Source organism: Castor canadensis, chromosome 7 (genome assembly GCF_047511655.1).
Source record: "Castor canadensis chromosome 7, mCasCan1.hap1v2, whole genome shotgun sequence".
In the NCBI taxonomy this organism is placed as follows: domain Eukaryota; kingdom Metazoa; phylum Chordata; class Mammalia; order Rodentia; family Castoridae; genus Castor; species Castor canadensis.
In genome coordinates, this window is record NC_133392.1 from 66,158,157 (window position 1) to 67,221,073 (window position 1,062,917).

Consider the following 1,062,917-nt stretch of genomic DNA (forward strand, 5'->3'; position numbering starts at 1 on the left):
GATTACTGCAATGTTCTCATTTTTAAGTTGGTTAGAGTTCATAGATGTTTATTTTACCATTAAGGTTCATAACCATGTATGCCATATATTCTTTTTTACATCAAATTGTACCTACTTTTAAACATAATTTTAAGAGGAAATAAACTTAAAAAAAAAAACCTTTCAACTGAGAATTTCCCAAACATATTTGAGGACATTTTTTTCTCCAATAACTTTATTAACCAGCAGAACTAGCACCTTTGGAAGCTGAAGGGTGGGACTGAGAAGTAAGGTGAGCTTCATTCATATGGGTTTCCCAAAGTGAAGGCGGAGATGATGTGTGATCCTCTGTCTTTTCATTTCAACAGCAATGCCACCCAGGAGGAAAGCACATTTAACCATTCACTTCTCTAAAAAGGGGAGCATCTGAGAATATTTGGGACCATGATAAATAATAATCCAAGCCTGACTGTCCTCAATAGTTTATGGCCTTGCTTTACCTTCTTGGTGGGTACACGTTATTTTATGTTCAGAGGAAGTTTAGCTCCTTCTGAAACAACACCCACATTTTAGTGGCTGTCTGCCTAAATAAAATCCATCATTTCCTTGTCCGCAGCCCATCTCATCTCTCAAAGACTAAACTGTGAGTGAGAAATTATGTGTAAATTGCCCACCATGGCTTTATAGTGATCAACGCTGGCATTTGAAGACCCAGCGATGTCAACCCAATGCTGGATAAGGAGCTGCTATGGCTCTTTGATCAAAATTGTAACTTAAGAAACTAAAAGTTCTGCATGATCATACTTGCCCACACATGCAGGAAGAAGACCTCCAGAGATTGTGGCAGTCATGTTCTCTTGGCTGAAAAACTCTGGAATTTGGATCTTGGCTGGGTAACCAATGCTTACTCACTCCCAATTCAAGTCAACAAATGTTTATGGAGATTTATTGAGTGTCAGTTGCAATTCTGGGACTGTGTGGTTAAAGACACAAAAGAGGAATCTAAAATTACTCCCTATCCCCAAGGAAGTTGAATGAGAGACAATATTGAAAAGAAAGAGGCCCAGGCTCCCATCTCAGCCCTGCTGTTAACTTGCTGGGTGGGCCCGGCAAGTTTCTTTGTTTAAGACTCTGTTTTCTCTTTTGTAAGTGTTGGACTTAGATAGGTTTGAATGTGTCTTCCAAAATTAAAAATTGATGTTTCTGTGAATCTGGATGAGCAGATAAGACTTCTTAGAGAATTTGTGACTGTAAGTCATAAAAGCCACCAATGATCTAGTTCCTTAGTAATGAAAAATTAGAAACTGAAGCCACAAAAATGATGAGACTTAACTCAGGTCATAAAGACACAATACAGGCTAGTACTGGGAACTGGGAATCATTGCGGAGAAGGCATACGTGAGTGTTTTGGGTACAATAATGTCTTTTGTTTACATAGGACTGAAGATGTTGTCTATATAATAAGGCCCGTAGACAATGGGAAACTGACCTGATCCATCTCATGCAAGTATTTCTGCAAAAGTGAGGTAATACTTACCCTATGGTGAAGGAATTATTTAATGAAATGTATCCCAAGGAGACTTTGCTTTTAATATAATGTAAGGTATTAAGAAGAATTGAAAGAGGAAATTGATAGATATCAAAGCAACTACTTACCCATTAATGAAAGCTGGGTTCTTGTTTCTATTTTTGGCCTTAGTAACTCGGTAGCACTTGTGCTCTATTACTGGCTCACTTTTATTCTGTAATGCCCTCTCCCAAGTTAATAGAAAGCTTTATGTTGCATGAGTTCTGTTTATAATAATTTATGAAAAGTAGTTGCTGCATGCATGAAAAGTATGTATGGTGAGTTCACCAGAGGATACTGACCATAAATTCTGGAGGATTTGTTGCATTATCCTCAACATTTGAACACAGGGGACAAACAGAGAGAAAAGTTATCAAAGATTGAACTAGAAGATATGTCTACACTGATAGAAATACCAGATCCTAAGGAATTTCCAGGAATCTTACCTCACATGTTGGAAGTTGGGTTAATTAACTATTGCTGTGTAATGAATTATTCCAAATTCAATGGTTTAAGATAACCATCATTTTATTATCCTGCCTCACATATCTGTGGGTCACCTGGGTGTTCCTGATCCATACCAGGCTTGTTTCACCTCAATAAGGCTTGCTTCTGCCTGGGGGTTGTATTGGGATTGGGTTCATCAGTGGCAGCTCAGGATTCTTGCATCCTCTTCTTAGGATCATCAGGCTAGGTCAGGGACATTGTCCTCTGATGTCTATAGAAGAAACTGTAGAAACCAAGCAGGAACATGTCTCTTGAGGCCTATACTTAGAACTGATGTACCAAGTTCTTCATTTGGTTGGTCAAAATCACAGAGCCCAATCCCAAATTGGTGGAGTAGAAACAGACTCTTGCTTCTTTCTCTGCAAAATCACACAATGGCAGTGTGGACAAAAGGAAAAATGATTAATTTAACCATCGATGTAATGTATCACAGGCTTCTAGAAGGAGCAATGTTTTGAAATATTTTTTTCAAAAATCAAGTGATTGCTTTGAGAGACAAGTAAAAAAAGAATACAAAGTCTTCCAAGACAAATCTTTGATTTTCAAATACTATATTTATGTTTTTGTAGTTTATTAATCCTTTGAAGTTTATTCATGAAACTCAAATTAAAAATTTTTGGTCAAGAGGGTGAAGTTGGCAGACAACAGGGTGGCACTCTATTTCCACAGAGAGAGAAACACACCTCCCTGCTATTGAGTCAGACAGGTCTTCCAAGCTTCAGATGTGGTAGAACCTTGGGAGCAAGGTTCTATCATAGGTTTAAAAGAATCAAGACTAAAAAGTATAAGATCCAGGGCCAAAGTATATGCAGAAAGAAGAACTCTCTGTGGGTGGATTTTCTAGAATGAACCACACTTAAATCCTTTCTTGGCAGTATTTTCATTAAATACAATACTTCATGAATTCTAACTTTATTGCCTCATTAGCATAGTGACAGGAAATTATCTTTCACTTTTTAAAATAAGATTATTTGTTTCTTCTTTAATGGCCCACTGCTTCAGGAGAGGACCTAACAGTGAGGAGCCTGCTGCATAGATGGCAGAAACTGGTTCATAAGAAACAGAATTTATATAGAGCAGAAGTCACCCATTTTCCTACTCCTCCAGATTCTCCTTTTATCCCTCCCACCCCAGTTAGCCAAGGAAAAGATGGGCAGCCCAGTGACCTGCCAAACATGACTGTTTGGTACAACTGATTAAGGAAGTCTGATCAAGATGAATAAACTTGTAAGAACACCTAATGAATGACTAGTTATCCCAAATCACACATTGAGTGGTCTGTTTTTAGTACCATGACCTGCTAAGTCAAGTAAGTAAAATAATACTCATTGAATTTAGTCATCTTAGTTAATTAAGCCAAAGTGGATGGATCATTATGGAAATTATTCTTAAAATGCAGGGGACCTCAATAAACACACTAAAAAAACAAAGTAAGGAAAGTTAAGTGACAACATTCAGTAATTTACCATCTGATATGGTAAATGTTTATCTGTTAAAACAGAGCTCAGGGTAGGAACATTTGCTGCTTTTGGTATTCATTATGTTTACAATTCTTGACACTGTCCATACCCTTCCCTAGGTGGTGGACGCCACAGAGGGTTGGAACACCCAAGCAGTTTTTAATCCCTGTTGTATCTGGTATCTAGCACAGTGTGCAGCACCTAATGGGCCCTCCACAAGATTTGTCAGACAAACAAAAAGGATTCTTCCAAAGTGCTTAAGATAGTCTGTCCTGTCTCCATATTAGGCACCTTTTTGCATATTAGCCATTTAAAACACTAACGAACCTACACTGATAACTAAGATCACTCTGGATTTTGCTGTATTTCAGAATTCCTTAGGGAGGAACAGAAATTTTAAAATGTTAGTATTATAATGATATAATTCATTCTATGTCAAAATTTTTATAATGAAACTGAATCCAACCAAGGATTTAAAATGAGAAATTTGAAGGCTGTTTTCCCACAGAGGCTTTATATGACAAAAATATTTTTAAGGAACTTTTTTCTTTTGACTTGGTATTTAACCAGGAAATTTTAACATATTCTATTTTACATGAAAAGTTGAGCTTATTCATAACAATAGGAATATTAATTGATCATCATTGTGAACTATCATCCTGTCTAGCTTTTGGGAATGTACAATTAATTATTATCACTTTTTGTTTTTATTTTAATTAAGCACTTACTGAAACACTTTACAAATTTGATGCATTTCATAACCATTAATTACAGAATTAATGCACAAATGCAGCTTATACATATTTAGAAAAAAAAAGAATTAGCTGTAAGTTACCAAACAAAGCAGCTACTAAGTTTGTGTATTTTTCTCTTTGGGGAGAAAATTCTGTGCATATGTACTAGGAGGTTCAGAAAGCACTTCCCTATTAAGAATGGCAGTACAAGTAAATGTTAACCAATAGTCTATAAAAAGATTTGCCATAGATATTAAAGAATAGGTATGGTATGACTTTTAAAAATGGTCCACTGCTTTAAGGAGCACGCATTTTCAAGAGCTCAATGGTTCATACGGATGCCCAAATCCCCTTGTTATGCTGTAGTATTGCAAGATTAATATTTTTCACTTTCCTTTTGTTTTTTTGGTAGTAATAAAATTTGAACTCAGCACAGGCACTCTACCACTTGAGCCATGTCCACAGCCCTTTTTTCTCTTCAGTTATTTTTTTAAGCATGGTCTTGTAGTTTTTCCCAGGACCAGCCTGGATCATGGTCATTCTGTCTCTAGCCTCCCACGTGGCTGGGACCACATGTGTGTGCCACTAGGCACAGATTATTGACTGAAGTGGACTCTTTCTTAGTTTTTGCCTTGATTGGTCTTGAACCATGATTCTCTAGATCTCCTCCTTGTGAGAATCTAGGATTACAGACATGAGCCACAACATCTGGCTGTGTTTTTTCTTCTAAATAGAGAATTTGGGAGAGGAATGGAGACATCCTTTTAGAAAAGAAGCACTGTGCTTTCAGAAACAGAAAAACACAGATGGCTTTTGGAAGGGCTTTGAGTTGCTGAGCTGGGAAGTATAGGATCTCCAGGAAGTAGTTGGTTCAGGATGCCCTACAAATATTAGAATTATTCAGGCTCACATCCTTTATATACAATGGTGTAGTATTTGCACATAACCCATGCATATCCTGTTGTTCACTTTATTTTTTATTGTTTGATTTTTTTTTTTGGTGGTACTGGGGTTTGAACTCAGGGTCTTATACTTGCTAGACTGGTGCTCTACCATTTGAGCCACTCCACCAGGTTCCTACTGTACACTTTTATCATCTCTACTATAAGTTTGTAAATAGTTGTCACATAGTATGCTTGAAGAATAATTCCAAGAAGAAAAAGTGTACATGTTCAGTGTGGGCATGATTCTTTTCCTTCATATTTTCAATCTCAGGTTGATTGAATCTATCACTGCAGACCTCATAGACACAGAGGGCCAACTGTGTGTCTTGACCCTTGGAAAGTGGCCTCTGAAAGAAAAATCATGTTGCCAGAGGTCCTGTTCTGAGGCAGGACTGGCTGTGGCAGACTGACAGTAGTTCTTGGAACTACCTTTTCTGAGCTTAAAAAAAAAAAAACCTACTGTGAGAGATAAAATGTGGCCTCTGGAAAGAGATTGCCTGCATTCGGTTCTGTGAATGACAGGGCAAGTTCTTTGACTTCTTAGAAGCTCAGTTTTCTAACCTTGAATTGGTAACAGTAATTGTCTATAAGGTTGGTATGAAGATGCAATGCATTGATTTATATGAAGCACTTAAGAAAGTAATTGGTACGTAGCAAATTATAAAAGATATTCTTATTCATTACTATTTCTTGCCAAACTAGGACATCACTTGGAAATTATAAAAGATATTCTTATTCATTACTATTTCTTGCCAAACTAGGACATCACTTGGAAATGATTACACCAGAGGCCCCTGTCATTAGAACACCACCTTGCAGAAGATAAGACTTTGCTAAGTTGGTATGCTGAGAAAAATGTAGCATACATGGAAGGGAGGAATCCATAAGAGGAAAGTGCTAAGAACTATCCTAACTGAGGAACTTGGAAGGAATTGGAGAGATTTTGATTGAAGAAACGGTTCCAAGAGTTCACCCACACTACCTCCAGATAGCTGAAGGAAATAGAGGTGCCATATGACCACAGGCATCAGATCTGGAAGACCTCTGTGTGTGGAATCATCCAACCCAGTACTTGGTACAGTGTCACCAATATATTTTTGTTGAATGGAGGAATGAATATTTGAATAAATAAATTTGGGTTCAAAGAACTTTCTCACAGTCTGCAACATTGAAAGAGAGTGAACCCTGTCATTGAGATGGGTACAAAATAAATAAATAAATAAAAGTAATGTAGGAGAGACAAACATGGTGGCATAAGCCTGTAATTCCAACACTGGGAAGGCTGAGGCAGCAGAATTGCAAATTCCAAGTCAGTAGGCGAGAATAGGAACTAAAATGTGAACTCAGTGGAGTCAGGTAGACCTGAGTTAAAACTTTTTTTTTTTGTAGTGCTGGAGGTAGAACTCAGGGCCTCATGCATGCTAGGTAAGTGTTCTACCTACTGACCTGCATCCCTAGCCCTTTTGGAGCTGGATTAAAACTTAGCCACTTCCACATAAAAGCCATATGACTTTGGGAACTTCACCTAACCTTTCTTAACTACAGCTTCTTTATGTCTAAAATGTTTACATTACCTGTGTCAATTTCCTAGGACGGTTATAAAGATTAAATGCAATAATGCATGTATACGAGTCAATAAATCATAATTGCAAGAGCGTGAGAGTCATGATTGCTATCATCAGGCTGAGTAAACACAGGTCAAAGACATTATAGATGGGCTGCAGGAATCCTACAGGAGATGGAATTGGAAGGACTTCTAGGGCTTCCTTCCAAAAGTAAAATCTTATGCTTCTATTCATGACAGCTCTATACTTTTTCTAAGAAACTTTTGCGAGGGGTGTGTGCGTGTGTGTGTGTGTGTGGGTGGGTGTTAAAGATGGGGGATATTTTTGGTAATAGTAATTGATGAGCCCCTGACTAGGTAAAGGAATGACAATAAAAGGTGCACTGAAGGAGGGATTACATCTGAGCTCTTGGTTTTATTGGCCCTGTACTCTAATTACCCACCTAACCAAACACAGGCCCAGACACTAGAGACCGGAGGTACAAAGATGTGAACTAAGAATGTGTTCCCAGCAACAAGGAACTTACCCAGCAAGCTCTGAGATTCTCTGATTCTGGTCATTCTCTGGAGTTTCTCTATTTCTAGCATAGGTTCAATTAGAAGCTTCTTCATTCTCTTATTGATTTGCTCCCTCATTTCTTACTATGCTAGGTTCATAGTACTTCTACAATGAACCTTCTACTAGGAAGAATACCTTCACAGAAATATCCAATTTATTCTAGGTTGTTCCAAAAGGCAGAGGAGAGGTCCAGATTGTCAGGATACAGTGAGGTGATGAAAGGAAGAACTTTCTTATAGTTATAACTGGGCCACTACATTACATAACTCCAGATCGTGTCATCAACATTGGTTATGGGTTGCAGCATCCCACCCAGAAATAATGTCTCCCAAGTTTCTATGTGTCTTGTCACCAGAAATGGCCCAGGAAAAGCCAGGAGACCAGGCCTTATTATTCATCCCACTCAGCTATGATGATTAGATGGAATGTTGGCTCTCTTAAATCCAGAGAGGTTTGGATGCTAAACCATTTAAGACATAACTCTTCCCCTTCTGAGAACTTACAATCTCTTTAGGAAGAAGAATCAGTTAAGACACAGTCATATTATGATCCAGTGTCATTACAGTCATGTAGGGAGTAAATGTCACTTCACTAACCTGTCCAAGCCAGGAAAGAGGGAGTTTACCAAAGATACTGCAGCTCATTTGCAGAGAGAGACTCATTAACAAAATCCTCTCCAAAAAGAGAGAATTCATTTTTCCACACTTAATTTATGCCTTTTAACACAAATATTAATAAGACTTGAGCAAGTACCAGCTGGTCCACACAATCTCCTCTCAGAATCCAAAGTGACAAAGATGAGAAGGCAGACAAGATGGCCATTGTCCATTTTGGGCTGCTTTAGCTCAGAGTGGCAGATTTAGGAGCAAAGTCCAATATTCAAGAGCTAAGTTAGTTCTAACACAGTAGAGCCCTTTAACGATCTCAGTAAATTGTGGATTCTTCTGCGCAGAAAAAGGTGTGTGTGTGTGTGTGTGTGTGTGTGTGTGTGTGTGTGTTTCTACACAAGTAAAAATCTCATATGTATATTGTACATACAAGCTGTATTACACAGACTCCTGTAGATTGAACTTGCAACCACAAGGATTTAACAAGAAGAACTCATGTGTAGAGTATCCTTCACTGTTTGGAAATTATATTTTCCTGCTGCTTTTGGGAAATATTTTGCATCTGCAACTTGTCTGGAAGCTCCCCAAGAATAGGAAATTTATCTTGCTTCCTAGCACATTGGTATCTTGTGCAATGCCAAATGTGGGGTAAGTATTTAATAACTTCAAGTCAAATGAATAAATATTGAAATACTGATTCCCAAGTCAGATGCAGAGCTAGTACAAAGAAGAATCATGTTTTGATATGCTTTTCTCCTCTCATAGGACATACACACTGTATGAGCCAGACCTTTCAGCAACTAGAATGGCAGAAATTTCTTCACTCAAAAACAACACATAAAGTCTGGCTTCAAAAGGACTTTTCAACCCAGGGAGGGATCGTCTCAAACATGCAGACAGACATCACATAACATCCAGATAGTATGACTTTTAAGGCTACAAATGCCAGGAATGCTAAGAAGTCAGGGGGAGCCACCTTGAGAAGGCCTTGAAGAGAGGCCTCACACTGAGGTCCCTTGCAGTGCCTGTGACGTGGACTGCACATGAGAAATATGTCTGCCTCCTTGTTCTTCGACAACCATTCCCTCAGTCAAAACTAATTAAGACAGAGGAATGTGTTCTGAGGGAGTCTGAGTGTTACAACCTGTCCCTTTATGAGCCTTCCTGGAAGCACAGGAGTGCTCCAGCTCCACTGCTGGGATACACAGGTTGGGACAAGACTTGGACATGAACCTGGAGGCTCTTCCACGCCATACCTCATGTCCAGGAAAGTGGAAAATGCCACTGAGGTAGTTGCGAGCAGTTCAGAGGACACAGGGTGGGGTTGTTGCTATGTGGCAAACCTCTTATGAGGAAAGACAAATACAGAGCCAGGGTAAGAGAAAACATGCCTAGTACCCAGTTTAACCAAACAAAACCAGGTTTCTTGTGGAAAAGAAAAATGAAAAGTATCCAAATTCTAGGATGCCCAGATCTGCCCTTTTGGAGATGTCCTGAGTAGGCCTCAACCACCCAGGCAGAGGAGCCAACTGAATTGACAACATTTCTGCCAATGCTAGACTCTCCATCAACCCCTTGCTAAGCATATTCGTGATTATTTGACTTCTCCAAGACTGAAAGACCAGGTTTTTGTTGCTCATCATAAGTGTAAGGCCTTGGGCAAAGAAATAATTTTAGCAATATGGTTTATTCCCCATTTGTGGATTCAATCATCATTTATTGAACATTGGCTTTGAACAAAAATGAATAAAATTCAATTCTCTCCTTTTATGCATGTGCAGTCTGGAAGAGGCATCTGGATATAGAGCCAAGCAAGTGCAATGCCAGAACACGATGATACACTCGGAAGTCATTCTGGAAGACACAGAGGAAAAGGTGAGGATTGCAATTACAAAAATCAAGAAGTCTTCATGAAAGCAGAGGTATCAAACAAAAGTGCAAACACAAAAATGGCAGAAGATAATAGATAGCCCATGTTCCACCAATCTCCAAAGGCTCTAAGAATGATTATGTATGTGATTATCTAGCTATAGCACTTGGAAAAAAATGTGTACATTTAAGACCCTTGTCTTGGATAATCATCAAATGTGAAAGCAACACACTAGCTAATATCATTGTCTCACACATCTCAATAGTCCTGTGCTGGCTACACAACGAACCAAATGAGACCTGACAAACACTTGTTCTCTAGAAAGGAAGATATGAAGGGGAGAATAAGGTGGTGAAGTTTCTCAGATAGAAAGCTTCTGCAGTTTTGAATCAAATCAAAGCTTTTCATGTCATCAAGGCATGGTAAGTATTTCATAGTGACTGACTTGAGTTTGACTCCTGCTTCTGCTACGTGGGTGATCTGGGGCAGACTACTTAAATTCTCTGGATCTGAATTTGCTCGGGTGGGAAATGGTAGCAATTGTACAACACAGGGCTACTGCAAAGAGTAAGAACAATGATGCTGATGGAACCCATAGACCCTGTCAGGTTCTCGGTACAGGTCAGCTCCCCTCCTAATGTGTTCCAGGACCAGGCCTGTTGACAGTCCTAATTCAAACTACTCTTCTCTACCTCTAATCTCCAGTGATGCTCTACTTCCTGTCTCAAATTCCATCTGTCTGGAGTACAACTAAACTTTATGGGCTTGTGTAAGTTTCACACGCACCACAGATTTTCAGTTAAGTAAGATACAAATGGTCATGTGAAGGTTAGAAACACTGGAGCCACCAGCTTACAACCCCTTTCTTGTTTAGCCTGCCAGTTTCCCACTAGGGTCTCTCTCAGTTCTTCTCTCCTAAAAAGGCTCACTCTACTCAATATTATACATTTCTTTTTATAACTTCTATTCAGAGAGACGGTGGTAGCCAAAGCTCCTGATTTTTGTAGGCCTAGATCCAGGTATGGGAAAGACCAGAATGTTTATGGTAACTGAGAAAGTTTCTTCTCAGAGAGCAGATCTGAGATCAGAAATGGCTGCATTTACCCACATCACCTGTCATAAGCTTGTTATTACAGACACTGCTGCCAAGGGACAGGGACCTGCTAATGATGACCTTATAAGAGATAACCTTGATCCTTTACGTGTGCACCATGAACTTTCTATCAAGCATGAAGAATCCCTCATGTTTTTTCATATAAAGCAGATTCATTGGAGTTCATGTGGATCTAATGGATAAGTGGTGAGTAGACATAGTTGGAGTGTTTTCCAGACTATGCTGACTCCTACCATGCTTTGGTATTTACCATTTAAAGCTGACCATCAGATCACATGAAAGCCATCAATAAGGCTCATACATTTCCAGAATGAAGAAATGGCTGAGAGAACTTGGCTAGAGGGGAAGGTGAGGTCATGTATAAGGTGGAGCCAGGCTTCTGGAAGAGGTAAGCAGTCTGGAAAGTATTACATTTAGAATGGAAGCAATGGTAAGTGGCTAAGGTCAAAACAAGACAAAATATCAATATCATGTTGAGTAGACACAGCAAGTAAACAGAGGGCCTGAGAAAGCAGTGGAAAGAAGGTAGGTAGACAGACAGAAGGAAGAAGCTACTCAGATTCTCAAGAGAACTTGCCGTGGCTATTAGAGGAGAGGACAGTGAGATATAAGATGCATAGTCAGAGAGGAGAGGAATAAGACCAACCTTAGTTAGCACTTGTTTACAAAACTCTCCAATCAGTCCTGAATCCTACTGTCCTGTTTCTGTCTGTTACTTAGCTCTGATCATGGCATGTTAAACTCCAGGCACCCATCACAAGGGTGCAAGAGGCAGAGCCATGCATCAGACAGAGTGTCCTGCACATTTTGGATATTAATCCTGACAGAAAAGTCTTTAGCGTGGTATGGATTAGTCAATGTAAATTCATTAACTACTTGTCATGACTGTAATATAATCTGCCCTGACCGTAAAGACTCGACAGCACAGTGTTAATCAAATCTACAGAGAAAACAACACATTTCTGTTTAGATTCAACAGACTTGCCAGATTAGAGGCTGGGGCTTTAAGGGGGAAAAAATAAGTGTTCCTTTGAGCATCCCTGGGAGGGGCCATCCTGTCTGCAGAAGAGCGTCACATCTCCAGCAGTGACAATTTGAAAGTATCTTCCATTTCCGGCAAGACACACACCCTCCACATAATGGAAGTCCGTCAATCTCCAGTCTCCATCAGCAAGAAGTTCACAGATAATAAAGCAGAATGTATTCTGCAGGATTGAACACTTTCTCCCAGGATGAGTCATTACCAGGCTTTAATCATGCTCATTAGCCAGCCATTAGACTCCTGTCCAGCTTTCCACCGCCAGAGACAAGACCAGAGAATGACTGTAGTGAGGGGCTGCACCCGACCTCGTTTAAGACTCAGCCATCTGTTCCAAGTTGTCACCCCTTGTATGGAGTACTTTGGTTTATGGCTATAGCAGTCTTAGACCCTGAGCATTGAATCTACCTATTTTTATTTAGGTTTATCCATGCCTGAGCCCTCCAGAACCTGAAACAGGAAGCACTCAGCAGTCACTAAAACCAGAGGTAAGCCTGACCAACTTAGGGGTCACGAGGTCCCCATTGCCTTGGTAAGGTGCATTCTAATTTCCATACCTTGGTGCATTAAGGGGCCAGTAAAAATGTGACTTTGAAGCAAAGAGTAAAATGGGAATGACTCTGAGTCACTCCCATTTCTTTCTTTTCCGTTCTCAAAGCAGCTACTGCTAAGTAAAGCTACACAGGCCTTACAAATGCAGAAAGGCTGGATGTTTCCTATTCCTTACATCTTGCTGTTGGTTACCATTTTCTAGCTCTTCCAAAGCTGTACTTTGGCTGTCTCCAATGGGGCTGTTCTGTGATCTTTAATTTTATACAAATCTATATTATTTGGGTATAGTACCTGACTGAGGGCTTCATATACAGTTTTATGAGGGTTTGCTGGATAATGGAATGCTACACATGTGGTTTCTTGGGTAAGAATGAAATAAGAAGCAAAGTGATTTCATTTATTTCCAACTTTTAAGGTGTGTGTGTGTTTGTGTGTATCACACATGTGCTTATGTCTAATACCTCAAAACATTTTGCCTCTAAGAAACTTTACCTTAGCCTCTTCATTTATAATGTGCCCATATAGAATTTTGTGTGTCCTGCAGAATAGTTAAATAAATAAATAAATAAAAAAGCTTTCTTTCTTTGTTGTAGTAGATATAAAGTCTCTCATCCCTCTTTTTTCTCCTCCCTAGACCCAGGTTCTAGTTCATTCCCTTTCAATGGTAAATTTTTCTACTGTTCTTTCTACTTAAAGAGTCCCATGGAATGCCCCATGCAGCAGGATGGGGCAGTTGGTTAAGCTGTTGACCTCTAATTTGATGCCTCCCCTTCCAGAGTGAGAAGTCCAACAGGAAGAGAGCATCACAAATTCCACAGTGCCATCAGCAGGAGTGGTCCAGGGGAAGGTTTGTGTAGTGTGCTATTGGAAAGTAAAGAGAGAGCTAAATAATGAGCAAGGAAAATCAACAACCATAGTGCACAGTAGCCACAAGAATCAGCATCCTACATTCATCCCAAGAAAATTTAGGATATAGCCATTGCTATGGTCTTAGTTGTGGCCCCCAAATTTATACATTGAAGTCCTGATACTCCCACGTGACTGTATTTTTAGAGATGGAGCTTTTAGGAAATAATTAAGGTTAATGGGGTTATTAGGGTGGGGACACAATCTGATAGAATTGATGGCCCTATAAGAGGAGGAAGAAAGGTGATTCTCCCCTACCCTCGACTCCTTCCCAAGCATACCTAGGCCATTGAGAACACAATGAGAAGGTGCTGTCTTCAAGCCAAGAAGGAAGCCTTCACCAGCACCAGACCAAACTGGCAAATCCACTTCTGCTGTTTAAGCTAAGCCCATGATATATATATATATATCTCAGCATGAACTGACTAATTTAGCTCTACTACAGTTCCAAAAGTGCACCATATTAAGGCAACACCCAGTCATTGGAACTAAACATGTGGTGTCAGGACAGAAGCAACTAGAATCAAAGCCCACACACATAGCCAGCATGTTCTCTGACCATATCATCTGAGCAGTCACCTCCTGACCTAGGATAGGAGAGGGCTTGAGAGCTCAAAGAGATCATAGGCAAGTGACTCACTTGAAAGTACCTGTGCCTAAGGAGGTTATTCTGTAGAGACAAATAGCACACAGGTCAGGATGGCCCTGGCTGGTCAGGACACACTAACTGACTTACAGTGAATTCAAAGGGAAGAGCCAGGAGGTTTACCAGTCCCTGTAAATGTGGGCTGCCTGGCTCTGGTTTGACACTTCCCCAGAGAATCATGTCAGTGTTAAGATTAGAAATTAGATTGCAAACAGCACTGGATTGTGAGAGAAAAGCAATAACATGTTATAAATCACCATTTAACTTCTATCCTTCAAGGAAATGTCAATTATGAAGGACATTAAATGTGATTTACTTGAAGAATGCTGTTGGCTAACTGTGAGTCCCATGTGATTTAAGTATTTCTCACCGAGGCCATCCCTGCTAATAGAGGACTCAGATAGAAGAAAGATGATGATGGGACCTTCTACTAGAACCACCCTGCCCCACCCATCTATCAGCCAATATGCTCTTTCTGCCCATTCCTACCCTCCTACCTCTTACCCCCACTGATGATTGCTGGATGTCTGCAAGAAGACCAGAGGAGGAGGCATGGTCTGTATGGAGCTATAATGTTTCCATTAGCACTTACCAACCCTGAGTTATCACCAAGGCATGAACGTGGACTGAATCCTTTGCATTTCTCACAATCCTTCAGTCCTGCCAGCTGTGGTTCCTTTGGCCTCTATATTTGATCTTAATGTTTAGTACAGGGCCAGGAAAGCACAGGAAAGGCACCAATGAGGAGATTCTACTCTGTGCTAGAGAATTTATACCATCCTCAACATTTCATTTTCTCATAAATCCTATGATGTTTTATTAAGCACAATCTAGAAACTAGAAGACTGAGGCTTTCGGATGTTACACCTGCTGTGACATGTTTGATAAATGGTTAATATGGAATTTGAACTGAGCCCTCTGTGGCTCCAAAACAAATTTTATTCATTTTTAGAACAAGCTGCATTCCAAAAACAATATGCCAGGATGTAAATATTGCAAGACAGGTTGTACTGATACCCCATACAGCTGTGATTGCTGAATTCAGCGGGGTCACTTATTATTGGCACAGAAGTGCCCCAGTCCTATTCTTAACCTTGGTTAAAAAATATTATTATCATTAAAATATGTTCTTACCAAGAGCAAAGTTCTTCCATATCTACTCTCTTTCTAATGATTAAGGACTTGTAGAATTTTTTAAGTGGCAAAATGTTTTGCTTTGCATGAAAGATGGTGCCATCTTTAATTTCCTTGAGAGCATTGAGTTCTCCATGAGAACAAAGGACAAATAATTCTTTAAACAAGAGAAGGAAGAGTCAAACTCTTCATCCCTACTTTTACTCTCTCTTTGACTCAGATTCCAGTATGATTAAGGGAGAGAAGCAAGAGCTGGGTAAGGAGTTTTCAAACCACTGGGCATGGTGGGCAAAGTATAAGACAGGATGTTCTAGCAGCTCCACATGACACCTCTAAAAGGTAGGGTTTGGAGAACTCTCAAGTCAGACTGTGATGGATTGAAATCTCACCTTTTTACTCACTGAGAGCATAGCCTTGACAGCTTCATCCACTGTTGTAGATCTCAGTTTTCTTTTCTCTTAAATGGGGACAGTAAAGGTAGTGTTCTTATGAGGATTAATTAATGAATGAATATAATTCATTCTGCACAAAACCAGAACACAGTTAGCTCTTGATCATTGTTGGTTCTCTTTATGATTATTACTGCAGTTTCTCATGAAAATCATTTAATCATTTACTTCATTGTTTCTTTGGTGGCAGGGAAGAATATGATATGACATATATGATATGAAGTCTCTACAGTTGGAATTCCCCCTTGTGTCCTCATCCCCACACCAGCCCCTGCTGCTCAGGGCCCCTCCTCATCTCAGCAATGTGGCTTCCATTAAAGAAAAATCCTTGCTGCTGGAACAGACCTGGCTTCCTTTGGGGGTGACTGCTTTCCTGTAAGCTTGCCATCTACCCTTCACTTGCTTCTCGTGGATAGACAGGATCAGGTGGTGGCTAAGAGCTTGGGCTTCAGAATTAAGCTGACCTAGATTCAAATTCCATGTTGCAACTCTGAGAACACAAGCAAGTTATGACACTTCATGTGGCTTTGATTTCTTCATCTGTAAAAGGTGACAATCATAACTATGTGTTCATGGGGACTGACAGATGAAGTATTAGATTAGATTGGATTAACTAATGCATGAGGAGCATCTGGCTGATAGTAAGTGCTGAAAATTCAGCTATAGTTTTCAAGTGTATCTATGTCGTAGATGGAGATGGTAGCTGGCAGGATTCAGTGCTAAGATGCTGTATTTTAAGACTTCTCTTCCTATTTCCTGATACCTCATCTTTCATATTTTCTATCATGTATTCTCAGATCATCTTGAGCTCAGAGATGGAAACTCAGTACTATTTTTCATTAAATATGCTTTTATTGAGCACCTGTGGTGTCTGTCAAGCTGACAGAAAGTGGATACCCTGCCTTCAGTCCTGTGTCCATTGCAAAGCTGCCTTTGCTGAATTGAGGGTCATCCACTGACTCTGTGGCCTGAGGATTTTAGGGGTGAGATGTGATATTTGTCAATTGTATGTATGTAAGTGCAGCCTTCAGGGAGGGACTGCATATACAGGCCTGACCCCAACTGACCTCTTAGGGGAATCTCAGTCCAAACAGGGAAGTAGTTGTACTTCTTCAGATATAAAGACCCTGTGCTTTTATCAGGGGTGAAGGAGAGGGATTTTTCTGTGGCAAAAAGAGGAAAGCTTTCCAGCTGCTCATGCTGTGTTGCCATGGCAACATCCCTGCCCTCACCATTGGTCATGCCCTAACCCCTTAAAAGTCATGCCCATTTTCTGGTTAGGCCCTGGGCTGGGGCCTCTGCCTGCTGAGAAGCCAGGTGACCATGTGCCCTAATCAAAATAGTGAAGAAGCATCAACTGGAAGATAACCCCACAGGAAACAAACCCACTTCAAATAATGGTGGCTTTTGCTCTGTCTGTAATTGTGCATTTTCACTAGAGCTCTCCAAAAACAAGAATCACCTCTGCCTCTTTGCATTTGTATCCACAGAGAATATTTTACCATTGCCTAGATGTGATCTTCCAAAAATAAAGATCTTACTATATGCAAGGTACTGCATAATCTCCTACGCCTCCATTTCTTCACCTGTGAAATGGACATCAATAGAAATAAATGTTTTGAGTGAAGTAAATTGTCCAAAGTCACATAGCTAACAAGTGATGAAGACAAGGTTTGATTCAGACAGTCTGGATCTTAAGTCTAGGATCTCAGTTTAGGTTGTAGAGCCATCTTCATGATGCTTGACACCTACTGTCCCATTGGTGCTCAAGTCTTCCAACTACTATACAGTGCGATCAGATAAAGTCACATTAAAGCGATTATTTTTGGTAGCCTGATGGGAAGAAAATGCATACCAAATTGCAAGTTTAGGGGAAGGAGTTAATACTAAACTATGCCATGTGCTTGTCCTGTTGAAAATTCTGCATTTAAAGCACTCCAGGCTCTTTTCTCCATCCCCCACCACCCCCCATGAGTCCCCTGCACAGCAGATACAAGGTATAAGCCAGACTGTGAGTTCTCTGCAGACAGAGCTAAGTATGTCCCATTCATCGGGTATCCTCATTGCCTAAGCACAGAGCCTGACAATGGCAAGTGCTAAAATCCAAGTTCCTGAGCAAATGAAATAAGAAATTACTATGTGATGAGTGTAACTGTTCAAGATTCTGGAAGAAACAGTCAATAGACATAGTTTTCTTTTTTGGAGAGTCAAGTTTTAAATTAAATCCCAGAACTCAGACTCCAGAACAGATGACAAGAACAATTATATTTAAAATTCATTTTGTGTGATGTGGCTTTTCTTTGGAAAATTTCAGAACTTGATTTTGAGGATACCAGTGAGGAAGAAGATTTTTTTTTCTAACAAAACAGTACAGACCACTTCAATTATCCCTGGGAAAGGATATTTGCTTGTCTCTTTTCCCATCTTTCTGAACTCTGACTGCCTTGTGAAGAACTATGGGAAACAATGGGTTGCACCTGCTTCTTTCTTCTTCTCTAAGACAGTTTGTCATCTACTGACAACAGAGATACTGTCCTCTTCCCTGCAAGATTAATACCTGGCCAGCCTCTCCAAAGTTTGAGCCCCTGATGATTTTAACTTCTTGTCTTCCCACCCATGGGGCTGACCATACACAGCACTTGTGCAATCAGTCACACACAATGCACATATATACAGATGCTCACATGTACACATATGCACACACACCAATCTGCACTAGGTTTATGTCAGCCTAGCCTAACATGCTTAGCTAAGGGATGAGGGTTTTCATTTATTTGCCTCTTAAAGGACCTTTGAGTGGTTTTCTTGCTCTCTGCAGATAGCAACAGCTGAGATCAAAGAACCTTTCTCTTCTTTGAGGAATCTAGTGAAATATAGACATCAGAGCCAGCTGTCTTAGCTGAAGGGGCATCATGACACAAAAAGATTGTTGCTCCATCTCCTTACTGAAACATGGGCTGTATCTCTGGTGTGATAATGAGCACATAGTTTCCACAAGGACAGGCAACATTTATGGGCCCTAAATCCCTACAAGTGTGTCTGGTATACATTATGTGTTCAATAATATATTTTGAAAGAATGAATAACTCTGCCTGGAAAGGAACCATCTTTCCTTACATACACTGCCTGTAATATCTTTCCTTCTCTTATCCCTTCCCAAGGAGAAAGTCTCGTTTGTATTTCAAAGACTGGCCCAGCAGTATCACCTCCTCTTTGGTGCTTTGCTGTAGTCTCCACTGCAGGCACGGGTAATCACTCCCTATCCACAGCCCTCATAGCACCGATGAGTTCTACTCTTCTTAGAGGAATGCACACATTGAATTACATTTATTTGGTTGCAAATTAATCTGTTTCATGAGTTAAGAAGGTTTTGCTAAGGCAGATCACCATGTATTCATTTCTGGGTCCCTCACATTTACTAAAATGGTTAGAAAGAAGATTCTAGCAGTTGCTATAACTGTTGTGAAAATTTAACACAGGCTAAAATGTTGCTTCTGGAGCTGGCCTGCTGTGGTTTGAATCCGAGCTCTGATACTTGCTTGGTCCATCTATGTAACTTCTGTATCTTCCTTTTCCTTTTCTCTAAAATGAAACTATCAATAGTCTCTACCCCATAGCAGCTGTGGAGGAGGGGTTAATGGATTAATTCATATAAAACAAGTAGAACTCTGCTTAATACAAATTAAGCACTCACTACATATGCATTTTTATGTTTTTATTTATAATGAATAGACATTTGTTTTCTTTTTAATTTCTCTGTATTATTTTCTTTTTTAATTTAATTTTATTTTTATTATCATGTTATTGTTGTACTGGGGGTACATTGTGACATTTCCAAAAGTGCTTACAATATATCTTAGTTAAATCACCCCCTCCATCATTCTCTTTTATATCCCCTCACCCCTTTCCTTTTAAAAAATTTTTATTTTATCGTTTTTACCTTTACTTACATGTATATACATTATTTGTGCCACCTCTCCTTTCCCCTCCTCCTCCTGGCAGAACCTGTCCCACCCTCTTCTTCTCTGAAATAAAAACATAGAGTTTTTGTTAGTTTGAGATGAAGATAGCTATACAGGCAGATTCCTTGTGGGGCATCTTGACTATTTCCATAGTTGGCTATTATGAATAGTGCTGCAGTAAACATGGGTGGGCAGGTGCCTTTGGAGTAACCTTACTCACATTCCTTCAGGTATATCCCTAGGAGTGGGATTGCTGGATCATATGGCAGATCTATTTTTGGTTTCTTTAGAAGCCTCCATGTTGTTTTCCAGAATGGTCATGCTAGCTTACATTTCTACCAGCAGTTTGTGAGGGTTCCTTTTTCTATGCATCCTTGCCAACATTTGTTGTTGTTAGTATTGTTGATGGTAGCAGTTCTAACAGGAGTGATGAGGAATCTTAGTGTGGTTTTGATTTGAATTTCCTTTATGGCCAGGGATGGTGAGCATTTTTCATGTGTTTTTTGAATTAACATTCAGTTGCCCACTTCATTTTGGGGGAGTTTAGTTTTTTGAGTTCCCTATACATTTTTGTTATCAGTCCTTTGCTGATGTATAGGTAGCAAAGATTGTCTCACATTCTATGGGTGGTCTCTTCAATTTAGAGACCATTTCTTTTGTTGTGCAGAAGCTTTTTAATTTCACATAGTCCCATTTATCCATCCTTTCTCTTAGTTCCTGAGCTGCTTGAGTTCTACTGAAGAAGTCCTTGCCTATATCTATTGCTTCCAGGGAAGTCCCTACTCTTTCCTACATTAACTTTAAGGTTTAAGGTCCTTAATCCACTTTGAGTTGATACTAGTATGGGATGACAGGTATGGATCTAGTTTCAGTTTTCTGAAGACAGATAACCACTTTTTCCACCATTTATTGAAGAGGCTGTCTTTTCTCCATCTTATATTTTGGGCACTTTTGTCAAAAATTAGGTGGGCATATCCATGTGGATTCATATCCAGGTCTATTCTGTTCCACTGGTCTTCATATCTGGTTTTTGTGCCAGTACCATGCTGTTTTTATTGCTATAGCTCTGTAGAATAGTTAGAAGTCAGGTATTGTGATACCTCCAGCATTGCTCTTTTTGCTTAGTATTTCCTTGGCTATTAGCAGTCTTTTGTGTTTCCAAATAAACTTTAGGGTAGATTTTTCAATCTCTTTGATGAATATCATTGGGATTTTGAGTGGAATTATGTTGAACATGTAGATTGCTTTTGGTAGTATAGCCATTTTTACTATATTGATTGTGCCAATCTATGAGCATGGGAGATCTTTCCACCTTTTGTAGTCTATTTTGATCTCTTTCTTCAATAGTTTGTTCCTTATAGAGGTCATTTACATCCTTGTTGAGTTTATTCCTAGGTATTTGATTTTATTTTTGAGGCTATTGTAAATGGAATTGTTTTCCTATAGTCTTTTTCAATCTGCTCATTGTTGGTGTAAAACTACTTCTTTACTTATTTGTATTCCTTTTATTTCTTCTTCTTGCCTTATTGCTCTGGCAAGGAATTCCAGGACTATGTTGAATAGGAGTGAGGAGAGTGGGCACCCATGTCTCCTTCCTGACTTTAGGGGAAATGGTTTCATTTTTTCCCCATTAAATATGTGTTGGCTATAGATTTGTCATATACAACCTTTATAAAGTTGAGGTACATTCCTTCTGTTCCTAGTTTTCTGAGAGCTTTTATCATGAATGTTATCAAAGGCTTTTTCTGCATCTATTGAGATGATCGAATGGTTTTTGTCTTTGTTTCTATTAATATGCTGTATTGCATTTATTGATTTGTGTATGTTGAACCATCCCTCCAACGCTGGGATGAAACCAACTTGGTCACAGTGAGTGATCTTTCTGATATGTTGTTGGATTCAGTTTGCGTTATTTTATTGAGGAATTTTGCATCAATGTTCATTAAGGAGATTGGCCTGTAGTTCTTTTTGATGTGTCCTTGTCTGCTTTTAAGATGAGTTTAATACTGGCTTCATAAAATGAGTTTGGCAGTGTTCCTTCCCTTTCTATTTCATGGAAAAGTTTAAGGAGTGTTTGTATTAGTTCTTTAAAGGTCTGGTGGAATTCAGCATAGTATATATCAGGTCCTGGACTTTACTTTTTTTGGAGACTTTTTATTGCTGTTTCAATTTCATTGTATTTTATAGATCTGTTTAAGTGATTAATATCCTCTTGTTTCAATTTTGGATAGTCATAAGTATCCAAGAAGAAATTTGTCCATTTCTTCAAGACTTTCCAATTTATTTTAATATAGGTTCTCAAAGTAGTCCATGATAGCCTCTGGACTTCCTTAGTGTTTGCTGTTATCTCCCAATTTTGTTTCTGATTTTACTAGTTTGGGTCCTTTCCCTCCTCATTTCAGTCAGATTTGCCAGGAGCTTGTCAATCTTGTTTATTTTTTCAAATAACCTGCTTTTTGTTTCATTGATTCTTTATATATATTATGCTCTATTTCATTGATTTGGGCCCTTATTTTTATTATTTCTCTCCTTCTGCTTGTTTTGGGTTTTGCTTGTTTTTGTTTTTCTAGAAGTTTGTGATGTAGCATTAGGTCATTTATTTGAGATCTTTCTGCCCTTTTAATATATGCACTCATGGCTATAAACTTTCCATTTAGGACCGCCTTTGCTGTATTGCATAGGTTCTGATAGATTGTATTTTCATTTTCATTGAATTCCAGGAATTTTTTGATTTCCTCTCTAATTTCTTCTATGACCCACTGATTATTGAGCAATGTGTAGTTCAACCTCTGATTGCATATTTTCTGCTGCTGCTTTTGTTGTTGACTTCTAGTTTTAATGCATTGTGATCAGATAGAATGCAGGGGATTATTTCTATTTTCTTATATTTCTCTTATTTTAATTTTAATTTTATTCATATGTGTATACAATGTTTGGGTCCTTTCTTCCCCCTTCCCCCTCAGTCCCCCCCGCTCCCTCCCTTACTCCCCTTACCCTTCGCTACCAGGCAGAAATTATTCTGCCCTTATCTCTAGTTTTGTTGAAGAGAGAGTACAAGCAATAATAGGAAGGACTAAGGGTTTTTGCTAGTTGAGATAAGGATAGCTATACAGGGAGTTGACTCACATTGATTTCCTGTACATGTGTGTTACCTTCTAAGTTAATTCTTCTTGAACTAACCTTTTCTCTAGTTCCTGGTCCCCTTCTCCTATTGCCTCAGTTACTTTAAAGTATCTGCTATAGTTTCTCTGCATTGAGGGCAACAAATGCTATCTAGTTTTTTGGGTGTCTTACTTATCCTTATACCTTCCTTGTGTGTTCTCACTTTATCACGTGATCAAAGTCCAGTCCCCTTGTTGTGTTTGCCCTTGATCTAATGTCCGCATATGAAGGAGAACATATGATTTTTGGTCTTTGGGCCAGGCTAACCTCTCTCAGAATGATGTTCTCCAGTTCCATCCATTTACCTGCGAATGATAACATTTCATTCTTCTTCGTGGTTGCATAAAATTCCATTGTGTATAAATACCACATTTTCTTAATCCATTCATCAGTAGTGGGCATCTTGGCTGTTTCCATAACTTGGCTATTGTGAATAGTGCTGCAATAAACATGGGTGTGCAGGTGCCTCTGGAGTAACCTGTGTCATATTCTTTTGGGTATATCCCCAAGAGTGGTGTTGCTGGATCATATGGTAGATCAATGTTTATATTTTTAAGGAGCCTCCAAGTATTTTTTCAGAGTGGTTGTACTAGTTTACATTCCCACCAGCAGTGTAAGAGGGGTCCTTTTTCCCCACATCCTCACCAACACCTGTTGTTAGTGGTGTTGCTAATGATGGCTATTCTAACAGGGGTGAGGTGGAATCTTAGAGTGGTTTTAATTTGCATTTCCTTTATTGCTAGAGATGGTGAGCATTTTTTCATGCTCCTTTTTGGCCATTTGAATTTCTTCTTTTGAGAAAGTTCTGTTTAGTTCACTTGCCCATTTCTTTATCAGTTCATTAATTTTGGAAGAATTTAGTTTTTTGAGTTCCCTATATATTCTGGTTAACAGTCCTTTGTCTGATGTGTAGCTGGCAAATATTTTCTCCCACTCTGTGGGTGTTCTCTTCAGTTTAGAGACCATTTCTTTTGTTGCACAGAAGCTTTTTAGTTTTATGAAGTCCCATTTATCTCTGCTATCTCTTAGTTGCTGAGCTGCTGGGGTTCCACTGAGAAAGTTCTTGCCTATACCTATTAATTCCAGAATATTTCCTACTCTTGCCTGTACCAGCTTTAGAGTTTGGGGTCTGATATTAAGATCCTTGATCCATTTTCAGTTAATACTGGTATAGGGTGATAAACATGGATCTAGTTTCAGTTTTTTACAGACTGCTAACCAGTTTTCCCAGCAGTTTTTGTTGAAGAGGCTGTCTTTTCTCCATCGCGTATTTTTAGCGCTTTTGTCAAAGATAAGTTGGTTACAGTTGTGTGGCTTCATATCCGGGTCCTCTATTCTGTTCCACTGGTCTTCATGTCTGTTTTTGTGCCAGTACCATGCTGTTTTTATTGTTATTGTTCTGTAATATAGTTTGAAGTCTGGTATCATGATACCTTCAGCATTGTTCTTTTGACTGAGTATTGCCTTGGCTATTCATGTCCTCTTGTGTTTCCATGTAAATTTAATGGTAGATTTTTTGATCTCTTTGATGAATGTTATTGGGATTTTGGTGGGAATTGCATTAAACATGTAGATTACTTTTGGGAGTTTAGACATTTTTACTATGTTAATTCTACCAATCCATGAGCATGGGCGCTCTCTTCACTTTCTATAGTCTTCCTCAATCTCTTTCTTCATAAGTGTATAGTTTTCCTTGTAGAGGTCATTCACATCCTTTGTTAAGTTTACACCTAGGTATTTAATTTTTTTTGAGGCTATTGTAAATGGAATTGTTTCCATATATTCTTTCTCTATTTGTTCATTATTAGTGTATAGAAATGCTAATGATTTTTCTATATTGATTTTATATCCTGCTACCTTGCTATAGCTATTGATGGTATCTACGAGCTTTTGAGTAGAGTTTTTTGGGTCTTTAAGTTATAGGATCATATCATCTGCAAATAGGGATATTTTGACTGTCTTTACCTATTTGTATTCCTTTTATTCCTTCTTGTTGCCTAATTGCTCTGGCTAAGAATTCCAGTACTATGTTGAATAGGAGTGGAGATAGTGGGTATCCTTGTCTAGTTCCTGATTTTAGAGGGAATAGTTTCAGTTTTTCACCATTAAGTATAATGCTGGCTGTAGGTTTGTCATACATAGCTTTTATGATGTTGTGGTACTTTCCTTCTATTCCTAGTTTTCTTAGAGCTTTCATCATGGTGTTGGATCTTATCAAAGGCTTTTTCTTTGTGCCCTAGGATATGATCTATTTTGGAGAAGGTTCAGTGGGCTGCTGAGAAGAATGTATATTGTGTAGAAGTTGGATGAAATGTTCTGTAGACATCAAGTAGGTCCATTTGAACTATGGTATATTTTAGATCTAGGATTTCTTTATTGATTTTTTGTTTGGATGACCTATCTATTGATGATAATGGGGTTTATATATACTTTTAGGTCCTTCAGGGTATGTTTGATGAAATTGGGTGTGTTGATATTGGGTGCATATAGGTTGATAATTGTTATTTCCTTTTGGTCTATTTACCCTTTTATTAGTATGGAATGTCCTTCTTTATCTCATTTGATCAATGTAGGTTTGAAGTCTACTTTGTCAGAGATAAGTATTGCTATTCCTGCCTGTTTTCAGGGGCCATTGGCTTGGTAAATCTTCTTCCAGCCTTTCATCCTAAGACTATGCTTATTTCTGTGGATGAGATGGGTCTCTTATAAGCAACAAATTGTTGGACTTCCTTTTTAATCCAGTTTATTCAATGGTGCCTTTTGATGGGGGATTAAGTCCATTAACATTAAGTGTTAGTACTGATAGGTATATGGTGATTCCTGTCATTTAGTTGTCTTAGTTGTTTGAAGCCTTGATTGCATGTATCTAAATCGATGTTACTCTCTACTTTCTTGCTTTTTCTTTTCTTGTAGTTTGGTACTGCCTGCCTTTTCATGGTTATGTTGGGTTTCACTTTCTGTGTGCAGAATCCCTTGAAGAATACCACAAAGTGGTAGCTTTGTGGTCACATATTGTTTTAGTTTCTGCTTATCATGGAAGACTTTTATTGCTCCATCTATTTTGAATGATAGTTTTGCTGAAGGGTTGAAGATATTTTCATTCAGTGCCCGGAAGATCTCATCCCATGCTCTTCTTGCTTTTAATGTTTCTGTTGAGAAGTCTGCTGTGATTTTGATGGGTTTACCTTTGTATGTTATTTGTTTTTCTCTCTTACAGCCTTCAATATTCTTTTTCAAGTCTCTGTATTTGTTGTTTTAATGATAATATGATGTGGGGTAGTTCTATTTTGATCTGGTCTGTTTGGTGTTCTGGAGGCCTCTTGCATCTATATGGGCATTGATTTATCTAGATTTGGGAAATTTTCTGTAATTATTTTGTTGAATATATTATGCATTCCCTCTGCTTGCACCTCTTCTTCTTCTTCAATGCCTATGATTCTCAGGTTTGGTCTTTTGATGGAGTCAGTGAGTTCTTGCATTTTCTTTTCACAAGTCTTGAGTTGTTTAACTAATAGTTCTTCAGTTTTTCCTTTAATTACCATTTCATCTTGGAGTTCTGAGATTCTGTCTTCTGCTTGTTCTATTCTTCTGGATTGACCTTCTGTTTTGTTTTGCATTTCTGTTTCATTCTTTTTTCTGAGATTTTCCATATCTTGAGTTTTTTCCTCTTTAATGGTGTTTATTTTCACCCTGAGTTCATTTATCTCTTTATTAATCATGTACTTTGCTTCACTTTGGTGTTTATACAGTGTTTCTATGGTTTCTTTTATTTCTTCTTGTGCTTTCTCAAATTCTCTATTTTTGTTGTCTTGGAATTTCTTGAGTGTCTCTTGTACATTTTGGTTGACCATATTCAGTATCATCTCTATAAAATTCTCATTGTTTACTTGCAGCATTTCATCTTTCAGATTATTCTTGTGGGCTTCTTTCTGTTCTTTGGCATAGTTTATCTTCGTTTTGTTGGAGACTTGATCTGAGTATCTGTTTTCCTCATTTCCCTCTGGTTCCTGTACTAATTTTTTGCTGTGGGGAAACCAGTTTCCCTGTTTTTTCTGTCTTCCCATCATTGCCCTTGGTGTTGTTACTGTCCCTGTACTGTGTGCAATGAAGTATTTTCTAGCTTGTAATAATAACAATGGTGATATTTAGAATGGAAGAGTGAGAGGAGAGGGAAAGCAAAGAAAAAGGGAAAAACAAATAAACAAACAAGTAAAAGAAAAACAAAACAAAAAAACCGTGTCAAAGATATAAACAGGGAGAGATAGTGTACTAATCAACAGTAAGCTAAGCAGACATTGGAGAGACAGAGAGAGGATAAAAGAAAGAATAAAATAAATAAATAAAATAAAAATTAAAAATAAATAAATAAAAATAAAAAATAATACAATAAAGTAAAATAATTTTTAAAAATCTCCAAGTTCAAATACAATAAGGTTTCAGTCTTAATAATTTTGGTGTTAGTCCCTCAGCCTCCAATCCTGGAGATGGTGTCTTAGAAGTAGTTCTGGCATTGTCTCATCAAAAGGAAAAAAAGCAAAAAAAAGAACAAAACACAACAAAGTGTCCCAAGTGCAATACAATACAGTTTCAGTAAGTTTTTCAGCATGCAGGTGTAGTTTAGTTGTTTTCTCATCAAAGGTAGGGAGAGTGAAAAAAAAGAGTCTGGAGACAGGTCTGTGAATGGTTATCTGTGGCTGTGGCTTGCCTGCCTGCTGCTGTCAGCCTGCTGTTTCTGGAGGTGTTATTTATGCAGATCTCAGGAGTGAGCTTAACACTCACCTGGCCCCACAGGCTTTGTTTACTCAGAGTTCTCCTGTGTGCAAGCTGCTGCTACAGGCTTTCCCCTTTCCAAGCACTAGGAAAGGTGACACTGCACCTGCTTTCTCAGGCCTGTGTGATTATTTACAGTTCACGTGGGAAGTGGGTCTTCCCCCCTTCTCCTGTGGAGTTTTCCTCTCACTGCTGCTTTTACAAGCTTTCCCACTCCTGATTGCTGGGCATGTGCTGATGTGTGTTTGTTTATAGCTCACATGGGAGGTGGGTCTTCCCCCCTCTCCTGTGGAGGTTTCCTCCCTCCACCACTCTCACAAGCTTTCCTGCTCCTGGTTGCAGGGCACGGTGCCCCCGCTCCTGCCGGAGCCTCTCCAGCCAGGCCTGGCTTGTTTATTCTGGGAAGGATTCCCCTCCCCCCCTCTTCGGAGCTCAGGGCACCCCACCCTCTTTGCCACGTGTCTTTATTGTTCTTATTGCTTATTACTCAGTTTCTCTTTTTTCCCCACTTGGGGGTTGGTCTGTCCAGGGGGCTATGCTGATCTGGCCCAGGGTTGTCTGTGGAAGTACCATGTACCACTTAGCTCACCTGGTCCACATCTTCCCAAGCCGTCTGGGCACGGGCGACTGGCGACCCGGGGGCCCTCCTGATTTCTCCGTTTAATGTGAAGTGGAGATGCTCTGCACCGGCTGGAGGTGTGGAGGGGTCAAAGTTTTGCCTCTTCTCAGTGGCCTTGCCTGTAAAGTGTGTCTCCAGCGTCTCTCCAAGATTTCACTGTAGGAGGCTCGCTTTCTGCTTCCTCCCTCTAGCTGCCATCTTGGAATCCTCTGAACTACACTTCAATAGAATATTTTTATGAACAGGTATTTTTGTTTCTGAATTTTGTTTCTTCTGTTTTAAAGATTTAAAGATTGAATGTCTCTGGGAGGGTCAAGAGTCAAATTTGCAAAAATTAAGGAATTCAGAACTTATACTTAATGAAGCCTTAACTCTCCACAATGACCCAGGATTCACACAACTCAAGATGACAGGTGTATAATTGAGTGTTCCAGGTCAGCAGGAAGCTCTCCCTTCATCCAGGTACCTTCTTTCTTGTGGCTCTGCCAACCTCAGGGGCTTGTCATCTGCATAATCAAAGCAGAGGCTGCATGTCCAGGGTCCATCATGGTCTCTCCAGCTGGCCCGACCTCCATGCCTTTCTTGCTTTTAATGTTTCTGTTGAGAAATCTGCTGTTATTTTGATAGGTTTACTTTTATATGTCATTTATTTTTTCTGTTGTACTGCCTTCAATATTCTTTCTCTGTTCTCTGTGCTAGTTGTTTTAATGACAATATGCCATGGAGAGGCTCTATTTTGGTCATGTCTGTTTGATGTCCTGGAAGTTTCCTGTACCTGAAGGGGCAAATCTTTCTCAAGGTTTGGGAATTTTTCTGTTATTATTTTATTGAATATATTATGTATCCCTTTGGCTTGAACCTCTTTTCCTTCTTCAGTGACCATGATTCTCAGGTTTAGTCTTTTGATGGAGTTGCTGAGTTCTTACATATTCCTTTCACAGTTCTTGAGTTGTGTGATTAAGAGTTCTTCTGTTTTTTCTTTAATTTCTATTTTATCTTTGAGCTCTGAGACTCTGTCTTCCCCTTTTTCTGCTGGAGTGAACTTCCACTTTGCTTGACTAAAGGGACTTTTTATTTCCCGGATTTCTGTTTGAGGACTTTTTTCTGAGGTTTTCCATGTCTTTGTTCAACACCTCTTTTATATTTTGTGTTCTTTATTTCATATGTCTCTCTTTTTACAGTGTCCTTTGTTTTAGTTTGGTGTTTGTTGAAGTCCTCTCTGAGTTCATTTAGTTGTTTCTGTGTATTCTCAAGTTCTTTATTTGTGGTATCTTAAAATTTCTTGAGTGCATTTTGTACTTTCTGGTTAACCATGGCTAGTATCTTCTCCTTGAGTTTCTCAGGGATCTCTTCCATGATTTCTCTTTAAGGGATTTTTTTTTTTTTGTGGGTGTCATTGGGCTCATTAGTGACATTTATCATTGTTATGTTGGAGCCAGGAACTGATAATCCTCTATTAAATTGTTTTTTTTTTTTTTTGAGGAGTATAGTTTCCTTCCATTCCTCTCCCTATCGCTCAAATTGGTGCTGTGCAACTATGCTCTTGATTGGCTAGTTGGTGGCTTTAATTGTCTGTTTTCTTTTCCTTGATTTAATATTCATGTTGTTATTGACTTAGTTGTTAAATAGGTTGATGTGCTATTTTTGTTCCTGATTTGGAGCTGTATATTAGCAATACCAAATTCACAGGTTTAATGCCAGACCAGTTGTTTACCTATTATATATAAAACCTGTTGATGATAATATCTATATACAGTGGGAGTTGGGGGGGGTAATGGTTCTTTGGCTAGAGATAGAAACTTGGGTAATTGGTAAAGATGGCACTAAAAAGGAGGCCAAAAGGAGGATTGAGTGGGGCAAGAGAAATGGGGGCTGCTGAGTTTTGTGGTCATTGTGTGTGTTGGGTGTCTTTCTGCTGTTGTAGTGGAGGGTGCTTGTGTCAGGGACTGCAGGGTGCTGGGGGTATGTATCATTGGTACATTAGGCTAGTCAGTGGTGGTGAGTGTGTAGGAGCGAAGGGTAGTATGGTGACAGATTGGGGAAGGATAATAGGGGAGATGAAAACAGGGAGAAAGTGGATGAGAAGGGGCAGAAAGAATAGTTGGGAGGGAGAACAATGGATTGTAGCACAAGAAAAGGAGGGAAAGTGAAGGGGATAAGAATAGGGATAAGAAAATAGTGATGGTAAAGTTAATAATACAGAAAAAAAAACAGGTACAGAAACAACAAAAAGTTCAGTTGTTCAGTGAAAGTTCTGGGCTTATTCCTTTGGCATGCAATCCTTGTATTAGTGTTTGGTATTCTGGGCTTTATGGGGAAGGGTGCTGCCCCTCTTTTTGAACAGCTTGGAGTAGAGACAGTTGGAGGGTTTTTTCCATTCCTTGGTCTTATTTGCCATCAGATGAAAGCAGGAGCCCTGAAGTGGTCTCACCAAGTGACTTGTAAGCAGTATTTGGTTCCTTCTGTCCACAAGGCAGGTTGCAATTGGGACATGGGGTAACTCACTGCTAGTTCATGCAAGGTGGTCAGATCTTTTGTGTTCACCAGAAGGCAGTGGCATTGCCCTACAACTACAAAACGGTCTGGTCAGCTCCTCCCTTAGCAAGGTACAGCAATTCAGTTTTGAATACAGCCCTCAGTCCCACAGGACTAGCTCAGTGATCCACCACAGCCCCACTTTGGGAGGTTGGCTTGTCCCTCTCCCTCCTAGCCTTTGTTACTTCATTCACTGAGAATTTGTCTCCTTGCTCCACCCCCATTCCCCAGTTAGGTTCAGCATTCCATCCCACCCCTGCTGTGGGTGTTAGATTACAATTTGCTGTTTATGCTTTTCAGTTTTGTTGGAGGGGGATTCAATCTGTGCAGGGGCTGTACTGGATTATGTTCCTGGGGGGAGGGGTGTAGAGGAGTTGCATGTTGTTTGTGTTGCTCACTTGTTGGGTCTGCAGGTTTACACAGGCAGCTTTGAAACTAGCCAGCAGGGAGAAATGGTGTGCCACTTTTCTCAAGGCAGACACTTCCTGGGACTAGGTTCAGCATGGTGGGGCAGAGGGAGGCTTTCCACGGGTTAGGAGTCCAGAATAATGCAGAGTTCAGTTCTCAGCAGGTCAGGTCTCATTTTTCCATTTTCATAGATGAGTACATTAATATTTCTACCATAGTCATAGTCACCCTATTTTACCCTTTCCTCATATCCTCCCTTGTTTTCTTTCTTTCTTTCTTTCCTTTTTTTACTGTTGGTATTCAAACTCTTCCACCCATTGTAACCCCTGATTTTTGTTTGAGGACTCAGCTTACCCTAAATCTCAGTTTCTATGGTTTCCCCAGAGCTACCATTCTTCTATCCCATTTCTAGAGGGCTTGAGAATCAGGCTTGATCAATTAACATTATGAATTTTTCTGGTCCTATGATTGGGTCAGAGATGAATTTATGACCTTGCCATATCCTGCAAAAAAGTAAGAATCTCTTGTGGGGAGTCCTGGGACAGAAGAGGATGTACTTCATAGGAGAGACTGCATCAGTACTCTCATGGTATCTCCTCCCCAACATGGAGGATCTCTCCTGACATAGTCTGAGACCCTAGTCAGTGTACCCCAGGAACCAGCAATGTGTCTAGATCTTCCTCTTCTGAGTCCTGTTCTAGTGATGATACCTGCATGACCATTACTCCAAAATTTAGTGGCTTAAGACATGTACATTGCTCATGAATCTGCAACTTAGGCAGTGTTCAGCAGGAATAGCTTGTATCTACTAGGTGTCTATGACACTGGTCCAAGGCTGGATGTTGGGGTAATCTGAAGGCTTGGTGGTTTATGCTGGCAGTCAGCTAGAAGCTGCACTTCTTGTCCACATGGACCTATTTATGTACTTTTTCTTCATGGGCCAGTCTGGGCTTCTTCACCTCAAGGGGTTAGGTCTTCCTCTAAAGAGCATTCCACCCCACACCCCCACAAAACAGACACCCAGGTGGAAAACAGGTCCCTTTTATGACCCAGCTTAGAAAGTCACAGCACCCATTCTGCCAGCCTCCATTGGTTGGAACAGAGATAAAATCAAGGGATGCGGACAAAGCTCAAGTGGTAGGGAATTTCTCTAGCAAGCATGAGGTCATGATTTCAAACCCCAGTACCACCAAAACAAAAAGTTACAAATAAAATAACTATATGCCCATATAAATATGAGGAAAGTTGGAGTAGACTAAAACAATTTTGTTTTTTGTTTTTCGTTTTTTTTTACATTCTAGGGCTTTCAAAGACCTTAACTTTCCAGTGGGAATGTAAAGCACAGATTATTCTGAACTGATTTTGAGCTAACAGTTTCTTCTAAGACCTTCTTGCTCAGTTCTGGTGTTCTAAGGAATGTGGTTTGAGAAATAATGGCATTCCTAAGAGAGATCATAGAGGCAACTATAAACCTGTTGTACTTTTTTTCATACTTGCCCTTTTAAAACATTTTTGTTTGCTTTATTATTTCCTCCAGCCTATTAAGTTAAATTTCATAGTTTTCATATAAACCCTCTGCAAATGGTGTCCATATGAGTTTGCCCTTCTCTAATTCATGTGGGGGAGTAAGTAGTATCTTCCTGGGTGGGATAATGACTTTCATCTGTAGAATGTGAGACTCTGTGGTGTGTGGTCACACTGACATGGTATTGAGCAAGATAAGTGCCTGCCACTTAGAGAAGTGCCTTTTCCTGACTCAGAGGACCTTTAATTCTTTCTGACAGCCTAACGGGCATGCTGTGTCTGGCACATATTTCCTAGCTCCTTCAGACCAGGACCTCCTTTTAAAGGCAACCAATCCCACGGGCCCCAAAATAAATGGTGGATATTGCCTGTTCTTTGGTAATGACATTGCTTCGCTAATAATCACTTGTTTTATTTCTTTAGTTATAGTATGCTTGGAACTTGGCCATTTTGTGATGGGCTATTCTAAGCAGAAAGTATAGTGAACCAACTCTACAAGTGCTAGATTTCTCTCATCTTTATTCACTTTCCTTTTAATTGTCCTTGGACTTGTGCCCCCTAAGCATTCTTACCAAAAAGTTCTTCTATAGTTTCATAGGGTTTTTGGTACCAGTTATTGTAGAATACTTTCTTCCAGCATTCAATATATGACCCAGAGCAGGCCCACACTGGCCTGAGAGCCCAGCAACTTACAGAATTTTTTTCTTTTTTGATGATAGGTTTCTGGTATACACAATATTGCAAACAGTAACAGGAAACTTTATCTATGAAAGGGTTAGCACACAAGGGTCACTCTCTTCTAAATCTCTCTATTTTCAAGAGAAAATTCTGCCCAATCATGCACAGCCATTGCAAAAAGACTGGGATTCTTTCTTAGAGCATATAGGCAATGTTAAGAGAAGAGGCCAAGAAAGTAGGCAGGGGCGTGGAGCAGGTTGATGTTTGGAGTCCAGCATTCCTCAAAGTATTTCTACAATTGAAGATTGTATTTCTACAATTGAAGATATTAATAGTTATTCATTGAAAAAATGTAGATTGTTTGGTCAAATGAATTTAGAAAACCTGTGGTTAAGAACTTTTTTTTATTTTAAAACTTACTAGAGGTTTAAATATACACATTTTTTGTACATCTTCAAAATGGCATGGAGTTTGCCAGATAGTTTGACCATGTATTGCTCTTTCCAAGAAGATCTTAGGACTATTAATTCAAATAGTAAATGTGAAATTCCTGAAGAACATTTCTCAAAGTGCTTTCTGAGATCTTGGTTGTGAACCTGAAGAATATCATATGAAAAGAAGTGCAAGAAGATAGCTTGGCAAGGCTGTCAGGTCATCATGAGAAGGTCATATATACTGATTCCTAATGACATTTGGGCAACAGAAAGAGTTCAATGGCATGTTCCAGGTAATGTGATAAACACTTAATATCAGATTATTTATTTGATCATTACGACTTCATGAAGAAGTTCCATATTACCCCCATTTTACAAATGACAAAGTCAAGGCAAAGGACAAGTCCAGGATCACTGAGCAAGTAAATGGTAGAGTCAGAAATAAACTAAGGTCATGTGACTGCAGGCCTTTCCTCTTAGCAACTCTTATTTACTATACTGACTTCATAAATATTATGAAAAATGTGAATATGCAATGGAATTAATTTCAGGGAAGTAGAATGACATTGTCCATGAAGTGGTTTTACAGCACATTTACCATAGAGAATCTCCAATGGAAAGATTTCAGTGCCACTTCATATCATAATCTTGTTCTTGATTCTTTCAAGTGACACTAGCTTCCCTCATTTGTATCACCCACATAGCCATGCAGTGAATGGCACAATGGACGGGCACTGGGAGTCATGGAGATGTGTCTGATGGCCGCCCCTTGAGCTTGGAAATATGTATATCAGAAGGAAAAAGATCAAGATAAAAAGAAGAGCAAGTTAAATCTAAAGTAATCACAAGAAAATGAAAATTGCAGCAGAAATTAATGAAATTAGTAGGGGGAAAAAAAGTCAATGAAAACCAAAGCTGTTTCTCTTGAAAGGTCAACAAAATAAAAAGATATTCTTCTAACCAGGCTTAATAAAAAGGGATACAAAAAGAGATGAACCAAATTACTAATAGAAATGAAAGAAGGTCCATCACTACTGATCCCAGGGCCATTAAAAGGGCAAAATAGATTATTAACAATTCTATGACCATGTGTGGAATAAACTAGATGAAGTGGACCAACTTTTCAAATGACACAAATCTACCAAAACTCACACAAGTTAAAATGTATAACACTATATGCCTAAATCTACTGAAGAAATTAAATAATAATAATAAATATCCTTCTAAACCAGAAAGCTCCTGGCCCCCATGGTCTTACAGGTGACCATAACAAACATTTCAAGAAAGAAATAATGCCAATTATACACACTGTTGTCCAGAAAATAGAATCACAGAGAAAAGTTCCTGTCATATCCTATAAAGCCAATGTTACTCTACTACAAAAACCAGACAAAGATAATACAAGAAAGAAACATGAAAGAAAAATCTTTTTTCATGAATATAAATACAAAACCTTCAGTAAAACATTAGTAAACTGAATCCAATCTATAAATAGAATTATATACCATGAGCAGGTGATATTTATCCCAAGTATTCTGCAAGGATGGTTCAGTATTTCTAAATCAAGTAATGAAACTCATCATATGAGCAAGCTGAAGAAGAAAGTTGTATAAGCATATCAATAGACTCAGGAAAAGTATTTGATAAAACCTAATACCTATTCATGATAGTTCAAAACACTTGTACATTTCTCTTAAGATTTATCATTTGATTCATGTGCTATTTGGAAATGTGATATTTAATTTTCAGGTAGTTTAGAATTTCTCCGTATTAGTAAGTAAGCTTCTCTTCACTACTGGCAATTTTTCTTGCTGCAAAGTCTTCTTTGTCTGAAATTAGTATAGCCTCTCCAGCTTTCTTTTAATTAGTGTTAGTTAGCATGGTATATCTTTCTCCATCCTGTTACTTCTAATCTTTTCTCATCTTTATATTTAAAGTGCATTTCTTATAGGCAAAATATAGTTAGATATTTTTCCCTAATACATTCTAACAATCTCTTTCTTTTAATTGCTATATTTAGACAATTCAAGTTAAGGTGATTATTGATGATTTGCTTAATATCTACTTTGTAACTATTTTTGATTAATTTATCTTGTTCTTTGTTACTGTCTTCTGCTTTTTTTGCCTTCTGTGCTTTTAACTGTACATTTTATTATCACATTTTCTCTCCTCTCTTAGCAGGTCAATCACATTTCTTCTTAAATAATTTAGTGTTTTCATTATGATTGAATATACATTTATAACTAATCTAGCAACACTATGTCATTTTAGTGTTATATAGTTCCAAATAATACTATATAATTTCTCAGGTAGAAAGGTACCTTATAAATAAATCTTTCCTTTTCCTTCCTGTCATTCTTTATAACATTGTTATTTATTTCAATTATTCATAAATAATAATTACTAAATATATTGAACCTATTATTATGTGGAACCTTTTTCAACATGTTATATCAGTTACAATAAGAAAAATGAAATATTGTATTAGTTACTTCTGTGTAGCTTTGACCAAAGTACCCTAGAGAACAACTTAAAGGAGGAGAGATTTGTTTTTGGCTCACAGTTACAGAGGGTTCAGTTCATGGTTGTTTGACCCCAACCACTTGGGCAGAACATTATGGCAGCATGAGTGTGTGGCAGAGGAGTTTCCTTACCTTATGGTGGACAGGAAGCAGAACCAGAGCCTTCAAAGGCACACCCCCTGCCACAGTTACCAACTTCCTCCAGCTCTTTCTCTACCTCCTAAAGTCTCCACAATCTCCCCAGTATAATGCCACCAGCTTGGAAACATGTGTTCAACACATGAGCCTGTGGGGGACATTTTGTATTCAAGCTACAACAAACATTTAATTTTACCATCACTTATTCCTTCCTAATGCTCTTCTTTTCTTCAATGTATCTTTTAGTTTCTGATTTATATCATTACATTTTTAAACATTTCTTTCAAAGCAGATTTACTGAAGAGAAGTTCCCTAAATTTCTGTTTGTCTGAGGAAATCTTTATGTCTCCTTCACTTTGAAGGATAATTTTACAGGATGCAGAATTTTAGAGTGGTGGGATTTTTTTTCCAGCACTTTAAATATTTCACTCCACTCCTTTCTTATTTATATGGTACCTGAAGAAAAGTGTCAGGTAACTCTTAATATTGATCCTCTATACATAGGGTATTCTTCTAATCCCCAACTTTTTTTAAAATTTTCCTTTTGTCTTTTATTATCTGCAATTTGAATATGAGATGCCTAGATCTAGGTTTCTTAGAACTTATCCTACTTGCTTTTCTCTGGGCTTTCTGGATCGAAGGATTGTTGTCATTAATTTTGGAAATTTTCTTGGTCATTGTTACTTAATTAAAATATTTCAGCAGCTTCTTTTTCACTTACTTCTCTAATATGCATATTATATGCATGCTTACAACTTTTGTAATTGTTCCATGGTTCTTAATTATTTTCATTTGTTTTCTTTTAATTCTTTTTTCTCTTTGCTTTTCAGTTTGGTAAATTTCAATGGACATATGTTCAAGTTCACTAATTTCTTCCTCAGCTGTGTCCAGCAAACTACTGACTTTAAAGTGTTGATGGAGTAATCTGTACTTAAACCAATTAAAATTTGTATAGAGAAAGAGATGTTAGTCCAAAGAAAATGGAGAAGCTATAACCTAAAGGGGGAATGAATGCAAGGCAGATAACAAGAAAAGGAAACAATTGCAGGTGACTTAAAAAATCATGCAGAGGACAGCTTACAAGGTAGACATCAGAAAACCACAGCTAGAATTTGGTGGAAACAATTTAAAGACAACGTGGAGAAGCCCAGGCCAGACAGGAGGGCACAGGAGACTTTGAGGCATGGAGTTAGGCAGCCCTTCCAGCAAGGTGGGCCCAGCACCAAACCTCTGAGAGAATGACAAATTCAGTGGATGTGGCTTTATCTTATGTGCTGCTCGCCGTGATTTCCAGCCATAGTGATTCATTTATATTAAATTAAGAACTCCGTTCTAGCCACAGGTCAAGTGCTCAATATCCTCATGTGGCTAGTGGTTACATTATTGCATAGTACAGAACAGGACATTTTCTCACTGTAGAAGTTTACATCTCAGGTGGCGCTGTATTAAACCATTGATTCAATCCTTCAGTTATTTTTCCCAAGAAACATGTGTTTGGAATTACACTTCTCTTTTTCTGGCCAATTTAAAACATTGAGAAAAACAGCACAGAAGTATTCTTCTAATGATAGATCCAATAGAGAATTTCCAGTAAGTGGCTTAAGCTCAAACCTGAAGTTCAATTTAAAATGTTGATTATCCATTGCTACACCTGTCCCCCTGTGTGCTCCCTTTCTCCTGTTCCTGTCAAATTGGAAAATAAGTTGTGATTATTGGAAGCTGGTCAGGTTGATTAACAGACACCAATTAAGTATCAACTAAAAGAAGATGACGCTGGCTCATTCTTGCTGTTGATCTCCACGCCCCCCCACCTGGCATAACCTAGACCTCTAGCAGGGATTTAGGAAACTTCTCTCCAGTTGCTCTGGCAGCCACCCACTGGGCTCCCTGGATAGTCCTGAGAGCATCAGAGAAGCCTGGAGTTTCAGGACTGCATCCTCTTGTAACTGATGAAAAATATTTACAACTGTCACATCCCCAAATTGTAGTAGATATTTCCCATATTTGGGGAAATGTCATGCTACACTGAAGATGTCCTGTGGTTTTAAAATGTAGTAGAGATGAATTTGGAGTGTGTTCAAACATCAGTCATCAGAAAAAAAGAGCAGAAAGGGATGGCAACCAATAGTCTCTGAGCCTCTGCTATAGCCAGACTGTATACCATGAAATGACAACAAAGGCATTTTGTGTTCATATCACAAAAACTCCATGGGATGCGGGGATTATGCCCACTCTTGGTGATGAGAAAACTGAGACTGAGTGAGATCAGGCCAGTTTCTGATCACTTCAAACACTGCTGGGAAGTAGCAAAACGGGATATAAATCCAGCTTCTCTGGTACCCATTTTAAGTTCTTTCCCACCTTGCACTGCTGCAATATTTGCTGAAAAACAAGGAAATACTTTTGAATTGGGACTATCTCATCTACTTCCCTGGAGTTTGCACAGACTCTAGTTGAGAGTCCTGAGACTTTGGGCAGTTTCAAAGTTGAGGTTTTGTACCTTCGCCAGGGGTATTTATGTAGGCATCTTACCAAGTTCTTAGATGCACATATTCATTGAAACATTCTTTCAGCAAAAAATTCTGAGAATCTATTGTGCGTGCAGTATTAGGGCTAAAGAGATAAATCAATAAAGCATCATCTCTGCTTTCAAATAGATCACAATATTCTAGAAGAAACAGATGTATCAGTGAACTATTATAAAGCAGGAGGTTAGACATAATGAGAGAAGGGTGCTTGGGATACCATGCAGAGGGGGCCCATAAGTAGGCAGGTAGGAAAAGCAACCAGGTGCTAGGAAAGAGAGGGCATATTGTGGAGAAATTAAGAATAATAAAGGAATCAACTAAAAGGCAGAGTTTGTTTTATTATCACCATGTGAAGCAGTTCTTAATAATGTCAGTGATAAATTCTCCTTCCTCCTAAAATTATTTGTTGGTCTAAGTTCTAAATAATTGCAGTGGTTATCACTGATTTTGAGCAGTATACACATAAGGAGAAAATTAACACACTTTCATTGGTCACTCCTTAAAAAATACTGTTTTCTGCATAGGTTAATTCAGAGAATGCCCAGTTAAAAATCAGCCCCCTCCTTCCTGTTCCCCACCATAGGACAAAGGACAGGACAAGAGTTGCTGCACACTTGGACCACAGGAATTGTGATCCAAGGCCTGCACAGGTAAAAACACAGGACTCTATCTGAAAAATAACTAAAGCAAAAAGGGTTGGAGGCATGGCTTATATGGTAGGGTGCTTGCCTAGAAAGTGTGGGGCCTTGAGTTCAGCTCAAACCCCAGTACAAGAAAGAAGAGGAGGAGGACGAGGAGGAGGACAAAGAGGAGGAGAGGAGGAGGACGAGGAGGAGAGGAAGAGGACGAAGAGGAGGAGGAGGAGGAAGGAGAAGGGAGAAGGAGACAAATAAAAGGAGGAGATGAAGGTCTTCTGCTGCTCTGAATGTACAATAAACTAGACCAACACTGGTGCCATGGATGCAAAGAAAGGGCTTCTGAACCCATGAGTTTAAGAGCTGAGGGCATGAGGCATTCAAAGAGCTCAGGATGTCAGGGATGTAGGGCAGATATTACTAAGCAGAAGACTTGAGTCTCATAAGGTGGTAAGGAAGGCAGGGACTTAGAGGATTTTAAACAGTGGAAACATGTCTATTTACTGGAACTACATTGGCAAGAAATATGATCACGGCAGCAGACTATTGTACTAGGTCACATTTTTAAACAACTTATTACTAACATAATTTCAGGCTTACAAAAATAGTGCAAACATAGTACAAAGATTTTTCTATGCCTTTCAGATTTCCCAGGAGTTAAATCTTAGCATAATCGAGCCAATACTATTGATATGATACAATACTATTTTATTAACATATTATTGTTGTACTGAGAGTACATTGTGACATTTATAAAAGTGTTTATAATATATCTTAGTTAGATTCATACCTTCAATACAATACTATTATGTAATCTACCTAATTGTATTCAAATTTCACCAGCTGTCTACTAATGCACCATCTTTGGTTCAGGATTCAACACAAGATATCATGATGCTGCATTTAGTTACTATGAATTTAATTAGTATCTCTTCCAGTATGGGTGAGTCCCTTAGAATTTTTCTGTTTTTCATGACCTCAGCATTTGTGAAAAGCACCAGATATTTATTTAGTAGACTGACTCTCATTTTGAGTTCATTTGATGTTCCCCAATGATTAAATTCTGATATAAATTCTTAGTAATAAAAGCGTAAAATTATTGCATGTCCCTCTCAGAGTACATATCAATAGACACATGTTTAATTGTGCTATTGCTGATGATATCAAAATCACTGGATTAAGGGATATATGCTCAGCATCTTCATTGTGGTTATTATTTTTTGACTTATAATTAAGGAATATATTCGAGATATTTTGAAACCATATATACACATTTTATGTATGTATTTATATACTTATGTATATATATATATATATATAAACCTCCACTCACTAATTTTAGCATCCACTAATCATTCTCCTCTGAAACAGTCATTACTGGGATTTTCCTCAAATGGTGATTTTTCTACTTCCACTATTTCTTCTCTATGCATTAATTGGAGTTCTGCTGAAAGGAAAGGCTGTCTTCTTCACTCATTCATTCATTTATGTCAGTATTTTTAATCTATGAAATATAATTAATTTTTCCTAAGTTTTCCAAGTTTTCTTTCAGTCAATTGAACACTTCCCTCAAATAGATTTCAGAAGAGTGGTAATGGTTGCAGAATTCACTAAATTCTGGTATGTTTAAAATTTTTTCCTTGGAGTCATTTACCTGAAGGAAAGCTTGATTAGAAACAAAAATACTTACTTCATACTTCCTTTCATTGAATTCTTTTAAAAATGTACATCCATTATTGCATTACTTCATATGTTGTTTTGACAAGTCTGAGTCCAGTCAATAATTTTACCATTATAAGTTATTCAATTTGTTTTGCACAGAAGCCTAGAGGATTTTTCTTTTATCTTTGATCTCTAATCATTTTATGATATATGTCACAATATTGATCATCTGTATATGGCCCTTTCAATATATGGATTTAAGTTTCCTTTCATTTATGGAAAATAGTATTGAATTACAGTTTGAAATATTAGATATATTCCATTATTTTACTTTCCTTGGTCAAGGTCCCCAATTATATGTATGCTATTTATTCTTTGCCTATCTTCATTACTAACACTTTTTCTCTGACTTTTTCCTTCTTTACTTCATTTTGATTCTCTTTGTTTTTTAAACCTTTACTCAATGCACCTTATGAAATTTTTTAGATTCTACTTTCCTCTGAGCACCTCATAATTTTGTCTTCATTTTTAGAGATAATTTTGATTTTCCCCTTTTCTTTTCCAGGCTCCATCAACTCCCTTGATTTCTTTTATGCCTTTTTTCTATTTCTTTTTTTCAAATTCTTTGAATTCCAGATTCAAGTTCATTTTTTCATATTCCCAAATGCTTACTGAAATATTGTGCCAAGTTATTATTTTCTTGAGGGGGAATTTCCATGATCTAGAAAGCATTGACTCTTGTTTCTTGGCTTAAATGACTTCCATTCATTTTTAAAGATTTATTGATATTTAGACTTTTCTAATTTACTGCTGCCTCTGCCAATGTACAAAGTCCAATTTCTTTAGTGATTTTAAGTATGTGTCTGTGTGCACATGTGATATGAGAATGTTTCATGCATTTTTAGTTTTTCTTTTTCATTTCTTTGTTTTGTTATGTCTTGAAAGACCCTAAATATTCCCTTTTCACTTTTTTCCCCTTCATCACTCAATTGTCAAAGAGCTCTTCTCTGCTTCCTGAGAAGTCATGCCTTTCCAAGATCACCATTTCAAATCAAGTGTACTTTTAAGAACCTTTCTTGTAGTCAGTATTTTCACACTTGCAGTATACTTTCTCTTTCTGGCTATGGATTTGGACAAATTTGTCTCCATCTTTAGCTTCTATCTTTTTTTTTTTCAGGTAGTCTTTTTCAAAATGCCTATCATCTGAAAAAGCTTTCTATGGGATCCTAAGTGACAACTCACTGATATTTGGCATTTTTTTCTTTTTATAAACCATTATTTTGAAGTTTGGTAACTCTCTGTTATGTGAAAATGGGGGTTTTATGTAGCTTCATTAGGTCTTCTTGCTGTTCTCTGTTATTTTTACAGGGTATTTGAGGAGATAGAGACCTATGTTGCTGCTAAGTTCCCATGTATCATTTTAGAATAACACTCTCCTGTTGTATAAGCAAAGATAAAATATTTGAGACTATATGAGTACTATACCTCATATTGGGTAGTCAGTCATCAAGAGATGCTGAGAACAATATGATTAAGAGCCCACACTATAGGGCAAAATAAATCTGGCTTCAAATATTGACTTTGTAGCTGTGTGGTCATGATGGCTTTCCTGACTAAACTAACTCCTCATTATCTTCATGCAACAAAAAGGGATTATAATACTCCATTAATCTGTAGTAAAAATTAAATGCGAAAACTATCAAAAGTCTATAGTGTATCTGCTAAAATGCTTATCCCAATCAACATAAGTGAGAGCCCCTCTTCTCCAAAAATGTCTCTTCACAAACTTTTCCCAGAGTTCTTCCCATAATGTCCTGCTACCTATGAAGTCAAAAAGAACTTCAACCCACCCAATTTTGACTTACTATAATGAAGAGGTAAGTTTATACTGGCATGTGAGTATTATATGCAGCCCTAATTTTTCAAAACATCAAAAGTAGAGTCAGAGTCAGAAAAAAACTCAAGTCTAATATCCCATTGGGTGTTTTAAACTCCTTTACACATTTCCTAGCAATTGACCATTCATCTTATCTAGTGGGTCTTCAATTATAAACAAGAAATCTATTTTTCTTTGCTATCTGTGGCTGTACAAGTGCCTTTCTTGTGTTGACCTGGCATCTCCCTCCTTTCAACTTTCATCCACTAGGTCCAGTCCTGCCCACTAAAAGCAACAATAGTAACCCTATGTCTGATGGCCTTACTGCAGTTATTTATCAACAAGTGTTCCACAAAGACTGTCTTGGAAGACTATGCAGCCTTCATTGTTTTGGAAGTTGTTTCTGCTTGAGTGTCCCAAAGACAGGGATTAAGATGCTTTTCCCTGATTGCTCAGTATAGCAAACCTCTCTCAGCAATGCTCTGCTCTGGATCTTATCTAGAATCCAGCCCTTCTATAGAGCAGAATATCTGTGACAGTGATCTCTCTTTCTGGATGTTTAAGTCCATTATGTAATTATTTATAAGACATGGATGTGTGCCCATCAGGGCTCTGAGCCAGTAATGAAAGTTATAATTTTGATTTTCTCTCATCCTTTCTCTTATTCAGTCTTTTTGGAATGGATTCTCTCACACTTCTTCTTCCCACCCCCATACCTGCCAGCAATTTCTTCTATTTGATTGAGTAGGTCAGTAATACAAACTGATATGCTTCGTAGAAACAGGATGTAGATGTAAAGGCTTTCATCAAGCAAGTTTAGAATGGCCCCAAGTTACAAAAATACATATAAATAAACTTGTCATGGACCTCCATTTTATCAGCAAGCCTGATAACAAAATACTCAGAGCATTGTTAGCTTGTCTACATGACTACTATATCCATCATGCCCTGATTTTAAATATAGTACTCATCTCCATTTCAGGCCAATACTATAGATTTTTCATTTTTTGACACCATCACCTCTTCCTTAAATTAAAATCTTCTTTTGCCAAACCAATACTTATCTTTACGAAATTGTGATATATATATATATATATTTTTTTTGTGGTACTGGGTGTGAATTCAGGGCCTATACCTTGAGTCACTCCACCAGCCACCACCCCCCTTTCATGATGAGGTTTTTTTGGAGATAGGGTCTCACAAACTATTTGCCCAGGCTGGCTTTGAACCATAATTCTCCTAATCTCTGCCTCTTGAGTAGCTAGGATTACAGGCGTGAACTACTGGCACCCGGCTCGTGATATTATTAATAGTGGTACTACTAGTATTAATATTCCTTCTACTACCACTAATAATAATAAAAATAAATAGATGGCTTTTATTGGGTACTAATGTGCCCACCAGGATGAATGAGTTACGCATATTATTTAACTTAGTCATCATAACAATTCTGTATCCCTCCATGGGCAATACACTTGCCTAAATTTACCATATAACATCTCTTTCTATTCACTAAACTTGTTGGGAAAGTCTCTTCTTTATAACAATTTTCCTTTATAGTGCATTGGCACTTGGCTCCTGCCTTTACTGTTATATTTATACCTATCACACCAATAGTCATCTTATTGACCAACTTAAAAGCCTCTTTTTATTGCTTAGCCTGATGGATCTTTTCTCAAGCCTTTGACATTGTTGACTATTCACTTATTCATAAAGTTTTCTAATAGCAGTTATGATTCCTATTTTATAAATGAGAAGTTGAGGCTTCAATGGGTTGAGTAACATCCCCAAAGTTACACAGCTAGTAAGTAAAAGAGCCAGGTTTAATAAATCTAGATTTCAAATGCTTTACCCCATAAAAGGACTCTTACACAAAAAATAGTGAAAGGACTCACAAATAATTTACCCCACTAAGCAATCCTACATCCTAAACTCAACTCTAGTTCAAAAATATTCACCCCCCACTCCACTGAGCAAGCTGTCCCTGAGGCCATAGTTTGGAACTTGAGGTTCCACGATCATAAACTCAATTATGACTTACTAATCACACAGCTCCCCTGTAGCCATGTCTGCTTTCCATTATTTACTTTTATTACATGCATTTAAGAGATACAACATGATGCCTGGATATTCTTACAGGTAGTGAGATGATTACTACACTTACCATCTTACAGTTATGTCTTTTTAGTTTTTATGGTAAGAGCATCTATAATCTACTCTCAGCAAATTTCCAATATATAATACCATATTATACACTACAGTTTCAATGTTCTACATCATATCTCTAGACTTATTCATTCTACCTAATTATAAGTTTATCCCCTTTGGCATACACCACCCTATTCTGCCCCCTGTGTCCCATTTCTGATAACCACCACTCTAGGCATTAGCTTCTTTTTGGAGTCTACATATGAGATCATGCTGTGTTTTTCTTTCTTGTCTGTCTTATTTTATTTGGCATGATGTCCTCCAGGTTCATTTATATTACCATGAATGGCAGAATTTCCTTCTTTTTTTAGGTTCAATATTACTCCATTGTGTATTTATGCCAATTTTTCTTTTATCAATTTAGCCATTGGTGAACACTTAGATTGTTATCATATCTTGGCTATTGTGAATAATGCCGCCATGCCACCATGAACACAGGAGTGCAGATATCTCTGTGAGGTGATAACTTCATGTCTTTTGGATATGTACCTAGAAGAGGTATTGCTCGATCACATGGTAGTTCTGTTAAATTTTTGAGGAAACTCCACACTGTCTTCATACCAGTTTACATTCCCACCAGGTATTCTTATTAAAGGATGTTAATACAACTCCCATTTCTACAATTCCCTTTTCAAAAATCCTGCGTTTACTCTGCCAACCCTAGCACCAGATCCACTCAGCTGCTCTGTTTCTAAATAGTTGGTTCTGCTGAAAAAGGATATTACTCCAATGGCCTCACATTCCTGTCTACTCCTTTTGTCCTCTTCCCTACACACGTGCCCCTCACTCTCCAATGTAACAGAGGCCATGGAAGCATGAAACCACCAAGTTTCCTTCCTCCTTCCCTTAAACTGATATTCACTCATCCTCATCTTCCCTTATCTATGCCTCAAATTTGGCTGTACCTTACAATCCTATGAGGAAAAAGTTAAGATCCCTGACACTCAGGCATAACCCCAGACCAACTAAATCAGCATCTGTTGGAATGTGATCTGGGCATTGATTTTTAAACTTCTCAGTTTATTTCAATAAGAGGTTAAGTTTGTAGATCACTGTTCAAATCTCAAGTCCTATACAATATTCCAAGAGCAATCTTCCAATCCAGCCTGATATAAAGACTCACCTGGGATGGTTACCAACTGCTCAGTTCCCCATTCCCCTCTGGTGGAAACACTAATTTAGACAGTCTGGATTGGAGCCCAGAGCTGTAGTTCACAAGTATTCGCAGGAAATTGTTGCTTACGGGCTAATTTAGGAAACACTACTCTAGACTTTTTATACCTCCTCTCTAATATTTTCACACTGTGCTATCCTCTCTTCTGACTTAATATATTTTTAAATATATGAAGATGATTCTTAAATCATCCTCTCTGTGCTATAAATCTTCCTAAAGTTACCACAGTATCTCTCTTCTTTTTGTCATAAAGAATCTTGACTGAGCCTGTCATTCATTCCTTGACCCAGAATAGTCCAAGTTTTATCCACATTACTTTTGTAACCCAGGGATGCCAAAAATTACCCCAAAGTCTTTTCTGTTCTTTTTGTTTTCATTCTGAATTCAATTCCTTATAGCATTTGACCTTAGCCATCCATCCTCTCTGGACACTTACGCTCCGTTTCCTCCTCCTTCTCTGACCAGCCTTCCTCTCTTTCTTTTAGTGAGTTAGCTCTGTCTACCACATTCTCCTCAAGTGTTATTCAGAGATTTCTATTTTTTCTCTCTGTTTTCAGAAACATTTTTTTTGTGTGTTTTCCTCCATTCTCATGACTTTTAATATAGCTACATATTGACTACTCTCAAAATAATATCTCCAGTTCTAAGCTGTACATCATTATACTCAACAAGTCACCTGTTTACCTATAGGTGTTTCCAATTCATCATGCCTAATAGTAATTTTAATATTGTTCAACTTATATAATCTTTTGTCCTTGCTACCTCTGTTAGGATCACCCAGCTTTGAATTGTCCAACTAGAAATATTGGAATAATTATTGGTGCTATCAATATTTTCTGAGTTTTTATGGGTCTATATTGTATATCATCAGATCTCTCCACACCAGCATCAAATCAGAGACTATCGCTTGCTCAGGTTAGTACTGAATAATCTGCTCCAACTATGCTTCCTGCTGTTCTGACCTCCTCTAAATCTCATGAGTTTCTCACCTCAGTGATCTGTGACCTCACTTTTACCTTTGGATCATCTTCCATCCTTGGCTCTTAGAAATTGTTTCCATGGCGATATTCTTGGCTATCCTCTAAGACTACATTTCTCCCTTGGCTGTGTTGCCTTGGTTTGCATTGTGCAAATCCTTCTCAAGGTCCTACATTCCCCTAAGACTAGATTTCTTGAAACAGATGCCATGGCAACCCTCCAGCCATATTTGCCCTGTACCTAAGAGCAGGCACTTGACAGATTCTATTTATAAAACACTACTTATATCTTTGTCCTTCTCCTTATTCCCTGACCAGTACTAATTCATAATTTTATTTTATTTTATTGCCTGGAACTATTATAATAGTCTCTGCCTACTCTTTCTTTGTCTCCATACAGCCAAATGATTGTATTATTCCCCTTCTTAAAGCCCTGTGTTTAATTGCTCTTTATTGTCAATGTACCAACATATCTAAAATTATTGCCTTGCCATACAAATCCCTTCATCTGGCTATAATGTACTTTTCTAGTCTCTCTAGTCTTTTCTTCAATCACTTTTTCCCCCATAATCTTTCACCCTTCTCTTTACCTATTTAATTTCACCTGTCTTGTCTGGTTTTTTCCCTTCTGTGTTTCTCTTCTCTTCTCTTCACTTTTTTCTTCCCTTCCCTTCTCTCTCTCCCACTCTCTTTCTAAAATCTGGCTAATCAACTCTCTAATGTCCTTAATTACCTAGAAATTCTTGAATACGTAGTTCCCAGGTGTCCTGCTTTCTGGCATATTCTCTGGCCTCTCTCTTTGCCCTAGATGGAAAGTAATACTTTCTTACAGCACCTAATGCATTATGCATACTATGCATTACAATTACGTGCATTACTATAGTCATACACCACAAATTTGTCTTCTCCATTACACTGAAAGTTCTTCACGTGCAGGGACAGCTAGTCCCAAGCCTGGCAAACAAAAAGCACTCCATGACTGTTGGTTGGCTGCCTGGAATTGCTCTATGCTTTTTAATCATGGATCTACAAACTGCAGTCCACAGCCCAAACCCAGACCACCTCCTGTTTTTGAAATAAAAGTTTTCCTAAAACATAATCACTCCCATTCATTTTCATACTAGCTGTTGTCTTTCTTCATGCTAGAATGTCAGAGTAGTTGCAACAGAGTTTGATAAGGTCCACAAAACCTAAAATTTTTACTATCTGGCCCTTCACAAAAACAGTTTTGAAGACCCCTACTTTGGATCTGAAATGTTCTCAGTAAATGTTTAAATGTAATTCTTTATATAAAAGTAAAATTTTCATCCTTGATATCATTGCTCTAAATTTGTTCTAATTGAAAAAGACACGCTGATTCCCATGCCTTTAATGGCATCAAGAATCGAAAGTTCCAGTAAATAAGGGAAAAAAAAAATCACCATTTCGGTCCAAGAAGCTCTCAAACTTCTCATTTCCTTTCCAGGAGCTCTGTTCTCTGCCATGAGGCACATTTTTTTATTTTTTTTTCATCCAAGCCATTGGATGGTTTGGATGAAAAAAAAAAAAAAAAAAACCTAGTGTGGAATCATGGGTTTAGAAGATTTAAAATAAGGCAAGATATTTCTCCAGGGAAATATATTAAAAGCCTTGTGTTTTTATGACTTTCCCCAGCCCAGATTCATAAGTCTAAAATAATCAGCCTTTGCCACTGGAAAAAGCAGACTTCCGGGCTTGTACAGGAAGAGATAAGTTCAGTAAGAGCCTTGCGTCCTTCCATGTTGCTTTGGCAGGGTGTTAATGGAATTACCCACGCTTCATTTGGGGAAGGCTTGGCCCAGAATATATATCTGGATGGTACCTGAGTGCCCAAAGAGTGTTTCCTACATCATAAATATCCCTGAGCCCTTGCATAGATATTAAAACCTTGGGTGCCTTTGTTGTGGTCCTTAATTCTGTTAATAGCCCTAGGTAAAGATTAGCTGCTCCTGTCAATTTAATTCAGCTTCAAACAAAGCAAGAAGGTCACTATTTTTCCCCCTTCTCTCTGTCTCTCCCTCTCCCTCTTTGCCAGCAAGCAGGATTGAGTTGTCATGTAGCTCTAATAGGCAGCACGGGGAATCGTTAGTCCACCTCAACGCCCTGACTGATGGGCACTTCACTTCAATCATCTGCCTGAGCAGTGGTGGCCCAGTACTATTGACACTGTGTCAGCTGCGACAGAAGATGCCTTAATCGGCCCCGACACCCTCTGCATTGATTTGACAAGTTGCTGTAATGACCTTCTTGTTTTTCTGAAGGATTACTGTTTACTCTGGAGGTGCTGCTGACTAAATGTACGGCATTGTCATGGAAACACTGCCTCCCCACCAGGCCTGGTGGCGGATGACATTGATAGGAGATCCTGAATATTTCAATGAACTGATCTGTCCCAATAGTCCTAATTCCAGCACATTAATCAGACCCACTCTGAAGAGCCAACCAGAATTAGAGACCAGCCTTGTCAAGTCCCTAGTAAAAGATATCCTAGCTATCAAACTCATTGTTTCCAAATTTCATGTTTGGGTTTTCCTTATGTTTAAAAGAGCTGTTCCTTGTGGCCATCACATGGAACTCATGGCATTTGTTATTGAAAGAGGCTGCCTCTTGGGGTTGCACAACACACACCTTGGGCTCTAGCATTAGAAGAAGACAGGGCCATCTACTTGGGAGGCAAAGGTTAGAGGATCCCTGTCTGAGACCAGCCAGCTGGGCAAAATCAAAAGACCTTATCTAAAAACTAAACAAAAAGCAAAAGAGCCAGAATGTGGCTCAAGTGGTAGAGCTCTGAAAAGTGGAAGGAAAGAACACCACACGTGGAGCACCTGGCAATGTGATAGGCCCTGTTACATATATGGAAAGAATTGCTCCACGAATATGAGCTGCTATTATAATCCTGGTTCATGGATTCTACAAAAAACACTCTTCCCATTCTAACATCTCAGAAATTGGGTACCATTTGTTGTCAGCCAGGTGGCACTTGTGACTGCTAGGAGAAAATCTTCCATTGACATCTTCTATGAACAAAACAGCACCAACGTGTGTTATTAAGTTCAGTGCCACAGATTTTGCATTGAGTGATTTATATGGATCACTTTTTTGCATCGTTGCTAAATCTTACATAATTACATTTTTCATTATTTGCCCACATAACAAAAAGTCCAGAAGCCACAGTTTGCTGGCATTTTGTCAGCAGCTGAAGGATATCAGAGCCAAAAATCTCAGTCATTTTCTTTGTCTTTTCTTCATGGACCCAAGATTGCTGCTGAGGCTCAAGGTGTCATATCCTAGTTACAAACAGAAAAAGGAATAAAGGCAAATAGTATGGTTCTCAGTTGCATTAGTCCCTGCTGCGATTTGGGTATGGTTTGAGTATGTCTAGAAGGATTCATGTATTGACATTTTTAATCCCCATTGTGAAATATTAAGAGGGTAAAACTTGAATCCAACTATGGTGTTTGGAGGAGGCACCTTTGGGAGGTGATAGGATTAGATTAAGGTCATTTGGGCAGAGCCTGCATCATTGAAACCTGGTGGCTTTATATGAAAAGAGAGATGAGAAGAGACACACAGGTGTGCTCGGGTCCTGTCTTGGGACTCTGTCAGCAAGAAGCCCATCACTAGATGCAGGGCCTTGAACATCCAGAACCATGAGCTAAACAACTTTTTTTATTTTATAAGTACTTTTGTTATAGTTACACCAACTCGAGTACCTTTTTAAAAGATTCCTTTAGTTTATTCTTAACAATTTCCACTTAAAACTCATTAAGCACAACTATCTTCAAGGAAGGCTGGGTCTTTAAAAATTTACGGGATACCCCTACTAAAACTAGGATTATCTTAATAAAGAAAAAAGAGCATGGTAGGTATTGAGAGACTCCAAGCTCCCCCTATCATCATACATGCTCAGAAATCTGCATTTAAGGAGGTTAAACATTTGATCCTCACAACTGTCCACAAAACAAATATGGGCATGGGAATGACCATATCACAGAAAAAGGATAACTCACCTTACAGAGATTGGGTAACTTGCCCTCATTGTCACAGTCTTTCTTACCAAGAATTCAAGTACCCTGCATTCTGCCACATACCACTTTAGGAAAGGCTTATATTCAGTGGCTGTGGATGAGATAATTTAGGGCTGAAAGCAGGAACTGGGTTAGGAAACACTACTGAGGGTCTGTTTCTCTTCTCCCAGGAATCCAGTCAGTGGTCATGAGCAGAACCAGTCTTTGTGGTTGACTGTTACTTGTCTGATGTTGACTAAGCGTGCGCAGGATGTCTGGCTGCTTTTTGAAGACTCTTGGATGAGACCATCTGTCTATCTTTATTGCTTATTTTAAGGTTTATTGGCCATGCAAGTGTTTTATCTCTTGGGGCCTTTATTGACTCATGATTTCCATGGGAAAGTCCTGAACAACTTCAGCTATGATTTAAGAAATACATAGAGAAAAATGTAGTGAGGCCTGAGTAAGGGATGGGGGTGGTAAAATCGGGAGAGATGATTACCTGAGTTAAGTCATCTGGATAGGTAAGTTGAAATAGTGCTGATATCTACTACTAGGCTCTGCCTTCTGCGGGAGATTCTCTGCTTCTCAGTACATATGCATGTACACACACGTACACACATGTACACACATGCAGGCCATTCCATATGTTTTTGATGGGGCTGTTAGTTATGAAGCCCCATTTAATCCCCTTGCCCTAAACTGGGGTCAAGCCACCATGGTAGGCCTAAAGTATCAAAAGGTCCAGTGCAGACTCAGCTATGGAGAGTTTGACCCAAGCAGGGCCCATCAGAAAACCTCCCGTGAGATTCCACACTATGGACACTGAAAGAAGGAATAATTCTCTTTCTTTTAGGTCATGAGCCATTAGGATGAAACCTGGGGATGCCAGAAGCCATCTTCCCCACCCAGAGAGAACAGATACATTAGACACAGATGGGGAAGGAGAATCCCAAGACTACAAGCTAGCCAGAGCCCCCAGCCCATCCTTTTGAATACCTGGATCCAGAACTGTTTTCAGCCTAACTTAAACCAACAACAAAGAAAAAATGTCTGATACAACGTCATTACTTTTGATAAAAACGACCTTATGATGGACCTTCATTAAATAAAGCCCAAACGCAGCCAATTAAAAAGCTTTCAGGAATGTAAACAAGGCTATTATTTAAGACTGTTTAAGGGCAAGGAGGAAATGAGTTGAAAAGAGTAGTTTAAAAATAAGGCTGATTACATGCCTGTAATCCCAGCTACACAGGAGATGGTGATGATTTGGAAGATTGCAGTTTGAGGCTAGCCAGGGAGAAAAGTTAGTGAGATTCCACCTCAACAAACAGCCAGGTGTGGTGGCATGCACCTGTAATCCCAGCTACACAGGAAACATTGGTAGGAAGAAGTAATCCCAGGTCAGACCAGGCAAAAAGTGAACCTTATCTGAAAAACAACCTAAAAGCAAAAAGTGCTGGAAACTAGCCATGGTTCAGGGGTAGCATGCCTGCCTAGGAAGTTTGAGGTCCTGAGTTCAAATCCCAGTACTGCCCAAAATAAATAAATACATAGTTGAGAACATGTAGGGTGAGATCTATCTTTCTTTCACATCTATCTATCTAGAATTGACAGTATGTATAGATGGTCTTAGGAGGGTATAGATAACAATCTTGGAGATACATAGCTTTTTCCACATGAATGTGTGAGCATGTGTATGTGTCATTTTGGAAGTATGTAAATGCTATTGTGATTGAATTCCTAGTGCTTTTAGACAAATTTCAATTTTCTCAAGGGTCCTTTTTGTCATTTAGTCAAATGCCAAATTAACAGGAAAGATACCACCACTATTAATCACAGAAGGTCAATGAGGCTTTTCTTTGTTATGGTTTGGTGTACAACTGCAGGCCAACTCTCTCCCAGACACACCTTCAGAACCACAAAGGCAATGCACTGTTCTTGCTCTTAATTTCACTCCTCCAGGCTGTGTCTTGTAATGGGTTTAACATGTCCTAACTAAGCACATCAGAGCAGAATCATTTGGGTCACCCTTGCTTAATTTTTCAACTATGAACATCACACATTTATAAATATTTTCATGCCTATGCCATGCTAGATGTGCTTGCTACACACAGTGTCAGCAAGCCAAGTCCAGGTACACAGGCACTGTTCAACTAGACCACTGGAGACTCCAATAAAGAAATGCTAAGCTGTCAGGCTCTAACAGTGATTTACTGGAAAATGCTAAGAGATTATGCATTGTCTGTTATTCCTATACGGCATTACCACTGAGCCAAATTAAAGGATGACAAAAGTTAGATTTGTGTGTCACTTTAAATTGAAACATGCTTCAACGTGCTACTTGAGTATAATAGAAGAATACCGATATACCATCATTTGTTGGCACAGTGATGTATTAAGCCAAGATAAATGGGGCAGTCAGCCGAAGCAGGGACTAATGATGGCCAAATCAGCAGTTAACAAGCTGGGGGCCTGTCATATACATCAGGTAGAGGGGCGAGGAGGAGGAGGAGGAGAGAGGGAGAGAAAGAGAGAGAAAGAGAGAGAGAGAGAGAGAGACTTTGTCCTGTCAACATCTGACGAGGTTAAGAAGGGCACTGGGTTCTGCTAACCCAAACTTTCATGAGGAGACCCGTTTTATACCAGCAATGGTTGCAGTGGTCAGTAGCATGAGGATGCTTTGTCCCATCCCTCCTCAAGTTCCAGGTCCACTACCATCTCAGATTAATTGCAGGATATCTTAACACATGCTTCTGGGCAGAAGAAAAGTCAAGTGGTTATTCATGTTTCAGAGCTTTAAAAATTTATTTCCTTTCTTCTTGTTTGCTCTGGTTTGAACATGGTTTGTTCCCTCTAAAAGGCTTGTTGAGGTTTGTCATTATGGAGTTGTTGGGAGGTGGGACCTAATGATGGTAGATCATTAGGAGGGTTAATGCCTTTCTCCAAGGGTGAGCTCCTCTTGCACATGACGACCTGCTCTTCTGCTTCCTGCTGTGATTTGAAAGCAGCATCAGAAGCCAAGCAGAGACTAGCACATGGTGTTAGCCTTCTCAGCCTTCAGAATTATGAATCAAAGCAACCTTCTTTTATTTATAAATCACCCAGTTTGGGGCATTCTGTTATAGCAAAAGAAATGGACTAAGAACATGTCTAAAAGTTACTTTTGTTTCTTTTTGCCTAGATGAAAGATTTTTGCTACATTATCATTCCAGAATAGAATACTAGCTCATTTAGAAAGCAGAATAGTAATATTAACCTCTGCCAGGCCTCCAGTGAAGCTTGCTGATTGATGCAAATCCAGCTCTCTACTTCCCTAACAGAATTTTTACCAATGAACCTCACAGGAACAAATTTTGCATTTGCTACCCTGTGACTGCCCTGTCATCCTGTGCTCTGTTCCTTTCTCTTCCATTATACTTTGAGGATACTTCACTCCTCTCTTTTTCCTCATTCTTTCCATATTTTTACTGACCATTCACTTAGATATCAACTCTCACATTTTATACCTGATATGGTTCCCAAAAATTTATGCTCTACACATGATTGGAGTCATCAAACAATTATGGAGAGAATGTGACCCCAGACAACTATCACAAGGACTAAAATGGTCAGTGAATATCAAATCAGAAGTGTGTATAGATGACCTTGGACACAGCTATGTATCTATGTCTGTCATAGTCTAGTGACCAAAAAAGCCAGTGGTCTCCATGTGAATGGAACCATCCATCAGAACATACTGAGACAGACCCTTCTATTCCCTGACTCCCCAGCCCAGACCCTGAATCCTCCCTAAAACCATAATGTGAGGATTTCAGAAGTAATAAATGACCTATCCTCTATATACATTTGCATATTAATAGGAGTCCTATAGCTTCACATAAATGAATGCTATCAAAATTGGAATCTCTTGGGTAGACAGGGAAGCCTTCCAATTCCTTTCAAAATACTCTGCTAAAACAGAAACCTCTCTAGTCTCCAAAAGGAGCTAACTTTATCATAGACAAGCCACATCATCAACTTGTTTGTATTTATTAGTCTCAATTTAGAATCATGTAGCAAGAGAAACTCAAAGTCAGGCTAGTCTAGAGCCTGACTTCCAAGAGAAGATGGGGGACGGAGATAATAATTTGAAATCTGACTCGACTTTCAGATCAGAAGATGACTCTACTTTTTAGAAACACTGAACCTTGCTTAGTACTCCAGTGGGAATTTGACAAGAGTGACCATCTCCAAGACCAGAGGAAATTCTGGGAGGTTTGTCCCTGAATTGCCTCTCTTCTGCACCACCCCTTTTCACTCACTAGTTTTAAACTTCATGCCCAAGCCACTCAACTCAGCATTAGTTAAATTTCCCAGCTTCACATCTGCCTTTTAACTACAGACCTGGAGACATTCTCTCCTCCTGTCTCTTTACCAGGAAACCTTTGGTTCATATTATAAATCTTCCTTGCTGCTCTTTTAGAACAAAACCCCAATGTATGGCCCTCAGACCAAGAATATGGAGCTTCTTAGAAAGGTAAATCCTTGTGCCTCTGTCTTGCTTACCCCTTTCAGATCTGGAAACCACTGGGAAAGCCATGACCATTCACTGTGAGGTGTCACCCACCAGAACAGTTGTCCTTCAAATCAGACAGTGTACCTGTTCTCAGTTGTGTCCTTTGTGGCAGATGATGGCACTGGGGGAAACCCTGATTCACAGCTAGTAGGTGCTTAGTGAGAATCTGTTGGATGAATGAATGGTTGCAAAGGAATAAGAAGCAGACTAATATGGAAAAGGACTTTAATTCTGACATGGAAGTTTCACTGGATTTCCCCAGAGGATACATGGAATCAGAATCTGGATGTGTGTGTGTGTGTGTGTGTGTGTGTGTGTGTGTCCTGATTCTGATTTTTGGCATTTTTCAACACACTGTCTAAAGAAGAGCTTTTGATGATGTTGTTTTCCATGCAATTACCAGTGTTTATAAATTTGAAACACAACTGAGGTGAGAGCAGGGATTTTCTGAACAGTCTCTCACTCCTCCCCCTTCCACCTTCTGTACTTTTCTTTCTCTGATCTTTCTCTCTCTCTCTCTCTTTCTCCTTCATCTTTCCTATTTGTCTTTCTATCTTCTCTCCCTCTCTCTCTCTGTCCACCATTATTCCATTATTCTCTACTCCTACCCTAATGACTTTCTTGCTTCTCTTCCCCTCTCTTTCCAAATGCCTCTTGGAACTATTGCAGTTGGGTTCTGCCCTAACTTTTAAATGCCACAAAGACTCTGAGATATACAAAAGTTATAAATCACTCTCAACCACCCATGGCTTTTAGCCCAAACACACTAGTAAAATGTCAGAGAAAAAGTAAAATTAATGCAAATGAAGCCCTCAAAGTTATTCTGTTCACAAAACTTAGAACTGAGTTTCTTTCCTGGGATTTCATCTGAAGCTTGTTACATAGCTGTCCACAAAGCAAAGTCACACGGGGCTGCCTTGGTACTGTGGATGTCTCAGTGTCACAGAGCATGTCATGTAGAGACAGACTGCAGCTAGCAGGGTTCCTGCCTTGTCCCACCTGCTTCAGCCACACAGGCAGCCTCGAGGGGCCTCTAACAGGAAGAGCTGCTCCTGGAAGTAGTGAAGTCTCTGTGCCTGGAGGCAGGGGGACCTTTTATCCACCTGCTACAGAGACGCATGTTCTCCTCAGAGAATTCTTTAAAGTGGAAATTCTGTGACTGTACTACTTCTGGACTGCAAACTCTTGTTGGAGTAGCAAGAATTCTGTTATGCTCTAGATCATTTACCATCCCCCATCCTCTTAACCTCTGTGACTTGGAGGTTTTTCTTAACAGTCAGTGTCTTCTCAGCCATCTAGCAAACAAACATACCTCCTTTGGGTTCCAGCTGAACTCTGGACACTTCTTAACATATAAATGATAAGCAATTATCTTCCTCTAAGTGACCAAGAAGATGAGGGCATTGCCCACCTGGGCCCAGGGGCAGCTTATAGGCTCAGATGGGGGTGTTGCTATCTAAAGGAGGGAAGTTTTGGTGACAAAGGATTATCCTTTCTTTGTCTCTTCTTTCAACAGAGGACCTCTCTTCTTGGGATGTATCCTCCTCCTACCTTAAAAGCCAAATGAAATTTATGCCTCCATTTCTTGCCAGCCAAACAGGTGACTCTGCCAGGGCAGGAAGAGTAAAAGGGGTGTTAGCTGCTTCTGCTTCTGCCTCTGGCTCCCCTTCATTTCACTGAGCACACGCTTTCCTTCTTCATGTCAATGAAATGTTATTTATCGATCCTGCTGACAGCAGCAGTAAATAGAGCCAGGGCTGTTTTACATCGCTGATGAGAAGGCAGGCTCCATAACTCATCGGGCCCAATCAGTCTTCTTCTTCTTTTTCTCTCCTGTATCTCATTACTGAAACAGGAATTAGTATACATGGACAGAAGAGAAATGAGTTCAGCTGCTCTTAGGACTTTTGTGGGGGAGCAAGCATCTTCAATGGCTCCTTAAGAAAAATTGACGGATGGGTCAGTGAGTTACCATCTAGCACACTCTGTCTCAGGCCAATTTGTTGTGCCATGTGTTAATAGACCAGGTTGATCATCATACACTTGGACTTGATGTGAAATTTGGAGACTCGTGTAGGAAAAGAGAACCCTCCAACCATTCTTCCCAGTCTAAGTTGTATAACCGTGGGCTATGGTTATCCTGAACTGTAGGATAAACTGGATACATTTTTGGAAGGTCTATTTTACTATCATTTAAGAGGTAAGTATGTATTAAATAAATATGTATGTACCTGCAAGTTGACTGTAAATGGATGTAACTTTTAACGGAAAATGTCAAAGAAGTTTCATTCTTTCTCAGTGTGAGCTTTTTTGGCTCTGCTTCACAGCCTCAGTTACAGGCAATTGCTTTACTCCTGCTTTGGGGCCTTCCCAAATGAAATACTCAGAAACTAGCTACCCTAGTCAGCCTGCTACTCTGAAAGCACCATCCTCACTGGAGTTCAACCCAAAACAATGAGCAGTGAGTCTATTTGGGAGGAAAGGGGCTACATGGAATATCTGCTAGAAAGATCTAGGATGGGTACTTGAGATTCCTTCTAGATCCAATCCTCATTAGCTGGATTTCAGGCCCATCACTCCATTCCCCCAAATGTTCCTCTTCTATTAAATGTGAGCAGCAACTAAATAAAGAAGGGAACTTAGCTTGTCAATACATCATCATCAGTAAGGGGGCATGTGGAAAGAATGTATGTTATTAATGGTTCCATTGTGGAAAACCATAATTTATACCACTACTGAGCACCTACTGGTTGAATTAGGGTTGGGAAATATAACATAGAACTAAAGGTTGACTCTGATCTATGGAACTCAGAGTTTAATGAGTAAAGGTTAGCCAAATGTCTCCTATGTACAGCAACTAGCAAGCAATAAGAAGAATATCCAGGTGGGGTGTGTGTTCACACTATATAATAAAAAACTACATAATCACAGCAAATTTTTATGGAGGTCTAGTGTATGCCAGGCACTGTTCTAAGATAACCTGAAGTTATTTCTTCTAAACCTTGTAACAAAAGTATAAGGTTTGCTTTCATTTTATAATTTAAAAAATAAATTATTTTCATATTTTAATTGAAGAATTAAGGCTTAACAAGATGAAGAAAGTTGCTCATGATCCTATAATGTTTGGACTCAGATTTGTTTGACTTCAAAGTCAGTGGCTACAAGATTTTCCCCCTGATCCCTGGCCATGTAGTCAGGGAAGAAAATGAACATTTTCTCACCTTGCCCGGTGTTCTCTGTCTCCCATTCACTGACACACTAGGGATTCCATACTCTTCCTTGTGCCTCAGTTTCCTTACTTCCAAAATAAGGGACTGATTTAGATCATCTCCGTTCAGCATTTATGAGAAGGGAAACAAGGTGTGATTCAACCTAAAGTCTACAAAAGATCTTGGTAGGTTTGAAGCTACCGTAAGGTCCTAAACAAGGTGCCCTTACCTCCCAGACAGGAATGGCTTTTATTTTGGAAAAATTGGGGGTAGGATGAAAAATATCACAACTCAGTTCATCAAAATAAATTTTGAGGAGCAATATATTTATTTATAAAATATATAATCACATATATAATCTACATTCTTATGTAATATATTCTCATATAGTATGAGAAGTATATACAAGTATATATATTCATATAAATGCATATCATTATTATTATTAATCTGTTTGAATTTTAGTATGACTCTCTTATACTCAGGACTTGGAAATCTCTCTTTTTTCTCCTTTCTTCTTCTTTAAAGTTGCTGCTTCTTGTTTCCCTGCTATTTCATAGTTCCTAACTTTTCTTAAAAGCATTTCTAATTTCTCACATTGAAACGTGGATTGCAAATGAAGTTTAATATGGAATGTTTTGTACCAAGAAAACTAATGCCCCGGTTTTCCCCCCTAATGAATGCCAAAATCATCACAGACTCAAGGCTCATGAATAATGTATATCATCCAATTAAGTGCAAATGCTGTTCAGTTCTTGCAACTGGTATGTGATGCCAGTTCTGGCCTTAGCATGGGCACCGAAGCTGGGGATAGATGGAGGACTTGGGGAGGCTTGTGTGGTTGGGCAATATGTGTGTGTGTGTGTGTGTGTGTGTGTGTGTGTCTGACAGCTAAACCCCACAACTTGTAGCCTACTCGTTATGTCCTGGGAGTTAAACTTCCCACACTTGTATTCACAGAGAGATGTAAGAATTTTTCTAACCATAAATAGAATAGAACTCATTTTAAATTTCTAAGTCCCCAAACCTGTTCTTTAATAGCCTAGAAGCTCTTGTCGATTGGTCACCCAGTCCTGCGCTTGCCAAACAGTCAAGTCTAATTGGCCAGCAGACACCCCATTCCCCTCATCTCCCTGCCCTACCCAAAGCTGGATTGCTTCAGATGGGCAGTCTCTGGGGGCCTCCAACTCTAAGGATGGGTGACTTTGTGGGTAGTTCATTTTCTTCTTTTGCCTCCTGATTAGGGGTGCCCTTTTTAACCATAAGACCCTAGCAGGACTTTTGAGGCTGCTCAATGTAGTGCATTCTTGATCTTCCACTATCAAAACCATAAAGCCAAGGGAGATCCAAGAGACAGCTTCTATGTACTCAGGGGAGAGGGTCGGGGGTCATGTCACATGACCTCATCAGAAATAAAAGATGGAAAACAATTGTTGAACCCAGCATCATTTCATAACTAAAAAGAATATTTTCCATATGTGGTGAAACCCCATGCAAATATTGGTAATTACCCTCTTTTCTCTGAGTATATAGACATCCTAACTTACAGCTTCATGACTGGACAAGACAAATTCCCAGGGCTTGGTCAGGCCCGATCCTGATTAACGTTATTCATAAAAATATTCATCCATCAGGGTTTCCATTTGCAGCATTTAGTGTGCCAAATAACAGAGTGAGCCAGTGGTTTCTTAAAATTATGCCATCTAATAATGAATGCTGGAGACAGAATATTTTTTTCAGGCTGAAATCTCTTCTTATAACTCAAGGCTGATGAGTGCTGCCCTACATTTCTCGATGGATCCAATTTAACACCAGACGAAGCAGTGACTCAGACTAACTTAAATATCTCAAGACGAGTTTCACCTTTTCCTCTGAGGCCGTATCAGTTCAATTGCATAAGTGCAAATTTATTGAAAGTGGTTTGGTGCTTAGCTTTTCTCTATTGGCAGTAATGGAGTTTAAATTTATAGCAGGCTGATGAATTTCAGATAAGAGAACCATTACCTTACAACAACATTAAGGAAAAATATATAACTCCGATTGCTGAACCTCGAATGCATATTGTTTGAATGAGGGGAGATGGATGAGGTAGGCTGACATTTGCAAATGCAATTCCTTTCCATCCTCACCGTGCTAGCCCAGGAATTTGAAAGCATGGCATATTCCAGAAAGGGCTTGGGATAGCGATGCATTACAAGTGCTTGATAACAAAATAGCAGGGGTAGGATATGATCTACAGGAGAGGGATTTTTCTTTCTCTTTAGTAATATAATTGGAGGTGTCTTTTGGCAATGCACCAAGGCTGTTACAGGCCTTAGGTCATTCATTTGGTACTTGTAATGTACCTCTCCCATACGTTATTTTCCTTTTACTACAAGGCTTTGTCTTCCTACAGGGCGGGACGCTGGCACTGTAGAGATTAAAATAAAGGATGCACAGTATAAATGTGCAAGGCCTCAGAGAGGTCCAGAGAGGCCTGGGCTTCTCCATTATCTTGAGGCTATATAAAAATCAAAAAGAAGAAATAGGGAAACAGGGTTATGAAAGTCCTGTTAGGTTTTCAAATGGTTACACTGAACAAATGAACTCTTTATGTTAAAAAACACAATATCATTTTGCCATGCATAAGATAATTGCAGAATTGCTACAATAGGGGGATTCCATATTCCATAATGGAACACAAGTTTCTGACTATGAGATGAACTTTATTTTTCTTCCCCAATTCTTCCATGCATTATGGGAATAATCTCATTTGGAGATAAAGTATAAATGTGAGGACCTTTGTGAGTCTGTGTGTCTAGTACCCTTTTGGCTTTCCCATTTCTACTCTGTCCCCTAATGGGCCAAAACTATGTAGATAAGTTTTTTTTTATTCTTAAAAATGCTAAGTATGTGAAGTGATGGATATGTTATTTAGTTTGATTTAATCATTCCATATATATCAAAACATCACACCCACCCCACAAATATATGCAATTATTTTTTGTCAATTAAAATATTTTTAAAAAAAGAATAAGAATTTTAAAAAGAGTTTTGTTCTTAGGCAAGTTACCTTCTCCTGCATCTTATTCTCTTTGTCTATGCAATGCCTATGTATGGTAGCTGGCACAGAGGTGTGGGATTCTCTGAGCTGCAGTTGTTCAAGGTGAGGCCCCCAAAGGTCAGAGTGTTTCCTTAGCACAAGAGGGGTCCTTCTTTCTACTTCCTAACAGAAGAGTAGCTACAAACAGGCTTCCCAAGAAACTGCTTTGGGGGTGGTTTTTCTGTACTCCTCTCTCAATCTAAGCAGTATCTTTTCTCTGTGGAGTGTGCTGTGCAGGCTAAACCAGCCACAGCCTTCCCTGAGGATGAGAAGAAATGGGACCAAGGAACAGTTCATTTCTATCTGCTTCCCTGAGTCCCCTGAGAAGGAACTGACTGAGGGAACGAAGCCATGACACTTTCTCTCCCATTTTCCACCCTGGTATTTTGGGTACTTCCCCAACACTGCAGGCAGTGGGTAGAAGATGAAGATTGACTCCACATGTGAGGTCACTTCTGTGTGGCTCAAACTCTTTGTTCTAGGACACCAGAGGAAACCCAGCACTTAAAATGCAGTTAACTTTAAGAGAGAAACCTCAGTTTGCCGTAAATAACAAAAAAGGAATTTGCATTGAATGAGACATTCATTTTGCGGTTATACATGCAGCAATTTTCAAGGAAAAGGGCTGAATGTGGTTGGCTAACCATTTATTTGGAAAAGAACTAGCTATTAATTGAGCTCAGCAAAAATCTGAGTGAAATTAAATAAGCAAATGACTTGATGTTTTGCCAGCTGTTTTCTCAGCTAACAAATGGTTTTCAGTGTGGCCCAAACTTGGAAAGGTTGATACAGTCATTCTGGGCTGAAGCAATCAACTGCAGGCCCTTGTTATAATAGCTCAGTAGAAGAGACCCAGACAACATGCCCTTTAATGGAAAATGGTATTTCAAAGCCAAATTGCAGAACAGTGGTCAATGTGGCTCCAAGGACGTCAGTTACAATTGTAATTTGGAGTTGTGAAGCCCTATCAATGAGTTTGCTTGTTTTTTAATATAAAGACAATGAGCACACACTAACCTAAATAAAAATTAAAGTAACAATTTCACGGACTATCATAATTTTCAAGGTGAGAGAAAAGTGAGAGATTATTTCATTCAATTATTAATTCAATTTCCTTATTTTACAGATAAAGAAACAGAGAAATAACTGTACTGTTATCCCTGGGTTTCGAAATTCCAGTCCCATGTCTTTTCTGTGTCTTGACTTCCAGACACCAGCATCATGGAGTATCTGAGTTAGGAAGACAGGTTACTTTTTCTGGTTCCATTTTAATTTTTCTCAAAACTCATAAAATATCATTAGAGGGCTTTTTAATTTTTTCTGAAAAGCAGGAAATCGTAAGATTGATAAATAGTTTAATGTGAACCTGATGGCTTGATTAATTAATCACCAAGCTGAGGAACCACTACAATTCATATGTCAATTCAGACTATTTTCGGGAAATGATTTGAATCAATTGCTAATGAAATTGAGAAATTTAGGAGCTGCTTTCTGACTTCCAAATGACAGGGCTCATATTTAACTCAAGAGATGTGACAGTTAATGGCAACATAAAAGTGCCATGAATTATTTTCCAGATCATGAGGAAATTACAGCATCTCCCCATTGAAACAGCTCTCAGCTCATCAGCATGAAAATAAACAGCCTTAATCACATGCTAAGAAATCTATGATGCTGTTTAAAACCTCAGTTCTTTTTGAAATAAACAAAGACCATAATCCTTGTAATTGTAATATTTCATAACCGCTTCCTTACTATACTGTGATAAATGAACATAGTGTGACTGATTATACAACTGAAAGCCTATTGGGAAAATTATTGTGGATTGTCATTCTTCTATCTAGTTACTTTAAACCTTTAAAATAGGTAGCATTTAATTTTTCTTCTCTGCTTTAATTTATAGGCTGAGTTTTCCAGTTCTTATGTTCAAAAGGGGTTGCTTTGTATATGTATCCATAACTTTTCATTTCAAGCCAGAATTTTAAGTTAATTTAAAGTTACATCTAGATATAACAAGACAGTTATTGTGTGTTAGTGAAGTATCAATACAAAGTGCACTGATCAATATTTAATCTAATTAAGGTGTATACAAGGCAATATTACTGTGTAATTAACTCAAAACAGCATAAGTGATCCATGCATGTTTAAATTTTTATTAATATATTTGTTAAGAATTTTTAGATCATGCTGTTTTATGGGCCTACTTGAGAGATATAAAATTAAAATGTTTGTCAAGATGCTCCTGGAGCAACTATTAAATGTGGCTCTTAATCATCTTAACAGTTTCTGTGCAGTTCTAATCGTCTCACTAAGGATGAAAAATGCTTTTGCCACAGATAGGAGTCCACAAGTAAAACCTTCCTAGAATGGTCTTTGGGTTTTTTTTCAAGTTCCCATGCTGCACTATAAGAATGATGCATGGCAGGACTGATACATGCAAGAAAATGTGAATTCTCTTCAATATTTGTTAAGAATAGTCTTTAAAGAGCTGCATGTGCCTGTAGGAAAAATATTGAACAGTAAATACCACTGGATCTCTCTAACGTGCATGGCATAGCATTTTAATATATAGCTTCACAATTCCTGTGAATTACAACTTTGGGTATGAACTTTGGTAGAATAGTTCTTACCTTAATTAAGGACCACATTTGATTGTTATGATTCTCGGAGCCCCAAATATGCAAATTATGGGGTATAAGCTCAAACCTAGGAAGAGACAATATTCCTGGATTGCATAGACAATAACATGGATGGTGCTACAGAACGTAAGTGAAGGTGAATGAATAACAAGCTCATATTTACAAAGTCAAAACTCTTGTAGAGTTGTTATCTAGAAAGTTTGCAACGTCTAACAGTTCCCTAAATTCTCTCAAGTAAATCCAACCCTTGAACCACACTACTTACAGCTGCCCATCCCAAATGCAAATAGATATAAAAAGAGACTCTCTGTGGTCCCTGTATGTATTGGAACACCCAAACAATGGGAGAATTTTTATAATTAAAATAATTATGAAGACTGAACTTGGTGAAATAGTGATTTTATTCCAAAGACTCCCTCCATCCTACCACTTTACTGTGGCAAGAATATAGGAGTTACTAGGATAACTTATTGCTCTCTGCCATGCTTAGTATGTATATCTTACCTAAATGTTGGGATGGCATTTCTGTTTTTATCTCTGTGAATGAGGAGGTGAGGGATAACTCATATTCTGATACCCCATCTTGCCTGTGAATTATGACAACAGAGTTCAGTCATCATAGATTATATACACCACAAATTTTTCCCTCTCTCTTAAGAAAAGCTGAAAATGCTGAAGATGACAGTTATGGAAGATGAAAAAGCTATAAAAGATGTGAAATAAAGATGCTCCAAATAGAAGTAAACTTTTAAATACTTCTGTGTGGCTGTGCTGGTAATGAAGCCAATGAAACCACTATGTGAGCAAGCTAACAAGGATAGCTTCACTTCTGCTTTGCCATTGCAACACTCTGATAGTTAGAAATATCTCGAGTCCACAATTTCTCTGTGTTACAAATCCTTTATAGCTAGACAGCTTTTAGGCCCAAGGAGCTGTTAAGGCAAGTAAGGGGAAGATTCAGGAAGCCTTTTGTTCATTAAGCTCTTGTCTGAACTCAGTGTGACCGCCAGGGGGATGGTCAGGGCAATCAGTGTCAGCCATCATGCAGCATGCACCTGAGGAGTAGGAGAGGGCACTCGCCAGCTTAACCCCAAACCCCCTACCCTGCCCACTCATACACATGGGAAAATAGATAGCACTGGGATTTGCTTATCCTTTCCATATTAAGCTGGAACACTAAAGCTCCTTTGCCAATAAATGAAAAATTAATTTTTAACCTTAAGAAAAAGAGAAAATATGAGAAGTTTGGTCTGGAGCAAAGACCATAGGTAGAGATATTTAGAAGAGTCTTCTAAGAGAGTGACTTCTGATTGCGTTATAATAAAACTATTCTAATTGGTCTGTTATCTTACTCTCAGTTTCTTCCTTCAAAAGAAAAGTGACTTTTCTCTATTATTTCTGAGCCTTTCATTTTTATTACCAGCTTTATTGAGGCATATTTTATGTACAAAACATTAATTTTAAATTATAATTTTAAGATCTTGGCATATACATGTGTGGAGAGAATGGGTGGGGGTGAGAGAGAGAGAGAAAGAAAGAGCCCTATAACAACAACAATCAGGATGTAGCACAATTCTATTAACCCCCAAATGTCCTTCTTGCTCCTCTGCTATCAATCCCTTTCTTCTGTTCTCCCAGACAAAGGTAGCTATGGAAGTAACTGCTGTCATTGTAGTTTCACCTTTTCTGGAATTTACAACAATGGAATACTACAATAAGTAGACTTTTGTATGGGGCTTCTTTTACCTTGCATAATGCTTTTAAGATTTATCATGCTATTGTTTGTTTCAATAAACTTGCACTTTCATACTTTTAATTAGGATTCCTTAAGTTGATAATGAATATCCAGTGTACATTATACACTAACAAGTCCATATGCTTTGGGTTTTCCAGGTTTTAGCTATTATAATAAAGTGGATATGAATATTTGAGTATATATTTTCATGTTCCTTCAATAAATACTCAGATATAGGAGTGCTGGGTTGAATGTTAACAGTGTGTTTAATTGTATCAAAAACTGCCAAGTTATCTAAAATGGTTGTATAATTTTGTGTTCACACCAGCAATGTGTGAGAGGTCTGCACACTTCACATGCTTGCCAATACAGATTGTTGGTCTTTTTAATTTAGCTTGTTCCACTGGATGTATGATACCTTATTCTGGTTTTAATTTCTATTTTCATTTTGTAGAGATGTTTACTATCTCTTCATGTGCTTATCTAGCTAAATACCCTTAAGTGAAGAATCTGTTCAAAGCATTTGCCATTCCCCACCCGCATTTTTTTTAAAAAGCAAGTTTACTTAGTATTTCATAGTAAGAGTTCTTTATTCTAAATACATGAGTTTATTCTATTGTTTTTACAATACAATGACAATACTTGTCTTTTCCTTTTCAAAATTTTGTTATTCTTGTTTCTTATTAAGTCTATTTTACCATGTTTTCATTTTATAATTCATGCTTTTGTGTCTTATCAAAAACAAGTCATAAGGATTTCTCCATTACCTTTTTCTAGAAATTATATAATTTTAGTTCTTCATTTTCTTCTTTTTCCTTGGTTTGTTTTTTTTCTTTTTCTTTCAATGGGCTCTTCTTAGGTGGCTCAGGCTGGCCCCAAACTCATGATTCTCCTGTCTCAGCCTCTTGAATGCTAAGATTACAGCTGTGCACCACTACACCTAGCTTCTGTGATCCATGATAATTTATGTATTATATACAGTGTGAGATGGGGATTGAGGTCATTTTTTATTATATGTAGGTTCAGTTGTTTCAATACCTTTTTTTGAAAGGAATTTTCTCTCCCTGCCCCTTGAATTATCTTGGAAAACAATTAACAATAAGGGTGTAAGACTATTTCTGGACTATTCCATTCCACTAAACAATATGCCTTTCCTACTACTTTAATTACAGTAGTTTAATAGTAGGTCTTTCTAGCATGTTATGTACTTCTATCATATTCAACTAGAACTAGTCTTGACTGTTCTACCATTTTCCTTTCCATAAAATTTAGAGTCAATTTGTCAATTTAAAAAAACTCCTGCTGTGGTTTTGATTGGGAAAGAGACTTCATTGAATCTATAGATTTGTTTTTGAAAAGTTGACACAACACTATTCAGTCTGCAGATGTGTGGACACTGAACAATTGTCTCAGAGCATTTGTAGTTTTCAATATATACCTCTTGTACTGCTTGCCTTTTATTTATCTGTAAATGGTTCCTATTGATGATATTGCAAATGGTATTATTTTTACTTACAATTTCCATTTTTTGAGTGTGAGTATAAAGAAATACAACTGATTTTTTATGTCCACAATGTATTCTCCCATCTTGCCAAAAATCACTAATTAGTTCACTTAGCTCTTTATAGATTACTTGGATTTTCTGCTTAGTTGATTATGTTGTCTGCAAATAAATACTATTTCCTGTTCCTTTTAAACCTATGCACTTTTGCTTCTCCTTTCTGACCATGTATATTGCTAAGCTCTCCCATGCAATATTAAATAAAAATGGTTAGGGCAGGCATTCCTGTTTGTTTCTGACCTTAAGGAGAAAGCATCTAGTCTTTCTTCATTATAGATGATGTCAACAGTAGGGTTTTTATCATGTTGAGGTATTTTTCTTCCTATAGCTAAGAGACAAGCAGAGACATAAGTAACTGGAAAGATATACTATATTCATAGAACTGAAGACTCAGTGTTATCTGGCTGTCAGTTCTCCCCAGGTTAAAGTACAGATTCAGTGCAATTCTAGAAGAATTTTCTAGAAGAATTCTTGGTAGAAATTAGAACGGTTTCTCTAAAATTCCTATGGACATGCAAAGCTCCTAGAATTGCTAAAAAAAACTCTGAAGAATTACAAAGTTATAGGAACTATATTACCTGTCTTGAAAATAAATTATAAAGCAGTAGAAACTTTAAAAAGATTGACATTAGAGTCAAGATACATGAACAATGAGATAGGGCAGAGAAACAAGAAATACACTACCAGGTATAAAATTAGTTGACTTTCTGAGATAAGCCTAGCTCACAAAGACAAATATACAGCATGTTTTCACTGATATGTGAAATCTAGACCTAAAAAAGATATTATTACATGACTGGAAAAGTGGAGACTCTTTTTTTTTTGGTGGGGGTATGGGGAATCAGCAGGTGGGAAGGGAAAAGAAGAGTGTGATAGGGTATGAATATTATAGAAGTCCATTTTATATATATTTATGAAAATCACACAATGAAATTTACCAAAAAGTGTTTAAAAGGAGTGGGAAGGAGGACTGGTGGTTAACAAAGAGTAACAGAGATAGGTAAATGCAATCAAAGTTCATTATATGCATGTTGTAAATATCACAGTGAAACCCCTTTATACAATTAATTTATGCTAATAAAAAACTTTTTAAAAAGAATTCATTGGCTTTCAGAAAAGGGAAGAACTATTTAGTGCAGAAGAAATGGTAATTTCAATTAATGGTACAGGAAAACTTTGATATCAATATGTTAAAAAATAAACTTTAACTTATATCTTTCAATACTTATAAAAATTAATTAAAAGTGAATTATATACCTAAATACAATAACCCCAAAACTTTAAAATTTCCAGAAGAAAATATAAGAAAAAGGTTTCTTAGATTTGCTACTAAAAGAAGAAACCTTTTAAAAGTTGCTAATCTGAATTTCATAAAAATGAAAAACTTCTGCACTTTGAATAATCTAATCTCTAAAGAGAATAAAGAGACAAGCCACATACTGGCAGGTTATATTTATAAAGAACATATCTAATAAACTACTTGTGTCTGGAATATATTAAGACCGCCACATTAAGAAAACAAGAAACCCAATTTTGAGCAAGCTATTATAAGGATATTTATAATAAAAGTTTTGGATAAAGAGGCAATGAAGGGACACCAAAAAAAAAAAAAGATGGATAATGACTAAGAACTGAAAAATGTCATGCATCTTTAAATTGCAAGAACAGGAATAAAATACACACACCACCACCAATCCTACATTGATATAGTATAGACACATGTCAGGGCACTGACAGCAAAGAGAAAATTAGAACACCTACTAAGAAGAAAAGGAGCTCCCTGCTTTCTTTTGTAGTCTTAAATACTATTAAAACAAGAATTAATTCCTCACAAAAGGCAACCCCAAACCAGTGGTTAGATTTACTTGGGCTCTCTTACCTTTAGAATGAGATAATTCTGAGATGACATTCTATCCTGTTTCCCCAACCTATTCAGGGGAATTAAGACCCATTTGCCCACAGTAGTGACCAGCTTCATAATTCATACTTTTAGGTGTCTCATTCCCTTGCCTGTCTCACTTATCACCAGTATTTCCTGGAGTCGACTCCCAAAGAAACTATTTCTTTTTGCATCTTTGCCTCAAACCTCCTTCAAGAATTGAGATACCACTAGATTTTCTTCAGTGTCACTGGATACAATGAGATAATGGATTAATGTCTTGAAAGTACTGAAGACAGTACTTTGACTCTAGAATTCTATACCCACATGTATTATATTTAAAGGTGACACTGGACTCAGAGGTCTACAAATTATAGATTGTGTCTATAACACAATCTATAACTACTTATTACAGGGTAAACTACATCAGGAAAAAAAGAAATGAATCCAGAAAGAAGCAGGAATATGTGTGAAGAAATAGTAAAGACGTGAAAATCAGTTGTGGTTAGGTCTAAATAAGTATTTATTATGAAAAGGCAAAAGTTTTAAGAATAATGTGAACCAAAACTCCAGGCAGTTCCACATGGGCATTGGTGGAGGCTAGGGGCAAAGTGGAAAAAAATTAAAGTGTGCTATGACTTTAACATTCCTCTGTGGGAAATATTGTAACTAATTAACTGGTTCAAGACTTTAAAGAAATCAAAACTGTAACTAATGACAGAATTACTTTACAGAGGGATTGCTTAGTTAATGATATTTTGCCATAATTGCTCTTGAAAAATATGCCATTTTCTGGACATAACTCTTTTCCTTTTTGTATAATGACTTTTTCACCAAAAAAAGACCACATTAAGTAAATACGCTCTAAGATGTGGTATTGCAACATAGCAGTCTCAAGCGAAAAACATATTTGCCAATTTACTAGACACACTTTCTAGTCCACAACTATCATATGGAACAAATTGAAACTGCAGGTTATAATTCAGTGAACCAAAACATTTTATTTGTGAATATTTGCCAAGGATTCAGAAGAGCTGTGGCTTCAACTCAACATCCCACTGAGTTTGGGTGCTGGTTCTAATGTCATTCAATGAGCCTTTATTCCCTTAAATAGATGTGTTACTATTATTTGATTTGATTTGATTTATAAGAGTTTGAATTAAAAATGTTACCTAAATGCATTATTATGAATACAACTTCTTAAGAATTACATTTTTCTCCACCAGCTCCACTCTCATATCTTCTTTTCATCCCTTGGCTAGTAAAACAAACTTATATTATGTTATGTGTTTATTATTTTTTAAACTATTGCTTGTGTGTTATGTAAAGTTGCTCATTTGCTCAATTAATTCAACTTTCTATTTGTGCCACATGTGTGGGTCTCTAGGGTTGAAATAAACATCATCTAATTTTTCCCATTAAAATTGACAGACTGACATTCCCCATTCTAGATCTAACATATAAGGATCTCATAAATCATCACTCCGGTTATTACAAGAAAAATTTTGGAAAACTGAAAATCAACAGCCCTTCTTGAGCTTATCTGAGAACTGAGCCACAGGATAAATTGACACCCCAAAATCCAGAGAGATGGATGCAACCCAGAGACACAGAACTAGAGATTTGCTTACCTGGAGCAAAAGCCAATGGAAGCCATAAGTAATTTTGACACATTTCTGAAGGCTGCAGGCTAAGGAGCTTGATCATGACACATTCCTGGGTACTGCTATGAGAGGAGACAGACTCAAAACTCGCTTTGATCCTCTAATCCTACCAGGTGCATATAGAGAGGATGCAGGAAAAGCTCCTGAGGCTCTGATAAGAGGAAAAGAAAAGCACCAAGTATAAGTGTGCCCTATCTTCACCCTCTATCTCAAAGACTAATTGTCCAAGGAGAAACCCTTATACCTTATAGCAATACTGAAAGCTTATTGAAACTAGAGAAAGGGAGTTCCTCCTCATGTAGCTAAATTTCTGGCCCTGTATTTTACCTAAGTGAAAAAGCAAACAAACAACAAGAAGGAAATCAAGTTAACATCAAACAGAACTTCAGAGAACTTGGTGATAAGGGATTCTGGGAGAAAAACATTTGTGAAGACCATACCCTGACAGAGGTCCCCGAGAAGACAGAATTTCTCTCTTCTTCACACTCACCACCATGCCAACAAACCTTCAATACAGCAATAGAAGATAAGAAAAAAAGAAAAAGATGTTAATCTTTTGTTGTAAGGTCAACAACACAGTGGCAGAAATAAAGGATACCTTGTGTGAACTCATTAGTTCACACAACATAATAGAAGGGAAAAAAGATCAGTGAACTTTCCAAAATAAAACACAACAGAAAAAAATAACAGAACTTAATATTTAAATACTGTAGAGAGATATGATAGAACACCAGAAAGAGAAGAAGAGACAATGGGGCAAAAGAAGAAATGTTTGAAGTAACATTGGCTAAGATGTTGACAGTTACCAACACACAGGTACCAAAAGTTCAGAGAAGCTGAGCTTTCCGCAAACAAAAGAAAAACAAAAAATGAACTAACAAAAACCCTTAGACATACCATATTCAACTGCAGGAAAACAAAGATAGAGAAGAATTTTGAAACAAACAGAAGAGGGAGAAAAACTTCACTATATAAGAACAGAGATGAGAACACAACAGACTGCTCATCAGAATCCATGCATACAAGAAGAGGAGGCGCAAAAAGCTTAACATGCTGGAGGGAATTCTATACCCACTAAAAATTATCCTTTAAAAGTAAAGGACAGCTGGGAGTTGGTGCCTCACACCTGTAATCCTAGCTACTCAGGAGGCAGAGATCAGGAGGAATGCAGCTTGCAGCCTGGGCAAGTAGCCCGTGAGACCCTATCTTGAAAATACCTAACACAAAAAGGGCTGGTGGAGTAGCTCAAGGTGTATGCCCTGAGTTCAAGCCCCAGTAAAGAAAAAAAAAAAAAAAGTAAGGGAGAAATAGACTTTCCCAGTCAACAAGAAGTGAGGAAATATGTTGTCAGCAGAATAGCCTCACACAAATTGCATAAATATTAGAAGTTTTTCGAGAAGATTATACATATATATAAATATATATATATATATTCTAAATAACAACTGGATCAAAAGAGAAGCTTAAAAGAAATTTTAAAATACTTTAAGCTAATATATATATATATTATAGGTCAAAATATGAATCTTTTATTATTCTTAATTCATTACAAGTAAACTGTTTTTGAAATAATATGAACAATGCATTGTATAATTATATCATACAAATAAATGAAATATATTACTATAATTTTAAAAAGAATGGGTAGAGGAATTAGGAATACTTTGTTATAAAGTTCCTGTACTACACAGTAAATAGTATAGGGTTATTTTAAAGTGGACTTAGATTATTGGGAAATGTATATTGTGAATCTCAAGATAGTCACTAAGGAAATTTTAAGGGAATTATGAACAATGTGTTAAGAAAAACAATAAAGGAGAATTATGTGAAGTGCTTACAAAAAGCCAGAGAACACTGAGAGATGGGGTATGAAAAAGAAAAAACATGTAATGATTAGAAAACATTATGAAGATAGCATATTTTAATCTAAATACACCAACAATCACTTTAAATGTAAACGGTCTAAATACATCAATTAAAAATCAGAGATTGTCACATTGTCAGTATAAAAACAATTATATGCCAAATCTACTTTGTTTTTTATTAGCATATAATAGTTGTACAGGGGGATACATTGTGATTTTACATAAGTGCTTACAACATGTCTTAGCTAGATTTACCCACTCTGTTGTTCTCCCTCTTCTCTCTTTCCCCTTTCTTAGAACAATTTCAACAGGTTTCATTCTTTTTTTTTCATATAGGCACACAAAATACAGCCAACCACATTCATCCTCATTCACCCTTTCTTTATGCCTACCCCCTCCCACTGGTATCCACCCCCAGAAAAGACCTGCTCTACCCTCCTGTCCTTCATTTGTCAAATGTACTTTAAATATAAAGATTTACTTAAAAGTAAAGAGAAGATAAAGTATTTAATATACTAACAGTAATCAAAATAAAGTTGAAATTTCTGTATTAATTTTAGATAAAGCAGGATGCAAAATAGGAATGATTACCAAAAATAAAGAGAGACTGTACATAATATTAAAGGGAGGTCAGTTCTCTAAGAAGACATATACCCATAGTCAAGGAAGTACCTAAGAGTTCCAGACTACATGAGGCAGTAGTCATGGAACAGAAAGAAAATCTAGGCAAACCTACCATTATAAATGGAGACTGTGACACACCTCTGTCAGTAATTGACAGATGAAGAAGAATGAAAATCAGTAAAGCATCCTGAACAGAAAAACAATCAATTTGTTCAAATTGGTATTATATAGACTACTACATCAAAAGATAATATAACAAACATTCTTCTCAAATATACACGGAACATGCCCAACACAAATGATTAGTTGGGTATGAAAGTATTCCTTACATTTTTAGAAATCACCTAAGTATACTCTCAGACTACCACAGATTTAACAATGAATCAATAACAAAAAGGTAGCTGAAAAATGCCCAAACATTTAGAGATGAAACAACATACTTCTAAATAACAACTGGATCAAAAGAGAAGCTTCAAAAGAAAGTTTAAAATACTTTGCACTAAATGACAATATAAATTTGCTAATGTGAGGTATAACAAAAGCAGTGATTAGAGGAAAATTTATGGCATAAAATAGAAAAGAAAATAGATTTAAAGTCAATAACTTGAATATCCATGTAAGAAAATATGAGGAAGAACAAACTACAAGCTAGGTGTGGTAGTACATGCCTGTACTCCCAGTGACTTCAGAGGTAGAGACAGGAGAATCTTAAGTTGGAGGCCAGCCCAGGCAAAGTTTAGCAAGACCCTAAAAGTTTAACTAATTTAATTTAATAAAAAGGGTTAGAGGAATCACTCAAGTAGAAGAGCACTTGCCTAGCAAGCGTGAGGCCCTGAGTTCAATTCCCAGCTCTAAAAAAGAGAGAGGAAGGAAGGAAGGAAGGAAGATGAAAATTAAATATAAAGAAAATTCTGCATCCATTAAAGAATATCTTCCCATTTCTCCTTTCCTCTAGCTCTTGACAACCGCAATTCTATTTTCTGTCTCTATGAATGTCTAGGTACCTCATATAAGTGGAATTATATATTATTTTTCCGTTTGTGACTGGCTTATTCACCTAGCACAATATCTTCAAGTTTCATTCATATGGAGGCATGTTTTAGAATATTCTTTTTTAATGCTAGATAATATTCTATTGAATGCATATGGCACACTTTGTTTATTCATCTGTTGATGGACATTTGAGTTGCTTCAGCTTTTTGGCTATTGTGAATAATTCTACTATGAATATTGGTATACAAATTTCTGTTCAAGTCCTTACTGTCAGTTTTGTCTCTTTTGCTTTTTTTTCACATAGCTAATCATAGTCTTACTCTAAAATTCATCAATTGTTCTCCTAGGTATTTACCCAAATGATCTGAAAATTTACATCCACACAAAACCCAGCACATATCCTCATAGCAATTTTACTTTTAATTACTAAAAACTGGAAATAACCAGGATATCTTTCAAAAACTGAATGGATAAGGAAACTGAGGAATACATATACAATGGAACACTACTTGGCAATAAAAGGGAATGAGTTGTGAGTTCACACATCTACAGGATGAATCTTAAATACATATCACTAAATGAAAGAACCAAACTAAAACACCACACACTACATGATTCCGTTTATATGACATACTGGAAAAGGCAAGAATAGATAAATACCATCCTGCATTAAAGAAACCAGGGCTCCTGGGAGAAATAGCAGATTATAGGATTGAGATAAAGAATATACAGGATGATTCTGGAGCATACTGTAATTGTGCTGAAAAGAAAGCAAAATGATGGGGTTATGTCAACAAAATATAGGAGCCAACTGAAAGAATTCCCACTGGCCAAAGCTAAGGAATTTTGAGAAGCAAAGTAAATAGCACTATTAGAATATGACCCAATGTATGAAGTAAATGCTTGTGTCAATTTTGATATAAGTGATTGATTAGATACATAAATAAATGGGATCAATTCTACCATAAAGAATACTTCCATTTTATGTAGTTACTTCCTCCTCAAGGAGCGTAACTCCTTGCTCCCTTAAGTGTGTGCCCATAATGCTTTCCTTCCACATAGTACAGAAAGTGGGCAATGGAAAAGGTAGAAGAAAGGCAGTCTTACCGTGGAGGAACTTGACAGACACTATCTCAGTCATGTGATCAAGTTCAACATCATCAGTGATAACTCACGGTGATAACCTGTATAATTAACATGATAAAAAATGGCACCTCACAAAATCTGTGGTCTTCCAAGGCTCCACAGTTACAGTCTAATTATAAGAAAAAAATACTGGAAAAACCCAATTAAGAAACATGTTACTTAATTCCACTAATCTTCTAAAGTGTCAAGGTCATCATAAAATAAGGAATATCTAAGAAATTATCACAGTCAAGAGAGCTCTGAGAAAGTATGATGACCAAATGTAGTACTCTATTATAGATGAAATTCTGGAACAGAAAAAAGATATTAGGTTAAAAAATAAGTAAATTTGAATGAAGTTTGGACTTTAGTTAGTAATAATGAATCAATATTGGTTAAGTAGTCTTAATAAATACATCATACTATTATAAGATAGCTTTGTTTTTCTCTTTTCTAGAACAAACATTGCTTATTAAGGTATATAAAATCTATTAACATAGGGCCCATGTAATTAGTCCCTGATGTTTAATAAATACAGTGAGCTATCAAAAATATATGTGATCTTGTCATTCTTTCAGAGTCCCTTCCCTCATTTCTTTAAGAACATTTAAGAACAGTCCAAACCCCTGGTCATTTATTTTGTGACCCAGTTTTCTGATTAAGCAGAACTATTAGTTTTCAGAAAAATTTTCCTTCTGTAGCTCTTCGTAAAAGCTTGCACATGCTTTGTGATATATCTCTGATCCTTCACTATCTCTATACACTGCTCAATGAAGGAGGTGAAGTCTAGGAGGGAACAGAAAGGAAGAACAACTCTAAGCAAAATTTCTTCTGAATTTCTCAAAGCAAACACCCTGAAGAGGGGAAGAAAAGCATATACCTAGAGTATGTTTTTATCAAAAGAAGGAATCATAAGTTATTGGAGTTTAGGAAGCCATGGACAAGATCCTTGGGCAAGATGACTTTACCACCATCATAGTTTGTTAGAATCTGAGAGGAAATAATACATCTTCCAAAAAGAGATTGCGTCTCACATTTTAGTTCTCTACCTCCTTAGCAAATTTAACTTTTTTCATACAGCTGTTGAGATAACCTACTGATCATATAAGCTAAATCAACAGCAGGAACATATCTCCGGAAATGCTCCCAAACTGCCTCCCTTTTCATTATTGAAAACCACAGGATGAAAGTCTTTCATAACTCACAGCACAAGAGGACCATTACTGTCAGCATATACCACTCAGCCATATATTACAGCTTTTTACTTCTCTACACAAAATTGCTTTGAAATTTACATTTGCTATAAAGGATTCAAGTCCATCACTATTAATTTTCTTCTATAAATTATGTTTAATTATTACCTCTTTCCATCTTGGAAGAACCCCCTCTTGTACACCTGTCTCTGTAGAGCTCTCAGGAAGAGTTTCCTCAGCATGAATCTTAGACATGATTTTATATCCCTTACTTGTTCTTCCTTGTCAAACTCACAGAGTCTACTTAGAGACATGGAAATGAACAGTTTGCTTGGTTCCACATTTCCTGCACACATATGAAATTGGGCCTCTCTAAGCAAGTGTGGGAAGGAACACTTTCTAGTGTTAGCCTATGGACAATTTGGCTAACACATTCCATTTTCAGATTCCAAGCCACTTTCAAATGTTATGTGGTATGTCTAGGAAAAAATCTTCCTGGAGATTCAACTGTCATGATGCTTCAAGAATCATCTTTATGCTCTCCATCAGTTTTGGAACCCTGGGCAAAATAATTGAAAATCTGAAAATTATATCCATTATTTTAAAATTTAGTTTGTATACTTCCTGGTATACTATAAATAACATGGTTTTGGAGTCCGACACATCAATGGCCAAATAATAACTCTACCAAAAACAACTTCAGGCTAGTCACTTCTCTGAGCCTCAGTTCTCTGACTTGAAGCATAAAGTAATTTTAAGGAAGACTGACATACATGTGCTATGCTTGGCACCTTCAAGGAATTCAAATGTTAATGTTTTGTTCTTCCAGATTCAATGAAACAATTCTTTTGTCTATAATCTTTTGTTTCCAACTAATCAAAACCAATTCAAACTAGCTTAAACAAACAGGGAGTTTATTGACTCTCATAACTGAAAGATCAGACATGACTCTTTTTTTAGACACAGTTACATTAAACTTCTTAAGCAATGCCATCCCAGCTCTTGACTCTGATTATCACTGGTTGGAGTTGCTCTGAACATAAGTACTGTCCAAAAGCCTGGCAGAATAGCTAATGTAGATTGTTTATCCTTAACTTTGTAAGTGTTTTAACACATATTAAAGAGTACCAGCATTCACTAGACACTAGCTGCAAAAGGCTTCTTTGGTTCCTACTATTCACCATGCTCAGTGTTACTTTAGGACTTTTCCTTTCTTCCTTCTACCTGTGTTATCCTGTACCTAACTGATTTAGCCTGATGATTCAGGGATCAATCCAGAGTTCATCTCTTCATTGGGCCACCAAAATAAAAGTATTCCCTTACTGCCACCACCTCATCTCTCTCCCACACATCACTCTGCTTTATTACACTTATTGAATCTATTGTTCCCCTGTATTTTCTTTATTTTAGGTATCATTTCTTCACTATATCTCTGGTACCTAGAAGAATGTTGGCCCTAGAGAAAATATATAAATACTTGCTAAATAAGTAATTATAAATAATATTTCCCATATTTTTGGAGAATTTTGTGGTACTAAAAGTTACACCAAATGCATTATGAGACTTGTTCTATTTATAAATACAAAGTAACTGATACCCATAGCCTTATTATCTATGAGTTATCATTGACTTATTGATCTTCTTAACATGGTCCAGGTGGTGGTTGGAGTGATATGATATACTAAGTGAATGACTCTTTTCATGAGATGCAACAATATAGTATTCATACCTTTCTTTTTTCAGACTTTGACTAATTGTTTAGTAATTAGCTCTAGTTCATCTACTTCCTTCAGTTACTAAGAGTTCTTTGACCTTGAACCTTGATTTTCCACTGGTTGAAGTTAGTAATCACTGGCTAATGTAGATTTGACACTGATACTAGGAGAATAAGAAACTCTACAATCTGTTTAAATAACTCAGTGTAGCCATATATTTTGACTTAGGAGCAGTTAAATTCAGGTAACATAGACAAAAATAACCTTATTATCATCAAAACATCAAATCTCAGGAATTTTGAAAAGATTGTGAGATAGGAGACACTTATTTTTATTTTTCTGTTGCAGAAAATACAAAGTTTAAATTGGTCCTGAACATAAGCTTGGTCCATTGCAGTGTTGCCATTACGTGACATAAGCCTTTATTCCACTATGCCTGACCCTTGTTAGTTCAGACTCATTTTAAATATGCATATGTAGAAATTTTACGCAGAAGCTAATCTATTAATCCACACCTTCAAGTCTAATCCTTCAATCACATACTAGACACTTTACTATTCCTACTCCATATTTATCCACAGTTATTTTGAAGACTGGTCAAATGCCATAGGAAAACCTACACTCAATATCTACACATACTTGATCTACAAATAATATAAAAATGTTTTTGTCTATCATAATTTCTTCTAAATTACCTTATCTTGGATCCTGATGGGAACTGATTTTTATCTATATTACTCAAAAACAAGCTTGTATTATTCCATAGTATAATACGAATCCCAAAAAACACAACTGATGTATGTCAGATATATAGAGAGAATGCTACTTCTCTCTATTATCCAGCATTTTTAATACTAGGAATTGTATTTGAATGCAGTTTTCACATCTTAGGATATTAGACTGGACATTAAGGATGCACTCAGAATCACAACTCACCCTCTTACAACTTGTTCAACATATGGTCTTACTGCCACACCCTCAATGTAGAGATTTTGGTACAAAAAATATTACCTTTCATAAACAAGACCAAAAGCAATGAGTTGAACCTACACATTCCATGCATAGTTATATGATAAGAAGAGTTACAGCCCATGAGCTCTTGATATTCAAAAAAACCTAAATCATGTCAACACGTGGAATTTATAGTACTTCTTGCACTAGGATGTCTCATCAGTGATTGCTAGTCTGACAGAAACTGAGATCTACATGTCTACAAGTCACTGAATGATAGGACTTCATGGAGCTTGAGTCATCTGTATATGTTTCTTAGAAACAAGTGACCAGCTTTGGACAGAGAAGAGGAGAATCTCTCAACAGATATTGAACATGGTTTCCATAAATCAATCAAGAGCCACATTGAGATCTCTATGGAAGTTTTTCCAACTCATTGCTACTTCTCCCTCATTAAGGTCTAGGTCTTCTTTTCTCCCAAACATTGGATCATCTCGCCTCTTAATATTTGCCCCAATTTCCCAAGAGACAATTCCAAAGCCTGTACATAAAACTTTGTATGTCTTATTTTTTTAATATAGAGTCTTAAAGAACCATTATGAAATATAAAAACATTTTAAGGACTTTAATGCATATTGCCAAAGTGAAATTCCATCTATTCAACCTGCATCAACATTGCTGAACTCCCAGGACTGAGAAGTGAGACAAGCTTTGTCAATATGTATTTATTCTTTCTACTAGGAAATTTTGCACCATTAATATAAGGCTATAAACCAACAAGTAAGTTCACTGGCTACTTCAGAAAGTTTCTGAAAGCTAAGTTGTATGAATTAGTAGCTTGCACATCTAGACAAACTGACCCCTTCTCAGAACAGTAGATTGCTTCTGGATAGAAATAACTTAAGCATTTTACTACTTTTACTTGCCAAGGCTTGTTTAAAGATGCCTATGTCTCTGCTTTATTTATTATTGTCACCTATCTTAAACTATTACATCACCAACTTTTGCCATTGTAGTAGTTAGACTTTTCATTGCTGTGACAAAATGCCTGGCATAAAGAAGTCAAGGGAGGAAGGATTTATTCTGGCTCATAACTTCAGAGTTCAGCTCTTTTGATTCTGGGTCCAGAATAAGGAAGAACATCATGGCAATGAGAGCATGTAGCAGAGGCTACTCACCTCACAATGAATAGAAAGGAGAAAGATTGACAGAGGAAAGATTGAGAACTAGGTGTAGCCATCAAAGGCACACTCAGTGACTGACTTCCTCAAGCTAGGCCTCATCTCCCAAAATAGGGCTACTAGCTGGGGACATGAGCCTATAGGGGATGTTTCATATTCAAACCATAACAATCAGTCCCAATGAAATCCTCACATTGAAAGTCCTGCTTTAGAGCACTTGAACCCAAATCTCCAAATCCCACATATTTCTACTCATGACCATCCTTTTCCGAGACATGACTAGGACTTTGTAAAGTGGATGTTTTCTGTCACTACAGTTGGTTTAACAAACTTAGCTTTGTTCTGACAATAGGTTGTTCTAGTGGCCTTTTGGGAAGTCAGTGGTCAAGACATCCAATAAAACGTGTCTACTGTCTTACTTTCTGGCAACTTGCTAGACGATAAGTATTGTATAGTGATTAAAAGGTGACATAATCCATGTAATCCTATGATCAAGAAAGATATTAATCAAATAATATAAACATATAAGTTCTAATTATGATCAGTGTTATCATGAAAAGTTAAAAACCATGAGAACAAATGGGCAAGATAATGTGGTTCTTTGGGGGAGAATAAGGGAGTTATATCAAGTTCATATTGTTTGGTCTGAGAATTCAAGGGTGAATGAGTCTCAACTAGGTGGCAGGGAGAGGATGAAGATGGAGGGCTTTAAGAGGAAGAAGAATGGAGGGGAGAAGCTATATAAACATGGAAGAAGGGAAGGGACAAGAAAAATGGAGGAGGAAGATAAAGAAGGGAACAATTAGGATCTGAAAAAGAGGAGGAACAGGAAGTGAAAGAGGTGAAGTCAGGGAGTCTTCTAGGTATATGGAAAATGTATGTAATTGCACACACACAAAAAAATCCCTATACATGCAACACAGAACAAGGAAGGAAGCAATTTGAGATAAGCCTGGAGAAATCACTAGAGGCAACAAGACATGTAGGGCCAGAAAATTATACAATTTAACCTTCATCTACAATGAGCTTCTATTTTATCAGATCATTTCTAACGCTAAGTATTATTGTATTTATATCTTTGCTAATTTGATAGATGAAAAATTTCATCCTAGTATCTCAATCTTTAATTATTTGTTTACTGGTGAACTTACACAGAAGGTAATTTACCATTTTTATTTCCTCTATTATAAATAACTTAATTTTCCATATCCTTAGCCTCAATTTATCTATAAGGTTCCTATTTTTCTTATCTATTTGAATAAGATTTTATATAATAAGTGATACTAAACAGTCATTGCTGTAAATATCCTTTCCAGTTGGTTGTTGACTTTTAATCTTTGTACTATTTTTGTCAGAACAATAAAAATATAAAACAATAAAAATGGTGTTTTTATACACTAAGTTCATTGATATTTTCATTTGTATTTTTTCTTTACCTTTATGCTTAAAGAGGATTTCCTAATTCAAAGACACAATTACATAAATGTTTTAAAGATTTATCATATGGATTTATACACTGAAATATTGAAAAATTTGACATTTATTTTAGAACAACATTGCACTGTGAAGGATCTACATATACTTTTCTTAATTACTGTACAATTGCTCCAGAGACATTTGTTCTATAATCTTTTCCATCTCTTTTCTATAAATTTTTTGCTGCCTCCTTTATCATGTTTTGCTTTTTCAAATACTATATAGTTGGCAACAAAGCCACGCTTTTTACTTCATTCATCTCAGAGATAAGCATCTCTTGAAATCATACTGGCTTAATCATTGTAGCTTAACACTAAGTTTTAATACCTGGATATAGCCTATCCTATCGCTCACCTGCTTATTCCTTCAAAAGCACTTTAGATTAATAGTAGCAAATTCCAAAGAAATAAATCCATTCAGAGTGTAACAGATTCACCTTCTAATACTGAAATGCCATCTCAGATAAGTGATAGAATATACCTATCACTTGGATGACTCTGGACAGTCTTCCAGAGCTGTCCTTGGAGATGCTAAAATCCTAAGACCAGCATTTGAGGTCCTATCTTATCACTTTCAGAATCTACTTGGCTGTGTCATTTAATTTCTACTTTCTAACATATTAAATGGCTGTCTCATGCAACTCACTGAGCGATGGTAAGGACAATCAAAGTAATTGTGGATTAGGAAGTAATCAGTCAATACAATCGGCCAGGATTTGTTCTGGAGTCCACCGCCTGGTTGTGACTAGGCCATGGCCACATCAACCCCTTCTTTTCTCCACATTTTACCTGGCCATTTTAGTCACAGCCTTATAATTTTCAAGACAATTTTGAATTTAATATTATAAAACCAAAGACTTAAATGGATGGAATTGGAGAACATCATTCTGAGTGAGGTTAGCCTGGCCCAAAAGACCAAAAATCGTATGTTCTCCCTCATATGTGGACATTAGATCAAGGGCAAACACAACAATGGGATTAGGCTATGAGCACATGATAAAAGCGAGAGCACACAAGGGAGGGGTGAGGATAGGTAAGACACCTAAAAAATTAGCTAGCATTTGTTGCCCTTAACGCAGAGAAACTAAAGCAGATACCTTAAATGCAACTGAGGCCAATAGGAAAAGGGGAACAGGTACTAGAGAAAAGGTTAGATCAAAAAGAATTAACCTAGAAGGTAACACCCACTCACAGGAAATCAATGTGAGTCAATACCCTGTATAGCTATCCTTATCTCAACCAGCAAAAACCCTTGTCCCTTCCTGTTATTGCTTATACTCTCTCTACAACAAAATTAGAAATAAGGGCAAAATAGTTTCTGCTGGGTATTGAGGGGGTGGGGGGGAGAGGGAGGGGGTGGAGTGGGTGGTAAGGGAGGGGGTGGGGGCAGGGGGGAGAAATGAACCAAGCCTTGTATGCACATATGAATAATAAAAGAAAAATAAATAAATAAATAAAACCGAAGACTTGCATGCTGATAAGAGTATCACAATTTAATCCTACTATAAAGAGAAGTCATTTAAAAAAGAACAAAACAAACTAATAATAACCCTCTTCATATCAATGGCTTTTGGATATGGAGGTATTGAATTTTCTTCAAAAGCAGAGGTTGGCTTCCTCTGTGTTCATCCTGTGTAGAGAAAGGAAGAGGAGGGGAAGAGAGATGGGCTTGCAACAGGTCAAAGACATAGAAGTAAAAAGAAGAGAGGAACAGAGGAGTAAACCTTTTAAAATCCAGCTGGCCCCATCACTTACGGGGAGGGATTTCAAGAGGAAAAAATCCATGTCTTCCATGGTGAGATCTTTTTATTCCATACAGAGTGCTGTGTGCCCAAGTGCAGTTTTATGGGAAAGACAGATCTCAAGGAGGCCTCCATGAAGCCACAACTGCCTTGCCTTCCCCTCCTCTGGAGGTCAGTCCAAGTTGTCACACACTCCAGCACACCCGAACAAGTTAATTTGTAATCTTAGGGGGAAAATGATGGTCGCGCCTGTCACTGAGCGTTCTCCCTGCCAGTTTAAACAGCTGATTAGTTAGCGCCCCTGGAATCGATCCGCATCAGTTCCACCTGCATGCACCCACCAGGAACCACTTTATTGTAAATCAATCATCCTGAAAACATCTCACAAAGGGGCCAGGCTTTACTAACAAGCCGTCAATTCCTGCTGCCTGTTGGCAGCGCCCAGCAAATGAGGAGTGCAACCAACATTTATTCAAAAATTATCTCTTCGGGTTCTCCTGAGACTGGACAGGAGGTGAAGATGCGGGGGTAAATGGGGCCTCCATATGCGTGCACTTGAGCATCTGAATTGTGAAGCTGTCTCCCTAGGAAGTAAGCCAAAGTTGTTCCAGGCCCTTACTTAGGAAAAAATAAATTAGCAAAGGATTTGAATAAATACGTCACTAAAGAAGATATTTGGATGGACATGAGCACAGGAAAAAGTGCTCAACTCTATTAGCCTGCTTGGAAATGTAAATGAACACCTCAGGAAGGTACCTAGACCACCATCAAAAATGACTAAAACTGAAAAGATCAAAAAAATTGACAATATCCAATGATGGTAAGGAGAGAAAACAAACTGAACTTTCATACATTGCTAGCAAGAACGAAAAGTGTTATCACCATGTTGTATAGGAGGCCTAACAATTTTTTATAATAAACCTATAGCTACCCTACCACTGGTAATTCTGCTTTTATGTATTTATCTAAGGGAAATGAGAACATAGGCCCCACGAAGACTTGTATACAGATATTTGTAGCACCTTTACTCATGATAGTCAAAATCTGGAACCAGCCCAGGTGTTCATCAATTGCGTAAACAAATTGTGATACATCTGTAAAAAGGGATACCACTGAGCAATGAAAAGGATGGATTATGGCCTTGTAAAACAACACAAATGGATCTCAAAAACATTATACTGGGGAAGAAACCTTACACTATGATTCCATTTATATGACACTCTAGCAAACAAAACTTATCTACGGCGGGGGAAAATCAGACCAGCGATTGCCTCTAGGGAGGTGGTGCTCGGGATTGAGTAGGCTGAGGCATGAGGCAACTTTCTGGAATGGAGGTCATGTTCTGTATCGTAGCAGGGTTTTGGTTACACAGATGTATGCATATATCAAAACCCAGTGAAAGGCCCATTTGAGATTCCTACATTATATTGTATGTAAATTTTACCTCAAAACTAAAAAGTGAAACAGAAGCATCAGTTAATATTGAATTTAGTTAATGATAGGTGTTTCTGGTCTGCAACTTTAAAGTGCATTTAAAAATGAGATGGATTGATAGTCAGACATAGGGATGGCCGATGGATGGATATGGCAGAAAGTGAATTCATAATAAAACCTAAGTGGGGACAAGGGGTAGAATACAAATGCTCATTGTAAAATCCATTCAACGTTTATATATGTTGGATTTTTTTTTCCTAATATGATGTAGGGGAAATTTTTTTATCATACAATCAGATGGAGTCTTCCTTAATCAGCAGTAATAGCACATAGGGGCTCTGTCCCCTGTCTGAGTATCCCAGTGGTCTCTAAGTCAATCTTTTTCCTTATCCCTTGACTACATAAAATGACAAGTTTTTGGCTATCGGAAGACAAACATGCCAGATAACACTAGGAGCACACTCCTCAGGAGAAAGATGTGCAGAGACTATTATAATTGGTTTCCAAGAGCCTTCTGCAAACATGTTCAACTCTTTTTAGCTAAAGATATGGAACAAAGGCATTTTGTCTTGAGCTCCTTCCCCCATCCTTTGCAGCTTCCATTTGAATCTCAGTATGTGGGCAGGAAAGTCAGAATTCTGGGTAACACAGAGTGCTATTGTTCTTCTTTGGTTAGAAGGCATCCTGGTAACAACCTGGTTTTGCTGTGGAGTCCAGACAGCCCCATGCAGGAGCTGCTTAGGTCATTTGCTGACAGCTGATTGCATTGTCAGCGCTGCATGGTTGAGGGTAATTGTGTGATATGGCTCCCTTGTAAACCTTGTATCAGAAGGCAAAACTCCAGGAGTAGTTTGAGCAGTGGGGAGGAGTAAAATTGGACTGCAAGGGAGAGCAGCTGAATGCCTGTGGCCCATCAGCTTCAGTGGGGGTTTGTGGAGGCACAGATGGGAAAGCCAGCTTAGAGCCACTTGGGAGACAGTTACGGTAATGAAACAACACAAGGTAATGGTTACAGCACATAACATGGTTAGAAGAAACGCGATTTATTGACACTTGGCAACTGTAGAAAGGCAGGATTTAAGGAGACAGTAGGTGTGTTGAAACCACTGGTACCCATGGAGGAGTTATGAACTCAGCTGCTGAATCTGGTTTTGACTCGGGTCAAGTCCCCCAACTGGCCACTTCCTAATTCTTTGACCTTGGGCAAATTCCTTCCATTTGCTCTCTGGTCCTGTTTTACCTTATCTGTAAAATGACTTAAATAACTGCAGTCCTCACGTGGATGCTGTGAGGACTGATTGAGAGAATTACAAGCTGACAATAATACTGGGCATATGATCAGCATCGCGGAAATGTTCGTCGTGACTTTAGGCAAACTGCCCTTCTGGGCCTTGGCTGGTTTCAAGTTATAGCAATACGGTGTTAGGCTCCAAGTATTACCCTCTGTTGCTTGGCTGCTATCTGCCTTCCCTTCAGGTTGGATATCCTTGTTCTGGGCATCAGCCATGGCTCATCACAGAAAGCAACATAAACACAAGGTATAAGCAAGTTTGTTCTAAGCAGAGCAATCTTGAAACTGAAAGAATCTTGAAGAATTAAAGGTTCAGGGTCTCTAGACTTCTAGGTGGTGATTTAACATCTCTCTGGCCTTAGTTTCTTCTTTTTAGAATGGAGATAATAAAGCCAGTTTTGCAGGACTAGTGTAAGGGTGAAAATACCATATGGATGAGCCAGTCACCATACTTGGTCCACAGTAGCTGTTCAATAAATGATACACGCTCTTACTATATGTGTGAATGCACACATATACACATGTGTACACAATAAACATATTTATCATATAAGTTATATTAAGAAAAAATATAATTCCAAAAACTATAACCAGATGAATGAAGCTTGCAGGTGAGTGCTTGGAAATATAGATACCTTTTTCTCAGATTGATGCAACTTAGAAAACAAGGATTCAGCAAATGAGTTACTCATATTCACCTGTATTTTCTCTTATTTGACATTAGAAGTATATGTGATATAATAATAAAACCTAGGAGCTATATAATACTCCTTTTATAGCAAAGGTTAAAAGAAATAATTTTCCATGAACAACTTGTTAATTTGATAACAACAGAATGATAGTGATTGTAGTGATATTGATGGTAACACAAACTATATCAAGTATTTTTCAGTTCAACATTTTATGTTCATTCAAATACTTATCAATACTTTAAAGCTACCAATCAAAATGATATGCAATATCAGCAAGGTATGTGTGCATCCTACATGGAAAATCTTTAATAGAAGGGGGTGGGTAGGCAATCACAGTGTGGGCCTGTGATCAGGGCTGAGATAACCTGGAAGCAAAAAGGGCAAAACAGTCTAAAATGCCTCTGCATTAACCAAGGGGAGAATAAGATTTACCAACTATAAGCCAAAGACATGTAGCCAAAGGGTAGAAGAACTGGGATCATCCCACAGCACCTTGAGCTAGACCTCAGTGCTTCTAATAAGAAAAGACAGACTACATGTTTACTTTTCCCACCCAGTAGAGGTGCTCCAAGAAGTGTAATATCTTTATGGTTTTGTTCTCTTCGGGATGTTTGGAATTGGTTTCTCAAACCATAAAACAAAGATGCTGAACTTGGTCATTTCTAACTGCTTACTGATGAAACATGATTCTTAATTCTAAACATAGAGTCTGCATGGCTCAGTTAAGGACCAGTGAGCCCTTACACAGTTCAGCAAAATAGCATGCCTATTGGGTCCCCAGTCCAAATGCAAAGCCCAAAGTCTGCATCCTAGTTGATGCTAGAAGAAAGAAGTTTCTAGGTTAGATTTGTTTGGAACACAGAAAAACATAGAAAAGTTGTTATGAAACCTCCACTCTTGACATAATGGGCTTCCTTAGACCATCAATTACTCCAGATTCTCTGTCCAACAGAAAAACAAAAAGAGCTGATGTGTGAACGAGTACCTTGTAGCCCCACTTCTATAAGCAATGATTGTGTTCTTAGTGATTAAAAGCCTACTTAGGAGATCACATTACTCAAATTAAGGACCCAAGGGTCTGAATATGTATATTCACATATTTGAAAAGAGAAATTTTATTGTGGGAAAATTTAGATAAATCAAAATTTACCATTTTAATTGTGCTTAAATGTAGGATTCAGTAGCATTAAGTACTCACATTGTTGTTTAGCCATCACCACCCTCCATCTCCACAACTTTCTTATGTCACCTACCCGAAACTCCATATCCACTGAATAGCTCCTCATCCTTCTTCCTCCCCAGCCCCAGAAACCACCATTCTTCTTTTTCTTTCTGTAATTCCATCTACTCTAGGTACCTCATATGAGTGGAATCATACAATATTTTTTGTAACTGGCTTACTTCACTTTGCATGATGTTCTCAAGATTTATCCATATTGTACTAGAGAGCAAATTTTTTAACATTCTCATATATATATATATATATATATATATGTGTGTGTGTGTGTGTGTGTGAATATATATTCACACACATGCACATAAACACATACATATGTGTATATGTATGTATATGAGTACACATATGTATGTATGTGTATATATATAAACCACTGACTTTCAGGTCATATAAAGCTTTCTGTTTAGGATAATTTCAGGAAGCTGAAGAGAAAATGTATCATAGTATACCTGTGGACTGAAGGTTTTGTAGTCATTGAAAAGAAAATAAAGCTGTAAGAGTTATCACCAAAACCTGTTACCTTACATGATGAAATGACTTCACAGGTATGATCTTAGCTACAGACCTTGCAATAGAGAGATTATCCTGGATCTATCACAGTACACCCAATCTGATCATATGAGTTCTGAAGAGCTCAGAATCACTGGCGATGGTCAGCAAGAAAACAAGGGTGAGGACACAATGTGAGAAGGACTCAACTCAGTGTTGCTGACTTTGAAGCTGGAGAGGTGGAGCCATAATCTAAGGATCAGGAACCATCTCTAGGAAGTAGGGTAGGCAAGGAAACGGATTCTTCCAGGCCTTGGTGCCATCTTGATTTTAGCTCAGCGAGATCCATGTCAGACTTACAGCCTAACAGAACTATAAGAGGATAAATCTGTGCTGTTTGAAGCTACTAAATTTGTGGTAATTTGAAACAGCAGTCATAAGAAAAGAATACAATATGTCAAAAGCAAAGGAACTGGCAACAAATGCTGTGTTCACTTTTCAAGATGTATTACCTTGACCCTGTCTTCATATGGACCAACTTGAAGTACATTTTGGAGTTAATGTAGTCATAAATATATGAGGAAGAATTCTTCTGATCTGAATCCCATCAATAATGGATTTAGATTAAACATTTATTCCTCAAATACTTTTAAGTGTCTACCATGTGTCACATAGCATGCTGAGTACTCATACATATTAGACCTGATGCCTGCCCTCAGGTAGCTGACACTCTTGCATAAGTGATAAGAAATAAATAAGCAAATAAATAAATATGTCAATGATTGTGAGTTGTGACAAATGCTATGAAAGAAATAGACAATATAGAAAGACAGAGGTCATAAATGAGCTTAGGAGGGAGGAACAAGATTATTAGAGTGCTCTTCAAGTCTTCACTGATACTGGTACGGCTAGGAGTACTGTGTAAGGAGGATGGCTTCAAGAGAGGTGGGAAAGATGGGACATTCCCAATAAGGCTGGGCCCTTTAGGGGTGTGTGTGTGTGTGTGTGTGTGTGTGTGTGTGTTTAAACAATTCTGTTGATATTCAATCATATACCACACAATTCACAAATCCAAAATGTACAATTCAAAGATTCTTAGTGTGTTCACAGAGTTGTACAGCCATCATCACAATCAATTGTAAAGTTTACTTTAACTTTTGTAAGAAAAAACTTGAGATTGGGTGTAGTGACTCATGCATATAATTGCCGCTAGGCAGAAGGTGTAGGTAGAAGGATAGTAGTCTAAGCTGGCCCGGACATAAACATGAGAACTATCTGAAAAGAAACTAAAGCAAAAAGGGCAGAAAGCACAGCTCACATGGCTGCCAACTAAACACAAGGCTCTGAGTTCAAGCCTGGTACCTGCAGGGAGGGAAGTGAGGCCTGGAATTTGGAACCAAGCAAGTGAAGAGAGAATAGTTAGCAGGCTGAGCAGAAATCCAGAGAAAAGTAGATGGTTGCTTGACCTTGAGGGACAAAGCAGTTAAAACAACAGTAGAATCAGAAAATATTTCAAAGGCAAACTTGTTAGGATTAGTTCAATTCAAGGATGGAAATAAAGAGGTTGAAATTACAAATGGTCCCCAGATTTCTGACTTGAGAAATTTGATGATTTAAAGGATATTTTCATGCAGTTCTCACTAATAATATAAGGATGATATTAGCTTTAATTAAAATTGGCATTCCAGATCACTCGCTCACTAGGGGAAGTGCTGAGAAAGAATGAGATCTGATTGCTCTGAATTAGCAAAATCTTGAATGTATTGAGAGCATTCTGAAAAGCTACCTGATACACACAGACTTCTGTGTTAGTAGTATTAAAGTGAGAGATACAGAAGCAAATTCAAGGTAGGACTAGGTCTGAGACTAAATATTTATATAATTAATGACAGTTCTGACTTAGTTTCAACAAAAACAGTATTATTTATCACATTGAGTTAACATAAATTCTCCAGTTATTTTGCTTTATAGCTAAGTATATTTTAAATTGACTTTTATCATTGAATAAGACTTTTTTCATTGTTTTATGTTTATACATTCATAGAAAATTTTAAACAAATACAGCACCCACTGTAGATCAGAACCCATTTTACATACTTTGCAAATATTGACTTAACTAGTAATATCCATAATAATATACAAATACAATTATTATTATTTTTTCCCCATTTCACAGTTGAGGAGACTGAGATAAAGTGAGATTTAGCAATTTGGCCAAGGTCACAAAACCAATTAGTGGCAAATCTGAGATTCTAACCCAGGTTGTGTGGCTCCTAAACCTATGCTATTAAATAACATTAATTAATAATTAAAGCTAACATGGAGAAGACCTGTGAAGTTTTTTTCCTTTGAGAATATTAATATTAAACTCAAGAAAACTATCATAGTCTGTTTGATCCTTGAGCTGAACTTACAGATTTAGTCTAACATTCTTCTGTTTATCCAGGAGCAAACATGACTGGAAGGCGAAGAATTTAGTATTTTTTGGAACTATCCATTTGAGGCTTTGTAATGTAATGCCAGTTATTTCAAGTGTGTCTGACCTTCCTATCAACAGACCCTATGAGGAGACGGGATCAGTGGTATCATGAAAAGTGATGCACTGGCCTAAAACAGGCCACTGGGTTGACCTAACTATGCCTTTCCATATCCTTATCCTTTTCCTTTACATACTCAGTCTTTCCCTAGAAAACTCCTGCACAGACTGCAAGACTTAGGGGAAAAAAAAATGTCCTCTTACTGATACTTTCTATGATGATGTTAAGTTGACTTGCTGATTTTGCTGAAGGCCCTCACTGTACTCAGTATCGGCCTGTATGGCTATACTTCTTACACTGAAGTATCATTAACTTTATTTCTATCTCATTACATGGACCCTTCAGGGGCAGTGACTATTCTACATTTAATATGTAGCCCTAGAACTCTGCAGTATGAGCCAAGTTGTTTTCCCTCTAAATTCATATGATAAGTTCTAGCCCCCAGTAGTTCAGAATATAACTGTATTTAGAGATAAGTTCTTCAAAGAGATGATTAAGTAAAAACAAGGTCCTTATAAGAAGATATACACTTGCCACATGTACATAGAGAAAAGACACGTGAGAACACAGTGAGAAGGTGGCCACTGACAAGCCAAAGAGGAAGGTCTCAGAAGTCAAAGCCACAGACAACTTGATCTTGGACTTCTATTCTCTAGAACTGTAAGGAAATAAGTTTCTGTTATTTAAGCAACCCACTTTGTGTCATTTTGTTATGGCATCTTTAGCAAACTAATACATTCAAGATGAAGCATAAATACTTTGATAGCAAAATTAGGGATAAATACATGTTTGTATTTACAATTTTATTTGTGTTTATATCTGTCTATATTCACAATCATATACATTATACACACACACGCACACACCCACACTCACATATATATACATACTGCAGCTCTAACTCTGAACCTTAAGCATACTAGCCAAGTGCCCCACCACTGAGCAGTATCCCCAGCTATGTCTATGTTTTAAAGGAAAACTGATTATTCCCAAGCCACAGGGAAAATTAGTGAAAGACAGAATAGAAAAACAGGCCTCTACTTCTGAAGCCCTCAATGCTGCTCTCAACCTTAAATTTCTGTGCTTCAATTTTCAGTTTATATGATGACTGCCCCCTCATCCCACACAGAAGTTCTTATCCTTTAGATGACGGTGCTGATGGCTTTGATTGCATTGGGATCAAGCGAAGTAATGAATGAAACAACAGGAGTGGAATATCAGTGTGTGAGAATACATGCAGATACACAATCACATGATTTTTTTAGGAACAATGATCTCATCCATTCTTTAAGCACACTCAGACTACTTACTTTACTGCCAATTCTCTCAGCAGCAATTGTAGGTAGAAGGCTGGGAACAACATAGTAATCCTTTCAGGATGGAATGAGAGATGGAGAGAAAGAAAATCAGCAAAGACAGGTGTCTGGATTCCTGGCTGGAGGCTAAAATGAGGCAAACCAAACAACTGAGACTGGACTCCTCTGGCAAACAGGAAGAAAAGGGTTCAAAGAGTGATGGTGGGAGTCAAAGCATGTTTAGGAATATTTTCCTGTAAGCTCCTGTGGATAAGTTGTATGTGGCCCTTTCTCAGACTTTGAATGCATTCAAAGTCCTACTCTGCAAATAGTTGAGGCTCAATGAGTATTTGTTGAATGGATGAATGAATCAAAGGAGTTGATTTAACTGGGAACACACTTGAATGTTGAACACAGAAAAGGGAGGTAAGTTCACATACCAGCTCACAGGAGAGAAAGCAATTCAATTACCAACAGTAAGAGACAATAAACTCAGACTAAAACATAGCAATTTTGTAAGACACTTGGCTGTGGAACTTTGCCTCTCTTTTCTTGGTTTCTCCTTTTCCTTTCCACCCCCTGTTGACTATCTGTAAGCATCACAGCATGATATCCCAGCTTTTTATATCTCCTTATCACTATGTGGGTTATGGGAACCCCAAGTTGACTGTTTATTCATTTGTTTTTCCCTTTTTCTTCCCATGCAGTTGAATAACTCATATGCTTTAAAGGCTGAAGAATTTGGCATGTGCAAACACCACACACACACATACACACACACACACACACTGAATAGGAAACTTATTTGTTTCAAACTGGGAAATAGAGTTAGGAAGAGGCTTAAAATACTGAAAGGACCAGAATTTTGCCCTAATTCCCTGGTGGTTAACTAGGTCTGAGAATAAACATAACCTTGAGATTTCTGGGTCCCTGCAAACAGGGAAAGGTATTCAGACCAGGGGATTAACTAGTCTGTGAGTTAACACATGAAAATGCCTTCACAATTTTCCCTGCAGGAGGTTGCACATGGGGTAAGCAAGAGGGATTAGTTGGGAAGAAAAAGAATCATGAGGAAGCATGACAGATGATGATTTTTAAGAAGCAGAGAAGACAAAGTCAGACTCCGTTGCAAGCTATTTCTCGGGTGACTGAGGGTAATGTGGGGCTCTGTTAGGTAGTTCCCAATATTCCTAGCAACACACCCACCTTTGTTAGTTGGACACCAGAGCAAGGGCAATAGAGGACAGTGGGGCAGAAGAGGAGTGAGGGCATGCAGGAGGTGTGCTGTTGGGGGAAGGGCAGCACCTCTTCCCCTCCTTTGTGAACATACAGGCAAGTCCATCAAACCCGTGGCAGGCTGTGGTGATGAGAAAGATACATAATATGATAAAGCTTGGTAGCAGGCATGTGTGATGGAACAGACCAATGAAGAGATAACATTTGAAAGCTTTACTGCTTGGAAAGCTGTTAGCAAGCTGCTGTCCTCTTCATCATGTTTAATTTTACTTTTACTACCCTTCATTTGCTTTGACGGGTTGATGTTGCCATGGTGCAGTTGGAATTCTCATAAAAGTGCTGTTACCCTTTCAAGATGGCCATTTTTTTCTAGGGTTTATACCACATTTTATAGTTATGTCAGAAGGTTTACTTGGTTTATGAATTCTCCAAGCTCTAAGATTGCTCTCAAAAAACTCCAAGTTGCCTTTGATTCTTGGTGTTTAATTTGTGATCTTTTAACAATAGTCAGATCATTGGGTGATAGCCTGACATAATCAGAAATGCATCTTTTGGTTCATGTAAGTAAACAAAGGGCATGAAGAGAAATTGAGCTAATTTTTTCTAAGTTATAAGCCTCTGACTATGTGTGACTATCTGTATGGCCCTGAATATTGTACTTTATGCATGAAATGATAATAAATAAAATAACTATAATCAACTATGAAATCTAGTGATTAATATACAACCATGTAATTTGATGACTCCTTTATTTTCTCTCTAACATTTCAAGGCTTGTAGGCTGGTAAACTATGCAGTCTTTACTGAGAATGTCTGGGCTGTAGGTTACTAACAAGCATTTAAATAGGTCTTCAATTTTATCAATTACTACAATCTGTTCTGTTGACCTAAAAATTTAATGAATTCTTTGCATAAGGTTTTTTAAGAAGCCAGAGGAACTCAAGACACTATGTACCTCTGCATTTGAGAGGGTACCCAAACTTAGCCAGCTAAAGCAGAACACAGTTGCAAAATAATGTGGTTATATCATATCATAACATTTAAATGGATTGAAATATGTTTTTTCATTAATAGTTGAGATGAGAAAGTCCATCTTTCAGGTTTATTTTTATCAATAAATGCTTAGTCTGCTATTCCACATTGCTTGGCAAGTTCTAGAATACAAAGGCCATATTGGGAAGTGGAGAGCCTCTTATCTGTATTAGTTTCCTGTGGATCCTCTAGCAAATTTCCAGAAATTTAGTGGCTTGATGTAAATTTATCATCTTACAGTTCTGGAGGACAGAAGTCCAAAATGAGTCTCATGATGCTAAAATCACATGTTAACTATGTTCATCTGAAAGCTCTGAGGGAGAGTCTTGTTTCCTCACTTTCTCCGACCTCTATAGAGTACCTGCATTCCTTGGCTCATGGCCTCCTTTCCTCCATCTTCAAAGGCAGCATTGTTGCATGTCTCTAATCGTTGTCCCGTAATCGTCACATCTCTCTCTGAACTTCTGCTTTCCTCTTTCACTGTTTTGGTTTGGCTTTTGGTTTTGGTTTTGGTTTTTCTTTCTTTTTTTTTTGAAAGTCTCACTATTTAATCCAGGCTGGCCTAACTCATAATCCTCCCAAGCGCTGAGATTGCAAGTGTGTCCCACTACTCCTGACACCCTCTTTCACTTTTAAGGACCCTTGTAATTATATTGAGTCCATCAGAGAATTCAGGAAAAGCTCCTTACTTTAAGGTCAGCTGATCAGCAACCTTTATCCTATCTACAAACTTAATTCGTCTTTCTCATTTAAAGCAACATATTTATAGCCACCTAGGACTAGAATGTGGATTTTGGGGAATTCCATTATTCTGTATATACCATACAGTGGAGGTAGAAAACATGGAGGGCCACTTGGAGCACTAGGAAGAAGGCTCTTCCATAAATCAGAGTTGCATTAAATGACCAGAGGTCAATTTTCTAGTTTAAAGATTGTGAAGCCTTACCGTTGTACACGGAACTGAATTCCACTGCTGTTAGTTTCCTCACCAATGAAATGGGAATGACAACATTTTATTACCAGTCAGCTTAAAACAAAAACATCTGCACACCCATGTTTATTGCAGCACTACTCACAATAGCTAAGCTACGGACATAGTCAAGATGCCCCACTACTGAAGAATGGGTTAAGAAAATGTGGTATTTATACACAATGGAATTTTACTCAGTCACAAAGAAGAATGAAATTTTGTCATTCACAGGTAAATGGATGAAACTGGAGAAAATCATTTTAAGTGAAGTTAGCCAGTCTCAGAAGGCCAAAAGCCTCATGTTCCCCCTTAGATGTAGAATATAGACCCAAAACAAATGCAGCAATGTTATGAAACATTGATCATGGTAAGGGGAGGTCATGTAGGGAAACTAAGAACTTGAATTGGGTTGATATACCCTCTAAAGAAGAATGAATACAGAAATCTTAAACCAACAGAAACTACCATAAGAAAGTGTCTAAGGCAGAATGAATAAAATTAGAGGAGGTAAACCAAGTGGGGTTATCATACATATATACATGGAAATATCACAAGGAAACTCCCTGTGTAGCTACCTTTATCTCAAACAAACTAAAATGTCATATTTTTTATTCTATGTTTTCTCTTTTTTTCTTCTACAAAATCACAGCACAGGAGGGTGGAACAAGTCCTGGCCAGGAGGAAGGGCTGAGACCAGTGTAAGGAGAGGAGGTGTTGGGGAAAGGGGGTAGGAGGGTAAATATGGTGCAAAAAATGTGTACATATGTATGCAAATTAAAAAATGATATCTGTTGAAACTACTCCAGGAATCAGGGGTGTGGGGGTGGGGGGAATGAAGGAGAATGGTAGGGGAAGAGAATTCATGTATGATATATTTGATACATTGTAAGAACTTGTGTAAATGCTACAATTTACCCCCATGCATCACAATAAAAAAGGAAAAAAATAATAAAGCTGCAGGGCATTAATTATATACATGCAATTTATATGTACACATAAAATTAATAATATATATACATGTATTTAATTATAATGTATGGTACTTACTTAATCTCCAATTATTTTACATTTTAACTGCTTTGAATTTTGCTTAAAAATAACACAGCAATGTACATTCCCGAATCTCTGGTTATTTTTAATGATAATTTGCAAGTGGCAAGTTGTTCCACATATCTAAGGATCTTGATATTTTCCAAAAAGTTAGCAGCTTGGACCTGAGTGTGAATCTGTTCATGCCCATTCTTTCATAGCTCCTGGGGCCCCTCATGAAATGATACATACTTTCATACACTTTAACAACTAAATGCAAGTGAAACACATTTTATGGTGCTCAACCAAAGAAACTTTAGAAAGAGCCCTGTTGGAATCACTATAAACAAAATGGTCTGAAATGGCAGATTTCAGGATGGCTTACAAATTCCCCATGATTTCATGGGTTGATTTTTGCAACACACAGCTCCTTCCTACAAATTAACTTTAGAGATATTTGACCAAAATATGGTTCACTGGTGCTGATGTACATTTGTATGACCAACGTACATTTGCTGTAATCATTCGACCAATATTTATCGAGTTAACTACGTGCCAGGCCCTATGCTAGCACTTGTGATGCATCAATAAATCAGAGATTCCTACCCTCAGGGGGCTTATGCCTCAATGGAATTGCTGTGGCTATTAAGTACTACTAATTGATGAAGGTATTTTTAGAATAAAGCTAATTTGGCTAAAACTTAATGTTTTCTGTGGCTTCACTTGACCCATAAATAAGGCTAGAGAACCTTAGTGAATATTATATTCCTAAATTATCCTTCAAAAATGCCCACTGTCCTTGCCTTCTTTTTACTGAAAGTTGTAATGCTCATTGTTTTAGTCTACTGGCTCTTCCCTATCATATGTGATTCTGCTGGACCTTCATATGACTTTCTTCTTGAGTAGAGACTAGAATGATAATCTAACTGAAGTGAATCAGAATCTCTTTCCTATGAATTTAAACACTGATATAGCCAGAACAGAAATACAGGACTGTAAGGTACTTTGAGATGAACATCAATGTGGAGGGACCCAAGAGAAGAGATCCCACAGTTGCAAGCCCTGAAAAGACCTTGCTTCCTTCCCTTATTGAGTGGCCTAGTCATTCATTCCTCTCTTCTTTTTAGTCTATGAGCTTCTTTCAGCAAATTCTTTTTTCCTTCAAACTATCACTTTGTGCTTGGGCTAGTCAGAGTCATTCTCTGTAGCTTAGAACAGAAAACCCTGACAGACACTGGATACTGACCATATTCACCATCAGAAATCTAGCCAGCTTTTCAATAATATTAATTTTTCAAAAATAAAGCAAAAATAATGGCAAATCCATAAGAACCTTAGTCACTATAAGGAAATTTAAGTACAAGTAGGGAAGTGTTTTACCCAAGTTGCCACAGGGCTTTATTGATAGACTTAGAACAGTTTTATATACTGAGTCTCAACTGAATCTCAATAGTAACTAAACTAAAAGAGATAATATCATAAATCCTGGAAGGAATAATACCATAGCATAATTTTAGTTACTATAAAGGAAAAATCTATTTTAAGTAGTAGCTATGACTATCACACGTGTAGACAGTAATGACAGTGGGGAGGTACCTATGATTGTAATTATTCCTAGAATGATAATTTTGCATGAATAACTGGGAAAGCAGCTAATTGATTAGACTCTAGTGTCTAATTATCATCTGGGAATGGTCAAGAATTAGAAACACATTTGTTCTTGTGGTAGATGTATCCTAACATGATTCCAAATGATTTCCAATGATTCCCCTCCTCCTGGTACTCACATTTTTGAGTAATCTTCTCCCTTGGAGGATGGACTGACTGTGAAAAATCACTAGTGAGTGATTTTTTTAACCAGAGAACATGGCAAAATAATGTAACATCAATCATATGATTAGGTTACAGAAGATTGCCAGTAGACTCTCTCTTTTGCTGGCCTTCATAAAACAAGCTTCCATGTTGGAGAGGACCTCTGGCAAAGAAGAATTATGACCACCAACCAACAGCCAGCCAGGATCTGAGGCCCACTCAAGGAACTGAAATCTGACAATAGCCACTAAGTGAGCTTGAAAGCAAATCTACTTCAATTAAAACTTCATTGCAGCCTTGTAAGAGCGGGACCACCTAAGCCTGGCCCTGATTTCTGATCCCAAGAAACTGTGAGATAATAATACTGTATTTTTAATCCAAGTTTTGTGGTACATGCAACAATAGACTGGCAGTATAGGTTTTGGTAGAGTATAATGTTTTGCTGTCTTGGGAAGCTAAAGATTTCTTACCATGGTTATAGAAGAATGAAAGTTGGGCTATGAGTTTTGGATACTGTCAGACTAAAGTCTCCTGCACAAAGCAACAAGAAGTGCATTATAGCCTTCAAGGCTAACTAGCTCTCACACTGCAGGTCATAAAATGGGGACTTGAGATATGCCACGTTTACATTGCCCATATGCAGTTTGCTACAGCTTAGCAGAAATTTCTGCAAGAATCAAGTGGCACTAGGAGTAGAGAATGTTTCTTGAGATATAGTTGCTCTTAACCTGCATCACTTAATTACACATTTTTATTTATTTTTAGCCAACTGGCAGTTAAACACCATTTCAATTATGTTAAAAGTAGAAAAAGAAGAGTATTTAGTTTGAGTTTCTTGTTCCAGTTCCTTTCTTAATTGCCTTTTCATTCAAGCTGAAAACTTATTGTGGCAGCCATAGCCCTGGTGAAAAAACAATTCGTTGCATCTGTGGCTGGACCTCATAACAGAGCACCTTAATAAGACCAAGTTCTGTACCTCATGACTCTCCTGGATGGATTAGATTCATAGTCCATTATTTGAACAAGGGTATCTGACTTATGGCAAATCTATCTGAAACAGCATTGTAGAACTGTATCTTATCTTTAAGAAATATATTTTTATAAGAGTAAGATATTTACTTCTGTTTCAGGAAAGAATTTAAACAGAAAAATTTCTCTGTAATGTTTGTTGAATCATACAAGAATGGTGAGGCAGAACAGGGCAATACATCAGCCAACTAACTTGAAAAACTCAGTTGTATTTTTATTTCATGAAGAAGGCCTGAGCTAAAGGTGCTCTATGATATTGCATGAAATACTCTTCTTCCTTTTCCAAGACATGCATATCACCCCAGAATTCACAAGGGTCACATCTCTGTTCTCTACGACTTAAATTTATACAAGCATGTGATCAATTCTTCTTTCCTTTCCTTCCTCTATAGGGCTGCTGAAAGGTGTTGAAATTTATAGTTTTGAAGATGATAATCCTTGCTTGGAATAATAGACTATAAGAATCAGAAAGGACCACTGAGATTATCTAGCCCAACCCTCTCATTTTACAAGTGAAGGAACAGAGGCCCTTCAGTGAAAGATCTGGTCTATGATCCATGCTTTCAATGATACCTGGAGGCCCAAACCAGAAAAGGCCAGGTTCAGGATTCACAGGGAGTAAGAAAATCATGCATACACATTTTTGTTTATTTTCTTCTTAACTGAAGTTATGCATAAAGACTGGCATGGGCCAAAGTTACACAGCCTATGGTGGCTGAATAGTGTTTTCTCAGCATACCTCACTCTCTAACTCTATGAATTAGTCAGTTCTATTGATGCTCTAACAGAGTTCAGGAAGTAAACAATGTGAAGGAGGAGTAATTTGGTTATTGTTTCAGAGATTTTAGTTTATAGTTAATGATTCTGGGCCCATGGTGAAGCAGAAAATCATAGTGCTGGAAGCATGTTGACAAGAAGACTGCTAACACCATGGTGGATAAGAAGCTGAGTGGAACAGTAAAAGGAAGAGAACAGGGCAAGATCAATCCCCCCAAGGATAAGCTGCCAGTTACCTACTTCCTATACCCAGACCCCACCTTCCATTGTTATACCAAAATATAGTCTTCAAATTTTGAATTCATTAATACATGAGACCATTCATTAGGTCAGAGTTCTCGCAGACACACCCAGAGGTATGCTTCACTAATCTAAATGATCCTCTAACCAATTAAGTTGACAATCAAGATAAACTATTACACTCTGAACCTGGAAAAGCTACTTGATATCTTAATTTCCATATTTATAAGCCAGGAGAAAATAATTGGACAAACTTCTCGTGCTGTGGTGAAGATGCCATAAGAGATGGCACATAAAGTTCTAAGTACAGACCTGACTCTAGACAAGCACCCATGTAATATTTATGATCATTCTCGCCAACTCCAAATAGTATCACACCTTCCTGATAGCTGATCCTCACCAAAGGAGAATTATTTCACCTTTTGAGCCTCAAAGTGAAGGATTTCAGCATTAGGATTCTCTTGACCTTGGGTCCTACTCTTCTGCTGACCTCAGTTTGGAAGGTGTCTCTTCATTCTTGAATGGCTCCTTCTATCAGCTCCATTTTCATTGTATCTGCACTGCTGGAGCAGAAATGCCTTGCCAGTGAAGCTCACAGTTGACCCTTTCTGATTTTCTGTAGGACCTAGGGCAGCCTCTTTGACTAGTAGGTCCCCGTGTTAAGTCAACACTTTTTCATTGAGTTTCTGTTGCTTCTAGAGACAAGCTTGATGGGTTCATGAGAAGGTAGAAGACAAGATCCTAGCTAAGTAACAGCTGAAGACAATATATGATAAAGCTCTCCATAGAGCTTCAGATTAGTGCTCAGGGGATGATGGACTTTCAGTGTACTTGAGACACTGGGAAATTTAAAGCAAGAATTGACCAAACATCAGTTTAAGAGTTGGACTCAGATAGGGAGATCAGTTTTAATGGAAGGGTAGTCTAAAGTGGAAGGTAAAAGTCAGGGTCTAGCTGTGGAGAGGGGTCCACAAATATTTATGCGTTATTTTTAGTCATTTATCCCTGAGGCAAATAGAAGTAGAACTTTAGCTGATTTTTTTAAAGTACTTGAATGTCAGTTTTTAACTGAAAACTCTTTCGTTACCAAGCATAGCATGCTCTGGGGAGTGGCACTCGTGTTATTTTTCACCCCTCTTTTTTGCCTTCCACAGAGCTTCTATGACAGGCAATGGCTTCGGAGAAAACAAAGTGCAGTGTTGTGCTCTCTCAAATGGATTGTCCCCTGTTGTCAGGGCTTAAATTTTAAACTACTCTGGCCATTCAATGTGGATCACAGCAAAGAACTTTTGTCACAGAAAGGTCATGTGCAGTTATTAACACAGAGTGACAACTGTACTTCAGAAAACAATTGCCCTTTCCCGTCCCTGCCACCTTCACAGAGGTCTTTGCTGACAATCTCTTCATTTCCATTCATTGTCAGCAAGATATTTTAACAGCACCCTGTCGTCTATCTTGGCTCTCTCAGAAGTGTGGGCTGAGGGAGTGTAGTGTAACTTGGGAGAACAAAGGACAGAAAGAACATTTTAATCTCTGGCCAGGTCTATTGAATGCCACTTCAGTGAACATTTAACGTATAATGACTGGCTAGATTGAGACAATTTTGAGCCACAGTCACAGAGTTTTAGAGCTGGGAAGAGCTCCCTCCACTCCCCAGGAGCTTCACAGAACTCTGGGATTCCTCAACCCTGTGGAATGATCTCCAAAGGGGGCCCATTATCATTTGATCCGCCTAAGGTCTCCATCACCTGTCGCTGTTTCACCCTACCTGTAAGAATCTAGAAATAAGAGAGTGGTAATAATGCAAAATCTTGTAGCCTTCTATGATTATGATCTACATATCTTGACCTAGCTAAGCAGGGATTTCCAAATCAGGGTGGCAAACTGTATTGACGATTGCCTTCTATGTGAATGCTGTATCCATTTCATGTGTATATGCATGTGTGCACACTCATGCTTCCTAGGCCTGTCATAACTGCACATGTGGAAGGATGAAGCAGACAGCTAACACTATGAGGAGTAATGACATAGGGACAGTTGGAAGCCAGTATTGTTTTGCTTAAGTACTCAAGACAATCAACATAAATTGCCAATTGCTGGTCTACATGCTGGCATGAGTCAAAACCCCTGCTTCTGAGAGCCTCTGTATCTCTGTTGTCTTCATGCGCTGCTACCATGGCCCCTGTGCCAGGATAACCCTATACTTGGAAGATTTTATTAGAGAGTGCTCTCCCCAGAATGGCAGTGCCTGTGGATGGAAGGAGAGCTGACCTGGAGAGCATGTTGATGCAGAGAAGCTGTGACATGTGATAGAATGATGGGCTCCCTGGGGAAATCTCCACAGGCTTGGCACTGCTCTATGATTAGTCTTGTCCTCATTGGGGGATGCATGTCACCTTTTTTCCAGCCTCTTGGAACGAATAATATATGATTTGGATATTACTCTACTATTGACATGCTGGCATTTTTGCTTTAACAATTTTTAAAGAAACAAGTAGGAGTTTACAGGGCTGGGTACTTAATAATCTTGGAAGACAGCTGAGGGTGGTTGCATGAATACATATTACATCTCCCCTGGTCTTCCTTAGCTCTTTAAATATACCCCATTCACCCTCTCTATGCTCAGAAAATGGTTGCCAGTGATGTGACTCTTCAGTAGGCAGGGTCAAGAATTTCAAAATTCCTAAAGGCCTTCCTCTCCTGATTTTTCCCAAAGGTTAATTTTTTTTTTTATTTCTTCAGTGTTGTACACAGTGATTTGGTGTTAGGAACCATAATTTGATCTGGGTTTTCTCCAGATCTGTACAATATTAAGTCTTGGCAAAAGTGAGTCCCCATTTGCTTTCTCCATTTGAGTGTAGACACAGATACTAGAAGCAAAACAGATGGTTTTATAACCACGTTTTAGAGATGGTCTTAATCATTACCTCTAATAAAGTGCTCTGTCCCTAAAAGAGTTTGTACCACTTTAGGTCACATGTAAAGAAACAGATTATTATTTTTTGTTTGTTTTTGTTTTTTCCCAATAAGTGGGAGGAGGATTGCTCAATGAAAAAGCACTAAATTGAGGTAAAATAGGAAAATTTGAAGCCAGACAGAAATATTTTTTATTTAAATCATTTTGGTGTAGTGGAGTCATTTTTATTTTGACTTCTTTAAAAAATAAACTTGTTTAGCTGGGCACAATGGCTTACACCTGTAATCCCAGCTACTGAAGAGACAGAAATAGGGAGGATTGTGGTTGAAGGCAAGCCCAAGCAAAAAGTTGGTGACCCAATCTCAACAAAAAATGCTGTATGTGGTGGCATGTGCCTGTCATCCAGTGAGGCAGGAAGCCTAAGTAGAAGGAACATGGTCCAGACTGCCTTGGGTAAAAATATGAGACACTGTCTCAAAAATCACCAGAGCAAAAAGGGTGGAAGGCATGGCTCAAGTGGTAGAGTGCCTATTTAGCAGGTGTGAGGGCCTGAGTTCAAATCCCATTACTGCCAGTATGTAGTAGTAGTAATAGTAATAATAATAAAACATCTTCATATTCATGTTTATAAACCTGAGCCTCTTATTTTCTGTTTGCTTTTGTTAGGTGGAAACACTGTGACAACAAGCAAAACAAAACCTTTAAGAAGAACCACACAAGATAGAAAATATGGAGAAAACAGCACTGGGATCACTGTATGTAGCTGTTTTTCTAGAGTTCAATTTGAGGTTTCGTTAATTGATGTCTCAAGGAAAGAAACAAGGGTTCTCAAACTGCTCATAAGTACTGACTCAGGGATGGAGGGTGCAAGGTAGCTTCGGTGGGGAAAGAAATGTGGTTCTCTCAGAGGGTGCTCATGGCATATGATTTGACTTTCTAGGAGAAAGAGGCCGGACCAGCTTGAGCTGAACATTAACCTGTACAAGAGAAGAGCAGATGAGAAGATGGAAAAGTATTTTGTTTTGGAGCTGAATTGTGTCTTCCCCAAAATTTATATCCCCTGCCGAATTTAACATGACTATTAGGAGATATGACTTTAAGAGGTAATTAAGGTTAAATAAAGTCATTAGGGTGGACTCTAACCTATTGTTATGGTTTTCTTATCAAATTAAGAGATTAGGACACAGACATGCACAGGGGGAAGACAAATGAGGACACAGGGAGACCACTGACATCTATAAGCCAAGGAAAGCAGTCTCAGAAGAGGCAACTCTGCCAAAACTCTGATCTCAGTCTTCCAGCTTCAAGAACTGCAAGAAAATAAATTCCTGTCATTGAAGCCACACAATGTTTCATTTGTTGTGGAAGTAGTCACAAATTAACGCACACTACACATACTTATATCATTGTTTTATTATCATAAACAAAGTGGGTCAGAGTATAAAGTTTTGCAGTTAACTTTCATTTCCATATTTTTATTATGATGAATTTTTCCATATTTTTTAAACACACAAAAAACTAGAAAAAATAATATAATGATCTTTGTGTAGCTGCTAATAAAGTTTGGCAAATTTTAACATTTTTCTGTTTTTTTGCTTTATACCTTTTATAAAGGAATAAAAATATATATAAGTACAATTTAAACCCAACTGGAATCTGACCTGATCCCTTGACTCTCTCATTCCCTTCCTGGAGCTTACACTATCAGAAAGTTTTACATATATATGACTTATACATATTTTTGAAATTGTAATGCATTTACATACCCATAAAATTCATACTATTGTTTTATGTATTATAAAATTCTGTATTAAGGATTTCCTATTGTATGGAAAATGCTGTAACCTGCACTAGCTTTTACAATTTACCTACCTTGATACATTTGGCTGTTGATTCATTTTTTCTCCTGTGTAATGTTCTACTATAGGAATGCATAAAGTTCATCCTTACTTAGAATTTATAGGACATTTTTAAGTTGTTATTATAAACAATCCTTCAGTGATTATTGCTGGACATGTCTCCATGCATGCATTTGTAAGGGTATTTAATGAACATATATACAAGTAAATTTGTCAAAAATACTTTGCAAAGTCATTAAACTAATTTGACTCTCTCAGTGTGCATAACTTCCTTTACTTCGTGACAGTGTTACTTCTTGTCACACTTCTGCTGATGATTGTGAAATGTCTTGTTTTTAAACTTTGCACTTTCCTGATTGTTAACAGGATTACATAACTTTTCATATACATTGGTCACTTTGTTTCCTCCTTTTTAAATTGCCTATCTTTGTTCGACTGAGAGTTTTAATCATTTATTTTTCTCTCTTTTTCAGCTTTATTGAAGTGTAAATGACAGATATATTCAATGTATATAATGTGATGTTTGATACACATAAGACATAATTACTATAATCATGCTAAGTGATCAACATAGCCATCACCTTACATCTTCTTTCTTGTTTTTGTTGTTTTGGTGGAATGGATAAAGAAAATGTGGTGCATACATACACAACGGAATTATTTTTACACCTTGAATAAGAAGGAAATCCTGCCATTTGTGACATGAACAAAACTGGAGACATTTTACTACATGAAATTAGCCAGGCACAGAAAGATGACCACCACCATATAACCTCAGCTATATGTGGAATCTTGAAATGCTAACTCAGGATAGAAGGAAGAATACCAGGAGCTGGGGGCTGGGGGAATGGGAAGTTGTTAGTCGAAAGGTCAAAAAGTAAGAACTTGCAGTGGTACGAAAAGTGATTTCTGGAGGCCTAATGGGCAACACTGTGGCTATCATCAATACTACTGTGCTGTGTACTGGAACTTTGGGAAAAGTAGATATTCAGCTTTTTCTTATTAACTTACAGGAATCTTTATATTTGCAAGAATCTTCTTCCTGTTTGGTGCTTGCCTTTTTTCTTTATATGGAGAGTTTGGTTAAACAAAAGATTTTAATGAGTCAAATGTGTCAGTCTTTTTCTTTACGATTTGTGGTTTCAGTGTCTTACTTTTTGACTTTTATCTTTTTCATCCTCTGAAAAAAATTTTCAAAGTGTGATGTGAGCACTGAATTCCATTTGTTTCCAAGTGGCTAACCAGTTCCCTTAACTCGGTATGGCTGGTAGCGAGTCCTTTCCCCACTGGTTTATACGAGCACAATTGCGTACACTGAGCTCTTACATTTATGTGTGGGTCTGTTGCTAGCTACTCTGACTTACTGGTGAATTTGCTATCCATGTCCCTATGCTATAGTGTATTCACAACAGTCACCTTTAATATGTCAATACTTGATAAGTAACTTCCTCCTCCTTTAATAATTGACCGTTATTTCTGATTTGTTTGTTGTGTTTTCTCATGTGAATTTAGGAATTGTCTTAATTCCATGAAGGTCATTGTTATGGCTTTACACTATGTCAGATTGGTTACAGATTAAAGAAGGAAGTCTGCCCCCAGAATCTGTTAATTTCAGATTTGTTTACACAAACCTATTGAAATTGAATAGAAGTCAGGTAGCTACCAGAGTGTCACCAATGTGACTACCTGAGATAGTGCGCAGTGTGCTTGCATTGCCATTCCTTTTTACTTGAGAATGTCATCCCGTGTCATGAAAACTCAATGCTTCTATTCAGGGAAATATTTGTAGACAATGGTCTGCTTAGAATTTGAGAGCAGATTCTTAACAAGCACTCTACATCATTGGACTTGCTATCTACTTTCCAGTATTAATTGAAGTTGCTTTTTCTCACACATTTTGATGGAAATTGTATGTAATTTATGCAAATTTATAAATAAATTTAGAGAAAATGAACAATTTAGGTATATTCAATCTCACCAATGAACGTATTATGTATCTCCACTTATGCATTTAGCATGCCCATCACTAAAATTCACTTATTTCATTCTTTTTTTTGGAGGACTGGGGTTTGAACTCAGGTTTTGTTCTTGCAAACAGGTGCTCCTCCACTTCATTTTACTCTGACTATTTTGGAGAATGGGGTCTCATGAACTGCTTCCCTAGATGGCCTTGAACTGCAATCTTCCCAATCTCAGCTTCCCAAGTACACAAGCATGAACCAACAGTACCTAGATTCCATTTTGTTTGAAAACCTTTATATTTTCATGTAAGAAATTGTATTTTTAAGTTACATGATAATATAATTGCTATATTATAATAAAAATAGTTATAATCTACCTATTTTTTATGTATAGCTAGCATATAGAACCATCACAAATTTTTCTATACTGATCTACCAATCTTCTTATCTCCAATATTTTGAAGAGGTTTTTTTGAAATTTTTTGATGTAGAAATAATATTCTTGCAAAAAATGCTCATTTCTTTCTTATATGCATACTTTTTCTTATCTTATTACATTGGTTAAGAATCCCAACAAAATATTTAATAGAAACAATGATAGCAGAAATACTTGATTTGCATCTATGTTTAAAAGCTGTAATGATTTTATAAGTCTTACCCCATTATGTTATTTTCAGTAGGCTTTGAGAAATAATATTTTCTCTAATTAAGGAAGGGTTGGTTCCTTCATTTTGCATGTTGATAAGAGACTTTTGTAAACTCCACAGTGAGTATTATATTTCATTAAATTCCTTCTACACTCTTTAAAATGATATTCCCCTCTCTCTACTCTTTTAATCTCATGGTTTTTGAAGATAGATTTTCATATATTGAATCATCCTTGCTTATTTTAATACACATATTAATGTAGATAAAAATTAATCTAAATATGTAATAACTTATTTATAAATGTTATTGGTTATATATATAAATACATATCAGATATCTAATATCTAACTATAGTACTTATTTATTTATTTATTTTTAATTTTATTCATATGTGCATACAATGTTTGGGTCATTTCTCCTCCCCTTCCCCCCACCCCCTCCCTTACCTCCCCACCACCTCTCTTACTCCTCCTAATCCCTCACTACCAGGCACAAACTATTTCACCCTTATCTCGTTTGATCAATGTAGGTTTGAAGTCTACTTTGTCAGAGATAAGTGTTGCTACTCCTGCTTATTTTCAAGGGCCATTGGCTTGGTAAATCTTCTTCCAGCCTTTAATCCTAAGCCTATGCTTATTTCTATCAATGAGATGGGTCTCCTATAAGCAACAAATTGCTGGGTCTTCCTTTTTAATTCAGTTTGTCAAATAGTGCCTTTTGATGGAATTCAGTCCATTAACGTTAAGTGTTAGTACTGATAGATGTGTGTTGATTCCTGTCATTTAGTTGTCTTAGTTGTTTGAAGGTTTGATTGTGTGTACCTAAATCGATGTTACTCTCTACTTTCTTGCTTTTCCTTTTCCTGTAGTTTGGTAGTGCCTGCCCTTTCATGGTTATGTTGGATTTCACTTTCAGTGTGCAGAATCCCTTGAAGAATCTTTTGTAGTGGTGGCTTTGTGGTCATATATTGTTTTAGTTTCTGCTTATCATGGAAGACTTTTATTGTTCCATCTATTTTGAATGATAGTTTTGCTGGGTAGAGTATCTTAAGGTTGAAGTTAATTTCATTCAGTGCCCAGAGGACCTCACCCAAGCTCTTCTTGCTTTTAATATTTCTGTTGAGAAGTCTGTTGTGATTTTGATGGGTTTACCTTTGTATGTTATTTGTTTTTTCCCTCTTACAGCCTTCAATATTCTTCCTTGAGTCTCTGTACTTGTTGTTTTAATGATAATATGCCATGGGGTAGTTCTATTTTGGTCAGGTCTGTTTGGTGTACTGGAGGCCTCTTGCACCTGTATGGGCATAGATTTCTCTAGATTTGGGAAATTTTCTGTAATTATTTTGTTGAATATATTACGCATTCCCTTTGCTTGCACCTCTTCTTCTTCTTCAATGCCCATGATACTCAGGTTAGGTCTTTTGATGGAGTCAGTAAGTTCCTGCATTTTCTTTTCACAGGTCTTGAGTTATTTAACTAATAGTTCTTTGGTTTTTCCTTTAATTACCATTTCATCTTCAAGTTCTGAGATTCTGTCTTCTGCTTATTCTATTCTGCTGGATTGGCCTTCCATTTTGTTTTGCAATTCTGTTTCATTCTTTTTTCTGAGGTTTTCCATATCCTGAGTCTCTTCCTCTTTAATATTGTCTATTTTTGTCCTGAGTTCATTTATCTCTTTATTTAGTGTGTTCTTTGTTTCACTTTGGTGTTTATACAGTGCTTCTATAATTTCTTTTATTTGTTCTTGTGCCTTCTCAAATTCTCTATTTTTTGTCTAGGAATTTCTTGAGTGTCTCCTGTACATTTTGGTTGACCATATCCAGTATCATCTCTATAAAATTCTCATTGATTACTTGCAAGATTTCTTCTTTCAGATGGTTCTTATGGGCTTCATTCGGTTCTTTGGCATACTTTATCTTCGTTTTGGTGAAGTCTGGATCTGGGTATCTGTTTTTTTCATTTCCCTCTGGTTCCTGTACTAATTTATTACTGGGGGGAAACTGGTTTCCCTCTTTTTTCCATCTTCCCATCATTGCCCTTGCTATTGTAAAAATAGCATTGTAATAATAACAATGGTGATATCTAGAATGGAAGGGTGAGAGGAATGGGAAAGAAAAAGGGAAAAACAAACAAACAATGACAAAAAAAACCAGTGCCAAAGAAATAAACAGGGAGAGATACTGTACTAAGGAATAGTAAGCTAGACAGGCATTAGAGAAACACAGAGAGGAAAAAAAAATCCCCAAGTTCAAATGCAATAAAGTTTTAGTCTTTTTTTTTTTTATATCTGGCAAATATTTATTTGGAAAGTTTTTTTTTCTCTTTCAGACTGGGTTTTCTTTTTTTTTTTTCTTTTATTATTCATATGTGCATACAAGGCTTGGGTCATTTCTCCCCCCTGCCCCCACCCCCTCCCTTACCACCCACTCCGCTCCCTCCCTCTCCCCCCAACCCCCTCAATACCCAGCAGGAACAAGGGTTTTTGCTGGTTGAGATGAGGATAGCTATACAGGGCATTGACTCACATTGATTTCCTGTGCGTGGGTGTTACCTTCTAGGTTAATTCTTTTTGATCTAACCTTTTCTCTAGTTCCTGGTCCCCTTCTCCTATTGGCCTCAGTTGCTTTTAAGGTATCTGCTTTAGTTTCTCTGCTTTAAGGGCAACAAATGCTAGCTAATTTTTTAGGTGTCTTACCTATTCTCACCCCTTCCTTGTGTGCTCTCGCTTTTATCATGTGCTCAAAGTCCAATCCCATTGTTGTGTTTGCCCTTGATCTAATGTCCACATATGAGGGAGAACATACGATTTTTGGTCTTTTGGGCCAGGCTAACCTCACTCAGAATGATGTTCTCCAATTCCATCCATTTACCAGTGAATGAAAGTTTTAGTCTTAATAATTTTGGTGTTAGTACCTCAGCCTCCAGTCCTGGCAATGGTTTCTCAGAAGTAGTTCTGTCATTGTCTCATCAAAGGAGAAAAAAACAAAAAACAAAACAAACAAAAAAACAAAGACAAAACAAAACAAAATATCCCAAGTTCAAATGCAATACAGTTTCAGTTAGTCCTTCAGCATGCAGTTCCAGTTCAGTCATTGTCTCATCAAAGGAAGAGTAAGAAAAAAAAAGGGGCCTGGAGACAGTTCTGTTAATGTCTATCTGAGGCTGGGGCTCACCTGCCCACTACTGTCAGACAGCTGTTGGAGGCTTTATTGATTGCAGATCTCAGGAATGAGCTTAACCTTCACCTAGCCCCACAGGCTTTGTTTATTTACAGTTCTTCTGAGTGAGACAGCCACTGTTACAAGCTTTCCCCTCTCCAAGCACACTGGGTGATGTGGCGCTACACCCGCCTTCTCCGGCCGGCTTGCTTATTTACACTACATGTGGGAAGTGCCCCTTACCCACTTTCCAGTGGAGCTTTCCTCACGACAGCCACTTTTACAAACTTTCCCACTCCAAGGTTGTTGGGCAGGAGCCGCCACTCATACCTTCTCTGGCCAGCTTGTTTATTTAGAGTTCTGTGTGGGATTGCCCCTCTCCCCTACTTTGGTGCTCAGGGCGCCCCACCCTCTTTGCTATGTGTGTGGGGTTTTTTTTTGTTGTTGTTTATTCAGTTTGGTTTTTCACTCTTTTTTTCCCTGGGTGGGAGTCAGTCTGTCCAGGGGGCTATGTTGATCTGGCCCAGGGTTGTTTGTGGGAGTATCACGTGCCACTTAGCTCGCCTGGTGGCCTGCTTCTTTCCAGCCAGTAGGAGCTGGTGTCTGGCAGCACAGGAACCCTCCTGGTTTCTCTGTTTACTGTGGAGTGGGGATGCTACGCGTGGGCTGGGGGTGTGGAAGTGTCGGAGTTTTGCCTCTTCTTGGTGGTTTTTCCTGCAAGATGTTTCTCCAGCGTCTCTCCAAGATTTTACTTAAGGAAGCATGCTTTCTGCTTCCTCCCTCTAGTCGAATCTCTCCTATAGTACTTATTTAATATATTCAAAAAGAATATGGTAGAATGCACAGTATTTATCAATAATGAACTATACTAGCATAGTTTTCATAAATCAATAAGCATATAAATTACATAATATACATACATAGATTTTATATAGTCATATTACTAAATTTAAGATAAAAATTATATACTATATGTATTTAATATAGTACTGACCTATAATTAATAGTATTCTAAGTAGGTTTCTTATGTCTATATTCATAAGTAGAAACTGGTCTGAAATCTTATTTTCTTATCCATGTCTGAATATATCAAAGTTGTACTAATTTAAGATGTTGAGCTCGACAGTTTTCCATTTTCTTTCCTCTGAAACAATTTATAATGTATATTTCTTAAAGGTTAATAAACATTCTCATAAAACTATGTTTTTGTTGTTTAGCAGAGGCTTTAAAAATTGATTTTTTTTTGGTTTCTTTAATTTTATTTTATTTATTTATTTATTTATCTTATTCATATATTCATATGTGCATACATTATTAGGCTCATTTCTCCCTCCACCCCCACTTACCCCCCCCACCATCCCCCTCACTTTCAGGCAGAACCTGTTCTGCCCTTTTCTCCAATTTTGTTGAAGAGAAGACATAAGCATTAATAAGAAAGACAAAGCATTTTTGCTAGTTGAAATAAGGATAGCTATACAGAGACATTCCTAGCATTTCTTCCATGCACAAGTGTGTTACGACTAGAATTGATTCATCTGTACTTGACCCCTTTACTACTTCCTGGTCACCTTCCCATATTGACCTCTGTTGCTTTAAGGTTACTGTATTAGCTCCTCTGCAGGGGGGACATCAAACACTTTCAAGTTCTGGCTTTCCTACCTATCCCTATACCTCCCATATGTGCTCTCCCCTTAGCATTTCACCCAAGTCCAACCACATTGCTGTATTTGCCCCAGAGCTAATGTCCACATATGAGGGAGAACATACAGTTTTTGGTCTTCTGAGCCTGGCTAACCTCACTCAGAATGATGTTCTTCAGTTCCATCCATTTACTTGCAAATGATAAGATTTCATTCTTCTTCATGGCTGAATAAAATTCCATTGTGTATAAATACCACATTTTCTTAATCCATTCATCAGTAGTGGGGCCTCTTGGCTGTTTCCATAACTTGGCTATTGTGGATAGTGCTGCAATAAACATGGGTGTGCAGTTGCCTCTGGAGTAATCTGAGTCACATACCTTAGGGTATATCCGTAGGGGTGGGATTACTGGTTCATATGGCACATCTATGTTTAGTTTTTAAAAAAGCCTCCATAGTGTTTTCCAGAGTAGTTGCACTAGCTTACATTCCTGCCGGCAGTGTACAAGGGTTCCTTTTTCTCCACATCCTCACCAACACCTGTTGTTGGTGGTATTTTTGATGATAGCTATTCTAACAGAGGTGAGATTGAACCTTAGTGTGGTTTTGATTTGCATTTCCTTTATGGCCAGCTATGGTGAACATTTTTTCATGTGTTTTTTTTTTTTCTGGCTATTTGAATTTCATCTTTTGAAAAGTTCTGTTTAGTTCATTTTTCCACTTCTTTATTGATTCATTGATTTTGGGAGAGTGTAGTTTATTGAGCTCCCAGTATATTTGGGTTATTAGTCCTTTGTCTGATGTACAGCTGGCAAATGTTTTCTCCCACTCTGTGGGTGGTCTCTTCAGTTTAGAGACCATTTCTTTTGTTGTGCAGAAGCTTTTTAATTTTATGAAGTCCCATTTGTCCATCCTTTCTCTTAGTTGCTAAGCTGCTACAGTTCTATTGACGAAGTTCTTGCCTATACCTATGCTTCCAGAGTATTCCCTGCTCTTTCCTGTACTAACTTCAGAGTTTTGGGTCTGATATTAAGGTCCTTGATTCATTTTTAGTTGATACTAATACAGGGTGACAAACATAGATTGAGTTTCATTTTTTTGCAAAAGATAACTACTTTTTCCAGCAATATTTGTTGAAGAGGCTATCTTTTCTCCATTGTATGTCTTTGGTGCCTTTGACAAAAATAAGGTAGGCATAACTATGTGGATTCATATCCAGGTCCTATATTTTGTTCCCTTGGTTTTCTTATCTATTTTTGTGCCAGTACCATGCTGTTTTTATTGCTATTGCTTTGTAATATAGTTTGAAGTCAGTTATTGTGATACCTCCAGCATTGCTCTTTTTGCTGAGTATTGCCTTGGCTATTTGCAGTCTCTTGTGTTTCCAAATGAACTTTAGGGTAGATTTTTCAATCTCTGTGATGAATGTCATTGGGATTTTGATGGGAATTGCATTAAGAATGTAGATTGCTTTTGGTATTATAGCCATTTTTACTATGTTGATTCTACCAATCCATGAACATGGGAGTTGTTTCCATCTTCTGTAGTCATCCTCTATCTCTTTCTTCAGGGGTTTGTAGTGCTCCTTGTAGAGCTCATTCACATCATTTGTTAAGTTTACTCCCAGGTATTTGATTTTTTTGAGGCTATTGTAAATGGAATTGTTTCCATATATTCTTTCTCAGTTTCTTCATTGTTGGTGTATAGAAAAGTTAATGATTTTTTAAAGTTGATTTTGTATCCTGCCACCTTGCTGTAGCTGTTTATGGTGTCTAGAAATTTTTTGGTAGAGTTTTTTGGGACTTTAAGATATAGGATCATATTGTCTGCAAATAGGGATATTTTGTCAGTTTCTTTACCTATTTGTATTCCTTTTATTTCTTCTTCTTGCCTAATTGCCCTGGCTAGGAATTCAAGGACTATGTTGAGTAGGCGTGAGGATATTGGGCACCCTTGTCTCATTCTTGATTTTAGGGGAAATGCTTTCAGTTTTTCACCATTAAGTATGCTGTTGGCTATAGGTTTGTCATATATAGCCTTTACAATGTTGAGGTACGCTCCTTCTATTCCTAGTTTTCTTAGAGCTTTTATCATGAGGTGGTATTAGATCTTATCAAAGGCTTTTTCTGCATCTATTGAGATGATCGAGTTGTTTTTTTCTTTGCTTCTATTAATGTGCTGTATTACATTTATAGATTTGCATATGTTGAACCACCCCTGCATCCCTGGGATGAAGCCAACTTGGTCATGGTGAATGATCTTTCTGGTATGTGTTGGATTCAGATTGCCATTATTTTATTGAGGATTTTTGCATTGGTATTCATTAAGGAGATTTGCCTATAGTTCTTCTTTTTGGAGGTGTCCTTGTCTGTTTTGGGGATGAGTGCAATAATAGCTTCATAAAATGAGTTGGCAGTGTTCCTTCCTTTTCTATTTCATGGAAAAATTTAAAGAGAGTTGGCATTAGTTCTTCTCTAAAGGTCTGATAGAATTCAGCAGAGAATCCATCAGGTCCTGGACTTTTCTTTTTTGGGAGTCTTTTTATTGCTGCTTCAATTTCATTTTTTGTTATAGATTTATTCAGGTGATTAATATCCTCTTGGCTCAATTTTGAGTGGTCATATATGTAGAAATTTCTCCATTTCTTCTGTAAACAACAGATTGTTGGATCTTCCTTTTTAATGCAATTTGCCAGATGGTGTCTTTTGATGGGGGAGTTAAGTTTTTAACATTCAGTGTTAGTATTGATAGATATGTGGTGATTCCTGCCATTTAGTTGTTTTAGTTGTTTAAGCGTTTGATTGTGTACAGCTGAATCAATGTTACTCTCTACTTTCTTGTCTTTTCTTTTCCTGTGGTTTGGTTTGCTTTCATTTTCTGTGTGCAGAATTCCCTGAAGAATCTTTTGTGGTGGTGGCTTGGTGATCATATATTGTTTTAGTTTCTGTTTATTGTAGAAGACTTTTATTGCTCCATCTATTTTGAATGATAGTTTTGCTGGTTAGAGTAGCCTAGGGTTCAAGTTGTTTTCATTCAGTGCCCAGAATACCTCAATCCATGCCCTTCTTGATTTTAAGGTTTCTGTTGAGAAATCTGCTGTGATTTTGATGCATTTACCTTTGTATGTTATTTCAATATTACTTCAATATTCTTTCTCTTTTCTCTGTACTTGTTATTTTAATGATAATATGTCATGAGGTAGTTCTATTTTGGTCAAGTCTGTTTGGTGTCCTGGAGGCTTTCTGTACCTGAATGGGCATAGCTTTCTCTAGGTTTGGGAAATTGTCTGTTATTATTTTGTTGAATATATTATGAATTCTTTTTGCTTTCACCGCTTCTTCAATGCCCATGAATCTCTGCTTTGGTCTTTGATGGAGTTGGTGAGTTCTTGCATATTTCTTTCACAGATGTTGAGTTGTCAGTCGCTCTTATTTTTTTTCCCTTAATTTCCATTTTATCTTCAACTTCTGATATTCTGTCTTCTACTTGCTCTAGTCTGCTGGAGCAGCCTTCCATTGTGTTTTGTATTTCTGTTTCATTCTTTTTTCTGAGGTTTTCCATATCATGGATCACCTCCCTTTAATATTATCAATTTTCATCTTTTATTCATCTCTCTGTTTATAGTGTTCTCTGTTTCACTTTGGCATTTATTTAGGGCACCTATGAATTCATTTATTTGTTTCTGTGTCTTCTTGTATTCCTTATTTTTGGTGTCTTGAAATTTCTTGAGTGCCTCTTGTATATTTTGGTTAACCATGTTTAGTAACATCTCCATGAAATTCTCAGTGATTACTTGCAGGATTTCTTCTTTGTGGATGTTCTTGTGGGCCTCGTGGGGTTCCTTGGCATCATTTGTCTTTGTGTTTTTGGAGTCTGGAACTGGATATCCATTCCCCTCTGAATCCTGTATTAAATTATTTTGGGAGGGGAGAATGGTTTCCATCCATTTTTCATCTTCCCATCACTCCACTTTGTACTGTGCAACTATGTTCTTGATAGGCTAGTTGGTGGTTTCAGTCACCTGTTTTCTTTCCCTTGGTTTAATTTTGTTTTGTGGCTGTATTGGGTTTGTAGCTAAGTGTGTGTGTGTTATTTCTGTCCCTGGTCTGGGTGTAATTTAGTATTTGCTAATTTGCAATAGTAAAACTAACAACAACTAAAAAATAAAAAACCTAAAGTAATCAATGTGGAGAGATGAACAAACAAACACAAACAAACAAGAAACAGAATAAACAAACAAACAAAAATTCCAGGTTCAGGAACAATAGAATTTCAGTCTTATTTTAAGTTCTGGTGTTACGCCTCTGGCAACCAGTTCTGGTGTTGGTATTTAAGCAGAACCTCTGTGGTAGTCTTGCCAGGTGGTTGGGTAGTATTTGTTTGTTTGTTTGTTTTTTCTTCTGTCTTTCAATGGCAGCTGCTTGGTCAGCTACTCCCTCAGTGGGATGTGGCAGTTTAAGTTTGTATGTTGTCCTCAGGTTCCGTAATCAGCTCTGTAGGTCACCAGCTGTCCTGCTTTGCAGTTGGGTTTTCACTGTGCTTGTTTACTGGGGGCTTGTTTCTTTGCTTCACCCCCTTTCTCTGGGGCAAGGTCAGTGATCCATCAGCTGGCCCCCTGCTGTCAGTGTGTTCCAATGGTTTGCTGATTGTTTTTCAATTTTGCACTGTCATTTGAGTTTGGATGCTGCTCCTGCCTGCTGTTGGCCCTTCTGCCTTTCCAGCCTTTGTTTACTGAAAGTTTGTATGGAGATCAGCTTCTCGCTTCTCCCCTTCTCTCAGGTGTGCTTCCAGCAACTCCACCCCTCTGCTGTGTGTTAGCTTTCAGTTCCTTGTTTATTGTTCAGGTTTTTTGTTTGTTTGTTTTGGAGGGAGTGTCAGTCTGCCAGGGTGTATGCTGGTTTATCCTAGGGGTGGCTGGGGAATACCACATGACACTTGGTGCTTACCTGTTTGTCTGCCAGATATCTCCCAGGCAGGTTTGGAGCCAGCATCTGGTGGCGCAGCAGCCCTCCTGTTTTCTCAGTGTAACATGGCATGGAGAAACTTTCCATGGGGTTCAGGGTGTCGAAGTTTTGATTCTCCTTGCTGCTTTATTTCCGCCATTTGTGGCTCCAGTGTCTCAGTGGGTTTTGGAGTCATGGAGCTCATGCTGTCTGCTTCTGTGCCCTAGTCACCATCTTGGATCTGGTCCCCATTTGTTGAGGGATGCAGTCAGGTCAGGCTTCAGCCAGGGGTGTGGAGAGCCACAGGGTCTGAGCAGTTGGACGATCCCTGCACCAGCACAGCTGCTGCAGTGGATGAGCAGGAAAGTTTTTCCACACCTATGAGACCTGGACTCAGGACCCTCAGGCTCTGCTCCCCTCCCTCTTGTGCTGCCTGCTCCCTCCCTCCCTCCTCTTCCTAATCAGCTGAAGTCAGAACTCAATTGCTTTTTAATAGTTACTTATCGAGATCTTAAGTTTTCTTTAGACCTTTGTAGAAATTAGTAACTTTCTACACTGTTATCCACTTTATCTACTTTCATCAAATTGATTATCATAGCTATTCATAACATTTTAAATAATTTCCACTTCCTAAGTATCTATATTTCAGCTTGCTTTTTCATTGTAAATATTGTTTATTTTACTTTTGTCAGCCTGACCTATGTAGCCTAATTTTCAAATCTATTTTATTGCTTTTTTTTTTTTAAAAAAAAGCTTTTCAGTTTATTGTCACTCCTCTTTTTTCTGCTCTATCTTTACTTTGCCCTTCTAACTTCATTTTACTTTGTTATACACTTCTATTTGTTTTGCTTTTACATTGTTGGATGGTTAACTATTATTTTCAGTTATCCTTTTATTTTAAAATATCTATATAAAAGGTAAATTAGACATTAATTTATTTCAAGGTAACACTTTTGCCATATAACATAAGCTTTTACTATATTCTCATTAGAATCAGCTAGGATTCAGCTCTAAATGTGTCATAAATTTCATTGGAGTTTCTTCTCTAATCAAAATATTGAAAGCATGAATGTTCATTTTCAACCTTATGTTTGTTCTCTTTTTTTTTAGTTTCTAATTTTAATTATTGTGGCTAATAAAGTTAGTCTATGTAGTAGAAATAAATTAAATGTGTTGAATGTTGAGTTTTTCTTTTCTTTTTTTTCTTACTTTTTTTTGAGACAGGGTCTTGCTATGTATCCCAGGATGGCCTTGAACTCACTATGTAGTTCATGCTGGCCTTGAACTATCAACCCTCCTGCCTTAACCTCTGAGCACTGGGATTACATATGTGTACCACCACACCTGGCTGAGGTGTTCTTTTGTGTTGGGAGTTCTGTTAGATCAAACTTAGAGTCTAAGAGGGGGAGGGTAGGTGGACATACTAATAGGTAGTGAAAACATAGTCATTTGTTTCCATATTGAGGAGATAGGCATAAAAGTAATTTTCTATCTGTAACTCAACTAGCAAAAATGCTTTGTCTTCCTTATTATTCTTATGTCTTCTCTTCAACAAAATTAGAGATAAGGGCAGACCAGATTCTGCCTGGAAGTGAGGGGGGAGGGGGGAAAGGGTGGGGAAAGGGGAGAAGGGGAAGAAATGAGCCAAACAATGTACACACATGTGAATAAATGAATAATAAAAAAACTTTTTAAAGTAATTTTAGCATTATATTTCCATTCTTCAAATAGTAACAACAAATCCATTCAAGCAGAATTTTCAATACACACAGGTGTGGAAAATATGTCCAGTACCTAAAATATTAATATGTTACCTTCCATGGTGTGGTAGTTAATCTTCATTATCAACTTGAGTGGATTGAGAGATGCCTAGAAGATGAGGCTGGTGGCATTTCCAGAGACGATTATGTCATAAAAGCTTTGACCTAATGAATGGTCTAATGCATGATGGCATTATTGGGAGGTGGAGAAAAATGGGAGATGGGGCCTACTTGGAGGAAGTAGGTCCTTGACGGGGTATCCTTGTGGGCTATATCTTGTCTTAGCCTTTCCTCTAGTCTTCTTTCTCTGCTTCCTGGATGCATGATACAAACTTCTCTGTTCCCACCAACCCTCCCCACCATGAGCCAATAAATAAATGTTTCCTTTAAGTTGTTTCTTAACAACTTAAGGTATTTGGTCACAGCTATGAGAAAAGTTACTAATACACATTGTAAGAGGGTCTTGACTAACATGATTAAATTAAGGACTTGAAATGGGAAGGCTATCCTGGACCTTAACAAAAAAGAGGGAAGAGTGTCAGAGTCAGTAGTAGCAGATGTGACAACAGAAACAAGAAATTGGAGAGACATCAGGAAGTGACCATGAGCCAAGGAATGCCAGTGACCTGTAGAAACTGAAAATTGCAAGCAAACAGGTTTTCCCTGTTTCCTCTGGGCCTCCAGAGGAGTCAACCTGCCAACACTGTTAACACAGTAGGCGGAATTCAGACCTCTGATCTTCAGAACTGTATGATAATAAATTTGTGTTGTTTGTAGCAATTTGTTACCATAATGATAGGAAACTGATATAGGCATCATGGTGAGTCAGGCAAAATTTCCAATTTTATATCTAGGATCTGGCACAAACTGCCCTGCGATGTCTGAGTTATTTGAATAGTTGAATTTATAGCACAGAATGTTCCTAACTACAGGATAGATTTGAAATAGCTAGCAGGGTTACAAAGATCCAAGCTCTGTTTGCTTGTGGGTTGTGGTGAGCAAACACCACACATAATATAATATTATGCAATAATATATATTGCATAATGATTGGCAATCAAATTCATATTAGATATAGTTGCAATGTCTGGTTTTCTGCTTTATATTAACTAAGTGACTTCAGGGAAGTAGCTCTAGCTATCCTTATTTCTTTAAAAGAAGGGATAAACATCTACCTTTCCAAATTTTTCTGAAATTAAAATTTTGAAACCTTTTAGTACCTGTCATATACCTAGTGATTTTAAAAGTACAGCTACAAAGAACTTAAATAACATTTAGATTCATGGTGTAGTTGGTTTACAAATGTTCATTGAGCATTTATTTACTAGGTGTTCAGGACAATTTTAGGTGCTGTCATGCATTAAAAGCATTTGCCCTTGAAAAGGTCACAGAGGAGCTGCTTTGAAGCTCCAGTGGATCAGTATTGGGCTGGTAAGTTTCAACCTAGTCAGGTGAGATGTGTTCCTGATTCCAGAGGAAGAGTGCCTTGATGGAAGGTAGTTAGCTTTGAAATGGCAGTTTCTCTGCCTCATAAAAATAAGTGCTTGCAGCATATAGAACATATTTAGGAATGCTATTGATGGCTAAATCATGAAAGATGCACACTTGAAAGGTTAATATCGACATCCTGTAAGACATAACTTTATATGCAGCACAACTATTGATCCAACTGTGGTGACGGGCTGGAAGTGCTAGTGTGGATCATTTTCAGAAGGAGCAAAGTGAATGCTCCAAAGGGCTCAGGCATTGTACAAGGAGGAGATTTTCTTTAAAAGTATTTTGGAATTTCTAGTTCAGCAATGAGTTGATATCGGTTTGTCCCTTGCAACAATAGCAGCAACACTTGGCATCCAAGAGGAAACATTTGCTGACCATTTACATTTAGTTAATTATGACCTAATTTTGCTATTTACCCAGATATCAGAGCCCACAGGAAGCTCCCACGTGCCTGAAATGCTTTTGTAGGGAAATGTGCATTTGCATTGTTCAACTCACAAAAAATGGAGAAAAGATTTTTGGCGATGTCTTCAGGCCTTACTTTTTTCTGGCTAATGGGCAACAATTGGTTTTCTACTAAAAGAAAATTCTCCAATTAAGAAAAATGTTTATTTCATTATTACAGTGGGAGAAATTTTAGCCAATGGCCAGGAATTATCCTGGATAAAGGGTAAGATGAATATAGTCAGCTCAGAAACTGAATGTCCAAATGGTAACTTTCACTTATTTTTCCTAAATGCTACACATTTAGAATATACTGCAGAAACCAGAGATGAGATGTGGCAGTTTCTTGCATAATTACATAGAGAAAAAGAAAGAAAGATCTATTGTGTACATACTTCAGCTTGTATTATTAAACATAAGAGAAAATTTGGACTCTTAGATTTGTCTGGTTCTTTAATTATACATTGTGAAGTAGTTTCAAACTTAATAAGAATTTGCAAAAGTATACAAAGAATTCCTGTGTGGACTTCATTCAGATTCCACTAATATCAACAGTGTAATTATCAAATTCAGTAAATTAGTATTGATTCAAAAGAATTAAGAAAATTTCATCAAATTGTCCACTAATGTCCATTTCCTGGACTGGGGTCTATCCAGTATAGCACATTACACTAAATTGTTTGGTCACCTGAGTAGCCATTAAAATCTGAAACCAGCTATCAGTCTATATCTTTCCTGGCTTGATATGTTTAATGCAAACTGACCAATTATTTTATAGAACATCCCTCAATTAAAATTATCTGATATTTGTTCAACATTAAATTGAAATTATACATTTTAACAAGAATATAACAAAAGAGATGTTGTATCCTCAGTGCCTAACTCAGTAGTTTTTTAATTTTTAACTTTATTTTTTATTTAGTATGTATTAACTGAACAAAGGAGTTTCATCATGATATTTCCATACAAGCATATAAGGCACATTGATTACATTCACCTTCTCTATTACTTTCTTATTCTCCCTCTACCCTCCCACAGCTTATTTTTTACAAATTTTGATGAGTTTCCTATGCTATTTTTATACATGCATATGATGTACTTTGATCCCATTCATCCCCATCACCCTCAGAAGCTTTAAATCTTTACAAGTTCTTACTGGTGAGAATGACTGGGAATGCTAACTTTGATTATTATGTTAAAGTGATGGTACCGTTACCTTAGTTTTTTCCCTTTACATCTTATGAGAAGTTACTTTGAGGCTAAATGAAAATCCTGCTTGTCATCACTCTTTTGTCCCAATTCCCAGTTCTAGCATTCTCTGATGACACTTACCGAAAATGATTGTTACAGTGGTGTTTTCCTATTTCTGTCCTTTGTCAATTTTTATTTCTTGGAATGTAACTATAAGACATAGCATTCTTTTCTCCCCCATTTTAATGTATTCAATTAATTATATAAAATTGTATGATTTAGTGAATTCTTATGTCATTCTCTAAGTTATAAACCAGTTTCTGGTCTATCCTGAGACTACTGTGCTTTTATTTTTCTCTTATGCAAAAGATAGCATAAAATCAAAACTCTTTGGATACAAAGTTTTGATATAAATAAACTCTTTAGAGTTGATTCTTCTGATCTAGAGTGATTTGTTTTGAATTGGCTACTCAGTTGTCCCAGAACCATTTATTAAGAAGTCTACCTTGGGCTGGAGGCATGACTTAAATGGTAGAGTACTTCCCTAGCAAGAGTGAAGCACTGAGTTCAATCCCCAGTATTGCCAAAAAGAAGAAAAGAAAGAAAGATCATTTTGATTTGAGATACAGTGCATCAATTTACTTTTACCAGATTTCATATAGTCTTGGGTCTATTTTTGGATTTCTTTTTTTTTTTTTTCATTTTTCTTTTATTATTCATATGTGCATACAAGGCTTGGTTTATTTCTCCCCCCTGCCCCCACCCCCTCCCTTACCACCCACTCCACCCCCTCCCGCTCCCCCCCTCAATACCCAGCAGAAACTATTTTGCCCTTATCTCTAATTTTGTTGTAGAGAGAGTATAAGCAATAATAGGAAGGAACAAGGGGTTTTGCTGGTTGAGATAAGGATAGCTATACAGGGCATTGACTCACATTGATTTCCTGTGCATGGGTGTTCCCTTCTAGGTTAATTCTTTTTAATCTAACCTTTTCTCTAGTTCCTGGTCCCCTTTTCCTATTGGCCTCAGTTGCTTAAAGGTATCTGCTTTAGTTTCTCTGCATTAAGGGCAACAAATGCTAGCTAGTTTTTTAGGTGTCTTACCTATCCTCACCCCTCCCTGTGTGCTCTCGCTTTTATCATGTGCTCATAGTCCAATCCCCTTGTTGTGTTTGCCCTTGATCTAATGTCCACATATGAGGGAGAACATACGATTTTTGGTCTTTTGAGCCAGGCTAACCTCACTCAGAATGATGTTCTCCAATTCCATCCATTTACCAGCGAATGATAACATTTCGTTCTTCTTCATGGCTGCATAAAATTCCATTGTGTATAGATACCACATTTTCTTAATCCATTCGTCAGTGCTGGGGCATCTTGGCTGTTTCCATAACTTGGCTATTGTGAATAGTGCCGCAATAAACATGGATGTGCAGGTGCCTCTGGAGTAACAGTCTTTTGGGTATATCCCCAAGAGTGGTATTGCTGGATCAAATGGTAGATTGATGTCCAGCTTTTTAAGTAGCCTCCAAATTTTTTTCCAGAGTGATTGTACTAGTTTACATTCCCACCAACAGTGTAAGAGGGTTCCTTTTTCCCCGCATCCTCGCCAACACCTGTTGTTGGTGGTGTTGCTGATGATGGCTATTCTAACAGGGGTGAGGTGGAATCTTAGTGTGGTTTTAATTTGCATTTCCTTTATTGCTAGAGATGGTGAGCATTTTTTCATGTGTTTTCTGGCCATTTGAATTTCTTCTTTTGAGAAAGTTCTGTTTAGTTCACATGCCCATTTCTTTATTGGTTCATTAGTTTTGGGAGAATTTAGTTTTTTAAGTTCCCTGTATATTCTGGTTATCAGTCCTTTGTCTGATGTATAATTGGCAAATATTTTCTCCCACTCTGTGGGTGTTCTCTTCAGTTTAGAGACCATTTCTTTTGATGAACAGAAGCTTTTTAGTTTTATGAGGTCCCATTTATCTATGCTATCTCTTAGTTGCTGTGCTGCTGGGGTTTCATTGAGAAAGTTCTTACCTATACCTACTAACTCCAGAGTATTTCCTACTCTTTCTTGTATCAACTTAAGAGTTTGGGGTCTGATATTAAGATCCTTGATCCATTTTGAGTTAATCTTGGTATAGGGTGATATACATGGATCTAGTTTCAGTTTTTTGCAGACTGCTAACCAGTTTTCCCAGCAGTTTTTGTTGAAGAGGCTGCTATTTCTCCATCGTATATTTTTAGCTCCTTTGTCAAAGATAAGTTGCTTATAGTTGTGTGGCTTCATATCTGGATCCTCTATTCTGTTCCACTGGTCTTCATGTCTGTTTTTGTGCCAGTACCATGCTGTTTTTATTATTATTGCTTTGTAATATAGTTTGAAGTCAGGTATTGTGATACCTCCTGCATTGTTCTTTTGACTGAGTATTGCCTTGGCTATTCGTGGCCTCTTGTGTTTCCATATAAATTTAACAGTAGATTTTTCAATCTCTTTGATGAATGTCATTGGAATTTTGATGGGAATTGCATTAAACATGTAGATTACTTTTGGGAGTATCGACATTTTTACTATGTTGATTCTACCAATCCATGAGCATGGGAGATCTCTCCACTTTCTATAGTCTTCCTCAATCTCTTTCTTCAGAAGTGTATAGTTTTCCTTGTAGAGGTCTTTCACATCTTTTGTTAGGTTTACACCTAGGTATTTGATTTTTTTTGAGGCTATTGTAAATGGAATTGTTTTCATACATTCTTTTTCCGTTTGCTCATTGTTAGTGTATAGAAATGCTAATGATTTTTCTATGTTGATTTTATATCCTGCTACCTTGCTATAGCTATTGATGATGTCTAGAAGCTTCTGAGTAGAGTTTTTTGGGTCTTTAAGGTATAGGATCATGTCGTCTGCAAATAGGGATATTTTGACAGTTTCTTTACCTATTTGTATTCCTTTTATTCCTTCTTCTTGCCTAATTGCTCTGGCTAGGAATTCCAGTACTATGTTGAATAGGAGTGGAGATAGTGGGCATCCTTGTCTGGTTCCTGATTTTAGAGGGAATGGTTTTAATTTTTCTCCGTTAAGTATAATGCTGGCTGTAGGTTTGTCATATATAGCTTTTATAATGTTGAGGAACTTTCCTTCTATTCCTAGTTTTCTTAGAGCTTTTATCATGAAATGATGTTGGATCTTATCAAAGGCTTTTTCTGCATCTATTGAGATGATCAAGTGGTTTTTGTCTTTGCTTCTGTTAATGTGGTTTATTACGTTTATTGATTTTCATATGTTGAACCACCCCTGCATCCCTGGGATGAAGCCTACCTGGTCGTGGTGAATAATCTTTTTGATGTGTTGCTGAATTCGGTTTGCCATTATTTTGTTGAGGATTTTTGCATCAATGTTCATTAAGGAGATTGGCCTATAGTTCTCCTTTTTGGAGGTGTCTTTGCCTGGTTTTGGGATAAGTGTAATACTGGCTTCATAAAATGTGTTTGGCAGTTTTCCTTCCCTTTCTATTTCATGGAACAGTTTAAGGAGGGTTGGTATCAGTTCTTCTTTAAAGGTCTGATAGAATTCAGCAGAGAATCCATCAGGTCCTGGACTTTTCTTTTTGGGGAGACTCTTGATTGCTGCTTCAATTTCATTTTGTGTTATAGGTCTATTCAGGTGATTAATTTCCTCTTGGTTCAGTTTTGGATGATCATATGTATCTAGAAATCTGTCCATTTCTTTTAGATTTTCAAATTTATTTGAATATAGGTTCTCAAAGTAGTCTCTGATGATTTCCTGGACTTCCATGGTGTTTGTTGTTATCTCCCCTTTTGCATTCCTGATTCTACTAATTTGGGTTTTTTCTCTCCTCATTTTAGTCAGGTTTGCCAGGGGTCTATCGATCTTGTTTATTTTTTCAAAGAACCAACTTTTTGTTTCATTAATTCTTTGTATGGTTTTTTTGGTTTCTATTTCGTTGATTTCAGCTCTTATTTTTATTATTTCTCTCCTTCTATTTGTTTTGGGATTTGCTTGTTCTTGTTTTTCTAGGAGTTTGAGATGTATCATTAGGTCATTGATTTGGGATCTTTCAATCTTTTTAATATATGCACTCATGGCTATAAACTTTCCTCTCAAGACTGCCTTAGCTGTGTCCCATAGGTTCCGGTAGGTTGTGTTTTCATTTTCATTGACTTCTAGGAACTTTTTAATTTCCTCTTTTATTGCATCGATGATCCATTCTTCATTAAGTAATGAGTTATTTAGTTTCCAGCTGTTTGCATGTTTTTTGTCTTTACTTTTGTTGTTGAGTTCTACTTTTACTGCATTGTGGTCAGATAGTATGCATGGTATTATTTCTATTTTCTTATATTTGCTGAGGCTTGCTTTGTGCCCTAGGATATGATCTATTTTGGAGAAGGTTCCATGGGCTGCTGAGAAGAATGTATATTGTGTAGAGGTTGGATGAAATGTTCTGTAGACATCTACTAGGTCCACTTGATCTATTGCATATTTTAGATCTTGGATTTCTTTATTGAGTTTTTGTTTGGATGACCTATCTATTGATGCTAATGGAGTGTTAAAGTCTCCCACAACCACTGTGTTGGCGTTTATATATGCTTTTAGGTCTTTCAGGGTATGTTTGATGAAATTGGGTGCGTTGACATTGGGTGCGTACAGATTGATGATTATTATTTCCTTTTGGTCTATTTCCCCTTTTATTAGTATGGACTGTCCTTCTTTATCTCGTTTGATCAATGTAGGTTTGAAGTCTACTTTGTCAGAGATAAGTATTGCTACTCCTGCTTGTTTTCGGGGGCCATTGGCTTGGTAAATCTTCTTCCAGCCTTTCATCGTAAGCATATGCTTATTTCTGTCGGTGAGATGAGTCTCCTGTAAGCAACAAATTGTTGGATCTTCTTTTTTAATCCATTTTGTCAAACGGTGTCTTTTGATGGGTGAATTAAGTCCATTAACATTAAGTGTTAGTACTGATAGGTATGTGGTGATTCCTGCCATTTAGTTATCTTAGTTGTTTGAAGGTTTGATTGTGTGTACCTAACTTGATGTTACTCTCTACTGTCTTGCTTTTTCTTATCCTGTGGTTTGGTGCTGCCTGCCTTTTCATGGTTAAGTTGGGTGTCACTTTCTGTGTGCAGGATCCCTTGCAGAATCTTTTGTAATGGTGGCTTTGTGGTCACATATTGTTTTAGTTTCTGCTTATCATGGAAGACTTTTATTGCTCCATCTATTTTGAATGATAGCTTTGCTGGGTAGAGTATCCTGGGGTTGAAGTTATTTTCATTCAGTGCCCGGAAGATCTCACCCCACGCTCTTCTTGCTTTTAATGTTTCTGTTGAGAAGTCTGCTGTGATTTTGATGGGTTTACCTTTGTATGTTACTTGTTTTTTCTCTCTTGCAGCCTTCAATATTCTTTCCTTAGTTTCTGAACTTGTTGTTTTAATGATGATATGTCGTGGAGTAGTTCTATTTTGATCTGGTCTGTTTGGTGTCCTGGAGGCCTCTTGCATTTGTATGGGAATATCTTTCTCTAGATTTGGGAAATTTTCCGTTATTATTTTGTTGAATATATTACGCATTCCCTTCGCTTGCACCTCTTCTCCTTCTTCGATGCCCATGATTCTCAAGTTTGGTCTTTTGATGGAGTCAGTGAGTTCTTGCATTTTCTTTTCACAGGTCTTGAGTTGTTTAATTAGTAGTTCTTCAGTTTTTCCTTTAATTACCATTTCATCTTCAAGTTCTGAGATTCTGTCTTCTGTTTGTTCTATTCTGCTGGATTGGCCTTCCGTTTTGTTTTGCAGTTCTGTTTCGTTCTTTTTTCTGAGGTTTTCCATATCCTGGCTGTTTTCTTCTTTATTGTTGTCTATTTTTGTCCTGAGTTCATTTATCCATTTATTCATTGTGTTCTCTCTTTCACTTTGGTGTTTATACAGTGCTTCTATGGTTTCCTTTATTTCTTCTTTTGCTTTTTCAAATTCTCTATTTTTATTGTCTTGGAATTTCTTGAGTGTCTCCTGTACATTTTGGTTGACCCTATCCAGTATCATCTCTATAAAATTCTCATTGAGTACTTGTAGTATGTCTTCTTTTAAATTATTCTTGTAGGCTTCATTGGGTCCTTTGGCATAGTTTATCTTCATTTTGTTGGAGTCTGGCTCTGAGTTTCTGTTCTCTTCATTCCCCTCTGGTTCCTGTACTAATTTTTTGCTGTGGGGAAACTGGTTTCCTTGTTTTTTCTGTCTTCCTGTCATTGTCCTTGGTGTTGTTACTGTCCCTGTACTGTGTGTAATTAAGTATTTTCTAGCTTGTAATAATAACAATGGTAATATTGAGAATGGAAGAGTGAGCTGAGATGGAAAGCAAGAAGTTAAAGAAAAGGGGAAAACAAATATACAGACAAGAGGGAGAAAGCAGAACAAGGTATGAGACAAGAGAGTTTCAAAGGTATAAACAGGGAGTGTTAGTGTACTAATCGACAGTAAGCTGAACAGACAATAGAGTGACAGAGAGAGGATTGAAAATCAAAGATAAAAAAAATAAAAAATAAGTATATGAAAGTAATATCTATTTATAAAATGAATTAAAATAAAATGGAAAATAGAAAATTAAAAAAAACAAAAAAAACCAAAAAACCAAAAAACTTCCAAGTTTATATGCAATGCAATTTCAGTCTTAATAATTTGGATGTCCGTCTCAATCTCCAGTCCTGGAGTTGGTGCCTCAGATGTTGTTCTGTAGTTGTCTCATCAAAGGGGATGCATAAAGTAGAACAAAACTACACTCACACACACACAGAAGAAAAAAAAAAAAAAAAAAAAGCCCCACCAAGTGTCCCCAGTTCAAATGCAATACAGTTTCAGTAAGTTTTTCGGCTTGCAGGTGTAATTCGGTTGTTCTCTCATCAAAGGTAGGGAGAAAAAGAAAAAAAAGCGTCTGGAGGCAGTTCTGAGAGTGGTATCTGCAACTGTGGCTTGCCTGCCTGCTGCTCTCCGCCTGTAGCTGGCGGCGTTATTTATGCAGATCTCTGGGGTGAGCTTAGCACTCACCTGGTCCCACAGGCTTTGTTTGCTCAGAGTTCTCCTGTGCGGGGGAGGGGGGCCTCTGCTACAGGCTTTTCCCTTTCCAAGCACTGGGAAAGGTGACACTGCCCCGCGTTGTCAGGCCTGCGTGTTTATTTACAGTTCACGTGGGAAGTGGGTCTTCCCTCCTCTCACAGGCTTCCCCGCTCCTGGTTGCTGGCGCGCCCCGCTCCCGCCAGAGCCTCTCCGGCCCGCCCAGCTCGTTTATTTACAGTCCCGGGAAGGATTCCCTTCCCCCAATCTTCAGCGCTCAGGGCGCCCCACCCTCTTTCCAGCGTGTCTTAACTGTTCTTATTGCTTAGTACTCAGTTTCTCTTTTTTTCCCGGGTGGAGGTCAGTCTGTCCAGGGGGCTATGCTGCTCTGGCCAGGCTTGTCTGTGGGGCTACCGCGGTACCGCGAAGCTCACCTGGTCCGCGTCTTCCCAAGCCGTATGGGCGCCGGCCACTGGCGGCCCGGGGGCCTCCTCGGTTCTCCGTTTAACGTGAAGTGGAGATTCTCTGCGCCGGCTGGAGATGTGGAGGAGTCAAAGTTATGCCTTTTCTCGGTGATTATGCCTGCAAAGTGTGTCTCCAGCGTCTCTCCAAGATTTCACTATAGTAGGGTCGCTTTCTGCTTCCTACCTCTAGCCGCCATCTTGGAATTCACTATATTTTTGGATTTCTATGCTAGTCTACTGGTCTGATTGCCTATTTATGAGACTGCCTGGCACTAATTATAAAGGCTTTACAGTAGTTTTTAATGTTTAGTACAGTGATTTACCTCTTTTACCCCCACCCCATATCTTTTCTTTATGTTTGTTTTCCTGACTATTCTATCATGTCTGGCTTTCAACATAACTTTAAGAAGAACATGTAAACTTGTGCTATTTTAATTGCAGTTGTTAGAAATGTATAAATTACTCATATAAATTTAGGGTTACTTGCATCTATATAAAACTCAATCTTTTTATCCAAGAACAAGGGATGTCTTTCCATTTGTTCAAGTGTGCTTTTTGTTTTTCACAAGTTTTTTAACCTTTCCTCATAAAGCAATTCGTGTTTCAGTTTATCTTAGCTATTTAATTTTCTTTGTTGCTATTATAAATGGAATTTCTGTACCCTTATGTCTTTTATCTGGTTACTGTTTGTATATATAAGGGTTATCGATTTCTGTATATTAATTTTATATCCTGGTACTGTGATGATTTTTTTTATTGTGTAAGTTTTAGCATTGATTCCCTGGGGATTTCCTCATATATTATCACACCATCAGCAAGCTGAGAATTTTTATTCCTTCTTTACCATTATTATACCTCTAATTGATTTTTCTTATTGTACTGGCTGATACCAATGTTGTAGTGATGCTACAGGGATTCCTTGCTTTATTCCTGATACTATAAATGCCCCTAGTGTTTTCCCAAGAAAGATGCTGGCTTTATGATGAGTTTACATATTTTTGTTATATGTTGTATTTCTACATTCTAAGATTATTTAATCAAGAATAACTGATGTGTTTTGTCAAAGGATTCTTCAGCATCTGTGAAGATATATTTTTTTTCTCTGACTTCTCAATATAGGAAGGTAATTTAATGGGTTTTCTAATATTGAGTCAACTTTGCATTCCTGGAATAAATGTCATTCAGCCATGATGGGTTTTGTTTCATCTCTTTTGTTTGGTTTTGGGGGGGGATGCATGATATTTTATTTACACAATATAATAAAGTATTGAAAGGGTCTTGGTAATATTTAGTTCCTTTACATTAATATTTTAAGTGGTGTTGATCATTAATATTTTAAGTGGTATTACTTGTAGGTTTTTATTGTGTTTAAGAATGAATGTTACATAGTATAATAAAAATAAGTTTTCCTTCATTTTCCATGCTCTGGAACAATATATGGAACATTGGAATTATCTGGTGTTTGAAGGTTTTGAGAATTTGCCCATGATACTGTCATACCATCTATGGTATGACATCAGACCCTCTGGGTCTAATTCTTTTTTGTGGGATAATTTTTGAGAAACTTCTTCTATTTCTTCTATAGAAATAATTCTTTACAAGGGCTTCATTGCTAATGGTGTTAATTTTATTAGCTCTATTTCCCTGATAAATTTTTCATTTTATCTAATCTTTGAATTTGTTTACAGATTGATCTTTCTTCCTTTTCCCTCTTAAGAAGTAGGTTGTACACTTGTCAATTTTTTAGAAAAAAAGATTTTGATCAATTAATTAGATCTACTATATTTTGATTCTCAACCACTTGACAGAATGCTTGCCTAGGAAGCACAAGGCTTGAATTCAATCCCTAGTATCACACACACACACACACACACACACACACACACACACACACACACACACACACAAAATAGATCAAGGACTCACCCTATTGTGGTAGTACCTAATCTGAACTAATAATTGTTAGAATGAAAGAGGCACAGAATGGATAGGCAGGGAGATGACTCAAATGCCAGCACAGTGTTTATTGTGGAGATGTGGACCTGTGAAGGGGCCCAGCAAGAGAGCTAGTGTCCACAGGCACTTACAGACTAGGGGTAGATAAAAGGAGGTGGGTGGGATAATCCCCAATGTCCCTCTGACCCTCCTGAGATAATGCTTTAAGGGCAGGTCATTCCTTCTATACCAGGTGGGGAGTTTCTAGTAAATAGCTAAAGATGGATTTTTTTTTTTTTTAGGGCAAGATAGAGTGTTTTCAGTAGGTCACCTTCAAGGGGGAGAGGGTCCAGTTCTAACATGGCTTCCTTTTGTTCACCCTAACATTCTTGTCTTTTGAGATTTTATATATATATGGGAATGCAGCACCAAAGTTCCTCTGTCTACTTCCTGCTGAATGGAAGGGGAGGTCTCTTAAGGGGAGGAGGTGTCAGCAGGGTCTTACTGCTTTAGGCAACTCTAAAGGGCCTGTTAGGGGAACCAAACTGAGTTGATCTATCTTGGAGGAATGCCTAGAGCCTCTGGGAAACAAAGTGAGAAAGGGTTTGAAAGGCAAGGTCACAATGAGGAAAAAACAAGTGGTCCCAGCAGAGGGAGGACCCATGGCATCCACTTAGCCCAGAAGGACCACTATTCCCAACTGTCTGTTGTTCATTGTTGGAGATTGGCAGGATGTTCCTGAAGCATGTTCCCGGAGTCTCACAATGGCATCAGGAATGATACTGGATGGTTGACATAAAAGCAGCATTGACATAAAAACAGCATTTTTTGCACAGGGTTTTGAGTGGTAACAAGTGTGAAGGAAAGTAGGCTTAGGGAGATAAAATAAGACATGCTGTTCAGCATAAGAAGGAAAACCAAGGGTTCTTGGGGTATAGACATTGGCTATAGGTTTAAGTAGACTAAAGAACCCAGGGCAGGGGACAAAGGTATGTAAACAGTCCCAACCACAGGTGTGGCCTGGTTGGTCATTATCTCAGTTTTTGTTTGGGGAAAGGTTCCAGAGTTGTTATCTGGAGGGCAGTTCATCCATCCTTCAGCAAAAGCAGTGTAAGTCTAAGTCAAAAGTGCTTGTTACTTACATCCAAAAATAGAAATACCTTTAAAAAGTAGAATACAGAGTAAGTAAAAGTCAGATGGTCTATTTTACCAGTTAAATAGACTGCGTAGGGGAAAATGACTCCATGAGTATGGATTACTGAAAAGGTAAGTTTGTAGCCAGCAAAAATAATTTGTCTTTATTTAAATAGAATGCCTTGGACAAAAATATGAGTTTGCCTTCTGTAAGAGGTACCTGCAAGGGCTTGGATGTTTAGTAGCCATGCATAAGATCACTTCTTTAAAACCTATTGGCTTTAGTAACTTTTGTGTGTCTGGCACAGGTGACTCTACCTGGATTGTAACAGCTTTTCCCTCTTGTCTCTAAACTGTCTCTAAATGGCCACCTCTGAAGATTTTGCTAATTAACCATTCTGGTTAATGAAAGTCCCTCACCGAGCTTTTCTAAGATGTCCCATAATGGAGGGGAAGCATAAGGAAGGTCAGGTGGGAGTCAGTGGCAATTAGGACCTGTTTGGCCAAATTAAAAGCAACAAAAGAGGTTTAGAAGAAGTAGGCTTACCTAGCATCCAGTTTTAGTTCTGTCTGGATGATAGATGATATCCTGACAACTAAAAATGCAGCACAATGTCAACAGACAACAGGCAAAACTAATAATAACCTCTACAGCTCTCCTATTTACAAGTAAGGTCACATTCTAAGGTACAAGGCATTAAGGCTATTTAGCATGGCTTTTGAGGAGACACAATTTAGCCCATACCAGGGTGTAAAATTCAATATACATGATTAAAATCTACGTTATTTATGTATTTTTAGTTCTTTATATTCTTACGCATTTCCACTTGATAGTTCCTGTACTGAAATTGGTATGTTAAAATGTACTGTTATTGGAATATAAACTTGTACCTCCTATAGATTTTGTTTCCTGAAGGTGTTTGCTATATTATTTGGATCATACATATCTATAGCATATCTTTACTGTGAATTGCAATTTGTAGCCTTTAAAACTTCCTATTATTTAAAGTGTTTTTTGGGTTTTTTTTATTTGAAATCTTTTTCTGCTATATGGACGCTTACCTTTTCCTTACTTTCTTTCTAATTCCAATTACCTTGAATTGCCCAGTGTACCTTTGCTTATCAATATCTTTTAAAAATTCATTTAAAATAATTTTAATTTAAATATTCCTCTTGTATACAACATATACTTGGGTCTTATTTTATGCAAATTTAAAATATTTTTACTTTATTAAGTAAAAATATTTTATTTTTATTTATTTAACATTACTACATGTTTACTTCCAACTCTGTCTTAATATATACTTGTTCACACTTTTTTTCATATTCCTTTATTTGATGTTTATTTTTAGATGTTTTTATTTTGTTTCTTTCTCATCATTTTTTCTCAATCTTAAGTAATACATATATTATTGTTCTGATAAATTTCTTTTGTACTTTTACCTTTTCAAATATCATTCATTCATGTTTTCCCATTTTAGCTTTTACAATCAACTTGTCAATTTTTTTACTCTTTAACCTCTAACAATTGTCTATACCTAAGGTTATTTGTTCCTTCAGGTTTTTTAGACTGCTGTACTGATGGCAAATGCTGGTAGAAATCTGGAAAGATTGCTCACTAAGATTTGATATTTTGTCTTTTTAAAACTTTAATTGCTTTGAAATTTGGCCATTCTCTGTGTTCTATTTATGCTGAGGAGATAGCTTTTAAATAAATATAAATGTATAAAATATAAAAGAGAATTGTTTCATGACCTAGAAGAGTTCCTTATTTACTAGCCTAGTCTTGCCCTTGACTGCTTTTTGACTCTTTCCTAATGACTCTTTGGATCACATATCTAGAAAATCTTTTACAAGTGCATTTTATTGTATGAATGAATCTTCTTAAATTTGAGTGCCAGATAGCTTCTTCAAGTCACTCCCAATGTGTGTGTTTGTGTGTGTGTATACATGTGCTTAAGCTTTTATATCTGTTCATATATATGTTATACACATTGTATTTCATACATAGATACAGTTAGATATAAGTAAAACATTTAGTTTTACTTACCCTACCTCAGCTACCCACATCCAGAGTTACTCTGCTACCAAAGGTTGAACCTTCAAAATCTTGACTTCTAATATTCTATTGTGAAGAAACCTTGCTGTCATTTCCAGGTCTTGCTTTAATAGCTCCTTAATCCTCATCTGACCCCATCAAAATTTTAGCTCAATTAATCCCACCACCATCATAATCATTGATTTCTGTCTGTTCTCTCCTCACTCAGACAAAAAATCATCCTCCATTACAACTCAAAGTTTGCTATATCTGAAAAGCTCACAGAGTCAGGCAGGAAACATAAATGAGTAAGATGGACAAGGTAAAACACAAATAGAAATTGGTCGGATGATAAGAACCAAATTGCACCATCTAAAGGCATCAAAATGAATAGTTTCAATGCAACTAGTGAGCCAAACTAAATCCATCCCCAGAATAATATGTTTTTATACCTCTCACCTTATTCTGTTTGTTGTTATCTTTAAAAGTCAACTTTTGATGAGCTCACTTTCCAGTTTCCTTGTGTCTACATCCAAGTTTCCTCACATTGCAGAAGAAAGCAATCATTCAATCAGGCTGACCAGCTTTACCTTCACCTCACATGTGAGCATTCTCAATGACTGCTGTTCCTCTACACTTCCTAGCATGCTTTCTACTCCTGTCTCACAGAAGATGATTTCAGATGTTCTCTCCACATGCCTCCTGATCAGAATGGTTTTAGCTGCAATGATAGAATTTCCAACTCAAATGGCTTCTATTTATATGAAATCCACTCTTTACCCTCAGCTGCTTGTAATCTTATTTATTTATTTCAAAGCCATCATTACAATTTATAATCATTCTAGGCTTACTATTTCCTTCACTGAGAAAAGACTGTATGTCTCTTATTCACCGAGTAGCAGTTCAGACTATGACTGGTTTACATTAGATACACAATAAACACATGTGTTTCATTAGTATGTAGTAACTGTACCAAGGGGTTTCATTGTGGTATTTCTATACATAAATACAATGTACTTTGACCAAATTCACACCCTATATTACTTTTTGTCCCCTGCCCCCTTTAAATAATTTTAATGAATTTCATTATTCTATTTTCAAGCACCCCCATTTTCATCCTCTCCTTTCATCTTCTTGCTGGTTCCCACCCCCAAACAGACATCCAGGTTTATCAACTTCTAATTTTTTTTAGGTCTACATTCCTCATATGAGAGAGAAAATACAATATTTGCCTTTCTCATTCTGGCTTATTTCACTTAACATGATGATTTCCAATTCCATCCATTTTCTTGCAAATGACATAATTTCATTCTTATTTTTCGATCCATTGTTAAGTATACCATATGTTCTTTATACATTCATTTGTCAATGTCTACCTGGGTGATTCCATGGTTTGGCTATTTTTTAAAAATTTTTTTATTCATTTATTCACATGTGCATACATTGTTTGGGCCATTATTCCCCCATACCCTCGCCCCCTCTCTCTCCCCACCACCCCTCTCACTTCCAAGCAGAACCTGTTCTGCCCTTATCTCTAATTTAGTTGAAGAGAAGACATAAGCAATAATAAGAAAGATAAAACATTTTTGCTAGTTGAGGTAAGCATAGCTATACAGAGAGATTCCTAGCATTGCTTCCATGCACAAGTGTGTTACAATCCAAATTGATTCATGTCTACCTGACCTTTTCACTAGTTCCTCATCCCCTTCCCATATTGACCTCTGTCACGTTAAGGTTTCTGTAATTAGCTCCTCTGCAGGGGGGACATCAAACACTTTCAAGTTCTGGGTTTCCTACCTATCCTTATACCTCCCATATGTGCTCTCCTCTTAGCATGTGACCCAGGTCCAACCACATTGCTGTATTTGCCCTAGAACTAATGTCCACATATGAGGGAGAACATACAATTTTTGGTCTTCTGAGCCTGGCTAACCTTGCTCAGGATGATGTTCTCCAGTTCCATCCATTTACTTGCAAATAATAAGATTTCATTCTTCTTCATGGCTGAGTAAAATTCCATTGTGTATAGATACCACATTTTCTTAATCCATTCATCAATAGTGGGGCATCTTGGCTGTTTCCATAACTTGGCTATTGTGAATAGTGCTGCAATAAACATGGGTGTGTGGGTGCCTCTGGAGTAACCTGTGCTGCATCCCTTTGGGTATATCTGCAGGAGTGGGATTACTGGATCATATGGCAGATCTATGTTTAGATTTTTAAGAAGCCTCCATATTTTTTTCCAGAGTGGTTGCACTGTCTTGCATTCCTACCAGCAGTGTATGAGGGTTCCTTTTTCTCCACATCCTCACCAACACCTGTTGTTGCTGGTGTTTTTGATGATGGCTGTTCTAACAGTGGTGAGGTAGAATTTTAGTAGGGTTTTGATTTGCATTTCCTTATGGTTAGAGATGGTAAACATTTTTTCAAGTGTTTTTTAGCCATTTGAATTTTGTCTTTTGAGAAAGTTCTGTTTAGTTCAGTTGCCCATTTCTTTATTGGTTCATTGATTTTGGGAGAGTTTAGTTTTTTAAGTTCCCTATATATTCTGATTATCAGTCCATTGTCTGAAGTATAGCTGGCAAATATTTTCTCCCACTCTGTGAGTGGTCTCTTCAGTTTAGAGACCATTTCTTTTGTTGTGCAGAAGCTTTTTAATTTTATGAAGTCTTATTTGTCCATCCTTTCTCTTAGTTGCTGAGCTGCTAGGGTTCTATTGAGGAAGTCCTTGCCTAAACCTATTATTTCCAGAGTATTCCATGCTTTTTCCTGTACTAACTTCAGAGTTTCAGGTCTGATATTAAAGTATTTGATCCATTTTGAGTTGAAACTAATACAGGGTGATAAACATGGATCGAATTTCAGTTTTTTGCAAAAGATAACCACTTTTCCCAGCAGCATTTGTTGAAGAGGCTATCTTTTCTCCATTGTACATTTTTGGTGCTTTTGTCAAAAATAAGGCGGGTATAGCTATGTGGATTCATATCTGGGTCCTCTATTCTGTTCCACTGGTCTTCATGTCTGTTCTTGTGCCAGTACCATGCTGTTTTAATTGCTATTGCTTTGTACTATAACTTAAAGTCAGGTATTGTGATACCTCCAGCGTTGCTCTTTTTGCTGAGTATTGCCTTGGCTATTTGTAGTCTCTTGTGTTTCCAAATGAACTTTAGGGTAGATTTTTCAATCTCTGTGATGAATGTCATTGGGGTTTTGATGGGAATTGCATTAAACATGTAGACTGCTTTTGGAAGTATGCCATTTTTACTACGTTATTCTACCAATCCATGAGCACAGGAGATCTTTCCATCTTCTGTAGTCTTCCTTGATCTCTTTCTTCAGGGGTTTGTAGTTCTTGTAGAGATCATTCACATCCTTTGTTAAGTTTACTCCTAGGTATTTGATTTTTTTTTTTTGATGCTACTGTAAATGGAATTGTTTCCATATACTTTTTCTCAGTTTGTTCATTACCGGTATATAGAAAAGCTAATGATTTTTGTAAGTTGATTTTGTATCCTGCCACCTTGCTATACCTGTTTATGGTGTCTAAGAGTTTTTGGGTAGAGTTTTTTGGATCATATTGTATTAAATAGGGATATTTTGACCATTTCTTTATCTATTTGTATTCCTTTCTCTATTCTCTGTGCTTGTTGTTTTAATGATAATATGTCATGGGATAGTTCTATTTTGGTCAAGTCTGTTTGGTGTCCTGGATGCTTCCTGTACCTGAATGGGTGTAGTTTTCTCTGTATTTGGGAAATTTTCTCTTATTGTTTTATTGAATATATTACAAATTCCTTTTGCTTGCACCTCTTCTCCTTCTTCAATGCCCATGATTCTCTGGTTTGGTCTTTTGATGGAGTTGGTGAGTTCTTGCATATTTCTTTCACAGGTCTTGAGTTGTTTGACTAATAGCTCTTCAGTTATTCCTTGAATTTCCATTTTATCTTCAAGTTCTGAGATTCTGTCTTCCACTTGTTGTAGTCTACTGGAGTGGGCTTCCATTGTGTTTTATGTTTCTGTTTTGTTCTTTTTTCTGAGGTTTTCCTTGTCATGGGTCACTTCTTCTTTAATATTGTCTGTTTTTGTCTTTAATTCATTTATCTCCCTAGTTATAGTGATCTCTATTTTACTTTGGTGTTTATTTAGGGCTCCCATGCTTTCATTTATTTGTTCCTGTGTCTTCTCGTATTCTTTATTTTTGGTGTCTTGAAATTTCTTGAGTGCCTCTTGTACATTTTGGTTAAGATGTCTAGTAACATCTCTATGAAATTCTCAGTGATTACTTGCAGGATATCTTCTTTAAGATTGTTCTTGTGGACATCGTTGGGTTCCTTGGTGTCATTTTTCTTTGTTTTGTTGGAGTCTGGAACTGGGTATCCATTTTCTTCATTTCCCTCTGAATCCTGTTTGGTCTGCCAAAGGTCTCCCAAGCACATTCAGAGCCAGTGGGGGTGGTGGTGTGGGGGTGGCGGCCTGACTATTCTCAGTGTATCATGGCATGTTTCAACTCTCCCTGGTGGTTCACCTCTGCCAAGCATGGCTCCAGTGTGTCAGCAAGGTCCCTGATTCACGGAGCTCACACTGTCTGCGTCTGTCCCAGTCACCATTTTTGATCTCACTCATGGTTTGGCTATTGCGAACAGTGCAGGAATCTCTACTATCATGATGACTTACATTCCTTTGGCTATATGCTCAAGAGTAGTACAGCAGGATCATATGGTAGTTCTAGTTTTACTTTTTTGAGGACCTTCCACAATGACTTTCATAATGACTGCACGAATTTACATTCCCACCAACAGTGTATAAGGATTTCTTTGTCTCTCCCTCCTCAACAATATTTGTTGTCTTTTGTTTTCTTGATGATTGTTCTTCTGGTTGGGGTGAGCTAGAAACTCAGTGTGGTTTAGAGTCACATTTCTTTTGTGACTAAGGATATAGAACATTTCTTCATGTATTTATTAGCCATTTTTATTTCTTTTGAGAACTGTGTGTTAAATTCATTTGTCCATTTATTAATTTGGTTGTTCTTTTGGTATTTAATGTGGGGAGCTGATTAAATGCTCTAGATATTAATATTTCATCCAGTGAATGGCTGGTAAAGATTTTCTTCCCATTTTGCATGTTCTGTCTTGATTCTGCTAATTGCTTCCTTTGCTATGCAGAAGCTTTTTAATTTGGTGCAATCCCATTTGTAAATTCTTTCTCTTATTTCCTGAACAAATTGGACTCTTACTCAGAAAGATATTGCTTTTGCTTATATCTCCAATGATTTTCCCTGTTTTCCACTATTAGTTCAAAGTTTCAGATCTTACTTACAGATCTTTGATCCATTTTGAATTAATTTTTGTGCTGGGTGAAATACAGGGGCCTAGTTTCAGCCTTCTATATGTAGATATCCAGTTTTCCCCAACACCATTTGAGGAAAAGATTATCTTTATTCTAATGTAAGTTTTTAATGTCTTTGTCAAAATTCAGATGGCTGAAGCTGTATGGGCTAATTTATGGATCTGCAATTCTATTACATGGTTTATGTGTCTGTTTTTTCAAGTATCATACTGTTTTCCTTAATATGACTGTGTATTATAATTTGAAGTCAAGTATTGTTATACATCCAGAATTGCTTTTTTTACTCAGGATTGCTTTGAATATTGTCAAATGAATTTTAGAACTGATTTTTCTCTTTAGGAAAAGAATGGCATTGGGATTTTTGTAGGGATTGCATTGAATCTGTAGACTTCTTTTGATAGTATAGCCATTTTCACAATGTTAATTCTACTGATCCATGAACATGGGAGTTCTTTCCATCTTCTAGGGTCTTCCTCATTTTCTTTCTTCATGGTTTTACAGTTTAATTCTAGAAATCTCTCATCTCCTTTATTAGTTTTTCTCTTAGGCATTTAATTTTTGAGGATATTGTGAATAGCATTGGTTTCCTGACTTCTTTCTAGCCTCTTCCTTATTGAGAAATAGAAAAGCTACTGATTTTTGTAGTTAATTTTGTACCCTCATTTATTTCTGAAAGCGTTTATCAGATATAAGAATTTTTGTGGAGTCTCCAGGGTCTTTTAAGTATAGGATTGTATCATCTACAAATAGGGATAATTTGAATTTTTCCTTCCCTATTTCTATTCCTTTTCTTTTTTTTTTTTTTTTTGCCTTATTGCTCTAACTAAGAATTTGAACACTATTTGAATAATGTAGTAGAAAGAGTGGATTCCTTTGTCTTATTCTTGACTTTAGAGGAAATGGTTTCATTTTTTCACCTTTTAGTATGATGTTGGCTATAAGATTGTTTTATATATCATTTATTATGTAGAAATAAATTCCTCGTTTCTTCAGAATTTTTATAATTGAGGGATTTTTCAAAGGCTTTTTCTACATCTGTTGAGATGATAATATGATTTTTTCCCTTTATTCTGTCAGTGTGCTCTGTTACATTGACTGAATTTTCTTATGTTGAACCATCCTTGTATCCCTGGAATGAAACCAAGTTGATCATGGTGTATGACATTTTTAATGTGTTACTGAATTTTTGCAAATATTTTATTGAAAACTTTTGCATCAATGTTAATCAATGAAATTGCTCTTTAATTTTCTTTTTTGTTGTTGTGTCCTTACCCGGTTCTTCCATCAGGGTAATGTTAGCTTCATAGAAGGAGTTTGGTACTGATCCTTCAATTTCTATTTTATAGAATAGATTGAGGAACTTTGGTGTTAGATGTTCTTTAAAAGTCTGGTAGACATCTCTAGCAATAAAGGAAATGCAAATTAAAACCACACTAAGATTCCACATCACCCCTGTTAGAATTGCCATCATTAGCAACACCACCAACAGCAGGTGTTGGCAAGGATACAGGGAAAAAGGAACCCTCTTACACTGTTGGTGGGAATGTAAACTAATTCAACCACTCTGGAAAAAAATTTGGAGGCTACTTAAAAAGCTAAACATTGATCTACCATTTGATCCAGCAATACCACTCTTGGGGGTATACTCAAAAGACTGTGACACAGGTTACTCCAGAGGCACCTGCACATCCATGTTTATTGCGGCACTATTCACAATAGCCAAGTTATGGAAACAGCCAAGATGCCCCACCACTGACGAATGGATTAAGAAAATGTGGTATCTATACACAATGGAATTTTATGCAGCCATGAAAAAGAATGAAATGTTATCATTCGCTGGTAAATGGATGGAATTGGAGAATATCATTCTGAGTGAGGTTAGTCTGGCCCAAAAGACCAAAAATCGTATGTTCTGTCTCATATGTGGACATTAGATCAAGGGCAAACACAACAAGGGGATTGGACTTTGAGCACATGATAAAAGCAAGAGCACACAAGGGAGGGGTGAGGATAGGTAAGACACCTAAAAAATTAGCTAGCTTTTGTTGCCCTTATCACAGAGAAACTAAAACAGATACCTTAAAAGCAACTGAGGCCAATAGGAAAAGGGGACCAGGAACTAGAGAAAAGGTTAGATCAAAAAGAATTAACCTAGAAGGTAACACACATGCACAGGAAATTAATGTGAGTCAACTCCCTGTATAGCTATCCTTATCTCAACCAGCAAAAACACTTGTTCCTTCCTATTATTGCTTATACTCTGTCTTCAAAAAAATTAGAGATAAGGGCAAAATAGTTTCTGCCGGGTATTGAGGGGATGAGGGGGAGAGGGAGGGGGCAGAATGGGTGGTAAGAGAGGAGGTGGGGGCAGGGAGGAGAAATTACCCAAGCCTTGTTTGCACATATGAATAATAAAACTATAAAAAAAAATCTGGTAGAGTTCAACAGTAATCTATGCAATCCTGGACTTTTCTATGTTGGGAGATTCATTTAAATTTTTCTTTAAATTATCATTGTTGTACTGCAGATATATTATGACATTTGTAAAGTGCTTACAATGTATCTTAGTTAAATTCTTCCCTCCATCATTCTCCCTTGTCCCTCCCTAACCCTTCCCCTATTCTTAGATAGTTTCCAAATGTCTCATTTTTTCATGTTTTTTAAAATATTAGGGTTTGAATTCAGGACGTTCACCTTGAGCCACCCCACCACCTCTATTTTTTATGATGGGTTTTTCAAGATAGGTTCTCACAAACTATTTGCCTGGGCCTGGCTTCAAACTGCAATCCTCCTGATCTGTGCCTACTGAGTAGCTAGGATTATGGGCATGAGCCACCAATGCCTGGCTCATTTTTTCATTTTCATACATGGATACATAATATTTCTACCATATTCACCCTCTTACATACTTTCCTTATATCCTCCCCCTTTCACTGGTACCAGTCCTCAGACAGGAACTGTTTTACCTTCCTGTCTTCTATTTTTGAAAATAAAAAGACATTTTTATTTATTTATGATATCTATACAGAGAATTTCATTATGACATTTCCATGGATGTATGTATTGTATTCCAAATTGGTTCATTCCCTCCATTTTTCTCCTTTTTACCTTAGTTCTCTTATGGTGATTTAAAAATATTTTAAAATTAAATATTCATTCTTGTATAGAAAACATATCACCCATATCCACATTCTTTACTTCTTTTTTTTATCTTCTTCCTCCCATTAGAGCTCTCCCCCTAGCATAACCTATTTCATTTTTGTCCTTCGTTGTTTAGGTGTATGCTTGTTGGTCAGTGGGATTTTTGCCTTGGTATTATACTTGTACATCCATTGTGCTTATGTCAGTGAAAGCCCCCGGAACAGTACTTCCTTGCCCATTTCCCCCATTCTGTATTATTTAACAGTTTTCACCATGTTTCTTTGTGTCTTGTTCCTATACAGTTGTGATGTATTTCATTATTATTTACTGTACTTCCTTCCTTCTTTTCCTCTTCCCTTGTTCTCCTCTACCAGCCAAACTTTGGATACATGCTCAGTGTATATTGCTTTGTATATGTGATATTGTTTGCATTTGTTTGGGACTATATTCCACATATGAGAGAAAACATGTGACCTTCAACTTTCTGCACCTGGCTAACTTCACTTAAGATGATGTTCTCCAGTATCATCCATTTACCTGCAAACAACAAAATTTCATTCTTTATGTCTGAATAAAATTCCATTGTATATAAATACCTCATTTTCTTAATCCATTCATCAGTTGTGGGACATCTTGGCTGTTTCCATAGTTTGGCTATTTTGAATAATTCTGCAATAAACATGGGAGTGCAGGTGTTTTTATTGTAACCTAAGATTCCTCTGGGTATATCCCTAGAAATGGTATTGCTGGATCACCTGTAGTTTTAATTTTAATTTTTTGAGGAGCCTCCTTATAGTTTTTCATAGTGGTTGTACTAATTTACATTCCCACCATTCTTGATGATAACCTTTCCAACAGAAGAGAGCAGGAATCCTAATGTGGTTTTGATTTGCATTTCCTTTATGGCCAGGGATGTTGAACATTTTTTCATGTGTTTTTTTTTTTTTTTGACTATTTTGGACTTCTTCCCTTGAAAAAACTCTGTTCATTTCATTTGCCCATTTCTTCACTAGGTCATTGAATTTTGGGGAGTTTAGATTTTTGAGTATATTCTGGTTGTTAATTCCTTGTCAGATGTATAGCTGGAAAAGTTTTTCTCCCGTTCCATGAGTTTCTCCTTCAATCTGGTGACCATTTTTTTTTTTTGCTGAGCAGATGCTGTTTAGTTTCATGTAGTCTCAGTTGTCAATCCTTTCTCATAGTTGCTGAGCTATTGGAGTTCTATTTAATGGAGATTATTATTAGTGCTTCAATTTTATTATTTGTGATAGATCTGTTTAGGTGGTTTATATTCTGTTGGTTAATTTTGTTAGGTCACATGCATCTAGAAATTTACCTATTTCTTCTAGATTTTCCAATCTATTGGAGCATACGTTTTTAAAGTATTCACTAAGATGCTCTGAATTTCATTGTGATTGATGTGATACTTCCTTTCTCATGCTTAATTTTTTAAAATTTGGGTCTTCTCCCTCTTTCTTTTAGTTAGCTTGGTTAAGAGTTTGTCAATCTTATTTATCTTTTCACAGACCTAACTTTTTGTTTCATTCATTCTCTGTATTATTCTTTTAGTCTCCATTTCTGTATTTTCTTCCCTGATTCTTATTATTTCTTTCTGTCTACTGCTTTGGGTTTGACTTGTTATTTTTCTAAGAGTCTGAGTTACATTGTTAGGGTATTTTAAGGGGATGTGTCTGGTTTTGTATTGATGGCAATTATAACTATAAATTGTTCTTTTAGTGCTGTCTTTTCTGTCCCAAAAGTTCTAGTAAGTTGTGTTCTCAATTTCATTTGATTTTAGGAATTTTTTTCCCCTTCCTCATTTCTCCAATAATCTATTGATAATTCAAGAATGAATAGTTTGGTCTCCATTTGTGTGTGTATTTTCTATTACTGTTGATTCCATTGAGGTCTGATAAAACATAGGAAATTATTTTAATTATCTTGTGTTGGTGAAAACTTATTTATTTCTTAAGTTGTGATCTATTTTGGAGAAAGTTCCATGGGATTCTGAGAAGAATGGGTATTCTGCAGCTGTTGGATAGAATATTATGTAAATGTCTGTTATGCCTATTTAATCTATAGTGTTGTATAATTCTGAAGTTTCTTAGTTGATTTTTTTTTTGTCAGTATGACTTGTCTATTGGTGAGAGTAGTGTTGAAGTCAACCACTATTATTGGGTTAGGGTTTATCTGTGCTTTAATGTTCAGTAGTGTTTGCTTTATGTAATTGTGCACAACACATTTCAGTGAGTATATGTTTACAATTGTTACATCCTCCTACTGGATTTATCTCTTTGTCAAAATGAAGTGACCTTTGTCTCTTCTGATTGCTTTGTCAGATATGAATGTAACTACTCCTGCTTGCTTTCCTGCTCCATTTGCTTAGAAAAATCTCTTTTCATACTTTCATTCTAAGCCTATGTTTGCCTTTTCCAATGAGGTACATTTATTGTAGGCAGCAAATGGTCTTGTTGGATTTTATTTTATTATTATTTTTTTTTTGTATTTTGTGTGTGGGGGTGGGTTTGGTGAGATTGGGGTTTGAATTCAAGACTTTGTGTTTGCAAACAGGTACTTGCAAAGCAGGCAATGCACTGCTTGAGCCATACCTCCAGTCCATTTTTCTCTGTTTATTTTGGAGATGGGATCTCATAAACTATTTGCCTGGACTGGCCTCAAACCAGTGATCCTCCTGATCACAGCCTCCCAAGAAGCTAGGATTATGGGACTGAGCCATCAGTCCCTGATGGGTCTCATTTATTTAATCTAATCTGAAAGTCTGTGTCTTTTATTTGCAAATTGAGATTGTTAGCATCCAGAATTATTAGAAGAAATATATTAATTCTTGTCATTTTATTGGTTTTGTAGTGCTTGATGCTTCCTTTTCCTTCATTTGCTTATCTACTCATGTAGTGAGACTTATTCTTTCCATATTTTCCTGTTTGCATTTATATTTTTCTTTTGTGTACGATTTCTTCAACTTCTGCTGTGGTGATTTAGTGGTCATGACTTACTTTAGTTTTGGTTTATTGTGGAAGGTTTTTTTTCTCTTTCAGTTATAAAGGATAGCTTTGCTGGCTACAGTGATCTAGGTTGGCAGTGATTTCCTTTCAGGACTTGATTATATAATTTCATGTCTTCCTTGCTTTTAAAGTTTCTGCTGAGAAATCTGCTGTTGTTTTGATGTATTTGCCTTTATGAGTGACTTAGCATTTCTTTCTTTCAGCTTTAAATATTCTTTTCTTGTTCTGTATGCCTAATGCTTTTATTATAATGTGACATGGGGGCGGGATTCTTTCCTGGTGTTGTCTGTTTGGAGTCTTAAAATTCTTCCACACCTGAATGACAATCTCTCAATATTAGGAAATTTTTCTGCTATTATTTTATTGAATATGTTTTCTGTGGCTGCAACTTGCACCTCTTCTTCATCTATATCCATGATTCATACATTTATTCTTTTAATGGTGTCCCAGAGGTCTTGCATGCTCCATTTGTACTTATTTTGGGTTTTTTTTTTCTGTATTTTCATCTGTATGCTCGAATACATCTAACTTGTCTTCAAGCATTGACAGTCTTTCTTCAATTTGATCCAGTCTATGGAAGAGACTTTCCAATGAGGTTTTTATTTGATTTATTGAGCTTTTCCAGAATTTCAATTTTATTTTTTTCAGAATTTCTATATCTTATTGTATTCCTCTTTCATGTCCTGCTTTGTTTTGTTTATTTCATTCAGCTATTTATTTCAGTTTTCTTAGAATTCATTCAAATGTTTATTTGTGTTCTTTTTAATTTCATTGATCATTTTCTCATTTTCATTCTTTGAGATTTTATTCACTTGACTATCCTGTTTGTTATTATGAAGTTGAGTTTTGGAGATATCATGTTGACTTTTTTTTCTCAATTTCATTATGTTTCTGTATTGGGATTTGCATGTCTGAACATAAGTCGTTGGTTTTAAGTTTTAATAACCTTGAGTATTTCTGTTGAAATACTCTGTTTTTAGGCTAGACAATCTAATGGCTTGGTTGAGGTGCTATATTATTTTGCCACTGCTCTGAGAGTATGGCTCAGTAGCCAACCATTTACCCATAAATTCATGGTACCAGGTCTGATCCCCAGCACTACTCAGATTAAGGAAAACCAGTTGGAGCCTCTTATAGAAAGGTTGGCTATTGGCTTCTGGTCTCCTTTCACTTATAGAAGCTTCTATAGTGCTCTGGGATCTGATTCTTGTCACTGGGAATTTTATAGTGGTCTAGGCAGGTTCCCAATTGATCCATGAGACTCCCAGTTTATGTCCCCAGAAGCAGCCTCAGGGTAATCCCCAAATGCAGTAGCAAGTATGGGGTGCAAATAGAGCAGAGTTCTGCCCTGACTATTGGAAAACTGAGGGACTTAGGTGTTCTACCTATGATATAAAAGCATTTAGAGATTTGAAAAGAAAGTATACAACATTTCTTCTAACCAATATCAATAAAAAATAAGGTAACCATCATTGACAGCCTCTGCACTGATTTCAAAACATGGCTGAAAATTCTTTGACATTAATCCCATTAAGAGGAGTCCCCTTCTCTTGAATCAAGTGGATTTTAAACTGCTTCAAACATTACAGTATGATGAAGGAGACACTATGTGACTTCCAAGACTAGACCATAAAGTTTCACTCAGCTTTTTCCTTGCTTACTGGAATATGTTCTCTTAGAATTCAGTGCCATCATATAAAAAGTCCAGTTATCCTGAGGTTGTCATGCTGTAAGGAATCCTAAGTCACATAGAGAGGTCAGGCCTTTGGGTTTTAGGCAATGAGCCCGTCTGAACCAAGTCTTGCCCAGGACCCAGGCATGTGAATGGAAGTATTCAGATGATTCTAACCCTAACCATGGAGGAACCACAGCCATTTAACTCTCCCCAGATGAGGCCTAGACATTATGGGAAACAGACAAACCATAATCCTCACTGTGCTCTAAGATCCTGAACCACAGGCTCCATGAGCCTGATAAAATAGCTGATGTTTTAAACAACTAAATTTTTGGATGATTCTTTTCACCAATGAACAGAACAGAGCTTCTTTCCAGATCTTCCTGCTCTGCAATTACAACTAAGCTCACCAATGCTGGCCTTCTTGCATTTTTCAGTGCTCTTGCTTTGTTGTTCCTTGGAAGTCTTTTGAATCATCCAGCATTAGAACAGCTTCAATTTGAACCCAGAAAGTGCTGCTAACCCCCACTTTCTACTAGATCATTTTAAACAATCATTTCATTTCTTTGGGTCAGTTTCCTCTTCTAAACTAGTGAACAAATCCTTCTCTGCAGGATTTCTATGAGAATCAAATGATGCCACAGGCAAAAATTAATGGAATTTAGACTGCAGCCCTTTGCCAAGAAATTCAGGGCAGAGAGCGCTTTTAATCTCCCTTGAGTTCCAGTCTTGTAAAGAAGTGTATTTGCCCAAACAAATCAATAGAGTTGATGCTGCAGCCATCAGATATGCAAGCATGTATCTCACCATACACTGGGGGCTTCTAAAGGGTCTGTGTGTTTGTGTGTGTGTGCACCTGTATGTAATTTAATAGTGGGCCAGCTTGGTGATTTTGAAACAACTGAAGTGTCTGACATGAAAGCAAGTGACAGTACTTGGAACGAGGGCCATGAAAAGCAAGTACATTGCAAATCACTCAGTCCTGCTGTGAAGGGAATCACAGTCACTGTATATTTTCTTAAATGTAGTTTCCCAGCAAACCTTTCATAAAATTCATGACTGTGGCTGACCTTTGCTATATCCTTGCTTCCATAGCTTCTCCCTCCTCCTTAAATATCAGCAGGGTTGCAAGGCACTTGTGGCAAACATTTTTGATTGGCTGTTGGATAGCCATTCAGAACCCCTTCTACCTTTCTACCTCCTTCTATAGAGCCCAGAAAAACAATTCTCACCACTCCAGCTTCCCATACAGCTACAGGTAGTCAGTGTCCATGAAGAATAAGCAGACGCCCCTGAGGGTCTTTTGTAAAATCTCTCTCTCCTAATGTAAGGAAACATAACAGTGGCACAGCCTTGCCCACTTGTGCCTTCCACTGCCTTGAATGCATAGTTGGTATGTCCACACGCAGCAATCTTGTGACAATAATGAGGGAACTTCAGGGTGGCATCCACTCTGATGTTGCTGACATAATTTCCTGGGTTTTTTTTGTGGGGATAGGTAAGTCTCTGTTGGTGTATGTCCCTGAAGGTGCATTTTCTCCTGCAGGTGAGGAAAATCCTAACTGATATCTCATTGCAGGAAATGGTGTGCACTACAGGCAAGGGAACTTTTCTTCTAAGAGAACATTTGAGTTTTACTTCCTTGACTCTTCTGAGGATGGCAGAAGCAAAAATCCTTGAGTACAAAGTCACTTAGAACACATCCATCTCTCCCTGGAGATGAATTGTCTGTGACTTCATAGACATTACCTCCACTTCTCTCCACAGCCTTGCCCTTTTGTCAGTTCAAGGCAGATATTCTTCTGCCTAGACCTCTGCCACAGACTCCTAATTATCTTCCTTTCCATTGCACTGACCTCTCACCCATTCTTACTGACACCAGAGAGAGTCAAACATCCACCCATGTTTTCCTGCCAGAAGCAGAACACCAGTACTGGTTGATGAAACTCTGACCTTCCTCACTCTGGTGAGAAGGCTTTACATAACTGGGCCTCTGCATCCTTCCCCAGGATCTCTCCAGCCAGTTCTTTTTTTTTGACACCTCTCTACAGTTTTTCTCAAGATCTGAAAACCCTCAGGTTCAGCCCACAATGGATTTTAATCCTCTGATCTCTCTTTCCCTTCCACTTAGTTCAGACTTCTATGATATATGTACCACATACCTATACCATTCCAGGTTTGTTGCTTCTGACTTGTGTTGGCCAACAGCACTCTATCCCAGTACTGGAAGAAGCAAACTCACAATGGATGGTAAGCCAGCAGACAGCAAGGCCTGAGTGTGTGTTGTTCACTATTGTAATGTCAGGGCCTAGAGAAGTGCTTGGCATGGAGTATTAGATGGAAGGAAGAGCAGATGGGGCTGGGGTGTGGCTCAGTGATGGCAAACTTGTCTAGCATGGTGAGGCCCTGAGTTCAACCTCCACCAGTACAGCTTTATAAATAAATAGGAAGAAGGGAAGACAGGAAAATATTCTTATCTCCTATTCACTGCATTGTTGTGGAAGAGAGGGAGGGAGCCTCTGCCTCAAACAGTATGAGATGTCAGAATGCACAATACCTGGCCCCAGACAGAAGCAATAAAGGTTAGTTGGTTAGTCCTATAAACTCACAGTCCAGAGATCAATACCACAGGCCATGCAGGATCACACAAGGCTCACTTGGGAGCAGAGAGAGTGAGAAGGGACAGTGGGAGGCAGATGACGCAGTGATATGCTGGTGAGGTGGCCCTTAGCTCACCTGGGAGGTTGTGTTTCACTCAAATAATATTTTGAACAATTTGCAATATGGCAGAGAGGCGAAATCTTTCAGGTTGAAGACCAGACAGGGTGCAACTGGTAAGTCTTCTAAAGGATATATCCAGGTGGAGAGACTTTCCCATCGGGTAGGGAACATATCTGGCAAATACAGGACCCTTTGAGGTTCAGAGATGTTGAGGCAGATTTTGAAAGGAGGGAGAAAAGGAGGAAGGAAAGTGAAGTGAAGAGGTAGGGAGGGAGGAAGGAAGAAAGGGAAGGAGGGAAAGAGGAAAGAAGGAAGGAAGGGAGGGAGGAAGGGAGGAAGAGGAAAGAAGGAAGGGAGGGAGGAAGGAAAGGAGGGAGGGAGGGAGGGATGAAGGGAGGAAGAAGGGGAGGAAAAAAGGGAGGAAAAAAAGGAAGGAAGGAAGGGAGGGAGGAAGGAAGAAAGGAAGGAAGGAAAGATATTTCTCTTTTTGTTCTGGCCTATTCATTGATTACCATGGGAGACTGGCTCAAGTTCAGAAGTTAAGTGAATTTTCAATTATCATCTGGGGTACACACTGTTGATTGGCTGACCCAATCTCACTTCCAATCTCCTTTTCCTTATCTACTTTCCAGCTAGGCCTGCTAATGTGTCATAAGTTGATCAATGGGCATAAGCAGAACTGATTTGGGTGGAAGCTTCTGCTTTCTGCATTTAGTTAATTGTCCACATTGCCTTGAATATATATACCATATTTGACCATTTTCCTATTGTTGTGTATATTTGTTTTTCATCTGCATTTTCAAATTGATGTTGTTGTGAATTAGAAATAGCTTTGCCCTACAATGGGCTGCAATTAGAGGCTGGTGTTTATATGGACACTAATTTGACTGCCTTCTTAGTTTCAAAAGACATGATGGATGGGTGTGGAGGTTGAATTCTTATGTCTGTGCTGCAGTCACGTTTTCTAAAGCATGGTAGCTACCCAAGTCTTGCTTATAGGACCAAGGGGCCCGATTGAGTTCAGTGGGCAGTTTATCTATATGAAAGGACTCATGCCTAGAGAAAGATCAGAGCTCAACTGAAATGGAAAAGTGGTACTTAAAGAGATCTTGGGCATCAAAACTAGGGCCAAGAAACAGAATCACCCTTGAAGAGTAAGGTGACTGTCAGAAATTAATGAAATTAAATAGTCATGATAAGAACAGCGAGAGAAAAATGAGAAATAGATTTATTACTTGGAAATCAAGAAAATATGAAATATGTCATGTGGTTGCAGTCCAAAGCTGAGGCCATGGACACCAAGTGGACACCAGACACCATGTCAGATGCCTAGCTACTATGGTAGAGGTGGATAAAAGAGCTAATGGACCCACACTGACAGATAATTCCAGCTTTATATGTTCTCAATTATTTCCCCAAATTTTAATAGAAAATGTGTCTTAAAAGAATTTCTATTGACTGAAGTAGATGGAAGCCCTACTCCTATATTCTCTGTCCCTCTCTTCTACTGTCCCTGTGGATACCCCTGAGAATGTTCAGTGGAGCTCAAGCAAAGAAAGAGCATCAGACGTCATTCCTTTAAACAAATTAGGACAGCAACAGCTCCAGTATCTTAGGAATATTATGAAATCTACGGGTAGCCATTTTGTTTGATTGTTTCTGAAGCACATTTTATTTATTTTATGTTTTTCTTTTGTTTATTTATTAGCATATTATAGTTATAGTGGGATACATTATGAAATTTACAAAAGGCTCATATCTTTGTTAAATTCACTTTCTCCATCTTTATTCTTTATCCCCCCTCCCTTCTTAGAACAGTTTCAACAGGTTTCATTGTCCCATTTTCATACATGAATACATGTATGTATGTACTTCCTCCATATTTACCTTCCTTCTCCCTTTCTTATGTCCTCCCTCCTCCCACTGGTACCAGCCCCTGGGCAGGACTTGTTATATCTTCCTGTCCTTAATTTTTGTTTTAAAAAAGACATTTTTGTTTGTTTATGATGGTTATACAGGGAGTTTCACTGCAATATTTCCATATATATAATATATGTATTATATCCCGAGTTGGTTCATCCCCTCCATTCATCTCCTTTCTAGCTTAGTCCTCTTACAGTGATTTCAACACATACCATACACACACATTCATAAAACTTAGCTTACAATTTCAGATTGTTAGCCTCATTTTATAAACAGAAATACTGAAATTCTGGGAGCCATAACTGCCTCTTTCTCACCTCTGTGCTTCTCATCAATCCATTCTTCAGAACCATGTTTTGGATCCCCATCTGGGGCTATACATGCAGATGTGCCAAGGACTCAGGAATTGCAGAGGGAAAATCACCTTGGTACATTCTTTTCTGTGGGACCAAAGTTACTTTTGGTCAATAAGAGTTAAAGATTAGAGAAGAAGATGTAGGGTAAACATAATTGCTGGTGGCTCCCATCTCATGTTGAGTGCCTGGTGAGTCACATGGGCAACTTTCTGTATCTCAGACCATGTGTTGTGATATAATGTCCTCAAGTCAACCCCTCACTGAATCCCTGTGCTCTAGGAGGCTTTTATACTGCAGAATTTTCCTCATTCTGTTTAGGATAACCATCAGTTACTGTCTAGTTCTAGTTTTCCCTATGATTCTATTCAACTTCCTTCAAGTCTCACTCTACTGTTATGAAGATGGGTTTTTTCCTACATTGGTCCTCATCTGAACTCAATCTCCAGTTCACACTTTGCTCCTAACTTGGGTTTCTTTACAATTCTTCAAGGACAAACCAAAGGTGGGGATTTGAAGAATAACAGGCATGGGAAGAAAGCCTATCAAGCAAATTTTAAAAGCTAAGAAAAAAATTTAAAAACATATAATAGATATCACTTGAGCTCAAGGGAAGACAAAATTCACAAGGGCTGTGATACCTGAATTGAGGCTGAACCTTGAGGATACCACATTTATGGAGTGCACAGCTCTGTGCTAAATATATCACTGGGTAAATTCTCTTAATCCTCACAGTAACCCAAAGTAGGCATTATTACTATCCTCATTTTGCAGAATAGAAACTGAAGCTTAGAGACCTTATGGAACTTACTCAAAATCAGAATTTGAACCCAGATCCATTTGATGCCAAAGCTTTTTACCAGACTCCAGACCACTGATTTGCAGCATCTGGCACATAGTGACTTCCCAGTCAGTATTTGTTAAATAACTGAATGAAGCGGTGCTGGGAGAATGAAAAAATTCAGGTATCTTGGAATGTGGATTATACACTCAGGATGGAGGAGAGAAAGTTAAATGGTGGAGATGATAGTGCAATTACTGAATTACTGATACTTGTTGAATACCTACTCATGCTAGACTATGTGTTATGTAACACTTTAAGACAAGGTTTTTGAAGTTGATAGAAACACACTGAGCACTAGACATTCTGGCTGGCCCTGTATTGGGCCCTCAGGAAGGCAAATTATCCTTAAGCATTCATGGCTCAAATGCAGGAGAAAGGCCCAGAATGTACTTCACATCTTGGACAAGGCTATCTGGGGGTTTGATTTACTTACTCTCCACTCGCCTCTACAGCTATGAGCCATCCATCAACAGTTAGATTTCTCTGGCTCTGAGGAGTTTGGAATGATCAATGGACTCTGGATATGGTAGGAATTCACACTCCTCCCCCCTTCCCAGTTCTCACAAACTCCCCATAATAGACTCCCATATTGTGTGAACAATTTATAGTATAATGAATTTGTTTTATTCTGGTTCAGTCTGGGCACTGCAGCCCTTGCCTGCCTTCCTGTTCTTTTATTTACTCCTAAGCCATTCTCATTTTTGTAGCCATTCCCTTTAGCTCTCCTTTTCTATAAGGTCATTCTAAGGACAGGATGTTGCTGTGGCTGAGATGAGTTGTGAACACGTGCAAGCCAGGTGTGTGTTGGTGATTCTCTCTCTTCTTTTCAGCTCTCTGAAATCCGGCCCATAAAGGAAAAAGTCACACACTCAAGATTTAGAGTCCAAATTCTGATTTTGAGGTTGGTGTCATTCAGATGAATGCCCCTGAGCCAGGCACAACGGAGCAGTTACTGGGCAGGATAAGGTGATACAGTGTCAGACCTCCATGAACTGTAACTCACCAGGAGTCAGGGGGTGGGGAGACATTTCTGTAACCAGTAAAATGTGTAAGGCAAGTCTCAGCCCTATATATTGCTGTTCTCCACAACGCCTATTTCTTGGAAAATTCATCTCCTTCACTATGCGGTACTTAGGGGCATTGAAAATTAGTCAGTTTGCTATACTAGTCTTGTTAACACTTGTGGCAGAACATTAATACAGGATCATAGTAATCACATTGGTGTTAAATATTTGCAGTGTTAGGGCAATAGCTTTGAATCTCAACCTACTATATTTGATTAATAGTGATGCTAATGGTGGCATAAGGGAAGATGGACTCTCCAGCCTTCTTCTCCAGATAGTACAAACACTCCAGTGCTAAGTGCTTCATTTATATGTGAATACAATTAAGATTAGCTTCTAATTATTTCTGACACATGCTCTTTAATATCAGAGACTTCAAGTCACAGTGGTCAAAGGGTAATGCATCATAACAGGTTACAACATCCCCAAGGATTTCCTGATGGACATAAAAATGGTTTTTTCCTCCAATTGACTGACAGTATGGCAGGTGCAAAGTGATTGCCAGGTTTCTAGCTGTCCATTAAAAAATCTTAAATTGGGAGGACATGGCTTTTGCAATTAGCTTCCACATTAGGAGGTTGTGACCAGCTGGACTGTGGTTATTGTTCTTCTGGGGCTAATGTACCTTGGGGATGATGCAACAACTTTTCAGCTGAGTCCTTCAAGACAAATATCTTGATTTCCAAAATTTAGAGCGTATTTTCCCCCAGAAGGACATAATGGAAAATAAAGGTTTACAGTGAAGCAACAGGATAAACACTAGCTAGAATGTGGAAATTTGCCAGTGAGAAGTGTTTATTTTTGTCTTTGTAGAAGACAGGTGAGAAAATTTATTTACCTTCAAAAACTGGACTATATAGTTCAACCTTTAATTGGAAAAGGAAGCAGGTGGTGTGCACCATGAACTATAACATACTTCCAAAGCTCTGTGTTTAGGAGGACAAGATTTCCTTGACCTTCTATGACTAATCTCCCATACTCCTGCTACTATCTCTATGCACAGCTTGTTTGGACAGAGGTTCTTCAAAAGAATGTTTTCTTGAGTGTTGAAAGTTTGGGAAACAGCAAACCCATTGCATTCTGCTGTCTGCAGAGAAACTCCTGGAAGAAAGGACCTGGGTTCTCCCTGAGTCTAGGATAGAGGAACAAAGAGGAGAAAGTATCTACAGGTCAAGATGATTCTACCATCCTGGAAGTGCCAACAATCATATTTTTATTAAAATTAAAACTCAAGCATATCTATGCACTGTGTGTGATTGGGTTAGCAACTCTTAGGGTTCTTAACCTTTAACTTCCCCACCCAATTAAAGCAAACAAATATTTGCTATGACTGCTGTAAAAAAAAGGACAGGACAAATTTTTCAAGGAGCTCACTTTATATTGGAAGAAAAAGATTCAATACATGTAACAATTAACAAACCCATAACAACAACACTTCTGGAAACAGCATTCATGAAGTGATGTGAAAAAGCAAACAATATTTTGGGGAAGGAAAAATGACCTACAGTGTCAATGAAGGCTTAACAGAGGAGTTGATGATTCATCTGGGTCTGAAACAATTAATATGATCATAGTAGGCAGAAAACATAAAGGACTGGGTGACAAAAGCTATTCCCAATAGCAGTGTGCCCAAGAGAGTGGGATATGCTATTGTCACTCAATGGAAGTATCCCAGCAAATTGGAAAGGACACAGCAGCAAAGCCTCTGAGTATACGTCGTTTAGTCAAAGAACTTTTTTTTTGACATTCCTATTTTCTAAGCACTGAGCCATGCAATAGACTGACTCCATAATGATGTGACTAGGATATTAACATTTTAACTTTTGTTTTCCCTTCTTTTTCTTTCTTTTTCTCTTCTATGAATGTGATATTACTTAAGGAGCTCACTCTCTCTTTATATTCCATTGAGCTACACCAGCGGTTGTGAGAATAGACAGGAGGAGTCAGATAGAGAAAGACTGATAACTGAGAACTGACTTTTGTGGAAGGAAAATACCAGGATTGGTGCTTAGGTCTTAAGCAAAGTTGTGAATGTTGTGCTTTTACTGACATAGGAAATTCAGGAGGAGGGATAAATTTGGGGAATAATATGAGTGTGATTTTTGACATGAGAGTGTTAGATATCTGAGGAGTGTTCAGGAGAATCGTTAAAATGTTTCAGAGATGAACATATCTAATGGTAAGGAACCATTAGATTTAAAGAAAAGAGAAGGAAAGAAAAGTTAGGAGGAAAAGAAAAGTAGGAGAAACTAAGGGAAAGGGACTTATATTCATCTAATTTCTATTTTAAACTAAACACTGCTAGGAACTTAACCCGTCTTACGGCATTCAGTCCTTGGTGTATGACTAAAAATAATTTTATCCCAATATGCATTTGATTGTGAGGTTTTGAAATAACAAGTGGTATTTCCCAGCAATTTCCTTGTACCCACTGACCTATTCCCAAGTAGCATCCATTGACTCATAGAACAGACACTGTAAGAAAAAGTAGGAGAAACAGCTTTTGATTTTACAGTACTTAGACTTTCAATTTTATTTTTTATATTATTTTACTTATTTCTTTTTCTTTATTATTATTGTTGTACTGGGGGTACATTGTGGCATTTGCAAAAGTTCTTATATCATATTTGAATTCATACCCTAATCATTCTCCTTTATCCCTCATCCCCCCATTCCTGGAATAGTTTCAACAATCTCATTTTTCTATTTGAATGTATGTGTACATAGTATTTGTACATATTCACCCTCCTACACCTTCTCCCCACATCCTCCCCACCTCCTACTGGTACCAAGCCCCCAGACAGGACATTTTCTGCCCTCCTGTTCTCTGTTTTTGTAAAAAAATAAAAAAGACATTTGTGTTTGTTCAAGATAGCTATTAGACTTTTAATTTTAAAAAATAAATGCCTTTAATAAATTTGAAAGTAGTTTGTGTTTCTGGTCCTTAGAAATCTGAGAGGCAGGAAGAACTGGGATAGAAATGGCATCATTGTGTGTCCTACGTGATGAGACACAGACAGTTCAAGAGCCCTTCCTGTCCCAGCAAAGTGCAAGAGAAGAAGGGTATAAGTGGAGAGTGTATGGAAGTCAGGAAATTCTTAAAGATCCACACCAAGCTTCTTATAGCCCTATACAGTCAGGGAATAGCAGATTGGCTCTTGTTTACTCAAAAAAGGCATGGGCCTAGCTTAGATAGGGGAAAGTTGAGGAAGCCTTGGTTTCAAGAACAAGGGGTGGCTCAGAAGCACTTAAAGGAAATGACAACAAAAGACAAGAGGGAATGTGCCTCTCAGCAGGTATCGATCGCTATGGATGGATCAGAGATCCTCAACTGAAACCTTAGAGCTGTAAGAGTGCCTCAGAACAAAGGAACAGCCTTGGGACAACAGAAAGGAACCCTTGAAAAGGTCAACATATTTGCCTGCCTATAGAATGCAAGCTTTTAACATTTGAAGAAAATAAAGGAGGTTATATGTCTTGCATTGCTAAATTTGTAGTCAAAGAGTTGTACCTATAATAATAAGTAAAACTTCATGTAGCTGAAGGAGTTGAAGTACTTTATACACATATATGAAAACAGAACAATGAAACATATTGAAATTGTTTTTAAAAGGGGGTGTTAAAGGGATGAATGAGAGTGAGAGAGGGAGTGAATCTGATCTGGGGCATTGTACACATATATGCAGACATCACAATGAAACCTCTTTGTACAACGAATATGTGCTAATAAAAATGGAAGAAAACAAAAATAAATAAAAATAATTATTGGATAAAATTTTATTGTGTTTCTGGAACTCAATATTCATACCACTGAAAGTGTGACTCATTGTCCAAAATCATTATTGTCATCTGAGAGCTCATTACAAATTCTTGTCTACAAATTTGTAGATTCTACCTCATACCAATCTCTTGAAATGGAGCCCTGAGAGAAATATGGGTTTTAGTACACTGTTCAATTGACTATTATACATACTAAATTCAATGAAGTGATGGTGTAGAAATATGAAAAGCAATTGACCAGAGCAAGGAAATGGATTATGGAGAAATGTGTATCCAAGTGGAGTTGGAAGGAAATCATAGCATATAAGGTAGCTCATCATAGATATGAGGTTCTCAATGCAGACTCTTGGTAGTGATCTTGGAAAGGCAATCAAACAGGAGAGGTGTATTGACCATTGACCTAGGAGGATGCATGAAATTAGTAGAACAAATGAGCAAAAGGTCAAAAAGAAGATATAGCTTAGGAGTTTAAGAGAGTGTTGGTGATTGGATTAAACCACATTAGCCTTACAGATAGGGTGGAAATGATCACAGGACAGAGCAGATTGATAAGTTCCATGGTTGGAGGACTTAAGGATGCAGTGTCAACTAAGTTCAGTTTCTCATTATGAATGACAGAAAAGGCGGAAATCTGGATAATCGGATAAAGGTGTGATGATACAAGCATGTTTCTAAAGTGGAACAAAGGCAAAATCAGCTCTCTTATTCACAACTGAGTCTATGATTTACCTAATTTCACAAAGAGACCTGGCTATTCCCATTATGGGGAAAAATTACTGAGAAACTGGAGAAATAATCCCCTTTCTGTAACCTTTTAATTAATTTTATTCCTCCATGTCCCACCTGAGATTCTTCTCTTCCAGCAGGTGACTAAATCTGCAATCTAGTTCCTTTTCCCCACTTGTGAATTAAAATGGAATGCTAGGATATGCATTTAAACCTCACTTCTGCATGATTTTTTTCCTTTGCTTATCTAGAAAAATCATTTAGCTTCTATGTGTTGCATTAGGCCACTGTAATTAACAGTGGTGGTATCATTTTGATGTGCTCTGTGAGGCAGTGAGCACATTAAAGTTGAAAGCTACAATGGATGAATAGTGTTCTAAGCAGGCTGCTATTGCACCATTATTGCCAGCAATTATTTCTCAGATTGACACATCTAGTAAAAAGTCAGCCACCTTCCTCTAGGCATCATCTCAGTAGATACAACTAGGAACTTCTGTTTGATTCCTTCTTTTTTAAATGGATGGATGTTTGTTATTTCTCTGGAAACTTCTCCTTCTCCTATGTGGCTGTGTCTCCAATTTTTTGAGTGGCGACATGGTTTCAGATTCGGGCTTTATGGTAGCACTATGGACTTCTTCCTGGGATGAATTATGGAACCGCCATTTTACTGGTCCTTTCCAGGTTTCTGTTTTGCTCAATTCCTCCTCACCTTGTCATCATCTTTAGCATTCTTATTCTGGTTTGGGGGATGGAGATGTAAAGTCTTAGAAACTGAACAGCTACATCTAAAAGAGACTTAGCATTTACCACACACAACGCTGTGTGTAAGGCATTGTCTTAAGCAAAGCAACCAGTACTAACTCACTCAATCTTCATCATAATGATTGTACACCCACTATTGTCATTATTTTCAAGCAGGAAAATTAGGATACAGGTGAAGCAGAAGCTGCATAGCTAGTGGTTAGCACAGTAGGATTTAAATCCAGGCAGTTTGTCTTTTTAGCTGTGTGGTGTTATAGAGAGAAATATGACTAGGCATCAGTCATGGAAGCCAGGACTGGACCATTAGCTTCTGCTTAGAAAATTGCAAAAAGGAAGAGCTAGATGCAAACATTGATGGGAATGACAGGATACTAACCTACATCGAAATGAGATGCTCTGGATATGGGAACCCATGGAGTGAGAAGTGGGATAGAGTGAAGTGAGTTAGGGACCCAAGGTCCTGTATCAGAAGCTGGACAGAATTAATGGCAGGTAGTTTTGCTGGGAAAACTGGTTAGCAGTCTGCAAAAAACTGAAACTAGATCCATGTTTATCACCCTATACCAATATTAACTTAAAATGGATCAAAGATCTTAATATCAGACCCCAAACTCTAAAGTTGGTACAGGAAAGAGTAGGAAATACCTTGGAATTAATAGATATAGGCAAAAACTTTCTCAGTGGAACCCCAGCAGCTCAGCAACTAAGAGATAGCATAGATAAACGGGACTTCATGAAACTGAAAAGCTTCTGCTCAACAAAAGAAATGGTCTCTAAACTGAAGAGACCACCCACAGGGTGGGAGAAAATATTTGCCAGCTACACATCAGACAAAGGACTGATAACCAGAATATATAGGGAACTTAAAAAACTAAATTCTCCCAAAATTAATGAACCAATAAAGAAATGGGCAAGTGAACTAAACAGAACTTACTCAAAAGAAGAAATTCAAATGGCCAAAAAACACATGAAAAAATGCTCACCATCTCCAGCAATAAAGGAAATGCTAATTAAAACCACACTAAGATTCCACCTCACCCCTGATAGAATAGCCATCATTAGCAATACCACTAACAACAGGTGTTGGCGAGGATGTGGGGAAAAAGGAACCCTCTTACACTGCTGGTGGGAATGTAAACTAGTACAACCACTCTGGAAAAAAATTTGGAGGCTCCTTAAAAATGTAAACATTGATCTACCATACGATCCAGCAATACCACTCTTGGGGATATACCCAAAAGACTGTGACACAGGTTACTCCAGAGGCACCTGCACACCCATGTTTATTGCAGCACTATTCACAATAGCCAAGTTATGGAAACAGCCAAGATGCCCCACCACTGATGAATGGATTAAGAAAATGTGGTATCTATACACAATGGAATTTTATGCAGCCATGAAGAAGAATGAAATGTTATCATTCGCTGGTAAATGGATGGAATTGGAGAACATCACTCTGAGTGAGGTTAGCCTGGCACAAAAGACCAAAAATAGTATGTTCTTCCTCATATGTGGACATTAGATCAAGGGCAAACACAACAATGGGATTGGACTATGAGCACATGATAAAAGCGAGAGCACACAAGGGAGGGGTGAGGATAGGTAAGACACCTAAAAAACTAGCTAGCATTTGTTGCCCTTAACGCAGAGAAACTAAAGCAGATACCTTAAAAGCAACTGAGGCCAATAGGAAAAGGGGAACAGGAACTAGAGAAAAGGTTAGATCAAAAAGAATTAACCTAGAAGGTAACACCCACGCACAGGAAATCAATGTGAGTCAATGCCCTGTATAACTATCCTTATCTCAACCAGCAAAAACCCTTGTTCCTTCCTATTATTGCTTATACTCTCTCTTCAACAAAATTAGAAATAAGGGCAAAATAGTTTCTGCTGGGTATTGAGGGGTTGGGGGGGAGTGGGAGGGGGCGGAGTGGGTGGTAAGAGAGGGGGTGGGGGCAGGGGGGAGAAATGACCCAAGCCTTGTATGCAGGTATGAATAATAAAAGAAAAAAAAAGAAAATGTGGTATTTATACACAATAGAATTTTATGCAGCCATGAAGAAGAATGAAATGTTATCATTCGCAGGTAAATGGATGGAACTGGAGAGCATAATTCTGAGTGAGGTTAGCCTGGCCCAAAAGACCAAAAATCGTATGTTCTCCCTCATATGCCGACATTAGATCAAGGGCAAACACAACAAGGGGATTGGACTTTGATCACATGATAAAGCGAGAACACACAAGGAAGGTATGAGTATAGGTAAAACACCCAAAAAACTGGATAGCATTTGTTGTCCTCAACACAGAGAAACTAAAGCAGATACTTTAAAGCAGCTGAGGCCAATAGGAGAAGGGGACCAGGAACTAGAGAAAAGATTAGCTCGAGAAGAATTAACTTAGAAGGTAACACACATGTACAGGAAAGCAATGTGAGTCAACTCCCTGTATAGCTATCCTTATCTCAACTAGCAAAAGCCCTTGGTCCTTCCTATTATTGCTTATACTCTCTCTTCAACAAAATTAAAGATAAGGGCAAAATAGTTTCTGCCTGGTAGCGAGGAGTTGGGGGAGTAAGGGAGGGGTGGGGGGAGTGGGGGAAAGAGGGGAGAAATGACCCAAACATTGTATGCATATATGAATATAAATAAAAAAGAAAAAATTGGCAGGTAGTTTTTGGACTTGGCTGCCAAATGGATGCTCATGTTGCCATAACATAAGACTGGCTAAGTCTACAGGGGAACATTTTTCTGAAATCCATACATCTTTGTCTCCAAAGATGATGTCATGAGAACTACTTGTCTGGGTAGCCCATACCTGTGTGCATTTTCTTTGTTTGTTTGTGCCTATTAAAAATAGTGCCTTAGGTAGACTTCTTGTTAGCAGCAGGGGACTGGGCTTGAGAACTTTGCTCTTGCGTGGTATGGTATTCTATTACAATTTAGGGACTATGGTTTAATTGGATGATGGTGACCCCAGCTGAGGCTGGAAATTCTGAATATGGCTATCTACACCATTTCCTGTCCTTTCCCAATTCCCTCTAGTGGTTGGGAATTGTGCTTTGGTAAAACTGACTAAAGAGATAGATTACCAAGCAAAGACAGTTTCATTGTTTTGAAAATATGATAAGGCAATATGTTTGTCTTGTGGGTGTTTCAAATGCCTAATTGTTGGATTTCTGCATCCCACTAAACTGTTTTTTTTTACTTCTAAGATTTTTAAGGTGAAAGTATATGGAAATAGTGTTCTAATAATTCTCATGTAACATTAAATTTTAGATTCTTCTTTGGAGCAAAAGATTCTCTTCAGTGTTTGCAAAATTCTTTCTTTCTTTTTTTTTGGCAGTACTAGGGATTGAAACTCAGCCTCACCTTTACTGCCTGAATTCAGCCTGCCAGCCACACCACAAGGTGCTGTATCTTACTTTGAACTTTCTATTTATATTAGAAGAAAATATTCTCATTTTTATCTTGTAAGAATCAGCCCAAATTTCTGCTTACCATGGAGATCCTTATAACTGCTTAGGCTGGCCTTGATCCTTCTTTTGACTTGTTAGTATGCCTGCTTATAACCTTCACATTGTTCCTTCACTCCAACGTTTTAAAAACATGAAACTTCATGCATATAAAATGTTAAAACAAATACTTGTATAGTATGTGTGTAATGGAACTTAGCAATTAATGTATTATTGATCCTTTTGAAGCCCTTCCCAAACACATTTCCTCTCAGCCAGGTATGCACTACCTATGATTTGGTACCTGTCATTCCCTTGCATATCATTAGAATTTTACAGCATCTGCAATGATTCATACATGTGCAAGTATAACATTGTTAAATATGTTTAAAGCATTATATAAAATATATGGATCCCTCTTAAATTTCTTTTTTTCCCACCTCATACTTGTGCTGTGAGAATCATCAAAGTTGATTTATGTAGCTATAGTTCATTAACTTTTACTGCTCTATTGAAATGCATTTGATGAATAGAACACAATCTGTCTATTCTCCTGCTGATGGACATCAAAGTTGCTTCCAGTTTTTGGGACACATAAATATATGCTTCTCTGAAAATGTTTCACCTGCTTTCTGGGCACGTCTGTGTGAGTGCCTCTGTAGACATCATATATGCAGAAGCAGAATAGCCTGGTTATAGATTATGTACATTTTCAAATATACTACAAATTGCTATTTCTACCCCCAAAGTGAATCCATTTCTCTTCTTCCCAAAAGTCAACATGTACTAGTTGCTCCAAATCCTTACTATTAGTTAGTACTCCCAAAAACCTTTAACCTTTTTAATAGAAAATTTCAAAGATAAAAATAGATAGAGGTAGCATGGACCCTCTGTGTCCATCACCCAACTACAAGATTGATCTCAGAGTCAATATTGCTTCATTTGCACTTCTATACACTTCCCCCAGCATGTATCATTTTAATCAATCCTCAGCATAGTTATCATTATCATTTAATCTGCAAATATTTTATTGTATTAAGCTGGGAAGTGTCTTTTAAAATAACCATCATATCATCACCACACTTAAAAAGTAATTTTTTAATAAACATCTAATATTGTCATTATCATCACAGACATTTTAGTAGTGTATTCTAACCAGTATCAAGATGTACATATGCCTTTTTTAGTGTACGCATGCTCCTTCCATTTTTCTTCCCTTCCTTTACTTGCTATAAAATTAGATGTTTTGTCCTGTAGAATTCACCACAGACTGGGTTTTGCTAATTGCATCTCCATGATATTATTTTATATGTTCCTATAAATTGCTGCTTAGGTCTGTAGACTACGGGGTTGATATTGTGTTTTTTCATCATAATGTCTCCTTGTGACTGACTCCTTGTGATTTTAGCAGTTGGTGCTCAATCTTTAAATTCACAATTCAAATGGTGCTACAAAATGCTACATTCTAATTCTCTCATTCCTCCTTGATTAAGTAACTGGAATGTTCTGTAATGATAAACTTTTCTTCCTCTATTATTGGATAACTTAGTTGTAGCATACACATAGCAAAGACGAGATAATTCCACTTATTTTTCAGTTTTTGATCTTTCAATTATGACTAATAAACTTATTGTTTATATTATTTTGAATTCATGATGATAAAATATTTATAAAAACTCATAAATTTAGATGTAGTAGGTGAGTTTCAATTCATCTCAGTTCTTGCTCTTTCTGATGCTCAGGTTTCTCAGTTTTGGCTGATGGAACTTTCTAAAGTTGGACCTTGAGTCCCTTTGTGAGCTGTGACAGTCTTTGATATCTACTATGACTGAAAATTTCCTGTTTGTCGCATATTTCTCCTGCCCAGACCTGAGGTTATCATCTTCAAGAAATCCTGCATCCTTTCAGTGAGGAATGGCATGTACCGTTTACAGTCTGGGAACAGAGGGTTATTTGAAAAATACTTCAATTTTTGGTAACCTGATGGGTGCACATATCACTGGAACTTCAGATTGCCTCCCCTAGATAATTACTTAGGCTGAGTGTTTGTAGAACTGTCTTGCGTATAATCAGTTTCTGCCCCCAAAATTGTCTATTCACATATATTATTAATTTTACACATTGAATTCTTGTTTTTATTTTTTATTTTGGAGAATTCTACATATCTATTCTTTGGTGACTATGTTTGTTTCAAAAAAGTTCTTCCAATCTGTGATTTATCTTTTTACTATTGCTATATTTTTAAGCAAGTGAATTTCTTAATTTTAAGGCAGCTAAGTGTGTTTTTCTTTTTATTTATGGCTTGTACTTTTTTCCATTAGAAAAGATGAAGCAAGAATATAAGTCTATATCAATAATATATCTATAGTTCATTGGAGCCAAAAGACAACCAACTAAGAAAACAACACAAAACTACAATGAAAAATACCAAATAAGAGATTAAGGTGACGGTATATGGCAGATGGGCTTCATATACCTATATGAAACAGAACTAAGAAACCACTTGCAATTGCTTTAAGTGGTGTGGGGAAAGGGTTGAGGGGGAGAGACAATGGGGTCGATGTAAGTAATGTGCAATATAAGTCTAATTAGAATTGTCACTATGAATCCCCCCTGTATAATGGATATATCCAAATAAAAATTTATTATAAAAAAAGAAAAATACTAAATTATGGTCAAGCCTCTAATTCCAACTACTTGGGAGGCAGAGATCAGGAGGATCACAGTTTAAGGCCGGCACTGGCACAAAGTTAGCAAGACCCCCATCTCAACCAATAAGCTGGATATGGTGGCATGTCTCTTTCATCCCAGCTACACGGGAGGTATAAATAACAGCATCATGGTCCAGTACAGCTCAGGCAAAAACGCAAGACCCTATTTGAAAAATACAGCCAAAAGAGCTGGAGGCATGCCTTGAGTGCTAGAGTGCCTACCTCGAAAGCACAAGGCCCCAAGTTCAAACCCCAGGTTTTGTCCTCCACCAAAACCACCAAAATTAAATAACTAAATTGTCATAATAAAAGTAATCAGTTAATACAAAGGAGAGCAGTAAAGGAGATATAAAGGAATAAAAAGGATGTGAGGAGAACAAAAAGTAAAAAGTAGAAAATGAAATATATCAAGACAAACTCAAATAGACTAAGGACCCAAATGTAAGCACTAAAACTATAAAGCTCTTAGAAGAAATTAAGGGATAAGTCCTCATTAGTCAAATTCTTGGGAATGATATCAAAAAACCAAGCAACCAAAGATAGAACAGATAAGCTGACTTTGTCAACATTGGAAACTTTTGTATTGTAGAACACTATGAAGAGAATGAAAAGACAGCCATGGTGTGGGATAAACATGTTTGCAATTCATACATTTGGCAATGCATTTGTATCTATAATATAGAGAATCATTATAATTTAAGAAATAAAAATCCAATTTAAATGAACAAAAACCCTAAATATATATTTCCACAATGTAGATGAACAAATGGCCAATAAGTATATGAAAAAACATTCCACATCAAAAATGTAAATAAAAACCAGAAGGTGAGATCACTTCACATCTATTAACATGGCTATAATTAGAAACAAATAAAAACAAGTATTAGCAGTATATGGAGAATTTAGAACCTTCATACATGGAAGGTCCAGTAGCGCAACTCCTAGGGGAAACAGCCTGGCAGTTCCTCAACAGGGTGAAAACAGAATTGCCATATGACCTAGCAAGTCCACTCCTAGGCATTTACCCAAAAGTAATGAAGATAACTGTCCACACAGAAACTTGTGCATAAATGTTCACAATGACATGACTCATAATGGCTAAAAAGTGTGAACAACCAAAACTGGTGCTTGTAAGTAAGATGTAGTTTATCTGTGTAATGGAATACTATTCAACCATAGAAAGGAATGATGTACTAATTTCTACTACAACATAGGAGAACCTCTAAAAACATGGCATAAGCAACAGAGTGAAAAGACACCCTGTGGAACAGGAGAAAATATTTGAAAATCATACATCCGATAAGAGATTAGTATTCTCTCAGCTTCCCTCCGTCCTTCCCCACCTCCCTCCTTTCTTTCCTGTACTGCTGAAGACTTTCAGAATAATACTAAATATTAGTAGAAGTGCAAATTCTTCTCTTATTCTGATCTTAAAGTAGATAATTTCAAATTTCTACCATGAAGAGACATGTTTACATCTAAAAAAGAATATTTAGATGCCCTTAGTCCGTTTATATTTCTATTGGCCCTAGTTTGTGAACTCTTTTTTAAAACATAAGCAAATAGTGACTTTTTCAAAGATTTTGTTTACATCTTTTTTCTCTTTTTAAAAAAATTTTATTTTATCATTTTTATATGCTTTTTTGGTTTATTTGTTTGCAGTTAAGGGGTTTGAACTCAGCACCTCGTGCTTGCTAGAGAGGTGCTCTACCATTTGAGCCACTCCACCAGCTCCCCCCCCCCACTTTTTTGGTGATGGGTTTTTCTGAGCTAGGGTCTCTCAAACATTTTTTTCAGGGCTGGCTTCGAACCGTGATTCTCCTGATCTCTGCCTCCTGAGTAACTAGGATGACAGGTGTGAGCCACCAAGTACACCTGGCTGCATTTTCTTTTCTTAAAAAATAATGCATTAAATTTTGCGATAGATTTTCCACAAAGATGAAACCAAATGTGCGTGCTTGTATCAAATCCAACTTGGATTTTACACATCATCCTTTTTATAACGCATTATTAAATTGAGCCTGTATTGTTCTATATAGGACATTTGCATTATAAATTAATGTTACCCCTATGTAATTTTCTTCTTTGATTTTGGAAAACTGTTCTTTTCTATAGTCTGAAATAAGTTGCAATATAGTGAAATAATTTATTCCTCAAATGTATACCCTCCCACAAAAAAATCTCTAAGACCTGATTGACTCACTAGAGAGTCTACCAATTTTTAACTGTGTTATATTTATTTAATTTTTCTCTTGTTTCTTAAAACAACTTTGAAAAGTTTTAGTTTTTATTAAAATTTTAAACTACACTTAAAAAAATTTAATTATATGGTTTATACTGTTCAGATATTTTTTCAATTTTATATATATTTCTAGCTGTGATTTAGTATTATTTATTTTAGATATGTTTCTACCTTATCAAAGAAATCAAATTTTTAAAAATCCAATTGATTAAATATTTGCACTGGCTTTTACTCTCTAAGACTTGTTTTGATAATATTTTTATGCAGTATAATTTTGGGTTTTAATTTTCTGCCACAGGTTTTTTAAAATAAAGTGAGCTTTATGCTTCCATGCTGGGGGTGTTGAACCTAGGGCCTAGGTTCACAAGCAAGCACTCTGCTACTGAGCTATAGCCCCAGTCTCAGAGCAGGCAATATGTTTGCTTTCATATTCTCCAGCATATGTTCTGTCCTTTCTATTTTTATGGCCTCTTTTGATTGCTACTCTTTTACTATATGGCTATGTTTTCTTTGTTTTGTATAGTTCTGAAATTTCCGAATATAGATATTCCTTTACCAGTGCCACTAGCCCCTCTCCCCCTAATAGGGGTTTTCCTTCTGATAAGAGTGGTTTGGGGTTTGGTCCTTAAAGCTCTTAGTTTGGCCTTACTCTCAAATCTACCCACCTGTCACTTATGTGTTCTCAGGGGAGCAGTGGCCTTGTCTACCAGAAAGAAAGTAAACTCCAGAAGGTGGGAAAGAATGGGAAACAACCTGAATGTCATGAAGTGTGGTGGTTTTTTAGATTTGGTATATATACATATGTATGTATGTTCATATATGTATGTTTATATATGTATAAATGTACATATGGATATTAATTACTTGTCTTCTATCATTGTAATTTGTTTTCAAGAAGTACGTTAATTAAAATGCTAAGTTAAACTTGTATCTGCTAATTTGGAGGAAATACACCTACATATTTTTAATTAAGAAAAGCAAGTTGCAAATTCATATTTCTAGTATGAGCTTTTTTTTGGCCAAAAATGTTGTTAAAATTACCCCCTCACAATTTTACATATTTGTTAATATTAGTTTCAAAATTTATAGGGTGGGGAATATTGATGATGTAGAGGTTACTTCTTTATCTTGCCAGGTACTGAGTGAAGGACAGTGGAATTCTGATCGAAGGCATCCTCTTTGGGGAATAATTTGGCAATGTCAAATATACTTGAAATACACTTGAAATATTTTAAAAGTAACAACAACTTCAATTCTTGGAATTAATCCTGTTGCCCACATCTGCACACAAAGGTATGTGTATAGGATGTTCATTGAAGCTGTGGGTAAAATAGAAGGTTGAAAGTGACTAATTTGGGGCAGTAGGGGAAAGTTAAAAAGTTAATTTTATAGGGAATTCTATGAATTCCTAGAGAGATCGATGGATAGACAATAATAATCTGTATATTATATGGTTTTTAACTGCTACATAGGTTGCATATAAAGTATGCAGCCTGCTATACTTGGGTTTTGCTTATATGCGAATATAGATAGATTGATAGGTAGATAGATTAAAGAGATAGATGAAGAAATAATTAACTATGGTTGTCTCTAAGGAAGGGAGGTGAATATGTATCTAAGAAATTAAAGATGAGATTTGCTTTTCCTGTTTACTTATTTAAAAATGTAGGCTACTAGAATTCATGATCTATTGTAATGAACCAATTAATTATTGTTTTAATTGGTAGGTAAAAGGTCTTGGGAGTGCATATCCTTTCTTGGGAACATGACTTGATTTTTAAAAGATCATGCAAAATAGAATGAGGCCAGGCCTTACACTGAGGAGAGAATCAGAGACTAGAGCTCAGCCCTGCAGTATCCATGTGTAGATGTTCTTATAGTGGTGTGGTAGTGTTGGGGATGCCAGTACAAGACGGACAATCTACTGTACAATGAGACATATGCCTACCAGCCTGGCAGGTCCAGACCTCAATGATTGTGGCAAACTCAGAGTCATAGAGAAACTGTCACTGTGTCTCACATTTACCTACTGCAGCTATGAAATGCAAAGCCCTATAATGGTCTGTGGAGTCAGAAAAACTGGGTTTCCATCATGGCAAAGTCACTTATTAAAAGTGAAGCATTAGAATGTTATTAATTTTTCCTAAAACGAAATATCTTTAGCATTTTTCCCAATGATAAAAATTATCATGATACTAAACAAAGCAAACAAAAAAATGAAAAGCAAAAGTCCCTTATATGTTTCTTAATTTCTCCCCTCTGCTTCCTCCCTACCCTGATAACTACTGTTTATGACTTAATATTATTTCCTTCCAAATTTTAGTGAAGACATAAATATACATAACAGTAACACAAATGGGAACTTACTATATACTTTATTTTCTCTCCATATGCAATATAGACCAGGAGTCAGCAAACTGTCTTTGGTAAAATATAAAATAGTAAATATTTTAGGCCTTATAGGTCATGAAATCTCTGTCAATTCAATTCTGCTATTGCAGCAAGAAGTCAGCCTTAAGGAGAAGTAAATGAATGGGCATAGCTGGGTTTCAATAAAACATTATTTAGAAAACAGGTTTCATTTGGCCTTTGAGACAAAGTTTGTCAACCCCTAACATGCTTAAGTCTACCTCATCTTTTTTTACTGGCCGCCCAGAACAGATAAAAAAAAAATTAATTTCACTAATTCCCCACCCATAAATATTGAAAGTCATTTCCATTAGGGTCTCTGTTTACCAAACACTACTGGTCAATTAGCTGGATTAGCTGGTGTCTTTCTTCTTCCCCCTGTGTGTAAAAACTCACTGCTGCTTGTGGTCCACTGAAGTCATGTATCATGCAGTCCATGTCACTTGCTCTGCCCTAACTTGTGCTTCCACCAGCTGAGCTAACCAGCCAACCCAAGCTGGTCTAAACATTTATACTTGGATTATACTATCCGGTTGAATTATATAGTATCTTAACCAAGAAAGAGAAGTACAAAGAAGAGATTGGTGATTCTACAAAAACTGAATTGATTTGGAAAAGACTTTATTAAGGTAATTTTTTTTAAGGCTGTCAAACTAGGTATGGGTTAGAAACTTTTGGTGGGCAGTTGGGGTGAAGCCACACAGCTCTCTGGAAAGAGCCATACATGAAACCCAGCTAGGTCTGGGCTCAGGCCCTGCCCTGTTTCCTCTGTGATAATTCTGAAGCTGGGCTGGGCTGGGGAACTGGCTTCTACCCTATGCCCCATGCTCCCGCCTTTCTGAAACATTTTTTGTAGGTCTTGGGTTCCTTTTATTTTTTATGTTTTAGCTTACATATTCAGAATGTGAAAGATTAGTAAGGAGGCTATCCTGTTTCTCATCACAAAGGTGCAGTTCCTGTAACATTTAAAATAATTCTAAATTCATATTTACATTTTAATCTCATTCTTGCTTTATTCTTTTAGCAAACTGTCTTTTCTGTTCATCCCATGTTTTACTCCTAGGCAGAATCTATCTTACCTGGCATTCTGAAGCAGTTGACATTGATTTTGGTAAATAGTCTACTTTGATTTTTGCTACAGAGAGATTTTAGTACAAATTCTCATATTGTTTTTCTCAACAAATAGAAAAATATGTTCCACAGTCATTGTACTGGGTTTGCCCAGCCTGCTAGTTTGTAACTCACTGTCTCATCTCTTTTATTTACCTTCTGTGTCACTGTTGATCTTTTCCTAATACTTCATCTCTTATTCAGATTCCATCTTTGAAGCTGAATTTGGCAGTGGAGTTTGCCTAACTAATGGAGACCATATGCTGCACAATTACCTTCCCCAACAACATCCAGATTTGTTAGCAAATACTGGAGAAGGCAAGTTGGGAATTTGGAGCTGAAAGGACTGTCAGGAATTGGCAGGTGAGCTGCATCTCTTGACCCCTGTGAATGAGTTCTGGTTCAGGCTGTTACTGTCTTAGGGAGAAGGAGAATTTTTTTTTAAACTATCAATCAACTGGTGAATTGTTCTTCAAATAGTTAAGCACCCCTCTTATGTCTTCCCAATGGCATACTGTACTTACTCTTGTAAATGAATTTTAATAAGTGACCATTATCTGCTTATCAGTTGGTCCCATCCCTCCCTAGACTGGAGAACTGAAATCAAGTCATAATCATGTTATATTATATATATATATATATGCATATATGCATATATATATGCATATATATATATATACATGTGAGTATGTATATACATATATAATATATTTACATAAATATATATATACATGTGAGTATGTATATACATATATAATATATTTACATAAATATATATATATACATGTGAGTATGTATATACATATATAATATATTTACATAAATATATATATATATATATATATATATATATATATATATACATAAAATCTAGATGACTTTTCCTACTCTCCAGCTTCTTCCCTAACATGAAGCCAGATCAACCTCAGTCTAAGAAATCTAGTGTTCTGAAAAGAATTCAAATTCACAGCTTTTGAAGATCTGACACACTGACCTAAACCTCAACATTTTTAAAGAGGTATTTTTTGCTTAGAGATGATGTTACGTCCCTGGACCTATTGGAATAAAATGGCTCACACCTTTAGTTGGCTACCCTGGATTTTGATAAGCTAAAGTCAGGGGAAACACACATTGCTTCTCCGTGCATATGGCAAGAAAGAGTAACAAGTTTGAGGCAGGTAGCTGAAATTAGGCCATTTTTGCTTCTCAGAGGTTTGTCGAGTGCCTCCCATTTCTTTGGAGCCTTCTGTTGTAGCATGTGATCCTGACACAGCGTGGCCCTGTGGGGCTCTCAGGCATCACTTCCTTCCCTGCTGCTTATTGCAGTCTTGGGCAGCACCCAGACTTTGAGGAGATACAGGGTCTGTTTGCACTTGCAGCTGAAAAAGGCAAGTTCATGGGTGCTACCAGTCTACAACTTTGCCCTGATCAGAGAGAGGGAGAGAGAGAGAAACAGAGAGCGAGAGACCAAAAGGCATCTAAGGACTTTGCTCCCACCATTGCCCCCCACAGCCAGGTGATTGCTATAAAGACACAAGAAACACTCCTTGTTTTAGAACACAAATACATAAATTTTTAATCTGCGAAAAATACAAAATGAAACCATGTACAAGTTATGTACAAACCCTTTTTACAAGACAAGAGAGTTATCACTGGTTGTTATAGATGACAGAGTTGGATAGGTCATTTCAAAGCACCAGCATTTATTCTCTTCTCCAGTTCCTGTCCAATCATATAATCCATCATAACCACGATCGCCGTACTAACAATCAAAGTGAAAGGTGAACAAACCACGCTCTTTTTCCTTAATGAACATGTAGACTGACTTTCTGCATAAGTGTATTTTGTTGTTTTTTTCCTTTGTCCCCTGAAGCAATCCCAAGTGCAGGTGTTGGTGTTAAGAAGGGAAGTTTCTTTTTCAGCATCTGGGTGGTGGGCTAAGGGCCAAAAGTTTTAGGCAGGATGTGACTGTACCACCTGGGAATAGAGCGTTTTTAATTAGGATTTCCAGGTAGATCTTGGTTTATGTTTGAAATGTTGCAGTTCTGGTCAAATGTGTTTTCAGCGGAAGGAAGGGAAGGGGAAGAAGCCACTCTAGGGCAAGCAGGGCTCTGGTTTAGTGAAGAAGTGGGATTTGGCTCACCTTGTTGGCGGAGCTCCCTTCCCTGCTGATTTCCTTCTCACATTGATCCTGAATCCCAAGGAGGGAAGCTCTGGGTTACTCTGGCAGGCAGATGTGATGTGTGTGTACATTTTCCATCAAAGACTCTAAACAGTGGGGTCTACAAGTGCTTCCTAAGGCAGGCCCTGGAGAGTCTTGGTGTCACATTCATGCCTGTTCTGCTGAACAGCAAGGTGGAGGAGAAGAAGAAACACAGAAGTCCTCAAGAGGATAAAGAGACCAGGATGAAGCTTTATTTAATTTAAAATTATACTTAGAAATAAGGTCATTTTTCATCTGGCCAAAGCAGCTCTCCTCACACTGCTGGTTCAGAGAAGCCGTTAAAGCAAGGTGATTGTGGCATTTGTTTTGAGAATCTTAAAACCAAAACCTTCAGTGTGTGCTGTAGAGTGAGGGATAAGGAACAATGCAGTGATGTGAGCAGATGAAAGGAGAGGCCACTCAAGATGCCGCTCATTGGGATCCCCCAGAAAGTGTGCTAATGACCTCTAATGATTGTCCATCCAGGCCAGGCCTCCTGGCAAGCTCAGGAGATAAAGAGAAAGAATCAAATCCCTGCCCTTATAAGTGAGTGCTTTTCCTTCTGAGTCACCATCTCCAACTTCATACATGACCCATACTCCTTTTCTTAGAACTCCTTTCTCTTGTTTCCTATTTTCCTAGGTATTAGAGTACCTTAAATTTCCTATCCCAAGAGTATCTATTTAGTTTTATCCTTTTAGCCCCTAAAAACATAGTCGTAGCCCCAAGTTACAGATCTGCTAAATGATCTTCTAAGTCTAGACTTTGTCCTTTGGAGAATTCATCCAGGTCTTTCACACTAGGAGCACCTATGTGAGTCTGGCTTCCACATCTCAGGGCCTGGCCTAACCTCTCCCAACTCCACTGTCACTCTTCAGCCTGGGCCACCTTCCCTTTTGGATAGTTCTCTGCTTCTGCCACTCAGAATGGACACAGCACATTTCTCAGCTGCATCAGAATTCGCTGCCTCCTGTCCCTGTCTTTTCCCTATTCCCCTGCATGGTCCTGCCCTTGAGGTCTGGGTAAGCATTCCCTTCCCAAAGAACCTTTTCCAGACCCACAACCATTGCACCAAGACCCAGACCTACAACCCCAGTCAAGTTTCTGTAACTATTATGATCCATAATGCTTTTTTTGCTATGCACTGTTCCCATGTGTTCAAGAATAATCGATTGAGCACCTGTTTTGTGCAATATGCTCTTTCTAAATAATGTGTATCTTGTGTTCCCCATTAGGTAGGTGAGCTATCTTCCTTTAAAAGTGTTAACCAGGGATGAGCGCACAATGGTTACTCAATAAATAACCATTGGTCATTACTGATTCATATCGCCTGCCCTGCCACATACCAGATGATCCTACCATCAGACCTAAGATGCTGTCCCTTCTATTTACCTAACTAGTAAATCCCCTTTTCTGTAGCAAGGCTGTCTTGCAGAACCACTTCAAACCATAGCATTGCTCCCTTGTTTTAAACCCTGCCACATTGGAAGGTGATACTATGTCATGAGTACTTACTGGTTTCCTAATGACTCTGTGGGTGTGTTGCTCTTTACAGTTGAATTTTAAACTTACTGATACCAAACTATATCATGTTCATTCCTTTGCCCCATTCCATTTCCCTTACAGATATTTACTAAGTGCTAACTGGTTATAAAGCCCTGCTACCCAGTAGCTTGGCAGGAGTTTTAACAATGGTAATTCATATTTGGCAGTTCTGGACATTGATTATACTCTATAATTTGCTGACAGACTGCCTGGTGGTTTTATTATATTAATGGTCAGAAAATGGTATAATTGGTGGGTTCTTTAATAAAAGTCAGAAAAATCTATTCCTTCCCTGTAATCTACTTGGTGAAACTGTGCCTGACATCCTAGTAATTAAGTCATAGAGGGATGTCCTATGTCTGGCAGGGAACAAACCATGTGAAGAAGGCAGGTGCTGCACATGGTGAATTTTTAACATGAAGTGCACACCTCTAGACTTCATGATGCTGAGAAAATGTTCAGCTACAAAGTCTAACTTTCATGACTTCCAGGAAGAACTGATACCTCTAACTTTCATCCTAAAAAATGCATTGGCATTGTTGCCTATCACTCTTTGTTTAAAACTTTGAGTGGCTCCCTATGACTTTCAAAATCAGCTCTTAACTTCTTAACTTGGCCTTCAGACTATCTGATTTTCTAGCCTCTTCTATGAAGTCTCAACTTAGTTTTCTTCAGCTTCTCTACATAAAATTATCACCAAAGACAAAATGGTCTTTCTATAGAAATCACATTCCTATCAATGTATCCATAGACCATTAAGATGCCTCTCCTTAGAAAACCCTCAAAGTTCACATCTCTCCAGCCTACCTACTTATTTCCTATGGAAATGCCTCCAAAGCACACAAGTGTTGTATTCCTCTACATTCTTCCCAAGCTATGGTTCAATATAACATCTTCCTCCTTCTAACCCCAAGCACTAGGTCTTGGCAGAACACATGTGCCTCTGGCTCATGGTATTTTTAAATGCTGCTCATATCTTTCTTTTTGTTCTTTCTTCTCAGTTCCATGATGTATGTCATGAGTTTCTCTTTTAGATAAAGAGTCTCAGGCTCATTGTATACTAAAACAAAAACAAAAAACACAGTAAAAGGACAAATTCTGGTACGGGTAGTCTAATTCAGAATTTTTTCTCCCAGCTAGTGATGTAGGGCTATACTAAAGGAACTTGATAATTCCATGGGCTAAGAGGGCTGCTGCCTTTGAGCACAGAAGCTCCTGAATATGTGTTAAGTAATCTTACCAAAGCAATGACCAATTAGACTCTGTAATCTCTTAAGAAATAAAATTAAAAATATGTTCTGTATTGTCTTATTTTTATGGCAATATGGAAATTATTAACAGTTATTATTGGAGCAATAACCAATCAGGAAAGACCTCACTTAAACAATCAATCTGGCCACACTAGTACAAATTGGCAGGAAATCGTTTCTAACTACTTCTCTCTCATAAATAAATTCAAAGAGCCTCATGACTTCCTCAAATGATCATGGGATTTAAATGTTAAGTTATCTCTGCTAGATAGAAGAAAAGTGCCCTTTGGGAGCATGGGGTAAATAGAAGAGAGACAGAAAGGTAATTTACCAGGAAAGTTGAAAGTGAATTTTTAGTTCCTTTGGCTTTTTAAGAGGGTGGGTCCTTCCAAGGCCACAGAGCTTGGCAATTTTACCACCATTCCAAAAGCAGCAAAAAGGAACAGAAAAAAAAATGGACTGGTTCTGCAGTGAAACTCAATGTCCAAGGTTGGACTACTGAGAGTCCAAGTGGCTTATGGTTAATTTTATTTACATTTTTTTCTCTATTCCTTTATCCCTTTCTTTCTTCATTTTGAGCTTCCTTCATTCTTACAAGGTTCTTTGTGCTGATAAAAATAATCAATCAAAATTGAATGAATGTAACTAGCAGAGATAGTGCATTAATGAGAGTAAAAAATCAAGTAAACAGGAAATAAAGTGAGAAGAGTTAGACTGATTACTGATCCCCAGGTCAATGGGGATAATGTCAGAAATTTTGAAGTATCTAGATCCTTGCTACATACTAGGAATTAGAGATGTGGGCTGACATGAGTGTTGAACCAAGAGAAAGGGAAGACAGGGATGAGATTGAGAAGGCAAACCTAGAAAAATGCAGAAATATCTGATCCATGTGATTTGCATACATTTGAATTTAGGAATTTGCATCTTGAATCTAAGGCGCTTCCAATGTGAAAAGCAAAGGAATGACCCTGGCTACTCTATGTCCAGAGCAGCAAATGTACACTACGTTGAAGTCAATGTGTGGGTGATGCAACCGGGTGGACTCCTGTCACAATCTTGGACATAATTGTTTCCTAGGGCTTGGCCAAGGAGAGGCAGCCACGCCCATATTCACACCCCAAATTTAGATCATGAAAGGAACCTTAGAGCCATCTCATTTTAAGGTCAATGAGACTTGGTGAATTTAAAGAACATCTTCAAAGTTCTTAACTAGTTGTTTGCAAATGTTCTCAAGCCCTTGTATTAGGGCATAGTCAGGCACTTTCTGCTTTCTGTATGAAAATAGCCCTAATTTTATATGTTTTATCATCCTCTTCTTCCAACCTAAACCAAACAGTTCTGATTTCTTGTTTATTTAACGTCTTAAATCTTTTTCTTTAACTAAGGATATCAAAGATGCCACAACTCCTAGAAGGAAGGAGCTTCTGAGTATTTCCAACATGCTTTAGTCACAATCACTTTCTAAATATAAAATGTCTTACATGTGTGTTTTATACTGGTTTGAAGTGATATACTAAAATATAAAATTGCTTGGACAGAAGTAAGTTTTCTCAATGAGAAAGTTGGTGAATGTGCTGATACACTTTTATAAGTAGGTACTTTCAACTTCGACACTTTTCAAAAAAATTCCTTTGTTAGTACTGGGGTTTGAACTCAGGACCTCATGCTTGCTAGGCAGTTGTTCTATCATTCGAGCCACACTCCAGCCCCTAGTACTTTCTTCTTTGTAAACAACCTGTTGGTGAGTCTGAATCCCAAAACACCCAAGAACCATTAGTTTGGGAAACTGACTTTTCTGAAACTCTAAAACTAGAATCAGAAATCAGAACTTTATAATCTTCAATATGCCAAAAATGACCACCACTTGTCTAAGGTGGATACAGGTTGAAAGATAATCTTTCACAACAGATGGGTGAGGACTCAAGATTCAATAAATAAAACAAATAAGAAAGCTCTGGCACCCCCTTGAAACTTCCAGTGGTCCACAAATCTTGTTTCTGTTTGCATTTCTCTTTCAACTTATCAGGCCAAAGGGATCACCACCTAGTATTTTGTGTTCCTCCTAAATAATGCCTGATTTTGTTTTCTGGCTCTGAACAAGGCATTATTACAAAGGCAAAACAGCATGAGCTTACTGCTCTTCCTTAGAAGAAAATTTCTACCATGTTGGTTTTTGTAAGATGATTGGTGAACTGAGGAGCCCTTGGCTATAGAAAACTATCTTAGCCATTATGCTTTTTTTAAGTTTAGATTAAGATCTGTAGCCACAAATGCACTTGGAATGGGGATGGAGTTTGAAATTTACATGCTGTTTGCACTCTGCCTTGTATGGAAGGATAGGGGGAAGAGGGTTGCATGAGGAAATGTGCCCTGCATTATTATAATGGAAGATTCTTTATGTGGTCACCATTGCCTGCCGTAAGAGACCAAAGAGTTACAACAAATTCAGAGGTGGTTAACGGGAACAAGAGTGAAGAAGAGCCCACTGTGGTTCATGAAGGATAGAGAGTGTGGATTGATGTGAATATAATTAGGTGACCCCAATGCAAAATCACTATGTAAATAAAAAGGCCTAACTTTTAGAAAAACTGTCAATATTCTAATAGGGGCTTCTCCCCACAAGCACATTTGACTTCTGTTGGAAACCAAGAAATGTTTATAAGCCTGAATAGAGACTGTTGACGTCATTTCAGTCTGCTGAGTAGACTAGTGATTGATTATAAGTATTTTTTTAACAATCCAATTGGATGTACATTGTATTTCACAATACTTTTATAGAACTAATTCTACAAAATGTGACAACAGAATAACCACAGTCCGACAAGTCACTGCAGGACAATGCCTACGAGGTGGAAGCACAACTACATTGGCTCTGCAGGGAGTGGACAGAGGTGGAAGCTCGTTTGGTCTACATTGGTAATTGGAGCACTTCGTGGACACATGTTTTCATGGTGATCTCATTGCTTTGCTCTGATCTGATTTGCACTATTGTTACTAGGTATCACAGGGTTATGGCCTGAGGAGTTAATGGAATAGATAGCATGAAATTTTGGGGAATATTTTGTTTGGTTTGGGTAAGTGTCCACAGTTTACATTTTTAAGAAAATAAAAAATCACTATCACATCCATGCTTCTCCAGAGACCCTGATGATCAGAGTTTAAGATTGACAATTTTGTAGTTGAAAGACTTGTTAAGTTGTTGGAACAAAACAGTTGTTGGGGTGACTGTACACTGAGCATGCAAGCAACAGCAGAGCACTAAGACATCTCAATTGTATCTGATGGCTAGAAAAATCTATTGGCCACACTTGGAAGTGTCTGATACATTTTATTTCATTGCTGGTAATTTTCAAAGGCCTTTTCTAACAGTCTATATTAAGTGCATTTGTTGCTTTTCTTTTTGTTATTATTATTTTTAAATTTTTTTCAGCAAGTTTGTGTGTTTTGTCCCAGCAACTGGATCAAGGAAAGCCAGCAAATTAAAATCTGGGCAAAAGTCATCTCCTTGATCTTGGACATTCCCCGACTTTTAAACAAAAACTCAGTGAAATGAGTGCAACTCAGATCCTAAGTAAAACTGTTCATTGGTGTTCATAAACTTTCAGGCTAAAAGTTCTGAGACTTAGGGAAAGGGGTGAGAGGAGAGTTCATCATATTTTCTCAAAGTTGAGATTACTTGGTTAGGTGGTTTGGAAATATGAAATGAGAGTCGTAACAGCATTTAGGAGTCACCACCATTATAACAACAAACAGAGCCATGTCTTGTGTGTATCTGGTCCTCAACTTCCACATCCCAGGTGTGCCTACAACCTTCCTGGTATCATTAGTTGGCTGGGTAAAACTGATCTGGCAGTTGTAGAAAAGCTGCAAGCAAGTCTTCCATTTAAATATATGAACAAAGGAATGTGCAATATAGAATGAAAATTAAATTACAAAAATCTGACTTTCAACTGTGAAAATAAATAAGTTTCCATTTATTAAGAGCTGGTATCAACGCAGACCAAAATAGACACCCATCCAAGGAGGAGCAGGTACTCACCTGCCTCCTTTGTCTTCTTTTTTTGGATTTACTAAAATATATGTATACATTGTTAACCACTTTAAAATTGTTTTACTATTCCATTTCCCTTAATTACAATTGTGGTGGTGACCATCATTCTCCTCAAAAAAAAGAAAAAAAAAGGAGAGAGAAATGAGAAAGAGGAGAAATATGCATTAAGGAGTCTGGCCACTTATTCATGTTGATTTTGCCTTGTTTAGATATAGGGAAGATATTTGACAATGAAAAAAAGAAAAATATATTTCTTTCTAATAAATAAAAATAATTTAAAATGCTAGAGGCTATACATGACTATTTTAGTATGTTCATTTATAAATGAAATCATTTTCTTTTCCAAAATTCATGGAAGCAATTTTCAAGGCAGACAAAGAGAAAGATCTGTCTATTTTATTTTCTTGTAATTCTTGCTTATCCTAATGTCCCCACCACTGATTCAGCATGTAAGAGGAAGAAAAGTCACATCACCATTTATGAAGTTTGTCAGACTTTAAAAAAATAGTTCTGGTCTCCTGGGAGTCAACATTCATCTTCAACTTCTCGGATTGGAGAAATCAAGCTGCTTGTGGATTTATACTGGTTGATCTGGTTAGCCATGTGGGTACTCATCGGCTTGATGTGAATGTTTCTGGGACAGGCATTATCCGGTTCATCTGTAAACCATTTCTTTTCTGCTAAAGGGCAAAATGGATAGAGAACAAGAAGGAGAAATGAGAAGCTCAATTAGTCCTAGGGTAAAGCTTTTGGAAAAGTTCATCGAAAAATGCAAAAAAGATAATCGATAGAAGCTGACAGTGAGTAATTGCTAAGAGAAACAGTGCAGTGTAGGGAGGACCCCCAGAACCTGAAACACATACCTCTACTTCATGTAGCAAGTGAGGAACAAAATGTGTGCCACTGGGATTTGGAGGCACTAGGGGTAGACCGCAGAAAGTAAGGAAGGATTGATTGGAAGATGAACTCTGGCAATGTTCTCTGGAGGGACTTTCCTGGCCTGAAAAGTGTTGGTGGGAGGAAGAACTACATATATCAGATATTGCCTCATCTGAGGAAAGATTTGGGCATCCATCAGTTGGAATGGAGGGACACCATCCCTGTTGCAGAGCAAGCAATCTAGAATCTTCTGTACATCTCCTCTTCCCAGCCTTTACCAGCTTTGCTTATATCAAGCCAACTTAAAGGCTTATGTCTATTCATACACTTCTACTTCTTTTGCAGCCAGCACTGGGGGTCTTAAATAAAACCCAGAGAATTTTCTGGCCAACTGAGAGTAAAAATCAGAATAGCAACCAATGTTTTAAAAGAGAACTTTGAGATGGCTTTTATTTTAAGAAGAATTCGTATTGGTATAAAGTCATGAAGAGTTCCAAGTGGCAATATCTTAGCTCACTATAATAACCCAAGCTGTCTACAGGGAGCTTGATGGAGTCTTGGCATTTAGTTTCCACCCTACATACAGAAATGGCTGAGAAAGACTACAGAATCAGGCACTTCAGAGCTGGGGGTGGAGGAGGGGAGCAGGTGAGAATGGGGGTAAGTGAAAATGAACTGCATCCTCTCAGAAGTGCAGTGCTATTTTACAAAATCTATCCTCATCATCATCTCTTTCTAGAATTGAAATTTTCTGGGAAATTGGTCATGGGTATAGATCTGAAAGGACTGAGAATATAGGACAATCTAACTTGGGAATCACCCATTTCATTTTAGTGGCTTAGGGGACAAAAATAAAAAGGAGAAAAGCTTTCAAGCACAATTCCAGCTATAGAAACAATGGTCTCTCCAGGTTCCTTTTCTGCCTACAAGAGCAATTCACAACTGCCTTGTTGGCAATCCTAGAGTAATATGTTAGTTAAGATGGCTCACCTGGCTGATGCATGCTTGTGTGCATGTGTGTGAGTGTGTGTGTGTGTGTGTGTGTGTGTGTGTGTTTAGTTAATGGTTTATAAATTAAGCATTTATGATCAGCTTCTGACCACCCTGCTTGTTTCTTCTTGGTACATATTGCTGTTTCTGGTACTTGCATCCGTCCTCCATGTTGCTGTTAAGGGTTGGTCACTGGAGCTAGAGTGTGCCTGGGAAAAAGCCTCACTGCTCTTTGTCAATAGCTCAGTTTAGCCCTCAGGACACTTGCTACCCCTTGCCTCATTCTCCCCACTCCCCTCCTACTCTGGCTCTCTCACCTATTATAATTAAGTTCACTTTGATTTGAACAGATTGGACGATAGGAATTCATAATGCTACATCCTCACAGTGAAGCTAACTGATTAAGTGCTTTAAATTATTCCCCCTGACAGAATGATAAAGTTACAATCTGTTCTGAGACGATCTACAGCTTGCCAGACTCCTACAGCTTCTTTCTACGTTCATTTATCTTTTTGTCAAGCAGAGGTTTTTTTTTTTCCCTAAGCTTCAATTCCATAGATCTTTTAAAGTCATCAGCACATCTGAATTATTAATGAGGCTTTAGAGGCAAGACTCCTGATGGGCTGGTTAAAAAAGGTTGTATAGAAATCCGGGACTGTGTACACATCAAAATAATTTCAGCTCCATTTAAAAAACCATTTAGTTCAAGTGTGACATAGATGAACCATTATGCATTTGTGGAAACCAATTTTTTGTGATCTACGATTAAACTAACCTTTCAGAGAAGAATAAAGTGTGATGTTATCATGTTTTAAAAGCATTGCCAGGCCTCCAAAACAATTTCAAACTATGACTTTTTCAAACGGTTTATGTGTAAAGATGATGTTCCAAGTCAAGCCTGATGTTTGTGCTCTGTTTGCCTGAGCTGCCCTTAGCTTTGGCCGTGCTGTTATGTGGAATGATTTTGCAAAGGGATTTAGTGCTAGGTTGGACATGCCAGGTTGGAAGAGTAACTCTGCTGATGGAAGTGAGGAAGCCTTTTGGGTGAAAGACCTAACAGCTGCAATTTGCTGAAATTTTTACAACTGCTGCAGAGAATAATTGTTCAGAATTTAGTCTTTACAGTTCAATTCAAAGCTGGCATTTTGACCTTTCACCACAGAGAGAATATCAATTTCCTTCCTCTGTCTGTAAGAAAGAGAGTATTTCCCCATTTAAGCTTCTCTCTTTTGCTTTAAATTTCTTGCCTAAAAATAAAATAAAATCTAAGCAGAGTAATCCCTGTGTTTTGGGCCAGGTAGGTTCAGTACAAGAAAGGGGTTGTATGAAAGCCCCTTCCATTCAGGAGCTGAGGTTCTCCTGATAGCTGAGAAACAGTTGTTCAATTCTGGTGGCTCCTAAGATACCAATGTGTATATGGGTTGTTGGAGACTTGGTTAGGTAAGATGCTGAGGAAATGGAAATATATGAATGCTCTGGACATTTTACTAAAATATCTGATGGCAAAGGCATTTTATGAAGCTCCCCCAAAAAGCTTCAGAGAAACACGTTTTAATGGTCTCCAGCTGCTGGGTTTCCATGAAGAGTGCTTCAGGTATGACATTGACAATTTGGCTTATTAAATCTTGCCTTTCAAAGAAGAACCTGTGCCAGTATGTGGCTAGAAAATTGGCCACAAGGAAGAGGACTCAGATAAGTGCTTATATGGTTGAGGATAAATCCAACCCTCTGAATTTTTCTCCACTTTCTACCTTGTTTCCCAGGCCAGAAAGATTTCTAGGTACTTCATTTTCATCCCTAAGATGAGGACAATTGATCTTGCTGTGAGGGTCTCCTTACAATGAGAGTAAAATAGCCCCACTTCCTCATAAGCTTCTTGAGGAAGCAATGCATGAAGCCATCGCTCCCAATACAGCATGGAACCTGCCAGGAGTTTCTGTCACAACACAGCTAGTGGAGAAAGGGAGGGAATGAAATGTCTTAGTCTGTGGCAATTGGGCTAGTGGAACAAAATAAAATTGAGGAAATAACTGCTGGAAAAGAAACTGACACTACCATAGGGCATATGTGACCTCTCAAGACCAGCTATGTCACAAGCGGACACCCCATGAGGAGCTGGCCAAGGAAATGGTGCCAGGTAATAGATTAAAGTCAAATGGACATGGCTCTCTCACATAATAACTGCATGGCTCTGAGCAAGTTATTACATCATTTATCTTAATGTCATTTATTTTCTGTAGAATAGGGCTGGGGATGTGACTTTCCTAATATTGTCTTTTAGATCAATGGAGCTTTTGCCCACAAAGCACTTACCACAGATCCAACCACATGGTAAGCAAATGTGAGTTAAGATTATTAATATTACTAAAAATGTTACAGTCATTATGTCACAGTGGCTAACTACATGACTGTAGTGTGTCTCAGATTCCACAACTACCACATGGATTCTGACAGCACCTATATTTAGGATGATCATGAGGATTGAAGGTGGTAATATATGCAATGTACTGAGAAGAATGTTTGGTCCATGGTGATTGGTGAGGTGTTAGCTTTTAGTGTAAGATTAGAATTGATTTGAGTACTGTTAGTACTGAAGGATGATATAAGGATGGGTAGTACCTTGTGGATATGGTTACAAATGAAGCTTTTCAACAGAAAAGTTGGGGGATAGAGAACTAGGGTGTCTAAATTAGGGGCTGGTTTGAAGAATGTAGATTGCAGCTGTAGAGATGACACAAGAGGTTATGATGGTTGGTTTTCACTTGGAAGATGAAGGAGAAGGGATGATGTGGGGGCTCAGGACTGTGACCCTCCTGGAGTGCCTCTCCGTCTCTGAAGTACCAGGTTTCACTAGTACCAGATTTCTCCAAGAGCCATCTGTTCCTTCCATTGCTAGTGCTCATACCAAGGGTTCAGAATCAGGGTCAGGGCTGCCTCCAGCCACGTGGCTGCAGGTCGTGGGGTTGCTGGAGGACAGCACTCTGGTGAGGAAGAGTGAAACTACATGGGGTGTGACAAGTGGAGAAGAGCCAGGCTGCACTGTGAACATGGAGCTTTTGCTGGCTCTGTAGGTTATCAGTGCTGAGGGAATTTGCCTTTTCACATATCTACTCCCCAGAGAAGACTGCAGAAAAGAGGAGACAATGACACAGCAAAGGCATTTGGAATGACTGGCCATCTTCTCACTGTACAAGCTGAGGTTTAGAGCAAAAGGCTTGGAAGAAAAAGATTCCATTTGGATACAGAGGACAGTGAAGGCTAACAAGGAACTCCAACCTTTGGGGGCAATGCTGTGTGCTTTCCAAGTTCACATTTCTGATAGGCAGTTTAGCATTCTTCCTCTGCCCACCAAACCTCACCCACATGCACACCTGCCTCCTCTCCTCTCCCTGGGCAGAATATGGCTATTCAATAGGGATGAAAATTGTTTATACCAGAACCAGAGAGGTTTCTGCTGATCTTCCTTCTCTGCAGTTTACCATCATGACTCTGAATTTTTTTTAACTTATCCGCTGAGCAGAGCAAACTGTCCCTCTCTACCCTCTTCTGTGGCCCTCTGTCCAGTCAAAACCCTGAGAGCAGACTTTTCACTCTTCTCTCCCTGGTGGCAAGGAATGATCCCTCTCACCTCTGATGGTTGCAGTGAATGTGCAACCTCTACGGTCAACCAGTTTAGTGACAGGTGCCCACAGCTACTTCTTTATCATGTTATGACAAAGTAGGGATGGGCTGAAAGAAGCTGATGGAGAAATTGATTTTTACCCTGTCTTGACTTCCATAGCTCCTGAAGTTTCTGCACTCTCCTGTTTCTCCTCCAGGAGCCTGTTGCTATAGGGACCTGGCAGGTTGATTTAATTGTCTCTTTTGGGATACAGACACCTTCAGGCTTTTCCCATGATGAAGAAGAACCAGTCAAAAGGTTTTTCTGGTCATCTGGGATCTTGACAGTTCTGCTAACAGGTACAGTCTCCCTCCTCACTGAGCCACACCCAGCTCCTGAAACTGATACCAGTAAACAGCATCGTGGAGCTCCTAGAGGTATTCATTGTAATTTTATTCAAAATAAGCCAAGAGAATGAGGATAATCATAAAATAGAATTATAAAATGCTTAAGGTCCAATTATTTTCAAATACTTATTGAGCATCTATTATAAGGTTCTGGGTCATAACCCTTAATATTCAGAAAGGAATCTGAAACCTTTCCCAATTGTGACAGAAATTTGTAAGTATAGGATTGGTTTGAACTAGCTTTGGGAAGGACCTCAGGAGCAGTCCTTAGGGACACTGATGCTACCATGATCATCAGATTGTTGAGGGTGAGAAGGTGTCCCTGTAACCTCCTGGTCTACCTACTCACTTATGTTTACCCTGTTCAATGCCTGAGTAAATTGGACTGAATGGCTTACAAACTGCTTCTCTTCTAGAATTGGGCAGATCACCGAATTCCTAGCTGTTCTTCTTTTTAAGTGCAGTTACTTTCTTCTCAAAACAGTCTCTTACTTTCTACCCCTACCTATTTTCTTCTGCTTTTGGTGAGGAGGGAGTAGGGAAGGGACATAATATCAGAAACTTCATGCCCTCTTTCTAAGAGAACTGATGTTCTCTTGAAAGAGAAAGGGAAGTTTGGAGTAGAGATGGAAAACAGTAGAGGAGAGTAGTCAATCTTGCAAGTATAATATAGAAGTGTCAGCTAGTAAAATAGAAGCAATCATCAACTATGTCACTACCCAGCTACGATCACCTCTCCATTATCTGCCAGTGGAGACTGTGTGCTCAAAGTCCATGGAAAACCCCCAAATTGCATCTCATGTAATAGTGTGTTCCCATTCCAGTCCCATCACAATATCATTACAGCTGCTAAACAACCTTGGATTTACTTCCATCTGCCCAATCTCTAGTGGGGATTTAACAAATATCCAAAAAGCAGGAGACACTTGGGTAATGTTGAGTGAGTCATCAGCCCCCAGATCACTAGGCATGAGCTCTCAAGTGATCCATACAGATGAATAATTTTAACTTTGCATCATACTGATCAAACATAGAGGAGACCAATGCTTTTGCCATTAATAACTCTCCTGATTTAAATAAAAGGAGGACAAAATATTAATTGAGAAGCAGGATTGCCAAATGGAAAGCTGCAAATGTCTTTTCAGAAAAGTTTATCAGCTAGCATTATCATTTGCTTTGATAGGTCTTGCCAAGATAAACACAGAGATGTGAACAGACCAATGGAGGCTAGGTTAGGGGGGTGGTAATGGGGCAAGGTGGGGGGAGTGGAGGAAGCTGGGTTTCTCAATGGGAAAATGCTTTTGGACTTGGAGCAAGGTACCAAGGTGGGCAGGGAGGCCACGTGCAGATTGAAGGCAAGCCAGATGGAGAGAAGTTCCACCCAAATTACCCAACCCCAAACCCAAGAACACCAAAACAAACTCTAAGGAATCTAGCCATAGCAGCAGCACAGCCTCATTGCGCTGAGCAATTGAGAAAGTGGAGGAAGAAAGAGAAGGAAGGGAAAAAGAGATGGAAAGGGGAAGGGGGGGAAAAAGCAAAACAAAATAAAACCACAAACAGAACAATATAAATAAAAATAAACAAACCAATAACAGAATAAAATTTGTAACTCCTTTTTTTTAATGTCACAAAAGTTTTCACAAGGACAATGTTATAGAAGAAAACCCCCAGCAGTGGCTAGGTCATGCAGAACCATTAATTGTCATACCTTGGCCCATTCTATTCATCCTTGTTGCACTTTAGAGAGAGAAGTAAGCTATGTGAGTTTTACAATGCTTTTAAACTGTCATATTTCCTGTTGAGCACTTTAACTGGCACATTCTTATAGTTATAAATGTTCTGAGGGCATAACTTTCTAACCTCCTTTGCAAAGAATGCATAAAGAGCTTCATGATCCAAAATGAGGGGATACGTATATATAGTTTTATATATATATATATATATATGGTTTTATATATATAGTTATATATAAAGAGACAGATAGTTATACATAATACATAAATCAAAATATATAGGGACAAAAATAATTTGAAAAAAATTCTTCCACTCATAGGGCTTTTTAATATGCAAGTATATAGTTATTCCCCACCCCATTACTGGTTAGAAAACTGCACTACCTTTGTCTTTGGTTTGGGGGAGGTGGAGGTTCTGACTGAGCCTCATTTTGTCAGTAAAAGTGCTTGTCAATTCACACAGCAAGCAAATCTCCAAAACTATCATGCTGGAGGGAACAGGGGATCCAAAATCTAAATCCAAAACATTCACCATAAAAACACCTTTTTAGAGATGGTACAGCTGTGACACTTTTTTTTCCTCCTCCTTTCCACTCCTAATCTATTCAATGACTTTTTAAAAAGTAAACATCTCAAATAGGTTTAAACCCTGGTTTAAACCAGGTTTAGCCCAGGGCTAGTTCACCCATACAAGAATTTGATTATGATAGAATTGGCCAATTTTTAAGTACTATTGTATCCCTAAAGCTGTTTTGCATGCATAAAATATCTGACAACTGTATGCTGAAAAAAAGGGGTATTTTCTAACTTCCCTCCCATGCTTACTTACTGTTTACAAAAAAAGAAAGAAAACAAAAGAAAAAATAACTATACCAAAATGTGTTTGGCTCACTGTTGTACCCTTCTTATTCCTTATCATGTAATGACAAGGAGCAGTTCTCTATTTCTGTCATTCACCTGCCTAAGTGAATTGGCTATGGCAAAGAAATGGAGGATGAAGAACTTTTCCCTACCAGCTTTCTGCTTTGGGACAGAGCATCATGCAGCAATGCCAACCATTTTTAAGGTGGTCACTGGTTTTTGTCTTTATGAGTCAACTGTAGATTGATCCTCCTGTATCCTGATTTATTTAGCATGTCATCTCCTACAAAAAAACATATCTATTGCTGGGTTTATCTCCCTCTCACTCCACCATCACCCCAGCCCTTGCTTCTGCCTGGCATTGGGGCCTTTGCTAATCAAACAAAGGGGAGTAAAATGTTCCCCTGAGAGTACATGAAAAAATACTTGCTCTTTCCTGAGCATTATTTATTCTGTACATAAGATAAGTAATTCACCTTTTAAAAGATGTAAAAGTCCCAGGAAGGCAGTTTTTAATGACTTACATCTGATATTTATGATACATATGGCTTTTTATCCCAAATGTCAAAAGTGAAAGAAAAAAATAGCTATTCATATGGCAGCATAAGAGACAGAATAACAACTTAATATGCAATCAAACCTCTTTTAACTTAAAATAAATGACTAGAATTTGATACATTCACAAATGGAAAATTGTATTAAGGTTAGAAATGTTCATATGAACTCCCAAAGGAAGCTAGCTCTGGGACAAAAGGCCTTGGTGAGTCACTGAAAAAAAAGTCTTTGATGCTCTCTTGCAACAAGTAGGTACTTAATAATCATCCCCACAAACTGTGAAAGCTTTTCAAATGCTTTGTGATACTTCAGCCCAGAGTGGAAACGATCAATACGTTTTCATTGCTTTTTGGTTGCTTGTTTCAAATAAATGTGTGCTAACTTATGGTGTGTGTATTTTAAAAAGAGAGAGAGAGAGAGAGAGAGAATGAAAAACAAACAAAAAATCAAAACCCAAAGCACCCTGATAATCCTTATAACTCAGAATCCACTTTTCTTGTACATTAAATAAACTTGCTTTTCCTAACTGACATAGATCATGAGTGCTCCTTTCTAATCTGTGAACTCATTCCTGCAGTGAGCTATTCATGTCTGCAACATGCCTTTGGGTTATTTTTCCCCTAGAATCATAAATAACTTTTGGTCCGTCTGCTTATTTGCTGTTGTGCTCAAGGGTTTTATGGTGGTGAAATAAAAATGACAACCACATGCACACTATCATACATATGCAAATATGTGTAAAAAAAAGAGGGGAGGACTACAGGGAAAACAGGGAAAGTTACTTTGTTGGAAACACCAACTGGGGAAATGAGTGGCAGATACAGTTTCACACACGGTGGCGGTGGATACACATATCAAAGCCGCTCTTCCTGCACGTACTTCTGTTTGTCCCGGGATTCCCTGGATTTGGGCCGGTTCTGCCGGTTTGCTGTAGATGGGATGGAGTGGACAGAGGAGCTCTTCTTGCTGGAGGACTGCGATGAGTGGGAGGAATGGGACAGGCTGGCCCGGGACTGGCCTGCATTGTGGTCAAATTGCATTAGGCAGAAGATCAGGTCCGTCGGCACAAGTTCAAACTCGTAGGGGGGGTTGGTGATGACATACCTAAGCAGGAAAAGCAAAGAAGTAATAGCCTGAGGTGACCAGGTGGAAAACTCAAATCTCCTTGAATCAAAAGAAACTGGTTGCTCAAGTCAACCAGAGGATTTGAAAGTTGTACTTCTAGCTAGTCCAATGCCCTCCAATTCTCTTTCAAGTTCAATGAATCGTCTCCTCTGTAACTCAACAGAAGCAGCTGAATTATTGCTGGTAACAGCAGAACTAAACTGTACTTTCCATGGTCTACGTGCATCTTTCTGCACAAGGTCAAATTAACTTCCAATCCTGAGTAACCAGTTGGGTTATTCAATGTAACTTTCATTCTAGAACATCTTGACGATCCCAGGCACACTCAGTGGAACTTTATCATTAACCAAGCTCCTCCTCAGTTCAGGTTTCTCTGGTTAGCACCAGACAAGACTGCAAAAATCACCACGTTCCTCTAAAACAATGGGTCTCCAAGCATAGTCCCAGGCCAGACGGATCAGCACCATCTGGGAACCTCAGAAAAATGCAAATTTTTAGGCATGCCAGCCCAATACATTGAATCCAAAGCCCAAAGGAAGTTTTCAGCAATTTGTTCTTTTATTTTCTTTCGTGGGCACTACAGGGATTGAGCTTAGGGCCTTGCACTTGCTAGGCAAGCCCTCTACAACTTAAGTCATGTCCCCAGACCTTTTGTTTTAGTTTGTTTTTAATAGTATTTCATGCTGTGGTCTCCCAAAGTTTAGCAAGCATGACAATCATCTACTTTTAAACAATTTAGGGCAAATTACTAGTGCATGTCTATAATCCCCAGCTAACCTGGAGACAGGGGTAGGAGGATCAAGATCCAAAGTCTGGGCACTAAATATATAACAATTTATATATTTTTAAATATGTATGTATATATATATATTTTTTTCCTTACATACCAGTTAAATCAGAATAATGAGGTTTTTTTTGTTTGTTTTTTTTTTTAAAAAGCTCCCCAGTTGATTCTAACATACAGACCAGAGAAACACACACCTTTATAGCATTGCTTCCTGGGGCAAATTATGCAAACTCATTGATTTGGGTAATTTGACAATGAACTCTTAATTTTTGCCTGCTATGAATTTATTTTAATACACATTAGAAAAAAATATAACTAGCACATTTACAGTGTTATTTTTTGGTTAAGATGAGAATACACAATTTTCTTTAAAATAAATGTGTAAAAGTTAAAAAGTGAGTCAATTAAAACACATATGAAATAAAAATATAGGATTCTAAGATATGACAAATGAACCATATATCTTGAGTAGCAGCAATGTAAAATATCACCATAATAGGTACCAGTGACATGAGTCCAGTAATAGGAGTATGGGGTTCTGACTTTTGTAATTAGGCAATGGTACTATTTTACAAAACTTGTATTCCTCCCACTGTCTTCACATCCAGACATTTTCCATTAACTTCCAAGATCAGTGTCAGGTTTAATGCAAGCAAAATAATTTTTGTGTTGAGAGCATGTATGTAGTCCATTGTCTGTAGGAGAGAGGAGAGGGTCTCGTGTTGGAGTGGAAAGAGACACTCACCGCTTTGTGCATTGGCTGGGGGTGCTGAGGTGGGCATCTCTCAGCCGGTAAATTCCAAAACAAAGCATATTATATGTTTTCAGAGCTTTGCAGAACAGATCACCATAACAACCACCATCCTGGGAGATAACAAAAGAGCAGAAAGAAACATTTTTATTTGCCTGGAAGTCAAGGTCCATGGGGAAAGGAGCCTTTTCATAAAAGTCTGTTTTGTTGTCTCCTGAATTACAGGGTCTGTGCCATGGGGCTGCAGCTAAAGGAGTCAACATGGTTAACAGCCTATACCGAGTACAGGCGATTTTTAGGGATCTGATGACAATGGGGGTCTCCTTGTGTCCCTCCAGTTTTTTACCTGTAGCAATAAGAGCTCGAGGGAGAGTATGCCTTTTCCTCACGTGAAGTGAAAATGTAACACTTGGTGGTCTCAGCTGTGTGTTCAGCTGAGAAGCATCTGGCTCACAACAGCGATTATGTTTCACCCTAGCTCAGGTGTGGCCACTACGGTCAGTCGTGCTGTCAAAACTGCCCAAGTGATAATGAAAATCATGGCAAGGAGAAAAGACCCCACCAGGTCTAATGGTGACAGACTCTTTTAGGCAAGGACTGTGTGAAAAGCACAATTTGCAAAGCTCAGAGACAGGAAGGGGGAAGAGAATATGTTTTCCCAGGAGGTCTGGGTCTGCAGGCAGAACTGCGTTCACAGTTCTAATCAGTTCACAACTACTTTCCCAGACATTGGAGCCTGACTAGAAGGTAAAAGCAAATGAATTCACTTGGAGATACACTCACTTAGCTTTAGGTAGCAAGGTGGCTCCAGGTGGGTGTTATCATAAGAGAGACACTGCAGAATGACTTCACTGGGAATAAAGGGACTGTATGTGTCCTTTCTATCACTGGAATTTCCAAACGGGTGTCATACTAGAAAACCCAGATGGGGCCAGATCACTTAAAGTATTTATCCTATTTGAGTGCATCAGTAAGTAAATGATAGCTAAAGAGCGATTGGTTATGGAAGTTGCCTTTGGAAAAGCCCAGTCTAATGCAGGTCTCAGCCCACAAACAAACTGGAATATGGAGTAGGTAGGCATCAGCATGTTAGAAAACACAGAGAAAGACTTTCCTACTATTAGACTTTCTGGATAACACTATTGTTTGTGTAACAGGTTTATAGGTTCCTAAGACCCATGGCTCCACTTATTGACCACATCCAGGATGGGTTTGGAATAAACATCAAGACTGAATGCAAATGACTGTCAAAGTGCCTGATCTAGGCTAGTATACAGAGCTCAAAAGGAGGTGTTGGTCACCTCTGTCACAAAGAGTGCAGGAGGAATGTGACAGGGTTTAGCCTCAGATAATAAGACCTAGGTTTTGAATTGAGGCATTCAATGATCCACTTGAGCCCATCTGTTTGACCAGTGGCTCTGGATGCACACACCTGCCTTAGTACTTTGAAAGTCACTCGTGCCTATGTTGTACTCAGATGCAAAAACTCAGATCCTCAGGTACCAAAGCTGAGCATCCCATGTGCTATTAATTACAATCAGAGATGAGCATCTCTGAGCTACACTCCTTCCCTCTGGAGATGTTTCCCAGCCTTAGCTGCCTGTTGGCATCACTTGCTCCTTTCATCTCAGGAAAAAGATCCCTGAGAAAGGCAAGAAATAAGAAGGCCCACAGCTCTAAAGCAAGGGGGCCTTGGCACAAATTCCTGGAAGCTCCAGCTTGCTCCTTTCATCTCAGGAAAAAGATCCCTGAGAAGGGCAAGAAATAAGAAGGCCCACAGCTCTAAAGCAAGGGGGCCTTGGTGCAAATTCCTGGAAGCTCCAGTCCTTACCCTTTCTGTGCCTAAGTTCCTTCAGAGCATGTGGTATAGAACCTACATCAAAGGATTTCCATGAGGAGCCAAATGAATCACTGTTCATAAAGTACAGTGTCCAGTACACAGTAAATCATAACACCCACCTCTTTATGTCTAGCTTGTCATCATCTGACCCCAGGTTCATTTGGATCAAGTTTTGCCTGTACCCCGGGCTCAGGCAGCCTAAGGGCTGTGGACTCACCCCTAAATCTGCAAAGGGCCCATCCAGCAGAGCTAACTGGGCCACGCGACAGCGGTCCCTATTGGCTAGTGTCTGGGGAGTGCTATAGCCCCCTCGAAGTGCATTCTCCTCAGCAATCAGAGCCTCGAGCTCCGGTGTGGCTCCTCCAGTCACCAGGGTCCGAATCAGGGTGAGGATGTTGTCATTAAAATATGTCTGGAGAGAGAGGGGGAGAAACATCTTTAAGCAAACATCCTAAAGTCATGACAGCCAACATCCAAATTACAAGTCTTCTTAGTATCTCCAGTACAAAGTTCTGCCCTGTCTCTTCAAATAATTTTATGTGGGAAGTGAAAAGACAGAAACCTCCAATTATTCCATTCTTTTCTCTCCTGCTTGGCTCTACCACAAGAGCCTGACTTTAAAAAACCAATTCAGAGGATTTTTATTAAAGGGCTAAAGTCTGAACAATTGGTGTTTGTCATAATTGGTATTGGTAGGGATGCAAATCTTGCCTTGTTTCTACAAGTCTCCATGTCAACCCTGGGACTTTGGACACAAGTAATACAATGCAGACTCCCTAGTCTGCTACCTCAACCACGACTGCCTTTGAGGACCTGTCACCTATGTGCCAGGAGGTTGCCTTCCTACAAATTGGTGAAACCTCTTTCTGTGTAGGAATGAGATGCCAAGAGAATCACTAATGACACACACTCAACAATTTATCATATGCTTTGATCAGTCTAACCGAGCCTCTCCATCAATAAATAAGCCAGATAAATTTATGATGAGGTTAGTGTCCTGGGGTGTATACTTTGGTTTGTGATTTTAAAATAACCTCAGTAGTCTGAAGCAAATAGAGCTTATTAAAGAACTTTCCCTCTAAGTGTACATTTGTCTCACATTTGAAACATAACAGGTCTGTTGGGAAGAAAACAATGAGAGTATTAAAAAATTAATAGGATGTCATATGAAAGATCTTAAAAAGACACTTGTCACACAGCCTAATTTGAGAAAATCTCAGTTAAAGGTGTCTGTTCCATTTTCCTGGATAAGGAGAAATCAAACAAGCTTTTAAAAAAATTCAAACCAAATCTTGCCTGTGGCTTCTGAGGATCTATGCACCTCTGGGAGAAGGTTATAAAAGATAAGTGCATTTTTACTTCATCAGCTTGTTTGAGAGTCTACCTGGTAAAGTGTAGTAGGGCACAAGCCAGGTAAGAATGAGGTGTCTTCCCTGCCTTGCCATTACTAGCTGTGTTTCAGGGAAGGTTCCCAATTGTCCTGGGCTTCAGTGTTCTCAGCCAATACAATCAACATGGTCATTAAGGCCAAATTTATAAACAGAGTTTTCTGAGTTAAGATGATATTGCTAGTGGGGTTGCATTTTACTTTCCTCATTGAAACACCAAAATTCCAGCTACAAAGGAAACAAGGAGAGGCCCTGACGGAATTTATGCTCACAGTTCATTTGTGCCTTGGGATGAACAAGTAGAATAGAATATCTAGAAAGAAGACACGCAGCTGCAGTGGTTAAGGGATTTGGGGTTGGACTGTGGGTTTCATGTTGACTTCTCCTCTCAGAAGCTGTGGTGCCTTGGAAAGACATTTAATACTTGTGTGCTTTAATGTCATGATCTGTAATGTAGTATGCTAGATAAACTATGGAGAGTATATGATTTAATGCCTGGGACACAGGAAACACTGGAAAATATTTCTGTCCTAAAATCATAGACATGGAGCACTTGCTGAGAAGGACAGTCACCCTCATTCCCAACCTTCCCTTGATTGTCCAGTCTCTTCTCTTTTGGTTTTCATTCCAAGGGGCTTGGGAGACAAACCAAGGCCATTTTGTTTTACCCTTGAGCCTGTACTTCTCAGTCTGCTTCTCCTTTCAGAGTCCCTCTATACTCAGGAACAGCTCAGTGACACTCTGGGAGCTGGGAATCTTGTCCTGGATGAGGTACCAATAGAAGGTGTCACCAGAGTGACATTTGAGTCTACCTATATAGATATGTTCTGAAATAGTCTATATCTACTTATATAGATTAGTTCCAGGGGAAAACAACCTTCCCTGCAATCAGATAAGCCATCATTACAAATAGGATACCATTCTTCCCCCTATACCACATTATATAATTGAGAGTTGGACACAGAATTTTGATGAAGGCCTTTACTACAATTACCATCCTTAGATCAAGACTGAGGGGAGAATTCTAACAGCATATAATGAATGGCAGAACACTCACAACCTGTATATTAAAAAAACTGACCACCCCTTGCTCAACATAAAGAGAGATAAAAATGAACCCAAATATGTATTTTTTAAAAGAAAGCCATAGGCCGGGCACCAGTGGCTATAATTCTAGCTACTCAGGGGGCAGAGGTCAGGAAGAGTGCATTTCAAAGCCAGCCCTGGAATATTATTCATGAGACCCTATCTTGAAAAAAACCCATCACAACAAAAAGGAGGCTGGTGAAGTGGCTCAAGGTGTAGGCTGAATTCAAACCCCAGTACCACAAAAAAAAAGTCAGAGTGTTCAAGATACAAAGGTAATAGATCCTTTTAACTAACTAAACAGCTACTGGAAGAAAAAAAAGGCAAACTTAGGAAGCATTTACATTGAAATCAAAATGGAAACTTGAAAAAATATAGAGGACATACAACAAAAATTAAAAGATAAAATGATAAGAGAGCTGACTTTATACATTTTATCCAGTTCTTTTTAATATAAGAAGCTGAAATTAAAATGGATGTAAGAAGTAATTATAAAATAATCCAGTACCTTTTCATGATAAACACACTCAACATACTGGAAACAGAAGGGAATTTCTTCAACCTCATAAAGGGCATGAGTGAAAAACCCACAGTTAACACATCACATTTAACGATGAAAGACTTGATACTTCCCTGAAAGGATCAGAAACAAGACAAGGATCTGTTCTTAAGGGTTCAATTCAATATTATGGAAGAGGTGCTAACCAGGACTTGAAAGAACTAAAATATATTCATATTGAAAAATAAGAAGTAAAACTATCTCCATTCATAGATGACATGATATTGTATGCAAAAAATTCCTAAGAAATCCACTAAAAGTTATAGGTAATAAAAGAGTTTAGCAAGATTTCTGGATACAAAACCAATATCCAAAGATCAATTTCATTTCAATACATTCACAATGAATAATGTGGGAATGACATTAAGAAAACAATTCAACTTAAAACAGCATCAAAAAGAACAAGGTATTTAGGAATAAATTTACCCAAGGAGATACAACACTGGTACTGAAAACTATAAAATATTGCTGAAAGAAATTAGAGGAGATCTAAATGGATGAAAAGATAGCCCATATTTATGGATTGGAAGGCAATACTATTAAGATGGTAATAATCTCACAATGTACAGATTCAATGTAATCTCTGTCAAAATCCCAGAAATACTTTTTTTTGGCAGAAATGGAAGAGCTGATTCTATACTTCTTATGGAATTGCAAGGGATTTTAAAAAAATCCCAGCAACTTATAATAAACAAACAAAAAATAAAATTAGGGGACTCACACTTCCTGATTTCAAAATATACTACAAAACAATAGTAATCAAGATAGCATAGCACCAATATGAGCACAGATCTACATATGAATGTAATCAAATTGAAAGTCCATAAACAAACTCATACAGTTATAGTCAACTGATCTTTAATGAGAATGCCAAGACCCTTTAACAAAGAAAGAGTATACTCTCTTAAACAAGGAGTGTTACAATAACTGAGTATTGACATGCAGATGAAGTTGAGTCTATAACTCACACCATATGCAAAACTAATATTAAGATGGATCAAATACCTAAATGTAACAGCTGAAACTATCAGATGCTTTGAAGAAATCATAATGGTAAATCTTCATAATCTCTGATTTGATAAGTTTCTTAGATAATGATAGCAACATCATAATCTACAAAAGAACAATAGATAAAGCTACTGTCTAGAAAGGGACAATTCTCTACAGAACAGAAGAAAAACTTGCAAGTAATATATCTAATGAGTATATCGTACTTAAAATCTTCTCATAACTCAACAACAAAAAGACAACTTAATTTTAAAAATGGGAAAGACCTCAATAAGTATTTCTCAAAAAAAGATACATGGAAGGTTCAACAAATATAAGAGGTTCAACATTGCTAGTTATGAGGGAAATGTAAATCAAGACCAAAAGAGAGGAAGGCTGTAATAAAAAGACAAATAATAGCAAGATTTGATGAGAATGCAAAGAAACTGGAACCCTCATACATTGCCGGTAAGAATATAAAATGGTGCAACAGTTGGAAAACAGCTTGGCAGTTTCTTCTATTGTGAAACATTGAGTTATGATGTTACCCAGCAATTCCATTCCTATGCATATACCCAAGAGAAATAAAAATAAATGTTCACACAAAAGCTTCTGTAAGGATGTTTTAGAAGCATTATTCATGATAAACAAAAGGTGAAAATAAACAAAATGTCTGTCTGCCAAGGAATACATAAAATGTGTTTTATCCCTGCAATGTACATTATTGGGCCTTAAAAAGAAATGAAGTAATACATGTTACAACTCAGATGAACCTTGAAAACATATTAAGTGAGATTCCATTTATGTGAAATGTCCAGAAGAAACAAATCAATAGAGATAGGTAGTAGTTCACTGGCTGTTTAGGATTAAGTAGGTGGAGTAAAGTGGAAGGGCAGGGAAGAGTAGGTTTCTTTTTGAATTTATTTATGAACATGTTTTAAAATTTATATGGCTATATATATTTGTGAATACACTAAAAATCATTGAGTCATATAAAATCTTTGGGTCAATTGCATGGTCTGATAATATCTCAGTAAGGATGTTTTTTAAAAAGAAATGGTTAAAAGGTAACTAAATTTGCAATGGCTAAATTTTTATCTATGAAGTAGCAAAAAATTGTAGATCTGAAAAGTACACACACACACACACACACACACACACACACTCAATCAGTGATGTGAAAATAAACTAAAAAGTTCCAAATTATATAAAGAAAAGCACAGGATTTTCATTTCTTTTTTTATCTTTAAAGAAAATCTTGTAGGTATTGAAGAACAACAATAGAGGTTGACCTAGTAAATAGTAAGTGTTCACAATTTAAAGGTTGTAAGCAAAATTTAAGAAAGTAAAACAAGCAAACAAAAACAATCTTTCCTGCAGTAGAAAATAAGCCTAGAAAACAGATCAAAAGAATGCCCCAGGCAAATGTGATGGACACCAAGTCCTGTACCAGATGAATATTTGAATCTAAAATATTAAAAGAAGAAAAGTGACCTAAATAAATGCTGTGAGAGAAAAAAAGTACCTGAGGCTGCTATAGAAAACACAAGAGGAATATCAACTGAATTTGAAAGGATGCCTTCATTCTAAGAATTCTATAAGAAGCAAGATTACCAGTCATTTATAAAAGCAACAGACAATTTTTTTGAGTCTTTGAGTATTTAAGAATTTATTTAATGTATATACTTAATATATACATCATTAAAAATATTCAGAAACAAATCTAGCTTCTTTATGCATAACTTAATTATTAAATTAAAAATGAGCTCACTTGGCTTAAAAATACTGGTGAAATATATTAAAATGTATAATTTGAAAAGTGTTCTATATATCATTAAAAATTGAATGCAATGGACTAGAGGTGTAGCTCAAGTGGTAGACCATGGGCTTTGCAGGGGCAAAGACCTGAGTTCAAACCCAAATCCTACCAAAAAAAAAAAAAGAATGCCAGCATCACAATTAATCCTTGAAAGAAAAAAATGTATAATAAAATTATTTATTAGTATAGTATTATTCAAATTATATTTTGAAGTCATAAAAATTATATAGGAGGGAGAAGAATGGAAATAAAGGCATGAAAACTGCATGATCTCATATGGGACGAATAAAGAGCTTCCTTATTTTTCTAAATAACAACACTTGGAAAATATGGTCTTGAGTATATTTATAGGAGGACTGATAACCACCAACTAGAGTTAAAAATAGAATGGAAAGTTTAAACATCACTAGAGAAAACAAGCATACATAATATAATCAATATGCTGATAGATAGACAATAAAAAAAATATTATAGAAGCAAGTGAAAAGTGTAATCATGATGTAAGGTTATAGATAGTATTATATATAATATAACTAAACATAAATGAGCCAAATAATTCTTTAAAATGCCAAAGACTCACAGATGTACCCCCAAACCAAAATCAAAACAAAACTCTGATATCTTTGTATGAGACAGAGAAAAAGCATAGCAAAATATATTTCAAGCAAAAATGTAAAATACTTTTTAAGTGAGTTAACTTTAAACTGATTACAACTAACATTTACAATAAAGCTACAACATTTTATGAATAAAATATAGTAGAAAAATAGTAAATATCCAATATTTCAATGTTTCATAAAAAGTATCCTAAATATCTAGAAAGTTGAGATGGAAATCAGTTAGAATAGAGACTATTTAAAAATTAAAGAATATTTGAATATGACGCATAAAATGTCATGGACTGAGACTAAAACTATAGAGACAGATATAGTACTGTTACTACTAAATATAAAAGAATTATAATAAGTAAACCTAAGGATTAAAGTTGTCTTCTACGTTCATTTTTCTTAAGAAAAGCAGGAAAGTAAAATATGAAAGCGTCAATTAATAAAATAGCAAGAGGATATATTTAATGATGACAAAAGTAAGGAGAATATAGTGTCAGATGTGTAAGACAATACCACTATTCTGGAAACTTTAATTCCATAGTCACTGGAAATGAATAAGAAGAATGGGCTTTGTTTTAAAGCATAAACCAAAGTAATAATCATCTACAAAGAGACAGAAGATGATTAGAAAGAGTGAGATTCTGTTTCTTATAATATGTAAACTATATATTATAATGTTATTTTTTTCTAGGAAACTTTTAAAGCTTGATCTATATCTAATTACAGGTTCAAAGGGATTTTTTAAAACTGAACATAGCTATATTAAATGTCTTTTTTTTAAAGTGCCTTATGGTATTTTCCTCTTAGGTATTATGGCAAAATGTGAAGACTTCCTACAAGAAAATAGAGCAATCCACATGAATGGATTTTCAAGAACCATAGACTAGTACGAAGCCTAACCATAGTCTGTGTTAAGATAAAGGACTAGAAAAATGTGGCTGTTAGGCCAGATTAGGTCCTGCCACTTTTTTAAAAAATAAAGCTTTACTGGTATCTAGACATGTCTATTCATGTACATCTATGCCTTTGGCTGCTTTGGTGCTTTGGTGAGTAATTGTGAAAGAGACACTGTGGCTCTCAAGAGCCAAAAATGTTTGCTCTTTGGTCCTTTACAGAAAGAATTACTGTTTCATTCAATATGATAAAGAAAGCATAACAAAGTATGCAACTGAGGGAAACTGGCTATTTGGAAAAAAATTTCAGCAACATGGTAATGATTAAACAAATAATGATGTACTCATATGACTTACATTGTACAGACATTAACATAATATTTCCAGGGAATAATAGCATGGTAACAATTACATAATTTTAAAATATTAAAAAAAGAATAGAATCCAAAAAACACCATGATTCAAAATTCATGTTAAAATGCATAACTGAACTGATATATTTATATTTACATAAAGTTAAATGTAAGTAGTATTCAAATACTCTACTTAGTATTTAACTCTTGGTGTCAGAATTTTGATGGATTTTTACTTTTTCCTATGATTTTATTTATTTTAGATATTTTCTCCTGTGAAACTGTATATTTCAAATTTTTTAAAAAAGGAAGGAAGTATTATAAAATAGTTAGAGATAAAAAAAAATGTGGCCACATACAACCTCATGAAAATACAGATAAATGTTTATAGTTCTCTTGTGTAGCAAGTAGCCTTTAAGGATAAAAACTGTAGAAGAATTTGAAAAAGAAAATATACATTCATAATTACATGTAGTACATGATTACATACAAAATGAAGATACATATTTATATATAATGTATATAAGCATGCATATATGCATATATATACAGTTTACAACTGTCATAAACACATTTAAAGGTCCTCCCAAGGAAAATGACAATCAGCACTATTGGAGTACATAAGATGACGTTTGCACACTAGTGGTGCGAGTGAATGGATGAAATTGTTTCTGGGAGATAATAGGGCAACATGAATACGGACATTTTATGGATATTTTTTAAATGTCCATATTTGCTAAAACCCACTATGTGTACCTTAAAGTAATAAGTTGTTACTTGTTCAAAACTGTAAATACAATATTATTAATCTCAGGGTGTTATAGTTTGGACATGAAATGTCTCCCAAAGGCTCATGTGTGAAAGGCATGGTCCCCAGCTTGAGGCTATTGACAGGTGGTGGAGTCTTTAGGAGGTAGGACTTAGCAGGAGGTCTTTAGGTATGTCCTTGAAAGTGTGCTGCCTCAACAAAGCCCAAAACAACCAGGTCAACCAATCATGACTGAAAGCTCTAAAAATATGAGTCAAAATACACCTTTTCTCTTTACAAGCTGATTATTTCAGATATTTGTTATAGTTGACAAGGAGCCAAGGCATAGGGTTAATTATTATTATAACAAAAATGGTTTAAAAAACACATACTCAATAGAGTAATAGATTCTGGTATATCCATAAAATGGAGTCTCATAGAGTCCTATAGAGGCTCTGCATCTAAGAATATGACATGATAAAAAGTTCTGGACAAAATTTTAGCTGGAAAGGAAAAAAATGACTAACATATAAAAGTAGAAGATTTCACGTTTATCCACTTGGAAGGAAATATACCAAAAAATCAGGCTTTGGTGCTGGAAATATGGATCACTTAAATTTTTTCTTTTAATGTTCTCATGCTTCCCAAATTTTTCAAAAGGAGTATGAGTAACTTTTCTAATAAGAGTGAAGTCCATGATTTTAAACAAAGAACACTGGAGTCTCTATTGACAGAAGTCTAAAAGGTCAACCTGGAAGGTTGTGTTTTATCAAATCTTTAGGATTTGACCTCAACATGTTTCCTTTTCTGTGTTGATATGAGTTATACTGAAATGTTATAATCTTTTTGATCAATTGATCATTGGCATTTATTGAGCACCTACTAATCCCAGGGCCTTGGTTTGACCTGAAATTGTGGACAACTAAAAGGGTGCATCACTTTCAAAATTGCGCACCAACAAATACAGTTTGAAAATTGGTCACTGAGTTTCTGGGACTATACATAACAGCCCAATTATCTGCCAGATGGCTCTCATTGTTTTTTTCATGTGGGCATCAAGGAGCAGGGCTATGGGCAACACAATCTTTGATTTTAGGGAATAATGATGTATTTCTGTTGGAAAAATCCTCTTGCTTCTGCTTTGATGCCCTAACTTTCAGATGCAGAATTCTTTGAGCATTGACGTGGTTGTTTTCTGATATGTATCAAGGTCTCTGTGTGATCTGAATAATTTGGTGGAAAGACAATGCCTTTCTGAAAAAGAGTATTGAGTTGGTCACATGCAGGACACAAATGTTTTAATGTAACCAGGGGTGGGGAGGACACTACAAGGCATTCAGCAATCTGTGGTTAAGTAACGCTCCAGGGGTTTCTACATAGGAGGTGGCTGTTTCAGTATCATGGGCCAATGAGGTGTTAGGACTTCACGTGCTAATTGTCAGAGACTATCTCTGTGGAAGGTGTGCCAGCCAGCACAAACCTCTTTAGAACTCAGCTGAGTCTGAATGCATAATTCTTTGCTAGATTGGAGCAAATACCAAATTCTAGAGGGAGGACTGTAATGCGTAGGTGTGCTCCTTTGTCTCCTCGGTTTTGGTACCTCTGGACTTTCCCATGTCAGATGTGGACCATCCCATGACAGATGTGCTAAAAGCCTTATGAGGGAGTCTGGCCTAGAACCTCCAAGATTAGTCTTCAGAGATTCTTCCCAATGGAAGAATATTCCTGTATCATATAGATGGTGGGAAGCAAAAGGGACCTGAGTTAGAATCCTATGCAGTGCCTACAATCAGGAACACCCATGCAGCCTAAGGAATATAGGAGTCCCTCTTCCTACCACTGAGGTCAGGGTTACACACCTGACCAGGAAAGGCTTTCTTGGAATAGGCCAATATGGTACCTTGGTTATGAACACAGATTTCAGAATCCATCTGGCATGGTGTTTAACCTCTCCTTTGCCACTCAAAAGCTATGACAATGGAAAAGCTGCTTAACTTTTCTGTGCTTCAGATTCTTCTTCCCTATAACAAGGATAAAAAAAAATCCCATAACAATAGCTTACAGATTAGTGTTAAGTGGAAGAATTTGTGTAGCATCTTATACACAACTAGTGCTCAATGAATGGTTGCTAAGAAAAGACCAATCAACTAGCAATGCAACCAGTTTAGAAAATGCCCTCTCGTGTGCCTCTGTGCTCTCATCTCTAACACGGAAAGCTGGTTCAGATCATATGTGGCCCCCTTGATCTCTAAAGTTGGGCCATTCTCAGGTTCTATAAGGAAACACTGGAAACCAGGAAGGCCTGGACAAGGACCAAGGAAATGCCACAGGGAAACTTGAGCCCACAGCGCCATCTAGCCTGCCCTATGCCATCCTTCTGCATGTGTATTTCCACCACACTTGAGCATCTTCCTCTTTATATTTTTTTTAAAGTATAATTACTGGAGCTTATGTTTCACAGTTAATGCTGTCAAGCCTTTTAAACTAATTGGTCTTTTATAGAAAATTTAACTGAAAATTAACACATCTTTTAATAACATTGCCTTAACTTTAATGGCACTCTGCCTTTCGTTTATAATTGCTCTAAAATTGTCATTTTCCATGTCATAGCTGCCATTTTTTATATTTGCTACTTTTCGTGGTGTGGATTTTTTATTTTTAGTATTTTTCTTTCGTGAGGGATGAGAACTATTGGATTTTTTTTTCTTATCCTGGGTCTGCCTAGCCTGATGTGACAACAGGGGTATGTTTTTGGGTCCAGAAAAATATTCCACTGTTTGCCGCTGGGATACAACACTGTTGCCAGCTCATCTGCCTTGGCTCAACCCATGGTCTGTCTGTCTCCCTGTGAGCAGAAGAAAAGGAATGTACCATGGAGCAGTAATTCACTTATGTCTCTGAAATCACATAGTCCTGGGTTAGCTTGGGATAGCAGAGAACTCAGTGTTCTCCATAACACCCATCCAGGATTTGGCCCTTGAGGAAAGTACAATGAAGATAGTAAGGCATGCAGACTTACTGTCCAGATGGCCACATCCCCTAGTCTTACTAACATAAATTCAGTTTCTTCTGACAGAGGTCAAATCTGTGACATTAGAGATGAGAACATAGAAATATTTCTTCATCAGATTCCTTAATCATTTACATGCATCACTCCCAAGTCTTATCACTCAAAGTGAGTGTGTGTATGTGCACGTATGTGTGTGTATGTGTGGGGGGAACAGAAAGGATATGCATGCATATATATATGCACATCCATGTAAATAACAAACCTGCATCTTTGTACTTCCATCTATCTTCTCACTGAGATACTTTTATATACTTTGTGCTTACCTGATTGCCCTAAAGTCATAAGGGGTTGTAAAGTTAATACTTGGACCCAACTGAGTCCCAGATAATGGAAAAGACAGAACAAAGCCTAACTCATGACCCAGTGTCACACTGTTCTAACTATTTCATGTTCTTCAAATCTATTTTCCTTACGTGACATTATTCACTTATTCCTTACATAGTTACTATCTCTTGCTTTACCCACTAGAAGGGAAGTTAAAACAGGAGGGAAGGGTCTGTGTCCTTCTTTATGTTGCATTGCCAGCATGGGGAACAATGCCTGACATTCACTAAGTGCCCAATAGAGCCTGTGTGTTCTAAATATTGCACTAATCACTTTACAACCTTAACCACTGACTCATCTGGACAGCCCACGGGATAGACACCATTGTTATCCCCATTATAAAGATGAGAAAACTGAAGCATAGCGAGCTTCAGGTCGCATAGTTATAAACATAGTGCAGGGTTCTGCATCCAAGTATTTTGTCTTTTGAGGTCATGTCTGATCTTCTCTTTCCAGGGTGTCCCGGTGGAATTTAAATTAGGATTGAGTATAGGAGGAAGTGGTCTTTAAGGGCAAAAAATATCTGAATACTCATATGCCACACACACACCTCTGTGTGTGTGTGTGTGTGTACATGTGAGAAAGAGAGAGACAGAGACAGACAAAGAGACTGAAAAAAGAGGGAAGGGAAGGTAGACGGAGCGGCAAATTGAGATCATTCTGAAAAATGCATTTCCAAGTTGTGTTCTTCCTCTCAGAGGCATATACTCATAAGAACAATTATTCCCTCTCATCCTGAGTTTCTGCCATTGGTTTGTAGGACAAAGCAACAAGGCCACATCTGTGACATACCTATATGTTCCAGGAATGACTGTGATGAATCAAAACGTTATTCTTTTAACAAACGGAGTAGCAAGCAGCAGGAGTTGAGTTATGAAGGACAATAATCAGGGAATGTTTAGACGCATGATTAAATGGCAATTTAGGGAGGAGTGCAAGAAAAAGGAGAGCACAGACATCTGAAGAGATCTGTGCAGCTGTTGCAAAGGTGCTTGTGAGGGAATGCCTGAGATGGAAGCTTGCCTCTGGCTCCTGCTGTTTGGAGGAGTCTCACTTTCTCAATTTATATTAATTCCTGCCAAGCCTTTTAATTATTTCTAGTTACTGCCTTGGTATTTGACTGATCTACTTTTTCATAAGTTAGGGTTGGGATACACTGCAAAGAAGTCACAGGTAATACCTTACCAAAGGATCTAGATCCTGTTGAACTAGGCCCAATTCAAGACCTCAACCTGGATTTTGTTTATCCTAGATAATGAAAACAAGGTGTGGAATAATTTATAAGAATTTTGATTGATGATTTGAAAAGTCATTATCAGTGGGCCAGTTAATATGTCTTGCTTCAAAATTTAAGCCTGGTTTATTCACATTACTGTCCAAAAGATCAGACCATGTAACTAAAATACTTCACACAGTTCATCTCAATAAATGATGCTGATGAAATATACAACAGCTACTAGATTCCTGAAATTCCTCTTCCCAGGCTGGAATGCAAAAGAATTGCTGCTCTCAAATTATTACATCCATACATACCCAAGCCACCCTCTCCCAAACATTTTAATTTGCATTTCAAAGGAGATTGGAGATGGCTTTTTAAAACTGTTATTTCAAACCAATTCACTTTGATTTTTCATCTGAGTTTCTAGGAATTAACTCCCTAGTGATGCTATAGAGAGATAGCTATGCAACTCAAATCCAGATATGCCCCTTTGGTTGTGTACAAGTTCAATGCTGCTTAAACCAATGGTATTTCTTGGAACGAGGGTTGACTTCATGGGTGTTCAGCCAGTGCAGTTGCACAGGGTCCATGCTCAGAAGGCGCCCCAGTTTGGTTTAATATTCTGTTGTCATCATTTTGAAATGCTTAATCATTTATGAAAAACTAGCTTTGCCAATTATGTAGCTGGTCCTACTTGGAATACATTGAATGTCTGATATGTACAAACATACCCCATTTTGTAAATTTGGATTTTTAAAAATTCTAACAGTATTTTGTTCTGAAAGAAGAAAGATCACTACAAACCACTTAGTCATCTCTTTTTGAGAAGACTCTTCTGAAATCTCTCTAATCAGTACCAGAATTAAGCTCACATTTCTAAAGAGATGAATTAAAGCCTGATTTGGAGACAATAAGGCCTATTACAGAGACTCTGGTGCTCTATTGAATGCATTGTGTAGCTTCTATTGTTCCTTCCAGCCTGCACAAGGACTTTGTCCAAACCAAGCCCAACATCACTAGCAGGTAGAAACGTCAGTCTCAGTGACATCAGGCTGGATCCTGAGCCCCAGAAAACCAGAAGTGCCCCTCCCTAGGGCCCATTGTTTTCTCCTTGTTGGCTTGGAAAACAAGAGCATGGCATGAAGCCCAGTCAACCTTAATGTCATTTCATAATTATTTTTAAATCTATAATTCTGATTTTTAACTAAGATATGTTTGCCGTTGGACCACATTCAGGAATATAGAATAACTTAAATTAGTCTTAAAGAGCAGTATGTTTTTTCTTTCCTCAGATAGAGGTCCTTTTGGGATTAACTTTAATGAATAGATGAGAATAATGCATAATTAGCCTATCAGTTGTTTAACACATTCAAGAGAATAACCTTCTTAAGCAGTTTAAGAAATGTATGTGTGTAAAAAAATCTCTGAGTTATGTTTATAGTTTTAATGTGTTCAATAAAACTCTGTTTCATAGATTCTCCAAAAGGTCAGTTCTTAATCCAGCCTGTGTATGCATTTTCACAAATTGTGAATTTGAGAACTCCAAAATATAGAGGATTTTCTGTATAGTAAATAAAGATACTGATTGGGAACGCTTCACAATACTCAGGCTATGACCCATTCTAAATGTCTGCTTTTGCCTTTTGCAGTGAAAGATGGCTCCATTAAGCTAGAATCCATTCCTTTAATTGTTGTTTGTTTTAGGTTGCAAAAATGAGAAAACAAATGCCTTGATCATTTGATACACATCAAGCTATTTAAAACAGAAAGAGAGCTGTTTTTGATCTCTCAGCCAGCCTGCCCCCTTTTCTTTGCTATCACTCTGTCCCTTCTCTGTACCAGAAAATTGGCCAGGCCTTGCTGTGTGCTTGTTCCTTACTCAGGGACTGCTCCTTCAATGACAGGGACTAAGAAGTCCCCCTTGACACACTGTCCTGTCTACTTTCTGTTCATGTTCAATCTATTCCCAGATAGTCTCAATTTTATCAACAAATATTATTCAAATCTACCCTTCCTCTTCTATCTTTACCAGCTCTCCCACAGTTCAAGCAACAACAGCCACTTAGACTTGTTGCTGCCTTCTTGCCCTTTCAAGCATTCGCTACACAACAACCAAAATGATTCCCTAAACCCATGGCCTCATTACGTCATTCTCCAACTTTAAACCTTTCAGTGACTCCTATTGCGCTGGAGAAAAACACCAAAACTATGAAAATGGATTTCTAGATCCTACAGTTCTAACCTCAGTTCCTCTTCCCTGTTTGTTCTCACTGTGGCCAGTCTTTGCCTTTTTTGAGAGAGCCTGTTGTCCCCTCCCTCTGCTCCCCTCCCCAGCCAGATCTTTCTGTTTATTTCCCTTCTCCTTTGAGGAATACTTTCGCTCACAAAAATCTCCCTTTTATGGCTCAGATCTTAATATTTCATATATATGTATTTCCTTGAGGAATCTTTCTAATCCCCAAGACCAGTTCATAGTCTTCCTTGCACTTTGAGGAATTTATAACCACTTGTTTACTTGTGTGATTATTTGACTAATGTTGGTATTCCATCCTAGATTGAAACCTCATTAAGTTTTGTTTTCTGCAAATCATCGCCTCCTATATTGGAGATGGTCCTTGGGTACATCCTCTACCCACCGAGTAGGGAGGAAGTAGCTGGACAACTCACCGCACTCATGAGCGAGTCTAGGACGCTGACAGCAAATGCTGTCCCACATGCAAAGGGCTGTGTGAGGTACAGTTCTGTGTCAGGGTCATCGTCATCATCTTGGTCCAAAAACTGAACATTAGTATCATTCACTAGAAAAAGCATAAAATAAGAATTAGCACCTAAGACAATGCACAGGCGACAAAACCAGAGATTGACCAGGTGACTGGTTTAGATACACTGAAGTCACTGCCAAGGAAACAAAAGCATGGGGAAGCCACTGATGGAACTTTTGGTTGGGGGCAGTGCTCCTATGGGACTGCTTAAATTTTTAAGACCTCCAGAGTAATGAGGTCAAGCTGACTTGTTCTATGGCAAGCTGGTAGAGTGCTAGTAGACAGTGCTGGCCAGTCCTTTGGTATAGTTTTAGAATTATGACCGAAAAACACCTGGAGTGTTTTTTGGTAGCCAAGTCCTTTAAGAGATGGATCTATTTCAATGGTGAGTAGCCATGCTAGGATGGTAAGACACAGAGAAAAGAAAGCAACTTATTCAGAAGAAAGAGCAATGGACTAGGAGCACAACAAAGGCAAATAGCGAGAAATTTGCCCTCAGGCATGAGCCACAGCCTGCCCTGGGGATTGGCCTGGGTCGTGCCTGGTGTCACCAGCCCCAGAATTCAGGTGTACACCCAACAGGTACTGTTGAATACTCAGGAACCCCCAGGCAGCTGGATCCTGGCTGCCTCCTGCTGCTTCCTAACAAGGATTGTCTCTGCATTCTGAATTGTAAGGCTTCACCTACGTTCTCCCTTTCCCCTTCTAACCAGCTCAGTCTTTTCTGTGCTTCTTCAGCAGATATAGAACTGGATGCTGTATTTCATTTCCATCTGAGGATCCCTCAAGGACTCCTCCTGCACACAGTGCAGACTGATTAGTTGTGTCACTCAGATGTCTTTAACTCATTAAAAATTAAATGACAAATTAATTTCCATTCTCATCTTGGCTTCAGAAATTATCACTTTTGCAGAGCACGTAATAGGAGGAAGTGTGGGGAGGCGGGGAGAGGGGCACTCATGATTTCTGGAATAATTATGGTGCTTTTAGGAAGAGAACAGACAAGATTTCCTTCCTCTGATTCCTTCTTTTATGTATCAGCAGCTAATTCTCTTTCCCAGAGTTATTGTTTTAATTTTTAAAGTAACTTTCCTGATAACTTTTCTTTAAAAATGAAAGTTTTGCTTGTTCATTGCATGAAGCAGAATAAATAACAATAGCATAAAGTTAGGCATGCAATTATTTTTAAATGACACCATCTTTTTTCCCTAAGTGGGGGGAAATCTTTGCTCTGTTTTTCCAAAGTTGGTCACATTTGGACCCCCATTGCTTCAGCAGCAGCATGTGGACTGCTGGCTAGTGGGTAAAAGTCCAAAATTCAGGTTCTGACAGCTGGACCTTTGTCCAGTTTACCCAACTTTCTGGGGTAAAGCATTTCATGACCATATAACTTAGTTGTTCTCTCTGTAAAATGGGAAATTATGAGGTTGTCAAAAGGCTGGATGAGACCATGTCTTGTGAGCCTGACCCAGCACCTGGCTCATGCCATGCGCTAGATAAACAGAGGGTATAATCATGATTGTCCTTCTGATTTCAAACGTCTATCAATCCTTTAAATTGTGAAAATGCCAAGCTTCCCTCTGCCTCTCTCAGAAACATTAATAGTCTGCTTATGGATCCTTCAAATGCTAGCTTTTCCTCACCTTCTTCCTATAAAACTGAATTAATTCTGGCTGCCTCCATTCATATTTAAGTTTGGCTTAAAAGTGTCTCTGGATATAATGAGCTGAAACCTAACTTTACATGTGAACAGACTGTAACCTACTCTTGTAACAAGTAGCTGAGTCTCAGCCAATCATAAGCAGCCCATAAGCAGCTCTAACTACGTCCAGATACAACCTATAACCAATCAGGCTATCTCTGTACCTCACTTCCCTTTTTCTCTATGTCACTGCTTTTTCTCTGGCTATCAGTATATACACATGGTAGGCCAAGCATTCTGAACCATTTTGGCTTGGGCTACTGCCCCATTCTAGAATTTCAAGTAAAGTCAATTCAGACTTCAAAACTATATTTGTTGTAATTTTGTCTTCTAACAGTCAAAAAATTGGGTCAAAGTTTAGTGTTTCTGCTTTGGATATCAGAAAATGTAAGCTAGAGCCTACATGCAGAAGAGTGTGGTTTTAGTTACTCATAATAGCTGCTGCTGGCATGTACATCAGTACCCTGAAAGGGGTAGCATATGTTACCTCTTTTCAATGGGATGGGGAAAGGGAAAGTACCATATGGGAGGTGAAGTAGCTCAAAGTAGGACAGAAGACTGCAGATTTTCAGTCATCTAGGGATATAGTCATTGGGAAAGAACTCTGAAGCACTACACAGGGTTCAGTGAAGGTCTTGAACATTGTTCTGGGATGCCCAGTCTCTGGAGAATTGCCAGCACCACCCAAAGTTGATTTCCCAGAATAGTAATTAAGTAGACATTAAGAAATGACAAAAACATCACCCTAAAATACATGTGGCCAAATACAATTGGGAAACAGTGGGTTAAACAACTTCAAAAAAGGTTTTTTCTTATGGATCTTTTAGGAAGCTTTGCCATGCTACTACCACTGATTGAGATTCCAGGTGGATGAAGACTACAACATCTTGCAGTTATAAAACTTCTTCCTTGGTTACTCCCATGTTTTTTAAAGGGCAATTTCCTAGCCCAGTGTAATGCAGCACAAATCTCAGAACATGTAGTTAAATGGTAAATATTTGTGTGGGTGATATAGGAGGAGAAGAGGTCAGAGGACAGTGGTGTGGCTACCACAGAAACGGGGCTTACAGAAGAAGGAAAGGGTAGTGTGATCACATGGAAGCCTCTTTGAAAGCCAATAGGAAATTCAGTGAGGAAGAGCTTCAGGAGAGTTAATTATGTTATCAAATAACCAAATTGTTGCCTCACATCTGGGCATGTAGGTTTTTTTTTTTTTCTTTTTTCTTTTTCCACTAATCACAAGTCAAGGTATCCTAGTCAGTTCATGGCACATGAAATCCAAATAGAGAAAGAAACTCCTGGCACCTATGCTTTTAAAATACTGCCGTATGTTTCTAAGATGGAGCTGTTTGGATGAATTTTCCAACCACAAGTCTAGGCTCTATAAGCTCCCTGGGTCTCTTATTGCTCTATAGTTCTGAGTCAAGCAATCTAGAAACCTAGGCTTTTAGCCAGCTACACTAAACATGAAAAAGATACCTCTTCTATGGTTGGAAACAGAAAATATACTGTGTGATACTCTTGACCTGAGTGAATTTGTCCTGATAAATAGTTACGTCTACAATAATGCAGTGCTGAATGGTGGACAATTTATTTCTTAGCTTCTAGACACATCACAAGTAAGATTACTGTGTTAAAAGCCTGCTCTTTCTATTTTGAAATATATTTTGGGGCCAAGAAAATGGAGTGCTCATTTCATTTATGAGTTATTTGAAGGCAGGTGCTCCCCACCTCTCCATCTACTTCTCTGCCCAGAGCCCTTTAAGCAGTCTATATTTAGATCATTCTGCAGTTCTGAGGCCTGCTGCTGAGGGGTGTCCTTCATGGAGTTATTAACTAAGTCATAGGGAACTGTAGAAGAGTCTGATGGATGCAGTTATGACTAGAGGCCTTTATCTTCCAGACAAATCTACTATGAACCTCCTAGAGAGGGCTCTGGGCCAGAGGGGTGGAGGAGTCAGAGTGCAGGGCTGCTAACCTCATCGGCACCCTTCTTGACCTCTGGCTTTAGTAAGAAAGGGTCCCCTAGGAACCAGCTGCTTTTATGGCTTCAGAACCAGAGCTTCTGAGAAAGGGCCTTACTAGGAAAAAAAAGGCAAATAAAGTCAGAATAAAGGCAAATAAACAGCTGGAGGGAAAGCACCATCTTAGGTTTCTTATCTTAAAATTTTTATATTTCTCCTTTGACTTCCTCTGAGAGCTGTGAAGACGTGTCAGTCAAACTGACAGTGTGTTGGAAGAGGAATGCAGGGAGAAGGTGGGAGAGCGAGACACACGTGGAAAAAGAAGGCTCAGGCCACAGAAAATGAATTAGAAGCAAAGATGCTTTGGAAACAACTGCCAGGTCAGATGGGTGTGATCAAAGGTTTACTGATGCTGTGTGGGAAAAAAAAATCATTAAGAAAGGCCGGAACAAGACAGTCGATTCCAACCAGAGCCACAAATAAAACACATTCAAAGCAGTGCCATGGGGTAGTGCTTTCTGTTACAGCCCAGTGAAATAAAAAAACAAGCCAATGATAGTTGGAAACACCAAGAACAGAACAAAAGGAGATACTGATGTCAAGGAAAACAGTGCTTCTTACCCAGTTCAGTTATCATTAGAATGTGTGTTCCACTGTTTTTTTCCTGATTGACTGATACCAAAGGCAACTTGCCTGGTTTAGCTAATTGGATAGGGCATTTAAGGGTTAGGGAAAGGGAGTGGAGGAAAGTACAGAAAAAAAGAGAGTGAGGGAACAACAAAGGAAACATTCTAAAGGAAAGGGACCCAAGCCTATAAGCAGTTTGTACTTGTCTTGGGGGAAGAGCCACTCAGCTGTTTTGCAAATTTATACACGTTAGCTGGAAGTGCCATAAGTAGGGTAGAAGTTGAATTCCATTGGCCAAAATTCCATTGTTTTTTGCACCAGAGTGGCTATTTGTTGAAAATCCTTTTGGCTGAGAAGTTCAACTAGGATATATTAAATGTAGAGTTGAAATACATCAGCCCAGTGCTCTACCTAGGTCTGGCTTAGACCTGAGGTTTTGTATAACAGCGGAGGGTTCAATTGTTGGAGTTATCCAGACAGAATGCTTCAGAAAGTAACCATGGAATAAGCATTTCCTCCTTTCTTCCCCCTTCCCAAATATATGCCCTGATTTCAAAGCTTTGTCTCATGCTCCTTTGAAAACAGTGGCCAGAATGAAGGAAACTGTCTATTCATCTCAGAGGAAAGATAGAACAGTTTTTCTTCAGATAATCTGCCATGTTTCTGCCATACCTCTCTTCAATCTCCCCCCAAACAAACCCCACTGTAGCAGATGAAGCTGAAAGGGCTAAGAAACGGGCCAACTTCCTCATATCCTGCATGGTCTGAAAGAGAGGACAAAAGAAATCACCTCAGAGTTAACAATGACCCCTACCTAGTTCAGTGATGATGGGGATGTTAACCCCAGTTGTGATGGATGGCTGGCGTAACATCCCATGCACGGGGCTGTTATCTGGAGAGGATCTGTCCATTCCAGGAGGTGTGAATCCTAGTGGGAAGGAAAAAAAGGAAGGAGAAAATCAGAGAAGTAGAAAATTTGGAAATAATGTGAATGTGGTATATATATTCAACCCCAAAAATGTAGCTTCTACATTATTTAGAGGTCAACAATTGGCATTCTCAGGAGAAACTTTGAGTTATTTTTTTAGAAGAACAAGGTAGAAAACCACTGTAAATAATTTTAAATCACTATAATGATTTCCTAAAAATCTACACTACACCAATTATTTATTCTGCATAAAAATTTTGGTTCCCTCCCCTTCCCTGGCACATAGGAAGATAAGATTTACCTCTGTGTCCCCTTGGAGTCAGATAGAACCATGTGACACATGAAATGTTCTGGTCCTTGAAAACTAAGCAGAACAATGTAAATCATTTCTGAAACAAGTATTTGACTTGCTGTCTTTCTCTTCCCAAAGCATGACAATTGTCAGGACACAGGTAATTTTGGAGATGAAGGCTGGACAGCAGCCTTGGAGAGTTTCCCAGACCCACAAAACATTTTATCTGAGTGAAAAAGAAAGCCATGTTGCCTTGAACCACTGATATTTGTTTGTTGTTGTCATTACCATAGCAAAACCTAACCCATCCTGACTGTTATCTTAAACCAATTGATTGCTTATCCTCCTGCCTAAGAGTGACTTATGCCTGGGGCTTGACACAGTTCTGGCTGATGGGATGAGGTGGAAAATCTGAAAGCAACACTTAGGAAGAGATTCTCTTTGACCTAATGGATATTGTTTTTTGTTTCAGACGAGTGGCTGCCATCTTGCTATGAAGATGAACACCAGTCAGTAGAGTACAAAAATAACTGAATGATACTGGCCGAATTGAGTATTAGAATTGTCTTTGAATTCCTGATGTAACCACCCTAGAACCACATTTGTTGGGATTTCTTTTATGTGAGATTTTATACAGATTGATGATTTTAGTGAGAGTGAGAAACTTTCCCAGCCATACCCAGTGATGGCGTCTTTAAGGATAAACACAGAGACACATAAACATGAAAAATGTATCTGCCTCATACATTCATTGGGTGGAAATTAATTTTTCCAACCAAGGCATATGGCAAGTGGAGCCGTCAGCTCCATGTTTGTTGCAAGGCTAAATTTACCCTCCTCTCCCCAGAGGAGAGGCAGGTGTTCACATTCACGTTGGTTTCTCTTCTTTGCCCTTGGTGGATTGCTACATGGGTTTATCAATGAATTAGGAATTTATAGGTATAAAGTCACTTGCTAAGTTTCTAGGGAAGAAACTCCGAATAGATTTTGTGACCAGATTTCTGATTTACTCCCCAGTAATGTGACAAGATTGGGTTGAATCTGGCATTTTGGGTATGGGTGAATTGGGAAAGAAATGGCAGGGGCTTAATAATTGCTTGTTGTTTGGGAGGCACATAATGCAAAAAAAAATGCCAGAAAAACATGAAAGGGCTTTGTCATTTTCTGCTCTCCTATGTATAAATTTCATATCAAGTGCCATAGTTTCAGGAAGGAAAAAAGTTTTACTTAGTATACCTTTCCTGATTGCACTTAACTTTTTTCTTTATGTTAATACATTCTGAACAAGGTAAGTTAATGTGAATGACATTACAGTGTCCATCTATCTTCCTCAACTTTGGAATGTGTGTGTTTTCAAGCCAACCACATAACCATAAACATGCATTTTAAATGCTAGATGTTTCCTTCCCCTAGAATAGTGAAGGGGAAAACTAAACTGTTTTCATCAGAAGTTTCATTCAAAGGCATGAAAAACTGCAAGTGACAGCTGTGCAGATTCAGTGGATGTGACGTTTTTGAATTTCTTCAACTTGACAAGTAAACACCTTAAGTCGGTAATGCTATATGCATAATACATGGACTGTATTTTGACATCCATCATCAAATGCTGACTTGAGAAAATACGGGTTTGTACGTCAAGTCATAGCACCCATAAAGCAGGGAGAAATGCAGGTCATACAGTATTAGGAAAACTGTATTTCATTATAGAACCAAGAACAAGCCAAAGCATTCTTTTATTTTATCTTATTTAAAGATTCCATTTTCAGCTGTGAAAAGACTCAATTCCTTTGCATGAAACCTTCATTTAGAAATGACATGCTTGCTTCATAGGCCTCTTTCATTTTGCTTTCATATCCCATTTTCCCCTTCAGTCACCAAGCCTGGTTCCATTAGCATTTGCAACTGACAAACTATGGTGGGTGTCCAAAGACGTTCTTCCCTTGAAAGTGTCTCTCCCTCACGTGTGACCCCCACAGTGTGCTTGTGTTGGCAAGAAAACTTCAGCAATGATACTGCCTCTTCTTATTTTGCTACTTTTCTGGTCAAACATTTTAAAACACAAAAGGCAGCATCACAAAAATAAAGAGTTCCTTTTGTCCCTCCTATAGAGTTCTGTTAAAAATGAACAGAACTGATTAGTGTTGTTGTTTTCTTAGGGGTCCTAACATGGGAAAATTATGGTGTGAAATGTCAGGCTGACCAGGGTTCCCTAAATGGCCTTGGAGAGATGAGAAACTCAGGTACCTTCTATCTAAACAGATGCATCAATCTGGCCTTTGATGATGAGTGATGGTGTCTTTGCCATTCATCAGAGGTATGGTTGATGAGGGGGAGGTCTCAGTTGTGCCCAGGTCTTACTCTCCTCCCCTTTGTTGTTGGCAGCACTCTGAGGCTCTACATAAAGCAAAGCTCAAGTTCTGTATGTAGGAGCATCAGCACATAGAAGGTGCTGCATGTATCTGCAGCTAGTGAACAAGGAAACTTGAAAACACTGCCTTCAGTAATTAAGCTAGCAAGAGGGAAATTAATTTTAGAAACAACCCCTTATTTCACCAAAGGAAGTGACTAAGAGTATCAGAATTAAAGACCAAGAACAAGAAGTCTTCAGTTAGCTCAAGCTCTCATTGAGATGGACTCCTCATTCTTTAGATGTATCCCCATTGCTCTCCATTGAACATGGTCATGGAAGGCAAGTTTTGTGCCAAAAATGAATTTCAAAGACCACCTTCTCTCCTTCAAGTAAATCCCTTCCCCACCTCAATCTTCAGTGGCAGTGTGACAAGCATTTATTCAATGGCATCATGCACGATACTTGTCTGGCACTCTCTCATGACAAGCATTCTTATTCCATATGCTGTGTAAGAACTTTAGGCCAAAGGCTTGGTTTCCTGTTATTTGAAATTCCAAACTGAGTACAAAATACCTGACATGTAGAAAGGAAATAGAATGGAATGGTTAAGAGTACGAGCTTGAAGTCAGATGTCTCAGGTTCAAATTCTGGCCCATCCACTTCTTAGCCATGTAATTATAAGCACTTCACAGACTCTCTCCAAGCCTCTGGTTTTTCATCTATAAACCACAAGCATATCCTACGTAGGGAAGTTGTAAGGCTAAATTGAAATGTATAATGCCAGTATGAAGCAAGAATTCAGGGGGACTTGCAATTCTTTAAGGTATACAGAGCACTGGTGGCCAGTGTTCACATAGAAAAGGTTCTTAATTCTTTATAGCAACTACAGAGTCACTCTAGAGCCTTCTAGACTTAACCCCCTCTCCTTTAATTATCACATGGAACTAAACAAAACCTTCACTGTCACATGCTCTTTTCATGATATTGGTCATTCCATAGACTGGGCCAGGAAGGTTAGGGGAAGGGACAAAAAGTTCAGACAATGGTGCTTCGGTTAGGATGGCTTTGAACTAAAGAATTTAACACAAACATTTGACCTATTCCTGAGAAATACCAAGAGAAAAGACATGGGAATAACAAGGAGATGACCAAGGCTTTGTTTTTTTATAAGCAGTTGTTTTGCATTCCTGCTATATGCATGCACACATGCACATGGGGAATCCAAGACACACCGTATAGTCATAAGTGAAGGAGGGCTATGGCTCAGCCAAGCTCTACCAGAGACAATGACTGGAAAAGGGTTCCTAGGCAATGCAGACAGGAGTGTGTTAGAAAATGAGGACAGCTCAATGTCATAGTGCTTATGGAACTCAAAGCAAAGTCAGTAATCATGTAGAGCTAGACTGATTAAGATAATCAATAATGAAGAATTAGGAGCTCACATAGACCCTCAATGGCAAAAACAACAGTCAACATTTATTAAGTGCTTGCTATGTCCTAAATTCTGCTCATATAATAACTTCTGCTTGCAAAACAGATACTACTTTTTTGCTGATGAGAAAACTGATGCACAGATAAGCAACTTGCCCACAGGTATACATCTAGTTAGCAGATCTCAACTTTGAACCCTGCCAATCCAGCAGAAGTCTCCTCTAAACTACAATGCCATGTTGCTTCTTATTCTGTGCCAATCTGAGCTAAAGGTTTTGTTCATGGGTCACCTCATTTGTTCCTCAGCCATTTCATAGAGAAGGAAGATACGACTCAGAACTGTTAGGTAACTTGATAAATCTCACCCAGTTGGTAGGAGACAGATCTGGAAGCAGCAGCCAGGCAATCAGGCTGGTGAATCCACTGCACACAACACTTTACCACCTACTTGGGTGATGGTCTTTCCTTCCCAGGTACAAAGCCGGGCAGGCCAGTTTGAGTCCTGTACCAGTCTTACTTTTTTATTGTTTTCACTTTTAAACAATAGAAGACAACAACCAGACCCACTGTAGTTAGGCTTAACTTCCTTTGGTACGGCCCTATGCACAACTCAGAATGTATTATAGATGCTTTATTACAGTACTTTTCCATGGGGGAAATGCAAAGTACTTTCTAAATCTTCCCTAGTTAAATCCCCAAGCCTTTCTAGGGAGGGAGGAGATGAAAATCCTTATCCATCACCTCCCCTAGAATAGATAGAGAAATGAAGGTAAGTGCTTCCTCTACCCCCCAGATTTAACATAAAGGAATTGGTTCAAATGGCGAGCCAAATTATCTTTTATTGTGTGCATAGAAATGATGGTTAGAAATCCATATGCTACGTTAAACTAGGGAAATAAATTAGGCCCAGTCATCTAGGTTTGCTGAGACAGGTATTCAATATGAAGTTGTAAAAGGGAAAGATCACCGTTAAAAATGATCTATAAAGACATGTTAAAGTCAAGAGAAACATCTCATATTACATCATCTAGGAAATGAATTAAATTTCCTGTTAATGCCAGGAAAAAAATTCCCAAAGCCAAATGTCAGATGAAGTGAAGATCAATAAAAATATTTTGATAAGTAAATGCAACAATGCTATTTAACACATGATTGGCAACTGCTGAAACATAAATTATCCAAATTTTCCATTGCTGCTTATGGGAAAATTATGCAGATTAGAACTTGATTAGGCTTATATCATGAGACTCAATTTGGACTTTTAATCTATTAAGCTCCAATAAATGAGGCATCTGAATAGCTCCCCTGAGCAACTACAGTAATAGCCACAGCAGTCATTTTTGCACTATGTATTCCAACAAATTCTTCAGCAGCTCAAGTAAAGAAAATTCCATGTATAGAAGCACGGTTGCTTTCTGACTTGGAGGGGGAGAGAACTACGTACACAGGGATGATCTGGTAGAGAGATTTTTAGAAAAGACTCTAAGAAAATTTCTAGTCAAGGGAGAGCATCTCAGGTTAACCCTGTATTTTTTCACAGTAGTGTTCAGTGGCTTCCACAATGTTAGAGTCCAAGTTAGGAAAGCCAGGTAGCTGGCCATATTTATTCAATAAAAAATGACCATTTGCAATGGTACTTTAACTGACTAACTTCTACTTTGAAGCTTGATTTGGCTACAGCCCCCAACAGAATGCTAGAGGCCAATGTCAAGGAGGGAAGTGGGGAACTCCCTGCCAAGTTTGACTATGTGGTTATCTGACTTAAACCAGATAACCCGTTACAGAGGCTGGAGGTGGTAACTTGTCCTCTTCCCAGAGAATAAGGATAGAGCTTGCAAACCATATAATAGACAATTTGTGAAACCTAAGCCACACATTACCCAATGGTGACACTTTGTCAGTCATTGTGTGTTAGAGATACAGAGCTTTGGAAATCCTCTAATCAATCCACATTTCACAGATAAAGAAACTGAGGCTCAGAACAGAGCAGTTAGTATTTCTAAGATCAAAAAAGCAGTCAATGGCAGAAATAGGGTAGTTGGTATCTGTTGTTTTCTGCTCTCCTTTAACTTTTTCTCCATATGAGGAACCCATTCTTCTGAGATTGGTGTGGGTGGATGGGGCCTTGTCCCCACTGTGGACACAGAAGTCTGACTTCACAGAGCCAGAAGGATGGGCTTCCTTTTTGGCCTCATTGTTGATGGGCCTGTCCTCCTCAAACTTGGGCCATCAAGCTTCCCCAGGACCTTACATAAAAGATGTCAGATATGCTGTGGTTGCAAGGTCAGTCCATTTAGTCCACCCTGGGGCAAATGAATTAAGAGGTGAAAAAAACGAGGCAGAATTCTGACATCCTAAACCAGCGATGTGTATTACTATTTAAGCCTTTTTGAGTTGTGTTTGTTACCTGCGACCAAAGCTCCCAACTAGTACAGTCACTGGAAAAAACAAACAAAACCTGTTCTTTTTGTGGTCAAATGGTTCATGTGTGTCTAATTTTCTATTGAAACTCATACGGCTACTTCATTCAAAGTTTGCCACATGTGATTAATGGCCAGTGATAAGATCTGGGTTAATACTGGTTGTATTTGATAAGCACCTTGGAGAGTTGGCCACACTCATGGCATATAATGCCTCATCATTTTTAGAGTTTGCATTTTGAGACTGACCCAAACCAAAGCAAATGAAACCAATTAACCAAACAAAAATTCTCTATAGTTATTTGTCCATTAAGTTTTGTAAGGTATATTAAGCATTTAGACAAGTCTCACCTACATGAAACAAATGTATTTTCAAGAATCAACTTTTCAAGCAGTCTCTTAAAATCAATTAAAAAAATTTATGGTCTAAGGCTGGGGGTTATGGCTCAAGCAAGGCATGAGGCCCTGAGTTCAAAGCCTAGTACCACCAGTAAATAGAGAGAGAGAGAGAGAGAGAGAGAGAGAGAGAGAGAGAGAGAGAGAGAAGGAAGGACAGAAGGAATGAAAGAAAGAAACTTGTCATCTATCTAATATTTGTCTCTCAGAGGGATTGGTTAATGGAAAGAAGGAATAAAAGAAGGGGAAAAGCCAGACACCAGAGGCTCACATCTGTAATCCTAGCTATTTGGAGGCAGAGATCAGGAATATCGAAGTTCAAAGTCAGCCTAGGCAAAAAGTTCATGAGACCCTATCTCAACCAATAGCTGGGGTTGTGGCCCACACCTGTCATCCCAACTATGGCAGGAAATATAAAATAGGAGGATTTTGGTTCAGGCTGGCCAGGGCAAAAAGCAAGACCCTATCTCAAAAACTAGAGCGAAAAGGTTTAGAGGCATGGTTAAAGTAGCAGAGCACCTGCCTAGCAAGTGCGAATCCCTGAATTCAAACCCCAGTTTGAAAAAAACAAAAAAAAGCTAGTCCCAACTCAAACACTACTAAGACCACAGGTTTGGAAAGAAACCTAATATTCATGGGAGTTTAGTGTCTTCATTTGCCAAACTCATGGCATCATAGTACATTTTCCACAATTTCTCAATTGAGTTTTATTTCCTCCTAATTCATCTTAAAACTTAAAAATATAACATACTTTGTCAATATGAATCAAATGACTTAAAATTTTACCTACCCTTTGGCTTAAGATATTTCATGTCTAAAACTATGTACATAGTCCCAATTTCCTTATATTAATGATTTGGCTACAATATTTTTCATTCATAGTTATTAAGTGACAATATTCAATTGAAAACAACATGAATGTTCAACTTTAGAAAATCAATTATGTTAAGTATGCATTCACTAAAAACAATGCAGAGTAATATTTAATGACATAGAAAAATGATGGATGACCCATTTTCAAAGGTAAAACTATTTATATCTATGGAAACAAGACTAATGTCATTTCTTTGTCTGAGTAAAATATAAAGAATATGTATTTTCTTCTTTTTGCCTACATGAGCTCCACTTTTCTAAACTGAGTATTCTCTGTGCAACAAGAAACAATTTAAAATTATAAATTAATAGAAGAAAAAAATCCTGAAATATGAAAGCCTTGTGTGGTCTCTTTGGGCAGACTGTAGCTGGCTGACATGGTAAGAGGTTGGCCTTGTTGATCTGTAGGAGTTGAAAGATTATTTTGAGGGACTGAGTCTCTAGGAAGGAACTGTCCAGTCCAAGGTTACAGAGTAAAGGGGCTTTAGATGAAACATGGCTCCCAAGCCTCCACTGCTTCAATCTCCCATCATTTTATAAGAACCACTCAATCTCAGAGCAGAGATCACAAGTACTTACATCAAGACTTTCGTGGCTGTAAGGAGCCCCTGTGAAAAGCCACATGCCCCATGCGTACTGTTGAAGGGGGGAGGGAGGAGCAGCCAGAGCTAGTTTCCAACACAGATGAAGAGTAGCACCTATTCATTCTCATCCCTGCTCCCACCCAGTCTACCCCCTTCAGACATGCTTTTGTCCCTCCATTACCCTCTCCAGGAAGCCTGCCTTGCCTACCTTCTCTCCTGCATTTAGTTACTTGAAAAGACTGTCTTCCTCTACACACTTCCATTCCCTTTATTCACTAGGTTAAAATGCATGAGTTACTACTAATTACTACATGCTAATGTTTAAATATTTTTAAGCATCTTTCATTTTCTGTTCTTGATTTTCATAGACCTATTAAATTCCTTATTTCAATACAGTATATACTATGTCAGATTTTTATTATTATTTATTCTTAATTCCCATTCCAGGATCCTCCCTCTTGCTGCCACCACAAAAGGACAAAGGACATTTGGTCACTAACATAGAATCTCCTCTTTCATGTTGGATCACATTGCCAGTAAACTAGAAGTTTGCTATGCCAGGGAATGTGCAGACATATACACTGCAAGACGGGGATATGATGGACACTAATAAAACACACAGAAACCCCCTCGTACTGCCAAGTCCATACACCATTCTGTTTCCATTACATCAATTTTTACTTCCCGTTTTATGAACATTAATCACAGAATGCAAAGAGCTCATTAAAGTGATAGATTGACTGAAAATGTAACCACCTTTTCATTATAAACAATTCCTTTATATCCTCAATGCCATGGCTTTGTTTTTTAGCATTTGTCATGTAGTTCAAATGTCCTTTTACATTTAAAACACCAAATACCAAATGGGTCCCAGTTGTTTGGCTTCATATGAGCCAATGGCCAACTTAGCAAAACCCAGAGCCACAAAATCATGAGGAAAGCAAAACATCCATATCTTAAGCTACAGAAAATTAAGTAGCTGCGAAAGATAGATTTGCCAAGTGACCCAAGGCGTTGCTGTGCAATTCAAGAAAGCAGAATCCTATCCCTGACAACTTTTCTGCAGCTGTCTTGGGACTGCCAAGGTTCCAAGAATTTGATTTGAAAAGAAAGCATTTAATTTTTATTTTTTGCACTGTTAAAGAATTTTATGCATATACATTTAAGCTAGTGGATGTATATATAATTGGGACATTGAATTTTGGGATCAGACACACACACATACACCACCCCCACCATCATCAGTAAAGGAGGGTATGGTTGGTGCTGGTTTGATTTTGTGAAACCCTGTTCATACTATACTCACTAAATACCCTTTGACCATAACCTGCAATGAGTCATAACATCTTGGTCAAGAGCTCAGACTCTAGATCTAAACTTACTAAGTCAGTCCTCTTGAGCCCTGTCTCTTTTAGCTTCTAGTTTTATGATGGACAATTTACTTAAACACTGTATCTCAGTTTCTTTATCTGTAAAATGGAAGAGTAATGTCATGAAGATTAAATGAGTTAATAATACAAGCAATCTGCTTTTAGCAATGCTGGGCACACCTTGTAAGTATTCACTTCTTAATATTCATCAACAATAGGGATGTAGAGCTGACAGAAAACCAAAGACATGGGTTTTAGCCCCATGCCAACCCTAACTTTCTTTGAGCATACATGGGGTATTCAACCTGCAATCCATGCTTGGTTTTCCCATCATCCATATAATTTGAGTCAAGGCAATGGCCCAAATCCTTCCTGATTATTTGTGTCATACATAATATCGGAACCATAATAATTCTGGGTTTGGTGGTTCAATATTTAGGAATGACGGCACAGTCCTTCATGAGGTTGTTCTTTAAAGGAAGTATCCATCATTCTATCAATGAACACACTAATATATGCATACAAAAGACACACATTAAATACAATGTACCATGACAGATGGGTAGTATGCACATCACAACTCTGGGCATGACATCACCCTCTCTCTGGATTAGACCTTAAGGCCTGATCCTCTCTCCCTCCACAAGGTCTCTATCCACTCTATGAATGGACAAATTGTGTTCATTTGCAGCTATGGAATTGTAGTCATGGCAACTGCTCTGGTCCTCAGTTTCCTCATCTGTGAAATGGGGATGACTCTAATGCCCCTTTAAGCACTGAAGTGTATGTCTCTTTCTATACCTCACACATGAAAAGTTAGCTCCCACAGAATAAGCTAGGCAAGGTGAATCAAAAGTCTCCATTTAGATCCTTCGCAAGCTCCAATGCAGAGCCTGCCATTCAAGTCAGTTTTCTCCCTTTGCCTGGAGAATGCAACTTCAGTGCCCAAATCAATGAGAAGAATTCACTCTCTCTGAAGTTGCAATAATGGCCAAAAAGGCCATAAATAACCATTTATTAAACAAACAGTACAGGCTAAAGGAAGAGAAACCACTACAATTAGGCCCCCGAGGCTTGCAAGCACAGGGCATAACAGTAGAACTCTCGTAATCCTGGTCATGTATTACCAGTTGTTTTCATTTTTGTGAAGTTATCTTCATAATCAAGATGCTAGCCCAGCCATTGTGGGCTTTAGAACTATTTTTAATTTTAATTTAAAGAGCAATTAAAGAAAGACAATGGATCCGCAGGATAATAAAGTAAGTGATTAGCAGCATGCAAATGACAGAGGCTTAATGACAATATGGTTCTAGTCTCCAAAGGCCTTGTTGAGAGAAAGCCCTTTCTACGTGTGGTTGTTCAGCTAATGTGTCTCAACCCACAATTACAACATTGCTGACACCATTAACCAGTGAAACAACATCACTTTGCGAAATCCTTGTTGTCTCATTAAAATGAAAAGGGTCAGGTAATTTACCAGCATTGTATGTCTAGTTTTGTTGTTGGTAATTAGCAAACATTACCCAGCATGGACTCCCACTGGGAGCTGGAGAAACTTTGTGAAATATTAAAGAGGAAAGTCTTTATATTTCACTGGAAAATTGAAAAGAGGTGCAGTAATATTAGTAATATAGGAAAAGGAAAATGCAACTTAGAACTCTTTCATTTAGGGAGAATCATTCAGAATGTGCTGGGAAGCCATGTCCAAATCAAGACCCTGCTCATCATGGTATGCTGCTGATAGTGCCCTCATCCCTGTTTACAAAAGGGAGATGGAGGATGGAAGACAGGAAAATTGCAAACTTCATTTTTATTGTTCTTACATACTTTTTTTTTAATTTATCTCTTGGAAATAGAGGAAAAGGGCTGTAAAAAGTTTCTGTTTGCAATGCTATAAGCACAAGGATTGCTTATTGAAAAAATTTCTTGAATGAATATTTTTAAGCCTATAGAAGGAGGAAACTGATCCAAGGGACCTGACTTCCAGCCTCCCTGCTTCCTAATAAGAGGATGCTGGAACTAAGACCCTCCCTGCAAGACCAGTCAAGGCTTGGTGGTTGTCAGAGAAGAGAATGGTATCTTATTCTTTAAATGGAACTTTCAGAACATAAAACACATTCCAATAAATGTGAACAGAAAATTATGAATTCATTAAACTACTTTGGTATCTTGTGCTATATATAATATTTATATTCTGACTACTGTAAAATATGCTTTAATATCTTTAGGCAACTATAAGGACTTAAATATTTATAAAATGGCTAAAGATAAAGTATGGCCCTCTTATTCCTACATACAGATGATGTAAGGCATGCAATCAGAGACAATAACACTCTCTGCCCATTTGTCATCTTAAAGGAGCCGATCAACTCGCCATCCCTCGTGTGCCATCTACATAAGAGTTGTTGTCGACACAGGCGACTCCAGAGGAGTTTGTGCCTTAAAAACTACCTAGAGTGCTATACTTCACAGAAAACAGGGCTTTCTGAAAATGGAGACAAAACAATAAATTTGCAGGCAAAACAGCTCCAAGAGGGGCTTCAAAATACTGCTGTATTTCTCTCTGGGACATGTGGGAACAGGACGCATTTTGATTTAATATTTCATAACATAAAGTCAATTGCTGCCTTGCATGGTATATAATTAATGCTCATTGAAAACTGTCTCTTCTTTAAATTCCTGAGTATCCTAAATATACAAATAAATAAATAAATGAGACATACCTGCATAATAGTAAAGGCTTCACTTAGAAATGTGGAATAGCCCCTCTGTAATCCCAATAAAAAGAAAGCCACCATGAATTTATAATCACCTGGGGGCCTATTAAAAGAAGGTTTATAGATTAAGTGTGAAACCTCAACCCTGACATTCTCATTATTTACCTTTCTTGTTTGCCTTTAGACCTATGGTATCACTGATTTTCAGAATACTTCCATTTCCTATGCCAATTAAGTATTCAAAGAACTACTTGTGCCCACCTGACTTGGTATCTCAAGTGGACAATGCCCTAGCTGATTTTCCCTGCTTTCTTTGAATCAGGATGGGAACCATGTGGCAATTTGTGAATCAATGTTTATTTCTCATTATACCTACATTTTCATGATGTCTATTATATGCCATCCAAACATCCCAGAAATCACCCTGACAAGGCTGGCAGTTCTATGGAGGGGTAAACTTTAGTGAAACAGCAGCCCTAAGACAAGGATTAGAGATGGTTACCTTGAGAATAGAAGACCCCAGACCTGTACTCCACTTGGGCTGTATGTTGGAATTACTGATGTTTGAATCCTACCCCATGGTCTGATTTAGTTGTTCTGGGGTATGGTCCTAGCATCTTGAAAATTTAAAAAATTTCTCAATGAGATTACAATGCTCAGCTAGGGTTGAATACCAGTGGGTTAATTCTGAAAGAAATCCATCCATTTATGGCCAACTAATCTTTGACAAGAGCACCAGGAACATACAGTGGAGGAAAGGATAGTCTCTTCAATAAATGGTTTTGAAAAAAATGGATGTCCACTTACAAAAGAATGAAATTGGACCTTCTCATATACCATATACGAAAATCACCTCAAAATGGATTAAACACTTGACTATGACACTAAACCATAAAACTTCTAGAAGAACACATAAGGAGAAAAACTCTTTGACATTGGTCTTGGCAATGATGATGATGGTAATGATGACTGGCTATGACACCAAAAGCATAAGTAACAAAGCATAAATAAACAAGTGAAAATATTTCAAACTTAAGCTTCACCACAGCAAGGAAAACAATCAACAAAATAAGAAGGACCTTTAAAATGAGAGAAAATACTTGTTAACCATATAGCTGGCAATGGATCCAAAATATATAAGGAACTTATTACAGCTCAATAGCAAAAATAAAGTTACCTGGTTAAAAAGTGGCCAGAGGACCTAAGTAGACCTTTTTTCCAAAGAATTCACACAAGTGGTTGACAATATGAGAAAAGATGTTGAACATAAATAATCAGAGAAATGCAAATCAAAAAACCACAATGAGATATCACCTCACATCTGTTAGAACAGCTGTTATCAAAAAGACAAGAGATAAAAAGATAAACAAAAGGATGTGGACAAAGGGGAATGTAAGTTGGGATTATAAAAAACAGTATGGAGGGTTCTCAAAAAAAATTGAAGAATAGAACTACCATAGAATTCAGCAATATAATATATCTAAAGGCAATGAAATCAGTATTTCAAAGAGGTGGCTGCATTTCCATGTTCTTTGTGACGTTATTCATAATAACCAAGATATGGAAACAACTTAAGTGTCCAGTGATAGATGAATGAATAGAAAAATATCATTTGGCCATAAAAAATAAAAGAAATCCTGCTATTTGCAACATGGATGGACCTGGAAGAAGTCATGCCAAGTGAAATACACCAGTTATAGGTTGAAAAATACTGTATGATCTCACTTAAATGTGGAATCTAAAAAAGTCAAATTCTTAGAAGCAGAGAGCAGAACAGTGGTTGCCAGGGGCTGAGGGGGGATAGGGAGATGTAGATTCAAGGATACAAACTTTCAGTTATAAGATGAATAAATTCTGGGATCTAATGTATAGCATGGTGACTATAATTAATATTACTGTGTAGGATACTTGAAATTTGCTAAGACAATAGATCTTAAGTGCATTTATTCCCACCCCATCCCACAACACACACACTAGTAACTAAGTGTGGTAATGGATATGTTAATTAATCATATGTTTGTAATCATTTTACAAAGTTTATGTATATCACATCATTGTGTTGTATACCTTAAATATTTACAATTTTTATTTGTCCATTATACCTCAATAGAGCTGAAGGTGAGGAGAGGTAAACATCTTGAATTGCACACATTTCTTCATATGTCTATGAGGAGGTAGGGAAAGGGGCAGAGAGAAAATTCATTATTTATTTGAGGGGTTCAAGATTTTTTCCCCAATTAAATACTAATATGCTCTACTGAAGGGACAAATTTCTATTTGAGAACAAAAAGAGCTAAGAAAGGGAACTTGTCTGGCTGGAGTAGTATGGGTCCTACCCTGACAGTAGCAACTCAGAATAGTATAACTCAGAACATTAGGGCTCCTACCATAACCTATCATCTAAGAATGGCGGTGTTTGCCATCTTTTGTCACTGAGCTACCACAGGCCTCACCTCTGCTTCATGGAGAAGCTCCACTGTGTGGTGCCATCCTAACCTGTCTATTAAAAGAAAATCCCAGAGGTCAAAGTCAGTGTTTACCATTCTTCATCAACTCTAAAGGCCTTTGTAGGTCTGCTTTACTTGAACTACTCACCTCCCAAAGATATGTTGCTTTCTTCCATCATTTATTTTCTATGAATATTCACAATGATATTGAGTGGCAGTAATTCTTGTTGCTAGGTACAAATGGTTAGCCCTAGCTTAGTAACTGTTTTGGAGAGACAAATGAAATAAAATGGTAACATTTTCCATTAATAATTATAACAAACATGACTGACATCACTTGACCTTTAAGTACACCCTAAATACTAAGTGTTTCATATCTATTCACTCAGAGTTGCCATGTATGGTATAAAGATTGAACACTGCACAATGACTAGTCAACATGAGCATCACTCATAAAACAAATATCATATATTTGCTTACTTATTGCAGTATTTTTCCTAGTAGATGGCTTTAAAGTATATTGTTCAAACAATCAGTACATGACAATTTTTCTTCAACAATGGAAATAAAGTGTTTTGATTTTGTTTTACAGTACTGTGGACTACACTTTGGGCCTTGTGCATACTAGGCAAAGACCCTACCTCTTGAGCCATGCCCCTAGCCCTTTTGCTTTTATTTTATTTTTGAGATAGGCTCTTGGCTGTTACCTTTGTCTAGGCTGGCCTTGAACTCATAGCTCTCCTACCTCCACTTCCCAAGTAGTGGAGATTATAGATATGTTCCACCATACTGACTTATAAAGTATCTTAATTAAGGAGCAACTTTTTTTGGACTTAAAGGTACCACATGGACAGTAGAAATCCCTGTACCTCATTTAATTCTGACAGCAACTCAATGATCCAAGTCCAACTAGTATTCTCAGTTAGAAAAAAGGAGACACAGGTTACATAGTTTGTTCAGGCCTAGTAAGTGTCAGGGCTAGGATTCAAGTAAACCCTATTTATCCAAAGACTACACATGCCATGATTAAATTTGAATGCAAATAACTGTTTTCATAATCCTTGGTTGTTTTAGGTTTTTTTTTTAATTTTAATACAAAACTTTCTCTAGTTATCAGCTTTTTTTAATTCACACGATAATACTTCAGGATTGTTGGGTGGGGCCACTTTAACAAACCATATGTATGGATGAAGAAATGAAATCATATAGTGTTTATCCAAAGTCAGATGACACATGATTGACAGAAGAAGGATATAAAGCTTGGTTCCTTGACCCTGTATCACTGTGAACTATGACAGTATTGCAGTCATCTTTGTGATTTGCCATCAGAAACCAGAACAGCCAGAAAATCAAGATGGCAGATTGCTGGCAGACCCTGGGACCTTGATCTGCATGATTTCAAACAATTACTCCAGATTTTCGTGGCAGCAAGGATTGGGTAATACTGCTTTTTCTGCCAACCAAGATTCTGCCAACACAGGGGGCACATAATATTCAGTGACCAGACCCTTAAACTAGCTTTTTACAGTGTATAACAGCCCGGGGCAGGGTCAGGCAGTTGTTGCTGGCCTGCCTGGCTCTTTGCTGGCTGGGAACAGCTGGGAGCAGGGTCAGACAGCCTGGGCCTATCTGTTTTGTTTTGTTTTTCCTTTTCTTTTTCTCTCTCTTAACTCCCTCCTGCCTGGATTGGTTAAGCAAAAACACAATGCAGAGAACGGCAGAGATCTGCAAACATTTGCGAGTACCTGGACCCTCTATAAAACATGCAGACACAGAAACTCAGACTGCTACCACCCTTCTGCACAGCTCTCTCTCAGCCTTAGTATGTCTGCAATCTTGCCAACAATAACACAACACAAGAGAACTGCAGAAAGAGAGCTGCTGCAAGCATCTGGAAAGACCAGGACTGCCAAACACAACGGACACAAAACTTCTGTCTTCTGCCTGCCTGCCCTACTCTGTAGCTGATCTGTTTTTAACCAAGCAAATCTGCTAACCCACCAGGTGAGCAAAACACACTTTTTGGGAGGGAACCACATATTCTAGCACAGCTGGGGAGCTGATTACACCCCCTCTGAACAAAACTAGTGGCCAAATACACAGAGGAACTATTTCCCCTCTGCCTGGGGGGTGGGGGTGCAGAATATGGAGCTGAAAAAGCCTGTATGGGGGTGGAGCAACTCAGCAACCCCTGTGGGAAAAGCCAGGCACTGCACTGCTTTGCAGAAACTGGGGGCAAGCTGAAACTGACAGTCTCACCATGAGAAAAGCTCATTTCTAACTCATAGGCTTCCCCTGTGAATAGAAGGGGCTGGTGACTGTTCATTCACTAACCCCTCACAGGACCACTTCCGAGAACCTGCCTGCTCCAGAGACCACACTCCAGTAAGGAAATCCAGGCTCAGACACCCAAAGCTGAGCCCTCCCACCCTGCCCACCAAAACTGTCTGATAGGGAAGAGCAACACTCATTGCCACACAATCCAACCTGAAATCAGAGGAAAGAGTCCAGAATATTCTGTCCTAACACTAACTTGCCTGGCCCTCCATTGCCCCACTTCCCTTTCTCTATACCAATTTTTTTCCTTCTCATCTCTTTCCATCTTTCCCCTCTCCTCCCTTTCTTTTCCCCCCTCTTCCTCCCCCCCACTACCCTGACCTCCTCAAAATGCACCACACACTGAATGTCTATTATATCAACTATTATACCAACACATTATCCTATCCTTCCTATCCCTTGGCAATCCCTGACAATAGCACCCTCTCCCACAACAACTGAACTACACTTCAACACACACTAGGGACTTAGTACCCTAAAACCCCTCACTTCACACCCCTACCCCCTTCCTGTCCCTTCCTTCAGCACCAGCACTTTCACTACATACATATCCACCTCTACCCAAATCATCATTATCCTCCCAATCTCCATGGCTTACAGATAATATCACCAAGGGGCTCACTACATATTTTGTAAATAACTGGTCCAACACTGAATCAGTGAATGTGTTATTGCTAATTTATACCTCCTAGTCAGGGAACAGAAATAGCACAAAAACCTAGCTAACAACTTAAGTCAGTCATAGCACAGTAATTGAGTCAAGGGGGAGATAACAGGTGATTAAAATCCCCAATTAGCCACTCAGCAACATAGAAGCACACCACATCATAGAAGCATGGGGAGAAGGAGGTCAGGAAATCCTACCCCCAAAAAGACCAACCATTCAGTAAAGGATTTAGTGGGAAATAAATAAAATGAGTACCCAGTTCCTGACACCAACACAACAATGATAAATATCACCAATGAGCTCAGTGACACCCACAAAAATATCTCTTAAAAAGGAAATTATGGACAAGATCACTGAAAAGCTCATGGAGAAGCTATAAGACATGATTAACCAGAAAGTACAAGATGCAGTCAAGAAATATAAAGATGCCACAAATAAAAACTTGAGAAGACATAGAAACAACTAAATGAACTCAGAGAAGATTTCAACAATCTCCAAAGTAAAACAAAGGAGATTATAAAAAAGAGAGATATGAAATAAGGAAGACAACACAAGATATGAAAAAGGAATTTAACAAAGATGTGGAAAACCTCAGAAAAAAGAATCAAACAGAAACCCTGGAAATAAAATTTCCTTAAATCAAATTAAAAATACAGGGGAAAGACACTCCAGCAGACCAGAACAAGTGGAAGACAGAATCCCAGGATTGAAGACAAAATAGATACTAAAGAAAAAACAGAAGCACTCTTAGACAAAAGACTCAAAAGCTAAAGAAGGAATACGCAAGAACTCAACAACTCCATCAAAAGACCAAACCTGCGAATCATGGGCATCAAAGAAGGAGAAGAGGTGCAAGCCAAGGAAATACATAAACAAAATATGTATCTAAGAGCAGAAAATTTCCCAAATCTTGAGAAAGAATTGTCCATTCAGTTACAGGGAGCCTCCAGGATACCAAACAGGCTTGACCAAAATAGAACCTCTCCATGGCATATTATCATTAAAACAGCTAGCACAGAGAACAGAGAAAGAATACTGAAGGCTGTAAGAGAGAAAAAAATATATAAAGTATAAAGGTAAACCCAACAAAATAACAGCATACTTCTCAAATGAAACCTTAAAAATAAGAGGGGCATGAAAAGCAAGGAATTTTGAGCACTGAAAGAAAACAATTTCAGTCCTAGGATGCTTTATCCAGTAAAAGTATCATTCAAAATTGATGGAGGAATGAAAATCTTCTATGATAAACAGAAACTAAAACAATATATGGCCATCAAGACACCACTACACAAGATTCTGAAAGGAATCCCACACACAGAAGATGAAAACAAAGATAACCACGAGAGTACAGGAGTATTAAACTTCATGAGAACAGACAGTCAGAGAGTAGCACTGAATGGGTGCACACACTCAAATCTTTAAACAACAAAAAACAACTAAATGGCAGGAATCACCACATATATCTCACTATTGACACTGAATGTTACTGGACTCAACTCCCCAAACAAAATACACCAGATGGCAAACTGGATTAAAAAGGAAGACCTGACAATCTATTGTTTACAAGAGACCCACCTCATTGACAGAAACAAACACTGGCTTAGGGTTAAAGGCTGGAAGACAATCTACCAAGCTAATGGCCCCTGAAAACAGGCAGGAATAGCAATACTTACATGAGATGAAGTAGACATCAAACTTGAATTACTCAAAAGAGATAAAGAAGGTCACTTCATACTAATAAAAGGAGCAATACATCAAGAGGAAATAACAATTATCAATTTATATGTGCCCAATGTCAGTGCATCCAACTTTATTAAACATATACCAAATGACTTAAAACCAAATATAGACTCCAACACAGTGTTAGTGGGAGAATTTAATACTCCTCTATCAATAATAGATAGAAAAAAATCTATTTAATTTAGACAAAAAAATCAACAAAGAAATCCTAGACCTAAATGACACCATAGATCTAATGGATCTGACAGATGGCTACAGAGTATTCCATCCTGCAACTGCACAATATACATTCTTCTCAGCAGCCTATGGAACTTTCTCCAAAATAGATCATATCTTAGGGCATAAAGCAAGTCTCAACAAATATAAGAAAATTGAAATAATCCCCTGCATACTATCTGATCACAATGCAATAAAACTAGAACTCAACAACAAAAGCAGCTACAGAAAAGACTCAAACAATTGGTGGCTAAATGACACATTGCTGCTCAATGTGTCATAATGAAAATGAAAACACAAACTATCAGAAACTATGGGATACAGCAAACGCAGTCCTATGGGGAAAGTTTATAGCCATGAGTGCATATATTAAAAATATAGAAAGATCTCAAATAAACAACCTAATGCTTATATCTCAAACTCCTAGAAAACAAGAACAAGCAAAACCTAAAACAAATAGAAGGAGAAAAATAATAAAAATAAGGGCCAAAATCAACAAAATAGAGGCCAAATAATAAACCAAAATAAGCAATGAAAGAAAAAGCTGGTTCTTTGAAAAAATAAAGAAGATTGACAAACCCCTGGCAAATCTGACTAAAATGGGGAGGGAAAAGACCCTAGTAAAATTAGAAATGAAAAAGGGGAGATAACAACAAACAATAAGGAAATCCAAGGAATCATTAGGGACTACTTTGAGATGCTATATTCAAATACATTGGAAAATCCAAAAGAAATGGACAAATTTCTAGATATATATAACCATCCAAAACTGAACCAAAAGGGTATTAGTCACCTAAATGGATCTACAAAATGCAATGAAATTGAAGCAGAAATAGAGTCTCCCCAAAAAGAAAAATCCAGAACCTGATGAATTCTCCACTGAATTTTGCTAGACCTTTAAAGAAGAACTAATACAAATACTCCTCACACTTCTCCATGAAATAGAAAGGGATGGAACACTACCTAACTCAGTCTATGAAGCCAGTATTACACTCATCCCAAAACTGGACAAGGACACATCCAAAAAAGAGAACTACAGGCCAATCTCCTTCATGAACATTGATGCAAAAATCCTCAATAAAATAATGGCAAAACAAATCCAACAACATATCAAAAAGATCATTTGCTATGACAAAGTTGGCTTCATCCCAGGGATGCAGGGATGGTTCAACACATGCAAATCATTAAATGTAAAACAGCACATTAACAGAAGCAAAGACAAAAACCACCCGATCATCTCAATAGATGCAGAAAAACTCAACACCATTTCATGATAAAAGCTCTAATGAAACCAGGAATAGAAGCAACGTACTTCAATATAATAAAGGCTATAGATGACAAACCTACAGCTAACATCTTACTTAATAGGGAAAAACTGAAACCATTTCCCCTAAAATCAGGAACGAGACAAGGGTGCCCACTCTCTCCACTCTTATTCAAGTCCTATTGAAGTCCTATGCATTCATTCATTCATTCATTCACTCCCTCTACAAACATTTGCTAAGTTTGTCTCCTAGATGTGAGACCCTGCTCTAAGCATTTAAATATATTTCTGAGAGTTGGGGGGTGGGAAGATCAGGAAAACAGACCATTCTTTGAAAATCTATTCACATTACTGTTGGACTCATCTACGACTTTTTCTTTTGACATGATAAGCTCTATACATCTCTTAGTAACACCATTAGTAGACACATAGCCAAGCTACCTTGTATGAAGTACACTTGGCCTTTCCTGCTTATGTGCTTTCTCTCACTCAGCTATAGATCTTTTCAAATGCCTGTCAGTTCCTTTAGTTATGATAATCAAACCTATCTGTGAGTTCAAGTCCAGTGACTGTGGAGACTCCTTTGACTACTATAGCCCAAGGCAACTTCTGCTGTCTTTTGACACACCTCATGGCATAATCCATGTGGTACCTAAAATATCTGGTAAAAAATCTTCACTAGAGATATGTAACAAGATGCTCAATGACTAATATACTGCTCTTCTAGAATTTGAGGAATAAGAACATTCCATAAAATATAATTGAAGTATTTAGGGATCATTTATATCTTCCAATACTCTATAAATCTAGAACTAGTCATTTATAAATCAGTTGTCTTCTTTGCATGGCCACTTAGAAAGAACCAAATAAGGGTCTGAGGACTTTGCACAAGTTTTTGCCTATAATGGGTAGAGGCAAAAATGCATTGGATGGTTATTCAGGATCATTTGCTAATGTGAGGCATGCATGCTATGTGGATTAAATCTATGTCTCATAAAACTGCAAATGGCTCACATTGTGAACTTTATGAAGCGCTCTGGAATCTACCAAACCCTATATTATTAAAGATTTGCATTCAAATTTTATCATACAACTTATTTTATATGCCTTTGTCACTTCTGCCTATAGATCCCATTACCTCCATGCATCAGAGACATTAGCCTTAGCCATCAAGTATAAACCAAACTGATGCCTAGTAAAAAAATTGTTTCTTGATCCATCCTTACCCAGAATGTCAGGAACTACAGAGAGTCCATGGGATGATAGGACTTCCTTCACCTTCCTTTGATTATACAACTGTGCATGAATCCCTCTAGATCATTCTCTAAGCCTGATATATTGCCTGAAATCCTAGGTGTTGGGGGAAAGGTGTTCAGGAGTCTGTTCACTTTCACCTTCTGCTTTTGACAGAAACTCACTTGGAGAGTAGACAAACCTGGAAATATTTTGTATGTCTCTTGACAAAAATAAAGCGATGGCTGGACCTCAAATGTTGCACCCTTTTCCTGACATCTCCAATCCATATTAACAGCATAAAGAAAGAACTCAAACAATTATACTGTTCACAGGTACAGACTGAGGATAACGCTTTGTATTTCCCCCAACTCTACTTCTGGCTGCATAGTCATTGTATAAGAAAGACTTAACCCCAAAGAATCCTTGTCTGTCATTGTTGGGAGGGACAGGGCTAGGGACCCCCCCCTGCAAAATGCAGATTCCTGAAGGCAAGAAGGATTCAAAACAAACTTCAGCTGCTAAGGAGCAACGACTGTTGAGGGGTGAGGCAGATACATCATGAGTGTTTTCCTTCCCTTGAATGCGTCCCCAGAGATACTTCCACAAAAAGCAGATATATACAGGCAGAATACAGTAACATTTGTCTTTCCTGGAGAAGGATGATGTGGTGAGAAAAACATAGGTTTGGAATCAGCATTTGGGGATAAACTCTATGTGCTCTTGAGTAGCTATGAGACTTTGAAAAAGAAGCTTAACTTTGAGTAAATGAGCTGGAGATAGTACCTTTGCATTAGCAGGTTGTTGGGGAGAGTCAGTGGGATCTTATGTATGAATGTGCCTGGTGTATGGCTCTCCTAAAATAACAAAACAAAATTATATATATATATATTTTAAAGGGATGAACCAGGCACACACCTTTCTAGGAGAAAACCAACATGAGAGAGCCTGACGTTAAGGTGATGAGCTTGGTCCATCCCAACATTTACTCCACTTCTGTTTTTTTGTCTCTGAGGCTATGTTTTCTCTCCCTGTAGTTGTCTCAAGCTGGACACAGACTAAATGGTCAAATGAATCTGCTCTATATGCAGTTGGAAGGAAAAGATGATCCCATCCACGATTAGTTTCCCCACTTTTACTCCCCAGGAAGGAACTTCACGTATGCAGGCACAAAGCCCACTGAGAATTCTCAGCCTCTTGTTACAGCGGCTGTTGTTGTTCCTTGCTTCTTTCACTAGGAGTATGTTACCAGAATGGTAGATGGCAGTGCTAGGAGGATCTCTCATGTGACAAAATTTGCTGTGCTAGGAAAAATTCTCCTAAGTTGAAGTCATTTAGAAAACAGCTACAAGTGCTGTGTGCTGAAATACATCTGCACTAGTGTGCTGAGATTCATCTTGGGATGTCCACACAAGAAATTTAACAGGGCAGGCCCCTTTCTATACTTGAGACCCACTCAGAGCCCTAAGCCAGATTTTCTTTATTGTTTAGTAAGCTCTTTTAATGAAATGTACTACTCTTATTATAGAGGACTCAAAATAAGAGCTAAATCACAAACCAATAAAAGAAAATTATTGGGCTGGGTATCTGAAGTTACTACCTAGAGGCTACTCCAGTGTGGTATTTATAAATCTCTGAACAGTTAAGTATAATTGTCTTTCTGGTTTTTGGGATGAAAGCCAACAGCTGTTTCAGTTACAATGGAAGGAAAATATTTTAGCTCTGAGCTTTGTTCATTCAGTGGGCATAAAGAGAAATGTCTTCTCCCCCACTGCCATTTCAGAATTGAGAGAGAATATTGTGGTAATGAAATGTTATATGGAAGCAGTTGAAAAATGCTTCTCCAATTTCAGGGAGGGGGATTGTGTGGGAGGAGATGTGTATGGGTGTGTTTGCAAGGGAGAAGGGCAGTCTGGCAGTGTGGGAAGCTAGGACTGGAGAAATGGAAAAGGGGAGAAAAGTGGGAAGGGCAGGTGTTGAAGAATGGTGTGGGAATTAGGGATGTGGTAGTCTGTCACTTTAATGGAAAAGCCAGATGTACAGTTGCTCATACAGCACTGGCCACTCTGCATCTTTAGACATAAAGACAGTACCATTCAGGAAGGATGTGAATGCTTCCACTAAAAGACCCCATGGCCCCCATCCTGCCAAACACCAGAGCACTCCCTCTGGAGAAAGAATGCAAATTTTAAAGTGATAAAAATCACGGAACTAGTGGAAGCCTCCATGATAAAGGACCACAGAGCTCATCTCCTCCAATCTCCCTCCCATTATACAGATCCTGACAGTAACTTTCCTTTGAAAAATTGACATGTGGTGATAGGACATGTCAATTCACTAGATTTTTAGGCAGTCCATTTTCTTCTGCAAATGTCTTCCTTATGCTAGGCTAAAACCTGGTTCTCTTTCATCAGTAGCCACGGTCCTGTTTTTGTCCACAGAGCAGAAGATAAAATCTGTTCATCTTAACCATTTGGTAAGTGACCCATTGTTCAGGCACTGCCCCATTATGGCTGCCTCCTTTCACTACATTCTTTGGTCAATTTTTTTCTTCAAATCTTCATAGCATTTGATATACTACTTTTCACACTGACCAGGATGAGATGATGATCAAGATTTGTGCAGTCTGACTTTTGTGATTATTTGAAAATTAGCACCCAAGAGGCCCTCACTATATCCCATCCTGGTTGAGGAAAGTCCAATAATTTAGAGATTTTAATCTACATTGTCTCACTCAAAGATAAAACAGAAGTCACATTTTCTTCTCTGGAACAGTAAAAGATATCTCAGACTTTAGGATGGGGAGGGTGTACCCTATGCCCCCAATTAATGCTATCTCTCCAAAAATTGCTGCCATACTTCTAAAGAAAAATGTCATTCCCTGCTGGAGGCTTTTAACCTGCAATGAAATGCAGGCAAAGCATAGCACCTGCTTATTTCTGGACATTCATTTAGTGTAACTATGGCTTCAGGTAATGGAGGGCTGGAGAAACCACACTGTGTGTATGTGTGTGTGTGTTTCTGTATGTGAGCATGTGTGTAAGTAGCTGTAATTATTTTAAGTTGGTGGCTATAAAGAGGAATAGAATATAGAAAAATTAACTTAGAGGAGGCAAGGGAAACCAGACAGTAGACAGGTATCCTGGGTTTGATGTCTCTGTTCCTGTCCCGGGATGTTGGGGACCTGGCCTCAGCTGCAGTTTCTAACCTCTACCAGCAGTCTCCTCTGCTTCTTCATTCTAAAATGGTTCTCAGACTCTGCCCTTGTCTGTTCTCACTAACTCTCTATCCTTTCTATACACGACCATGAGCATGTATCTCTGGCTGTGACCTCCTGGATTTGAGGCTTTATCTCCACCCCCCTGCTTTCAGGCCCTGGGGAGTCCACCAATCCCCATGGAAATGAACACTTAAAACCCAACCCTCCCAACAGTGAGGGGTCCTCCCCACTGCCTCCCTCTCCACTCCTTGCAGGTGGCACTGCTATCCTCACTAGGAAGGAAGCTCATGTCCTCATGGTGTGTTTTACCCCTACAGTGTCTCCTGCAACAACCTCTCCGTTTTTTTGAATCAAGGTTCCTGTCTTCCTTCTGGATAACCACAGATGTCCCTGCATCCTCTCCTTTTTTATTCCATACAATGATACCCGGGCTGCCAGATCAATCGCCCTAAAGTGCATGCCCAATGCCTTCGTTCTCTTATTCAAACCTTCTGTAGCAACCCAGTGCTTACTGAATTATCTACAGCTTCCTAACTTGTAAACTCACAATAATTATTTAGTTTCCTAACTCAAAAGAGAAAAAAACTTCCTTAATGCCTGACCCACATTTCACCCTCATCTCTTCCTGCTGTCATGCATAACCTGTATTGAGTCAAACTGTACCTGTTCCCATCCCTCTAACACATCCCTGCTTACCTCCTCCTCCTCACTTCTATTCTTCTGACTCCAGTCAGATCTCTTTGTCTCCATCTGCTGAAATCCCATGCACTGTTTTTCAAAATGTTCCCTCAAATTCATCATCTTCTTTCTACCCTTGTTACCCGCCCCCCCTTATCAGCTACAATTCTCTTGGAGAAATAATGCAACATTGTGGAGCAGAATTACACATTTATAGAGGAGGTTTGCAGGACCAGGATTTATGCTCTCTGTCTCCCCAGCAATGACTACAATGCATGTCTGGGCATACAGTAGGTGCTTGATAAATGTTTGTGGAGTTGGGTTAGCACCTATGGGACAGGTAGCACAAATTAGATGAATGCAGAGAATGGAACAGGAAAGGGAAAAGAGGAACCTTAAGACCAACATTCATATTTAGCCCAGACATTGAGACACCCAGGAAATACTGGATCTTAAAGAAATCCAGGATTCCTTAAGGGGAGCACCCTGCTGACTTTGAGGTGAGCAACACTGCTGCTGGATAGCAGAATCTCAGCTATGTGACCTCCCAAAAGTTGTAGTCAGGAAGAAGATCTGTCTACAGGGAAACTAACATCCTCTTTGTGTCACCTTGAGACATGATACAAAGAAGGTTAACAAATACAGCTAGCTAGGCAGAAAACATGGACTGATACTTCCATTCAATCATCTCCCTCCCTTTTTCCCATTTAAGGCTTTTCAATTCATGGGAAAGCTGATAATAACCCTAAAAATATGGAAACAGAATTGAATCAAGTTGAGCTAATAGAATTGTCCTAAAGAAGAAAAAAATGGATTAATGATAAGGACCCCCAGTTGCTGAGGCTAGGAGAGTCCTGTTAAAATCATGCCTCAGTTTCCTTATCTTAACAATGGAAATAGTAACCTCACGCCTTCTCTCAGGACCACCTGGGACAGCCATCGCAACTCAACCTGCATGTGAGAATCACCTGGGAGCTACAAAACTCTGGATGCCAGGTGTACCCCAGATTAACTAAATCACAACTGCTCAGGTGCAACCCAGGCATCAATGGTTTTGAAAGTATCTCAAATGAGCACTAAGTACAGCCAGAGATAAAAGCCATGATTGAGGAGATGCATATTCCTTGGTTGGCAAATGCATACCACATAGTCTTGTGAACGCTGACATTATTATTACAAGGGGTATTGTTCTTGATGATGGTGGTGGATGGTGCTTATGGAGAAGAACTGTTTCAGAGTACTACCATGGAGCTCTGGCTGACTGGGAGTATTTCTTTCTCTGATACCATCACATAGCCCTCTTTCTGATCACACCTCCCACCTTTTGACTCTCTTCTACACTAATCCATAACCCAACTCTTGGCCCTGACAGGGATTTACTTGTTGCTTCTTCTCCTAGGTCTACAAGTTGCACTTTGTAGTGCAACTTCTCCACTTCTCCACTTGCCAACTCTGACCCAGTGACAACCCATTTTAATACAAATGGATGGTCCCTGACTTAACAATGGTTCAACTTTATGATGGTGCAAAGTGATACGCATTTAGTAGAGTCACACTTTGTGTTTGGATCTTTTCTTGTGCTAGTAATCTACAGTATGATTTTCTTCCTTGATGATGGGCAGCAGCAGTGAGCCACAGCTCCCAAGTCATCCAGGTGATCATGACGAGACACAACTGACACTCTACAATGAGCTGTGTTGCTGAGCTGTGATGTTCAGCAGGTTAGGTGTATTAAGTGCATGTTTGACTTCCGATATTTTCAATTTATGATGGGTTTAAGGAGATAGAATCCCATCAAAGGTTGAGGAGAATCTGTATTCTGTCAGCAGCACCACTTTGCCTCTTATGAATCCCTACCCACAAGCTAAAGCCACATTGCTTCTGTCCTCCCTGTCAAGTACTGCAAGGAAAACTGCAAGGCTGGCCTGACCCGCTACCTAGCTCCAACTTCAGGTGGGCTTCACAAGCTCAAAGGTACCAGGCCTGAATTCTTTACCTCCTTCCCAATCCTCTTTTCCCTCTTTGGTCCTCTGATGACATAACTGCTTCTACATCCACTCAGTAGACAATCTCAAAAGTCATTTGCAACTCCTTCCACATCAACAACTCATTCATACCTCCTTTCTAAGCACTTAGATTTTGATACCTATTTTGTCTGTATTTCAAATGCATCTCTATTTCTGTTTCACTTTTCCTACTGACATTACAGAGACTGCATAGTCATTCCCCATCCTGCCCCCTTCGTTCCACTGAGTTAGTCTTTTACAAAGTTTATGCTTCCCACCTTTAGCTGTGCTCATATTTTTTGCTTCTTGTCTTTTTCAAAGATGGATTTAATCACCTTCTTCCTAGAAATCTTTGATGACTCTCCCAGATGCAAAACCTTAACAAGGCATCAAGTCTAGGCTCTAGGCCTAAGCTGTCCAGTATGGTAGCTACTAGCCACATGTAACTATTTAGATTTGTAGCTGTTTTAAACATAAATAAAAGGAAACATGAGTTCCTCAGTCACATCAAAGACACTTGACATTCACATGCTCAACAGCCACATGCATTCAACTCATCCGCAGCTGTTATCTCTCCTTGGAAGCCTTCTAAAGGCCTCAAAAGATTAAAATGAGGACCCCTCTGTGCTCCTCTATGCTAGCCTGGTCCTTACCTTCTCGCCCTGTGATTGTTTATGGGGATGCCTCCGCCCCTCTATGATAGTGAGAAGCTTTAATGCAAGTTGTTTTTGAGTCCTGGGCTTTGATAGTGACTGATGCATGGGGTACATCCATTTATACCTTTCTTTTGCTTAAGAGTTACCCTTACTGGGAAGAGGCAGGAGTAAGCTGTAAGATGGTCATTTTACATTTTGATATAAGAATAAGAGACTCCATCATAAGCTCTCTCTTTTCAGGTACTGACCCCTGTGGCTCTCTGACATGGGTCCTTCCTCTGCTCACTCTTCCATCCAAGATCAGACTCATTTCTGGTCTTTTAGAACCACAGGGAAACAGTCTGGCAGGAGCCACTGTTGTACCAGCTGATTTAAATTGAAATGTTTTCCCCAGATAAATGCGTGCTAAATAATACACCAGCTCTCCAGCCAAAGGGAAGTGACAGGTACTCTGTAAATAAAGGCACTTAGTTGCTGGTAAAGAGCTGTAAAGTGGTTCTGAGCTGATGTTTGCTGACCAGCAAGAACCAGCGTCACCTGCTTTATATAATTGTCACTGCAGTTCTGCCTGCTGTATATTAAAACTGCATCTCATAGACCCAAATGTCACAGTGTATATACTATCCAGCATGGGGCACGCCACTTTTTTCTATAATTGTTTTTAACAACCAGCCATCACATCTCCTATCTTTTCAGAAAGTGTCTGATCCAGAATCCCAAAGCTGGGTCAGTTTGACACCATGTGGGCTGGAAAAGTGACACCAGAAGGAGATGTGAACAGAGAAGTGAAAAGAGAAGACCCAATAAAATACAGAGGCAAGTGCCTGGACAGAAATCCCAATGGAAGCCTTACTGTCTTGATGTTAATAAATGTTTTTCATGTTTAATTACATCACGTTAGAAAAACTTTCCATAGGGTTGCATGAATACTCGGGACCAAGAGCACAACATTTTTCCTGAGTCCATATTTCTATCCAGCCGGGTTCTGAAGAAATGATAACATAGTTCTCTGGACAAAGTAGAGGATGGGGCTTCAAACAGCAATATTATGAAACATGGGTCACACTAAGGGGAGATCACATACAAGAAAGTGAGGGTAAAGAAGGAAGTTCAGAAGGTGAATATGCCTATTGTGCTCTCTGTACAAGAATGCATTTAGGATTTTAAATCTATTGAACTCACCATAAGAAGGGGGACTAAGGTAGAAAGAAGAAAAATAGAGGGGATGAACCAATTTGGGTTATAATACCTATATACATGAAAATGTCACAAGGAAACTATGCATAACTGTCTTTTTAAATTTTATTTTATCGTTTTTACATTTACATACATGTATCTACATTATTTGGGCCTCCTCCCCCCCCACCTCACCACGTCCAGGCAGAACCTGTTCCACCTTCTATTCTCCGATTTTGTTGAAGAGAAAACATAAAAGATAATAAGAAAAACACAGCGTTTTTGCTAGCTTGAGATAAAGATAGCTATCCAGAGAGATTCCTAGTGTTGCTACCATGCACATGTGTATTACAACCCACACTGGTTCATCTCTACCAGACCTCTTATCCTCTTATCTTAAACAAAAAATGATATTTTTTTTCTTTTTTTTTTTTACAAAATCGGAGGAGGACTGAACAGGTCCTGCCTGGGTGGAGGGGAAGGGGGGGTGGCTGGTATCAGTGGGAGTGGGAGGAGTGGGGAAAGAGGGTGGGAGGGTGAATATAGTGCAAATACTGTATATACAAGTATATAAATGGAAAAATGGTATCTATTGAAACTATTCCAGGATTGGAGGGAAGGGGATAAAGGAGAATGATGGAGGGAGTGAATTCAAGTATGATGTATTTGTTATATTGTAAGAACTTTTTTGAGTACCACAATGTGCCACCACTCAGCACAACAATTTTTTTAAAAAGAAGCACAGAATATATAATAATGAAGGCTGGGATGGTAGCTCCAAGAAATCTATGTGGTATCACTCAGAGAAGTTATATTTGTTTCTCAAAATGAAAATAAGTAACATGAAACTCTGTTTGTTCCCTATAATTTGAGTCCCTGTGGAACTCTGACATGCTGAATAGTCACATGAACAACCAAGTATCTGAAGCCACTGGGCCCTTCAGTTGGCCAAAAGGGTCTCAGAAAGGGAGAGCAGGAGAGACACTCAACTTATTCATCTGGCTGAAAGGGACACACAGAGCCAGATGCAGGGTGAGCTCTAGACATGAGCACTGTTGAGGTGTTGACTTCTCAGTGTTGATGGCCATCACAGAACCCACTGCCTTTGGAAGGTCAGAGTGTCACCAGAGGACGGTGTAGAAACCAAGGACATCCTAGGAACAGACTCGGTGAGAAAGCAAGGGGAATTATGGGCTTGGCTGCTGACAGCTTCAGCATTCTGTCATTAAGAGCAGATCAGACTGCCAGCTCCTGGGGAACATACACTCCACTCCTCTGCTGACCAAGAGACCAGAAGAACTGCTACTAGGCATGGGTACCCAACCCTCTGCCTTCTTTGGCTATGTGTGTTTCTTAGTCCAGAAATTTACTTCTCATGGTTCTGGAAGCTGAGAAGGCCAAGACCAACGCACCAGCGGATGTGGTGACTGGTGAGAGCCCGCTTTCTGGTTCATAAATGGTATCTTTTGGTTTTGTTCTCACATGGCAGAGGATCTCTTGGGCCTCTTTTATAAGTGCTCTAATTCTATTCATGAGGGCTCCATCCTTGTGACCTAACCACCTCCCAACCTTCCCTTCCTCCTAATACCGTCACATTGAGGATTAGGATTTCAATGAACCAATTAATTTTGAGGCACATGCCCATACAAAAGAAAGAAGGCCCTTGCTTTCTTTCTGAGGAAATAGGAGCCCTCTCTTTTCTCTTTCCTTAATATCTCTTGCCAAAAACCTATCTTGTTCCTGTGCTAAAAAGAATAAGCAAGCCTTTATAAGCATAAGGAAGGGGAAGCATTTTGTGGTTTTTTTTTTTTTTTGCCAGTTTGGCCATTATACTGGACTTGAGAAGCAGGATAAGGTTCAAGAGAGCAGGAAAGAGCACCTATATTGGATGCATATGCAATTAAATTATATATTGAGATATTCATCTGTGGACCTTGAAAATCGAGGAGAATTCAGGAATACTATGGAAAGGGGGTGCTTTCCTGCCCCTCCTGCTTCTTCCATCTCTACTCAAAGGGAGAACTGCTGTTCCACTTCTTTCCATCCCCACTGCTGGTCCCTCTCCAGGAATGGAGACACTTCTGACCATGTTGGTTAACCTGTTCATTGCACTGGGTTTGGATATTTGTTGTGCCTTAGACCAACACATCCAAGTCACCTGGGGATCTTGTTAGAATGCAGATCTGACAGGTTGGTCTGGGTGGTCCATGAGACTATAGATCTCCAACAATCTCCCCCAGGTGATGCTTGTGCTAGGGTGAGAGTGGGGAGGACACACTGAAGAGCATGGGCTTAAAGGCAGGGACCAAATGCTTTCCTCTGTCACCTCCTGGAAGGTCAGCTTCCTCTATTCTCACATCCTTTCTCCCTGGTTTTGCTTCCATACAGGAGCACATTCTCCCTACTCCATGTGAAGACCATCAGAGCTCAGAGCCTCTCTTAGGGCCATGGTATGTTGCTGTCTTGCAAAGCTGAGCAAGTGGACACTAAGATTTAGATTGGGAGATAGTAGGAGGATGATTGATTGAAGAAGTCAAAATCAGTTAGCCAGGGTAATGTCAGAAGAATGGAAACCACATGATTTCAAGTACAAGGAAAACTAGAGGTTGATACAACCCCATTAGAAGGGCTGGAGAAGTCAAAATCAAAGAGGCCACCACTCTCCATTTCACAGGCAGCACCAAACTGCAAGTTTCTTAGCTTGACCAGAAAGGCTATGAATCTCAGACCCTCAGAGGAACCCTGACCTTCTCAATCAGTCCCCAGCATCAAAGCCATTGAATCTCAGGAAATCCCCAAGAACTGCTTTGAACCTTGCTCAGGGTCTGTCTGCAACTATCCAAAGAACAAGGCCTCTCTTTCACCTCCAGTTTCCCAATCTCACCCCATGCTCTCCTTTCACTAGCCAGCTCTCCTCACCCAGAACCAGTGCAAGGGAGGGAATTTGTAAAAAAGAGGTTTCCAGGAACTACTGGTCCTGGCTTCACTGCAATTCTGAGTGGATGTGAGAAGGAGGCAGTGATGCTGAGATGTAAAAAGATAATGGAGCACACAGATCTGGGTGGCATGATCTGCTTGAGTTTCCAAAAGCCTTGAATGAGGAGTTTTACCCAGTAGCCATTGATAAGGTGCTTCCTACTCCAGCAGCTACAGTTCTCATGGGGTGCGTTCCTCCTATTTTCCTTCCAGGATTATGGGATTCAGGTCCCTGTCAGGCAACCAATGACACCCCTCTAGTAGGCCACATATGACAACCATTCTATAGTTCATGGCAGGCCAACACAGTGGTGTCACTCAGAGGGAATGCTTTGCATCCTATCCTTCCAAATCCTGATTTCTGAGGTCGTTTGTCATGGCTGTTTTGCTGTGCTGCCTCTGAGACTCAGATGACATCTTTACTGGTAACCACCTGCCCAGGATCCCAAAGCAAATGACAGGGAAGATTGGGGCCAGAGCAGAAGGCAGCTATGTGTCATTTAATGCAGTTGTGTCTCCTATAGGAAATGCGTGGGCTGACAAGTGTCACCTCTTGCTAAATGACTTTTCATGTCTGTATAGTCCCCACTCTCCTGAGATCACCATACCTTGGTCAGCAGAACCTTATATACAGCCCTAACAATGGCAAAGCTTGACACTCCTATCCTCAGCTCAATGGCAAAAACATACACTGGGAGGAAACACAGGGAACTGTGCATCCAGCATCTTTTCACTGCTCTGACACTAAGCCTGTGACCCTGGCCATAAAGCCACTGTTTAGAGAGGCTGAGGGGGTGACCATTTAAAGACTGGTTTATTGTCTGGGAAGGCAACTTAGTGTGTGGGAGAGAGGCATGGACCAGGGCTTAGGCTTGCATTCTGGGATGGTAAGGAGAGGAGCAGATGCTCCTCTGAAAGCCATCATGGCCACCACCGGTTTCACTGGCAGGCAGGCTGATGTGAGCCTCTTTGAATTACTGAGTGAAGGATATCCCTCTTGCCAGCCCCTGTCCCCCATAGGCACAGCAGAGAAGTATTACAGGCTGTCCTTACCTTGGGAATTAGCCTGCAAGACCCCAATGCTGTCATCAAACTGCATAGATTTGATGTTGAGTGACGCCAAGATGCATTCCTTGTCCTGCAGCGAAGTATCATCAATATTATTCTGATTGGCTGACAGGATAACGCACATGTCACAGAGGTTGATGTTGACAGCCCTTAAATCAGCCCGACTTAATGGCGTACCCTTTGGCATAGAGGAAAGAAAAAAAGGGAGGGAGAGACAGAGAGAGAAACAAAAGTGAGTCAGAGGGAGAAGAGGGAAGGAGCAAAAAAATAAAAACAAATTAAAAATGGAGCTGGTGCTTTGGGAAATTATTTAACAAGTGTCTTTTTTATGCCTTGACATTAAGCTGGCCTAACTACATTTCAGGGAATAGGGGCTGCGTGCTAATCTAAAGGGTAGTCAGTGCTGATGGCAGCATTTCAGGCTGGCTCTCAATACTCAATCAAGCTATTACTAACAAACAGGAGAGGAATAATTCCAGGGTCTACATCTTCTTCTTGCCTGGAAATTGTCTTGATTTAAGTAACTGTCCTGTGGCAACCTCTGCCTTTCAGAATGTAACAAGGGGGTGGGCTTCCAATGCCTGTTTATCTAATAGCAGGTTACTTCTGTCTCAGGCAAAACACAGCAGTGCCAACTAGAATTCCCAGTGCTGCCAAGGGGATATCAGGGAGCAGGGTGTAATGAGGTGGGGCTCAGAGAGCCCCAATTTGGAGGTTGTGGGAGTGAGTGGAATTAGTGTATGTCCTGCAAAGGGGTGTAAGGAGTAAGCTTCTGGTTATACAATGCTATTGCTTATTTTCAGTAAGAAATAAAGACAAGGTAGTCATATAATTACCCAACAACATAGAAATGGTTAAATACTATTGGTCGTGAATATAATGGAAGAGTATAAAGCAGGTAAACAGAGTTAGCTCTCATTGACTTGGAAAAATCTGTAAAACAGAGAAGTAAGTGAAAAAAAGAAAGTTCTAGCATAACTTGAAGAGTATAGCTTCGCTTATGTAAAAATCAAAGTAAAATTATATATTTATAAACGTATTTATAAATATATGTAATTTCAAAGAGAAAAACTCAAGAAAAATACACACTAAACTAATAATGGTAATTACCTCTGGGGAGGGGAAAAGGATGGAGGGGATAAAGGGGAAAGTTTGCTTCTGACTTTATATACTTATATATTGTTTGAATATTTTATAACAAGAACATATTTGTATATTACTAGTGTAATTAAAAATATATAAGCCAGTAAACAGATTTTTTAAACAACCCAATAACAACATAAAACAGTGGGAAAAACTCAGATCCAGGGGTAATGACAGCATCTGGGACTGCAACTGTAGGTATAATGGAAGGATAAGGTCGTGGTCCTCACGTGCTCTGTATCCTCAGGAGGGGTACCAGCAAAACTAACAGATCCATCCCATGTCAGACTTGCCCACTGCCACATAGCATCATTTGGTGGTTCTCATCCAGCACTAGCCTCCTTAGTCCTCAGCCTAAACTTAACTTCTCCAGGCCTGTGTACAGACCCCAGCTGCCTTCAACTCACACCCTGTGAAGGGAAAGGGCTTGCTAACTGCTGACTGTATTTTCTGGATGTTACTTTCCTGGAAAAGTGACTGAAAAGGTCGGATCTGGCTGAGGATATATATGTACATATATATACATATAGATATCTATATATATCTATATATATACATATATATGATATATATCTATATCTATATCTATATATATCACCCTTTATGACTCAGTGGCAGTCATGATTTTACCCTAAAATTTCCCAAATATTGCTTCAAAGTGGAACCATGAAGGAAAGGCATCTAGCGCTGTGGGTGCTGAGAAGGTACTGGCTCGGGGTTCTGGAGCAGTACCTCTTGGGAGAAAGAGAAAAAAAATATCTTTGCTAAGATGTGTTGATACAAAGTAACTCTGACCAACTCCCTGCATCCTATTGCCAGTGCTTCAATTGCCTCCATCCATATTCTTTTAATTTTCACTTTATAAGGAATCTAGCTATAATTGTGATATAAGACAAACCCTGTACAGCTGGAGACACACAATTTCAAACGCATTGTGTTTCTCTGAGCTGGCCGTATGTGTAGGGTACTGTGTAGGTATGTGAAGACATAGCCAAGGCCCATTTTGTGCAAGTCTGTTGTGCTTGAGAATGCTAAGTTTTGGAGGGTTTGTAAAGGATCTAAAGCAATGAGAGCTCATTTACATCTTTGGAGGCAGGTGGGTGAATGTGTACAGGGGCACACAGAAGGAAACACACACACACAACATGCCCACACAAATACCAAATGTCACACACCCACCCTCTACACACTCACATAGACTCATGTCTCAACAAATAATTAACTTTTTACAAAGGTAATTTTAGAGATCAAGGAACTTTGTGGTATAGCAAATACAGGAAAATAATCATAAAAATATAAAATCAAATCTATTATATTTCTGAAATTAGCAAAGTAAACACAGCATATGTTGGGGCTAATCCAACTATCTGATATTTTTCATTTGTCTGTAAGTGACTATCATTAACTACATGTGTTCACTAAGGCATTTGTTTTTTGGCTGTACATCCCAAAGAATGAATACCTAAATGTGAGAATCTATTGTGCTAGGCAGTAAGAAAGACAAATGGTAGCTATTTATTTGTACTGCTGTGGATAATAATTTTAATTGAATAAAATTATTTGGTTTCTCTTTTTCCATTTCTATGATTTTCAAATAGAAATAATGGCTTTTGCTTCATGAGTAGAGGAAAACACAGACCTCTTGATAGGTAGAGAAATACACAATCCTCTATTTTAGGGATATGAACTTAAATGAAAAATGTTTGTGTAATAAGTAATAATTGCATGAATCTGTGACAAATGTTGCAAAGCACAATACTCTATCACTGTTTGAAAGTACATGGATAATACATTGATTATGATTAGGCAGTAGTTACCCGACTCTTAAGTCATGTATCCTATACCCTCACACTAAATTTTCAGGCACCAAATTGTTCCTTACAGATTGAGGTCCTATCATTTTGTAATCAAGAATATCACAGGCATACATGTGCATGCATGTGTACACAGAGATAGACAGACATACACACACACAACCATGAAAACATTGCTGGGCTTCTAAATAAATGGTGGATGGGCCCACAGAAGGGGTTGGCCTTGTGTACAGGAGAATTTTTTTTAAAAACCTGTTATTTACATTTATTTAGAAAAAACAGAAGGTGGTATAGATTAAGGTTCCTTTAAGTATTATTGTCATAAGTAAAATACCATCAGGAGTCCTATAAGTAAATTCTTAGTGTAAGCATCATGATATTGCAATACTAAATTTTGGGTAGGAGAGAGAGAGAGAGAAAGGGAGAGAGAGAGAGAATAAGGATGCTGATATGGTTAATACATGTGATACCAGCTCAACTTTGTCCCCAATGAGACTGCACTTGGCTGCAAATGCCTTTTAATAAGGTCTCCAAGGGTTTGGATTTTCCTAGACAGAGCATAGGGGAAGGGCTGCATCCTCAGGCCCATACCCAGATGAAGAAACAGACGTGATCAAAGCTTCGGCGATTCCATCCATCTGGGATTTTCTTTTGTGAATGAAAAGAACAAGAGGAAAAGCATCAATAATGTGACCTTGGACTTACAGGCAATATGGACACCTTGGGGAAGTTGTGAAGAGTTTCCCATTCCCGTTTGAGGTACTCAATGGAGCCCACGAACACAATGTGCTTGAGCTCGTGGTAGTGGAAGTTGCTGGCACGGAGTGGCATCACCAGGTTCCGGAGGCCAATCAGGGCTGAACTGACATCCCCAAAGATGCAGACCACAACGTGGCCACTCAAGACGGTCATGGCTGCTTCGCTTCGAGTCTGCAATAGGGAGAGATGCAGGAGTATTGGAGAGGAGAACTCAGCGCTGTTGCAAGGAGAAAAAACATCATTTGTGCAAATAATCAAGTAAACACTAGCTAAGTACTTAATGTGATATTGCTATGGTTTAGGGGTTGTCCAAGGGACCGTTAAGGGTTATTCTGATTAAAGGTTTACTACCCAGGATGCACTGTTCTGCAGTGGAATTTTTAGCTGTTGGGGCCCAGTGGGAGATACTTAGGTCACTGGAGGTGTGAAGTCATTCATGCGTGACCTCTTGAGTTCCCCCAAGAGGATCAGCCTTGACCTTCACGTTCTTTTTCTCTCTGCTTTTGTTCCAAATGTGATTGTTTGCTTCTACAAACTCCTGCCAAAATATGGTACCACCCACTGCCCAAACAAATGGAGCTGCCTAATCTTGGACTTTGAACCTCTAAAGCTATGAGCTAACCTTTTCTCTTTATAAGTTAGCGGCCTCAGCTATTTCATTGTAGTGCCACAAAACTGCCTAATGAAACAAAAATTTTTATCGGTGTTATACACAGGCCGTATGTATTTATAATTTGAGTATGTGTGTATATCTTGTATTTGTGTAACAAGTATGTTACATATATATGAACATTATGTTTATATGTACCATACCATTACCTTCTTGGACAATGAATTTAAGATATGCCATACATATATGTGAGCAGGAGATTATACCATAATGATATTTGGGGGGAGAAAAGAGGGAAGATGAATATTTATGTCATTTGGAAAAGGAACTCTTCGTTTCCATGAAATTATTGATAAAATAGATGAATTTTCAGGCCCTTTTGCTAAGATGTTGATAAAATGGTCAGTTCCTTTTGTCGGTTCCAGCTTAAGAAATCTAAGTTTTTAGTTTTAGATTTATTGTAAGGTATATAGTAAATGACTACATCGGTGGGCATGATACCCAAAGCCCTGGCTGGCCACTGTGGCGTTCAGATTTGGCCTGATAAACCACATGCTTTTGCATATCCACTAAGCTAAAAATGTCTTTTTGTACTTCAAAATGGTAGAAAAGATCAAATCCAGAATATGTCATCATATGTGAGGATAATATGAAATTCAAACTCCTGTAAACTCAGCCAAGCTCATACATTTAAGTATTTTCTATGGTCGCTTCAATGGCAGAGTTAATCAGTGGTATCAGAGATCATATGGCCTTTAAGACTTAAATCATTCATTATATATAAAGTTTTACAGAAAAAGGATGCTGACCCCTGTCCAATGCTGTCTTGACCCTTCCAAGGTCATTCCTGGATGGGAATCATCTTATATAAGAAAGAACCCCCAAATAATCATCCAAAGGGCCTAAAGACAGATCAGTAAGCCCAAAAGGCCAGTCTTCCCTGGCCTATTTCCATGAAGGACACAAATTAAGGAAAACCCTCAAGTAGAGGAGAACCCCAGCTTACCAGGAAATGCAAATGTTAGCAAATGGCAACCTTTTTGTTTGCCGTGTTTATGAATACGAGGCCAGTTATGAGCCTTTCTCTGTGCTCCTTCTAGCTCAATACCTCCCATATTGCTTGACTTCCTCCCTGTCCACCCACTGCATGCCTGGATGGTCCCATGTGGCTTGCAATGCTTTGGGGGAGGCATATTAATGTCCACTGCACATATCAAACTCTGCTTGATTTAATCCCTAGCATTGACTAGTGTATTGATTGTTTAAATGCCAATATTGCAATTCATGACAATGTCAGGGTTATTATAGTAACCTCTAAGGAGAGGAGGAAGCTAGCTTTCATTCCCTGATCGTTAGAATAAAGCAGGAGCTGTCACCATTATGGGTTTCCCTCTGCAACAGTGCAGGGAAATCTGAGACACAGGCTGTAAGAAATGCCTATAAATTGTGACCAAGGAAGACCATCTGGGGAGCTCATCACCCATCTTTGCTTCATGGAGAAGACTTGGAGTTAGTGATAAAGGCTCCATGGAAGTGCCGGTATCTGGCACCACAGGCAGAGAGTCAACCAGTCTGTGATGTGCTATGATGGGGCTCCTAATTACTTTTAATTGGCCTGATCACCTGGAAGGCTAGCTCTCTTCAATAAGCCAGAGGGATACAGATGGGTCCAGGATAGAAGCTGGGAATCTAGTATGCAGATGTGGAATAGGCACCAGTTAGGACAGTGGCCCAGGCACAGATGTTGGCCCTAAGAGTTTAGATCTGGGATAAAAATATTAGTTCTCAAAGGTGCCATGGCAACATCACCTGGAGAACTCTGTAAAAATTCACATTACTACTTCTTGGTCCCGGAGAGTGATTCTGCCAGGTTTAAGACCCACTAGAGAAACCATTTATGTGCTTCTCTGTTCATTTCATGTTCACTACACAACCTTCATGGCCTAGCCCAAGTTGGACCTTCGTGGCCTTAAAAGCATTCCAACCACAACCTGTTAGCAATCACAACCTGTTTGTATTTGATGGGACTTCCTTGGCCACTTAAACACATACTAGCATTTCTCACTGAGATTTGAATAGCACTTTGTGCCTCATATCACTTACCTCATATCACTTACATGTTATATCTTCTCTCCAATTAAATGATCATTTCCTCAAGACTTAAACCATCTCCTTTATATACTAATACCCAAAGTCATTAGTGTCCTGAATAGAGTGAGTAAATACAATCTAAATTATCTTCACACAGCTGGCCCTTCCTGTCATTCTTACCTACTCCAGTGTTACTGTAGATGGGTCTTCTTGGATCACAATGCCTAAACAGCACCATCCAGTCCCTTCCTAACCCAAGATCTGCTTTCTTTTCTTCTTTCTTAATAGCACTTTAGTAATATCTGAACTATTCTCCTGTACTCATTTGCCTACATGGAGGTCTTCTCTTTGCCCCACAAGAATACAAGCTCTGTGTATTAGGCCTCCGGAACAAGAACAGTGCCTAATACATAGTAAGCTTGTTACAAACATTTTCTTAAGTGATGTCATTTTCAGATGAACTTATCTCCCTCAATTCTTTCTTCCCAAGTGGGGATGCTGTTAGGATTTCAGTTAGCATGCACTCCCAGGAATATCTAGGCAAGATATTAAAACCCTGGATCCCAGATCTAGTACCTAGTCTATTACCTGTCTCAGGTTAGTAACATGAGGTTAAGTTTAAACCAGTAAGGTGGGGAAGGGGCAACATCAGAGAACAAATGCACAGAGCAACTTTTTTACTCCTGGTAAGTTACACAATGGCTGTTGGCTAAGAATTTTGACTTCTTGTGCTTTTGTCTGAAATATTCACACCTCTAAGACAGCCTCCAGCATGATGCTCTGCCAGTTTGCAATGCTCGTTTATAATTAAGTACAGAAAACACACACTAGACAAAACACAGTGAAAAATCTACTGGATCAGAGTACAAGGCCATTCTGAGGACCTGGAAAATTCCTTATTGGGGAAGGGTGACCCTATCAGAAATGATAGGATTTTCCTGGCTGACAAAGAAGCAGGCCCACAGCAATCTGAGGCTTAGAGGCACAAGGGAGAAAGAGCCCTTCTGTCTGAATGTCCTGATTATTAATCTATTTTTCATGGATTAGCAAGACAATAAACTTGGGAAAACCGATATAAGCATTAAAACCTAAATCTGTTAATAGGGCAAACACAGAGAGTAGAATGGATTGTTATCTAAGCTGACATTCTTGAAACAGAAGAAATCCACTGCTGCTGTGGAGATGTTTCATGGGCCACCCATGAAATAAGGCTCAGAGTGCCATCCTCCCAACGGTGGGCCACAGTTATGCAGTGTCATCGACAGCCAATGGTACTCATCTGTCTACACTGTGTGCTAAGAAGGATCACAAATACACAATACTATTATCTATAAGGATTAAAAAACATAAACAAGTAACAATACAGGCAGCATTCAGATTTCTTCAAGATGTTTAAGAATAATAGTGATAACAATAGCAATAGGTAAAATAACAGGCAATTCTATGGAGTTATATTTTGGGTTTTAATTTCACTATAATTCTATGAGTTAGAGTCCTTCCTATCTCATCTTCTTACACATTGAAGAGTTGAACTGCAGAGTCAAGACACTTGCCTAAGATCATGTAGCTACTAGATAGCACAGGTAGGCACTGCCCTCAGAGCCAGGTGAAAAGAGATGACACATAGTCTGTCTTCCACGATGCCTTACCCACAGCACCTGATCACCACTGTTGCAAATGAGCTGATAAATATTCAGAGGTTGAAAATTCTGCTCGTGGCTCATGTTCTGATCAGAGTTATAGCTGCTTCAATCTCTGTTCAGAATTTCAATCATCAAAAATAATTAGGGCTGGGGACTATATTCTCTACTATTCGATCAGGCAAACCTCACTCTTAGTAAATGTCGTGCTGGGCAGAAGTGGATGACATTAGTTCTGCAGTCCTTCACTCACCAGGATGACTTTCTCGATCTCCTTGGGTGCACACCAGTGAAACATCCCAGTAGAATCATACTTCTTCACGTTAGAATCCATGTTGTCAATCTGATCATTGCCAGGAATTAACAAGGGGTCATGCCTGGGGAGAAAAGGACAGGCAAACATAAGTGGAAAATGTGATAAATTATAAATGGAAAGTGCCTCCTGAGATACATCTCAGAGAAGATGAAAGATGCAGAGGAAGGGTTGTCAGTGATGGCCATCTCTGGCTTGCAGAACCCACCCCTTGAAAGACAACTGCCCCAAGCCACTGCCACCCATTTGAAAGTGCACTTGACCTTTGCCAGGTAATAATTCTGCCTTTCTCTTCCTCCCTTTTTCTGAAATGGACTTCATGCCATTTTGTGGGTTCAGCTTTCCTTTTTACAGCTATCACACTCTGTGTTCTGTCATTTTACCAGCTATCCAATTTCCCTAGCACACACACACCCCACACATACCCCAAAGGGTTGCTATTAGCATCAGCAATGAAGAGGAAGGAATAGGAATAGAGCCTCATGCTGGCTGACTGGCATCAGGATGGAAAGCCAATTACTCGTTCTTTCTGACTACAACTTCTGACGTGATGCTCTTCGCAGTAAAAGCTTTAACAGGCTGCACTTTAAATATTTTAGCAATTTGCCCAATCAGATTTTGCTCTCCCTGGCTGAAGCCCTTTAAAGATTCAGCAGCATGTCACTTCAGAACAGATTGACTACCAAATGCCCACATCTGGAATACATGATTTCAATACTAAACAACACCCTCGCTCCTCGCCTTGACAACTGTGTTTGCACTAACCATCCAATGATGGTCCCCCCTCTCCCTCCCCCACCTTCACTTCCCAATGCAACATTCCTTGGATGAGAGCCTCAAGCTCAGAGGCACCTTAATAAACTTGTCTTGAATTCTCAGTGCTACATTCATCCCCCTCTTGCCTTGTTTGCAGGTAGAAAAGAAAATGGTTCTTAGAAGCCTCCCCTCCAGTGAGCTGGCAGAGCCTTGTGGACAACCGCAAGAATTACTATAAAATCAGGCAGATCTAACACACCTGCAGCATAATACATACCTCCCTGTATCTTGGGTCATATTCACTATCCATGATTCTCTCTCTAATAGTGGTATGGGCTCAGTTTTGGGGGAAACCAATGTTGATTCTACAATATTGATCATGTATAATTAAGACACTGTCCCAGGCAGACCTAACTATCCTTGCAATGAAGTTATCGTCCCTGAATAATGGTGTCAACTCTAGATAAAAAACAATAGGTTCAAATTTCAAAAAACATCATTTTACCTTTAAGGCAACCTATTTAAAGTATCAAAGCCTAACTTTTATTTAAGTTTCAGTACTTCTCCCCTGTGAATATATCCATGATAAAAAGGTGGAACAATAATCTCTTTTATCTGGTTCAAAAGCCTAGAAATAAGCTCTCAGATATCAATGATGACTCTTCTATTATGCCTCTCACCCCCACATAAGATAGGAAAACTCTCTCATTGCATGTATTTATTCCTGAGAATTTGCTTTTAGGCTATACTAAATGACAAATACTATGTAAGGCAATTCTGCAGCTACCTTCGGGCTAAATAGCAACTGTCATAACTGATCCTAAAAAGAGCAGAAAAGCCCAACTCAGAGTATGTCTCAGAAGCCATGTTTTTGGAAGGTCTTAAGGTGTTATAAACCACTAGGCCACCTTTCAAATACTGAGCTGAGTCAAGAATGATAAAATAAAAAGGCAGTTGCTGGTAAGAACTGGCCACAGATCATGGCAAGATCAAATTTTAAGGATTTTCCTTTTGTCCCTGAAGAATCTTTCATAGCATCTGTGATAAGTACGCAGACAAAAGCTGCCATAGAGAAGAGGTTTGAGAAAGTGAACAAAAAGAACTCTTTTCAGATCTTGAAGAACAGATTTTGATTGCAAGAAGATCTTAATAAACTTGTCCTAAAGATAAATAGCTAAGTTCAAATTCTCTTGTCCTTGTTTATTGGTGGGAGAGAAAGTGTTATCTTAGGAAGGTCTGAGACCTACCCCGCAGTGCATTAGGGGCTTAAAACATATCCAAGATCAACTCCAAATAATATTAACAAGCAAAAAAACAGCACAGCAAGATGGCAAAAATTCCCTTTAGAAAAATATATGTCTTGGGAGAGAGAAGATGTGTTTTGGTTTGGTACATTTGGTTCTTCCTGAGAAGGATTCATTCCTTGGTAACTGACCTGTAACCTTCATCCTAGAAAAGTAAAGAAGAATGCCTGATAATCAATATTCCTTCAATAAGAATGAAAAGACAGTGAGTGTTAAGCTCCCTTAACTGGGGTGTGGGCTTGGAGAAACCAGATATAATTTGACACTGGGACTACAAACCATGATTTGTGCTGGAACACCTAGAAGCATCCAGAAAGTCTTGGAGGTATAGCATATGCTACACCCTCTCTTCCCCCACGAATCTCTTAGGCTGGCTTGGATAATTTAAATAAACATCATCCAGTATTTCTCCCAAAGGATTTAGCCTGAGAAATATAACAAAGTCTCCCTCAATAGAGGGAGATATCTGAACACAGATATTTCTCTTTCAGACCCACCATGAATTCTAATTTTGGCTTTTTTAATCAGCACGGCAATCAACAAACACGAGTCTCCTATTCTGAGGCAGAAAAGGAGGATTTTAGCAATGATTAAAACAGAGTCTCTAGGCAAAGGAAGATTCACAGGGTAGCAGGCAAAGGAAAATATACATCACTGTGGTATTTGTTATAGAAAGTACCATATAAGGTGACATGAAGGCACAAAGAAAGAAGCTGCCTGGCATTTGAGTAGTATCAAGGAAGGCTGTGCAAAGACAGCAGCATCCAATCTGAACCATGAAAGGTGAGGAAGGAGCTCCACATACTTTTAGCATTGATCTACCAGTAGGTATTAGAAACTACTCAGAGAAGTGAGGCCCAAATTAAGGTGGCAAAAAGAAAAAAAAGGTACCCAAGCCATGGCTAGAGACGTTGGACGTACCTAACCTAAGGCATAGAAGACTCAGGCTGGTTGTATCTGAGGTCTTCAGATGTGTACTGGTGGTAAAACAGAAGATGAGGTCAACTGATAGAGAACATGACTGATTGAGAGCTGACAAGGACCAATGCATCAAACGTAGATAGAACAAAGATCATGCTTCCAAAAAAGAAGAATGGTATAAAAATTAGAAACCTTTCAAAACTGAGATGAGTTGCTTCCCAAGACACTGGGTTTCCTATCATTTGAGAGATTCCAGATGATCTAGAGATACCGGAGGAATTAATTGCAAATGTTGGGTGAACCTAGAATAACTTCAACGTTTGAAGCAGTGTGCTTTCCTTGGGGAGAGAAGTAGCTAAAAGGATTTTGGAAGGATTGGACCACTGTTGAGATAGTAAAAGGTCAAAAGGCACTAAGGAGGTTGAGAAAGGTTGCTGAAGGAAAGATGGGAAACAAGAATCATTGAGGACTGGTTGTTTTATAGTTCCATGAAAGGCCACTGTTTCACATTCATTGGATTCCTCTGTCTGGGAGGGTGCTCAGAATGTGACTCATTCCAGCAACACGAGGATCTGTGATTACTTTTAGTCAGATTTAGTGGATAAATTTCTTTACCACATCTGTCCCTGTAGTAATTTTAAGTGTATTAGATTGCCTTATGTTGTCAAGAGATCCCTGGTTTAGGTGGACAGTGAAGAGTCAACTGTCCCTGAGGACTCGTGGTTCTAAATCAAGAATTTGGGGAGTTTGCGTCACTAGAAGATGGTCTGAGCATTTACCATTATGCACACCAACTAACATTGCTGTGGTGTGGGGAGACCAGAAGGAATTGGGCAGGTGGCTACAAGAATGAGGGAGGACTATGAGAACTTTCTCTCACCAAAGCACCCCAACATCTGTAGTTTGCAGGGTGATGAGAAGGACCACTTCCAAAGGCTCCCGCTCGACTCCTTAAAGAACTGAGGACCTCACTAGATACTGCCCTTCACATTGCAATGATTGTATGTATTTCTTCCACTCACAGAGTGATTCCCAACTCTGCTATGATGCATCATAATTAATTCAATGCTCATTTGTCACTTATGACTTAGCTGAAGTACATGCCTTATTTTAGAGTAATAGAAATTCTGAGTGAGTTATAGCTGCTTTATCATTGTTATGGGCTTAGTTGTATTTTGAGGTCCTATTCCTCAGTCCTGGGGAATGTGGATATATTTTGAGATGCAGTCTTTAAAAGGGTAAGGTTTTGGGGGCTAGCCTTAGCCCAATACAAGTGGTAGCCTTACAAAAACTGGAAATCTACATATAGACATGTACAGAGGGAAGATCATATAAAGTCAGAGGGAGAAGACAGAGATATAGCAAGGCATGGTGGCATATTCCTATAATCCTAGCTACTTGGAAGGTGGAGGCAGGAAGATTTTGAGTTTGAGGTCAGCCAGGCAAAGTTAATAAGATTTTAAACAAACAAATAAGCAAATAAACAAACAAAAGGGCTGTAGGAATGGCTCTAGTGGGAGAACACTGTCTCAAGGGTGAGACACTGGGTTCAATCCTCAGTGGAAAGAAGTAGAAGTTATAGAAATGACCTGATCTATTATTGGCCTTCTCTTCTTTGCTGGTCCCCTTTCACCATAACTAGAGCTATGAATGGAACCTAAGCCAAGTATACAGAATGACAATGAAGATGGCTCTGTCAAGTCTGATTCTGCATGTGAGACATGTATTTACTCAGATAATTCCCAAATGAACTCAATGAGTAATGATGAAATTGACTTTCCCATTTTACAGATAAGAAACTGAGAAAGGACACAACTTGGCAAGTCGTGAATGAACCAAGACTCTAAGATGGGCATATTGGATCTGAAGCCATCATTCTTAACCACTATACTATATTGTCAATAAGAAAAATAGGTGCTTTCCTGACCTTGATGGATCAACTCCCAAACACACCTCCTTTGGAGAGCAACCATCTTAGTTCAGCTCACCATCTAGGCTAGTGTTTAGATTTCCTCTAGCACTGATTGTCAAATATAGGTGTATGTTTAAGACATGGCAAAGGTCTGGGAAGGGCAGGAACACTCCCTGAGGAAGACATTATGTACTTTTAGTATATTTCCATGCATGCCTAAAATGATAGTACTAAGTGTCTCTCTAATACATGAACAGGTAAGAGGAGAGGGTTCAAGGACAACCAGAGAAGTCAGCTGAGGACTATCTGGCATACAGTGACTGTTTGTCTTCAAGGTAGACTTTTGTATTAATTTTCTAGGTATGCTGTAACAAAGTATCACAAACCTGGTATCATAGACAAGGAATTTACTTTCTCACAGTTCTGGAAGGTAGAAGTCCAAGATCAAGGCCTTAGCAGGGTTGATGAAAGGATCTGCTCCAGGCCTCTTTTGTTCTCTCTCTCTCCCCACTGTAGCTGCTCTGATGTACAACTACCATGAGTTTAACCCTGATAAAAGTTGCTGGCTGAAACTTTTTCCTGTATTTTATGATTTGCCCATCATAATAAACTTGGTAATTTTGGTTATTAGCAACCCATGTGAACAGATGGGAAACAGTAGGGGTGTAGCCTGGCTCAGGTGGCACAGCAAGTGAGGGACAGACTTTGAAGAGAAAGTTCTGACTGATAGGAAGTCAGTGCTGCTAGGCCATACCTGCCACCCTCCTATTTTCAGGAGAGGGCTATATTTATTCCTTCTCAGTTGCAGCCCAAGGTTTGGGTCTCTAAGCTGTAAAGAGAGGGCAACCAGCATTGCTGAAGTACATGGCTTGTGTGAATACTCAGGAGAAAATTACACCAAGTCCTTGTCAGGACAATGTGCTAAGGAGAGGATCAAAAGTCATTTAAGGCTGGGCGAGTGTTTGCCATGATCCTGAAGGCTGCTTCAGGAATGCCAACCTTTTTATAACAACAGAGACACCCCCAGTGAGTTACATTTTTTAATATCTGTGTTCCTTGCTTCTCAGCTCATTCCCCCAATGTCCACAGCTAGAAATTAAGCATGCTTGAGTTCAAGTAAAGAATAGAAAGATATTTGTTTTGAGGTCTGCAGAGCAAGGAATGCCACTTGCCATCAATTAATCTCAGGAAGTGAACTAAATGCCCTGCTACAGCAGAAACACAAAAAGCTTACCTTGAATACAACAGCTTAAAGTTAGCCCACAAATGCCTTTTCTAGCAAACCTGTTGTGAGGAAGCCAGTTTTATATTTCAAAGAGCACAGTTCCCTTTACAGGCAAATACAACAAATCCCAGTTCTTTGTGTGGCACTAAGTTCAACCTTGGACTTCAGAAATTTACATTAAAATATATGTAACTAAACAAACAAAGTTAGGAAAGAAGGAAGTTACAAAATGATTTCAGAATTGCATCCTTTGGTGTTCTCAAATTTCTTCACTTGAGGTGCCTTTTCTGTCTTTGGAAACATCCCACCCAGATGGAGGCTGACCCTGTGATGGTCTCCCTGGGAAATGGAAAGCTTCATAAAATGTAGGCAAAATTCTTCATCCTTCTACAAACCCGTCGTCTAAGTAGCAAACACTGATTCTCCTGAACATCTCTCATATTAGGTATAATGGTGGAGATATCAGGATGTCTCTTAGACCTTACAGTTTGGCTCAAATGGTCCTCATGAAGCTATCATCCTCAATGAACACAGAGACAAGTTGATTCTTTCCCATGAGCTCCTTTAGATAAGTGATGCCCTTCTGGATAAAATGATTGGTGTGTGTCTGTCTCATCCATTAGATGGAGTTTTTTAGGGCAAAAAAACTCCTGTTTTTCTTCCCTATTGATCTCCAAAATCATGTATCTCCACTGGAGATATAACCAAACTAACAAAAGGAGCTGTTCAAAGATCCTAGTCTCTGAATACTCTTGAGTCAGTCAACAGAGGCCCATCAGATCTATTATGTAGTCTAGAATATGTACCCAGTGGGAGCCCATTTACTTTTGATAGGTTATGATAATTTATTTTGGGTTCTTGCACTATTTTTCATACTACAGCGACTGTATTTGAGTTAGGCTACAGAGTATTCACCATAAAAAGGGGTATCATGACAGGAAGAGAGACTGTAAAATATGTCTCTAACCAGTCAAGACTGCCTGGAGTTTGCCTGGAGCCAACTGCCCTAACTAATCAACAGGGAGGAATCATGTGTGATGGCACAATGGTCCAGACAGATGTTCTTAATGAAGCAACTGCTTAGTTCTCCACTTAAAAGACTGGATACTTCTGAGAGGTGGACCCCATTATTTCAAACCTGTCTCACTGCTGTGATTCCTAAAAAATGTAACCACAGACCAGTGGTCTCTGAGAGGCTAATAGAAATGCAAACTCTGGAGCCTCAGGCCAGCCCAGACCTACAAAATCAGTCTCCGTGGAAAAGGGGCAGGAGACAGCAAGCAGTGTTATAACAAAGCCCTCCAGGTGATCCTGACACCTGCTAAAGTTTGAAAGCAACCACCTCTACAAAGTTGTGCCCAGAGCAAGCATCTAGTGGCTTGTAAATCCTAGCAAAGTTAGCAACTGTCAGCAGCACCCAGACTGGAAGGGTATAGTTCCATTCAGCAAAGTGAGGACTGGAGTGATGCAAGTTAGGTGCCTAGAATGCAAAATTTAAGGGGTGCTCACATGCCTCACCATAGTCTGCCCCTACTATTCAAATGGAGAGCTACAGAGCTGGTGACAAAGACATATTCAAGTCACCTGTTTAGACTCTAGGTGAGTTTTTGGACATTGAGGGGTTGTGTCAACACTTGACCTGGGATCTTAACCTGAATCTGCACTAATGACTCTTGCTGACCTGGATTTCAATAAGCAAAACAGCAAAAAAGCATAAGTAAGCAAATGAAATATTAGTTCTTGCACAGTGCAGCACTTGCAGTCATAATGCAATGCTCTACACCTTTTTTGCCACCTCTCCTTCCAGTCCATATGAGAGAACCTGGCAGCTGGCCCCTACATCCCTGAGTACAATGTTCAAGAGTGTCAGGCCACCCAGGCAGCACTCTGCCTATTTCAGACACAGGAGACTGGATTAGGTCTCACATAGTCTCCTCAGAAGGACTCATATTTGGGTGCTCAGCATCATAAATGGCTCCAGTAGCTCCAACTGGATCTGCCTCATTCTTGGCTGCTTTTTAGTTCTGGGAAAATACTATTTCCTACTACTCTGCAAGGATCTTGCCTGACTTTTGGATTCAGCCTCCTGTCTTAACCCATCCTTCAAAAGTGCATCCACCTAGGAATCTCCCTGTACAGCTATCCTTACCTCAACCAGCAAAAACCCCTGGTCCTCCTTATAAATGCTTATACTCTCTCTTCAACAAAATTAGAGATAAGGGCAAAACAGTTTCTGCTTGGAAGCGAGGGGGTGGGGGAGAGAGGGAGGAGGTGGGGATAAAGGGATGGGGTGGGGGGAAGGGGAGAGTAATGACCCAATCATTGTATGCACATATGAATACAGGAAATTTTTTTTAAAATGCATCCGCCCAACTGATAACAATCATTGCCCCTGAGACAGGACTGCTCACCATGCTGTCCTCATCTCCCAAAAGCTGGGCATCCTTGGAGCTACTCTGGCAAAACTTTCAGGCCAGGCTCTAGCTGCCCTGCAAAACCTGGGTCCTCTTCAGCTTCTCTGGGTCTAATTGTATTTCTGTTTCCTACTACTTTTAGGTTGGGGAGACAGGCTGGGAGAACTGACAAGATGCTCAGTCCTAGAAAAAAATTGTGCAAGATGCTTTTGAAGCAAGAGTAGAGGATAAGGATAAGGATGCTCTGCTGGGAATGAACTTGTCTGAGGACCTGTGTCAAGTCCACCCAAACCTTGGTATCATGATACTCATGATTTCTTTCTTCTCTGGTCCCACAGGAGACTGTCATATACTATTAGTTTGTGCATTAGGAGGTGAATTTACTTAGCTAAGCTGTCCCTGCCTTCCTCCTTTTTCTGCCCTGTAGAAGGAATTATAAGGGTGGCACTCTGTCCCTAACTCTGAGTTGGCTCCAAGCCATTTTGCCATTTTCTATTACTATAATCTGTCACACAGGCAGCCTCTGATGTGGGAAGTCCTAACAAAAAGTCTCCGTGAAAGGTATTGAGTCAAAAGAGAGGGAATGAGACTTAACAAACAGATGGGTTTATTTTACCTAATGACCAGTCACTGCCCAAGAGGATAATATATTTTCCTCAAATCATATTTCCCCTCCCATCCAGGAAACTAAGTCTAATATTTCCTGGGTCCTAAGACATGAAACTCTTTTCAAAGTGCTCAATTTCTCTGTTTTAGGCATCGTCAATCATCCTTGCTGGCCTGACTGTGGGTTATCTCTTTGTATAAATTGTCTACCTGACACATCCTACATAAATTCTCATGGTCTATGTTTCTGTACCATACTCCAAGTCTCAAGACTAATATAAGAAATGCTATGCTATGTGTCCTTCCTGGGAAAACTGTCTAGCCCAGGCCTGGCCCACACACCTACAACAAACCCCGAGTGGTTTCGTACCCTTTAAAGGGCTTTGGGAGAGGCTGTGGTTGAGTGGACCCCCTCTTTCCTGTGTGTTTATGGTCTCAGGAATACCCTGGTTGGGGTGGGGCTTCTAAACCCATCCTTATACTACCATCAATGATCCTGCTCAGTTAGGGTACCATGTTCTCAAAAACCTGCAAGGGTTACCCAATGCCTATGACAGGGGAGAGGCTCAATGATTGGGGGCTAGAATACTCTCACATTTTCAATTCCAGTGATGTCACTCCAAGGACCCCTTACTTCAACCACATTAAGCCATTTACTGTGATCTGAGCACTTTTGTTATTTCTTCCATCTTCCTAATTAAGTATGACTTGAGTAGATTTACTGGAATTTACCTTCCTATGCTTCAACTTCCTCATCTGTAAAATGGAGAAGAAAGAAATACCTACCCACAGAGTTGTAGTGAGGCTTCAGCGAGCTCACAGGCATAGCACTCTGAATGATGCTTGCCACTTGGTAAACCATTTGTCAGAGAGGATACTAGTATTAGTAGAGAATTCTCCCCCTCGTATCTCGTAAGGAGGTCTCTAGAGTAGCTGAGACCTCCTTCACAAACCAGGCTCAGCTATACAGAGGTAATGCCAACTCCTTCTATTCTCACAGTACATACTAATAAAATCTCCAAGTCACTCTTACTTTATTTTGCTGTATGCTTTCATTTTGAAGACAGGGTTCTCTTCTAATCCATCTTTAAATTCCTAAAAGACCTTCCACAACCCCTTGAACACAGCAGGCTCTTGCAAACCATTTTCTGGAATTAGTCTGAGTAAAGAAACAGAAGCAGGAAGCTGAGATTCACAGCCTTTTGGGGTCCCATTTGAGGACAAAGCGTGAGGGCCCAGGCATGTACTCTATACCATGTATGCTCTGAAGAAATAATCTCATCAACCAAGAAGAACTTGTGAATACAACTGCTTGAAGGTGGCTGTGAGATGAACTGAGTGTGATTGTGGTCAGGGATCCTGAATGAGGATTTCAGAAACCTAAAGGTTTGCTTTATCTGTAGTCCAAATGGTTTTCGGTGTACTTTTTTCTTTTCCCCTAAAGAGATTTTCTAGACAACTTTCATTAAATGGGATCTGTGAGGCTCCAAGTTAAGAACCTTGAGTTAGCTATTTAGAGACAAAGTTCTTACCCTATTGGCCTTTACAACTGAGAAAAGACATGGCTGTTCTTGCAAAGTACCAATTTGGGCAATGGGTATTTGGGGATTTGGGTGGAAAACCAGGAGAAGCTTCTCAAAGATTCCATGCTAAGTAACCACCAAAGAAGGGAGATAACAGGCAGAACTCCATGATCACTCCTGGGTGTGTAAACCCAAGGTTATTCATTATTACACATGTCCTGGGTCTGACACACAAACACTTGCCATTAGGCTCTATGGCAGGAAGGGCTGTTTTCTGCCATCATGTACTGCTGAAAAACACTACCTCCAGATTCAGACACAAAGGTTGTTCACCTAATGACCATGCAGAGAATTAAGTGACACTAAAACAAAAGGAAGACAAGGACTATTGTTGAAAAGCCCCTTAGCATTTCCTGTTGGCAGAGTGAGCAGGAGTGAGCAGCGTGATTTGGAAGGAACCCTAACATCAGAGCATGTTTTATTTGTGGAAGCCACAGTGGTAAATTAAAGCCCATGTTGGACTATTCTGGGCTTTCTGGTTTCTCTTGGAGCTGTTCCTATCACTGCCCATAGGCCACTAAAACCTGCCCACACTCAAAATGATTGATTCTTCTCAAACAGTAAGCTGCAAACTCATGTTGAAAACCTCACCTCAAATAAGTCATTAGCTTCCTTTATGGATTTTTTAGGTCATAAGGAATAGGGCCTATGAGTCCTATCTTTTGAAGAGTAGAAAGGAGTATTGGGGGGGATGAAAAAGAAGAATCTGGGTGTGCCCCTCTGTTTTCTGCCAATCAGTAGGAGGGATCTAGCAAAAATATCTGTTCCCCCAACCACCACCTCACACACACAACCTGATGGCCAGTGCTAGATATCAAAGGCAAGTGAAAAGGCCCTTAAGTTCCATTCTTTATAGGCTGGAAGTGAAAGAAAATGGAGAGGGCTCAGCAGAGGCCCTCTTCTTTCTCCTCTGACATTAGAGAATGTAGAGTGCCTCAGAGAGAGAAAGTTCAGGTCTGAAGAGTGTCTAAGACTTCTGAATGTCATGGGATAGCCCCATCCAGCTGAGCTGTGATGGAGACTATTGTGGGCAGGTGGCATAAAGCATCCCAGTGACTGTGGCTGTGGTGGTAGCAGCAGCCTACAGGCACCAACATGAGAAGCCTGAGTTCTGTAGCTTGGTAAGTTTCAGCTCACCACCTGACCCCCGTTTAGCAATTCTGATGTACCACGGAGCAGACAGCTCTGGCCTGGGATGACTGCCTCCCTCAGCCCCTCTCCGGCAGGCAATGAAAGCAAGATCTACTTTGAAAATTCTCCCCCATCATGCAAACTGACATAGGCATGCTTTTCAAAAACCCACAGCCAATCTGTTGATCATTACTTATTTACAAAGGCCTTCGGGCAGAAAGTCCTGTAAAAACCATACTTGATACGGTATACACTTGCTTTTTCTGCTTGTGGAAAAAAAAGTCCCCCCAAGGCTATCTCAAACCATCACTTTCTATTGCACATAAAATGTAGCGTGTAACACTAAAGTATTTAATATATATGGTATAATGTATCTACAGGAAAGGCATTTGTATAGAAGTAAGTTACCCTGGATTTGGTAATTTGATGTTTTGCTGAAGGCTACGACTTAAAAAAGCCTCCACCTCATACAGGAGACCTGTCATCTTGGTACCCAAGAGCCAACAGAATAAAGAAGTACCCTTAAGCAGCAAAACTTTGACACAGCTTTGAAGCATATGAAAACAGTATAACTCCTCAGAATTATTATTACTCAAGATCAAAGCAATGAGCCATACTTTACATAGCAAACAGGGACAGGGAATTTGGATCCAAAGGTTTCAGATTTTTCAGACTTCTCTTTATTTATTTATTTGCTTCTCTAAATTTAGGCAAAAGAAAGCATCTGGGCTTTTCTCTCCTTTAATGGAGAAAACTATTAGCATTAGATAGGCTGATTACCTACAGGTGAGTAAATAGGAAACTAATGCTAGCATGACAACTGTCGTAATAAAAATGAGCAGCTTGGCAGTTGGTGCATTTTATTTTATTCCTCCTCGTAAACTGTAAACAAGCATGTAAATCAGCAGTGTCCCAGCCATGCTGAGTAAGGGGAAGGCAGAGAACTCTTAGGGAGACATTAAACAGGAGTAATAAGACGGTCATAATGGCAAAGGACATAGGGCTGGGATCTGCCACCAAGAACACTTGTCCCCCACTGCTGAAGAAGAATAGCCTTCACCTATGTCCCAAAAAAGGTGGACATGGAGGGCTCGGGAGATGCAAATGCCTTGGAGAACTGGGGAATGGAGACCACCATTATTGCATTTCGATAATCAAACGGAGGGGAGGGCGCAATGGCAATGAAAATAACGTCAAGGTGGCAGGTATTTGTTGGTAGGGACCACTGAGGGAGAGTAGTGCAAATCTGAAATCACTCCTATTTCACTGCGGTTAAAGGGTTAGGAGGTCAGAAGAAATAAATCTGGGATTAGTAGATGAATCAAAGACACAAAGAGGAGATGAGAGAGGAATAGGTGGAGATAGGTACTTGCAGAACTCTATTGAAATTTGGTTTCACTTGTTATTTCTTAAGAGGAAGTCACAGTCCAGAAAAAAGGGAGAAAAGAAGGAAAAAGGAAGGGAGAAGGGGTGGAGGGATGGAAGGAAGAACAACGAAGAAAGGGGGGAAGGAAGGGAGGAAGGAAGGAAGGAGTAAACACGCTATATTTCATAATTCATATTGCTTTTAGCCTGAGCAGAACTGACTACTTTTGAACTTTGCTTTGGCAAGTCCACAGAATATTAGACTTTTTTTATCAGTCAAAATCAATTAACAGAAATTTGATTTCAATCGACAGGATAAAAGAAAGGTAATCTTCAGGTTCGTTTTTGATTGTGATGATACATCTCACATATGGCCTTAAGTACAGAAAACAGTCCTCAGAGGGACTCCAGCAGAAAGAGACTTGCCGCAGGCAAACTAACCACAGCGTTCCTCTGATTGGTTCCCAGCGTCATTAGTGCCACTGCTGTTTAGGAACTACACACAGACAGGACATGGTGACAGCTAAGACTTTAAAGCCTATGTATTTTTCAAACAGCTTTTCAAACTGTTTTTCATGACAGAATTTTTTCAGCTCTATCATTAACTGCTGACAAGCTGACAGAATAAATACTCCAGCCTTTAAGAAGCCATCTAACGATCTCACTCCCCTCCCCCGGGCTTGCTCAGGGTGGGGGTTGCTGGGGCCTGGGCAGGCTGGGAGGGGGCCAGGCCAGGAAAGAGGGAGATGTAGAGGGGAAGTTGTGGAGGGCCTTGCTTACCTCATCAGCTTCGGGGAGGAGTTGGGTGAGTTCCTCATGCCCCCGTTGCGTTGTTTTTTTTTTGGTGACAGCGTTGACGGCTGCTCATCTTCAACTAGAAATACAGGCAGCTCATGAGATTATGAACAGTTTGAGGGCAGACTGTGAAATACAGGCAAGATATCAAAGGACACACACTCAAGGCTCAGTCACTCACTAGGAATTCAGGACTGTCCTTTAAGGCCCAATGACAAAGACCAAATGCGTTAGTCAAAGAGGCCAGCTAAAGAAGGTTGAAGCAACAGATCTTTAGGCTCCAGCCTGAGAGCATGCACTTTAAATAGACTAAAACAGCTTACAAATGCCCTGCACTAAGGAAAAAAAAAAGTCAGGATTTATCTGCATACAAAAATACATGTAAACAACAATCGTTACCCGTAGAATTAATTTTGGTAACTTTGCTTTGCTGGGTAATTGAATGAATTTCCTCGCAACCAAAATCAGAAATAAAGTTGTATTTCCAATAGAGGCTTAACTGCCAGCCTGCTGCTTCTCCAGATGAACCAACTTAACTGGTTCCTAATCCCCGCACGCCACAGAGTGAGCCTTGAAGGGAGGCAAGGATTCAAGGCCTTAACTGTCAATGTTTCAATCAGTCAGGACTGGGAACATTGGTGCATATGGGCTCAAGAATCCCCAGCCCAACTCAGCTTTCATCCCTCTATCTGCCAAGAGGGAGGGCACTTGGGGCCGTGCAAATGGGGTCTAACTTGTTAAGACAGGAAGACTGAGGCTGGAGAGCCGGCTGAAGAGCACTGTGATGGAGGAGAAGGCTGGCACTGAATGATCCCTCTCGATGATGTGGTGGTGGGGAGGAATGGAGAGCAGCAGAGGGGATTGGAAACCAAAGGTTGTTTTCCAAATGTCTAAACCACAGATAGCTAAGCAATGTGAAGCTTCACTCACAAACACAGCACGCTCTATTGCTCTTGCCCAAAGACACCCACTAATAAGCTTTGTAGATGGCACCATCCATGCTTCTTTTTTTTTTTTTAAGAGAGCTGCTGGATAATTAGCAGATGCATACCAGCGTGTCACCCAAGGGCATCAGCAGCAAAATTCTAGTCCTGTTCTCCCAACCCCCCACAATCCAGGCTAAAGCTGTAATGTCAAGAAGGAAAAATAGGATCCTCAGATTCTTATAGTTGACTGCCACACAGACTAGGAGGAAGCACCCCTGAAACTTAGAATACACGTAGATCACCATAATAAGAAGAGAAATATTAGCAGTGACAACGTCAAAAGAGCTTGATATATGTTAATAGTGTATGAGTCTTAGATGGGGGACAAAATACCATCTCAGCTACTTGGTATTATCCAGGAAGACCCACACCAGAGCGTGCATTACATGGTACTTCCCTGGACACCCTAAATAAATTTAATAGCTTATGAGACATTGTTTTGAAGGGATTATAATAATCCAACAACCCACCAAGCTTGCTTCAGACTATCACACTTTTTCATATACCCTTATTCTACTGTCCAACTGGGGTTGCCTCAATCTGGCTAACACAGGGAAAGGAAACAAGAATGTGGTGGGAGGAGAAAGGGACACCAGAAGAAATAAAGATAAGAAAGTACCTGCAAATGCCCACAGCCCCTTTCCTCCACCACCTGCTCCCCCCCTTCCCCAGAGGTCCCAATCAAGCTGCAACCATATCAGTCACTTAGTGCTCCAGGCAGGGACGATGTGGCTGGGAGGATAGCACATCTTATCAGAAATGAGTATCCACAGAAAATCACACAGAGACTAAACAGCACTTAAAAGATTAAAGGATATAAATAAATACAAGCCACATAAATGGTATTGAAAAAAATCACTTAAAGTTGATATGCATCTCTCAGCAAGCAAACAGGCACTCTGAGCTTGACCTAAATTCATCTTCCTTTCACAAGATAGGCTGGGCATCAGAGGCAATAATGGGGTAGAAGTGGGAGCGTGCATGGGAGCATGCGTGCATGTGCGTGCATATGTGTGTGTGTGTGTGTGTGTGTGTACTTTTACACTTTCCTGTCTTAGGATGAAGTAGAAAGAATTATACTTACTCTACCTATGCACATATGAATAAAAAAAAAAAAGAATGGAGTAGATGTGTAGACTGGAACTAATCCACAACTGACTTACAACTTACCTATAACAAAGGAAAAATAAATGTTTAATCTTATAAAAAAATAATAAAAAAATAAAATGGGCTACTTGTATTCATATTATGTTCAGTTGTATCTTGCTAGACTACACATATGTAATTGTGTGAATCTAATGAGGGTGCAAGTTCTGTTCTTCTCTTCCACAAAAATCTTCTTAAGATTACAATGCAATATCTAAATAGGTCTTTTATCCAATCTAGTGTTACTTGTGACCACTTGGCATTACTAAGGTTGTGTCTGGGGAGAAGTCACCTTCACTGGCATCTCTGTTGGATTCATTTGCTTAAATTTTGCTTTCCCATTTGCACTGGGTCTACAATAGATCAGCCACTTTGGTTAAGTGCCCATTATCCTTAAACCTTGTTGCTGGCTGTTTGCTGGCATGGATCTTCAGATGGGAGACCTACAAGTTAATATGCGTCAGCCGGCTCCAGGGAGACACCTCATTTTGTTAGTAAAGTTATGCTCCTTCTATGCGAAGGAAACTATTTATTTTCATTACAACTCAGAGAGATCATTCATCATAATCATACTGCATTTAAACTGGGGTTTGTTCTTGTCAATGAAACTGTTCAAAGCTTTCCTCCTGCACTCAGGGCCTGGAAGTCTGTTCCCTGAAGAGAAGAGGAAAATGTCTTCAGCTTAAATACATGAATGCTGCGTAATGGAGAACATTACATATGACTTAGGTCTCAGAAAAGAGGCAAGGATAACTTCTTTTTCATAAGTAGGATATCAGCCATATTTAATTATTACCCTTTATATGGATTCTACCAACTTCTGCATATTTAAAGAAAGCAGATCTAGGAAAACTTTTAGTTAAGCTATAAAATATAATTTTCATTTCATAGCTTCTGTGCCTACATGAGAGGAATAGAAATGGAATTAAAAGGAAGACTTAAATTTACTCAGTTTCATGAAAGACAAATGTGTTGAAGTAATGGACCACTGGCTCATGACAACGTACATTTACAGGATCATATTTAACCTACTTTGGGGCTAATTGCAGTGCACCTCTGTTTCTAGCATTTTTACCTCCTCTGTGCAGAGGGAGTCACATGAAGAAACCTGACTTACCAGCTTCTTTAACACACAAACAAGTTCAGGAATCTAATGCGGAATTTTTATAGGAGCTGAACTCCATGCAGTCTCCAAGTACTCATAAAATTCAAGGGCTTGTTTTTGCACATCCCTAAGTATAACACTTAATGTTCTGTTGTAACTTCCCTGCGCTCCCTTGTCTAATAGGCACTGAATCTAACAGTTTTACAGTTTGGGAAGACTCGACGCTAGAAAAATGTCAGGCAAGCCTAATGAGGCTTCAGATCCCCCGGTTTGCGCTGGAGTTTAATTTAAAGTTACAATGATGTTTTAACATGTTTGCTTATACTTGACTAAAGAGGATTCATTATTTCAATGACATAACCTCCAGACAATGTTCTGGGAATTGATTTAAGATGTGGTGGTAATTCCAACAGCCTTAATGCAGAGTTGAACATCTGTAACAACATTTCACTTGACTTTTCATCAGCATTCTGTTTTCAAGCAAGAGCAAGGCAACGAACGTCTTCCAGAAACATTGGCCAGAGTTCTAGGCTTACTTCAAAATGATCACATATTTTACTAGATTTTTTAAAAAAGAAATATCTTCCTTTGTCTGCCTCGCCAAGTTACAAACACTGTGCCAGGGCTCAGCAATGCCTCTTTATGGGTCCTTGAAGTGGAATGGGACCACAATGGCAACTTTCAGCTTTCCCAAATGCCTGCATGGGACAGAGCACTCAGTCCTACCCCGGGCACATTCCCTCTACACTGTTTCCCCCATGAGATTAAGGGGAGGATGAAGCCCTTTGGGACTTAAAGGTGAGTTTGTTGGCTGGACTTAAAAAACAGTTCAAAGCAAATAAACTCAGAAAAGCAATAAAAGGCAAACAACCCATAAACATGAGTCAACCAGCTATCTCCATTACGTTATTAATCACCACATCTGGAGAAACCTACATCTGTACACACTTAGCAGATCATTAGTAATGTCATATCCACACTGGAATCACTCAAAGTAAGACCCATGCAAAGTGGTTTGAACACAAGGCATCTAGCTAACAGGGCTTCCGACTGAAGTCTGGAGCAAGCTGCTAGTTTGAGAGCGGGGTCATTTTAGTGATTATTTATTGGGTTTTATGGTTTTTCTGTTGGGCATTTTGCTGCCCAACAAGCTAAATGCATGCCGACATCCACAGTAGTACAGCTCGCTTCTTCACTGAGCTTAGCAGGTTAAAATGAAACACTGAGGGGTGCAGGCAATTATTAAACAGTGGCATGGGCCCAGCACTCCTTCACCTGGCTTGGTCACAAGCTGAGAATGGGGAGTGGCCTTCTTGGACTCAAATGGACCTTTGTGATAGCGTGATCTAGCTTCAGCCTTGACTGCCAAACAAAAGAAAATGGAAATTAATCTTTAGTGAAATTTTTCATTACAGAAGTTTCAACCCAGTTTTAACATTGAAGAAAATCACTGCTTTGGATTAAAATGGAGGTTTCTCCCTCACAGCTGAATTTCAGGGTTTTCTTTTTTTAATCCTGATGATTTCCTGAAATACTTTTGTGCTGTGTCATTACCATTGATATCAGGAGGCATAATATCTGTGAAAACTGAGAAGACACTCTGCTTCATGTTAAAAATTTCCCAAAATAAGCAGTTTTTCTTCTCCCCCACAATATACACAGACACAGAAAACTCAAGTTTAGCAGCAAGATCAGACCTATGATTTTCTGAAAACTGCTCAAAGGAATTCTACTGAATAGTTATTATCTTTCAAGTTGTTATCCCTCAGTGTTAAACTATTGCTTTTCATCTCAGACAACTGGCCTGGTCGGCCCCCTTTGTTGTGATATTCCTGCTTAGCTTTCATTAAATACCATGAGTTTGCCACTCCTCAAAGAGTAGAGTTGGGGGTGTGGCTCAGCAGTAGACCACTTGTTTAGCATGGTATGAAGCTCTGGGTTCCATTCCTAGAACCCAGCAGAGAAAAATAAAAAAGGAAAGAGTGATGTATAGTGTCTCGTTGCATCATCATTGACATTGGTAGAAAGGTGAGGGGTTCAGGCTATGAATGTTGTTTTACTAAAAGTGAGGAGGGAGCAAGGGTATAACTGCTGGAAGAGCTAACTGTGCTTCCTGTCTTCTGTGACTTTGTTGAGCTCTTCTCCAAGAAAAAACATGGAAGTCATAGTAACATGGTCATTTTGCAATATGTAACTCACCATAGACAAAGTTCCCTGACTGACCTAACTTCTCACTAACAAGACTGTATAACTTCCAGCAAAATGTCAAGGCTAGTTGACGCTCAAGGTTTCACAATGAGGCCACAAGAGGCTGGTCCTTGGGACATGGAATGGTGCCCACTTTCTTTAGAGGGATGTTACCTGGGCTGTAATTATAGACTATCAGGACCTAGGCTGCCTGAACTGGTGAGAGGGTAAGGATTTTTCCTTAAGCATTTATGGAAAAAACAGTAATAACAAATACCAGGTAAATAACACCTTCTGTGAGTTGGGTGCCATAATTGTCCTAAAGGAACTTGTGACTATGTTTTCAGAATAAATCCCTTAATTGGAAATGCCATGTGCCCATCAGTGATGTTGAGCTGCTAAGCATGGCCAGGATAAGGCAAGCAGAGTCGAGTTCTATTCTGAGAGGGGCAGTGGGTAACTCAGTATCAGAGAACAGGGAACTTAAAGCGGGTGATATATTTGCAATGAGAGTTTCCGATCTGACAATCTTGGGAAATTATATGTTAGGAAGAACATTTGGCAAATATCCTTAACAAATTCAATCTACAAATGCATTTTTGAAAGATCATGGCAAATAGTGATGCCCAGGTAATGAAAGATGAATGCTGCCCCTCAAATGGAACCACAACAATCATAGCATCTCAAACATAGAAGACTCTCCAAAATTATACAGTTGCATCTTCATATACATTATCTGGTAAGATAATTTCAAAACCCATACCTAAAAATAGGAAACATATTTATCTGGAAAATCCAGAGGGTGCAGATTTTAAAAAGAATCTGTCATTATATAAAATGAGAATGGAAAAAGACTTGAAATGGCCCTTCTTGAGTTATCAGGGGCACAGGGAGCACCCGCCCCATGGTGTGCTGATGGGGCAGGGAAGGGGGGCTTGTTGCTGCTTTTCCATCTCTGGCTTTTGTGGAGCTAATAGGAGAATGGGAAGGGAGACTTTAAGGAACAATAGGTTATGAAGAAGTTAATCACAGGGTATGTTTCTGGCTCTATTCACTGCTTAGGAAACCTGAATTGTGTAAGTTTCAGTCCATCAACACAGAGTATTGAAAGAATTCAGCTCCTACATGGGAGAGAAAGAAAAATACTATATAAATATATTAACAGAATCCAGCCTGGGGTGCAATGTTCTCGACATAAATATGGTGTGCCTAATGCGTCCTCTGGAAGAAAAGCAGACAAATTGGAAGAACCTATAGTACTCACCCCAATCTTGAACTACAGCCTTATGCTTCATACAGATCCTGGTAAGAGTCCAGCAACCATCAAAGGGCCCTGTGAGTGGAATCTCAGCTCGTACATCTTCACTAAAAACTGGACCTGCTATGATCACTTGCCCAACATGCTGTCCTGCTTAGTATTCTGTAGATAATTCCTTTTGGAGAGCTGGTTTCCTTGACCCTTTTCTTTCTTTCTTTTTACCCTTTGGAACAGACTATCTCTATTCCCTCACGGGCAAAGAAAAGTCTCAAGCAAAGATCACTAGGTATTAGCTTACTGGGGAGGAGATGCAGATGGAACTCTAAGAGCAAAGACACAATTTAAATGAGAAATGCAAGAATGTCTCCAGAGTTTGGAGACTGGGAAGACAGTAGGAGATGAAGCTAATTTTCACTTACTTGAGTGTGGCATGCACAGAATCCAATAAAAATTGCCTATCCAATCTTTCTTTCCCTCCCTCCTTGTTTCTCATTCCCTACACTAACCAGCTGATAAAAGCTCTCAGGAGGAAGTGGACTTGATCCTACTTTCAGCCCCAGTATGTGCAGTACATGTTTATGGGAGACAGTGAAGTAGGGATGAAACCTATCACATCCTTGGTACTAACAGCCACCTTCTTCTTGCCTTTCTTATGGTCAGAGGACAATAAACTGTAACCTAGCAGGTTTCTGTACAGCTCACAATCTGCATTACATTTTTAAATAGTTGGGAGTTGAGAATCTAAGAAGGATAATATTTTCTAACACATTAAAATGATATGAGAGCCAGGCATGGTGGTGCATGCCTGTAATCCCAGCACTGGGAAGCTAAAACAAGTGAATCGGGAGTTAGAGGTTAGCCTGGGTTAAATAGTGAGACTCTGTCTCAAGCAAACAAATAAAAAAGAAATTCAAATTTCAATGGCTATGAATAAAGCGGTATCTGACCACATCCACAATCAATTGCTTATGTATTGTCCATAGCTGTTCTCGCTCTATGACAACAGGGAGAAGCTGCCACAAAACCTCTCAGATTAACTGCCTGGCCCTTGACCGAGAAACAGTGCTGACCCCTTCAATAGTGTCTCTGCATGTTTCCCTAGCTTTCCAGTTTTCCAAAAGAACAGCGTCCTTCCCCACCTGCCAGGGCAGGCAAACACTAAAAGAGATGCAGAGTCCACTTGAAGTGCAGAGATCTGTGGAAGTGAGAACCAACAGAAGTGATTGAGTGATGCTAATGTCCCTACCACCCAACCTGCTTTGAACCCTTCCTGTCCCCTTGTTTTTGAGGACTTGCGTCAGGTGAGTTTCACATTTTCCAACTTCAGCTAAGTGAGATCCATCCACCCGGTACTTTGAAAGTCAACATGAACCACATCTACTGTGAGCAATTTCTCGAAGCTGTCAGTGTGTGCTGCCGGTCCACCCTGTGAGAGCCCCGTACAAGACAACAGATTAACCATTAGACTAGATATGCTGAAAATATACAGCTTCAACCTTTCCCCGGCTAGCTCAGAGCGATATATAGATGATTATTTCAACCGTCAGCTGCCGCACAGACTTAAACCCCTGCACAATAACTCCTGGATTCATCTGCCCCTTGTCAAACTAGCACGGCTTTAGTTGGAGGATACGTGGTGTGGCAGTTTCACTGTGAATCCAGAATGATCCAGACGGCTGCTGTCTCTTTGTTAACAGGAAGCCAAACTGATGAGTTTGTAATGCATTTCTTATCAAAGGTAGTTTCAGAAAAGAAAATGTGCCCATCAGTTGGGCTAGAATTTCATATAGACTAGATTATAAGCTTAATCAGAACATCTCTGTTATTTTCTTGAGGAAGCAGACAATTCTGCATCCATCCCATTAAAATCATTTTATGCCAATGAATTATATATTTATCAGTTTATAATAACCTTTGATTTCTCCCTCCTGCAGTATACTTAATAAAAGCATCGGCTGGAGCATACAAAGCAATGCTACTTAATGGATACAAGCATGCTAATAATTTTTTTAACTTAATGTTGATCTTTTTGAGTCTTGTGCCTAACACAATCATTGATAATAAAGAGATTGCAATTTTTAACCAACGTCTTTAACAAAGACAAAATGAACTGTAATGAGATATGTGGAGACCTGGAAAAGAATTTTTTTGAATACAGTTTAGTATTACATAGATTCTTGGGAAAAATCAGGTTCCTCTGATAGGTATCAAGAGTAAATAACCTATAAGATGCAAACATTGGTCCTGGTATACTGGGAGGGCTCCTATCAAGCTCCACGGCTGCTAGTTTTCACCCCTACTGAACTCAGTGTTTAAATACTATTAAAGATTCTATTTACTCTGTCGCCATTTAGAATTATGACATTTTCTTCATCATGGATGTTTTCCCATTTTGATATTTTAAAGATATTACATGAGACTCTTAGGTATCTTTACTCCTGAGGCTTGAGGTATCCTCTTAAATTTGATACCCAAAGTGAGTGTCTCTGTGCCTTGCCCTAGATACATCATAGCACTGTCCATATCCCAGAGGCATCTGGGGTTCTGGTTTTACAACCCCACAGAACTGGACAAGGTGAATATGAAACACAAATTATTTGTCTGGATTGCTTCATGCTGTTTGCATGAGATTGTTAAGGACAGCCCTTGCAACAAATGCTTCCTCCTGGATTTACAAATTGTCAGATATCCAAAGGAGTGGAGAAAAGATCTTGCTGTCTCGGAAATCTGAGATTTGCCACCTGCCCAGGGTGAGAAACAGAAAAGAGAGATGAGGTCAGGTCTCTCATAGACTTTATATCAAGTCCATATCAAATTCTTCTGGTTAACACAATACTGGTTTAATTTTCACTTTGGGTGAAAGTTTTTATTTGCTTACATATTTTTAGTCTTACCTTTTTTCTCTGTTTTTTTTTTTGTCTTTACCCCAAAGAGCTTCAAATAAAAATGACTGACAGATGACGTCAATCATATTTTCATTTTCACTTTGCTATTTACATTTTTAAAATTAATGCTTGCCCCATTGAAGACTAGTCTAGAATCCAATCGTGTGCATGTGGAATTGTTTTCCATGCGGTAAGATGTGGTATGGATAAGAACCATTACTGTCAACGTCATGACCATCATCAGCTCATCCATAAACACTGTAGCTGCCATTGAGCCCAATGTGTCAGGAGCCCCCTGGAATTCTAATATGCGTTCCAGAGGATTGCACTGATACTTTCTCTGAAACTAAGATAAAGGTAAAATGCATGGATTTTTAGTGCAACTCAGGTGCCTGATGAAGAATGTTCTGCCAGAACACTTTAGAAATACAGTATGTTTTTAACCTTGGGAGCTAAGGACCAGTCTGGATTGTGATTTTACACTAAATACAGCATTTAGTGTATTTCTTAAGGGCATAGTCACTTCCTAAAGATGCTCTTGAACTATAAAATCATTATCTATTTCTACCATAATTTATCATTGGACACATCGTGTGCGGCATGCTCGTGTGTGGTGGGTCCCTTCCTGGTCAATGTACTAGAGAACAAGGCTGAAAGGGGGTCTGACCTCACCTTCCTTGGGCTTGAGGTTACCCTAATATGCAAACCCAGAATAAGAGCCCAGGGATGCTGGCTTTAATCTAGATCATTTGCCACCAGAATTCCACCCATGATAACGGCATGAGGATATGAGCTTCTGGAACCAGGCCACCTGCCCAACCCCAGCTCTGACCCTCTGTTCTCAGACAAGTTGCTCAAGATCCCCATGTTGAAAAGATCCATCTATCCTGGCTGGACAGATGAGGACAACAGGTTTCACAGATTCCAAGATTAAATGAGACAATCAGAGGCCACAGGAGAACAGCGTAAGGACCAAATACTGTCACTGGTGTGCTCTGCTGGCCTAACCCTGCTGGTCTACAGAGTTCTGTGCGGGGAATGATTTTCAAGTCCGAAGTTTGTCCATAAAAACAAGGATTTCTTCAGATGCCAGTGGCACATGCCTGAATTCCTAGATACTCAGGAAACAGTGAATCAGTAGGATCACGGTTTGAAGCCAGGGTAAAAAGTTTGGGAGACCCTATCTCGAAAAAAATCCTTCAAAAAAAAGGGCTGGTGGAGCATCTCAAGGTGTAGGCCCTGAGTTCAAACACCAGTACTGGGTAGAAAAAAGGGATTTCTAACTTCTCTTTTAAAATCTTACAGAAAACTGGATCCCCATTCTAAGAAGGTACCTGTTTAATGGGGTACAGGCTGCCCACCTAGCTGGGTAAGTACCCCATTGCCTAGTGTATCCCAGGCGTGTGACAGGCACTCTTCGTTGACATTTCTGTAAGTGTACATCCCTTAAGCATGGGACATCCCTTTTAAAAATGTGAGAGGAAAGAAGGGTAGGAGTTAAGCACAAAGGCCTTGAAGTCACGCTTCTGAGTCAAAATGTAGGTATTTGGCAAATTATCAAGCTTCAGTTTTCTCACCTATAAAATTGGAATGACTGAAGTATCTAGCACGTAGGGTTTACCATGAAAACAGACAGAAAACATGAAAAGTGCTTAGAAGAGTTCCCATAAGTGCTGACTAAACACCACCCATTATTATTTTCTTGGCCTGGAAGATTCCAAGCCCTTGGAACTTTGTGCTGTAGGGTCCTTCTCCACAATGCCAGCCTGCTACCTTTCAATAGTGTTCTATTTAAATGGTTCACATTCTCTCCCTGTCCACAGCAACTGATCCCCTAGCTAGGCATGAGAAAAGTCTATCAAAAAATGCCTAGTTCAGCCCACTTTCTTTCAAGCTGTTTAAAAGTTACAAGGGTCCAACATAAGACACATATGTGAGCAAACAGAACTAAAACAAGGAGATCCCCTGCAATGGTCCAGTTCCACAATGGAGGGTTCATTTGTATCCTGGAGAGTGGATTTGACAGGAGAAAAAAAAGTTATTTAATGCCTTGGAAAATGGTCCTGTGAAATTCAGAAGGCTGACTCCTTAGAGACCAGCCAGGTAGACCTAACCTTGACTCCAGGATAGTTATTTCCTGTCTTCAACTATGAGTTGATCCCTTTCTCTAAACAGAGAACTGGAAGAAAGGTCATCAGGGTGATGACCTACATGAAAACTGACTGCAATCCTTATTTTTAGAAAGCATTGTCAACAAAACCGGTGTTTGAAAGTGGATTGACCAAGAAGGAATGTTTCCCCAACTCTCTGCAGTTTGGCTTTGTCTGCTCAGTAACATTTCAGGATGTTCTCAGTCACAGGAGCAGCAAATAAGAATGTATACTAGATTATGCAGATCTTTCACTGGTACCCCATATGCTCAAGAAAAAAGATTTTTAAAAAGCTCAAAATACAAAACTCCCAATGGATTTCTCAAAATTAATGCTTCAAATGATTAAATTACAAAAAGAATAAACTATATACATTCAAGGTTCCGTATGGCCTGATAGGTTGTATTTAATAATTAAGAAAATAAATGAATGTATCATCCTGGGATCTGTTGAATTCTCCCCATCCATAACCTCAATAAACCCACTGTCTCCTATATAGGTCAGTGTTTACACCCAAACATCCTATACAAAAGGTCTGCTGTACATTTTTTAAAGTGTTTTTTTTAAAAAGTTGAAAAATAGATTATGTATGGACAAAGAATGGAAAAAGTTATTGCTTGTGTGCTTGAGTTTTTAGCTCACTGATGATGCCCAAATCAATGAGTTGATCAGGTTTTTTTTTTTTTTAAAAAAACATTAAAAAACAAAACAAAACAAAACACAAAAACTCTTAACCTGTTTGTCAGAATTTAGTTCTGGCTCCAGAAAGAAAAATAACATTCTTTGGTGAACTTGGATTCTAAATTAGTAATTCCTGATGGAAGAGCACCATGCTCAAATTATTTTTATGTAGATCACTGTCCTGTTGTGGACTGATGCCCTGGGAATCCATTTGTATAAATAGATAAAAACAGAAACTTGCCACACCACAATAATCAGACAAAGGAGGTAAGCCAATGTTAGGGTAAGAATCTTGTTTTGTGTAGTTACCTTTTAAAAACATGCTAATATTTATTTAACTAGGACTTGTTCCAAGTGTGTTTTACACTATACAAGTTGGACTTAAAAGAAATATTGGAAATTGAGAGATGTTGTTTTAAGGAAGTATATTTCTTAAAAAAAAAAAACCCAAAAAACAATAAACCAGTTTTAGATATTCATTTTAGAGAAGAGAGAAAAAAGGGAGAAAAGTGAGGGGGGATAGATAGTAAGAGTGCTCATTCTAGGCAGAGGGTTTCATTTATAGAGAATCAGCACCACCTGCTGGTCTACTTGCATTTCAAACCTCTTGGCAATTTAAGACCATCTATCTTGCAATCTATGCATAAATATACAGCAGTATTTCTTAGCTGTTGTTATACATAAGAATTTTATTACCAGTCGGCAGATTTCTAACACACTGGTTGCAGTTTAATAATCCTCTATTACCTGAAGTATGGGTTATATAAAAACCTAGAATGTTAATTGTTGACAAACCAATTCTAATATGTAAAGCACTGTAAGTCACCCAGTAAATATTCAAATAAATCAAAAGGGATAGTTCCTTTTGTTCTAACAACGTGTTATTAAACACTGCAACTTGATCACTTACATAAAAATAATGCTCATGTATTTCGATGTACTAAGAAATCGGGGAAAGGCATTATAATCTTATTAACTGAAAGCTTTTCCTTCATTTACAATTGAGAGAAAATATTTTGCAAAGAATATTTTTCCTTTTCTTTAAAAAAATGTACCTAGACTATGGTGTCATTTAGGAAATTTGCTCATATAACAAAGCTTGAGTTATAAATAACTAAGATTACATCTATAAAATGTTATATTTTAAAAATGGCAATAGGAAGTTGTAGAGAATACAAGTCACTGGTACAGTGAGCAGAGAAACACTACCTGTCATTTTTCAGAAAAAGATCACACAAATGCGATAGTAGAGGAACACAATAAAAAGAAGAAACAGAAATGTGATAGTGTCTCTGGTTATATCTGCAAAGGAAACTGAAATAAATTAACACCCAAGTAAGCCACAAAAAGCATATTGTAGCTTTGTTGCAAGTGTTCTGTATGCGACAGAGGAGGCTGATGATTTTTTTAAGAATAGAACTTAAGCGTAGGCTATGAAATCTGGTGTTTATACCTAATGACCACACTTAGACTCCAATTTTATTGTTAATAGAAAAAAAAGAATAAAAGAACCCTTAGAGGATAGACTAATGCAATGGGGCTCATATTTTTCACTTGGAACAAATAAACCCCAAATGGGATCAAAGAGCCCCAGGAAATAAAAGATGACAGTTCCTATGTTGCCCTGATTTGATCTTAAGCAAAACTACCATGCTGCTAACACTGCAGGGATTAGAAGGATGGTGGAGGGGTTTTGGGGTCGCTCTGGAAGGAGGGAATGGCATGGCCCATTCAGCTTATGGAGAGCACACTCTAATTTCCAAGAGTTATTGAGATTTAATCTCTAACAACAACAAAAATAGCTCCTGCAGCAACAAGAGTATCCCCTAAGACATACAGATACAACTATGTTATTTCCAACTGGAAATGTGCAATCCCTTTACATTCGGCTCCTTCATTTGTCTGAGCTGCGAAGGCACACGTGTGAAGAGAATCAGACCACAGAATGCTGTCTGTCTTCCAGTCCAAGCCTCCCCAATAGTTACACTGACAGCTTGAGCAGGAGGGTCTTCTCTCCCATCTCAACTGGCTACCATTTGCTATGGTGATCAGGCAGTGTGAAAGATGTGGGGAATCTGGTGGGGTTCAGGTCTGTCAAAATTTAAGCTGGGGTTTTTCTCTGCTTAGGCAGTATACTAGGTCAGCAAGGTAAAACTGAGGTAACTATCTTTGGGCTTGAGTGATTAGAAGTGCAAGGTTTGCCCTCAGAGAACTTGGGATGAGTCCAAATCCATGAGGAATCATAGGCAGAGAAAAAGAGTTGGGTGGTTAGATTGGAAATGTGTATTATGCATTCAAAGGGTACAGCGAGGTCACCGAGGGAGTAGTGAAACCATGAGTGTGCTTTGCCTTTCTGACATACATCGTTACCCACCGCGACTCAAATATTCAATGATGTATGGAAGAGAATACATCAGTGTCCCCAGATCCCCTAAGGAGTCCAAACACCATGTGCCTGTCAGCAGAAGCAGTGGAAGAAATGTGTCACCTTGAGAAGAAGCAGTCATCAGTTCTAGACCAATCTATTCAGGAGTTGCCCAGCAGTCAAAGGAGTTGTATATGTAGAATCAAATATTTTGTTCAAGATGACATAAGGAAACAAGAAGGAAGATTTTTAGCCTCAAGATCCTCTTCTCTCTTGAGACACAAGCCAAAAAAGCTATGAAAACTCATTCCTGACAGAGTCAACATATTGTTCAGCAGGTATCTGTTGAAATTCCACTCTGTCCTACTGCATACAATATGCTGAGAATTCAAAGATCAATGAGATGTCTGGGTTGTTGTTATTGTTTACTTCTTTAAAAACAACATGAAAGCTGCAGGTCTGTGCTTTAAAATAATAAATGTGGCAGTTGGGGCTATAGCTCAGAGGTAGAGCACTTGCTTAGTATGGCAGGGCCTTGTCTTCAATCTCCAGCACTACAAATAGCAACAACAGCAAAAATAGTAAACTCAGTAGTGGATTAGTGGCAAGGAAGTCTAATTGGAAGAAAAAAGAGTAGGTCAGGCAAGAAAAATTTAGCCTCTGATGTTGGCAGAGCCCCTGGCAATAGTGAAAGAGACTTTAAATGTGGTCTGGAGGCCAAACCAATCATTGCAAGAATGGGTGAGAGAACAGCACAGTTGAATGCTCAGAACTTCAAATTGTGTATGGGTACTCACACAATCCCTAGCCTTGTCCTCACATCAGGTCTGCTCAATGAAAGGGGCAGTGGCAAGACAGAAGTGAAGGATACTCTTAGCACTAATCTCTTTAAGGACAAAATAAACAAGAAGCAAAGTTCACATACTCAGAAAACTGATAAAAAGTAAAGGTGTGAAGTCTTTACACCAACCAGATCTCAAAAATGAATGGACATCCAGACTGACAAGAAAATTAATTTTGATAGAATTTCAAAGAACTGCTCCCCTCCCAGTTCCCCTCTTGTTTGTTCTCCAATCTTCCCTCCATCTTCTAAAATCACATTAAATTCGCTCACCCTCTCCAAGTCCAGTTTAGAGATAGACATGTCATGAAGGTACAATTTCAATAGGATGAGAGATGAGTCACAGTCTTATAAAGATAGTGGTGCCTAAGAAGACCCTAGCAAGATTTGGCAGCAGGGCCAAGATGTACATTTTTCATCCATCAAATTGTACTATGTACTTTAGGAAGACCCTTGGCCTAGAGATGAGTATCTCTGTTTTGTCCTCTACCCTTCCACAGGTTATTTCCCCATCTACCTGTCAATAACAAAATGAGGCAGAACAAGCATAGCTAGGGAAGCTCTTTGGAGCACTTGAGGGTACAATGATTACCTGAGAGTTGGGGGACATTTTAGAGAAACCAAAAATGAACTGGTCTTTGATATCTTCAATGGATGACAGTGTTCAGTTCACAGAATCGTGGAGATAGAGGATACTTTTTTCTGTCAACCTCCCCTGGCCCTACTTCAAGGAAAAACAGAGAGAGATGTTAAAAGAAAATAATCTGATAATATAGACAACCTGTAAGGATCTTTTGGACTCTATATCTCCAGCCCCTGACCTAGAAGCTGAGAATTCATAAGCAGACAACTAACACTGATATACTATAAGATTTCTGCACTCAAAGAAGAATTTCATTATATTTTCCTCACAGGACTTACTAGAATGTCAGTAAGTAGATGTCAGCATTTTGGAAGGATTTATACGAGCTAGGGTTGAAAAAAATAAAGGAATTTAAGATTTTGTTTCAATCAGAAAAATGAAGAGAATTTGAATCTCAGAGTTTAAAGAACTTAGAGATACCATCTTTCAATTCTCTTATTTCACACACAAATATTGCAAAGCTTTCTGGGTAGTCAAGATGGAAACCAACATCCCAGAGAGATATTAACCAATCTCTTGGCATTTTTGTTGGCTTTTCTGTTGTTGTTGTTGTTGAGGTTGTGATTCCCTGATCTAGAAATTAAGTAAATTGATTAGATTTAAATTTTGTAGTCTGTTATACTAAACTGTTCAATTGTCGGCCACCTTCCATGGGTTTCTCTCTTGTAATTGCTATGGCCTTTTATGAAGCTAGCTGGACAAGACTCCATCATTTGAAAAAAATGCATTAGCTCTAAACTGGTTATTCATTAGGATTCCCATCAATATCATGGGAGACCACAGTCCTCTGATCTAGTGGCCACTATGTGGGCCAAGATCACTCTGTGATCTTGGTCAAGTTCATCTCTTTCTATTATTTCATATGTAGGTGAAGGATGATAATAACAATAAATCATAGCATTCAACATGTGCCTGGCAGTTTTGTAACACCTTTAAATATTTTTTCACTCATTTAATCTTATGACTTCTGTGAAAGAGACCCCATTATTATCTGCATTTTATAGATGGGGAAGCTAAGGAATAGCTAAGAATAGCTGGGGTTGCTCAGCGCAGAAATGAGATGATGTCAATGCCCTGAGAAGCGCAGAATCTCGACATATGTAAGACATTACTTTAACACAGAAGCCAGCATCCACTGAGCATCCACCATGAACACATCGAAACATGACCATAGCAGGACTTATTTCAAAGTCCCCAGAAAACGCACAAGTCTCTCTCTTTCCCTCCTCTGAGGCCCTCTAGAATTTCAGGGTTTAATTGCCAGTAAGATCACTTCAGCTCATGGCACAGTGAAGGGAATGGCTTGGGAAGCCCCAGATTTAGACAGAGAAAAAAGACAAAATATGTCTGCTTAACTGATTCCCATCTTCATATCATTAGCAGAAATCTGTGAAGGAGCAAGCTTCCAGCAACAAGCTCCTTGAAAATTTCATATTTATGTCCCAAGACTTCCAGAGCCTGGTGACTTGAACTCCTTTGTCCCTGTCTGCACTCCTAGCATATTTCACGCTTTCATTTTCACCTCCTGTCTTTTCTCTGCAGGTTACTGAACCTCCTTTTTTCAGTAACACCTACTCAGAGCTTTGGCTTTGACACATCCCTACTGGATGTGTGCTCTCAGCTGGATGTGTTAGAGGCCATAGATAAAAATGTACACATCTGCACTGACAGAAAAGCCAGCTCAACCTTGGCCAAGTGCAGAGAGCTACTCAGAGACATTTGAAGGTGAGGGGGTGTTTGGTGAGGGCTGAGACAGATCTAAGAACTGTCAAGAAAGTGCATGACCTCTTCCTTGTCTTAGCAGAATAAACAGAATGACACAGAAAATAGCTGTGAGATTTCAGCCTTTAGATATCCCGAGGTGGGAAGAAGTGTCACCTGGGTGCTGCTGTTGGATTCAATCTACATACCTCAAGACAAAGTCAATGGTCCTAATGGTCATGGGGGACATTGAACCCTTCTCCCTTTTGGGCAAGCTGATGCAGCAATCTGGGCCTCACATGGGCCCTAGCCAATGCATTATTTTTGTGCCACCCGAACTTACAGGAAAATCACTAGGTTCTCTTAAATAAAACTAAATGCAAACATAACAAGTCCTTAATTTTCTAGAACAAATGGTTTACAAGTGGTAGAATCCCTACCTCTCCTGATTCGAAAACTCAGTGGATCTTTGTCTGTGTGACTTTTTCTGTGCATTATTTGTTTACCTTCTTTCCTATTATTTGTTATTTTCAAACAATACTGACTGTACCGACTACTTGATGATTTTCAAGTTATGACCTTGTTTCTTAGCATGTCTCCCCTATTAATCTTCTAGTGTATCTTGGTTCATTATGTTTACATATGTGTGCTCTATTGTAAGCTACTTGGAAAACTTCAGGAAACTTCGTGGATCTGCAGCCAGCCTGCTTTCTGGCATGTTACCTACTCCTTTAATGGTTGAGAATCCCTTCATTTATTCAATTTTCTACTTATCAAATATTTACTGAACTGGAAACCTTCAGGCCATTTCCTATGCAAGTATTTTTGCCAATACATGGAACCCAGCCAAGGATGCCAACATGCCATATTTCTGACCTTGGAAAAAAGGAAGTCCCTAGGTCCATTCTTGACTCAGTACAGTTCAGTGGGTTCCAGTCCAGAAAGTTGATGTTGATCAAAATGGAGGTCTTGTGAGCAGGTAGCTCCACTTTCAGAAGAAAGCCTATGTGCTATGGCCCACCCATCTGGTACAACTCTAACTCTGAAGCTGGAGTCTTCTAGCTTCATATAATAGTGCAGCTAATAATCCTTGAGGCAGATCTGCCTCAAAGAATTCTACTTTGTGTTTGCCTAAGGTCTCCTCTACAGACCTAGGCATGGTTGGTGGTACCCACTTTGCCCTGGTGAAGGGAACAGGACAGGGGCTCCCTACTTGGCTAGAAGAATCCAAAGAAGTTTTTTCTTGCTATTTCTCTTGAATATAGAGGATAGCTCCTCCTTAGGATGTACAAATGAGATGGTCATAGAAGAAAGGAAACTTTTGTTAGCCCAATCTGGGTAGGACATCAGAAATATGTCTGTTAAGAAAAAGTATATATGGGCACATCTAACAATGTCCATCTAAACCAGGCACTATCTAGCTACTTTCAGAAAGATATTTTCAATCCTTCTAAGATTTCTAATATGTGAGTCTGGTCTGACAGTGCTGGATTTGGCTTTGTCTAATTCCATTCCCTGTAGGGGAAAGGTCAGTTGAGTGAGAACTCTTATAAGCAAATGTGAGGATGGAGGATTCCTTGGTTAGCTAAGTAAATCAACATGTTGGCTGAAGAGAAAGCCCTCAAGAGAGGGGGACAATGCACAGCTGATTGGTTGGTTGCATTTTGTCACATTTCACTTTTAGAAGTTGGCATTCTCAGCATGCACAGCCTACCACTATGGGGAAATACAGGACTCAAGCACTTTTCCATGCTGTTTTAGTGACTCTTTGAGGTTGATGGTGAGCACAAACGCCACAATCATGGATGCCGACATAGAGACACAATGAACAGAGACAAAGGTCTTATGCACAAAGAAACAGAACGGAAAAGAAAATTGTTCCTTGGTACTTAGAAATGCCACATGACTTCCTAAGGTTTTGTGTGGCAGTACTTCACAGGAAATGTGTTTTGTATTTCCACTGGAGTAGGATAAGTGGTTGAAAAGTGAATTTTCAGTGGACTTTCAGTGAATGGGATGTGAAGCACTTATTATTTTTTTCCCTCCATAGATATAAAGAGACATGCTGTCTCCCTGAGAAAGATGGGAGGAGAAAAGTCTCATTGCCATACACAGGGATTTAAAAAAAAATTCCCATGAGTTGTAACTGAAGCTACCACATTCAGCAGGAGCCAAGACACTCAGGGTTGGTCACATATCCCAACTGGTGGCTGCATTTTTTTGTCTGCTGCTCAGTCTAGGCCAATACTATCACAGGCAGTGGTTGAAGTTGCCTGTCTCTGTCACTCAAGAGGCAAGGCTTGTTTAACTAGAGAGGATATTGTAAGAGGAAAAAGAAACACTGGGGAGGAAAAGAAAATAGGTGGAGTAAATTCTCAAGACAAGTAGTAATGGATGCAGTTAGGGAGGTGTCCAGTTCTGATCCAGAGATAAGTAAATCTTCCTTCAATAAGAAGAATATTCTACTGAGCCCAAGTAGGAGCCACAATGGCTACTGGTCAGTTGGATAGAATTAGGTTCGTGAAATTTAACTAATGGAATTCAACTGCTTCAGCACCATGAATTAAACTTTTAAAGAAGACTGTAACTTCTTGGACTTGGGTTTGAATAATGCACTTCAGTTATATGAATCCTGTAGGCCCTTCTCAAGGTTCCTCTGAGCAAATCAGTCTTGCCTCTCCCTGTCACAGCCTCACACTTCTTTGTCTTCTCCTTCCTTAGAGGGAGTCTTCCAAGAGACTCCTCATTGCTGGTCCCTTCTTTATGGCCTCCACTGTCAGTGTTCCCAAAACAAGCCTCTGTTGGCTCATTTCCCTGATCTAATATCTTAAATGCTTTCTATTGTACTACAGATTAAGAATAAAACCCTTGATCTAACTTCTGCCAAGGATGGGTCCCTGTTTTACCCTTTGGGGGCTCCTTTCCTTCTCCTGAATGAGTCCTAAGCTTCAGCCTCACTGGGTGACCAGCTACTCTATGGGGGACTCTAACACACCCGAGATTACTTCCAGTTTTCATCACAAGAATTCTCTTTTTTTCCTCCTTTCATGGAGACTAGCTTACCTATCAATTTTATTCAACCATACAAGTAACTAAGTGCTTCAACTTACCCTTCAGAAGGTAGAGCTACACTGCCTGGTTTCAAATCTTTAGCTCCACCACTTATGCCTTGGCAAGTCGTTCAACCTCTTGGGCCTTAGTTGCCTCAACTGGAAATAATAGGCACCACCTCATCATAGGTGATTGAATTAATTAGGATCTTTCAGAGACGCAGAGTAGCATCTGCAAAGTAGCAAACACTATAAATGTGTTAAATTTAACAACACAACAGGAGCACATGTAGCCTTGCTGTGCTGGCAGAATGCCTTGAACATAGCAAAGTAGAATCAACTCTAAGTCTAATCTTAACATAGACCCAGGTTAACCCACTGGCCACTTCCTAGTACCACCATATTAGTAAACCTCCATTCTTCAATAATGGAGTACATATGTGATAATTAAGAGATCTGTTTTGGCTGTGGCCCTGTGCTTAGACAAATTAAAAACATCACCCTTGCCTCAAAAAGAGAAAGAAATTTTTTGGCAAATCTGAGTATGCCTCCCTCTTTGTCATCCTCATCAATGAGCATGATCTGTTTAGAATTTCTGCATCTACTCTATCTCAAAAATGCTATCCATTTGACTGCCTGTGCTTCTAGGCTTAAGTGGGACTCAAAGATCCCAAATGTGAAGATCTTTTCTATGAGTATACCGGCAAATGTCCCAAATTTACTGGGCCAGATGACAAGGGTCCACCTCAGATAAAGGAAGTTTCCAAGTGAAATGATGGGTACCATATGAGGAGGGAGAGTCCCAAGGCGTGATAGAGACCAGAGGTGCCACACATGGACTGCTGGTTCCCATCTGGATGGGATTTGAAGGCAAGGTGCAGCAAAGCCTGTTCTGAAGCCACACCAGCCTCTCCCCAGTGGCTTTACACCATTATTGGTCTGATACTAATTTGAGACAATGCCCAATCACATCACAACAAATTAGCCACAGACACGCAATAGCAATCAACTCAGGGGGCTATCCTGAATGGGGGCTGGGGGATTCCCTGCTCCATGAGCTGCATGCTCCCACAGATGTTTTTAAAAGCCTCTTCCCAGAGGCCCATTTAGAGAGAAATTAAATGCAACTTTGACTTAATTAACGTTTTAAATGATAATGAATACAATGTAGATTCATAGGAGGCATTTACATTGTGTTGTAAAATTGATAAAAATTTAATAACTCTTTGTTAATAAGTTATGTCTCCCTAGACCCATAAAGCCTAAGGCACTACAACTCCAGACTGGGTCTAATCCAGGCTTCTGGTGCAGGTGGAGGAGGGAGGCAGAGATGGACTTGACATTTGCTCCAAGCCTGCTCTAATTCAAACCTCTGCTTGTTCATCAGTGCTTTATTTCATACAGTAAAGGTCAGGATTTGGGCTCAAGGCAGAGCCTTGACAAGCAAGCTCAAGTGGAAGGCAGGCTGGCCCTGGCATATGTCACCTGAGATAGTGGAGGAGGAGGGGAGATGGAGTGCTAACTGGTCATATCTGTCCTCCACCATGGAGGTAAGAGGAAGAATCCACTGCCTGGTGGTAGGAGCTGTCAGAGTGAGTATCCTGACAACTGGCCAATGTCCTGAAATAAAAATGCAAACATAATTTCTATGTCACCTTGCATAAAGACATCTGCTTGGTGTGCATGTGGCATGCCAACGTCTTTTCTAGTTCATCTTTGAAGAACCAAGTCATTTGTTACAGCATTGTGCCCCTGGAAAGGTGTCTAAGTGACTGCATACACACAAAGCACCCTTTTTTCTTCCTCATTTTGACCTCTGTACTTCTTGTCTCTCAATTCTGTTTCAAAGAATTTCTTCTGAAAACTTGGCTGCCTTTCACCTCCTGTTCCTTTCATCTTTTATCTATATGTGGTATATTGTTGTAGTGTATTATGTGGTACATTGTTATAATATATTTATCTTAAGGGATTCAACAATACTTTTTGGGGAGGGAGGGATGGTACAACAAGGTCCCCAGATGCAAACCAAATATTTCTCCTGACACTAAACTGCAGAAAACAGCTCTTTGTTCTGAATGAAAATTGGGTTTGTTTGGAGTTCTTTAGGGACCATCAATTTAAGGGATTCTTCTCAAAAGAAATTTTGCCTAAGCACAATTTTTTGCCTGGAACAATGCTGGTTTAGGAAGCTAACCATTGCATAGGTAGGGGCCCACTGCCCATAGGAAGGCATATTTCCAGCCAACCCATTGCTCAGTGTTCCTACCAGAAATCAAATGAGAGGCATCAGTTCTGTAGCCTTGCCCGTGATCTTGCCTTAAGAGGTTCCTCCTGAGAATATTATTAGTCTTAGTCACATGCTGTAGCTAAATGGTAGCCAGGCCCATCTGCCTTCCTACTTTTACTTCCTGCAATGGAATAAAAATGGGTAAATCAGGATGCGTGGGCCAAAGTTGGCTAAAGATCCAAAGGAGAGTCTAAAGTTACCTTTAATGTTTGATGCAAACTTATGTGAAGGGTATTGAGAGAGACAGACAGAAAGACAGAAAGAGACAGACAGAGATGCAGAGAGAGAGAGAGAGAGAGAGAGAGAGAGAGAGAGAGAATCATATTAACATGGCTAGAATGAGAATATGGGAAAAGCTGGAAAGCCAAATGCATGGGCTTAAAAAAAAACACATGGAGAGTGGAAGAGGTTTGACAATGGATTCAAAGTTTCAGTTAGATAGAAGGAATAAATTCTGATGTTCTATTGCATAGTAGAATGACTACAGTTGAAAGTAATGTAATGTATATTTCAAAATAACTATAAGAGAGGATTTTGAACATTTCACCACAAAGAAATGATTAATGTTTGAGGCAATGCCTATGCTAATTAGCCTGATTTGATCATTACACAATGTATCCATGTATGGAAAACTCACATCAAACCCCATATATTTGTGATATTATTTTATGTCAATTTCAAAAATACATGGAAAAATAAGATTAAATTGATCTCTGCTGAGTATCCTTTCTCTCCTTTTCCTATCTTTCTCTCCATGGTTGTGGTAGTGGAAAGACAGAGTCATTGGTTTTCAGGACTCAGAAGTAAAATAAACAAAATTTAGAATTGGGGAGTTTAAGGATGTTCTCAAAACTATATATAAAAGAAATGAGATAATTATAGGCTGTTGATCTTTAAGTGCAGCTTATGAAATCTCATCTCCCCTTCACAGGCACTGGGGATTGTCAGCATAGGTGGGTCCTGTGATGGAGTTTTTTCTAAAGCCGTTTCTACCCCCTGCCCTAGTATCTGATTTTACGTTCTTCAAAATGCCATTAGTTCACTGCAGTGACTTTAGTTCTATTGGCAATGTTAATTCTTTGGCCTGTACAAACCAAAGGACACTGCGGATAAGCTGATTTTTGTTTATTATCTGACAAGACTCAAGATTACTCTAAACCGATTTTGGTATGTCTCCCTTCAACCTAATCGTATTGGACTTCTCTCAGCTTAACCATCTGAGTTGAATGCCTCCATGTGTTATACTTAAACCTGATTTAAAAGTCATGTACAATTTAAAATTAGCTACAGTAGTTTGCAAAAGTGTGTATGTAATCATGCAGATTTAAACTATTAGTAAACTGACAGGTTGGTGTGAGTGATCACATGTGTACTTGAGCTAAAAGTTCCAAGTGCAAGTGCAAAGGCCTGTATCCTTTCCACCCCATCACTAATTTGTTCATGCCAACATTACTGACAACCTGTGACTAGAATCACATCAGGCAGGTCTCAGCAGGTCTGAATCAATACAGTCCTAAGTTGTCACTGAATCATAATTTTAATTGTCCCTTTTTATTACACTTAACACTTAGATATCAGGCAAGAGCAAAATCACAAGAATAAACTTCCAAAGAGAAGGTTCATTTCACAAAATGATACTGGGAAGATGGAAGTGAAGAGAATCTACCTCTATACTGATGTATTGATGTGCGCTTATGTTGCTAGCCATGTATCTTACATCGGGTAGTACTTGAATACAGCTACTCAAGAAAAAGCTACTACTTGTGGAAAATCTGAGATGCACACCATTGTGGTGTCTTTTAAGAGAGCTGGCACTCTTGCCTGAGGCCTTCTGAAGTGGAAATAAAACCAAGATGGGCAGAAAATGATATTATGTACACTGATTCTGACCTCTAATATTGAACAATTCAGTCCTGCTCAAATTAAGTCTTGCAGTTCATCCTGATTGGTCACTACCTGCCTTACTTTTCTGACATTTTTTTGTGTGTGTTTTCTAAATTAGTCCTTCCTCTCTGAAGGTCTTTATGTCCACACAGTGTGGCCTTCCATGTCCTCATGAGTTCAATAGAAGGAGACAAGGAGTCCCCTAGCATGGGACTTAACAAGGTCTAGTCTTAGGTTATGGACCACACCTCCAAAGCGAGGTATGTGGAGAAGGGGTGGAGCAGCCCCTGCTGTTAAAAGGCAGGTTTTTTAAATTGTGTAAACACTTTTAATATATTACCACTCCTCTGGGAACCAGCTACTTCTCTTCCTACTAGTAATGGGACTTTGTGTTTCAATTTAATGTCCATTAAAAACAGAAATTCTTCCCCTTATATGAAAAAAAAAAGTAGTAGAGAGGGAGAGGAAAAGCAAGAGAGAAACGAATTAGGCTGCCTCCAAAGCTCACTGGCTCAACTGGGAACCAGGGACTAAAGCAAGCTCTGTAATAGTATAATGACCTTTAATGAGTGTCTTGGGAAACAATACAGCCCTGGCATAAAAGACAAAGGGCAAAACCCATCATGGCTCCGCTGACACTAATTCAAAATGATTTTCAGAACAACTAAAGAATGTAAGAGAAGTAATCTGATCCACCCATCTGACCTCACTTTGATTCCAGGGCCCTTCTCCTGCCATTTCTAATTGTCAAACCCTCTATGTTTCACATCTGCTCATATTTAATGAAAAGCCCACTCTCACCACTGTTCTTTGAGTCAACTCACTCTGTCAAATGGGTACCACCCAACCCCACCACCAGCGAGAGACGCCCAGGGATTTCTATGGCGCTCTGCCAGTGGGATTCGGCAAAGAGAGAGGCATTTTTTAATTGGAGAAGAAGGGCTTATGTGGGCGCATGAAGGGGTCAAATTGAAATGGATTTTTCTAACTTATTATTAGTGGTCAAAGGTGAGTGGTCTCACACAGAGATGCATGAAATCTGCTTTTGTTTGATGGAGTGACGACGGCTGCAAGAGGATGAAACAGAGAAGGCAAACCACTCCCTGAGCTGTCAATACCATTTAAGGCTTCACACACAGCCTGAAACCCATGTTTGCCAAGGTGGGGGATGATGACAGAGGTACAGGAAGTACAACAATATCATGCACAGAATGTTTCTGAGAGGACTGGGCAATCCTACCTCAAGTTTTTCTTCTCCTGGCCCCCATCGATGCTTGGATTTCAATTGCAGAGCTAAGAAATCCCTCTAATTATGATTTCTCTTGGATAAAATGGAAATTACACATACTGGGTATCATGGGCCTCGAACGGGGACACAGACCTTGTAGTGATTGGCATGGTTGGCCAGTGCCAAGACATGACCATGGAGCCCTAGCTCAGAGCCAGAGTGGATCCTTTCTTTTTTCCATTAAATCTGGGGCTAAGGTTTGGGAGAACAGAGGAAGTTGTGCCTTAGGCAAAGGAGGCTAGCAGTTACATCCACTACTGCCAATCAAAGAGATGTGGCCCAATGCTGCCAACGTAGCTCACCTCATTGTCTTCCTCTCCAGCTCCTGTCTTTGAACCTGATGCCTTGCCATGCATTTGTGCAGCTGTGACCTGGGTCATTTGCTTAGTGGCATATGAAAGAATTATTGCAGGAAAAATAAAAGGATAAGGATTCATACTGTTGCATCTGTAAGAAAGATTTTAAAGGAAGTTTCCTTTCCAATATTTTAGGCCAATGTGGTTGGCTCAGTACATAATCCCTCTCAGTGCAACCTCAATTTGATATCACTTTTAAGTCCATCTTGTCCCTTGGCACTGTTCTGGAAAAACAGTGAATCACAAATCAGAGGATGGTTCTCTAGTCCTAGATCAAATTTTCCCAAATGCCTCCAATATAGGTCAACACACAGATCACGACTCAGACTCGAACTGCAGGTTTGAACATCAGCATGTGACACAGCCCACCACTCTGGTTATACAGGGATGTTAGGGCTCCCTGGCCCTACAAATCCCTAAGGATTGCCATTATATAAGCACACTGTGATGGGCACAGGTGAGTCAAGCATGTTCATTTTCGTGGTAATCAATGCTAAAGAGCTGAGTGTTCTTCTTCCTCCTTGTGGTGGGTATGAACTAACCCTCCACTAGCAAAGCTTAGTTCAGCCAACTCTGGGCACTTAGGTAGAGAGAGAATGAATGGCAATATGGTCAGCAATAAATGTGTTGGGTCCTCACATGAGGAAGGGATGAAGCACAGAAAGAAGAATTATCTCCTACATCTTATGCTATCAAAAATGTGAAATCAAGTCACGGTCATACTTTAAGTGCATCCAAGTCCTCAAGCAGAACACAACCTATTTATTCTGCATGTGGATGAGGCTACACGTCCCTGTATATCAAACTGGAGCCTAGCAGTTCAAACTATGAGCTGTGTCAGCAAAACAGTAAAAGCTATGATGAATATAGGGATGGGGACCATCTAAGGACCTTGACTCATCTCAGTCTCACCAGCTACCAGCTGCATGACTATGCCAGGTTTGGTTTCTTAACATCTCTGAGTTTGTGGGCAGCAAAGGTCTGTGCTATCAACTCAAGGAAATCACGGAGACTCATGACTTACATTTTTTTGCTATTTAGACTCAGGATTGCTACAAGATACCTTAAATGTTGAAAGACCCTCTATCTATATTGTTGGAAAAATAAGCCATATTAATGGAACAATCCTTTGAATTAGTTATCTTTCTAAGGGAAAGCCCTAGAATCTTCTAGCCTGTGGAGGTTGTTGGATTGAAAGTATTCTTTTCTAGAACATAAGACAAAATCTGGCACTGGAAGAATGAGATTTAGGTTAGAGAGAGACACAGAAAAGTATATATAGGTATATACTTTATACACACACACATCTGCATCTGATCTCTGTTATACTTTGGAATGCTAGAGCTGGTGTTTTCTGTATTCCCTTTTCCTTTTTCCCTTCAATCCAATCCAATTTATAGCATTTCCAAAATATGAAGATATACATTTTCACATACCTCTGTGTTAACATTGTATTTTCTATGCTGTTGCTTTAATTTCCATTTATACATATTTAAGCAAGAAAGTGGAAGAATATCAGCAGACCGTTCTATCCCAGTTTGTCCACTATTGCAGGAAGCACAGTAATTCAACAAAATCAGAAGGGAGGCCCTCCTCAGCACGTACACAGAGACACAGGCAGCCGGGGCAACATGTCACCACACAAGAGATCACATGGGGAAGGGAACATCAGCCCGACCAACTCACAGAACCACATGACACAACACAAGACAGGGCTGAGACTACAGACAGCACAGACATGGAACTGCAGGTGTCAAGGTTAAACTTACAGGCACGGAAAGTGGTGGAGCAATCATTAACAGAGACAGAAGAAAGTGGGAAGGCTCTCTCAAGGGTGTCCACGTTACCACGCACACGGCCTGACATGCACGAGCAGTCACGCTCAGAACGTCCGCAATCAAAACAACATGCCCGTCTCATTCTCTTGTAGATGGACATCTTGGCTATAACCATGTGGTTGGATGGGAGGAGAGGAAGAGCGGCAGTTAATGGCAAGGTCACACACAGCAAGGCAGCTGGAAGGGTGCTGAAGGGATTTAACACAGGTCTTAGTTCACATTAACAGTCTTGACCCAGAAGAAAATGCAGAGTGATTGTTGGTAACAGTTTGGTTGTACATCAAAAAAAGCAGTGAAAATATAAATTGCCTTTATCATCCCCCCAAGGCTATTGCATATTATTTTTCTCCCCTCGGTGGAGCAGTGACCACAGGAAGAGGGCATGGCTGAATACATTCGGGTTCTTGGGTGAGAAGAAGAACAAATTATACACAGCAAAAAAAGTAACCAACATTTCCCCCCGGCACAATTAATGCAGGAGGACAAAGAAGACACACGGCTAATCAATTAAATTTATTGCTTATTTGTTTTTTGCAAGATGCAAACATATCTAATATGTAGATTTTCTGATTTCTATCCATTTCTGGGCGTTAGGCAGAGCCTGGGACAAGCTTCCATCAAATTAAATGTGAAACGATTACGTGTTAACATAGAATCTGAGGATGTCTTTGCCAAACTTCCCGGGAGTGAGTTTACATGATAGCTACAGGAATTTAAATTTACTCTTGACAGAACAAATATCCAAATCTGTCCATATAATAAATGCAGCTACTCAAGGCTAACGCTGCGTATTTGACATTAAAGGAAGTTCACGAATAAGAAATCACCACAGCATATGAGATGTTGGTCTACTGCAATGCATTTAGCTACTCATGGGTGTATTTTCTGCTTAAAGCTGAATCTGAAAATCGCATCTGCTTTTCTCTCCCCACCCACCAGATATTCAGAAAGTAATTGGTCTCTTGGTTAGTCATATTTTTTTTCTTTATCTACAAAATGTTGGTCAAAATAGATTAAAAAAGACAAAACATGAAATAAGAAAATATGTCCCATGTGAAGTATCTGATTGACATTTGCATGTTCCCTTGATTGTTCTCTAAAGTTAGCATGGTACAAAGGTTCTGTACTGCCTGGGGATCTACCCCAAGTGCTGGCCTGCAAAAGGAGCCGCGTGTCACCGTAGTAGTTTCCAATGTCCTTCACTTTTACCCTTCAAGCCAATTTATATTTCAGTACAAGAGAAGCTTTTTGTACCTCATTTTGATGCTACAACAGGCAAACATGTTTGCTTATCACTTAGCATGAACCGGCCTGCTTCTTTCATAGGGTAGGGGAAGAATTTGTACTCATTCCAAGCATCACGGTCAAACAGTGAACTTGAACCTGAGAAGTGTTATTGCCTGCACCCACACCTACCATTTGGAAACTCATGTCTCCCCTCCCCCCTTTCTTTTTCTTTGTAGAGAATACTTGCTCTCTTATTTTAAAATATGGCTTGTGGTTTTGCCCTCTTTGAATGTTACAGTCACCAGGAAAGGGGCTTAAATCTCTCAAACGGGTCAAGTCCTGTTCTAAGACCTTTATGACTTGCCATACAGTATATGTGTCAAGCCAGGGTAGCGCTATGACTGTGAAGAGCAGGCACTGGGGGAGATGAATGAGAGATCTCTTCAGCAGCATCTCCATTCCTGGACACTTAGCTCACATTTTAAGGGCCATGTTCTTTTACATCCTAGCTAGTCTATTGTCCAGATCATCATGCAGCCCCAGCCCTGTGCAATGCACAGTATATCATTCCTTTGAGCTTAGCTGTTACCAAAGAAAACAAGAAGAAGAAGAAGAGGAAGAAATCCACTATAGCATTTGAACCAGAGGAATTTGGGATTTAGATGACCTCAACTGAAGACATAAAAATAAAATCATTTTAAACGCATCTGGATATCTGTATCTCCTGTACAACTTGGAGAACCAATCTCTTGTTTTTCTTTTCTTACATCTTTTACTGGAAACACTGATTTCTTATTTATACAGAGAAGAATGAGGATGATTTTTTATTTCACTTTAGATAAATTGTTTTGAAAAAAATTTTAATCAAATGCTGTAGCAGAGGAGAAGCCCATCAAACTCAGAAACGCTATGCTTCTCATTAGCAACAGTCCCTGGTTTTCATTTCCATACTGCCATTTTGGGTTCATGCACAATAATAGAATCTGACACATTAATGGGGAAAGAAAGTTCATATATATACATATATATATGCATATATATATACACATACTGTCTTTAAGAACAAGGCTGGGATGATGGGAATGGAGTAACTTTTGAAACTATTGTCAGAGGTAAGCCCATCACAATGAGTGATTTAAAACTGTTCCTTCATAAGAGTTCAGGAGAAAACATAACAACAAGCCAGTGGCTCTCAGGGACTGTTTGCAACTGTCATCATTTGCTGTTCTGGAAACCATGCATTGTTCTAAAATTTCATATTGTTAGCATGCAGGAACAGGCTGGAACTGGTAATCGAAGCAGCAAAATACTATTTGCTATAAGAAGATTAACTGTTAATTATAAGCAGTCACATTCCAAAGCAGCATATGCATAAAAAGGAAAACATGCTATTACTCGTCATTCCTTCCCAGTCATTTTTACACTCACATCAAATGCAAAATAGAAATCTCAAAAGACAAACAAGTACACACACATACATACACACACAAATAAAATCAGCAAGGATGATCAATGAGAGGCTCAAAGACAAGACAGAAACAGTTAAAAATGATTGAGCCCCACATGTTAACAAATCTTCATGAATCATAATGGTTATACCAAGGGCCACCAGCTGGGTATAGCCACTTTCAATGTGCCTATCTTCCCTGCCCCTGCTGTCACCTCTGTATTTCTGGGTCCACTTTCTAAAAAGGGGAGGCCAATTCTGACCTAACATCTATGGAGTGATCCATCAGGCTTGAAAGACAAGCATACCAGCCAGAAAGAGATTTCCTCTGGGCCATTATTCAAGTCATGGACAAGCTGTTTAACTAAAAACCGATGAGCATTTGCCTCCTTGGTGGTAGATATTTCAGAAGATTTGGATACTCAGTGTGTAAAATTATACTCTCAAATTGTAAAGTGAAATTTATCACCATTATGTGACAGATCGCCTAATTTAGAGATTGTCATGATTTCCCTCAACTCTCTCTAGCTTTCTGCTCCTTCAGGAAGTGAACCGTGGATATTCAGAACGATGCTATTTCCATTTCTTGGTGATTGTTTCCTTTTCTAGAACTGACTTAGGTTAGAAGATTGATCTAAGGTATCAGAGAGCTACTTAAAAATTCCAAAGTTAGGTTCCAAAGAGCCACTTGGAAAGTTTCAGTAAGTATTTACTTAAAACGTAAGTTTCTCATCTACTCCCTGGTCAGACAAGGTATCCTCTTTCCATTGATGTTTGCTGAATTTCTTTCTTGGTAGTCATTTATCACTCTCTTCCCAAATCCCAATCCTTAGAGAAAAGATTTTCCAGGTCTCAGTGGCAATACAAAGTAGATCGATGAGGACATCTAGTGGATAGGTGTGGAAGAGCAGATGTTAACAGAGTGTTAACCTGACTTGCTGTCTTTTCTCAAAAGGAGCAGATAGTGGACCCTGTTGTCTCTAAGAATTGACATGTGTCGTGTCATTTCAATTCCATGGGTGCTGTGACCTACAGCAGATGTTTAGGAGCAGTGGGGACAAAGGGATGAAGGGTCCCAGGAGATGATCCTAGGGTGGTCAAGAGTGGCAATTTGTAAGCACATGGGTTCTGCTGCACCAGCTGAGTTTCCACAAGGCCCTGCTGCAGCTTCCTGAGACAGGGAGCAGACAAGAGTGTGTCTCTGCAAGTGTAAATACTGTAGCTACTTGTCATTCCATCTTAGGGCTCTTGGAGCTTTATGCTCAGTTGATTGCCCCATAGGCCAATTTAACTCTGGGAAAGCAGAAATATAAGCCTCTAGGGACTGTACTTTCTCTTTAGCCCACATCTTAAGGTTCTAGTTCTTGGATCAGTGCCACAGATTCAAAGAGGTTATCTGGTTTGCCAAGAATTTGATTCTGGGTCTCACCTTTCTCCAAAAAACTATGCTTGAGTGGTTTCTCAATTTGAGAATAAGATTTCATGTGCTTTTCTTCACCACAATAAAGTGAATATTCATCCAATATTTCCATTATGACTTCCTCATAGTATTTATAGAGACAAAATAGAAGTATATCCCTAATGAGCACCATCAAATATATCTGTTTACTCTTGAGTGTTTAAAATGGAAAGATTTCTCAGTCATGAGCTTGGACAACTTTTTTTCTATTTTCAAAGGTCCTGATCATGAAAAATGAAACCTGCTGCAGATGTAACATAGTTATTGCTCTTTCCTTGGGACAAACTGACAGTCAGCTGTCAAGCTTAGGTTCTGTGCTGGTTAGCCCTTCTGAGCCAAGCCTGGAATGGAAGGGAGTTGGAAGCCATCCTGTCCTCAGCACCATCTGCCTCCTGCAAGCAGCAACCAAATGGCCAGCCAATTTGCAATTGCAGAATCTTAATTTCCTGGGTGGATAAGAGGGGGCAGGAAAAGCAGTCCTTGACAGAGTGGCCGAGGTGGAGTTTTCCAGCTGCTGGGGGTGGGATAATATTTTAGGTTTCAAATAGAGCAAATTCAAAGGAAGACTGGTGCGGAAGAAAAAAAAATCTGTCGTTCAATTAATATAGACACTTTACAGATCACAACCTCTCTTTTAAAATCAATCTAATGAGGGAAGTATTATTTCTAAGCATGAAACCTAAAGCTACTCTTCATGTGCTTGGCAGCAACCAAAATTATAAACAAAAATCTCCATAGGATAAAAAAAAAAACCCACTGAGGTTTAAGTTTGAGGTGGTACTGGAATCGGAGAACCTTCTTTCAAGTCCTATCAATGAGGAATGATATCTTCACTTAGCAAAATTCCTCTTATTATCTTCTGGAGAAGGAACAAAAGTCTTCCAGGTCATTTTCCAAGAACAGGAAAAAAGAAAAGCTAATGCTAGTTGCTAAAGGGATAAGGAGCATGCCAAGCTAGTAGAATTAGCCTTCAACAATCACTCTGTAGCTGGGAAAGGTGGGAGAATTTGGCACTAGAGTTATTTGTTAATTGACATCGTATTTCCCTGTAATTCTGAAGAAGTGTTAGAGAATGCAAACTGTGGGTCTGGAGTGGCTCATGCCCTTCAGCCATCCTTAAAAGTATTGTGGGATGGAGGGAGCCACAGTCAGTTTGGGCAGGCTTCTCTGGGTTGGGTTGAAGAAGATCGTTGTTTTGGTTTGGTTTTACATGGGGCATTCTGTACCCTCCAAACACTGAAGAGTGGCCAAAATCAGATAGCTAACTTTCTTCTGCTGCTGCAAGGATATATAAGAGGACTGGGTACCGGAGCATCTTCTTCAAGTTCCAAGCCATCGGACTAAATGAGTGATGGTTTGGGTCTCATTTTGGCTTCAGTGGAGTCCTATGTTCATGAGCAAAGACCCAGTGCTGATGGCTGGTGCCACTGAGAGCAACATTGATGAGTCCCACATGGAAATGCTGGCCTTAAAAGCTCCTCTTCACCTGCCACATCTGGGTGTGTGAGAGAGGGTGTTTTGCCGCAAATAAGTTAGAGACCTGGGGATCTGTAGTAACTTGTTCAGATTCCTACATAGCTTGTTAACAAAACGGAACACTCTCCTTGAGTCAGCTTTTCTTTCTGCTATAAGAACATGGATCCTCCAAAATGTCTGACTAACACTCATAAAGAAATGGGGTAGGTCCTACTAGGCACTGATTAAAAGAGAAACTTTACTTTAAAATAGTGGAACTTCATAGACTGTAAGAAATAATTACCACTGTGGAAATACTTGTCTCCAAGAAGGCAATTCAGATACTTACAGTCCCAGAGGCAGGTATCCAATTAATTTTCTAGCAAGCACTTTCTTGTATAGAGAGGTACATACACTGTAATAAATGCATCCCTCTCTCAATGGAATATCTCTATGCTTATATATAAAAATATACATTTTTACATATAAAGTACCGGTGCATGTCATATATATATCACAATGCAGGAATATATATGTAGCCTGTGTGTTTCCTTTCAGAGCAGAAATACAAGCTCCATAGCAGGGGAGACCAAGTATAACTTATCAAGGGCAAGCATGACAATGGCTCTCAATGGATGAGACATTTAGTGCTAGAGTGGTAATTACCACAGCCTAATCAGTGTCCCTTAAAAATCCTGAGACAAGGCCTTCAAGAGAAACACACTGTTGTCAAGGTCTTATTTTCAAATGGAAAAATAAGACAGCATCAGAAGCTGGTCAGAGGCTGGAGGTGGGTGGATGTGTGGAGGGTGAGATCAGGGAAATCTCCAGCTCTAGGCTACTCTGCACACTGTGTTAGGGCATGAGCAAGTTGGGGCATGATGTCACTGCTACATGCAACATGAATACCAAAAGTAAAATGAAACTGAAACTGTACAGAAAATAAAAGAAGTATCTCATCTAGAGAAAGACAGGGGGAACTAGACTCCGGGCTGCTGGGAACCCGTTTTACTCACAATAGATCACTACCAGTGTGCAGTAAAAATAGAGTAGGGGCCGTATTCCGAGGCAGCAAAGAGAAAAAAATAAATCAAAGATATGTCAACGATTAGAAGTTAAAGAAAATTCCTTCAAACACATCAATCTAGACATGACTTGTCCCTTTGGAGTCTACCTTTGGCAAATTCTCACAGGCTGGGAGAGAAAATGTAAATCATTAGACCAAATTTGTTATACAGAAAAGAGAATGGGTAAATGGTAGACTCTGAGAGTTTGCTCCTTGGCCAGACAGCTGAATTGGACTCACATCCTGGATGGAGAGCTATGAAAAAATGGAAAGAAATGCAAAAGTTAAACTATACTACCATAGGATTTCCAGAAATGGAATGTCCACACTCCATATTTCTCTTGGATAACATGACACAAAACACTGAAGGTTACTGAATGAAAGGGAAGAGGGAGGGTAGGATGGGGATGAAAGGGGAGGAACTGGGTTGGGGGAGGAGGGCTAAGAAACTGAGGATAAAGATCAGGGTCTGTCCTCATGGAAACATACCATTTTAGGATTAATTTTTAATACCTGGGATAACAGATTTAGGTAAATGAATAGGTAGGTCATCATCCTCTCTAACTTAGAACACCAGGCCATGCCCACCCAATGGCATGGGGTCCTCCTATTGTGCTATTAATAATCTTAGCTATTTCTAATGAAAGTTTCTTTGCAACCAAAGCATATCATCTACTTCCTCACTTTCTTGGCTATGGAGGGATGTTTACATTCAATAATTCATTTTATTCTACCCATCCCCCATACACATCTGCATCCTGCCCTCTGGGCTATGGCTTTTTAATTAGGAAGAACATTTGGACTGGTCTGGTTGCTATCAAATATAAGCCTCACAGCTGAGGTCTCTGTCACACTGGCATGACTTGATGGAGGCAATACTTTTGTAGCAACTGTGCTGTGCACAATGGGACTTAATAATTTCACTAGCTCGACCAGCTTTAAGGGAAATGAAGACTATAAAGTTGTTTTAAATAATTATGTGCCTCTCTCCTCAGAAAGATGTTAAAGTTCACTACTGTTTGCTTGCCTGGAACCAAGACAGAAAAATACCCTGGAGGTCAAATCCTTACTTGTAAGGACTTTAAAAAGGGTTTGCCATGACACGCTGTGGTGTTCTATGAGAGATATTCTAGTTTCAAAGTGAGTCAGAGAAGCTCTCTCTTCATCTTTTCTCTTCTACTCTTGTTTCCTAGTCTTTCCTCTATTCAAACAAAAAGGAGATCTTTTATACTGCGAACTGATGATGTCATTTCCTTGCTTAAAATCTTCTAATGACTTCCTAGGATAGGGCTGAATCCTGGTTTTTTTTCTTTCTTTCTTTTTTGTGGGTCTGGGATTTGAGTTCAGGTCTTTGCACTTGCAAAGCAGGCACTCTACCGCTTGAGCCATACCTCCAGTTCCCTTTGTTCTGGTAATTTTGGAGATGGTGTCTCTTGAACTACTTGCCTGGGCTGGCCTCAAACTGTAAACCTTCTGATCTCTGTCTCACAAGTAGCTAGAGTTACAGGCAGGACCCACTGGTGCCCAGAGAAATCCCAGCTTCTTGCCACTTCCCCTGCCTTCCTCTCCAATCTAATTTCATCCCACTGTTCCCCAATGCTGTCCACCTCAGCAGCCTTCTGTCCATTCTTCAAAAAGTATGGACTGATTTCTGTCATTGGGCCTATTCTTTGCCTATGTGGATTGGGTCTCAGCTTCAATGTCACCTCCCAATGGAGGCCTTGCTGACTTTTCACTCTATGAAGTAGTAGTATTCCTACAAGATTCCCCACATCCCCACGTAGTCATATCTTTCTTTTTTGCACTTTCCTGCCTTTGAATTTTTCAGTTGTTTACACAATGAAATTCTATCTCTCTGTTCACTGGAATAAAGGTTTAATAGGGCAGGGACTTCCTTGTCACTTATCACTCCAACTCTGGTACCAAGAGTAGGCCTTGTATAAAGAGGGTACTCAAAAATATGTCAGCAAATCATAGTCTTGCTGCTCACCAATGTCCCTGTGTGATGAGGTTCTCTGAAAATATATCCTATCATGGATTATTGGCCTCAACACTCTCCTACCTTTTGCAATCCATCACTACAGGAACTCTTTTAAAAAAGAGTTCACCCTTTTCTATTTGTTACTTTCTCTTGTTTACCTCTACTCTCAAGATGTCCTGTTTCTTCTGATGGAAATGACCAGGGAGATGCCTGGTCAACTGGGCTGTGCATCTGCGTTCAGAGTCAACAAAGCACGACAGGATTGATGCCTGGTGAGAAAGCAAGTGAGTCATGGAGCCTAGGGGGATTGGAGGAGGGTGAACTTTCTTCTGTACTTTACACTTACTTGCTCAGGTACTCTTCCTGGTAGGTTGTCAGAATCGGGAAATCTTATGTCCCAAGAGGTCAGAGGCTCTTGTTCTGAGACATCAGTGAATATTCATCTGGTATGGTGACAAGTTCAGGGAAGAGGGACTGTGCATATTAAGTCACTAGAGAAGATGGGAGGCAAGCAGTGGGCCTAAGATAGTTTGGCCAGCCTGGGAGAATTACTACAGAAACTTCTTCAGCCCAAGAGTAACCTGTAGGTACTTGCCCAAGAGGTTTCTTCATGCTCTGGCAGTGCCATCTTTATGTCTTACTGGTTTTACATGTGCCCCCCTTTGGTGTGCAGTGAAAAGGTTTTGGTTTCAGCTGGCATATCCCAACTGAGGTAATCTTTCATCACAGTGTTCCTACTCATCTGATCCAAGGTCACCTACCTCTTTCTTCCCTCCTACAAAATAAAAAAAATCAGGGCACGCAGAGAACAACCCCAAGAGAGAGTTTTAGTGAACCTGAACTCCTGTATGTTGGTTGTGTGACTACCAGCAATCTCATCTACTCAATAAACTTAGATTTGTTGTCTTCTTTTCTAAAATGGGATTAACAATATCCCCTGCCAATCACACAGGGTTATAGAAAGGATCAAAGCCACCACCACAAGGAAATTTTAAAACACTAAATCACCAGTAGAGGGAAGGAAAATTTTCATTTTCTCTAGGGTTCAGTACAATTTCTGTTAGGCAATGTGGCCTAATTGATGCAAAAAGTATGGTCTTCCCAAGATAATGCCCACTTTAAGTCATGGAATCAGTGCAGCTCACAAACCAATGTTCTACATTTGCCACTGAGCCCCCATGAGAAAGATGCTGTAGAAGACACTTGAGATAGGTTATGCTAGGAGCCACTAAATCCAGTCTGGTCCATCCCCAAAGAGCAATATGCTTGAGGCTGGCCTTTGGGACAATGGTGATTGATGTCTTCAGTGACAATAGCATTCTTTTCTCGAAACAGTCCACTGGAGTCACAGTTTAAAACTCTGACCTTTGGTTCTAAACCCTACAGGAATCCCAAATGAAAAGAGATTCAACTTCCATTCTGGAGACTGAGTCCTCAGACTCAGTTTCCCTCTCAGCCTTAAGGTAGTCATTTTATAGTTGGTGGCCTCCTATCCACTGGAAATCACTATTCCAAAACACTGCTTCCTCTATGGCTTTGGCTATTCTATTTTCTACTTATGGTGCTTCACTGTGCTAGCTGGTGCCCACCCAGACACTCCTCTAGAGTCAAGAAGTGGAGAGGTGGTACTCAGTTCACACCTGGGGGATTGCAGGGGTGACTTTTCATCTTCTACACTAACAAATTGAGGATGAGTATTCATTTCATGTCTCTTTAAGCTGGGTGAAACATAAACATATTCAAGAAAACTCTTTATGTTTAATGTTTCTCTAATAGGAAAAGGAAATGGGGAACTAGGGAGGAGAATGGGAGGGGAGGGGGAAAGAAACACTACTTACGCCGTTTGCAGCCACATTTTTTAATTCTTTTGGGATCTGTGATGTCATCATGACAGGCCTTGCAGTAAAAAAATGCCCTGGAGAAAGAGAATGGAAAAACTGACACGTTTCATAATCCACTCAAATGAAATGAGTACCACATTTGCTCCATGGTGGTGCCAAATTAATGAAACATGCCAGCACTAATTTCCTTTAATCTTTTGAAAAGTTTAGACATTTGCAGACGGAAATGTTTGTTGCAAGACCATTTATTTCAAACACAGGATTCTGTGATTTGAGTTAGTGCTTCTTTTCATAAACTTCCATTTGCAAAGGAACAGGGAGAAAGGTTGCTGATGTGACATGCTGCGCCTGCTCCCTCGTCTTTCATTTTTCAGATCAACATTCAATAATGGTCCTTGGGACATATGAGGTATCAGCCCTGGGCCTTAGGTCGGGAAGTTAAATACAACTCTGAAATCCCCAGGGTCTGGCCAAATATATGTTAAAGGGGGCATGAGTATGACATTCCTTAGTCAAATACAAACATTAACCTCACCACTTTGAAAGCACCTTTTCTAAGTTAGTCAAAGTGAGAGAGGGTTGAAAAGGATGGAGGAGAGGGAACAACAAAAGTAATGAGTCTGGCGGTCCCTCTGTCAAACTCCCTCTGGTGAGTCACAGCCCATTTCACTCCAAAACAAGCTGGACCCACTCCCACTCTCTTGAGCCCTGAGCACATGTAATAAATGAAGGGTTTCTCCTTGGTGTGGAGGAAAATTCAGCTGAATGGGATGAATAAAGGAATGGGAGTGGGTAGAAGCAGTCAACAATTAAAAAAATATGCTAATCTGACTTTAATGCCAATATGGAATTACAAAATGGATTAGCTGTGATAAAGATACTTTGAATCAGACAAAATAAAATCCTTCAACATGGTTGAAAATTAGTACAGCATGGGAGGCCTGTGACCTTGTGGTATAGATGGTCCTCAACTTGGTATGGTGTGAACATGGATCCACACAAAAATTCTATTGTTCCATTTCAGTATGGAATTCAAGAAATTACATGAGATACTCAACTTTTAAAATACATATGAGATGGGATTTGTGTTAGATGATTTTTGCTTAACTGAAGACTAATGTAAGTGTTCTGAGCACATTTGAGGCAGGTTGGGCTAAGCTATGATGTTTTGGTAATTTATATGTATTAAATGCATTTTTGACTTATGATATTTTTCAAATTGTGATGGGCTTATTGTGATATAGCATCTGTACTGCAGAGGTGACAAAATTCATTGGAACAACCTTACAACCTTCTGGATCCAGGAACTAACAAAATTGTTGCCCTAGTACCTTCAGCCCAACATGAAACAGAATGCCAGGGATAACATGGTCTTTTCTCAACTGGGGCTAAAGAAACAAACATAATTCTTGACCATTTGATTCCTTTTTATGTTGGTTCATAGGATTTGCATCTCTGACCAGGACTGACTAGAAACTAACATTAAGATTTTTTAATCTGGAAGGCAGCATAGAATCGTAAAGCCAAATCTCAGTGCTCCCTTGGGTAAATTGAGAAGGTCATCATGAGCTTCATCAGAGCTTGGCTGGCCCTGGTACTCCTACATCCAAGTCCAGTGCTTTTTCTACCCAAGCAGTTCTTCCACCATTTCTTTAAATGCCAGCTGTCATCCACCTTGCAAGAAAGGAAAAGGTAGATGTCGGTTTGTCCTGTGTGGCATTGTAGCTAAGAACCCAATGATGGTGGTATACCTTGAAACAGGAAGGACAGTAAAGAAGACAGCATCAAAGTTGGGGCAAGTTACTTTGCATCCATTTCCTTTGGCCATTTTCTTCTCCAATTAACGTTCGTATAGTTAACAATAAAGCCAATACTTTTAAAGTGAAGATAGACCAGGTGCTATTCTAAGCATTTTACAGACATTAACATATTTCATCTTCAGACAACTTTTTGAAGGAGATATGATTTTTACCTTTGTTTTACAGAAAAGGAAACTGAAGTATGAAACTGAAGTGACCTGTCCAAAGCCGCACAGCTAAGATTGGCAGAGCCAGGATTCAAATCCAGGAGCTTAAAGTCTTAAACATACCTCTACTAAAGAGATGATGAGATGATGAGTCTGAATAAATTAAAGCTGGATTCTTTTTAATTACCTTTTTATTTTTAACTGACAAATAAAAATTATATATGCATGTGAGTTATGATATGTTTTGAAATGTGTATGCATTGTGGAATGGCTAAATCAAGTTAATTAATATGTATTACTTCACATATTTTTGATTTTTTTCTAGTGATATTCCTCAGCCAAATCCTCTCTTTTAGCAATTATCAAGAATTCAATGTATTTCTATAAACTGTGGTCACCATACTATACAACAGATATCCTGAACTTATCCCTACAGTCTAACTGAAATTTTATGTGCTTTGAACAACATTTCCCTGTTTCCTCACCCCCACCCAGCCCCTGCTAACTACCATTCTACTCTCTCCTTCTGTGGGGTTAATATTTTTAGAGTCCACATATAAGTGAGATCATGCAGTATTTGTCTTTCTGTGTCTGGCTTCTTTCACTTAGCATGATATATTCCAGGCTCAGAAAAGTAAAATTAATGAGTGAAATGAGATGAGGGCCAGGGGTGTCACATCTCCTCCTCCATCCTCTGATGGGAGGAGGCATCCAAGGCTTGAGATGATTTCTACCAAGTGACACTTCTTTAAAAGCACCAAGCTCTTCTCCATCCATTGCTGCCTTTCCCTTGCTATGTCTACCTGTACCTGAGCAGATGAGCACTACTGGGCACCAAAATGCACTGGTCTCCATTTAAATCCATGGCCATGGATTCCAGGGGCTTTTTCATACACCTGGAGTCTTCTCCATTCTCTTGCTGCTTGCTTTCTTACTCTCAGAAAGCAGCTCTCCCTTCTGTCCCTTCCACTTCTTCTCTCCAGCTCACCACACCCCTTTCTTAAGTAGCCTTCAGCTAACTGGTGACCTTGCTTCATATATCATCAAGAAGATCAGTTCTGTGTCCTGCAAGGCAGAACTTTAGGGTCTCCTTGTCCTATGGTTTCCTGTTGTATTTTGCCAAAGGCAGGAGCCAGCAGCAGACTGGAGGGTAGAAAGAGATGAGTTCCTTCCCTGCTTTACTGAAGGAAAAAGTTCCTGCTGGACAGTCATTTTATACCATAACCTCCTCCTCCAGCTTCAAACAGACCTTCTTCCCCTTGTCCCTGAAATTCTAGTGCTGGAAGAATCTCCCCTCTGTGGATGGTTCTGGGGTGCTTTGCCATCTCTTACTGGTTTTCATCTACTTGCTAACCACAACTTTAGATACTCCCTTGATAAAACTGCCCTCCCTTTCTGTCTGTTTCTTTCCATGAACCCACTGATATGGACCCCACATTTCTATCTCTAGCCCTCACCTTTCCTTAGAATTCCAGACTCTCAGATCCACCAGTCTTTATAATAATTCTGTGTGTATATTTCTTACACATTTCTTACTTACCATGGCCCATACAGACTTCTTCACATCCTACCACCCAAACCCTGCTCCTCTACCTTTTTCCCCACCTCAGTAAGATGGAGCCATCATCCACTCAATGCTTATGCCACAAATCTAGGCACTAACCTTGATTCTTATTTTTCCCTCACTTCTTCTATCTAGTTCACCAGTAGATCCTCCAAATATAGTCCAAATAGGACACACATCCCTCCACCTCCACAAATTGACAGCGTCTCTCCCATAAGCTATGCAACAGTCTCTGAGTTTCTTGCCTCCTCTCCTGAACGATTACATCCTGTTCTCTACAATGCTGCTAGAATGGCCTTTAAATGCTATAAGTCAGACCATATTACCCAAGGTTAAAGTCATCAATAACTTTCCTTTTATGACACATCCAACCTTTTTATAAAGGGTTAGGGCAAGCAGCATCTGCCTTTCTTTATTAACTCATCTCATTTCATCTTCTCCACCTTTCCTGCCTTAGCCATACTTGCTGTTTTGTGTACCCCAAACACAATGAACCTTCTTCTACCATATCCCCTGCTCCTGTCTGATCTTTACACAGTAGATTCTTTCCTTTCATTTCTATCTGTGTACAAACGTCACCTCCTTAGAGCAGCCTTCACTTATACCCAACTTAAATCATTCATTCTTTCACTATAAATTTTTAAAAAAACAACAAGTAATTCTATCATCCCTAGAATGTGTGCCTCATGAGAGCAGGGACTTCTGTCCATTATTCATCCCTATTTCCCTGACACCTAGTATGGTGTCTCTAAAACATTAATGACTTGTAGACATTTGATGAATGAGTGAATGAGTATGAGAATGCTTCCTGTTATGTAGTAGGTCAATTTTTCAGAAGAAACCAGTAATAAGGACTTCTATATAAAAGCAAATAGCTTTTTTCAATTTGGCAGCTAATGTATTTTTTAAAATTATGACTCAAACAAAAATCCTATCTTCAAGTCAGTTCAGTCAATGAGCCACTAGACTATGTTCCAAGGCTATGTAAAAAGAAAAGTATTTAGCAGCAAGGATTAAAGGATAAGTGCCCAAACATCCATCCCAAAGTGACCTTTTAAAGACTGGAAGTAGATGGGCTCACTTCTTTTCTAAAGCCTTCCATCTGGAAGTTTCTATAAGCTAGAATTCATTAAATTATTTTGTTGCTTTTTTTGCAGCAGAGGGTACAAAACTCAACACTAGATCATCATAATCTACTTTTCCATTTTTACAAAACTTATTTAGTTTCATTCAAATCTCCAATGTCCTTTCCGTGGTTTTCTGAAGTCTTCATCTATTTGAAATCCCCTAACTGACAGCATTTGCTCTGACACATCACATACCATGGCAAATTATAGGCTGGAGTTGTAGCTGATTGTGTCAGCATGTATTTGTGAATACCATAAAGCACTAAAATGAGACATATTGCACTCCCTAATATAGGAGGTAATTTGTTTCTTGGTCTGCCTGGTATTTGTGACATTCATTAGTGAGAGATGCAATAGGAAATAGAATTACACAAATGGGAGCTTCATGTTGTATTTGCTGTCTGGGAGGTGCACATGATGTACAGCACCGCTGTGCTTCCAGCCTCCCGTGCTGGGAGCTGAGACACTGCTTCAAGCTTTTGTGTCCCACATCTGGGCGAGAACACAACCTTCTCTTCCAGGGCACCCTACTTTCCCTTCTCATGTGAACTTCAGTCTCAGGATATTCTTGAGGAGCAGCAAAGTTCCAGGAACTAGATAGGAAAGATTCCTCGCCCACAACTGAATAATGGAAATCTTCCCAATTTGCAAAGTAATTAAAAAAAAATTATGCCCCTCTATCCCAAATGTTACTAGTGCAGCTTGCTCACTAGAGGTGAAGAAAGAAAATCATGGCATTGGTTGTCAAATACTATTGTTCTGTGCTTAGCCTGTCAGGTGCATCTCCTGGCACAGAATGAAGAGGACAGGCCCTGCGACTGGACTTCTTGGGTTTAAATCCTGGCTTTATGACTTGCTACTAATGTAACTTTGAGCAAGTTAGGTAACCATTCTACTTCTCAGTTTCCTCATATGTAAAGCGGGGTATTGCAATGCCACCTCTCTCAGAGGGCTGTGTGAGGACTGGGTGAGTTCATAAACACAGAGAATATTAATTAGTACCCAGGACATGCTGGAGCAAAGTAAGCCCCCTGCAAGGATGTGTGAGCATCATCACATTCGATAGAAGGAGACTGGGTTTAAGAAAAACAAAGGCTAGTTCCAATCTGGATTCTGCCATTTGCTGATGTGCAGAATTGCACTGGGCCAACCATCGATCTTAGTTTTACAGAAGAGGAAACCAAAGCCCTGATGTTTAACAAGACTTTTACCTTCCACAGTTATTCTGAGGAGTAGCACATCTTGCACAGGCTTGGCTTTGAGTAGGAACTCATTAAATGAAGACAGTAGGTTTCAATAATAAATACATATCTCAATAATCAATAATTTGTTAAAAATATGCAACATTATGTTTGAACTACGTAAACTGTCCAGCCATTTGCAACATTTCCTTTTGCTACGGAAAATATCCACGTTGATGGAATAGAATGAAATACAACAATATTCCATGTTGTTGGGCAAAGCCCTGTGATTCCCAAGCTGCTTAAACAGGTATAAGGACCCAAATAAAAATGTCATGAAACACTGAAGGCAATGAAATCCTCAGTTGGACATTCCAATTAAAGCTGACAACTTTAGCCACTTACCTAGAAAAACACAACTAGAAATACAAGCAATTCAATTGTTCACCTGAAATTAATCCAAACTTTTTTGAAATTTCATATGGCACTTATAATAGAAAATTGATAATTCTCAAGGATATTTGCCCAGATAATATTAAGAAAAGAGGACTATACAAGTGTTTGGTTGTCCTGTTGTGTTGTTTTGCGTCAGTAAGAATCAGGATGACCTGGAGCAGTTACTTCAGCTCCTTGGGCCTTAGTTTCCTCCCTTATAAGATGAAGGTAGGTAGGATATCTAGTTTCACATTTTTATTATTCTAATTCAAAACAGGGAATTGGCTACATGAAAAGGAGTCCATAGAAGCAATTGAAAGCACAATCTCTTTTTCCTAAAACTTTGCACCATCTGATATGTGAAGGAATTTTGGAGCTAGAGCCCTGTACATATGGAAGCATGCCCACCTTAGTAGATCAAGATGTCTATAGCTGGACCAGAAAGGAAGGCAAATGAAAACACACTCTTACCTTTTAACTTCTTTGGCATCACTTGCGATGAAAAATCCTAAAGTACCTTCTTGGATCTTAAGATGATTTCCAGGATTAATTAATATACTGCTCAGTGAACAAAAACAAACAAAGAAAACACATGTGTGAGCTCATGTTCTGAATAAAACCTTGAAGGCAATACTGTACTGCTGTATTTATAGGGGCCCCACTAGTCTAAAGCTTTCCCCAGAGATTTTTCTCTAGAGCCTGATGTTCACAGGCCCACACATTTAGTTGGATAATGTCATCATTAAGCTCTTCTGGTTAATTCTCAGGTTGGCATACTAGCAGTTGAAGAAATCAAAGTAAATATCAGTTTTACAGCTGGCATTTTCATAGTAGGGGAGTCAATCTGCCATCACAGGAAGCTGACTGGAAGCAAAGTTCCTCACGAAACTCCTATTGGTGGTCAATGCTAAAACATTACTGGTCTAAAGAAGTTCTAGCTATACCAGTTTTCCATTAGATGACAGAGCTTTAATGGGACCCCTATATTTATGAGGAAACATACATATACACATATCACGTGTTACTGAGGGGAATGGTACAAGACACCCACAATCAATGCAGAAGCAAACTGAACATATTCATGCTGAATATAACTTTGATGTACAGCTCAGCCCAAACAGTGAAAAAGAAAAATATCAGTGGTTGTATATGCTTAATGATTCCAATCTGCTATTTATGAAAATGTATGAGGTGTTTGAATAAGATATACGGCTAGTATGTACTAATTGGGGCAAACTGTAGTTAGAAAACAAAAATTATTCCCAAACAAAAAACAAAAGCCTTGCCCTCCAGGCAAGTATTAACCTAAATACACACTGTCCTGTTTCAAAGTAGTATAAATAGATTAGCTGACCAAGTTGTGTTTGGACTGACAGTAAAGATAAATGTACTGTAATCTAATAAATGGATGAAACAAACAAGTTTAATTTTCTGCAGATCAAACGCAGAATACGAGACTGTCTTACCCAGAGACAGAGATGAGGCTTTGGATTTAATAGATGCTGAATGTAGGGGCGTGAAAGGAAGCACTAGACAACAGAAGTATTCTTTGATCTGAAAAGCTGGTGATTAAGGTAACCTATTTGGAATCAGCTAACGGAAGTCCTTGGCTGCTCAAAACAATCAAAATGGAGGCTAAAAATTAACATTTAATCTTTTTCTGTGGTAAAACCATTCCAAAAAAGTGTTGTGACGAACAGTGATACGTCTATAGTAATACAGCAAGGACCCAGGTGAACTTTTGTTCTATTGGGAGAACTCTGAGCAGATCATTACTGCAAAAATAATTGTTTGTGGCTACAAAAATATCCACCATTACCTGTAACAAGACTTGACAGAAGAAAAGTAAGCTTGTGTTGTCGCTGTTATTAACACTAAATAATAGCAAGACTCTGTGAAGATTTGACTGCTCTGCCCCAGAACCACAGGCAACAAATGAGATTCCTTCGAATCAGAAAGCAGCAGTCCACACCGATAGCACAGCTTGCCACAGGTAGCAACTTCATACAGCCACCTCCTAATTACCCCTCTGCAGCTCCAAACTGATATCACAAGCCCTCTGATGTAGCATGATCATGAAAGGCGGAGGTCAGAACTTTCACAGTTTCAGTAGCTTTCTTTTCAAAATCAATTAAATACAATGTTTTAGAATGACAGAGCTCTGGATTTTTACATATTTTCTTAACCTTCTTTCTTACAAGGCAGGAATTGTAGTGCCCTGGCTCTATAATTGGAAATTGGGTCCAAATTTTGACACTGCCATGACATAGTGACTTGGGCAAGTTAAAAAACCTCCCTAGAACTCAACTTTCCCCCCTACAAGGAGTTAATGATAACAAAATTCTTTCCTCAGAGAATTAAGTGAAATAATGCATAAATGGCTCAATGCACACTGGTTATTGTTATTTACTTCATTATTGCACAAAATGCCTAAGTATGTTTTATTCTCAACAGAGAGATAAACAGAGTGATCTTTAACGAGTTCCATAGAATGGAACATGGTGAATCATATCAAAATACCCTACCATAAGCTGGGAGTGTGGCTGCAGTGGTAGAGGATTTGCCTAGCAAGCATGAAGTCCTGAGTTCAAACCCCAGTACTACCCCAAATACCTAGCCTATAATAGGATGAAGTTACAGGTTAAAGTATGCCACAAAGTAATGCATAAGGCCATCCATAAAATATTCCATACACTTCTGGAGCCTTAAGAACTAGTTCTTTAAAGCTGGAAGTTCTGCATTTTGATTGGTATTCACATAAAAAGCTTCTGAGCAGAAGAAAACAAAAGTCCTATCATGATTTGAAGAACAGAATTGAAATGGTGAAATTTGACACGTGGTCTTGGTGACATACACGCAAAGAACAAGCCTCATGGAGACCCGTTTCCTTTTCTCATACTGTGTGCCTCACTAATTGTTTTCCAGGGATTGAGGCCACCGTGTCATTGTGAAATACAGTGACAGCAAGGCTCTTATCATAGAGAAGCTTCTTTTCATTTTCTCTGTTCTTGATCTGCACTAAACAAGAATTGGACTACAATGAAATTTGGGATTTGACATTCTAGAGAGGACAGGTTGAGAGGCTTCAAGCTTCTTCTAGTCAAACTAATGTGGTGGAGAGGAAAGACTTTGGATGCTGATGTAGGCTGCATTGATGTTCAAACTTCAGGTTTGCCACCAATGTTGGCTAAGTACATAGGTGCATGAGTCAGACCTCAGTAGGTTGGGTCCTGGCTTTGGGCATGTGGACACAGCTAAACCTCGCTTTCCTCATCGGTAAAATAGAGTGCATAATCCTCAGTTTACGGTGTCTCTAAGAGACTTAAAGTAAGTACTACGTGCAGTGTGACTGGCACATAGTAGGTCCTTAATTCATTGTTGCTATGAATAGTAAGGGGGTTATAAAATGAGAGTAAATAAACTCTCACAGCACAACAACTCTGCTGTCTGTATTAATAAATTCCCCCAAAAGTTAACCTTTTGACATAGAAAGACCCCTTTTCTGACTGCAGCATACAAAACATTTGGTTGCTGGCAACATCTAGCAATGGGCTAATTCACCTTGACTTCTGGCTACACGTGGAGTAGCTCCTGGTCCTTAAATCTTATGATTGACATGCAAGGAACAGAAAACATCTCCAATGACCCCACAGATTGTGTGGTCCCAAGATGCCCTTGTGCTCTCTGTTGATAGGGTAAAAGGGTTTATATCATCTCTGTGTGAAATGTAAGGCAGCACCATTTGCAGATATACAGATAAGGCTAAGGCAGCCATCTGGACAAGATTCAAAAGAATGAGCCTATTCCTTGAGAAAAATCAAAGAAATAAGACTAAACATATAAAGAAGCTCCTGGGCTGGATTTGGCTTGTATACTTAAGGGTTAGTGAAGAAATGTCCCTAATTCCAGGGGCCCATGATATGTAACACTGCCTGTGTAAGAGTACTCAAGTTCACAGACTAAAGAAGTACATTGCTGTTTTGGTATTTCAGACTTTAAGTCTTCGATCCACATTCTAAATCTAGAAAGTTTAAATAAAGTACTAATCTTCCTCTTCTTGAAAATGTAAAAAGATAAGAATTCTGAAGAGAAGCAACTTTTTTCTTTTTCCAGCAAAATGCCTACTACTGCCTTAAAAGTAGTTATTGAATTCGTGATGGGAAGACATAAATTTTTTTTCCAAAGATCTCTGATCTTCTTAGGAGAATATTCAATGTCAAGCTTGCTTTGTTCTCAAGATTGCCCAATGATCCCTCCCTGTACACCACTTTAAATCAGATCTGTGGCTCCAACTTTGTCTAATTCACTAGCTTATCAGAGATAAATTTCAAGATGTGTCATGTGAAGAATCAAGAAAATCTCCAAGAGAAAAGAAGCCATATATCTATTAGCAGAATTCCAATAAGGACATCTTCTTGGCAGGGTGGACATTCCCTCATTTCAAGGAGCATATAAATTATGCTCTTTTGTATATGACCTTGTTGATTTCACTGAAAACTCCCAGTGACAGCTGGCAGCACAAGGTCTGTGTGGTCTTTTCCCCAAGGATACTCACTCTCTCCTTTCCTCTTGCTCTCAGGCTACTTCTATAACTAAACTTACTCTTTATCTACCATTATCCAGAGAAAATACATATTTTCTATAAGGAATAACTAATTGAATAGTGGAGTGAAAAACACAATCAGGTTCTATTTACCTATGAGTTTCTCATAGTAACAAGTAATAGAGATCTGCATGCAATAGGCACTTCTCAACTTTTTACTGAATGAAATGAAAAACATAAGTCATTTATATCTCAGTTCTAAAAGTTTTCCTCTTCTTCTCTAATAAGAGGAAAGGGCACTGCTTCTGTTCTTTCAAAAACCAAGCTGTAATTCTCATCAGCCAGGCTGATCAAAGGCTGACCATGTGTATTCTAGTAGATTAGCCCCTGAGTTAACAATGTCTCAGAGGCATTAAGTATAAATATAAAAATATGCAAATATATAAACAGTGAATCACTTGGGAAGTTGGAGCAATTGATTTCAATATTGAAAGCACAACTCAATTAGTATTGAAATCTGTGTTCCTAAACATAGAACACATCCACATAGGACAGAGGAGCAGGGCTCAATGCAACAGGGAGATGTCTGTATCAGGGCCCTTTGAGACGTATTAAAATGCATCACACTTCATTGGGTATCTCTTGCTGAACTCTGGACAGGCTGGAGTACCAGGAATTGTTGTAGGAGAAATGGTATTTTTACTTTTCCTCCAACATTTATACATAACAACTGGGAAACTTTTAATGATCCCTTCTTCAATTATCACAAATCTTACCTGCTTACTTTTTGGGGAGACAAGCAATGGCTGATAATGCAACTGAAACAGATATTGTTTTAAAATAACACCTTTATAACTATGGACAAATAAGACAGGTATGTATTTCTCTCCTCCCCTTCCATTTTTGGAAGGTGTCATGTACCATTCCCCAAACAATTGAGAAAATATCACAACCCATATGAGAATATAGTTTATTACAGATAACATGGTAATTATAGTTGTGACTAGCAGTCTACTGGGACTTTATTAACTAAGCAAGCAAATCAGAACCATTGAGGACTTCAGGTCATGCTACATCCCGATGAATCATGCCATTGGGAAGTTTATATACAATCGCTATTAGTTGGAACTATAAACCAACTGTGTCCCTTCTTAGGGAGTACAAATAAACTGTAGTTTGTGGTTATATTAGAGTAAAGCCCAGAAAAAGCCCCAGATCTCAAATATTATCACCTTTCTGGAACTTTTCATTTCTTCTGGGTTTTAAAGTATGTGTATGTGCTGCTGGAGTCCCACACAACTAGACACACACTTTTACTTTAGGATATGTGTAGGAGACACAGTTGTGTATTCCATGCTTCAATGTACTTAAGCCCAGTTCACTTACACAGAGACAGCAAAATAAAGGTTGCTCCCAGTTGGTCAGACTCAAATGGGACCATCACTGTGGTCCACCAATGATATTGGCAAGGATTTATTTAGCCTGAACTTACGTCAAGGATTTTAAAAGTAGAATCTTAAAATATATTTTGCACATTATAGAAAAGAATAGTCACATGGGATAAGGTAGAAAAAGCTGGTCTAGGAAGGACAATGCTGGGCATTTTGTTCTGGGAGCAAGCCATGTCACTTTCTAATACACTTTAGGGCAAGTCATGCCTACATCACAACATGCCTTCACCACAAGATAAAAGGACTCAAAGGCCAAAAGCCAACAGCAGAGGTGCAACCACTGTGGACCTTTGAAGATGCAAAGTGTTGCAGTAACTTCTTGCAGTTGGATCATATCAATAATACCAAACTGACAGGAAGCCACCTCCATTTATACACATCTACTCAGAAACTCACAGAATATCTGACTTTGGAAGGAGTTCCAGACAAATACACACACACACACACACACACACACACACACACACACACAATTATAAACACAAACATGTGACAGTGACTACAACCACAGAGAAAAGCAAACACTTGGAATGTGAACAAAACAGCATCTCAATAGTTTGTTTTCAACAACACTGTCTTACAGAACACATTATTGAAAAACTACACTGGAAATTTTAACCCAAAAAACCACCTTTTAAAAAATACCATTGATGATGATTTAGTCATGCTTCATGCAACATAAAACAGCACCAAAACACAGTGAAGTCACATGGTGAAAGTTGAGATACTTCATATTAAGAAATATGCCCAAACACTAGGGGGGAAAAGCCATGAGTTCATTCCAATAAACAGTATTCAGTCAATAAGTAGAGTGTGATAATCTGGCAATTTAATAGCAGCATTCTAAGTCTTTAGTGAGCACTGCCGAGAAATTAAATAATGAAAATGAGATCGCCACAATAAGTATGAGGAAAAATAGAAGTGTAAGGGCTTGGTCTCTGTTTTGTGGATAAAGAAAGTCTGTTCTACAAGGTGGAAATGACACAGAGAGGAGGAGGTCACTGGGAATGTGGATGTGGGATACAGACAAAATGGCACCCATGTCTGGTGGACACCAAAACACATCAGGACAATACAGAAACAGACACAAAGAGCAGGAGAGAAGCATCTCCTTTTTACTTTAATGGTACATGTTCCCATCATTGGTGCCATGACTAAAAACAGGATTATGCCTTTCCATTTTTTAGGTTTCCTGCAAAGAAGTTAGTGCATTATCCAAAAGAATCAACAAATCAAACAAAGACGAAATAGGCTACTTTTGATTTTCATGTACTTTAGTTGGAGAAGGGTGTGTGTGTGTGTATATATATATATATATATATATATATATATATATATATACATTAGACAAGGGAATGAGATTATATATGCATATATATAATCTCTCTCTTCTTGAATTCTTGGCAAATGGTTAGTCCTGTGGTTAGGAGTGAAGACAGAGGGTGGAGGTTGGAAGGAAAGTTAACGAAGAGTGCATACCGCTTTCGGCTTCTGCAAAACGACAAGAAAAGAATTTAAAATCAAACAATTTGATAATAAATTGACTGACACCAGAAGGAAAGAAGGAATAAAACCTTTGTTTCAAATCATTTGAAGTATGCATGTGAAAACAAGGTTTTTCAGCAAAGCATGAAAACAATATTGGGGCAAAGCCAACAACAGAGGAGGTAGCTAAACACGGGTTGAAGGCAAGAGGGTGGGAAGGAGAAGCAGGCTTCTCTGAATTTTAACACCTGGTCAGTTATAAAATGTGAGAGGAAAAGAAATGGGAACTTTGTAAATGAAGAAAAGTCAAGTTGTTTTTTCACGAAGGATCAAAACCTCGTTTATTTTGGACACAGACACAATGTTGGATAAGTCCTGTGTTTTCCCAGGGGGGGCATGATCCACATTCCCTCAAACATGCCTATTTCCACAAGCACCAATGTGCTTCCACACTGAGACCAAGCCACATTGAGGACTAACGCTGGCAATTGCACACAGAAAGCCAAACAAAGCTAAGCAAGTTCTTGTCCTTTTCTGAAAAAAGATCTAAAAACTATATAAATACAGCTTTGTGGAAAACATTTCAGATTTGTGAATCAAAGGGCCCTCAAAGAAAAGATTTGTACTTCAGGGAGTGTGCTGAGGTCATTTTCTCAGAATGGCAACAGCAGAGTCACTTTGAACCATTAACTGTCTTTCCCTCTTTTCCTGTGACCAAAGTTGCGCAGGTGGGAGGTGACAGGTCAAGGTTCAGGGTACAGTTCTCTCCTGCCATGAAATTATTCCAGAATGGTCAAAAAAACACTACTTAGCATCAGCATCACTTATATCATGACGCTTTTTTTTAAGAGATGCACAAAAGTGATAAAGAGAGAACACTCAGTTACACAGATTAACTGACTTGCCAACATGAAGAATACCATTTGCAAAAACCTCAGATACACAGTCCCCACACTCAGGTACAGTGAGGACTGGCAAACCGTAACCCCAGACAATTCCATACTATTTGCTGAAGAACAAATAGCCAGGACTCTCTCAACTTTTTGCAAATAATATTCTTCACTTTGCCAACACAGAAAAGAAAAATGTATCCCTATATACATATTTGAAACTGCTCCAGCCATGTTCTACACGTGGCCACCAAATCTACCATTTTATCTTCCTCTTGGTTGATTTGGATTTTCAAAATAACTTAGCGTTTGATCAGATTGACTTTGTGCACAATCTGATCTGGTGGCTAAGATAAGAGAAAACAGTGGATTGACTTGCTTACAATCCAGTGTTTCAGTACATGTTTTGTTTTGTTTTCTGTGATAGACATAGACTGTACGCTGGAAGTCAGGAGTTATTGGTCATTCATTCAGATAATGAAAACTCCTTAAATGATGATAGCAGGGACCCTCTACTCTTGCCCTGAACTCTGCTCAGTTACAAAGGCATGTGTCAGGGGTGTCTGCACCCTACACTTGTGCATCTTTAGGAACAAATGATTTATTACAGCAGGAACAGACTCTGGATATATCACTTCAGAGAACAAAAGCTGGAGCATCCTTCAACCAGCTCTCTTTTTTCCAAAATTGTTGATAAGAATTATGGCACAAAAATCATCTCTATTTCATCTTTAATAAATACAGTATTTATTAACAACAAAATTCCTTGTTACCATGACACTGTCCCCTTCAAGCAGTGAGGCCATATATTGACTGGGGTGTTATCTGTTTCACCCAGACCCCATCTCTCATCAGTCTGATTTGCACATAATTAAGTGTAAAATAAATAAATAAAGAGAGCTCCTGCCTCTGAGCTCTGCTCTCTTCGCTAATTTACATGAAGCTGATATTCTGCCACCTGGATTTCGGCTGCACCGGGAGAAGCACATATGGTACACAATAGACTGCTTGTAATTTGGCTGTCGAGAGAGCTGGTGTCTCCCATCATGGCTCTTCCCCAAGCCTGCTGTGACAGAGACCAGAGTCTGCCTGCTTTTTGCTCACAGCAGTTAAACAGGGTTTCAAGGGTCTATCCCTCGTTTTAAGCTTAGAGAGTGAACCGTGCAAGTTGGCATGAGCAGGTGGAATTATTTGAGAGTGATTCTCCCTCTCCTCCAGGGAAATCCTCTCTGGATGCCCAGTGGGGTTTGAGGTGCCAGACTGGTCCAGGATAGAAGCTGCGTGTCTTGAAATGTACCCTAGGGTCAGAGAGGTGTTGCATTTGGGTTCCAGGCAAATAACTCATGTGTAAGAAAGAGGAAGTGGACCGACCATTCCCAGAATGCACTCTCAAGCCATAAACGTCAATCGGTGGCTGGGTTGTAGCAAACTTACCGGCTCTCTCGGTTGGCAGACTTGTACTCAATGGCTATCATTAGGAGCTTTAGCTTCACAAAACACAGCCTGCAATGAGATGGAGAAGCCTCCCAGTCAGTGCTTCTGTTTGAGCAGAGTCACATAACTGTTATGCCCTTTCAGTCTCTAATGTGGTCATTAGCAAGGGGAACCTCAATCCATTGCCTGATGCCAAAGGGAGGTGGTGGAAATGACACCTCCCCATCTTCCCCCATTAAACCCGATTTCTTGCAAGTGATAAGGTGCTGGATGTTTAGAGTGCAAATTGCACTTAGGTCTGGATGTCTAGACACAAAGCCCAAGCAGGGATTTGTGCCTGGGGATTTACACCGGGCCAGATTCATTAGTTACTCAGGCGGGTAGTAAAATGTTAACTACAGGGGGAGGGAGAAATTTGGAGCAGCTGGACCTGTTATTTGGATTCAATTTTGGTCTTCTGTACAAATGGCTCATATTGTTGTTCTGAGCAGACCCCTGTGTGCTTGGAATGATGCTAATAATACCTAACCTCTCTGTAAGTGCCCGCATATGACTACGGCTTTGTCATTCCTGGCTCCATTCAAGCTGTCTCACCTTGTCTGCCTAGGGCTCTGGACTGCAGACCAGCCTGCCCTGAGGCTGGCTTGCCTCTGCCCCCCTGCCTTCACCTCTGCACTCCTCTACCCCAGTACCTTCTCCTCTCCTCCACCATCCTCCTATGCCATGCTCCACCTGATCTTCTAAGCACAGGGTCTTCTCTAGCTACTGCTCCCCTCGGATTATTTTATTCTCAGAATTCCTCCAACACCTTGGCTGACACCACAGCATTTATCCCTTAGCCAATTTTATCCTGGTCTTTGTTGTTCCTTAATATGTCATGTGTCTGAACGTTCCCTCCTCCACCAGAGCAATGCCTTTAAGAGTCTTGAACTTGTTCGGAATTCCCCACAGTGCCTAGTGAATGGACCCACAATTACAGAGAAGCTCGATAAACAAATGATTTCCACTCACCAGGTTTAAAGTCTAAGAAAATAATAAGAGGTGCCATAAAGTATTTGTGCATAAAAATGTTCAGAGTAGTGCTATTTATATGGTGTCAAAAATCTGAAGCAACCCAAGTGCCCAATGGTGTAGCAGCTAGCATTCAAAATGACTTTTGGAGGAATACTTCAAGATACGAGATGAACAATTAATATTATATAACAAGATGCAAACATTTACATAAACAAAATGCAATTAGGTGAAAATATATATTTACATACTCATAGAAATAAAACCTCACAAATACAAAACAAAAAGAACTGGGTGCCAGTGGCTCATGCCTATAATCTTAGCTACTCAGGAGGCAGAGATCAAGAGGATCACAGTTCAAAGCCAGCCCTGTGCAAATTGTCCATGAGACCCTATCTTGAAAAAAGCCTTCACAAAAATAGGGCTGGTGGAGTAACTCAAGGTGAAGGCCGAGTTCAAGCCCCAGTACCACAAAAAAAAAAAAAAAAGAATCCTACTACAAGTTTTTACAGTAAATATTATTGGTTACTTTTATTTGAAGGACTTTATGAATAATAAAACATTGTTTGACTGATGGATTGAAAAATGAGTAGTGGTTATTTAGTTCCAGGATTGTAAGGGGGTGACATACTGGTTTAAAGGGTAGGGGTTCCTTGATAGCCCCATTTATTCCTCACAATTAGTTATTCAGGCTTCTATTGATAACTGTATTTTATAAGTGGCAAAACTAAGACTCATAAAAACCCATGTAACTTTCCCAATGGATAGGGATTAGGTCTCTAGCTAATATGTGGCATGACATACAACATCTTCATACCATATGAAACCTATTTTGCATTGGGAGCGATAAGCAATAAACAAATAGCCAATAAATGAATAAACTGTAAATCTCCAGATGACTTGAAGTCCTGTGAAGAAAACAAAACTACCTATAAAGACAAAGAGTAAATGAAAAATGGGTGTGTCATCTGTGATGGTCCAGGAGGACCATTCTGAGGACACCAGGAGCAGTACAGCATGAGGACCAGGCAAAAAGAAGGTATGGGGAAAGGGTTTTCCATGGAGTAGAAACAGCAAGTGCAAAGGCCCTGAAGCAAAACAGAGCTCTGGGTGCTTGAGAACCAACAATAAAGCCTGCAGAGATGGAGCTGAGGGAGCAAAGTTGAGAGAGCTAGTGAGTAGATCAGAGTGTAAGGTGAGAGCAAGGTCATGAGGTTTTTGCTTGCCACAGCAAGGGGTCTGCAGCTTATTCTAAGTGAATGGGGGGGCCTGTAGTTGATTTTAAGTGGAGAAGTGACAGAATCAGACAGGTAGGACGTGGGGATGCTCTGCTTGCAAGGAAGGTGCTGGTGAAGACCTCATCCTCTCTACAGGGAATGAGACCAACTGCTCATTCCTACGTGTGAGGTCGTGGTTCCCTGGCACCGCCTTCAACAGACTGTCAGATTTCAAAGGACAACTTCCCTCTAGGCATATCTGGGCTCTTCCAGTGATTTGCAGGTTTTTGATTCCTGGCAGCAAATTCTAATGGCCTGGGCTTTGTGCTGATTATGCAGCTCAGTGAAACACCAACATACAGATCCAACTACGGCAGGGAAAATGCCCTTGTTAATTTATGTCCCATAGGGCTCCACTAACATGCACCCTTTATAGGGCTACTCCTTCTGGAGCTCAAATTGTTTAAGAAATCATGTGGCTTATGCAATGTTTATTGAACCAAATTACCAGATTAAGTAACCACTATCTAATGTAAATAGTAGTTAAAAGCCAAAAAATCAACAAGAAAGCTGATCTTAGTTTAGCATGGCTCATGCAGAAGTTAATTTGTTGCTATCCTATGAGTAACAAACATTCCAATTTGGGGTTCTGGTAGCTCATGGAATCAAAGATCTTAATTGCTTTTATGGACCTCGTTCTACTAGTGAAAAGTGAAGAACAGTTCAGAGTAATTCTTTCTTCCTAACTACTACCATGCCATTTACCAACTAGATATAAAAAGAAAGAAACTTCCTGACACAGGCAAGTCAAAAACTACACAGCCTGGCACACATTCCTCAGCCTTATAGAGAATGGACCAGCAGATCTCTGAGTCCTCTTCCTATTATAAATCCATAACTTCCTAACTCTCAAATCCATACCTAAGATGGTGCTACATTGCCTTACAGAAGCTTCTTTCTAAGAAGCCCTTTGACCCAAAGCAAGCTGATCTCACTGGCCAGAGAAGAAACAGGAGAGGAAAGGGACAGAGTGATGTAAGAAGAGAGAATATGTGCAAACACAGTTACACCATACATTTATTTGTAAATTGGCTGATCCCATCTTTCTTACACAGAAGGCAAGCTGAAGTCCAAAGAGGCCACAGCTATTAGCTAAGGGTCAAACGGCTTTTACCTGGAAAAATCAAAGTGGACATTAAGTCTTTATGCTGTGTTCTGTACAGATGCTTCTCACAAGAACAGAGAATGTGAAATGAAGTCTAACACGTGAACACTTCCTGTTTGGTCAGCACAGTGTGTTAAAAAAACTAGACATAGACACCTTCAGATGATTTCATATAAATACTAATTTTTTTGGGGGGGGGACTTTCCTTTAAAAGTCAGACGTGGCCACACTGGAACCATAGACCATATGGCTACAGGGGACTGGAGCTATCCAGTCCTCACCCCACTAGAGGGGACATGTATTCTCAAATGTGCCAAAGTCCCCACCACTCCCTATTGTTCATACCTCCTCACTCCTCTTTGTGGCTGTCCGTCTCTGATAGGCATCTAAGTTTTAATCCTTGCTACAAGTATCCTCTGGATATGGATAAATACCATTGAACAATAAACTATAATTTAGATTGGAAGTCAGACTATGACTCCACATGTGAGTGGTTTGTTTTTTTTTTTTTTTAGATACTACCAAGAGAGTTGGCCAGTGACAGAGTCCTGGGCTTAAGGATGTAGCAGAGGTGAAGGGACAGTGAGGGAGGAGACAGAAGCAAATAAAAAAAAAATGGGAGCTGATGGGGTAATCACTTGTTTCCTTAGCTCTTTCCCTTGTATGAGCTCCTCTAGTATGGGATGCATGCTTTGCCTCCCTGGCATTTTGCAAAGTGCAAAGAGTATGCTTTCAATGAAGGCTGAATAAATAACTGGATGGATGAACAGCAGCAACCTTGCATGAATTTCTGGGGTACTGAAGAAGAGACAAGGTAGAAAACTAGGAAAGTCTAGACAGAGTACAGGGAGTAAGCAGAGGATCCTAAAACAACATGTTCCATAACTTGTCATGATTATTAGAAGCTGACAGAGTGAACAAAGAAGGTCATAAAATGAGCAGGGTGCTGATGGCTCACACCTGTAATCCTAGCTGCTCAGGAGGCAGAGATTAGGAGGATAGCAGTTCAAAGCCAGCCTGGGCAAATAGTTCACAAGACCCTATCTCAAAAAAAAAAATCACAAAAAAGAATTGGAGGAGCGGCTCAAGATGTAGGCCTTGAGTTCAAATCCCAATACCACAAAAAAAAAGTTGCAAAATGAAGTAACTGTGGTGATATGCTCTAGAAATCTAATTTTTGCATAAGATTCATCATGAAAATCCAGTTCTAAGGTACAGATTCTTGGGATCTTCTAGAGATCATGTTACAAAGGACTCAGACCTAAGAATATACTTTCAGACTACCCAAAATTGATCACCTGTGGTTAAATATTTATTTGCACTATTTTGGGGGGATGGAGTAAGGGAGAAAGGGTATTAGCTATCTAATCTTTAGAGTCATTCTTCTGGCTTTACTCAACCTGTGGTGTGTCAACATCTATCGGGCTAATTAGTGCAAGGTAAAGTACCAGAAAAGGGCAAGAAAGGCTTCACAGTGTGATAAGCAGGATAAAATCAGCCATAAGTTTGTAAGAATTTAATTCTTGGTTTCTAAAATAAAATGTACTAATGCGTCCAATGCAGAAAGTTGTCACTGGTTGCAAAAATAATTACAGGGGAATAGAATAACTTCTTTTTTTCAAGAAAAAAAATGAACTTGTCACAAAAAAGGTCTTAAACCAGCAATCTGCAATAAAACTGTTGTAATAACAAGTTAGATTGCTTTCCTGATAATTATTAAGTAGAGGTCTACCAAATTTGACAATGACATTATACAAAGCCTTTTTTTTTTATTGCCAGCATCATCTGTTAACTATAGTAATTTCAACCCAGATGTTCCTGAACAAAGGCCCCTAAGAATTTGAGTCCAACTGTTTCTACCTACCCAGAGGGAAATAAATTGTTCTCGCCATTAAATCAGCCCCCTTGACTGGAAAGATTACTTGCTGGTGTGAATTAAGCCTAGAAACCTGTCATAGGGTTTGCACCTTCTAATGTGCTCAGAAACAGTATGCAAAGAAGGGTTGTGGAGCTGTTGAAGATGACTCACTCCACCAGGAAGGTGACAGAGGACAGAAACAGCAGCTCCCATCATGCCCTCTAACCCCAGCATCTCCAGGAAGCACCAGCCCCTGTGCAGCTACCCAGAGGTCCCAGGACTGTCAAGCTGACTTGGTAATCAGAGTAGATATGATGTAAACACTGCGCATTGAGAAAATAGGTCTGTAGAATCAGGGGCTAGAATGGAAAATATTCACATTTGGGAGCTTTGATTTGAAATGATAGCTTCTTGAGATGCAAACATCTAGTTAAAAACTTGGTTTGAAACATCAGGATTTGTAAGACTCAGCACCAAGGAAATGGAAGTGATTTAAAATGTTTATGGAGATGTTGTTAAACTCCATTTTTTCATTGCTTAGCATTTCCTTCATAAGTATAGCAATGGAAGGCTTTAGAATATCCCTACTGTTAAACACACACACACATGTGCACATGCACACACATACACACAATATCTCCCCAAGTATACCCAAGACATTTGAACTTAAAAACAATTACACTTTATATGGACAATTAGCTTGGCCTAAGAGCATGCATTTCATAGAACTTTGCTATTAGTATTAATCAAAACATACAGTGTATGGAAAAACTGTGTTTGCTTTGCATACTCAACATTTGCCCCCAGTCCACTGGACTCCCTCACTGGTCCCCTTGTTAAGAATTCTGGACCTTCCTCTGTAGTCTGCTATTAAGGATTTCAGAGGATTTTATGGTCACTCTGGTTAGCTTGCTAACACAGAGAAGGATTACTGACCAACTTTTTGTTTCCTATAGTAGAAATAAAAGTTGATATTATACGCACATCTGTGTTCATAAAATGCTCAGCCCTAATTACAAAACTCCCAAAATAAGTAGATGGAGTGGGCTAGTTCTGTGAAAAGATAATATTTTTGTAAAAAGATGAGATCTGAACCTCTTCATAAAGTCTCTTAAAAATGCTTATTTCTGCAGCCAAGCTAAAGAAACTTATCATGCAGCAATTTGGTTTGCCTGGCTTCTTTTTGCTCCACACTCAGGTTTGGATGTCTTTCTCTTAAAAAAAAAAGAAACCTAATGATTTTACAGAACTCAAGTTAAATTAGCTATGGTTTTCATTGGGCAAGAGGCAGTCTTAAATTTAAGTTTTCTCAAGTGGCTTCTTTTGAAAGATCTGCCAGTTTGAAACAACACAGAATGGCAGCATGATTTTCTGAAATCTAGGGGCACTGGATGCATGTAGGTAGGTAAGGGGATGGAGGAACCCCGCCTCCACTGTGAGCTGTACTGGTTTAAGCAACACAGGACACAGGAGCATCCTCTCTTGTAGTTGGGCTGGGGACAGAACTCCTGCCCTTCAGCACTGCCTAGGAACAGCTAATGGAGTTCCCCAAGTTACCCGAGCATTAAATACTCCACATCAAATCTGAATTTTAACTGCTCCATCAGCTGCAAAGGGACAGAGAGACACATCATATTTTAAATACATCTTTTGTCCTACTCCCCTCTGAGCTGTAAAACCTGATACAATTAAGCTTTTATACTTTGCAAGTGATGAATGACTGACTAATAGGCTCGCTGTGAGACTCAGAACCTGGAACACCGCGTTCTTGCCACAGCCCAACTGCTGAACCCATGTTTTCCTCCAGCTCCTCCCACTCACCTCCCTCCTCCCCACTCTGCCTACTTGGGGCCAGGGGAGTGCATCCTCACTGTTTGGAGCTCTTAGGATGAAAATACTGGCACTCCTTACCCCGAACGCACCTCATGTCAAAATATACCTGATGTGTTTCTTTCTCTCATCGGAAAACCGCAGAGACCTGACTGTTGAAAAAGTTCTGTGTGGCCCAGCCTCCCTACTCCTAATATCCTGCTGCTTAAACCCTCATTAAGCCCTCTTTGAAACTAGCCTCCTTACAAGGCACAGCTCAAAAGCTGACACATCTTCTAGGAAGCCTCCCCTGGTCACTTTTAGCCTACAGGGAGCTTCCCCTATGGTCCTCAGCATCTGCGCTCCAGGTGCTTGCCTCCACCAAGCAAATGTGGGGTGCTGTGTCTCCCTGAGGATGGGTATAATTTCCCTCAGTCAGACTTCAAACTCTGAAGGCAGCACTAAATGGAAACCAAATCCTTTATTTGACATTTGTAATCATTGCTATTAATCTTTTCGTGTGCATAAATTTGATCAAATATAATTGTAAGTTTCTCTAGAAGTTTTACCAGGTTCCACACAATGGTGACAATATCCCATATGCATTAAGTCTCTGGCCCATTGACTGGTGACTGATTGACAGGACAATTTACTAAACACTAAAAGTGAAGAGAAATTGGAAACGCCACAATGTATTTCTTTCTTTCTAAGTGCTTCTATTTTATGGGGATAGAGCAGGAAGGAAAAAAGGAGAGGGGGAAAGGACATCAGTTAGTACTGAGAGATACATGCTGCCATTCCTATTTCACAGATGAGGAAACTGGGGGCATGCACCAAGTCCAAGGTCAGGTAGCTGCTGCTGTCTGAGGAAAGAGGTGCACAGGAAACAAGTACCTTGCTCCAAATCACATATCCAGCAAGTGGCTGATGTGGGGACTTGACCCCAGTCCTTTGTGATTCACACTGTGTGCATCATATAGTGACTTGTTGTGGGAACTGCTCAAAAAACAGGAGCTTTTAGAAACAAGCATGGCATCCTAGCCCTGCCCTCCTTCCTGCAGACTGGGTGCTGGCCATCTGCGCCTTCACAGTTGCCTGCTGAGGAAGGTGGGGGGCACAAGAGAAAGGGAGCAGGTAGCTGCTGTGTCAGATACCAATGGGTGGCACTCTCTCTTTCAGATCTCAAAGCTCCCTTGCCACACAGACCACAGGGTCAAGCCAGCTAGGCAAAACCAAGTAGACATGTTCAGGAGCTACTGGTTCTTTTTAAGAAAAAAGGACATTCTTAGGGCATGCTGGGAAGGTAAAGACTCTGATCACCAGGATCTCCAAATTTGGGGTCATCTGAACTGTCCTGCTTCCTCTGGCCTTATCAGAAGCTGCTTTACTTATCCAAGTGGAGACTTGACTCTAGGCATTAAAGGGCTTGGCACTCCATCTTTTTTCTCTGCACTGGGTAAGGTTACGCATGAGGTGTGGAAATAGTGGTCCAGGGTTAGAATGGCATGGCAGAGTGCAGACTCACTCCCCTGTCTCTAGAGATTGCAGAATGCCCCCAGGTGACGAAGGAATGGGGGGGCAAAGGTCATTGACAAAGGTCAATGGTAGTGTGAGGTTTCAAAATGTGGCCGACCTCTGATTCTAAGCTTACCTGAAACATTCAATAACTGGGCCCACAGCAGGGAACAAGAGGACATTACTCCAGAGTGTGCTATGGAGGACTGAGATGAGACAGGAGTTTCCAGTTCTAGACTTTGCATCAGAATCACATGGCTTGCTTACAAAAATTTTCAGACCTTAATCCAGATATTAACCTCTGGAGATGAAGCCTGCCTGCTACTCCATTTAATAAGCTCCCCCAAAGAGTCTTCGAGAACCAGACTTCAACTAGCACCTACTCCAAGTGACTTCCAATGCATGAGACCCCAGCCTTGGAATCCTGGTTCTGTAACTTGTTTTCCAAGTGGCTTTGGAAGGGGCACCTAGGTCCTCTGAGCCTCAGTACCCTTGCTTATAAAATGGGGATAGCTACATTAATGGAAACATGAGAGGACTGTTACAGGGATAAATGAGAAAATGTAGGTGAAAGATCATGTAAGATTTTGCATTTCATCCAAATTAATTTCTGGTTTTGGAAGAAAGACACATCTTTTAATCATACACACAGTGCGGCCAAAAAGCTGAAACAGAGAAGTCAAAAGTATACAGTTCGGGTGAGTCTCACTCTGGACATGAGGGATTATCTCTTGGCTTGAAATTTTTAAGAAGCTAGCTTTGAGGGCATCTGCCCCTCCTCTCTCTCAAGCTCCTTCCTATTCTCTTGGGAGATGACCTTGAATTTCACCTACACATCTGCCCCCTTATCTTTTCATAGAATGACTCTCCCAGCCTTTGAGAAAACCCCAAGCTCTCCCACACAGTGATCCCACCCTGCAGGGTGGCACTCTGCCAGCTCAGGGGAAGAGCAAATTTATTTCTTTTCATGCTTTAAGACATTATTGGCTGCATATTGTTTTAGAGCAGTGCATAATTACAGAAACTGCTCTGAAAATCTGTATATTTTATCTATGCTTTATTATACCCAGAATATCCCCCAATTCGTTTTCTTCTCCATGAACCAGCTTAAAATATATTTTGGCATCCTTTATGTCATCTTGAAATTGAATAGCCAATTCTTACTGTAATGAAAATACTTATGTGCCAGCCCGGTGATATACAACACTACACTCTAATTACAGCTGTGCTTTAATTAACCTGAATTGAAGAGTGTTATCATTAAACTGCTGGTAACTTTGAGTTATGGCTTTTCTTTAATTTAAAGTAGAAAACACAGATAATTAAGCCTCCAGATAATCAAATGCTTGAGGAGAGCTTCAATGTTTTGGGATGTTCCTAAATCTCATTAAATGTCCTTTCTTTATTGATTAGTTCCACCTCTGCCGAATCATTGCATTAAACGAATAATAGCACTAAGTTGAACACAGTCTCATTCACATCAGAAATCGGCTTTTCTTTTCTTTCTTTTTTTTGTATTCCAGAAGTTTTACTAAACGAATACTAAATTCTCTGGCAACAAGGTAGGTCTGAGGGATCTTCTCCTTGAGACATATTCTAAATAGGAGAATCAATCAAGGGAAGTATTGGAACAGTCACTATGTTTTCTAGTACCAGGCCGGTGAGTTGGCGCGGAGGCCAGTCAAGCATCACCCCACTCACAGGGTCCAGGGAGGCAAAATCATCTGTCCATACCACCAGGCCCAGGATGTTAATGCAAATCCGCCTTATTTAAGATACCAGGGTGGGGCAAGGCTAGACAGTCCCTTGGCCATAGCGAATAGGAGGCAATTAGCATTTGGTAGAAATGTAGGTCCTATGTGCCACCTCAGACTTTCAAGAGAGGCTAGAAAGCTAGTTTTTATGTGAAATACCATTATTTTGAAATGTTGGAAACTAACCTTTAAGAAATTAAACAGCAAAAAAAAGAAGAAGAAGAAGAAGAAAAAGAAGAAATCAAACACCATAAGGCAACTACAGAAGTCCAATGCACCCTGTGGCTATCCCAGTTATAGCCTCTTAGTGACAGCAGTCCTGCCGCCTCCCCCTTAAGATGAACTGACTCAGTTTCCAGGGATGGAAGAAGAGGGTGGTGGCAAAACGGAGCTCTGGAGGGAATAGCCACTTATGTGCGTGTTGGTCAAGTCAAGGAAACCCAATGGCCAAGGAAGGGGCTTCCTGGCTTCCCTGCTAATACCCCCAAGTGTTGGCAGCTCTGCCGTGTTGCTCAGGCCTTTTCCACATTAGACATTTGAGGCTTCCATAGTGTTTTTAAAGCACGAGTTTCTGTTGTAAGTCCTGACTTCTCTGGACTTTCCATCCAAGGCAGTTTGAGCTTCAAGGAGGAGACAGAACCCTGGGACAGCCTTGGTATTCCAGGCCCTATTGCCTCTGAAAGGTTAACTTCTTCCCATAGCAAAACAGAAATTGCTCTCCAAGAAAGGAACACACAGGAGTTACAATAGCGCATCCATTTTCAGAAAATAACTCCTTCCGAATCAATTACCTATTCACTTTTCCAGTCCATTTAGCATTTAAACTTTCACTTAGGGACAGGGTAAGAAATTTCAGTAAACAGCCAAACTATTTTGGAGTGCTTAGGATCTGGGCCCAGGGACTGGAAGAGCGCCTGCTGTGTTCACTAACAGGAGTATCCAGGTAAACAGAAGTGACCAAGCATCTGTCCCCTCTCTGCGGCCTACTGAACAAGACAGGATGACACAGAGGAGCCCAGAGATTCCACCTTTCCCTTATTGTAAAGGGTGTTTAATATTGACTCCGAACCTTCAGCTATCCCATTCTGAAGATGGCTTGGTTAGTCAGTAGAGAGCCTAAGGAAATGGGTTTCTTTTCCCCCTCAGCCCAATGGGTTCTCAGATCCCCCTGTTTGTTCCCAGTTTTTATAAGAGAGACGATTTATCAAACCTTTTGCTAAGTTATCAGTGGGTCAGCCTCAAGGTTCCACCATTCTCAGGGAGTTTGTATTTCCGCAGGAAACCAGTCCTTGTCCAACTTAAACTCAACTCCTGAGATTCTAAGTGAAGAATCTGAGGGTCAGGCCTCATGGTACACACCTGGAGCTCCTGGAGCCAGGTCATTCCATAGGTGACTACCTGTTCCGCCCAAGGCTGTGGCATGGCAGGCTGCAGCTGACCATGCTCTGATCTATCCTGTGAGCCAGTACAAGAAGCTAAGCTTTGGCATTACTGTAACACAGCAGCTGGTGATGGTGATGTGAGGGCTACATGACAGAGGCCTTTTCCAAGGCCTCCTTCTGAACACTTAGTTACAGATTTCCTCAGTAAATGGTAGAAACACTATCAATGTCTTTAAGTCAGTAGCTTCACCAATGTCTTCATAATCTGGCTTGATAAGGAAGCAATTAAAATTCCTTTATCCAGGGGCTGGCAAGATTTGGGGTTTGTCCTGTTAAAATCAGAGAGAGGCTGAGGGTGTAGCTCAAGGGTAGAGTGCATACTTAGCAGGTACTAGGCCCTGGGTTCAGTCCCAAAAACAAAGAATGAGCTAAAATAAAAGTAGAGAGACATGGGTTCATACATGTGTCTATGTCATAGGAGCATAATTCAAGATATGCATGCTAATTACAATTCTTAAGTTAGTACAAATGAGAAATCCAAACTCAAGATTCTCAGGCCTGGAAGAAAAATTGTGGCTAGCAGCAACCCTCAAGGTAAGACCATGTCATGACCCCCTTTTTTGTTCATCAATACACAGGGCTAAGCACACAGGACACCCCCAGTGATTATCAAGTGCCATGCCTGGCAGGGGTGTGTGGCTTTCTGCAAGGGGGCACATTAAATATCCCTGAAATCTAAGGAGCATCCAGTTAACAGTCACTTACTCACAAACAGTAGGGAAAGACAGACCCACGAAGGCACTGGAGAGATATTCTGTGTACATTTCATTGGAGACTCCTTCCAAATAGTATTTCTGCCACGTGTCTTCCTCAATCTAAGGGAGAATAACACAGGAAGATGATAAGAGGGGAACTTGAGTTACAGATCTGGCAAACAAATGGATTCACTGGTTAGACAATGTCCTTCCTGGCTGATGACCTCTCAGCAGCCAGAAACACACAGATGCACCCATATAAGTCTTTCAGTGACCCTGAGCTCATAAGCTTGAGGTGCCTCCCCTATAAACAGGTGTGTGCTCTTTTTTAAGCTGTATGATTTCTAAGGTTGTAGATACATGGGCAATTACCCACAATAATGGTGGACACATCAATCGATACAACTTTTTGGAGAGCAATTTCACAATTGTTTTCAAAGTTTGTGAACAAATTTATACAGTAATCCTATTTTAAGTACTCATAAGAAAGAAACAAGCATATAAATACATGAATATATGTATAAGACTATCCTTCTTATTCATGAGAAATTAGAAATAATCACAGATGGCACACCTATAAAATGGAATACTGAGAACGGATGTAAAATTATGATGAATATACATATATTTGTTTATCAGTTCACAGAAATTGTATAAAAAGGTACATTAAAAAATAATGGTATAGTCTCATCCTATTTTTTAAAAACACTCTAGTTACTGCCTGTTTCTGAAACCAGCAAAAAATTAGTAAGTTTATACCAGAACACTAACAATTATTTCCGAGTGAGAGAATAATACTGTTTTGCTACAGATTTCTCTATTATCTGAAGGCTTTTACAATGAGCATGTGTACATTACAAGGAAACAGTGCAATTTTACTTAGAGAAAAGAGAGTGTTTAGACCCCCTGGCATATCAGGATAAGGAGAATGTAGTTCCAGAGAGGTCTTGTCACAAATTTCACTGAAATGAGTATTTTTTTTCTAACTGTATATACCAGTTAAACTGATTTTCCCAACAATCCTCTTCATGCTAGGCATTTCTGGAAGGATTTTACACTAGACTCAATCTTTGAAAACTATCTAGTAAAAATGAGAAAACAAAGAAAACTATGTAGTGAGTTACCACAGAATGCTCGGTCACTCTGGGGGCTGAGGGACCTCAAGGCTATCTTGAAGGAATGCAGGCTGTGTGTCCTTGGGTGTCTCTGAACTGCAGCCTCCCAGCCTTTGCTTCCTGGGAAGATGACAGGAAGCTGTCTGGCCTCAGGAAGTGACTCCTTATGATTTTAGTTTCTTTTTTTCCTTCCTCCCTTCCTCCCTTCCTCCCTCCCTCCCTTCCTTCCTTCCTCCTCCCTCCTTCTTTCCTTTTCTTCCTTCCTTCCTTTCTTGCTTTATTTTGTTTTTGAAACAGAGCCTCTCTATATAGCCCAATCTGGACTAGAACTCATTATATTGCCCAGACCGGCCTTAGAGTCTTGATCTTCCTGCCTCAGCCTCCCAAGTGCTAGGATTACAGGTGTGCACCACCACACCCTGCTTCTTACAATTGTTTGTTCCGTTCTTGTGTTAAAAAGCATCTTGCCTATGGCTGGTTGGTCAATTATCTGGGAGAGGTGCGACATTTGGATTTGAAGGAAACATGGAAAGCACAGGAAAGGTCACAGCAGTCATCTACTTGGTGACACTGTGGTATACAAAAGCCAGAATTTTGTTTTTAAATGCAGAAATAAACTGAATGCTGCCTGCTGCCGTGCTATTTGTCTAATCTCCTGTACTCGGCTGGGTGATTGTATCAGGTAGGTTAACCTCACGAGACTGAGCTGCTTCTCACAGCTACACCTACACGGTAGACATGAGCTGTGTAATGCTGCTGGGCAGGGGCTGGTAACTGCAAACCGTCTTCCCTAGAGTGGGGTCTTTAAAAAATAGTCACTCAACCATTTCTGTGACTAAATGGTAGGATTTTAAAAGTTAACTGCAGTGTGGGTTAGCTAAGCATGACCTTTTAAATTTTTCCAAATCTAAGACCTTAACAATTTTCTTCAAGTAAGATATTCATTAATAATAACTAATTTGAAGAAAGTTTAGTGTGCATTAGTAGAAATTTTACAATAGAGAATATTTTGGGGAGCAATATTATCATAATTTGTTTTGTTGGTAAATAGGATACTGTGTGAACTGTTGCTAAAAAGCAGAGCTTTGTGGGGAAATAGTATTCCTAAATTATAAGAATTCAGCTTATTGCTCTAACAGACACATTTCTTTTATAATGTGTTGTTTATGTGTTAAATAAATATTACAAGTAATTTTCTTAAAATAATGAAAATATAATTATTAATTATTGATTATTGGCGGTATTACTATAGTTCTGTTGAATATGGCCAGTATTTTATTGCCTCTGTCTTAATAGCTACTGTTCAGATCAAATTTTATTGTAAGTTAATTGACAAATTTTTAAATAAACAGAAACAGAATTCTTTATAGGATAACAGTTTGTTTTAACTTAACAGAAAATAGTTTCATTGATACATTCATTCAGAAAATATTTATTCACCATAATGTGTTGGCAGTATTGGGGTTTGAACTGGGCTCTACCACATAAGCCATGCCTCTAGCTCTTTTTGCTCTGGTTGTCTTGGAAATAAGGTCTCACTTTTTGCTCAGGGCAGCCTGGACCTCAAGCCTCCTATTTTATACTTCCTCTACAGTTAAGATGACAGGTATATACCACCACATCCAGCTTTTTCTATTGAGACAGGGTCTCAAAAACTGTTTTCCCGGGCTGGCCTTAAACCACAACCTTCCTGATTTCAGTCTCTTAAGTAGCTAAGATTACAGCATGAGCCACTGGCACCTTTCTGAGCATATTCTGTCTTGTAGGACTTGTGTTTCTGATTTTAAGTTGGTATTTATTTTCTCATATTTTTCCTTTGCTGAGAAAAGTACTATACATATGTAAGTGCATATATATAGCTAAGATATGTCAGACTATCTGAGTAGATATCTGACTTTTGTTGACTCTCCACATCTTTTTTCCTACAATTTTGCCTTTGTGGCTGATCTGAAAGGCTTGAGGGATGAAATTCAAATAACTGGGAAAATGTACAGAACATTCTGTAAAGCAAAATGTCTTCTACATCCATATGTAGATTCTCAGATGTTGCCCACAAGGCTAGGTATAGCAACATCCAATCAGTTGTGTGAATGCTGAGGGTTTAAATCCATTATCATAACACTAAGATTTCCACATCTTTACCTCCACTTCCATCTGTACAGTCAATATGTTTTTGAGGTTTCTGATGAAGGCATTCCACAAACACATACAAGGTGTAAAACTGCTAATTGAAACACACTAACATCTTTTCAAAAGACATGCATCTGCTATGGGCAACAGTATGGTGGTTCCTCAAAAAATTAAAAATAGAATTTCCTTATGATCAACAATTTCACTCCTAGGTATATAACTAAAGAAATGAAGGCAGTGCCTTAAAGAGCTATTTGTATGCCTGTGCTCACAGCATCATTTGTAACAGATAAAAGTTTGAAGCCACCTAAGTGTCCATAAAAGGATGAACTGATAGCAAAAAATGCAGTACATATAATTCAATAGAATATTATTCATCTTTCAAACAGAAGGAAATTCTGACACATGCTACAACATGGATAAACCCTGAAAGCATTATGCTAAGTGAAATAACACAATCATGAATAGATAAATATTTCATGATTCTGATTATTTGAGGTACATGCCTGGAGTGGTAGAAGCAGAAAGTAGAAAGGTGGTTGGTGACATTGGGGGAAGGGGGAAGGGGGAAGGAAGAGTCATTGTGTAACTGGTACAGAGTGTTGACTTTGCAAGATAAAATAAGTTCTAGAGATGGACGGTATTAGTGTTCACATAACTATGTGAATGTACTTAATGGTGACAGACTATATCCTTAGGAAAGATTAAAATGCTTAATTTTATATGTTGTATATTTTATGACAACTGAAAATAATTAAAATCCAGAGCAGAACAATTAGTAATTGTAATTAATACTAAGATCTTTTGGTCCTTAAGGTTAAAGATGACAAGTTGTGTGAGAACAAGGATAGAAACAGGTCAATCACATCAGCAGAGTCAGGAAAGAAAACCAGCCCTATGACATGGTAGAGCACTCCAAACCAGAGAAACAGAACTTGAATCTTCATAACCTGCATAGGCACTTACATTGTTACATGAGATGAATGTCCATCTCCCTAAGTCTCAAGCATGGTATCTTTGGTTTACCTTGAAGAGCAAAACCAAAAGCGGTCATCCCTCTTGCCTTGTCAATGCATTCTTAGGATAGGACTACTTAGTGTGAAATAAGTTGAATTTCAAAACCTTGTGTTTAATGCTAAGAAAGTGACAATGAAGAAAGAAATCGGGAGAGAGAGTAAAGAGTTACTGTCATTGTGATTCCCGTTTTACAGATGATGAAACTAGACTAGAATCTCATCAAGTAGCCCAAAGCTCAAACTCTGAAGCCCATGACTATGAGGGGTCAGCAATAAGTACAAGTGATTTTGAGTTCATCTGGAAGGTGAGTTCAGGCTTCTCTCAACGCATAAAAGCATCATTGCTACTATATAAAATGGAACCACCGCAGCCTACAACTTCTTTCTGAAAATAGGACATGCTATTACCCACATTTGTGTTGTCAATGTATTTTTAACTGTAATGTGAAGACACACTTCCCAGCAGAAAAAATGAAGGAATGGGACCAAAATGACTTAGGGAAAGGTGCCAGAATTAATTTGCCAGCCATTCAGCAATCAGTCAAAGGCAAAGCATTTCCTGAGGCCGCAATTTATCCTCTGGGCTGTCACATCAAACCCCAGCTGTTTAAGAAGAGCACCTAGCTAAGATGAGCAGGTGATGTGCTGTGGGTCGTTATTCATCAAACACACACAGAATTATCAGTGAGCAAATGGAGTGAGCCACTGGGCTAGCTTGCCTACACCGCTCATGGTTTTATTTATCTACCCTTCATTATCTAATTTTTTAACCATTCTAGTTTAACCTCCCAAGCAAAGGATTTTATACAAATCCATGGGCAGACAGCTCCATCGTCAGATGGACCTTCTAACTGGAAACACTGGCCTTGGCTCCCTGGAAAGTCACACCTTCCTGAGCCTAGGCTCTGCATGTGTTACCAATGATGGCTTGGTAATGATGCCTTTTACTTTTATGCTTCCTCTGATTAGAGAGAAACTGTGTTTCTCTAATGCTAACAGCCCGATGAATGTGAAAAATTTAACTCTTCTGGCTGGGGTCTGTTATAGCCACTGTGACTTCTGTTCCTATTAAAAGGTCTGAATAACTGCATTGGTTGTAGCCAAACACATCCATCCCTATCTCTGGAGCCATACAAATCATTCCAAGAATTAGCATATACCAATCCTTATTTAATTAAAAGCAAGTGTATTGTTTTAAGCCAAATATATGTTATATTGTGCACATCAAAAATAAAGAACTAAAACAAAATCATAAAAAGCAATGATCATTACGTTAATAGCTGTAATAAGAAGAAATGAGTCATGACATCTGCTTATTAACACTGCCCAAAATGAGCAGTAGGAGTTTAGTGGAGAGTAAGTATTTATTTCACTTACTATTTTTTTAAAATCTATCTGAATTCACAGTGAATAGTCTTCCTCTAAAGGACATAGTCTTGTTTTTAAATTTTTTTTTGGCAGTACTGGGCTTTGAACTCAGGGTCTCATGCTTTGCAAAGCAGGTACTCTACAACTTGAGCCACTCCACCAGCCTAAAGGATATAGTTTTATATCATAGATGTGCTTAATAAGAATTACCCACATATAAATGGATATTTATACATATAAATTATATAATACATTGTCACAGTCCTTTATAATGGGACAGTCTAAAACGGAGTGCAGTGACATGAACTAACTGATGTTATCTTAGGTCCCATAAAAATATATCCATTCTGACAAACAAGAGACAGCACCCACCGAACATGTTGAGCCCTTGGCTCCAATAATAAACATGGAATCAGAATTTATTGGCTCTCGGTTGACAAGTATGTGAGCTTGTTACTAAAATGAGTGGGGTCATTTATACCCCTTCCTCAGCAGCATACTCATGGGAGTGCCTGATGGGATGTCACATCCTCTCATTTTTCATGGAAGGAACGATGTTCAGGAAGATAGGGTGCTAATAGGATTTCATCATTGAGCTTCTCCGATTTTCACCTCCTCTATTTCCCTCTATGTCCAATGCCCACAAAGTTGCCACAGAAATGATCAGTGAGCATGTGCTTATTTCTTTTCCATCTCTTCGTAGCCTCTGAGTTCTTCAGTACAATCACAAATCCTAAAAGCAACTCACAGAATTAAAGAAAATCAAGCATGTGAATTGTGCTTGCTGAGGTCCGTACAGTGCCAGCTCAGAGAATGGCTCCCTGCACAGCTTTCTGGGGTGGAGAGAACCAGGGATAAAGTGGGAGTCAGAGGAAGAAAACAGGGGGGAATGGTGATTTGCCTTTCCAGAATGCACTTCATCTCTCTGCCAACTGGCACAGTAATGCTACTTCTTGGATATGGACCCAGGTCAGCAGCCTTTCTCAGAATAGCACTGGATTTCAGGGGCTCCATAACAATTTGGCATCCATGATAATGGCCTATTTCAGGTCACATTTTCCAGAATGCGTGCATAGGATGAAAGGTTCTCAGATTTTTCCAAAGGCTTCAGAATAATGTCAATTAAAACAAATTATTGGAGAGTTGATGCAAGGCAGATTACTGGTTGCTTCGGCACTGAATGAGTAAATAAACAACTCCAAAGATTAATTTGGGGGTGGACTTGAGCCAAATCTCTTATTCCCAGACAAGTGGGCTGTGAACTATCAAATGAGATTTCTTCCATCAGGCATTATGAAAAAAAATCAGCCCACATAAGGTGTTCAGAGAGAAATTAACAGGCCACACCACATGCAAAGGCACTCGAATACATGGCTTTTTCCACACTATATTACCCTAGCCTAGATTATTTCTAAAGAAAAAGGAAGTCCAGACAGACTGAAGATAAAGGAAAGGTTGGCAGAGAGAATGACATGCAAACTTTTAAAAAGAATAGCTACTTAACTGAGAGTGTTACCTATTTGGCAGGAAACTGGCACTATTTTCATACATACAGGTTTTTTTCTATACTCTCATTTTTCTCTCCAACATAGAAAGGGTGTTTTTATTTAAGAGATGTCAAATCTTTTTAAAGATTGGCCTATTTGCTATCTGCCCAAGTAGGAATTTGGTTTTGCAATCTTGCTAACAGTTAAGAACATTCTCACTCCTGCTTTAAAAAATAAAGTTTTTAAAGTGGGACTCAGAATCATTTTAATCAGAGTACAGTGAGCAGGAAGTAAATGTTTTCAGCCAGCTGTCAACCACTGCCATTCTCAGGACAGTTCAGCCTGGCATCAAGGACTTTCCAGGGAGCCCTCTCAACCCACATGACATGACAGACCAGGGCTTTTACTTCTTTTTTTTTTTTTTCCTTTTTTGTGGAACTGGTGTTTGAACTCAGGGCTTTGTGCTTGAAAGCAGGTGCTCCACCACTTGAACTACACCTCTGGTCCACTTTGATCTGGTTATTTTGGAGATAAGGTCTCGAGAGCTATTTCCCCAGGGTGGCCTCAAACTGTGATCCTCCCACGCTTAGCCTCCCAAGCAGCTGGACTACAGGTGAGCCACTAGCACCCAGCTGCTTTTAATTTTAATAGCCATTATTTTGCAGACTTGAATATTTTCAAAACCTAATAAAATTAATTACAAAAAGGAAATAAAAGACTGCAAAGTATAAGTACAAAATTTTTATCATTAGGTTCAATCAGCACAAAATTAATCTATCAAATTGCTTTAGGTTTCGAAGCAGTTACTCTTGTTTTTTGCTCTCGTCTCCTCTTAGGTGGGTCACAAACAGCTCACTGCACCCATCTGTGGACCGTGGACTACACGTACAGTTGTGTAGCCTACAATACAGCACCACCCTATCTTACAAACCTTACTTTCTACATTTTCCCCTAAGTTTCATAAAGGTAACTAAGATTTCACAACATAATCTTGACAAAATTTGCCAACAGGTGTTACCTGAAACAAATGAGAAAGGAGACGAGAGTCTGAAGTGTCCCTTATTAAGATGTAGGATATTGGGAAGGCAGAATTTTATCTGAATCTTTACTTCCTGGAACAGTGTGTGGTATACAGTAACAGTTTGATAATTTTTTGAGTGAATGAAACAAATTTGAGAAGCAATTTTACAAAGCAAACTGTGTTTTAATTTAAATTTTTAAAATTAATTTAAATTTTTATCTTATTTATTTTACTTTTAGTGCAATGCTCCTTAGAATATTTAATACGGCACTATGAGTTATAAATATCCAAGTAGCATTTAGTCATAGACTCTCTTATCTCAAGGAGCACCTCATAGAGACGGGAAATACTAACCAAAAAATTTCCTCTCCCTGTTTTTTTCCTATGTTGGTATTTTCGTTTCCTTTGACCTTCTGTCAGAAATACATCTCTCTATGGACATTTTCATTTGTCAAAATCAAACCTTTTCTCTCAAGTTCAAATCGCATGCTACCTCGCTTCCTCCTTTCTCCAATCTGATGTGTTCCACCATGCTTTCATGGAGGCTGTGACAGCTAAATGCAGCGATCCACATAGAATGCTCAGGACAGTGTGTGACACACAGCAAGTGCTCAGTGCATGCTAGTTGCCATTAGCTACCCTCACAGCATTTGATTCTCCTGACATCCGACAATAGCTACAGTGAAGCAGTCGTCAGAGCATAAGCCATCACTTCTTAAGACTGAAAGTTCCTCAGTGAAACTCAACTCTGTCTTCTCAAACAGGAAGCACAACACCTTGCAAATGAGAGATGGTCAATTAAAATTTGCTCAGTGCAAGTAAGCAAGAGAAAACTAGAGAAAGGGACACAAGTAAGCACAAATAACTTCATAGCATTTAGTGTCAAGAGCATGAAATGAATCAGTTTTTGCCTCTGGATGCTGGAAATTCTGCATTCCAGCAGGGAATGTGTATAAGTAAGTCATTTTTAAACTTCCCAGAAAATGTTTCACTATGGGAAATATTTCCTAAGAAATGTTGTTATCACAGAACATCTTAGCAAGTGGCTTATGGTTTTTCTGAACTCTTAGTCCAATAACTTGGAGACTTCAGTTTGAAAGGAGAAACTCTGAAGAACTAGTGTTTCCACCACTTCTTGCATAGGAGACCTACTCCATCTCTTTGGAGAAGAGCCTTTTTTTCCCTGTCTCAATCTGTGTTGCCTTCCCCAAGTGACTAAGCTTCTTTTCGTCTTCTCCTTGGCTTTACTTTTTGGATTCCAATGTCAAATCAGCAACCATTCAGCAGCAAATAGACTGAGTCCAGAAAGGCTATCTTTCACAATTTCATTACTCAGATATTCTAAAACTGAGGCCAAAAACAACTGTGAATCTTTAAAAAGAAACTGAGAGAAGAGGGAAGGAGTTAGAAAGAACAAAACATTTGAGTCAGCATAGGAAATATGAGCTTACTTCTGATGACACACTAGAGAGTTACCTATGGACTGTGGGGGAGCTTCAGAATTTTAGACAGTTTGGTGAGAATCCCATCTCATTCACTGCTGTGAACAAACAACAATTTCTCACCAATGGATGTGTCTGAGGTTTTAATGAGACCCTGAGTCATTAATGTGCACCAAAGTGGACTTAGTAAAATGTAGTTCTAAGGCCACAGTCCAGGGCTGGGGTCTAAGATCAGCTAACAAGTTCCCAGATGATGATGATACTGTCCACATAAGGACCCCACTTTGAATAGTAAACAGTTATTCCCATAGACAGTGAAGAATAGGGAACAAGAATTCTCCATTATGTCTTTGAGGACCAGAGACTGGAGAGAATCCATTGTGGCCTATAGGATTTTAGTTAAAAGATGAAAAATATATATATACTTTCCATGAAGTACCACCAAATACTGAACCAGTTATGGAGAAAATTTATGGTAATTAGGCACAAGATGAATATCCAAGTGTTTGGGTGGTGTGGTCATTAGTCTAAACAGTATTTCAGGAGTCCAGATTTATCTACTTAGTCTCTTTCCATTGATCCAAAGACCTCAATAGTAGCTCCCTCTCCATTTGAATGTGTGCTTTGTAGATACAGTAGCAGTGTAGCATGCCTATATTTGATTCAATTAAAAATAAAGTTTCAGAAAATGGCCCTGATTTGCATCTGTAATTCCTATTCAACTTTCCCATTTAGGACACAGTATTGAGTGTGAGGACAAAAGTGCTCACCAACCCAGTCCCATTTTAGTGACAGCAGATTCTGGATACTTATGTCTCCTATCGCTGTACAATATGGCCTAATAAAGTCGAGCCAAAGAGACTAGATTTCATTTCGAAGCAAAGGGTTTGGCCATAAACTTTTGCTTTCTGGCTGAACAGAGCCATTTCAGCTTTGAGCATAAATTCTGCTCGTTTGAGGCATCAGGGTGATGAGGAAGCCAAATGGATTATTTGTGAGCCAGGTGTCAAAGGCAGAGACACCAGGTTTATTGTGTATTCATTGTTTTCTGGACAATCTCTTGCTAGTTAGAGAAAATTTTCACAGGAAGTTAGAAATGACTTCAAAAATTCCCCTCTGTGGCTTCACAGAGTGGATTTTCAGCAAGACAAAAAAGACATTTGGTTCAGAGATTGGAAATGGGCAGCCTATAAATTGCTGAGGTATTTAGCTCTGGGATTAGCAGTTTTCTTTTTGGGGAAGGGGGCCACAATACTGATTGCTCACAGAGTATAACAGTAGTGTAGGGAAGTGCCTTGCCACAGGTAGTCTGGGTTCAAATCCCAGCCTCATCATGAGTCTGTGGGCCTACTGCACCACCTCTCTAAGCCTTAATCCCCTCACCTGCAAAATGAGAGCAACAATAGCATCTACCTCTAGGAAGGCAGTTGAAATGAGGCGGTAGATGTAAAGTGCTAAGCATAGGACATGGCAAAAGGATAACAGCTGTAAAGTGCTTCCATGTGTCAGGTGCATGTGGTCTAATCATCCTAAGAACTGATATTCATTGCATGTGCACCTTGTAGGTATTCCATAAATGACAGTTATCATCAAGAGTAACAGTGATAGTCATGGTGACAGCAATGGTGATGATGAAGATATCTCTACTGTTCAGACAAAGGAACATGAACCAATTATAAAATATTGGGCCTCTGTTTCATGGCAACCCATTGAATAGCTGTTGCTTAGATCATCAAAAGATCCTCTAGTGGAGAGACACTAATAAGTTTGTCCTTGGAAGACAGCAGTATTCTATGGGAGCCCTCCCTACACACTACAGACTTTCCTAATGACCAATAAGTTAACCCCAAGTAGATACAATCATAAGAGAGGAATTAAGTACGGGAGAACATGATAGTCTCCCAAAATAGGAAGTAGGTCATTTATGGGCAACCATTAAACTGAGGTAGGATGACCCAACCTAGCTTTCTAAAAGGAGCCAGGAGCTAGCAAGGTCCTGATGGCCAGAATGAACTAGTTACTGCTAGTTCTGTACCTGATGGTGCTCTCTACACACCATTCCCTTTCTCATCTCTACCTATCAAATGACCATGCTGTTTACTTCTAGCTTCACTCCCAGGTTAATTTTCAACTAATAGCATATCCTTGGTCCACAGGATTGGTTAATAAACTAATATTTGTTTAATAAATTATTTTGAAAAATACTTGTTCAATGTGTATTTAGAAAAGAGGCTGAGTATGAGGTGGGCTGATAAGACAAGATAAATGATTCCTGGTCAGAGCCCTCAGCCTCTACCTCCCCAGTAATTCAGTCCTGGCCCAATTTAGCACTCTTCCCTTAGCTAAAGAAAAGATTTGCAGGCAAGACCCAAGACTTTTAGAAAGCAAGGTAGAAATTACCTGTTATTACTTAAACATACCTCTTAGAAGAAGAATTGCTCCCACCCCAAATAACTTACCAAAGTATTGCACCTAACCACAAACTATATCTCCTGAGAAGAATTCTGGGAGACACATTTTCCCTCTCTTACTACATTTCTAGAAAGATTTTAGCACTCATTATAGTTCAATATACCCAGAAGACTGTCAGACTGGACCTCATCCTGCAGCCAGCATTCAGTTAGATGAGAAGAGGAACTTAGAATGATCTTATTTGGCAAGGAGTCTCTGTGGCCCAGGCTCACTTGACCCGTGAGCAAGTTCAACTTGATAATACATTTCAAGCACTAGGCAGGACCTCAGAGGCTGCTACCCTCTTTGAGTTCTCTGCAGGTGATTCACTCCAACATATAGCTATTCTCTCTCCAGTCACTACAGGGCTATGTTCTGAGCACAGCCCAACTGATGGGCAGGCTCTCATTAACACAGAAGAAAGAACAGTCAGCAAAACTCCACTGGTGCAGAGCTCTGGGGAAAAGCTAAGCCGATGTTCCTAGTTCTTACTTATTTGTGCAGATCATCTGGTCTTGAGGGGATGGGGGACAGAAAGGCTGAGGGAGCTGGGGAGCCTGTGTCATTTAGGCTGATGAACAAGACTGCTGCCCTAGAAAATGTATTCAGTCAGAAAATTCTGCTTATTCCATATCTTACCACAAAGAATTCGAGGGATCTCCCCAACAGCAGTCACCTACAAAAATGTTTGCAACACAAAATTATAAGCAATATAGGTAGGGATGCCTTTATGACACACTAGAGGATAGTTTTATATCAGTCTTATTCCTTTATCCTCTCCCATCAGTGACTCAATTCTAACCCAGTCTCAAGGCTCATCCTAAGTACAAATTCAAATATACCTACCACCCACTCCTAAGAAGGAAGAAGGAAAGAATTTATATATCAAGGGTTAGATGCTTTCATACACTGTTACTCTTTCTACTGATCCCTTAAGATCTTTCTTTTTTTTTTCTTTATTACAGGTAAATCTCAGAGAAGTACAGTAACCTGCCCATCGTCTTCCACAAAATCATGTCATAAATTAGTCTTACAGTCTTCTTACCCCATCCTCCTGGTGACTGCACAACCATAACCTCCCCGCTCATACTTCGCAAGTGCAGGTGAACAGGCAGAGTGAGGGCTGTGGTAGTGAATTTGGATAACACTATGGCCCATAAGCGTTTATAGGTAGGGAAACACCAACTAAGATCTGTGGATGATCAAGTCTAATTGCAGTTAGACCAGGAATTCAAATATTCCTCTTTCACTGGTTCATTCCTTACCAGTCAATTCAAGGAGAAGGAAAAATACCAAAAATTGAAGAAAACAGTAGTTTTCTTCTCTTTGCTAAAACAAGAAAGCAATGAAAATTCTTTAAAAATGGTATCTATTTTGTCATAGTCTAGAAAAAGAAGAAACCAATTGAATCCATTGTTTTAAAACCAATGCTATAAATATAGAGGGTAGGAATAAACTCAAGGCTTTCTATAGGCCAAACTGCCAACAAAAAGCTTTTGTACACCAAGATCAGTGAGCACAGAGATATGTTACAGAGATATGTTATTTCTTAGTGGACAGAAACATCCTCCCTTCAGACAGGGTGTGGAAAAATGGAGGAAGCAATAACTCATTCATATATGTTAACTAATTCCATCTAATTCCATTCTCCAGTGCACACAGACTATAGCCATCAAAACAGGACACCTGTACTTCTCTGAACCTCAAACCCTAACCAACAGGACTGCATCACTCTTGTTACCATGAAATACATGTGACAATTAATGGTAAAAACTACAAAAAAATTTTATGTGATTCCTTTTTTTAACATGGCAGATGGATGCTCAAAATGATGTCATACTATTTTACTAATATCCCAAAGTTTCTCCATTGGCCAAGTGAGTTTGAAGTTGAAACAGTGACCTTGCATTATTCACCAGGAGATATCTTGTATGAGACTCTATAACAGCTTGCCATATTTTATTATTCACAGCCTCTGTTAGAAAGATGGGTTATCGATAATGATAGAATGACGTGTTGAAGATGATGATACAGAAAAGACACAGTGTTCTCCCTGGTCCAGCTGTAGAGGTCAAACATAGAACATGGCTTCTAAAGACATCTGGGTTTCTAGTTCTGGATAAGGTGAAGTAAGCACAGTCCACCCTGCTTCTTCCACTAATGCAGCTGGGGGCCCTGGACAAACTGTTTGGAGGAGCGAGTTGAAGGCTGCAGACAATAAAAATCAGTAGGTGGGTAAAAGAAGAAGAAAAGAACGGAAGTACCACCAAACCAGTAGTGCATTCACCATTGTTTTCCTCTGGTATCCTCTGGCCTGACCTCAAGGCAGTTCAAACCTGGGAGTGATCACAGAATGTGGACAAGAATGCTCTAGGAGAAGCTCTTTTCTGGCTCAGGGAACAGAGAAGGGAATTCCAAATGCTCAGACAGAATAGGGAAATCATAGTTTTTCTTTTTCTTTTATTTCAACTCTTCTCTTGTGCCTCACCCCCAAGTGACAGCAGCAGTGCTAACAATGAAATCCAGAAGGAGAAGAAAGGACAACAAAGTGAGGATGAAGCTATGTTACTTTTTGTCTCTCCACCCTTCCACCACCAGTTGATCCCACATGCAGGCACAATTGTAGAAAATATGCAGCCAAGCAGTGTAACTAAAGCCCAGGAGGTTTGGTGGTCAAAGAAACAAAAAAAAAGGAAGGGATCATGGAACCTAAAAGTATTGGCGAGACCAAAGAAAGAGGTCTTAAAAATGTAGCCCCTTAGAACTGTTTATGAACGCTTGGGCTCACCCCAAGTTGTTCATGGACAGAACTGGACCTATATAGCATAGGTGGAATTAGAGAACTAAATTACAATATAGACCACCACACAGTCTGAGTTTGATATGGGACAGATCCAAACAGCACACAGCTAATGCTTTGAAAACTCAACTAACACTGGCATCACAGCCTATGAAAGCCTGGTAGGAGCTTGCAGCCTAAAATCAAACGTCAATTATATCCTAAAATAAAATTATCAACATTCTGATAAGATTTAAACAAGACTCACAGTTTCATAATAAAATAATCAAAATATCCAGAATACAATAAAGAATAAAATAACCATGAAAACTTCAACTTGCATAGAAAAAGATAGTCAGCAGATACTAATAGCTAGTGACACAAATATTGGAATTACCTGACAAGGATATTATGCAGCCGTCACAAAACTTTCCCAATAATTAAAGGGAGAACACTTTTGTAAAGAATTAAAAGACAACAATCTTTAATGAAGAAACAAAATAAAAAGAAGAATCAAGCAGAAATTTCAGAATTATAAAATACCAGTAACTAAAACATCATTGCGTGGGCCCAATAGCACAAAGAAGATGATACAGGAGTGAACTGATTTAAATGCAGGGCAATATAAATTTTGCGATTTGAACAACAGAGAGAAAAAATACTTAAAAATATTGGATAGGGATTTTGAGTCCTGTGGAACATTAGAAAAAGATCATGGGATTCCCAGGACAGCAGAAAGAGTATGGTACAGAAAAATATCTGAACAAACAATGAATAAAATTTCCCCAAATTTTACCAGAAGAAAAACCTAAAGGTTCAATATCTCAGTGAATCTCAAAAGGAAAACCCCAAAGGAATTATGCTCAAACATAGCATAACCAGGTAACAAAACATGAAAGACAAAGAGAATATCTTCTCTTTATTTTTTTGTAGTAAAACTAATAACCTTGAAAGGAACCAGAGAAAACTTACCCTTTATTTATAAGTGACCAACAGTTCAGATGACTTCGGATTTCTCAGCAGAAACAAAGGAGACCAAAAAGAAGTTTGTTTAAGTATTGGAAGTAAAGAACCGTCAATCCAGAATTCTGTATCTACCAAAAATGTTCTTTAGGAATGAAACTAAAATAAAGACATTCTTAGATAAAGGAAAACAGTATTTATTGCCAAAAGACTGCTCTAAAGGAACTCATTGTGAAAACAGACACTGTCTGAGGGGTGGGTACCTGTGGCAGGGGGAACGGTAAGCAGAGAGAGTGAAGGAGGTCAAATATGGTGGATGTACTTTATATTCCTGTATGAAAATAAAATTAAAAAATTGTTCCAAGAGGAGGGGGGAAAAGGGAGAATGATGGAGGGGTGAATCTAATTAAGATACATTATAAACACATTTGTAAATGTCACAATGTATACCCCTGCAGAACTATTAGATGCAAATTAAAAAATCTTTTTAAAAAAAAAAAGAAACTCATTGTTATAAGAAGTTGTACAGGTACAAGGGAAATAATAGCAAAAAAAAAGGTGGATATTAAGAACAAAGTGAGAACAAAAGAAATGATAAATATCAGGATAAGAAGAAAAGACTATATTTCTCTTTGAGTTCTTTAAAATGTGTTTGATATTGGAAAAACTACTAACATTGATGTGGATTTCAAGTTACATAAATGTAATACATGACACAACTATATGTAAGATGGAAAAGGTAAAGTGCTATATATAAGATTTCTACATTATGAAAAGGTAAGTCTAAGTAGCCTTGAAAAGTTAAATGGCTATATTACAAACTTAATAGAAATTAGTAAAGAAAAAACTATCTAGAAAAATGTAAGAGCAACTGTAGATAAAATAGAGCTCTAAAAAGTTCAAATAACCCTAAAGAAGAAATAAAAGAGAAGATCAAAAGAAGGGATCAAACAGAAAGCAAATTACAAATTTTAGGTCCAAATCCAAATATACCAATAATTGCCTTATAATTAAGTAGTCTAAGACAACCAATTATCAAAGATTTGCAGAATGGAATTTTTTAAATGACCCAAACTATAAACTGTCTACAGGGAAATCTTTAAAATTTAAAGATAAAGTTCAGTTAAAATAAAGTTAGAAAACTATACATTTCTCAGGGCTGGGTATGTAACTCAGTGGTACACAAAAAATGAATTTTGTGTTCAGATTTGGGTTTTATCCCCAAGATATCTCATTTTCTCTATGCAAATATTCCAGAATCTGAAATCTGGCACACTTTCCATCCCAAGCATTTTGGATATGGGATACTCGACCTGTGTACACTTAACAACAGAGCTTCAAAATACACAAAGCAAAACCTAACAGAACTAAAATAGACAAATCCACAATTCCAGTCAGAGTCTTCAGCACTCCTGTGCCAGTAATAGGTAAAGCTCACAGACAGAAAATCAGCAAGGGCTGATTTAGAAGGACTTCACAACACCATTAACCAACTGGCTGCAATTCACATTTACAGAACATTCTGCCCAGCAAAAGGAAAGCACCTGTTCTCCTTAAGTTCAGCTGGAACATTTACCGAGATAGATTACATTCTGGTTCATAAAATATAAATTTAATACAGTTAAAAGAATTGAAGGCTGGGCATGGTGGCACACAGCTGTAATCTCAACACTCAAGAGGCTGAGGTAGGAAGACCAAAAGTTGGAGACCAGCCTGGGCTACTTAGCAAGACTCTGTCTCACCCCCCCTCCAAAAAAACTGAAAAGATGTAAAACAGGTTCTAGTTCAACTGCAGTGAGATCAGACTGCAAGTCAATAATAGAAAGATAAGGGAACTATCTCGAGATACTTGGAAATGAAACAACATGCTTCTAAATAATCCATGGATCAAAGAACAGGTATCGAGTAAAATTAGAAAATATTTTAACAGTATGAAAATGAAAATATGGCATATTAAAGTTTGTGGAATTCAGCTAAATCAATGCTTAGGAAATATATAGCATTAAATGGCTTCATTAAAAAGAGTAAGCACACAGGGCATGGTGGATTATGCCTGTAATACCAGCTACTCCAGGGCAGAAATTGGGAAAATTGAGATTCAAGGCCAGCCCAGGCAAAAAGTTATGGAGACTCCATCTCAATTAATAACTTGTGTGTGTGTGTGGTGATTAAACCTATAATCTCGGGTAAAATGGAGGCATAAATAGGAGGATTATGGTCCAGGCTGGGGGAAAAAAACCAAAAACCGAAAACCACATGAGATCCTGCCTGAAAAATAACTACAGCAAAAAGGACTGCATGTGTGGCTCAAGTGGCAGAGCACAGGCCTAGCAAGAGCAAAGCCCTGATTCCAAACCCCAGTACCTCTAAACCAAAAGAAAAAAAAGAAGTCTCAAATCAATAATTTTAGCTTCATCTTAAGAAGCTCCAAAAGAAGGACAAAATAAACCCAAAGAAAATAGAAAGCAAAGAAAAATATTGAAACTAACACTGATTATTTGAATAGATAAGCAAAATTTATATCTAATGAAAGTGACAAATAAAAAGAGAGAGAAGACACAAGTACAAAATCAGGAATGAAGAAAGGTTATCACTACAGACCCTGCAGACATCAGAAAAGACAATAATGGAATTGAATACTATGAACAACTCTAGATTCACAGATGGACTGAATAACTTCAAACTGCCACAACTCCTCAAGGTTCAATGTGTTGCCTGAGTAGTCTTAAAACCATTTAAGAAGTTAAATTTGTATTTAAAATCCTTCAGAAAAGCTGGGTGCTGGTGGCTCAAATCTGTAATCCTAATTACCTGGGAGGCTGAGATCAGGAGGATAGTGGTTCAAGGTCGGCCTGAACAAAGAGTTAGCAAGAACCTATTTTAACAACAGCTTGGGGATGTGATGTTTGCCTTTCATCCCAGCAATGGTGGGAAGCATAAAATAGGAGGATGGTAATTCAGGCAAATCTGGGCAAAAAGCAAGACCCTATTCCAAAGTAACAAGAGCAAAAATGGTTGGAGGTGTGACTCAAGTATAGAGCACCTGCCTAGCAAGTGTGAGGCCCTGAGTCCAAACCCCAGTATTGCCAAAGAAAAACCAGACAACAACAGCAGCCTTTAAAATCCAGGCCCCAATGGTGAATTCTACCAAATGTTTAAAGAAAAAAATAGCACCAGTCAACACAAAATTTCTTTCAGAAAATAAAAGGGGATATTTTTTGCAACTCGCCTTATGAAGTTAACATTACAATGGGAAACCAGCCAAAGAAAGGATAAGATTTCTGTAGATCAATACTCCTTCACAAACATACACTAATTACAAAAGAAATTCATAAAGATATTAGCAAATCAAATCCACCAATATATTTTCTTACCACCAATATATTTTCTTAAAAAAATCACACTCTGACCAGGAAAACTTAGTGTCTGATTCACTATTCTAACATCACTCAGTGCACTCTACCATATTTATGGTCTAAAGAAAAATATGATCATATCAAATGATGCAAGCAAAGCACTTGCCAAAATTCAAGATCAATTCATGATTTAAATAAAACTCTCTCACCAAACTAGAAAAAGAAGAAACTTCAACTTACAAAACACCTACAGCAAATATGCTTAATGAAAGATTGAATATCTACCTCCCCAAGACTGAGAACAGCAATCTTTTACATTGTTAGTACTCATGATCAAACCCAGGCTCAATGCATGCCACACAAGTGCTCTACCACTGAGCTATACCCCTAAACTCACATTCTCCATCTTCTTATTTAGCACCCTGCAAGAAATGCTAGCTAGTACTATGTGATTGCAGAACACAAAGTCAACATAGAAAAATAATGTATATTTCTACATACCATCAATGATCAACTAGAAAACAAACGTTTTAAAGAGTTTGTTTATAATAACTCCAAAAACTGTAATGCCTAAATATAAATCTAAAAAAATCGTGTACAGAATCTTCATACTAAAAATGAAAGAAGTTGAAGATAACCTAATGACCTAAGTGACCTAAACAACTAGAGATACCATATTCATGGATCGGCAGATTCAACACAAAAGATGTCAGTGCTCCCCCAAGTGAGCCTATACGTTTAATATAATTCCAACCAAAATGCCAGCAAGAAGTTTGTAGGTACAGACATGCTGATTCCAAAATGTACATGGAAAAACAAAGACTTGAGAATAGACAGAGCAATTTAGAAAAAGCAGACACTGGGAGGAATCATAGTACTTAATGCCAATTTTAAGCCACAGAAGATTATTTCCAGAGCTTGAAAATTAAGTTTGTCTGATTGAATTTTGAAATTGCCTGAAGCTAGTATCTCTTTTTTCCTTCCATTTTCTCCCTTTCGGGATGGGAATGCCTAAAACTGTTATCCTATGCTTCTCCCACGTTGGATGTGCCAAGCGCTTCACAACACGGGTACGTTATGAGACACGGGTCATTAGGTGATTCCATCACTGTGCAAACGCCATGGCGTGTACTGATACACACCTATGAGGCACAGGTCAATTAGTGGACATGACTTCTTGATGAGATCAGAAGATGCAGACGATGTAAGATGTACTAGGCTACTGCAGGGGTAACCCAGCATACCATTTTGTAGCAAAATTTTTGTAAATAGAAGATAACTCTTAGAATAACAAAAAAGGCGTATAGAATAGTAAATAGTGTATATAAAGCATTAATGACATTTATTACTATGATCAAGTATCTGAACTGAATGTAGCTATATGCACTGTACTTTAGTCTGGCAGCACAGTGGGTCTGCTTACACCAGCATCAAAACAAACACGTGAGGAAGGATATTTGCTATAATGTCACTAAAAGATAGGAATTTTTCACCCCTTTATAATACTATGGGGACCTGTAAGACACATGCAGAGATGAGCACGTGAATGAGAAGAAAGGTGATCTTTCAGTGTCAGAGACTCAGTAATGGCCCTCAAAGATGTTCACACCTTAATCCTTGAAGCCTGTGAAGGTGACCTCACATGGCAAAAAAGCACATTGCAGATGTGATCAAGGATCTGAGATGTGGAATTATCTTGGATGATCCAAGTGGGCCCTAAATATGACCCCAAATGTCCTTGTAGGAGGGAGATGGTGGGAGATTTGACTAAAGAGAAAACAGGAGATGTGACTAAGGAAGCAAAATGCTGGAGTGATGTGAGGAACAGGTCATGAACTAAAGAAGTTAGAAAATACAAGTAGGCAGATTCTCCTCTGGAGCTGCCAGAAGGAACCAGAGTGTCAGCACCTTGACTGTAGCTCAGTGAAATTCATCTTCAGAGTTCTGGTTTTCAGAAAAAGAAGAGAATAAATCTGTGCTGCCTTAAGCAAGTAGGATTGAGGTAATCTGTTAGAGCAGTCATAGGAAATTAACACGTATTGCATTTCTCCTGAGTAGATACCTATGAGTGGAATTGTTGTATCATATGGTAACTCCATATTTAATATTTTGAGAAAAAACTCCAGTTTTTCAAAATTGAAATTTTTCTCCAGGAAAGATAGTAACAAAAAATAAAAATAAAAGATAAGCTGCAGACTGAGAGAAAAGATTTAAAACCCATGTCTAACAAGATAACCAGAATATACAAATAACACTTCAACTCCACAGTAAGAAAAAAAAGAAAAAAATTAAAATGGGCCAAACACTTCACCAAAAAGGATAGCAGATGACAAATAAGCACATAAAGAGATGTTTAACAACAGCAGTCACTAAGGAAAGACAAATTAAAACCATATGAGGTATCATTACACACCTGCTAGAGTGGTTAAAATAAAAAGTGCTGACAGTATCAAGTGCTGACAAGGTTGTGGAGCAACACGACCATCCATCGTTGATGGGGGGGATGAATGGTAGAGCCACTCTGAAAAATACTTGCCAGTTTCTTTTAAAGTTAAACATAAACTTACTCTATACACAACCAATCTTATTTCTAGGCATTTACTCACACAAACTTCTACACAAATGTTTATGCACTTCTATTTATGATCCCCTCAACACTAGAGGAACCTAAAAGCTGTCCAATGGACAAATGGATAAACAAATTTTGGCAGGTCCACAAAATGTTATAGTCTTCAGTAACAACAAGGAATAAAGTATTAATACATGCAGTGACCTGGATGGGACTCAAGGGAATGACACTGAATGAAAAAAGCTGATCTCAAAAGGTTATGTGCTGCATGACCAATTCAAAAACACAGACCCCGAGTGACAGAGAACAGATCAGTAGTTGCCAGAGGCTGAGGGCTTGGGCAGTCTCACTTTGTGACTGAAAGTGAGAGTGGGAATTTTGGGAGCTAAAACTACTCTGCAGGAGTAGCTAAATCAGTAGAGCACATGCCTCGCAAATGCAAAGCCCTGAATTCAAACACCAATACTGCCCAAAAATAATCCCTATTCTGTACCCTATAGTGATGTGTCATATGGCCCTTCATATATGTGTTTAAAAACACAAAAAAAATCCACTTCCCTTAATGTTAATTTTAAAATTTAAACTAAAGGAGAAGATACCCAGGCAATTCTAATCTTCTCTGAGTTTTAGTGGGATGACCACATAACCTAAACATTTTTCTATAATGGAGAAAAGCCAAACAATGCTGGGCAACTGACCCTGTGTTTTTCCACTAACCTGCACCTGAATTATCTGAGTGACTTGAATACTTTTATTATGATCAGAAGGAGCCAGTGAGGATTAGGCATAGCCATACTTTTTCTCCTAGAAATTTTCCTTTTTTTTTTTGGTGGTGCTAGGATTTGAACTCAGGGCCTTATACTTACTAGGCAGGTGCTCTACCACTTGAGTCATACTCCCAACCCTTTTTGATCTAATTATCTTTTCGAGTAAGGTCTCAAATTGATGCTCAGCCCAGCCTAGACCTCCTATTAATACTTCAGACATAGCTGGGATGACAGGGATGTGTCACCATGCCCAGCTTCTATTGATTGAGATAGGGTTTTGTGAACTTTTTGCCAAGGACGGCCCTCAAACCATGATCCTCCTGATCTCCACCTCCCAAGTTGTAGGATTACAGGTATGAGCCACTGTGCACAGTCCCTTTCTTCCTTTTGTTGACTCTACTGGATCTGGCTTATTCTTTACTAATACCATCCCCATGCTGGAAGTCTACCATACAGCACTCCATCCCACACATTCCTACCTTCAGGTGGTCAGTACTGAGCTTTTCAGCTTTCTTATATCCCCTGTAGGAAATACATCACCTATCCCCCTGCTTTCCCATTGTAGCATTGACTTATGCATCTGATCCTCCCTGGATACCATCACAGTCCAGGAAGACAGAACTGCCTGGGTCTTTTTCAGACTAAGTTACCACAGAGGGAGTGGGGCTGAATATGTGTTTCCTACCTTTGAAAAATATCATAATTTTTATATCATGCAGCTTGGCATGGTTGGCAGCAAATCTAGGATACTACTTTGGTTACAAATATTGCAAAGAGGTTTCTAGTCTTAGAAGCCATTGATCCGTTATAAAAACAAGCAGTGCTTACAGTTGACACATTTCTCTAGTGGATGTGACATGTAACAGTAGGAAATGCTAAGCTATGAACCTAAAGCTTCAGTGCAGAGCTGGCCCCACTTTCCTCTTCCAACCAGCTGTGCAGCCAGAAGTGAGTCATATTGTGACTTCTCTTCGCAAGAGTTAGTGACATGTGTCTTATTTCTCCTACTCCACAGTTGGGTAAGGGTCAGAGACACCAGTTACTTTGCATTTGTCATATTTTCCATATGATATTCAATCAAATGCCCATACAGCTGACCAAATAAAAACTGATTGCATAAAAACATGGGCCTTGTAAACTGAACAATGCTATGCAAACCCAGGGTACTCTTATCCTTCCAAAGTTCTTGACAAAAAAAACCCAAAAACACTGTATGAAATCAATGGTGGGTACTTGGTTTGGAAGGCACACAAGTAGTTAAAGACCAATAATCTCTGAAAGTGTTCAGTTTGATGTCTAGCAGCAGGCCTGTTTGAGAAGATGGTCCTTGTTTCACATCAGTGACAATATCTTGGCAGCTGATAAGGGCCAGGGTGAGCCACAGCTTCTTCTGGGTTGTCATGCTGAGCCCTGACTGTTGTGGGTTTCATGGTTCATCCTCACTGGCACTGGGCTCTGTTTGTATGTTATGTAATCTTTCTGTGCTGCCTTCCCCTTTGTTCAGCCCATGCCAAGAGCCAAATAAAAGAATCCATATGTGATTACAACTATAAAACCAAAAGGAAAATATTAGACCAAAATATAACATTTTGGGGTTTCTAAGTTTGTTTTACCTTTAATGCTAGGCAGACAGTTTACACAAATCATTTTGCTGCAAAGTAAAGAATAATGAGTTAAATGTGTTCCCTGTCACCATCAATCATGTACGTTTGCCTTTGACTGACCAAACATATAAGACACATGAAATGACTTTCTAATCATGTTAGGGAGAAGGAGGGAGAGAAGGGGAGAAGATGGGGGAGGAAGACGTTTCAGCTTCTTTTAATTTATTCAGAAGTCCCATTGACATTTTCTGGCAATCTTCTAACATGGCGCATGAGCGTCTCTTTGCTAATAATGTTTGCCTTGAGAATTTGTAAAGGTCTGAAAAGTCTTTAATTCAATGTTCTAGACATTACCAGGGCCGTAAGGGAATGCAATTCCTGTTAATAGCCCATGGATTAGTTCTTTCTTTATTTGAAATAGTTTTCAAGGAAGCTGCCTGACTTCCAGGTGGGTATGAGTGATGTTGGGTAGAGACATTGGTGCTGGAGGAGGTGGTAGGTAACTTCAAAGCCTCTGATCTAAAGATTTTCATGTAAGAAGAACAGAGGATGCATGACAGTGGGGGCCCAAATGGGATATTGAGGTTTAGCAAATTCATTTCAATTCATGGGTGTTTATTTTGATTTGTGAATTTAAACAACACACTGACTGGATTTTCTGGCAGTCAGAATGGTTTATAACCAAATATAACTAGGTTTCATTGCAATCCTCGCCAAGGAGTATAAAGCTTTGCATTTCAAGTTTCTACACTGAGTCAAAGCTCTTTAATTTGGCAATGGAACCCCAGACAGTAGCAAATGAAGAAGTTTCAAGTACCAAAATTATACCAAATTATAAGTCCCTGCTGGTCTTGGCCCCACCCAAGCTGTGCGTAAGACAGGCTGGCCAGGCTAAGTTGAAGCCAATTCATTCATTCATATATTCAACACTCACTGAGAAACTACTAAGAGTCAGCTGCTGCCCTGGCTTCCCAATGACTCCATTTTTCCCAGTGAAAAGAAGCCACATAAACAACAATGCTACAGGGAGAACAAAGCCAGGGTGTAGATAAGGACTGCGTACATGGGGTATGAAGGGGAGGGTGATGCCAATACTTAAAGTTATATTCAGATGTTTTCTTTCCACATGGAAACTTTATCACTTCTAGAAAATGTGGAGCGATAGATACTTACTTCTAAGAGATCCTAGGCAGCCCAGAGAACTTTATACACTTCGTTATTTTCTTCTTGATTTTCCTACATTTGCCAGGGAAGCTGTTGAATCATAAAATTTCCCTTAATAATTGGTCTGCCATCTCTCCAGATTGGGGAACTCGATATTGGGTAAATGCCAATTCAACCTAAGTGGATCCAGAAGCAGACCCCACCACCCGACATGTAAAAGCAACAGCAACAGAAGGTTCCCGAGGCACTGATATCTTTCTTAATCTGGGTCCTACATACATGGGAATGTTGGGTTTGCAAATATTTAGCCAATTACATATTTATTGTATATACCTTTTATGTTTATATATTACTGTTCAATTGAAAGTTTGTTTTTAATCCCCTTAAAATGTGATTCTAATGTTTTTTAGGGTAGTCTCACTGAGAAATTAATATTAAGCAAAACCAAGAAGGGATGACAGAGGGAAGCCTAACATCTACTTAAGGGAAGCACGTCACAGCCAAAAGGAACCACAGCAAGTTCAAACCCTAGACCAGCCAAAGGGGATGTTACTGCCATGAGGTACAGCACGGCACTCAGAATATAGCCAGCAAGGTCACAGGAACCTGACCACCTTCTGCCACTACAAGGACTTCATTTTGGTAAGAGGAGACACCATGGAAAGACTTACACAAGAAGGGTAACAGGATCTGATTCAGGCCTGACAAGATTGTTCTAGATGCTACGTTGAGGATAGACTGGAGGGAGGGCTGTGGACAGAGCAGTTAGAAGGCTGGTGTCATCTTGGGGAGAGATGATAGTGGTTTGGATCTAGCAGGAAGAGAGAAGTGGGTAAACTGCTCAGATTCTGGGCATATTTTGAAAGTTGAACCAAGATTTTCCACCAGGTTGAATGTGGTGTTTGAGGGAACAGCAAAAGAGAAGTCATGGGTAACTAAAGCTTTTAGACTGAGCAATGGGAAGGATGACATTTCCCATTTCCAAGTGGAGTAGTAACAACGTGCACCTCACTATCGACCTCTATCACGTGGGTTTACTTTGCCAGAAAAACTCTCTACTCTGGTGCCATTAGTGTTCCCTCCTGGAAATGGACAGCCACCTTCACCTCAGCACTATCAGGCAGAGCTCTGGCCTCCCTGCAGAGATCCCATCCACACAGGGTGGAGCTCTGCTTTTGGAAGGCCACCTTCAGCAGGATATTCAGCGCTTCCATCTACCAGGTAGTAAGAGTTGCTTGCTGTGGTGGTAAATTTTATGTGCTACCTAGACTAGATCATGAGATGCCCAGATATTAAACTAAGCATTATTCTGGGTGTGCCTGGGAGGGTATTTCTGAGTGAGATTAACATTTGAATTGGGAGAATGAGTAAAGCACATTTACCTGCCCATTGTGGGTGGGCTTTATCCAACCATTAGAGGCCATAATGGAAAACAAAGTAGGAGTAGGGGGATTTTGTTCTTTCTGCCTGACAGACTTTTTTGTTTAGTAGTACTGGGGTGTGCCTCACAGTTGCTAGGCAGGTACTCTACCACTTGAGCCATGCTCCAAGCCCTTTTTTGCTATGGTTATTTGTCAGAGAGGGTCTTGCACTTTCTGCCTGGGGCCAGCCTTAGATTGCAGTCCTTCCTGTCTATACTACCTGTATAGCTGGGATTCACAGACACGCACCATCGCACCTGGCTCTTTTGCTGGTATCGGGTCTCATTAACTTTTTGCCTGGGCTGGCCTTGAATTGTGATCCTCCCCATCTCTACCTCCCAAGTAGCTTGAATTACAGGCTTCTTGACAGTCTTGAAGTAGGATATGAATCGCTTTCTGCCTTCAGATCTGTACTGAAACTTATACCATCAATTCTCCTGATTTCTCAGGTCTTCAGACTCAGACTGAAACTCGACCGGCAGTTCTCCAGGAGCTTGTAACTCAACCTTCATACCAAGTACGTCAATTCATTAAATCAGCATCTCCATCTCTTAATTATAGACAGACAGACAGACAGAGATAGTCATGTATCTCTTAATGATGGGGACACATTCTGAGGGATGCATTATTAGGTGATTTCATTATGGGTGAACATCATAGTATGCATTTACACAAACCAAGATGGCTATGACATCACTAGGCACTATAATCTTATGGGACCACTGTTATACATGCAGTAGGTAAGTGAATGAAATGTTACGTGGTGCAGGAGCATGCGTGTGAACACACACACACACACACACACGCATGGGTGGTTTAGCTACAGAATCCTAATGTGCTTACTTTCTCCCTGGAACACCTACCTAAGCCACCCTTCTTAGGAACATAACTCAGTCCTTATCCTTCAGCCTAGCCTTAGCTAGCTCATCACCTCTTGTCAGGCAGTCCTTACAAAGCTGGCCCAAAAAGTGAACAAGACCCATAGGATGGGGCTGTGCACATGTGTGCCCATACATCCCAGTCAAAGCAGAAGCTTCTCATACCTCATCAGTGACTCCTAGCCATGCATATATTGGTCTGAGCAACAGTCTGTCTGGAATCCAGTTGGTGCCCATGGGAGCTCAATTGAATCAATGGACTCCATAAAGTGAACTCTAGAAACCTAAGACTCACATTGCAATGATGGCACTTGCTAAGGATTCCTCTCATCATTTATACTGTCTTAGAATGCTCCTGGACAAACCTGGAACCACTTTGCTTGGATGTGAGCACCTTGATTTGTCAATTCTAAGCTAAATGCCCTCATAAAGTTTGTTGCTCTTTATTGAATTTACAGTGTCTACCATTGTAACATGAGGGTAAAAATGGTGCCAAGTTTGGGTAGGGTAAGATCATAATGGGAAATAAATGAGATAATGTATACACAGTATTAAGTACATGGCTTTGCACATAGTTAGAATTCAGTATATTCTGGCAATTATTAAAAGTTATTTATTTATAGTTTCAGCTCATAGAGCAGGTTATTTTTATAAATGCATATGCACAAATACACATATATGCACATATGTAACCCAAATTAAAGGTAGTAAAAGAATTCCTTTTAGCCAAGCACAGTGGCACACACCTCTAGTCCCAGCTGCTCAAGAGGCTTGAGGCAGAGGATCACTTGAGTCTAGGAGTTCAAGACCAGCCTGGGTAACAGTGAAACCTGGCTCAAAAAAGTAAAAATTTAATGAAGTGATTCTCTTGGCTCAATTAGCGTTAGGACGATGCATTGTTGAAAGTTTACCTCAATACAAAAGCCATAATAAACAAATGGTTTATATCTAGCCATGACCACTTCAGCTAACATACAGTCTGAATAATATAGGTCACATTTCTCTGTGTTTCTTCATTCAGAATTAATTCAGAAAAAAAATGATATAAACTATGCTGTGATTGATAATAAGTAACATTTCACCTACAAATTCCAAATGTTGTAGAACAGGGGAAAGTGCAGAAAAACACATTACATATTTTCTCCATCCTCCATATATCACTTATTTAAGAGAGAAATAATCATGGAGTACCTACCACGTTCCAGGTTGTGCATGTGCACAGATGTGTTTACGTGTGTATAAAATGATAGATTAACAGAGAAATATTTAAATGTGCTACATAGGGAATCTCAATGTAGAATGAAAAACAATTGCAAGAGTTAATCTCTCCCAGCTGGATGTGATGGCACACAACTGTGATCCCAGCACTTGGGAGGCAGAGATAGGAGGAATGTCAGTTCAAGGTCAGCCTGGACTACACAGAAGACCCTGTTCCAATTAAAAAAAATGCTTTCAAAAAAATCACACCCAAGCACACATATATACAACTTATCATGTCCAAGGATGGCTAATCCTAATAAAAATAATAGTTACAGTTCATAAAAATGGCAGGTCAGGTCTCAACTGGAAACTCCCCACACACGGAAGAGAAATTTAAGTACACATAGTAAAACTGACAAACAATAACAATGGATCTTAAATTACATCCAAGTGAGGAAGTCAAATTGAAAGTAAATGTAGCCACTTATTCGGGGAGGAGGTGATGATAGACAGACCAAACAAGTTCATTGTCTTAGTCGCCCCAGAAAAGATTCAGGAGACTCACAGAAACCTTACAGAGCAGTGGAAGGAGATAGGATGGTGATGAGGAAACAGGCTGTCCAAGGCTGCTTAATACTGTAAATGCAGATAAGTCACAGGCACCAGAACATTCACCTGCTCTCCTTAAGGGACCTCAGCAGTGAAAACAGGACCCTCCAACACATTAACAATAGCTACTGAGCAGCAGGACCTCTGGGTGCCAACCTGGGCCTCTTTCCTAAAGGTATTGCACATAAGGCTAGCTAGCATGGGTTTATAAATTCCAGCACATCACAGTGGTAGAGGGCACAGCTTGAAGTTTAAATAAAGATGAAGACCCAGAAAAAAAAATCGTTTTACAGGATTTAAGAAACTTAAAGAATTCATTACCTCTGAAAAGATGGGTGAAAAATATAAACCAGTTCCCAAAAGGTTTACATAAATCTAGAGATAACGTATTCAATTGAGAACAAAGTTTGAGGGGGCAATGACTTGGGGGCCCTAAGGTTAGAATCGTTAAGAGTGAGATTAGTGAGCAATAAATAAGTATTCCCCCATGTTTCTTGACACCTCTGGCTGGGCCGGTTTTGTAATTCCAGAATACACCAGGAATCCCTCTCTTTCGTTAAAGTTTATCATCTTGGATGTTGGCTTTCAGGTTCCACACATAATAGAAGGCTCAATGGATGACCACTGTGAATCTGCTTGTGACATACATACAGTGTTAGTCTTGCTTCTCTTTCTTCTTTGAATGGAGGAAAACTACAATATGTTCTACAGAACCAAGAAACAGATACTGCCTACCCAGGGCAAGGGAGAAGGTAAGCTCACACATTACCTTTGACTTCCAGAAACACTAAGTGTTCCCAAAGGGTCAAATGCTGCCAAAGCCTCCTCCCTTCTAACTCTGTCCTAATAGCCTGCCTGACCCATGGACCAAGTGATGGATTCTCCACCATAGCATATAGGGTTAGGGGGAAGGAAACAATTTCTATAAACAATAATCCATTTACAGATTTCCTTTTCTATCTGTGTCCATCCCCAAGCAAAAATGAGGGCTTTGTGATTTCTAGAATGGGAGTTAATACATAAAATTCCTGTGCCAAGGTGAATATTGGGGTGTTCACCATGTCCTAAAAGATACAAAGCTCTGGCACTTGGAGGTTAAGTATACAAAAGACAATATAGAATAGGAAGTACACGAATAAGGCTGTCCTTATTCTAAATGAAAAATATAGGAAGGGGAGACTTGTTATTTGCAGGTCATGCCCCTTAGCAAATTCCAACACAAAGACCACCTCAATGTCAAAAGGCAATGTTCAGACAGCTACTTCCAAACAAGGGGAAGTTAGTCCTGGACAGAAATAATGCAGTAACATAACCCTGGGAGGGAAATGTGTTTTCAGTTACACCAAGGTCTAGTCCTGCCTTTCCCACAGGCTCTTCCTAAATAGGAACTTGGCAATGGGATTAGCAGAGCTCAAGGGGACATCCTTGGCTTTAAAGGTGAGGCCTGTCAGGGTTCTGAGGAACGTTGGGCAGAAGTTCTCCTTGCTGCTAATAACACTGAAGAATCAGCATCATATCCATTTTATTAATTTTCTTGACAGGCAGCTCTAGTTACCATGCAGGCACCACAAAATCAAAACATACGCATGTCAAGTGGCCCCATCTGTGGTGGGGCCCTGCCAAGGCCCATGTCACATCAACACCAGGAAGCAGAGCCTAGCTCCTCAGATCACATGCTGGGTCCTGTGAGCAATCCCCTGTTGGAGGAAAACCACAGGAGTTTGGTGGAAAAAGCCAGAGGAGTTCCCTTGGTGACGGTCCTTTTTCCTGGGTCTGGACTCCTCATATTGAACAGAAGAGTCCCCGGAGACACAGGCTACATCTGGCTTTGAGGCCTGTCTCTAAACACAGCCACAAAGACCTCCCTGCTGCTTCCATTTTGCCTGCATTCAGTTTTATCCATGCAGGACAACAGCATCCTGGATTACAGGAGATATGTGAAGGAATGCAATGTCCTTGTGTGCAAGTGGAGCTGAGCTTCGAGTTCTGTTGAGCTGAGGTCTTCGGGAACACAATAAGCAGAGGAGAAAAAGGTTTTAAATCAAGGTATGAGTGTTGCTAAAGTGATTGCAGGGGCTCCAACATAAATTATTGTTTTTGTAGACCAATGTTAAATATTAGGTAAATAATATCAATTAGATTTGTGCAAAGGGCAAGGATCCAGCAAAACTCCTGCTCTCAGTTGCACAACTCATAGATGAGTGCCCAGGGTGAGCACTCATCCACATGCTACCCAAGGCCATTTGCTGGCATACAGCAGCCATGACCACAAAAAGCCAGAAGTCTCAAGCCTTCAATTTCAGAGTTTCTGATCATTTTTCAAGACTTCCTGGTGGCTCATTAATTTCCCACGTTGACCACTTCTAATTTTGCTGCTTACATAACAGGCAAGACAATGTAATCCCAGATCTGGAGCTAATAGCAACCAGTGCCAAATAAGAAAGTCTCAGAGTAGGTGGAGTTGACCGCACTGGTTTGCCACATTGACTGCTTAAGCTAAGAGCAACCCAGAGACAAGGATAGGAATTACTGTTATCCAATGCCCCAAAAACCTTCTTAGTAGGGAGCCTGGATCCTCTGTTCAATGCCCTGGAAACACTCTTAATCAGACTGGCTTGACCTGTGAGAAGAGAGTTGGTCCATTTTCTTCTTGCTTTAGTTCACCCACCAGGTAGTGGCCACTTTGGGGAATGGAGAGTGGCTACCCAGTTAGCTTTGCCAAGGAGATGAATGCATCCAGACTGCCTATCTCATGGGGTAAATGACTCAGTTCATCGTTTCATTCTCCATTCAAATAGCCATGGCATGTCAGCCTCACTGGCCTCCTTGATTGTGCAGAAATAAATAAATGAATTATGTTGTTGGGTTTGGGCTTCAGTACAAACACATGGTCTGCATTTATCCACACAGTGAGAGGTCCACCAGCCACTTGATATAAAAGAGCAAAATGATAATTCTTTTCTTTAGGCGCTCTGGTGCCATATGGAATGTATATAAATCATATTTTTGTTTTAACAGCGGAGGCTTTGTTGATAGATAAACATGTGGTTTATCTAAAAAAAGAGAGCTTTGTGCTTTTGAACAATCATTTAATGGCCATGGATGTGCCAAATAAAAATAAAAACATAATTTTGAAAGGAGCTGGCCTCATGCCCAAATCTGCAACAAGGAATTTCTCCTTAACCAAAGTGGTTAAAGCCCGTCGATCTGTTTTGAGTTTAAGCTGTGCTCTACTCAACCTCACGACAAATGGAATCGTGGGCTAATGTGCTCTAATAAGACAAGACATTACCTTTATGAATGACCTCATGGAGAAGAGGTTGGCGAGCATTGTGGAGAGGCCTTGAGCCAGGCAGCTCTGGGCTATGAAACCCAACTTTAGCTCTGCGAGGCATATTGCATCATCACCCTCTTTCCAATTCCAGCTTGGGATGTTTAGCAGATGGGCCTGTGGAAACAAACACAGGTATGAGACCTTGCTTTGTTACATGTTCAAGTGTTTAAAATCTCTTCTGGAAAATGCAGCATTGCCCAACTACTTAGGATCATGGAGATTTGTCCGTTCTTTCCCCTGCATGGGTCTGGTGTTGGGTGTTTTGTTCTATACTTCTCCTCATTAGACTTCAGTCTCTTTGCAATACTGCTTCTGCACCTACAAAGCCCAAGTCCAACTCTCAGGTGTGTTACTTAGCCAAATACAGCCCAGAGACAATTTTCTCATATGGCAGACACATCAGCCCTCACTGTGAGGATGTCTGGCTATCTTGTTCATAAATTGACTCCTCAAATACAGAAGACTAAGACTGCTGGGTGCCTGTGTATTCTTGATTTTTTTTTTGCCTGCCTTCCCATTACTCTAGATCAGTGACTCCCAATGTTGAGTGGGCATCAGAATCACTTGTAGGGTTTATGAAACAACTGGTTGCTGGCCCCGCTCCCCTAGGTTTCTAATTTAGTAGATATGGAGTGGAGCTAGATAATTTGCATTTCTAACATGTGGGAGGTCCTGATGGTTTATCTTAATTGTCAACTCGATTGGATTGAGAAATACCTAAGAGATTAGTAAAGTACACCTCTGAGGAGGTCTTACATGGCATTTCTAGAGAAGAGTAAAGAACATATGACTTAATGAATGGATTAATCCCTTGATGGGTTCATAACAGTATGGCATTACTTGGGGGTCATCACCCCTAAAACAGGAGGTGGGGCCTAGTTGGAGGAAGTAAGTCACTAGGGCTGTGTCCAATTTTTTGCCCTGACCTCTTCCTATATTCCCCTTTCTCTGCTTCCTGGCTGCCATGATGTGAACTGCTCTGCTCCACCATGCCCTTCCTACCATGATGGACCAACACCTCTGAAATAAATCTTTTTTCCCTTTTAAACTGTTCTCTCACAGCTGCATAAGAGGAAGTAAAACAAAGATGATGCTGATGCTGCTGGTCTGGACCACATTTTGAGAACCACTGCTCTAAGTTATCAGCATAACCTTATAGTCTTTTGCTGATGGACTGGTCCTATTTAACAATTAGGTCAGATCCCAAGGCAAGCACCCAGATGCATTCTTGTGCAATTATTTTTAAGTGGCAAGAAGCAAAGAATGATAGATAATATAGTGAATGCAAAACTTGAAATTTAAAATGTTCTCCAGAGTTGTAAAAAAAGGGAAAAAAAGAAAGAAAAAGAAAAGACAGAAAAAAACCAAAATAGTTCAGCATTTAGGTTAAAAAAAAAAACTCCAATTATATTAGTACTTGAGGAGGCATGGCTCAAATGGTAGACTACTTGCCTAGCAAGCAAAAAGTTCTGAGTTCAAACTCCAATATCACCCTACAAAAATCTATTAAATAAATGTGACATAAGAAGACTTAACTTGGCAGAAGACATGAGACAAATTCACACACACACATATTCAAAGCAAAATTTAAGTATGTGGGTAACTAAAACCTCAAATAGAGGCCACGTGACACATTACAGAGAGAGCCAGTGTTTGCTTATTAGAAATGGTCCCCAGAGAAAAGGAAATGGACATCTCTTTCTGTGTGAACAGGTCAAACTAGGTTCCAGAGAACTTGACCCAGTTTAAATAGTCATATTTAAAGAGTGAAAATTATTAATCGAATAACTTCCAGAGAAAAACAACAGAGAAGGAGGTCAGTGTTCTGAAAAAGGTCTTTTGAGGAAGAGTAAAGAAAGCCCGAAAAGCAGAAACAGCTGGCCTACAGAAGAGCCACGTCCTCGTGGAGACAGGATGGTTGTATCTGAATACCTCAGGTGCTGCTGTGTCAAGACTAGTTTTGTCCTGCTCTGTTCTAGGCTCCAGAATTAGGACTGACTTATATGTTTTATAAAAAAGCAATTTTTGGCTTATTTGATAAAAGAACTTTCTAAGGATATAATTTGTCTAATAAATAGAGAAATCTACTTCAAAAAAACAAGGTCTTTGTCTCTAAGAGTTATGTTTTTCCAAGTTGCTACAGAAAGAACTCTTGATTTGCACAAGAAGTTGAATTAGGGAGCCCTTCTAAGTCCCTGCATGTGTCAAGGTTCCATGGTGCTGAAGTTATTTCTCTCCAGCACCAGCAGACAAAGAGCATTAAAGGGGGCTTCCATTCCCTTTCAAAACAATATGCGGTAGTTGTACTAGAAAGATTAAAGTCTACATTGCAGAAACTAAAGGGAAGGATTCTCTGCTCTGCTTGCAGAAACACCACTCTTGTGAAATTCATTTTGCAAAATCTACTTCTGTGACAATCTTGTGAGTCCTAAGGCAGCAGTGGTTATTCCTGGGAGGGACAACTGCTTCCTCTCTGTTGAGAGCATGGTTAAAATAGTCCTGTTTGTGGGCCACAGCAGTTGGTGATTTCTGTAGAGCTAAGTACCAGAGGACCTTCCCCACCTCCTACAGTCAATTCCAACAACTAGACCTACCATATTTCCCCACTCTTCACTGGCTTAAGAAGGCAACTTTTTCCCTTTAATTCCCTGGCATTGTAGAGAAAACATTAACTGGAGTGGAGGAATATTCATTTTTAGTAACATCATCTGAGAAGAATGAGAAGTTATATCCAATAATGAACTTGTGTGTGACAGGAGATTTGAGTGGTCCAAGCTACAGAGAGACACCACATAACCTTTATGCCAACTTGAAACACACAAGCAAGTAAAACATTTTTCTAGAAAGTCTCTCAAATTCCCATGTGCCATCCATCCAGGGTATGAAGCCCAGGTGTTTCAGCCTTGGATCCCTCATGTCACCATCTGGTTTGAGTTCTTTAGACTTATTTTTCATGTTATTGGGCAAGAAAGTAATGTTTGCTTCAGGCTTCCATAACTTCTCTTGCCATCCTCTTTTCTCCAATCATGGGTCAGGAAATGAGGCTAGTGTGCCAAAGCCTGGGAGAGAAGTCTGTGTGCATGAAACCACGAGAAGAGATTGACCTAGCAACTCAAATTCTTTGTTTCTGGCCACATTGTCCTCTTTCATTTGAGGGAAGTTGGTCTAGTGGAAAATGCCAGCTATATCATATAGGAGTCTACCAGTAATTCTTCTCTAATTTGGAGAAGAGAAAGGGTAGTTCCAGCAGGACCAGGATCTCCCTCCATTTCTGCTACTGGATCACCCCTCATCTCATGGAAAAGGAATGTGAGAACGGACTGTCCTGAGAAACCAGGAAAGATTATTTCAAGTTCCAGTACCAGCTCCAGCTCTTACTACATATACAACCTTGGGGAAGCACTATGAGAAACAAAAAAGGCCAATAAAGAGGAAACACTGCTATAGTTTGGATCTTTAAATGTCTCCTAATAGCTAGCCCGTGTGTTAAAAGCTTGGTCTCTAGGGTGGCATTATTGGGAAGTGATGGAACTTTTGGGAGGTGAGACCTAGTGGGAGGTCCTAAGGTCACTGGGGGCACGCCTTTGGAGGGGATAGTGGGACCCTAGTCTCTCTTCTCTTTTTTATTTACTGGATATGAGGTAAGTAATTTTGCTGTACCACACTCTTTCATCACATGTGCTGCCTTATCATAGACCCAATAGAACACGGCCACTTGACCATGGACTAAAATCTACAAAAATGTGAGCTAAAATAAACCTTTCCTCATTATAAGTTGATTATCTCAGATTTTCATTACAGTAACAGAAACCTGACTAACACAACTACTGCCCACATGTAAGTGTTGATAGTGAGAAAGCTCAAAGAACTAGTATCTGGTTGAGCCTAGGGCTTGGCTTCCAAGTCAGAGACAATGGCCTCTCTCACTACAGTCTTCTGGGAAAATAAGAAACCAAGTATACAGTAGATCAGTAGGACTGACACTTTTCTAAGCTGGCATAAATTATCCTTTGCTTAAATAGCTTCAAAGTATTCACACACAAATCAGCAGATGTGCCCTCTTTCTTTTTGTTCAGAGGTGACCAGACTAAAATTGCTTCTATCCATAAAATCTAGAAATATTAAAGAGATCTACTTTGGAGAGCACCAGCTCTTCTCTGAGTCTGATCTCAGGAGCTACAGTTTGATTCAATAGGATAAAACAGGCAATGTCATCATCTCTTTTAAAACTAGCTCACTGCCCAGTGACTGGGATTTGTACTCACAAGAATTGCTCTGTTTATAACACAGCTTAGACCCCTGGTCTGAAGTTATTCTGGGATGCTAAAATGCACAGATGGCCCAGTGAGGACAAAATGAGATAATGGATGTCAAAGCTCTTTTAAAGCCATAAAATAGGACACAAATGTCTGCAATTATTATGATGACAAGCTCAAGGCCAGTTTATATGGAAAGAGAGTGGGCAGTTTTCATACATCCCTTTAGGCTCTAGAATATCACCTTCATTAGATCATATGGAATTGACATTGTTTATATTGCAAGCCTGGTGTCCAATTATGGGATCAACTATCATTTGAAATATGTTCTTAATAACATAAGTTTTCATACATACATCAGTTCTTTCCTGAAACCAAGTTTAAATGGGTGATCTATGGACATCTAGGATGGGTGCAGAAAAAAGGCCAAGAGAGGAAGAAAAAAAGTATTGAATGAAAAGAGGAACAAAAACATGTGGGAAGGGTAGGTGGAAGCATGTTAGTAAACAGAGTAAAATTGTGAAGCAGAATGAAGAATGTCTACTTGGTATTCTACAAGGAATGATATAACAAACAATTCTTCCTCTAGAACAGAGAGGTAAAATAATAGAGAAAAGTGCCTTTTGCCAAATTCCTGCTGTCCTTACTAATCCAACCCTGAAATCCAAATAGATTGGGACGGTTCTAAACAAAATACATTTTAGGCAAATATTCATGGGTCTGTTGATGTCTTCATCATTGTTTCTGAATAACCGCAATAAGGAGGTTTGGCCGAGACACTCAGGTTGTTACAATCCTGTGATTACTGACCAGGTACCATCTGGATCTTAGGCCTGCTGTGCTGCTTTGAGTTTGACAAGACCTACATAGCTAAAATCATCCTTAATTTCTTGAAGATGCTACATCAGCACCCATTGGAAAGAGAAAAAAAAGAACTGACATCTCTTTCTAAACATACAACATTAATTTTCCTATTCAATCTAAATTCAGCCAAGAATCTAAACAACAGCTTAAAGCACTCCCACACTAAATGAAATTTCAAATCACAAATGAAAGAAGAAGCATTCCTTGCAGCAGAAGCTGTCACCAGTCACAGCCTTGCTAATAAAATTCACCTCCACCTACAGGAGCTGCCGTCAAAAACCTTCTCTAGACTGACACCTGCGAGTTACTGATATCCTTGGTTTATCTCTTCGGTGTCCTTGAGATTTCCAGAGACAAACAGGGTAATGCAAACTTGGGTACCCACCACCAAACCGACTGGCTGGAGAGACACACATTCTGCAGTGGAGTCACCTGCTGTGGGTTGGGCAAGGGTTGGCAGTGGGCAGCAGTCTGAAGCAGTGGGCCAGTCACTGACAGCAGGCTCCATTCAACAATGGCCTCTGATGGGCCTCTATACAGAAAAATGGACCAGCACTTGCCAGCAATTAAGAAATAATGGCATGGTGCTGGTGCATTTGGCAGAATGGGGTCTGCCATTCTGGGTCACCTGACTGCCTATTTTGTAGGAAATACAGCCTGTAAGGTCGGGCACACTCTCACTCATAACCCAGCAGGGAGTTATTCTGTTCAGACAGGACACCTGGACCCAGGCGCTGGGCAGCCTCCAGCTTCCAAGCTTCATTAAAGAGATAACTGATATCCCATCAAATAGAAGAGGGTGACACTCCCTCCCCGAAAGCTGTCTTCTAGGAGTTACTGACATGCTGAGAGAAGGAACACGGGGTTTGGATGAGAGACTTTCAACTGGTTTACTGAGTAGTAATCCCGGGGAGACATCATGGGCTCTGATGTTAATTTTCTTTCTGATCAACCCCTATTATAAGCTATAACACTAAGAACATTTCTTTGTGTTTAATTTTTGGATAACTGGTTATTTTCCTGAATTCATCTCTGTAAATTATCATACTGAATTTGTGAACTTCATGTTTTCCACTTTCTTCACCCAACTTGCATTTTGCTCCTTCAAGTTGACCCGGTCTCAGATAAGTCCTATCCATTTCCGGGAACACTCTACACTTTACCTGCTAAATCTCTGAGGTCACAAAATAGGATTTCTGCATTGCTGTGCCTCTGGGTATCAGGTCGGGCACTAATTGCAGAGTAGGTATTCAACAGATATTGCCTAAGAAATGGCAGCTGCTCATAGAAATGGAAGTTGTTGGAATTTAATGGATAGGATCTAAGAATATTTCAATATTTGAACTGAGGAGATCCACAGATACTTCCTGAGTGAATGAACCAGTTCATGAAGGAGCTTCCTTCCAGTAACCCACTGAAAACAGTGCCTGGCCTAAAGAAATGCCCAAGGAAATTTTTAACTGCTACATGTCTTTATCAGCCTTTGCATGGCACTGGTGTATTTGTGTACCCATGTGCACACCTGAGTGTGTGTGTGTGTGTGTGTGTGTATGTGAGGCCAGGCTTATGGAAAGGGAGAAGAAACTGGAGCCAGAGCTTGTATGTGGCCTCAGGCCTGGCACAGTCTCACCATCCTACCTTGTTGTGATATTGCAGCATCTGCGTGATGATTCTGATCTTCGGGTGGTAGTTCTTTATGGAGATTACTCTGAAGAAGAGAGAACCAGAGCTGAGGCAGGCTTTTCTTACCATGGAGTAAATGGCCCCATTTACAGGTGGGGCCAACGTCAGGGTCATCTAGAGGGCTTGCAATCACTGTGCCAGGTTAAACTGTACTATCACCACCATGCCTCTTGATAATGTAATAAATCACAAAATAGCCGCCATGTGTGTCCTAGGCATAAAAATATGTAAGGGGTCCCTGTGATCCCTGAGTCATAGAATATGAACCTGGGTGGACTGACATTGACAGCTTCTGGAGCAGAGTCATTGCCTATATTGACATCTGAAGCAAGCTCCAATCCTGGGGCCTTTGGAGGTTTGCAATCTGCACTCCAGGGACCAACCTGGAAACAATGTGCTCTGAGTTCATTTCTCTGAGACAACAACTTGAGACAATAATGATAAACCAAACAAGCCTCCTGACAAATGCTTCTAGTTGTCACAAATGCTTGGCCATTCTCATGAACATGATTTCTAAGCAGGGCTCTTTGAATAAGAACAAGGACTCAGCCTTCCAAAGCTAAATGATGATTTGAATGCCAGTTAAAGATAAGGGCCAATGCCTTGTGGAGGTCATGATCTAGTGGAAAATTCCTGTCCATCACCTTCGTCCATACTGGCCATTAGCCCCCCTATCACCTGCCCCCACTCCACTCCTCACTGGCAATCCTGCTGCCAATCACAGTGCTAAAAGGGGAGGAACAGGGAGATGAAGGGAAACACCTGGCTTCCAGTACAGCTATTGTGCTAATGAATGCAGTGACCTTCAGGAAATCCCTGGGCTCTCGGTTCCTTCTTCCTCATCTGGACATTGGGGGCAAAAATACCTGCTTTATTTACTTCACAGGCTTGGTATGAAGAGCAAATGAGAGACCAGATGTGAAAATGCTTTGAAATCATTAAAAGCTCTCTCCACGTGTAAGTTATGGTTTTTGTCATTACCGACCCTGTCAGAGGTGACATTGTACATTTCCTTCTGTGACAAGGAAAGCTGAAGAATGCAATTCCACAGAAAGGCCCACCTCCTACGCCTAATCAGAAATGCACGTGCATTTATCACCACTGCCCCCACAAACTTCCTACTGAGCTGTGCTCCCCACTTTACCCCTTTCTGTGCAAAGATGGAGGGAAGGCAGCCCAGGAGCAGCTTTACCTGAAAAGCTGCAACTTGTGAATCTAGGAAATAAATCACAAGAAAGCCTCTCCCTACAAAAATCTACCCTGGGCTTTTGCACTTGAAGGATTTCTTTTTTTTTTTTTTTGAAAAAGTGTTGTGTTGGCCCTGCTTATAACTCAAGGGATTTGAGCCTCTGTCAGCCTCTCAATGCAGTTCACAGCATCAGCCAGTTTTCTGCATTAGCTCATTTCAAATGGCTCTTTGACATTTTAATTTCAAAAGGGGCAGATTGGTCTCATTAAACTAAGGAGGAAGGAGGATTATACAAATAAAGAGAAAAACAGGGCCCATTTTTAACCTTGAGCTCCCCAATGCTTTCTGAGCCTTAGTTCTGACTCTAGTTGGCTGAATTATGTTTCTGATACCACCTGTGCCCAGTAATTTATACATCTTGTGTTCTGCCAATCACCCTGGTACCTATTTGTATTTATATTAGCCCATCATAGTCAAAATTAAAATAAAATATTGAAATTAAGAAAAATGACATTTTAAAGCTATTATTCATTTCTCTTATTCACCTTTGGGGAAGAAAAGTGTGCAGGCCCAAACTTCTCTGTAAGCTCAAATCATAAACTCAGCTTCTGAGGTATTGTTTATTTGTTTGAAATTTCAAAGATAATGAAGTCTATCTAGCTCCTTAGAGACTACATTTTTATCACTTCAAATGATAGCAAAAAAACTGTGTCAAAGGATGGAAATGCACTTAATTTAAAAAGGGACAAGTGACACTCTAAACTGAGGTTGGCCAATGTAGTCACCTTCCATCTGTGTTTGGAGCTAGGGGATTGGGCCAGATGTGAAGCCAATTCCTATTCCACCTTCTCTGTCACCTGGCAGGCCCAAGGCTTACAAGAGTTCATGCATTGACTTCCTTAAAATACTGCTCTAAGCCTACTGCCAAAGTGAGGATTGTGCCAGATGTTGCCTGCTAGACACAAGGACCAGATGCTGTTAGGAGGACTTGCTCATCCCAAAGGCATCAGGGGAATTCCTTTCTCCACATCATGGGTGGATGGGAAAGCACATGTCACTTGGGGCCACTGATGAAAAGCAAAAACAAAGGAGATGCAAGCATTGTAATGACACAGAGGAAACTTCCCAACCTTCAGGTAAATTTCCAGGACACAGGGAAGCAGGCCTCAGGGAGAGGGAAATCGTTTGTCTGGACCAAAGGATAAGTGTTCACAATTAAACAAGAGTTCCTGGGAATTCAGTGGGAGTGAGACAGCTTCTGTTAGCTCATCCCCTGTCTAGCAGATTCTCTTTATTATTCCCTCCCAGCTTAAATATCTATTCTACAACTAACGCTAGAGAAAAGACAAATTCCAACAGGGCTTTAACTACCTGGATCAAAACGTGTGAACTCCTTAGTTATTTCATAGTCAGAGGGTGTGACTATAGGTCTATGGAATTGGGACCGAGTTAGAGTTAGAGAGGCCCAACCCATGGGCAGAAAAGGCACTGGGTGGTATTCCCAGAGTGTCCACCTCCGGAAGATGTTGCGTAAAACAAACAAGGGGGACTTATGGCCAAATAGACTTAAAAAATACTCTGTAGTACATTATCTCCAGAATTCCTATTAGTATTAAAATCACTGAAAATGATTTCAGTGAAGAACACATACTTTGGGAAACAATTGAAACAAACTAATTGGTCAGCAGCTGTCTCTTTGGGGCAATAGGAGTCAACCTGCTGTAAACTCACTGGGTAGGCTCTAACAGGCGGCTTCTTGCCTCAGCACTATGGACACTTAAGCAAGATAATTCTCTATGTAGGGCTGTCCTGTGCACTGTAGGATGTTTAACAGCATCCCTGGCCTCTACCCACCAGAGACCAGCAAGACGGTCCCCTAGTAATACCAACTAAACATGTCTTCTAGGGTCAAAACCATCCCCGGCAATGATATCATCAGTCTATTTCCCCTTAAGGAATATAGTATTTTAATTCAGGCCAGCACCCATCTAAATCTATCTTTCCTTTTCTAATTCTGTCTCCAGGAATCTCAAACCCAAGAGCAACTATGAGTCCCTGAGATGCCATCTGCTAAGGCTGAGCTTCCTGTTGGTGGTGCCCTGTGTGATTTTACCTTCCTCACTACCACAGTGTCAGCTCCACCAGGCTTATGTAGGGAATCGTTGTGGAGTGGGTTATGGGGGAAAGAATGTCCCACAGCGGTAATCCTCTGCAGACCCGAAAGAGCTGCAAGTAGGCTAAGCCCGGAGCCTTCCTGGGCCCCTGCACCCCAGAGTTACCTCATGATGTTGGAGGCATCTTCAGCATCTGGATCAGCGCAGTACTTATTGGCAAGGATCAGACATGCATCTGCTGACTCTATCTGAGACACCAAAAGGAAAAGTCACAGAACACAAACATATAAATAGCCACACTCAATTGCAGTCACTCTCTGTTGACAGCTCTTAGGGAACCTGGTGTTTTGCAAGAAAAGAAAAAAACAATCCTGAAAGATTATAGTTTTTGTCAAAAGTGTAAGCTGCAGGTTCTTGTTAGGGGATAAGCAGTTCATCTTGCTGTGGCTGAAGAGTTCAGCATGTACCTGGGTAATTATACTTTCTATGACGTAACTGCTGACATGCCAGATTCCTTTAAATGCAATTAATCAAGTCTTTCAGTCCCCTCCTCACTTCTCAACTCTCTGTGCGATTATTCTAATAGTTCAACCAGGAAATAGAGGTTGGTTGAGGTAAGCCTCTTCCCTTGGTTAGCAAGTTAACTAAGTAGTTGGGGATTCAGAAGTTTAGACTCCAAATTCCATTTCATCTAATCTTTTTCACATCTTCATTATCTGTGTACTAAGAGATTGGCGTCCTAAAGTGATAGCATCTCTATATTTGTTAGTATTCAGATGTTCAAAGGACAACAAATCTACATATATGAAATGATGTATTTCAAATGAACTCGAAATATGACCTACTGACTTATCTAAACATGAGCCAAAAGGAGTTTATTCCTTAGAGGGGACCATGAGCCTGATGTGCTAATAATTGTTTGCATTTAAAGTAGGTCCATGAACAAAAACTATTTTCTCTGTTCTCACAAGATATCATATTAGCCATAACTTGGGTAATGTGTGGATATGAAGATTAACCAGCCTATAAAAACATGAGAATTCTCATGCTGGCCCAGGTTTGCAATCTGTCTACTTGGTATGTTGTACTTACGAGAAACATTCCTGCATTTGGTGAAAGGGCATAGCTTCCTCCACAGTATGTCACAAATTGTCTCTAGACTTCTTTAATAATGCAAAGAATTTGCACAAATTCTTTTGGATATTCATGTTTGCCAATTAAAATATTTACAGAAGTATGAAATGACCATCATTAGCATTTAGACCTCAGTGTCTTTACAATATTAACATATACCCACTGGCATGCAAATATTGAACAAGCTTACAAAGTCTATGTTAAATAAATAAGATGCCATTTTGCTCTATCCTTTTCTCTTCTAAGCTTTGGGTGTGCTTTATGAGAAGATGACTATTTAGCAGATTCTGTAAAAAAAATGATTAGCTCATGACCAAGTGATGTCAGATACCTGAAAGTTTAGTTTTGTACCTAGAGTCTTTGGTGGGGAAAAGGAAGCCCAAAATGTTTGATGGCTTAGTAAGATTTTATTTTACAGTTTACCCTAATGTCTTTTTCAGATGTAATTATTAAATATGGGAGCTATATTGAGTTCAACTTAAGTAATCAAGATTGGAATTACTTGATTGTTATGTTGTATGTAAGACTCTTGAGTTCATATAGGGACCAGAAAAATCAACCTTAGGTTAAGACTTGTCCAAGTGTGGATCGCTTACAGGTGGTCTAGCATGTTCCAGCAGAGCAAGATCCTGGGGTCAGTGGAAGGCTGACGCCAAGGTTGGTGGTATCACAGTTATCTTATTAAGGTTTTAGGAGATGGCTCTTGGCCATCCTGGGAAGCATGTCCCCTGACCACAAAGTCAGACTCTACAGCTGCCCCCACAAGATGGAATAAAAGAACAGCAACGTCTTCCTCCTTACCTTGACTCTTGCAAGGTCATGTGGATTGAGGACTGAACCCTGATAAAATTCCACCTGAGTAAAATGTCGTTTGAACAGAGCCTCAAGCTCCAGATTAGGAGATATGCTGCACAGGGAGAGAAGAAATATCCATTAACATAATGAACTCAGGAGTCCATCCTCCTTTTTCTCTAATTCCCACAGGGAGATCTGGCAAAAAGCACTGACTATCAAGGATTTCGCCTTTCTTGCCATAAATGAAAGACTCACATTTTAGAGAAGTGGAACCCCAGCCCAAGTGAAAATCAAATTGAGGCTGTGAGGCCCATGGCCTTTACAAAAGCAAAGGCATATGGCACACAATGTCATCCACTTTGTTTTCAATGGAGAGGTTAGAGCTGTGGCATCAATGTGAAATGTCTACTTGACTGGGCCACCACAAGATGCCCAGATAAAGCATTATTTCTGAGCGTATCTGTCAGATTGGGTGAGATTAGTATTGGAATCAGTTAACTCAGGAAAGTACACTTCCCTCCTCAGTGAGAACGGGCATTATCCAGTCCATTGAAGGCCTAAACAGAGCAAAAAGACAGAGGAAGGAGGAAGCTGTTCTTTTGTTTCTTCCTCCTAACTGTACACTGGGATTTGTGTCACTGGCTCTCCTGGTACTCAGACCTTTGGAGTCAGACTCAGCTATACTACCAACTGCATCTCCAGTTCACAGTATGCAGACAGTGGGACTTCTCAGCCTCCTTAACCAAGTCAGCTAATGTGTCATTATAGGTCTCTGTGTACAGGTAGCTAGGTATTTATGGATACAGGTAGATATATCTATACTGAGATACCTATATCTATCTTCTATTGACTTTATCTGGAGATCTCTGACTAATACAATGAGGGATTAAATCACTAAATGTTCCTCTAGCCAAGTCGTCCTGCTGCTCCTTGCATTGGAAGTCCTTCTCCTCATGGAATTTTAATAGCTCAAAACCTGCATCCATAAAAACAATCACCTTCACTGTGTGTGGTAATGCACACCTATAATCCCAGCACTGGGGAGGCTGAGGCAAGAGATTCTATAGTATGAAGCCAGCCTGGGCTGCATAGTGAGACCCTGTATCAAAATAAAAGTAAATAAAAGAGGGAGAGGGAAAAAAGAGAAGAAAAAAGAAGTCACCTGCAAGCAGCCATAGACAGAATTGATTTACTGGATACTATTCTTGATTCACAGATTTATATACTATTAATCACACTCCTAGGCTGTACAGACACCTTTCTGGTTGAAGACAAAGATAAATCAAGGGGTTCAGCTACTTATTCATTTATGAAGTCAGCAGAGATGAAAATTACCTACTCTTTATAGGGTATTATTATGTACCAGCAACTGTGCTGAACCAACACTCACCTAACATTCAATAGTATTTAGTAATAATAACAATCATTATTAACTCTTTAAGTGTTGCCTACGTGTCAGCATCCCAAACACTTGACAACAATTAACTCACTTAACCCTCAAAACGACCCAATGGGAAGGTATATTATTAACCCAGAGCATTGAGAGGTTAATTAACGTGGCAGTCTACTGTGAGTGTGACACTGACAGATGCCAGAGGCATGAAGATGTAGCCTAGCAATGGAAGCAATAGAAACCAGCCTGTTCAATCCAACTGAAGCAGTGAGGGAGAGAAGAGCAGCTGTCTGTGCATATACCAGCCAGTCTTTTAAATCCCACACTGACAATGCAGGCAGCACTGGTCTCTCTCTGATAGAGATGCCCCTTGTGGTTCAGCTGCTTGACTACGCTGACCTCGGCAGTCAATGGCTAATGCAGAATCGATGTTATCCTCCACTTTTTGTACATATGCTCATCTTGAAATGTTCAACCCAAGTAGGGCAGAACTTACACAGTATATACTTCTCTGGAACCTTCCCTCAGCAGAAGACTGGCCCCATAGCTGGTCATCAACACTTAGGCACCGAATCAATCCTATAGGTTCCTGCTCCTGTGCTGCTAGAGTCTGGTCTATCTGTTCAGAATTTAGAGAAGAAAAATGCTACTACTCCAACACAGTGGCAAGTCAGAAGTGTGCCATTTTGTGAACAAATGCCAGAGGAAGGGAATATACCAAACTGGGAGCTAGTGAGAAGTCGAACCTCAGGAGGCTCTTACAGTAGGACTGAGCCTTGGACAGTCAACATCATGTTAAGCCAACACCAATATGTGAGTCTGCCCTGGCCCTTTGCAAATTGGTGCCAGGAGTAGCCTCATCTCCATAAAAGAATACAGAGATGCCACCACACCACCCATGTCAATAGAGTGAAGCCTCCAAATTATCTCCATTCTTGCAGAATACTGCCTTTTACCTAAAAGGGGATCAGGTAAAGCTTAACACCTCAATCACATTGGGTGGAGGAGAGATCTCTTGCTTTCCTCCCCATGAAACACACAAGAGACCTACCTCTCAAATTAAGCACCTATTCTATTTTCCCTTTTATAATAATAGCTAACATTTATTGAGCACCTCCTGCATGTCTAACTGGGCTCTTCATACTATACACAGATTGCTTCGTTTTGTTCTCACAATAGTCCAAAGGAGGTAGAAATATTATCCCCTTGATTTATAGCTGTGAAAACCAAGGCACAAAAAAATTAAGTAACTTGCTCAGTCAGAAGCTGGCTGAGACTGGATTCCGACTGACGATGCACTTCCATTCTGTCTGTAGATTGCATGAGAGACTGCACAGTGCCAGCAAGGATCACACACAGAGACTCACCCTCTCCTTCTGAACCATCAGCTAATTATCCCACACTAGGTGCTGCAGACACACATGGACTGCACTGGCTCATGCTGCCGATGGGACAATAATGATGAGTTGGACCCACAGTGAAACCACTGTTGTTTTTTCCTGAGAGAAACTGAGATGTGGTCCAAGAACTGCCCCCACAGAGGCAGGCTCTGCTTTCATCATTGGACTAGTGAATTGATTCCCTTTCCAATGGTTGTGTAACATCCTCTCTAAGGAGGTCAGCAGGGTTCATGGCTTACTCAATTCTGCCTCTTTCCCCAACCACTTCCACCCCTACAACTACTATGGGAGCCCAGGGGGGACTGTGTGGTTGGATGGAGGGTCTGCTATCAGCAGCAGGCTCTTACTTGTGAAGAAAGACAATCTCCACGTTGACATCGTCTCGGTCCTTGTGCAGAAAGTCCTTTAGGAAGTTGGAAACACTCTCCAGAGTGATGTGTCCACAGACCACAATGTGCCTGAACAGGAAAGGACAGTCAGATAAGGCCAGGCCTGGTGACATGACCCCACATTCCCCATCCCTTGCAAGGCAGAGGAAGCGCGCAGCTGCTGGGGAACATCCATCTCCTCCCTCCACCTCAGTAAAGCCCAGCGCCCATCCCCAGAGGGCTGTGAGGCAAAGCAGCAGTGCTAGCAGGTGCTCAGAGACTCCCAGACAGAAAAGGCATATGGCTGCTCACCTGATGCTGCACAAAATCCTATTAAAAGCCTAACCGTTTGGCCAAGTGGTTTTATGCATTTAACAATAAGTGACATTATGCTTGCGCTTAAATGCTGCATTATCAAGTCCCTTGCAGATTCATATCTCTCCCTTTCTGCCCACAAAGCGTCCTCCTGGGAGATTTACCGTATGAGTCTTGGTTTATGACATAGAGCTTATCAGGTAATGAGATAACAAATCTTGCTGAAACGATGATTTTGTGTGTAAGAAAGCGGACTTTTATCAGGGTAGCTAATGTGTGGCTTGACACGTTATAGGCTCGGCTGGCCATAAGCAGTAAAAAGGAAATTTTGCATTTTTCCACCATAACTTCTCCCCCAATGGGGGCACGTAACACTTTACAGTAAGTGAGCATTACTCAGGACTAAATGGGGATGGGACGCCTTTAGAATTTAAGATCATGCTGCTGGCTGTGTGTCCCCAGAGAGCTGCTGTGTTAGGGTGCTTGGAATGTCCAGGAAAGCCAAATGGATTTACCTAAAGAGTGGGAGAAGCCAGAAGACAGCAGACTGGAAAGGCTTGCTTTGTTCCAGGGTGGTTTGGACTTCTATTTCTAGAAATAGTAGCTCACCCTGAAGAGATGAACCACTTTTCTAGAACTATTGTGTCTCTGAACAAAGTGACCTTAGCACCTCACTATCCTGTGCCCACTTATATTTGTCTCATGGTACCTAATCAGGAGTAAGCACTTTGGTACAAGAATTAACGCCAAGACCAAAAGCTGGGAGTTGGGTATGGAGCTACAACTCTGGCTTCTAGCAAAGATATTGTATGTAGCCAGGGGCTCAACTCCTATCCCTGTGCCCCTCGGGCCGACAGTGACAGAGTGTGGATTTCTAGCTGTGCTTAGGGACTGGGGCAGGTGGTGAACATGCAGGGAGGCAATCGCCTGGGCAAGATTTAGAATGACCAGATCCCTTGCACTTCATAATTGCTCTGTGCACACTGCAATAAAGCAGAAAGCTCATTGGCTGGAGGCAGCTCATACTAGAAGGCAGTGATGATGGCTTATGTGACATTGCATTAGATGCCATTACCAGAGCCTGCCCTTTCATGGTAATTTGGTGCTTGACTAAGTATGTGAGAATAATGCAGTAAACTCATTGGTGGAAGGATAATGATGCAGAACAAAGAGCAAATCAATAATACGCTCGATGCAGTTAATAATATTGCTATTATGGACTGTTATTGTTACGGAGGTGGACTTAGTGAGCGGGCAAGAAGCGGTTGTCATGAGGGGGAGAGAAGAGTATCTGTCAACAGGCTACTTTGGAAGAGATGTCATATCCTGATCATTTTGCTCTCAGCCAGTACCTGCTAGATTGGGGTGGGTCCTTGGACCACTCATCCAAATTTCATGCTGAAAACCGTAACACTGACCCTTTCTTTAGCTATAAGGCTATAAGGCTGTGAAATACAGGTTATCACGATATAATTTGAACACTGGATTGGATACATTTTTATTATATCATATCTTAAAATGTTTCTTGTGGCATATATGTGGGTTTATGGACAAAACAGGCCAGATGTGAATTTGCACATTCTGAATAGGATTTCTAATGCTGAATTGCCAAGAATGTTCAGAAAGTGAGTAAGAAATGGTATTCCTCTAACTTCATCACAAATGACAGCAGGGTTGCCTGCTGTGTCATTCTAGTGCTTTCTGCTGTAGACTTCCAAGATGAAGAGCAAGGCCAACACGAATCCAGCATATAGCTATCCCCACAGTGGAGGCAGTCGTGTAAATGAAAAAGTAAGCCAGACAGGATCCCTTGCTCTGCTACCAAAATTGTGGGGCATCCCAGGCATGCTACTTATTTCCATTCAAGGCATGAGGATGTTGAGAGGTTAGTACCACCCAGTCAGCTTCCTGAACTAGGCATTGGAAAGCCCAAAGTTCTACACTAGTATAGCTCTGGTTATTATTCAAAGCCAGGCTCAAATCAATGATAGGTCTGAGGAAATGCCAGAAAATTCATCCTTCCTATTTTGTACAAAGAAGTGAATGAACATCTGCCAGCAACCCCTCTTGCTCTTCGGAAATCATTCATCCTAGGAGAGATATGTGTGAAGTGGAAGGGGAGGAGATGGGCTCCCCCCCGCACCTCACCCTTGAATCAAAGGCTCAGCCAGCTGATTTATTCAGCCTTAGAAAAAGTCAGGGTTCTCTTACTTGAAAATGTGCCGGGTACATATAAAATATATTCCAATGCAATCAATATTATCCCTTAGGCCTTTAATTAGCTTTCACTTCTCTTAAGAAGTAGACAAATGCTGGCAGGAGAGGGGAGGAAAAAAAGATTGACTTTTTTTCATTTGGTGCTAGCTGTCCAATACCATTCTAGACAATTGAAAATATATATCTTTTAGCTATAGCATGATTTCTGGAGTGAAGAGCAGTTCTTATCAAAAAGGAAGCAAAAAAATCTTCCTTCAACATAATTGGTATTTTTGCTCTGAAAAAAAAAGCAAGATTGATTGAAAGCAGATTGCCTTTTTGTCCAGGGAGAGTTATTAGGACATTATCATGGCAACCTTGAAGAACCCATATTGTTCCAATCTGTCCTGTATCTGATTGAAGATTTACGGCCTCCCCCTTTTGTGCCAATAATCATTTCCCTCCATTTTCTTTTCCATACAATGGAAGTTATCAAGAAGCCCACATATTGAAAATATTTGAATACAGTCAGAATTGATGGATGGGGAGAGGTCTAATCCAGCATCAGCACTGGAAGATCTGCCTCGCCAGCCTGTGTCTCAGGAAATGCCAAAGGCCCAGCAGGAGTGTGAGGAATGGGTGGCAAGTGGGAGAAAATTTATTTTCCAGAAATATTTTCAGGACTTTTGCAAATTCCAGGGGCAGTAGTTTCGGAAGGATATTATTGCAAAGAGAAGAGAATTTATTGAATTCTCAATTATTGAAAATATGATGGAAATATTCTTCTAAGATTAGGAGCAGGTAACAGTGATGATTGTTCACCTGGCCTGACTTGAAGAGGCCAAAAAAGAACCCTATCCACAGTTATCAAGCAAGGTTCATACTCTGACATCAGGCACTAAATAACTAAATAATCTTGAACAAAGTACCAATTTCAGATTTTACAAGTAACAAGTCAGAGCCTTTGAGGGGCTGGAACTGGTGTCTGATTCATGAGGTTGTCCTGAAAGTGTATTTAAAAGGATAATACAAGTAATGGCTAAGAAAAGGGGTTGCCCATTCTAAGCATTATAAAAAATGACATCTATACCTTAGCATATAGTAGATACACAGTGCTCTGTGTTCCATATAATCTCACAACCTCAAACAATTGTGTGTTCTATCTTTCCAAATAGCCTCTCTGAGTTAAGTTGCATGCCTGACATCCCACAGAAAGTGAACATGACTTGCCCAGGATGCAGCCTAGGTTTCTAACTCTAATTTTCACTGAGATAAAGGTGACAGGCAAAAGGTTTTTCAGCTTCTGCTCCCCCAGAGCAGGCAGGCCTGGGCTGGCACGTGGTGGAGGGGGAGCTGGAAGGGACTTCACTGGTCCAAGGAAGACTCTTGTTTGTTCTCTGGATTGGAGTTGGCAGAGATGACCCTCACTTAGAACATCATGGTGTGCAATGTCACTTGGTTCTGGTTGCATCTGGCTAGCTTATCCAGAGGGCTCAGAACAGAAAATTTTGAATGGCATAGAATTCAACAACCCCACTGGTCAGGAATTCTAAGCTGAATTTTGTCTTCAGGCACATAATTTGGTAAGCCAAGGGGCTTCAAAGTAACGTAAATATCTTTTTAAGACATGATATGTCCTGTCTAGCTCAGGAATCCAAAGGATAATTCAAAAATCCACATGATCCATTTACCATGAGGAGCATTTAGGAAAGTTTAGCTCTGAAGGTATCTAAAGCCATGCCCATCATAGCTCTGGATGTGAAGTTTTCAGCCCCCAGGCAATCTTCATGCCTGATTTCTATAGGGCTTAATCACCTGGTTTGTGAACATGGCCAAGAGAACTAAATGAATAATTGTTTCTGATCTGATGGGCTTTGGGGGAATTTTTGTTTGCTTGCGTGTGTGTGTGTGTGTGTGTGTGTGTGTGTGTGTGTGTGTGTGTGTATGTGTGTGTGTGTATTAGGGTCTTTCTTTCTATTCAGCCCAGGTGAACCTGGAAGTCATAACCCCCTGCCTCAGCCTCTTGATTTCTGGGCCTCACAGGTGTGCACCATCAGACACTGCTAAAGAGACATTACTTTCAAAGGAACCACAGTGACATTGACAGATGACTTTTTCTTTTTTCTTTTCCTTTTGCAATGCTGGGCATGAAACATAGGGCCTTACACATTCTAGGCAAGTGCTACCACTGTGCTATACCTCTAGTCCCTGATTTTTAAAGCTTTGTTGAGTTCTGTGAACAAACATTTCTTGGGCAAAGGTAATGTAAGCTTAATATAAATAATGTGAATGACTTAGATTATTAAAAGATCCCTCTCAACAGCACAAAGAAGTATCTTAAATACCAAATGGCATTTTCCGGAAAGGAGTTATTCATCCAGTATAAGAAGTGCCTGGTGCAAGGCATGGGTGACTCATGCCTGTAATCCCAGCTACTCAGAAGGTGGAGATTAATCAGCTGGACTTGTGGTTTGAGTTCAGCCCAGGAAGAAAGTTAGCAAGACCCCATCTCAATCAATTAGCTAGGCATGGTGGCGTGCCTGTGGTTCCAGCTATGGGAGAGGCCATAGGTAGAAGAATTATGGCCTGAGGCCAGTCCAGATCAAAAATAGGTGGTCTTACCTGAGAAATACTAAAGCAGAAAAAGGCTTGGGTTTGGCTCAAGTGGTAAAGTGCCTGCCTAGTAAGCATGAAACCCTGAGTTCAAAACCCCAAAAGCACCAAAAAGACGAAAAGCAGAAGGAGGATGCAATGGTGGTGGAACCTAGCACTGAGGAAGAGCCTCCCAGACGGAGTGCATTAGTGAGTAGCATACGGGGTTGTGGAGCAGCCATGGTGTCATGTGTTTGAGTGTGACTTCATAACATAAGAACAGTGCTTAACTTTTATGACTCTCTCAGGGGTCCACAGGAAATTGCCACTTGCTTATCTCACAGGTTCATCTTCACTAAATGTTTATTGAGGTACTTCTCCCACCTTTGACTCTTCTCCATCTGTCAAGTGCAATCCTGCACATTCTCCTCCGTCACTTTACTCCCATCTCAGTGGCAGGCTAGGAAAGCCCAAGGTGAGATGGAACCTTAGTTTCAGAACTCAGTTCCACGGATGCCTTTAGGATGTACTTATAGTGGAAAGCATAACAGGTGGACAAGAGGGGCAGCCACCAGAAAGGGCTTTAGAAGGCTCCAGTGATTATGGAGGATGAGTTTAGTTCAATGAGAATGAAAATCTATATGCTGGTGCAAATTATAAGGTCCTTAGAGCTACTAGCTTTTAAAAAAGGCAACTGTGACAGTGTGGTCATGATAAGCCTCTTTCACATTATCAGGTATATCTTAATGTCAGAATCCCCTTAGCAAATGTTTAGTCTAGTGCTTACATTTATTTGATGGGGAAACTGAGGCCCAGCAATTTGGTGCAAGGTGAGTGTCACACCAAGGACAGAATAACTCCCTCTGTTTGCTGCCTTCTAAAGAGAGTACTTGGTGCCAGAAAAAAGACCTTGGGCTGGGAATCAGGAGGCTGGGGGATGTGTGACCTGGGGCCAGTCACCATAATTAAGGAGGCTGGTGGGGCTGCACCCACTATCCACTGGTGAATACTCACACAGGGCTCCAGTTCTCTGTCCCCATTCTAGTTCATGCCATCATTTTATCTTGTCTAGACATCTGCAATTGCCTCCTAACTGATTTCTCTGTTTATAGTCCCCACCACCCCCAGTCCCCTCAAGAAGCAGAAAGGAGAGGACTGAAGCAAATCTTCCCACAATCAGGTCCCGCAAGGATGGAAAGGTCTTATAGCTCTCTTTACCAGAGCCTTACTCCAGGAAGACAATGTAAAATGCACAGCTCTGGGCTGTTTATTTTTAAAGATACTATATCCATTTTTACTGGAACAAGTATAAAGAACTTAAAAAACCCATAGCTATCCTGTCACAATAAATCATACAGAGTAAATTGAAAATCCTATACAGCTTTCTCTGAATACATTGTGCTCACTTTGTCAAAGAGGTAGATGAAATGTGGCATATATTGATCTAGATGTCTCTGTAAAACTATAATATTTATATCAAATACATATGCTAGACTCTATTCTGTCTTTCTGCTGGCCTTCTAATCATCCCTTCCTCATCCCACCTCTCTGCAGCGCCTCCCATACACTTAGTAGCCCCTGACATGGGGGGAATGGATTTAAAGAAGTGCTTGTCAAGGAGAACAGGCAGCATTTTATCATACAGAGTGGTTAAGATCCAGTGACCCAACCACACAGAGGTCTAAGTTTATGATTTCCATCCTAAGTTGGACAAGAGCCTTTCAGGGTCTGTACCTCCATGACTCTCAAGCTGGGCTTTACATTCCATCTCACTGGCTGGGCCTTTCTGGCCATGCCTTTCTAGCTGCTTTATCTTAATGCAACTTTCCCTTTCGTGCCTTCAGGGTCACATAGTCACTGTTCCTCAGCTTTCCCCTTCAGGATTATTATCCCACTACAGAAAAGGCAGCAAGCTAATCAGACTCAACCTCTCCACTTTCTCCCTTACTGAGAGCCTCCTTTCAAGGGAGGGACATCCATGTGGCGGAGACTGATGCCAGAAAACAGACTAACTCCAGCTTGTTGGCCTCACCCTTTCACTCTACTCCAGCACCTAGTTCAGGGGCCCCCAGATCTGCTGGACTTTCAAGACTATTGACTGATGGAAGGTTAACAAAGTATGCTTGGATACCCATGCCATGGTCAACATAGAAGAAATTTAATAGTTAGTTAACTGCAAGAATCACTGGCTATTTCTACCACCTCAAATCTACACCCGTATTTCAGGCTTTTGTATATGGAAGCAAAATTTGAAAACAAAACAATGGAGAGTATGTCTCATGCCCACAATCCCAAACCCTGACTCTAACCATTTCCTGTTAAAGGAAAGGAAGAAAGGAGAAAAACAAACAAACAAAAAAACCCGAGGATGTTCAGTGATAAGGTAATTTCTTACCCTTGGCCACCTCTAGTACTTTGCTAATCACAAAGGAAGGAAATGCATTCTCCCTCCTAGTGAGGAAGAGAATAAAGTAATCATCTTATCCAGCTGTCAGTAGAGCTATTCTGGAGGAGGCAGGCTGTTTTGCTGCTTCCCTAAATGGGGGCAGAAGGCTGAGCAAATAGATCCCAACAGTGCAGCAAAGGCACCCCTGTAAAATAGTCTCAAGGTCAGATAGCAGATAGATCCGCGAGAGCATACTGGGAGGTAGTAACCAAACCAGAACTTTCTGCACAAAGGTGATACATTTTTATCATTGATAGTTGGGACCTAAGCCACCCTAGAGGATCCATGTGTGCATCTCCACCATCGCAAATCATAATTAGGCCTCCATAATTTAGACCGTATGTATGGTTATCATGATAACCATAAGTGAGGAATGACCACACATCTTCTGTAGCTCATAGCTCACAATGAGTCTCAGTTTAACTCTTAATAAATTCTGAGAACTTCTGCATAGGGGACCTTGGGTTGGTTTTGCCTGTCTAGCATACACACTTCCTTCTGTCAACAGCACCTCACTTTTAATTACATATAGTCTTGGGATCTTTAATCAGAGCTCCATGCCCAAGTGAGGCTAATGAGGGCTTTTAAACTTTGAAGGGACTGACACTAAGGCCACAGTGGGAGATGCATCAACTTAATGGCAAAATCCCCTAAAGACTGTCCTTGAGTTTGGGATCCTGGGGTCCATAGCTGCATCTCTGGCTCTTTTCAGCCCTTTTATGGATCTTGCCATTCAGTTGTCCCCTGGATTCTATGAGGTACTCCAACCTTCAAAGAAAAAAATGACTTTTTTTCCTAAGTCAACAAAAATCAATTTCTATTGCCTGTGACCAAAGAACTTTCAGTGGTAGATTTGTTTACTGTTGCTTTAGCTTCTCATTTCATTTGCACAGTTACCCAGTATGCAAGTATTTTCACCAACTTTGGTGTCTTTCTTGCTCCACCTCCTTTTCTTCCTTCCTCCCAGAGAGAAAAAGTAGACAGTCTTCTTAAGTATACAATTCTGTAATTGTCAAACTCTCACAGATTATGTGGATTCTTCCCTCAGTCTCTTCTTAGTATCTTTTCACTCTGCATTGTACTCTCTTATTTTGAGGTCAGTGGATTGTGGCCATTTCAAAAAAAAGCCAGGCTACCCTTGACCTGACCTCTTCCATCTTGCTCTTACAGAGAAACTTGGGCCTTAAATGAATAGCACTTTCTTAGCTCTAGATCAAAAATTTGTCTGTTCCTACCAGATAATACTGCATTCAAACAAGTAGGGAGTAAGAGGCAAGAAAACAAGCCAGACAAAGCTCTGCCTTACCTGTTAGGGATTAAAGTAGAATAGAGAGAGAATGAGTCCAAGCAAAAAAAGTTCTTATTTTTCTGTGGAGAGGGTTTTGATTTGAAAAGTGAATGCCACCCCTCTCCCTAGCAACCATAGTAAGTGATACATCATGGCCCTAGAGCACAAGACATTGGGATTGAACCTTACACAGTTACAATCAAGTTGACACATCACCCCTTGTTCTCCAGCCATGGCCAAGGTAAATTCAACATACCTACAGATGATACCCAATTTAGTATGGTTCCACTTAAAATTTTTCTACTTGATAATGGTACATAAGTGTACCCATACAACCATTCTGTTGTTCACTTTCAGTATAGTATGACATAAATTACCTGAGATAATCCAAACGTTATTAGAAAAAAGGCTTTGTGTGACTAGGCACAGTGGCTCATGCCTATAATCCCAGCTACATAGGAGGCAAAGATCAAGAGGATTGTAGTTCAAGGCCAGCTCAGCCAAAAAGTGAGATCCCATCTCAATAAGTAAGCTAGATGCGGAGGTGCTCACCAGTGGCCCCAGCTATTTGGGAGGCACAGGTAAGAATATCACAGTCTAAAAAAATCTGGCCTGGGCAAATATAAGACTCATACCTGAAAAATAACTAAAAAGCAAAAAGTGGTTCAAGTGGTAAAAACCTTTTCTTAGCAGGCAAAAGGCTCTGAATTCAAATTCAAATGTGGTCAAAAAAAGGCTTTGTGTTAGATGATTTTGCCCAACTACTGGATGATGTAAATGTTCTGAGCACGTTCAGGATAGGCTGGACTGAGCTATAACATTCAGTAGGCTTATTGTCTTAGATTCATTTTCTACCTACAGTACTTTTTTTTTATGATGAGCTTATTGGGATATAACTCCATCATAAATTGGGGAGCATCTGTATTTGCATCAGCCTCAACAGTTTCCACTAGAATTCTGTTACACACACAGAACTGAGGGGAGTCACAGGTTCAAGGGCTTGCTGAGGCTTGAGATGCCACAGCAGGACATTTGTGGGGTCTAGAAAGAAGCAGTCTTCAGGAAAGCATCAACAGCTTCCCCACCCTCTCAAATTCTTCTGCACCCCTCTTTTCCTGGGTCTATCATTAGCTCCATAGGTTTTTAAGTGCACAAGGCACTCTGCTTTTACATCTGTCCTAAACTGCTCCAATGGGCATATTCAGCAATGTGAATTATCGCATGTCTTTAGGAGCATCCCCCAATGTGTATCCTACCTTCATGATTATTTCACACCTTCATGGTTTTATTGAACAAAATTCCTGCCAAAAGAGCATTTCAATGGGATGATGCTCCTATAAAACCAGGTTTCTGTTTAGCTCACTGGTTCCTTGGATAGTTCTGATTCGCAGAAGTCTTGGGTACTCTCCAGGAGAGCAAGAATCACATTTTCTTGTTCATCCTTTTAACTATAAAGCCCAGCACATGATAAGGGTTCAAATAATTGTTTATCAAGCAAAAGTGTTTAAATGAGTATTTTCCTAAATCTGTTCTGTAGACTGGCTGGCAAATGCATTTAGGATCAGTGACTAAGGTCATAAAACCTCCCAGAGATGGGCGTGCATCTCTCTGATTTGTCCCCACGTCTCCTTATCAGAAATGTACAGGGAGAAGAAATGGAGATTATTTTTACTAACAAGTGGTTCTCACATTCAGAGCAATCCCTATGGTTCTGGGGGTGAGAGCGGGCTTCATCATGCAACACCACAACCAGACATGGCGGCTTAACCCTGACAGCAACAGAATCAGATTTCCACGACTTTCATGCTGTATCGGCTTCTATAATATTTTAATAAAAAGAGACACTGGACTTGGCTGGTAAGGAAGTTTCCTGGTTTATTTTCAGAGTACGATGACAGCAACAGTGGGATGGACCCCAAATCTAAGAGGAACTGCTTGTCACAGTGCTGGAAAGACTTCTATCAGAATGAATGACAGAGCAGGAAGACAGAAAACACGGTGCAACTTAGTCTCGGATGCTTGCATTTTTTTCCTGAGATTCTAAATCTACCCAGCAAGGACTCAATCCGTCAAATATAAGGCTGAGCAGAAACAATCTCAGGGATTATAACTAGAAAAGTCATAATCAGAAATTTTTTTTGTAATGGAAGAAAGAATATTTGAGAGCAAACGTCTAGGCTTAAATATGACTTTTTTTTTTTTTTTAGGTACACAGTTCATCTCCCACCTACATTTCTATTCTTGTTTTCAGAACAATAGCTGGAACATTTTGATAAGTGTGTGGAAGGGAAGAGAGACAGCAGGAATGTGGGGCGGAGGGGCAAGTCTTCATTCCATCAGCGTGATCAAGAAATTGATTTAATATGCATCCAAGTCTCTTTTAATAGAGCTTCAAGTTTGAAAGGGACTGAAGATGTGGCTTAGAAGAATCCAGAGATGCCAAGAAATAAATACCCACATCCACACCCACCAAGACCCCTGTCGTTGGAAAAGAATACCCCATCTAACGACAAGTGCTTTTTGGTATCTGCCTCACAGTACTGAATTTCAGAAGTAGTCAAGGGGTCATTTTCCCAAAGTATTAGGGCAATCTCATTTTTTAGCAGTTCCCAAAAAGTTTAATGGTAATCAAAGCAGAATGGCTAATCAGTCCAAGATGGTCTGTCAACTTGAATTATCTATTTGTCTTTCTATTTACTGTATCTGTCTGTCCACAGTTCTTCATATCTTTGTGAAGATCAGTTATTGGGGCCCATGTTTCCTTCTGACTAGAATCGCTACCAGATGATCTTTCCTGGTGATATGTTGATGATTTGCTAATTTATGGCTTTTAAAATCTAGGAATCCGAAGACATTGCTGGGGAGTCACGTGGACCACGAGACAAGGGAACTGAATGGCGTTACTTGACAAGGGATCAAAGATTGTGTAAAATGCAAAGCTTCGGTCACATTTCAACCAGAGTGATGTCTGAGATAGAGAAATTGTAAATGACATCTTATAGGAAACATCCTTCACAAGAGCAGTCCTCCTTGCAGCCGGCGGAGAAATGGGAGTGAGTGTTGCCGGAGATACACGTAAACAGGAAGGAAAAGGAGGCCCAAGCTATCAGGCCAAGTCAACACCCCATGAATCACCCCAAATAATTTCAGTGCTGGAGGCCAGGCCTTCTCAGAAAGAGCAGACATAGAAATGGCGTTGGAAGAAGACTCTCGCCTCTGAGAACCAGGAGAGGTTTAAATAAGCTCTGAGACTGAACTCTCCAAACACTTAGGTGGCCAAATAACATGGAGAGAGAGAGACAGAGAGAGAGAGAGAGGGAGCTGTGGCATATTTGGAGGTTTGTATGAGTGTTTAGGAATCCATCTGTCCCCAGTACCTGGCATGGAGCAAGCACTCAATAAACACATGTGGAACGGATGAACATGACGGCATGACTCACGTTAATTCTCTTTAAGGCAGGGATGGACTGTGGGGGGATAGATTAAATGGGTCTTTGTAAAGAAATAATCATGTCTGGCACAGCAGAGCCTTTATAATTCCAAATCATTTAAAAATTGGTCTAGAACCACAGTGGAGAAAACAAGGAGTGGAATTTCATGTTCATGCAAGATATCCAGCAAGAGGAAACAGAACATGATCTCAGAAAGATAGAAAGGAGGTGAGTGAGATGAACAGCTTATTTCTGATCAGAGGAAATGCACAGCTAAGTAAGGACCCAATAATAAGAAACTAGGAGGATATGCTGGAGGTGCTGTCCTCATGGGACAGTTAGCACTGCTCAGTGCATTAGTCATCCCTTTGCATCCCCAGGGGATTGGATCCAGTACCCCCACAGATACCAAACTCTGCTGATGTTCAACTCCCTTACATAAAATATAGTATTTGCATATGGTCAACACATAACATTTAAGCTTCACAGATGGCTATCTTGAATTGGGTTGGTCTTGATAACTGTTCCCCAAACCTGATTGAAGATGTGACATCCTCATCCTGGTGCCCTTTCCTCCATGTTAACTACATTCACTTCCCTGTCCTTGTATGTCCTCCTATGACTATTTCTTGTTTTTTATTCTCATTCCTTTCTGGGAATCCTCTCAGCATTTGGCTACCAAAAATCAGTAGACCACTCCATACTCATCTCATTTTCTCTATCCCAAATACCTGGCCTAGGACTGCCACAGTTTGGGGCTTGCAAAGCCCCATCATGGGAAACACAAGTCCTGGATGGCTCCACAGCTGGGCCAGCTCTATCCAGGGGGGTTACAGCTGATGGATTCCTCTCTGTGGCCAATTATTTTCCATGGCTTTTGGCCATGTGAACTCAGATCACGATCTTGTCAGTTCTCATAAACTAACCAGGAGTGGAATGAATCACACTCAGAGAGGAAACCCCTGGGGAAACTGTGAGGGGCTGTGAGAGGAAGGAGAGTGAACTGGGGATCTAAAGGCCATGGGAGCCTCAGCACCCCCTGTGCTTCCCCCACCTCTGAGAAGCTTTGGCCTTATATGAAGGAAAGGGGAAGAGACAGAGGGATGGGCTGCAGGAGGGTTGCTCCCAAGGATGGTCTCAGCTCAAGAGCCTAATTGTCTTCAGTAAGCCTGACATGGAGAAATTGCCTGCTTTGGACATTTACTGAACCATTCATTGTTGACATCCAACTTCCTACTCTTAGAAGCCCTAATACATCATAGTAGGATAGAATACATGACAGCTCACACACATCCACGCATGCATGTGTGCTCCCACCGACAGTTGTGTATGGATGTCCTATAACAGGTAATGAAAATGCTAGAGTAAGCCACACTAGGCCCTTGATTCTGTGTGGATGGTGAGGATGTTTTAGAGATGCTACATGAAGTATTTACATTATACCAAACACATTTGATTAAAAGTGGAAATGAAGTGCCAATGAAATCTTCATATTCTCCAATATCCTGAATGTGGGTGTTGTATAAACAAGCTCTGAGTTTCTCCGCCTTTTTTTTTTTTTTTTAACTTTATATAATCTTTGAATTTCAAAGTTTTTTGTCTCTATAGTTCTGGATCATGAGTTACCTTGAGTTCTCTAACAAGCTAATGTATTGTTACTTTTGAATTAAAATATGTACGCATAAACAAATCCTTTAACTATGTATATGTTTTAATTGCTTTCTGGGTATTCATTTGACTCAATCCTGGAGAGTAAAGTGTATGTATGTGTGCCCATGGATATAGCATATACGTTTTTGCATACATAAATCTTGGAGTGCTGCATGCTATTTTAAGAGTCTGAACTCTATCTTTCAATAAAGTTTAGCTGCTTTCCTTTTGCAAATGCATTTAATTTTATCTGGAAACTTTTTGACATTAGAAATAGAACAACTGTAGTTTCTCATTATGTTTGCTGCCAGAATCCATGCTTGGTTGCTCAACTAAAGACCTTATATTGCTAATTACTACCACATGCCCATATCCCAAGCGAAAGAAAACTTATTGATTCTGACAGCCCATTCTCTCAACACTGAATTCCAAATGAAAACTCAAATTTTGGCCAAACATAACATTTCATCAATCTTGTTCTACTGACTGGAAAAACAACATCAAACAAAGGGTGCTAATGGCCCTTTATTACCATTCCTTTCCCAAGCTTATATTTTCTGATGAAAGATCTAAGTGACCAAAGGGCTTCTTTAAACTACTTAGTAATTAGCTTTTGAACCAGGAAACAATGCGTAAAGTAAAGTGAACAGTCCTGGCTTGATGACAGGAGGGACTCTGTCCCTAAGGTCGGGGGACATTGGAGACCCAAAGAGAACATTAAAAGCAAAGTGCATTTTCATAAAGGAAGAAGGGAAAAAAAGAGAGGGAGAAAGAAACCAGGCTAAAAGTGGTGATAAAAGATTACAGAGCCAGAACAAAGCTACAGGAAGTCTGTGATGTGAAGTCAGCAGGTGGGGGTTTGAGTGGAAATGCCAGGGAAAGAGACTAATGGTATCAGACCAGGGGCAAGCCAGTGTCGGTCGCAAGGCCTCATTTGGGCCACCCATCAACAAAAGCTGCCAGCCACCAGCCCACCCACATTGGACCAGGAAAGGAACACCATTTTGGAGGTTTTCACCTGGAATGAGAGTTAAGAAATATTTTCAACCTAGATTTCAGAGCAATTTGATTTTATTGACTTCTTGGGGGCAGTGATAAGGAAATGCTGGCTGCGACAAAGGGATGGGGAGGTCATAAAGAGAGCCCCGACCCTCGGATTCTCTGCTTTATGGAGACCTGTCCACATCTTAAAGGCAAACTGAATTGAGAAGCTGTTTTCCTCTTGGCATGAGATAAATGACCAAGGGGAATCTCTGGACTTATTTGGCCTTTTGGATCCAACCAATGGCCCAGAAATCAGAACAGCTTGATTCTAACCTCATCCAGGGCTGTTAAGATAATAGGGAGAGGAGGGGTCCATTAGAGAGAAGATGGAGGGATGTGCTGTCCCTACTGAGAGATGCCAACTGGCCTCCTCTCCCCCTTGTCCTTTGTGCCTTTGAAGGAAACTGGTGTCCTGTGGGTAGTTCAAGGAAATGAGCCCTTTTTTCCACCTCCTCATTTTCTGAACAGAGGACTGGACACCTGAGCTCAGGATACATTGGAATCATGAACAGAAAGGGGATTTCACTCCATCCAACATGGCCAACTGTCAACAGAGGAGGGGCTGCCATGGAAGGAAATATGATCTACTGGACGGATTTTAGTTTTTGTAAACATGAAATAAGCTAATAATTCGACAACAAATGAGAAGGAAACAAAACAAAACAATTCCATGATAAGAACCTCCATGACTGGGAAGAGGCATGAGCGATGGAAATTTTCCCTCTTGTGACCTGGAGGCTAGGATGCTAGTCTCTGGTGTTTATCTACAAGCTAGTGTCTGGTGTGTATGCACATTGGTGCAAATTCCTTGAGCTGTGGACTAAGAATGTGCACGTTATTCAGTATATGTTATATCCTGACATAAGAAACAAAGCTAAGTACTCCCCAAAAGCCTTAAAAAAAAAAATCAAAGATGGTTGCTGCCAGCCTCACCTCCCCTCAACATTGTTCTGTTGAAATGAGGCAGGAGATGGAGATGGTACAGTCCTGCCATTAGCACAAGAGCAGAACTTCCAGTTGACCTTGGACCTATGCATTGACATTGATATTGATAAAGTGACCTGAGTACAAATTGAGGTACTCCTGCCTCAAAAGTCAAAGAAAAGTCATCAGGAGTCACTTGTAGTGGCCCAACACCAAAAATATATTTCCTGCCGAGAAGGAATCTCCACAGAGCAATGTGTCCTCTGAAGACAAGGCTGGGACTTCCTGGCTGCAGAGGAGAACTAGTTTCTGGTGGCCACCAGATTTGTAAATGGGCAAGGTGACCTGTTCTTGCCTTTTGTATTGTAATTTCATCTCCCATTACTGCTACAAATAAACAACCGCAGGACGATGGCATCACCGTAGTTGGAGGAACCAAATTTAATCACACAGACGGGTAATGCAAAGAATGAATGGACTTGGTCCATGTATTAGGCTCAAGTTATATAGAGACCCCTTCAAGATAAATCTACTCTTGAACCTGTGAGTGGCAACAAGGCCTAGGGAGTTTGGTGCAAGAGTTACAACTTCCTAGGTTAACACCTCTGACACCCCTTGCAGAATATGGGCCTTTCCTCACAGAGGCACTCGGGTGGACTGGGGAGGGGCAGGATTCAATGTCATTGCCCCAGGGACTCTTGAAAGCCACTCAACCACATCTTCTCTGGTGCAACTGACTTACTTTCTGCCTCCATGTTTGTTAAAAGTCCCGCCGAATTTATTCCGGTTCAGGATGAGAGCAGCAATTTCGGGCACGTAGCGGGCAAACATTGCCTACATGCATGAAACAAAGAAACAAGAGCCAAAAAAAAAAAAAAAAAAGCATGCAGAGAGGACTGTACCACAGTGGAGGCAGCAAAACCTCTTGGCATACTTACTTTCTTCCACTAACCGCACTATAGGAGCCCCCGTATTTCTTGCGGTTTCCTATTAACTCTATGATTTCAGGGACGTAGCTTGCAAACATGGCCTGAGGAGAAGAGGGGAGACAGAAGAAGAGACTAAAAAGACAGGCCAAAGAAAGGGGTGACCTTTTCAGAAGGGGGAACTAAGATCTGAAAACACAAAAGGATTAGACCTGTGAAGGTATTTATTAATTCGCTGAATAATAAAATATAAAAAGGACAAAAAGGGCAAGTTCCTGAAGATACACAGGACAAAACAAACATTAGCCAACCTAGACAGCTGGAAGAAAAATCACAGTGGAGAAAAATACAAAAAAGACAAGAATAAATAAGCTGTCATCTATCTCTTCCTCTTGGAGAAAAATAGGTAAAAGGGTTGTGTGAAATGACACACATACACACACAGAAACACATACATTGTGAGAGAAGACCTTTCTTTCTAATTAGCATTCAGAGAAGAATCAATACTTTTATGAGTGATTGAAGACCATATACACTAAAAGTAGATTAAAAAATAAATAAACTTTTCCACTTAAAAAATTACTAAAAAGCACAAAAGGTAAATTTAGGAAATTATATAAGGGGAAAAGAATAGCAAAGAGAAACACAAATCTGCCATGTTTTGTCCAACAAACAGCTTCCTGTGGCTGGATAAACAGCTCTCTTCATCTCCTGGGACCAAATAAATGCTACAGAAGTGCTTCAGTTAATGTACACACACGCACATTTATATACATTTTTGGAAATGCATACGTCCTATGCATACAAGACAGAGAGATGTGTATGCATGACTTCATATAAATGTGTGTGCAGTACACATGCATGAAAGCTGTGTGTGAATTAGGATTTTAAGGCCTCACCTCATACACAGCAAGGAATGACATCAAAATGGAAAGATGCTTGAGTGCCACATAAGGAGTTGCATAGATTCTACAGCACACTCTGAAGCTTTCTGACTTTAAAAGGGAAGGGAAAATATCCCGTGTGTCAATGCAGAACAGAATGGGCTACTGACAAAACCACCCTCTCCTCATGGTGGTGTTTGGACAAGTCCAATGCACTCTCCGTCCTCTGAATGGAGACCCTTCTCTTTGGGGTGGGCACCAGCCACAGTGTTTGTTGGAAGTTTGGGGAGGAGCATAAGGCAACAGGGAGCTCTTGAAACCGCAAACTGTCTACAGACTATGGACAGCAGCTACCAGGGTCAGGTGACACAACACAACTGTCCCTGTAGAATATCAGATGTTGAACTCCATCACTATTGGACAGACACTCCTACTTATTAGTGGAATCCCTTTCTTAAGGCAGTTAGGTTTGCTCCTGGCTACATGGATGTCCCCAGGATAATATGCCTGGGTGTAAGGCATAAGGGTAACACTAAGGAAATATGCATAGCAGTCTTCGTCATGTTTGGATTTACTTAGCCTGATCACAGCACTAAGACAATCATTTGCTTCTAGTGCAGAAACACACTATAAAAATACAGAGCCTTAAGGAAATGCATACTAGAAATATTAATGACCATAATTATGAGCATGATAATAAAGAGTTTTTACCAGTCCCCCGAGGATGAAGAAGACCATGAAGAGGCGCCCAAGTGTGGTTTTTGCATAAACATCTCCGTAACCAACAGTGGACATTGTGACCATGAGTAAGTAGACACATTCCCAGTATGTAAGAGCCTGGTTGTTTTGGAAATTTTCCCATGGGTCCCCTGAATTCTCCACCTAAAGTAAGAGGAGAGAAAAGAAACACATCACACACATATACACTGCAGATACAATGGCGTACTGGCAGGCTGCTTGCTGAGTCTTGTTACTCTCAGCACAGGATGCTCAGTTCCCTGGGCTGACTTCTGTGCACAGTAGCTCAGAACCCCTGAGCAGGCATGAGAAGAGGAGGCACAGCAACAGGAAGTGCCCATGGGGCTGACTTGAGCATAGAGAGGAAGAAACAAAACTAGAAAGTCTGACACCAGCTGAAACAGGACTTTGCCTCTGGCCTCACCTCAGCACTCTGTTCAAGGAAGGAGCTAGTGAGTCCTTCCCTGACCTTCTTTCCCTATGGGTTCTTGCTAAGTCTCTAGGGGACTGGCTCTTACTCTCCTGCAGAAATCCTACACCCTCCACAAAGGGCACCTCCTTTCATCATTTTGATCAACAAGACACCCAGTGGGCCCTACTGATCTTCTGCCTGAATACCAAACCCTATCTTTGAATTTGATCCTACTCTGTCTCCTCTGTAGAATGTCAAGCTTGGTTCTGCCTTTCAGAACTCTTGGGAATTTTCCCTGGAGGAAAAAGAGTGAATTTATGGGAACAAATTGCATTCATACAAGCCTTTAGACCAAAGGCCTGCAAACATTTTCTGTGCAGGGACAGAGAGTAAATTCTTTCAGTTTTTTGAGCCATACAGTTCCTTGTGTGCCGTACAGTTCTACCAACTATTCATTAGTACCTGGAAATCAGTAAGGGGCAAAGAGTTGACATGGTAGGGGAGCTTGGGTCCAGTGCTACAGATTGTCCACCACTGCTGCAAACATTATAGAACACTGTCCTGTCTCCCATCAAATTTCATCTACCTGAGAGGTACTTTAGCTACTCTAAGAAGATAGTGAATGATGACGAGACCATTTCTACCCCGATCTCAGCCTCATAGTACCAGAAGCCAATACTTGTGGCCCCCTGCATGGCCTACAGGGACAGCCAGTTTGCTGTTCTGCCTCTGCAGAATATTCCCAGGACCTGGCTTTTTTCAGAAACCAGTTTGTCCTCTACATGCAGTTTTCAAGGAGGCTTCCTGGTGAACCAGAAAGCACCTCACATAACAGTAAGATGGGTCACTGTCTTCTTGAACACAGTATCTTCTGTGATGAAGAGTCAGTATGGACAAGATTCCTGTCAGCATAAAGAGTTGGGTGACGTCCGCATATCTGGGGAGAGGCTCCTGGGAGGAAGGTCATCTTTATTCAAAGTTTCAGAGTTTGATGAGGCCCCTTCCAATTCTAGCAGACTATGTTTGTATAAAACCATGCTTCCAATAATAGCTATGCCCTCTAAAAGCAGGGGGGGAACATGCCTTGGGGAGGTGAGAAGAGCTTGACTTAAAAATAGAAGGCTTTCAAAGAGTCATTAATATAAAAGAATTAACATTTTTTTGAGGTACGAAATAACTTGACAAGTAATCAGGCAAAAAAAAAAATCAAAGGCAGCTTTTTGTAAGAGGGAAGTGGAGAGAAATTGAGGGATTTGAATTTGTTGTTTACAAAGAGATGTGGGTCGAACTTTCAGCCTTGTACCCAGACCTTTTCTGGGCGTTTGCTGTGGAAGCACTGCCATCTTGTGGCTTTCGGCAGTTACTGCAGACCAAATGAAACCTCCCAAGCAATACTGGTGAACTGAAAAATGCAGGCGAACAATACAAACATTACTCACCATTTGGAGATATTCTGGGGTAAAAGGGTTTGAAATCCAGATAACTGTGCGTTTGCTTCCCCCTTTCCTGTCTACAACTAAGCTGAAGTTTCTCTCCAGCGAGAACAATTTCAGGTAATAAAGTGATTCAGCAAGGGCTTGTTCCAGCCAGAGCTGAGCAGTCTTCAAGAGTACTTACCAAGTGGATGAACCCAGCTGCGGTCAGCCATGTGCTGATAAATATGGACAGCAGATTCACCAGCTTGATGGAATTGCTGTGCAAAAGAGACAACAAGCAGAGTCCCCAAGTTACAAAGGGAAGACCCTGTAGGAGCCACCTGTCAGTGTCACAGCGCCCTCCTTGGGGAGAGGCAGGCTGTGTTCACCATCAAGGAAAGAACTCCTTGATGGAGACATATAAGGGTCACACATGACCTGTAGGAAAATTACAGCTCGAGTGCTCAGTGGTCCCTCAACGAACCTCCTTGAATTTTGTTAAAACTTACATGTTTATTTAAAAAACTCTTCAAATCTACAGAGAAATGGGAAGAACAGGGTAATTAACACTTGAATGTCCTTCACTTAAATTGACCAAATATTAGAATTTTGCCATATCTGTTTTATCTCTACATATTCTTCTTCTCTTTTTTTCTCTCCTTTCATTTTTTAGCTGAACCATTTACACTAAGTTGTAGACATCACAACACAACCTCTAAACAACTAAAAAGAAGTATAAAGTGTAATGTAAGAATACCAGTGCCACATCTAAGAAAGTTAACATGAATTCAGTAACCTAATCTAACATGCAATCCTTATTTAAATGTCTCCAGTTGCCCTAAAATTATGTTTATTGATACTTTCCTCATTTTCCCCTGATCCAGGAACTAATCAAGGTTCCTGCACTGCATTTGGCTGCTATGTGACTTTAATCCAGAGGTGAGGAAACTTGTTCTGTATAGGGAGTTAGTAAGCATTTTAAGGCTCAGAGCCAATGCAGTCTTTGCTGCAACTGCTCAGCTCTGCAATCGTAATTTGAAAACAGCTGTAGACAATCTATGATAGAATAGAAATACCTATGTTTCAATAAAACTTCACAAAGACAGGCAGCAGGCTGGATTAGCCCATGAACTATAGTATTCCAATCCCTACTTTAGCCTTTTCAATCAACAAGTAACATCCACCCGTACTCTTTTCTTTTTGCTTTTAATGACATTTAATTTTGTGTGAACCCAGGCTGTCTTAAAGAATGTCCCAGATTCTGGACTTGTCTGGTTGTTTTTTCAAGATTAGATCTTGTCTAAATATTTCCGTTAAGAGTCTCTGATGGGGTGGTTTCACATCCAGAAATCCTAACTCAATGATGCTAGGTACACTCACTTGGATAAGATGAGAACACTAGAGTTCTCCAACATAGGGCACCCATTTCCTTTTATAGTTAATACAGCATCTTAAGGTGAGACTCTAGATCACATGAAGAGCCTGCTTCCCAACAATCTTCCAATAGTTTTAGTATCCACTTGTGTTTCCAGAATGATTCACCTAGAATTCACTGAATTTCAAGCTCCATGAGATCAAGGGCCTTTTCTCTTTGGATCCCAGAAGCAATGGATCCTTGGCACACAGTAGGGCCTCTGTGAATTTGTGCTGAGTAAGCTTATGTCTTCTGTTTCATCCTGCTCATCCCCACTAGGGGATAGCTCCTGAACGCTGCTCTCAGCAGGTCACTTCATTGTCCAAAGGCTTCTGGTGGACTAACATGTGATGTCTAAATGCCACCATTCCATTCTCAATACTCCATGAAGTTCCAAACTCTTTGACCACAACTCTTCCAATAAACTTCTGACACTGTAATCACAAACCTACTTAAGACTTCTACACTGACTCCAATACTGAACTAGAAAGCTTTGCCCATCTATCTATGTATTTTCCAATCCTCAACACCTAATTCAGTCCCCACCTCCGCCTTAAATAAAGGCAGAGTGACTTCTTCTCCAGGCTCATACCTCCAGCCATTCACTGGTAATTAATCCTATGGTTGTAAAGAATTCTGCAAATTTAGATCATTATTTGGCACTTGCGTTCCTTGATGTATCTTGCAGAAAAGAACTCTATTTTCTAACTCTTTCTTTCTCCCAGTAGGAACCTAATACTGCCTCTAGGGATGCTAGCCCATTAGTCAATCCATTCCTGTTATGGCTGCCCTCTCCCTGCCCACCTCTTTTTCATGGAGAACCAATTATCTGCATTCTAAGAGTTTAAGATCACAGTGACCTTAACAGCTGACACTTTTACAGTTTGGATGCAATGCTCACCAGATCCACCACTGCTCTAGTGCTTTATGTATACTAACTCAATCCCTGAAACAACCCTGCTCATCCTTGAATCTACAGAATTGGAATGTGAACTCAGTTTGGTTCCAGAGTCTGAATTCTCAGCCACTACACTCTCACACCACAGTCACAGACTGGCATCATTGAGACCACATTTCTTGATGGCTATTGTAGTCTGGATCTTGAATGTCTCCCAAAGGCCTGGGTGCTAAATGACTGGTGTCTAGGTTGTGCTATTGGAGGTAGTAGAGTCCTTAAGAGATAGGGCCTTGTAGGATTTTAAGTCACTAGGGACATGTGCCCTTGAAGGGGACTGTGAGACTCCAGCCCCCTCTCCTTTCTTCTTTTGCTTCTTGGCTATGACGTGAGCAGTCTTGCTCTGCCACAGGCTCCTACTGTGATGTCCTGCCTTGCCACAAATCCAAAAGCAATGGGGCTAACTAATTATGGAATGAAACTTCCCAAACTGTGAGCAAAAATAATCCATTTCTCTTTATAGACTGATTATCTCAGATATTTAGTTGTAGTGATGGAAAGTTGACTGACACAATCACTAAAGCAAAGCTGCGCCTCACTCCACTCTCAATTCATAAGACATTAAAAAGATCAGGAAATATCACCCCATGGAAGAGAAAGACTGTGTAGACATATTGACTAGCATCTTAAACTGCCACACAAAAGAAGAGAAAGAAGCTCTGATCCTTTGCACTGGGGACTACCACGCGACAAGGAATTCAGGATGGGCCATGAGGCTCCCTCAGAGGATAAGAAGGGAGCCTCTCCATGGAGGGCAAGGTCTTTGGTCCTAGGATAGGCATGATTCCAGAGTCCAGCTTTTCTTTTTCTTTTTCTTTTTATGTAACTGATGAAAAGAATCCCCATCTCAGTTTTCCTAGAGGTGATTCTGATAGTTCAGGACAAGAATAAGCAAGTATTTTCAGTTTTGTAGGTAAAGCTGACCTTTTCAGATGTGTGGAAGGACTTCCTTTTGGTTCAGAACATAGGCTAGGGAAACAATAGAATGCCCTTTCTGTGTTTCTTGGTCATTTCTAGAGCAGTAAGATTTTAATGATTGCCAATATTTTTTGAGCCCGTATTATGTACTTGGCACTGTCTTGAGTTCTTCACTTTCTTCAGATTTTTTTTCATTTATCTTTTGATGCAAGTACCGTCATTGTCCTTACTCACCAGATAAGGAAACTGAGTCAGTGGGAGCATAAGTAGTTTGTCTGGGGAAACATGGTTGGTGAGTGGTGGGGTTCCCATTTGAACCTAGACCTTTGATCCAAAGCCTACTCACCTAAATCATTTGGAAAGCCAGCCCAGGCAAGCCACAGGGACCTTTCTTGTTGCCACCCTACAGTTTCCACTGCAGCTTTTCCTTAAGAACAGCCCCTGCCCCCCAATACACACATGGCCTCTGACCTCAGAAAGCAAAGTGCCAACCAAGTCCCCCCATAGTGGCCCAAGAAACACTGGGCAATGAAGGAACACCATCTGATGGCAGGACCTATCAGAGACACTTTTCAAGAACTGAGTGGGAGAGAGTCTTTCTCCTTCTCAGATACAGAAGCAAAAAATATAAATCTCAAGTTCTAGTAGACCATCTGCTCTGGAAGAAAACCTGTCTGAGAATGAAATCCGAAGGAGATGGAGAGAGAGGCAGATTCCCAAGGAAAGAATCTGAAGGCCTGGCTGCAGATATGCCTGAAGTCAGCCACTGCCTCTTGGACCCTGTTGTTACCAAGGTGGATCCTATTATTTGCAATTAAAACCCACTAGTCTACAAGAGAAATGGCTGATATCCAAAATATTCCCAGAGAACATAAGAATTGGCCAGGTCTCCAATGGAGAGCTGAAGCTGTCTCTACCTGGGAGAAGAAGGCAGCCTCCTGCACTGCCCGCTTTGTTGCCTGATTTTACAATTAGTTCCATGGCTCCAGAAGCCCCGGTGGGAAGTTGGAACTCCCAAGTCAAGCACAGATTTGCTAGATCTTGACCTTCAACCATTTTCCCATATACTATTGTCACACCTTGCCTCTCCTTTAAGTGATTCAGGTGGCTATGAATGGAATCATCACCTAACAAAAACAGTGTTCAGGGCCTTCCATGCAGGTGTCTCCTTGGAGCAAAGAGATATTGTAACTCTTGACTTTCTGCTCCCTGGAGCAGACCTCTTCACAGCCTTACAGAGTCTTCTTTCTCTGGAAGGGCAGCCCTGTTAACCAGAGTTTGAGGCACACAGATATTAGGGATCTACCCAATGAACCCTATCAAATGAGTAGACCCTAGCAATCAAGAAGCTACCCTGTGCCAGCTGGGTCACCACCATGTGCTGCTTCAATCGAGTTTCTCGATGGAAAACCAAAACAGAATCCTCCCGACTGTACCTTGTAGGCCTCACCAATGTGTACCCTGACACTGATGAAGAACAGGGAGCCAGTGACAAAGGGAGAGGTCTTAGGGAGGTATGTACTTTCCTTTCTCAGGGGAGAATTCAATAGCACATTGATGCACTTACATAGTCCCAAATCCTTGGGGCCTGAACAGCACAGCGTGCCATCAACAACCATGTGGAGTCCTTTCAAGCTATTAAATCTATTCACAAGGTATTAAATCTATTGGCGTCTCTGAGTCTCTTGGTGCTTTAAAAAAATGACCTAAGTGTGGTGATTATTAATCTCTAAATGGTTGTCACAATGATATTGATGATGCTTAAGGGAGCTCTCTCTGTGTACTGAGCATTTAATCACTGTTGCTGAGAGTCCATGTTCAGCACTGAAATCTGATTATTTGTATGACATCAGCATTATCACAGATCTCTAGTATTAGGAATTTGCTTTCCAAATTAAACTCTGTGACCAAGCAATCATCTGAAAGCTATGTGCAGAAGATGCAAGATTAACTCTTGGTAGCCCTTCCCTATCCTCTGAGACATGGGCCTTGCCAGCTTGAGTAGGGTTCCTTGGAAGGAAGGAGGGGTTGTCAAGAGTAGAGCTGTATTCTCGTAGCAAAAGAGCCACTGGAGATAGCCACAGACTTCATGGCCAAGCCCAAGGGTCTGGAACAGATGTGAAGTCACCAAGGGTTAGAACAATTAGAACCACTCAGAATGTAGCCTCCTTCCTATGCCTTGAGTGATGGATTGTGATCTTACTGTGAAAACCTGACCCATCTAAAGAAAGACATTATAACTTCTGAGTAGTCATCCCCAGAGTTTCCACCAGCTATTAGAATCAGTGGGCCCAGGTCATCCAGCTAGCACGTACAGGAGTCCTGTAGATCAGAGAACTTTTCTAGGACTCTGAATATGGGGAAAGTGTGACTCATGAGATCATACATTTAAACCCGGAGCGCTAAGGGCCAGCTTCGTCCTCAGAGTACTTAACAAGGTATGTTTTGCTTAACTCAGAAAATGTCATCTACTTTACATAGGAAGCACAGATTTGTCCCTGTCTCCAATTTTCCTCCTTGTTTCTGGCTGAGGGTATAGCCAGGTGCCAGTGATCTTATTTTGTTTTATTGCTACCTTTGCCAGAGAGATGTAAAACAGCCCAACTCTGAAAAACCAACTAGACTATATGTCACTGAGTTGAATGGGATGAAATAGAAGCTAAGAGAGAGAGGAAAATCAAATTCTGTCAATTCTCCCCATTAGTCATTCCTAGAACTCTTCTCCCTCCCCAGTATTTTGTCCCTTGTCTGGTCCTACAGTCTTCAAGGCCTTAGACACTCCAAACCTACTCTCTATACAAATGGTAGAACAGATCTTTCTAGAATATAAATCTGAACATGTTTCCTCTCCTGATTAAAGTCTTTCAATCCTATCTTGCTCTCAGCAAAACCCATAAATTTAAGAGCCTTCAGGATTTGGTCTCCACTTGATTTGGTCTCTATTTCAAGTATTCTTAAAAACTTTGCCTTGGAGCTAAGGTAACATACGTAATAAAGTTTTAATTTCCAAAATGCCCACCCAAATGCATTGGCTAGGTAAACGATAGTATACACATATACTATGCAGGAAATAAAAGTGGCCAATGGTTACCTCAAAACAGGATGGTATGGGGACAATTTGACTTTACCCTTTATACTATTCCATATTGTTGAAATGTTTCCAGTGAGCATGTTTTACTTTAGAGGAAACAATAACGCAATTTTCATTTTGAAAAAAAATTACTAGGTTATCTTTGTTTCAGTCAGCACTACTGACCACATTCAGTGAGTTGTGGGGTACAGCCTGGAAGTGGAGTTGCATACTTTTCTCTGACTGTTCACTACATGGTCCAACACCTGAACATTAGTTCACCAGTTTGTAGGGTGACCAAGGAGCTTCCAAACGCTGAGAGAATAACCCAGAGTCACCCAGTCTCTCTTAAATAGGCCACTTCAGGATATGGATTATTCTAGGCCCTCTCTCAGCTTGAACTTTTGGGGATCTGTCCTGATGCTGGTCATATAAGTGAGACTTACTGCTGTTATTCTGTTCACTCTGATTTCCTTTCTGCTGTTCTCTTAATTCTTCATCACCCCTGTCTATAATTCTCTGCCCTGCTGCTTTCAGCTCTCAGCTGAACCAAGCAGCTAAAGACAGAAAATGAAACAGCAATCTTAAATCATATTTCAAATCACATTTGCAAAGCCTCTGTCTCCACTGAATGCTACAGACGGGTAGGATCTGCCACCAAAGAAAGGCAGACAAAATCTCCCTAAAGATTACATGGCTTCTGAGCAAATATAAGAAAATAGAAATTATACCATGCATTCTATCTGATCACAATGCAATAAAACTAGAACTCAACAACAAAAATAAAGACAAAAAACATGCAAACAGCTGGAAACTGAATAACTCATTGCTTAATGAACAATGGGTCATTGATGAAATAAAAGAGGAAATTAAAAAGTTCCTGGAAGTCAATGAAAATGAAAACACAACCTACCAGAACCTCTGGGACACAGCAAAGGCAGTCCTGAGAGGAAAGTTTATAGCCATGAGTGCATATATTAAAAAGACCGAACGATCCCAAATAAATGACCTAATGATACATCTCAAACTCCTAGAAAAATAAGAACAAGCAAATCCCAAAACAAATAGAAGGAGAGAAATAATAAAAATAAGAGCTAAAATCAATGAAATAGAAACCAAAAAAACCATACAAAGAATTAATGAAACAAAAAGTTGGTTCTTTGAAAAAAATAAACAAGATCGACACACCCCTGGCAAACCTGACTAAAATGAGGAGAGAAAAAACCCCAATTAGTAGAATCAGGAATGCAAAAGGGGAGATAACAACAAACACCATGGAAGTCCAGGAATCATCAGAGACTACTTCGAGAACCTATATTCAAATAAATTCGAAATTCTTAAAGAAATGGACAGATTTCTAGATATATATGGTCATCCAAAACTGAACCAAGAAGATATTAATAAATTGAATAGATCTATAACACAAAATGAAATTGAAGCAGCAACCAAGAGTCTCCCTAAGAAGAAAAGTCCAGGACCTGATGGATTCTCTGCTGAATTCTATCAGACCTTTAAAGAAGAACTGATACCAACCCTCCTTAAACTGTTCCATGAAATAGAAAGGGAAGGAAAACTGCCTAACACATTTTATGAAGACAGTATTACAATTATCCCAAAACCAGGCAAAGACACCTCCAAAAAGAAGAACTATAGGCCAAACTCCTTAATGAACAATGATGCAAAAATCCTCAATAAAATAATGGCAAACCGAATTCAGCAACACATCAAAAAGATCATTCACCACAACCAAGTAGGCTTCATCCCAGGAATGCAGGGGTGGTTCAACATACAAAAATCAATAAACATAATAAACCACATTAACAGAAGCAAAGACAAAAACCACTTGATCATCTCAATAGATGCAGAAAAAGCCTGCATCATTTCATGATAAAAGCTCTAAGAAAACTAGGAATAGAAAGAAAGTACCTCAACATCATAAAAGCTATATATGACAAACCTACAGCCAGCATTATACTTAACACAGAAAAACTGAAACCATTCCCTCTAAAATCAGGACCTAGACAAGGATGCCCACTATCTCCACTCCTATTCAACATAGTACTGGAATTCCTAGCCAGAGCAACTAGGCAAGAAGAAGGAATAAAAGGAATACAAATAGGTAAAGAAACTGTCAAAATATCCCTATTTGCAGACGACATGATCCTATACCTTAAAGACCCAAAACACTCAGAAGCTCCTAGACACCATCAATAGCTACAGCAAGGTAGCAGGATATAAAATCAACATAGAAAAATCATTAGCATTTCTATACACTAATAATGAACAAACTGAGATAGAATATATGAAAACAATTCCATTTACAATAGCCTCAAAAAAATCAAATACCTAGGTGTAAACCTAACAAAGGATGTGAACGACCTCTACAAGGAAAACTATACACTTCTGAAGAAAGAGATTGAGGAAGACTATAGAAAGTGGAGAGATCTCCCATGCTCATGGATTGGTAGAATCAACAGAGTAAAAATGTCTATACTCCCAAAAGTAATCTACATGTTTAATGCAATTCCCATCAAAATTCTAATGACATTCATTAAAGAGATTGAAAAATCTACAGTTAAATTTATATGGAAACACAAGAGGCCACGAATAGCCAAGGCAATACTCAGTCAAAAGAACAACGCTGGAGGTATCACAATACCCGACTTCAAACTGTATTACAAAACAATAACAATAAAAACAGCACGGTACTGGCACAAAAACGGACATGAAGACCAGTGGAACAGAATAGAGGACCCAGATATGAAGCCACACAACTATGATCAACTTGTCTTTGACAAAGGTGCTAAAAATATACAATGGAGAAAAGACAGCCTCTTCAACAAAAACTGCTGGGAAAACTGGTTAGCAGTCTGCAAAAAACTGAAACTAGATCCAAGTATATCACCCTATACCAATATTAACTCAAAATGGATCAAGGATCTTATATCAGACCCCAAACTCTAAAGTTGATAGAGGAAAGAGTAGGAAATACTCTGGAATTAATAAGTATAGGTAAGAACTTTCTCAATGAAACCCCAGCAGCACAGCAACTAAGAGATAGCATAGATAAATGGGACTTCATAAAACTAAAAAGCTTCTGCTCAACAAAAGAAATGGTCTCTAAACTGAAGAGAATACCCACAGAGTGGGAGAAAATATTTGCCAGCTATACATCAGACAAAGGGCTAATAACTAGAATATATAGGGAACTTAAAAAACTAAATTCTCCCAAAATTAATGAACCAATAAAGAAGTGGGCAAGGGAACTAAACAGAACTTTCTCAAAAGAAGAAATTCAAATGGCCAAAAAACACATGAAAAAATGCTCACCATCTCTAGCAATAAAGGAAATGCATATTAAAACCACACTAAGATTCCACCTCACCCCTGTTAGAATAGCCATCATCAGCAACACCACCAACAACAGGTGTTGGCGAGGGTGCGGGAAAAAGGAACCCTCTTACACTGTTGGTGGGAATGTAAACTAGTACAACCACTCTGGAAAAAAATTTGGAGACTACTTAAAAAGCTAAATATGGCTCTACCATATGATCCAGCAATACCACTCTTGGGGATATACCCAAAAGACTGTGACACAGGTTACTCCAGAGGCACCTGCACACCCATGTTTATTGCGGCACTATTCACAATAGCCAAGTTATGGAAACAGCCAAGTTATGGAAACAGCCAAGATGCCCCACCACCGACAAATGGATTAAGAAAATGTGGTATCTATACACAATGGAATTTTATGCAGCCATGAAGAATGAAATTTTATCATTCGCTGGTAAATGGATGGAACTGGAGAACATCATTCTGAGCAAGGTTAGCCTGGCCCAAAAAACCAAAAATCTTATGTTCTCCCTCATATGTGGACATTAGATCAAGGGCAAACACAACAATGGGATTGGACTTTGAGCACATGATAAAAGCGAGAACACACAATGGAGGAGTGAGGATAGGTAAGACACCTAAAAAACTAGCTAGCATTTGTTGCCCTCAATGCAGAGAAACTAAAGCAGATAGCTTAAAAGCAACTGAGGCCAATAGGAGAAGGGGACCAGGAACTAGAGAAAAGGTTAGATCAAGAAGAATTAACCTAGAAGGTAACACCCACACACAGGAAATCAATGTGAGTCAATGCCCTGTATAGCTATCCTTATCTCAACCAGCAAAAACCCTTAGTCCTTCCTATTACTGCTTATACTCTCTCTACAACAATATTAGAGATAAGGGCAAAATAGTTTCTGCTGGGTAGCGAGGGGGCGAGGGGGGTAAGGGTGGGGGTGGGGAAGGGGGAGAAATGACCCAAGCATTGTATGCACATAGGAATAAAATTAAAAGATTACATGGCTTCCCCCACACTTGCAGAAGGTGACTGAGAAAGCAGCAGAGAATAGCAAGGTCACAAGAAAATCAATCCCTCCAAGGCCAAGGTCCTAAAAAAAAAAAAAACACTCTTATTTCTCAGCACCAGGACTTTGGGATCTGTGCTTGGAGTATGAAAGGAGCCAGGATTAGCTGGGCACCTGGAGGGGGAAGGGCTCTGAGAGTTGTCCTAAGACATCTGGAGTTCTTACAACTCAAGGAAGTTTTCACCAGTACCTGGTGATCTGGCCTTTGTCTACCCCAACTTCATGCTCTTTTCTCCAGCACAGAACTCCGATGTCCAGGAGCACAGAACTGCTCATCAATAGTACTGCAATGCTTCTTCTCTCACCTATTCTCTCCTCAGCTTCCCTGACTGAAGTCAGCCCCAGTCTCCATACTCCTCACATGCCTAACCCAACTGTAATGAGAAAACTTAGTTTTCTCAAGATTTTCCTTAGACACCTCCTTCACGTTGCAAAGATCCTTGCCTGCCCCCCCAACTCCTGCCAATCCTGGCTCAGTGCCTCTCCTCTGTGTACCCCACACCTGGGTATGTGCCTACTTTAGCACCTGCCACACTGGTGGGCATCCTGGCTCTAGGCTTCCTCACCCATGAGCCCTCTGGCAGCAGGACTCATCTCCACACTCATCTTGCTGCTGGTACAAATGGCACGCACTTCAGGCATCTGGGATTAACACAATCATGACTATAAATGACAGGAACTTGGGACACCCAAGTTCTGGTGTGTGATGAAAAACATTGTCTGATAATAAAGATTTAGTTTAGTGGAAAGTGGGATTCTGGGAAATGTTGTGTGGAAGATGGGATGGAAGATGCCTGGCCAGCTGCCATCCTCCAAGCACTGCTGTCTCCACTGCACAGTTCCCTCTCCCCCCTGCTGGCGCTGCTTCTGCTTTTTGCCCTTCTGCAGTAAGAAAATGAAGCATCATAACTCCACAACTATAGGGTCACTGTTCTCCAGGGGTGCCAGAGCTATTTCTTCATTCAAAGGAAAGAAGGGAACCTTTATCAAGGAGTGGGAAATGGGTGGACACCCTGGAAAAAGCTCTGTAAAAGATAGCCAGATGATCTTCACTCTGTGTAATTCAAAAAGGATCCACAGAGAACATGAGGAAGGTGAGAACACAGTTCCTCTTCACATGGTTTCTCAAGGCACTGGAATCTTCCTAGAATAAAAATACCCTAACATACGAGGAAAATGTTAAATAAGGAGAAAGAGAGAGAGCAAGAGAGAGAGAGAAGATAAGACACCATAAGACACCATTCCCACTGGAAAAAAATGTGTCCCTCAAAACAAGGCGTTATGTTTGGTGATGTGTACTCACGAGTTCTATCTTTAAAAATACAGTCTAGTAGACTAAGTACAATATGGGTAAATATGGATGATGCTAGGTTTGTTGATCAGTTACAGATTTTCAAGGGGAAGATGAATATACTACATAAAAGACCGAAAAGAGGTAGAAATGAAGGCTATTGTGGCTCAGAGGAAAAGATGTGAAAAAACAGTATGAGTAATATTACATGCAGTAAATAACCAACAATTCTTACCTGAGGATAATGAAATGGAAAGGGGGGTAGGCTTTAAAAGACTTCAATCACTGCTTTCCCTTTTAACTTAGCTAAGAGAAAATTCAAAGTGAATTTATCCCATGCTTGCATAGATGAATAGTTGGAGAGGGGACAATAATTTGGATTTAAAATAAAACAAAATAAACAAAAACTCTAACACCCAAAGAAGAAAGTCAATAGTTGGATGGATTTGTTGGATGTATGAGATTCAGGAAGCTGGATCCCAGTCTTCATTATTGAGAAAATGATGCTAAATCCAAGCCCTCAAAAAGACAGGCATATTAATTATAAATCACTAAATACAGAGGTGTCCTGTTTGCAATCATCTATCAAGCACATTAAGCCCAACGAAAGAGGAAATGGAACATTAGAGGCAAGCTTCTTAAAGCACAATTTCCTAGAAGAGAAATTTATGACCTGTACTTATTCTCCATTAGAGGACGTCTAACCCCTTTTATTAGTTTATTCATCAACACAGTCCTGGTTTCAGGCCAGCTCTGCAAACTAGCAGGTCATCAGGCAGGGGATCCTCTGGGGAATTTTGCTCCTGGTCCAGTTGTGTTTTCCAGATCATAACACGGTTAACAGAAGTAGTCATGGAGCATTCGACTGAAGGTTTTTAGGGTTTCCCCAAAAGGCAATTCACAGAGCAAGCCCCAAGGGCTCTATGGATATAAAGTGAACATCTAAAATGTGCTTAGAAATGAAATGATTTTCTGTTTGCCGTATGAGGTTTGTGATTGCCTCTCAAACAGCATTGCTTCTCTTGCCTTTATGACCAAGTTCAATTTCTTATTTAGTGGTGCAATAAAGGGGCAATTTAGGAGCTGGCAGCAAGGACTTCCCAATCAATGAGCAAATCCATCCTTCATCCACTGTGCACCACTCACACGATGCCAAGGCTCATCTCTGGGCAACCCCACTGGATACCTGGATGTCAGTCATGTGTCCCCCAAAATTGTCCTTATGTCCCCACATACATAGTGTGTCTCTCTTTTTCCCATACAATCCTCTGGCCTTGCAAAAGAAAGCTACACAAGCCCTACTCTGGGTTTCTTTGGCTCTGTGTTAGATCATGCTTTCTGTGAATAGCATGACACTATAATTACACTGTGATGTAAGCAAACTCATATGATATTTACAACTTGACAATGGGGACCAGAATGGGGAAAAAAAGGAGAAAGAACATCTTACCTTGTTTTAAGGATATTCAGAAACTGCAAAATTTCTGAAAACTGTATCAGTCTGAGAGCTCTTAAAAATCTCAAACCTGGAAAGAGAAATGAAACAGAAATGCATTATTTTCAATATGTGTTTTTTAATGTTCTCAGTCTGCCAGTTGAATTACAATTGAAGGATTGAAGGAATTAGAAGTCCTTGCAAAGATAAAGGACCCCAGTACCTTGGACACATTCCTTCATTCTGATTCTTGACTGGTTTATGCTCAGTCAGTAAGCTGACTTTCTTATTCCAAGTGATCTGTTTGGAACCATTTAAGGGGAAGTGCTGGGGGGGAGACCCAGGTTAAGGAGGCTTGCCTCCCCTTTAGTGAGCTCTGATTTAAGCACTGTTTCTCAGTTATCCTGTGGTCTGGCAGAATTTTATCTCTGAAGAATCCTGGGCATTATGACCGCTCAGGTTGGCCCTTGTGCTAAGAGCAGATTAACAATAAATCGGATAACCTTATCCGATGTCTTTGGTGGAATTTTTTAATCTTTATTTTCAGCCCTATAAAATGAAGAACGCCCATAATGTTAGCTGTTTTGTGCAATATTTTATATTTTTCTCCGAGTCAAAAAAGAAAAAAATAAACCCAGAGCAGTAATCTATCACACTCTATAAGTAAAGGATTTAAAACTTAAATAATTCCATTTTTACTAATGTCAGAATGAATGTTTGTCCTTCCTAAATCCACAGCCTCTCTTGAATGGAACAGTTTGTGTTTCTAGGTGGTAGAAGAGAGCAAGGCAGGTAAGGAAAACACAATCAAGGAGTTTTTAAAAGTACAAAGTATTGCTGTGTTTTAATATCCAAGAGTAAACTCATTTTCTGTTTATGTCAGTCATTAATCAAAAACATTCTGAGTCAATGACAGGTCTTAACGCCTTGAACACCATGCAGGAGAATTACTTACAAAATGCTGACTACCCCAACTTTGAGTCACACTGAATACCATACTCACTCCCAACAGGACATCCTTTTCGAAAGCATTTTATGAACCGCCCCATGGACTGAGTTACACACCTGGGGGTAAACTATTCTGTCCTGTCATGGGAGGTGGTGGCAGAGTCTGCTAGTAGAAAGAAGTGGTGAGAATTAACTACAGACCCCAGGTGAAAGCCGGGTTACCCTCTGCTGAAATGAAGAGAACTCTAACTGGACCAGAGTGGAAGTATTTTGGTAATAAGGAAATATTAACTTAAAGCCCGAGGTAGGGCATCTGACAGTATAAAGGAAGAGGAAAGGGTTGGGGGCGTAGCTCAAGAAGTAGAGCACCTGCCTAGCAAGTGCAAGGCCCTGCATTCCACTCCCAGTACCACTCCCGAAAAACAAAAGTTGTTAGGAAGAAGGAGAAAATGATGGTTACTTAAAAGGATCAGAAAAGGATTCACCTTCACTAACAGAAGATTTCTTTTTCAGAAAACAATTGTCTTTTAGGATAAATAATATTTGTATAATTTTATTACAACCAGAAAATGCAGAGATGAGAAGGGATGCTGATGAAATGGAAAAGGCTCAGAAGCCAAAGACATATCATAGCCAAACTGATGAAAGGCTGATTAACTCTCCTGAAAACTGAAAGTGAGCAGAGTACAAAATTGAGAAGTAATCTCAGAAAGCAGAGAAAATAAGGAAAAGAAAATAAAAAGAGATGAAATTTAAGAAAACAGAGATAGAGCTGAGATCACAGAGCTCCAACCTTTGTAAAAAACATGTTCCAAAGGAACTTACAAACAACAGCTAGCTCATCCACAGAGGCCAGAACATAACAGAAAAGCCCTTTCCCGAAATGAAAAAAATGACTCAAGATAAAAGGTAGAATGAATGACTAGTTCTTAAAGACCAGTGCCAAGAAGTATCTGGCTTTTTTCCCCCAAAATTTCAAATATTAAATTCAGTTAAACAGTAAAAATAAGCATCCATGTTAGGGGCAGTATTTACCAGTAAGGCAACTAAAACCATTTTATTTGGTTTTACATAATAAACTAACACTTATTTTACACAATAAGTGTTAAATAACATTAGGGTTTGGATCTTAACCATCCCCCAAAGTTCATGTAGTAAGGTTTGGTTGTCAGTTTGTGACACTATTGGGAGTTGGTGAACCTTTAAGATGAGGAGCCTAGTGGAAGACAGTCAGGTCATTGGAGGTGCGCCCTTGAAGGGGATGTTGGGACTTCAGCATCTATCTTCTCTCTCTCTCTCTCTCTCTCTCTCTCTCTCTCTCTCTCTCTCTCTCTGTATCCATTCCCAACCACCATGAAGTGAACAGCTTTCTTCCACCACACACTCCCTACCATAATACTCAGTCTTGCCACAGGCCCAAAGCAACAGGGCCAAATAGCCACAAATAGTCATGAATTGAGATTTCTGTGTGAGCCAAAATTCATTTTTATCCCTTATAAGTTTTTGTCACAGGTCACAGTGATATTTGTGAATCATTTATTTTGTCAGAGCCATGAAAAGCTGACCAATACAAATACAATTTAGGAAATAGAGTTTTCAGACAGAATCTGACCTAAGATTTTTTTTCTCTGCACAGCTGGGGATCAAACAATGGCCATTCCTCCCACACACGGTGAGGCCCCTGGCACTGCAGCCAGTAACTCCAGGTTATAAAGAGGCCAAGAAAAGGGAGAGGTGGGTAGGGAAACTCCTAAATGACAGGCTACTCATCTTCTATGCTTTATAATACTTTTTTTCTTATTGTTTGTTCCATAAAATCTGACATAGGATTGTTTTCTTGGGAAATATAGTTATAACAGTTGTGAAGAAGGAAATACGTATGTTCCAATGCCATGAATTACAAAAAGATACAGGGCAAAGATGATTTTATAAGTGAGTTCCTTCGGCAGGTTGTCCAGGTCCAGAGGATTCCACCTACCTTTACTTTTACTGAGGCTTCACGTGAGAAGGTTCGCCAAGTAGGCTATTCCATGAAATGTACGGATTTCAAGATCAAAGGCCAAAGACCAGATAGGACAGAATAAGAGAATTCACTGGCAGCACATTTGCACTATGAGAAGGATTAAAGGAACTTCATCAGGGAGGAGGAAAATGACACCGGATGGCAATTCAGATCTGCACAGGAACAAAGCAGGCTATCCAGAGTAAAGTATAGAAGACTTTCCCTCCATGCTTTAAATTTCTTTAATGATGATTGATTAAAGGAAAAGCAATATATTATAGAATATATGACAAAAATAGGATAAAGAATGGAAAATGAAAGTGATAGAAATATACAATTGTAGCATCTCTAAGCTGTATGTGAGATGATTTAATGTTATTTGAAGATACACAATGAGTTTATGGTGTACATTGTAACCTACAGACCAAGCAGAAAAAAGGCAGAGGAGCATACGTAAATAAGCCAAAATGAATATAAAATGGATGATTAAAAATACTGAATCCAAAAATGGCAAAGAGAATATATAACAGGTGGATAAGACAAAAAACAGATGAAAAGATGGAATATTTAAATGTGATGACACAGCAAAGATATGAATGATCTAAACACAATAGTTAAAAAGCAAATATTTTCATACTGAAAAAACAAGTTAGAGAGCTACAGCCTCGCTTCAAGAACCCGTTTCATGTATAAAGTCACAGATAGGTTAAATGTGAAAGGCTAGAAACGATGTCCCATGCAAAGGTAACATGGAATGGCTTTATTATTATCACACAGAGTAAATGGCAGAGGAAAAAACAGTCAGATTATATGAGATAAAGAGGACACTTGATAACACTGAAAAGATCAATTTGTCAAGTGACTGCAACAAACTAAATGCAAATGGACCCATTTTCAGGGCTTCACAGCACACAAACTAAAAACTAGTAGAAGTGAAAGGAAAAATAGACAAATTCACAATTGCAGTTGGAGATTTTCATACTCCTTTCTCAGAATTGTTAAGTAGAAATTGGTAATTCTCTAAATACTTGACAATGCCATTTAACCAACTTAGAGAACAGTCCACCCAATGGTGGGGTGGAAAATTCTTTTAAAGGTCACAGAGATCATTCATGATGATTGTTAATCTAGAGTCAAATTCTGGATCATAAAACAAGTCTCAATACATTTGGAAGGAAAGAAACCATACAGACTGGGTTGAATTGAACAAAGTAAAGTATACTCACAGCTGGGTACATCAGGAAACCCCTTTGAACATTGACTTTGGAATTCAATATTAAAGATAGGATTGTAAAATAGATACAGTGTGGGGTAGATACTTGTGGGATAGGGGAGAGTGAATGAAGGATGTGAAGGTGAGGGAATATGGTTGATGGGCTTCATTACATACATGAAATAGAACGATGAAACCTCTTGCAAGTGATTTGAGTAGGGAGAGAGGGTGGGGGAGATGGTGAGAGCGGTCTAAGCAATGTACAATGTAAGGCTGTTAGGAATTAACACAATGATTCCCCTCTGTACAATGATATATCCTAATAAAGTGAAAACAAGAAGAACATATGAAAGGTAGAATAATGAAAAGGAAAGTCTCTCTTCAGCATTTCAAGGAAGTACCAATGGAACCAGTCTGATGGCAGCAGAGCAATTGTGTTGTGGTGCAAGGGGAATTAACACTGGTGTGATAGGTGTGAATAAACTGACTTGTCTGCAATGAAATCTACGTGCAGATTCAGTAATAAAAAATGGTAACTTCATCGCCCCCCCCAATAGTATTTTTCTTAGGCTCTATCTGTGAGGGTTCCTAGGTGAGCTTTAGGACATCTGAGATGTCCCTGTCCATTTTATGAAAGACAATGCCTACTCCTGGCCAAGGTCTGGCCAGTACCATATAAATCTCCCCTGTGGGCGGGGTAAACTGCACATTAACCAACACCCCCCTCCCCAGCTCCGCAGTGGTCTGCTCTGGTATCAGTGTTCTAGGCAGAACTTTGAGTGTTTGTTGTCTTTCGAGGCTCAGCCTGGCCTTGGCAACCGCCAAAGCAGCCTTGAAGCTATGGATGTGCCCAAAGCTGTCCCTCTAATACACTTGGGGCTGGTCCTGCAGGAATTTGGCAGGGTTATGACAACAGACCCTGCAGAACTGAGGCAAAAGCCCCATGATTTTCCATGGGAACTAGTGATATGTGTAAGTATTATTGGATTTTTCTCTATCCCATTGTTTTTGTGGAGAAGTTTTCAATCGGTTAGAAGCCGGCTTTACGCTCGAAGAGAAAAACAGCTTGCTCTAAAGCTTTCTAAACTGATTAAAGAAAAATGTGAGCTACTTGAAAAACAGCCTTGTTGAGAAACAGCGAGAAGCAGCCTGTGGAAAGCTGGATATCTCCAAGCATAAACTGGAGGAAGTACTCCTGCTGGAAACAGAGCTGACAGAAGAAAACATCAGCCACAAGACTGCAGAGCTGCAGACCTATAAAAAGGTAGCATTATACACAAGTTGAATTGAATGTGGAAATGTCAAAAACCATACAGTCCCTAGAAGATGAACTAAAATCTCTCAAACCCAAAGTAGCTGCAGCCAAAACAACCTTAAGAACACTTCGAGTCAGTGAAGCGAATCTTAAGGACTCAACAGCACAGGCTCGGAGTGAAAATTTCCAGCTTCAGGAAAGCTGCAAACAGCTGCTCCAAGAAGCTGCAGTGTGGAAGGAACAAGTGAGTCAACTTAATAAACACAAAGTAACACTTGAGGAGCCTGGGACATCTGCAGCACGAATTCTAAAAGACAAAGATGATCACCTCAGGTAGCTAACTGAAGGCATTCGAAAGCTGAAAGTCTGGGCCTTTGTTCTGGAAGAACACGGAACACATGACAGTGACTAGGACACAGAGATGAACCTTGGCCCAGAAAATCCTGCTCACTTAGATACTCAGACCAAAGGAGCTCTGCAGCACCTGATGAACGCTGTGAAGTTAAATGCTTCTTTAAAATCCTTGGAACGAGAAAGAGACCAAGTTTACACTGAGCTGCGTGAAGTCGAGAGAGTAAGCAAAGACCTGACAGAACATATTAAAAATGTCCAGAGCGAACAAGTCATTTTACAGTCTCAACATGCACAGTTCGAAATTGAGAAGGAGAAGCTTCAGCAGAAAGTTAAAATAATTCCTGAACTGTTCGAAGAGGGAATGAAATTCTACAGGAAATTAATGGTCGAGGATCACCGCCAGTGAGACACAGAGGAGAAACTTCCCAAAGTAAAAGAAAACATCAACCACAAGACTGCAGAGCTGCAGACCTATAAAAAGGTAGCCAGAGAGCTAGAAGAAAAACTGGAGAGAACCAAACTTAATCACCAAAGGGAGATTATTTCCTATGAGAAGAAAGCTCACTTTAATTGGTTCGAGGCCCAGGATGCTGAAGAACAGCTGCAGTATCTTAGGCAAGTCAACGCCAACAGCAGACAAAAGTTAATGGAAATGGAGTTGGAATTGAAACTTTTAGAAGAAGATCCAAATGCATTTGGGGTTTCAAATGCAGCATGCGGCAGGGAGCATTTTCCACGTGGTCCCTCACCAGTGGCTCAACCTTCATGTGAAAGGAGAGCGTTCCTCTCTCCTATTGAGTTGGAAGGTCCACTCAGACCTCCACCTTTGCTTCAGCAGGGAGGAGGAAAAGACTCAAGAAGCCCCGATAATCCACTGGAGCATCACACTGGCAAGGAAAGAGGGGACTCGAGCTGTGATGGGCTGACTGGCCACCACGGAGCACCTCCTGAGAAAGGGTCGCTGTGTCCTCCATGCAAACAGGAGGGAAGGGTGACAATCCCCCCATCAGGACAACCACTTACTGACCCAGCTCCTCCTCCACACAATTCAAATGTGCCTGTTGAAAGCAAGGTAGTGGGCCCTGGTTTTGTTCCTCTGGTCAGAGGTCCCTTGTACCCAATGAGAAATGTCTGTTGACTGAGTGGTTTCCCCAGTCATCTTCCCCCCAACAGCTGGATGTCCCCCCACTGTATCCACATTACCAAAGTGGAAGTGAGTATTCTGCAGGTTGATTCCACCTTCAAATGATCCTGCTACTGAACTTCTAAAACCAGGAGAAGAAACCTGGCAACATTAGGATCTTCTTCCAAAGTACATCGGACTGCTCTCTCGTTTTCAATTTAAATTCCTGCTATTATCTACTTGTTATTCTTCACCTTAAATTGAAGATTAATAGAATTATAATTCTCAAAATAGTATTGTGTAGATGATTTAACTATGAATCCTATTATATTATTTCCGTTATATTTTATTTAGATGGTATATTTTATTTTCATTTAAATCTAGATAGTATAAATATTTTAATTTGATTATTTAATCCTCTATTACATAAACATTAATTGCAGTCTTATGTATGTAACTTGCAGTGGGGATATTTTAAACCCCAGCAGCTTTGCCTTCTTGCCAAGAATTATATTTACAATAATTGTAGACCAGAGAAAAAGGAAGATCTCTTTTGAAAATATTTTTGACTTCTGTCTCAGTTTCAGTTTAAATTACTACTGTTTTTAGTCATTACATTTTACCTCAAAAAATAAAAAAACCCTTCACCTCAAACTGAAGGTTAATAGAATTATAATTGTCAAAATGGTATTTTACAAATTTATGATTTAAATACAAATCTTTTTGCATATGATGAAGGAAATCAGTATGAATAAAGTCATGATACTGTATACGCTTTCTAAAATATGTAAGAATCTTTTCATTTCAATTCTACTTTATTTTCATTTAATTCGGACAGTATAACTATTTTAACTTGCTTATTTAATCCACTGTTGCAGAAAAAATAATTGGAGTTTTATGGATGTAGTCTTGTAGTGGGGATAGTTTAAACTCCAAAGTCTGTGTCTTTATGCCAAAAAATCTGTTTACTGTATTGTAGACCAATGTGAAAGTGATATCTCTTTTTAAGGTATTTTGACTCTCTTTCATTTTCAGTTTAAATTAACTACTATTATTTAGTCATTATACTTTATGTGAAATTGAAGCTTAATTGAATTATAACACAAAAGATACTATTTTATACATATATATAATTTAAATATGAATTTTTTAATTTATGTGATACATTTTATTATCATTTATAATAGATTGTGTAACTATTCTAATTTGATTATTTAATCCACTATGCAAAAAAAATTGGAGTTTTTTGTATGTAATCTTATAGTGGGGTATTTTAAATCCAAAGGCTCTGTCTTTATTCTAGGAAATGCATTTATTCTAATTGTAGACAAATGTGAAAATAAAATCTTCTTTCAAAGTAAAAAAAAAATGAGTGAGTTCCTTCATATCGTTAAGAAATATAAACTTCTCTATATATCCTCTGTTATGTGATCAAGTAATAAAACTCAGACATCTTTCTTTTTCTATGTTCTATATGGGTTTTGAAAGCTCACATTACCTGGACTCAGGTACCCCATATGTATAAAAAAATAAAAAATGTAGGCTCATCACGCTAGTGATTAAGGACAATAATCCTAAAAAAAAAAAATACTAGCATATCAAATCCAGGACTGCATTATTTAAAACACATGAACTGCTATGTTGGATGGTGTGCAGCCAGCCCAATTCCCAATTCAGGGTTCTTATTTGTCCCAGACTCCTGAAGAGTGGCCTGCAGAAAATTCATAGCTGATCCCTCTACAGGCATTGCTGTCTGCTCTAAAGAGATGCCTTACCCAAGCTTATGCCTCCTGCTGAAAGTGTCCTTCCTGTGACTAGCTGATGTGGGAACAAAGGCCAACTACCTTGCCTGGATTTGAGGTGACTCTGAAAAGTCATCCAGTTACAGAACTCCCTGTGGGATGGGCTGAGGCTTCAGGCTTCAGTGAAACTGCTTCCAGCCCAAATTCTCTGCCCAGTCCAACAACCTTTATTCCCTGGCAGGTGGGGCATTAAAACCTACCTAAAAGTACTCAATAAATGGTCATTTCATCATATCAACCTATAGAATTAAAATAGTATAGGACTGTACACAACTCTACAGAAAAGTCAACAAAACGGTCTGGAGTGCTCAGAAAGACACATACATGCTTACTTGTACACAGTGTTACTATTGTTTTTAATTGATGAAATGATGTTCACTATGATGTAAATCTATCATTATTGATCTACTATTTTAATTATTATCCATCAAAACATTTATCCTTTAAATCCACACAACAGAAGAAATCACCAAGGATAAATAAACTAGATAACATATCTGGCACACAGTTTTTAAGCAACAGAGTCAGTTTTACCCCAAATGTGAACTCCACAAAGCTCAAGCTTGTAGCCACCACTCTTGTTGGGCAGTCTTTTTCAGTTCCAAACACTGGACTCAAGGGAGCTGTGTTAGTCAGATTTCTGTCACTATAACAAAATACCTCAGATAACCAAATTAATAAAGGAAAAGGTTTATTTTGGATCACCATTACACAGGTTTCAGTCCATGATTCCTTGGCTCTGCTTGGGCCAATGGAGGCACAGTGCATCCTGGCAGGAAGCACGTGGTGGAGGAGGACTCATGCTTGACAGGAAGCAGACAAAGAGACAAGAAGGGACCAGGGTCCCAACACTAGGGTCAAGGACACATCACAAATGACCCAACTTCCTTCCACTAGGTCCTACCTCTTAAGGGCTCCACTACCTCCCAATACCACAAGCTGAGGACCAAGTTTTTAACACATGAGAGACATTCCAGATCCAATCTATAGTGCAAGCAGTTTTAAGATGCATGATGCAGCTCATCAAACTGTCCTAGCAATCTGCATTGCTGTCAGCACATAAATGCCTTTTCCCCACATCCCCACTGGGTTGAGCACTGTGATAAAGGAAGGGAGGGAGATTAACAATCCCAACTTAATAGGCCCCAAGTAAGAGCTCATTGTTGTTGTGGTTTGCTTTTTTATGTTAACAAATGTAGTTATTTTTTATGCAATTATGAATCATTTTATTTTCTTCTTTAAAGGGCTTTACGGTGGCATTTGCCAGTTTACCAGTGTGTTCATCTTATTCTTAGTAATATGCTCCAGCTCATTTATAAAGATATTTTATAAGGACATTTGATATTATGTATTATCCCCCCACTTGGTCATTCTTTTAACTTTGCCTAAGGTGTTTTTTCTAAGTCTAAAATTTTTTTCCCTCTGAGTTCTAAAATATTTTATATGATCAAATATATCAGTTTTTCTATTATTATTTCTTTTTTTTTAATATTCAAAAAAGCCATCCCCATCATTGTGATTGTTTTAACTGCATCTACATTTTCTCTTTGTCCTCTCAGGGCAGAGGCTCTACACCTCAGCTGCAGGTTTGGTCACCCAGGAAGCTTTCAGAATTGCTGACACTTGCATCTCAGCCCCCTCCCCTCTGCTTGACTTAATGGGCATGGGGTACAGGCAGGCACAGAGAGTTTCAAAACTCTAAGGGCATCAAAGTGGAGAAGAATTGCACATATTTTGTAAATGGGCAAATAGTAAATACTTTAGATTCTGGCACAAGACCTCAGTTTTCTGTAAGCAATATGTACACAAATAGTTGTGGCTGTATTCTAGTGAAATTTTATCCATAGAAACAGGCCATGGGGCCTAACTGGCACCTCTCTTGGTGACCTGCCAGTCCAATTCATTGTGCACAGAATGCCCTGGACTCTGTAAACATTCAGATTCTGACTGAGTGTTTCTGAACTGGGACCTGCTACTCTCCATTTCAAACAACCTCTAAGTTGTGTCTGGGCTGTTGCTGAGAAGACCACACTCTGAGAAAACAAGTGAGGGCTGTGATGCTCAACCTACGCTACAACACAACTGCAGATAGCTGGGGATTTTAAACCCATGCCAACGCCAGCCTCCCAGCCCCAGGTATCCTGATTTAATGAGTCAAGTAAAACTTGTGCTTTGGAATTTTTTTTAAAATCCTGATTCCAATGTGAAACCATGTTTGGGAATGTCTGGTTTAGGGTTTCTTTTCTTTTTTCCAACCTTCAATTTATCAGTCCATATAGATGCACTGATTTACTTTGGTTAATAGTGTGCCTAAAAGACCAAGCTATATTTTGTCCACCAAAATAAATTTTCCTATATCTGAGTAATCCCTAGTAACATAAAATCAATACTTTCCACTAAACATGCTGTCGATCTACTTAATTTTAAGGAATGTGCAAGCAAACTATAAGTTAAAAGAAATCAAGGCATAATGAGATTTTTAATAGAATAATATATTCATCTGAACATTTGGGGGGGGAGTAGTCTTAACAACAGTAGGCAAAGGATTAGCCTTTATAATGAAATAATCAGAAAATCAATAAAGATTAGAAGTGATTGGGAAATTCTGAATCTTTATTTATTTTTGTTCATTTCCTTCTTTTTTCAGTATCAGGGATTGAACTCAGGTTCTTGTGCATGGTAGGTAAGAATTCTACCTCTTGATCTACAACCCCAGCCCTTCTGGATCATTTTATGAGGGCAAATAATAGCAATAAGAAAACAAAATAAAATAAAGTCCTGGCTGATCCAATAGAAAAAAGTTATGTGCAATCATGTACTAATAAAATTGTGCAGACTTCAGTCAGAGCTATGACTCTGAAAAATGTTAACTTTGAAACTTGATATATACAAAAAAAGAAAATCATTATAGGACAAATAAGACATAAATTGAAAAATATACTAATAGCTTCATCTCAAAATTACTGTTTTTGTTTAATTTATTATTAAATTTTTAAACATTTATATTTATTAAAATTCTAAACTTTTCCACAAAATACAAAAAGAGATGGAAAGCAGTTAAACTTATTTTATAAAGTCAACATAAAACTGGTACCAAAAACTGACTCTTACAGACCCAAAATAAAATATTCTAATATTACAAAGATCAAAGATGATAAAATTCAATGTAAAATACTAATGCATATAATTCATCAATGCATTAAAACTGTAATTCAGGCCATTCTGATTAATCCTGGGAGACTGAACACAATGGTTTTTCTCTAAACCTCACTAACGTAATCCTCAAGTGTGGGGAAAACTACACAAAGAAAAAAGAAGAGTAGACTATTGCACGTAAAGAAAATGACAAAATGTTAGTGTACAAAATGGTGAACTTGTTTAAAGTATACCATATGCATATATGCAATTGTCAGAGTGAAATCCCGTTATTGTATGATAATTCAAAATAAAAATTAAATTAAATTTTAAAAAGTGCCCATTCTGTTGAAAAAGTAACTTGGCAGAGCTGAGAAACCTAGCCTCCCAAGAGTATGACATATGATAAGGAAAAAATACATATATACAGCTGACCTTCCACATCCATGGGTTGCACAATCCTCAGATTCAACCAGCCTTGGACTGAAGATATCCAGAAAAAATGCATTCATACTGAGCAGTGTAAACGTTTTTTGCGTTATTTTCTAAACAACACAGTTTAACAACTATTTCCATGGCATTTACACTGTACTAGGTATTATAAGTGATCTCCAAGTGATTGAAAGCATAAAGGAGGGTGTGTTATATTAAAATTCTATGCCGTTTTACAGCATCTCAAGATCTACAATCAGCTTCCTGCAGATCCTGAGGGACAACTGTATGTAAATATCTCCATAATGATTACAGAATACAAAAGGTGTGTTTTGACAATAAATATGACTAATTCTGGGCAGAGGGAGGTTGTGACCATAACACCTACTGGGGTGTCAAAGAGGAGCATCCAGTACATAGCAGGTAGTGCTGGCATATGACTTACTGAAATAGGGCAACTTCTGTAGGACACTGGTAACTCCTAAAAGGAGCACATCATCTCCACAAATATCAAATGATATGACATCAGTACTCCCCAGACATGCAGCCATAAACAGAGACAGCATTCACATAGAGATTAACAGAAAATCTCAAATCCCAAGATGAGCACAAAACCAAAAAATCACCAAGAGTTTCAGGAAAGGCAAGCTTTCTTCAAGAAAGGCCCACACTCTAGCAAACTTCAAAGCAATTTAGAAAAACGGCTTTACAAAAAGTCTAACTGAAAACATAAAAAAGATGCGAGAACCAAATATCTTATAAATTAAAATGTTGAACATCAAAACTTGAAAAGGCCAGTTGAATAGAAGAATGGCCGTCACTATCTAGAAAACTAGGGGGCTATACTATCAAAGAGAGGCTTCTTCATACAAAGTGTCAAAGGAATGAAAGGTATGAAAGAAAAGTTAACAGACGCGGAAAACAGGTATAGAATTTTCAACATCCATGTAGAAAAAAGAAGGACATGTAGAGAGCAAGAAACATTCAAAACAATGTTAAAGTTTCCTCAATGAAAAAATGTCCTGCACCTTCAGATTGTGATAGTCATTAAGTGTCCAGAAGATTATATTTTAAAAGACATAAATACAGGCCTATCATGGTGAAATTTCACACCATCCATGGGAAGAAAAAAAAAATCCCTTCATAGCAAAAAGAGTAAAATTATTGTCACAAGTCTCTGGACTGCAGTGGGTTCAAGAAAACAAAATATGAATCTCTTCACGGTTCTCAGGGGAAAAGATTTTGAACCAAGTAACATATATTTAGCTGGCTAGAAGAAGAACAATCCAAAAGAAGTAAGATTAAAAATGAAAGTGGGAGAAGATAAAAATAACTGATTAGTCTATGTGTTGGATGAGTATTTTTAAAATAATAAATAGTAACAATGATCTAAAATTAAAATCTCATGGACTACATGGAGAATGGACAGATGAAGGATGGAAGAATGAAGAAAAGTATGCTTACATTCTTGTCTCACCTCAAGAAAGGATGCTATTAATTATGTATCTTGACACAAAATTAATTTTAAGTATGGGTATCAAAAACTTAAAAATAGTGCTCGCAGCAGGGCAACAGTGGCTCACACCTGGAATACTAGTTACTTGGGAGGCTGAGATGGGGAGGATCATGGCTGGAGGCCAGCCTGGGCAAAACGTTCACAAGACTCCATCTCAGTCAACAGCTGGGCACAGTAGTTCACCTGTGTCATCCCAAGCTACACAGGAGGCTGAGATAGGGAGGACTGTAGTCCTAGGCCAGCTGGGGCAAAAAGGTCTGCAGGACACCATCTCAATGGGAAAAAAAAAGATGCATGTGGTGTCTCGTGCCATCATCCCAGATACTGTGGGAAGTATAATATAGGAGGACTGTGGTCCAGGTCAACCTGGGCAAAAATGCAAGACCCCCATCTCCAAAATAACCAGAGCAAAGAAAGCTAGAGATGTGGCTCATGCCATAGAACACCTTCTTAACCCCTGGGTTCAAAACCCAGTACTGCTAAGAATAAACACATGTGTACATACATGCATACACACAAATAAACACACACAATAAAAATAAAGAATAGTGCTAACTTTGGCAGCATATATACCAAAAACCTAAGAATATGTTTTGGAATCAACAATTCCAAATCTTAACAGGGAAGAAAAAGAACAAAGGAGTTGAATCAAAGTGGAGTAGAAGAATAAAGGAAATTAATTTAACTAGAAGAACTAAACAAAAAGCGTATTAATTAGAAAATAGCTACAACAAGAAAAAAAACCCAAATATATACAAATATATTTGTAACCACAATAAAATTACTAGTTAAATTTCGTTCTATTAAAAGACAGAGATCAGAATTATGAAATGGAAAAGCAACAGTAACAAATTCCAGAGGTGTGCTGTGTGTGAGTGACCTTGAAAACAAAACACGAAGCAAAGTCAGCAGTAAAAAGACAGCAATTATGTACTAGACAAATGCTAACCAAAAAAAGGAGCAAACAGAGCAACGATATCACACAAAATAGCAATAACTGTGAAATAGTATAAAAGAAATAAAACATACCTTGCATTGATAAAAGGAAGAATCCATCACAAATAGTAATGGAATAATCTCTACATAGCCAAGAATATACCTTTGAGGTAAGTAAGCAAAATCCAATGAGTGCCCCGAATAACAACAACAACAACAAAAAACTGTGCCACATTAGCGGGAAATTCAAATGTTCATTTTTCAGAAATAATGAGAGTAATTAACCTGAAATAAGCACAAATACAGGATACTCACATAACATTTGATTTCCTGGGATAAGTTCCTATCTTTATTCATCTGAGTGGGTGGGGTTGGACACACATCCTACGCAGTTATCTAGGAGCACACATTTCATAATGACAATCGTTGAGCTGTCCCCAAAACTGACTACATATTAAAATGCAAGGAAATCTCACTAAATTCTAAACATCAGAAATTGCTGAAGTGATATTGACTCCAAAGCAACAGAATAAGAAAATAACAAAAGGATAGCAAAAAGTGAGTACCAGAGAATCAGAGTCTATTAAAGAATTTAATATATGATAAAGAAATCATCACAAGTCAAAGGGGAAACAGCACCACACAGTGATGGTGGAGAATCTGCTACCAGTGGGGATTAATCTGAGCAGTTTCCACACACCACAATTGAAATCAACTCTAGAGGAACTAAAATTTAACGATAAATAAAAACAGAAAACTGAATAAAATGCAGGTATATATTTATTAACCCTCTGAAGACAAGAAGACTGTCTAAACTCAGATGTGAAAGAAATAATAAAAAAAATTGGAGGTACTGAGAATTGAACTCAGGGCCTTGCACTTGCTAGGCAAGCACTCTCCCACTTGAGCCACACTCCCAGTCCTTTTGTTTTTTAGTTTATTTTCAGATAGGGTCTAGAGTTTTGCCCTGGACCACGATCCTACTTCTGCCTCCTGGGTAGCTGGGGATACAAGCCTGTGCCACCACAGCCACCTTTGTTTTTGAGATAACGTCTCACTAACGTTTTGCCTAGATTGTTCTTCAACCACAATTCTCCACGAGCCTCCCAAGTAGCTGGGATTACAGGCATGAGCCACCACATCCAACCCAGAAATCATAAAACTTTTGAACTTCCACATTAGCTACCATAAAAATGTCAAAATTCTGTAAATTTGAAAAATAATGTCCAGTTGAAAATAATAAAATATACAAAACGGATAAATTTTTGCATGAAGAAAGCATTATGTAAATACTATATCATTAGTGGGTAAGTAAGCAAAAATCATGATCAGGTAGGTCACCACATAGGCAATGTAACTACTAAATGACCAATAGTCAGGTGTGGTGGTGCACACCTGTCCTAGCACTCAGGAGGCTCAGAGGCAAGAGAGTCATGAATTCAAGGCTGGCCTACACTGCATAACGAGACCCGGTCACAAAAAAAAAAAAAAAATGAAAAACTAAGGCTGGGGTATGGTGCTTGCCTGGCATGCCTAAAGCCCTGCATCCAATCCCCAGCACTGCCAAAAAACAATTCCAAAAACAAAAGAAATGATAACACTTAGTTGAGTAAAAGAAAGTTCATCATGTACAAAATAGATTAAAGACTTAAATGGAAGCCTTGAAACTATGAAATTGCTAGGAGAAAACATAAGGGCAAAAATATTTCATGATATAGCCTAGGCAAAGATACCTTGGTCATGACCCTAAAAGCAAAGGCAATGAAAGCAAAACAGGCACATGGGATTACATCAAGGTAAAAAGCTTCTTCACAGCAATGGAAACAGCCCAGTGAAAAGACGACCTGCAGAATGGGAGAATATACTTCCAAAGTATGTATCTGGAAAGGGTTAATATCCAAAACATGTAAGGAGCTCAAGTAGCTCAATGCCAAAATTTTTAAAAGAGCAAATAAGTCTATGTAAAAAAAATAGGCAAAGGATCTGAATAGGCATTTTTCAAAAGACGTACAAATGGCCCACAGTTATTTGAAAAGACTCTCCACCTTACTAATCATCAGGAAAATGCAAATTAAAACCACAATGAGAGAGCCAGGAATGGTGGTGCACACCTGTAATCTTTGCTCAAGAAGCAAAGGCAGGAAGATCTCGAGTTTGGAGTCAGCCTGTATTATAGACATTGTCTCAAAGGGAGAAAAGGGTTAAAAAAAAGAAAAAAGAAGGAGAACCACAATGCAGTATCACCTGACACTTGTTAGAATGTCTATTATGAAAAAGACAAAAGAAAAAGGGTTGGTAAGGACGTGGGAAAGAGGGAGCCCTCGCACACTGTTGGTGGACTGTAAATGAGTACAGTCATTATGGAAGACAGTATTGAAGTGCCACAGAAAGTTAAAAATACAACTGCCATGACTAGATGTACATTCAATGGAAATTAAGTCTGTTGTGTTGAAGACACATCTGCTCTCTCATGTTTATTGCTGAATTATTCACAGTCATGGAATCAGCCTAAGTGTCCACCAATGGGTGAATGAGTTTTTGATGTGGTGTATATACACAATGGAAGACTATTCAGACATAAAAGAGAGAAGGAAATCCTGATGTTTGTAACAACACGGATGAACTAGGAGGACATTCTGTTGAGATAACCCTGACCCAGAGAGACAAACACTGCATGATCTCCCTCATGGATTGAATCCGAGAAGAGTCACTCTCACAGAACTAGAGCATAGAATGACTACTGAGGGCTGGACAGTGGGTGGGAGGCAGTTGGTGTGATGTTGGTTTACAATGTAAAGTTCAGTTAGAAGGAATAAGTTCAAGAGACATATACAACATAGTGACACAGCTAATATATTGTATTCTGAAAGTGCTTTAAAAAGATTAAAAATAAATGTAAACTAAACGAATACAATGAGCATTGTATCTATTACACATAACTAACAATATATTTGAGTTTGGCTTTAGAGAGACGACTCTGCAATGAGATAGTCTTATAATTAGATGGTGGAATTATAAACTGATTTAAAAAACCCTTTTGGAAAGTAATTCAGCATTGTGAATCAAAATTTCTGCTAATATAGCCTAAGAAAATACAACAAAATATGTAAAATGAACAAAGATGTTCATTGCAAAATTATTCACTAAGAAGAGCAGCTTAATATCTAAAAATAGATTTTCTTAAGTATAGTCTATCTTCTTTCTCTTCAAAAATATAAGGAAAGTGCTTATTATATGATTTTAAGTTAAAAAAGTATGATACAGAAATTAGAATGGTGGTTATCAGGAGCTGGAGGAGGGCAAAAAGAGAAGCTGTTGAATTGAGGACAGAAGATCGGATTTGAAAGGTGAAAATGTTCTGATGATCCATTTGCTACCATGCAAACATCCTTAGTATCACTGAATTGTACATTTCAAATGATGAAGATGGTGAATTTTATGCTATATATTCTTTACTCCAAAATGTATTTGAAATAGAAAACTGGAAACATTGAAAAAAACAAAAAAGTGAATATAAAGTGTGTGTTCCCTAGGATAAAGCTATAAAAACTACAGGCGTATGAAAAATTAAAAGTTGCCCAAAGTGATAATAGTGGTTGCATTATTACAGGATTTTAAGTGTTTTCCCTATTTTTTTATGTTTTTCTGTAGTATCTACGTGACCATTCTTATTCATAATTACTTTTTGAAGTTGTGCTAGGTCAGTGGCAAGTCAGGAGTGGAGCCCAAGTTTTCTGGCTCTGAGACTTGTGCTCACATCCAAAATTTGGTCACCTGAGGCCTTTGGCTCCCGAGCCAGTGTGTCCCCTCAGAGGGACCAACTTGGTGCCCAGGGCCTGAACACCAGGTAAGGGTTGCCTGAGAAGTACAGCTATGGGATGTCAGCAATGACCAACTGGACAGTTAGGAGATTTAAGACTTCTTTCTCAGATGGATGAGAAATTGATCTACTGCCCAGGATAAAAGCATAAACAAGTAAATGAGAAATCATTCACTGTCCTGGTTCAAGAGATCCATGCAAAGTTCCAAGTGAGTACAGGAAGAAAACACAGACACAGGCACATCTTGGCCCATGGCGGAAAGCCTGTCTGGACTCTCCAATTTGCCACTTTCCTTTCCCTTTCGCTCCTTAATCTTTAAATACAAAAGCTGAAAGGTGCCAAAAAACCTCTGTCATTTCCGATCCCTTCAGTCCCCATGCAAATCCTGAAGAGCAATTATTTTTGTGGAATCTGACAAGGTCACCATCGTCTAGGCTTGCAGCTGAAGGGGTTAAATCAAAGACAGTAGCATCAGGGAGAAGGGAGGTGCACACAGCACCAGGAGGCTCCTTCAGGGTAGTCCCATGCCCTGCTGCCATCACCAGACCCACTTTGTATCCCAGCATGGGCATTGCTGGGGCCATCTGCTTTTCCGTCTCGGCACAGAAAAAAACCTGAGCCTCTCCTTCCCAGCTGGAGGAGAGAGGACTGGCTTTCTTGCTCTCAAATGCCACTTGGGCTTTCATTCCTCTAGTCAGAGTGCCTGTGCTATAAACAGTTCTAGCTTATCTGATCTTGTCACCATCTTTTCCCTGGGTAATTGTTCAGGCTGTTTTGTTTCCTACTGTCTCCCAATCCTGGTCCCTGTTCTGACATATACTAAACACCAGTTGATAATCAAACTGAGATTGCCACCTATTCATGATTCGTTCACTGACTCTGGTTTATGTACCATGTGCACTGAGCTCCTTCCTGCTTTGGGCCAGGCACTTTGCTGTAGACACAAAAGGCTCAGGGATGAAGCCCCTTGCTTCCAAGGTCTTCTATTTGAATTTATGAGACAGAATATGAAGTAATCATTTTTAAAATGGAAGTAGTCTTGCTGACTTTACCTCTTAAATACATCTGAAAAAACCTATCTTTTCCTCTCCATTGCCAGAACCATGGTCCAAACTGCCATTACCTATTACCTGGGCCAAGAGCCCCCAGGCTCATCTTCCTGATTCACTTTGTCCTCCAGTCTACCAGGCCCCATTGCTGCCTTTCAGAAAGTAGCCGAGGCTTTTCTCACATCGATCAGAGCACATCTCTCCCTGGTAAAAGCCATCTTGTGGTTTGTGGCTTCCATCTTGCTAAAACTCCATTTCCTGCTCCTCACCTTGATCCAGAAGGCTTTCTGTGATCTGCTTTCGTTCATGTCACTACCACTCAATCCCTCCACATTGTGTTCTTGCTCCCAGAACATTCCCCAGGTCATTCTCAGCTCAAGACCTCCCCTACTATTTCTTCTGTCTGGAATGTTCTTCCCCAAGATCACTGCAAGCCTGGATCATGGAGGTCTGCTCTGGCCAACCCATGCAGAGTTCCCTTCCTCCATCTCCATTATCCTGTTCTTCTTCAAAGTATTTGTGGCAATCTAAATTTATTTTTCTGCTCATTGAGGCATTTCCTCCCTGCTCCCAAGAACAATGTCTGCACACTCCCCTGTTCACCCCTAAGCCCATCATCTTCCAGAACAGTGGTGACTGACACATAGCAAGCACTGAAACAAACACAGAATTAATTCAATAACAAGAAATTCTTTCAACAGAAAAGTAAAGAGCGTAGGATACTGAGTTAGACCCCCAATTTTATTCAATTGCTAACTTGGCCTCAGAAAATAGTCTCTCTTCCCTTAGCTTAAGCATATTGTCCTTCATGCTTTTCTCCTTAGCTGCTCTAACACTGGCCCTCATCATTGCTGGATGTTACAAAACACAGAGCAACTCTACTTTACAATGTGAAAGGGAGAGGGACTAGGGCTTATAAACATGGTCACATGAATATTTAGACTCTAGATATTTCAATGAAAGAAGTCTTTTTTGCCACTACTAATGAAAAGGATTGACTAGACTCACCTACCACTTGCTTGCTAATTGGAATTTTGCTATCCCTAATTATATCTGGTAGAGGTATTTGAGCATTGCCTATCTACATCAGAATCCTAAGTTGAATTTCAAAGGGAATATACTTCATTTTAAAAAGCTTGCAGTACTGCTAGTTCTTCTGGAAATAAAGCTATCCTTCCCCAAGACAGGGATTTTTAGGTCTGAAAATGTAAATTTAAGCCATTTATTTGAAACTCCTATGCATTATGCATACACAAATAAAACCTAATCCCTATTATTGGATGGCAGTTGAGAAAAGAAAATCTGCCTAGAAGATTCTTCTTATGATTTCTGCTGGGTAGGAATAATGAAGCGCTACCCAAGACAGGCAAGACCATAGCTCCACAGCTCCAAGCAAGGATGCAACTTCCATTATTTACTGAAAAAAATAATTGATAGCTCAAAATGCCTCTTCAGAAAAGGCTGACTCACTGGAAAATATTACCACTTAATAACAGGAAGAAGGCTTCTCCAGTCATTTGCCAAACCATCCCCAGTGCTTCCGCAATGCATTTTTTAAAAGCTCAATAACATTCAGGAGCACTAGAGGCCAGTGAAATTTATCTAGAAAGAAAAAACAAGATTTCTGCCTTACCCAGCACATCCGAGTTCCATGGGCATGCCAAAGAAACAGAAGAGAAAGTGCTACCATCTCTCCACTGCACACTTCCCCAAATCCAGCCCTGGGAACAGCCCTTCTTTCCCAGGCAACCTCTGGGAATATAGAACACTTTGAGAAGAAGCTGTGGTTAGGAGGGATCTTACCCCAAGAGGCACAAACCCTGCAGCAAGGCACCAGTGACTGCCACAAGTTCTCCGGTTCCTCCTTCTCGGGAACAGCTGGCCCAGACTTCACCCTGTAGCCTTTGTGGAACAAATCTCCCAGAGACTTCCTGCGGCGCCTGCTTGGTGCATGAGCCTCAGTGTTGGTGTTGCTGAGTGGGTGATGGTACACCAGAATCTTACTGGGGATCATGGCAGACGTGAGAGATGGGGAGGGCTTTAGGCACCCCTCAGTTTACTTCATGCACAGGCTGATGTTCTGCAAAAGTCTGGAGGAGCCTGTGCTCCCCCGACCCATGCTGTAGACCCTACAGCATGTGGCTCACCAGCAGCTATGTCCTGATGGAGCAGATAGACAGCCTTTTCCTCCTTCAACCACCTCCCCACTTATGAGAACCCAGCATTCTGTGGGCATCAGATGCACAGCCACGTCAGAAAAGCTGAAAAGGGAGGGAGAAACACTCTGATCTGTTATGTGCTACAGCTGATCCATCGGCTTCATTCTGGAAATTACTGTGTAAGCTCCTTTGGACATGGTTTAGAGGGATGGAAAGAAAACAGGTTATAATCCCTCCAATCAGCTGCTACCAATCAGGGTGTGAGACAGTCACTTTTTTTATTTTAGTGATCCTGCTTGACAATTAATGACTTACTCCCTCATAAGATGTGATGCCCAACTACAAAGAAAAACTGAGTGCTCCAATTCCTCCTGCCATTCTTCTTACCACCAAGATAATCCATATATGAAAATCTTCTACTAATCCTTTAAGTAGGACTTAGATGGATGAGGGGCTCATGCTTTCCTGTCATCAGAGCTCTGTCCCCCACTCCCTTGTCCTCTCACCCCCAGCATTTCCCTTTGTTACACCCCTCACCCCCTTTTTTGGTCTCTGCCACAGATTGAATTGTCCTCACTCCTTAACTTTGTATGTTTAAGTTCTAACCCTCATGGAATTGTATTTGCAGTTGGGACATTTGAGAAGTCATTAAGGTCAGATGAGGTCATGAGGATGAACCCTCAGGATGGAATTCATGTCCTTCTAAGAAGAGACACAAAAAGTTTGTTCTTTTCTTTGTTCTGCCATGCAACCATGTGTCAGGAGGTGGTCCCCACAAGCCATGCTGGTACCTGCTCTCAGATTCCAGCCTTTAGAGCTGTTTGGGCTGGCTTGTCTGTGGTATTCTGTTATGGACGCCCAGGCAGACTAAGGCAGTCTCCATCCCTAGCACACTGCATTTATTTATTTTTTTTTCATTTTTCTTTTATTATTCATATGTGCATACAAGGCTTGGTTCATTTCTCCCCCCTGCCCCCACCCCCTCCCTTACCACCCACTCCCCCCCTCCCTCTCCCCCCTCAATACCCAGCAGAAACTATTTTGCCCTTATTTCTAATTTTGTTGTAGAGAGAGTGTAAGCAATAATAGGAAGGAACAAGGGTTTTTGCTGGTTGAGATAAGGATAGCTATACAGGGCATTGACTCACATTGATTTCCTATGCGTGGGTGTTACCTTCTAGGTTAATTCTTTTTGATCTAACCTTTTCTCTAGTTCCTGGTCCCCTTTTCCTATTGGCCTCAGTTGCTTTAAGGTATCTGATTTAGTTTCTCTGCGTTAAGGGGAACAAATGCTAGCTAGTTTTTGAGGTGTCTTACCTATCCTCACCCCTTCCTTGTGTGCTCTCGCTTTTATCATGTGATCATAGTCCAATCCCCTTGTTGTGTTTGCCCTTGATCTAATGTCCACATATGAGGGAGAACATAAGATTTTTGGTCTTTTGGGCCAGGCTAACCTCACTCAGAATGATGTTCTGCAATTCCATCCATTTACCAGCGAATGATAACATTTCGTTCTTCTTCATGGCTGCATAAAATTCCATTGTGTATAGATACCACATTTTCTTAATCCATTCGTCAGTGCTGGGGCATCTTGGCTGTTTCCATAACTTGGCTATTGTGAATAGTGCTGCAATAAACATGGATGTGCAGGTACCTCTGGAGTAACAGTCTTTTGGGTATATCCCCAAGAGTGGTATTGCTGGATCAAATGGTAGATCGATGTCCAGCTTTTTAAGTAGCCTCCAAATTTTTTTCCAGAGTGGTTGTACTAGTCTACATTCCCACCAACAGTGTAAGAGGGTTCCTTTTTCCCCACATCCTCGCCAACACCTGTTGTTGGCGGTGTTGCTGATGATGGCTATTCTAACAGGGGTGAGGTGGAATCTTAGCATGGTTTTAATTTGCATTTCCTTTATTGCTAGAGATGGTGAGCATTTTTTCATGTGTTTTCTGGCCATTTGAATTTCTTCTTTTGAGAAACTTCTGTTTAGTTCACGTGCCCATTTCTTTATTGGTTCATTAGTTTTGGGAGAATTTAGTTTTTTAAGTTCCCTGTATATTCTGGTTATCAGTCCTTTGTCTGATGTATAGTTGGCAAATATTTTCTCCCACTCTGTGGGTGTTCTCTTCAGTTTAGAGACCATTTCTTTTGATGAACAGAAGCTTTTTAGTTTTATGAGGTCCCATTTATCTATGCTATCTCTTAGTTGCTGTGCTGCTGGGGTTTCATTGAGAAAGTTCTTACCTATACCTACTAACTCCAGAGTATTTCCTACTCTTTCTTGTATCAACTTAAGAGTTTGGGGTTTGATATTAAGATCCTTGATCCATTTTGAGTTAATCTTGGTGTAGGGTGATATACATGGATCTAGTTTCAGTTTTTTGCAGACTGCTAACCAGTTTTCCCAGCAGTTTTTGTTGAAGAGGCTGCTATTTCTCCATCGTATATTTTTAGCTCCTTTGTCAAAGATAAGTTGCTTATAGTTGTATGGCTTCATATCTGGGTCCTCTATTCTGTTCCACTGGTCTTCATGTCTGTTTTTGTGCCAGTACCATGCTGTTTTTATTGTTATTGCTTTGTAATATAGTTTGAAGTCAGGTATTGTGATACATCCTGCATTGTTCTTTTGACTGAGTATTGCCTTGGCTATTCGTGGCCTCTTGTGTTTCCATATAAATTTAACGGTAGATTTTTCAATCTCTTTAATGAATGTCATTGGAATTTTGATGGGAATTGCATTAAACATGTAGATTACTTTTGGGAGTATCGACATTTTTTACTATGTTGATTCTACCAATCCATGAGCATGGGAGATCTCTCCACTTTCTATAGTCTTCCTTAATCTCTTTCTTCAGAAGTGTATAGTTTTCCTTGTAGAGGTCTTTCACATCTTTTGTTAGGTTTACACCTAGGTATTTGATTTTGTTTGAGGCTATTGTAAATGGAATTGTTTTCATACATTCTTTTTCAGTTTGCTCATTGTTAGTGTATAGAAATGCTAATGATTTTTCTATGTTGATTTTATATCCTGCTACCTTGCTATAGCTATTGATGATGTCTAGAAGCTTCTGAGTAGAGTTTTTTGGGTCTTTAAGGTATAGGATCATGTCGTCTGCAAATAGGGATATTTTGACAGTTTCTTTACCTATTTGTATTCCTTTTATTCCTTCTTCTTGCCTAATTGCTCTGGCTAGGAATTCCAGTACTAGGTTGAATAGGAGTGGAGATAGTGGGCATCCTTGTCTGGTTCCTGATTTTAGAGGGAATGGTTTCAGTTTTTCTCCGTTAAGTATAATGCTGGCTGTAGGTTTGTCATATATAGCTTTTATAATGTTGAGGAACTTTCCTTCTATTCCTAGTTTTCTTAGAGCTTTTATCATGAAATGATGTTGGATCTTATCAAAGGCTTTTTCTGCATCTATTGAGATGATCAAGTGGTTTTTGTCTTTGCTTCTGTTAATGTGGTTTATTACGTTTATTGATTTTCGTATGTTGAACCACCCCTGCATCCCTGGGATGAAGCCTACTTGGTCGTGGTGAATAATCTTTTTGATGTGTTGCTGAATTCAGTTTGCCATTATTTTGTTGAGGATTTTTGCATCAGTGTTCATTAAAGAGATTGGCCTATAGTTCTCCTTTTTGGAGGTGTCTTTGCCTGGTTTTGGGATAAGTGTAATACTGGCTTCATAAAATGAGCACACTGCATTTAAATTAAAACATCAGGGGCAAAAGAGGGAAAACATTAAAAACAGGAACAGAAAAATATCTAGATTCTGTAAGTTATTAGTCAAGGTGCTCCATAATTGGGTCCCTATCTTTTTTCCATCCCTTTAGCAAAGTTAAAATTATTAGGTAAAATTATCAGAAAATAGCTTATTTCTTTCCATATTAGTTCTGTCACCCATCCAGGATGTGTACAGCATCCATTACGGGCTGAGCGTTGTGCTGGCTAAGGATGATTCAGTGACTAATAGGAATTGTACAAGTCCCCCCATGATGGAGTTTGTAGTTAATGGAAGAGAGGTACAATAGAAAATTCTATCATACTGTAGTTACTTAATATCTTAGGTAAAGTTCTGCAAAGGAAAAGCATAAGAAGCTGTCTTATGACTCCCTGTGCATCTCAGAGTATGCATATGTTACATAACTGTATACCTTGAGGACCATGTGTGTGGAATACTGTGTGATGTGCATATCAGAGAGGACTTCACATTAGTTCTGAATCCTGACAACTGAGCAGCAGGCAGCCTGAGAAAAGATAAGGGTATGTGATGGCAATTTTTGAGGTTGAGGGAACAGCAAGGCAAATACCCTGAAGTGGAAAGAAAATGGCCTGATCCTTGCTTGGAAAAACTCAGCGTTTAACCTGAAAAAACTGAAGGGAAGCTAATTTTTTCAAGACCTAATGTCATCAGACATGATGGCCATAACTACAGGACCTGTGGACACAAAGATGATAATATGAAAATATTATGAACCACATCTTATGAAATAACATATAATTGTTATATAATATTATGAAATATTATACCCACAAATTTGACAATCAAATGAAATGAAAAAATTCCTTCAAAAATATAAATGTCTCAAGCTGACAAAAGAAGATACAGAAAATCTAAATAGCCATATATGTGTTAAATAAATTGAAACTTCAAATAAAAACATTCCCCATAAATAAAATTTCAGGTTCTGACGGTTTCTACTGGAGAATTCTACCAAACATTTGTGGAGGAAATGACACCATTCTTACATAAACTTGTGCAGAGAACACAGGAAAAGCAAACACTTCACAGCTTGCTTTATGATGCCACCACAGTCATGATATCAAAATTTGCTAAGGGCATTATAAAAAAAATTGCAGACCAAAATACCTTATCAACACAGACACAACATCTTAAAATGCATACTAGTAAAATGAATCCAGCAGTCTATAAAAAGAATACAAAATTATTTTAACAAAAGAAAACCAATTACAGTTACCACATCAACAAATAAGGAAAAAAGCCAGACATTTTAATAAGCATCAAAAAAATTGACAAATGCAGCTTCCATTTTATGATAAAAAATTATAAAGCTACATTATGTTAAGCTGTCTACTATGTTCCCTCAAAAGACAAGTTGATTAATGGAACAGAGAGATCTACACATAGACAATCAATGGATTTACAACAAAAGCAGCAATATAATGCAATGAGAAAAAGAAACACTTCTCAACAAGTGAGGCTGGAAACACTGGGTATCTTCAAAGGGAAAGAAACGAACCTCAATGCTTACCTAATACTATATGCAAAATGAGTTAAGATGGATCTCAGACTCATTCCATCTAAAGCCTTTAAAAAGGTGGGGTTTTTGTTGTTGTTTTTCTGATGCCGGGCTTAAACTCAAGGCCTTACACTTGCTCTACCACTTGAGCCAAAACACCAGGTCTTTTTGCTTCAGTTATTTTTCAAATAGGGTCTCACTTTCATGGCTGTGCCAGCCTGGACCACGATCCTTCTATTATGTTTTCCCCAAAGCCGAGATGACAACACTCTCCCAACTCTGAGTGGGCAGTAGAGACAATGAAACCCCACCAAATCAGAGATGGACAGCATACCTGAAGGAGCAAAGGATTTATATGTAGGCTCTGCCATCAGCAGCCCCGTGGCTGAACAAATTATAGAACCCCTACTTTCAATGTCTTCATCTCTAAAATAGATTGTAACATCTACTTCACAGATAACTATCCAGATTAAATAAAAGGAGAATTTCTAACTCTCTGTCCAGAGACTAATGACCCTTAGCACATTCTTCTCCATCCATCTACCAAAGTTCCAGTTCCCAGCCAAACTGCTCACAGAAGCCCATCATTACTGAGCAATCTGGTCTTCTATTGTAAATAACCCAAAGCTCATCCCATCTACATGGGGTAGGTCTTCCAGCTTCTTCCTGAGACCTATTGGTGTGGTAATGAGAGTCAGCTAATGAATCCTGAAGTCTCCATTTAGGAACCATGTGCTCTAGTCCAAATGACTTAGAAAAGTTATTCAAACCCAGCCTCCGGTCTCTGACTCCTAAAATGAGGAAAACTCCTCATTTATAGATAAATCTATACACCACAAGAAAGGGTTTCTTATAAATTTAAAGAACTTAAAAAACAGCCTTTTGCAAACATGTGCACACACAAACACAAGTGGACTCATTTCCCTGGACACAAATCTGCAGAAAAAAGCCTGCCTTACACTGTGTTCACATTTTATGCCCCTGTTCCTTAGCATGTTCCAAGTGAAATCCTATGTCATCTGTCCTGAAGAATCCACAAGGCTTTGTCTCTGAAGACAAGGAGTTGTCAAAGTGGAGTGTGACCTTTCTCCACAGTCACTGTGCTTTTTGAAAACCCCTGCTCCTTCTCCTCCATGTTAGGCTTGTTTCTCTTAGGAGGCAGCCAGGACAGAGGAACATGAGAACATCTATTCACTCATTGAAAAATATTGACCAAGTAATGAACTCAGGCACATCTGACCTCTTCAATGGAGTCACACCTAATTCCCCAGACACTAATTATTCAACCACAGATTTTTATTATGTGATGAAACATGAGTAACACAGATGGGGTAGGAAGGATGACTGCCTATATAGTTAAATCTGCCCCTTACCCTTCTTTCCTTGCTTACTCATTTATGTCTGACATTGCCCATAAGAGGCAGTAGTACACAGTAAGAAAGACTTGTGTTGCTGGAGTCAGACACATGTGCATATGAATCCTGGCTCTGCTCCTTAGTCACTGTGAGAACATGGGCTGGTTATATGACACCTGCAAGCCTGTTACTGCATGTAAAAAAATAAAGATAATATTATGCCTCTAAGGATAAGGTTAGGACAATAAATCAATCTCACATGGGTTTCCAAGTGCCTGTTATACAGAATGTGCTAATACACACTATTTTCTGGTCTCCTCCAAGGCACCTACAAGTGGCCCCCTTTCCTTGGGTTTAATAGACTAATTGGTCCCTATTAAAACACACATCTCCCTGAGAGTCATTTATTCCTCAGTTTGAGAGAAATGTGGATGGGGAGGCAAATTATGAAGACCCCTGGGCAAGGGGAGGTGGCAGGCACAGAGGAAGGAGCAGGAAGGGGCCCAATGTGAGGTCAACATTGGACAAATACCTAAGTCCACTTGCTGGCAAGTGTGGGCCCTATTTTTAGCTGACAAGAGAATCATACAATGTCTGTGATTTGGAATAGAAAATACAAGTGTTAAGACTAAATCTATGATCAGTCACCTACTACTTGTACTATAATTTATTCTCAGAGTCCCAGGCTGTTTGAATTAAGTGCTCTGGGCCAGTGCTCCACACTACTGTAATTGAGACCCAAAAGCCTGTGATGTTTGCACAGACCTCAAGGTACAAGGGAAGAGGACCTTGCTTTGGTCTCTGGTTGGACCACTCAAGAGTCCTTTCCAATCTCCAGTTATTCTGTTTCTGCCACCCCACCAGCCTCTTCCCTCTCTTTCCCCTTTCTCCTGAGAATTAACCAATTGAGGGGAAGGTAGTGAATAATTTGGCTCATTCCTCTCTTCTCATCCTCCCCTCATCACCAGCTGGTGTTGAACGTCACCAACTTCTTGATCACTATAGTTTCTTCAGAAACGGCCTCTGAGGCACTATCTGTCCTGGCTCACCAAGTGTAATGTTGAGGACAAATGAATCCAACCTCATCAAATCTCCCCTCCTCTTCTCCAAGAAGAAAACCTGAGCTCAAAGACTAGAGTTGGAATAATCCTCTCTAATCTCACTTCCTACGGGGAGCCCCAGCTGGAAGCTGACACATGGCCCCACACTTCTGTCCTGCCTGACATTTGGACCCATATGAGACAGATGGCCATCCCAGGTCCCTGAAAGTACCCATAGATTTGGTTTTTGAGATCTGTACCCGTATCTACTGCAAAGGATAACCTGAATCCATTTACATGGTTAAAACAAAAAAGTAAAAACCCATATATGGGGATATATGAGAATAGGGCCCCCACCTTCTGAAAGTAGCAGGGTGAGATGTTACCAGGCACCTGACAGCACCAAGAGGAGAGTGAGAGAGAGAAACTTCAGGCACAAAATTTAAGGACCCACTACTTATGGGGGCTGAATCTGCCTTTGCATATATCTAAGAGTGAGTATCTCCTTAAGATTTGCATCTAGTCCTTCTTTGGTTTCACCCTGGTCTTCAGCCCAGTTGCCTGCAATGAGTCTACTGCAAAGTTCATTTCTGAAATTGTCTCTGCACTTTGTATTACCTGTGGCAAGAAAGAAGCAGGCCAGGTTATGATGATGGTGAACTGGGAAGACCTATAAAGCAAATTCAAAAATCAATTTTATCCTAAAATTAAATTCAAACAGTATTTTTGTGCCAGCGGCTTTGAATAAAGACTGAGGAACACAGTGAATTATGTCTTCAATTACAGTTTACAAAGGACAGAGGACTCCTTCCAAATGGGGATTCTTGATTTAGCTCTCTATAAAGGCAGAAAGCATAACACTGAATCTTGGGTCAGGAAAAAACACTTTCACAAGGGCCTCAGGTATCACAGGATTCAGTTCTGTTTAATTTTGATGCTCAAAATTAATTTAAGGTCAATTGGAACATGGAGCAGGAATGTTTGTTTTGGGGAGGGAGATTAATTTGCTCTTAGGTGCACCTCACCTGCTTTGTTCAAATTCTCTATAGTAACACCAAGATCTACCTGGATAAGCAAAATCGGCAGAGGCAAATGTTTTTCTACAAAGGGCCAGATAATAAATATTTCAGACTTTGCAAGCTACATGATCTCTACTGCAACTATTCAACTTGACCCTTGTAATGCAAAAACTGGAAGCAGACAATATGTAAACAAATGAGCTTTGCTATATTACAATAACCATTTATTTCCAAAAAGCGGTGGTGGTCTTGGTTTGGCCTTCCATAGCTTACCAACCATTGATCTAGGTCACATTATGAAGGGAAGAAGGAATGTTTAATTTGCTAATAGTTGCTTTGACATTTTCTAAGGTAGATGTCTATAATCAGTAGTTCCTTCAGCTCCCTGTAACACTCACTATAGCACCTAATGTCCATCTGCTTTTATTTCCCTACCTTAATTCAGGTACATATAAATAACTTCTAGCTGAGGAAACTATGAACTCTTTGAGATCAAGGTCTTTGTCCCTGTCCTTTGCATATAATCTGTAGCAGCTAGCATAGCCAGGAACTTTGCATTTGCTTAAAATGACTTTTTCCCTTGCTGAATTAGTGATTCACATTTCTGATTTTGACAGGTGAGGACTTGAAGATCTATTTAACCTTACAGAAGAATGAATTACATTCAGGCTGAAGGATTGATTGTTATCCCTTCTCCCTCTGGGCACCATGCTTCTAATTGGGCTTGAATAAAGGTATGTTAAAGGCATGCTTTAATTTGTTCCAACGCAAAGCAAGTTAGAAGTGCAATTTTCTAACTCTAAAGTCTTTGACCAATATGCTTATTTCAGCATATTTTTCCTATAAATAAATGGCTGCATAATTCTATCTCTTTATTTGTGTTCATATCACCAATGTCTAGCTTATGCATTGAGTATATATGTGTTGAAAGCAGGTATAGTGGGGCATACTATAATCCCAGCACATGGAAGGCTAAGGCAGGAAAATCTCAAGTTCAAGGCCAGCCTGGGTACCTACTGAACTCCAGGCCAGCCTGGGCTACATCATGAAACCCTGTCTCAAATAAACAAACAAACATAGTGTTGCAGGAATAAGAAAATGAGTACAGATTGGGCTTAGCGCATAAACCCTTTGTTATGCCAAAGGTCCTTACCCATTGGTTCTGACAGTTATAACATTCTGATAGTCAAGATCTCGTGCTGCCTGATTCAAACCCACATTTAGCACTGCTTCAACTGCAGCCTGTATCCTGAACCCCAATTTACCCCTGAGTATGAGAAAGTCACTGATCTGAATTTAAAGACAGGCTTTGTTGACCTACCAGTTCTGTCTGCCTCCATTTCTGTGTAGGATTCAGCAGGTGATGGAGACTGAAATCCCTATCCTTTCACAGAACCAGTGAGAGAGGCCCAAGAGCATCTGCTTAATGGTCACATAGCCACAGACAATGTCTTGGAAGTCCTCATGGCATGCTACTTCACTGATGAAGATGAATCACACTTAAGCAGTAATCTCTAGAGAACAGCTCATACACAATAGGAATAATCTCCAAGATGAGCAAATCTCCAGCTAGTTGGACTCAGACTATGAAAATGCCTAAGACATGATTTGTTTGAAAATAAATAAGATAGGTTGCCTACTCTGGCAGTAAGTGGGTTCTCCCTCCTGCCACACTCACCTTCCAGCTTACACTGTTTTCCTTTATCAAAAGCCTGAGATGCTGGTTTGCAAATCAAATCAAGCCACCATTATTCTGGGCTGATTATCCAATTAGGGGGTGAAATAGGCCAGCACTTTCTTTTTCTTACATCAAATGCCTTTCTGGTAGCCATTGCACTGACTACATAAAGGGCCAACAAAGAAATTAATAAACATACCATTCAAACCCAGGGAGCAAAGGGGAAGAATACGGATATAAGAAATTAATCAGCAATTAAGTAGCTGCATCTCTATTGCACATTAAAGTCTTTTCTGGGAGCTGTTAGAGCCATAAGCAGTGTAAGAGATGGTCCCTCCTCTAAAGAAACATAAACAATAACAAAAAATAATAAAAACTGAAAAATAGTAAATAATCACAATTAATTATTGAAACAGACTATGTATATTTTAAGAGTGCTGAGAGCCAACAAACTGCAAAACCCTGCATTGGTTGGCAACTTAAGTTTCTTTCCATGATAATTCTTATACCAAGACTGCTGAGAGAGATAAAGAAGACAATAAAAAATAAATTTAAGGGTTGGGGGTGGCTCAAGTGGTAGAGCATCTGCCTGGAAAGTACAGGTCCTGAGTTCCAAACCCAGTACTGAAGAAAGAAAGGGAGGGAAGGAAGGAAGAAAAGAAGGAAGGAAGGAAGGAAGGAAGGAAGGAAGGAAGGAAGGAAGGAAGGAAGGAAGGGAAAGAAAGAGAAAGAAAGAAAGAAAGAGAAAGGAAGAAAGAAAGAAAGAGAGAGAGAAAGAAAAAAGATAAATGTAAGGTTCCTAGTGGTTATGGCAAGAATTTATAGGAGCATCTGAAGAACAAAATGGGTTCTACTTTCTGGAGTGTTTCAACTCATTGTGTCATTTTAGATAAGTCCTATTCCATATTTGGTTTTTTTAATTGTTTTATTATTCATATGTGCATACAAGGCTTGGGTCATTTCTCCCCCCTGCCCCCCCTTACCACCTACTCCGCCCCTCCCTCTCCCCCCTCCCTCTCCCTCCCATTCCCTCAATACCCAGCAGAAACTATTTTGCCCTTATGTCTAATTTTGTTGAAGAGAGAGTATAAGCAATAATAGGAAGGAACAAGGGTTTTTGCTGGTTGAGATAAGGATAGCTATATAGGGAGTTGAATCGCATTAATTTCCTGTGCGTGTGTGTTACCTTCTAGGTTAATTCTTTTTGATCTAACCTTTTCTCTAGTTCCTGGTCCCCTTTTCCTATTGGCCTCAGTTGCTTTTAAGGTATCTGCTTTAGTTTCTCTGCGTTAAGGGGAACAAATGCTAGCTAATTTTTTAGGTGTCTTACCTATCCTCACCCCTCCCTTGTGTGCTCTCGCTTTTATCATGTGATCAAAGTCCAATCCCCTTGTTGTGTTTGCCCTTGATCTAATGTCCACATATGAGGGAGAACATACGATTTTTGGTCTTTTGGGCCAGGCTAACCTCACTCAGAATGATGTTCTCCAATTCCATCCATTTACCAGCGAATGATAACATTTCGTTCTTCTTCATGGCTGCATAAAATTCCATTGTGTATAGATACCACATTTTCTTAATCCATTCATCAGTGCTGGGGCATCTTGGCTGTTTCCATAACTTGGCTATTGTGAATAGTGCTGCAGTAAACATGGGTGTGCAGGTGCCTCTGGAGTAACCTGTGTCACAGTCTTTTGGGTATATCCCCAAGAGTGGTACTGCTGGATCAAATGGTAGATCAATGTTTAGCTTTTTAAGTAGCCTCCAAATTTTTTTCCAGAGTGATTGTACTAGTTTACATTCCCACCAACAGTGTAAGAGGTTTCCTTTTTCCCCGCATCCTCGCCAACACCTGTTGTTCGTGGTGTTGCTAATGATGGCTATTCTAACAGGGGTGAGGTGGCCTATTCCATATTTGTGATTGGGTTCTAAAAGGAACCAAAGAAGACAGGGAGGAAAGGAGAACCTCAGAGTGTTGGGAGCAGATAATCTCAAATATAACTTTCAGATCTGCTATATGTTGGATCTGGAATGTTCCCTTAAAGCTCATGTGCTCAAGGCTTAGTTGCCAGCCTGTGACACTACTGGGAGGTGGTGGAACCTTTAGGAAGTGAGACTTAGTAGAAGGAAGTTAAGTTATTAGGGTTGTGCTCTTGAAGGGCATATTGGACCCCAATCCCTTTCCTTCTTTCTCTTTGCTTCCTAGTCAGTATGAGGTGAGCAGCTTTGCTCTACCATGTCTCCTGCCATAATGTTCTGCCTCACCACAGACCCAAAAGCAACAGAACAGCAGACCACAACCTGAAACCTCTAAAGCCTTTAGCCAAATAAAGCATTCTTCCTTTATGTTGTCTATGCTAGGTATTTTGTCCAGCACAGAAAACTGACTAATTAAGACAAACTCAAATGTCTATAATTATGTGGCTTTTTGCTTCTGAAGGTCACTCACCAACAAAGAAACATTACTCATTAAAAACAGCCAAGGAAGGAAAAATAAACATCATTCCCACAAAACTGCAATTTCTGTAGTTCCTTTGAAACTATGCACAAATGCTACCCATACATGGAGCACTGAATCACTACTGTAGGCTTCCTATGTCTGCTGAAGACTGCACTCCCAGCTGGACCAGATGCACTTGAATATGGAGACCTAGGCTTATTAGGATGCCCACTCACACCAGGGGGACAGCATATGGAACAAGATGTTACATCTCAGTAGACTCACCTTGTGGAATGATTTCTTTTTATAAATGCTAATTGCACTTGCTAATTAAGAGAGATTTTATTATACCAGGCAGCAAAATCATTGAATCAGCGAATCTTGCAATTTCCCCCAGCACATTTCATGAACCAAAAGCCTTGATCAGATGCATTGTATTCTGTGGCCTTTAGAGCGATATTGGAGCTGAACACCACATTCAGCCATCATTATGGGTCTGATACAGAAAGGGTCTTTCAGTTTAAAAGGGGATCCACTCTCCATACCTGGAGAATTAATGGAATTCTGTGATTAAGGGCAGAAAATCTGAAGACAGGTCCGGACTCATTTCTCTCATTTGTCTATTGTTCAAATCATAGGGTTCAATATGGTCCTTTCCATCTTGTCATTTCAGCACACAGGATAGTAAGAGGTACATAGTAGGTCCTCAATAAATATGCTGGTTAAATTAAAATCCTGGCTTTACCATTAATATGCTGTGACCTGGAGTACCTCTGTAATCTCTTGGAAACTCTGTGGTCTTTTGTGTGCGTGTGTGTGTGTTTCTTGTTGTGGTGTTTATTGTTCTGTAAAATGTAAGATCCTAGTTTGGGCTCCCCTCAAAGCAGAATCTGAGAAATGGATTTAATTATAAATGGTTTATTTGGGAGGCGATGTCAGGAAACACCAGTAAGGGCATGGGGAATTGAGAAAGAGATGGTAATGCAGAAATAGTTTGTTACCAAGCAAGCTTCACTGTGGGCAGCTATAGCCAACTTCCCCTGGGAACCCTAGCAGCCAGTGTCCACATATGACTACACATATACACGACAGAACTTTCCCACCAAGTGTGAGGAAGCTGAGGCATCGATCCTTCCATCTTTGCTTGAGTGGAGCATTACCTACCTAACCCTCAAGACCAGAAGGCAGGCCCACAGGCAGCCTTCAGACTACGTAAAGCCTGTTGGCAAAGAAATGCAGGTGCAGTCAATTCCAAATCCAGCCACCTGCTAGAGATAAGGGCAAAGGGTTCCTGACGGGGCACCAACAAGCTTGTGGGAATAATAAGACCTGCCTCTCGGATTGTGAGGTCTAAAATGAAACAGTGCCTCAGGAAGGACTTTTTTATTATTACACTCAGCACTGCACCTCCATCTGCTGCTCAGAGATAGCATGGGAAGGGTGAAGCTCCTCCCTAATGTTCTCATAAGCCATGTCTCAGGGAGAATAGGGTCCCGAGGGTGTCTGAGGACATTATAAGTCCAGAGAGATGCCATGTGCTGTCCTTGGAAACTGACAATACATTCTAGCATCCTAAAGTATGTTCTGAGAGCCTTACAGTTAAGAAACTCTTCAATTAAATGAACATTTCCCATACATATTTGGTCAGAGAGTCCTCTTTCCAAATGATTCCTCTACCAACTTTCAGTGCAGCCAAAAATCCCACGAAGCACATTTTGTGAAAAGGCCTGAGATTGGTGAATTTTATCCAGGAATGCATTCCACAATTTCCATCTCACCTCCAAATCTACTGGCATGTTGATTTTTCCTCCTTTTTTAATGGAAGCAAACCCACCCTGATGGTCCCTTCCCTTTTCATTTTTCAGGTTCATGCTGGTTTTAGCTTGAATTTGAAATGACTCCTTTTGGGACCCACATGTGCTGCTCATCTCTTCAAAGCAAGGCCTCTTGCCACCTGCTGAGGTGGCTTGGTGGTGACCATGTCATACTTTTTTAGCAGGCAGCATTACCTAATGTCTGGGTATTTCTAGTCCCAGCTCTGCTGCTGATTTACTTTCCTAGCATCATTTGTAAAATGGGAAAATGACTCTAGTTTACAGGCTGCTAGAAAGATTGAGTAAAACACATTACAAAGCATCCAGCCCACTGCAGCTACCAAATGACACTTGATAAATGTCACCTGCCTTTCAAATCTCCTACTCTACGCCCTGACTCCAGTCCTGATTCAAATTCTTACTTACCTAGATGTTCATGTGAAGAGAAAACTGAAAGATGAAAGGGTAGGATGTCGCCTCAGTAAGTCAGAGCACGAAGTGAACATGGATATCTATATCCCTACAGATAGCCATATAACTACCTTCCCATACACATATGTATCGAATTCGATCATCAATGTCCATCTATTTCTGCATACAGAGTGGTAGGGATATAAACGGAGATACATGGCACTATTTTATTCAATAAATATTTAGAGGGTACCTGCTGGTGCCAGGCGTTGTGTTGCTCCGGAACATGACAATGGAGAAGACAGACATGTCCCAGCCCTCAAGGAGGTTATAGCCTGGTAGGGCAGAGTGACCACACAAATAACCAACCAACCAACCAAACAGTTACAAATTGCTATAAGCAGTTACAAAGCAAAGTTTGGCAGAAGACATTTTGCACGTCTAATGAGGTGATAGGCCAGCTGAGAACCAAAGGGTGAACATGAGCCTTCCATAGGGGAAGCAGGGGCAAGTGCCATCCAACAGTGGGGTGACACATCCAAGGGAGGGAAGCTTCTGCCATGAAGTTCTAGGGCCAGGAAACCAGAGGGTGTTGGCCTTGATAACTGGCAGGGTACGGCCTGGGTGAGGGTGGTCTTGAGGATAGGTCCTGGCCTTGGTAAGCCTTCTGGGTACAGGAGGACTGGCTTTTAGTCTAAGAACAAGGAAAGCCACGAAAGAATTTAAAGAAATCAGTGGCACAACCAGATTAATTAAAAAGGAGTTGACATTTTAAAGGATCCCCACGAAGGACTAGAGAAGGGAGGTTAAGTGTGAGGTCCTTGGAATATTTTCTCCTGCCTGCTACTGATCTTTGAAAAGTGTGATCCTATAATAACAGGCAATACTTAGAGTGAATTGGATACCTTTCTATTCACTTAAAGTAGTTTGTTTAATCCCCATATCTTATATGGGGTGGCTGTGGTTGTCCCCCTTTTGCAAATACAGCAACTGAAGCACAGAGAGGGCTAATAGCTTGCCCACAGTCACCCAGCAATCTAGGGATACAATAGGAGTTCAAGGCTATGCTGTCAGGTTCCAGAGGCCACTAGCCCACCTTCACCCATTCTGAGTATGCTCAGTCACTGCTTGTGCTGCATCTTCCATGCTGTCCCAGAGACTTCATGGTTCCATGATTCTGAGTGTCAACCCAAGCATCTTTTTTCCCACTCTCATGCAGACTGGTTCTCCACCATTAGAATCTGGGTTGAAAAGTAAAAGACACTACGCAAAAACAGACCTGGGGTGAGTGCTGGACACTTGAAAATACTTACTTAATATAAAAAATGGAAGGAGAGTCCCAGAAGAGAATGTTATAAAACGTTGATAAAGTAAAAGAGTAACACAACAAATAAGTGAGCAGGAAGGATGTGGGGAAAAGGTGACTATATCATGTTTCTTCTTTCATGGAGGAAAATCCATCTGCATTTAAGCACACTAAAAACTAGAGCTAAACCAAAGTGTGGCTCTACGCTCATGATTTTTCTTAATTGCTTTCTTGCGATCATACTAGCCATGTCTTAGAAATAAAAAGTGCTGTATTTCATAGTTCTCTAAACTTAAACTCGATGTTTTTATTTTTAAAAACAGGTTGGGTTATAAGCTCATTTTATATAACTGTCTATTTGTCTAACTTCTTTATCTAGTGCATAGAAAGATAACTGGAATGATTTTCACCTAATAGGATCAAACATTGTTGTTTGCTTTGTTTGATGCATTCTTCTTTGTGTTGTCTGAATTGCTTCCATTTCTTTTAAATGAGTCTTTAAAACAGAAAAAGTAGAAAGATTACTTTGAAAATACATTTTGAGAATGTCCAGACTTTTTTTTTTATCCTAGGCTATAAAATAAAGCCCTCCTCATCTTGGAACAAAATAAGAGCTTTCTTAACTTGGGGAAATTGGAAGCATTTTTATGGTTTCTAGGACGCAATGTATCAAGCAAAATATCAAGCCCTTGTCCTTTCTTGAGCAAGGCCAAGCTCCACAGCTCAGGCCACAACCTGGGTGCTCTTGAGGGTGCGAGGCTGCAGTGTCTCCAAGCTCCACTGCCTTTAATGAGAACAGTGTCCTGGTACCTGCTCCAGGACCACAGCAGTGAGCTCTGGCCCCTGGTTACCTGCATCATAGCACCCTAGCTAGCTCCTTCTGTCTGTGCTGACCTGCCTCTCTTCTCAGAGCTTCTGGTGCACAGGGATTAGAGGAAGGAAAGGAGTGATGGGAAAGAATTAAAAATCAGATTGAGAAAACAATGCGGTCATATCACAGATGGCATACAAACAGGGAAGGGATCAAGTTTCTAAAAGCCTCAGAAAACAACTGAGCATAACTGTAAAGACAGAAATGAGATCCAACAAAAGAAAATAGGTTTAGGGAGACAGAAGTCTGAGTCCCATCATTAAGAATCTTCTTTGAGGTAAAAGGGCAGCAGGCAGTTAGGGAAAACTAAGACAGGTGAAGTAAGAGAATAATGACCCTGGTCATTGGCTCAGGATTAAAAGATCTAACACTTCCTTTGATAGTCACAATATTCCCTTAGGTACCGAAAGCCAGAGCACAACTCTTTATTATAGGTGAGTGTGGCAGGATCCAGAAACCATACTTTGTTGCTCAAGGTCAACCAGATGCACAATGCTGCAGCCTGAAGCTCAAGGAGGTCTCTGGCCATAGGTCCAGGGCTTTTCTCACCTGATCCCTGAAGGGTCTTTTCTCTTGCCCCCTCTACCTTGTTACCGAAGCGAGACTTCCCCATGGTTCCACTGCCTTGCTCCTAGCGCCCTTCCTTTCCCACTCCATAGCTCAGATCAATGCCATGCTGACCTGAGAAGCGTGGTGAAAATCCCATTCAAGATTTCCTAACAAGTTGTCCTGCATAGCCCCTTTGTTTCCTGGGGAGGAAAGTTTCCCAGGGGTGGTCAAGTTTCTCGCCTGGGTTTAAGTCATGAGCCAAGGTCAAGCTTAAATAATTGCCCAAGTTTTGTGTCAAGAGAAGACAGAGTTTAAGGTGACAGCTCTCTTTAGGAGAGGAAGAGAGGATATGGTAACTTGGCTAGCATATGTGAAAGAGTAATAAGCAATCCTCACTCCTCCTCAACCCCATCTTGCAAGAACTGTGGTAATGACATCGACCAACAGCAATCCCCTCTCCTAACAGCACAGGTTTAGGCTAAAAACATTCATTAAAAATAGCAACACTTTATAAACTTTGTATTGTGTGACGTTTTCCCCTATTCCTTTTCAAAGCAACTGGCTAGGTACATAAATTACACTGTGGTCTAGAAAATATATGACACAGCTGTGAATTACAAGGTCATAATTTTACCAGCAATTTTAGATGCTGCCATAAACCATCTAAAGTCTGAGAACACTCTAATACATTTTAATTTTTTTCCTAAGCCCCTGGAATGGCATTGTAGGCCAGCTATTAAAAGATACTTCATTTCTTGCTTTTGTTTTTAGAAAATAATAGTTGAGGGATATCATCTGCTCATTTCTTTCTTTTTGTCTATGCTATATCACTGCCTGTTCTCTTTCTTCTTAAATTACTGGGGCATCTAGGTTTGGATAGATGTTCTCTCAGCCAGTCTTCTTTTGAGAAAGATGGGCTTCAAGTTGGAAAACTTCCCAGAGCTACACTGTTTCTGCCCAGGGCTTGCCTAAGGGGATGCAGAAATGACCTTGGACCAGATGGTCCTGTTCTGTCTGACTTGGAAACATTTTTCTTGCATCTTCTACCTCATCCCCATCTAAGTTGCACATACTTTCTTGCTTTTCCCCCAATTTTTTGGACTTGTTAATTAGCAAATACTAACCCTCAGTTCAACCTACCTATTCTTCCCCTCTCTAGTGAGCAAAGTTCTACTTCAGAATCCATGATCCCACCAAAATGCCGGCTTTTTTTGTAAAGACTTCCCTGGAGACCCTGGGTTGTGTCTTCTCTGCTTGCTCCTGCAGCACTGCCCTGCCATACATAGCCACTGCTGTGGAATTATTTCTTTACATCGCTCTCTCTCATGAATGAGTCTTAGGTCTCCTTTTGTCCCTTCATTCCTGTATGAATTCACCAAACATTAATTGAGTTTTCCTGTTAGAAACTTTACTGAGACTTAGCACAGTGCCTGTACCATATGGACATATCAAAGACCTTTAAATGAACCAAAATGACATGAAAGGAAGGCTAGGTAGGTGGACAGGTTGAAGAATTCCATCCGCTGTGCATCACAAAAGTGGGTCCCAGAGAAGGTCATAGCAGGGTCACGAGGAAGGCTTACCTCCAGTTCCCCTAGTCTTTCTTTCCCAAGGGTTTCCATGGGCCAGTTACTGTCAGCACCCACTCCAGACCCATCAGCTACTCCCTACACATGCACTAGACTACCTACTACTTCTCCCAAGCAGCATGCAATTTCTCCCATGCATCCTTTTTCCTCTTGTCTGGAATTCCCTTGCCCAAACTTTCCATTTGGTCAAACTGCACCCATACTTTAAGGTTCAACTCAAGTTCAATTCTTCCAGAAATCCTCATGGCCTCAGGCACATCTACCTGCTTCCAACTTAACAGCATGCAGTACATGTGGCTCCATCAGAAGATAATTTCTCCCATCCAAATATAAACCTAAACTGATTGGTCTGTACCAAAAGAACAGGGGTATGCTGAAGCTCTCATATCATGCTGGGAATGCTGCATATTACAGGCTCTAATTCTGGGTTCATTGTTGTTGTTTGTGGTACTAGGGTTTGAACTCAGGGCCTCATGCTTGCTAAGCAAGCACTCTACCACTTGAGCTATTCCACCAGCCCAATAGGCTGTAATTCTGGGCCTCACTGTACAACTTACTTATTGTGCAATACTGGGCCACTCACAGGTCTCTTATAATATCTGTCTATATCTGCCAAACCGGGATAACAAGAACACTGACTTCAGAAAGAGGATCAAATGCAGCAGCATCTGTAAAATGTTTTCACGACGGAATGACTGAACAGCTCTATAAATGCTGCGTGTCTTACAAAACACATAAGTAAACTCAAGAAGTCCTGTCCTGATAGATCCTGATTCTGAGGCCACTTCTTTGCTAACCTATACTCCCTTGACGCTGAGCCTCCTTTCATATTAAGCATTGCAGAGATCCAAGCAGGAGACTCAACAACCCATAATTTAGGTCTGCTTGCACTCTCACCATGAAATACACACAGGCAGCTAACACCCTGCTCTTGACATATGAGCCTATTTTTCTACGAGGTCCCATCCCTCCAAGGCTGTTTTATCCACTCAATATGGTCAGCCACAGGCTCGGTTTGCAATGGCCGTTGATGGAAACACTGTCTACCCACTCCATGGTCCTTGCCTATGTGATGGCCTTCAAGAGCTGATGTAGAATAAGGAAATAAATAACAGCTGTTTTATTGATGCCTATATTCATTCATTTAGGGCAAGGTGAGCTGGACAGGCAGGTTTTCCAACTGGTTTTAATATTAGTTATGGCATCATGCCAGCCAGATACCTGATCTGAGGAAAGTCGGGCACACAAAATTCCATCATTCAATTACTAACCTACTAAGCTGGGCTCAATTACACGTGTTTATAGATAGGCACATGTAGTACATACTCAACACATGGATGACATCCAAAGGTACAAAGCATATGCATACATTTCAACACGTATCATGTCATGTTTCCTCGTTAGAGTCATTTAGCTGTTTATTCATTCCTCTGTTATATTTACTACCAAAGACTTAAACTTCTATTGTAAGCAAGGTGCTTTGAATTCCTATATTCACAACTAGACTAATCTACTCTAGACTGTTCTGCGTCTTACGTTTCACAGTATACCATACATAACAAGCACAGCGCTATGATTAATACCTATCTGTTGAATGAATCATTTTTCAATCCAACATGACACCTCCAAATTCTGCTCTTTCTTCCCTCTGTCTTTCTCAGATCTCAAGAGGTACACTGATTCTACTTAAACTGTTATTACTGTGCACCCAGTTAGAGGCGCTCAAAATTAGCACTCTGGGTAGCCCTTTTCCAAGCATCCTTTTATGTAAGAACTATAATCCTATGAGCAAGGGACTATAAAGCTGACTGCAGCTAGGGGAATTATTCCCCCTTACAGATAATGCTGCAGGCCAAACTATTCTAATAAACAAATAAAATCTCTTAGACTATTAAGTTCCTGTTTAAGGCCATTTGCCCTGGAATTCCCAAAAGAATTCTGGAGGATTGAAAAATTGGTGGTGATGGAGAAAGAAATTGCTGGCTGGAGTAGAATAGATTTTTGAGTTAAGACAGGCCAGAATCAAGCAAATAAGAAAAGTATTCTGCAAAACCTTTTAAAGTTCTAATCTACCTTGCTTCTATTTTAATTAACATTTTCCTGAACCACTTTCCTCTCTGGGAAGGAAAACAAACAGAAGTTTTACTGTCTTGTGACTATAGTACATAGACAGCATCTAATTTTGATCAAGATGAAGATTGAAAAGACCCAAGCCAAACGAGAGAATCTGATTTTTTTTTTCTAAATCTTCATCTTTGACCTCCAAGGGAATAATCTGAAAATCTACTGATACTCTCCTATGGACAAAGAAGGAGCTAGAATGAGCAGGAAGTTGTTGGGCACTAGACAGACAACCCAACTTAGAGGTAGTAGAAAGGTCATTCATCTCCACTGATTTTCCAGTCTCTTAAAAAGGAATGATGGAAAGATGCTTGTGACGTGTAGAAGGTGTTATATAGAAATCCTTAGTTTTAGAGCACTTCATTGACATTAAAGAGACCATAAGTTTCTTATTTACTACATGGTTATAACTCATCCTTTGAGATTTGATCTGCTAAGATAATGATCTTGTCTTTATACTGGTGACTAATCCTAACTCTGTACATCCAGTGCCCAGGACAGAGTGTGGCATACAGCAAGTACGCAACAAATGCTTGAGTAGATGAATGAGTGAACCAACTAAAAGTCTCATAAAACTTTTTCCCTAACCATTTATAGAAACTCTCTTATGGCAGGACTGGAAAACTATGGCCTGTAAACCTTGTCTGGATCAAGCTAATAATGTGTTTTTCCACATTTTTAAACACTTGAACAATAGCAGAACAATATTTAAGGAATATGAAAGTTGTACAAAATTCATAGCTCAGTGTCCATGTGTTAAGTTTTATTGACACACAGTATTATCTATAGCTGATTTCATCTACAATGGCAGAGTCAAATAGTGGCAACAACAATCGAATACCTAATTTACTATCTGTCAAGCCCAGGAAGAATTTTGCCAATCCCTATTGATGGAATGGAATCTGGGTACCCTGGACATTTTGACATTTATTTCACTGTTAACTCAGTGAATGCTACCCACTGTCTCTGAGAAAGATGCCTGCCATGATGAACCCACAATCTGGTCTGGAGGATCTTAAGCAAACAATCCCACAAGTCCCTTTGTAAATGCAACCGTGATGAATGCTGAGAAATGCTATGTAGGGCAGCCTTGCATTATACATTGAAAGTCATTATCACTACTAGAGTGTTAAACCAGTCCACATCGCACAGTGCTAAGGTGAATTCATTGCCCTTCTCTTTTCTGTCCTGAGACTCTTTTCATTCTCAGTTGGGCTTCTCTTTTTGTTTAACTTATGATGCCTTTCTTCAGCTCTTGATATCACATCCTTCTTCTTTATAACTCCAGCACCTAGAACAAAGGCTGGCACTGGAAGACACTCAAATCACTTTTTTGAAAAAATAACAGAATTGATTCATCAGTGGATGAAACTTGGAGGAATTCCTTAGGATTCTTGGGTGCCAGTTTTTGCATAAGTAAAATAAGAGGGGAGCGTGATGTTCCCATGCCCTTTCAGTTTAGTACTCTGTAATCCCTTTTGTCCCAAGAGCTGGCCCCATCTGGCTTTCTGATTTGTTCATCTCCATGGATGTAAGGCGGCCTCCCTCTGACTTGGCAGTCTGAGCCATCATCTCTGAGTGACACATGAACCCTGCCCAAGGCAAGGTATCCATACCAATCCATCCCACAGATCAGTGCTGACAGTGGTCAGGGAGTATACCTTGGGGTTTTAGCCAATGTCTGTTCAAAGTCTTTGGACAAATGGTGGCCAGCCTGAACACATAACATCAGGCAAGAGAGAGGACATTGATTTCATAAATTGGCCCATTAGAGCTAAGAATCATGAAGATTTTCTTTCCACACATATTTCTAAATTGCTATTTCAAGATGGGTGACTATTTTAAAACACACTTGCATACTCAGAAATCTGTCTTTCCATTTTCCACCACACATGCTACTGATCATTTTTAAAGATTCTGGAACATAAGGAGCCCTGAAAACCTGATTCCAGGGTTACTTCATAGCTCCTGTCCCCTCTGGAAGCAGTTGTGTTTCTTTGCTATCTAGACCCCATGGAAGTGGTTTGGACAAAGGTATATTTGCACCACTAGGGCATTTGTGTTTCCTGCCCTGGTAACTGCTTGGTCCCACTGCAGCCTAGCCCCACCGTCAACATACTCCTTGATCAACCACACCTATGGTCACAATTCCTATTACTCCTAGAAGAATAAAGCCAACTGCTTGAATAGGTTTTCTCCTGGAAAATCTTAAACTTTGAACATAGCAATAAGATATCCATAGTTTTGCTATTCTTTGTACCATGGTCCTTACCCCCTCCCCAATCCAATATCTTCTTATCTATTTTTTTTTGTCTAAAATATACTTTTTTCCACTTTACACCAGCCCAGGAGTCAAACAAAATGACAGAAATGACATATTAGAAAAAACCCTTCCTTTTCTCTATAAATGAGTTGATACAAGCAATGACAATTCAGGATAAAAATATCCACTCCTTTTTTTGGCCTCTTGTATTATGTAGCATCTGCTAGCAGCTGAAAGGATATCATATGAAAAGCCCTATTATCTTCCACAGAAATGACCTCTGGGACCTACCCAATGGTAGTCAATGGTAATATTGTACTAATTCGCCTCCTAGGGATAAAGAATGAAATAATAACACTTATCAAATGAACACAGTGTAGTGTTGATTCAAGTGCCATAGTTCTGGCTCATAAAACAGTTCCGTTGCATATTATGACTAGATTCAAGTTTATTAATAAGGCTCCTGTTTCTGTGTAGGTTTGATAAACATATCTATTCAAAATCTGTGGCTTCTTTCATTTTTTGAAGCCAACAATTTGACATGCAAAAAGTAGTGACAGATTACATCAATGAGTCTTTTATATTCAAAACCAATTCAGTCAAAAGCTGGAAGGAAAATATCTTACCACGCTTAGTAGGTTTTCACAAACTACAGACAATTCTTTCTGTTACTGAAAATGGCTAGCATTTTTACTCTGGCATCAGGCTAGAATTCTGACCCTTGATCTGCCCTGGAAGTCCATTTATGGTTTGCGTGGCAGGAACACATATTCCAACTTTCCAAAATTCAGCTATTTACCTGACATTTGTCTTTTTCAGGTTTCTCCACAAAAACTGGGGACTCTTTGAAGGATGTGTTATCATCTAAAAGTCAAAAACTTAGGCCCTATTTCAGCTGAGGTTGACTAACCAGGGTTCAAGGAGACAGAATCAAGGTCAACAGCAACCACATTCTACATTCCTGCTTTCTCTCACTAGGTGGCAGAGCTGCACAACAAATCTTTTCAGAACGACATCCTGAAAAATTCAGTGGAGCTCAAGTGTGAGACTGGACACAGCCTTGGGCTTCAGAAGACACACACCTTGAGCAGGTAAGTGCATGGGAAAGCTGCAGGTCCTTTGAGTCTCCCAGTGGAGACTGACTGCATCCTCCCCAACAAAGGAGAGCACAACAGAGGATCCTAATGTAAGGGAGGCTATTGGGCTATTTTCATTGCAGAAAATGAATAAAAACAACTTTTTAAAATGGGAATAAAAGTCCCTTATGTACAAGCTCATAGCATTTGAAAAAGGATTTCTGATTCAGTCCTCAAATTCAAGCTTTAAGTTTGCTAAAATATTCACCCACCCCAGTAAGAATTTTTGTTGATTTATCTGATATGAGCTGATTGGTGGTGTCAGCAGGTGCCAAATTATAGGCTTTATGATGGATTCTAGATAATAGATGTAGAAGAAGAAAAATAGCCTAAAACTAGAATATCCTACAGATTTCTATATGTCTCAAGCAGAAAAATAATGCTGCAACCTATACCAGTTCTAAAGGCAATTCACTGTGGCAAAAGGTAATTGATGATGAGAATAATGATGAGGAGAGAAAGGAGGAGGAGAAGGACCAGAAGCTACTGGAAGGTGCCAATATGGCAAGAATAAGTCAAAGAGCTTATAAGAATAAGCCCTTTCACTCCTGCTAGAGACAGCCTCCACTTGTCATGTTTCATCTATTTGTTTGTAATCTCTCTTTCCCTGTAAATATGTGGGTTTGCTACCTGGAGTTTACAAATTTGTCTCTCCCACAGTAGGAGAAAGATACCTTATTCAGAGCTAAACTCAAGCCCAGCACATCAAGTAACATATTACAGTTACAGTTGTTTTAAGGTTTGTTGAGTGAATGAATTCATGAAGATAATTATGATAATGCCATAGTTACAGAGAATTTTTAAACTAGGGCCAAGACTGGTGTGATGTGTGTTAGTTTTTCATCCTTGTGACAAATACCTAAGAGAAACAACTTAAAAAGAGGAAGGGTACATTTTGGCTTATGGTTGTAGAGGTTTCAGTCCATGGTCACTTGATCTCACCACTATGGCCTGTGATGAGACAGAGCATCACTGTAGTGATGGTGGCCAGGAAGGAGTGGGGGAAGGGAGGGAAGGAGGAAGAGGGAAGGAGAGGGAGAGACAGAGAGATGGAGAGAAATGAGAGGAAGGGATCAGAGCTAAGACATACCCTTCAAAGGCACACCCCCCAGCAACCCACTTTCCCTAATGAGGTCCTAGCTTCCACAGTTCCACCATCTGCCAGTAGTCTATTCAAATTTTGAACCTATCGACGGATTAAACCATGGATTGGTTCAGAGTCCTCATGATTGCTTGTCTCTGGAAATGCCCTCACAGACACACAGGTGAGCTTTACTAATTTCCTAAGTGTCTTGTAATTCAATCAAGTTGACAAGACAAAAGAGGTCCTTACTTTCAGGGTCACTTTCTTCATCCTATCTCAGCTCTTTTATAACATACCAGTTTGGCTTATGTGCCTTATCTCATTGAAAGGGCTTTTGAAGACTTCTGTCTCTCAACCATACCAAATCTAGAATTCAACAATGAGTAACTAGCAGTAATTAAAAGCTTAGGCTCTGAGATTATAAGACCTGAGTTTAAAGTCTTGCTATATTATTTGCTAAAGATGCATAACTAATAAGACAATTCATCTTTTTAAGCTCCAAGTTTTTCTGCCTATTCTTTTAGGGCTTTTAGGTTGATTAAATGAAATAGACAGGTGAAGACTTGAGTCCAATACCTGCTACATAATACCTTGTAGCTATAATAACAACAGCCAAAATAAGGTGTTATTACTATTACATTTCCAATTATCTCAGTGGAAAGTTCATGCCCCATCTACCAAACCGATTAGTAGCTATTATATGCAAAACACTGTGCCACACTTTAGAGGAATGTAAAAGAATACAGAACACAGATGCTATCAATAGGCTTGTAGGAAGGAGCAAGGTTGCAAATATTTTAGGTCTTGTGGGCCCTAGGTCTGCATCTCATTGCCATAGACAATATGTAAATAGATGAGTATGGACATGTTCTAACAAAACTATTTACAAAAAAAAAGCAGTGGGCGAGATTAACCAACTCTAGTTCTAGTTACTTATTAAAATACAGCCACATCAGAAGACCCCACATTCCACAGTTTTCTTATAATTGAAGAAGTAATTCAGATGATAACGATTTTGGAAGAGGCAAGACTATGAGGGGTTGAGTTCAAGTAAGCAGAGGGGTGGGTGAACTCCAAAGCAGATAGAATTTATCTGTGATTGGGCTGAGGGTAGCTGGTAGTTACTCTTGCAAGCAGGACTTAGGGCAGACACAGACATTTCTAGGTAAGAGGATAGGGAGAGGTTTGTTAAGACAAATTATCCTGGGACAGGAGAGGGAGATTAGGCCCTCAGAAAGTCCTTCCCTGAAGAGCCAGCTGAAGGCTGGGGTAGGAGTGGAAGGCAGGCTCCAAGAGAGGAATAGGACTTATACCTGTGACATCCCTCATCCCTTTTCTTCCCAAATCTCCAATACACTCTCTTCCTATTTTCCTTAATGAGCTGATTGATTCCATCCCAATTCCAGGAGCTTAGGAAGAGATATCAACAAATCTGGCTCTGGAAGAGATACCAGTGAATAGTAAACACAAGCAAATGTGTCCCCTCTTACTAGTGACCAAGAACTTGGAATACCTTGGAAGAGGGTTGCATGGGAGACCAGAAGTCTTTCTAAAGAAAGCTCTTCTGTTCTAGTTGAAACTCTAATGTTCTGAGAATATCTCAATATGTAAATGCTTCATCTTTTAATTTCAAAAGTATCCTGAAATAAGGAATTACACCAGTAAAAATACTGGTGTTTTTAAGCATAAAATTAGCAAGGTTTACCGGAGCACCAGAATTCTGGAAAGGGTCACAATAGCCACTACAAGAATTCAAGGTTGACCTCACACTAGGCTGGGCCAGTGTATGGTTCCCAGACCATACTCTGAACTGGTTGGGAACTGGTTGGGAAATTGTTAGGCTCCATCCTTAAGGTACTGAATGCTGAGCTCTGGGGATGGCACCCCAAAATCTGTGTTTTAAGAAGACTTCTAAGTAATTCTGATGTACACTACAGTCTGAGAAACACTGATCTAAAATATAAGGCAACTGTGCTCTTCAGAAACTCTACTCAATCATGTCCAGAGGGGCTAACTCAATAGATTTTGGACAGGGCTTGTATTTTGGGTCTTTTTCTTTTTAAATAAGCAACTTCTCAGATATTCAAGTATGCTCCTCTGGTTTAAGAACTGCCACTGTGCAGGGTTTCTCACTCCTGGCTGCACAGTAAAGTTATTCAAAGAACTTGAAACCATTTTGATGGCTGAGTTACACACCAGCAGTTATGATCTACTCATACTGAGGTACAGTTGGGCCTAGACAACAAGAGGTATCCAAGCTCTCCAGGTAATTCTAAAATACTGCCAAGATCACTTTAGCCTAAGAGCCACCTGAAGGGTTTGCTAAAACAGACTTACTCAACCCCTCTCCCATGAGAGCTGGGTTCTGTAGGTTTGGAGTTGAGTTGAGAATTTCCATTTCTAATAAGCATTCAGGTCACATGCTGGCCTACAGACCACACTTTGAGTACAAATGTTCTGGGGGGTACATTTACTTTTAGATAACTGAGGTCTATGTTGGACTAAGATGGGATGATCAACTTTTCCCCATCACTTCTCCCCGCAAAATCCTAACTTACTGCTCTTCCTTATACAGTACCTACTCAATTAAATTGTCAACATCTCATAAAAGAAAGATCTATGTTTTCCCCATCTGTAAATCATTTGTATACAAATGTTCAATTGAATAAGCACAGTTGTGCCTCAGTTGTTTCTGGTCTTCATTGCTCCCTATCCAATCTGCTAGCCAGGTCAATCCATCATGGCCTTGATCTCATGGAAAAGAATCAAGGCATCTATTTTTTGAAGAAGATACAAAGGTAAATACGTCCAGTCCTAAAGATTTAGGTTGCTTGAGGAGGCTGTTCCAATAACACCCCAGATGAAGTACAGCCATCTGGAGAAGCTTTGGCATCTGTAAAAACCTACTGCTGAATTCATTCCTTGAAGACATTCATTTTAGGAAGTTATTTCCAATTTGGCATATAACGGAGCCCGCAAGTCAATGAGGATTTAGAATCTCTGCTACCTACAGAGGGCATCTTATTTAAAGCATGCCCCTGAGAAAGCAATATCAAGGGAACACAATTGGAAATCTTAGAGAGGTGTAATTTCTCGAGAAGCTGTTTTAGCTAGTACAGCAGCTACTGGAACGGCAATCAGCTCCCTGAAATCCATCCAAACTTGGAGCATTCTGCTTTGCCAAGGCCACCTTCTTTAAAGCACAGTCACAGGGACAGAACTTAACAATGAGTTTGCTTCTCTTGCTACACTACAGTAATTCAGTCTCGATGTTAGTCCTAAGGTACATGGTGCACTTTTGAAAGGGGAGTTTTTCCTCTTCAAAAACTAAAAAGGCCAAGCAAAGGATAGAGCTCCATGTCTTAGTCTGAGATGCTGCAACAAAATATTTTAGGCTGGGTAATTTATAATAACAGAAATTTATTGCTCCTTGGGAAGTCCAAGATCAAGGTGTGAGCAGATAAGGTACCTGGTAAGGGCTTCTTCTGCTTCATAAATGACACCTTCCTGTGTCCTCACATGAGGGGAGGAACAAACAAGTTCTGTCAAGCCTCTCTTATAAGGTCACTAATACCATTTTGAAGGCTCCACTGTCACAGTCTAATTACCTCTCAGGCACCCTACCTCCCAACACTGCTACGATGGGATTTCAACATAAGAATTTTGAAAAGCACAAACATTTACTTCACAGCAGCTCATGATATCTAAAATTATACTATGTCAAGATGGACTAATAGTAATAACATGGATTTTTTTTATTAATTTGGCTACTTGAATAGAATAGGCCAAGATGCTCAGATGAGGGAAATGGTGAAAAGGGAAGAGACCAGTTAAGTTACAGAAATTATGTTGACTCTATTTTTTAAGAGTTAATATACTCTCACCTGGGAGTACCAGTGAACTGTCAAGGAGTCTCTCTGCCTTTTGTTAGGGAATTAGAACAAGGAGAAAGCTGAATTTAGTATTTGATCTGGTTGGATGAGGCTGTTTTTTAAACGTAAATATAATGGGGAGGGTAAGTTTATAGTTTGAGGGACAGCATAGTATCATATCGAGGAGCCTTGACCTTGGAGATAGACTGGCTGCATTTAAAGCCTGGCTTGGCCACTTGTTTTGTGACACTCAGCAGTTACTTAATATACCCAAGCCTCAGTTTCTTCATCTGTAAAAGTGGGCCCAAAATTATAAGAGCACTTTTTCTTTAGGATCTCTCTCTCTCTCTAATAAAGATGCCTGACCTGGAGAAGGAAACCCACATGTGTCCTTTTTCATTTTTCTTTACTTCACTGCTATTATTTCACATAAAACTATAGACTAGGGGCTGGGGGGTATAGCTCAAGTGATAGACTGCCTGCCTAGCAAGCTTGAAGCCCTGAATTCAAACCCCAGTACCAAGAAAAAAGAAAAAGAAAAACTACAGGGAGGGGGTCTACTTAGATTTGGGCAGAGAGATTCTAGGTATCAAAGCTGGAGATTGGGCCACCTTGAGATGTGGAGCCCATGATCTCTGTGGGCTTTCTGAGGCCTGTCCTTCCATACCTTGGACACTTTCAGGGAAGGGAGTTTATGGTCACAGTGGTTGAATCAAGTGCAGTTATTAAATGCCAGATTGCTTGTGCACGTCTAGGGTGAGCCTGTCCCTGCACTAACCACAAATGGTCCCTTTTCATGATCATCCTGTAGAGGGCATCAGAGACCTTTCCTTTTAGCACTCAAAAAGCCATTTTTGCAGCAGAAAGTAGGGAGAAGAAGCTGGAGCTGCGGCCAGGCCCAATTCTTCTTATATATATATATTTTTTTTTTGTTAGTTTGTCAAGGTCTTAAATATACTTAATTTAGTTTGGGTAAGGTGGCAGAGGGTTTCTTTTTAACAGTGATTTTTAACTAATGCTTTCTCTATTGTCCATTCCAGAAAGTTATTTATTTTAAATATAGACTTTTAACCAGCGGTCCTTTCACTGAAAAATCACTTCAGAAAACTTCTGCTAAACCTCCACTATGTGCAAAAGAATCCTAGGGATACAAAAAATGAAAAAAATGAAATACTATGTGGTATTTACTACCACATACTCACCTTCTAGAGAAGCATGGTCCAACAGAACTTTCTAGAATGGTGAAATGCACTATACTTGTGCTCTGCTACACAGTAAACACAAGCCACATGGGCTATTGAGCATTTGGAATGTAGGTAGTTTGACTCAGGCACTGAATTTTTAAACTTTTATTGATTTTAATTCACCTATATTAAAACGGCAAAATGTAGCTAGTAGCTACCATATCAGACAGCATGATCTAGTCTGGAAAGCCCAGTTATTTTGTAAGTATGGTTCTCAATCAAAATGCAGATCTCCCATCCCACTCCAAATTTCCTGAATAGGAAACTTCATGCTAGCAAGGTCTCCTGTGCTTCAAATACACAAGGAATCATAACACTCTAGAAGGAATTAACCCAAAATTCATAAGAAGATATACACAATGGCTGTCATCCTTTCTGCACTTTAGATGCAACTAGAGAGCATAAAAAGTACTGAGCCTAGGTCATCCCACCTCCACCCAGAAATTCTGATATAATCGGTGTGATCTGAGCATAGAGTTTTAAAAGCTCTCTGCAGCATTCTAATGGTCAAATTTGAAAAGCATCCCAGCCTAGGATGGTGACTCCCAAAAGTGAGCTTCAAGATCCCCTGAATGATTGTCAAGATGCAGATTGCTGAATCCATCTCACATGGTTTCCGATTCGTGGGGTCTGGGTTGGGTTTTAAGAATCTTCATATCTCACAAATTCTGTGGGATGCCAATGCTGCTGGTCTGGGAAGCACGCCTGGAGAAGCACTGGCCCAGTACTTTAAATGCATGGGCTCCAGAATCAGACTGCCCTTGGGGTCAGTCCTGGATCCACCACTGAGCACCCGGGAAGATTTGTTCACTCCTGAACCTCAGCTTCCTTGACTGTGAAGTGGGGCTAAGTGTCTTTACCACATGAGTTGTTACAAATATTCACTCAAATAGTGCCTGCTCTTGATGAGCAATCAATGACTGTGAGTTACTAACATTAATCTAAGAAGACTCACTGATTCATTCATTCAATAAGCAAGAACTCTGTGCCAGGTACTGTTCCAGGTACAAAGGACACAGACAAAAACCAAGGCAGCCAAGGTCCTTGCCACATGGCCACAAGGGAACTGGTATTCCATCTGATAGTATAGTATACTATCTCTCTGATAGCATAGAGCAGGCAGTCTTTGCTGTGCTTAGAGCACTCGTTAGAGGGAAAGGTCAGAGAGGAATGCATTCCTACTAAAACATGGACAAGAGATGGAGCAGAGCTGTGCCTTAGTGGGGAGAAGCAGTAACAGGGAATGGGAAACAGAAGCTTCCTCACAAGGAGCAGGGGAGGAAGTAGAGGACAGATTGAGTGAGCAGTCTAGCAGCCAAGGGCAGGGAGTACAGGAAAACATAGGCTTGGAGTCAGGTCTGTGTGCCTGGGGCTGCCTGGATAGGTACCAGGGACCCTACAAAAGCAGGTTACAACAGGGAGATGCGTGAGACTTCAGCAGAGCACCTGGGAGGGCAGCCACTAAAGGGAGGAAGTAGTGTCCTGACCCCATACACGCTTGCCTCAGCAAAATGATAGCATGCCATCGTGACTTTTCCCAATTTGGGGAAAACTCTGCTCTTCGGTAAACCCCGAAGAAGCAAGAAAGCATTCCTGAAGAAAGAGAGCTTTGATGTAGGGACACACAGGCCAAGATGTTCCCCTCAGTTAGGGGAGCCCTACAGGAGGTGCCCCTTAGGGAATAATAGGAAAGTCTGTCTAGTAACAACAACAACAACAACAACAACAAAATCACTACACTAGAGGTGGAGGAGGGTCTCAGGCTCCAATGAGGATCTCCACAAGTGTTTCCTCTCAAAACAAGCTGAATAACCTGAGCTTGGTGGCATCTGCCTGTGATCTCCCACCACTTCCCTGTGATCAGGAAGCTAAGTCAGGAGGATCACGACGAGTTCAAGGCCAGCCTGGGCTACACAGAAAGACCCTGTATCAAAAACAAAACAAAACAAAAACAAGCAAATGACAACATAAAGACCACCCTGGCTAGACTATTACAAAGAAGGAAGGCCTTGGAGGGCCCTGAGTGCCTGCTGAGCCCTGAACGACCTCTGGCAAAACTGAACAGCAATACAGATCCCAGCTTGAACTGTCCCAGGATCTGGGACTTTGGGCAAATGCTTTAACCTCTCCAAGCCTCAGGTTCACATTTGGTAGAATGGAAATAATAATACCACTACTGCCAGGCAGAACAATGGTCTCCCAGTGATGTCCATGTTAACCTCCAGAATCTGTGAATATGACAAGTTACATGGCAAGGGACAACCAAGCCAGCAGACACATCTTCAGGTTGCCAATTAGCTGACCCTGAGTTAGGGAAGTTATTCTGGTATCCAGGTGGGACACTGTAATCATAAGGGTCCTTAAAAGTAGAAAAGGAAGGCAAAAGGAGAGACAGAGAGGGGAGACAACAGAAAGCGAGATCAGATGATGCCAGGTGAAGACTTGTCCACTGTCCTGGCAAGACAGTGGAGATGATGGAGAAAGGTGCCATGAGCCAGGACTGCAGTGGCCTCTAGAAAATGGAAAAAGGCAAGGAAATGGCATCTTCCCTACAGCCTCCAGAAAGGAGCCCAGCCCTGGAGAGATCTTTATCCTAGCCTTCCAACGTGCAGATCTGTGTTGTGTTAAGGTGCAGTGTTGTGGGCAGTTACTGCAGCCTAGAAAACGAATACAGGCATCTTCCAGGGTGGTAAGTGGAATGTTGGGCATGAGAAAGGCTAACTTCTTATCTAAGATGACATTATCACCTGTGGGTATCAGCCACCTGGCACGCGTGGCAGCCATCTCTCCACTAAGAAACTTTCGCTTCCATCCCTCTGCTGTCTTCTCCCTGCACTGCAAACCTCAGCTGCACCTTGTCCTCCCGTAGGGGCCTCTCCAGTGCCTCCACCCACGTGAGCTCTCTCTCCTCTGAACTCCCACGGCCTTTCTGCCAGTACCTCACAATTTCAGACTTAATTATATGGCGGGTAGTTTTACCTGCTGTCACTGCATGTGTGTTTATTTCGGTTCGAAAACAAGATTGAAACCATAGTCTCAAACAGGAACTATGTTTTGTCATTTTGTTGTTGTTTTTAAGGACCTGTACTCTTTTTTTTTTTTTTTTTACAATCTTGTTTTTATCACCTTGTGACACAAAAAAAGTACCGCTGGGGCATATATTTATAAGCAGATACCCTAAATCATTTTAATTGCCTTATGACTGGGCACTAACTCATTTTTCTATTTTTTTAGCAGAGTTTTCTATTTTCTGACAGAGTTTGCTGAAGGTTTTAAGGTCTAAGACCAGATCTGATATAGACAGAATCAGCCTTATAATTTCCCACATATGGTTCTGGGGACTGTGACCCTGACCCTATCTGGATTTCATCAGTTAGACAGAAGAGATGAAATCTGTTAGAAATCTTGTACGGCTCGGAAACAGGGTGACCAAGTCTATTTAACCTTTTATCTCAGGACTAAGTACACTTAGTCCTCCATAAAATGGGTGCTCCATAAAAATGGGTTACACAGGGCTGAAGGTATAGCTTAGCGGTAGGGCACGTGTCTAGCATGGGTTCAAGCCCCAGATCCAAAACAATAAAAAACAATTAAGAAATGGTTAGGTAACTGGCCAGCAAGTGGCAGTTTTCCTTGCTTTATTCATCTCACCATACAAGACAGACCTTAACAATAACGTTCAAACAAACAATGGGTTGCCTCCTCTGAGGATAGAGTTCCCAAAAGACCAAGACAGACAGACGAGTTCTCTCCCAGAGCATGTTATTCAAGTCTCAAAATAAGACCCATCTCTCATTTCAAGGCGCATTTATTTTAGTAGGGTAGGATGAGGATTTTGTAAGGGAAACAGCAATGAATAAGCCAGTGTGTGGGAACAAGAAGTAAAATAAGCAGTGACTTGCTGCCTGTGATGCGGATGGCCTCACATCCCACTGTCTTATTTTTGGTTCCATTCTGGTTTGTCTTCTCTGGTGCTTTAAACTATGTAGGCAAGTTAGGAAGGGGGCCGGGGCTAGTTGTGTCCTGCGCCTGCTAAGCTCGTGCTATGCATGGGCTGCATTCATTACTGGTATTGCCTTATTACAGCCCCACAGTGACCCTATGAGGTGGCTGCTAGCAATATCCCCATTTTTCAAGGGATGACACTGAGAACAAATTGAGCCTGAGACAGGTAAAGTGATTTTGCTCAAAGGGACCCAATGGCAAGTGGGTGAGGCAAAGTGAATTGAGTTGGACCAGCCCAGAACTCAACTCTCATCCATTTCTCTCTGTTAATGGAGAGCAAATGGAAGCCCCTGGTCTCTCTCAGGTGCAGCAAGCCTGGTCCCTAAGCTGCAAATGTTACTGGGACTTGGTGGTTACTATACTAGCTCTTCTCTCGTTCTGTGACATTTCTGGAAATGGCAAAGACATTGGAATGTTTGCTTATTTGTTTGTTTGAGATAGGATTATACTATCCCAGGCTGGCCTAGAACTATCTCCCTGCCTCAGCCTTCCAAGTACTGGGATTATAGGCACGAGCCACCATTCCTGGAGAGAATGTTTGTTCTTAAATAGGATCTCTTCTCCTCCTGTAGTGCCTTAAGTGAAGCCCTCTGTAAGTAAGAAGACACAGAAGGATGCCACACTAAGTAGCAAAACTGACTCAGTCATTCCCAACCCAGTCCTCAACATTCCAAATCCTCCAATGGTAAAAACAGAGGCCAAAGAGCAGAATAAGGGTATGGACATAAAGTCAGACCATATCTTGGGTAAACTGGTCTTCCACAACTCCCAGGCTGTGTGACCTTGGACCAAGAGCTCACCTTTCTGAGCCCCAGTTGCCTCATCTGGGAATGGGCTAAATAACAATTCCTACCTCAGAGGTTTGCTCTGAAGATTGAGGTGATGTAGCTGGGGTGCTCAGGAGAGTGCCCAACACCAAGTGAAACTGAATGCAAATACATCATCAAATGTGTTAATATGATACATGCAACTAATTACATGTATTCTGTACCTCATAACACGCAGCCCTACTTGATGACAAGAAATCAAATACAGTGTGGATTGTGTACCAGGAAAGGTCAGGGCCAGCTTTGACTCTGATCTTTATTCCCCATGGTGCCTCAAAAGTTTCTAGGAGAGCAGGAATACCCAAAATGTGCCCATTTAGTGGGATTATTCCTTCTCCTTTGTAAGCCAGATCTCCTGGGAATGTTCATTTGTTCTCTGACAGATCATTGGTATAACAATCATTTCACAATGTAATAACCCATGTACTACATCTGACAGAGAAACCTGGAAATACCATTGTACAGAACCATCTTTGTAACAGGAAGATCAGTTTGGTATCCCACCCAACGTTAGTTATCAAAGAACCAAACACATTTCATGAAAGGCATTTTCTCCCACAAGAACAGAGAGGCTGTTTTTATTGCTGTTGTTATTTCATGGCCCAGAAAGGTCATTGGTATATGTTTTGGTTTCAATAGCACTGATACTTCCTAACATACTACATTTACTTATTTATTAGGTCTGTAGTTTCCGGTCCCTCCCTCTGCTTCATTGTAAGAAGGCAGGACTCTGTTTTCTTCACTATTGCTTCCCAATCACCTAGAATAATGCCTGGCACATAGTAGGTTCTCAGTAAATATTGTTCAACAAATTGAAGCACATTTTAGAGCATCTTTCTTTTGAAGAGCAACCACAGTTGATGCAAAGATGTATGTCATTAGAAATGCAGTTGAACCTGATAAATTTCCTTTTCTATTCTTTTCTCCCCCCCTCATTTTTTATTTGCACCAACAGATTTTTCACTAGATCAGAACATGCCTCCCCAAATCAGGATTAAACCGCTCACAAAAAGGCCATGGATTCAAAACCATCCAAGTAGTCCTGACACCAAGACACCGTGGGAAACACTTATCTAGCAACAAGAAAACTCAGTTCCACACTTTACTTGGGGTGAAATCTACTCACTTTGGCAGAGAATGTTTCTACTACAGTCACAAGCATGGGCCTCCTTGACCATCCAGAGCACAGGGGACCAAGAGAGAATGGACATCCACCACAAAAATCAGAGTTATGAAGTGAGCATCATGGATGGAAATTTAGTCCTAAATCCCCCTTTATCAGATGGGAAAACTGAGGTTCCAGAAAAGCAAAGAGGCTGTTCAAGTACACAGAATACTTAAGAGTGCAGCCATTAAAAAAAGCAGATTCCTTCCTTTCTACTGCTTTCCCTGTCTATCTAGTGTGTGTGTATGTGTGTGTGTGTGTGTGTGTTTAAGTGTGTATATATACATATGTGTAGATAAAGGTGTATGTTTGAATTTTGAGCAACAGTTTATTTTTTAAATGCCCCAGTTAAAAACTCATCCATAACTGACTCAGTTAATCCCACTAACTTCCTAGTCCTCTTCAACAACCTAGATCCCAAACCTCTCACTAACGACTCTAGTTTTAAAGACTTTCTGAGCTGAAAGTACCTTAGTGATGACTGAAACCACATTTTATTTTTCTTCTGAACAATCCAAGGCTGAGTGAAGAAAATGAAGTTCTCCAAGTCACAAAACCAGTTAACATCCAAGCTGAATCAGCTGGCACCCTTGGCCCCCAGGCATATGTAGGTGACACTGAGGACATATCTTGGATTTGTATGTGGCCCTTATCACATTGACTAGAAAACCCAATCCAAGTGGGTGCACCTAGACCGTGGATGAAAACTTCTCCATTCAGCAAGCGAATATAATTCTAGTGAGAAACCAAACAGAAAACGAGATCCTTATAGAGTTATGGGCACACATATATGCGCACAAGTACATGTGATTACCACTTACACTATATATTTAAGATGTTTTTAATACTAAATGATATGCAATGAATTCACAGTGCTACCACAAACATCAAAATGTATTGCTAATAGAAGTACATTGTGACACATTTTTGGAAGGTTATCCACCACTATCTACAAAATAAAATACACATATTCTTTGACTTAGTAATTTATTCTCTAGGAATGTGGAACTATATGTAGAAATAGAATTGTACACGGATGAGGGTGCTTATTAAAACATTGCTTATAATGACAAAAAAGAAAAAGAAAACATTCAGGTGGATCACCATTAAGTTTATGGCTATGTATACTGTGATACAAATAATGAAATTTTACACAACTTTCATAACATTTTATAAAGTGAATTACTACAGAGCTGAAGGGATGTGCATATCATGTATTTGGAAGAAAAGCCAAACTGCAGCGTAATGTGAGTACCTGATACAATTTTGTATGCAAGCACCACCGTCTCTAAAATGCTATTACATGTGCTAATCCATGTGTAGGTGAGTGTGTGTGTGTGTGTGTGTGTGTGTGTGTGTGTGTATGTGTGTGTGCTGGAATGAGCATGAAAGAGAGATGTGGAAGTCTTTTAACATTGGGCATCTCAGGACAAAATCCATAAGGAATGAAAAGAGGAAATGGTTGTTACTTTATTTATCTAACAGTTTCACTAATTACAATACATATATGTTGCTTTGGAGAAAAATTCAGCCAAAAAAAAGATCCTAAAAGTAAAGAGAGAATGAATCCAAAATAGCTCTCAAGTCCTATTTCAGCCTCTCTTCTTCCTTAGTAGACACCATGAAAGTAGAAACACTTCCACTCTAATTAAAAACTTAAGCAATGCAGCAAGTGAAATCTGAAGCAGTCACTCGAAGCTTGTGGCTGCCATGACCATCCTGTCAGCAAGTTACTTTTCCCGACTAATTGTCCTAGTTCTGACATGGGAAGTGACTTCTTGAGCAGATACGGGAAGTGACCTCTTAAACAGAGATAGAAAGTGACTGACCAGCTGAGCATAGCACCAGTAAAGTCTCTCCCCTACCCAGGGAGCTCAGTCTCCTGTAGTGAGAGAGGTGACTTGGGAAGGTTCACCTTGTCTTGCCTCACAAAGGAACTTGTAACTATAAATAGACCATGCATAAAACTAATAGGGAGACAGAAGCTAACTCTGGCAGACAGGCCTTCTGGGGCATCTAAACCAGTCACTCTGAAAGTTGGCCTTCCTCCCACCAGCCTCTTTAACCAACCCTGACTCTGAGCTCCTAAATGAAAAGTGACAAAATCATGAACATAGAAGTCCTGGCTGTGACAGTGATGATCCTAGGGCTTCAGCAACGATAAAACTGCAATACCTGAAGCAGTATGGTAGGTCTTTCTGGGCTGCTGCCCCAAAGAGAACCCTTACCACTAACTTCTAAAACTCGAAGGCTAGCCACTCAAACTTAATACACAAAATTTTCTTTGTATGGGGACAGTCCAGTCCCCTGATCTACTCTAGTCTGTATCTCAGCCACAGCTCAGGAATCAGTTAAGAAGAAAGTAAGGGGATGACTTACCAAGCCAACTTCTGTTTAAGTACACAGACACAAACACAGGAGGGACCGTGAAGAAATCTACTACAGAGTTCACTTCCAGCCAGAACCACAGCTTGTCATTGGCTGCAATAAACTGGGGAAAAGAAAAAATAAGAAAAAGAAAAAAAATGAGAAGCATGGTGCTGGCATTCAATCTACATTCTTTTGCCAAAGGGTAAATTTGGGGTTTCTGTGGAGACCTGGAAAAAGATGTTCTGATCTTCTCATATGTTCTTCTATACCGATCATGTACTTATTTTGTGATTACATTGTCTTTTTGTGAGCATTATTATATGCTATGTTAGCCTTGGAAAAAGACCAGACAATGTATTTTTCTGTGGTTTCCAACCAAAGAACCTCAAGGAGAAGGTTAAGTAATCTTACCTTCATTAGCCTCTTTAATATAATTGTAAATAAAGCACATACATATGCATCACACACACACCCATCTCTGTAACTCAGATTTTATACAATACCCTTGTACAGCAAGGTCTAGTATAAATCCTCCTAGCCCCAAATTCTACCAGTCCAATGTTCTGATACACCCTCACAACTGCTCTCCAAGTTGAGTGAGCCCTGCTGAAAATGATTTTCACAACTAAAGAGATTTTTTAATTTTATTTTTAAGGAAACAACATTTGAACAGAGGAATGAGAAACAGTTGGGCCAATGGAAGTATCATCATCATTGCAATCTCTGTTTGTCTCTCTTGAAACAAAATTAATTAACATGTATTCCAAAAAATGCTTAGCTAAAGAAGGAGCTCTCTCACAGACTGAAAATCAGAATGCAGGTATGTTAAACCTATCATGGAAAGGTTGGCCTTCACCTCACCTGTGAGAGCAGATGTGCATGGGGTATTCTTTATTCTTGGGTTTAAGATTTGCACATTCCATTGCGGTACTAAAGTGACGTTGCCAAACTTACCCGCAAGCCAAAGTAGAGAAGGAAGAACACGTTGAAAGCCATGTCGATCTGTAATGTGAAATCTTTGTAGAAATTCTGGCAGGATTCTATTGGGCTATTAGACAGGAAGAAGAAAAAGCAAGAGGTAAATGAAAAACATCATCACAATTTCCACAATGGTGAGAAATGTTGGTATATGGGTAGAGGATGAAATGAATGTTCATCAAATAAAACATTTGGTCTTTCTATAACCTCTATGATCATCAAGCAAGCATTGCCAAGGGGCTTTCCATTCAACCATTCAGTGTTTTGTTCTTTTACTTGCTTTTGGAGTTTTGGGGGGTGTAATTACATATGTACATTTATTTTCTCATCATTCAACAGTTGAACCAAGAATCTAAAGAGGATCATGCAGACACCTTGAAGGAAGGACAAGCAGGAGAGACCATCAAATTCCTTGATTTCATATTAACCCTTAAAGAACTGACTTCCTTCTCTAAGAGGACACATACCAAGGCTAAAAAGCAGTCCCTTGTGACCTCCAGTATATTGGAAGTGGAGCCCATTTTACATTGAACAAAATGGCATGTTTGGATCTTATAAAAACTATTAGTGGATTAATAAATAGAGGAACCAGGAGCCTCTCAAGAAAGCCATGGAGGAGAGGATCCTGGCTGATGTTCTGGCTAGACTAGGTATGGACTTTCTGTGTGACACTCTGATCTAGGGAGGGAAGCACTGCCCAACTGATAGAATTCAAGACCATTAAGCCAAAGTGTTGAAGCCGTACTCTAAGGGTTAATTTTTTTTTTTGGCATGCAAGTTAATTGGCTTTGTGTGTGTGTCAAGCAGCCAATGCACACCCCCAGCACACTCTACTTTGTTCAGGAGTAGGCAGCTCCAAAGGGTACGACTATACAAACTGGTACATGGCTTCTCTGTGCTTTCTGGTAGCAAACTGATCAGAGAATCTGTATGTGAAAAGTCCCAAGGACTGGGCTGGGTAGGAAGTAGGAAAGCCTCATAAACATCTCAAAGCTGCGAATGAAAATTCATAGTGTACTGTTATCAGCAAGCGAATGGTAGGTAGCACCCAGGCCAGGAACAGAAAGAAGGTGAGGTTACAGAAAGGCAGGGAATATGGGGAAAATAAAATGCTTTCCCCAGATGGGAAGCAACATGGACCTCTCTCTCCAGCTGAAAGCTAGCTTGAGAAGTATAAGATGAGGAATTCCCAGTAACACGTCTTTGGAAATCGTTGTATGCAATACCAGTTAGTATAGTTGTACTTCTGTAAGGACAATGCTTGGCTGTTCAACAGGCAAGAATCTCTGCAGTCCAAGAATGCGGGGCCCACTTAGAGGCATGGTAAGTCAGTCTGTGGGATCCTCCGATCATGTTACATGCACTGGCTTTCTCCATTCTTCATCTCGATTACAAGTCAAACATACCCCTTGTCATCACCCAAACCACCAATATGTGGTAAAAACTCCAGACAAGCATGAAGAGTAACCTACACTTGCATTTACAAAATAAGCAGACTGAACAAACAATACTGAAAACAGTTCTTTTCTGGGTTCTCACTAAGGTAAGGAAAATGGGAGCAAGGACAGTATGGAATTGGGTTAGTCCAATGGAAAAGGGAAACAGGAGCAAAAGAAGCTAGCTATCACAGCCTCCCACTGCTCTCTGCCTGAGAGCATCAAAATGAAAAAGGGAAAATTCAGGCCCAGAGTTAATGTCTGCAATTCTCAGGCCATGGTATCTATCCACAGGGTAGACAGATATCAGAGTTCCTAGTCACTTACAGTTACAAGGGAAAGACCTTGACAAAACAATGCATCTCTGTATTATGGGAGCCACTGAAGAATAAAAGAGTGTGTGTTTGTGTGTGTAAAAGAACAAGTAAGCGAGGACAGAGAGGTCTGTAGGTAAATATCACACTCACATGCTCACTTGTGCTAGCAGGGACTTAGCTTCTACATTATAAATTTGTATTCATTCAAATTGATTTCCACACTGTCAAGGGGACAGAGAGAAAACTTCGGTTCCCAGTCAATCATGGAAAACCCACTATCAGTTCACCAAGGCCAAGCAGAAATTTTACTACTGCCCTCACAGTAGATACTCATGGAGTTATTGGTGGCATTTGGAGGATTTCATGAGTTCTCAGCCGCTTTAATTTCATGCCTCTGTAGGTTAATTTGGTGGTATCCTTGGACTGTATCTGATTGAAGGGTTTTGGGTGGGCTGTGGTAGAGAATGGAATAGTGGGGAGAAAGATGATAGCTCAATGTCACTGAGAAATATTTTGGACCAACATGAATGGAAAGAGATATTTAAAAAAGCAATCAGGCTGTAGCAACTTCTTCTCATTGTTCCCGGTCTTCCCAGTCATTTCTGCTGTCCCTCTATATTGTCCATACCCAAAGGCAGCACTGAAAGGGCACAGAGCCAGAGGACACTGTGTTGAAACACTCCTACTTTGCAGAAAACAACATGGAAAACATAATAGAACTTTACTCCTGCAGTTTTCTCAAAAATTTAGAACTGACTTAATCATCATCTCATTTTCATTCCTTGAGTCCTAGACATTGAACTGAAAGAAAAAAAAAGAAGAAGTAAATTATGCTGCCAGGTTGGGTGGCTGTTCCCGTGGCTGAAGCTCACAGGCAATGTGAGCTTACCCTGATATATGATCAGCGCTGGGGGTGGAGGAAGGTAGGAAGTGAGAAAATCTGGGACAAAACAGAGCAAGGCCTGTGGACTCAGATAGGACCAGATAGATCAGGGAAGGTATTTTATTTCCCTCTTACCTACTTACCACAGAAGCCCCAGGAACAATGCCCTGCCTAGTTTTACAAATGGCAACAGAAATGTTTACCAGGATCCCCTGTGAGATAAATCTTCCAAGTGCCTATAGTACGTGCACTCACACATCAGAGACCCACAGTGGAGCTTCCAAAGTCCCATTATTTCACTCACAAATGGAAATAACCCATGGAGAAATTCATTGATCTTTTAAAAAGAGAATACATAAGTCAACAACCTAAAGGTTGGCCAATCAGGATTTATTTTTCTCCCCAAGAATTTATCATAATGGTTAATGTTCATTGCAGAAGGAGAATGAAATGTAAACTCTTCTTTCTTCTTGAATAAAGCAGGCGAGTTTCCTTGTGTAGATACACACAAGTTTGAAGAGCTAGTAAGGAAATGGTACTTTTAGTTCAAACTACAAAAGAAAATGACTCTGGTTATTCACTTAAATTTTGATTACATTCTAATACAGCCTGCCCACACCAGAAAAGGCTTTATTAAGGTGAGTGCATGCTACCAAAAGGGAAGAAAAAGTGGTTTTTTAAGAATGAAAAGAAAGACTAGTTCTGACTTTGGTAGTAGCAAACTACTAATTTATCCTTGGTTAATTAATGACCTAATAATTAGAGGATATATGATACCTGGTAGCTGATAGACTATTCATCCGAGGCTTCCATAATCCACAAATCAGGTGTGATGCTAAAACCTCAGGCAAATTTAGTGTTTTGACCAAGATTCTAAGATTGAGGACCTTCAAAAGAACCTCAATGAAGAGTTCCATATTATGGGGTAAATGGTCAGTGTAGGATAGAGGTTGAAATACAGATTCCTTTTTTCCCTTTGACCATCAAGAAACTATATCCTCAGTATAAAGACATCTCTATAGAGGAAAATGAGACTCATCTAATGTGGAAAATGCAACTCTCTCTTCATCTATGTAATAATATAATTTCCAGTAGAGGACCTTGAGCAGGAAGAGCTAACAGAGGGACCTTCCTGAAGACTTTGAAACTCGTCTTTCCAAAACACAAGGCAAGTCAGGGCTGACCCAGGTTTTCTTTCAAAGGGCAAACCTCCCTGCTAGCAAGTACTTCCTCTGGATGTCTACATCATCTCCAAGAGGGAGGTACTGGTCCATCTCAGCCTCTCCACTTCCCTGGTATCCCTGGGATACCTGGTATCCTCCCTACATCTGGCTGCCCAACCCTGTACAGATATTTCTCCAGGACAGTAGTTGTCAAACTTTGTCATGCACTTGAAGGGCTTGTTAAAAACTTTTTAGGCTCCTCACCCCCAGAATTTCTGACTTAGTAGGTCTGGAGTGGAATTTGTTTTCTTAACAATTTCCCAAATGATGCCTATGCTGTTTATCTGGGGACCTCACTTTGAGAATCACTACTTCTGAAGAATTTTCTTGCAACTCTGCACTAATTGCAGGTGTCACTGTTTAAGAAGATTCTCATCCAGACCTGAACAGAGATGATTAATAATTTGAGTGTGCCCCAGGTAACCAGCTGCATACCACTTAACTAATTGCTGAGATTAAGGGGTTGAATAGATATTTTCAGTTTCAGATATGAACAAGGGGGGAAAAACTAAAAAGCTACAGGGAAGTAATTACAATGCCACTGTGCAAGCTTTCGCCAGTGGACGTTCCAATTAACAATCAGAGAGTACCTGGTGAGCACATTTTCACTTCTAGATTAAAAGGAAAAAGGATGGAGTCTAGATGGGGAGGGGTTCTAGGGATGGTGATTTCTAACAGATAAAGAAATGTTAAGCAACTTAGGAACACAACGACAACAACAAACACTCAAGATGGTGTAAGAGGGAAGGTACTGGCTGAGGACCAAAATAGCACTTTGTGAAATAAAGTCCAACATTCAAATTCTCCTCATTCTTGTGGATTGTCCCTTTTTAAATTGAATGGAGCCCTCTCAATTCCCACCAGGATTTTGGACCACTAGAGTTCAGGCCCACGGCAGCACTGCAGACATGAATCAATTCAATAACCTTAGTGGTTGCAGGCTTTTCTCCTCATCTCGCTTCTGCAGTGTTGCCAGATTAATTTAATTAAAAGATGTCATTCGTGCAGCATCATGGCTCCTCTTGCCTCAGCATCAACTCTGAGCCTGGCTGTGAAGAACCTCCAAAACTTAACACCGCCCACTTTATCTGCTACTGTGCTTCAATGCAAATCTTTTGCTGCCATGAGTTGGTGCCTTCATTACTTCATGAATGGGACCCACATATTCCCAGTTTTAAATCTATAATTTTGTTGTACCCTCTTCAAGTGCTCTTCTCACCATTGTTCCAACCTCAGGCAGACTTCAAGGCCAACCTAAAGGTCTGACTTAGTAAAAGACTTGTGCCCTTACTGATCATTCCTGTCTGAATTTCTATAGCATTGGAATTCAAAATTGCCTCATTCAGTTGTCTACTACCTACAGAGCTTCCCAAGTAGTTCATGCAAAAACCAGGTGATCTGATGGATAGAGAGGGTCATATTTCCCCAAATAAAACATGCATTTGTGGGGTTGTCTGAGAAAGTTCAGAGGGAGTTGAACTATGCACACTGTGTCTAACCTTGCTCTGTAAAAATGGTCATATGGGGGATTAATCTCCCCACAAGTCCTCCCTGAGACTCTGTTCCAGCGCAATCACTGAGAAGGGGCGGTTCTCCCACTTACATAGGAATAGCTCCTAGTTATCCAACTGCTGATTGATGGATAAACCTCAAAGTGTTCCAATTTTTCCTCACATTCTTATTCTACAACAAGGATGAACATAGTGAAAGCTGGTCATATTTATATCATTTGAACACTCTTAATTATGGACTAGACAGGTAGTAAGATTTGTACCCCATTCCACCCAATCAAAATAGAGAAAAGGTGACATCATATAGACATGAATTCTGTGGAACTTACCTACATCCAAGAAGGATTAGATAGATCTAAGTGACTTGAAGTATTCCTGGTAATATCTGGTTGTATTGGGTAGACTAACAGTCTCAGTTTACCTGCTTACTGAATAGAATTAAAAGCACCTAGCTAACCAATATATTGATACAAACTTTGAAAGGGAGATAAGTCTTTGCAATGGACCCCAAACTAAAAGTCAATGCTATTATTATTTGTATGACTTTAGGTCTCTGAAAAATACCTTGCAAGCTGATAACAATAATGGACTCGATGTGAATTACATCAATGAGATAGCAACAATCTTTATATAGAACATTGTCTCATTGTCTCCTAAACTGGACAGCACCCTGGAACTTGCTCAGGTCCTAAATGGGTCCAAGTTTAAAGCTTTGCATCTTTTTGCTTTTCTCAGAAACGCCATCTTAAACATATCAGCTGTGTAATTAAGAGTTTATTTTTCAAATGTTGGTTCTTTTAATGTTTACATGGGGTGGAACATACAGTCAATAAGTTGTATAGTTTTTATTACTGCTACCAAACAGAATTAAGTCTCTTCTGTTGACAAACATGACTTTGTCCCAGAACATCTTGGGGTAGATGTCTTCTAAATTGCTATCCTTGACAGGTAGGTTTGTGTTCAATGATTAATTGATACTAATGATAATTACATCAAAATAGGCTCCTTGTTTAATCTTAAAATGCTTTTCTTAGACATTGCAATGGTTCTAGTGTGAACAGAAAATACTTTGTACTACTTTATGGTATAGATCTATCATGATCCCAAGCTTACTGGTTAAATAGCTTTGTCGGGAAGTCCTCAGTTATGGTTTGTATCAATAGGTCTATTAATCTTTCTGACAGCAGCTTCTAATTAAGCCTCTGCTCAGACGATGAGATGGGATCCAATAGTCATAAACATATGCATCATTATAACTGTGTTCAAATGAATTGGAGTACTAGTGAGCATATAAACCTTCACTGCTCTTTGGAATCTGTATTGCTCTATAGTCTTGAACCTGGAGAAATACGGTGAATAATGGAATAATGATCGCAATAGACTTCAGAGTCATTGTGTGGCATGGGATGTCTACCTGAGTAATTAGTCCTAACAATGAGGCATTCTTCTAGGAAACAAAGAAAATGACAAAGATTGCTGAGGAAGAGAACAAAACACATCACTTCCTCACCCACTGGACTTCTCAATGAAACACACAGGTAATTTGTTTTCACAAAACTCAGGTGGTGAAATACCTGCCATTTTCTTATGAAACTCTTCTAAGTTTTCTTTCAAGAAGATTTTACTATCTTATCTGTGCTTAGATTCCCCCCTTTCATCTTCATTCTCTATCTTTTTGCTTAATCCACTAATGTACCCAAATCAAAAGCAAAATGTGGGCATTACAAGTAAACCTCAACAACAACCAGCAGTTGGGTAATTTGGGATTCCAGTGGATGAATTAAAATTCCATGTGTATCACACTAATTAGCTGTATTATCTTGAGCAAACAATTTGACTCTCCAAGGCTTGGTTTTTCTTACATGTAAACTGAAGATACAGATATAAATTTAAGAGACTTCTGTAAAGATGAAATCAGATGACTAAATACTCAATTAGTAATAGCTGTGTTTAAAACCAACCAGTAGTGATGATAGTGATAACTATTTTTAGAAAATGCCCCCAAAAGGTAATGATCCAAATGAATGAAAACTGATAGATTTATTAGTTTCTATACTTGATTTTTTTCATTTATAGCTGCTTCATTACATCCTCATCAGGTATTCTAATGTAATTCAAATGCCCAATAGGAAGTATAGTAAGCTCTTGATTGGAGATTTCACTAACATCTGGTATGAGTCTGTGTATTAGAGTGTTAATTTTGGGTAATATTAAAGAAACACAGAGAAAACTATATTTTCCCTGTATCATAAATGATAAATAGTTAACCAAAATTTCTTCACAAAGAAAGCCATGAGTCACTTTACTGAGTGGCCACGGCAGGATGAGCATTCTATCTCCCAGGTCTTTAGCAGAGAGGAGAGCTTCATTTGCCCTAGTGCTTACAGTTGGTCTGAAGAAGAGGAGGAGGGGTGAACCAGTGACACATCTTCTAAACACATCTTCCAATTCTACTTCTATATGTATTTCTTCACTGTTGGAATCTTGGAGTAATGTCCAAGACAACTTACCCACTAATACTGATTTTCTCTGGCTTGTCTACAGACTACAATTATTTCAATCACAGTTGTTACCAGAGTAGAATTAATGCTCGTATTTGCCAACAACTTTTATGTAATAAATCAGAGTTAAGCTGTTACATAAAACAGAGCCTTGCCAAACAAGTGCTGCTTGATTTAGTTTTCACCAAATTGTCTGAGGAATAACAATGAATCCATTCTTACTCACCCCTTCCCCTAGTTCCACCAGTGCTTGCCATCTCCCCTTTATTAAAGTCACCTATATCTAGTGGAGTGAAGGGAGTAGATGATTCAAATAATACTAAATGTATATGCACTCATACATATACCAGAGAACAAATGGAAACGCCTCAAAGTCAGGTCAATGAGCCACGTATAAGTGCAGAGTGTGTCTTGCAGGTGGGCATGTACATGCATGTACACATGTATGTCCAAACCCTGCAGCACAAATATGTGCTTTCCTCCCACCCCCACCACCTCAACCTAGGCCCATACATACTATGGAGTGGCCTGGGTGAAGTGACTGGAAATGCAGAAAGGGACCAGAGAAAAAGTCTCAGGATGGAATGGAGAGTTGGGGACTCATATTCAAAGCCCAGCACGTGGTGGGGTGTTATCCTGAGCCCTGGGACCATTCTCCTCTCACTTCTGCAGAGACTTGGACCTGGGCAAAAATAGAGGATTCAGCCAATCGCTGCCTTCTGCCTCTGATGGCTCTTTTCTAGATACACATGTATTAAGAGACCCATAAACAATCATCTCTAACCAGTAATAACCAATTGTCAGCTCATAGGCATTTGGGGGGGGCAATGGCCTGGTGTCACCATTTATGAAGGAAGCAATGTGGGGCACAGTTTCAAGGAACTTAGGCACCAAGTCTTCCCAAATGAGAGGCTCTTGTAATTGCACACAGAATAGCAGGGGCTGCGAAGGAAAAGCATGAGCCTCAGTTTCCTAGAGGCTGGCCATCAGGGCGAGGCTGAGCAAGTGGTTTGGAATTCATTCTTCATAACAGTCTCATGTCATTGTGGGACTTCTTTGAGCTATTATTGTGTGCAGAATCAAAGTTCTTCTGTGTACACCTTCTTCTCCAGATATTGATCTTTGACTTTTGGAGCATTTCCTGGTTCCCTTCTTAGCTATCCCTATGTTCTCTTCCCTTGTCTGCCTTCCTGCCCTTGACAAAATTCTCATATACCTGGGTAGACCGACTCTGGCAATGCCACCTTGCTATTGTCATACTTGCAAGGATTTAGAATGGAGAAGCCAAAAGTACCAACTCCACACCCAGGCTGGGTTCTGGCCCAGGTCCAGACTGCCCATCTCATTAGATAGGGATATTGAGAAGTATGTGGCACACATTTCTTTCCTATTCTCTTTGATAAGCTCCAACATTCAGTCACCAGCATAAGAAACTCATGTAAGCTTCAACCCTGAATCAAGCAATCTGTTCAAGGTCCATTAACAAAGAGGGCCAATGCTGAGACCTGCTTGTCAGGAAGCCTGAGAGTATGGTGTGTGTGTGTGTGTGTGTGTGTGTGTGTGTGTGTGTGTGTGTGTGATAATTACTTAAAGAAACAGTTGTTCCCTTTATCTGCTGCTTTGCTTTGAAGAATGAGGAAACAATGTTACACAACATATAGCACAAAGACACTGATTTGCTAAAAGTCACACATGATTTATATGTGATGCTAACAGGTAATTATGATAGCTTTGTTTCTGACATCCTGAGGTTGCTTTTTGTTTTTGTTGAGGATATTTTTTAAAAACCCAGGGTAGAGACCTGGTACAAGTCTTTCTGACATCTAGCACAGAAAACAATTATACCCTCATTGCACAAGGAAATAAAGTAGCTGTGTCTTAGCTCTGTCTTTGGCTTTCAGCTGAGGCATGGACAGTTGGTAAGTATTCCTATTTAGGAGTTTTCATGAGAGCCCAGAAGCCTCACAGCCAAAAAGGACAGTATGAGATGTTGCTGATTAGTAGTCATGAATCTACTGACCACAAGGCAGGAGTCATTTCTTAGGAATGTCATAAAGCAACCTGCGCAGCAGAGACTAACACCACCATGGGAAGTCAGATGTGACAAGTTATCTTCAGAAACAAATCATCCTCACTACTGGGGGGTATGGTAATGACTTGCTAAACCCTATGACCATACAATTAGATCTCCAAGTGTATATTCTTTTAATTTCCTTTTAACTACTTTATGAAAATAACTTCTTAGCTCCTGGAGTATTTTTTCTCTTCATTGTTTTTCTTTCCCTTTTGCTTCTGTCTAGCATTGGAAATCATCTACTTATCTAAATTCATTTTGTCCTGTTCATCCCACAGAAATAGTAACTCTTGCCACCATATCAATGGTGTTCACCTGACTTTCAGGTCCAAATTTAGAAAAGGATTTTGTGAATCATATGCTTGCCAGGGCAAAGTTTCTTTTTCCTTGCTTCCTCCTGCAGATTGTCTTTTTACTTCTATTGCCACATCTTTGCTTTCTCTCTAAGGTTGTTTTCCCCATCATTGTAAAAACATGTCTGTAAGGACCTAGGATACCCTTAGGAAGCTAATTTCTTAGGATTTCCTCCTTTGTCTTTATGAATGGATCCACTTATCCTCATTCTCTGTTGCCCTTCAGAAATCCTCACACTGTATCAGAATGCTCTGTATTTTTCTGAGAAGGAGGAATCAGTCTCTTTTCTGAAGAACCTCACAAAGAGAATCAGATGTTTCCTTTAGCAAAGCACCAGATGAAAGCTCTTGTAAGGCAGAGCATTTCAACATGCCGGTCAGAATCACCTGCCTGCACAGGTCTGTACTCTAATTTCATCTAAGCTCCTTTCAGAAAGGAAAATGTTCCCACTCAAAGGATCTCTTTACTGGTTACCAAAAGAACATGTTAGGAAATTCTAAGCAAAGTCCACTTCAATAGGGTGAGCAGGATATGTTTAATAGAACATATCCTATCTTTAGGATAAAGAGAGCTTAAATTGACTAAGCCCCTAAGATGTGAGAAAATCACAATTCTCAAGGAAAAATAAGATAAGAAGCCTTGAGTCTTGTTTTACCCTGTCTGCTTAAGTGCACAGTTTTAGTCTAAAAGGCTCTGACAAGCCAGTATCATCAGGAATTTTCACTCCTATGCTACGATTGTCAGAGCCCCATCTTTCCACTTTCTCAATTTACAGCCAATAGGTCCAAAATGAAAAGTGTCTATTTATTTGAAATATAAGGAGATCAAGTAAGAGAACAGATCATGACAATTAGGTTTTACAAAAGTACATTCTGGGACCAAGGAAGAAAGAAAAAAATACACCTGTTTAATAAAAAAAAAAAAAAAAAAGGAAGAAAGAAAAGCACACTTACAGAAAGTCATTAGACAGTCTTGTGGCCAGAAATATATTTCAACGATGGAAGAAAATAATCACAATTACTAATCAAAGTAATGCATTCAGCATTATTGATTAGTAATTGTGATTATTCAACATAATTCAATGACTATAATACTCCTGTATAGTGCTATCATCTTTTATATCTTTGACAGTTGAACTAATGGCATTCCTGAACACAATAAACTGTGAGAAAGATAAATTATTGTGTTTCCCAGGTCATTTAGCTTAAGAGGTCTACATATTTATTAGATCTAAGGAAAATCAAACTAGAAAACATTGTTCAGAAAGGTGAGAGATGATGGGAAAACTGGTTACTTTAGGCATCCACACCAATTTGGGAAGGCTATAGGATGGTCATTGGGTAAGTTACTGCTTGGTAAAGAGATAACTAACTTATAAATTTCTTGTCATTAGTCTTTGCTAGCACAACCCTAACAAGAGATTTATTTCTCTCTTTCCCAACATTCCAGTGCCAAATTTTAAAGGGGGCAGAATGGCTTTTGTGGTACATCAGCAAATTGGGGACCTGCAAGGATGTCTAAGGAGAATCCTATATTCCAGTGCTTGCTGCTTTAATTCCATGCATGCATCCAGTGCTTGCTACATTCAGGGCCACCAGGGAAAGCACGTCGCATGCATGGGCAGTGCAGGGAAAGGTCTAGTTAACCTGGAAGCAACAACCAAAAGGGTGAGGTTGCATCATGCAATGAAAACCACACTTGGCCTTGGCTGCCATGCAGAAAAGACCTACATCAAAGAGTCTGCTGTGCGGCTCCTGGGTAAGAGTCGATATGAGAGAGGTGAGTTACTTTAGCAATGATAGACAGGCAAGAAAAAAGGTCAAACCACTGTAAACAGAACACTGTACAGAGCGCTGGCATTACACACAAGAAAAGGCAGCTTTGGGGCAGAGGAGGGGAGAGACGAGGGGGCAGAGGGGAGCAAGGGAGGACAGAACTGGTTGTTACTCTAATGAAATGGTTTTCCTGGCCATTGGTCCTTTCGTATGCATATATATCCTTTTGCATTCTTATGTAGTGTATCTTGCTTTGACAAATAACCTCATAAGAGTTTTTAACATCCAGCACAATTGTTAAGATGATTTGAAAATTCAAGAGGAGCAAGGCATCAGTTATGTGAAGATACACTCCATGGTTTCTTGTAGTGACCATTCATTACAGAAGCAGAGCTGAGGCTGGGCAGATAAATAAGAGAGAGTTAAGCACCAACACCCTTCACACTGTTACAAAGCTCATGAGGACTCTCAAGGCAGAACATGGTGTTGAGGGAACCCAAAAGTTGTGAAAGCTTTGGTATGCAATGTAACCCCCGAAGCTACCCATGCCCTGAACTGAAACCCTCTAGCAACAAAGCCATTTTTTCTTCATTTCAGCATGTATGACAGACCAAACAGTGACTTCACCCCATAAACATCCAGCATTTATTTAATGGAACCTTAGATACAGGTGAGATTCCTGAATGTATGTGTGTGTGTGTTATGTTTTATATCAAAATCGATCAGAAAAACATTAATAAATTGAAAGCTTAAAGTTCTTCTTAAAAGAATAAAAATACCACTGGTTTGGAAGGGGCCGTCAAGCTCCCTGGTGAGTACATTAGCTGTCTCAAGAGTGCTTTCCTTTAAGCTGCCTGCTTCACATAATGCCTGCTTTCTTTTTCCCACCTGTTCTGCCTTTTGTGACCTCAGACACATTGAACACAACTCAAAGAGCCTTGTGGTCTAATCCAAGCTTGCAATTCCTCCCTTTAGGCTCTGTTGTAAATAGTGGGGGAAAGTAAGTCTCATGCTTATAATTTACTCCTTTAAACATGTTCTCCTGGAGCACAGGCTTCTTATCCCTTATGCATTCAATGGAGACAGCCTTGACAGTGAACCTGGGCCCAGTGTGAATAAGCAATACATCATCTCCACCCTTCAAGTTCAGTGAGTGCTGAGCGCCCACCAGGACCTGGGCTCCATCAAGACATGCAGATAGACACAGACAGAAAGGAAGGACAGGATTCCTCCCAACACAGCCTCCCTCATTCCTCAGCATGCCGCTGCTTCATAACGTCTTCCCTCTTACAGATTAAAAATTTACAGGCTTAAATTGAATGGCTTATTTTCATAAGGATTATATTTTTAATACAAATATAATAGTCTATATTAGTGTTCATTCAACAACAAATATCTCCAGGATCCTTCTTTGGTTTGAGGAACATAAAATTTAATAAAACAGAGTTCCTACTCTTTAGCAGTTTTCCATTTAGCAGAGAAGTCTAGCAAGATTTTAATTTCTGGCAACATGTATGCAAAAATGGCTTGCTTCAAACTTCTGCTGACTTTGTGTGACCTCAGGCAGGTTACTTATCTCTCTGGACTCTCAGTCTCCTCACCCACAAAATACAAATAATACCAACCTCCAGGAGTTGTCCAGAGAAATAATAAGTTAGTAAATGTTAATTGCTTAGTTAGTGACAAGCATATGGTAGATGTTATGTCAGTAATAATTATTATGATCATGAATACTCAAATCTAGGTTTAAAAAAAGGAAGGCGGGGCACAGGAAGCAAAAGGTGGCCTCTGCCTAGTTTTTGAGGTAGGTTTTGTGTGATGAGTATACACCATCAGGGAGAGAAGGCAGAATCAGTTACTAAAGTGAAGGGGTAAGCGTGGGCACAGATACGGAGGCACAAGAGGACACAGTGCACTCTGGAGCGTCATAGATAGTGGGATTGGCAAGAACGGAGGCCAGGAAGGAGCTTTTAAAGCACTTGTATGATCTGGAAGTGCAAATGGTCCTCACCCTATAGGAAGCGGGAGGCTGAGAGAAGTGCATATGTAGGGAATGATGCCATTAGCCCTGTTTTGCTGCAAATCAACTCTGGGGACAACATGGAGAAGGAATTAGAAGCAGGAAAATGTGGAGGCTGGGAGGTCAATTTGTCAAGTTAAATTCCAAAGGGAAAAAAGTCACCTATGCAAATACTAAGATGAAAAGCATTGTTGCAGTACAATTAAAGTATTTTTAACAGTCTAGGGAATGTCCTTACTTGAGGCCTGATGCTATCAGTGGTTCTTTAAGGATGAGGATTAGGCTCACAATTTTACCTGAACCCCAAAGTCTCCAACCACATCTACTGCAGGGGTCTTTATGTCACAAATAATTTAAAGCATGTGGTTCTTTACCTTTTGAATGACTGTATTATTTTTACTTGGAAAACAGTCTCCAAGTGATAGTAGGTATCCATATATTGTGGACATGTTTCAGTACCTTGAACAAGGGCACCTGTGCTTACTAGACACAAACCAACAATCATAGACGGAGCATATGTGATCACACTTAGGCATATAGAAGAGTCATAGCTAGCACATTCTCTGCCTCCATGGCTCATTTCCTGAAAAAACTTAGTCATATCAGCAAGCCATTAGGCTCTACTGCTTTGTAAGTATTCACCCAAGCCTGCACACAGTTAGGCTCTGATGAGCAGGATAGACTGGTTTTCCTTCATGGAATCCTGTCCTTTAGGAGTTTTGATATCTTGATACCCAGAAGGTTGCCTAAGATAATAAATCATTGGGGTAAAGCTTGCTTTTTGGTTAGAGTTAGGAGAATAAGAGAGAAGATGCCATTTTTTGAGTATGTGCTTTCTCTTTAAAAAGTGACCAAGTATGTTGGTTGTCCACTTAGCTCAACTTTCAAGTGCAAGCATGGTGGGAAGTCTATACTCTCAGCTCATGAAGCAGAAACAAGAAAGTGTCATCTGGCTACTGCTGTGACCTTGTGATCACGCTTGCTCTGTGGATTTCCAACTTGATCCAAGTCCATTCTGGTTTGGAGTTTCCAAACCAGAAACACAAGGAAAACCCTCTGCACATGGCTTTATGGAGAAGAAGAAAAACAATGCACTGAGCTCACCACAGGAACTCAGGAAGACCCCCTACTGCCACACCCATTTTGCTGCTTAGCAGATGCTCAAGGCAGGGACTGCTCAGCAGGAACTGATGGTCACTACAGCATGGCTTTTTTTCAGAGGACAGTGTAAGAAGTCTTAACTAAGATTCAATCCAGGTGGCTGTCACTATAACAGATACTTAGAAACTGCTTTTGCTAAAAAGTACTAGCCGCTTGCTTGGACCCAAAAGTTAGACTAAAACCAGGATAAAAGCTTGGCATCCCTGCCTCCATTTTGCATCTGCCTCTGTTGCTCTGAGTCATTCTCTTCCATAGTCACCTTGCATTCCCTGAATGACAGGACTAATCAATAACATCTTAATGACAAGGAACACAAACTATCCCCAGCCAATAGAAAGCCTTACAAATGAGGGCAGTTACTTATGATGATGAGGCTGCACCCTGAAGCAGAAGAATTCATCTCATGGGGACAAGACTGCTCCTTTCAAGCAGTAAGAACTTCTTCCCTTTGCCTTGCACAACCAAAACTGAGACAATAATCAACCAGGCCACACTTCTATAGAACTGCTTAATTATATATACCTCTCACCTCCAGCCCCAATTCTTCCCCTATTTAAATCTAAAGTTCATGTTAGCACCCCAAAGATGGGCTTACTCTCCCTCTTCCTGAGGCCGCAGGCCCCTGTGTTAACAAACTTTCTCTGCTTTTCAGCACTATTCATCTTTTTAATTAGGGTATTGGGACAAGAGGCTGGATTAGACATGTTAGAAACACCAAAACTGGGGCTCTGGCCTAGGACTCTGGTCACATCACCTCTGAAGAACAGAGGAAAGGGTGAAGCTGTCTGGGCCTGACAAAAGTGTGAATTATTCTCAGCTGCCTAATACTTCCCCTTTCTTTTCTAACTGGGTAAAAAGATAAAGACCAGACAAAAGAAGTTTCTTCCTCACAGCTGGCTTTGGAAGACAAATGCACACACAATCACCAAGCAGGGAATAGTTTAAGTAGTATCAGAGTCACCTTTCCCAGGTTACCCTCCTGGCACTTATGGGATGGAAACCAACTGGGAGCCAGCAGGGCTAATAGCTCCCAGCAATTCCTTCAGTACAAATAGGTTCACTTCACCCTCTCCGGGGGTCTTGCTGAGAAGCCATGAGGACCACGGGGACCTCTATACATTGTGAGGGATTTCAGATGAACACATCAAACCTTTTCAGTAGACAGCAGGTTTATATTAGGATAACAGAACAGACCAAGGTTCAAGGATACTTTTATTGAGTGGGGAAGGTAGATAATGAAACCCATAGTTCTATATTGAAAGTAATGAGATGAATACAATTTTTTTGGTTGATTTTAAACCTCAATCTGTCATTTTGGAATTAGCATGATTTTACAATTCATTAATGTGACGCTATAAAAATTTTGATGTTTCTATTTTGAGTTATTTCTCTTTTTTTAAATACAGTTTTTCATGAGAGAGTTACTTTGTGCTGTTAGAAGAGTTCTGAATGCTGATTGGGGAGATGATAACACAAATTCACATGGGATAAAATATCATAGAAGTATACAGCCAATGGGTGAAGCTTATAAAGCTGGCAGCACATGAAAGAGGTCCATAGCTGAGTTAACAGCATGGAGCCTGCCTCAGTTTCCTTCTGGGTCAAAGGATAACACACTATGGTTATGTAACATACAGTAGTATCACTGGGGGAAATGGGGGTAAAGGAGGAACCCTGTATTGTTTTTCCATCTTCTGGTGAATCTTAAACTATTGCAATATAAAATTATCATAAAAATCAGTTATTCAACTGTTTGGTTTTATAGGAGGTTAGTGGTCTGTTTGTGGTGATATGGGCCTCAAGAAGTCTGCAAATTGATTTCTTTAAAAAGCATTTATTTGGCACCTGTTATAAGTATAATACTGTGCTCCATTCCAAAAATACAAAACAGGCATAAGAAACGACAGAGATGCATATCAATGTTAGCTATCTTCTTCCCTTTCTCAGAGGAACACTAATTGAAGCAACGACATCATTTTCTACATATTAGAACTCTCTGAGACAATCCTTGAAGACATAATCAACTATCAATAAATAGAAATTGTTAACACAATGTGATAAGGAAGCTCCTAGTATGAAACTACAGTAATCTCACAGAAGCAGACGCAGGTAACCAGCTGTGCAGAACAATGCTGCTGAAGCCATAATGATTTTACTTCACATAGAGCTGGTCCTGGACTAAGCTACCCTTTTGTTTGCTTTTTCTTTCCCCATCTCTAGCTCTTCCCCCCACCAGAGCTCAGTGCTCCCCTCACTAGGGAGCCAGTAACTGATGCCGGCTTAATTCAGGGGCAAGGTGATACTAAGATCTACTTAGATGTTAAGAAACAACTCACAAGGTGTCCAGAATGAACATCTAATCATGAAAATTTCAGGTAAGTTGTGAGGTAGAAGGGGAGATGTTTTAGAGTATAGGTATGATTACAGCACTATCCCCATAATCACCCATGGGTAGCCATCCACTCTACCTACTAAAATAGTACTTGTTCTAGACAATCTGTTGGAAGAAGAGTCAAGGCCAAAATGAGGCTGCAAGGATGAATCCCTAGAATAGCAAAAACTTTACAAACAATGTGGCAATAGCTTTTTATCTTTCTGAGAAAAACAAAAGAAAAATGGAGAAAGAAATTTTGCAAAGAACAAAATCTTCTAGAACTGAATCCCCAGCAAGTGAATACACAGGAAGAGAAAATGCAATCCTTCCTGAAATAGAAGATGTGTCATTGCTGTTAACCTGTCTGCTTTTACCTGCAGGTGGCTTTGGTATATGAGTCTGAAACTTCCTCCTCTCAGTTTAAAGGATAAACAACTAGAGCAGCTTGACCTGGAAACAAATGAGTTATTCAAACATCCTGGAAGAGCTGGGAACCACTACTTTGAAGAAACCAATTCTAATTACAATAATTTTTTAAAAAAGAATTTCTTAACCAGTAGAAGACAGAAGACTCCCAGAAAGATCTGGCAGCTACAAGAATAAGCACCAGCTAAGAATAAATGGGTTGCTGCACTCACCACTCTGCCTCACCCCCTTGTTGGTACCTTGCAAACTCTTCCTCATTAATCTTGAAAAACCCAGTTCAGTGGTTATGTCATCCAGGAAGACTTCTCCCAATCAGATTCTCCCCTCACCCAGCCCTTTTCTGGGCTTTCCATATAGCCATGGGCTCTTCAATTCCAACACTCACCACTCATGCAGAGGTAATTTTTTCTTCTCTCTCTCCCTGTATTCCTCCCTCCCACCCATCCTTCCTTCCTTCCTTCATTTCTTTTCTGAGACAGGGTATCACCTAACTCACATAGGCAAATATCATATGCTTTATCTTATATGTGGAATCTAGATTTAAAAAAACCATGAAAGTGGAAGAGGGACTATTTGGGAAGAGGGAACGGATCAGTGAGAGGGTGGAGGAGAGACAACAGAGGGTAATGAGGGGTTGAATATGATCAAAAAACATTATACACATGAATGAAAATGTCATGATAAAACCCAACAAAAATGTACAAAAGGAAAAAAAATCACAGTAAATGTAGAATGCTTTTCTTCAGTTTTAAAACTTCTATATTAGGACTAAGAATTAAATTAGTACAGCACCATCACTATTTAAAACTGAAAATAAGATATTTTATTTTATTTTATCTTCACAACTCAATGCTCACTCAATAAAGAGGTCTTAAAATTATCAATGTGACATGAAATTCATTGTTTTTCAACCTACTAGAGATATTTTAATATTTATTGAGTGGAGTTGTGAAGTTTAAATGAGCTGAAATATGACAAGTCTTACAGAGTCTCTGGCACCTCAGAAGGGCTCATTAGCTGCTACCTATGATCATTGTTAAATGAAAAGCTTCCATCTGCTCTTAGAATGGTCTGGCTACACAGCGAACCTCTTTATAAATTTCCCTCTCTACCTCCCTCTTTCCCACTAGGCTCCAACCTCACTAACTTTAATTTTTCTCTGAATCCGCAAGGTTTTGCCCATCTCCACTGGAATGGAAGCAGAAAACCTACTGTTTTGGTTCATTACTTCACCAAAGTCTAGACTTGTGCCTGGCAAGAATACTTAGACTTTCTAAGCACATAAATGGAGGAGCAAAGGAAACAAAGAAGGAAGGAGAAAAAAAGGAGAAGGAGGGAGAAGGGGAAGTGTGAGAGAACAGGGAGGGAGGGAACATTAACATCCTAGTCCAATTTCAGTAAGATTTAGTCTAGTGTGTCCCTTGTCAAATCTTGCTTGTTTCTAACTTGAGGTTATTTCCACATTGGTTCCTATGTATATGTGACTTTTGTATCCACTTGAAATGACTTTCTCTCTTATGCCCACATAAGGGTCTTTTAATTTTTTAAAAATTTTTTTATTAGTATATGATAGTTATACAGTGGGTTTTGATGTGACATTTCCATATATACATTATTATACCCCAGACTGGTTCATCCCCTCCATTATTCTCCCTCTTCCCCTACTCCTCTTCTTAAAATGACTTCAACAGGTTCCAATGTTCCTTATTCATACATGAACCGAAAGTACCTCAACCACATTCACCCTCCTTTACCCTCTTCATTTACCCTCTCCCTCCCACTCTCACCCTCCCCTTAGCATGACTTGTTTTACATGCCTGTCCTTCCTTGTTTAAGTGTCTGTTCATTGCTCAGTGGGATTTTGTCTTGGTATTTTACCTGTAAATATATTGTATTTTAAACAGCCAAACTCTTCTATTACTCTTCCTTACCCTTTCTAACCAACCTGTATTGCTCAGTAGTTTTCAGTGTGTTTTGTTGTGTCTTATTCCTACCTAGTTGTGATGTATTTCAAGATTATGAATAAACTATAATACATGTACCCAGGAAGATATCTGACATTGAAATCTTGACTTACTTAACTACATATTTCCAATCTCACTGGAAAGCAAAACAGAAAATGTCCTCTTGATTACTTTTCCAGGAAAAGTAATTGAAGAATTACTTTTAATTCTTCAAGTATCAGAAGAAATTGATAGCCCGTCTCACATTAATCCAAATCTCTGCTTATTGCATAGATTTAATTGAGAAGTGTCCTTACATAAGTTTTAGTCCCACACTTAAAGTTGCTTGCAATGAGGGAACAGGCCCAAGTTCCACAGATACTGCAATATAGCAAAATGTATAATTTAGGGATTAAGAAGGACGCTGGATTCAGATCAAGGGTTCAATTCTAGTCTCAATCACTAACCACGTGACCTTGGCAACTTATTTAGCCTTCTGAAGTTCCCCTTTCTTCATCAAACAGAGAACATCACAGTGGTGCTACTGAATGGAGTGATGTTTATAAGAGGCTTACCATAGCACTCTGCACATAGTAAGTTCAATAAATAGAGAAACTGCTTGGAGGCCTAGAAAGCACAAATTAGAAGTAAGGCCAGAGTCCCCAGTGACAGCCAGCTAAGCCAGTGGCTGACATGGTGACCATTTGGTAAAAACCTGCTGAGTGAATGCCTGCCCCCTGGTGATAGCCATGTGGCAGTTCTCCCCCATCCCTCCCTTTTTTTTTTTAAAGTACAACATTTAAAAAATTTTTATTATCATATTATTCTACTGGGAGTACACTATGACATTTACAAAAGTTCTTACAATATATCATAGTTGAATTTACCGCCCATTCTCCTTTCTCCTCCTTCCCCCCATTCCTGGAAGAGTTTCAACAGGTCTCATTTTTCCATTTTCATACCTGAGTGTATAATATTTTTCACTACATTCCTCCACCCACGCTCTTCTTCTATTACTGCTGCCTGTTCAGGGTGTGCTGATTTCCTACATGGACACAATGCATCTTGTAAGATCTCTTTCCTTGAGCCTATGAGAGCCAGAACTGCAGGCATACCATGAACATTTAATTAGGGAAAGGCCCCTGTGAGACACAGGTGCTTCTGTCTACACCACCATAAATCAATGAATTATGCTTTAATCCTTGCATCTGCATTTCTGTTGTGAAGAGCCAACCAGGAATGACCAGCTTCTAGCTGAGAGTCTGGAATTCAGATCACATCCATACGGCAGTGTCACTTGCTTTGTAAACTGCCGATGTTGCTTTGCTCTACTTTAGAAGTGACCTTGGCTGCTTCCAGTCACAGCATCTTCGGCTTGCTATACACCTTCCCGGTTCCTGACAGGGAAAGTGGAGAGTGAGACACCAGGCCATTGCAAATCCCAGCTTCGCCTTATGTTCTGGTGTGTTTTTTGGGGATGAGGGAAGATATCTGGGCTACACAATTCCACCCTGATTCCCCTCTCTTAGTTCCAGTATCCCAGGATTTGTTTTCTTGAATTTCTACCATCGCTGGGTGCCACCTTCCACAGCTGTGGATTGGCCTCTCTAGGCATGAACTGTGTGCAGGAATGGAGCTCCACTGTAGAAAAGCAAAGCAATGATGCACCATCCCTGAACTCCGCAGAAACCAAAAGACAGATGGAAGTATATCGAGTAAGCTTCCTTGGCATCCGCCATCCGCTTTGGGGGCTTCCGTGGACAAATATACAGTGTAAGACAATGGGCTCAAATACCTTTAGTTCAGATTGAGAGAACATTTTTTTCTCACTGTTACATGACAAATTTTGTTAATGTGTCATGTGCAGGCAAGAGCTAAACAAGTACACTGAACCCCCAGTGACCCTCAATAACACCAAGGCTTATTTTTGTAACAGTTTTAAGTACACACACCAGCCATTATGTGTACTTTGGAGTAATCCTCATCCTGCCAACTGCTGTAGGATCTTGGGGCAGGTGCTGAGGAATCCTAATGCCTGGGGGCTATCAGTACTGGGCCAAGCTCAGCGGGTAATTTTCCTTAAGTATATGTGTACTTAAGCAGCACCTACCAATTACATCTCTGGAACAGCACAAAGGCAGCATGCCCACTCTCCCAGATGTGCACACATTCCCACCTACTACACCGAAGGCTCTTTCCTCTCCTCTTTAGCAGCTTCAGGGCTCAGAGGCGTCTGAGCATGGACTCTGTATCAAGTGTAGCTGTCTCTGTTCTCTACTGCTTACTTGTTTTATTAACATTTATTAATTGTATATTTTAATAGGGTCAGAGTGCTATTGCAACACATGCATACAGTTGCATAAATCAAATCAAGGTAATTAGTATTTCCCTGTCTTTATACTGGAGGACATACTTCTTCCTGCTCTTCTCTTCTGGATCTATAAAATCTGCAGTAGGTTACTGTGAATTACAGTCATCCACTGTGCTGTAGAACACATCCTATCTGATTGTGTTTTGGTACCTGCCATCCATTCTCCCTTTACTCCCCCTTCTCTCCTTACCCTTTTTGCCCTCTAGTAATACATATTCCACATTCACAACTTTTTTTAAGATTCCATATATGAAAGAACATTGTCTCTCATGTGGCACCTGTCTTTCTGTGTCTGGCTTCTTTCATTTAACATAATATCCTCTAGTTCCACCTATGTTGCTGTAAATGATAAGCCTTCATTCTTCTTTATGATCAAATAATATTCCATTGTTTATAGACACCATGGTTCTCCATTCTGGTTCTGAGAGTAAAGCAAGAGAAAAACCTATTCTTCAGAAATACCACCCTTCTGGGAACTCTCTATAGGAAAAAAGGACTTAGCTATGACATGACTTTAAAGCTATGACTTTAAAGCCCTAAGTTTTAAAGTTTTTATAGGCACCCTAGTTCAAATTACCCAACAACTCAAGATAATGCAAAAGAAGAACAATAATGAGTGTGATATATATTCTGCTGCCAAATACTGAATTTCTCACCTACAAATTTTTGGTCTCAAAAATTATGCTTGCTAAGGACATGATGGGCCACTGGTCCTGCAGTTCCAGCCTCAAATATAACCTAAAAAGGGATTTGGGGGAACCAAACCAAGGGTGAAAGAAGGAAAAAATCAAAAATACCGCAATGAATAGGTTATGACTAAGGGTCAAATAACAAATTTGAACGGTCATACTAACTACCCTGTGCGCCATTAAAATGTTCTGTGCAATTTTAATTAGTAAAAGTCAAAGCTGCTAGTCCCTCCTCCTCCTCCTCTTTCCTTTCTCTCTCTCTCTCACTTCCTCTCGCCTCATCCCTGCTGTTTTCTTTCCATCTTTCTCTGCATGGGTAGAGAAGTTTGTCCCAGCAAAGTGGAAGCAGCATTCCTGACCTGGCATCCACAATTCTTACTACCACACTTTCTTAGAGGAAAATACAATAGAAAACTTCCTTATAAAATGGTTTCCTGCCATTATCCTTAAAGACCTACCCGTATCACATACTCCTTTCACTTGCTCATTGGTTTTCTAAGCCGTCTTCCTTTTCTTGCTTTCTATTCTTGTTTTCAGGGCAATTGCCAACACACCACACACACACACACACACACACACACACACACAGAGTTCTGGATTTTATTTTAAGTAATTTGTAGTTGCCTATCGTTTATTTGTGCAATTGGTATAATTAAATATAATTACATAATTGGTGAAAGACTGAGTAATCACATAATTAGAATGTGCAATAATAACTGCTGCAGTCCCATTGTTATGACGTGTAATGATACAATTATGATGTGGAATAACGTGGTAATGTTCACAGGACACTCTGCAAGGAACGAAACCCCTATCCTGCCTGCGAGGAACTCAGTAAAGGCTGAGTGCCTGCCTGGTCAGCAGCTGTCAGTGTCTGTACTTGGACTTCCTATTCACGTCGGTCTCGCTGATCTAACCCTGGCTACTTATGCTCTGTGCAAATCGAAGGCAGCTGCAGAGGCCTCTAGAAGGTTCTTGTGAGAGCAGAAGCACGCATATCGCCAAGATCTCCAAGTACCAAATAACCAAACTGCTGTTCCTAAATCATAAAGTGAGAGCTGCAAGGGATGGACTTCCGCTTCTGTAACTGTCATTTCTGCATGTTGATTTTAAATTTGCAAGGGTCACAGTGCACAAGAAACAAGGTACTGAAGTGCCTGGTGGTCACGAGCACACACCATCATAGGGAGCCTAGGATGATGACTAAGGACATAGTTCCAGGCTCACTCCTTGGCCACGTGATGCCTATCATCTTCTCAATAATGGGTACACACACAGACTGCCAGAAAGACTGGCCTCTCAGTTCCACAATCTTCTAACTGGCAGTGACCTTTAACTTTACTCCATGCCATCCGCCCCATCCATGACCTCATACTGGAACAGCAGCAGCTGCAAAGTTTCTGAGAGCTCAGCCTCAGACACCCCCTTCAGCAGCCTCTGTACAACCCTAATCTCATCTGCTCAAGTGCCCCCCACTGATTCATCCTCAGAGGCACCTCCAAGTCTCAGCCCCCTGGCTCACCATCTGCTCCTGGCACTCCTCACAACCTTTTTGTCCAGTCTAATTCCCATAGCCTGCAGTTGCCATTAGTCCAAAGATCCCTAACAGAAATCTTCTGGCCTCCTTCACACCAGCACCAGGACAGCTGAAAAAACCACATGAGCCAAATGACTGGTTTCACTTCTAATTCATGATCTCAAACTATAAAATGACACTCAACACTAAGGGGCAAAGTGTTATTTTTCTCAAATTGGTTTGCTTTTTAATCTTCCAAGGCCACTATTCAGTTTTTCTTCTCCTTGTATTAGTCAGTGTTCTGTTACTATAATTGAAATACCTGAGGCTGGTACTTTATAAAGAACAGAGGTTTATTTAGCTTAACAGTTCTGGAGCCTCAAGGACATGGCACTGGCATCATCCTGTCTCTGGAGAGGAACTTGTGGAACAGCATCACAGTAGTGGAAGCACATGTTAAAGGGAGAGGTCACAGGGCTAGACAAGAAACCACCGTATGGGGAAGGGTCAGTCTATGACCTCACTATTGGCCTCATCTCTTAAAGATCGCACCACTGCTCAACATCACCATACTGAGGACCAAGCTCCCAACACAGGAACCCTTGGCGAATAAACCATACCTGAACCATAATAATTACATGAACTTTTCTGTACCATCACACTCAGCCAATGGCCTCAGCTTACAATTTCATTAAAAGTCATACGAAATGTCATGTAAAATGTACTGAACAGGCAAATCCAGAGACAAAAAGTAGATTAATGGTTGCCAGGGGCTGGGAAGATTGGGGGAGGAGGGACAGAGAGTGACTGCTAATGGATGCATATTTTCTCCCAAAGGCACTGAAGTTTTGAACTACAAGGTAGCTAGCAGTGGTGGTTGCACAACTCTGAATAAAAAATAAAAGATTAAAAAACCCACCAAACTACTTCAGATGGGTAGATTTTATGGTATATTAACTATATCACAATAAAGCTGTGAAGGAGGAGGACTAAGGGGAGGAGGAGGGGGAAAAGGAGGAGGAAGGAGGAGATGGAGAGGGAGGAGGGGAGGAGGAGATGGAGAGGGAGGAGGGGAGGAGGAGATGGAGAGGGAGGAGGGGAGGAGGAGATGGAGAGGGAGGAGGGGAGGAGGAGATGGAGAGGGAGGAGGGGAGGAGAGGGGAAAAGAGAGGAGGGGAGGAGGAGGGGGAGAGGGAGGAGGGGAGGAGGAGGGGGAAAAGGAGGAGGAGAGGAGATGGAGAGACAGGAGGGGAGGACGAGGAGGAGAGACAGGAGGGGAAGAAAAAGGGGAGAGGGAGGAGGTGAGGAGGAGGGGGAGAAGGAGGAGGCAAGGAGGAGGGGGAGAGGGAGGAAGGGAGGAGGAAGAGAACAGCAGCAGCTGAAGCTGACTTCCCAGTGAATGGGTTTATGGAACCACTCACTGGCTTTTCAGCACTCAAACTTCTGTGGAGAATGTGGACGGGTCTGCCTTGGGTGGACAGAGAAAAGGAAGAGAACTGGGTAGGAGGAGATGAAGATTACAGTGCAGACTCAAAGGTCCATTTGAGCAATCTTCAGGATGCTTTACAACCCTCTAAGAAAGCTGCTATTACTGAAATTTCATAGCAGTGAAAACTGAGCAGTTTCTTACTGGGGAGTTCAGTGATAAGGTTACAGGGCTAAAAAAACAATGTGCGTCCTTGTGCTGCCCAGATCACATGTACTGGTTTCAGACTGTGTTTCGTGATGTATAAAAATATCATACACAGGTGGCATATAACTATGTTCACTTTAAAAACTGTAAATACTCAATATTCAAATGTAAATCAACATTAATTAAAAGATGGACAACTATTTTAATGCAACCCCCAAACAGAAAAAATTTACAAGCGTAACTGGAAGAAGCCATCAATTGTAAGAGATTTCTTTCACATATTTATTGATTATTGACTTGAGCTGGTGTCACTCTATGCCACTTAGGCTGGTCTGGAACTAGGCTCATGAGATCCCCTTGCCCCAGCTTCCAGAGTCGCTGGGATTACAGGTATGTGCCACCATGCCTGGTTTATTTTTCCCAATTTATTTTTATTTTTGCAAAAGTATTTTTGGCCACCTTTGAATTCCCTACCTACAATATGTGAGTTTTGCTTTCTGAGAGCTGCAAGAATGAAAACATGGAAATACTAAATGATGACACTGACAGAACCAATTGGAAAAGGAAAACACAGTGAGAGGAGTGGTGTGAAGTGCAGGCACACCTCAGTTTACACTGCAGGTGTTTTCCTGAAAATTCTGTTCAGGACAAATTGATTCAAAAACTAGCCCTATCATAAATTCAGCGAGAACGTTGTGATAGAGCCTTGTGATGGAAACTAGAAAAACTCATTCATGCTGAGAATAGTCCATTGTCAATCTGTTTTGAACTTAGTTCTCTTCTTCTTTTTTCAAGTGGTGCCTACCTATATGTACATATTCCATAACCCCCAGTACTCTTGATATGTAGAAAATGGCATGGCGCTGATATGTTTTAGAAAGGCTTACCAATTTTCCTTATCTACCCTGTTAAGAATACTCAATTCTATAATACTTTAAATATACATCTTGACACAATGGGGGTGTACAGGGGCTACTTCCTAGAAGGGGTTGAGGAAGTGTGACCCCAGAATGGAATTCCAAGACTACCATTGGAAGAGGTCATATGTTGCTGGGTGTGTCCTCCAAGTCACCAAAAGCCCTGAGCCTTTCTCTCTTCACAGTGGAGGGGTGGCTAAGGTCAAAGTCTAGCACCATGTCCCCATACTTGTCCTTGCAAGTATGAAGTCTCTAGCTTCTTGGTCATCTCCTACAGTCAAACAGTGACAAATGGCCACCCACACACCACACAGTTTAAAAAAATCAGAAGTGTACTTTAAAAAGAAACAAACAAAAAACCATTTTCAGAACCACTTGGAAAAGTGGAAGAACTAAACATGTGCTCCATGCTTCCCCTAGGGGTAGCTCCAAGAAGTCTCTCAATGGCACCAATGGAGCACTTGCAAGTGGGTCTCCCACAATTGCCCCATGGAACTCAATGAAATCATTGATCACTCCCCTCGCTGATCTAATAGGATAGGTAGAAGGTTTATAAATCAGGATGAGTCAATGAGTTTACCAAGAGAAAAGGTAAATAAACCAACACTCCAATTAGTTTTAACCTGAAAAGAAAATGCTTGCAAATGGTGCTTCAGACAAGTGTGTTGAACCAACTTAATTACTCACAGTGCAAACAGCTTTTACTGCTTGCTAGATAATTCCTTAACCTTGCCATCCATCTTCCTTGCTCTTCCTCTTACCATCCTCAGCCATGCCTAGGTCTTTATTCCTGAAGAGCCAAATGGCCTTCAAATCTCTCTCTCTCTCTCTCTCTCTCTCTCTCTCTCTCGGCAGTACTAGGGTGGTTTGAACTCAGGGTCTTGTGCTTGCTAGGCAGGCACTTTAATGCTTGAGCCATATCTCCAGCCCTTTCTTACTCTGGTTATTTTGGGGATAGGGTATCACTTTTTGCCCAGGCAGGCCTGGATTGCAATCCTGCAATCCAACAGCTTCCTGCTGTTGCTGGGATGACAGGTGCACCACCATCAGGCCCAGCTTTTTTCCACTGAGATGAGGACTCACAAATTTTTTTATTGCCCAGGTTGTCTTGGAAACATGATCCTCCCAATCTCAGCCTCCTAAGTAGCTAGGGATGACAGGTGCTCGCCCCACTATGCCCAGCTATTAGTTGAGATGGGGTCCTTGCTGACTTTTTGCCCAGCCTGGCCTCAAGCCTTGATCCTTCTAATTGCAGCCTCCCAAGTAATTAGTACTACAGGTATGAGCCATTGACACCTAGCATCAATCTTTTTCTCTAACAAGTTTTAATGAATCTTCCCAGGACTGTAATTAGCTTAATCTGTGATTCAGGACAATCTTTAGCCTAATGATCCATAGACAGGCTTCAGAAGCCCCAAGAACTCCCTGAGATGGTATGTAAAAGTGTGGGGTGGGGGTACTTCCCATCTGCATGCCCAAATAGAGGTCTATATTTTACATCAAATTCTCAAGGAATACTTTGTTCTCCTCATTCCCCCCTCCAAGAAAAGGGCACTAATTTTTAAAGGACTAATTCATTCCTACCTAAACACTGCACCAAAGGAACATGCAGAGTAGGGGAGCCAGACAGCCACAACATTCAAATTCCAGTTCTGTCTTACAAGCTGTGTGAGTTTAGACAAGTGTCTTAACTTTTCTGAGTCACAGATTTGTAATATGTATAATAGTAATTGTAATGACTATTTCTTCATAGGATTATTAGGTAATTACAGAAAGTAATACAAGAAAGCACACAACATTCATATATGGAAGGCAAAAAATGACAACCATCTCTACAAGAGAAAGAAAAAGGCAGATCCAGACTCAGTGGCAGAGAAACTGCTCTGCTGACCTTGGGAAGTACATCTCGGGCTTTCACAGTGATGAAGGTCATTATGCTACAAAGACAATCAGATTGGGAAAGGCACTGGGAAATCCACAAGGACCAGGCAGGAGGAGTACTCTTTTGAGCTTCATCTCCAATTATAACTCCTTTTATAGATCTTACAGTGAAATGCCCAATCTAAATTAAAATATGCTTTCAACCCTCAATTCTCCCACTTTCCCCCACCAACTTCTCCGACCATCATGAGACAAGTGAGGTCTAAGCATGTCAATCATGTAAACTGTGACATGGCATTGCTAAGGCACTGGAATGGCCTGGCAGAGCCAACACAGTCAACTGCTACACGATCTGAATCTTCCCATCCCAGCAGCAGCCTGTCTGGGTGAGCTGGTTGGCTACTCTGAGGTCAATGACAATGGGATGATCCTTGAGCTGCTGGGACTCCCATGATAGTCTCATTGATTACAGGAACATTCTGATTAGTCAGCTCTTGTTTTATTGGCCAGGTTCCAATTCAGAGAGACTAGATTGGGTGAGCACTGGGGACAAGAGGACCCCTTCATCTGCTTTTCTATTTCCCATGTACAATGGTTGTAGTTTTCCTCATCAGGACCTGTTGTGACACAGAATGTGTTCACTTTTCAGATGACATTGACCCACTCACTTGCTTATACTGGTGCTGTTCGGATGAGCCCTGCCATCTGTATTTTAGTTGTTAAAGTCCTTGTTATCAGTCTCACTCCCCAGCTAGAGAAGCTGTCTGTCCTCCAAAACAAATTGAAAAGGAAGTGCAGAAGCCTGGGAGTGTATCTTGAATAAATCAGGAGTGAGAATCTCCGAGGAGTGATGGCCTTTTGGGATACTTTCTTGATGGACATACAGCCTGGGAACTGGAAACTCAGAAGTCAGGAAGGTCAGGGTGAAGTCTCAGGGAGCCATTCTCAGGACAAACACATCTCACAAGGCTACCAGGTCATTTTCCCAAGTGAGCGTTTTGCCCTCCCTCCTAACTCTGACTGGTCATCATGCCTCCTTTTCTGGAAGAACATCTCCTAATCAAGAGTAGGACAATTTAAGGAGGATACACTGAGATCTGGCAGAGGTCATGGGCAAAAAGAAGAGAAGGCAGAAAGTCTTTGTGATGCTGGTTTGCTTATGGAGATCTGTAAGTAGGCGTGTGGGAGTCATCACCACCTGGCATATTCGCCTGCCAACAAAGAAGTTCCAGAAGAGAGGATCCCTGGAGCAAGTCATCCAGCATGAGCCTGGTGACCCCAAAGGCCTGAGGCTTTAGAGTGCCTGACTCTGACATGCCTCTGCTATGCACCTGCTGTTGAAGTTAAGGCAAAAGGAAAGGTCTCTCTCTCTCTCTCTCCCCTATACCTAGATTTGGTATATCTGGATATTACCATTCTATGGGCCCGGATATACCTCAGGTTCAGTTGATCTGCTCCCAAAATTCAAAGTCAATTATTCTAGTTTCTGCCCTGACCAGCAAGGCATGGTCGGGAATCATGGCTCTTAGCCCGGGATTGGGAGAGGAACCACATTCCTTCTGAATAGTACCTAAAAGGCTTTCAATCTCACATGACTGACTCTCAAAGTGGTGCTTGGAAGATGGAGCCGAGCACATGGGTTTACACATTTTATCTTCTGTAGTATAGCTTCCAAGTCCCTTGATCCTTCCCATCCAAATGGAAAACATCTGTGAACTTGCCTCTTTGTAAAGATCCTTACACAACAATAAAAAAAGGGGTTTTGGAGAAGTCCCAGCACTGAAAGACCAAGGATCAGGACAGCATCCTGCTAACTAACAACACTGAGAACTAGGACACCTTGGGAAGACTCAGGACCAGTTCACTCTAGCTCCCTCCAGCAGCTGCTCCCTATCCCTCTGAGGTACTGACTATCCCTCCCCAGGCTCACTTCTACCATAGCACCAACTTAGAGCATGTGTCCTTGAAGCAGGACTTCCCAGGATGCAGGTCTTGGAGATGTCACACATTACCTGTGTGACTCCAGTCAGCTTCTCTGAGCCCGTTTATGTTGATGAGGACAGCACCACCTCCAGGCTTATGGTGAGGCTTAGCTAAGTTAATAAGAAATAGTATGTGGATTACAACATAGTACACATGCAATGTACTTTCTACTATCGTTGTCTCACTAGACCATTTACAAGGCTCCAGTACTGAGGTTTGACAGTACTGGGCTTTGAACTCAGAGCCTCACACTTGCTAAGGAGGCACTCTACCACTTGAGCCACACAACTTTCACCACTCCATGTGAGACCTTGAACATAGGAAACATTGTACCCCAGCACCCAGCACAGAGCCTAGTAAAAGTGAGGCTCAGCAAATGTGTGATAGATAAATGAATGAATTAATGAATGAGTGAATGAAGTGATTCCATTAGGCAGCACTGGACTATTTGCACTTAGCTTGACTAGGTGATGGCTGCTGTCTTACAGAGTCCTCCCCTGCAGTGTGTGAGGAAAGGGGAAGATGTCATTAGGCAGACAAACAGGGCAGAGAGGAACTGAACAATCTGAGGATGGACAAGAGGGAATGGACGTTGCAGAAGAAGAAGTTGCCACTGAGTTGACCAAAAGGATGGGGTTGCCACACACATTTCCTCGTAAGCCTCCGTCAGTCCATTTGCTCATCTAAACCAACACTGAATCTATTGAAGATGGGACACCATCAGGGAAGGACAAGGAGGACCTTGTCCTTCAAGGTCAAGGACAAGGACAAGCATGACCCATCTTCCTCCTCCTGCTGCAGGACACTTCCTTCCCACAGGGAAAACCCAGCAGTCTCAACAGACCCTGCTTCTGAAGTCACAACAAAAACCACTTCTGCTGTCCCCAGGAATTCTCCAGGGTGGGCTGGTGGGAGCCCGGGGCTCCCCAGACCAGGCCCACAAAGAGCAGTAGAGCACCCTGACTTTCTCCAAACCCAGGCAGCAGAGGACACTTCTGTAGTTTCCTCTGACAGCTCACAGGTTGGCTTGGGTAGTGGTGTCACTACCACAGCAATTGTGTCCATCTTCCTGAGACCTCTGGAGGAGGCAAGGACTGGGACCCAGCAGCACCAAGGGGCCATGGCAGCCCCATGCCAAAATGGAGGAAGGAAACAATACTCTTTGAAACTAGAAGTGCTGACGTCTGCTCTGACAGCTCTGCAGGCCCCTCTTACAGAGTGGTTGTCTCATCTGGGTCCTGATAGTAAAATGACCAGCTGAGACCCCAGGGCCTAGGTGTAGAAGAATCTCCTGTCAGGGCCCTGGGGCTTCTGTTGCCAAGCGATATGTGAGCATCACTGCAGGAGGCCCCTTCTGTCCCCAGATTTAAGGGAGAAAGAGGGAACTCTGTGCAGCTGGAAAAGGCAAATTCTAACAGTCCTTTGTGATTTTAGACATGGCATCTAATCTCTTTTGAAATGCCAAATAATATTAAAGGAGGGCATGCTATTTTTATGATTTTTCAGAAAGGGTCATGGACTAATAACAGGTTGAGAACATTGCCTGGAGGTTCTTGCCCTTGCTGTGTGTACATGTCCCTGTTCTATTTATAACCGACGTTAGTCACCTCATTCCTAACAGTTATACATGGAAACATCACAAACCAGAACTGAGAGGTGCATACATCCCTGTAGCCTGCCTACTTCTCCTGGATCTCAAGTATTCTGGGCTTTGCTTGTTAGTTTTAGCAACAGCTGATAGAAGCTGACCAAATGCACATCCCAGAAACAAAATTCCCTGTCTCTTTTTGTTTTCACTCAGGAGACACCCTATTTTACCCATCCTGACTTGAGATCCCAGCCTCCTGCTGCTCCAAGCTTGAGGCTGCAGTGGGCAGGCTCCCTGCAGCCAGACATTTGTCAGAGTGATTTGGTGAGGTTCAGCACTGAAAGCATTTTCTTACTCGGAAAATCATTTATCATGGACAGTCTGTCGAAAACAATCTCATTCCAAACCTTTCTGAGGGAGAAAAGAACTGACAACTGGCACTAAGTATGCTACAACACGACCACCAGGAGTCATTTATCTTTCCTTTGCCTAACCCCAGACTGGGCGTGTTGAGCGGGCAAGAGGAATAAGTCATAACTGCTCTGAGGGGCTTCGGGTAAAAGGAGAGGGGCTCCGGTGACAACCACCCACTCCTGAGTGTACAGTGGGAGACTACTGATAGTTGCCATTTTATTAACAGCCTAAGACCAGAAGAGGGGTGGCAGAAGACACTGAGCGAGGTGTGCCTCCTCTGTTGCAAAATATGCTCCTTTTGTACTTTCAGTTCATCTTAAAAGCCAGAGATCCCCTTCTTAGAGAGTTATGAAGGAAAAGCTTATTGCTTTTCCTTCCCTTTTGCCTGGGGCATTACTTCCCTTGCCAGACCATGGCATGGGGTTTATGGCATAGTAGATAATTGTTCTGTGCATGCTGTTTTCACTGACGTCAACATCCTGGAAACAGAATATTAAGCAATTTGAGGTCCAGGGAGAAAAGCAGAAAAGAGAAAATTCTCTATTTTTTAAACAATTAGTTACAAATATTCTAGTGATAGATCCTTTTCTTTACTGAACATCTGATTAAACCCAGGCTCTGGTTTGGAGGTTCAAAGGGCCCCAGATGATCTTGTGAGTTTCGGGGTTCCATCATCTTGACGTTGGGGTGTCTGCCCAGGACTTGGAAGGTACTTACTGCCTGATGAAAATTATGACAGAAATGCTATCCTTCTTAGGAACCAGATTAAAATGGAATCTCCTTTAGAGATGGGTAGTTCCCTCTAGTTCTCAAGAAGATTCCCATTGCAGGTATCTGTACTTCATTATTCTACTTATCTGGATTCAGAAATAAATCACCAGGTTGGACACACGTAATGTTTTAGGATGAAATTGTCCTTAAACTGCTTTCATCTTGTTGTCATTATCAGGAGACTAAAATCCTGACTTTGAAAAACACACTGTATGATTTTGCCTGAGCCAAAAATTAAAGGTAAAAGTTTGGGATCGGCCAGGTGACAGAGGCTCATGCCTGTCATCCCAGCTACAGCAGGAAGCCTAAAATAGTAGGATTATGGTCAAGGCTGGCTTGGGCAGAAAAGCAAGACTTTCACTCCAAAATAAGCAGAGCAAAATGAGCTGGAGGTATGGCTCAAGCAGTAGAACACCTGCCTAACCAGTATAAAGCCCTGAGTTCAAAACCCGGTACCACAAAAAAAAGTTTGGGTTCCCTTCCTACTTTTGCCACTTCCTAGCTATCACTGAAAGCCACCCACTCTAACCTCTCTGTACCTTGGTTGAGGTCCTCCTCTATAAAATGGGGGAAGGAGAAGTGTGCTAGCATTTACCTTCTCAGCTGTTTGAGGATTAAGTTAGATAATATTTGCAAAGGACTTTTAGCACAATATCTGCCATAAAGAAGTCATTTAATTAAAAATTATTTTAGAAAACTCTGCCAGAGTTGAATTAGTGGCATGCTATTTTTGCCAACTGGCTAGTATCTATAAGATGCCAAAGAGATCTCTGGCAAAGGAGCAGGATGGAAAAATTAGATTTTCAGATGGAGTGCTTACTATATGTGCTCAGGAAGAATACTCGGGAAAGCCACTTATGAGGGCAAAGACCCCCAGAAGGACAAATTCGATGAGAAACCACATGGTCTCTGAATTGCTGCTGGGAGTCTGGCCACGGTCCCAAAGTGCCTCTAAGATAGTTTTCTTCTTCCTCCTCCCCCTCCTCCTCTTTCTCTTTCTCCCACACTAAGCTTAGTCACTGCTAAATAAATATTTAATAAACATAGAAAGAATACCACATGGTGGCTCATACCTGGAATCTCAGTTACATGGGAGCCAGAGATGGGAGAATCTCAGTTCAGGGTCAGCCAGGCAAAAAACGTTAGTGAGAGCCTATCTCAAAGACAAGCCAGATGTTTTATCCTAGTTATCTGGGAGGCAGAGTAGGATAATTGTGGTCCAAGGGTGGCCTTAGGCAAAAACATGAGACCCTATCTGAAAAATAACTAAAGCAAAAAGAGGGAGGGTGGGAGAGGGACTGGGGGCATGACTCAGGTAGTAGAGCACTTGAGGTCCTGAGTTTAACTCCCAGTACCATAAAAAATTAATAGCAATTTGTAGGCATGCAAACTTATTATCTTGTTCATTCACTGTCCTGCTCTATCATGCCCAATACTAAGTGAGTGTCGGTCTAAAACACTCTTATTGCTTTTTTATTTCTCTTCCATTTTTTGACCACCTCCAGGGATCACGAATTCCACCTTGAGCCAGCTGTAGTCCCACATACCAGCCTCTCTCATGGCACTAGACCTCCACTACCATCCACACAACCCTGAGAGAAGAGTGGCTCTCAGCCCTGGCTGTGTGGGGAGCCATCATGCTTGGACCAAGAGACGAATAATTGACTATGAAAAATGACATGACTGGATTTAGTGGATATTATTAGGGAGATGTGACTTAAAATTTTATGTAGGGATGAAAGTGTCCACCACAAGCAACATCCATACCATTGACTCTTCCAGGGTAAGTAGTTTGTGGCCAAGAATTTTTTTGTGTGTGGTTGTTTTAGATTGAGTAAGGAGGCCATGTTCTGGAAGGGATGGAAGGAGCAATAACCACTTTAAGTCCATCCATCCTGAAACATGGACATGATGGAGAGGAAACAAAGGTGGGTTGTCTACTAAGGATGTCAAGGTTAACAGTTAGCTCAGTTTATTTTCCCAAGTTGTCACACAAACCTACCTCCCTCACCTCTATCAACTGGTCTAGAGAAAAAAATATTAAAATATTAATATTAAATAATTGTTGGTAACTAAGTTATTAAGTATGATTTGGTAGGGAAGCCCACAGCAAAGAATACATTCTATGGTAAGGCCCAATATCAAAGGTAGTAATAAGAATAGCTCAAATGAAGATTGTTTGAAACCTATGTCTTCCTCTCTACTGCTGTCCATAATTCAGGAGGAAGAACATTTGTCCAAATTGTCACCAAGTATAGAAGACAATGTTTCAGAGGTTCTCTATTGTACTATAATTCCTTTGCAGGTGAGGAAAATGAGTCATGTATCTCTGTCTGGCCTGGAATTACCCAGCTAACATTTTGTTGGCACAGTTAGGGTTAGAAATCAACCCTCTGTCAATTAATTCAAAGGAGCTGGCACCCAGGCTCCCCGCAGGCACTGGAGGAAAAGAACAATGCTGAAGGAAATTAATCACACTTAAGCATAAGTGAGAGCCACCCAGCTCCTGCCTATTTGGCTGTAGACTCAGGGTTCTCTGAATTCTGTCCCTACTGGAAAATGGCTGCCCCATTTCTTTGTGAGAAGGATTCGGTGTTGTGGAACACCCTTGACTGCTTAGCAGTGCACTTTCTGTCTTCAGGGAGAATACATTTGATTTGTTTCTACTTAAGGTAAATCAGATAACCTCAGTTAACAATGGGACCACTTCTTTATTTCCAGAGCTTGTCATTACTGAAGTCATATTAGCTCTTGAAGGACCCCAAGTAACTCAGATTTCAATACATTTGGACCAGTGAGTTACTGAGTTTGGGTTTTTCTTGAAACCAACAGATGGCGAAATCATGGCTAATTTTTCCCATTATTTTGCTGTCATTATCAAAATGCTGTACTATCTAAGGTCCTGAAATGACATGGTCTTCTTCACTATTTACATGTGAGACTAAGAAAACGTATGCTTGATGGACATGTTTAAGAAACAAAAGTTCTTAAAGTGATCTGTACCTACTTGTTCTAATCAGAGATCTGTTTCCACTGAACAAATCTGAGTATCTACGTGAGCAGTCACGAGGCTGGGGATTTATTCTTCCCCTGCCCCCCAACCCAGTGTGGCTTTCTGAAGTATGTGGTTTTTATGTTGTTGTTTTGTGTACATGTGTGTGCATAGGAAGATGTATATGAATGCATGTGCGTAAGTGTGTGATGATTACTTTTCCCTGTTAAAAGATACAATGAAATTGATGATCATACTACCTTGCAACCCAACTCTCCCAAGAGTTTGTAGTGTTAAGTCCGCCTTGAGACCTCCTGTGTTAAGTCAGCTTTCCATCACTGTACCAAAACACTTGGGATAAACAACTTTAAAGAAGGAAAAGTTTATTCTGGCTAATGGCTTCAGATTTTAGTTCATGGTCACTGGCCCTGTCACTTTAGACCTATCACCTGGTAGAGGAGATGTGTTTACCCCATGGCAGTGGTGAAGCAAAGAGAGAAGAAGGTGCCAAGGTTTCCAATATTCCCTTCAAGAGCTCACCCCAATGATCCAACTTCCTTTCACTAGGCTCCACTTCCTAAAGGGTCCATCACCTCCCATTAGCAACACAGGTTGTGGATCAAGACTTAATGTAAGGCTATTGAGGACATATCAGATTAAAACTATAGCACTTCTTAATACTTCTACAGATTGTAACTATGTCTCAGGCCTTTTAGGAGGAAAATACTGCTACTGAAATCAACAATCCAGGAGTCACTCTTGATTCCTTTCTGTTTTCAACTAAACAGGCATTTTGCCCATGAACTTCTCAGCTGAGACTGAGACAGTCTTCCAATTATAACTCTTGCTTTTTTTTGTCTTGCTTTACACTCTATTTTTCACATTCCAATCAGAATGACTTTATTTTGCAACAGCCTTATTAAGTTATAATTTATATATAACCCATACAATTCACCCATTTAAAGCAGATGCTTTTATTGTTTTTAGTATATTCAAAAAGCTGCATGACAATTTCTACAATCAGTTTTAGAACATTCCAATCCTTGTAAGCCCTAAGCAACCTCTAATCTACTCTTTGTCCCTATATTTTTACCTCTTGTTGACACTTGAGAAAAATGATGTGTTATAGGTACTATAACATAGGTACTGACCAGTTTCTTTCATTTAGTACAATGTTTTCAAGGTTCATCCATGCTGTGGCATGTAGCAATCCTTGTATTTTGATATAAGGAAAAGGTGTAGGAGGGTGAATATGATGGAAATATTGTATACTCATGTGTGAAAATGGAAACATGAGATTCATTGAAACTATCCCAGGAATGGGGGGAGGATAAAGAAGAATAATGGAGGGGGTGAATTCAACTATGATACATTGTAAGCACTTTTGTAAATGGCATAATGTACCCCCAGTACAGGATAATAAAAATTTTTTAAAATACTTCCTTTTTATGGATAAATGATACTCCAGTGCATGGATGTATGGCAGTTTGTTAATCCAACCATTCATTGATGGGCATTCGAACTGTTTCCACCTTTTACTGAATATGAATACAGCTATGAACTTTTGGGCATAAGTTTTCATTTCTCTTGGGTAAATACCTGAGTGGAATGGTTATGTCACATGGTAACTCTGCATTTAGACTTTTGAGGAATTGCCAGACTGATTTCAAAAGCTTTTCACCATCACAGAAAAGCTGTATTTGCCTGTGCAAGGGTAGCAATTTGTCCACATCCTTGCCAATACTTGCTATGATCTGTCTTTCTTATTGCAGACATCCTAGGGAGTATGAAGTGATAACCTCATTGTACCTTAATTTGCACTAACTTGTTTACTAATACGCTGAACATTATTTCATGATTTTTTTTGGTAATTTTTAATGTATTTATTATAGAAAGATCTATTCATTACCTTTGCCCATTTTTAAACTGGGCTATCTTTTTATTAATAAATTCTTTACATAGTCCAGATATAAGTCATTTATCAGAAAATAATATGCAAGTATTTCTCCAATTTGTGGGTTATGTTTTCACTCTTTGTAATGCTCTTAGAAACATAAAAGTTTTTAATTTTAATAAGATCTAATTTATCTATTTTTTTCTTCTGTTGCCTGTACTTTGGTATTATGTTCAAGAATTCATTGCCAAATCCAGTACTACAAAGGTTAACCTCTATGTTTTCTCCTAAAAGTTTAACAGTTTTGCTCTTTTCAGTAGGTCTTTGATCCATTTTAATTTTGCATATGGTGTGAAGTAAGGTTCTACTTTATTCTATTACATGTGGCTGTCCAGTTGTCCAAGCACTATTATTTTTTAGAAAGACTATTCTTTTGGCATTGCATGATCTTGGCACTGTTGTCAAAAATTAATCAACTATAGATTTATAGGTTTATTTCTGGTCTTTTAATTCTATTCCATTGATCTAGATGTCTAGAATGACTTTTAAAAAGCAGAAATCTTTTTATCATCTCTGAAGTCACAGCTCAAAGCACAGCACAAGTCACTCTGTATTCTAAGAGTTCTTAACCTGGGGCCACAATCTCCTGAGAAGAACTTAGGGAGCCCATGAACATGGATGATAAAAAATACTTATTTGTTTTCATTAATCTTTAATTCAAATTTGCCATTTCCTTTAATTACAAATGTAGGCAACACACTGAATACTGTTAATGATATCTGTGATGTTTCTAACAGTAGAGATGCCAGATATTTACATATCAGATTACAGTCACTGCAGATTTCTCTAAATACATTAAAATTATAGTGGTATAGTAGCACTGATGCTATATCTTAATAAAAATGTCCTAATCAAAAAGCAAGCAAATAGTATCAAAATTTTTTTCTTATAGTCTAATAACTGTAGGTCAATATAATTCGTGTTCTTATAATCCAATATTTAAGTTATGCATTTATAAATAATAATATTCTGAGAAGTGTCCACAGACTTCATTAGGCCACCAAAGGAGTCCTGAGCACAAAAAAAGCAATGAAAACCTGCTTGCCCCATTACCACTTTTATTTTCTTCCTAGCATTTATCATCAACTGAAATTATCTCATTTATTTATTTTCAACTTGTTTATGCCTCTCTCTGACACTGGAATGTAAGGGCCTAGAGGTTAAATTGTGCTGGGCACTTCATAGCCATTCAATAAACACTGAGTTAATTACAGCATCAGCAGTAATTTTCTAAACAAGAGCTAAGTCATCAGCTTCATGAAAATAAAGACTACTGATACCAACAAACGATGTGTAATTCATACCAAGAATGACTTCATGCATGTGCCACCACCACCACTACCATCAAGTTTAACAAATTCCAATGTATCCTATGTCCTGTATTAAGTATTTTGGGGGCAGTATGTCATTCACTGTTCTCAGTACAAAGGGACAGGAAATATTTCTCATACATACAGTTGAGGAAACTAAGACTCAGAGAAGTTTATTTTTTACTCCTGGTCACACAGCTAGTAAATGACAAAGTCAGGATTTGTAACCAGTCTACCTGGCTCCAGAATATTGGCTTTTAACCACAATAAAAAAAAAACAGGAATTTTGAAAAAGAATTTCCTTATTGGCCAACTGAGAAAGTTAAGATTGTGTGAGTTAAAAATGTGCCCCAGAACTCAGAGTTCAGCAGACATTTCCAATAAAATGTTCTTTCCACTATCCTGTTTATAAGCCACAGCAGAAAACCCTCTCAGCAAAAATACAGCAGCACTGGGTGCTAATGGGTTGTCTCCTGTGAGATGATAAGTTTCAGAAAAGGCTGACTCTATAAGTGCAATTAATACTAACAGTCATTAGCCAAAGCCTGTCCATTCCTTCCGGGGGTTCAGTTTGCTTATCTAAATATTAGGGCTCAGCCTCGTTCAGGGCATTGAGCACTTCATTAAGCTGAAATTCAAGTTAATTTGATAGCACAATTATGATTGTCCCTGACTGGAGGTTGTCTCATTTGTTAGCTTGCAAGGAAGGGGGGAATGGCCTGATGATACACGGAATCTGCTTCTCATCCCCAGCTGGAGGTCTCAGTGTTTTTCAGCTTTGATCTCATCCAGTCTTACAGTAGGGAAGTTCAACTGGAACAGGAAGACAGATGTTCTCATCAGTAGAGCTGCTGAGGGTACCTAGAGAACCATCTATTGGATGGATCAGGTCTGCAAAGGAACAGGCTTAGGAAAAGTCCTCGTCATCTCTCCTGTCTCCTGCTTCAGGATCACCTGACAGGTTATTCAGTCTGGGAGTGAGTGCATGGAGCTTGAGGGCTGGATAAATCGTTTTCATCAGTAATGTGGCTGACACTGGGACAATCTTGAAACACCTAAGTTGGTAACGTAGCATTTCTGGCTCCTCTGCTTTTCACATAGGTGATTGAAGGACCCACTCTCCACCTTCCCCAGGAAAGGCCTGTCCTCCAGCCAAAACAGTCTCCTCACTGGTTGTAGTCCAAAGATCTTAACTTTTCCCCAAAGAAGTTCCGTCTTTGTTCTCAGCTTCTGGAAGGCAACCTCTAACCTTTGGGATGTCATGCTTGATAAAAGGTCATAGCCTAAGGTCTTGGGCCAGTGGTCACAATGTGATTTCTGGTATGTGACTGCACATACCAGAAAGCCTAGCAATGTGATTTATAGTTTTTAATAATGTGACTTTGGGTCAGATGGATCAGTCAGCCTCTAGAGCAGGTGGAGACAAAGATTGGCCATGAGTGCAGACACCCAGCTTTACATGATCAAGCCCAGCAAAAACTCTGAACTCTGAGGCTCAGGTGAGCTCCCATGATGGGCAAGGATCCTGGCTTGTAGTCACCCATTGATGCTGGAAAAGGAGCACTGCTTCCATAGGGAGGCTAATAATGGAAGCTCCATGTTTGAAACCTTTCTGGATGCTTCCCTGTGCATCTTGTCCCTTGGCTGGTTTTAATCTGAGTCCGTTCCCATCAATAAATTTTAAGTATGAGTATAATCACTTTTGTGAGTTCTGTGGTCTTCCTAGTGAATTATTGGCTCCTCTCCCCAAACTTGAAGTTGATGTCAGATGTGAGAATATTCTTGGGGCTACTCACCTCATCCTTTGCTTCTGCATTATCCAACTCCACCTGTGCCATGGGACCGAACATTAGTCTGCCTTCCTCCCTAATTACTGCACCAGGGAGCACACTCTCTACTGGTCTCAAAACCGGTGTTCCCCAAGCTACTTGTTAGCAATTCCCACAGACAGAAATGTATTTTATATCAGAAATCAGTACACATATACATCTATACAGTGTATATGGACCTATACACATATCTTAAATTACAGGTTCATAAAGTCATCTTGACCTTCCTAGCTGAATGTTTGTCTCAGGCTGCTTAGTCCCATCTTTTGAACATGCCACTGAGGCTCAGTCTACTGCTTTCACAGACCATTCATGACTTGAGATTTGCAGTTCTCAGAAGCACTGATCTTCGCTACCCCAATAACTAACCACATCGCTATCTTGCAGTACATCTTGCTTTATTTCATAGTCTTGCTGGGTTCTAAGACCTGATTAAAGCTTCAAAAGACATCTCAACTGGACAATACTAACAACGTTTAACTTTCAAGGCTACATTCACATGAGCACTGTATTAAGAGCTTCTCTGAGCATTATCTAATTTTTTACATATACTACCTTACGATAAGGTATTATTTCTGTCCCTCATCATCAGTTTGACCCAGTTTTACAAGGGAAAGAGCTTGCAGCTTGGAAATTAATTAGCTTGCCCAACCACACAGCTGTAGAGCAGGCGAGCAGAATTAAGCCAGGTTTGGGTTCTGAACCCTGCTGCTAACCAATAGGCATCTTCCCACCAATCTTCCTTTCTGGCCACAGCCTCCCAGCAGATTATTTTGTCCTTCAGCAGAGAGGGCACCACCAACTAATATGAATGCGCGACACTGTCTGACCAGCCCAACGAGAAAGAAGCTGGGAATGCTTCCTCTTCAGCCAGAGAGAGGCTCCTTCACCTTCTGTCCAAATGCAGCACTCACAGGCCTGTCTGTCATGGTTCTCCTCCCTCATCTCAGGGGAATCTCCTTCTTCCAGAACACTGGTCATCCCTGCCTGCTTCCTACTGCCTCGCCTTCACTGCACCAATTAAACTGTCACAGTTGGCTAGCGTGGAGACAGGTGAGGGCAGGAAGAGAATCTGGAGGAAACAAGGAATTCAGAAGAGCGGGGGCCTCTCATTGCCCAAACTGCTCTTCTGCTTTCAGTCAGAATGGACTGAAGACTGCTGGATGTGTGGGCAGGTGTCCCTAGCCAATCTCTTTCTGAATAGAAGATATACAGGTAGGTGGGGGATACAATTGTATGGAGAAGTGGCAGCTGTTCATGTCTAGGGACCCTAATGGTACCTGGTATCTGGAGCAGTATTATGGGTCTCTGGTGGAGTGACCAGCTGCAGATTGCTTGCATCTCTGTATACCCTTAGGAAGAACCTGTCCTCTAAGAACAGGTGACAATTCACAACCTTAAGAGAAGAAGAAAACAAAGCGTCCTCAGCTCTGCTCCATACCATCACCTCATCTCCTTTCTGAGCTGCCTGGTATGTGAGGAAGAACTAAGAAGCTGAACATTGCCTCTTCATGCCAAGATTTAGTGCATTGGACAATGAGAGAACACCTGCACAGGAGAAAACACTCTTCAGAACATGTCTGTTTGCAGCTGGACACATTCTGCAGGCAGATGGGACAGGGTTCCCAACTGATGTCTCTCTGCTCAACCTGTGAGCATGAAGAACCCAGGGTCTTCACGGCTGAAGAAACAGGGGTGAATGAGCAGGTGAACCAGGCTTTCAGAGCAGAAATCTTCAGTGGGGTCCCAAGGACCACAGTTAGAGTTCCTGACAAACAAAATTTTCTATAGCTTTTATCCAGTCCCCAAAGGGAGGTGCTTGACCCACAAAAGAACCACCCCCTGTTTACATGGTAAGCTGTGCACACTGCCTTCTGCAATTTCACTTGCTGTAGCTGCCAACTCTTACTCATCCCTGCTTCCTCCAAGCATGTGCACATGCGTGCATGCAGACGCACAGCCACCAAATCGCCCTCCCTCTCTACTCCCCAGCCTCATCCTTGCCTGATAACAGATTGTGCTCAAAGGCTTTGGAAGGCTGCACGGCTGTCTGGAGCACATCTCAATTATTAATGCCGCTCTTTACAGACCTTGCCTTATTATTCCTGTTCATCCTATTATGAAGAGGGTGTAGTCCTTAATGCACTCCTTGCTCGCTTCCTCCTGCTGCTAAAGGAAAAGCACATGCAGGTGGAGTCCCCTAATTGTATCCATGTTCTTTCACCTTTTTCTACATCCTGTCCTTGCAGTTCCCTCTAGGACATCAAGATCAAGTATGTCTCAAACTGAGCTGTAGGTTCAACCTCTGCATTTTCTGGCATGGGGTGAGGGTAAAGGGTGTAGGAAAATAACAGCTTCTGGAAGCAGAGTTCCTATTCTGCTGGGGCATGAAGAGGAACACAAGGCAGAGTACCCTTGTGAAGAAAGGCTCCTTGAATTCCAGCATGTGCCCTATCTACTATTTCTTCCTGAGTGTCCTGATAAGTGAAAGGTGGTCTGAATATTGTCCATATAGAAGCCAGTCTGTTCAAGCAGTTCTACTGGAATTGTGTTGAGGTCATCTGGCCATTCTTTTCCTCTTTCTGAAAATATCTGAGATCTAAGTTTCATGTTCAAACAGTGCCTAATGCTACCCTTGCATGAACTGCCAAGTTTCCATGCAAAAAGTGAAAGGTCAGGGATGGAGCTCATGCCCAGACTTGGAACCATATCTGGTGAGAAAGGTCCAGATGTTATTTTTGAAGGGACTATAGCATAAGAATGTCATCAGTAAATGTTACACACAATACTCAGGAAACTGATGAAAACTATGGCCAGAATTCATCCATGCCGAATAATGCTTTCTATCTACATATGCTTGAAATTAAACCAAGTTTTGTACAGTGTGCCCATTTAGCTAAGTAAGTCAGATTGTCTCCAAAAATCATCAGCACTTACACATTTAGTATAATCAACTCTGTTTTGGTCAAGTTAATCCACCAGCAGAGTGGGCCTCTCTTCTTACAAAGTATCTGACAATTTAAGGGCGATATGTTCACTTCCATTTATGTCCTGGAAAATACAACCTTGTGACTTAGCAACCATGTTTGAAAAGCTCTTTCAGTTCTTAAACAAACAGAGTGTATGTTTATGAGGCTCTAACGACGTTATTTTCAGAGATGATGTAGAATTAGTGATATGTAGCTTTGGGGCTTTACAGTATGTTGTGGCTGATTTATTGCTGCAGTATACAGTATATGCCTAGAGAAAAGTGGAAATTCAATTAAGCAGTGTTAAAAATGTGTTAGATGGGGAACAACCCCAAGTACCCTGAGACCAAGAATTTTCTACCTTGGGGAAAGAAAGAGTCCTTTTTAGGGGACAGAAGAGCCAAAGTTAAGAACATTTTCTGGCACTCATGGAGCAGAGCTAATTCAAGACCAAAAAGAAAGACAGTTTAAAACAGAGGTTGAAAACAGGAGACCCAAATCTGGCCCACAGAGGTGTTTTGCTTGGCCTACAGAGTACTTTGAAAGTTTTGGATTAGTGGCCAATATTTTTAAATTGGAGATGAAATTTACAAGCCCTGTTTTCTCTCTTCTGTTTGAAACACAAGAACTGGTCATCCTAGTCTACATTTCTGCTTAGGAACAATGGGTGGGGGCTGGGTCCACTTTAGGGGAAGCCCAAGCTCTCAGCTAATCAGGGTCCTTAACAGATCTGCTTCTCTCTCTTCTAACATTCACCTTCCCTGTCTACATGAGTTTGCAAACCTATGATGAAGAAAATGATGTTTTTGACTATGACACAGACCTCTTAAACCAGTAAGACCCATTTTTAGACATAAAGATAGAATAAGCCATGCTTTCCCCAAGCTCAGCAGAAAGGTAAGATTACTAGGTTTTCTTAAAATTTTTGATATAGCCTCTACTTAAGATATATTGTAAACACATATGTAAATATCATAATGTATTCCCATGTACAACCATTATATGCTAATAAAGTAATAATAAAAAAAGAAAAAAAATTGATACATCCGCAGGTGCCATTTGCTTTAATGCTGGGTTGCTGAAGTTAACACTTCCTAAAGCCAAGTTACAAGACAAGGTTTCAATTAAAAAAATTTTTTTATTTTCTCACCTGCAACAGTTAGATGACATTGGGATGAGTAATCTTTCTCCAAGGGTGTTTTCTTATCTGTTCTTCCAGAAGGATGGGATGGATAGAGTATAGGAAACAAAGTCATCCATCATGGCAGGCACACAGCTTAGGGGCAACCATACTTATAGAGACCCACAAAAATGCCTTAATGTTAATTTCTTTAAAATATGGAGAAAAAATTAATAGCAATGAGTAGTAAATAATTAAAATGCTAGTAATGAAGTCAGTCTGGATTGCACTTGTTTTTATATCAATACAGCTACAAAATATAACTTTTAATATTCTTTGTGGAAGAAGGGATCCAAGAAGAGCAAAGTACCCACAGCCTAGGAAAATCACAGTGTGATCCCGGGCCCATGCATGGCTTGGGTGTCAGGAGTGTAGCCTCATTTTGCTGCCTACCTTCCTCCCTTCCTCATCCCTGCAATGCTCTGCATGTGGAATTCCATAAACAAGAGTCCTTTATAGCTCACCGACCTCGGTTTCTAAAAGATGGAGTGGATGCCTTTTGGCCACTTCTATAACTCTCCAAATAGAATTTTCCAAAGGTTTTAATCACATGCACTTGGAGGCTAGGTATCACTGACACTGGAAACAGTGTTTTTCTGACTCTGTTCCACTCCACAAAGCTTTCTCAATCCTTATTCTCGGTGGCTGATTTCAAGGCAGGGCTTCACTTGACTTACTGAAGATAAAAGCACAAGAATGTGCAGGCCATAATGAAAGTCCTTCTCGTGGATGCCTACGGTCAGGTAGAGACCAAGTTTTCTCTCCTCAGCTCAAAATCTTCCCCAAAGCCAAAACATTACAAAGCATCTAGCTGCCTTTCAGATCCTCAGCCTTCAATGCTTAGTGGTAGCAATGCAAACGTTAATGGCTAAAAATATATTGCCTACTGATATGATATCTCACTTGTTATCTTGTTTTGTTACCTCGATTTTCTTGTGTTTATAGCCGGACTTCTTGACACTTGTAAAAACAGAAATAATTTAAACATCTCAGTGGAAAAGATCTAGTCTTATATGTAGTATTCAAAATCCCCAATACTAAACTAAATGTTTGGCACACAGTTAGTACTCAATAGAGACCTGATTGACAGATGTAATTGACAAGTTTAAGGCCATAGTTACACAGATCCCAGCCTGTCTGTTACTACCATAGGCCTGGTGGAAATAGCCTTACCCAATTTATAGGTAGGACAGGATTTTCCCCTACACACACACACACACACACACACACACATACCCTTTTCTTAAATTCTTTGTACAATGACATATGCATCAGAAGTCCCAAGGGCATCCTCACTGCAAAGGATTCTATTTTTAAGCCACAAATGACTCATCACTGGCCAGGGTCTCCCCAAAGCTACAATTTGTCAGGCTGTCAGAACAAAGGACAAAGGGTAAAAGACAAGAAAGCTGGTCACATCTCCTCCAGGCCAAAACCCCAAGATGAAGATGTGACAGCTGCCACTACCTAGAGCCACCAAGGCTATGTTAGGCACGAGCTCTGCCCTTGTATTTGGATTACACTGTACTGAATTTGTCCCGTTTCCCTCCAGTTGGTTCCTACCCTGACCTTCAACAGTCTCCGAATTCACTTCTGCTGTGACTTTAGGGACAGCACCAGGGCCAAGCCATGACACAGCAGAAGATCCAACCTTCTTGTGGCATAAGCTCATGCTAATTGCAGAGGACAAGAAACTACTGGGCCTGAAAAAGAATGCATTTTCTTCATTTGCCCTGAAATGACCATTCTTTTCAAAGAAGCAAGAGAGCTAATAGAGTGTCAGGTCATCCAAAACATTCCTTTTAAATTCTGGAGAGTGGTGAGAAGGGCAGAAATAATTCATCCTCATTTTGGAGGGCAGAGTAAATATGGATTTAGAGACATAGTTATCAGATAGTGTTTTCACAGGCAAAACAAATGAGCAACTGGGAAAAGTGTTCTCAAAATTAATGCATGTCAAATTCCAAACAGACAGGGCCAAAGTATTCAGTCTTGTTAACCTTTCACAACAGAACTGAACTCTAACTCACCCCCACCCTGAAGTAGTACAGAGTGAGAAAGAAACAGACAGACAGAGGCAGACAGACAGAAAGAAGCAGAGTCATAAATATCAAAGAATTCAAGGCTCTTGCCAGTGGAGAAGAAATAAACTAATTCCAAGAACCCAACTGTCTGGATTTGATCTTTTCATCCAAGGAGTATCTTTGTTCTTTCCCCAGGCTCTAAAGTTTACTCTATGATAAAGGCCCAAGGGTTCAAAATTAGAATTAAAAGTCAATATATGGCTTGCTATTCAGTGGGTAGGCTACTATATCTTTGTTCATTTTTTGGGAGGGGGCAGTACTGGAGTTTGAATTCAGGGCTTCATGCTTGCTAGGCAGGTCCTCTACTACTAGAACCATACCTCTAGTCCTTTTTGCTCTGGTTATTTTGGAGATAGGGTCTTGCTTTTTGCTCAGACCAGGTTGGACCATGATCCTCTTATTTTACACTTCCCACTGTTGCTGGGATAATAGGCATGCATCACCTCTCTCAGCTTTTTGCCATTATCTTTCGAACATCTTGCCCAGCCTAGCCTTAAACTCCCATCTCAGCCTCCCAAGTAGCTGGGATTACAAGCCTGAGCCACCATTGCCTATTTAAAAATTTAGTAGAAAGGATTCAGGATGTCAAGTAGAAAAGGGCCTGGATTAGAAGAGCTCTGGCTTCTGGTTGTAGCTCTTCCCCTAGGAGACTGGGTAACGTTGAACATGCCACCTCACTTTTATTCCTCAGAGAAGATACCAAGGTGTGGGAAACAGTGGCACCATGTGGCCTCTGAAGTCTTTAAGCTCTGACATTATTGATTCATCCTTTGTATGGGGAATTGGTTCCAGGACTCCCTGTAGATACCAAAAATCCATGGATGTTCATGTTTCTTATTTAAAATGGTATAGCATTTGTATAAATCCTCTCATATGCTTTTTATCATCTCTAGATTGCTTGTAATACTTAATGCAATGTAAGTGGTATGTAAACAGTTGTTATATTGTAGTGTTTAGGGACTAATGGCAAACAAAAATCCCTATGCACAGATGCATTTTTCCCTCAATATTGTCCATGCACAATTGATTGACTCTGGATGCAATGGGCTAACTCAATTCTAAAGTTTTCTTTCATAGCAGACCTGGAGGGTCTACCTCAGACCTTTCTTCTACTCTTAACACAGTCCTTGTTTTTTCCTAAGGAAATGGCCAAGGCAAGTACAGTCATTCCCTTGACACTTTTGGATGCTTCTGCACGTGATACCTGAGTATTCCTCATGCAGTGAGAAGTAAGTGAGGAAGTAGAAATTGCCTCACCAGTGTGGAAGGTAAAAAGGGGAAAGGCAAATAAAGTCAACCTGTTAGACGACCACAGAACAGATTTTATCCCCAAATCTACCCACACAGAATCAAAGACAAAGAGTTGATTCTATTCCTCAGTGTACCCTCCCATCTTCTCTACTAGATTTATACCCAATGAGTGCAGAATGGCAACTGGAGAAACTAGAAGAGAAACAAAACTTGAGTTTGGGCTCCTCCCATGTAGAGAACTGAGTGGTTCCATGAAAAGTTAAATTCTGAAAGAGGATGAGAACTTCCCATTGGGAGTTATTTATTGCCTCTCAGCCCTGAAGGTGTCTCCTCTTCCTCACTGCTTAGGGGCTCGGCTCTTCCACCATCTGACATTCTATTCTTTCAACAGATGCTGGCTCTCCTGTTGTGCTCCCCTCACAGATGTGCAGTGTTGTTCTGAACATCCTGCCCTTGAACTTTACCTACCCATAATTTTCCAAACCAAAGCCTGGCAATAAAAATGTCAGTGAGGATGGAGAAAACTGGGGGGAGTATTTTAAAATGGGAAGAAGAAAAGGATTAGAGAGATGCTTTGCACGCACAGTGATTTGTGTTGACTTCTTCAACAAAGGTTAAGTTCATGCCGTGACTTCTTAAACAGCATGAAGGCGGAGTGCTGGAGCTAATTATTCAGAACAGCACCTAGAAAGGCCATGATCCATTAAAGGAACTAGGATCTAATAGCAAGTGGAGGCGCTTCCTTCCCTTTCCAGCCCTGGCTTCCCAGCTGGTCATGCTATGGGGCTGTTCTAACACTGAGAGTGGAAGGTATCACTCATAGCACCTTGCACTTGACAATGCACTCATGGGCGTGGACTGTCCTCATAGATCTGCAAGGTGCCAGCCAAGAGGTTGGGCACATAGGAGGCACTGGGTCAGCACCTATGTCCCGTCAGATAAAAGCTGAAGAAGGAAGCCAGCTATCTCACATCAGTTCAAAGGGCCCCTTAGATGCCTCTTTGGGGCCAGATTGTCCTAAAGTCTAGTAGTTTGATAATGCTACCTTTATAAGCATATAAATATCCTATAACAAAATGCTAAACCATAAGAAATTAATTAAGTCCTGAACTCTCTAAAGAGATAAAAGAATGTATTGAATCAAAGAAGCAAGGCATCTGTCATTATCTACTACAGTGTGCCAAATAACAAGCATAGACATCTAGATAAGGGTAGGAAAACTAAAGGCCCTCCACTTGGAAGGAATCCCCTTCTAAGCACTGTCTACTGCAGACTTAGCATCCAGGGCAAGAATGGGGACATGGAGAGCAATGACAAGAACAACAAAAAGAGAAAAGACTCAGCAGGACAAGGTGAAGGCACTTCCCATTCTTGCAATATCACACTAACCCCCTTCTGTTACGGCCACAATCTGGAATGGCACTTCTTTTTTTTTTTTTTTTTTTGATTTATTTATTTTTTTTTTTATTATTCATATATGCATACAATGTTTGGATCATTTCTCCCCCCTTCCCCCACCCCCTCCCAACCCCCCCACCCCCTCCCTCTACCCCCCATCCTCTCGCTACCCAGCAGAAACTATTTTGCTCTTATCTCTAATTTTGTTGAAGAGAGAGTATAAGCAATAATAGGAAGGACAAAGGGCTTTTGCTAGTTGAGATAAGGATAGCTATACAGGGAGTTGAATCGCATTGATTTCCTGTGCATGTGTGTTACCTTCTAGGTTAATTCTTTTTGATCTAACCTTTTCTCTAGTTCCTGGTCCCCTTCTCCTATTGGCCTCAGCTGCTTTAAAGTATCTGCTTTAGTTTCTCTGCGTTAAGGGCAACAAATGCTATCTAGTTTTTTGGGTGTCTTACCTATCCTCATACCTCCCTTGTGTGCTCTCGCTTTACCATGTGATCAAAGTCCAATCCCCTTGTTGTGTTTGCCCTTGTTCTAATGTCTGCATATGAGGGAGAACATATGATTTTTGGTCTTTTGGGCCAGGTTAACCTCACTCAGAATGATGTTCTCCAATTCCATCCATCTACCAGCGAATGATAACATTTCATTCTTCTTCATGGCTGCATAAAATTCCACTGTGTATAAATACCACATTTTCTTAATCCATTCGTCAGTAGTGGGGCATCTTGGCTGCTTCCATAGCTTGGCTATTGTGAATGGTGCTGCAATAAACATGGGTATGCAGGTGCCTCTGGAGTAACCTGTGTCACATTCTTTTGGGTATATCCCCAAGAGTTGTTACTGCTGGATCATATGGTAGATCAATGTTTAGCTTTTTAAGTAGCCTCCAAATTTTTTTCCAGAGTGGTTGTACTAGTTTACATTCCCACCAGCAGTGTAAGAAGGTTCCTTTTTCCCCCGCATCCTCGCCAACACCTGTTGTTCCTGGTGTTGCTAATGATAGCTATTCTAACAGGGGTGAGGTGGAATCTTAGTGTGGTTTTAATTTGCATTTCCTTTATTGCTAGAGATGGTGAGGAGCATTTTTTCATGTGTTTTTTGGCCATTTGAATTTCTTCTTTTGAGAAAGTTCTGTTTAGTTCATTTGCCCATTTCTTTATTGGTTCATTAATTTTGGGAGAATTTAGTTTTTTAAGTTCCCTATATATTCTGGTTATCGATCCTTTGTCTGACATGTAGGTGGCAAGTATTTTCTCCCACTCTGTGGGTGTTCTCTTCAATTTAAAGACCATTTCTTTTGTTGAGCAGAAGCTTTTTAGTTTTATGAAGTCCCATTTATCTATGCTATCTCTTAGTTGCTGTGCTGCTGGGGTTCCATTGAGAAAGTTCTTACCTATACCTACTAACTCCAGAGCAGTTCCTACTCTTTCCTGTACCAACTTTAGAGTTTGGGGTCTGATATAAGATCCTTGATCCATTTTGAGTTAATCTTGGTATAGGGTGATATACTTGGATCTAGTTTCAGTTTTTTGCAGACTGCTAACCAGTTTTCCCAGCAGTTTTTGTTGAAGACGCTGTCTTTTCTCCATCTTATATTTTTAGTGCCTTTGTCAAAGACAAGTTGGTTATAGTTGTGTGGCTTCATATCTGGGTCCTCTATTCTGTTCCACTGGTCTTCATGTCTGTTTTTGTGCCAGTACCATGCTGTTTTTATTGTTATTGCTTTGTAATACAGTTTGAAGTCAGGTATTGTGATACCTCCTGCATTGTTCTTTTGACTGAGTATTGCCTTGGCTATTCGTAGCCTCTTGTGTTTCCAAATAAATTTAACGGTAGATTTTTCAATCTCTTTAATGAATGTCATTGGAATTTTGATGGGAATTGCATTAAACATGTAGATTACTTTTGGGAGTATAGATATTTTTACTATGTTGATTCTACCAATCCATGAGCATGGGAGATCTCTCCACTTTCTATAGTCTTTCTCAATCTCTTTCTTCAGAAGTTTATAGTTTTCCTTGTAGAGGTCTTTCACATCTTTTGTTAGGTTTACACCTAGGTATTTGATTTTTTTGAGGCTATTGTAAATGGAATTGTTTTCATACATTCTTTCTCAGTTTGTTCATTATTAGTGTATAGAAATGCTAATGATTTTCTATGTTGATTTTATATCCTGCTACCTTGCTGTAGCTATTCATGGTGTCTAGGAGCTTTTGAGTAGAGTTTTTTAGGTCTTTAAGGTATAGGATCATGTCATCTGCAAATAGGGATATTTTGACAATTTCTTTACCTATTTATATTCCTTTTATTCCTTCTTCTTGCCTAGTTGCTCTGGCTAGGAATTCCAGTACTATGTTGAATAGGAGTGGAGATAGTGGGCATCCTTGTCTAGTTCCTGATTTTAGAGGGAATGGTTTCAGTTTTTCTGTGTTAAGTATAATGCTGGCTGTAGGTTTGTCATATATAGCTTTTTATGATATTGAGGAACTTTCCTTCTATTCCTAGTTTTCTTAGAGCTTTTATCATGAAATGGTGTTGGATCTTATCAAAAGCTTTTTCTGCATCTATTGAGATGATCAAGTGGTTTTTGTCTTTGCTTCTGTTAGTGTGATTTATTACGCTTATTGATTTTCGTATGTTGAACCACCCCTGCATGGAATGGCACTTCTTGACCTTGGAAGAGATACGGTTTTAGAAAGAGAAGCTGAATCACAGCCTAGCTTTGCCACTTATTAGCTACCTAGTTGGAAGTGTATTTTGCAGCTTTGGCCTCCCCATCTGTAAAGTGGGATGGTATTATCCTAGCAGGCTGTCAGGGGAATCCAATGAATTCCACGTTATTCATTTGAAAGTGCCTAGCACTATAGCTCACAGACAGCTCTATAGCTAACATATCAGCAGTAAATGCTAGCTCTTCCAGCTATCTACCTTTCCTCCGTTTTGAAAGAGAATTTTTCATTCAAGAGATGAGAGACCAGTCTATGTGGTGACAGATGGATAAAACCGTGGAGTGACTCCTGGTTCCACTAAAGTTCTGGGCATCCCCGTCAGAACAATGGTATCCATTTTATTTTAGAGACTGAAAACATTCTGGTCAATTTCTACTGCAACCTTAATTAGAGTTTTCCTTAACCATCCCTAGCTAGCCATAAGCAATTTTACCACCTAGAAAATATTCAACACTATCACAATGAAGATGTTTCAAACGAATGAATAAATATAACATGAATGAACTAAACAAATGAATGAATAAAGAGGAGTGGCCACTTTCCAGTAGTAATGGCACTGTCATCCTAGCAATCAAGTGCTTATATTAGATGATCTACAAAATTTGTGCCCGGTTCTTTTCTCCTTCCTAATGTCCAAATTCCCAAACAGCAGTGCAGAAACCAGAAGCCGAGAGCAAAGACTGGCAAAAGCAGCAGGTGCTCCACTGTGTACCAGCCATTTCGGAGCAGATAAAGTCATTAAGGAAATTTTTAACAATAACCTTTCAGCTAACTACCTGCTAACAGCAGGTAGCGTGGCTTTCAGAGACAAGAGCCTGCCTTGAAGTCACCAGTGAGCAGGACTTGACCTTCATTTTCAGTATATGAGTATTAAATATTCATAATCCACGTAACTGTAGCATAAGAAGTAGCTGCAACTCAACATGAATCAAAGGAATAAATATCTTCACACGTGAGTCATCTTTTCCTAGAATGCCCCTGGAAAAAATGCAAATGCACAGAGCTCCAGCCCCTGTCTCTTCCAACTTTCTCTTGAAATTCTGGAAGCAGTGGGGACTACTGTGTTATGCAATCCATGAACACTGCCCTCAAGCTGATATTGCCAGGTCTTTTTCTTTTCTTCCCACCCCCCCCCATCTGTTAGATAAGAATTACTGTTCTTGTGTCAAGGGGAGGAGTGACACATGTGACATTACCAGAAATAGTGATATTAGCACTCACGGGGCATAGAAGGTCACTTCTGACCTGGTTGTACATTAAAAAAAAAAAAAAACAAAAAACTGCTTCACAGGGACCAGAGTGTGTGGGAGAAAAGATGCCTGCGGAGACATCGGGGCATCAGAATTAGTTGCTGCAGTGACATGTAACAGGAAGCCTTCTTAAAAGAGTGAAAGAGAACTCCTTTAGACAATATGTGTTTGGGGTGACTAACTGGAGAAGATATTTTGGGGGGTTGGGATTGCTGCACATGGCTGGTGTCATGTGTCTCTGTGTATGTGAAGGCACTGATATTTATGTCTATCAAAGCCTTGCTAGAATATCTCCCTCTGCATGGATCTTTCTAGAAGGCTTACCATTGGGATGATGAAGCATTGTTTTTACACACTTTAATGCAATTCTCTTTGGTTCTCAACTCCCCAGTGGCCCTGAGGACAATCTGTCTACGCTAGATAGTAATCACTTGAGGCTAAACCAATGATTCTTCTGTAGCGATCCCTACAGGAAAATAAAGACCCAAAGGAGGGTTTCTCAAACACTTCAATAAAAAAGACCTACTCAGAAATCTATCTGTATTGGCCTAAGAATTCAAAAGAAAGATATACAGGAGAAGATGGCTTTGGAAATGACTTATCCTCCATATCTTCATCATGAAATGAACTTTGAAAGATGAAAAAAGACCATAAATCCACAAATTAGGACATTTATCTGAACTTCCCTACCCATCTGGCACCCAGAAGTAGAACCACCACCAAGCCTTCTATCTACTTGCACAACCTGAATGACCCTGCCTTAAGATAAGATGACAAAGCCAGAAAGCCAGCCACTAGAGCCTGTTTTAGACACTATTCTGCATTCCTGGCACTTTTCAAAGGACTTGGTGCAGAGAACCTCTAATCTTGAGCCTTGTGTGATTGGAATATTCCCTACCATTTTGGTGAGGCCAGCTCTGGTTAAAGTGCACTGAGACAAGTCATTTCAGGCACAATGTCAGCCCAATTAGGTTTGCTTCTGATTAATTTATTTGGAGGGAGGAAATGCTAATTAAAATTCATGTCAAGAATACTAGGAACTTTTTCCCCAAGGTGATGAGTTAGTACAATTTCTAAGAGAAGTTTAAATCTACCTTTGAAGATGTCCAAATGGCCAGACAACTTGTGTCACTTAAACTGGTATAGTTTTGAATGAAAAAAGATGAATTCAAGAATTTACAATCTACTTTCTTACCCTCTTGCCATTCACATCTTGTATGTGGATAAAATTTCATTTTATCTTGCTCAGTAAGCTTGATTAAAATTAGTTCAATAAGCCTAATTTGGTTTTGGGGAATGTGTGGATTTATCATAAAGGTGACTTCATAGATTTTACTTTAATTCTTCCCTTTACTTAAACTAAGCATGCTTGCTGGCTTTCCTGGGGAAGATGGAACACTCTCATGTGCTGACTGCTGATTGGGCCTTCCATGGGTCAGAATCTTGGGAGATAGTCTCAGAACTAAATGAAGTAATACAAATGAAAGTAGACAGGGCTACTTAAATAGCCATGAGTTCTTCTTATAACCAAAGTCTTGCTATCATAAACCACATGGTTTGGTAACATAGAATAAAGGGGAAGACAGAGATAGGACTCAGTCCCCAGGAAGAATGAGAAAATCCCACTTTTAAGATTATTGGCATTTTGGGGGAGGGCGTAGGGGGAGTTAAAAACAGGACTAAAGTCAGTTTTGATATAGACTTCTTGCAAGTTCATTAAAGAAACCAGAATTGGAGAGAATTTCCAATGACAACTTCCACAGGCTTAGCAGAGTCAGACTTAGATACAAAGGACATGGGGATAGGTGGGACGCTGGGAAAGCACATCTACCTTGGGGATTGTCACGCCTTCCTATCCTTTCCCATGGAGGCAAGAATGCCAGAATCCACAGAGCCAAAGACCATTATAGTACACACTATAACAAAGGACACCATTCAAACCCATCTAACAATAGTATTTTATTTCCAAGAAATACAGTGGGGCAAAAAGGGAGGTAAAGAGAAGGAAGGTAAGGTCGAGGCAGCTGTCCTTCTAAAGTTTCATCACACTCTCCACATACAGGTGTGCTCTCTGTGGAGCACACAGAATACATGTCCAAACCTCTTTCCTGAGCCCCAGCATGGGCGCTGGCAACCCACAACATGGTAGAACACCCCTGGAGAGAAATTGGAGAAATAAGACCAAAAGCTTGAGAAGAGCTCCTTTTCAATTCAAATATGGTCCAGAATCTTAAGAGTAAATATTAAAACAGGGCTTACCTTCTCTACTATGCCACTTGGAGTCTTCCAAACTTATCAGTGCTCTTCTCTTTCTTGGCTAAGAAATTCTGATGAAAGAAGCATGCATGCGGAGTCTCAGGGATGTTTAAAGTATCCTACATTTAAGCTGGGTGAAGGCTGCCCAGCCTTATACATGGAGCTTGAAGGACCTCTGATAGTCTCAGACTTGGTTGATTCCCAGAGACAGGTGATTAGAGTTGATATTTTCTTTATTTTCCCTGAGATGACATTCTGGCCTCTGCACCCAAATGCACACAATCCTCTGGATGACTGAGCAGATGGCTCTGAGAAATTCAGAGTTTAGATGTGCGTGAAATTGCTACCATCCTGATTCCCAGAAAAAAAGCACTAAGCACAGAATTCAGGCACACAGGAGTCCAAGCCAACAGCAACACTTGGTAGGTTTCTTAGTATCCCACCATCCTAGAGATAGAGTTATCTCAGAGTGAGAGGGCAACAGCTGAGGGCCACTGTCTGTGACCAGAGTTGTTCAGTTGACATCACAACAGAAAATCGAGTCAGACTTTGGCTCTACTCGATTCCCAGATGCTGTCAAACTCAAGATTATGATAGGATAACTGGAGCAAATGATGCACCCAGGGGTGGCACCTGCAGGAGCCAGGACAGAGTGGTGCCATCTAGCAGCCCTAGTGGGCCATAGGCACTCTCTTCAGGCTCCTGTGAGGTCTTCACTTTCTGTGATCCAGGCTCAAGCCAGGGCACCAGTTCACTTAGCTGCACCCTAGGGGCCTGTCCTAGCATCCACGCTAGGGGTTCTCACATGGTCATGGCCTCCACCTCTGGGAGTCCTCATGGATGACTTGTCCCATCACTGAAGCACCAGTGAATGTGTGTCAGCTGAATATTCAGTTGGCAGGTGAAATAATAGCACCATCATTTCTAATTTGTCCTCCAATAAGATCAAAGTATGGAAAACCCGAATGAGAAAAGGATCCTACAACCATGGCCAAAATAGCTCAGACTCTCATCTGCCACCCTCCCAGAGGTGGCAAATTTCCATCAAGTCCTCTTAGCTTCTTGACATCTTCAGTGCAAATGCTTCATCAGGAAGCAGTTATTTGAAAATAAACAATACCCAATAGAAGGCTTGACCCCAAATGCCTCTCCCTCCTACACCAGCAGAACCAAAGCAGCCTTCCTTCTGAGAGCTTGCTTTCCCACTCAGAAAATCAACACAGAACAGCCCTGCCTTCATCCCAAAGTCTTCTGCCCTTAGGAGGATATTGCAAAAGTTGGTATTAAGGTAATAAAATCACCAATGTAAAGGATCATGATTTTAGAAAGAAGGAGCAAGACAACATATTTGAATACTCACTTTGATGAATCTATGAAGTATATTACAAGTGCACCAATGCTGAGAGCAAAGACTAAGACAACCTGAAAAAGAAGAGAGAAATGCCATTACTCACAAGCTGAGTATCAGGATGTTTATATATATATATATATATATATATATATATATATATATATATATATATTTATTTATATGTATGTATGTATATGTATATATATTGCAATACTGGGGTTTGAACTCAAGGCCTTGTGTTTGCTCAGCAGTTGCTCTACCACTTGAGCCACTCTGCTAGCCCTCTCTTGAAGTACTTGCTGATGCTGGCCTCAAGCCATGGTCTCCTGATCTCTACCTCCAGGGTAGCTAGGATTATGGGCGTGAGCCGATGCCTGACTGGGGAATTCATATTCTTGACACCCAGCAGCAGCTCTGAGACTCAGTGCCTGTTGCTTTCAGGAATCTGCTTGGAAGTCTCATGCCCTTGCTGTCCCACAGACTACTTTGGTGATGGCCCCTTATAAGGCAGTGGACAGCAACCTTGCTCCTTGGCAATAGGGGTCCAGGCAGACTCTTGCATCCTGTGACATTGGATTTTTATTTGGTCCTGTTATCTCAAGGTTCAGTTTCCCTCAACTGAAGTCAATAAACTTCAGGAGAGGAAAGCAGGTAAAAATTTGGAGTGATGTAGTTTCTCATATTATATGTAGCCTAGGAGCTAAGGGACTTAAATGCTAATTCTTAACAGCTTTCTTGAGGAATAATTAATGTACCATAAATTTCACCGAGTTTAAACATACAATTCCTCAATGACTTCAAGTAAGTTTAACAAATTGTGTGACCATCATCACAATCCAGTTTCAGAACATTTTCATCATCCCAATAAGAGCCCTTATGCCTATTAAATTAGTCCCTGCTCCCAACCTCCAGCCCCAGACAACCACTAACCAACCTTCTGTCTCCACACCTGAAATAGTCATTTGAAAAGTCATTTGTACAAACATCCATATGGATACATGTGTAAAGATAGACAGATAGATAGATAGATTAGATACAGATATGTTCTGAGAGAGAGAGAGTTATAATTCTTCTTAAGTATTTAGGAAAACAGTTTAGGTGCTGAATTAGATAATATATTCAGCCAGTTATATGGCAATCCTTATTCTTTGGTTTACTCCCCACTCAAAATTATCATTGCTATCAATGACAGTTTGGGCATCTCCTTCAATGGATGACTGTCAAGCAGGAGTCCACCAAATGAGTGTGTGGCAGCAGATTAGGTTGATACTGACATTTCTGTCCTCACTTAAAGGTTCTGATGTGTTTATTTAATCTTTCACAGAGGAGACTATCAATGCAAATAAAGGATGGTCCAGAAAAAAAAAAAAAGAAGCTAACAGTCAAGATGAAGGCTGAAAACAGAAAGTAAACATTACCACCACACACAATGTCTGCCTGCCAGTCAACAAATACCTTTTAGGTATGTTAATATCCTAAAGAGATTATGGGCTGAAGGACTTTAGAAGTGTCAGTCTCCCCAGTATCCATATACTGACATTCCATTGGCAGTGGATGATGGTTAGAGGTGAATCCCATTTTAGTTAAAGACTAGGTATGATCAAGCTCTCTCTCTCTCTCTCTCTCTCTCTCTCTCTCTCTCTGTGTGTGTGTGTGTGTGTGTGTGTGTGTGTGTGTGTGTGTGTGTAAAATGAAATCAGCTGGATATAAACATTTAAAACATTACAGAATTCCACAGAATGACTAGAGAGGGATGGTGGACTACACAGTACAGAAAAAAGACAGTCCAAATGACTGGGCCCAGTACAGGGAATATGCAGCTTCATAGCAACTGCTAAAATCTCCTTTTGAAGAGGGGTGTTAAAACAATATACCACTGGGGTTTATTTTGTTCCTCCATTTTGTTTTAAGAACTAAAGCATGCTCCAGTTGACTCCAAAGCAACTTGCGCCGTCTGTTAGTAGTTACCAGTTACCCAGTGGAATCCCTCTTGATGGGCTCACTTCCATCTCCTCCCTCACACAAGTTCATTCATATATTTCTTGCAAAGGTACACACAAAAGCAGGCCTCTGTTTTTTTTTTTTTTCCTGTATTATCTGAAGAAGGCAGCAAAGCAAATAGCTTGAGATTAATTTGGAGCTATGCTGCTATTTCTGAGACATAAGCAGTTAGATCCTGGCATTGACCTCATTCTCAGCTGCAGGGAGAAGAGGTGTGGCCAGAATGGAGGGGAGGGGCCTCTTCATTCATAAACAGCAAATCCAGGACTAATCCCTATTCATTTGGCTCCTTATGTGTCTGTGAATGCTGAGCTTCTGTCAGAGCTGGCTACAAAGTCCTATGCCACTAAAACCCACAACTGCAGCAAAGGAAAATCAAAGTCCTTGCAAATGGCATCTCTGTCATTAGGTAAAGAATTACTACCTCAGCACCCCTACAAAGGTGATAGCTTCCCTGTATCAGGATGCCAAAGTAACTGACACTAATTTGTCAGCTGCCTCCACTTGATGTAACTTATTTAAGCAAATCAACTAGTGAAGTGACAAGAGGAAGGATGAAATCCTGCTGTTGTCATACAAAGCAAACTCAAATAACATCTTCTCCCAGATAAGATAAGAGCAGAAAGAAACGCAGGAGAGAAATGACCTGTATAGCTCCTCTGTTGAATGACTCTATGCCTAGGTCCACATGTTCTGGAAGAAGGCTTTCTCTTGGGAGGCACAGGGAATCCACACTGTCCCACTCACCACTCATCACCATCACCTTCCTCCATGCACAAAAGGAACAGTGGTTCTCAGTGTGAAGGTAACTGGGCATACAGCTGTTACACTTGCTAAATGCCTCTTCATCATGTCAGCCTTGATGACACTGTCAACCTAGACCCATGTGTCATGGAAACACATTAACCCTTTGGACTTGGCCATGAAAATGGGGACTCAACAGAGTCTCAACTTCCATGTGGCCCTAGCAAAGCCACCCAGAAGAACTAGTTTTTTCTCTTTCTGTATTTCTATTTTTCTAACAAATCCCCATTGTGTGAGAATTCTACTCTAAATACAAAAATAAAACCAGTCTGAGAACACAAAATGATTAAATTTTAGTCTATACAGTAATAGTTATGTTGTAGAGCATCTCCATCTAAATATTTATTTAATATACACTGTGCATTAGGCTTAAGAAAATAAAGGATTGAAATCCACTTGGAGTCTTGAAAGACTCTTTTACAGAATAGTCCTTCAATAGATTTATACTGTACTATTGTGTAATCAGTGATCAATTACACAATGTAGTTATACCGAATGTATACTAAGCTACTGATGAGGTGGATCATTAATTAATAACTGGAGTAGAAGTTAGAGAGGGGAAGGGATGACAGGGGCTCTTGCCTCAGAATCTCTTCATTCTCAAAGTTCCTTCCTTATTCTAGTTATGGCTACCCTCATGTCCTTTCAGGAAGGTATAGGGCCAGTGGAGATCCTTCTCCGCTTCTACAGTCCTAGGGATAAGAAGGATTGAAATTCAAGGGAAATGGTAAGATAAGACCAAGCAAGACGCAATTCACAATTCTAGAGACAGAAAAACGCATGTGCCCTCCTGCAGCTGAGTCACAGAATAACCCATAGTGATCAAGTCCTTCCCCAAGCATGTCCCATACAGCAGCCTGTGGACAGTAACCTGACCTAGGAAATGGCTTGCCTCTCAGAACAAAGCCTCTACTAGCTTTTGCCAGAATCTGCCCAACTCGTCTAACTTTTCATGGACTGAACTCACCCCATCACCTTGGCCACCTTGGAGGGTACTTGCTGCCATATTCCGAGATTTACTGAAAACACCCATATGTTATGTGGGGTCAGATTCCCAAAAACAAAGCAATTTGATAAATGTCATTGGAACAATGGGGCTGTGGCTCATTTATTTTCCTGACTCAAGATAAAGTATGTCAAGTGTTTGCACAGAAGAATGCCAGGAACATCACACACACACACACACACACACACAGTGTGTGTGTGTCAAAACAAAAGCTTGTCCCCTTATTACAGGAGTCTAGTGCTGAACAGAGTATAGAGGAGGTCATCTTTCCAGATGGCAATTGCAGCAGGTCATGAAGATCCTCACATGCTAGAAAAAGTTCATAAAAATGGAAAGCAGTATGGCCAAATACAGAATATTCCCCCTCAGTTACCAGAGCTCCTAGGGAAAGGCAGCTTCAGTGATGTAAACACAAAGGTGGTGAATCAGGAGAGGAGGCTCTGCAGAGATGTTGCTTGCTCTACAACCTGGATTCCAGTTACCTGGTTGAGGCCCAAATGCTTTCAAATCGCACCTGAAGTCATCTGGCCCTTCAGAGGTGGACTGGAGCCTATACTCTCTCCTGGGGTGGGCTTTTCTTAAAAAGCAGAGACACCCTGGTCCCAACTTGGGACTAAGGCATTGTGAGCAGGGCAAAGGAAGCTAAGCACCTCTATTTTTAACAGGCTTTTCCAGGGAATCTGGCATGTGGCTAAGAGTAGGAGCTGCTGAATTAAAGCCATTAGGGGAAGTCACTTAGCTCAAGTCAGAGATTAATTTACAAATGTCGCCTTAACAATTAGCCCATTAGAACATATGTATGCGGCCTGCAGGCTTGGAGAATCTGCTAGGAGTACCCGAAAAAGTACAGAGAGGAGAATGAATTAATTCACTTTAGAGCAGGCTTTCCATACTCTCCTCAGCTCACAGCTGAACAAATGACCTTAATTAATGAGTCTCCATGTCTGTAGAATCCGGCTACTGGCAGCAGAAACTTTTCTCAGAAAATGGACAGTTTTCTCCATATGATCCCAAAGGCACATGACTTTTTATTAAGCTATAACTTATATACAATAAAAATTACTATGTACAGAAATAATAGACAGGATAACTCCCAAGGCAAAACAAGCTAGAGACATTTTGCTTCTGAGAGATAACATTATTCCAACATCTAAATTATAATGTTTGGTTCAGTGAATTTAATGATTCCAACACACGTTTATTGAACTGTGATGCACAAGGCCCAGAGAGAGACTGGAAAATATGAAGCTAAAACAGCAAAGTCAGGCCAGGAGTTTGCCCTCCCTGAGCCTGGAATTCAGAAGTTTCAGTTACTTATGAGTCTCTTGTGGAATTAAGCAATGCTACTCACAGACCGACAGATGCTTCCTGGATGTCAAGGGAAGGATCACACTTAGAAAGTAACATCAGCTTCATCCCAAACTCCCAAAGTGGAAAGGGGAGAGAAAGAGCAGAGTGGGAAATCTAGGAAAAGGTAAAAATTCCTGACACTCAAGTCCCTTCAAATGCACAGACACCAGGCACAGATATATGAGAGGGTGGGAGGAGAACAGGAGCCGGTAAAGCAATATGCACTTAGTGTCTCTGGGACTCAGTTTACCAATCTGTGAAATGATGAGATTGAAACAGATGATTATTGGGTGAGGACCTTGAAGGTAATCCTACAGTGAGAAAACAAAGACGTTTAGGCTTAAAAAGGCAGTGCGTACCCTTTTTTTGCCATACTTGGTGTATAATTATATTTTGGCATGATAATAATAATGCCTGTCATGAAAACTGCATCCAAAAGGTTGCTTTCATAAAATTTCATGCGCAAACTCCACAGACACTTGAATTCCAGCAGCAAAATCAATTGTTCATGCAACATGTCATCCACAGAACTTACACACAATAGAACACAGCAGGACTGAGGGCCTCTCACCACCTCTTTACTAGGTCTGGCTCTCAGCTCTGCCATCACTATAAGGAATTGAGTGGCAGTCTGCACCCTTCCGTCCTGCCTCCAGGAGTCTGTGAAAAGCCCCTGTTTCTATAGATTTTACCCCTAGAAGCTCACAGCTCTGAATCTCAATGTTTTAAGGAAGAAAGGGAAGAATGTTTTTCTTCATAACCTGCCAAGTGTAGTAATATATTTTCTCAATTCTAAATCATTAATAGTTCTCAGTTGAAGAAGATATAACATTGCTACCAAAAAGGCACTTTTGTTATCATAAATTTAAAAAGATTTATAAAGCATAAAACATATTTTGATAGTACCCAATGGTTCCCTAAAAGTTCCCAGCTGGCTTTCTGGCACATTACATTTGACTTATGGAAGTGTATAAAACAAAAATGCTGTAAATTGATTCACTATAAACCAAGACTCCAAACAATGGTTTAAGGAGAAGTGTATTCATGAAAGAAAAGAGAAAGAAAGAAGGGCATTCAGTAGCTGGTGGGTAGAACGACAATATCCAAATAAAGTGCACGGGGCTTCCACAGAATAAAACTATGGTTTATTCACAGGTGAGGTGTGGAGTTTGGGGGTTTATTGCTGTGTTCAGTGCTGGGGATGAACCCCAGACCTGACACATTTATATACGCTAAGCACATACTCTACCCTGGAACCACGCCCCAACCCACGTATAGGAAGCCCAGCAAATATATCTACTATTTTACAGGCAGTCGGAGCTTGTGGTTCCAAACTGCAATACTATGAAGCTATATTCACTGTAAAACAGACTGGGTTCTTAGGACACACAGAAATTAAGAAAGCCCCTCCATAGGTAGCTTCAGGTGACTTTCATAGTTTTTGATATGGAGAAAAATCTCTGATGGAGTTTAATGAGGCCTGAAAACTCTAGCCCTTTTCCTCTTCTCTGGTCTACCTCACACTCCTTCCATCTCCAGATTCCAATTACACTGAATATTCAGTTTTTCTCATTCACATTAGCAGCCCTACCTACCACAGAGCCTTTGAACAAGCATGTCCCTCCTCTTAGAAGATTTACCTTGCCTTATAAGCTACCCATCCATCAGAAATCAGCTCTACTGTCATTTCCTACCCATCCCCTATGAGAAGTTACCCATAAACATAGTCTGGTTTGTGTAGCAGATGGCATAACAGGGATTTCATGTTTCTTGGTGTTATCATTTGATTTACTGCTCTCTCAGCTGGACTGCAAGTTCTATGAAGGCAGACTGCCTTTATAGTCCAATTTTAGTCAGGACTATATTTCATGCCTCAAAGCTATTTGTTAAATAGTCAAATATATCTGGAGAAAAGTTGGACGGTAAGTTTGGAGATTGGGTGTAGTGTAAGACAAAGGGGGTAGAAGGATATGGTTTACCCTCATTAAATGAGGCTCAAGCTTACAGCCTCAGATAGAGGTGAGAGGTGGTTTTGCGTGATGGCAAGACCCAGGACACACCTCACTGAAATGGAGTGCGGATGAAGTTCTTGGTAGTGGAAGGTGGAAGCCATCAGAGAAGAGTGGGAAGGCCCTGGAGGGAGGGAAGTGGCAGCAGAAGGAAAGGCAGACAGTAGGGGGATTTAGTTGGATAGCAGGAGCCTCAAAAGAAAAGGTTTTCAATAAGAATGAAGAGTTCCCTGGACTATAAAAAAAACAAAGCAGGATGCACAGAAAGACATGAGGGATATTTCAGCCCCAGGAAAAAGAGATTCGACCTTAGTGGTAGATGTAGGGAGCATTAAGTGAAAGGGTAGAGAATTTAGATTTGCATCAGGACTAGGAATTTGTAAAAGCAAAGTGAAACACATATTGTGAGGCAGTAAAACACAGAGATGCAAAATAATACAAGTATCAATGTATAAATAATAAACAAATATGCAAATACATCTGTCTATAAGTACACAGACACTTGCACACACTACAGAGACACAGAAATAAACTGAAGCATACCCATCACAGATGCTGGACCTCTATTACTACTTATTAACCAACTACATGTCCTGCAATGTTTCTCTGTCTATTTTTAAATCAGGTCATTTCGAAATGGCCATAGATAAAAATGAGGCCTTGGAAAGCAATTGAACAACCTGCTAGAGTAAGCTACAAAGAAGTTTTTTATAAATCACGTGTCTACTGGTGTACAGACAAAGTGAAGAGCCATAATGGGCTTTGGGGGAGGGCAGAGACAAATATGACTGATGTAGAAAGAGGTGAAGGGTCTAGATTCGTCTTGTTTTTTTTTTTCATGTTCTCTAAAAAAGAACTGAACATAAACTAAAAGTTAACTGCTTCGTCTCTTTCCTTCTAAGGGTTCGGGTTGACCCAACTCTAGAGCCAGGCATGCGTGAGCTTCTGTGTGTCAGTGTTCCCCAACTGTCACAGGACTGTCCTTACATCCTGGATTTTGCTGCCAATGCTCATCTCACTTTGTCCAAATTAAAAATACAGAAAAATCAAATGTGTTCCTTTGAGGTCCTGACTTATTATAACAAAAATGAGGAAGACAGTAAATTGGACACTTTCTCTAAAACATATGTCTCTCCTGAAGTCCAAGTTTAATGACACTGAAATCTTATATCACTGCATCATAAAACTTAAAAGGCTGTGTTTTGCATAATTTTACCAAAGACATTAAAACAGATGTATTGGCAAGCAAGATAAAAATCTTCCATTTGAGGTCTAAAGTTTATAAGACTTTTCTTGTCTAATTATTGAAGAAAGTGGGGGAGAAACTTCCATCTGCTAGTGGAGCTCTGAGTCTGCAGCTAACCAGCTTTGTGAGGAATTGTCTGTCTTATATGTGACTTTGGCCAACTGGATTTTTAATTTAATTAGGTTTATAAGATGAGAAATCTTCTATAGCATTGTCAGGTCACCAGTTGCCAATCACTGTCACTAAGGATTAAATTTATAGCCATCTTTGCCCTACTTCACAATTCTTGCCAGTTCTTAGATTATATTAAAGGCAAACAGGAACTGAGCAGACACTCATTTTAACACTTGCCCACCCAAATTCAGAGCAGCGTTATTCACAACACCCAAAAGGTAGAAGCCATTCAAGTGTCCACTGAGAGAATTGTGGACAAAATGGGTTGTATACACACAATGGGATGCTTTTCAGCATTACAAGAAGGAAATTCTGACACGTGCCACAATGTGGATGAACACTGATGACATTATGATAAGTGAAAGAGGCCAGTCACACAAGGACAAGCACTACAATTCCACCCACGTGAGGTCCCTGGTGTAGTCAAATCATGGAAACGGAAGGCAGAATGGTGGTTTCTAGGAGACGTGGGAAGGGGAGAATGCGGAGTTTATGTTTAATGAGTGTGGAATTTCAGTTTTGCAAGGTTAAGAGTTTTGGGGATAGATGATGGTGATGGTTGCACAGCAACGTGAAGGTACTTAATGCCATCAGTTGTACACTTGTACATTTACAAATGTCTGAAATGGTAAATCATATATGTATGATATATAAACTAAGTATGTACACACATACTACATATATACCTTAGCACAAATATTTTTCTTTTTTTTCCTTTATTCATATGCGCATACAATGTTTGGGTCATTTCTCCCCCCCACCCCCCACCCCCTCTCTCTCCTCCCCTACTCCCTCCCTTTCAGGCAGAATCCGTTCTGCCCTTATCTCTAATTTTGTTGAAGAGAGAGTATAAACAATAATATGAAGGACAAAGCGTTTTTGCTCATAAGGATAGCTATACAAGGAGATTCCTAGCATTGCTTCCATGTACAAATGTGTTACATTCTAAGTTGAATCTTCTTGAACTGACCTTTTCTCTAGTTCCTGATCCCCTTCTCCTACTGGCCTCTGTCACTTTAAAGTTTCCACATTAGTTCCTTTGCACTGAGGACATCAAACACTATCATGTTTTTTGGGTGTCTTACCTATCCTCATACCTCCCTTGTGTGCTCTTGCCTCATCATGTGACCTAAGTCCAAACACCTTGCTGTATTTGCCCTTGATCTAAAGTCCGCATATGAATGAGAACATACGATTTTTGGTCTTTTGGGCCAGGCTAACCTCGCTCAGGATGATGTTCTCCAGTGCCATCCATTTACCAGCGAATGATAACATTTCGTTCTTCTTCATGGCTGAGTAGTATTCCATTGTGTATAGATACCACATTTTCTTAATCCATTCATCAGTAGTGGGGCATCTTGGCTGTTTCCATAACTTGGCTATTGTGAATAGTGCTGCAATAAACATGAGTGTGCAGGTGCCTCTGGAGTAACCTGTGTCACAGTCTTTTGGGTATATCCCCAAGAGTGGTATTGCTGGATCAAATGGTAAATCTATGTTTAGATTTTTAAGATGCCTCCAAATTTTTTTCAGAGGTTGTACTAGTTTACATTCCCACCAGCAGCGTAAGAGGGTTCCTTTCTCCCCACATCCTTGCCAACACCTGTTGTTAGTGGTGTTGCTAATGATGGCTATTCTAACAGAGGTGAGGTGGAATCTTAGTGTGGTTTTAATTTGCATTTCCTTTATGGCTAGAGATGGTGAGCGTTTTTTTCATGCTTAGCACAAATTTTTTAAATGGAAAGAAAATTTTAAGCATCCAACCCAGAAGGATATTTACATTTCAAACTTCAAACATAACCACTTTCCCTAAAGAACACCAGTATTTCTCCTCTCAAAATCAACTTATTACATACGAGTGACTGTTGCCTCCCTAGATGTTTGGTCTTATCCCTTAATAAGCTGAACTTTCTCCTTTAGTCTCCAGAACCTGCCCCTATATGTCACAGAGACTTTATGCAGGTTCTTATCTTCCCCTACCACTCCTCTTCTTGTCTATTACTGGGCTCAAAGGTGGCCATGAATTTCTGAGGGAATCAGGATTCCGACTAGAGCCAGAATCTATTTTGTCTTTTGGTAACTGTAGCTAAAGTTCCAGACATGATTGAAGGTTTGAAAAGACTGTGCCCTTGATCCTGTAAGCACTTTACAAACAGATACCAATTCCTTCCGTAAGATAATGGAACAGACACAGGCATTTGGTCTCCAAGTCTAAGCCTTAAGGCCAATTTGCAGTAATGACTTGGTCACAGTCCCTTGGTGGGCTGTTAGTAGAATATCAAGGTATACCCAGAAATAACCTTAAATTTCTATCGTCTACAGTAATGATTTTCCCAGCAAAGGTCTTGCTTTTAAAAAGGATTATCAATGTACCCTAGAAAGCAATGCCACCTTAGCACCATAGTATCAAGGGCTTTGGCCAGAGATGATAAGCAACCATTCATCCCATAATACCACACTGATGTCAGCCTTCAAAATCCTCTCCTGCCCCATGCCAGACCTGACCATCAACCCACACATCCTCACACTCTGTACCATAAATGCCACACTCAACTTTCTCCTCTGCAGAGTCACCTGCTGACCATAGCAAATGAGTTGGCTTCAACAAATACTGTTAGGTGTGAGAATGACACCAGAGAACCATTTTGTTAAGGTTTACAGAGGGGTGAAATCAAGATCTTCCTAAAGAAGGCCCTACCTAGCTCATTAACTTCTAACATCTCTCCCTCCTTTAAAATGAATTTTGTTTTTCACTATTGAATTCAGACAAAGAAGCTATCCTGGCCCAAAAGAAGCAGAAAGCCTCATGAGACAATATCCCTCACACTCATGTATTCTGGTTCCCACAGCCTGGAAAATAAATTAAAAGGCAGGGCCAGTGGCACACAGTTTGACATGTACAATTATGGATGCCTGGAGTGAAGGCAGACACCCCACCCAACACTAGTGCTGCTAATTTAGAAAGGATAAGCCACCACCACCCAGCAGCCACCTTACTTCCTGAAGCATCTTACAAATCTCCCTGTCACCTAGCTATGATTAGATCATAGTAAGCAGCACAGGATAACCGGAGTTCTGACTTACTAGACACAAACAGTGAGAGAACCACACACTACTTGCATGCAGTAAGGGTTTGAGGTAACACAAGCTTCCCCTCTTTTGGTCTGAATTTCACACCACCTTTGCAAATGAAAGAGGAAAAAAGACTGTGACTTGTCACAGTCCTTTTCAAGGTCATTTAATAGAGGAAGAGCACATGTATGAGATTCTCATCTGTCATATGTCAGCATATTCAATAAGCAGACGAGTTACATGGTTAGGTCAACAGCAAGGCGGGGGACAGAAAATGTGTGAAGAATTTTCTTTTTCATATTTTTAAGAGCTTCAACATAGTTTTCAGGAAGGAATCAAAACTGAATTGGGCTTCCTTAAGCTTACTGCATAGCTTTTCTGTATTTCAAGTTTATAAGTGGGGAGAAAGTCATCTTGTCAAGGCTTAGGGGTTCTTACCGTCACAATCTGGTTATGCATTTCTGTCCAACCCAGACTGATCACCCAATTCTACCCCTCATTTGTTCTCTTTAGAGATTGCCAGGACTCATTTCTATGAATCTTTCCAGCATCCTACAGCTCTGCCTCTTTCATTCACTCACAAAGAGGCTGTATGCTCACTACAGGCTCAGGGCTGAGCAGTCAGGAGACACAGAACAGAAGAAGAATGCCCCTGCTATGGAACTCAAACTCCAATTTCCACTCTTATTGTACAGGATGGCAGATGCCGAGATGAGATTTGAGCATTGGCGCCTTTAGGGTGTTTATGTTTTAGGACAGTGGTTGACACACATAAGTCTCCATCAGAATGAGCTAGAGGGAGGGCCAGTGGTGACGTGCTTGCTGTCCTGTCTCCTCCAATTCAGTAAGTCTGGGTGGAGCAAGAACCTGTACTTCTACCAAGCATCACATCTGCTGCTGACTTGAACCATAACAAAAGAAAAAAATATGCATGGAGGAGAGCCTCTTTTCCTTTGAATATGGGTGTGAAAACACTTAAAGTTGGTTAGTTTTAGGTATGTGATACTTGGACAAAATGCCCTTAAAGTATCTATAAAAAGATTAGCTCCCCATTGGGTGAACAATTTGTAGCACCATCCTCAAGTGGTTCCCAAACACACCTTGGCATTGTTGTGGAAAAAAAAAACTATTGAAAGACACTGCATGGTGGTACACCTTGTAATTCCAGATACTTGGGAGGTAGAGATAGGAGAATCATGGTCCAAGCCTGGGCAAAAGCAAGAGACTGTATATGAAAAATAGCTAAAGCAAAAAGAGCTGGGGGCATGGCTTAACTGGAAGAGCACCTACTTAGCAAGTATGAGGCTGTGAGTTCAAACACCAGTACCACATACATATACCGAGAGAGAGAGAGACATTTCAAAGGCTTCTGAAAGGGAAAAAATGACTAGAAGTCTTTTTCTTGAAATATTATTTAGAATCATTTTTAGAGACTAGGTAGATGGGCTGGATAAGGCCAGTAAGGTCCATCTTCCCCAGACATGTCTAAGACATGGGAAGGACAGACAGTTCCCTTTAGTCAGGTCTCACCCCCTACAAGAACATTCTGGAAGTAATCTGGATTCTCTTGCATGCTGTGTGTGATTAGCCCTCATAAGAACACTGTGGTGTGCTCTCTCCAGCAGCAGCCCCATCTGTCATTCTAAAAGTTGCCCCTCTGGCATTGGTTTTAAATGGCATCTTTTGTGCCTATGGTGCTTTTTTTATTTATTATACCAGACACTAAGTGATTCTTGATAGCCTTTGAAGAAGGGGCTTCCTGACACTATATGGTGCCAAGTTTGTACGTCTAAGTTGACTCTAATTCTCAGTCTTCTCTTTGACCTGGAGTAATTATTAAGAACATCTCCTTTCTACTCAAATGTGCACTATGTGCACGGGAAGAGTATGGTCATCCAATATAAGCACATTGAGGCCCTTGGAGAGGCCTAATACCTTCTGATACACTGGTGGCTAATATTCAGAAGCTAGAAAAGTCAATTTCACATCTTTAAAGCTCTCCTAGCCTTACCAGAGAATGTTTCTTTCTCTGCTTAATCTCTGACACATCTCCATAGCAGCAGGTGAACAGGGTTGTCTGAAACCTCCATATTCCCCACCATGACACTTATGCCCCAGGGACCACCCAAGTGCACACCATCTCTTTTGCACACAGATGCTCATGCTGTTTGCACAGTACAGGAGGGGCTCTGAGAATCTGGTGACCTTTCCATGACACTTGTGGTCCCTTGATGAGTGAATGTTTTTATAAGGCCTATGTGGCACTGGACAGGATTCCTACATTGCTGGGGAGGGTGAAGAAAGGTGATCTCAGAAGTGGCTTTGGATGCTGGCAAGAAGGAAAGCAAGGACCTCAAAACTTCAGACCAAAAGCAGCCCATTAAACCCTATGTGTAGGGCCACATGGGGAAGCAGATCTGCAAGTATCAGGGAGGACCTGAACCCAGTGGGCTTTCAGCATCGTTTCCTGGGGGAAAAACCAATTCAGCCTTAGATCATGTATTATTAAAATAATAAATGGGTTTGGGTAGAGGGTGGTTTTGCACTTCTATGACTCACAGAATACAAGCCAGCCATCCCCAGGAAACAATACACCAACACAAAGAAACCCAATTCATGCATCTCTTGGCAAAAGCTCCCAGCAATCCACAGCTCAGGAGGAAAAGAAAGACCCAAGGTGGTTGGACCAAGCCGAGACACAAGAAGCTGCTCTCCCACTGCACAGAGCTGGTGACACCCACCCTGAGTAACTGAAATACTGCCTAGTTCTTACTTAAAGAATGGCTGGTCACTTCCATGTCATCATTTCAGGGGCTCTTGAAGAACCCTTATTCCCAAAATATCTCCCATCCTGACATTTAAACATTAGCTATGACTTCCTTTGAGTTTAGTATTCGTTGTTCTTCTTAGATTTTGTAAAAAGACAGGAATAATAAACTAATTTACACTAAGTTGTTAATGATTTGACACAGTGCTGATGAAATTGTAGTGTACTGAATATTCACTTAGGTTATTGATTAAAGGTGCATTTCCAGCTGTAAGCATACAAAAGAAATACCTGCACACCCATGTTTATTGCAATACTAATCACAATAGCCAAGTTTATAAAATCAGCCTAGGTTCTCAACAATACTTAGGTGTGTTGTACATATACACAATGGAGGAGTATTATTCAGCCATGAAGAAGAATAAAATTATGTCATTTGCAGAATTGGAGGGAAAAGAAGATCTTGATGTCAAGGAAAATAAGCCAGATTCAAGAAGACAACTATCACATGTTTTCTCTGATAGGCGGAATAAAGATCTAAAACGGGGTTATTAATATAAAAGAGGGACTATTTGAGAGAAACCAGCAAAAGAGGGGGAAGAGGGGAATTGGGGGGTTAATATGAACCAAGTACATTGTATGCACATATGAAAATGTCATAAAGAAATGTGTTTCAAAAATTATGAGAAAAGGGGAGAGGAAGGGATAGAAAGAGTAATAGAGGGGGTAAATATGACCAGAGTCCTTTGTACACATATATGGAAATGTCACAATGGAACCCCCTTATTTTGTATAATTATTAAAAGCTAAAATCTTTCAAAAGTGTATTTTAAGTATTCTTATTCCAAAGATCTGATAAAACAACCAGAAATCATTTTCCACAAGCATCCTGAGCCCCTAACCCTATAACTCTGACACAATTTGCCAAAAATCATTTCAATGTATCCAGTCCTCCCAGGGAATAACTTCATGGTTTTTACAACACAGGTTACACCCTGAGAAATTACTCCAGCATCTCTGTGGCCTGGACCAGGCATCGGTAGGTATTTTCCTTATCTAATAGAAAGGAAAGCTCCTCATGTAATTCTATTATTATTTGTGTTTGAAAACTGTGAATATCTATGCAGCAATGGCAGGATCAAGGACAATCAGGGGTCTGGGCTGCCCAGAAGAGTCAGGTCTGTGTTGCTAAAGTGGGGAATTCCCAGTTCTCCAGTGTCTCCACTTGCATGACCTCAGTGCAGTGTGCATTAGTCAAGTCAGCCACTGAGGAGCTGTGCCTCCACCCTCATACCACACTTCTCCTTGTCACCGCTGTGGTAGGAACTGGGAGCACAGATCAATGTGACAGCGAGCACTGAGCCTGAACCTTGCAATGAGTAGGCCATTTGCTGCCACCTGGATATCAGTAGCATGAGTTGTTTCAGCAGACTGTTCCCTAGCTCCACAGGATGCCTCCAGCAAGCATGGCCCTGTCACCTCTCCTGCTCCTGGCACCTCTGGGACCAGGTGCACAGTTTGTCCCTCAAGCATCAGAATGGGCACAAAGTTGCTTCCTGCCAGTGGCAATGCAGGTGTCAAACACTGCAAACAAGCTGTGAATCCAAGAAGGTAAGAGTGGGATCTGGCTGAGCAATGCCCCAAGTCTGATCAAGCCCACATCCTTCTGAGCAAAACACAGGTCATGTGCAATGTATGAGTTCTCACAAAGAACAATCACATCTGCTGGTCCTGGGAAATGAGAACTAGAGAGAGCACAGGGCGGCCCAAGAGCTCATAGAGGATTAGTCCTTAGGATGGTGGCTCAGTGCCCGCCACAGCACAGGAAGGAGGTCCTCAGTGTTCAAGCAATTTTGTCCAAGGACATAAGGGTGAACTTCAGGCCAAGACACCCGACACACACCAAGAGAAACAGCACTTAAGCCACATGTGTCACTTTAAATGTTCTAATTAGCCACATTAATAAAAGACATGATATTCATGTTTTAAATATGTTATATTTAATGCAATGTATCCAAAATATTTTATGTCACCATATAGTTAATATTAAAGATTATTAACGAGATACTAGAAATCATCCACACACCCAGCATCCTACTACAATCAATTTTCTAACAGCTGTTCAATCTCATGAAAACTAGTTTTACAAAAACAACAAACTTGTTTTTAACAGAAAAATATTTTATATTGCTTCCCTTTTAGGTTTATATTTGAGTTAATTAAAGTTAAATAAAAATGAAAACCTCAGTTTCACAGCTGCTCCAGCACATCTCAGGTACCTCCACAGGCCCATGTTGCTATGGCTACCGTGTGGGGCAGCCTCATGGCACACAATTTCTACCACGGCAGACGGTTCTCCAACCCAACAAATGAGTAGAAAACATCCCTATTATCTGCCAGTACAGGATAAGGAGCTCTTAGGTGTCCTGAGTGGCATGAATTCTCTATCCTCTCAGTGGTTGAGGGCAAGAACCAGGTAATCCAAGTTTCAATCAAGGTGACCTTGAGCAGATAGTTCTCTATGCCTCACTTCCCATATGTGACAGAGAGGAGGAAGACCTACGTCTACTTCAAAGAGTTGTAAGAATGAAATAAATTAATATGTTTGTAAAGCACTCTGTGTAATAGAGTCTGGCACATGGTAAGGGCTCTAGAAGTAAATGTTAAATAAATAAATTTCCTGAAAGATGGCAGTCAATTGGGTATTGAGTGCTCTGATATCTTTTATTCCAGAATGGACTTACTAGAAGATACCAAAAAGATCTCCTCAAATGTACCTGAGTTCCTACCTAATGCAAAGTATTGCATCCCCACAGCTTGGGGGAAAAAAGAGCTCAGGTCATTCTAGAATGTCTGCCCTTCCCATTCTTCCAACCACATCTTCCTAGTCCTCCAAGATGAGGAAGAGCGTGCCACCACTTCTACAGGTGACGTCTACTTACTCAGCCTGAGTGCAGGTCAGCTCTTCCTGCCTGTCCTTCCTGAAGCTATGCATGAGTTATGAGTAGAACAGAAACATGTCCTCAGGTACACACAAAGCAGGAATGAGGGTGAGGCTCACACTGATGCTGACCCTTCCCACTGACCCCACACACTCTCATCTCCTTCGTTGGCTTATCATTCTGACGTCTCTGCTTATTTACTTCTCTATTTGCTTAATATTTGTCTAACCTCAAGAGGAGATGAACTTGATCTGGTTAGTTCTTTCTGGATCCCCAGTGCTCTGGTCAGCACCTTGAACATGTTATTATGGGCTTTATGTAGAATTACTGAATGAATGAATGTGCTCTGTGACACACAGAGTCCTGTTTCTCCATGCTCATATTCCAAAGCACTCTCCATCTTTCACTTAGAGGGCGTGCAATTCCATACGAGGGCGTGCAATTCCATACTACCTGATATATACACTGAACTATTTTCCTGTGTGTGTCTTGTTTCCTCAACTAGACTATAAGCCCCCAATGCTGTGTCCTGAACTTCACCTCCCTCCTATGGTCCTCTTAATATCAAGGAAAGGCACATTCTCAATAAATACTTGATGAATGAATGGGAACGATAAATCAGAGACCCTCAATTAATTTTCTTGGTTATAATAGTGAACTGTTTCTACAAATAATTATTTTTTCAAATGAAGTAAATACATGTACACATACATCTATATGTATTTGTTGTTTTTCATCCTAATTAAATGAAGCTATTTCTGCAACTACTTTCCAGTTCAAGAGAAGGACAATGTTAAATGTTAGATCATTAAGTTGGTTGTCTTTAATTGCATGGCAGTGTTTCAGAAAAGCTTTGAGTCATCTTTAAGATTCCTTGCCAGGGGTACAGCACACTACATTTAAAATGGCACTTATCTTAGTAAACACATTTCTATTGCAGACGATGTGTACCAGTAAAGCAATCCGTTGGCAAAGATCTGCCATCTCTTCTAAACCCCCTGTGAAGAAAAAATACGTAAAAATATTATAGGCACCAGAGACAAGAAAGCCTGGAAAGTATCCTTTATCACAAGTTACCAGGACTTATTCCCTAAAGCAAGGGAAACATTAACCATCCACCCTTGTCTGATTTCAAATCCTAGAGCATTTACTTTTTCTAAGTATCTTTTCTAAGATAGCTGTAAATAAATCTTCAAAATTTACTGTAAATTAAGCTATGGCAGTGAATATACTTATTCTTTCTCTCTTTTCTCTCTTCCTGCCTCTCTCTCACTCTTCCTTTGTTTCTCTCATTCTAAAACAAAAAGCAGTAGCTTGGGCAATGCGAATATAAATTCAGTTTCTATCAGAAAGCTGAGTTCTTGAGCGATTAAGCATACAGACCAATCCTTTGAAGTGAAGTGGAAAAAAAATACAGTAAAAGCTGAATTATTTTCTGAAGCACTTATCACATTACATGAAGAGTCTATTATGGTAAGCTATTATACTTGCAAGATGAATTGAATTCACATTCATGCAACTCATCTAGTCCTACAGAAACAGATAAAAAATTTATAGCAAACTGAAAAGGTTTGTGGAATGGATATAAAAAAGATCAATACTATAAGATTTTAATGTCAAATTGAGACAATAGAAAATATGGTCCAAAGCAAGGCCTCCAATAAAAAAGAGGAGTTAGTCAGGTGAGCAGAGAGATGGCCATCACTCAAGCAGGAGTAGTCAGGGAAGGAGCTGGTGGGCGTGTGGCTAAGCTGTAAGGGGATAACGGGTGGAACGGGAGAGTGGAAAACAGCCCATTCATAATCGCATTTTTCAACACATGTCTATTGATCCATTACTATATGCTGGTCACCATCCCAGAGGAGGGGATCCTTCGGAGAGCCAGTGACAGAGCTCCCACGCAGCTGATACTCTAGCAGGGAAGGACCCATTCTAGTGCTCATCCAGGAAGGGGAGGGAGGGATGCATCTTTTCTTTTCAAAGGTCCTTCACAGGAGTCCTGAAGGTTTTCCTCTGTGGTGATGGCTACAATTTTTTTGGCTTTTGAGATTTACTTTGCAAAGGAGGAGCATCCTCTCAGCATCTCCTTCCCTCTTTGCCATTATTAAAACCATGGGGATGCAGCTAACGACCAACACCAATCATAAAACATTTCTCCTAACTCCTTCAAGTGTGACTGTCCTTATTATAGCCTGAAGGTATGACCACAGGCTATTTATAGGCTGAAAACCAAGGCAGAATTCATATCACAAATGCAAGCCCCTCGCCATACTTAGGCTGCTAAACAAATCTCCTCCTCTCGCCCATCCCAACTCTGGAGGCAGTGAGAATGCTCCACACTGTTCTTCCCTGTGATGTGTTTAATCGGGATCCCCTCTCTTCCCCAATCAAGGACCTGACACAATAACTGACCTAATCATTTAAATGATGCTACTGAGAAATAAAGCTATTTTTCTTGTTCAAAAAATGTGTTCACTGTCCTATCCACTTATTTGCTTCCTTGACAGTGCTCTGAATTAATTTATTGCCTAATAAAACATAGACAGTAGAGCTGCCATGTTTGGTGGAAGCCCACTATTTCATCAGAGAAAAGACAACTGCTAAGCCAAAAGCACAAACATGGGTTTGTTGGATGCTGCAACGCCTGGCTGATGAACCCCAGCTCCATTTGCTGTCCCAAAGACACAAAAAGAGGCAGTTTACAGGCTTTGAGAGAGTGTAGGTGACTAGCAATTATCGCTTGTCAGAGGAAATGGAGTAAATTTGTTTGGTTAGCCAACTACCACAGGGTTTCCTTTCTACTGGATGGTAAACCTCACTGCCACAGAAGCCATCTCATGATGAACTTTGGGTGAGAGAGGCTGAGAAGAGAAGATAAAGATCAAGATGGAGTGGGTCTGGCTTTTCATGGTATCCACCGTTCCTGGAGATACCCTCCGACTGTATCATTTGCAGGGGGTCTTCAGGTCCCTACTCAGATGCTGGCAATGGCCTCTCATCTGAGAGTCTCTTTCATGGATGATCACTGGTCAACCTCATAGAAGTCAGGTCCTTTCCTGAGTGCCAGTGCCAACTGCGAGCTCATGGGATGAGTTTGGGGAAGGGTCTGGGGCTTTGGGATTCCCTTTCTGACTAAGTCGCTAGCTCTAGACTAGCAGGAGGTTCAAAAGAGAAGGAACACAGAACACGAGAAATCTGGACTCTGAGTCCAAGACCTGTGAGAGGAGGAGGAGGAGGTTTTCTCAAAGCCAAGGGAACCCAACACCAAACACATCTCCAAAGACTGGGTTAAAATTTGTGGACTGTTTCTCTGAGAAGGAATCAAGATTGCCTAGGCCTTGACCTGATTTTTTGTGGGGAGAAAACTGGGACAAGTGAGGCACTGACTTATCTAAGACCCTACTATAAGTCAGAGACAGGGAAAACTAGGGGGGAGGTGGATGAAAAAGAAAGAAGTTCCAGCATGCCTTGCAATTGCCTTACTTCCAGGAGCTGCTCCCCCAGAGTGGCCATGCACATCTTAACCACTTGGTAGTAAAAGATATGCAGCCCTGCCCCCAACCTAACAAAACACACGGCATCACCTTTTCTCCCAGGAAGTCTCAGAAGGAGGCACTGGTCCACCATCATCCTTCAGCAGAAGAGCAAGTTGATGAGAGGAGCACAGGGCACCAACTCCAGGAAACGGAATGACAAGTGAGACCCAGGCATCGACCAGACCCAACTCATTTATGCAATCTGCCGGGGGAGATTACGTTATCTGCCTCTCTCCTATGAGGGTCCCCTCAGGAAAGCAAAGGGAGGAAGGTGACCTGAAAAAGCCACTGATTTGCTAGAATGGGTCTTCAGTTCACCAGGGAGAGTAAAGAAATGTCCCAAAGGGGACCTCCCTGGTCCCTCTCCATGCCAAGTACTTTTTGCCTCTGAGCCTTTCTTTAAATGGCGCCCAACACTTCCCTGCTCCCACCCCTTTTCTCCACTTTTATAACTCCTGCCAGTCTGTGGAGCTCTATTCTGGAAGCTTCTCCTGGCCACTCCAGTCCTCCAGCACATCCTTCTCTGAAAATGAGCAGCATGAGTACCACAGTCCTTGGCATCCTCCAGTTTCTCAGAGTATCACAGATGTGCACAGGATCAGCTCCCACTGTGCAGTAACACTCAGACCCCTTGTAAGCTGAGGCCAGCCTGAGCTGACTTTCCACCACTGTGCCTTGAGTATGGCTCTCAGGACATCTGCTCTGGAAGCTCCCCAGGTGTCAGTGAACACACAGAGGTAAGGCCCAAGTCTGGACTGGCAAACTCAGAGCCTGGACCACATTGAGAATAACTGCTCCTGAGGACCCCACATGGCAATGGGCAAACAGTAGACATCAGAAACACTTGCTGACCACTTCACAAACACTGATCTCAGAGATAGGATGGGGCTTGGAGTCAGGAGATTTGATTTGTACCCTTCCTGTGTGACCCTGCTGAAGTTACTTAACCCTCCAGTCTTCAGTTTCTTAACCTCTGTAACAGACACCTCCAGCTTGTGGATCATGAATGTGGTCTTTCAACACAGCTCCAGGCTTAGTGGGTAAAGCAGCTCCCCCTTATCCAAGGGAGATGTGTTATAAGACTCCCGGGAGATGCCCAAAACCTTGATAGTACTGAGCTCTCTGTATTCTATGTCTTTTCCTAGTGGCCCTGCAGCCAATCAGAGTCAATCAGGGTTTTATGCCCTGGTGCCTTTGCATTTCTACCCTTGGGCTTTGTGGCTATTATTATGCAAAACAAGGGTGACTTGAGCATAACCACTGTGAGGCAGTGACAGTTGATATGATAACCAGAACAGCTACTTACTATGTAGCATACACAGCGTGGAAACACTGGGGATGATCACATCTTGGGCAGGATGGAGAAAGAAGGTACAGTTCCTCATACTGTTCAGGAAGGACGTCTGTACTCAATTCAAGATGCCCTGTATTGTAAGTAAGATCTGTCTAAAATTCATACGGATGACCAGCTCCAGTAAAGACCCTGAGCCAAATCCACAGAAGGTAGATATCCAAAGGCTAGTGACTGGGCCTGGCTTGAGAATATACTAATAACATAATACATTCATAATAAGTAAATATAACAAATATGTAACATATCATAAATTAAGATACAATAAAATATTAATAGCAAGCAAAATATAGTACACATCTTGTACCTATCCTGACTATTTTACTTGCATGAACTCACTTAATCCCCACAAAGAATTTTAGGAGATGGGTCCTATTATTATTATCCCTACTCTATAGCTGAGGAAACTGAGGCCCAGTACTGTTAGATAATTTCCCCAACATCCTACAGCCAGCAACTGGCACATGGTTGGTATGTTTCAGAGCACCAACTCTTTCTGAGATGACAGTCATCTGCATGATCACCTCTTCTCTCTGTTGTCTCTGCCTGGGTCTGCTGAGATGTCCTCAGCCAGTCTCCCTTGCCTCTTAGAGAACCTGCTGGCTCTGGCAGAAAGCCCTCCCTCTGCCAGGGAACTAGAGGCAGAGGTGAGGAGCCACTGACAGGACCCCTTTGCAGTGTTTGCAGGACTCTGCTCTAAGTCAAACTTGAATGGGAAGCAGCGTCAGAATCTGGCCCCTCCCAGTAAGAGGTCAATAAGTGCAAAGTGCAGAGGGGCACCCTGATGGCTCTTTCATGATGCGAAGCAACTGTCCAGCCAGACAGATGATATATCTTTGAGGCTTCTGAATGATTGCTGTCACCTCCCCAGGGATAGGAATTAGTTGGGGAACCTCAGCTGGCAGTTTCTCCAATACATGGTCGGCAGACCAACTTGTCAGAGAAGCCAGGACTCATTCCCAACAACACATTCAAGCTCTGCCCCAAACAACTGCTTCCAGGAAACAGAGGGTGGCATTTCTCCTGGGACTCATTCTCTGAACTTTTGTTATTCACATGAACTGCTCTACCACTGGCATCAATCCTGCTGACCGCCATCTCGCTAGTACCACCGCACCAAAGCAGGTCCATGGCACCATCACCTTACACCAGGCAAATTCAGTGTCCTCCTAACTGCGCACCCTGCTTATACAATTGACCTGGAGCACCACAGGAGGAGAGTGCTGGTTCTGAAGGTTCCCTGAGGAGTTGACAGCTATCCATGGGCTGTTGAGACCTTTCTGTCTCTAAGATTCTGAGGAAAACAGAACACTAGTTTCTATCCAAACAATCATAGGCTTATATCTTTTCATTAATCAACATCGAAAGCTTCTCATCCAGCTAACCTCACACCACTCAAAAATGATCATGGTGAATTCCTCAAGTCTATCTTGTTGATGATATGCTGTAATCAGTATGCTCCCTTGTACACCTATGTAACTCAGCAGGTAATTGGAAAAGAATTTTCCCAGTACTTACTGTGACTCTCACACCTGCTAAGTGCTATAAAGGACAAAAATACATATAAAATCAAACAATATAACTCTATCTTTTAAGGAGTATATATTTGGCATGGAGACAAAACGAATACCCAACAAATGCATGGACAGCCTTATCAGATTGTATATGGCTAAGCAGGAACATCGGTAAGAAAGAGAGATTATAAGCGCTGCAGGAATCCAAAAGCAGATCGGAGTGTGCTAGAATGGCTTGGGAAATAATCTATCAAAACTAGGCAAAGCGATAAAGGTGTGAAGTATAAATGAGTCCTGGCACTGGGTCCCAAAAGGCAACAGATATCTAGTGCACAGAACCAAGCTGCTGCTGCTGCTGCACTTGGAAAAGAACAAAGCCGTATTCAATATCCAGCCTCAACCTGGGATTATGGAAATGCATAGTGACAGCAAAGACAAAAATTACTTGCTCAGTCACATTAGGTCATCCCAAGAAAACTCAGTAATTAAAGTGCAGTGTATAGGATTTGGTGCAATGGAAGTTAGGAAACACAAGAGTTAATTTGATAAAGAGTATTACCTCTGCCAGCCTAGGAGGCAAATGGAGGAATAGTAAAGTCATTAGCACATCACAGCTAAAAGGAGAAATGAGTGTTTCCACAATAGTTACCCATCCTCAGCTAGCCAGTTTTGTGAAGTGAACCAAATTGAGCAGATATACCACGTTACATCACAAATCCTTTATAGATGCTCCTATAAAAATGGCTTTTCTCATAGAGTGAAAATATACCCGCAGAGATCCTTGTGGTTAATAGAAACAGTCAGTTCTACAAGGAGATCACAGAAGTATCCCCACATCTGTAATTCTTTTCTTGCTTGCTTCATTCCTTTTTTCTTTTACAGTGCCAACATTTTCCTTCCTACCATCTTGCAGGACTGGACCGGTAGAGTCAAAGAATTCCATTTATACTTTGACAAGACTAGTTATGAATTTTTTGCAAGTCTTTGTAAGACAAAGACTACATTTAGAATAATTATTCCATCAACTGTTAGAGTTTAGAGAAAAGGAAAGAAAGTGGGGAGGATGTTTGAGGCTTTTTATAACAGATTTTTCTAGGGTAAACAGAAAAATCCCAGTGCTGCCTTTGAAAATTCTTAATCCCATGGCGGGGTGGGGGGGGGGCAGTCCTCACTCATTGCAGTTGAAATTAATGGTGGGGAAAGAAATGAGATATAAAATTTAGAAGACAAATCTACCCGAAGTGTCAAAATTCCCACAATGAGTCAAAGGGCAAGGCTGAGTAAATTAATAACACAATAGCCACCTGGCACTTTTCATCAGGGAACCCTAGCCTACTTCACAAATACTTATTTTCCTCTCTCAAAGAGGAGGAAGATAAATAGCAAGCCCCAAGGTCACATAGGAAGTGAGTGATGACTGTGAGAATAAATCCCACCATATTCCCCAGACTCTGGGTTACAGGGGCCACTCCCAGGCCCCTCTCATCCCTGCTCTTTAAACGGGCCACAGTGCCTTTGAACGCTTCCAGATCCTTCCTTCTCCCCTAGAGAACACCCACTACAAAGACCACTTGAAACCTGAAAGAAACCTTTTCTTAAGATTTTTCTCCCTTGATAAATATGTCGAGGTTTGCTGATGTGCTAAAAACACCATAAATCATCATGCAGGGGAAATATGTGCTTCCATAGGAAAGGAGGCCCTGTCAGACCCCAGGAACGCTCTGCCTTACCTGATTCTCACTTTATAGAAGTATTTTACAATCTGTGCACTGTACATAAATGGATAGCAGTACAAATAATTCTTGTCTACAGGCTTGCAAATCCTGCCCTGTCTAGGAGCCATTCCATTGACTTCTCCCTCCTCTGGTGGAGAAAACAGCTTTGCCTTCTTCCGGCATCCATTTTCATATTCCCGATCTATCAATGTGTCTGCTCTTTTCAGCTGATCAGAACATCTGCCTGTTCCCCCACTGATTAAGGAGTAGGGATAAAATCTTTCACACATACCCATTTTGGTATCTGAAAGTCATGATTTTACCCTTTAGTGAAAATTATCTTTTAACACCAGTGCAACCTCAGAAATGCTCTAATCCAAAGTTAGAAACACAGATGGGAGCAGCCAGAGATGTCAGAACTCAGAAGGGAACCAGTAGAGAAAATAGAGGTTGACACCCCTCTTTGCTGGGGTGGAGCTGTTGATCATTGAACACAGAGTAAGGAAGTTTTTCTTATGGGAATGATCCATAAATTAGAAAATATCTGTGATTTTATCCTCTATCTTGTCACCACCTCAATCGTTAGTCAAATAAAAGTCATGTTAACTGTGTTCCAAGCCTTGCTCTGGGCGTGCCAATGACACGGAAGCATGCCATCCAAGCACTACTAGAAGACTATAGAGCCTTGTATGATTTTAAAACAAATAAAAGGAACCCTACCCCACTGGATGGACACAGACCCATTCTGTGATCCACAGCTTGGCAAACAGAATGCAGATTGTATTTGAACCCTCTCTTGTGCCATCAGCTGGGCACCCTTGTTCAGTGCTCAACCTATATAACTATACATGGAGTCTCTGGATAGAAACCCTTAGGAATGCAGAACCAGACAGCAGCTGCTCTCAGCAGGGAAAGACAGAGAATAAGAGGCCTATATCCAGGCTGCCTTCACCTAGACCACTTGGATCCCACTGGATTGAAGATGATCACTGGCTCCGTGGCCCCTGCACCAGCCACTCCTGGGTTGTGAGACATGGTGACAGCCTGAGGACTGCATGCATTTTCCAGGGTGTCAAGAAGGAGCTGAGTGGACATAAAAATGAATGAAGTGCTGCTACCTGCTACAAGATGCACCTGGAAATCATTATGCTCCATGAAAAAAGCCAGATACAAGAGAGAGCACATTGCATGATTCCATTTATATTAATGTCCAGAAAAAGCAAATCTGAAGCAGATGACTGGTTGCTAAAGGCTAGATGGCTGGGGGAGGTGGGAAGGGACACCCCAACAGGTATAACTGGATATTAAACCACCACCAATGGTGAAAAGGGGCAGAGTCCTCAGCAAAGGTAAGCAGCATAGGTAAGCAATGACCTCACTGCTATGCTTTACTGGCAGGGTCTGCCGCTGTCCTTGGCAATCTTATTTTCCATTCCTGTCACTTGGCCTTAACCCCCAGCTTCTTCTCACTTTCCTTCCATCCCATCCCTCACTCCTTTGTTCTCTGCACAACAGGACAGCAGTAAAACCAAGTCTGGAAACAGGCTCTGTCCCTGTAGTGGGCCTAACAACTGGCCTCTGGCTTTCTCCCCTTTGCCAGCCCCAGCCACACTCGGCTCTCAACTCTGTGCCTCAGGTGTGCCCTCACCAGGCGTGGCAAGTGCTGTCTGTCCCCTCCCTTCCAGCCAGGCCCTTCATCAGATGACATCTCTTCTTTTTTTTAGTCCTGGTTCTCCTTTTGTTTTTATTCTAAAATTTTTTATCAGGATATATTTGTTGTATGGGGGGGACACTCATAGTGACAATTCCAATTAGCCTTATATTGTACATTATTTACATTGCTCCTATTGTCTCTCCCTCTCAGCCTCCTCCCCACCCCACTTAAAGCAATTGCAAGAGTTTTTTTAGTTCTGTTTCATATAGGTATATGAAGTCAGATGACCCCTCTTCTGATCTCATGGCAAGCATTCTTCTCAGAAGCCTTTGCTGACCTTTGACCCCTTGGCTCAGAGCAATGCATCTCACCTGTAACTAACTCAGTCAGTTGGATACCATTGCCTAGGTGGAGGCCAGGGAAACAGGACAGGTTCTTCTATGGAATATGTGTCTATTTGGCCCTTCCACCAAGGGTCCCCCAACTCTCAGGCCTCCACCTGCAACAACAAAGACTAGATGGCTGGGTAAGAAACACAGTCACTTCAGCTCCAGTCCCTGAGGCCCAACACAGTCCACCCTCTGGAAGAACAATGTTCCTTCTTCTAAGTCAGACCAGGGAAGGCCACAGAGCCTTTCTGGAAGAAGTCATAGCAGATAGCACTTTGGAGGTGCACAAGCCTTATGTAAATGCCAGCCCTTTGCTAGTTTTTGGTGCTCTTGTTTTCTAGCCAGTGAACAAGGATGGACTGAAGGAGATGAGAGGCATGTGTGCCAGCACAGAGCCTTCAGTACAGTGAGGAAATGCCCATTTTCTTTCTTTACCAATGACTTCATTCTTCATGGACAATTTCCATAAGATGTTTGTATTTCCGCTTGTCTCAGGCTGTCAATATAGAAAGGCAAACCACCCAGATGTGGCTGGAGGAGAGAATAAGAGGATACAGGGATTATTTCTAGATCAATCAGCCCCCTGAAGCAGGGCATGGCTGCTGGGAAGAAACCCAAAGGCCCCATTGCTAACCAAGATGGCACCTGCTGGCCCAACAGCTTGATGGGGATAGCAAGTCTAGCACAATGCCAGAAATTCTGTGGACCCTTTGTGTATAGATAGTATTGACACATCATGGCTCAAAATCAAGAATTCAAGGAAGGTGGTGGAGAACTGGATACCTCGGCATTGGGGAAGACTGGCGGATGTGGGCATGGATGAACACTTACCCCTTAGCACTCCATAAATGCTAAATTAAGTGCTTATTATGTGTTGGGTCAGTGGAGTTAGGTGCCAGGGATTGACCTATAGCAAAAGCCAGACAATAATTGCTTTCAAGGATCCATTCATCCAATCATCAGCCCAGTGAACCCAGACTGAGACAAGAACTCTTACGAAGGAGCAGAAGTCAATTCTAGGAGAGCTGCTAACAAAAGAACGAGGTGAAGAAAAGCACTTGAGGTGGCATTGGAAGAGAAAGAGGGAACTGTCCAGGCGAGAAATGTGTGCTATAGAACAGGGGAGGGAGAGAAGAGAAAGGAGAGGGAACAGCATGTGCAGTCAGGGAATACCATAAGCTGAGCCCGGAGGAGAGAAAGACTGGTGCATTGGAAACTGGGCAGAAGCAATGTGACCAGAGCCCACATAATGCAGGGGGAGAGGAAAGTGGGCAGTGAAACATGGATTGGGAAAGAGAAGAATGACTCCTAATGGTTCTGAAATGGTGACTAAGTTTCAGACATGAATAGAAGGAAGGAGGAAGAGCATTATAAACCCTACACTGGAATTACAGCAGCCATGTCAGGCACCTGGAACTAAGCTTCCTAGAGCAAAAGAATGGAGAGGCCTGGCACGGTTCTATAATCATTTTTCATTTTTCAAGGAAAACTGTTATGCTGCAAATATTGACTGACATTCCAGCATTATCCTCTGTAAATATACCTAATCTCCTTTCAACGAATGCTGTAGTTAAGGTTATAGTCACTAGTGATAAGCATTCATTAATTTCTCACAATATCAGAGAATGGGACCAGTATTAACAAACTGTTTTTTCCTGTTGTCTCATGAATCGGTCTTAAGTGGTCTCATTTATCCTGAGTTTCTGTAAGTATTAACTATTTGTAAAATGAGTTAATTATGTTCTCGGAGGTTTAATAAGATAAACCAATTTAAGTAATAGACTGATGGTCTTGAAAATTACTCAGAAAACTTTAAGAAAAATAAATGAGACATATATGTTTATATATATGAAAGCACACATTATCTTAAAATACACAAAGTAAATATGTAAGACTACCTCTTATGTACTCTAACTCAAGTTTAGTTATAAAGGGCTAGCTCCTTGAAAAAAACTTCATATCAGCATAAAAATATTGGCAAATACCTAAGCCAAGTATATTCTAAATCCTAAGGCTTTGGTGATCCAGACTGTGAGAAAGAAAAATAAAATCTAATCTTGAATGATTAAACTAGGCATTTCCAGAATGTGGATTGATTTTCAATAGGTGGTGACAGAAAGGAGACAAAAGGGACATTGACCTAGAAGTGAGAATTAAGATGTCACAAGAGGATTGCGGGTGGGTCTCAATCCTCCAAGTGTTTTGTCCTTAGTGATGTGTTTTTCTTTTCCCACTCTAGAAACTCAATTTGCCAACAGAAGTGAACTGTAATGAATAGGATTTTCTCATATTGCATTTTCCTGGGGCATTACTAGGTGTCACAGCAAGGTGGCATGGGTGAGGCACCAGGCTAGTAGCTCAAATTGCCTATGTCCACATGCTGGCTCTACCCCTTACTGGTTGTGTACCCCTGGAAAAGTCAGCTATCAGCTCTATGTTGAGGTTCCTCTTTTAAAAACAAAGCAGTTGTTAGGATACTCATCCCAGGGGGCTGCTCAAAGATTAAACAAGATATGTGGAAAGCACTTACTTGGCACTGTGCCTCTGCACAGGCCATGGTCAGAAACCCCTGCTAGAAACAGTGCCAGGGTTTACAGCACAAGGAAGGAACCAAGTGGTCATTATCCCCTATAGTCAGCTGTCAATGGTGTCCCGTCCACATGTTTATAATGGGGTTCCTCTTGCACAATTAACTGTGTCATATTTTTTCTTTAAATAGCATCCTTCTAAATTTGTCTTTTAATGGAACTTTATATTACTATCTGAAATGTGCATCCCATCTTGCTGGAATAGCTAGAAAAGTAACCCTAAATATAACTAGAAATTAACCCTAAATGTGCAGAAGAAAAAAAAAAACCCAGATCAGTTCAATTCTACCTTGATGCCATCACTCCCACCAAGACCCAGAACTTAATGTTAGATGATAAATTCCAAAGTCTAGAGAAGTGTTAAAGACTGGCAGAACTCAGGGGAGACTTTCTCCTTGTGGTCAACAGAGTGTAAAAGAAAAGACATTCTTTCGCCACATGAGTCTGTGTCATCGGGAGCTAAAATCACACTCTGTGCCCCTGGTGATGTCTGTCTTTAACAATGTCATTCAGAGTGTCTTCCACTGCAATTCATGGCACCTAAGAATAGTTCAGAAACTCTCTTACAAAGAAGGCTCCCAACTAATTTTAAGCCATTTCTTCCTGGAATTTCAGAGTGAGAATTTAGAGAACTATAAACCCCCCTAGCAAGCAGCAATATGGTTAGCTCCATAGTAAGTCTACAAATTTGACTAGGGATGGTATATGTGTGCAGGCATGGATACACATGCATGCCTGTGGTGGTGGGGTGTAGTGAACTTTCTCACACTCCTGGTTCCTCCTGACCTAACTGGGGGTGACTGGAGATGCAGAACGAACAAACAATAGAAGACAGACATGCATAAAGCTGGGGTCAGGTGTGCTGGGTGCTTGGATGGAGATGCATAGAAGCCTCATTGCTTCTTTCCTCTAATAACTCTTTTACTTTGCTTCTTTCCTCTTATTCTTTAAAACCTTACTTCTAAAATCTTTCTTTAAAACCTTTCTTCTTTTCTATTCTTTAAAGTCTCTTTCCTTAGACTTGCTCTGTCCCATGTTTTCTTTAATCTCTCCTAAAGTCTTTGCCTTCAGACTTGCACTGTCCCATGTTCCCTTTTAAAGTCTTGGTGCTCAGACTTACTGACAAACAACAGCAGTCACGTTTAAAAACTGCATTAGCATAACTCTTAAAGTCTCAGTCCTTAGACTTCCACTGTCCCATGCTATCTCTTTAGCTTTCTTAAAGTCTCGGTGCTCAGACTTGCACTGTCTCATGTTTCCTCTAATCTCTAGCATAACTCAGTAGCAGCAGCAGTCCCCCCACAAGCCGCCAATCCATCCCCCATCAAAACACTTTCCATCAAAAAACCTCGTGTCCTCCTTCAGCAAGTCTTTTATATCCAGTGGTAAACAAGGAGGTGAGCAACAGTTCTCAGGGAGGGGCATGACACTATAACAAGAGAAACCTGTGTTCCTACTTCTCTGAACATAAACAACTTAGGAAAATTAGTTGTGCTGTATTTTGCCTTCCCTCTCTTCAACTGGGGCCTTGCCAAACTCAGCCTGTAGATCATTGAGCACAACTGTGCTTATGTCAAGTTCTCACAGGCTTCTTATAATCCACTACCCACAGTGGGGGATTTACTGAAGCTTTATGTTTCCTTGCTCAGACCCCCATTTCTCCTGAGGTTAGGTTCTAGACTGATGGATCATTCCTTCCCTCTCTCTCTGTAAATGCCTTGTCTCAAATACTATGTGAGTCCAACAGTACGTGTGTCTTTTAAGACACCGTTAAGTGGAAAGCATCATTTGCTGAGTATTAAAGTAGACATGTAATATCAGGTTTCATCCTGAGCTACAGCCTTCATCCCATACAAGTGCCACATTCACTTAGGAAGGTTGTCCACATGGTGAGCAGCAGGGGAATCGAGGGTGGCTTCTGGAATCAGCTTACTCTGCAGATCTGAACTCATTCACCCCACACCCAGTCCATTTACACTTCAGGATTTGCACTGCTCTAATAAGATGAATGGAGATGCAAAGATGAACATATGGGTAAGTCCTCCTGTGCATCCAGACCTTTCCCTGCACATGTAAACAACTTCTGCATCTTCCCATTCAAAGAGATGAACACTGTGCACAGTCAGAAGTAGCACACGTACCCAACCAATGATCCTCATATTGATGGAGCCTGTACAGAGATAGCCAATGCTACACTTGCAGAGAGACAGGTGCCAGTCCATATTACCTCTTATACTTGTCACATCTACTTTAGCAATTAGAGGAGGCTGCCTAGTCTAGAAACTCTATTGGTGACAGGAGGAGCAAATTTGGGATCCCTAGTCAGACTACAGTTCATTCATTGTGGATAACTGGAAGCTAGTTATCTGGCTTGTAGACTAAGCAAAAGCCAAAACTCCAAACACTGTGCATATAAGAAAATCGCAAGTGCTTACTTATTAGATGGGAGTTGGCATGAGGATCCTGTATAAGGAGAGAGGTGGAGAGTGAGGGAGCAGGGACACATATGGAAACAGAAGTCACATCCACTGTTATCCTCCATGCCCAGTGCCAACTCAATGAACTGACAGGTCCCTGGATCACTCACCAGGCAGGCAGCCTTATCTTGAGCTCCTATTAACACCCTTGTCATCACTAAGCCAGGATGTTAGTCACTGGAACAATTGAATGAGGAGGGTGAATACCAGGAAGAAAGAAGTTGACACAGATGGGCTGGCCCAAGGGATAAAGTGGCAATGAACTCTGTTATCACTCTTGTTGGCAAAAGGAAAGTTCTTACTAAGCACACATTCCAGTTAACCATGAACTACTCCTTATACAGCTATGAGTGGTCATTATGCAGATAAACAAGCACAAGTAGAAATATGCTCAACACTAACCCTCCTCTCCCGTGATCTGCAATTACTACTGTCTTGATAAAACATGAGAGTACAAGCTAATAGAGATTTCCAGTCAACAAAGTGCCCAAGAGCAAATTGTTTGTACATATCATCAGCTTTCTGCTTTGTATAGTGAAGTAAGGAATGAAGAGACAAGGGACTCCTCCAGCCCTGGTCCTTCTGAGGGGCACATCACCAGCCTTTGTAGACCTTGACTTTTTTTTCCCTATAAAGTGAGATCTTCACTGATTGGCAATGACAACTAATTAGTGAAGGTGGCTAATATGGAGTCCTCAAAGCTAACTTACAGTGAGAGGCTATGTTTGTTAGTTGCCTGACATGTATCTACTGATTCCATCTTCACAACAATCTGATGAAAGACATACTGTAGTCATCCCCATTTTACAGATGGGGAAGTCAAAGCTCAAAAGGTTATCAGTTCACACAAGGATCCTCAGCCAGATGCTGAGGTTGGCAACCAGATGCTTTGTCTCCAGAGAACTGCTCCTAAATCTCACCTCTTAAAAACAGTTAATAACAGCTGTCCATTAGAGCTGATTGGCCAATTCAAGGAGATCTGGGCCTTGAAATACAGTCTACTCTTTCTTGTATTTCAACAGTCTTTTTTGAGAGACAAAAAAATAGGGTTTCATAATATCTGGAGCTTGTATATCAGAAGTGAATGCCAGCCCCTGGCTAGCCAGAGGAAGGCTGATTCACCCAGGATGGCATTAGAGGCTATGATTCCTCCACACTTTGAGAAAGAATATTCTAAATTGCCTGATCTTCTTTGGGAAGAACCAAAGCCCAGCCTGTTATCAGTGACAATCCTGGGCCTAATGCAGCAGGGAGTCTGTGACAGGTTTATCTCCTCCAGCTCCCTAGGAAGTCTCCTGGTGGCTGTCAGAAGGAGATCAACAAATCCATTCTCCCAATTACCTCTGTGGCAGGCGAACCCCTGGGAGCAGCTCTTTCCCACCCACAGTCTTCCTGACTCTTACCCCAGTGCAGACAGCCCTGTTCGCCCAGTAGCTGCCAGCCCCAAAGCTCAGGCCTCCACTGCAATATGGGCCGGTGAGAGACAGGACGCCAGGGCTCCAGCACGCTTCACTACATTGATAATGCTCTGATTATCAGCAAGCATCTGGAACTCCAGCTGGCCTCCTCCAAGCATACAACTGCCACCTGTACTTAGGTAAGGGATGGACAGCAACTGGAAGTTGCCAAGGTTCCACTAGGTGTCAGTATCTGGGACAGAAATGAAGGTCTCTTTATTCCCCATAACCAAGTTCCTGAAAGAGTTCTCTTTCAAGGAGCAGTCCAAACTCTCCCAAGTTGAACAATATCATGATACAGAAAGACCCCCCAAAGGGTGTCTACTTCCTTAAATGAAATAACACAGTACTTAACAAGTGCCTGGCCCATAGGATGTAAAATTTCATTGTGTTTTAATGGAAGTTATTCAACACAACACAAATTTAGTAGATATAGTTTGGGAGCATAAATACAAGGGACTTTTAATAGAACCTTCGAAATAAACATCACATAAAAGTTTTTCTTCACTATGAAAGACGGCTCAATATGATCATTCAAAGCCATTGTTGAAAATTCTACCTGTGGATACTAGCAGATAGGTGAGTTCAACTGGTTGTTTTGTTTTAGGGGTTCTGGGTATCAAACCCAGAGCCTTATACTTGCTACACAAGTTCTATACCATCTGAGCCTCACCCACAAGCCCTGATTGTTTATTTTCAGTAAAAGTTCTAATTCCAAAAAAAAAAAAAAAATGGCCCACAATTTCAAAAAGCTACAAACTGTGAATTCTACTTATTTGAATTTTCTGTTGTTGTTGAGACAGGATCTTGCTATGTAGTCCAGGCTGGCCTCAAGCTTGGGATCCTCCTGCCTCAGCCTCCCAAGTGCTGGAATGAAAGGCATGTAACACCACACCCAGTTTTATTTTACATTCTTGAAAAGACAAACCTATTGTAATGGAAACCAGACCTGTGGTTATCAGGGGCCAGGGTGGAGGACTTTGATAGATAAAGGGACAGTTCTGCACCCTGATGATGGTGGTAGTCTTTTTCTTCCATGCATGTGCTAAAAGCTAGAGACCAGCACACCAAAAGGGAAAAAAATCACATGGAATGTATAATTTTTAAAAAGGCCCTACGAATAGATCGCTCTTCATTTCTTTTTCTAAATTGGATCATATTTAGAACACTATTGCTTATCTAATCAGAATTTTAAATGGATATAGTTACACTGCAGGTTAAATGGAATAACATATTAAAGTGCTTTTAAAATATAAAGGGCGTGAAGCAGGCCAGAGGAGTGGCAGTACTACAAAACGAAGCCAAATTAGTCTTAACACCTCCGCCTAAGGAGGGTCCAAGGCCTGCATCTCACCCCTCCTGCCCTGCCATGAGCCACTGTCCTCCAACTTCACTGTCCTCATGTGTGGAGAGGGGACCTCGGAGGAGGAGTTGTGTCTTTCTGCACTTTGATCCCATTACGAAATTATCAAAGAACACAGACCTGCAATTACAAGTTAACTACTCTCCTTCAACACTCCAAACAGGACAAATTTATCCTTCAAAACTGCAAGGACTAAGGTCATGAATGAAGGCAGAGGAAATTCCAGTCTTGAGGGAAATTCCACTTTCTGACAGCTCTGTGGGTGCCCCTGAAAAAGCACAGCACAATGGCTCTGCCTTTGAAGAGCAAGGGACAAAGAGATTTAACCCGTCCTTTTCAAAAGGAGGAAAACTCCCTGCTTGTCATCCTAAGCTTCACTAAGCCCAGGGCCGTGAGTTCACAGGGGGAAGGTTAATTGTTTTAAAAGCTGCAGCGTGTTTGTCATCAGTGTCTCATGACACTGACGAGGAGGGGCAGTGGAAAGATCTGGGAATTCAATACACAAGGTGTCTGCCAGACACACAGTGTTCTTTCAAAGACTCCCTTTACCTACCATCACCTTAGCAATCGGACCAAAACCCAGGAAAATTAACACATACCCATGCGCCACCCCTCTCCTCCCAAGTCACACTTCCTCTGCATCATCTCTTTCCCCTGAATTTAGCACCAGCCCCCTGGGCTGTTACCTTCCATTCTACAACTCAATTGAAGTCACTTCCCAGAAATACCTTAATTACAGGCTGGTGTCACTGTTCCATTAGAGGTTTAAGTAAAAGTCCCTGGGTTTCTCACCTGCTGAGATTTCCTATAATAAAAGGTACTTACAGAGCTTTGATAAAGCCCCGGTCAGCCCTAACATTTAAATGGGAAAAAATATTGCCGCTCAAAATTCAACCCTTATGCAAAACTCCAGGGACAGGCAGCCAAGACACCAACCTCAGCAAAAGGAAAGAAGAAAGGAGAAAAAAAGAAAATCATGCTCTCCATAAATGACCCACATAAATCAGTGTAGGCAGATTACAAATTTTTTAATGCCAAAAACCCTTAAAGGAAAACTCATGGGAAACCCACAAATACCCTTTTAGAGGGGGTAGAATGGCACAAGGAGACAGGGACGTGTTAATAAATGGCCAACCATTTTCTTTGCTCCAAACAAATTCTTTCATAGAGGAAAATCAGCAAAAGTGGCCCAAATATCAGTGCTGAGGATGGGATGAGCTGCCACTAGGACCTGGGGCTGGGAACACTGAGCATTTCCCCAGTGTTTGGGGAAAAGGAATAGCATTTTCAAGTGCCTCTTATAGCTCCTGCTTTACTTGGCTCTTTTGTTTCATTCTTTCATGTCCCTGCCAAGCTGCTCTCAACTCCACCTTACAGACAAATTGAGGTTCCAGTATGCGAAATACATTCCCCAGGTCTGCAGGTAGGGATCAATGGAAATGTGGAATTCAGCTCCAAGTGCCCTCTTCCCTGAACACACTGGCTCCAGGAATAAATCCACAGCTCTGGGAAGGACCCCAAACGTTACAAATTTTAAAATTGAACCAAGGAACGAAAGTTTAAAATTATCTTCAAAGGAATTCCTCATGTAACACAACACTGCACACATAAAAGTGTCAGCAGGCTCAGATTAAAGGGCTTGTGAAAGAACGTTATTTCCAGAAATAAGAATCCTTCTCCCTCCTCAGGGCCAGGGCAACAGAGAGAGAAGGCACACCAAGCTAAGAGCCTGGGACAAGGGTGTGAGTGTGGAGCACTGGCACTCAGAGTTCCTCCCTCTCTGGCCCTGGCATTTAAATGTCAGGATGGGATAGGTCCCATTTGATTTGACAATTGGAACTGACATGTTCCATTGTTCATCCATTCAACAAGTACTTACTATGGACCTATGATGTGCCAAGGGCTATGAGAGATGCTGGGGATGAAGCTGTAGCCATTGTAGTATTCTCAGTTTGGTTCTCTGTCTTGCCCTGCTCTGTTCTTGATTTTTGGGGATAACCTCCAGGAATTATGTCTCGCTGGCACTTTTGGGTTCAGTCAATGGAAGTACTGAAAAGACCCCAAAGGCCAAAGGAAGAGAGGCGCTGGAGTCCGCCTACCCCTCTCTGACTCTTTCAGTAGTGATCTCCTGTATCCTCCCAGGCCCAGGCTTCTGCTCTTGCCAAACCCTGTGGTGGCCTATCTGGCCTTTCCACTCTTCCTAAGCCAGTATAGTTACTCCTCACATGACTTACTTTCTCTGTCTGGAACTGCCTTGTTTTCCTGATTTGACTGTGACCTCTAGAAGAACTGAATATGATCAACCAGATACCCTGCCCTCTGCTAGTGGGAAAAGCATGATAGGCAAGGAAGTAATCACATAAACAGGCAAACAGTAGTACAATGAGAACTATGAAGGAAACCAGCAGTGTGGTAGCAGGGGTGGGGGGTGGCTGGTTATTTCATATGGCAAGGAAACATCTCAGATGGCTGAGACTACAATGGGATTCACCTAGGCCAGGTAAAGAACATTCCAGGCAGAGGAAACTGCAGGAACAAAAACTACCTTGGTGTGATTAAAGGTTCCAAGCAGGCCAGTATGCTGGGGCATGTAAGCAAGAGGCTGAGCTGTATGTGCTGAAACTGTAGGCTATGGCAAGGAGTTGGGAATTTATAATTGATTTGACTGACATTTTAAAAGATCACTTTGGTCAATGAATGGGGAATTTTCCTCATTGTCCACAGAGAGAGATTCTCAACATCACTCTGCCAAATAGCTTCCCTATGCGGGAATACCACCCACCTGGAACGTGTAAGCATGAACTGGCCAATCTCCCGATGGGCATGCATGCTCAAAGAGGGACAGAGAGGACAGCCACAGGATCCGAATAGTTTTAGGAAAGATGCCTTGCTTCCCAGGATATCAGTTGATAACATGTTTTAAAGTCAAAGAAGAAAAGAAATAACCATGTTATTCATGATAGCTCTGTCATTCCTGGGGCCTTGGAGGTCCCATTCTCAACCACTCTAGAGGTTCTTGGTGGAAAGACCTATGGACACAAGCCAAGCCTTGCATTCCGAGGCAGTGCTCTGGACTGTCCAGACTTTATCTCAGGACTCTGGGAGCTGGAGATACTTGATTGTGCCCCAGCCTGCCCCTTGGGCTACTAGAGAGCTGAGTGTTTCCAGGCTTTGCTCTGTTTTCCAACTCCTTCTCTGCTACATCAGCTAGCTCCTTCCTCATTTCCTCAAAGTGACAAATGTATGCTGCCAAGCAAGGCTGAGGAAAAGGAGAAAACAGAAATGTGGTCCCCCTCGTGCATTCTTCCCGAAATGCTACTAATCTGGCATTTAGGTTGTTTGCTCCTTTAATCAGAAGGCCGTTAAGAAATCTCTGCCAGGTTTCTGTACACAGTTTTTCTCTAATGAAGCTTCAAATCTCTTTCACAAACAATAGCTGTGTCACATCTAAGCAGCCTGGCCCCAGCCAGTGCACTACAATCTCCCTGCAAATATGGTGCCTCTGTCATGTCTGTGCCTCCCAGAACAGGTGCTACCACAGGGCTCAAATCAAAGTCTCCATACTGTCTCCCTCTGTAGCTTGGAGAGACACAGAAATTAGTGATTCTCAAGGAGACATAGTATGGTGTTCCCAGCATGCGACAAAGTATCTTAGCATATGGTGCTTAATAATTTCCTATAGTGAACATGTCTATTCCAGTTGCAACTCTGGGTTAAAGTTTTCAGCAGCTTATCCAGGGGTGGGGGCACAGATAATCCTTGACTCCACCATAGAGTTGTGAGTAACTCTCTAGAGGGTGGGCATGTCAGACACAGGACTATGACAAAATGCCCAAGGGGCTCTCGGTGAGTAGCATGGCAAAGGCAAAGTCCAGACTCAGTTTCCAAGTGTATTTTCATATATCTATATATATCTTGGAAGTGAATGTGGCATCCACCATCAACATTTAAGATGCAACCCCCCTGAGACCCAACAAGGACACTCAAAGTTTATCCCATAGACACATGCATGCAAAGATGAGTATAAGAAGGTAGCCGGGTGCTGGTAGCTCATACCTGTAATCCTAGCTACTCAAGAGGCTGAGACTGGGAGAATCACAGTTCAAGGCCAGCCTGGCCAAAAAAAGTTTGTGATACCCCATCTCAATGGGGGAAAAAAACCTGAATGAGGTAGTGTGTGCACCTGTTATCCAGCAATGGAAGGAAGCTTAAAATAGGAGGGTCATGGTTCAGCCTGGGCAAAAAGAAAGACCCAGAGAAACCAGACATGGCTGGAAGCATGGCTCAAGCAGTCAGGCACCAGCCTAGTAAGTGTGAAGCCCTGAGTTAAAACCCTAGTACCACCAAAAGAAGAAAAGAAAAGAAAAAAAGAAGGCAAATGCTGCTGCGCTATTCGTTACAGAAAAACTTTAGAGATGATGTTAGGCTGGTTGCATACACAGACATTCCCAAAGTTACAGTGGCTCTGATAGGAATTCATGGTCCATTTGGTAGAAACCATATTGAATTTTGAATTTGGATCTTTTCCCAGGCAAGCAATATGTGGCACCATACTCTCTGCATGCTCGGCAGTGGCCCCAAACTGCAGCTTCCAGTTAGCCACAGGATCTTGAGGGGAACCAACTGAATTCTTGCAGTGTGCTAAGTTGCCCAAGGCATGATGTTTGGTCAGGTATTTTTTCCTTAAAATATTTTCAAGTTATGATGGGTTTGTCTGGATGCAACTCCATCATAAGCAGAGGAGCACCTATATTCTGTACTCATATTGATGCAGTGTAAAACCATGCAGCCGTTAGAAGCGGCAGGTATACTGATCCTGATGTGAACAGATCATTCAGAATTATAGCAATAGAAAATGAGCTATCATTTGTTTTTTAAATGAGAAAGTTGTATGCATACATGTATGGATATGTGTGTATAAGTTAAAACTAACAACAACCACAACCACCACCACAAAAACAAAACCCTAAGAGATTTACAACAACCACTCAGAAGAGGCCCAGCCTACAAGAACTCTTTTAACCCCACAGAAAAGCAGGTTTGGAAGTCCATCAGCTTTTTGTTCCTTTTCTGCTCTTCCAGCCCTTTTCTGCCTACGAAGCCCACTGTCTCTACTAAGCTCAGCAGCGAGCCTTTCTATTCCATAGATGGGAGTCTATCTGATTCATAAATTGCTAATAAAAGCCAATTCTGTCTTTAAATTTGCTGTAGAGATGTTCTTTGGCAGTAGAATAGTACTTGTGATCATGTTACCTTACCTGCCAAAAGGGGCTTTGCCAGTGTAATTAAGTTCTAAGACTATCCTGGATTATCAGGTGGGCCTGATGTCACCACAGTGTCCTTATAAGAGGGAGGCAGGAGGACCAGAGTTAGAAGCAGAGATCAGAGTGAAATGAAAAAGGAGCTGCAAACAAGTGCAGGCAGCTTTTAGAAGCTAGCAAAAGCAAGGAAACTCATCATCCTCCTTGCCTCCAGCTCCAGTCCTGCTGATACCTTGTGTCACCCAGGGAAATTGATATGGGACTTCTGACCTCCAAACTGTAAGGTAAGTTCATGTTATTTTAAGCCACCATGGTTTGTAGTGATTTGTTACAGCAGCAACAGGAAACTTGTACAGATGAACACTTTCAAAAATAGACTGATTTGTTTGTCAGTAGAGGGAAAGTCAACCAGGCCTGCCCCACTGGGCAGCTCACCAGGCCTAAGTGATCATACCGCTGAGACAGGACAGATGTCCTATCAAACCATCAGATACCATGGAACCCAGTGACTAACAAGCATCTCTTGGTTGTTCTAATGGCAGCAGGATCCCTGCCACTGGGGCCTAATCTCTTCTCTCTTAACAGAATGGCATCTCTACCTGAGAGTGCATCTGTCTCATTTGTCAAGCAGGTGACATGGCTCTGTGAAGGGAACAGAGGGAACAGATGAGAAACCTGAATGATAACCTGGTGAGTGGGGTTATAAAACATAAGAGGAATGTTTAGGGAGTTAACATGGAGAGGAACAAAGCTCATTCTGAACTTCTCCTGCCTCTGACTCACACACCCATTGCACACAAGACATTAAAAAGGTGTACAGCTGTCTCCCTGCTCCAGAAGTTTAGGCCACCTCCACTTGGGAGGACTGACAAACTTGTCCCTGGGAAGAAGGCCTTGCTGAGATCCAGAGGAAACTGTCAGGGGGAGGTGTACAATCTTGCTTCTAAAGAGCTACAAATGCAGGACACACTTCAATATTCTCTTCACGTAAGAACAGAGCCAAACCTCTTGGCCCTACCATAGCCAATGTGATGCAACCTGGAGCCTGATGGTTTCCATGCCCATTTCAGCTGCAGGAAGTTGTAGCCAACACTTTGGGGCATCTTTGACATGAACCACTAAAGCACTAAAGATACCTCAATAGAAACGTCACAGCAATCTCTTTCTACTTGGGCAACAGTCTTTATCATTTTCCTTTACTCAAGTGACAGGCTGGCCCAGCTCTGTGGTTGTCATTCGGGACACATGGTGCTGCTTTGGCGATTTATAACCAGTTGACTCCTCATCTCATTAAGTCAAAAGAGATTAGTATGTGATCCTAGTTTGTAAACTGCACGGTGCCACACTCACGTCTTGGGCGAGGCTAGTAAGGCTGTAACTACATTCGTCATTAACTTGGCAGCTATCTAATAGGCAGATTGTGTGGAAAGCCGACAACCTCTACCTATGAAAGGAAGGGGAAGAAACAAAACAAAACACACCTCTTTCTTCAGCCGGATTATGTCTGCTCTCCATTGCTCAGCTTCTTTATTTCCAAGATCTGAATATGTTAGAAGTAGAAAAAGGAAGATGCACTTGAATTGTCTAGTTCATGTTTCCTGCCTGTACTCCACAAGGAAGACCCAAATGAAGACATCTGTGTGTCAGCCAGCCCTCAAATTAAGTGCACACAGGGGTCCTAGGAGCAATACTAAGTAGCACGACAAACTTGAGGGCAGCGATTGGTACCTAAAGGCCTTTAGCCTGCCTCTTCCTCAAACAACAATGAATGGCACAATAACTATAACCAGCTAAACCAGACAGAGCTTGTCAATAAAGAAAATCAGTGGCCACAAATGCCCCTCTAAGCGTCCTTGCTGATCAGAGAGGTTCACTAATCTGACAGAAATAACCAAGGTGCTTACTAAAAATAGGGGTTTGGGCCCTAGTGCAACCTGCTATATCCAAGTGGAAGGGATGTACCCTAACTGGAAAATGCCTGGGTAAATCAAACATCCAGCTGAGTTTAGGCACTACCACCAGGTAACTGCCCTCAGGGACCCTCATTTGATATTCCCTTCTACTCTTTGCCTGAGGAAATACCCTCAGGGTCTAGTGGTATGCTTTCCTGCATTCACCTAAGTGATGGCCATAAACCCACAGTCAGACCAGGTGCCCACTGAGTGCAGAGTAGAAAGGAAAGTCTGTAAGATACCTCACTGTGCACAGCTGGCAAAGGGACTGGCCTGGGCAAAGATGGTACTGGACACTGGATCTGCACCCACAGCATCAGATGGGCCTCTCTGTTTACAGAATACTAAGTGAGTCTTTGGAACAACAACTGATCTTGTCATTGTCATGTTCCCACATACATGTTCACTCAGGCTGGCTCTGTAGTAGCTCTTACTGCACAGGGGAGCCGGAGGCTTTCTTTAGAGCTTGCTAAGTACTGTCATTTAGATTGCACGCTGAAATGGAGTGACTTTTGGAGTGTGATAAAGATGGAGAGAGCTAAGGGTCACACTCTACAACACCTCTTCCCTTCCTTCTCTTATGTGGGCTGCCACCCACATCTTTCTTTTAAAAAGCATATCATTGTAATGCCAGCTAAATGCTGCATTGATTAACCCTTCCTTCCCATCCCAAACTCTCCCCATGGCACAACATGTTAACATGTTAACATGTTAAAGCACATGGTCCCAAGGTGCTTTGACCACTAAAGTGAGCAGCAGAAAGGGCCTCACTCCCCAGCCAGCATCTGGATTTCCCATCTAGCCCATGCCTGCCACTGTGTCACCCTCACCCCGCCTCCAGCTAGCCTCAAAATGTTATTTCACTTTCTGGGTCTAAATGGACACTTTCTGAGAAGCTGATGTGACCAGTCAAGCTTTGAAAACAAATTTAAGTTGTTTTTGTTCTTTCCATTACTCACGTTTTCTGGAATGTGGCTCTTAAGAGGTTCCACTTGCCTTCCCGTCAGGGGGTGAAAAAGGAGAGGAAACCTGAGTGAGCAGGACTGGGCTCCAGAACACAGAAGCTGTGTGAACACAGTGGGTCCTGAGAGGCCCACCCTCCCCTGCTCCACTTGCACCCAGTTTGCAGGAGCCAAAATGTGGCTTCTTGTCACATTTCCTAAAAACCAAACTGCCAATTCCAGTCCCATTGCTGACCAACTATGGATTATCTGTGACCTTGGATGAAGTATCTAACCCTTTTCTGTGCCTCAACTCCCTCCCCTGTAAAATGGGGACAGTGCTAGCACCTGTTTCACAGGTAGAATTATTGTAAAGATTAAATGAGCTCATTTATGCCAAGCACCATATCCTTATGCTGTTAGATCAATTCCAAGAGTCACATTTCCCAACATACAATGATTGCGAAATTAAGCTCTAGGTCCCAATCAGTGCATATTTTAATACATATTTAATAGAGTTTCCTTCTGTCCTAATCCTGCAAAAAAGCTGGTGCACTTTACTAATCAATGCATTTTGGAATCAAGGAAACAAAACTTTTCAGTTGCCATTCCATGCATAGTAACAGACGCAATATTAAAGATGCCCTTCTTCCTAGAGGATTTTGCAACCTCATCTCTATTAACATCCCTACCATCCAAGCCCACATGTCCTTTCCACCGTGGCCCCTTTGGACCCCTTCCAGCTCTCTCAAACCTCCTAGGGTCCTTGCTGGAGAACCTTAGAGAACATTGGTTCAGTGGTTCTCAGCCCTGGCTGCTCACTGGAATCCTAGGGAACTCAGCCATCCTGGGGGTTCCAATTTAATTAGTAGGACTTGAGCATTGGAATTTTCTAAAGGTCCCTAGAGGAGTGTCCTGTGCTGTCAGCAGTGAGAACTCTGGCTCTGGTCAGTCCCCTTTCTTGTCAAGGTCTGAATTCTCTGCAATCTGCACAGCTAACACAGAGCTGGTAAGACACATCTTTAATTCCAGGAGAATCAAAGACCTCACTAACTTATATAAAAGGAAAGCTCTTTATCAGGCCATGCATTTCTTTGTTTTGAGGTGGGGATAAGTCTTCAAAGAATGAGAAGCTGGGAAATGAGGAAGCTTGCCTTAAAATGAGCCCTTCTTCCTAGCCAGCTAAGCTCAGATACCTGGACATTTGCATATTTTGAATTCTGTAGAAAGTTTTGACTTATAAGTGACCTAATTCTCTAAACCAACCATGCCGAGAATGCAAGGTACTTTTATGCAAGTCTGATTCCATAAGAAATGGTGAATGGTAAGGATAACAAATTTCTTCCAACATTTTAGGTGAATCAATTTCTAGGTAAGCCAGATCCACAACAAAGGAATTATTTTTGCCCCTTTTTTTTCCTCTTATGTCTACCCCAGGCTTTTCTCTTTTTGGCAGACCCTGTTTCCCCTCCATGTCCCACTTTCAGAGATACACTCCAGCAAATCACAAACACGAGTCATTTCACCAACCACAAAGACCTGGCACCAGAGAATTAGTGTAAGCTGTCTTCAACTGCACTTTAATTGACACTCTAGAGGAGTGTGCATACATGTATTTTTCATACATTTCTAAGTGTATTCAGCATGGGAAAATATTTGATTGGTCACTAAATGTTTAATTCCCTGAGAAATTGGCAATCTAGTAAGAAAGCTGCTAGATACAATACACTGGGCATTGAAATGCTTTTAAATCAAAACAATGGAGCATCTCAGGACAGCTTAATGTTTTTAGCCCATCCAAAAGCAGAATCCCAGTAAGCCTAGTGAGAGCAGGGGCAAATGAAAGCCAACTAAAACCAAGCTGAGAACCCCTCATTCTGACTCCAGACTTGGGTCAAGCGAAGAAGAGCTATCAAATTTCAAGGGTACACTCTGTGCTAGGTGTTGGCTGGGTCCTCTCCATGTGTCTTTCTTACAGGAGCAGCGATGGCATTCAGGCTCCCTCAAGGTCCACAAGGACAATAAAAACAGCCCTAAGATTCAGCTCTTCTTCCTCTTATTTCCAAACCACTTTTTACCAAAAGGTAGAGCAGCTTGCTCCCAGACCATGGATCCAGATTTAGGACTGCTGCTTTGAATTCCAAAAAAGTCTTGGTTAGGAATCTCTCTCTCTCTCTCTCTCTCTCTCTCTCTCTCACACACACACACACACACACACACACACACACACACACACACACACACATACACAGACACATACCGGCACCTCTTGAATCCCTGTATCACTTCCCTTCTACACACTCCTTTTTGCCCAATGAGTCCTGAGCTCAAGTCCTCATTCTATCACCAACAAGCTGTTTAGCCTCAAGCAAGTTACCTAACTATCCCCCTATCCTACCTCAGTTTCTCCATCTTTGAAATGGAAACAATAAAATCCACTCTGGTATGAATACTGAGTCAACTTCAGAGAGTGTTCAGAAGCACGAACAGAACAGATGTTCATTCTCCCACTGTTAATATGGACCCCAGGCCTGTCTGTTAGGGCTGCATTACCCACCTTTTCAAGGTGGCCTGTCTTCTAAAGCCATCCAGGATAGATTTTATTCTTTTCTCACTCTTCAGCATCCTGCTTCCCGGACAAATGTTGTCTCCTTATGAATACTGAAGCTTGTTGAGAGCATTTCCTAAACAGAAGGGGCCTCTGACAGATTTCTTCGTACTTAATGCATCCATCCACTTCCTCACCCTTAACCTCTAATCTAGGAAAACCCATATGTGATGGTGGGCAGTCTAAATCTCTGGTTTCCACTGTGGTCCACAGGTAGGCAACACAGGTCTCCCAACCTGTGGCCTAACCCTGGCCTCCAAGTGTGGCCTAAAAACCAGCAGCATCAGTGCCTTAGAAACACAGATTCTTGGACCCAAACCCATATGTGCAGAATTTGAACCCATGAAGTTTTATTGCAGTATCTGTGCCTTGAACTACTTCACTATTCAATTTGTCTTCAACAGCAATAAAATTGAGGATGAGACTCATTGCAACAAGCTCATTAGCAGCTCCAATCCTATATTGACTTTAAAGCATTATCACTTTCACATTACATTAGTTTTTCACCCTTCTCAGATACTATCTTCAATATCAGTGACAAGACTGGCATTTCACAGATGTCTTCATGGCTTGTTCCAAAGGAATAACAAACATGGACATTGCAGGGCGGCACTACAGAACCAATGAAGCATGTTGATGGGCCACAGGACCATAACAGGTCCCTTAAATTTTACCTCAACTGTCTGATTTCTTTGCAAGGGAAGGTGGTGGATCTATGTGAAAGGGAAAGTGGAAGGAGGGGATAATGGGAAGGAGAAAGAATAAGGCCATAGTCTTCACCCTGCAGGTATTTTCCTCAACTAGGGAGCTCTCTGAGAAATGAATGTCAACAGCAAAAGGATTGGAAAAATAGTATCTTGCCATCTGCTATAAATTAGGGATAGCAACATGCGTGTCTTAGAGGCTGTAAGGTTTCAGAGCATGATCCTTCTTAGGTCTCCGAACCCATTCTGAGTTACATACTTCTCTTCATCTCCACAGCAGGGCAGGGGAACCCCAGCATCAGCATCACCATACCTCTTCTAACTTGGTCCCTTAGGTCTCAATAGCAGTCAGGCCCCATTCCCCTCAATGATAGCTAAAGGGAGGAGGCCGCACTTCCTGTTTTCTGGATTCTGAAGGATTGAGTGTTCCAGGCAGAGCTCACACGTGCTCTGAGAGTAGACTAATGGGGACAACATTTGTTGCTAAATGAGCAAAAAACATTTGCTTCTGCCTGAAGCCCATCAAGAAGTAGATCCATGGTTGAAAGCTGCCTGATCCTGGTCATTCATGATCCCTGAGTGATTCAGTACCTAAATCCAGTATAGTCCTGAGCAACCAGTTAACATTTTCCTAAAGGGTAGAATTGACTTTGGCTGACTGAAGATGTTACACCTGCTCTTTTGGCCCTAATTGTGTGGTGGAATAATTCCAAGAAATATCAATTTACATTTTTCCTGCCTGTAGGTTGCTCATATCCAACCAGTAGTCTTACCGGGGGGATTTTTGCAGATGGGAGATTATAGATGGCTTCATTATGAGGGCTCTTTTTCTGGTTCATTTCATGAGGGTTCATGAAGGAGCGGGGTACCAGGAAAGGCCTTTGGGTGAGAGGGGAGAAATTATCTCCAGATATATTAGTTACTTTGTCGTGGCCAAAATACCTGAGAAAACAACTTAAAGGAAAAAAAGACTTATTTTGGCTTACAGTTTTAGAGGATTCAGTCCATCATGGCAAAGCAAAGCAGTTCAAATCATCCAGAAAGCAGAGAAAATGGGGATATAGGAAGAGGACAAGACAAGATATAGCTCCAAGGGCAACCCTCAATGATCTACTTCCTCCAAAGGCTCCACCTCCTACTTTTCATCACCTCCCAATAATGCTATCATATTATGATTCCATAAAAGAATTAATCATCTCTGGAAACTCCCTCACAGATATACCCAGAGGCGTGCTCTATTAATCTCCTAGGTGTTTATTAATCCAATCAAGTTACAATAAAGACACCAGACTAAAGAGAAATAGGAGGTTTGGGGGTTATGAGCAGCAGAGAAATGGCAAGAGCCTGGGGTGGATGGCTCTATTGTCTGTAGGGAGATGTCCTGGCTTCACGAGTATCTGTCTGCCCAGAAATTCCCTGCTCTGTGTGCAGCACAGGTACAGTACAACCCCAAACCCAAATGGACTCTGATATGTCCCAATAGGCACTTCACCAGACACCAGGTGGACATAAGGAGCTAGTTTGTAGCTGGAAGCTTTCTTAAACCCAGTATCTTTGCACAGCCCTGAGCACAGGCAATCACTCCAGTAGGCATGTAGATGAAAACCTGAAATCAGATTTCCAGTTGATTAAAAGATTTAAAAAGAAAGATGAGATTGTGGGTATCCTTTAGGTTGCAAGCTGTGCCACCCACTACAAGTACACAGTTATGGATTTAACCAGTCGCACCACAGCTGCCTTTGTGCATGTGTTTTTCTCCCTCAAAAAGCTCACCCATTCGTCTTTCCATCCTCCAAGGTCCAGTTACAATCCACAAATCCCTCCCTTATCCCAGCCTTCAAGGTTCCATCCTCTCATGTCTGCCTGTACCACTCAAACCCTAAATTCCACTCTGCCACCTGGAGTGGTGGCATTCTTCCCCTGAGACATAGTTTCATCTCACCACCTAGAAAGCAAACTCCTGGAAGGCAGAACCCATGACCTCATTTTTTTCTCTCTCCCTATACTTGGCAGAGATCTGGACCATGAACAGGTGTTTCTGAGGTCCAGGGTGCTCAGAGAGAACAAACCGCCTCTTTGAGGGCAGAATCCAAAAGGCACTCCAAGATGCTCTCTGCAGGTGAGCTGGGACAAGGCACTCCCCACTCCTTTCCCCAGAAGGAGCAGGGATCTGAGAGCCCTGGAAAGCTGTAGGACAATTGCCATCCACATGCAGACTGGGAGAAATGAAGATGCCTGCCCCCTCTGAATTGCCCAGAGTTAAAGGGCAGGTAGCCCTTCTCTGTATCCAGTCAAACCAACGGCACTGGCAAGTACAGCTCCCTATTAAGTGCTTAGAGCACTGTCTCAAAGACAGAACTGACCAGCACCACCCAAAAGGACCTGTTCTCTCTTCCCTTCCCTTCTGTTCCCCTTCCTTCTGCAGCTCTATTCTCCTGTTGATGCAGACACCTGATGCACCTGTTGATGTGGATGCCTGCTACACATAATGCATCCAGGCACTTCATGGAGACTCCAAAGCAACTCCATTGTAGCTAGAAACCAAAGACTTTAAGAAAGACTTGGAAAAACAGAGGCTGCAATGGACAAGGACACCTTGGATCACCTCTGCATCAGTTTTTCAGGACATCGCAATGTCAGCCCAAAACACTGTAGGAGCACTCCAGTTCAAAGGTAAGGCAGTTATCCACGTTGCAAGGAAGCAGGTTCTCCAGAGACTGTTAACAACCACGGTAGGTTTTCTGATGCATCATCTCATTAAATCCCACAGCAATCCCAGGGCTCAGAGGAAGTGGGTGGAATGGGGACAGGTCCCTCACCTGCCCTCCTCAGGCTGTATCTTCAGAGCCTGAACCAGTGTCAGCACTTGAAAGGCATTAAGTAAACACCAGTAGAACAATATCTATATTCCCCTATTAGAAAAGAAGCAGGATCATGAACTCTCTAAGCTTTTGTGCCTTGCCCAAGGTCGCAGAGCAAGTCAGGAAAGCTAAGTTCTCATTATTCATCTTCTTCCATTTCACTCCCAGTCCCAAGTAGCTGTACCATGGGGTCATTTGGAGGAACAGGATACTAAGGGCCAGACCAGCAGCTAAGACACACAGCAGCAGTTAAGAGCAAGCCCCTTGAACACTCTGCTCAGTAAACTCATGGGATCCTCACAACCCTACAACAGTATTCACTCAATATTTCAGATGAGGGAAATGGGGCCAGTGACCTTGAATAACTTGAACAAGGAAGGGACAGAGGTTCAACCACTAAGTGGTCACAGAGTAGTGGCCATACACACAGCCTCTGCACCAGGCTGCCTAAGCTCAAACCTTACTCTAGCTTGATTTAAGATTCTTCTCATTTTCTTACTCCCCTCTGTGGTCCAAGACCATAAGCAAGGCAATGCTGCTAGGGATGCCAACCTCAGACAAAGGCAGAAGAGCCGCATTTATCACAGAGTAATGCTTTCCGCACTTCACTGTGCCCACCAACCACTGGGAGAACTTGTAAAAATGCAGAGGGCTGGGCCCCACCCCAGGGGTCAGGGTAGAGCCTGGGATTCTGCATTTCTAACAAGTCTCCAGGTGATGCTGGTACACAGACCCTGCTTTGAGTAGCACCAACTTAGAGGTCATTGAGTCAAACCTTTCATTTTGTTAACACAGAATCTGGGACCAGAGAGGCTAACAATGGTACCCAAGGTCATCACAGTGACACATCAGTGACACATCACAGTGACACATCAGTGACAGAGTTGGGACCAGGTGTCTTGATTCTTAGTTTTTACTCTGTTCCTGATGTACCAGCAGTTATCACAATCACTTTATGAACTGTAATTCTTCTTGAGTACCAAGTGCTTTTTCTGCTTCATCTCCTTTATCTTTATAATCACTCTTTGAAGTTGGGGCACTGGTCTCAATTTATAGAGGAAAAAAAACGAGGTTTAAAGATTAACAACAATGACAAGATTGGCTCAAGGTCACAAACCAAGGAGTCGAGCTGGAATCTACCCAGTCCTGTCTGACCTGTGCTGCTCCTCCTTGGATCTCAGGAGACAAAACTCTCTCTACAAAGTGATGAAAGCAAAACTCCAGTCACCTGGCTCATAGGAAGGCAGCACTGAAGTCTCAGGTAAAATTAAGACAACAATTTGTCTTATTTTTAAAACCATGTCCAGGAGGAATGCTAGAAGAAAGACTTCTAACTCCCCCAAATGCTGCTTGTCAATCTCTTTCCAAACTTTTCAGGGTTTTAAGGCTTAATCCACCAGTGTGACACTACAGCCCTGTAATCTCTGTCCCAAAGAGTCCTTGGGCTCTCTGCTAACAAAATTAATAGCCTGAAAACTCTAAGTGGGTGATTATAATCTATAAAGTGGTCCATAAAATGACATCATGGGGAGTCATATTTATTCTCTACCACTGACTTCCACTATAAATTTGCTTGGTTTATGGGTAGAAATAGTTTCTTCTGCCACATACCTAGGCACAAAGCTCATCTAAAGATGGAAATATCTGGCTGTGCTGCCTGGAGCTTACTTCACCACCAGTGGTTCTCTGATCAATGGGCAGAAAACTGCCATGGAAGCTCTGAAACCCAAGAGGCCTATCACCTCTGCAAACATGTCTTGGGAACCTGCTGGGTTGTAGGCTTCTGTGTTGGGTCTTGAACAGTAGAAAACAGGATGAGGCGGTTCCTGCCCCCCAGGATCTTGTGAATGAATGGAAGGAGATTGTGTACTAGTGAGTTTTCCATTACTGTAACAAAATGCTTGAGGTAATCAAGCTATAGAAAGGGAAGATTTCATTTGGTTCATAGTTTTGGAGGTTTCAGTCCATGGTCAATTGGTTCTGGGGTAAGGCAAGGGAGCAATCTGCATACCTCATGATTGGTCAGGAAGTGAAAAGAAGAGAGCAAGAGACCAGTCCCACAATCCCCTGTGAGAGCACATCCCCTCCCCACAATGACCTAAGGCCCCCTACTAGGCTCCACTTCTTAAACAATCCATCACCTTCCAATACCAACATGAGCTGTGGACCAAGCCTTTAACTTATGGGCATTAGGAGGACATTCCAGATACAAACGGTGGCAGCTAGACACTAAACATTAAAAAAAAAAAAAAGACCAATACACAGAACACTTGGCAGTTTATTAAGTGCCACAAAAGAAAAGCCCAGCAAGCTGTGAGGTATGGAAAAAGAGCAGTCAACTTGGTCTGGTAAGGGTGGTGCAGAAAGAGGAGACATTCCAAGAAGAATGATCCCCACGGGCAGAGTCTGGCTACTTGTTGTTAAGTCACAGTATGAGCAAATAAACAATGACAAAAGTCTGGATCACACAGCCCATGGAGGACATTATAAGGAGCTTTTCTTCTAAGGATTTTCTTTTCTGAGGATTTTATGATAAGGATTTTCATCTAAGTACAATGGGACAACTGGAGTTTTAAGAAGGAAATTAACATGACCAGAAAAGCATTCTAGAAAGTGTTGCTGGCCACTGCTGGAAGACTGGTCTGGTGGGGAGGAGGTGTCTAGGAAGGGGCATTGGCATATGTTTAGGACATTATTGCAGCTGTCTACCCAAGCAGTGATGCTTGCCTGATCTAAGGAAGGATATGATGGACCTAGGGACACCTAGGAGGTTGGGCTGATGGGCTGTCAGGCTCAGATTATGCAAAAAGGATGGAGCACTTAAGGGGTATACAGTGGATCATCTGGTTAGTAGACTGGAACCCAATCTCATTGGCTAAGGTCATAACTAGACAGTACTGAGGAGGCAGGGTTGGCCAGGTGACCACCTACCCAGGCTATCATGGCATGTGCAGCCCCAAGGAGTCCCCAGACCAAATGGACCTCTCAGCCTGCAAAGGAACCCATAGGCAGGATGCTCCCTTCCATCTAACCCAAGGTCTACTGCTGCCACAGGCTCAAAGTTCATAAGCCACAGGGCATGTCTCTGAGTCTTGAGCACCTCCCAACAAGGCTATATTGGGCTCGTACAAGGCCAATGTCTTCTAGCCTTCCACAATTTCTTCTAAACTCCAAGGGCATTTACATCAGTCCTCTACATATATCTACCTTGATTGGATTCAATATATAACCATAATTATATGGTCTTCATTGTTGTCTAATAATTGCATGTTCATTAGTCATATTTCCTATGAAGATTTTAAGTCATCAGAAGACACTATTCCCATTGATGTGGGACCACAGGCAAGTACCTACTGAATACCAGGAAATGGAATCCTCTAGGCTCTATAAAGAGGGTGATAGCTATAGGGACTATTGTGAGGCAGATAAACAAGAAGATCAGTAGGGGAATGAGCTCAGCACTGTGCTGTCCAAAGTCACCTTCAAGGCTTGGCCAAGACAATTACTCCTCCCAGGTGCTTAGAGATGGTGGCCTCCTTGAGCATTTGGTCTGAAAATAGATCCGCCAACCAGATCTAGTCATTCCTTTCACACACACCCCAACTAGAGTCCCAAGCTAAGCACAATCAAGTTGAAACCATTGTTCCTATTTGGAGCAGCATCTCAGACAGTCCAGTCCTGTTTATGTCTCACCAATGGGGAAGGAAAGCCCCTGCTCTTACCCTCAAACATTAGCTTGGCTTATAGAAATGCATTCTCATTCCATAATCCTGCTGTGATTCCAGGTAATGCCTCTAAGTGCCCTTGTAAATCCCAGCAGCTGTTCCAGATCACAGCAAAGAAGACAGTGCCTGCTGCTGCTTGGCAGTTACCTAACACCAAGATGTGGCCAAAATGGCAGCCCAAAGGGTCACATCATGTGTGGATCTCTCCAGCACTCCATATACCTTCACCTACCCGGAATCCACTCTGATGTCTAAGCCTGGAAGGCTCAACACCTTATTCCCCCAGACAGCCAGTTACACTTATCCATGAAAGCTCCCTGAGAAGGGACCCTAAATGAACACTGAGCCCCTACACCATGAGAAAAGTTCAAGGTGTTTGAGAACTACCCAAGGCCACAGGCAAAAATGCAGCAAGGTCATGATATGAGCTCCAGTTCCATGAGTTCCTAAGCACCATGCTTCCCTATCCTCTGCTGTCCCCTATGACTCTGAAAGGCACTTCCTGTCCCTTACCCAAAGGAGCATCCCCATCTCAACAGTGTTTTTCCCATCTGGGCCAACCACGTGCCAGCCAAGTACATAAATACCATTTTTGTGATCAAAACTGTATTTCCTCAGTGGATCCAGCATCAGCATCTTTGCACCTGCTACTCTCTTCAGGCAGGATTTTTCCATAACACAATGAAAGAATTTGCAGCCACTAAAGGGGATCACAGACACACAGTCACACTCAAACCCACACAGGGCTATCTCCTACCCTCTAGCCTAAACAAAGCTCTCCAGATGTTCCTATAATCCAGATGCTTCAAGGCTGGCCTGCACCTTCCGGACAGCAGAACAAGTCTGTTTAAGGAATTTCCATTTTAAAACCAAGTCTTATAAAAGCAAAGTCAAGCAAGGCATATATATCAACAGTAAAACTGTCATTTTCCCAACATGCTGATTAAAGTTAGCCACCTCTCTCCCAAGGGGATAAGAAAGACACCAGTGCTTTTCATCACCCCCAAACACCCAACTCTGAAGTGAGTGCTGGGATGGGGTCTTGGACAGAGGACTGCCATGCACACTGACTGACTGCCTAGTTTCATTTTCCACACTGACGTGTTCTCCAATCCAATAGCTCCCCTACCCGCCTATTCTCTGTGTGACTTAGCACTGTGTGCAGGGTAGGAAGGAGGGTGCTGACAGAGACTGACTCGTCCAATTCCAGGATCCAGGAATAGCCTCAGTCCTCAGACAGTCATGGACTAGAAGCCTAAGGTTCTCAACTTGCTTCTGATAACCAGGATGGCTAGGGAAGGCTCTTACCCACTCTGGCCTCAGCTCCCATGTATCATCGATAGGCTGGATGGTCTTTGTGATTGCCTGAGTCAGCCAATTGAAGCTCCACCCATACAGGAGCAACTTCTCCTTTTCTTCCTGGATCAAGCATTTGGGTACATGGGTTTGATGAAGCTGAATCACATTCCTGAATGCGTATGGATTTGAAATGGGTCTTCATGACTAGGTGATTCCAGAGGCAGTGAAAGCATAGGGGAACGTGAGTAGGTGGCACAAAGATTAAAAGGCAGGGATTCGCTTGGTATTTTTGAAAGAGTCACTGGGGCTGGTCGCTTAAATGGTGTGCACCAGTACAGACAAACTATGCTGGTTGGTAAACAGCCAATGGCCAGGCCCCATGAATCCCCTTCAGTTATCCTTCTGCTCCCATTCCCACCATGACTCATTATCCAACAACCAAAGGGTTAATGCCTGAGACCTTGATCCAAAGGCACCCATACCATGGCACCCCAGGCCAACCCAGAGCAGCACCATATGCTTATTGAGATCTGTGTTAGGTGCCACATTAGGCCTGTGTGTGTATATGTGTGTGTGTAAAATCAACCTATTACCTTCACACTAACTTCTTTATGTTAAGAAACAGTGGTTTCTCCAATGCCACTTGGCCTGTAAATGGAAATGGAGGGCTTTGAATGAAGATGGTTAAGCCCAAATCTAATTCTCATTGCATAAACCCCAGTTGCCTCTGAGTAGTCTTGACCATAGACAGATGAGCTATGGACACAGGAGAAATTTGGCCCTGCTATGAGGAAGATGATTTTAAGATTAAACATTGTTAGACAGTGGAACAAATTATAGTGGGAGCTTATGAAATCACCTTCTCCAGAGTGTTTTCTAAATAAGAGGAGTTAAGATAGGCCTAGATACAGAGAGATTGATGAGATGACCTAATAAACCCCTTCCCAACCCTGAACTCTTCATCCTCAGTCCCCACGAACAGGGAAAACTATTCTATTCATTGTCAAAGCCCCAAATTAGCTTCTAGAGGGTTTAGGAAACTGAAATATGTCTGAAAGAAAAATAAGTTTCTTCCTGTTCCTTTCTCCCCTAGTTCAAACTCTTCATTTTAGATTTTCTTCTGGCAGTACTGACAAACAGAACCTTTTCAAACATAGCTACTGTCTATTGAAAAGTTTGGTTCTGGCGTATAAAAACCAAAGTTGGCTGAAGACTGACCTCCTTCTAAAAAGGATTCTTAAATCCTGTTTGGAGTATCTGGCAGAGAGAAATTGATTTGAGAAGGCAAAAAGAATCACATGGTTGATATGCCCTCAGTCCCACTTTGCTGAGCCTGTGCAATTTATGTTAGAAAACATCTATCATCCCTGCAACTTTCTCCTGTGACTGGTCTCAGGGTCCCCACCAACACCTCCATCAGGGAGCCACAGCTATGGAGAAAGCAGCCTGCTGGTGCTGTAAGTTGGTTTCCATGACAATGGGTGTTCCTTCTTCCTTGTCTTTTAGCTCCAGGGAAGGACAAGGACACGCAAGAGAAGATAGAGGAAAAGAACAGAAGTAGAAGTAATGGAGGGTCTTTTCCTCAAAGTCTAAGTAGCTACTGACCCCTATCTCGATGTTCACAATTTTCGGTGGCCTCAGACAAGTCCTTACCCAGCTCTGGACCTCTGTTCATCTGTAAACAGAGAGGAGTAGATCACAGATGATCTCACAAAACCATTCCTGGTGTCCTAGGTACCAATGACTTGTCTTATCAGGCCAGACACTCGGAATGGTCTTGCCTCATCATGCAGCCGTCCATATAAAAGACAGGTGAACAGGGCCTTCTGCAAGACTGGAGTCTATTTGCCTCACTCGGAGACCTGAGAACTCACTCATTCCCCTCGACAATGTTTTATCCTCATTTCAGATCATCTCAGTGGACCCATCAAACATGCCTAAGGATATGCAGGTTTCCTGGGGCTCACATGGTATAGCAGGTGAGCCAGACTGTCATGGTACTCCACCCAGCCACTTGCCTCCTCTATGGCTGATGTTACTGGGTTCAACCCCCAATTCATATGTGTACAGTAACCTAGGTGAGCAGCCAATTATGACTGCTCAAGGGAAGGAACTCAATGGAGATCACCCAAAGAGGTCACTCAGTTTGGGGTGGAGAATACTAGGATGAAGTGAGGGGCAGGCAGTGCAGGGAAGAGTCCCAGGCCAAGGACAAAGCATGTGCACAAATAGGGAGCTACAGACACCCATCACCCCTAGGGAAGAACTCATAATTATAGTTGATTGGCCAAATGTAGAAAAAAGGGTGCAGCATGAGATGAAGGTAGAGAGGAAGGACAGAAAAAGGATGCAGAATGGTAGGAAGTATGATATGGTAGTGCTTCCAGGGCACTTAGGAGGACTCTTGTGGCTGGTAAGCCTTAAGGAAGGTCCAGCCTCCTGGCCCAACTCACATTTAACCCATTTGGCTCTGTGTTAGTCTGCAACAGCTCTCCACTGGCTGGGAAATGGTTAAACGAGCTTTCCAGCTGCTTCAAGGGCTTCCTTTAACTCTAGAACAAAGCTGGTCTAAACACAAGAAATCTGATTGGCTTCCAGCACTAAGCAATCTCATTCTGAGGCCCTACAAGGTGGTCTGCAGAATTAATGGTTTACAGAGGAAATGAATCAATATACAACAAGTAATCAGGGCTCCTGACACCTGTGAGAGGAACACTTTTCTTCCCTCAAGCCACTTGCAGCACAGTCCAAGATGACAGGGCCTCCACATCACTGCCAGTCTTTGTTTTCTAGCCTATGTTCACTTTGAGTTTGGTTTTTATCAATGGCAGGATATGAAGTTCTCTGCTTCTGGAGCAGGACTTGAGGCTAAATATTTCACCCAAGAGCAATGAAGAAAGATGTACTGGATATGACGTTCAAGGGTTCTCTCTCCCAAGGGGAACTCAGGACAGACAGACACTGGGATCCTGGCAATGCCAGGAAACCTGTCCCTCTGACTAGGTACTCTTCAAGAGCAAGGGACATGCTTTTTTCATTCAACATAACCATGGCCTTGCACAGCACCTGGCTCATGGTAAGTAACAAATGGAATGAATGACCAACCAAATCTGTAAGTGAGTGAATTAATAACGTACTTTTTCAGTCAGCCAGCAACTTTATCTGGGAGCTTGCTGAATATAGAATTTCACACCCTGATGTGATAGTGATGCTCTACACTGGATTCACAGCATTTGGGGGATGAAAGGGAATTTTAATATAATCAAATCTGGTGTTTTCTAAACTGCAGGTTTCAATCCATTAGTGGATCATGAAATCAGTGGAGTGATCCTTGGCCATCATTTTATAAATGAAATGCAAATGGAACAGAGCAGAGTGGAAAGAATAAGAATGGATTAGAACAGTATAGAATATTCTAGAAGAAAAACTATCAAAGTGTACTGCAAGTTGTAAGAGTAAGTAAGCCAGATTTGTACCTGTAGGGTACAGGTATATGTGTACTGGGTGTACATGGCTTTAACAAACCCAGATCCTTTGATGAATCCAACCATTCATGGGGTGTCTTTACTCCTCTCAGTGGCCACACTCAGGATAAGTAAATTCCCAGCCTTTTGGGGCCCCTCCTGTTATAGGAAACATTTCATCTGGATATCTTGTATTATAGACTGCCTTCCTGTAAGAATCAGGATCAGAGATGCTATAGAAAGAAGAAATATTTCCTAAAATGAAACAAACATCATTATACTGGGGCCACAGAGATAAAATCTAATGACTTTCTATATGAAAGACCTTCAAAGATGAAACATGTCCATTGTGCCTGTGCTGAATGACTTGGAGAAGAGCAGGAACAGTCTCAGATCTTTCAAGAATGTTTCATAAGATGTTTCCTTCTGTCTTCTTGTTATCTAGCTCAGTGGTGTTGACATAAGTCCAGCTTGTCAGTTACCCATGAGTGAAGTATGGAGAGCCTGAAAACATCAGGTCTGACTATGGCTTACAGCTGGTGGAAGTAATAAACTTGATGAACCCACTTTGACTCCAGGTGACCCCCAACTCTTCCTAAATGTTCTTACACCATCTGTCCAAAAGCCTGAGAACATACCCTGCTACACATTATTTTAATTCCTTATCTAGGAACAAAGAACTTGAGCTAACTGTATTTTTTCAACTGTTTTAGACTACAGTCCTCAGAAAAAATATATTTATAATAGGGTTTAGAACACCACACACACACACACACAAATAACTCAATGAAACTAGGTATAATGAGATCTACTATGATATTGTGTTCTACTCTATTTAATAACCCATTAAACAGATTTCACAAGTCCCTGGTGCACCATGACCCATGATGATTGGACTAGACAATGTCTAGCACACTGAAAATGGCAGAGAAGGAGGTCTGGGAAGAATTTCGCATTGAGCCCATTTCTGCTCACAATGTGTGCCCACATTTGGTGGCATGTGAAAGAAGATAACAGCTTGGTGACCCGGAGCCCTGCTATTTTGAGGGCTCACAGAGGAATGGTCTTGGTTTCCTGCCTGTCTCTTATCACCTCCCCCCGGGCAAGTTCATCTAGAAAAGACAGTGTGAGTGTTACACACAGCACACTAACAGCTAGTACACATACATGATTGTTCTTGGTTCTCTTGTTGATAATAGCATAGCAGTCATTGTGTGCTTGCTTCCTCTGAAGACTTGAAAGCAAAAGCAAGTCAAGGATTAAAAGTTAGAAGTGAAATTTGAATGGTGATTTTTTTTACCCCTCACTCAATCTGGAAGAATTTGCCTTTGGAGAACCAAACTAATCAAATAAAGTAGAATCAATTTACTGGAGACATAATCCAACTTGCATAATTGTCCTGGCTGGGTTACACCACAGCTGTTCACAAAGACATGGTTCATTAAGTAATAAAGTCTTCATCAGACTCTCCTTCACTGGGCTGTAATTCTTCTACGCCACACCACCCAAGAAGTGCTGCCTTCATTAGTATGCAATGCCACTTGTGGCCAAGGGGATAATCGGAGGATTTATTTTTATGTGACACTCTATTAAGCAGATGTTGTAGACCACATCATTAAAAGCCACTGCATTTTCTTTGATGGAGAATCCCATCACCAGATAATCACAATAGACTGTGGGTTCCCTGTGGGCAGGGAACACATCGCTTCATCTTGATATTCCCAGTGCTAACAAAGTGGCTGGCATTTGGCAAGTTCAAAACAAATATCTACTGAATCAAGGAAAAAAGATCTTCAATGCAGGATTCCTCATGGCCTCATGCACGCAGTGCTTAGAATCCGAAGCACCCTTATTGCAACGAACATTTGGTGTCTCAAATCATGCCTCCTTCCTTTCTGGTTTGTTAATTTTCCACTTGACTGGATCAAATTGTCCAAGTCTGCATGAAAGCAGACAGGAGTCTCAAAACCCCTTCTGGTCAACAGAAGGCTCAACAACACCAATTTTGCTGCCTTCAAGCTCAGAGACCCCACTGGGTAGCAAAGAACCTGTGCCAATCTTCCTGAAGAAGCTGATGGTTAAAAGAAGCCACCAGAAACTGGGCTGCTAAAAGGCAGAAATGACCTTGGAAGTTTCCTCAGGGGTGAGAAGTCAGCAATTTCATGTAGAAAGCAGAGAAGGGAAGACTTACTGTAAAATTGGAAGATTTATTAGCCTATATATTTTAGACCAACTCAACCTTGAGGAAGCATCAGGATCTCCTGAAGGGCTTAATCAAACATACCTGGCTGGACCCACTCCCTAACTTCATGATTCAGGAATCTGCATCCCGAAAAGTTCTCGATGCTGCTGCTCCTCCAGGCACCCCACATTCAGAAGCCAATCACAAGTAAGGCTCAAGAATCAGTTGTCCAGGATGGAGCTCTGAATCCATCACTTAAGTCTATAATTTGAAACAAGTCCTTTCAACTCTTCCAGCCCCATAACACCAAGTATCACAACAAAGCATCAAGTGCATCTTTCTTACAAGGTTGTCATGAAGATCAAAGGAGAATGTGCAGTGCTCAAGAGAGTGCTTAGCAGGTGGAAGGGAGTGGATTAAAGGTAACTACATAGGAAAAAAGGCATGAGTATGGTTGGATGGAAAGACTGCTAGACAGGGTAGCCAGATATCTAGTTTTAGCTCTACCACCACTTACTTACTATGCAAGTGGCTTTCCCCCAGCAGTTTCCTGTCCCACTGAGAGCACTGGACATTTTATAATGGGCTGGAAGCTTCCAAAGCTCCCTGTTCCAACTCTATTACAGAGTGTCATATATCATGACAACCTCCCCCAACATCCCTACCACCCGGGACTTCCCACTGTCACAGTCCGGCTGGAAAACTCAAGTCTGCATCAGAAACACAGCCTGGTTCCTCTGCCCTGGGACCCTCTGTATAACTGCAGTAGTCTCCCAGCTCCCCAACCCTACTAATGTCATTGAAGGAGCACACTTTCTGGCAGCTCAGCATGGGAGCCTTCTTGCATTTGTAACCAGTTCAACTCACGCTTCTTTGCAGTTGCATTCCAGATGGACAGAAAAGTGGGGTTCATCTGAATGTCTAGAGGGGATAAGACAACACTCCATAAGGGGGGGTGTTGTGTTCAGATGGGCACTGCGGGGGGGACAGTAAGTAGGGAAAAGAATCCACACCCTCAGAGGAAGGTGAGGTTCTGACATTTATTTTAACTGCCCAGTTAGGTGAAGGAGGGGGGCTTCCAGAGGAAGTTTGAAGCCCAAATTCTGCACTGAGGATGCAAAACCCATTTTTTCTGTTATATTTTCATTAGCCCTGTTGCAGCTCACCACATAAGCTTTCTAACAACTGAATGACAGGGAAAGGGCTCTTGTTGGCACAAGGCCATTGTATGTTTCATTTTTTAAAGAAGCTGGTGAATTTCCCCAACAGCAAAGATAAATTTAAGGTGATATTAATATACCTCCAAATGCAGCAATAGAATCTGGCTGGCACCTTTAATGATCCCTTCAGCAGTGAGCCATTTCCAGCCAGAGAGCCCAGAAGATCACGGTTTCTGTGGAATGCACCCTGAAGGTGCAGAAACTCCTTGATCTGCTTCTTGGGGAACCTTGAGCTCAGACCTCCAACCTGGGAGCCCAAGGTGCCCTGAGGGAGGCTGGAGGGATAGAAAAGAGGCAGTGACAAGAGCCTTGATTAAATGTCACCCATTATTTTATATCCAGACAGTGCTAAGTGTTTTATTGTAATCATCTTATTACATTTCCTAAGCACAGAAGGGGCTATACTATCATAGTGTAAGGACACTCCAGCCTAGATAATCATCAATTATTTTAGCAGTATCATATTGGCTGATGCTCAGTGCTTTCCATGGGACTGAGCTTAGGATTTTACCACAGTTTCACTTTTAACTTTTACAACAAGCCTATTTATGGTTAAGCATTGTCAGCCCCATTTTACAGAGTTGGAAATTGAGGCTTAGAGAAATTTAAAATGTTGTTATAGGCAGGGTATAGTGGTATACACGTGCAATCCCAGCTACTCAGGAGGCAGAGGTAGGATCACAGTCTATGTCCAGCCTGGGGAAAGTTAGTTTGAGACCCTATCTGAAAAACAAACTAAAAACAAATGGGCTGGGGGCATGGCTCAAGTGATGGAATGCCTGCCTAGCAACTGGAGGCCCTGAGTTCAAATCTCAATGCCACAAAACAAGCAAACAAAAAAGTGTTGTTCAAAGACACACACAAAATGACAGCTGCCACTGGAATCCATGTCATTGGATTCCACAGCTTGGGTTCCCTGTGCTGCTCTTATTACAGGAATACTGTGGACTCCTGGTCCACAGCGAGGACTCCTGGTCCCTGTCATACCAGCCACTGTCCCACGATATGGAACATGGCTTCCCTATCATTCTGCTTCCTCTACAAAAGTTTCTCGCAGTCATAGGTCATGTCTTCCTGGAGGTTCCAGCCCAGCTCTTGACATCTGACCTAGCACCTTGCAGGCACTCTCTAAATATTTGACAAAGAAATGGATTGACGGGCAGTCCCTACTCACACCCCAGACATCTATATGAGAACACCTCACTCCTCCCTTGGGAGAGCCACAATTAGGCTCAGGGAAAAGTTAGTTGTAAAGTTAACTAACAGAGTAAACAGCCAGGCCATGCAGACACTAAAGAAAGAACAAATGGTTAGCCTTGTGGAGGGGAGGGTGGGCACAAGATAGCCTTCTCTGTGGGGCATGCCATAAGAGTAACAGCAAGTACTGCCTTATATAGTGGCGTATACTTTAAGTATATCTTCTCCAGATAGTAACACATTTAGTCTTCAGAACAATCCATTTAACAAACTGGAAATGTGAGGCATAGCAAGTGCCATGTGAGGAACTGCTGAGATCTGAATGCAAGCTATGGAGCACCAGGGCTCATGTTCTCTACCTGTCCACTTGCCAACTCCCAGGTATTACTGGATGTGTGCTCCTAGGCACCCAATTAGCAAGACAGTACAGAATTTGGGAATCAGGGAGGCTTTCGTGGGCCATAGAGCTCCTGAGAGTCCAGTGTGCCAGGCCTTAAGCTCTGGCCACAAGAAGAGAGCTCTGTGAAGGCAGCAGCTGGAGGTTAAATTCTGAGTAATTAACATGTTTATCCATCATGGTAGAATTGTTCCCCAGAGAATTCAAGTGTCATTTCACTGCGTCTTTAATTCCGGAACGCTTTTACTGTCTTGCCAGCAAATACTAACCGGTGAATGAGTTGGCAGATACTTGACAGAAAAGAAGAGAGGCAGTTTATGTCTGGACCAATCAGTGTTACTGCCTGGACTGTCCCCAAGGACACTGAGCTAGGGACATGTGGGAAATTTGGGTCAGCTCTCAGAGCCCAAAGACTTGGAGCAAAGAGCCTGTGGCACTTGAGTTTAAAAATCACACTCGGTGGGAAAGGACCAGGCTGGGGACCCAGGGTGGGGTCAGTCCTGGAGACACCAACTATAGCTTATGTCACTTTGGCAAGTGATAAAGTGGGAGGAATATTGATTTTGGCCATTTTCCCTTTAAAAGCAGACCTGCAGGCAAGGAGCTGATGCAGTCATTTACTTGGAAGACAATGCGGGGAAACACTGAGGGCAGGCGAAGCAAGACCAGGCAAGCAAGAAGACCGGAAGGATACCCTAGTGAATGAGTTGCTCCTGCTTTGGGTTCTGGGGCTCAGTCCTGCTGAAGACCCTCCAAAAGGGGTGTGGACCACTGAGAGATGTCCCCCCACCCCACCCAGCATAGGTACTGGAGGTGCAGGAAGCCCTCTGTGTGTACTGCATAAGTCCTCAAGTGACCTCTGAGGTTGGTCATGGAGATATGGATATGGCACTGGGATTATCTGTTTTAAAACAGATAAAGTCTTTGGTAACTAGGCGCACCAATCCTAAGTGTATTTGCTGTCACAATGATTAAGACAATTATGACACCGATGACGATGACGACAATGTTGACCATTACTATTACTGGCCTCAAAAGGGCAAGAAGGAAGGCTGGAACCATCATGAGGATGCTGAAGGCAATCACTGTTGGAACACATCCCTCCCAACAGCTCAGCCCCACCTCCCACTAGACTGCTGGTAGTGCCAAAGGGTAGTACTGCTAAAGAACCTGCCTTCCCTTTGTGTCCTGGAGGAGATTCAGAGGAAAGGCCAAAGGCAGCAGTCAGTGATGGGATGGCACTCAGTAGATTGGGACAATGAGGGGAAGGAGACAAAGGTTTCTAGGATGCTGGCCTCTTCTAGTCCTCAATTGACCTGGAAGTCAGTTTTTGAATAAAACTGGTGCAAGATCCAGTGAGATGTGCTGAAATAATACTGATCTGTTCTTCTACAGTATTTACACACACTCTCTTTCCTAGCATTGTGATGGGCATGAGGGAAAAAGAGAACCAGATACCATACATAGCCAAGGAAAAAGTAGAAGAGAGAAAATGAATGGAAAAAATGAAATGTCCCATATTGGAAGGGGATGCGAGCAGGCTCCTGGCTGCCCATAGTATTTCTATGCTGTCAGCACTCTCCTCCTACCTGGCTGGCACCCCTTATATGGATCCTCCCATCCACCTCTTCCATTCATGTGTTTATAATCAACCTGCATGTGTGGTTAATTGTATCAAGAGCTGCACAAAACAGCAACTCACACACCTTATGAAGTCTTACAGAGGTGGAAAAGAGGCACAGGAGGTGGGGTGACTTGCCCACACCTGCCAAGGTGGTGAAGGGTACAGCAGTCTTCAGTGGCAATTGTCACTTCATGAAGAGCCTTTGCTACCCCTCTGCCAAGTCAGGACCTGAAGCCTTCCATGGGCACTCTCTCCTTGGGGTCCAATAGTCCCAACCCCAGGGCCCTAGGGCTGATGCATAGGCTACCTCTTGTGTTTCATATTTCAAGTACACGTGTTTTATCTCCTACTAGAGAGTCACTCCGTGTGGGCTGAGACCATATTGTCTATTTCTTTAGATTCCCAGAACATCAGAAATACAGTCGTCCCCTCTTATCCATGGAAGACATGTTCCAAGACCCTCAGTGGATGCCTGAAGCCATGCCTAGTACCGAACCCTGCATAGTATGCTATTTTCTATACGTATGTGCCTATGATAAAGTTTAATTACTAAGCTAGGCACAGTGAGGGGTTAATGAAAATAATAAATGAAAATAGAAAAGTTGTAACAATATGCTGTAGTAAAAGTTATCTGAGCACAAACTATTTATTTCTGGAATTTTCCATGTAATAGTTTAGACCTGCAGTTGACTGAGGAAAGCGAAACCATGAGTAAGGGGTACTATGTCACTTCAGAGTAACAGCATTAACTCCTGCTGCTTCACCATGGCAGGGGTTTTGTCTGGTGCTTGTTCTCAGCTCTATTTCTAGACTGGAAGAATGCCTGGCAAAAAACCAGCGTGCCAAAACTCCTGCAGACAAAAGACCAAACAAGTGCATTTAAGTGGCCTTCATTGTGTCTTAGAAACCACATCCTCTTCTATCATAGTGAATGGTAGAGGGATGCATGAGGTAATACATACATGAATGCAGAGGCAGGTGAAGACAGAGATCCCGAGACCCTTGTCCTAACCATTCCCCACACACCCACTCCTCCTAATTCATCATGGCTGTTGCCAACCCCCCACAGCATACTGGTGAAGTCAGTCCTCTTGACAGGTGAGGAGAGTGGAGGAAGGTTTTTGTATCCTCTCTGAGCAACTGGGGCCCTCATTCCTTTAACAGGGTTGAAAGTCAGAATTGAATACAGAATGGAGATCACTGCTTTCTGAGCAGAGACTGCTGGCCCATTCCATATCCTACCTGGCCACCAGCCCCCAGCAGGACTCTGCACACAAGAGAATGAGGCAGAAGAGCATTTGCTCCATATTCATTCCCCTGCAAACATGCCTCAAGCAAGTAAGCACAGACTTTGTCCACAGCAGTTTTGGGGCTCTGCAAGGGGCACAGTCCTTGACCTTGAGGAATTTATGATCTTAGAGGAAAAAATCACAGGTACATTAACACAGATATCAGCTCTGTCTTGACTTATTCAGTGTCTGGGTAAATGAATAGCCTCTTATTTTGTCCTGAATGACTTACACTTAGAATGTGGCACATATTTGAAACACTCCCTCCTGTCCTCTCAGCCCCAGCCTGCACACCCCTCCCACCTACCCTCCATATAAAGATGTTTAGGAACCATGTTCCAATGGCTCACGCCTATAATCCTAACAACTCAGGAGACAAGATCAGGTAGACTTCGGTTCAAAGCCAGCCCTGGGCAAATAGTTCACAAGACCCTATCTCAGAAAATTCCATCACAAAAAAAGTACTGGCAGAGTGGCTCAAGCAGTAAGCATGAGGCCCTGAGTTCAAACCCCAGTGCCACAAAAATTAAAAATCAAAGTATTTAGGAGCAACATAGACTCAAAAAGATGGAAAGAAGTTGAATCTTTCACAGGAAAGATGAAGAAAAAAATGTAAATCACACATCTCATGGCAAATGACTCCAAAAGATTTGGAGTTCACCTTATTTCCTTCTAGACCAAGTATAACCAAGGCTTTCCTTCCCTGACCTTTCCCCTTATACCCCTTCCAGGTAGAAGTATGGCCTCAAGAAGCCCATTCACCCTCCAAAAGTCTTGTGACACTCTGTTTCCTTCCTTGTGACAGTCACCAGGGATGTTCACAAACATCCCTTCACTTTCCTCTCTTCACATTGGTAGAATTATGCTTTCTAGTCTCATGTGAAATTGAGTGTGGCCAGGTGGTTTTTCTGACCAATGTACTGTGAGCAAGGTGATGCATGTCACTTTTGGGTGGAAGCTCTTAGCCTCCTGCCAGGATGATATTGCAAGTAGATGGTAAGGGGAACTGGTTAGCTCAGTAGCTATAATGAATAGCCTTTACCCTTTCTCCTCACCCCTACCACCTTTATGACAGATATACCTGTATTGAAGAAGAAATAAACCTTTTTTTGTGTTATGCCACTTCTGGGGTTGTTACTGTAGCAGATCACGGCTGAACCTGACTGATAAGGCTCTCTCTGACACAGAACAATTCAGCTCTACTCCAATCTACAGGCAAATTTTCATACTGAACTGATTTGAGCAACTCACCAAACGAAAGATCCTCCAGGTAACAGAATCTACTCTCTGTAAAAGGCATTCTTTTAACAGTTGAGCATTCTCCTTGAGGTCTTGTTCCTCACTCCAAGAAACTCCTCAACATTTTTGCTAAATGAAATAGTGGAAACACCCCCACCCTTGCAAAGAATCCTGGAGAAGGTTTCTAACTGGCACAAAAGAAATCTGCACTGATAAGTGCCATGAGAAAGGTAGGCACAGCAATAACACAGAAGACAGTAGAGTTAACCTAAACATAGGGTACCTGCCAGGGGGAAGTAATGCCCCCCCAAACATTCATGCAGCTATTTATTTGAGAAAGAAGGGAATAATCCATGAAGAATCTGGTTTGAATGTGGCTCTGGATGCTAAAGCTGAGGCTGAGACCCCAGGCAGACTTGTAGGAGGAAGGAGCCCTGGTGACATCCAGGGTTTTACATCTCTGGGCCAAGTTCTTGTCATCCAAGTGTCACAGCCCAGGCAGGTCTGCCTATTCCTGCTTCCAACCACCCCACACCTTTGACTGGGGTGCACAAAGGGATGGATTTCCTGATCTGCACTCTGCTGCCCTTCTCTCTCCTTCTCACCTGCCAGCCTACCACACTTGCGAATGGCAGATCACTTGACCTATGTATGACATGACATAGCTCCAGCCTGAGAGTTACATGAAAAACCTGAACACTGTTCTAAACTAGTCAGGAATCCCATGTTTCATGTGAAAAAAATCAACCCTTTATGACACGCTGAGGCAGATGCTCATGGCTCACTCTAAACAAAATGAAATTTGTCATCACCCAAACCCACTGGCGTTGTCCACCTCCAGCAATCATTTCGCTGTTGGACTGAGCAACTTCTGGGTCATTCAGCTCATGCTACATCTGCAAGATTCAACTCCAAGAGCCTCCCCTCCTTATTTCACACCCCTCATCACATCATGTCTGATTTGTGTCCCATTCTCTCAGGAACTTTCCAAGGAAATTTCAAATTTATACCACTAATACCTTAATATTTTCCCTCCCTAAACAAAGTGCTTATATTTAACCAAACTACTTCTTGGGATGATATATCCTTAATGTAAAGACATGAATTACTCAGGGCAGAATGTTTCAATATGCAACGGGTAACCATAGAGTAGTAACCCCCCATGTGCCATTCTGCGTACCCTGCATGCCAAAAGGGTCTCCTAAACACAACTCCAAAAATAACACATATGCATCCATCCTCAAATAGGTGACTTTTGCCAGAGAAGGAAGGATCAGATGAGATAACTCTGCTAAATGGTACCATTTCTCTACAGAGGAAACCACTTCTCCCACAGACAGAAGCATGGCTCCAAGAAGCCCATCCTCAGGATATTGTCAGTGAAAACATACACAGCCACAGCTTGTTATTAATCAATTAATTCTCAGCTAGCTTTGTCCCGAGTCATCCAGCAGACAGAACAAGAAGAGATTTGCAAGCTGTGTGCATTTGAATTAATATTTTTAAATGGCACAAGCGTGTAATTAATACTTTCAAAGAACACGTCCACACAAGATCAGGCACAGTTGTTGGGTTTTTTCCCTTGTCGATATGCCTCTGTTTTTAATTCCTTTCTGGGGAGAAGACAACAATTCTAAGATTTTTTCTTCTGTGGCTCAAAATAACCATGTTCTTTCTGCTTCAGTAAATCATTACTGCAGATTGAGAGCATTCCTAGAAAGTTCTAATCCATTCAGTTTTTAGAAGAAGAAGCAACGAGCAAAAGCCAAGGAAGGTGGCTATAGGATAACACCAACTGCATTAATCAGAATAGGCAAGGTTAGGCTACAGTAACAAATGACCCCCAAAATTCCAAAGGCTTAACACTTAATCATTATTTCTCACTCATGCAAAATCACCTTTAGTCTGGTGGCTTTTCAAGGTAGCTTCTTTCAGAGATGACTTGGGGATCCAGGCTGGTGTTAGCTTACGGCTCCACCAATTCAACACATGGCCTCCAACATCACAAGTTGTGACGTATGAGAGAGCATGAAGAATCTGACAGAGGTGTGTCACTAACTCAGGTCAGAAGTGACACCATCATATCTGGTGATAAGCCACCCAACTGCAAAGGGCTTTGGAAGCAGGAAGAGTCGGTTATTCAATATCCCTCCACACTGGTTATCGCTTTGCAGTATTATGATATTATTATCCTACTTAGCAATTCTTGCCTTCCAGCCCCATGTTTATCATCAAATAATTACCAGAAGTAATGAGAGACACAGAGCACTGAACAACTCAACAGCTGTGTAGTACAGATGTGTTTATCAGAACCTGAAAGTTTCATCTCTTCCCTTTGTCCTATGAGTATTGAGAGACTGCCACATGGAACTACTTCATATGTTTTAGGAGAAAAGCATACCAGGGGAGAGTCACCTTGAGCTTTTGGTGAGAGTCTGGCTCCTTAGAAGCAGATTGAAAATTGTCAACATGAAGAAGGGAGTAAGGATTAGCTGAGAGTTCCCACATGGAGAGAATTTCATTGTAAATTTTCCTTTGCCTGAAAACTAGTAGATAAACCAGATCATTGTTCTCAAACACTGGAAGGAGGAGTTACTGTTAAAAATAAAATACTGACTATACAAACTTTAATTCAGTCAGCCTAGGCAAGAGTGCACCCAGGTACACTCACAACCATATGCACAACGATATTTTGCAACCTCTGCACTAGATGAATGAATGTCTAAGGTCCTCACTGGCACTGAGATTTCATAATGTAGGGCACCTTGAAAGGATTTACAATGAGAATTGATTACCATTAAAATGAGAACCTAGACCAAGTAATTGATTTGCATAAAACCAGATCAGAATTCATAACCTCAGAGTTGACCCTCAGTACAACTTATTCCAAAACACAGTTGTTCCCTTTAAAAGAGGGAGTGTGTCCTTGGCAATCCCATACACTACCTGATGCATCAACTCTTGTAGGGATAGATTCATTCCTTTAGCTCAGCAGACCACTGGGAAGATATGACTTCCTTCCCAGCTCTGCCACTCCCCAGATGAAAAAATTCTTAAACATTTAAAGACATTTCCCCTGTCTTTAAATGGGACAACCATTGTGTCCTGATATGAATTAAGTATATGCAATGGAAGTACCCAGTATCAAGCCTGGAGCATTGTAAATATCCTAGAGCTTTGCTTCCTCCCCTAGAATGGCACCTCTGCCGTCCATCTCAGTGGGCCACTATGAGATGACGATGGAAAAGAAACCCTGTAAATACTAAAATCCTATGTAGCTATGAGGAGATTTCTGTTAAATTCTCAGCATTCCTAATGTACATATCAAGGAGTTCAGTCCATGCTCCTTCCTGCCTATAAGAAGTTTTTGTTAGTAACTGGAAAGCCAGGCCAGGTGGAGACAGAAGAAAGAGTTCAAGGAATACCATTGAAATAAATGTATCCCACCAGGTGCTAGACGGTGATATACCTCTAGCACTCAGGCGGCTGAGATGGGAAGATATGGAATTCCAGAACGCCTGGGCTATACAGCAAGGCTGTCTAAAAAAAAACCCAAAACAAACAATAGCAATAAGAACAACAAAACTCAACAAGCATGTCCAAGTGTCCAAGCTGTCTGTGAACAATTAAGAGCCCTCCCTTCATTACTATGCTGATTTATACTGTCAAGACTGCATCCTGACCAGACTATTGAGGAGCAAAGACAACAGAAAAACAGAAGCTGACTCAGGAAGCAAATTGCTCATTGTTGCAGTGCAATAAATGGATTCATCCTTTTGCTAAATGTCAAGTTAATATTTCTCTTGGCTCCAGCTGTGTCTCCCCCTCCTTCCCTGCCATAGTGAACCAGGGCTCCAGGAGCTTGCCCGCCAGTAGCTGCCAGCTTCAGCACTCAGAACTGAGAACAGGCTTGGCTGGCACAGTAAATGCAAACACAGCCAGTCTGACCACAGAGAGGAAACAGCCTTTGAGTGGAGTGATAGCTCTCAACAGCTCTGCCTTTGGGGAGCTCCGGTCTTTAGGCTGCCCTTTGGCCTCCCATTCCCTTGCCTTTCTGCCTTTATGTATTGACGCCAACACTGCCTTTACTGGGCTTTGCTGTGTGTACCTGCACTGCCTCAACAGGTCTCCTTGTGCCCAGGCCACGCTCCACAGTACCAGCAGTGTCTCCCAAAATAAATGATTTGGCCAGTCCCCTCTGTAACTCAGAATCCTTCCATGACTTCCTCTGGCCTTTCATATAAAGCCAACACCTTGACAAACACTGAGGATTGAGTTTGACCCCATTCCTTTGAACTCACATGCTCCCTTGAGGTTGCCCTGTCCAGACCTTATCATCCAGGATGGGGGTTTTGTCTCTCACCTGCATGCTCAGAGCCTCGCACAGGGTCTGAAATAGGGAATGTGCTCAGTAGCAATTGGAAAGTCATTCACTCATCCCTGAGACCTCCCTCCACATTGCTCCCTAGTAAAAGCTTCTAACTTCCTTCAGGTATCTCCTTACTGTCCGGGCTGTCCTCTCCCTCCTGTCTGTTTTCACTGTCCTAATCACTCTGCAGCTTAGCTCAGGTTTCTTCACAAGTCTGACCATCTCCACAAAGCATCCACACTGTTCTGCCTTTTCTAAGCTTCTTTTGTGCCTGATTAACTCCATTTCCCATGTGGGGCTTCGTAATGGAGGGCTTTGAAATAATTACTTAACATTCTGAACCTAACCTGTAAGCATGGTTACTAATACACTGGCCATAAGTTTGAAATGAAGATACAATATAAATAAGGAATTAAGCACAAAGCCTGGCATAGGAAGTACTTATAATAAGTTTGTTTGATGATGGTGGTGATAATGGTAGAGATGATGTTGGTGATAGTGATGATGATGGTGGAGATGGTGTTGGTGATGGTGATGATGGTGGTAGAGGTAGTAACAGTGATAGTGAGGTGATGTTGATGGAGATGATGGTAGAAGCAGTGCTCGTTATGGTAATGGTAATGGTGGTAAAGGTGGTGTTGGTTATGGTGATGGTGTCTGCTTTGTACCTCAAATTCCAGAGTGTCAACCTCTTCTTTGAAGAAGGAACTCTGCTTACTTTATCCTGACAAACTTCAAAGCAGATACCTCAAAGTCTGATTTCTGGCAGAAGTTTATTGATGACATTAATAATATTGATACTATTGCCATGTCATTGACAGTAGTCATGTTTGTGTGGAAAGATCATTACATTAGGGGTCAAATACTTTCAGTCCTTCTTTTCCACATTGGGTCTCAGCTTCCTCAATAATAAATAAGTGAGTTCTCTAGAATGACCTGAGGTTCCCACCAAGTGGTACGATTACAATTCTGTGGTTGTCAGTGAGACTAGCCCACACCCATAATGGAGACTGCCCTCCACGAATACAGGTCAAATCTGAGTACACAAATGCCAGCTTCAGAGGAAAAAATGGCAGACACTGGGATTCATGGCAAAAGACAAGGAGCGCACCAGCCCTCATTGAAACAGGCACATGATTTTTTTCTTTTAAAGGCTCCCCTAGGCTGCATCTTGGTAGACATTCCTCTCCCAGTTGACAGTCACTGTTAGCAACAGATAGTGCAGTGAAGGGATCCAGGATGGAAGTGCTTATTAACCCTTCTGCACACCATACTTGAGTTTGCTTCTGGGCCCATGTTATATGATTCCCATAACAACTTCCAGCACCATCTTGGTTTCTAGAAGATCCCCACCCTCTTGTCTGGACAAACTTGAATCCTAAGTAATACAGAGGGCTGAGTAGCAAATCCTACCTAGTTCCAATCATGTCTTCCACAGCACCCTATAGAGTGAAGTAGAACTGCCTGTGACAGGGTGAAGAACAGTCTGGGAAGCAACACAATCCACTGCACAAAGATCTGAGACAGATGAACCTAGCTTCTCTATACTTTGTGTTATCATAGGCAAGTCAAGTCATTAGCTACTCTCTCAGTCTCTTCTAACTATAAAGGGACAATTCTAGTCTTAATACAGCCCTAGGAGATAGGTACCGAGTATAATGATATCACGAAGCACACATATGGGCAGGTGCTTGGGAGATATTAGCTCCCCCATTCAGGATCTTACCCTGAAGACCCTGCTGGATGCACATAGGATGACCTCAGGTTTAGAGGAGGGATGCTGCTCCACTGCTTACAATCTAACTGGGTCATCTTGCACAATTTACACAGTCTCTGTGTCTCATTTTCTTCATTTATAAAATTATCCATAGCTCCTCAGATTGCTATAAGAATTGAATCAAAAGGTACATGCAGAGCAGTCATCATGGCAGTGCCTGACTCACTGTAATCACCCAATAATTATGTACTGTCATCACCTATGTCATCATCATCATCATTTAATGATGCTGAAGAACAGGTAAATGCTAATTATTTCTGTTGATTTTTGTCATCAGGTACACTGATGGATCAACCTCTCAGACAGGCAGATCATATATAAGGCAAAGTGTTGGTAATGTTAGGTTCCAATAAAGACACAGGAAGCAAACCACCACCAACAAAAAAGGACAGTTACTATACTGCTGATTATCCTTGGAAAAGGTTTAAAAAATGTCAACAGGCACGTACCAAGACAATGCCATGCTAGTGGGACTACTTACAAAGATTACGAAAATATGCTAAGGAATATAAACTGAGCTAAGAACATTAGCATAGCTTAACTGAAATGTGTACAAAAACCCTGGGTTCTGTCCGTGGTCCTGAAAGAGACAGTGGTCAAAGGATGATGGGAGATCATGTTTTTTGTTTATTCTTTTCTTTTCTCTCTCTTTTTTTGTCCTTTGCAACCAGATGAAGACTCTTTATTAACTAAAAAAAAGTATCAAAAAAATAACAGAAGAAAATGAATACTTATAGACAGACATAAATAGAAGCCAGAGGTCATGACTTCTGAGAGATTCCCAAGGAGGAAAATGAGAGATTTGGTTTCATGTTCAAATAAATACAGCAAATGTTTTGTGGCTTAGGATCTGGGCTTCTGCATTCTTGTGCTTCTGGTTCTAAACTTATCAAAAAGAAAAGTCATTGAAATGCTACCAGAACTAATATGAATCACTTGGAAAACCACTGGTTTCCTGCTATGGGCAGAATGTTTACATCACCTCCAAATTCACATTTAGAAATTCTAACTCTCAATGTGATGGTATGAGGAGTGGAGCCTTTGGACTAAGAGAATTTACCTGAAGAGCTTAGAAAGTATCTGACACATGGTAGAGCCCAAGAAAGGCCTATGTTACTATTAATATTGCACAATCAGTCTTTAGAATCCAAGGCTTCTGTACCTGCAAATTCAACAACCACATATCAAAAAATGCTCAGAGGCTAGGGGCTATAGCTCTGGGGAAGAGGTAGGGTACCTGCCTCACAAGCACAAAGCCCTGAGTTCAGTACTGCCAAAAAAAGCTCAACAATGATCAGAAAAATTGTGTCTATGCTGAACATACACAGACATGATTCCTTATACAGTACAGTGTCATAGCTATTTACACACCATTACATTGTACTAGGTATTGTAAGTGACCTACACATGATTTAAAGTATATGAGAGGTTGTACGAAGGATGCTGTTTTGTATAAGGGACTTTAGCATCTGTGGATTTTGGCATCTGCAGGGGATCCTGAAACAAACTCCCATGGAAACAGACTGGTGACTATACTTGGTTTTGTTGGTGGTGTTGTTATTGTTCTGAATCAGACTTAACCACCACCACCATTTTGTTTTGCATGGAAACCCTCTATTCTCTTATTCTGTTATATATAACCTCTCCTATCCTTCTACTCAGTAAATTGTGGGCAGATCAAACAAGAGTTGAGGGAAGATTGTTTACTTACTTACCCACTCAGTTCAACATGAAAAGAATTTGGAAATTTCTTTAAATGGGAAAGAGTAAAAACCACACAGGCCACAGTCTCCCAGGTTTTAAGCTATGGCACACTTCCTTATGTGCCTTCCATCCATATCACAACAAAACTACTCTCCACCTCTTTCCTCAGCCATGCTCAGGGCCAACCCTATCTGCCTCCTTTACCCCTCTGTCAGCCTCTGGAGAAGTCTGGCCAACTCCAGGGCTTACCCAGGCTGTGCAGATCAACAGCACCAAGACCCTGATTGACTCACTCCTTTGAATGTTAGCTCAACGTTCCCAGCCATGATTGAGAAACTCCAGGAATCGACATGACAAACAAATAATAATGCCCTTCCATATCCTCATAAACCTTCCTAAATACTGATAAGCACCTTAATTCCTTTGTTCTTCTTAGCATCCTTCAAAAGTAAGGAGTTAACAGCATCCCCATTGTACAGAAAGGGTAGAAGAAGCCCAAAGATTGAGGGTACTTGATAAAAATCACACAGCCACCAGTGCATGGCAAATCTAGGACAGTCCAGGCTGGCTTTCAGCCAGTAGGATATTGTAGGAAAAGAAATCAAAGAGGACATTCTTGAATCCCAATTCTACCACTTAGCCTAGGAGGATTTATTTTTCTCATCTGTCAAATGAAATAGAACCTTCCTCTCAGGGTGCTTGTGGGTGAACAATAATGTCGGAAGTCCTGGCCCTACTGTTTGGCAGAGAGATGGGGCTATTCAGGAGGATGCTATAGACATTAGTACTGTCATTAAACCAACTCTGTTCTCTCATCCTATGAAGCCTAGACTAAAGGGAGCAGCAGCATACACTGGCTTCAATCACACTCCAGGGCCCTCTGTGCTCTATCTATGTACCTGCCAGCCCCATGCCTGAACCACAAAGATCTCAGTTACCATGTGTGGCTGATTTGGAGAACTTTTAAATCCCATGCTGGCCTGGTTCACCCTCCCTGGCTCTCTCCCAGGCTTCTAAAACTTACTGGCAGCAGGTTTGAGCATGAGAAATATAGTAGCTAACAACACCCTTATATTTAATTTATATAACATTGTTTTATGGTATATGGCATTGTGGAGATAGTGCGCCAGTGAAACCTGTCCATTTCCATGAACAACCATTCCTGTCTTGAGTAGGTAGGCCCATTAAGGATGAAATGATGCTGAAGAGGAATGTAGTGAAAGGCATTTTATAATTATGAATATTCAAATATCACTCAGTTGTTCACTTTTATTTAATAATGTGGCAATGATGAAGAAGACAGATAACATATCACCTCACCCAAATTTCCCTGGGGAGTGCTTCAAAGAATTAAAAAAATTTTTTTGGATTATCTGCTCATTTGTATTATCCAAACTGCTACTTCCTTTCACTTACTGGATAGATAATCAAGAGATATCTAGAATTAATTAAATGGTGGCATGCACATACATGGGATCCTCTTGATAGCACCAAGTACACCTTTCATGTTCCTAGAAATACAATGAGGAACAAGCCACAGACCTTGCTGTCAAGGAAAGAGAGCCCAGTGTGGCAGACAGATTATAGGAGCAAGTATGAAACCAGGTGATGTGCCAGGTACCTGGGTCTAGGCAAGCACAGATGAGGGGGCTTAAAGCTGAGCCCACAGGAATGCACAGGAGTTGCTACAGGAGGAGGGAGCAAATGAGAGGAAGTTGCTCTAGGGAAACACTTGAGTAAAATCCATTAGCAACAGAGCTTAGGGACCTCAGTGTTGCCACTGAATGATATGTCACAAGTGTATCCACTCCCAGCCATCCCCCCAACATTATTCTTTGCTTGGTCAAGAGCTGAAGCATTCCCACATGTTGTTATCTTCTCCCAGCAGTGCTGGGGCCAGGTGAGCTGTTCTGCCCAGGGGTCAGTGACAATTCTGTGTCCCTTGCAGACTTGGCTTAGAAATTCCACATTCCCACCTGCTGCTGTCACCCTTATTGCTCCACCTGCCTCCCCAAATAGCAGAATGGGCAGCTGTGCCATCTGTTTCCCTTTCCAAAGCACCAGGCATGGGACACAGAAGATTTGTGGGGTCAGTAGGCAGAGCTGGGAGAGTTTTGGAGTGACAGGAAACCAGTGGCATGTTTGCACACATCCGTGGGATGGCAGGAAGGAAGTCAGAATGGTTAAGAGAAGAGAAATGGAAACCAGAGAAGCATGGAGCTCTCAGAAGAAAGCCATTTAATCAGCTTGATTCTGGCTTCCAAATGCAGACAGACACTGGACTTGTGTAGCAATGAACTTGTGTATAGTACAGTAAGACAATTTTTCTAGTTTCAAATGTAAAATGAACAAAGAATAGGCTCTTTTTAACCAACGGACTTACACAGAGAGCACACACTCATCAGCTACATGTAAAATAAACACATTTTAATTCTGTTTCCTGTTTGGAACTCCAGCAGGCCACATCAGGTCAGGGAGGATCTCAATTCTGCCAGCCAGTTTCAGAAGGTGAGCAAGCAATGGTATAGATGTAATAAAGCAGGATGTGAGCCCTATTACCTTGAACTGTTTTGTACATAGGGCTGTTGGGTCCTCTCTTGATAAACTAAGCTTGTATCAATTACAGTTTGGCAAATAACCCTCTGTTCTCTCAAACTACATCAATATAAACCAGCCACAGGCTTATAATTCAAAAGTAATTTTTGTGCTTAAATTCAAACTACTGCATTACAAGGAAATTGCACTATTTCTAGGCCTCAACTCACTAAAGTCAAAATGATAACCAGAATATCACATTTGCTTAAGGATCCAGGCTCCTAAAGAGGCATCTCCCCCAGGCAACAGCTTCAGTACCTCCTGCATTTGAGAACAGTTCAGATGAGATGACTCATTCTGCCTTAGGATACTGTAGAGTGGATTCTGCAGCTGCTGGAGTGTTGACTAATTGAGGATGCTTTCGAGAAGAGGTGAGTGTGATGTATAATTGGTGCACTTTCAGGCTTCTGAAGTTAAGGAGGGAGCTCCTTGGATGGTGGAATGCAAGCCTTTATCTCACCATTTCCTGAGGTACAGTAGGATTTCAATGCATGCATATGTTAAGTGGACAAAAAAAGGGAAAGAAACACATTAGCTAAATTACTAAAACAGTAAGTTCAAGTGAACCCCAAAAGATCTGCTCACCTTCCTTAGAAAGTTGGTCAATTGTTACTCACAGGATGAGTCGCCTATGAAAGATACACAAGTCACTCATTGTCCACATCCATTCCCTTTATCCTTTGCCCTGTTTTGTTTTATTTTTCTCCAGAATGCTTATTTTTCCATCTGACATGTAAACATTTCACTTGGAATTGTGTTAATTTTCACATACTGTGAAAGAACATGGATTTTTGTCTCATTTATTCACTGATCCATCCTCTCCACTTAGTACTGGCCCACACCAGGAGTTCACTAAATATTTTAGGAGAATTTTCACTAAGAAGACTCTAAAAATTGTTCCATCTCTAAAAATAAAAATTATTGAAGATATTTATGTTCCCTATACCAAGGACCTTTATATATGCAAATCAATCAAAAATTAAGAAGTATTTGAAGATGCTCATTTAAAAAAATGTAACCACTTCATCTTACACATTTTAACAAAAATCTTAATAAACACCATCCCAGGATACCATTCAGACTTATCCCATTACCATCTTCATCACCACAATCATCACCACCATCCCAATCATCCACAACTACAGAAAATGCATGTCAACTCCATGCTGAGTACAATGCACTTCAATGACAGGTTTTCGGGGCATAAAATCAATGTAATGCTCAGGTCCCTGTCCTCAACTGCTCATCTAATGAAGCATTAAGACCTACTTCCATGTGGAATATATACTGAATGTTGAATAAGAAGTTAAATTAGTGCTACTGAGAGAAATGCAATAATGAGAGAGTATGGGTAATTTAAAATATGATAAAGCACATCTCAGCTCAAACCAGACATATTTCAAATGCTTAATAATCAGATGTGGCTAGTAGGCACATATTAGACCATGCTCAATGGCTCAGGGTTAGATCAAAGGGTTTCCAGAGTACAGAAAATGGGACCATCCCAGCGGGCTGAAGGTCCCATAAGGATAGTCCCTCTTCCTCCATCCATTCTTCCTCCTTTTCCTTCCCCATCATTCCCCTCCTCTCATCTTCACACCTGTGAAAGAAAGGGTAGTGGCAACAGGGCAATAGGTGTTCCAAGAAAAATGCAAAGAGAGTGCCTGGTTCCACCCCTTGTGCCTCTGTTCCAACCCATCTCTCCTCTTGATTCTCTTCAGCAATCAGGAAAGATAAAATCCCCTCTGAATGCCAAAAAGAGATCTGGATCTTTGCCCACAAGCACTAAAATAAGATTCCTCTGATCTCAAAATGAAAGCATACTCAGGCTTCAGGCACCCTGGGGAGTTAAGAGTCTTCTCTAGCCTTGAGTGCATCCAATTCACCTAGAGGGAATTTTAAAGGTAAAGATGTGCAAGCACACACCCAAGATTCAGACTGAATTGGTCTAGAGTGAGGCCTGGAGACATGGGCACTATTTAAAGGCTCCTGGATGATTCTAATATATGTCTAGGACTGAGAACTGTTGGGCTGGGGTGCAAAACTCCAGGGTAGAGGAGAGGAAAGAATGGCTAATTAGACACAGGTGCCATTAACCATAATGCATTGCATCTCATAAGCATGTTCTCATAGGATCTATACTGTAGTACTATATTATATTTATTATATTATATTATATTATAGTGTCAATCAGACTTCACACCACTATGAATTTTCCAATTACAATTAACGAAACAAGAAATTCAGTCCAGGTCACATCTGACTATAAGACCAGGCCCAGCCTTCCTTATCACCCATTGCTGCCTCATTATCAATCCTGCCCCCCTCTTTCAGCACTCCTAATCTTAGTTCAAGGCAAGAAACTGGGATAGGAATGAGCGAATGAAGATAACAAGACTGAACATGTACAGAAGGAAATTGGGAAAAATGGTTATGGCTACAGCAGTGAGAAAGGGGCATCCTTAGACAGACATCACCTGGGAGGCTTTGGCTAGTTCTGGAGAGATGAAGCCCAGAGAGAAAGACCACAGGGGGAGAGATACCCATAATGACCACTAAACTTGTGTGGCATTATTACATCACACAGTGATGAAAAAAGATGCTCTAGAAAAAAGAAAATAACCATTACCTAGCTTCCACAGAGGAGCCTTCTCTACTCATCAATGAATGGACTAGAAAGAAGGCTAGAGAGTAGAAAACAAGGACTAAAATGGTTGCATACGCCTGTAATACCAAGTACTCAGAAGACAGAGATAAGAGGACCATGGTTCAAGACTTGCCCTGGTCAAAACAAATAAGAAAGCTGGATATGATGGAGCATGCTATAATCCTAGCTATTAAGGAGGCAGAGGAATGAGGATCACAGTATGAGGCCAGCCTGGGCAAAAGCAAAAGACCCTACCCGCAAAACAAACTAAGGCAAGAAATTGCTGGGAGCATGACTTAAGTAGTAGAGGACTTGCCTTCCTTGTTTTACAAGTAGTGAAAAATAACTCATTTGTTTTTTTAAATATTTTTTAAGAAAGAAGAAAGCAAAGAAAGAAAGAAAATTTGGCAGTGCTGGGAGAAAAATCAGTCTTCCCTGACAGGATTTAAATTGAATGTCTGTGCACATAGCTCATAATTTTTAGTGAAAGTAGAAGCTATTAAAAAGCCAATGGACAAGATTAAAATTTAGAATGCTATTTTAATAATACTGAATTCTACTCAATTTCAAATGTCTGTCATTTTTAAGCTCCACCAATTTGAGAACACTTGATTGATGGCATTGACAGCTGGATGATGGGAAAGCTGAACTTGGCAGGTCCACCACAGCTGACACAAGAGAGGAGATGGATGCTCATTCTCAAGGAATGAAACAAACTCACTTAACGAATCACCTCTGACTCTATTTCCCCATCTGTTGAATGGGGCTAACCATATGTGCCCTACCAGGAAGAAATGGGACAGAGACTGAGTGAACCATTGTCAAAAACAAAGCACCATGATGATCAGGAATGCATCATGTACTGCTACCCACGGGCTTGTGCTAGGACTCTGGTTCACAGGTCATATCCTTCTGGAAGCTTCCTCCACTTTCTCTTCTAACTTAGGGAGTCAATCAACAGACAGTTGGAATAGTCAGTGCCAGGATGTAGGTATGCTTGGCATGTTCTGGAATCCAGAGGCAAGACATCGGTCTCGTTCACTAGGCAGATCACTCTGAGAGTCTGGAATTTTGCTCTGTGCCTGGTATATAGAGAATGGGACCTTAATAAATATTTGCAGTTTTCTCATTCAACATACTCTTTGCCCATAGAACTGTTGACTTAAGTTGGTGGACCAATAAATGTTTACCAAGCCAATGGAGAGATAATCAGAGTGCTTCAAGGAGAAAGAAAACAGGAAAAAAAAATCACTGCAACTTAAGCTTGAGAAATCAATTTAATATCTTTATTTATTATCAACATCATGGTCATTTTTAGTGCTGTAGACAAGTATTTCCTGCTTTTCACATCCTGGGCACATGGCAGGATCACACATTCTTGTGCCCTTTGAAGTTAGGAGAAGCCACGGGATCTATGTTAGCGAATGACATGTCAATGGAAGTGGCAGGAGCCACCCTTTGGCAGAAATGTCAGAAGCTCTGCACAATTCCCCATGTCCTCTTCCCCTGCTACAGTGACAGTGGAATCACATGCTAAAGCGATGTCTTGGGGAGGTTGAGAGATGATGGTGGAGGTTTCACTATAAGCTGAGCAGAGCACAAAGCACAAGTGAGGAACAGAGCTTTGTTCCAGGAACCTCCGAGATTGGGGACATTTATCATTGGAGCCAATCCTTACTGATACAATTGTGTTAGGAAGAGCTGCTGAACAATGTCTGTAAGGGAAGGTGAGGAAGCCAGAAGGGTACTGGGAATGAAAAAGAAATAGGTTTCTCACCCCTCTTTGGCTGCAGACTGTACTCTCTTTCAAAGACTTCCTTCACTGGGATACTCTGAAAAGATCACTCAATTTCTAGAAGCCCTTGAGTTAGAAGGCCCAGATTTCTGCCTTTTATATCTGTATCCCCTGTCCTAACCTGCTAAGAATGTTTTGTGCCTTGTGGAAATGATGCTAAATAGACTTGTGCTGGATCCTTAGTTTGACACTGCCTTGTAACCAAAGCCCACAGAACAAACAAGCTTATTCCAGGTTTCTGCTCTACCTGGGATGGTTCTGCCTGAGTCTCTCCTGCTCTGCAGTGAGAGGCAAAGTCCCTTGCAGGTCCTAAGCCTTTGCTCCTGCTATGTCCCCTGCTTGGACCACCTTCATTCTCATGTCTGGGCCTGTCCCTCCTTTGGGGCCCTTTTATATCCACCTGCTCCTCTGGGAAGCCCCCTGTGGACTCCAGCTCATTTGGTTTTCCTCCTGCCACTGGGCCTGAATCCATATTTCTAGGTTAGTCAGACTTTAATTGCTATGACAGAATGCCTAACAAAAACAACTGAAGGAACAAAAGATTTATCTTGGCTCACAGTTTCAGTCCATAGTCTTTGGCTCTGCTCATTCTGGGCCTATGGTAAGGCAGAATATTGTAGTGGCAGGAGTATGAGGCAGAGGCTACTCACCTCGTGGTGGACAGGAAGCAGAGAGAGCCGAGATACAGCCCCAAGGACTCACCCTCAGTGACCTACTTCCTCTAGCTAGGCCCCATCTCCTACAGTTTCCAGAACTTCCCAAAATAGCACTACCACCTGGGGACCAAGGTTTTGATACTAATATGTTAGCCTTTGTGGAGACATTTCATATCAAACCATGGGGACATTTTATATCAAACCATAACACTATCTGCCACCTAGCCACCCCATCATAGGAGTAGCATTAGCCTCTTCATCTGGGCAAGGTGGGTCTCTTCCAATAGGGGTGAGTCTCTGAATTTTAGCATCCTCATTTGGGAAAGTGGTCCCAGCTCTGACCAGTCAGAGGTGCCATAGGCAGCAGGTTTGTTGAAGACTCCAAAGCACCCATCTTTGTGGCTGGCACATAACAGATGCTCAAGAAATGTGTAACTCCTACCAGCTCTCCTCAGCAAGGGGTTTTGAGCCAAGACTGTGGGACCAGCTTGTCCTTCCCCAGAGATGTGTCTGATGCCTGCATTCTCCTAGGGAGGGAGCAATATCTTCTCTAAACAGACAAAATTTGATACGGGGGTGAAAAATAGCTTACTCCTTTTATATAGAAGCACAGATACAAATGCAGTATGTACACAGAATGTGGTATTAAAACCTCATTGGGGAGTTGATCAGAAAATGTGTTCACAAAGTATACGTATATAAGTGGGTAATAATGAAACAGCCATTGAGAAACAGTAGTCTATAGACACCTCTAATCAAAACAATAGGCAGGCTCTCTCAGCCCCCTCTCCACTGAACCTCTCCTCACCCCATCTCTTACGTTTCTTCTCTGATGTCTCTTCCAAATCAATAAAATGACATTTTGAAAAATTCTGTCAAATCCATATTCCTTCCTCCTCCACCCGCTTCCTGGCCTCTTTGCTCATTTGATGATCTAATCTGCTGTTCCCCTGGGATGGGAGCTGTGCAGTTGGCTTCAGGGAAAGCAGGCATCCGAGAGCTGAGAGACTCTAGTCTTGGTTTTCCAGACATGACAGATGGAACTGTGTTCATACCACTTCCAGCGACACTGAGGCAGACAGAGCTACCTCACTACCAACCTAGAATGGCACCTCCATTCAAGGACACATCTGCAACTTCCAAGAGCACCAAATGCTCCCTCCTCTAGGTGAAGGTTACAGGTGATTTGTTGGACTATGTCAGACACTGTAATTTGGCTCACCCAGGACAATCTCAAGCCTGCCTGACCTCATGGATGAATAGCCCAATAATCACCTCCCAGCCTCCCTTGCAGCTATGGAAATGGATGGCCATGCCACATACTCTGTGGGAGAAGTCTGATGAGAAGGAGGGGAAGCAGCTCATTTTGATGTTGCCCTTCCCCTTGTCTTTCAACCTTGAAAGAGACCCAAAGTCTGAAGCTGTACCTACATCAAAGAGTTGAGAAGATCCAGACTAGGGATGTTTACCTTGGCATATCAGCTGCACTCACACTGGCATCCTCCTACATCTAGACTTCTTGTGGGAAAAAGCACTCTTTCATTACTGGCAGTCTAAAGCCTCCTAACTGACTCAGGAGTTGAGTGAGAGGCTGCTCCTCAGCCACCTGCCTCCTTGAGTCTCTTTACAGACACATCAATATTGTAGTAGAGAATGCCCAAGCCAATATGTGGGTTGCAGGAGACCCAGAGATGCTTTTCTATGCTTCAGGTCCTAGGGTCATGGCCTATCTGCAGGGCGCTAGACACTAGGACTTTGCAAGTCAAGTTGACCTGGGTTCTAGTCTAACTTCCACAAAAGCTGAGGGGCCTTACATAAGAGACTTTACCTTTCTGAATGTCCAGTGTTGTTATTATAACATGAAATTGACAGTAGTACTTGCTTCACAGAATTGCTGTGAAGATCGAATGACATATGCCAAGTGCTTATGTCAAAGCCTGGCTCATACTTCACTCTCAATACTTATTATCTCTCAGGATGACTTTCTACTTGTCCTTTGCATGTCTGACTCCTTCTGTGAGTTTGTCTGACTCATTTCCTGACTTTTTTCTAAGAGTTTTATCATTTCCTCATCTCTCTAGCTTTCCTCTATTTCTCTGTTTCTTCATTTCTCTACATGTGTCTCTGTCTTTAACTGGCTCTTTCTCCCTCTCCACTCATCCCCGCTCATTTTCACTGTGGAAGGACACAGCAATTTGCCCAGTCTGCCCAAGGCTCTGGAGAACACATCTCTCATTGATATAGTACCAGGTTCCCAAATGTAATCGGCCTGGGCTTTTTTTGGAAACAAGGTATCTCTCTTTAGCTGCTGAGTTTGGCTGTCACTGGAATCAGAGGAACAGGAGAGATTCATCACCCATGAACCCCAAACCTTAAAGAGGCCACAGTGGGTTCCTTTGAAGCTGGAGCTTCCCAGATATGTTTTGTGTCTTCAAAGGCCCCAGAAGGACAAGAAAGGATCCAGAAGCTGTGCCTTGCTCAGCCTCTGAATCTGAAATCAGATCTAAGTGCCACAGCTTTCCCAAACCTCACTTCCCCCTTCTGCACAGGGGCTCTCCCAAGCAAGCTAACATTGCCACTGGGAATTAAATGGGAACAGGAAATGTGTTGACTTTAAAAATCAAACAACAAGGAACTGCAAGGAAATACTTGAGGGAAAATTGGCTTGTTTGATTTTCAGAAGAGGAACCACAGAATCCCATCTTCTCCTAGGTCAAGACACAGTCCTTTCAGACTTTTAGTCACAGTTCTTTGGACAGATGTCTCCAAGACCCTGGGTGAGAAAAAGTGACTATAATGGGAAGGGGAAGGAGGAGGGTGGTTTCCTGAGGGTAGAAGTTGCTGAAGGATGGGAGGAGGGTCTTAGAGGAGAGGGATAGATGGGCAAGACAGAGCTTGCTGCCCCTCACAGGATCATGGACCTTCTAGACTGGAATTACCAGCCAAGTCCAAGAGTGGTGGAAGGAGTCAGAGGATCCCCTTAATCATTCCTGCCTCCCTGCCTGTGCCAGAATTCCTTGGTCAAATACGGAATGTGGTATGGTCAGAGGCAACTCCCTGGAAGGGGCTCACTGTCCAAATGGAAAGCAAGACCTCCGGACTAATGCCAAGTCCCTGTGGACCATGGACAACCCCACCCAGTTTGCTTCTGTAGGCTCCACCCTGATTTCCCTGCTGGTGAAGAAGCTGCCATAACGCAGAGTGACTAACAGTCAGGCACACTTCCTTGGTGCTGAGGTATTTTACATGGCTTTCACGGGCTACCTCACTAAATCCTCACAGCTATCCTGAGGATGGCCACTCTTGTCTCATCTCACAAGTGGCACACAGGAGTCCAAGGACATACAGCTACTAAATGGCAAAGACATATTTGAACTCTAGGCTCTGTCCCTTTCATAACATAAGCAACAATAATAATAGCAAAAATATTTTTGAAATAATTTTAATGATAAAATATGCAGTTTGTACTAAATGCCGGGCATTATGCTAAGTGCCTTGTATAGATCAGCTCAATTACTCTCACCCCAAGCCTGTGAGATAAGGTACTATTATTACAAATGGCAAGGGAGGACCAGCGATTTTCCCAGGGCCTTAGTGATGTAAGACCTCAAGAGTGCAAGTCCAGGACTTGGCTCTCTAACTGCAGAGGCCTCCCATCCTTACAGGGTGATCCCTTCATCCTGCCACCCTCAGCCAGTTTGCTTTGAGCCCCCAGGGGCAACCATCACTGTGAGGAATCAACTCAGGTTTACCTCCAGGCCACCAGGACTGACCACCAACCACCATCAGAAGGTTTCCTCCTTGGAAAGACATGAATACATGAAAGATGCTATTATCAGAGTCTGCAGCTGCTTGCAAACTACAGAGGTGACACAAGGTAAATTCATTTCCTTCCTGTCAAGAGAGACGCAACAAGGCTATAATCAGAAGCTAATGTGTATGCCTGTAACTGGGCCCATAACAGAGGTGGCACATAATTGAACAAGTTCTCCATGCCCAGAGGAGCAGAGCAAAGCTCCATCACTGGGAAATGTCACTCATCTGGCCAGCACACATTGACTTTTAATAAATTTATGGAAATATTGCGGGAGAGCTGTGCTAAGGACAGAGGTGGGAGGGGAAGTGCATTGCCAGGCCTCAGAGAGCTCCAACCTTGAGAAAGGACCTTCTGTCTCACCTAGGGTAGCTATTTTCCTTAGGATACTTTAGGTTTGGTAGCTTATGTTAGAGCTGATGTGGTTATGCCTTCCTGCTGAATGGACCCCAGAGAACCCTACTTGAGCAACAAGGCTAGGTTACTAAAGACCAAGGTAAGGATAGGTCCTTTCCTTCCCAAAAGTTGGTAACAAAGCCTATTTGGCTCTTACTATGAGTCAGACACTTGCTGATCTACTTGAGCAATAGGTATTGTTCCTGTCCTGATTTTATAGATGAGGAAACTGAGGCACACAGATAAATTTATCACACAAACAGTAAGTCATACTCAATCCTGGATAGCCTGGCTCTGAAGTTCATCACCTAGCCACTTACCTGATTGCCTCAATGAGCTGACATAGTCCAGCCCTGAACAATGGAGGAAGGGAACGAGAGGCACCAAGTGCCATCTTGGTGATTTACTCACTCCTTCATTTTATCAACACCTTCTTGCCAGATACTGTTCCAGGCACTGAAGGTACAGCAGGGGAGACAAATCACACAGAAATACACAAATAAGACAATCACAGAGAATGGCAAATACATTCTAGAAAACAAAACCAAACTCAGAGTGACCAGGACACAAAGAGATATGGAAGCTATTTTGGAAAGGAGAAATGTTAACTTTAAAAAACTTTGAGAACTGTTTTGGAGCAGACCTGTCCAGAACTAAATAATTCATTTGTTAAGAGGTTTTTAATTGCCTGCAAAATAGAGGAGGAGTCAGTCACAAGGTCTTTGAGAAGTCAGGAAGTCTGAGACCCAAGAAGATACAGGAAACAGCTCCACTCCACTGTCCACTCCTGGGCTCAGGTAGGTGGAGGCTTCACCATCTTGCATTGCACCATCAGAGGACTGAAACAACCCCTGCTGGGTCCTCTTGCCTCAGCCCAGCAGGGATGCGTATCTCTTAGGTTACCATGTCCTGAATAGCCATAGGAACTGGGAAGTGTCCAGAGGCAACCAGAACATTTGCTGAGCCTTACTGCCCCAGTCACAGGCCCCAAAGGGACACTAATGGAGAGAACAGAGATACATGAGGACTCATGCCCAAAGAGGGGAACTTGGCCAGGCTGAGTGGAAAGTAAGCTGTCTACAAGCAGGGAACTAATAGGTGTTTCCAAATGAATGGCCCTTAATTTCAATTTGAGCAGAGGTGAGGGGGTCAGGTGAAGGAAGTGAGGTGCAAAAGAGGATTAATCCATCCACCGAGGACATTTGGTACTGAAAACATGAAATGATGAATTCATTTGTGAGCCATAATGATTTGCTCCCGGGAGAAATAATTATCTTGAAGCTTATTTGGCCCCAGAATCAATCTTCATTTAACTGTATTTATTTTGAGCTGCTCATCTCTCTCTTGGAAACTGAGGGATGCCTTTATTTCTGTGGTTTTTTTTTTTTTTTTTTTTGCAAATTACAAAGAGTTATTTGATATTTGTCAACAAAATGGTGTTTGTGTGGCATGCCCACTGTCCGTTTCATCCCTTGTCCTCTCTATTATTGGTCCTTACCTAGAATCACTTACTTCCCAACATCTTCTGTTACCTTTATACCATTAGCACTGTCTTAAAGTGTGTTATGTACTGACTCATTTTTTATAATCCAGCTCACTCTTCCAGTAAAATATAATGTGGGTAAAGGCAGGGTCCTTACCTGCCTTCACTGGCTGTCTGCCCAACACCAGATCAATGTTACTCAACACACTAAGGAAACGAAGGAGTGAACAAACAAAAAATCCTAATAACAAACACACATGGCTCTCTGTCACTTTTAGTGATACAACAACCTCTCTTTATTAGGACTAATTATTCCCATTTCTCAATGAGGAAGTGGGGGCATGGAGAATAATTCAGCAATTTGCTCAAGGCTGCACAAACAGTACATTAAACAGGATTTGAAACCAGGCAGTCTGACTCCAGAAACCATACCTTTTCTTTAAATTTAGGTATTGTTGATTGAATAAACAAGTGACTGAGTAATTGCCTTGGGTTTTGTGTTGCTTCTGGGGATTACTCATTTTCAGCTTTTGCTGATCCCCTTGGGCACAGGGCATAGCCCTAAATTCTTTACACAGTTGGCCCTAAATTCCTTACCCTGCTCTCTGAGGGACATATCTCAAGTCTAGCAATCAGAATTACACTCCATTGTCCAGCTTCACCTTTGCCAGGTGGTATCTCCATGACCTGAAATCATTAACAGTATCTTCAAAAGAAAGGCCAAAGTGGAATGTGCTGGTGCACGACTGTAATTATAGCAACTCAGAAGGTATAGGGAAGGGGATCATGGCAGAGTGGAAGAGAGTCAGTGGATAATTACAGAATTCTTGGCATCAACAGTCTTGACTCCCAATCAGACACCCCCTCCTCTGCACCATGCTGCTCCCACACTTCAGTGTCTGTGGTGTGACTGTCTGCAGCTACTTGACCTCACTGATCATGGCTCTAGGACCAAGCCTGGCACACAGTCAGTGTTCAGTAAATGATGACTGGATAAATGAATGAATGATGGATCCCTATTCTCCTCCCTACCTTGGCCCCACCTTCAACACCCATCCCCATGACTTCCAGGCGAATTCTGGCTACATCTCCATGGACCACCCAGATTTTGGACACATTCATATACTGGTGACCTTGAATATACACTCCACTCCCCTGCAGGTATGCCTCTCAGGATCCTGAGCCAAAGAAGTAAAACAGGGATATCATGGGGAAATGTACTTTAATTGAACAGTGGAACCCATTCTTCCTCCTTGAGGAACTTTGAAATGCAAAATGCTGTAGCACTTTTCTTCTGGAACTGCAGAGTTCACAGACTCTGGTGAGCACCAAGTGATGCTCCACTGAGCAATTTCTTTTTTTCTTTTTTTTTCCAGTGCTGGGGCCGAACTCAGGTCCTTGCACTTGCCAGGCAAGCGCTCTTCCACTGAGCTAAATCCCCAACCCCTCCACTGAGCAATTTCAAACCCAATCATGCAAAGTCAAGTGTGCTTTCATGACTAGGAAACAAAAACATCCGAACTGTTCAGCACATGTAAGTCAATACTCCCTTAATAGCCTACCTTCATTCTCCAAATCAGTTTGATTCTGAAAGTCAGTTTCACAAGGAAAGCATGCTAGCAATTCTTTTCCTTCTCTCCCTCTCTTCAAGTGACTTACAGCTGGTACCTCGGGTCATTTGTTTTGCTCTTGTCCCTCAGACTGAAGGGCATCCAGTTTTGAAACTGTTAACTAGAGCTTATCTGGAGAATTCAGATTAGGAATTTGTCAGACATGTTCTTGTACTATCCTGTAATGCATTGGGTTTCTTCAGCTGGAAGATTGACTGGTGTTTCCTCAGACTGTCTTGCAGAAAAGTGTCCCTACTGGTCACTTTGACAGTTAAAGAGGTGAACATACTCATCAGCGGTGCTGGGTCCTGGGTGTGGGTAGACTCCAGCCCCAGCCAGGCATGTACACAGGAATGGTCTACCATCTGTGATGGGGTTAGCACACCCAGTGGTGCAGGTACATCCCTCTCAGCACAGCAGCACTGGATTCTGCTATGTTCTCCTGGGTCAGGAACACTGTCCTTGAACCCAAATGACAGCACTGCCCAGCACAGATGGGATTAAAATGTCCACTGGCAGAGAGTCCTGCCAACTGTAGAAGGCAGCCATGTACAAATTCTACATGCATCCTAGCATATGACTCTAAAGAAGAAGGCAAAAGGTGTTTCCATGGTGTAAGGCTGCCAGGGTTCAAATCTCAATGTCGTAAACCACAATGTGGCTTTATGACCTTGAGCAAGTCTCTTGATCCTACAGAACCTCTGTTTCCCTCTCTGAAAAATGAAGAGCACCCATTTCCTTGTGATGGTATGAGGATTACATGAGATCATTCCTGGAAAACACCCCAGCACAAAGCCTGGCACACAGTGTGATGGTGAGTGAAGGCTTATGAAGCACTAATTATATGCCAGGACTTGCACTTGAACCTTGCAAATATTACATCATTAAACCTCACTGTACTCATGGGAAATGAGTATTACCATCCCTGTACAACAGAGGAAACTGAACATCAGAGATGTTAAGTAATCTGCACAAAGGCAAGGAGCTAGGGAGGGGTAGAATTAGGATTTGAACTCAGGTTTCCCATAACGATGTAAGGAGGATCCACATGGAAGGTGCCTCCTGCTAAGGCTGAGAGCAGCTTCATGTCTTTGTGTCTCCATCAGGAACTGGTTCATAGGCAGCTCTACAAACAGGGCTGGAAGCAGTGGGCTCAGAGCCAGCAGGCCTGGTGTGAGTGCTGTATGTGTTGAGTGACTTCTGGTCTCCTTATCACTCAGATATGCTTAGTCTTCCTCTGTAAATCAGAGACCATGGAATCTCCCTTGCAAGACTGTTGTTAGCATTAACTAAAGCAATGTGGCTTTGTGCTCTCTCAGCCAAGGCATTAGTCTTACACTATCACATGCTCTACAATATAAAGAGAAGACAGTACCAACACTTTCAGCATGCTGTTAAAAGCTTTCAGCAAATTGATGGAATTACTGCTAATTCCATCAATTAGTAAGTCCAATTAATGGAATTACTAGCCAGCACATTTAAAAGGTATTATATTTGAGAAACTGTGAATGGATATAATTAAAGAGTTCATCCTCATGGCAACCTTATAAAGTAGATAATTTTTGTTATCCCCTTTTATAGTTAAGGAAACTGAGGCATGTAACAGGTAACTTACTCAAGTCCACAAAACTAGAAACTGAAAATTTATAGGCTTATTATTCACCTGTGTGCAAACTTTTTGCTCAAAGTACTGGTCAACCCAGGTGAGCACCTGGATTGTACCATGCCCTATAGAACACTGATACTCTAGTTTCACTGGGAACACTGGGATACACAGGCAGGAGGGGCCTTAACTTTGGGATGTCATGGTCTTCAATATGTCAGTGTGAATGGAAAACATCAAAAGCATATGCAGTCCTCTTCAATTTGTGAGAGGACCAGGATGCCCTGCAATATGATTTGAGAAGTAGCATATCTGAGCACTTTATTCTAGCTAGAACAACTTCCCAGAGGTTCACAGAAACACTAAATACAAGGTAAAAGGGGGAGAAGGGAGAAGTGAACAGCCAGCATCCTTTATTCTCTCCTTTATCTTCTGGCCCAGATTAGTAGAGGTGTATATGCCCACACACCTGGACATCTACAAAACACACACTGAACAGACACCCATAGAGGTCCCAGCAAGGGATGAAACCAAGAAAGGAGGTTAGCCTGGCAGTCCTGGGAAGCAAGACTTTGGCAGAACCTGTTGGGAATCGATTATCCTTTTAACACAGGCATGGCATCCACTCAGGCTGATGGGACCTATCTGGTGAGAAAGAAAAATGTTTTTCTAATATATTTCTGTAATTCCTTTAGTTAAAAAATACGCAAAAAGGAGCACTGAATATTCCAAGAGGGTTCTGACAGAACAGGGCCATGTTCGTTAGCTGCTGAATTTCCCAATGACTCTTAGAAATTGCCACAATTAAGCAAAATTAAGTGCTTCTGTTCTGAGGATAGGCTGCCACTGCTCTTTGGGGGAACATCTTTGCATTGCTGGCTTTGCAAAGAAAGTACTAGAATTCCAGACCAAAGTATACTTTTTCCTCATGCACTCTCTCTGATAAAAATCTGAAATCTGTTGCTAAATTCTTTGCAGCTGATTCTAAAACCAGGAAAACTTTCAAAAGACTATTAAGATTGTACTGGCCTTTGAGGATGACTTACTTTGCTCTGAAATCACTCTCTTAGTGCACTATGGTCTGAATGTTTGTGTCCCCCAAATTCATATGTTGAAATCATGTTTTGAGCCAGGGATGGTGGTGCATGCCTATTTTCCCAGCTACTCAGGAGGTGAAGGTGAGAGAATCTCAGTCCACAGCTAGCCCAGGCAAAAGCACGAAAGCTTATCTGAAAAACAAACTAAAAGCAAAAGAACCAGGGGTATAGCTCAAGTGATAGAGCACTTGTCTAGCAAGCATAAGGTTCTGAGTATTACAGAAAAAAAGAAAGAAGGAAGTCACTAACATGATGGCATTGGTTGGTGAAGCCTTTGGGAGGTGATCAGGTCACAGATGCAGAGTCCCCATGTATGGGTGCCCATATAAAAGAGCCCCTACAGGACCAGACTGCTTCTTCACTCTGTGAGGACACAGCAAAAAGTCATCACCTATGAACCAGAAAGTGGAGCCCTCTTCAGACACCAAACCTGCCAGCACCTTGATCTTGGACTTCCAGCCTTCAGAACTGTGAGAAATAAGTTTCTGTTGTGGTAATTTGTTATAGAAGCTTGAGTGAAACAAAGACACTTCTCCTTCCTCTCACTGATGGGTATTATCACCCCCATCTTTATGGTAGACTTGGAGACTTCAGGACCCAGCAAGGTGCTCCCACCCCATTGAGGAAATCAAGGTTAGAAAATGAATCCAGTTCATTTCCTCCCCATATCCTGACTTTCTCCATAAGAAAATGATCAGCAGTTCTTTTGCATCTGGTCAGTTTGCAAATCATTAGCCAAAGTTTGACCAGAGGCTACAGCTTTGGTTTCCTTGTTCTTATTTCAAAATAAGAGCATAATGGCATTTTTATGAAACATGGTGATAATTGACTCTGAAATGGGAGGATACAGCTATTTCAACTCTTTGGTTCAAAGATCAACATTTATTTGGAAAAACTTACTACTGCCCAATTTTTTAGAAGCTTTAATCTTCCAGGGAGTCTTGCATAGATTGATTGATTTATATGCCCATTTCACAGGACTGAGTACTGGGGCACCTAGCACATGACACATTTAAAGAGACAAAAATAAATACACCTTCAAAAGGTGATTGCTGAAGAAACAATGTACCTGCTGATACCACAGCCTATCTACTTGTGACTATGGCAGGAAAGGGTGAACCTTGAGCTTGGGGTATAGACTGAAACAGAGACTTGTCAGCACTCACGCCTGGGTTTGCAAAGCAAGAGAAACTTAGAGTCCAGTGTAGTCTGAAAAATCTCCAAGGGTCTTTAGAAAAGCATCCCTGAGTAGCACATGCAGCCCCTTAAGAAACTGGATAGGAAAAGTGCTTGACCAGCCCTAGCATGTCAGGCTAGTAATCAGTAATTCTGATTTCGTCTAGGAAAACTTCATAGAACTTAATAGTTCTATTAAGAAATACACTCTGTTCTAAAGGAGATCCTACCAAGATTCCAACCCTTATCCCAATGGTGACCTTGGATGAGCCCCTCACACTGCATTCCTGTCATCACAGAGCCTCCTTCATTGGTGTAGGAGACACGCTCCCCTCTTTAGCAGCCCTCTTGCCCCAGAGGCAGCAACAAGTCACCATGATGATCTCACAGTAGTGGCTGATGATTAGGAGGATTTAGGGGGATGATGCTCTGGGGAATGCATGGATGGCTCATTGGTGACTCAGGGGCTGACTCAGCTGTTGGGGGAGGGTTGTAGGGGTGGGGACAGAAGTCGACCCTTTCCTCCCTTCAGTTACAGCTCCATTGTTATCTGTGTTATATGTTGAGACCTAGGCCAAGATGTCATCTGGACAAAGATTTTAAAGGACCAAAGAAAAGAGTTTGGTCTTTTAAACCACTAGAAAAATGCTTCTGGAAGATTTTAACCAAAAGACTGCAAAACTGCAAAAAGCTATTACATTTATTTCTGAGAATGTTGAGAGTATCATAAATCTTTGAAGAGTTTCATCAGTGACTATAGTGAAGAAATTCTCATCTCCACGGTACCAGTGGACTCTGGGAAGAGTAAACAGTCAAAGGGTACCAAAAGTATAACTCCCTAACATAGGTGGAAATTCCAAGGATGCCAAAATTAACTCAAGACCACCAGGATATTTGGTGAAGATTATCTTATTGTTCTGAGTTTCTTGTTTCTGGAAAAATCTATAGATGTGTGCTAGATTCCAGCCTATCTGGTAAGCCAGCCACAGATGATTTTAGAGCACAATGACCCTGACACTTGTCAGGGGCTCTGAAGCCCCATTCAGGCAGGCACGTCAGCCCTTGCCTGAATGCAGCTCTGTTAGATCTCAGATATCCAGGGCAGCTGTGGCACTTCCCTTGCTTTGTTAGGCCAGGCAGCCAGTGCTGTTCCCTGCTTTTGCAGCCCACCAAGAAGAGAAGAATTCAGAAGTCTTGTCTGAGATGTGAGTTAAACTCTGCAAACTGACTTAATGAGTCACTCTCAAACTAGGTCTGGAGGGTCCCCAAGAGATCAATGGGTTTCTTGCAATATTAATGTACTGTTATTCATCTCCTTGGATCTATTATAGCTGGGTAATCTACTGATATTTAACAACAAAACAGGAGCAAACGGCAGCCTGATATTATCCAAAGCAAGTCTCTTCTTCTGGTCATTTCTGGGGCATGTTTTTTGAAGTTGAATGAGTAGACTGAGTTGTCCACAACCAGCCATTTTAACGTTCAGTTTGGACAGGAACATTTAAAATGTTTGACCAGTGCCAACATTTTAGGCAATGTGCCTGAAGAATTCTCCTGAACTCTCTCTGACACAAATGATGTTCTTCCACACTGAATTTCTGGCCACAGCCCTGCCAGATACCAACAGGTGGAAACATAAATACTATGCTGTCCAAATGCAGAGTTCAAACTAGGCAACAAGATACACATTTACATTCTTGTATAAAATGGAAAAATCCTACTTTGATTGACTACTGATGCCAGATCAGGAAATAGCAGTCTCTCATTTTTCCTGGTATAAGGGCCCTTTGGAAATGGCAATGGATTTAAATAGGCGCAGAGTTAAGAAAGAGGTTGACTCAAGAGTTGTTGGTCTATGATACTACGTATCTATATGCTCTGAATGCTTAATACCCATGTGCCAGTTCCACTCCCCTTTTCTTCCTGCTAAATGCTGTCCAGAACACCTTTCTGCATTGATGGAAACACTATCTGTGCTGTTTCAAATGAGAGCCACTAACCTCACGTGACTATTGAGTACTTGAAATCTGGCTAGTCCAAATGAGGAATTGAACTTATTATTTCATTTGAATTTAAACAGCAATATGTGGCTAGCAGCTACTTATTGAACAGAAAGTACTAAGTAAAAATTCATGTGTGTGTATGTGTTGACAAAACAAACAGTACTCTTCCTGCATAAGCACAGCTCTGTGATCAGGGTCTCAGAAATATGAGGTATTTAGAAATACTAGGCTTTTTGCTGCTTTAAGGACTTATCAAAAGAAATTTCCTTACCACCCTCTCTGGCACTACCACAGAATATCCATTAGGAAGAAGAGGACATGTTGATAGAAAAGCAACAAAAGGTACAGACACATCATACACAAAATACAGATGCAACCTTATAAGCTGATTGGTAATTCAGAAAGTGACAGCTCTCCCAGTTAGTTGGAAAGTCAAATGGCAAACATCAGTCTCTACACATCCATGGAAAACAATCCCCTGAATGCAAAATTACAACTCAGTGACTACTTGTGATCCAGCCCTTTGTATTTTTCATGAAGCTTAAAGGAGATTAATGGGACAGTCAGGATATTACAGATGAGAACCACATGCATTTCAAATGAGGCTGTGACAAATGGCTGGGAAGCCTCCAGAACAGGGGAAGAGAAAGTGTGAAACAAGTCCTGGACTAGGGAGTTACTCACCATGATTCACACCTTAGTCCTGATAATGACCACCTGGCCATAAGACCAATGGCATCCAGTCTTTTCATTGCTACACTAGACAAGAGGAGGAGCCCTGTCATTGAGTAGTTACAAGGTTTGAGGAGAGGGGGACAGTCTTGTCAACAAGCACTCCAGAAGCCATAAAGCTCTATGCAAATGAATCTCATTATTATTAAGCAGTCCAATCAACATGATTATTATTATAATGGCTAGCATTTATCAATTGTCTACTATATGCCAGACAATATACGTAATATCTCTAAGGCTTATGGCAACCCTACAAAATGTATCCTATCCAGACCAGTGGTGCTTACTAAAAGCTTTTCCAAATGTTTTCCATACATTATATATGTATATAGGAAAATATATCTATTACAAATTAAATAACTATACCTGAACAGATATACTTATACATATAATTATAAAATGACTATTAATAGTTAAATAAGTATATTTTACAACTGTATATTATATGTATAAACATGTAAATAAGTTAAATGAGGGTTGACTCATTTAATTCTCACACTAACCCTATAATGTGGATATTACTTGTATCCATATTTTACAGAAGGAATACTGGAGGCCAAAAGTGACAGCCACCCTCCTCCCAGCTAGACTGGGAGGAAGGACAAGAAGAAACATTAGAAAACAATCCCTTGAATGAAATATTACAACTTAGTGACAAAGTCCTTATCCAGGCCCAGCACATAGTAGAGTGAGGACATGTACCCAGACCCCATTCCCAGACAGTCAAGTCAGCATTTAGACTCAGACAGTCTGGCTATAGACTATAGTCTTTGTCTGCCTGTCATAGTGTCTCTTAAAAAGTGACAATGCTTCAACTTGAATGTCAAGCCTGCCTACTACCTCCAACCACTCAGCCTTAAATTTGAGCCAACTTGCCTTGGTTACAACTCATACATGATTTGTCACCCCTAGTTAATACCTTCAGATATTTCTCCCATTTATCAGTGCAAGGCATCTTGGGAAGCTCCCTTTTTTGCTATTCTATGACTGAAAATAAATTTAGCTACCTTTGCAGGAAGAGAGATGGTCATTTTGGAGGATGGGTAAAGCTTAGAAATTGTTGCTTCAAATCTGCTGCCCTCTTTGAAAAAAGTAGCTGTGAATGAAGCCTAGGATATTAGTTGATATAAAGTTCTAGATCACTCTGTGTGGTTCTTATGCCATCATGCCCAGATCATTGTGTGTGTCCACAAAATTCCTCACAGACTAACAGAGAATGGGAATCCTTGGACAAAGCAAAAGACTACAGAGAAAATGAGGTGGTACAATGATTGAATTGCCCATGGTAAAGTCTAGACTTTGAAAGGCCACAGACTGAGCATCGGTGGTTATATGTAGGACGTATATGCTGTCTTTACTGCCCCAAAAAGGGTGAATGTAAAAACATAAATGCAGTGTTCAATTAAATACTACGTGTTGCCTTTCCTTCAATGGATGTCTTACTGGTATCCACAATTCATTTGATCTTGTCATCTCTCCCCAAAATTCCATTTGGGAATCCATGTGGTTTTAGGAAAATTGACCACATCATTATTCTTATCCTGCACTATGGACAGGATCCTCCTGCCATCTTGTTTCTAGATGTTGAAAGGGCATTAGAGCCTAATTTACCAGCATGAACTTCATCTTATGAAAGGCAAAGACGAGCTTTAAGTCCACAATTCTTCCTCAACCTCAGAGTTAAGGGATCATTTCCACCCTGTAGGCTTAACAGTAACTTTTAACCACCAACATTTAGCTGATAGTTGTTAAGGATTTTGAAAATTATTTATCTTTTGATTTAATGGTGGGTGTTATGTTGGGAATGCTGTGACAAAGACACCACTTGCTTCCTTTTGGGCAAGATAAAGGAAGTATGAAATATAATACACACATCCTGTTGACATCCAAGGGCCCTTAAAGGAGCAGCCTTTGATGAAGACACCATACCATAAAATAGAACACAATGATGGAAAGAAACCAGATTCTTGATGATATCATTGATCCAATGGATCAAGCTTCCCCTTAAGTTAGCCAAGTTCTATGCATTTCAATTAACAAAGGAATAAATTCTTTTTATCATTTAAGCCAGTTTGTTAGAGTTTCAATTCTTTGCAGATGAAAGCACCTCGAGGAATACAAATGTAGATCTCTTTGGCCATACATCTGACAAATGAGAAGAAGGAGCCCAGGTGATAGCACATTCCCTGGGTCTGGCAGCTCAATCTCATACAAAACTCAGGCATTACTTAGTCAGAGAACAGATTCCTTCTGTACTAAATCCACATGGGAAACTCCGACTCACTCATCAAAATCCAGCTCAAATGTCCTTTTTTGTTTTGTAGACTATACTCAGGCAAAATCAATCACTTCCTTCTGTTTTACTCCCACTGAAAAATATTACTCATTCTTTTGTGTAAATATAAGTACAAAATCATCACATACAGCTCAGGAGCAGATAACATGTCTTATTCATCCCCACATGTATCAAACTCAACACAAGCTCCATGTTGCATGGACTATGACAGTCACACACCACTCTGGCCATGTTTCCTCACCCACAAAATTGGGACAATTATACATCTCAAAGGATAGTTATTAAGAGATGACTTCCCACTTATAAAGCAATCAGTTGCCTGGCACACAGTAATCACCCAATAATAAGCAACTATAGAAATTTCATCACAATTTGTTTAATAAAAAGTAAAATTAAATCAAAAGATAAATAACTTTCAAAATCCTTAGCAGCTGTCAGCTAAATGTTGGTGGATAAAAGTTACTGTTAAGCCTACAGGGTGGAAATGATCCCTTAACTCTGAGGTTGAGGAAGAATTGTGGACTTAAAGCTCGTCTTTGCCTTTCATAAGATGAAGTTCATGCTGGTAAATTAGGCTCTACATGCCCTTTCAGCATCTAGAAACAAGATGGCAGGAGGATCCTGTCCATAACAAAAATATAAACAGAAAGCAAGCAGGAAGAAGTCATGATTAGCTAGCAAACATAGGTCCTAGGGCTGTCCCTCAAATCTACCTGATCATATAATGTCACAATGGATAGCTTACCTTTATCTGTCAAGCATTCATTGGCACTTTTAGAAACAAAGTTGACCCTGTCCCTTGCTCTTAATCCCTCTAGTTAGGAATGCCACCCCTTCTATCTAGCTCAAGAATTGGGTATCTGCCCAGTCATGCCCAACCCAGTAAGACCACTAGATTTTTCTTCCTGGACATGGATACTGGCTCAGGAACACACATACCAACCAACCTATACCAATGAGAGTCAGTTCTGAGACTTTTGCTGAAACTATTGTATGTGAAAGTGAAACTGTCTCTTCACTAAGAATTTTTCCACTAAGAATAAGAAACAAATATGATGCACACTTGATTCTGTGATGGAACCCCCACAGTTCAAACATAAAACCAGCACAGAAGAAGAGGTGTGAGATTAAAGGGGAACAGGAGCAAACCAATGATTGCAAGAGACTTCAGGACACCACTTGACTCATCTGCATCACAAGATAACTCCTGCTCATTATGCACAACCTTCCTCTATGACCTTCCAGAGCCCTATACCACCTCCTTCCCCTCAGAAGCCCAAGCTCTCCATTTCTTTAAGCTCCCATCATTCCCCTTTGGCTCTCATACTCCCTTGCCTTAGACATGTAATAAAATTTATATGTTCTTTTGCCTGTCACCTACTGTCGGTTTATTAGACTAAAATGATCAAATCTTCAGAGGGAAAAGAAATTTAAAACTTCCCTACATTAATTACCTGAGCCATTGAACCCTCCTATTTTGTTTAACTTAAGCAACTTCAACAATAGTTCTCTCACTTGCACACACAGATTCCCAGATGGTTCTCTGCATTCACTCTGATGAAACTTTCTATCTGTTAACAAGTCCTTGTACTTTGACACCCATGGACAGTGTAATCATTCTGGTGGCATCCTCTGGCAGATGACACAGCCAATAGCAAGGGTCTGAGGGTCTACGTGACTCTAATTAGAGCCCATGAAAAATTTAGCCTTGATGTCAGAATCCAGTCTGGTACATCACATCCTGCACTTTTTATCTTCTTCTATTCCCTTGGTTCCTCATAGCTGTATAAAGAACCATTTTGTAGGCAAACATCTTCACTGTTCATCTACCCGAGCTTTCTCTTTTATGGCAATATGTGATTTATTTTAAAAATTAATTTTCCCGAGCAGGGAATACTCTGGAAGCAATAGGTATAGGCAAGGATTTCCTCAACAGAACCCCAGCAGGTCAGCAACTAAGAGAAAAGATGGACAAAACTACATAAAATTAAAACCCTTCTGCACAACAAAAGAAATGGTCTCTAAACTGAAAAGACCACCCACAGAGTAGGAGAGAAAATATTTGCCAGCTACACATCAGACAAAGGACTGATAACCAGAATATACAGGGAGCTCAAAAAACTAAACTCTCCCAAAATCAATGAACCAATAAAGAAATGGGCAACTGAACTAAACAGACTTTTTCAAAAGAAGAAATTGAAATGGCAAAAAAACATGGGAAAAATGCTCACCATCTCTGGCCATAAAGGAAATGCAAATTAAAACCACACTAAGATTCCACCTCACCCCTGTTATAATAGCTATCATCAAAAATATCACCAACAACAGGTGGTGGGAATGCAAGCTAGTGCAACCACTCTGGAAAACAATATGGAGGCTTCTTAAAAAACTAAACAAAGATCTTCCATAGGATCCAGCAATCCCACTCCTGGGGGTATACCCAAAGGAATGCAACACAGATTACTCCAGAGGCACCTGCACACCCATGTTTATTGCAGCACTATTCACAATAGCCAAGTTATGGAAATAGCTAAGATGACCCACTACTGATGAATGGATTAAGAAAATGTGGTATTTATACACAATGGAATTTTACTCAGCCATGAAGAAGAATGAAATCTTATCAATTGCAAGTAAATGGACGGAGCTGGAGAACATCATCCTGAGCGAGGTTAGCCAGGCTCAGAAGACCAAAAATCATATGTTCTCCCTCATATGCAGATTTTAGATCTACGGCAAATGCAGCAATATGGTTGGACTTGGATCACACGCTAAGGGGAGAGCACATATGGGAGAAATGGGGATAGGTAGGAAACCCAAAACTTGAAAGTGTGTGATGTCCCCAGTGCAGAGATGCTAATACAGTAACCTTAAAACGACAGAGGTCAATATGGGAAGGTGACCTGGAAGTAGTGAAGACGTCAGGTAGGGAGGAATCAATTCGGGTTGTAATACACATGTGCATGGAAGCAATGCTAGGAATCTCTCTGTATAGCTATCCTTATCTCAACTAGCAAAAACGCTTCATCTTTCTTATTATTGCTTATGTCTTCTCTTCAACAAAATTGGAGAAAAGGTTATGCCTGGAAGCAAAAGAGTTTGGGAGAGGGGTGAAGGAGGGGGCAAGGGAAGGAGGCAGGGGGGAGAAATGACCCAAAATGTATGTACATATGAGTATATGAATAAAGAAAAAAATTAACTTTCCCATGATATGCAATAATTTAAATTAATGGAAAAGCTGGTCTTTTTTAAACTTCTGTTTCCTATATTCAAATTGATATTTTATAGATTTCAGAAACTTTAACTGCTATGACAACAGCTCTCAGTTACACTGATGGGTTCAGATTCTCTTCATGACTTAACCACAACACAAGGAGGATGAGTCACAAATACAATCTGGGGAAAGACAGAAAGAACAACCTAGGAACACAAATGTCAGCTTAAGAAAAAGAGTAGCTGAAAAAGAAGCAAGATGAGGTTTAAAAAAAGGCAAGATGATGGGCTGGGGGTTTCAGGATAGCAAGTCACAGAATCAATGGAGGGAGATGGCAGATTAACTGATTCAGGACATAGGCTAGTATCTCAGTTCCTGAAGTCTTCTCCTAAATAAAATATTTAAGCACAAACACCACATAGGAAAAAGGCAGAAGTAGAACAGCTCTTTGGAGAAATCAAGGAGGTACGGTGATGGTCAGCTGAAAATCCACCAGGACCCAGACAGCTCAGTTGAGAAGCATGGAACTTGCCCTCTCTCCATGATATTCCCCAACATCCCAGAGCTCTATGATGAATTTAAGTGGGCTGTGATAACAGAAGTCCTCCAAGGAAGTGTTCATTACCAGACCAGTCTTTCTCAGTAGTCCTTTATAAGTACACATGGTAAAAGTCGAGACCTATAATACTGGCTTGTTATATATATTCCATGGTCTCCTTCCCTACTTCCCCAGGTCCTAACCATCAGAGCAGGGTGTTATGTGCAGGCTGATATCTTCCCATCCTCCTTCTAGGTTTTGACACCAGGACACTGTCAGGACCTAACAAACGACTGGCCTCCTCTTCCCCAGGACACTGCTGGACTTATCTCTTTCTTTCCCGCCCCTCCCCCACTAGGTTCGAAGAACCTGACCCTCCAGCACCTTTCCCATGCCACACTCTCCCTCCAGGAGTCTATCAAGCAAGACGACAGGTCTACCACCCTAGCCTCCACCCAGCCTTCTCCAAAACAAGTCCATAAACACCATTTAGAATTATCCTGATGGGGTACATAGGGAGGAAGGGATAAAAGGTTAAAAGCAAGATGGTTTCCAAAGTAAGGGTAAATATTCTAAATTCATACAAACAATATCCAAGGTCTTCCTTCAAACCTAATTTGTACCTGGCTCTTTATCTTCTGACCCTGCAATATCCATCCTTATTTTCATCTCTCTAAGTTTTGCCAAAGAAGTCATCCCCAGTCAAGCTTCAGTACCAGGGCCTGAGCCCTTGATACCAATATCAGCCCTATTTTCTGCATGTGCTCACAATATTTCCTTAAGATAGCGAGGACCAGGAGAGCTATTTTCCAGATGAGAGGAAACTTGTTTCCATGTGCAAGGAGATGATGTCCTGCCTGCTATTCTCCATTGTGGTAAAGATCTAAACCTGTCACAGCCCAACAGGTATAGATGTGTACTGCTCAGTAGGTGTGACACCTTGCAATTGTGTTTTTTAGACCCTCCTTTGCATCTCATGGGTTCGCACCCCCTTGCTAAGTCTGCAGGGCATTGTACCACATGTCACCTGCCTTGGAAAGGTACAGGAAGGTTTGCTCCCCACCCCCAGCCAGTGTCTGAGCAACCATAGCCATGATGGCACTGTCACAGCCTCTCCATGTGTTCAAATGAGTGTGGGTTCTTTGAATGTGGCACCTGTTAAGGCTCAGTGAGGATGACAGATGTCTCTTTACTCCAGGAACAAACAACACAGCCCCATGGGGGTGACAACAGTCACAGCCAAATGAGAGCGGAGAGGTTCAGATCTCCGAGCATAATCAGAAGCGAGCAGTGTAGGAGTCCAGAGTCTACCACACACCTGCTCCCCTATAAAAAGCATGTTCTCATTATGAAACCTTAGAAGGTGGCCCCAACTCCAGGAACAAGTGTACGTGAGCCTGGGTGGCCTCATTCATCACCAGACACACTGCTCATTCAAGAAAGACTTGAGGTGTGTCCAGGAACCAGCTCTCCAAATTCTCAGTGAACCCACAGAGTGAGCTGTTGGGGGGATGTCAGTTCTGGGACTGATAATGTTGAGCCAATGCATCAAGCCTTGCCCTAAGTCTGCTCTAATCCTATTGTCTCTTGATTAAATGAGGCAATAATTTTATTGTTGTTGTTGACTTCTGGACCCCCAGCCTCTAGAACTGTACCTGAACAGATAATTTGTTGAATAAATAAATGAAGTCTAAGACAGTGGCAAAAAGGGGTGGGAAGCAAAGATGAAAAAAAAAGAAATTAAGTCAAGCCAAGTGATAAGAATAATTATTAATATCAACTATTACACAGGCGTGGAAAATCATCTGATCTAAATACACAAGAGTACAGCCTCATTATGTATGCTAAATTACATCAGCGATGTTTTAAATGTTTCTTGGAACTGACTATACATGGAAAAAGGGGCCAACTGAAGGCCACTCTAGACTTAAAGGGATGCAGAGAAAAAGAGATGTCTCAGAGAAAAAGGCTACAGTCAAGATGGTGAAACCATCCTAGCTTTTGTCTTTGAATCTCTCAGAGAAGCAGCAGAATCTTGCTCTGCCTTGACCTTTGCAGTGCCAGGGAAGTTACTCCCTCTGAGGCCACTCAGATGACAAACACCCTGTGGAACACCTGGGATATAAGGACTTTGTACACCCAAGGGCTTCAGTCTTCCTTCTTCAAAGTTGCTGTCTTCTCTCATCCTGCCATTAACTCTCCAGATGTGTTTCTGAGTCTCCACAGAGAAACTCAGGACAGAAACTTGAGTCTCTGTCACTAACTGTCACTTTTCAAAGCTCCTGGGAGAAGCATGGCAGCAGCCAAAATGTCTGCAGGTCATGCAGAGGGAGGGTGGAATGAAGAAGCCAGGGCACTGGCACAGTCAGAAGCCTGAGCTGTCAGCATGAGAATTGCTGGAATGATCTTAGGCCCTGCCAACTCTGGGAGCCTCTGAATGAGGGATTCTAGGATGTCACACATCCAGTTTCCCTGGTAACAGAGCTAGGCTTTGAAGTTTGGATGTGGGTACAAACTTCAGCTCAGTAACCTTGCAGCTGTTTGACTCTGGGCAAGTCACTTAACCTCTCTGAGCATTCATGTTCTCATATCTAGCATGACCATAATGCTTGTCCTACAGGGATGTTGCTAGAATTAAATATAACCAGGTCCAAATTGCTCTACTGCAAAACTGGCAGTTGGTAACTGGTAGCCATTTTAACTACTATCATTGTCATCATCATAGTCATCATAGATCTCAGGCCAGACTCCAGCTTCACTAGGAATTTTAAACCTTTCACTCTGGCAGCTAAGGATAAAAATGTAGACCCTTGCTTAGAAAAGAATGAAAGGAGTCCCCAAATAGGGGTGAGCTCCCAAATATGAGACCTTTCTCCCAGAAGGGTTGGAATCCAGTTGCCTGGAGTCCCATAGTCCTCCCAGAAAGAGGGTGTCCTCCTGGATTTGCTGTTAGTAAGATCAGAAAGTGGTGCGGGAGACCTGGGAGCTGAGATCCAAGAGAGCTCTGAGATTTGAAGCAGCGTGAAGGGTGTTTCCACCAAATTGCTCCAGCACCTCCCCCTCCCACTGCAGAGTGACTGCCAGAAGGAGGCAGAGCAGAAGCAAGAGAGGAGCTGGGGCCAGGGTTAGGTGGATCAGTTCATTGACTTTCACAAGGAACATTGGTTCCAGCTGGGAATAGACAAGGCACTTTCTGTGGTCAGTCAGGACAGGGCGGCAATTGCCCATATGGTCCATCTGCAGGGTCAAGTGCAGCCCAGGCAGATGCTGGGCTGTGAGAAGCCTGCACAACTGGCAGCACCAGACAGGCAACAGTGCAGTGTGCTCAGGAACCTCCTCAGTCATGCAAATGGGAGCTGGCAATGTGGGCTCAGGCAATTCCATTTCTTACCCAGCCCAGGTGAACTGTGGCCCGATTCTCTGTTCCCTTGGAGCTGAGCGTATTTGTAGCTGAGCCAGGCCCAGGGTCTTCCTCGGCAGGCCACTAGCAGTCAGGGCTGCCCATTAGCACCTCAGCCACCTCTCCTGCATGCTCTTTTCCCCAGGGACCTTTCAGCTCCATTATCTCACACAAGCTCCCAGCAGGCTGGCAGAGGGCAGGCCAGGCTGACCCTGAATCATGAAGGAGAGAATGACAGCCACTGACAGGCCAGAAGCAAATTGGGCTGTCCCTTCATTGCACCTCCCAAGGACAAGGCTCTAACACCAGAACATATACTTGGAAGGAAGGAATCAATGGACTTCTTATCCTCTCACTCACACACAGAGGAAGCAGGGTTAGGCTGGGAAACAACAGGGAAATAGCTAGAAAGATTTGCAAAGAAATCCAGGTTTTACCACACCCTGTCCAGGTGTCTTTAGACAGTTTATGAAACCACTCTGAGCCTCAGTTGTTCCATCTACATAATGAAGCATTATTAAAAGTGTACAGCAGATCTTAATGAATATGTGGGATGCTTTTGTAATGGGCTTTGCCTGATGACCCACCACAAACCTGGTCACCTAGTCCACCTAGGTGGACTGTGCCTTCTAATGATGCCAAAATTACTGTCTGTGCTTGGAGATGACTTTTCTCTGCATAGGCCCTCTTTATCCAGGAGCTCTCCCTGATGGTTAGCTTATAAAAAGGCATGCATCTGTCAAATGGGCTTAGGACAAACCTCTCCAGGAACCACTCACTTGTATTCAGAGGGGGCACAGTGAAAGAGTCAGTCCCTGCAGCACCTCCAGGCCAAGCCACTCCACACATCAAGCTGATGCAGCCAGGGGCCACACATGACCCCTTCCAAGTGTCCACACTCTTGTCAGTGAAAAGAGAGATGCAAGTCTGGTTTAGCTTGAACCAATTCTCAATGGAGACAGGTCCCCCAAAGCACCAAGATCCTCAGGCTGTAAGGCAAATAATCCAAATCCTTGGGGCAACAAGGTGGTTCACCACACTGAGAGTAGTTTGTTTCTTACGATTTTTTTTTCTGAAAATGACATGGTAAGCTTCTTCACCCCCACTTTATTCCACCTGACACTGCAGCTTCACCGTTCTTCTAATCCATCATGACATTAAATTATCAAGTTGGAATCCCTGATCAGGCCACACCATGGACATTTACTGGAGTCCTACTTCTGGGGATTCCCAGATCCAAAGGCGTAAGGGTGTGGGTCATGGGAAACTCTATAGCCTCAGATGAGCAGAACCCCCAAGCCCCAGAGGCTGCAGCATCCATGAGTCTGTTCCCAGCTCCACTGCAGGAACTGGAGCTAGGAAGAGCCAAAGACACTCATCACTGGCCACCCTGCCTTACTAGTTCTCAAGGGTAATACATAAGCTCTTCCCATAAAAATGGCATTTATATTCTTAGTAACCTTTTATTCAATTCAACTCCATGTGATCTTAATAAACAGAAATACCACATTACTTCCTTGTTTAAAACCCTTCCACCATGCCTCTGGCCCGCAGCCTTGTCCTCCTCCCCAGCATCCTTCTTGCCAGGTACTGGCTTCATCACCTAATGCAGCCTTTCTGGCCTTAATTTCTCTTCCCGGGCTCTGCACAACTCTTTCTTTACTCAGAGATAGACACGCTCTTCCTCCTCTCTTTCCAGCCAGTTTCCATTTTCTGGTTTAGCTCAAATGTTACCTCTCGGGCCAACTCCCCTGACCCTCGCCAAGGCAGGTTATTCCCACCCTTTCTCTCTGCTGGTTTCCTGTTTATTTAAAAAAAGACTTATCTGCATGCCTGAATGTCGAACTTCTATGTTGTTGTCCTCTCCCTTCCCACCAGGTAAGCTCTGTGAAGCCAGTGGCACTGCCTTCTTTTCTCCACCCAACAGCAACAATGACTGATGCTCAGAAGATGCTCAACAATCTTGGTTGAACGTAGGTGCTCATTGGCTCACTCAATTCTCCAATGCCTGGCTTCATTCAGTCACTTATTATTAAAATGCCAATTTTCATGGTTTCAATGAACCACAAATTCAGAAGCCACTGCCTACAGAGCATTGTTAACTTGTTGATATTGGTAGTTTATAAGATGACCACTTTTAAATGAGTGAATCCTGACCCTAAGGAGCCAATAACCTGCACAAGTCATGGAGTCAGTGAGTAGAAAAATCAGAATTGGAACCTTGGGCTCATAACTTCTTGCTTTTTCTACCCAGTGCCACAAATGACTATAACCTGAGTGTCTCAACTTGAATGGGGAACAAGTCTTCACCATGGTCCCCAGCACAGAGGGGCTGCCTAGGCCATGAGGCAGAATTGGCAAGTTTACCTGCCTCTGATTAAACAGTTTTTACTTGACAGCAGCTGCTGAAATCAGTTGGGCTATAAATAAATAGGAGCCAGGCTAGAATCTGAACCTACTTTCAGAGCTGACTTCTTTTCCAATGGAGCCATGACAAAATCCAATCTGCTCAAGGGAAGGAAAGGGAACAAGGGGGAAAGCCTTTTTAGTTTCTGTGACATTATAATGAAGGATTAATTGAGGTTTTATGCAGCAGGGAGGGCACCGTCAGGGAGTAATTGCCAAGAAAATTGAGGTGCAAGAGCCATCTGCATGGAAAAATCAGCTAAGGTTTCTATCCAACGCACCACTGAAGGCAGTGGGGATTGGACCAAATGAGAGAGGGGCCACAACCTCACAGCCCAGCACGCAACCTGGAAACACAGGTACCTCGTCACTGTCTCCCTCAAAGGCACCACAACCCACTCCAAGCAAGCAATGACAAATCTTCCACTCCCACACCTTGAGCAACCCAGAGATCCTTCCAGAAACCTTCCTGAGACAAGACTTTCATTGACTTGCATATGGTCAGTCAACAAGATAGCTGTCAGCTTAAGCAAGACTAAAAACCAGATGTTCTGAACCTAAAGAGCCTCTTATTCAACCGTAGAACTTTTACACACAGCCTCTTTTGGCTGGGGGTGAGAAGAGATAATTCAGAGTAGGTGATAATATGGCAGATTAGCTAACGGACAAAGATGTACAAGCTGTCCCTTCCCTGGTGTCTGAACCCCCATTCTATGGCCATATACTTGTTTCCTCACTTCTTTCTCTTCCCTTTATTCTTTAATGCACCTCTACCCATTCTTTAATACTCAACCTTTGTTGTTTTTTTTTTTTCATTTTTCTTTTATTATTCATATGTGCATACAAGGGTTGGTTCATTTCTCCCCCCTGCCCCCACCCCCTCCCTTACCACCCACTCCACCCCCTCCCACTCCCCCCCTCAATACCCAGCAGAAACTATTTTGCACGTGAGCTTGCAGCTAGCTTCCAGATGAGTCCTGAGAACCTATTCCCTGTGCTTTGTGTTCTGTGATGGCTCAGGCCACACATCTCACCTCTCATGGGAATCATGGTGGGCACTAATGAGAAACCAGCTTCTTCCTTGCTTTTTCATGACCAAGCTCCATAACCTTAACTTCCCATGGTCTTTGTTATATTACCTGCAAAATGGTGGGGAAGGCCAATATCCGTGCCTAAGTTCCACATAAATGTAGATTTTCCAAACAGAATAATACATTTAGGGTTTGAAAAAAAGAATAAACTAAGTCTGTAGTGAGGTGAATAGTTCAGTACATCCTCCTTATTCAGCCGGAGTTAGTTCCAAGGAAGCACTTTGCAAATTGTCAGTCATTGCGCATGTGTTGCTTTTTTTAATTATTAGTTTCCCATTGTTGTAGCCTTTGTTTATTATTTTTGTCACCTCACATACAAAGACTGCAATAATCCTAACAGATCAATATGATGATTTATGATTATGGTATGATGGTAGTGGTGGTGATGGTGAAGATGGTGAAGATAGTGATGCTGGTGGAGGCAGGGGTGATGGTGATGGTGGTGACAGAGATGACACTGATATAGATCTACGCACACATTCACATCCTTGCATATATAGGTGAGCCGATCTCCTGTATAGAGCAGGCCACAGCCTCTAAGCTGAGTCCAGAGCCCCTGGACTCAATTGGCTGAATTGGCTGGTCCACAGTAGGTCCTCAGAAAGGGTAGTATACCAGAATGTTTGGGTGACATTGACCAAGTTGTTGACCCCCCTATCTGCTAATGCAGGGGTCTCTTTTATATGTAAAGTGGGGGTTATACAGTACCCACCTGATAGGGCTGCGTGAAGATTACTTAAACTAAATCATGTGAAGGGCCCGACATTGAATAAGCACACACATATACATATGATCATTACTTATAAGACCTGGAAACGGATAGACAGGGCAAAACAGCACCATAGCAGGGAAGGAAGAGGCTGTGGCTATCACATGAGGCATTCAGTCAATATATGCAGAGCCTGCCTCTGGACCCCAGCATGCACTTGAGCCAAGTTGCCCTTGACCCATGGCAATCACAGCAGATAGCCAACCCACATCTGACCACAGTTAAGAATCTCAGTGTTCCTGTCTCACCTAATCAAAGTGAGGAAATCAAGAGCCCCAGAGAAGGGGTATGATATGCCCTTGTCTCAGCTGTCAAACATGGTGCTAGAAGGAACTGCAACCTCCTAAGAACTCTTCTCCATCCTTGTGGTTTTCAACCTCAGCAAATCTCAGCATCATGTCGGGCTAGACTTATTAAACACATTCCTAAGGCCACACTCTTGCACTATAATTGAGTGGGACTTGGGCAAGGGCCAAGAATTTGACTGTCTAGCAAGTTCTCATACTTTCAGAACCACTTCTGTTCACTAGCCAAAGACAAACCTGGAGCTAGCCAGAGAAAGAATAGGCAGCTACAAAGGAGTCAGTGGCACATCTGAAATTCCAATCAGCACTACCACCTGTGGGCAGTGGAGCATTTCTGAGTAGCCTTGTGGTCAGATCCAGAGCTGGTAGGCAGCTAGAGAGTGAGTAAAAAATATGCATCCATCTCCCTAAGGAATCACTGCTAGCATTTCATACCAGGGGCTAATTTCATCGGAGTGGGAAAAGGAGAACACTTTTCCTTCTCCAGCATAATTCTGACCTTGGGAAATTGACAAGTGTCCTTAATTCTATCCCCTATAAATCCTACCAGGATATTTTCTAGCTATTGGACCATCCACCATCTAAAGTCAGAGATGTCTTCATTTTCTAAGCTCCCTTAGTGACCCTCCCTGTGTGCCAGCCACAGTACTGGGCATGAGGCCTTCAAGATGAGTCCTATCCCCAAGCCACTGTGCTCTCAAGGAAGACCTAAAACAAAATAGACCTGAGCACATAATACTATCCATGCTGCAATGGAAGGGCTACACAAAGGGTACAGGGGAGGGGCACTGATTCTGATGGTGGCAGGGTCTGGAATCAGCAGTCAAGAGCAAGGGCAAGGACGCCTTCACTTGGCCTTTCAAGCTGGCCAGTGACTAAGGGTAACTCAACCCTGAGAGGATGAGTGGAAAGAGGGTACTCCAGTCTACAGACAAAGCAAAGCACACACACTACTGTGGTGTGTCATCTCTGGGACAGGACATTTGGGTGCAAAGAGCTTTTTTTTAGTTCATGAAGAGATAAGGTGTTTTTCTTTTTCACAGTAGTCAACTGTAATGACTTCTCCATTGTTTATTATCAGCCTTTTACATGAAATAATTTTTTTTGTGGTGCTGGGGGTTGAACCAGAGTTTCTACTTGAGCCACATCCCAGTGCTGTTTCGTTTTGTTTTTGAGATAGGGTCTCACTAACTTTGCCCAGGTTGAATTTGAATTCATGATCCTCCTGCCTCTGCCTCCAGAGTAGCTGGGATTACAGGTGTGCATCTCCACATGACTGGCCCTCTTAAAGCTTTTTAAAAAAATACACAGTACATTATCATTGTCTGTAGTCACCCTAGTATACAATACAACATCAGAACTTATTTGTAACTATGTCGCAGAAACTGTTAATCAATCAACCTTTCGCCCATCCCTCCTTTCCTCTCCATTCCATGTATTTTAATACATGTATAGATTTGGGTAGTCACCACCCAAACATGTGACAATCACGACAGCTCCATCTCCTCAGAAACCTATCTTGTGTTATGCTTTACCTTAACTCCTCCTCCCTCTCTTAACCCTTGATAATCACCAATCTCTTCTCCAGAACTACAATTTTGTATTTCCAAAAAAGTCACATAAATGGAATTATATAATATGCAGTCTTTGAAACTGGCATTTAACTTAGCAAATGTATCTGATTTATTGCACATTATCAATAGTTTGTACCTTTCTTGTTAGAGAGCATTATTCATTGTAGGTTGTACTACAAATGGTTTAACCATTTGCCCACTGAAGAATAGCTGAGTTGTTTGCAGTTTTGGTGATTATAAATAGAAATACTATAAGCATATATATAAATGTTTTTAAATAAACTTACGTCTTAATTTCCCTAGGACATATACCCAGGAATGGGATTCCTGATCATATTGTAGGTTTATAAGATAATTTCCAGACTGTTTTCCGGAATGGCTATACCGTTTTGCATTCCCACCAGAAATGTAGGACAGTTCTGCTGTTTTCCATTCTCACCACTACTTGGCATTGTTGGATATTTTTATTTCAGCCACTCTAATGATGCAGTAGTGTTTCATCATGGATTTAATTTGCATTTCCCTAATGACTAAAGAAGCTGGTGATCTTTTTCTGTGCTTATTTTGCTATCCATACATCCTGTGGGATGGTGTATCTGTTCACGTCTTTTGTCCATTTTCCAATTGGGTGGTTTGTTTTCTTGCTGTTGAATTTTGAGAGTTCATTATATATCCTGATTATATAGTCTTCTGTGATAGGTGTGGTTTTCTCTCAGTATGTAGCTTGTATTTTCATTCTCATAATAGTGTATTTTCACAGAGTAATTTTTAATTTTGATGAAATCCAATTGAGCCACTTTTTTCTTTCTGAAATTAGTGCACATTAATAGTACAAGAGGTTTTCATTGTGATAATTCTATATATGCACTCTGAATAAGTTTACCCCCTCTATTATATTCCCTTAACTCACCCTCTCTCTTCCATTTTACTTTTATGGATCATGTTTTTGGTATCATTCCTAAGAACTCTTTGCCTAACCTCAGGCCACAAGGATTGTTGTCTTATGTTTTCTTATAAAAGTTTTATAGTTTTAGATTTATATCTGTGATTTATTTTGAGTAAATTTTTATGTATGGTATAAAGTTTAGGTTGCAGTTTTCTTTTTCTCTTTGTTGGATGTCCAACTGTTTCAACACTGTTTATGGAAAACACTATTACAACAACTTTATAATGGGTCTTAAAATTAACTAGTGTAATCTCTCCAAATATATTCTTCTTGTTCAATATTTTAGCTATTCTAGTTACTTTGCCTTTCTAAATAAATTAGAATATTGGCTTGTTTATATCTTCAAAAAGCTGATTAGATTTTGATTGAAATTGTATTAAATCTATAGAGAAATTTAGGGAGAACTGGTATCTTTATTATGATGAGTCTTCCAGTCAATGAACATGGCTTGTCTTATAATTACTAGGTCTTTAGAATCTGCATCTTAACAAGATCCTCAGAAAACTCCCCTGCACATTAGAATCACTGATCCCCAGTAGAAATGACAATGAAGTCATTCAAGATTTACAAAATATGGGTGCCTAAGCCCCACCCAGATCTAGTGAATAAGTCCCCTTCAGACCAATTTCTGAAGATGGGTAGATACTGGAATTTTTTCTAAGTTCTCCTGGTGATTCTAACTGGCACCAGGTGTGAACCTATACTACAGATGAGGGCTTAGGAAAATCTAGGTTCCTGTGGCCGTGGTCCCATGCTCAGTCTAAGGCCATCAGTTCATTATTTCTGAACCCTATATGCACATTTGCATCCCCTGAGGATGGGAGTTAACTCACTGAGAACTATCAAGGAAGAATTCTGGTTGACATATTTAGCACACTCCCTCTGATGGGCTCACACATCTCCTATACTTGAGAATTCCCTTTCCCTGCCCAACCCAGGACCTGAAGCAATGCTCCAGAAAGCCATCTTCTGGTTGCCTCCTGTCTTCTTGGAAGTCTCTCTGGAAGTCACCGAGGCAGGAAGAGACAAAGGACAGACAGAACATGAAAAATATCTAATTGCATAACTCTAATCAATAAGATACGTGATCCAAAAACTTGCTTCATGGCAAGACAACATCTTTACTTTCACTTACATCTCCCTCACTTACTAAGCCAAAAAAACAACTACATATTTAAGAGGAAAACCCTCCCACGTCTCTAAGGGTAATTAAAGTTTTTCTTATCTTTTTCTGTGGCTCCTTGGAAATGTTAAATGCATGTCTCAGTTACATCAAGGTGGGACACGACATATTTGCCCCCAGAATATGAACCAGTTGAATGTTGTCTGAAGATAGCTCTGTTTCAGTTATCTTTTAATAGATTTTGGGAAAAGAGGAGCTGGTGTAGAGAAAATAGATATAAAACTTAATGCTTCTTTGGATGTGCACCAATCCCAGTAGGCTAAAAATAGACTTAGTTGCATCAATGATATTTCTCTTTGAAGCTGCAGGTCCCTCAGGGGATTTGGGAACACTCAGAGAGCACAGAACTGCAGAAAGACATGAAAACAGCAAAAGCTATGTTCTAGGGCTCAGGCCAGGGCCTCAGCCATAGTCATGCTGGAATGCCTGTTTTTCAGGCATTCATGTGCCTGTTTCCTACCTAAAGATGAAAACACATCCCTTCCTGTAGGGTTGCTAAATTCATTCTCAATACTGCAGTTACTGTCTATCTGGGACTGACACATTTCAGATTTCTAGTTCTTTGTTTGAAGCTAAACTTCCAAAGACCTTCCAAATCATAAAATCCCAACCTAAAAATGCCTCAACTGCAGTATGTTGAGGCTGGACCAAGGAAGCCCTATGGTTTCTTCTCTTTCTTTTCTAGTGACCTATCCAAGGTCACACAATAAACACTAGGCAGAGAGTGGACTCAGCATGGGCTGGTATCTGATTTTGCCTTGCTGCAATGTGGATCTCCAGTTCCTCAGCTGGAAGATTCACAAGTGCATCAATACCTGGCCCATTGCACTTAACTGGGAAACTTCGGAAAATCTCCAAGCTTCCAGGCTCTGCTAGGAGCCATGCTTCTGCACTGTAACCCCTCCCTGCTCTTTTGTCTACCCAACCCTGCCTACCCACACCATGAAGAGCTCTCCTGCCTGCTCCCTACACACATCACAGGACCAAACAAAGAAGCTGGTGGTGACAGAAGTTCAACATATACATGTTAAAGGAGAAGCACCTTACAATTTATTCCACACCTTTATATAGACAGCTTAACCAAGTCAGTATGCCCTTCCTTTTCACCAAACACACCTATAAGTCTTTGAAATTGAGCATTAATGTTCCTCCCTTGGTCCTTTCCACTTCTCTAACTGTGCCAAGCCACATCTCTCTTTGGGCTCCTGAAATACTTTGCTCTTGCTTGTTAATTGCCAAATGGCAGCGCAATTGTTTGCCCAAGTCTGTCTCTACCTTGAAGGTCAAGCTCTTCCACGTATACCTCTGTGTGACGTTTTTCCATGGGTCTGCCTAGTTTCTAGTCATAAATGGCATGACCAGTCTGGTGTGGGGTGTACATCATGATTCTCTAATAAGGAAATGGAAACAAGGTCATGACCTCCTGCATGCAGGGGGAAAGTGGAAAGTGGAAGGCAGAGGAACAGCTCCATGCTAATGGAACCGATGTAGGAAGACCTGATTCTACGAGCAGTTTAAGGCAAGAGAAGAGTACCATGTCCTGTCAGTGCTCTGCTTGAAGCACTGCTTAACCACTCACCAAAGGAACATTTGACTTGTTATTTATCATCAATCAATCTGCTCAGATGCTATGGGGTTACAGATCAGTGTGTAGGGTTTTGTATAATAGAAACACAAAAGATTTCTGTTTAGTAGAAAAGATAACCTCAAAGTGTATCCCCTATAAGACATCAGCCAGCCAGCTTTGTTTCTAATCAACATTTGTTCTCTGGTACCTACATAACCCCACTCTGCCAAACTGTTGCTTCCCTCATCAATAAGCTAAGAGCATTATTTGACATGTGCATATTCTTCTATATTTATAGAAATAACATTTCTACCTCTTTGAAAATTATACCTTGACACCCAGCCTGCCACCAACTCTAAGACCATGGGCAAGTCTCTCCCTTCCCTTGTTTTGAAAAATTTCCTCATCATGAACATAAGGAAGTGGGTTTAGAAAGAAAACTCTAACCCCTAGGAGTCTTTGAATTTAAGACAGAATCTAAAATAAATATCCTCATAGGACTGAACATCTAACAGACTTATTTTCAAAAACAAAAATAACAACAGCTAACACTTACCCAGCTTGGGAAATCAAGCACTATCCCATTTAATTCTCACAAGGTAGGCACTGTTGTTATTAGCCCCACTTACTGATAAGTTAAGGAAGCTGAACCTTAATGTTTTTAACCAGGGTACACTCCATTCATCCCTCCACCAATGTTTCTTCCATACAACTTTTCACCTGCCTACCCATCCATGTTTCTATTCAGTCAGCTAATTCAAAACAAAGATGGTTCCCACTTTCCCTTTGGATCTATCTGATGGACTGACGACATTTAGAAAAAGAAGACTTTGTGGGAGAAATGCCACTTTGATCTTGTCCTTGGAGTTTCAAGCAGGACCATTCAGAGGTGAGTCAACAATCATTCTCAGCAGAAGGAACCATAGCAGAAAGGTCACAGGGTAGGAGGAAGACAAGTACGGTGACTATTGGGCAGTGTGGCAGGCTACTGAGAAGGCTGTGGGAAGAGTGGACAATGGAAGAAGGAGATGGAAAGAGAGATTTATTGGGCTCTGAGTATGTCAGTAGTTAATAGAGAATCCTAAATTTCATTAACCTCCTACCTTCTCTACAATCACCCAGATCTTGAGAATCTTGTGTGGTGGGACATGGCAGAGACAAACCCTTCCCAAGTGCCTTGATCTTCCAACATCCTGTACTCTTGGAAGGTAGAGTTGCAAATGACTACAGAGGAATCTCCTCCAACCTCTAGCCTCTCTTTCTGAACACGTGGTCCTGAGCTAATTTAAGCCTGTCTGAGCTCACTCAGCAAGCAGTTGTCATGAGGCCCTACATCAAAGACTCCCAAGGTCCAAATATTTAACAACCAGAACACTCCCTCCATCCATCAGTTTGGTAATTCTATCCACCAAAAAAAAAAAAAAAAAAAGGCTATTGGGGTTTCATTTCTCAGCTACTCATTTTTTATAAACATGCCAGGGCCATTTACAGCTCCCAACTCACCACTCTCTAAACATTTACACATTTGTCCCTCTTAACACCTCCTTGGCCACCTGATTAAGTGGTAAGTTGCAGGGGCAGAACAGAGCAAAGCTTTAGGTCCAAAGCTATCTTTGGGGGTTTTCCAAACCTGCCTTTACATTGCCTCACAGTCCTTCTCCCCCTCAGTAAATTCAAGAGTTATTGGACTCCTAAGTCCTGGTCTACTGTATACTTCCCCTTGAAGATCTATGAGGTAGGGATAATACAGACCTCAAAAAGGTGCAAGTGTGAGGCCATGTTGCCAGTGGGTTTAATGGGAAGCTAGAGGGTTTCCGTGACCCTTAGGGCTTGATGGGTGAGTATCTCAACACCCAGAGAGGAGCCCTACAGCAGCGTCTATATTGGGAAGGAAGTTGTTCACACAGGACTTCCAGGACCATGAGCATAGAAATCTCAATTACCCAAGGCCTAAATTTACTGTGTGTACCATCCCCGCCCCTTGGGAGTGTGCAGTATCACAGGACCGGTGGAACTTAGGTGATGAAGCAATCACAGAACATAACCGTGGCCAACCCAGAAGTGCTGAGGAAAGCCAAGAAGAGGAGGAAGCCAAGTGGTTGAGGAAGTGGCTTTGTGAGGTGTGGAGATCCCCATCACAGCAGGGAGAGCTGAGCCTGGGCACAGAGATAACACTGGGGATGCACAGGGGTAGCAAAGCAGAGACTGCTGGGATCCCAGAATCACATCATTCCTGATGGCTCTGCCTCCAATGTCAAAGGCGATTCTGAATGCAGGAAAACACACAGCCTTCTGAAGAGGACCTGAGGGTGATTCCTGGGGTCTTCCCGACTGGCTATATGATGCATGAGCACTGCTCAACATTGCAGAGCCTCGCCTGCTTCTTCACCAAAGCACAGGTGCAGCATATACTTCCTTGGGGTTGCAAGGGACTTACAAGGGAGTTGTGGCCCTGCCTAGGGCGGCTGAGCAGCTGCTGGCAGAGCCCTTCAGAAAGCAACCTGCCTGCTGGAATCTGAGGCCCATCTCTGTGAGCACCCTGCAGACAGAGGCTGCACACACCTTTACATTCCATCTTCTGCTGCTCAGCATAGTATCTGACACTGAGGAGAGCTTGGAATGACAAGAGGCCCCTCCAGGGAAGTGCTTGGTGTCCTACTGCTGGGAGTCATAGACAGCCTCATCAGGACTTGCTCTGCTGCAGAGCTGCCTGACCAAGGTCACATGGGGCAGCCCATCTCTTATGCCTGCCAGGGGCAGGGAGAGAGGGGAACAAGACATATCCACCCATCAGGAACAATGCCTACAGCCCATCTTAGGTCCAGCCCTCTCCAAGGGCTGAGGGTGCAGCAGCCCTGCATCACCATCGTTTCTATGTGTACCACATCCTTCCCCTCCTTCTACAGGTAATGGTCCCAGGGACACTCCCTAATGAACAACCTTTATGTCCTACTCAATTCTGGCTCAGAGGCTGCCTCCCAAGAGCCCTACCTGAACATTCCTAGTCAGTGTTTGTTGGTTGAATAAGTGTCTGAAACAAGACCTCTGTCTGCCAAGTCCAGAGATGATACTCCGACCAGTTGTGGTCCTGGCTCCTCTGGCTCCAAGGTGCTCCTGATGCCAGCATGGCCAAGAGATGGGAGTAAGCAAAATGGCAGGTGGTGGCTCTGTAACTGGAGCGCAGCCAGAAGCCTGCCAGGAAACTGGGGCTATTTGCATATAGGGCTCCATACTTGTCAAGGTGCTGGTCTTGGGCTCATAGGAACACAGATACCTGTTGTTTTCCTACAGGGGCTGGGAAATTCCAAACGGAGGCCAGTCTCTGTGGACCTCATCCACCACATAAGCCGCTAGGTTTATAATCTCCCCCATGGCTGGAAGAAGCAGCCCTGCCCAGGGAGATAATGAAGCCATGGGTTGGGACCCCTGCAGTGCAACAGGAGCCACTGGCAGCTGTGTGACTCAGATGAGCAGAAGTAATGAAGGACAGTCCCTTGGGGAATTATTCGGAAGTCATCTTGAGAGAAGAGGTGGCTCCTACCAGTATCAGAAGAGTCAAGGTATTACCCAGCCAAGACGCTACGAAAAGAAAACACACCGCTTTGCTCCTCAGGTGGAACCTTTATAGGGACCCAGGTGACTGGTGAGGGTGTAGCTATCCTGGGCATCAAGGGTTGGCACCCCCTCACAGCCCACCCATCTCACAAGTGTTCACATGCCCTGTTGAAGAGCTGAAGACAAGGACCTTGACAAAAGTGGAGTACTGTATGCAAATGTAAGACGCTATTGTAATCATCATCAACCACCCAGCCTATGGTGCTCACTTGGCAGGAAGGATATAATTTCAGGACAGTTATCATCTGTAGTAAGATTATCTCTGTAATGTGGTAAATGATAGCTGTTCACCCAATCCTCTGCTTCAAATGAAAAGTCGCACTCCATGCCCACTCTGTATACATTCATTTTTATCGTTCAATTACAAACACCAAGATGAGACGCTTTGATACCTTCAGTAATTGTTGGTTTCTAATCAGAAGTTCTTGATTCACAAGCATAAGCACATGTTTCGTTTGGTGGCTGGGGAACAGCAAGGCTCTCCCCTGACACTGTAGAAAGCAGTGTATATTTAACGATTTCTCTGTTAAACTGAGCAATAAATAACTAAGAAAGACAATAGACTAAATAGGAACTTATTGACAGGTTAACAGAATTTTCAGTCCTCTCCCTCTCCACTAAAGGACTACTGTTCAACAGGGAGTCAGAATGTTTTCTAATGTTTTAATGCTTAACTAAGTAAGAATGCAACTTTCTGTGATTTTATTTTATTTTAAAGACAGAAAGATTATGAAATTATAGTTATTCAATTAAAGCAGAAACCTCCCCATCCAATAAGCCCTAAGAACTCAATTGAACTCCTTTCTACAGGTATTTAAGGGATACTCACAGGTTCAGAGCTACAAAGGGAAAAGTAAAGAAAAGAAAGCAGCTGGGTAAGTAGAAGCAAAAGAGACAGATGCTCCATGCAGTGGTAAGAGAAAATCAGACCAGGTAGGCAGAAAGAAAACAGTCAACAACAACAAAATGAGAAACAGAAACTTTCCTAAAGGAACCTTCAATTTAGAAAGCTTATCAGTAAAAGATTAGAAAGTTACATTACAGATTTATAATTACAAGAGCATAGAATATGTTACTACTGGTAATTGCTTCCTTAATGAGATAAAATCACACTGAGATGATATCCAGCTCCTGGCCAGCCATTATCCATCCCCTGCCCAAAAAGATTCATTGGGCTAGTTTTCAATATGAAACATCCAGTGTTTCCTTGGGTCATCAATCTTAAGATGTGCCATTACTGAAGCAAGTTAGCAAGTTCCCTGTGTCTCTCCAGCAGGTGCCAGTGAAGCAGGAAGAATACAGCACCCACTCCCAAAGTAGGGATGGGAGGATTACAGAGGCAGCTCAGGGAAAGCACTTGGGATTGTTTGTGGCACTCAGTACATCCTTAATAAACATTAGCGTTTGTTATTATCTAGGCTACAAACAGTTATCTCAGAGGAAAAAAGGATTTGTGTGTAAATTAAAAGTATTTTGGAAATCTTGTATCTTCACCTGAATGTTCTTTTATATTAGGCTAAATGCAGCATACTTGGTGCCATCTTTTCTCATGCTGGTATCAACATAAAGACAATTCTTCAGTTTCTTCCCGAGACTGACACGCATCACCTCATTGCTGCCTTTGGGTACTGCCTCAGCTAATTGGGCCCCTGCCCTCAAGTGTTCTACAGGAAGCCCAGCCGGACTGTAAGGTTAAGAAGCCTGTGGTTCCACCACCTGATCATGGCTGTTTCCTCGCTTCACTTCCCCTCACATGGGGCTATTTTGAACAGACTCCCTTGCAATTCTTTCTAGCTCAGCCTTCTTTACTGAGGAATTAAGACACATTTCAGGAACCTGACAAGAGACCATGTTCCTTCGCTCCCTCCCAGTCTTCCTGATGAATCCTTATTCCCTCTATTGCACCCATAAATCAGAAATCCTCTCATTTAAATGATCTTGCTACAAGAAATAATAAAGATTTGCAATGGTGGATATGCTAATTATTCCGATTCGATCATTCCACAATGTATATATATATGTATTAAAATATCACATTATTTTAGACCCCATAAATACACACAATTCTTACGTGTCAATTAAAATACTAGGAAGCTTGCTCCTACAATCCCAGCTATTCTGGAGGCTGAAGGAGGGTGCTTGAGCCCAGGAATTCCCAGTCAGAGCCACATCAAGCTCCAAGCCCTGTAACAGCAGAGCTCACATGAATGTATCTGAAGGAATTAACCCTGCCCACCCTCACGGCTTTGCTCTGGTCCCTTCATGTGCTGTACCTGCTCCTCCCCCAACCTAGGAAACCCTACTGACTTATCACAGGAAAGGGGCCTTCCCTAGTGTCCACCATGTTTGCTGTTTACTTCAAGCCATCTAGGGGATGTGGTGAAATGAAATTACTTCCACTTTAAACAGGAAAGCACAAAGTTTCCAAAAGCACGACTTCTTTCTTAGAAAGTCAGCATTTACAGCTTAGCCCTGGCATCTCCATGGCCCCTGACCTTGGAGGCCTATTTGGGGTGGAAATGGCCTTTTCTGTTTCTCCAAAGTTTCTGAATTAAGACAACTGAAGGATGGCTTCCTTTCACAAAGATGGACTATGAGACTCATCCCAGTCCTCATACTTTTTTTCAGCCATCCATTCATTCAGCACCTCCAACTTCCAGGAGCCAGACACTAAGCAACACGGAGACCAAACAGACAAGAATCCCTGGTTTTATGAAGCTAGTTTGGACTTCAGTGCAGGCAGGGGAAGACTGATGATAAATAAAATTAATGAGCAAAGTCTATATCAGTGAATTACAATTGTTATGAAGAAAAATGAAAGCTATGGATGATAGAGAGTAACTAAAAATAGGAGGCAAATTATCAAAAATATTGAAAGTTACAGAAAATATAAGGAGAAGTCCTTCAGAAAAATGTGACGTTGACACTCATTTTCTGTGTAAATATGGGCATGCCGCCTGTTCTTCTGAGCCTGTTTCCTTCTCTGTAGGGTACAGCAGAACTATGAATCTTTTTATGGTACTTTTTAGCCCTGAAAATCCGTTTCTCTAAACAAGAAGCAGCAATCTGAATCAACAATAGTTTGTCAAGATCCAATCATTTTGGTCTAAGAGTCAATGATATTTAAAAGACAAACCGACAAACTGCCTAGAGTCCCCAACAACCCATCCATGTGTGCTCTTGGGCCAAAATAATTCTGAAGGCAATTACAAATTCGCTTGTCATTTTATTTTCTTCAATTGTTGACTTAGAAACAACTTGAATTCCAGACTCCTCTTCCCCTCAGTTACCCTCAAAACACTCTCCTGATAGACACTAACCTCTAAAACAGGGTCATAAAGTGAGACTCTGAGGACAAGGTTGCTGAGCAACTTGGCCTCAAATGCCATTTATCCTGGGGCCAGGCAACTGCCATGCAAGCCCCAGTTCAATTAATTCGCATTGCCCTGATAAGATGGGCACCCAGCAGAGGGTTTCCTCTTACTAGACTCTTTCTTCCCCTCCTTATTCTTTTCCATGAAGCTGATATAAGGTTCAGGAGGAAGCCCTTTAGTTAGGAAAAGTCATCCTGGAACGGTCCAGAGAAGGAAAGCCATCCATCAAGCACTGGTCAGCTATATCTGATGAAACGTTCCCTGGGGTGATTGCTCTGAGCTGGAGTTGGAATTCTGCCTGCCTGAGGAGGTGTGCTGTGGGGGTTAAGAATAGCCTGGAGGCTCCAAGAACAGTCACTGTTCCCCAAGCAGGTCCTGATGACAGCTGATCTTCACTAGGTTCTTCCTGTGTGCTGAACTTTGGCCCATTTTTCTAAGTGCTTCATATGTATGAACTAACAATTGTATGGTGTAATCACTAAGGTTATTACCACTCCTGAATAAAGCCACTGAGATGGTAAAGCAACTTGTCTACTTGTTAAGCGAGGGAGAAAAACCTACCTATGTTCAACCATTAAGGCTACAAAGCTGCACTGCTCAGAGAAAAAAATCTAAGACAAACCATATGTGTACATGTAATTTTAAATTTTCTAGAAGGTACTTATTTTTACATCCAATCATTTATTTTACAACTATAGACAGATTTAAAGACAAACAGCATTCCAGGAGAAAAACCTGTCAGACTGTCTCCACCTGTGGCTCACACACCTTCACTTCCTTTGACCTTTTCCTGTAAGGTCCTAGTGTGATCTGTCCCAATGGCCTTTGCTCCTCCTTCCTTCATCAGGGAACCCTGATTTGGTTCAGAAATGCTGGCAACTCACAACTGAGGCTTGGCTCCCCTCCTAGGCAGTTAGTGGAGTTAGTGGTAGGTAGCCATAGTGGTCTCATTCCTTCTCCAGCAATTGATTTAGACTAAGCACGGTAACTGAAATAAATCCAGAGGTGAGCTGGGGGCTTCTGAGAATGTGGTCCATATTTCTAAACAGGAAGCCTGAGTTGGTGGTTCCTTTCCCAGCAGATATAAATATACGCATTTATTTTCTTTTCATTGTGGTAAAATATCCATAACAACATTTACCATTTTAATCATATAGTTGTTCAGTAGGATTAAACACATTCACATTGTTGTACAACCATTACTACATCTACCTAAGAGGTACACTTCTTTGAAAGTCTTGGTATGTAGCCCAGGCTGGTCTCAAACTCAATATCCTCCTGCCTCCACCTCTTGAGTGCTGAGGTTACAGGCATGTGCCACCACACCCAACCTAAGCGGCACACTTTTTTAAAAGAAAAACAAATGTGAAATTATTTTTAACAATATAGTTTATTTAGCTAAGCTATCCAAAACATTTTCATTTTAAGATGCAATTAGTGGAAAATCATAAATAAGATATTTTACAGCCTTCTTTTCATTCTAAATATGCCCCCCAGCACATCTTAATTCAGCCTGGCCATCTCTCAGGTGCTCAGGAGCCACCATGAGGAGACAGCCCTGGCTTCGGGTTCCTCAAGTCCATGTATGCACAGTCAGCACATGGGCATCCCCAGGGGAGAGCAACAAACCATGTGTTTATGAAGGTCTGTGCGTCACCATCACTCCCAGGGACAGCTTGTGGCTCACTTCTGGAGCCTAGATGGTGTCTGAATTCAGTGGTTCCAGATCAGCACCTCAGCCCCCCACAGACTTCCGTCAACGTGCTGGTAGACGACATGGGGTCAGGGACCTGAAGGACAGCTTTTCCTAGTAGAGTAAATCTTGTGCCACTGCCACCCAGCTATAGGTCCATCTCCAGACTAAGAGTGACCTCAGCAGTGGAGGTGGATATGACACCTACACAGCCACTCCAGCAGGTTGAACCAATAATACATAAACACACACCTACGTGGAAAGAGGGAAGTGTGTATGCAAGTGGTGGTTGTCATGGAAACCAGCCAGCCTCACTCCAGCGTTTCCCTGGTACCTTGATCATTCAGTGGCTGATGAAGTCCAGTAGAGAGGCACTGTCCCTGTCCCTATGGAAACCTCCCAGATGGGCTCATTATGATGAAAGCAGATCAAAGAGGGAATGACTACGTACCTTTCCCACCCACAGTCATCATATCCACCTTGTTTCCTGGGTATTACCCAAAGGAAAAAAAAAATAAAGCCACCCTTGCCACAGAAAGAAAAGGCTGAAGGAGGTCAAGATATGACAATAGGATGTGGGGTGGGGGATGCATCAAGGTGTGGCAGTAGGAAGTGAGGTAGAGAGCATCCAAGTATGGCAACAGGGGTGAGGTGGTTCCAAAAAGGGAAGCTATGAAATGGCCTCACATGTCTACCATAGTAGGCATTCTACTGGACAAATTATGGCATCAGAGTTTTGTTACCTGTCCAACTTGACATGGAACTCTTCCTCTATGGCATGTCCCTGGTTTGATCACTGCCTGGAGCCATACATCCTTGGGACCATAGTAATTCATTTTTTACATATTCATTCAGTCTTTCACACATTCCTTAATGAGAAGCACATGATTCAGCAGAAATAGCCAAGGCCATCAGGTCACAAGGTCCCAACTCTGATGTTTATTGATATCTTACCTAAGAGATGAAAAATTCTCTGTGCCTTGCTTTCCTCATCTGTACGTTGGGGGCGAGAACAAAATGATGCTTGTCACTTGTCTTGTATACAGTTATATCCAATGCGTTAAACATTGACTTACATTGAGTATAAGAGACCAAGTTCATATCTCATTCCGTTGTGATCAGCTGCCAAGCAGAGAGATTGGTACTTCCAAATACTTAATATCAACAGAATGAAGAAATGACAAACTTTCTCTAATGTGGTTCAGATTGGTCTAAGACAAAGGGGACTATAAAACTAAAATACATATTTTCTATTCTCAAAGAACTTATAGTTTACTGTATTTGATTAACAAATTATATAATACTTAGTCTGTGCCAGCTACTTTACTGTTAAGTACTTTACTAATATTGAGTCATTTAAACATCAGAATAAACTTATGAGATAACTACTATTATTGTCCTTTGTCACCTGCCAAACAATGTCAAACTCAGCCAATCTGGCTCAATAGTCCGTGCTCTTAACCATTCAGCCATGCAGTCTTGAGGGTAGATGGGTCCTAGGCACAAGTGTATTAAATGGTGGATTTCAGAGGAGGGGAAGACTGTATACTGGTCATAAAGAGGTAGGATTTGAACTCACAGAGTATGTGGAGGCAGGAGGGGACAGATGATGGTGAGCTCTGATCATCTGCATAAGGAGTTTAGGCTTTAGTTCATGAGTAATCACTGAAGTTCTAAGGGGCATGGGGAAACCTAGGCAAATCTAGCTTGGGGAGAAATTCACCTGGTCATAGCATGTAATATGGACTACTGAGAGGAGATGGGACAAATGAGGAGAATGACATAGACACTGTTAATAGTCAGCCCAGGACTTAAACCAGAACAATGGAGAAAGGGACACCTAGGGCAACTCAAAGAAGTTGGCTACTGCTAGAAGGTAAAATATCTGTATCCATTTCCCACCAATCACACTAAGCAGAGACAAGTGGCAGGGAGCACTCACTGGCACTCTCTTGGCCACCCATCATGGCACATGGGCTTCCTGTAGCACTGGTGTGCAGAGAAGTCAAACGTGGGGCTCTTCTGACCTGCCTATAGAAACACAATCCAAGCCTTCTCCAGCTGCATGTGGCTGGTTACTGAGCCTGGGTGGTAAGGTCAATCCTGGCCACCTCAAATGTGAAAGATAGCCTGGGACATCAAACCACAGTCCTATTTACCATAATGCTTGATAAATCACAACCCCAGAATCTAAAAGCAACCTGAGTCTTCCAGTTAATGGGCTCTCTATTTGAATTGCTATTATGTTGGAAAGGGAAGAACAAGAATTGTGGAATGGATGAGGAGTTAGAAAGAGTTATGGCCCAAGAACGTGATCAGTCAGCCTTCTTCCAAGCTCTACCAATTGCCTGAAATCTTCCACCCTGTCCCAGTTTTGCATAAATCCCTGGAGAAGGTTCTTTCTGACATCACAATGAGATGGATGCCAGGGTAAAGGCACAGCAGGTAGACTCATAAAACCAGTAAAAACAAGTTGGCTTTGACAGAAGCTGGATTTGTCTTGTTATTTATCTTTCATATTTGAAGCCCCATTTTCATCTTGATGGAGATGATAAACTCTTTGCAAACTTTTATAGCTCCCAGGACGAAACTGAAGACTGTGTCCCTGCTTCCTGCCTGCAACCCAGGCAGACTTTTAAATTCAAGTCAGACCAGCAACCGTTTTTGGTCAGAGGCAGAATAGATTTATCTCTGTTTAGCACAGCCATTAAGATATAAGCATGAATAGCTGAAGAGATAGGACGTTAAGGGGAAAACAGGAAGAAATAGGAGGTGAGGCTATGAGAGAAGGAGATCGTGACACACCGACCCCAACCACTACCACCACAAGCTTTTTATAGTGTCAGGGGAGTGGGGTATGGGAAAAACAGCTGCAGAGATGAGAGAATGGACCCCAGGAATGGGCTGGAGGAGCGTTACAGCAGGAGGGCTGAGATCAATGAGTGCTGAGTGCTGAGAGAATTTTGAGAGTGGACATAACAAACGGGAAGATTGCTTGAGTTTCTGTTTGTCTGTGGAAGCACTGTGGCTCTGAAATCCACCCCCTCTGCTTTTCCAAATACTAAAGAAAGACTCCAGATGGAAAAATCTGAAGTCAGACTGCAAGATGAAAAAAAGAAGAAGAAGACTCACACAGGAAGTTGGTAACTTTGTTGCTCCTCTAAGGTCCAGTCTATGAATTCGGGCTGCTGAATACTAGACCTAGTCAGAGGATGTGGGTTCTAGTCCATACATTGCCTGGGACTGATTGTATGATCTTGAATAAGCCCAAATATAGGGAATGTGGTCTAGAACAGATAAGGCATAAGTAACATTGGTTCTGTCTCCTTTCAAGCCTTCACTCATGGAACACATCACTAACTGATTAGTCTTGAGTCTCTGGTACATCCTCTGTAGGCATCACTGATCAATCAGAATGGACCCAGGAAATAAAACTGGTCCCCACCCCTGGACTAGATCTCTTCCAATCCTCGAACACTGGAACAAGAAAATGGCATGTATATTCTTATTAGATCCTTAACTAAGTTCTGCCTCTGTTCTCTCTTCTCTTTGGTCTTCTTTCCAAGACTTAGCAGCCAAGGCTGAGAGATAAAAACTAGTATGAAGGCTCTTCACTCAGCTCCACCTGAAGCTCCGACAATGACCTTGTGCACTTTTCCTTTGAGCCTCTTCACCTTGGGTTTCCCCATTCTGCTCAAAAGTTCCTTCTAGGGCTGAAGTCTGCTCTATCCTCTTAGAAATCTCATCAAGATAGAGAATTCTACTCCTTTTCAAATGTTTTGAGATCACAAAATAGAAGGCAGCCTGGGGAAGTTCAAAGATGTTTAATTATTACCCTTAGTTCTTTTGAAAATTATTAAAGAGCTCAGAATTAGAAATTCAGACTCCCTGTACACTCATGAGAACAAACAGCTCCCTTCTAAATGGCTTAATGTGTCTGTTTAATGTACACAAAATTATCTTTCAGGAAAGCAGATTGTTTTTCTTGTCACTTTGCATCTCTAAAATAAAATATACCACCTATGGCAAAGGGTTGAGGATTCAAAGTATGACAAAATCTACAGCAGAAATAATTAGCACCAGAGGCTGTTTCTCAAAGAAAGTTAAATGAAAGAGAAACTGGTTACTTATTTATTTCTGTTCTATCTTGGTCTCTCCATCTCAGCTGGGGGAGGAAGAATTGTATCTCTGTGTGCTGGAAGGATGTCTTGCTGAATTGCTCTACAAGATCAATTCAGTAAGCCAATCCTTGAGCCCCAGCATGCAACTCCCTCCGGGCCCAGGGACCATGGAAACCTGCTTCAGCCTGCAAAGTCTCTGGAGAAAACACCAGACAAACCCACTGCTTTGCAAACTGGGTACAAGAGGAGAGAAATTGATTCTCAGTCATTTGATATCCAGGGATGTGAACTCCTGCCTCCCAAGGATGTGGACAATCTTTGCTTAAATCATGTTAATTAAATTGGAAGCACTTGAAATAGCCCATTGAGGGTGTGTTGCTGTTGTTTTTGAAGCTCATCTAGGAAGTTAACCCAGAATGCAGCTTCATTTGGGAAATCACTACAATCTGAAATCCACAGATCACCCTCAGCACTTAGCACCCTTATGTAAATTTGGGGATGTGCCTGTCTGGGTGGTTAGTTTCTGCCAATCCCCTGAGTTGACTACCTTGCCGACTTTACATTGAGAGTAAAAATGACTGTGGCTACAGTAATGAGTCCTTGCTCCTCAGCCCCTCCTGGGTGCCTCTGGCGGTCATTATTTTAAATAATGAAATATTCACAGGTACAAAGAGATAGATCTGCTTCTGCTTCTGGAAGAGAAAGGGACCTTCAGAACCATGGTGACTGACCTGCTTCAGCAGCAATTCAGTCAAAGAGGTGCCAACAGCAAAGGACAGAGGCCTCCTCAAGCAAAGGCTATTACTGGAAGAAGAGCTCTTCAAGTCAATGTGAGGGCTACTGGAGTAGAAACAAGCTTCCCCAACCCAAAGATGTCAGATTGTATGAAGACAGCCCAAGAAGTGGTTTTAAAGAAGCTAGTCCTCTGGGGAGGAACTGGCCTTTGTGATGTGGCCCCCTCCTCATGGCATCCTTCCTCCAGCTAACTCCATGGCCACAGGCCCATCTGGAAGCTTCCTTCTCGATGCATTCCTTCTTCTCTGCATATTGGGAAGGGAGTCAAAAAGAAAAAGAATCTTAGTGAATGAGTCAGAGGTGGCGGTCATCTCTCCCAAGGCCACGAACAAAGTTTAATTTTAGTCTGAATGGATCACAGCCCTAGTGGAGAGCCATGAAGGGACTTCCCTCCATCTACCCTGTGTCTCTGCAGTTGCTCCAGCACCTGGAGAAGAAAAAAACTGTTCTTCTTAGTGTAGCTCTCCCAGTGCCTGGCAGGGTCAAATCCTTGCTGTTTGTCCTAATTGAAAGATAGTAAAGGGAATGAGAAACCATGGGTGGTTTGGGGTTGCAAGGGAACAAACTATTTACAAACTCTGGCACCCCTCATTTGATCCAAGGTGACACCAAGGTCTTGAGGAGGAAATTGTCTTATCCAAGGTCACCCAGGAAGGTTACAGAAGAGCTAGGATGAGAACACAATTTTCTGATGACCACAATTCGTCAGATAAAAGCAAATCTCATTTTTTCTCTCATATACCCATCCTGAACTGATCTCAAACACTGCCTCCCACCCCCAAAGCCCAGACAGATACATCCATGAACCTAGGTGAGAAAATAGTTTTCTCTCTTTCTGATCTGAGTGTTCTTCCTGGAGACATCTAAGGTGGCCAAGAAGCCAAGGTGCCCAGCTCCTGGCCCAGAGGGAGACAATACCATCATGGCAGCTTCCCTGGAAGCCCACACAGATGTCTGGGGATTATGCAGCTCCTAAAAAACAACTGCTTTCCCCTGCAGGTAGTTATTTTTCACCCTGGGGCCTGAGCCTGGGCAGACAACTCTCTGAGTTGTCTATGTCTGCCGATATAGTCAGTTTTGGACTATGTTCCAAACAATGCATCACAACCAGGCCCTTGCTCTAGAAACAAGGGGAATGGTCTTGTAGGTTTCCAAACTCCACATCTCCCTGGACAAGATAGGACTGAGGCTAACAAATCCAGCAGGCTTTAACAGCAGCCAGAGACCAGGCAACCCTGGTTTCAGCCTCTGTTGTGAGCCATTGCTGGTATAAATGAAGACAGAATTTGAGAGTCGGTGGTATGGGAAAGGCTCTTTTAATCTTCTCCTTTTCAATGAACTGGACAGTTGGTCCACCAACAATCACATAAGTGGGGAGGGACACTCAAAAGGGAATGAGACAAATGTCAAAACTGAGCCTGTATGCTAGAACCACCTGGGAACAGTTCGGAGAAGGTGATGGTTTCTCAAGCCTGCCCACTGCAATGCTCGATACTAGGCCTTTCATTCCTGTGGAGTAGCCAGTATGCCCAGTTCATTTACTTTCTGGATTTAACCCACTTCCAATCAGCATGGAAGGCCCGAAGTCTGCTTGCCCAGGGAGGAGGCACACAAGGAATTTTCAGGGCAGAAAGGAAAGAGTCCTTGCAGGCTCTGCACTGGTAACCAAGCTGCCATTCACAGCCCCTCCATGTCAGCACAAGGTCAATTTCATGAACCAAAATTTACTGGACAAGTAAAGTTTTATAGGTGGTGCATAAGAGGCTTGAGTGCATTTAATTGAGTTTTCAAGTGCCCTAATTCCTTAAGAAAGACAGAGAAGTAACTAATTTCCAAGGTCCCTCACCACTCAAACAGAAGAGAACATTTCTGACAATAAAATTTTTAGGGCAAATGATGGCTTTCTGTTAGTGTGGTTCCCCTGAAATCATTGTTTTATCTGGAAAAAAAAAAAGCCTTTTTCTGGACTAGACTCTAAAAATGGGGCTTTTAGTGCACCAAATTGGAATGTTCAGTGCCCACAGACACGAGTCCGTCTGCCTCTTCCTAAACATAGCCCAACAAACTAAACTTGGAAGCATCAGCTTGTGTGTGGTCCTGAGTGTGACTTTCCAAGCACGTGTTTCCCAGCAATAACAAAAGCTGACAACTTTGTCGTTGTCGTCTCTATTTTTGAGTCTCCCTGATAAACTTACTCACAGCTGCAATAGAGGCTCTAAGGAGAGTCACAGCCCACAGAGTATTTTTCTGACACTGCTAAACCATCAACATCATCTGAAGGTCTTGGGGGAAAGCTGGGTTTAAAAAAAAAAAAAACCCTGTCCAACCTTTAAGCTCCTTTAATACACCTTTAAGCAGCCTTTAATGCTTCCTTTTCCTTCAGCGCCTCCAGGGGGCGACAGCTTTTACTGATTGAGAAAGAGAGAAAGAAGAAAGGAAAAGATGGGAGGGAGGGAAAGAGAGAGTAAGGCTGACTAACAGTCATATAAACACATTTACTCAGGCCCCTGGGATCCAGCAGGATCTGAGATCAGGGTTAGAAGAATCCAGCTCCCAGGACTGCTCAGGAGACTGGCAAGATGGGTCCCAGGCTCTGATTTATCACCAAAGTCCACTTCAAAATCTTCACCACACAAAAGCATTCTAGCACATGCAAGCATCACATTTTCACTTTCATAACTTTGGATGTTTTTACTTTTCAGATTATCCTGGAAGAACCAACAGGTGTCCCTTGCCTTAAATGGCACCTGATTTCCAATTGGTACTCTGGGAATGTCTGAAGGAAAATGTGAAGGGATGGGTCAAGAGCCCAGAGGAGATGGCTCAGCTATGCAGCTGAATCTGTGTCTCTGTCTTCTGGTAATATAGCATGGTTTTCCAAGTCCTTTTCATGGATCTGTGGTCACTGCCCACCAAAATAGATGTTCAACATACCTCTGTATATCCTGGTGCTGACAGGCCCTTTGCAACCAACCTGTCTCTTCCCTGTCAGCCTCACTCCACAGCTAGGGAGGACTGGGAGTGGGGACCACAGAGAGTGCACTTGACCCTCTTTCCACAAGACTCATCTGTCACCCTGCCAAGGCATTTCGTGTGACACAGAAACCCACAATGTACAGTCACAGGAGGAGTCCAGCCTGTTCCCCAGCCTCAGGCCAGCTTAGGGAGGCTACATGAAGTGAGAATTTCCTGGCTGACTTAGCAATGGTGCGTCAGGTTGGCTTGAGCCAGGCACAGAAAGGACAGAGTCTGGATAAGCCTGAATGAAATGTGTACATGGAGCAAACAATCATCAATTGACTGGACCCAAACCAGGACCTGCTGGGTATACCCAGAGCCTTTTATACAGCCATGCCAGAGTTCCTGGTACTCAGAAAGGATGTCAGAAATAGTGAAGTCTAGGAGCTGCTCTCTCTCTGCCCTAGGAAAGGATTTACTCTCTGCTCCCTGCCCTTGTGGGTCACCATCCCAGCCCCTTTCTCCATAACATGGCAGCTGGGCTCACATGGCTAACATATCACAACCATGATACTCAATGTTTATTAAACACTAGCCACTCTGTAGGTACTATTCTAAACATTTCCCATATATTGACTCCTCACCACCACATTAAGAGGCAAGGCCTATTATTACCCCCTTTTTACAGATGAGGAAACTGAGCAACTTGTCCAGGGTGAAAGCCTAGAGAGAGGTGGAGTGGGGAGGCCATGGACTGTACTATCCAGCTACAACACACACAGCAGCTCCTTCCCAAGGAGGGGTGTCCAGAGAGAGAAGCAACAGGACCTGGAGATTTGGGGGTACAAAAGGGTTCTCTCTTGCCTCCTGGGGGGTTGCAACCAAATAAGAAAGAGATACGATGAGCCAAAAGAGAGCAGGAGCCACAGTTCAGACAATACTGCTTGACAGAGGGTTGGCTCCTACCTCACAGCCCCAAAGAGGCAAAGATGGGCTCATTCCATTGGGAAATACCAATAAACATATGTGATTGGACAGATGGGTAATGCATACAGAGAGACAGATGGAAGGACAATGCAAACACCCTGCCCCACCTGAACACTGAGAGGGGAGGGGTGACAGCAGAATAAACACTTATCGTGTGACTCCCCCAAATCTCCCTCCAAGCCACACATGGATGGTTAGCAGTTACCTTGTGCCATGGGTAACTTGGGAACAAATCTTATCAGCCACTTAGAGAAAAATGTCACCAGTAACGAAGGGAATAGCAACCTTTTTGTCTACTGGCCAGACAGTAATTATTTTAGGCCTGTGGGTATCTGGGCTCTGCGAATACCACTCAACTCTGCGTTGTAGTGTGTTACAAAAGCAGCCATAGACAATATGTAAATGAGCAAGCATGGATGTGTTCCAGTAAAGCTTTGTTTATGGACACTGAAATAATTTGAATTTCAAATAATTTTCACATGTCAAAAATATTCTTCCTTTGATTTTTTTTAGACTATTTTAAAATGTAAAAGCCATCTTGCGCTTGTGAGCCATGTGAAAGAAGCACTGGCCCATGCACCACCAATAGCTGGTCCCTGGACAAGTTAAATGCTGCCCACAGGAGGAGGGAAAGGAGAAGAGAATGATAGACAGTCAACAACATCAAAATACATTGCTTCTGTGCAGGTAGATGACACAACGAAACACACTGAAAGTGTTGAATAATAGGGGATAGGAGGGAAAATAACAAAGGAGGTTAAACTGACCAAAGTACAATATATCCACAGCTGAGATGCATTGAGAAACCACTTTGTACACTGACTTTGGAATTAAAAATGATGGACAGGACTGTAAAATAGGTTCTGTGAGGGGGTTGGGTACTTCTGGAGTGGGAAGGGTCAATGGAGGGGATAAAGGAGGGTGAATATGGTCAATGTACTCTACATATTTATATGAAATAAAACAATGAAACATTTTGCAATTATTTTAAGTAGAGGCTGAGGAGAGGGATGAGGGAGACAGATAGTGTGTGTGTGGGGAGGGTGACCTAACCAATGTACAACGTAAGCATATTCAGAACTGTCACAGTGAATGTCCCCTGTACAACTAATGTATGCGAATAAAAATGCTTTGAGAAAATTTTTTTAAAATGCTGCCCATGGTGAGATAAGAGTGAGAACTGCCAGGAAAAACAAAATCTTTTCACTTTCCCACTTCAGCATTTCAGTGAGTACTTGTATGCCGGTATGCATTGGCAATGTAGAGAGGGAACGAGAAAGGAAGTCTGTCCAAGTTCCCAGGGAACCATTTTTATCCTGGAGCATCTCTTGGGTCTAGTGTTCAGTGCAACCTAATTAAAGCAGTGCGGGTAGAGTCTGACCAACTGTAAGCAACTGAACCATGAACACCTCCAGTGACAGACAGCTCACTACCTGTCATGGAGCCTGCTCAAGGCTATTGCTTCTCTGAGTCCTGTTTTCCCATCTGAGTCACCCGAGCCACAAATAAACATAGTCCAAGTATAATGTGTCTTTCATTAGCTAAAGAGAAAATTTCTTATTTAATAATATAAAAATGTAATATACCTTTTTTGGCTTTTTGACTAATGTCCAAAGTACAAGCTCTATCTGTGCACAGGATAAAATGAAGAGGCATTTTAGGTCCTGGTGGGGGAATTACCACTTGGTTCCTTTGAACTAAAGCCTCCCTTAGGGGTGCTAACTCAAATAAGACCTCTGTTTACACCCAGTAGCACAGAGGGAAGAACATCCCTGCTCGCATTCTTATAAAAAACACAATCCTGTGAAAGTTTGGCAGTTGCAGGTGGTATAAGAATTTTATGTAGATTTGCCAAAAATAAAAAGAAGGGACATAGATGAGAGGAAGAAAGAGTGAGATGGACATGTGAGTCATATATGAATTTGCCCCCAGGTACCACTGAGAAAAGGAGAGGATGCTGGTGAGAAATGGAGCCACTAAACCAGAAAATTGACAGCAATGAATATCACATGCAGGATTCAGCATATGCCATGTGCATCCCTGTTTAGCTCAACTGGTCCAATTTCATGTGCAAACAGCACAGCAGTGATGCACATCTACTTCATACAATTAGACCAATAGGATTATTTTGATTTGAAAGCATGTTTGATACATATTTCCTTTGGGCCCTTAGAGATAAGAATAAATGATCCAGGCTATGAACACGATGTTAATGTAAAATGCCACACATGACATATTTAGAAAGATAAAGGGAGAGACTGGCATTTTTTTCTCCTTACATTGATTAAGTCATCTCCCAGACATTAAAGCAAGTAGCAAATGTTTTCACTTCATGGAATTACACGTTTATCTTTCCTGGAGCAATATTGGAATGTGAAATGTAGTAGTATAGGAAAATGGGGAAAGTAAAAAGTGTGTTTCTAAGGGCTCTACCTTTGCTCAAGGAGCTGGTAGCTGTGGTGGCAAGACAGGTCTTTGAAGAGAAGCACAAAGCACTGTATTCGTTATGGGGTTGAGGGCAAATCCAGGTGGTATAACCCTGGCTCACACCTACCTCAAGGCTGTTCTTGATCCCGAGAGATGGTTTTCCTAGGGAAACAGTTGCTCTCAAATCAACAAGGTATACATGAGTATTCAGAGATCAGGTTCAATGGAGATGGCATGAGTAGGTGCATGCACCTGTGTTTGTGTGTATCTGTGAATCTACATGTGATATGTGACATAGGGTAGTCCTATGGTACTCACTCTTGTGCTACATGTCCTTGGAAAAATCCATTTCCTCTCAACATCTACCTTTCACTTTCTTTATGAAAAGTCATAAAATAAAATAAGAGTCAGAAAACTATGGCTTATGAAACAAATCTGACCCAACACCTATTTCTGTAAATAAAGTTTTATTGGAACACAGTCACATTATAGCTAAATGTTTGCAGCTGTTTTCAAACCACAATGGCAGAGTTAAGTAGCCATCAGAGTCCACATGGTTCACAAAACCAAAAATATTTGCTACAAAAAAATTTACCAACCCTGAACTAAAATATCTCAGTCTTAAAAGGGTTTAATTTGGCTCACAAAAAATACATGGCACACATAAACACATATATGGAAATTTCAAATACAGAGTAGGGAAACTGGGGCAAAGGAAAAATGAGACACAGAGAGGAAGCAAGGGGAGGGTATGAGTATATAGAAGAAAAACACTGAGATTTCCATGGGCCACCAACTTGGGGCTCACATCAGCTACCCGAGAGAGACACATGATCCCTTTCCCAATTTAGGACACTCTTTGGTATGTACCAAGAGGACCATGACAATCTCTGGTGCAAAGAACTACTTATCCTTCGAGTGTGGGCATAAAGTGGATAACGTGAAATGCAGGGGACAAAGTCCTCAACAAAACCCAAACAGGAGAAATCCTGATGACCTTTACTGCTTTATTGAAATGTCTCTCAGTGTGGGCCAACTCCATAGCCTAAATCAGAATTTATCAGCAATTCTTTCAGCATGCTCCAGAATTCTAAAATAAGCATGTACTGTTCTGCAGTTGTCCGGCAGTATCTACAGGGGACTGGTCCAGTACTCCCCATGGATACCAAAATCCAAGGATGCTGATGTCCTTTACATAAATGGTGTAATACTTGCATAAAACTAATGCACATCCTCCTGTACACTTTAAATCATCTCTAGATAACTTATAATACCTAAGACAATGTAAATGATATGTAAATAGTTATTACAACTATATTAATTAGGGAATAATGACCAAAACAACTGTACATGTTCAGTAAGATGCAATTTTCCCCCAGTATTTTTGACAAGTAGGTTGGTCAAATCCATGGATATGGAAGGCCAACTGAACTTTTATAATCAGAAAATATTCCTTAATTTTTACTTAAAAAAATGAAGGAAGCAGTAACCCTTAACAGCTTGGGGTTCACTTTGATATGGAATCGCTCAGGCATGCGTTCCAAGAGAGCTCCGTCCATCCAGTCTGCTGTTTTTGTGCCGCTAAGTCTGGTGCCTGGAGGAGACAAGGCAAAGGCTATTCTAAGACCTGGAGCCCTGAGGTCAAGGAATTTCATCACTTGGGTGATGAGGCTCCAGGTGTTGACTATAAAAAGCCCTGGTGAATGGGGATGATCATTTGTCATTTTTAAATAGAGTGACACAACTTTATATCTAGTTTAGCAATATAAATAATTCATACCATGGATCACTGTTGCTTTACGCCCATGCTAGCACAGAGACTGTAAGAAATCAGCATGTATCTAATGAATAAGGTGCTTGCTTGAGTAGTCCTACAGCTATTCTGGGGCAGTCTTGGCAAACCCTTCCCCACCTGGGCCTTACCCAGCTTGGAGACTCTCACCTGTACCAATCAGACAAATGAAAGAGGGGTCCAAATGTGGAGGCCAAGCTCTTGAGCATGTGTCAAGAAAACAGACATTGAAAAAGGAAACTGAGCAGCCGGTTGTCTGGTCTTGCTTTGGTCTCACTGTTGCAGGAATAAACATTTGAACAGCTTTAGACAAACAGCCTTGGGTTCAGAATAGGCAGGGCAACTTTCTCCTGTGTGCTTGCGACTTCCATGTAAAATCCATTCTTTCTGCAGAGGAAGGCCCTGCCTTCTATAGGACCAGCCTGTCCTCCAGGTCTGCTCTCTGTGTGGATGGTTGGGGATGAACCACTTGATCTGTGGGCCCCGGCAACCCCTACAAGGAGACCTCCAGAGAGCAGTTGGCACCGTGTGCATCCCCAGGCAGAGGTCTGGGCAGAGCATGCCTCTATGTGCAAAGGTTAGGCAAGTCAGGCCAAGAGGCCTCTGGACCTAGTTGGTGCTGAGGCAGTAATGTCAAATGTCACAGCCAAAGCAACAGCTGGTGGTGGCATAGGAGAGAAAAGGCATTATCTTTGACTGGGAAGTCATGACACAGAAGGAGCACTAGGCTGAGAGTATGGAAGTTGACTCTGTCACTTACAGCTGCATATTTCTTTTTGCAAGTCATGGCCCTTCCTTGGCTTTCATTTTCTCAACTATATGAGAGATGGATTCACAATTAAGAACTGGCTTGCTTCCTTGTGACAAACCCCCATCAGAACAGCAATACAGGGGATATGTTCCCTGCCTTTCAGACTGATGATGATTTGTATGGTTAGCTCACAAGAGGCTCTGGATAATGTGACTGATAGCACAGCAGTAGTGTGAAGGCAGCCCTTCATTCCCACAATGCATTGTGCTCCTCAGCTCCTTCAGCTTGGAAACATTTCCTCCCCTTGGCTTTTAAGGTTCTAACTCACACTTCAAAACTCAAAGTTCAGCTCAAATGCTTTCTAATTACAAATTCTTCATAGCTCTGGCCCACTATGTAGTCCTTTCTCATTTTCAAGCTCAAGTATGTTTTTATTTGTGATATCTTCTGTACCATCAAGCATGTGTTCAGTTCATTGGGAAATGGAAGTTTCCATTCAAAAGCTTTCCTCTCTATGAACCTCTACCTCCTCTTACAGCTTTTTCTGCCTCACACATACATACACATTGCTTGAATTCACTGCACTTGCCCTCCATGCATTTTTTTTGGTAACATCCATACATGTGTGCAATAAAATCGGGGTCATTCCCTTGTTTTCCACTGAACAGAAAAAACACTTGGCCCGAAGTCAATGCTTAGTAACTCTTGGCTGATACTGCTGAAGAGAATTAGAACTGTCTATGATGACTACATGCACAGCAACCAAACTGTCTGCTGTCCTATGTCTACCATGGCCACTTATATGTGTAGAATGCATGTTTTCCCTTCTGTCCCAGGGGAATAGCCAGATCTAGAATTGGACCTCTTCATGTTCCCAGTGCAGAAGACACTCACACCAAAGAGTCAAACACAATGGAGACTTTACTGAAGAACCAGAAGAGGAGATGGTGACAATGGTTACACAGCACAGCCATGAGCAAGCCACCTGCAAGTTCCTCATTAGGCATAGTCTCTTCTGGCATGTGTGAGCAACAGGCCTGGTACACCCAGTTCTTCCCCAGTCTTTGAACTGAAAGACCCGCAACCCAGACACTCCTTAGTCCTGGGCACATGATAAGTGTCTGTTCCCCACACACAATCCTTGCCCTAAATCAGGGGCTCACAAGACCAGTCAGCAAAGCCAAGTTCTGCAAGCAGACCAGAGAGAAGCAGGAGAGGCACAGAGAAGAGGATGTATGAACCCTAGATGGGTCAGGAGTCAACCTCATCAGAAATAAGAGCACATGAGCAGTGCTCTGGCCTGGAGCCCATCACCTTGGGGTGGGGGTGGGGCTGCTGACTGCTTCTGCATGAGCATGAATGGGAATGTCCACCATGGGCAGAATCCAGCTCACACAGTGCAAATTAGGACATTGCCCCAAGAAGGGCTCTCTGGCTGGCCACCAGAGGAAAGCAATAACATCCCCAGAAGGCTATCTCACAGACACACACACACACACACACACAGAGAATTCCCTCAATCATGGAATTTATGGGCCTTCAATGGGTTTCCTTTGTTCCAAGATGGTCCAGCTGTATGTGTATGTGTGTGCATGTGCATCTGTCTGCTGGCAACAGTCTCTCAGCTCAGGATGTTGGCCGGCCTTCTGCAGACCCCTCTGCAAACCACTGGCTTAGAAGTGCACAACAAGCATAGCACTTCTCCCCAAACATGGGGGAACACTGGCTGCTCACCCCACCTCCCAGTCCCAGCAGCCTGGAGAGAAGACCTAGAGCAACATCACATCTCAAAGCAAAATGATCCAGCCCAGAACAGAAGCAAGGCCTCCTGGGTGGGAGGGGCTGGGAACTCACCAGGACTCTGCCGGTCAGTGTCTGGGCGGATATCATCACCCCCGCCCAGTCCTTCACGGAGGTCATCCAGCCGACCTCGGCTGCCACCGCCTCCTCTTTTTCGTCCACCGGCTTGAGAGTGCCATCTGCCTGGCTCGAGCCATTGTTAATCTTCTGGGCCTCCTGGCAACAGAGAGAACCAACATTGAAACAGAGGGAAAAACTGGATTGAAATAACACGTCTACACCCAAAGGGGTCCCGGCTGAAGTGGGAAGTAGCTTGAAGGTACAGGGGCAGGGGAGGAAGGGTGGGTTGTGACTTTGATTTTTTAAAATTTTATTTTAAAGGAATTGGGCTTGGGTGTGGTTCAAGTGGTAAAGAGCCTGCCTAGCAAATAAGGCCTTGAGTTCAAATGTCATGAGAAAAGAATATTTCCTTTTAAAAATATCTTTGTGAGACAAAAAAGGATATTACTTTCCACCCATTTGAAAGAAAAAAAACCCCAAGGCTCAGGAGGGAGGGCAGCCTGTCTTGGTTACAGAGAGAATACGAAGGTCAGCACACTGTGATCTCTGACCGGTCTATACCCTCTCCCAGCAGCACCCCCACTTTCCTGTAAGGATTCCCCTTCTCTTCATCTAAATCTATGTGATTCGAAAGTGTCTGATGGCCCCACATTGACACCAGCAATGGAGACTGGTCCATTGGCAGCAGTGACTGGGCCAGGCAGGGATAGCCACATGACCCCTGTCAACCACGTAAGACTCAGGTCTGGAACATTTGCTGGAAAGAGTAAGAGAGGTAATCCTTCCCTGAGAATGAAGTCACCATGGAAGAAAGTAGAAGTGATAGAATACTGGTGTCAATTGAACACCTGGTTCCAGCTGAGCCTGAAATTCATACGAGATCTTTCCAGTTACAGGAGACAATTTCCCTTTATAACTTAAAATGTACATGAAGAAAGACGCTGACTTCATCTGATAAATGAACTCTGCCTGGAATACTCTTCCATGACTGCTCAGGGCTTGTTCCTTTATTTCCTTCAAGTCTTATCCTTCCCTGACTACCCTTTTTAAATTGCAGCTCTGTCCTTCCAACAGCACTTTTCTGATTTGCGCTTTCCACAGCACTTAAAACCTCTAATATACTCCATAATCCACTTATTTACTGTCTGCCTCCCCCCAGTGCTGTGGCCCCCATAACAGAGTCCCCAGCACAAAGCTGGCTCAGTAAACATGAAAGAATGGCTACACATGGTTCTGAGCATCAGCCCCTCAACTACAGAGCCTGGGCTTAGGGCAGCTAGGTAAAAGACAGGACACCCAGTCACATTTGAAATTCAGATAAACAACACTGTAAGTCTGACCCAAATATTGCATGGAACATACTAACACTAAAAACTTCATCACTATTTATCTAAACTGTTAAGTTTAACTGGCTCCATACTCAAATACCCACTGAGTTTATTAGTACAGATAAAGGTGTAAAAAGATGCCAACAATTAATTTCCAAAGCAATCCCACACTGGGGATCATTGTGCCTTGGAGTTAGGGGGAGAAACCAAAAGCAGAGATGAAAATCTCCCTCTGCAATGAGTGGGGTGCAGTTGAGTGAGGCCAGGGGTACATGGGAAGCCATGGCAAGAGCACTCTGGATTAGTTACCCTTTCGGGCATGGCTAGGGCAGACAGGCTGGTTCTCTCCCTCTCTGGCTCTGGGAGGTTGGGGAAGAAAAAAGCAATACCTGTAGTACTGGGCACTTATATTTATTTTATTCCCAAGTGTGTTAAAGCCCATGGAGCTAGAATAATCTAAGTGGAAGTCTGGTGCGGGAGGCCACCAGGTGGGAATAGCTGAGGGCCTCCTGCTAATATGTGTGACATCTGCTGTCAGAGCCACGTAGGCCAGTCTCAGGGACCTGTTATGACTTGTCCTGGTTCCACAGTTGAAGCCACATGAGATCTTGAACAGGTGGGGCTCCAGGGGGAGGTAAAGGCTCAGATCCATGGGTAGCCATAGCAACCATGGGTGCAGACTCAGAGTAGAAATCTAACTTTCCCACTACTGCGGGACCCATCTTACATGGGACATTTCCTGCTCCACAGGCTTCAAGATTAAACAGGGCCCAGTGGTACATGCATGCTCAGTCAATTTGTCCCAGAACCCCCGTGCACCAGCTCCCCTGCCCCTCTTCTGACACTGACATTGACATTGCAAAGCAGTGGTTCTCAAGCTAGAGCAGAAATCAGAAATATGAGGGGCCTATTAAAACACAGAGTTCTGGATCCAATCCAGAACTTGCAGTTCTACCAGCTCCCGGGTAACACCCATCTTCTGGCCAAGGGAGCCCTCTGGGGGACTATAGCTCCTAACCATCCTGGCAGGACATGATGAGCCCCACCCTCATCTGAAAGGGGTTGTGATCACTCCCCCAGTTCTTTCTTGGCCTCCTCCTTCACCCAGCGTCACCTGCCTTTTCCAGAATTGGACAGTGCCAGTTGGGGGAGAGAGGCTGGAGCACAGTATGGGCCCTCAAATCATAGGTTCTTGTATTTGCTCTTTAGGAACACCTGCCAGGGACATTTCTGAACTGGTCCCTTGGCTGCCACATAGGAACCTAGAGGGCCAGCTCCCTGTTTCTCCTCCCTGGGGACTCAGATGGCAAGGAAGCCTGTCTTACAGTCCCTGGAGGAGGGAAATCAGCATAAAAAGAGCTGGGAAGCAGAGTCCCAAGCACTGACAGTGGCTCTAGTGCATCAATAATTCATAGCACAATAGGTATATAGTAGATAATGCTTATTTGCCAGCCCTGGTACCTATTGTTTTACAAGGCATTCACTATTTTAATTACTTTATGATAGACAAGGAAAAACACAGACTAAAGGAGATAATGCCCTTGTTATTATTTGCTTATACTAGATGTTGTGAGCTTAATTACCACATGTAGGAGGCAGGCCTGGAGGTGGAGCTAGGGGAGCAGGGATCTCTATATAGCTGCGCCCCAGCCAGTCAGGTTTGCCAGGGACCCTCTACCTGGAGGGAGAGGCCCTGTTCTCCTCCATTGACCTCACACTGTCCAAAGAATCTATCAGCAGGCACCACAGGAAGCGGGCAGGGGACAAGAAAGTTTAAGTGACCCTGCTGGTAACATGTAGGATATGAAGGTGGCTGGGGCAAAGACCACTGGAATAGTGATGGCCCCCATGCATCAAGCCAGAACCGTGCTAACAACTAAGGATTAAGTGTTGTCTGTATGCCATCTTGCTTAAACCTTGTAATAAATCCAGTTGTCAAGTGGAATTGTCCCCACTTCACAGCGAGAGTAACAGAGAGTAGGTGTCTCAGAGAACAGCATAGAGCCTGCTATGGCTTCAGTCTGCTCCACCTTAGCCAAATTGATTCTTGGAAGCAAGTTAACTCCTAAGCCTGGGTCTCTGCAGGAATGGGGCACCCACAGATGGGGCTGGTTCTTCTCAGTCAGTCAAAGCTGAATGGATGGCCCTGTGAAGGACACTGGCTCAGAATGAACCCTCAATAAACAATTACAGAACAGAGAGAGGGTAAACAAGTGTGGGCTCTCAGCTGTGTTACCCTCCAACTAGGTAATGACTCCTGGAGGCCAGGAGCCCTGATTTTTGTAGAGGTTCCAGCAGGTTCCATCAGGAACCAAGTGCCCTCTTAGATCTCCCTGGCTCTGAGCTCCGATGGGCTGATCTCCCATTCTGGGATGAGGAAAGTATGGGTCACAGAGAGGCTACCTGAGTCCCAGATCTGGGCTTGTTTTCCTGTACCTCAGGGCACTGCTTCAGAGGGGAGTGGTGCTTTGTCTTGAATGGCAAAGTGAGCAGCCAGCCATTCCAAACTTCCCACTTCCCTACAGAGGAAGATTCCACCTTGATGCAAGGAGGAGTTCTGAGTGAGGTGTGCATCACTGTGCATGTGAGTGCATGCGTGTGTATAAGAGACACTTTGCTGGTTGCAGGCTTCAGCTGCCCTAGCCTCAGGAAGACAGGCCACCAGATCCACAGAAATGGAGTTAAGGATGCCTCATGGGGCAGAGCAGAACACAATGGAGGGAGAAGCAGAGAACAAAGGTGACTTGGGGCAGTGGCCTGGGCAGGGGACTGTCCTGAACACAGGTGGTGCTGGAGAGCTTCCTCCCACCCCCAGCCCCACCCTTTGAAAATCCCTGAGAAAGGGCTCATCCTTGCTTTGGAGGCCCCTTAGCCCTCCCCTGCCCTTCCTTTGCCCTTCCCACAGCCACAGCACTTGTGGGGCCCACACCTAATCTTAGTTGTTAGACCCAAGGGTAAGGAGGGTGTCCAAGCAAGGGTGCAAGTATAGGAGGCTAGGATACACTGGTAAGTGGAGTGGCCGCAGTCCCTTCCTACACTCATCATACTGGGCACGAGGCCTTACCCCTTTTTGCCTTCTGCCCATCATGGGGAGTCCCCACAATGACTTCCCATTGATGTGGCTTCAGCATGCCTCACCTCTCCTATGTCACCTGCAGCCTGACTGGACCTCAGCCACTGATGCTTACTTACTACATAGGGCACCCCTCTGACTGGATTTGGGCATTTCCAACCAAATCTCAAGATTGAAGACCAAACCTTGAGAAGGGGCCTCAGTGGTTCCTCAGGATGCCAGCCTTCCTCTCCCTGAAAGGGAGGAAAGGAAGGGAAGGAAAGGGAAGCCCTTTGCCACTCAGGCCAGCCACATAACTACCCAGGCAAGACAGAGCCCACTTCCCATTGGATCTATTGCTCTAATCTCTCAGTGCCTCCCCCCAAAAAATGACTGCTTCAAATCTAGATTAAGTGACTCAATCACCCCAACCTACAACCTGGGCTGACCCAGAGGCACAAACTACAGTTTGTAGTTCAGGTATTCCTAACATGGTCAGAAGCCTCACCTGGCTGGACCCTTGGATTGAGTATGGGGGGCACAGGAGAGACAAACTGTCCTTGTCCTCTAAGGGCCTGATTTTCATGACAGTGAGAGTTGCCTTGGCCTGGCACAGGAGGGCAAAAACACATTTTAAACCAACAACCCACAATCCTCTGGTTTGGGTGATCTCTGTCTCTCATCCTTCCCAAATTGTATAGAAAAGTAGGAATCACAGGCCAGTGATGTGGGAGACAGAACTCTTGAAAATCAGTATACTCAAGTCCAAGTTCAGCTTTTCTGGGTGGCCTTTTTTTTTTCTGGCAAATCACTCCACTTCCATACTCTTGAAGTTTATATTCTCTTCTATAAACAAGTGAGTTTTGCCTGTTCCTCCACTGGGTTCCTGGAAAACTCAAATCTGATCTCTTAGGGCACAGCACTTCCTAAAGGGACCAACTGCTTTGTAAAGCGAGAGCCAAGGTAGAGTCCCTGACTTCCTGCTCTGGAAAGGAAGTGGGGCCACTCTGGAGAAAGCCAGAGGCCTCACAGAGCATGGGGCTCCAGCCCACATTCCTGCTGAGCTGTGCCTAGCAGGGCAGGGCCAGGTTATCTTGGGCGCCATCAGGATGTTACATTGCAAAATCTTGCCAGCGCCTGTGTACTGGACATGCCTCCCTATGGGGTGTGAGCAGCCTCTATATGTGCTGTCACCTGGTAGGGCTCACTCACCTCCGGACACACCCACACTGACACCTGTCTGTCAGCAGGGCCAGGTGCCAAGGTCACCATAGGCATCACACCTGTGACAGATGGCGTCAGGAATAGGGAGCCAACAGGGCCAGGCTCCAGCAGAATTAAGACTTCCCTCCCTGCTGCCTGCTGAGGATCATCTGGAGGTTCCAAGTCTGTCTTGGATTTAATTGCACCACAGTTCTTTGGTGACTGACTCCTCATTCTGGAAGTGGCTTAGGCAACAGCTATCCTGGAAGGAGGATATTTTAAGGCCATGTAAGGCCATGACGCCTATACCCTTCTAAGGCCTCCCCTCCCACTCAAAGGACAAGTCAGTCCCACCCACCCAGTCTATCCCTCTCCTGTCTGTCATCAGATGAGTCTACACCCACTCACAACACTCAAGCCTCATGGGCTTCATTGAGCTTCCAGAACATTCCATCTCAGGGCTGTCTGCACTGGCTGCTCCTGCCATGCTGGGTATCTACATGGTTACCCTCTCTACCCTCTGAGATCTTTGTTCGAATCCTCACCTATTACCTATGAGCCATTCCTGACTACTCTATGGAGATGATCCCCACCTGGGGTCATCTGGGCTCTCCTCATCAGAGCAGTCATGCCTTCGGAAGCCTAAGCACTTGAATCATTTCTGTGAAGTTACATGAGGGAAAGAATTTCTGTCTGTTTTGTTCAAGGCTACGTCTTCAACATTAAAACATCATGAACTCAGAGTAAGTACTGACATTGGTAAAAGAAAGGAGGGAGGGGAAAGAGGGGGAGAGCTATAGTCAATAGAAAATCAATTCTTGGCAGGTACAACATCTAAAATAGATAATATTGCTAATAAATAGTAATAGAAATAATATTGGCTGCCATTTTGAAGCATGATCACAGTCACCCTATGAGGTAGATACTAATGTCCTCATTTGATGGATGCAGGGCTAAGCAGTTGGGCCAAGGTAAGTCAGAATTTAACCCCACTGTCTGACACCATAAAGGGACAAGTACCTGTCCTGCTGTCCTCCCAGGGACAGAGTGAGGAGCAAGTGGAATAACGAGCATGGAAGGATTATTGACTGCTGTCAAGTGACCATGCAATGTTGTATCATTACTAGCACTCAATTCACCCCACTTCTGGGTACAGAGCGTACTGAGGTCACACTTCTTCAAGGTCCCTGTGCCTTGAGAGAGTGATTAAACCAAGGACAGAGGAGCACCATCATTCCTCTGCCAAGAACCAGCCCAGAACCATAACCATAAATCATCCTTTAAGGAGGAGAGCATCAAATTGGAAATGAACATGGCTTCACTGGCAGGCTGTGAAGCCCTTCTGCTAAGAGCCACGGTTCTCTATGCAAATGCAACTCCAGTAGAAGACTGACTTCCTCTCGCTCCTTGAATCCTCAGAAGCTCTGAACACCTGCCCTTCTGCCCAGTGCTCCAGAGCACTCAGCTGCTCCAGGAGGTCATACTGGCCAGACCAGGCAGCAGAGAGCCACCTCTCCTATTTCCTCTTGATCAGAAATGGAAGCCCTGTACTGAACCCTCAACCCAGATCCCTAGTATCATGGGATATTCCTCAGATGATCTTCTCCCAAAGGGCACTATGGAAAAAGGAAAAACCAGGAAACTTCCTTCTGTCCTCTCCTTGTCTCATAGTCTCACACTGTGTGTTCAAATTTCCCCTAAGCCTGTATTGAAGAGCTCTGAGACACTTATTTATCTGCCTGGATCCCTCCCTGACAATGCCCTGCCTTCCCTGCCCCCTCACCTGCCAAGCTGAGCCAGCAGCCCATACACAGCTGCCCTCAGCTGGATAAAAGGCAAAAAGGACTCTCCTGCCAGAAGGATTGTAGGAGGATGAGGGCCTGGACCAAAAGTTAGAAAGCCCACATTCAGCCCTAGGGACAAGCTACATGGCCTTAGCTAGTCTCTTAACCTCTCTTAGCAGAGGGAGCAGTGAGTTAAACCCACAGTTTTCTGGCCCAAGGATCCCAGCCTCCTGTGAGGCACCATAAGGGTCCATGATGGAAGTCAAATGAGAGAAAGCCCAGGCCTTATGAAAATCAAAGACCTACACAAGCACTTTCCCCTATCAAAGTTCTGTGCTACACTGCATCTAAGTGAAGCAATTTTTTGGGGAGGAATGTTTTAATCCCATGAGTCAACATTCATTGGTCTGTTTTAGTTTTATTTCATGATGATCATGACAATGAAAATGACGATGACATTCTGTGGCACAGTTTGGAGTTTGATCTAAGATCAGAAATGTCTGGACTACAAACCCTGGGGCTTCTACATCTCCATGCAGACCACTATCCTGGTCCCTGTGCCTGAGGGTTCCCCAGCCTGAATGCCAAGGAAGGGTCCTCCAGTCACCCTACCCCTGCCAACAAGGAAGAAGGAGCCCCCAGAAGCCTCTTCTACCTCCTGGGAGGGCAGCGGATGTGGGCATTCTCCCTGGTACCAATAATCCTGCATATTAGGGGATTAGGCAGATTACCTAAAGCAGCTCAAGCAAATAAAGCATAATGTGGGCACCGCCAGCTGGGATTTTCATGGTGAGAGTTCTGTGAATGGAGACGATGGAGGAGATGATCACTGGGAGACTCCAGGGAAGAGAAATAGGGCAGAAGAAGACTTCAGATCCCTCCCAGAGCAGGCAGCAGCATTCATTTCTGCCCTGAGGAAGTTCAGTTATGCATCCTCTCCCTGGATGCTCAGAGCTTCCCATGTACCTGCTGGGCCTGTAAATACTTGTCCCCATCCATCCCCAGGCACCCTGCACGGGCAGTGGGTTCAGACATGGACCGAGTGAACTCATCCATAGCAGCCACTGTGCTTGTTAGCTATGGGCCACACTTCCCAGTGTAGAGACATGCTGTCCACAAATTCAGGACACAGGAGCTTAAAAAAGAGCTCACACAAAGCCCACTGCCATGGAGTTGAAAAGGCATGCAAGTGTGCCTATGTCCCTGCCACTCCTGAGATACTGCATCCTCACAGCATTTTCAGCCATTGTTCTTGAGGTGTGCTGGGCACATTCTTTCTTAGAAACACCAGTGCATTCTGTGTGAACAAATGTGCTTTAGAAGTCTTTGTGGTAGAAAAAGACAACAGCAGAGAAAGGCTAAGTGACCTTTAACAAGTCCTCACCATCTTTACATCTCAGGCTTTCTTGTCTCAGAATCTAAGAGGCTGTGTAAACACTCCCCAAGAGGCTGAGCAGCATTGAACTGCCTGACCTTGAGGCCTGGATTATGGAGCCCTCACTGTCCTCAGTTCTGTGACCCTGAGAAAGTCCATCAAATGTCATTTCCCCTGTCAGAGAAATGGAGAAGGAGGCAGGATCTGTTCTTCCCTGCTCAGAGCCATCTCACAGTCACTCTCCATTGATGCTGGCTCTCAGGAAGTCCTTGATCCCCTCTCACACCTACCAGCCATGTTGTCTGCTTGGTCACTTTACACCAATTTATTTAATCTGCACAACAAGACTGCAAAGTAGGAATATTATGAGATTGGGTAATTTTTCCAAAAATCAACCAGCTCCTGAGTGGCGGAACTGAAATTTAAATCCCTTCTATTCTAACTCTAAAAGTCATTCTCTTACTGCATGCTGTCCAGGACATACAAAATGTAAAAAAAAGAGAGAGAGAATCTGCTTACAAAATAATGTTTGTTACTACTACTGAAGCAACCATCTTATACTCTATGACTTCTGTATTACAGAAGTCTTTAGTACAGATTGCTAGATTGGATTATAATCAGCCATGTATGGAAAGGAATTTGGAAAAAAAAAAGTCTAGGAGAGGGGTTCCCAATCTGGGAATAGAAAGACTCATTAGATATTAAATATGTCCTCAAAAAGCCATATTCACTGCTTAAAATCAGTAAGTCAGTCCCCAAACCTTCAGGGCTAATGCATGCATCTTGTCCAATACACATTTGCAAAATAATGATCTTTTACTCCTTCAATCAGCTTAATTTTTTTTTAAATCAGCTTAATAAAATGAGAAGCACTGACAGTCCAAAGTTCACTATCAGGAACACAGAGATTTGGAAAGACTTAGCAGAGAACTCAGTCATGACTCCTAAGCCTGGGTGCCCCAGCCAGACCCAGGACAGCCCTCTCACCTGTAAGGACACACAAATGGAGCTACCAGTCTGCAGAACAATGTCTCACACCCCAGGAGAATGGCTCAAAATTTCCCCAACAAGAATCCATCACAGGACCCCATATGGAGGATAAAACTCACATGCATTTTCCAGTTGAGGAATAACCATAATCATGCCAGGCAGGTCCAGAAGTTCAGATGGATTTGTAATGGATATAATTTCCTGAGTGGTTTGTGCTATCTCAATGAATGTGTTAATAACAGTGCAAGTTAGGCAGTATTACCTCCATTTTAAAGACTAGCAGTGGGTACTGAGGCTTTCTGAGATCTGTGGTTAGCATAGTGACCTTACAAAGCCACTGAGAGGTCAAGTCCCACAGAGGCCCAGTGAGCTCAATGCACTTCTCTTTGTGGCAGGAATCCTGAGTTTTATGGGAGGGCAGTTTAGTATGGCTTCTTGTTTCAAGGAGACTATGCAACCCCATATATATGATTAAATGAATCTCAGAGTCACAGAGCCATAGAAGTTAGAAGTACAAGAAGTCTTAGAACTCATATGAAAAAGAAGTAAGGTGAATATGGTTGATGTACTTTCTATACGAGAATCAATATAGAATTTTTAAACCTGTTGAAATCACCATAAGAAGTGATTTCACCACTTATAGTTCCACCATAAGAAGGGAACTAAGGTAGAAAAGAGAATAATGGAGGTGATGAATCAATTGGGGATATAATACATATACACATGGAAATGTCATAATGAAACTCCCTGTACAGCTATCTTAAACAAACAAAAATGCCCTTTTTTCAAAAAAGGAGGACAGGAAGCTAAAGCAGATCTTGTTTGGGGGTTGGTACCATGGGGAGGTGAGAGGATATAAAGAAATGGTGTCAGACGGTGAATATGGTACAAATATTATGTACTCGTGTATGAAAATGGACAATTGAAACTATTCTAAGAATGGGGAGAGATAAAAGAGAATGATGGAAGGTATGAATTTAACTAAGATACAGTGTAAGCACTTTTGTAAATGTTACCATATACCACCAGTACAACAATAATATGACAATAAAAACAAAACTTTTTAAAAATAAACAAATAAAACTATAAAATTCAGTATTATGAACTTTAGGGGAAAAAAAAGAACTCACATGAACTGACTTCCTCCCCTCGACTTTTCCAAGAAGAGCAAGTTATTCATCAAAGAGGCTACTGTGGAGCTGCCCTGGATGAGAGATGGCATGAAGAGGTGTGGGAAGGCCAGGCAGTATTGTCTAAGAGTCGTGAGTTCTGAGTCCTTACTCTCCACCTACTTAGACCTTATCAAGAAATGAACTGCTGAGATCCACAGGAATTTCATAAAAGACAGCAAAAATCTTCATGTTAACTTTCATGACTCAAGTTAGAGGAGAAGAGAAAACAAATCAAATTAAAACAAAGATGTGAACGTGGTTAGGAAACTACCAAACAAAGCCAAAAGACAGGTGTTAGATGGCTTTATCAGTGAGGCCACCACCTCTTCCTGTCTCCTACCTCACCCCAACTCCTGGAAAGCAGCCTCAGAATGGTGGGGGTCATCCTAGCTCCCAGAGAGGAATCACTGAAAGAAACACAGGGAAAAACTGAAGAGAAGAGAAGGAGAAAAGGAAGGGAGTCCAATGCCATCCTGATGACAAGGAGAATTGGCCTGGTGAGAGACCCTATTCTTCACAGCAAAGGGTCCTATAGGTTGGCTCACAGGTGTTCTGGTCCCATGGGACCCACATGGGCCACTGAGCAGCACCACCCCAGGAAGTATTCTGGATTCCAGAAGCAGCAGCACAAAGGAATGTACATGAGCCAGTGAAAGACAGCTGATGCTCTCTCCCGGGAAGAGCTGTCCTTTTCTTTGACATTATGTCGTCACTCCTTTGTTAGATATTAACATGCCCTTTGAATGAAATGACAATGATGGCAGAGCTGGCATTTGACAGTTTCTTTGTTATGCCCTTGCTTGTCAAAATAAGCCGGCAGCCCTGCAAAACTCTCTCTGCTCTTTAAAGTTTAATTGACTATCCCAGGAAAAGTCTTGGAATCACTCACTTGGTCCAAATAACTTATTCTGCACATGCCACACTCACAGTAGCCAGGTTCCATACATGGAGCCCAGGCTGTGTCTGTCACACTGGTGAAGGCCAGGAAAGGTAGGTCTTGGGAGACTCAGACCTGGTCCTCAGGACTCCAACAGTAAGCAAGCACTGGCCCAGAGGGCAGAGAAGAAGGACCACATGGGTTGTCAGAGCTTTGGGCCACCCCAAAGGGCCCTGAATCCTATTATTTTGTGGCCTCATTATCTCCCCTGCTGGAAATGCACAAACTGGAACACCCTCCCTGAAAATATGACAATGGTTGCCATGGTCCCACCACATTATTTAGGGGGGGCAAATGAGGGAAAGAATTTGCCAGCAGGCAACAGGTAAGATGAATGGCTTGTGGTTGAATACTCTCCTCCTGGTCAACAGACAGAATCAACATGGAGGAAAAGATGAGTAACTTGTGAGCAATGTAAGTCACTGCTCAAGGCCCAAGTGAAACAGAACATTCCCATCTCCTTAGCACCCCCACAACTCACAACTCTGCCCGTCACCTTCTTTACACATATGTGCTTACTCTCTGGTGATTGCCAATAGCGTGCAAGTTCCATGAAGACAAGGTCTCTGCCCAGTTTGTTTGCTCTAGCTTCTCAAAGGCCCAGAACAGCACCCCCCAGAACACAATAGGTCCTTTGTAGTATGTTGAATGAAAGATTGACCAAATCCTGTTTTTTGTTCTATTCTGGATGTTTTCCCTCTTTGCTCATATTGTTTGGAATCTCAAAATTCTGCCAAGTCCACCCTGGTCAAAGCACAGAACTTGAAGTGCTCAAAGCCTGGTCCGCAAGGCCTTTAGCCCAGGCTGCTGCCTTCCCAGCTCATGACTGACCTGCCATCCCATCAGATGTCTTCGATAGGACCTGGTCCTCTTGACCACCCCATCTTTGTACCAGCCATTCCTGCTCCTGGTATGCCCTCCCTGTTGGTCCCCATTCATCATCCTCCCAGATCAAATCCCAAAGGCCCAGAGATGTTCTCCCCACTGTTTCTATCCCCTCTCAGCTGGCTTTGTCTTACCACTAGTACCCAAATCTGCTCTCCTACATCAACATTGCTCAGGCACGAGTTTAGAAGCCTTAGTTGTCTTTCATCTGTGCCTCTCATAGTGCCCCAATGACCCTGGAAGCTTCTTGAGGCCAGGCATATATTTTTTTATGCCCAAAGTGTTTGGCATGCAGTAAAGTGATAAATAGATACGCACAGTCTAAGTTCAAACCCTGCTCAGCAGACACTGGAACAGCAAGCGCCATTCCCAGTGGTTAACATCTGGTTAAACCAGGCCAGTCTCCAGGCCTCACAGCTTAACCTGGAACTGACTGTAACTGCTGTTCCCGGGCGGCTCCATTTTCACATATAAAACCAACTCCTAAGCAAGATCAGATGTCATGGGGCTTCTGAGAGGCATAGGCCTCACCAGGCACGTCAGTCAAAAAAAAGATGAATGTCCTTGTTTACAAAAGGAGTCATCCTGTTCCAGGAAAATTTCCACCGTGATTTAGAACCTTCTCTGTATGCGCCTAGAGACCTCACCGACTGAACATTTTTCCACCTCTTCCATTTGCTGAACTTGGATGGGGTTTGGTTTGAGGTCAGAAGAGCTGTTGGAATTAGGTCATCGGACTGCCTTTCCCAACTTGTAACATGACCTCCATTTGGGAACCCAAGGCCTAGCAAGACCCAGGGACTCTGGGAGACAAAAGATGACTAGGTTCCAGGACATGCAGAAGTAGTGAGGACCCACTACTCCAAGCCAGGCAAACTGCAGCCCAGTCAGCAGGAGAGCCCAGATCAGACCTTCAGGAACCCTGGAGCTGCTCTGCTTCCTGGACCCTGGCTGTATGCTCAGGCTCCCATGCTCCTGTGTCCCCACATACCCTAACTTGAACCTAGGTTTTCAATACAGTAGCCAAACACCAGAGAGCCTGGCTGCACTGCTGATTGGAAATGAATACAGTAACTTCACAGCCAGAGACATGAGAGGGACCGCCACTTCTATGGAGTCCAGAGGATACCTCCTTTTCCTTCTAGATCCCTGGTGGGAGAGAGGAAGAGCCAGAGCCCAGTCCTACACAGTCACAGCTCTCTCCTTGGCACTCCAAGACCCGTCAATCTCTTCTGCCTGACCTAGGACCCCTGTAGTGTGGGACATCAGGAAGAGACTCACAGCTGTGAGAACCTTCCTTTACCAGAATGGCTTTTCCAAATTTATATCAGGTTTCCTTCTACCCCAGCTTGTCAGTGGGGGACTCTTGCCTAACATGGTTGAGGAATGTCTTAGAATCTAGTGTGATTCAGCCTGGCTTCGGATGAGGTTTTCCACCCAGACAGCGCACACTGAGTGTCTGCAAGCATCTGCTCACGACACCCGGGGCACCCACACCCTTTCCCTGTTTCCAGACAGTGGTCAGGAGGACACTTTTGACAAGTGGCAAGTCCAGCCCTCCAATGAGGTCAGGTAGAAAAAATAAGCTGACAAGAAGCTAAAAGGTCTTGCCCACACACTTGCATACAGGGACCTCCTGTCCCCAGTCCCCCTTTCCCCTCAATTTTCTCAATCTGTGAATCTGGATGCAACACAGCAGATTAAACAATTAAGAGCGACTGGTGGAGGTGATTCAACAACTGAGCTCTCAAAAGGCACGCACACCTGTCTCAGAAGACAGGGCAGAGCCCTTAGGACTTTAAAAGTTGTTTTCTCCTTGTTTCCAGTCTCGCTTACCCCTTTCTACAAATGCAGACTCTCCCCAGAGGGCACCCAGACAACTGTTAGAAAATGCAGGCTGCAAAATTGTCTGAAACATGAATGTCTGGGTTACTCATGAATTATTACTGAATGGTTGCTAGTTCTGCCACATTCCCATCTGAGGACCCACTAGCTCCCTGAACAAAGAGAAACAGGCTGGTCCTCTGTGAGTGCTCGGTTTACTGTGCTGCAATGGGGCTCCATCAGGTGGGCATCAGTATGAAGATAACATGGAAGGAGAAGATTTTAAAGCTCAGAACTCTCATGTTATAAAGATCTGCAAAGATAGAACAGCCCTGAACGACAAGAAGCCCCCTGTCTGAGCGCTGTGGCCCTCACCTGAGCTGGCATCCTGAGAGCCCCATGTTTCCATAACAACTGTCAGTCCTGCCCTCAGCACTGATAGATATGAGGACCTCCTTTGTGTAGGCAGCTCCGGAAGAAAAGTCAGATTGTTGCCTGAATCTTAAATCTCTCTTTTTTTCTTTTCCTTCTGCAGCTGGCTAGGAGCTATGCACAGAGTTATTACTAAGATTTCTTAGTCTGGAGATTTCAAAGATGAAGTCATTCCTCCATGGGGGATTGGTTCCAGTCCCCCCTCCCTGCCCCAGAGATACTAATATCCGTGGATGCTCATGTACTGCTATGGTTTACTCCCCAGAGGTTATGGGTTGAAAGCCTGGTCCCCAGTGTAGTGGTACTAAGGTAGTGAACCTTTAAGAGGTGGGGCTAGCTAGTAAATGATTAAGTCTTTGAGGGTACTGCCCTTGCAAAGGATTAATGCTGGTCACACAGGGTGAGTTAGTTCTCACAAGAACAAGTGGTTATAAAGAGCAAGCCTGGTCCTTGAGACTCTCCCTGGCTTCCTGTCTCACCACGTGATCTCTCCCTCTCGCATGTGCTCCCACCGTAATGCTATCCTCCAGGATTTGATTCAGTCAGGGGATCCTCACCAGAGCCAAACAGCACCATACTCTTGAACCTCCAGAACTGTGAGCTAAAGAAGTCTCTTTCTTATAAAGTGTCTAGCCTAGGGCATTTTGTTATAATTCAGAAAACAGACTAATACTTATATCGGATACTGTGGTACTTGATATAACCTGTACACATCCTCCTAACACATGTAAATGCTATGTAAATAGTTAAGTATAGCAACTATATTATGTAACAGTATATAATATAATATACACATAACATAGTATATGATAACTGTATTATGTGATGAATAATAACAAGAAAAATATCCTAAATGTTTCAGATAGACACAACCTTTTCTTTCAAATATTTTCAATCCACAAATGCAGAGCCCATGGATACAGAGGACCAACTGTAGTCTATCTTTTGACCCAGTTGGTAATGACACAGATTCTCTCATAATTATTAACTATTTTGTACTTTTTAAATATTCTTTTCTGTGTGTCTATTTTATTTCACTATTTTTAAAAAGGGTTTAAAAATTAATTGGCCAAACTGCTCTTGAGGGACCCATCGCCACTGCCAGCATTTATGACGTTTCTTCTGGCACAGAATGGATGCCTGCAACTGCAAATAACCCTGTGTCATGACCTGCCCAAAAGGAAAAAGTCAGTGAAAGTCATTGGTCCCCAGGCACAGCTAGGGGCCAGGACACCAGCAGCAGGAGAAACTGGAGAGGTCAAAGGCGATTAGAAACAGTCATCACATCAAGAGGCTAGGAGCCCAGAGGACCTGTGAACATGACAATTTGTTGCTGGCTCAAATTCAGGGCTATGTCTATAAATGAGGTCATGGGGAGAAGAAAGTGATTCATGGTTCATACCTGCCTTGGGAGGCCATAAAATGAGGCAGGCAGGGTCCTGGTCATTTCATTGGAGAAAGAGAAAGACTTCTACCACTGCCTTGCCAATCCAGTCCTGAGGGTTGCTCAAGGCCTCAGCCCAGCTTGGATTAAGGTGTCAGGAACCTGAATCAATCAACAGGTGTCTGGGTCATATTTCTAAACCAGGTGGGGGCGAGAGGCAGGACCAGGTCCTTCTATACCTCCCCAGTACCCACTGCACCCTGTCCTAAGCCCATTATCCAGTTCAAGGTGGATTAATTACTGCTTACTCCTTGCCAAGTCCTACTCATTCTTCAAGACACAGTTTAAAAGCCACCTCCACCAGGAAGCCTCTCCAGATCTCTGAGTGAGAATCAATGTCTCACAGTGGTGTTTGCTCCACATCTCTTCTCTATCCCCTCAGAGTGTTACTTGTTCCTCAGTCATGAAGCCTCATTATATTAGAGTCCTGTGGAAACATCCATCATCCCCCCAGCTAAGAACCTCATTTTACAAAATGTAGTAGGTATACAACAAGTAGCCAATGCTTATTAATAAGTCAAGGTCCAAGGGCGCAGATCCAGTGACCAGGAAGCAAGGGTCTTAGGTTGTCGGGGAGCACAGGGCCTGGCAGGAGGGAGGGCATGCAGCACAGGGAGTCTTCACATCTCAGATCCACCCCACCTTCTCTCCCCCACTGGCTACTAAGCTCATACTTATTTGCACCCTGGTGTCCACACTTGCTCCATGGAGAAATCCATGTGAGTCGTCTGCACACTCAAGCCCCAGAGACCTTACAAAGTTCAGAGGGTCGTGTCGCTCCTGTGCTGATGCTCTTCAGTGACTCCCAGTGTTCCCAGGGTCAAGTTCAGAATCCTGAGCACAACCCATGGAGATGCTCTGGTGTGTTCAGCCTTCATTGCACCCTTGGCCTCACTTTCCTCATGTTCCAGCTGTGGAGAAACTTGCCACCATTCACTCAATGAGCAGTCCTCTTTTCTGATTCAGAAAGCTGCATGAACTATTTCCCTTCTTCCCCTAGCCTAGTCCAGGCTTTTGACAGCTCCTTAAGATCCCTTCCTAGAAAGCCTTTCTTAATTCATCTCTACCACCACCAGCAACATCACCATCAGTCAGTAAAACTTCCTATCCTATGCTCCTTTCATGTCTCCATCAGAGTACTCCATCAAAACACTCAAGGCATTTGCAGATGCATGGTCAATGCCTATATCAGTCAGCTTTCCATCACTGTGACAAAATACCTGGGATAATCAACTTAAAAGGAGAAAAGGTTTATCTGAACACAAGATTTCATAGGTCCAGTCCATGGTCCCTTGACCCTGTTGTTTGGGCCTGTGACAGCACAAGAGCCATGGCAGAGGAGGCCTGTTCACCTCATGACAGCTAGAAAGAAAAAAAGAGAAGAAAGGGCCAGGGTTCCAGTAATGCCTTCAAGGGGAACATCCCTCTAGTACACCCCATATCCCATAGGTCCCATCACCTCCTGATAGTGCCACAGGTGTTCAACACATGAGCCCTTGGGGGACATTAAGATCTAAACTATATTAAAACACACTACATCTATATATAAAGAATGCGATGCACTGTAAGCTGTTGAATAGGGCAGCAGGGTGATAGAGAAAGGGTTAAGTAATGGAGGAATTGATCTGATTAAGCAAAATATACACATGTCTGCAATGCCAACACAACCCCCTCGCCAAGACTATCAGTATATACTTGAAAGAATGAAGGACAGGAAGGTAAAAACAGGTCCTGTCCAGGAGTGGGTATCAGTGGAAGAGGGAAGGGTACAAGGAGAGGTGAAGGAGGGTGAATATGGTGGATATATTTCATATTCGTTTATGAAAACAGAACAATGAAACCTGCTGGAATTGTTCTAAGCAAAGGGGAGATGAGGTAGAATGATGGAGGGGGTGAATCTAACTAAGATACATTGTAAGCACATAAGAAAATGGCACAGTGTATCTCCCCTGTACAACAACCATATGCTAATAAAAAATGAGCATTAAAAAAGTTAAATTCCAATGGGGGAAAGAAAAAAGATCCAAACCATGGCAGTACCTCAGTGCCTCACTAGAGCCAGCATACTGTCCTGTAAGAGCTACCTAGTGAAGATTTTAGGTTGGGAGCACTGTCGATCTCTGTTGCAATAACTCAACTGTGCTGCTGCAGGGCGAAAGTAGCCACGGACAATACAAAAACAAACTATTGTGGTCCAATAAAACTTTATTATGGACACTGAAACTTGAATTTCATAGATATCCCTCACTTACACATTCTTTCCAACTCTTCCAATATCTCACAGGCCATACAAAAAGCAGAGGCCAGTCTTGGCTTCAGATATTCCAACTCAGTACACGGAAGTGGGCCTACGAGTTTACATCCCAACCAGGTCCCAGCTGAGGCTGACCCAAGGCCGCTGGCATGCTGGCCTCCTTTTGGGAATCACTGATCTTGAATAAAAGGACCTTCCAAGGATCTGATTTCTAGAACCCCAGCTTATCCACTTCCTCACATTGGCACAAGAAACCTTGACCAACCTCCAGAATGTGGCACCTGTCATGGATTTAATGTGTTCTCCAAAATATATGCTTCAGTCCTGACATCCAGTCCCTAAAAATGTGGCCTTACTTGGAAATAGGGACACTGTAGCTGTCATCAAGTTCAGATGAGGGTGCACTGGAGAAAAAGACACTAATAGAGAGGAGAGGTGAAAACAGACACAGGAGATCATGCAACAACAGGGGCAGAGACTGGAGTGATGCAGCTGTAAGCCAAGGATTGCTGGCCACACCAGAAGCATGGAAAAGACAAGGAAAGAGTGTCCCTTCCTGGTGTCATAGGGAACATGGCCCTGTCCACAGCTTGACGGCAGAGTTCTGCCCTCTGTGAAGTATACATTTCTGTAGTTTTAAATCACCCAATTTATGACATTTTGTTGTAATACTCTAATCTGAGGATAGTCAAAGCATTGGCCAGGGCTGTAGCCTCTGTGGGTGACCAGATGAACTTCAGGGGCACACTGGGATTCTGCTCTCTGGCTGGTGGGGATTTGATTTGGGGTCTCTCTTTGGAAATTAGATAAGCCAACTAATGTGATGTTTTGTAGGATACATGGCCTGAGGCTGGTTTTGGCAGAAAGCATGTGATTATTTTTTATTCTTAAAAAAAAAAAAAGAAGAAAATCAATGAATAAATTAAGGAGATGTGGTTTTCCCCCATCCTGGGCTCCACAGGTTCTACTTCTCACTTGGAAACCGCTCACAAGGGACTGTTCAGTGACAAAGATGTGGACTTCCTCTGGGTCTGAGCTATAAATGCTTCTCTAATCGACATGGAAACAGCTGAGCAGTAGACATTTTCACAGCCTGAGCACCCTGGTTTTAGCCATAAATTATACCCCTCTCCTTCCGGAAAAAATAAGGGGTATAATTTTTACTTTCAAAAGAGAGTCAGCAGACATAGTTCTGTGCCTGGTCCCTTAGGAAAGAACCAAAAAGAGAATGTGGACACAGCTTGTCATTGCTGATAGAGAGGAAGGGGACCTCAGAGGGTAAGGACCCAGAATTCTCAAGATCTGAGGCCCTAGAACAAAAAATCAGACCCAACCAAATGCCTTCCTGTCTCTCCTACCCACAGCTGTCTGCTCACTCACAATTGGTATGAACTTGAGGACTAGCACTTGTTTTATAGGCAGCAGACCACAAGATTCTCAGAAGGCCCTTGGAAAATCGCAGGTGTCTGATTCTTTGAGATGAATGGAGCAAAGACACCCTCTGGAGGTAGTATTTTCCATCCCTGTCATTCCCAAGGCCAGGAGCTAATCTCCAATGCCAGTAGATTCATGAACAGCATGTCAGGTTTTGACCAAGACAGTGAGTTTGTGAACACCAACACCTCAGGCTCCAATCCAAAGTTGAGAATTAGCTGGCTAGGAGCTTGGTGCACTGTCATAGAAGAGTCAGACAGTCCTGGGTTTGCAGATGGGCCTCTTTTTGTTTGTTTGTTGTTTGTTTTTGTGTTAGGATCTAATTTGCTCTGCAAATTGGAGCAAGTTAGTAAGCCCTTTGAAACCTGGGTTTCTGAGCTATGAGAGAGGAATGATTACAAATGTTTTGTGGGTTTGTGAGGATTCTGAGAGACGTTGGATGTGTCTGGCACATTATACTGATTTATAAAGCACTATGTGCCAAGTATGAATCTAAATAGTACACAAGGTGTAACCCTTTCCATCCTTTCTTGCATTTTTAACATCTCTTCATTCTGCAGATGAGAGCTTGGAGGCTCAAAGAGGTCAAGGCACCTGCCCTCAGTCACAGAGTAAGTGATATGGCCGAGCCTAAGCAGGCCTATTCTGGAGCCTCTGCTCTCCCCACGGAGGTCTGCTGCATCCCCACAGCAGGTGTGAGGGGTTAGGAATGAAGATGTACATTCATCCATTTATTCAACAATTCACCTGTGCCTCTCCCAAAAACAGAGTGCTCAGCAGGAAATACGGCTTCTCCTGCCATGAGCTGAAAATCTATCAGGGTAAATAAGACAAGTACCTGAAACTAAATAAAGGTAGACTATGACACCAAAGAGCAGACAGAGTGTGGTAGAAGACCTGTTAAATGGCAGGAGACAGTGTTTGTGGAATAGTGGAATAGGCAGATTTAATGAGGGAGGTGGTATTTCTGCAGGCCTTGAAGGATGGGCACGGTTTTGACAGATGCACACAGCATGCTCAATCTAAATTAGGAGTCCTCGTTCTTTCTCATAGCAACCCATCCATTTCCTTCATCAGGCTCACTGCAGTTCTAATACCACAGCTATGTGCAGATTTATCTGTTTAATGCTAGTCTCCCTTGGTAGACCCTGAGCCTGGGAGGAGAGACAGTGTGCTATTGTGTCCACTACTGTCTGTTGTCTTTGCAGAGCCAAGCTTTGGCATGGAGCAGGTACACATCAAGCATTTGTTGGATGGATTGATGGATGGATGGATGGATGGATAGATGTACAGATGAATGTGGAAGCAAGTGTTGGTTACCAATTACAGAGAAGTAAGTGTGACATGTAAACACACTGCCCAGATCTACCATTGCAGACACCCCAAGTACTTGGTTACCCTCATCCGAGTCTTCTCTTTTGTGGGAAGTTTTACCCCACTTCCCTGATTTCCCTACATGTCCCCTTGGGTCCTACAGCACTTAGAGTTAGGCTCCTGAGCACAGATGTCTCCCTAACAAGACTAGATGACTCACAGGAGGCCAAAAGCCCTGCCTTCTCCTTCATGTTCATCCATAGTTCTCAGGAGAGACCTGGACACAGTCAGGGCTCAGCTGAAGTGTGACCATGTGGAGCTGAGAGGCCCTGTCTTCTCCCTGTCCTCATTTATTCCCATTAGGCAACTGACCACACCCAGCTGGCACATGGTCCTGGGGCCTCCTGGTATGGCAGCATGCCGCCCCAACTCCAGCATTGCCCAGGTGGCAGGACTTCTGCTGAAAACAGAGCTGCAATCCTTGGTTCCACAGTGCTGAGCCAGGTGACTAAGAATGCCAATGCTTCCAGCATTTTTGAGGCCCTTCCTCCAAAGGCAGGAGGGTGTATAAAAATGCATGGGTCTCTGCGGGGCCATGCATCCTGACTGGAGCCTGCTGGCCTCCAGGCTGGGACAACACACCACTGCTGGTTTGCCACAGATAGGGCCTGGGTAATACAGCCGGAGAAGACGAGCCAAGAGCAGGTCTGAGCAGCTGCCGACCAGATCCTACCCTCAGCATGACCCAGACCTGGGGCTTTCATGAAACTAGGCTCTCCACAGCAGAGATCTGAGACAGCCTCTGGGCCAGTCCTAGGCACTCTGTGGACTTGGAGCTTCAAACTCTCCTCCTTTCCAGTGGATACGAGAGTAAAACCCTACCCATTAGGACCAGGAATGGGTCAACACATCCCTGTATGTAAAGGAAGCAATGCACCAGGCTAAGATGGGTTGTGCTGCCTGATTCAAGGTCACAGGCCTCAGAACAAGCCCAGCCTGGCATGGCTGTGCTCCTGTTTAATTTATTTTCCCCATCTGGACAATGGACATGATGACTCCCATATCACTGGATGGTAAGACATGCTTGGAGGACTCTGGGTTGTCTGAACATATTGGTGACCCAGAAATTACTAGTTATTAATGCTAATGATGAGAAGGAATACTACCAGGTAGAGTAAGCTTCAAGACTTACTTTGTGTGTTAACTTGGTAAAGCTTTCTGTTGGGCATGCAAATAAAGCTTATATGATTTATTTTTATTTAACACACATATACAGGATGGTTGCCTGTCAGGCATTGTTCTGATTATTCCATAAATATCCACTCATTTAATCTTCATAACAACTTCATGCAGAGTAAACTATTATTGTGCCCATTTTATAAATGAAGAGACTGAGGCACAGAGAAGTTAGAGGAATTGCCCCAGATCACAGAGCTGTAAGAGGAGAAGCTGAGATTTGCACCAAAGCTCTCTGCCCTGGAGTTCATGTTAGGTAATCACGGATCAGTTGCCCTGTCTGTCATTACTCTGGTCCCTGTTGCCTGTTATAACCTCTTATCTTGCTAAGCACAGCTAGTCTCCGACTGAAAGAGGAAGGAAATGCAGACTGGCAGGGTCCTCCTCTGGAACATCTTTGAAGCCCCTGCAGCTCCCAACAGAGCCAGCTGAGAGTGGGCTCCCATCTACACTGCCTCAGAGCTTCAAGACCTACTGTGTCCTTCGCTTTCTTCAAGGGTTCCCCAGCAGAAACCAGATGAGCAAATGCTATGCAGTTCCCTCGGGAGCATCTGCACAGGCCCACCTTCCCACAGGGCAGTGCTTTCACACTCATGACCTTGACCCAAAGGAGAAATACAGGCTACATTCACAATAGCCAAACTGTGGAATCAACCTAAGTGACCATGAATGGATAAAGAAAACGTGGTATATACAGGTTTTACATATATATATATATATATATATAAATAATACTAGTCAGTCCTTAAAAAGAGAAGGAAATCCCACCATTTGTAATAATGGAAGGGTCGGCAGGAGATTAAATGAAATAAGCCAGACTCAGAAAGACAAACACTGCATGATCTCCTTCAAATGTGGAATCTAAGGAAGTTGATCTCACAGAAGTAGAGAACAGAGAGTGGTCACCAGGGCCCAGGAGGGGAGGAAGGTGTGGTTAAAGAGAAACTGCTCAATGGTTCAAAGTTTGTTAGGTAGGAGGAATAAATTCTACTGTTGTGTTGCCTAGCATGGTTACTATGGTTAACTATATTTTATTGGCTATTTCCAAACAGCCAGAAGAGAAGATCTTTAATGTTCTCAACACAAGGAAATGATAAATGTATAAGATGAAAGATATGCTAATTACCCTGATTTGATGACTACACAGTATACACATGTATCCAAAATGTACCCCCTACAAATGTATAATTATTATGTGTCAAAAAAAACACAATGTACAGTGTAACTCATACATACCTACTACATAAGTCATTGCAACATGGGATTCATGAAGCAATACCTGTAACTCTATTACAAGAGATGGGCTTTGGTATCTTTTATTTTTGTTTTTTAACATTGGCTTTAATCCACTAACCTGATTTCATAATCCACTTACAGTTGTGGCCAAGGCTTGGAAAATTCTTCTTAAGGGAGTTCAGTTCTAAGCATCAACTCATGCAATTTCTGAGCACAGTGTCCCACTACTATGTGTGAGCACCATGAGGTTGACCTGGCCTGGACCACCATTCATATCTGCCTTCTCCACCCAAAGCCCAGAGCCTGGTTGGAATCCTAAGACAATGGAGGTTTGGTACAGGCTGGGAACCAAGTCCCCAATTCAAGTCAGCACTCATATGAGGCACACAGTGAAGAGTTTACTTTTAGCATCTGAAAGAACTGAGTTTAAATCCCCACTCCGCTAGTTCCTAACTCAGGTGTCCTGGGGAAGGTTCTTAGCCTCCCCTGAACCTCAGCACCTTCACTGGGAAAGGGGTATTGTTAATGGCCACCACAGCGGGGTGGCTATGAGGGTCAGTGAAGACCAGAAAGCACTTGGCTCAGAATCCATGTGTAATATACTGAATCCATGCTGGTCAGTGTGGTAGAACAAGTTTCCAGCCCCTCTATGGCCTATCCCAAAACTTTGTAAGGGTCTTCCCTCCCCTTTCTCTTCACCTCCACAGTTATTGTAGAAATAGCACAACTCCCTAGCATATGGATGACACTCAGACATTCTAAACCAATTAAGCCAAGGCCCAGGCTTTTGCCCAAAAAGTCATCCATCCCCAAGCATCCTTTGAACAAAGCTGTTTTCTACCATCTCCTCCAAGCTCTGTGGCCAATAAAGTCTGTTGCATGCACTTCACTCATTCAGTGTTATTTGACCTCTAGATCCAAAACAAAGCTCCTCTCTCTACAGATGGGAAGACAGAGATGGCAAATGCCAAGGTGGCTTCCCCAGGGACCTCCAAAGTTACTATCAGTGATACAGCTAGGTGACCAAGCCCCTGCAGATCATTCCCTATGCTGGTTTTCAAGGAAGAAGCAAGTCACTCAATGAATGGCTCATATCCTAAAGACAATGAGGCACCTCTGGTAAGGTAAAGCACAGGATTGATGGGGTGAAGTGTGAGCAGGGAGTGAATTTCAACCTTGGGCCTCCACGTGGCCCTGTACTGGAAGTGAGCCCTTGGGATCAGAAGAACCCTGAAGCCTAGAGAAGACAGGGAAGCTGACCAAGAGCAAACCTCGAGACAGTGCAGGCTGATTTCCCCGAAACTGTCCACTGGAAAATCCATTTCTGTGAAAGGTTAATTAGTTATGACAGAGGCTTGCTTCAGACATAATTGCTCCGGTCCCATTCAGGTCTCTAGGGTCAGTCTGGGATGGAGTTTCCATTACCCATTGTATTTGGGTTACTAGAGAAAAATGTGTTTTGGGGAGGGATGGGTCGAGAGGAAGCCTGAAAGGCTGGAGTACCTGGGATATTCATAAAGACCATCTGCATGAATCCAAAATTCATGCAGATGATGAATCTGCAAGCCAGAGAGTCTTCTTGGAATCTCTGCTCTGTCTGCGGGAACCGCTCTTGGCAGGCAGTGAGCTTCAAAATCCAAATTTCTCAGGAAACAGAGAAAAGCAAGCTCCCCTAGCTAGGCTGCTGGGGTAAGAAATGAAATGAGACCTGAGAAATGAAGACTTCATGTTCTTCTCACCTAGCCGCCAGCCCCTGAGCTCGCAGAAGTGCTGGCTGTGGTCACTGACTATGTGGTTACCTGGGTATCAGCTCTTAAGCCAGGAATGTGCAAGGTCTGAGTGGCCTCACTTCTCCTGCTCACTGGAAAACAGTAAAGTGCAGGGGTCAGAGGTGCTTCAGGATGAGCTAGCATACCAAGTTTGGGGGTTACAAAGCCACCCAATCCCCCAAGCATTAGAGCTGGGAAAGAAGGGGCTTAGAGAACCATCTCCCAAGATTTTTCTGTCTCAACACTGTTGGCATCTGGGCTAGATAAGGAGCTGTCTTCTGTGTCGTGGGATGGCAGCATCCCTGGTCTCTGCCTACTGGATGCCAGTCACAATCCCCACCTCCAGTGTGACACCTAAAATCTCTCCAGACTTTGCCTACTGTCCCCTAGGAGGCAACATTGACACCAATTGAGAACCACTGATCTAGCCTCATAATTCCCAAAGGAGATTACCAGTAACATTCGTTCACCAATACCCCATTTAACACAAGTATTCCATGGTCAACTAAGTTTGGGAACCACTGCATTCCACACCCCTCTTTGCAGATTTCCCTATAATAATGTATTAAAGGCCCTGAAAAGTTGGGCAGTAAGAAGAAAACTGTATCACAACCTAGATTAGCCTAACTTTCCCAAACAAAACCCTTTTATTCCTATCATCTATTTATATCTTTCAGAGCTGACAGAGTTCCAAAGACTATATTATGATGTATCTTAGATGTATATGTAATATACCAGACAACCCAACTTCTTCACTGACCAGATGAACTGAAGCAATAAGAACATCACTTTCTAAATCCCATTCACAGTCACATAGCAGAGCCATGTCTAAAAGTCTTGAGTCCCATTTCCAAGTCTAGTTCTTCCTCTTACACAAAGGACTGGATACAATCCATAAGACACACGATACAAGAAACCATTCTTCCACTGCCACATCACAGTTTGGTTCTATCACCACCATCTAGAGCACACACCTGGGAACAATGCCTAATGAAGAAAGCATCCTGAAGATTCCAAAGGAGGGCAAACAAAGCAGGCACCTGTCAGTCATAGTCAAGGAGGACTTCCCCGTGGTGCTCACCCAGGCAGGATACCAGCAGGCACCATCCACTCAACAGCACATTGCTGTAAATCTCCAGCCAATCTCCGCGCAATTCCCAAGAGTCACAAGCCTAAGTCGCTTTTGTGTGGAGACAATACACCTTTTGTGTTGTGGCTGGCACTGAGCAGGCCTCAATTAAGTTTGGAGGAAGGAATAAACTGCCAGCTAACAAAGGCCAAGGTCTTATCCGTCGACATGTCTTGATTATAATTCACAGATCGTCAATAACACAACAAAGCACTCATGCCTCTCTGTCCTCTTCATCATTTCCTGAGTCAGATTCTAACCAGGCCTTCCAGACTACAGAGCCTCATTCCTTTTAAGACAACCGCTCCCGTGGTGTGTCCACTGTCCACCTCTGCAGAGCAATAGATGTGGACTCAGCTGTAGGACAAAGGCAACCCAAGGGTGTCTCACAACTACAGATGAATGATTGGCAAAGGGCAAAGACTTGCAGCTTCCCCTGAAGCGTCCCTTGTTTGTTGGAAAACAAACAGCAAAAGGCCCCAGAGGCTGGAATACTTGGCCAGGACCAAAAACACACAAGTCTCTCACACCTGCTGGATTCCAAGCTCAGAGAGCCATGGCTTCATTCCTCCTTACTCCTTTCCTCCCATTCTCTCTGCATCTTCAGGTGGCTGGGATCTGGTAATGCTGAAGGAGAGGCCAAAAGGACTTAGACTCTATGTGGTTTATTGATGGGCTTGCAAAAAATTCAGACAGTCATCTTGCTTTCTTTTGCTTGGTCAAGTTTTGCTGGCACTATTCTGGGCACTACCTAAGTGGTGCTGAGAAGACAGAGAAGGCCCTCACCCATTGCTTCTCTTATTTCTATTACAATGACCTCCTAAAACATCCACCCAAAACAACTCACCCACCTGACATCACCCCATTTCACAACCATGGAACCTGAGGGCAACCATCCAGCGTGATGTGAGACTCACAAATGCAGGATTAGAGAGCGCCTAAAGACTTCAGAGTCCCATCATGCCAAGGAGCAAACTAGTATGCAGAAATGAGGGTGCTCCCTCAAATGTGGGGATCCCAATGCCTTCCTCCAGCACTGAGAAAACAAAGTCCCAGAAAGACAAGGCCAAGTGCACCCTCACACAAGGAGAGGTGACAGCACCAGGTCCAGAAAGCAGAGATCTCAAAGGTCCCCACTCTTGCCCTTCATTTTGCTCACAGCATTTTGACAAAGTCATCTTAAGGCTGGGACATTCTGGTACCACTGGAAAAAAATGTTCAATGTTCAACTTTTTAAAAATTATCAAGTAAAGTGTAACAAGACTTTCCTATCCTAGACCTTAGGTAAGACAGATATATAGGTAGACAAGAGGAAGGGGGTAGAGAGAGTTGAAGAATCAACTGAGGGGACGGGATGGGGACAAGGTCAGGGATGGAGCAGATTAGGGAGATATGAGCTCTGGGTTCACAGCTGAGGAAGACCCTGTGATTTTCAAACTGAGTGAGTCAGACAGGAGCAAGCTGGGGAATCAGGCGATAGTCATGCTGCCCGCTTTTAGTTTTTTCGAAAAGTGATTTCATTTCTGAGAGATGACATGGACATCACCAGTCAGAGCGACAAATGGACAACAGAGCAATGTCCTCAGTGGTCCTGACTGGGTCCCAGGCTACAGGGCCACTTCAGTGCAGTCGGAGCTGCATCTAGCCACGCAATGCTTCTCCTGCTCAAAGCTAAGTGAAACTGCTTCACTCCCCAACAAGTCACAGCCTCAAAGTTCTCCCTTCCTCATCTAACACACAGAGCTTTACCCCCACCGTCGCTACCAGGCTTTACACTTCCTGCTGCTTCTCCTGCCATGGAGCCTGCCACCTGCACAAGCAAGCCAGCCCAAGAGCCTTACTGCCCTTGGGGGAACCAGAAGCACCATAGCAGGCACTGCGACAAGCCTGTCTCTCACCTCTGGCACATCCTCCCCACAGAAACACCAGCCACCAGGAAACCGGCCTGCACCAGGACAGGCATCCTTCCCACTGTTTGGGAGGAGAATGGCAGGAAAGGATGCTCCTCCTTCTGAACAGTGTGGGGTAGCACTGGTGGCAACCAGCCTTTGAAGGTCCATGTGCTGAAGTAACAACTGTCAGGGAAAAGCCACTCCCCATACAGCTGGAGGCCTACCTCACACACTCCAGCCTCCCTCAGTGGAGTTGGCCCACCTGTGTGCTGTGTGCCTGGGGTCATTACGAACCTGGGACAATTCTTCTGTAGGAAGACATTTAAGGTTCCACAGCAGCATCTGTCATCTTGGACCCCAAACCTAGCACAAGTGTTAAATAAATGAATAATCAGAACTGGGGTGGTAGGTATTGGATTCAATCCTCAACATCATGAGTGAATGAGTGAATAACTTTTTGAAGTCCCTATGCTAGGTGATGGGAAGATAAGGACTCAAAAAGCTACCCTGGCCTTCAGGGACTTTTTGCCTCTTGTGATGTGTCTGTCACTGGTGAGGTCAGAAATGGAGTTAGTATTTCTTGGACCAATCAGAGGCCTTGCTCAGAGCTTCATAAGTGGATTATCCACATAGCACCACCCCCCTCAACTTTTGCCTGAACTTTTAACTACTTAGCCTGCTTCTTCAAATGGACTCACTCTTTAAGTTAAATCAATGACATTTTATGCAACTTTGTGGCACTACCATCGGTGGAAACTGGTCACACCTTGTGAAAAAACAGAAGCCAATCTTCAAAATAAATACAAGGATAAACAGAAGCAGTAGTTAACTTGTGGCTAGTTGCCACTGCTTGCTGGCAGAGACTCTTGCCCTAGTGGGCTCTGCCTTTTTTCAGAAGGGAGACTGGAGAGTGAGAAGTGTTCAAAACATCAAAAAGAGACTTTCCCACTGAGCCAATCAGGGCCTGAAGAAAAGGGGAAGAGGCTTGACCTCTTCCTTGGTAGTCAAGGTCTTGTCCACATATCACTAGTCTGTGGCTGGCATACCTGCAGTGTACGTGGAGCAATCATGAAGCTCAAACAAATGTTAATGTTTCCTTCACTGTCCAGAGCCACACCACTGTAAAAACATTCCTTCATATCAAAACAAACCAGGCACACACAGGAGAAACAATGCTGAAACCACAGAGCTGCAGACTGAATTCACCTGAGTATGTCTGTACTATGGTGTTCAGGTTACAGACAGGGCAGAAAAGCACAGAGTCCAGTGACAGGGCTCAATTCTCAATCTTCCATCCAGGACCCTAAAAAAAAGAGAGGGCTCTAAAAAAAAAACCCTTCATTGCAGATCTTAGATGACCAATAGAGGTCAGCTAAGCAGCCCTCAAGAAGTGGAGAAAAGTCAGATATGGTGGTACATGCCTGTAATCCCAGCATTCAAGAGGCTGAGGCAGGAGGATCTCAAGTTCTAGAACAGCCTGGGCTACAGAAGGAAACCCTGTCTTGAAAGACAAAACAAAAATAAAATAGTGGAGACAGTGACTCAGTGGGGGCCCTGCAGGTTCAGGACATACCTGAAATGTGAAAGAAACACTTAGCAGGACCCTAACTGCTCCCCAATCCTGCTAGAGGAAGGTGGTGCAAGCCCCATCCCAGCTCAGCAGCAAAGCCAGTCTTTATAGGCAGCACCTCTCCCCACACACAATCAGCACCCACCTCACACAGATTTTTCCCCCAAACCTAGATCTGGGCTGGAGAAACTTAGCAGGCTATCTCTAGGCTTACCAAATTCAAACCCTTGAGCTGGACTTGACTATTTATATTACAAGAAGCTTCTTCACTCTCCAAAAGCAATCCTTTGTAGCCTGAGCTGCCCTGGAACACTTAAGTGTTTGTTAACAGATTATTAACCACTTGGCAGGTTCTCAAACTCTAAAGGCAAGTTGTAAAGAAAGGGGGTGGGGTGACTGGATTCTCTGCCACCCTGCTCTGTTGGGTTGCCAGACTCTGTGCTATGCTTCATGTACAGCATCTCATTTAATTAATCCTCTCAGCAGAGTTAAGAATCTCCATTTTCCAGCAAAGGAAGATGAACACAGAGAACTAAATTCACTTACCCAAAGTCACACAGCCACTACAGCACTTAAAGAAGGAGCTGTTCATATAGCATATGGCATGGCCTAGATAATGAAGGGCCGTTTGCACTGTTATCACCACGTGCTCAAATATACCCCACTGGCAAACTGTGCAATAGCTGTGTTTACTGAAATGAGCTCTCATAAATGCTGCAACTGTCGTAACAGTAGTGTGTCACAGCACAGTGGAGGGACTACAGTTCACAAAAATTTATTATACAGTTTACAGGAGAAGAGAGAAGTTCAAAGGTTCCCAACACAAAGACATGATCAAGGAGGTGGAAATGCTAATTACCCCAATTTGATAATTACATATTGTGTACACGTATCAAATTCTGTACACTTACTATGTGCCAATTTAAAAAATACAAAAGAAGGATGTCAGAGCAGCAAAGATGATTGTATAAAGCTTCAAACGTACTGTGGGTCCAAGGCATCAAAAAAAAAAAAAATCACCTAAATGAACCAGAGTAGAAAGGGAGGGGATTGCAGATGGCTAACCCCGCCTCCATTCATTTATTTCTCTGAGTGTGTGCGTGCATGAGTGTGCACACACACACAAATACTCCTTCAGACAAAATATTCCCCTTGAACAGATGGAAAAGAAAGCCACGTGGAGGCATATGTCCAGCTCACCCCCAATGCCTGCTGTCCCCTCTCTGTCCCTAGGATCTAGGACCTATCTGCCCAGCAGACAACAGCACCCAGAACTCATTCCCTGGGCTAGGTCTGGGTTCTGCAGAGCAGGATGGGGCAGCTATTCCCACCATTAAGAGATAAGCTTTGGGATAGGATAGAAGGATTGTGCTATCCAGTGAAGAACAGGAGAGACAGGGAGGCAAAGGACAAGATACAGCATAGAGAGGGAAGGGGACAGAGGGAGGGTGGGAGGCAGGAAGTATGCTTAAAACACATTGTCAGTAGCACGGCATTAAAAAATCATTTTCTCTGTGATTGAAAGCATTTTTAAAAATCAAAGATAGAGACAGCTGCTATGCCGTGGTGGTGGGATTAGGACTGCCTTTGTCAACGTCGGTTAAAATTCTTATATAAGTTTTACAACAGATAAAATTTTAGAGTACTCGTGGATGGAAAATTCAGAAAAACCCACCAAAGGGAACTGGGTGGTTATAAAAGGTGAAACTGATACATATAGTTCCTAACAGACCTCCCATGGACCTCTGAGAGCAGGAACTGAGGCTTCTGAACCAGGCTTCTGGACTCCCCAGAGTTTCCTGGGGTGCCTGTGTGCAGGGTCTAGATCCCCACAGGGAGAATTAGAAGTGGAGGGCCTACACCATGCTCTGTGGACTGCAGGAATGATCTTGAGCAAATCTTGTCACCTGTAGTCAGCATCCTTTTCCTTAGAGCAAGAGGCTGCAGGTCCACAAGGGTGACAAACACAAATGCTTTGAAGTTAGGCTGGAAGCCCAGAACTGAACGGGCCATCAAGGACTGTGCTGGCCTGGAGATCACACACCCAGGCCACAGGGGCAGCCACCATCAGGTCTGGATAAGAGCTAGAAATTTCTACTGTGGTCATTGTTCTGTTGGTATCTAGTATTTTTAACATAAAAAAATTGCCCTTAAGGCAATACCAAACACGGACATGTTTTCTGTGAAAATTTCCAGAAAATTTTCAGGTCAACCTACTGTTGCTCCCTGCTTTATCCCTGCACAGTGCAAGAATTGCTGACCCTGGCTGCTTCAAGAGACACCCTCTATCCATGGAGCCTGGAAGGAGGGTGGCAAGGAAAAGGGCCATCGGAAACCTCTGGCCTCTGAAAAGAACCCAGGACACCGTCAGAAGGTCCTTGGCCCCAGGGGAAGATGATAAGGTGCAGCTGCACCATTTAGCTTGGTACTGGGCATCAGACCCCCTTCTAGTCCTTGGTCCCAGCCTGGAGCTTCTCCAACTTTCAACACAGCATTCTGCCTGTCCAACTGTGCAGTTGTGAGGAGCAAGAAGCACCACCTGTAACGTCAATTTCTCTCTCTCTCTCTTTCCTCCCCCCACTTGTGGCCCTCAAGTAAGTCCCATCAATCTCCCAAGCTCCCTCCTCAAGCTCTCATCCCCATCTCCTTCCAACAGCTAAGAAACCTAGACTTATAGACAACTTTTTGCCTGAACTTTTTCACCTGCCCAGCTCTCTGTTTGAAGCCCATCATCCAGATTTTATTCCCTGCCCCACCACACTCCTAGAAGTCTTCTTTTAGAAAGCTAATAGCCTTCTAATTGCCTAGTGCAATGGCCTCTTCTAACATGGCACCCAAACCAAGCTCTGTATTTGGTAAAAATGATGACCGATGTCTGTCAGTTAAATATTAAATGCATTAGACATGTCCTAAGACTTTACCTAAGAAGTACTTCAAATGCATCATCTTACCACCCAATGGTTTATTTGACAATGTGCCTCATTTGGACAAATGAGGAAATGGAGGCTTGGAGAGTTTTGGTAATTAGTCCAAGGTCACACAGGTAGAAAGAGGCAGAGCTGGTATTGGTTATTCAGGAAATAAATTATGAAGTCCTCACTCTTTCTCCCTCCTATGTTTTATCATGAAACATTTCAAACATACAGTGTGGTTGAAAGGATTTCCCAGAGAACACCTGTTCACCCATCACCTAGATTCTCCAAGAAACATTAAAATTTAGTATATTGCTTTATCACAAATGTAACCAGTTTGTTTCCTCTGGCTCCAATATGAAAAACAGCCCTGAAAAACTTTTTTGAGGCTTAGCTCAGACATTGCCATTTCTGTCATGGCTGGGGAGTAGGATGGGACAGGTGGGAAAGGGAACGTTGATCTGGAACATCTGTGCCTGTCATAAGGATGCATGTCCTGCCTGGCTCCACCTTCTCCCCTGCACAAAGCAGGGGGGAGATCTCTCTACTCAAGGAAGTCCCAAGCCTGTGAGCTAAGTCAGCTTTCACCCTTGTGCAAGGGGCCTGGGACTGGCAAGAGGAGCAAAGCTGGGGAAGCACAGCAGACTTACCCCCATGTGCTCTGATACTTTTTGTTTTTAGCTGCCAACAGCTGCAGGCCCCAATGCCAGGCCCACTTGCAGGGAGCTTTCCTACCCAGAGCCTCTTTGTTCTCTTCAAGGGAACAGTATTCCGCAGCATCCCGGCCAGCCTCCAGTCTACCTGCTCGATGAAAAAGTTGTTCAACCAGAAAAATAAGCTTTTTCTCTGGTCCTCTGCAAAATAAGGACCTGGGATGGGGCTACATATGAAAAGGAAAGCCTTGAGGCACTGGATTATCAGTCCTGCCACTATGGACTTTCTTGTTGTGTGACCTTAAGAAATCCTCCCACTGTCTCTGGGCTAGAGCTTTCTCATCTGTACGAATGATAGCACAACTAATGAAAAGAATAAGCAAATTCTGTCCCATCTCCTATGTGGACAGATGTTGTGTGAGGGTAAGGAAGTAAAGAAGGAAGCAGTAGACACCTGGGAACCCTGATTTAAGCCCTTTGTACATATGAACTAATTTAATCTTCACATCACATCTGTGCACATCCTCAAGACACACATCCTCCCCACTTCCACCTTCTATACATCAACCAAGCCAGGAAGAAAGGCATGAAAGGAGAACTTATTACTCAAATGCCTCTCTGGGCCTTAAGAATTAAGTCAGCTCATAGCATTGCGAAAGTGGCCCAGGACCTACAGGAGGGGGCAATTTTTGTCCACCTTGTATAGGTGAGAAAACTGAGGCACAGGGTTTCAAAACTTTTCTTATGTCATATGGTTAGTAGAGACAGTGTGAACTTGGAGGACAGGCAGCAGGTTCTGGAGTCTGGTAGGTGACCACCACATGGCACTGGCTGCAGCAGAGCCCACAACCTGCTCTCTGCCCCCCAAGAAGACTCAGTCCAGATGAGGAGGCAGGACAGAGATGAAGATTTCAATACTGATCAAATGCTTAAACAACTCTCTGAGATAATGGTGGGGAAGATATTGCCAGAGAAAACATGATTAATTGCAAATGAAAGTGTTCATACAGAACTACTCTAAAGGTCAAGAAAAGAAAAGGAGGGGAAAGAAGTGAGATCGTTGGGAGACAGGAGGAAGCCCAGGAGATCAGATGTGAACTGGCTTTTGCAGAGTGAGCAGGATGTGAACAGTGAAGAGGAGAGAGAAGACATTTCAACAAGAGTCAAAACTCAAAGTAGGGGCTGGTGGAGTGGCTCAAGTGGCAGAGCACATGCCTAGCAAGCACAAGGCCCTGAGTTCAAACCCCAGTACCAGCAAAAACAAAACAAAACTCAAAGTAGCAGCCCAGGTCTAGAGGTTGCACCTAGCTTAGGAGAGTAGGGTACAGAGCTGGGAGTGTGAAGTCAGGTTGGGAGGTCAGGCTAAGGAATCTGAACCTTACCATATGAGTAACAGGGAGCCATGAATGTACTTGAGTTGAGTACTGGAGTATTGTGACTAAAATGTCCGCTGGTGACATACTGGGGACACTAAGGGTGTTCATTTCTTGTAGGCACTGGCCAAGGAGCCCTTGGGCCTTGACAAGGGAAGCAAGAGGTTAAGGTTCTGAAGCACCTTGGAGACTGATCAGGGAGGGGGACAAATGAAGTCTTCATTTGGACCTCTTCCTGGGACTGGTTAGAAGTTGGCTCTCCATGTTGCTAGAGAAGCAAGAAAATATGATGCCAAGGCCCCCCCAGGTCACATCCAGTGAAGAAAATATTTTTAAAGGCTATTTTTAATCTTTTTGTTGACTGAAAACACACTGGGAAGAAATGAAGCATGAACACAGACGCGAGGCTCTCCCTGTCTTCCCCCATCCCTCCTATTAGGCACATGGTGACCCCACAGACCACCATATGGTCCACCAGTAAGGCGGCTCCTGAGGATCCTGACTGCTTGGTCTGCTTAATTATTTGTTAGCTAAAAATAGAAGTGCTGGACAAAAGACTGAGATTTTTTTCAGTGTTGCCAACAAAGACAGGCACCCTTGGTAGAACTGGAAAATAAGGTTTCCATCGGACATCTTCCCTCACTTGAGCCACTGTAGCCTCAAGGTGGCAGGGCACCCTCTCCCACCTTCCCTGGGAGGGGTTGATGTTCTTCAACTGGAGCAGGTATCAGGAAAGAGCTTGCCTACGAGTCTAGAAAGATCCATTTGCTTTAGGGGTATCCTTGCCTGGCTCATGCCCTGAGTCTCCTCTAGCTAACAACCTGCTACAGCCTTCATTCCAGCCCCACCCCACAGCAGCCACCAGTTGTGGATTCTCCCAGGCCCAGGCCAGGGAAGCTGAACATCACTCCAGGAGCCTGCAGGAAGAGGCCTGGGTCCAGGGGTCTCCCTTCCACTCCCTACCTAGACCCGTGTCTCTGCTCCATCACAGCTGTCACTCCTGCCCCACTGGCCATCTCAACCTGCAGAGCAGGCTGGATGCCCTCTCTTGCCCTACACTCGTACATTGTTCTCCCTATCCCACCCCCAACCCTAGTAGGACCCTAGCTAGAACCAGATGAGCCTGGCTTGGCTCCAGGATCTGCCAGTTTACTAACTGTAAGCCCTCAGTCTTCATTGCTCAATGCCTCCGTTTCCTTACTAGACCAATGAGTGCAATAATAGCTCTGACTTATGAGGACCAGTTGAGAGAGAGATGGTCAAGGGTGTCACAAGAGCTGGCACACAGCAAGTACTCTCTATGGTTGGTCACCAGCGGCTTCAATCAGTCTGTGTGACTCCCAGTGTTCTGTATTCACTGAACTCATCGCATGCTCATTGAGCACCTAGTTTCTCCATTCTCTCTCCTCTTCCCCCCTCGCCCCAGAGGACCCACCAGGTAGCTGCAGGAGTCTGCACATTTGACCTGGGATGCTGTCTAGTGTCTGATACCTGCTGGTTACCTCTGTCACCTTCCCCACTCTAACCTGGCTCAGGGGCCCTCACTGTACACAGTTCACTGAGGTGTGGGGAGAACCCTCCTCCCTACTTTGTGTTTGCTTTGCAGCTCATGTATTTACTCAGCACACATTACCATCAGGAAGGCCGTGAACAGGGTGGAGGGTTTCTCCCATATTGATGGGGCAACCAGTTGAGCAAGAAAGTCCCTGGGGTCCCCAGTCCCCTGCTGAGGGCCAGGTGGTTCCCCAAAGAAGGGAGAAAAGCTGTCCCTCTCCAGGTCTCATGCTTATTTTTCCAAAGGATAGGTTACAATGGTCCTTACAGTATTCTGGGGCTCTCCCATAGGCTAGGGACTTGAGTTTGCCCCGACCACCATCTGCCTATTCATGGGCATTTCAGAGCCAGTTAAGAGTTGGTCATGGCTTAGAAAATTCTCCTTAGGGAAATTAAACTGGGCAAAGCTTCAGAGAGCCCCCACAGAGTGAGTGAGATGTAAGCAGTCAGCCTTGCCTGGCCCTGCCTGGCTCTCAGGTGGCACACAAGAGCCATGGACTGTGGAAGCAGAGGCCAGGGCTCAAGTCTTGGCCATGCCATTTCCTATCTTAGTGAAGCCTGGTGCTCCCTTTAGCCTCTCTGAACCTCAATTTCTTCATCTGAGAAATGAAAATGCCTTCTGCTGGGGGCTGTCTTAAGGCTATGACTTAGAGAGGTGGTGAGCACACAGTAGACACTTACTTACTAAGACCAGCACACCAGCATGCCAAATTATTGTGGTGACTTATTTACACTCCTTCTGCTCCAGAAAAAGGCTTTCCTAAGACTCACGCAATGTTCACAGGAGTAAATTCTCCAAGAAAGAGCAGCAGGGGAGAAAGAAGAGAGAGAAGGAGACCTTTGCTGTGCTGCTGAAGCTGCAGGCAGCCAGATGAAGTAAGGTGTAGATGGACAAACAGTCAGAGGCATGAATAGCAACTAATGACTTTGATTAAAATTAATGATGAAACAACACCTGTTAGCTGACTCGGAGCCCCATCACCGCCACATGGCAATTATATCCACTGTCCTCTCAGCTGATCTGTGATCCATAAAGTACTATCATGCCATGTGCTGTGTCTCACCTGTCTGCCAGGCAGAGAGGTGGCTGTCCTCAGGTGATGATCAGTCCCAGGGCCCCAACCACTCTAAAGGTCACTTCTGAGCTACCCAGGCATTCATAAAGCTTGGGACACCCCACCCTGGCAAGCCCTGGGAGCAGCTGGGCAGCCTTTCTGAGGGTGAGGCTCCCCAAAGCAAGGAGAAAAGCATACAGCCAAGAGTACTGCCTTGACAAGCTTTGCTGGCTGACAGAAGGAGTCCCCAACTTGAGCAGTGAACAATCCTGGTCCGGGTCCATGCCACTCCACAAGACTTGGTCGCTAGAGCCACCCAACTGAGGCTATACCAGCATGGATGAGATGTCTGAGGATAGCCTGAGACTGCACAGAGTGTTTAGGGATGGAAAACAAGCTTTGTTCAGGTTTGGAAAAGCTCAGGGAAGCCAGAAAGAAAAAAATCATGTGGCTGGGATCTCACCTTCTTGTAAGGCAAACTCCACTAATATCTAGCACCCAAAGCTGGTGTCTGAGGCTGATGCAGACCCCATGGGGGAGCTTATCTGTGCTGGAGACTTTAAAAAGAAATAATCTACCTGGGGCCTTCCACATCCTGTCTATCTGTCTGTCTGCCTCTCTCTCTCTTTCAATCTCTCTGTCTCTGTCAGCAAATATGGAAAAATAAAAATACATACAGGTTTCATGCCATTGTTCAAAGGAGCCTACAGTTGAATTGCAGATCAGAAAAATAGAAATGAATGATCAATTTAACAAGGCTCTTTAAGAGAAGCTTCTAACTCCACCTTCTCACACTGCTTCTATCTACTGGTAGAAGAGATGTCATTGTAGTGCTGCAATATTTCTCACAAGATCTGACTTTAGGAGGGAAGAGCAAGGAAGAGAGCTGAAACCCAGCCTCAGCCCAGGTATGAGCTAGCACAATTCGCAACCAGTTATCTGGTTTCAGGAATGCTAATACAGGATAACAGGAAACTCAATCACACCAGGAACCTACTTACTGTCCACAGATACCACTGCAGACATCAGTCAGGGATCAGGGAGGCCCGCCACAAACAGGCTATGGGGTCACTCTATCTTTCCTCCTTCGACAAATCCCAAAATATCACAATGACACCCAAGCCAGGGTATCTGAGGATACACAAAGGAAATCCAACTCATGTGACAGGCCCTCAAGGTGTGGCCCTCATTCACCAAGAGGAAATACAGGCAGAAGAGCTAGGGGAGCTCAAGAGGCCATGTTACACCAGTGTGAAAGAGGGCAAGACACTGGTGGTTAAGAAGGTGGCCAGACCTGGTCACTAGCCTCCAGGGACTGAGCTTCTGCTTCCATGTCCTTCCATTATGGGCCTGTTGCCCCAAGTACCTACTGAGGACACTTGAACTCCCATGAAGCTGAATGACCACTGCCTGTGAAGACTGCTCAGCCCTGTAGCTTTCTGAGAAAACGGAAGAGATGCATATTCACCCAAGCCAGCCCTGCATTCTCTGAGCAGTTACTGATGTTCAGCAACAACAGATTGCCTGGCTGGTAGTTTCAGGGCCAGATGCCAGCCCACAGGGCTCAGGTGGCCCCTTCCAAATTAGAATCCAGGGATGCTTATCTAGATCCCCCGTAGCCTCCTTAGAAGAATCCCTGAAGAGAAACGAATGCCGGGGCTTTGAGAGAGGATTCTTAAGGCCCTGGCCATTTGCCCTAGAAATCACCCCAAATTTCTCAAGGAGCAGCTGAGCCTTGGAGATCAGACTCTGCAGGGGAGACAGATGAAGACCGCAGCTGCCAAGCAGAAATGGTTGGGGGACCATGCATGAAGTCCACTCCAGATTACATCCCACCCCTTAGAGAGGTGGGAACAGCTGGCTTCCAAAGATAACTGCAAAGAAAACCATTGGACAGATCACACAAGAGGTGGGCCCTGACCATATTGCAGTGGAACAGTGTCCCCACCCAAGTGCCCACACTGCTATGCCTTTCACCCTGGCTCTCCCTTCCCCAGCTCTTTCCCACTTCCATGCCTTCACTCATGCCACTCTGCTCACCAGGCAAGATTTCCCTGCCTCTCAACTGGCCTTTAGGGTTAAGGTTGAGTTCAAGTTCCTGCATCAAGCTGGGCCAGCCTTGATCGTGCACTGGAGCCATCCTCCTGCAAGGAAGGACTTATGGCCCAGACATAGGGATTGAATCAACAGCCAGCCCTGCTGTCACTTTCCTCAGGGTCAGGCTCTGCTGCAGAGAGTGACCTCAGCAAGGTCAGCTTGCTGGGATAATCACATCTGGTGACTAGGTGAGGTGGGGTATAGAAACCCTATGATCTCAACTCAAAGGGATCAACTTCATTGGGCAAATTCACCCCAGAACTCTATGCTAAGTTGGCTGAGGTTTTGCAGGGCCTGCATCAACCCTGGCCTTGTCCCTCTGGCCACAGATGCTCCTGCCTCTTCTTTCTCAGATACTGATCAAACATTTAGAACCCAAACTCAACATCTGTTTTCAGGAGAAGCTGATGTACAATGGCCAGCCCTCCATGGAGTCAATCATTGGCCAATGAGCTGATGCTCAATTTGCCTTCAATAAGCATGTGGAATGGGACGCCTTGCTTACTGATGGAGCTCTTGTAGAGCCTGTCCCTCTCTAGCTACTGATGGGGGAAACAAAATGGCAAGAGATCAGGGACATGGAAACACATTACCAGAACATAACTTCCCTGGCTCCCTGAGGTTGCACAGGGAGACACTACCCTGGGATGCTGCAGATCCTGGGATCCAGAACAACAGTGGCTTGTTAGCAGCTCCCTGTTCCAAATGATGTCCCAGTCCTTTATTCCCTAGAATGCCTGCTTCAGCAGCACTTTCTCATCACCAATGGTGATACTAGGTGTAAACAGCACTGCTCACCCCGGCACTTTAACCAGGTCTGTGTAACAGCACTGTAAATGTTAAAAAGGTTATAATTGGAGATGCTGTTAAAACAACCCAGGGCTTAGTGTTACTAAAGATGTTTGCAGAGTGTAGAGCAATATAAATAGCAGGGTTTATGGTGTCATGCTGAAATTATTGAGCAGGGGACACTCAAGTGAATGTCCATCCAAGCCAGGAGTTCTCTCATCTGAGTCCTCTCTCCCTGATCTCCAAGTTCCCAGGAATAGAATCCAAGATGTGTCTATCCTTATACAGGGGAGATGAGATCTTGCTACTATATCGTAGGACAATTACACTAAGATGCAAGGCAGAGCTTGTGGACCACTGGAGCCCCTCAAGCTGCTGTACTGCTGTTTCCTACGTGGAGAGCTCACAGCATGGGAATGCTATCAGCTCAGATTTTAAAATCACTTTGCAGAGAAGGTGGCATTCATCAACATGAGGGAATTGTTTCCTAGCCTGACCTCAGCCTGAGTCTGCAGACTGCACACAACTGCACAGAGAATAGACAACCAGTCAATCAACAGTGCCAATAGTGCCTAGCATGGGCCAGGCCTTCTGCATACACTTTGCTCTATCCTAACAAACTGGCTGGAGGACCATGGGGGGATAAAAAAGAGGACCCTTATCCCTTACTATGTGCAATGCACTATAGAGGTTACAAAGATGACTCAGACTTACACTTTGTCCCCTAAGGAGGGTGCAATCCAGGTGAAGGGTGAGAAGGCAGAGAGCTGACTCAGGCCCCAGAAAGGAAGTGACCAGAGCTCTAGCCCAGAGATGTGGATACATGGTAGCTGGGGCAGAGGAAGGAAGTTCCCTTCCAGAGGAGGATGGCTTCCAGAGGAGGTGACCCATGAACTGGGTTTGACATCTGGGTGCATTCAAATACAGGCCAAGTGTGCACCTGACCAGGTGAAGGCGGTCAATGCAGCACACAGATCACATGTTCCAAAAACTGCCCTTCCCACTGACTGGGCATGGCTGCCAGCTTCAGCCACATCAGGACACCTACATTTCCAGAGACTTACTGCCTGATGTGGTTTTTTGCCAGGCATATTAGCTCAACTGCAAACCCACAGGAAAACAAGTATGTGGATTGTAACAAGAATGTATTTGAAATTTATAAGTCTTTCATTACATGAAATTAGGCCTGACAAATATTTTCCTATAAAACACAACTGACTCAGACTAAACTCCCTACTCCATGTCTCCCCACCATCACCACCACCAACTTTGCTAATAGCAGTGAAAATGGATCTTCAATGACTTAGACCTTCTCCCACCTCCACCTGGCCACTGGAAGGAGGGAGTCACCAGATCCTGGTCTTCTTACCTGCCCCACCCCCACACAGTGCATGTCATGCTACAACTGCAGTAAGACTGGTCATGCATTAATGTCACACCCCAGACCACATGTCAGACCCTCAATGGAGCAGAATGACCACGCAAAGGGAGTTACACTTGAGAGAGGGGTCAGGTGGGGGCCAGGAGACAAAGCAAGGCTGCTATCTCACCAAGGTTCTTTTTCAGATGGACTCCGAAAGTTAACTTTTGCAAAAGTTTATTAGAAAATGAAGTAATTGGGATCATTTAATGGAGCATGAAAGACATATTGGATGGTGATGAGGAGGCGAGGTGATGATCTATTTATAATCATCAAGGTTGTATCCAGCTTCTGGGATAATTATACATTTAAAAATGCACGAAGAAAAGTTCTCTTGTGCACTGGGGGTTGGAGTGATTACGGGAAAATCTTGTTGAGGAAGTTTCTGTCTGCCCATGAGTAGGACACCACCTCAAGAGCTACTGGCCATTTGGCTTCCATTAAACTGGGAACTGAATAATTTCTAAATTTCCTTCTAAAATGAAGCCTCTTCCAGGAACAAGTATGTAGTCTCTCTCTTCCTCTGGTGATGTCTCCTTATCTTCCTACAGCCCCAGAGAAAGACCTTGCATCCTGCATCTGATCCTTTGGTTTTGTTTTACTTATGTTTAAATTCCATCAGTGAGGTCCTCCCTAACTGAAATACTGATATTAATATTAGACACTAGAGCATCTCATTTAAGGGTGGGCACATCTGAACTTAAACCTTATTATCTGGGAAAGTTCCATAATCCCATCTGGACAAGAGGAATGATGGTGCCTGAATGATAGGGCTACAGTGAGGACAAAACCTGGCTAAAGGCAAGGCTGGCACATGGGGGAAAAAAGCTCACTGCTACAACTTCAGCTGGAGCCATGGTTCCAGAGGCTCCACAGGCTGACATCAGTCCCAATACCTGTCGATTCCAGACTTCCCTGTTTGTACACAGTTCAAGCTGGCTCCATAACCAGCACCTGCATGGCTGAGGGCTCACAAGCACTCAGCTTAACAATCCAGTCAGAAAGTACAGACAGGGAAAAGTTGCAAGATCATTAGAATGAAAATTCTAGAATCCATCTTCTAACCCCCACCAAAAAAATGTTAGCAAGTACAAGAAGTTCCAGGGCAAAAAATCTTACCCTAGTATTCAAAGACTCTCCAAAGGAAGTAGCAAGGACCAGATCTACCCTCCTACCTGACACAACAATAAACATAAGGCATTTGAACTCAGGCCAAGCAAGATAGCAATCCCACGCTGTAGCTCCAGCTTTCCACCTGCAACAGCGTCTGGGGCACAGTACAGAGAAGGGGGCACCAGCTTCCTCCTCACTGAGTTGAAGGGAAGGAGGGATTCCAGGGTGCCCAAGGAAACTCAAGTTCCCAAAGCAAGGCACCAGAAAGGAGAGAGCTGTCCAGAGAAAACTCTAGAGATCAGAAGAAGAACCCGCTTGAGTCTTTAACTAAGTATCATCAGCACAGGCATGTGTGACAACTGCCGGAGGCCGTGGAGATAAGCACCACAAAGGACCAGAGGGAACAGTCCATGTTTCCACTGACCTGCGTGCAGACCTCCAAACTCCCAGGGCAACAGGTAGAGTACTTAAAAGAGTATTGCTTCTGTAGTGTGAAGAAAGTAGCCCTAGGTGAAGGCAGCTCTGGTACCACCTAATAAAACTTAAAAACAAGATCCCAAAGGATCAAATCGTTTCCACATAACTTAACCGTGCTCCAGAAAAAGCTGGAGAACATTTATAGGAGTACTAAAATATCCAGCATCCAAAAAGGTAAAATGCCCAATGTCTGACATCCAACCGAAAATTATTAGGTATGCAAGAAAATTCGACCCATAATGAAAAGTTAATCAGAGACTCCCCAGTTCTGCAATCATATCTACAGCATATTTGAAGACCCTGATACAGAACCCACCTAGACCTAGAAACACATTTTAAAGTGCTTCCCCAGTTTCTCCATGAGATTTGCTCTGCTTTTTTCCACTCTAGACAGTCAACAAGGTGGAGAAAAAAACACCAGTATTTTGTTTCTGTTTCCTAACAGAGTCGCCAGTCCCAAGAAAGATGCTGCTCCATTTCATCCATCTTCTAACTTCATACCTGTATGTTCACGAAGGCTCTACCTGTCCTCAGAAGTTTCAGCTGATTGAGCCTCTTTTGATCCACCCTCAGTTAGATGCCTCTTTACCATTCCTCATTCATAAGACTGTTAAAATCAGAGCTCATCTACACTAGAAAATATACCAGCTTTTGTCTCTTTGAGTTCATCATGCTTTCTCTCATTTAAGCAAAGAAATGTTCATTGAGTATCTACCACATGCCAGGCAGCCCCTTTGAACCCTGTTTGTCTTTGGAGACTCACATCAACCTTGAGAGGGAGGACAGGCAGTTATCATTAGCTGTATTTTAGAGGTGAGAGGCTGAGGCCTGGAAAAGAGACTAAGTAACCAGCAACAGGTCTCACAGCTAAGGGAAGGTGGAGCCAGAAACTTTAACCCAAGACTCCTAAAACCAAAGCTTTTGGGTCCAAGTCTTGCTCAACCTGGTCACAGTCATAAGTGGGAACAACCTGTGCCCTCTGCCCAGGACACTTTCAGCTTCCTCAGAATTACCCTGGAGTGTATCTTTTCATTCGCATTTGAAGAGTTTCTATAAGATTCAGGTGGACTTCATCTAAATCTGCAACTGTCTCCACTATATCAGGCAGGCTCGAGATCAGGGATGGACTCAGAAAGGCATGAGGCTGTTATACACTTGGCCCCTACTTTTGTCCTCTCCAGTCACCTTCAAGGGCATTTCCATCAAGCCTGACTTGCACAGAAGGCCTGTCCCCCATGAAGAGCAGGCAGGGAAGTGACTGGCCCCTGGGCTGGAGCAGAGACAATCAGAATGCCATCCCTCCCCCTATCACTGCTGCGCTGTATGGAAACTGGGTCAGATACGGCCAACTCATTCATTTAATCCAAGCTCCCCCGCTCCAGTCAGCTTTTAGACTTCAGGGCTTTCAGTCCAAGGAAGAGCTATTTCCTCTGCAAAATAAACAAAATAAATTAAGCCCATGCTTTTTGATCTCTGAGCTTTTGTGTGGCTGATGGACTGAACAAAAACAATCTGTTGTCCTCCTGGCATCTTGGAGACACTGTAAAAATTCAGTCACAGCTTTGGAAATCAGAAAGCCAGCTTCTAGCCACCAGCCAGGCCCCTTGGTTGAATGAAGTGTGGCTTAGGAAGAGGATCTTTGCCGCTCATTCACTTGCTGAAGCAGAAGAGTCTGCATGGGGCAGTCAAAAGAACCAAAAACTAAAGGCAACAGCCCTTGTTTGGCACTAGCCATGTAGGCCAGTTTTCCTCTCCTTGTCCCCACTCCAGGGTCTTTGCATGAGTTATTGTCCCCTTTTGATAGACTTTTACTCAGAATCTTGGAAAGGAATGCTGTCTCCTCATTCCTAACACCTCCTAGGGGGCTCCTGGGAGAGACATTCTTCATAAAAAGGAGCCTACTCTGATTGCTGTTCTAACTGTGCTCTCACCTCTGTGACAGCAAGGACATTATCTATCTCTACCAATCAGCAGAACACCTGCACATGGCAGGTATAACGTTCACTGGAGAAGGACAACTAAAAGAGGAAGAATGAGGCTGTTTCCAGTGCCAGCTCTTCCTGTCCTACGCACTCTGTGGTACATGTAGACCAGGATCCTAATTCATGGTGAGGTGGCCACCAGCTGCAGAAGCATGCTGGAGGGAGGTCAGGGAAGGGCACCCAGGAAGTGGGACAACTAGCTCTGGAGAGGCATGGAGCAGACAGGGGTCTTATCAGGCTCAGCCAGGACAGTTGAAGAACAACCGCCAGTCGGCAGAAAAGACCCTAGGCCAAGACACTATTGGTATGGTGCACCTCCTCACCCTCAGATTTCCCATGTGAAGAACAAGGTGGATGGATTATCAATCATGCTGAGAATCTTTTGGAGAACAGAGCAACTTGAGAATCTAAGAAAGATGCAGATTCTTTCTAGAGAATTGCAAGTGCATACAGAGAGATAACACGTGCTACATTTTCTAGAGGGGTGCTGACTCCCCGAAGTGCATTCATGGGCCCAAGGACGACAGCTTCTCATTCAAAGGCTCCCTCAGGCCACCCTGCTGGTCATTTGTCAGCTTGCCCTCAGAGCCAATTCTTATCCCTCCTTAGTGGACTACACTTCCCAGACTCCCTTGCTCTCTGCCTTCTAGTGGGTATGGCCAATAACAATGCATTCAAAAGCCTAGAGGGAGAAAGGAGGGGAGAAACTAGGTACTTCTCCCTGTCTCTCTGGACTGGGTGGCATGTCCACGGTGGCTCCATCATCTCTTGGTGTCCTGTTCTCCCAAGAGTCCTTCCATCTGTGGTCCCACCACACCCAGCCCTTTCCAGTTTCAGCATCCACCAAGTGCCACTGGCTTCTGGGTTCTAGGAAATCAGCTATGCATTTCCCCCTCCAGTCCAAGTGTTGCCAGTAGCCTTTTGCTGCTGCCATTCTGACACCTTTATCACCAGCTCCCCCATAGAAGTTCTTACTGGACCTCTTGCCTGAACTCTGTTTTCTGGATAGTCCCTGATGGTCAGCCTGGGCCTTTGAGGTCTTGAGTTTTTGGGAAAGACCAGTCTGAGCTGAAGAAACAAACCCTTAGGAAGGTTAAGATGATGGAGGGTCCTGCAAGAGCCACCCCCCTATTCTGTTCCATTCTAGGAAAAATGCTAAGTTTGAAAGACCTTGCAGACTTCCTCAGTAGAACTTCAGCAGCCCAGCAACTAAGAGAAAGAATGAATAAATGGGACTACATGAAATTAAAAAGCCTCTGCACAACAAAAGAAATGGTCTCTAAATTGAAGAGACCACCCACAGAGTGGGAGAAAATATTTGCTAGCTATACATCAGACAAAGGACTGATAACCAGAATATACAGGGAGCTCAAAAAACTAAACTACTCCAAAATTAATAAATCAATAAAGAAATGGGCAACTGAACTAAATAGAACTTTTTTAAAGGAAGAAATCTAAATGGCCAAAAAACACATGTAAAAATGCTCACCATCCCTGGCCATAAAGGAAATACAAATCAAAACCACACTAAGATTCCACCTCACTCCTGTTAGAATAGCTATCATCAAGAACACCACCACCAACAAACGCCGGCAAGGATGTGGGAAAAAAGGACCCTCATACACTGCTGGTGGGAATGTAAGCTAGTACAACCACTTTGGAAAACAATATGGAGGCTTCTTAAAAAAACTAAACATAGATCTGCCATATGATCCAGCAATCCCACTCCTAAGGATATACCCAAAGGAATGTGACTCAGGTCATTACAAATGCATCCGCACACCCATGTTCATTGCAGCACTATTCACAACAGCCAAGCTATGGAAACAGCCAAGATGCCTCACTACCGACAAATGGATTAAGAAAATGTGGTATTTGTACACAAAATGGAATTTTACTCAGCCACAAAAAAGAATGAAATTTTGTCATTCACAAGTAAATGGACGGAACTAGAGAACATCATCTTAAACGAAGTTAGCCAGACTCAGAAGGCCAAAAATCACATGTTCTCCCTCATATGCAGATTATAGACCTAAAACAAATGTAGTAATATCATTGGACATGGGTCACATGCTAAGAGGAGAACATGCATGGGAGAAATAGGGAAAGGGAAGAAAACCTAAAACTTGAATGTGGTTCATATGCCCACTGTAGAAGAGTAATATAGTCATCTTAAACTGGCAGAGGCCAATATGGGAAGGGGACCAGGAAGTAGCAAAGAGGTTGGGTGGAAATGAACGAATGTGGGTTTCAAATGCACAAGTGCATGGAAGCAATGCTAGGAATCTCTCTGTATAGCTATCTCTGTCTCAAACTAGCAATTTTGTTGTTTTCTCTTCAACAAAATCAGAGAAGAGGACAGAACAGGTTCTGCCCAGAAGTGGGAGGGGGGAGGAGGCCCAAACAATGTTTACACATGTAAGTAAGTGTAAAAATGATAAAATAAATGAAAGGGGAAAAGTGGTGCTAAGGTACAGTCAGAGGTAAGTGGTCTATTCAAAAAAAAATAATAAAATGTACAGATCTTCGTTCAAAAAAAAAAAAGAAAGAAATACCTTGCAATGACCACATCTTCACACTGTCTGCTGCCTTTTTGCTGATGAGGGAAACAAATCTGAGGTCCCAGCAGCCATCCGCCAAATTGTGCTGCTAGCTCCTAGCTTAAGGCAGCCCAAATTTTCCTTGAGTTCTTATTGGGGATCTCATGTTAGCTGCTAAATTTTCTTTCCCAAAAGACCCAATTATGCAAAGCCAGCTTCAGGGCATGGTCATCCCAGGCCCTGGAGCAGCACCAAAGCCAGGTTGTGACACTGAAGACACACAGTGTGTAGATTCTATCAGCAGTGAGTGGGCACCCTCCACTCAGGAAGGATGCAGCCCAGACAGCACCCAGGACAGCCCACGCAGGCCACTGCCTCCACACTGTGCTGGCAGCTTTTAACTACTAGTCCACCCTTTGAGCTCCCTTGTTCCTCCCAATCACTCTGCAAGACACTCAAGGCGGGCACCAGGCCAGTGCCAGCAGAATTCTCCTCCCAGAGGACAGAGGCACAGAAAGGTTAAAGGGTTTGCCAAAGTCACACAGCCACGTGGAGGCAAAGCTGAGATTAGAACCCAGGTTGGGCAGGGATGACTTCAACTATACTCCCCAAGCTTACACACACACACACACACACACACACACACACACACACACACAACCTCAACAATCCCTTAAGCTGGATTCCCCAGATGAAAAGAAGTGTAAGGGATATCAGTACAAATTAAATCATATGAAAGTATTGACATTCAACCATTATTTTTTAAATTTTTGGCTTTGAAAATGGAAATTTCCTATGATTGAATGGAGTTTATTTGGATGGCAATCCTAGGGAAGAACTAGACTGAGAATGGGAAATAAGAATGAAAAGGGAAATGTGGGAAGATGGCGGCTAGAGGTAGGAAGCAGAAAGCGACCCTCCTATAGTGAAATCTTGGAGAGACGCTGGAGACACACTTTGCAGGCATAATCACCGAGAAAAGGCATAACTTTGACTCCTCCACATCTCCAGCCGGCGCAGAGAATCTCCACTTCACGTTAAACGGAGAACCGAGGAGGCCCCCGGGCCGGCAGTGGCCGGCGCCCATACGGCTTGGGAAGACGCGGACCAGGTGAGCTTCGCGGTACCGCGGTTCCCCCACAGACAAGCCTGGGCCAGAGCAGCATAGCCCCCTGGACAGACTGACCTCCACCCGGGGAAAAAAAAAGAGAAACTGAGTACTAAGCAATAAGAACAGCTAAGACACGCTGGAAAGAGGGTGGGGCGCCCTGAGCGCTGAAGATTGGGGGAAGGGAATCCTTCCCGGGACTGTAAATAAACGAGCCGGGCGGGCCGGAGAGCCTCTGGCGGGAGCGGGGCGCGCCCAGCAACCAGGAGCGGGGACGCTTGTGAGAGGAGGGAAGACCCACTTCCCACGTGAACTGTAAATAAACACGCAGGCCTGACAACGCGGGGCAGTGTCGCCTTTCCCAGTGCTTGGAAAGGGAAAAGCCTGTAGCAGAGGCCCCCCTCCCCCACACAGGAGAACTCTGAGCAAACAAAGCCTGTGGGACCAGGTGAGCGCTAGCTCACCCCAGAGATCTGCATAAATAACGCCGCCAGCTACAGGCGGAGAGCAGCAGGCAGGCAAGCCACAGTTGCAGATACCACTCTCAGAACTGCCTCCAGACGCTTTTTTTTTCTTTTTCTCCCTACCTTTGATGAGAGAACAACCGAATTACACCTGCAAGCCAAAAAACTTACTGAAACTGTATTGCATTTGAACTGGGGACACTTGGTGGGGCTTTTTTTTTTTTTTCTTCTGTGTGTGTGTGAGTGTAATTTTGTTCTACTTTATGCATCCCCTTTGATGAGACAACTACAGAACAACATCTGAGGCACCAACTCCAGGACTGGAGATTGAGACGGACATCCAAATTATTAAGACTGAAATTGCATTGCATATAAACTTGGAAGTTTTTTGGTTTTTTGGTTTTTTTTTAATTTTCTATTTTCCATTTTATTTTAATTCATTTTTATAAATAGATATTACTTTCATATACTTATTTTTTATTTTTTTTATCTTTGATTTTCAATCCTCTCTCTGTCACTCTATTGTCTGTTCAGCTTACTGTCGATTAGTACACTAACACTCCCTGTTTATACCTTTGAAACTCTCTTGTCTGATACCTTGTTCTGCTTTCTCCCTCTTGTCTGTATATTTGTTTTCCCCTTTTCTTTAACTTCTTGCTTTCCATCTCAGCTCACTCTTCCATTCTCAATATTACCATTGTTATTATTACAAGCTAGAAAATACTTAATTACACACAGTACAGGGACAGTAACAACACCAAGGACAATGACAGGAAGACAGAAAAAACAAGGAAACCATTTTCCCCACAGCAAAAAATTAGTACAGGAACCAGAGGGGAATGAATAGAACAGAAACTCAGAGCCAGACTCCAACAAAATGAAGATAAACTATGCCAAAGGACCCAATGAAGCCTACAAGAATAATTTAAAAGAAGACATACTACAAGTACTCAATGAGAATTTTATAGAGATGATACTGGATAGGGTCAACCAAAATGTACAGGAGACACTCAAGAAATTCCAAGACAATAAAAATAGAGAATTTGAAAAAGCAAAAGAAGAAATAAAGGAAACCATAGAAGCACTGTATAAACACCAAAGTGAAAGAGAGAACACAATGAATAAATGGATAAATGAACTCAGGACAAAAATAGACAACAATAAAGAAGAAAACAACCAGGATATGGAAAACCTCAGAAAAAAGAACGAAACAGAACTGCAAAACAAAATGGAAGGCCAATCCAGCAGAATAGAACAAACAGAAGACAGAATCTCAGAACTTGAAGATGAAATGGTAATTAAAGGAAAAACTGAAGAACTACTAATTAAACAACTCAAGACCTGTGAAAAGAAAATGCAAGAACTCACCGACTCCATCAAAAGACCAAACTTGAGAATCATGGGCATCGAAGAAGGAGAAGAGGTGCAAGCCAAGGGAATACGTAATATATTCAACAAAATAATAACGGAAAATTTCCCAAATCTAGAGAAAGATATTCCCATACACATGCAAGAGGCCTCCAGGACACCAAACAGACCAGATCAAAATAGAACTACTCCACGACATATCATCATTAAAACAACAAGTTCAGAAACTAAGGAAAGAATATTGAAGGCTGCAAGAGAGAAAAAACAAGTAACATACAAAGGTAAACCCATCAAAATCACAGCAGACTTCTCAACAGAAACATTAAAAGCAAGAAGAGCGTGGGGTGAGATCTTCCGGGCACTGAATGAAAATAACTTCAACCCCAGGATACTCTACCCAGCAAAGCTATCATTCAAAATAGATGGAGCAATAAAAGTCTTCCATGATAAGCAGAAACTAAAACAATATGTGACCACAAAGCCACCATTACAAAAGATTCTGCAAGGGATCCTGCACACAGAAAGTGAAACCCAACTTAACCATGAAAAGGCAGGCAGCACCAAACCACAGGATAAGAAAAAGCAAGACAGTAGAGAGTAACATCAAGTTAGGTACACACAATCAAACCTTCAAACAACTAAGATAACTAAATGGCAGGAATCACCACATACCTATCAGTACTAACACTTAATGTTAATGGACTTAATTCACCCATCAAAAGACACCGTTTGACAAAATGGATTAAAAAAGAAGATCCAACAATTTGTTGCTTACAGGAGACTCATCTCACCGACAGAAATAAGCATATGCTTAGGATGAAAGGCTGGAAGAAGATTTACCAAGCCAATGGCCCCCGAAAACAAGCAGGAGTAGCAATACTTATCTCTGACAAAGTAGACTTCAAACCTACATTGATCAAACGAGATAAAGAAGGACATTCCATACTAATAAAAGGGGAAATAGACCAAAAGGAAATAATAATCATCAATCTGTACGCACCCAATGTCAACGCACCCAATTTCATCAAACATACCCTGAAAGACCTAAAAGCATATATAAACGCCAACACAGTGGTTGTGGGAGACTTTAACACTCCATTATCATCAATAGATAGGTCATCCAAACAAAAACTCAATAAAGAAATCCAAGATCTAAAATATGCAATAGATCAAGTGGACCTAGTAGATGTCTACAGAACATTTCATCCAACCTCTACACAATATACATTCTTCTCAGCAGCCCATGGAACCTTCTCCAAAATAGATCATATCCTAGGGCACAAAGCAAGCCTCAGCAAATATAAGAAAATAGAAATAATACCATGCATACTATCTGACCACAATGCAGTAAAAGTAGAACTCAACAACAAAAGTAAAGACAAAAAACATGCAAACAGCTGGAAACTAAATAACTCATTACTTAATGAAGAATGGATCATCGATGCAATAAAAGAGGAAATTAAAAAGTTCCTAGAAGTCAATGAAAATGAAAACACAACCTACCAGAACCTATGGGACACAGCTAAGGCAGTCTTGAGAGGAAAGTTTATAGCCATGAGTGCATATATTAAAAAGATTGAAAGATCCCAAATCAATGACCTAATGATACATCTCAAACTCCTAGAAAAACAATAACAAGCAAATCCCAAAACAAATAGAAGGAGAGAAATAATAAAAATAAGAGCTGAAATCAACGAAATAGAAACCAAAAAAACCATACAAAGAATTAATGAAACAAAAAGTTGGTTCTTTGAAAAAATAAACAAGATCGATAGACCCCTGGCAAACCTGACTAAAATGAGGAGAGAAAAAACCCAAATTAGTAGAATCAGGAATGCAAAAGGGGAGATAACAACAAACACCATGGAAGTCCAGGAAATCATCAGAGACTACTTTGAGAACCTATATTCAAATAAATTTGAAAATCTAAAAGAAATGGACAGATTTCTAGATACATATGATCATCCAAAACTGAACCAAGAGGAAATTAATCACCTGAATAGACCTATAACACAAAATGAAATTGAAGCAGCAATCAAGAGTCTCCCCAAAAAGAAAAGTCCAGGACCTGATGGATTCTCTGCTGAATTCTATCAGACCTTTAAAGAAGAACTGATACCAACCCTCCTTAAACTGTTCCATGAAATAGAAAGGGAAGGAAAATTGCCTAACACATTTTATGAAGCCACTATTACACTTATCCCAAAACCAGGCAAAGACACCTCCAAAAAGGAGAACTATAGGCCAATCTCCTTAATGAACATTGATGCAAAAATCCTCAACAAAATAATGGCAAATCGAATTCAGCAACACATCAAAAAGATTATTCACCACGACCAGGTAGGCTTCATCCCAGGGATGCAGGGGTGGTTCAACATACGAAAATCAATAAACGTAATAAACCACATTAACAGAAGCAAAGACAAAAACCACTTGATCATCTCAATAGATGCAGAAAAAGCCTTTGATAAGATCCAACATCATTTCATGATAAAAGCTCTAAGAAAACTAGGAATAGAAGGAAAGTTCCTCAACATTATAAAAGCTATATATGACAAACCTACAGCCAGCATTATACTTAACGGAGAAAAACTGAAACCATTCCCTCTAAAATCAGGAACCAGACAAGGATGCCCACTATCTCCACTCCTATTCAACCTAGTACTGGAATTCCTAGCCAGAGCAATTAGGCAAGAAGAAGGAATAAAAGGAATACAAATAGGTAAAGAAACTGTCAAAATATCCCTATTTGCAGACGACATGATCCTATACATTAAAGACCCAAAAGCTCTACTCAGAAGCTTCTAGACATCATCAATAGCTATAGCAAGGTAGCAGGATATAAAATCAACATAGAAAAATCATTAGCATTTCTATACACTAACAATGAGCAAACTGAAAAAGAATGTATGAAAACAATTCCATTTACAATAGCCTCAAAAAAAATCAAATACCTAGGTGTAAACCTAACAAAAGATGTGAAAGACCTCTACAAGGAAAACTATACACTTCTGAAGAAAGAGATTGAGGAAGACTATAGAAAGTGGAGAGATCTCCCATGCTCATGGATTGGTAGAATCAACATAGTAAAAATGTCTATACTCCCAAAAGTAATCTACATGTTTAATGCAATTCCCATCAAAATTCCAATGACATTCATCAAAGAGATTGAAAAATCTACTGTTAAATTTATATGGAAACACAAGAGGCCACGAATAGCCAAGGCAGTACTCAGTCAAAAGAACAATGCAGGAGGTATCACAATACCTGACTTCAAACTATATTACAAAGCAATAATAATAAAAACAGCATGGTACTGGCACAAAAACAGACATGAAGACCAGTGGAACAGAATAGAGGATCCAGATATGAAGCCACACAACTATAAGCAACTTATCTTTGACAAAGGAGCTAAAAATATACGATGGAGAAATAGCAGCCTCTTCAACAAAAACTGCTGGGAAAACTGGTTAGCAGTCTGCAAAAAACTGAAACTAGATCCATGTATATCACCCTATACCAAGATTAAGTCAAAATGGATCAAGGATCTTAATATCAGACCCCAAACTCTTAAGTTGATACAAGAAAGAGTAGGAAATACTCTGGAGTTAGTAGGTATAGGTAAGAACTTTCTCAATGAAACCCCAGCAGCACAGCAACTAAGAGATAGCATAGATAAATGGGACCTCATAAAACTAAAAAGCTTCTGTTCATCAAAAGAAATGGTCTCTAAACTGAAGAGAACACCCACAGAGTGGGAGAAAATATTTGCCAACTATACATCAGACAAAGGACTGATAACCAGAATATACAGGGAACTTAAAAAACTAAATTCTCCCAAAACTAATGAACCAATAAAGAAATGGGCAGGTGAACTAAACAGAACTTTCTCAAAAGAAGAAATTCAAATGGCCAGAAAACACATGAAAAAATGCTCACCATCTCTAGCAATAAAGGAAATGCAAATTAAAACCACACTAAGATTCCACCTCACCCCTGTTAGAATAGCCATCATCAGCAACACCACCAACAACAGGTGTTGGCGAGGATGCGGGGAAAAAGGAACCCTCTTACACTGTTGGTGGGAATGTAGACTAGTACAACCACTCTGGAAAAAAATTTGGAGGCTACTTAAAAAGCTGGACATCGATCTACCATTTGATCCAGCAATACCACTCTTGGGGATATACCCAAAAGACTGTTACTCCAGAGGCACCTGCACATCCATGTTTATTGCGGCACTATTCACAATAGCCAAGTTATGGAAACAGCCAAGATGCCCCAGCACTGACGAATGGATTAAGAAAATGTGGTATCTATACACAATGGAATTTTATGCAGCCATGAAGAAGAACGAAATGTTATCATTTGCTGGTAAATGGATGGAACTGGAGAACATCATTCTGAGTGAGGTTAGCCTGGCTCAAAAGACCAAAAATCGTATGTTCTCCCTCATATGTGGACATTAGATCAAGGGCAAACACAACAAGGGGATTGGACTATGAGCACATGATAAAAGCGAGAGCACACAAGGGAGGGGTGAGGATAGGTAAGACACCTAAAAAACTAGCTAGCATTTGTTGCCCTTAATGCAGAGAAACTAAAGCAGATACCTTAAAGCAACTGAGGCCAATAGGAAAAGGGGACCAGGTACTAGAGAAAAGGTTAGATCAAAAAGAATTAACCTAGAAGGTAACACCCACGCACAGGAAATCAATGTGAGTCAATGCCCTGTATAGCTATCCTTATCTCAACCAGCAAAACCCCTTGTTCCTTCCTATTATTGCTTATACTCTCTCTACAACAAAATTAGAGATAAGGGCAAAATAGTTTCTGCTGGGTATTGAGGGGGGGGAGCGGGAGGGGGTGGAGTGGGTGGTAAGGGAGGGGGTGGGGGCAGGGGGGAGAAATAAACCAAGCCTTGTATGCACATATGAATAATAAAAGAAAAATGAAAAAAAAAAAAAAAAAAAAAGAATGAAAAGGGAGAGATGCCCTGCAGGATTTGCTAGTGGTGAGGACACTGCTGTGGACAACCAAGGCTCAATCGCACTGGGGACTTTTGGGAGACAGCACAGAACTGTTCAACAGAGCAGGCACCAGCCACATCTGACTACTGACATTTAATATAACTCTCTCCCTCGGTCACCTTTGCCACAGTTTCAGAGCTCAATAGCCACAGTGTTGGTGGCTACCGTGCTAGCACAGCTGCAGAAAATTTGCACCATCACCGAAAGTTCTGTGGGCAGCACTAGAGGAAGACATGCCTCAGAGCAGCACCATTTGCAGGGTGGAGTCTTGCAAATCCAGACTCCCAAAGAGGTCTGTCGTTGGCAAGGGCTGCTCCTGGGGGTGCTCATTCTAGACTCTTCCAGCTCTCCTGAAAGGAAATTCATTCACATTCAGAGCAGTTGAATGGTTCGGGAATGGCGATATGGGTGGTTGGATACTCAGTACCAGCTTCAATCCCCAGCTACTCCCACACATAACCTACTGTTCTTGGAAAAGCCCCTCGGAGCTCAGGCATTTCCACAGCTCCTTCCCAGTAGTAGTGTGGCCCCACAATCCTTTGACTGCCAGAGGCCATTCTCCCCAGGACGGAAGAAGACACAATCCAGGTCTTCCAAGCATCTATGATTGTAAGAGGCTTCTAGAACACAGAATTGGGGACTCTTTACAGAGAAACCCTTGGGAATAATGCCAGACTAATGGCATTTCGGTGTTGCCTCAAGAACTCTCTAGAGCTTTGTAGACACAGGGGGAGCTGAGTATCCCCATCCGGCAGGCTGGTCCCTGAATATGCACGTATAATAACTCCCAAAACAGAGCTTTGAGATACCACTGCCCTGATCACAAGCCTGGCAAGGTCAAGAAGGCCCTCTGGAGACCAGTGCACAGTCTCCTTCTCAATCTCCTTGGTCCCCAGGGCCTGCTCTCAGCACGGCATGGTGGCCAAAGCCTCTGCAGACTCTGGAGTCAGGTTGTCTGAATTCACTTCCCACTGTGTGGCTTCAGGCACCTTATCTGACATCTCTGAGCCTCAGTTTGCTTATCTGTAAAGTGGACACAAGAACAATACCTTCCCAATAGGGCTGTTAAGAGGATTGAAAGAGTCTGTGCTTGCATAAGGATAACAGGCTTTTTCTGAAAAGGGCCAAACAATTTATATATTTTCAGCATTGCATGACATGTGGTCTCTTGTCACGATGCCTCAATTCTGCCCTGGTAGTGCCAAAGCAGTCACAGGCAATAGGTTTAAAATGTGAGCATTGTTATGGTTTGAAAATGAAAGGCCTAACATCCATGCCCAACACAGGAATGGACGTTCTGATAAAACTTTATTTACATTATTAGGCAGTGGGCCAGATTTTCCCTGCAGGCCCTTAGTTGCTAAACCCTATTTAGCCTGTCACCAGCTCTATAGTGAGTGCCATATGAATGTTGTTAAATGAATAAAAAATGCTGTGGTAACCCATCTCTCAGGTTCTTCCAGCATTATTTCCTCCACCTTCCGCTCTGGCCACCCTTCCTAGATCTCACTATGGTCTCAGCCACACCCCCAGAGCATGGTGCTTATACTCTGTCAGTGGTTGTCCCAGCCTGCCACATGGAGGGCAGCTTGTTTCCACAGCATCTGATGGTTCCTGTAAGACGAGAAGACGAGCCAATGTCTTCACTGTCCAGCTAGGGTAGTCACATCCTGAAAGGTCAAGTGACCTTTTTCAAGGTCAAGCAGTGAGCATAGAGTCAATACCAGACCAAGTGTCCTGATTCCCAACTCAGTGCAGCTTTAGGCTTACGGAGTCTTCCATATTGGAGGAGAGAAGACATTGATTACCTGGCAGTGGAATCTCTCCACCTACTGTCTGTCCATTTCCAGAGACGCTGGGTCCTCACTGAGGCTGGATCAGCTCCACCAACCGAAGTTCTTTACCTCCTGCCTCCGCTGCTCTCCAGCAGCTTATGAAGCTTGTCCCCTACTCTCCACAGGTCTGGTTCATTTTCAAGTCTGTCAAGCCTCTGGGGTGGGCCCAGGTGTACACTGAATGCAGCAGAGTTAAGCCTGTTTGCGTTTTCTTCCTCTCCCTCTCCCTGTGAGTCCTGCCCAGTCTCTTCTTTGCAGAAGGGACACCCCGGATTCAAAAAGAAACAGAAAAGTTCACAGGTAATATGTCCTGTCCTTCCCCTATCCAAGTTATCAAGGGTGGACCCTGAGCAGCCTACAGGGTGGGGCTTTAGCTCACAACTGGGGAGACACTTTGAAGAGTCACAGCCGAGAGTACTCTGCACACACAAATCCACATGCACAGAATTACACAGACATGCACACATAAGCACACATAGCTGTACACATGCAGACACAGACACACACTGACACACACGGACACAGAAATTCACAGTCATATGCACACATGTAGACAAATATACAAACACAGACACACATATACACTGGAAACACATATATTTACAAATGAGCACATGTGCACACATATACATAAACATACATACCTACAGACAGATACGTACACACACCAACACAAGCACATGCATGCACACATACCCACAGTCACATATGTGTGTATGTGTATAAACATGTATGTGCAGAGACACATAAACACACTCTTCCAGATATTTACACATATAAACACAAATATGTACATTCAAATAGACACATAACACACATGCTTACACATGCGCACTTATCCTCTGTGTGCACACAAACTCATAGGGATCCATACATACATGCATCCATGGGCACACACAGGGGCACACACTCTCAAACTGCCTGTTGCTTTTAGCTTTTCCCTTACAGAACCAGGTCCCCGTCACTCCCTGGAACCCCTTACCATCTACAGCTGTAGTGCCAGGAACACAGCTCGTGCTCAAGTCCAATTAGTTGAGCTGTCCCCCTGGCCATAGGTTCATGGGTACAGCCTGGTTAAGATGTCTGGGTTTCCAAGTCACTCTCCCTCAGCCCTACCATGACAGCCTTCTCCAGAACAAGCCAGCTCGGGAGCCTCAGACTGGCCTGGCAGAGTGGAGCTCATTAACACCTCTGGCAGAGGTGGGGGAATTGCGATTAAGCTCAAACCAAATCATTTGGGGCTGGAGTCAAATGGTCTCCCTGGGCTGGGAAGGGTGTGGCCCTGGCCCCTTTCTCCAGCATACGGGTTTTCTGGAGGATCTTCTTAATCAAAGCCATGGCCAGGACCTCCCATCTACCTGAGGGTGACACTGGTCACGCCCCCTACCTGGTTTCCCTTCAGACTACCATCTTGCAAGAGAGACAGTCCCCAGCCCTATGTAGCCTAGGGATGCCCCTTTTCCTGGACTTCTCCCCAGCCCAGCGATAGCAGGCAGGGCTTGGGAGACTCTTTTTGGCACCACAGTGCTGCACTGCCTGAACCTGACCCAGCGCCCCCTCTGGGCCTCGGTTTCCTTGGCATCCACACAATGAGGTACAGACTCTCCATCCTCAACACTAATGACACAATGCTGAGGAGAAGGACTCCAGTCTCATGGGAGATGGAACCAAGGAGAGGCACAACTCATAAAAGCCGGAGGAAGAATGTCCTTTGGCGGCACAACCCTGATGAGTAGAGAGAGGAGCCGCTCTGCAAGTTAAGTAATTGATGAAGCATGCTCTAAAAATACAAACTAGGTTAGCACTCGGATGGTTTATTGCTCCAAGAGAGAGTTAATTCAGGCTCCCGAGTCTCCATGGAACAGAGGCCACGAGCCCAGAGCTGCAGGCTCATTGGCCAGGGACCTCTCTGCAACCAGCTGAGGTGTGCCACTAAGAGACTGAGCAAAAAGCAGAGAACATGGGATGGGGAGGCAAAGTGGGGGGACAGGCCAGACCTGGGAGGGGATGCAGGAAGAAAACTTGGAAAAGGAGATGGAGGCACAAAAATCCTATCAGGAGGTGAGCCAGGCATCACACAGGATGGAGGGCTATTTCTTCCTAGACCAGCTGCCTACATCCTAACCTTTATGGAATGCTTGCCTTCTCCAGTGAGAAGTGGAAATTTAGACCCTCAGGACCAACCCCAGACCTCCTGAATCTGCATTTTCACCAGAGCCTCAAGAGATTCTCACACATGATAAAGTTTGAGAAGCCACGGCCAATCAGTTGCTGGGTGGTTTTGTGGGACCGGCTGAACCTCTCTGAGTGCTAGAGTCTCCTCACCTGGTCAAGGGGATGACTGAGCCTTGATTCTCTCGTGGGTTCTGGGAGGGTGCAGTCAGATCCTTCAGCTCTGGGCTCTTGGAAAAGTGGGAAGCCTTACAAAGAAACGATTCTGTTTTCTGCAGGCTGCTCACTCCCCCTTTCTTGAAATCATTTGTGTACAGAGAGGCAGACGGGCAATGACCTTTGAAGGACATACCGTACTCAGGAAGAAAGCCTCCTAATTTCATTTTAAGCCTTAATGTCTCCAATTAAAAAAAAAAAAGCAAAAAGATGCAGCCTCTTGTCAACAAAGAAGCAGGGAAACTGAATCTTGCTAAGTAAGCCAAAGCATTGCATCTAAAAGTCCCAGGCCTGGCACTCCCTTTGAATGCAAACAATTCAAGTATCAAAATTGAATTTCCATTGAGACAGGAAGCTTCCAAGGCTCAGAGAGGTTAAGTGAGGAGATCAAAGTCACACAGCCAGCAAGAAGCAGGGCCAGGATGAGAAGTCAGGCTCTCTGCCTTCTAAGACAAACTCTCTTCAGTATCAGATCACTGGTGTTTTTGACAACTTCCCTGAGGACAGGAAGGGACAAGCCATTCTGACCATTGTCTGCGTTGAACAGAAGTGAGATAAATTTACCACGGGAAGAAACTGCATCACAGAGTTTAGGTAGAAAGTTTCCAAATTATTGCTTATACTGTTTCCTCAAATTCATTGTTGCCTCCATTGGCTCCAGATCCTCCAATGGCCAATTACCTGTCCTCTACTTGGAGCAATAGTTGTGTATAAATCTACAGGAAGAGAGAACCACAGAAGAAAGCACTAATTCTAAACCAAAACCAGAGAAAAGAATTAAGCACACTTCCAAGATTGAACACGCGCACGTATTCCTAATCCAGAAGTGGAGTCCTGAGAAGGTCAAACCTGAGTCCTCCACAGCATCAACCAGGGACCAAACACACCATCTCTGAGCAGGAGGGAGACCTCTGCATAAACCAGGACCCTGGCCCATGCTGGTATCCAAGGTTGCCAAGATTGAGCTTCTTGGCCTTTCTTGGCTTCAGGAAGGGCTCTGCAGGTTGGAAGTTCTGATGAATACAAAGCTGCAGCCCCTGGCCCAGGACCACCAGCCCACCAGCAGTTAAGAGAGCATTTGACTCCAGATGAAGGACGCCCTCTCCAGGTCTCCCTTCTGGCTGCAAGATGACGCCATTACTGTGTGGGCTTTCCAGAAGGCATCAGAGTATTAGGAAAATACTTGGGATTTTAGAATTCAAGAAGCCTGAGCTTGAATCTGGATGCTGCTCTTCCTAGCTGTGCCCACCTTGAGTGAACCACTTAAATACACTGGACCTCAGCTTGCTCATCTAGAAGATGGGGACAAGAACAGTGCCAGCCTCAGAGGGCTACGGGGAGAATTAAATAAGATAACCTATTCAAAGCACCTTATTGGCTCCTAGCAAACGGCAGGCATTTAATGAGTGTTGCCTCCTTCCTCTAATGAAAAACAAAATGCATTATACTAAGAAGGTTGACACTCCAAGCCAAATTCCTTGCCAGTTCCATTCCTCTGCCCAAGATTGCTCTGAGGCACAACCACAGCGAGTGCTGCCCAAGTTATGGTCTAGATGTCTGATGCCCCCTGGGGCTGCACAGTTCACCTTCTGCCTCAATCCATAGAGACAGCATGGGATGCTGAGTAGCAAAGTATAGATCTGAATCTACCCTGGCAGGGAGCAGAACCATCCCAAGGAAGGGCTCCTGGGAGGGGTCCAGCTGGCACAGTATGGGAACCCAGCAAGGACACGGCCTAGGCAGGAACACCTGGAGCTGGCAGTAAGCTGCTGAAGCTGCTGAAGGAGAAAGGTGGCTCAGGGATGCACCTGCCCATCTCTGATCTGGACCTCTCTGCCCCTGAACCTGGCTGCCTTCGTTCTTTGCCCCTTATATTGCTCAGCAGGGGCTTCCTCCTCCACAGCCCTCCTCCTCTTTCACTAGGTCTTTCCCACTAGACAGTAAGCTCCCCACAGGCAGGAGACACCAGTGTCACTAGGGTCCTCTGGAGCTGAGCATACTGCAATGAAAGCCTAGGTCTGTGTGGCCTGCTGCGGGGTCACACATCGAGCATGGGATGCCAACCAACCCTCTCAATCTAGTTCTTCAGCTCCAAAGGAAGACCAACATAGCCGCCCGTGTTCAGCAGCTACTGAATGCATGCTCGACCAAAAGCCATTAAGAACCTACTGAATACCACATACTATGCTAAGCTTTGGGAGTTGAACAGTGAAGAAGGTAAAGTGTCCACTCTAGTGAGAGACAAAGACCAATGGAGCACACAAACAAATATGATACATTATCTATATGCTAAACTGTGATAAAGTCCAAGAAAGGAGCTTACCATATTTTATGAACAACCACTGAAGGCTTCACTAGTCATAGATTCTTGCAAAAGCCAAGCTGAATCAAGTTCTGGCAAAATAGTAAGGTCCAGAAAGCTGAAAGAGAGGGGAGAATATGGACAAAGAACCCTTCCATGCAAGAGATATCTGTACACCCTGATGCCTATTCACAGGACTGTGGTGATGCCAAATGGAAGGATGATGCTCATGAGGGTTGCAAGTTATCACCTTGAATTTGAAAGCATGGTGAAGATGAAGACTAAATCACAGAAACAGGATTTAAAAGAAAGGAAAGCGAGGGAGGGGAAGGGGAAAGAAGAGGAAAGGGAAGGGAGAGAAAAGAAAAAGGAGAGAAAAAAGAAAGAGAAATGCTATGCTAGGAAAAATTTAGCTAGAAGAACACAGAGCCAGTCCCATGATCTCAGAGTGACCTCTAGGCCAAATTGGAAAAAGCACCATGTCACAAAGCCAACACCACCTCTATTTAACATGCACCACCACCTCCCATGGATTTTGGCCTTATATATTCATCTGTTAGAAAAAAATCTTACATTTCAGATGTTTCTCAGAGGCTTCCACTCACTGCATGTGTCAGCTTTTATCTCAACTCATGGCTTATTGCCACCCTGTTGGCAGGACCGGCTTCACACCAAATGACTAAATTTTAATCCACCTCTCTATCGACTACATTTGTTCATGATGGAAAGCCTGTCTTCAAAGCCGTCATCTGCAATCAGGATGGCTGAGCAGCATTCAGCAGATGCGACAACTAGCAATTAGAAGGCCCTATGGGATTCCGGGGTGTTTTTGGGGATGGTCCAACATGATCCCAGTCATCACAATTTAGTTGGACTTCATCTTCAGCCATAGAAACCAGGGGAAAAACTCTCAGGCATGGTAGTAGAGGTGTTCAGATGTCTGAAGCAGCCCACGAAGGTCACCTTTTGCACCAGCACCTTTCAACTGCTACAGGGAAAGCAAGCTCCAGATGCTGTGGCCTTCTCACGGTCACTGAGATTGCTTGGCAAGGTTAAGGTTGTTCCCATATTTCCAGACTTGTGAGAAAACAGAGAACAACAGTCAGAGACCAGAAAGGCTACTCCAAAGAGGCAGGGAAGCCCAGGAGACCCCTTGCCCAATTCTGTATTCACAGGGGCTGTGAACTTTGAAGCTACCCCTCCTGAGGCTATAAATATATCCACAGAGATGTGCTCATTAGGGAAAAAATGACCCAGACCATCAAGTTTAAGCTTTTATCCTGTTTCCAGAGTTCATCACAGCAGTGTAGCAAGAACAAATATTAAGTTTACATACTAAGTATCTTCTGAATAACACAGTCCTATTGTGCTTGGTTTTGTTCTTTTTCAAAGAGCTCATTTATTTAATTCACATAAACATTTAAACAGCACAATTTGCATTACCCTGCTTTAGAATTTCTTTTTTCATTTTTTCTTCAATATTGTCAGAACCAGAGGTTTCTGCCTGACATGAATCTGTAGCTGCGTAACCACAGACAACTTACTTAGCCTCTCTGTGCCTATTATAGGCTGATCTTATGTCCTCCCAAAGCTTCATGTTGAAGTCCTAATCCCCACTACCTCAGAATGTGACCGTATTTGGAGATAAGATCTTTAAGGATGTGATAAAGTTAAAATGAGATCATTAGGATGGGCTCTAATTCAATCAGACTGGTGTCATTATAGAAGGAGAAATTAGGACACAGGCATGGGAAGAAATAGTGACAATATGGCAACTATTCTTTAGGCCAAGAGAGAGACTTAGAGCAGATGCCTTGACACCTTGATCTCAGACTTCAGCCTCTGGAGCTGTAAGAAAGCCACTTAGTGCTGTGGGAGCCTCCCGTCTGCTAGGCTGTGTTGCACAGGCCCAACCAACTCCTCCAGTCCCTGCTGTCCTCATGAGAAACCTTTCTCTCGGATGTAGGTAAAGAGCAGTCAGTTCCCACACTTGGCATAGGTCCAACATATTTTTCTCACTTACTTCCAATGAGGACCCTTTGCCTGCCCTAATCTCTCCTAAGTCAGGAAGGAGGCTTGCCTTATAGCAGAGAACAGTAAATCCTGCAGACAGCCAGGTCCTTCACAATTCACATCCATCCCTACCTCTTCACCCCAAGTTCCTTAAAGCCCGAGAGTGTGGCTTCCCAGCCCTGCACTCACACACACATCCCTTGGCTCCACCCACCCAGGCTGCTCAGATTTGTAGGACCTGCCAAACCCATGTGTTCCCTACCTGAGGACTTCTAAACCCAAAGAGCACCCCGCTTCTCCTCAGTTTAGCAAAATTGGGTGCCTCAGGAAGCAGCTCAAGATCCACAGGTCACTCAAGTCCCCAATTTGTGGGAATCAGAAGCCCCTCTCCCCCAGTCTTCCAGTGACTTGAAGAAGAACTTCTGGTCAAGACATTCCTGAGATGAGGTGAGAGCTGACACAACCCTAGGCACCACCCAGGGGCAAAGCAGCCTAGTGATGGCACCTTCATACCTGTATCTTGTCAAGAAATTTATCTTGCAAAGAGCCTGAATATGACAATCACCAGAGGGGACTCCTTAGGACCTAGAACATGGAGGTTGTGGGAAAGTCCCCAGGGTGTGTGAACTTACCAATAGCTGCCCTGTTGGTTTAGAAACCAACAAGACCCTCAGAGGCATTACAAGTGCAGAGCAGTTTGCTGCCTCAGCAATTAGGAGAGATTTGGTGACATAGCTTCTTCCAAACCTGTACAGCAGTAGAGACTACAATTAAGGTCACTTAGAATCCAGAAACCAAAGCCATTCTGACTCAGGAAGGAATTTTACTTTGTTAATGCATTCTCCCAGTGATGGTGAGAAGGGATAGCAATTCACAATGGATCTTGGAGCCAAAAACAGAGCCACTGAAGCCAGGAAGTAGCTGAGAGCTCCTTAGTGTCTCTTCAACTGCAGCAAGGAACAAGCTATCCAGGGATACAGATTGCTTTTCTTTTTTTAATCAGCTAATAGCAGATGACCTAAAGATGCTGCCAAGATTCTACTAATCCCATCAACTGTGATGGGCAAAGAGGCAAAGTCAGGTGCCTCCTTGTGTCTCTGGCTCCCTGCTCTCTGAGCCTTTGGGGCAATGTAGGATTTGAGGCAGGGGCAGAAATCCCAGTACCCTTTTCACCACTGGTCACCACTGGAGGGAGCCAGAAAAGAAGAGCAGGCAAAATTCTCTGTTCCTTGTGCCAATTCCGGTAAGGGCCTCAGTGATGGAAATGTACTCATTTACCCTGAGCATTACTATAGCCTGCCTGCCTGCACTAATGCCACAGATACGGACAAAGATGGGCCTGGATGCCACCTTTATGTTGTTGACAGTCCAGCAACCATTCATGTTCAGCAAATTAAGAAGAGGACACCCAGAAACACAGTATTGGTGCTACAAAGGGAAAGCCTGGGGTGGCCCCCTGCATGGGAGGCTTCAATTGGAGGGAGGGCCGGTCAGCAGAAGAGCTTTACCCAGGGAACATAAGCCAAAAGCCACCATGTGTCCTGAGCACCAGAGCTGCTGAGGGACTCCGTCCCTACACAAGGCCTCTGTGTAGGGAGTCTCCTTGGCACTGTGCCTGCTCTCTGCAGTGTTCTTTGGTGAAGAAGGAAAAGAAAGATCTAATTTGTGAATTTTATTTTTAGCTGCAAGCCAGGCTGAAGGGTGGCAAGAAGCCACTCAACTCTGATCCTGATCACACTGAACGAGTCATTTCATCATCTTGAAAAGCCCGTCCACAGGATTCTCCAGCTTGCTGGGGTCTAACTTGGAAAACTCTCATCTTATTTGAAGCAACCAGATTTCTCGAGAAGAGCCACCAATGGCTACTTTCTGAGAGCACAATTTCCATGCATTTGTTTTGTCCCAAAACTTGGATTCTTCTACTTTGTTTTAAGGAAATCTAAGCACAGATATGCAGGCTGAGGAGAAGAGGACACTGTGGTGGGGAGTAGAGAGGCAAGAGGACTTCCTACCTCAGAGAACCACTTGTCACACTGCGCACTTCATCCACACACACTCCACACACATACAGTAAGCCTGCCTACTCATGGATTTATTACATGTGATTCTGACCTAGAATGGTCAAAAATAATTTTTGGTATTAATATATTTTTATTAAGATATACTTAATGCACAGGGGGATTCACTGTGACAATTCCAAATATGTTTATATTGTACATTGGCTAGATCACCTTCACCGTTTCTTCCCCTCGACCCCCTCCCCGTCCCACTTAAAACAATTCTAAGAGGTTCTTTTGTTCTAATATGTATACGTATATATATATTTTTTAATCAAAAGAAATTTTAAAAATAAAAATTTTAAGTTCCCGTGCAAAACTCAGTTGATGTGGAGAAGCTCTCAGTCAGTCCTGTGTTGTTGTCAGTTGTGTTTAAAGCATTGTGGGATCTGCTGAGTGTTTCCCTGCCCTTAATTTTGTGAAAATTTGCCCCCCAAAAAGTAAATGGTGCCCAAAACATTCATGTACTTAATTTAAGTGATAAAATGAAAATCCTAAATTTCTTGAAAGGAGAAGTTGGGTGGCATTATGGGAAAAACAAACCAAGCATTCTCAGTACAGCACTGAACTCTATGCTTCCTAAGCAAGAACAGTTTTTCCTCAACAGGTGTCCTTAGAACCATATACTTACAGATAACAACTGCCTGCTGTATACCATACACAGACGCACACCACACACACATCATATACACTCCACACACAAGCACATCACACACACTACACATACACATACCCCACACAAATACACTACACACCACACCCACACTATACACCATACACTACACACCACACACATAATACCACACACACTGCACACCACATACACACACTAACACATACACTTAGATCCCACTGCACATAAACACACCATGCACACACATCAGACACAGACTATTTTCTTGCCTTTACTGGAAATAGAGGACTTGAGAAGGAAGCAGGGGTTGTCTGGACAGTAAGCCAATGCCCTAATGAAATGTCTTCTAAAGTCTGATATCCCCACATCTGAAAACTCCCATGTTTCTTTTTCTCTGTTGTTTGTCAGTAAAATGAAAACCTCTCTGCATGCAGAGGCAGCTTCCTCATCACTCACCTCTGACATTTTTCGAGAACTATGGATCCTGAGTCTAGTCACAGGTCTGGTCCCATTTCACCCATTAGGACCATAGAGCAGGCAGGTAGAACACACTGGTCCAAGACATGCAGACTCTTGTTCAGGCTCTTATAATGGGTCCCAAGTATACTTCATCCACTCATGGTGGCACTGATGGTGTGCCCACTGTGAGTCTTGCACAAAGCCTGGCACAAGATACACACACCCTCAGGCCCACCCTGTCAGCGTAGACTGAAGAGAACCTCCGTCCTTGATCTGGGCAGGGGGAAGTCTACAAATCAAAACCCAAATACTCATTTTCCAGACCACCCCTCAAGGTGCTCTGACTTATTCCCTGCTGTTGTAGTCAGATATGGGTCCCCTAGTAGGTGCAATGCTGCCCCTCAGATGGGGCAAACTCCCTCCACCAGTACTCAGCCTCTGTGTTTCTCCCTCATACACCACAGTGTTGAGCAACTCCCTTTCAGCCACAGCCTGTTTTCCCCCAAAGGCCCTCAACAAACGCCAGAGGACTTCAATGACCAAGTTCCACCTCTACACAGAATTATAGCTGCCCCCAGGAAGCAGGTACTTGTGGGCTACTGGGTCTAGAATTGAACACTCATATCCCTTAAGACATGGTGGTGGAGGCCCCTGAGCAGTTACTGAAAGTTAAACTGGGGTCCTGAAGCCTTGAGGCCCAAGGGTGAGCATTAGCCCTGGCCTCAAGTTCTAAAGAGCTATGAATGACTAGACTTCTTCTTTCCCTCCCTGAGGTGCCCCGAACAGTAGCTGGGGTATTTAGACAGAAGAAATGTCTACGGATTTTCACTAGGACCTGACTTTCACAGGATAAAGGAGCCTCCTTTAGGTGGAAACAGGTGACCTGGAACTTGAGGCATTTAAGACAGGCACCGATGGTCCCTGGGTGGAACACTAGAGCAATGATACAAGCATCAGGTGGGAAGATGGGTTGATACGACCTTTCTAATTTCCTTCCAACCTTGAAAGCCTTGGATTCAACAGAATGTACATAAAGCAACCAGAGACCTCCTGGTCACCTGCCTGCCAGGCTCTCCTCTGGGCCTAAAAATAAGATTCCCAGAGTTCTGATCCAAATTAGATCCTTATTAATGTGCCACTGTGGCTATAAATATTGTCTTTGAGGGCCAACTAATATAATTATCTGAATCAGCTATGCTCCCTAGAAGGACCGCCAGCTCTCACCTCAGCCCTGCCTGTCATCTAAACAGGCTCTGTCCTCTCTGACTTCTTCAGGGCCGGTTCTTGGAGCAATTATAGAGACAAAGGTGAGTGGAAATGGGCAGCCCTTTCAGCTTCATTCTCTAACGACCAAATGACATTTACTTCATGCTGGAGTCTCACATTCTCTCCTGATCATTCGTCAGAAAGCAGGCATGAAATTGTAAATGTTTTCAGGGACCAGCCAGGTAGCAAAAATATGTACATCAGACCCAGAGTAATGTGGGGGAGAGTGTTATGAGCTCAACTGAGTCCCTCCCTTTTCTCCGGGACTTCATAAAGGGCTTATTATTTGGAGACTGGGACTTTAAAGATGTGACTTAGTTAGAATGAGGCCATTAGGATAAATTCTAATCCAACATTGTGAGTGTACTTATAAGAAGAAGAGATTAGGACACAGTCAGGTATGGGGGAAAACCATGTGAAGACAGAAAAGATGATAGCTGCCTGCAAGTCAAGGAAAGAGGCCTCAGAGAAAACCAACTCTGCCTACCCCTTGACCTTGGCCTTCCAGTCTCCAGAAATGCAAGACAACAGAGCCTGTTGTAAGCCCCAGTGGGTGGCACTTTGTCATGACAGTCCTGCCAAACTCATACAGGGTGTGGTATATACCCTGTATGGAAGTTTCAAATTCTCTTTTTGTCTCTATCTTTTAAAGACTGGACCAGCCAAACAAAACAGAGCCTTGGATCTCTCTTTTACTAGTATGTGAGAACCTGAGGGAGTTTCAAGAACAAAGGAAACAAAAGCAAGAGGGTATTAGAGGAAAGTCAGGAGAGCTAGTGGATTCATCCCAGCTACTTTAACAAGCTATGCAGTCTTTGGAACTACTCAGTCATCTTGGTCCCTAGCTCATCATCAGTTAATTTCAACAATTGGACCAAATGACCTCTAAGGGCCCTCCAACATTGACATTCCCCTTCCAAGTTCTAAGGCTTAAAGACCTAGGGTAGCAAAGAGCAGGTGTGGGGCATCAGCCTAGAAGCAAGGGACCTACAGGCTAGTGTGGGACACATGGAGGGGAGGGTGATGATGGCAGCAGAAGTTGGGGAGTGTTTGTTAGAGCTACCAGCTTCAATTCCTGTCCTGACTCCTCCACTCACGCACTTAATTTTGCTCCCCCCGCAACACACATCCACATCTGTAAATGAGATAATAGGAGTTCATATGTTGTGGAGTAATAAAACATCCTATCACACCTAGCACGTTACACGATACAAGAGTAGACAAGAAGGAAGGGTGAGGGGCTAGTGGCTTCTCAGACTGATGTCCATGTCTATCAGAATCCTGGCAAACACCCAGCAAGGCTGGACAAGTCTTCAGGTAGGATTGGAGTTGGCATGTCCCTTATCTCCTCACCACAGATCTAGCCACAAAATTGCTATACAGCCCTAAAGATGCTGTAGGATTGTGGCTTTGTGCTGAATGAGGCAATTAAGACACTTTAGTAAGTCTCTTCCAATGTATCTGTGGAAGGCTACAGTGACATTCAGACCATCCTTATATGAATGGATAGAAAAAAATCAGAGTTTGGGCTTTACCTTGACCCTGAGTCACTTGCAAATGAAACCATGTAGCTAGAAATACGATGATCAGAACATGCTATTAAGTACACCTGAGAGACTCAAAGAACCTCAAAACTAGAGGATCTCTTGGCAAGCACAGGTCTGATTATTCCAGTTTTGGGACGAGGAAACTCTGGCCCAAAGTGTCCCTTGCTCAGGGATCCAGAGCAAGACTCTGGCAGGCTAGGACCAGAACTCATGATTTTTGCTATTCCATAGATCACCCTGCCCTGCAGTTTTAACTTGAAAATCTTCCTCTTTCAAAAATGCACAAACCACAAAGAGAAAGGTCTTCTGTAAGTGATACGTGTTGGGCTTCAAGGAGAGGCCCTCCCTCCTATCCTCAAATCTGAATCCTTCCTCCAGACACAGGATGAGGGCCTCCTGCAGTGCCTTTGAGCAGAGGAGCAAATGAGCTGAGCTACTCTCACAAGATAAGGCTGCTAGGAGCTGCTCAGAGGACTGGAATTAGAAATTCTAATTATTAGAACTCTCAGAATGCATCAAAGGACAATTTATAATTAGCATATGTCAAAAGGCCATCCCCAAAGGTAATATATTACAAGTCAGAAAACAATGATGGCACCAGAAAGGGATCGGGAAACTGGGCTGTTAGACCTCCCAGTCTTCCCCAAGATCCTGAATCCAATCTGCCCCCACCTCTCTGAGCCCCACTCCCTCCTGGCACTGGCCTCTCTCCTGTGGCCTGGCCCTGTGCCAGTCCAGTATGAGGACCCCCTCTTCCCTTTGTGGCCCAGGTAGGGCCTCTATGCAGCTATTCAGGACCTATGTAGCTCTAAACCCAGGTAAGAAGCTGGGTAGAAGCCTTTGGCTCCTGCTGTCATTGGCTTCAATTAAGCATTGAATGACTAGCCTTCTTCATGGGGAAGAAAATGTCTTCAGTGGACTGATCGTGTAGTACTAGCTGCTGCTCTGGGGTGTGTGCCCAGTGCAGCCTCACAGTTAGGGAACAGTCCCAGGGAGGACCATAAGGAAGGAAGGAGTGGGCACCTCCCTATTGCTTCCTTAAATGAATGAATGGATGAATGAATGAGTCTTCTGATGACTTGTAAGCCAAAAATATTTTCTTGAGCACATCCTGTCTGTTAGTCACAGTACTTGAGACTGAGGATAGAAAGTAGTCAAAGACACAGAATTCAGTAAAACTTGGCCCTTCCCTGCAGGAAATCACAGTAGAGCAAAGTTGGCAGTTTAAAAAATTTAAAAACACAAAAAACAATGACCACATGGAGAACTGGCACTTGGAGGCAGGATTGACACATGGTCTCTAGGAAAAGCTTACTGCAGGTCATCTGTCTCTCCTGAGCCTCCATCACTTGTGCCACAGAGATCAAACCAACCTTGCAGATCCCATGGGTATTATGACAGAACACACATGATAAAACACAAAGACAGGCCTTCTGCAAAGGGCCTATGGCATAACACATCTCCATCCCATGAACCAAGGGAGACTCTGCTGGCTGTTGGTAGAAGGGGCATCTGTGTTTTTTCACACTCATGGTTCTTACTTAAGATGGTACCCAGTTCCTTGGACAAACATGCCTATGGTAGAGAAGAGCAATTTACCAGGCCTTCCTGTAGCTATGCTCACCAAGGAACCTTCTAGAAGATGACTCGCCCACAGTCAAAAGAATGCATCTATGGATTGCAAGAAGGTTTTATTTACTCTAGATACAAGTGAACTCCATTATTTGGTGGTAGCTGCTTAGCGCACCATTGTTAAAAAGGATTCAGAGCTTTCATCTTGGCTTATCCAGACAAATGGTCCTGATGAATTAAGCTTGTCCATTATGAATAAGGAATGGGAGAATGGTGTTTTGCCATGGGTGATCTAGGCAGGTAGCAATTCCACACACCCACACTTCTCACTGTATGACTTTAGACTTATATCCACCAGTTGATCAAGAGTGAACTGAGTATTAATCCCCTGAACTCAATTTCTTCTGTGTGAATTGTTAAAAGTAAACTCTTTGAGTCAACAAATTCAGACATGTCCCCAGCAAGAACATGTTCTTTTTAGGACATGAGCTGGCCCTTTAGTTCCTATAGATATGTGCTCAATGGTCTCAGTCATGTATTAACTGAGAATAATGCTACCTTCATCTAAGATCTGTGGATTCTGGGCACTGCCACACAAAATCAACCAGCTAAACACCCTGCAGGTATCAGATGTCTTCTGACCTTGAATTCTATGGCCTCTTTGAAGTCTTTTCCACTTTCTGCCTTTACCACTTCTCAGGGCAATATATTCTTTGAGTTTATTATGGATCTGACATTGCAAGAGTTCCTCCATTTAGACAGTCAGAATTTGGTAAAGAGTCTACCCTTTCTTAATTGTTCTTCTCATGATTTTATACAACTATGATGTTTGTGCCAATTGCCAGCAGAGCTGGGCCACAGTCAACCCTTGAACTCCTTATGGAGAAGTAGAGTTCAGCAAATGAACGCTCTGATCCTGACTGAGAGGGGAAGGGAACACACTGTGTCCAAGACCATCCACAACATCATCTGTGCCCCAGGAAGGCTGCAAACAAACAGCCTGAGTGAGTCACGAGAGTAGATGGATCCTTGGGTGATCTTACATTTGCCATTAGAACCACAGACAAGAGGAAGCTGAGAAACCTCCTAGGGAACACAGATGTGGTAATCGAGGCCCAGAACAATGCATTCTGCCCTCAGTCCTACTACAAGCAAGGGACAATTAATACAGACAACATTGTCACAAGACTGTGCATCTCATATCTCAATATGATAAGTATCTCATATATGTGTCTTCATGCTATTTCAGATGGTTTCACCCTAAGAATAAGTCTTCTTCACATACCATTCTCAGTGCCAAACGACACACAGATAAACACTTTCCCTACTAGGGCTAAAAGCATATTTTTCTGCTCATTACAAATACTCAAACTTTGTTATGAACAAATGAGGTAATCTATATAACTTTGCAGGGAAAAATCTAGTACAATACTATTTATAATAGTTTTAAAAAGAAGTAAAGGACAAGTTTAAAGAGGTATCTATATGCTAAGATATTAGTCATTTAAAAATGTTTATAAAGCTCCAGATGATCAGAGGATGTTAAGGAAAAAGGCAGAACACTGTACTGCATGTACTCTAGAATCTCGGCGTTACAAAGAAAAATGCACAGTAATATCGTTGGCAGAAAATAAAAGCAAAGAATGAGTAACAGTAGATGTTGTTTGCTGTGATTATGGGAAGTTTTATTTCTGCTCTTTGCATTCTTCTGTTCTTTGTAAATGATCTCCAGCGTGCCCATAGGATTTTCATAAGTAGTGGGAACAATTGTAAGAAATAGAAAAGAATGTGCACAGATATTATTTATCATTGTTGGGATTTGGAAGGAGACAGAGATCACTTATCTTTTCTTACATGTAGCTGCTCATCAAACAGAGACAGAGATGCTCACCATGAAGGAAGACATCAGCTCTCTGGTGCTAGGGGTCAGCTCAGTGCTAGGCATCCACTCAAACCATAGTGCGAGGGAGTGGAGGCATCCAGTCTTCCTCTTCACACAGTCTCCATCCATAACTTACCCAGAACATGGGCAAGACAAGGTCAGACTCAACCTGCACTTCCAAAGCTTCCCCAAAGACTCTCTGGTTCCTGTATCCAATAGCAGTAAGTTACCATAGTGAGGGTTTTGCCTTTGTCAGACAAGTCTTTGTATCCTTCAAACACATTTTCCCATTAATCCTGCCATCTCTGAGGCAGGTATCACTGTGCTCACTTAAGAAATATGGAGACTAAGTCTCAGAAAATCAGGTAGCCAAGGTGCCGTAGTTCATGACTAGATCTCGGAAGTCTGCACCCTGGCCCATGTGCCCCAGCTAAGGCACTCCTCCCTCTGGCTCTTTGCCACTGAGAAAAGACACTTTGTGTCCTCCCGTGAAGAAGATGTTGACTGTGACATTTCCTGACTTGTTCCCCACGGGTCTTGTCTTTCAGGCCAGGACAAGTTGTTTAACCTTTCATGTGCACTTTTCTCTTGCTTCCCTCAACCAGACTGTGAGCACTTAAGAATTCCTCATACCCCCTGCTAAGCCACCTAGAGATTTCTTCAATACCTAACTTCTTAGGTCTCAGAAAATACTTGCTCATCGATTAACTGATTGAACAAGTTAGAGGATAAAGTCCTGTAGGCACTATGGCTTGCAACCAAGACAGAAGCTGGTTGTGCCTCCCTCGGGGCTCACTGACCTGGCCTTCTAGGATGCTACTGTGTATCACCTGTGGTGCTAGCATGTGTCGCCTGCATGGCTGAGCCACTAGCCCGTAAATCAGAGGGCTCTGAGATGTCAGAATATGTCTCTTGCTTCCCACCAGACCTGGACTGGCTGCAAGCCAGAAACAGGGAAGGGCTGGCCATGCTGCCTCCCATCTGGCTGCAGGGATCCAGTTCCAGTTTCTGAGCTGTGGTTGGATCTGGCACAGTGACCCAGGACTCCAACAGGCAAATCCCAGCCATAAAACTCTGGTCTGCACCGGCCCCGTGCCGGACCTCCAGCAGGCCCTCTTAAACTGCAGCAGAGTCATCTCCTTCCAGCTGAGCCAAAGGCAGCCAGGAGGGGCCTGTTTACTTTTACTAGGCTATTACAGCACCAGGCAAAAAAAGAAAAAGAGGCAGTCCCCCTTCCAGAGCAGATAATTCAGCAAATGCAGGCCTAGAGAGAAACCATTTTATTCACAATGGCACCCCAAGTCTAAGTGTGCCCTCACGTGCTGCACACACGAAGAGCAGTTCCCCTGAATTCTTCCAGGGGAACTGCTCCAGGCTTCTCCAAAGTGCTATACCTCAACCTGCCCTGAGCAGGTCCCCCTCCTTCCTGCACAGCCCTCCCTCCTCACACAGCCTATAGTCTTTCCAACAGCATGAAACTTCTCTTCCTGCCTGGTAAACACAAATGGATACACACACGTCTGCATGATGTGTACATGCTACCTTCTCCAATGAAAGCAAATTCTCCTCAAGGGCAGGAATCAGCTTTGTACGCTTTCTGCTTCTAGCTGAAGAACAGACATAGCTTTAAATTAATGGATAAATGAATGTGTGAACTTATTAATGGATGAACCAATTAAAAACTTCAAGGAACTGTGGGGTCCTACACAGATTCAGCCTCCTTCAAAACCACACCCTTCTCAAGCCAAGAAGTAGCTCAGCTCATTCATGGTACTTTAGAGATAAAGCAATAATGGTATTAACAATTCCTTAGAACTTTCTGGTCCAGATCCTAGGTATATGATATATTTCTCAGGCAATAATCTTACTAGGTGAAGTGACATAGTCATCATTATTATTCCCATTTTACAAGTGAAAAAAAGGAAAATAAGAGTGCTACCCAAGGCTGAAAACACTAGAGTTAGGATCTTCTGGGATAATTCTTTACAAACTCTAAAGGGCTATTGGTACAAGAATTGCCTTTCTTGGGCTGATGGTGTGGTTCAAGTGGTAGAGCACCTGCCTAGCAAGCAAGCATAAGGCCCTGAGTTCAAACCTCAGTACTACCAAAAAAAAAAAAATAAGAGAATTGACTTTCTTAGCCATTTACCTGGGCAAAGTGAAAAATTCCAAAGCACAGAGACTCAGAGACAAATCATAAACCAGATGATTCTACTGACTAAGGTCTACTAGATTCAGAACAAGAGCCCTGGCAGAAAGTAACTGCCCTGAGTTGCCTTTTGCTAAAGTGCTTGGTAGACAATTCCCATCCTTCAATTTTATTTAATCAAAGCAAAGAATTCATAAGAATCTGCAAGCATTCTTTCATTCATCAGGCAGATTAAATATTTGATATCTCTGAACTTTAATTTTTTATGGCTCAAGTGAGTGGAAGGAATGGCTCCTAGGGAGGCCACCATTCCTGGGACAGAGCAGAGCAGCAGCTGGCTGAGGAAGCTGGAAGCAAAGACACAACAGGGTCTATTCAGTGCCCAGTTCTGTCTCACTAGGGTGAGACACTCATGCTGGGGTCAGGACAAAGGTCATAGATGCTTAGTATCCTAAGTTCCTAAAGTGAATCTATGAAACGGAAAGAGAAGATTGGGAACAGCATGGCAAGATGGAGAAGTCCAAGCTACCCTAATTCCCTAGCCCTTAAGTGAGGCAGCCTTCTTCTCTTATCTCTTCCCAATCACCTGCAACCTAAATGTGGCACGCAGCACAAAGGCAAGGTTATTCTGTTCATCTCTGCCAATTAGAGCACCACAGGGCCATTCGAGACCTTTCCCTTGCCCTTCCAGTGACACACTTCCTGGCTACCAAGGTCTTTCTTACAGATCACATGTCCCTTATGAGGCATGGGAGTCTACAGAGAAGAGTGATTTGGGGCCAGGAGTCCATTCCCAGCCCCCACTGCTATCCCCACAGTTACAGATGTCTCTGTGTGTCCTTTCATTAGCTTCTAAATGGGCTTCTAGCAATTTCTGTCTTCTTTACCCCCCAAACTCAAATGTCATGCAGCATTTTTTCAACCCCTGAACAATCCACTCCCATAGCCCTGAGCATCGTCTTTCTCTCACTCTCTTTCTCTCTCTCTCTCTCTCTCTCTCTCTCTCTCTCTCATACACACACACACACACACACACACACACACACACACACACACACACAAACCTTGTTCTGCTCTGCCTAGCACAACAGAACTAACATCTAAGCATTTGACTGGAACCCAGTCCATATCTACCCAAACAATTTGTCCCAGGGCTTAGAGGGGGCAGGAGAGTTTTTTCTTTTTTTGTTTTTTGTTCCAGCAGCCAATGCAAAGTTCTGTTTTAATTTCTTTTTAATTGCCCTTACCCGTAACAGTGAACCAGAAATTTCTTCACTCTCACCATTTGCTCCCAGTTTTCTTCCAGGGGCAGGACATCCTGACAGTTAGCAGGAAAGGCATAGAAATGCCTCAGGGCAACCCAACTCATCTTTCCCATTGTCCCTATTCATCACCACCCTAATGAGGAGACATGGTGGTGACACAAAGGCTCACTTCATCAATGCATAGCTCGTGGGGGAGGAGGTGCATGCCAGGAAGGGGCCCTGTGCCCCTCCTTCTAGAGAGAAGAGCTGTGGCCTCCTGACAGTGGAAAGCAAGATGCAAGGCTCTCTTTCCCCACCTCCCCACCCGATCTCTGCCCTGTGGATGGACACATCACTGGACCCTCAGGGCTCACATGCTAGACAGCAATCTTCCAGCAGCCCATGCTGGCAGCTCCTGGCCACTTGAGATGAACATGTGATCATTGGACTCCGCCACGGAAAGAGTAGGAGTATGCAGGGAAGGGAGAGCTGTTTGCCTATTTCTCTCACTTAAGAATCTGGTGAAATTATGAGTAAAGTTTATCTCCACACTGTGGCAATTCATATTGTAAAAGCAACATTGAGACATTGGAGAGGAGGAGGCAATTTATGTGATGCCTTGGCACCACAACCCGAGCAATTACCACAGTGATATAAAGATACAATGAACAGTCACCACCACCCTCTCCTCATCCAGGAAGCCAGATGGGGTTTTCATGACTTGCAGGTGACATTTTACTAAGGGATCAACATTAAGCCACAGGGGAAGTAGGCTGAAACCAGGTTCTGGCCTGAGTGGGTCAGGGCCAGAGAAAACACAAAGAGCATAGAAAGAAAACAAAGTGATTCGTGGAGCAAGAAAGCTCTAGGTGTCCCAGGCTGCAGATCCAGCCTAGTGGGATTTCTACCTTACTTTTCTCTCCTCTCTCATTTACTATTTGGGTAGTGAGAAAGTATTTTCTAGAGAGGATGAAGTATGAGCCCCTTCAATAAGCAAGTCCGTAGAAATATCTCATATTTGGGATTTTTAAAAATACAGAGCACTTCACACATGTCATCTCATTTTGTGAGTGTTATCCAAATTTTCTAGGCAAAGAGACTGACTTGCCCAAGGTCACAAAGCTAGTGAAAAAAGGAACAAGGAAGTCAGATGTTTCTGGGCTTTCTTGTTACAAAAAGTCACCTTACCATAATGCAATACAAATCAGGTCTAGGTACCTCCCATGTGCCCAGCACAGCACTGTCTTTTATAGGAATTATCTCCCATTTTGAGCCATAATAACTCTTCTTTGTCAGATGGGAGAAATCAAGGCTCAGGGGCCTAAAAACTTGCCTCTGGCCACAGAAGCAGTGGGACAGAAGCAGTATTCAAACTCTCTGCTCCTTCTGCCCAAGTGATTCCAGAATCACCTGGAAGAATGGTTCAGACAAGACATGCTGGGCACCACCTCCAGAGTCTCTGACTCAGTGGGCCTGAGGTAAGGACCTAAGAATCTGCATTGCCAACAAGTTCACAAGCAATGCTTTAGCTGTTGGTACAGGGTCCCCACCTGGAGGACCTCTGCCCTGTCTGACCTATCACCGCCAGCTAATGTGAACACCCTGGTACAGAGCTGATGAAACAAGACTTGCAGATCACAGCTGCAGGAAACTCTCCCGGGCACATAGGACACTCCCTTAAATAGGGCACACACTTGATGTCACCATCACTGGCCGTAGTTCAACCTCAACCTACGATGTGCTCAGCCATTTTACACTGCGGCTCACTCTCTTCTGGAATTGAATCTCACGTCCGTCCTCCTGAGCCATCTCAGTATAATTATACTGAAGCTTCGGGAGCATGGGTGCACTTGTGAATAAGCAGTGTAGACCCCCACATGTCCACATATATCCATCACCTGTGCCATACTGTGCCAATGGCACATATGTGACCAAACAGACAGAAATACCCATTAGAAAGGATGATAGGAAATAGAAATAGATATTTTAGGGCCAGGTGTGGGGGTACAAGCTTGTAATCCCAGCTACGTAGGAAGCAGAGGTGGAAGAACCAAAGTTCAAGGTCAGCCAGGCCAAAAGTGTACGACCTTCTCTGAAAAACAACATGCAAAAAGGACCAGGGATGTAGCCCAAAGTGTTAGTGAGGCCCTGAGTTCAAACCCCAGTACCATAAAAAAAAAAAAGAGAGATTTGAAGATTTTCTTCCTGTAGTCCAAAGTATTGTGCTGTGCATCACATTTTGGAGTCTTCTGGTCAAAAATCAGTGCCAACATTTCAAGGGCTGACCATAAGAACCTGTGCATTGGGCCTGTGGGATGATAGACCATGCCTGAGGAAATACTGGGCTCTTGGGTTCAAATAAAGCAATTTCCTTCTTATTAGCCACAAGCCCATAGAGGGAACATGCTATCCCCTCAGTGTTACCCCATGAGTACCCTGCCCAGTGTGAGCATTCTGTTAAGTTTTCACCCAAAGCTTCTTGTTTTGGGGGGTCAGTTCTCCAAAAGAGGATGAGAAGCATTGAGAAGTAAAGAAATACAGCAGCTGCCTGCAAAAGCCTGTGGCTTAAAGGCAGAGACAGGACTTGGGGCCCTCATTTCTAGAAGTCATGGGGAGGAGACAGCCCAAGTCAGGAGCCAGAGAGCAGTCCCTGGATCATGAGTGAGAGCTGGACCATACTGTGTCCCCTAGGACAAGCATTCTTGCCTGTCAAATGAGACACAAACTGACCAACTGGCCCAGGACTGACAGGTCTCCCAGACTTTTAGTGCTAAAACCAGGACAGTTTCAGGCAAACCGAGGCAGCTGGCCACCCTGCATGTGGAGATATGTTTATCAACCCCACCTTGACCTCTGCTATGCAGTGTGCTAGGAGAGCCAAAGGAAGCCTAATACCATTGCTCTCAAGGGTGTTGCAATCCTACCAAGAGAGAGAGAATAATAATAATAATAATAATAAGCCATTTAATGAGTTAAATGTTAATATCAGGCCCAATGGAAGTTGGAAAGAGAGTATAATGCTAGCTTAGTGGCAGGGATGGATGCTTTGGAGGAAGGCAAATTGTTGGAAGAGATAAATGAAGCATGAATGGAGTTCACCTTTCCTCCACCTCTCACTTTCACCAGTTACAGCAGAACCACTCATGATCACAGGCCCTAACGTCTTCCTGTCAGATTTCACTCCTCCTGCTACTCCTTTACTTTCTGAGTGACCTTGGGACAGTTACTCCAATTCCATAGCCTCCGTATTCTTTTCTTAAAAATGGGGCCAATTGTACCTGATGTCTCAGAGTTGTTGCAAAGATTGAATGAAGCCTTGCATGCAAATACTTTGAAGCTGTGTCTGAGAGGACATGTTCCATAAATCTTAATTGTTCTTAATCTCTTGACCCTCTTCGATCTGTTCATGAACTGAAGTATTTCCAAAGAACAGTGCTATGCATGCAGTCATTCTCCAAGAGGATGACGTTACTAATGATGGGTACAAATGGCTGAGCTCTGCTTCTGTCTGTCACTCCCGAGGCTGAGGGGGATGAGAGCAAGGGTGTGTGGGGAGAAAGGGAGGGGAAGCCAGTCCTGGTCCCATTCCAAACTCGAGGGTTTCCTAGCCCTGTTCAGAACAAGGAACACACCTTACATTTCCAGTTGAAGCTCTTTGCCCCCAGGCAGTCAAGTCCTTGGCAGGCATAAAGTAGGAAAGGTTTTAAGAATCTCTGTAGGTGAAATTTCAGCAGCATTCCCCAAAAACTCAGATAGTAAGTTGATTGTAGGGACAGAAAGGGTGCCCTTTGCTTAACCCAGTCTCTAACCAGTCAGCACTAGAACTAGACATATGTGATAGAAGTTGAATCAGTAAGACCCACACATACCTGGGATGAAATTCCCCCATTAGGCACTCATTTCTTTGAGACTAACATCTTTTCGTTGGGTTATAACTAACATACACACACACACACACACACACACACGCACACTTGTCATTAGACTAAGAGTCACTTCAGCCTCTGCCCCTAGAAACCTCACAGATGAGGTGGGGAGACAAACCACACAGAAGTATAGAGAAAAAGACACTACCACACTAGCATTCAAAGGATTCCTCTCTGCTGCCCTTCTCCTACATTCCATCTGCACCTACCACATGAGACCCCAGTACAGTAAAGCAATTTGATACGATAGCAATCATTTTTAAAGTGCAGTTCCCTAGAGATAAGGGCAAAATAGTTTCTGCCAGGATCGAGGGGGTGGAGGAGAGAGGGTGGGGCGGAGTGGGAGGTAAGGAAGGGGGTGGGGGCAGAGGGGAGAAATGACCCAAGCATTGTATGCACATATGAATAATTAAATAAATAAATAAATAAAAATAATAATAAAAATTCAAAAGAAAAAATAAATAAATAAAGTGCAGTTCCCTTACTGTATTGTGAATTCCTCAGGGACAGTAATCCTTTTTGGGCCCTAGATTTGGGACATGGGACTTGGTAGGTGTTCTATGAAGTTTTTTGTTTTATTTTTTATTTGTTGATTAGTGAATATTTTAATAAAAGCAGAATTCAAGTGCAAGACATTTGGAGAAGGGCAATAACTTAAGCCAGTGGTTCTCAAATTCTGGCCCTGTACCAGCAGCAGTCTCCAGAAGCTGTTAGGAAGGATAAGCCTTGGTCCCTACCTCAGGTCTGTGGTACTGGGAGTCCTGAAGCCTGGCAGGTCCTCTGTGTTTGAGCAAGGCCACCCAATAATACTGAGCTCCACATGGGTTTGAGAAGCAGTAATTTCCACCTACACTGTCAGATACCTTCTGTAAGATGCTCAACTCCTTCAGGAATACGCTTAGTATTCACCCAGTGAAGGCCAATGGCACAGCAAATCCCCCAAGCAGCTTTCTTGTGTGTTATTGGATGTTGGGAGCATTCACCACAAAATCCCTCTCAAAGTAGTTTTGGGTCCACATACAGCAAAGTCACCAAAGCTGAGGTCCTTCAGGAGCGGCTATAGATCTGCCCTCTCCTGCAGGAAGCTGCTCTGGGGAAGGGAAGATCAGAATCCTGACTCCTGGGAGCAGCAGCCTGGAACTGGGGTGAGGAGAAGGCAGGGCAGAGGACAGCAGTACCTGACCACTGTCTTCTTTGAAGTTCCTGTCTGAAATGGTGAAGAAGCAGGGAAGCAAAGGGACAGGTACAATGAGACTGCGCAATGGTAGCAGCCATCAGGGGCTATCCCACAGCTCAAAAGCAACCTTGTGAGTGCAATGCCCCACCCTTTCCTCAACCACTGGATCAGGTGCTGCTGCCTAGCACTGGTCCCTGGGGCAGGCCCAGAGCCCAGGGGCCACATGAGGTCAGCATTCCAGTCCTGGAAGGTGTTGTTGCCATGTGCTCCTAGGCCCTAGTGACTGTGTTCCCTGGAAGCCAGCAGGAGAGGACGCTCTACTCCTCGTTCAGCTGCAGAGTCGCCATGACTTCCCCCAGTCCTGGTGTTCCAGGGACACCAGTCACTTGCTGACACTTCACTTGAACTGTTCTCCAGTTATAAAAAGGGACAACTCATCACCCTCTCAACTTACAGGCTTTTGGCCCATGTAGATGGCCATCCCCACCCCTGGGTACCTGCAAGCCAAGAGCCAGGGACACCTGCCCAACTCTCAACACCACCTTTCCCACCTGGCTCCTGGCAGAGGGTCTGTGAGCAATGCCAGGAATTCATACAGGGGCCACAAGGACCTAAGACCAGTGTGGAATCTTGGGGCAGGGAGCAAAGGTCATAGCTTTTCCAGACAAAAGATAAGATGCCTGTTACACCTGAATTTCAGAATAAATAAAAAATATATTTTTAGTACAACTATGTCCCAAATTTTGCTTAAGAGGTACTTCAACTGAAACAAATTATACCTTGCTTAGGTGAAATTCAAATGTAACTGGGTATCCTTTATTTTCACTTGTTAAATTGACCAACCCTATTCTATCAGCAAGCCCAGAACAGCGAGACCTGAACTCCTCAAAACAGAAGCTAGGATAGCACAAGAGAAAAGACCTTGACAGTGATGTAGAATAAGAAGGCATGAGCAAGATCAAATTTGATTTTCTTCATACAAGGAGATGAGGGTACCCAGGGGCATTAGAAAAAGAACTAGACTCTGGTCACCTGATTCAACTTTGCATCTCAGCTCTGGCTGAGCATCCCTGGTCTCTCCCACCAGATGACAGCAGCATCCCACCCCAGTTGTGCCACATGTCTCTTGAGGAACAGGATCACACCTGGTGAAGAACCACTAGATTAAGTGGCATTATGCTCTAATGTCTACACATGGATTTGTGGAAGAGATTCCTCTTAAATATGTAACTCCCATAACAAATTTAACACAGGATGTAAGTTAATAAGGTTTGCTCATGTACTAGCTTTAAAAATTGTACCCCTTCCTTGCTTACCTCATCTGTATTCCAGCATTCAGATTTTGGCCAGTCGGTTTCCAGCAAGAGCTTCCAGCTCTTTGAGGGCCTTACAGACAGCAGTTGTTTGAAAATATATCACCTTGATTGAAAGCAAGGATGTATTGCTTCCCAGGTGAACCCAGCTTTGATGAATTTAATACTAATATTACTACTATACCGATAGCATGTAGGGTGCTAAAACACTATCACTACATTTTGTACACTGGCTCTATTACACCTTTTAATCCTCACACCAGCCTTACGAGGTCAGTGCTGTGCACGTGTAGCAGCTAAAAAAATAAAATAAAAGGGCTCAGAGAGGTTAAGCAATTCGTCTAAGTGACTGAGTCTGCCTGATTCCACGGCCTATACTCTTTCCACTGTAGAAACATTCACCTCCACATAGCTCCCATGGGGAATGGGGAGACCACACCTCCTGGGTCTCTGTCCTCTCCACAACCATATTAAAGCACAGCAATCCAGCCAATGTGTTGAGAATGCCTTTCTCACTTGGAACCACACAGAACCCCAGTTCTGGAGTTGCCACACACATATGCTCCTCACCTTCTGATGGGATTTTACTTACCCATAAACCCATCCTAGGTTGAAAATGTCATGTGATGAATACACATGTCATGCACCTTACCTACCAAACATCATAGCTTAGCCTAACCAACATTAAATGTGCTTAGAATACTCAGACTCACCCACAGTTGGGTAAAGTCCTCCAGCAAAAGCCTATTTTACAATAAAGTGTTGACTACCTCATGTGATTTATTGCATACTACACTGAACATGAAAAACAGAAAGGCTGTACAGTATGCACAATTAACACATACAGCAGAAATGTTGAAACGATTGAACTAAAATTAATTGCTGGATGATGGAGAATCTATAGCAACAGGGTCATCAATTTCTAACTAGAAGCTTCAGCTCAATGCCTCTCGCTGCCCAAGATCCCAAAAGGGTCAAACAGCATATTATCGTTAGCCCAGAAAAGATCAAAAACCAAAGTACAGTTTCTACTGAATGAGAAGCACTTTCACACCATCATACAGTCAAAACAATCATTAAATCGAACCATTTTAAGTGAGGGACCACACAATGCACCAGCTTGAACATTTCTTCACCTTGCTTATACCTTTAGCCTCTTTTCAGTCCCAGTGCCTGTTACAGAGCAGGCACTCACTCAATAACTGCCACTGAATGAATACTTGAATGTTTCCCCCATTTCAAAGGTAGAGACAGGATGTGAGGGTGATCTGGCTGCGACATCTGTCACCCCATGGACAGCCAGGCTGATCTGGCTGGCTAGGCGGGTGTCCCCTTCCTCCTTTACTGCTCCATGTGCGTCCCTCCCAAAACTGCGCGCTCCGTCGAAGAGGACGACCATCCCCGATAGAGGAGGACCGTTCTTCGGTCAAGGGTATACGAGTAGCTGCGCTCCCCTGCTAGAACCTCCAAACAGGCTCTCAAGGTCAAAGGTAGAGACACTGAGGCACACCACTTTTGATGCAAGTCATTATCTAAGGGAAAGCCAGTTCTGACCCTCAGGTTTTCTTGGCCTTGCACCCCCAATTTCCTGAAGTGCTGATTCACAGTGTTTTTAAAACTTGCTCTCACCTCTCCATGGGTGTTATTAGTGAATAAAGAATTGATTGGGATTGAATGACCCATTTGCCTGGTGCCCCTAAATGACAGGCCTGGGAGACCCCTGAAGACTTCCCAGAATTGTGGTTTAGAATGAGGACTTGAGAAATTGTGTGTGTGCACCTCAGTTACTAGGTCACCTTGAGTGGGGCTGCCACACTGTTCTGTGGCCCAGTTTCCCCCCTAGATGATACATTGAGTGAGATTCCCCCCACAGCGTGCTATTATTACCTGGCACACCAAGGAATGAGGCCACTGCCACAATGAGGCCACCCCGCCCTCCAAGATTCTTCAAAATTCTGTTCCTCGGGTCAGGACATCAGGGCAATGTAGGGCAGCAACTCTAATTTGCTGAGGACCAGAGGATGGAAGAGGGAACCACAGGGTGACCCAGCAGACACCACTCCAGGATACCAAGCAATGACAAGAGGTATCATAGAACAAAAGGGAGCAAAGGGTGGTCCTCAGCCTGGGGTGAAATAGGTTTAAACACACACACACCACTACCACCACTACCACCACCACCACAGAGTCTAATTTTAGTAGCCACTCGCCCCGACAAAGTACTTTGCAAGTAGTTATTTTGAGAAATGCTATTAGCCACCAAGTTATTTTTAATGCCCCTTGTGTGACAGGCATTTGTGACACAAACAGCAGCTGAAAGGCAATAAACCCATAGCCCTGGATGTGTCCAGGGGCCAAGGGCCATCCCTTTGGGATATCCCAAACCCTATTCAGATGGAGGGAACAGACAAGCATCTCATGTGCCTCAATACCTCCACCCCCCCTCTCTATTCTCCAGGGATGGACTACAGAATCAAATGAAAGAGAAGCCCCTCTGGCCTGTCACAGACACCCTGCTAAATAAAAAAGTCAGTGCCGGTCTATGGCCCACAGGTCAAAATCCACACAGTAGATGAAGATCCCTGGCGATCTATCCCAGCTCGATGCTCTTGGACAGATTCCCTGTTCCTGAAGTGCTGACCTCCTGGCTCTCTGCTTTCCCAGCTGGTCCCTTCTGCCCCAAGTGACCCCCTCACTTGGAGCCCCCCTCCCATCTTAACCTGGCCCTGGCTGAGCTTCCCACTCTAAATCCCCATAATAAAAGAGCTGTGACATTGTCTGTTGACCAACTTTCTGGTACTCTATGGCACAGTAAGGTGACTACAGACAGCAATAATGCATTGTATATTTCAGATAGTAAGAAGACAGGATTTTAACGTTTCTTACAGCCATGTTTACAGTAATGGATATGGGAGTTTCCTGATTTGATCAATGTATACAATTTTTACATGTATTGAAACATCACATCGTACCCCATAAGTATGCGAAATAATTGCATCAATAAATCAAAATAAACATTAAAAATAAAATAAAACTGCCGGACCACCTCATTGACCTTCCTCATCCAGTAGTTTGTATTTCGGGTCACCTGTGCATATGTATTTCTTATTGAAACGATTGCCCATTACTGAGCATTTAGGATGTGCCAGGCATCATTCAAAACCCTTTACAAAGCTCGAGAAATTCTCCTAAGCCTCCTTAGGTCGTACCCTCAATATCCTGATTTTAAAGATGAGGAAACTGAGGTTTAGGAAAGTCGTGTAAGGCTGCATCGTAGGTTGATCTCTAGGCAAGACCAGACTCTAAAGGCACAGACTCAGGGCTAGACTGGCTGTCTCTGCACCTGAGAACCTCAGAGGAGTTCCTTAGAGCTCGTCTGTGCCTCTGCCTTTCACTGGGCTCCTGTGAAGAGTAGATGAGCAATTGCAAAGCCCTGTGCAGGTGCCTGGCCCTCTGCAAGCAGTGTGGAGGTGCCCTCTCTTATTGTGGTGGGGAAAGTGAGATGCCAGAGTGTTGAAGCTAAGGTTAATTGGTGACTGACTGTGCACCATACACTGTGCTAAAGCATTCTATATTCATTATCTTATTGCAAAAGTTTACAAAGCAATCAAGCTTAGAGAAGCAAACTCATTCCCCTATGGTCAAAGCCAGGAAGTGAAGATTTGAACCAGGCAGCAGAACACAAGTCTAACTTTATTAACCTGAGTCCTCAGCCACTTGTCTTTACTCTGCAAATGCATCATGTCTTCAGATTCCCCGTACTTCCTGGTCTGGGTCAGACCCTTTAAACAGACCCAATAACAACTGTAAGCTCTGGCAAGGCCATCAACATGCAGAACCCTGACTGCACGTGGGAGCCCCCGGCCCCTTCCAGGGCACTCCTGGCCCATCATCCCTTCTCTACCCTACCCTGTGCTTAGAAAGCAGAAGTAAGACAAACAACAGAATACTTGGAGAGGCCTCACTGAAGGCCAGGGAATGGAGTTGGGATGGCAACAAACTGCCCATAGGGACCCAAGGCCCAAAGGTCAGGAATCTGGTCCTGGCCAGCCAAGGCAGACACTGTCGTGTGCTGGAGAAGTCCAGACTCAGAGGCGTCAGGTGAGAGCTGGAGGCACGGTGTCAGGAGAATGCAAACCCGCCTGGGCCATGCGTGTCAGTGAATTCTATGTGTGGTTCAATTTTAGGCACGGGGCAGATTTGTTAAGCTCATCGCCCTCCTAGAGTTGCCTACAAAAAGCCAAAAGTTTAACTCCATACCCATCAATCAACACAGGTGCACAGGGAGGGGAGTGTGCCCAGCCTGGAGTAGGGAGCCTTGGGGGTGCAGAGAAGGAAACTATCCCTGTCCCGGACAGCTCAAAGTCTTAGCCAGGGACACAGACTGGCATCTCTGAGAACACTGAAGGGACCATTAAACTCTGCTGTGGTCAAGTTACCGTTTGTGTGTGTGTGTGTGTGTGTGTATGTGTGAACCTTCTATGTACCAGGGGACCCCTGGGTCTAGCTCTATCACTGGTGAATCGCAAAGTCAAATCCTTGCACCTTGGAGCCTGGGGGGGTCCTCCCCTGTGCAATGAGGATGGTGGTAATAAAACACTCCACACAGGTCTGTAGCAGCAGGCCCAGGAAGCCAGCCCCATGGAAATGCCACCTCCCCCTGTGCAGACCAAACAAGGCAGGAGAAAGCCCACACTCTGTAGGAGCATAGAAGTAACATAAAAGATAGGATGTGGCTGGCTCTTCTTGACCTTTGGTGACCTGCACCAAGGAGAACATTAGCCAGTGAGCATCCATGACCTCTCAGCTCCTGCCTTCTAGAAACATCCATGAAAGTGAGAAAGAAAATGCTCCATGTAGCTACATCCAGAATACTTCCTTAAGGGAAGCTTAAGAGGAAGCCACTGCTTGGGGCTGGCACACACAGAGACACCACCTGCCGTGCTGGGTCACCACCCTGGTGACTGGCTGTGCTCTGCTCCCAACTTAAGGGGTGGGGGCAAAGGAGGAGAGCCAGTCAATGCAGAGACAAGAGTAGGGGAAGAAGAAACCCCTCAGCCCAGGGGCAACATCTCCTCACCCAGAGAAGGAAGCAGAGGGGTTTTTTACCAAGGGCTTCTAGACTCTGGAAGGCTCTCTCACTGCCTGGGAAACAAGCTGGCACCCAGGCTGGCTAGGACTATGTGCCAAAGACTCTAGCCAAGCATCAGTCTGATAAGGACCTAGAGCCTTTCCTGGAGGTCCAAAAGCCCAACTTCAGAAACAGGCCCCCAAAGACTCTCTCTCACCTTCCTGCCAGAGCCCTCGAGTCATTCTGCAGCTGGCTGCACAGTCAGCCATTGTTCCGTACTACCCAGACTCTAGACCCACCCTTCCTGCCTCCCTCTCAACAAAATCCCATCTTATCAAGGATCCTCCTCACGTATCCTCCATCACTTATCAAGACCTTCCTCACCAGGGAAGGTCCTCAAGATAAGGGAGCACCTCATGGGTGAACTTTCTGGAACAAGTACCTTCAAGGTAGAGAAGACCATTTCAGCACCTTGTTAGATCAGTGGGTACCAAAAGCAACACCATACGTATTTATGCCCTTGATTTCACAGCAGACTGCGAGAAGCTGTGAACATTCCCATTTTATAAGCAAGGAAACCAAAATTCAGGTAGGTTAAGTGTGTTTCCCAAGACCTAAGGTTGGCAGGAGTCCAAGGCCAACCCAGTACTACTGTGAGCACATTTCTCACTGCTACTATGGACTGCTTGTCTGTGCCTCCTGCCTCAGGGTCCTTCAGATCCAACTGCCCAAAGTTCCACTCATTGCTACCCTTCCTCAAGCTTCAGTCTCCCCTTCCTCACACCTCCTTCCCCTGATCTTACTCCTCCAGCATCTTTCTCCTCACCATCTACCTTGAAGGCCAGGACATGAAAAAAATCAGTGTCCCTCAGGGGCCAAGCAGCAGCTCAGAGAGCAGCTGCCTGGGGACTTCATCACTGACCCTAGTGTATCCCCTCTTGGGTTTTGTCCAAGCTCTTACTGGGAAAACCCTGCAATTTGTCTGGATAATAAGTTTTCTGAAGCAGCCAGTGCTTTATTATCAATTCCCATTTACGAATAGCCCAAGTCCAAAAGGAATGTCCTGCTTAGCCTGGGAGCAACCAAAGGCTTTTGTTCATACAACACATCCAATGCCTCTGAACTGTTGGGTACCTTGGTAGAAACAACTGTCCATCAACTAAACTTCAAGGATGTCACCAGGCCTCAGGCACAGGTGGATTTGGAAGTGATACACCAAATCAATGCACTGGAGGGTAAGTGAGCTCACACATTGTGACTATTCCCAGCCCTGCTGCTCTGACCTCTTGACAGCGAGCTGAGTACCAGGAATCCCCAGACAGACTTCTAAAAACCAAGTCCCCAACCTAATTCCATGTAATATAAGGAAAGTTGAGAGAAGACATGCTCTTTATTGTAAAGTCTTCTGATCTCCTAAAAGAGAAGAGAGCATAACCTGGCTCAGATCCTCAGGACTAATGCTGTCACAGCATCACGGCATCAGAGCCTACAATGGCCCCATCCAACTCAATCTCCAGGCCAAGGGCCCCCCTCTGACTTCATATCTGAGGTGGGGAGTGAGGGAGATAGTGGGAAATGCAACTAGTAGGGACATAGAGGAGCAGTAAGAAGGAAGGGGTGACTTGTCCCCCAGTCCCTACACTCATGGGCAGTGGGAGCAACATCCTGCAGCTAACTTCAAGGGGAACTGTCAATTTATGAGAACTCTGTCAACCCAAGCACAGGCATGCACCACCTTACTGCCTAGAAGCCTGTTAACACTGCCCAACAAATACGGCAAACCCAGGATGCCTGCAGCAGAGCTAGAAGCTAGTAACAGGTGCCTAAAACCAAAAAGAATCTCAGAAAAAAATGAGGGATGAATAAAGAGAGAAGGAATGGAGTCCTCCTTGGGCAGCCTTGCTCCCTACAAAGTGGCAGGACAGCCCAGAAAAGTGAGCCAAGCTGAAACAGAGAAGCTGCGAGGCCCTGGGACCTCTCTTGCCTCCTGACAGCAGCATTTGCTCAGCAGCAGCAGCTCTGAGAAGTCCCAGGAACAACAGAAGAAAACTGGCCAGGGCCGGGGCTTGTCCCCAACACAGCAGGTGGCAGCTCCGGGAAGGAGGACAAGCCCAAGCACAGTCTGTACCTGGCATGATGGCCAAGTCAAACAGCAAGCCAGATGCAAACAGTTGGCACATGGTGCAGCAGCTTTACCAAATGCAGAACCATATCACAGGGATTAAGCTACTGCTGGAACCACTGATGGCTCTAGCTTGCTGGTCCAGCCTCACAAGCAGCTGGACCACGTGAGACTTCACGTCATCTTACCAGGGCTCTGGTGGAAGATCCATGAGCAGTATTCTACTCACAACAAAGTGGACAGCACAAGGAAACTCACCCTCCCTGTCTGTGGGCAAACACTGGCTGCATTCATGATGAAAACCACAAAGCCTGCCATCAAACCTATGAAAACATTTTGCAGTGTAAATGGCAGACAACACAGCTCTCAAAGTGAAGAAGAGACTTGAAAGAGAACTGGCCAGACCCAAATCCTGGTCTCAATACCCTGATGAGACTGGGTAGAACTCAAACTCTAAGCAAATGTTTCTCCAGTCTATCAAGGAGCCCAGTGAAAGCACAGGCCTCCTAGCGCTGTTCTGAGGATTCTGTGAAGGACATACATGAAATATGCATGGGCACTGTATAGAGACCACAGTCAGTGCTCAGTAAACGACTTGTGAAGCATTGAGAAGGCGTCTAGTTTCTGTCTGCAGTAAAAGTCAAGAGCACTTATTTCTGAAACAAGATGTGCTGTGAGGGCACATTTAGCAAGCACTCCCCAAAGGAAGAGGGAAAAAAGAGAAGCAGAAATAATCTAAGATAGCAAAGTATACAAAAGGCTGATGGATAAAAAGGATAGACAATTCTGAATGAGCAGAATTAAAAAAAAAATAATGAAAATACAAGAAAACTTTCCCAGACTGAAGATAGTCCTGGGTCTGAAGGACAAAAGGCCCTCAGGTGACTAGGTGTATACATGTTCTGATTGCACAGTGCAAAATTACAAGCATCCAATCAGAGGATGTCAGACGATATTTGAGGGAGGAAAAATTAGCCTGTTGTATGGCATCTTCTTTCCAAAATGCAACAGTAAGTCCACACTGCTATTCGAATTAGTAGAAACAAAATGCAGGCTCTGGGAGTGTGGCTCAGTGGTAGAGCTGTAGAGTGCTTGCCCAGCATGCAAGGCCCTGGATTCTATCCTCAGGAAAGAAGGAAGGAAGAAAGGAAGGAAGGGAGAGAAGGGGGAAGGGACAGAAAGGGCAGTAAATCAGAATCAATTGCTTTGGGAGGTTATAGAGATGTTAAGTTTTTCATACTTATGATTAAGACATTGATCAAAACAAAGAAATCAATAACAGTAGATATCCATGGCAATAAACCTGTGGCAATGAACTCTAAGATCCATTAGATTTAAATAATCGTTACACTTTGATTACAAATCAAAACAAAAATGAAAACTAATACTTCCTTAAGAGAAAAGTACAAAAAATGTAATAATAATACAGTGGTGGTTTGAAATGTCAGTCTACATAACAAGAGTCATGACTGCAACATTTTAGGGACAGAGGACCAGAAAGAAGGAAAAACTACTGCCTTACACGGCCAGGAGTCAAGACAGGCTCTTTCTCCCTGTACACTTGCCATTACCATAATCTGATTGAACACTTAAGAAGCCACACAGGTACAGGTACCATTCCAGTTCACTACAGAAAAGTATAAAATGAAATTTCAAAATGGCCAATTATCGAAAGACAAAGGAGACTGCAAAGAAACATCCTAAAAAAGGAGAAAGGTCCAAAACATATTAGTTGTTAGAATAAAAATATTAATAAAAGATTGAACCAAAATATGTCAGGAAAAAAATCAAGTGAAAGAAGAGAAGCCAGACTGGAAGCATTGGTGTCTGGGCAAGTAAAACTCAAGGCAAAAGACAAATAAAACAAATTGGAAACCACATGGGGTGGTGCACACCTGTGATCCCAGCACTCAGGAGGCTGAGTCAGGAGAATCGCAAGTTCCAAGCCATTCTGGGCTACACAGCCAGACTCTATCTCAAAAATTAATCAAATAAATAAATAAATGTTAAAAATAAAAGAACAGAGGTGGTATTATATTAAGAGTATAATCAAAAGTGAATATCTGAAAATCAAAGACCTTTATGTATCAAGTAAACATCAAATCACACAAGAGGAAATCGTCAAAAATAAAAGGGGACAAGTGACAGACACACAGTGGCAGAAGGAAAGATTCTCCCTCTACCCTGCTGCTCTTTCCTAAATTAAGTGGCCCAAAGTAGACACAACTAGGAATGACTAGAAGGATGGCACTCACGGGAGACTCAGTTCACCAGTGGACTAGAGAGAGCTGGCAGGAGATGCCAAGCCTCTCATTTGTTCTGCAGGAGTGGAAGCTGGGACCTGGTACAGGAACCTGATAAGGAGGGCAGGGAAGAGTGTGGACCTGGACCTCAGCATCACCAGAATCAGGAACACTGGGATGGGGCCCAGCAGCCCTCCAGGTAGTTTGGACACAAGTTCAAGACTGAGAACCACCAATGCAGTGTAAAGTCCAGAGGCCTCAGAGAGGGTCAGAGCCAAATCCTTCCCCATTTCATCATTGCTGGGTAACTTCAGGTAAGTGGCTCCAACCCTCCGGCCTCAAACTCATCATCCATAAATGAAAAAGAATACCAGCACCTTCCTCTTGGTATGGCTGGACCAGAGCGGCACAACGTGAGCACTCACCAAGGGCTCTCTCTGATTCAATAGGGCAGGGCAGAGTAGAGCCTTGAACTCCCCTGCTCCCCTGGCTGCCAGCTCAGTGAAGTCTCTTGCGCACCCACTCCTCTGTGCTTATTTCTAGGTGGGATGTGTCGCCCCCAAAAGCTGATCGATGCCGTCTCAGCCGGTCCTTGCCTGCTGCATACGCAGTGCCATCAACCCCTCCCTGGGGCTCTCCAGCTGGAGCAGGCAGCTGAGTGACTCACAGAGCTTGTCATCTCAGGGCCTCCTTCCTCACCCACGTTGCGCTCCATCTCTGCCTTCCTCCCAGTACCTCCTCCACCCAGCCTGGTGAGCCTGCAAAGCAGGACAGAGGCCCACTCCAGCCTGGTTTCTGTAGAGGAGAGAAAGGTGGCACACAGGGCCTCCCAGGTACGACCTGTGTGGCATATGAGGACCAATGGGCCACTGTCACCTGGGAGTGGAGGAAGCAGGGAAGGCAGATTCTCTGTACCTGTAAGCAGACCAGAGTCACCTGTGACCTAGTTAAATCAAAATGTCCTGAGGGGCAGGACATTTTCCACTCATAAAGATGCAATGCAAATGTAAGATGTGTCTGGGATTTCTCTGCTGCTCACCATGGTTAGATCATGTCTTCAGCTTTCTAGAGCTCCAAGTGCCCACAGAAACCACTCAGGGTAACCTTATCTTACAGAGAAGACCCAGGAAGCACACACAGAGGCAACCCTGAGGTCATGCTGCAGAAAACTCCACCAACAAAGACTAAAACCCACAGCTGAGGCTCACAAAAGCAGCATCCTACTTCCTGATGTAGCAGAACTACATCAGGTTGCCATGAAACCTAGTGGCTGAGGCACCTGGAAAGAGAGAAAGTCATGAAGAGAAATCTCCACCCAACACTCCACTGATCATCATGATTCTGACAGCAGAAGTGCCTTGCCTTGTCACACTTTTTTCCCCCAAGGGGAACACACCTCTGGCTCCCCTTCTTTCATGGGTATGTGTGACTATGAAGCTGCAGATGCTGACGCCAGTGCTCCTGAGCCACCTGCCTCTGCCTCTTCCTTGGGTGACTTCCTCCACCCAGGCACCTGCCTCTCCTTCTAGTTGCTATATGCTCCATATTCCCGGATGCCCTTCCTGAGAACTTCATCTCCTCCCTCCCCTCTCTTTCGCAGCTCTGGGAGAATCAGTACTCAGGTTTAACCACAAACCCTCTAGCTGGTTGTAGACTTCCAGCTGACTCTGATCTGCAAGTCTCCATACCTCTGGCACCCCAAATGTACACTGAGAGAAGGATTTAAAGTCTTGTAATGGCAAAGCCTACCTTCTCACCTCACTGAGTTCAAATTTAGCCTCTACCACGTCCCACCCTTCACAACTGGGTAAGCCCCTTAAACTCCCTGTATCTCAGTTTCTCCATACAGGGAACAGCAATGATAACATCTTGCTCCTAAGTTGTTGTGAGGATTACAGGAGATTACTTGTACCAAAGCTCCAAGCACCTCCAATATATACTGAGCTGGAAGCTGCTCTAATAAAAATGATAATGACAGTAAGGGTGATAAGTACCGTTAGCACACAATTCAAAATTTTCCATTTGCTTTGACTTGTCCAGAACCATTGGGCAACTCTAGCAAAGACACAGGTAAGAGCCTCTTTGGCTAAAAGCTAAAGATGTATCAACTCCAAGCCCAAAGGACTTGTTGGTAACAATAAAATCCATCCTCCAAACAAAAATTAACTTAATACACATAGAGGTTTTTTTTTCTTTCTTCCAAAACTCAAGAGAATTAGTTCAATTCTAAAAAAAAAAAATGTCATATTTGCCTCTCCCTCACCAGTACCAGTAGTTTGGAGGTCAGAGTCAATTTGCTTCTTACATTCTAGACACATTGTATGTGGGGACCCCTCCACCCACCTAGCTGGGACATTCCATTCTACGAGGCCATGAGTTCAGTTCCAAGATCCTAAAGAAAGCACCGGAAAACCTCAGTGACTTTCTTTCGAGTTGATCATCAAATTCACGTTTTAGCAAATACATTTATTAAATGATTCTGAGCAAATCCTCTGGTGTTGGCTGTCTGTGTGCATTGGTGAATCTACAGTAAGCACACCTTATTCATAGATTTATAACACACAGTTTTAACAAAGTGTAGTAAAAAATACCAATGAATAAAAAGCTGAAAGAAACTTCAAAAACAAAAATTTTTAATTCCCACAAGCGTATTATGCAGCTCAGTTGATACAGAGAAGCTCTCAGTTAGTCCTGCATTATCGTCAGTTGTGTTTAAGTCCTTGTGTGATCTGTTCAGTGTTTCCCTGTCATTAATTTTGTGAAAATCTGCCTCCCAAAAAGCAAATAGTGCCCCCAAAGCAAGTTAAATGTTAATGTGCTTAATTAAAGAGGTAAGTGAAAATTCGAGATTTGTGGAAAGGTGGCATGTCTTTAGCAGAAGGCAGGCGGCATCGTGAGACAAATAAGACATCTACAGAATAGCACTGAACTCTGTGCACGCTGAGGGCCCATGGATTTTCCTGGTGGCAGTGTCCTTGGAACCACACACCGACAGATGCCTTCAGCCATCCAACCCCACAGGAACTCCTCATCCAGCATCCACAATACACTGGGTCACTGTTGGAGCTGGTGGGGAACATTCTTCAAACGGTTTGTAAAGCAGCCCAGGGAAGCAAATGGCTGGTCACTTCCCAGATGTAAACTGTTCTATGGCATGCCCCGCTCTGGGAGGGGTCCACGCCACATGAGCCACAAGCCTATCAAGTGCCATTGCAACCTTCTGCGTTAGGTATTTACTCATTTAACGATTCAGACACTGAGGGAGGGGAGGTGTCATGTGCCTGATGTGCACTTTAAAAGGTGGAAGGTGGAAGGCGGGAGCCAGGCACAGGTTGCTAGATGGAAGATCTCTTCACGCAGGGGTACAGCTGAGGAGTGTCATCAGTATGGTGGGGAGGCAGCAAAGGGGGAAACAGACAACTGAGAGAAGCATGGCTAGTCCAGAGCCTTCATCACAGCCCCTGAAAGCAGAGAACGAACACCCACCTCCTACCTCAGGGGTCCGGCCTGGTACCTGAAGTAAGTCTCTGGCAGCAGGAAGAATAAAGTGTTGCATTTTAGCTTTTTAAATGCACGCATGACTCACTGCTCCCTGTGATGGATGGGATTGAGGATTAAAGAACATTTATTCCTAAACCTTCAAGATTTGTTTCTCCAGGAAAATGAGCCATATTTATACTGCAGCTCCAAGCATTCCCCATGAGACCCCGGGCTGTGTACCTCCATAACTGTGAAGCACAGATCTGAGAGAGGGGATCTCAAGAGAGTCTGTGACCATCTGTTCATTCATGCCATCCACTCATTGATTTCAGAGCCCGGAAGAGCCCAGGCTGGTGGCTGCTGGCTGAGTCAGCAGCTCTTAAGGTGATCAACTTTTCCACCTACTCATGACTCACTAGCCTGCTGCCCCTGCTTGAGTTAAGTGTATCTGGCAGCACTTCCCAGCAGGACCAGGGGCAGTTGAATGCAGGTCAAATAGAGTGGGTGAAAACAAAGGCTGACCACCACCGGCCACCCTGGGCCATTGATTCATTTGCGTATCATCCATTACTGGGACTGGCCAGTGCAAGGTGTTCTACCAGCAATGCAGGGCACTCAAAGGTGGATCAGGGCTTTCCTTGGCTATAGGATGTAAGACTATGGGTCAGAAAACTCTAACAGAAGATATAAAAGATGAGTGCCTTAATCAAGCATCGTGGTTCATGCCTGAAATTCCAGGAAAAGGGAAACCACAGGTAGGATGATCACCAGCTAAGGCCTGCCCTGGGCATATAGCAAGACCCTACCTGAAAAATAACTCAGGCAAAAAAGGACTAGAGGTGTGGCTCAAGTGGTAGAGCACCTGTATAGCAAGTGCAAGGCCCTAAGTTTAAATTCTAGTACCACCAAAAAAAAAAAAAAAACAGTGCCTTCAGGGAGGAAGTGGGGTGGGGGCCTTCCTCGGAGAAAGCTGGCTGGTTAGAAGAGGAAGGGGTTACATCTTGGAGCATCAAACACAGAAGCTTTTTGGAAGAGCTGGCTTTAGCCCCTGACCATGAACACTTAGTGGGATTTAAGGGAAGCAAAAAGGATAGATTGAAGGACCCCAAGAGACAGGAAATAGAAGTAAGTAATTATGTGAGCTGGAGCCAAGGGACAAAAAGTAGAGACAAAACAGGGAGGAATTATGAAGTTGCTTTGGACTTTTTGTTTTCTTTTGGCTAATGAGGAGCCATGAAAGAGTATTTGATGAGGAATGTGAAATAATCAGCTAACATTTAGAAAGTTTAATTGGGTAGCCAGCTGTATAACTAATCAGAAATGAGAGGCATGAGGCCAGCTGGGAGACTACTGCAATGGTCCAAACAAGTGGCCATAGAGGCTGAGCTAGACAAGAGGCAGCACAGAGGAGAGGAGGAATGCACACCAGGGACTGACTGGGGGAAGGGCTGGGATCTGGGGATTGACTGGAGAAGGGAAGGGGAAGCTGGTCCGGGAAAACTATACTGCTTGGGACAGACCAACTCCTTCTCCCATTTCCCCTCAGACAGTGGCAGTGGGGCTCCCTCATCACTCTTTGGTGAATTTAACCCTCAGGCTCACATACAGATAAAGTCTCCGCGTGTAGATAGAGCTTCCTCAACAGAGGATAGACATTGATAGGCCCATGACTGTCTCTTCCATCATCTCCACACTGACACCAGAGTTGCAGCTCAAGTTCTCTTTCAGGAACTTCCAAAGTCAAAGGAGGGAGTCTTTCTAGGGCTTCCTATACCTAGAGAGAAGTCGAGAACACTGTCAAGGTGGGTGTTCTTTTATTTCATCTATTTACTTTGAGATAGGGTCTCTATGTAACCCAGGCCGGCCAGGAGCTCCATATCCTCCTGCCTCAGTCTCCTGAGAATTGGGATTTGCAGGCATGAGGCTCAGAGTGGATGTTCTTAACTACTAACTGTGTATGTATCTCTGGTGTGTGTGTGTGTGTGTGTGAGTGAGAGAGAGAAAGAGAGAGAAGAAAGAGGGAGGGGGTGGAGGAGAAAGAAAGAAAAGAAGGGAAGAAAAAGGTCCCCATGGGCCTTCTGGTCCCACCCTCCCCCTTCTACGCCCCTCCCTCTGCTCCTCACAGAGCTTCATTCCAGAACAGGCCGTTCAGTCCAGACCAATGTTTAGGCTGTCAGCTCAGAGCAAGAGCAGATGCTGTTTTTCAAGTGAGCTGGGCAAGCAAACTTTTATTTTTACAATCTACTAAAAAAATTAAGTTTAAAAAAAAAACCAGAAAATACTTTGCAGCTATTCTAAATTAATTTTTTCATTCAAAATGTAAATGGCTTTTGCCATGACATGCAGTGGGCCTGAAAGACAGAATGCTAAGTGAAATTAGACAAGGACAAAGATAGATAGATAGACAGATAGATAGAAAGATAGATAGACAGATAAATGGATGATGGGAGAGAGGGAGAGAGAAGGAGAGGGAGAGAGAAAAAACCCAAATACATATGAATAGAAGGAGGAAGGGGCAAGATATGAGATGTAGGTCAAAGATACAAAACAGCAGATAGCAAGGTTGAACCAATTTAGAGATCTAATAGCTAATATGAAGACTAAAGTTTTACAATTTGTCTTGTGTTAGGGATTTTTATTTTAAAAGTGATGTTAGCTACTCTTGTCACAGAACACAATGATGTCAGCTGACAGCAATGCGTATCCGCTTCCCTATCTCTGTGATCCCATATCGTCATCTGGTGAACCTCACATGTACACAATATGATTTATTTTCAAAAACACCAAGCAAATGTAAGTATGGGACACCATAGGAAAGTAAACCTTCATGCAACTTCGTTTAGTTCCCCTGTTAAGTAGGTGAATGTGCTTGAGAAGTTGGGGGCTGTTTTTTCTCATTCCCTACAATGCTGTATCAGAGTGTATTGAGGAAAGCAAGCCTGACTGCCTCCCGTGCTTCCCTTGAAATGAGATCTGAGGGCCCAGTCCTCAGGCTGAGCCTGACCAGTTCAGCAGACCACGCACAAAGGCCCAACCCAGAACTGAACCTGCAATCAGCCCTGTTTAAAAAAAAAAAATCTCTAGACTGAAGGGGAGCATCAATACCAATATCCCTGAATAGGCTGTTCCTGCCCACAGGCGGGCTATACACTCCTGGTGGGCCACAGTGCTACTCCGCCCTATCCCATCTTGCTGATGCACTGCCCAGGAGATGAAGGGCACCAGCTGCCACCCAGCTCTGAAATCTTCAAGCTTAACTACCTTTCTTCCTCTGCATCCGCCCCCAGGCAGGGGGGACACTGTTTCTCACACACTCTTGGTAAGACTTCATGAAAACCACACAACCTGTCTGGAAAGCAAGTTGGAATGTGTTCAGGGAATCATAAAAACATGTGCATCCTTTGCCTAGCAAACTCCACTTCTAGGAATCTGTCCTGAGGAAACTGTGATGTGAATAGAAATGGACGTCACACATGCATCCTGACCACAGCACAACCTAAGACAGTTAGAACCTGGAAATCACTTACAGGAGCAACAATAGAAAGATGGCCAAATAGTGCACAGTAGGTCACTTCAGAAAGTAATCTGTGTCATTTAAAAAGTGGTTTCAAAGAAGTGCTGACAAAATGTGAAAAAAATTTCATACGTCTGGGTGCGCAGAGAAAAGACTGATATGAAACGTTCAAATATTAATAGACATCATCTCTGGGATGAAATCGCCTGCATCTTTATACTTTTTTATTGTAGCGAGATATATATAACATAAAGTTGAGCACTTTCACCATTGTTAAGTGTATGGTTCTATGGTAATTAAGTACCTTGTTGTGTGATCATCACCACCATCCATCTCCAGAACTTTTTCATCCTGAAACTCCATACCCATTAAGTAAATAGTCACTGCCTTCTCTCCCTAGGCCCTGGCAACCACCATTATTCTTGCTGTCTCTATGAATTCACCTATTCTAGGTACCTCATATAAGTAGAATCATTCAGTACATTGTCTTTTTTGTGACTGGCTTAGCATCATGTGTGGCATGTGTCCAAATTTCCTTCCTTCTAAAAAGCTAAATAATAGCTCATTGTATGGATGTATATGATCCATTTTCCTTATCTACCTACTTGTCAGTGGGCATGTACACCTTTCCACCTTTTGCTTATTGTGGCAATGCTGCTGTGAACATGGGTGTACAAATACCTGCGTTAGTCCCTGCTTTCATCTCTTTGGGGGTATGTACCCGGAAGTGGAATTTCTGGATCCTATGGTAATTGTATGCTAAGTATTATGAGGAATTGCAGGCTGTCTTGCACAGCAAATGTTTACATCCCCTAGCAAGCACAAGGGTACAAGTCTCTCTACACTCATACCAGCTTTTGTTATTTTCTGATTTTTTGATAATAGCCATCCTCAGGGGTGTTAACATTTTTATACTTTTATGCATTTTCAGAGTTTCCTACAAGAAGCATGTATCTCTTTACCATCAAAAAGCAAAAATCGATGTTACGTTTAAGAACTACACTTGGATACTGGTTCATTGATGCTGTCCCCTTCACTCTTCAGTGCTGCTGCGTGACCCAAGTTCTTCTCCTCCCACCCTGAGTAAGAAACAGCCTAACGCACAGCTGCAGCCTGAGGCCTGCTCCTCCCTTCCTCCCACCCCCACCCCAGATCCATGAGTAGCTAGAATTTGAAAAGGAAATAGAAGAGATTTGGGGTAATGTAGTTCTGGAGTATGCGCCATGCTCCACCACTTACTCACTGTAAGGTAAGCAATTCCACTTCACCCCAGTGTTCTCCTCTGCCAACTGGAAGAGAGGTCTCAACCCCTTGAGGCTGTAGGACCCTGCATTCTGCTTGCACTACAGAAATTGTTTGATAAATAACGATCCCCGCCTGTCCATCTCTGGAAGTGTGCCACAGGGTGGAGCTCAGCATGCCTAACTAGCAAATGCCACTTCATTGGTTGACACTCGTGAGGGTGACAATCCCAATTCAATCATGTGTACTCTCCTGGAGGTCCCTGTGGGGTGCAGCATTTCTCAAAGGTAGTCAGTCCTGTTCTTTGCTTCTCAAAAAGAGGATTTCATGGTCAAATAAGTCTGAGAAATGCCAAGATTAGTATCTCCAAAAAGAGTACTGATTACATATGAAAGATCTACAATCAAGAAACCTGTGTTTCCCAGACATGTTGACCACAGAACCTCTTTTTGGCATTACGCCTATCAAAATGCACAGGTTGACTTTGAGCGATGCTGCGCTAGTCCTCATCTTTCCTGAAGCCTTGAACTGTGGCTCCCCAACGACACTCAGCCTTGGACTTCCAAATGCAAGCGCTGGGGAGTTTGGTGGGGGTTTTGTGGACCACAGGTCTCAAATCCAGTGAGCATGCGGATCACCTGGAGGGCTTGACACACCAGAGTGCTGGGCCCCAGTTTCAGTTTCCTATTCAGTCATTCTGGGGTGGGGTCTAAGAATGTGCATTTCTAGCAAATTCCTCAGGTGACACTGATGCTGCAGTCCCAGAGACCCCATGTTGAGAACCACTGACATAGACAGGGAGAAACCTTCATATACAAGTGACACAGACCATAGGGGAAATCCATCTGTGCAGCACTGGAAAAAAAAAATCAAGTCTAATCCAACAGCTTGACCTATCCATTCTGTTCTGGCAAAAGTTCTTCTAGGATGCATCTCACAGTACTTAAGAGAAAATGGACTTTGGAGTCAGAAAAGGGCACATTTGCAAGGTCCAGCTGTACCACCTTCTTCCTGAATGAGCATGGACAAGTTATTACAACTTTCCAAGCTGTGGTTTCTCCATCTCTACAATGGGAGACAAGAAGGGTAACATCCAGCTCAGAGAATTTCTGTGACGTCAAAATAAAATACACAGAACACTTGCAAGCAGGCCTAGTGCCTACTAAGTGCCCAACAATATGAGTTATTCTTTTTATCAACTTTCTTATTTAAGCACCTCACCTGGTAGCAGCCCATCATCTTCATGGGCAACCCTTTTTAAAGGTGGTGGCTAAAAGACAAGCTATGGCTCACTGTTCCTCCCTCCTCCCCCACCCCCATAAATAGTATACCTGTTGCTTTTGCAGGCCTCATCTGCTCTCTCACATTGGCGACACTAGGACCGGGCCTTTGCACATGGCCACCCACAAAATCTGTCGGCACTGGCTGGTCGATGTCATAGAGACAAAGTGGTGACCCTGAGTGTTCAAAGGACAACAAGAGCACATGGGAGTACCTTGCTGCCTACTAAGCTGGCTCAGTGAGGAAGGGGTCCTCTCCCAGGACCTCAGAATGGAACTCTATGTGGAAATAGGTTTGTAAGGAAATGATTAAGTCAAAATGAGATGACAAGAGTGGGCACTCATCCAATATGACTGCTGCCCTTATGAGAAGAAACTGAAGTCTAGAGACACAGAGAGGGCAGAGCATGTGAAGGCCCTTGAGATGGGCCTCGAGGAAACCCTTTCTCTTGTCTGTACCTTGATCTTGGACTTCTACCTCCATAACTGTGAGACAAGAACTGCTCATTGTTTAAGTGGCAAGCTGTTCCCGCTGTATAGGGTGCTCTTTCCCCAAATTTCCACTGTCCTTGCTCTCTAATCAAAATCTCTTCCGTCATAAAAAACGTTCACTCTCATACATTCCTACATGTTTATAGAAACTGACCATCGCCTCCCCAAGAGCAGGCTGTGTAGCTGTCTTATTCACTGCTGCATCCCTAGCACCTCACACTCTCTCCAGAATCTACAAAATGCTTAGGAAATATGCATAACCTGGATAAGGTATGTCCAGGCTTTGCAAACTGTAAAGTGTTGCAGAAATACAAGAGAGGATTTGCAAGAATCCCAAAAAGCCTGGCAAATAATTCAAAGAAAACAAGGGAATAAGGGGGGATGTCACATCAGGGTAAATGTGGATAGACTTCCAGCAGTGACTCATGAAATAAAATAAGCAACCCATTTGTTAAATATTGGAGGCCCAGGGGCCAAAGGGGCACCAATCACGCTGACAATTCATTTATCTGCTGGGGCCACGTCTGCTCCACCCAAACACAGGCACTGCACAACCTGCAGGCAGCTGTGGCTCTCCCGCTCAGAGCCAGGAAGCAGAATGCCCTCCCAGAGAGCCTGGGAGAGGATCCTGGCCCTGCCAGCAGGGCTGACTCACCCTTATCACATTATCCCTCCCCACCTGCATCTGGGCGCTCCTAACTGTGTTGATGCCCACCCGCCCAGGGCCTGCACTGCCTCAGCGGGCGGGCCTGTGATTCACAGATGGCCCGTCATTCCCAGTGCCAGCAGAGTGCCACTGAGCCTATCTTTAGAAGTTCCGCAGGCTGAGAAATCAATTTACCCGCCTGTACCAGGGCCTGGAGCCACCCCGCTAACATCAGTGGCAGGGCAGCGTGTGGCTTTCCCTCTTCCTTCTCTGGTACATCATGCCTTCCTTGGGATCCAAAGGGCCTGGCAAATCACCTCCAGATGTCCAATGGCTGCTGCATCCGAAGGTGTACCTCCTGCCTTTCCTTCAGAGTTAGCCAGGCCTTGCCAGAAGCTGCAGGAAAACACTAGACCCTCGAAAGTGGCAGCCAGGGGAGGCAAATCACTGTGTGTCCTGGATGCCTGACTGGCACACTCCCCAGGGGGTCATCTGATCCATGTGTGGTCACATCAGACCAGCTTGCCCTGATGGTATGAGTTTAGTTTTTTCCTTGGTGCTTGGACCACAGGTGAGAGAACAGAGCACAGATAAGAGGAACAGTCTCCAGGCAGGACCCAGTTTCTCTCCTAGCGTGGAGAGCACATGTGGGTCCCTCAAGCCAAATCAAATGCCATCCTGTCCTCTGTCCTCCAGGGTGTGGGGAGGGCACCATCTCATTAGCTACTTCACCACATCCATGGATCGTATCTTCCTGCTTCCTTTCAATAAAGACTCGCAAGTGTCTGGCTTGAGGAGTGGAACAGGGTAAGAGGGAAGTTGGGTAGCGATAGAGGAGAAAATTCTGGCTCTGCCCCCCACCCCAACCATACATTTCTTTTGTGCCTCTGAGCTGTCTTTGTTCAGCCTTTGAGATTTGCAGGTGATCTCTGACCTTCAGCCCATGTACCCAAGTCTAGAGATTCTTTTCCCAGAAATCCTGAGAAATGCCCTGTGCTATTCGACGATGCAGCCTGGGTTCCTGCCTCTCCCACCCCTTTTCTTCCCAACATGTCCAGAAGCAAGGCAAACAAGGCTCCCACCCTAGCTTCCTGCTGAGGAAGCAGGACAGCAGAGCTTAAGGGCTCAAGAGCCCATATCTGAGAACTTGCAGAAGCACAATCCCACATGTTTGTTTCCTTAATCCAAAAAAGGGATCCAAGATCCTGCACCCATAGCACCCATCCTGTTATGGTAAGTGAGGGGTACTGGGGGTGGAGAGACTGCTATGACCAGCCAGTCATTACCCTGAGGCGACACAGGCCAACAAATGCAGAACTTCAATCTTTTTTTTTAAAGAAAAGTTAGCAACCCAGAGTTTTATCCAAAATCTCCTTACTTCGTAAATGTACATACTTAACGTCAAAATTTTTTATAACTATGAAGCCATGCAAGCAAAACTAAATGTGCCTACAGACCCTCAGTTTGTTCCCTCTGGGGAGCATGTCACAGGGCTCCTTCCTTCTCTGCTTCTCCCCAAAAAGGTCTCCTTGGCTGCCATCCAAGCACACAGTTCCAGCCACAGGCAAGGGCCAAGAAAGGCGGGGCCTCCCACTTTGAAGAGAGAAGCAGAAAGGATGGGAATTCCCCATACACACACCTCCATACACCTCATAGGTGCCATCTCCCAAGTCCTGGAGCTCATCCTGGCTTGCAGTGTCTCTTCCTCCTCCTTCCCCCACTCAAAGCAAGCCCTTCTCCCTCCTGGTGCCCTGCACATCACTCTGCTAGCCCTGCTCTCAGTATCCAGGCATTCTGATGAGCCCTTACTAGCAGCAGTCCTCCAAAGAAGAAGCTGGGTGCTCTCCGCCCTGCACCCCTGCACCCCTGCACCCAGCACAGAAGCAGCTCCATGTGGAACCAAGCCAAGTGACTCTGAGCAAATGTTCTCTGAGCACCAGACCATTCCCAGCACATGAAGGGGAGCATGCGTCCCAGTCCCACACATCCTGGGGATTAAGGAGATCAAACTTTAGGGGTGACATGTGTTTAAGAAATCTCCATCAGGCTGGGGCATGGATCAAGTGGTAGAGTGCCTGCCTAGCAAAGGCGAGGCCAAATTCAAACCCTAGTACCACACACAAGAAGAAGGAGGAGGGGGAGAAGAAAAAGAAAGAGAGAGAGAAAGAGAAAGGAAGGAAGGGAAGGAAGAAGGTTGGGAGGGAGGGAGGGAAAGAAGGAAGAAGGGAGAGAGGGAAAGAAGGAAGAGGGAGACAGAAAGAAATAGATGGAAAGGAGAGGAGAGATGAGAAGAGAGAGAAGAGAAGAGAAGAGAAAAGAAAATTCCCATCAATGAAGGAGACTATACCCCAATTCCCTACCATAGCCACACCTGTCCTGGCCTTTTCTGGTTGAAACCACACTTTTGTACTTGGAAAACTTGTCCCTTCTGACACCCAGCCAAAGCCCACCTTACCAAAGCTTCCTCTCTACCTCATATACAGGGCCCCTCCACGTCACCTTTCTCCCCTTTCCCTTTGCATGTCACCACCTGCCTCAAGCCATGCCGCTTCTTTATTTATCCTGCCTTGTCTCCACCACTAGAACTTAAACCCCAGGAGGGCAGGCCCTGTGTCTGCTTTGGTCTCTGCTGTATCCCCAATGCAAGATACAAAAAGCAAGATATTGCCAAAGGGCAATGGAGACAAAGATTCCTGAGCCCCATTCTGGGAAGCAGGGAACCCAGGCCTCCTCCTCTTGTTCCTTCTCTTTCTCCTCTCACTCCTCCTCCTCCCCCTCCCCTTTACCCAGGAGGCAGGACACATGCAGAACTTTCCACTTCTCTTGCCTCATCACATTTCTGTATCCAGGTGCTGGCAAGCAGGTAAAGAACCCCTCTGATTAACTGCAAATGGGGATGGGGTCCCATGTGAGGGACAGGTGTGGTATGTCCCTCTGAGCATGACTGGGGGACTGAGAGAGGGAAGAAAAGTGTGAGAAAATGGGAACAACTGGGGAGCAAATGGAGGGCAGGCGAAGGGGCAAGGGCTAAGGGTGTCTGGGCATGTCCACGTGCACAGAAAAAGGTGAAGGTGGAGGGTGCAGGCTCGCAAGTGTGGGCACACATACAGGTGCATGCATGGAGTGGTAAGGCCAGGCTGGTAGAGATAAAGTGGAGAGACAGAGACAAGAAGGGCTCTGACTTTCTGTGTCACCTACTGCCTGACCTCTCCCCAGGCTGCATGGAAGGACACCCAGGCCTTTTCCACTCCAGAACCTGAAGGCACTCACACAGCAGCACCTGGGCAGCACAGCTACCTGGAAGCAAAGCCAGCCCCACACCTGGGTCCCAGCACCCTGCAAAAGGAGCCCAGGCTCCCAGTGATTTGACACCAGTGCTGACCCACAGATTCAGATTCTCTGAGATTCCAGCAAGCCAAAGATGCCAGGGTGGTACAGTGCATGGACTGTTAGCTGCACATCACCTCCACATCGGAGATGCAGAGACCTGCTGGGCTGCCCTCTGAGGCAGGGCTCACAGGGCTAGGAGGCCACTCCCCTGCCGGCAGTGAGACAAGGACACAGACTCCTAAAGGCCATGTTACCAGCCCACCTCACTGGTCACATCTCCTCCACTGTCCCCAGCTTTCCTTCATTTCCTCATTCGACAGGAAGGATGCAGCACCCCTCGCAGGGTGCAGGACAGAAAGGAGCTGTGGAACAGACATTGCAGTTGGGAACTGGTAATGAAGTACACAGATAAGCCAAATAGAAGGTGTGGTAGATGGTGACAAGTGCCCTGGAGCAAATCAAACAGGGGAGAGAGGCAGGAAGAGGCCCACAGTTCAACAGTAGCCTCAAAGCTCTGAACAACTGAGCTCCCTCCCCAGAAGCCTCAAAAATGCTGTTCCACAGTGCTGCTCCTCAGACCTCCCCATGGTTCCCTTTTGCAACCTTGATCCACTTATCAGTCACTCTTTAGAGTCCCTCCCTAGCCACCCACATACTCACATTACTACCCCCTTGGCCTGCTTCCTATTTAAAGGCACTTGTCACCAGGTAAAGGTTCATTATGTGTTCACTCACCATGTGTTTGCTTCCCACACTGGAATACAAGGTCAAAAAAGAAAGTGATTTGGGTCTTGCTCACTTCTGAGTCCCTTGCCCCTAGAACAGGCTGAAATACAACAGGCCTGTTTTTTCAGGTTCAGGCATCCTTTTCAACAAATGAAGTCATTAACCCTCTGGTGTTACTCCATCAGCTCTCTCAAGGGGCTGCTTAAAAATCTAAGCATCATGACTTACAGGGGGAGGGAGCTCTCTGATCACCTAAAGCCTGGGGATTCCCCAGGGAGGGAATGGATCAATTAGGAGAGGAGACACATTTAGCTGCCTCCTCATTCAGCCCTCAAGGACAACAGGTCTGTGGTCTGATCCCTGCCTCCAGCAAGCAGGGGAAAACCCAATAATGGTGGGAAGCCACATGCACTATATTAATGCACACTCAGAGATGATGCCTTCCTGTTGCTAAGCAACCACTGTACACACACGGTTACTATTAGAAAGTTAATCATGGAAAATGCTGAGGTCTCTTTCCCCAGCCCTGCATCTCTCAGCTCCTCACTACAATTTCATCTTCCATATAATGTTACCAGACAGCGCTATTGGCTCTGTCCACTCCCTTGTCCCAGGCCTTGTGACCTTTCCATTCGCTTCAAGCTGCATGCCACGTCAACCCCGCAGAGTTGTGAGGCACGCTGGCTTGAGCCTGCGCCTGGCCCAGGCCAGCACGCTGACATTTTCCATGTGGCCACACCAGCAAGCCAAATGCTCCGGGGGGGATTAAGACAACTTGCTACATCACCCCGAGTTGCTTCAGGAAAGGGAAAAACAGCTCCAGTCCCTCCTGGGCAGCTGATGATATCCACACACCATCTACACCCAGAGATGACAGGGCCAAGTAAACACTGCTTCTCATCCTTGTGTTCAGAGCGTGGATTATTTCCCACCTCACACTTTCTAGAAGATGGCCAGAGAAGCAAGAGCTGTTTGAAGGCCAGCCTCATAAAAGGCTTAGTACCTACTTGTCAGTCAACACCCCAGTGAGCAGATAATTGATTTTTTTTTTATGATTATTTGCGGGCACTGGTCCTCTTTCCATTAGCCTGGATAATTGAGGGGAGAGTGCAAAAGAGTATTAATATCCTGACCAAGGTCAGTCAGCTGGTGGCTGCTGCCTCTCCAACCCTAAGGCTGAATTATTATAACCTTTATTAATAATAACAAGAACAATAAATACCACGAACAATTACAAAGCACAGGAATTCTGTGATTACCTCACCAGCTAAGCCCTTCCTTGGTGAAACACAGAATGGAAAAATTGTTGTAGGGTTCAAGGTTGGAATCTTTTGGCAAAAATAGAGGTGCCTTCTGCTTGGTGACAGTGAAAATTAGAAAGGGACTTTGGGTGAGGGTATATGGTGTGAGGTCAGGGCTGGCTCCCAGCTCCACCCAGTGTGAGGACCCTGGTGAGCCACTCCACTTGGCAGATCCTTACATTGCAAGGGGCCAGAGAGGACTCAATGATTCAGTGTCCTTAAAGGGCTCGGCATAGTGCCCAGCCCATGGCTGCACTCTCTAAATATGACCTGCCACTATTGTAGTTATTATTAAGGAGAATAACAACTCAAGTAAGAGTGACAGGCTCTCATTTGGCCCCATGGCAACACAAGGTCTCTTGCTATCCATTAAGCTGCCCTGTGTCAAGCAGCCACTTCACACCATCTGCAGCCCTCTGCCATGGGAGCTGGGCTAGCCCTGTGCCTACTCCCTCACCCTCATTCCTGTCCCACTTTTAAACAATGGCCTGTGAGGCACGCAAGGGACTTTCTCCAGGAAAGGTAAGGACAAGAACTCAGGCTGTCTAGTGAGTTCAGCTTCTTACTGCAGTTATTCTATCAAACTCCAAGAGCTTTATTCTTTGTTCATTTGCTCAACAAACTTTGATGGAGCATCTACTCAGTGCCAGCCTCTGCAGGCTATGGCTTTAGGTTAAGGCGTGACACATAAGAAGGCCCCAACATACAAAGAGCAGGGAAAACAATGATTGTCGCCAAATAAAACAGCACGTGTAAAAGCCCTGGGGTATACAGGAGTGCAGCATGTTCTCTGTGGACCAGGTTCTAGGGGTTTTGTTGAGGACAGGCTGACACCTTTCTGTTACCCTCATCCAAAAGCAGCATTTAAAGAGCCACAGAAGGGACCATCTTCAACTCAGAAAACCTCTGAGCCTCACATCCCATCTTCCATCTCCCTAGTCTTGCTCTCATCTGACTTCCTCATTTTCTACACTGGTGCCTAATTCCTGCTGGCAGTGAAGTGCAAAGTTAGAAACATGCACGCTAGTGACAGGAAAACTGGGCCTCTGCCCCAGCTCTGCCACTGCCTGCTTTGGTAGTTTGAAGCAGGTAATTTAACCTCTCTGTGCCTCAGTTTCTTCATCTATAAACCACGGATACCAGAGAATCATTTCTGAGAGCTGTGAGGACCAGACAATGAAGAGATGTGAGGTTCTCTGGCCAGCCTTTGCACCCAGGAGGTGCCCTAAATGGCAGCCATATCATTACCTACTGTGCTCTCACCATCCCTTTTCCACCAGGTCCTTGGGAGTGATATCTGACTAGCTAGATAAAAGAAGTCACCAATACTCCCCAGACTCCCAAACAGTAGACCCCAGCCTAGGTCATGATTACCCCTAGATGTGCCACCCCAAAGCCTCGCTCTCCACAGTGGTCTCCAGGGACCCTAATAAGACTCAGTTTCATGAGCCATGTCCAATAGCATCCTTCAGAGAGGCACCTTTGGGGCTTATGCCCCATGCCTGGATGCATTCTCTCCCAGGTGACTCTCCTTCCCTGATTTAACTTTCTCCAAACCCCCCCCAAATCCCTCTCCTCCCCCTTAGCACCCCCTTCTGCCCCTGAGCCTCCAGTAGTTTTGGAACTGACTGTGGCAATGTGCATTCAAGGATGCTCATTTGAACACACCCATCAGAAAAGGCAACCATACAGCGTTCCCAGTAACCCCTCACCCACACCTCCCAGCTGTCACTTGGGGCTTGAGTCCTGGTCTGGCAGCCTGGCATGGGGCCTGCTTCCACTTAGAGCCTGGGAAGCAGCCTCCAAAGCTTCACACTCTGCCAGACTGCTGGCTCCATAAGAAATGGGTCTCTGGGCACCAAGAGTTGCAGTCAACCCACCAAATCCCACCAGGAGCGCAGAACTGAGAACCCAGAGCACTGTTTCCTTGAATAGGCCCAATCTGCCATGCACTCAGTACCAGCATTTACTACTGAGCACCATGTCTCTTGTCCCTGATTTTCATGTCATAAGTATAAGCTCGGGTCCCACAGAGAGACAGGTTCCTCCAAATGGCACTGTAAAATGCCTCTCCTCTGAGAAGTCCTCTTGATTCCCTTCCCCACCTATACAAGGGGTGCTTCGTCCTTCCCTGAAGTCAGTCATGCTCACTCCCCCACATCTCCCATGCATAGCAGGATCCCAATCAAGCTATTGCCTATCCATCTCCTCTCCTAGACCAGGACATCCTGAAAAGAGAAGTCACATCTTACTCAACCTTAGATCTGACCCCCATTGCTTCTGGACACTGACGTCAAGGGCAGTCCTGGGTTACCTGGATGGCCATGAGTGCCACCCTCATTAGCACCAGCGTGCTAAGCTACCATCACTGCCTGATTCTCTAATAAATACACACAAAAATAATAAAAATGAATACCACAGGTAAAGACACACACAGACACAGTATCTGTCAGAATGCCTGACACACCATGCACTTAAAAAATATTTGGATTATTACAATGAATCACCTTGGAATGCACCAAGTTGAAGGAACAGTTAAAAAGAAAACAAGCAATACTGGTATTAAAAAGACTCTGTCCTGAGTTGGTCCCATGGGTAAATATGGTAAATATGGCTTTTCCTATGTTGAGCCTGCTTAAAATAGAGGCATACAAATACTCACACAGGAAGTCAAAGAGGGAAGCTAGGATGGAGGAAACTTGTGAGCCAAAGATCCCCAGTGTTTGGAAGAGACGGTTGAAGCCGATGTCAGATGGAGAAAAACCATCTAGGTGCTCTGCATCTCCACTTAAGTGTCTGTTTCAAGAAACAATGAAGCTGTTCTGCTTCCTGATTTGGGTGTTAGTCTCATGGGTGTCCCTGTCCCTGTTTTTTTTAGGTTTTTCTGCTTCAGTTTTGAAGAAGCAGCACACACTTTGCAGTAGGTCCATTTTTCAGTGTCATAGCAGAGCTCAATTTAAAAAGTAAAAAATAATAATGATAAATGATTCAACAATGGAAATTTATCTTCGATGTCCAAGTAAAGTCAATATGAGAATAGGGTTTGCATTGCTAAAATCACTCTCCAGAGAACTCAGCTGCTATCCCCTATAGAGTCTGTCTATACTGAGGAAGAGTAAGGGAGCATGTGAGATGTCCACAGGGAACATGGTGTACTTGAGGAATAAAACAGAGCTGAGAATTTTCCATGAGCACAACAATACCCCTAGACAACCAGGCTCAGGCATCCAAATATTGAGGAAGTCAAAACTGTGCAAAGCACACACTCTTAGAATAACAAGAAGGCTAGTGGGTCTTCTCTAAAAAGTCTTCAAATGTTGGGAAGTTTTTGGCACTCTGGAAATCTCGCAGAGTTGGGAACCTGGTTTTTAAACCCTCTATATGGTCAGGGTTGTATGTTGTGTTCTGAGTTCCAACTGATTACTCTGGAGATTCAGTTCTAGAGGAAGAAGGAAAATGCTAGGTACCCTGATGCAACTATGAGTTGCTGTATTGCTTTATTTAGGGTGGCATGCTAAGACTGAGGAACCTGGCCTAGTTACCCAAGAGCTACCTTCTCACCCATATTTTTTACACTGGACACCAAAATGTCATGGACAACCAAAGCCTTAGGGGAAAAAGAAAGCTCTGAGGACTGCCCCGAGGGCTGGGTAGGACAGAAGAGGAGGATCTGGTGTGAAGCAGTCATTTCCTCTGGACACTGGAGTCAAGGACAGTCATGGGGAACTTAAGCCACCATCATCACCTGACTCCTTAGCTCAGTCACTACTCACCCATCAAGACTCCTATCCACAAAGAAATTCAGTCTTGAGAAGGCAGGTTGGTTTAATATTTTCCTTTGGATAATCTTGTCTAGAGAATAGCTACCATGACTTACTTTTGTGGCCAACTTGTATGGGGTAATACAAGATGAAATTCACATTTTCTGGGCCTCACGTACTTAGCATTGATGCAATTCAACCTGCATTTATGGAGGACCCGTTGTGTTCCAGACACTGTTGTAACTCAGTCCTTGGAATCAGGCAGTGACAATATGAAAAATGAGAATAAAATGAGAGTTCTCCCCAGAGTTGACCACATGCCCAGACTTGGACATGCCCTGTTGATTGGGACTTGTTATCCCATGGGTGTTCTGACATTCTATAGTTTTACTTTTCCTCATAATCACCCACAGACCACAGGAAGTAGGGTTAGAGATTCAATGGTTGATCAATACATTTGTTTAATGAAAACATCAAGCCCTACAAATAGTTTCTAGAAGCCTTGCCAACATTTTCCTGTCTTGGATTCCCATGCTACTCCATGGGCTGTATGATATCAACCAGAATGCCCCAAATGACCACTGGCCCCACAGGTGGAGTCTGGGTTGCAGGGTGGATCAGGTGACTTTGGGCAAGTCACCCCTACTTTTGGGCCTAGGTTTTAATTCATGTGTCAGGTGAAGAGATTCAAGTAGATGGTATTTAGTTTCCCTTCCAAACCCTAAATGCTCCATGATGGCCTGTGCATTCCAGGTGAATGGGAGTTGTTCATGGATGCAAGGGACAGCTAGATGTCATACCCCTTTGCTAACACAACCTCAGTTTGTTTCAGGTTTCCACTCCTTCTCTATCTGTCTTGCCCTCGTTCCTTCTCCAGGTAGCCAGCTTTGTCTAGTCTACGCGAAACAGAACATTCCCATTCCAGAGTGGTTTAGTTCAGGCCAATGTGACTAATGGGAATATTGCTGGCAGGGGTGAGGGTGGGAAAAGCTTTCCTGTCTCTATGAGGTCCTCACCAGAAGCGTCGGTTGCTCCCCTGCTTCTAGACATTGCCATAGCTGGATGTGACGCCTGGAATGCTACAACCATCTTGCAGCCATGAGAAGAAGCCAACTTAGGTTGGGGATGTTCCTAAGTACAGCAGAATAAAGAGAGAGAAGGTTCCAGAGCCACCACATCGCTGAACTACTGCTTCATGAGCACCAGAGCCCCCTTTCTCTGACCTTTACAATTTGAGTCAGCAGTGGCCATTATTAGTAGTCAATAGTATCCTAAATAACGCAGGGACCACCAATTTGAAAAGAATGAATTACCCCACAGCACTCTCAACAAGAAAACTCTCACACTCAGGTACAGCTTCCTCAAACACCCAGAAAATGCTATAGGGGCACCATCTAAGTGAAGGCTACCCTGTCAATGAAATCCTGACATTTTTCTTTCCCATAAGCCAGCAGCAACCCACCCAACAGTGACAATTTTCAGGTACTTAGATTCTTGGCAAACGTGAGCGGCCCAAACGTTCTCACAGGAAGCAACATGGCTTTTCCCTTCTCCATGGAGAGGTGAGCACAACCGTGAACCCAATGAGAGGAGCCAGAGAGTCAACACTGGCACCTGGAAGGCCGGGTGGTGCTCTGTTGGTGGCTCTGAGCCTCGGAAGAGCCAGTCATTCTTTTCTACTTGTGATTCAGTCCTCCAATTCTCAATCTGCTCGCTAGCTCAGATTTTAACAAAATATTAGGGAGGATGGGGGTTTCCTTCTCTATCTCTCTCTCGCCTCTGTGTCTCTCCCTCCCACCTTTCTCCTCCCCCTTTCCTTCTCTCACTAACCACAATAAACAATAGTTAAGTCAATGAGCATTAAATGATGCTGCCCTATACAATAAAAATACACCTCCCATTTATACTGTCATTGCCCTTCCAGGGCATTGTGTGCAAATATAGTAAGCAGCATTAGAGAGAAATAATGCCACCACATACTTCTGGGAGTGCATCACATCCCTTTAAGACGAGGCCCACTGTTCGGTTCCATTCTAGGCCACAGCTCCAGTTTCAAGCCCCAGGTCTCCTTACTGCCTCATGCAGTATTAATATGCTGTGGCCTGCTCCCAGGTTTGTATTGTGAACCACAATGGGGCCAGCTTCTTCAAGACATGTTGGTTTGGGGCTCCCTCTTCACTTCCTAGGGGCCTCCCCTCTTCATGCCCAAGCCATACCATTCTCAAGGAATCCCCACCTTCAGCCTTATCAGGAGAACCCACAAGGGTCTTGGACCAGCAGTTAGTACCCCAGAGTGACATCTCTGTGAGGAATGCTTGCATAATGGAAAAGAGATGTGCTGTCCTGTGCTGTCACAAGGTGGGAAGAAGATGCCCCAAGAAACCAGAGCAGAACTCAGGATCACCTCTGCAGCAGGCCTGGAAGCTCTATTAAAACCCCCAGGCTAAGTGTTTCTAATCTCCAGTTCTAACTAGATGACAGGCTCTTTCTCTGGTCCTGTTTCTAAGACAACCTATAAACTATTTTAGTTTATGAAAAGATAGAGATAAGGCTCCACAAGAAAGAAATACAGGGCAGAGACAAGGTGATAAAAGGACAGAAAGGTGGGGCATAGTTGAATGGCTTCCATGAAGCCCTCCCAGCCAGGGCTCAATGCCACATATGTAGCTTCCTTCCACAATCAGGAGTCCTCTGGGGCTCAGCCTGAGGTCATCTGTGGGGATTCCCCTATCTTTGTGGCACTTGGGGAAAAACTGTGCCTTAGAGACTGTCTATCTGGTTTCAGATCCCACCCAACAACTCACAAGTTGTGGACTTTGTTCCTCAGTGTCTTCTTCTGAAAACTGGGAATAAGAACAGTGCCCAGCACTAGCACAAGGGTAAGTGTCCCATCTGTGCCTCAGAGCATGTGCCTAACAGAGTAGATGAGAAAGGCAAGTCTCTGAGCAGAGGGTGGAGCCAAAATGTACCCTCAGAATCCAGCAGTTTCTTCAGTAAGTTAAACACAGAATGACATCTTGATGAGGCAATTACACTCCTAGGTATATACCCAAAAGAATGAAAAACAAGTGCGTAAACAAAAACCTATATGCAAATGCTCATAGTGGCACTATGTTCTTGGATGGATGAAGAGATAAACAAAATGTTGTGCCCAGGTAGGGGAATGTCACTTAGCCATGAAAAGGAATGACATACCAATTCACACTGCGCCATGGGTCACCCTCAAATTATTATGCTTAGTGAAAGAAGGCAGACCTAATTCACCCTTGCATTCCTACTAGCCAGCCCAGAATACTTACATAAATGAAAGAATGAGCTAAAATGACAGACTGTTAAATAGAAATTATAAGAAAGGAAACAAAATTAGCATAAACAGGGGCAACTCAATTCCTTGATAACCTAGCCCCACCCCCACCCCAGGACCTCCCCAGAGAAAAGGACCCAAAAACCCAAGCAGACGGTGACAGGCCAACTCCAAGCACCAGCAGGAGCCTCTCCCAGGAACACTATGGCCTCAACTGAAGGCAGTTGAGAGAGGACACCCTGGCCTCAGATTCAACATAACAACTCTTATGGAACACCAGCCTCTCCCATTCAAATCTTGGGAAGTTAAACCTCTCTTAACTTAACTGGAGTTAATCTTAACTGGAGTTAGGCCTCCAGGAGGTCAGCACCATGTCCAGTGAATATTCAACACCACTGGCATCGAAGTCAAAACATGGACTTTTAAATTCATCTTCCACAGGGCCTACACAGTTGGCTTTCCAATTCTCTCACCAACAGAGAGAATTGGAAAGCCAATTCTCTCATGTTGTGCCAGAGACACAAACACAGCTGGACACTAGACCCTCATGGTCCAGGAGTTACACATTAGGGTCCAAGTACATGGGAAGCCAGACAGGGAAAAATGGTGCTAAGGGGAAGACAAGTAGGGATACACCCCAACTACTTCACTACTGTGTGTCTTTGAGTGAGTCGAGATCTCTCTGGGGCTTTTCTTCATTTTGATGTTGTAAAAAGAAAATCTAAATGTAGCATAAAATAGAACAAGTCACTTCTAAGATCTCTTCTAGCCCTACGGCTCTAATATTATCTAGATCCTGGAAGGATCTAGAAAGTGGCCACCTTGTCCAACATCAATCACATCTGGGAACAGATGGCACCCCTGCTAAACTATTCACAAGGTTGAGTCATCCCCAGCTTTTCTCTCAGAGCTTCATCTACCAGGGTCCCACACACTCTCTTCTCTAGGAATAGACAAGAAAGGAAAGACACTGATTCTGCTAACATGTGTTCTATATGAGATTTATGAGTATCTCATAGCTCAGTAGTACCCCAAATGCTGTCCTTCTCTCCCATCTTCCTGCCTTTTGCTGTATCTGCCTGCCCTGAGCTAACAATCACACACACTAGCCTTTAAATCAACTCAAATTTGTCTTACTTTTGTCAAAATAGCATTGTCCTGGGCAACAATATCTGTGAAATCACGAGCTTTGATGTGCTAGTTCTATTTTTTCACAAGTGCATTCAAATACACAACTATAATAAGAAGTTCGTCTGTGTTCCTCCTCACAGCATCTTGTACACCACCAGTGTGGGGGAGCTGCAAAACTCAGGAAGAGCCCGCTTTGTCTTTGCCAGCAACCTCTACGATCAAAGCTGTTTTCTACCTTTTTAAAGAAGATGAACTGACACTCGAGGAGACCTGTGTTTAAGGTGACTCCACAGAAAACACCACACTGGGCTCCAGACTCGGGTGTGCCTAATTCCAAATCCCAAGTCTTTGCTGCTCTTGGAAGCATACAGCTTGTCTGCAGGCTTCAGGGTGAATAAAAGTCTAGAGATTGTAAATAATGCCGGTGACCTTTATCACCTATTCGACTTAATCCCAGCCTAAGAACCTGACAGCAAGATTTTCCATGATAATCTGAAATGAGAGTAATTCATGTATGCAGAAGCAGAGTTGGCAGCCAGGATGCCAGATGAACAGGAACACACTAGAGGAGTCCTGACCGAGTAGCTCTGTGGGAAGAACAGCAAGGTTAGGAATGTTTTTGTCCCATCCTGGCAATGCTGAGGTCAGGCTGTCCCAGTCTAGAAGCTGTCCCACCAGCCCTGCCAGCCCTCACAAAACACTCAGCTTAGTCACAAGGGAATCTGGCTGTGTATGAGTGTGACACAACATACATTCATCAGGTCTCCAGGGAAGTCAAAGGCAAGAGTATGTGGGGTCACTGGTGTCATCTTGAACACAGGAATGTCCGGACCTTCCCACACAGAGCCACTGAAGCAAAGGGCTTCATCCCAGCCTGGAAAATGCAAGAACCAGGTGGGGAACTGCTCAAGGTCATCTGGTCTGACCTCTCATAAAACAGCAAGAGAAAACCAGGGCCAAGAAGGAGGCAGTGAGGACTGGCCAAGGGCACTCAGCTGTGTCAGGCAGGGCCAGGAGGCAGTGCCCTCACCTCAGGCCACAGCCTGGATTCCTGGATGACACAGCTTCCCACAGAGTCAACAACCACAGGTCCAAGGTTGTCCCTGCCCACATGGCACTGATGAAATTGTCAATTACAGAGCCATTCCCTAAATCCAGGAATCAATAAAGTCTAAGTGGAGAGCCCAGTTACCCATATGAATTCAACAACAAAGGAAAATGAAGAGGGAAAACTATCCAGCTCATTATCTCTCAGAAGCATTTTCCAGTAGCAAGTCAATATGCATCAGAAATAATCTCCTAAAAAAAGCAACAATTACAGGGGAAATGCACTGAATCGTGCTTGCAGAGAGAAGAGGCTTGTCGTGTATTCAGCTAGAGAGACCCCTTCTCCCCGTGTCGTAAAATATGCCAGCTGCTGAAGGATCCCCAGAGTAAAAGTGTACTAGCATATCATTTGACTCTAACACCAGAGGCCTGTAAGCCCCCAGTCAGGTATGTAAAATGGAAAGATTTTTCCCTGCAGGGCATTGAGCCTCTTGGGCAGTCCTGGCTGAGCCAGAGGGTGAGAGGCTGGCAGTAAAGAAAGGACTGAACACCAAGTGAAAAAAGATGCAAGATATAAAAGGTACTTATTGGGTGGGAAGAAGGTAGCATCAGTCTATTTCTTCCCCCATTTTAAAATTCATTTAAACCTAGAAAATACTTCCTCCAAGTTATACCTACTAAGAACCACCTAATAGTCAAAGCCCACTCAATAAAGAAACCAAAAGCAGTAAAGGTTCTATGTGCTGAATATTCTTTAAGCAGGATTAGGATTTCCTAGTTTCATTTCTACTGTGGTGGTGAAGGAGTGATGGGAAGTTAAATGATTTACAGCAAGATTTATAATCTCTTTGTTTTAGAGATAAAGTAAGATAAAGAAACAAATCATTTTTGAAAGTAACCCAGATGGTCAATAGTAGACTTAAAACCAAAGTCCAAGTGGAAACCCAGACTTGCAGAAACACCTCTCCCACACCTCTACCCTGTACTATGAGACCTTGACTTCTGATGCCAGGCAGCCTGATGATCCTGAAAGGGGTCCCCCAAAGCTGTCACTTCCTTCGCATTCCTTCTCTTGACAACCTGAAATCACTCTGTTCTTGCTCTGCTACCATCCGTACTTAATTCCTATAACTCCTCTTGAAGATTTTCTCCCCTGAAGGAATGGAAGTTCTACTATTATTCTTGGGACATAGGAAGTGTTTTAAAATATTTGTAGAGTGAAGGCATGTGTATTTCTGCTAGATGAACATTCATGCACTCAACAAGCAAGGACTAGCCACACTATGCCCTGATAGGCCCTGTGCCTTTTTCACCCAGGAAATCACTCAGGGTTACTACTGGACCCCTGGTGTCCTAACAAGGTCTCGTCACACATGTGGAGGATTCAGCAAGGTCAGACACAACCTTAACAACAAGGAGGAGAGACTGTTAAAGACAAACCAACACATGTAGAGGCTGTGTGACACAGAGGAAGGGCACCCTGGAAGCTGGGACTCCCTGTCAAGTTTCCCATTCCTGTTTAGAGGTTACATTTGGGTAAATCATTTAACTTCTGCAGGCTTGACTGCTTCATGTGCAAACCCAAGTCCAGGAGAACAGGCATTCCAGGAGGAAGACCAGCATAGACTATAGGTAGGAATTCTGAGAATCGGAACCTGCTTGAGTGCAGAGCCCATATCCACCCCATGTTCCTCTTTGTATGCTAGGCTCTGTCCCTCCCCTGTATCTCTGCCAAAATCCCACAAGATTAATCCAACCCTATGAAAAGGTTGTTCAGCCAGACAATAACATTAAAGATCTCCCTGACGGGTCACAATGCCAACCAGAGTTTCCCAAGTCCTGAACAAAGGAGGATTGATGCCTTCCTGCTTTAGCTTTGTGGGGGAGAATCTCTTGTTGCTCATTGATAACTCAGGGCAAAAATGTCACAGGGACAAACTATAGGGAGGTTACAAAAATGTGGCTGCTCTTATCTCCATCCTGACCCCCTGCTGGCTCTAGAAATCCAATTCTCATTGTCCTTAACTCTGTGCCTGACTACAGAGGGAGAATCCTTTCCTCCATGCACCAGCTACCCCAGGCCTAGTCTACTCCACCCTGGTACTAGGGCACCCTGAGTCAGTGGCCATGTAGTTCCAGGCTGGGCTTCCTCATCAGGAAGCACCAGGCCCTTCCCAGCCTCTCCCTGGGGTGACAAACACCCAGCCCCATGCCCCCTGGAAATCTGAAGATTAAAACATTGCGAAAATATTTAGCTCAAAGATGACCATTGTTATGTTATTTGTAATAGGCTACTAGTACAAACATCCTGAACAGCCTACGTGAGAGAAAAGCTAAGAGATGATGGCACAGCCATACCACAGAGCATGTAGCCATCGAAAGTATTTCCAGAAAGCTGTTGGTTACAGCAATGCGGGCAGCACTCAAAACTGGACAAAGTGTATAATCACAGTTAAAGAAATTGAAAAAATGTAAAAATCTGTACAAAATAAAGAGACTTAAAGAAAAATAAAAAAGGTAACTAGTTGGCATTTCTACGTAGAAACAAGAGACAGTCTTTCTTCTATCCACATTTATAAATATTTACAATAGCAAAACATAAACATTACCTTTTCATTTGTCCTGGGAGAACATAAATATTCTCAGAAACATCAGGAACACTGGTATCACAGGTTTTGGTTTCGAGGTCCAGCTCTGTCTGTTCATAATGGCACACTATCTTTGGAAGTATTTGTTTCTATGCCTTACATATAACCTATACTTGCTACCTACAACCCATGACCTATGACCTATAACTACCATTTACAACTCCAACCTACATCTACACCTACAACCTGTGTCTACAATCTATACCCCACATCCTAAATATACAGCCTACAGCATACATCTATAATCCACAATCTACACCCTATACCTACAGTTATAACCTACAACCCAAATGTACAACCAAAAATCTACTTAAACCTAAGTCTACAAACAATGGTATACACCTACAACTCACAGCCTACATTCTGTACCTACAAACCATAGTCTATAACCTATAACACAACTTATAACCTCAACCTACAATCTATAACCTATGCCTACAACCTACACTTGAAAACTACAGGGTTGTTCTAAGTATGGTGGGGATCACCTAAGCACCAAACTTCACAGGAAAATGTTATAAGCAAGTGAGGCAGGGAGGGGGAAAGGAGAGAATGACCAGGGCTTGGATATAATCACTATACATCAAAGATATGTATGAAAATAGCACAATGAAACCCACTAAAAATTTTTAAAGGGGAGGAGGAGGGAGAAGGGTTAAGAAAGAGCAATATAGATGGGGTAAATTTAATCAAAATACATAATATGCATATATATAAATATTAAAATGAAACCCCCTGAACAATTCATCTATGCTAACAAAAATTATTTTAAAAAAGAAAGTGACGCAGGGCTGAGGGCATGGCCAAAGTGGTAGAGCCCTTGCCTAACAAGTGCAAGGCCCTGAGTTCAAGTCCTAGTACATCAGGATGGAAGAAAGGGAAGGAGGGAGGGAGGGAGGGAGGACGCTTTGTCTAGAGATGAACTTTAGCATTGCCCCTAGGTAAGGGTACAGTACCCAGTATCTTGGAGCAGAAAAAGCCTGCATCTTTCCCTGTTAGGATCACAGAGTACAGGTTTCCCCAAGTGCTTACATCCTGAGTAACCTTTCTTCCCAGTGTTGTTTGGGACAAAAGTAAAGATACTTCAGGCAAAGTTCCTTCTTTCCTGCAGCAGGCTGCCACCTCCACAGTCAAGACCCTCTCCTCTCCTCCAAGCTGGTGAGAGAGGAGGAGCTGAGGCTGAGGCCAAGGCTTGGGTGCAACCCCACATACGCTGCTTGGCTGTACCTCGAGGAAAATCCCACCTCAGAGCTGGCCTGGAATTCCAGCTCTATTAGGTGCCAAAAAGCGATCATGGAAAAATCGTCTCAGCTTGCTGAGTTTCACCAGTTTCCTGGTGGGTGACAGTAATTAATATCAATATGTTTTATCACTTAAAATATTCTAGATACAGCCATTTCAACAACACTGCCAGTTGAACCCAGGAGTTGATGACTGGAAAAATCAAAACAAAACTCAGAGCTCACTGAAGAACAAGAGGTCTTAGGCCAGCCATCATGTCTTACTCATTTCTGCAGGCCATGTATAGTGTGCAGGCCATGGTATAGTGTCTGACAAAAAATGTTATTGTCTGTAGTTCATTCCCTTCACAGGTCTAGTCCCTAATTATCTTATGTTTATATTGATTGTCCAGAAACAATCAATATGGGTATCACCCATTCTAAAATCTCCAAGGACACTCACAGAACCCCAGAGTTGGAAGGGGTCCCCAGGCCTCTGGATCTCTTGAGAACAAGATTACTCTGCTACACTGCCTTCCCTGCACCTTTCATTTCCTTGGCAGGAATTGCCTTCCTTTTGGTCCATCCAAAGCCATGTCTCACCAAATCCAACTCTGGGGTCACCTCTTCCACCACAAGGGCTACTAGGCTCAGCAAAACCAAGCTGAGTCTGCAGTGCCCAAGTCACCCTCATCACTTTCCCCAAACAAGGGGCAAATGTCAGACAGGCCTTCAAGGCTCTTCTCTAGACTGAGATAGGGGAGTCTGCTTAGAAAGTGACTTTGTACTACAATACTCCTGGGACTACCAAAAAGTAACAATCACTCAAAACACTTTCTTTGGCTTAGAGTTTGGCACTTATTTGAGAATAACTACAATCTCTCCATCTCACTTACTGTCTTCCCCTCTTTTTCATTCTCATCTGCCTTTAAAGGAAGAAGTATGTTTTTTTGAAAAAACCAACTTAGCCCTGAGATCACAAAAACAATCTGTTATTAAATACATAACAGCTCCTAAGGAGCCATTAGAGTGTTGGTGGCATCAGCAGCCCCCTGTCCTTCAATTCATCACATGGGTCGTTCCGACCCTAAAACACTGCCGCTCCTCTGCAGCCACGCACATTCTTTACAACTCTCCCTCGTTCTGATTTTTGGCAGGGCTCAGCAGGAGCCTGGTTTCAAAGATGGATAAGCAGACTGCAGGCAGAGCTGGGCTTGGGGAGGAACTCTGCACCATACTCATGCAGACAGACACACACAGACACACACACACACAACTCCTTCTCTACACACACACTATACATATGCCATACCATATATATTCACAAATAAAGGTTCATCTTGAAGAGTGCCAGTTCTAAATTCTAGGGTCAGCTAATTCTAGGCCCAGCGAGACCACAGGCCCCAGTGCATGAACCCAGACACCTCCTACCCTGGTGCTCTTGGCATAGCATCTTCTTAGTTCCTACAGAACCTAACAGCTAAGGGGATTATACCTGACCCAACAGGGTACATGTAGAACCTTGTTCTAGCACCGCAAGAAGAATCCAATCTGATGGAACCCTGTCTGTGAGGGCTGGCTGTTCAGAAACTGACTAAGTGGGACGCTTGGCAAAGGGCCTGAGTTTCCTCCTCCTGCTGCACAGTGACCTGTTCCCTGCATGCTATTGTTTATGGTCCTGTATCTACTACTGAGGCTGGACAGATCACACAGGCTGAAGACAGGGGCACCAGGAAGGGGCTGGGGACTCAGGGACTTACCCCTCATTGTGTCAGCCCCTTCCTCTTTCCAGATAAGAAGCCCATGCCCCTGAATACTGCTTACCTCCTCAGCTCTCTTCCCTCAAGAACCTGCAGTGCCGTTCTCTCACTGGCCTTCCCCGTTGCCCTGTGACAGCCTGAGTAGGGGCATACCTCTGCCCTGTGCAGTGGGTAAAGCACCCAAGTCGAGTGACTTGTCTAAGATCATGTGGTTTTAAAACCTAGGTCTCATTTCGCAACCTCTGATCCACTAACATACCTGCCATTCGGCCTTCATTGGTGAGAGAACAGACACACAGGTGGGATGAGTAAGTGGCCTGAAATCCCCTGATGGACGACTGTGGATGTGATATAGAACTGACACTCTGGGACCAGAACTGAATCTTTCCAAAGGGGAGACTTGGGAAGGACACATTCAAGGAATCCAGCTTTGACAGGGTCCCTCATCCCTACCTCCTGGCCCATGCCATTTCCAAGGCCCACCAGAGATGGGCAATCCAGGCTCTGGGAAGCCATGGCAGATTTCCTGGTTAAATCTTGAGGGCTCAGTCTGCCCCACCCCCATATGAGTATCTCAGAGTATCTGCCACCCACCAACACGGTTGCTGCAGCTGCTGGAGGAGAGGAAAGCACACACAGCTCACTGGTGCGTAATCTGCCCTTTGCATTGCGGGGATGCAGCTGCAGCACCTGATGGTACAGCTAAAAAAAGCCAGCGAGGGGGCCCGCAGACTCCCACCTGGCCTCCCACCAACACTCTGGGAGAGTGGCAAGAAGTTGCTGGCTCTTTTTTCTCCTGCCCCAAGGAGATCAATATGTTGTGCAAAAACAACCTCCTCCAACAGAGATCTTTACACCTACCTCCATCTGGAGCATCCCTCCTAGCGCTCCCCTGATTCATTAATAATTCCAGAATCACCATGCCAGTTTGTGCCCAGCCAGGTGGGCAGAGAAGCCACAGCCACACTCAGTACTCAGAAGCTCTGGGTCAAGGGTCAGAGCCTCAGCCAGCTTTTGGAGGAATGACATGTGTTTTTAAAAGGAAGCTCAGTTCGTATCCATAGAAGAACTATTGACTATGGAGTACTTACTATGTGCTAAGCACTGTGCAAATTTTTTCACATTGAATACTCAGTGTAATATTTTACATATGAATGAACTCATACAAAAAGATGCTATTGTGAACCCAAGATCAATGCACCAAGACACAGGGCTATCTCTACAACCGGTCCCCCCTTTGGGAAAAACTGGCACCATTCTGACTAGAATTTCTTCTGGACAATTTTCATAAAGCTTAACTTTTTGATAACAGACTGATGGATAAAAATTCTTAGTGGGTCTTTGGACAAAATGCTGGCATTAGTATTCATTGTAGTGTTGGCAGCAATAAGAGGAACACTAGTAACTAGAAATTTTAAGCATTTTAATGACAGGCATTGAGTTGGAGGTTATAACATTATTTTAGTTAAAAAAAAAAAAAAGACTGTGTCACTTTCAGTGTTCCTAGAAAAATTTATGGTTTGGTTCGTATGTTAAAATTTTTAAAGTAACCACTAAGGGAATAGAATATGATCTATGGTTTGTGAATTAGCAGAGGAAAAAAGAAAAGGATGCAGAATTACCACTCCACAGAAGACAGGAAAAGGGAAAGTAATCTCAAAATAAAGTGTTTGGGAAAAACTGATACTACACCAGTGACTATAATAAATATACGTGGATTAAATTTGCCTGTTCAAAGACAGAGATCATCAGACTAGGCTGAAAAAAAAAAGAAACAAAATTGTATTATGTGTTAATTACAAGACATACCTCTAAAACAAAACCTTAGTAAAAGGTAAAGAAGCAGAAAAGAATATACCATACAAACATTATATAACTTATAATGAATATCACTCAAAACTGGTTTTGGTCCTCAAAACAATGCAAGGTAGATATGAAATCCCTAGTTTGTATAAGGAGGCTGAGAAACAGGGAACTTAAGTTACTTGCTTCAGATGAAACAGGCAAAGTGCCCATCCTCAAGTTTTTATTATTCCAAAAACCAGGCTTGCAGCCACAACATTCTATTGTTCTAAATAACAATGCCTTGAGAAATATTCGATGAGCGGAAAATACATGTTCCCTAACCAGCACTTGCAGTAGGAAAGTGGAAAATACAGTATGCAGTAGCAAAATGGAAAATGGCCATCAGTCACTAATGAAACAAAGAAGAACAAGTTACTGGTTCTCAGTCCCAGAAGCACACTAGATAAAAAAAAAAAAAAACAGAACTATGGGCCCTACCCCAGACCCAGTAACCTCCATTTGTAGGAGGTATCTGTATCTGTAACATTTCCAAAGTCATTCTAATGTGCACCCAGGGTTGAAAACAACTTATGCACACACAAACTCAAGGGAAAGTTTGCTACAAAAGAGAGAGTTCTTTTAGATCATGATGGAGAGCAGAAATTAGAAGACACTCCAACCTTATCCCTCCACTATGGTCTGAATGTTTGTGGCCCCTCTCTCCCAAAAGTTCACATGTTGAAATCCGAACCCTTATGAATGGGATAAGTACCCTCATAAAAGAGGCCCCAGGGAACTGCCTTGCCCCTTCCACTCTGTGAGGACACAGTGAGAAGGCATCACCTATGAACCAGGAAACAGGCTCCTGCAAGACATCCTAGTCTCCAGAATTATGAGAAATAAATTTCTGTTTTGATTTGGTTTTTTTTGGTTTTTTTGTTGTTGTTTGTTTTTGCGGTACTGGGGCTTGAACTCAGGGCCTACACCTTGAGCCACTCCACCAGCCCTTTTTTGTCTTGAGGGTTTGTTTTGAGATACGGTCTCACAGACTATTTGCCTGGGCTGGCTTTGAAAAACTATCATCCTGATCTCTGCCTCCTGAGTAGCTAGGATTACAGACATGAGCCACCGGCACCCAGCAATTTCTGTTGTTTATAAGTCACCCAATCTAAGGTAGTTTTGCTATAGTAGCTCAACTGCACAAAGGTAACTCCTACCTATAAATCAAAAGGAAATCATTAGAATAGGGGGAGATACAGAACCCCTTCCTTTTGTGGAGAGGGAAAGGCACATCTGGGAATACTAGACAGAATCCCTGGCTTAATGCCTCATCCCTGCTTCTTAAAGAGACCACAACGCATCAGAGAACCTTAGGATTGGAAAGGGAAACAAGGTGGAATTCAGACTTGTGTGATTATTAGAATTATCTTGGGACTGTAAAAATATAGATATCCATGCCCCACTCCAAAGGGAACCCGATTCCATATATCTTGGTTGAGACTAGGAAACTGTATTTGTTTTTTAAAAAGATATTCAGGGAGTCTTTGGGGCAAAGAGGACAAAGTGGGGCCAGATCACAATAAGGGCCTGTCACAATACATAATGAAGCAAAAATTCTTAAATGAAAATGAAGGAGGAAGGCCAGCAGCAATGAAACAAGGAACTGGCACAGCCACTGTCATCAACATCTCATGTGGAAACCTGGGGTGTCTGGGGATTTGACATAACTCGTGAGGCTCCTCAAACCACTCCATCCTGCAGGAACATTACTGCTGGGACCAAATCCTGACACTTCCCACTAACTGCTATACATTTTGAAGAAAAACAGACTGTAGGTGTGTCATTATTTTATCCCCTTTTCTGACTCAATGGGGAGCAATTTTGGGGGACAAATTTAAAACAACTAGAAAGAAAGCTTAAAACAACAGCATGGACAATTAAAGTCCTCCTCATAGAAGCAGTTTCCAGAGCTCGATGCTTCATGCATGGGGAACATCAAATGTCAACCTCATGGAAAATGGTGTACTCACCTCATTAAAGAATGAACGTTAGAGTAGAACATTTAACAACATCTCAGGACAGCGGAGTACAGGCCCATGTAAAGTAGCACACAGCTCTCAGCATGACCCTCCTTCATCTTGCAGGTTGCCCTACAAAGCTCCGAGCACCAAAAATCATCTCAAACTGTTACTCTGTAAACACCATGGCCAAGGTTACAGATCATAAAGTATTTGTTCACAGTATCAGAGCAATTGGAAGGACTAGACAGAGCTACTCAAATTCATCACAAGCAAGATTTTAAAAAGCATAGCTCTATGAACACATATTATAAGGGAAAATAAACAAGCATATAGTAGATGAAGAACCCTGCCTACAAGAAGCCAAAGAAATAGAGGAAATTCCTTCCAAGTGCTTAATGAAATTAGTAAGAACATATATTCAATAAAGCAAGAAAGGTCAAAGAAACAAAACAAAGACCAAGACAACACCAAAATAAGGAAGAAGGGAGAAGGCAGGAAGAAGTGTGTGGATACTAATTTCTTCATCCTTTATAGCATGGACGCCAAAGTCCAAAACTGAAATTAGTTATTAACAGAAAGTGATGACCTCACCTTCTTAATATTGTTCAGAACCTCAGTGAGATTTTTTTAAATACCTGTTTCAACAAAGAAATATTTCTCCAGAACTCAGAACTTCCTTGAAGCGTATTCATTTCCTCTTAGAAAATTAAGCAGTTAATAATCTAACTCATGACTACAAGAGGATGTGATCCCATTATTCCAAAATTTATTCCCATCAATCTATGATCTACATATCTTTCCAACTGTGTATGGGTAGCCATAAAAAGTCTTAAGTGATTTTTCTCCTGAAGTTCATGGTTATTTCTTAGGTGATAAATGTTGAGTCACTCTTCAAATTTCTTCTCTGAACTTTACTGTTGCTTGACTTATAGTGAATATTTTCAAAAACAATTGCTAAAATTTTTTAAAAGCAACCATCCCAAAATGTTGAAATGGTCACAGTTAAGTGTGAGGACCACTGAATCTCACCCAGGAATCTCCATGTGACACTCCTGAGAAGCCATTCACCAAGCAGCTACACAAATCCCCCGGAGTGTTGATATTCCCACTACCCCCCCCATACCCAATCCTACTGTGAAAAAACTTCAATTTCATACTAGTAGGAATTTTTTTCTTACTGCTACCCTATCTCTGAGTAATGATATCACCTTTTATTGAAATGCCCTAGCTGTAGCTAAGCATATTCTCTGATACTTTCCTTTAAATCCTCAGAGCAACACTATGAGGTTATGAGATTTCATTACAGTTTTATACATTTTCTTGTAGAAGAGATTGAAGCTCAAACAAGTTAATTTTCTTGAGGTCTCTTTCTTTCTCTCTCTCTCTCTCTCTCTCTCTCTCTCACACACACACACACACACACACACACACACACACACTAGTAGGTGGCATACCTGGGCTTCAACTCACATTCTGGATGAAGCCAAAGTCCGTGTTTTTCTGTAACTGCTAACTTAAGGTACCCACTCTGCTCACTGGAAACACATATGACATGCCTTCCAATACTGGAAGATAAAATCCTGTGGCCCTCTTTCTCCAACTGATCCCACAGCAGGTGCAAAAGGAACTGAAAAGAGATTGCATTTTTTCTGACTTGGGATGAAGTTACTGAGTGATTAAATAAAATTGTGGAGATTCCAACATATGCTCATCTATATTCTGTTCTTTCCATTCTGTTTTTAGGAGTTCCCAACAGTCATGTTCCTTTGGGAAAAACTCCTAGGAGGGTTTCACAGCGAGACAACTCCCAACTCTCCAGGTTAATGGATGGGTGCAGCAGTGTGGGCAAAGTAATTTGTATCTGGCACAGAAGTATATTATGTGCATTTTTCAATTTATCTTCCTAACGATATTTTTCCATAGACTCATATTTAAATGAGTTTCTACTCCCCTAACATACACTGACTAACAAAGAGGGGAGGAAAAGGAGGATAAAGTGTTAAGTAGGTTTTCCACCAAATGCAGGAATCACTGAGCGTTCTCTGGCTGGGTGGGGGTGGCAGGGTTGGGATGGGCAACCCTCTTGAGTTTTCATCTCCCACAGTCTGATTTGCACACACAGATGCATTCGCCTGGCCGACCAACAGCACATGCAGCCCGATGTCTCCAATGCCAAGAGACATAAGCAGCTGGGCAGGGGCTCCCAGCCTTGCCTGGAACATTCTCCCAGGACTGCAAGTTTCCCAGAAAAGTCTTATTCCAGGAACCCCAATTCCAAGGAAATATTCCACTGCTTTGGTTCTGCACAGAGGTTTGCAAACTCCACCAAAATGCACACCTGTGTTGACAGCCGGGCCATGGACCAGGGCCTGGAAAACATGGCCTCATGCCTGGGAGAGCACGCCTCAGCATAGGAACAGAGACCCAATATAGCTCAACCTGACTGAGTCAGGACTCTGACCTCCCTACCCTGTCCCTAAATCCCCCCTGCAGTGTCCTTGATGTCACCTCCTTGATGTCCTGAAATCCAAGCCCCCAGGCCCTGGGGCATGTGGATGGCTCCTCACTCCATCCCATGGCCGATTCCAATCACCATCTGACCTCACTTATCCCAGGCCCTCTGTTCCTTACAGTGGAGGGAGACACCAAACACCAAAGCCCAGAAGGAACCACCACAGGGAGTCAGTCAGAAGCCAGACACTGAAATTACATTTTCTCACTCCCCTTGCATTAGGAGGAAAGTCTGTGTGGGACTGGCTGTGATCACACACTGTCTGCGTAAGTGAGAGAGCTATCTCAACAGCCTCCCCCTTATCCTCCTCCTCCTCCTCCTGTCCTGTCCCCTCTCCAAGCCTTCAAGGTTTTCCCCCTCCACTGACTCACAGTATGCTAAGGCCTTTCCAATTCCACTGAGAACCCTCAGAAAGCTCTAGTCCACCCAGCCAGGAAAAGAGGCATAGGCAGTACCCCATATGGAACAGGAAGCAGAGGAGTAGGCCATGGTTGGACAGAAGGCACCTCATGAAGGCGGACAATAAAGGAGCATAAAGAGTCTACTAGAACACCAAGACTAGGACGGGGTAAGACAGGTGTTTCAAAGCTAGCAACCTGAGAGACCCAAAGTTCCAAGCCACTGCTGTTCCACTCTTCTGGACAAATTCACACAGATCTTCTAAGATCCTCAGGCTTGTGCCTCTTCTCTGGTTTTGCCTGGTTCCCACACTGACTGGGTATCTCTGATGGAAGGGACAGGTGAGAGCAAAGAAGTTTGCTCTCCATGCAGTACTCCTCTCCATTCTGAAACACCATCACTGAGTGGTTCCTTATCACAGAAGCAGACATACAAACCCAAAGATGGTGAGGCACGCCTAGATATTAGCAATCCAAGCTTCCTTTTTCTGGGTAGATATTTACTATACATCAGACCCTATGTTCTCCACTTTGTGACCAACCCTCAGCCAGCATCCAGCAGCAGGGAGGATGTCTTTTCCCAGTCTCTCTTCATTCAGGTAAGGCTGAGCCTCAGGAAGGTTCCAGAACTTGCCTCAGGGCTATCGCAAGTAACAACACATTGGCTAAGACATAAATCTTGTCGCAGAAGCCATGATCTTTCTACCATACCAAACATTTATTCTAAAGAATTCCCACAACTTGACTCAGGAACCCAGCCCAGACTGGATAACCCATCATTGCAGAGGAAGAACACTCCTCTGTTAAAATGAAAGATGCTAAAGCAATAAGTAAGCTGGAAGGGTCCACATTTCCATCAAATATCCTCATGCAAAGATGAGTTTAAAAAAAGAATCATGCTGGATTTCCCTCTTAGAAGGTGTGCCTCCTGGAATCCAGACATCTACCCCAAGCTCCAGAGGCGCACCAGACTTCCCACAGGCCTGCAAGCCTTATCGTGAATTATTAAGGAGCCATGGCGGCTTGCCTGAATGAGCAGAACTGGTCGACTATATTTCACCCTACCCACTAAACCTTAAATATTATGCCTCAGCTCAGACAGCCCTTTCCTTTCATTTTTCTTGGCTTTAGGAAGGCAGGGAGGAGGTACAGAGGCAAGAATCCAAGAGCCTGAACATTTATAGTAATCTGGCCTCACCCAAGACCAGACCTCTCATCCAGGTCCCCCTTTGTGCTGCTTTTCCAGATCAACTCTAATGTGGTATGAAAGTCAACCTTTCCATGCGCAGTAAGTCTTCTTGAAGGTACTATTTCCAAAACCTTCCAGACCCTCTCCTCTCCTGAATGAGTAGTCATTGAAAAAGGTTGTAGAATAGAGGCCAAGGAAGAAGATGAACTTGCCTTTCCCTTGGTATCTGACTCAAGCGGTACCCAGGATTGAAAACAGGAGTTAGCAAACAACAGCCTATAGGCCAAATCTGCCCCACTGTCCGTGTAAATAAAGTTTTATTGGAACCCAGCTATGAACACCGGTTCTGTATTGTCCATGGCAATTCCACACTACAAAGGCATGCAGCAGCATGGCCCACAGAGCCTAATTATTACCTAACTTTTCATATAAAAAAATTGTTGACCCTTGGTTTAGAAAAATTTTCAGAAGTGGTTAGGACTATTTCTTGGGCCTTTTTAAGAGAAAAAAATGTATTTCTAGAATATATTTTGTACAGCCTGAGATGAAGGAAAAGGATGAAAAAAAATGAGATCCATTCACACCACACCAGGCCAAGAAAGGGACCAGGTGCCTGGTACCCAGGGTCTCAGGTGACAGTCTTCTTTTTCTTCAAAAGGGAAACCTGTGCATCACCTGAGGAAGCCAACCCCAGATTTCTGGTATGAACAGTCCCTGGGAGCCTACTATGGGCAATGCCAGCTTTAGGAGGGCAAGTGGTCATTACTTGTTTCAGGTGCAGAAAGAAACCTCCCCCAAGCTGTCCCTTGCTGGGACAGACACTTGCCTCCTTACCAGTTCTAGAAAACAACCCCCAATGTACACACTGTAAGTGCACCTGAGAAGACGCAGGGAGGCAGCAACTGTGGAACAGAAGCCTGGACCAGGACTTAGGAGATCTGGGGTCTCATCTCAGCTCTGCTGCTGGCGCTTTAGGAGGGTCATTTCATGACTCTCTGGGCCTGTTTTCCCTTCTGTCAGCTGCCTACCTCATCTAACCCACAGAGCTCAACCACTCAATAAAACATTACTGAGCATCTGCTATGGGAGGTGCTATGACGTTGAGAGGTGGGACCTAGTGAGAGGGACATTAGGGACATGCCCTAGAAGGGGACCGTGGGACTTTACTCCTGCTTCTCTCTTTGCTTCTTGGCTCATTATATGAACACTGGTTGAGACATGTGCTCCTACCATGACGTGCTGCCCCACAACAGGCCCAAACCATAGGGCTGCCCAATCTTGGATGTGAACCTCCCAGCACTTCATAAGTACCCTGGGTCAGGGATTTTGTTACAGTGACCCAAAATACCTAATACACCCTCTGTTTAATGTCCTTTTGCTCATGTCCAGGATTTCAGCAAAGCCCTGTTTAAATGTTCCAGCCAGATTCCCAACACAAGGTATTAGGTTGGAAAATCACTGCACACCAGCTTAGGCTCCCACAATTCAAGAAAAATGACAATGTCTTAAAACTAGTGTCTTGGTGAAATTTTCCTATGGGAAATTTCCCATCGGAGGGCAAAATGGGAGATTTAGAAAACTAGCTAGCTTTTGCCCACATGAAGCATTTTCCCCATTGCTAATGTTAGGGCATGCAAACACTAGTTTATTCAAGGAGGTACCTTTTCAGAAGACAAAGATGCTAAGAGGGCAGAGAAGACAAGGAGAGGAAGGTGTAGGATTCAAATGCTGTACAGGGAGCCCAAACCCAGCATTCCAGAAGATTCTCCCAAGCCAGGCAATGACACTCAAGCCTAGTCTGCTCAACGCCAGGGTCAGGGTAGAGCAAAGGAAAAAGAAGAAAGAGACAAGCCACCTCTCAGGGAAGCCCTAGTGCATCGGGTTGGGAGGGTGGAGGGCTGGAAGTGGTGGAGGTCTGGCTCTGTTCCCAGGCCAGAGCAGATCAGCCCTCTCCAGAGGCTCCCATCTGATATCAGCTCTGGCTGGGGATGCCTCTCTCCAAGCACCTGCAGTGTAGACTTCCCATGCTTGCTCCCAGAAGGGACTGAGGCAGTCAGAGCTGTCTTCCTTCTTCTGCTGGAAGGCAGAGAAGTCCCTGGGGTCCCAGCACTTCCTCTGAGATTTCACAACTGTGTCTCCTGCCTCGATTTCCCTTTTGTCTCTTGGATTAGCATATTGCTTTACCATCAACACAGTTGTCAATGTGTTTGTCTTAACTGCATGACCTCACATAGACCCATGGAACATAAAAGCTGGAAAGGGCCTTGGAAAACATTCCCAAGCAAGCATCTCAGATATGGGCATGCCTCCCTCCCCAGGCTGACAGGGCTGGCTGTGTCTGAGCAGAAGCAAGGTTTGGTGGACTCCCTCAGAGCACACTGTCAGAAGAGAAGCGTTTTTTAAAGTAAGATGTTGACATAACTGTTAAGTCTGCAAAGGAGAGACACTAGAAGCAGTGTGAAAATAAGACCCCAGACTTGCAGAGCTGCCAGTCCATGTGGAATACTATTTTTATATGCTTCCCCTGACCTAAACAATGCCACGGGCCCTGTCTCCTAAGCTTTGCCTTCCATTAGTTGAAATTTTGGTGTTGGGAGCATACAAAGCCACTCAGGGAACATACTGAGGTATAATGAAGTATCAAATTGATTCAAACGTGTGGGGATAACACTATTTTTATGTGCTGTCAAGCATATATATCATAGAGTAACAAGAAACCTGAAAATGTTAGTAATTAATGCTGTGCATAGAGTGAGTATCTTGGATTATATACCTGTAACTTAAGGAAAGGAAGGGCTCACTCACCTTTATCCATCTCTTCCTTTAAAAAATTTTGTGCATCCAAAGCTAAAGTCACCCAGTGTCAGCAACAGAAGAACAGACTATCTCAAGCCATCGTGGAAAAACATTCCCAGGACAAATGTGTATGTGGCAAAAAATTCTTTAAAGCTCTATGTTTCTACTGGCCTTATTTTACAGGTGAGAAAACTGAGACCCACCGAAAGAGAAGAGCAGAAGCAAATAGATCCCAATAACCTGAGCCTCATGCTGGATGTTCCTCCCGCTAACATCCCAAGACCATCCTTCCAAGAGGCCAGGAACTGTTTCCAGTTTAACTGGCCTTGCCCAGCAGTGGTACACTGCCAAGATGCACCCTTAATTAAATATTTCTGATGAACACAAGGATGTTTGGAGACTCCAGCCAGGGCATGGCTGATGCTGAAGCCTTGGCCCATCAGGAAAGATTTTCTTGCCCCCAGCATGGTGTGTGTGGAGCATAAGGGAGTCACCATCCCACCATCCAGCCCAGTAGGCACAAGGGGACACAATGGTTATAGATGCTTAGAGATGCTTAGAGATGCTTGCACAGTCCAGTCCCATTAAAAGATTAAACTTGCAAGTTTAATCTGATCAAACATCAGTGACAGAGGCTGGGACCTCTCTGAGCCACGATGGGAAAAACTTCCTGAACAAATATGTTTTTTGCAGGAGTTTCCAGGGGTTGACCTGAAAAGGTCTGGATGCAGAAGTCTTGGGAGCAGGGAAGTCAGCTAGCAGGCTAAGAGATGAACTCTACTATGGAGGGCATGCCAGCACAAAGTGCTGAGAAAGCAAGCTGGAGCTACCTGGCCTTCCTGATCCTAGAAAAGGCAGCTGTGGTTAAGCCTGTGAGCTCAAGAAGATACCTCCATTCCTGGGTTGGACTCCTAATTCCTCGATTTCCAAACTGTGGAATTGAACGTCACTCTCCAGATCTGCTTCCTCTTTTGAAATTAGGAATTATAACTGTGCACACACATTGTGGAGGTGTGGAGGCAATTCAAAGGGCTAAAATAAGGCCAGCCTTGAGTCCCATCCGCCATGAACACCCAATGGAGGTGCATGTCCACCACAGCAGGCAGCCCACCTCTGTGTGCCCCTGCACTCTGCTCCCCTTTTGCAGTAGGAATTTCATGTCTAGGACACAATACTCTCAAGGGCAGAGTTTGAATCTTGCCTTTGCCACGTACTTATGATCTACTCTTGTCACAGACATCACAAACTTGGGGACCCCAGGGACAAGCTTCCTAAAGCTGCCTATGATGTTATTCAAAATACAGAAAGGTAGAAGGCAGCTCTCTCAGAAAGCACTGCTACTTCTCCAACAGCACAGACACTAACATTCTATTAATGAAATAGCAAGGCCAATTTTCTCAACGTCATTCTTTTATTGAGTGAAATAAGAAATTTAAATATTTTTTTAAATATTTTGACCCCTCAAAACTCCATAAATCTATTTTTGGTTTGCATTTTTTAAAAGGCAGTTCATGAATATTTTAAATGTCCTTTGTTGGCCTCAAGGATAAATGGCTCTTCAGCCTGAAACAAGTCCTGTGTCCTGCTGCAGTGAGGAAAGTGGCCTTTGGGAGAGGAAATCAGGGACAGGACAGACAGGACACCATAGCACTGACCCTCCTGGTTGAAATGAGTGATCCCCACCACCAGGTCCAGAGTGAGTTCCAGCCAAAGAATTGTGCCAATGGTCCACTGAGCAGTTACCAGGCAACTCTTCCCCTGAGAACCAAACTGCTCCTCCATCATGCACACCTGGCTTGGCTGGACCTCTGTGGGTCAGGAGAACTACAAAGGATGGCCAGAAGCTGAGCTCAAAGTGACCAAAAGGACAGAAGACCCCAACCCCTGAGCATCACCCCCCTCTTCCTGCCTTCCCCACTGTCCAGGGGAAGTCCAGCAGTAGTTCACAAGCCTAGAGAAGTATTCAGACCCTCAGCAGGTCTGCTTTAAATGATATAGATCTTGTGTTCCATTCTTAGATATTCTAATTGAGTAGGTCTCAGTGGGGACCAAAAGTTTTGTCGTTGTTTTTCCAATAGGTGACTGGGAACCACTGACCAAGGTCACTGTCAACAGATAATGGAAGGAGGAGCCCACAGAGTTCCTCAGTGGGGCAATATAACTCTTCAAAGCAGGCCGAACAAATTCCTTGGGGCCAGGCCAGGGCCAGATTTTCCACAGCTGAGACAGGTCTGCAGTATTTCACCCTCTAAAAGCTGAGGTTATGCCACAGGGCACAGCAGAGAAACCATCCAAGGCTTTCTGAAGATAGGCCCCTTACAATAAAGTAGTTCCTCCTGGATAAGGTGAGTAACATGGCACAGAAATCATTTTTGCATTGCAGAAATAAAGAAGTGTAAGGAAAAGTCCCAAGTTGCCTCTGGCTAGGGAGCCCACATACTCTCCAAGTCTCCTGCCCCTGGCAGGTCACCATCTCCAAAGACCCTTCTGTACATGGAAGATCTTGACTACTTCTACACCCATAGAGTCCTCAGGAAGGCACAAGGAAGATGGAAAACATTTATCAAGGAAGGTGGAGGAACAGCCAGTCAAACACAAAAGGGTGTATACTGAGCTGACAATGACATCCTCCTCACTCTCCCATCGTGTGAAAATGATTTCCCTTCTGGGAGGAAAAAATGTACACCAGTGAAAACTCTATAAGCACTGCCTGTTCTCTGTGTCCTCACTCCAACATAGACATACTCAGTGTGCACCCCCATCCAGTCCAAACTTAAGGAAGATGAGATTTTTATACCACAGAGGTGACCTGGTAGCTCCTGGGGGACCAGAGAAATGGTGACATGTGACTGATGTACTTCAGGAAACAAATGAGTAGGGCCTGTCCTCCCAGGCCAGGGTGACCACATGACCAAGTCAAAAGGCTCTGTGAAATTTCTTGGGCCTTGATTTAAACTCAAATAAAATTCAATGGACCAAGGGTCATTTCTGCCTTATAAAAAGTGAGCATGCAAGAATGAAGACCTGTGGAGCAGTGAGGAAAAAGGTAGCAATTTAGGCCTTGGAGAAATAGCTTAAAATTAGAAGCAGGAAAGGGCCAACCACCCTTCTAAAAGGAAAAGAAGAATTATTTACTAAAATGACATATCAGTGTCACCTGTTTTTTTCAAGCTTATCTTTCTGAATTGTACTTTAAAAACAGTCGTACAACTGTTTTACTAGTTCAGACTTACCAAAATAAAAAAAAATAGCCAAGAGCTTCTCATAGCTTTTATCAGAGTCCGGTACCGATCTTGAAATGTTCCAGTATTCCCCCAGGCTGGGGTTAAGAATGATCTATGAAGTAATGTAAAAACATCATTTTCCATTTGGCACAAAGAATATGGTAAAATAATTTGGAGGCTAAACTAAATAGATAAAAAGGGAAAAGTACAGAAACCCAAACTGAGCTCCCAACACCCTTTGGAGCAGAAACTAGAAATAAAGTTAGTGCTCAAGTGGACAGAAATCCTGGTTGTGTTTAGGGGTAGCTGGATCTGTGCTGGAAACAGGTAGGTAAATCCTGAGGCGTGTAGCATCCTTGATCCTCACTACCCGAGAAGTAACTTAGACCAACATCAATGCTCTCTAAAGAAGCAATAGCAAAAGTCAGGTTTCCAAAGGCATTGTAAGCTCCCCTCAAGGAGACTGGGCAAGAATCCATAGAGGCAACATACAATTTTCAGCCACTCACCATCCAGGGACTTTGGGCAAGTTACCCAACCTATCTGAGCCTCTTTCTTTCTCTTTAAAATGGAATTATAGTTCTCAAATTCAGGTGACAGGTGTTGTCACCTCCAAAGCACTCTATGAAAGTGATGATGGATAATACAGTGATACAATAAGTTGGGGCCTCCACTCCTCCCTTGTCTCACAGTCATGATCATGCTGCATTGGGTGAAAACCAGGACCCTGGAGAGATATACCAGACCCACTCAGGACTGAGGATCAAGATGAGCATGGATATCCAGGTCACATATACTCCCAACCAAATGCTTCACAGCCAATTCCAGAGAACCACCTTTCATCAACACCCAATAGCCATGCCATGATAACACACATCTGAGGGCCAAAAAACCCCCTAAGAAAATCCAATTCCTGGGACATTTCCCCAGCTCCAGCCTCCAGCCCATTAATCACGTGTACAATCAAACTCTGATGCCTCAAACTGATCTCCTATTACCCCTTCCAGGGCTGAGACTGGAAGTCACTGAGATGATACAGCATGCTTTCTATTTGATAGTTCTCCAGCTGCGGTAGCTGGTTGGTTTGAGACTAATATAAATAACTCCCTCAGATAATACTGGCAATTAATTCTGGCCAAAGAGCAGGAGATGAATGTGACATCCATTGAGCACAGAGTAGCACAAGAGGCAGGTTTCTGAAAGGTAGGGAGAGCTACAGAAGGAAATTGCCTCCAGAATGGTTTGCAGTGAACTGGGGGCTCTGGACTCATTATTTCAATCTTGAAAGCTGCCAATCACTGTCAAAAGGTCATTTAATCTTGTCCCAAAGCTTTCAGGAACACTATGAATCAAGGCCCACAATTAACTCTCCAATGTTGGGTTCATGAGTTATGGGCATTCTCCAGCTGGGAGGGTACAAGCTTCTTCTACCCAGAGTGCACCCTGGGCACAAAGGATGTGTAGACAAATACAAATACCCAAGCAGCCAGAGGTGACAGAAACAGGTCTACAATATTAGTCTTTCTGAGTTTATGAGACAGGTGTTCAGTTCAACACTGTTTATATGGTTCATGGGGGACTCTTGGGTAGTGACAGAGAATATAACTCTCATTCTCTCTAGGCTTCCCAGAGATGAACAGAGTATAGAAAAACCATAATATACTACTAGAATGTGATTCTGGATCCCCCACCTCTAATTTCAAAAATTTTAAGCTGTCCGGGCAAGTTAAAAAATTCAGCCCAGGAAGTGATGGTTTTTCCTCATTGTATAATTCTCTAAACATGTAAACCAGCATCCCAGGCTCAAGCTGCACAATGACTGCACCAGGTAAAAGAGGCATTTGGGTATGCAACTCCTAACAATGCTAAATAATAGCAATACCAATGAATAATAATAAATTATATTCTTTCACCTTAAGTGAAATGATTTGCAAAGCTTTCTTAAGTTCTCTGTCCTTCTTGCTCTTCACAATAGACCTGTGCAATGGGTATCCTCAACCCCTTGTACAGTTGAGGAAAAGGTTCAGAAAGGCTTCTCCTGATCCCAGTTGACTCCTGGAATGTTCATAATTGTGCTTGAAAGAAAGAAAGGAAGGAAGGAAGGAAGGAAGGAAGAAAGAAAAAAAGAACATGGTGGTAACACACCTCCTGAGTCAGATGCTACCTCGGGAGCACCTGCCTTCAAGTTCAGACTTCTGGGACAGGGATGTACTGTACACCTCTCCTCAATAAGCCCTGAGAAGATAGCTATTTCATCACATGCTCTGATCAGAAAGGTACTGAGGAAAGCAGGGGAGAGGGGAATAACCAAGACTCTGCAAGACAGCAACTGAGAACTTTGGTCCATGGTTCACCAGCTTGAATCTAGAACCAAGATGTCGTGTGTGGAGGCCCAGCAGCTGGTAGATGCCCTAGGGAAGAAGAGAACATGGCTTCTGCCTAGTTCTAAGGAAATAGGCTTTCACATTAAAAGTGATACCTACTGACACTGCTTGGTCATAGACCTCAGCAGTAATGGCCAAGGGAAAAGAAACAAGGGTCCTCAAACAAATAACACAGATGCCCAGTCCTCACCCCTCGGGGGCTGGTCTTGCCAGCTGGAGATACTGCTATGTCTCAAGCGAAGCCCAAGCAGCAGTTCCAGGATTCCAAGTAAGATCTCTGTCCCTCCAGACAGAAGAGGGAAGAAGACACAAGATAAACTAAAGAGGCAGACGCTAGAAATAAGCACAGAGCCAGGCATCTTGACACGAAACCCCTGGCACTATCCTCACTAGTTGGGCCTCAGCCCCCACAAACAATACCTATTTCTAATGAAGCTTTCTTTCCTTCAAGTGGCCACGCCCACAATCTGGGTGTAGAGGTGATCATACAAGTTCCTCATAACCCAGCAGCCTACATCTGGGCTCCAATGCTACACACTGGGAATGTGCGTTCATCAGTTTTCCATTTCTGGAACAAATTCATGACCTAATCAACTTATAGAGAAAGGAAAGATGTATTCTGACTCATGGTTTCAGACCGTGAGCTTATCGATTTGAGACTGTGGCAAGGCAGAACATCAGAGCAAAAACATATGGTGAAGCAAAACCAGTCACCTCATAGCCAGGATGAGAGAGGAAGAGGAAGGGACTGGGCTTGTACAATTCCCCTCAATGGCATACCCCACAGACTGAGAACCTCCCATAAGTCCCCACCTCTTAAACATTCCACAACCTCCTTATAAATCACTCCAAGGAACAAGCCTTCAATGCAAAGGCCTGGGGTGGTGGGGGGTGCAGCCTACAATCCAAAACATAGAATGTGAATGAGGGGCTCCTGAAAAGGTCTGGGAACTTCAGTCCCAGAAGGCTAGTCACTCTCCAATGCCATGAGTCGGTCAAGCCTCCATCTCCTAGGACCACATGGTAGGTGTTTGGACCACTCCCAGCTGATCCATAAGAGGTGAGGTCTTGGGACAACCTAGGATAATAGGGAAAGAGGGCACGCAGCCCTACAAGGTGGTTTATAATCTAGGCAGCCTATGACTTTCATGTCTTTTCTAAGTAGCCCTGGCTCTGGACACAGGTATCAGGTTTCCTGATGTAAAGTAGATGGTTCTTCAGATCCTGAGGCCATACTCAAGTGGTCTCTACAGCCACAAGACGTTCCCCAGCAGGATGCACCTTAACAATCGGCCTCCTAACCCTGGCCAGGAAACCCTACAGAGGGATGTCCAAACCAAGGCCTCCCATCCCCACAGCCTGGTCCAGCCTCCACTTTGCATTTCCTCCTCTAAAGCCTGACAGTTTTGAAAGACACCTGAAGCCATGGGCCCAAGGAAGCCTCCCTTAAACACAGAGCTAGAGCTCGTCCCAAGAACCACTCTGCTCTGTAGTCAGACTTCCTGTCCTCACAGGGGCCCCCTGTGCCTTCTGGAAAGAAGGAGTGTGTATGTGCTTAGTGAGACTCTGGGGCAGGTGAAAAACTCCTAACAGTATATAAAGACCCATTTTTTCCTATCATAAATAGCATAGATTGAGAATGAGAAACTTACTGAAGCTACAGAAAAATATAACTACTTTTTTCTCCCAGTAGGACCTACTTAGATAAGAGCTAACATTCATCGAAAACTATCTGTCGAGCATTATTCTAGGGACTTTACATGCGTTACCTCACTTCCTATAAAACAATCTATCTTGCATGATATATACAGTAGGCCTTTGGTATCCATGAATTCCACATCCATGGATTCAACCAACAACAGATTGAAAATATTTTTAAAAAATGTTTCTTTGCTAAATAGGTAAAACTTCTTCTTCCTATCATTATTCCCTTAAAAATGCAATCTAATAACTATTTACATAGCATTTGCACTATGTCAGATATAACTAATGTATAGACAATTTAAAGAATACTGGAGGGCGATCATAGGCTATACACAAACACTACACTATTTTTATATAAGGGACTTGAACATCTGCAGATTTTCATATAGGGAGGGGGTTCCTGGAACCAATCCTCCACGAATGGCAAGGGACAACTGTAATAATGCCCAGTGATACAGGTGCATCTATTAATACCACCGACACAGAGTTATCACTTCTTCTGTGCTAATTCTATTCTAAATACCTCATAAGTACTATTTAGTCTTACGATGACCTCAATAAAGTAACGTCTATTATCATCTCCATGACTTGAGATAAGAAAGGCTGCATGACTTGCCCAAAGTCACACAGCTAATAAGTGACAGGGTCTGCACTTGAACAAGTCTTTGAAGCCCATCCTCACAGCTATCCCTACTACACTGCTATGATAAGCTCCATTCTCAAGTGCAAAACCAGAGACTCAGAAAAGCTAAATCAGTTGTGTGGACTCCACTCGGAGAGTGCACCTGTAAACCGGGGCGACAGCTGACATGTGTAACAATGGGAAAGGCAAGGCCAAGACCTTTAGAACAGACCCACAGGCCTAGGCTGGAGACTTCTTGCTGTTCTCTATGCCCAATCTTCTGTTGCTGCCTCATGGGGAGGCCCAGAGGCCTCCAGGGAAGGAGAGCGGTGATGAGGAGGCACCAAAAATTTAAGGCATTGACCACTACAAACGTCTCAGATAAGCATGAGCTACAACAGAAACAGGATGTAGCTCAGTGGCATAGCGCTTGCCTAGTATGGTTTGATTCCTAGCATCACAAATATAAACTAAACTAAAATAAAAGGAGCTAGACCAAGCTAAAGCTCTTAGCTGCAAGTTGAATTTTTGCATATTAATTGCAGGGTTTGGGATTAGGAAATGACCCTACGGCAGGTAGGGCTCAATACTCTCATTTTGCCCATGAAGAAATCAAGGCTATCATGTGAAGCATGGTTCCCCAGTATGCAGAACTAGTGACAAAGTGAGGGTAAAAACCCAGGTGCAGAGGTGCCCAGATTTGTGCTCTGAGGACGTGTGGGTAGTAGGTTGTGTTTCCTCCATCCATGTTGTCTCTGGCCCATAAATACATGTTTTGTGCATGTCTAGAGCGCAGGCTCCAGCCAGTATGCCACACCCTGACAACTCCAGGGTCCCAATGAGAGGCTCAGCTGCCCAAATTTCCACCAGGGACCATGCCAGGCTCATGGGTATTCAGATTTGTTCAAGCAGCCACCTGAGTTTTGTGAGACTGATTTCAGCATCCATCGGAGGCAGCTTCTAAATTTAGAATTAATATCTGAGGCAGTCTGTTGCACAAATGTATACTTCCTCTGAAGCTATTGTCAGAAACAGTAAAACCAACATACATAAAACAATTCCTTCATACCTTAATAATACTGAACTCTAAAACCAGAGAATCACAAACAGCACTTTTGGCTGTAATGCCCTTCAAAGTTCACTTCAGTCAGCGGGGACTGACAGTCCAGACTTTTTGTAATGGAACACCTAGGGGTTCCTATCTTTATCCCCATTTGCCAGGGCAGTTCCCTGTGCCCTTTATTCTTTCTAGAAGCTTGTGACTCCTCAATCTGGAGCCTCAGTAATTGATCATTTGGGGTGCTAAACCTGCACTTTATGTGACAAAGCCACCTCGGTAAAAGTTACAGCTTAATTTTTAAACACCTCCTCCTTCACCTACCAATTTGTTGCTTATATCCAATTACACATGTGTCCCCTGGACTCTGCACACTCTGTTGTGCCAGAAGGAGGGAGGGCATCTCTTACCAAGGACATCTTAACTGAGTAGACATCTCAACCCAAAAAGTAGTGGGACTCACAGTTAATGTTTACACACAACTCTCCATCAAAATGCCTCATCGTCCCTTGCCCAGAACAGATGGAAAAAAATTACTCTTATGTCCTGAAATTTTCCATTCTTGATCTCAGCCCAAAGGTGACTTTTTTATTTTTAAACTTGAGCAAAAAAAAAAAAAAAATAAGTTCAACTATTTTTGATTCATGCCCAGGCTGAAGAAACACACTTTGTTCTTGTTAAAGCAAGGTAAGATTTTTTTTTAACACATAGGTAGCTCAAACAGCTGAGTTTCAAAAGGCCAAGCTTTCCAACCAGCTAGTGTTCACAAGGCAGCACCTTTGCAAAGTCGAAAATCAACAGCCAGGGTGAGAGGGAGCTGGGATTCCACTTTCTGTACACATTGTCCCCAGTTCCACTAAATACTTGAAAGAAGAGCATAGGATTCTGAAATTGTTAAGTAGTGTGGTTGGGCCTGAAGCTTTTCCTCCTGTCTAGGTGATGGAGAAATCATGTGTTGACTGATCAATCCTCCCAAGAGTCCACGCCACTTCAGGGAGAATGGATGGGTCCCTGGACTTGCTCTCTTCCCACCAATCCTTGCCATCTTTAGCCCCAATGTCACCCACTATTCCCTCTGCTATTACTTCATGTTCCCGGTCTCATGGAAGAAGAGGAGTGGGGTGCCCAAATAAGAAGAATTGGGGGTACAAATCACTTCATCCAACCATCCCCAGTTGCCCCGTGTTCCTTCCTTGTTGTCCTTAATGAAGTATCTGAATTTCAGTCATGAGCTCCTCCTCTTATCCTCTCTAGTCTCCTAACACATCCCTTAACAGCACATGCCCAGTAAGAGTTCACATGGTGGAATTCCATCACCCATCCTTCCACGGGATTGCGTGGCAAACACACAAGGCACCACCCTGACCCTTCCACTTAGGAACTGTGTGACTATGAGCAAGTCACTCACATTCTGAAAACTGGAGCTCTTCACATTTGTCCTACCTGTCTGGTAGGGTTATTATGAGAAGCAAGAGGAATCACAGCTGTGGACAGCCTTTACAGTCCGAGCTCATCGTAATGTGTGTTCCTATTATTAGGCACATAGTGAAATGATAGATGGTGTGGTATGTTCCTTGAGGCTAAAATCCAGGAGATACTGATGATAAGAAAAGGTATATTATATCAGGCAGAAAACAAGGAACTAAAAGAGAGGAACAAGACAAGCATCCACAGAGCTTCAGAGAAGGACAACTTAACAGCACTAGAGCAATTAGTAAAGGCTTCCTGGAAGAGGAAGGCTTCATTCATGATGGAGTGGTTCCCACCAAGCTGATGAAAGGTGCTATTCTATCTGCCCTTTCCCTAGGGCAGGAGATCTGTCTTGTCTGTCCCACTTTTCCTGGCCTCTTCCTGGTATCAAGCTGCTTCATAACAGGTGAGCACTGAGTGAATGAAAGAATGAACCAAGCCTCCAAAAAACAAGAAATTTGGATAACCGTGAGGAAAGAATCCCAGATAAAAATAAGTGCATTGAGAAAGAAGGTACAGGGCACACTGAGACCTCCAGGAATGTGGGTTCATGGGGTGTGTGAGAGAGGGAAGGTTGGGATGAGTGCAGAGGCCTAGACTTTGGGCTAGAGGAGCTGGGGCTTCTGAGCACAGAAGGTAGTAAAGTTGTTTAGAGGAGAGAGCAGGGTCATGAAATCAGACTTTTGAGGGGATGAACCTGGCAGCTGCATGCAAGAGTCTGGAGAAAGGAATGAAGCACAACTGGCAGAGCCATCCAAAAGCAGGAACAGTAACCCAGGCAGAAGGTAAGAAGGCAAGGAAGCTACTGCCTCTGGCAAATCCTACTCTGGAAGTCCCATCAAAGGCCACCTCAGGGACTGGGCCTTAAGTGTCCCCCAATCCTCCTACCTTATACCCAGCACCAGCCTCCCACAAATGGTCACCTTTCCCCTTCTGGGTCCCTCCAGGCTGAGCCATTCCGGGTTTAGATGATAACACCCATAGAAAGCTCTCCCTTCAAGTGGATGAACCGTGATGGGTCAGGGAGTGGGAAACATAGAAAGAGCTTTCACTTCAGAGCCCATTTTCCCAAAGTGCTTCTTTTCAAAAATTTTCTAAGGTATATATGTTAATGTGATAGTTAAGACAATGATCAAAAGAAAGTAGAGAGAAAGGTGTGAAGGAAGGGACTGGTAGATTCAACCCACAATTAAAACAGGCTCAGAGACAGATCCTAGGGCTGGGGCTTGTATCTCAGTGGTAGAGTACTTGCCTAGCATGTGCAAGGCCCTGGCTTCCATCCCAGCAAGAGACAGAGCGAGAGAGAAACAGAGAGACACAGAGAGAAATAGCAGGGGCAAGGAGTGCTAGCCAAGGAAGCCTTGATTCCAATGCAGGCCCTACGCCAATGGGCTGTGTGACCTTGACAACTGGACTCCTGTGAGTCACTTTCCCCTACCTATAAAATGATGCGAGTGACAGCTCCCACCCAAGAAGGTAGTTGTGAGAAATAAAGGAGTTGATCTGGTACAACTCTTGGTACCTGCATGGGATTGGTGGTTACTAAGCAGTAGCTATCATGGGTGCTAGGCTGGAGGTCATCTTGTAAAGCATAAACTCTCTCAAATGTCCACAAAAGCAAGTCCTCGGTACTGTGGCTGTCCAGTAGGTACATAAATGTGACCCTCCCACTCCTGCCCACCCCCACTAGGATTTCCAGATCAGTGTGCCTCCCTACAGAACCTAATTCTCTCACTAGGGCACACACAGAACAAGCTGATGTCTCTTTCCCTTTACAGACCTTCCGGCATGTGAAGACAATGGTTATTCCTACATGGACTGTTCTCTTACCTAAAACCTTTCTTTGTGTTTCTCCACCTCAGTTGTCTTCTAGTTGCCTGATCCGCAGACAAAATCAGTGATAGATAAATAAAAAGAAATTATTTTTACATGACATAGCAAAGAGAGGCCTTGGAATTATTGCTTAGGAATGGACCCCTTTGACTCTCTGGAGACCTGTTCAAATGGAATTCCACTGAAAAGGCCTCCATCCTATCCCCAAGGAGCCCTGGCCCAGGGAAGATGGAGGGTGGCAGGCAGATCTCTCTCATTTCCCATGGACCTGTTCAGGGCAGCTACCTGAAAGTGTCCCAGCAAAAACACTTCTCACCATGCGTGAATACTGTGGGAAGCATTTGAAAATAGGTTTCCAATTACCACTGGCATGCCTGGAGTGTCCTGCTGCTGGCTGCAGCTGTCCCACGGAAGGCCAGTAACGTCATCAGCAGGCCTGACCATGCTGAGTTCCAAGGCTGGGCTGGGCAGAAGCTCCCCTGAAGGCTGAGCCCTGGGTACTCCAGAGGGAGGGAGGGTGGGAGGAAGCTGCCACTTCCTCCTGAGGTGGGAGGTGGGAGGTGGGCACTGCTTGCCTTCCTGGGTGGAATTCCATTGTCATAACTTGGGCTTACACCAGAAAAGGGTGAGAAGCTACTATAACGTCCAGGACAATTCCACTCGCTGCTTCTAAAAACTTACCATGAGTTAAGCCTTGTCCTGGGTCTAGGCAAGCCCAGAAGAGAACTACTTCCCAAATTCTCACTATACTAATTTCATGAAAGAATAATAGAGGTAAAAGGGAAAAGAGAAAAACAGAAAAGGTAAAAGAAGAAGAGGGTGAGAAAAAAATGAAACAGGAGAAAGAGAGGGGAGGGAGAAAGGTCGTAGCTATTTCTGCCCTGGAGTTCCCCCATCCACATCCCTCCCATTTCCTTCTCCTCCTCCCCGCTGCCCAGGAAGCTTGGGCCCTGTGACAGCCCTAGTAGATCTTGTCCTCTGGAAGAGCTGATCAAGGGGACAGGGACAGAATGCAATGTAACATATCAGGCCCTGAATCCTAAACCAGAGTTCAAGCTCAATTCAAAGCAGATTTCCCAAGGGTTGGGATCAAATTAATTGTAATTTGCAGGCTATGCCCAGCTAGGCTCCATATTTGTCACCATGTTAACCACATTCAGACCCTCTTAAAAATCAAAATCCTGCCATCCATCTCCATTCTCAATGGGAGGCACAGCCAGAGCCAGAATACCAAAGACTGACCCTCTGGCTGCTGGCCAGGCACCTCCAGTAGCCAGGCACCTCCACTGGCTTCCAGATAAGTATGAGCAACTCTTACGCAAATACTAGTCTCTGGAGAACTACTGGCAATCATGAGCGTATTCTCTTTACTCATCTGCAGAGCTAATTTAATTAAAGGAGAAAGCAAATCATAGGACCCTTCCTAAGGGAGGAGGTGGGAGAGACCTAGTAGTCTCTAAATTTAAGAAAAGTGAAAGAAAAAGGAAAATCAAGACCTTTTTCAAACTACCTAGTTGAACCCTCAGAGCAAATCCAGAGAGTTAGATTACATAAGAAGACATTGAGGTCCTAGAGGTCACAATGTAACCAAGGTTATAAGCCTGTAAGTCAAACACTCATGTGGCCTGAATGAGACAAACTTCCCATAAAACTGTATAAATTATTTCCTTAAAAATACTGCCTTTATTCAGTATTTATCCTTATTCAAAACTCCCGTCTTAATGTTTCTGATAATACTAACCTGTAAAAAGTATATGCCAACTACTGAGGAACAGAGTTTTAATTTCAGTTATTATATTTTCCATTTCTGGAAGCTTGATTTGTTTTTCTTCAGATCACTACAGACTTTTTTTTATTTTAATAGCATACGTTATTAGTACAAGAGGGGTTCATTGAAATCTCCAGGATTTTTTTAATTAGTACAATGTTTCCTCTTCATTTTTTCAAATATTTTAAATGCATTATACACCCATAACTGGTTCCATCCATGCAGTCTGCTCCTATTGTTTCTGCTGACTTTCACTCATGGTGACTTGTTTCCTCATAGGATTTATATTTTGAGGATAAAAGCTTATACCTAGGTTTTGACTACAGAAGCCCTTTAAGGATTCACGTATGAGCACGTCCCTCCAGAAAGAACTTGCATTTGACTCTGAAGGACCCTTTGGAATGCTACCAATCAAAAGTGACATTAGATTAGTTTCATAGCTTTGACTGGCCTTGGCCAACTAATGTACATTCAAGACAGATCTATGATGACACAGTCTCACAAGAGACATTGCTCCATCTTCCCAGTCCTAAGCCAAAGTGAAAACAGGTAACTTCACATGCCTTCTTTCTCTTTTGGCCCTCCTTCAGATGTCTGGTGGACCACCTGTTCGCTAGGATATAGCCCTCATAGAGGAGACAGCCTAATGTAGAAAATTCATTTTCAATCCCCACTATACTTTCAGTCCTAGCTTAAAGCCTGACCCCCACTCCTTATTTCTTTTTTACATTTCAAATAGCCTCTGGGCCTAGATCCAGGTGCTTTCCTGTGCCTAATTAAAAGACAGATACACCTTTCACAAGTCTCAGGAGCCCAGAGTTATCCAAGGCCTTAAAGGTAGAAGCTTCCAAAACCTTGAAATTTTGAAGCCTTCCCAGGAGAACAAAGGAACCACCAGGAGAGAGATTTTAGTGACGCACAAAGCGAATGGTGAAGAAAAGTGCATACCAGTCTATAGTTGGCAGATCTGATTGAGGGGCACCTGAAATATGATGAAGAAGAAAGAAATATTAAAACAGAGCAAGAGAATCTACAGACTGCAGAAACATGTCTCCTGGCCTTTGTACTTCTCTGGGTTATTCTTCATAGGTACATAGCGTGAGTGGCACCTTCTTACCCTGTAGACACACATTGTGGGTCTCCAGGCTGGAAATGAGTACATAACTAGAGACTAAGATTCAGGATTTTCTTAAGGAAACCAGCGCATGCTCATCACTTTATACAGGTGTGGATCACTGGATTTTCCAAACTGCTTCACAGCTATCACTCACCTCATCCTCACAAAAGCCATCAGAAGCTCATTTTACAGTCAGTCACAGTCAACTTTCTGATAACCAGTACTGCTATCACTATTTCCTCTCAAAAAGTAAACATTCATGCTCACACTTCAAATGTATCTACAGGTCCACAGTCTCTCACCCAAAATCTTCCACACCAGATGTGTTTTAGAACTCCAGCTATTTCAGACTTTAGGAAGTGAATCTATGAGATTTGGTCTGCATATCATAACTGAACACAGTGACATTTCTACAGGGACACATATCAAGACTAAACTTTCTCTCAGAAGGGGCAGAAAAGAACAGTGACTAGGAAGGGACAGAACCACTGGACTGGAGGATGACCAGAGGGAGGCTGACTGAGCCTGGGGGCCACCGTGTGCAGTGTGTTTAAGGAAGGAGGGAAAATGTGGGCAAGAAACAACAGAGCAAGGCAGCAAATGTGTCCTGGGAAGATTATGAAAAGTCTCAGGTACAGTGAGGGGAAGAGGGAGTTGGTAATCAGAGAAGCTTATTTAGTCCCAGATTTGTAACTAAGAACTGTGTGATGTGAAGTCAAACCTCAGCTTCCTCTTTGCAACCTAAGAGAGCTAGACCATACCATAATTTGCAAATACAGGCCTTGGTCCCCTAGGCAATCATAAAATCTGTTGAATGGGTTGTAAGCAATGTTTTGTAATAAAATGGAATGCAATGGGATGGGATGGAATGAAATGGAATGGAGTGGAGTGGGATGGGATGAATGGAATACCACTGTACCCCAACACAACAGAGACAGAAATCCTAGTGCTCAAGACATTTAGACTCACCCTGGAAGAGTAAGTCTTCACCTGGATGTTTATTTGTATACTTTATAATTAACTAGTATAATTTTTTTTAAATAGGCAACCTCAAGCTGTATCTCATGTGGTAAGCATACCCAGTTTTATAAACTTTTGTTACCCTGAGAGACATGTATACACAAATACATGTGTATACATGTGTGCATAAATATATACATGTATACAAAATATACAGTTCCACACAATGCACAGTGTGCTTTATTCTGTAGGACATGGTGTAAAAGTTTCAAATTCACTGTGCTGGGAGATCTCCTCTGAACCTCCTCAGCATAAATATCCTGTGAATTTTTTTTCTAGTGTTACGTAATCCAGTCACTCTGTAGTAAAGCCATCCTGAACCAAAAAAATCAAGAAGAGATGTCGGTAAACCCCGTTTCAGGCTATACTTCAGCAAAAGGGACCTGACTTCACATTTGTCTCTGCCACTTGTTCTAGGATCCCTCAGGCATCTACCTATTCTCTGGGCCTTAGCTCCCCCACTTATGAAATGCAGAGGTGGACCATCGCAGATCCCCTGCTGCTTACACAGAATTAGAGAGAGGATGACGCTTAGCTCCTGGAGTGGCCACGGCCGTGAGGGTCACATGAGGCCATACTTAGAATGGTGCTTATAATTTAGATGCTCAGATGAGATTATGTCTGCTTTCCTTACCTGGTGTTTCAGGTGACTTTGGAATGTAACATCTATGCACATCCACCTTGACTCTTGGTGATTAAAGCTCATATCTGCTCTGAGGAACTCCCAGCCCCTGGCCACTGCAGGAGCTGGTACTAGAGACCACATCATCCTCCCTACCCTGCCTCATCCTGGCCCTTGCAAGGCTCAGCTTGTCCCCTCAATAAATGATGACCAGGACTCTGTGTTTGTTGCCTTGCTTCCTAGGAAACGGGCAGTGGCATAGCAAAGGGATTACTTTGGGTAAATATTTCTCTAAACCTCATTCTTGCCACCACCACCCATACACAGAGCAAAGGGGCCAGCTCCCCAACACCCCCACCATTCTAGTCCAAGGAATGGTGCGGAGCAAAAGACCCCACTCAAAGAGAGCCTCAGAATTAGGCATTGGAGGCAAAGAGTGGGAAGCAAAAAAGGTGGAGAATGCACAGGTTGGGGATCCTGAAGCACTAGTGATTTCTTTTTCCAGGGCAGAATGGTTGCATCAAGTAGGGTATTATCTTTACAGCACTTAGTACTAGGACCAGCAAGCCACCCCTGAGGCCACTCTGAGTATCCAACCTGGCCTCCCCAGACTAGCTGCCTCTTTGAGAACAAATGGAAACCTTCTTTTCCATGTGCTTTTATGGGCCCCAGGGGGCTCAATGATAATGCTTCCTGAAGGCATCTGCCCCTTACTGCAGGCAAACAGGAGTTAGTCTGCTTAATTGGCTGGGGAAACTGAGGCTTAGTACATGGCCTAAGGTGCTGATTCTCAATCCTGGCTGCACATTAGAACCACCAGGGAGCTAGCTCTTCAGGTTCCCAGGGTCCCTGTCTCACCAACATGCTCTTCAGTTCCATCTAGGCCATTTGCCTCATGGTCTCCCCTTTTGTCCAGGATGGCTGACAACAGGGCCTCTTTCTCCTGCTTGTCAATCTTGCTGGTAGTTCTAAGCCCCGAGAGTTTCCCTTTCTAACAAATTCCCAAGTGAAGCTGATGCCACTGGTGGAGGTCTAGGGAGAGAATCAGAACTTTGAGAACCAGTGCTCAAAGCTTGCCTCAGTTTCCTCTAATGAGGACTGAGAATAACACTTCTGGTTTGAGAAGCACTGGTCTAGAACAGCACAGCTAAGTCTTTCATGTGCACACCTGGGAATCTGGGTAACTCTCAAACTCAGACCCAGCAGGTAGGGGGTAGGAACCATGCTGCTGGCCCTCAAACCACACTTTGAGCAGCAGTGCCCTAGGCCTGCACACCTGACTCCCAGGCCCACATTCTCCCAGAGTCTCTCAATGCAAGCAAGCAACTTGTTGTCATTCTTCTGCCTCCTTCAGCTCTCACTCTGATGTTCTTGCTCTGAGGCACAGGAGACTGCAAATACATACCTCTCACAGGAGAGCTCCTGGATGTCTTTTCCCCATCTCTATCTCTTGTCCTTTCTTCCTCCATACAAAGCAAACATTCCCCCAACTCATTACTTTCATTTTTTGCCCTATGTCATGACAAATACAGCTCTCCACTAAGAACATGCTTCCTAAGTGCCTACCACGTGTTGTGTATAGTCCGTGGTGCTCAAAGCACAGCTGGAGACAGTAACAGAGACACAGGAGGTGACCAGCACTGTAAGAGAGGATGCTATGGACCCCAAGGAGAGTGACTCAAACAGCTGAAATGAGGCAATGCAAAGGAAAAGGACACATTCCTCCCATCTTCAGTGTCAGGATTGCCAGCCCTCTGCCCACTAAGGTACTGGCCCCATTTTCCAGGTTAGAGAACTACATCAAACCTGGAGATGATGGTGACCTGCCAATGCCACACAAGAAGAAGAGCTGTAACACCACTTCACATTCACTATGGGCTGGGCATTGAGTTAAGGTGTAGTCTCACTGGGTCCTCACTCGGACCCCATGAAAGGCTCAGTACTGGGGTACTTCCTCTTACCAAGGAAGAATGGAGACTTGTACATGTGAAGTAACATGCCAAACAGGAAGTAACAGAGCCAAAATTAAACCCCAGGGTGAAGAACCCATGCTCTGGACGGCCATGTAGTCCTGCCCCATGTAAGACTGGGAAAAACTAGACTCTGCCTTCTTCTAAGAGCCAAGTTTCCCACAAGACAGGGAATTCCTGAGCAGACTGTGGTTGCAGCCATCCTCATGTCACTTTACCTGGTAGTAACAGCCAATAGTTTCACTGCACTTCACATATCAGGCTATTCTAAATTACATACACATAAATGCATAAAACTGTATAAAGAAAAATTGTACAGCCTCGCAATGGCCTTATCGGGTAGATGTTAGATCTGAATTTTGCAGATGATAAAACTGAAGAGAAGACTCCCACAGGGTCTCCAGCTGATCTGTGTTAAAGCCAGGATTTGAACTTTGATAGTTAAGTTTCCAGATCATTGTTGTGAACCACCCCCCCTCCACTGTTCACATGGGCTTCCCTTGACTCCCTGTGCATGCAGTCACCATGAACTGCACACAAAGAGCACAGTTCAAAGTCTCCAGTGGCTTTCTATGCCCACACCATGCCCAGCACAGTGGCAGGTCCTTGGTAGGTAGTTACCTTGATAAATGCCTACTGCTGACCAAGGGTGTCTCCCAGGCTATTTACAGTAGGACACCAAATAGCCATGGCCACTGTTGGCAAACCTCCCTCAGGACTGGAGCTACATTAAATGGGTGGAGTTAAAGCACAAGGGCTTCTGGAAACCTGCAGGCAAAGAAGCTCTGGTGGTTTCACTCTTTAAGGATGGGCAGCTTGGCTTGGCTGGTGGGCCTTTCTCTTGGATGTGGCTCCAGAGAGTTTCCCCTGGGCTTGCTTTCAATTCTGGTAGCTGATTTCCACTGACATCCCTCAGTAAAACCAAAAGATTTGTAACCGTGTTCTCTGAGGGTCAGAGGCCATGATTATGGTCCTGGCTCTGCCTCTGATCAGTCCAGTGATACCACTGGTCTGGGTTTCAGTTTTGCATCTTGAAATGAGGAGGTCAAACAGACCCATGGCTGAAGTCCCTCTCATCTCAAAAATCCCAGCCATCCTGTAAATCTCAAAACAGGGCTTCTGGTTAAGCCCTACATTTGGGATCAAAAACCAGGAGGCTCTAAAAAATGACCCAAGAGATTCTGAAGCCTACTACGAGGGGGACTCTGACTGGAGCACCTAGCATGATATGACTGCTTAAGCTGCTGGAGAGAACTAAAGGAACCACCCCTGCCATCTGCTCAAGACTGAAGAGGAAACAGAAAGAGATCTTGCCTTCTTGCTCCAGGGCTTCTGGCTGTCCAATGCATGCCTCTCTTGGGATCCAGGTGTCACATCCTCAGAGACCTCCCTGGCCATCTTATCTGAACAGCCCTCCTCCACCTCTTCCTGCTGCCTTTCCAGAGCACTGGTGAGGACTGTACACGCATTCTCCAGATATGTTAATATATGCACTTGCTGTCTTCCCCCTACACACACTGCAATGTGAACCCCATGGGACTTCCTCTCTAGAGCACCTGGCAGGAACCAGGCACTTGATTCCCATCTGCTGACTGGGTTAGCCATCTCCATCCCCAGCCCTCCTTCCTCTGTGTTGAGTACTTGACTGACAAGCTCTCAGAGTCTCTGAGCTTCTCCTTATTTTTCCTACCCAAACTGGGAGCAAATAAACCAGAGTGTGGTGGGGAAAGAAGGAGATGATTTCTTCAGGGATGAGTCAGCAGTGACTAGGAGGCAGGAAGAGAATGGAGAGAAGAAAGGCAGCAGAGCTCAGACCAGCCCAGAGATCTGGCAGCAGTGGGGAGCTCCTGAGAGTGTGCAGAGCAACAGAAGCCAGGTGAGGTGAGGAGTGAGGCCAGCGTCAGGGACACAGGGCCAAGAAGCCTGAATTTTATTCCACAGCTCAGCTGTCAGCAAAGTTTTCTGTAATGATCTGTTGTAATTATCCAGCTCTGTCACTGCACTGAGAAGGCAGCCGTAAAAGATAACAGATCTGAATGTGCATGGCTGTGTTCCAATAAAACTTTATTTATGGACACTGGAATTTGAATTTCTCATGCACATGTATCAAAAAATAGTATTCTTCTTTTGGCTTTTTTCAACCATTTAAAGATACGTAAACCTACCTATATGTAAGGGTGGTGGTTCAGGCCTATAATCTCAGCACTTGGGAGGCTGAGGCAAGAGGATTGTGAGTTCAAGGCCAGCCTGGACTGTATAGTGAGACCCTTTCTCAAAACAACAATAAAACAACCCCAAAAAAGGATATGGAAACCATTCTTAGCTCATGGGCAGCCAGCCTACCTCTGCCATAGATAGGCTTTGAAAGGCTTCAAGTAAGGGAAGGACAAGTCAAGGGTACATTTTAAAAAAGGCTTCAAAGGTGGTTAGAGGTTGGGTAGACTGAGAGAGTTGTTATTCTAGAGAATAGGAGACCGTGCCCTGAGGAAGATTTAGGGATTATTTGGGCAATAGAAAGAAAAGAATCTGATAAAGGAAATGGACATAGAGACACCTGGAAAGCGGTTTTCGTCTCAACCACTGGGGCAATGGGGCAGTGTCCCAGAATCATTCTTCCCAAAATTGTGAGCCACCCTTCTCTTCATGGCAGCTGAATTAAATGTGACCAAGCATGGGAAGTTTGCCTTTGGATAACAGCCTTCCATCCTAGTGAAGCAAATCAACACTAATCACTTTATCTCCCTACACACACCTTGTAAAACTTCCCATAAAAAAAACGCTGACGTCTACAATAATGTTAGACAAAAATGTATATACACAAAGAAAGCATCCTTGTATTCCAGAGAGGCATGCTAAAATCTTAGGGGTGAAATGCTGTGTTGGTAATTGACTTTAACATATTTCAGCAAATAAAAACTGAATTCAGGCTGGGTGGGGATGCAGCTTAACAGTAAAGTGTTTCCCTAGCATACATGAAGCCCTGAGTTCCATCCCCAGTCATACACACAGGCATCAAAAACAGCTCTGATCTCTACTGACCCTCATCCTGTTCTACAGAGCAGGGTCTTCCTGCCCTGGAATCCTACCCATGCCCTAGGGAGGCAGGAGTCTCTGGAACAGGCACAGGTTGTGTGCATGCAGAGAAGCCCTTGCTCTCCCAGAGGATACATGTGTCCTTTGCAAAGGAAGTGAAAGCCCAAGCAGCCAAGGGCATAAGACAAAGTCCAGACTGACCCCTCAAGCTGGACCATTATCATGGCTCCCTTCAGGCTTAAGAGTGTAAGCTCCTCAAACTTAGAAAGGTTTAACATTCTTTGGTTACCATCATAAAGTTCTCAACAAATTTTGAACAAGGGGCCTGACCTTTGCACTCTGCACTGAACCCTGCAAATTATATAGTTGATCCTACCCAGAGTAAAGTGGCTTAGGTCGCATGGCTCATTAATGGTGGCATCAGGGTTAACCCATCAATCAGACATCAGCACCTGCCTGCCAACCATGAAGTGGTTAGAAATTATATTTAAGTGCCTACTTGACTCCAGGTTTCTAAAAGGCAAAGCCAAGATGGATACCAGAAATTGTTTGACACCCCAATCTGGACTTCTAATCCAAGCAGAACAAAGACTTGGTGCCCCTATTACCTACTCCCTTCCTCTCTCCACTCCTGTCTTCCTATAGAACATCCTTCCTCCCAGGGCCATCTCCACTTGCTCCAGAGGTGCCCCACGATGGTGACCAGAAATGCTGTATGGGGCATGGTCTCTGAAGGACAGCTGGCTCCATCCTTCCCTGCCCAGCCCCACTCTCTGCTCTGACTATAGATGTACCACTCATTGACAGGTAATAGGAGGCTTCAAAGAGTATCGGAGTTCCAGGAGAGGGTGGGAGTGAGCCAGATCAGTAGCTAATTCTGTAAGCTGCCATCCATCTCTGATCTCCAGACAAGAAAGCCCACCATGGAGCAAAACTTCTTTTTAAAATTTCAACAAAGTAGTAGATAACGCCCTCAGGATATAGCTCTGAAGTTGCACATCTCATAATTTTCAAGGGTTGAGAAGACTGGACATTTTTCCAACAAGATCAAATGAAATGTATCTCCAACCAGACCCAAACCCTCCAAGGCAAAAGTCAAGGTCATCCCAAGGTCACACAACGTCATGACTGACATTGAACCCAGCACACAGGCTCTAGAGCTTGGCAGCCTGGGTTTGAATCCTTGCTCTGTCATTCATTCATTCACTGATTGTCCTGGACAAGTTGCTTAGCCTCTGTGTACCTCAGTTTCCCCTTTGAAAAACAAAAATAACCCTGTCTTCCTCACAGCATTATTATGAGATATAAACTAGTTAATGTATGTAGAATCAGGGCTGAATACTTGCTATAATTAATATCATCATCTTTAAGTTCTGTTCAGGATCTCAAAAATGCTTGCTGCCCAGGAAGCCATCTCTGCCTTGGCATGCCCTACATTGTCCCCATCTGGTACCCCCAGGACAAGAAAACAGCACTGCCCTTACTCAACCAACTAACGGAAATGCTACCAGGATGCCCACAAAGGCAACTGGCAAAGCTGTGCCTTTCAGAGGACTTCTTACCTGGGTGTGTGAAGGCCTTGGTATATGCCTACGTATTTGGTTCCCTATTCACTTCCAGATACCTTCAGCCCACTGTGACAGACAAGTGACTGCTTAGTTATGGGCACAGCTGTGGAGCACAGTGGCAAGCAGCCAGCCAGAGAGGCCCAACTTCCTCTTTCATTTGTCTGTACCCATACCCGGCCACCAGCCCTGTGTGCTAACATGCAGGGCAAAGTTGACTCTCTAGCAAGGTGAGACCACTCCAGCACCTCCTTCCCCTCCTACTTTGGTCAGCAACACAATGGACCCCAACCTTCTTTTGTCTACAAAAATTACATGGGCCCAGGGTTGTCATGACCAATGGCACCTCCATGCCAAGTTCACAAGCAAGGCTGCCCTTGGAACTTCTGACTTCCCAGATCCCAGCCCTCAGGGTTCCGCCAACTCTTCCCTGGCCCTAATGTTTGCTTCTGCTCCGTGGACTCAAAGACTGAGCCTCCCCTGTGGTCAGCCCCACCCTTGCCTACCACAGTGGATCCCACAAATGGGTAGTTGACATTCATCAGAAATGAGGTATGTATCACTGGCACAGTTGTATAGAAAGATGGATGGGGGCACAAATGGCTGCTGGAATCCAGGTTCTGGCAGACACATATTAGACAGAACCTAGGTTTGGATCACTTCTCACACAAGGACACTGTTCAGAGGCAAATTGTGTCTCTGACTCCTGGTTGTAACATGAGGAGAATCTCGTCCCAAGAAAAGATGATTATAATTCATTATAAAAATGAGATCTTTGAGGGCTGGGGAGTGGCTCAAGCAGTATAGGGTCTGCCTAACAAGCATGAGGCCATGAGTTCAAACCCCAGTACCTCCAAAAAAAAAATAGGATCTTTGGAGTCCAGGCTGCTATCATTCTCTAAGATCTCTAATGTGAGCGCTGTGACAGTGTCCAGCCCTATGACAGAGACTACCCTGGAAGGAAACTGGCTGGTCTTGCTCTGATGAATGACTTGACTTTCCACACAAGCAGAACCTGATCCCTGTTGCTCCTAGGTCTTGGTGTAACCTTCCTAGTCTATAGCAGAACAGATAAAGAGCAGAGAGGAGGTGGGTTGTCTATGGCTTTGGGTCTCTCCCACAGACAGCCCAGCCTTGTCACCCACCTCCAGGTCCAGCCTCAGTGCTGGCTTAATAAGGGAAGCCAGTACACTTGACATCACTTCCTAAAGGCCCTGGTCTCCACCCCAAGTCCTGCCCACTCCTTGAGAGGAAATACTAAGAAATGCTTTCCAGAGGACCCTATGTAGATAAAAATGGAATTTCCATTTCTGCTACATAAAGTCTCATTCATTCACAAGTGACACAGACTACAAGGGGCTGGATTTATGGTAGAATGACTGACATCTGAGTCCTGGTTCCTACATCATGCTATCATGCTTTGTCATACTTTAACAAGGACCTGATTTTGGTGATTTCTTTAACTGCTCAGCTTGGTTACAAAAACCCAGAAGCAGGACTTGAGTACCTGGCAGTCAGCAACTCCGAATCAGAAAATCACTGTCAGTGCACAGTGCTGTGATCTGGGTCAGTCACCCAGCTGCCATGGGCTGGACCCTAGTCCTCCCCACCCACAAGTCTAACCCCAGAAATGAGGACCAACAATCTAATACACAGATAAGAGCATTAGCCTGTGATCAACCCTGCCATGTAGTGAAAATATTCCGTAAATATCTGTAATGAAGGATATGCTACCTGGAATCCAGCCTAAGCCATTCATTCACTGATTCTGTCCCTGAGACAAGAAAGGATAAGTGAGGGCAGGACCTGACTATCTGATTTCACCTCAGAGCTCAGAGATCTGGCCAATCCTTCAGACCCTTACAAGCTTCACAGAGCACACTGCACTCTGCAATACTTAGGTTCCCACCCCATGTCATCTTAGCCTCATCTCCATCTTCCTATGAGCAGCCCACAACTTTGCCTAAGAGAACACCAAGGACCTTCCCTCCAACACAATTATCTCACCTGCCTGACAGGTCTTCTTGAACATATTCCCTAACCTTCTCCAAGCTGTTGCTCCAGACTCAAGAGGCAATGGTCCTGCCTTGAAAAGCTCCATAGTGAATCTTTAAAGGCAACATAACACTTGGAAACTCTGACCATGAGCTGGGCAGTCTGGTGGACACCAAGGACTCAGTACAAGTAAAACGCATCCCTGTGCTCAGGCCACCCACACCCTGCTGGGGAAGATGAGCAAGGACAGAAATCCCCACAACTCAGGGTGAGAGACAACAGTGTCACAGCCAAGGGCACAAGCTTGGGGTCTGATGAGCTGTGCAAGTCTCAGCTTCAGGACACACGTTGGTAGAACTAAGCAAGCTGTACAATACCAAGTGTCTGCGTTTCTTCTTCTGTCATATGAGAACAAGTATGGCACTGACACCATCAGGTTGTGGTCACAGTTGTGTGAACTGCCATGATGAAAGATGACATTTATTGTATTCAATAATCGATGTTGAAGTAGAGTGAAGAGATGCCCAAGGAAGGTACATTACTCGGTTTTCTAACAAGATCTTTTCTGATTCCCTTCACTAGGTTGGCACTCCATGCTCACTATAGGGCCTCAGAAAGTGTTCAGAGCCTTTCACAAACTCAAAACTTTAGGTTTTTCAATTCCAAACAACTCTTCCATTACTATTTATTTAAATAAACTCAAGAATTAGCCCATATGTCACATCCTCCAAGAAGGTTTATATGTCTTGAGGGCCGCCAGATGAATAGCTTTCCTGTCCTATTTCTGTTTCTTTGGCATCCAGGAGTAGAGGTCCTCACCCCTCTAGTTATAGCCTTTTCAGTAGGTGTATTTCATGCCTCCATCAAACCATAAACCAGTAAGGACCACTGAGCCTCACTCTGCTTTTATTCTTCAGGGCCAAGGCTCTAATGAGAGCATGACTATTAATAAGCAGTGATGTTTCCGTAGGGAGACACTCTAAAACTGCTTTCTAAAATCTCCTTCTGCTGGCGCATAAGCCAGAATGGCCTCCCAGAGCCTCATTTTTATCAAAAATAGAAGCCAGTCTGACCAGTAAAATAGGATGTCCAAGTCAAGCAGCAGGTTCATCAACACACATTCTCTAAACACCAGAGGTTTTCATCCAGAATTTTTCTGAAATCCAGATATAATGCTCTCCACTTCTGAATCTGATAGGAGACCATAAGTTTCATAGTCATCACTGGCAAGCCTATGTGCCAGATTTTGTCTTCAATTGTGTCATGGGATCACATGGTCACTCTTCTGAGCAATTCCCACTATGTTCTCTGTTCTGGGAACTGGGGACTGATGGAGTCAAAAACAATTCTAGCACTTAGACGCAGACTGTCGTATGCTGGATGGCCTGCTCTTGTGCTCCACATGAAACACGCCGTGGGTCCCTGCATGGGCCACACACCACTGTTCACATTCATGGGAGCAGAGACAAGAAGTCCAGTTTTAGATAGGTAACAATTTTGGTTCCATTTCATGAACAAAATAGAGATGCAACAATACATCAAACGACTTGAGCCCTCAGTAGCTGCTAAATGTTATTGTTTATTAAAAAGCTAATAATCCATTCCATTCTTTAAATTAAGCAAAAAGCCTCAGTGCAATAAATTAGAATTATTAAGCCTAATATTAATGGAGTGGAATCACGAAGGAGGAAGGGAATAAGTTCTCAGTTGTACATTTTTTTCCCTGCATAGAACATGGTCATAAAGAAGCAACAGGCAAATGGCCCAAACAACGTATGCTCATATGAATAAATGAAAAAATAAAAAATAAAAAAAAAGTTAAAAAGCAACAGGCAAAGAAATTCTTATGGGCATGTCAACGGAGTAGTTATTGGCCAAAATGTCGGCTCACTCCTTTGCTTAGCTGGCTGTAAATGTCTAAAGAGAGAGAGTTCCTTAAATTAGCCCTCCCTATTGCCTCCTAGCTCTGTTTTTATTTCATCTACTTTTATTGTTGAACTCATGTCTCTTTTCCCAGCTCAATAAAAACTGGCATCCCGCGTTCTAAATAATCTTGTACCAGGGTTCCAAACAAAGCACTGTTTGAACTTATTTTTCTGGACTAGAGCTCTCTGCCATGTGAGGTCCGAGAACCATCTCTGCTTGGAGACTCAACACCGAGATTGCGCCATCACACACTGCAGCAGGCAGGGTGCCTCCGTCGAGGCCACAGAAGACAGGCTTGTGTAAACAGGCAGTGTGATTTGAGAGGGAGAGATGAAACATTCACATTTCTCTCTAAACATTTTAAATGGGAAGCAAAACTCATCAGACAGGCTAAACCCTCTTCTACATTCTGAAGTGTCTAAACAAACTTTTCCCGGCAGTATGCACTTCTATGGCTTTGCACTGCTAGGACAAGCCAAGGGGACAGAGAAAGGAGCCTTATCTCATGCGCTTGGAGAGATCAAAGCAAAGAGAACAGAGCGGAGAGTGCCAGGGATTCTGCTCCACCAGCATTTCTCAGCCACGACTATCTGCATCCAGGCTATGGATTCCTGAGTACCTGGCACTGAGGACATCTTTAGCAGAGTTTGGTGAAAGACACCTAACAGGCCAGCCCTTGATAGTAAGTCCATACTTTGTGGAGCCTGTTTTGCTTCACAGGCACTTTCCTATCTTGTATAGATCATCAGGCAAACAATTCTTAGGTGCCTACTGAACACAGGGGCTAATACCAATCACCTGTCTCTTTGCCCTTGTCTTCATAAATATGAGCTACTCTTAAAAAATCATAATACTAAGGTCCAAATATGCCCACAGATGTTCACAGTTTATGTGGAGACACAGGAAAGGGTCCCAGGAAAAGATAAATATCACTGTACCCTCTACTTTAAGTTAAAGTTGTTCAAATTTTGGTCAGAAATATAACACTTAAGAAGTTTGTTAACAAAGAGACCTGGATTCTACCTTTGAAGATTCTATTTCCATGGGTCTAGAGTCTGGAGCCCTATATTTTCAACAAAAAATCACACGGATTAAAAAATAACAACATAAAACACAATGCTAAGTGGTAAATGAGACAGTCATTTATGTTAGCAAGGTCAAAGAATCCACCAAAGTCAGACATAAAAGTAGCCTGCAAGGGTCCAATAGGAAGCCAATAGGCCAATAAGAAAAACAGATAGGCTGAAGAACTCAGTGAGGGATGGGGTACCAGAAAAACTGCCATATAAATGTAGAGGGCATATAGAAAATTCTGGATGCAGCAGAAGGCTTCACAGGAATGAGAGAGAAGGACAGATAAATAGGTCATGACCAAAGTAAGGAGACTGTGAATGACCACAGAGTGTGTACTTCAGCTGTTAGGAAGGTTGGGGCAGGAACATCCCAGACAGAGAAGCCCAGTCGTCAGTGTGGTGAGACTCATCACAAGACTAAAAAAGCTAGGCATAGGGTTCTAGTAAGATATTTGAATGCCTTGTTCCACCCTCACTGCAGATCAGACAATGTTATGTTCTTTCTATAGAGAGAAAACTGGGCCACAAAGTGGCCTAACAGTGGGAGGAACACTGAGGGAGCCAGAATAGCCAGGTGGCTGTGCTCATTTTTGACAAATCTATCCACTACATTTCAAAACTAATCAACATATATTTACTGAATGCCTACTACAGGCAAGGCAGAACAAGATGCAAAGACAAATGAAATACCATTCCTGTTTCCAAGAAGCTAACCCACTAGTGCAGAGGCTGGCAAAATTGTTCTGTAAAGTGCCAGATTGTCAATATTTTAAGATGGGCAAGGCAGTCAGTCTTGTAGCAATGACTCACTTCTGCCATTGCAACACAAAACCAGCCTTGGATATACATAAACAAGTCAGTGCAGTTGTGTTCCAATAAAACTTTATTTATAAAGTAAGGCAGTAGGCCACATTTGACCTACAGGCTATAATATGCTGACCTCTGATTTAGTGGGTAAAACAAACTCATGCATGACCACTTATAAATGAAAAGAGAAGGGTTATAAATAAAATGACCTTGGAGCCCTCAGGGAAGACAAAGTAATCTGGCCAGACATGGCTAGAGAGGTAGTCCTGGAGTGGGGCAAGTCACTTAGGTACCAGTTAAAATGACTGACTTGAATCAGAAGTATACTGAGGGTCCCGTCTTCTCCAACATTTGTGACTTGCACCACCTTCCCACCCAGAATCTTCCAGCTGTATGTGGCCTCACCAGAGCTTCCTAATGCCTTCCATCACCTTCAACAACAATTTTTTGAAAGGAACAAATCCTCCTAAATGATTTTGGAAGTTTGAACACACATGTAAACTTCCCTACCCTCACTGTGTTAAGTCTAAACGTCATTTAATTATTTAACTTCCTGAAAGCTTTCTCCCTCCTTCATAGAACTTCTGCCTCCTGAAAAGGACCTGTCTGCTTTCATACCAGGCTCTCTAATGAGACTCAAATGTTCTACTTAACCAAATGCTGGCCTCAAGAAGAACATGAGAAAGCAAGGGTGGCCTTACACTCATCTGCCCCTGCTGTTCTGGTGCCAGATGAGAAAACAGAAATAGAGCCATGGAGTCCAACAGCAACACCTCCAACCGTGCCAGCAGGCAGGGAGTAGGGCTCAAGCAAATAAACACACTAAGGCAGGCTGTACAATACAGGACACATCCAGGCCTCAGAGTGACTTCATATACATAAGCCAAGGTCAACTCAAAGCAAAGAATTAGTCAGCCTCCTTTTCTGGGGGCTCAGAGTCTTCTGACCAAGATCTCTCATGGTACAAAGGCTGGACAAGGCCACAGTGAAGCCAGATGCCAACAGAGCAGAGGCAGGAAAAAGGCACCACAGACTATATGTGGTGGCAGTGAGCCACCACACTCACCCCACTCAGGTCTGAACTCCTCCTCCTCCTCCATGAAAACTTCCTGGCTCCTGATCGTTGGCAGTGACCTGCTTCTCCTCTAAGCAGCTAGAGCAATGTTTCACCAGTCAGCAGGGTGATGGGACCCGCAACACCAGAACCACTGGGAAGTCAGAAATGCAAGTTCTCAGGGCCCAGCCCAGGCCACTCTGATGGTGGGACCCAGTAGTCTGTGTTAGGGTTAGGTACACAGGGCTAGGAAATCAGAACATCTGAAAGAAGCTGCAGAGCCCAGGCAGCCCAGTCACCCTTCAGGGATCTGCAGGTGACAAGCTCTGTGCTTCCCACATTTCAGGATGAGGCTCACAACCTCTTCCATCCACTTAGCAAATATTGACTGACCATGGGTGCCAGGCACACACAGATCATGAACACTAGCAAACCAGACAGACGGGGACCCTGGCTGTGAGGGAGCTGACATTGCCACTGAAAGAGAGACCCAGTAAACATTAATAAAATCCACATATACTAACTATAAGAAGATAATCAGACAAACCCAAATTGAGGGACATTCCATGAAAACCACTAAACAATACATTTGGCAAATGTCAAAGACATGAAACATACGGAAAGAAGAGTGACACATGGGTGGAGACCAAGGAAATATGGCAGGTAGATGCAATGTGGGATCCTGGACTGGATTCTGAAAAAGATAAAAGGCATTCATTGGAAAATAGGATATCCGAAGGTATGTACTTTGGTATTCAGTTTAATACCAATGCCAAACCATTGGGTTCCAGCATTGTTCCACTTATGGTTGCATAAGATGTGGACATTAAGGGAAGCTGGCCAGAAGCTGCACAGGAAGTCTGTACTAATTTGCAGCTTTTTTGTGTAATATTTTGGATGATGAATCCACTCCAGAAGAAGGGTCCAATGGGAAGGAGGTTTTCCACATTGCATGTTTAAACAGAAGCATGCCACCCATCTAGAAGATGCATGTGGGCAAACCCTGGAAGGAAACCCTGGACAACCTGTCATCCAGGGTGTTGCAAATGAGGCCAAAGTCAGTTTTTCCAGGATTCCTCCTGGGCCTACTCTTTCAGACTAATCCTGATAGCATCTGAATGCTAAGTTTAGGTGCCCCTTGGTCTTCTCTTGTGAGGAAGTCCTCCAGCGGTTGGAGCCCCCTGGAGAGTACAAAGTGAGTATACAAAGGAAGTAGGTGTCTAACAAGGACCAAGGTCATGAACCAGGGCACCTTCACTGTCTTGTTTATTCTAGAACTGCCATGGTCTCCTCATTACTGGCAAATCCCTTTAGGTCCTTTTTCCATCTTAGACCCCGTGCCCAACCTTCTTAGTAGCTGAGCTGTTCCTTTGAGCACTGTCCAAATTTTCCAAGACCCTTGAGCAGTGGAGCTCAGAATAAGGTCGGTGTGAGCAAGCAGACATGAGTCAGGCTGAGACTCCACCTAATGACTAAGGATAAACTGCCTACCCAACACTCCCAACTGCCAGCCCTTCAGAAAGGACAGGGCACCATAATCCAAAAGCAAAACAGGCCTCTGCTTAGAGCTGACGTCCTGAAAGTCCCGAGTTCTAGGGACCTGGACTGAGTCTCTCCATCTCCAAGTGCCAATTCACCATCTATAAAGTAATAGGTTGGGAGAAGGTCATCTCTGTTTTCACGCTGCATGCATAGGAAGGTATCAAATGAAATAATGAAATCGCCCACGGTAATTGCAGCTGTGAAGTACAACATGGGGTCACCATGGTGGCAGTGATGAGCTCTAAGGGCTCCTACCCCACGTGAATCATAGGGATTGCAAATGGCAACTGTTACTATTAATATAATAATACCTTAAGTTGCAGAGTGCTTCTCCATTTACAGGGCATTTTTATACACATTGTCTTAGGTGATCTTCATAAGAACCCAGTGAGAGCAACAGGAGAGGTGTCATTTCTTTTGAACAGATGAGAAAACCAAGTTCAACGGCCATTGGATGAGGAATGGCAGTGTTGGGCCCTGAGCATGTGCTATGTGATGCTTCATCTTCTTTCTGTTGCTTGTTGCTGTCTTTGCTGCCACAGGGACCCATGCCACTGCCTACCGGTTTTGACCAGGTTAGTTCAAGGCATCCCCGCTATAGGGAAACCCAGGTGTCCTCCCTTGAGGAAAAGGCACCCACAGAATGCCCTGAGCTGCTTTGGCTCCGTCCATCTGGGAGCACATTCCCTGTCGCTCACAATAGAGCGGGTGAGACATCACAGCTGAGTTCACTCCAACATCAGATGTCTCTGAACTTATTCAAGAAAGGGAAATGCGAGCATGAAGAAAAAAAAACCAATTTCAAGGACAGTGCCCCTCACACATAATCAGAAAGGAACAGTGACCAAGGTGAGTGGCCAGCTCCCCTGGAGGTGCCATGTTTCTAACAGTTGTGCCCCACATGGGGGCACACTGGCTAAGCCTTCCTACCAGGAGCAAGCTTGGTACCCTTTGCCACTTAGCTGCTACACTCAAAGGGCATAAGACAACTTCTATTCTTGCCACTCATAAGCATAGAGGATGCAGGCCAGTCAGCCTCCACTTTCCTATCACTATGCAGCCCCACTCTCCCATGTCTAATATATGCAAAGCCTGGCCAGGCAGGCCCCAAGTGGGTGACCACTGTGTGTGATGCTAGAAAGGGCCAGCAGCATGACAGCTCTGCTCTTGAGCTTACTCTGCACATACTGATATCCATACCTATGCACCCAGCCTCGCATAGGATACTTACTCCCTAGGCATCAGCCTCCATGGTGGTCAAAAGCACTGACCTTACCTCCTCTCAGAGCTGTGAGGGCAGGGTGACATTGCACTGGAGGACACACTTTGAAAACTTACAATTTCCACATGGGAACTAACAGACCAGGGCACACTATGCACCCAGAGTCAGAACTGCTGGCGAGGCTCATGGCTGACCTTCGTTCTTCTGGTTCTATGGATCATGAGACTGAGTCCTGGCCAGGAGGATATGGGTAGAGAGTCCAGCCCATAAAATTCTTGCCCACACAATTATTTTCTCTCTTCTCCCTTCTGCCTGTAGAAAACCAGAGGATGCTGGTTCTAGACAAGGCAGGCCACAGCCAGCAGGAGTCCACATTCCCCCACTGGACACTTAGGAGTGCCTCGCCAGGAACACCCATGTTGGTGTTACAGAATCAATGCAACAGAGGCGGAAAACACCCTTTTACTGTGCTCCTGAAATTGGGGTCCTGTGCTATGGCTGTTAGGCCACCTGGACTAGCATAATGACCTTACAGAGCAAATGCTTAGAAAACTCCTACAGTGCTGTTGTAAATTCTAGCAAATGGATAAAAGGGTTTCAGTAGCAGACAGCCAAGCCTCCTCATATTTCCTCAAGCCAATAATGGGATAAAAATGAGACCCTATAAAAGATGTGTCCAGGCAGAAGGACTCCAGGGCCCAAGTTCTCTGTTATGTCTGTGGTTAGCCTGTTTGAGAAAGAATAGAACAACACAGGTGTCAAATGCAGCACAGACCTGAGTTTCTTGGGATACAGACGTCCTTTTCTCAAACTTCTAGATGTCCACTCCTGACTATAAACCTCTAACTAGTCAGACAGGTTATGTTAACTTATCACAGTGGCAAATGCCCACATAATGTGGACAGGCCATGCTGAAAGGGATCAGATAAGAGATCAACCATCCATTATGGAAAATAAAAGGCAGGGGGGAAGGACGTGACAGTTCACAAACATAAAACAGAATCAGCTTTTGGACATTAGAAAAGATGATCACCCTAGGTTATGAGAAAAAAATACAAATGAAATGACAATGTGATATGATATTTCATGTATCAGACTGGCAAACATCAAAAAAAAAAAAAAAAGGTGTGACAAGCTCTTGAATTGGGCTTAGGGAGAAGGAGTTCACCTGTACTATCCATGAAGAGGAACTCTGGGAACCTCTCCAGAGGCCAACTGATAGTACTATCAATATGTAGACAGCAAATCCCTTTTGATTCAGTCAGTTCTACATCTAGAAATGTACCCAATATATATCCTGACACATGTGCAAAAAGACTTATGCACAAGGTTGTTCATTGTTTGAATTATAGCAGATGGGAAGCAGCCTAAATGCCCGACAGTACAAACCACATGAGTACATTAAACAGATAAAAAGTCTACCTCAGTGTTTACAGGATCTTACTCTGGAATATCCCGGATGGAAGCAAGGATAAGTAGGCACCAACATATAGGCACCTAAGTCAGGACACTGTGGAAAAGCCTTATCCTTAAGACACTCCAGGAACTCGATTCAATATTTGACAAGGTGTGAATCTGTTTCTGTGCACTTCCTCAGTGTTATGCTTATTTTAAGTACATGGAACATTAGCTGTAATGCAAACAACACAGCAACAGCTGTGTTTTCATCTTCTTGGCTTTCCTGACGTCACCACCAGCAAATACAAACTCCAAAAATTAGCAAATGCTGTTGTCCCCTGAAGCACAGAACCACTCACCTTCCCCCAGAGGAAGGATTCCAAAGCTGTCCCTTATTGTAGGGGTGATTCTTCCCTCTTCCCAGAGTAGCTACTTAGCAATTTTGGAACAAAGTCAGGCATCTGAAAGAGAGCTCTATCCAAAAATTCAGCTACACCTTCTGGAGAGAAATCTAGCAGCATCTATTAAAAACAAATATATACACACCCCTTTCCACTTATAAATTCCTCTCTCTAATACATAAAATAAAGCACCTGATTATAAGATAGCATGCACAAGGCTGTTTACTACAACACTGCTGGAATGGGGAAAGAGACAACACCTTGAAAACAATCTGAAAGTCCACTCAAAGAGAAAAGCGGACTAAATTATGGTCTACTTACACCATGAAAATTCTCTGATTGTTTAAAGGAATAAGACCTATATCTATAGATCTGAGGAGATGTCCGTGATGATTATTAAACAGCCAAATATAAGTTGCAGACAAAAGTTTCTAATAAGATCTCATTTCCATTAAACAATAAGAAACCTCTATACAAAGTCCACAAGATCCTCCCCACTCTGTCCTCCTCCAACTCCTCCCTCTTCTGTGAATTCATTTCCTACTGTTTTTTTCTGCCTGTTCCTGCTCCAGTTGACAGGACATATAACCAAGTACCATCCAATCCCACCCTCAACCCCTCAATTAAAATTTCAAAAGAGTGGAGGGGGTCTGTTCCAGATTTATTTTTCGCTAAAGCACTTACCATTGGCTGGCACTTTAGACACTTCACCATGAGATATTTCAACCCTCTAGACTGTCAGCTCTATGAAGGCAGATATTTTTGTCTCTCTTGCTCCCTGAGGCATCCCCAGCCCCTAGCACAGCACAGACATTCAGCAAATCTCCCAGGATGGATGGATACCCTGCTGGCACATCTTGACATGAGCCTGGGAAATGAGTGGAAGTGTTTACTGGAGGTTTTTCCTAGGAGAGGCACTATGGCATCCAAGAACCATGGAAGTGGAATAAGAAAGACTACCATTTCTTTAATATTACAATTCCACCAATTGTAGTGAATATATGCTACTTTTATAACTTTCAAAAAGGCTTTAAGTAAAATTAAAAGGCAAAGATGTAAATCAGGCTAAGAGGAGGTAGTGTGGAGGGACAGAGAGGCAAAATATAGAGAGAGGGAACCCAGATCAAGCCTCACAGCTCCTTGCTCATTTCCTCCCTCCATGCATGGTGAGCCGGGCATCTTTGGAGGACAGCCATGCCTTTCTAACAGCACATGCAGCAAGTATACAAGGAAGGCTGAGCTACTGCTCATAAAAGAAATCATAGAGTACATGCTAACCCAAATACAAATACTCCTGGACTGTTCCTCCCACCAGCTTGGCCACTATTGGAGATGGATACCCAAAAACTGGCAGGACGAGATGCATTGCTGGAGGCCGACAGTAAGATCTAAAGAACGGCAGTGAACGGGGAGGTCACAGTTGTATCTCCTCACTGAGTGACCTTGGGCAAGGTTGCTCAAAAGGCTCCAGGCCACAAGCTCCTCCTCTGTAAAAAATCACCATGAAGTTGTCTGTCTTGCCCAGTGGGCTCAATGTATGTGACAGTGCTTGAACACCCTGGATCCACCCCCAGACGCTAGATTACGTCAAAACCCCAATCTACATACAGCCTTGTGTCCTCACTGAGTTTCCATTTCGTTGCAGTTGGTCTATTAGAAAGCCATCCATTTTTATAGGTTTTTTTATTAGCATATATTAATTGTAGAACAGGAGAGTAGCATGGTGCTACTTGCATATATAGAAAGCCATGCATTTTTTTATTTGACCTGTGGCCATCTGCCAGAACTCTGTTGCTCCTAATAATTTACAGATTGAGAGTCTAGGGTTTCTTCCAGTCACAAGACGAGATCACCAGCAAATAAAGACACTACTGTCTCATCCTCTCCGATTTGTATGCCTCTCTTGTTTACCTAGTCTCATAGACCTGTGTTTCAATTTGAATAAGAGAGGTGAAAAGAATAAGTGGTGTAATATTCTTAACTTGAATGGAATGTGCTGTAGTTTGAATCTTAGTATCCCCTGAAGGTGCCTGAGTTAATGGCTTGGTTCCCAGCCTGTGGTGATAATGATAGTTGGAAACTCTGGGAGATGGAGCCTAGTGGAAGGAAGTTAGGTCACTGGGGGTGTGTCTTCAAAGGAGCTATGAATACACTGGCACCTCCTCTTCCTCTCTTTGTTTCCTAGCCACCATGAGGCAAACAGACTTCACCATACACTCTCACCATGATGTGCTTGCTGTGCCACTGCAGGTAAAAGCAACAGGACCAAGTAGCCATGGATTGAAACCTCTGAAACTGGGAGCCAAAGTAAACCTTTCCTCATTTTAACTTGATTACCTCAGGTACTTTATCACAGTCATGCAAAGCTAACTAACACAGAATGCACCTCATGATCGGCTATAAGGAATAACATTTACTCTACATTTTATAACTATCTGTCATCTCATGAAGGAAGTTCTCTTATGCCAAGTTTGCAATAGTTTATCATGAAATATGACTGGATAATACTTAATGCTTTCCTAACAAATAGATCATTGCAAAGCTGTTATCCTTGATCTGTTTTGATAGGGGACTGCAAAGCGCTGGGATGCTGCTAGCCAAATCCTGAATTTCAGGGTGCTGAGGAGCAAGGCCTGTGACCCCAGACATAATGTCACTCCCCCTTCAGCTCCCAGAACCCTCCTAATGTCCCTTCCTCCATGTACACCCGTCCTCTCCTACTCTGTAACTCCTACACTAAAGTCCTCCCCCATCCCAAGCTCTCACTGGTCCCTAAAACACCACAGGCCTTCCCCAGTATGAAGGGGCCATCAAGTTCAGAGAAAAGTCACTGCCAACCCATCTCCATGTCATGAAAAATCATCCAACAAGGAAAGAAAGCTGATACATTTTCTCAAGATGAATGACTTATTATTTCAGTGTAAATACTTCACCATCCTTCACATATCTTAAGGTTCATGTGCAGTGATTCCAGTGTGGAATGGATGCCTCAGGGGACTGTGAGCTCCCTAATCCCAGGGGTATTTAAGTGGAGGTGGAAATTCCTCCAGGATATTTGTTACAGAAAGTAATGAGACCAACTAAAAGGCATAGGAAGAAGAGCAGGAGGTAGGATTGATTTAGCATTTCCAAGCACCCAACATAATTTTCTTCACTTAATTCTCATTACCACCCTTGTAGGTATTAAAACACACACACACACACACACACACACACACACACACACACACACCCTCACTCAAGGTCATACAGTCTCAGTAGGTGACAGAACCCAGGTGGCACCAACACTCTACTCCACTTCACTGGTCTGCCACCCAGGCTACAAGCATGAAACTGCTTGTCAAATGACCTAACCTGGAGACAGCCATGATGGGTACCTAATGATTCTCCTAGAATGAGATGGTCAAAGGTTTCTCCTACTGAGCAAGGGCAATTTTCTCATCTATGAAGCAAAGATGAGACTTCATCCCAGCCCTTCCTGCACAGGAAGGGTTGACTGCATGGCTTTCCTGCCCGACCCTTTCTACCTTTTCAAAATGTATTCAAAAACATGATCTCATTGGAGATTCTCACATCTGAGAGGTAAGGATCTGACAAAGAAGGCCATTGGGGCTCACATGTGAAGTTTCTGCCCCAGGTCCCATGCTGGACCAGAATACTTGTGTTCAAGGACACCAGCCACCAACATTACCTCTGTCCCAATCAAAACCACATGGGTGAAAAGAAAGAACATCTTTAAAGTATCGTTAAAAATCATAGCTGCAATTGAATGAATCTTCAAACCCAAATCTATGATATTGGTTAGTGTGTGATACTCACTCCATAAATGTTTAGCACAATGAAGGAGGAAGCAGGCCCCTACCATTCAGCCAACCAAGCACAAATAATGCCATCAGTGGGAACCACCTAACCCTCCCATCCTCAAAGTATACATTTGCTCTCCTTTCATAAGTTAGGCAGCAATGTATCTACTGGCAGCATTTTGCCATCAGCTCCAGGATGAAGCAGCTCCTGCATTTGGTTCCAAGACAGGAGTCAGCAGGACTCTGGAGGCCACCATCTAATCCCAATGGTTTGTTTATTGTTGGAGGTCATCACCATGGTATGACCCCACAGGCCCTGGGAAGCACCAAAGCCATTTTGTCAGTGACTCAACCAGAAACCACGTGGACCTCAAGGCAACCTTTTGGTCTTCAAGGACATGGCCAAGTTCAAGCTGGTCCAGGGAGGCAGCAAATTATTTGGACCCACAGCCAAGGCAGGTGGCAGACACAATGTTAATGTTTAGGTCCAGGCAGTGCTGAGCACTGAGCAAGGAATGTGGCAGAAGCCCAGCCTTTGTCTTCCTGTTTACAAGATCAATGCCACTGAGAAGCTAACTTGGCTTCTCCTCAGAACTATCCTGTCCTGTGGGCACTGAGAGAGAGGCCATCCTGCACACATTTCACAATACCAGCGGGTAGGAGGGGTCTTCTGAATCTATTCCAATTTATGAGGCACACACAACTCACCAATGCCTGGCAGCAGCTATTCCAGGTGTCCCCTCTCCGCCCTGATACTGACGCCTGGCTGGGAAAGACAGAGATAGCCTCATGACACCAACTCTTCAGGTTTTGATGGCTCTTACATCTGCATAGACAAATGTACTCAGATGTACTCAGATGTACTCAGATTGTACTGAGATGCACTCAGAAACAAATGTTTCTCTGACCGAGAAAAGGTCAGAGGTTCACTATTAGGCATGACACAGAGCTGGGAGGGGCCACATGTTGTGTGATTCCACTTATATGAGCTGCGCAGAATAGGCAAATCGGTACATTCCAAAAGCAGTCTAGTTGCTGCCAGGGTCTGGGGAAAAGGGCAAGGGGAATGATTGACTGATCACAGGGAGGGATTTTCTTTTTGGAGCAATGAAAATGTCCTGGAATTTAAGATAATGCTGATGGCTGCACAGGTCTGCATAAATGTTATAGCATGCTGGTGATATCTCAAAAAGGCTGTTATTTCTTTAACTGACAGAGAATATGAGGGCAGGAAATTAGGAGAACCTTCCCTACCCCACATTTTCCTCCCTTCACTGGATCCTTAAATCCTCCACAGTCCTAGAAGTCCTACAGTGTGGGACCTGCACCCCACACATCAATCTGCTTTTGTCCAGCCCTGGCAACCAAGGCAGCTTGGGAACATTCTCAGAACATCCCCAGGGACACCTCTGAGAATGTTCATTCATCTTGAAGGGCAATTGGCTGCCACGATTTGCCTGAACCCAGGACGGGGAAGGAGGGAAAAACCAGAGAGATGGCCACCTTGTTTCTCAGACAAACTGGAGCTGGGAGGAAGAGCAACAGCAAGCCCAACAGTTGACATCACTGATTTTGCTCCTCAAAGCCACGGCAAAGGAAAAGTACAGTTTGGAGCTTCAGACATGACAGACTTCAGAGGAAAATAAATCAGGCAGAAAAACCGCTAGAGGTTCCATTAGCAAGACAGACCAAAAAATAGGATTCCCACATCCCCTGCTGCCCTCCAGGCCCCTTGTACTGCTAAAAATAAATCAACAGGCAATGGTATTTGTAATGCCAGAGTTCTCAGGAATCCCTGCAGAGCCAGGCTTGCTCCCAGCCCTTTTCAATTTTCTTGGCCTCACCACCTCCACCACTTCAGTGTGGAGGGCAGCACAGAACCCAGTACAGGAGACATTTATACAGTCATGAGGGCCCAATGGATTTCATTCAGAGGTCCCACTTCACAGATGTGGTCAGGGCCTCAAGACCCAAACATGGAGCAAGTGCTGTGTTCCTTCAAGCAGGAACACAGGGATCGAAGTATTTGTGTCAGGTTTGAAGGAAAGGGAAAGAGACACCCTCCACCACTCCACCCACTGCGTCCTACCTGACGTGTATCTAGGAGAGGAAGTCAGAAGTGGAAACAGGGAGGGGATCTCCCACTATAGACCCTGACCCCCACTTCTAGGGCTTCCTAACACCAGGTTCCTGATAGAGAAAAGATCCCTTGGAGCAAGGACAGGTTCAGGGGAGTGAGTGACTGAATGCAGACTCAGGTTTTGGAGTGCCTGAGTTCAAATCCTGCTCTGCCACTTACTGGCTGGGTGACCTTGGACAACACACTTAACCCACTTGTCGTATGAGGATGGTGAGCTCCCTCCCTCACTGGGCTAATGTGAAGATCTCACCATCGTGCCTGTCACATAAAGGTATGTAATCTTCACTGGATCTTACTGGGCATGCACTGACAGTGTCACCCCGGTAAATTTGCTATCCTTCAAAGCCAGCAGCAACTCTCAATGATCCAGGCCTCCCTGTGTACGGCAGGATGTAGACTCTCCCTGTCCCCGGGAAGCAGGAAGTTGTTCCTTCTGTGTAAGTGACAATCAAAACAGTTGAGTGGCAAGGACGAGATCGCAACCAAGATTTGTCCAATCTTTTAACCACTGCTCTGCACTAAGCTGCCTCTTGCCAAACCCCTAGGTGGGCACAAGAAGCCTTCCTTGTTGAAGACAGTGAGAAACAGGGATCTAGAAGCTGGGAGGAGGGAGGGGTGTCTCTTTAAACAAAAGCAATCAGCAGGCACAGTTCTTACTAATTTTTTTAAGTTGCCAGACTTACTTACATCAGAGAACAGAAATCAGGCAGGCAGTCCCTTCCTGAAGATTAGCAGACCAGAAGTGGGAAAGTAGAAACCAACACTCTCCTCTGAGGGCCTTGAGTTCGTTCTCTTGGGCTCTCAGGTCTGGGCCGTCCCACCGTCCCCGCCCCCTTCCTTTGGCAGGTAGCTCAGGTGCCTACCAGATGCCACTGTGGCCCACAAAGGCACTGGGAGATCGGAGGCCTGAACCCATCTGAGGTGTGGTCCAAGAACACAGGAGTCCATAAACCAGCCCTGAGGCTAAGGACATGGAGCAGCCATAAACCCACAGCTCTATCAGCCTCGCCAGGCCCCCACCCTGTGAACTGAGGAGCCCAGGACACAGGACAGCAAGGGCCTCTGAGGCCACCCAGATTCAGAGAAGAAATTCCTCATTGAGTGCTCACTAGCTGCCAGGGAACAGTGTTGGTGCCCTCTGGAAAGTTCTGGCATTGTGGCTGCAACCAAGACAGACTCTGAAGGCATTCTATCTTTCCTAAGCCTGAAAGAACCCCAGCAGGTTTGCTCTGAGTTCATCTTTCAGCTGGGGAAACTGAGGCCCTGAGAAGTTATACAACTAAGAAGAGACTGGGCTTTAAGCCAGGTCTGTCTGTCTCTAAACAACTCTTTTCTAATTTTGTTGTTGTTGTACTGGGGTCTAAACTCCTGATTGTGCCCTCTCCCTTTCTCAGAGGCTCCTGGAGAAGTTGGGGGATGGACTGTCAGGGAGGTAGAGGAGGCCCGGAAGGTTCCAGGCCTCCGCTGAGGACCATCCCAACACAGGGCAGCCTCCTTCAGCTGCTGGGACAGTCCACAAGGGGTGCCTTTGAGGACACCCATCCTGAGCATCCTCCCTGCACTTCAGCCATGGCTGGAGGATGGCACGAGAAACATCTCTTCCTCTCTAAAAAGATTTTCCATACTCCAGGCCTACCCTGCTCTCCCCAGGGCAGGGATGATAAAAGAAGCAGCTCACATTCAGTAGGCACTTCCTAAGTACATATTATATACATATTAGCTCACTATATCAGCACAGACACTATGAGGAAGGTGCCACTTACAGAAAACCAAGCTTTCTAGAAAATACACGGCTTGCCCAAGGTCACACACAGCTATAAACCACCAATCTGGGACTGAATATACACTGCTCACCACGTACCCCCATCTTGGGGCCTGAAAGCAAGCAGGTGCAGATAAGCTGCCACACATGTAAATGTGCCACACAGCTGCCACCTTCTACTCATTCAGCAATGGCTGTGGCTCGTGCAATCTCCTCAGGCTGTTTCTACCTTTGGTGCAGACCTCCAGAGTCCCCATCCCTCTCTGCCTTTGTCCTTTTGTGAGTAACACGTAAATGCTGCCAGGAGACCAGGCCGGCTCTAAGTGTGGGGTCTCCCAGGCCTACCTGAGTCCACTCGTCTAGAACATAGGGATGGAACAGTTAGGAATAAATTACTCCTTCAGAGAAAGACCCAGACCCCAGAGCAGCAACGCTCAGAAGCCCTCAAAAGGCATCCCTCCCTGGGGCTCCGAAGCTGAAGGGAATTAAGTATATGGCAAGCTATAGTTTGGATCTTAAGCATCTCCCAAAGTTTCATGTGGTAAAGGCTGTCCCCAGGGCGGTACAGTTTGGGGTTGACAGAGTCCTTAGGAGGTGGGACCTAGTGGAAGGTCTTCAGGTCATTGTGGGCATATCCTTGAAGGGGGCAGTGAGACATCAGCCGCCCCTTCTCACTCTCTTTGGCTTCCTGATCATGAGGTGATTAGTTTTGTACCCCCATAAGCTCCCACCATGACGTGCTACCTCATCACAGATCCAAAACAGTGGGGCCAACTGATGATGGACTGAAACCTCCAAAACTGTGAGCTGAAGTCAACCTTTTCTCTTTGTAAGTTGACTATCTCAGGTATTTGTTATAGTTACAGAAAGCTGACTAGTACATACTATCATCCTGTGCCAGAAAGAGCTATCTAGGGATTATCTTGTCCAGCAAACTCTCTGGTGAAGTGTTCTATTACCACCCAGGCCCACGGGACTCCTGATCAGCAACAAAGCCCTCTGGGGAAGCTGATCTGCATAGACCCTCGTAGCAGTAGCCTTGCAGCACTCCCCCCGCCCCAGGACTTCTTTGCCTCCTATGAACCACTCTGCCCAGACTCTAAGTTCAGACTCACCTCACTAGTCAGGTCAGAAATGCACCTCAGTGGGGAGAACTCTGGGTGATCATTTTGTGAAATCATTGCAAAGAATCATCAGATAGAAAAAAGGCAAAGAAAGACAGGAAGGAGAAGGGTAAAAACAGAATAAGAGAAAGAAAAAGTTGTGAGTGGAAAACTCGTGAGGCACTGAAGAAATAACATGGTCTCCATGGGGAGTGAGAGCGGAAGATTAGGGTGGCTCAGAAGGACCCCCTCCCCGCATTGAGTGAGTCAGTACTGGCTGAAGGATTGTTCTTCTCACTTCTGTGTTCAAAGTACTGCTCCCCTATTCGTGAACTTGACTTCTCCATCCCCACTGCCCCCCTAAAATGTCCACTTGTACACTGTGGCCAACTAATTCCTGGTCCCCTGTGGCAGACTAGATCCTGATCTCCCAAGGTGTCCGCATCCTAATCCTGTGTGATGGCTAATCTTGATTGCCAACTTGGGTTGAAGTGCGTAGGGTTAGTAAAGCACACCTCTGGGTATGTCTGTGAGAGTGTTTCCAGAGAGCAGCCACTGAAGAAGGCACACCCTGAACATGGACAACACCATTCCATAGGCTGGCAATGACAAAATGTAGAAAGCCCGCAGTGCAGGCATTCTCTCTCTCTCTGTCTCTCCCCACCCCCCTTCCTGGCCACCACACTCTCCCCTCCGTGACGGATGAAACCCTCTGAAACGCTGAGCGCCAAAACATACCCTTCCTCCCTTAAGTTGTCAGCTATTGTCACAATGATGCCAGGAACCTGTGATGGTTGACTTATGTGGTACTAAGACTCTGCAAATGTGATTAATTTAATGATCTTGAGATGAGGAAACTGTCCTGCACTTTCCTGCAGGTGGGCCCTTAAAGGACAAGAGTCCTTTAAGAGGAAGGCAGAGGGAGATCCAACACAGAAAAGGAAACAGGAGATGTGATGCTAAAAGCCAAGACCGGAGTCACACACTTTGAAGATGGAGGAAGAGACCACAAGATAAGAAACGAATCTGCAAAGGGCAGGAAGTATCTCCTCAGAACCTGACCTTGACCTAATAAAACAGATTATCGTTTTCCAACCTCCAAAACTACAGGAGAATAACTTGTGCTGTCTTAAGGCACTAAATTTGTGGTATTTGTTTCAGCAGCAAAAGAAAACTAATACACACACCCAGTCACTCAAGAAGCCCTTCTCACGCTCTGCACCGCCCTAGCCACTAAGGGTTGAGCAGTGAGCAAGAGATACAGCCCTACCCAACTGCAGCCTCGTGTCATTCTCTTTCCTCCACTACCTTCTCTCCCAGGGTCCTTGTGGCCCACAATATGCTGCCATCTGTCTCTCTGAGTCCTCTCTTCCTTCAGTTCCCACTCCCTCCATGAAGCTTTCCCTGTGACATCAGAACCTCTGCTCTTCTGCACCTTCCTCACCAGCCCTGGGCCTGGCTAATGCCTATTCATCCTGCAAGCCTCACCTGAAGTGAAGTTGCCCTGAGCCCCCACCCGGGAGACCAGGGCCCCTACCAGATTCCATAGTCTCTCATGATGCGTGTAACACAGGCATCCGTCCTGCCCAGTCCCTGACATTGGGATTGCTCAGGCTGTCTGTTCACCACTGAACCTGTTCCAGGACAGACACCTTTGTTAATTTCCCTCTGTCCAGAACTGCCTTATTTAGCATCTCTAAAGCCACTCCATACAGTCCTTCTCAAAGGCTTACCAACAGCCAACAAGTATATTAAAATGTACTCAGTGTCACCAGTCATCAGGGAAATGCAAAGGAAAACCACAATGAGATAGCACGTCACACTTTTAGAATTGCAATTATTTAAGTAACAAAAGGTAAGTGTTGCCAGAAGGATGTGGAACGGGGGACCCTTGTACCCCATTGGTAGGAATGTGAATTGATACCATCATTATGGAAAACAGTATTGCTCAAGTGGTAGCAAGCCTAGCAAGCCTAGCAAGCATAAAGCCTTGAGCTCAAGCCTCAGTGACCAAAAAAAAAGGAAAGGCCAGGAATATAAGGCTGGCATTAGAAAACTTATGAAGTAAATTAGCCCAAGCAAGCATGAAACTTAAGTCCTCCTACCTCTGCCTCTCAAAAAAAAAAAAAAAAAAAAAAAAACTGAAAAATAGGACTACCATGGGTGAGAATATGCTCCATGGTTAGAGCACTTGCCTAGTGTGCACAAGGCCCTGGGCTTGATCCCTAGCACCAAAAAAAAAAAAAAAAAAAAAAAGTACTCCCACATGATCAGGCAATTTCTGCTGGGTGTATATCCAAAAGGAAAAAAATCAGTAGCTCAAAGGGACATCTGTACTGGCATGTTTATTGCAGCTCGACAGCTCGACTCACAATAGGCAAAATATGGAAACAACCTACGTGCCCATAAGTAGATGAATGACTAAAGAACACGGAGCGTATCTGCACAATGGGATGCTATTCAGCCTAGTACAAAGCAAATCTTATTATCCAGCCTGAAAGAAGCAAATCGTGTCACTTGTGATGATATTATCAACCTGAGGGACATGATGCCAAGTGAAGTAAGCCAGGCATGGAGAAAGAGAGAAATGATCTAAAATAGTTGAACTTGTAGGAGCAGAAATACCCCAAAAAATAAAAAAAAGAAAGAAAGGAAAAAAAGAGCCAAAAACAAAGAAGTCAAGTGGTGGTGGTTACTAGGGACTAGGTAGGGGGAGATGTTGGTCAAAAATTTTTTAATTTCAGTCAGATAGGAGGAATAAAGTCAAGAGATGTACTGACAGTGACCACAGTTAACAGCAATGTGTTATCTTCCTGAAAATTACTTGGAAAGATTTGAAGTGTTCTCACCATAAAAATGGTAAGTAGGGGAGTTAGTGCATTTGTTAACTCGCTTAACTTAGTCGTTCCATATGTATACATATTTTGAAGCAGCATGCTTTACATGATAAAAATATAAAATGTTTGTCAATTAAAAAAATATTGGCAGTATGGGGTTTGAACTCAGGGCCTTATGCTTCCAAGGCAGATACTTTAACACTTGAGCCATACCACCAGCCCTAAAAAAAAAAATTTAAGCCAATTTTTAAATAAAAGTTAAAATGACACCATGTTTATATCTGGGCTAGGTAACAGTCCCTGAAATTTAGCCAATCCAACCAAATTTAAGAAAGAAGGGAGAGGGGTAAAAGAGAATGATGGAGGGGTAAATTCAATTATAATACATTATAAGATCTTTTGTAAATGCCAAAATGTACCTCCAGTACAATAATTAAAAGAAAAGAAAAAGAAACTTAAAAAAAGAATGAGAGAGACAGCACAAAGGTGATTAAACAACCCAATTTTCCTTTAAAAAAAAAAAAAAGACACGTGCTGGGCACCCTCAGCCTAAATCAGTAACACAGGAAGTTGGGCTAAAGTTTCAAACCCACAGACTGAGTTATCTCAGCCCCACGAGCAGAGCTCCTGAGCCTTCAGGGGCTGAGACTCCACACACCTGTCAGCAGAGGCTTCAGGTAAAAGGTGATGACCGGGAAAGCCATTCAGGAAAAGCAGAAACAAGATAGCCAGTCATCCACCATCTCCAGTTTGTAGTGGCCACCATATTCCCACCCTACACCGACAATGCCTCTGCCTGGTGCTCTAGCCTAAGTCACCTCCTTCTCAGGTCTGCCTTAGTTCACTGACCACCTCCTTCACAGAACAGCCTTTCCTGGCCACCTACAAGGTGGCTCCTGACCACCCATGGTCCCATAACTCTCTTGAGTTGTCTTCATTGTGCCACTGGAAATCACTTATCACTGATGTATTGATGGTCTGCCCCTCAAGGCCTCCCACAGGGCTTGGCATATGGGGGAGCTGGAGAATGAATGCAAAATGACCCCTCACTGCCCACATCATGGGGATTGGGGACAGAGACACAAAGGCCCATGCCTGCCCTCATGGGGCCCAAGTCTGGTGGTACCTCACAAAGTAAAGAGAGAGTACACAGCAGGATGCCTGCCTCATGGAATCTCCGGCTTCCCCAGCTGGCCACAGTTTTCCTGGAAAACTAGGAAGGGAGCACTCTGAGACCAGGTGCCATAGATCCCAACCCCAAACCTTCACTGGCTTAGAGGAGGAAGCCAGGTACAAAAGGCCACACAGTGTGTGACAGACACAGGAACACAAAGATCAGGCTGTGGCTGGGAGGAGGGGACACTGAACAACTGCTTACTGGAAAGGGATGATGAAATGTTCTGTGATTAGATGGTGGTGGCGGTTGCACAACTTTGTGAACTGCACAGTTTCAAAGGATGGAATTTATCTCAAAGACTTTACTGAAAACACTGTGGGGCAGTTCGCAGAGCAGGCTCTGAAGTCAGACTGACTAGGCTCAGCTTCGGCAATGTGAGCTGTGTGAATGAGGTAACTTACTTGGTCTCTCTGTACTCCAGGTCTCCCTGTCCGCAAATGGGTTGTAACTCGAAAAGGTGTTTCGAGAATAAAATGCAAACATCCGCATGTAGGTGACCTTGGCAGACTGTACTCCAAACTTGCTTCAGACCCTCCTTTCCACTTAGGACACTTAAAGTTCTGAGGACACTGGCCATCACCATGGCCTCAGTCGGTCCAATTAGGGAGACCCTCGTCCCCTTTGCTAGGAATGCTGGAACAAAGATGCTTTATTTCCTGCCAAGTGTGAACAAAACAGCACATGCCACCTGGAGCTGCAGCAGCCATCTTGAAATCCACAGGCAAACCAGTATCAGGATGAGGACAACCATAAGGAGAGCAGATTGGAGCGATGGAAGGAAACTGGGTCCACAGAGACATCACTGGGCCACTGCATCAAGCTTCACCCACCTTTCCAGCTACATGAGCCAGTGAAGTCCCACAATGTGTAAGTCAATATAATCAGCATTTCTGTTACTTGGAATCAAGTGTCGTAACTCAGCTACCTAACTTCTTCACTCCCCAACTTGAACACAAGAGTGTGAGCTGCTGTGATTTTTGTCCAAACTTCTCTGCTGTCATCAAGGCTGATATTCACCAGAATGTCTACACATTGACACCCTTCTATGGACTTAAACCCGACGTCCGTGTGATGACAAGCCACAGACAACTTTGCCAAGATCAGCACACCAGCCTTCATGGGTTGACATGCACCAGCCTTCACGGAGTGGTGTGCTATGTGCTCAGACGAGCCTAGGTAGGTGAGGGGCCAGCATGAGGGAACAAGGGGCTGTGATTACAAACCCACAGAGGAATTTGTCATCTCATCTGGAAGGCATGTTCAAGCTCCACAAAACAGGGAAGAATGTATTTGCCTACTGACATGATTTTAGCAGCAAAAGCTAAAAGGACTCAAAAAAGGGAGAGATGAGAATCCTGCTGGCTATCTGATTCCTCCCAGCTCCCCTGCTCCCACACACATTCCAGCCCAATCCAAACATACCCCCTCTGAGAACGGATGGCAGACACAGGACATCAGGCCTTGCTCCTATAAACACCAAAGATAAGGTGCATATCTCATATACATGGCCAAAGACCCAAACATACTCCATCCAGGTCACGGGCATGGCTGTGAAACCATTCAGAGTCCCACCAGTTTCTGTTCCCCTCCTCCCCGCTCTCGCACTCCCAATGCAGCAGGAATGTGACACATGAAACAATTATTCTTCAGAAGCCAGGGGCAGGTGGGAAGCCTCAACCCAGAGAAAGCAAAATGTAAATGATGCAAAAAGAGATGAAGATACATGAATATTCATCTTGCTTTCCCTTCTATGGAAACCAGTCTCGGAGAGGGTTCATCGAGCTCCATTTTCCTCCAAATCCCTTTCAGCACTCACAGTCAGCATCTCATCGTCCTGTCTAAACACAGAATGTGACACAGGACTCTTGCCTCCAAGAACCAGCAGCTACACGGCACACACATGTAAAACTTTGGGATGTCCTGGGTGAACAGGCATCAAAAACAACACAAGGTAGGGTGGAGCATGATGACACACACCTGTAATGGAGCTACTCAGGATGCACAGATCAAGAGGATCACAGTTCAAGACCAGCACAAGCGAAAAGTTAGCAGGATCCAACCTCAAAAAGCAAACTGAGTATGATGGTGCATGTCTGTAACCCCAGCTACTCAGGAGGCATACATGGGAGAATCACAGTGTGAGGTGACCCCAGGCAAAATTTTTCGATCCTATCTGAAAAATAACTAAAAGAAAGGAAGGGCTGGGGGTGTGGCTCAAGTGGTAGAGTGCCTGCGTAGCAACAGTGAGGTCCTGAGTTCAAACTTCAATACAGCAAAAAAGAAAGAAAGAAAGAAAAGTAAAAGAGGGTTCCTTCTCATTCTTCAAGTCACATTTCAAATGTGGGGGTAACTTCCTCTCTTCTCTGCTGAGAAAGAATCTCTACCTCCCACCATGCCTCAAACACATCCCTGACATACTCTAGCCTCCCAAAAACCAATAAAAGTGAAAATCCCCCTCTCAGTCATTTTCTCCCTGGAACAGAAAGCTGGGGCTGGTACATTTCCAGACAACTCTCCTCCCTCCTGCACTAAGCACAGGCATACAACAGGTGCTCGATAATTGTTTACTACAAAAGCAAATTACAAATGATCTCCCCTACATAGTGATCCTATGAGTATCTCAGTGTCTAAGCTTGTCCTCTACCTCTTGGTGATGCTGTGTGGTCCTCAGGTGAGGATTTCACCTCTCTGAATCTCAGCTCCTGAACAATCCCTATCCTTCAGAGTCACTGTGAGATTCTTACAGCTCAGATGCACACAGACCCACCAGACCACAGCACGTTGTAAGCCCTGGACAAATAAATGGCAGCCTCTCCACCCCAACCTGCTCCCTGTGGCAGCCTAGGTTTAGCATCTCCCAGGAGCCTTAGAAACTCCATCCCTAGAACAGACCAACCCTGCCTCTTGGGGCTCTGGGTTTCTCTCCAAAACACTCAGCACCTCATTAAAGAACTCCTAGCTTGTCTGGTCCAAGAGCAAAGACTTAGTGTAAAGTCAGACCCGACAGTGCAACAGGCAGCCCACTGAGGCATTTGGGCCCAATTTTAGCTGCCAAGGGAGACCTCCTTATAAGAGGTGGCTCGGGCCACAGGCTGGCCCTGGGCCCGGGGAGGGGTTAATCACCAGTCGGTTCCACAGTTCACCTCTGCTCTCTTATTTCTCTGTGTGCAGCAAACGCTATAATCACCCAGCTCTCCAACAGGAGGTTCCATCCCACTAATGTTGCCTCCCCCATCTAATTGGCTGCACCTCGGTCCCACACAGTGCAAAGAGGAACTTGACTCCTCTCAGACAGCTGGTGGCCGTGACAGAGGCCTCTTCATATGGAGAATGAAAGGAGGAGGTGGGGTGGGGAAGAAAAGAACAAATTGTCATTTTACCAAACACAGGTGAAGACTGTCTGCTGGTGGGAACCACTGTCCAACACTTTCACCAAGCCAGCAAACAAAATGCCCTTTCTTCTGGGTAAGTCTGGCATGAGATGCTTCTAGAATGTTATGCCAAGCCACTGGCAAATAGAGAAGGGGAACTTTGCAGGTCCACCCTCAGGTCACCCACGCCCTGCTGCCCAGGCCTGGGAGGGTACCTCGTCTACTTGGAGCCTGGGATCTAATGAGAGTGGCCTGAAAGACTCTATCTCCACTTCCGGAAATAAACACCCTCAGACCTCAAGACACCACAGACAACAAGGATTCAATGCCCAAAATAGAAACACAACTGATGTGGAATAGCAGTCAATTTATTAGCATGAGTTTGCTGAGTGCTGGATTGTTCAAGGTCACCCAAGTGTTCATTTCACCCTGTGGTGTCACTCACTGGGTACTGGGAACACAGAGATGAAGGAAGAAGAGGCACATCTTGCCTCACAGCCCACAGACCGGAGTGTGCCAAACCCTGCAGGGGTGGCTAGGAGCTTACAATCTAGCTGGAGGGCTGAACGTGGGAGTAATGTGGACTTCCTCCTCCCCACCTACCCAGTGCCTGATGCAAGGCCGACTCAAGTGGACCTTGACTGTATCTGCTTGTGCTAAATGCCACGATTGCACCCGATCCATCACAACAATGGCGACCACTAGCTACTGAGTGTTTCTCAAGTACTGGCTAGAACTCTTCACAGTCTTCATCCTGCAGCTAAAAGAAGCTGAGGTTTAGAGCTGATCTGGGGTCCCTGTGCTCCCGCTGCACATGCAGAGGAAGGAGTATCCCCATTCATCCCTCACCTGGTACCCACTCCAGCATAGGCTCCCCAAATGCACCATAATGACTGACACTCTTGGAAACCTCCTCCTAGCCTGGCCTGAGGATGGGACAAGACGTTAATGAGAAGAATATTGCTGAACTGAACTGCCTGAGATAGAAGGCATGGGAGGTGGGGAGAAGCAGCCTGGAAATGTTCCTGGAGGAGTCCTGTACACAGAAAGAAGTTTTGGATTGCTCAGAACACATAATCTCCAACAAAGGACAAAGTTTGGGGACAAATACCAGATGTTATGAAAACTTTAAAACAGGTGTTCAGCCTGTCTCAGTGTATCAAATATCACAGATTCCTAGGTAGGACACACTGCCACCTAAGAAATAAGCCACCAAGCAGGAAAGTTGAGCCTTCTTTGCCTAGATGACACAAAGGTATCTCTGCCCATTCTCCAGATGGGCCTATCTGGCCCTTCCTGGTCTAGACCCCAGACCTAAAAGCCTCCTGAAAGACTTTAGCCTCGTTGGAAGAAGCACCTCTGTGCCCTCTAGTACCTTCCACTCTGTCTGTCACCTTTGCTATTGTCTCCATCTGCCCAAGGCTGTGGAAAATGGAAGGCACAGGACAGAATATTTCAGATCAAAAATTCACAATTCTTACAAAGACACAAGGGGCCCTTATTGCACAAATGGGAAAATTGAGGCCCCCAAGAATTACCTCACATAAAGTGAGGTCTCTCACTCTCCAAAATTCTTCCTTCCCTCTCCCTTCATTTCCCCTCTTTCCTCCTCCTTCCTAGGGGGTATCAGGGGCTGATGAGGGATGAGGGGAAGGAAGCATTTCTGGCTCCATTTTTCTTTTACCCTAAGCTCTGTCTCCATCTTTATTCCCAAGAAGAACAGTCACACTTCCCTGTTGGCCCCCAGCTGCCACATCCCCAGTGGCCTCCTCTTCCTCATTGCAGAGGCACCCTGGACATGGCTACGGAGGGAAAAGAAAGGCCTAGAATAACAGCCAACCCTGTCACATCAGGCACCATTTTGTGAGCACTTACAAGGTGCTAAATGCTCACCAAACTCTCACAAAAACTCTGCGTGGCAAATATTTTTAGAATTCACACTTTACTCATGAAGAAAGTTAACTTGGCTTCTGAAAGTTTAAGTACCTTGGCCAAAGCCCCTGAGCAGGTAGAGCTGTGATTCAAACCAGCCTTTGTCCAACTGCAAGGTAGGCTATGAAGTTCACAAGTCTGAATTTAAGAGGCCCAAGTTAACATTAAAAATGAATGCTACCTCCTTGCATTTGGGGGTGGGAGGGAAGGCCATGTTAATTGCAATGCTGCCGAAACTCCAAGAATCTCTGGAACTTTTCTTTGGAAACCACCCACAGAACTCATGTGCAAGCCACCCAGGACCTAAATATTCAACACTTCATCATTACGCACCAGAAGGACCAGAAATTCCCTTCCACATTACCTTACACTCCTATTTATTATACTTACCTGCAAACTACTTCAGTGATCATCAAACTGAATTTCAAATGCTAAGAGAGGATATCCCAGACAACATTCGAAAGACTGCATCCACAGGTAACCTGGGCTACTAAGTCTGTCCCCACGAAGAAACCCCCACTTTTCAAGTAAGGATGAGCCCATTCACTCTCCATCCTGCACTTACTCAAAAGCATTTCATGACACTGTAGGAAAGGAAACAGATGAGCATAGGAAGATTCCAGTCCTCGAAGGGCAGTCCAGGTAGGGACAATACCTCAGGTAATTCTGACAATTCCCAGCACAAAGTCCCATGCTTCAAGGATGTCACATTCTACCAGGGGAACAAGCAAGTGAACCAACTTGAGTGGACCAGACCAAAAGACAGAATAACCAACCACCTAGGAAGTTCGTGGCAAGGTCCATATTAGGGGGAAAAAAAAGTCACAACCTCTCAGACATGACCAAATTGAATTAACACTAGGTATGTCAGGGTCTAGTCTCAGACTTAGTAGTTACTATCCTCCCGGTAATGCTATGCAGGAGTAATTATGGTCAGCCCTACTTCCTAAGAGAGCCAAGTGAGGCAGGGTGAGGCCAGGAGCTCACCCAACATGTAGAAGTCAGCAGCAGCAGGGTGATGGTTTAAGCCCAGTACAGGGGCTCCAGAGGACACCAGAATGAGAGATAGTGCTCATTCGGAGAGCTACGTTCCCAGCCATCCGACAGCAGGAGCGTGGCCTTCTTACTCGTGTTATTACTCACCTTAGCAGTGAACTCTTGAACCCACTCTGCTCTAACATGAAATCTGAACCAGGCCAATGGGGCTACCGTGAAGTGGCATTTCCAAGGGTGAAGCACTTCACCCCAGACTGGGGCCGTAGGAACCTCTGCCCATCCATTTCCCTTTCTGCTCTTTTTTTTTCTTTTATTATTCATATGTGCATGCAAGGCTTGGGTCATTTCTTCCCCCTGTCCCCATCCCCTCCCTTACCACCCACTCCACCCCCTCCCTCTCCCCCCCACCCCCTCAATACCCAGCAGAAATTATTTTGCCCTTATCTCTAATTTTCTTGTAGAGAGAGTATAAGCAATAATAGGAAGGAACAAGGGTTTTTGCTGGTTGAGATAAGGATAGCTATACAGGGCATTGACTCACATTGATTTCCTGTGCGTGTGTGTTACCTTCTAGGTTAATTCTTCTTGATCTAACCTTTTCTCTAGTTCCTGGTCCCCTTTTCCTATTGGCCTCAGTTGCTTTTAAGGTATCTGCTTTAGTTCTCTGCGTTAAGGGCAACAAATGCTAGCTAATTTTTTGGGTGTCTTACCTATTCTCATACCTTCCTTGTGTGTTCTCGCTTTATCATGTGATCAAAGTCCAATCCTCTTGTTGTGTTTGCCCTTTATCTAATGCCCACATATGAGGGAGAACATACGATTTTTGGTCTTTTGGGCCAGGCTAACCTCACTCAGAATAATGTTCTCCAATTCCATCCATTTACCAGCGAATGATAACATTTCATTCTTCTTCATGGCTGCATAAAATTCCATTGTGTATAGATAACACATTTTCTTAATCCCTTTCTGCTCTTAATGTTCCAGACAAAGAGCCACTAATAGTCAAAGCCAGAGGGGGCTGAGTGGCAAATGATGCACACAAATCCTAAGGTGCAGCCCAGGCTAACACTATTACAGCCTCTGCCATGGTGGACCAGCGGGGAATGTCAGCTGGCGACAGTCAGTTTGCCTTTGTTCTCTTTGAAACATGGAGGGAGGGGAGTTAAGCCCCAGGATCCCTTAGTTCTAGAGCTGTTTAAGAGCTGAAGGCAGGGAGGGAACCCCCAAGCAGCAGCAGGCAAGGCTGAGTTAACACAGGAGCCAAAACACTTTAGGCTCTAATACCAGCTCTGTCACTTGGTATGATGCAAGTGACAGCCATTGCAAGCAAGCCTCTGTCTTTGCTAATCTGTACAATGGGCATAATAATATCCACAGCATAGGCTTATTCAGAGGATTAAGGGGAACTGAGCAAACAAAGCCCTTAGAACCATGTGTAACACCTGGTTGACACCAGGAAGCAGACAGCTGTACTACTAAGTCGTGATGATTATGGCAGACCACTGTGGAGAGCAGAACTCCTCAGTCTGGGACTCCAGAGCCCCTTCTGCAATCTGGGCAGTGGTTCTTTAAACCCACTGCAAGTCCTTCCTGATGCATTACTATATTTCCCAGGATCCCTTGTAGTTAAGGCACCATGTGACTGCGTAGTGGCCAATGGACCATGTGGACAGAAGTGCTGTGAATAGTATCCACACTGCCCACACAAAAACAAACCACCCCTTGAGATCCTTACTTCTCATTCCCCACCAGACAGACAGAAGCAGAAGACTGAGGAGAGACCTTCAGGGTCTTCCCCTGAAGACTTCCCCTAGAAGACGTCCCCTAGAAGACTTCAGATCTAAAAATATAAGGTGCCAGGGTCCCTGAATGACTTGGGTGGAATCAGGCCTCATCCCAGTCCTAAATACACACCATCAATGGTGCTGTGCTAAATCACTGACACACTAGGGTTGCTTGTTAGAGCAGCTGGCCCAACCTAATACACATAGGTAATCAAGCCTCAAAATGGACTCACAAGTGCCTAGTGGCTCAGTGTTTCCATGACCATTGCACACAGTGCAGACCAGACACAAGAAAGAAATCAGTGGCTGTGACTAGCTAGGTGTGGTAAGCATAAGGAACAGCCAACAACTCAAGGAAAGCAACGGAAAGACCACTGGTCTAGAAGAAACAGGGCAGCCAGCAGCCATATTGCGTGTGTTCATATTTGGCTTTGGGTTCTCCAGGGGAGCAGTGTGGTGCAGGGAAAGGACATGGTCTTGGAGGCCAAGCATGTCAACATTCATGTCTGCCTGTGATTACCTAAGAAAATGATTGGACTTCTCTGAGCTTCCATTCCCACATCCTTCAATGCAGATAGCAATGCCTGACTTCATGTTCTATGAGTTTGTGGTGCTATCTTGAAATCAATCATGGTGAGAGTATTTACACCATGGGAACTGGCAAAGACCACAAATAAGGGCTTTTCTCCTTAGAGATTCAGTCTCTAGGGAAAAAAACATTTACTAACACAAGGCTGGATAAATGGGAATCAGGTAAGCGCAAAGGGAGACAGAGGACAAGGAAAGAGAATTCCTGCAGAGGGGACAGCTAAGAGGTATGAAGCAATAAGTTTAATGAACTAAAGGCAGTGCTATGTGGCTAGGTGTGGAAAGCTTGGGAAGAAAACTTAGAGGAACCTAGAGAGAGGGCAAGAGCTGGATTCTATGGAAAGTCCCCACCAAATAGTAGTTACATGTTCTGGTCATCTACTGCTGTATAAAAAAATCACCCCAATACGTAGTGACTTAAAACAATCATTTTATTTTGATAATGTTTCTTTTAAGTCAGGAACTCATGGAAGGATCAGCTGGTTGGTTTACCTCTGGTCTGTATCACTGGGGGTTGAGGACCCACTTCCTGGCATCTTCACACACGTCTGGTGTCTCAATTCTCCTTGAAGAGTCTCCCTCTCCCGAACCCAACTCCCCCTCCACACCCTTCTTTCCTCTTCTCTCCTTCTTTCCCACCTCCATTAAGTATCTCATCCTTCAGGCCTCTCATGTGGCCTGGACTTCTCACAGTATGGTGGTCTCATGGAAGTCAAACTTCTTATATGGCTACTGGCTTCCCCAAGAGATCAAGAGGGAAACTTCAGGTCTTTTCCCACCTTGTCTTAGAAGTCACACAGCATCACTTACAGAGCCAGCCCTGACTCAAAGGAGACTAGTCCAAAGCATGACTACCAGGGATAGTGGTTCACTGACAGCTTTCTGTGAAGTCCAGAGGCCACACTGTTATTCATCAGCCAACACTCAGGACCACTTGCCAGGCACAGGCCAAAAAAGAAAAAAGACCAGCTCTATCCACAAGGGGCTTTTGGCAGAAGAAGTAGGATGTCTGGGCAAGAAAAAGGAGGGTGGTGTCAGATGGCACCTGGGACAAAGAGGAGAAAGTGGGGTTGACTAGGGCAGGTAGAAAAGACCTCCCAGGAAGGTGGCATTCCCAGGAGGGTGAGCTAAGCCATGAGGGATGGGGTAGAGAAAGGGAAGGAATGAACCACCCAAGGCCACCCCACAATCTACAGTGTCTGATCTTCCTGACCATGCTAAGCCATCACCAGATCTCCCAGCAACCAGGATATCACTCAGGCCTGAGACCCTGAGCAGTAGCTCCAGAACAAAGGTAGAATCTGACCATTGGCCATCTCCAGACCCATAGGCATGTCCAGCATCCCAGTGCTTGGGAGAGGCAGTGAATAGAAGACCATTTGTCCTTGGCTTGACCTCCTCACCCAGCACAGCACAGAGAGGCCTGTTAGGCAATGACCCTGGCCACAATGCACCAGACTCTAGGGCCAGTCTGGCTACTCTATGAGACTGCTGAGGCCTGCTGGAGGAAGGCCTGGCCTCCATCGACCACTTTTCACGCCAGCACAGGATGCTCTGCTGACAAACACCTGAGGACAGCAGGAGCCGTGGGAGGCAGCTAAAAATAGCACAGCTGGCAGCAGCACAACCTCTTCTTAAGTCCCAGGGTCTTGTTGTTCATGGTCCATGGGCCGTAGAGAAAACACCTAGCTGGCAGCTAGGCATGCGCCCTTCTCAAAGGCTTGTGCTTAGAACAAGCATGGGCTGGGGAGGCCTCTTGTGTCCCATCAGGCATGTGCTGAGGACGGAAGTCACAGAAACAGCCACGGGGGATGGGGGGGCTGGGCTCAGAGGGCAGACCTGGGTTGCCTTCACACCATACAGCTCTGATGGCACTCTCTGGTCACTCCCTCTCTGACCAATTCTGTTTCCTCAGCCTTTTCTGAATCCCAAGTTCCTGGTGTTTCTCTTACTCATTTTGACAGAAACAATGCTGGGCCATACACTGTGTTTTTAATTCTTCCTGTGAGTGTATATTACTAAGTCTAGAAAAGCACAGATATGTGCACGCTGTGTACTGCACAACTCCAGGGCTTCCTGACTATGATGTGAGTGGTACCCCCGAAATCATGCGGTGTGGCTACTGGCACTGCCAGAGAGGAAATAAGGTTTCACACAACCCCAGGTCCTCAGGAAAAGGACAGCCATGATAATAAAGATGTGCTGACTGACCGATTTGTCTCCTGATTCCACACAGTCCACTTGTGGGGTTCGGCAGGCACAGGGCCACGATGCTTAGCAATCTAGAATGAGATTTATGTTGAGATTTGGCAATGTGTTTCCAGGGCATGGAGGTGATGGAGCAGAGAATCAATCCTCAGCTTTCTCCGAGGTACAGGTTAAATTCTCTGTCCCTCCAACAACCAATCCACTGATCTGATTATTTCTCTTTCACATGATTCCTATGCCATAGTAACACACTTTCAGAATTTGAGAGAGGAGCAGGAAGCACACGGGAACAGCAAGGCTCCACACCAGTATCCACACCAGCGTCCAAAGGTCCATGCACAAATTCTTCTGCTCCTCCATGCTCTCTTGCGCCCACAGACACACACACACACATACACAAACATAACATTTTTAAAAATCTGTTTGAATTCTGCATCTTGCTCCTAAAAAATTCCATGCATGTGTCAATATTAAAAATAGTGTTTTTCTCAAAAACTTCCAAAAGACCAGTAAGACTCAGAAAAATGTCCCAATATTTATTCTGTTTCCACAGACCCTCCCAACGCAGGGTTGTGGCACATGTGCCATACTTTATAAAATACAATTATGTATTATATATGACATGACTCTCACAGCAGCCTGGAGTTACATGGTAAGTAACCTGAACAACAGTATACAGCACACCTGCCTATCAGGTGAGAGAGGAGGGCATCTCGTTTTCCAGCAAGAAAAACTCAGACTCACAGTTTAAGAGGACTAGCCAATCTTTAAGGTCCATTTCTATTCTGGTAGTATGGGATTCTCTGGATTTGTCAAGGGACCTCCCAGCTCATCTAGAAATGGTGCTTGGCCTCGCCATCCCAACTCCTCTTTTTGGTCCTGTATGGGTCATCAGTTTCCCTCGGCTGTGGCAGGAATTGGCTGAGCAGAGTGACACACCACTACAGGTTGCATACCTGAGGCACTGAGGGATAAAGTGTGGGCTCTACTGCCTGGCTGCCTGGATCCACACCTGGCTCTGCCCCACACCAGTGTGTGACCCTCACCAACCTACCCAACCTCTCCATGCCTCAGTTCCCTAATCTACAAAGGAAAGATGACAACACCACCTACTTCACCAGGATCACATAATAATTCACACAAAGGGTTCAGAAACCACCAGTCACCAAGTAAACACTCAAAGTTTGTCACCCAAAAGAAGAAAATTGACTTCTTATCCACAGATTTCTAATCTGTAAAATTTTATAAACTTATAAAAATTCATATCATATGCTTGTTTTGTGGATCTAATCATCATTAGAACCTTAAAACAATGCTTAATGTCTCCTAACCACTCAAAAAAGTCTGGTGCTAATTTTTTTCCCCTAAGAAGTCAATAATTCCAGTTCACAAGCTGGGCATCGGTGACTCACACCTGTAATCCCAGCTACTTGAGAGGCTGAGATCAGGAGGATCACAGTTTGAGGACAGCTCAGGCAAACAGTTCATGAGACCCTATCCCCAAAATGAGAGCAAAACTGACTGGAGGTGTGGCTCAAGAGGTAGAGCACCTGTTTTGCAAGTGTGAAGCCCTGAGTTCAAAAACTCCAGTCCCACAAAAAAAAAAAAGACTTCCCAGACCAATCAAAAGCAGCAATAATTACACAGATAAATGTGAGACCTAAGAGGGAAGAGAAAAAGGGTTCAAAAGAATGTTTGAGAACAGGCAGTTGCAGGATGTCTCAGACAATGTAGCCTCTTGTTCCACATCAAAACTATTTCAGACTGGTGGTGTAGCTCAGAAGTAGAGTGTCTGTCTATCATGCACAAAGCCTTGGGTTCCATCTCCAGCACAAAAAAATAAATAAGTAATAAAATAAAATCCAAATGAATTCTTTCTGAGGTCCAGAAGTAAAGAAGACCATGCAGGTTGTAAAGAACAGACATCTCACTTGCTGGTTTTTGTTTTCACCATTAAAATCGTTGTAATGCCCTGTCTGGCACTGAAATAGCATCATCCCTGGAGATAGCTGCTTTGGTTTCATTACAGTCTGTGTCCGTAGAGCACAAATAGAAACCTTCGTGATTTTATTAGTTTCCATGCAACTCAGGAGAGATTTGCATGATAACACTTCAGCTGCTGACTTAAAGAAGGGATCAATTAAAAACACAGTGCTTGCACTGCCTGTCACTGGAAAATGAAAAGGTTCCCAGAGTTTTAAAAATCTCTGTCATATCTGGCTCACACAATCTCTGTCATATCTGGCTCACAGAATCAAGTATGTGGTTCTGCATTCGCAATCACTGCTGTCTAAATGTTTAGTTTATTTGGTAAGAAATACTTGGAGGGTGTTGTACCCCCCAACAAGGGGTAAACCCAATACAGGAGAATCTAAGTGTAGAAAGAAGTATTTTGGGGGAGTCTGAGTTACTTTGGATCCTACACAATCAATTCACTTAATAACATCCAAAAGCTACTTGGAACTTTGTGGATCTGTAAAGTGTTAACAATATTTATCTGTGACAAGTTAAAATTTATTTCGTGGCCCTGGTAACATAATCAAATGGATATTATGCAACCTACAGAGCTTTTCCAGTAAGTTCTGGTGTGCTGGCAGCTTACAGTTGGGGGGAATTTTATTTCAGAAGGCACTGAGTGTTTGGGGATCATCCCTCCAGACACTTACTCTCTTGCTAGGGAAGATGTGGTAACCGGATCCCTGCTTTCGGCAGCTGGACTGCTCTGTGGAACAGGGCTGAGATGAACCCTCTGGCTCCGGGTCTGGCTTTTGGGAAAGTATCAAAGCAAGTTGATGTACCCGGCCTCCTCTTTAATCAGATGTTGTTTTTTACGCCCAACCTCAACCAAGCCAGTCTATCATCCCAGCCTATTTATAGTCTATAATCTAAGAGTCTTCAACTTTTGCCCCCACACCAAAAATTAAAATAAAACCTCAGTAGTGGTATGGCTATGTCTTTAGAAATAATAGCAGAGTCACAAAAACCTATTTCTGAGATTTCGTTTTATTTTAATGACAGGCTTGATGGTATTTCCAACAGGCCTATGTCCTCAGATTGTAATTCTTAAATATGTCACCTGATCAAAGTCAATATTGAAGTTTAAGGGACATGTCAACCAAATTCCATTCTTGCAATTTAGAGTAGAACAAAAATTGCTTCCTGGCTCCACTGCTAGGAATAACTGAATCTTTGGTTCTTGAAAGTTGATAATGATAGCTTTGAAACTTCATTTAAGAAATGGCTTATACTAAAACCATCAAATCAAAGAACAATTTATTTATGAGAAAACCAAAGCTAAGAGACAATGACTTGTCTGACACAGTGGTTACTCCTATGCCAGATGTCAAAATCAAAAATTCCCAGGTTCCTTTAACTTCACTCTAAAAGCAGATGCAAGCTGGGGAGGGGGGGCACATACCAGCAATGTGCAAGGTCTGGGTTTGATCCCCAGCACTGCAAATAATAATAAGAGCAGATGCCAATAAACGGACTCCATGTGCCAAAAGGGAGCTTTTTCTGCTGTCAGCGTGGCCCTTGAGGAGGAATGTTAACTGCCACCAAGTAAACAGGAGCACCCACAGAAAAATGGTGCAGGGGAGGAAATGGGCCCAGAGACAATAGGAAGAGGAATCTGGATGGAATTTTCTCCTTTTTAAAATAATCTTTGTTTTAAATTGTGGCAAAATACATAGCACAAAAGTCTGCAGTTTTAATCACTTTCCAAAAAGTGTATAGTTCAATAGTGTGAAATACAGTCACATCGTTATGTAATATATCTCCAGAATTTTCTCATCTTGTAAAATCAAAACTCCATACCCATTAAGTGATTCCCTATCACCCCACCCAGGATCAGGAACCACTTCCATTTCTGTGAGTTTGACTGCTGTGTGTATCTCATACAAGTGGAATTTGTGCTTTTGTGTCTGACTTTTATCACCCAGCTTAATGTCCTCAAGGTTCATCCATGTTGTACCATGTGTCCAAATTTCCTTCCTTCTTAAAGCAAGTAGTGTCCCAGTGAGTGTAATATTACATTAGTCTCTCCATTCATCACAGGAGGACCCTTGGGTGCTTTCTACCTTTGACTACTATGACTAACACTGCTCTCAGGATGAGTGTACAAATTTCATTGCAATTTTTAAATGTTTTGGATATGTAACCAAAGTAGAAATGTTGGCTAATATTATAATTCAATTTTTAATTTTTTAAAAAACTTCCATATTCTTTCTCACAGTGTCTGCACCCTTTTGCATTCCTACTAACAACGCACAGGAATTCCAGTTTCTCTCCATCCTCCCCCCCACCGATGACTGTGATTCTCTGGGTTTTTTTAATAGTAGCCATCCTAACAAGTGTGAAGTGCCTTTTTTTTTTAATGCCTCTACATGGCCTACATTTTTCTACAATGAACATACAGTACACTCAAGATTAAGGACAAACATGTAAAACACTGAAGATGAAAACTAAATCTTATGGGGAAAATAGGTTGCAAACGAATGAAAGAAATGGATTTCTTTTTTAAGACTGAGGCAAATTGTTGCATTCTCCTGTGGGTTCATCTAGAGAATCATTTCTACACTCTTCAAGAGTTTATCACCAGATCAGCTCTGGCTGCCACAATCCATTGGAGAAGTGTCCGTAATTCATGGGCCACGAACACAGTTCCTATAACCACTGGGAAGAAAGCATCCCCAGTACACAAAGGAGAAACCAATGCACAAAGCTGCTGAGAGCCAGTGGTGATCTCAAAGATCCCCAACAGCTGAACAAGTCTGGTCATCTTCCAAATCTTTCTTCTCAGTCTTGGAATCCTCATCTCACAGTTCTCTATTGAGCATCGCTAGGTTCCCACTTGTTCTCCTTCCAAAGCCACAAAGGGTCCTCTTTCCAAAGTAATGTAAAGGGAAAACAAGATGATGCAGCAACTTCCCCCAAAGAGGAGCACAACTGCTCCCTCGTGTTTACAATCAACAGAGAAGATCCCCACAAAACCCATGACCCTCATGTCTGGGTGGCAGAGTCACAGAGGCCCCATGTTACTGGCTATTACACAGAACTTCTCCCTTTGAAAGACAAAATGTTCCTAAAGTGAAATCATTCTTCCCACTGGCCTTTACACATTGCTTCACTCTTGAAGGTGAGGTCACACGATATGACTTATTCATTGAGACAAAGGTAAGGAGATTAAAAACAAAATCCCCCAACTGCATATTTAACCAACCTCCAGCTCCCAGAAGAGATGGTCTATTCTTTTTGGTGTGATTATCTCTTTCCTCCTCCCCCTGCCCCTCATCTTCTCTTCCTCTAGGTTTTGGTTTCTTTCTATTCAGCAGAATAGAGGGAATGGCAGCAGCAGTACCCAGAAACCTGAAGAAAAGAGGTGAGAAACTGAGGAAGGGGCCACCTTCAGTTTTAAAGAGGAGCTCTGTTCAAATGAGGCCAAAGGGATTCAGGATCGATGTCTGTTCTCTCTCCTAGATGACACCTAGAAAGCAGAATCCAGCTCTGGCTTCTTAGAAAATGATCCACACCCGATAGCCGGATGGCACTGTCCCAAAATCACACCTGCCCTTGACCAAGCCCAGGGCTAACCTCCAAAGGAAGCCAAACCTTGGAAATACAGGGCACAGACCATTGAGAAAAAATGACTCTAGGGCCCAGGGACAACACAAAACCTCCACCTAGGTTCCAACAAGACTAATCAAATTTCTGAGGGAAAATTTCAAGAATCAACAGCCAGACTGGGCCACTTTACAAACTGCGAGAAAAGGAGTAAGAGGAAGTCTCACTGTCTTGGGACCACGGAACCCAGAAAAGCTAGCAGGGAGGAAAAGATGACTGTGTGAGAACAACACAAGTTAAAACCATTCATTGTCTCAACAACACACCAGCGTCTAAACACCACTTAGCTCTGTACCTTCCTGACAAGGATTTATAGTTTGAAATCTGTCATCCACCAAGACTTGTTCTGTGTATTCCAGAGAAAACCAGAAGCAAAAAAGAAAGGAGAAAGATCTTTCTAGGCTCATTAGAAGGTGAGTTTGTCCCCAATGGAATGGAGGCCTCAGACGATCATGAACACCCAGTCCCCTCTGGTGGTAGAGTAGAGTGCTGGGGAGAAAGAGGACCTGTTATAAACATGGAGTTTATAACTCCATATGCCTCTGAACTTGTTACATCAAGCACTATTTGTGGTTCACTAGCCTCAAAATTCAGGTGCTCAAAACTTGCAAAGCCACTCTCCACTCCAAGTCCATACCCCTTACCCCAAGTTCACTGTCAAAGACAACAAAGGTGAGAGTACTGCCCAGCCTCTAAGAGGAACAAGAGAGCAAGAATAAGACACGGAACAGGAAGATGACAAAAATACTCAAACTCTCAATCTAAAATCCATGTATGGATTGTCATTAAACAATCTTCTTCCCATGATATACAAAGATACACACCATCATGGGTCTACATGTACAGTTTGTACAGTTAGAAGCAACCCCAGAAAGAATATCACTGGAAATATTGCCTTAGAAACTCCTTTATAAAAGATATCATAGTCCCAGGTAACGGAAATGACAAGTGACAAACATAAATTCTATTTTTTTGAGACAGGATATTGCTATGCAACCCAGAGTCGGCCTCAAATTCACCAACCTTCTACTTCAGCCTCCTGAGTGCTGGGATTACAGATGTGCACTACCAGGGCCGGTTTTAAAATTCTAATTTTTTTCTTTAAAAAAAAATCCCCTCTCCTTAAGGAAAAGTAAACTCTACTCTAATTATGAGAAGAATTATACATTACTTTCTTTGGTTACTTTTCCAGAAGGAAGTATTCCTCCATATTGTGCTAGAAACCAAAATTAAATGACACTGGATTCCTCTGGAGTAAGACGCTAGGAGGAAGGAAGCAAAGGAAATGGCAAAGAGACAAAGGGAAGGGTACAAGAAAGGGATATGGGCTTTCCTGCTATTCCCTTTGAAATGTTCAGCACCAATGGGATCTAGGTCCCCAAGAAAACCAGGTAGGGAAGCCAATGAACACCATAAAGAAAGAAAGGAAGGAGCCAGGCACAGTGGAGCATACCTGTAGTCCCAGCACTAGAGAGGCTGAGGCAGAAGAATTGAGAGTTTCAGGCCAGCCTAAGCTACATAGCAAGATCGTATCTCAAAAAAACAAAGGAGAGCTAGGGGTGTAGCTCAGTGGTAGAGCACTTGCCTAGCACGCACAAGGTCCTGGTTCCCTCCCCAGCACTGAAAAAAAGAGAACAGGAAGTAAATGAGATGTTCTAAATAATTCCAGCTTTGGCCATGCAAAGAAGCATTAGTCACACAGGTAATGAGCTCGTACAGGAAGATGATTCCTAGGCTCAGCTTGAAGACGTTAAGTATATCCATTCTGGCCCAGGAGTGCCAATTACATTTTCAAGCTGGCAATTAGACATAATGTCCCAAAGACAATTACCAAATAATGCCAAATGCAAATCCATCTGAAAGCAGCTATTCTTTCCAAACTGCTCTTCTGCCCAACTCAACTCCCTCACAAACAACTGACCCACATGAACTAAATTCTAACAGCTACTGGTCAAGAGAGTCCAAGATGACAGGATTTTTTAAAAATCTAGGAATATCTCAAACATCATTCTGCCACCAAACCAGGCCCATCCCTTATACTCACAGCCTCCCCACAGCCTAGAAGAAATTACCCAAAGGAAACAGAAGAGTATATTTGCACCCACTACAGTCCTATCCAGCCTCCAGATCATCATAAATGTTCCTTGAGTATGTGTGTGAGTGTATGTGCATGTGAGTGCATGTGTGCACATGTGTGTCCGTGGGTATGCATGTGTGTGTTTCTGTTTAGTTGACTCAGTTCCTGCCCTCGAGGAGCTTGCAGGAAGGTATCCTGCAGAGGTCACAGGTATCCATCATGAGAAGAGAACTGGTTTTATCTATCGACCCAAAGTCTAAATGAGTAGACAGTCAGAACCAGGTTTTCACTGTTTTTTTCCCCTGGCACCTAGCTCAGTTTTCTGTGCACACGATGCACTCTGTATGCAATAAAAGCAAAACAATGGGCTGGGAATGGTGGTTCACTTCTATAATCCCAGCTACTCAGGAGGTGGAAGTAGGAGAATTAAGGTTCAAGACATAGCCAGGGTGACGTTAACTCAAGACTCTATCTGAAAAATAAGCTACAAGCAAAAGGGGGGTGGCTCAAACGGTAGAGCACTTGCCTAGCAAGCTTGACGCCCTGAGTTCAAACTCCAGTATCACTGAGAGAGAGAGAGAGAGAGAGAGAGAGAGAGAGAGAGAGAGAAGCAAAACAAGAGCAAAATAATAATCAGAGGATTTATTTGAGGACCTACTGTGTGCCGGGACTTATGCTAAGCTCTTCTTTATTCTGGATGCCAAAGATGCTCATGAATACAGCTTATCCTGGGCTCTCCCCTTTGACAATGGAACAACATAAAAAGTACATCTCAAGGAAGAAGTCCCTGACAGTAGGAGCTGTGAAAATCCTTGCTATGGTGAGAAAAGGAGTGACTTTCACCACTGTCTGCTGGAATCCTTGGGAAGTAAGAGGAAAGACAGCACAGCACAGGCCGCATGCCATCCCCACTCACTCCACCGTCCCATCCCTTTGAAGTTGAACCCTCCATTTGGTAAGGCCCACTCAGGTCCCTGTGGAAAATCAGGCTGGCAGTTCTGCTAATTCAAACACTCTGCAGGGAGTGGCCACCCACTGGCTTCCGGGAGCATCACCACCACGCAGCCCGGGCTACACCCCCAGCCTTTAATTTTGCAAGTTGGTGGTTTGGCTGAGTTGCCATCCTGGACTTTGGGAAGCCACACCCCTTGCGGTGTGACCAGCTGGCAAGAAAGAGAGCCCACACATTGATGGGCAACACACAGACACACCCCATGAACTCCAAAATGCTGTTCTGGCCGCGCAAGCCAACCCCAAGTCCACAGAGCCTATAGGTTTCTTGGAAGCAGGCACCTGAACAGTCAGCTTTAGCAGTGAGCACCCAGCCTGGCCAAAGCTTCCAGGAGACCTGAGCTCTTCTCTCACCCTGGCTGTCTGGCACAGCTAACCTTCTTCTTCTCATCCCTCCCTGCCATTGAAGAGCTGGGAATTTCCATATTCCACAGTAAGCTTGTCTTCAGGGATGGTCTGCCTAGGGGCTGAAGAATGGACAAGATCCTTGCTTCTCACTGCTTGTGTCCTGCCAGAAATGTACAATGTCAGGCCTGCCCTGAACCTTCTAAATCAGATTCTGAATTTACACACACACACACACACACACACACACACACACACACACACACGCCAGTGATGCACTGTATTAAGCCCCAATTAGATGCTCTCTCCAGCCTTTGGAGAAAGAAATCTGATAGCCGAATTGAACGTTCCTTGGGCTTTCTTTACAGCATGCTAGGACACCTTGCCTCTGATGGTGGGACCTCAAGTTTCTTCCATGTACCTAGGGCCAGGGACCCATCTACCCAAGGAGCACTTTGAAGAGACATTATTGATCTGCACAGAAACAGAATTTCAGAGGTTCTGCAGGAAGCCTGGCCTTGCCTTGCCTGAACCCCAGGGATGCACCCATGAGGCCCAGTGCCCGCCCCCCCCCACAGGGCCCCAAGGCTGTAGTGTCATAGCACAAACAGTCATTTCCCTGGAACCACAGAGGTGTTCCTCCAGGGGCTCTGCAGTTCCAAAGTCCTGGGAAGGTGGGGTTGCTTGCTGTGATTCACAGATTAGCACGGCCACTGCCACTGTGAGCCAGGACACCCCTGCTACCCACTTTGGGAAGGAGGTCTTGGTATTGCTATCCAATGCCAACCTGAGCGCTGCAGCACTGGGCTGTGTGTGTGTGTGTGTGTGTGTGTGTGTGTGTGTGTGTGTGTGTGTGGTGTGTGTGACAGACAGAAAGAAACTGAGACCTTCACCCAAAGAAAGCAATTACTCCTTGCTGCCAGGTATCTGACGAATGTTCCAGTTCAGGGAAGACAGAAGCAAAGCAAAGAGAGGCCTTGCCCTTGGGATGCCTTTACCCCCAGGTCAAACAACAGCGTAGTTTTTCCTGTCCTCCTGATGTACCTGGAAGCAGGGCCAGTCCAAGGCTTGCAAAAGGAAGTATGGGCTCCAGTGTCTTCCTGGGAAATACTATGCAGTGGGGTTAGAGAGAGTATCTACCCCAGAGGGCAGTGCTCTGTTATAATCCCCAATTTAGCTGGTGGAGTGGCTCAAGTGGTAGACCATCTGCCTAGCAAGCATGAGACCCTGAGTTCAAACCTCAGTGCCACTAAAAATATAACCCCCAATTAGGAAATAAGGAAACTGAGGAACAAAGCACTGAAGTCCCTGTCCAAGGTCATGGTTGACTCTCGGCTACTGCACAGCAGACTTGACACCTGGGCAAGGCTTCTCAAAGGAAGAACTGTTCAGCCAATTTCCCTCCCAGCTTGACTTCTCCAAACCTGCGATGTGATCCTCCAAAGAGGCAACACAGCCCAATTTTGTTCAAGGTAACCTCAAGGGCAGCAAATGAACCACAGGACACATTTTGGGACCCCCTGCTCTAGAGGATTTCATGGAAAAGCTGGACTTGGTACAGCACATCCGGGCCAGGAGACTGCTCTATCACAGAGGGTGGAAGGATTTGGAGAAGCAGATCTAAGAGCTCCAGTTTTGGGATAACAGGGTGAGAATTTGTCCCTCCTCAAGGGCACATTGTAGGAGCCACCTTCTGCCAGCCCTAAAGCTCTGGCATCCCCATACCACCAATGCCTAACCACCAACATCCCTACCATCAACACATCAACCATCCCATCCTATGAGGCCCTTGTCCACAGAGCCTTCCTTGGCTACCCCATCTGTCCCAATCACCCCACCTTGCAGCAGCCAAAAACCAGGAGCTCAAAGCTTAGTCTGACTGGACTAGTTATTTGCCTCATAGCTTCAGAGCCTAGAGGCTGGCTCCTTTTGGCTCAAAAATGCTCTTTGTTCTAGTCTGTGCTCTCCAGGGGCCACAGTTCAACAAACCAGAGAAAATAAGCTCCAAAATTTGTGAAGCTATGGTAGTTCCCACTTTCAAGAAGCCTGCTATGGGTGCCACACATCCATTATTGCCAGTCCTTATAAGGATTCTATAAAGTAACCATCATTATGTTCCTCTGACAGGCGAGAAAATCAAGACTTGCTCTGATTGCTAGCCAAAAGTGCCCTGGTCATGAGTGTGAGATACACCATTTAGCTTGGGTCTGTGGACTGCAGTCTGTTGTGTACTAAAGGGTGCACTTCCAGCAAAAGACCCAGTAATGAGAAGCGCAAGCTCTCTGGACAAGGGCAGGTCAGCCAAGCTCCCCCGTGACTAGGACCTGAGAACTTCTCCCAGGCTACCCCAAGTGATCTGATCCAACAAAGGAGTTTGCGAAGGTCATTAGTATAGCTGATCCCTGGGATAGGATGAGATGAGGCACTAGGACCAATCTGGAATCAAGAGTTCCAAGGTGCTGAAGCCACAGCCCTGATTGAATGTGCCAGGCCAGACCCTGGGTAATTACCCAGCCGTAATGGGATCTGATATTTATATTAGTCATGAGCCTGACAGAGAAAATGTGTTGTTTTCTCAGACACAGCCATGGAGACAACACCTCAATAATTCATTGCACACAAGCCATCCTTGATCAAGCCTAAGCTTCTACAGGACAACAGCTCAAACTGAGGAGAGCAGTGAGTCTATGCTTAGCCACATGCAGGCCCTACAGCAAACTAAGGCTCCATCAGGAAGCTGACTCAGTTTCCTCAGACATTTTAAAGAGAAGTAGACTATATGTTAGAAGATAAACAGAAGAAGGGAATAGAGACACATCTGTAGTCTGACGCTAAATTCCTAAAGGGATTGCTGGGAAACTGCAAACCTTACTGAAGTAGAAACTTTACCCATAACGCCTGTTCCTTCCACTCTCCTATGGGGAATCCCAGAGCAGGAAGGGACATTACAACTCACAGATTTCAACCCGCACAAGAAAAGAGAGAAGAGACCAGAAGTTAAATCACTTCTTCAAAGTCATGGCCAAATAACTAGAGAACGCTGATGAAATCCAAAAATGAAAAAAGAAACTAATAATGTGAAAAATTTTAGTGAAGAACCCAGTACTGGAATAATTGGGCCCATGTTCCAACAGAGGGAAAATGTGATTAAGTTTTGTTCTTTACCTCCTAAAAATGTCCACATTCCATTCTTTTCAAAATACCTAAGTCATTGACTAGGTACTGTTTGGAAGCCAAAAATAATAATGAGTAGAGGCTGCATGACGCTTGTCCACAATCTTGGGTTCCTTTGATCAAAAAGGATCTTTCAGTCCCAAAGATCAAATGCATGTAATTCTAGAACACCTTGCTGAAACTTCTTTCCCTCAGAATTTCAGATGCTGAAAACTCCTGCCTTCCCCAGGACTCCAGCTCCTGCTCAAACCACCATGGGTCCCGGATGAGGGTGAGGGTCACTGAACATGCCTGAGGATGGGTGGAACTCTGTGGAAAGGCAGCGAAGATTGGTTTGGAAAGGCTAGCACTAAAATAATTGTTCTAAACTTGAGTCAAATACTTTCTTCTGCAACAAGTCTCAACAAATCTACCAAATATTTGAAAAGTGAAAAGTACAAGGGACAAAAAATCAGATTGCAAGATCTCAAGGGTAGAAAGCAAAGCTTATAAAAGGCCCGACTTATATATAGTGAGCTGGCCACATACATGGTTTAATTGAACAAATCAAGGGGCAGGTATTAAGAGATCTGAGCATATTTCAAAATGGACTCATGATATGGAAAATAATTTGATCTTATTCTACATTGGCCACACATCTTTCCAAATCAAACACAACCATCTCTTATCCTAGGTTGATTTCTTATAGAAACTTCCAGCTATGTCTACTCAGCTAGTCTTGGAGCTACAAAATAGAGCCAAATATGTACTATTTGTTTTTTGGGTTTTTTTTCTAATGTTCATTGCCAAAAACCTATTTTCTTGTGAAAACTGACTGAAGCTATGCTTGGTCATCATTTAGGAAAAAGATTCTTTCTTTTTTGTGGACTATCTGATGAGCAGTAGTATTTATTTGCCTCCTTGTAAAAAGACTTTTGAAGCTGTGTTTGAAAGCCTCAGGATCACAAAACCACCACATCTTATTTTTAACTCATTGAAAAAAGTTTTCATTATGATCAAAATTGCCCACTTCCTGAAAAACAGGCGATTTTTTTAAAGTTCACACAAATCACTCCATCTAGAGAATATTTTAAATGCATGCAACTCTGAGCCATCTTTCCCCTAAGGACAGTTGCTGGATCTCAGGAAGGGGAAAATTCCCAGGACTGAAGCCTGTGGGTAGGTGAAGGAAAGGGAATTGAGTAAGAAGGCTGGATGAATAAACTGTTGTTAAGAGGCAGAGGCCGGCTAGGAAGACCTGTGTTTAGAACCTTCCTTAATCTGAGGCTTCCTCCTTCACAGAGAAGGGAGCCTCCAACACCAACAAGATAACTCCACGAAGCTGGCCAGCCAAAATCTGAAGGCTTCCAGAGCACTGAGAAGAGAAGGCAGCGAAGGATGGTTCTACTTTTTCTCCCTTATTCCAACACACCAGTATTTTCCAAAACACAAGTGTGCTGCCACAAAACACAGCTGAGCTCCAGCACCTAACATGATGTATAATTAATGACCCCCGACAGCGCGCTTCAATTCGCCCTTGGGTTTTACAGTCTCCCCACCCCGCCCCCAGCCTCTGCCTTCCTCCTTCCCTTATCACCTAGGAGGCTGCTACAAGTTGCTGTGCCCTGTGAAGTTTGAGGGGTACTAGGATTAACTTTACTAGGAAAGCTGTGAACGTTTGGGGAGCCAGATGTCTGCCTACCTTGCTCTACTCCCCATAGATATCCCCTCCCTCCACAACTGTGAGTGCTGTGAAGTCCTCTTTGATAGGAATTACAAAAAAAAAAAAAAAAAAAAAAGGCAGCTTGGTACTTCTTTTCCAGGTTTTTCTTTTTTATTCTGTGGCTTTCTAACAAATACTGTCCCAGTCCCCCACCCTCCAGCTAGTGGCAGGTGGCAGGCAGGAACACCTCTAGGGTCAGGCCACAGACCAGGAAGTCAGTTCAGAAGCCATATATCTAAGCATGTATCTAAGGTGTAGTGAGCCTGGGTGCTGATGGGCGTCTGCGCTAGGAATCGCTTATGGAGACATCCAGGCACCTCAAGCGCCAAGGAAGGGGTTCCCCCGTGAAGCCGCGGCCTCCGCGTACTCTCTTAGGCAAGCTCCAGCTCAGCGCTGCTGGTGGCGTTTCCGGGGACCCAAAGTGGGTGGCATGGGGGCGAAAGTACAGAGGCAGCAGAACCTGGGTGGGGGAATGTTCTGTGAAAAAGAAATCTAAGGGATGAAGTGGGAGGTGACATCAGATTTGCAACCTCGCCACGTTCCTAAAGTGGCAGCCCCATGGGTTGTTTCCAATTCTGGTATGGATCTCCCCAACTTTCTCTCGTCCCCCTCCAAATTACCCCACTTTCTTTGGCCACGTTCCTACCCCGGGATTCTCTCGCGCAAAAAAATTTTCTCCCAAGGACCTTTCCTTCTTTCGGACCCCACGAACTCATCTCCCTAACAGGCTCCTAAAGTGCGGGTTTATGTGCTCCTCTCGCCCACCTCAAGGACCCAAACGGTGGCAGGTGAGCGGTTCGGAGCACGCACCCAGCGGCCCCAGCTTCCTCGGTCCCCGCGAGGTTGGCTCTCCTCGCCCCGCACCACGGCAACCCAAGAGGTGCCTGTCCCACACCCTGGCCCGCCCGCAGGTGCCGACAACCCTACAATAAACAAGGGGACAGGACGCCGCGTCCGCGTCCAGAAGCGCACCAGTTGGGGGCAACTCCTCACCCTCCGACTAGCCACCCGCTACCCGAATCCTAGCGCGCAGGGAGAGAGAAGGGAGGGGAAGGCGGCCAGGGGAAGGCGGCCAGGGATGCAGGGAGGAACCGCGCGGAGCGGAGCGAGGAGGTGGGCTGCTAGGGACGCCGAGAAGCGGTGGGGCTGGCGCAGGGGGCGGGCGCCCCGGGCGCGCTTTACCTTCGTCTTGCCCCCGCAGTGACAGCAAACGGTCCACAGGTACTTGAGCGTCCGCCAGAGCAAGATGATGAAGAGGCCCCCGAAGAAAGTCACCATGGAGGAGGCCAGGAAAGCCCACCACATGCGTTGGCCCCGGCTGTCGCACGGCACCTCCATGGTCACCGGGATGATGAGCGCATCCATCTTGGGCTCGTGGACCGAGGACGAGGAGGAAGAGGAGGAGGAGGAAGAAGAGGAGGAGGAAGAGGAGGAGGAGGACGCGTCTAGGCTGAGATGGTTCGCGTGGATATTGCTACTCATTCTAAGACCGCTGCCTCCGCCGCCGCCGCCGCCGCTGCTGCCGCCGCCGCCGCCGCCACCATTTGCCATAGCTAGCAACGGGCGGCCGGCGCAGGGGCTCGGGGGAGCTCCTCCCGCCGCCAGCGCCACCCCGAACACCCATCAACAGCCATGTTGCTGCTACTGCTGCCGCCGCCGCCGCGGAGCGCGGAAAGGGGGCGGGGAGGCGCCTGGGCTCGGGGCGCTGTGCGCGACCTGGCGGGGTGCGCGGAGATATATACAGCCAGCAGCCGCCGCCCGCCCTCCCCCCCGGCCGCCGGCCCTCTCGGGGGGAGGGGATGGTGCGGGCGGGCGGCTCCCCCTCCCCGGCCCGCGCCCCGCTCGCCCGGGGCTGCGCTGGCCCCGAGCGCCGAGAGCCAGGGGGCGCCGCGGGCCGCCCGCGCCCAGGGTCTGCACCACCCCCCGGGCCCGCCCCAGCTCCACGCTTGGGCCCGGGTGCCCTCTGCGCCGCGCCTCCCGCCGTGCGCCGAGTGTGTGCGCTGCGCTCTGGCCAGGGACCCTCCCTTCCCCGCGCGCCTCCCGCGCCACTAACGAGCCGCTCTAGGTTTATTAGGCAGCAACTCGTTAATAATGTAGAATCTGTCCCCTCCGCCCGGACGCCTCCGCGCTAGCTCGCCTCCCCCGGCTGCGCTCGGCTCCCGATCGCCGCCCCTGTGCGCGCCGGGCCGCGGCAGGTTCACTGCGTCCGGCCGCCGAGCTGCCGCCGCTTGCTAGCCCATGCTCGCGGGACCCCTAAGTCGCATCTAAGCCTCCCTGGCCTCCGCTCTCTCTTCTCCTCTCCTCCTCCGGCTCCTCTTCGTCCCCGTCCTCGCCGCCCGAGTCTTTCGGCGCGCACCCCGCGCAGCAGTGGCAGCTGCAGCAACTGGAGCGGGCGCGGGCTCAGGCCGCCAGAAGCGGGAGGGGAGGAGGCTCGCCGAGCTGGCTCACCACAGCTTCGGGCCGGGTAGGGGCAGACAGGCCCCTCGGTGATGGCCGGGCACGCGCCCCTTACCCTCCGCCCCGCAACGCGCAGGGTGTAGTGTCCCTGACCTAGGCGCGGGACCGAGGCAACTATCTCCAATGTGCTGCGCAGGGAAGGACTCGGGCAGGCTGTTTTCCCCAAAGGAGTCCGGGTTGGGAGGGGAGGAGTGGGCAGCTGTCAACTCAATTCCACCAGTGGAATGCCCCAAGATGCTCCGATTTGGAGAGTGAGGATACTTTAGGATACACCTAAGACCCGTAGTTCGCTTCTTGCGGTGTTTCCTAGGCCTGCCAGTGCCCCTGGTATAGCTGAAGGGCAGAGCCATCTGGTAGGCTGGCGGGTGGTCTGTGGCCTCTGACAGCAGCAGGTGGTTTTTCTCCCTTTTCCATATTAAGCAACAAAGGCTGCCTAAGAGAGCAGGCAAGAGATGGTAGAAGAGACCTGGCCTCCAGCAAGGTAAGGGCCCCAGTGGACATCAGGGAATCTTAAAGGGTCATTTTTCCCCACTCCTTCATCTAGTCTCAGACTTCAGTGATGAGAGGAGTGTAGCTGGAGAAGTATACTTCAGGCTTCATTCAGTCTGCTTTTCTATATTTGGGGTTCTCTCCTCCCCCCCCTTAAAAAATAAAGAGGGCCAGGTTTGTTCGACAGCTCACACACACACACACACACACATCCCCATGCCACCTTAGGAATCCCCCTTCTGATGGGCTCAGAAACTTGCTCCCTCTGGATACACCCTTCCTCCAGCTACCAGCTGGACCACAAGTTTTTCCAGCACTAATTAAAACGAAGATGATCCCCTGGTTGCCCACAGTGATTTCCCCCAAAGTTTCCAGCTCATTAGTTTAAGCCTAATTGGAATTCTCAGGTTCCTTCCTGCTCATCCTGTGGTAAGTTGGTCCAAGTTAGCATCCTTAACTGCATAGGCTTTCTCTGCCTGAATAGAGGTCTGCCCTTCCCTTACCCTTAGAGGTCTTAGTTGCAGGGAAGAAAGAGGGTCAGAGGACAAGCCCTGCAGAGGCTGAAGCTTCACCTGATTGATTCAGAGTATATTCACTGGGCTCAGTATACACATTTATTAAAAAAGAGTTAAGGCCAAAGTCAAAGGGGAAAATGGACCCAGGTAAGAGTCCTTGAGTATTGGTACCCCAAAAGCAGTAAAAGAGAACTGCAGATAGTATTTTCCAGAAAGTGAAATTGTCTCAGTCTCCCTCTTTATGTCATCTGAAGTTCCATCCTGTCTCTGCAGAGCCTTTTCCTAAATGGGCAAGGCCAGGTGCCAGATTTTCTGAACATGGTGCAGAAGTTTGCAAATGATGTGGAAGTGGCTAAAGAGCTAACAGAGGATCTCATCTGATGACACCTCAACCCTAGTGCATTCAGTTCAGTGGCCACTCTGTCACGTCAGCCCCACACACACAACGGTCCTGGGTCCTCTCCAGCATGGAGTTGGGAGAATTGGCTTTAGAAGGCTTGCATCTTGAGGTGCAAGGTGACTGTGGCATTGAGGTTCCCTTATTTATTAGTCTTCTAAAAGGCTGTACTTAGCTTCCTTTGTGAGCGAGTTAAGGACTGTCCTTAAATCATGCCCAAGATTTGAAATTGTAAGACAAAACACCCATAACATAAAAAGAGCAGACTGGACTCTCCCCAGTGGGGTAGGAAACCCTCAGAATGAATTCCCTCCTCCACAAAACTAAACTTGACTTTCCAGACAACCCGTACAGCCCAGATCCCTGGCAGCTGTGCCTTTTAGCCCTCAACTGCAAAGTCCCCAACATATGCTATGTTTCTCCTCCATCACCACCTTCATTGTCTCAGCATCCTTCCAGAGGGTGATGAAGGCAGAGGAGGTACCAGCTCTTTCTGCTCTCTTCATCATCCCTGCCTTTGCTGACTGAAGTTTTTAGCAACATCAGTGTTAAACCCCAGTTTAGTGGGGTTTTGACGGTGATTTAACTCACTGTCAAGTCCATATCCTTCCATCCCTGCAATCTCTAGTCCCTTGCCACTTCCCTGAATGGCTTGACTGTAAGTACTGAAAGAGAGTGCCACAATCCGCCAGAAATAGATGCCATCAGGCCTCTGCCAGCTCTCTCCAGCCACTACCACATCGTCCACAAACTTCTGCACCTGACCTTGCCAATTTAGGAAAAGGCTCTGCCAAGACAGGCTGGAACTTTGATCTTAAAAGGAAACTTAGGTATCATTCATTCATTGTGTTCCCTCATGTGTAAAACCAGAATAAAACAGGCACTACTCTGTCTACTTCAAAGGGTTGTATGTAAGAATGAGAAAGAAAATATTATACAGATCTTGACTGTAATGTCTACGACACCCAACACTGGAAAAACTCAGATCTTCCAACTCCCACACCAGTACTCGAGTGTGCCTGCATTGTGCACTGCAGAAAATGAGTACAAGCAGGACTGGGACCCTCTATCTCCAATTTGCTGTCTGCATCCAACAAGCCTCTGAACTTGAGATGAGGACAGAGGCAAGGTCATGCAGTCACCCCTGTCATCTTCTACAGCCCAGAGGGTTCCACAGACAGCCAGTCTATGGACAGACTCCAGGGCACAGCAGAGCCTAAATGGACTCCTGACCTCTGTCACCCAGGCCCACTCATTGTCTTGCCACTCCCTGGATGGCCTGGGAAATGGGAAAGTACAGAGAAGCATCTACAAATAGCCTCAGTGCATCTTTACCTACCGTGGGTGTGTCTGCAGACTGGGAATTGAGCACTATTGTACGGGAACAGAAAGCCAAAACAAAAGTAGAAACTTCACTGTTCGAAAAACAATATGAGCCACTTATTTTGTCTCCGAATACATTTAAAAGCTTCCCAGGGAGGAGGGAAGCCTCTTTACCAAATGCACATGAGTCTATGGCAGCTTTCAAAGCCAACCAGGGCTTTCAAGTTTCTTAAGTATTCTAATCTGAACAATCCCAATTGACTTAAAAGAAGTGAAATGAAGTACATAAACATACAAACTAAAAATCAAAGTAATTAAAGGCCAAGAAACTCATAAAAGGTTATTTACCTAACTGTCGGCCCAGCATCACGATTATTGTGTACCTGACTTTATTTGTCTCTGGCCTGGACTCAGGTTCAATTTTCTTACAAATCTTTGTGATTCTGCTGTGGAGAAGCCAGGTGGTGACTAAGTGATCTAGCGTCCTCTGGTGGTTTTTTCTGGCATATTACTGGTCAATGTTCAACAGGACTGATTGAAACTGAAATTGGAGCTATGATAATTCCAAAAGGGAAGACCCACTGTTTAAAAAAAAAATCTTGTAGCCACAAGGACTGCAGAGCATGAACTGGGGAGACATTGGTCAAAGGATACAAAATTTCAGTTAGGAGGAAGAAGTTCAAGAGATCTAATGTACCACATGTTGACTACAGTTAATAACAATGTATTGTATATTTGAAAATTGCTGACAGTGGATTTTAAAGGTTCTCACAAAAAGAAATGATAAGATTGTGAGGCAACACATATGTTAATTAGCTTGATTCAGCCATTCCACCACATAGACATATTTCAGAACACCAGGTTGTAAAGATAACGTAATTTTTGTCAATTTTAAAAAATGAAAAATGAGGAAACAAAAAAATATAGCCACAATAATATTAACAATACAATTACTAGTCCTACCAGCATATAAACTATTGGAATGAAAACAGATAGCAAGGTTCATACTGTTAACATAATTTGCTGTCAGATCTCAGGTATAACTGCCACTGGTATCTCCCCCCCCCCCTTTAAATCACCTGTGCTCCTTTCAAAACTGCCAACAGTATCCCCCTCCTTTCTTTCCTCCTTCATACTATTGTTGTGATATAAAACAGCACAGTAGCCATTCTCCCACTTTACAGATAAGGAAACTGAGGCTTAGACCTGTGGAGTTACTTGACATGACAAGAGAGTCTTTTACCTCTGGAACAATTTGTCTCCTTGTGAATTTGTGATTTATAATGAAAGAAGACTATGATGGCCCAACCCTCAAAACTGTATCTAAGGGTCTTAGACCACAGGGAGCCCTGGTTTCCAAGATGGAGAAAGGCACTCAAACTACAAGCTGAAAGTGGTTTGTTTTTTCATAAATATTTACTTTAAATCTATTTCTGCTCACAGAAATCATTCAGACATATTGTTAAGAGTTTGGAATATAAAAGTTTCATAAAAGAATAGATAAACCATCTATAATCCTACTATCCACAGGTTATCACTCATAACATTTTTAAATATTTATTTTACACTTTTACCTGGGCGTGTATAGTTTTGCAGAATTAAGCTTAGCTTGAACATCTTACATTTATCTTTTTGTTCCTTAATATTAAGTCATTTGTATCTCCTTGATGTCATTAAAAATCATGAGAAATCTTCTTAAGAAAACTGCTTGACATATGAGTTATTCTAATATTTGATATAGCTTAAAATAAGTTCTAAAACTTTGCAAATGGCTTGTAGTAAGTGAAAGATATCTGGAAGATTCCATCGATATGCCTTCCTGGCTCTAGCCTCTATGGCCTAGGGAGAGCAAATGCATGGCAGAGAAGCGCATATGGAGACAGGCTGACTGTGGGGTACTTCCCAGCCCCATGCTGCAAAATCCCAGTGAGAAGTTTTGAGCCAGGACATGAGAGCCTCAAAATTATTCTCCCCTTTTCTAACACATCAAAGCCACTTCCTTTGGAGATGATAGTGCTATGCTCTCACCATAACCTCCTCAGTTACACCCCCACCTGTCTGCCAAGGTACAAGCTTATGAGAACTTACTCCTTTCAAAATTATTTTATTAGCATACAATTGTTGTACGGGGGATACATTGTGATATTTACATATATGTTTACAATATATCTTAATTAGATTCACCCCTCCATCACTCTCCCTCCTTCCCCTCCCTCCTTCTTAGAACAATTCTAATAGGTTTCATTCTTCTATTTTAATATATGGATACAAAACATATCCACCATATTCATCCTCATTCCCCCTTTCCTTGTGACCACCCACCTCCCCCTGGTACTCACCCCCGGAAAAGACCTCTTTTTTCCCTCCTGCCCTTCGTTTTTTTAAGTGTACATTTTTAGTCCAGTACTTCAGGCCTATATATATATTGTGCTTAGTCAAATTACCTCCCCCATTACTTACTCATTTTCTATCACCATGTCCCCTAATATTCAATAACTTACAGTATAGTGCATTATATTATATTCATACATACATGAGTTATTTCAATATTTTCATTCTCAAATATTATCTTGACCTCTCCCACCTCACATGGTCCCATCAAACTCACTAATATAATTTTGAGAACTTACTTTTTATTCTATAAGATGACACCCATGGCTGGGAAACGTAGACCTAACTCTTGGATTATGTGCTCTAGAATTCAGTTTCATTTCCACCTGCAGGACTTCCAGAAAACAATTATGCATATCCCTACCTTCCTTTCATCTCTGTGATCATTGTCATTCCACCGGAACAGACAGCAGTGCTGTGGGCCTTGGCTTTGGGAAGCAGCCCCAAAAAGGAGCCACCATATTCACTGGCAGGAAAAGAAGAAACCAAAGGCAGAATTGCCTTTGTGCTTTGGGCTTCCAGACCAAAGGACTTTCTAAAATCCTCTCTTCAAGGGCTCCTAATTAATCTTTGTAGAAGCACCTGTTCCAGATGCAAGCAGTCTAGGACTCAATTCCTTATCCCTAGGGCTCCAAGGTGACCGAAGGACCTCATGATAAAAGAGACTATGTGAATGACTCAAGAAACTTCCTGCTGCCTGCACCAAGTAGCTTTTGCAAATAAGAACAATGCTGAGCCCTTACTTCCTGTCTATAAGCCATCTTGGGAAAAAGAAGCCGAGAAGTCAGACATCTCCCAGGGTTTACTTGCTTAGGATTCTGGCTATTGTGCTTGTATCTTCTTTTGTCATAATGTTATGCCAAGCAAGACCCCTTCATTTCACACTGACAGCTGCTCCCTTGGAGTTATATCCTTTCTCCAGTTTCAGTATTCCACACTAGCCAAATGTCCTGTTTCCCAAAGATGGGCTAATAAGTTACTGGTTCAAAAAGCTTAGAAGCCATGGTATTTTATGAGAGGTAAATCTGGTTGTGTGAAACCAAGAAACTGATTTGTTATGCTTTTGTAAAGACAATACAACAACAACAACAAAGAGTTTAAAAAAAAAAAACAATCTAGCAGTGTCCTGGAAGTTGCAGAAGGTACACCATGGAGGAGAACCATCTTTGTGGATGAGTCTTGGAAGATTTCAGGAAAGGATGACATTAGAGTTCCAGAATGTAGAAAGAGCTAGAGCCTCACCTTTGGCCAAGACCTGAGTCCTTGGGTCCACCCTCAGGAGAATTTTCCCAGAGCACATTGCATGGCTACAATAATCCAGAAAGAGGACTAAAGATGGAGGTGACATGGCCAACTGGCCTGGTCATTCTAGAAAGTGCAAATACAGAGAGCTGTGAACTGTGCTTGCTCCAGAAGCTGAAGCCACTACTATTTGGGGGCATTCATTAAGTGCCTTGTCAGCTCTGTCTCCATAGGGACTTCTGTTGTGAACTTCTTTGAACACAAACTTTAGATGCCAGCAGAAAGATACCTTGCCCTCAACACTGCAGCTAGAACACAGCAGCCTTAGAGGAGACACTGCCCAGGCAGGTTGCTAAACCCTCACTTTAGGAACAGCCTCATGGGCTCTGGAACACTGTGTTGTAGAAGTTTTTCAGCAAGATGCTAGGCTGAATAGAAGCCATGCAGAAGCTTCTTTTTGGCCATCTGTAAATCTCATTTTGTTCTTCTGTCCTTGTTACAAAATTGAAAGCTGTAAGTTAAGCAGAGTAAGCCACAATATCCCAGCAGCCCTGGGACCTCCCTGGGTGATGGATAGTTGTGGTCTTGAAGATTTTTATCTGACTTGCTCTTGGCTCTTCTGTCAAGACCTGTCTTGGTGACATTGCACTGAGAGAGATTGGTTAATATACATGTGGCTTTTATTTCAGAAGGCAATACATATTCTGCCTAAAGTACAATGGCTCAGATGGGAATTCCATCCCCTTTAGCATTAATGTAGAAATGCAATAGTCCTTAATCTGGTAGCCTACTGAAATGACTTTCCATTAAATTCAATGGTCCATAATTGGGTGGCCCCCCAAAATGACTTTCCATTAAAGTCAATGGGAGACCATTTGAGTCAGAACCAATCTAAAGACTAAACAGAATTTATCCACACATTCCACTGCCCAGAGGGCTCTGTCTGCCCTCTCTTCTTTGGGTTTTCCATGCAGACTGGTGAAATCAGCACTTCTTGGACCTGAGGTGATGGGCAAAGGAATGGCGTAGACTGGGCACATCCTCCCTTCTGGAGCAGCCTCAGTCATGATTGATGACCCACTGATGACATTGGGCACCATAGTGCTGCCTTCACAGGCCCCCAGATTTAACTCAGACTGCTCCCTAGTTCTTATGCCACCGCCACCATTCTGGCCATATTATCTACTGCCTTTTCAATCACTTCATATTGGTTTTTAGTTGACTTTCTTAATGTACTGAAATTTATCACAAAAGGAAATTATTCTATAACACTAGCTTCATGGCTAACCACCACTGTCAAAAACAGAAGGTAAATAAATATAAATAAATACAAATAAAGAAAGAAGACAAATGTGATAATTAGCAAAATGAATGGAAAACAATGCTATCAGTCCAGAGCTAGGCATGGTCAGCAGAAAGCCCTTAACCTTAGGCCAAGACAAGTTGCCCCCATGGCAACAGGTTCCAGAGAAAAGTGACCAGAACACAAGCTTCTCGTTGTGCGCCAGAGTCAGAGTATGAGCTAAAATCATCCTTCATATATCCACTTTTGGAAAATGTTGTGCTTTCCTACTTGGTTCCCATGGAGTAACTATTAACCCCATTCTGCAGGTGTGGAAACTGAGACTCAAGCAGGTTAAGCAAGTACCTCTTCCAGAGTCACAGGAAGAGCTGGTGTTTGTTCTGAAACTCTGGAAAGGTCATTGCATAGCATCCACAGGGGTCAACCAGCCCCTTGGCCCCACCTGGCCCAAACCATCACAACTCTGGGGAAGAAGGCAGCTTACAGGCTGTTTTGTCTGATTTTCTTTTTAGACTGAGGAAAGCAGGGTTTGGAGATGTTAAGTAACCTGCCCAAAGCCTCTTTGCTCACCCTGACTGAGCTGATGTTAGAATCCTTACCCAGTGCCCTTTCTGCCCTGCAAGATGCCACCTGGTTGGCAGCTGGGCCTGCTGGGCGTGGGGTGATGAACTCTCCACACCATCCTCCTTTCTGTTCCCAGCAGGCCTCCAAACTCCTTTCTTGTTGACCTTTCTTTCAAATGCTAATCTGGGTCTTGGGGGCTCATGGGGTACTTACCCCCTTGGAGCCCCACTGCAGGTGAGTCCAGCTGTGAGTCAGAGCCTCACAAGTCCCCAGGTTGTGGTGAGTGTGCAGGGAGCTCACTCCCAGGACATCTGGACTTGTGCACATCCCCAGAGGACAGGGACCCAGTGAGCCCAGGAAATGTCTGCAGCAGAGGCTTTAAACTCAGCAGGTGCAGCTGGTAGACCAGGACCAGGTCAGACACAGTCCAGAACCAATGCGATAGCTTTGAAGAATCTTTGTGCAATGGGTTCTGGAGTGGTGGGCAATTCAGGACCTTTTTCAGGCTGCAGGGAGTCTCATCTGGGTGAGGGAGAATGGGTGGGACAGGGCTTATGCTGCACCTTTGGAAAGAAGGAATGGGGAAGATAGAGGATGGAATATAAGGCATGGGAGAGCTGAGAAGGAGAGAGAAGGCCAAACTGAAAAGTGGCCAGAAGGAGACACACAGAGAGAGGATTAGAAAGAGAGAAAACTAAGGAGACCCAAAAAACAAAGAAACCTGCCCAGGATTTGTTGTCTTTTCCAGGCATCCCATTTCCTCAGTAAAGCAGAGGTGGGTTATGGCTGTCACAATAGGGGACTCCAAAGCTTCAATGGAAAGAAACAAGTAATTTCTTTTAAAAAAAAAAGATACAGAATGCTAGTGGCAAGATCCTTGCGGGACACACACACACACACACACACACACACACACACACACACACACACTGATTTCCCAGGGAAAATGAGTGCTTGAGATGTGGGGTATGCCTGCCACATGCTAGGGGAGTCATGACAGCATAAATACTCCAGTCCCATAAAGTCTCAGGTGGTATTGGCTGGAGAGGAACCTGGGCTGTGTATTAGGAGATGGTGACAAGACAGGAATCCCCTTTCCTTGAGTTTTCATTACCTAGATGAGAATTGAGAAGATGGAGAGCCATCAGAAACTGCTACCCAGGTAGGAGAGGCTGCAGTGCCTCCCATCACTATTAATGGCCTGCAGTATGGCAAGTTTCAAGCAAATTCCACTCAGCCCAGCCTCCTTGCCCATGAGAGTGACCATGACACTGGTGTCTCCATGTGAGTGGACAGTGCTTTAAACCAAAGGATGATGGGAGAAGAGTGTCTCAACATCACATGCTTGTTCCACTTCTCCAGGGCTCAGTCCTCAGCTCTACAAGGAAAAAGTATTATTTATTTATTATGTAACTATTTTTTAAGCACCCACACTTTGGACTACTAGCAATGTCAATAAACAGAGTCTTTCCATCTTTAGCAGCTCTCCCCACCACTCTGGGGGTCCCTGGAGGAGCTGTTGCATACATTAAAATATTTCATGTCATAATCCAATGGAAAGTCTGGGTGAGTCCTAAAGTGGCTGCACTGGAGTTCCACAGAGCTGAGTTCAAATTTCAACTCCTCTCCTGACTCTGGCTGTGGGGGTATGGATTGGGTTTCTTAGTTTCTCGAATTTCAACTTCCTCTTCTCTTTAGTAGAGAGAATAAAATCACCTCCTCCACGAGCTGTTGTGAGGATCAGATGGAAGAATCCATGTAAAGCACTCGGTCAGCGCAGTGTCTGGCACATGGTGAGTGTTGGCTTTTCACTGTCCTTGCTACAATTAATAAATGTAGAAGGTGGTTATATAAACCTCTTCCCATCATCTCTGCATCTCCATGCTCTGATGCATATAGTGAGGTAGCTCCTTCCCCCTCTTCAAGTCACAGCCATGACATTCTGTCTCAACCCTGCAATGGCCCTGTTCACTCCTGTTTGCTGCTCTCCACAGACTGAAGGCTTACCCCATCCTCTTTTTCCCCCTTTCCAGAACCTTTGATGGCTTCTTGTCTTGTGAGGCCAGCTATTTCTCTTGACTGTAGGTCTCAACAAGGATGAAAATCTCACAGACTGAAGAACAAAAAAGCTTAGAGGAAATCTCTTAAAGAAATGAGGTCCCTTACTAGACTTAGTGTATTTTGGGGGGTTGTTATATCATTGACAAAGGCAAGTGTTTGTTGAGCATCTAATATATTCCTGGAAATGCACTAATTACCAAGAATTTAAAGATGATGAGGATTCCCAAAGATACAGCCTCATTGAATATGAACTCCCAATCTAAAAATCCCAAAAACTCCTGGGGAAGCAGTCACATTATAAGCAAATGTCAATAAATAGAATGACAGCAAGGTCAGATAGGATGGCCAAGAACCTGGGGTGAATGAATAGGATGACAGAAACAACAAAGTTCGAATTTTAAATGATTAAAGACTTAAAGAATACAAAGTGGAAAAAAACAAGCCAAATAGGTCTTATGCAAAAAGAGTAAATTAGGCTCAGACTTTTAACTATTAGGCAAATAAAACTAGATCTGAGAAACACTTTCAGAATACAGACTACAGAAAGCAAATGAAACAAGAGCACTGATATGGTACATGGGACAGGATGAGAAGATCCCCTGCTCACCTGATGAGAGTTCTAGAAAATGACCGCAGAGGATGGGGGAGAAGAAATACTCCTAGAGATACTGACAATTGAAAAGCAAGAGCCCATAGATTCTGGGTGCACAAGTTCTAAGCCGAATAAATAAAAACTCTATAGAACCAGGTGTGGTGGACACTTCTGTAATTCCAGCAATAGGGATGCAGAGGCAGGAAGATTGTGAGTTCAAGGCCAGCCTGGGCTATATAGCAAAACTCCCCCCACCAAAAAAAAAAAAATGTTGTAGAAAAACTAGAACTTACTAAGTCAAAGAGTAAAATACAAAATTATTATAAAAAGGAATTACCTACAAAGGAATGACAAGTAGACAGCCAAGTTGTCAACAGCAACAAGTGAAACAAGAAACAGTGGGACAATACCTTTCTTCAAGCACTGAGTAAAATAACCATCCACCAAGAAGTCCACATGAAGCTGCACTGTGACTCAAACATGGGGTTGAAGTAAAATGTGTCTAGACAAATAAAAATATGGATAGCAACAGGTTAGTGAGAGACTGTCACGGGTAAACTTGATTATTGTTAGGAAAGGGCAGATAAAGTGGCTTATATGGTAGAGCACCTGCCCAGCAAGTGTGAGGCCAGAGTTCAAACCCATTACCACAAAAAAAAAAAAAACTTAGGTAAGTAACATATTAAGGATTTAGGAGTAACTTCTGAAAGAATAAAAATGAAATGTAGAGCTTCCACATCCAAGAGGGATGAAGGGAAGTAAAGAACACCACATAGAAGAGACAAGGAAAACAGCCTAAAGTAAGGTAAATGGAAATAGTAAGAGAAAACGGTAGGATCTAGCCAGCATACCTAAAGTTACAAGAAATGTAAATAGATCCAACTCACCAATTAAAGAAGTGCCTGACTGGATTTAAATTGTTCCACAATGTGCTATTTCCCAGAAACATATCTATAATTTAAGGGTCTGGAAATGTTAAAAGTAAAGTCCTGGGGAAAGATTCAAACCAAAAGAAAGCTGTTTAAGTGTTTTAATATCAGATAATTTAGACTTTAAGAACCGTAGTACTGACCTAAGGCCGTGGAAGGTAGAGAAGGGAGGGCGCTGGAGCAAAGAGCTGCATGAACACTCTCCTGAGAGAATGTGCCTAACAAATGTCAGTGGCTCAAGGTTAAATATGAGTGAACTAGAGATTCAGCTGCATTGAAGCACCATGTGTGATTCTTTTTTTTTTATTGTTCTATTATTCATAAGTGCATACAAGGCTTGGGTCATTTCTCCCCCCTGCCCCACCCCCTCCCTTACCACCCACTCCACCCCCTCCGTCTCCCCCCAAACCCCTCAATACCCAGCAGAAACTATTTTGCCCTTATCTCTAATTTTGTTGAAGAGAGAGTATAAGCAATAACAGGAAGGAAAAAGGTTTTTGCTAGTTGAGATAAGGATAGCTATACAGGGAGTTGACTCACTTTAATTTCCTGTGCATGCGTGTGTGTTACCTTCTATGTTAATGCTTTTTGATCTAACCTTTTCTCTAGTTCCTGGTACCCTTTTCCTATTGGCCTCAATTGCTTTTAAGGTATCTGCTTTAGTTTCTCTGCGTTAAGGGGAACAAATGCTAGCTAATTTTTTAGGTGTCTTACCTATCCTCACCCCTCCCTTGTGTGCTCTCGCTTTTATCATGTGCTCAAAGTCCAATCCCCTTGTTGTGTTTGCCCTCGATCTAATGTCTGCATATGAGGGAGAACATACGATTTTTGGTCTTTTGGGCCAGGCTAACCTCACTCAGAATGATGTTCTCCAATTCCATCCATTTACCAGCGAATGATAACATTTCGTTCTTCTTCATGGCTGCATAAAATTCCATTGTGTATAGATACCACATTTTCTTAATCCATTCGTCAGTGGTGGGGTATCTTGGCTGTTTCCATAACTTCGCTATTGTGAATAGTGCCGCAATAAACATGGGTGTGCAGGTGCCTCTGGAGTAACCTGTGTCACAGTCTTTTGGGTATATCCCCAAGAGTGGTATTGCTGGATCATATGGTAGATCAATGTCTAACTTTTTAAGTAGCCTCCAAATTTTTTTCCAGAGTGGTTGTACTAGTTTACATTCCCACCAACAGTGTAAGAGGTTTCCTTTTTCCCCGCATCCTCGCCAACACCTGTTGTTGGTGGTGTTGCTGATGATGGCTATTCTAACAGGGGTGAGGTGGAATCTTAGTGTGGTTTTAATTTGCATTTCCTTTATTGCTAGAGATGGTGAGCATTTTTTCATGTGTTTTTTGGCCATTTGAATTTCTTCTTTTGAGAAAGTTCTGTTTAGTTCACATGCCCATTTCTTTATTGGTTCATTAGTTTTGGGAGAATTTAGTTTTTTAAGTTCCCTATATATTCTGGTTATCAGTCCTTTGTCTGATGTATAGCTGGCAAATATTTTCTCCCACTCTGTGGGTGTTCTCTTCAGTTTAGAGACCATTTCTTTTGATGAACAGAAGCTTTTTAGTTTTATGAGGTCCCATTTATCTATGCTATCTCTTAGTTGCTGTGCTGCTGGGGTTTCGTTGAGAAAGTTCTTGCCAATACCTACTAACTCCAGAGTATTCCATGTGTGATTCTTTAGGTGTGTATTTTTTCATGATGTGGCAGACATCATGAAACTAGTCTCTGTACAGTTGTCCCTCAGAAACAATGCAGGATTGGTTCCAAGATCACCCAAGACACCAAAATCCACAGATGCTCAAGTCCCTTCTATGAAATGGCCTAGGTTGTATGTGACTTATGCATGTCCTTCTGTATACTTTAAGTTTCCTCTAGATATTTATAATACCTAATACAATGTGAATGCTATGTTATGTACTATATTGCTTAAAGAACAATAACAAGGAAAAAAGCCTGCACATGTCCAATAGACACATTTTTGGGTGGTACTGTGATTTGAACTCAGAGCCTCATACTTGCTAAGCATGCACTCTACCACTTGAGCTAATGTGCTCTCTCTCTCTTGCTCTCTCTCTCTCTCTTTCTTTCTCTCTCTTTCTTGTTTTCTCTTTCTCTCTCTCTCTCTCTAGTTATTTTTCAGATAGGGCCTTCCATTTCTGCAGAGACCAGCGTTGGACCGCAATCCTCTTACCTATGCCTCTCAGTAGCTGGGACCACAAGCATGTGCCACTCCACCTCGCTTATTGATTGAGATAGGATCTTGCCAACTTTTTGCCCAAGCTGGCCTCAAACAGCAATCTTCCTGATCTCTACTTCCCAAGTAGCTGAAATTGTAGGCATGAGTCACTGCACCTGGCCAGTATAGGCACATTTTAAAAACTATTTTGTCCTTCAATTGGTTGGATTGAGAAACTAAATGAATATGGAGGATCAGCTCCACATCCTTTCTTCAGCTCAAACAAACCTCACCGTGTAAGTGCGCTGTTATTCAGTACAATTTTGATCATAGAACACAGAAATCTAATTCTAATCAGTCTAAATTAAGAGGAAGGACAGAAATGGATCTCCCACTACTAGAAGAAACCCACAGAAGGCCTCTGGTGGTGGGAGCTGGGATCACATGCTCACACTCCAGCCCCTCACTGAGTTCAGGAGGCGAGGCCATTGACCAAGCTTAGGTAAAATGAATTCCCAGCCCAGGCCATTGGGTACCGCAATCAGAATCCAACCAAAATCTCCCAATTGACCACTTCTCCCAGAGAAGGTGACTAACAATTCCACAAGAGAAGATTTTTAGGGTCCTCATTTCACAAATGAGATCTTTGAGAACCAAGGGTCTCACCCAAGGTCCTCAAGTTCCTTATGTGGAAGAGCTGATGAGAAACCAGGCTTTTATTCCTTTAAAAAGTTGCACTTTTCCTCCAAGCATTGGACACAGAACTTCCCATAGACCAGTTCTCAAGATACATACTAATTAATGATGCTAAAGTAGCTGTAATTGGCCATTTTTCTTCAGTCATTAAAAGCTTTGGAACAAGGAACCTGAGAGCCAATAACCCTACAGCTTACGGACCCTCCCAAGCACCCCTCTATGGACACCAATGAACTTGGCATCATAGCTGACCTTCTTTGAACCTGTGGTTTGTATTGTGCATTCCATCCCTGAGATATCTTCAATTGTTTCCTAGCCAGGGCTTCTCTGACTCCTCCACTAGTGGGTGTTCACATGTTGCCTCGAGATTCTTCAGCTAAAGCAATAATTCTTCACAGTTTCTAACTCTTGGACCAAAAACTTATGTTTGGGCACCCACCTCTGAGGGGGAATCAATGCAAGTTTGCACATATACACGAAACTTTCAGCCACATTGCAGACCCCCTGAAGAGCGACCGTGAATCCATGGGGGTTAAGAACTGCCTCAATGGGAGTGAGAATACAATTTGGGTAATCCCAAGAAATGGCACTGACAGGCTTTTTAATCAAAAAGATTGGGGCCAATCCCTATGATCAACTGAAGTGGCCAGGATGTTCCAGCTCTTCAAAGACCACACATCCAGTAGTCTAGTCTGCTGTTGGCTACATGGATCCTATTCAGTGCTGGTTAAGAAACACTGGCTGGGTGCCAGCTATGTGTAAGGTACTGAGGTGGGCCCTAGGGGATACTCAGTAGAATATGACTCTGTCCTGGATCCCTGGGAGCTCAAGACGGATGCATAAGTTGTGGCTTCACACCAATACTGTTGGCACTAAGATAGAGTGATACGAATGTCCTGAGGGAACATTGACAAGAGGGGGAAGGTGAGGGAATGTGTCCAGGAGAAAAATATCCCAGTGGGAAGGAGATGAGAGGTTTTCTAGCCATGAACTGGTACCAGAGTGCCCAGGGTATAGGAGCAAGAGCAAAGACTAAAATGCACATCAAGTGATGTGAGCAGGAACTCCAAGCATGAAGGTATCACTAGAGCAGTGGTTCTCAATCAGGGTGATTTTCCATCCCACTCCCAACCCCTCATCAGTGACATATAGAAACATCTGGAAATATTTTGGGTTGCCATGTCTTAGGATGGAGGGGTTGAGGGTGCAGCTACTAGCATCTAATAGGTAGAAGCCAAGACTCCTGCTCAGCATTCTTCAATGCAGCAAAGAATTACCTGGCCCAAATGGTAACAGTGTTGAGAAAGCTGGCATTAGAAGATGGAGTGGGAATGGGGCGGTGAGAGCCTGCAGTGGGTGAAAGATTCCTGTGTTCAACATCAAGGACACCAGAGCACCACCTCTGGGCAGGCAAAGAGCATGAATGAGTACTCATTGTACACATCTGTCATTTGTGCTTATTGAACAGGGCTCTGCTGCACTAGCCCCAGTTGAAAATGGCCTAAGGATCACACTGGAGATGATTTGCATATCCATCCCAGGCCACAGCAGGCAACCCAAGGTATTCATGGGATTTGGGTTGTCTGGTTAGCACATGGTGGGATACAGGCACTTTTAACAAGCACCACTAAGATCAAATGTGACCACCAAGGACTGGCAATCTCTTCTGTGAACTCAGGAACATGTCCTTGGGAAGTAACAAGCTCCAAGTGTGATTGTGTCTTTATGGTGACTTCCCAGTTCTAGGAATATTAGAACAAATTCCTTAAGGGTGTGGCCAGAAAGCAGGCTAAGAACTTTATAAGCAACATCAGAAGTCCACAAAATCACAGAAGCAGCACGGTGCTGAGGGGTTTGCTGAAAGTTGCTATAAGAAAGAGAAATTGCTCACAACAGAGGCCAATAGGAATCACTGCCATCAAATGGGTCATACTCATATGGGTCCTGCCAAAGGTCCAAAGCTAAACAGAGCAGGATTCCAGTCCTAACCCCAAAGCTGCTGATAAACACGCCTTTTGAGATGGTCAGATAGGCTGTCTCATTGCTGGAACTTATTGAGAGTGCTTCTCCCTCTCCCCAGCATAACACATGTTTCTGTGGGATTTTAATTAATAATGAGAAATACATATTTGATCATCATAGTGGTTTAGGAGCACACAACTCCTAAAATCTTCAGATTCTCCAAAGTGAAACATTTTTGCGTGCTAATGAGATGGAAGGGAGTGACTCCCAGAAAGCCTTAGAAAGGGGCTGGCAACTGATCATGTGATTAGAGGGTTGGAACTTTCAGCTCCACCATCTGACCTCCAGAAGGGGTAAGAAACTGAAGGCTGGTTGGTCACCAGTGGCCAAAGATTTAATCAATCATGCCTGTGGAATGAGGCCTCCTGTTTTGAAAGCTTCCAAGTTTGCTGTACACAGGGAGGTACGTAGAGTATAGTATCCCTAGAGAGGGCACAGAAATTCCACATTCCTAGCTCCACACTCTGCCCTGTGCATCTCTTCCATCTGGCTGTTCATCCATATCTGTTGTGATATCTTTTGTAATAAGTGGGTAAGCATAAAGTATTTCCCTGAGTCTGTGAGTTGTCTAGAAAAGTATTAAACCTGAGGAGGAGGCTTTGGAAACCTCCAGCTTATAGCCAGAGAGTCAGAAACAGTCACAATTTAAACTAGCAATTGGTATCTAAAGTGGAAATCACACTGTGGGTAGAGCTGAGCCTCTAACCTATGGGATCTGACTCTGGCTGTAAGTGTGTAGTGTCAGAATTGAATAGGACCCCAAGCTGGTATCAGAGATCTAGTCAGCATGGGGAAAAAAAATCCATCCTACAAAAATGAAATATTCAGTGTTGAGTGTGAATGCAGAAGGCAAAACAGTTGCTTTTTCCTGTTACACAGTGAGCTTTGACATCTCTTTGGAAAGCACCACTGATTTTCAACACATCCATCATCAAGAGGAAAGTTAGTTCCCCACCAGCAAACCTCACCAGGAGAGAATGAGCTTTATTTAGCCATGGAGACCCAGACCTCAGACCCTGTCTGGGGGAGGAGTAGGAATGACGACATGGCCCTGGGGAATATCATGTGCCAGGATATCTTGGCTGCTGCTTACAACACAGACAAACAAGTCTTCCCAACCCAAATGTTAGACCCACTGCTGAACTGGCAGTGGGAAATCAGCTGAGATAAGGCAAACTGGATACTATGAGGCCATTTACCCTGAAACAAACTGGCCCTTCCGTTTCCAGAAGACATCCCATAACTCACCCCTCCAGGGAAGCACTTGAGCATCAGTTGCCCACTGTTTGGGCACAGAGCACCATTAACTTCAAAAACACAGAAACTGTTGTGGGAGGGAAAGTCATCAAGCATGGTACTAGGGAAAGAAAGAGCACTGAGGCTCCATTTATGAAAACACACTGAGTATGCGCAGGAGGCAAATTTCCCAGAGGGATCTTTTGAAAGGCTTCTCCTTCCATCTAGAGATTCCACCTGCAGCAGGCCATACCCTAGGACGTGTATCTTGAGATTTCAATCTCCAAATGCCTGCATTTCTCCTCTCAACTTGGGTTAAGTGGAGTCTGCAGTTCTAACTCTGAACCATATTTTTAAACATCCTGAGTTCTAATTATTTGTATGACCAAATTTTTATTTGACTGTTGGGCCTCTGGGACCATGCAATTACCCAATCCTAGCTGCAGGTTTGAGCGCCTGGCTCTGAGGTTGTCCAAACACTGGAAGAGGTTTTGTCATGCACCTGTATGCAGGTTGTGTTCATAGGTGAGTTATTCCTAAATCATTAAGATGTGCCATAAAAATCCTTTTCTGGGCTCCATCCAAGGAGTTGGAGCCAGCATGGTCTTGGATGGGTATTTCAGGAAGACCAAGAGCAACCGCAAAGAAGTGTCTGCCTAATCATGTATTTATCCTGATATTGTAGGAAAATTGCAACCATAAATACCTCCTGAAAACAGAATGGCCACATGGCCTGAGGCAGACTGGCAGTGTCAAGGCCATCAGTTTTGTATTGTTTTTTTTCCCCAAGAATGGCACAGAGAAGACTCTGAAAGAGATGAACTTTCTTGGACAATGGCCATATCACATAAGACAAACAAGCTCCCATGTAAGAAAGTCTGCTACAGGAATATAGCATGAAAGAAAGGATGGGAAAGTCAAGAGTTATGTGTCTGTATCCAGTTGGATCTTGGTTCACATCCCAGTTCTGGACCTTCTAGGATTATGACTTTAGATAATTTAATTAAATCTTTTCATTACCATTTTTTCCATATCATTATGCCCATAAGGTTGTGTAGGGATCAAAGAATGTAACAGATATAAAGTACTTAGCATAGCACCTAGTACTTGGTAAACACTTGAGAAGTGGTAGCTGACAACACAGTCATGATGTTTCAGTCAAAGATAAACCATGTGTATTATGGTGGTTCCATAGATTATATCGCCTCATGATTGTGTAGCAATCTTAGTTTGTACACAGTATGATGTTCAAACAACAAAATTGCCTAAAGATGCATCTCTCTGAACACGTCCCTCTTGTTAAGCAGAGTGTGTCTATGTTCTTATTTTCTCATTAACTCCTTATGCCTATATAGTGTTTCAGGGTTTGCAAAGGGCTGTTCTAAACATTCTTTTTTTAAGGAAATCTGACTAAATCATTCATATGATTAGAAAGTCAAAACAATATATGATCACACAATGAAAGTCTAGTTTACACTTCTCTCCCCTCTCACCCTCTCCCCTTTCAGTGACCAATCACCTGGGCTTCTTAGATTTTCTCCAGTGTTTCTTTCTACAAACTCACACACTCAGTGTTTTCTCTTTTCTTACACAAATGTAACACAAGTTTTGCCCTTCCCTGGTTTTACTTTATAAATCTTACTATGGACAATCCTACTGGCAAACTTTAAACATTACAATGTAGTTAGTTTCTGTCTCACACACACAGCTACATTGTATTCCATGGTCTGTAGCTCTACCATACTTTACTTAACCAGCTCCCACTGGATAGACATCTGGGTTGTTTCCAATTCCAATCTTTTATTGCTCCTGACATTATGCAAGTAGAGGCACACTCTTAAAATGAATTCCCAGCAGTGAGACCATTGAATCAAAGGACATGAGCAACTGTGTTTATCAATCCTGCTCCCTTTGGGTTGTACCACTTCGCATTACTCCCTGCTCAGCCCATACACTGTACAAGAGGAAGCAATAGCTTTGACTCTTTTCATTGTTTCTTCTGCTAACTACCCATTCGTGTCTCCAAATATTCTGTTTAACTGCTGTTTCTTCTCGTTTCCTTTGTTTTGTTTTTACCATTTTAACTACACTCAAGTGTACAATTCAACAGCATTGAGGGCATTTATAATGCTGTGTGACCACCACCCCATCTACCTCCAGAATGTTTCTGTCATCCCAAACTGAGCCTCAGTGCTCATTAACAATAACTCCCCACCCCAAGTTCATTCTTATGTACATTGGTACTTGCCCAGATAGCATGGGTTGAGGGGAGCCAAGCCTCCTACCAAGCTCTCTCAACATACTCCTGCTTTTTCTCTGAACCATCATGTTCATTTATAATAAGTGAACAAAGACTTTCATTGTATGATGAGTGATCAGGCTCCAGAGAGAGAAAATCCAAAACTCTAAGTTTCACATATATGTGGGAATAGCTCATTTTTGTATTTAATTTCCTGAGCAGGTCAAATGGAGGATTCTGGAAAGGACTGTGGTGATGATATGTGGGGCGAGGAGCTCAGACAGGCAAAGTCAGACTAAATGATGTATTTTGTCTACTACCTTGACTAAGGGAGAGTCTGGTTGTCAGAGAGAGGGGAAAGTGAGTTTGTGTTTGCAACAGAAGGTATCTTAATTTTCTAAGCCTGGAGGCACCTCCTCACCACCATTGCCCTCTCCCCAGACTTTCCAGCCTTGTAAACATTCCTCTTCCCAAGCAACAAGCCTCCTGAGGATCATGAGCCAAGGGAGTTGGGGATAAGGAGAAGGGGTGTGGGAAATAAAAGAAGGTGGTAGTAAGTAGATGGAAGTAAGTATCTACTAATGGAGATAATGCACACAAAGTGCTTAGAGAGGAATTGGTGCTCAGTGACACCCAGCAAATGGTGATGATTCTGTCGATGATAGATTCCTCTAGAATTCACTGATTGAATGGCAGCTCAAATCCTAACACTGGAGCTGTTAACGTCTTTATACTGATCTGGAATCTGTCCTCCTCTAGCTCCCACCCTGGGTCTTAATTCTACTTCTTTGGGCCCCCCACAATCTGACTGTTTTCCAAAAATACACACACATCAGACACATCCTGGTGTTTCCTCTTTCTTGATATGAATATGTTTTCAAACATCTTTCATAAAATTCTTTCTAGACCCTCATCAAACATTTTGACAGATGGGAACAAGGGAGGCAAGGAGAGAGATTCCTGTCCCTTGAAAGTGAGATGGGACGCAGGTGAGGGGCAAGTAGAATTTTATGTACCCCAAAATAGAGAAAACAGGGTAAGAAATGAGTGATTTCTTAGGTCAGAGTCTCAAAGAAATGGTTCCTCAGTTCTTAGTCCATAAGAGCACCAGTATTGGGCTCTCAGCTGGGTTATCACTGGGCAAGGGATACCAAATCTTAACAGGGCTCTTTGAAAAAAATCCCTGGGAATTTTGTTTTTATTTACTATTTCTGAAGTCCACCTCATAGGAACCCCTCTTAGTAAGATGTTAGGGGAGTGTTACAATGTCCTCCCAAAGTGACATTCTCCACCTGTAGGTGAAGAATTAAACTGTGATATGAACACTTCAAACTCCATGTTCCTAGGGCCAAATCCCACCTGTATAGAGAAGAGATCTGTTTCTCCTTTCCTGTGATAACCTGGTGGCAATGCAGTACAGAGCAGGGGGGCAACAAGCAGCAGAACAAGGAGACATTGAATATGCCTCTGCTCACTTCCCTGGGAATTCCTGTGGGCTCTAAGGACTATAATGGAGCAGTGACATCATCACCAAGTTCTAGTAATAGATCCCATTAATCTGGTTAATAGATTGGCAGATCCCTGGTGTTGACCTCATCAGGAAATGTATAAATTATGCATATGCACACTTTCAGTCTTTTGTGATTTTTTTCATCACTAGTTATCCAAGTACTCAACAGCTTAATTCCCACTCATTCATTACTTTCCACTGAGAAATTCTCTATCCATTATCCTTCATCGTCATGTCACTCTTTACTTTTAAAATCCTTCCCAGAGCAAAAGCCACATCAACACCCTCTTCTCTATTAAGCACAGCAATAATTTCAAGAATGGAGGTAGAAGTTGTCACTCATATCTAGAGCAAAGCACTGAGAAAGAAAGTCTGTGCCCACTGGTGTTCCTTCTATGAGTGCCCCCTCCACAATGGTGAACTGAATGGCAACCACTGGCTCCCTATGTCAAGTTTCCAGTAAACAGGCCACAGAGCTAGTTACAAGATGTCTGACTGGTGTAAACAGTTCCTCATTTATCACCAGGCCTGGTTATTTCTTCATGCTGGGAGAGATCCAGGTAATCCGGCATTGGGGTGGGGAAGGTTCCCCTCACAGTGCATAGATGAGAAGCTCAAGTTCAGCTCTCTTCTTTGCCTCAGCCCCAGTGTAAAGACAATGTCTGCCCAATGTCCCCTCCAGGCTGTGGTAGCATGTTCTTTCTAGAAAAGCCCACCTTCATTGATGCTCTCCAATTTCTATCCCCCTCCCCATTTTCTTTTTCTTTTTTTGATGTAGTAATTTATGAGTCAATTCCACCTACTTTGGGTCAAACGCCTCTCCTGCTTGGTCCTCTTCCAAGACAAATGCAGAAGCCACATGGGGCTGGAGAGTTGCCCTGGCAGAGAATTCCCCGACAGAACTTCAATTAATTTCTTAGGTGGCCATCAGGACATCATGCATCCAAGCCTGACAGGCTGGAGCCCTGGCTGTAGTGCTGGGGAGATATTCAGGATATTGATGCATCTCTACCTGTCTTTCAATATGAGGACCAGTTCCTGACTCCAACACTCACAAATACAATGGGACAAAGCTTTCACACTTCTAAATTTAAGAGTAGAATGAAAGAAGTGGAGCGAGGCAGCCAAGAGAAAGCAGTGAGAGGCAGGCTGCAGAACAGGGAGAGTCTTATTTCAAGTCTGGCCCTGGCCCAGATCTTCTACTCTGACCATTAACCATGCTCAACTTATCTTCAACTTCTGCACCTCCTGGTCCCTAGCACCCGCAGTGGCAAAAAAGTGTTAGATAAATTGACAACCTGGTTAAAAGAAGGGCTAAGGAACTTGCTTTGAGATTGCATTTGCATATTAATCTCACCTTGTTGGTTTTGAGTAAATGCTTATTTGGTATGCTAATAGGAAAGACTAGAGTATTCCCTCTGCAGGGACAATTTCTAGTCTGTCAGTCCTGCCTGTTAGGTCAAGCCATTCTCTTACCCTTCAACCCATGCTGTTGTTCCCATGTACCCAGCATTCCTCACTTCCATTCCTTGCCTTCCCCCAAACTCTGCACAGACCTTTCCAGGTTCTATGTCTTAATGGGACCGAATTAAATGCCACTCAGTAGATATTGCTCACCTATCCACAGTAGTGCATGGTATCTGGGTAGATACCAGGCACCTCCTAACAAACCCTAGATCTGTATAGGACTTTACATTTAGCAAAGCACTTTCATATCTGGTGTCTTATTCAGCTCTCAGACAATGTACAATGGCCAAAAGAGAGACTCATCATTCCATGTTTAGGATAAGAAGGACACAGACAGGGCAGCAGGGACATGAATTTAGACACAGATTCTAATCAAAATCCCAGCTCTGGTATCTGTTGCTTTGTGGGAGCTGGGACAAGTCTGAATCTCAATTATTTTCATCTATCAAATGGGACAATACACACCTATCCTGCAAAATTTTTGTTAGCTATAGAGATAGAATATTTAAGTTACCTAGCAAAGTACATGGAATAAAATATAAGTTCCTAAATGGCAGCAATTTTAATGGTGATGATGATGTCACAATGGTGATGACAACTATACTAACCAAGACATTAGTAGTGCTTTGTTGTTTATCTATATTTTCTGGGTTTTTCCTACAGTTATTCATGGCTAGTAGCTTCAAGCAAAAGGAAAGATCCAAGCCCTTTCAAGTATTCTGGATGAGCAGTTTATTTCTCTGCTCCAGGGCACCATGTTGATTCTGTAGAAACCCCTTTAGGAAGCCTGATGCTCTGGGCAGGTGTGGTTGAGATGCCTGGCCAAAGCCTCATTCCCCAAGCTTCATTTTACTCACTACATATTCAAGGCCAGGTAATTGTGCTCAGCAGCCACTGGTGCCTGTGTAATTGTCCCCAATTTGCTCCGGGTGGCCTTTCCAGGCAGGAGCTCTTCACAATTAGTCCTCACATGGAGATGTTGAAAGACAAGTGATTATTTTGGGGAATTATTTGTCAGCAAGAAGATGCAGCTCCAATAAGACATAATAAGGGCCATGTGTTAATTACAATCTGCAAGATGCTTTCACATCATTTCTTCAGCCACAACTCATTAGGCATTCCAGCTTCGGCTCTCTGTCATTACTGTGGATTTGTTACGATATGCAAAGAAAAAGGCATCTCAAATGAGGACAATTTAAGGACTGTGTGGACGCACCCACATGCAGGTGGTCAGCAAACATCTTAATGAGCCTAATTCTGCCTTGGATCCAAAGTACCATATGTACACCTCTGAGAGCAAGCACACCATGTGTACGCAGACACACACAAACAAAAGCAAGCAGCACTAAGAACATCTTGTGGAAAATATCCAAATGCTTCCTAATTATGTCTCTTCTGCTTCACTTCCTTTAGATGTTTTTTAAAGCAACTAGAAATTATCCCTGAAAACCAAAATTCTCAGCAAAGTATTCAGTGTTTCTGATGGCCTCTATGAGCCCAAGTCTGGAGTATGTGTCCCAAGGATATAACAGAGAACACACATCATCATGGAGTCTTTAATCTTGCTAGGGAAAAAGAGTCCATGCCCATAGAACTAGGAGCTCAAGAAGTGGCAGTGGAAAGAAAAGAGAATCTAGCCACCTTCTGTTTTTTTTTTTATTGTTTTATTATTCATATGTGCATACAAGGCTTGGGTCATTTCTCCCCCCTGCCCCCACCTCCTCCCTTACCACCCATCTAGCCACCTTCTGAATGCTGCTGGTACCCAAGAGAGAGGCCTGGACAGAAGAGGGAACCACAAGCAAAAGCAGAAAATAACCCGGCTTAGCTGGAGGAATGGATCAGGTTGCACAGGCATGGAGCAGAAGCAGGGAGCGTGGCTTTGATGAGAAGAGGGAAGGTGAAGGAGTAGGATGAGAGAGACAGAGAGAGAGAGGAAAAGAAAGGGGGAGGGAGAGAGAGAAGAGGAGGAAGAGGGAGAAAGGAGGAGGGAGAGGGAAGAAGAGTGAAAGAATGAATGAGGGTAGATAGAGAAAGACAGGAGACAGAAGAAGAGAGAAATCAACAAGGAAAGAGAAAAGAGAGAGAGAAAGAAGGAGGGGAGAGAACATGTGCACAAAGAGGAGAAAGAGGAGGAGGGAAAATCGCAAAGCATTGGAGACTGAATGATCTTGAATATCATATAAACTGTTGGGTGAAAGAAAGGGGCACTATTTAGGTTCTTAAGCCAATGTAAGGTGATAACAGAAGTTAGGTTAAATAGTTTTGAAGGTCAATTAGGGGCTGTGTACTGATTTGTTGGAACCCAGTTCTTTTGGAGCAAGTTCACTGAGCAAGTTTATCCTCACTGGGCTGTCATTTCTCTTCGAAGTAAAAGGAAATTGACTGAGAGGCAAGGATGTGTGTGTGTGTGTGTGTGTGTGTGTGTGTGTGCGCGCATGTACCTGGTATGTATCTTAGGGAGTCACATGATAGGGCTGCAGTGTGCTAATCTGAGGTTCTTGTTTTTTAGAGTAGACGAAAGAGTTGGGGGTAGACGAGGCTGGACCTAGGGGGGTAATGATACCCTTGACCTCAGAGACATTAGAGGGGAGCTGGCTTCCACAATCTTATTTTATAACTTACAACCCTGTCTTCCAATTTGGCAGGACTCTTACATGTCATGATTATCCATGACAGGATTTTTCATGTTTGCAAGAGTATATCCATTTGTAGAACTATCACCTACTTTAAAAGGATCCAAATTCCTAAGGGCAACAGCCTCAGATGTTAGCCTTTTTTCTCCCTCTTGTGAGTATGAGCTGGCTATTGAAGCCAAGACATTTTAGGATCTAGCCACAGGAGGCCAGTGCTGGGTCAGCTCTGAGATGGGCAGGAGGTTGACAGGGATTAGGGCCAGGCAGATGATGCCAGGTTTGGTTTCAGGGTGATAGTCACCAGGGTATCGGATAGCGTTGTAAGGAGCTATAATGGAGATGGGGATGAGACGTGGCCAGACCTTTGGAAAGCAATAACCCCAGAAGATTTTCCACTCTGATAGTGACGTTGAGGCATGTGACCAAGGACTGCTGTGCAGGACGGCTGCTCTACTTTGCTTGTTTGGAGAGGGGTCAGTGACTTGGAAAGGTTTCATTCAAGGGCAGGGAAGGAGAAAGCTTCTTCATCTTGCTGAACTTATGGATTGCTAGCATGGGCTCAGGAGTAGACAGAGTGATCCCAATGCAATAAGAGGTGCCGGGAGACCTTCCTGCCAGAATGCCCACATTAGTGATTCATTCTCTATAGACAACTTGGAAGGCTTTAGGATCTTCAAGAACACCATAAGTGGCATAAGTATCTGCAGAGGCGCAGGAGGGGAAAGCTGGCAGGGTGGGGGTTGGGGGAGAGAGGGAACTGGGGAAGAGGAGCAGAGGGTGAATCCTTGCGTGATTAGAATTCAGCTTGGGTGTGAAAGGTGGGTGATAAGTAGTTAGACTTTATTGACATCACCACTTTGCCAAGGTCGCCCTTCAGGAGACCATGGTCTTCAGTATTGCTGACTCAGAAGCTACCCTTTAATGCAGAGACTGGGTTAATCCTTCTCATCTCTCTTTACTGCCAGACCAAACAGCTTACCCATCGTTCAGGGCACCTGCTGTCCCAGGTCTCTCTGCCTTTCTGGCGCCATTGCCAGTGTCTCCTTCAATTCACCTTGGAGGAAGCCTCCCTTGATTCTGCTGGTTACCAGCCTAGACTTCTCTGTTTGCATTTGTTATACAACCAGGGGAGCATGGGCATTGGAGTTCCCAGACTGGAACCCCAGCTCTGACATTAGTGAGTGGGGAGACCTTGTGATCCCCCATCCCTCTGGGATTCTATTAGAGCTAACTCCTGAGGTGTGTGAAGAGTAACTGAAATGATATCTACTCAGGAGCCAAGCATGGGGCCTGGCACACAGTAGACACTAATTTATTTCTCTGCTTTCAGAAGATAGGCCCCTGAAGGTAAGGACTAGAGTGTTCTTGTTCTCTCTTTCATGACATGTCAAAATAGCTAGAACAGAGTTGTGTGTGCAGGAAGGGCCAGCAAGTACCCAGTAACCAGTGCCCCAGGGGTCTGAGTCACCACCCATAAGGACATCAACCAAGAGGACCAGACTCAACCCCAATGGGCCAAAGTTGAGTGTCTGTTCCCAGGGGTTCTGAGCAATAGTGGTAGAGGCCTACAGAGCTGGACAATGAGTTGAGGGTAGTCCCCAGGATACTACACATCGCATTCTTCTCACACCACCCCCACCACCCTATCCCTACCCCACCTCCCAGTCTTCCATACAAACCTACCCCTCGCTGGCAGAGGGAAAATTAAGATCACATTCCAGAAGACAGTACTTCTTTCATTCACAACCTTCTTGCCCCTCAGACAGCAGCTTAAAAAAAATTTCATTATCACAGTGGAAAATCTTTAGAGTTGCTGCTCTCTAAGGGATGGCCAATTAAGAAGCCACACAGCCCAATGGAAAGAACCAGTAGCCTGTGATGGACTCCCACTTTGCCATTTATGAGCTGAGCAATCTAGAGCCAGTCACTTAACCTCTCTGAACCTCCTTTTTTACATGTGTGAAATGAGAGTGCAGAAAGAAACATTTGCAGATCTTTTGAGGCATCACAAATATACATATCTATTGGCTTCAGTGTAACATTTCAATATTATATAATGTATAATGACCAGATCAGGGTTATTGGTCTAGCCATCACTTCAAATGTTTAGCATTTCTTTCTTTTGGGAACATTCAACAGCTTCTCTACTAGCTACTTTGAAATACACAATTAAATGTTGTCAACCATAGTTGACAGAATGTTAGGAGTTAGTTCCCTACCCATCTGTACCCCATACCATTATCTAGCCTCTCTTATTTTTCCCAGCCCCTAATAACCACTATTCTACTTCCCACTACTGTGGTATCTTTTTTAGCTTGCACATTTAAGTGAAGACATGTGGTATTTGCCTTTTGTTCCTGATTTATTCCACTTCAGATGATAACCTCCAGTTCTATCCATGCTGCCACCATTGACAGGCATCTGTTCTTTTTATGGTTAAATAATAATCTTTTGTATATATACCACATCTTCTTGATCCAGTCGTTTCTGAAGAATGCTTAGGTTGATTCCATATCTTGGCTATTGTGAATAGCATTTGCAGGGTTTTTGATCAGAGAGTAAAGCACATGAGCATCTGTGAAAGGGCTTTGTTAGCAGGAAGTGATATGATAGGGTGAGGGGCAGGTATTAGGAACAGCATATTTCATAGGAAGCAGTCTAAGGGTATCTGTAATTGTGCCATTTCATTGAACACATATTAATTGCATGTCTATGTGACAGACAGGGCATGGCCTGGAGGGAAACAGTGAGAAAAAGGATAGATCTCTGTCCTAAAAACACTCACATTCTGGTGGAGGAGACAGATCTGAAATGTGTCACATGAGGAGAAACTAGTGCTATGAGGAGGAGATTCGGTAATCTCTCCACATCTGTGGGACTTGGGTTCTAGGACTTCTGGTGGGTACCAAAATCTGTGGATGCTGGTGTATTCACATCTAACCTATGCACCTTCTCTGGTATACTTTAAATCATTTCTAGATGACTTAAAAATACCTAATGCAATCTATATAGTCGTTACACTCTATTGCTTAGGAAATAATATCAACAAAAACTCTGTACATGTTCAGTACAGATGCAATATTTTTCCAGATATTTTCCATCTACAGTTGGTTGACTTCAGAGATGCAGAAACCAAGGATACAAGAGCCAACTGAATGCAGGTGAAGGTCATGGACTGTGGGGCTGACAGGATGAGATGTCAAAGAGGCCCTGTCTAACTAGGGGTCACTGCCTCTCCCCAGAGGGAAGCAAATTCCTCCTCTTTCCTCTGAGAGCTGTTGATGGCAGCCAGCAATGATTAAGGACCCTCTAGTGGTCTTTGGGAACAGGAAGGCACCAGCAGCATCACTGCTAAATGTTGTTCTGGAAGCACAGCCGATACAATTAGATAAGGAAAGCAAGAGGTAAGTGTATTAAAAAGGAGGAAGCAAATGTAGTATGATTTGCAAGTGATTTGATTATATATCTAAATCAACTGAAAACTTTAGAAATAAAAAGAAAATTGACTTGGATAACTTCTTCTTATGCAAACAACAGCCAATTAACAGAATGTACTGGAAGAAAAGATGTCATTTGTAACTAGAAAAAAAAGATAAAACATCCAAGAATAAATTTATGAGAACTGTGCAGGATCTCTATGAAAAAAAACTTTAAACCTACAGTGAGAAATTGTAATAGTACTTTAAGTTAAAAGACACATTTTCCTGAGTGTAAAGTTTCAGTGTATTTTAGTTTTCCTTATTTAAAGCAATCCTAGGCAAAGTATCAGAATAGTTTCTCTTGAATAAAGAAATTTACTCAAAGTTCATCTGGAAAAACAAACCTATGAGCATAGCTAGGAAAAATGATGAACAAAAATGAAGATGGACAGCCTCACCAGGTTTTAAATGCATTTACTCCAAATCTACAGTGACTAAAACTGTTTGGCCCCGTGCATTAATAGATACACAGATTCATGGAACAGCTAGACAGAAACCTATATGTGTATTTGAATTTTATATACAAAAAAGACATAATTAAAATCAGTGGTAAAAAATTAATCATTCAATAAATGTAACGGGGAAAACTGCTCAGCCATAGTTAAGGGAGGGACTAAGTTGGGAACCTACATCACACCTTACTCCAAAATAAATTCCAGATGGAGTAAAAATTTAAATGTAAACCATAAACCTTAAAAGTTCTAGAAAGCTACATGGATGACTTTAAAAATAATCATAGGATAGGAGCGATTCTCTGAAAGTATAACACAGAACCCAAAAGTCACTAGAAACATTGACTGTGTTTAAAAACATTAAGTACAGGTCAAAAATAACATGGAAAAGTCAAAAGACAAATTCTGAGCATATTAATTAAAATAGGCTACTTCCTGAGTATTTTGGGTACTTTTGTAATAGTAGGCTAGCTGTTATTTTTTAAACAAATAAATAAAAAGACCCTTAAAGTATACTAACTCAAACCCAGTGGTTTGAATGAACAATTCAGGGAAGAGCAGCTCAAGTCCTCTAAATCAGAGGCCAGGCTCACAGAAGCCTCTCCAGCTTCAACACTGGAAGAGTGGTGATGAGAAGTTCCAGTTGGCCAGCTGTCAGTAGTGTTTATCATCTAGGCTCAAAGTCCACACCTACCCTAGAAGGGTGGGGGACATGTAGCTACTAGCTGAAGTCTTTTCCCAGAGACTCTGTACAACAGAAAGGGGAGAACAGATTTCTGATGGACAGCCAGCCATTCTACCTGCACTTAGAATTTATGTCTCAGGTAGAAATACAGAGGGCAAATATTGAGGTCTGGATTATCCGAGTCCATCTACATCTGTTTTTCATTCTATTCAGATAGTTTTTATCATTTGCTTTGTTAAAATAGCAGCCAGCACCATCTGACCCTGGGCAACAGTGTGTCTCAGGAGTGTTGAAGAATGAATAGCAAATGTGAAGAGACTTGCTTATATGCCCAGCCAGTAACAGGTCTTCCATAAGTCTCCTTTTTCCGCTCCTCTTCACCCCCTGCTCCCATGAAAACCTTCCAAACTGCAAAGGTTAGCTGGCTCCTCCCTGCCTCTCAGCCTTCCAACTTGGGCTGCTAATTAGCTCCTTCTCTGGAGCTCAGTGAAGGGGGAGGGCAGGGACTTTGTACACGGTCTCCTAAGGAGAGGCATCCCGTAGAGCTCTGCCACCTGGTGCCACCAAGAGAACTCTGCTTCTGAAGTGCACAGCAGAAGCCTGGCCTTGTTCTCTGACTCTCATATTGGTTAAGTAAGTCACCTCCCCTCACTGGACCTCAGTTTCTTCTGCCTATAGAAGAACCTGCTGTGCACACAGCCTTAGCCTTGGCAGTAGGTGGAATAAACCATAAGAAAGTCACCCCAAGTCTTTCAAATTGCCTCTTAGCAGAAATCTCAAGTGGCCTAGGTGCTCAGATACTGAGGGTTCATGGTATATTTGTCCATTTTCTGCTATTATCATTAAATACCTAAGTTTGGGAACTTTTAAAAAAAAAGGAGGTTTTTTGAATTCACAGTTCTAGAGATTCAAAACATGGCGCTGGCATCTGCTCAACTCTGGTGAAGGCCTCATGGTGGATGGCATCTCGATGGCAGGAGCATATGTAAGAGGGAGAGATCACACTGAAGACAGGAAGTCAGCACTGACCTCCCACTAATCCCTGCCTCTTAAAGATCCACCACCTTCCAACATGGCCACACAGAGGACCAAGCTCCCAATACGTGAACCCTTGAAGGATAAACTACATCCAAACTATAGCAGTGTGATTCTCATCTCCTGAGTCCTAACTCCTGATTCAAAGTTCTTTCAGCTTCTGTTTTTAAATGCCTAAACCCAAAGGTACTGAGATCAGCCTTTGAAGGAGAACCAAAAACATTCACAGCTCACCAGGGTCAGGGAAAAAATATGTTCAAATCCCAGTGACTGGCTCACTGCTTCCCTTCTTCCTTCAGCATCTAGGAAGCTCTCTCTGCCCTGCACTGGGGATGCTGACAGCCAGGCACAAAGAGCATCTCTGAACTTGGGGAGTCAACCCCCTGCCTCCCACGCCCTTGCTACAGCCATGAGGTTGCTCTATGCTATAGCAATGGGGTTTAGAAAGGAGCACCAGCTTCAAGAGAATGAGGTCAGGGGCCACACTGGATAAGGACAATTCTGTGGAGACAAACAGATGGCAGAGTGGGCCCCAAAACAATCTTCTTGTCTCTGCTCTGATGGAACTGGCTAGCTCATGGCCAGTCCAAATATCCCAGAGCCATGTCAAGCAGAGCAGACCCAGTGAATGAGAACTGTGGCCCCTCAGAGCACAAAAAGCCACCTCATGCCAAATTTGCATCTTCTTCCTGTCCATTAACAAGGGCCATTGCATAGTGGTCAGGCACATAAGTACCTTGACCACATCCTGGGTTCAGATTATGGCTTTTCCAAGTACTAGCTGTGTGATTATGAACAAATTTTTTAACTTCCCTGAGCCTCTGTTTTCTCATCTATAAAATGGAGATATAATAACTCCCAGTAGTGAGGATTAAATGAATTTTATGTTAGAAGAGTGATTGATATGTGATCAATGCTGCCACAAAAGTATGTTCAGAGTATAGTCATACTTCTTTGTGAAGATCATTCCTTATTTTATGTGGCATGTGGAGTTGACAAGTTTCCTTCACACTCGTTATCTCAAACACAAGTTCTCAAACTTTGTTCATCCATACAATAGGATTCTATAAACCTCATAACACAGGGAATTTTAAGTGGTTTCATTTATTGCTGTATCCTTGAAGCCAAGAGAAGTGCGTGTACAGAGGAGATGCTCAGTAGGTATCTGGTGAGTGGGCAGATGGGTGGATGGGTGGATAGATGGATGGATGGATGGATGGATGGATGGATGGATGGATGGATGGATAAACAGGTGGATAGATAGATAGGGGACTCCAACAAACATTTATTAAGTCTATTATATGCATGCAGTGAAGATTCAAAGGTTTAAAACTATGGTTCTTGCCCTTTGAAAAAGGACTGAAATTGACTAATAATTTATAAATAATGAAATGCAATTATTTTGTGAAATATTAGCCACAAAGGCAGTGGTTTTCAGTGCTGATTTTACCCCAACAACTCTGAAGGACCAGACCCAACTCAAGCAGAGGTGATGGCTATCTACATCAGGGGAACTTCTAAGGAAGTCCTGAGGGAGGAGTGTGGGTACCAGCCCTTGAGAATCTCTGAGGTTGTTTATGCTGTTGGTGGTACAAATGTCTTTACTTAGTCAATAGTAGCCTTCTCAGTTAATAGATCAACTGGCAATACTGCAATGTTTCTGTTCAAGTAACCCTTATCAGTAGCCTAATGTTACTTCACAATGCATATATCATTCACTTCACTTTATCTCATAACACAAGAAGGTCAAGTGTAGCACATTTATACATAGATAGATAGACCGCATTCACATAACTTCCATTTCAGTATATTGTCATAATTACTCTTCGTATTATTAATCCTTTACTATATCTAATTTATATACTAAACTTTATCATAGGTAGGTATGTAGAGGAAAAAATAAGTGCATATAGGGTACAGTACTATCAGAACCACTGAGGGGGTCTTAGAATGTATCCCCCATGGGTAAGGGTAGACTATTGTATAATGGGTTTTGTTTCAAATTTTTACCATTATGTCATAAATGAACTGGCTTCACACTTCCTTACCATCCTTCTGCCCTCATCTTTTTTAGTCTATTTTGGTCAAAGTGTTCTGTATCTCATGTTCAATGTAGTTTTCACACAAGGAATTTGAACAAATTCCGCTCCCTTTAGCCACAGTAGAAGGGAGCAGTAGAAGATTTCCTTTCAAAACTCAGTGTTCCTTTGGTGCTCTGTCCTTTGGTGCTCGGATACAGCAGGGACTTGGGTACATGTCCAAGGTATGATTAGGGACATGCAAATCAAATGCACAAGAAGACACTACTTCACAGTATCTAAACAAAAAGACAGACAAAGAGGAGTGTTGGCGAGCGGTGTTGGAACCTTCAGATATTGCTGGTGGGATGTAAAACGGTGTAAGTTCTGCAGAACACACCCTCCAATAGTTTTTAAAAAGCTAAACTCAATGTTATCCTAGGATTCAGCCATTCCACTCCTAGATATACATCCAGTAGAACTGAAAACATGCATTTCATACCCAGCAATTTGTACACACATGTTCATAGCGGCATTATTCACAACAGCCAAAAACTGGAAGCAATCCAAAAGTCAATAAACCAATGAGTGAATGGATGTGGGATGGCCATACAATAGGGTATTTTTATTCAGCCATTCAAAGAAATGAAGTTCTGATACATGGTGAACTTTGAAAATATTATGCTTAGTGAAAGACACAAAAGGCCACCTACTATATGAATGCCTTTCTATGAGAGCCCCTGAAGAAGCCAGCCCATAGAGATTAAAAGCAGATCACCCGTGTCCCAGAGGAAACCCATCCCTGAAATGCATCTAGTGGGAACATGGTTATCTTATTAGGTCCTTACCACACCCTGGAAAAATAGAATTTTATTTAAAACTCACTGGGGATTGCCTGCTTCAAGAATTCCTGGCAGAAACTTCCTGTATATACTGCTTAATTACCTACTAATTTACCTTTGTTCCTCCAGCCTAACGTTCACAATGTGAACCTGTTTCCGGCCCGGTGTTGCTGTGCTCTGCACAGGTGATGTTCTTAACATGGCTATCAATCCTGCTGACTGCCTGCCAGTGAAAACGCTTCAAAGCATTTTGCCAGCTTATATCTGAAGCCCCCAGTGTAACCTGCTTTCTAACTGTCTCACTGTGGGTGAAAAATTGGCTCCCACCACACCCTTCTTTTGAAAATGCCCCCAAACCAAATCAAAGGTCCAAATTATGAGGCAGATGGTAATCTTTTCATGGAATACCTATTTTTCAAACTGACACTTAGCCTACGTGAAGCTCTCAATGGGACCAGACTGAAGAAGCAAAGGTGGGGAGAAAGGAGCAGAGAAAGCTCAGGAATGTTGGAAAGCAGAAGTTCAAAAGTGAAGTGTGTTTTGCCTGCTGGGCTGCCAGGTGCTTTGAGTAGAAGGTGTGGATGATGGCACCAAGCTCTAACCTCTGCACCCAACAGAGGATGAAAGCCCACCTCTGCAAAACCAGACAGGCAGGGAAGACTGTTTACTTCTCAATTCATTCCTGATCAATGTTGTCTTAGGGGACGCCTTATCCAGAGGGGATCTCTCCCTGGCATATCACACTTCCTATCTCTAATTTGACCTGGACAGCGAGGCAGCTTTGCACTGGCTAAGCTGTTCTAGTCTGTTGTGATTGCAGGTGTTGTTCTCTATCTATGACATACCATTCTGGCTTTCCTTTACTGATTTCAACTGTCCTTAAACATGTATTTATTTGTGCTCCAAAGAATGAACTATTTAAAAGAGACAAGAATATAAAAATAATTAAATAGGTCATACATATGTCAAAAATCTGAAAGATGGTGCATGGATGGGAAGCTCTAATCTAACCCAAACTTATGATAGTTGTGTGAGTCATCATCTCATTCCTCTTCTGAAACATACACACACTCATATCCAGTATTGGTGATGGAGAGCTTACTCCTCTCCAGAGTTCCTACCCATCTATGGTTGGTCAGCTCCAATTATGGAAAGTGAGAAATTTTACAGAATGTGTCCCAACAATGATGTTCTTCATCCCCACCCCCCAATCCTGGCCCTACTGCTGCCCGTCTTTGCAGGTGGGATTTGACCATTCTCACCTGGTGTGTCTAGAGCTGAGTTCTGTGAGTCATTAGTGCTCTATAAAGGTTTTAAAGTGGAGTTGGGTGAGTTGTTCAATAGCTCTAAGGTTCCAGTATAAGGAAACAGCTTTCTCAACTCTGATCCTATGCATTTGGGCAAAGGAAGGTGAAATGACCAGGCAGACCAGGCTGTCTCTGCACAGACCTGTCTGTGTTATGAATTCTGGAGCCCCAGAATGAATAGGCAAAGGCTGGAACCCACTTAACACACACACCTTAGACTTCTTCATTTTCTATGGGGGCCTCTGATAGAGAGGCCCTTTAGAGTTCCAAAGTCAGTCTCCAGCTTCTCTCTGCTACACACCCAAGTGTGTGTGCACAAACACACACATACATACACACACAGTCTTCCCAGTGAGTACACAGGGCCAACCTCTGTACATCTATCCCATGAAGTGATGGTTCTTGCCCATCCCCTCTTGCCACTTCAACATGCATTTTCAGGGGAAACTGTGGTTCTCCTACTGCCAGGTGGGCCCCTGACTCCTCCACATTCCACTTGCTTCCTTCCCACCAGCTTCAGGGATCCTGCTGCCTTCTACCCCTTGAGCTGTTCCCAGCTTCATCCTGAGTAGCTCCTGAGCTCCTCCTTCCTGGTTGCAGCGTCCTCAGTTGCCCTCTCTCAACTTCCTAAGGCCCAAGCCCCAGGGCATTTTGCTTTCATCCTGTTCAGCTGTCAGTCAGTGCACACCAAAGTAAGCAGGACCACAGGCAGAGGACATGATAGATTCTAGGCCTTGCAGACAAATTCCCTCCTGCTGGGCACTGAAGCCATCTTCCATCCCCTTTGATGGCTCAGGAAGTCTCCAGCACTGCTGTGTGACATTTATTCCTGGACCCGGCTCCTCAGTGGGGCCCCTTGCCCAGGAAAAGTCAGTTAAGGCTACTCCCTGCCAGCCTAGGAGTCCCTGCAGTCATAGTTCCTGTCCTCCTGGCTGTCACTACACAGAAACCACTGGCCACCCCTGCAGATGGCAGGCACAGGGAGGGGCCACTTGGAGGCAGGCTGTGAACACTTGGGAACTTTCTGAGCCTTTGTACTAACATCCCTGAAAATGTTTGAATTTTATTTTTCTTTTTTAAACCTTTATTTTCAACTGGTCTGAAGTAAAAAAGGTGGCCTCTTACTCCTTTCCAGAATTTTAAGCCAAAAAGCATTTCACAGCTCCCAATTTGCTGTTCTGAGGCGGGTCAGGCCTCCCGTAATTCCCACTACAGGATCAGGGCCACCAGCAACCAACCAGCGTGAATGGGTATGTGCCATAGATTGGATGCTGAATGTCCTCAAATGCTTTGTCTCCAGGGAGTGCTACTGCGAAGTGGTGGAAACTTTGAAAGGTGTGGCTTGGTGAAGGGCTTTGCAACATTGCAGGCATGCCCTTGGAGGGGATTGTGTGACCCCAGCTCCCCCTCCTCTCTTCTGTCTCCTAGTTGACGAGATCATCAGCTTTGCTTGTCCACATGCTCCACCCTGATGTGCTACCTCACCACAGTCTCAAAGCCACGGGGCCAGCTGACCATGAACTGGAACCTCCAAAACTGTGGGCCTCAAACCCCTTTTCTCTTTATAAATTGATTATCTGTACAGTGACACAAAGCTAAAACATCATGGCGTTAGGCAATGTGCTAAGGGCCAACCCTGTTCCAGAAACAGTCCGTAGAGGTGGCAGCTTTTGCTCTTCTTGCCTGCTCTCTTTTTTTTTTTTTATTTTTATTGTTTTATTATTCATATGTGCATACAAGGCTTGGGTCATTTCTCCCCCCTGCCCCCACCCCCTCCCTTACCACCCACTCCGCCCCCTCCCTCTCCCCCCCACCCCCTCAATACCCAGCAGAAACTGTTTTGCCCTTATCTCTAATTTTGTTGTAGAGAGAGTATAAGCAATAATAGGAAGGAACAAGGGTTTTTGCTGGTTGAGATAAGGATAGCTATACAGGGCATTGACTCACATTGATTTCCTGTGCGTGGGTGTTACCTTCTAGGTTAATTCTTTTTGATCTAACCTTTTCTCTAGTTCCTGTTCCCCTTTTCCTATTGGCCTCAGTTGCTTTTAAGGTATCTGCTTTAGTTTCTGTGTGTTAAGGGCAACAAATGCTAGCTAGTTTTTTAGGTGTCTTACCTATCCTCACCCCTTCCTGTGTTGCCTGCTCTCTTTCACCTGGACAAAACAGGGGCAGAGAGACAGCCTTGGGAAAATGCCAATCAGACACTCCAGGAAAGGGATACACCAGGAATATGTCCAGCCCTGTCCCAAGGAGTCAGATTGAAACAGAGAGAGGCAAATTGGCTTTGAAGACACACCATCCTCAAGGTCCCACAGGCTGGCTGTGTCACTTACTGGCTATGTAAATGTTAGCGAGTTGAGAAAGGATGGGAGTTGTTATTCCTGGGACTCCCTTGTACTCCTGTCAAGAGTGGAAAATGGCACGAGTTTTGAGGGGACACTTGACAATGCCAATCAAAGTCTTTTATAAATAAGCAAAACTAATTTGGGGTTTAAAAAATAATCAATGCATCAGTTGCCTCTGGACTTGGGCAGAGAGACTCACTGGACAGGCATGAAGGAACTTTCTGGGGTGACAAGAAGATTTGTGCCTCTATGTAAGGAAAAAACCCTGCAAATAAATGGACAGAAAGACCATTCTATTGACTCTGCACACAGTACTAATGCACACAGATCCTTCTAACCCTATGGCTTGGACAGGGCTATACTGATTTTTCCCATTAGGTAAAAAGGCAGACTCTAGGATACAGAGAGGTTAAAAAACTCACCCAAAGTCACACAACAATAAGACGAACAAGGGCAGAAATTACAGAATCTCCTTATTCTGGAATTCACATCCCAGAAAGAGAGAAAAGCCTCAGAGCTGGGGTAAGGAGAGCTTGCTGAAGGATGGAAAAGCCCCAACCAGGTGCCAGAGACTCCCAGCTTAGAGAGGGGAGACAAGTGGCTCTCTACTACTGTCCAGGTGAAAGAGAGCAGGCAAGGAGAACAGAAGCTGCCACCTCTACGGACTGTTTCTGGAACAGGGTTGGCCCTTAGCACATTGCCTAATACCATGATGTGTTAGCTTTCTATCATTGTACAAAACACCTGAGATAATCAACTTATAAAGAGAAAAGGGGTTTCAGCCCCATAGTTTTGGAGGTTCCAGTTCATGATCAGTTGGCCCCGTGGCTTTGAGGCTTCTCTCTGAGGACACCTTTGGTCTAACAATGATAATATTGTATCACTTCTCAGCCTTTTGGCTAAGATCAAGTGTAATACTGTAGTCTATTTTAACACTTTAAATTTTATAAAACCCCTTCACACAGACATACACAGTTGCACTCACAGACACACACATGCATACACACACACACACAAACACAATCTCTTGTTTCATCCTCACAACCTGGAAGATAGACATCCTTCTTTCATTCTCTTCTCCTCCTCCCTTTGTTGTTTCCTTTCTCCTTTCTATCCCGATGGTGGGCAGCAAACAGGGTGCAGGGGTAAAAAGCTCACACTCTGCAGTCAGCCTTCTAGGATTTGAATTCTGATTTAGCAGACATGTGTCTTTGTGGCATGGTATATTTTAATCTTCCCGTGCCTCTGTTTATCAAGTTATAAAATAGTAACACCTTGCTAAGACATCATAACTAAATGAAATCATCCATACAAGCTATTATTATTACTATTACTATTAATTTATTGCACATTGTAAATGAGAAAGCCAGAACTGAGCCCAGTTCGCAAGGCCGGAGGAAGACAAACGCTGATGAATCCATGTCAACATGCTCTCCCTCCCAGAGCAAGCACCCCAGATTCCCTCTGCTCTGGCTTCAAGGATTTTGCCCTCAAAGAGGGATTGCCTTTTGCTCACCTGAAAATTGTCTCCTTCCTGAGCTGACTGGAGAAAGAGGTCACTGGGCTCATCCCCACTGGGATGACCTTTCACCATGTACCCTCCCACTACCCAGCAAACAGCATGGAAGTCTATTCTCTTTAAAGGCGTAGCCAAGAGGGGAGCCACATGGGATCGAAGTGATGGAGAGGAAATGACTTCTGGGCCCCCCTATCTGCCCATCAGCAGATAGGTGGAGAGAAGTTAGGTAGAAAAGATGGAGAACCCTAAACCATGAGTATATGTGTGTATGTGTATATGTGTGTGTGTGTGGGAAGAGAGAGAGAGAGACTACATTTATGGCGTATTACACTTATTTGATCCTTATTAAGAGGGACAGATATTCTTTAATCTTATTTTTTAGATGAAATTGAGTCAGAGAGAAGCTGAATGACCCCAGCCCCAGGATTGACTGTATTCAGGCTCACTCTAAGTTATCAGCATGCCATGACAGTATTGCATGTCTGGAAACTTCCTTGGACAGCTCCACCTCTGCTGGGAAGGGGCACTGCTGATATCACAGCAGAGTCAAGTATCCATCCTGCAGGACCCAGGGGCTTTCTTCTCCTCTGCTCCACTTCCAGGCATTGCTGACACCTCCCCGAGAGCACCTCCCCCAGTGGGTGGCTGGCATTGGCTCGGGGGCAGGCCATTATGGAGAACCACACTGGGCTGAACACTGGGCCTGGGCAAGAAGGGGCTGTGGCAGGGTATAAAGCCACACAAAACATGGGTGCTGGCTTCTGGAGCTCAGACGCCATACTCTAGACTGAGCCACCATTATGACTACAGCTGGGAAGAGCAATTTGTTCATATTTTGGCTGTCAATGATACTTTGTAAGTCTAAGTGAGATTTTGTGTCTTAATTAAGACAACATCTGTCTTTAGGGAGCCCCTTCTGTCTGCCAATCCCTATGCTAAGTGCCTTCTAGAGCATAGCCTCTGTTGCGTTTCATCTTAATTGACAGACGTACTGTGACATAGACACCACTATATTACCACCTTGCACATAAGGACACAGATACTTGCCTGAAGGCCACCCAACTCAAAAATGGTAGAACCAGAATTGGAACCCAGGCATTATGATTCCAGAGTCTCTGCTGAACAGTGAGTATAAATCTCACACTGTAAAAAGCTCTCTACTGAGCCTGGGAACAGCTAACACACATAGGGGCATTCAAATGCATTTTCTGAGACACTCCACAATAAGTGGAACACCTCAATCAAAACCTGTAAGATTAGCTTTAACTACAAAGATGAAATTCTCTTCATTTAGTTTGCTCTTCATAGTAAGCTTCTCTTTATATTGACTAGGGTAGAGGCCACTGGGCTTGAAAATAGGGCTGTTAGCAGCCAGGTGTCCTGGGATAGTTATTTTATCTCCCTGCAGCCTGGTCTCCTCAAATAAGATCTAGTGGCCCTGTCTGCCCAGCATAACAGAGACAACACTAACCAATGCCACCACTGATGGGCCAGGCACCTGTCTGCCCTGTCCAATTTGAACTGCACTACAACTCTGTAAGGTAGGTAACACTTACAACTTGTGTTTCACAGAGACAAAGCAGGGACTTGAAGGGACAAATGACTTGTCCAAGATTCACCAACTAGTAAATGACGTATACATGTTCACTCTATACAAAGCCCTGATCTTGAACCACTGACAAGCCTGCCAATACTCTATAAACTGTAGAGTCCTACAGAAGGGAAATGTGCACATGTAGATGACAAGTATGAATGTGTCCCTCTCCTGAGCTCCAAGCACCTGAGCTCTCTGAGCATCTGGGTTCCTGCTTAATCCTATCTATACATATCAGGCTGACTGCCTAAGAAGTCTAGAAGAATCCATTTCCTCTAATTTTAAAAACCTCCTTCTGCCCAATGACATTTATCACTGGAAACATGTGCTCCTCCCATTCATCAGCCAGCCGTGTGCAGCCCTCAACACAGGGCAGGTGTTTGACTAATGTGTCTACAGGAATGTGGAGGTGGGACCTACCTCAGATGATGCCTGAGCAGATCAGATGCTGTTCCTCCAGGCCCCGGTGCAGAGTGTTTCTGCACTCCTCTGTGGGCTCTGGTGTAACTGCCTGAATTGAGGCAAGTCCTGGAGCAACTCATTGATGACTGACCTCTTCAGCACTGTCAGGGAACTGCCTCTCATAGCCCTCAGCCCCTCTCATCTGCCTTCAACCATCCTCATCCCAAACAGCATTAGAAGTGCACTCACTAAGGCTAAGCCCTATTTTAAATTCTTGATGTGTGTAGCTCACTAATCTTCATAGCTCTTAACTACCAAGTTTACTGGAAAAGGTCTTGTATGGTATTATTATATTATAGTATTATATATTATATTATCACATCATATTGCTTGAATTGGTAACACAATTACAGGATAAAAAATACAAAAGGAATAAAAGGATGTAAGTCAAGCATACCCAGGAGAGGCTGTCCTGAAATGGCTTCTAATGGGAACAAAAACGGGCCCTGCTGTCTGCCTTCAGTGAAGCCAGCCCTTCACTGACTCCCTGCTGTCAATGAGGCTGGATGAGAGCAGAAGACTCTTAGCCCTTGGGACAAGACACTGGAGCCTGAGTGTCTTTAGTTCATTTTCCATTGATGTAATTGAATGCCATAGGCTGGGTAAGTTATAAAAAGAAGAAGTTTTTGCTGGTGGAGTGACTCAAGTGGTAGAGTGCCTGTGTAATAAGTATGAGGCCCTGAGTTCAAACCCAGTATTGCCAAAGAGAGACAGAGTGAAGTTTATTTAGCTCATGGTTCTGAGAGTTGAATTGCATGGTGCCAGCATCTGCTCGGCATCTGGTGAGGACCTTCCTGCTGCATCTAACATGGTGGAGGGTATCACATGGTGAAACACCAACCATGCCATCTTGGGTCTTTCTTCTTTTTCTTATAAAGCCACTCGTGCCATCATAAGGGCCCCACCCTCATGAGCTCATTTAACCCTGATTACATCTCAAAGGCCCCACCTCCAAAACCATTAACGTATGACATTGGGTACAAGCCTTCAACATCAATTTGGTGGGGACATTCAAACCATAGCACTAGGATAAGCTGATGTTTCCCAAGCTTGCATCTTCCAAGGACCACTGTCTCAATTTTTACTCTATCCACATAGTGCCTCTACTTTTCGTGTTTTACCTAAGACGCACCTTTAAATCAGCTCATTAAAAATCAAACATTTAAAAAGGAAATTTAGTATCACTCTTCTAAAGAAGGCAGAATAGAGTAGTTACTAAGGATGTAGCCCTGGGGGCCAGGCATGATGACATAAGCCTGAAAACTCAACTGTGCAGGAGGTGGGGAAATGAGGATTGTGGTTCCAAGCAAGCCTGAGCAAAAAAGTTAATGAGATCCTATCTCAAAGAACAAGCTGGGGTACACCCGTAACCCCATCTACTTGGGGGCAGGGGAGCATAGTTAGGAGGACCGCAATCCAAGGCTGACCAAGACAAAAGCATGAGACCCTATCTGAAAAATAAACTAAAGCAAAATGGTGCTGGGAGGCATGGCTCAAGCACGAGACCCTAAGTTCCAAACCCACCAACTGCCAAAAAAAAAAATTGTAAACTCTGGATTATATCTAAGCTCAACCCTTTCCTGGCTGTGACTCTAGGCAGTTTACTGAAATTCTCTGAACCTCAGTTTCCGTATCTGTGAAACAGGAGAACTAGCACCTCTCTCAGAGGGCAGCTGTGAGGATGAAATGAGTTACTAATCGTAATATATTCACCTCCCTGCTTAGAGCTTGGTAAGCACTGGCTACTACTTATAGCAAGTGTCTGCCACCAACAGGCGATAACTGTGAAAATACACACAATGAAAACCAAAGAGTTTATTAAAGTTTAGACTGTCTGCCTGAAGACCGGTTTCCTCCTCACTAAAAACAGAAATGAACAAAAGTGAAAGTGTTGAAAATCTACATGCACTAAATAGGACTTTCTTCTTTCTTTGGAGAAAAATGAATTTTATTCAAAGGTACCAAGAAAAAATTTTAAAATAGATTGGTAAGCCATAAGGGCTTTCTTCTTAATGAAGTCAGAAGTGTTGAGGAGAACCAAAAGAGGACCATGTCCTTCCTGTCTGCCATCCAGAATGACCATTCAGTTGCCTGTGCCACTCAGTGCACACTTTGGCAACAAGTGGTCAAGCAATGATGTTCTAGCAGGACAGGGAAGGAAACCCCCCTCAAGAAGGTTGTAGATTCTCCAAGCGGTTTTTCTAACCTGGCTGTCCTGGCTTCTTCCTCACCTCCTCCCTCATTCCACAGCTTTCAGCTGATGAGAATTACAATGTCTGAGGAGATCTGTGATTTCGGGGAGAGGTTCTCACCCAAATACCTGGAGGTAATGTGGGAGTTTAGACCGGTGTGTACAAAGGAACCTTAGCCCTTGGGGTTGGAGCGGCACCTTAAGGGTTCCCTGTGTACTTTCAGAATTTCAGAGAGATTTCATATTCTTGACCAACCCAGCAAAAATTCAAGCAGATGATGATAAAATCAAGATTCAAGTTATCACAGCTCCCAAGGATCAAGGAGAGGCAGGAATCCAGGCTTATCACCTCACATTTTTTTGTACCATGCCAGGAGGTTTCTCTTGAACACTTACAATATATCAAAAAACATACCAAATATGTGGATGGATAAATGAATGCTCATTCAGATGGTGATTACTACATGCCAAGCAACAGTTACTAAGGAACTTACATAAATGATCACATTAAACTTATAAAACCATCCTATAAAATAGAGATCATTAGTTCATTGTTTAGGTATCATGTCTAGCTGATTGTATGGGAAGTGGACTCTTCTGGCTGCAAACAATGATTTTATTGAGATACACACATCCATGGATATATGAAAACTTTCCAAGGGATATTCAGGAAAATAAGCCTAAGGAGATCAGTTTCCAGAATGAAACTTCCATGTTTACTCTTTCCTAATACCATCTTCTCCTCCTCAATTTCCCTTCTCCTAGTTTATAAAGGAAGACAGACCTCTCTCCTGTCCTGAATCACAGAATGGTGCTCTACTCCTGGATATCAGACACAGGAGCCACTCCTGGTGTCATGGAGCCTCCTTTAGTCAAGGGAGTGAAAAACCAAAGCTCTTATTTCCACCCAATGGTTTCTTGCTCTTTCATGTCTTAAACATATTTTGGTGATGGTGGGTGTGATAGCATAAAATTCAAAATGTCTGCAGAGTGGTCAGAAGGAGAACAAAAATCCTTTTCTGAGCCCTTGAGATTTACCAATGAGGTAAATTATCCTACAGACATAATGTCAGAACCTGAACCACCAGAGGGATCAGTTTTCTGGAGTCTAACAGTACCTTACAAGGTTTGAGAAACAGCAGAGTGACCAGCCTTACCTCTTTACCCAGACATTCCAAAGGACTAACACAATGTATGACCACCCTGATTTGCATCAGTTTCCAACAGATACATTTGCTCAGTCCTGTTTATCTCCCCCAAAGAATGTTAAGGTGGCTTGGTGACTCTTAACCACCTCTTATTTGAAAAGCCCAGGCCCACTTACCCACATCACCCTCAGGCTAACTGAACTGTGTTTCCCAATTTACAAACCTGTTCTTTCTTAATAATGCATAAGGTATCCATACCCCAAGTACTAACGAAGGCTACAGCTGTCCCTGAGAAAAGTCCCATGAGTAAAACAAACACTCTCCAAGAAAACTTAGTGAAAACACTGAAAGCAGCAGCGTCATATGTCATTTGGAGACAACTCACAGCAACTTTCTTCCTTAGAACTAAAATTTAGAAGTGAGTCTACGGCCATACCACCCTGAACGCGCCCGATCTCGTCTGATCTCGGAAGCTAAGCAGGGTCGGGCCTGGTTAGTACTTGGATGGGAGAAGTGAGAAGGTTTGGATGGAATTATATATTAATACATTTATTTACTTGAAACAATAATAAGTGATCACATATGTATATAAAATAGAGAAATTTATTGAGTTATACACTCAGGATTTCTGCATCTGTTTACATAGTATTTTTGCCACTTGTTTCATGCATATTATTTATACTTTAATTTTAGAATACAAATTAAATCTTTGTGAATAGTAAATTGAGTATTTTAACCAATCTTCCAATTAAGAGCATTTAATTGAAATAGAAAATGAGGAAATAGTATTTAAAGGCACTTCTACACAATATCTTGAAAGCACAGAGAAGGTAGCAAAATGGTGAAGAAAAAATAAAAACCTAGCCAAGACATAAGGAAGAGAGAAATCCAGAGAGGTAATTGTGGTGCCATAGAGGTTGGTTGCTGGGTTTTCAGTGATTCTAAAAGAAACAACTGAGACAGTGAAAGGCTAAGAGGCTGGGGAGTGCTTTTGGTGGACTCACAGAGCAATGGGGACAGAAATTGATACTAAGATCCAAAGCTTTGTGCCTAGGAATCTAAGATAAATAGATTGACTCCTGAAGCAGCAACAGAAAACCAGCTTTAAGTAATACCAGACCTTACAACTGGAATAAGGTGATCCAGGATTGCTGGTGTCCCCAAACATGTGGAAGAAGCAAAAACAAATCATCTAGAAGAAGAAAACACCCTCCTGGATAAAAATTATCTCTAAGGCTAAGGATTTAGCTCAGTGGTAGAGTACTCACTTGGCATGCACAGGCCTTGAACTCAGTCCCAACCACCAAAAAAAAGTTATTTCTAACAAATGAATTTTGAAATACAGTTCAAGCACACAAAAGAAGATAAGCAACACATGAAACAAGATATAAAGAAGGAAAAGAATCAGAAATAACAGATCCCAGAAGCAGAGCAGGAGGGCTCCAGATATTGACATTATCACGTAGACTTTGAAACAATACACTATTAAAAAAAGAATTGTGCCTCAGTAACAAAATACAATGTGTAGCCATTGCTTGGAGAATAGTTTCAAAAAATTAATTGTTAATAGAAACTTCTGAAGAAAGAGATTGAGGAAGACTATAGAAAGTGGAGAGATCTCTCATGCTCATGGATTAGTAGAATCAACATAGTAAAAATGTCTATACTCCCAAAAGTAATCTACATGTTTGATGCAATTCCCATCAAAATTCCAATGACATTCATTAAAGAGATCAAAAAATCTACCGTGAAATTTATATGGAAACACAGGAAGCCACGAATAGCCAAGGCAATACTCAGTCAAAAGAACAATGCTGGAGGTATCACAATACCTGACTTCAAACTATATTACAAAGCAATAACAATAAAAACAGCATGGTACTGGCACAAAAACAGACATGAAGACCAGTGGAACAGAGTAGAGGACCCAGATATGAAGCCACACAACTATAACCAACTTGTCTTTGACAAAGGTGCTAAAAATATGCGATGGAGAAAAGACAGCCTCTTCAACAAAAACTGCTGGGAAAACTGGTTAGCAGTCTGCAAAAACCTGAAACTAGATCCAAGTATATCACCCTATACCTATACCAATATTAACTCAAAATGGATCAAGGATCTCAATATCAGACCCCAAACTCTAAAGTTGGTCCAGGAAAGAGTAGGAAATACTCTGGAATTAATAGGTATAGGCAAGACCTTTCTCAATGGAACCCCAGCAGCACAGCAACAAAGAGATAGCATAGATAAATGGGACTTCATAAAACTAAAAAGCTTCTGCTCAACAAAAGAAATGGTCTCTAAACTGAAGAGAACACCCACAGAGTGGGAGAAAATATTTGCCAGCTACACATCAGACAAAGGACTGATAACCAGAATATATAGGGAACTCAAAAAACTAAACTCTCCCAAAATTGATGAACCAATAAAGAAATGGGCAAGGGAACTAAACAGAACTTTCTCAAAAGAAGAAATTCAAATGGCCAAAAAACACATGAAAAAATGCTCACCATCTCTAGCAATAAAGGAAATGCAAATTAAAACCACACTAAGATTCCACCTCACCCCTGTTAGAATAGCCATCATCAGCAACACCACCAACAACAGGTGTTGGTGAGGATGCGGGGGAAAAAGGAACCCTCTTACACTGTTGGTGGGAATGTAAACTAGTACAACCACTCTGTAAAAAAATTTGGAGGCTACTTAAAAAGCTAAACATTGATCTACCATATGATCCAGCAATACCAACTCTTGGGGATATACCCAAAAGGTTGTGACACAGGTTACTCCAGAGGCACTTGCACACCCATGTTTATTGCAGCGCTATTCACAATAGCCAAGTTATGCAAACAGCCAAGATGCCCCACCACTGACGAATGGTTAAGAAAATGTAGTATTTATACACAATGGAATTCTATGCAGCCATGAAGAAGAACAAAATGTTATCATTCGCTGGTAAATGGATAGAATTAGAGAACATCATTCTGAGTAAGGTTAGCCTGGCCCAAAAGACCAAAAATCATATGTTCTCCCTCATACGCAGACATTAGATCAAGGGCAAACACAACAAGGGAATTGGACTTTGAGCACATGATAAAGCAAGAGCACACAAGGGAGGTATAAGGATAAGTAAGACACCTAAAAAACTAGATAGCATTTGTTGCCCTCAATGCAGAAAAACTAAAGCAGATACTTTAAAGCAACTGAGGCCAATAGGAAAAGGGGACCAGGAACTAGAGAAACGGTGAGATCAAAAAGAATTAACCTAGAAGGAAACACACAGGCACAGGAAATTAATGTGAGTCAACTCCCTGTATAGCTGTCCTTATCTCAGCTAGCAAAAACCTTTGTTCCTTCCTATTATTGCTTATACTCTCTCTTCAACAAAATTAGAGATAAGGGCAAAATAGTTTCTGCCGGGTAGTGAAGGGGTAGGGGGGATAAGAGGGAGGGTAAGAGAGGGGGCGGGGGGAAGGGGGAAGAAATGACCCAAACATTGTATGCACATATGAATAAAATAAAAATTTTTAAAAATTAATTGTTAAAAAGTTATAAAGCTAATTTGAAGATACTGAAAAATGAAGGTGGACAAGGCAGTAGATGATGCAAGATTAGTACTAATGTTGTTGAGTGTGAAGATTCTGTGGTTATGCTTTTTTTTAAGTACTTGCTATTAGGGAAACATGGTAGCATCTTGGGTTTGCTTCCAATTATCCTCAGTGAAGAAGAAGGAGATGGAGAAGGAAGACAAAGAAGAATATGATGAAGGCAGAGAGGGAGGAGAGGGAACAGCAACTGCAGGAAACACTTCACTGATAAAAGTGGGAGGAGAATATATTTTGCAAAAGAGTGAAAGAATATTGATAATTATTGGAGCAGACTCATAGGAATTCATTAAACTATTTTCCATTCTGCATGCTTCATACACAGATCCATATACACATGTCCATAATAATAAGGATTTTTTTGAAAATATGGCCTTACTGTTTATAAATAAACAAAATTAAAAATTAACAATGTTAGCAAAGAACCAGAAACCATACAAAAAAGGCATACCAGATATGAAAAAGAGACAAATGGAAATTCTTAAACTGAATAATGCAGCAACTAAAAGTAATAATTTATCAGGTGGGTAAATATATCTGAACAGAAAATTATTAAGTAGGAAAGTTGTCATCAAAAAAATTCCAATATGAAGCATAACAGAAAAAAAAGAATAGAAAAAAATTTTTTAAAAGGTGGATGGTGGGACCCCACTATCCCTGAGAGAGTCTACCATGTTTGTAATTGAAGTCTCAGGAAAACTAGACACAGAGACAGAATAGGATATAAGCAATATTTATTTAAAGTTATAATGGCTGAAAACTCTTCCAAATTGATGAAAGACATCAAGTGATGAAAGGTGTCAAGTGGCAGATTTAAGAACCCTTATAAGCAGTCTATCATGGGGTGGGAAGAACAAAACACCTAAGGCACATCATAGTAAAACTGTAGCAAATGAAAGTCAAAGAAAAATGGGTAAGAAAAAAATCCAAATGACCTTCAATGACAAAATTAGATGAATGGTTGACTTTTCGAAAGAAACCAGAAGTAAATGGAATGATATCTTTGAAGAACTGAGAGAAGAGGTGGAGCAAGATAGCTGATTAAAACAACAATCATTTTGACTCCATGAATAAGAAGAGTCAGTAACACAGGGGAGAATATATTTGAAAAGTGACAGAGGGGAAGAGCATCAGGAATCAGGAAAGAGGTAGCAGGACAGCAGAAAATCATGGAGAAACAGAAGCAACAGAAAAAAGCAGAAAACAGTCCCAAGCTCAATCCTCAGCTCCAGGGCAGTGGAGGAAAGGGATAGAGGAAGCTGAAAACTCAGTAACAAGGTAAACCACACAGCCCTGGTGACAGATTGGCAATTCCAGCTATAGGCTAAACCCACAGCTCCCACAAGCGTTCAATCCAGTGCAGGGATTTGGTGAAACAGTTGATTACTCTGGTGCAGAAGGCTAGCCTCAGTGAAGAAAGACACTCTATTGCTCCCTTCATCTCTGAGATCTACAGCTATCTTGAGATAGGGCCTATTGTTTGAGACTGAGATACTCCAAAAACAGGAACAATCATGGCTCAGGGAATCTTGGGACACCCTGATATAATGTCTTGGTGAGAGAGGGCCACAAGGGGTGGTTGTGGAGAGGAAAGGATCTAATATGGTCCACAAAGAAGTTCAAGCAGTATGGAGCTCCAGCAGCCAAGGGTGCAGTGGTCAGAGGCCTTGCCCTCCCTGGTGAGGAGCAAGTATCATCTTCTGAGGGTCACAGTGGAAACAAAGCACTGAACCTATGCCTGGTGTAGTAGGAGGGCCTGCCTCCTGGCTGTGTTTGTTGGCTAATAAATGGATATGAGGTCCCTGAGCCCAGACCCTCCAAACTGTATGATATCCTCAAACTCCTCCCAACCCCCCTCTCACACAAGAAGTTGAACTACTGGGCAGGGCTTGAAAGCACCCATCTCCAGGAACTCTATTCTGGCTTGTGTTGACTGCTGGGTGGGTGTGAGGACCCTGAGCCTAGGCCTTCTGAATCACACAATTTCCACAGCCTCTTCACCTCCTTCCTCTCAGGGAGGCAAAATATTAGGCAGGGTCTGATACACTAATGCCCATCTGGGCATGTGTTTGCTGCCAGGTAGATCTGAGGGCCCAGAGGTCAGACCCTCCAAATCAAGTGATTTCAGCAGTCTCCTCTGCCCAGTAGGGAGGTGAAGTGCTGGGCATGGTTTGAAAGCACCCAGGCCCACCTTTAGGAACTGCATCCTGGTGTTTGTTTACTGCCAGGCAGGACTGAGAGCCCTGGGTACAAACCATCTGAATCATAAGACTTCCACAGCCTCCTCCTCCCCACAGGATGTGTGAACTGCTGAATGGGGTCATTAAGCATAACACACCAGGCAGAGTACCTAGATCCCTCAATTCTGCTCCATCCATCACAGAACTCAGTGTTTTATTTGATACCCCCAACTCTCTGACATTAGGTGTCACCCCAAGGCTTGAATACTTGCTTCCCTTGGGGATGCAAACTGGGGAATTTATGAGCAAGTACTAATCTGATCAGCCCATAGACTATAAAGCTCCCTGCAGCCCACAGTGGCTCCTAGTTCATAAACAAGGAATGATTCTATAGTGAAGGAAGCCCAAGAGTGGACAACTGACCCTTCTACAAGAGGCTCCAGCTAGTTTTCCTCGGTTTGAGCAGTGCTGAGCATCAGGTCCAGTGTCCTAAGCACATGTGCTAATGTTTGGCACTGAGTCACATGCCCAATCCAACAGTGAGAAATAACACTTCACCCAACCTCTCCACTCTCCCGCCTGCACATTAAGAATATTTCAACTGATTAAAATTTACCACCAACGACCTGGCCTTGGGTGTTCACAAGAAAAATAAGAACAAGGAAATATGACTCCTCCAAAACTCAAAAACTCCATAGTAACAAACACTAATTATATTGAAGTAGATGAAAAGCCAGAAAAAATAATTCAGAAATATGATTATAAGAATGACCAATGAAATTAGAGGGCAACAGCTGAATAAATTCCCAGAAAACTCAGTGAGCTTAAGGAAAGAAAGAAGTCAATACAGAACATGAAAGAAGAATTCAATAAAGGCACAGAAATTCTGAAAAAATCAAACTGAAATTTGGAAATGAAAAGCTCAATAAGTCAAATTAAAAACTCAGTTGATAGTCTCCCCATAGACTGGGTCAAATTGAAGGCAGACTATCAGAGTTTGAAGACAATGTAGATGTGTCAGAATATGCAGATGAAGATTTTTTTTAATTAAAGAAATTAACAAAACAAGCAAGACCTCTGGGACACTATTAAAAGATAGAACCTTTGAATCATGAGCATAGAGGAAGAAGAAAAGATTCAAGCTAAATAGAAAACATTTTCAATAATATAATGGCAGAAGATTTTCAAAATCTTGAGAAAGAGATTCTTATTCAGGTACAAGAGGCTTTTAGGACTCCAAACAGATAAGACCAGAAGAGAACCTCCCCATGTCATATTATAGTTAAAACATTAGAATAAGGAAACAATGTGGAAAGCTGCAAGAGAAAAGTCTAGTTATCCATAAAGCCAAACCCATCAGAATAATAGCAGATTTCTCAACTGAAACTTTAAAAGCAAGGAGAGCATGGAATGATGCTCTGAAAGAAAGTAACTGCCAACCTAGATTACTGTACCCAACAAAGCTATCCTTCATAACTGAAAGAGAAATTAAAACCTTCCATTGTGGAAAAAAAAACTAAAGCAATTTATGACCACTAAACCAGTTTATAGGAATCCTACATAGAGAAGAAGATAAATGCAACCACAAAACACAGAAAAGAATATATGGCACTAGATGAGTAGATAAGACAATGAGTAAAGAAGAATAAAACTATAAAACCAATAAAATGGCAGAAATTACTACATACCTTTCAATAACAACTCTGAAAGCTAATTTTCTCAATTATCCAATCAACAGAGTGGTGGATTGGACTAAAAAAATAAGACTCAACCATTTGTTGCCTACAAGAAATGTACCTTTCTGGCCTCATAGGCTTAAAATTAAAGAATGGAAAAAGATTTTCCAGGAGCAGCCAGAAGGAGTAGCTTATACTCATATCTCAAAATGTAGCTATGAAAGCAAATTAGAAGAGACAAAGAAGGTCATTCCATATGATAAGGGGAAGAATCAAGCAGAAGGATATTGCAATAGTAAACACATAGGTACAGATGTCAGCATACCTAACTTCATAAAGCAAAAACTACTGTACATAAAATCACAGATAGACCCCAACACAATAATAGTGTGACTTTAATAACCCACTGTCACCAATAGACATGTCATTCAAACCAAAAAAAAAACAAAATCAATGAGGAAACCAGAATTAAACAACCCTATAGATCAAAGGGAGTTTACGGGCATCAACAGAACATTCCACTCAACAGCATACAGAACTTTCTCCAAAACAGATCATCTCTTAGGACATAAAGCAAGTCTTAACAAATACATGAAATTGCAATAATTTCCTGCATTTTAACAGCCCACAAAGGAATAAAACTAAAAGTCCATAACAAGAGAAACAAACACCTGGAGACTGAATAATTTGCTCTTGAGTGATCAGAGAGTAATCAAAGAAATAAGGAAGAAATTTTAAAATCTACAATCAAACAAAAAATAAAAATACAACTTACCTGTGCCTTTAAAACACAACAGAGGTAGTGCTCAGAGGAACATTTATAGTTATGAGTGCCTTCATAAAAAAATCAGACAGATTTCAAATGAGTAAGCTAATGATATACCTCAAGCTCTTAGAAAAACAAGAATGAGCAGTAGACAAAAAGAAATAATAAAGATCGGGGCAGAAATGAACAGAATGGAGACTAATAGAACAACACAAAGAATCAATATAACAAAAGGCTGGTTCTTTGAAAAGTAAACAAGATTGACAAATCCAAAATCCAACTAACTAGAAGAAAGAGAAACTAATAAAATTAGTTGAGATGAGAAAGGGGATATCACAGCAAAAACCAACAAAATTTACAGGATCATTAAGGAATACTTAAAAATCTTATATTCTAATAAAATCTAGCAGAAATGGATGTATTTCTAGATGCATATGACCTACCAAAATTGAACAAAGTGAATATAAACTGACTAAAGAGAAATGAAATTGAAGCAGTAATACTCTCCCAGCAAAGAAAGGCCCAGAACCAGACCTAATCGCTGCTAAATTCTACCGAGCCATTAAAGAACTAACACCAGTGCTCCTCAAACTATTCCAGAAAACAGAAAGGGAAGAACATTACCAAACCCATTCTATAAATCCAGATGACTCTGATATCCAAGCCAGATAACAACACAACAACAGCAATAACAAAAGAAAGATAGTCACAGGCCAATTTCCTTGATGAACCTAGATGTAAAAAACCTCCATAAAGTATTTCAAACTGATTCCAACAACACATTAAAAATTTCAGCTTTTCTGATCTTCCATCTGTGGTGGACCTGCCACCAAGATGCAGATTTTCATGAAAGCCCTTACGGGGAAGACCATCTCGCTTGAGGTTGAACCCTCAGATGCTATAGAAAATGTCAAGGTCAAGATCCAGGATAAGGACGGAATTCCTCCTGATCAGCAAAGACTGATCTTTGCTGGTAAGCAACTGGAAGATGGATGTACTTTGTCAGACTAGAACATTCAAAAGGAGTTCACCCTTCATCTTGTGTTGAGACTTTGTGGTGGTGCTAAGAAAAGGATGAAGAAGTCCTACACCACTCCCGAGAGGAATAAGCGTAAAAGAAAGAAGAAGGTTAAGTTGGCTGTCCTGAAGTACTACAAGGTCGATGAAAATGGCAAAATTAGTCGCCTTCGCTGTGAATGTCCTTCAGATGAATGTGGTGCTGGAGTTTTTATGGCTAGCCACTTTGACAGACACTACTGTGGCAAGTGTTGTCTGACTTACTGCTTCAATAAACCAGAAGACAGGTAATTCTGGATGGATTAATAAAAGACGTGAACTAAAAAAAAAAGTTCATGATCAAGTTGGTTTCATTCTGGGTGCAAGGATAGTTCAACATACGCAAATCTATAATCATAATCTAGTATATAAATAGAATAAAGGCCATAAATCGTATGATCATCTTGATAAATGATGGAAAGGCCTTTGACACAATTCAACATCTCTTCATGATAAAAGACCCTGATGAAATTAGAAATAGAAGGAATATACCTCAACATATTAAAGGCTATATATTATAAGCCTATAGAAAACATCACTCTAAATGGGGAAAAACTGAAACCATTTCCTCTAAAAGACAATGTTGTCCATTCTTATTCAATACAATGATTGAATTCTTAACCAGAGCAGTAAGACAAAGGAAAGAAATAAAAGAGATACAAGGAGGAAAACTTTTCTATATAAATCATGAGCACAATGAGAAGGAAGTCAGAACACAATCTCATTCATGGTAGTCTCAAAAGATACCAAGGAATAAACCTAACCTCCGGAGGTGAGAGATATCTATAATGAAAACTATAAAACCTAGAAGAAAGAAATGAAGAACCTAGAAGCTGGAAAGACCTCCCATGTTCACTGCTAAGCAGAACTGGTTTTCTGAAAATGGCTACCTACAGATTCAATGCAACCCCCATAAAAATTTCAACATCATTTTTCACAAAAATGGAAAAATCAATCCTAAAATTCATATGGAAGTGCAAAAGACCCCAAATAGTCAAAGCAATCCTGAACAAAAAGAATGATGCTGAAGATACACAGCACCTGACTTCAAATTATAATGCAGAGCCATAGTAGCAAAAACAGCATGGTACCGGCACAAAACACATAGACCAATAGAATAGAAGACCCAGAAAAAAAGTGTACACAATTATAATTGTCTGATTTTTGACAAAGCTGCCAAAAACACAAATTAGAGAAAAGACAGCATCTTTAACAAATGATGTTGGAATAACTAGATATCCATATGTAGAGGTTTGAAACTAGACCTCTATCTCTCAAACTGTTTAAAAACTATTTCAAAATGAATCAATGTCTAAATGTAAGACCTTGAACTTTGAAACAACTATAGAAAAAACATAGCAAAACCCTTCAGGTTATAATAGGTAGCACCTTTCTCAAAAGGACTCCAATTGCACAGGAAATAAGAGCGAAAATTAACAAATGGGATTGCATCAAATTCTAAAAGCTCTGTATAGCAAAGGAAACAATTACCAGAATCAAGAGAGAACCTACAAAATGGGAGAAAATCTTTGCAAGGTATTCACAGATAAATGATTAACATCCAGACTATATAAAGTGCTCCAAAAATTAAACACCAAAAGAATATATAATTTAATTAATAAGAGAGCAAATGAACTGAACAGACAGTTCTCAAAAGAAGCAGTACAAATGGTCAATAAATACATGAAGAAATGTTCAATCTCCTTAGCCATAAAGGAAATGAAATCCAAATTACACAGAAATTCCACTTCACCCCAGTCAGAACAGCAGTCATCCAGAAAACAAACAAATGCTGGCAAGGATGTGAGGAGGAAAAAGACTCCCTCCCTATACACTGATAGTAGGAATGTAAATTAGCACAGCCACTAAAGAAATCAGTATGGAGGTTCCTATACCATTTCTGAGCATATATCTGAACAATGTAAGTTTGCATATAATTGAAGTATCTATACAATGTGTTTATCACAGCGCTCTTCACAATAGCCACTTATGGAATGAATCTAGGTACCTGTCAACAAATGAATGGAAAAAGAAAACATGGTATATATACACAATGGGTTATTACTCAGTCACAAATAAAAATTAAATTTATGTTGTTTGCAGAAAAATGAACGGAACTGGAAATCATCTTGTTAAGCCAAATAAGCCAGATTGAGAAAGACAAGTATCACATGTTCTCTCTCATATATGGAATCTAAACCTAAAAAAGTCAAAGGAATGAATATGGGACACTTGGGGATGGGAACCACTGGGAGGGATGATGAAAGGAGAGGGTTAAGTGGGGGTGAATATGATGAAAGTGTTTCATATTGATGTATGAAAAGAGATTAATGAAACCCATTAAAATTATTTAAAATGGTGAGGGGAAAAGAAAGAGTAGTAGAGAGGCAAATTTGATCAAAGTACATTAATATGCATGTATGGAAATATCACAATAAAACCACTTTGTACAATTAATATACACTAATAGATAAATAAATTTAAAAGGACTGAAAGGAAGTAACTGTAGTCTAGATGTCTATATCCTGCAAAAATATCCTTCAAAATGAAGATAAAATAAAGATATTTTCAGACAGTCTGAAGAAACACAATCCAACTCCGGCTCTGACCAAAAAAACCACAGTGATTAAAGAAAATTGTAGGTCAAGTCTTATTCTTGCAAAAGTCATTAATAAAATATTGGCAAGTAGATTATGAAAGTTGTGATAGGATTAAGTTCATTTCAAGAATACAAAGATAAGGCCTGAGGGTATGGCTTAAGTGTAGAGCACCCACCTAGCAAGTGCAAGGCCCAAAGTTCAAACCTCAGTATTGCCCCCCCCAAAAAAATGAATAAAAAGACATTTTATATGCCACATTACACAACAAAGAATAAAAATCATCTCAATGATTCATAAAAGGCATTTGATAACATCAGCATCAATACTTAAAAACAAGTAGAATAAAAGAAATAAAAGGAAATTTCCTCTGATAAAGGTTACCCACATGAAACTGTAGAATTCAATCATTCAAGAGACCTAGAAAATTATGTCTCCAGTTGTAATTTGAATATTTTAATACAGTGACTACAAGGTGGGCTAGAGTTTAAAGAAAGTAACTAGAGATAATGTAGTACTCTAGGGCTGGTATGGGTAAAAGGACCTGAAGAGGCAACCACTCTAAAATAGATAGAGAGGCTACAAGGAGAGGACTGCATAATATAAGCAGTAAGCATTGGTGGAAGGACATACCTAATCTATGTGGCATAGCAATGAAGTCTGGGGAGTAAATGCCCCAACTGCATTCTCCTCCCCACCCTACCTCATACAAGTGCCTGCAATTGGCCACAACTCACATCTAAAGAAAAGAGAAATGGAGCCCATTGATTCATTCCTTCCAAGTTGCCTTCTGAACCATTTTGCAGGTGAAGAAAGAGGGGAAACCTACCTGAAGACGTTTTTTAAACTGCCTCCAAACAAAAAAGTGAGTAGTCGGCATAAGTTTACCTACTAGTAAAATGTGGTGAGTATGCCTTTTGAGAATTAGAACTAGACAAGTATGTCTGCTTCTGTTCAACACCATGCAGTAAGTAGACAATCAGGTAGGCCCAGAAAAAAAGGTATAGAGAAAGAAGAAAGAAGGAATAAAGGAAGGAGAGAGAGGGGGAACATGGACTGAAACTTTGAAACCTGTGAGCCAAAAAAAACCTTTTATTAGTTGACTTACCTCAAGTATTTGTTACAGTGACTGAAAGCAGACTAACACAGTGAAAATGTGAAGCAAGAGGAGCTCTCCTACTGCCAGTAGGAGTATAATTTTGGTGCAACCACTTTAGAAAACATTGGCCTTAAATGCTTTAACTGAAAATAAGCATGCTCTAGAATTAGCAACTCTATTTCTAGGTGGAACAGAAGTGCATATTTGTAGCAACATGAATCACTGTACAACCAACTGGAAATAAGCTACGTGAATACAAATGTATTCATTTGTAAGCATGTGCATATACACTTCTCAAATGCAAGTTTGAGATCCATACAGAAACACAGTAAGATTTCCAGTTGTAAAAATTCAAACTTAAGTAAAACTAAGTGTAATGTTCAGAAGTGAGCATGGTAAATGACAAAGCATGCCTATCATATGAGTCACAAGTGTCTTCTAGGGCAAGGGACGTGAGCTGAGGTTTCTGGGATGCCAGAGAAGACTGATACTTACTTGTGCTTGCTTTTCAACACTTTTATTCACCTGTAAAAGTGTGCTGTGGGCTCTTTTCTGAATATGTGCCACATTTCAAAATAAGTAGACTTGACTTTGACATTTGGTTTGGCAATGAGAATATCTTAAGATATTTGGTGGACATTTGGATGAAAATAAATTTAAAGTTTGCACCCAGACAAAAGCATTTCATGAAAAGTGCTATGCTATTAAGAGTAAATTGAAATTTATGTTTGGATTTTCCCCAACTCTTTTCATAAATTGCAATTTAAACAAGTGCTCCTTCATAAAGGAATGAGAGAGTAATTATTCATTTGCTAGGTCATGGTACAGTCTTTTTTATATACTTCCTAGAAATTGAAGCATGAATTACTCTAATAATCAGATTGAAAATCTTTTACAAGTTAGTGTTTTCTTTGCTTTCAACAAAATTAAAGATGAACTTAATCAAAATGTTAGTTGATAGAATATTAAAAATAGTTTTAATGATATCTCATATAGTTTTAGCATGCAACTCATAAAAAGTTCAAAGAACTACATTCCATTCTTTATGTGAACATGTTTCTTTGTTGTTTTTTTCTATAAAAACAATAAATAAGCTCATGGATTGGTAGAATCAGCATAGTGAAAATGGCTATACTACCAAAAGCAATCTACATGTTCAACACAATTCCCATCAAAATCCCAATGACATTCATCATAGAGATTGAAAAATCAACCCTAAAGTTCATTTGGAAACACAAAAGACTGTGAATAACCAAGTCAATATTCAGCAAAAAGAGCAATGCTGGAGGTATCATAATACCTGACTTCAAACTATACTACAGAGCAATAGCAATAAAAACAGCATGGTACTGGCACAAAAGTAGACATGAAGACCAGGGGAACAGTATAGAGGACCTAGCAACACCCACCTGATTTCTGACAAAGGCACCAAAAACAAATGATAGAGAATAGACAGCCTCTTCAACAAATGTTGCTGGGAAAACTGGATATCTGCATGCAGAAAACTAAAACTAGACCCATGTCTGTCACCCTGTACAAGCATCAACTCAAAGTGGTTCAAGACCTTAATATCAGATCTGAAATGTTGAAGTTAGTGCAGGAAAGAGCAGGGACTACACTGGATTAATAGGCATAGGCAATGACTTCCTCAACAGAACTCAAAAAACTCAGTAACTAAGAGAAAGTTAGGACAAATGGGACTATGTGAAAGTAAAAAGCTTCTGCACAACAAAAGAAACAGTCTTTATATTGAAGAGGCCACCCACAGAATGGGAGAAATCTTTGCCAGCTATACATCTGACAAGGGACTGATAACCAGAATATACAGGGAATTCAAAAAAAAACTAAACTCCCCCAAAATCAATAACCCAATGAAGAAATGACTAAAAGAACTGAACGGAACTTTTTCAAAGGAAGAAGTCCAAATGACTAAAAAATACATGAATAAATGCTCAATATCCCTGGCCATAAAGGAAATGCAAATCAAAACCACCTTAAGATTCCACCTCACTTTTGTCAGAATGGCTGCCATCAAGAATACAAACAAGAGGAGAATTCCAAGATGGCAGCTAGAGGTAGGAAGCAGAAAGCGACCCTCCTATAGTGAAATCTTGGAGAGACGCTGGAGACACACTTTGCAGGCATAATCACCGAGAAAAGGCATAACTTTGATCCCTCCACATCTCCAGCCGGTGCAGAGAATCTCCACTTCACGTTAAACAGAGAAACGAAGAGGGACCCCGGGGCCGCCAGTGGCCAGCGCCCATACGGCTTGGGAAGACGCGGACCAGGTGAGCTTCGCGGTACCGTGGTAGCCCCACAGACAAGCCTGGGCCAGAGCAGCATAGCCCCCTGGACAGACTGACCTCCACCCGGGGAAAAAAAAAAGAGAAACTGAGTAATAAGCAATAAGAACAGTTAAAACACACTGGAAAGAGGGTGGGGCACCCTGAGCGCTGAAGATTGGGGGAAGGGAATCCTTCCCAGGAAAGTAAATAAACAAGCCAGGCGGGCCGGAGAGCCTCTAGCGGGAGCGGGGCGCGCGCCCAGCAACCAGGAGCGGGGAAGCTTCTGAGAGGAGGGAAGACCCACTTCCCACGTGAACTGTAAACAAACATGGCGGCTGGCAGGAGCAGCAGCACCGCCCAGTAAGCAGGAGCAGGAAAGCTTCTGAAAGTGGCAGTGGGAGGAAAACTTCAGAGGAGAGGGGGGAAGACCCACTTCCCACGTGAACTGTAAATAAACACGCAGGCCTGACAATGCGGGGGCAGTGTCACCTTTCCCAGTGCTTGGAAAGCGGAAAGCCTGTAGCAGAGGCTCCCGCACAGGAGAACTCTGAGCAAACAAAGCCTGTGGACCAGGTGAGTGCTAGCTCACCCCAGAGATCTGCATAAATAACGCCTCCAGCTACAGGCTGAGAGCAGCAGGCAGGCAAGCCACAGTTGCAGATACCACTCTCAGAACTGTCTCCAGATGCTTTTTTTTCTTTTTCTCCCTACCTTTGATGAGAGAACAACCGAATTACACCTGCAAGCCGAAAAACTTACTGAAACTGTATTGCATTTGAACTGGGGACACTTGGTGGGGCTTTTTTTTTTCTTGTGTGTGTGTATGTGTGTGTGTGTGTGTGTGTGTGTAGTTTTGTTCTACTTTATGCATCCCCTTTGATGAGAAAATTACAGAACAACATCTGAGGCACCAACTCCAGGACTGGAGATTGAGACGGACATCCAAATTATTAAGACTGAAACTGAATTGCATATAAACTTGGAAGTTTTTTGGGTTTTTTTTTAATTTTCTATTTTCCATTTTATTTTAATTCATTTTTATATATAGATATTACTTTCATTTACTTATTTTTTATTTTTTTTATCTTTGATTTTCAATCCTCTCTCTGTCTCTCTAATGTCTGTTCAGCTTACTGTCGATTAGTACACTAACACTCCCTGTTTATACCTTTGAAACTCTCTTGTCTGATACCTTGTTCTGCTTTCTCCCTCTTGTCTGTATATTTGTTTTCCCCTTTTCTTTAACTTCTTGCTTTCCATCTCAGCTCACTCTTCCATTCTCAATATTACCATTGTTATTATTACAAGCTAGAAAATACTTAATTACACACAGTACAGGGACAGTAACAACACCAAGGACAATGACGGGAAGACAGAAAAAACAGGGAAACCAGTTTCCCCACAGCAAAAAATTAGTACAGGAACCAGAGGGGAATGAAGAGAACAGAAACTCAGATCCAGACTCCAACAAAATGAAGATAAACTATGCCAAAGGACCCAATGAAGCCCACAAGAATAATTTAAAAGAAGACATACTACAAGTACTCAATGAGAATTTTATAGAGATGATACTGGATAGGGTCAACCAAAATGTACAGGAGACACTCAAGAAATTCCAAGACAATAAAAATAGAGAATTTGAAAAAGCAAAAGAAGAAATAAAGGAAACCATAGAAGCACTGTATAAACACCAAAATGAAAGAGAGAACACAATGAATAAATGGATAAATGAACTCAGGACAAAAATAGACAACATTAAAGAGGAAAACTGCCAGGATATGGAAAACCTCAGAAAAAAGAACGAAACAGAACTGCAAAACAAAACGGAAGGCCAATCCAGCAGAATAGAAAAAAAAGAAGACAGAATCTCAGAACTTGAAGATGAAATGGTAATTAAAGGAAAAACTGAAGAACTATTAATTAAACAACTCAAGACCTGTGAAAAGAAAATGCAAGAACTCACTGACTCCATCAAAAGACCAAACTTGAGAATCATAGGCATCGAAGAAGGAGAAGAGGTGCAAGCGAAGGGAATGCGTAATATATTCAACAAAATAATAACGGAAAATTTCCCAAATCTAGAGAAAGATATTCCCATACAGATGCAAGAGGCCTCCAGGACACCAAACAGACCAGATCAAAATAGAACTACTCCATGTCATATTATCATTAAAACAACAAGTTCAGAAACTAAGGAAAGAATATTGAAGGCTGTAAGAGAGAAAAAACAAGTAACATACAAAGGTAAACCCATCAAAATCACAGCAGACTTCTCAACAGAAACATTAAAAGCAAGAAGAGTGTGGGGTGAGATCTTCCAGGCACTGAATGAAAATAACTTCAACCCCAGGATACTCTACCCAGCAAAGCTATCATTCAAAATAGATGGAGCAATAAAAGTCTTCCATGATAAGCAGAAACTAAAACAATATGTGACCACAAAGCCACCATTACAAAAGATTCTGCAAAGGATCCTGCACACAGAAAGTGACACCCAACTTAACCATGAAAAGGCAGGCAGCACCAAACCACAGGATAAGAAAAAGCAAGACAGTAGAGAGTAACATCAAGTTAGGTACACACAATCAAACCTTCAAACAACTAAGACAACTAAATGGCAGGAATCACCACATACCTATCAGTACTAACGCTTAATGTTAATGGACTTAATTCACCCATCAAAAGACACCGTTTGACAAAATGGATTAAAAAAGAAGATCCAACAATTTGTTGCTTACAGGAGGCTCATCTCACCGACAGAAATAAGCATATGCTTAGGATGAAAGGCTGGAAGAAGATTTACCAAGCCAATGGCCCCTGAAAACAGGCAGGAGTAGCAATACTTATCTCTGACAAAGTAGACTTCAAACCTACATTGATCAAACGAGATAAAGAAGGACATTCCATACTAATAAAAGGGGAAATAGACCAAAAGGAAATAATAATCATCAATCTGTACGCACCCAATGTCAACACACACAATTTCATCAAACATACCCTGAAAGACCTAAAAGCATATATAAACGCCAACACAGTGGTTGTGGGAGACTTTAACACTCCATTATCATCAATAGATAGGTCATCCAAACAAAAACTCAATAAAGAAATCCAAGATCTAAAATATGCAATAGATCAAGTGGACCTAGTAGATGTCTACAGAACATTTCATCCAACCTCTACACAATATACATTCTTCTCAGCATCCCATGGAACCTTCTCCAAAATAGATCATATCCTAGGGCACAAAACAAGCCTCAGCAAATATAAGAAAATAGAAATAATACCGTGCATACTATCTGACCACAATGCAGTAAAAGTAGAACTCAACAACAAAAGTAAAGACAAAAAACATGCAAACAGCTGGAAACTAAATAACTCATTACTTAATGAAGAGTGGATCATCGATGCAATAAAAGAGGAAATTAAAAAGTTCCTGGAAGTCAATGAAAATGAAAACACAAGCTACCGGAACCTATGGGACACAGCTAAGGCAGTCTTGAGAGGAAAGTTTATAGCCATGAGTGCATATATTAAAAAGATTGAAAGATCCCAAATCAATGACCTAATGATACATCTCAAACTCCTAGAAAAACAAGAACAAGCAAATCCCAAAACAAATAGAAGGAGAGAAATAATAAAAATAAGAGCTGAAATCAATGAAATAGAAACCAAAAAAACCATACAAAGAATTAATGAAACAAAAAGTTGGTTCTTTGAAAAAATAAACAAGATCGATAGACCCCTGGCAAACCTGACTAAAATGAGGAGAGAAAAAACCCAAATTAGTAGAATCAGGAATGCAAAAGGGGAGATAACAACAAACGCCATGGAAGTCCAGGAAATCATCAGAGACTACTTTGAGAACCTATATTCAAATAAATTTGAAAATCTAAAAGAAATGGACAGATTTCTAGATACATATGATCATCCAAAACTGAACCAAGAGGAAATTAATCACCTGAATAGACCTATAACACAAAATGAAATTGAAGCAGCAATCAAGAGTCTCCCGAAAAAGAAAAGTCCAGGACCTGATGGATTCTCTACTGAATTCTATCAGACCTTTAAAGAAGAACTGATACCAACCCTCCTTAAACTGTTCCATGAAATAGAAAGGGAAGGAAAACTGCCAAACACATTTTATGAAGCCAGTATTACACTTATCCCAAAACCAGGCAAAGACACCTCCAAAAAGGAGAACTATAGGCCAATCGCCTTAATGAACATTGATGCAAAAATCCTCAACAAAATAATGGCAAACCGAATTCAGCAACACATCAAAAGATTATTCACCACGACCAGGTAGGCTTCATCCCAGGGATGCAGGGTGGTTCAACATACGAAAATCAATAAACGTAATAAACCACATTAACAGAAGCAAAGACAAAAACCACTTGATCATCTCAATAGATGCAGAAAAAGCCTTTGATAAAATCCAACATCATTTCATGATAAAAGCTCTAAGAAAACTAGGAATAGAAGGAAAGTTCCTCAACATTATAAAAGCTATATATGACAAACCTACAGCCAGCATTATACTTAACGGAGAAAAATTAAAACCATTCCCTCTAAAATCAGGAACCAGACAAGGATGCCCACTATCTCCACTCCTATTCAACATAGTACTGGAATTCCTAGCCAGAGCAATTAGGCAAGAAGAAGGAATAAAAGGAATACAAATAGGTAAAGAAACTGTCAAAATATCCCTATTTGCAGACGACATGATCCTATACCTTAAAGACCCAAAAAACTCTACTCAGAAGCTTCTAGACATCATCAATAGCTATAGCAAGGTAGCAGGATATAAAATCAACATAGAAAAATCATTAGCATTTCTATACACTAACAATGAGAAAATGGAAAAAAAATGTATGAAAACAATTCCATTTACAATAGCCTCAAAAAAAATCAAATACCTAGGTGTAAAACTAACAAAAGATGTGAAAGACCTCTACAAGGAAAACTATACACTTCTGAAGAAAGATATTGAGGAAGACTATAGAAAGTGGAGAGATCTCCCATGCTCATGGATTGGTAGAATCAACATAGTAAAAATGTTGATACTCTCCAAAGTAATCTACATGTTTGATGCAATTCCCATCAAAATTCCAATGACATTCATTAAAGAGATTGAAAAATCTACTGTTAAATTTATATGGAAACACAAGAGGCCACGAATAGCCAAGGCAATACTTAGTCAAAAGAACAATGCAGGAGGTATCACAATACCTGACTTCAAACTATATTACAAAGCAATAACAATAAAAACAGCATGGTACTGGCACAAAAACAGACATGAAGACCAGTGGAACAGAATAGAGGATCCAGATATGAAGCCACACAACTATAACCAACTTATCTTTGACAAAGGAGCTAAAAATATACGATGGAGAAATAGCAGCCTCTTCAACAAAAACTGCTGGGAAAACTGGTTAGCAGTCTGCAAAAAACTGAAACTAGATCCATGTATATCACCCTATACCAAGATTAACTCAAAATGGATCAAGGATCTTAATATCAGACCCCAAACTCTTAAGTTGACACAAGAAAGACTAGGAAATACTCTGGAGTTAGTAGGTATAGGTAAGAACTTTCTCAATGAAACCCCAGCAGAACAGCAACTAAGAGATAGCATAGATAAATGGGTCCTCATAAAACTAAAAAGCTTCTGTTCATCAAAAGAAATGGTCTCTAAACTGAAGAGAACACCACAGAGTGGGAGAAAATATTTGCCAATTATACATCAGACAAAGGACTGATAACCAGAATATACAGGGAACATAAAAAACTAAATTCTCCCAAAACTAATGAACCAATAAAGAAATGGGCATGTGAACTGAACAGAACTTTCTCAAAAGAAGAAATTCAAATGGCCAGAAAACACATGAAAAAATGCTCACCATCTCTAGCAATAAAGGAAATGCAAATTAAAACCACACTAAGATTCCACCTCACCCCTGTTAGAATAGCCATCATCAGCAACACCACCAACAACAGGTGTTGGCGAGGATGCGGGGAAAAAGGAACCCTCTTACACTGTTGGTGGGAATGTAGACTAGTACAACCACTCTGGAAAAAAAATTGGAGGCTACTTAAAAAGCTGGACATCGATCTACCATTTGATCCAGCAATACCACTCTTGGGGATATACCCAAAAGACTGTTACTCCAGAGGCACCTGCACATCCATGTTTATTGCGGCACTATTCACAATAGCCAAGTTATGGAAACAGCCAAGATGCCCCAGCACTGACGAATGGATTAAGAAAATGTGGTATCTATACACAATGGAATTTTATGCAGCCATGAAGAAAACGAAATGTTATCGTTTGCTGGTAAATGGATGGAATTGGAGAACATCATTCTGAGTGAGGTTAGCCTGGCCCAAAAGACCAAAAATCGTATGTTCTCCCTCATATGCGGACATTAGATCAAGGGCAAACACAACAAGGGGATTGGACTATGAGCACATGATAAAAGCGAGAGCACACAAGGGAGGGGTGAGGATAGGTAAGACACCTAAAAAACTAGCTAGCATTTGTTGCCCTTAATGCAGAGAAACTAAAGCAGATACCTTAAAGCAACTGAGGCCAATAGGAAAAGAGGAACAGGTACTAGAGAAAAGGTTAGATCAAAAAGAATTAACCTAGAAGGTAACACCCACGCACAGGAAATCAATGTGAGTCAACGCCCTGTATAGCTATCCTTATCTCAACCAGCAAAACCCCTTGTTCCTTCCTATTATTGCTTATACTCTCTCTACAACAAAATTAGAGATAAGGGCAAAATAGTTTCTGCTGGGTATTGGGGGGGGGGAGCGGGAGGGGGCGGAGCGGGTGGTAAGGGAGGGGGTGGGGGCAGTGGGGAGAAATGAACCAAGCCTTGTATGCACATATGAATAATAAAAGAAAAATGAAAAAAAAAAAAAAGAATACAAACAATGACAAATGCTGGCAAGGATGTGGAGGAAAGAGGAACTCTCAGACACTGCTGGTGGGAATGTAAATTGAGTACAACCACTATGGAAAACAGTATGGAGGCTCCTCAAAAAACTAAAAACAGCTAGGCACGGATGGCTACTCTAATATTAGCTACTCAGGAAGCAGAGATCAGGATGATTGAGGTTCGAAGCCAGCCTGGGCAAGCATGAGACCCTATCTCAAAAAAACCTTTCACATAAAAAGGCTGGTAGAATGGCTTAAGGTGTAGGCCCTAAATTCAAGCCCCAGTGCTGCAAATAAATAAATACATAAATAAATAAATAAAAATAGAACTGCCATATGATCTGGCAATATCACTCCTAGGGATATACACAAAGGAATATGAGTCAGGTTACAACAAAGGCACCTGCACACCCATGTTTATTGCAGTACTATTCACAATAGCCAAGTTATGGAAACAACCAAGATGCCCCACTACTGACGAATGAATCAAGAAAATGTGGTACTTGTACACAATGGAATTTTATTCAGCCACAAAGAAGAATGAAATTTTGTTGTCTGCAGTTAAAGGGATGGAACTGGAGAACATCTTAAGTGAAGTTAGCCAGGTTCAGAAGGCCACAGGCTGCATGTTTTCTCTCATATATGGAATATAGACCTAATACAAATGCAGAAATTCTATGAAAAATAGGTTACCCTAAGGGAGGTCACATATGAGTGGGGGAGGGTAAAAGAAGGACGTTAAGAAGGTGAATAGGGTTGATGTACTCTCTATACAAGAATGAAAATAGAATTTTTAAACTGATTGAAACCACCATAAGAGAGGGACTAAGGTAGAAAGAAGAAAAATAGAGGAGATAAACTAAATTGGGCTATAATACCTTATATACATGGAATTGCCACAAGGAAACTCCCTGTTTCTTAGACAATCAAAAATGTGACTTTTTTTTAAATTGTTTTATTATTCATATGTGCATACAAGGCTTGGGTCATTTCTCCCCCTGCCCCCACCCCCTCCCTCACCACCTACTCCATCCCCTCCCTCTCCCCCCCCAACCCCCTCAATACCCAGCAGAAACTATTCTGCCCTTATCTCTAATTTTGTTGTAGAGAGAGTATAAGCAATAATAGGAAGGAACAAGGGTTTTTGCTGGTTGAGATAAGGATAGCTATACAGGGCATTGACTCACATTGATTTCCTGTGCGTGTGTGTTACCTTCTATGTTAATGCTCTTTGATCTAACCTTTTCTCTAGTTCCTGGTACCCTTTTCCTATTGGCCTCAGTTGCTTTTAAGATACCCGCTTTAGTTTCTCTGCGTTAAGGCCAACAAATGCTAGCTAATTTTTTAGGTGTCTTACCTATCCTCTCGCTTTTATCATGTGCTCAAAGTCCAATCCCATTGTTGTGTTTGCCCTTGATCTAATGTCCACATATGAGGGAGAACATACGATTTTTGGTCTTTTGGGCCAGGCTAACCTCACTCAGAATGATGTTCTCCAATTCCATCCATTTACCGGTGAATGATAACATTTTGTTCTTCTTCATGGCTGCATAGAATTCCATTGTGTATAGATACCACATTTTCTTAACCATTCGTCAGTGGTGGGGCATCTTGGCTGTTTGCATAACTTGGCTATTGTGAATAGTGCCACAATAAACATGGGTGTGCAGGTGCCCCTGGAGTAACCTGTGTCACAGTCTTTTGGGTATATCCACAAGAATGGTATTGCTGGATAAAATGGTAGATCAATGTTTAGCTTTTTAAGTAGCTTCCAAATTTTTTTCCAGAGTGGTTGTACTATTTTACATTCCCACCAACAGTGTAAGAGGGTTCCTTTTTCCCTGCATCCTCGCCAACACCTGTTGTTTGTAGTGTTGCTAATCATGGCTATTCTATCAGGGGTGAGGTGGAATATTAGTGTGGTTTTAATTTGCATTTCCTTTATTGCTAGAGATGGTGAGCATTTTTTCATGTGTTTTTTGGCCATTTGAATTTCTTCTTTTGAGAAAGTTCTGTTTAGTTCCCTTGCCCATTTCTTTATTGGCTCATTAGTTTTGGGAGAATTTAGTTTTTTAAGTTCCCTGTGTATTCCGGTTATCAGTCCTCTGTCTGATGTATAGGTGGCAAATATTTTCTCCCACTCTGTGGGTGTTCTCTTCAGTTTAGAGACCATTTCTTTTGATGAACAGAAGCTTTTTAGCTTTATGAGGTCCCATTTATCTATGCTATCTCTTAGTTGCTGTGCTGCTGGGGTTTCATTGAGAAAGTTCTTACCTATACCTACTAACTCCAGAGTAGTTCCTACTCTTTCCTGTATCAACTTTAGAGTTCGTGGTCTGATATTAAGATCCTTGATCCAAAAAATGTGACTTTTTTTCTTCTTCTTTTCTTATACAAAATTGGAAAACAGGAGGGCAGAACAGATCCTGCCTGGGGAGGGGGAGGTGGTACCAGTGTGGGGAGGTGGTACCAGTGGGAGGAGGGAGGAGGTGGGGAAAGGGTATAGGAGGGTGAATATGGTACAAATACTGTGTATACATGTATGTAAATGGGAAAATGAGACTGTTGAAACTATTCCAGGAATGGGGGGAGAGGGAGATGAAGCAAAATGGTGGAGGGGGTAAATGCAAGTACGATATATTCGACATATTGTAAGAACTTTTGTAAATGCCACAATGTACCCCCTCCCAGTACAACAATAAAAAACAATAGAGAAATTAGCTGAGCACTACCTCTTTCTAGCAATAGCTAATATTCAGCTGTGGATAAATGAACCAATTAGTTGAAAAATTGCTCCATTCATCTTATTTAAAATACATTTCCCATTTGTTTTCACTTTTAGGTTTGTTATATATAAAGTTTTTAAATGTACTTATGTTGTTCTGGTTATATATATTCATGAAGATTGCAATATAGCTTAATCCAGGACAAGGTTTTAAATTTTAAATTTAAATTTTTAATCCCTGGAGATTTGTGGTTATAAGAAGTAGAAAAGCATTTTAATGTGTTCGTGTGTGTGTGTACTTACTGTAGAGATGTCAGATGATGCAGTCTAAAGGACTTTCAAGCATAAATATGTTGGATGAAATCCTACAAGATAGTTAGGCTGTAAATAAGAGTTCAAGAAGAAAAATGATCTAAAATTTAACTGCTAAAGCAGCTATTGTTCATGTAGCTTCAAGTAGATGGTGGTGAATATCAGATTACTATGAAATTTTATTTCTTTGAATAAATTTTAAAGAGTGCTTGATGGTATTAGAGTGTTAACAACTTCAGTAAGTGGAATTAATTTTTAAAGTTTTAAAATTTTTAGATGTTGCTGGGTATGGAGGCACATACCTGTAATCTCAGCACTTTGGGGATGAGGCAGAAAGATTGTAAGTTTGAGGTTAGCCTGGGCTACATAGCTAGACTCTGTCCCAACAAATGAAACAATGAAAAACAAAAATTTTTAGATGGTAACTTAAAAATGTACATAGGCATATAGAAAGTTTAAAGTCTAACATCTTAAACAATTGATGGTTTATTCTTATATAAAAGAGAGACAGATAGACAGTCCAAGCTTACATAGCAGTCCTTGAAATTATCAGGATCTGTCATTCCTTTTGCCACCCTCGGCCACCCTCAAGGCTACATTATGGCTACTGGAGCTCCAACCATCATGCCTGTATTTGAAGAATCCCACAGAAGGGCCACACAGCTCTATCAGGACCCCTACCAAGTCACATCTCACTAGCTGCTCCTGTCTATCAACAAGCTTTGAAAATGGATTTTTCCTCCTGGGCATATTGCCAATAATCCTGCTACCAAGGGAGAAGATGAGAATGCATATTCAGCAGGCAATCAGAGTCTTTCACATCTTTAGTGGGTATGACTCCATACCCACTAAGTAGTAAACACTCATGTGTATTTGTGTGTAGTTTTTTCTGGGAGGACATTTACCAAGTCTTAACAGTTTTTCATTGGGTAGGGAATTTCAAGTTCTGTTTCTTTCTGTATTGAATTTTTTACAATAAACACAGCCATTCTCTTTCTTTTCTTTTTGTTTTGTTTGAGACAAGATCTTACTATGTAGCCCAGGCTGGCCTTGAACTCAGCAGTCCTTCTGCCTCAGCTTCCCAAATGCTGGGATTAAAGGTGAGAATCACCACCCCCAATGTCATTCTTATGAAAACATTACATTCTCCTAAATTAGAAAAAAAAAAACAAGGCAAACTGGAAAAAAGGAAGTCAAAGATTTTGGAGTCAAGAGACTTGGGTTTAAATTCAGCTCTCAGTAAGAAACTGCACTTGAGGCTGGACTCTACCTTTATTGCTTTGACACCTGGCTGACTCTGCACAGCAGGTTGGTTGCCCATGGAAAGGAGAGAGAGGCTCATCTGCAAAAGAGCCCCAGTGATTCTGAGTTACAGTAATGAGGGGTGACGATGTCTTCCAAAGAGGATATGTGGACCTCGCATCCCTTAGATAATCAGGTCTAGGTTCCACAGGTTGCCTCTTCCCCTGTCATCCCTAACCAGCCCTTGGTCTCTTTTGCCCCACCTTCAACATCCTGACAGGCTTCTGACAGTCTCTCCCCAAACCACTTCACCGGACAGACCTTGAGGGGGTCCTCTGAGCCAACCTCCTCAATGACAAAGCATTGGGGACCAGAGAGGAGACGGACTTGTCCAGTTTGTCCAGGAGACCGGGTTTTGCTGTGGGGCTCCCCCAGGTCTGAGGAGCCCAAGACAGTGTTCAACACACACACACACACACACACACACATACACACACACACAGAGTAACTATGAGCTCCTCAGTACGCAGATGGGTCACAAAGGCTGACACATGTGGGTCCTGAGTATCAGTCACATATGAAAAGCCCTGAGTGTGGAAGCTGGTGTAGCCAATGTTGGTTTATTATAGTGGCTCTCGTTATCTTTATGGTTACTATTGTTCTGTCTCATACTATCTTACCATCCCATGTCATGGTGGGGATCAGTAGCTTTGTTTTATAAGAGGAAACAGGTCCATACCTTGGTTTGAATGGCTTTCCTAAAACCCTGAAGTTAGTAAGGAGCTCAGAAGGCCAGCATCCCAGTCTTCTCACTCCAATGCCCGAAACCCCTTCTCTCCAGCGAGCTGTCCTCCACCTTCCTATGGGTGACAAGGTTCTTGTCTGACAGTGACAGTCAAGAGACAAGTCACCAGGCCCGTGACCAAATGCAGAGACAAAGACAGTAAGCTTGACCACCTGGTGGCCCAAACATGTGAGTACTGGAAGCCCATTCTGCCACTTCCTCCTGCCAGCAAGGTCATTGAAGTCCTTGAATGAAGAAGACAGGGGGCTGGTCCAGCCAGATGCAGTTCACCCTGCCTCTTGTCTTCCTCCAGGCATCCAGGAAGTGCTTGCTGAGGACCAAAAGCAAGACTTTTGTTCTCCTCTGGGAATGGAAGGTATCCTATAGGGGAACAGTCTGCCCAGTGGAGCCACGCTAGGAGTAGCAAGAAGAAGAGCCAGGGCTCAGCCACTCTGCTGAGCACCTTCACACTTCCTCAGCTGGGCACCTCCACACCTCCTCAACCTGCTCTAAGACACTAGTCGGCAAGAAGAACGCTCGGTCAGGGCCACCTGAGCAGCTGGTGGGATGGTGGTTCAGGAGGGGAGGTGCTTACTTACCACCTTCCTGCCTCTAACCTCCAGCCTCTCACCCAGGCTCCCTTGTGCACCTGCGGAATCCCTGGAATTGTGGACTGAAATAATTTGGATCTTTAATGTCCCCCAAAGGCCTATATGCTAAAGGTTTTGCCATCGGCCTGTGGTACTACTGGGAGATGGTAGAACCCTTAGGAGGTGGACCCTTGTGGAGGAAATTAGGTTGTCAGGGTGTGCTCTTGAAGGGGATATTGAGATTCCAGTCCCTTTCTTTGCTTCTTGGCTGTCATACGGTAATCATACTTCTTCTACCATGCCATCCAGTCATGGTGGGACCACTGGCCTAAAGTAGAAGGGTCAAATGACCACAGACTGAAACCTCTGAGAGTATGAGCTAAAACGCACCTTTTAAATTGTGTATCCCAGGTATTTGTCACAGAGATAGAAATCTGACTAGCACATGGGCAAAGCCGGGGAGGACTTCCATGGATAGGTTTTTCTTGTGGAAGAGCTTGATCATTCTTATCATGTTTAATCCGTCTGTACAGGACCCTCCTTGCACATGGACAGATGGGGTTAGACTGCCTCCCTCCCCAGACCATGGGTCTCTGCAATGGGAGTGACCAAAATGAGGGTCTAGAACCAGCCCTCGCCCTCCTGAAAAAGTCTGAAACTCCATGTTCAATCCCACCCCTCACTTTTCAAGCCTGGCTAGCTCTTCCCCATCTTCAGGTCTCAGCTCAGGAGCCTCTTCCTGCAGGAAGCAATCCTTGATCTTTCTGGGCTGGGTTAAGTCCCCACCATGTATATTTCCCACACTGGGGCACTTCTCACCCATGTGCAATTGCTTCTAAAAATCTGTCCCCCACCTCAAAACTCAGATCCCATGGGAGCAGTGTGCTGTGTCTGTCTGGTTCTCTGTTCTGTCTTCGACCTTTGTGAAGGTGATTGCCATACCATGGTGCTCAACTGATCCCAAATGAGAGAAAAAGTGAGTGAATGAATGGTGGTTCTAAATTAGGTTGCTCTCCTCACATCAGTGAGAAGAGTTCTATATTTTATTTTTGAAGAAAATAGCACTGGAGGGAAGCCTGGAGTCTCCTGGTTTACTGCTCTCAGTTTACAGATGAGAGAAGCTGAAGGCCCCAGGGAGAACCAATCCTGGCCAGCAGTGGGGCTCAGCGTTCATTTTGTAAAATGGGAAGGGACACCAGAGGGCGCTGGCACCCACCTCTGAGAGGCAGATGGAGGCCCAGGCCTCTTTTGTCTTCCAAGGCCCCCATAGCACATATAGAAATGAAGAGACATGCTGTCTAGCTGCTCAGAGGGATGGTTCATCTTTTTTTCTTTTGGAGGGAGATATTGGGGATGCAACCCAGGGCCTGACACATGCTAAGCACAGGCAGAGCTACCACTGAGCAGCACTGCTACCCTGACACAGCGTACTAAATGCTAGCATCTCAAAGCCCCATCCAAGGGCTCTTGTCACACCTCCAGCCCCAGGCTGTGGGAGACCTTAGCTATTATTTCTTACTGTCCCCATCAGGGTGCCCAGCATGTTCAGAAAGGCTTCCGTGCCCAGCTCAGGTTCCCCATCTCTGTGAGGCCTGCAGGACTGGGGCCTTCATGGCCACTCTGGCTGTCTCTAGAAAGCAGGAACCCTGACCCCTTATTGCATTTCAGGGTGGGGCTCACGAATCCCCACATCCTCTGCTGCCCTCTTGCCCCTCAGGCCTCTCTCTTTTGCCCCACAGGCAATGGCAGTAACTGGTACTTCTCCAGGTGGGTTCCTAAGGAGCCTGCCTACAGCTCCCAGCCTGGAAAGCCTCATCAGGGTCTGGCCTGCAGACTGGAGCTACTGCCTGGTAGGGAGCAGGGCTGTTCTCCCATTCCTCCAACCCAGACCACGCAGGAGTTGGGGGGCCTTCCCAGAGTACTTGCTGGGTTCCCTTCCAGGGTGAGAGGTGTGAGAGGAGTAAAGACATGAGGCAAAACACCACTACTCAGAGCTTGCCATCTAGTCCGGGAAAGGAGGCAGGGCAAAGGCACACAGTGAAATAGGCTGCGCGTGGACAAAAGGAACACCAGCCAGCAGAGACTAAGTTTCTGCACAAACAGGTGGGCCTGATGCTGAGGGAGGAGGGGAGACAGATAGATAGAAGGCCCTGGCTGAGGCTGCATGTTTTTCCTGGGGTCAGCCTTCCCCAGTAGAAACCTCTACAATGGGGGCCAGGTGTTAGGGCTTGGAACAGGGCAGGTGTGTAGCCTCCAGCTAGTTAACTGGTCTTCTCTGAGATGTATCACCTTAATCTGTAAAAGAAGGTTAAGAACACTTGCCTGCCTGTGTTGTAATAATGAAATTAAATAATAGAGATGAAGCAACTGGCAGTGTTCAGAATATAATTTTTTTATAGTGCTGAGGATGGAACCTAGAGCCTTGCACATGTTACACAAGAGTGTCCTCAGCCCTAGAATTGTTTTGGGGTTGTTTTGGTTTTTTTTTTTTTTCGTTTTGTTTTTTGTTTGCTTGTTTTCTTTTTGTGGTACTGGAAATTGAACCTAATGTCTCAAGCTTGGCAAGTGCTGTACCACTTGAGCCAGGCCTATCAGTCTTTTTGTTTTGTTTTTTATTTTGTTTTTGAGACAGAGTCTTGATAACTTTACCTGGGTTGGCCTTGAAGTTAAGATCCTCCTGTTTTGCCTCCCAAGTAGCTGAGGTCATCCGTGTGTATTATCATGCCTGACTTTAGAATCTATTCTTAAAAAGCAATCCACTCATGATAGGGAACCAAGGCTCTAGAATGATTACTTTTTAAAATTACAAATTAGAACTATTTGCATTCATTCCTATAAATACTTCCCTCTTGATTCCTACTCACTTTCATTCTGGAGTGACAGAGAAAGGAGCAGACTGGCTGAGGAGGGAACAGCCCAGAGTTCACAGCCTGTCCTAGTAAAGCAGCAGCCACACCAAGACCACATAGAAATGTCACCAGGGGCAGCAAAGACACCAGGAATAAACTAGCACAGATTGCTTGCCAACTGTCACTCACTGTCCCATGTTCTCCATGAGCACTAACTCTTCTTAATCCTCACACCACCCCTATAAGTAAGGGCTATTATCATCCCTATTGTAGAGATGAGGAAGATGGGACACCCAGAGGTTGGGAGACTAGCCCATAGTCACATTGCATCTAAGTAGCTAGTAGTCCAGCTCCATAGTCTCCACTTTCAACCACACAGCAATATCTGCCTCTCTAATCTGGAAACTATATTCATCTCTATTTCTTAGATGACAAAATTGATGCACAGACAGATGAACTCTCTCACAAGTTCACACAGGTGGTCATCAGCAGAACTAGACAGTCTTGATCATAAGCCTTGACTCTTAGTCACTTGAGCTTTCTCTGGAATTCATCTTGGGACCTAGAAAGTAAAAGCTAGCCCCTCTCCAGTAACAGGCATTGCAAAAGGTGAACTGAGGGCCCTGTTGGCAGTATTTGCCACCATGTGGTCTATGGTGAGCAGTGAGGAGCCCATCACACACAGAATAAAGATGACACTGCCAGCCAAGTTCAAACCCTGGTTCCAGCTGTTTCTGAAGTCTACCTTCATTCTTCCCTTTCAAAAATGTGATTGTTTAAAGTCAGGGTTTGACTCTTGGAATGAATATGGTCTCTGTGTCCGTAAGATCAGTCACTTGAACCAAAATGAGCTCTTATATAGCAGACAACAGAGGGAAACAAGCCAAACCCCAGAAGACTAGAAGATCAGGAGGAATGAGAAAGACAAGGAGAGGGTATGAGGGGCAGAAAGAACCAAGGGCATCTTCCCAAACCACCCATGCTGTCTCGTCCCTGTGCAAGCCATGCTGTCAAACACCTCCTCCAAGTGCATGTGGGCTTTACAGCCCCTCTGAGTTCCACACGCAGATGCTTATTTATATCAATTTCTCCTTAGGAAAGACTTCCAAAAAATCTTCATACCTGCTAAAAAAACCTCTCCATCCTTCAGAGCCCTCCCCAGGATTCTCCCTAAATGCTTGCTCCTCCTGTGCCCTGCTCCTCCCACACCACCCCAGCAGGTTGTCTCTGGAAAGGCAGATGGCTTGAGCTCAGTGCTGACCCTGGCCCGCTCCTCTGACATGCAGGGCTGGTGATGAATCAGCAGGGTCTGCAGGAAGCATCTGGCCCACATTACCAGGATGAAGACAGCTTTGGCAAATCGCTAACAGCCCCACAGGAATGCTCCGTCAGGCTACCCCAGTGCTGCTGTTAGTCATGCACACGTGTGCTTTAACTCAGCTACACAAGAGAAGGGAGCAAAGAGCAGGGGGATCTCCCTCTCAGAGGGAGAAAAATTGGACCTAGGGAGGTTTCGTGACTTCCCAGCCCATCAGCCAACAAAGAAGCTGTCACTGGGCTAGGTTTCCTGGTCCATGTGGACCTCCAGTCATTGTGGAATCAGTATCTAGTCACATCCTCACCTTCCCCTCCCTATGCCTGCCTGATGCCTGACTCTTACTCTCTCAGCACTCAGGTCAGAGAAATAAGGTTTCAGTTCACCAACCAATTGTTTATTGATTCACTCATTCCAAGTGGCCAAGGCTGGAAGAGGCTTCACGGCCCATCAGACCAAATCCTTCTTCCCAGTGTCCATTGGGCTCTTTGATTCCAAACAGAAATGGACTCCAGCTAACCAAAGCCAAAGAGTTTGTACAAAATGAGAAGCTCTAAGAACTGAAGTAAAGCTAGACTCAGGTCCCTGAAGATAGGATGCAGAGATCTGAGGAGCCAGACCCCCGGACAGGCTCTTGAAGGCCCCATACAGAGGATCCTTTCCCATGTTTGGCTGAATCAACAATCAAACTCAATGCTGAAACCCAATTTAGAGTAGAAGCCCCAGATTTTGCTGGACCCTGCCCCTGATATTCTGAGTCTTCGGAAGGTCTGTAGAATTTTGCTTCATTTTATTTTATTTTTTGAGACAATGTCTTACTTCTGAAGCCCAGGATGACCTCAAACTAGAGATCCTCCCAGCTGAGCTTTGCCTGGATCGTAAGCCCAAATTACCACATCTGGCACAGAATTTTCCATTTTTATCAAGTTCCTAGGGGATACTGGTGTTGCTGGTGCAGGCATTACACTTGGAAACTACCATGCTAAGGAACCACCATGCTAGCTTGGGCTGTGTACCATACTTGGCCAGGGAGCCTAGGGCAGGTTGAGAACTAGTCCCCACTGTGGCTGTACTCTACAGAATCAGCAAGGCCATAAACAGTAGAATTTCCCAAATAAAATCAGGACACATGAATGGAAGGGGAATGGATGTTAGGTAGGGAAGAAAAACCTCAGACAGGCACTGTACCCTTTGCCAAGTAACCATGCCATGACAACACCCCCACCACAGTGTAGGTTCAATATGCTTCAGTGACAGGAAACTCACCCACTAAAGCACTGGGTGGTTCTGATTGCTAGAAAGCTCTAACTCCCATGACAGCGTTATAAGAACTGGCTGAGGGTCCTTTTGTGCATTATGTGGATGGAAATTCTGAATAGGCAAAGGACAGCTTGGTAAGTGTGGGCAACCTTGAGCTCTTCAGTAACAGAGACTTACAGGCCAGGCTTTCAAATCCAGAGGTTCATAGCTCTACACCCTGAAAACTCAAGGTGTATGGCCCTAAGAGTTTGAAGCCAGAGACTTATATTGTCTAGGTGCTCAGGTGAGCTCTGAGTGCCAGTGGCCCTGCACCCAACAGCAAGTGCTACAGCTCCCAAGCTTCAGGAATTTGGACCATCAACTCTTAAACCTTGGAAGCTCTCTGGAATTCTTCCAGTGACTGGGTTCACAGTCTTGCTCTTTGCAGTCTCTTGCCTTTGGCTCTGCACAACCTCTCACCTTCCACAGTCTCAGATCTCTGCTCTCTGCTCCTGACAACTCTCTGGAACTCTTCAAGCATCTCCCTGCTGCTGTTTCTAAGGCTGGAAGCTCCAGGGTTTGTTTCTTCCTCATGTCACCAGCTCAGCCCCCTCTACTCATAATAAAGACCACAATCAGGCAATACAATCAATGCCCTCCTTTTTTGAGAGAAGCCTTTATTGGGGTCTAATATTGAAATACTGGAGGGCAATACTCAGGAAAGAAGCTTCCTGGACTAGCCCCAGAAGAGTGAAAAACAGCCTGCTTATATGACTAGAAGAGAAGCATGGCATTCTTATGCACAGTCCCTACTTCCACCAATCACAGCCTTGTTTGTGCACAACTTCTAGTTCCACCAATCACAAGCCTCACATGTGCACCAATCAAAGTTTTTTTGTTGAGACACTGAGGAGGTGGAGTCCCTCCCCTCCTGAGTGCCAATGGCTGCAGGCTGGGTGGGGGCACCTGGAGTTCAACAGGGCTTGTCCTGGCCAAAGGGAAGTCTCCTGGAGTCACTGAAGGTTGTTGAAGTGACAGTGCCTGGAGCAAGGCCTCCTGAAGCAGAAGTGGCTTCAGCAGCAGTTGTAGTTGCAGTGTTCTTTGCAGCCAGAGTGGATTTTCCTAGGGAAAACCATGAAGTGTTCAAAGAAACCAGGATTATGGTCTGGTCAGCTGCCAAATAGGGACTACTTAATTGACAGCTCCTTGCTTGAGGCAGCTGGGCACAAAGTAAGGGTGTGGCAACTGTCAATCAGAAGGACAAATGCCAGTTCCTAATAGCTGTATATATGTATCACACTGTCTTCATCCATTGATCCCTTGATGGGCACCTAGGCTGATTTTATCACTGGTTATTGTGAACAGTGCTATGATAGACATGAGTATGCAGGTGTCCCTATTGTAAACTAATTTTGATTCCTTTGTGTCTATCCTAGGAGTGGTACAGTTGGGTCATAGGGTAGTTCTAGTTCTAGATGTTTGAGGATCCTCTATACTGATTTCCTGCACTAATTTACATACCTACTAACAGTATAAAAATTTCCCTTGCATTCTTGCCAGTACTTCTTGTCTGTTTTCCTGAGATAGCCATTCTGAATGTGGTGAAATAGAATCTCAATGCAGTTTTTTTTTTTATGATACTGGGATTTGAACTTAGAGCCTTGTGCTTGCTAGGGAGGCACTCTACCATTTGAGCTAAACCCCCAGCTCTCAATTCAGTTTTGATTTGCACATTCCTGATGGCTAAAGATGAACATTTTTTTTCATGTTTTGTTGGCCTTTCATACTTCTTCTGTTTCTTCAGTGCATTAGTCCATTTATTGATTAGATTATTTGTTGTTTGGTGTTTAATTTTTTTAATCCTTTGTGTATCTACATATTAATTCCCTGTCAAATGAACAGCTGGCAAAGATTTTCTGCCATTCTGTAGGCTGTCTCTTCACCCTGTTGTTTGTCTCTTTTGCTGTGCAGAAGCTTTTTAATTAATGGAATCTCACTTCTAAATCTTGCTATTATTTCTTGGGCCGTTGGAGTCATAATCATCAAGTCCATGCCTATTCCTGTACATTGAAGTGTTTCCCCTGTCTTTCTCTAGTAGTTTCACAGTTTTAAGTTTTACATCAAGGTCTTTTTTCCATTTTGTTCTGTTGTATGGGGTGGTGAGTTCATTGTGACAATTCCAAATAGTCTTACATTGCACATTGGTTAGATCATCCCCACTTAAAACAATTGCAAGAAGCTTCATGTTCTATTTCATATATGTATATGAAGCCTATCAACCATATTCCTTCATCTTCATTTCCTCCATTCCCCCTCCCCCTCCCACAAGTAACCCTCCCCCACACACCCTGTACCTTTTGATACATTTTGAATTGATTTTTGCACAGTGTGAGAGATAGGGAGGGATGTAGTTTCAACATTCTACACGTGGATATCCAATTTTCCCAGCACCATTTATTGAAGAGGCTGCCTTTTCTCCAATGTATGTTTTTCCCCTTTGTCAACAATCAGATGTTGTAGGTATGTGGGTTTACTTCTGGGTCTTCTATCTTACTCCATTGCTCTATGTGTCTGTTTCTGTGTCAGTACTATGCTCATTTAGTTACTGTAGTACCATTTGAAATGAGGTGTTATAATAACTCCAGCATTATTCTTTTTGCTAAGGATGGCTTTGGCTATTCAGGATCTTTTGTGCTTTCATATGAATGTTACTATCATTTTCTCTAGATCTGTGATGATACACTATCATTTTCTTTAGATCTGTGATGAATGTCGTTGGAATTTTGATGGAAATTATATTGAATCTCTAGATCACTTTCAGTAATATGGGCTTTTTCATAATATTAATTCTGCTTATCAATGAACACGGGAAGTCTTTCTTTTTATTTTTTTATAATTAATTCTTTATTTTATTTTTTTTTATTGTTTTATTATTCATATGTGCACACAAAGCTTGGGTCATTTCTCCCCCCTGCCCCCACCCCCTCCCTTACCATCCATCCCGCCCCCTCTCTCTCCCCCTCAACCCCCTAATACCCAGCAGAAACTATTTTGCCCTTATCTCTAATTTTGTTGTAGAGAGAGTATAAGCAATAATAGGAAGGAAAAAGGTTTTTGCTAGTTGAGATAAGGATAGCTATACAGGGAGTTGACTCACTTTAATTTCCTGTGTGTGTGTGTTACCTTCTAGGTTAATGCTTTTTGATCTAACCTTTTCTCTAGTTCCTGGTCCCCTTTTCCTATTGGCCTCAGTTGCTTTTAAGGTATCTGCTTTAGTTTCACTGTGTTAAAGGCAACAAATGCTAGCTAATTTTTTAGGTGTCTTACCTATCCTCACCCTCCCTTGTGTGCTCTCGCTTTTATCATGTGCTTAAAGTCCAATCCCCTTGTTGTGTTTGCCCTTGATCTAATGTCCACATATGAGGGAGAACATACGATTTTTGGTCTTTTGGGCCAGGCTAACCTCACTCAGAATGATGTTCTCCAATTCCATCCATTTACCGGTGAATGATAACATTTTGTTTTTCTTCATGGCTGCATAAAATTCCATTGTGTATAGATACCACATTTTCTTTTTATTTTTTTTATTTTATTATTCATATGTGCATACAAGGCTTGGGTCATTTCTCCCCCCTGCCCCCACCCCCTCCCTTACCACCCACTCCACTCCCTCCCTCTCCCACCTACCCCCTCAATACCCAGCAGAAACTATTTTGCCCTTATTTCTAATTTTGTTGTAGAGAGAGTATAAGCCATAATAGGAAGGAACAAGGGTTTTTGCTGTTTGAGATAAGGATAGCTATAGTGTGAGATTCCTCTCATTGCTTTCCTGTACATAAGTGTTACTTTCTAAATTAATTTTTCTCGAACTCACCTTTTCTCAGTTCCTGATCCCCTTCTCCTATTGGCCTCTGTCGCCTTAAAGTTTCTGCATTAGTTTCTCTGCATTGCGGGCAACAAATGCTATCTTGTTTTTTGGGTGTCTTACCTATCCTCATACTTTCCTTGTGTGCTCTCAGTTTATCATGTGATCAAAGTCCAATCCCCTTGTTGTGTTTGCCCTTGATCTAAAGTCCACATATGAGGGAGAACATATGGTTTTTGGCCTTTTGGGCCAGGCTAACCTCACTCAGAATGATGTTCTCCAATTCCATCCATTTACCAGCGAATGATAACATTTCGTTCTTCTTCATGGCTGCATAAAATTCCATTGTGTATAGATACCACATTTTCTTAATCCATTTGTCAATGGTGGGGCATCATGGCTGCTTCCATAACTTGGCTATTGTGAATAGTGCTGCAGTAAACATGGGTGTGCAGGTGCCTCTGGAGTAACCTGTGTCACAGTCTTTTGGGTATATCCCCAAGAGTGGTATTGCTGGATCAAATGGTAGATCAATGTCTAGCTTTTTAAGTAGCCTCCAAATTTTTTTACAGAGTGGTTGTACCAGTTTACATTCCCACCAACAGTGTAAGAGGGTTCCTTTTTCCCTGCATCCTCGCCAACACCTGTTGTTGGTGGTGTTGCTAATGATGGCTATTCTAACAGGGGTGAGGTGGAATCTTAGTGTGGTTTTAATTTGCATTTCCTTTATTGCTAGAGATGGTGAGCATTTTTTCATGTGTTTTTTGGCCATTTGAATTTCTTCTTTTGAGAAAGTTCTGTTTAGTTCACTTGCCCATTTCTTTATTGCTTCATTAGTTTTGGGAGAATTTTTTAAGTTCCCTATATATTCTAGTTATCAGTCCTTTGTCTGATGTGTAGCTGGCAAACATTTTCTCCCACTCTGTGGGTGTTCTCTTCAGTTTAGAGACCATTTCTTTTGATGAACAGAAGCTTTTTAGTTTTATGAAGTCCCATTTATCTATGCTATCTCTTAGTTGCTGTGCTGCTGGGGTTTCGTTGAGAAAGTTCTTACCTATACCTACTAACTCCAGAGTATTTCCTACTCTTTCCTGTATCAACTTTAGAGTTTGTGGTCTGATATTAAGATCCTTGATCCATTTTGAGTTAATCTTGGTATAGGGTGATATACATGGATCTAGTTTCAGTTTTTTGCAGACTGCTAACCAGTTTTCCCAGCAGTTTTTCTTGAAGAGGCTGCTATTTCTCCATCGTATAGTTTTAGCTCCTTTGTCAAAGACAAGTTGGTTATACTTGTGTGGCTTCATATCTGGGTCCTCTACTCTGTTCCACTGGTCTTCATGTCTGTTTTTGTGCCAGTACCATGCTGTTTTTATTGTTATTGCTTTGTAACATAGTTTGAAGTCAGGTATTGTGATACCTCCTGCATTGTTCTTTTGACTGAGTATTGCCTTGGCTATTCGTGGCCTCTTCTGTTTCCAAATAAATTTAATGGTAGATTTTTCAATCTCTTTAATGAATGTCATTGGAATTTTGATGGGAATTGAATTAAACATGTAGATTACTTTTGGGAGTGTAGACATTTTTACTATGTTGATTCTACCAATCAATGAGCATGGGAGATCTCTCCACTTTCTATAGTCTTCCTCAATCTCTTTCTTCAGAAGTTTATAGTTTTCCTTGCAGAGGTCTTTCACATCTTTTGTTAGGTTTACACCTAGGTATTTGATTTTTTGAGGGTACTGTAAATGGAATTGTTTTTATACATTCTTTTTCAGTTTGTTCATTATTAGTGTATAGAAATGCTAATGATTTTTCTATGTTGATTTTATATCCTGCTACCTTGCTATAGCTATTGATGATGTCTAGAAGCTTCTGAGTAGAGTTTTTTGGGTCTTTAAGGTATAGGATCATGTCATCTGCAAATAGGGATATTTTGACAGTTTCTTTACCTATTTGTATTCCTTTTATTCCTTCTTCTTGCCTAACTGCTCTGGCTAGGAAATCCAGAGATTTCCTAGTGGGCATTCTTGTCTAGTTCCTGATTTTAGAGGGAATGGTTTCAGTTTTTCTCCGTTAAGTATAATGCTGGCTGTAGGTTTGTCATATACAGCTTTTATAATGTTGAGGTACTTTTCTTCTATTCCTAGTTTTCTTAGAGCTTTTATCATGAAATGGTGTTGGGTCTTATCAAAGGCTTTTTCTGCATCTATTGAGATGATCAAGTGGTTTTTGTCTTTGCTTCTGTTAATGTGGTTTATTACATTTATTGATTTTCGTATGTTGAACCACCCCTGCATTCCTGGGATGAAGCCTACTTGGTCGTGGTGAATAATCTTTTTAATGTGTTCTTGAATTCATTTTGCCATTATTTTGTTGAAGATTTTTGCATCAATGTTCATAAAGGAGATTGGCCTATATTCTCCTTTTTTGGAGGTGTCTTTGCCTGGTTTTGGGATAAGTGTAATACTGGCTTTATAAAATGTGTTAGGGAGTTTTCCTTCCCTTTCTATTTCATGGAACAGTTTAAGGAGGGCTGATATCAGTTCTTCTTTAAAGGTCTGATAGAATTTAGCAGAGAATTCATCAGGTCCTAGACTTTTCTTTTTGGGGAGACTCTTGATTGCTGCTTCAATTTCATTTTGTGTTATAGATCTATTCAGGTAATTAATTTCCTCTTGGTTCAGTTTTGGATGATCATATGTATCTAGAAATCTGTCCATTTCTTTAAGATTTTCAAATTTATTTGAATATAGGTTCTCAAAGTAGTCTCTGATGATTCCTGGACTTCCATGCTATTTGTTGTTATCTCCCTTTTTGCATTCCTGATTCTACTAATTAGGGTTTTTTTCTCTCCTCATTTTAATCAGGTTTGCCAGGTGTCTGTCGATCTTGTTTATTTTTTCAAAAAACCAACTTTTTGTTTCATTAATTCTTTGTGTGGTTTTTTTGGTTTCTATTTTGTTGATTTCAACTCTTATTTTTATTATTTCTCTCCTTCTATTTGTTTTGGGATTTGCTTGTTCTTGTTTTTCTAGGAGTTTAAGATGTATCATTAGGTCATCGATTTGGGATCTTTCAGTCTTTTTAATATATGCACTCATGGCTATAAACTTTCCTCTCAGGACTGCCTTAGCTGTGTCCCATAGGTTCCGGTAGGTTGTGTTTTCATTTTCATTGACTTCCAGGAACTTTTTAATTTCCTCTTTTATTTCACAATGATCCATTGTTCATTAGGTAATGAGTTATTCAGTTTCCAGCTGTTTGCATGTTTTTTGTCTTTACTTTTGTTGTTGAGTTCTAGTTTTACTGCATTGTGATCAGATAGTTGCATAGTATAATTTCTATTTTCTTATATTTGCTGAGGCTTTCTTTGTGCCCTAGGATATGATCTATTTTGGAGAAGGTTCCATGGGCTGCTGAGAAGAATGTATATTGTGTAGAAGTTGGATGAAACATTGTGTAGACATCAAGTAGGTCCATTGATCTATTGTATATTTTAGATCTAGGATTTCTTTATAGATTTTTTTGTTTGGATGACCTATCTATTAATGATAATGGGGTGTTAAAGTCTCCCACAACCACTGTGTTGGAGTTAATATATGCTTTTAGGTCTTTCAGGGTATGTTTGATGAAATTGGGTGCATTGACATTGGGTGCATACAGGTTGTTGATTATTATTTCCTTTTGGTCTATTTCCCCTTTTATTAGTATGGAATGTCCTTCTTTATCTCGTTTGATCAATGTAGGTTTGAAGTCTACTTTGTCAGAGATAAGTATTGCTACTCCTGCTTGTTTTCGGGGGCCATTGGCTTGGTAAATCTTCTTCCAGCCTTTCATCCTAAACATATGCTTATTTCTGTCGGTGAGATGAGTCTCCTGTAAGCAACAAATTGTTGGATCTTCTTTTTTAATCCATTTTGTCAAACGGTGTCTTTTGATGGGTGAATTAAGTCAGTTAACATTAAGCATTAGTACTGATAGGTATGTGGTGATTCCTGCCATTTAGTTGTCTTAGTTGTTTGAAGGTTTGATTGTGTGTACCTAACTTGATGTTACTCTCTACTGTCTTGCTTTTGCTTATCCTGTGGTTTGGTGCTGCCTGCCTTTTCATGGTTAAGTTGGGTGTCACTTTCTGTGTGCAGGATCCCTTGCAGAATCTTTTGTAATGGTGGCTTTGTGGTCACATATTGTTTTAGTTTCTGCTTATCATGGAAGACTTTTATTGCTCCATCTATTTTGAATGATAGCTTTGCTGGGTAGAGTATCCTGGGGTTGAAGTTATTTTCATTCAGTGCCTGGAAGATCTCACCCCACACTCTTCTTGCTTTTAATGTTTCTGTTGAGAAGTCTGCTGTGATTTTGATGGGTTTACCTTTGTATGTTATTTGTTTTTTCTCTCTTACAGCCTTCAATATTCTTTCCTTAGTTTCTGAACTTGTTGTTTTAATGATAATATGACATGGAGTAGTTCTATTTTGATCTGGTCTGTTTGGTGTCCTGGAGGCCTCTTGCATTTGTATGGGAATATCTTTCTCTAGATTTGGGAAATTTTCCGTTATTATTTTGTTGAATATATTACGCATTCCCTTTGCTTGCACCTCTTGTCCTTCTTCAGTGCCCATGATTCTCAAGTTTGGTCTTTTGATGGAGTCAGTGAGTTCTTGCATTTTCTTTTCACAGGTCTTGAGTTGTTTAATTAATAGTTCTTCGGTTTTTCCTTTAATTACCATTTCATCTTCAAGTTCTGAGATTCTGTCTTCTGTTTGTTCTATTCTGCTGGATTGGCCTTCCGTTTTGTTTTGCAGTTCTGTTTCGTTCTTTTTTCTGAGGTTTTCCATATCCTGGCAGTTTTCTTCTTTAATGTTGTCTATTTTTGTCCTGAGTTCATTTATCTGTTTATTCATTGTGTTCTCTCTTTCACTTTGGTGTTTATACAGTGCTTCTATGGTTTCCTTTATTTCTTCTTTTGCTTTTTTCAAATTCTCTATTTTTGTTGTCTTGGAATTTCTTGAGTGTCTCCTGTACATTTTGGTTGACCCTATCCAGTATCATCTCTATAAAATTCTCATTGAGTACTTGTAGTATGTCTTCTTTTAAATTATTCTTGTGGGCTTCATTGGGTCCTTTGGCATAGTTTATCTTCATTTTGTTGGAGTCTGGATCTGAGTTTCTGTTCTATTCATTCCCCTCTGGTTCCTGTACTAATTTTTTGCTGTGGGGAAACTGGTTTCCCTGTTTTTTCTGTCTTTCCGTCATTGTCCTTGGTGTTGTTACTGTCCCTGTACTGTGTGCAATTAAGTATTTTCTAGCTTGTAATAATAACAATGGTAATATTTAGAATGGAAGAGTGAGCTGAGATGGAAAGCAAGAAGTTAAAGAAAAGGGGAAAACAAATATACAGACAAGAGGGAGAAAGCAGAACAAGGTATCAGACAAGAGAGTTTCAAAGGTATAAACAGGGAGTGTTAGTGTACTAATCGACAGTAAGCTGAACAGACATTAGAGAGACAGAGAGAGGATTGAAAATCAAAGATAAAAAAATAAAAAATAAGTAAATGAAAGTAATATCTATATATAAAAATGAATTTAAATAAAATGGAAAATAGAAAATAAAATAAAATAAACCAAAAAAGTCCAAGTTTATATGCAATGCAGTTTCAGTCTTAATAATTTGGGTGTCCGTCTCAATCTCCAGTCCTGGAGTTGGTGCCTCAGATGTTGTTCTTTAGTTGTCTCATCAAAGGGGATGCATAAAGTAGAACAAAACTACACTACACACACACACACACACACACACACACACACACACACACACACACACACAAAAGCCCCACCAAGTGTCCCAAGTTCAAATGCAATACAGTTTCAGTAAGTTTTTCAGCTTGCAGGTGTAATTCGGTTGTTCTCTCATCAAAGGTAGGGAGAAAAAGAAAAAAAGCGTCTCGAGACAGTTCTGAGAGTGGTATCTGCAACTGTGGCTTGCCTGCCTGCTGCTCTCAGCCTGTAGCTGGTGGCGTTATTTATGCAGATCTCTGGGGTGAGCTAGCACTCACCTGGCCCCACAGGCTTTGTTTGCTCAGAGTTCTCCTGTGCGGGGGCCTCTGCTACAGGCTTTCCGCTTTCCAAGCACTGGGAAAGGTGACACTGCCTCCGCGTTGTCAGGCCTGCGTGTTTATTTACAGTTCATGTGGGAGGTGGGTCTTCCCCCCTCTCCTCTGAAGTTTTCCTCCCACTGCCACTTTCACAAGCTTTCCTGCTCCTGCTTACTGGGCAGTGCTGCTGCTCCTGCCGGCCGCCATGTTTGTTTACAGTTCACGTGGGAAGTGGGTCTTCCCTCCTCTCACAAGCTTTCCCGCTCCTGGTTGCTGGGTGTGCACCCCGCTCCCGCCAGAGCCTCTCCAGCCCACCCGGCTCGTTTATTTACAGTCCCGGGAAGGATTCCCTTCCCCCAGTCTTCAGCGCTCAGGGCACCCCACCCTCTTTCCAGTGTGTCTTAACTGTTCTTATTGCTTATTACTCAGTTTCTCTTTTTTTTCCCGGGTGGAGGTCAGTCTGTCCAGGGGGCTATGCTGCTCTGGCCCAGGCTTGTCTGTGGGGCTACCGCGGTACCGCGAAGCTCACCTGGTCCGTGTCTTCCCAAGTTGTATGGGCGCCGGCCACTGGCAGCCCCAGGGGCCCTCCTCATTTCTCCGTTTAACATGAGGTGGAGATTCTCTGCGCCGGCTGGAGATGTGGAGGGGTCAAAGTTATGCCTTTTCTCGGTGATTATGCCTGCAAAGTGTGTCTCCAGCGTCTCTCCAAGATTTCACTATAGGAGGGTCGCTTTCTGCTTCCTACCTCTAGCTGCCATCTTGGAATCCTCCCCAACTACTCCCTTTAAAGGGTTCCTAGACCCTCAACTGTGAGTCAGAAGCAAAGAAAAAGCTGAAGCCTCCAAGAATCATGTGCAAGAAAGACCCTCAGCTCAAGAGTCTTATTTTAGTGAAGCCCCTGAACCCCAAGATATAAATAGATGAAAGTCAGGATCCAGAACCAGCCCCTGCACCCTGCCATAAAACACCATGCTGTATCTACTACACCACCAGAAAGCACCATGGCTAAAGCACAGGGTAGAGAGAAAGAAGCAGACACATTCTGCTCATGAAGGAGCCTGTTCAGGAGACAGTGAGGAGAAAGTGCACTCTGCATGTCATTAGTCAATGGATGCAGTTTAAACAATACATCAGGGGGAACCTATGTTGCCTACAATGGGACAATCCAAGACAGAACATTCTTCAATGTGGCCAGGCCACAGAAACAGTCATTAAAATGCTTCTGTTTTTAAACTCACAACACCAAGGAGGTGAGACAAGGAGCTAAGTCTGAGAGGGGCAGAGCACTGGGAGCAAAATACACTAGGGTGACATCCTGGTCAGACAGTCCATACTCAGTGGCAGTGAGAGGAAAGGTAGCTTGTTAACCAGACCAGCTGCTGCCCGAAGCTCTGCAGGAGAAAGGGCATGAATACTGCCTCTTTCCAAAGCCAGAGCCACACCAAGAACCAGAAAGGCATCATGAACCCCAAGAGGAGCACTAATGAGTGGAAGGAAGGAAGACCCTTTTCCCCTGGATACCATGAATTTGAGGACCTCCATTTTCATTAGCATGGGTCTGGGCTTCCTGAGGTGACAATGACAACAGCTAATGTATATACTGCTAGCCACCTGCCAGACATGGCTCCATGCACTCCATGGATATTGACTCCTCACAGTAACACTAGGTGCGATACACTTGAGTCAACTTTGTCACAGAGGGACTGAGGAGCTTGTCCAAGGTCACAAAGGTGCAACTACTAGATCAGGGTAGTCAGGTCAGGAGTGCTAACCCCTCTACTGAACCACTAGCAGCCAGAACTGGAGCTCTGTTAACACCCGTAATATGCTCAACTAATCATTGAAATGCCCCCAGCACTGTGTCCTTTGACCTAAGCTTTCCAACTCAAGCTGTGGGCTCGCCAATTACCACAAAGAACCTCCATAAATTCTGGCGGTGATTTCTTTTATTTGGTTGTTGATTAGAAAGCTCTGCTGTTCAGCCCCCCAGCAATGCTTTAGGTTCTTGAAGGATATAGAATTGTCGATATAGTGTAGAATGGCCATTTCATTCCTTCCCATTCATTTCATACCTGTCCCTGTGACACAATGAGTAATTGTATTTGATCCTACAGCTTTATATCTTAAATGGTCCCCAAGGATGATGTGTCCCATTCATCCACACTTCCTAGCCTGGCACCATCCTGGTCACTAAGAGGACACCAGTGGGCAGATACAATGTTAACCTGCAGTGAATTCAGCCTTCTTGGAAGACTAGCAACAATAGTTGTGATGCAACATGGTGAGTAGAACCTTGGAAGTGGGTTCAAATACTTCAGGAACAAAAAGAAGTATAAACTGGCTGAGGGGCAAGAAGAGGGCAAAGAGACTGGGTACCGAGCCAGGGTCACACAGCAGAGGAATCTCTGTCTTGCAGGAAATGAGGCAGCCCTGGAGGACTCTGCTGGGGTTACTTTAGATAAGAAGGTTGCCCTTCTTCATGTGTGCCAGGCAGGTTTCTGTCGAGCAGGACCAGAAGGAAGAAGGCCAATTAGATGTTTGCATAGTGTGGGCAGGCAACATGGGTAAACTCAGGCAGGTGCACTGAAATGGAAAAAGGTGGATTTGAGAAGAAAAAATCAGTAACTTTGGCTCTGACTCTGTGGCTGAAGCATCATGGAGACTTGGCTTCTAGGTTGGGTAATGTCAAGCTTCTCAGAAATGCAAGTCAAACCAGGCAACCAGACTTTAAGTGAGGTCTGTCTGCTCTTGAGCGAGTTCTTTGCATTTTCTGGAATGGTCTCATCCTTTGTAAAGTGAGAGTCATGGCACCAATATCGTCTTAGTTCTTTTGAGTTTTTCCTAATAATAAAAATAACATCTGCCTCCCACATTTACTGATCACCTATTGTGTGCCAGACACTATTCTAACATGTGTTAACTCATTTAATCCTCACAACAGCCTTAGGAGATAGGCACTTTAATGTCACCATTCTCATATTAAGAAAGGCAGAAAGAGATGTAGTAATTTGCCAGCTTCTCACAGATGAAAGCAGGGCAAAAATATCAGCTCAGCATGGCTACCACTCAGAACTGCCTAACCACCTGCTTTACCCCTACATACAGAAAGCCAGGATCTCCTTCCTGAGCCCCCTTCACCACTCTGAATTACCCAAGAATCCTGCCTCTTGTGTCTTCTCCCTGACACACAGGACCTGCAATGAACAAGCTCTTTGGAGATCTGACATTGCCAAATGCTTCCACAAGGTGTCACTATTGAAGAACAACCATCAGGATTGATTCATCTGACCCATATTAGATGGCCAGTGATCCTGTCCAAGTTACACTGGGGTCCCACACTGGGGCTCTGAGATTTTGCTTCTCTAGTTCTCACCCAAATGTTTAGATATCGTTCTCAAATCACCCTGAAGGTGGAGGGATACAAATCTAAATGGACTTTCTGTTCCTTGGTTCTTGACCACCAGCCCTGACTTCCCTTGCTTTCTGGTGAGTCCGTTTTGGACCCCTGGGGGTTCTTTTCTACCACATTGCTGTGAGCAGGGCTATGATGACAGTCCACACCAGGTCCTCCTGACTGCAGGTTTCAGGAAGCTATTGAATTTGTCTGAGTTCCTTTACACACAGGAAAGCCCCTGGGGCAATTTGTACAAATTGCTTCACTCCCTCAGACTGATGAATAACAAAAGAAGCATTTTCTAAACACACACACACAATAAAAAAGCAAGATGTTCTCTTGCACCTTTCCCAGGGTGCTAGTTGTCCACTCCCCTTGCCTCTGCGTAGCTAAAAGGGGTTGAAGAGGCTCTTACCTGAACACAAGCAAGCTCCAGAGACTATAGTTCTCTTCACTGACATGTACAAGTGCTAGAAGCTTCTTTCTAGAAAGGCTTTTACATACTTGACAACCATTAGGAACTCTCTCCAGAAGCAAGTAAAGCTCCCCAAACACTAAAACTTTTAGGATGGCCAGGCACTCCAGAAGACCTTAGGAAGCATCTTGAAGGTCTCTTTGCATACCTATTTCAGAAGGTTGATTAATGTAATTTTTTGGTCCCTCCAGAATCCAAGACTGAAAAATCTCTCTATACCAGAGTCCCAACACCAACCTCGAGCTGGGACAGAGGAATGCTTCAGAAAACCAGAGGTATCCTTAGGCACTATTAGGGCAGCCAGACTTTACAAACAGAAATACAACACATCCAGTTAAATTTGAATTTCAAATAACGAACCAATAACTTTTAGTATAAGCAAAGCATGGCCCATGCAATATTTGAACATAGCTTCGCTAATATATATATATATATATATATATATATATATATATATATATATATATATATTTGTTATCTGACATTCAAATTTAATCAAGCACCCTGTATTTTATCCACCAATCCAAATCTTGAAGTATAACCATGAGGAGAAGCAAATTCAAGTCTTACAAAAGCAATGGTCAAAGGTACTGAAAATGTCAACAGTTAAACAGTTAAATCAATTTTACTCATAAATCTGCCCAACCCTCTTCTGCTTTAAAGCAGTGCTTCTTAATCCTGGGTGAACACTGGAATTAGCTGAGGAGTTAAGAAAATACAGAGTCCATGTTGGCTCCTTGGGACTCATTGTAGACAGCTAGGTCTGTGTTGGCTCTGGTGATGCCAACTTGCAACCAGGGCTGAGAACCACTGTCTGCAAGTGAAGAGTTCTCAATGTCTACCTACTGGGAAGATAATTTTCCTGAAACCAGGAGAGAAGGTTATAAGACTGACACTCTTTATTGGCAATTAGAAGTTATCTCAAACTTCTGACTCATGGTGGCTTCCCATTCACACCAGCCCTTCATGCACTGAGAATAGATTGGCAAAGAGACAGATGTGGAGGCTCTGTCCCTGTAATGCCATTTTGGAGAGAAATATTTAGAAATACAGCTACTTCAATACAAAGATACTACTCACATTATATATAATGAGGAAACATTGTAATTTACATAAAAATCCAATAATAGAAAAATGACTAAACAAAAGTTGATACATTTATATTGGGATAGGACAAAGCCAAAACAAGAATTTTTCATGATACATTTAATGATGAGAGAAAACTGTAGCAAGCAGATTTTAAGAAGTAGAAGTGTACATGCATGAGAATTTTTTTTATATTTAAACACTGCTATGGTTGAGATGTGGCTGAAGAATGTCTACGAAAGGCTCACGTGTCAGAGGTTTGACCCTCATTGTGGCAATGTGGGAGCTGCTGGAGCTTTAAGAGGCAGGGCCTCCTGAGAGTAATTCGGTCACGAGGATGCTATCCTTAGAACTTAGAAGGAATTAACGTGGTTCTCACGAGACTCTGGTTAGTCCTCAAAAGGTATTGCTATGAAAGAGCAATCCCTCCCACTCTCCAGCCTCCCATCTCACCATGTGATCTCTCTCTCTCTCTCAAATGTGCTCCTAGCTGGGCTCCGGTGGCTCACGCCCGTAATCCTAGCTGCTCAGGAGGCAGAGATCAGGAGGATCATGGTTCAAAGCCAGCCAGGGCAAAGAGTTTTCAAGATCCTATCTCAAAAAACCCTTCACAAAAATAGGGCTGGTGGAGTAGCTCAAGGTGAAGGCCCTGAGTTCAAGCCCCAGTACCACAAAAAAAAAAAAAGTGCTCCTGCCATAATATCATCCACCATGATGTGATGAGTGCAAGGGAGATCTCACCAGACTCAATACCATGCTACTGTTTGGACTTTCAAACTTACAAACATTTAACCTTTATAAAGTACTCAATATTAGGTATTTTGTTATACTATTAATTATTTAGTGTGGAACAAATAGTGTTAAATATATGGGTAAATCTATGTCCATATTGAGCAATTAAAACTATGGATAATGTCATGATGTTCACACACAAACACACACACACACACACACCCCACATTTACCCTTCCCAGTGCTTTTCTTTTCTGCAGCAGAACCAGGTTTCATCTGGTATCATTTTCCTTAACCTAAAGAACTTCCATTATTATTTTTGATAGTGCAATGCTACAATTCTCTCAGCTTTTGCTGTCTACAAATGTCTTTTTTTGCCTTCACTTTTGATGAATTTTGAAAGTTTCCTTCAGTAATTTAAGGAGGCCATTACATTGTTTTCTGTTCTATCCTTAAATGTATGCATCCCACTTCTCAGACAGTTCTGAAGACATTCTGCTTAGTTTTGGTTTTCAGCAATTTGGCCATCATGTGCTTTGATTTTCTTTGTGTTTATGTGATGGGTTTTCCTGAGCTTCTCAGATCTGTGAATTGATATTTTTGATCAATTTTTTAAATGCTCAGATATAATCCCTTTGAATATTTCCTCTGACCCATATTCTCTCTCCTCTCATTTACAGACCCCATTATATGTGTTCTAGTGTTTGCATTATTCTCCAGTTCTCTGACACTTTTTTAACTTTGTTATACAATTTAAATTTCTCCTTATATATCTGTCTTGGTATATTTTATTAACCAATCTTCAAGTTTACTGATCTTTTCTTCTGTATCCAGTATACTTCAATGAATTTTTCAGTTCAGTATTAGAATTTCCATTTTTCTTCTTCTACAGCACTTCTGATTCTCCACTGAAAATTCCAGTCCTTTCGTTTTGCTCAGCATTTCCAATGAACACTTGAACAGTGTTAAACACATATTGTAAAAGTTACTGGCTTCTGATCTAATACCTGGGCCATTCCTAGTTCTGTTATATTTGTCAGTTTTTTTCTCTCGATTATGAGTCAGGCCTTTCTGATTTCTTGCATGTCTTCTATACTTAATCGTGTGCCATCTGGGAAGAACTGGTGGGCAGGTGTGTCGTAAGGGGATCTCTCTACCCTCTTTCCCTGCTCATGCTGCTGCTGTAGACTCAGTGAAGACTTGAAGGGGAGGAAGCACTCCTGTGGAAATCTCACTAACCTCCTCTCTATTCTCACCCTTCACTAGGCCAAGGCAATGGGGTTGGCAAAGACCCTATAGGTGAGAATTGGTATATGAATGCCGTCATGCATTTAGACTTTGGAGATTTTAATACATCATGCCAGTTCATGGGTATTTGTTAAAAGTTTAGTTTCTTGTTGTTGCTGCAAAAATCCCCCTCTATAGTAGGTTTTTCTCTTCCATACACCATACCCCTATGATGAAGGTGACTTTATGTCTTACTCTCTGACCAAAGGCTCTTTCAACTCAAGAATTTAGTTCATCCCAGGCAATGGTGGCTCATGCCTGTAATCCTAGCCACTTGAGAGGCCAAGATTAGAAGGAGCACAATTTGAGGTCTATCCAGGCAAACAATTTGTGAAACTCCATCTTCAAAATAACCAGAGCAAAATGGATTGGAGTTATAACTGAAATAGTAGAGCACCTGCTTTTAAAGTGTGAAGTCATGTGTTCAAATCCCAATCCTACCAAAAAAAAAAGAATTTAGCTCAAGCTGGTCACCAATGTCTCACACCTATAATCTTAGCTACAAGGAAGCCTGAGATTGCAAGGAGCTTGGTTCGAGGCCAGACGGGGGAAAATAGATTGCTTGACCCCCATCTCAACCAATAGCTGGGCACAGTGGCACACACCTGTCATTCCAAGCTACCCTGGAGACTAAAATAGACAAAAAGCAAGACCCTATCTCTAAAATAACCAGAGTGAAAAGAGCTGGAGGCATGGCTCAAGCAGTAGAGTGCCTGCCAAACAAGTGTGAAGCCCTGAGTTCAAACCCCAATACCACAAAAAAAGTTAATTTTAACTTCTTTGCATCTGCATCTCTCTTATAGGTTTTGAACAACTATAATTTGGTAACTTATCCAGCCTACTTACATTGTTACAGTGAGAGCAATGGTCTCTTGTACTTTCCACATCCTAACTGGAAGTGCAAATATGTTTTTCAAAAAGACTTATGAATTGAAGATATGGAGAAAAGGGTATGAAGAAAATTTCTGATATCTTTAGGCCATCAGATTATACATCTTGCCTCCATGTCCAGGTCCATGATCAATGTGAACTTGACTTTGGGAAAATTCCACCAGGCCACATAGCTAAATCTGTATCCCTGCTGGGCACCTCAGGAAGGAACTATATCAAATGCCCACAGCAACAAAAGTATCTGCTTTAAAAGGCCACCTGTTCTAAAATGAAAATGGGAGGAAGTGGAGAAAAAGGAATTTACTATCTTCCCAAAATCCATTTCTGATGTCATTTAAAATTCTCTTTATCTTCATTTCTATATACTTCCACTTCATAATCCATGCTGGACCAGAACCAAATCCAGAGGCCAATTTCTCTAACAAACCTGCTGAATCTGAAAAGTGAGTTTCACCTTCTGCTTGCCTACAAATGTGGATAGAACCAGAGTGTGTGCTAGCTGACATGAAGAGAGAAGGATGAAGAGTCTCTGTGGCAACAATTCTCCTGCAATAAGAGGGAAAGAATGAAAACAGAAAGGACAAACCTCCTTCCCCAGAACATTGAGCCTGTTGCACAAGGGATTCAATTGGTATGTTCAGTAAACATCAGACTTACTTGGTTGTAAATGGTCCAGAAGATTTTAGTCACAAATACTTCAAAAATCTCATAAGGAGGAATAATGAAAGTGGCTCCAGAAGTGTGAGCTCTGAAACCTCCAGTGCCCAGCAACAGACAAGACAATTAAGACTGTGAAGAAAAAGAAGGAAAAGGACATTTAAAATGTAAAGTAGGTAATGCAGTGCCTAGGAGGAAGAAGGAAGGTCTAAAAGCAGCCATTAAAACTTCTGCATTAAGAAACTAGAGAGAGCAGCTGAATCCCAAAATAAATAAAAGGGAATAGTTGAGGGTGAGAACAAAGATAAAGAAATGGCAAATGGACAGCAGTGTAAGTAAACCAAATAAACCAGAAGCTGTACCTCTTAAAAATATAATACAATTGATAAACTTTTAGACTGATTATGAAAAAACACAAATTATCAATATCAGGAGCTAAACAGGACATAAGTACTGTCCTGCAGATAATGATAGAATTTATGTCAATAAGTTCATTGATGCAAAGCAAATTACCTACTCTTTTAAAGAAGCAAAATACAAAAACTGACAGAAGAAGGGATAGTCTAAATTAAACTCTATGACGGAAATTGAATTCCGTCATAAATTCAATTTAAAAATGGAATTTTTTAAAGAGTAACTTAAAAAATCTTCCCACAAACAAAATACCAGCCCAGATGGCTGCACTGGTGACGTCTATCAGACATTTAACACCAATTTCACACTAACATTTTCAGGAAAGGTGATAAAAGGACACTTCCCATATTATTTATGATGCCAGCACCATCCTGATTTTTAAAAGAAAGCAAAGTCATAATAAGAAAAAAAAACACATGTTTATTTTCTCATGAACATAACGCCTTAACAAAAGCTTAGCAAATCAAGTCCAGGAACATAAAATAAAGGGTAATACATGTGACTTGGTGGGGCTTATTCCAGGAATATGGAGTTGGTTAATGATTAAGAAATCAATGTAATTCATGACATTGACAATATAAAGGAGAAAAATCATAATCTCAAAATATGTAAGAAAAACTTTTTTTTTTTTTTTTCCTTTGTGAACAAGTGAAGTTTTCTTTACTACTCAAAATTTCATCACCTTTTGTCTATGAATAAAAATATCTCTGTCTTTAGAATGGTGGTAATGAGATAATACACACTAAAATACTTTGGAAGCATTTTCTTTTTTTTTTTTTTTTCAGAGAGAACGTTCCTCTTTTTCTTTTTTTTTTTTTTTTTCTTTTATTATTCATATGTGCATACAAGGCTTGGTTCATTTCTCCCCCCTGCCCCCACCCCCTCCCTTACCACCCACTCCACCCCCTCCCGCTCCCCCCCTCAATACCCAGCAGAAACTATTTTGCCCTTATCTCTAATTTTGTTGTAGAGAGAGTATAAGCAATAATAGGAAGGAACAAGGGGTTTTGCTGGTTGAGATAAGGATAGCTATACAGGGCATTGACTCACATTGATTTCCTGTGTGTGGGTGTTACCTTCTAGGTTAATTCTTTTTGATCTAACCTTTTCTCTAGTTCCTGGTCCCCTTTTCCTATTGGCCTCAGTTGCTTTAAGGTATCTGCTTTAGTTTCTCTGCGTTAAGGGCAACAAATGCTAGCTAGTTTTTTAGGTGTCTTACCTATCCTCACCCCTCCCTTGTGTGCTCTCGCTTTTATCATGTGCTCATACTCCAATCCCCTTGTTGTGTTTGCCCTTGATCTAATGTCCACATATGAGGGAGAACATACGATTTTTGGTCTTTTGAGCCAGGCTAACCTCACTCAGAATGATGTTCTCCAATTCCATCCATTTACCAGCGAATGATAACATTTCGTTCTTCTTCATGGCTGCATAAAATTCCATTGTGTATAGATACCACATTTTCTTAATCCATTCGTCAGTGCTGGGACATCTTGGCTGTTTCCATGACTTGGCTATTGTGAATAGTGCCGCAAATAGTGCAACAAATGTTTATCACACCTCAGAGAAAACTCTCATCAAAATATTGGAGTACAAAGGTATTTTTCTCAACCTCAGAAAAAATATTGATTTTTTAGAAAACCTATAGCTACTGAATTTGGATAGAAAGGCAAAATGATGAAGGAAGAAGAGATTCTAAAATGTAACTCCTTCAAGAGACCCAAGACTTCATGGTTACACAGCCACTTATAATAAATGTTCATAAGTCATTTTTCTCATTTTGTCTCAACAGAAGCAAAATCTGTAGATAAAATTCCTCCTAAGGTTTATGAGAAGTATATACTGAAAGAAAGAAACAACAGTCAGTGCAATAAATTACCTTACATGAATAACCCACCAGATGAGAAAGAGCGAGGCATTGGAAACTGACAAGGATATGATTGAGGCTGCTGACCAGGTGGCCACTCCTCTTCATGTTCCCATGCCTTAGTTAGACACTGAACAAACTGCTTTAATCAGACATAAGAAGGTGAAGGTGAAAGTAATGTATTGCAAAAGAAGAGGCAACTTCAGGGAAAGTACCTAAGGACCTAACATGGTGGGGATGACAACAAAGAGCCTGGACACAGCAGAGTCTGGCAGAGTCACAGCAGGAGGCAGAGTCAGTCCTAGGTGGGTCCAAGTAGAAGTCATAGCCCACCCAGAAGCCAAACCAACCCAAAGCCACAGTAGCAGTGCCAGCTGAACAGAAAGGACAGCAGGGAGAAGAAACCAAAGCAGGAAAAGAAACAGCACAAGAAACACTTAAAAAAGATAAAATGTGCCAACACTAAAGCAGAACTAGAAATAAAAAGCCAAAACACAAAGACAAGAAAAGGAAGTCAGTCAAAGAAGGGCAAAAATAAGGGAAAGGAAGAGAATATTTTCCTGAAAGTGATATTGGCCATCATATTCTGAAAATGGGGTGACTAAATCATCTGTATTGAATTTTATAACATGAAAAATTCAAGATTTATAAGTAATGACATAGAATCCCTGTGCTGTACTTAAGATACTGCTGCTTGATTATTTGGTTATTACATCAGAAGGTTATAACATGAACTTTTGTACAGAATTGTGAGTCATGACCATGTAACATGAGAGGGTTTTCTAGAGCTGGTGTTTACTAAACTGTGAAATTTTCACATTTGAAGTTTTTAATTTGGAAAAAAACTAATGTCATTTCTAAAATAGAAAATAATTTGAATTCATTGCAGTCCCATTATATCAACTTTTGTTATAATAAAAGTTTCCATAAACTTATCAACCTTCCTAACCACAAAACTTGTAATTAACATTATTCTTAATGATGAAAATTTGAACTCTTTCTACCTAAAATCAAGAAAAAAGCAAGGATGTCAGAGAGAGAAGAGAGGAGGAAGGAAGGAGGGAAGAAAGGAATGGAAGGAAGGAAGAAAGGAAGGGAGGGAGGAAAGGAAAGGAAAGCAGGGAGAGAAGAGAGAGAGGAATGAAAGAAAAAGGGGGAGACAAGTCAAGATGGTAGATTAGTAGTTTCCTCCATGTGACTCCATGAATGAGAAGTCAAGGTAACAAAGGAGAGACTATATTCTGAGGAGAGGAAGAGTATTGGGAATCAAGAGGTGATGTGACCATTAAAAAGCACAGAGAAACAAAAAGGCAATGCAGAAAAAAGTAGTAACAGTCCACAACTCCCTGGAAGGAGGAGAACCCAAAGCTGCAACCCCAGAGAAAGCCTGGAGAATGAAGGCAGCCCTGGTTCTAGCCAAAGGAGAAACTCATGGTTCTCTCAGACCTTAAATCCAGTGTGAGTTTGGTGTGACAGTGACTCCTCTGGCATGGAGGGCCAACATTGGAAAAGAAATCCATTGTGTCATTCCCTATAGCTTAGGGTACTATGGCCAGGCACCATATTGGGAAGGGGTTTATAGTTTGAGACTGAGCTATGCTGGGGACCTAAAAACAAGGAACACTGACAAGCCAGGGAGCCTTGGGACATCCTGTCACAGTGTCTGGGTAGATGGCCACAAGAGACAGTTATGGAGAGGAGGATGATCAGATGCAGACCCCCTGAGAAGTTTAAGAAGCAGGGAGCTCAGGCTGTGAAGGGCACAGTGGTTGGTAGCCCCACCTTCTGAGGCAAAGAGAAAGCCTCATTGTCTAATGGACTATTATAGAGACTGGGTACTCCAAGCCCATGGCCAATTATGGCTCAGCCTCTGGAGCTTCCTCTCTACTGCATGTGATTTGTTTCCAGGTAGGTGTGAGATCTCAGAGCCTAAGTCCCTCAATTTCAGCATCCTCCTTCCTTCAGCAGGATAGGTTACTTCTGGGCAGGGTCTGAAAGTACTGAGACCCACAGACAGGGTGACCATGTCCCTTGGTTTTCCCTGTCCATCATAAAACTCAGGGCTCTGTTTACTTCCCTCAGTCTCTGACACACTCAGATGTCATCCATTGACTTAAACATTTGGTATCCTTGGGTGTACCAGCTGGAGGGCCTCTGAAGTGAGTGAGAACCTGCCCAGCCCACAGGCTGCAAAGCTCACTGAGGCCAGAAACAACTCCTGGTACACAAGGAAGGGAAGCTTCTAAAGTGAGTGCAGGCCTAATGCTGACAAAATATCCTTGACTGGCTCAGCCATCAACCCACATACAGCACCAACTGGTATGATATGGAGATAAGTTCTAATTCCAATAGACTACAGCCACTACCCACTTCCTAGACCTGGAAGATTGCAATATTTTTTTCTTCTTAATATTTTTTTTAAGATTAGTTTTACTTTATTTTTTAAATATTTCATTTTATTCCTCTTCTATTTTATATAATTTTATTTACATACTTTTCTTTATTTTGTAATCAGATTTTTAAAAATCTCTTGCTATTTTCCTCTTCCTCACATGCTTTCCCCGTTTTAAACCTTGCTTCTTCTTTTCTGTTTTCCTGTCCCATTTCTTCATTTCATGCTTTTATTATTTTTAACCTTATTAATTTTTTTAACTTCACAGACTATTCTACATTATTTTTGCCTCTTTCTTTTTTTTTCATTTATTCAAATGAACATACATTGTTTGGGGCATTTCTCCACCTTGCCCCCTTCCCCACCCTTTCTCCCCTCCCCCCCCCCTCAGTTCCAGGCAGGTTCTGTTCTGCCCTTATCACTAATTTTGTTGAAGAAATGACATAAGCATAATAAGGAAGACAAAGTGTTTTTGCTAATTGAGTTAAGGATAGCTATACAGAGAGATTCCTACTGTTGCTTTCATGTACCCATGTGTTGTGACCCATGTTGATTCAACTCTAACAAAGGGGAGAGCACATACAGGAGATAAAGGAATAGGTAGAAAACCCAAAACATGAAAGCATTTGATGTCCCCACTCCAGAGGAACTAATACAGAAACCTTAATATGACAGAGGTTATCATGAGCAGGGAATCAGGAGCCACTTTCTTTTTGTTATTGGTGGTGTACCAGTTGTCTTTAGTTCATTTTATTCTATTTCTATATGTGGCTTGTTTTGGCGTGGTTGCTATTACATTGGGTTTTGTTTTTTCCCCTCTCTGAGTGGGACTGGGGATTGAACACTCAAGAGAAGGCTGCTAAGAAGACCTCACATAAAATTAGAATAGGTATCCATATCAGCAAATACACAACTTACAATATGTGAACACAAGTATGAAAAAACAAGGCAACACAAGTCCTCCAAAAGTTCCCAAGTCAAATAACTAAATCCAAAGATATTGAAGTGGTTGAAATTGAAGTGGCTGAATTCTAGTTTTAAAAATAATCAGTGACCTCAAAGATTCAAATAAACAGATAAAGAAGTCAACTCAAGACTTGGATGAGAAATTCATCAACTTGAATAAAAAACATAGGAACAAAAGATAGAGATTCTCTGGGAAAAAAAGAAAAAGAAAAAATTTATAACAACTGGAAGAAAGAATATCAGAGACTGAAGGCAAGGTTAAAGCATAATCACATTTGAATAGTAATGAAGAAAAAAAGAAAACTTGGTAAAATGGTGAGTTAGAGGTACTCACCACCCCATCTCCATGAATCTGAAACAAAATGTACATGGCTCTGGGGAGGCTGGTGGCATGGAAAGGCAAAGAAGAGCAATAGTAAACAGTAGGCAGAGAACAGACTCAGAAATTCTAAACTTTAGATTTGTAAAAGAAACAAAAGACCTTAACATAGAGTGCTAGCAAAATGGTAGGGGTTGGGTAGAGATGCAGACAAAACAGGAAAGGAAAGTCTTTTCAGGAGACTCTGCAGGTGCACAGTCTGCATACAAAAAGCTGGCATGCTGCAAAAATAAATAAATGAATAAATAAAGTTTAAGATGCAAGATCTGCATCTCATACATCAAGCAAACACAGGAGAAGGAGTACCTGGCACTTCCCAACTCATTCACTGGAGCCATCAAAGGAGCATCAGACCTTGCAGTTTTATATCTCCCAAAAGCCTCTGCCCAGTTCACCCCCACTGGCTAAGCAAACAACCACCATGAGAATCCATGTGAACCCACTACTGGTACTCAAATTCACTCAAAACAGAACTGCTTGGGTGGAAAGCACAAATCACAAGACAAAACCACCAGAGGGAGCAGCCACCAGCACAGCACCACCTCAAGCCTTGGTGACCTGGTGGAAGTCAGTGTGAATCTGAGTGATGTGAGAAACACTGAAGTTGAATGCAGAGCAAGCTAGGGGTCAGCAGGAGGCTGAAAGACGTGGGAACCACCACAGTCACAGTCACACCCTGTGTTGACAAAAGTAAGAATGAGCCTGGAAGGAATTGAAAGTTTGTAGTCACTAGCTACTGGGAGCTGGGAGGAGAACTGTGCATACCTTGAAAACAGCATTTTCTGTCTACTTGCTCCTGCTGGGTGTTGGGCTGAAGGACTTGTAAGGGCTAGGTGGGCATAATGTCACTGAGCTAAATCCCCAGATCAGACAACCCCCTCTGGTCTGATCTGTTTAGACTTCAAAGGAGGGGAATCCACCCTTCTCCTCAACAACAAAGGAATATTCCTCTTTTATTTTTTCCTTTTTCTCTGCTGTTATCTTACTGTTTTCATCTTCTTTCCTGTTTTGTATTTCTCTGTACACGTTTTAAACCATTCTCTTTCCCTATTCTTTCCAATTACTTTGCACCATATACTTTCTCCCTCTTTCACATCTTACTTCTGGCCCTGAGTTCAATCCCCAGTATGGCCACACAAAAAAATCTTGCTTCTTCTCTTTTCCTTTCCCCATTTTGCCCCTTTCTTTTTATTACTTATTAGTTCCTACTTCCTTTCCTTTATAACCTGATTGGAGGAGTAGTTGATGTTTATAATTTTTAAAATTATATTTGAATATCTGGTTTGTTTTTGAATTGCTGATCTTGTTATTGCTACCTGCTTTGTCTCTTGAGTGGTAGTGAAAGAAATATCCAACTTGATAGATGTGCAAACTGCAACATAAAAACAGAAGTAATATGAAAAGGCAAGGCAATATTACTCCTCCAAAACTCATAACACCTCAATAAACAAACCCAAAGACAGTGAAATGGCTGCAATTCCAGACAAAGAATTCAAAAGCTTACTTTTAAAAATGATCAGCGACCTCAAAGAAAATTCAAACAAACAGATAAATGAAGTAAATCAATGCAACACCTGGACAAGAAAGCCAGCAACATAGATGAGAAATTCAGCAAGGAAATCAATATTCTGAAAAACAGAAACATCAAAAGTTAAAAAAAAATCTAATAAAAACACAGTAGAAACCAGTAGACTAGATCAACCAGAAGAAAGAATATCAGAGATTCAGTATAAGATCAAGAGATTACACTCAGACACCAATAAAGGGAAAAAAATGAACAAGAATGACCACAACCTTCAAGAACTTTGGGATGTGATCAAGAGAACAAGCCTAACAATCCATGAGGATGGAGAAGGAGCTGAGATGCAAACTAAAAGCATAGAAAAACCTATTCAATGACGTTATAGAAGAAAAATCTCCCAATCTTGAGAAAGATATGAATATCCAAGTACAGGAGACATTTAGAACCCAAAGTACACACAACCACAAAAGAAGCTCTCTATACCACAAAACAGCTAAAGTGCCCAGACAAGAGATCAAAGAAAGAATACCGAAAACTGCAAAAGAAAAATGTCAACTTACTTACAAAGGCAAATACATTAGAATTACTTCAGATCTATCAGAACAAACCCTGAAAGGCTGGAAAGTGTGGAATGATGTTTTAAGCCCTGACAGAAAATAACTGCAACCAGGATTACTATACCAAGCAACATTATCCTTCAAAATCATGGAGAAATAAAGATAAAGTTTAAACTGAAGGAATTTATGACAACTAAGCTAGCATTGCAGAAGATAATTGCAGGATACTACTCACAGAGGAGGAAGAAAGACAATCACAAACATGAAAGCTCAGAAAAAATTAATTTCATGAGAGGATTAGATAAACACATAAAGATAGAATATACACTTTAGAATAATCTTTAGATTGTTGAAGAAATTGGGGAGGAAATCAAGTGAAAATAAAAATATAACTTACCAGAATGTTGGGACTCTGCAAAGGCAGTGCAAAGATGAAAGTTTATAGATACGAATGCTGACATTGAAAAATCAGAGCAAGTTCAAATAAATAACTTAATTATGTACCCCAAGCTCCAGAAAAACAGTAATAAGCCAAACCCAAAAGCAGTAGATGGAAAGAAATAAGATAGGGCAGAGATTAATGAAATGGAAAGTATAAGAATAAACAAAGAATCAATAAAACAGAGTTGCTTCTTTGAAAACATAAACAAGATTTATAAACCCTTAGCCAAACTATCCAAAAGAAAGAGAGAAGACCCAAATTAATAAAATTAGAGATGAAAAGGGGGATATTACAATAACAATGAAATCTAGACGATTGTTAGGGAATATTTTGAAACTTATGCTCCAATAAGCTGGAAATCTAGAAGACATGAATAAATTTCTAGACATACATGAACTTCCAAAAGTGTCTCTATTGTAACCCGACTTAAGTTCCTTCAGATGTATGCCCAGGAGAGGGATCACTTGATCATATGGCACTTTTATTTTTAGCTTTTTAAGGAATCTCCATATTGCTTTCCATACTAGTTGTACTAATTTGCATTCCCACCAACAGTGTATAAGGGTTCTTGTTTCACCACACCCTCACCAGAATTTGTTGTTTTGTTCTTGAAAATAGCCACTCTAACTGGGGTGAGATGAAATCTTAGTGTAGTTTTGATTTGCATCTCTTTTAGAGCCAGGGAAGGTGAACATTTCTTCATGTATTTATTGGCCATTTGTACCTCTTTGAAAATTCCTATTCAATTCAGTGCCCATTTCTTCATTGGGATGTTGATTCTTTGAGGGTTGAGTTTTTTGAGCTCTCTGTAGATTCTGGATATTAGTCCCTTATCAGATGAATAGCTGGCAAAGATTTTCTCCCATTCATTGGGCAGTCTCTTAAATCTAATGACTGTTTCCTTTGCTGTGCAGAAGATTTTTTAGTTTGGTGCAGTCCCATTTGTTCATTCTTTCTCTTAGTTGCTGAGCCATTGGAGTTCTATTTAGAAAGTCATTGCCTATCCTGTATGTTCCAGTGTATTTCCTACTACTTCCTGTAGTTGTTTCAAAACTGAACTAAGGGGATACAAACAACTTAAACAGATTGGTAACAAGCAATGAGATTGAAGCAGTAATAGTCTCCCCAGAAAGAAAAGCCTGGGAGTGGACAGATTCATAGCTGAATTCTATGAGACCTTTAAAGAAGAACTAACATCAATGCTCCTCAAACTATTCCACAAAATAGAAAGGGAAGGAATGCTAAAAAAAATTCATTCTACATAGCCAATATTACCCCAACACCAAAATCTGATAAAGATACACCAACTAAAAAAAGGATAAAATTATAGAATAACATCTGTGATGAACAAAACACACACACACACATATGTTTTTTGGAAGTACTGGTTAGAATTCAGGGCCTTTCACTTGCTAAGCAAGCAAGTGACCCCAATTCAATGCAAAAACTTTCTTTTTTAAAGAATTTTATTAGTATATGACAAAAGTCCTTAATAAAATACTTGCCAACCAAAGTCAATAATATATTTAAAGGATCATATACCATGATAAAGTTGGTTTCATTCCAGAGATGCAAGGATGGCTCAACATATACAAATCAATAAACATAATATAGCACATAAATTGAATTAAAGACAAATCCATGACATCTCAGTAGATGTCAAAAAAGCCTTTGACAAAATTCAGCAGTTCTTCATGACAAAAGTCCTGAAGAAACTAGAAATAAAAGAAAGGTATTTCGACATAAAAAAGGCTATCTATGACAAACCTATAGACAACATTGTACTAGATGGGTAAAAACTGAAAGCATTTCCTCTAAAATCAGGAACAAAACAAGGATGTTGACTCTCTCTACTCTTATTCAATAGAGTGCTATAATTCTTAGCCAAAGAAATAAGGCAAGACAAAAACAAAGGGATATAAATAGGAAAGAAAGAGGTCAATTTATCCCTATTTGCAGATGATGTGATGCATGCTTATAAGACCCTAAGAAGCTGGGCAGTAGTTACGTCTGGAATTCTAACTGCTTGGGAGGCTGAGATTGGGAGGATTGTGTTTTGTGGCCAGCCCAGGTAAACAGTTCAGGAGCCCCCATCTCCAAAATAACTAGAGCAAAATGGACTGGAGGTGTGGCTCAAGCAGTAGAGCCCCTGCTTTTGCACAGCACAAAACCTGGAGTTCAAACCCCAGACCCATCAAAAAAAAAAGAAAAAGAAAGACCTACAGCACAACCAAAAACCTCCTAGATCTGACAAACACTTTCAGCAAAGTAGCAGGATACGAAAATCAATGCATAAAAAATAGTAGTTTTTCTGCATACCAATAACAAACTGATTGAGAAACAAGCCAGGAAAACAATCTCATGCACAACAGCCTCAAAAAATATCAAGGAATAAACTTAAGCAGGTGAAAGACCTCTACAAATAAAACTATGAAACATTGAAGAAATAAACTGAAGACACTAGAAGATGGAAAGACCTCCCATGTTCCCAGATCAGCAGAAGTGATATTGTGAAAGTGCTGTACTACCAAAAGAGACTGACCAAATGCAATCCCCAGAAAAGTTCCAATGTCAGTGTCACAGAAATAGAAAAATCAATTCTAAAATTCATATGGAAGCACAAAAGACCTTAAATATCCAAAGCAATCCTGAGTGAAAAAAGAAAAGCTGTAGGTATCACCTGACTTCAGACTATACCACAGAGCCCTAGTAACAAAAAGAGCACTGTACTGTCACAAAAACAAACACACCAACCAATGGAATAGAAAATCCAGAAATAAGCCCACATACCAACAGTCATCTGATTCTTCAACAAAGACATCAAAAACATACAATGGGGAGATTCCAAGATGGCAGCTAGAGGGAGGAAGCAGAAAGCATGCTTCCTAAAGTAAAATCTTGGAGAGACACTGGAGATACACCTTGCAGGAAAAACCTCCAAGAAGAGGCAAAACCCCAACTCCTCCACACCCCCAGCCCATGCATAGCATCCCCACTCCAAATTAAACAGAGAAACCAAGAGGGCTCCCATGCCGCCAGATGCCAGCTCCTACCAGCTTGAGAGATGCAGATCACCAGGTGAGCTAAGCAGCACATGGTACTCCCACAAATAACCCTGGGCCAGATCAGCATAGCCCCCTGGACAGACTGACCCCCACCTAGGGAAAAAAGAGAAAAACAAACTGAACAAACAACAACAAAAGACACATAGCAAAGAGGGCGGGGTGCCCTGAGTGCCAAAGAAGGGGGGAGGGGCAATCCCTCACGGAACTGTAAATAAACAAGCCAGCCAGAGAAGGCAGGAGCATCGGCACACGCCCAACAACCTTGGAGCAGGAAAGCTTGTAAAAGTGGCTGTGTGAGGAAAGCCCCACTGGAGAGGGGGGAAGTGTCACTTCCCACGTGAACTATAAATAAACAACCCAGCCAGAGAAGGCTGGTGTAGCACCACTCCCCCAGTGTGCTTGGAAAGGGGAAAGCTTGTAACAGTGTCTGTCGTGCCCAGGAGAACTCTAAATAAACAAAGCCTGAGGGGCCAGGTGAGTGTTAAGCTCACTCCTGAGATCTGCATAAATAAAGCCTCCAGCAACAGCAGGCTGACAGCAGCGGGCAGGTGAGCCACAGCCTCAGATAGCCATTCACAAGGCTGTCTCCAGACTTTTTTTTTTCTTTTTTCCTTTTCTCTTCCTTTGATGAGACAACTACAACCTCATGCTGAAAGACTTGCTGAAACTGTACTTCATTTAAACTTGGTACACTTTGTTGTGTTTTAGTGTCTTTTTGGTTTGTTTTGGTTTTTTAGGTTTTTTTTCCCCTTTGATGAAAAAACGACAGAACCACTTCTGAGACACCATCTCCAGGATTGGAGGCTGAGGGACTAACACCAAAATTATTAACACTGAAACTTTATTGCATTTGAACTTGATGATTTTTTTTAATCCTCTCCCTGTCTCTCTAATGCCTGTTTAGCTTACTGTTGATTAGTACACTAACTCTCCCTGTTTATTTTTTCAACACTGGGTTTTTTTTGTTGTTTGTTGTTTTGTTTTTTTACTTGTTTGTTTTTCCCTTTTTCTTTACCTTCATTACTTTCCCTCTCCTCTCACCTTTCCATTCTAGATATCACCATTGTTATAATTCCAAGCTAAAAAATACTTAATTGCACACGTACAGGGACAGTAACAATAGCAAGGGCAATGATGGGAAGATGGAAAAAAGAGGGAAACCAGTTTCCCCCCAGCAATAAATTAGTACAGGAACCAGAGGAAAATAAAGAAAACAGATATTCAGATCCAGACTCCAACAAAACGAAGATAAACTATGCCAAAGAACCCAATGAAGCCCACAAAAACAACATGAAAGAAGAAATACTGCAAGTAATCAGTGAGAATTTTACGGAGATGATACTGGATACGGTCAACCAAAATGTACAGGAGACACTCAAGAAATTCCAAGACAACAAAAATAGAGAATTTGAGAAGGCACAAGAACAAATAAAAGGAATAATAGAAGCACTGTATAAACACCAAAGTGAAACAAAAAACATGATTAATAAAGAGATAAATGAATTCAGGACAAAAATAGACAATATTAAAGAGGAAGGACTCAAGATATGGAAAACCTCAGAAAAAAGAATGAAACAGAAACGCAAAACAAAATGGAAGGCCAAACCAGGAGAATAGAACAAGCAGAAGACAGAATCTCAGAACTCAAAGATGAAATGGTAATTAAAGGAAAAACCAAAGAACTATTAGTTAAACAACACAAGACCTGTGAAAAGAAAATGCAAGAACTCGCTGACTCCATCAAAAGACCAAACCTGAGAATCATGGGCACTGAAGAAGGACAAGAGGTGCAACCAAAGGGAATGTGTAATATATTCAATGAAATAATTACAGAAAATTTCCCAAATCTAGAGAAATCTATGCCCATACAGGTGCACGAGGCCTCCAGAACACCAAACAGACCTGACCAAAATAGAACTACCCCATGGCATATTATCATTAAAACAACAAGTACAGATACTTGAGAAAGAATATTGAAGGCTGTAAGAGAGAAAAAGCAAATAACATACAAAAGTAAACCCATCAAAATCACAGCAGACTTCTCAACAGAAACATTAAAAGCAAGAAGAGCTTGGGGTGAGGTCTTCCGGGCACTGAATAAAAATAATTTCAACCCTAGGATACTCTAACCAGCAAAACTATCATTCAAAATAGATGGAGCAATAAAAGTCTTCCATGATAAGCAGAAACTAAAACAATATGTGACCACAAAACTACCACTACAAAAGATTCTTCAAGGGATTCTGCACACAGAAAGTGAAACCCAACTTAACCATGAAAGAGCAGGCAGCACCAAACTACAGGAAAAGAAAAAGCAAGAAAGTAGAGAGTAACCTCGATTTAGGTACACACAATCAAACCTTCAAACAACTAAGACAACTAAATGACAGGGATCAACACATAACTATCAATGCTAACACTTAATGTTAATGGACTTAATTCCCCCATCAAAAGGCACTGTTTGATAAACTGGATTAAAAAGGAATATCCAACAAGTTGTTGCTTATAGGAGACCCATCTCACCGACAGAAATAAGCATAGGCTTAGGATGAAAGGCCAGAAGAAGATTTACCAAGCCAATGGCCCCCCAAAACAGGCAGGAGTAGCAATACTTATCTCTGACAAAGTAGACTTCAAACCTACATTGATCAAACGAGACAAAGAAGGACATTGCATACTAATAAAAGGGAAAACAGACCAAAAGGAAATAACAATCATCAATCTATATGCACCCAATGTCAATGCACCCAGTTACTTCAAACATACCCTGAAGGACCTAAAAGCATATATTAACTCCAACACAATGGTTGTGGGAGAATTTAACACCCCATTATCATCAATAGATAGGTCATCCAAACAAAAAATCAATAAAGAAATCCTAGATCTAAAATATACCATAGATCAAATGGACCTAGTTGATGTCTACAAAACATTTCATCCAACTTCTATACAATATACATTCTTCTCAGCAGCCCATGGAACCTTCTCCAAAATAGATCATATCCTAGGGCACAAAGCAAGCCTCAGCAAATATAAGAAAATAGAAATTATACCGTGCATACTATCTGATCACAATGCAGTAAAACTAGAACTCAACAACAAAAGTAAAGACAAAAAACATGCAAACAGATGGAAACTGAATAACTCATTACCTAATGAACAATGGATCATTGTGAAATAAAAGAGGAAATTAAAAAGTTCCTGGAAGTCAATGAAAATGAAAACACAACTTACCGGAACCTATAGGACACAGCTAAGGCAGTCCTGAGAGGAAAGTTTATAGCCATGAGTGCATATATTAAAAAGACTGAAAGATCCCAAATCAATGACCTAATGATACATCTCAAATGCCTAGAAAAACAAGAACAAGCAAATCCCAAAACAAATAGAAGGAGAGAAATAATAAAAATAAGAGTTGAAATCAACAAAATAGAAACCAAAAAAACCATACAAAGAATTAATGAAACAAAAAGTTGGTTCTTTGAAAAAATAAACAAGATCAACAGACCCCTGGAAAACCTGACTAAAATGAGGAGAGAAAAAAACCCAAATTAGTAGAATCAAGAATACAAAAGGGGATATAACAACAAACACCATGGAAGTCCAGGAAATCATCAGAGACTACTTCAAGAACCTATATTTAAATAAATTCGAAAATCTTAAAGAAATGGACAGATTTCTAGATACATATGATCATCCAAAACTGAACCAAGAGGATGTTAATCACCTGAATAAATTTATAATGCAAAGTGAAATTGAAGCAGCAATCAAGAGTCTCCCCAAAAAGAAAAGTCCAGGACCTGATGGATTCTCTGCTGAATTCTATCAGACCTTTAAAGAAGAACTGACACCAACCCTCCTTAAACTGTTCAACGAAATAGAAAGGGAAGGAAAACTGCCGGACACAAACCCAAAACCAGGCAAAGACACCTCCAAAAAAGGAGAACTATAGGCCAATCTCCTTAATGAGCCTTGATGCAAAAATCCTCAATAAAATAATGGCAAACCAAATTCAACTACATTAACAGGAGCAAAGACAAAAACCACTTGATCATCTCAATAGATGCAGAAAAAACCTTTGATAAGCTCCAACACCATTTCATGATAAAAACTCTAAGAAAACTAGGAATAGAAGGAAAGTACCTCAACATTATAAAAGCTATATATGACAAACCTACAGCCAGCATTATACTTAATGGAGAAAAAACTGAAACCATTCCCTCTAAAATCAGGAACTAGACAAGGATGCCTACTATCTCCACTCCTATTCAACATAGTACTGGAATTCCTAGCCAGAGCAATTAGGCAAGAAGAAGGAATAAAAGGAACACAAATAGGTAAAGAAACTGTCAAAATATCCCTATTTGCAGATGATATGATCCTATACCGTAAAGACATAAAAAACTCTACTCAACAGCTCCTAGACACCATCAATAGCTATAGCAAGGTAGCAGGATATAAAATCAATATAGAAAAATCATTAGCATTTCTATACACTAATATTGAACAAGCAAAGAAAGAATGTATGAAAACAATTCCATTTACAATAGCCTCAAAAAAATCAAATACCTAGGTGTAAACTTAACAAAGGATGTGAACGACCTCTACAAGGAAAACTATAAACTTCTGAAGAAAGAGATTGAGGAAGACTATAGAAAGTGGAGAGATCTCCCATGCTCATGGATTGGTAGAATCAACATAGTAAAAATGTCTATACTCCCAAAAGTAATCTACATGTTTAATGCAATTCTCATCAAAATCCCAATGACATTCATCAAAGAGATTGAAAAATCTACCGTTAAAGTTATTTAGGAACACAAGAGGCCATGAATAGCCAAGGCAATACTCAGTAAAAAAAACAATGCTGGAGGTATCACAATACCCAACTTCAAACTGTATTACAAAGCAATAACAATAAAAACAGCATGGTACTGGCACAAAAACAGACAAGACCACCAGTGGAACTGAATAGAGGACCTGGATATGAAGCCACACAACTATAACCAACTTATCTTTGACAAAGGAGCTAAAAATATACGATGGAGAAAAGACAGCCTCTTCAATAAAAACTGCTGGGAAAAATGGTTGGCAGTCTGCAAAAAACTGAAACTAGATCCAAGTATATCACTCTATACCAGTATTAACTCAAAATGGATCCAGGATCTTAATATCAGACCCCAAACTCTAAAGTTGGTACAAGAAAGAGTAGGAAATACCTTGGAATTAATAGGTATAGGCAAGAACTTTCTCAATGGAACCCCAGCAGCTCAGCAACTAAGAGATAGCATAGATAAATGGGACTTCATAAAACTAAAAAGCTTCTGCTCAACAAAAGAAATGGTCTCTAAATTGAAGAGACCATCCACAGAGTGGGAGAAAATATTTGCCAGCTACACATCAGACAAAGGACTGATAACCAGAATATACAGGGAACTCAAAAAACTAAATTCTCCAAAATTAATGCACCAATAAAGAAATAGGCAAGTGAACTAAACAGAACTTTCTCAAAAGAAGAAATTCAAATGGCCAAAAAACACATGAAAAAATGCTCACCATCCCTAGCAATAAAGGAAATGCAAATTAAAACCACACTAAGATTCCACCTCACCACCTTTAGAATAGCCATCATCAGCAACACCACCAACAACAGGTGTTGGTGAGGATGCAGGGAAAAAGGAACCCTCTTACACTGTTGGTGGGAATGTAAACTAGTACAACCACTCTGGAAAAAAATTTGGAGGCTACTTAAAAAGCTAAACATTGATCTACCATTTGATCCAGCAATACCACCCTTGGGGATATACCCAAAAGACTGTGACACTAGTTACTCCAGAGGCACCTGCACACCCATGTTTATTGCAGCACTATTCACAATAGCCAAGTTATGGAAACAGCCAAGATGCCCCACCACTGACGAATGGATCAAGAAAATGTGGTATCTATACACAATGGAATTTTATGCAGCCATGAAGAAGAATGAAATGTTATCATTCGCTGGTAAATGGATGGAACTGGAGAACATCATTCTTAGTGAGGTTAGCCTGGCCCAAAAGACCTCATATGCGGACATTAGATCAAGGGCAAACACAACAAGGGGATTGGACTTTGGTCACATGATAAAGCAAGAGCACACAAGGGAGGGGTGAGGATAGGTAAGACACCTAAAAAACTAAATAGTATTTGTTGCCCTCAATGCAGAGAAACTAAAGCAGATACTTTAAAACAACTGAGGCCAATAGGAGAAGGGGACCAGGAACTAGAGAAAAGGTTAGTTCAAGAAGAATTAACTTAGAAGATAACCCACATGTACAGGAAAGCAATGCGAATCATCTCCCTGTGTAGCTATCCTTATCTCAACTAGCAAAAACCCTTGGTCCTTCCTATTATTGCTTAGACTCTCTCTTCAACAAAATTAGAGCTAAGGGCAAAATAGTTTCTGCCTGGTAGCGAGGGGTTGGGGGGGTAAGGGAGGGAGTGAGCGGGGGTGGGGGTGTTAAGGGAGGGGGCAGGGAAGAAATGACCCAAACATTGTATGCACATATGAATATAATAAAAAAGAAAAAAAACACACACACAATGGAGAAAAGACAGCTATTTGACAATGGTTTGGAAAAACTGGATATCCTCATGTAGAAGACTGCAGCTAGATCCCCCTCACCTTGCACAAAAATTAATTCATAATTGTTCATAGATCTTAAAGTAAGATTTGAAGCTTTGAAACTGCTAGAGGAAAACATAGGGGAAACACTTGAAAATACAGATATAGATAATGACATTCTGAATAGAACTCAAATTACTCAGGAAACAGGAGCAAGAATTAACAAATGGGATTTCATCAAGTTCAAAAGCTTCTGTGCACAGCAAGGGAAACAATTACTTGAATCAAGAGGTAATCTACAGAATGGGCAAAAATCTTTGCCATCTATTCATCAAAGGAATAAGATCTACAATATATAAAGAGCTTGAAAAATTAAACATCAAAAGAACAATCCATGTTGCCCTCAACGCAGAGAAACTAAAGCAGATACTTTAAAGCAACTGAGGCCAATAGGAAAAGGGGAACAGGAACTAGAGATAAGGTTAGATCAAAAAGAATTAACCTAGAAGGTAACACCCACGCACAGGAAATCAATGTGAGTCAATGCCCTGTATAGCTATCCTTATCTCAACCAGCAAAACCCCTTGTTCCTTCCTATTATTGCTTATACTCTCTCTACAACAAAATTAAAGATAAGGGCAAAATAGTTTCTGCCGGGTAGCGAGGGGGTTGGGGGGTGTAAGGCAGGGGGTGGGGGAAGGGAGGAGAAATGACCCAAACATTATATGCACATATGAATAAAATAAAAATTTTAAAAAAGAACAATCCAAACAATAAATGGGCAGATGAACTAAACAGTTCTCAAAAGAACAAGTAAAAATTGCCAATAAATGCAAATATAGAAGGTTCTTCAAAAATTAAACACCAAAAGAACAGGAATCCAATTAACAAACGAATTGAACAGTTCTCAAAAGACAAAATCCAAATGGTCCATAAATGTTTGACATCCTTAGCCAAAAACTGCAGTGAGATTCCATCTCACCCTAGGCAGAACAGCTCTCATCAAGAAAACGAACAACAAATGCTGGTGAGGATGCAGGGGTCGGGGATGAGGAGAAGGGACCTTATACACTGTTGGTGGGATATAAGTTCATGAAGCCAGTATGGCATCAGTACAGAGGTTCCCCAAAAAGACTGAAAACAGAACTACATTATGATCCTGCTGTCCACTCCTGGGCATATCTCCAAATATAGGTCAGCAATGCAACAGAAATACCTGCATACCATGGTTATAGTAGCCCCACTCACAATAGCCAACCTCTGATATCAGCCTAATTGTCCATCAAGTGAAGGATGAATAAAGAAAATGTGGTATGTATACACAAGGAAGTTTATTCAGCCATAAAGAATAAAGTCATGTCACTTGCAGGGAAATTTCCTTGATAAAAATACATCCTTGACAATTTTCTTAATGACCAATTTCCATGTTGAACATAGATGCAAAAATCCACAATGAAATACTTTGCAACTGAATTTAACAATACATTTAAATGCTCTTACACCATGATCAAGTTGGTTTCATTCCAGGGATGCATGGATGTTCCATCATATACAAATCAATAAATGTAAAATATCACATAAATAGAATCAAGGACAAAAAAACCTATGATCTGAGGCACTGCAACTGAGGAGAAATGAGACTATGCCAACCTTCCACTCACCAGCTGGATTGCAGGGGTCACCAAGGCCATGGCATGCTGGGACCACACGCAGCCCATCGTTGACCTGGCCATCAGTGGCATTATGCCTTGTGGTTATTTCAGTGACTCAAAGATGGTAAACCTATGCTATGCCAGGGAAACACAGGAGACTGGAACATTTTTGGGTGGTAAGGGAGATACTTGGGTGCAATGTTGAAAAAGGATGCCATCAAAGCCACTATAGCAGATGAAAGTCCAGGATGCTGTCCCTAGCTCAGAAACACATTGTTCAGACTATGGATTCATACAGGATAGTAATTATTTGTTAACTGAGGGACAGGATAAGCTATGACACGTATATGCCTTGAACAAACCTGAAGGAAATCAGTGGTTGCCCTACTGGTATTTAAAAGGCTCTGTGGTGCAGTGAAGATAAACAGATTCTTTCAGCTGATGATAAAAACTCTTCACCTTTGGGATCATGCTTCTATAGCACAAGTGAAATCTCTAAATTTTAATCTGTCTGTTAGCCATACCGAACATATTCCTGAGAGAGGGATTCTGGTTATGACTTGTGATCTATTGATTTTGATGATACAGTAAGTTTGGACTCAATTACATCCTTCGTAGCCCTCCCCCACTATCAATTCTGCATCTCTTCATCCTGAGAAAGAATTTCTTGCTGCAAGGGCTAAAGATTTTAAAATTTATATGTATGATTACAGTAGTGGAGAATTAGAATCTTATGAAGGACACTTTGGTCCCATTTACTGTGTGAGATTTGGTCCTGAGGGGGAACTGTCCAGTGATTCTGGAGATGAAACATCTCCAGAGACTGTTGCAAACCCATGACCTTGGGAAATGTGTACTTCCTGAGAACAATGGTGGTGAACTGGAGAAACCAAAGATCAGTTTTCCAGAGACAACCAGAGAATTCAGATTTCCATCTATTCTTCAACTCCTAAAGTTAAAGTCTGAGAGTCAAGCATATGTATATAATTTGTGGACTAAATGAGCAATCAGAGAAAAGCATCAGCCTTCCAGAGTTACTCTCTGCCTACAGCAAACATGGCAGTAACTAAGAGGAATATGACTTAGCTCCAGTGCTCCAGCCACTAACTTGGTGTTACCTGTGAGTGAAAACTCGGAATGTCAGATGAAGTCAAGTTTGCATAATACAACAGCCCATAGTGTTTTTTAATGAATGTGTGCAAGCCAACATTCAATTTTTCTTATTACAATTAAATTTCTTGTAGCTGTTTATGCTACTGTGGAGAAAAATACATTGGCTTATTTTTTTACTTTTGCCTTAAAACAGAATGACCCCTCCTTTAGCTTTAGCTATAAAGATGAAGGAATACTTGATAAAGTAACTGGCTTGATTTCTCTTTTAATTTTACACTGCTTCTGAACATCTAATTATTTTTAGTTGTCTAAATAAAATGCCTCTAAAACAAAAAAAATCAGATGCTCATTTCAATAGATACAGAAAATGTCCGATAAAATTCAACAGCCCTTCATGATAAAAAGCCTTGGAGATACTAGGAATAGAAGAATCATACCTCAACATAATAGAGGCTATATATGACAAGCCTGTAACCAACATTATGCTAAATGGGGAACACAGAAAGCCTTTCCTCTAAAATTAGGAAGGCAATAAGGGTGTCCATTCTCTCTACTCTTGTTCAGCATAGTGCTTGATGCATTAGCCAAAGCAATAAGGCAAGAGAAAGAAGTAAAGGGGACACAAATAGGAAAGGATGAAGTCAAAGTATCCCTATTTGCAGATGATATGGCCCTAAACTTAAAAGATCCTGAAGACCACCAAAAAAATTCTTAGGTCTGATAAACACTTTCAACAAAGTAGCAGTATACAAAATCAACATCCAAAAATCAGTAGCTTCTCTAGATACCAGAAACGAACATACTGAGAAAGATTATCACAGAAACAATCCTATTCAGAATAGCCTCAAAAAAGTAAAATGCCTAGGAATAAACCTAACAAAGAAAGTGAAAGAGCTCTACACTGAAAAGTACAAACACCGAGGAAAGAAATTGAGAAAGACGTGACAAACAGAGCAGAGGAAGGCTTAACTAGAGAGGTAACTCGATGAGCATGGATTGAAATGCTGGTAATATGAAGACATTGGTTCTCTCCAAATTGTTCTACTGATTCTACACAATACCACTCACATTGCAGCTGGGATTTATTTTTGGTAGAAATTGACAAGTTTATTCTAAAACTTATGTTAAGACACACAAAAAAAAGTCTGTAAGAACCAAAGTAATTTAAAACAGAACAAAATGGGAGCTCAGAATATAGCTCAGTGGTAGATTTACCTGGTATATGCAAGGCCCTAGGTTCAACCTTTAGCACATCTGAAATGAAAAAACAAATAAACAAAAAACCAAAAAAGTAGAAGAACTTAAGCTATCTGATTTCAAGATGTCCTATAAAGTTAGCATAATCCAGACAGTATGATATGCCCATTGCATACTTCATTTTTTTTCCTTTTTCTTTTATTATTCATATGTGCATACAAGGCTTGGTTCATTTCTCTCCCCTGCCCCCACCCCCCCATGCTTCATTTCCTATAAAATGAATTCCTTGATCAGAAGGATGACAAGATGCATAGTGCCATGATGAATGAAGCATTCTGCCTGTATGTGGCTAATAGTTTGGGAAGAAATATTTTAAGCAGGAAAAGTAAACCCAGATCCCAAATAAGTATGTCAGAGAACAAAAATTCTACTTATTACATGTTGGAAATGGCCAGCTAGTTCCCCCAAGGAATGGAGCCATATTGAAAGCTCAATGTTGATCTCTGTTGTTGGCAGGTAGGCCACTCAGCAGTGTTTGTAGGCAGATAGACTCCAGGTAGTAGACAGTCCATACTGCTGAGTCTACGCACAATCCCCATGGGTGCTGTGTGGGCCACTTTGATCATGAGCCCTTTGAGCAAGAACACAGGGAGCTAGGGAAGGAAGCTAGCTGATCCAGAGTATCTTGTCTGCTTGATTGCTAAACTCTTCCTCTGCTGTTACTTCTCTAGGTATGAATTCACACTGGATGCAAATATCTTCGGTTCTGTGGCCAGAGAGGTTTTTCCACATACCTCTTTCCTAGAGAGCGTTGGGATCAAATTTTCAATTGTATCCCTTCAAAGACCAGCCAGCCAAACCACTATTCACTGCCCACGAATCACTGTAGATCTATACTTCTGGTCACTTGTTTCAAGCAAATGAAAGGCCAGGTGCACTGCTTGAAGTTCTATCCAGTGTGAATATTTCCCTTTACTGTTGACCTTCAGGGCCATACCACAATGGCTAAAACTGCAAAACAGCATTCACGAGAGAATGCAAATGAAATGTGCATTGATTTTAGATATTAGAACAATATGATTGATTTGCTGGGTGTTATATTAAAATTGTAACCATTCTTCTTTTCAAATCCATATCTATTGAAGAATACATTCTGAAGTATTTGAGAGTAAGAAGATACTATGTTCAGGGATTTTCTTTAAAAAGATCAGAGTAGTTTAAACAAGAATGGAAAATGATAATTATTGTTTAGCCTGCGTGATGAGTACATAATGGATTAGTTGTTTCTTTGTATGTGTTAAAATGTTCACATTATAAGAAATCTGAAAAAAAACCTATAAACTTCCTTATGAATCTACCTAAAAATACAATCTAAATGTGCCCTAAAAATAAAGTCCCATTTCTATTTAGACCTAATTTACCCCCAGCCACTCACTCATCCCTGAGGGAGCAGGAGCACAGTCTCACCCTCTCCTAAACTCTACTATCCTAGGATGCCCTCAAAGAGATCTATGTATTAGAGCACAAACAAGGCTGAAGATGACAGCCATTCTAGGATATACCATCCTCCAGCTCTCCTTTTCCACCTTGGCTATATCCATTGCCTGAAAAGCCACTGAAACAGACTGCTGCTGACAAAAAGAAAGACAAAGAAAAGCTTAGGAACCATTCCAAATTACAGGAGACTAAAACATAGGAGTATGCAAACTGTGATCCTGAGTTGGGTCCTTACTATGGTCTGAATGTTTAGGTCCCCTCAAAATTCATATGTTGAAATCCTAGCCTCCAAGGTAATGATATCAGGAGATGGGACCCTTTGATCATGGGATTAAAACCCTGTGAATGGGTTAGTGCTCTTATAAAAAGAGGCCAAGAGAGACTCCTCACTCTCTCACCATGAGGACACAGCAAGAAGGTACTGCCTAAGAGCCAGAAAGAGGGCCCTCACCAGAAACTGAATCTTCTGTACCTTAATCTCAAACTTCCCAGCCTCTAGAACCATGAGCAATAAAATTCTGCTGTTTACAAATCACTTGGTTTTTAGTATTTTGTCCTAGACTGGAAAGACTAACTAAAAAGTGATTGTTAGAGCAGCTGAAATTTCATTGTGGATGACAGTATATTCATGCTAAATTTTCAGATTTTGATCACTGTGTGGTGGTTATGTAAGAGATTGTCCTCACACTTAGGAAATACACACTGATATATTTAGAGATATAAATTATAAAGTGAAACATCTTCCCCTAAATCCAGCCTCTCAGAATACAATTTCTCTTCCAACAGACAAAAGTATTTTCTCATTCTTGGATATAACCTCCAGAAGTATTAGCCAATACATGCACTAGCATCATTGTACCAAAAATAACGGAGAATTCTCTGCACTCTCTTCTGTGCACTGCTGCCTTTCTTAATAGGTCTTGAAGATCAGACCACGTGAAATCAGAACACGAAGGGCCTCTCCATTGTTTTTACAACTGTGCAGCCTTCCACTGTGAGATGTACCATAATTTCTGATCTCTTGCTATCCTTTAATACCTACGAACTTCAAGGGACCCAGGAAGATTAGGGAACATAAGCGAATAATAAAAGTATATTAATATGTCATTAGTGATTCCTTAGAGATTATATTTTAAGTGGCTACTAATGAATGCAATGTTTTAGGTTATCAATCAGGAAAATAGACTCACAGAAAAGTAAGGGGTGGCTATAAAAACACAAGAATGTGTGTGGAGAAGTCAATGTTAGCAACAGCTCTCTGTCTTAACCATTAAACCTGCCTGAGAAAGCCTTTTAACACAATGAAATTTTTTTCTTTTTTGGCAGAACTATGTCAGACACTGAACTCTGATGGCAATCAAGAGTAGTAGTAGAACCATTGATGTGCTGTTATTATTGTGTCATTAATGATAGTAGTGACTGAAAAAAAGCAGGACTGTGACTCCACTAGTAAAAGAGCTGAAAATTTACTATCTTAATCTTAGAGTTAAAACAGCCAATCAAGTTGCCTTCCATTTCTCTCTGCCATTCTTTTGTGTGTGTTTGTGGGGGTTGAGAGAGACTGGGGTTTGAACTCAGGGTTTTACACTTGCAAAGCAGGCACTCTACTGCTTGAGCAACATCTCCAGTCCATTTTGCTCTGGTTATTTTGGAAATGTGGGTCTCACAAGCTATTTACCCAGGCTGGTCTTAAACGGAGATCCTTGTGATCTCACTCTCCTAAGTACTTAGGATTGTAGGCATGAGCCTAGGTTTCTCTGCCATCCTTGATGGGAGGAGTAACTATGAACCAAAGAGTGCAGATTGGGTTATACATTGTATGCAGTAGTCCCCCTGATCTGTGATTTTACTTTCCAAAGTTTCAGCTACCCACTGTCAGCCACAGTCTGAAAGCACTAAGTGAAAAATTATAGACGTAAACAACTCATAAGCTTCAAACAGCCTTTACTACAATACATTGTCCTGTTATTGTTGTTAATATCTTCCTTGCCTGACTTATAAGTTAAGACTTTTCCTTAAGTATATATATATACAGGGGGAAAAAAACAGTATACATAGGATTTGGTACTAACCACAGCTCAGGCATCCCCTGGAACTCTTGGAACACAGCCCTGAAGAATAAGAGGGGAGTACGGTGTATGTACCTATTAAGTATATGTGTTAGGGAGTCTTTTTTTTTAGTTAATAAATATAAATTCTATGACTGCTTTTATCTCCAATAATTTGCCTTTGTTTCTTAAATTGCAAAAGATAGTAACTAACATAAATTTAGAGAATAACCAAAAAAAAATGAAAGAAAAATGAAGAACACATAGGCCACTTATCTTACCCCAAAACCCTCTTTTCTTATGGTGACCTTCTTCTCTTGGCACCCTCAACACTTTCTCTTCCACTAAATGGCTATCTGAGGGTTTTCACTCCTCCAGCTGGACAACAGGCCCTCTGAAAGTAGAATCTATAACTTAATCATCTAGGCAGTGCAGAATCTACTCATCAAGGTGGGGGAGGGGCAGTCCCTCATTTCCAAAGGCTCCATAACATCCAATATCCACAGGAGGATAGCAGTGCCAGGTGCTGTATCTCTGCCAGCAGCCTCAGCAGAGCATTACCATCTGCACAGTTCTAGCAGTGATTTGCAGCATTGTGCCTGAGTAAGGGGACACCAATCCTAGGTTTATGACTTTATAGGTCAGAATATGGTTGGCCATTCCATGGCACAAATAAATCTGCATATTTCCACAAGTGACTGTCATAAGGTTTATTTCCTAATCACACACACCCAGATGCTCACCTGGGCAGCACTTCTATAGGTAGGATATGGTGAGCAGAAAATCTTGGTCAAGACATTTGGGGATGGAGACACACACTCAGGCTGTGGAAGGTGAGACATGGGCTTAAGGCAGGAGTGGCAATGGACAGTAGAACAAACGAGTTTTGTACAGCCTGCAAACTAAAATGACACTTAAAAATGTGATCGGGAAGAAGAGAAAAGAGAAAAAGGTTTGCTATACACTTTACCTGTCCCAGAAAGCTTAAAGTATAAGTCCTATATAAAACAGTTTACTGAGGCCAGTATGGTTACTCTCACCTGTAATCCTAGCTATTTAGGAGATGGAAATCAGGAGGATTGCAGTTTTAGGCTGGCCCCAGCAAAAAGTACACAAGACTCCATCTCAACCAATGATTGGGCATGGTGGTGCATGCCCATCATCATCCCAGCTATGAAGGGAAGCACAAATAGGAGATCACGGTTCAGGCCAGCCAGGGGAAAAAACAAGACCCTATCTCCAAAATAACCAACACAAAAAGGGCAGGTGGGATGGCTCAAGTGGTTGAGCACCTGTCTATCAAGCATGAGGCTCTGAGTTCAAATCCCAGTACTACCACCAAAAACAAAAAAGAAACTATAAAAAAGAACAAACTTTAAAAAGCAAGCAGAAGGCAGAAAACAGTGATAATAGTAACAATGAAATTGAGCACAGAAAAATATAGCAATGGAATAAATACTGGCTTGTCTTTGAAAAGATCAGTAAAACTGACCAAATTCTGGTAAGACTAACAAAAGGAAAAAGACAACACAAATTACCCACATCAGGAAAGAAACAAGATATACACTACAGACCCTGCAGATATCAAAAGAATAATAAAGGTAGACTATAAACAACTCTACCCACAAAAAATTGACAACTTTGAGGACTTCATCACAACTAAAAACTGTCCTCTGTAAAAGATCCTGTTGTGAAAGTGCATAGGCCAGCTACAGACTGGGAGGAAACAACCTCAAATCATATACCTGACCAAGAACTCCTTAAGAATACATAAAACACTCTCAGACTGCAGCATCGATGGCTATCAGATAAATACAATTAAGGCTGTGGTGAGCCTGCACTCCATGAGAAGGCTGAGGCAGTTAGAATTCCTAGCAGAGTACAAGACAAGAGAGCAATACACAGAGAAAGAACTCTGAAAATCTGCCCAGAGGTCCACTTGAGTTTTGACACTCTGCACACATAGAGTTCAAACCCAAAGAGGCTGGAAAACTACCAGGGAAAGAAAATTTTCCAGAGACATCTAAGAACAATAATTCTCAGAACTGGGATTTTTTTTGGAGGGGAAGGTGTGGGAGGATAGGGTTTTGCTATGTAGCCCAGGCTGGCCTCAAACTCATGATCCTCCTGCCTCAGTCTCCTGAGTGCTATAATTATGGTGGGTCCTGAAAAACCTAGCTGGAGCTGGGAATTATTTTGACTCCTGAAAAACAGTGTGGAGAGACTTTGTTAAACACCTGCTGATAGAGGAGGTAGTAGAAACCCCAGAAGGGTTATGTTTTCATACTATGTCTAAGATAAACCTAGAGTACAGGATAACCCACCCCTGCCTTAAACAAGCTTTAAAAACAAGCTCCAAAAGGATTGAGATGAACCATGACAATCTTTCCTGTTTGCTAGAAAAAACACTCTTGAAAAAGTAATGTAATGAAACACAGCATCGCTAAACCTGGGTTAAAAATGCCACATATCTGATCAAAAATTACTAGGTATATGAAGAACTATCAGGGGTAAAAATCAACTCATTAAAAAGTGCATAGATGATAGGAGCATGACAAGAGCCAACTTGCAGGAACCCAGTTGGGACAATTTAAACAAGAAGATGTAGTGACACTAATGGACTATAGCCCATAGAACATAAGTACCCACGAGTTCACACTGATGAAACAAATGACAAAAGATAGCTCTAGCTCATCTTCTCATTAAAAGTCCAATTAATAAAAGTAGAAGTTATGGAACTAAAAAGTTACCATTTGGGAAGCACCATAGTAATAATTATTGCTGGCAAGAATCTTCAAAAGATGCTAAAAGTAATGGACAAAAGTATGAGGAAAAATAAGACAGTTGATTGGTCTCAAATTTTATTTCCAGAATACTGGGTGTGGTGGTTCATGCCTGTAGTCCTAGCTACTGGAGAGGTGGATATCAGGAGGATCACAGTTCGAGGCCAATCCCTATATCAAGAAATAAGCTGGGCATGGTGTCACATGTCTGTAATTATGGCTACATGGGAGGCATAGGTAGACCAGGTCAGAGGTTGGCCTGGGTAAAATTGAGACCCTATCTGAAGAATAACTAAAGCAAAAAAGGGCTAGAGGTGTGGTTCAAGTGGTAGGGCACTTGTCTAGCAAATGCAAGGCCCTGTGTTCAAACTCCAATACTTTAAAAAAAAAAGTTTGCAGAAAATGTGTATTAGAAAAAGGAAATAGTAACTTTGCATTGGAAAAACCTGACAGACAGACATCACTTTAACCAAATGCTAGTGTTAATGTTTTGAGTAGTAAGGTGCAATGACATTTTGTGCCTCTTGATAAGATGTACTGAATGGCACAACAAAACTCCTGTGACGTTCTTGATGGAATTGCATTACCTCCATCCAATGGTGAGAAAATATCAGACAAACCCAAGCCAAGCAACACTGTGAAAAATCATGCTTTACGGTGTAAAAAGAATGGGCTGTCTCAAATGAAAGGACACTGAGGAGACATGACAACAAAATGCAATGGGGGATCATGGATTGGATCCCAGGATGGAAAAATAACATCAGAGGGGCAATTGGTGACATTTAAACAAGGTCTTGGATTATTAATATTAAATCTATTTTAACTTCTTGAGTTAGATCATTCTACTGTGGTTATGTGAGAGGTTATGAAAATCCTATAGTCATCTAATAATGATAGAAGGCTTTCTTCCTTAAGATTGGGAGAATATCCTCATTAGTTTTTCATTGGTTTCTTCACTATTTACTGAAAGCTATACCCATTGCAATAAGACATTAAAACAGAAAAAAAAGTGTATGGATTGTAAAGAAGTGAAGTTGCATTCATCCATTATTGACATAATTGTGTATGTAGGAAACCTTAAGAATATATCACAAAGCTGCTACAATGAAAAGTTTAGTAGGATTCCAGGATACAAGGTCAATCAATTGAATTTTATACACTAATAACAAGCAATCGGGGGACAAATGGCACAGTAACAGCCAAAATATGGATATTTAGAAATAAAATATATACAAGATCTGCACACTGAAAACCTATAAAACTGCCTTGAAATTAAAAAAAAACTTTAGATATATCATATTTATGGACTGAGGATTCAATATTGTTGTCAATTTCCCCCAAATTGATCTACAGATTCAATGTGATGCCTATCAAAACCCTAGCAGGATTTTTGTAGAAATTAAAAACCTGACTCTAAAATTTATATTAAAAAAAAAACTAGAGTTTAATTTGGAAAATGTACACTACCTGATTTTGAGATTATATAGTTGCAGTAAGTATCAGAATGGGAAATTAGCTTAAGAGTAGCCATGCAGATTGGTAGACTACAAAGTCCGTAAGTGGACCCCAAAAGATAGATGACTGATTGGCTTTATACAAAGGTGCCAAGATAGTTCAATGAATTGTACTGAACATCATATAGGAAACTAAATACCCTATTTTTAAAAATCACAACCTTTACCTCACATGAAAATTAACTTGAGATGGATTTCAGAATATATGTAATCACTTTATTCACAACAGCCCGAAACTGGGCACAACCCAAACCACAAGTGAATGGATAAACAAATTGTTATATCCTCAATAATGAACACCTCTTAGCAATAAAAAGGAATGAACTACTAATAGATGCGACATGAATCTCCAAAACGTACTGAGTAAAAGGCAGTCACAAAAGAGGATGTCCTGTGGAATCGCTTTTGTGATGCTGTGGAAAACACAAAGCTCCTTTGTTCTAACAGGAAGCAGATCACAGGGTCTGTGCTGGAGGAGATTATTGCAAGGGACATGAGGAAGATGGACTTTTATCTGTATCGTGGTATTGGTTGCAAACGCACACATATTTGTCAAAACTCTTCAAACTGTACATTTTCAATGGGCATATTTTATTGTGTGTATATTGTACTTCAACAAAGTTAATGTTTTAAAATTAAATACTATGATTTTCTGCTTATCCCGTAACCCCGTTCCCTAAGTCTATGATCCTCAAAACATTAGTGTGGCTGGGCACTAGTGGCTCACATCTGTAATCCTAGCTACTTGGCAGGCAAAAAATCAGGAGGTTCGTGGTTCAAGGCCAACATGGGCAAATAGTTCACAAGACCCATCATCAAAATAACCCGAGGAAAATTGACTGGAGTGTGGCTCAAGCAGTAGAGCTCCTGCTTTGCAAGTGCAAAACCCTGAGTTCAAATCCCAGTCCTTCCCCTCTATTCCCACCTCCCAAAAAAAACCCAAAACGCCCTAAATAAGGGTTTGGGGCATTAGATTTCTCTCCTGGGTTAGAATCAGGCCATGTTTGACCATCAGGCCCCAGCTCTGAGTTGGCCCTTAGGCCAACATAGGGCCGGGTGTGAAATATCAGTGGCAGAGTGTGATGCGAAGGCCACAACGGATTCAGAGAGAGAATGTCTCAGTCTAAATGACAATGATCAAGACGCACCCCTCATCAGAAAGATAGTTTCAATATGTCCCTCCCAGTCGGGCTTCCTAGGCAGGTGAGCCCCAACCGACAGTTCTTGAGTAACTGATGGCAGTTAGTAGGCTTAGCCCCGCCCCCTGTTGTCGGGGCAACCAGGCTGTCTGGGACTGGCCCAGCCTCCTAGGCTCAGTTGCAAGGTTGCAGTGAAGAGTGGAGGGCTGCTCCCCTCCGTGAAGCATGAAAGCGGCTTGGAGGTGGGGAGAAAGGGAAAGGGGGAGACTCCTGAAGGGCTTAGAGCGCCAGGTCCCAACAGGAGTCCAGTAAACAAAGGCAGGAGTCTCCAGGGCTGCTTGCCAGGCCTGAGAATAGCTGCATCAGAGTCACAGTGGAGGCAAGTCTGATGGATCCTGAAGGGAGGAAGCCTGCCTGTCCACCACAGGTCCCCAGTGTGGGTGGGCCCCGTGCCTCTAAAAGCGGGTAGAAGTGATGCATCATGGTGCATTCGGCAAAATCTTCAAACTGGTTTACACAAATATACCAAAGTTTGTTAACAGAAACTAAGAGGGAAATCAGAACAGTACAGAGAATAGAGAAATACAATCCCAAAGAATTAGCCTCAGAAGGCTGGAGAAACTGTACACAAAATGTAGCTCAGAGCTTCCTGGCAGCCAAAGCAGAGAAGGGAGAAGATGAGCTACATTAGACTGACTAGTAAAAGGAAGCCTCTACCGTGTCATTTTTTTGTAGGAAAAGAAATTGCTTTCCTGACTTCTGAACAAAGCAACAGACCATAGCTTACTCCTTATATTTCCTTCCACCTGAAACAGGGATCCAGCATCCATAGCAAAGGGAACTATTGATGCAAAGATATGATGGTGAGGGTACTGAATCAAAGAGCAGAAGGGAAAGTTTACTTGAAAAGGAAGAGCTACTGTGACTGTGACCAAAGGTCACATCCTTGAAATGAATGAAGCTTGACTTCAGGACCCCCACACTTGCAGAACTTCTCTTGGCATTTTCTCCCTTTCTCTGGTTATCCAGGGCAAAATACATTTGGGCTTTTGCTTTCGTTGAGTTTGCAAACTCAATTCATGGACCATATACGGGGATTTGGAAATAAAAGCATGAAGGAAATTAGGCCAAGAGGCCCTCTGACTTCTTTCAAGATCCACACAAGTTGCTGGGGAAGCCGGGAAGGAGCTGGGTGGAGTACCAGGAGCACAAAAAAGGCCTCACCTGCTGGTGGTGGGTTAAGAGAGTGACCAAAAAGTCAGGTTCCAGTTAGAGGCTCTCCTTGCAGTCCCACCTCACCCCTTAACTGTCACTTCTTGAAATCTGGTTGCTATTCTCCCCATGCTAACATAAACTTGCTAAGATATGAGGGTGCTGTGTGTCAAACACCAGACCCAGAGTCATCTCTTCTTACTTTGTATGCTTAGGGACTTATGTTCCCCACCTCCTTTCACAGTCATTGGAATTTAATCCAACAATATGTGCCTTGATTCCAAAGGCCAAATCTTCCTTGCCTTTGCATCCAGAAGCTCTTAGGTCTTGCACACAATACATGTTCAACGTAGTTTTGGGGATTTGATCCAAATGGGAGTAGAAGAACTAGGAGACCCAGTGTGGGCTCTGAGTACTCTTCCAGTCCTATTGTAATAGGACACAAAGACACCTAGCCCTACAGATCAGTTAAATAGCAACTGAGATCAGGAGCAGGGACAGGTACAACTTTTCTGTGGGATTGAAGTCCATTATATTAAGAGACTTTCTGAAAAATAAAACACAAAATTACAAATACAAAAATAAATCTTGCGGTTGGGAGCATTGGGACACTGGAGGTTAAATTCAAGAGCTTCACCTTGTAGTTTTGGTTTGCGTTTCCCTAATAGCTAATAATGTTGAGTGTCTTTTCTTGTGCCAATAATAAGCTTTAAAGGTTCTTTTTCTGGATTGTTTTGGCTATCCTGGTTCCTTGTTTCCATATAAGTTTCAGTATCGGTTTGCCAATTCGGGGTGGGGAGAAGGCAGCTGGGACCATGGTAAGCATTGTGCCAAATGTACAGATCAGTTTGGGGAGTATTGTGCTCTTAACAATATTAATGCTTCAGATTCCTGGACCTAGGAATGCATAAATGTGGGATGCTTTTCCATTTATTTAGATATTTAATTTATTTCATTTTGTTGTTGTTGTTTATAGACTACAAATTTGGTAGGTCTTTTGTTAAATTTATTACTAAATATTTAGTTGTATTATAAATGAAATTTTTCTTTAAAAAAAAAAAATTCAAGAGCTTCAGTGGTAAATAAAAAGCCTGTGGTCATTGCAAGTCAAGTGGCTGACAAAGGTGTCAGTGATGAGACTTTACCTTAGCCAAGCATTGAAGAATAGGCAAACTGAAATTCAGAAAGACCAAATAAAGAGGGCAGTTGAGGCAGAAGGACCACAAAGGTTGAGGAATGCAGAGACCTGTTGGGAGCCAGTGAGCAAACGCCTCATTGGTCAGAAACTTTAGAATGAACAGGTAGAAGGAATCATCTGACATCAAGTCATGCTGGCTCAGGCATCTGAATGGCAGATGTAGTATGCAGGAGCCAAACTAAACTGTAGTCTAGTGATTTTAATCTTTAAAAAGTCCTAGGAAGTTTAGCCTGGCTTTATTAAAGTACAAGGCAATGAAGCAGAGGTCCTTACAAAAGTTCAGGCCTGGAGGAGAAGAGCCTGAAGATAGGCTATAGATGAAACCCAGATTATAGGTAGGTGGATGAAAAAGGAAATACCAATTCTGTGGGATTTGGTGGTTTGGGGACCAAGAAGGGAAAGGAGTCTGAGGTAATGGAGGTTTCTACTGAGAGAATAATTGCACCACTAAGAGAAGTGGAAAGGTCAAGAAAGCAGATTTGAATGAAAAAAATGGAAGAGGAGAAACTTAGATAGTTTGGGTTTTAAGATCATCTGATGCCTCGGTACAGAGGGCTAGAGGAGGCAAATTGGTAATGGAAGCATTCATTTATTCATTCAACACGCATCCAATCCTGTGTTAGGTGTCAAAAGGAATCTACAATGTAGTGGCCTTCCCTTTTGAAGAATTAAATTTAAGCTGTGAAGTGAGAAAGAGGAGAACCTAGTCGGGTAAGATTGGCTATTCAGTGTAAGCAATGGGCGACTCAGAAGTGGCGGGAGTTGGCTGTGGTCTCTGTCACCTCGTTGTCTTCCAGAGAGTATTTGACTCAACTGACTTGCCATGGTGGCGGAGGGGGGGGGCACAGTATCCTGTATCTTCTCCCCAACTCCACTGTGTCCCTCTCCAAATGGCAAACTTGTCTAAAGAGACTCATGTCTCCAGGGGCCACAGTGTCCTCTGATCCAAGATCTCTGACTAATGTAAGTGATACAATAAATATGAGGCCAGTTCATGGAATGGAGGAATGGATGGGAAAACCTTCAGAATCCTGCAGGAGTTGGAACCAACTCTAAACCCTAAGTGATGGAGGAGTTTGCATAATTGGAGTAGAGGGAGGCGGGCAGGCCCAGCTGTAACAGGTGCAAGTCTTCATCTCCTAGAATCCAACCTAAGCTAAACCTACCACCTTCTCGTGCTATTCCCCTCCATCTGCAAAGGCTTTACAAGTATTGGAAACTGAAGAAGAGGGGAAATGATACAAGTGGAGGTGGGTGGAGGAAAGGAGTGGCCAGGCTGAGACAGGCTTAGGTAGCAATTCCAAGATAATTCAAGTGAATCTAGCCCCCACATTTCAACTGGAAGAAGTTTCCTTGGCAACGAGTTAAGGAGAGCAGTTTTTTGCAGGACCTCCACAGGTAGCTTGTGAATTTTTTTTTTTGAAGTGTGTGTTTCAATTCCCTTGCTTCAAAGCACCCTGCTTGAGCTTGGCTGAATGTGTATAATACATACATTTTTATGTAACATGCATTCATTTTAGACATGTCAGAGAAAAGTAGGCATTATCAAGGGCGTTCTGAAATCCACAAGGCTTGGTTTTCCTCTTAATCAAGCAGTGGGTTGCATTTTTTAAAGAAAAGCTTGTTTGAAGTGTTTCTCTAAAGCCTGTCTTGGAAATGGTTGTGGTTCTATAAAAACCGCTGTTATCTGAACTATCATTTCTTTCAATCTCTTCTTGACTGCCTTTTGCACCTTTAGGCATTGTCTCGCCCACCAGGAATAAAGTGAAGAGAGAGAGGGTATGCATAAAGGAAGGGGTAGGGATCAAATTCATTTTGCTATTCAGTCCCACTTGGCCACCAACATATATGATGTGGACAGAAGAAATTTCTAATCATTTCTATAAATGATCAACCCCCACCCCCATATCAATGGATAGATGACCCATCTGGCAAGAAGAGCTGGTTTACTTGTGGGTCACTGGAAAGGGACTCCCTGTGCCAAGTGCAAAATAAACTCATGGCATCCCACCCAAGGTAAGGGACTCCAGCCCCAGGGCTTTGTCATTGTCCAGCGTCAATACAGCTAAACTTCTTGACTTGACCCCTGATAAATCCTCACAGCAAAGAATCCTACCCTTCCCTCTGCAGGTGGAAACTTGGTGAAACATTTAAAGCAGTTCTCAAATGGAAGCAAAGGGGCTGTAGATAGGAAGGTTCTTCTGTTTATTCACAATGAACGATTTCAATAAACTGAAAACTTTGAGAATCACTGCCCATGCACCCCCTCTGTAGCACTAGCAAATTCCACTATTTTACTCTTGAAATTTGTATTCTTTTTTTTTAAAGTCCAATGTTATTCATGCCATGCCTGCCCAAGGGCAGACAAGATAGAAGAGATTTTTTTTTATAAAAAAACTTAGAAAATGTTGGTTGTAATTTATAAAACATAATTTTAATGCATAGCTGAGCTTGCAAGAAGGTAAGAGAACAGCCCCCCTTCTGCACCTCCCCAACACACACACCGGGAGCTAGACTGCCAGGGGGAGAGAGCGCTGGAGCACTAAGCACGAGCAGCTGGGCAGCTGCCTCAAGGTGGGAGATAGGGAAGAAGGGGGAGGGAGCCATGTTTTAGGAAGCTTAGCCTTGAATGCCTACCAGGGAGAGGAGACTAAAGACTTTGGCCTTGCTGGGGATTGTTGGAGCTAAGATGCCCCTATCTTAGACATATAAAATTGAACCTCTCTAAAAGCAATACTCAAAACGTACAAAAGTTCATACAGGAAGACAAGGAAATTTATCTTAGCCTGAGCTCTGGGTACAGCTTAAGGTCTAGGACTTAACATTTTGGAATTTAAAAGTATACCTACTTTCATATTTTGGGAATTCAAACAATTAGCTCTGAGTCTATAATATGATCAGGTGACCAGGCATAAGCACAGGAAAAGCCTCTACAGGACCCACTCAAAAACCTGGCCTCACAGAAGTCCCACAGATAAAGCCTTGCTACAAATGAGTTCATTCCCAGGAAGAAGTACACTTAAAGAAACAAGCCACCCCTCACCTTTATATTTTCTACCCACTCTTCACCTACAGGTTACTCTGCTGTGTGATAACAACCATTCCTGTCACACAACAGAATTAGACCCTAAGAACTGTGTGCCCCTTCCATATCCTATTCCTTTTCTCCTTGAGAGGAGCTACTGAATTCTTTCTAATAAGTTCCCATTCGTAATTTCGTACTTAAAACTACACTGAGTAATTCCATAAAACAACAGACACTGGCTTTCCGATAATGAGAATGCTGCTCAAAATAAGACAGCAAGCCAGTTTATGCCAGAGTCAAGACTAGGATACAGGATCTCTGACTCCTTGGATCTGACTCCTCTTTCAACTTGATTATTTTGCTTCTCTCTTTCTTGCAGCCAACACCGGCTATATTGGAATTAGCCCTGTTTCTCGGACAGTACACCAACAGTGTTTGAGAGAAAGCATCTAAGAAGTCACATTTGTTTCTAACACTATGACTTAATTCCCAAGACAGATGATCCTCAAATGGATGATTCTTGCATGTCTCGTGGGGAAGGGGGATGTTGGAAATGCATCATAATGTTCACATGGGGTTGGAGGGAGCCACAGGTGGCTAAAACATTTGGTCAAAAACGTTCTGTAAGAAAAAACAAAAAAGTTCTGTAAGATTCTCTTACATCTGCCAGAAAACTTCGAGGTTGGTGGGCACCATAAGAGGGTTCAGAGAGAAACAGCACAAATAAAAGGCTCTCTCTGTGCTTTGCTGGGAGCTTCCTGCTAAATAAAGTGCATTTTATTGACAGAGATTGAATGTCGCCCCCCCTACTCTGTGAGTGAAAGTGATAGACTGCTCTTCCCAGCACAGGCATCTCGAGGGCAGAGCCCATGTCTGACTCAATACCCTTGCATCACAAGCACTCAGGAGAAGACCTGGCACACATCAAATGGATGCTGCAAAGCTGGGCAACCCAGGTGGGTCAGACCCGAGGCCACGGGGGATGTCACTCCCCTGGTCCAGTCTGACCTACATGTGTCTAGCCCTGCAAGTCCACATTCAAGGAAGCAGGGATGAGGGAGGAGGAGGAGAAGAGAGCCAGCTGATACAGAAGGATTCCGAAGGTTCCAGATGTGACAAGCCAGGGCTGGCAGTGCCCCAGGAGACCCTGGAATGGGGTCACACTGACAACAGCCACCTGTCTCGTGGCTTACCCATCCCCCACACCTCGGCTTATGTTGTCCCTTCACCCTTCTCAGCTAGGAGTTGCCTCTACACTGTCATACCAGTGTCCCCATCACGCAGTTTCTTTCCTTGACCAGATCCTCTGAGGTGCCCCACATTTGTATTCACAGTCATGGCAATGACTGAGCTGCTGCCACCACGTGCCCAGAGAAGCACAAAGGAGAAAGCCTGCAGGAGCTGAGAAGCAGCTGGGCAGTGAGGACTTGAGCTCAAAGTGCTGATGGCCCCCACCTCAATCCAAGAGAGTCCCCACTCACAGATCTCGACTGTTCTGTGCTCAACAAGCCTCAGTGCTACCACCTGTCTCTAAGGTGATTGTTCTCCCACTGCTGAGCTCAGCCCCTGTGACCTAAATAGCACACTGTGGCCTTTCAAGTTTGATAATGAGGCCAGAAAGAGAAGGAAGGGATAGTGAGTGGGGAGGGTTCTGAAATAGTTCAATACACTTAAACGTTAGCTCTGACTGCTATGAGCTCTCTGGACTTTAGAACTGGCAGCGTAAGTCATTGCTGTCAGATGTTAATGCACTTCTGAGGGAAAAGCAACATTCCTATCAATCACTGATCAGCCTGCTCTCTTTCATCCACACCTACAGTTGGCCACTCTTAATGGCTGGGCTCCCTCCTACCCCTACCAACACCCTTTGGGTTCCAGCTGTGCTACATGTGCTATCATTTCTCCCTGTCCCCCTCTGGTCTGTGTGACAAACTGTTTAAAGCTGTCCTCTTCATCACCCAGCATCTATGAATGGCCTAGACAGACTGAAGTATCTTCTGTTACCATGGTCAATCATTCCCTTTTCATGGTCCTTGTCACTTTGGGACCATTAGTGACTTTTAAAAATAAGACACAAGTTAAAAAGGCCAGTAGGCCCCTGAGAGATGCTCCTACAGGACATCAGAGCAGGCAGACCTGACTCAAAGGGTTGTCTTTAACCAAGGTTTACCCAACTCCCAGAAAACCTTTCCCCAGCCAAGCAACTCATACTGCACCTTTTCAGCCTCCTACAGGTAGCCCTTTTATACCTGTAGTACCCATTATCTCAGGTGATGCCTCCAAGCAGGGGACTCTCAGCTACACTGGCTCTTTGTTCCAGGGGCTTCCCACCCCACCTTCTGCTCCTCAGCTGTCCTGTGCCCATGCCTTCTGCCCATGAGTACTGAGAGAGCCCCTTCTAAGCCCAGGGAGCTGAGGCCACATTGAAGGACTCTGTTACACAGGGAAGGCAAGCAATCCAGGAGTTGCCTGGACAGACAGAACTGTATGGTGTTGAGGTACCAGAGGCACAGCCAGTGGCCTGGCCCATTCCCCACAGGACTGTGAGCACTTTGGGGCAAGGGCCATGTCTTATTTACCTTTGTTCCCCTGTGCCTGGCATGTGCAGGTGTTCAAGGAACAGAAACGATTAACTGTCACCCAATGACAATAATGCAGAGCCAGCAAGGGTGGACAGCACCCAGATCTCCACTGTCCACTAGGGTTGGGTTGGATCTCTGGAGATGGTAAGAATTTGAATGACTGATAGCAACCTGGAACACCTAGCCCAATATGAAGACAGGGAATCTAAAAACCTGAGCAAGAGAAACGGACTTCTGCTGCAACCGTCCAGAGCCAACCTCTCCCTCTCTGTCCTCTTATCTGAGATCTGTTCATGGGGCAAGGCCTGTTTCAAACCTGCTCTGCCTGGGCGGCCTACAGGAGACCTCCTTCCCCAACACGCACACCATCCACCTCCACAGAAAGGAGCTGGCCTTTGTGTGACCTCCTGGAACCTGGTGTCCACATAGTCCTCTTGGGTGTGGAGACAGGACCCATGTCAGAAACAAAGAGACAATTAAAAGGTCAAGGAATACAGGTGCACATCTGCTTGTTGGAATTTGCACGTGCTCTTTTGGAGGAATTTCCTACACATGTAGTCATCTCTCACTGTGCCTGTGGCTGCCTCTGAGGCGGTAGAAAGCATGAGAAACTACCCTAGTTGGGTGTTGCTTCAGGTTTGGATTGTTACCATATGCATACCATGCTAGTTTAAAAAGGAATTCAAAAGCCAAATCTTAAACCACAGAGAAAAATCACAAATTCCAAAATGCAGAGTTTTTAGACAATTGGAATCTTAGCAACCCTAAAACAAGATAAGTAAGAAAGATAAACAAGAAGTGTAAATGTATTTCCTAAAACAATAAGTGAAATTAAAAAAAAAAAAAAGTGAGTGGCTATTTTGAAAGGAAAAACAGATTTAAGTAGGATGAAAGCAGGACTTCTTGGGGGAAATTCTTTGTTATTAAAGTTTGCATATCAGGAAATATAAAGAGAAAATAAAGACAAAGGGCAGGAAGAGAAGGGGCATGGGGAAAGCTAGGGAGGCAGGAAAATATTTACAATCCACCCTGAGCCCACAAGAAATTGCATTTCTAAATCAGATTTATATTCAGACCTGGTCAACTCGGATCCAATCTCACCCACCTCTGGTCCGTGGGTGAGATCCCAAAATCAGATCCTGCCACACTTATTTTGAAAACTGTACAGCTTGTCAAAGGATTTCCCAGAGTGCTTAGGAATGCCACCCTGCCTCTAGCTGCCTCCGCTCTTCCCACCTAGGCTTTGGACTGCAACTCTCAGAAAGCTCACACACACACACACACACACACACACACACCCCAGGCCCTGGATCTGTCAGCTGCCAAAGTGTCAGGGTAGACTCAGTCTTAATGTTAGTGCAAATGTCATCTCTTCTGTGAAGCTCTGTCCAACTTTCCATACAAAACCCACGGGGTTTGTTTGCTCCCTTAAGAAGCAACTTTCATGTTTTGAGCGTCTATCTTACCTGATAGGTGAGGGCAATGATTATGTCTTGTTCATGTTGGTATACCTAGCTCCTGCCACCCCAGCAGAGGGCCTGGTGCCTAGACTCCCCTCAATGAAGTTTCATTGAGTGATGCCTGTTCTTGTAAAAAGCTAAACAAAAGCTATAAGCCCCTCCCTCCACAGACCACCCAGGTCATGTGCCCCCTCCATGGGTCTCAGTCTCAGAGATGCTGCTGTTTACCATGGCACCCAGATGACCCCTCTGCTGGCTGGAGCTTATGCCACTCGCTCATGAGGGGTCGCCTGTGCCCTGCTTAGGAGGATGGACTCTGTTCACAAGAGACAATTCTTTTCCTTTATGGTTTGCTTTGTCTGTGATGGATCTGGACCACATGGGTTCCCAGGCCCCCAGACCAGCACTAACCCAAGGCCCCATTCAGCTCCTGATGCAAAGTCTCAGTTTCAGAAGAGAAAAGCAGATGCATTCAGATATGACCTGGTAGTTCTCTGATACATATACCTCCCCCATTAGACAGCCCAGACTGCAGTTCCAGTTGAAGACACTCTTCAATGACCTCAAGAGAAAAATGCCATGGAGTGGCTGAGTGCCCCCAAGACATGCTCTCCAGGCCCAGTAGAGACCTCAAACCCCAGCTCTGCAAGTCCATGTTCAAGGCAGGCAAGGGGGCAGGGGTGGAGAAGAGAGGAAGTTCAGATGGAAGCTTTTCTCAATCCCCCTCCCACAACTACTGGGACATAGCCAATCTTTTAGAAGCCCTATGTCCAAAGTTGCTTTCTAGTATACATTTTTAAAGATTAAAAAGTAGTTTTCAACAATTAAGAGTTTGTTTCAGGACACAAGCTTCTAGAAGGTACATTCCTTTCTGCTTAACAACAAGCCTAGCACTTTTCATTCATAAATATTTGATATGAATCACACCTGATTAGATGAATGAATATTCCTGGTCGGTTATTTTAGGACATAACTCCTAGAACAAGAACTCTCCATGGTGTCCGAGAATTCTTTATTGCCTCAACTGAGGGCCATAAATGTGTTTGCTTCCAGCAAAAGGAATCCTTCCTAATAGTGTTAAAATTCCAGTGCTCTCCTGAGACCAAATACACTATTTTGATTTTAGGTCTAAGCTGCTTTGGCTAGGGAGGCTCAAAACACCTTAACCTTATCATACTCCTCCCTATTCTGTGTTTGACCCCATCTAAATCTCTTCAGCAATGGAGAGTTCACTGCCTACCCCTCAGGGAGGTTGCCCTTTTTCCACGCCTCTCTCTCAGAAAAACTTTCCTTATGGCCAGTCTAATTCTTTGACCTTAAAGTACTTCCCACTAACCAAAATATAACCAAGGCCTATACCAAATACAAACACCTAAACTACCTTCCTGAGCAGCCAGGGGCAGGACATAGGTGGTGATGTGTTCCAAGCCCTTCAACTAAAGTCCGCTGAAGTGCAGAGGGACGCTTCTTAGTAAGGAATTAGGTAAACAACCATGGGTCTTTGAGCTATTAGACTATGGAGATCCTAGTTTTCTTTTCTTAAAAGTAAGATGCTGTATTAAATATATTAAATCAATTCAAGTATGGTTGGCTATATTTTGACCAAGACTTTCCCAACTACAACAAATATCTTTCCCCAGCCAAGTAGCTCACACTGGACTCTTTCGGCCTCCCATACCTGCAGTACCCACTATCTCAGGTGATGCCCCCAAGCAGGGGACTCTCTGCTACACTGGCTCTTTGTTCCAGGGGCTTCCCACCCCACCTTCTGCTCCTCAGCTGTCCTGTGCCCATGCCTTCTGCCCATGAGTACTGAGAGAGAGCCCCTTCTAAGCCCAGGGAGCTGAGGCCACACTAAAGGACTCTGTTATACAGAGAAGGCGAGCAATCCAGGAGTTGCCTGGACAGACAGAACTGTATGGTGTTGAGGTACCAGAGGCACAGCCAGTGGCTTGGCCCATTCCCCACAGGACTGTGAGCACTTTGGGGCAGGAGCCATGTCTTATTCACCTTTGTTCCCCTGTGCCTGGCATGTGCAGAGATGTTCAAGAAATAGAAGAAGCAATTACTGTCACCCAGCATTCCAATGAAGGGCCAGCGAAGGTTGGGTTGGACCTCTGGAGATGGTAAGAATTTGAATGACAGATAGTAACCCAGAGCATCCAGCCTAATATGAAGAAAGAGACTCTAAGAACCTAAGCAGAGAGAAACAGACTTCTGCTGCAGTCCATCGAGAGCCAGCCTCTCTCTCTCTCTGTCCTCTTACCTAAGATCTGCCCCGTGGATCAACATGGGCAGCCTACCTGAAACCCCAACACACACACAGTCTACCTCTATAGATAGGACCTGGCCTTTGTGTGACCTCCTGGAACTTGGTGCTTACATCACCCTCTTCAGTGTGGAGACAGGACTCATGTCAGAACCAAAAGCAACACAATAAATGGCCAAGGAATACAGGTGACCCTCCCCTTATTTTCTGTGGGCTTGCCTTGTCTTCATAATCAAAGTAGAGCTTCTAGAGAGTAAGGCCATGTTCTCTCCTCCCTTGTCCCCTCCCCAGCTCCCAGTATAGTCCCCTGCTTCAACACAGAAACCCCCCCAGGCCTCTGCCTCCAGTGTCTGGTATGGTACAGAGCTCTGTGCTCTGGGACCCAGCCATAAAGCTCCACTCGTGTTTCAGGAGCAGGCATCCTATAGGTTACCCCTATTTCTAAACACAGTGCAGAAGACATCTTTTTGGAGGGGCAGAGAAGATGGGTGCATGCCTTGTAGCCTCAAAGATGAGATCGTCTTTATCACTTGCTAGAGAAGTGATCTGGAACCAAATTATTTCTTCTACTATCCTGGGTTTCTTTGCTTATTAAATGAGGGTAAGAGACAGGCATTTTTCAAAGTTATTGTGAGGATACAATAATATGCACAATGTCTGACACATGGTGAGCTCTGACTAGACTAAATATGGTCATTACTAGTTCATTAAAGCAAAAAGAATCAGCCTTGTGCTTACTACCATTGCCCAACCTTGACTTCCCTGCATGGCTCCCCCGTGCGATGGTAGGCCAGTTTACCTGACCACTTAACTCTTCTCTAGTGACTTTTCTGTCTACTCTCTTTCTGTTGGGCTTAGAATGTTTGCCTAAAACAATTTAATCTCTAGTTCAATTTTCTGGCAATTGCAAAATATAGATAATAAAATGAGTTAATACTAAGAATCAAAAAATGTCCTGAGAGTCAGGTTTTTTGTATTCAATATCATGAGCTTTAGTGTGTGGTATTTTGAGGCATCTATTTTTAACTGGTGAAGCATTTTTTCCCCTTTTGACTATTTCAAATAACTAAGATTCCTAGGTAAAAGAATCATCAAATGAATGAGGTGCTGCTAAATTAGTCTCAACTCTCATATAAATGAGAGACTTGTAAAAATTCTTTTAAAAATTAAAATAATGGAACGCATCATGGTACACATCTGTAATCCCAGCACTTGGAATGCTAAGGCAGGAAGACCAGAGTTTGAGGCCAGCCTGGCTACACAGTGAGACACTGTCTCAAAACAAAACAAACAAAAAAGATATGGAAAAGTTACAACAAATGTGACTCTGTCAAAGGATGTCACAGGCGTGTTGTATGAGGTGCTCACGAAGTTGTACCAAAATGGAGATGACTCCCAGCTCTGGACTCCTGTATGGAGATCCCAGTAGCTGTGATCCCAAGGCTCTACCTGAGCTAGCAAGGCTTCTAGAGGCATCAGAGGAAGGCACTTCAGAAAGTGAATGCTGAGAACATCAGGCAGTGGTGTAGACAGAATGAGACTGCAGCCAAAGGAAAAAAAAAAAGCCAATTATATCAGAAGCATATATATTTTAATCAGAGCTCTTTTTATTGTTTGAACTCATCACAATAATAGCTTTTCATTACTAATTTAAAAGAAAATATAAATTAAACACTTTTTCAAATTAAGAGAATGTAAAAAGTGGAGCCTCATTGAAACTGTTCCAGGAATGAGGGAAGAAAAGGGGATAAAGGAGAATGATGGAGAGGAATGAATTCAAATGATACACTGTAAAAACTTTGGTAAATGTCACAATGTACCCCCAGCATGACAATAATAAAAAAAAATTATATACACACACAAAAAGAGAATGTAAAAAGTGTATATTTTACATTTTTACCAGAGTAGGTAAAAAAGATAGCTTTGTTAGCAATAATAATAAAAACAGCATGGTACTGGCACAAAAACAGACATGAAGACCAGTGGAACAGAATAGAGGATCCAGATATGAAGCCACACAACTATAAGCAACTTATCTTTGACAAAGGAGCTAAAAATATACGATGGAGAAATAGCAGCCTCTTCAACAAAAACTGCTGGGAAAACTGGTTAGCAGTCTGCAAAAAACTGAAACTAGATCCATGTATATCACCCTATACCAAGATTAACTCAAAATGGATCAAGGATCTTAATATCAGACCCCAAACTCTTAAGTTGATACAAGAAAGAGTAGGAAATACTCTGGAGTTAGTAGGTATAGGTAAGAACTTTCTCAATGAAACCCCAGCAGCACAGCAACTAAGAGATAGCATAGATAAATGGGACCTCATAAAACTAAAAAGCTTCTGTTCATCAAAAGAAATGGTCTCTAAACTGAAGAGAACACCCACAGAGTGGGAGAAAATATTTGCCAATTATACATCAGACAAAGGACTGATAACCAGAATATACAGGGAACTTAAAAAACTAAATTCTCCCAAAACTAATGAACCAATAAAGAAATGGGCATGTGAACTAAACAGAACTTTCTCAAAAGAAGAAATTCAAATGGCCAGAAAACACATGAAAAAATGCTCACCATCTCTAGCAATAAAGGAAATGCAAATTAAAACCACACTAAGATTCCACCTCACCCCTGTTAGAATAGCCATCATCAGCAACACCACCAACAACAGGTGTTGGCGAGGATGCGGGGAAAAAGGAACCCTCTTACACTGTTGGTGGGAATGTAGACTAGTACAACCACTCTGGAAAAAAATTTGGAGGCTACTTAAAAAGCTGGACATCGATCTACCATTTGATCCAGCAATACCACTCTTGGGGATATACCCAAAAGACTGTTACTCCAGAGGCACCTGCACATCCATGTTTATTGCGGCACTATTCACAATAGCCAAGTTATGGAAACAGCCAAGATGCCCCAGCACTGACGAATGGATTAAGAAAATGTGGTATCTATACACAATGGAATTTTATGCAGCCATGAAGAAGAACGAAATGTTATCATTCGCTGGTAAATGGATGGAATTGGAGAACATCATTCTGAGTGAGGTTAGCCTGGCTCAAAAGACCAAAAATCGTATGTTCTCCCTCATATGTGGACATTAGATCAAGGGCAAACACAACAAGGGGATTGGACTATGAGCACATGATAAAAGTGAGAGCACACAAGGGAGGGGTGAGGATAGGTAAGACACCTAAAAAACTAGCTAGCATTTGTTGCCCTTAATGCAGAGAAACTAAAGCAGATACCTTAAAGCAACTGAGGCCAATAGGAAAAGGGGACCAGGAACTAGAGAAAAGGTTAGATTAAAAAGAATTAACCTAGAAGGTAACACCCATGCACAGGAAATCAATGTGAGTCAATGCCCTGTATAGCTATCCTTATCTCAACCAGCAAAACCCCTTGTTCCTTCCTATTATTGCTTATACTCTCTCTACAACAAAATTAGAGATAAGGGCAAAATAGTTTCTGCTGGGTATTGAGGGGGGGAGCGGGAGGGGGTGGATTGGGTGGTAAGGGAGGGGGTGGGGGCAGGGGGGAGAAATAAACCAAGCCTTGTATGCACATATGAATAATAAAAGAAAAATGAAAAAAAAAAATTAGAGATAAGGGCAAAATAGTTTCTGCTGGGTATTGAGGGGGGGAGCGGGAGGGGGTGGAGTGGGTGGTAAGGGAGGGGGTGGGGGCAGGGGGGAGAAATGAACCAAGCCTTGTATGCACATATGAATAATAAAAGAAAAATGAAAAAAAAAAAAAAAGATAGCTTTGTTGAATTGAAATTCAGAGTTTATCTATAAAAACTTTAAACTAAGGACCATTCAACCCAGACATCCCACTTCAAGGCATTCTAGTGAAACAGTCACATGTAGACAACCCCGTGCCATTTTTGTGGCATTTTATTCATGAAATGTCCATCTGTAGGAGAACAATTAAGTATACTGTGATACATCAAAATTATTGTCATGCTAAGCAGCAATGAAAAAGCAAAGACCCCCTCAACTCCAGATCTTATGTCTATACCAAGCACAGGTCTGCTGCCATCAGAAGAGCAGCAGGAAGTGATTCTGCCTACAGCCAGCCACAGATATGAGGCAGAGTTTGGCTACTAGGGGCAAAAGAAACAGAAATGCTAAGTGAAAATAATTCATTCCCAAGACAAGGCCTGTCTAAGATAAGGATGGCCAGGACAGTAGAAAATGCACTACCCCTCCCAACATCAGGTAGCAGCAAGAAGCAACAGCAGTCTACCACTGAACAGGAGGCAAGCGCATGGACCAATACCTTCTGTGTGGCACAGGCATGCCAGGACTGCTGAAGGCTGAGGGTACAAGCAGGAACACCGACAGCCTCTGGCACCCAAGCTCCCACTGGCACCCATTTCCCACTCTTAGCACAATAGCAGCCCACTGCTGAAGGACTTTGAAGTCTGTGATGACAGCGGTAATGACATCTCCAAAGACAGGAAAAGCAGCATCTCTCATGATTTAGAAGACTCGGCCTTCCACACTGACAAGCTGACACAGGGGCACACCCAATTCTGTTTATCTCACTCTTCTAGTCTTCTAAAATGATGTCCAGCACTCCATAAAAAATTGCAAGAAATACAAAAAGGAAAGATAAAACAACTGCGTGGCAGAAGACAAAGCAATCAACAGAACTGGACTCACCTTGGAACTGTCAGACTGGGATTTTAAAACAACTGTGGTTAATACGTTAAATGATCCAACAAGAAAGGCCAGACGGCATATGTGAGGAGGAGGGTTTCAGAAGCTTGAATCAAGTGAAAATGCTCAATGCAATCAGCATTTGGGGGCTTATCAGCAAACCACATAGCTGAGGAAAGCATCACTGGGTTCAAAGAACAGGTTGATAGAAATGATCTAAATTGAAACAGAGATAAAATAAGATGCAGAAAAGAATGTCTAAGACTTGGCAAATAATCTAGCATATTTGGAGTTTCAAAGGAAAAGAGAGGGCTGGGACTGGGGCTCAGTTGGTAAGCCGCCTGTCTGAAAAGGGTAAAATCCTGAGTTCAAAACCCAACACCATCCAAAAAAACTAAAAAAGAGAAAAATATATAAATATCGTATTTGAAGAAACAGTGGCCAAAACTTTTACAAATTAGGGCTTGGGGCTTGGCTCAAGAGGTAGAGCACTTTTATAAGAAGTGTAAACCCCTCTATTCAATCCCTAAAACTGCTCCCCTTCCCACAAAAAAATTCTTTCTCGAAATTCTTCCAAATTAAAGACAGCAAACTATATACCCAAGAAAGTCATACAACTTAGAAGACAATGGGCTGTCATCTTTAAAGTGTTAAAAGAAAACGGTATCACAGATTCTGTAACAATAAGAACATCTTTCAAAAATGAGGGCAAACACTTTGAAAAAGTTAGAACTATCCTGTGGCCAGCAAGTCCACTATTAGGTATATACCCAAAAGAACTAAAAACAGAAATTCAAATAAATTCCTGTGAAGGACTGTTCAGGGCTGGGCTGTAACCCAGTGGTAGAGCACTGGCTAGAATGCTTTTGCAAAGCCTTGAGTTCAATACCCTGCACCGCAGAAAAGGAAAAATGAAAGAAGGAGACATTTTCCAGTGACTGCTGGGTTGTTTTAATTTCCCAAGTTATCTCCCCTCAACCCCTGTAAATTCTCATCCTCTGGCACTCATCTTCACTTGTTTTAAGAGAACGTCCTAGCTCCAAACAGGTCCAGCTATCTCAGTACACCCCTTGGCTTGTAGCATCCCCTACCCTGTTCCTGCCAGGGATACCTATCTCTACCCTTCCTCAACTGCAGTCCTGCTCCCCCACTCCCACCCCAGGAACAGGGCTGGTGTGTTGGAGGTACTTAAGTCTAGATTCACCGTGCAAATTCAATTAAGCCACTGCTAGGTGAAGGAGTTGCAAAAATGTTAGCAGATGGCGACACCACATGATCAGCAGACAGCCCCTACCACTACTGAAATTCTCCCTTTTCTCCAGAAAGGGTTCCAGAACTTTGTTTCTGGTGTCTGAAATCAAAATTATTCAGAAAAGCCCTTCCCCTGAGGCAAAGTAGGTTGGTACACCATCCTGAGGTGTCACGTAGGAGACTGAAAATTTTACTTTTATGAATGTGAGTCAGGATGCACTGGAGGGAGGCTCCTGTTTTTAAAGATGAGTGCTACGTTATTCTCTAGCGGCAACAACTCTGAAAATTCTACTTACCACAAATCTGCCAGCTGTCGTCACCCAGATTCAATCACACCCTTCCTCTGGCCCTTAATTTGTTCTTTACTTTGTCTGGGGGGATGGTGTTTGACAGGGCAGGTGGCACAGTTGGATCAGACTTTCGGAGTTTGCTGTCTTGATGGATAGCACTCCAGATTTCTCTCCTAGGAAAGACTTTTTCAGCCACAAACCAATTCATTCCACCATTTCAATTTCAAAGTAAATGGAAAACACACTGAAAAAACAAATGTTCATAGCTGTATGACTGATGATAGCAAAAGGTGGTAACAACCCAGATGTCCGTCAATGGATGAATGGATAAACAACGTGGTGTAGCCTAACAGTGAATTATTTTCATTCATAAAAAGGAATGAAGTACATTAGATGCTACAGTGTGGATGGACTTCCAACACGTCACCCCAAGTGAAAGAAGCCAGACACAAAAATGCCATATATTGTACGATTCCATTTATATGAACTATCCAGAATAGGTAACCCCATGCAGACAGCAGATTAGTGGCTGTCAGGGCCTTGGGGAAGAGGGGGATGGGGAGAGACTGACTGCTTGAGGGTGATGAAAACACTTTGGAACTGGACAGGTGATGGTTACAAACATTGTGAATATACAAAATTCCCCTGAGTTGTAATTCTAATGGTTAACTGTATGTCATGTGAGTTTCACCTTAATGAGAAAAAAAAAAAAAGACACAGAAAATCACAAAGACCAGTAATGCTCTGCTTCATTGAAAACAGAACCATTGACAGACACAAGATACTCAGACTGCCTTAACAGTGGCTTTAAAATGACTCCAAAGAAAACCTAACAGTAAAATTCAATGTTTTTATATGAATGTGGAAGAGACTTTTTCACACAACTAAAAGCTGAGAAAAGTCACGGCAATTCTTCAGGCAGAAGGAGCGTGAGAGCAAACGGAAATATCTATCTACACCAGGAAACCAAACATGTCAGAGATGACGAAAATGAAGTCAATTTGCTCGAGTCAGTGGCTCACTTGCCTGAACAAGAGTTTGCACTGCAGCCTTCTCTCCAGACTGCGATCCTGAACCACGGTGTCCTGATGCCTGTTATCCACACACTGACCCCAGACTCCAAAAATTCACAATGACCCAACCTCTGACTTCTGAGACATTAGTAAGATGCTGCCCCAAGGACCTTCTCTCTTACTGCAGTGAGTTCACATAAACTAAGTTTTGCTTTTCTTTTTTTAGCAAGTAACACAATATATGCAGAATGATCCCATGTAGGCGTAAAAAGATGGAATTCACGCATATGTATTGAGGAAGGTCTGGACAGACAGATCCACAGCAATCCTCCTAGGACAGCAGGTGCTGAAAGGTCCTGGAACAACAGGAGACTTTCGTTCTTCCCTCCAGAGTCTCTAGATTCTTCTGTGCTATCTAAACACTTCACAAGAGGTAGTTATAACTTCTGTGACTTAAAAATTCCCATTTCAAAAAGAATTAAAAGCTGAAGCTCAGGCCGTACTGCCAGAGGGAAATGTTTGACTCAAACTCTATCATAGTTCAGGGATCATTCTTTGTCAGGCTTGTCAGTATAACATTGGTAGAGAAATGTTTCCATAAAATTTTCAATATTTTGTCCTGTCTCTGTCATTAAAAAAAAAAACAAAAAGGATAGGAGTCATAATTAGATCCTCTTTTCACCCACTGGAGCAGAAGCCCACCCCACTTGCACTAAGGTGTGGCTCTGGAGCAGAGGACAGAGGACACTGGAGGCAGGCCCAGCCCCAGCTGGGGTACAGAGGCTGTGGTCAGACCTGCTCTTCCTGGTCAGACGACACTCTGGGAGTTACTTCAACCCCCAAGCGACTTTTCCCCAGGACCTCCCTCAGCCCATACTGTCCAGGCCGCCAGGTCTCAACACCATCCCTCTGAGCTCTAACGTCCCCCACACAGGCCAGGCAGCCTGAAGTTGGGGGCAGCCTGCAGCAAGCCTCTTCTGTGCTCCTCTGTAAGCTCCATGTGACTGAGGCCTCCACTCGAGGCACATGCTCCCTTTGGAGAGTCCCCCTGTGCCTTTCCCCATCCTAAGGAAAGGATTCCATACCCTGTCTTTCCAGAGGGGAGCCCTGAGACCACAGAGCTGGGTGGTTTCATCCAGGTCACAGAGGCTCAGTCAGAACCCTTTCAACACTGACTCACTGGAATAAAAGGAGATTTCTGGCATTTGCAGGGATTTCTGTCCCTAGTGATAAACCTTAACACTGCACACAAGAAAGAAAAGGCAGGCAGTTCCCTGGCCGCACATCCCCCAAGCAAGGTCAGAACACATTCACTTCACCTGGTGGCCTGCTTACAGGTTTGGTGGCTGCCATTGTTGTTCTGTGAGCCTCTCAGGGAGAGACAGCCTAGATGGAAAACACGCAGACTGCCTTCCTGCTGCTGTTTCTCCTTACTTTGGGTTAGGTTCATTAAGAAATGAAAATTAAATTAAACTAGGACTTCAGGCAATGTTTTAGCTGTCATTTTTAAGAAAGTGTTTAGCAACAATCTTAGGATGTGTTCTTTTTTTTGGGGGGAGGGGATACTTAAATCTTCAGCCATTGATAGGAGACCCTTCTCTATGATGTTGCATCCCGAGTACAGCAGCAACCGTGGACTATGGAATTCTACAAGTCTGAAGCACTGCTCTGCTGTAGTCTATGCTTCTGCCTTTTTAAGCTTCTGTTGCTTAGTGTTGCAGGGCTTTGGATCAGGAACTCCTGGAATAGGTTCGCCCTGTCCATAACACCTCACTGTAGCCTGGGGCAGTGCTGCTGAGGAGAGCTGGGACAAAAGCACAGCAGTTATCTTGGGTGTCTTTGCAGAGGGAAACCATTCAGGGCCAACTGCTTTTTCAAGAAGTCTCCAGACATCTGGGAATTTTGCTAGCTCATCTAGAACTCCTGGTATTAGATCAGTGCTGAATCTAAACCCTTGGGGGACGTGTTGAAAGGCCACAGAGTGGTCATTTGAGCCTCCGTTCCTACGAGATGGATCTGTACTAAGAATGGCTGAGCAATCCTGCCTGCTTTTGTAGATTAGATACCTAAGTGGGCACAATTACCCCAGGTGTTGCTAGCCATCTTAAGAACAGATGTCAGCTCATCCAAAGGGTTATAGCTAACATGCTGACGGTTTGTTTCTGCTGCAGCCTTGGAAGCACTGAATCTGCCTTCTGCAGGGCAAATGTATAAAGCAGCTAGGTTGTCCACGGCTGTGTGAGAAAGTCCAAGTGGATGCTGTTGATTATCAGAATTAGAATGTTCTGTACCTTGAACAGTGGGCAGCCATGAAACCGTGCTCTCCTGTGGGCAAATGAGAGCCTCAGGCGCACAAAGTGCTGCTGGAATGAGGGTGGAACCCTGCACATAATAGCTGTGCACATGGGAAGTGGTGGATGGTGTCTGCACGTGTGGTCGTTGTAAATTATTTTCAGAAGGGCTGGTGTGTGGCCATCTTGGCTCAGAGGCACTACAGGAGGAGAGCTTCAAAGGCTGCTAGATGGAAGACTGATGCCAACCTGGTTGCTGTACTCATCTAGGATGTGACACTACGATACTCCTGGGATGTGGTCTTGATTTTCTTCCTGCAAGACTCACATTCATGGACCCAAACCTACATTTCTAGGGGGTCAACACTAGGAGAACTTGAATGTCCTATGTTCCTGAACTGGGTGGCCAGAGTGGGACAGCAGGGCTGTGAGACCCAGGGAGCAGGGGCTCCACAGCCAGGGCAAAGGGTGGCCTACCTCAAAAGAGTCAGTGAGCAACATGGGAGCAAGGGGTATGGGTCTTTTGTGATTCTCCCCAGACTAATCCCATGTGTAGGTGAAACCCAAAGAGACCCGGTCAGGAACTGGACTGGGGTGGGGATGGAGAGGCAGTGACTGGGACCTGTAGACCAGGCAATTTGGGGGCAGCCATGAGCAGCCTGGGGTCTGGGTACCTGAGTGCACCATGGGACGTGTGGCTGTGGAATTGGGTTACTCATAGCCTCTGGAGGGCAGCCCCCAGGACTGCCTCTATGTAAGTGGTGCCCTGCTCTGTGCCTTCTGTATTCCCGATTAGTGTGCAGGTGCAGTATCATTCCTGAAGACTTCCAGTCTCTTTCAGTCCTCCAAGAATCTTGAAAGGGGGCTCAACCCTGTTTCCCCTGGGGAAAGAATACAGCCTTTTCTTTCCCTGGCAGGAGAGAGGAGCAGGGCAGATTCCAGCTGCCGCTGGTCCTGCTGCTTCCAGGTAGGGCTCCTGCTGACCACTGACCCCAGATGGACAGTGAGCCCTGAACTCTTGCCCACAAATAGGATGGTGTTCTTGATGGTTCAGATCTCGGACATGCACTACAGTTCCTTTTACACTCAGCTGCCCTGCCTTATCTTCTAGGCTCTTCTGTGGGGCCAGCCAAAACCCTCACACCACCTCCCTGGATGACCTTCCTTTGCAGTGGTACTCAGTTGTAAAGGGAAGCTTGTCTCCCAGGAACAACGCACACTGAACCACCTGTCCCCATGAACTTGGAGTTTGATCCAAGACCTTCTCCCGCTCCCATGTAGGGTGAGGCTCTGCACACATGTCACACAGCCACAGCAAAGAGGGGTTCCTCCAGACTTTCTTCTCCAAGCAGTGATTCCGACTTGGGCTCCACCTGCACAAGAAGTAGCAGATCCTTGAAAATTTCATCTTTATTGGTAAAACATTTGAAAAGTACATCTATGCCACCAGACAACCTTCTTGTATATAGCTTTCTAGTAATCCCTTAGGTTAAATTCTAAAATAAATTTCTGAAAAATAATCCTTTACAAAGGTTTGTCAGGAGCCTAGCTCTGACAGTCAGCAGTATCCACTTTGGAAGTGGGTCATATCCATTTTCCTAACCATCTTTTGGGGAGAACAAAGTTGGGGGGACAGAAGCAGGGAGGGTGTGATCCCCAGCAAGCTGGCAAAAGCCAAGGACCTGTTGTGAAATATTTGAAGAGCTCGTGTCATTGTCCTAAGCAGATACCTCACTGCGGGATGCCATAGTTCCTAGTGCGTGAGGTCACAGTGCGATGTCACCCACATACCCAATAGCTAATGACAATCCTGCCTGCAAGCTGGAGGTGGCATCGACAAGGCTGCCTACCTCTGGCATCTGACCCTGGCATTAGCCGGCCAGTATAGAAGCTGCCTAGAGAACCTCCCTGCCCTCTGGGTAGAGGACAAGGGAGCTGGAAAGGCAGCTGCCCCTGCCCTCAGGATGAGTCACAGCTACACTTCAGAAGCCATGGCCCTCACTGAGATGGGCTGAAGACGAGGACAGAATCCTGGTCCTCATGGGTTTCTTCTTTCCTCTGGCTCCCACTTCCCCTGGCTACACTGGGACTCTTGGGGCTCAGCACACCTGGCCGGTCCTCCGGACACTGGTGTCCCCCTCCTCCCCCAGACCAGGCCCAGTTGCCAATGGATGGCCACCTTCTCAGCAGCCCTGACAGGTGTTCTAGGAAAGCAGTAAACAGACTGGTCCTGCTGATGACTAGCTGTATGACTTTAAGCAAGTTCCTCAACTTCTCTGTGCCTCAGTTTCCCCATCTGTAAAGGATGATAATGCTACCTACCAAACAGGGTTGGAATGAAGGTTCAGTAAGCCAATATCCATAGAGTACTTAGGAAGGTGTCTGGCATGGAGAAACTGCTATCATTATTACTGCCCCCTTGGATGGTGCGCACCTAGCTAGTGGAGAATCTGACTCAACACCTAGATACCAACCAGAGGGACTCACTGTGGCCAGGACATCACATTTCTTACAAGTCCCTTTATCTGGGGGATAGAAGTGTCAACTAGGAGTGAGGAGGCTGTGTGTGTCCTGGCTTCCAGAGGTCCCCAGGTCAAACCACTAACCAGCAGCCACCCCGGATGTGTTGGGATGGTGAGGAACGAGAACTCCTGTGCAGAAGCCCCTCGCAGGCTCTGAGACCTTGGGCAAGTCACTTTATCTCTGTTTCTTCATTCCTAAATTGGAAGACCAGGTGTGGGTAGCCTCCAGTTTTCTTTCCTTTCAGCATTGACATCTCAGGATCCAACTTTTTCTAAAAGGTCTCCAAGTTTCCTATGGATCTTTGTAACCTACAGAACCGAAATTCCATCACCGACCATGGAATATATGCAAAAGAAGCGATTCTCAGTGAGCATGGGCCACCTTGGGAGGGCACAATATGAGCTGATTTGAATCAGAATCCTAACAGTGAGTTTCTCCACACATGAGCTGCTTTTTCAGATGGTCGACCCTCAGCTTTCTAAAGCTCTGAAATTTAGATGGCAAAACTGTAGGGCATTGGAAAGGAAACGAGCAGGAGTGTTTTCTGCTATCTTCCTTTGTAGGCAAGTTTTCAGGAAAACCAAAAGCAGTGGGCACCTGGAGGAAGAGAGCAGGCTGCAGGATAGCTACCAAGGGAAGTGAAGAAGGAACTGCCACGGGCAGACTGCAGGGACTGTGAGCTCAGCGTTGGCTACATGGAGAGACACTGCGGGATGTGTCATGTGTACATCTGTGATGTATGCACCTTATGGATGTGTGCCATGTTTCCCAGAGGGAAAGCAGCCCAAAATAGCAGCACTCAGGTCACTTGGGCAGTCCTAGCAAGCACCGTTTGCTATAAAAACACTTGCTGTGTGCAAAACAGCACAGCTCCAAAGTCTCTACTGTGCCCTGCCCTCGTTTTATCAGGACATGAAAATGGGCCACTGGGATCTTTGAGAGCCCCAAGGCCACACTTTTGCTGGGTCACTTCCTAGCAGAAACTCAAATTTGCATTTTCAGACTCCCTTGCAGCCAGGATAGATATAGGACTCTATCAGCCCCATATTTGTGGAAAACCTGAATCGGAAAAAGAGCAGTGAATTGTGCACAAGGCACATTTTCCGTTGATGGCAGTGACAAGGATGGTTGACATTCCCATCAGTGGTCTCTGCTTGTTTCTCCTCCTTCATAGACATTAGCTTACCAGTTGTCAGCAAGTAACAACCCCATGTATAGAAAAGGAAACAAAGGGGCAGAGAGAATCGGGTGTTTGAAGAGCCTCATCTTGGGGTTAGACTTGTGATGTGCCCCCATGGTCATGCATCAGGTGACATTGATTTCCGAGAAACACGAGTTTACATCTCCCATTTGGTATAACTGAAAGATTCAGGGCTCCAGAAAAACATGGGCGTGGCTTCAAAGTCTGGTTCTCTCTTTTACTTAGCTGAAGTCTTTGGGCACTCGAGAAGCCTACTTTCCTGAATGCTTTCTTCTTCTTTTTTTTGCCTGGGACTAGTCTCAGATCACAACCCTCTCACATCTCCTGTGTAATTTGGCCTACAGGTGTGAATTATCATGTCCAGCTTGTTTGTTGAGTTGGAGTCTCAATAACTTTTTGCCCAGGCTGGCCTCAAACCATGGTACTCCTGATCTGTACCTACCAAGTAGCTGGAATTACAGGCATAAACCACTCCACCCAGCCCCAATTATCCTTTTTCTGGTATTTGGTTACATGAGTCTCTTAAGACTTTTAATCTGAAACAGTCCCCTGCCCCAAACCTTCATCCATAATATTAGAGAGGTCAAGTAGACATAAACTGTTTCAAAGAAACATCAGAGTTAAAGTGCACTACAGACCAAATGAACTCCACAAACATCTACAGAATATTCATCCAGCAGCTGCAGACAGAGCACATGGGTGCATGGAACTTTTTCACAAATAGACCATATATTAGGCCACAAAATAAGTCTTTAACAAGTTAAAAAAAACTGAAATACCCTAATCTTCTCTGGCCACAGTTTAATGAAACTAAAGAAAAAAATCAATAGCAAAAAAACCTGTAGAAATTACACAAACACACGGAGATTGAACAACACACTTTTAAACAGTGGGCCACTGAGGGAGTCAGAGGGGAAATTGAAAACTTCCTTGAATCAAATGAAAACAAAACCTGTGGGATACAACAAAGGCAGTACTAAGAGGGGAGCTGACAGCAAGAGTGAGTGCCTATGCTGCAAAGTGAGATGATATCAACCAGGTGAGCCAAGGATGCATCTCAAGGTCTTAAAAAAGCAAGAACAAAGCAAACCCCAAACCAGCAAAAGGAAAGAAATAATAAAACCAGAGCAGAAATAAACAAGTAGAGGCTAAAAGGATCAATAAAAGACTGGCATTTTGGAAAGAGAAAAAAGAAACCATTACTAGACTAATGAAAGAGAAAGAGAGAGAGAAGGGGGAGACTCAAGTGAACTGCCAGTTTTCAAGAAGTTTATAGAATGAAGAAACGAGGCAAGTCTGAAATGAGAGATGTTCTATTCAATCTCTTCAATGTCATGAGTACTTGTGTGGGGAAGGAGGCTGAGGGAGGGAGCTGTTTCAGATTTAAAATCTTTTTTTTTTTTTTTTTGGTGTTAGTGGACTTTGAACTCAGGGCCTCATGCTTCCTAGGCAGGCACTCTACCACTTGAGCCAAGTCCCTAGTCCTTTTTGTTTTAATAGTTTTTTGAATAGGATTTTGTGTTTTTGCCTAAAGTCATCCTCAGATGGCAATCCTCCTATTCATGCCTTCAGTGTAGCAGGGATGACCACCATACCCAGCTTATTGGTTGAGATGGGATCTCATCAACTTCCTGTCAGGCTGTCCTTGAACCTCAGTCCTCCTGATCTCTGCCTTCCCAAATAGCTGGGATTACCGGCATGAGTCACCATGTCGGGTCTAAAACTTTTTTTTCAAATATATCCACTTGTAGTACACTACAGCTACATTAACCTGAAAAACAGACTTACTTATGCATCAGTCAGACTTTTCATCCTTTAATAAATTACCTGAGAAAAATTAGAAGAAAGATTTATTCTGGCCCACAGTTTCAGAGGTTCAGTCCTAAGTCAGCTAGTTCCACTGCTTTGGGCCTGAGGTGAGGGTGACGTGAGGATGTGGCAGCAGAGGCTATTCCCCTCAGGGTAGCCAGGAAGCAGAGGGGACAGATGGAGGAAGAGGCCAGTGGTAAGACACCCCCCTAATGACCCCCTTCCACCAATCAGGCCCCACTGTCCACAGTTCCCACCCCCTCCCAATAGTCCACCCAAATGATGACTCCATCAGTGAGTTTTAATCCACTGAAGAGGTCTGAGGTCTTGTGATCCAATTGCCCCTCAGTGACTGGGTCCACCAGCTAGGGGCCAAGCCCTCAATACATTTCGTACCCAACCCATAGCAACTGGTGTTAGGTTTCCACTGGATCCCGTCTTGCTCTTTGTTCAGTCTCCTGTTTACCCTGCTCTGTTTGGCCACATTCCACCATGTTCTTTTCCATATGGCTAAAGTTTGCTGCTTCTTTTCTTTTGTGCAGGAAAAACTGCAGTAACTCTTGTCAAACAAACTGTTTTTATTTAGATGCAGACATTTTGCAGAAGTACACTCCAATTTGCATCAATCTGCATGCATGGTTCGATAGTGAAGAAAGTAGACTGAGGACAGTCTTAACATAAAACCATGGCGAATTTTGACGTAGATTCAGTCATTTAAAATCTTGATGAGATCCAGGTGAAACATTTTGACAAGAACACATCACAGACATCACAGATGATTCTGTGTGCATATTTCATATGCACCTCACCATATTATCTGGTCGTTTCATTATGAGATCTAGAACATACCAACAGACAACAGCTAGCCCCTATACCAACATCAGACTCTGGCCCACAACTCTAAATGGCCAGGCCTTTGTCAATACCTGTCAGCTACCCTAATTTTTGCACCTGCTTCCAATTTAGAGGGACCAACCAAAGAAACTTGAATATACTTCCCTAACAATCACACAGATTATCCTCCTACAGCTTCCTGGCCAATGGCCCCAATCAGGACACACCTGAAGCCTACCTTCTCCTTTCCCACTCCCCTTTGCATCTCTGCCAGAGGCAATTGACAGTGGGAGGACCCCCATGCTCTCTCACGCTGTGGGTGAACAGCAGCAGGTTCTCCTCTGGACGTGCTATAAGTTTTACTGACGCTGAGATGACCACAGTTCAGGTGATCATAGCCAGACCCTTCACAATGTCAGTGACCATGAACGCTTGGCTTTTCAATTCACTCCATGTTTTATACTGTCTGGGTGTTTTCCAGGTGCCTGTATTAATATTTATAATAAAAGGAATGGCTTAGTTTTTCATCCATAACTTAATAAATGTCTCTTAAGTAGGCAATTTCAAATCTAGTTTTGCATAGCTGGCTCAATATATCAAAATCTAATGTTCTGTGTTAAAATGACAAGAAGGTTTGACCCTCTTTTCATTAGATATGTATTTAGTTAAACTGCTCTCATAAAATATGTTAAACTTTAATTTGAATAAAATAGTGCTAGAATCAAACACAGATATTAAAAAAAAATTAACCTTGAAAAAAATGTGAAGTGCTGTGCATACTAAGGTCATCCAGTAATAGTGCCTGGCACATAGAAGGTGTGTTGAAGCCTATTCCCACAGTGGAGTACAGTGCACAAGACTGCTGGGGGCAACCTTCCTTTTTATCTTCCCCTCAGTCACCACCCCTCAGGCTCCCCAAAGATAGCACTGCCATACCCCAGCTGCCGCACTGTGGTGCTGGGGAGCCACCCAATCCTGATCCTCAGTGGCAGCCACCAACATTCCTCTTGGGGGCAGCCATGACACCCTCACCCCCACCTTTCCAGGACCCTTGAAGAGTAACACTTGGTATCCCTTTTTCAAAGCTTCTCCCTTCCAATATGAAGGCCTTGCCCAACATGTCAGGCTGAGAGTTCTGCAGAAACATCAAGGGACCAGGGTGCCAGGCAGACACATTCTTGTTGACTTGCAGCAAAAACTCTCCACCTCCTGTATCCCCAGACACACATTAGCGATCTCACTTCCACTGGTGTGTACAAAGCAGGGCTTCACATTTCTTGACTCTATATAAAACATCTTTAAATTCTAACCACATTCCCTGTTCTCAACTGCCTAAAAAAACAAAGAAGAAAGAAAGAAAAGAAAAATAGAAATACTAATACGTCACATGGCCCCAGGGATTCCTTTTTCCCAGGCACACGTGCCATCCCAGGCTTCTCTGGCCTCTGAGGTGCACCTTCTTTGCCAGGGAAGCAGGCTCCATGTGCTGGGCTTTGAGCCGTCATGCTCACGTGCCATGGACTTGGATCTTCCTGCCTCTAGGCTATCTGCCTAGTGGTTCTTGCACTTTCTGCCTCAACTCTGAACAGCTACATTTGCCACTTGGGGTGGGGGGGGGGCGTCCTGAAATACAGTCACTACATCTGTTTCTGTGTTATGTGAAAAAAAAAAATGAAGACGGAGAACACTGAATGCTACCTTTAGGTGAGACAAAGGGAAAGGGATTCCTATCTGACTTAGCTGGTATATGCATAAGGAAGAAGTAGGGATAAAGAAAGCGATAAAAATGTGATTTCCTTCTGGGGTGAAGAGTGAAATTAGACTGAGATAGACTTTTTTTGTTTATCTTCTCTACTTTTGAAGCAAAGAAAACTAAAAAATATTCCAGGGTCATCTGCTCACCAAATCCTTCCAGAGAGAGGTCTTCTAAGCCAAGGAGACATTCCAGCCCCAGCCACTGAAATCCTAAAATCCATATTCACATCTCTTCCCAAACCCACCAGGGGGTGGGCTCTGATGTCCTTTCCTGCCATAGAGAAGATAGGCCTCCACCTGGTCCTAGGGGTCATCGGAGGACTGCAGTGCCTAAAAGCCACAACAAAGCTGGTACGATTTTTCTCCACCTCCCATGATAGAGGACCCAGTGTGGGCCTCTGGCTTTTTTTTTTTTTTTTAATTCTGCATATCCTGTCCTATAGATGATCCACTGTCTATCTGGCCATGGCAATAAGCTTGAGGACACTAAAATGTATTGGGGGGAGGGAGGACCCTGTGGGCTGAAGCAGTGACAAGCATGGGTATTGTGATCACAGTTCCTGATGTCCTTTCTGGAGCCAATAGCACAACATACAAGGATGTGTGTTTCTTGCTCCACTACCTGACTGTTCTGGAATGACTAGGCAACCTTTTGTGTGAGGTTTTAATCATTGTGAGGCGCCCAGTGACACCTGAGAACAGGGAAAGATTTCCAAGAGCCTTCTCAACCTCATCCATGGCAGCCAAGGATGCTGTTGCTGCAGGACCACAATAGCCTACTCATACATTGGTTGCCTTTTGGGTACATGCAGCCGCCCGCTTCAGTTGCTCAGCTAGTTCCTTCTCTGGGAGCTGGAGTGATGCGATAATGATGACCCCAATGTTAGAGTCAGTCAGGTCCTGCTTATGGAGAGACCTCCTAAAGGCCATAACTCTTTTTGAACCTGGTTGGCATTAACAATTATCTTCTCTCTCGATCAGGAACATGATTATATATTGACACAACTCCATTTGCAGTCAGCTCGTCATGCTAAGCTCCCTTCCTGTGCAGAGTGAATATTGCACCAACTTTTACTGTCTGGTGGTAGCTCCCGACCTGTCAATGCCAGCAGGATTGAGAGTAGTATGCAATCTACCTGTTAAATGCCCCACAGACAGATTTGCTTGGACACTGAGGCTAATACCTCCCAATACCTCCCCAATATCTCCATCCTCCTCCGACTGTTATGGAAACTGGAGGGAAGGACCCATAGAAGTTCTGATAGGATTCCTCTCCCCATTCTTCTGTGCTTGTAGCTGATTTTACCGGTTGCATCTCTGCATTTTTAAAGGGCAATGATTTGGGCTTTCACCTGAAGTAAGGAACTTGCCTTTTGTTCTTTAAGGATAAGTGCACAGATACCAGTCCTTCAGATTCAACTCTGAGACTTGTGGTTTTAAACAAACAATTGCATTTGCCACTAATGAAGATCGCCTTCAGCAGCAGGATCTCAGAGTCACCTGCTTGGTCCAGACTCTTAGCCCTTAGAAGCAACTGAGTAGGTTGCTACGTAAAATGAAATGTAAAAAAAATAAAAAAATAAAAATAAATTGGTTTTTAAGAAAAACGAATCATTTAGGAATTATAAAATATGTTAACAAAAGTAAATATTTAATATATTTCAAACACAAAAATGTAAAAGCCAAACCTGAAAAATAAAACTTGCAAAATGCCGAAGTTCAGTGCCTTATCTTCATTCCAAGTATTAGCAGATAACCTTAATAGAAGCAAGCTGTCAGTCAAAAAGAATCATTTCAGCATTGTAACTTTAGATTGATTGCTTCTGTATTCCCATGGAGAGGCCACACCAACACCCACTGTTGCCAAGCCTGGCCCCACACCCTCCAGGCTGCAGGGGGACAGTCTGCCATTCTCAATTGTCCTCACGTTTGCTTAGTGTTAGACTGAAAGAGGCACGGGATAAATAGGCAGGAAACGCTCAAATGCCAGCACAGGGTATATTCGGGAAGAAGCCCTAAGGAGGGGAGGAGCTAGCCAAAGCCAGAACCCCACTGCTGCTTACAGACTTGGAGTAGATATAGGGGAGGAGTCTGCAGGGGAAGTTTTGCTGGGCAGAAAAATTTTTCCAGAGTTAACAGTTGCTAGGGGAAGCTAGAGAAGATAAGTGGTAACTGGGTAGATAGGCTGCTCACAGCTGCACACCCCCTGGCGAGGTGACAGCTCTGGACCCCAGGTGAGGTGGGAGTTTGTCATTCCCTCGAGGCTAGGTATGGTCTTTCCAAAAAGTGGTGGGGTGTTTCCAGTAAGCTGCCCGCAAGGGTGAGGGGTCCAATCCTAACATGGCTTCATGTTGTTCACCTTAATGTTTCCTGCCTTTTGATCTATATATCAAAAATATTTTTGATATATATAAATTATATATATAATGGGGTCTTTTTTTTTTTTGACAGTACTGGGGTTTGAACTCAGGGCCTTGTGCTTGCTAGGCAGGTGCTCTACCACTTGAGCCACACCTCCAGTTGGTCAGTGGGGCCCTCATGTTCTTCTATCTACTTCCTGCTGAACTAGGGTGTTGAGGTCTCTTAAGGGGAGGGGATGTCTGCAGGGTCTTCTTGCTTTAGGCGACTATAGTGGGTCTGTTGGAGGAATAGAACTGAGTTGACCTGCTTATGGATAAAGGCCTGGAGCTTCTGGGAAACAAAGCAAGAAAGCGTTTGAAGGAAGAAAGTTCTGATAGCAGAATGAGGAAAAAAATAAGGGGTCCCCATGTGGGAGAAGTACGCTTACCTATCCAAACTCAAAGAATGGACTCGAAGACAAGTGGGGTACAGTCAGAGTGACTTTAATGGCTATATTGCAAGATCAGGTGCCTGGCAAGCAGAGACACCCAACATGGTTACAAGAAGCATTACGTTGTCTAGTGTGCAAGTCCCTTCCCCAGTTCCCATGGTGTGTACATTTTTTCCATACATTGCCTAAATTTCCTATTGAGTTATTTTAAAATTTGCCTCTCTTGGGATTGGTCAAATTTTAGAAGTGGACTCTAAGTGGTACCCATCTTCCTTAGTGGCAGAAGGTCTCCCTGTGATACGTGCTTTCTGGCATGTACAGTTTTTACCCATTTCCTCATTCTGTCATGATTTACTCCTCCCAGTTTAAGTTCCCTTATCAGTTGGCCCTCTCCCAATATCCACAAACTTATATGCAAGCAAGAGGCCAGGGTAAAATGCCTTACCTTGAAAATGGACCGCCACTGACTTCATTTTTAACACATGGCATTCACTTAGCCCCGGGAGACTACTGTTCCCAGCTGTTCCTTATTTATTGTCAGAGATTGGTAGCTCATTCCAAGGTCTCTTAGGCTTCACAAACAATTCCAGACTAGATGACATAAAAGCAGCATTCTTCCTGATGAAGTATGAATATGTTGTCGATATGGTTTTGAGTGGCAACCTGTATAAAGGAACATAGGCTTTGGGAGATAAAGTGAGACATGCAGTTAAATACACACACAGGCCAATGGTAATCAGCATGAGGGATCTTGAGGTACAGACATGGGCTATAGGTTTAAGTAGACAGAAGAACTGGGGCAAGGAATGAAGGTATGTACAGTAAACAGTCCCAGCCACAGGTGTGGCCTGGTTGGTCATTATTCTGGTCCTTGTTTTGGGGAGTTTTTATCTGGAAGGGTCCATCCTGAGGAGAGTCGATTTTTTGGGGGTAATTTCAGTCCCTTCTCATGAAAGTGTTATTGATCATTCCTGTCATTCCTTGATTCCAAGGTGATTGCAAGGTGACTGTATAGAGAGTGGCTCAGAGCAAAGACAGAAACAAAACAGAGAGATACCATGCTTTTTTGTTTTTAGTGAATTTGTGTCAGTGCTTTTTAGGAAAAACAGTTTAAGTACTTCTTATAATTTTTTTTTTACAATTGAACATTTTTAATTTTGAGGAATTAGGGTCTTTTGGCCAGTGATAACTTAGTACAGAAGGAGACAGATAGCTGACAGCTAAGTCAAAGTACTAGCTAGATTTAAGTCTAAAACTAGAAACACGTTTAGAAAGTAGAATACAGAGTAGTAAAAAAGGCTCCCAGTTAAATAGACTGTGTAGGGAAATGCATTTTAAAATAATTCCATGAGCATAGACAAGATACATTTGGAGCCACCAAACATAGTCACTTTTGTCTTTACTTAAATAGAAGTCCTTGGACAAAATATGAGTTTGCCTTCTGTCAGAGGTGCCTGCAAAGGCTTGGCTATCTAGAAGCCATGTGTAAGACCACTTCTTTAAAACTTCCTGGCTTTAGTAACTTTTGTGTGTCTGGCACAGGTGACTCCATCTGGATTGTGACAGCTTTTCCCTTTTGTCTCCAAACTGTTTGTCTCTGAACAGTCTCCTCTGAAGATTTTGCCAATTACCATGCCTAGTAAAGAAAGTCCCTTGTCTCCAGGAATAACCGGATGATCTTTTCTGATCCCATGTTGGAGGGGAAGCATCAGGCAGGTCAGGTGGGAGTCAGTGGCAATTAAGACCTGTTTGGCCAAATTATAAGCAACAAAAGAAGTTTAGAAGAAGTGGGCTTACCTGCCATCCAGTTTTAGTTCTGTCAGGGCTATAGATGATATCCTGACAACTTAAAATGCAGCAGAATGTCAACAGACAACAGTTAAAAGTTTTACAAGGAAAATACAAAAAAACCAACAAAAGCAAATACCTAAAAGACTGGCTCAATTGACAAATAAGTACTTGTTAGAGTCATTTTGGGGGATTTGATTTCAAATGCTCCAGAGAAGGACCCAGACTGCAAATTATAAGACTTAGAATAGCTATGATTAAAAATACTAAAAAGCAGTTTAACAGTTGTCAGAACATCTAGTTATTTCCATTACAGACAGCATTTCAGGAAAACAATTCTGACAGCATCACAACAGCAACACTTAAGTGCTTCTTGTTACAATTAGGAATACATGGACACCAGTCTGCAAAATCTAGCATCACTAAAATTTTAATTTGGAGAACATCTATCTGGTAAAGGTTTCTTCCTAAGAAGGCTTATATGTTTGGAGAGTGTAAGTATATTACAAAGGAGCCAACAACAACTAGCATACAGCTACACAGATGTCATATACATATTAATTTAGTTTTTTTCCCTTGGAGTAAAATTTAGAATTTTTGGCTAGGCAAGATAATAGCTGTACAGCACTGATAAAAGTCAAAACTTTAGATCTCTTACAAGTTAGGAGGACAGTGCTTGGTGATTCCAAATAGCCTTAATTCCTAATGCACAAATACATTTCATATATACAGTAACACTCATTTGGCTAAGACAAATATAGGCCAGGTTTTAAATAGCAGGATTGCCCAAACAGCAGTTTCAGTAAACATTTTATAAGCCAAAGGTTTGGATGTAATGCTTTTAGATAAAAGAGAGCTTTAGCTGGTCACTTTACATACATTAAACTGACATACTTTTAACTCTACAAATGTTTGTACAATATTTAAAGTCCATACACACAACTCTACATACTTTAAGTCACAAGCTATAGTGCACTAATTGTGTTAGAATTATGTAAAATTATGCCAAAGGACCCAATGAAGCCCACAAGAATAATTTAAAAGAAGACATACTACAGGTACTCAATGAGAATTTTATAGAGACGATACTGGATAGAGTCAACCAAAATGTACAGGAGACACTCAAGAAATTCCAAACAACAAAAATAGAGAATTTGAAAAAGCAAAAGAAGAAATAAAGGAAACCATAGAAGCACTGTATAAACACCAAAGTGAAACAGAGAACACAATGAATAAATGGATAAATGAACTCAGGACAAAAATAGACAACATTAAAGAGGAAACCACCCAGAATATGGAAAACCTCAGAAAAAACAACGAAACAGAACTGCAAAACAAAACAGAAGGCCAATCCAGCAGAATAGAACAAACAGAAGACAGAATCTCAGAACTTGAAGATGAAATGGTAATTAAAGGAAAAACTGAAGAACTATTAATTAAACAACTCAAGACCTGTGAAAAGAAAATGCAAGAACTCACTGACTCCATCAAAAGACCAAACTTGAGAATCATGGGCACTGAAGAAGGACAAGAGGTGCAAGCAAAGGGAATGCGTAATATACTCAACAAAATAATAACAGAAAATTTCCCAAATCTAGAGAAAGATATTCCCATAGAAATGCAAGAGGCCAACAGGACACCAAACAGACCAGATCAAAATAGAACTATCCCACGACATATCATCATTAAAACAGCAAGTTCAGAAACTAAGGAAAGAATATTGAAGGCTATAAGAGAGAAAAAACAAGTAACATACAAAGGTAAACCCATCAAAATCACAGCAGACTTCTCAACAGAAACATTAAAAGCAAGAAGAGCGTGGGGTGAGATCTTCCAGGCACTGAATGAAAATAACTTCAACCCCAGGATACTCTACCCAGCAAAACTATCATTCAAAATAGATGGAGCAATAAAAGTCTTCCATGATAAGCAGAAACTAAAACAATATGTGACCACAAAGCCATCACTACAAAAGATTCTTCAAGGGATTCTGCACACAGAAAGTGAAACCCAACTTAACCATGAAAAGGCAGGCAGCACCAAACCACAGGAAAAGAAAAAGCAAGACAGTAGAGAGTAACCTCAACTTAGGTACACACAATCAAACCTTCAAACAACTAAGACAACTAAATGACAGGAATCACCACATACCTATCAATACTAATGCTTAATGTTAACAGACTTAATTCACCCATCAAAAGGCATCACTTGATGAAATGGATTAAAAAGGAATATCCAACAATTTGTTGCTTACAGGAGACCCATCTCACTGACAGAAATAAGCATAGGCATAGGATGAAAGGCTGGAAGAAGATTTACCAAGCCAATGGCCCCCAAAACAGGCAGGAGTAGCAATATTTATCTCTGACAAAGTAGACTTCAAACCTACATTGATCAAACAAGATAAAGAAGGACATTCCATACTAATAAAAGGGGAAATAGACCAAAAGGAAATAATAATCATCAACCTGTATGCACCCAATGTCAACACATCCAATTTCATCAAACATATCCTGAAAGACCTAAAAGCATATATAAACGCCAACACAGTGGTTGTGGGAGACTTTAACACTCCATTATCATCAATAGATAGGTCATCCAAACAAAAACTCAATAAAGAAATCCAAGATCTAAAATATGCAATAGATCAAATGGACCTAGTAGATGTCTACAGAACATTTCATCCAACCTCTACACAATATACATTCTTCTCAGCAGCCCATGGAACCTTCTCCAAAATAGATCATATCCTAGGGCACAAAGCAAGTCTCAGCAAATATAAGAAAATAGAAATTATACCATGCATACTATCTGATCACAATGCAGTAAAAGTAGAACTCAACAACAAAAGTAAAGACAAAAAACATGCAAACAACTGGAAACTAAATAACTCATTACTTAATGAAGAATGGATCATCGATGCAATAAAAGAGGAAATTAAAAAGTTCCTGGAAGTCAATGAAAATGAAAACACAACCTACCGGAACCTATGGAACACAGCTAAGGCAGTCCTGAGAGGAAAGTTTATAGCCATGAGTGCATATATTAAAAAGACTGAAAGATCCCAAATCAATGATCTAATGATACATCTCAAATTCCTAGAAAAACAAGAACAAGCAAATCCCAAAACAAATAGAAGGAGAGAAATAATAAAAATAAGAGCTGTAATCAACGAAATAGAAACCAAAAAAACCATACAAAGAATTAATGAAACAAAAAGTTGGTTTTTTGAAAAAATAAACAAGATTGATAGAACCCTGGCAAACCTGACTAAAATGAGGAGAGAAAAAACTCAAATTGGTAGAATCAGGAATGCAAAAGGGGAGATAACAACAAACAGCATGGAAGTCCAGGAAATCATCAGAGACTACTTTGAGAACCTATATTCAAATAAATTTGAAAATCTTAAATGGACAGATTTCTAAATACATATGATCATCCAAAACTGAACCAAGAGGAAATTAATCACCTGAATAGACCTATAACACAAAATGAAATTGAAGCAGCAATCAAGAGTCTCCCCAAAGAAAAGTCCAGGACATGATGGATTCTCTGCTGAATTCTATCAGACCTTTAAAGAAGAACTGATACCAACTCTCCTTAAACTGTTACACGAAATAGAAAGGGAAGGAAAACTGCCAAACACATTTTATGAAGCCAATATTACACTTATCCCAAAACCAGGCAAAGACACCTCCAAAAAGGAGAACTATAGGCCAATCTCCTTAATGAATATTGACGCAAAAATCCTCAACAAAATAATAGCAAACTGAATTCAACAACACATCAAAAAGATTGTTCACCACGACCAAGTAGGCTTCATCCCAGGGATGCAGGGGTGGTTCAACATATGAAAATCAATAAATGTAATAAACCACATTAACAGAAGCAAAGACAAAAACCACTTGATCATCTCAATAGATGCAGAAAAAGCCTTTGATAAGATCCAACACCATTTCATGATAAAAACTCTAAGAAAACTAGGAATAGAAGGAAAGTACCTCAACATTATAAAAGCTATATATGACAAACCTACAGCCAGCATTATACTTAATGGAGAAAAACTGAAACCATTCCCTCTAAAATCAGGAACCAGACAAGGATGCCCACTATCTCCACTCCTATTCAACATAGTACTGGAATTCCTAGCCAGAGCAATTAGGCAAGAAGGAATAAAAGGAATACAAATAGGTAAAGAAACTGTCAAAATATCCCTATTTGCAGACGACATGATCCTATACCTTAAAGACCCAAAAAACTCTACTCAGAAACTTCTAGACATCATCAATAGCTATAGCAAGGTAGCAGGATATAAAATCAACATAGAAAAATCATTAGCATTTCTATACACTAACAATGAGCAAACGGAAAAAGAATGTATGAAAACAATTCCATTTACAATAGCCTCAAAAAAAAAAAATCAAATACCTAGGTGTAAACCTAACAAAAGATGTGAAAGACCTCTACAAGGAAAACTATACACTTCTGAAGAAAGAGATTGAGGAAGACTATAGAAAGTGGAGAGATCTCCCATGCTCACAGATTGGTAGAACCAACATAGTAAAAATGTTGATACTCCCAAAAGTAATCTACATGTTTAATGCAATTCCCATCAAAATTCCAATGACTTTCATTAAAGAGATTGAAAAATCTACCGTTAAATTTATATGGAAACACAAGAGGCCACGTACAGCCAAGGCAATACTCAGTCAAAAGAACAATGTAGGAGGTATCACATTACCTGACTTCAAACTATATTACAAAGCAATAACAATAAAAACAGCATGGTACTGGCACAAAAACAGACATGAAGACCAGTGGAACAGAATAGAGGACCCAGATATGAAGCCACACAACTATATCCAACTTATCTTTGACAAAGGAGCTAAAAATATACGATGGAGAAATAGCAGCCTCTTCAACAAAAACTGCTCGGGAAACTGGTTAGCAGTCTGCAAAAAACTGAAACTAGATCCATGTATATCACCCTATACCAAGATTAACTCAAAATGGATCAAGGATCTTAATATCAGACCCCAAACTCTTAAGTTGATACAGGAAAGAGTAGGAAATACTCTGGAGTTAGTAGGTATAGGTAAGAACTTTCTCAATGAAACCCCAGCAGCACAGCAACTAAGAGATAGCATAGATAAATGGGACCTCATAAAGCTAAAAAGCTTCTGTTCATCAAAAGAAATGGTCTCTAAACTGAAGAGAACACCCACAGAGTGGGAGAAAATATTTGCCAACTATACATCAGACAAAGGACTGATAACCAGAATATATAGGGAACTTAAAAAACTAAATTCTCCTAAAACTAATGAACCAATAAAGAAATGGGCAAGTGAACTAAACAACTTTCTCAAAAGAAGAAATTCAAATGGCCAAAAAACACAAGAAAAAATGCTCACCATCTCTAGCAATAAAGGAAATGCAAATTAAAACCACGCTAAGATTCCACCTCACCCCTGTTAGAATAACCATCATTAGCAACACCACCAACAACAGGTGTTGGCGAGGATGCGGGGAAAAAGGAACCCTCTTACACTGTTGGTGGGAATGTAAACTAGTACAACCACTCTGGAAAAAAAATTTGGAGGCTACTTAAAAAGCTAGACACTGATCTACCATTTGATCCAGCAATCCCACTCTTGGGGATATACCCAAAATACTGTGACACAGGTTACTCCAGAAGCACCTGCACACCCATGTTTATTGTGGCACTATTCACAATAGCCAAGTTATGGAAACAGCCAAGATGCCCCACCACTGACGAATGGATTAAGAAAATGTGGTATCTATACACAATGGAAATTTATGCAACCATGAAGAAGAATGAAATGTTATCATTCGCTGGTAAATGGATGGAATTGGAGAACATCATTCTGAGTGAGGTTAACCTAGCCCAAAAGACCAAAAATCGTATGTTCTCCCTCATATGCGGACATTAGATCAAGGGCAAACACAACAAGAGGATTGGACTTTGAGCACATGATAAAAGCGAGAGCACACAAGGGAGGGGTGAGGATAGGTAAGACACCTAAAAAATTAGCTAGCATTTGTTCCCCTTAACACAGAGAAACTAAAGCAGATACCTTAAAAGCAACTGAGGCCAATAGGAGAAGGGGACCAGGAACTAGAGAAAAGGTGAGATCAAAAAGAATTAACCTAGAAGGTAACATACATGCACAGGAAATTAATGTGAGTCAACTCCCTGTATAGCTATCCTTATCTCAACCAGCAAAAAACCCTTGTTCCTTCCTATTATGGCTTATACTCTCTCTACAACAAAATTAGAAATAAGGGCAAAATAGTTTCTGCTGGGTATTGCGGGGGTGGAGGGGAGGGAGGGGGCGGAGTGGGTGGTAAGGGATGGGGTGGGGGCAGGAGGGAAAAATGACTCAAGCCTTGTATGCACGTATGAATAATAAAAGAAAAATAAATAAATAAAATAAAATAATTTGTTATCACAGTTATAAGGTGGTCATTTAAGAGACCTTTACAGATACTTAAACGATCTCTGGTTTAGTTAATGTTTAGTTTTTTTAAGTAGTCAAAAGTTTCACAAGATCAACAGAAACGTGTAATTATTTTAATAAAATCTTTTCTTAAGCCTTTTTTTTTTTACAGATGTTACTCAGAGCAGAACGGTATTAAAATAGCCTTGTTATTTTATGGACATAGTAAATTAGGATAGACCCAGGAAGAAAGGCAATCTTAAACTTTCTTCATATAACAACAATTTATAAGAATACATTTGTTAATAGATCCAGTTATAAAAGAGAGTTGAATGTAAATTACACTTACAACAGGATGAAACAGATCAAGATTACTCTCCATAAAATAATGCCTGTATTTTAGTTAGACCTGGTTACATAAAACCTTGAAAACCTTTTTTAAAAAAAGTAGCAGAAGAGGTGGGGGAGAGAAGAGAACAGAAGCAGCAATTCCTTTATATGAACTCTACAATAAGAATCATCCCAATGATGTTCACATACATGTGCAAAAACGTTTTTAATTAGGCATGCCATAAATGTCTGTAGAGTCAAGAACTCAAGAAAATGTAAAAATGAACTAAGAGGCCACAGTATGTTGGTCAGTTATTTTTAAAATTTTAGGAGCAGATTGAGACATGCCCCATTCTGTTCTTTTAGGACTCATTTTAGAAGACTTGATAGTTGAAGCAAGGGAGTGTTTTGAGTCAGTCTCATTCTCCAATAAGACTGTCGCCATAGCTATCAG

The 1,062,917-nt window shown here is 41.6% G+C and overlaps 1 protein-coding gene, 1 long non-coding RNA gene and 4 pseudogenes across 42 annotated transcripts; 5 read left to right on the top strand and 1 right to left on the bottom strand.

Annotated features, from left to right (window-relative positions):
- The first annotated feature begins 9,514 nt into the window (after positions 1-9,514).
- On the top strand, positions 9,515-106,065 carry LOC141424635 (uncharacterized). 2 transcript variants are annotated; one of them, XR_012449508.1, is made up of 5 exons: positions 9,515-9,797; positions 10,929-11,092; positions 12,368-12,433; positions 105,344-105,432; positions 105,618-106,065. It is a non-coding gene; the product is annotated as an uncharacterized lncRNA (long non-coding RNA). The 2 variants fall into 2 exon arrangements; XR_012449509.1 differs by lacking the exon at positions 10,929-11,092.
- A 69,118-nt stretch (positions 106,066-175,183) lies between these two features.
- Positions 175,184-893,262, bottom strand: Kcnma1 (potassium calcium-activated channel subfamily M alpha 1). 40 transcript variants are annotated; one of them, XM_074079232.1, is made up of 32 exons: positions 892,667-893,225; positions 684,062-684,223; positions 543,580-543,641; positions 485,224-485,317; positions 484,279-484,390; positions 423,118-423,193; positions 409,807-409,882; positions 407,751-407,921; positions 406,168-406,259; positions 389,323-389,433; positions 386,189-386,294; positions 384,419-384,501; positions 380,906-380,975; positions 374,106-374,261; positions 341,484-341,593; positions 329,008-329,076; positions 326,678-326,689; positions 319,676-319,762; positions 312,929-313,005; positions 302,387-302,560; positions 273,790-273,883; positions 259,733-259,856; positions 255,085-255,309; positions 251,408-251,600; positions 217,192-217,305; positions 216,372-216,452; positions 211,990-212,120; positions 196,486-196,680; positions 194,423-194,541; positions 192,645-192,869; positions 190,325-190,353; positions 175,185-183,413 (listed from the first exon to the last, which is right to left on the bottom strand). In XM_074079232.1, the coding sequence occupies exons 1-32, from the start codon at positions 893,033-893,035 to the stop codon at positions 183,262-183,264; spliced, it is 3,951 nt and encodes a 1,316-aa protein (XP_073935333.1). In that variant the 5' UTR covers positions 893,036-893,225; the 3' UTR covers positions 175,185-183,261. The 40 variants fall into 40 exon arrangements, with proteins under 40 accessions (XP_073935365.1, XP_073935333.1, XP_073935332.1 ...); XM_074079231.1 differs by having other exon boundaries at positions 175,185-183,416; XM_074079236.1 differs by lacking the exon at positions 302,387-302,560 and adding an exon at positions 278,317-278,403 and having other exon boundaries at positions 175,185-183,416; positions 892,667-893,224.
- Positions 430,721-430,787, top strand: LOC141425310 (small nucleolar RNA Z39; annotated as a pseudogene).
- Positions 893,263-932,787: 39,525 nt separating the features above from the next.
- On the top strand, positions 932,788-932,866 carry LOC141425115 (U2 spliceosomal RNA; annotated as a pseudogene).
- Positions 932,867-947,883: 15,017 nt separating this feature from the next.
- LOC109684789 (ubiquitin-ribosomal protein eS31 fusion protein-like) lies at positions 947,884-948,383 on the top strand (annotated as a pseudogene).
- Positions 948,384-1,010,461: 62,078 nt separating this feature from the next.
- Positions 1,010,462-1,011,427, top strand: LOC109682234 (serine-threonine kinase receptor-associated protein pseudogene; annotated as a pseudogene).
- Positions 1,011,428-1,062,917: the final 51,490 nt, after the last annotated feature.

Excerpts from the sequence above, each read along its gene's own strand:
- Kcnma1 (XM_074079231.1), bottom strand. The coding sequence starts at position 893,035 with ATGGCAAATGGTGGCGGCGGCGGCGGCGGCAGCAGCGGCGGCGGCGGC. Across the intron at positions 407,922-409,806 it reads CAGCTGGGTTCATCCACTTG|GTGGAGAATTCAGGGGACCC; the intron begins GTAAGTACTCTT and ends CTCTTACTTTAG. Across the intron at positions 386,295-389,322 it reads GAGATTGTCTTTCTTCACAA|CATATCTCCTAATCTGGAGC; the intron begins GTAAGAGCCTGC and ends CTCCCTGTGCAG.